Raw genomic sequence first — 1,153,433 nt, 5'->3', positions numbered from 1 at the left:
CCTTGGGCATGCCCAGAATGCACATAAGACCCTGTGTGTACCCTATAAAACTCCAACATATGGAGCATAAGCAGAGGGAGAACACGGCTCTTCCTAATAACCCTTAAATGTAGTATGTGGTCTTTGGAACCACCTGACTTCATAGTTAATCTTCATCATGTGGTTTCATATTTATGGTTTAGACTCAGTTTGGGCTACTAAAACAAACCATCATTCACCAGTAACTTAACATTAATTGCTCACAAACCTGGTGGCCCAGAAGATGAAGATCAAGGTGGCTCAGATCTGGTGTCTAGAGAGGGGGGGCCTCCAGACTTTACAGAGTGCCGACTTTCTCTCTGTGCCCTCAAACGGCCAGGAGAGATCATCTCTTATGAATGTACCAATCTCATCGTGAGCCCTGTATAATCACGAGTGCTTCCTGGTGACTTTAATTCATTCTCTAGGGATTGAGAGGGGCGGGCGACATTCAGCCCACAGCGGGCAAAGCTGCTAGGGAGGCTGGCAAGGCTGGGTGACTCCCACTGTTCTGGCTTGAGGATTGATTTGGAGGATGGGGTGTTTAATTCCTTGTCCCTTTCTCATGCCACTGTGCTGGGGGACAGGGAGCTGGGGCCTGAAGCACATCTGTCCTCCTGTGGACTCCCGTTGGGGGCATCTAGGGTGAGTCCTATCCTGTTCTCCCTAAGGGCAGGCCATGGCAGCTGGTCGATGGTTGTGGGTGGTGCGATGGGGCACAAGTCACCAGCTGGTCTTGAACGAGCTTTTGCCTCAGACAAAAAGAGTATTGTTGTTTTTCCTGACGTGAACTCTACCTGAGCAGTTTTGAAGCTTTGGAGAATGAAAGTAGGTAAGTACCACCTGTGTCTTTGGGTGCCTAACAATAACAAGCCCGGAGTTTGTGACCCATGCACATTTCTTCTATGAAATGTATAATACAAGCATCAAATACCTGTAGATAAAAAGTGTATTTGGGCAGAGCGGTGGCAGCACACACCTTTAATCCCAGCACTCAGCACTCATGAGGCAGAGACAGGTGAATCTCTGTAAATTCAAGCCTGGTCTGCAGGGCGAGTTCTGGGACAGGCTCCAAAGCTACAGAGAAACACCCCCCCCCCCAACCCGTCTCAAAAAACAAAAACAAACAAAAAAAGTGTGTTTGTTCCAGGCCAACCTGATCTACAGAGCGAATTCCAGGATAGTCAAGGCTGCACAGAAAGACTGTCTTGAAAAACAAACAAACAAACAAACGTGTGTGTGTGTGTGTGTGTGTGTGTGTTAGCCAGACATTGATGCTGGATGTCTGCTTTACTCCCCATCTTATGACTGGAAGCAGGGTCTCTCAATGAACCCATCACTCACGGATTTGGCCCACCTGGCTGGACACTGCCCCCCTTTTACAGAGCTACTGGGGATTCAAGCCCAGTCCGTGTGGTCACACAGCCAGCCCTCTACCCATGGAGCCAGCCCCAAGGATTTTTTTTTTACAGGATGTGGTCCCCTTAGAAATAAGCTGGATACTGTGTGAGTCACTGAGTAACTACTCACCCTGGACATTTAGGAGGTTTTAAACTTTTCGGGGTTGTTTTTTTGTTTGTTTTTATTTTTTTTATTTCATAATTTAGTATCTGCTACATTCACAGACATGTGTGTGGGAAGGATGAGGATGAGTTCAGTTTGACTTCTCCCACAGTACCAGCCTGCTGGTGATAGCTGTGTGTGCCTCTCCCGGTCCTTCATCCCCACTGCAGATGTATTACCTGCCTGGATCTGATGTTTATGACTCCATGAACTGTCACCTGCTCCTGCCATGGTGGAGCTCACTGGGTACGAAGCTCACTGGCCCATGATGGGGAAGATGCTGTTGAGCTAGGGAACAAAGCCATTTTCCCATGAAGACAGTGTCAGGTGCTACACTCCAGGAGCTGATCTGAGATATGTGTGGTTAAGAGAAAAGAGCTGGACACAGACAAAAGGTAGAGGTAGCTCCGTTTACTAGAGAAATCATGTATTGACCTGTTACCTAAGCATCAACAGCTTAACCCTGCTGATAGCAACACCATGAACAGAGAGGACAGTGCATTCAGTGGAATAAGTCAGACATAGGAAGACAAGTATCACATGACCTCACTCACATGGGGGGGGTTCTGCTGCAGAAACTGGGAGCAGACAGTGGTCATTGGAGGCCAGGTCAAGTGTTCAGTTGCATGGCAGCGTGTCTAAGTTCAACAGTAATGTAGGCCAGAAGAAAAGGCTTTGAATGTTCTCGTCATCCTGATCTGACCATCACGCCATATGATGCAGGACCACGACACTACGTACAGCGACCAATTATTAAACAGCTTCCTTAAAAATGAGGGTCTGAAGCTTGCCAATGGGGACAAGTTTGCCAATATCAGTATTCTGCATCCTCTGCATCCTGATTCCAGGAGGTCCGAGAGGATGAATACAGACCCCTGGGTGAGGAAGTCATGGTTGCTTGACGTCATGATGGGTCCTAAAAGGAGAGCCGGAACCCCACTGTGTCTAGGCCTAGGACCCCAGAGACAGTAGTACTTCATCTTGGAGGACATGGCAGGTATTGGTTGAAGGCCCACTATTGACTGGGGCTTAGACCCTGGAGAAAAGTAGCCAGAAAAGAGGTAAGTATTAAACTCTGTGTCATAGCGTGGAGGGACTTCCTTGTTATCAACAACTGGGCAGGAGCAACCCCACGTAGGTTAAAATAACTCTTTATTTAACCCAAAGCTCAAAGCAACAAATCTCTCGCCTCTGTCAGTGGGGTAACCTTGGGAAGGTCACTTTACCTCTCTGGGCATATCTTTTCTGTGATATGAGTCAGAACGACTCACACCTCCTGCTGGGGGTGCTCACAGGACAGCACCCGGCCAACGTGTGCAGATGTATCAGACAGAGGAGGAAGTGGAGAAGCTGAGCTGATTGCTACCCCAGGCATCTAGGTAGGTACTGAGTGTGAGCCAGACAACCCCTTATCCTAGGTTAGTCTTGGTCTTCATCCACACCGAGACAACCCTGCAAGGCTACAAACTGTTTCCCAGAAGTGTCTGGGGATACAAGCCAGACCCTGAGGGGCTTGAAGGCTTGGCGCATGCCCTGCTCTGCTGACTTGGCTTCTGGCCTCTTGCTGCCTCACTGTGAACTTCACCCTTTACAGACAACAGTCCAGACCTGCTTCCCAGGAGGGAAGAAAACCCAGAACATGACTGGCTGGCTGCTCACATCATATTCAGTGTGTTCAAGATAGGGAGGCCAGCCTGGTACCAACACCGTCCAGGGCTGCACGGTCACTGCTGTGATGAACACTGAGCATCCTTACAGGGATGGAAGGGAAGGGTGGTGCCCATTTCCTTTACCTTTGATTCCAGGTAAAGGAAAACCATGAAGGGCCACACAGGCTAAAGAAACATTCAGTTCTAGGAGTCATGTGGGAACTGGGGCCTTCCTACCCCTTCTGTGGCTTAAGTGCAGCCTGGCTACTGCTCTGTTGCAGATTCAGAGGGGTGCACAAAGGACACGCAGGCTGATAGGTGGGGAGATGGGCCTGGATTACTAGGTAGGTCTGCTGCAATCACCGAGACAGGCAATGCCAGAGAAGAGAAGGCGCTCCCATGATGGCTGATGGCTTAGAAGAAACAATGCGGTCACAAGTCAAGGAATGGACGTGCACCCTAAAAGCCTCCAGAAGGAGCTAGTCATGCTGACTTGACTACAACTCAGTTTGGACTTTTGACCTTCAAAGGCTTTGTAAGAAAAAAATAGTTTCATTGTGTGTTGCCTTAAGTCGCTGTCTGGGGAAGCTCGTTAAAGCAGTATTAGGAACAAGTCCAGGATGGGTCCTTCAGTACTGCCACCTGTCAAAACCTGCCTAGTCTCTATTAGTCTCTATACCACTGCTGTATAGGCAAAGTCCTTCACCCTGTTGGCGCAGGACAGTCAGACATGATGCGGCTGTCGGAAGTTGGGTCTTTACCTGATCACACTGTTTTGCAGGTAGCAGACCTCGGGAGCGTTGCTCACAGGCAGTGTTCTATCAATGGGCTTATGAGATCTGATGGGGGGGGGGGTTGGAGTCCTCTGTATCCTCAGAACAAATCACATGCATTACCTGTGATTTAAGATCTTCTGCAAGCAAACCGAGTGTTTCCAAGGGTCTGCATGATCGTGCCCTGGGAAACCCTAAAAGCAGAGCGACCCATCTCATGCCTGATCAACTACTCTTCTAGAGCGCCGCTTTCTCCGCGGTGTTCCTGCCAAACAGTGTCTCACCATCTGCTTGAAAGCCTTGAGCAATGGGATGCGTCACTGTCTGCAGAACTGGTACCAGGGGCACTGCTGTGGTTTGGATATGGCTCGTTCCCAACAACAGAAAGTCATGCTGGAGTTTAACCATGGTGAGGGGTAAAAAAGGTGGAAACTAAAGCCAACTGTGATGTTTAGAGGTGTTTGGGAGGTGGTTAGGAGCAAGTCATTGGGGTGCAACCCCTCCTGATGTGGGATATCTCTCTGTATGCTGTGAATATGTTTTATTACCATTTGTTAAAAAAGAATCTGCTTTGGGCCTATGACAGGGCAGAATAGAGCAAGGCAGGAATTCCAAGTAGAGAGAGAGGAGAAAAGAAGGTGGAGCCATGTAGCAGCTAAAGGAGACAGATGCCCCAAACATTGCCAATAAACCACAAGCCTCGTGGTAATACACAAAATAATAAAAATGAATCCGGGCGGTGGTGGCGCACACCTTTAATCCCAGCACTCGGGAGGCAGAGGCAGGCGGATCTCTGTGAGTTCGAGGCCAGCCTGGTCTACAAGAGCTAGTTCCAGGGCAGGAACCAAAAGCTACAGAGAAACCCTATCTCGAAAAATCCAAATAATAATAATAATAATAATAATAATAATAATAATAATAAATGGGTTAAGATGTTAAGAGCTAGCTAAAAATACATTTAAGCTATTGGCCAAACAGTATTGCAATCAATACAGTTTCTGTGTGATTATTTCTGGTATGTGCTGCCAAAAATCGAACAAGCAGCCTCCACCTCCACCCTCCCATGACTGGCTGTTGATAAATAAAAAAGAGAATCCCAAGGTACATATGCACATACGTACCTCTAGGTATGTGCCAGGAGGAGTGCTATCAGATGTGGGCAGTAGACCTTGCGTCTGCAAGAAGGGCTGAGCTAAAACAAACCTCTTCTTTGTAGCTAACACCATGACACCACATTCCGCACAGCCAAGGACAGACAGACTACCACATATGGTAAGTCCATCCTTAAAAGAGGCCGACTTTCAACCCCTCACCAGCTGCAGCACTTGGGAGAACGAGCCCTGCACCTCACCTGGGCAGAGTTGACCCTGTAGAGAGGGGCACGGGTGAGCCAGCCCTGAGGGCGTGAGAGGGGTATAGCTGCCACTCTCTCCCTCTGTTTGTGATGTGGCGGTGGGGCGAAAGATGCCTTCCTCCCTTGCTCCTACTGCCTCCAGATGTTGAGGAAACTGACCTTCCCCATTACAAGCTGCAACACTCAGGAAATCAAGCCCTGCACCTTACCTGGGCATGAGAGATATGGACCTACCCCTCATCTGTCATATGGGTAGGGAAGGGATGTTCTCTGCCCCACCCCCACCTTTCTATGCCTGAGGCAGGTGGAGAGCTGCTCTGCCCCTTACCATCTGCAATACTCTAGGGAGAGCAGGCCCTGCACCTACCCCTGTACCTACCGTGCAGCAGAGCAGAGCCAACCCTGTTGGCAGAGGTGTGGCCGAGTCAGCCCCAAAGGTGTGAGCTTGGGAGAGCCGTCCACACTACTCAGCTGTCATGTGGCAGTGTGGTGGGGGAGAGAAGTCTCCCTTTACCCCGCAACCCTTTCCACCTGTGACCCTCCCCCCTTACCAGCTGCAACCCTCAAGAAAGGGAGCCCTGCAGTAGAACTGTCCCTGCTGGCAGAGGCACAACTGAGCTGGAACTGGAGATCTGAGACTGGAACATCTAGCCACACTCCGCTCATCTCCCATACGGTGGTGAGGGCCAAGGAAAGATGCCCTCCCCACCTTGCCCCTGTCACCTGCGCATGGCCAGCAAACTGCCCATCCCCTTTACCAGAGGCAGCACTCAGGAAAGGGGACCCTGCACCTCACCTAGGCAGCACGGCAGAGCTGACTGGAAGTATAGGTGGGACTTCTGGACAGAAAGAGCTCTGGGAAGAAGAAACATTCATCGCTAGCTGGACACAGAGAGAGGCAAAAAAAAAAATTACAAGTCACATGGTAACACACAGATGAATAGAAATGGGTTAATTTAAAATTAGACGAGCTAGCAGGACAAGCCTATGGCTAAAAGCTGAGCTTTCATAAATAAGAAGTCTCTGTGTCATTTTCTGTGAGCTGGAGGCCCAAAGAAAAATCCATCTAGACTTGACCCTATTGTCAGGGGTACAGGTGAACTGGCCCAGCCCCTCATCCGCCATATGGTGGCGTAGGTGGGGAAGAAACGCACCTTCATCACCCCTTGCCACCTTGCCCGTGAGAGGTGGGGGAACTGGCCTTGAGCCTCCAGTTCAGTACTCAGGTGAGCGGCCCCCTCTACCTCACCTAGGAATACAGTAGAGCCAGTCCTGATGGTCCAAGCGTGGGAGAGCCAATCCTGAGGGCACAAAAGCAGAACTGGCCCTGCCCCTTGCTCACTGCTGCAAGGGGTGAACTAGCCACGGAAATGTAGGAGAGCTGAACAGAGGAGAGCTGGTGGGCTGACCAACCCTGCAACCACCCAGGCCCAGAACCAGGGTTATGAGTTGGCATTACCCCAATACCCACCCTATGACCTGCAGGAGCACACGAAGGGGCTGGTCCTGCAGACCCGAAGGCGCTGGACCTCCACAACACAGGGTGGATATCTAATAAGAGTTCCAGTGAGGGCCCAGCATCGATGGTGTGGCAGGGACCTGAGTCCCCAAACCAGACCAATGACTCTGCAATGAACACTTGCAAGTAAAGCTATCTGGACATAAGGGTATATGTGTGACCCACTATGTCACACTACAGCTTCCATGATAAGATTTTTTCTTTTTTTTTTTTAGATTTATTTTAATGGGAGTGGGGATGTAAGGGCAAAGGGCAGACACGAAGGGATGGAAAAATGTATGCGATGGAGATGTGTGATGTAAAAGATAGAAAAAAAAAAAAAAAGAGGCCAAATGCTCCCTGGGATGACGGTAGCCTGCCACATCCCCAATCAGACACCACCCCTCCCCTGACCTGGACGCAGGCAGATATGGCACGCCATCAAACTGTCACAAACTGTAGAGGGGCCTTTCTTCGTCCCAAGGTGACAGAGAGGATGTGTTACTTGGATGTCACATGTATGTACTAGTGAATTCCACTTTCACATATCAGTAAAACCGACGCTTCTTAGAGGATGTGTCTTGTTTCTCTTCTATTGGGGGTTCCTCAAGGTCTCAGGGGATCTCTAGTTCCTGAGGTGGGCTGTCAATGCTGCTTCCCCCTTGGAAAGAGCTCTCGGCAATAACGTCATGCTGACTGGCATTTCTTTTTCCTGTCGTTATTTTTAAAGCATTTAGGACCCTTTCACCACACCACTGTTTATGGAAGCAGACCTACCCTGTAGTTACCGCTATCTGCGGAAGTTTCTACACAATAAGAAAACATTGCAGAGGAGAGGTACGACGTCATCGTCCTGAGGCAAGACTCCAACCAAGGAACGGCTGCAAAATATCTCATACCAACAAAGGCTTCAAGAGGAGTGCTTGGTGGGTGCACACCTTTAATCCCAGCACTTGGGAGGCAGAGGCAAGTGGATCTCTGAGTTTGAGGCCAGTCTGGTCTACAGAGCAAATTCCAGGATAGGCTCTAAAGCTATAGGAAAACCCTATCTCGACAAACGTAACAGGATGTTTATATACAGATGATAATGTGTTTGGGTGCTTTCAGCACACATATCTATCCTGATATTAGAAACCAGTGTCTACCAGGAAGTGACTACAGAGTCAGTGTAGCTTCAGAAAAACCATCTTCAACTGAAATGCCCTCTTTGGTTAATATTTAAGATTTCTTAGTGGATTTTACTTACAAGTGCAGATTGAAATGGCATACAGCATGGCTGTTCACTCTGGATGAGGGTTGAGGATCTGAGCCTCAACTATATCCCCTTAACCCACATGCTACTGTTGTTAAAGACCAGGGGGCAGACCCAGTCACTAGTCTGACCCTGCTAGCTGTTCCTCTCCATTGCTGGCATCCAGGAGTAACCATGGACAGGTAAAGATACGGGGCACTTGGCCTCTGGTGTTACAGCAAATCTCTGTTCTCTTCCCCACAGAACTTTTGTGGCTAGAAACAGGCATTTTCTAGAATCTTAGACAAAGGGTGGTTGCATCCAGGGAAAGTATACATGCATATGGGAGCATTATAGTTTGAGTTGGAAGCCTCCTCCGTGTCTATGTGAAGAGGTGCTCCCCAGGGTGGTAATACTGGTAGATGGCAGAACCTAAGTCCTTAGATCATGATGATGTGCCCGTCAGAGGCACAGCGGGAACCGGGCTCCCTCTCCTCTTCCCCCTCATGGAGGGGTGAATGGCTTTGTTTCACCACCCGTCCCTCTTGCTTTGATACACTGCCTCGCCACAGGCTTACAGCTAAGGAGCCCTTCTTCTTGGGCTTCATTGGCCCATTTGCTACAGTGACAACATAAAGGATGCTGGAGGAAGCATGGAACCCTCTGGGGACAGGGGTGTCACATCCTCCTGTGTCCTTTCTGCCGACTGCGAGGAAGAGGAGGGAATGTTAGTGAACTCCAATGTCCCCCACACCCAGAAGAGACCCCTCTGTCCCCAGAGATCTTGTGCAAAACCCCAGCTAAGGTTCTGCACCTCAACTCAGTGACTGGAGTTTCTCCAGATTTTAACTGCTGTCGCTCTCCCAGAGTCTCTGTGGACCACACCCCTCAAGTGTGTCACCTAGGCAAATAAAATAATGAATCATAAATTTTATTTCAAAATGTAAACGTCACTAAACATGCATACATGTTAAAACAATAAAATTTACAATTTCATTAATTTTTTTCTTTTGCATAGGACATTACAATATAGAATCTATGCCTTACAAAATACATAACAAAGTTTTATCCGAGCAAGCCAAGGCCAGATTGGGAACTATACAACTGTAATACTTCACTGTAGTGATCCAGGAAAGACGGAACATGGCCTTTGGAAGCATGTTGGGAGCTAGGGTAGTCTTAAAAAAAAAAAAAGTTCCTATAGAAAAGAAAATCTGGGACTTGATGGAAATGGCCTTGGACCCTCGGATTTTGCCTTGGGGTTTTGGCAAAGGATCCCACAGAAGTTCCACCGATGGCTTTACATGAAAAACAGTCACCTGGGCCAAGCCAACAAAACCGCCAACAGAGATTTCCAGTCACCAAGGATAGGAGCTCTGACGTCACAATGCACCAGGTACCCCGGGCCTCTCCAGTACGCAAGGGAGAACAGAGAGGTCCTTCCACTCACATACCAGGGTAGTCCTAATTCAGGTCTGACACTGGAGAGATGATCAGGCAGCGTCTGAGAAGCGGCCCCAGCTGCTCCTGGGGAAGGGCTACTACTCTAACGTCTAGGCTCTCCGTTCTGACTAGGGCAGCCTGGCCCACAGGTGATCAGCTCACAAGCTGACCTTGTTAATGAGAACGGGGCAGCCCCCGCAGCTCCCGCAGCCGCTCTAGGGAAGAGAAACCCCGCCCCCATGCCTGACCTACGTTTCCTGCCCAGTCCCAGGGATGTGGGGGAGGTGTCTTCTTTGCCATCCTGTTTGTTTCTAAACAAAGTAGTGAAGTTTTAAAGCTGTGTGAGATTGGGGGATGGGAGTAGAACTGGGCTAGAGTTCCAGGACAAATCCACTAACCCGGTGGGGGGTGGGGTCAACAGAAACCAAGCAAGCCTCCTTTCCCCGGTGGACTGGGGCCTCCGGGCCAGCTCTGATCCTTTCACTGGAGGTCAGTTGGTCAGCCAGAGGAAGGGCCTCTCCCTCAGCAGTGCTCAGGCCCGTTATCAGTAGTTAGCTGGATTGAGCATCCATGTTTGGGTACAAAATTCTCTGGAATGTGTCCAGGACAAACCTTCAAAAACTCAGAATCAGAAAAATTAGTCAGAGGACCTGGCTCTTCCTAGTGCCATCCTGATTTCAAAACAGTGAGTCCACATCTGAATTTCAGCTTTGAAAGACACGGCCACCAGGACTCACAGAGGAAACTTTGGACAGCAAAAAAAAAAAAAAAAAGTGGGTGACCTATCAAGCATTTCTTACTGATCGCAACATGGCTATACATAAACCTTCCAGCACTGTCTCTGACCGAACGGCCTTTTGTAAAGTGTGTGTGTGTGTGTGTGTGTGTGTGTGTTGGGGGAGGGGGCAGCAATCAGTAACACCTGTCAGAAGTCAAACTAGATAGCCTTGTAAACAAAGGCACAACCAGGAGTGAGAAACGAGGCCAAGCTATTGCTCAGATTTGTCTTACATGGAAGGTGCCCCTGCTTGGTGGAGACCCCGGATGAAGCCTCTAGGAAATGCTGTGACCTTGTGCATGTCCTAGCACCTGCTTCTGGCTAGAAAAGGGCCAGCCTCCTGGACAGGAAGTCTTTAAAGGTAACCCCGTCTGTTCTGCCATATTTCTCTTGGAGCTCCAGAATGCCATCTTCCCTCTTCTCCACGTCTAAACACCCTTCACCAGGGACACCAGGGTGCGTGTTTTTGCACCCGGGGAGGCCGCACGCTGGTGAACCCCGTGTCCGCCCCAGTGCTGGCCTCAGAACCAAGTTGAGATGGGATGGGCTGGGAGTGGGGACTTTGCACCTCAGGTCCTGTGGGTAGGGGCATGGCGGGACACAAGTCGGGCCACACTCCCATCAGGGGCATCACTGTCCATCCCTACGTAGCACCCATCAAGAGAGAACCTAGGGCCCTCTTTGAAAAAGGGCTGTTTTCTGTATGGCTGTAGGATTCAGTAGGCATTTGGGGAACGGACAGTGACCCCCTAATATGGCTGATGCAAAGAGGGACGTTTTCATTTGGGACATGAGCTAAACTCCAGCCCCCTGATGGCTGAAGTCCAGAATTCCTTTTAGACACTGCTACAGGGAACTCTCCCTTCCTTCACTCAGGCACTTTCATTGTGGGATCTCTGCCTCCTGTCCCTAAAAAAAAGGATTTGACTTTTCAGTATTATTTCTGGGCACCCTATAGGCTTCTCAGTCAAACTGAAACCAGAAAGTATGGCCATAACCGCAAAAACTCAAAGCCCCCGCACCAGACCCAGGCTGGGAAGACTCTGCTGTACCTTAGAAGGAATCCCTTGTTTATGATGGGAACCAAATGAGAACCCACTGGAAATGAGTCGAATCATGTTCCTCCCCTCATCCCACCCGCTGATGAGATGAACTGATGCCCCAGATGATATAGGGGGGTCCATGAGGGTTGCCTTGGCCCCATGCTGAAGGACCACACCCTGCCATTAAAGGAGAACCACTTTGGGAATAAAGACACGTTCATTTGCCAAAAATAGCCAACGCCTGCATATTTCTGTTTTAAGGCAACGTTACCCTTCCATCCATCAGATGGAACAGCCCTGGGTCATTCAGAGGAAAAATTAAATTAAGTGCTCTTTGGAAACAGCCTACGCCCGCTTTCCCTCCCCCACCCCCCCAACCCACTCTACAACAAACCAGCTCTTTCTTTTATTCCAAGATGATGGGGCTTAGAGTCCTTTTTTACCCTTCCTAAGTGCAGACAGTGGCTGAGTTAGAAAGCCTCCTTCTGTGACTCTGTAGGTAGAGCACACAGAGGCAGCTGGCTCTTCCCAAGGAGAGGCCCTGGCTGGCCTTTGGGGCACACTGCTGCATGTCTCTGTCTTCAGAACCATAGATGTAGGTGCACCAAAGGACTTTGGAATAAAATTCCTGAATCTGGAATGTGAATTCCTGAGACGTGAAATGTGTTCAGACTGTGGCTTTCTCCGCCTCACACACATGACTTTGGGAGGGGCTACACTTTGGAACTCAGCGCGAAGATGGCCACACCCCAAGCACCCAGGGTTCCCCTTCAGTGGAGGTCCCAGCCACACAGACTCCAGTCTCCTCCCCAGATGAAATGCAAGCAGAGCTGCCACCAGCTTTGCTCTGGACCAGGACAGGGACCATCCCCCAAACACCATGTTGGCTGCAACAATGCCACAGCCCAACTCGGCACCCTACTGTGCCACCAGAAGCCACCATATGCCATTAGCCTCTCAGAGCTGACACAGGTCGTGAGAAAGCGGTGCCCCTGGTCTACAAGGTAGCCGCAAGACAACAGTCAGAAACTGCAGACCTGGCTGGGCGTGGTCTCTGGGTTTTCCCTGTGCTGCCCGCCCCCTATACTTGTGTAAGGGCTGGCTGGGGTGGAGGCAGAATTGACCACAACCAAGGCACTCTAGGCCCAGGAAGCCCATCTGCGGCCCTCGGAGTCACAAGGGCTGATCCTCCATATCAAAATGAAGAGAGGTCTCTGTAAGACACCCCAAATCCATCCCAAACCCACCCAACCAATACATACGCGCGCACACGCACACACACGCACACACATACACATATATATCCGATCAGACCTGGGACCTTATGTTCTTAGGCCCCAGTTATCGGGTGAAGGGGAAGAAACGCCTGGGCCTCTGCAGGATGGGAGTAGATGGATCCTCCATGGACCTGCAGAAGAGCAACCAGAACATGGTCTTGCCAATGAGGCCCAGCACCTGAATCCAACGCAGCAGCCCAGGTCTGGGCTCCAGGAGAAACAGGTCTGGCCCGGCTTCTACTCCAGCTGTTTTTCCCGGCAGACCCCTCCCTGTCCCTGCCCTGCAGATGGGTGTGGCTTGGGTCCTGCGAGGCAGGGCAGGCAGAAACGGGAGGGAAAGCAGGAAGTGCAACGGGTGAAACTGGGTGTTTGCTAAGTCTGCACTCGAGGTTCTGAGAAGGTGATTCCCACGACTGTCAGGTGATGTCCCCGCCCCCCAGAGAAGCAGAACCCTTGTTCCTCCAGCATCATCCCGGTAGCATCTGCTGCTCTGCTCCGAGGAGTTCCACCAGCAGTCTCTGTGGGATGTGTGAGTGCTGCCACAGGCAGGGCCACACGCAGACTGAAGAGGAAGAGGCCTCATTGATGGTCCTGCTTCAAACAGAGGCGCCTCCACAGTGGCCCAGGGCATGGGAGCTTGGGGGAACTGGATGAAACAACACCAATTTTGGGGGAAGCAGTTTCAGCACAACATGCCCAGGGCACTATTTCCCAGTCTGAGAACATGGTGTGATGGTGAAGGGTCCCAGGTGCCTTCTGTAGGGCAGGCAGGGCCCAGGCCGCCTCCCTGGGTTGTTGGCAGCAATACTGTGCCAATCCAGGCGGGGTTTGCATCTGGCCTCCATTTTTCTGAGGATTTCTGGAGGCAGAAAGCCAAGCAGGTAGGCAGGCAGGACCACCTCAGAAGGCAGATGTCCTCCTCCACGGTTCCACAGGCAAGTGCTCCCACGGTCTGTCATGGCTTCCCGCATCCCTGTGAGGTGGCCAGTCCCTCAGACCCACCTGTTCTCTAAGCCAGGCCAAGGGGCAGAGGTGCCACTGAGTGGTAGCAGGAAGGGGGCACAGGCCTTTCAAGACCTGCTGCAAAACCACAATGTCGGTGGCCACATCTGCTCCCAGCTGGCCTGTTCTGCCCCAGTGATTCCCAACCTCACAGAAAACTCCAGAGTGCAAATCTATATACAGAGTAAGGCGGCAGAAAGGCGTGCCCTTACTGACCTCGTGGACCGCGTCCATCCCTGAGAAAGGGGGGGGTTTCGACACCGCTGAATCTCAACTTCGTGGATAGCTCTATTGTGCAATTTGTGGGTCGTGTATATATTTTTTTGAAAAAAAATTTTTTTTTTGTTAAAAATTGACACCTGAGGTGAAGAAAAGTGTTTTGCTGTGGACTTCTCAAGTTCACTCAGCTTTCCTATTATCAAGGGGGCGGGGCGCGGTCCGGGCGCGGCGGGCGCTCAGGGCGAGCTGGCCGGGCTGATGGTGGGGCTGCTGGCATCGGAGCGGCTGTAGTCGCTGAGCGAGCCCGTCCGCGAGCCCCCACCGCGCCGCTGCAGCATGCCCGGGTGGAAGTTGGCATGGCGACGCGCGTGTTTCGTCAGGTGGTCGCTCCGCATGAAGCGCTTCTCGCAGATGGGGCAGCTGAACTTCTTCTCGCCCGTGTGCGTGCGGTAGTGCCGCGCCAGCTCGTCCGAGCGTGCGAACTTCTTGTTGCACTCCTGCCAGCTGCAGGCGAAGGGTCTCTCACCTGTGGGAGACAGGGGCAGAGGTTTTAAGTCTCGGCCACGCCCCACCATCTAGTCAGGCCACTGCCTCTCACCACCCTCGAGGCCCATTTTCCCATCCTGTGGACAAGCTCTCAGCCCACACCTGAGATGCAAGCAGATGACAGGGTTGAGGAAGACACACAACATGACCGACTCGGCAGTGGAGCTCAGACAAGGGAAAACCTTCCGCATCAACACCCCCAGGCAGGACCAGAGTAGGAAGGGGGTGCATCTTGTCTAGCAAGAGGGGGTCGGAGAGACCATTACCCAGAGGTCTGCCAGCCCACTGTACCTGCTCTGACAGGGGTCCCAATGCAGCAGACTTCAAAAGGCTCCTGCAGACTCAGGCAGGATGACACACAAAGGTAATGAATGGCTCAGAATGTGTGTGTGTGTGTGTGTGTGTGTGTGAGAGAGAGAGAGAGAGAGAGAGAGAGAGAGAGAGAGAGAGAGAGAGAGAGAGAGAGAACGAGAACTCAGGCAGGATGACACACAAAGGTAATGAATGGCTCAGAACGTGTGTGTGTGTGTGTGTGTGTGTGTGTGTGTGTGTGTGAGAGAGAGAGAGAGGGGGGGGGGGCGGAGCTAGGCAAGTGTGGAGAAGGCAGAGCACAGTGCAGTGCAACTCGGGGTAGAGTGGACTCAACTCACTCTGGACCCCAATCTATTCTTTGCTCAGATCAAGGGACACGCTAGCATTTACCCAAACTCTACAGATGGGGGGGAGGAGAAAGACCAGTTACTCGGGGAGAAGCATTTGGTGGCACCCCAGAATGAACCCTGTCTGTATTGGGGGAGCCACACAGCTGCCTTTCCTGCTTCCTTGTCCTATAGTGCCTCTAAGGAAGAGTTCCAGCCTTTCAAGTCTAGCAAAGGAAATCCACAGGGCCCATCCATCCACCTTAAATATAAACAGATACTTGGGGCCACCTCACAGCCAGTGAAAATCACCAGCATGAAAAGGAGACAGCAACAAAGCTACCAGCTCCAGAGGAAAAGGAGAGAAGACAGGAAACAAAAGAACATTAACCTAAAATTTCTGATTAGTATTCAATACAATCTGAGATACAATGGGATGCCCAGAGCAAACAATATCACAGGAAGCAAGTTCAGAAGACAAAACAAAACAAAAAAAGCACTGAGAAATTAGAAATATTCTTGATAAAATAATAATTCCAAAAAGCTAGAAATACATTCAAGGGACTATCCTGAAAAGCAAAACAAAAACCCCAATTCTAGAAAATTCGTGAATGCGGCAGTGTTCCATCCCCTGGCACTACAAGGCTTTTTCCTCACCCACTTCCACAGCACTGAGAGGCGACGCAAAACCAAGCAGCCTGGGGCATGGCCACGATGGCCGCCCTTACGTTCTGGTTTAGTTTTCCAGGACTGTTCTGTGAGTAGACAGCTAGCTTTGCAAGGAATTCTTGTTTCTGACAGACAGTGGAGGACAAGAAGTTGAAAGCTCCAGCAATCCGTACAGGGGCTTTTATCTAAGAAGAGGTACAGACAGTGGAAAGAAGGACAATCTGCGGCCAGTGTGTGTGGTAGGGGGTAGGGAGAACGACAGGAGAGCATGCTGGGAAGATCAGGAGGAGGTGTGAGGGAAGTGCTAGGAGAATTTCTGTATATAATTACAACAGTGAGTAGAAAACCTGAGATCTCAATACTTAGTAAGTGGTATGTGAGAAACAGGCATGAGATTTCCACGCCAGAACAAGGCACTACATGCCGGTCATACTGGACACACTGGAGGACAGGGGATGGAGAGTTTACACCTCACAACTCCATCCAGCAAAAAAAAAAGGGGGGGGGCACCAAGAAACCAGGGGTCAAAGGCAAGGGGGAGGCAGGGCCCAAAGGCCTTCAGGGGATAATCCTAGGAAGAAAGCAATTCTATGCAGAGAGCATGACCAAGACATTAGATAAATCTAAGGGCACAGAGAAGGCACATTTCTTTTCTTTTCTCCAGGAAATACAGGAGCAATTTGGACACAAGGCAACAATGACCAAATTCAAAACACACTAAAATGCTAGATGATCTTGTGCAACCAGTGAAGAGCTCAAAGGCTCTAGCTGCTTTCCGTAGGTAATGACTTATCTTTCCCAATGACCCCATGGGAAGGCAGAAGTAAATATAACTCCAGCACAGGCCTCAGTGGGTCAGCCTAACAGTACCAGTCACATAAAGCCAGTGCTAGATTTCAGCACAGCGCAGAGACAGGCGTCACAAACAAAATGTGGCTTTCGAGGAAAGGTAGAAAGATACACAGTGGGATTTAAACAATATACTAATTAAAATTATATACTTATCAGTTCAGGAGGAGGTGGGTAAAAGGGTAGGAGTGAGGTGAATTCTTAAATAGCATGAAAACAGATTTGAGGAATTAAGAAACAAATATATATTATATACACATTATATAACACAGATATACATGATATCTATTTTATTATTATTATTATTAAACAGTACCCATCGAGACAACTAAAATCAGATCAGGGAACAGTGCTGAACTGAACACAGTTCAATAAGCCCTTCTGTGTTGCAGGCTGCCAGAGATGACTCTAAAGGTGAAGGTGTTCGCTTGATCAAACATAATGACCTATGTTCTATCCCCAGGACCCAGACACTGGAGGGAGAGAACCAGTTCCCAAAAGTTATCTTCTGCTCTTTACACATGCCATGCCATTCATATGTGCCACCACACCCCAAACTTAAAAAAAAAATGTCTAAATACAATTTTAACAATATCTAACCCAACCACAGTCAAAGAGATGGTAATGCTGAATATGCCAACTGGTTCCGGGAAGAGGGGCTTGTCAACAAGAAAGTGGGAAGTGGGTTACATGCTAACTCTATTCTTGGCTATTCACAGGGCCTATTAACCAGCAGCAGCACCTCGGGAAGGTCTGGAGTCACCTGTATTAGGTCAAACTGCTTGCAGTGGGAGGAGCAATGAAAAGATACAGCCAGCCCCTAATCCCCAGAATCTGAGAAGTAGTCTAATTTGGAAGGGGGGGAAAAGGTCTTTGTAGATATAATTAGGGTAAGAATCTTGAGATGAAGCCACAAGTTCCAAGAGGGAAGTAAAGGGGAAATGGCGCTAAGGGACCAGGACCATGCATCTACAAGCTCCCAGTTGTCAGCTCCAGCACTGGAAGGGGGGGGAGAGAGGCAAGGAAGAAGGTTCTGTCTTGGAGCCTCCAGGAAGAACCACCCCTGCCAGCATCTTGCTCTGAGATGTCTGGTTCCGTTTAGAAACTGAGAAGTAAATTTCAGCCGCTTTTAGCTATCCACTCGATGGATACAGGAAGCAAATATGCTGCCCTGTTCTCACAGTCGGGCCCACATGGTGATGCTATAGGCTATGTACCACCAGTTCTGGTACCAGGTCTGGCGTGTTCCAAAGTGTCTGTTCTTATTTGCTATCCCCACCCACGGGGCCTTCTTAGACTGGAGCAGAGGTGGGAGCTGGGTTCAGGGTGGAGACAGAATCCACTGAACTCAGCTTCACTTGGTTTCCTAAGAGCCCCCAATCTTTGCCTTTTTCAGGATCTTTCTGCTTGCGTTCCTGGAAGCATACGAGACGGGTACTATCACGGATGGGCCAGGAAATGGCGGGGCTGCAGAGAAGGGCAGCGAGTGTCTCACTGGGGAGGAAAGTGGGAAGGGTTTCCACACTTTCACTGGTACATGCTCAAGGCAGGACCTGAATCCAGGGCGTAATCCTCACCCCAAGAGACGCCAGCCTCCCACCTGCTCTCTATGCCTCCATCAGCCTATTAAAAAAAAAAAAAAAAAGTCTATGGGCAGAAGCTCAAGCTATATGCCTACCTCCAGTGGTGATATCCAAGGCTGCCAAAGATACATGCGGGTACTAGTATGTATAATGGAGGGTGAGTGAATGGGGTGGGGGTCACATGACACTCCATACTGCAGGACACATCCCTTGTACTATCCCTGTGAGCTCTATGAAGAGCTTCTACTTGTGTGTGTGTGTGTGTGTGTGTGTGTGAGCCCCTAATATCATTGCATTAGGAAAAACACAACACAAACAAGACCCAAGCAGACGTTCCAGCAGCTGTCCAGAGGAGGATGCCATCAATTATCACACAGCCTCTGGAATTTTCCATGGCACTCTAGGAAGAGCAAAGGTGGGTAATGTCACTGCAGTCAACAGTTTTAGCTCACGGTGCCATGAGAGGGTCTCAGGTACCTACAGGTGCCCTCCAGCATCGCTCTGAAAGCGCCGCTCTGGACACTGGACTCAGGGTAGAGTGGCTGGCCTAAAATATCACAGGACACACCATACAGACAATCCCAACGCACAGCTGGTGACCCCACCTCCCATCATAGCAGAGAGAGTGGGGGATGGGCTAAAACGACAGCCCCAACACCCCCACTGTCCTGCATCTGCTCTCCTGTGTACAACCAGCCCCCAAGGAAAAGGTGTAGTCTAACTCAGGAAGGCACTGGCCCTCTCAAGAAGGTAGCCGAAATAGAGGAAGCTGGTCCCTATAGAAAGCCAGTCTTTTTGAGGAATCCTAAAGCTTTAAGGGGACCCCATTCTCAGAAGCTAAAAGGGACCAGGGGACAAGATGTTGTTGGATGACCAATAAAGGTGCATGGGGAGGTGACTGGAGCCACAGGGCAAGATGGGGGATCAGGCTTTGTGAAGGAAAACCCGGTGGGAGAAAGGGGGCTGGCTGCTGAATCTGAGGCACTGTGACTGGGTGGGCAGGGAAGTAAGGGACAGAAAAGTGAAAGAAGACCATCCATTGAAGGGGACTGGGTCAGGGCTAGGCTGCGTTGGTGTCAGTGCCTGGGGAGGCACATGGGCCAGAAGCTATAGGCCAAGTCCTAGGGGGGCTATGGAATAGGAATCCTGCATAGAGGGTGTGGGGGCTTAAGCCTTATGGGGGGACTTCAGAACAAAGCTGAGGTTGTGGGAGTGCAGTGTGTCTTGGGGATTTAGCCGGAGGTGAGACTGGCCAGGGGTACTTGGCTCACCAGGATCACAGTTACATAAATGTTCCTTGGCGCCGCCGCGAGGCCGCTACTAGCAGCAAGCAGCACAGGGCACAGAGTGAGCCTGATTGCCTCACCTTATCAGGGAACACAACGTCCCACACGCTCTTGCCCAAGCCGCAGGCCTGGGTGGGAACAGCGTGTTCTCTGTGAGGCTGGCCGGAGGAGGGGAAGCGAAGACAGCCCAGCTGAGGCTCTCCTCCCGCCAAAGCCCTTACTGGGTTTGGGCACGCGCTGTCCGCAGCTGAGGCGCACAAGTGCTGCTGGTTTCTCAAAGTGCTCCAGCTCAGAATCTGAGCTCAGCCGTGCTGGATCCTCCGGTCCCAACGGGCATGCTCCAACCTAGCACCAATCAGAGAGCTAAGTCTCACTGCCACTCACTCCTCCCCACCAGCTGAGCGGGCGACTCCAGGTTCCAGCAGCACCTGCACAAACCACAGTGCCTTTCTGCTTTGTGTGGACCTCTCGGGAGTAGCAGCATGTGCTTTTAGAGACTTTTCTGTTGTCCTCCCTAGTCCCATCCTACATGTGCTGAGGACGGGGCAGAGCAACCTACTGCTTGATCTTGGTTTAGGTTTACTGTCCAAGCCAGCATCCAACTCTTATTGCAGAGGGAGAAGGGAGGGCCTGGGAGTGATGCCCCTCTGACCAGGAGACCCTGCAAAAGCAGATCATCAATATTATGCAGTATCATGAAGAGCCCTCTACAGGCTTAAGGAATCTATGTGGGGGTTAGGGAGGCAGGGCAGAACAATCAGAAGCCTTTAAAGAGAGCCTACACCTACACCTCGCAGCCTCTCACAGGCTTGGCTACTCCATACCAGAGTGGGCTGTCATTCATCAGTAGACGGCTTTGATCTGTGGTCACTGGCTTGGGGCCACCTCTAGTGAGATAGTCTTCGCTCCAAGAAGGCCTGCTTGCTCTCCTAGCAAAGCTCAACACACAACTAAATATTTGGGATGAACAACTGGAGACCTCAAAGAAAAATTCTGGTACACAGCCTCACTGGGGATGAAGGATTGACTTTGACTAGTGGGTGGACTTCCCTAATTCCTTAAGGGTACCATGTGGTTGCTAGACAGCTAATCTGCAAATGACTTGCCTCCTTCACCCACAGAACAGGTGAGATATATACACCCCGGGAGGAGAGCTGGCTAGTGGCACAACCAGTCACAGCCAGGACCCAGGACTCAGTCTGCATCAGGAGAGATGCACGAAGCAAGGAAACTGTCTTCCCTGCCCACATACATACTGCCGCTGATGCCCTGAGTTGCCATCTTACCTCTTTTTCAGTCACTGTGCGGGGTAGAGAAAGACTGGACGACACAAGTCTGCTTCTAAGAGATATGTTTTTGTCACCTGTGGACTTGTATGCCTGAGCAAATGGGTGGCATGCAACAGAGAGAGGAACCACTGGCTACGGGTGCTGCTCTTGCCCCTGACCCTACTTCAGGGCATTCTGGCATGCTGCTACTGTTGTGGGAACCAATGCCACGGATCTCATCATATCCCTGCACCTGATCTTAGCCAAGAGGCTGAAAAGCAGTAAGCGCAGGAACGCACGCCATCCGGACGCTGAAGGGAGACTGTTACTCAACCTCAGACTCCGCTATGGACCGATATGTGTCTTGACAGTTTCTGCAGTGGGTGCAGAGATATTTCTTAAACTCGGTGTTTTAGTTGTTGCAATTTGGCGTGGGATAATTTGTGTATAAATAACTAAAATCTGTATAGAAAACAAAGTCAGAAAAGCTCTGCAAAGGAACTGCCACGTCTGAAGATACAGCTGCTGGAGTGGACAGGAGGGCAGAGCCAGACTCAAACAAAGTGGCAACTCCATCAGACATATCAAGTGAGAGGGGGAGTGTCACAGAAAGTATTAAAACAATCAGTGTCCGTAAGGGTTAGCCCCATACTTCATCCATTATGCTACAATCACAATACATCACACAGCCCTCCATAAATATACTCGACATTTATATACTAGTTCAAATGTCGAAAGCTAAAAGAATGCCTAACTTGTCAAAGATTTGACTGCGAAAGATGAAACCATGAATGGTCTACAGCAAACTGTTTTATAATACTTGGGCCGAGTTCTTTATATAAGTCAAAGTCCGGAAGCCACGAGAGTAACGACTGCTAACTGGACCGCACAGAACTTGGCGGACGGTGCCATTCTACACAAGAGTGAAAGGGAAATGACAAGCAGGAAAAGATACACATGAAGCTCACCATCTTCAATACTGAGTTCATGATAAACTGGAAGGAAAAAATGGAAAACCATGCAGAAGCAGTTCATGGGGAGATCACAGTGGGTCTCTCAAACAACCCCAAACTCCCTCCATCCGGACTTCAGGACAGAAAGAGTCCACTGAAATATACCTTTTATTCACCAGATGCTCAGGCTACAGGGACACAGCCACACTGTCCGTCTGCTTACAGAAGGACGATTGCGAAAAGCGCCTCTCAGGGTGACTTGGGAGACCTGGCAAGGTTAGTGAGAGTGTAATGGCAGTGGCTGAGACCGCAGCTCCGTATCACCCGTCATGCTCAAGGTGCTGGGCCAGCCCCTACTGTCACATTTTAAAACTCTCCAGAACCTCCAGTTCCCTAAACCTTCCGGTGCCTAGCCTACACAAGGCCTGCACACTTAGAAAATGGCATTCACACCTGACCGATCAGCAGAGCCGAAGCCCAGAAATAAATAGGGTTCTTCAACAGATGTTTAAGCAAACTGTGGAACACATGTACTGAAGAATGACACGAATAAGCCGGTGTTCTTTGTGGACCGTAAGAATCAGGCTACCAAGTATTACGGCCTCACGAGGAAAACAAGGCCCAGAACAAAAGCATGAAGCATTTGGACGAACAGTATGAAGGTGCACATGCACCTGCCTGTCTGTGCAGAAGTGAGAACAGGTTCTCCTGTGCAGACAGAAGACAGGGAAGGCTGCAACACTACTAAAGCCAAGCCAAGCCCCTCCCCCCTCCGCAAAAAAAAATTCCATATGGTCAACTAGAAAATGATGCTAGCCACGGGGCTGGCAGGACCATACAGCGGGTAAAAAGCACCTGCCATGCCAGCCTGACAACATGGATTAGATTCTTGGAGCACACAGTGGAAGGAGACCAGGCTTGTGGTGTTTTGAAAGAAAATGGCCCCAAAGGGAATAGCAGTCTAGGCGGCATTGTTGGAGTAAGTGTACTCTTCTTGGAGGAAGTGTGTGGAGGTGAGCTTTGGGGTCTCATCTAGGATCAAGATACTGCTCAGTATTTTAGTTCACTTCCTGTTGAACTACCTACATCTGATTAAGATGTAGCTAGTACCATGTCTGCCTGCAGGACACCATGCTCCCACCATGATGATAATGGACTAAACTTCAAAAGCTATAAGCTGCCACCTCGGTTAAATGTTCTCCTTTATAAGAGTTGCCGTGGTCATGGTGTCTCTTCACAGCAATAGATACCCTGAGACAAGGCTCCCAAAAGCTGTCCTCTAACTTCCACAAGTGACTAGTGGCGTGCACACACTAGCACGCATCTACACTACACAATAACAAATAGAAACTTAAAAACAGAAAATGCTGCTCACGGTTCCTGTCTATTTAAAAACTAGACATGAGTGCTAGGCGCACAGCTCAGCGGTGGAACACTTGCCTAGCATACACGGGGCAGGCCCCGAGTTGTGTTTCTAACACAACAAAAAAATCAGAATCAATGCCGGGCGGTGGTGGTGCATGCCTTTAATCCCAGCACTCGGGAGGCAGAGGCAGGTGGATCTCTGGGAGTTCGAGGCCAGCCTGGTCTACAAGAGCTAGTTCCAGGACAGCATCCAAAGCTACAGAGAAACCCTGTCTCAAAAAACCAAAAAAAAAAAAAAAAAAAAAAAAAAAAAAATCAGAACCAAAATTACACTTTAAATATCTTTCAGTTGGACACAGTATCGCATGTCTGTAATTCCAGCGCTCTGGAGATGGAGGCTGAGATTGCCCTGAGTTGGAGGCCAGACTAGGCTATCCCCTGTAAGGGCAGGTGCTGGCATCCTGGAGGCCAAGTCCTACCTGCAGCCATAACACACACCCCAATGCTAAGGCAGGAGAGTGGGTCTCTCGGTAGGGGTTAGAGTGGTGGGCACCAGGGATACAGCAGACTTCTGGGAAAGAGTTTACTCTCAGACCACAATAGAAAGGTAAAGACAGAGAGCAACAGGCACAATGTGGAGAAGCCCAGGCACTTCCCCTGGTAGAGTGGGCCACGCTGCAATGTTCTAGGGCAGCTCCAGCGATTAGCAGCCTGTGTAGACTCCCATATAATCACTGCTGCTCAATACTGACAAGCCCTCTGTCCACCTGGGGGTGGGGCTAGAGGACACACCCCCTCCCCCTCCGCAAAAGAAACTCTGCAGTGGCACCAAGGCCTCAGAGGTGGTATGACCTTGTGAGCAGCTGAGAAGGCTACCTCTCTGCCCTTCAGTAATTACTGTGCCCCCTTCCTCTGTCCTCTTCCTGTGCACCCACACCCCCAGCCTCGGTGCCTGCTAGATGTACCTAGCCAGGGCATGCACCTTGCTTTGCAGATATTAGGTTCTATTGGGAGGAGCCACCCATGGTGGGTCAGCTTCACCCTCACACTATGCCAGCTTACCTGCCTCTACCAACCCTGAGATCCGCAAGTGTGGTTCTCAGATGAAGAGTCAATGCTCCATCAGAGCTGGGCCTCAAAGCCTAGATTTTTGCCTAGAAAGAAATTTTCATGTCCGTCCTCACCAGAACAGTGCTGTCGGGAACTGCTATGGCCTGCTGCCTGCACGCTCCTATCACAGGTGAAAGGAGAGAAACATAGGAAATCAGTGCCCCATCTGACTCACAAACAGGGGCTGAACACAGGTCACATTGTGAGGCACCTGGCCCCTAGACTCACCAGATCCCATCCTCAGCACCCTGGTACTTCAAGCCGGCTCTGCAGAGGAAGGCTAGCCACTACCTCAGAATCAGGCTGTAGCAGTTGTCCAGCTCCTGGTCAGCCAGTCTACAAAGGAGGGGCAGCACCCCTGTAGGACGATCGCAAGAGACGGCTGGCAATCACTAATGCTCTTGCTGCAGCAGACAACACCTAGCCTGCAGAAGGGGTCAGCTTCCCCAGCCTCAAGGCCGTATCTGTGAGAGGAGAGCTGAATGCTGCCAATCAGTTGCTCATTCCAAGCAGAAGAGTGTCTGGGGGAGCCTCGAGGTCCTGAACCTCCTACCTGGCCTGCCCTCAGTGACACAGAAGATTCTAATTAATTGGGGGATTGTTCCATGAAAATGCCAGCAGGACATAACCAAACAGTTTATCCAGAGCTGACTTCATGGAACAGACACAGCAGAATTGTCATTTTCACTGTGGGTCTCAGCTATTTAGTTTTTTTTTTTTTTTTTTAGAAAAGGAAAAGTGGGGACAGCGGCATGTCTTTTCTAACGACAGCTGCAAAGTGGCCAGGATTCCTGCTCCACACCCTCAAGGCTCACCAGAAGATGTCCTCTCTGGGATCACTAGCACACTGACCACATGCCTCCAGTTACTGGCAACTTACACCCAGCATGTTCTGGGAAATCCATTGTGTGTCTAGTCTGAAATTGGGCTTTCCTGCAAAATTCCCTTAGCCACAGGTATAACCCCTCAGTTCTGCCTGCAGCTGCTCAGAAGTTTGGGAACTCTGCTCAGGAAGCCATCTAGGAGACAAAGCCAGCCCATTCCCGGCCCAGCCCTGCCCACGGCTTCCAGAGAGCCCCTTCCTCCTTAGACCCTATTTCCTATGACCTTTGATATCCTGGCCTGGAGCAGGACCCCAAGGGAGCTGATCCAAGAGGACCCAACCCAGAAGGAAGGCAAGTACTACACTCTGTTATACTTGGGATTAGAAAGATCTTTCCCACTGTCACTTTAAAAGGGATTCCACGATCCAGGTCCACCTGGGTCTGCTGGTGCCAAGGCAGTTTTGATGACGGCAGGACAATTCCCAGAGCAGGAACCCTGTCCTGAGTCCAGACCCTTCTCCAGCAAGACTCTGGCTGTGGGCGGAGCTCAGTGGCATCCATATTCATTGGGAGGAGGGTGAGATGAGGGTGTGGGAGCACATGGAACTATCCAATGTTCTCACAAGCCACAAGCAGGGAGGTTTTACACATGGCAGACTACATGTATGGACACAGGCAAACAGCAAACTCTCCAGAGCCATGGGCACAGGACAGAAACACAAAGTATTCTGGGAAGAGAAGGTATGTGATTGTCCTTTCTGAATTTCTTATAGTTTCAAATGAACTGGTGGTTCAGGCAATCATAAAGAATACAACAACATTCTACACAGAGGCCGTGTGCATATACCTATACACACACACAGCTTCAGGACTGCCTGCTTCCACTAAACCAGCACCCCCAACCTGACAAGGGAGCAGTACTAATGTACACACACTGGTATACTTGCCTAGAGAGGTCAAAAGGACCACATGCCAGACATTTCATGATGGTGTTTTCTCTCCTTTTACTAAGGGTTACAAAACACATTTGAAATTTCCGTTTCTAGGGTCTCCTATAAAACAGCAACCACCACAGGCACCCTTCCCTTGTTACTGCTGGAGGTACAAGCAAGGAGGGAAATTTTCACTCTAGACACTTTCAGATATGGAAATGCCACATCAATGGTCTTCTCTAGGTGATGGAGGTCAGGAGGGAGGGAGCTGAACCCACAGAACAGACATTTCTATGTCTTTCCTCTCAATTCTCAGATCTCAGCACTGCTTTCCAAAGGGACAGAGTGTGTCTTATGGTTCATCTTCCCCTGCGTTCCTTCGCCATCCTGAACTGAAGGACCCTATAGCATTTCAGAAGCTAGGATCAACAGTCTCTCTCCGGGTATCCCACAGGGACACTGTACACTGATACTGTACTCAGATGTGGCTGACAGCCTAGGAAGGATGTGCTTCCCATTTCTGAGTTTCTGAGCTATCAAACAAAGACAGGACCTAGGTTTAATTATCCGATGAAAATATTCTTTATTTGAGGATGAGCTAAAGAAAAGGGATCTTGGCAATTTAGCAACTTACACTCACTCACAGGGAGGGAGGGATTCACACGCTCACTGGGAGGGAAGGAGGGAGAGAGGGAGGGAGAGAGGGAGGGAGGGAGGGAGGGAAGGAGGGAGGGAAGGAGGGAGGGAGGGACGCTACTGTGGAAAGTCACTCACAGATTCTTCCAAATTTACACAGTCTTATATGTAACATCCTAATCCCACTTGCAGATCTTAAGCAAGGTGAACCAGAAGAGATTCCACAGTAAGACCTGTGCAGACCTTACAAAAACAGCCATTTGCCACCATCAAAGCTGGAAACAATGACGTTCTACAGACAAACAAATTTTGGTGCATCCACAATGGAGTATTATTCGATGGTTAACAAAGAAGCCAATGACTTGCAACAAAATGAATACATTATGAATGCATTTTGCTAAGCTGAAGAAGGTAGGCTGCACTTCACTCCACTCTATTTATATTTCATTCTGCAAAACACAATCTATAGGCAGAAAACCTATCAGGGATGGAAGGGGGTTCGGGGACTGCTTAACTACCACAAAGGAACACACACGGTGGCTTCTACAGTGGTACTAGAATAGTAGAGACTACATTTGTCTGTTCTCATAGAACTTGGGGGAGGGGGACCTGAGTGGAGTCTAGATTTCCACCCAGCACTGTAGCAAAAAAAAAAGAACAACAACAAAAACCCCAGCACTTGGAACTGTACTCACAAACAAGGACCTTCAGTCTACACAAATAAACACTGACCAGGAAGTTGGGGAATCCCAGGCTGGAACTCACACTGAGTCACATGCCTTTGTGGGGGGTGGGGACAGCAGCTGACCTGAGTTACTGGGAACACAGTGCTGCCTGGAAACGCTGAAGAGTAGGCAAAAGGACCTTAACTGTGGTGGGCAAACCACCTCAACTAAGCGCTGTCCAACAATCACAGGTGCACTGTGAAGGGGGTAGACAGGGGAGGGCACTGCTTGGGGGCAGACGGTCAGCAAGGGGCAGCCCACAGCGAGTTCAGACCATGAGTTGGCCCCAAGTAAGACCTGGATGTGGACTCAAGCTAGGTCACTGTGCAAATGCAGGGACAGGATAAATGGCATACTTCACTGATGTATAAAAGACAAACTCTCTCTCCTCCCCTCCCCCAGCTCTACCCACTGAGTGGCATAGCAGCAGCCACAGCACAGTCACAAGGAACACACCCAGATTCTGGATTCTGATACCATTTTGCAAGGAGAGGAAACAGGGTCCTTTGGATTTGATCTGAGAGCTGGGACAGGAAAAGTACATGAGCCTGGGCATCATAAAAACGCCACAAAGTCAGGAAACACAAAATCTCCAAACCAAGGGCTATGTCAAAAGGACACAGGAACTGAAAGAGTCCCTTGGCCAGGGCTGGGACATCTGAGTAACAACATAAATAGCACTAAATTCACATGAACTGCATCCCCCATGGGCATGAAGTAGAGAGAAAGATCTTTCCTTTCTGTTGTATTTACCTCCAAAAGCCCCACACCCAATCCAGAGATCAGACGGCTACAGGCTGGGAGCAGCCTACAGGACACTTAGCTGACGTGGTTTCACTGTCTTTGTTTCTGTGTCAAAGTACCTGAGCAAAGCAACGGAAGGAAGTGTTTATTTTAGGCTCACAGTTCGACGGGATAACGCCCATCATGGCCGGCGCATGAGGCAGCTGGTCACACTGCATTCTCAGGCAGCAGAGAGAGACGAATGAAGGAGCTTGTCTGCTTTTTACACATCTGGGAACCCAGACAATCAGACTGTATCATTTATACTCAGGGTGGGGTTCCCCTCCTCACAACCAGAATGTGTCTCCTCGGCCATTCAAAAATCTAGTTGGGTTGACAACAGAAACTGAACACCTCAGCCAGTATCCTTCACCGTCCGTCTACTGTGAAAATCTGTCCGTCTGACCTGACACGGCTGCTGCACTCATGAACTAATAGCGGCTAAAGTTACCTGCACATGATCAAGCAGTCAGCATCCCAACATGGACTGGGGAGGAGCTCCTGAGGTCCCATCCCTTGCTGACAAGCTACTGGCATGTGACAGCTTCTCATGGGGAGAAGGGGACCGTCATTTTTCTTAGGGCTGTGGCCACTGATGAATGAAGTTGCCCATGCTCTGGTGGGTGAAAGGCTCCATACACATATGCAAGAGCGCAGCACTAACTGGACTCATTGAGTTCTTTTTAAAAGGAACGTAAGAGTGGGAGAGAAATATGGGGAAATTAGAGAAATGAGCTGGGGTAGATAATCAAGATACATACACACATCTGAAATTGTCAAAGAATAAAAATATTTATTTCCTTAAAATGCCCAAATTGGACACAATGATGGTGCATGCCTTTAATCCCAGCATCTAGGAGGCAGAGGCAGGTGGATCTTGATAAGTTCGAGGCCAGCCTACATAGCAAGTTCCAGACGGCTGGGGTTATACAGAGAGTCCATGTCTCCCAACAAACAATCAAAAACCAAAACCATGAAAAACAAGTAAAAATCTTAGGTGCCAGGAGTGACCAAGGGAAATATGACAACCATCGTCCAGTTACCGAGCTTCAGGTAATGCCCCTTGTCATTTGTGATCATGACAACAACGGCTGTGTGGATTTACCAGTGCATGACAAGCTAACAGTGCTGAAATGGTACAAATGGCTAAATCAGATTCAACAGACGAGAAAAGAAGTTCCCACGCTCCTCAACTATGTTGGAAGCAATCCACTGTGGTCACTTCTGTCAAGCCGACATGTCCCTTGTCATTTCCCCCTGGAAAGTAAGTGCATGGGACCCACCAGGCAACAGATACCTACTGGCCCAGCAACTGAAGGGCGGACCAGTTTAAGAGGCAATACCCGAGGAAGCCTGTTCCTTCCAGGCACCCTTAGACCTAATGGCTCTGCAACCTGCTTCTGACCAACCAACTCGGTACATTTCCTCGAGAAAATGAGGAGCATCTTCCCTCTCTTCGCTCCTGGGTTATGTTCCAACGCTACTAATATCATAGGAGTGGTGTCATCATATGCCATGGAGTGACGGTGGCCCAATCTGAATGCTAAAATTTACTCCAGAGGAAAGAGGGAACGAGCCAGGCCCTCTGGTAACCTCCTGTGACTGCTACGCCAAGCCCGGCTTGTCACAGGATCTGGAACCAAAGGAAACCTGGGACCTCAGGCCTGATAGAAGAGAACAATTCATGCAAGTCCTCTGACTACCAAACACTAGTTTGTTCGTCATTTCTTTTCTAGTTCTCAGCTCTCCTTACACCTCCCATGCCAGCGCTAAGTCCAAGCAGGAACTCAGGGTAAAGCTAGAATTAACTGCAGGCATCAACCACCTTCTGATTTCCACTGACATAAGTTAAGAGACAAAACAAAATATAAAAGGCAAGGGTAACACTTAGAAGCTGGACTCCAGACCACAGAGGCAGAGAAAGGGGGTTCTCCTTACTCTGCACAATGTACCCCACCTAGGGGCTCAGGAGCTTCTGGCAGGTACAGGAAGAAGAACATTATTAGAGGCAGGGCAAACACAGGGTGGCCTCCCATACCTGCTAGGGCAGAGACTACCTAATGGAAGGTTCTGGACAGGTACCCTTCTGGCTCAGAGTGGGGCAGCTTCCTCAACAGCAGCTCACAGTCTAGATAAGGCCACCCTAGCAGACCAATCCCAACTGGTTCTGAATCCCCAGGCAGGGCAGAGGACTGCTCCCTGAGAAGCCCTGAAGGAAATGACCTAACAGACCACCACCCTCAGAGCAGCAGCAACTGATACCAGAGGTGGCTGAAAAGGCAGCCCCTGGCCCTGTAGGCCAAAGGTCAGCTGATAGCAGGAAGAGACATATCAGAAGAAAGAGGTCAGGAGCGAGCAGCACACTTCCCAAGTTAACATTACAATCCTCTGAGACAAAGACACTGCAGGCACAGTCAAGGATGTACACCTAAAGCAAGAGACCCCAGGTAGAAAACTATGACATAAGAAGAAAATGGGTCACAAATGAAGACCCCAGCAATAGGGATTAGAAAGGAATGCTGAAGACACTAGAGAAACCAGCAAAGGGAACAAGTGGGTAAGGAAGGGAAAGATAGGAAAACATGAAAGCTAGCCCTACCGTTTCAGTCCTGACAACGGACCCCCCCCCCCACCAGCCTGGTCAGATGTCACATGGGAAGCAAAGCAGGGAAGCCTACAGTAGGCGTGCTCACAAATCTATACCTCTGAGCCCTAAGATAAATATAGCCCATATATGTAAATAAGATAAATATATTTAATATATAATATATTTAATACACATATTAAACATTAATATATAAAATTAAATATAATATATTTAATGTATAATATAGTATACATTATATAATGTATAATATATAATATATGGTATATAATATTATATAATATATTTAAATATATATGTAAATAAGATAAATGTAGCCCATAAATGTAGTTCCATAGAGAGCTGAAGAGAAGGTTCAGCGGTTAAGAGCATACACTGCCCTCAGAGAGGACCCGAGTTCAGCTGCCAGCACTCACTCTGGGCAGCTCATTTGCCTGTAACCCCAGCTCTAGTGTATCTGACGCCCCTGGCCTCTGCAGACACCTGCACCCATGTGTACACACAGACGCACTAATATACATAATTAAAAATATGGAAAGAGAGTGGAAGGATGATGCAAAGATAGTACTCATATGTGAAATTCTCAAAACATAAATTAAAAGATAATAAAATCTTTTTTGAAAAGGCATTTGGGCTGGAGAGATGGCTCAGTGTTAAGAGCCTTTTCAGAGGACCTGGATTCAGTTCCCAGCACCCACATGTGGCTCAGTTCCAGGAAATCAAACATCTTCTTCCAGCCTCCACAGGCACCAGGCACACATTCGGTGCACGAGTACACACATGCAGGCAAGCATCCATAGATCCAAAATAAAAATAAATCAATCTGAGAGAGGGAGAGAGGGAGGGAGGGCGGGACTTAGGAAGGGAGAGAGGGAGGGAGGGAGGCAGGGAGGGAAGAAGGGAAGAAGGGAGGGAGGGAGGGAAGGATGGAAGGAGGGAGGCAGGGAGGGAAACATTCCAGAGTGGAGCGGAGCATGACAGACATTTGAAAATGGTCAGCAAAAGGGCTCCAGCCTTAGCAATGTGGGTTTTCATAGATAGTCCCTTGAGAAAACTCTCAGTTTTGATCTGATCTGTGAAGATGGAGACATTTCCCACCCTGTGTCTAGTCCATGCCCTCTTCTGGAAACAGTGTGGGGCACGTATCACTAAGATGCAGAGCAAGCAAGCACCACCCTCCAGGAGCCACACTGTACAGGCATACCCAGCAGGAACACAGGCCCAGGATGGCATCTGGAAAACCAATGGCCTAGAAAAAACCATGCCAAAGAGTCATTCTAAGGGAGGAGAAAAGGGGCATGTGGGGCACGGGTCCCTGTCGCTTGCATTCGGTCACCTACCAAAGGAAAGTTGCCATGGGTGGGCAGCAGGGGAACAACATACTCGTCTGCCATCATGGTAAGACAACAAATAAAGCCTCCAAGGCAGACTCCTCCTGGAAGGCAAACTCTGAAGGAAATGGCCATGAAACCGGCAGTGCGGCCTTGAGGGAAGGAACAGTGAGGAGGTGCAAAAAGAGACTCCCCTTTTTTTAATAATAAAATGTGCACACATGCCGATTTTTTTTTTTAAATAATAGTTTTTTAATTCCCATTGCAAAATGGGATGGGTGTGACATTCTCAGCAACCCAGCTGTTCCTCAGAGAACGATCTTCTTTTCAGAAAGCCCTGGGAGGGGCGAGGGACCATGCTGAAGCAGCGGGCCTGTCCCTGATGCACGTGATGGCTTCCCAATACTCGTGGTTTCAGAAATACCGGAGCAGCGCAGCACTGCTGCCCTTTCTTACTTGCAGCTGGTCAGAACATGAACCTGAGAGTCAGGACATTTTTAAAAACTCCTTCTTTTCCAGTGTTAGGGCCCCATGTATGCAAACAAAGCACACATTCAAGCACGGGCTGCACCCCAACTTTACAGTTTTCCAGGGGGCTCCGACTTCAAAGTTAGGGGAGCAGGTTTTGGGTATCTTTCGGCGCCACATAGTACTATCTTGCATCAATATTAGACACATTGGACTTGCATGTAAAAATAGCTTGCGTTTAAACACTTAGGGTAAAGTGATGGGATGTCCCAGATTTCTTTCACAACAACTGGGAGGGCGGTGCCTGTGGGGTGTTCTTCAACGTGAGAGTTTAGCAATCCCAAGGAGCAGGCCCAACATACCGGCCACACTTCCTTCCTGCCGGGATGTTTCTCTCCCACAAGGCCTACTCCAGAGCTTTGGGTTGGGTCAGTTGCTCTACTGACCACCCCCTGGGTAGGTGCCATCCTGTAGCCTGAGACCTTAGACCATCTCTATCACTGCCCCTCCACTACAGTCTAGTTTGCTTTCCACGGCCCAGAAGGCAGAGCTGTACATGGTCTAATGCTGCACTTGGTAAACACAGACATGCTTGGGTCCTTTAGTCTGAGCCATCTTTTGGGCCTGACTGCAGTCAAGTGTAACATCTGACCCCAGACTATAACCTGGGTGCTGCAGACAGCAATTCTCAGGGGGTAAGGCAGGGTTGTGGTGGGGTACTGTTTTCCTGGCTTCAGCCTGGTTTTGATTTAAAAAGAGAGCGGAATGGAAACAGGCACCCCCTTGTACTCAAGGCCTGGGAGCACCTTGGTTTTACAGGGCCTGGGGCTCAGTGCAAGGCCCAGTGGGAGGGACTGGGGCCCTGAGCTTCTGCCTCCAGACAACCCCTTCTCAAAAGCCAGGCTGCAGGAGCTGCCTCCCACAGGCTGATAGCTCGCTGTGGGAACTGGCCACAACCCCTGCAGCCCCCCTTCCCAGCAGCTATTCTTGGTCTGTGTCTCCCTTTGGGGGGAGGATAAGGGTGGAAATGATCAGAAGCTAAAGTTAGCAAACTGCAAACAATCGAGGCCAGGAGTCCGAGGTCAGCTGAGGACAACAGATTGTTCTCTGCGGCCCTGAGGTGGTTTAGCAATAAAGGGAACTGAAAATGAAAACAGATCTGGAAGCAGCCCAAACCCTGCAGGGACCAGGCATGCTGAGGTCGGCCCCAGGTGGGCCAGGCCAGATGGCAGCAAAGGTCCAGGCAAAGGCCCCACCCACGGTACCCCACTTTGCAGGGAGATCTCCTATATCCCAACAGACACACTCCAGGGTGCCTAAAATGCTGGCTACAGCACCCTCCCGGCCCTGAGCTAGCGGAGACTTTCTTGTTGGGTGGCCAGCACCATAGCTGTGAAGCCCAAAGTAACTGCACCTTACAACCAGGGCAGCGAGTCCACGTTCTGACCTGCTGGCCATTTTCCTTTTAATACGACTCACTGAAACTGCCTTGGTGACAAAGGAACCAAGCCAAAGGGGAAGCTGAGGGGGTGCCAGGAGACTCACCACCAGCAAATGGTGGGGCAGCTTTGAGCCCAGTTCCCTGGCAGGAAACTGCCTCCCCGTCACCACCCGCTGCAGCACCCCCCCACTTGAAGGCCCACCCAGTGTCTGAGCAGGCCACAGGCTCAGGGGAGGTGCCAGTGGAGCCACAGCCCAGACCAGCCGTGTCGTGGCTGCAGACGGGTGGCGGGAAGGGCATTCTGGTTTTGTCCTGCGTGCTGGAAAGCGTCCCTTCCCGACAACAGCTCCTAGTGACTCCACAGGAGGGCCGACTGTTCGGTGTTTTAGGTTTCAATCTGGTGATACCTACCACTAGTGACCGAGAAATGATGTCCTTCTTGTTCTTTAGGAAATTTAGCTTGGCCGTGTGATACAGGAGTTTGAATACATTTTATTAAGTTTCTTTCAGTCTGTTTACAAATGTTGAAAGAATTCACCCAGAAGGCGTAAGAACTGTGGTCCACCAGAGCTGTGGTCCACCCCCAGAAGCCTCTAAAGCTTAAGTAGAGATTCCAGCCCCGAGGACAATGCCCCAGCTTGGGACAGAAGATGCCAGAGGCCCTCCCTGGTATGAGGAAGGCCCACAGGTGCACTCTTTTCCTAGAAATAGCTTCATTTCCATTTAAAAGAAGAAACAAACTCAAGAGGGGTTCTTCTCTGCAAGAAATAATGTCATGAGGGTACATAATGGGGGACAGAGTGATTCCACCTGCAGTGCCCTGGCCCAGAGTCAAACCAACACCAAGTGATGCTGCCTACAGGCACTAATCCAGTAGTTACTAAGGCCAGGTGGGGCAATACTTTCTTACTGTGGCTACTACTTCGGCACATCAAGCAGAAACCAGAATGTTAACAGCCTGCAGAGTACCCTGGCAGAACCCATTCCAAGGTATTTTATCAGTCCCTGGAGCTAATGGAGGCCCCCACTGCAAACAGATAAGAAGAGGGATGGAAAGTGTGGCCCACTGTGGGCTAGCCCAGGTCAGGCCTCTGCTGGGAAACACCCTCCCTGAACTGCAAGGTCTGAGTACCCAGTCTTTCAAGGCTGGATTGTAAAGCTTTCAGGGGTGGGAGGTGGGGCCACAGGGCACACTGTTTTCCTGGAAACAGCCTCACTTCCCTTTAAAAGGAGAGAGACTACAGTTCCTCGGTGAAGAGGGTGAGCCTGGGCCCCTCTTGACACAGCCTACTTAAACAGCGACTTCTGTTCACTGGAAAACCCTCTCGATATCTAACAAAAACATACTTCTCTCTTTGCCAAGGTATGGACCACAGGGGTCCTCATGCCTTCCTAAAAAAAAACGCTACTGACCCCAGGCTGAGAGGCACATTCCTTGGCCGGCTCCTAGGAATTCACACTGGAATTACTGAGGATAGCTGCCCCAGGAGAACACATCACTACAGCTGCCAGGCTTATCTGCTCCAGAGCTTGAGTGAGGAGGCAGAGGGATGGACACAAAAGCAGGCACTAAAGGCCAGCCTGGGGGTGTGTGATGTAAACATAAGGCTCTGAGTGTCACCTCTAGCAGAGCACACAGATCCAGGTCAGGCTGAAAGAAGTCACTTAGTGCCTACCAGGATCGAAGAGTGGCAGAGCGCTCGCCCTGTAGGCAAAGGCTCTGGGTTCAGCTCCTACCATCAAAGGCGACAGCAACATCAGCAGTGATGGACCATGGGGAAAGGATTCGTGCTCCATTCCTCCTCTAGTCTTTCCCCGACAGCTTCCGGTTTCCTAAATAATTTTTAATGAAAATGTTCAACTTTTGCCATCAGAAATATCAGTGGATGCAAGGCAGTCAAGTCAGTGTTTCAACAAGGCAACTTCTGTGCAGCAGGAGCAGCAGCAGCAGCAGGAGCAGCAGCACACACCTCGACCTGCCCAGAGCCTCAACTGTCAACTCAGGCTTTTCAGGCCTTGACGTAACTTGGAATCCTTCACCAGGTCCCGGGACGGTGGATTGTGGTGTTCTTGCTCTGGAGACAGAAGACTTCTACTTGGGTACCCAGGGCCTACCTTCTAGTGTCTTAAACTGTCAGCACCATGATCTCACAGGAGAGCCAAAAAAACTACTGGATCCCACAAGGACCCGGAGCAGTGGATGCTAGACCTGGGCTTTTCACTAACGCTGTGGGGGAGTCTCAGGGCTCAGTGGGCATGCTTCACCTGAGGCCCTTCTAGAGCGCAGACCCTAGACCTGAGCTGCCTGGTATCCCTTGAGGTCTACAGGCTGGACAGAGCCCGCGCAGGTCATAAGCTCTATCTAGACCCGGTCCAGAAAGCTGAACATAGACCACATTGTGCGCCACACAATTTTGTCTAAACACTAGGTGAAGTGGATCCCTGGTTCATGTCTTTACCATGAACCATGGTAAAGGCCACTGTGGGGAAACACGTAATTCCTCCTAAAAGCACCTGAGGGAGATGGAACCTCAGAAAAGCATCCTCAGGGAGAGACAGACGCCCCTCCTCCTCTGAGGTCCACAATGAGATCTATTCACAGAAGTTCACTTGCCTGGCAATAGACAGCTGCTCTCATTCTGCTCGAGCATAGAATATGGACCTGCTATATCTTGAGTGGGCATCTAGGGACCCTGTGATTAAGGGGGCCTGTTCTATTACTCTCCTACTTTCTCTAGGCCTCAAAGGCCTCAGGGATCTGTCCAGGATCCCAGGGTCACAGGTGTTTGATGCCCTCAGACCTCATTCGCTTCCCAGACGATTATGCTTCTATCATAAGTAGCTTTAAAGCAGACGCTGCATGTCTTAAGATGGCTGGAGGTCAGAGCACCTGTCCCTAGGGCACCCCAGGGTAAAGAGTGTATGCAGCAGCTTCGAGAATGCAATTTATTCAGTGATACATGGGCACCGCCCGCATTCTACCATCTAACTTCATGTAGAAGTCCAGGGAATATCAAATTAACCTGCTTTTTATGAATTCGTACCAAAGTCCACATTGGCAGGAGAGGCATTGGTAGCTGTGACCTGCCCCCTCCTAATAGGCCATGTATGCCCAGGAGAAACAGGCTTCAAGCAGCCCTAAGGACCTGGGTCACAGGCATAGAGGTACAGGCCTGGCCACACCACCTGCAGAGCCCCAGAGGCCCTTCTTACTGTAGCTATCAGGATGTTTCCTCTTTAGTGCTGTGGGGTCCAGAGGAGACATCACCCACACACTTAAGTAGCAGATACTCTAGGACTGTGAGGGGTGATAGAGCAGAGGCCAGAACCTGGCTGAGGCCCAGGGCCAGCAGAGCATGAGACACTCTCCAGTTTCCCAGTGCCCAGTGCTGACCTACAGGACATAGACTTCCACGTGGGTGGAGGTGACTGTGGGTCCATCTGGTGTTCCAGGAGAAAAAAAAAAAAAATCAACAGATCAGGCAGGCAATGTATTACAAATCCAGTTTCAGCTTCCTCTCCCTAAATGCGTGGCAGGCAGTAGCATTTTCCAAGGGGTCTGGTATCCCCCAAGATGAAGCTATCTGTGGTCCTGTAGAGACAGGGTGCAGAAAGACGTCCCATGAAAAAGAGCAACAGACCTGCAGAAGACCAGGAATCTAACTGCACCCCATGGTACGTGCTATCTGAGTCCACAAACTGCACACACTGTAGTCTAAACATCTAGCTCCAAAACTCTTGCTGGAATCTTCACATGGAATCATAAGACATCTCTGACATCAGACAGATGATTAGGGCACAAATTAGTATTTATGGATGGGTTAGGGAGCTTAGACAGAGAGTGTGCTTCAGGAAACCCTCAGACACTGATCCTGACCTTAGCCTTCTAGTCTCTAGACTATGACAAATTCCTTCTGTTTTCAAGACTTCTGGTTCACGGTATATGACTGCAGCCCCAAATGATGAGGACATCAGCCCTTCAGAAACAGTACTTGCTAAAAGTAACCCTGGCACAACTGAGGCTCCTGGATATAAGGCTGAAGGTCAGAGATGTAGACTGCAGTGGTTTGGATAAGGATGGTTCCCACAGCTCATGTATTTGTATGCTGACACATCAGGAAGAAGCACAATTTGAAAAGGATTGGGAGGTGTGGCCTTTCAGAAGGAAGTGTGTTACTGGAGGTGGGTTCTGAGCTTTTAGAAGGCCACGTCAGGCCCAGAGTCTGTCTCTGTTTATGGATCAGGAAGTAGAACTCTCGGCTACTTCTCCAGGACTATGTCTACAGGCTTGTGGGCATGCTCCTCACCAAGAGATCATGAACTAACCTCTGAAACTGCGAGAAGACTCCAGTTAAATGCTTCCTTTAAAAAGAGTTGCTTTGGTCATGGTGTCTCTTCACAGCAATAGCACAGTGACCAAGACACAGACTGAGTCCCAGACTCCTAAAGCATGCAGTTCTCTGTGGCCAGAGCAGGCAGCTTGCAAAGGCTCCCTGGGCCATTTATGTCTAAGGCTTCAGTGAGAACAAAGTCAAGCAGCTACCTCTCTGGGGAGCACCTTCGGGTGCTGTGAATTTCTTCTTTGAGCATTTCTGTATCAGCAAAGTGGTCTGCAGCAATGCATTATTTTCTGTAGGAGCATGTGTACTCACGTGTATCCACACGTGTGCTTGCTATGCATGCTGCTACTCCTGTCCAGAACATGCAAATGAGCTGCCAGCACTCCCCTGTGTTCTGCTGTCAAGCCAGTGTACAATCAGGTAAAGAGGGTGTCACAAGGCACCTGCTGCCGCCATGTGCTTCTGCTGGGAACTTTTTTTTTCTCTTAACTTTATCCTTTCCAGGTTATTCTGGCAAAAGAAGTAGGTGGCCATTCCAGCTTCAGGCTGACTTGAAGGGAGAAGCAGGGATCGCCCTTCCCTGACTCCTTCTCCACCAGCGAGAAAGCTCTGAGCTGAGTCTTGTTCCCAGCTTTCAGACACGCAGCAGCAGGTGAGGGGGGCCAAGTCCAGGCTGGAGTACCCAGGGCACTATTGAGAAGCATGCTTTTGCCGCCTGCGTTGGGGTCTGATGCTCTCCTTGGGGGCTGGTAGCCAGAAGCATACATATTCCTACTAAAACTGTATTGTAACATGGAGGGAATCCCATTCCACAGCACCCATGCTGCACAGGGTCTCAGACGCCAGGAGGGAGCACAGAGAGACTGGGTCCTTCAAGATACCCCAGGGCCCAATGATCACAATCGCCTGAGCCACTGCTTCCCTTGGCCTCCCTGGTCATATGCCTGAACCACCTCAGCCTTTCACGCTGGTGGGAGTCTCCTGGGGAGCTCTTTCCTTTCTCAGTAGGATCATTTAACCCACACACCAGTGTGTACAGCCAGTCTCCTGAGGGACCCTGTAGACTTACCACCCTCTCCACACTGTCACCCCCAACTCAAAACACCAAGGCAGCTCCTCTGACCCTGAACCCTCAGGCTACCTCTGGGGCTGAACCTTGCTTCTAACTCTAGCAAGACTGTCTTCCCTCATTCCCTACCAGAAGATGATGATGACAGCAATTCCCATAGAGCACTAGTCCAGTGGGTCTCACAAAAGAAGTGGGTGGCCCTGGTATACCCAGGTAGTTCCCAGCGTGCATAGAGAAGCCTTTTTCTCATAAGGCTAGTTCTGCTGACAGAGCTCTCTGGGGACACTTGCTGATCCCTAGAGTGTCCAACTATATCACATGACCCTCGAGTTTCTCAAGGCTTTCTATCCTCCCACCTGCTGAGCTTGCTGTCTAAGGCCCAGGGATAGGAACCAAGGTACCACCCAGGCCTGCCTGGTGGCCCAGCCTGTCCCTGATGCAGCCTCCCCACTCCCTGGGGCCTACATAGTTCTACATGCACCTCCAAAGACACGTTCTAAGCTGCTGGCGCACAGAGATGGAGTGAAAGTAACCACCAGGATGCCCGCTGAGATGTACTGGTCATACAACACAGAACCCTATATATGGCCCCAGAGTACCCAGGACCGTTTATGTCAAGGTCAGATAGCATATTCATTTCTCCATCCTCAAGAAGGTGATAGCCTTGAAAGGGCCTGTGCCATAGCAAGCTTGCACCAAGAGTGCCCTGAACGTAGCACAGAGGCCAGAATCACAGATAGGCGGCAGAAGGCTTTGAAAGGTGAGAGCAACAGAGATGAACAGGAGAGAATGGAAAGCTGTGGCCTGGGGCTTCCCAGTGCACTGGAAGCCAGGGTCTAAGCAGAATCTTTAGGGATGGGAAAGGAGCCAAGTTAAGTCCAGGATGGGCAAGAATAAGGTGTCCATTACAGAGAGTAACCTTCTGGACTTGTTCCGCCACCCCTTGGTTTTTCGAGACAGGGTTTCTTTATAGCTTTGGAGCTTATCCTGCAACTAGCTCTTGTAGTAGACCAGGCTGACCTTGAACTCACAGAGATCCACCTGCCTCTGCCTCCAGGGTGATGGGATTAAAGGTGTGTGCCACCACCATCCAACTACCTTCTGGACTCTTGGAGACCGGACTGGACAGGAAAGCCTGTTTATTTCAGAGTGAGCTTTGCTGATCAGCATGGAGGGACATCCCAGTGTCTGTAGAACCATCCTGGGGTCTGGCTAGTATTGAGCACGCAGGCCCACAGGAGGTGCTCTGCTGAACCCCCACTCTCCTCCGTTAGAGTACAGAACAGGGTAGACATGTCCAACCAGCAGATGCTCAGTATACCCACAAAGCACCTGCTGGTGGGCAGGAGTACCACTGGAGTCCTCTCTTATGCATTATCCTTTGCTTTCTGTGTAGCCTGGGGAAAATAGGGTGTCATGTGACTGAGAGTGTATGGAGCTCACACGCCATGGCAGGTGCACCTGGAGCAAAAGCTACACTGTAGTGCAGGCAGTCCTGTGACAGAGTGAGCGCAGTAGGCACAGCATAGAGCACAGCACTACCAGATGAAGCCTACCCACTTGGGGACATCAGAACCCAGAGGAAAGGAAAGGGCCACACTGTGGGGCCAGGAGGCCCCAGAGCAGCTCACATCCTTATTTTCTCCACTATGTCCACACCACACACTTACTGAAGGACTTTCAGTCTCAGGATATGAACTGGTGACACACCTCCCTTGCCCGCCTCCATCTGCTGCTTGCCTCCAGGCACACCACAGTCATTGGGCCTAGACCTGCCTCACCCCAACACTCCAACTAGGCATGTCCCTCCAGGAGGAGGGAGGCCCTAGGAGGCTGACAAAGAAGGCTGGGGCAGAAACACAAGCTTCCCAAAACTACAAGATCTCAGGGACTCCAGTCCTCAAGAGACAGGGGAACCAGACAAGCCAGGACTCTCACATTTGAGAAATAAGGAGAGGAACCCTATGTCACCTGTCCAGCACTTCCCACAACACATGGACAAAGTGAGGTTTGGCGCCCCTTCTCTCTGACCTTCACCCTTGACCCTGCCCCATCATCTCTCTCCCCAAACCCAGGGCTTCTTCCAGGCTGCAGGCAGGCCAAACTCAGAAGGAACAGGAGCTGGCAAGCTCCTGCCTCATGTCTCCACAGCTCACACTGAGCTGAGCCTAGCCCAATGATCACCCTGAACTACCCAGAAGCATCATGAGCAGAACACCTGGGAATGCTGAGCGGTTCCTGACCAGGGTCTCAGCCTCTACTGTTATCAAGAACTTCCACTCCACCTAGTTGGCTGCCTTTCCTGATCCTGTGCTGGCCTTACACGGTCACTTGGCCATGGACTGTGCTTGGTGTGTAAGGAGAGAACCAGACAGGACAATACATGCATACATACATCAAAACAAACCAAAACCGAAAAATCTATGGAGTCAATTTTGCGTTAGTCAACTACTACTGAGTATGGGGCCTGCCCTGAAGTGTGGCTGATATATTCACCGGAGAAAACTTATCACTTCCTTTGCCAGCAGGTATCAATTGCAATAGTTCCGGCATTAGTGGGTGGGATTTTGTATCTACTTTCCCATCCCCATGCTGGGATATCCTCTGATTTGAACCTGTGAATGCTAACAGTCTCTGCGAGTTCATTGTTTTGATTCTTTCTCGAGACAGAGAGAGAAGAGAGAGAGAGAGAGAGAGAGAGAGAGAGAGAGAGAGAGAGAGAGAGAGAGAGAGAGAGAACATGAAGTTGGGTGGGCAGGGAGGATCGAGGATCTGGGAGAAGTTGGGAAGGAGAAAGACGATCAAAAAATATATAATAAAAAATTACATGAAAATTTGATTAACATAAATAAATAATTAAAATGAGCCAGGCTGAGAACTGAGCCTCAGACCTTAAGTGAATGAGGCCTCCTGCCCATGGGCAATAGGGCAAAGGCAAGGCCACTATTTGGGAAACAGAAAAACTAACACTCACAGGGACCAAGTGCCCATGAGGAGTGTTATCAGGTATGTCTCAAGGCTGAAGGCTGACTTCCCGGGCCAAAGGCATCCTTGAAATCCAGACCTTTTGTACAAAAGTAACACTGACCAGTCATAGTGGCACGTGGCTCACAGGCCTCTGTGGGCAGTGATGATACACCTCACAAAGGAGAGGGGAACCAGGCTGAATTGCTGGACAAGAGACTGCTCCCAAGCTGGACACTGCTCAGAGTGCTAGCCTCAAGATGCCGAAGTCTTAGCACCTCCCAAGTCTATTAAGGCGGCTGGGTTGGCTAATTCTATGTACTGGAGTCCAGGGTGCCTGCAAGCCACCCACTCAGGCCTCTCTAGGGAGAACTCCTAGAGGCACCTCCTCCAGCGGGAGGTTCAGGGTCATCCTGCTGTGCTATGTTTGATGGTGGCGGAGTCTGAGTCCAGCTCTTTTCTCGGGCCTTCTTCTGTAGTTTTAACTGTCCCCTACTAGTGAAACCTCGGCTGAGATTCTACAGTCCAGGGTGGACTTCACGGGCAGACACCTGGTCCTTGCTGGGATGTGTCAGTACCAGACTCTAGCGGTCTTCACAGAAGTCCCTCTGGTCTTCATGTCTTACCATTCTCCTTATTGCTACAGACAGACGACTGGAAGCAAAACTCAGGATAGCACATGGCCTAGGCATACACAGTTCGGGTGGGTCTAGGATATTTCCTGGAAGATGGAGTCTATCCTGTATACCTCTGCCCAACAGCCCCCAAGCTTTGCTTTCCTACCTACTCCCCATGGTCTTCGAGACATCTAAAAGTGGTCAATAGATGGCCTTGTCATTGCTTTGCCCAGGGTGGCGCTGAGCAGACAGACATCTAAGCAGCAGGCCCTGTGCAGGGTACAGGACAGCACCTAAAGAGGCACAGAGCAAGAGGGAAGAGACCATTCCAAAGACCACAGGGACAGGATATGAAGTCGCAAGGCAACATCACCCACTGTCCGAGCAAAGGGTCCTGGACAGTGTAGAAGGCCATGGTCACCCCATGCCCCAGGAAGGGTCCCATCCCCCTCCTCTACCCAGCGAACAGGCTCCACACAGTGGCACATTCTCAGGCATCCTCTGGAGCAATCAGATGGAGGGAGAAAGGCAGGCCATGCTCTTATTTATAGTCATTCAACACGTTTACCTCAGACCACACAGGAAGCGTTTTCATGCCAAATACACTAACACGAAGGTGCCGAGGAGATAGGAAAGAGGTAAGAAAGGGCAGTTCACAGTCGAAGAGCCAACCTCAAAAACACTTCCGGGCTTCCCTTTAGGAAACAATTCTTGTATTTGCAAACAGAGTTACTGCCCCCACAACACACACACACACACACACACACACACACACACACACTAGGGCTGTGGCTAAAGCTCCCCAAAGCAATCTCTCCGGGAAAACAAGAAGAATGTCTGCTGAAACCAGAGCAGCCCAGGAAGGCCCCAGACACAGCTCATGTCCACACATTGCTGCCGAGGTGAGCCTGCTCAAGGGTTCTACAGAAATACTGGATATGTTTCTACAAACGGAATTTCTGGGTTCTTCAGACCGTGAAGGACTCTCAGGGACAAAACTTGATATGGTACCTGGAGGGTGTTAGTCTCCCTGAAGAACAGACTAATATCCTTGCCCAAGACTCTGCACAGTCTAGCCCACAGTTCTCCTGGACTTGGGACTGTTTCTCTTTTTTTGGGTGGAGTCACTTAGCAAGGCTGAACAATGCTGCCTACTGCTGTGAAAATGTCCGAAACATGGGGCGGGGGCACTACTAGCCCTCAGACCACCGTGCCTTATCCGAGTCTTTCTCCTGGAGGTTTCCAGCTTACCTGCTTCTGAACACCAATTGAATACAATCTGCTGGGACCTGGGAGGTCTTGGTTACCTAGTAACAAAGGACACTCACCTGAGAAGGGGCTGTCACTCTCTAGAAGGAGCACAGCTCAGCAACAAGCAACAAGGTCTTCACAGCAACAGAAAGACAGATGCTCACGGAAGCTTGCAGTTCCCACCACTGCCGCTAAGTCCTCCAGAGAAGGCCATGAGTATACAAGGGCTTGACAAGAAGCAAAAAGATCTATCTAGGTACCCAAGGGCAAAACTGCGGGACATGGGGCTAGAGAGATGGAGCAGCCGTTAAAAGCACTTGCTACTCTTATAGAGGACCAGGTTCAGTTCCCAACACTCACACGGTGGCTCACAACTGTTCAGAACTCCAGTACTATGGGAGCCGGAGCCCTCTTCTGGCCTTTGCAGGTACTGTGTTCACGTGGTAAACAAACTTACAGGCAAAATACTTACACATTAAAAACTGCAGGACATAAAATTCTGGTTTTCCAGGCTAAACTCTCTCTCTCTTTCTCTCTCTCTCTCTCTCTCTCTTTCTCTCTCTCTCTCTCTCTCTCTCTCTCTCTCTCTCTCTCTCTCTCTCTCTCTCTCTCTCTCTTCTGGGTACAAACCCCTCTTGGATGCCTGGATCATTTTCTCTTCTGCTCTTAGAGGTCCTTATGACCAGACAGATGGGAATTAAGGATGAAATCTCGGGATGGTGTTCAGCCCACTCATACCTCAAGGTCAAGCCTCCTTATTAATAAGACATATCTTTGTTTACCCAATGGGGCACCACTGCATTCCTCAAAGCAAAGTGGCACAACGGGTAAGGGTAACTGTTGCCAAGCCTGAAGATCCGAGTTTGGTTTCGGGAACCCACATGATGGGGGTGGGGGGAGGTAGAGAGGGGAAGAGATGGAGAGAGAAAGAGAGAGAGAGATCACTCCCCCAGGCTGCCTCCGACCTCCATGTTTATGCCACGGAACGTATGTGTGTGCATGCACATACATGAACAAAATATACAAATGTAAGAGATGAAACACTAAGGCACGCCACCTATGAAGCCTAAGCACACACGGCTGGTCAGGGATGGAGACAGCAACACCACCAAGCCTTACACACAGCACACGGAAAGTCTCAAATGTTCCATGCTTTGGGTTCCCTTAACACCCCTCACCACAATGCTAACAACTCTACTGTTTTCTAACAGTATGAAGTAAATCCTAAAAATAAATAAATAAATACTAACAAAGAACAATTCTGTAAACATGCTTGAAAGGATCCTATTAGGAGGGCCATGCCTAACTTACAAAGAGTTGGGGAAGGGGAAAGCATTCTCAATGGAGGGGACACCATGCGGCCCAGGAACTGGGTTGGGTTCCTTGTTGGGGGCCAGCTGCTGCTCCCTAGTGAAAGCAGGCAAAGCTGGGCCGTTTGGAATGTGGAAAGCAATGCCAGCCTTGATTCTGAAATTGGCACACCAAGTCTGGACAGTCCTTTGGTGCTGGGTTGGGGCCCTGCCCCACATGGCAACTCTTTTTTTTTTTTTTTTTTTTTGGTTTTTCGAGACAGGGTTTCTCTGTGGTTTTGGAGCCTGTTCTGGAACTAGCTCTTGTAGAGAGCTCTTGTAGACCAGGCGGATCTGGTCTCGAACTCACAGAGATCCGCCTGCCTCTGCCTCCCGAGTGCTGGGATTAAAGGCCTGCGCCACCACCGCCCGGCTCACATGGCAACTCTTAAGAGGCTACTGCGGAAATGCTTTCCCGACAGGTTCACACTCAGGGTGGGCCCTTGAGGACAGGGGATAAAGGGTCCATAAAACAGCCCAGCCCCCTTGGAACAGGACCTGTGGCGCTCTGCATGACCATGCTGACCAAAGCCTCACTGAATAAACTATCCATCAGGTAGGTAACCTAGAGCAGCCATTATGGCCAGAAAATGAATGAATCAGCTTCCTTGCACACTCACCTGGCTCCTTGTTGGGCAGGGAACTCTGTATAAGGTGGCCGACAGTGAGACAGAGCAAAGACCCTGGCAAAACAGGAGGCCTGAGAACCTGCTGCTGAATCCACTCCCGGGCTGGCCATTCCCACAGGGATGTTCCCACCAACAGCATGTGGGCAGGACAGCCTGGCCAGGTGCAGATGGCCCAGGCTGCCAAGCTGCCTACAAGAGCAGTTAGAGTTTAACAGTGAACATAATCTTTACTGGCATGGCAAAGGTGTAAAATGAGTTTACACCCTAACCTCCTCCAGGAGGATTGGCCCTGAACTGGGAAGGTAGGTGGCCCCTGGGCTCTGGAAGCTCCACTTATGGGCATTTGAACACTCCAGGAGAAGAGAACCAGCTCCCCAAAATTTTCCATGGAACTTAATCAGCCTTAAAGCCAATAAATCCTGGTGTGGTGTTTACGTAAGCGCTCCCAGTCTCTGGCCCTCAGCCAGGACTCCGAAGCCTACGCTGTGCCAGCTGTCAACAGTGGGGTGCCCTCTGTGCTGCCCCCACCCTGCCGTACCAACCTAAAAGAAAAAGTCAATGAATCACAGAAATGTTCCTCCTATAAAAAGAATATAAATGTTTATTAAGAAATTACAGGAACCAGGTCAGGCATTTTGCAATCTTAGTCATACTAGCTAATTAAAAAAAAAAAAATCAAAATAGAAACCCATCTTAGAAACTTGAGACAATGAAAGCTTCTCAAGCCAGGAGCACTTGGAGCCCAGACTCAGCTTGGTTGTCAAGGCAACTCAGTATTTACCTCCAGTTCTGCTGTGTAGGAGGACCCTGACTGGGACAAGGAACAGCCAACCAAGCCACCTCCTCCCCAACAACACACAGGATGGGTGCCTGGGTGTCCCCAGAGGGTGGAAGGAGGAAGCCACAGCTTCCCCTATGGATATGCAGATCTCCCCAGCAGAGACACCTTATAGCACAAAGAAGAGGTGCCTACATTCTCCTTCCTGTTATGCCCTGTGTCCCTGTTCCTTGGCGATTGGAAACCACCGAAGGCAGGTTAGAACCAGCTCAGGTCCAAAGTACAAGGAGGAAATTAAGGGTTGATGTGCCCAGACTATGCCCTCAGCTGGACAACTCATGCCCTCGCTCAGATACTATCCAGGCCCCTAGTCTGTGCGGAAGCCCGGAGGAATGAAGAGTAAGTTCCCTCCTGTTCAACTACAGGTTCCTCTCCATACATGGAGGCCAGCTCTGTCTGCACAGCCACTGCCAGGCACACTGCTCCCTCTGCCCTGCACTTGCCGGGCATCAAGCTTGAAGGGCTTGTGGTGTCACAGAAGCAAACATTCCTGCTACAGCCTGCACCACCGCCAGACATCTTATGCAGGCTTTTATCCAAGGGAGCAACTGTCCTGTGTGCTGGCTGAATGGCTCACGCATGTGTACACATACACACAAAGGCACAAAGGCACGCATGGACATATAGGCACACATCCATACACACCCACGTAAACTCTTTCTTCCAAGCTGAGCTCCACTGGTAACTAGACAAATGAGTTCAAAACATCAGATCATAACTCAGGCCAAAGTCAGATGTGGGAGTGAAGACCTGTAATTTTAGCTCCTTAGAGGCTTAGGCAGAAGAACCCCAAGTTCAAGTACAGCCTAGGCAGCTTCACGAGATCACTGAGGGAAGAAAGAGACTGAAGCTCAGCGGACAAGGTACTTGCCTAGCATATACAAAAGTGGAAGAGTGGAATGAGGAAAATAAAGGCTGTTTTTCAAAAGCTAGAATGCGAACTTAGAGCAATACAATTATCCAAAGCAAAATGCCTGTCACCAAGATAGGCCACATCGGAACCTGATCACACAGGCCTGGGAGTTCAGGAAACCCAGCTTTCTGAGTGCTAACACCGCAGAACCACGCTAGCACAGGGAACACTCTGACTGTTCTCTTTGAGAGAGCCACACCCCTCCACAAAGCCTGCCAGGCACAACCTTGACATGTGGGCATTCTGCACAGTCCAGGACTCACACAGAAGATATAGCATATCTCAAGCCAAGTAGCAAAAGGGAACGCCCTGGGAAAGACTAAGGCTCAAAGTCTCTGTGTGTCCCCGGTGCCGCCACGGGCACTTCTGCCCCTCTGCAACCCCACTTGGGCTGGTAGTCAAAAACAGATCAGAGAAAACTACCGGCAGAGGACCATGGCAGAAACATGCAGGTACCATCACCAATAAGCAAACCAAGGCTGTGGGGGTAGGGTGCTGAGTACAAGGAGAGAGATGCAGACTGGAGAAGCACTGAGCAAGACAATGGAGAGCCTGCTAAGGGCCTGGCTGCAGTCAACTTTACATATCTTCGTGTGACTGGCCACTATGTAATTAATTCACGCTCACCATTCTTGTTCAAACAACATGTCTGGGTACTCACCTTTCCCACAACTCCTGGCCAGTCTTGTGAACATAACTTCTGTGCCCTGCTGACAATACCCAGGAGTTTGGTCTACAGGGGCAGAAGTCACCTCTGCCCCCTTCTTCCCAGTGCTTCTTTGCACAACCCTCTTTAGCCAAGCTCTTTTGGTTCTTTCTCTTCCCCATCCCTCATGTGTTTGTGTGAGCATGCGTGTGTATGTGTAGCAGGTACTGGCTAGTGTGAATGCGCATGCGTGGGTATGGTGCAAGTGGACACGGGCACCTGTCAAGACCCAAGGTTAACTTTGGTCTTTCCGCTTTTATTTTTTGAGACAGAATCTCTCACTGAACCTAGAGCTCATTAGTTAAGTTAGGCTGGCCAGCCAATGAGGTTGAGGGAATCCTCCAGAATTCACTCCCACCCCCCACCCCCCCGCCAGACAGGAAGTGTTGGGGTTACAGACCCTGGTACCTCCGCAGCTTTTCAGACAGGTTCTGGGGATCTGAACTCAGGACCTTTTGCTTACTTGAAAGGCGCTTTATCGAGCAATCCATTTTCCCAGTCCTATACTCTTTAGAATTAAGAACAAGTAGGGCTCAGAGAAGGAATTTACAGGAGTAGGACATGCTTCTTTTTATCAAAGGCCTTGCACATGCTCAGGTGCTGCTGAAAAACTAAAACTATCTGCACACCAGAAGAACTTCCCTGAAGACTTGTTCTTTGCCAAGGCTGAACCCTCTCCCAGCTGGGAATCCAGTCCCCAAGAAGGAAGGCTCATCTGCCCTGGGATCCCACACAGGAAACCTGAAGGGCCGCTCAGTTCCATATACCTAGGGGCTGGGTCTCCTTGCTGTAGGAGCCAGGCCAAGGAAGCACCATGTTCCCACCAAGTTTAACTGCTGCCTCTCCAAAAAGCAAAAAGGAGGTGATGCCTTGGGCCCCAGTTGATCTGTGCTAGCAACTTGGCTGGGGGCAAGGTGAGCCTGTGCTAAATCTCTGGCTGCTTCCAAATTCCATCCACAGGTGACCAACCAGTGCCAAATCTAACCCTTAAAAGTCCCCTCAAGAAAGGAGCCCTGTGAAGGCACTGAGCCACTGACTCTTTGCCAAGTGGCTTTTTTATTTGGGGATCCAACAGAGCCTCGCTCAAGCCATGCAAGTATTCTACACTAAGCCACACCCCCAAGCCCTGGTGCGTATCTGTTAATATGGGTACCCACATCTTGTAGAGCTCTTCCATAATGCACCCTGGGTCTGCCTCCAAGAAGATAAACATGCCCTGTCCCCCACACCCCAGTGGCAGCAGTACAAGGACATTTAATCTAGGGCTTCAAGCTGCAGGGCTTTTCTAAACAGGTCACCTTGGGACAGACTGGCCAATGGCCACGGAGTGTGGCCAAGTTCCTGGTTAGCAAGTGTTTTTGTGTGATGAAGTTCAAAAAATGAGAACAATAAACAGATGCCCACCCCCACCCACAAGGGAAAAAATTCTCTGGAAGTATGCTCTTGGTTTGGTTTGTTTAAAACAATGCTGGAAAGGAGGGGCTTGCCAAAGATGCATTTCTGACCCATGGTACCATGCTGTGTTCCACCAAATGTGTAAGTGCATCACACACGCACACACACACAGTGACTATAGACAGTAGTAATGAGAACATTAGAATAAACACACGCACACACATACACAGTGACTATAGACAGTAGTAATGAGAACATTAGAATAAACACACGCACGCACACACACAGTGACTAGAGACAGTAGTAATGAGAACATTAGAATAAACACACGCACACACATGCACACACACAGTGACTATAGACAGTAGTAATGAGAACATTAGAATAAACACAAGCACACACATACACACCCAGTGATTATAGACAGCAGTAATGAGAACATTAGAATAAACACACGCGCACACACACACAGTGACTATAGACAGTAGTAATGAGAACATTAGAATAAACACATGCACACGTACACATGCATCACTCAGGAGAAGCTTGAGTTTAAGACAAGCCTGGGCTAAATAGCAAGGCTCTATCTCCCCCCCAAAAAAGGTGGAGGGGAACTGACTGGTCAGATGAACACTTTTTTACCACAGCCCTACTTCCAAATAAGGGAACCCTGTACCTCCCCCAGGAACAAGACTCATAAAAAGCTCCTCCACAGTTGTTGGGGGAGTGATGGGCCCTAAATTATAGTGGAAAAGAAAGCAGTGTGTCTGTATAGCCACCATATTCCAGCTCTCGATGTCTGGCTAAGACACAACATTTTTGTGTCCTGGGCTTTCTATTGCTGTGATAAAATGCAAAACCAAGGCAACTTTCGGAAGAACGAATTTATCTTGGGTTTAAAGTTCCAGAGGACCAGGTTCCACAATAGTGGGGACAGAAGGTGGCAGACACAGTGCCTGAATCTGAAAGTTGAGAGCCGAGGACTCACACCTCAAATCTCAAGCAGAGAGCCAAAAGAGCAGACTCAAAATGGTGCTGGTTTTTAAACTCTCAAGGCCTGCCCCTAGTAACAAGCTCCCCTAGAAAGGCCACACCCGCCAAGACTCCCCAAACAACACTAACTGGGAACCAAGTATTCAAATGCTAGAGAATATGGGGGACATGTATGATTCAAACCTTCACAACACGTGTATATGTATGTATGTTTACATGTACACACACAAACATTCAAGAGAAAGGCAGGGTTTTTGCTTGAGTGATCACTATTCTGGCTTCCAACAAAAACCTCATACCCAATCCATTCCTGCCACTGAGAGTCAACAGCTGGGCATCAGGTCCATTACACTGGCCTATGAAAATGGCTGGAGTACACTCTGTACAGAGGGACTGGGTGGCAGCTGCTTTATTGCTCCAATCCTGCTTATAGGGCACAGCTAACTTCTGAACTGCCAAGGTGGAGCGATTTTTATTCCCATTAGATGGGGAGCCGTTTTCTTGAGAAATCCCCACTTAGAGCTGTAAAATAAAAACAAGCTAACAATTCTACACACTCAGGTATGTGAGCACAAGAGGCTTCTGTTTTCTTGAAAGCAGGCAGTCTTCACCAGGACCTTACAGGGGCGGGTGACAGCAACCATCTAGACACAAGAACAAGCCAAGTGAGGACACAGGAGGTCTGGCCAAAACTGATACCAGCTCCCCTCTGAGCTGGAAATAAACATACCAGGAAGGACCTTCATCATGACTAATGATCTGCCGCATTTATTTGGGGAGGGTACAGCCTAACATTCCCTCAGGATTCCCTTTGACTTGACTTTTACTCATATTTATTTATTTTGTTTGTTTTTTGAGACAGAGGTTCTCTGTGTAGTCCTGGCCATCTTGGAACTCACTCTGTTGACCAGCCTGGCCTCAATCAGAGATCCACCTGCATCTGCCACCCAAGTGCTAGGATTAAAGGCACGCGCCACCACTGCCTGCTACCCTTTGACTTTAAAAGCCATCAAAAGCAGTGCCCCCAAACCTCTGACACTTGTTCAGTCAAGGATGTTAGAATACTAGATAAAGAAACCAGCCAGGGGTACGCCAGGGGATGAATACACGGCAGGTGGCCAGTATCGGAGCATCTGCCCACAGGTTGATTAGTATAAAGAAAAACCTGTCCTTGTACACAGTGAGGATTCAACAAGCACCATCTTAACCATGTGACCCAACGAGGGAACTAGCTAACATACTTTTTCCTGCCCGTTCTGGTGACAAAAATGCCCAAATTCACCGGTTACATATTTATCAATTTTTTTTTCTTCGAGACATGGTTTCTCTGCGTAGCCCTAGAATTCACTCCGAACTCAGAGATCCACCTGCCTCTGATTCCTGAGTGCTGGTATTACAGGCGTGTGCCACCACCACAAGGCTTGATCAAACTTCTTAAAGCTATGCTTATTAAGTGTGAGGTATCAATTAGGTCCAGGCTATGGAATACTCTCCAGGACAAATGGGCTCCATTCTTAAAATGTCAGTGTCTTATGTTAAAGAAATGGCTCAGTGGTTAAGAGCACTTGTTGCTCCTACAGAAGACCTGAGTTCAGTTCCCAAAACATACATGATGGCTCACAACCTGTAAGATCTGATGCCCTCTTCTGACCTCCTTGGGCACCAGGAATGCATATGGGACTCAACATACATGCACACAAAATACTCATATACTTAAATAGATCTAAAAAAAATCTTTTAAATGTCAGTTTCTCAAATGGCCAAGAGATACACTGTTCTAGACTCCAGGCAGACAGGACAAAAGCCTGTGTGGAAACTTTGGGAGCCCTTACAGAACCAGAATACAGACAGTACACATAACAGTTAAAGAGTCTAGGAAAGACAGAGGGAATAAGGGAGCAGAGCATGACATCGTATCAACTGCTCTGTCTGGGGAGACCCCACAGTGCCTACTACCCCACTGCCTAAGCACTTGAGCATACAAATGAGGGTGGGGTGACCACAGCTCTGCAGTACTAGGGTGCCTTGCTTCCCTGTGTCATTCAGAATGCCCGTCCGAGAAGAGTGGCCAAGGGGCACAGGGGAGGCATGGCCAAACTCAGAAGCACACAGTCCATGGCAAACCCTTGATACACCTGCTTCCCTGCTGTGCGGGCATTTCTTAACCCATCTGAATCTTAATTTCCTTATTGAAATGAGTCCTACATGTGGTTGCACACTTCTGAACTCCCAGCTAAGCCCAGGAGGTTGATCAAAAGTTCAATGTCATCATTGGCTACCTGGGAAGATCCTGCTTTGATATAAAAAATTACTAGGGAAGCAGTTCGGCGATGATTAAATGCTTGTCTAGGATGCCTACGTTTGACCCCCAGTACCACGAACACAAACAAACCATAGGGTCCTACTGAAGAAGTACAAAGAAGCCTTACATCTAGCATGTACTTTGGGAGTCTTAAAGATGTGGTTGAGAGCTGACCCTGTCACTGTAGATCCTTGGTTCTCAACCTGTGGGTCACAATATTTACATTACTATTCATAGCAGATACTTGTGTTATTTACCAGATATTTACGTTACTATTCATAAGAGTAGCAAAATTACAGTTATGAAGTAGCGGTGAAAATAATTTTATGGTTTTAAGGTTGAGAACCACTAGCTCTAGATGCTTTCAAGGACCATTTAAATTGCCCTTTTAAAGTAGAAACTGGATACACTTTAACACACTGGTATCTGAAAATCTGTGAGAACACTGGTTTGTGCAGGCCCCAGGGCTGCTGGAAGCAGGGATGGTGTACCCCCCTTCAGACAGCACCACAGACACACCCCAGCACTGCATTCCTTGGCTTTCTTCAGGTATGTATTTAAATGCACACACATCCACAAGTGTGTACGTGAGAACTTTCTGTTTGTTTCCTCCCTCACCTTTAGCAGCTTTGGGATACAACTGACCTTGTCCCTTTGCTTTGCCACATCTGAGAAGCAAGAAACCGCAGGATATAGGTTGCAGGAGCAAGCAGTACCTGGGGGCAGAAAGGCTATCCCAAGTTCATTTTGATGACTGCACGGCAGAGCCCCTCTCTGGAGGACTGAAGGACTGTATCCAGCACCGTGTATCCCAGATCCAAGGCCTCTTCTGCAGTGAGCTCTAGCCTACGACTTGCTTTTGTTGGTCAGCACACCCTAGCCCTCTCTGTCAGGCAAGCAACCTCTGTGCAAGGAGGCCCACGTCCCTGCCATAGGAAAGGAACACTGGTGACTGGAAAAGCCAGAGCTGAGGAAGCCGGAAGGGCAGGCTCAGAGCATGTGGGAGGGAGCCTGGTCTCAAGAGTTTAATGTGGGTCTGGACTCTAAAGCTCTACCTGAGAAAAGGAGAACTAGAAATAAAAACTCTTCTCAAAGATAGTGGTGGCACAGCCAGTCTCTTCTCCCTTTTCCCAGGGGAGACCAAAGTGCAACAAAGGACCTTCTCTTTCAGGCTAACAGGCCCCGCGTGTGCTATAATCAGCTCCGTAGACACTGTAATGTCACCAGGTCCTCGGCATCAGATCTGTCACCTACTCTATAGAGACAGCAGAACCAAATCCTGTGCTTTCGATGGGTAAGAGGTCCCATAAGTCATGGCCTGGCCATACCACTGAACACTCACACCATAAAGAACAATACTGTCTCCTGAAGTAGTAGACACGTGAACAAACCCTGCCCGGCATCCCATTAATGCCCTTCTTAAATGTTACTGTGGCGTGCACACACGCAAATCCACGGAGGACGACTGGAGAGACGCACAGTGCAGGATGCAATACGCAGCTGGGAGACGGCTCTCTGTGCTACTTGTAAAGGTTCCTAAGAAGCCACTGGCAGTCTGGGGACTAGGGAAGGACCACTGACATAGGCATGTTTCTGGACAAAGGGCTGCCCACCAAGAGGCTTGGCTCTACCCTGGGTAGAAGTCCTGCCCAAGCCATCCTCTGCTCAGACAAACTGACTTCTGGGCAGTTATGTCAGAGAGTACCAGTGGGAAGAGGGCCAGCAACCTCTTGGAAAGGAGGCTCTAAGGTCAGAGTGCACTTTGCAGGGAGAAGGCTGAATACACTATCCAAGAACCCCATGCAGGATCAAATCCCCACTTCAGTGGGGAAGGATAATTTTGCAGGCTAACCCCTACCGGTGAATTAATTCAGAATACAGGTGAGACGGATCTTATTATACTTTTCCATCCCCACTCCATCCACAAACCTTACCCCTGCCTCCAGGGAAGGACTATGCTCAACACTGTGCTTACCTTCCTCTGGGTGCCCTGGGGGCCACTGACTAAATAGCCCTGCCAGCTCAGGGAGCATACAAAGGCTCTATGTGCTACAAGGATAAAAACATGAAATAATTTTGAAAACAATTCTTAATGGGAACAAAGATGTAGTAGGGATCCATTCCGGGTATCTCTGAAGACCAAGTGACCCACCATTCCACTGTAGGCCCGAGGGCCATGCAGGAGTCTCCAGATGCAGGAGGCTTGCTGCTCAATGGAGTAGATTTTCTGAAGTCCTCCATTTCCACCTCAAATCCCTCGGTCTCCAAAACCACCTGCTCCTGGCCTTGCTGCTCCTCCAAAAGTAAGATTAGCAAATCTCCCAAGTACAGGCTGAGCGGTTCCAATTACATAAACAAGTGGCTTGGATTGTGGCATTTGCCGTAACATCAACTGAGATGGGAGAGGCAGGGGTCCAGAGGACTTAGGGAGCTAAGCAAGAGGCAGCTCTTTGCAAACAACTGTACAGGCGCCCGCATCAAAGGAAAGCCCTGGCTGGGACCCTTGCCCTTCCCAAAGGCACTAAACATACAGCCCCCACACCACCTTTCCGGGTGGTCAAGGCACATGTCACCAAACCATGGCGAGGTTTGGGAACAGCTACACATCACAGAGCGGCTGGCTACCTGTTTTTTTTTTTTTTTTTTTTTTTTTTTTTTGGTTTTTCGAGACAGGGTTCCTCTGTAGCTTTGGTGCCCGTCCCGGAACTAGCTCTTGTAGACCAGGCTGGCCTCGAGCTCCCAGAGATCCGCCTGCCTCTGTCTCCCGAGTGCTGGGATTAAAGGCGTGCGCCACCACCGCCCGGCGGCTGGCTACCTGTTAACTAAGGTGGCTATAATAATCACTTCTGCCAAAAACTATTATTGGGTATTGGGGCGGAGTTAATGTGGCATGGCCTCAGTCAGCTGCTGCCCGCTGTGACCCAAACCAAACCACAGCCACCCCAGAACCAAAGCCTACGTGGAAGGCCCTGGGACCACCTTGCTGGATTCTCCCTTCTGTACCCAACACACTCTGCATTTAAGCACAGTAAGGTAGGCAATGGCTTCCCAGAGGTTGAACCAGACTCCACCCAGAGGCAAGCATTTGAGAGATGCAACTATCCTCATCGGACTCACCTGGGTACCAAATAAAACGCAGCCTAGACTTCCAAACCCCCGCTCTCTAGAGGGCCTAGAACCCTACGGTTACCCGAAGGTGGCGCCTCCCTCTAATCTCAGCACCCATGGAGGGCGGCCCCGGTTGCCTACCCTTGGTCTATAGCACACTATTGGCACTCAAAAGAAGGCCGGCTCTAGCCTCTTCTGCCTGCTCTGAGCTTCCTGGCGCTCCGGAGAGAATGGTTCCCTCCCACTACGGAAGACGCGGTCCTGAGCGCCCCCAAACGTTTTCTAAACGCCAACGAGACTGAAAGGATAAGCGAGGCAACCAGGAAAACATCTTGGACCCAACCCGCCCACGACAGCCAGCCACATCCCTTCAGAAAAGCCCTCAGCATTTCACCAGATCTGCAAGTGGGAAGTCACGGTGAAATATTCTGCACCAAGATTTCTCAATCCGATAGTTGGTGGCCGAACACCCCAAACCCCACCCAGCACTCTTGGTTCATCAGGTTCTGAACCCCGCTCTGCTCCTCCCCCACGGCCACACCCACCCCGGCGGCCGCTTTTCCTAGCACAACTGGGAGCCCTACACAAACCCCACCCACTTACTGGGCTCGCACACCATTAATTTTGACTCTGAATGCCTGGAAATGGCCCGGCCGTCATTCAATCCCGTCACCTGCCACGCGGTTTGAGCGGTCAAAGCCTAGAGCTGGGACCAACCATCCCACCCCCGCCTCTGCGGTAAAAGTTCGCCAGGGAACCCCTAGCTTAGAAGTAGGCAGAGCTCGGGCACGCCCCGTTACGGATGTACGGGCAGAAAGGCCTTGAGCTCCAGCCTCCACAGCTTCAGTGTTTTCCCGTGCTTTTTGGTCAGCCACTCAACTGTTTTGACAACAAAAAAAAGTACAGCCCCTGGTAACAAAGCAAAGGAACTAAGTGTTTTTGCAGTGAACTTGCCTCAAGGCTGTAAAAATAAAAGCTGTAAAAAAAGAGTTAAGTGTTACAGAAGAGTTTCTGTGAGCTTAAAGGAAATGCAGTTAAAGGTTTGCACCGCTGTGTTAAAGCCAAACACGAGGGGAAGGGCTTTCATAAATACGAATTAACTACCAAGAGTCGGGCCCCAGCGCGGCCAAGCGATGCCCGGGAACCACAGAAGCGAGTGACCCTACGCCACCCCAGGTTGCAGGCTCTGACCGGCCGCCCTGGTACAGGTGCCACCGTCAGTCCAGGAGCAGGTGAAAGTTGGACCAGAAAGGGCAATGAAGAGATCGCGCCTTCGTAGAGAAAGCGCAGCCCCCCTGCGACCAGGCGCGCCCCCGCCGGCCGGATGGGCTGGGGCGCCTACAAAGAGCCGCGGGTGGGGAGCGAGAACTGGGACCGCCCCCCGCGGCGGCCAGAGCCGCCGCTGGGTCGGGTTGCGACAAATTAAACCTTAGAGCGCTGGAAAAATTACAGGAAGAAGAGAGCGAAGAATGTGCCGAGTGGCTGAAGGGATCCCTGTCCCCGGGTGAACTTCGCCCGCGCGGGCCGGCCCCTCCCTAGCCAGAGAGTACCCGGAGGCTTGGGGAGAGGATGGCGACGCTCCAGCCCCGGGAGCACCCACGCCCCAATCGTGGAGCGCCGCCTCCCACCCCGCAACCCCCCCACCCCCCGCAATCTCGAGCGCACCTGCCCGCGCCGCCCGCAGCCCGGGATGACGACATACACCCCGCGGCCCCGCCCCAAGAACCCGGGAGGGGGCGTGCCCGATGGGGGCGCGGTCGCCGAGAGGGCGCCGGCTCCGAGCTCCCCAGCCGGCCAGCGTCACGCGAGGCCGGAGCACCAGGGCAGGGGCGCGGCCGCGATCGCCCTCAGCTCACGGCTCCCCGCCCCCGGCCCCTCTAGCGCTGGGCCGAGAGCTCTGGGGGCGTGGCTGTCCCCGAGCAGTCCCTAGTCCGCTCGTTCGCGGCGTTCATGCTGCCCCACTGACCTGTGTGAGTTCTCAGGTGCGCCTTGAGGTGCGAAGATTTCCCGTAAACTTTCTCGCAGCCCGCGTAGTGGCACTTGTGCTTCCTCTGCGGGGACTCGAGGTCCGCGCGACTCCGGCCCCGCCGACCCCTTTGTCTGAGGCCGGGCTCGCCGCTCCCCGCGGGGCCGGGCTCCGGCTCCAGAGCCGCCTCGGGCTCGCTCCACGCGGGGCTGGGGGGCGCGGCCGGCGCGCCTGCTTGTCCGGGGGAGGCGGGCTCTGGGGCGGGCGGTGGCGCAGGGGGCGCGGGCGGCAGGCGGCAGGGGGTCCTCGCCTTGCGCGCAGCGGCCCCTTCTCGGCGTTCCGCGGGGGCGGGCGCCGGTGCCTGCTGGTTGAGGTCCGCTAGGATCCGCGCCACCACGAAAAGCGACGCGCTGTCCTTGCCGTCGCAGCGCTCGTCAACGCGGGGCAGTGTGGGGGCGGCGGCGGCCGCGCCCTCGGGCCGGGGCTCAGGCCCTTCCCGCGGCTCGTGCACGACTGCGCGGCTGGACATAGACACGAGGCACTCGGCGGCAAAGTGATCCACATAGGCGGCGGCTGCCATGCTGTGGGCTCGGACGCGCGGTGCTCTCGCAGGAGTCGTCAGCGGCGCATCCGCACCCACGGCCTCCGGAGAGCGGCGGGGGGCGGGGGCGCGGCGCGCCCTCTTCTCCGGCTGGGCTGGGCTAGGCTGGGCGCGCAGCCGCTTCTGCCGTCACCCGCGCGGCTCCGCGTCCGCCTGGCCGGGTACTGGAGGGTAAGCGCATGGGGGGCTCCGACGAAGAGGGTCCGCGTGCGGCGTCAGGGCCGGCTTGTCTCATGGATGTCGAGCGGCGATGTTAGGCGCGACCCCTGCAAGTTGCGGTCGTAGTTCCACCGTGCATTGTGGCAGGCGGGACAGCCTCCGTGCGCGCCGCGGCTCGGTGTGGGCGGACCGGCCCCGGGGGTGGGCGGGGCCGGGGCCACATCTGGACCCGACGTCAGCCCCCAGCCACATCCTGGCGGCGCAGGTTACAGGCGGCAGCGGCCGCAGGGAGCAGCGCGCACGAAGGGGGCGGGGAGCCTGGAGCGCGCACCAGAGGGACGGTGCGGTCGCGCGCCCGCGCCTTGGGAGGGGCGTGGCCGGCGGCATACGCGAACACCATTGGCTGTTGAGTGCTCTATCTCGCCAATCCGGGCCTCCAGAGGGCCCTACTGGCCGCGGGACCTGCGCGCGCCAGTGGGCGTGCCTCTGAACCGGCAGGAGGAGGGGCGGAAATCGGAGCCCAGCGCGGGGCACGGTGACGCACGACGTTCGAGGGTGGCGGGCCACGGTGTAGCGGCGCAGGGCTGGGGCGCGTGCCTCCCGCAGCGGGAACCCCGCCGGGCCTTTCCATGCCAGCGTTTTTTGTGCGCAGGCGGCCGTGGGTGGCGCGAGGATGGCAATGCTGCGGAGGGCACCCTGTGGTCGCTCCGCCCGCTAGGAGCGCAAGGGAGGTGGCGTGTCGGTCTCGCCGGCACCCAGGCGGCCGGCCTCGCCTATGGGCGGGACACTGCCCCTCCTCACCCCGCCGCAGCGTTCTCGGGTGGCTGGGCTTGTGTTGCAGCCTCCGGCCACCTCCACACTCTGCCCCTATCGAGCTCGAGTCTTCGGCGCAATCCAGGCGAGATCCAAGTCACCACCCGGGCCGCCCCGCCCCTGCGCGGCCGCGCTGCCCTTGAGCCTATGTTAACCTGGCTGGTGCAGGGCCCACTACTGCCAGTGCTGAGAGTAGTGAGCTACGTGCTGGGGCTGCGGTGGCGTCTGTTCAGGGAACGCGGGGCCCCTTCCTCCCCCTTCCTGCCCCAGGCCTGCTGCCAACTTCTCCAGGCCGCCCCTCTCCCACCGCGGTCGTGGAGGCTTCAAACACCACCAGCTGCGAGGACCCCGCCCAGGGCGCCCCACCCATCCACTGTCTGGGCCTCTAAAGGAAATGCTCAGCTGCGTCCCGCCGGGTCCTTCCAACCAGGCCACCTTGCTCTAAAGTCTAGACACACACACATTCATATTCTTTCTCTCGGAATACGCTAGGCCGTCATCAAGAGAGACGATAGCTTCCTACTGCCTTTGAACCGATCTTAATGCACTTTTCGGGAGCTGGTCACAGCTGGTCTCTGACCTGTGAAAACAGGGTCAGCAGCCTCTGCTTTTTCATTGTGGGTGGTGCCAAACACATAAGTCCCCAGCAAGTCTGGGAGGCCGTCCGATGGTCCACCCTAGTGGACTAAAGCAGAGACAGTCACCTCACTGGCAAAATGAAGTACCATGGTTCTGACTTCAAGTTCTTTTACTTATGTTAATCACGGGAAACTGAGCAATTAGGGATTTTCAATTGTGAAACTAATGTTAACATCTGAGCACCCCCGAGTGCTACCACATCACATACCCTCAATTTCCTCACCATTGGGCTGCTGTCTCTTGGAGAAGCTGGATCAAGGCTCTGTAGGAGGGTCTCGACTTGGCAGAAAGTCGTCATCTTTGTTCCAGGCAGATTGTGTTGATGACATTTAAGAGACTGTGTCCTGACCAAGTGATGACTCAGAATGTTCCTCTGTTCCCACCACATGCCACAGGCAGTCATTTCATTGGGAAAGAGCTGGCCCCTACACTGCCTTTCCGACCGTGTGTTCTTTCCTGACCCTCTGCAACCAGGGGAATTCTACAGTTTAGTGCTGTCCTTGTGGCTTCTACCTGCACTGGTGAACCTTCCTAGGAATGCACTATTATAGGCGATGGACTCCTATGGTAGTTTGAGTCAATGGACCGTTGCTCTGATGCGCCCTATCCAAGCTTCCTTTTGATAGTGGCCTCCCAAAGGGTTTCCCCTGTGCACGTGGGGCATTTTAGGTACAACAGTCAGCATCCTTAATGATTTTTGAAAAGTTCACTCACCAAGAACATAATGATTGCAGTCTCAAGCCTGGCGTTTCTTGTCCCAAGCACAGATGGAAATACCCTAGGAGTACAGTTCTGCTCTCCAGTGAACAGCTCATAGCTGTGGGCCCATGTTTCCTTACTAGTAAGATTTTTAAACAACAATGGCACGGGTAAGTGAGAGTAAGGGTAGTTCTTTTTAGCTGGAAACGGGGGGGGGGGGGGTACAACAGATTGGACCAAGTGAGAGCCGTGAGTCATGAAAACACTAAAGATAGGTGAGGTTATGGGGTGAAGGTGGTAGTTGAGTTGACTTGAACCGCCATTTAGAGCCTCTGAAACAATCCCAACTATTAGACAAAAATCTCTACTATAAGACAAAGATGAACAAGGACAGAAACAGGAGAGGAAGCAGCAGCAGTCAGTAAAGCTAAAAAGTCCCCGCAGACTCACGAAAATGAAAGCCTGAAATAGGAAGACAAGTTTCCTCAGAAGGTTTGCAAATGGTGGCACTAGGCACCTCTGGATGTGGAAGGGAAGGGGCTTTGAAATAAGAATGGCTGCCCAAGAGTCTTTTCCCAGAGATGCTCAGATACCCTGTGCTGTCTTACAGCAGCCCCTTTCCTCTAAGGAGAAGCTGTGTCTATCTAAAGACAAGTCCTTGAACACAACGGCGAAGGCAGTGGCACAGCACTGGGACCAGGATTAAGTGCACATGTGTCTACTGACATCTACAAGCCCCTTTCAGGGATTTAGTGGCACAGGGAGCCAGGAGCCTAGGAGAGGTGTTTGGGCTGAACAAGCCAGGCCAACGAGAACCCTCAGCACATTTTTTTATTTTTAATTTTGGAAACCAGAACATTTATGACAGATTGAAATCCTTAAGATGAACTGGATGCTGCAACAGCTGCCCTCTTGGGTATAGGGGTTGTCCCTTCACGGAATCCATGCCTGAATCTTCGGTAGACAATTTTTAGGTGCCTCATCCGCCCAGTCCCGGTAGTGTTTCGTCTCTTAGCCTTGGCACTCCAGTTATACTTTCTCTTGTGCTTGGCAGGGTAGCCGCATTTGCCACAGGTAGATTCTGAAGGTGGTAGACCTTAGAGCCACAGCGGTGGCACAACGTGTGCGTCTTGTTGCCACGCTTTCCGAAGGATGACGTTCCTTTCGTCATCTTGCTTCTGCCTCCGAGGCCAAAGAGCCCTCAGCACATTTTCAATCCATGGTTGCTCAAATGTCCAATTAACATACTACAGAAAAGGCTACACTGAAAGATGCCACTTGGCACAGAACTTCTGATTGATCTCAGTCCTTCCCAGACAAATGGGAGTGGGCAGATAAGCTGACCAGACCTGTCAAGAAAGCCTGCATCAGGAAATGCAAGCCTCAGTTTTTGTTTTGCTTTTTGTTTGTTTTTAAAGTAAGTTATAGGAAACAACCATGTAGAGAGAGAGGTAAACATCAACAAAACGACCAATAGTATCAATAGAGAAACGTAAAAGGATACCACAATCTGCAAAAGGGAAATAAGTGTGAGGACATAGTAGGAAGTAAAAGAAAGCGTTATTGGAGCTTTAAAAGAAAGTAGCAAACATATAAATGGCCAAGTTTTCAGGGGAAAGACTGGGAGAGAGCATTAACCAGAAAGAATTCACAGCAACATAAAGTGGACAGAAGAGAAGATCTCTAAAACTGTGAGCCAAAATAACTGCTTTCTGGGTGGGGCAGTAGTGGCACACGCCTTCGATCCCAGAACTCGGGAGACAGAGGCTGACAGATCTCTGTGAGTTCAAGGCCAGCCTGGTCTACCGAGTGAGTTCCAGGACAGTCAGGGCTACACAGAGAGTTCCTGTCTTGAAAAAACAAACCAAAGCCAAAACTATTTCCTGTTTTACAATTCATCCTAGATATTGTTATGGCAACAAAGCTAACACACTATTTTACATCAGTCTTTAAGTAGGAATACGCACTGATTAGAGTAACAGATATAAGGTGTTTCTGTGCTATGCCTTTGGATGACTGACAGCACAGTAGGCTTTTTCTACCAACACCCCAGGTATGTAATTCATTACTCTGTGATCATTGCCATAGTTGGCACGTTGGAAGTGGTAGGACTCTATTAGGGAGTCCTTCAGGGATCATGGTGGCGTATGTTGTCTCTAACAGACAGAAACTCCGTTACACAGCCTGACTGCATTTTTAGATGCAAGTGGTTTCAAAAAGTTTCTTTCCCCTTTACGGGGAAATGGATCCTTTCTCATGATGGGAGCTACCTGAGGCCATGAGTCACCAAAATGAGAAGGACGAGAAAAGGGCGTATGATCTGGGAAGCAAGGCATTAGGCAGAGGGTAGAGCGGAGAGGCAGCTCCAGCCAGGAGCTGCCCTGATGCTTGCTCAAGAGCTTGGAGTGGCAGCATCCTCCACCAGTCAGAAGGGCCCGGCTGTGCTGCAGATCTCTGTTTCTGGCATATTGCACATCCATCAGGAGGTGCCTGTGATCAGCAGGTGGATGGAACAGCCTCTGTCTGCAGTGTGCTGGTTGCCATGGCAGAGGGAAAGGAGGAATGTTAACCTTGCTGTGTCACTTACCTCCTCTCCCTGCATAAGCTACAGCTCCTCTCTGGGTGGCCTGACCCAATCTGAAGTGCCTTTTAAATCTGGAATGGAAGGAATTCACTGAGACACATTGTGCGGCATCCAATTTAAAGCCCAGAACTTCTGCAGGATGATCTGATTTCTTCATATAGCCCATGTGGTTCCTCGTGGTCAAGAGGCCTATAATTTAAAAGAATGTTGTCAGTACCCCACCCCTCACTATGTTATAGGTGGTATTAAGAAATGACAGAACCACTGTGTAGCGGTGGCACACGCCTTTAATCCCAGCACTTGGGGGCAGAAGCAGGCGGATCTCTGTGAGTTCAAGGCCAGCCTGGTCTATAGGCTGGTCTATAGGCTGGTCTAAAGGCGTGTGCCACCTGGCTCACTTGTGGCTCTTGCAGAAGACTCAGTTTCCCTTCCTAGCACCCATATCATTGCTCAGAACTACCCATGATTCTAGTTCCATGGGATCTGACCCCTTCTTTTGACTTCCAAGGGCGCTAGGCCTGCACTTAGAAGACAAACATACATACAGGGGAAACACATAAAAGAAATCTCTTAAAAGACAGTTGTTATGCCAGGTGGTGGTGGCGCCCGCCTTTAATCCCAGCACTCGAGAGGCAGGTGGATCTCTGTGAGTTCAAGGCCAGCCTGGTCTACAAGAGCTAATTCCAGGACTGGAACCAAAAAGCTATGGAGAAACCCTGTCTCGAAAATCAAAAAAAAAAAAAAAAAAAAAAAAAAGTTGTTATAAGAAGAGTGAGCCTAAATTTCAAATGGCTCCAACTTCTTGTCTTCTCCACTACATTGAGACATAGCCATGAGTATCCTTACCAATGGCCAACCTCATGGGGTCACACAATCTTGCACTTCCAAAACTGTAACATAAACAATCCTCTTTTTTTCATGAAGTAGCAGTATCTGGTGTTTTGTTATAGCAACAACATCAAAAGAACTCACACACTTCCTCCATATATAACTGTCACTGTGCAGCAGAACATAGGGACAGAGTAACACCACAATACAGCCCAGTTCAGGGGGGCATGGAGCAGACAGAATCCATAACAACCCTGCAGTCTTGCTGGGCAGCGAGTGCCCCCACTATGAAGAAAAACAAAATCTTCCTTCAGTAACTCTCAGGCCCCTTGCCCTACTCCTAGGGTTTCTCCTTTTCCACTATCTCGTGAAGTAGACATTGGCGATTATGTCCTTCTCAGGGGCTGAGCAGTCCCCTCAAGCCACTCCTTTTGTGCATAAGATTACAGCAAGGGTTATTTGAGGCCCAGTTGTGTGCCAACTTACAGATAGATGCCTTGGCACTACTTTTTTCTCAAAATAGAGTTAAGGCCTTATCTGTGTTAGAAATCAGATTTGGGTCATGAAGCACACACATACACACACACTGCTCCAATCAGAGTATCAACAAGGTAAAAGTTTACTACAGATCCAGAGGGTGTGCCCAGAGGAGCAAGCCCACTGAGACAGGTGCACTTGGCTTTAGTGACTGTGTCCTCTCTCCCGCTCCCTTGGCTGGGGTCTGACCTTAGCCTTTCTGGATTGTCTAATTTTAAAAGAATTGGTGCTAGCCTGGCAATGGTGGCTCTCACTTGGGAGTCAGAGGGAGTCAGATCTCTGTGAGTTCAAGGCTAACTGGGTCTACAGAGCAAGTTCCAACACAGCCAGGATTATACTGGGAATTCCTGTCAGAGAGAGAGACAGAGAGAGAGAGAGACAGAGAGAGGTTCTAGAACTGAGCATGGTGGCACATGTCATCTATAATCCCAGCCTTTGGAAGGCTAAGGCAGCAGGACAGTGAGTTTATAGCCAACTGGGGCTACAGAGCAAAGTCATGCATGTCTCAACCAACAACCAAGAGACTCCAGAGGAACCCACACATATACCATGTGTGCCCAGTAGTCAAATCCCTTCCTGACATGGAACCTTCCAGTACCCTGCTCTTGAACTTCCCATACTACAAAGCTTTGAAAAATGGACTTCTACTGTCTGTAGAGGGTGCTGTCTGTACCCTCCACAGGCTATGCATATATATGCATATATATATATATATATATATATATATATATATATATGATTTATTTATTTTATATGTATCAATATGCCTGGTGCCTGAGCAGACTAGAAGAGGGCATCTGATGCCCTGGAATTGGAGTTACAAATGATTGTTTGTAACCATGTTGGTGCTGGGAACCGAACCCTGGTCTTCTACAAACCATCTCTTCAGCCTAGGCTCTTGTATTTTATAACCCCAATCTGGATAGACTGAGATATCATCCTCCTATGGGAAAAGGCCACTGTGGCTCTGAAGGCAGGAATCGACCAGAGCAGTAAAGCACCTGTGGTTTCCACGGCCACAGGCCTAACTGCAAGCACTGACGGAAAATGTAGAGTTGAAATAATTAGAAGACGAAATGGACAGAAAACTTTGCTTTAGCAGAAATATCTTCACTGTAATAATGAGCAGAGGGAGCATAATCTAATCAGTTTTGAAAAGGACGCTGAGGTGTGGGCCTGGAACAGGCAGAAGGGCAAAGAGCTACACCCACATGTGCCTAAGGAGAAAGCCACAGACAACACCCCAAACTGAAAACCCCAAGTAGTGATGCTGCAGCAGGTGGGATTCTAGCACCTATACCCCACCGCCCCTAATCCAGTGTTTTCTAGGGCTATTGAGATGCAATTGATGCTCCTGATCAGTTGGTGTTAGGTTAAGGAGATAATAGGAAAGAATGCAAGCCACTCAATCAACCTGAGCCTATTCAATCTAGATGCCGAGGTCAAAGGTCAGAGATGGAGTGTGTGTGTGTGTGTGTGTCAGAGAATCCACCAGTCCAAGGAGGCTAGAAATGGAGGGCTGGGAGACTGAAGATTACAGGTTAGGGGTCAGAAACTGAAAGCCAGAATAGAGTTCAGACACAAGTTAGAGACTGGCGGTCAGAGAGATCACAGACTGGGCGATGGAAAGACTAAAAGCTGGACAGGAATGAGAGTGAGGAAGTTTCTGGCCTGTGGCTGAGAAAGGGTGGCCTCTGGTTGCTAAAAGTGGCCCCTGGCTCACAGCTCACCAGAAAGGGATCTTTGGCCCACAGCTCCGAAGAGCAGATTTCTAAAGAGCCACCTGGGTGTAGACCAGGACCCAATTCCAGAAGGAAAGTAGCCAAGCAGTTTGATCTTTATCCCTGTTGACCCTGAGCAGAAAACAGAGGCCCCCCCAGTGAGAGGACAAAGGGTTTGTCCTTACGTAGCGGCTGAGAATACATATCGCGAGAATACATACCGCATGCTGTGTGAGCTGTGAGGACATTCTGGTAGAAGCAAACACAGTCTGCCCTAGGTGTTGGCCATTGCCACACTTGCATTGCCAGCTGCCAACTGAAAACAACTTTTTAAAATGACATTAGTACCGAACATGTCTCGGCCTTCTTTGTCATTATTCCCTAAACAATACGGCATACCAGCTCATTACTCAGCATTCCCTTAAATGCTAAAAGTCACCTCGAAGCAACTTAAAGGCCACAGCATTGCATCTTCCCAGGAAACTTGCAATGCCTCGGACTTGGACTTTTTATCCACAAAGTGTCCCGATGGAGACAGAGGGATGACTTATAACTTGACGCAGGACAAAAGTTAAAATCAGAAACCCCTTTCCACAGTTGCCATGACCACAAGGCTCTTGTACCTTTGCCACGAGGTGTGACCCGGGCCACTGAGTTCTGGAAATTTGCATATGAGGAGAGCTGCCCTATCTCTTCGCTGGGGCTTGGAGAGGAGTACATCTTTGTGTTAATTGACTTTGTTAACACACAGCACGGAGGAATAGGCTTTCTTTTGGATCACAATTTGGTCTCTTGGCTGTGGCTTTGGGCCTGTGGCAAGCAGCGCTTCGGGGCAGGAGCAGGTGGTAAGGCAAACGCTGAAATTCATGGTTTGGCTCTGTAAATCTCCCCAGTGACTTTGACAACTCCCTTCAAGTCCCACCTCTTAAAGGTCCCCCCTTTCCTGTTACCACCATGCTAGGGATGGAACCTTACACAAACACCCAATGAGTTTGGGGTGTATTCAATATGCAAACTACAGCCCCTTCTATGCTTCATCGTCCTGCTCACCACTAAGAAGCTGTAATCATTACAGCAAAGCTCCGGGGCTTGAAGGGAACCAAATAGGAGAAAGCAGGCGTAGCAACCTTTTCACGAGCATCCTCCTGGTCCTCCTGGACAGTCACTGTATTTGATCTATAATTTGGGGTCTATCTCTAATTAGACTACCATGAACATAAGGTAGAAGGTGGGAGTGAGGAAGAAAAACAACAAACGTGTGAAATGAGGGGTTGGTGCCAGGAGTAAGGGTTGTGCTTCATACTATAGAGTTGTCTTTGGTCGGGATGCAAGATGCCAGTGCTTAGCATTATCCTCCCTCCATTGAAGAGTACCCAAGGATTATCCTCGGTCGGTCACAAGATGTAACTGCTTAGCCGGGCGGTGGTGGCGCACACCTTTAATCCCAGCACTTGGGAGGCAGAGGCAGGTGGATCTCTGGGAGTTTGAGACCAGCCTGGTCTACAAGAGCTAGTTCCAGGACAGGTTCCAAAACCAGAGAAACCCTGTCTCGAAGAAAAAAAAAAAGAAGAAGAAGATGTAACTGCTTGGGTTCAGAAATCCTGGACAAATGGCTCAGATGCCTAGCACCTCATTTCACCTTTGATTAACATATCAAAGCGGACACTGGTCCCCTCTCCCAGCATCACTCAGTACCTGTGGCTCCTCCCAGCACTTCTCACCCCACCTCCTACCCTAAACCACTCCCTCCTAGAGGCTGGGCTTTCCCTTCCCTTCCTCGCCCACCCCCCAGCCTGACCCTCCATAACTCATCCATTTTGGCCTCTTAGCCTGGGCAACTACTCTTGGTCAGCAGTTTCTCTCCTGCTCTCCTTCCCACTCTCTGCTCTTATGGTCTGGTTTAGTATGCCGGCCATGTTCAGCGTGGACTCCTCTGTGCCTGTGTTCTCCCTTGTATCTGTGATAAAATCTTCTCCATGCTTTAGGTGCAGTCATTTTCTTCTTTTTATTCCATTTTTCCTTTTCTCTCCTTCCTTCCTTCCTTCCTTCCTTCCTTCCTTCCTTCCTTCCTTCCTTCCTTCCTTCCTTTCCTTTCCTTTCCTTTCTTTTTCTTTCTTTCCTTTCTTTCTTTCTTTCTTTCTTTCTTTCTTTCTTTCTTTCTTTCTTTCTTTCTTTCTTTCTTTCTTTCTGTTTGTTTTTTTGAGACAGAGTTTCTCTGTGTAGCCCCAGCTGTCCTGAAACTCACTCTGTAGACCAGGCTGGTCTTGAACTCACAGAGATCCACCTGTCTCTGCCCCTGATTGCTGGGACTAAAGGCATGTGCCACCACTACACAGCTATTTTGTTTCATTCAGTAATGAGGCAGAAGTGACCGGGTTAGCCAGGACATTTCATAACATGCTGTGCCTGGGGCTTACTCATTAGCTTCGAAGTTTTCCACAGGGTCTTTCCACTGCCTCTCTTCATTCAGAGTTACTCCCAATAGTACTAAAGGGTTGCCCACAGTGGGCCCCAAAGGTGTTGCCACCCCCAAACCTGACCATTTCAGAATTAGATTGTCGGGAGAGGAACTTGGACTAGCCAGTCTACTCTCAGTGGCTAACAGGTTGACGTGTAAAGAGGGACCAAACTGAGCTGTTGCCCCCCGGGGGAGTTCGTAGAAAGCTGTTCTTGTGTCCTGTCTCCCCGCCTGGCAGAGTGCAAAAGAACTCATCGAGTTTTTCTGATGAAAGCTGACTTCACATCTGGTGTGCATTTCCATGGAGAACGATTAAAACCAGAAGTGCTCCTGAGATGGAGCCATCAAGAATCTGGGTGACACAGAGTGGGACGGGAGCTCCATTGCTGATGAGCAGATGGCCCCCACGCCCAAGCCTGGCACTGACATTGGCTCCCACCCCCACCCTTTAGTCACTACGCCAGAGAGCTTGATCTCAGTGACAATGCTTCCTTCTTGTGTGTGTGTGTGTCTGTGTGTGTGTGTCCCCTCCTCTCCCACTCCTTGGTCATCTGACATTCATGACATGTAATTTTCTCCCTTGGGTCGGTGCCCAGGGTCAAATGCTGCATTTCACGCTTTTGACTCCAATTCTTGCCCAGCTCAAGGTCAGCTACAGTGAGCCCAGGACATGTGCCATTCTAACACACAAAGAAAGAACAGTTCCCTCCCAGCTCACGGGTAAGAAAACTGGCCAGGGGAGGCAGAGCCTGGACTGGATCTGGAGTCCCTTGGCCTTATCATGGAGCCCTGACTCCCGGTCTCAGAGAACTGGTTAACCACCGATGTGAACGTATGTCAAATAGGCATGGTGTATATCAAACTGCAGGGAATATCAAATAGAGGGCCCTATCTAATGAGCAACCCTGTTCTTGAAGGACATTTGGATTACTGTAGCTCTGTCCCTTGGTGCTTGCTGCGGCACCTGCGTCTATGCATCTGGCTCCAGCATCCAGTTGAGCTGGGCAGACATAAAAGGAGCAGTTTTCTTGTCTAAGCAGAAGTGATAGCTGCTGGTGCTGTGTCTGGTGTCACGAAGAGTCAGCACATGGAATGATTGTGAACTGCCGAACCCGTGTAGCCTGGGCAAGCCATCCTACGGGTCAGCATGGTGACTGGACAACCCCACCCTTCAGGTCCTCCACACTGCGCATTGCCACGGGTGGAACATTGGGGAGGAATTAGCAATCATTAGGCCCGATTTTTATCACGAAATCAGCTGTTTTAAAATATTTCCAAACTACAGTACTACTTGAGGTTGGCGCTCTGTTTGGCAGCTGGTGACAAGCCTTCTGTTTGGTGTTTCCCAGGTAAAGCAGTGGGCCACACAGTCAAGGCCATTGATTAGGCTAAGAAGGAGAGTGCTCGCTTTCCCCCAAGGAAAGGGAGAAGAGCGGGAAACAATCCAGAGATGGAGTTAATTGAGTTTCAGGTAACTGGAGAGCAATGAGAAGTCACTTCCAGCTACTTCCTGTAAATCCTCCGAGCCTCTGGTCTGTGGAGGTGAAGAGGAACTGGACCCTGCACTTCCCCTCCCCAAGGCCAGGGAATAAAAAGGATTTTAGCTTAATCCCAGTACCTGAGAGGCAGAGCCAGGCAGAGCTCCAGTGAATTCAAGGCCAGCCTGGTCTACCTACCGAGTTCCAGGAAAGTCAGAAAACACAGAGAAACCAGACCTCATAAAACAAAACAAAACAAGCAAACAAAAGACTCTCAGCTAACGGAACTACAGCTCCTGGACCATACAGATAGAGCAGGTGCCGTGCCTATTACAAACCTGACTCCTCTGACACTCTGAAATCACATCCTTCTCATAGCATCATTTAACTTAAAATACGGAAATGCATCTAAAAACAAATGGAAAAGTTAAGAAGTGCCAACAATCTCCACTATCCTCAGGAAGGAACTCTCTTCTCTACCTGCTGTTCTTTCCTCCGACTCCACGCTGCCTTACACACAGTGACCAACCGCTGCTGCCGATTCCAGGCTGGTACCACTGCATAATAGAAGTTCCAGGAGCCAGTGGCTTGGAAATCACAGCAAACACTAGCCCCTTGCTTTCTGTGGATTCTGAAGTGGCTAAACTGGAAAGTGAGCTGAAGGCCTCTCGGGTCTCTCTGGAGCCTGTAGTTGTAACACTGGCTGGGACCGTGGTGGCCTAAGGACTCTTTGGGCTGGGGAATCACCCTCCACAAGGACTGGCCCAGTAGCATGCAGAGAAGTCACTCCTGATACCAAAGGATGAGAGACATTGCACCATGTCCCAATAGAGGACAAAGCGAACTCAGGATGCTAACATCATATGGTCAAGGTCAATTGGTCAATTGGGATCAGCTACACCCTGCACTGTAGTTCGAGTGCCCTTTGCAGGTCAAGGTACAATTGTGTAATATTTTGATTGTATTCTGACTATAAAGTTTGTTTTAAATCAGAAGGTGGAGGTAGATGACCAAAATTAACCAAAGTGGTTTTGGGGGACTGAGGAGGTAGTAAGGCAGGGCTTAGAAAGGATCTCAGCCCTTTTAGATGGAGGAACTGGAGAACTGGCTTCTTCACTTCTCTGATCATTCAGGTTCTCAACCCGATATCTGACTCCCGACTTTTTATTGATAAGAATAATTAGACAACAGATGCATCAAGGTACCCGATTCTCTTCTTCCCCAGACTTCATGCCAGTATCATTCCATTCTTTCAAGGCAGAAATAAATATCCTGAACATGGGTGCAGCTGGGTGATAGAGTACGCACCGGGCATGTGTTTGGAGGACAATGATGGCCCCTAGTGTCTGTGTATTGATGACACTTAGCACTTGGCTTCTGGGGCTCGTCTGGTCTGGTCTGTACAGTGATCCCATGGATGGACTAGCCCCCTTGCCGATAACTGCGGACTTGCCTGAATCTCCCCCAAGCTTAAACGCGGAGGACCTACCACCTTGTGTGTGCTATTAGGAGAGGAGTCCTTTGACTGAGAAGGGTGATAATGTCTGGAAGGTGAAGTCATCGTGATAGGGTCTGTGCCTTTGTAAGGAGAGAGAGAAAAAAAAAAGGGAGACAGGGATGTGAATGGTTCTCTTCCACGTAAGAATAAGCAGGACAGCCATCAGCTGAGAAGCAGTCTGCAGAAGTGACTGATTGGGGTCTACCGGCACCTTAGCCTTGGATTTCTCAGTCTTCTAAAGCTCCAGAACCGTGAGACATAAACATCTGTTTTTTGTTTTTGTTTTTTTTTTTTTTTTGGTTTTTCGAGACAGGGTTTCTCTGTGGTTTTGGAGCCTGTCCTGGAACTAGCTCTTGTAGACCAGGCTGGTCTCGAACTCACAGAGATCCGCCTGCCTCTGCCTCCCGAGTGCTGGGATTAGAGGTGTGCGCAACCACTGCCCGGCTGTTGTTTGAACCAGACAGTCTGTCTCATTTTGTTACCGCAGCTCAGCCACCTAAGCCCCTATGCTGCAGGAATATAGTACCACACACACTCAACACACGCTGTTGTTTTGGGCTGCAAGTAACAGGATACAGTCTACCATCTCTTAAAGAGCCAGGGTCTCCCATTGGACTGCAAGTAACCAGGCACGGCCAGCTATCTAGTAAAGAACCAGCATCTCCTGTGATCCAATTTCTGGAGGTGGCTCTCCTTGGGCTAGAAGCTCCTCATTGCTGCTTCACCAGCCAGAATTTGGCTTTCTGCTCCTCAGGAGGTGTTTGCCATGGCCCAGGGCCTGCAGTGAAAGTCAGAAACCAGGCAGGTGGTCAAAGCAGATGACCCGCCCCCACCTAAGCAATAGATTTCCCAAATACCTCAGCTTCCTGTTGGCTGCAGTGAGTACTCGCCACACCAGAGTGCCAGGACCAGATAGTGGAGAGTAACTCTGGGAAGATGCCCATGGCACCTACCACATCATCCACCACGGGGCATCCCCTTAAACTCCTCACTTTCTGATCGTGGCTGTGGGACAATGGCACTATTGAGAGAACTCCCTTAGGTAGCAGGTACTCTTGCAGGTTTGACTAGGCTCTCCTGCCAGCCTCTTGAGGTACCACGCTCTCCTAAGAGGGCTGCGAGCCCATTTGTCCTTCATTGTGAACCTGAACGAGGGGACTAGACTGCCCAGGTCCCCTCACAGGGGTAGAAGGAAGGTGTCAGTCTGGTCCTGAAGGGACTAGCTCTGACCTTCTTCCTCCAACAGCAAGATTCCATCTTTTCCTGATTATACTGCGTTTCCTCCAGGCGTATGCAGGCCAGCAAGCCTGTTTGACTGTGGCACTGAGGCCCATGGCGAGGCCCGTGGTGACTTGGCCTTCCCTCTCCTGAACTGCCACAGCTCATCCACCCCCAGCTTCTTCTTGGGTCTCCTCATATTTCTTGCTCCTGGTCCCCTCTGGGAGAGGTTAAGGACTGATTCTCTGGAGGCCTGGGCTCTACCTGGCTCCCTATCTGCACGGTGGATGCATTCCAATGTTGTGTCCTGCTTGGTATCACCACGGCTTGGTACAAGCTCTCCCTCAGGGGCTTTGCCTGAGCTCTGCCAGGATCCCCTCTGCTCCACTGTGCCCCTTCCCCCAGGGAGATTGTTATAATCGACTTCTCTATTTCCTTGCTAGGTTTGGAGGTAAAGGGGTCCCAGGAGGAACCGATGGAACGAGGAAGAGGGTCCTCTCCTGAGGACTCAGAAGGCTGGCTGTGCCCTGTAAGAGCAGGCCTCTGCTCTGAAGAGAAACCATCTCACCCAGCTGTTTCCAGGCTTACGGCACAATTCCCCATCCCTCACCTTTATCATCTCCTGGCAAGGGTCCCTCTACACAGTTCACGTCTTTGTCAAGGCCTCAAGAGGGGCCCGTGAGTATACAAAGTGCCGTGACTAGCACAGCCCTGGGCCCCTCCATTGGTTCTGAAGCCCCAGGCATGGTTAACTATGTCTCCTACAAGTCAGAGTGATGGCAAGTTTCTCTTGTGGGATACATAGTCTAAAGCAATTTAGGTCCGTGGGTGTTGGCTGATTGTAGGCACTAAAGCGTGGCTTCTGGGCTGTAACAGTGCCAACATGCACAGTGCCAGGACAGGGGAGTGTGCACAGACCAGTGGCACTCGACAAGGACTTCTGAGAAAGGTGAGAAGTGAGCAGAGACCTCACAGGTGATGAGAGCACTTGTGTTTTACAAAGGACAAGGGAATTTGGGTGTGTTGGAGGTGGTGGCCAGGGTGGTCTAGAACCAATATGATCCGCCCAGGGGTGGGAAGTTCAGCCAGAGGGAGGTAATGTCTGTCCAAGGGCCTTGGCAAGGGTGGCGGGTTCATGTGCTTTCCCCAAGAGGAAGACAACTTGGGAAAGGCAAGAAGAGCAGACCAAGATGCTTAGGAAAGGGGCAATTGGCCTTGGCAGCGTGCCTAGGATGTGAGCCCCTGTAACTTTGGTGTGCTGGCTGATGCCCATTAGGGAGCCACTCTGAACCCATTTTCCCCAAGCGAAAAGCCTGGAAGCATTCACTAGGAGAAAGTGATGCCTTGGCATGGCCTAGCATACCTGGAATGTGCGGTGTTTTTTGCTCTCCTAAGACAAGGATCATGGTTCACCAATGGTGACCTCAACATTACTTAACCAGGGCCAACTCTCAGGCCCTTTGGGGACAAGGCAAGATTCCTCTGTCATCACTGTGTTCTGGGTGACACCATGATCCCACGATCATGGAGTTTGAGCCTTCGTTAGGGCAGTGGGTATACCGCGGGAGCCCTGGACAGCAGCAGGCTGGGAGCAGGTGCTGGCAGCTGCTGCAGGCCTTACAATGTGGCTTTGTCACTGGGGTGGCTCTGGAGCCAGGGAACGACCTGTGCTGGGAAACAATTCTCATGGCTGGGCTGGTGCAGGCTGCCAGATCACAACAAAGCCCTGGAGAGCCGTTGGGCAATCACTTTTGTCATGCAAATGAGGGCGGAGCATAGCAGCCCCCTCTGCCTGCGCGCTAACCTTTTTGTGATTCAGATGAAGCCGGTCGGCTTTCCTGGGTCCCAGAGCTGGTTTAGCCTCTCCTATTGTCCTCTCCAGGGCCTACTGCCTCGCCGCTCTGCTCTGACTTTCCTGAACCCTCGGTTTTACTGAAAGGTAACAGGACCCAAGAAAGAAAGTCAAGACCAAAAAATGGCACCCAAAATAGTGCAGGTGACTAGGTCAAAGGACAGTGTGGAGAGGCCAGGGCCAGGATGCAGGGAGCCTGGGGTTCTGAGGAGGGCTAGTCTAGGGCTCCTGGGTAGGCAAAACTTGAATGGGGTTTGAGTAATGAGTGAAGAGCTGGGTCCTTAACTAGTGCCTACTGGCCTGGGCAGGACCATGCATCCATAGGGGAGCTGTAGGCTCTCTCCTTGTCTCCTGACACTGGCCTAGCTAGTAAATTGCAAGTCCCCAACTTTCTTTAGGCCTGCATTTACTTGTCTGGGAAAGAGGATAGGAGTAGCCCCTGTTTAGTGCCACTGTGAATTGAAATAAAATAATCCGGACAAAATGTTACGTTTTTTTGCTTGCTCATACTCATCACATGGCCCACACACGCATTTCCCAGTAATTTACTTCTAGGAATTGATTCTACAAATACTCTCACATGTGCAAAATGACATATGTTTGGGGTTATTCTCTGCAGATTTGTTTGTAACAGCCAGAGATTGGAAAGGGCCCAACTCCACATCGACAGAGCCGGGTTAAATGGATGCTGGTTGCGTACCGTCTAACAGATTGCTCTGCAGTTGAACAGGAGCCAGCCACTCTGTCCTGCTACAAGGAACTGGCCTCCTGTGGAGCTGGGAGGTGAACACAGGTCAATTATCTGTGAAAAGCCAGAAGCCAACACTCAAGGGTCTTGGCAGCCTGCTCTTTTGCAGCTGAGGGGCCAGTGGCCTAGGAAAAGATGGGATATGGTATGAGCCCTCCCCTTGACAGAGACGTGCTCTGTCCTGCAGAAACAGGCTGCCTTGGGTGCCATGGGTACACAGCATTGCAGGATGGAATCGCAGGACTAGTCACCATGACAACAGCAGGCAGTTGTAATTTTCAGCTCGAGGAGTGCCCAGAGTACAGGACGAGGCTGCCGACTACCCCCGACAGGACTGCCTTTGTGGGTACCTCTGTATCTGAGGCATGGGGACTTCCTGGCCTGGGTCTCCCACCTGTGGAATGAGAGCATGGCAAGTCGGCCCCGTGCGACTTGGGAAGACAAACAGAGAAAGGCCAGGAACAGCTCCCAAGTGACCGCAGGAATCTGCAAACACAAGCCTGCCAGCCTCTTGTGATGGACCCAAGTGGGTGCCACGGTCTTCTATTTCTCCTCATCCGAGCTGTCTGCCTATAGCCCTGAATTTCCCTCATCAGAGCACCAGGCAGGAGGCGAGGGAGAGGCGGGTGGATTTCATTTGGGCTGGAGAGCGGCTAATATGGGCAGCTTGGTTAAGTTGTCCACAGGTGTGCGAACACAGGTGAGGCCCAGCTGGTGCTGCCCAGCTGGTGCTGCCCACCTGCTTTCCAGCCCCCTTGCTCCTTCCCCACCCCACCTTTCAGACTTGGAAACTGCTGGCTTCTGAACTCAATAGCCTCCCTATCCGTACAAGGGAGAAAGGGTCTCTAGGCAGCAAACAAGAAACGGCAACCTTCACCCCGGCACTGAACGGGTATTGCTTTGAGCATCAAGCAGTTATGATGTATAGACACAGGTACCAACAAGGGCTGGCCCTGTGAAGGAAGGCAAACCAGCAGTTACTCCGGGTGTAGCTATCCCAATCCAGTGGGTATCTCCCTTGTCCCAATGGGATGAGGATGAAATCCCAATTCCCTTGTTGAGATTGGCCTTGTAGATCCACATAGACCTGGGAAACAGGACAGACTATCCAAGCCTGAAGAAACACAAGAGCCCTGGGAAGGCGCTGTCTGCGTTTCTGCTCTCCCCATAGATATGTCTCATGGCCTTCCTCTGTAGGTCCTGGGGTGCGGCTTAGAGGAGAGAGGGGCAAGAGAGCAAGAATGGTGGGCAGGCCAGGCTGGATCAGGCAGTATCTTTCCTGTCTAGAACTGCTTCATGGACATCGGCCTTTTCATCAGTTCCTAGCGCACGCAACACCCCCCACCCCCCAGCACTATGAAGCTAAAAGCTAAGCATTTGTAGAGACTGGACTTGGAACCCAGTCACTGATTTATCTGGGGCTCAGCCATCAAGCTATATTACAGGTAACCCAGAAGGGCAGACTACACTGTGTGATTAGCTGTGACTACTTTCAAGACTTTCAGAAACCTAAAAGGTCAGTAACTCCAACTCAGGTGGTCAAATGAAGTGCATACTAAATCCTCAGTCACTCTCATGGGACAGCGTCTCTGACAGTGCCGCAGGAAGCCTTTGTTCTTGCTGGTGGCTGGAGGCTGGCTACGCCTGGGACCCTCTGGTGCCCCTGCCCGTTAGCTCTCATCATGGGCATTCCTTTGTACTTGCCTGTGGACTGGCCACATCTCCCGTGCAGGAGCTGGGCCCAGGGGGAGCTGCAAGGCTTCTGCGGAGCCTGAGACCATCTCTGCACACCGGTGGAGCCAGCCCCTCTTCCTATCACACTTTCCTGTGGCTTTGGGTTCTGGACTTGTGGGCATCATTCTCCCTCTGTGCTGTGAGAAGGCAAGGACTGCCCACATCTTGCCTGGGGATAATCTCCTATTTATTACACAGCAATGAGCGGCCCCCAGACCCGCACTATTCTTGAGCAAGACAGAACCTCTCCCCAGCAAAATAACAGAAATACGGTGAGAATTGCATACAGGCTGTTAGTTTAAAGATGATGTTTCTGGGACTGGAGAGAAGCTGAGCGGTTCAGAGCACTTTCTGCTTTTGCAGAGGACCCGGGTTCGATTCCCAGCACTCATATGACTGCTAACAACTCTCTAGCTCCAGTTCCAGGGATCTGATGCTTATCTTCTGGCCCTACGTGTAGTGGTTATGCTCATGATACACAGACATACGTGCAGGCAAAATTCTCATATACATCAAAAAAAATAAATAATAAGATTAAGTTTCTCTTTTGTTCAGATAAGAACAAACCTTTATTACTCCTATATCCAAGTGCAACCACAAGACAAAATAAAAGACATAAATTGCTACAAAATCCACAAATAAAACTCCTAGTATAAAAAGTCTTCAGACAAGTGGCAACAACGTCCAGAAATAGGCACATTGCTTCTTGCTTTTCGGCCTCCCTGAGCAGGGACATCCTGGAAGGAGATGCAGGACTTCTAGGCACCAGGATCACAGTAGCATAGTGATGCAGTGGCTGGTCTAGAGCCTGCTCTGCTGCTTGTCCCTTTGTCTCCTGGGTGCCAGGCATTAACTGAAGCAACAGGCTCCGACCTACCAGCTCCATGTTGTCTCTCTCGGCCCTGACACGGTCTCCCAGCTACACCAGCCAAGGCCGTGCCATGTGATGGGTACCAGGGAATCCTGATCTGTAGGTTTAGCCAAGTGTGCCTGGGTGATCTGAACTCATAGCTGTGCAGAGAGTGAGTGACCCAGGAGCCAGGCAGCATACATACAGGCAAGCATGTTCTACCTTGTCTGCCTGGTTACTTCCTCAGATAGGTACTTGGGCATCCATTTTCTATTCTGGGAGACTCTCCATCCTCCCAGCCACCATTGACTATTGCTTGCTCTGTGAACTCCTAGGAGGCTTCTGGGAGTCACCTACTAGAATAAGAACCTCTGGGGACCCTTGCGCAGGGATCCTAACACCCCATCTATGTGTACTGAGGTTCCCCTACCCTCCCAAACCTGCCAGACAGGAAAGGGGTGCATGCCCTGTCCAGGGCTTCCCCAGTAGGGATGTCAGCACTGGCTCTTCAGAAGTAGGGAGTCAGTCACTCAGGGCTGGGCTTGTCTCCCCTGGTCTGGACAAATCCTATCCACACAAGTGAAGGGGTTAAAAACCCAGAGACCCATGTAGAGAGGTCTTTTGCATTAAACAAACAAAACAAAACAAGTAACAAACTTACATACATTTCAAGCAAAAGGAAATACAAATACGTGAGAGTATTTCTAAATTGAATTTGACCCGCTGCTGTGTCCTCACATAGAAGAACCTAAGTAGCCCCTCCTCTAGATTCCTTTCTTAAACATAGCCATGAAGAGCAACTTTCTGTAGGACCCATGGAGGCCTTGGTGCTCTGAATTCAGTTTCTAGTCTGGGGAGACCTCCCGGGGGAGTGCCTGTGCTTAAAACCCTGTGGTGTGAAGTTGCCCCTGATAGATCTTCCTGCTAGGCAGCCGGGCAGATTACAGCTACTGCTACAAGGCAGGGAGGGAGCCATGGGGGCCAGGAAGAAAGACACCGCAGTCCGTACAGGCCAGGGGAGGACCGTTGTTTTCAGCTCCAAGAGTTACCAGAGTTAACTCAGGCAAGCAGTCTGCTCCTTTACACCCCCTGATCTCTTGGAAGACAACACCCAGACCTCCAAAGCAGGGAGGATTCGGAGTACCTCCATCTGCTGAGGAAAACTTGAACAGGTGTTTCTTGCCCTGGGTGGCCTGGCTGCTCATCGGCACCTCCCTTCCCCACAGGCTGGACTGTGTTCAGGAAGCCCAGGTCTTTTGGGTTTCTTCCTGCCAGGGCCTCTGGACACCCTTTGACCTACCTGATCACCAGTAACTGTTCTCACGGCACACCCAGGATGCACTGCAGTACTGGGGGAGGGGGGAAAGGTATGTATTGGGGGAGGGGGGTCTTCATGATTTTTTTTTCTATTTTGAGACAGGGACTCACTATGTGACTCTGGCTGACCTTAGATTAGGCTGGCCTCGAATTCAGAGATCCTTCTGCCTCTGCCTCCCTTGTACTGAGATTAAAGGCATGTGCCACTGTGCCCAGCTAGCCATGAATTAAAATTTTTAAATAGATAAAGACAGAATCACCCCCCCACACACACACAAGGGTCTTTCACAAATGCTCTGTCTAGCCATTGTCACTTCATTTACAATGGGTGTATTAACATTTTTAAAAAGACTCATAAAAATGCAAACATTCATCACAATGAAAAATCACTAAAACTGTGTCTTTTATTTCTTATCCCTTCCCTGGGCTGGGGGACTCTGATGAAACCCCCAAGATGGCTCTTTCCTGGACCGAGTGATCTGTGAGGTGGTCCTAGGGTGTTGTGCAGCCCCTGCTAGCTAGCTGATGGGCCCAATGCCAAACTCCTTCCCATTATATAGCCCCTAGTGGTGCTGGGTGTTCCCTGAAGAATCCTGGATGCCACCCCATGGGCTTCCTGGAGAGCACCTGACCCAGGCCCTGGAGGAGTTGGCAGGGTGCACTTTCCCTCTCTAGCCTGGCATCTCCGGCTTCCAGGACTGGCACCGCCGGCCAGCCAGGGCTATCCCAGACACTGACGTGTGTTTGAAGCCAGTGCCACACAAAGCCGCATTGTGGACCTCTGGCTGGCAGGCAAAGCACGTGATCACAGAGGGTGGGTGGCAGCCAGATGGGTGTGCCTCACTGCCTTCCTCTGGGCTGGAATCCGCATCCTTCTGTCTGGCCCACACAGTAGAAGCTAGACCAGTTCAGGGGCTATGGGGAATGAGAAAGAACAACGCCGATACCGCTGAGGAGGCCTCCCTTCCTCTGTGTTCCTCTGTATTCTGGCATCTTTTTTTTTTTTTTTTTTTTTTTTTTTTTTGGTTTTTTTTTTTTTTTTCGAGACAGGGTTTCTCTGTGGCTTTGGAGCCTGTCCTGGAACTAGCTCTGTAGACCAGGCTGGTCTCGAACTCACAGAGATCTGCCTGCCTCTGCCTCCCGAGTGCTGGGATTAAAGGCGTGCGCCACCACCGCCCGGCTGTATTCTGGCATCTTTGCGTAGACCTTATTCCTTTGTCTCTGTCACAGGCTTCTTACACCCCAGGGCCTTGACTGTCACATCTTTTCTGTGAGAAGGAGCCTGAACCATAGGCACAGAGCAGTACTTTGAGACCCTGAAGACAGAGGCAGATCCAGTATTGGTCCCAGCCGGGTCCTGGGTGCTGGAACCCCAGTTCCCTCACTTTCCCTCTCTCTCTTCCTCTTGAATGGTTCCGACTTCCTGCCCCAGTTTGGGCCATCTTGGCTGGAGGAGAAGCCCCCAAAGTCAAGACTTCAACTTACCAAAAGTGCAGTTTTCCTATATGAGTAAAATAGCAAAAAGGTCTCTGCCCATGTCACCGGCTCCTTCCTTGAAATCCAGGCATGCATGAGCCTCATGAAGAGACAAGCCAACACAAGGACACCCTCCGCGCAGCCCCCCCCCCCAATCACCAAGCAAAGAAACAGGAGCTTCTTCTTAAGCAGAGTCTGTGCACAGCTCCCAGACACCAGACAGCACACACCGCATGCTGGAGAGATGCAAGTGTTATAGTTTCCACGTTGAGTATGCCCCAAAGGTCTGGTTCCCAGCTGGATACTTCTGCTTGGTGGTAGGACCTTTAAGAAATGAGACGCAGGAGGAGGAAGTTGGTTCACTGGGGGTGTATCCCTGAGGCCCCAGGCCCCTTCCTGTCCCCTCTTTGCCAGCCACCGTGAAGTCAGCAGCTTTGTTCTGTGCATACTTTCCTGTCTCATGTTCTGTGTGCCACTTGCCCAGAAGCAGCAAGGCCAAATAACCATGGGCTGAAACCTCATAAAACGTGAGCTCAGATCCATTCTTCCTCCTTGGGAGTGGGTTGTCTCAGATGTTCTGCCATAGTAACAGGAAGCCGGCTAGCGGTTTCATGGCTGGCTTTTCTTTTCTTGTCACATAGTGCCTTCACACTGAAGAAGGTACAAAGGGAAGCATCTTTTCTGTGTCCTCTGAGGACTGCTGGCCAAGTTTCCCAGGCAGCCTCAGGATGGAGACTGATTTCCAGCGTGGATCACACGCTACTGAGCTGGAAGTTCTTAGCCCCACCTTTGACGTTGGGGGGTGGGCAGAAAGGCAGAGCTGCTCACCGATGGCCAGCAATGTATTCAACCATGCTTTTACAAGGAGACCCAAAAGAGGCCACAGGGACAGGGTTTGGAGGCTCCTGGAAGGTGGGTGGAATGGGGAAGAGGCGGAGAATTCCTGTCCCTTTCATGTGTGGTGCCTTTTGCATCCCTCCAGTCCAGGCCTTCATCTATAGGTTTCCTAGCATCCATCAGGGCTGAGGAAACAACTCTGTCGCGGAGAATTTTCCCAGCTGGTATAACGCTCTGGGTCCAATGAAACAAAGTACAGTACAATAAGGTAGGATTCAAATACAAGTAAACAAATGCAAATAAAGTTTTTTTTTCTGAATTCTGTGAACTTTTCAACAAACATTTGAGCCCAACAAGCAGTCTTAGGAACTCAGTGATTGGGTCCAATGCACAGATAACAAGCAGGTCTCTTATAATAGGTTTATGAGATGGGGCTGCCTGTGGGATTGGATGCTCTCTGCCTGTGTATCATCAGTATCATCAGGGTGGAACTGGGTAGTTTACACGTGTGGAGATGGAGACCAATGTTGTGTGTGTGTGTGTGTGTAGAGCCAAGTAGTGGCCTCTCCCTTTATTCTCTGTCTGAGAGCCTTGCAGAAGCCCTAGGTCTGCTCTCTGGAGTGCTACCTGAGCTGGACCAACCAGCTCAGCTCTCCACACGTTTGTGCTCACCAGACTTGCTACTTCTCGAGGTTCTTCTTGCTGAAGAGACAGCTCCAATGTGAGCCTGGATGGCCAGCTTCCCACGCCTCAGCCCCAATCCAGGCCTTTGTCCCATATATCACAGGCATACTGTCTTCTCAAGGTAGTCACCCCCCTCATGCCTTGGCCCACCCCCAGGGTCTCAGGATTGACCTCCCTTATTTCTGTCCCATCGTCTCCATTACCTTCTGGTGTGGGACAATTGTCTGTATTCTGTCAATTATATTTTAAATTCATGCTGATTGGCCAGTAGCCAGGCAGGAAGTATAGGCGGGACAACCAGACAGGAAGTAGAGGTGGGTCAATGAGAACAGGAGAATTCTGGGAAGAGGAAAGCCCATTCCTCTGTAGTCCTGGCCCTGCCACAGAAGAAGTAAGATGTGACTGCCCTGCCGAAAAAGGTACTGAGCCATGAGGCTAACATAGATAAGAATAATGGGTTATAAGAATTAATAAGAAGCCTGAGCTAATGGGTCAATCAGTTTAAGATTAATGTAGACCTCTGTGTGAGATCTTTGGGACTTAACGATTGCGGGAGCCAGGCAGGAAAGAAAACTCAGTCAACACCCTCCTCCCTCAGTGTTTGTTTGCTGGCCCATCAGACATTCTGCCCTGGTTCATTCTTATTGTCAACTTGTCACAGTCAAGCATCACCTGGGAAGAGGAAGTCTCAATTGAGGGTGTGCCCAGATCAAATTTGCCTACAGTCATCCATATCTGTGAGAAATTATCTTGATTATATAGGAGGGCCTAGCCCACAGTGGGTAGAGCTATTCCTTGTGTCCTGACTTCCCATAGTGTTGGACTGTTACCTGGAAGTAGGAGATGAAATAAGCCCTTGCCTCCCCAGCTTGATATTATTCACAGTTTACCACAGCAACAGAAAACTAACCAGGACACATTCCTCTTTTTCTCACACTGTGGGACCCAGTCCAGTTGCTCCTGGCTGGAGATCAGCTCTAACTGGCCCCTGCCAGCTCTTCTGCTCACATCTCTGTTGCTGGGAGCCTGGGAACCCAAGTCCCGTCAATGAGCATAGTGTGCTGGGCGTCTCCAAGTGATATTACCTTTCTGATAAAGCAGACCTTCAGGGAGCAATGGTCTAAAGCGTTCCCTTTGATTTTTGCATGCAAGAGTACTGTATCTTTTACCAGTCTATGACGAGGCTGACTCCTGGGGACATGCAGAGCCTGGGACACACACGCTGCACTTCCTCTGATGAGAATGTAGGTCTGGGCTTACCGGGCCCAGCTGAAGACAGAACCTCTGCATTTGTAGTCCAATAGATTCTACCCATCACACCCCCTGCAAAGCCTACTCCGACCCTCTGTGCTCTAGCCCTTAGTTGGGGGCCTGAAGGGCAGAGGTCATCCCTCCTAAATGGCTGTGCCCTGCCCTCTCTTGTCTGACCCTGTGTCTGCTGGATAGGCCAGATGCCCATTCAGTAGCATTCAGTAGAACTGCTTGACCCAATGCCCTTTTTGAGAAACTCCTGTTGGTGAGCCTACTTATATTGTTTATGCAATAGCTTCAAGTCCACATGGTATTAGATATCTGAACTAGGAAAACATTTCTCCCTCCCCCGAGATTAATTAACAGCTTCTATTACAGGCCTGTAACCGCTATACCCAATTCTAAAATCTAGATATTTCTGAAAACTAAGACATATTGCCTAAGTCAGTAGCAAACTCATTAGGTAACAAACCCTGGCTTGGCCAGACAGTGTGTAAAGACTGAACTGATATTTGCATATTTCATCACAGAGATGTGGATATTCTTAGTGGGGTCTTTAGTCCTGTTGAAGGGTCACTCAATCCATAGTAGGTGCACATACTCAGTGCCTAGACCCCAACTGTTCCGAATTCAGAAATCCACTGCATGCCGCTTTACTCCCCTGCACCCCACCCTCCTCAAGGCTTCCACTAAGGGAAAAAAAATTAGACAGCAAGAACCCACCGTACTTTTCTCTTTGTTTGTTTTGCCCTGGCTGCCAAGGAGAAAGAATTTAAATAATCAACTTTATTCACAACAAATAGCTTTTGTCCAAAGGTTCTTGCTACAGTTGGTTATCCTGCCTTTTTGTAACTTGTCTTTAAGAATTCTGTTTGATACAGTTTTCTTTCCTAGGTCTCTTGGATTTGAACCTGCTTTGTAGCATTGCTTTTTTAAATGAAAGGAGGCACGCTTACTGCAAATGAGTGAGTCCAGAAGGATTCTTGGGACGACTGGGACAGATGGTCCCCAACATCCCTTCTGCCAACGATTGATTCTCTGTGTGTCCCCTGTGTGCCCAGGGGGAATGACAACCAGTCACCAGAGACCGCAGCACTCAGTGGCTTCTCAGTCAGCTCAGCCCAGCCACCATGCAGATGCAGTGAGAGCCCACTTCTGGTCAGCCCCAGCCACCATCAAGATGTAGCCAGAGCCAGCCCACTTCTGGTCAGTCCAAGAAAGAGTTTACTTATCCATTTGCTGTGTTGACAAGCGTCTCTGATTCTCTCAGCAGACCTAGTCTGCTAGAGAGACCCCAAAGTAACATTTGGCACACTATAAGTTGATTTTCTCAAACTTACAGAGCTATATGAACAATAGAGTACATGCTTGGTCACTGTAATAAAAAGAGTAGAAACTGTTGAAAGATGGATACTATGACTGATTTTCTCTCTTTTTTAGTTAAGAAAAAATATTATGATTTTAATTCTTTTGTGTGTAAGTGTATGCGTGTGTGTGTGTGTGTGTGCACTATATGTGTTTCTGGTGCCCACAGAAGTCAGAGGAGAGTGTTGTAACTGAATTCACAGATGCTCGTGAACCACAATAGTCTAAGTAGGTGTTGGGAATAAAACTTAGGTCCCTTGGAAGAGCAACTAATGCTCTTAACCAGCGAACCATCTCCAGCCCCGTGTAGCTGACTCTTTTTATTGGGGGCAATTCACCAGGCACTATAGCCTCTGCTGGCCTCAGGCATGTATGTGGCACAGGCACACACACACACACACACACACACACACACACGCACACACAGAGATAAAACACGTATACATATAAACTAATAAATAAATCTAAAAAAATTGAAAAGACAAATTATTTTATTATTGGCCTGTGTGGTGGGGGATGGGCTCAGATGTGGGAGGTGGGCCTCAGGTGGTTGGGCTTGCATGATCAGGCACCTTGCTAATTCATCCTTCTTTTACTTCCATCACTGAACCCCAGGTTGACTCAGCAGAGACTGCAGAAGTAAATAGCCTTCAGGGTTCAATGAAATTTGAAGGCAGACCTCAAAAGGTTTGTGCGATGTACAAAAAAAGTACTACCAGGTGTGCCGGGCGGTGGTGGCGCACGCCTTTAATCCCAGCACTCGGGAGGCAGAGGCAGGCGGATCTCTGTGAGTTCGAGACCAGCCTGGTCTACAAGAGCTAGTTCCAGGACAGGCTCCAAAACCACAGAGAAACCCTGTCTCGAAAAACCAAAAAAAAAAAAAAAAAAAAAAAAAAAAAAGTACTACTAGAAAACACAAGACCGAGAGGAGAGAGGAAGATTCCAGAGCCTCAGCCACGTGAGACTCTCATGTCAGCATTTGGTAGGAATCTTTGGACATTCAAAGAGGTGTGGAAATGAGCCCAGACCTGAAAGCAAATGAATTAATAGTGCCAGATTAAGAAATGACAGATATGATAGTACAGCGTTACTGACTTTAAAAACTGACCATCGCTGGACAGTAGTGATGCTTTCCATTACAGAGGCGGGGCAGTCTCTGTGAGTTTGAAGACAGCCTAGTCTGCAGATCGAGTTCCAGGAAAGGCAGGACTACATAGAGAAACTCAGTCTTTAAAAACAAACAAACAAACAAACAAACACCACAAAAACCTAAAAAGAAAAACCCTACTATCTACTATTAATATTCAGGAATTTAAACAAGCACACACATAATGGCAGAGAGACATCAAAACTGTAAAAGGAAAGAAACAAATGGAGACTCCAAAGCTGGGGAAATACAACATCTAGTGAAAATCTTCTGGGCTGGAGGCTTCTGACCTGAGCTAGGTACCAGGTGCCTGCCCCATCCTCTCTCTGCTGAAGGGCACGTGGCTCCTGCCAGAGGCAAGAGTGCTGGGAATGCCAGGTGCATTGGGGATGAGACCAGAGTGGGGCGGTCCTGTGCTGTAGATTGGATGTGTGGTTTGTCCCCCCCAACACTGGGCCACAGAGAGTGTTGGGAGTATGGGGGTTCACGTGGTAATGTGTGGTAATAGGTAAATGGGACCTTTAAAGAGGTGGTACCTAGCAAAAGTCTCTAGGTCGTTGGGGAACAATCTTAGAATTCTAGGTAGTCTCCTAGAGAGTGGGGTGGTCATAAGAGTGGAAGACCAGCCCTTCCCAGCTCTCTGGTTTCCTGTCTCAAATGTGATCTTTCTGCATGCTCGTCCGTCTGCTATGTGGTAGCATTAAGAGGGCTAGCCCTCCTCAGAGGCTGAACCGATCAAGCTAGCTAACCTTGGGATTTCAGTCTCTAAAACCGTGGACCACAGGTCAGTGATAGCTCAGTGGACCAGCTTAACAACCTGAGTTCATTTCCTGGGACTCCTGATTGAAGGGGCGGAAGGAGCAAACAGACAATGGAAATTGTCTTCCGACCTCCACTCACACACCACGGCATCCTCATGTCTACACACACATATACATACACAGGCACATACAAGCAAAATAAATAATAATGAAATTGGCATTGAGAAACTAATAAATAAAACTGAGGGTTAAGTAAGCTTCCTTTCTCTATACTCCCCAGCCCCTGGTATTCCATTGTGGCAACAGTGGATAAATACAAGCAGGAAATTATTTAACTGGGGTCCCTTTCCTACTTAGTTTTCCTTTGGTATTTGTAGTGGTTACTTTTCTGTAAACCGAGAGTGCACTTTCGTCTCCCTGCTGCTGGGTCCCGAATAATCTCACAGAAACTATTAATTACAACACTGTTTGGTCAACTACTCAGGTGTATTCCTAGCTAGCTCTTACATTTAAATTAACCCATTTCTATTAATCTGTGTATTGCCGCGAGGCTGTGACTTTTTGGTCTTCTGGCATCTTTCTCCTTCGGCAGCTACACGGCGTCTCCCTGACTCTGCCTTCTTTCCTCCTCTGTCTCTGCTTGGATTTCCCGCCTTTCTATATTCTGCCCTGCCATAGGCCAAAACAGTTTTTTTTTTTTAATTAACCAATGATAATAAAGCATAGTCACAGCATCCAGAAGAGAATCCCACATCACTTTTCTGTTTCTGTAATGAAATGCCATAAACTATAAAACTATAAAACAACTTATAGAAGGAAGGACTAACTCAAGTTTACAGCTGCAGAGGGGTAAGAGTCCAAATGACCCCGAGGCGTGGTGGCGAGAGCCCGAAGTGGAGAGCACACGTCTCAATCACAAGCCCAAAGTAGTGAGAGCAAACCGGAAGCGGCATGAGTCTTTTAGCTCTCAAAATCTGCCCCCAAGTGACTGCTTCCTCCAGCAAGGCTGTGCCACCTAACCTCCCCGCACAGCACCTTCAACTGGAGATCAAACATTCAAATATCTGACCCTATGGGGGACAGTCTCATTCAAAACGCATTACTACTGCACAGCCTGGACGCAGAGGTTCCTCCTCCCTAGACAGGCATAATGCACGCAGGCAGAAAGAGCCCAAGAGAAACCATATTCTTCTCTCTGTGGAGGAGGAAAGAGTCACAGGTAATGGGCTTCTTTCCTGACATCCCCTGCCCAGCCATGGTGGTAATGGGCAAAACAATGACAGTAGGTGAAACTAGTAAACAGGAATCTTGTGGGATGGACCGCCACTGCTGAATTTTCCCCTGTGTCTGCCCACAAACTAGCTCTGGTGATGGGAACAGTATAGTAGTCATAGCGATGGGAAGTATAGCGGAGCGGGACAGTGACATCCTGGCTGTATTCAGGGACAGTTAGGACAGGGAGGAGGGAAAAGTTCCCAATTGCTGTAAGGTTGTGTGGAAATTTTTTTTACTATTATTATTGTTTATTATTATTATTATTTATTTTTGGTATAAAGTGTCATGTATCCCAGTTTGTCCTTGAATTTACCCTGTAACTAAGGATGACCTTGAACTTCTGATAACTCTCTAAGTATTGGACTCACAGCTTCATCCACCAGCATCATCCCCCACACCTGGTTTGTTGTGTGCACATCCCTGAGATGTCTGTACGCAGAGTGTCTCCAACAGACTCATTAGGCTAAAGTCAGGAACCCAGACACGCTCAGGGAGAAAGCTAAGCTACCATAGAGCCAAATAGTATTGTAAAGAGGTTGGTACTAAATTTGTATTAGAACCACAGCCCACAGATTAGTGGGTTCAAACTTCTAGCCTGAGCCTAAATGGGTCAGTTTCCTGTGAAAAAGAAGTATGGGGCCCGACAAGATGGTTCATCAGGTGGAGGCACCTGCAGCAAGCCTGATGACCTAGGCTTGATTCCTACAGAGCAGAACGAGAGAACCAACTCCTGAAAGAAGCTGTCTTTTGGTACACACACACACACACACACACACACACACACTTTGAATATGATGCATAAATAAAATGTAATGAAAAAATTAAAAATCATTCTCTTCACATCTGAATGAGACAAATGGCTTTATGTTTTAAAAACATAATTCTTTATTGATTTTTTTTTGTGGAAATTTTACATTATGTACCCCAATCTTGCTCACCTCCCAGGTCCTCCATATCCTTCCCTTACCCCTACAGCATTCCCCTCAAAGAACCTCCTCAAATCAATTTAAAACAAAACACACATATACACAAAAAATCCCCACCTTGCTCCTCTGTCTTTCCAATACCTCCTCATTCATCGCAGTGGCACTCGGTGCTGTAGTGTGTCACGCAGTACACCCCTTTGTCCATCAGCCACATGGCCCTAGGTAGCAACCTGGGCCTAAAAGACACAATGGCCCCGTGTGGCCTTTACTGTCACCATAGACCATGGGCATCAATACATATGCCAGCTGTGGTAGGACCACAGGCCCAGACACAGTCCTCAGCAGCAGCCTGGGTCGGATTTCACCATGAACCTAGGCGGCAGACAAGACCACCTATATTGGTGGCCACCACATATCAACATAGACCCTGGCTGTGGCAGGGCCACGAACCCCAATATGCCCCATGGAAGCAGTCCTGGTCTGGATGACCAGGTGACTGCAGGCCACTCAGATCAGCATGGCCCTGGTGGCAGCACAGATCCTGGATGTCCACATGGCCACAGTCCAGACTCTGGGTTTCCATGTGGCCTTTTGGTGGAACGGTGGGCCACGGACATCAACAAAGAGCCTGACTATGGTAGGACTATGGTGCCTGATATGGTCCTTATTAGCAACCTGGGCTCAGATGTCACCATGGCCCCACGTGGCAGCACAAGTCACCCAGACAGGTGTGGCCCCTCAGTAGCATGGCTGTCAGATACCAGTATGATCCCAGGTAACGCCCCAGACCCTTGAAATTGGCATGGCCTTTGATGGTATCAGAAGCCACAGATAATAACACAGACCCTGATAGGGATAGGGCCATGGACCAAGACCTGGCCTTTATTAGTGGCTGTGGCTTGGACGACATCATAGCTCCAGGTGATAATGTAGGCCACCCAGATGAGTGTGACCCTGGTGGCAGCATAGCCCTCAGGGTCAACTTGGCTTAGGTTACAGCCTAGACCCTTGGCATCTGTGTGGCTTTTGGTGGCACCATGGGTCATGGACATCAACATAAACCCTGGCTGTGGAAGAACCATGAACTCAGACATGGCCCTCAGCAGAAGTCTGGGTTTGGATGATCCCATGGCCCCAGATGCCAACACAGGCCACTCCAGTTGGCATCACCCCAGCTGCACAATGGAGCTTTGGCCCCAACTAGACTCCAGGCTGGATCCCCGATCCCAAGCATCTACACAACCTCTGATGGTAACAGGCGCGTGGACATCAGTACAGACCCAGACATGGCCCCTGGCAGCAGCTTGGCTAGTCAACACCATGATCACTGGTGGTAGTGAAGTCCACCCAGATCATCACCGCCCCAGCCAAGGCATGATTCTTAGCTGCCACCATGTCCGCAGCTGGTGACCCAGAAACACTGCCATCAGTTCAGTCCTTGGTGGCAACTTGGGCCATGGATTTCATCACAGACCTGGCCAAGCCCCTGTAGCACTACAGACCCAGATATGATCCTGGGAAGCAGCCCAGGCCCAGATGGCACCGTGACACTGGGTGGCAGAGCAGGCCACTGAGGTCATTGTCACCTTGGTTGTAGGGCGCTAACACAGACGAATATGGGGGCCAAGATCCCGGGCATTCATTTGACCCCTGATGGTGGCAGGCACCATGGTCATCAACTCAGGCCCTGGCAAGGCCACAGACCCATACATAGTTCCTGGCTGCAGATCAAGCCAGAAGTTTCCATGGCCCTGGGAAACAGCCCAGGCCAATCAGATCAGGAGAATCCCTGTTGTGGCGTGGCCCTTGAGTACCTTCTTAGCCGTGTGTGTCAGCCCTGACCCCATGATTACTAACAACCCTTGGTGGTAACAGAGGTCGAAGACCTCTACACAACCACAGCTGTAGTAGCTCCACCAATTCAGACATGGTCCTAGGAAGTGAAGATACCATGGGACTACAGGATCTTAAAAAGCTCACTGATGCGGGACATGGTTTGTTCTGTATATATCAGAAGGTCAGGGAAGTAGAGCACCACTTACAAAAACAAACAAACAAACAAACAAACAAACAAACAAACAAACGGTGCAGTTATACGCGGACAAAATACTCAGCAGTTAAGTCAAGCCGGAATGCTAAAAATATTCAGACGACTCAAACAATGAAGAGAAAACAAATAAAAATACAAACTGAGTAGAATATTTAAAATTGTATTAAATGTAAGTGATTTAAAATACAAATCAAAGCTTGGCAGTGGTGGCACACACCTGTAGTAGGAGCTGCGGGCCTGCTTTTTGTCCCACCCGGCTCCCACATGGTTAGCTTTATACCCGAAATAACAACACACAAACTGTATTCATTTAAACACTGCCTGGCCCATTATGTCTAGCCTCTTCTAGGCTAATTCTCACGTATTAATTTAGCCCGTTTCTAATAATCTGTGTAGCACCGCTAGTTGTGCTTACCGGGAAAGATTCATCATGTCTGACCTGGTGACTTGCTTCATGGCGTCTGGCTCTGAGAGGAGCTGCCCTTCATCTGAGCTCACTTCCTCTTCCTCCCAGCATTCTGTTCTGTTTACTCCGCCTATCTAAATTTTGCCCTATCAGATGGGCCAAGGCAGTTTCTTTATTGACCAATGAAATCCCACATCACACGCCTCTAATCCCAGCACTCAGGAGGCAGAGGCAGGTGGATCTCCAACTTTGAGGCCAGCCTGGTCTACAGAGCGAGTTCCAGGACAGCCAAGGCTGCACAGAGAAACCTGTCTCAAAAAGACCAAAAAATAAAATAAAATAAGTAAAACACAAATAAAAAAGAAATGAAAATGGAATTTTAAAAAGAACCAGTTGTATGCTGTTTCTTAGAAACCCAAAGTAGAGGCTGGAGAGATGATTTAGCAGTTAAGAGCACTGGCTGCTCTTCTAGAGGTCCTGAGTTCAGTTCCCAGGAACCATATGGTGACTCACAACCATCTATAATCATATCTGGTGCCCTCTTCTGGTGTGCAAGCAGGACACTGTATACATAAATAAATAAATCTTTTTTTTTAAAAAGAAAGTATATAGTTATAAAAACAGAATTATATAAACGGAAGGATAAAAACGAAACATCAATAAATAAGTAAATAAGTCAGAGTATCTTCCTGCGAGAAAAATCAGAATACATGGTGGTTGGTACATGTAGTGCCAACACGGAGAATCCCTGTCTCAAAAAGCCAAAAAGGAGGGGGGAAAAAAGAAAAAAAAGAAAGAAAGAAATGAAAAAAGCACCTCCAAGGACTCCCTCACTGTAGATAATGGATATATGCTGACAGACAGAAAAGAAACCCATGACCAATAGCACACTTAAAGGTCAAAAACTTGAACAGACCCTGAAGCCAGGGACAAGGTGAAGAGGCCCACTTTCATCATACAGTACCTGAAAATGCGCATGAATGCAGATTCTACAACAAAAAGTTAAGACATCCTTGTGCAAAGGGAGTGGAAATGCTACAAAAACATCTTACAATTTAAGAATGAGTTACCTAGTAAAGGGTCTGTGGCTTCAAAGGCCATTTTCGCTGTGTAGTTCACTGAGGTGTGTGGAGTTTGGACATGGAACTGTGCTTGAGTGGCTTCTTTAGCCCAACTGGATGATGTTTTCCGTGTGAGTCCATTAGGATAAAGCAATTTAACAATAAATAAATAAATGATAAACAAACAAGTAAAAGCTTCATGGGGATAGAATAACCAAAGTCACAAATATAAAAAACAATAGCATATCTATATGTTAGCAACATGCATTTCAAAAACAAAATTTTAGAAATTGTCATGTACAAGAATTCCCCAAATTGAACATTTTCTATAAATATGATAAAAACGTGTCCAGGATTTCCAGTATGTGTGTATTGAAGATGACAAACAGCGATGAAAGAAATAAGGCCTAAAGAAACTAGAACACGTACCGTGCTCACAGACTGACAGCCACCTTTGCTATCACAGCCTCAGGAAGTCTCTGCCACCCTCTGGTTCTTGAAAAAGAGAGACAAGAAAACCCCCAGATTCAAAAAATATGCAATAAAAAACAAGGTAGAGTCAACCAAAATAATTTTTGCAATAGGAAAAATGAAATCCTTGAGTTCACACTATCCATTTTATTTCCTTTGATAAAATATGTCTGGCTCCACTCTATCCATTTTAAAGACGCACCTCAAAGGTTAAACATCAAAATTGCAGTCACAACCAGGCATGGTCATACAAGCCTGTTATAACAGCACTCCAGATGGGAAGTCTAGCCTGGGCTACATGTACTTCTGGGCCAATCTAAGTATAGTGAGATCATGTATTAAAATTCCACAAAAACAAAACGAGACTCTTGTACTCATTAGCAGTGACTCCACCTAGTCCCCGGAAATTGTTAATTTGCTGTCTGTGGTCACAGAGTTGTCACAGACATGTCATATTCCGGACATTTCACACAAAGGCAACACGTGTGCACTTTTGACCTGACTTCTGCCGGCTACCTTTCCTGAAGTCTGACCCACTTTTCACACATGTCAGTTCTTCATTCCTCGTTTTTGATGGGACAGTACTTCATATGGCGTCCCACGACTTATTTATCCTGTCAGCTGTCAGACGTTTGAGTGATTGACACTTCAGCTATTTGATTGCTATGGTGGGGGCAGGGGACATCTGAGTGGAGTTTTTGTGGATATGTTTTCCTTTATTTTGGTCTACGCTGTGAGCAGAGTTGGCCACAGTGATGTGTTGATATTTTGTTTGTGCTTTAACAAATAAAGCTTGCCGGGTGATGGTGGGGCATGCCTTTAATCCCAGAGCTCCGGAGACAGAGGCGGAAGAATCTCTGTGAGTTCAAGGCCACCCTGGGCAACACAAGACAGAATCAGTCTAAAAGAGAAACGGAGCCAAGGGGTGGTGGCTCACACCTTTAATCCCAGCACTAGGGAGGTGGAGACAGGAAGGGATATGGCTGGGCTGAGAGAGGAATATAAGGTAGGAGGAAACAGGAGATCAGGACTCAGTCTGAGGTTTCTCAGAGACGGGATACCCCATTCGGTCTGAGAAGTTCGTAGAGCTAAGAACTAGTGGCTGGCTGCTCTGCTGTGCTCTGATCTTTCCGCTTTCACTCCCTACGATCTGACTCTGGTTTTTATTATTAAGAACAGTTAGAATTTGCTTGTGCTGCAACACTGGTTCTCGCGGTACACAGGGATCTTCTCCTCACATTCTTGCTACCACTTGCCCTCTTCCACAGAGCTGTCTGGGTATGAGGTGACGAGGTGACGCCACGTTGCTGTGAGACAGCTTCCTTCTCTTTATCTGTGCCTCTTTGGGGGAATGCCTGCAAAAGCCTCTCTCTGCAATATATTTTTCAACTGTGTGTCCTGAAAGATGTTTCCCCGTTGTTTTTCAAGACAGGATTTCCCCGTGTGACCTGGCTGTCCTAGAATTAACTGTATGGATCAGACTGGCCTTGAACTCAGCCGTCTCCTTCTGAAGCCTCTGACTTCTGAATGTGCTGGCATTAAAGGCGTGTGCCACCAGGCCTGCCTGGTTCCAGCAAGATTTTTGAGTGTGTATTTTCTGGGTTCTTGACACTATTGATTACGGTACATGGTTTAGAAGCTACGTTCTCCCTGTCATTTGAAGCACACAGGTTTTAAACTGTGACTTAATAACACGAGCCTACTTGTTTGTCTCTTATACTTTAAGCATCATGCCTGAAGAGTCATCTCCCGATCTAAGCCAATGGAGACCTATGTGTATATTTTCTTCCAAACACTGAATAGTTTCAGTTCTCATAATAATCTCCACGTTTTGTTCATCATTGTAACTGTTGCGAGTCCCCTCTCATCCGTACACACGTGATATCCTGCTCTCTCAACACTACCCGTAAGAGAGATGGTTGTTTCCTCCACTGAATTATCCTGGCATCCTTGTTCAAAATCGATTGACCATAACTTTTAGTTTCCTATGTGAACTCTAATTACACTACTGTGCCATCTGTCTTACATAGTTAGTCAGGCTTTTCTTGGGGCCGCCAGTTCACGAAAAATGACATGGAGACGTATATTAATTATGAAAGCTCCGCCTTAACTCAGGCTTGTTTCTAACTAGCTCAATAACTTAAATGAACCCATTTCTATTAATTTACTTTCTGCCTCATGGCTTTATTACCTCATCTCCATATTGCCCATCCTGCTTGCTCTGTATCTCCTGGTATCTCTCCCTTCTTCTTCCCAGTATCCTCTCTGTCTGGAAATCCTGCCTAATTATTAGCTATTCAGCTTTTTATTAGACCAACCAATCAGAGTAACACATCTTAACAGCGTAAATAAAGATTATTCCACAACACATAGTGTTACTACAGTAGTTTACATTTTTTATCGTATTTTCTCTATTTATGCCTCTGTGTGTGTGTGTGTGTGTATGTGTGTGTGTGTGCACGCGCCACTGTAGGTGTGTGGCAGACAGAGGATAACTGATGAGAGTCATTTCTCTCCTTCCATCACGTGAACCCTGGAGGTGAAACTCAGTTCCTCAGATTTGGCAGCCAGACCCTTTGCGTGCTGAACCCTTAGTCCTGCCCACAAGGTGGGGCTTAGATAAAAACAGAGGTGAGCCTGTAAATGGATGTTGCTATTCCAACAGCACCAAGTCTCTAGGGAATGAATAGGAAACATCCTTTTGTTTACTAAATCCTTCTTTGGTTTCTCACAGTTCAGTGAACAAGTATTACCCTTCGACTGTTAAGTTTTTTTTCCAAAACATTTTTACTTTTTTTTTTGTTTATTTGTTTCACCTGTGAGTTGGATTATTTCATCAATTTATTCTTAAGGTTGTTTACTGTCAGTGTGAGGGAGTCAGCTGATTTTTATATTTCAATCTCAGAGACAATAGTGTTGCTTCTTTGTTGGCTGAAATAGTTTCCTAGTGAGATTCCTCGTGTTCCTATCCACACAGAAATCATGCCTCACGCACTTCTTCTTTTACAAGCTGGATGTTATCTATTTTTTTCTGGACAAATTTCCCTGACTAGAAGAAGTTCCAGTGCAATGCTGCATTGAAGCAGTCAGAGCAGGCATCTCTTGTTCCTCACCGTTGGGGGAAACATCCAGCCTTCTTTCCTGGGGTCTGAACTTAGTGTCGCATATTATGTTATGTCTTTAACTGGGGGATGCTCCTCATATTCCTAACTTGGTGGGCGGTTATCATTTCATCAATAAAAGGGTGTTGGATTTTCTTTCTTGCTTTTACTTCACCCAAGAGATGATCATGTGCTATTTATCCTTTATTTTATATTATTATAAAATAGTTATAGCGTGCTACACTGGATTGGATTTCATAAGTTGAACTAATGAAATTTTATTTGGGCCATAAATATACTTTTTCAGGATGAAAAATTTGATATAGTTCCATGTTTCATTTGTCAGTATTTTGTAAAGGTTTTCCCTTCCTCCCTCCCTCCCTCCCTCCCTCCCTCCCTCCCTCCCTCCCTCCCTCCCTCCCTCCCTCCCTCCCTCTTTCTTTCTTTCTTTCTTTCTTTCTTTCTTTCTTTCTTTCTTTCTTTCTTTCTGTTTTTGGTTTATCCGAGATACAGTTTCTTCGTAGCTTTGGAACCTGTCCTGGAACTCACTCTGTAGACCAGATTGGCCTTGAACTCATAGAGATCCACCTGCCTCTACTTCCTAAGTGCTAGGATTAAAGGTGAGCACCACTGCTGCCTGGCTTGTTAAGGCTTTCTACATCTCTATTCATAAAGGATATTTAAAATATGTTATATATATATGGTGTGTGTGTGTGTGTGTGTGTGTGTGTGTGAAGTAGTTGTGGAGGCCAGAAGAGGGCATCAGATACTCCTGAGCTAGAGTTACAGTGAGCCATTTGACCAGGGTTCTGGGAACTGGACTCTGCTCCTCCACAAGAGGACCAAGTGCTGTTAGCACTGAGCCATCCATAAAGGATCCTGATCTACATTTGTCTTGTAATATCTTTAATTTTGGAATCAAAATAACACCAGCATCAAAGAATGATCCACTAGTGTTCCACTTTTATGTTTGTGTGGATGCGTTTTTGCGGGACTTCAGTGTTTCTGAACACTTGGAAGAGCTCAGTTGCCAAACCTGTGCTTCTTTGTGTGAACAGTCTTGATTTTAACTTAGACTCTTGCTTTGTTATATGTAAGCTAATTTAGACTTCTCCGTGTCTTCTCGGGCCAAACTTCAAAACATTGCCTCTTTCCCAAACTGGCCTGCTTCATCTGAATGATCCAGCCTGGTGGCATGCCATCATTCATAGCATTAGTTCATGGTCCTCTCAATTACACTGGCGTGGAAATGAAGTCTATTATAGTACCTGGCTCCTTCTCCTCCTTTTCCCCCTCCTCTTCGTATCTCGATAAGCCTTTAAAAATAGCCACCTTTCGCTTTCTTGATTTTGTTATGTTGCTTTTCTCCTCTCTATTTCCTCTCTGCTTTCTACTCTTTTCTTTTTCTGCTTCATTTATGTTCAGTTTTCTCACTTTTTTTTAGAGTAGAATTTTGTCTTTGATGTGAAGTTATCTTTTCTCATGTGTGTGTGTGTGTGTGTGCGTATGGGGGCTGTGCATACGGGTGTGCATCTTTCCTTCTGTCTGTACGTGGGTCTACGTGTGTGCATGTGCATGCAGAGCCCAGAGGTTGGCACTAAGTATCTTTCTCAATTGCTTTCCACCTTATATATTGAGGGAGAGTCTCACTTGATCCTAGAGCTTGCCCATGTGGCTAGTCTAGCTAGCCCACTTGCTCTGAAAATCCTTCTGCCTACTGAGGCTGGGATTTCGGTGAGCTGCTATGCCCACCTGCCAAACAGGCAACTTCCTGGGTGCTAGGAATCCAAACTCCAGCCTTCACTCTAGTATAGCACGTGCTTTGGTCATGGAACACGCCCCTCATCCTTTTCCTGTTTAAAAATGTTTATTAATTCTTTAAAAATTTTATATAATTTATTTTGATCATATTCATTCCTAGTTCCTCCAAACTTCACTCCTAGTGTATATGTCTCAAAGGGGAACCTTGGAAATTTTGGTGCCTTCCCCCAATTTTGGTTTGAACCTAAAACTGTTCTAAGCCTATTGAAGTCTTTTCAGTTTTTTTTTCTTTCCTCGAGACAGGGTTTTTCTGTGTTGCTTTGGAGCCTGTCCTGGAACTAGCTCTTGTAGACCAGGCTGGCCTTGAACTCACGAGATCCACCTACCTCTGCCTCCCAAGTGCTGGGATTAAAGGTGTGCACCACCACCTCTTTTTCTTTTTCTTAAAGTACATTGTATACAGGGAACAAAACAATACTGCCCATCAGAAACTATGTGGGCAGGAAACAGTCAAATATGTGTCGTTAAAGTACTGGGGGCAAAAGCAACCTCTTCTTATTTAATTTTGCTCCCCAGCTGGTTGTGGCGGCATGTGCCTTTAACCCTGACACCCAGGAAGCAGGAGCAGGTGGCTCTCTGCGCATTTGGTAGTGGTTTGGGGGAGGGTGTGCCATGGTGCACATGTGGAAGTCAGAAGATGAATTGCAAGAGTTGGTTCAGTTCCAGCTGGGTGAGCATTGCTTCTGAGCCACACCCTCAGCCCCTTCTAGCACTTTTTAAATGTTAACTGCAATTTACTGCCCACTTATCATATTTATAAATAAATTTTAAAGAGAAAAGGAGACGAACTGTCAAAGTATACAGAAATAAGTATCATGGGAACACTGACCTTGGCAGTCTGAATTGATTCATTAATATTGGATAAAGTAGATCTCAGAAAGAGAAATGTTACTAGACATAAAGAGAGGGATTACATGAACTAATGTCTTTTTGTGTGTTTGTTTTTGTTTTTTGCTTTGTTTTTGTGGCAGGGACTCTACATAGACCTGACTGTCCCAGAACTCACTATGTAGCTCAAGCTGTCTTCAAACTTAAGAGATATGCCCAACTCTACCTCCTGAGTGCTGGGATTAAAGGTGTACACACCCACATCTGGCTATAAGGGTCCTTTATTTTAAAAACGCATAACCAGAGCAGGGATTGGTGTGCACCTGTATTCCTAGCATATGCTGAGGTAATGGCAGGAAAAATCAAAGTGTTGCAGATCACATATGCTCCCTAGTAAAACCCAGTCTTAAACAAACAACAACAACACAACCCAGAACTCTCTGACACAGACTAAAGTATATTCCCCCAAAATTCCTATGTTGTACTTCTGCCCCCAGTGTGACTGCATTTGCATCCAGGGGCTTGAACAAGTCACTGAGGTTGAATGAGTCTGCAGTCTGAGATGGAAGGATCTGTACGCTTACAAACAGCAAAAGTAAGTAGTCATGTGTCCCACCATTCCCCCTCCCGCCATGTGTGTGTGCATCACCCCAAGGAAAGGCTGTGTGAGCACACAAGGAGCAGACAGCCTCCCAGAACCAGGAAATAAAGCTTCACCATTACCCAACTATGCCAGCGCCCTTCACAGCCTCTAAATGGATGAGAAAGTGTCTGTTCTTTAAACATTTTGCTATGGTGGCCTATGAGCATGCCCACAATAGCAGAACTTCAAGATACTCAGAGCAACCCCATCTCTCACTGCTCCTGGAGACCTGAGCAGCAGACAATGACGTGGCATTTCATCCTGCAGATGCAGAAGGTACCTGATTTTCATGTTCATTAAAACAGACATACATGAGATCACCAAAGAAGTCTCCAGACATTGAAGGGAGCTGGAAATCCAACAGAAAATATGTCCGACCGCAAAGGAATTAAAAGAGAAATTGGTCACACCGAGACGTGTGTAAAGTCCCCAAATCTGTAGAAATTAAAGGAATCCTTTCCGAAATTCCATAGGGATGTGAAGGGGGAGGGGGCAAACGGGAAACTTCATAGATGGAGTGACAGTGAAGACATAGCCCGCCTAGACCACAGAGTAAGCTGAAGGGCTTCTGTGGAAGCGTTTATTTTATTTCAAGAGAAAGGTGGGTGATAGGGTGCATCATAGCCCAGCCACACCCCAATGATGCTTTGTGAGATGCTGAGGACTTGTGGGATAAGCCAAGGATTAGACAGAAGCTCAGAGCAAATAGACAGAACAAGAGAGATAAATGCTGCTGCAGCTGCTCCTGTATGAGCGTGTGTGCATGCACGTGTGTGCGCGCGCGTGTACACATGTGTCTTGTGCATATCTGTGTATGAGCATATGTGTATGTGTGTCTTGTGTATATTGGAGGCATTGAGTCATCAAGCTCCTTGAGCCCCAGGGGGTTTTCCAGGCTGCAGTTTCTTACAGACAGTGGATTTATGTATTGAGCATGCTCCATGCAACCCAGGTGCCTGGAGAGGCAGTTGAAATGCTTTGGTTGGTACTAGGAAAGGAGGCTAACCTCATGGTTGCTGACCAGCCGAGACCTGAGGGCGTGGCGCTGAGGCCCAGCTCTAGAGCTTAGCTGAGTCTCCTCAGCCTCCTTGGACCCGACTCCCTCTGAGTAGGAGCAGGTCGGAGCTATGTTCTGACCTCACAGTGAAATCTGAATAATTGATGCCCTGGTCTAATGTTTCACCCAATTGTCATAATGCAGAAACACAAGCCCAGTGTATGGAGGCTGCAGACAAAGGGCTGTTTTCATCGCTCGCTTTCCCCCAGCCCCAGGTCTGTGTGGCTCTCTCTCTAGCACATGATCTGTGACAATTAGTCTGTGTTCTCTCACCCTTCCCCAGGGAACCAGGGGAGGAATTATTAGGGAGGTGGCTCCCCAAGGGCACAAGGGGAGGTCTGGAGCCTCCTGCAGCGGGGCATGTGGACTGTGTGCCCAGCTGTTGCTTGACACCTACTTGGCACAGCCTTCCCTCTGCCAGGACTGCCTGCAGGGCCTCTGAACACAGGGCTCTCACCCAAACAAGCAGCCAGATGGGTCCCCAGTGGCCTGTGAGCTGGCTCCCTGTGTGTGCAGGAGGTAGGGCGTGAAGGTGGGAGGGGCCATCTAGGAACTCCCTGAGCTGAAGGCAGATGGAAAGCCCAGCCCTGTTTCCATTGCTTATACTGGCATTGGGGGCAGGGCTCGTTTCTAACACCCAGAGCAAAGCAAAACACAGGAAACGAACTTCAAACACTGTTCGGGGAGCTGGGGACAGGTGACAATCAAACCTCATTAGGCTCAGCAGGAAGAATTATGACAGCATATCTAAACCACGGCGGGGCAGGTGTCAACCAGGCCACTATGGAGCTACAGAGACCAGGCTGAGGGCAGTTTGTACTTGCTTGTCAGGTTCCCATAGGCTGGATTTGGGAAATCACAGGACTCTTTGAATACTCTCAAATTACCAACAGCACTGGGATCCCTTTTGTAGGTTTGGTTGGTTTGGCAACAGTTCCCGGAGGCCGGGGAGTGGAAAGCAGCTGAGAGACTCTAGGCAGAACCCTGCTGCCGCTCTTTGGTTTGTTTCTAAGAAAGAGGGGCGTGAGAGAAGGAAAGCCAGGCATGAGAAGGGTGCAAGTGACCCACTTCACAGTATAGGAACATTGCTATTTGTTTGGTGAGAGGCTGGGTGTGGCTATGCAATCCAGGCTGGCTTCAAACTCTAAATCCTCTGTCTCAGACTCCTTAGTGGTGGGTTTATAGGTGAATGCTATCATGTGCAGTTTTTTGGTAGACTATTGAAAACTCACACATTATTGGGCTCAAGAGTACCTGTACTTTGACAGGTCCAAGTCTCATTAGGTGGCCAGGTTTTGGCTTGTATATGTGGGGTTCCACGTATCTAAACTTTGTGAACCAGACCTGGGCCCTGCCTAGTAAAGGACCCTAAACACTGGGATGGGAGGGATGGCCCACAGCCTTTATTAGAGATAGGAGGACATGAGCTCTGAAGGCCCTCTTGGACTCTCCCATGTACCATCAACTTCATTTATAAAACGCAAATGCAAGGGTTGAAGCGTGAAGAGTTCCAGTATACTAAGCCCTGGCCTGAGCCTAAGAGAATGTATAGCCACCTGGCCTTCCACTAAACTGACCCTGTCTACAAGGGTATTTCCCTGTCCTGTAGAGACTCCGCTCCCAGCTGTCAGGTGGTGTTGTGGAAGTAGTCAAGGAGGCTGCTTCAGAGTGGAGTCTGAGATGAGCCTTCCTCTCCCATGGTTCAGAATGCCTTACCATGAGAGGCATCAGCGGTAGGTCGAGCTGGATGGGGTTGGGAGTGTAGAGAGGGCTCGCCTGTCCCCAGATGCCCACTTCTACCTCCGGGTATAGGTTGTCAATGAATTACCCTTTCTCCTTCCCCATAAACCATATTCCACTCTCAGGGGAAGTCCTTGGGTAAGACTCAACCCACCTTGTCTTTGTTCAACACCCCACTGATATCCTCCATGCAGATCTCAGATAGTCCTGGAGGTTCGTCTTCCCGAGGGATGCAGTGGTCCCCTGGTCCTCTCTCCCTGTGCACAGTCTCATCTCTTCTTTCTTTACAGGCATTCTCTCTCAGACGCTCAACTTTGCATGGCATTGCTTGCCAGAAGCCAGCCCACCGGGCCAACCCCAGGTACCAGGTAGCTTATACTCAGGCATTACAGTCACGATTGTGAGGGACTTTGAGGGAAGAGGGCCTGCTGACCAGTGCAGCATCCAGGCCTGTAAGAAGTCCCAGGGGCCTGGAGCTGGGAGAATAGTCTGCTTTGAATACTTCATGCTTCCCTCATGAAGAAGAGAGAAGACCAATTAAATCAAAAAAGAGGGTCTCCCTGCAGCATTAGGGAACTTCTAATTCTTGGCAGCTGGGGTAGGTGGGTAGAAAGAGTGAGAAAGGTTGGTTTGGAGGACTAGGCTCGCAAGTAGCCTATAGAAATTGTGGAACCCCGCCTGCTGTTGTCTGAAGATGGGAAGACGCTTACAATTGGGAGGTAGGGGAGCTGCAGGTTCCTGTGAACATAGCAGATCCACAGAAGGAGCCATTGTCCTCTGACTTGATGGCCACATAATGGTTTTAGGAGGGGTAGGAGTCCAACAAGACGATGCAGATCTGTTGGAACCTGCCTCTATGGCCTCTCAGTGTGGACATACTAATAGGCAGGGAGGAATGGATCCCAGTACAGCCAGCTTGGGAGGTGCAGGATCCTTTGCCTAAGGCATTACAGTTTGGATTTAAAGTGTCTCTGGATGGTTCATGGACTGAAGTCGGGGTCCTCAGCTGGTGGAGCAAATCACTAAGGTGATTGGCTGGCTCCTGAGGGCTCTGACCAAATGGATTAGTCACTGATGGGTTCCCAGTTGATGACATTACTGGCGGGTGATGGAAACTTCCAGACGTGAGGCCTCAGTGAAATAAGTGTGCCATTGGGAGTATGGTTGGTTCAGGTGCCTCTTCTTCTCTTTCACACACTCCTGCAGCTGTGAAATTCTGCCTCACTACAGGGCCTCGGGAATGGCACCAGCTGGCCATGGACCGACACCTTTAAACCATGAGTGCAAGAGTCGCTCTTCCTTGAAAGTGTCTGTCTCGCCAATTGTAACAGCAGTAAGAACCCTAGTGCAGGAGGGAGGCTGCTTTGTCTATATTGTTGTGTGTTTAATGGTTAATTGTTAGAAGTCTGGCGGCGGTGGCGCACACCTTTAATCCCAGCACTCAGGAGGCAGAGGCAGGCGAATCTCTGTGAGTTTGCGAGCAGCCTGGCCTACAGAGCAAGATCCCGGACAACCAGGGCTACACAGCAAAATCCCGTTTTTAAAAACCCAAAAATTAAAATAAATAATAAATAAATTCATAATCTTAACCACTTTAAAGTATATAGGGCAGAGGTGTTAAGAACACTTACGGTGCTCTGGGTATACCATATCTGTCCTAGTTAGGGTCACTATTGCTGTGACAAAACACCATGACCAAAACAACTAAGGGAGGAAAGGGTTAACTTGGCTTACACACCCACATCACAGTTCATCATCAAAGGAAGTCACAACAGGAACTCAAACAGGGCCAGAATGTGCAGGCAGGAGGAGGGCTGCTTACTGGATTGCTCCCCCAGGGGCAATTTTATAGCACCCAGGGCCACCACCCATGGATGGCACCACCCACAATGGGCTGGGCCCTTGCCTATCAATCACTGGTTAAGCAAATGCCCTGCAAGCTTGCCTATAGCCCAAGCCCAATCTTTTTTTTTTTTTTGCTTTTTCGAGACAGGGTTTCTTTGTGGTTTTGGAGCCTGTCCTGGAACTAGCTCTTGTAGACCAGGCTGGTCTCGAACTCACAGAGATCCGCCTGCCTCTGCCTCCCAAGTGCTGGGATTAAAGGCGTGCGCCACCACCGCCCGGCCTTATAGCCCAATCTTATGGAGGGGTTTTCCCAGTTGAGGCTCCCTTCTCTCAGATGACTGTCACTTGTGTCAAGGTGGCATAAAACGTTCTAGCCCAACACCCAACCACAGAAGCCTTATCATCTTGCAAAACTGAAACTCTGTCTGGTTAAGCATCAGCTCCCCAACTTTTCCTCCCCTGTCTTTGACCGCAACCCTTTCCCACCTCTCCATGAAAATGATGGCACCGGACACCTTGGATGGTCAGAGCTATCAGGGCGTGTCCTCTGTCACACGGTTGACTTCACTCCGCGTACCATCTACAGGTTCATCCATGTTGCAGAAGGTGTCACGGAATAGGAAGAAGGGGTCTGTCCTGTAGCCCTTGCAGGCCCAGACAGGCCCTAGAAGAACAATAGCCTATGCCTGGACCCAGGAAGACTGGAAGTACATACGGGGCAGAGCCGTATAGGCAGCCCCTCCCTGATGTGGCCCTTCCTGTCCAGGCAGGGACCTCAGGAGACATTGTGCCCATGTTCTGGGATGGCTCTCTGAATAGTTGGAAGAGGAGAGCCCAAACTGGATACGGAGAAATGCCAGAAGCACAAGGAAAAAAAAGCAAGGCTGTGTGTCTACCAAGGTGACAGAGACAGTGTTGTAGGAAGCTCAGCGTGACTGCTTTTTGAGAGCCGGGGTGACAGTAAGGCTGCTCTGGGGACTTCCATAGCAATGGGGAGGATGACAGCATCGCCATAGACTAGTTGACAGGTGGTGACACTTTACTGTCAGAAGCAAGGTGGCTGCAATTATCTCAGTGTGTGGCCAGCTGGCTAACAGCTGGGGCCACCATCCAGAGAGGAGGGCTGGTGGGGAGGCAGTTTAGGCAGTGCCCAACTGTAATAATTCATACTCTGAATGGATAGCAAGGACACTGGGAGCACCCACGCCCTAAGTCATGAGCCCTCGGCTGATTTCTGGCCCCATGCCAGTTCTCAGGCCAAGCATCCAGGCTGAAGGAGAGGTGGGCTCTGAGGGTAAGTAGATGAACAGTGAAACTAGGCCTCCCTAAAGGGACTGCAATGATTTCCATTTCCTTGGGTGTTCACGCACAGAGGCATCAGGAACATCTAGAGACCTTCAGGACTGGGCCAGTCTGAGCTGACTCGAGTAGGGAAGGCAGGGTGCCCATGGTCTCTATTAGAGGAGAGCGTGTGGAACCAGGGCTGCCATCCCTGCACCCCTTGTATCCCATCCCGGCTGCTCTTGAGTACCCCACTTACCATTTCTGTAAGACAAGACCTCTGCATTTCCAAGATGAGATTAAACTTCCCACCCTCCCTTTTGGTTCTGCAAGGAGAAGCAGACTGCTCAGGCCCCGTGACAACAGGGACCAAGCCAGGCAGATGAGGAAGTTGGAGTGGTTGGTCCCGGACAGGTTCCGTCAGAGCTGCAAGGGGCTTGAGTGTGAAGTGTGTTGGGGGTGTTTAGTCTACTCTGCAAGGCAGGTGGTTTTCCCCAGGCTACGGGCAGAAGCTCTTTGTAGACAGCATCCACATAACCTGGATTTCAACCCAAAATAGCCTCTTTTCGTCATCCTAAACAGGGTGGCCAGCTCCTCCCGGGCAGCTTCCTGGCCAAGGCGCTGCTCTGCTTGGCCCCTGTGCAGGTGGAACCAGGCTAGTCCACCTGCAGAGACAGGCCACGTTGGATGCCTGGGGGCTTCTGTGGAAATAGCCCTTGTGAGGTGGGAGTCAGGGCCAGGGAGGGAGGAGTCTTGGAGAACAGGATGTGAGGGATTAACCTAGCCAAACCTGAAGTCCAGTGATATCCAAGAGGCTTCCAGGGCTCTGGAACCAAGCCCACCATTTCCTAAGCACCATAGTTTAAGGTTCTCTCTCTGTCTCTCTTTCCTTCTCTCTGTCTCTCTTTCCTTCTCCTTTCGTTCTCTCTCTCTCTCTCTCTCTCTGTTTTATCTATTCTTTAATTGCCAATAACAGGCTAGTCTTCTGCAGAGGCCCCCTGAACACTTCTCTTTCCCTCCAAGTTCATATTTAGCCTGATATCCAGGCCTCTCACCAGATGGTCCTGCCAGACCTCTGCCAAAAGGATCACCTGTCACCAAGTGGAGAACCTACTGCCCTGCCTTCCCTGTGATGCTCGCTGCTTCCTGCATTGGAAAGTCCACCTGTTCCCGCAAGCCCTCGCTCAGTGGGTTCGGACTTGAGGCTACACCTACTACTCCCCGAGTCTCTGCCAGGGCCATGTGCCATTTCACACTTCAGACTGGCCGTATGGGGTGACAGTATCAGTTTTCCTTTGTACTTGAGGTCTCTGAAACCAAAGCCAAGGAGGTCAGAACTGGGATGGAGAACTTGGGCCACCAAGAGCCTCCCTAATAGGCCAGGCCACCCAGGGAGTGCCCTCCTGTTCCTTTGTTTCCAGCCAACCTGGATTACATTTGGGCCTCCCAGTCGAGATTTTGCAACCCAGGGGGTCACTGTATTGGTATTTGTGGCTCTGTGCCAGATACTAGCCTGGGGAAGCGGAGGTGTGGTTTACTTCTCACAAGTGGTAAAGATGAGGGGAAGCCAGGAGGAGGTCGGGCAGGATGTCCAGAGGTTTTTAGTTGTTTAGTTTTGTTTGTCTTTTGTCTCTTGGCCACTACAAATGCCAAATCTAGGTACATGGAATAGAGCATCACAGGGTGGGTAGGTACGCATGTCCAGCCCTGTGGTGATGAAGTCTTCAACCCTTCTTACAGAACCATCTTGCTTACTTTTCTCCCATAGTCTTGTGGCTGGAGTGTAAACACTGATTTGACTCGGGTCTGCCTTAATCGGCTGGCTCACCATATGGTTTTAGGACCGTTTTCTACCTCCCCGGTAAACTGTCAACATGACTCTCAATCTTGACCAAGTGGTGAGCTCATTTTCTAAGGACTGTCTGATGCAAGATATGTAGTTTAGGTTCACGGACTCTGAGGCTGGAGAATTCAAGGTCACATGGCTGTGGCTGGAGATGGCCTCCTGATGCTTTGTGAGTGGTAGAAGCTAAAAGATAAAGAAGGTTTGCACGGGCAAGACAAAGGGGCCTAACCTCTGCTGTAGCTAACACACTCCCGGGAGAGATCTGCCTCAGTTACCCAGGGCATAGACAGGGAGCCTGGGGAGCCAAGAAAGTGGGCAAGGTTATGGTAAATGTGATATTTCTTCAACTTATGACTGAATGTCAGGATCCGGGCTCCAGTGGTTGGGCAGTTGTCTGATATATTTGACTTGTGACTAATATTCTTTGCTCTTCCCTGACCACCATGGGCTCCTGTGCATTCGCAGCAAGGCTGCATGGGGACAGTGGTGGTCAGAGGATGACAAGTAACCAGGCAGCTTGGAGGGGTGTGGTAGGAGCTTTCGATAGCAGCAGGCTGACAGGGGCTACTCCTTATCAACTCATTTGAGTTCCTCTCGGCCCTTCCCCCACCAAAGCTTCAGCCTTGACTTATAAAGACTCTTAGCAGAAAAGAATTTATCTGCCTCTTCACCTTTGCATTCATTAAAAAAAAAGGGTTTTTTTTTGTTTTTTTGTTTTTTTAAAAAAAGTCATGCGTGTTGGTACACACCTTTAATTCTAGCACTCAGCAGGCAGAGGCAGGGGGATACCTGTGAGTCTGAGGCCAGCCAGATCTATAGAGCGAGTTCCAGGATAGCCAGGGCTACACAGAGAATCCCTGTCTTAAAAAGAAAAAGTTGAAAAAATTAGTATAACTATTCAAAGTTCAAGGCTACATTCCTGGGATAGTGGAGACTCTAAGTATTATTTAGCAGAGGAAGCTTAACATTGCCAGAATTTACTGTGCTGCCCTGTTAAAACTAGTCCTCCTAAGGCCCTTTAGGAAAGACCTGGAAGGGTGAGTCCCTTGCTATAGCCTCCTGTCCACAGACAGAAGAAATATAGAATACCCTGTCATAGAGTGTAGCCTCTGTCTTAGTTCCTTTTCCTGTTACTCTGATAACATCTCCTGACAGAAGCCAGGTTTGTTCCAGCTCACAGTTCAAGCAAATAGTCTTAGACACCTTAGAAACCAAGGTGGCAGGAACTTGAAGCAGTTGGTCACGTGACATCCATGATCGAGAGCAGACAACAAAGACATATGCATTCCTCTCTCCAATTACGCAGTCCAGGATCTCAGCCAGGGAATGGGGCCCTGCTCACAGTGGGCCCGTATCGGTTAACGCCATCAAGATAACCTCTCACCGGTAGGCCAAAAGGCCTACCCCTAAGATAACTTTAGATTATGTCAGGATGACAGCACTAGTTGTCACTTAAATTGTGCCTCAGGACACCAGAACTTATTCCTCCTGCTTGACAGTATTTTGTTACTCACCCTCCCTTCCCAGCTTCTGATAGCCGTGGCTCTGCTCTCTGTTTCTTTGAGATTGATTTTTTTAAAATATTCTATATCTGAGTGAGTGCTTGTAGCCTTTGTCTCTCTCAGTGTCTGGCTGATTTCATTTATCATAATGATCTCCAGTTCTGTCCATATTAAAGAAGCAGCAGGATCTCATTCCTTGCTATGGCTGGAGAGTAGTCCGCTGTGTACACACACTACATTCTCTTTGTAGGGCTGTGGAGACCCAGGCAGGCTGGTCCTGGGAATGCCTGAGTTGGTGCTTGTACTACTTGCTATGTTTTGTTCACTGTACATTGTATCATGGAAGGAACTAATATCACGCTGTGCCGCACAAGTATACCCAACTGATGTGTGACATCAGAGGTGAGGACAGAGTCCATCCCAGGGTCTCATCATGGGGCAACCCACCTGAGTGCTCCTCAGACTGTTTCCCTGGCTTGTGAAGCATCTTCTTCCTTAGTTCTTGCTCACTTCAGTCCCCGCCCCGCTGTGCTTATTACGGTAGTATCAAGAGGCAAGAGAACAACGCTGGCCAACATCTTCCTTCTTGTTACTGGGCACCGTCTCAGTGAAGGTTGATCCCTGTCTGTGCCCTTCTTCCATTTAGACTCTCCTGGTGAAGGCCACAGGTGTCCAGGTGTGCCTGCTTGCATCCAGGTGAGCCTTACTCACTCACGCCTCTACATACTGTGAAGGACTCCTAGGGAGACATCTTTACCTTGACACTCTAACCATCTGTTTCCCCCACCCCCAGCCTTTACTTGCTAGGAGAAAGCTTGTTCAGCAGTTGCTGAGCCCTCAGGAGCTCCTCGCCCTCAGGGCCCATCTGCCACAGGGCAAGCATCTGTTGAGCTTCTCCTGGCAGGGGTATCACCTGCCTAGGCCTGTAACGGGGCTGGCAGCCAGGTCCTCAGAGCCTCCTGCTTCCCAGCAGGGAGCAAGGAGGATGGGAGAAGAGGAGAGATCAAGAGTCCAGAACTCTGGGAAGACGTATGTGTATGGGGGGGGGGGAGAGGCGTGCACGCGTGCGAGCATGCATCCATGTGTCTGTTTATCTGTGTGGTTGTGTTTGCATATGTATATCTGTTTGTACCTGTGTGCCTGGGCCTTTGGCTAGTAACTTAATGTTTGGGGTGTCCCCCAAAAAGACCTGTACACCCAGGAAAAAGGACGACACACACCATGCCAGTCTAGGACCATCCCCTCTGTCTGTCTTGACCCCCAAACACCTGGCTTAAAACATACCCTGCTATAGCAAAGTCAAGAGCTCTTTCTAGACCCCTGGAGCCTAGAGTGCCACTTTCATGGTAACAGCCCTACACACCTGCCCTGGCATGTCTGCTGTGGCAGCTGGGAGCCTGGGTCCTCACATAGGGAGCCCCTCAGAGACGCACAGTGAAGGAATGCGGCGTTCATCTGTGCCCAGCTCCGGGTGAGGAAGGGTCCCAGAAAGTGTGCAGCTCAGCCCCGCTAAGTTTTCCTCAGAGACCAGGACAGAATGTCAAACAGCCCAGATCCCACGGCCCTTAAGTAACTGTCACCATTCATGACAGAGGTGGGTAGGTCTTCAGGGACCTTGAAACAGATGCCCCTGCAGCAAAGTTTTTCTTGTGTGTAGCACAAACCTGCCTGTCTCCCCTTCCTGACGACAGCAGGGAGGCGGAGCCCTAGGGCCCAGCTGCATGCAGTGGCCTTGCGTGTTTTTCTCTTGTGGTTTCACGGGGTTATGCAAGGTTTCATTTCTCGGCACAGCAACTGAAGAAAGCACCTCTCAGAGTCAGTGTGCTGTCATCTGTGGAGGGACCAGGAGACCCAGGCAGGGTACTGTCTCTTACTAGCCCACATACTTTTTGGGCTATGACTGAGCCCATGAACCCACACAGCTGTGAGAAGCTCCCGTGTTTCCCAGGAGCATCTGGAGAAGGAGCAGCTTGGCCAAGGAGTGTTCTAATAAGATTAGGTTGCCACTGAGTGCGAATGTTGGCACTACAGAGCCAACGACAACTTTATCGTCTACTGCACACACAAGCATTTCAAATGGGGAGGTCCCCGGGCCAACGCCTGCACTCCAGTGACATGGTTGAAGTGTCACAATGCCCCAGCTTCCTGGAAGTTGGCCTGTTCTAGTTTCACTTCTTGGATCTCTTACTCCTACCCCAAAGCCAGAGCTGACTCTCCGTCTCTCTTCCCAGGGTCTCCCAGGAAGTCCCTGGCAAGTGCCAGGTGATCACCTGGTGATCCTAGGAAGTCGTTCTAGGTTGGGAGCAAACAACAGAGCGAGACAGGACTCTGCCTGATCCCACAAGGCCACGGTGACACTGTCGAAGGGTACCAGAGCCTTCCCACACTCAGAAGAGAGCATGCTCCTCCCTTGGGGCATGGGCATTCCCATGTACTCCCTGGTGCTGCCATCCCAACGGGTTGCCTCAAGAGTATCTCCAGGTCCCAGGCTCTCCTGTTTCCCATCAGTCCCTGCTCTGTCTAGCTGCAGTCCTGTGTCCACATTCTGCTGACAGACATGACGGCCCACAGTCCCAGGGCTCTCTGCTTCTTCAACCTTCTGCAGAATTCTTGGGGAGAACTGTGACCCTCACCATGGACAGCTAGAGAATATGCTGTTTTCCTGGTATAAGTAAGTATCTTCTCCCTCCTTGACGGTGGGACAGGCTACTGCATCACAAGGAAGGCGCGGAGATGTGCCAAGACAGTTTAAGTGGAGTCATTGTGAGGACAGGCACCTGATTCCCCAGAGACGGCCTCTGCTTTCTTACAGCCATGACTGCATGGGCCCTGGAAGCCCTTGTAGAGCAGATAGAGAGTGGGGTTAGCTTCCTCTGGCCTTCCCACTTCCCTGTGCCCAGCAGCCTTGAGAACAAGACTACCCTTCCCAAGAGTGGCTCAGCTCACCAAGTTGTTTCCTTCTCTGCTTCCACGTCAGCCCTCAGTAGCCACTTTGCCATTGTGCCTGCAAAGGGCAGGGGAGAAGGCAGGAGACTTAGACTCTGCCAGACAAAGGTCCCATCAGGAGAATGAGGCTGAAATCTGCATGGCCAGTTATCTGTAGCAGGGTGACTGTCCCCACTTACCAATGTGCGTCCTCTATCCTATTCGATACTCCGCATACTCCATTCCTGCATATTATACTCAGTACATGCAAAAACATCTCTCCCTGTGATCCCCTCCCCAGTGCCCAGTACAGGACAGAGAGAAGTGTCTGTTGGCAGCCCGAGGATCCACAGGATGGACTCTCTAGAGACATTCCCTCTGTTTTTGTGTGTGCGCAAGTGTGTTATCTCTGTGTGTGAACAAGTGTAGTGAAACCCACACTCTTAGCACCGGATCTCCCTGCCCCTCTTTCGCACCTTTCTCAGTGCCAAAATAACCTTTTCTAGGTGTTCCAGTCAGAGTTTGTCCTCTCTATCCAAGGCTAAGCAAGTTATGCCAGTGCCTCTCTGTAAGACGCCCACAGAAGGAAACGCAAGAAGGAGGCAAGGGAGGGCCATTGGAAAGCTTCAGTACTGATCAGATGGGTGACAATGCCAGGGCTGGTCCACCCCCTGCCTCTGAACTGACTCTTCAATTTCCTGGCTAATACAGGTCCCTACTTAAGACTGGGAGCTAAGCGTGGGAACAAGAAGAGAGATGAGCGACCACAGTGGGTTTCACTTCAACCAGCATTTGCGGAACCCTAGCTTTGGGTTATGCAGAGTGCTCAGCCCTGGGGAGATGCCAAGAGTAGGCGGGGCACGCCTCTCCACATCTGATCTGCAAAGATGGCATAGGGAAAGACTGTTCACAGGTGCACTGAGGACCGACCCCAGAGACCAGGCTCCAGCAGGGCTAGCTGGGGGAGGAGGCAAGGTGGAGCTCCTTTGAGGCCAGTAAGGGAACAATGGCTGTGATAGGTTGTGCTAGCCAGCTGTGTGGGCAGAACTTGGGGTGGGGGAAGGGAAGGTAACTGTGGTCAGAACAGAGGAGTGAGTGAGTGAGCCAAGGCATGATAAGCGGGGATGGGGAGAGGGGTGTTCTGGAAGATAGTGGGGGAGATAGCATTATGAAGATGAGATTGCTGGGGAATCCTGCAAGTGAGATGGGGTCATTCTGCAGAGTCCTACAATTGACAGGGAATGCTGGAGTTCCAGTCAGGAGACCCAGGACATAATTAAAACCTGGAAAGGACAATCAGTCACCTTTCCAGGTGGAAAGCCGGCCTCAGAGAGCTCCTCCTGTTTCAGATTACCTACAGCAAGAGAGGTTCTGCTGAAACCACCAAGCTTGATTTAGGTCTGCAAGTAATGGGTTCTAGCTGGCTATTTAGGCAAAGGGGAACCTGGGACAAAGAAGCTCTGTTGGACTTCCAAAATGCCCAGGGCAGGGTGTGGTGGCTTCTGGGCATGGTATCCTGGGTGTTCCCAAAATCCAGGGTCCAGTGTCATTTTTGTAAAGTCTGTGCCAACCCCTACAGCCCCTAGGGCTGCACAGACCCTTCCTAGACAATGACTGCCCCAAGTCTCAAGATTACACCTCTATACAATGGCTTAGGATCTTGGGGGTCAGATCTACGCTCCCCATTGGGGATCTAGTTGGCCAGTCTTGGACACATCTAACTGAACGATCTGGTCACATCTCAGTGTGGAGATACAAAGCAGCAGTAGCAGGAAACAGTTCCACACAGCTCCGAGTGCATTAGTAGGAGGAAGTAGGGAGGGCACACGCATGTGAGCATGCGGGTGTGTGCCACCATGTGGATGAATGTGGGGGTCAGAGCAGAGCTCTGTATGTCTTTCTCTATCGTTTTTTGCCTTATTGCCTTGAGATAGGATCCCTCAATGAACAAGAAGGTCTCCTTTGCAGCTAGTCATGCCGCCAAGGGAGTTCTTGGGACCCCTCCGCCCCTACACTCCCAGTGTTAGGCTTGCCAGCCCTCATGGTATGCCTAGATTTCAGTGTGGGTGCTATGGCTTCAAACTCATGTCCTCCTGTTTGTACAGTAAATGTTCTTACCCATTGAACCGTCTCCAAACCCCAGCCTGAGTTCTTTTCAGAGATCTAACTTAGGTGACACTAAGACTCTTGACAACGTCCCAGAAAAGAATTTGAAGCAGAGGTTTAGTTTACTATAAACAGGTTCTAAACACAGGATAAGCATGAGAGTTAGGGAGAATGTCTTGAATAATAAGGATTCTTTCCACGGTTGGTAGAGAGATATGCTGAGGGGGCCTTTAGCTCCTTAAATAATGCTGTGGGGGCAGGGCAAGGTACCCTAGGACTGGAAGGGGAGGGGAGAGGGGGAGTGGGAGGGAAATGGGAGGAGGTGAAAATTTTGAATGGTATTTATAAAGCAAAATAAAATAAAATGTTTGGAAAAAATAATGCTCTAGGGGGAGTTGGGACAGGAGATCCTACAGCAATGGGGAGGAAAATGTGATTCCTTATGCTTATAGACTTTAGAGGGGAGGGTCTCTGAGTTTAAGGGTGTGTGTGGGGGTCTCTGAGGTTAACAGATTAGTAGAAGAATATACAACTGTCATCACAAAATTAATCCTATGGTCCCTCCCTACCTAGGGGTTGTTCCTTGTTAGGAGTTCAGCAGTTTAGGGAAGGTACTATAGGATGTCAACAGTCAGTCAGATGTGACTGATCCCCTCTGCAGAGGCACCCTCCGAGATCTCCCGGACAAAGCAGGCTTATGGAAAGTATAGCACACACCCAAGTGTGGGCCGCTCAAGAGTCACATTTTGGTGGCTTTTGAAGTCACATTATTGAAAGGGTTTCTAAGTGACTCTCCCCCCATTTCCTCTGTTTTCTTCAGTGAGCTCACAGGGCAGCTTCTGAGTCTGGATGGGATTCCAGACTGCTCAGGGAAAACCACGGGTCATGAGGTATGCACAAGGAAGCTAAGACACTTGTACTGTAACGAATCTTTCAGTCATGTTTATAGATTTCCAGAAATTGTAGGTTAATATCTGGGAAAGGAGAAGGTCATACTCAAAGGGCATCTACTCTTAGTCCTTTAGCGTGGTCTGTTGTTATTTTAACGTTTTTATTTGAAATATCTCTACATAAAAGAAATATTATTTCTAAGGAGACAATCTTATGCTAACACATGTTATTAGCTGTATAGAAATTTCCAACTTTTAACAGGTAGAAGACATCAAGGAGACCCTGGAGCGAGGCCTCCTTTCCTTTCCCATGCACCCTTAACTTCTCCTGCCTCAGAAATGAACTCCTAAATCTGGATCTGACCCCAGCGAAGTACAGGTGGTATTGAACATGTGAGTCTTACATACAGACACACCCACATACAACGCATGTACACAGACAGCATAGATATGTACGTATACATACCTACAAACACACATGATGTGCACATACAGACACATACACTCCTAACACTTATTTAGTGAAGATGGTACCCATGTGTGTCTTTCCAAAATCATCTACGTTTGCAGGTGCTTCTGCCTACAGTACAGCTGTCAGTGCATGGCACAGTGAGTTTCTTAATTTTTGTTCGGCACCCAAGAGTCTTGTCAATAATGTGACCTCTTTACAGTGTTCAGTTTATACAGTCAACACCGTCCAGGTGACTGTGCACCTCAGTCCCCTTCCTTCTCCTAAGACTGCCCAGGTCAGTGTGTGTGCCTGGCAAGTCACACAGACGACAAAGAGACCACTTTAGACTCAGCAGCTCCCTCTTCAGCCTGGAGAACTTCTTCCCAAGCCCAGTCTTGCTGGTGTAGTAAAGTATTTCCACCAACGGAAGTCACGCAGGCTGTTATGGCCTAAACTATGCCCCACCTCACCCTCACCCTTCACACACTAAAGCTCCAACCCCCAGGGCCTCACAATGTGATTGGGCTTAGAAATAAGAACTTTAAAGGGATAAGTTAAGCTGAGGCCACAAGAGAAGGCCCCGATTCAATGTGACTGGTGGTCTTAAGAAGATAGTAGGGCACAGGACCCTAAGGACATGGTAGAGGGAAGAACAAGTGCCCACGTGCAGAGGAGACAGCCTCATTAGAAACCCACAACACCGTGACCTCGGATTCTGCGGACTACCAGCCTCTAGAACTGGGAAGTCCAGTTCTCTTCTTTAAGTCACCTCGCTTAGAATGACAGACCTCATAAACTAGCAATAGCAGTAATGACAATCACAATTGTGTCCGAGGGAAAGGAAGTCACTACTTGTTAAGCAGAGCTGAGCAGCCACACCTGTAGATGGGCAGAGCTGGCGCCAGCTCTGAAGCTGACAGGTGTCTGTTATCACTTCTGCCGCCAGACCCGGCTCCAGCAAACCAGCCGTCCTGGTCTCGTTCCTGTTGCCGTGCTGGGATACCCTGGCAGAAGCACTGTCGAGGAATAAGGGGTTTTTGCTACAGTTACGGGGGCAGGAAATGGAAGCAGCTAGTCACATCCAGTGGAGAACAGAGAGAACGAGCACGTGCTGGATGGATGAGCTCCAGATTCAGCGGGAGACCTTGTCTCCAAAGCTAAGGGGCAGACAGATGGTGGAAGACAGTTGTCATTGGCATCTGGCATCCACATGCACTATACACACCCTCATGATCATACACACACACAGAGTGCATAAGTACTAAACATGTATGATTTTTTTCTTATTGCTGCTCCCTAAACAAGTCCTTGTCCCACTATTAACATGGCGTCTGCATTGTATCAGGAACCAGAAGTCACCTAGCGATTATCTTCGGTACATAGGAGGGTGTGCAAATGCTATATGCAAATACCACCCAGGGACTTAAACATCTGGACGTTTTGGTTTTCTCAGTGGCCCTGGCCCCAACCCCTCAAATGTGTCCAATGTACGGAACATCTGTACGTGAATCACAAAGGCATAACCAGGCACATGCTAGTATCACAACACCCACCGTAGAACATAGCCACTTCAGAATTTTCCCTGCTCCCCCACCCCTCCTACTGAACTTGGGATGAATGTTCTCAAAGGCAGTGTGGCTGATGTCACTCAACATGTGTGCATGCTCACTGCTTCTAAGGTTCTGCTTGGAGAGATTCAAGTATTTGTCTGCTCTGTTATTTGTGGATATTTGGGTAGTCCCTAGAGCCCTGGCTTGTAAAGTAAGGCCATGGTCGTCCTAGGATGTCTTCCAGTGAACGTATACTGTAAATCCCGTGAGTGGAATTATACAGATCCTGCCACCCATTTTGGATGGACGCCTAGGAGCAAACTGTTGGTCAAGTTCCTAAACGTCTAGATAATTTACGATTGCGTCCCAAAGTTCTGTGCCATTTTCTACTCCGGCCAGCAATGTATAGGTTCCCGGTGTCTCCGCATCCTTGCCAGCACGTGTTTTTGCCTGACTCTCTTCTCGTTAAGCATCGTGGATAAGGAGATCTCAGTATGAGGCACTGTCATTTTAAGTCTTCCTTGAGGTCACAAGGTTGAGTGTACTCTCAAGGTATTTGTTAGCCACTCAGAGATGCTCTTTCATGAAGTTTCTCCTTAAGCCTTTAATGTTTTCTTTCCCTGATGAAGCAAGTATTTGCCTTTTTTTTTCCTTTTTATGGTCCTGGGCCCAAACCCAAGATTTCGTGTATGCCAAGTGAGTGCTTTGCCACTTAACCGTGTTTCCAGCTTTTCTACGCCCTTCTTGTTGATTCCCAAAACTTCTTTATATATTGTAGATGTCAGCCCTTTATTGGACGTGTGTGTTGTAAATACTATCCTCCAGGTGTGCATATGTGTATCCCTTCCTGCTTTCCTTTCTTTTTCTCTTTTTTCTTTCTTTCTTGGTGAATATGGTGTGCCGGCACTTGTCTGCCATATGGAGGCCAGAGGTCAAGGTCAGGTGTCTTTCTCTATAGCTTTTCACTTTGTCTTTAAAAATAGATTCTCTTAGCCAGGCGATGGGGGCGCACGCCTTTAATCCCAGCACTCGGGAGGCAGAGGCAGGCGGATCTCTGTGAGTTCGAGACCAGCCTGGTCTACAGAGCTAGTTCCAGGACAGGCTCCAAAACCACAGAGAAACCCTGTCTCGAAAAAACAAAAAACAAACAAAAAAAATAGATTCTCTCGCTTAACCTGTAATCCACTTTTTCAGAGGGACTGACTTCCCAGCAAGCCCATAGGCTCCATCTTTTTCCAGCTCTGGCCATTTGAACTGGAACCACACACACAACCACCACTCCTGGCTTTTTAATATGGGCACCAGGGAACCAAACTCAGATCCTCATGTAAGCACAGCAGGTAGTGTACCACTGAGCCTTCTCCCAGGCTCAACTTTTACTCTATTAATCATCTATTAATCTTTTAAACATAAATTTTAATCTATTAATCTTTTAAACATAAATTTCTAATTTTACAATAATCACCTTGTTTTTTTTTTTCTTTCTTTCCTCCTTCCCTCCTCTTTTTCCTTTTCCTCCTCGTCCTCCTGGCTGCTGTTGTTTCGCTCTTTATCTTTCCTTACACGGTTTCTTAGAGGGAAGTCAGAAGTCGCCCGCACAGTCTTCACAGACACTAACTTTACCATAACATTTAAACACAGTGGCAACTTCCTGTCCCAGAGACTTGCCCTTCCTGGTGCCTCTGCCTGAGCATCTGCAGGTGACAATCAAAAGACGCTCCAGTGCCCTGCTTCCCACGGTCAATGAGTTCATCTCTGCATGTACGTTCAAAGAGCAGAACAGCCCAGCCGCAGAGATCCAACCTTGTGGTCTGTTCCCTGAGTCAGTCTGAGACTGGGTAGGGAAAACAGAGAGCACCTGACCACTTCCCATGGGGATTAGCTGCAGAGGGAGGGGAGAGGCAGCATGATGAAAGAGTTGCAGGCAGGAGGGACTGGAGAAGCTGCTGAAGCCTGAAGGGGCTCGGCTAGGCGCCAGAGGCGCCGAGTGCAGCTAATTGGTGTCATGGCCACAGTCTATCCTAGGCTCCCAGTTTGGCCGAGCAACAGCAGGGATTCAACCTTCGTATTGTTGGAGGCTGCGGAGTGCGAGCTATGATTCTGCTGCAGGCTTCCTGCTTTGTAGAGGGTGCTTGTCTCGGAGTCCTCTTGTGGTGGAAGGGCTGAGGAGTCTCTCTCTTTTCTATTGTTTTCGATGTGGATGTGTGAGTCTGTGTGTGCACGCGCACAGCATGTGGAGATCAGAGGAAAACCTCAGCTGTGGGTCCTCACCTTGTTTGAGAAAGTCTCTTCCTCTCTACAAAGAATTTATTCTTCCTTCTCCTCTTCCTCTTCTTCTCCCTCCTTCTCTCTCTCTCTCTCTCTCTCTCTCTCTCTCTCTCTCTCTCTCTCTCTCTCTCTCTCTCTTTTTCTCATGTAGCTCTGGCTGTCCTGGAACTCACTCTGTAGACCAGGCTGGCCTTGAACTCAGATATCCATTTGACTCTGCCTCCTGAGTGCTGGGATTAGAGTTCTGAATTTAAAGGCTTGTGCCACTACTGCCTGACCAAGAATATGTTTTATTCTTTCAAAATTCCGTACGTGAAAACAATGTATCTTGATCACACCCTCCCTCATTTCTTGTATTCCCTCCCACACCTACTATGCATCCCAACATGCCCTTCTCACTTTCTCACCTTCACACACACACACACAGAGAGAGAGAGAGAGAGAGAGAGAGAGAGAGAGAGAGAGAGAGAGAGAGAGAGTTGACTGACCTTCTTGACTTGCTCTTGTACAGGTAGTCATCACTGCGGAGAGTTCATGAGTATAACTGCCATACCGTGTCCAGAAGACAGCATTTCACAACATTCTTCCCCATGCCTTGGTTTTTACATCTGTCTGCCCCCTCTTCCACAGAGTTCTCTGAGCCTTGGTGGAGCGGGGAGAGTTGACAAAGCTGTCTCTCTTGAGGGTAAGCATTAAGTACTCACTTACCTACAGCACTTTGATGGGTTGAGTCTCTGCATTAACTCATTACCATGGCAAAGGGGTGTTTTTTTTTGAAGGTTGAGAGAAGGCAGAACAGATCTATAAATATAAACATAATACATAGAAGGCAATTTGATAACTGTTCCATTTAGAAAGATAACAGTATATAGTAGGTTCCCCTCTAGGGCCTATGACCTCAAAGCAATGGGCTTTTGGCTAGATTTACAGTATCAGCCATGAATTTCTTCTTGTGGAGCTGGCTTTGAATCTAACCAGAGTTGCTGATTGCCCCCACAAACTGTGATACTCATGCCACTGTTATACCCATGGGTACGTCTTGCCTGGTAGGTTGGTACTGTAGCTTGCAATGTTTACTGCTAGTTAATCCCACCGATGAATTTTCTCCCCCGTAACCTGCATAGCACCGTCCAGTACCGTGACAGTTAAGAAAGGAGGGCATTTTCAGTTTGATTTTGAGATGTGTCCTTGCTTAGTAATTGCCGCACACACCAGGCTGGCTGGCCGGCAAGCATCCAGGCATTCTCTTGTTTCTACTTCCCATCACCCCACAGGAGTGCTCGGATTAAATACGTTCTCACTACAAGTCCGGTTTTCACATCATTACCAGGGATTCAAATTCAAGTCCTCAAGAGTAACGAGTCTTTCTCTGTCCCACTAGCCAGCTCCCAAATAATGACACAAAGACATATGAATTATGAAACTTAGCCTTTAGCTTAGGTTTGTTTCTAACTGGCTCTTATAATTTAAATTTACCCTGATTTTTATTAATCGATGCTCTATCATGTGACTTTTTACCTTCTTCCATTCTGTGTGTCCAACTCAGTCCCCATTTCTCTGCTGCCTAGGTTCATCTCCGCCTTCTTCTCTCCCTGCCTGGAGGTCCCATCTAGACTTCCTGTTTATCTATTGGCCATTCAGCTCTTTATTAAACCAATCACAGCAATATATCTTCACAGAGTATCCAAATACCCCACAGCTCTTAGGTTTGCCTAGTGAGCCCTTGTACTCAGGGAACCAACTCTCCAGCTCCCTGGGGCCTCTTTCACAAGGGTACTATTCTAATTATGGGGCCCTGTTCTCAGAGGCTTGCCTCATCAGCTAATATCACTGTGGGGGTGAGGATTCCTCTTAGGAATTTTGTGTAAAGAACACTCAGACTTCTGTGCCTCTGAGCCAGAGCCCTGGGCTTGCCCCTCCAGTGTCTCTCATAATGTGGGATTCCCCTCTGTAGGCTGTGAATACCATTGGTTAATAAAAACTGTCTTGGGCCTGCGCAGGGAATAGAGGTAGGTGGGGAGGGGGAACTAAACTGAATGCTGAGAGAAAGAAGGAGGAGTTAGAGAGAAGCCATGTAGCCCTGCCGGAGTCAGACACCGGAACTTTAGCCGGTAAGCCACAGCCTCGTGGGGACACACAGATTAATAGAAATGGGTAAAACTAATATGTAAGAGTTATTCAATAAGAAGCTAGAGCTAATGGGCCAAGCAGTGATTTAAATAATCACTGTGTGATCATTTCGGGGCTAAGCGGCCAGGAACCAACAAGGGGGCCCCCCTACAACACTCTCAGAGGTAACTTCATTTGGGGGAGAAGCTGTGCAGTGGCTTTGGGTCTAGGAAGAGCTACTTTCTCAGTCAGGGCAGCAGCTGCAGGTATAGATGCCCTCCCCACCGCCCCCTCTGCATTCTGAGAAACTAAACAGCTCTCAGCCCTCCGACCGCTGGTCTATCACAATCCACACTCCCCCTCTGTTCTGCTTCCTGAACTGCTGAACCCGGAAGGCCTGGCATCATGTGAAGAACCAGTGGGCGAGGAGACCGAGAACTACAGAACCCACAGAGCCCAGTACTCTCAGCAGGGCACAGCGCAGGCAGGGACTTCATGCCCAGCCTTCTAGCGTTGCCTTGCTCAGCATATTTTTTCTTTTTCTTTTTCTTTTTTTCTTTTGCCTTTTGAGACAGGGTCTCTCTACGTAGCCCTGATTGTCCTGGAACTCATTATGTAGACCAGGCTGGCCTTGACCTCACAGAGATGCACCTGACTCTGCCTCCCGAGTGCTGAGGTTAAAGTGTGAGCCACCACACCTGACCCTGCTTAGCTTTTTGAGCCTGGCCCCCAGGGTCTGCGACCCATTGAACCCCCTCTGAGCTGACTGTGGCTCACACCACTTCCTTGGCAAGGCTCTGCAGGCCCACACTGTCTTCAGGGTCTGACTACAGCTTCCCTTCTAAGGGCAGGCAATGTGACTGATTTAGGATGAGCTTTTAGGCTCCTTGGATGGCAAATTAGTGAGTAGATAAGAAAGAAGGGCTGAATAATGACAGGCTTGCCTGTGGGGAAACCCAAGTGGCTGGTGGAGGAGGGGTGGCTTTCTCTGGAGGCCTTTTGCCATGCCCTCCATGCATCTTTGGCATCCTTTAAAAAAATGTGTATGGGTGTTTTATCTGCCTGTATGTCTGTGTATTACTGTGTGCCTGATGCCTGTGGAGGGTGTCAGATCCCCTGGAACCGGAGCTACAGATTGTTTTGAGCTGACTGTGCGTGCCTAGGTCCTCTGAAAAAGCCACTGGTGCTCTTAACTGCTGAGCCATTTCTCCAACCCGCATGTGTCTATTTCCTATACATGTCTCGAAGTCCTGACCACAGCATCCCGCGCCCCATCCTTCTGCACCAATTGGTCACCATAGATGTGGTGAGGCAACTGTGTTGTCGATGGCACAGACCCCAGGCTGGAGGCATGGAACACAGGATTGCAGTTTACAACCAGGGCTATTTATAGAGGATTCTTGACAAAAAAAAAGGGGGGGGGGTGCTATGTGGTTGCACAAATTTGGAAAATCCATGTTTGAGCAGATTAAACGGTGTTCTTCACAGTGGAGTTGCTCAGGTCCTTAAGATGTTAGCATGACCCTCCTAGAAGGAGAGATACACTAGCCGCAAGTCCCACACTAAATCACCACAAAAACCTTTCTTTTTGGAATAGTACCTTTCTTTTCGGAACCATTTAGCAGAGTTTAGAAGTTGGTCGGTGATGATTTCAGACATATTTAACTGATTTGTCCTTGCATATGTAATGTATGCATGAGATTCAATAGATTCCTGGTACCAGATTTCATAGGTTCCTGGGCCCAGGCAGTGACTGGAGAGCCCAGGAGGCTTATCACAGCCAGTGGAGAACCTTGCTGTGGCCTCTGGGGTGGCAAGCATCTTTAAGGAGGCAGGGTAGGAGGTATGGGTCCATGGGTAAACTGTCTGCTGCACAAACATGAGTTCAGATCCCCAGGACCCACGTAAAAAGACATACATGGCCCCAAGTATCTCTAATGTATCTTTAATGCAGAGAGGTAGAGACCTCTGACCTTCATATATGTATACATATGTGCATACATATGAACATGTAAACATGCACACAGCACACACACAGAAAGAGAGGGGGGACTAGCTTGAGGCTGCGAAGAGTCAGTGCTGTTTGTTTGCAGGAAGGCTATGGCAAGTTTGCGGCAAATCCTCCAGGAGAGGAGGCAGCCCGGAAGGCCCAGTTCCTTCTCACTTCTCGGAGTGGGTGGAGTGATGCCAAATACGTAATGAGAAAGGGGAAAGGAATGGGTTCATTAGCGCTCTGCTCTTGCCTAGCAACTTAAAACAACCATGTCCGTCCTCTCACCTGGCTCCTGGGGGTCTGGAATCTTGGCAGTGCTGAGCTGGTGGGCCGGCTCAGCATCTCTCCCACAGATGGAGTCAGCTCTCAGTGCGGCTTCAGCAACTGAAGGTGGACACATACCTGAGGGGCAGCCTCCAAGTTTACCCTGGTGGTCCGGGCTACCCTCGGGTCTTGCCACATGCACGCCTGCATGGGGCTGTGGAGTGTCTTCATCCCACGGCAGCCGGTGGCCTCCACGGTGAGCGATCCAAAGAGAAGCAAGAGAGGAAACATCCCCGACTGACCTAGTTTTAAAATCTCACGCAGGCAGTTTTGCTGCACTCTTTCGTTCTTAAGCTGTTTTATGTTATGGTGTTTATGAGAAACAGTCAGCCCTTCGTACCTTCGTAACCATCTGTGATGGCTTACCTTCACCGTCAGCTGGACTGGATACACTCCTGTATGTGCTTTCCAAGAACTATAACTGGGGAGGGAGACCCATCCGGAATGTGGGCAGTTCCATCTCATGAGCTGGGGGCCCAGTCTGACTCAAACACGTAGATTCATCTATCTCTGCTTCCTGACTGTGGGCACAATGTGACCAGCCACCTCACGCTCCTGGCCACATTTCTACCGTGATGTACTGTACCCCTAAAGTGTGAGCCAGAAGAAGCCCTTTCATTCGTAATTTGTTTTTGGCAGGCCTTTTGACTCACAGCCACAAGAAGAGTAACTAGCATACTATCCATGAACCCAACCAGCCGTGGATAGAAAACGTTCAGAAAAAAGGCTGCATCTATTCTAAAGACATATTGACCGTTTCCTGTCTGTGGGGCAATGCAGAACATTGAGTATTCATGTAGCATTTACCTTGTATTAGAAATTGCATACAGCCCATGATTCAAGGTCTACAGGTGGGCAATGTGGATTCTGGGGAAGTACTATCCCATTTTATACAGAGTCCTTAAACATCTGCAGATTTGGATATATGAGGAGGATGCTAGTACCAACTGCTGAGAGACTCTGAGAAGTCACCAAATGATGTAATATAATAAAATTTATGTGATGTCACCACACCAATTCACAGTGATTTCACTTTCCTCAAATGAGGGACTCACATACACACATTCTCACAGCATGCTGTTTCTTATGCATAAATAGTCAAGGTCATAATGATCCATTTTGTTTAACGAACTCAAAATACAGTTAAATAAATAGTATTGTGCTTATTTATGAAAGTTAGCTTTCCAGATTTGTTTGAAAAGTTTTTAGAGTAATTTAATTAATATATATTTTTTAAAGATTTATTTATTTATTATGTATACAACATTCTGCCTCAATGTATGCCCGCACGCCAGAAGACGGCACCAGATCTCATTACAGATGGTTGTGAGCCACCATGTGGTTGCTGGGAATTGAACTCAGGACCTCTGGAAGAGCAGCCAGTGCTCTTAACCTCTGAGCCATCTCTCCAGCCCATTTATATATTTTATTATACAGCTTATTTGCTTAGGATATTTGGTATAGCACTCACCGACAAAGGACCAAAGGAATTTCCCCACACAAGAGTGTCTTATTAAATGCTTTATCATTCTTTCAAGAAGTGGGAAAATCTAAACATGAAAATTCTTTCCTAATTTCCTGGGTTCATAGTACCTGTGAAGTCCTGGAAACTTCCAAGCCTCCTGAAAAGGCAGAGTGCCATATTGACATAGAGCATTTGGAATCTTCTCACCAAGACGGTGGTTCTATGGTTTGTATAGGTTTGTCTGACAAAATGTTGGAAGCTTGGCCCCCAATATTATGGTGCTGAGATTCTGGGATGTTTAAAAGGTGGGTAATGGGAAGAGTTGCTTCATCAGGAGCATGACTCCACAGGGATTGATTCCAGTCTCAGGGAGCCCAGAACGAATTGTATGAAAGCAAGAATGGCCTCCCCAGTATCTCTGAATGTGACATCTTCCTCAGATGTGGCTCTTTCTGTTTCTCTGCTGTGCTGTGACGTAGTCAAGGAGCCTACCAGAGGTGGACAGAAGGATCTGCCTGATCTTGGATGCTCACCTTCTAACCAATGAGTAAAATAAAACAATCTTCTTTCTTTTTTAAAAGATTGTGTGTGGCCGGGTGGTGGTGGCGCACCACCAGCACTTGGGAGGCAGAGGTAGGCGGATCTCTGTGAGTTCGAGACCAGCCTGGTCTACAGAGCTAGTTCCAGGACAGGCTCCAAAAACCACAGAAAAACCCTGTCTCGAAAAACCAAAAAAAAAAAAAAAAGATTGTGTGTGTGTGTGTGTGTGTGAGAGAGAGAGAGAGAGAGAGAGAGAGAGAGAGAGAGAGAGAGACATGTGTGTGGGTGCTCTTGGATGTCAGGACAGGGTGTTGGATGTCCTGGAACTTGATTTACAGTTGGTTATAAACAGTGCCCTGTGAGTGCTGGGAACTGAACCCAGGTCGTCTAGAACTGCAGCAAGTACTCTAAATGGCTGAAATAGCTTTCCAGCCCCAAACTCTCTTCTCTATAACACACCCAGCCTCAGGAATTTTGTTATAGAAACAGAAAACTAACAGGTACAGGCGGCGATAGTGGAGGGTTCCCAGGAGCATCTTGTTTGTGAGTCCCAGCTTCCATCTCACCGTGCTGGCAGGTTGCTGACCATCTCTTGACAGAACCTACTCTTTGCCCATATTTCCCGGTCACCTCTGATGTGTCAAGTCTACCAATATCTGGAGAAACACCTTTGTAGTTCTCGTCCCTCCCCCCATGCCTCACTAAAGAAGCTGTTGAGCGCCCAGGCAGAGGGCATGGTATTGGGAGTAAAAGTAGACATTGTGAGTTGGGTGATGGCACACGCCTTTAATCCCAGCACTCAGGGGGCAGAGGCAGGCAGATCTCTGTAAGCTTGAGGCCAGCCTGGTCTACAAAGTGAGTTCTAAGATAGCCAGAGCTACAGAGAAACCTGTCCTCAAAAAATATAAATAAATAATAAATAAAATAAAAAACAAGAAAGAAGAAGGAAGGAGAAGGAAAAGAAGGAGGCAGAGGAAGAGAAGAACAAAGATAATGACAATGACATTGTGACCTGGTTTCCATCCTTCTGGCGTTCACAGACCCCATATGCGCACATGAGCATCTCCTGGGGGAGTCCCAGACATCAGTAATGACTTTGTACACTGCCAAGATCCTCCATTCCTGTTGCTGGAAATGAGACTAAGCCAGCCGCCGGTGCTATTGGAGGAGCAGAGGAACTGCTGCTGGCTCAGCACCATGGTCAAATGTGACAACCAACTTAGGGCTGACACCATAGGCTTGGGGGCGTGATGGGACACATCTATTCCTTAGCTACTTCCGTCAACTCCTCTCATGGGAGGGCAAGGATCCCTACCCACACCCCATTCAGTTAGAGAACTCTGCATGGAGGCCACGTTCCCAGGATACCTCTGTCCCAGTGGGGTGGATGGCCGGGCGTGCTTTTCTACATCTAGACTTCGGCAGACCTCAGTGTGAAGCAGTCAGGAAGAGGATTGAGCCTTGATCTGCCTAGATCAGAGGATGGCGTGTGATCCTAGACAGCTCGAGTTGCTGTGGAGCAATCCATCCAGACACAATGGCATAGATTAAAACAGCCAAGCTGTTGCCACTTGGGGCCATACCTGGTTGGAGCTGGATGACGTCTGGGCCCTGCCAGTCTGAAATGCATTGGTGCTTGTGTGCTTTGAAGAGAAGGCTCAGATATTCAGGGCTCCTTCTTCTCCCTCTCTAGGGTCTACACTCCAGGGTGAACAACCTTCTTCTGGATACTTGAAGCATCTAAGGGAGGGTTCTGAGAGATAGGCAAGAACTTAGCCAAGATGCCATCTTTCCTTCCTTACAGAGATGGCTAACTCAGGAGGCACTTTCGGTGGTACTGGTGACAGGCAAAACCTCTGGTTTGCAGCAATCCAGAGCCATGGAACGTGAAGGAGTGATAACAAGAGCAATAGATCAGCTCAGAGGTGGCCAGCCTGGAGAAGTGGGAGCAACTTGTAAGCGGCAGGAGGCCTGGCTGAGGATTTGGAACTGGGATAGGGAGGAGAAGGTCTGGAGGAGAGCATTGGGGAGGATGTGAGCCCATCAAATAGGTTCCCTGGTGTGAAAAGTCCCTTCAGAGATTGGGAAGGTGGCTCAGTGCTTCACAGCATGGATTGCTTGATTGCTCCGGTTCAAGTCCCCGTGCCCACTTCAGGCAGCTCACAATCACCTGCCATTCCAGCCTCAGGGAGCCCCTGGCTTCCCAGGGCACCTGTGCACATGGCACACAATACCCATGCACAGACTCATCTGCCTGGCTTTAAGAGTATCTTCACATCTCTGTCTGAGATTCCCTCACATTTACTTGTTTGTTGATGCATGTGGAGCCATGAATGAGTGTACCTGCGGAGGTGTGGAAGGTGGAGGACAAACTGAAGGGGTTGGGTTTTATCTGCCACACTAGGTCCAGGCTGTCAGGCTTGGAGGGAAGTGTCTTTACCAGCCCTATTTTGAGTTTTTATTTAAAAATGAAAAACAAACAAAAACATAGACTGTGGTTAAGGAATGAATATTCGTGTTCTAGAATATTCCTAGAGCTGGTGCCTGAACTCTCAGTATGACTGTATTTGGAGCCAGGCTTCAGGGAGGTGATTAAGGTCAGAGGAGTTCATAAGTGGAGTTTCAATATGATAGGGCTGGTGCCTTAGGAGAGGAGAAAGGGACACCAGAGGCCCGCCTTTCATCTCTGTGTACCTAGGACAAAGGCCATGTGAGGCCACAGTGAGAAGGCAGCCACCTGCCAGTCACCGAGAGGGGCTCCCTGGGACACTTTGATCCAAAATCTCCAGTCTCCAGAAGAGTGAGACTACAATGTCATTGTTGAAGCCACCCAGCCTGTGGAACTTTGTCCTGGCAGCCCCACAGCAGACGGACACAGCTGTCAGCTTCCTTTTTTATGTTTGTGTTTCTCTGAGAGCCTCTTTATTCTGAGGTTGTTTTGTATAGCCACTAGGGAGTCACAGGACTCTGTGTGAATCTATCAAATGCAGAGAACATAGGCTCCAGGCTACCCACTTCATGTGCCCCAAGTGAGGATGACTTCTATCTTGGCAAACCACAGGCAAAAGTGTCCTGAGAAGCTGGGTGTGAGTGGTAAATCCCACACATCACCAACAACCATGCCCGGGCAGAGGCCTCATCATTGTGTTCTTGAACTTAGCTTGCAGTGAGCCGAGCAGGCAAGGATTTTGATTTGGGAGACACTGCTGACAAGCTATAGGGCGTGGGACAGTTACTTCAAGTTGTCTGAGCCTCAGTTTTCTCCTGCGTAATATGAGGGGAATAACATCATCACCTCCTGGGGGTGCTGTGAGGGCCCAAAGAGCTTGCATACACTAAACATTTAGCATGGCGTAGCATAAGACAATGCAACCCAGAGCTTGCTGGGTGTAATCACCAAGTTCCAAATCAAGAAGAACCATTGTGAAGCAGCCTTTAAGAATGAATATCGGAGGGGAAAAGCATGGCTTCTCTTCTGCTCTCACTTGAACACGCTACAGTGGAAGGCATCGACTAACCTGCCTGCTTCTACTGCCTGTAGGGGCCACAGTAGCAGGGACCACCCAGGCCAGCTGCAGGAGTTATGCCTGATACTAGATGGAGACCCCTTGGGAGTGGCTTTCTGGATCGCTAGCTTTTCTAGTCTTGCTACAAAGACTAGAAAATCAATTTTCTTCAAGGAGAAGCTTTTGAATTTTTAGCCGGTACAAAAACTGCAGACTGCACAAGAGCAGGGCGAGGTGGCCAGTTTGTGCCTCAGACGGCTCGGGAAGGTCGGCATGGGACAGGAAACATCTTCACCAAGTCCCCCCTTGCTACCCTGAGGTAATGGTGGAGGGATGAGGGAGAGAGATCTCCGTGGAAGAGGAGGTTGAGTTTTGGTGGAAAGACAAACCTTCCATTCACCCTGGGTGGTTTTCGGAGGGTGTGACAGGAGGTGAGGTCACGTGCTCAGAAAGCAGCTTTTAGTATCCACTGTCCCCTCTGCTCTGCATATCGGTTCTCTGCCACTTCCCTCAGCAAAATGTGTCTTCAAGGAAGATCCCAAGCCCACCTCTATGTCAGTGAGTCCTCCTTCCCGTGGGGCTTTGCTTTCTGTGGAGCCCATGGAGAGAGCTTTCGTATTCCCATCTCCAGCACCAGCTAGCAACTGTGACAGGATTCCAGGCGATGACCTCATGAACCTGCACACTGTCGTTACCACCCCCGGCATTGCCAGCCAGAGCAGCAGAACTCCCACTTCAGCGTGACCTACTTCTGGCTTTGAAATCACACTCCTAGACGGCCGCCGCCCTCATTCCAAAGCACGTGTTGCCGGGAGAACACATTAAGGAGTGTTTGTCCCTCACATCCCACTGAAAGCAAAATTACACCGCAAGCAACCAGAGTGTGGGGGTTGTAGAGAGAGGGCAATGCCTGCTATGGGGGCAGGAACTGCCCTCCGGGGAGTGAGCAGACACACACTGCTGAGGAACGGAGATACAGGACGACCTGCTCTGCAGCGCTGCTCCTCAGACAGAGATTCAAAATGGCGCCACACCGCGTGTTACTTAGGATTCTCTATGTGAGCAGATCTTCAACTGGATGAATATATTTTACACAGCACATTGATTAGATTGGCCCAAGGATGGACAGACACATAGTCCAGCAATGGTCTGTGTGCTAGTGAAAAACTGGGAACCAGGAGCTACTTCTCAGTCCACTGGGCTGGTTACCTCAGCAGCCCCCATCTGGTGCTGAAGGTCCAAGGAATCCTGCAGAGTCGCTGGTGTTTTGCTCTTGCACGGAAGCCAAAGAAGATGGGTGCCAAGGTCAGCAGCAAAATGTGAAGAACACATTTACTGGCAAGGAACAAAGGCAGTCTGGGAGCGCTGATACACGTCCTACTGGGAGCATAAGGCCAGCATGATCTACAGATGGAGCTCCAGGCCAGCCAGGGCCATATAGTGACATTCTGTATTCAAAACCAAACCAAAACAAACAGAAAACCAAGGCAGGCGGGTGAGGTCCTCTGAGCTCTTTCTGTCTGGGCTACTGTTCCTGACAGATGCTGTCCACTGGTACTTTCTCGCAGACGTGCCCCCATCTCTTCGTGGACTCTAGATTCAATCAAGCTGATAGCTGAGGTGAATATCACCCAGTGAGAGCCCAAACTGTGTAACCTCACGAATCCTCTATGGACTCTGATCTCAACATCCCAAACTGTAAGTGATCAAAGATGGGGGTCTTTAAAATAAGGTTGTGGGTGGATCCTAAACCAGGCTGGCCAGAGGAGTCGTAAGGGAGGATGCTTGATTTGAATCTGAACCCAGAAGCTGGTGTTGAAGGATTCCTGCCCACCGGGTGCCTTTGAGAGCTGATGGCCCTTTAAGAGGTGGTGCCTCGTGGCAGCTTTGCTACTCTCTGAGGGTGTCGGAAGAAAGTGGAATCTGCCCCTTCTTTCTCCCTTTCTTTGGGCCCCCAGGATAAAAGAGATATTTCCCCACCCTTCTACCTTGATGTGCTGCCTGGGGCCCAGAGCAATGGGCTACCTGACCACAGCCTGACACCCCTCCCCCCAACTGAGCCATAGTGACCTTTTCCTCCTCCTTCATTGGCTTATTGCAGAGATTTGCCACAGGAATAGAACTCTGGCTAACAAAGGAAGGTCGGACACATGGGAAAACACCAGCAGGGCACATACAGAAGGCAGATCATGTGACCAGGTAACAAGAGGGCATCTGTCTGCAAGCCAAGGGGAAGAGGCCTCCTATGAGCCAAACTCGTCAACACCTCGGTCTCAGGTTTCCAGTTTCCAGACCTGTAAGAAAGTAAATTTCAGTTATTTAAACTGCTCGATCTGTGGTATTTTGTTATGTGAACTCTAAAGAACCAATACATATACCAAAAAAAAAAAATTGATTTCTTTTAATTAGCTGCCTAGGATAAATCATCTGGTTTCCATTGCTACTGCTGGTGCCGGGAAGTGCAGAGCCAAATGACTAGTTGGAGCCACCACAATGACTGGAGTGAGTCCACTTTGGGGGAATATGATACCTGATCAGGCTAGTTGTGGGGACATTGAGGGGTATGGAGGGTGGGGGCATGGTGAGGGATATGCAGAGTGGGAGGTATGAAGAGTGTCTGTCTGTCTGTCTGTCTGTCTGTCTGTCTGTGTATGGAAAATTGGGGATGTGGAGAGTGAAAGGCATGGAGAATGAAGGGTGTATTCCTTGTGGAAAAGATGACTCCAGGGTATAGAAAAGATTTGGTTTTTCTCTAGAGCCCCATATTCCAACTGGGGTTCACTGCTATGGGTAACATCTGGGACATTTATCTTCTAAACTGTGTGATGTGTTCTGAGGCAGAACTGAAGGGTGCCCACACATTTGCCTTTCACTAAGGGACACATGAGGGACATTTTTAGTTTTAAATTTGTGTGTGTGGTGTGTGTATATGTGTGTCTGTGTGTGTACGTATGTATGAGTGTGTTTATGTGTGTGTATGTATATGTGCATTTGTGTGTATGTGTGAGTGTGTATATGTATGTTTGTATGTGTATATATGTGTTTGTGTGTATGTATGTATGTGTTTATGTGTGTGTACGTATATGTGTATTTGTGAGTATGTGAGTGTGTGTGTGTATGTATGTTTGTATGTGTGTGCAGGTGCCCACAGAGGTCAGAAGAGGGCATTGGATCCCTTGGAACTGGTTTGTTACATGGAGCTAGCGCACAGAAACAGGAAGGGATTGCTGGTGTGGATATGGTTTTCTCCTGTTCTCCCTTTCAGTCGGGCTGCCCTCCCTCACATGGCTCTGCCCACATTTAGAGTGGGCCCTTCCTCCTCAGCCAAACCTCTACGGAACCACCTCCACAGACGCCTCTAGAAGTGTGCTTAGTGTGCTTTCTAGATAATTGGAAATGCAGTCGAATTGACCATCACGATTAGCTATCACACCACCCAGCCCAGCCTGGCTCAGGTTCCAGACACTCCTGCAGGGGACCCAGACTCCTGAGGAGAAGCTCAGCTGTGAAGTGATGGCTGGAATCCACACTCTGTGAGGGCTGCCAGCTGCTCCGAATGATGTCCAATGTTCGTCCCCACAGCACAGCACTGAACACGGTTACTATGTCAAAGCTTCCTTGGTTCCAGAATGTTTTCCAAGCTTGGTTCTGTGTCTTGGCCCCCTGGTCACTCCTTTCAGTGAAGGAAGCTGGGCTGATCGGTAGGCACTGGACCCCTGAGGCGCATATTGATAAAAACAAGCACTTCCGAGAACAAAGCCCGCATGATAAGGAGTGCACTGCAGAGGAAGCACTCTCAAGAACTCTACTCTCACAGCTGGGGTACTGCTGAACACAGGGCCTTGTAATTCGGAGCACACTTGCTGAGGTGAGCACTCCTGAGCACAGGACCTCAGATTTGTAGCACACTGCTGAGGGGAGCACTCTTGAGCACATGACTTCAGAGTTGGAGCACACTGTTTAGGGGAGCACTCCCAAGCACGTCACTTTATATTTAGAGCACTCTGTTGAGGGGAACACTCCCGAGCACATGACTTCAGAGATGGAGCACACTGTTTAGGGGAGCACTCCCAAGCACACAACTTTAGAGTTGGAGCACCCTGCTGATGGGAGCACACTTGGGATCATTGAGCTCAGGGTGGCTGTCCCTCACCTTCAGACTTAAGGATAGGAGATACCATCCCAGAGCAGGGCTCCCAGGATCCATGAGATCAGGGGTCAGGCAGTAGCACTTAGGGGTACCTCACTTTGATTCCTCAAGGTGGGTGTGATTAGCATCCTGGGTTCTAAGTTGCAAACAAAGGAGAAAGGTGCAAGTGTCCTGATTTTCAGAGTTGCAGGGAACAGTGGAAGAGGTGTTCTCTGGGGCCCAGGAGGCAGGCAGCCACTAAGACACTGCCTATATTTGAAATCAGAAGAGTGGGCACGGTTTCAAATACAACGTCTACTGCAGGACAAATGCAGAAGCAGATAAGGCATGCCCACCCCGGGAAAAGTTAGTCAGCCCTAAAGAAGAACGGTGTACCCGTACATGCTTCGACACGGAGGAGCCTCAAAAATATCCTGCTGGTAAAAGAAGTCAGGGACGAAAAGAAGTGCATTCGTTTGTGTGATTTCATTTCTAGGAGAGTCAGTTTTCTGGGGGAAGCCATACACAGTGCATAACTCAGTTTTCTATACTTATAATGAAGCACCAGAAGCTGTGTGTTTTTTAAAGATATACATTTTTTTTTTCTAGTTCATAGATGTGGAGGCTGAAAACCCATGGCCAGGTGGCCCCATCCATACCACCTCTGCTGAGAGCCCCCTTGACTGGCAGATGGCATTTGAGGGGAGCTTGTGAAAGAAAAAGAGGTCACATGGTAAAAAGGGGAACCAGAGGAGGGTCAATCAGGCTCCTAGAGGCTCCACCTTTTAAAGGTCCACCCCCTGCTGGGTGACAAGCCAGACCCAAGCTACAGCATGAGGATGAACAGGGGCTCAGAAGCCATTAGCCCAGGTTTTCGTTCTGTGGTGACGGAGGGGTCCTTGAACTAGATAATGACAATGATTGTGCAGCCCTGTGAGGACGCTGGGAACAACTCACTGGGCACTTTAATGTGAACGGTTTGGATGTTCCATAGGTCAGAGTTTTAAAGAAGCAGATGCAAAACCGGCTATGGAAGGCCACGGCTGTGTGTCCCCTTTCTAGTCCTAAGCCAGTGTCCCACAACTTAAGGGCTGGAGAAATACTCAGATCATCCTTGCTGGGCCCCTGAGTACAGTCTCAGAGGACAGCTCCCCACCCCTTGATGAGTGCAAACAGTCATGACTCATCTAGCCCTTTCAAAAGGATCATGATATTTCACTCGGGTGACCCTAGCATGGAAAAGGAGGCCAGTCAGGCTTTTCAGGAGACTATTGGGACTGTGCACTGTGCACTAGGCACATGATCTGGCTTCTCTCTCTCTCTCTCTCTCTCTCTCTCTCTCTCTCTCTCTCTCTCTCTCTCTGTGTTGCACATGTATTGTATGTGTACAGGTGTGCATTCACGTTTGCACATTTGCATTTATAGGTCAGAGGTCAATGTCAGTTGTCTTCCCCAGTTGACCTCCATCTTGTAGTTTTAAGAAGTTTTCTCCAAGAATCTAGAATTCACCAATTTAGCTAGGTTGGCTAGCCAGCAATCTCTGGTGTCATCCCCACCACTGGCACTACAATTGTGGTGCTTCCTGCCAGGATTTTTATGGGTATGTCTGCTGTAGGAAATCCTACAGCCGGAAGCCCTTAAGGACCTGCCCACTGGGGCGTGGCCTCTTATACTATTTATGCTGATGTAAAGCGTGCGTACGTGCATGCGTGCGTGCGTGCGTGCGTGCGTGCGTTGGCCTCTTTTCCAGCTGTGGGATTCAGTTGCTGTTCTCTGTTCCAGCTGAGGACTTTGATTTGTGAGTCTAGCCCTAAATAAATAACCATCTATTATTCTCAATTCTGAGCTAGCGTGGGATTTCTTTTAAGCATCCTTCTTCATATGTCGAGGCTCAAATGCAGCCCCTATGATTGTGTGGTGTGGGCTTTATCCTCTGAGCCATCTCTCCAGCCCTTGGCCTGGTTTTTGAGTGGTTAACTTGACCAGGCGTTAGCTGCTGGCAGAACTCACAGGTTTATTCCTTGGCCCGTGGAAAGGGTTGATGACCAATGGACATCTTTGGGGTTCTCCCGATAGCTGAGAGGGTAAACAAAATGATTTCTGTCATGATTGTAAGGGGATGGGCGGAGGGGCCCTCAGTGGGTGCTGCCTTCATCATGACGGTAAGGGATAGGCGGAGGGGCCCCCAGTGGGTGCTGCCCTCCTCATGACCGTAAGGCTAGGACTCTCAGTCTCTGTTGCGAGACTGCTGTAGTTCCTGATCAGTTCACTAGTGACACTAGTGAGCTTAGCTTAACTGGCTGTACTTTAAACCATCAGCGTCCTCCTCCAAAGACCTCATAGTGTACAGAGAAGGTACAGACACTGAAAAGTTCACCTGGCTATGGCCCAGTCACAGCTGATGGGCTACATGGGGTTTCTCCCTGGAGGACGCTTGGTGGCAGTTGCTCTGATAAATACTGTTTCCTACCCTAGAAGGAGGACCCCCCCGCCCAGGCAGCCTGCAATCCTATGCAGGGAGCCAGAACAGTCCCGAGTTTCCTCGGGGCACTAGATTTTATATTGGAGCTGCTGGAAAGTATGGGACCATATGATCGCTGATCTCCACACAGGACATGAGACCATGGCAACCAGACCTGATCAGCAGCAGGTGGCAGGCACCATGGATGGAGTGGAATACGTACTCTCTGGAGATGAGGAGAGCCCTACCCTGCTCATGGTACATGACAGCCATAGCCCAAGGAGGGATGGGTCAATAATAGTGCACTGTAGCCCCAGGGCAGAAGCACGGGCTCAGTGTGCGTTTTGCGTCTTGGAGGCGCTACAGTTAGCAGGAGGCTGAGGGTCCCTTTGGGGTTTAAGTGTCCGGAGCCGGCTCCTCAGTTCATGAGGTAGGGAGACTGTGGGAAGTGGAACCTGGTGGGAAGCCCTTACTTAGGTCCTTGGGTACTGTCCTCAGACAGGATTAGACAGCACCCTTGGGACCTCTCACACTGTGAATCATTCGGCCAGACTCATCCATTAAGCAACTTTCTTCCTTCCTCAAGCGCTCCGGTGCCATTGTGATGCTTCGACTGTCGGGCCAGACCAGCATCTCCACCAGAATTCCTAGCTAGCTAAACTTTCCCAGGCTCTGGAATTGTCTTGTCGCCAGAGAACACACCACACCGAGGCGTGATGTTGCATGCTCAGGAATAGACGGCCACACTCAGCAGTCTCAGGAGGTGCCAGTCGGGCTGGTACCCAGTGATGCCCAGGGCACAGGGTGGCTCTGCAAGGCCTGCTGAGTCTGGAGCTAAGAAGACCGGCAGCGGGTCACATCTTACCACCTATCCGCTACACTCCCGTCCTCACCGAGCGTCTCATGTCACACTCCTCATACTTCCCAGGATCTGTAGTGAGAGGAGGACCCAAGGGTGCTCCATGGGTCAGCTTGGGGTCACAGCACACAGAGATGGAGGGCGCTGTGCCTCAGTCTGTCACAGCGGTTACCGCCGAGGATCCATGAAAGACCTTATCATTAACAGAGCAGTATGAAGTACATAGTCATCCACTGTATGTCCAGAGACCACTCTGGGAAAATACACTCCATGCCTCACACTGTAACTTTTCCCTTGGGCCTCTGCTCTGAGACTCTGATAGCCTTCCCCAGAGCAGAGCTGATGCCAGGCCCTAAAATTCTAAAATGCTGATAGCTAAATGAACCTCTTCTTTCCATAGATTAACCAGCTTCAGTTATGTCATTTATAGTAAAGGAAAATGGATCTGTATATCTTTTGTTTTCCTATTTATTTGTTTTTACTAGATATGTTGGTGTGTGTGTGAATGTGTGTTAATGTGCATATGTACATGCGTGTGTGGTGTATGTTCATGTATGGGCTTGCTTACCCTTGCTGACTGGCATGAACAGAAGCTCAAGGTTGAAGTTGGAATGTCTTCTATAATTTCTCTATCTTAATTTTTGACGCTGGGTCTCTCTTACTAAATTTGAAGCTTGGCATTTGGTTAAACTGGCTGTCCAGCGAGCCTCTGAGATCTGCCCATTTTTGTCCCCTAGCAAAGAGATTGCAGGTGTACACTGCCTGGCTCTTAATGGGTGCTGGAGATTCGAACTGAGGTCCTCATGCTGTACAGCGGGCATTTTATACACTGGGACATCTCCTTAGCTGTGGATGTCTTTTCTTAACTTTTTAAAAGCTTTCTTTTTATTTGTTCTTTGTGTCTTTCACATCATGCATCTCCATCCCATTCATTTTCCCGTCCCTCTGTATCCGCCCTCTGCCCTTTCATCTCTCCTCACCCCGAAATAAAATGAAATTTAAGAGAAAAAAGAAAAGTAAAAAGGGGAAAATCTAGTCATGGAAGCTGCAATGTGACACAGTGTGTATGTTATGCATTGACCAAAAAGTGTCTGTCCAGTCCAGGACGCAAGTGGCTTCTGAAGATAAAGTTGTCTGTTTTTCTAATTCACACTGAGGTTATATATATATATATATATATATATATATATATATATATATATTGTCTGGAGTCCCTTATGCAGGGGTTGGGGATATGGTAGCAGCAGCAGACCCAGCAGGATTCCTGAATCTGAGGACCTGGCCCCTGGCCCAGGCTCCCTGAGAAGCTCCTAGGAGACTCACCCAGCAGGCTCCGACCTGGACGGCTGTGGTACGCTGAGTTCTGGTCCTAATTTTCCCTCGGCCCTGTCCTTCACTGCCCAGTGACAACACTCAGGATGAAAACCAGGCAAGAAAAGGACATGACGGCTTCCAGCTGGACTTCTTGCTCCCCCTAGGCTTCCAGAGCTATGGGATCTGGCAGGCTGTGGTGCCGGGAAAACACATTGTTTGGGGGCGTTGTGGATACAGTACAGGATATTTTTAGCAGATTGTTCTGACTTAGTGAAAAACCTGAAAGATAGTGTTGATGAGCCAGCCCCTTGTTTTAGCTCCGCAGATGGCTGGGCTATAATTAGACGCTTGTTTCTGGGTGTCTCTACAGTTCTGTAAGAAGACACCTTGCAGGGCACAGAGCACATGGCGGGAGGGTGCCTTCGTGGTTTTATTCAGGGTTCTGTCTTTTACTCTTTACTCTCAAGCATTGACTGTGTTTGTGACCAAAAAAAAGTTAGTGATTCACTGGTCTCTCAAGCTAAGATTAGCCCGGAGAGAGGTCAGAGGTGGGTCCCCATTTTCTGACCCATTGACAAGTTGCCAGCCACTCTCCTCCTGAAGGTGCGTCCTGGGCCTGCTGCCAACCAGGTTCTCTGGGTTCTCCTGGGCTTTCATCTGTGATGACCTGTTTATGTGTGAAGCACTGGGCTGAAGCCCGTCCCCTCTCCTGCCCTTCTCACTTCATAGGGAAGGGGCTATGGCTTTTCTAGTCACAATTGTTCTGGTGCTCAACATGGAGCTATCTGCGTTTGGTCACTAGCTCTCTCCTGTGATCTGACTCATGGGCTCCCTGCCACAGGACCCGTGGTGGGTCTGTCTCTGTGAGTTCGTTTCTTCATCCAACAAGAAGAATTAATTTGTGAAGCATGCCCAGGGCACAACGCATGAACAAGGACGATGCGGACGAGGTGCGAGAGGAGACGGGCCTGCTGAAGCAGTAGACAGGAGCCGGCCAATCCACTCTTAGGGTAGAGATGGGGGTGTGGACACCATCCTAGGCAGGAGTCCTCTTACCACCCCAGCTGAGCTCCAAGACCCTGCCTTCGGAGACTAGTCACATAAGGCAAAGATGTGCTGGCCTGTTTCCCATTACTGTCACAAATACGCAAGGTGACAGGCTTGTCAGAACATAGGCTTCCTAGCTTGTGGGTTTGGCCCTGTGATGGTCACTGAGGGATGTGTGGTAGAGCAAACCCTTCACCTTACTGGGGAAGTAAAAGGGAGTGAAAGGCCAGGTGTCCAGGGTCCAACAGCCCCCACAAACCCTGTGACCCTAGTGACTCCCCTTGGCTGCACCCCATAGATATTCCATAACCTCCCATTGCACCAACAGACAAAGCATTTGCCTTACTGATCTCCAGGAGGCTCGTAAAGTCTAAACGCCACCGAGAAAGAAGCATCCTACTTTCAAGTTTGGCTTGTGTCTTAGTTTGCTTTCTCTTGCTGTAATAGACACCATGACCAAAACCAACCTTGGGGTGGAAAGTTCGGTTTTAGTGTACATCTTACAGTCTAGGTTACAGGGGAAGCCAATTCAGGAACCCTGAGGCAGAAACTGAAGCAGAGATCACGCGGAATACTGCCTACTGACTTTTTTTTTTTTTGTGGCTAGCTTGGTCTGCTTTCTTACACACCCCAGGACCACCTTCCCAGGGGTGGCACCACCCACAGTAGGCTGGAGCCTCCTATATCAATCATTAACCAAGAAAATGCCTGCCGCAGACTTGCCTACAGGTCTATCTGATGGGTACATTTTCTCAGTTGAGGTTCCTCTTCCCAGATGGAAGCTGACACACAGCTAACCAGGAAGAGTTATAAGGTGCCACACTGCATCCTGAATCTACATTCCTAGCTGCTTTTGCCTCTCTGGTCACTCCCTCTGAGAGAAGCCAAGTCAACAACAGCCACTGAGATGCTCACGGATGCACCTCGCTCCTATAGCCGTGGGTACGGCTTGAAGACAAGCCCTTGGGGACAGCAGCTTCCAGAGACCACTGTCCCTGTCACTACCAGCCTGGTGGCCACCCAGGAGAATCTAACAGCTATGCAGTCAGAACTGCTAGCTGAGCTGTTCCCAGGTGTGTGTGTGTGTATGTGTGTGTGTAGGCTGGGTGATCTGTGAATCTTTGCTTTTTACCTTGTCAAACTTGACAGATAACAGACACACCACACAATCTGGACTCTGCCATCCCCCTGCCTCTTATTCCTCCAGCATCATTTCCTCCTTTCCCTGCAGGCCAGCCTTTGGTCCTTACTAACAGAAGCCTCCAATATGATCAGCATCCACCAAGATGAGGAGAGGCCAAATCCATAGGAGATCCCAGAAGCCACAGAGTCTCAGAGTTCTGCCCCCGCCAAAGACAGAAACATGGTCTGTCTTTGCCATGGTGGTTATGACTATTTCCTAAAAGAGACAGAACCCTCACCTAACCTCCAAGTTCTCTCAAGAAGCCAAGTCCTAACTTACTTCTCCAAACCACTAAGGCCCATTTCTCTCTTGGTACCCAAGCACTTGGGACTGGTGTTCTTAAAGATTCTTCCCAGATGTCAATGCAGTTGTTGAAGCTTCAGAGTTGAGGGCCTCTGCCTCCAGAGAACCCACTAGGCAGGGTGCTTCCATTGCCTGTATTCCAGTTCCTTAGGGTTTCCTGCATGCCCCGGCAGCTAGGTGCTACCTACTCCGTTCTTCAACACTGTCTGCAGCAGCACATAGGGAAAGCTCCTTTAGAAAAGAGTGCTACACACAGTGTGGGTATCCCCAGTCTCTTAGACTCACAGTTTGGCATAGTTGCTTTCTGCTTGTCTCTCATTCCATAATTCCCTTCTCCGTGGGAAGCCCTTTGGTTAAAAAACAAACAAACAAAAAGCATGGTTTGGTTGAGCCATGGAGATGGTTTGGTTGGTAAAGTGCTTGTCACACAAGCATGAGGAGCTGAGTTTGGATCCCTGGAATGCATAAAATCAGGCACAGTGGTGTGGGCCTGTAGGCTCAGTGCTGGGGAGGTAGAGACAGGCAGGTCTATGGAGCTCACTGATCAGCCGGGTTAGCTGCATTAATGTGCTCCTTGGGGACCTCGTGAGAGGCCCTGGGGATCTAGCTCACTATGGAACACTGACCCAGTGTGCCTGCCTGAGGTTCCATCCCCAGCACTGCAAAACAAACAAAATAACCCCATAGTTCTTGGGCCAAGGAGAAGGTTTGGTACTTGTCGTATTATATGAGAACTACAGTTAGCCCCCCCCCCATGTCTGATGAGCGTGATGGCCTGCCTGTAACCCCAGTGAGAACTTCTGACCTTGACATAAACATGCACCCACATGCGTGAGTCCACACGCCCAATTGACCCTGCATTTGTCTGGTGACAATCTCCTTGTCTTTTTCCTAAGCCTGTTCATGCCCCTGCCTCTGTTCACCTACAGATGGCCCCTTCTCTCTTTGATGGTTCCTTCCTCCCCTTTCCTCTTGCCTCTGGAGTGTATGTGTGATCATGGCGTCACTCTGAATTGACTTTGGCTCCCTGCTAACTCTCGCGAGCCTTTGCTGTTTGCTTTGTTCCTCACTGGCAGCTCTGTTGCCTGCCCCACATCTCCACACACCGTGCATGTCCCAGGATATAGAGCTCCAGGGCTCCCCGGACACTAGGCAGAGTGGTGGCTTTAGATTGCTGTCCAAAGCAGAGTGATTTGTTAGGTGACCTTTATATGTAAATGTTTTCTAGTCTTTCATCTGGGTAAATGGAGACACAAGACTGCTGACTTTCGGAGGGGTTGGGAGAGAACAGTTTGGGGGGCTCTTCCTGGTGTGGGGGAAGTCTTTCTCCTTATGTCTCAATCTCCTTTTTCACTCAGATTCCTCTCACGCTGGTCTTCTGTTGTTCTTGAAGTTTTTGTGTTCAGACTCTTCCTTGCTTCCTCCACAGGTTTCTCTGTGGAGGGCAGCGGAGAGACCTGGGTCCATGGTTTTCTCTACAGAGTGTGGTCAGTGTAATGACCTATCCTGTCTCTTTAAGAGACAAGCCACCTCTCTCTCTCTCTCTCTCTCTCTCTCTCTCTCTCTCTCTCTCTCTCTCTCTCTCTCCTCTTCTCTCCTTCTCCCTCTTCCCTTCCATAATCCACTAAATAAATATCCAACCTCACTCTGCATGGCATGCTTCTCCATCTGTCTCTTGCACGCCACGTGGTTCCCTGCTCAGGACCAGCCACCCTCAGAGGCCCGCAACATGGTCTCGTCGTGTGCCCATCTGTCTGTCTCTCCTTGTGGCCTGCTGCAGCCACTCAGGGAACTGTACCATCCTTGCCTGGGACTGGCTGCTCTGGGGACCTGCTGTTTGCTGCCTCCAGCCACATGGCCCACTGACGCTGCTTGGGGACCTGCAATGTTTCTGCCGCTGCAGGCGCCGGGGATCCTGCAGCATTTTTAGTGTTTCCATTTTTCCATGAGGGCCTTGCTGCCCCTTACCCCTTCCCTGTCATATCCGTCTATAAGGCCAGCTGCTCATACCACCCAGACTTCTAGCTTCAGATGAAAGAATGGATCCCCAGCCTCTCCCTGTTGGATGCTTCACCCTCTACCCCCGTGTTCACACCTCAGACCATCAGTCTCAGTCCCAGGTCTTGGGGCCGCTGTGAGGACTAGCGAGCTCCTCACAGCACCATATTCTCACAGTGAACTGATGAGGCAGCCCCTCCCACAAGCTCTGGTCCCTGGGTCAGGCTCTACTTTGCTAACACAGACCCAGGGAGAGGGACAGTGCTTGGCGATATTATGCCAGGCCAGGACTGTACGCACAGCCATAGAAATCCCCATACTGTGAGCCCCTGTCAATCATGCATGATTCAGCTACCAGCCAAGCATGGTGCTAGGGAATGGGTATGGCCTCCCCAAGCTTTGCTCCACTGTCCCTCCACAACAGCAGTGAGAGATGCCTTCAGATTCAAAACAGCAATAGTGATGGCGTGAGACAGCAGCAGAGAGCTGTGTGGCTGCTGATAGGCTCCCTGCCGCTTGTCTGCCCAGCAACTGTTCCAGCGACTGCTATCTACATTTGCAACAGTGTCTGGCTTTAACAAGAGTATGCACTGGTGTGGTACTGATAAGAATGTGCAGGGCATCTGGGGGCTAGGTTTCTAGGGTTGACCTTGGAAGGAGAGGAGTTCCCCCATCTGCTGCTACAGGCTCCCAATGAGACAGCACAGGTGATCGTGGCGTGTATCACCATGGAGACAAAGCCTGTTGCCGTGATCCAGGTTCAGCTACCTTCCGCTTCTGCTCTCTCTCTGAGCATGAAGCCTTACTCTAGAGTCTCAGATGCCCAGAAAACAGGCCAATCCCAGACAATACAATTGGATGCTACTTCATATGGTCACCGTGTCCCTATTGATGACACAGCAGGGTATCGTGGTCACATAGCTGGATATTATGGAAGCCAGTAAGCTTGGGCATCGTGTTTGCTAAACAGGGCATTATCCAATGCTTACTTAGAAAGATATACTTTTAGCTCTAAGTCAGAGGGTGGGAAAATATGTTAATCACAAACTCCTCTTGCTCCCAGAGTGTCAAAGACTTCAGCTCCTTTGTTTTCCAAAGGGAAGAGGAGAGAGGTATGGGATGCTGAAAGGTCGAGGGTAACTGACAGTACTGAGACCCCACCAAGGATGAAGGGGAATGCAGATCCTTGGTGACCAGTTTAAACTGACATCTCTTGATGCATCACTAGCCTCCAGCACAGACCTGATCTGCTGCCCACTGGCTCTGGTGATTACCATCACCTGGGGACACCAGCAATGCCTGGGTAAGGAGTGCTCACCGTTAGAGAACAGGAGATAATAGGGTACCATTGCAAGAGTGTCCCCTAACTGCATGGCCTCACTTTACCATAGACCTCAGCTCAGAATGACGTCTGGTTTGTGGACCCTGGCCATGCTGTGATTTGCCTCCCAGGGCCAGCAGTGTAGACCCAAGCTGAGGAGGAGTTCTCTGACCTCCAGTCCCTACCAGCAGAACCCAAAGGTGGCATGAGGTGGCTGTGGCCTCTCACAGGCACAAAGTTGACTGTCTAAAGAACTGAAAGTACCCTTCACACTTGGATGGGATTGTTTCAACAGAACAAAAGACAAAGCCATGGGAGTGTCCTGCGGCTGGGGCCTCCCACCCCTCCTCTAAATCCTCAGTCGTAGGGCTCGTAAACAATGGCACGTACTTCTCGTGATTCTGTCATGTTTTGGTTTGTTTGCAAAATGTCTCTCATTGGCTTGTTTGTTCAAACACTTGATCTCTACCTGGTGTGCTGCCCTGGAAGGCTGTGGACATTTAAGACTTGTGTGTGTGTGTGTGTGTGCGTGTGTATGTGTGTGTGTAAGCCCAAAAATGTGAGTCTGTTTCCACCTTGTTTGAAGGTCAGAGTTTTAGCACACTCAAAGTTGTTAACAACAGCCGGGCGGTGGTGGCACACGCCTTTAATCCCAGCACTTGGGAGGCAGAGGCAGGAGGATCTCTGTGAGTTCGAGACCAGCCTGGTCTACAAGAGCTAGTTCCAGGACAGGCTCCAAAACCACAGAGAAACCCTGTCTCGAAAAACCAAAAAAAAAAAAAAAAAAAAAAAAAAAAGTTGTTAACAACAGGTGTGGTTACACACCCCGACCTAGGGTGTGGTTACTTCGTGTTTTGGACTTCAAGACGGCCCTTACAGACAGACCCTCTCCACCTTGACGGAAGGTCAGAGAATAAAAGCAGACTTTTGCTTCTTCTTTGAATTAAGAGGTTTGACCGAGGGAGTGGCTGCCTTCAGGATACTTGGTCTAGGGTGGGTTCACTGCCTAAACAACAGAGTGCTAAGGACTTGGACGTCTCAAAGTACAGAGGCAACTAACTATTCCAGGTGTCCTTTGTGTCCTGTTAACGAAGTCTTTTGTCTTCTCCCCCTCCCCTTGTATTGGGGTATAAAAGTGTATGAAAAATTAAACACGACCATTTCAGTATTCACTGGGACTCCGTCCTGGTACTATCCTATGTTTCAGTTTTATTATTTTCACTCTTTACTTATTTTTCTAATCCCCATGCCCCTACCCTGGTAAGTGGTATGCCTGTCAAAGCTGGTCTCCCACACTTGTGGTCTAGCTACCAGGAAAGGGTTGCTGGAGCGGTCCTTGAAGCATTGGTTTCTGGGTCCAGTCTGGAGTCCTCTGTTTCCTGATCTGCTACGATGTGAGGAGCCTACACACACACACTCTCTCTCTCTCTCTCTCTCTCTCTCTCTCTCTCTCTCTCTCTCTCTCTCTCCTGTTGCCATGACGATGGAAGACGCTGCTCATCTCAGGGCAACCAGAAGCAGCAAAGCAGAAAGAAAGGACCTGAGGTCTGCATATCCTATTCAAGGGCATGCCCTCGAACGATCTACCACCCTCCCACCAGGCCATGCCTCTTAAAGCTTTCACCACCTTCCCACAGTGCTCGAGGTCCAGGACCAGAGACTGCCCTTCCACAGCAGCTACCATCCTGGTGGGCAGAGAGTAGGATCTCACCGATGTCTCATTTTGCATTTTTTTCATATTGTAATTAGAGTAAGCATATTTTCAAAAGTGCAGAGGTATTTTCCTTTTGGGCAAGGATCTTTACCTACTGCCTATTTTCCTACTCCACTGTCGGATTTCTGTCTTATCGATTTATAGCGATGACATCAGCTACAGACTTTTTATGCAGAGGACACTATTGTCTGTCACAGACACTCGTGGATCTTGATCTCCCTAGTACTGCATGCTGACTCCTTCCTAGGGAGAAACTGTATTAGCTATTTGCTTGTTTTTCTTGTTCACAACTTGTCTTTTAACCGTAATCAGGATACTTTCGGCCATGCAGTAATATCTAGCTTTAACTGATAGAACAAATCAATGATGCTATTTATGGCCTTGAGATAACATAATCAAAAACTTTGAGCTCTAACATTATGCATTAAAAAAATACTTCCATTATTTTATGGCGTCTGTCTTTTTCCATTTAAATCTCTGTTCCATTGGGATCTTTTGGGATTTACTTGGGTTCACAGAGGTACCTACTCACTCGCATTTCTGCCCAGGAGTGGGCCAGTTGTTCAGCACTGTGTTGAGTGACCTGCCTTTCTATTTAGGGTGAGCTCTCACCCTCATCTCCTACCTCACCTCCCAGTATCTCTTGGGACTGCCTATCTAATCATCCCCTGGCAATGCCAACAAGGAGGCACCGTGCCTAGCCCCATTGGCCCTCTCACAACCGCAGGCAGAATACTTCATTGGCTCACTTACAAATGGGGTAACACGGTGCCAACCCCTGACTTTAACAGAGTCCTTGAACCCCCACCAGTCTTCAAGTCAGTGGCCACCATTTACTTCCAGTCATAGCCAATCACACTCATCCTCAGTTCTCCGTGCGTGGATCCAGAGGGGTCTGTGCCTGTACGGAACAGTCCTCCAGGGCAATGGAGCTGTTTGTGGGCACTGTGCCATCTAGAGATTTTAAAGTGTGCAATGGGCTGTGTCTAGGTTCTGTGAAATGTGATGCTGTTTTCCAGAAGAAACTCTGTGGGCTCGGGTATCTGGGGTCCTGGATGTTGTCCCCTGTCGATACAGAGGGACCGTTGGCTTATGAATTTGGTCCTCCTAGTACTTTTTTATGTCATTTCCTGCCACAGATCTGATCACTTCCTGCGCCTCTAAGATGTGGGGTAAAGTGCACAGTTATGCCGTGAAAGGTGAGTCCCACGTGGGCGAGACTGGCAGATGTAAGGTTCTCTACCAACACTAGCTCTCCTCTAAGCCCTAAGCCCTGCCCAACGGTGCAGACACAGCAGATCTCCAGCACAGGGACGATCCTGTCCACAGGGCCAGAGAGGCCCCTGGAGGGCAGGGCCCAGGCTGCGCCTCAGGTGTCTGAGCAGTCCCTCTGCGCCCCAACCAGGCTCTCATCTTAGAAGGTCAGGAAGTGGTTGTCTCTTGCAGGGCTGTCTTAAATTATTTCAGCTGCACCGAGGTATTTCAAAGTCAGACCAAATAAACATTTGCATCTAAAAAAGGAGAAACAGGGTCATTTGAAATGGAGAAGAAAGCCTTTCCCATGTCCCATGTCCGGAGGGTGTGGCCACGCTTTCCAGAGAAGTGGCTTTGCCCTTTATACTTGTGCCAGGGCGAGTAGCTCAGCTGCTCTTTCTGGAGGAAAGACATTTTGCTTTTAAGTGAAATGAGAAGTGACCTGTGTTTCCTTACCCCCGTCTGCTCCTGAGCCGTCCCAGGGCCCCACCGCTGTTGGGATACCATCTTTTGAGTCCTGTCTGCATTTCATGTGTAAACAACTGTATCCAATGTGATATTATCAGGTCAAGGAGGGAGGGCAATGTTCCCCAAGCAGAAAGAACCGCACAGCATCCTCTGTGTGATCTCTGTGGTTGTGTGAATGAGGGCTTCTCCCATAGGTTCATGTCTGAACAACTGGTGCCCAGCTGTTGGCACTCTTTTAGAACACAGTGGAACCTTTAGGGATGGGCCTTCAGGTTTTCCGACCAGGCCCTACTTCCTGTCTGCAAAAACAATGTGACCAGTTCCTCACACTCCTGCTGTCATGACTTCCTGATGGCCATGTCCCAAGCAACTTCAAGCCCAAATGAACTATTCTCTTAAGCAGCCTTTTGCCAAGTATTCAGTCACAGCAACGAGGAAAGCTACTAGCACAATCTCTAAGGGCCCCTCTCCTACTGGCGACCTATGTGAAGACATTTGATCTGGTGCCTAAGAATCACGAGCCTCGCCTTTCTGCAGCATCAGGACCGGCATGCAGAAAAGGCATACATATTCTTTCCTTCTAGAAACATGCCTCATTGCCTTAGCTTCCTGAAATGAAATCAATCCCGAAGAGAGGAGCATCTGATGTGTGTGTAGGAGTAGGTGATAGGGTAGAGGGAAACATGAACATGCTATGTCATAGGTGCAGAGGTCAGATGATGGGGGAAGGTCATTGGTTAATTAATAAAGAAACTGCTTGGCCTGATAGGTTAGAACATAGGTGGGTGGAGTAAACAGAACAGAATGCTGGGAGGAAGAGGAAGTGAGCTCAGATGCTATGCCGCTCCTCTCCAGGGCAGACGCGATGAAGCAAGCCGCCAGGTCAGACATGCTGAATCTTTCCCGGTAAGACTGGTGCTACACAGATTACTAAATATGGCTTAGGCAAAATGTGAGAATTAGCCATTAAGAGGCTAGAACTAATGGGCCAAGCAGTGTTTAAAAGAATACAGTTTCCGTGTAATTATTTCAGGGCATAAGCTAGCCAGGCAGCTGGGAGCTGGGTGGCAGGAACGCAGCCCGCAGCTCCCACCACAGTCAGAGGACAACAAACAGGAGTTGGTTCTATTCCTCCGTCATGTGGATCCCGGGATCTAAACTCGGGCCATCAAACTTAATAGCAAGTTCTGTGACTCCTAGAACCATCTTGCTGTCTGCCTGACCTTCCCCTTTTGAGACATGTCTGACCTCCAACTCAGATACATTTCTTACCCAACCAACCTCTTTCTTCCCTTTCTAGTCAGTAGATGAATACATTGAAAATCAAATCCTCAGGCGTCTTTGAGACTCAGCAGACTTGACTCTTAAAGCAACACTGGAGGATTTCATGAAGAAGTCAGGCAGGTGAGGTCAAATTGTTGGTAAGAACTGGCGGAGCCCGGAGCTCGTCTAGTAAAGCTCCTTAAGTTAGGACATGGAGAATTCCAGAGGAGAGGGACTGGGTCATGGGACACAGACAGGACCTTCCAAATGTCCCAGAGGGTGTCTTGTTTGCTCTCAGTGTAGAGTCAGCGTTCACATTGACAGAGACCTCCAGAGCTGACACTGGCTCCACCCGTCATCGTCAGGTCACTGTCAGTCAAAGTGAAAAGCAGAGTTCTGAAGATCAGATCCTCTAAAAGGCTACTCTCACACATCTTTGCTTGATCCCTAACTGTAAGCACCCAGGGGTGCAGAGGTTTTCAAACAGCACAGGCCGCATGGAAGGCTGTAGATTCTCCAGAACTGGCCCACACAACAGGAGCCATCAGTCAAACACAGCAGTTCCCACGCATGCTATACTCAGGAAACCTTTGCCCTGTTTGAACATTAAATTTTCCCCAAAAGTCTATTGGCAAAGGCTTGCCCCTGGGGTGGCACTGATGGGAGATAATGGGGCCTCATGGGGCATCTCCAGGTTATTGGGCATCTTGGTACCCTGGCTGTGAGGTGAGTGTTTCTGGTCTGCCCTGTGCTCCCTGAAATAATGTTTCTCACTATACTGGACTGTTTATGGCAACTTGACATAAGCCAGAGAGTCATATGGGAAGAGGGAACCTCAGCTGAGAAAATATCTCCAATCAGATTGCCTGTAGGCCAGTTTGAAGCATTATTGATGTTGGGGAGTCCAGATCACTGCGGGTGGTACCATTCCTGGGCTGGTGGTTCAGGGTGCTGTAAGAAGACAGGTTGAGCAAGCCATGGGGAGAGAGCCAGTCAGCAGCCTACCTCTGTGTCCTATGTATCAACTCTGGTCCCCAGGTCTCTACCCTGCTTGAGTTCTTGCCTTGGCTTCCCTTCTTGATGGACTGTAGATGGAAATAAACCCTTTCCTTCCCAAGATGCTTTGGCTGCTGGTGTTTGTCACAGCAATACTATGGAAAGAGAGGCCTAAAGAAATGAGAGGCCCAAAGGCAATGGGGCTAGTTAGGGACTGAAACTTCTGAAGTCATGAACTAAGGTCAACCTTTTCTCCCCCTCCCAATCCCCCCTCACAAAAACATTATATAAAAACCTTGGAAATAAATTTAAAAAAAATCACATACCAAAATTAGCCAGATCCAGAGTTTAAAGAACTCAATGAACTTCTCTACAGCTAGAGGTGGCATTCAGAATGGTAACTGTGGAGCCTCACATTAAAATGTACGCTTTCAGTACTGGATATATTTTGTGCACAGAAGTACACACAAATAAAATCCACACCAGAATTAGAACCAGAGAAATGATTAGCTTTGTATGTACCCTTTCTCCGTCGTTTGCCTGCGCATGTGTGCGTGTATGTGTGCATGCGTGAGTATGTGTGTACACGTGTGTGTGTGCGTGTGTTGGAGCACGTGCGGAGGCCAGAGGTAAACATCAATGTCTTTGTCAATTGCTCTCCACCTTACTATGTAAGACAGGGTTTCACTGGCCCAGCTAGGCTGGGTGGCCAGCAAACTCCAAGGACTTCCCCCATTTCCACCAAACCAGCGCTGAGATTATAGGCGTTCACTGTGGCACCTGTGCTTTGGTGCTAGGAACCTAAATTCACGTCTTATAAGCATTTTACCAACTGAGCCATTTCCCTGAGCCCAACCTTTTCTCTTTATAAATTAGTATTTTAGGTATTTGATACAGTTACAGAAACTGATTGACACAGAAAACCAGGAAACTGATGAACCCATTTTCTTAGAGATGATGCATGATTCCGGAGCGTTTTTATTTAAACTTTTAAACATTTACTGTGTTAGAAGCTCAAATGAAAAAAAAAAACAACAATTTCCATCTATTTTTAAATAGTAGTAACAATGACATTAATTAGAATATTAGTTATGAAAATAGCTGTTTTTAATAAAAACAGAGTCAATGTTTTATATTTTTGAAGAACTTCCCAATGTCTGGTTTAGCGGACAGCTGGATTTCCATATCTGAATTTGCTGGCAAGCTGCTGTGATATTACACATTGTGTAGGCTTTGGAAAACTCCTCTCAACACCCATGAGAACAAGTTCTTGTACTCACACTGAATCGTTTTGACTTTGTAGATGCCCTTGACAGAGTCCCAGGAACCAAGTGGGTGGACTTTGGGAGCCACTGTTCAGGTACTCACAGATGGGATGAGACAAGACACACATGAGGGGACTCAACACAGGGAAGGAACAGAATCCAGGAGAACACAGAATAATGCAAGAGCTAGATGATGATGTCAATATTGGTATAATTAATCCATAAGAGACCCAACGGGCTCTACGAGTCAGTGCTAATCAGACACAACAAACAAAAATCAATATGTTCCTTGCGTACCAAGGCAATAGCAACAAAAATCAGAAACAATCAAAGACCTAATCAAAACTTTTAGAGACTTAGGTGAGGGAAAAAAATTAAATTTTATTTAAGGACATAAACTGAAAGATGTATTGCTTCCTAATGCATACACATATCTGAATGTGATCATAGTTACATGAGTTTCCTGGCAAACAGCTCTCTCCATTGTATTGTACTGAGTTGGATTTCTATCACAGGCATTAAGACTGTAACTAGGAGTAAGTGCAAGCGCTCAGAGGGCAAAGGCCCTTGCTGCAAGTCCTAGCTGGAATTTACATGGTGGAGAGACAGAATCAAATCCCATGAATTGTCCTCTGACCTCCATCTTGCCTCTCACACAGGCATGAAGTCAACAAGCAAATGTAAAAACGATTTTCAAAGAGTCTAACTAATACATATTATAGGATGGATGCTACCTCCAAACAAACAAAGACACACATGATCTCCAGCAAGAAAATACTTTACAGCACGTGGAATATTCAAAGGATAATACCCTTGTACAGAAAAACCCCGGAGGGTCACGTGAGAAAGGCGAGGATTCTGCACATACAGAAGTGTAGCAGAGCCAAAGTTAGAAATGGCTGCTCACATGGGAAACAATCAGTTTTGTCATGGTAAGGTCCTGTTCTCATAACAAAGAAATCCAGCAGCAGCATGGTTAGAACCAACAGAACCAAGAGGTTGAGAACCAACAGGCTACACCACACACACACGCACACACAGATGCACAGCACAATGCACACACACGCACATGTGCATGCATGCACACACACAGTTGCACACACAGATACACAGCACACATGCACACAGACTCACAATAGATACACAGCACACATGCACACAGATGTACACGCAGACACACAGCACACATGCACACAGCACACATGCACACAGACGCACACACAGACACACAGCACACATGCACACAGACGCACACACAGACACACAGCACACATGCACATAGACACACAGTATACATACACACACATACACACATGTACACGCACACGTGCGTGCACACACACACACACACACACGATTCCAGCTTACTGGTGGTTGGACTTACAGTTGTCTAACTTTATCGTCATGCCGAAAGGACTCTCATTCAGTCATAGCCATACTTTGGCATTTCAGTTTTGATCTCTTCCTGGGCTGATGCTACTCAGCAGGATTCTCACGATGCTGGTGTGCCAGTGAAGCACAGCCCCAGCTGGTTCTGACGGGGAGAAAGGGCTAAATCTCTGCAGCATTCTGAATGCTGTGTGAGTCGCAGATGGGTTAGTTAGTTCCTTTCCTTCTTGCTGCAATGAAATACCTGACAAAGGGGGGTAAGGAAGGCTCTATTTTGCTTTACAGTTCAAGGGAGGGTCTAAGATGGAGGGTGAGACGTAGCAACAGAAACATAAGGTGGCTAGTCACATTGTGCGCACAGTCAGGAAGCAGAGACAGAGCAGCTGATGCCAGGCTTGCCTTCTCTTTTCTATTCAGCCCAGGACTCTGCCTCATGCAATGGGCTGCCCACAGTTAAGGTGGGTCTTTCCTCCTCAGAGAACATAATCTAGAAACTCCCTTGGGACTATACCCAGAGATTTGTTTCCTAGGCGATTCTAGATCCATTAAGTTGACAATTAAAAACCACATTGGTTAGATGAGTCAAAGCCACTTTCTACTGAAACTGTTTTCAATTTGCAGTAGGCTTATTGAGGTACAGCTTTATTGTAAACCAAGAAACATCCTCTTTAAAAGATAAGAATTTCCCTCCCCGATTGTTTTACATGTTTCACTTACTGTCTTGTGTGATGTGATGTGTGTGTGTCATGTGTGTCACAGTGAAGGTCAGAGAGCAACTTTGTGGATTTGGTTCTCTCATTATCCCTGCTGTGGGTTCCAGGGATTGAACTCAGGTCACGAGGCTTGCTCAGCAGATGCTTGATGTTCTGAGCCATCTCGCTGGCTTTCGTTTGTAATACTCTATGAAGCGTTTGATGATCCAAACCACAAACCAAGCCTGGATCTTTGAAGATGAGCATAATAAACAAATCTGGAAACTTCAGCCCTCCCATAGGGTCCTAGACAGTGTGGAACCACACATCATCTCCAGTTCTTTGTCACCAACAGGGTGATACCACATCTGGAAAAAGCCACGCTCAGGCCACACTTTATTCTGCTTTCCATTGGGACATCCAGAGCATGTAGGGGTGGGAGTATCTCAGCCCAAAGGTTATGTAATTCATTTCCAAGGTCTGTGTGGGTCTCTGACCTTGGCTCTCCATCACCCACATCCTGAGAGGTTTGTGGGTAGGGTCCAGCACACAGTAGGTTGGCAGTAGGACCCCCAATGTTCTGAAAACCTCCAGGAGCTCCGGATACGCTAGACTGTCACTTCTTCCTTAGGTGTCTTAGGAAGGTGGTGGGAAACAGCACACTTAGTGTGAAAACGGATCGTGTCACATATCACAAAAAGGCCCAGTCTTTTATTACAGACTATTCCCTCCTGGCTATCTTACCTGTGTTGAGCCAGGCAGGCAATTCATTCTGTCCGTGCCTCAAGCTCCTCCTATGAAAACATCGGAGGGCAGAAATGAACCTGGATGAGGTATACGAGGCTAGAGCCCGGTGTGCCAAGACCCAGACTTTGGCTAGGTGCTTGGTGAATACTTTATTGTCCTCGGCTCTAGAACATCTTGCTTCAGTTTCTGTGGAGAATGTGTTAGCATACACCTCTGCACTTGGTGGAGGTCTTTTTGAGGTGGGTCGATCTGTAAACTCACTTCCTTTGACAAGCATTAACACCCATAGTTCCCCTGAACCAGACAGAGGATTTTCTCAGTTGTGATGTCAGGCTCTAGGCCTCTCCAAAGTGCCTCTGAGCATCCAGGCAGGACAGAGGAGCCCTCAGGACCTGGATGCTTCCCAGTACCAGGCTGGTGGAATCTTCAGCCACCTTCTTCCTTCTTGCAAATGGACCCATAGTTCCCCAAGTTCACAGTCAATGAATAAGTGGTCTTGTCTGAAAATGTCCAAGCCTGAGGAAGATGAGTATGCAAAAAGAGGCAGGAGATGAGTGTGCAGAAAGCGGCAGACTGAGCCTGGAGCTTCTTAGGGCGCTTGAAGGTTGGAGTTCTGGAATCCTTAGCCTGGGGCTGACATTCACTTCAGGTTTCAAGATTTCCTCCTGTAGCTGTCAGCCTGCACAGGAGCCACCTTCCTCCCTCCCTCCCACTCGCTCCCCTCCCCTTCTTCCTCCCTCCGGCTTCCCTTCCCCCTCTCTCTTCCCTCAGCTTCCTTTCACTCCCTTCTCCAGCTTCTCACGCGAGGGGCGTGGGGGTAGGGAGGGCGGTTGGCACCCACTCTGCTGTGTGGCTGCGTTTATTCTGGGCTCGGGCTGGTTGGGGAGGCGGGAGGGAAAGTGGGTCAGCGCCGGCCGCGACAGGACTGTGGCTCGGGGACAGGGCTCCTGGTCGCTGACGCCTCCCGTGCGACAGTAGGTGGCAGCCGTGCCTGACACGCAGGCACGGGTGGGCGGGGCCGCCCACACGGGAATGGGGACTTGAACAGCGGGGCGGGGCGAGGCTGTGGGACACGGGTGACTGGGACCCGCAGGTTGACTTCGGAGATATCGCACGTCCGACCGCGTTGCTCTGGGAGCCATAGAGCCAAGGATGAGTTTACCGGATACCCGAGTGACGCCCCCATGATCCCTCCCTCTCATGGCTTCCTCCAGGCAATTCTCATTCGGGGTGCCATCATCCGCTCTGCCCCCTGGCATCAGTCACAAGCCTCTGCACCCTGAGCCGGTTTCCTGAGGTGGGGTGGGGGTGGGGGGCGGTTAAGTTGCAGGGAGTCCCATCCCTCATCTCCAGGGTCTGATAATGTCCAGATGTCTCGTACCCCAACCGCCCTGGCAGTGTCTACACTCCTAAGGCTATTCCACCTTGCACCTGTGACTACATTTTGCCTTAGCAGTCCTAAGATGTCTGCCTTTGTAGTACAACTTGGGGCAAGAACTGGCCACCAAACCAGTCTGGGTGCTGAGCCTTTTGGTAGTCCAGCGACCTAGGGGACTGAAGTCTCGGCTAGAGACTTCTCAAGCACTCTGAACTCTCTTCCGCTTGGGGACTCCATAGAAGGAGGATAAGCAAGGCTCTCACTGAATATTTCCCTGTCCCCTGGTTCCCTGGAACAGTCTGCACCCTTTGGTGACCACGCCTGCCATGGTCCTCCTTGCTGGTTGTGGGAGACTGGCCTCATTGAACTCTTTGGCCAATTGAGCCTCTTTGAAAACGGAGACCTGGGGTGGGGGTGGGGGTGGGGGCTTGGGGTTGGCCCAGTCTCCCTGAAGACGGCCAGGTTTGAGAAGGTATTTCCTGGCCAAGTGAAGTCTGTGTTTACTCCACCCTGGAACACACACCTTTTTGCATATTCAGCCCCAGCCACAGTTAGCGTACTGCACGAGGGAGCAACCCCTCCTGACCCCGTCCCCCCATCCCCCTTTGCCTGTATTTAGCGTGGTTACCAGTGTGGCCCCACTGTTTGGCAAGCGTTAGTTGTCCCCAGACTTCCTTTTAGATTTTAAGCTTTCCTCCTGTGTGTGCAAACAGCAACGGGGACAGTGGAATGTCCCAAGGGGCAGGACAGGGAAGTGGGACAGGAAGAAGAGAGTGGAAATGGGTGAAAAGTGACATTTGTCAGTGCCTGGGGCTTGAAGAGGCTCTGGGAAAGTAGCAGACTGAACTCTCTTGGGCAGCAGGCTGCAGTCAGACAGACAGACGCTGAAGAGGGAGAAGGCTCTCTTTATGCCTCTCCTTGGTGTGGGAAGGAGGAATGGCTCCCCAGTTGTCGATCCTGGGGGCGCCCATGTCAGCTAAGCCGAGGTGCTGCAAAGTGAAAGCAACCTTAACCCCACTGAACCTCGAACTCTCAACTTCCCTATCCATTCAGTGATCCCTTTATTTCGAATTGCTAAGAAATGGAAAATAGTCAGGACAAAGCAATACGACTTTTGAGTGTGACCCACAGAAAATCAGAACTTCCTAAGATTCAGTTTCTGGTCCCACAGGCCTTTGAGAAGGGAGATCTGGGGCCTAGCCTCTGCCCACCCTAGGTGACCTATACAACTGGGTTGAGATGTGGCCAGCACTGCCGATTCTGCCCTCAGCCACACATGGGCCACAGCAGGCTCTGCCAGCTGCCCGCCGGGCTCTAGGATTTCAGACCGGTCATCAAACATAAATACAGAGCCCTGTGGGCCTCTTGAATACCACTCCCAAGAAAAGCAAGGCAGGGGCCCTGCCAATTCAGTTATGAGAAAGACAGCAATTTGGTTTAACTTTGTTGTATTTGGCTTTTTAGTCTAGTTATCACCTTCTGGAATCTTCCTTCCTCCCCTAAACTCCAGCCGAGTTCTAAGGTTCAGAAGTTCTCTGGGAACTCAACCCTGGGTAGAAAGACCAGGAAGTATCTTTTTTATTTTTATTTTATTTTTTTATGAAGTAACTCTCTTTAATGTCTGTTTATGGGCAGGAGCTGTCTAGAGCCTCTCATGGCAACGTCTGATTAGACAGTGCCCAAGCTATCCCGGGGCTATAGACAGTTAATTGCACTGCTTAATTTCCCCATTTGATGAATAATGAAAGCTTTGCTCATTTTGAATGTGTGGGAAAGAAGCAGCTTCAATATATTTGGACTTGCGGATGAATTTTTAGTATTGCTGTCCTGGCACACTGTACTGTAGCCCTGCCTGCTTATCTCTGTCATAGTTATTACACACGTTTGAAAACAGAACAAGCTGTTGGTGCCAAACAGCAGCCGAGCAGAGTGTGGAAGGGAGCATTCTTGATGAGCTTTTATGAACTACAATGCACACATACGGCAGAACATGTTTTTCCTCAAATAATAGGGAAAAGAGAACATTTGTCATCCACAGTCTTGCCATTTCCCGTTGTCTTAGGGAAGTTACATGTTTTTCTCAAGCAAGAAGTGATTTTTTTTTCCCTATCTATACCTCTTCTGTGTAATTGCTGGTAAGGGAGAGCCAGGAACGAGCTCTGCTTGGACTTGGCTGTGCTACTATGAAATCTTACTTGGCTTCTCTGTGTCTTGATTTTATCTGTTAATAGATTGAAGGCTCATTTTCCTTTCCTTCCTCCCCCACTCCATTTTTTTTTCGTGTGTGTGTGTGTGTGTGTGTGTGTGGAAGCCTACACGTGTGCAGCGTGCGTGTGGAGGTCAGAGGATAACCTCAAGTGTTGGCACTTGTCTTCCATTTGTGCAGACGCCAGACCTGCTGGCTTATGAGCTTCTGGGAACCCTGTGTGTTCCTCTCATCTCTCTGAAGGAGTGCTGGAGCTACAGATGTGTGTGTGCAAGCGCACCCAGATTTACCTTGTTCTGGAGATCTGGACTCAGATCCTCCCCTTTGCACAGTAAGCACCTTACTCACTGAGTCATCTTCCTAGGCCCCTTCCCTTTTAATTCCTCTTCTTTCTCTTTTCCTGGAAGTTTCTATTTCAAATACTAACAAAGGTGTAAGAAGATGAAACCCTCACCAGCTTCACTGTCAGCATAGAACGAGCCTCGTCTTACCAACATCGGCATCCATCCACCCAGCTTCGGAAGCGTGTTCCCGGACATTTGTTAAGTCTATCCCTGCTTTGGGGCTGTAGAACTATTGGATCATGACCATGGAGTCTGATGACTTGAGCCATCCAATGGATGGTTCTTCTGCCACTTTTGTTGGGTCTCTCAAGCATGAATTGAAGAGCCTTTGATAGCCTCCCTCACTGGTTTGGCAATCAGGCAGGGTGGCTCAGTTCTCCACAGAGCCTCTGCAGCAGGCTAGCTTGGGCTTGCTCCAACAGTGGTGGTATTCCAAGAGTTGCCAGGGGCAAGAGAAGGCAAGCCTCAGGATGCAAGGACTTTACAAGCTCCCGCTTGCATCATGTTGGCTAATGTCTCATTAGCCAAAACAAGTCATGCAGCCTAACCCAGATTTCATGTAAGGGAGGATATGCAAATATCCTCCCTTGAAACGGGGAGTAATGCCTTGGAGGCCATTGTTGTAGCCAACTGTAGGGCAAGAACGTATTTCTAAGAGATAATGACTCCTCTCACTTTTTCACATAACCCAGGTTCATTATCACAACCTCCGAGATGAACGAAAATCTTCACAATCCCCTTGGTACTTGTCGCGCAAAATCATTTTTAATTGATTGGTGCTGTGCTTTCAGGGTCACGTGTTGAATGCTAACCATTGGTTCTAGTCAGTGACACTATTTTGGGAAGCTCTGGAAATTTTAGGATGTAGCGCCTACTGGAGGAATTATGTCTAGAGAGTGTGCCTTTGAAGGTTACGCCCGGCTCCTGCCCCTTTCCTTTGTCTGCTTCTTGTACTCCATGAGGTGAGTAGCCAGCCTCCTCCACACGCACCCACCACCATAGTGTTCTGTTCTCATGCACAAGGCCAGGCAACCACGGACAGAGATCTCTGAAGAGTGTTGCCAGGAAAATTTGCTTCCTTGAAGCTGTTTGTATCAGACATTTTGTCATAACGATGAGTAGAGTAACTAACATAGCTGACTTATGTCGAAGGAGTCCAAAGGAATGCCCACTGTCCTTCCCTATATCCCATAAGTCTCGCTAACACCACGGAGATGTAGTGAAAAGGCAGAACTCGGACTCAGCTCCTGCTGTTCAATGCAGATCACCCCGACACTAGCCACCTACTTTCTCTCCATCAGCCGTTGCTCCAAGTAGACTCCAACTGGGTCCCCTTTAACCATATTTAGACACTACCTAGATAAAGACTCACTTCCCATAGATTGGGGGCTATCTCTGACTCCCCATCACCATGTGTCTTAGAGGGGTTTTTTTTTTTTGTTGTTTGTTTGTTTGTTTTTGGATTTTTTGAGACAGGGTTTCTCCGTTGCTTTTGGTTCCTGTCCTGGAACTAGCTCTTGTAGACCAGGCTGGCCTCGAACTCACAGAGATCCGCCTGCCTCTGCCTCCCAAGTGCTGGGATTAAAGGCGTGCGCCACCACCGCCCGGCTTCTTAGAGGGTTTTTGTTGCTACAATGAAACAGCATGACCAAAAGACAAGTTAGAGAGGAAAGGGTTTATTGGGCTTCCACTTCCAGATCATAGTCCATCACTGGAGGAAGTAAGAGCAGGCGCTCAAACAAGGCAGGAACTTGGAGGTGAGCTGATGCACAGGCCATGGAGGGGTGCTGCTTATGGCTTGCTTCCCATGGCCTGCTTTCTTATAAGAACCCAGGACCACCAGCCCAGGCACCAATCACATTGGGCTGCCCCTCTCCCCCATCAATCACTAATTAAGAAAATGTCCTACAAGCTTGCCTACGCCCAGCCTTTTGGAGGCATTTTCTTAATTGAGGTTCCCTCCTCTCAGATGACTTTAGCTTGTGTCAAGTTGACATAAAACTAGCCAGCACACCACTTTAGATGCCTGTTGAAAGCCCCAGGCTGTTTCATCTGGTCTCTGATCTCTGTGGGCTGCCACAAACCCCTCAGGCTCTGGTAGTCTGTGAGATTTATTCATGGCGCTGAAGGAAACACTTTCTCAAGTTCACTATCCAGAGGCTAGAGATGAAGAGAGGCATACAGTGAGGTGTGAAGTAAGGGGTGAACCTTCTCCCAGCCCACACAATCCAGGATGTTCCATATGCTCAGCTCTCAAGAAGCTCTGTGAACCCCATCCTGTGTTTTCATGGAAGCTTCACCACAAAGGCGTGGTTGATTGACATACAGACCAATGATGATCAACCCAACTCCAAGCCTTCTCCCACCTGCCTCAAGGGAAGGGACTGAGGCTGACAGTCAGGTGCCTTCCTCAATCGCTGGCCTCCTTCGTTTCTTGAGTAGGGTCTCTCACTGAACCTGGAGCTCATGTGCTGGCAAGGCTAGCTGGCCAGTAAGCTCCAAAGACCTGGTTGTCTACCTCCCCAGGGCTGAAACCACAGAAGTATGTATCACTCCACCTGGCTTTTACATAGGAACTGAGGATCTGAACTCAGGTCCTCACACTTACACTGCAGGCTCTTTACCGCTTGAGGTATCTCCAAGCCCATAGGTCAAATTTCCTGCATGGGTATTTAAATGCTAGCTAAAGATTTATTTGGTCCAGGAGTCAGCAAGCATGTCTGTCAAGGGTCACACAACCAACAGCTTGGTCTCTGTCACTACTCACCTGTTACTGGAGGGAAGGCTGCTATAGATAGAGACCAACAGACAAGGGCGATGACTTCCAGTAAAACTATTTACAAAAACAAGTTACAGTCTTCTGGGAGGAATGGCACCAAACCAACTTTAGCGGCTTTTAGAAAGCTCCCAACTTGCACAACTCATACTTAGCAGCATCACATAGTCTTCTAAAACCCCAACCGGGGGACCCTCTAGCACTTTCTTCCCAGTATGAACTATAAGGTGTAGGAGGCTTTCAAGCTCTTCTTGCTCAGCTTCATCTTACACACTCTTCAGAGTGACATCACCCATCTCTAACAACCGGAGTCCCTAAAATTCAGCGCTCTGCTGGCACTCCTGCGTGCTGCTTCACCTGGAGTCGTCACATGCTGTTGGTGACCCACCGGACAGTAGAGCGTGCTCAGATGTGATGTTGCTGTGCACTTGCTATGTCATCCCTGATGTCTGCGGTGATGCCAGAAGTTCCAGCCCACGGACACAAATTCTGGCAAGCCTTACTTTTCACAATTGCAGGCATATTGGGAAGGTAGCTGGGAGGACCCGGGGGCCACTGTGGCCTCTACCCACTTTATCCAGGACCCCTTCTTTACTTATTCCTCCTTGCGTGGGACTTGGGCACACAGCCCTTGCTCAGACTTCATAATGCCAATCTTGGACACCTTAGGCACGTGTTAGCACCTTATCTGTCCTGGAACGGCAGGCCAGACATCCTCTGCCACAGCTGCTGGTCCCTGGGTCCCCACTTGTTCGCTCAGAGGGTAGGTAGGAAAGAGATGCCATGGCAGTGAACCCCCATATGGAGACCCACAAAGGTTAATATGCCCCTCCCCTGTCCTTCGGTCAGTTCTGATCTATGCTAAGCTTTATTTAGCCTTCTTCATGTCATGGTGACCATGACAGATGACCATGACAAGCACCCAGACACTGCCAGAGTAAGGCCATATCACCTTGGGTGGGCTTGGTTCTCTAGAGACCAGGAAACCCACATCCCATATGGACTTTGCCTCAGTTTTTCATAGCACCATGGAGTGGCCTCTGTGTCCCCTGTTCTCTGCATCCCAGTGTCCTGCATCCTTGCAGGGCTCTTCTGGCCTCTAGCAGAAGTCCTTAGGGAGTTCCTTGTCACCATGTCCACTGACTCCCACTGAGTTGATTGATGATGCCCTGTCCTTTGGTGAATGGAGAGAGGAAGCAGACTGTTCTTTATTCGTCCCAAGCCTAACGGGTATTTTGGAAGAAAGTGTGTGTCCTGGTTTTATGTCCATTGTTATGATAAAAGTCCTAGCCAAAAGCAACCTAGTGGAGAGAAGGGTTTATTTTACTTGCAGCCCAGGTGACAGTCTTACAACTGAGGGGAAGTCAAGGCAGGAAGTCAGAGTAGCTAGTCAGTCAAGAGTAGCAAGAAATTAACACATCTCTGTTGCTTGTTAGGTCGCTTGTGCTCAGTTAGCTTTATTTTTAATTTTATTCTTTCAATTTATTTGTTTCTTATGTATGCAATGTTCTGCCTGCCTGTATGCCTGCAGACCAGAAGAGGGCACCAGATCTCATTACAGATGGTTGTGAGCCACCATGTGGTTGCTGGGAATTGAACTCAGGGTCTCTGGAAGAGCAGCCAGTGCTCTTAACCTCTGAGCCATCTCTCCAGCCCTCAGTTAACTTCACTCATGAACTTCAGGGCTAGCTGCCCAGGGAATGGTGCTGCCCATAGTGGACTGGGTGCATCGATTAACAATGAAAATAAACCTTTCCCACACCAGACATGCCTATAGACTAACCTGATCTAGGCTATTTCTCAAGGTTCTTTCCGAATGATTCTAGGCTGTAGTGAGTGGACATTTAAACTGACGGGCAGAGTTGGGATCATCTCCCAGTTTGTATTTTGGAGGAAGGTGGGCCCATCTTCCTTGTGTTCACACATGGGACCAAGTGCATAATGTCAGTCTGTGGTACAAGTGACAACTGTATATAGGAAGTGTGTTAGCAGCAGTGTTAATGGCTGAGCAGTTCCCAGCTAGTCTTGCATCTGTCAGGCACAGAGTGGCCTTTGCCACACTAAACATGACTGTAAACCGGGCATGACTTGGGCAGATCCATGGGTAAGAAAAAAATCCTCCTTCCAGACAAGGTTAATAACCAAATTTCAGAATGTCAGATCTGAGCCACGTGCCAGCCGGTGACTTTCGGAGGCAGGGAGGGAGAGAAGTGTATCTTCCCGACATCCTTCTAGAATGTTCCATCTTACAACAGCAAGGAGCATCTGTGAGGTCACACTCAGCCTCAGTCACTGCAATTTCTGGTCTACTCAGGTCTAAGTCAGTCACTTGGAAAGTTCGCTGCTCACTGATCTTGGCTTGATAACTCACGTACCCCAGGACTGGCAGATAGAACAAGTCAGGATCTCCTCACCTTCCCAATCTACTGTTCAGGACCTGTAGAGATAAGCGGCCCCCGGCTCCAGCAGAAAAAGCTGCAGGCTGCAAGAGTAGTCACACCTGGGCTGAGTGCTTCTGGGACACAGCAGTGTGGGATGACCGGAAGGGCAGCGGGGCCTCCGAGCAGACCTCCAGCCGGGCTCTGGAACCTCTGCTCCTGGTGAAAAGGCCGAGTTTAAGTCCTGAAGTCAGAAGGTTCAGGTCACACTCTAACAACGAGAAGCTGAGGCGAGGCAGCTCTGCCCTGTTAGGCAGAATTGCAGGCCCAGGCCAGGGCTGGAACACTCCTGTGGGCACTGGCTCTCTTCCCCAATAGAGAGCAGGTTCTTAGTTTCTCTGGGACAAACACTAAGAAACTTCCAGCATTGGTTTGCTAATATTTGACAGAAAGTGGCCTAAGCCCCCGCCTACTGGTAAGGTGGTAACAAGGATGGCCCATCTGCTGGTGGCAGCTTGGGGAGGTGAGAAGCCCTCTGCCAGGAAGGGCTTGCCCATCACCCTTCAGAGTTATAGGTTACTCATTTAACTTCTCCTTTCACTTTACAGACAGACAGACAGACAGACAGACAGACAGACAGACACACACACACACACGTGAAAATGAAAGCTTTGCTATTTGTTCAGTTTTAACTGCAGAACCCCACAGGAAGCCCGATCTTAGGATTTTCTTCACACACCAAGGGCCAGGGCTGGTGGCGACGAGGTGGGGTGGGGGAAGATGACGCAGCTGCAGCATTTCAAGGTCCCTGGGATAATTGTGTGGTTGGTCAGGTGGGAGGTCTCTGTGCTGCCAGACAGTGAGAAGCTTCCGGTGGGGCTCACTCCGCCATCAACACACTGCTTCTTCTTCCCTTTTCCCCCTCTCCCCCACCTTCCCCTTTCCCCCTCTTCTCCTCCTCTCCATTTTCAGAGGCAGACTCTTAAAGTTTGGTCCCAGGAGGCCACTGAAGGTGAATTCAGGCACCCAGTCTAAGAAGACTGAGGAGAGCTAAGAGGGAGCGGATGCAGGGCTGCAGGTGAGGGTCAGGAAGGCTGGGGGAAGTGAGGCAGAAGAGGTACTAGAGGTATGGGCTGGGCTGGGTGCACACCTTTAACCCCAACCCTCGAGAGGCAGAGGCAGGTGGATCTTTGTGAGTTCAAGGCCAGCCTGGTCTACAGAGCTAGTACCAGGACAGCGAGGGCTGTACAGAGAAACTCTGTCTCCAAAAACTTAAAAAAAGAAAAGAAGAGGAAGAAGAAAGAAGAAGAAGAAGAAGAAGAAGAAGAAGAAGAAGAGGAGGAGGAGGAGGAGGAGGAGGAGGAGGAGGAGGAGGAGGAGGAGGAGGAGGAGGAGGAGGAGGAGGAGGCTATATGGGTATATGGGCTGGGTGTTGGTGGGAGGGCTGTTTGCAGAAGCCCCAAGGCATGGGGGGGGGGCCAAGAAGGGTGGGGCAGGAAGGGGTGGAGAGGTCAGAGCTGGGAAGATTGTGGGCTGCGGAGCTTCTGGCCGAGTAGCTCAGCTCTTTCGTTTCATTTTCTTCTCCAAAAATGTTCATCAAAAAGATTTTAAAGGTTTCTTGAACAGGAACAGAAAGCTTGTCTAGACACAAAAGAACACCTGTGGCTATTGTCTGTCTTCTCCTACAGCCGCAGCCCATTTGCTTCCAGGTGGGGATATCTATAGGAACACAGCAATCAAAGTATGCACTGGAGAATAACTGCAGGGGTGGTGTTCTTGGGGGAGGCCAGCAACAGGGGCACGGGGGCTGCGGCAATGAAGGCTGGCCTACCGAGACAGAAGCAGCTGAGGAAGGACAGGTGTCATCCCCAGGTCTTCCATGGTCTGGTCAGTTCAAGATTCAGGGCTGTCAGGTGCCAGACACTAAGACAGAAGTGTGCCCAAGGCTTCCCCTCTCCGAGGGAGGAGGGATTCCACGCTCTTGAGAGATGGCATCCTGACTCTCTACATTGTGCCCTCAGCAGTTACCTGGCAGGAGAGGAAGGGGAGGGGGAGAGTGAGGGAAAGAGTGAGGGAGAGGGAGAATGAATGAGAGGGAGGGGAGAGGGAGGGGAGAGGGAGGGAGATGGAGGGGAAGAGAGAGGGAGAGAATGAGAGAGAGGGAGGGGAGAAGAGAGGGAGAGAGAGGGAAGTGGAGAGTGAGGGAGGGGGACAGCGAGAGGGAGAGGGAGAAGAGCTTTACTGTTCAGCCCTTATGAAGTCCAGGCCAAGCTTGGACCAGACTCCCTTTGACATCCAAGTTGCCGGTGTTTCCCTAGAGAAAACAGGCTTGGGGATACCCAGAACTGTGTGCAAAATCTCACAGTTTAAACCAGCAATCCAGCCTAGATCTGGTCCAGATTCTAGCACACACGCGCACGCACACACACACACACACACACACACACACACACACACATACAGGCGCACACACACCCAGGCTTTTCTTTCTATGCTTTCAGCCAGTACAAATGGCTGTACAAACCCAGACTGTAAACTGTAAATTAAATCCAATCACTCAGGGATTGGCCTGTCCTAAAAATAGAACGGATTATATTCTTATTCAGTAGTTCTCCCTCTCTGAATTCTCAAAACATCCCAGGGACCAAAGTGTCAATTTCCTTGTTGAGGGGAGACTATCTTCCTGTCATTGAACGAGTCAGCCACATGGTGGTGCCATCGAGGGCTTGTCGAACTGAATCCAGTGGCCTAAAGACACTTTCCCCCCATCTTTGATACTAGGATTGAGCCTCGCACATAGTAGGTAAGCTTCTATCACTGAGCAAATGCCCCAACCCCAGCTGCCCAGCACCTTCCAAAAGCAGCAACAGGCAGGCCCTTTGGACTCGAATCTAATTGTGCAAAAGTCACACAAGAGAGATATGTCAGACTGTAGTTTTTTTAAAAAATAGAAGTGTTGCATTTTATTTTAATTTATATTTTCTGTAGTGAAGTTGAATTATTTATTTTATTTTTGAGATTATAATTCCATCATTTTCCTATTTCCTTTCCTCCCTTCAAATCCTCTTATATACACTTTCTCTCTTTCAAATTCATGACCTCTTATCTTGTAACGTTGTTATATACACACACGTATAGGTGTATGTATATTTTAGTTCATTTACTGATGGTTAACATTCTTTCAAAAATGTGATTGGTTTGCCTTTATGTCAATAAGGCATATGTGCATAACTATTGTCTACAGAGACCAAAAGACAGTCGCATATTTCCTGAACAGGTGTACAGATGGCTGTCAGTCATTATGTGGGTGCTGGGACACATAACCTTGGTCTTATCCACTGAGCCAGCTCTCCAGCCCCAAACTCTTCATTTCAAAATAAAATAATATTTTGGCATAATTGCATACATTTCACTTGATTAGCATCGGTAATAAACTATGACCCAAAAAGTCCAAAATAATAAAACAAAAGTAATTTTTGCCTTAGTATTTGTCTGTTACTTGTTACAGCAATAGGCAATTAGTACGTGATCTCACCAGAATATGGAAGCTCCAAATGTTCTTTAAAGTAAATCATGAAAGAGACAGCGGTCGAGAAACAGCTTATATTGTAGATGAATGCCTCTCAAAATCTACCACACGCCAGAATGAATGTTGATTTTGTAAAAACTGTAAATACATCTTTAGGTTTCCCATAAGGGGCCCTGAGAGTCTAACACACACCCTCAGACCATGCCAGTGTGTTGGTCCTCATATCTGACCCGAGTGTCAATCATATAAATGCTGCACTGACCTTGAGTTGATAGTTTTGCAGAAGTACTAGTCAGTACTTATAGTTTCTCCCTCCTTCTGTGTTAGTTTAGCTTCGTACTCAAATAGTTTCAAATATTATTTATAATTCAGCAGAATGCGTTTGTCACTTGCTGCAGTTACTACTTCAATGAGTAAAATGGTATATTGATACTAACAGGTACTCAGAACTTCTTCATAGAAGAGGCGTTGTTTTTGGTTTGTACAGGATTAGTGAAAAAGATTTGGATGGTGGATTGAAGTAATGAAAGACTAGGTGATTCAGGAAATAGAAACTGACATAGTAAATACATTAAAAGAAACATAAACATGACGTGAGTAGTTAGCAGAAAGCTAACTTCAATTTGCTGCAATTCAAATATATCTACAGACATGTAAGTTTAGCATGGAAATTAATAAATTAAAGAACCATTCTGGGGTTTTGCTCCTCCTCCTCCTTCTCTTCCTCCTCCTCCTCCTTCTCCTCTTCCTCCTCCTCCTCCTTCTCTTCCTCCACTTCCTCTCCTCCTCCTTCTCTTCCTCCTCCTCCTCCTCCTTCCTTCTTCATTTATTTGTTTTGTTCTTTTTTTTTCAATACATACCAAGCCCCATCCCCCTGCCATACCACTTCCAGCCGCTCCCCCTTCTCATCCAGATCCACTCCTCCATTTCTTTTCAGAAAATAGCAGGGACGTCGACTGTTCACATCATAATAAGACTAGGCACAAACCCTAATATCAAGCTGGGCAAAGCAACCCAGTAGGAGAAACAAGGTCTCAAGAGCAGGTAAAAAATAAATAAATAAATAAAAATCAGAGACAACTCCACTCTCACTGTTTGAAGTCCCACAAAACAACAAGCCGATAACCATAATATCCACGTAGAGGACCTAGCATGCCCATATAATTCTTTTGCATCCTAGATCCCTCTGGCTCCTATAATTCTTCCTCCCACTCTTAAGTGGGGGTCCCCCAAGCTCCAAGAAGAGGTACTCAGTGAAGCGCTCCAATTTTGAATCTCTTTGCCTAATGTTTGGCTATGGGTCTTTGTATCTGCTTCCCTCAGCTGCCCACGGAGGTCTCTCTGATAAAGACTGGGCTAGGCTCTGATTTTTGAGGACAGCAGATTATCATTAGGTATCATTTTATTGATCCTCACCCCGGTCTATTCTATGACTCTGGCCTATCCAGTCTCCCATTTCTGGTCACCCAGGCAGTCAGACTTAGGCTCCCCCTAGTATTGCGGGTGGGTTTAGTGTTGTGGGACTAGTCACTGGTTGACCCATTGGTTAACCACTTTCACTCGTTCTGAGCCACCATTGCCCCAGCACATCTTTTTTAAAAATTGTTTTTATTGAGCTCTACATTTTTCTCCACTCCCCTCCCTTCTTCTCCCCTCCCCTTTTACTCTCTCCCGTAGTCCCCATGCTCCCAATTTACTTAGAATTTCTTGTCTTTTTCTACTTCCCATGTACGATAGATCCATGTATGTCTCTCTTAGGGTCCTCTTTATTGTCTAGGTTTTCTGGGATTGTGAATTGTGGGCTGCTTTTCTTTCTTTATGTCTAAAAGCCGGTTATGAGCAAGTACATAAGATATTTGTCTTTCTGGGTCTGGGTTATCTCACTCAATATGATAAAATTAAAGTTTTTATTTGACTAAAACATGGCAAAATATCACAGATGACTGAGTTTAATTATTGTGTGTGCCTGGCTGTGCCATTGATGCCTTTGTCTGCATGATTAATAAGATCATAATTCACAGGCTTGTTATTGTTCCCATAAAATTTATTTTCAGCAAGTCACTAATCCTAATATATTAAAAATTTCACAGATTCCTTCACAACCTGTAGCAGAGATAAATCAGACAAACCTTTCTTAAACCCAAATCGTTTTTATATTTTAAGTTTAGTTTGGAGCATTTCCTTCTGTTGAGGCAATAGTGAGTAGAATTCCCTAAAATTCTTGAAACAATGCTCAGTTTTGGAAATTAGCCACAAATTGAACGCATGATGATTGAATACTAGAGTAATTCATAAGAACAGGTAAGTGGGTTTTCGGCACTGCAGAAGATATCGCAAAATATTTTTGATGCTTTAATTTTATGACAAAAACACCATCCAGCTCGCTGTGGTTTCAGTCATTCTTATTGTTCTAAAGAAATCTGTGGACTCAATAGCCCAGCACACACTAAGTCCTTGGAGCAGTCGCCTCCCACTAGGCACAGACTCTGTTCTCAGGTACCCTTTGCTGACTGCGATTCCAAACTGCTGAATGGAAAACCCGGGAACAATTCAAAAATCTTAAATAACCTCTGTTATAGTCAATGGTTAAATTATATTTCCTCGTTGGTTACTACTAGTCTTATTGTGCCCAATTCATAAATTCCAGTTTCTCAAACACAGGTATGTATAGGAAAAAGCAGTGTGTGGGTGTGGCAGTGTTATTCATGGTCCAGGCATCAGCTGAACGCCTTGGGATATTTCTACTATGGATGAGAGAGGAGGACTATATACTATTATGTCTGTTTGTCTTTTTCAACTTGACAGAAGGCAGAGTCATCTGGGAAGAGGGAATCTCAGCTGAGAAAATGACCCCAGCAGATTGTCCTGTTAGCAGGCATGTGGTGTATTCTTTGGATTGATGATTGATGTGGAAAGGCCCAGCCCGCTATAGACATTGGGACCCCTGGGCGGTGGCCCTGGGTTGTATAAGAAGGCAAACTGAGCAAACCAAGAGGAGCGAGCACTCCTCCATGGCTTCTGCTTCAGTTCCTGCCTCTTTGTTCCTTCCGTGAGTTTCTACCCTGTCTTCCTGAGATGATGGACTATGGAGTGGGGATGTTAGCCAAATGAGTCTCTTCCTCCTCACAGTGCCTCTGGTCATGGTGTTCTGTCAACATAACAGAAACCCTAACTAAGTCACCCATGAAGAGACTTGGGTTTGCCCTGTGGCAGCCAGGTGTTGTGATGCTAACCCCGCGTGGGTTGCCTTCTGACTTCCTTTTGGAATGGATGCTATTCCTGTGGACTTGGCTGAAGTTTCAAATGTGATGTCTTTGGTGACATGACGGCACTCGCCTTCCGGTAAGGATTTCTCCCTTGTACAATTCATTCTTTATTTCTATGTTTTGAGACAAGGCCTGACTATGTAGCTCTGGCTGACTTGGAACTTGCTATATAGACTAGGCTGTCCTCAAACTCAGAGAAGTCTACCTGGCTCTGCCTCCAGAGTGCTGGGATTGAAAGCGTGCACCATCGACTTTGGCCCACACAAACATTTTCACTTGTCTTCCACAGATGCTGCAAAGACACCAGTGGCTGGGGATAACTCTATGTCATCCTTAGACATTTCTGAGAAAAAAAGTAGGTATAAATTCAGACTCTAAGCCCAGATATGATGATCCAAAGTCTAATATGTCTTAAGATTCTCACCCAAGAGCACAATCTCCACCTAATACCCTCTTCCTGAGTGTAGAACTGGGCTGTATCACAAGTGTCAGTCATGAGTAGGCAGCCAACTTTGAGATCACCAAGAAGGAGACTATTCAGGTTGTCCTGGGCATGCCTGATCCAGTCAGGGGAGCCTATAAAAGAAGAGGCCAGACAGAGCTGGCTTAGAAGGTACCAAACTGCTGTGTGACTGACTGCCTATGGGGTCTGGCTGGAAGAAGGGCAGCCTTAAACAACACAGAAGTTGCTGGCTGGCTGACCCGCAGTTACCAAGGAAGCAGCAGATCCTAGTCTTGTTCTACTAAACTGAATAGAGTCAGGTGCTCTATCATCCACATAAGGAATGATAGAGCAGAGCCTGGTGAATTCCCAAGTAGAGGCTCTGCTTGGCCATGTGGGGACTCCTGCTCCACAAACCTCTGGGGTAACAAAACCGCAAGCCCTTCAGTCAGCGCTGTCTTTTGGTGTGTCTGCTCATGGGTGAGATGCTCCGTGTTCTGTGTGACCCATGCTGCGATGTTGAGACCTTTAAGAGAGGGGGCTTAATTGGAGGCGAGTGTGTTCTGGGGGTTCTACCCCTTATGAATGAAGAATGTTATATCAGGGGAGTAGACCAGATCCTATGGAACTGGTTAAGTCACCACAAGATCATTATTGTAAGCCTGACACCTCCCTGAATTCCTCTTTTAAACATGCTCCCGCCATTGTGACATCCTCCATGTGATTTCCCCATCAGAAGAGCTGCAGTTTTGAGTCTCTAGAACATTAGGATTAATTAACCTCCTTTATCATTAACATAGCCAACCTCGGGTGTTTGAAGGAATTGGGGAATCTCAATCTTGTTACTTCCAGGTTGAACATATGGCTTGAAATTGGAGTTACCGGTGACCTGCAGCAGCTTGAAAGAGGGCGAGCCCCCACCCAGGAGCTGACAGGGCAGAGGGACACAGAACACACTAGAACAGCTATCTATTTGCTCACCAATGTAGAAAACCACATGTGACTCAGACCACAGTTGTGCAGACTCCCTTCATGGTCGTGTCTTTGCACTGATAAAGGGCGTTTCCATTGCCCCTTCTCCCAGGTCTACAGGCCTCAATTGGGGGCCTTGGGGAGGACCTACTGTATTCTAGGGTCCCATGGTCACCTCCCTCTGAGCACTAGATGCACTAGTATATTTCAGTCCTGCCTGGTGTGTCGCCAAGGCTCCCTCCCTCCTGTAGCAACTGCGCTGCCCCACTTCGGGAGACCTTTGTCAGGGACGATACTTTACAAAGCTGCCAGTGACAATACTCAGTCTTCTAGAGTCTCTGCTATTTCCTCTAAGATGTGAATTCCGGTCCCTCCCTTGCACCCGAGTGAACTGGCAATTGTAGATTTGCTGGACAACCAGTCCCAGAGGGTGGGACAAGGGAATGAAGAGAAAGAACCATTCGTCATTTCTGGATATTATTTCCAGGGTCATTTCCCTGAGAGAAAAGGAGGTTAAAGAGGGGTGTCCTTGAGTCCCTGCCCTCCAAAAAGACCTCAAGTTAGGTCCAACTCCTGCACAGTAACCTACCTCTGAACAACTCTGGCGGTGCCCCCTCCTTGGGTTCTGGGTCACAGTCTGGAGTGATTGCCAGTGTCAACCATCACTGCTGTAGTACTGGTCCTCACCCCCAACTTCTCTGTGTCCCCTCCTGTCTGTGTGTTGTGTTGGTCCCGTGGGATTATGTCCAGTACACCAAATGGTGTCCGAAGAATGAACAACACAGAAGCTGTGAGCTGCCTGTAGCCACTGCCGCTCTCTTTGGCTCTGTGGAAATGTCCTCTGAGAATTTCTTCATACTTCCGTCTCCTTCACACTTCATTCTCCTGCTCCTCCTTCTAGACCTGGAACCCTAGGCCTTGAAGATGTCTGCTTTCAGATCTACCTACAGCAACTTGAACAACTTGAGCATCGTAGTCCATCATGTTGGTGAGATTTTTGGGCCTGGGCCTGGTGGATGACTTTGCCGGATGACTGCTGAGGCGTAGACACCTTCCATCTCTGTTTTTCTTGGGACATTTCCCCCTGATCCCAGACACCATGGTGTGAGGAAGTCCAGGCAACATAGAGAAGCCATGAGTCAGTGTTTGGCCGACAGCCCAGCTCAAGTCCCCACCACCAGCAGTGTTTGACTGCACACATGTCAGGGAAGAGCCTTCCGCTGACCCCAGATGGAGAGGAGGAAACCCACAGAAACCACAGAGGATAAAAACTGATTAGTGTACCCTTTTAAAATGAATGTTTTTATTTTGATATAGTTTTAACAGAAGTCAACAGAGCTGGAGAAATTCCACTCTCCACCCCACTATCTCTACTGAAGGTAAGTCCCGCGAAAGCACAGTCCACCCAAGGAGTAGACTCTTCCTCAGCACTCCTGCCCACAGCTTCTTCCAGGTGCTCTTTTGCATGAAGCCTGTCCTGCCTCCCCTCACACCGGTCCTTAACTCCTGACGACCATGACACTGTGTCTTTTTGGAAGTTTTCCGTTTTAAAAGGGGTACCCGGATGGAATCACAGTGTGTGGCTGTTTGGAGTTGGCTCCTTTTACTCAGAGCGCCTCCCTTGAGACTCCTCCCCATTACATGTGTATTATTTTGTTCTTTTCGTGGCTTATCCTGAAGCTTTTGGTTGTTGACTATCTGGGCTGTTTCCTGAATCTCTCATGAGCCAAGCTGTTCCAAGCCCTCGTGTGCAGACTTCGGTGTGAACAGTCTCCGTCTTCGATTTTCTGGGATGAGTGCCACAACGCAACTGTTGGGTCATATGGTAGTCACACACTTCATTTTATAAGATGCCAAACTGTCTTCCAGAGTGGCTGTGCTATGTCATAACGAGTCATCCATTTCTAGTCCTCTTGGCCAGTGTTTGTTATTTTTAATTGTAGTGAAATACATATGATATAAAATTTGCTGTCTTAGTCATTTCTGAATGGAGCTCCAGGAGCTCTAGCCTGTTTCTAGAGGTGTTTCCATCCTGCCAATCTGAAACTCTTCTTATCAGATACAAATGCCTCCATCCTCCCTTCCCCCACTGTCTGGTCAAGCTCCACCCTACTTGCTGTTGTTATCAGTTTGACTTCCTAGGGCCCTCAAATGAGTGGTATCCAATACTGGTCCTTTCATTACTGGCTTATTGCATTCAGTACACTGTCTTCAGGGTTCATCCCTGTGGTAGTATGCGTCAGAATTTATTTCCTTTTTAGGGTAAAATTACATTCCACTGTATGGATATACCACAGTTTTTTAATGGAGCTATCCACCAATAAACACTGTGTTTCTTCCTCAGGAAAACACTGCACAAGTATAAAAATAGTTATGCAAGATCCTGCTTTCAGTCTCGGTAAGTACCATGTTGTGGTGGTTTGACTAAAATGGCTCTCAGAAGCCCATTGGGAATGGTGCTATTAGGGGTGTGTGGCCTTGTTGGAGTAGGCATGGCTTTGTTGGAGGAAGTCACTAGGAGGTGGGCTTTGAGGCCTTAGAAGCTCAAGCTCTTCACTTCCTGCTGCCTGCCAATCTGATGTGGAATTCACAGCTCCTTCTCCAGCACCTCAGCTGCCTGCATGCTACCATGCTTCCCACCATGACAACAATGGATTAAAACCTCCGAAACCATAAGCCAGTCCCAATTAAAGGTTTTCCTTTATAAAGGTTGCCATGATCACGGTGTCTCTTCACAGCAATAGAAACATAACTAAGACACACGTCCAGAAGAGGAATTGCTGATCACCATGAAGTTTTCAATGTTTTTCCTTGTGTGTGTGTGCACATGTTCATGTGTGTGTATGTGCTTGAAAAGCAAGCATTTCAACTAAGGCGCCACTTCCCCAAAGAGCAATGTTTGTGAGTTTTGAGGAATTTAATGATTTTGTTGCACCTGTTTAATGGTATGAGGTGCTAGCCTACCGTGGTTCTGACTGTGTTACGGAATTGCTTAATGACGCCGAGCTTTCCCCACGTTGGTCGCCATTTGTGTATGTTTGGTGAGACTTCTATGTAAGTTTGTTTCCTGCTTTCCAGTTGCTTTTGGCTGTTGCTATGTTATGGTGATCCCTTCTGTAAATTATATAGTAACCCTCTATCAACTGTGTGGCTTGGAGACAACCCCCCACCCCACCCCACTCCACCCCGTGACTTCCCCTCCTCGTCATCACGTTGGTCACCCCTCGGATGCTCACTGCGATCAGCAGATGGACAATGTGTCTGGCTATTTTGTAGGTCAGGAGTTGAGACAGTGATCAACATGGCCACACCTCTACCCCTTAGTCTTGCCTGATGCCTCTATTTAAAACTGAAACTCACACGCCTTTAATTCCAGCACTTGGGAGGCAGAGGCAGGCAGACCTCTTTGAGTTCAAGGTCAACCTGGTCTACAGAATGAGTTCCAGGAGAGCCAAAGCTACATAGAGAAACACTGTCTCAAAAAGAAAACAAACAGGAAAACAAAATACCCCCAAACCAACCCCCCCCAAAATGAAACTCTTCTTGGTATAAACCTGGGGTCCCCAGACTTCTTTATTTGTTCCTCTTCTTTCCCACCCACTAAATCTCCTTTTTCTGCATCCACCAAATGTCAGTTGGTATTGACATTTTAACAAAGAGTTTCTTTCAATCCATTTTTTTGTGTCATCTTTAATTTCTTTCAACAACATTTTGTAGTTTTCCTTCTCCTTGATTAAATTTATTAAGTGTTTTATTCATTTTGTCACTGTCATAAATACAGCTCTTATTTTTTTATTGATTTTCATCTAGTTGTTCTGTTACTGAAGATAGATATTAAAATCCCATGCCATCTACTGTAGAGTTTTCTATTTCTCCCTTCAATTCTGTCAATATTTTATTCAGGAAGCTCTTCTGTTTGGTGCTCATATCTTCTTGTAAGATGTGTGTGTGTGTGTGTGTGTGTATGTGTGGGGGGTGTGAACATGTGCATGCAGGTGTGGCTGCAGGTGTGCGTGCATTTGTGTTTCTTTCCTCAATAGCTCTCCACTGTTATATATGAGATAGGGTCTCTCACTAAACCTAAAACTCTTCAGTTTGGTAGACTGACTGGCCACTTTATTTTAGAGATCTGCCTGACCCCTTCATAACACTGGAATCACAAACACGCAATGCCACACCCACTTTTTTTTTTAAAAAAAAATTAAAAACAACAAAATCAAGTCTTCAGGCTTGCATGGAAGACTTTCACCAACTGGTCCCTGATCTTTTTATCAATGTATAATTTCCTTCTATGCCTTAGTGTTTGTGGTGTGTGTGTTTGTGTGTTTGATAAAAGACTATTTTTCTTAGTATTAATACAGTGACCCAGATCCTTTTAAATTACTGTTCCTAATCACCTTTCTCTATTCTTCCTTTAAAAAGCAGACTGTCTTTTACATCTCTTTAATATCATATATGTAAACAACAAGCTTTGATCATATCCACTACTAGCTCCTCCTCCTGCTCCCCCAACCCCCACACACCCTCAACCACTTACAACATGTTCCTCCCCCATCTTCATGTTTACCACCGCCATAACCCACTGAGTCCACTGAGCACTGCCCGGTGTGAGACAACAGCCACCATGAAGTCGTGGATACACCAGCTCCGCGGGTTCTTTTATTTTCTCCTCCTTTTCTCCTCCATCTTCCCTGACCATTGTGGGGAGTGAAGCTAACCAATGTGTCCCGCTTAGGACTGAGAATTCACTAGTTGCTGGTCCTCAGCACTTTGACCACTTGTGACTCTGCATTAATTGATCACCACTGCACAACCCTCCTTTTCAATCTGTTATTTTCTTACATTTAAATAAACCAAGCTTCTCACAGGTCATATAGTTCAACTCTGATTTTCTTTCTTTTTTAGACATTCTGCCCATTGATGACTTTCAGTTGTGGAGTTTAATCTATACATGCCTCAATTACTTTCTGGAAAAGAAGATCATACTATTGTGTTTTAAAAATTATCTTATGAATATCAAAATTTTCTTTTGGTGTCTTGGGTCCTCATAACTGTTTTTCCCTGTGTTTAACTGACTTTTACGATGCCACACTTGGACTCGTTTCTCATTTTTGGTTGCATATATCCTACAGACTTTTTTCTTCACTGTTACTATGGTGACTACAGATTTTCTAAAGTAAAAAAAAAAATTCATCTATTCTCAGAAGTGCATGGAACCTTCTCTGAAACTGACTGCATTCTAGGCCACAGGCAAGACTTAAATGCAAAAATGAAAATAATCCCATGCATGCCAGACCACAGTGGAATAAAATGAGAAACTGACAGCTAACCTCGGAAAATACACAAATATGTTGAGACAAGACAATGTACTGCTAAATTAAAAGTGGGTCGAAGAAATCAGATAGGAGAATTTGAAAACTCCTCAGAGTTAAATGAAAAGGAGACCCAACCCTTTTGACACCTTTGAGGCACATCCAGGGGGACTTAGGAGGAGTGTTTACAGGACTCATATTAAAATGTCAGATCTCCAGTAACCGTAGCTCAGTGATGCACCTCAGAGCTCTACAGAAGCAAGAAAAGGCAGACCAAGGGCAGCAAGTGGCCAGAAACAATAGTGAGCAGGGCAGAAATTAGTGAATTGGTGAACTAGACCAATAGCAGCATAGAATTAGACAAAAAGCCGGTTACTTTAAAGGATTGTCTAGATTGGCCAACCCAAGCCAAACTAACCAATAGACAGATTCAAAATTCATAGATTTAGAGATGGAAAAAGGAATTGCTATAATAGATCCCAGTGAAATCTGAGATCCAGGGGCCAGGGAATGCTATGATTGCTCACATTACAACAAACTAGAAAATCTAGAAGAAATAGATTTCTAAGGGTACATCACCTAACGAAGTTAAGGTCAAAAACTAGAAACACCCTGAATGGACCAGTAACAATAATGAGACTGAAGTAGCAGTTACAAGTCTACCCACAAAATAACATCCTGGGCCAGACGGATTGTCTACTAAATGCTACAAAAGCTTGAAAGAAGATCTAATGCCAACACTTCTCAAACTGTTTCATAAAACATAAAGGGAAGGAATATTGCCCAACTCATCATATGATATCAGTGTAACTCTGACACTGTAGCTGGATAAAGACACAGACATAAAGAGAAAACCACAGGTCACTCTTTCCGAGGAATGTAAATGCAGAAATCCTCAACAAAATATTTTCAAAGTTAAGGTCATATTAAGACAATAGTACACCACTACCAAACTGGCTTCCTACCAGGGACACAAGGTTTGTTGAAAAATGCTAATTAATAAATGTAATCCACCATAGCTATAAACGTAGACAGAAATCATATGATCAGATGAAAGAAGGATATTTTATTTATTCTTTGAGAATTTCATACGATATATTTTGATCATCTTCAGCCTCCTCCCTAACTCCTGCTATACCTACCCTCTCACCATCCCTACACTTTTTCTTCTTCTTATCCTTTATCATGTCCAGTTTGTGTTGTCCAACTAGTCTTTGAGAGTGGGGGCTGCTCTGGCATATGGTCCATCTCACATCAATTGATTCTGCCTCTCCCCAAAGCTACCAAATGCAATAGCTCCTCAGCCAGTGGTGGGGTGTATGTTCTGCCTGGAACTTACACAGGGCTTGTTCATTCAATGCATTTTTTATAGTAAAATGCTGAAGAAACTAGTGCTAATGGGAACATACCTCGACACAGTGAAGGCTGTGTTCATCACCCAGAGATGATTGTGGCATCACAATGCTACACAAGGTTCCTTTGTGCTCCTACAATGTGGCATCCCATTGTTTCATCCTTCTACTATAATGCTGAATCATGACATCATCATGCTATAGTGTATCCTTAAGGGTTGCTTTGCGCCACCACACACCCCACGGTGTGATCAGAGTGCTTCACTGTGCCATTAAAATGGTAGATTATATTATCACAGTGCCCTTGTCCCATAACAGATGTCTTAGCTGTTTCCAGTTTCTGGCTATTATGAATAGAACAGAAATGAACATAGTTAAACACATGTAGTAAGATGTAGAGTCTTTTGGATGTATGTCCAAGAATGGTATGGCTGGATCTTGAGGTAGATGCACTCCCAGCTTCCTGAGGAACAGCCATATTGATTTTCATAGTGGGCTGTACAAGTGTACACTCCTACCAGCAAGGGTAGTGTTTCCCTTACTCCACATCTTCACCAGCATAAGCGGCCATTTGTTTTATTGTTCTTGGCAATTCTGATTGGAGTAAGATTAAATCTCAAATCTGCTTATATAACTACCCCATTTTTAAAATTGGGTTATTTGTGAGTTTAAATGGTTTTTTCCGTTCTTTTTATATTTTAGGTATTAACCTTCTATTGACTATGTAGTTAGTAGAGAGCTTTTTCCATTATGTAGCCTGCTGCTTCGTACAGATGGGTGCCGTTTGCCATTCAGAAGCTTTTTGGTTTCATGAGGTCCCATTTATTGTTGATCTTGGTGCCTGTGCCAATGTGTGCTTAGTGCTCTCTTCAGGAAATTGTCTCCTGTGCCAATGAGCTCAGGACTAGTCCTCACTTTCTCTTCTGTCAGATTCAATGTATCCAACCTTATGTTGAGGTTCTTGGACCATTTGGAGTTGAGTTTTGTGCAAGGTGATAAGCATGAATCTGTTAAAATTTTTCTACATGTAGCCATCCAATTTGACCAGTACCATTTGCTGAAGATGGTGTCTTTTTTCCACTGTGGATTTCTGGCTTCTTTATAAAAAATCAGGTGTCCAAAAGTGTGTGGATTTGTATTTGGATCAACATGGATGTTTTTATGTCAAGCCATGCTATAGTACAATTTGAGGTCAGGGATGGTGACACTTCTAGCAGTTTTCTCGTTATTCAGTTTTTCTTTCTTTTCTAGTTTTAGCTAGCCTGAGTTTTTGTATTTTCATATGAAGTTGAAAATTGTCCTTTTAATTTCTAGGAAGCATTGTGTTGGAATTTTGAGGGGAAATTCATTTGCAGATTGCTTTTGGTAGGATGGCCATTTTCACAATATTAATCTTATTCATCCATGAGCATGGGAGCTCTTTCCATCTTATATCATCTTCAATTTTCTTCTTCAATGAGTGGAAATCTTTCACTTGCTTGCTTAGGGTTACACCAAGATTCTTTTTTTTGAGGCCATTGTGAAAGGTTCTGTTTCCCTGATTTTTTTTCTCAGTCTATTTGCCATTTTTATACAGGAAGGCTATTGATATTTGTGAGTTAATTTTGTATCCCGTTACCTTGCTGAAAGTGTTTGTCAACTGTTAAGTTTCCTGGTGAAGCTGTTAGGGTCATTTATGTATACTTTCATATCATCTACACATAAAGATACTTTGACTTCTCCCATTCCTATTTTTATTCCCTTGATCTCCTTCCGTTGTCTTACTGCTTTAGCTAAGACTTAAAGTACTATATTGAATAGGTACAGAGAGAGTGGGCAGCCTTCTCTTGTTTCTGATTTTAGTGAAAATGCTTTGAGTTTCTCTAGGTTGATGTTAGCTGTGGGATTTCTATAAATCATCTTTGTTATGTTGAGGTTTGTCCCTCATATCCCTAATCTTTCCAGGACTTTTATTATGAAGGGGTGTTGGGTTCCTGTCTATTTATGTGGTGGAGTATGCTTATTGATTTACACATGTTGAGCCATTCCTGCATCTCTAGGATTAAGCTTGCCCTCTTTCTGAAGTGGGGTTGGAGGATGATCTTTTCCCATTTTGTAAACTGCTTTCTTGTCCAATTGATGGTAGGATCACCAAATTTTATGCATTTGTCTGCTGAATGGTATCCCATACGTCGCTTAGGCTCTGGTCACTCACAAATTTTTGTTTTTATAAAAGATTATTTTTTTTGTTTTTCTACAGAAATTAACCACGCCACATGGCCCATCTCTGGGATCTTGGATTTTCTTCTTGTTTCCTTTACTGGCTATTACTCCCTCTGGTGAACTCAATTTTGTTGCTGTGGTTTTTAGGTCCAGGGTTTTGAGTCAGTTCTGTTTCCTTCATCATTTATATATGTCTCTTAGCATGCCTATTTTGCTCATCTATTATTTTCTATTAATTCTGTGTCAATGATCCTTGTTAGGTCATTTTATCTGAGAATATTGTTCACAATTATCATCAAGTAGTTAAGCAAAAAATCTGGTTTTTTTTTTAGGGACATTTGTTCCTTCAAATAGTTACTATTTCTCTGTATGCCTCATAAATTTTCTGTTGATACACAATTATTTCAGAAGCTGTCACTTCTCCCAGTCTTTGTCTCTAAGGAAGAACATCTTCACTGTCTGCTCTTTTGTGGCACATGCATGTGTGTGCATGCACAAGTGTACAAAGGCCAGTGGTCAGCTGCTCTTCCTCAGACACCATCCCCCTTGATTTCTCTCATGGACCTAGAACTAGATTGGCTGCCCTGTGAGCTCTAGGGATCCTCCTGTCTCTGCCTCTCACTCTAAGATTCCAAGCACTCACATTGCTCTTAGCTTTGAAAATGTGGGTCCTGGAGATGGGACTCCCATCTTCATGCTAACTGAGCTGTCTTCCAAGACCAGGCTGGCTCTTTTGCTTTATTCCCACAGTTCCAGAGACTCGGTTCATCTTCTCAGGCCATTTTTTCCCTTGTTGTGCAAACTGAGTGTGTTTCATTAGTCCATTTGCTGTCTTCAGTTTTTTAATTAGCATTTGGTTATTTTCATAACTTCTGTTTCTTTGTTGAGGTTTTTCTATTTTTTCCATTAGGTTCAAGGAAGTCTTCAATTAACCACTAATCATTTGGAACAGGATTGCTTAAAATGTTTCTATTAAATAATTCCAAGATCGAATTCTTTTCAATGTTAGAGTCAATAACTCTTTTTCAAATTTCGGTGTTCTTGGTTCTCGGTATGATGGGTGTTTTTCTATTGTATTGTGAAATGTTTCTTTGACGAGAGCCCAAGCTGTACTTAGCTTTTCTTCTACACATAGCCAGTCACTGTGTTTAGGTTCAGCAGTGCAGGTGTGACCTACTTTGTGGGCTGTGGTTGCATGATGTCTGATTTTCAGAACCTTTGCTGCACTGTCTCAACTTGCCTGTGTTTTTCTCGTGTGCCTCAGTCTCCAGTGGGTCCCTCTAGGTGCTGCTTGACAAAACAGAAGGTCCTTCTTCATCCAGCCTAGGAAGCCAACTGTCTTCCTGGGCTCAGGATTTGTGCAGGGAACGAGCACTCGCTTTGTGGTTGCGCTCGTCTTTGATGGTGCTGTCCACTAGCTGGACAAAGTTTCCTGGATTAGCTTTTGATGCAGCAGGATTCTCTTTGTTGATGCAGGTCACCTCTGCCCCTTAAAAGTGTCTCCCCAAGCCATGAAAGGAAAGGGGGACTGGTCTCAGACCTGCTGGGAAAGGGAAGCCTTCCACCGAGTGTTGATCACCAGCGGGGTCTCTGATCAGCACGCTTACACGTCTGCTGTACTTGGCCTGCTGTTGCTGCTTGTATTGCGATGCTGTACTAGTCCCTGTTGGGATCTGAATATGGACCATTCCCCACCAGCTGGCGGACACTTGTTTTCCAGTTGGTGTCGCTGTTTCAGAAGGTTTATAATGTAGAAGGTAGAGCTTCTCTGCCGGAAGTGGGCCGCAGTTGAATCTTGAGGTTTTATAACCCACTTCTGGTCTTCTCTCTGCTTCCTGATTACGGGTGCAAGGTGACCAGGTGCTTAACCCTCCTGTTGTTATACCTTCTCCGTGGCGGACAGTATTCCTTCAAAACTGTATGCCAAACTCAGGCCTGCAAGATGATGCAGGCTTTGTTGCCGAGCTCCCAAACCAAAGTTTGATTCTCAGAAGCCACATGGTAGAAGGTAAGAACTGACTCCATCAAGCTGTCCTCTGCCATCACAAGCAGGCGGTGGCCCAGAAGTGGGCACCGCCTCCTCCTCCACGGTGTAACACAAAATTTTAAGTTTAAATTAAAATAAACTTTCACTTCCTTAAGCTGCTTCATGTCAGGTGTTTGGTCACAGTGATGAGAAAAGTAACTAAATACAGAGCTGCCCGTAAAACTCCACAGAAACAGTCTAAGGGAGGAGGGTATGATTCGGCTCATGATTTCTGCCCTTCATAATGAGGAAGGCACTGCTGAGTGACCCTGTCCAGCACAACAAGAGTGTGAAGTGGAGGTGCCCCCCACACAATGCGGGGCAGAGCCAGAACTGGGCAGAGCCTTTGAAGACCCACCCCTGGAGAGCTACTTCCACCAGGCAAGCACCATCTCCTGAAAGAGTCACAGCTTTCAAAATCACACCACAAGCTAGAGACTGAGTGTTTATTCATGAGCCTGTAGGGTAAACTTTATATTCAAACCCTAACACAGCCCCCTCAACTCCTAAGCCTTATAGCCATGTTGTAAGGAAAAATGCTTTTAGTTTAATCTTGACTCCCCCCTGTTGGAGGGAGGTGCTAGTTAGTTCCCGGCTGCTCAGCCCTGAAATAATCACACAGAGACCATATTATTTAAATCACTGCTTGGCCCATTAGCTCTAGCTTCTTATTGGATAACTCTTACATATTAATTTAACCCATCTCCATTAATCTGTGTATCACCATGTGGCACCCCCCAAATCTTCACAGTTCCAACATGGTTCAAAGTTCCAAGCATCTTCTGAAACTCAAAGCAACCTCTTTACTATAAGCCCCATAAAGTGAGAAAGGAAATATCAGAGTTCCCTTATACAGTGCCTCAGAACAGAGTTCCCATCCTAGAAGAGAGGACAAGGAAGACAAGAGAGAATGAACCAACGTAAGGCCAAACCCCAGAAGATCAAATCCTGCAGCCTCATGTACGACATTCAGGGCTCAGTATCATTCACTGAGCTCCAGCAGACTTGGCAGCCTATGGCCCTGCATTTATAACACACATGGTCTCTCTCAAGTAAGCTCCACTCGGTGCCTAGCCATTCCTCAGCAGACATCCCAGCTTGCTAGCATGTCCAGCATCCTAGACTCTTTTTTTTAAATTATTTATTTATTAAAGATTTCTGCCTCCTCCCCACCACCACCTCCCATTTCCCTCCCCCAATCAAGTCCCCCTCCCTCGTCAGCCCTAAGAGCAATCAGGGTTCCCTGCCCTGTGGGAAGTCCAAAGACCATCCACCTCCATCCCGGTCTAGTAGGAGGAGTATCCAAACTGCCTAAATCCTAGACTCTTAAATGAAACTCAGGCTTCACCCTCACAGTTTTGCCCATCTCTTACTCAAGAGCTCAGGCAAATAAAGGAGATCTGACCATACTGCACATTGCTTATTCTCACAGGCTCCCCACTTCCCTCTAGAATCTTGGTACAAGCTCTCATGAACCCATAACTTTTGCATCCTACATGACTGATACCGGGCTCTGCTGCTAGCTCAAGAAGTACTTCCTCTCCTTTGACCTCAGTTGTACTGGACTCTAGTGTTTGCATGGTAAGCCTGCAAAGATACTTCCCCGCAAGGCCGCTTTCCAGTAGGGCATCCTGGAGACTTCCTGTTCAAGCATCTTTTCCACTGAAGTATTTTCAAACGGGTTTACATTTCCATGCCATGTAGTCTTAAGGCATCTTTCCTTGTGTCCCAAAGTATGTGGCTTCTATTTAATGCATTAACCTCTTTAACAATTGCAGATGGTTCATCCAAACTTACCTAGTCCCCAGTTGTAAATGTGCCTGTCCTTTCTTCACTAACTTACATGCCATTTGTGTCTTTTCTCAATAGACCAAGAGACTGAAGGGGCTGGATACAAAGACCTACCCCGAATAACCTATTTCCATTGGCTACATTCCCCTTTTTAAATGTTTCCACAGACTTCACAAACAGCACCAGCAGTTCGAGAAGAAATATTCAAACCTTAAGTCTGTAATAAACATTTAAAACCCGAGCCTTAATAGGGTGGAACTCAAGTGTGAACTGGAGGGAGGAGGGGCCTGCCCTGACTACCTTGTACTGAAGTCAGGAAGCTTGGGGCCTAGGCCATCTTCTGACATTGGGGCCCTAACCAGTTTGCTTTCACTGTATACCTTTCTAAGTTTCTTTGGTTGTCTCTTGTTATTTCCAGGATGTCTAACTGGACTTTTCAGGGAGAAGCACGGAAGGATGAATCCAAAGTGTCTGTTGTAAGCAGGATGTCACATCTAGTTATTAAGAGTCAGTAGAACAACTGTTTCTTATGAATACAGGAAACAAAACAATTCCAGAATAGTGCTGTATCTGTCCCAGAGGTGTGGGAAGGTTTGGGCACCCCAGAGCCCCAAAAGGAAGGGAGCACCTTTGCTTACCCGGTGGACTGGCCCCATCTGCGGTTTCCCTGTAAGATTCTGCAGTAACTTGTTCCCTGGGTCCCACCTGGGAGACACCAGACTTAATGGGACCCGACTTTCTTTTTTGCCAAATGTGCTGTTTAAGTCTCCCAGTTGTGATCCGTAGAGTACATTTTGTTCCTCTCAAGTAATCCCTGTTTTCATTAAGTCCCGAATGAAGTTCGATCAACACCATTGAGTGTGAAGGCTCAGGCTCATTGACAGTCAATGGTGCGTGCTTCTAGTGCATACTGCCTCCCGTTAGAGTGGCCCCTTCTGAGACGGCTTCCTTTTAATGGGCCAAGGAACTCCCAAGTGGGGAGTCTTGATTAAAATCTCTTCTGATGGAGTGTGAAGAAACTTGCAAAATATTAAAGTAGCAAGTGAGTCCTTCCTTCCTTCCTTCCTTCCTTCCTTCCTTCCTTCCTTCCTTCCTTCCTTCCTTCCTTCCCTTCCCTTCCCTTCCTTCCTTTCTCCCTTCCTCCTCTCCTCCCTCTGTCCCTCCCCCTTCCTTCTTGTTGATAACTAGAAGCCTGGTAGTGAGTGGTTCAGGATAACAGAGGCTTGTGACACCGCTGGGAAGTTAGGCTCCTATGACTCCCTGTCCCATGAACGATTTTGTCCTCATCCGTGCAAAGGAGCATCTCTAACTGCAGAGCCCAGTGTGTGCTCAGGGTGGCGAGCTGAGAGGAAGATCCTCCTCCCAGGAGAAACCCCCACCACACACACACACACACTCCTGGCAAATTTTACTTCTCATTGGCCAAGAAGGACACATTCTCTGAGGACACAATGCATAGCCAAATGGAAATACTTCCCCAAAGGAAAGCAGGGGCTAAAGCAGGAGACAGGCTGAAGAGCTCCTGTAGCTGACCTTGACAGTGACCCCTGGAACACAATGGCTCAGTCCTGACTCTTTATGGGCACAGTTGTTCAGGCTCCTGCTAGCCAAAGCATGGTTCAGGCTGGGCATGGTGACTCATGGTTTGGGATGGGCACGTCTTAATTCCTGCACTTGGAAGCGAGAGGCCGGTGGATCTCCATGAGTTTGAGGCCAACTTAATCTGCACAGCTAGGGTCATATCAGCCATGGCTACATAATGGAACCTTGTCTACAAAGCAAAAACAAAAAGCACGGACTAGGGACAACGGTGTTGATAAGAAATAGGGCGCTAACAAGATCTTCAGGAGATCATATGCGTACTACTAAGATGGTGGCGCGTCTTAGAGGAGAGGATGCCCCAGGGGATCAACATGGAGTCTTGAAGATCAAAGACTAAATGCTTTAGGGGTGACTGGTCCCTGCTAGAATCGGCCTTGATTGAGCAGCATGGTAAGGGCATCAGGGTGTGAGAAGTAGAGACAGGTGGTAGGATTAGGGCAGGGTTGGGGTATAGACAGTGTGGTGGGGTGCAGGCAGGTTGGTATAGACATCAGGGTGTAGATGGTGGGGTGGAGGAATTTGATATAAGTAGTAGGTGTGAATGTAGGGTGTAGGCCTTTGGTTAGGTACTGTATAGATGATGGGGTGCAGGCCTTTGATGAGGTAGTATATAGATGATGGGGTGCAGAGTTAGAAAGTGTGGCTTAGTCAGAGAGCAGAATACAAGTATTTGGTGGAAAAGCAGGGTACAGATTTTAGAACACAGGGGTTCCTCACTGTTCCTGTGCTGTGGTCCAGTGACCTCTGGGGACATCCACAGAAGATAACCACTGCTTGAGACTCCCAAGTCATGGCCTGTCTGAGGTACACCTGTCGTCTGGGTTCTGTCTGTCTGTCTGTCTGTCTGTCTGTCTGTGTCTCTCTCCCCTCCTCGGTTTTAGTGCTTCAAACTTTGGGTGATATTTCTATAGTTGAACTTTGGGGGCTTGGGAGCTTGCCAGAGCTCTACATGAAGTGATTTGCTGCAGTTATCTCTGCTCCGAAATGCTCATCTTCAGAGCATGCTGCAATTTCACTTTCACATCTGATGAAGGGCAGTGAGTCATGTGTCAACACCAGCCTTTTCAAGAGTTCTTCTGAATGACATGGAGCCTTCAGGAGAGCTCCCTGACTTGCTCTCTTCCCAACGGAGACAGCACAATTGCTAGATTCTTTCACAGTCAATGGTGGGTGGTTTGCCGATCTAGCGAACAAAAGTGAGGCTTCATTTTAACCACGCAAGCCTTTCAAAGTAGCCAGTGGAGGTACATGGTGGAGCAGCCCTTAGTCACCGCAAGTGTCCCTGTGCAACAGGGTGACCCAACACTTCCCCTTTCCTACAGCGCCGTTCAGGGGCCTCTGTCCACCTCACAATACTTGCTGTATGTCAGCAAATGACAGACATTCAGCACTGCTTCTGAGGCCTGGCTACTGCTTGCAGAAAGAAAAAAAAAACTGTAGTAGATAACCCAGTGCTTGCTTCACAAACATAGGGGCCCGAGTTTATCTCCAGGGCCCACATAGAAATATCAGGCATAGTGATTGTCACCGACTTGCAAGAAGAAGCTTCTCTGATGAGGACAGACAGCTGCACTAATCTGGCTGCAGTGGGTTTAAAAAAGAGTTCATGAGGTTGGAAGAGAAAAGGGGTGAAAGGATGTGAAAGAAATCGGAGGGAAGAGAGTGGTGGATTTGATCAAAACACGTATACATGTATGTAATTCTCAATCATGTTCTAAACAAACTTTTTAAAGAATAATTTTGAAGTCAGATATGGTGGCCTGTTCTTATAATCCCAGCACTGGGCTCTCTAGGGCTCCTTGGCCAGCCCAGCCAGTCCAGCCAGCCCAGCTAGAGCATTAGACAGACCCTGTCTCAAAAGAGATGGGTAGTATTTCTGAGGATAACCCTGGAGCTTAGCCTCTAGTGTCTTGCTGTCATGAAAAGCCTTATGTTATTAAAACATTTTAACCTCCTCTAAAATAAAATAAAATTAAGAAAAAAAGAAAAAGAAAGGGGAAGAAAAAAAAAACCAACCTCAACATATGACAAACTCTTCTGTCCATATATCTTTATTTGCAAGAGTTCATTGCAGAGAGTCATTGGTCTGGTTCGAGGCCTCTGGTTTCTGCTACACTGTCTATGCCGGGCTGGGTCCTCACTAGAACTTATCCCTACTGTTGCCCTATGTTGTGGAAATCTTGTAGCTTTGGGCCTGCAGGACCGGTGCCTTCATGCACTCCAGCAGATCACAGATGGGGTGGATGTTGGGGTGGGCATTTGCAGGATTGGTCAGCCTGCCAGCTCTCCCCTGTCTTCACCACCAGAGTGAGCTCTCCTGCATTGCCCTGGCTAGGTCACCCCTTGTAGCCATGAGCAAAAGGCAGGGACGGTTCTGCGTTCATGTCCTCAGGGTCGGATCCCCCACACCTGCACCTTCGGGGTCTGCTCTACTGTGTTGCCCAGGCTTGGAGTAGGGACGAGACTCCCTGCAGCTGATGAGGAGCAGAAATGGCTGTTCCACTGTTACAGCCTCAGGACCAGGTCTCCCATCTGCCTCAGGTATTGATGGGGAGGGAGTGCACCTTTCCCATGCCCATGCAGCCACATGACAGTAATGGGGACAGCTCTCCCATGCTCACAACTATGGGGCTGGCTCACAGGACTGGCTCCATTGTGCTGCCTGGGAAAGGTGCAGGGCGGCAGTCATTCTTTAGGCCTTTGTCCTACTTAGCTTTGTCAGCTCGACACCACTTAAGAGTCATCTGAGAGGACAGCCTTGCTTAAGTAAGTGCCTAGATCAGATTGGCGTGTGGGCATGTCTGTGGAAGATTATCCTGATGGTTAATGGACATAGAAGGCCCATCCCGCTGTGGGTAACACCATTCCTTGGGCAGATGGTTTGGGGCTGTAAAAGAACACTAACTAAGCGTGAGCCTGCAAACAAACCAGTAAGCAGCATTCCTCTGTGATTCCTTCTGAAAATTATTGCTCCAACTTTCCCTGGTTAGGGATTCTCTAAACTGAAACAATCCCTTTTCCAAGCAGCTTTTGATAACGGTATTTGCCCCAGCAATGGAAACCGCACCAGGACAAACTTAAATGATGGATTGTTCTATAGTTTATGAGTGACTTCTGCACACATTAAGAGCACTTACCCAAACAGGGTAGCACGCAACCCCGGCAATTATGAAGAATAAAGCTGTACAAAGCTCACGGCTTCCCAGGAAGGGACTTGGGCTGGCTCAGTTCCCACCCAGCTAAAAGCATGCCGGCTCTCAGAGCTTGGCCACCTGCGTCTTGTCTTGTGACACAGGGGCAGGTGGTCAGCCAGATGTGCCTCAGAGATAAGAATCCACCACCACCCCACCCCTGGTGCTGCTGGATAACAACACAGGTGTGTTCCAGCTTTCCTGTAGCGGCTCAGCTTGACCTTTAATCCCGATTTAGTACCCTCCTAAATACAGGGAGCTTAAGCCTGGGGAACGGACCCAGAGCAATAACATTTGGGCTTAGCGTGAACTCAATTCTTCCCCACTGTTTGGGGCCCAGGATTTTACAGTGGCACATTTCATGACATGAGTTCTCTCTGGATCTATTTCTGCAGGGGGATTCCGGGCTTCCCTACCTCTAGAATTAACCTGTTCCTACCTAAGAAGCACCCTCTTGTCAAACTCTCCCAACCAGTGGTGCTTCTATGAGACTTTGCTCCTGGACCGCAAACCATCAGAGCTCTTCTGTATCCTGACAAGATAATTCAATCACTCCTTATATACAGTAGCTATGGAGGGCTGGTCCCAGAACCTACAGATGCTCACATTCCTCATACAAAGAAATATGACATTTACATATAATGTGTGCAGTCTTCCTAACTACTTTAAATCATCTCTAAATCACTTCTAATAAATGATGTGACATAACTAGTCTTCATCCTATACATAATACATAGGGAATAAAAAGAAAAATTCCTCCATGTTTGCTACAGAGAATATTTTTTTTAAAAAAAAATGCTTTCAGTTTGTTAGTAGTTGAATCTTCATGAGCACAGCCTGTGAATGCTAGGGTCTAGTTGTGCCGTTTTAAGGGACAGGTTTCAGGTCACTAAGAACGGGGAGAAGGAAGGAGAAAGCCAGACCCAGAGAAGCCATAGGGAGATAGAGGAGTCAGACATTCAGGCTTGCAGGTGCCTTCTCGAGCCACAATGACAACAGCTGCTTCGGAGTCTCCCAACACAGATGCCAGGCAGCCATGGCGGTGCAGAGCCAGGCTTCTGAAACCCTCTTAACCGCCTGCACCTGTGGACTCGCCTGCTGCAGACTGAAAATATTTGAAAAAAAAAAAATCTGAACTGAATATATGGGCTGTTTTCTCTCATTGCTGTATTCCCTAATGACACAGGCTAATGACTATGGGCATAGCGCTTGCACTGTCTGCCTTCTGAAGTTGTTGAGAGAGGGTTTAAAGCATAGGAGAGGATGTACGTGGGTGAGACGCAGGAATCACACTACTTTCCATAGAGCAGTGATTCTCAACCTTCCTAATGCTGTGGCCCTTAGTACAGTTCCTCATGTTGTGGTGACCCCCAACCATAAAATTATTTCATTGCTACTTTATAAGTGTAATTTCGCGACTGCTATGAATCGTAATGTGACTATCTGATGTGCAAGCCCTCCCATAAGGGACTCCGAAAGGAATCTTGACCCATAGGTTGAGAACTGCTGCCGTAGAGGGCTTGAGCATCCACAGATTCTGGCATCTGAGGGAGAGGCCGGAGCCAGCCCTGCAGAGAAGGAGGCATTGCTGTTTCAGGCAGGTAAAACTGGCAAAGCAGTGATTCTATTTCTTCCAGTAATTACATAGTTGTCTCTGGCCGGAGTGAAGACCCTCAATGGGAGGGCTTGTTTTTCGAGGCTTCTAAGGTGAATGTGGATCGCCTTAGAACTCGTTTTTTTAAAATCAACATCTCCATCCCCAGTTCCATGTTCTGTAGCTGATGTGAAAAGTCTGTCAGGAGAATCAGGTGTCTTTCATAAGATTATGGGAAGCAGCCAGGAATAGTCTTCCCTGGGACTGGGAAGGAGGGGCCACGGTGCTCTGGGGAGGCTGGGATAGGATTGCTGGTTGAGTCAGATTAGAGAAGGAGGAAAGCTCCCCGCCTGAAGCTGGAGGACTCGGCAGCATGTAGACAGATTGTTTTAGCCGCCAGCTCACAATTAACAACACAGAGACTTTATTAATTGTGAATGCTCAGCCTTGTCCCCAACTAGGTCTTATAACTTAAATCAACACATTTATATTAATCTATCTTCTGCCACGCAGGGTTACCTCTCTTCCATCTTGCACCTCCTGTTTTCTCTCCGTGTGTCCACTGCTGACTCTGCCTTTCTTTCCTCTTCTCAGAGTCCTCTCTGTTCCCGAGTCCCACCTAACCTCTCTGCCTAGCTATTGACCATTCAGCTTTTTATTAAACCAATCAGAAGGCACCTTGTCAAAAACATGTCTTCACAATGTAAACAAGCATCCCACAATAGCAGTATGTTCATCTAAGAACCCATCAGGTAGGCTGGTGAAGTGTTGCAATGGGGCCTTCTGAACCCACCACAGGTTCAGCTCTCCTCCGACTCAGTGGTAAGTGCTTTATGTAGTGGAAATTGGGCATTTGAATGTGGCCCTTCTTGGGGTTGGAGATATTTAGCATGGTTCTTTCTCTAGTTCTGGGCAGGTGCAGTGACCACAGTCAGCCACGTGACTGAGAGGATGTGACCAGAGCTCTATAATGTCCTATGGCTGACTGATGCAGCCGTTCAGTCCCAAAGACTCACGGAAGTCTACATTAATTATAAACTGGTTGGTCTATTAGCTCAGGCTTCTTATTAACTCTTATATATTACATCTTAACCCATAATTCTTGTCTGTGTTAGCCATGTGGCTTGGTACCTTTAATCAGAGAGGCATTCTCATCTTGCTTCCTCATCTTTCCTCTCCTCAGAATTCTCCAGTTCTCATCATCCCGCCTCTACTTCCTGCCTGGCTACTGGCCAATCAACGTTTTATTGAAATACAAGTGACAAGGTACAGACTATTGTCCCACAGCGTCCTACTTAGGATGATTTCATCTATGACGGAACCACTGGAGCACTGTACCCCATAGCTGTAGGCTAAAGGTTTCAAGTGAACGGAGTTATACCAGTATGTGTGTTAAGACCTTAACAGCTGGACTTTTTTATTAATTAAAACATCATAATTAGGACAGATTAAAAAGATCAGTTTTGCAATTCCCTTTCATATTGCTCAGCACTCCTGGATATCACGACCTGCTATCCACTGTGGTGGTCTCAGGCTCATTTCTGACTCCTCTTCTTTCCGCCTTCAGTATTACTTTGAGAAACTTTCCATATCTTATAGACTTCCACCAATAGCCATTTTGGTGAGAGCAAACACAGATATCACAGAATTTCTCCTTGTGTTAGTACTGTCATGGAAACTAACTCAGACACTGGAGAACCCCTGCACACCATGAGGCAAATGATCAAGACACTGCAATCATGGACACCTGCTAGGACCCAAGCATGACCTGTACCCCAGGAATGCCATGCACCTGGTTAGTGTCTGCGGTCTTGTCCTGTCTATCTACCTGTCCTACTCCAGCTCTGAGAGAAGTACAAATCATCAATTCAGACTGTCCTTTGGTCCTGCAACCTCCCCACAATGACCACCGACCCTGCCTAGCTTCTCATCCCCCTGGCTCTACAAAGCCCATATCACTGTGTTCATTGTGCATGGGGACAAGCTCCTCTGCCTGTGATTCTGATAGATATGGTTGCCCCTTATTTATTTTTTTTAATTGAATTTTATTGAGCTCTACACTTTTCTCTGCTCCCCTCCCTGCCTCTCCTCTCCCCACTTCAACCCTCCCCCAAGGTTCCCATGCTCCCAATTTACTCAGGAGATCTTGTCTTTTTCTACTTCCCATGTAGATTAGATCTATGTAAGTCTCTCTTAGTGTCCTCATTGTTGTTTAAGTTCTCTGGGATTGTGGTCTGTAGGCTGGTTTTCTTTGCTTTGTGTTAAAAAAAAACCACCTATGAGTGAGTACATGTGATAATTATCTTTCTGTGTCCGAGTAACCTCACTCAAAATAATGTTTTCTAGCTCCATCCATTTTCCTGCAAAATTCAAGCTGTCATCATTTTTTTTCTGCTGTGTAGTACTCCATTCTGTAAATGTACCACATTTTCCTTATCTATTCTCCGGTCGAAGGGCATTTAGGTTGTTTCCAGGTTCTGGCTATGACAAACAACACTGCTATGAACATAGTTGAGCACATGTCCTTGTGGCACAATTGATCATTTTTTGGATATATACCCCAAAGTGGTATTACTGGGTCTTGAGGAAGGTTGTTTCCTAATTTTCTGAGAAATCGCCACACTGACATCCAAAGGGGCTGAACCAGCTTGCATTCTCACCAGCAATGCAGGAGTGTTCCCTTTTCCCCACAACCTCTCCAGCATAAGTTGTCATCAGTGTTTTTGATCTTGGCCATTCTTACAGGTGTAAGATGGAATCTCAGAGTTGTTTTGATTTGCATTTCTCTGACGACTAAGGATGTTGAACATTTCCTTGAGTGTCTTTCAGCCATTTTAGATTCCTCTGTTGAGAGTTCTCTGTTTAAGTCTGTACTCCAATTTTTTTTTATTGAATTATTTGTTCTTTTGATGACCAATTTCTTGAGTCCTTTGTATATTTTGGAGATCAGACAGTCCATGTGGGAAGCTGACTAAGACAGTTGGTTAGGTCTAGATCTTTGCATTTAAATTCTTGAAGTCCTAAAAGCAGAAGACACAAAAGTATCAGTCCCTTGAGCAGCCAACATTGGTGGAGAATCCTGCCCCTCCCCGCCAGACCCCAGCCATGCAGTCCTGGAAGTTCTTCACAGAGCCTTCCCCCGGTACAGCAGTGAACATTTGGCCAGACAGAGCCTTCTGCTGGGCTTCAGCCTCTTCATCCATGCTGCAGTGCCAGTCTCAGGGGCCAGCGCCTGGGCCCAGCCTTTCTGTGGTCCTCTGTACTGGACCTTTCATAGTGAGGGCCTTAGCTTCAGGCAGAATGAAAATAAATACACCGTGCACTGTGCTGTCTGCTAGAGAGAACCTTCCTTTTCTTTCTCAAAAGCTAGCTGAACTCCCATTCAAGCAGGAGCACAGCCCCCTGCCTGCCGGCTGAAGACAGCCAGGCATCTTGGAGCCCTGGTTTCTTTGTCCTTAAGGGGCTCCTCAGCAGCGACCCGGAAGGAAGCTAAACAAAAGCTGGGCCTGTCAGAGTCGCCTCAGTAGGCAGAGGCAGAACTTAAGCACATCTGGAAACATATGCAAGCAAACTCTCAGGTGGGCAGGAAGGGTGCTGAGAAAGGGGATTATAATCCCCACCCCTCTTCACAAAACAGCGAGCAAATGAAAGAAAAACATTTAATATGCTTAATTATATATAGATACAGATATAGATATATAAACTCTGGCAACCCCAAGGTAGCTAACATTAGCAATGGAGGTTCATTTTTGTCTACATCTCAGTGTCTGCCCACGTATGTGTGCACACACATGTATGGTGATGAAGCTGTAACATACAAGCATAATAAAAATTTAAATGCCTTTAAAAAATGCATTCATTTTTTTCTTTTGAACTTCTCCCTTGGACTCCTCACCTCCATCCAGCACTAATCTTTTAAAATCTATTATGGACTCTGGTTAAATATAATAGATTGGAAATATGCATTAACCTCTGCTCCCTCTCAAAAACCTCACTAAAATGATAGCAAGTGGATAACAGAGGCATTAGCCCTAAAGAACAAAGAGATCAGCGGATTCCTAAGGCAGTGACAGAGAAGCACACAGGGCTCAGGGCACACAGAGGACACAGCACAGCAGATTTCTCTAAGAGACAACCTACATACTAGAGAGAGAGACAGAGAGACAGACAGAGACAGAGAGAGAGGGAGAAAGAGAGAGAGAGAGAGAGAGAGAGAGAGAGAGAGAGAGAGAGAGAATGAGAATGAATTATAATCTCCAAAGAGGAAAAGAAAATCATATCCAAAGATTGTGAATGAGCCAGTCACAGTTCCATATGCCTGGAATCTCAGCACTCAGAAGCCTGCGGCACAGGACCCTAAGACCGGTGCCAACTTGAGCAACATAATGAGTTCCAGTCTAGCTTGGGTTGAATGATAAGACCCTGCCCCCCAAAAGTTGTGAATGGTGGCACTTCTCAACATTCATTAATACTAAACTGGAAACCGACTTCCAGCTAATGCGTGACACCCAGCCAACTAGATGGAATCAGATATGAAGGTTGGCTGGAGACTCAGATGTTCAGTGTCTTGAAAATGAACTCCCCAGACTTCCTTTACCAAAAGTCACCACCAGGGGTCAGAAAGATGTCTCACTGGTTCAGAGAACTTGCTGCTTTTCCACAGGACCCAGGTTCAGTTCCCAGGACCCGCATGTCAGCCCACAATCATCTGTAACTCCAGTTCTGGGGGACCGATGCCCTCTTCTGACTTCTTTGGGCACCTGTACTCACATACACACACCCACACAATCATATACACACATAATTAAAAAGATGTCTTTTTTTTAAAAAAAAAGTTATTATCAAATAATCAAGCATATCAAGAAATAAGAACACATGGGATCCGACCAGGTGGCGGGAAACCCCATAAAGACGGTCAGATAAATCCTAGTACTACAGTTGTGTAGCAAGCACTAGAACAACCAGACTGAGTCACCCTGCTTCAGGGGAGAGAATGGAGGGCACATGTCGCCAGCTTTACAATATTGAAAGCAACATGGCAGGTAAGATGTAGAGTTCGGTGATGCTAAAAATTAAAACACTCAAAAATATAATTACAAAAAGAGATTGCAGCAAGAGTCAACTTCAAGTATATAAAGACTGGAAGGGAATTATAGAAATATTACATGAGTTACACATAAGTAATTTTTAAAACAAAGTCACCAATACATTAAATTAACTCCACTTCAGAACTATGCTATCACCCTATTAGAAAGGTGCAGAAATCTGGGTAGGGAGGAGGTGAAGAGTAACGGTGTCCAACATCTGTATCTTTATCTTCCTTAACCCAAGTCAATGACCAAAATAAAAACATGAAACTGAAAGAGCATTGTGTAGAATACATAAGTAAATAGCAAAGAAACAGACACACAAATCAGAGATGGTCGCTCCTGGGACAAGAACTGCTGGTGTATCTGTTTTCTCTCTCTCTCTCTCTATATATATATATATATATATATATATATACACACACACACACACATATAGATACACACACACTCAGTACACATATCCACTGCTAAATCATAGCACTAGAATTAAGGCAGACTTATTGTATATCATCTGTACTGTTTTCAGGCATCACACAGCCACTAGGTAGATGACTGATAGGTGATAGATGTAAGTATACACACATTTATCAAAGAATATTGTATTATGTAACTTACCTCTCTTTGCACTTTGTCCTACATAACATGTCACAAAATTCTTCAAACTCAAGTGATGTTGAATCAACTTTAAAAAATACGTATTTCTCGTTAATTCTTTGAGAGTTTCATGCAGTGTATCTTAATCCTATTCACCCACATTTCCCCCTTAACTCCCCCCAGATTCACTCTTCACCATTTTCCAACTTTTTCCTTTCGTTTTTCTCTTTTAATAACCCATCAAATCCAGTTCCTGCTACCCATACACTACTCATGCAGATGGGGGACAGTTAATGTAGCATGGTTGTCCCTCTCCCGGAAGCAATCAGCTATCAATAACTCCAGTTAGGGGATGGGGCTGTGAGCTCTATGTGAGTTAAGAGGTCCTGTCACGTACAGAAGACAGTTTTGTTCCTGTCTTCCAACCTTCAACCTCTCACTCTAATAATTTTTGACGCCCACTTCTGCAATGTTCCTTGAGCCATGGACGTGGGTGATATGGCTGCTCCATTTGTGGCTGACTCTTTTTTACTCTCTGCACTCTGATGAGTTCTGAGTTTCTACTTCATTGCCATGGCATCATGTTCATTTAGCAAAGGAATAGTAGCATACTCATCGCTGGGTCTGTGAGCTCCCCAGTCCTGGATTTACATGCCCAGATGTACAGTACTAAGCATTTATTTCCCTCTGAACTGCAAGCTTTAATTACAGTCAGAGTGGTTACCCCCAAAACATTTCTGCCACTGTTGTATCAGGGGCATTTCATGCTACTTCAGTCATTATTGGGATTTCGTAAAGGGTGGGTAGACTGTTGTTACCTTTCTTTGACAGCAGCCGACCCAGTTCTTCTGGTGCTCTGACAAGCTAGCCAGCAGAAAGGTGGCCTCCTGGTCAGTACCAACCTGATTTCTTCACGTGCTAGGATGAAAGTGTGCATGTGTCTTCAATGATAGGTCTTACCATCGAGTTTTAGTAGCTAACCCAGAAAAACAGCCTGTACTGGTTTGGGAGTCTCTGAGATACATCCGTCCAACAACTCAATAGGCCATTCATTGTGACCAAATGAGCTTCCTCCTAGAGAAGAACGGTTAGCTTAACGTAGATAAATCAATAAATGTAACGCACTGTATAAATAAATTTAAGGATAGAAGCCAAACAAATATCTTGATTGATACTGTAGAGCATCAGAAAAAAGTTCATCATGCTTTTATGATAAAAGTCCTGGGGTTGTTAAGAGATATGCTGCTTCTTTCCCTAACATCTGTTCCATAGGTCACTGTATCTGGGTTTGCATGGGTACCATTTTGTCTTTATTACTAGAGTTCTGTATTATAGCTTGAAGTCAGGAGTGATGATGCTTCCAGCAGCGTTTTATTGTTTGAGATGTTTTTGTCTATCTAGGTCCTTTTATGCATCCATATAAAAGCTTTTCCTGTGAGGGGATTGTGCTGGAATTTTAACGGAGATTGCGTTGAACCCACAGACTGCCTTCAGTAGTATGGCCATTTTCACAACATTGGCTCCTCATCTTCTGGTGTCTTTTTCAGCTTCTATCTGCGGTGCTATATAGTTTTCGTTGTGCAGGTCTTTTGCTTTGAGTTTATTATGGATAGGATCGCTTCCATGGTTGCTCTCTCAGTCTGTTTGTCTTTGGTGTATGGGCCGGCTACTGATTTTGCAATCTGCCACTTTGCTAAAAGTATTATCAGCTCTAGGAGTTTCCTGGTGAAGTCTTTGGGGCCTCCACTGAATAGAATCATGCCTTCTGCAAGCAGGGCTGCTTTGAGTCCTTCCTTTCCTATTTGTATCCCTTTTATTTCCTTCTTTTATCTTACTGATCTAACTACGACTGAAGTGGAAACACTTGACTTATTTCTGATCTTGGCAAGGATGCTTGAGTTTTTCTACACTTTACAAGCTATAGGGTTTCCCATTTTCTATGGATGCTGAGTGTTTTTATTTGTTCCTCTCTTAGTACGGACTGGTGACGGTATGTTGTCAAACACGGAGATTTTTGCTCTTGTTCTCAGTTTTGGCCATCCCAGGATGGGCCATATGGCTTCTGTAGCACAAAGATGATCACAGAGTGCCTTTGTTAATCTGTTAATGTGCTCAATTGTACTTAATGGATTTCTTGCACTGAGAACCGCTTTGCATTCTGGGAACAAGGTGGAGCCTGCCCATCAGGTGGTGCCAGTGTTTTAGAATTCGCTGAGGCCCAGTTTTGTGCCTGTGTTTGTTAGGAGTTTTACTTCTGTTAGAGCTTCACAGCAAATTGGCCAAAGGTGCCCTCTCCTGGTCAGGTTTTTATGCTACGATTGTGCCAACTCCATCCACCAAATAAGTCTGGAAGGCTCCCATATTTTTCCCCCACTCTAAAAAATTAAAGAAATGGTAGAATTAAGACTCCAGGCCAACAGACCCAGGGAAGGCCTCCAGGAGCTCCGAGCAAGGGTGGTGGAAGTGGGTGGAGAGGTAAAGAGGGAAGATAGGAGGGAGGGAAGGAAGAGAAGAGAGGGACGGAGGGAGGGAGGGAGGGAGGGAGGGAGGGAGGGAGGAAGGGAGGGAGGGAGGGAGGGAAGGAGTCACAGCCTAGTTTTGCACCCACAGGCCAGCAGTATCTAAGCATTGCTGAGAGAAGCAGCGAGGCCTCAAGGCACTCAGAGGAAGGCCAGGGAGCAAAAGCCAGCACAGGGCCACAGGAAGAGTGGAGGCAGGAGAGGGGTGGGTTAGTCTAAGGCTTTTGAAGAAGAAGCGTATGTCCACACCTCAGACTTGAGATGTTTTTACGTTTTAGTAAGTATGGCAAAGGCTGACTTTTGAGAGATCTGGGCCTGGCTCTGAGCTGTACATCTGGGGAATCAGTACAGAAGACAGTGCAAGGGGCAAGGCCCAGAGCGGTGGTTGGGGCTGTGGATGTCCTTGGGAATTATAAGGGCCGAGGGCCAGAGACCCTCATTGAGATTTGGAGAGCCAGAGGCTCATAGAGAGCATTAGCAGAAATTACAATCACACATCAGATGCAAAAAACTGGACCGTTTGGAGGGTTGATGATGGCTTGCCAGCAACCAGGAAGAGCACCAGGGCTGCATGCTGAGGAGACACCAGCATCGTTCAGTTCTTTTGTGAGGGCACAAAAAGTTGGGACTGAAAATATCATTAGTTTCAGCAACATGGAGGTCAGATCACTGCTCACACTGCTCCTCCCACAGCCCTTCTTTGGTTTTATGTGCTGTTTCATTTTGAACCAGACAGGGTCCCTCTGTTGTCTGAATAGGACTTCAACTCCTGAACTCAAAGCACGCCCCCTGCCTCAGCATGCACTATGCCAGGACTGCAGGCCTGCACTACTGTACCCCGCTAGTCTGTCCCTGTTGGAAGGACCTCATCCTTCCCTGGCTCTGGCCCGGCACCTTGCACTGTCCTGTCACGTATCTTCTCCTTAGACCAGGCACCCTACCCTTCTGCACGTCCTCTTGGCTTTATGTCTCTCCCTGAAGAAGTCACCACTCTGTCCCCGATTCTGTCATTCCACTGACTTGACTCCCATCGTGTGTTCTGGCTAGCCCAGTCCAGGGACTACCATGGACCATTTAGACTGAAACCAGAATGAACAAAAATCTCCATCCTCAGGCTTGGGACACTATAATGTTCTCCCACTCTCCCCTTCAGCATGCCTTCCAGCTACCTGCTCTTCCAGCTTTTCCTGGAATGTGTCAGGCATACCCTCAAGTCAAAGCGTGATCCTATACCCTCTGCCCAGATCTCTGAAGACCTTCTGAGACTTTCTAAATGTAAGCAACCCCACAAGTCTCCATCATGCTGCGTTTTTGTTTTGTTTTTTTTTTTTTTAAAAAATTTTATGATTTATTTATCTCCATTTTATGTGCATTGGTGTGAAGGTGTCAGATCCCCTGGAACTGGATTTTCAGACAGTTGTGAGCTGCCATGTGGGTGCTGGGAATTGAACCCGGGTCCTCTGGAAGAGCAGTCAGTGCTCTTAACCACTGAGCTATTTCTCCAGCCCCCATCATGCTGCGTTTTATTGCTTAAGGGTGGCGTGTCCGGCTTACCCTGTGCTGGTTAGTTTTATGTCAAGTTGACATAAACTAGAGTCATCTGAAAGGAGGCTATAAGGCATTTTCCTAAGTACTGGTTGATTTGGAGGGCCCAGTGCATTGTGGGTGGTGCCCTCCTCCCCCTCCTACTCCCCTTCTTCCTCCTCTTCTTCCTCCTCTTCTTCTTGCCTTTGCTCTCGGGCCTCCTTGTCTACGCTCACTGTGCCTCGTTTCTCTCCTCTGCACGTTAGCTGACACATACACCCAATGAAGCCATCTCAAGAGGGTTCCCCAAAAGGATGACACATGGATGGGCTAGAACAGACCTGGGTGTGCCCCCCCATCCCCTATCCACACAGCAACATGGCACATATGTATCCTGTCCTAGCCTGTCTTTGAGAGGGAAAGGCCACATCCCTGACTATGATGGCCCACATAGAACAAGTGGCATGGACTTGAGATTGGACACAGGACACACACAAGGGACACCGCTTTGTTACCCAGTTAATTGGAGAAGTGTACCTTGGTGGCTTCTAGGAAGGAGTTTCCACCTACCCTCTCTGGGCCCGGACACTCACCCTTCTGCTACCTGGACTCCCTGGGAACCTTGCCACAGTCCATGCTAGTCAAATCTTTGTCAATTTGACACAAGTATTATTTGGGAAGAGGAACCTCAACTGAGAAAATGCTTCCATCAGATTTTCTGTAAGCGAGTGTGTAGGGCATTTACTTGATTAATGATTGATGTTGGCAAGCCCAGTCCACAGTAGGGTGTGTGGTGCACATTTGGGTAGGTGATCCAAGGGTGTATAAGAAAGCAGAATGAGCAAGCCATGAATAAACAAGCCAGTAAGCTGCACTCCTCCGTGGCTTCTGCTTCAGTCCCTGCCTCCAGGTTTCTACCTTGAGTTCCTGCTCTGACTTCCCTGAGTGATGGAGTGTGACCTAAGAGTTAGAAGCTGGCATAAATCCTTTCCTCCCCAACTTGCTTTTAATCATGTTTTTTTTTCCTGCAATGAAAACGTTAATTAAGTCATAGTCCAGCAAGGGGCCTTGGACACCAGTGCTGGAGGATCCCCAAATCTTCACCATGTGCCACCCTAGTTCAGCCACCACTTTCTCAAAGTAGATTGCACTTCCAATTCCCATTTGCTAAATCTCTCTCCTAAAAACCATGCAGCGGCGCGGGGAGGAGGGACGGTGGATTAAAGCTGATTACAGATGTTACAGAAGCCATCTAGATTCTGGGCACCAGGTGGGAGTCCAGCAGGAGGGTGGGAAGCAGCCCAGCTCCTCCTCAGTCCCCCCGTGCCTTGCCTGGTTAAAAAGAGCTGTGTGTCTCTTGTCTCAGCCCATCGGGGATTCCCATGTGAGGCTGGGCCTCGCAGCGAATGCAGAGGCACCCATGGGCTCCCTCAGGAAAATGAGCAGCTCCTTCAAGCGTGGCTCACTCAAGAGCTCCACTTCGGGTTCCCAGAAGGTGAGTGTAGTTGGCTTGATGCCCAAGGGCAGATGGGCAGCAGGGTAGAGGGACATGGGTCTCTGTTCTGTGTGAGTGTTGCTCCAGTGAGCTCTTGCCTTCCAGGTGTGTGTGTGTGTGTGTGTGTGTGTGTGTGTGTGTGTGTTGAGTGTATATGTGCTGCATATGTATTGTGTGGATTTTGTGTGTGTGTAGAGTGTGTATGTTGTGTGCATATACTGTTTCCACATCAAGCTCCCTTCTTAGGAGGTGGCCCCCACATTTCCTGTCTCTGTCCCATGCCCTTTGTCTCCATTCTCTCACTCGGAATGCTGCACAGCTACCTTTGGGCAGCGTCCCCATGACATCCCTTGTCTACACCACAGGGCACCACATAAGTACTCCCCTGCTTTGTTCTGTTTGCAGATTCATAAAATTACCAAGGAGACTTGGGGATAATTGATGCCCGCAGTGTGGGCCTCAGCCCTAGGGTATGGAGTACACCAAAGGAAGTTGAGTAGTGGTGTTTCTAGCCGGGGAAAGGGTGCCCTGAGTGAGCCCTGAGCTGGGTCTGGGTTCTGTGACCTCAGAGCAGTCTGTGTGGAAGTCCCCTATTGTGTCTGTTAGGCTCATTCGTCTGCTGTCCAAAGTGACTACACACCAGCCCAGGAGTGAGTGTCCCTAAGCACCTTGAACTTCAAGAAGGGGTCCTTTGGATCCAGGTTACCATGACCCATGCAACTGGGCACTGGAAACCTGACTGAAAGTTACAGACACAAGTAACTGTAAAGCTGGGGTCCAGTGGGCCCTGGCCTCAGAAGGAGCCACACCAGCAGCTTGGATACTCTGTGTGTTTGGTCAGCTAATCTGTGTTTATTATATACAGTATGGACAAGGAGGTTGCTCAGTTGATCTCGGTATGTGGTCTCTGCAGAGGAACAGCCTCAAAGGGTGTGTCCATAAAGTCATCTGGGACTAGGAAGCTCTGTATGGTTTATGCTACTGTTCCCCATTCATCAACATCTATACTTGGACCAGGGAAAGGTCTGGCCATTCTCATGAATCAGAGGCCATGTTCTTGTCGTGAATGCTCATTCAAACAGGCATACATTCTTCCCACACTTGGTGGCCTGAATCGGACATCTTACATTCAGCGGACCTCAGGTAGAGCCCAAGCCAGAAGGCAGAGGCGCCTGAACATTTGTTGAGTGCACGGGTGGTAGGGGTGGTGTTGATCCTGTTCCTTCTAAGACACTTCTCCTCCAGAGGGTGAGGGACAGGAAGGAGAGGGTATGAGCAGAAGAGTGTTTCCCTGAAGGAGCTTGTTCTGAACACTGGAGTGCCAGCCAGTGCCGTGGTCAGTGTTGGGGATAGAAGCTAGGGCAGCAGGGTGAGACAGGTGAGTGTCCTGTGGACTCAGGAGCTGGCCAGTTGTGGTCTCCCTGCATGTCAACCGCTGGGTATGCATCCAGCCAGGTTGTTTCCCAGTGTCTGATGTCCCAGACGCCTGAAAACACACAGAGAAAATAAGAAACTATTCTTTTTAATAGTTAAGGCTTTTCCCAGTTTGAAGAATAGCGAAGATCCACCCCCAAGGGCTCCTGGTGAGTGGGTGGGGTGTGGTACATCTCCCAGTCCTCCCAGGCCTGTGAGAGTCGCCATTCTTCCTCCGGAGCCAGCACACCCACAGTGTCTTGTAAATTAGCATTCACAGATCTACTACCACACTTGGCAGGAACACGACATTCACCCGCACGCCACTAGCTACGCGGCTGCACCCACATAGTGCTGCAGGGCCTCCTCCCCAGAACACAGCTGCTCGTGCTAACTGATAAGAGCTGCTGAAAGGAAGCAGGCTGTGCTGTTCTGGGATCCCATGTTTCTGACCGCCCTCTGCCTGGTGCGGAGTCTGGGCGTGGGGGAACTCAGCTGAGGGAAGAAGCACTTGGAGTTTGGTCAACATTGAAAACTAGCACCTTTCTCTTTCCCCTCCCCCTCCCCCATTTCCCTCTTCCTTTCCCCCTCCTGTACGCCCTCTCCTGCCATCTCTTTCCTCCCCTCCCTCCGACTCCCCCAGGACTATGCACCCAATTTTACTTCACATTTAAGAAGAGGATGCCCCTCCCCTTTCCAAGGTGATCTCATCCCACAACAACTGACGGTGGCCTCTTGCCTGCGCTGGCAGTGTGGTTCAGTAGCAGAGCGTGTGAGCTGCGAGTGGGAGGGAGGCCCTGGGGTCCCATCTCCTGTACTTCCCACCACCTCCAAACCTGAACTCCCCAGACCCTCCCTGCCTGCACCTGACCTAGTTAACGGCTCAGTACTCCGTTTGCCCCTGGCTTTTTTTTTTTTTTATGACAATCCTCAGGCCGAGAATGAGAGCACAGAAGGAAAAATGAAGATGAAGAACGGTTCTTAGGATCTTTTTTATTTCTTTTTTCCCCAACGATGTAGGAGTCTTACTCTAGTCCAGGCTGGTCTTGAACTCAAAGCAACCCTCCTGCCTGAGGTATGCCCCTGTTCAGCATGTCACAGAAACCCCATCCCAGCCTAAGTCCAGTGCATCCTGGGAACACGACTCCAGCTCCAAGCCATGGAGCGTGCACACTGGGAGAGCCCCACAGTGCACATCGGGGCACTGAAGGCTCTGCTAAGTCTTGAGGAATGAACCCGCACTTCAGCAGAGTTCCCGAAAGAAGCCCTTGCCTTTGTGAGGGTCACATGACCCTTGGTGGAGCCCAGGCTAGGAAGCATTCCATTAAGGTGCAGGGAATGGGTGAGCCCAGGCTAGGAAGCATTCTGTTAGGATGCAGAGAATGGGTGAGTCCAGGCTAGAAAGCATTCCATTAGGGTGCAGGGAATGGGTGAGCCCAGGCTAGGAAGCATTCCATTAGGGTGCAGGGAATGGCTGAGCCCAGGCTAGGAAGTATTCCATTAAGGTGCAGGGAATGGGTGAGCCCAGGCTAGGAAGCATTCCATTAAGCTGCAGGGAATGAGTGAGCCCAGGAAGCATTCTGTTAGGATGCAGGGAATGGGTAAGCCCAGGCTAGAAAGCATTCCATTAGGGTGCAGGGAATGGGTGAGCCCAGGCTAGGAAGCATTCCATTAGGGTGCAGGGAATGGGTGAGCCCAGGCTAGGAAGCATTCCATTAGGGTGCAGGGAATGGGTGAGCCCAGGCTAGGAAGCATTCCATTAGGGTGCAGGGAATGGGTGAGCCCAGGCTAGAAAGCATTCCATTAGGGTGCAGGGAATGGGTGAGCCAAGGCTAGGAAGCATCCTGTTAGGGTGCAGGGAACGGGAGAGTTGGCTCTGGAGGACGAACTGAGGTGAGCTCCAGTAGCACACAGCACAGAACAGGCTGCCCCTCCCACTAGCCAGCCCTGCCTGGAACAGTGGTTCAGCCTTCCGGACACTGTAACCCTTTATTTCACACAGTTCCTCATGTTGTGGTGACCCCAGCCCTAAAATTATTTCCTTTCTACTTCATGAGTGTAATTTTGCTACCGTTATGAATCATAATGTAAATATCTGGGGTCGCAACCCAAAGACGGAGAAACGCTGGCCTAGAGGATGCACCAAGCAGAGGACATCAAAGTGTTCCTGAAAGACAAACGGAGGAAAAAGATGTTGCCATCCAAACTTACTATGAAACTGTCAACATTCCCCAAAAGGAAATGTTCAGATTTCAGAACCAACATCTGTCGAATGTGAGGCGGAGGCGGGTTGTCGAAGCACAGGGCCCAGCTCAGCTGCAGCGCATCTGTGAGTCTCTGCTCAGAGGCCCTGAGATTCAGGAGGCAGCAAGCCCAGTGTGTGGATGCAGAGAACACAATACGCCCTTCTCTGAGCTGTCGTGCCGTTTCCTCGGGGGAGAGCCAGACATGGCACTTTAGAGATCAGGATGATCTTGGTGGCTCTCAGGAACCCCTAAAATCCCCCTTTTCTCCTATCCCCTATTAAAGCTAGAAGGTGTCCCTCGCTGCTCCCCCGCATGGCCATAGATGTGCTTGTCCAAAGCAGAGCCTCTGGACTCTGCAACTGCACCCCACACTTCTGCAACCCTGTCTTTCAGAGTGGGTCGCAGCCTGGCAGGGGCCCTCCCCCCAGGCTTCTGGTTCCACCGTGTCTTCTCTCATTCTTTGCCTCTGGGATTCGGGAATAGGCAGAGCCGTTCCAAGGTCAGCTTCTAGCCGGGCCTTCCCAGCATCTGTGGGGTCTCCACCTGCTCACATCGCCAACGGGTACTTCCCACGCAGAGCTGAGACGGGGCTTCGGTGAATCTAGGTTGCAATGACATTCCATGGATAGAGCTTTCACATCAAGGCTCTGACCACCCTTGCCTGCAGGATTCCTGCTTAGGATTTTGCTGTGTGATTACAGAAAAGTTATTCAACCTCTCTGGTCTTAATTTCATTGATAAGGTGGACTTTCCTGCGTCTATCACTGAAGATGTCTTTATTTCCCACCTGCCTTATGTCACTAGGCTACCCTTGTTAGGAATATAGATTTAATGTTTACATTGCCAACTGAAAAGCAAAACCCCAAACGGCACGAAAACCGATCATAGAAAGGGAGTTCTTTGTGGCTTTGTTCTTTGTTGCTTTTCTCTGCAAATCTATTGTAGTGTTTGGACAAAGACTGCTCTTTGATAAATGCACACGCCTCCTTTCTCCCACAAGCACATGTCAGCCACAGCCGCCTCCTTGGAGGTGGGAGTCTAGAATGTCAAGTCAGAAAACAGCAGCAGACCCTCCAGGGGTGGGCTTCCCAGGGAGTCGGCTGTGCTGAGAAAGTGCTGTGAAAAGGGACCAGAGAGGGGCCCGTACATCAGGGTAGGGTGTACACTAAGCAAAAGCCGCAGGGCTGAGGAAGGGAGATGAGGCATGCTGACCTCCACAGGAAGAGCATCTGGCTCGCGGGAACAGCCGATCCACAGGCTAGAGAGTTGGAGGGGACTTGGGACAGAGGGGGAGCGAGATGAATGGGAGGGATGTGTGAAGGGAACAGGTGCCCCGGTATCTGCTGATTCTCTGGGCCATGATGCAGGCTTCATCTGCAGTTGACTTTGCCCTTGGATAGAACCTTGGCCCAAGAGTAAAGAAAGTTCGCAGGGAAAGAGCAACTTGGGATTTAACTTTTGAGCAAGTTGAGATGGCATGGTGGTCCTCTTCAGAAGCAGCTAGACTTGAACCATGAGTGGTTCAGGCGGAAACTGGGCATGGCAACTGGAGGAAATGCCCCCATGAGCACTGAAGGCTGAAAGCAGCCTGCAGTGTGTATTTCAGGCCAAAGACAAAAGTTCCTGTGTGCAGAAGCACAGCACAGCACAGCAGACACTGCTGTTAGAGGCAATGGGATCCCAGGCCACCTGTGACTCCTGCTGCCTCGGGGACACCAGGGAGCTCGGGTGGCTCTTCCCACCTCACCACCCATCCAAAGGAAGCAGAGCCCCTCCCTCTTCAAGGAAGGAGTGGCTCCTCCTCCCCTCTGTCCCTCTGATAGTGTGTGCATAAGGAATTCATTGGCAGTGCCTGGTGGTCTTGGCTAAGACAGAACTAAACACACCTCAGTTCTTCAACTTCATTACCGCCCCACGTCAGTCATTCAGATTCTCTCTGGTTTGCATTTCTGTTATGTTATTCACCTATGTCCTTGGTTCTTAAGAGCAGCAGGTTCTTAAGTGCTTTCAAGGCTTATTTTTTTATTCTCTCTCTCTTTCTCTGTGACACATGTGTGTATTACATTCTCCCTACATGTACGAGGTAGCTGGCGTGTGTGAAAGTCAGAGGACAGCCCCAGGTGTCGCTCAGCACCTCCCACACCGTGTGTGACAGACAGGCTATCTGGCCCCCTAGCTTGCAAGAATTCCCCTGTCTCCACCTCCTGTCTCACTGTAGAATGCTGGGACCACACACATGCACTATCACAACCAGCTTTATAAATGTGGGTTCTGGGATTTGAACTCAGGTCCTCATGTTTGCACCGAACCATCTCTCCAGTCTTATTTTTTAATCTTAAACTGGCAAATAAAAATTGTGTATCTCTATTCTGCACAACATGACACTTTGAGGTATATATATATATATATTTTTTTTTTTTTGAGGTATATTTTCAAAGAAGAAAGCCTTTGAGCTTTCTTCCTTCTCCCGAGAAACCTGTAATTACCTTTGGTGTTATATTACCCACAGAGTTCTCTGCTTGAGGGAGCATGCGCTACTGTGTGTGTGTGTGGGGGGGGATTGCACACACATCCAGGGGTCTTGGCAGTGTTTCTAACCTAGGATTTGGGGGAGGAGAGTCGATTTTTTTCTTACATTCTACACACCGAGACTCTCTGCAACAAAAGGCAGATTAGCACAAGTAGCTGGAACAGATGTTTAATGACATGACCCCCTGCCATATACACGGGAGAAAATGCAGAGAGGCTTGCACGCCTTCAGAATCTTTTCTCTACCTCCGGCGTACATACAGCTCTTGAATAAAGACAGAAAAAAGGGTGTGGGCAAAGGCCTGTGCAAACAGGATAGGGCTTATTCTGCAGGTGTGCGTGTGTATGTGTGTGTGTGTTGGGGAGAGGGCTATTCACCTGAATGCAGTTGCTCTCAGAAGCCAGAAGACAATCCTGGGTCTCCTGGGGTTAGGGTTTTGGGGGCTGTGAGCCACCCTTCATGGGTGCTAGGAACGCAACTCAGGCTCTCTGCAAGAGCAGTAGGTGCTCTTCTCTGCTGAGCCGTTTCTCCAGCCTCATCTAGGAGAATCTCTTAGGACATAGAGTCACCTTTGCTTCCTAGTGAGGAGAAGCCATGCTAACCACCGAGACCCTTTCAGAGATGAGCATTTTCCTTCTGGAAAGGGCACTTCTGCTCCATTCTCAAAGAGTTGCTTTTGACCACGGTTTTCCAAAATAACTCGCTCAAAATAGTCCTTCTAAAGAGGCGTATCTGGTCTCCTAAGAGTCTTGAAACCCATCAGGACATTTTTATGCTTTTCTGTGTTTTATTTTTACCCACCCCGTGTGTGTGTGTGTGTGCATGTGCGTGTGAGTGTATGCACTTGTACCATAGTACCCATGAGAGATCAGCTTACCTGCCGGTCCTCACGTCTTCACCGTGTTTGAGGCGGGGTCTTTCGTAGTTTGCTCCTGAATATTGTGTGTCGGGCTTCTAGAGATTCTCCTGTCTCCAACTTCCCATCTTTACAGAAGCCCTGAGATTCCGGATTCACACCGCCACACTAGATGGTACACCGGCTCTTAGCGTCCAAAATCAGGTCTTCATGCTCGTGTGGGAAGCCCCTTGCTCACTGAACCATCTCCGCTGCTTCTTCCTGGTGCTTTAGAAGACACACTTTAAGATTCTTCGAAGCAGCCAAAGCCATTTTGAGGAAAATGGGGATCAGAAATGAAGGACACAGTGAACATGGCTAGGCATACCCCTGCCCCGCTAGGTCCAACACAGCCTTCCCTGGACACGCTCATCATCAGCATCCAACCACATGGACCTCCAACTGCTCCTACAGGCTTGCCTTAAGAGGGGCCTAAGTACCAGCCAGCCCCTCTCCCCAGCGGCCTCTTCCCAGCCAGCCACACCGTTCATTCATTCCTGTAGCCACTAGACTCTGAATCCCGTGATTATTTCCCACACCTGAGAGGTCCCCACGAAGAAGGGAACTCTTTTGTTCTCCACGCGTGTGTTTCTACAGAGTCTAATATGTCCTGAGCCCCCCGAAACAAATGTGCTTTTGACTATCCGTTGTCATGGTTACTAGCAAAAGATTCATTGGCTCCTGGAACTACTAAGGGGACCTCCCTTTGTGGACAGCCAATACCCTCTATAGTCCAATAGTAGGATATTTGGGGTACTCAATAAGGGACATGGACCACACCTGCCTGGTGTGGAACTGGAACTGGAGCACCGAAACAGTGAGCCTTTGCCATGAGGTCACTTTAGACTGGGCAGTGGTGTGTCCCGGATAAGTCCGTTGCAAGTGGCCAGCCCACGGTGCAGGGGGACATGTGTGTGACTGTTGGTCTGTAAGGCCCTCCCTTTCCATTCCCCTTAGCCCTGGTACCCAGTTGAATTCCCACCCACTCCTCCTGGTTTAGACTCAGCCTTTCCTACTCGGGCACCCACAGGGGCAACCACTTGCTTTGGGCCTGGCAGAGCCTCCAGTATGGAGTAAGGCAGAGCCTCTGCTTTCCCAGGCTGCCAGTGTGGCTGGGCATCAAGCTAGAATGATGTGGTCTGAGGTGGGCATAGCCTGTGCGTTGGGAGACGAGCTCCTTTAGCGGAGAGATCTAGGGGTTGTTACAGGGAGGGCAGGAAGGAAGCACACATGCTGGTCCCCTGCTTAAGGATCAAGAGCTCAGTCCCACCTCCCCAGACAACGGGTGCTGGGTGCTGGCCGGGCCCGGGCATAATCTTCCTAATGGCCCAGGCAGCCGTACAGCATCTGCTGGTGCCTGATGCCCGAGGAATATCTGCTTACATGTGATTAATGGCTGTCAATAAGACTTTGATCCTGGAAAAGCAGGCCTGGCCGCTGAGCCCAGCTACCAGCATGACTTTGTTCTGCTGGGATTTGGGAGCCATTTCAGTGAAGAAGGAAGAATGGCGCTCATGGGTAGGCCAGAGAGAGACAAGGGGAGACAGGGCTGAGGCTGATGATAAAGGTGTAAAAGCAGCCAGGGACAAAAATGTTCCCAGTCCTAGAACCCCAGCTCATTGACCCCAATTCCCCCTCCCTGGACCTTAGATAAAGTCCCTGGACCAATCCTTACCTGCTATGCTATACACTAGCTATGCACTGAATGCTGCAACTATCAACAATCTGTACCTACATCTCGATGCTCTGGCCCATCTCATCTCCTCATCCTGGCCAGGCAAACAGCTGTCGGTGGAAAAGGCCAAATGCCAGGCAGGGCAGGAGGCAGGTTCCTTCAATTACTGGATCATAAGACTGGCCTAGGGCGCAGGTAGCCCTCAGCTCTAGAAAAGACTTATTTCCTGACCCACATAGAAGAATGCTCATGTGTCACGAGCCCTTTATGTCCTCAGCTTTGAATCCATGGATTTAAGCAGACTTTTTTTTTTCTTATTGCTATCTCCTAACCAACTGGTCTGCGTGCTATTTAGGGCTTAGAGTGTAGCTCAGTGACTTAGTATGTGAAAAGACCTGGGTTCAAGTTCCATCATCCCCAAAATACATATATGTGCATCTTCACTCAATATGTACACAGAACATGTGTGTTCTTGTAGGTAGTCTATGTCATCCAGGTATGTCTCAAGAATACCCATAGGTTCTATGCGCATATAACATTGTCTTGTGTAAGGGACTTGAGCACTTACAGATTTGACAGACCTTGGAGCCCTGTAACCAGTGACTCGGGTACTTAAGAATTACTGTACCCCCAAGTACACCCTTGCTGAAGTTCAGGCCTCATGCTATAAAATGGAGGAGAAGGGGTTGGGGTGTCAAAACCACACAGGTTCTAAGAGGCCACAGAGCCTGTGGAAAGGCCTCTGTCCAGGAGGCTTATGGGTGTCACATCTCACTCTCTGGAGTTTTCTAAGACATGGGCCGTGTGTCACGTGCCCCCAGAGCCACCAGAGCCCTCTGGCTTCTGGGGGCTCTCTTTAGCACACACGGAATGTATTTTCAGATTATCCTTCATAAAAGGTTTTCGCTCCTGCTTCTAAAACTCCTATGACTAACGAGATTGGTCTGTGAGAGTTCTAACTGACATTTGTGCAGCTCAGTATTTTGACTAAAAAAAAAAGCAGCAATTTTATAAATTACTTTTATGGAAAGCAAACGACAGCTAGGGCTCTGGTTGGCTCTGAAAACAACCAGCAGGGGGCAGCAGAGCGCTGAGCTGGTGGCGCCTGGCTCACCAGCAGGGAAAGGTAGCTGGACTGGCAGACCAGTTAGCAAAAGTTGGTACTGTTGCCAGAGCAACAGCTGCTCAAGGGTCCCTAACCTTCCTCAAGACTCCGTGGCAAGAGATACCCCAAGCTCTGAGAGTCCCCTAAACTGACCCACAGAGGAAGGCAGCTCAGCCAGTTAGCCAAGGTGCAATGAGGCACTCAGAAGGATGAAACTTGCTTGTGACAGAAGTGGCTAAGTCCCTCTTTGGAGTCATCTCTACCTGGCACGCCCCAGAGGCAGCCCCTCTGAAAGCATGCAAGCCTTTGGCACTTGGGGGCCTCCTTGGTTTGGCACAGGAGGAACATCTCCTGGAGATCTGTCGTAACATTTGTTGGTTACAGTGCAAAATAATAGGCACACCTTCTTGTCTTAAATTTTTTCAAACATTTCAAGATGGCAGCAGAGTAGGAACCCAAATTCAGGGTGACTCCTATAGGACCCCACGTGACAGCACAGTCCTCCTGCCTACGAAGATGCCCTTGGCCATTCTTAGCCAGAGCCCACTTGCAGTGAGTTTTGAGCCATGGGTTGTGTCTTAGGGTTTCCATTGCTGCGAAACAGTAGGACCGAAACAACTCTGGAAGTAAAGGGTTGACTTCACTGACATTTCTCTCTCACTGTTCATCTGTGAAGGCCCTTAGGGCAGGAGCTCCAACAGTGTAGGAGCCTGGGGCAAGAGCAGCTGCAGAGGTTCCTGAGGAGTGCTGCCTACTGACTTGCCCAACATGGCTTGCTCATTCAACTGTCTTACAGCACCCAGAACCACCAGCCCTGGGTGATCCCAGCCACAATAGGGTGGGCCCACATCAATCAGTAATTAAGAAAATGTCCTACAGGCTTCCTTACAGTGCATTCTTATGGAGGCCATTTTCTCAACGGAGGTCCCCTCCTCTCAGGTGACTTCAGCTTGTGTCAAGTTGACGTGAGACTAACCAGCACAGGTGACTTCACGGTTCCAAGACAGAGAATCCTGCCCTTCTTCCCTTCCAGGAATGGGATGGATTCCTGGCATGCACCCCGCGAGCCCTTGTGGTCCCTGTGGAAATAGCTCTCTTGCGGCGTTTAAACCGTGTTAGCTTGTGTTTCGGGAGACCAAGATTCCTGATATTTGAGCTCTTTCATTCTGCAAGTGCTAGTTATTCCAGGGAGTTCTGAGGCCCACCTGCGGGCATGACTTTTGGGGAAGACTTGTGTAGTTTTCCCCAACAGAGGTGGGACCAACAGGCCAGAGTAGTGATTCCAGCCAGTTCCAGCCTGGCGAGCCATTGAGTTTATTGGGGTTACTTGCAGAAGTACAGGCGGGTCAGACAATGCAAAAAGGTGTATTACGACAGTTGTAGCACAGTTTGCAGGTGTCCTCCTCCCCTCCCCCCACCGCCACTGCCAAGAGTCTCCTCTCTCTCAGAAATGGTTTACTGCTCGTGAAACTTCAGGGAGAGCTTCTGAGACAGGACTTCTGGTGAGTTGGGTAGGCCTTGCTTCCCAGCACACCAGAGAGTGGCATTTCAATCCGAAGGAAACAGCTACACATCACCCTCTTCTCTCTCCCCCGGGGACCCGCCACGGTCACACAGTTCCGCCTCACTAGCCTCGTCCTCACTAGACTGCCCCTGCCCCTCAACAGACAGCTGTAGGAGGTTTAGCTGTTGTGTAGGCTCGGGAATGACGTAAAACTGAAGCTATCCTGAGATGCCCCAGCTGCCTGTCTGTCCTCAGCTGTCCCAAAGCTCTACCCCTTGTCAGTTTCTCCTGCACACCCGCCGCACCTCCTTTTTCTTGCGGAACCGTTGGCTGTCATTCAGAATTCTCTTGCCTGAGTCTTTCTGCTCAGAATCTTGCCTTACCCAGAAATTCAGTCCGTAAGATGATTTCTGTAAGTACACAACTCAGTGGGAGAGCACTTGCCCTGGTTTTGATTCCTAGCAAACACACACACACGCACATGCACACGCACACACAAACACAGTGGTGGTGGGGTACAGACAGAGAAAGACTTTCCTGGAGATAGGCAGGCCTTGCACAATTCCGAACTGCAGCCAGATGGCAGCTGCCCACAGGAGGTCTCCACATGACAGACCCAGAAATACACGGGTGGTGACTTCCAAGGAGGCGTGTGAGCTGAGCTTTGCTGTGTGCCCTTTGCCATCATCAAGGCGGAAACCCAAGGAGAGTAGGAAAACTCAGGGCTTCAGCCTGGGGCATTCACACACCTGCTCAGCAGGGGCAGATCTTTCAATTTCTCCACAGGAGAACTGTGGGTGTTTGAATCCTTCCCACCAGCTTCTGCAGCTCTGAAGGTGGTGAGGATGCATTTGTAAGGTGCAGAGAAAAGGAAAAAGTTTCTCCTCCGCTTGATGAGGTGTATGTGTGTGAAACACCTTGGTGAATTCAATCTTTCCTCTTTATTTTTGTAAGAATAATGAATTTATATATAGTAAAGATTTATTTTATGTGCATTAGTGTTTTGCCTGTGTGTGTGTGTGTGTGTGTGTGTGTGTGTGTGTGTGTGTAAGGGTACCAGATCCCCTGGAACTGGAGTTACAGACCATTGTGAACTCCATGTGGATGCTGGGAATTGAACCCAGGTTCTCTGGAAGAGCAGTCAGTGCTCTTAACTGCTGAGCCATGGCTCCATCCCCAGCTTTTTATATATTTAAAAATTAAAACATAATCACATAATTTCCCCTTTTTTTTCTTCTTTCAACCCCACCCACTTGCTTCCATTCAAATTCATGCCCTCTTTTCTCCATTACTGTGACATGTACATACATATGCATAATACGTAAATACCACCTGCTCAGTCCGTTTAATGTTACTTGTATGGACCTGATTTTAGGGCCAACCAGTTGGTACCAAATACCCAATTACTGGTCTAATCCCTGGGGAAGACTCTTTCACTCCCAGCATCCCTTAGTTGTCTGTAGTTCTTTGCTTATAGTAGGCCCATGAGATCTCCCCCTCCCACGGTAACATGTTTATTGGTGAATGACCTTTTTTTTAAAAAAAAAAAACACTTCGTTGTAAAGAATTTGCAAATAAAGACTCCAAGGTCTGTATGTCTTAACAAACATCTACACAGTTGGAACAGCCATTTTGAAGTCATGGAGCTTCTCTTTGGATTTTACGCTTTCACTATCGATTGTGTGTGTGTGTGTGTGTATGTGTGTATAATTATATATATTTAATTTTTTTTCGAGACTGAGTTTCTCTGTAGCTTTGGAGCCTGTCCTGGAACTAGCTCTTGTAGACCAGACTGGCCTTGAACTCACAGAGATCCACCTGCTTCTGCCTCCCCAGTGCTGGAATTAAAGGTGTGCACCACCACTGTCTGGCTCTCAATTATATATATAATTATACATGTTTTATTGACATTTATTGAGCTCTACGTTTTTCTCTGCTCCCTCTCTGCCCTTTCCCTCCCCCCTTCAATTCTCCCCCAAGGTCCCCATGCTCCCAATTTACTCAGGAGATTTTGTCTTTTTCTACTTCCCATGTGATTAGATCTATGTAAGTCTCTCTTAGTGTTCTCATTGTCTAAGTTCTCTGGGATTGTGGTCTGTAGGCTGGTTTTCTTTGCTTTATGTTTAAAAACCATCTATGAGTGAGTACATGTGATAATTGTCTTTCTGGGTTACCTCACCAAAATAATGTTTTCTAGCTCCATCCATTTTCCTGCAAAATTCAATCTGTCATTATTTTTTTCTACTGTGTAGTACTCCATTGTGTAAATGTACCACATTTTCCTTATCCATTCTTCGGTCGAGGGGCATTTAGGTTGTTTCCAGGTTCTGGCTATGACAAACAACACTGCTATGAACATAGTTGAGCACATGTCCTTGTGGCACGATTGAGCGTCCTTTGGATATATACCCCAAAGTGGTATTACTGGGTCTTGAGGAAGGTTGTTTCCTAATTTTCTGAGAAATCGCCACACTGACACCCAAAGTGGCTGTACCAGCTTGCATTCCCACCAGCAATGCAGAAGTGTTCCCTTTACCCCACAACCTCTCCAGCATAAGTTATCCTCAGTATTTTTAATCTTGGCCATTCTTACAGGTGAAAGATGGAATCTCAAAGTTGTTTTGATTTGCATTTCTCTGATGACTAAGGATGTCAAACATTTCTTTAAGTGTCTTTCAGCCATTTTAGATTCCTCTGTTCAGAGTTCTCTGTTTAGGTCCTCACTCCATTTTTTTTTAATTGTATTATGTGATCTTTTGGTGTCCAATTTCTTGAGTTCTTTGTATATTTTGAAGATCAAACCTCTGTCTGATGAGGAGTTAGTGAAGATCTTTTCCCATTCTGTAGGCTGTCGTTTTGTCTTGTTGACCGTGTCCTTTGCTTTACAGAAGCTTTCCAGTTTCAGGAGGTCCCATTTATTGTTTCTCTCAGCGTCTGTGCTGCTGGGGTTATATTTAGGAAGTGATTCCCTGTGCCAATGCGCTCAAGTGTACTTCCCACTTTCTCTTCTATAAGGTTCAGTGTGGCTGGCTTTATGCTGAGGTCTTTGATCCATTTGGACTTGAGTTTTGTGCATGGTGATGATATGGATCTATTTTCATTCTTCTACATGTTGATATCCAGTTATGCCAGCACCACTTGTTAAATATGCTTTCTTTTTTCAATTTGATATTTTTTGCTTCTTTATCAAAGATCAGGTGTGTGAAGATGTGTGGATTGATATCCGTGTCTTCTATTCAGTTCCATTAGTCCTCCGCCTGCTCTTATGTCAATACCAGACTGTTTTCAGTACTGTAGCTCTGTAGTAGAGTTTGGAGTCAGGGATTGTGATGCCTCCAGAAGTTCTTTTTTGTATAGGATTGTTTTGGCTATCCTGGTTTTTTTGCTTTTCCACATGCAGTTGAGTACTGTTCTTTCAAGGTCTTTGAAGAATTTTGCCGGGATTTTGGTGGGCATTGCGTTGAATCTGTAGATTGCTTGGTTAGGTTGCCTCAATTATATTTTTAATGCAAATATCTACCATAAAAAATTAAAATTCCATGACACAGTTAAAACTGGAAAAAGTATTAAAATCATACACACTGTCACAGCTCACGTGTTCTTTACCTGAGTTCTGGTCTTCCTCGTTGCCTGATGGTACCTGTTCTTGTTCTTCATTGTATGTTATATTACACCTACACATACATTGTATGTTATATTACACCTACACATACATTTATTTGCTTATGTGCATGTCTGTAGTATAGGCGAGTATCCACATATGGGAGCGAACATATTCAGTTTTTTTTTCTGAGATTGAATGACCTCATTTAATATACATTCTATGTTCATTCATTCTCCTGCAAATTTTGTGATTTAACTTTCCCACAGAGCTGAATAGTATCCATCTTACATCTGCACCAGACTTCCAGCATACATATTTCTTTAAATTGCTCATCCATTTGCCTTATGGTCTTTACTTAGGTCAGCTCTGGCTGGAAAGCTCTGGAGCCCGAGGAGTGAAGCTTCCTAAGTTCTTTCTCGGGCCATGTTGGGCCTGACAAGGATTTCAGAACAAGAGAAGTTGCAGTCATGTTTAGGAAGGGGCTGGGCTTTCCAGAAGTAAAGAAATTTCCTCACTGGGTGAGAGAGTCCCCGGTGCATATATAGTATGAGCCTGAAGAGGGAAATCTACACCAAGTCTCAGCTAAATTCTGTTCACACAGAAAGGGCTTTTGAAAAGACCTCAGATCTGACTAGGCCAGTTTTGAGAACGCCATTCCTTGGATCCTATAGGAGGGATCATTTCTTTTCTTTTTTTTTTTTTTTGGTTTTTCGAGACAGGGTTTCTCTGTGGTTTTGGAGCCTGTCCTGGAACTAGCTCTTGTAGACCAGGCTGGTCTCGAACTCACAGAGATCCGCCTGCCTCTGCCTCCCGAGTGCTGGGATTAAAGGCGTGCGCCACCACTGCCCGGCAGGAGGGATCATTTCTGAGTTAGGGATTTCTTTCCTTTTATCTTAGTCACTAGGAAAGGCAACTGTCTCTGGGGAAGAAGGAGCTATGCACTGTGGAAAGGAAAATCACTCTACTAAACGAGGATTCCAAGGCCCGGGAACTCAGGATGAGCTGCCGACAAGCTCTAGAAGACCCTGACTAACACAGGCTCATATTTTCTTCAAAAGTTATTATCCCCCAAGTTGCAATTAAAATCCATATTTTAGGAGTGATGACGTATTACTCGAAAAAGTTGTGACTGGAACAAGCCCCTCTTGACGGTTCTGAGTGCTCCTACTTACGCACAATGCAAAGAACAGAAGGCATGGCTTGTCTGGGAGCATGCGCGCTCCGCCCCCCAGGATCCCAATCTCTTGCATCTGGAGCATCTTCCTCCCAGCCCATGAGGAGGCACGATTGCCTGCCTAGGGAGCTCCTGCAAACCAAACAAGTTTGCAGCCAGGCCTGGGCAAAACAAGTTCTTACTCTGGTTCCTTGCTCAGATTTCTCCTCAGGAACACAGACATCTTGAAAGAGGAAAGGGCCACATTGACTGGCCTGTAAGGAGACCCACATTCTGGGAGGTTCGCCACTGCCCCAAGTGGCTGAAGAGTCACAATGTTTGAAAGTCCTCCCTGGGTCCCAGCAGAGGGTTTGTTGGCTTCCAGGACAGTGACGCTGGGACTCCAGCCAGTGGTGGGGTGAGGATTGATGAGATGTTGGGGACATGGTGGGCCATCTCTAAGGCTTTCTCCAGGGACCATCCAGAAGCTCCAGCTGCTGCCTGCTGTTGTAGGAGAGCTCAGGGCGTGCCCACATGAGCACGCCCGTTCTGGGCTCACGAACCCTTGTGAGACATCAACAGAGCTGCAGCCCAGGGCCCTCGTTTGCTGAGGCCACTATTGCCATCATCTTTGTAGAGATGACCCTGCAGACTGACGCGTATCGAGTGCTTGGCAGGTCCTTTGCACCCATGTGTTTGTTCTCCAGAGCCGCATTACAACATGGCCTCTGAGATGCAAGGAAGGAAGCAAAGAGAGAGAGGGGGAAAAAAAGAAAGCCTGTAGGAGCTGAGAAGGAAGCATCGCCCACTCGAGATCTGCTCATGGATTCTTCCTGTCTGGAACCTGCATCGCCAAGCAGAAGGGTTATTGCCGCTCCTGCTAGTCTGGAGCTGTCTGGAGGGGGGACTGTGTTCCTGGGGAAGGCTGCTGTGGTACTAAATTATCCATAGGCCTGGAGACCTCTGGAGAAGGGCCAGCAGATGCTGTGGGCTCACCCTTGTTGCCTAGCTGAACTAGTCCACTAGACCCGTCTGCCCTTCAGAGAGAGAGACAGAAACTCCCAAAGCCTGAATTCCTAATTTCTGAAGATCTTACTCTCCCTGAACTGACTCTTCATGACCTTTTATAACGAAGTCAAAGATCTTAAAGTTACACCTAACTTCCTCTGTTCACACAGGCATCGTGTGACTTTCCAATTAAGCAGTCATTCTCATCTTCCTCCCTAGGCTCTCTAATCTCTAGCTGAGTCATGGGAGGGTAATGCTCCCTCGATTTAAATGCGTAAAATAAGTTTCAAAGTAGGAGCAACGGAAGCCTGCCCCTGCTGCCAATCCCAGGCGTGGCAGTGTTTCTCACTACGTCTTGCCTCAAGTAAGACGTAAAGGAAATGGATTGGGTCAGCGCTCCCGGGACAGGGCCCACTTGACCTTGGCAATTCTGAGTGTGTGGTACTTACTTTTCCAGTCTGCCCCAATCCTCCCTACATCTTCAACATCATCTCCTTCCTTTGTCTGTCCTGACCTGGGAACTGTGCTCCAGCTCACAGGGGTCATGGGCCTACTCTGATGCCCCACAGCTTCCGATTACAGCAGCTTTACCTAATGTGTCCCCCTGACCCCTACCCAACTACCCCCACACGTTAAAGCCCGTTAGCTTTCTCATGAGAGAAAGGTTCTCCCCCTTTCTGCCTTCCCGTTCTTGCATATCTGGATAAAGAGCTTCCTCTCACCTTTCTGGAGCAGTTGGCCTTCCTACTCCCCAAGTTCTCCATCAATGGATTCAACCAAGTTCAGGTCAGACTGTGCCAAAAACCCTTTCATCTGTATTGAATATAACTATTTACTTACAGCATTTACATTGTGTTGAGTATTATACGTCACCTAAAGATGATATGACATCTTCAGGGCTGCTGTGGTATGAGCCTGCCATCCCAGGTGTCTACCCGGCTCACCACCTGGGAAGTCGAGCACTGGTACACAACCCCTGCCTGATAGCACAACAGGTGCCAACCTTTGGTGGACCCAGAGATGAAAGAAATCAAGGAAAGGAAACAGCAGACTTCCCCCAGTTCCTGGACTGGCTGGGACCCCAGCTGCATCCTCTGGGGGATGCAGACTCCCGGTGCCCCTGGATACCTGTCCAGCTCCTGCCATGATCTTTGGCCGTTTGCTGGTTCTAGGTAGGTCTACCCGTTCAGTCTTTCCCATTCTCAGTGTTCTACTGTGAACAGTCCAACCTGGAGTGAGCAGCCAGGCCTGCACCAGGTCATGTGTATTTTTTGGGAAAGTCAGCCACCCGCAGTGTCCTCTCCTGCAAATGGGAACCTGTTCAGGCATCCCAGCTGCCTACAACACACATTCATGGTAAATCAGAGAGGGGTCTGCTCCAAGGAGCCTCCCAGACCCGTGGTGAAGAGCAGCCCAAACCAGGGGATGTCAAGGAGCCTTTCAGGACTGGCAGGGAAAGCACACCAGGGGCCGGCGCTCATGTCCAGGCGTGTTGTTACAGCAAATCCAAAGAGCTCTCATTGCGGTGGCCTGGGGGTGACTGGGACCCCAGTCAGGCAGATTGCTGGCAGGGTAGAGACAGAGAGGATTAGAAGCCTCACGTGGGCCTGAAAGTCATGTGGGACTCACCCAGCATTTGCTTTAGATTCATCTCAACCTCTGGCCCAGCCCTGACCAACTTGAAACGGCGCAGCAGTAATTAGAAGCATGCGGCTCCCCTTCCTGGCTCATGAGGGCGGGGGCATTGGCCGCCTGACGTGGGGCTTCTGAAAGAATGATTAGGTCCAATTGTCTCAATTATGCAAAGTGGGCTGACATTTGTAGCACAGAAGGCCTGGCTGGGGCAGGGAGGTGGGGGGACCACTTCAAAGGGAGCTGGCTCTCTATGCATACCACGCTGAGCAGCCTGGAAGCCAGGTCATGGGGCCATTGTCTCACAGGGATCATGAGGCCTGGGCATGGACACTCACATGCTCCTCATGTGGGCTGCTCTTCTTAAAGAGTGAGACCCCCTCACCCAGTTTCCTGCCCGGGCCAAGAAGAGGCTGGAGGAGGCCAGGTTGAACCCTTCCTGCTTGGCAGCTGAAGCAGGTAAGCCAGGAGCGGAGCTTGGCTTTTGGCCCCTTGCTTCTCTCTGCAAAGGTGGCCTCAGGGCCTCCTGGGAGTGATTACTGGATCCAGACTCTGCCTGGGTTCCCAGAGGCTCGAGCTGACTGACAGTTTGGTTGGCGGAAGAGAGGGTCTGTCTGGTCAAGGAGCGGCTAATACCCGGAGTGTCCCTGGGTGGCAGTTTCTCCATGCAGGTGCCTAGGATTTGCTGGGAAGTTCCAGGGCTGAGTGGCACCCAACCTCTCTCAGTTTCTTACCTCACCCCTTTCCTTTGGGGAAACAGACATCTTCCTCAAAAACCCAAATCACCTGAGTTCACAGGGTGAGTGTGTACTTAGAAGCCTTCACCGCAGAAGCGTGGGGCCGCTAAAGTTTAACTAGGCGTGGGGGGATATGGTGGAGGCCCCAGGCCTCTCGTTGATCCTTCATGACAGAAGTGTGGACTGGACTCTAGACATGTGCAACAGCACATGACAAGGCCAGCAATCCCACATGGAGGAATCTGTCCTGAGGGTAAGAGGACATTCACCCTGTATTGTGTGCCACAGTGCGACCCAGGGTTATCCAGTCACAGGGCAGACACAAACCCTGGTCTGTTTATATGAAACATTATGAGACACTTCTACATGCTCCGAGTAGTCATAGCCTTGAGATTTGTACTGCCCATGTCTAACCACATGTCTAATGTATCTGTAGAAAAAAGGCAGGAGTGAGCACGTGGAAACGTGACCAGTTGTCATGGTAGCATGGAGGCTTTGTGAGGACCTGCTCATTTGTTCTTCTGTATGTCTCTCCTTTTTTTTTACTTCTGTAAGTTTCTATAACAATTTCTTTTTTAAAATGAATTTATTTTTATTTCGTGTACACTGGTCTCTCGCCTGTATGCCTATCATTGTTAGGGTGTTGGATCCTGAAGTTACAGACAGTTATGAACTGCCATGCGGGTGCTGGGAATTGAACTCGAGTCCTCTGGAAGAGCAGTCAGTGCTCCTAACCACTGAGTCATCTCTCCAGGTTCCCCTCCCCCGCTGCCACCCATAGCAACTTCTTTAAATCAAAATATGCATGTTTTTAAACCATAAAAATCTACCTAATCAGTGAGGAGAATAGCAGTGTGCAAAGTGGGTATTCACCTTGATGTGGTGCAGGCATTGAGAATGAAGGGGAGAGAGGACAGACGTGCACCCCGTCTGTCTGGATTTGGTGCAGCAACAGGACTAAGGCCAGCCTCTCCCCAGGGGGAAGACAGGTTTGACTGGGGATGGCTTCTCTCTGGCAGTGTTTTGTGTGGTATTTACAGTTATATTTGTAGTGCGAGTTGGCCACTCTCTTGCTGTTACTTTAGAAATAAGAAAATGTCACTGGAAATGCCAATTCATGTCACATGTGTTTGCTGTGATTGTTGTTTGCCTGATTATTTTCTAGAAATCTAGAACTTGATTTGACTCTCTCTGACTGCTAAGTTTGTAAGTAGTACAATAAATGAGATGGCCCCAGACATTTGAGGTCGCTTGTCATCCCCAGGCTAAACTGAGCAAAAATAGATTCTCCAACAAGCCAAAAATCTCTTACTGAGGGACATTAGGTGGTTTTGAAAAACGTTTTTTACACATTGGCTAAACTTTTTTCAAGATATTTTGGAGAGACAGACAGATAGTCAGACAGATAGACAGAGAGACAGAGACAGAGAGAATTGATTGGAGCCTGGGCCAGGACACTGGAAGCCCCCACTGGGAGCACAATGGATCCCATCCACCTCTATCTTCTGGAACCTAAAGGAATTCACCATCTAAACGCTTCCATTAAGAAGAGAGCACATACCTGTGATGCCAACACCTAAAAGCCTGGGTAAAGAGGAGTCATCTACCGGGCTACGGCTACGCAGTGAGATTGCCTCAAGGAAGGAAAAACAACAAAAAACGCATGCTGAACTAGAGACGCATTACCATGGTGACCTGGCCTGCTGATCCTGCTTTCGCTGGCTCTGTTAGACTGGGCAGTGGGCAACTGAGATAATGGTGCTAGAAACCCCCATGGCACAGGAAGACAATTGGTCCATGCCCCAGACACTTCGTAGTCAGGGGCAATTCTCCGAGGCTCCCGCAGAAAGTGTATATTATTGTTAGCTCACTGTTTTCCAGAAATCACCTTTAGTTGGCATCCAAATGTGTGTGTGTGTGCGCGCGTACAAGTGTGCATGTGTGTGTGAGTGCGAGTGTGTATGTATGTGTGTGTGTTTACAGTGTTAGAGGCCACTTAAGAACAGGTGCAGTTCCAGGCTCTCCCCAGCAGCTGGTCCTCCTGTGTTTCTTAGGACCCCTTCCTTCTGGTGTCCCCTCTGTGACTATGGCAAGCACAGGTATCCTCTCCCAGCAGAGTTCATCTGTCCCCTGTGCCTGCCCCTCCCCCCGAGGTTGGTAATGCTTGATGTGCTTGAAACTGATTACATTCCTGTCTGAGGGCCTCCTCCTGATAACAGCACCAGGACAGGCAGATCCTCTGGCATGGGGCAGGAAAGCTGGGTTCAGGGGCCATTTTCCCCCCATTTGTTAATGACTGTAACATAATGCATGAATGTGTAAAACAGACAGGAGAGCTGCAGGGATCTTTGTGTCTCTGCCTCCCCAGCACCGTGATGACAAGTGGGTGTCAGCTGGCTTGGCTTTCTGTTTGGGGGCATGAGGCAATAGTGAAGGTACCTCTCTGTGGCTTTGATTTCTGTTTCCCTCATGATTTGTGATGCTGAACAACTTTTCAGGTGTTTATTGGCTACTGCGCATCTTCCAGGGAGAACTGCCTATTAAAAAGTCCTTTGCTGAGTTTTCTTTTAGAATATATCAATTATTCTCTGATAATTTCAGACATGTGTACACTATGTCTTGATCATACTCAACCCAAAATCTCTTTACCTCTCTTTCCCTCCCTCCCTCCCTCCCTTCCCCTTTCCCACTGAGTTCACTTAGTGCTGCCTTCTAGAATGCTGACTGACCTTCTTGGCCTGGCCTTGTGCAGATTCCGACAAAGCAGATAATTTCAGGGAGTCCGTAAGAGCGACTAGCACACCACATCCAGAGGACAGCCTTTTACCTCACTCCTGCCCACCTTCCTGTTCTTCCATTCTTCCTGTTCCTTTTCCTAAATGTTCCCTGCACCTTGTGCCGTGGGGCAGGTTGATTTAGATGTCCCAGTTAGTGCTGAGCACTCCAGAAAGGGGCTACTCTGGTCAAGGTGAAAGGCAGCATACACACACACACACACACACACACACACACACGGAGAATTAGATATAGCTATATAAATGTAAATGGTATGAGGCAATTTAACATGTTTGTTTAACAAAACAATTGTAATAGATTTCCCCTTGGGACCTCTGACTACCAAAACCCTCAATTTTTGACCACGTTTACCTTTGGTTGTCCCCGGAATCTCCCGGCTACTCTTGCACCAGTGGGCGCGTCTTGCCTGGCAGGTTGATATTGTCACATGGTCCAGCACTGGGTAGGACAAATCTTTTCTCCCCCACTGGTATGCATAGCACCTTCCAGCCCTGTAAAAACTAGCTGGCCTGGAGTAGGTTTTCAAGTCAGTGCCAGTCTGATACCGCTAAGTTCTGCAACCAAAGATATGGTACCTTCCTCTGCTTCTTTTCAGATGACTTTTATTTCTGTTGTTGAGTGGCAGGGAACCTCATACAGCCTAGAAACTAGACCCTCAACAGATACACAATCTGTCAATCTTTTCTCCAATCTATCCTTGGATGCGCTTTTATGCACATTTTTTAACATAATGAAATCATTTGTCTGTTTTCTTTTGTTGCTCATATTTTGGTGTCATTCAAATGTGCACTCTCAAGCCCAAGGTCATGGAGATTTAGCTTCATTTTCCTCTTTCTTCTAAGAGATTTATAGTTTTAGCTCTTAACTTTAGGTCTGATTCCATTTGAGTTAGTTTTGTAAAGGGTGTGAGGTAAGAGTCTAAATTTATCCTCTGGTATGTAAAAATACAACTTTCCAACACTATTTGTTGTGAGACCTTTTCCCACCACCCCTGAGAGATCTTGACAGTCTCCCCACACATCCGTTTTTCCATAGATAATGTGGATTTATTTCTAGGGACATCTATAACTGAAATTTTAAAATCACTGTCTTGCACATCAGCCAAGAGAACATTATGGTGGGGTGTTTGATTTCTCGAGGAGACACGCTTCTTTGGTTACTCTTGTTGTTTATGTTCTTGTGATAGAATCTCGGCATCTGGAGCTAAGTCACTGGTGGTGTTCCTTGGTGTCGATAGCTGGTCTTGCCAAAAAATGTCTCTTCAAAGTTCAAAGCTTCTCTAAAATTACAAAGTATCTCTAACAGTCTGAAATATCTTAACTGTGGGATCCAATAAAATTTAAAATAAACAAGTTGCATAATTTCATATTCCAAGAGGGAAGAATCAGGGCTCAATCACAATCAAATCAAAGCAAAACCGAGGTTTGATGGTGTAAAAAGTTCAGCTCTTCACATCTGGGACCCACTCATAATCTTGTGGGCCCCAAAGGGCTCCCCAGTGGCCTTCCTCCAACTCTGCCCGCTATCACATGCACAACTGTTATGGCTCAGGTGGGTACCCCTCCACGGCTGCTGCTGTCCTTGGTGGCCGTCCATGGTATCGGCGTCTCCAAAATGTTGGGATTTGCACAGCAGTTGGGCTGCACCTTCACCCATAGCCTCTCCTGGCCTCTCTTCAGGGACTCTAACTTTGCTCCCTGGTGTCAGGCCTCACTTTCTTCCCACACCTCCTTTGTAAGCGAGTCTGCGCCTTCTCAATGGCCTCTCATGGCACGCGGCAGGGTCAAGTCTTAGCTATTCCTCGTGACTCTTTTGTTTTCAAAACCAGTACCCCTTGGATAACTCTCACATATTACAAAGTTTAGCTGCTAACATGAGAGCAACCTTGGCCCCCAGGGTTTCTGTGTGCTGAGTCCGAGGAAATATCCCCAGACTTATGATCTTCAACATTGCTGGACTCTTCCTAATCACACCGACTCTTCAGGACCAGCTGACCAGACACAAATTCTGATTTCAAAATATCGAATGACCCCCACAGTCTTCACTTACCTCTGAAACTTTATAAGCCAGGTCTCCATCTTCTGCATCTCTCCCAACATTCTTTTCTTCCAAGCTCCTACAGAGCTTGAGTCCTAAACATTCAACAGCTTTTCTAGCCCCAAGTTCAAATACCATCACAAACCTGTCTGTCATAGGAATTCCCATGACCTGGTACAAATCTCCGCCTTACTTAGGGTCCCTATTGCTTGGATAAACACCATGACCAAAAGCAACTTGGAGAGAAAGAGGGTTATTTCAGCGTACATGTCCCAGTCAATCCCATCGTGAAGTATCGAGGTTGGTTATGATCTGCCAGCTGTACTTTCACTGTACAATGCTTGTGGGAAGTCAGGATAGGAACCTGGTGAAAGGAACTGAAGCCAAAGCCTTGGGCATGTGCTTTCTACTGGCTTGCTCCCCATTGTTTGCTCAGCCTGCTTCCTTATATAAGCCAGGAGGATTTCCCAGGGCCAGCACTGCCCACAGTGAGCTGAGCCTTCCCACGTCAATCCTCCATCAAAGCAGCACCCCACAGACTTGCTTACAGGGCACAATCATGGCGGCATCTTCTCAACGAACATTCCTCCTCCCAGTATGTCTAGGCTTGTGTCAAGTTGACGAAAACCAGCGAGTACACTGTAGTCGTCCTGGTGGTGCACCTTGCCTCTCCCCAACACATGAACTTGCAGTTCCTGGAAGGACCCCCCAGATAGGCACAGTGTTGCTGTATAGCTCACACTGGTCTGGCCTCCACCCGTGATAGGGCTTGTGAAAATGCACACTTCTAGGCCCTGGTTCTCTGGCAGACCTCAAGTCAGCATTTCCAATCTGCTTAGTCTTCAGCTGTGGCAAAATACACAAAACATGAGTTACTCTCACCCTTTTCATTTTCTGATGCTTTTTTAGTTGTCATACAAAATGCTGTGCTTTTTTTTTATATATCATACACACATCTGATTGTATCTTACCCAAAGCTATAGACGTTTTATTAGAAACTTTATTGGTGTGTCTTCATTCTGTGTAATACTGAGCTTCATAAAGACAATTTCTTTCAAGTATACCATGCACCCCGACCATATTCACCCCATGTTTTCCCTTTTCTCCTGCATCCCCACTGGGTTCCTACTCTCTGTCTACTTACACATCTGTATACTTGCTAGGATGCACAAGTATCAAATGTGCCGTCTGTCTTTCTGAGTCTGGCTGATCTCACCTACGGTGGCATTGACTACACTCGTATTATTGTACAGTCAATCTCAGTTATTGTCATCTTGCAAAGCTGAAGCTCTGCTCCTATTAAATAACTCCATATTTCCCCTCACTGCACCCTTGACAGCCACCATTGCAGTCTCTGTCACTGGGAGTCTGACAGCTCTGGGAACCTCCTGCATATGGAGTCATACCGAGTTTGTTCTTCGACTGGCTTATTTCATTAAGCATAGTGCCATCAGTGACCAGCCATGTGGTAGCCTGTGTCTGAATTTCTTTCTTTTTAAACCACGAATAATATTCCACTGCAGGCCTGGCTCACACTGTGTGCGTTGGATTGCTTCTACCTCTTAGCTTCTTTTCATGACTTGGCTTTCACTCTTTGGGATTTAAACAAATAGAATTGTGGATCTGGTGCTAATTCTGTGCTGAATTTTAAAGAATGTCCACACCAACAACTTTTGCAATGGCTATCCTAATCTCCACCTCACCAGTCATTAGTGCCATGGCAGTTCTTGTCCCCCATGATGAGTCTGTGGAGTCCCGCCCACCGAGTAGGAAGGCCATCTCCAGTAGTTAGGGCTGTGACTTGCTTTCCTCCTTTAACCCAGTTTCCTTGGGATTTTGTCATAGTGGCAGGAAGCTGACTATGGCATGGCCACCAGCAACATTACTAGAAGATGTTAGTGATACTGCAGCCGTGCCCAGGGGTGACGAGAAGCCCAGACTCAGAGCCTGCTGCTGCAGCGCGATAGCAGGTGTGAGCTCCTCACTTTGGCTGGCTCTCCCTGGGGACAGTCTCTTTTCCTTCTTGCAGCATTCCTCACAGTGGTGGGAACCCCGGAAACAAATCACAACTTTGTGGGTGCGTGAAAAGGAATTCAGTACTGACACGGGCTGGGATGTAGATAAACCTGGAAAACATCACATGAAGTGTAAGGAGCCAGGTGTGGAAGATCACGTGATTCTACTCATCTAAGATGTCATACATAACAGCTGTTGCCAGGAGAGGGTAGCGGGGGTGAATAGGAAGAACACTAACAAGTCCATGACTATTTCTAATGTTTTTATTCAGTGCGTGTGTGTGTGTGCGGGTGGGTGCTTGCGTGTGAGTGCGTGCACATTTGTGTGTGTGTGTGTGTGCGCGCGCACGCGTGTGTGTGTGTGCGCGTGTGTGTGTGTGTGTGTTTACCACGGTGCGGGTGTACTGCACTGTTTGTAAGAGTCAGTGCTCTCCTGCTACAATGTAGATTCTGGGAGCTGAACTCAGAACCCCAGGCTTGGCCACAAGTGACTTGCCTGCTAAGCCCTTTAGTCAGCCCACGTGACTATTTCATGGGAGCCCTGGAGATGTCTGGTGTAGATAGTGCTGATGACCATACAATCCCCGAAATGGGACCAAAAGCGCCAAGCTGCAAGCTTTAAGGAAAACTTTAGGTCTTGTACCTTATACCATAATTAATTATTCACTTTGGACAATTTTACACACGTGTACAATGTACTTTGATCCTATTTGCGCCGTTACCTCCTTTCATCCCCTCTATCTCCTGTTAATGCCCCCTTTCCCCATCTGGTCCCCCTCCCAGTCTCTCTGTGTGTGACTTGGGGTCACTGTCTAGGTGACGGTGGGAGGGGATTCACTAGAGACAGGCAGCTGACCAGTCCACACTCCTGAGGAAGACACTGGCCCTCCCCGCCTTGCAGAGCGCCCTCTTTCCCTGGGACTCCCACTTGGGACTCCCCCTGGAGTGTCCCCAGGGCAATGTCCCTGGCAAGGACAGAGGGAACCCTGGCACTGGAACATTTGGCCTTCACATAGGTTAGCCCTGGGCCTCTGAGGGATTTTGCAAATCAGCCACCAGAAATAAGGTCTCCCTGCCATCATAGGCACCATGTCATTTGAGTCTGACACCAGCTTAAAGTCCCCAAATTAGGGGCGGCATCACCTCCATTCTCCAGAAGAAGCTTGACAATGTTAGGGTTTGCTTTGTCGCAGAGGTGGAGAGACTGTGTCTAACTTGAGACACAAGAGCCAGAAAGACCTTGGCCATAAGCCAGGGCCTCCCCTGAAGCAGAGGAGCAGGAAAGGTTGATTGTGGGCTTTAATCCCTTGTGCACATAAGAGCTCTCTGGCTAAGGAGCCTTCTGACTTTCTGCAAAGGAGCTATCCTGGTGAGCTGGTGCTCCCCTTGGTGAGCCCCCCTCCTTACGGGATACAGGCAAGGGTGGAGCCCCACAGTCACCTGCAATGGGAAGAAGGAGCGTCAGCCAGTTTCCTCACCTCCTGGGGGATATAAGGAGAAGCCAAAAGTCTAGACTCCTCTTAAGTGCTAACGCCAACTAGCCCGTACTTTGTATGCAGGAGTCCAGCCAAGCTCCTGTGTGGGACGAGCAGCCATGGGGGAGAGTCTGAGTCGTCTGCTCTAAATATACACATGAAATGAGTGGTTTCTCCTGACTAAACCGGCCCACAAATCAGCCATTTTACTGTGGAGTTTGCTGTTAATTTTGGCCCAAGAAATGACCATTGCATAAACAGACTCATGTAGCTGAAAACCAGTGTTTACTCTTGGAAGCCACTTCTCCTGTTTCTGCCAGGGCAGAGTCACACCCTGCCTTCGCAGCCTGTCCAAGTCACCCTTGCCCCCTGCCCTAGCCTTCTCAAGAGGATGTCCTAGCAGCCCTACTTCCTCCCATATTCTCCGTGTTTGGTCACCCTCCTTCAAGTACAGAAAAGAAGGTCAAGTTGTTAACACACGTGTGATCCCCCTCCCCCATATCACTTGGAACCCCTGCTTCCCAGCTCTTCTCATGGGCGGACTTCTCCAGGATCTGACATGACGCTGTCTGTGCAGCCTCACTCAGACCTTATACCATAAGCTGCATTAAAACCTAGAGAATTCAGACTGATCTTACACAGGACACCTTGGCTGTTTTACAGATGAGTCTATCAAAAAAGTAAACATACGGGTAACTAGTATCTCCCCTTTGTCATCAGCCCACTCTCCCTCATATCCTTCCCACTGCTCGCCCAGGACCCACATGCTAGCATTCACTGGGGGAAAAGATTTTGAGTGAAGCAGGACTGACGACATCAGCTTTACTTGGTTAAAGCCACAAACAAAGGCAGTTGTTTGAGACCCAGGAAGATCCACCTTTTCAGAAGCTAGAGAGGAAAAGCAAAGCTCACGCCCCATGGGGAAGAGACTCACACTGAGGCTGCTCCATCTCAGTGCTGCCCGGGGTGGAAGAAACACAGACCTAAATGCCAGGGCACACAGACTCCTGGCCCAGTTTCTTAATCCACTTTGTATGCCCGAGCAGGTGAGTGTGAAAGCCAGGGCAGGACATCCGGGGCCTTTCCCTGGCTCTCCACTGTGTTGCCTTGAACGAGGGTCTCCCACTGCTCACTGTTCACAGCTTCAGCTGGGCTGGGCAGCCAGGGAGCTCTCAGGATGCATCTGTCTCCACACACACCTCCCTGCAGCACTGGAGGTGCAGACACAGGCCATGCCTGTCTTTTGTCATGTATGCTGGGATTCTAACTCAGGTCACCCACTGAGCCTCCTCCTCAGCATCCTCCCTCCTGCCTTCCTTACTCCAGGGTGCCTGAAAGCAGAAGAAGGGATAGATGCTAGGCATGCATTTGGCCTTTTGTTTATTATTTTATGTGTATGGGTGTTTTGCCTGAGTGAGTGCCTGGTGTCCAAATAGGTCAGGAGAGGGTATTGTGTCTCCTGGAACTAGGGTTTCAGCTGACTGTGAGCTGCCACCTGGGTGCTGGGAATAGAATCCCTTGGTCCTCTGGAAGAGAAGCTGGCACTCTTAACTGCTGAACAACCAATCCAGACCCTTGGTTTGTTTCTCAGAGAGTCTCACTAGTAGTTCAAACTCCTGACAACTCTCCATCTGACTTGTGAGTGCTGTGTGAGCCACCACACCCACCTTTTTAAACTGTTAATGGTGATCCCAGTGGAGCGGGGTGTCAGGGTGGAGATCTAGAAACACTGGGTGCTGCAAAAGGTGTCTTAACTGGGATGACTAGACATCAACTCAAAGCCAAACACACCGTGAATGCAACAGGTCTCTGGTGGTGTGCATGGGTGTGATATGACTTGACTTCATAGTGCCTGGGTCTTGAGTGCACTGCCCAGATGAGAACTCTGCCCTGGGCAGGTGCCAGGCCAGAAAATGCAGCCATCACCACCTGAAACGCATAGGCTCAGACCGTGGTCTCTGCTGAGTCCCAGGGCTTTTGCTAACTGCGGTGCTCTTACAGAAGCGTAATGATTTAATTATGGAAAGTAAGAATGTGTAATATTTTTCTAGCCACCTCTCAGCATGTAAGTACCAAGTAAGGGTAGTTCTGGATGCGTTAGAGCATCTGATTTTAAAGACTGCTATTTGATTTGTGGACTTGAGCTTTATTCTAAAAAGTCATTGAGTTTTGTCTTGGGATTGGAATAAATTTCCAACAATTTCTGAAATGGTCCTTAACACAGTCTGCACGGTGTGTTTACGTGAGGCAGCACTCTCAACACTGACAAGTAGAAAACTAAAACACCAATCAATTCTGAGTGGTGTTAAAGATGATCTGAACCATGCGGTATCAAATATCCAGCGAAGACTGAATTCTTTATGGAAAGATGAAGAAGTACATTCTTTGATTAGTGTGCAGGATTGCTTTCATCCCCAACAAATGGCAAAGATACATATTATAATATTGAAGTGTTAGTACAACATATAATGTCAATCAAATAGTTATTTAAATGCATTTCTTTACGATTTATTATCAATAAATCTTATACAGATATACACATATGCTTTATATACTAACTTCTGGAGACTGTATAATTTTCTCACATGAAGAGTTTTGAGTCTGCTTTGTCATTGAGTTGGGCTCGAACATTCTGCTCCTGGATTCTGGGCTGGATGAAGCTCCTACTAACTTCCCGGTGTTCCATCCTCTGAGCTGATCCATTTCTGTCAAGAACACAAAAGCACCAGCTTCTAAGACACAGTGTTCAAGACCCAGTGGTTCTCAACCTTCCTGGTGCTGTGACCCTTTAACACAGTTCCTCACCCCCAACTATAATATTATTTTTATTGCTACTTCATAACTGTACTTCTACTGTTATGAATTGTAATACAAATATTGTTTGGGAGATTGAAGTTTGTCAAGGGGGTTACGACACACAGGTGGAGAACCATCATCGGGCAATTATTAAATTATTTGTGCATGGGACTTTAGTTCAGTGGTGGAGTATTTGCCTAGCATATATAAAGATTTTGGACTGAAGATCCCCAGGGTGTGCATACATGTGTAAACACACACATATGAGTGTGCGAGCACACGCACGCTTGCGCGCATGCGCACACACACACACTGTTAACTCTCCTCCAGTCAGCCTGAACAGGTTTTGCCAGGGCCCTCCCAGCACCTGCTCCCAGAGGGATCTGCTGACTCTCCACTTAGAGTCTCCTCCTGAGCAACGCCAATCACTTCACTGCTCTGAGCCTCCTCCACGTGAGGGTGCTTTGGTGTCTGAAGACAATATAACTTGAACAAAGGCATCTGGGCCTCAGCCTTCTCCATAAAAAAAAACCACCGCAGGAAGTTCTCTCAATCTTTGTGGCCTGGATCCTCATGCTGCCCCACCCCTTCTCCCTGTATTTTCTCAGCCATTGCCTTGCTAATTTTAGAGGGCGAAGGACATGTGCCTTCTGCTTCCTTTTCCTTTGAAAGTCTCCACAGCACCCAGCACAGAGCCTTGTGTAACCAGCTCATTCATTCCTGGTCATCCAGACCTGAATAATCACACCTAAACTATATTAATTACAACACTGCTCAGTCTATTAGCTCAACCTTCTTATTAACTAACTCTTACATCTTAAATTAACCCATTTTTATCAATCTGTGTATGGCCACGAGGCTGTGGCCTACTGGTATGGCTCCAGCATGTCCTTCTTCTTCGGCAGCTACATGGCATCTCCTTGCCTCTGTCTACTCTCTCTCTCTCTCTCTCTCTCTCTCTCTCTCTCTCTCTCTATATATATATATATATATATATATATATATATATATATGTCTTCCAGTCTGCCTATATTCTGCTCTGCCATAGGCCAAAGCAGCTTTATTTATTAGCCAATAAAAGCAGCACATATAAAGAAGGATATCCCACATCAGCCTTGCACAAAGGCTATCTTCAGCCAGTGGATGCCAGTGAACTAAGTCCAGCAAGGGGGAAACAAATACATGTTTCTAGGCCACCTCTCTTACAAGTCACCAGATCCTTAAACACATGCGACCCCTCGATTGAAATGACCACTCAGGTATCATAGGCAAGGCCAAGGCCATAGCTCAGCCTTGAGTGAGACATTGGGTTTGATTCCACAGCATTACAGAAAAGAAACATACACACACACACACACACACACAGAATAGGAAACATCCTATTAATGTCATGTTAATTTTTTTAAAAATTAATTGATTGATTGTACTCATACATGAGTACATGGTGCATGGGTGGAGCAGAGGACAAGATAACTTGCAGGAATCGGTTCTCTCCTGACATGTGGGTTCCAGGGATTGAACTCAGCTCGTCAGGCATGGTGGCAAACCCCTTTCCCCGCTGACCCGTCTTGCATGCCCTATGATTTTTTTTCATGAACCCGGGTGATGGTTCATGGAATCTAATTTTCACTCTTTTCTCTTCCAGGGTCAGAAAGCTTGGATAGAGAAAACATTTTGCAAAAGGGAATGCATCTTTGTAATTCCCAGTACAAAAGACCCAAACAGGTATGTTGAGTGCTATTGTAGAGGTATTGTCTGAGTCAGGGTTCGTCTAGCATGCCTCAGCAACTATTCTAATGTCTGTGGGAGAAGGGAGTGGAGGCAAAGACATGCCAGAATTTGTCACCACAGGAGCCACTAATACAGATTCATGAGGCTAATAAGTGCCTCTGTTGACAGGCTAATGCCCCAACAGAGAATTTCTCTTTGCACCTCTTCCCTGGGCTCTCTCTCTCAGCCAGAACTTTGGAAGTCTCAGGATATCTTTTTGGGTGTCTGCAGCTCAACTCCCTAATTTGTTTACATGGAAGGAACTTCTATCATTGGGAAAGACTGAAACAATGTATCTGCAGAATACATGACCAAGCAATCTTTTCAAGTACAGACCGTAGGCCAAGTTGTGACATAAGCCTCAATATTCTCAAACAAGTCAAAGCATAGTCCTGAACCATAATTAAATAAAGTCAGAAATCAATAGAAGAAAAAAATATTGGCACCTCATAAAGTGAAGACACTCCTCAGTAACCAGTAGATCAAAGTTGAAATGAGATGGGGAATAAAATATTCCAAGATAAATTAGAATAAAGATATAGCACAGAGAAGCTGAGGAGATGCGCTCAAATAGGCTGAGAGGGAGATTTGTGCCCATAAGCCCCTGGATTAAGAAAGAGGAACTTCTAAATTAACACCCTAGCCATCCAGCAGAAGCCATGGGAAAAATAGGAGCAGAGTGGATGGAAAGCAGGCAGAAGACAGCCCTGCTTCAAGAGAGAAACGAGGCAGCCCACGCTGCAGGACAGAGGAACCTCGGTGGCAGAAGTCAGAAGCTGTTCTTGGAAAAGAACAAAACCCTGGGAATCAATCAGTCCGCCAAGCTGATAAGGACTGGAATGGCAGGGTTGAGAGCGACAGCCGGCCTTAAACGGAAACCAGCATGAAGAAATACTGTGATCTGTACAACAAATTAGAATTTAGCAAATTCCCAGAAAGGTACAAGCTACCGAAGCTAGCTCAGCGGAGAAATACCCAAAGGAAGCACACTTAAGTAACTGGTGCGATCAGGGTCAGTGATCTAAAGTCTCCCCATTGGTCCTCATTAGCAGTCAGAACGAACCCACGTCCAGACAGTCTCTCTCCACTGACTTCTGAAGCCATTCCAGAAGAAACAACACAAATCCTCCACACACTCTGCCCAAAATATGTTGGGAGCACTCTGCCGACTAGTTGCATGAAGCCAGTAATACAGATTCCCAAAACGAGACATTAGACATTTGTGAAAGAAATGAATGAAGTTCCAAGCAGTTTGGAAACCATCCCTGCTCACATATCCAAAGATATGTCACTATTAAAACAGCAATGCTCACAAAATGACCCACAAATTCCACTTAATCCTAGATGACAATTAATCTTGATGTCAAGTTGACTAGATTAAGAAACACATCCATTAGTGGCCCACACTTCTGGGCTTGTCTGTAAGGGTGGTTACAAAAAGGTGTTGCTAAGGGAGAAAGATCTTCCCAGACTGTGAGAGACACCATCACCAAGACCAGGACCCTGGTACAGCAAGAGGGAGAACAAGGACGTCTAACATGGGCCTTCTCTCTGTGTCCTGGCCTCTGAGAGGTGACCCGTTCTGTTCATCCTTCTCACTGCCATGATGTACAGAGGTCTCTGAAACTGTGAACTAAGTCTTTCCTTCTTATTGTGGCTTCTTTTATTGTTCAGTTAAAAAAATAAATCTCGGGAGTCAGATAATAAGGGAATAAAGCTGGAAGATTCACAGAGTGATGAAGAAACAATCACCTCCCCTCTTCTCCACCTTCCCTGATCAGAAAGGCCCCTCCTCATTTTTTTCTGTGTGCCCCTTTATCTTCTAGTCAACTAGAAAACTCTATGGTTCACTCCGGCTAACTGAATGTGGACTCCACCCTCCCAACTGATATCCAACTCCATTTGTGGTCTCGGAGTAAGAACACAAACAAATCTCCCGAATGTTCCACACATGACAGCCACAGAAGCCTGACTAACATTACCCCTCTGGCAGCTTTGTTATAGAAACTGACACTCGAGTTCTAAAATGTACATGAACTTTTGTAAGAACCCAGGACAGTGAAAACAACTTGAAGGAAGGGGGGGGGGCAGAGGGTGGGAAGGCAGGGAAGAAGGAAGGGAGGGAGGGACAGAGGGTGGGAAGAATGGGGGAGGGAGGGACAGAGGGTGGGAAGGATGGGGGGAGGTAGGAAGAAGGAAGGGAGGGACGGAGAGTGGGAAGAATGGGGGAAGTAGGGAAGAAGGGAGGGAGGGAGGGAGAAGATGGAATGGGGGGATCCAAAGGGGAAAGGAGAAGAAAGAAAAGAATGGAAAAGAGAAACAAAGAGAGGGGGAAGGGAAAGAAGAAAGGAAAGGGGAGAAAGGCAGATAGAGTAGGAGAGAGAGAGAGGAAGAAAGAAACCCCAAATATCAGCTCACAACACTGACGAAGGAACGAGTATGGAAGGAAAGCCCTCTGCATTGGTACCAAGGCATCACTCTGGGCCCTTGCTGCTCTCCCTAAGGGACATTCCAAGCTTTGGTGGTTCATGCATGAACTATGTGGCAGCCAACCAGGACAGTGACAAAGGCAACCCTGGACATACATGGAAAAAGCAAGGGACATGCTCAGAGGAGACTAGGAAGGAGGGCAGGCCAGAAGTTGACTGAACTATGGAAAGGCACTGAAAATCAAGATCTGCAAAGCCCAACACATGGCTGCTCAGGACAGGACAACTCAGCCTTCAGTGCCATTTGGGCAGACAAAAAGGCTAAACTAAAATAAAAAATAAAATAAAAAGGTTTAACTAAAAAACAGAAGAACCCTGTAGCACCGTAGAGTTTCAGAAGGTCACTCTTCTACTCCAAGGCTATGGTTGTACTTTGCCACAAACTGCTCAGCAGTGTTCAGAGGGCCCCATGCCTGTTAATGTCCTCAAGACAGCAGAAAGATAACCACTTACTCAGAGAGAAAGAATGGCCATCCAATGTGTTGTAAACAGCATGGAATGTGAGAAGTGAGGTGTCGCTTTTTGGGCACAGAAATGACCGGGATCACTTCTGTCCCTCATGAAGCCGATGACTAAGACATTCTTGTGGCCCTGGTTAGACCCAGCTGGTTTGTGCAGGCTGGTTTATACTCACTGATGGGAGGGGAGGGGGAATGTTGCTGAACAGTCTGACTTGCTCTTTTTCCAGGTGTTGCTGTGGGCAGCTCATCAACCAACACATCCCTCCACTGCTGAGCGGGGCTCCCAGCACAACAGGGGAGGAGAGCAAGCAGGTGGACACTCAGCCCGGGAAATGGTCCGTCGGCAAACACACCCAGAGCTATCCAACAGACTCCTATGGGAGTCTCGAGTTCCAGGGTGGGGGCTACTACAATAAAGCCATGGTAAGAGGGGTGATGGGGCTCTGTGCACAAGGACCCAGCCTTCACCAGTGCCTGTCTCCCGGATGCAGAGACTTGGGTCTTCCTCTGATTTACAGCTGAGCCTTCATAGGCACATTGCCGCAAGTCCACACTGTAGATCTGTGTGGATGGAGTTTTAGATCACTGTAGAGTCCACACAGCCTCCATGAATCCACCCCAAGCTCTAAACCACAAGGCACACCCTATCCCAATCTTGCACTCAGTCTCCATTGCCGCATTCCTGGTGCCCTTTTTTGCTTTCTAGTGGTATGAGAAACCCTGTGACCAAAAGAAACGAGGAGAAAGGGATTTATTTCCACTTCTGTTTCCAGGTAACATCAAAAGAACTCAAGACAGGAACCTGATGGCAGGAACTGAAGCCATGGCCATGGAGGAATGCTGCTTACTGGCTTTCTCATCATGGCTTGCTTAGTCTGCTTTCTTATACACCCCAGGGCCACCTTGCCCAGGGGTGGCATCCCTCACAGGGTCACAGGTGACCCTCCCACATCAATTATTAATCAAGAAAATGCCCCACAAACCTGCCTACAGGCCAGTCTGATAAAAAAAAAAAAAGTGCTTTCTCAGTTGAGGTTCCCTCTTTCCAGATGACCCTGGCTCTGGTTTGTGCTGAGTTAACAACAAACAAACAAAATAACAACAACAAAAAACCCCACCAGCATCCCTAGTGATAAAAAGCTCTTTAAACAACAGTCCCAATAGCAGGGGAACTGGGACCCTCCGCAGTGCATGCGGAGCCTCTACAAGCATTCTCCTCTGAGCTCAGCTTCCCTGTGCCTTCTCAGACCGCAAGAGGAGGGGAACAGTTCCTCACAGTTTACTGTCGGTAGGGAATGCTAGCTCCCTTTCTGGTGTGTCCTGCAGTGAGGGGAGGTGCCAGTCCAGAACCCCATGCTGCTGACTCTTAATACTATTTTTGCAATTTCATCTCATTTGGCCCAACATTAGAACAATATGTAAATAAATAATGTATATAATAATAAATAAAATTCAGTTATGTTCCAAATACCACAACACGAGATTTTCTGGGCTAGCACCCTATGCATTAGAATGGACACAAAATGGCAACACAGAGGAACCATGACCCCTGACCACTGACGTCTTTTTCACCCTGAGAAGAAACTAGTCCAGATGTGGGCCCATGGCCCTTCCCAACGCATTCAATGATAGCATTCCTCAACTTCCTGGACCACTGAGAATCAATTCTTTCAAGGTTAAGTTTGCAAACCAAGTACAAGACACAGATATGTTTGAATGTCTGACAAAAGATTCAAAAAAAATCTTTAGCACAGATCTGTACCAGTGATGTAAAGATACTGTGCTAAGTCACTTAAAATATTCATTATAAACCATTCAGAAATTCACATTTAGACAGGCGCATTCGCTTGGTAGATGGACACTACAACATTTTAAGTGGGGGACTTTTTATTATTAATTGCCATTTTTATTTAATATTTTTTATTGATTTTCATTGAGTTCTACATTTTTCTCTGCTACCTTCCCTTCCTCTCCCTTCCCCTTCAACCCTATCCCAAAGTCCCCATGCTTCCAATTTACTCAGGAGATCTTGTCTTTTTCTACTTCCCATGTAGATTAGATCCATGTATGTCTCCCTTAGAGGCCACATTGTTGTCTAGGTTCTCTGGGATTGTGGTCTGTAGGCTGGATTTCTTTGCTTTATGTTTAAAAACCACCTATGAGTAAGTACATATGATAATTGTCTTTCTGGGTCTGGGTTACCTCACTCAATATGTTTTCTAGCTCCATCTATTTGCCCGCAAATTTCAAGATGTCATTTTTTCTGCTGTGTAGTACTCCATTGTGTAAATGTACCACATTTTCCTTATCCATTCTTCGATCAAGGGACATTTAGGTTGTTTCCAAGTTCTGGCTATGACAAACAACGCTGCTATGAACATAGTTGAGCACATGTCCTTGTGACCCAATTGAGCATCCTTTGGATATATACCCAAAAGTGATATTGCTGGATCTTAAGGAAGGTTGTTTCCTAATTTTCTGAGAAATCACCACACTGACATCCAAAGTGACTGTACCAGCTTGCACTCCTACCAGCAATGCAGGAGTGTTCCCTTTACCCCACAGCCTCACTGGCATAAGTCAGATGAAGGACTTTATAAACGGAAATGTACTTTGTGTGCTTTAGAGGCTAAGAAACCTACAGTCAAGATTCCAGTTCATCAAATTTTGCCCCCACTAAATAAATGACACTTTCTTGCTATATGTTCATATACAGGATGTATGAGTAAACTCCCATGGGCCTCTGGAGCACTGTCCCTTATCTACCCCTTACCACTACTGAACTGGGATAGAGTTTTCACATGTGGCTGTCATGGTAACACCAACATTTGGATCATGGCACTGATGTCTTGTGTTTTCCTTTGCTAAATTGACCATCTTTCCCTAAGTTCTCTTTAGGCACTTGGCTGCAGATTAATGCAGAGGGCCCGGGTCACAGAGGGCCTCGAGGCCCTGAGGGAGCTCTTCCTTGGACATGTGTGGTAGTAACCCTGCTCCCTCTGACAAGACAAACAAAACCGAGATCAGGAAGTGAGCACGGTGCCTTCTTTTGCAGTACATCCGCGTTTCCTATGACACCAAGCCAGATTCCTTGCTCCATCTCATGGTGAAAGATTGGCAACTGGAGCTCCCCAAGCTTTTGATATCCGTGCACGGAGGCCTCCAGAGCTTTGCGATGCAGCCCAAGCTGAAGCAGGTGTTCGGGAAAGGCCTGATCAAGGCTGCCATGACCACCGGGGCCTGGATCTTCACGGGGGGTGTGAGCACCGGTAAGAAGGGTCCCTGCCCACGCTGTGAATCAGCGCATCTGAAACTCAGCTGAGGTTGCAGAGGGCCTCGTAATGAGAACAGCCAGGAGACTGGACACATGAAATCCTGATCCCAACTGTAACAAGAGGGAAACTTATTCAGCAGGGCTGTCCTGTTATTGCGACTGATTTCTTTAAAGAGTATAAACATAATTTTGTTAGGCGACTTTGCATCACCGAACAGGCACCTGAGGCAATCAGCTTCTAAAGGGAAAAGGTTTACTCTGGCTCATGGTGTTAGGTTTCAGCCTACGGTCCATTGGCCCCATGCCTTTGGACCTGTGGCAGTACCTCGAGGCGGGAGTGTGTGGCGAAGCAAAACGAAGAGAGGTGGACAACTCTTCAAGGACACACCCCAGTGACCCACAAACCACATGCTGGGTCCTCTCTCTTTAGTCTCACCATCTCCCAACGGTGCCCAGCTGGTCATCAAGCATGTAATATGGGACTTGGGGGGGGAGTGGGAATTTGAGGTCCAAAGTTCAGTGGGAATAACAGAGATGGTGGCGAACATCTGAGTCACCCAGCCTAGCCATTGCTTAAGCATAGCCATGAGCAAGTGTCCTTTTCCACAAGCCAATAGACCTTGGGGCATATATGAGTTAAGGAACATGCCTAGTGGTCTGTCCCTTGCTGTTAGCAGAAGGTACCCAAGCACTACCAACGAGGTCCCAGTGACTTCCGGCTGTGGTCATAGAAATCTGTGGAGGATGTTCTTACCCAGCTGCTGTGGGTGCTGCTCTTATTTTCCATTCTCCAGAAGTTAACACAGGATCAATGGTTATGATGAGCACAGACTCATGGGATGTTTTCTCTTTGTGAAGGGAACAGGTCCTACCCCTGATCCCGGGGATTATGGGGGCTCAGAGCAGGTACCCCTGATATTAGAAGGGCCTGAAACGTGGCCTGTGGTTGCTTACAGGGGTCGTCAGCCATGTGGGGGATGCCTTGAAAGACCATTCCTCCAAGTCTAGAGGCCGGCTCTGTGCAATAGGGATCGCTCCGTGGGGCATGGTGGAGAACAGGGAAGACCTGGTTGGCAAAGATGTAAGTTTTCTCTGAAGACATTGACGGGTTTTAAAACTTGAAGTCTGTGTTTTGAGATCATTTAAATTCATACTTGGTTGCAAGAAATACCCTTCTTACTTCCTCTTTAACTCTGACATAGCTCTATAGTGTTTTTGTTACTCTCAGGACATTGTATCACACAGTACGCAACCTTAGGGCTGGGTTTTTCCAGCCTCTGTAATTCTCAGGAAACTCAGATTGTCATATGCTCCTTCCCGCTGCTGAGTGATGTTTTGTGACATGGATATTACTGCAGGTTGTCTATAACCTTGAAGAATATCTAAGGCTGTTTATAGCTGGCCTATTAAAAAGAAAGACAGTTCAGTGAGTGGGTATAATGCTTGCTGAACAAGCATGAGAACTGGCGTTTGGATTCACAACATTCATATATAAAGTCAGGTGTGATCACCTGTGACCGTAATTCCAGGGCTGGAAATGAAGTCAGGGTCCTAGGGTCTCATTGTCAGCCAGTCTAGCAAGTCAGTGAGTTCCACATTTAGTGAGAGACCGTGTCTTAAAAAATAAAGAGAAGAGTAATTCAGGAAGATGCTCAGGTAGACCACATACACACACACACACACACACACACACACACTAATGTATATACACCACACATACACACATAGAGGTACACACAGAGACATCAGCGTGTGCCAGGATTTTGTGTTACTGCCAGTTCTCAATTCTCTGTAGTAAATAAGTGTTCAATTACCAGATTGCCATTATCTAAGGCAGCGGATCTCAGTCTGTGGGCTGCTACTCCTTTCAATCAATTTCTAACGATGACAATACGCCCTGCCTATCAGATGTTTACATTACGATTCATAACAGTAGCAAAGTTGCAGTTGCGAAGTAGCCACAAAGATAATTTTGTAGTTGGGGGGTCAGCACAACATGAGGAACTGTAATAAAGGGTCGCAGTGTGAGAACGGTTGATAACCACCGATAGAGCAAACAAGGTTCTTTCCGTCTCAATACACTAATTGTGAAAACAGCCTCCAGAGTGCACAGCAGAGAACCGAGACTAAGTTTACGTGTGTTATGTGTGCACAGTGCTTGAGTATCCTATGACTCAATATGGAAGTCCCGCAGCTTTGATTGGTATCGTGCATCTCGTCAGGTCACGAGAGTCTACCAGACCATGTCCAACCCTTTGAGCAAGCTCTCCGTGCTCAACAGTTCCCACACTCACTTCATCCTGGCTGACAACGGCACTCTGGGCAAGTACGGGGCTGAGGTGAAGCTTCGACGACAGCTGGAAAAGCACATCTCCCTGCAGAAGATCAACACTAGTAAGTCCCGGGAGGCTGTGGACGTCAGCTGGGGCCTGGCTCCACCAGGGTGGATGCCGGCTGAGAAGGACGTTACCCAAGGATGTTTAGAGTTTCGATTCTTGCCAGGCCCGTGGACCACGGTCAGACCCTTTGCCCTAGCCACCGTCATTGCCTGCACACAGCAGCCCTGTAATGCCTTGCCCAAGTTCACAAGTTGATCTGAGAAGTAGCCCTGCACTGTTGTCATGGTGATGATGCTGCCCATCATGTTGCCTTCGTTCTTGTTTACCGTAGTTACAGCTGTTATTTTCTTTAATGTTTTATTAGGAAAACAGTATGTTCTCAAAGATTTAGCATGATTCATCCTATGAACAGGTAAGTATTGTAGGCCATTAAATATCTCTGTAGAACTGGATCTCGCACATGGGCTAAGATGGCCAAATGAGGAAGTCCGTGGACCTGGCTGCGGAGTCATCTGTTCCTGATGGACACCATCCTCGCTGGTCCATGTGGCACAGCTTTGAGGAAAGAACACTCAGGGCTGGGGCAAATCTGAGGATAAGATAAGAGAAAGGACTGGCTCCTGGCCAGATGAAGAGCTTGTTAGAACAAGGGCGTTGGCATAACCTCCTGCGACGTGCCCACACGCAAAAACTGCTACCCAATTGTTAAGTGATCTCACAGAACATTTCATTCTTAACATCACCAGCAATATCTTTGTGCACAACAGTCTAGGCCTGGGAAAAAGCCCTAATGTAAGGTACTGTGATATCACTCAAGTGGTTAGGATTGGCGTGGCCACCATGAAAGGCTATGGATTTTTCAAGAACCAATTTAAAAATATTTCTATCAATTCTTTGAAAATTCAATTCAATTTATTTTTATTATGTTCACTCCCCTGCTTCTCCCAGATCTGTCCTTACCTCCCTACCACCGCCCCACCCCAAATTCATGTCCTCTTTTTAAAAAATAATTCATTGTGTCCTATCGGGCTGACCATGCACTTACGGGTGTGGGGCCATCCACTGTAGTATGGCGAACCTACCAGGGGTCACAGTCCTACAAAAGTTGTCAACCCCTTCCCACCCCCATGCTGAAATGCTGACCGGCTTGATCTTGAGCAGATAGCCACACTGCTGCAAGTGCAGTGTGGTCCTAAGAATCAGATCCTGATGGATAAATTGGTTTTTATTTGTTTTACACTTTAAATTTTTTTGACTTGGAAGTCCTACCTGGACCCGTGACTTGTGGGCTTCCCTTTGTCATCCTTTGCCCAGGCCTCTGAGTGGGGCAAGGACAACAAAGGGGGGCTCAGTAGTCACCTCTACTGCATTGAGCTCCATGAGCCCGAGCCAAGAACAAGTTCTCCTCTGCTTCCAGAGATGAAGTCACCACGCTCCTAGAGATGTAAATTCCCAAGCCTGCTTGGATGGGAATCTCAAAGACAGAGGCGATGCCATTTTGATCCATTTGCCATTATTCCTTATCCATGACATACCTTCAATGCTTGTTTGCTGAAACCCACTCAACTGCAGCTCTTCCAGCAGAAGATAACAAAGTTGTCCTAAAGAGAAAGTATCCCCTGGGGAAGGCCTGGCGGGAGGGAAGCCGAGGCTCTGAATTTCCTCCCTGAGAGTCTCCAGGTTTCTTATAACCTGTGCTGGCAGATTTTAGCTGAAGCTCTTGAGAACTTTGAGGTCGAGGACATTGCCCCTACTTGACCCTTGTAATGTTTGATCGCAACTCTAGAAACCTAGCAAGACCTGATCAGCAAACAGTGACCCTGTACACCAACAGGGTCTAAAGTCCAAAGCTTCACTGGTCACAGACGGAAAACATTCAGGAGAGAAATTCAGTCTTTAATTAATGTGTACAGTTTTTTTCCCTAGTCATCATCCCTAAACAACACAGTATAATAATTACTTCCACGCCATGATGTCATGTCAGGTATTTCAAGTCCACTAGAGATGGTTTGGAGCACACAGAAGAATGTAGATGTAGATAATACACCATTGTATGTAAGAGACTTGAGCATCTTGAATTTGGTATCCGGAGGCGGGTAGCATGATGTTCCAGAACTTATGCCCAGTAGATACCAAGGAGCAACTATGTAATATGTCCTGACCAGGCAGGGGTGACATTATGAGGTGGCAAATTTGTTGTGAAGACTCCACCCCCACTGTGCTCCCAATATGACGTCGGCTTCCCAAACTTCCTCTGTCACCTCCTGCTTCCTGCTGGATCTGTTCCTACTGTGTTCTTGAAGAGCCCAACTATTTACTTATTTTAAAGCAGAGGCAGATCCTGGAAATAAGTCGTTAGAAATGGGTCCATTTTTTTGTTCCTGAGAAAATAAATACACAGGGGCCAGAAGTGCTTCAGACATCAGAGTTGATGAAATTTTGTCATATTTGTGTAACCTTTACTACTGATCATCTCCAATCAAAAAAAAAAAAAATGATACCTGCAATGCTGTTGGTTTCAGACTTGAACTGTTTACATTGGGGATGCTTAACCTGTACAGCCTTATTCCTGGCTCTGGAGGCAGTAAACAAGAGCGTACTGCTACACGTTTGCCTATTCAACGTCCCAAAGGCAAATGTGTTCTTATAGTTCAGATCCATTCCTCCTCAAGAGTTAAGTAAGGCACTGTTTCTTTTACAATAGCTCATCTGTGAGGTGGCGCTTTGACCACTAGCCCGGCATTGTAATGCCAATACGGGAGAGGCCCTGGATTGAGCTAGTTCCTCCCTTGCTTATCCTGCCCACCTTACACTGGATAATCCTTAGAAGACAACCTCCAGTGTGGGCACTTCACACCCAGGCAGGGCATTAAAGGAGCATTCTTAGTAATGCTTCTTAGCTCTTACACCCAGGGGTCCCTATGTCAGGTTCCTTGCAGGAGGTAGGTCACATGGGAGTGTGGGGCAGCTCAAGAGTTTTGAGGTTCTGGAGTTCACAGTGAGACCATGATATGAAGTTGGAATCCAGGAATGAAGACTGTCACCCTTCCCTGACTTAGTCTGCCTGTTGGTCAACACAAGCGCCACAGGGAAAGCCCTGGGGCGGGAAGCTTGTACTTTTTGCTGTGTCAGCATTTAAGACAAGTTGGTGATGTTCATGCTGGCTTGAAGACCAAGTAGTGTGGTTGTGTTACAGGGCTGGGCCAGGGTGTCCCTGTCGTGGGCCTTGTGGTGGAAGGAGGCCCTAATGTGATTTCTATTGTGCTGGAGTACCTCAGAGAAGACCCTCCTGTCCCCGTGGTGGTTTGCGACGGCAGCGGACGTGCCTCTGACATTTTGTCCTTCGCGCACAAATACTGCGAAGAAGGAGGGTAGGAACGGCATGGGGTGCAGGCGAGCTCTTAATGGCTTTCTGTCAGGCTGACTTGCACCGCTCAGACATCCCAGAAATGTCTAACTCATAAGGAGTTTTCTTGACCTTCTCTCCAGTTCCCAAGGTCAGTGTGAGAGCTGCCGGGAACTCCTATCCCTGCCTGAACCCCCTCTCCCTGCCTGAACCCCCTCTCGGAACCCTCTCTCTCACTCCTTCATTTTCCCTTATAAGTCTCACAAAGAGCTAAACTGAGGCCAATTTTTAATGCTGCCTTTAGGCCAGGGTGACTTTTTGTCTCCTGGACACAAATCTCGGTCATTAGCAATCGCAAATCAAAAACACTTGGGTGAGCAAAGTCGTCCAGTTTACTCGGAAGTTGCCCTAATTCCCCTGCTTCCCTCCTTATCTCCATCCCTTTGAACAGGACCATAAACGAATCCCTGCGGGACCAGCTCCTCGTCACCATTCAGAAAACATTTAATTACAGCAAGTCACAGTCACAGCAGCTGTTTGCAATTATCATGGAGTGTATGAAGAAGAAAGAACTCGTGAGTGTCTTCAGTTTCTTTCCCAACACATTCCACGGAGAGAGCTGTTTCCTTGTCTCCCTCCGCCATGCATGCTTTGATGGACTTCTGCACCCTTCAGCTGACCTTCCCAAAGGGCGACTTAGAAACTCATTCCACACTACCTGCCCATGTGCACCTGTGGGGGGATCAAGCCCACAGGTGGTCCCAGGTATTTCCAGACCTTAGCAAACAGGGGGTGATGTCACACCAATCATGTCTCTCAACTCAGAGACGCCAACCATAAATCTGGGAAGAGAGACATGCAAGAGCCCTTTAGATGTGGTGACAAAGTCAAATTCACTTCCCTTTGCAAATGCAGGGGCCATTTCTCTTTCCTTCCTTCAACTGTATTGATGAGGCATTGGCCCTCCTCATTCACTTGTGATAACGTATTCAAAGTTCTAAATTCGCAAATCCCCTGCTATCGTATTCCTTCTGATTAGGTGTGTGTTCAGCAGCTCAGTTGGCTGTTTAGTGAAGATCCCGAGTAAGCGCCCTCTGCCCCATGTAGGATAAACAATAAACTCCAAATCCAGGCAAGAGCAACATGGAAACTCCTGGAGACTGAAAACTCTTCTACCCAGCTTCTACCCAGCCTTCTGCTTCACTGCACCAGTCCTTGTGTTCAGCTTTTTTTTTTTAAAAAAAACAAAACAAAACAACACAGCAGCTCCTTCCTCTTGTTGCCTTGATTCCTTCTCTTCCCCATTCGCCCATTTCCAGGTCACTGTGTTTCGGATGGGTTCTGAGGGTCAGCAAGACGTCGAGATGGCAATTTTAACAGCCCTACTGAAAGGTGAGCGTCTGGGAAGGGATGATTCTGATTTTTGTCTTTTCAGAGCTGCCTGGCAAGGGCTTTGCCAATAATGAGTGCTCCTTCGCTTCCCCTCCTCCTAAGGACTTTTAGAAAAAGAACCCTGAGCAGGCCAGGTTGCCTGGGGTAACCTCAGCATGAAATGCTGGAATGACCGAACTCTAAAGAGGACTTTTTGTGGGACCCACGGACGTTACCGACCCATCAGAGCTGTTCCTACCCATAGCTGTCCCAGTGGGTCTGGTTCCTGAACGCTGCACCCTGCCTCTAAAGGCAGGTTCTGATGAGGAGCTTATGATATGGCGGGGGTGTCTCTGTGGGAGGCACATTTCCTCCCTGCCTCTCAGCTAGTCTGGGGCCACAGGGACAAGAGGACATTCACCATAGACTTGATGCTGCACTGGGTGCTGCTTCAGGACTTACAGTCCTTGGCCCAGCTTGGCAGAGTTCTCTCCTTTTGAGATGAAAAAAGAATGAATTAGTTGGCTCCTCCTCCATCCCTTCCAGGAAACCACGCCCCGTTGGCTTGGGATGAGGTTGCCTCTGGCTTCTTCTCGGGGAAACCTAAAAAAACAAAAAGCAGAGGTCTTAGCTTTGGTGGTCATTTGGGGTCAAGAAATAAGTCATAGGTGCTTAGTTCCAAACTAGCTCCCACCGGGAAGTGAGAAGCCCAAGTTCCCTCCCCAGAACCTGGCAAACTCAGGTGGTCCAGACACAAGTGAGGAACACTCACTTCTTCCTTTCCCAGGAACCAACGCATCGGCTCCTGATCAGCTGAGCTTGGCACTGGCTTGGAACCGAGTTGACATAGCACGAAGTCAGATCTTCGTCTTTGGCCCACACTGGCCGGTGACACTGTTTTTTTCTTGTTGTTTTTGTTTTGCTGGAGACAGGGTCTCATGTAGTCCAGGCTGGGCAAGAATGTGCTATGTAGGCAAGATTGGTCTTGAACTCCTGATCCTCCCGCCTTCACCTCCCAAGTGCTGGGGTTAAAGGCCTCTGTGCCTGTTGAAACAGTTTTCAGTTTAGAATATTTATTGCAACTTGGCACGGTGCCGTGTTACTATGTCCTTGATCATGACATGGATCTCAGGAGATGATCTCAGGGTTCTGATCTGGGAAATCCATGAGATTATTGGAAGATGTTGCTGTTTAACTTCAAAGAAACCAAAGAAAGGCGGGCTCTGAGCACTGATTCCGAACTGAGTGGGTCTTCCTGAGGAAACTAACCACCAAACCTTTCATCATTGCTGGTGAAAGAGGGTTTATATCCTTTGAAAGAAGAGCACCAAAATTAACGGCAGCATTTTCTTCTAGGGCACTGAGTTTTCAGGCTGTTTCATAAAACTTGGGGGGGGGCTAGAGAACTCTGCGTGTGATGTGTATGTGATGGGATTGCTGTATTCTTTGCTCTAGTATCTGTGGGGTGCTTTAATGGTACTGTATGCATCAAGTCTGTGCACAGCACACGTGTGGCAAATGTGGATTATGATATATGGGTTGTGATAGAAAGATGTAGTTTAATGTGTGATATCTGCGGGTTTATGGCATGTATCTGTGTGTGTGTGTGTGTGTGCGTGCGTGCGTGCGTGCGAGAGAGAGAGAGAGAGAGAGAGAGAGAGAGAGAGAATGGAAAGTGTAACTTTTGTCACATCTATAGAATAGTGTAACACAATGTAATACCCTGTGTTGGATGTGATCTCACCTGCACAGCACAGACGTATGTGCTGTATGATGTGTTTGTGGCATGATGTGTGGAAGCAGGCATGTGTATGTGCGTGACTGGCAGGCATGTATGTGTGTGTTTTTATTGAAGGATATTTTGTATGTTTGTGGTTGAGAAAATGTATATGAAAAAAGACACGATATGTGTGTGGTTGGAAGATCGTGTGTGTTGTGACGTAGGGCAAGTTGTGTGTATGTGCACATGCATGCAACCATAATAGTCACATGCACGTAGTATGTGTGATAAGTGATTCAGGTGTCCTTAAGTCACTCCTTCAATCAAAGCAACTTCTTTGCTCTAAAAATTAGAGCATAAACAGGCTAGAAAGTCACACAAGGAACCCAAAGGAATGTCAGAGACACTATTTCCAGCAATAATTGCTCAGCCCACATTTGAAGTTTGTGGATGTGGTCCATGCCAGCCCACATCCTTTTAGAGGTGTGGTACCTCCAATGTTACATCCTGTATTGAGTGTGATCTCATCTGCACAGCACAAATGACTATTACCTGCCTTGTCCTGGCTCCATCCGTCCCCCGGCGCAGAACCACACTCATTTCACACCTATTAACCCATCTGCAGAAATTCCCTAAGGGCTCTGTCATGCACACCACCTGCTTCTCAGATCTCTTTCTAGGGCCAGGCAGAAGGCAGCAGGGTTGGAAGCGGAGTAGGTGGGGTCGGGATTCTGTCCCTTACTATTTTCTCCCTTGCTAGATTTAGTCTACCATGTCACAACCCTATCAGGGTTTGTGAGACTCCAATTACGTCACCCACCTGACTTTCCTCATGACTGAAGCAAATGCCACCAACACCCTGGTCTTTCGCTAGGCTACCACTTTTGTTCTCTGCTCGTTCTCCCTAATATTCCATTTTAGTGTGGAGTGTCCACCTCTAAAGTGCATGATAGCTACCTACACCCATCAGCTGCCCTCTTCTGGACAGCCCCGAAGCTCCTCCTCTGCCAGCTCAGGTTACAAGCTATTCTTCTGAGGTTACCCATGATACTCTTGGAATCCCAGATGTCAGCCAGGAAGCAGAGTAGGTGAGTTCACCCGAGCAACTAGAAACTCTCTTCCTATAGCCACCATACCCTTGTGCCTTCTCCACTCCACACAGCAGCAAGGCCAGAAGCTGCAGCAGGGAAAGGCTGCTGTGTCCCACTCGCCCACATTTACTCACTTAGGAAACGTTGGTTGATGGCTGCTTCTTGTGTCTGGCGCTCTTGTTTCATGCGCTGGGGACACAGACGTGAATTGAGCAGACTCACGGAAGTCTGTAACACCGGGGCAGATGTGAAGGTGGGGCAATGGGAAGAAGAAGGAGGCTGGTTTGGGACAAAATAACAGATAATTACTGGATTCCACGTTATAGGAGGAGCTAGGACAGAAGATAAGCGTGCATGAGGGAGAGTATAGGGTGCTAGTTTGTAATACAATACCAGGAAAGACAAATGAAGTGGACACTGAGTCTAGGTGGTGACCAGATAGATGTTGACTTCCGTGGAGGAGGAAGGGCACCTGGAACAGACTGAGGCAAGAAAGAGAAGGGCAAACAAGGAATGGGAGAGGAGCATCGTGTCTAGAATACAAAGCAAGAAGGCGCCGATTCAGAAGGCTGAGAGCTGGCCAGGGGGTATGCTGCTGAGTCCTGCAAATCAAGCCCAGGGCTGAGTGCTGGGACCTAGAAGCTGGGGGATACACAGAAAGGTTTCTTTAGGCAACAGTATTTATTATCTTGCACCATTTCTGAGGATCAGGAACTTGGGGGTGGCTTAGCTGGGCAGTTCTGACTTGGGGACTCCCATTAATGGAAGCATGGAGTTTATCCTTGGGTGACTGGCTTCTTCCACCTAGCATAGTGTTCTCAGGGCCCCTCCCTATAGATGTAGCTATCCTGTGTCAGAATGTTTCCTTTCTTTCTTTCCTTTTTTCTTTCTTTATTTCTTCCTCCCTCCCTCCCTCCCTCCCTCCCTCCCTCCCTCCCTCCCACCCAGCCAACCTCCCTTCCTCCCTCCCTCCCTCCCTCTCTCTCTTTTTTATTTATTTCTTCCTTCCTCCCTCCTTCCCAGCAAACCTACTTTCTTTCTTTCTTTCTTTCTTTCTTTCTTTCTTTCTTTCTTTCTTTTTCTTTCTGTCCTCCCTCCCTTCCTTCCTTCCTTTCTCTTTCCTTCTCTTGTCCTTTTGTTTCTCTGTGTAACCCTGGGTTTCCTGGAAACTCACACTGCAGACCAAGTAGGCCTCTAATGCAAAGATCCTCCTGCCTCTGCCTCTCAAGTGCTAATACTAAAGGCACGTGTCCCAATGTCTGGCTGTTCTTCCTTAAGATCGTAAAATGCTCCACTTTAGGCCTAGTGTGGTGACGCACGTCTTCAATCCCAGCCGTTGTGAGGCAGAAGCAGGCGGAGCACTGTGAGTTTGGGACACGCCTGGTCTACAAAGTGAATTCCAGGCCAGCAGGGTTATACAGTGAGACTCTGTCTTAAAAAGAAAAATGTCCTACTTTGCGTGTGTTCACACTGCTTATCCGCCATCCTGGTGAATAGCGGCTATTGTGAGCAGCGCCGCTGCAAAGGGAGGTAAGCAGGGATCCATTCGAGTCTTGCTTCAATTCCTTTCAGAACATACCCAGAAGGATTTCTGTCATAATTCACTTATTTTTTAATATTTATTTATTATGTATACAATATTTTGTCTGTGTATATGCCTGCAGGCCAGAAGAGGACACCAGACCCCATTACAGATGGTTGTGAGCCACCATGTGGTTGCTGGGAATTGAACTCAGGACCTTTGGAAGAGCAGGCACTGCTCTTAACCTCTGAGCCATCTCTCCAGCCCCCATAATTCACTTATTATGCAAAAATTCTATGTCTAATGTCTTAGGAGTCATCACAATCTGTTTAATAACAGCCGAAGTACAAATGTTCTCATTGCTCTACTTTCTCAAAAACGTGTTTCCTTCTGTGGTTTTGTTTTACATCCTAGTGGACTGGGAGGGCATCTCAGCTGGTTTTAGTTTGTGTTTCCTTCATGATGTCTGGAGGTGATAATCTGTGGTGTCCACTTGGGAAATTCTTTGGAGACACGTCTATCCAAGCCTTCCTTTCTTGGCTTTTCTGGTTTACTGCCTCACCAGCCACAGCTGCTCCCACCGTGGGTCTCCCCCCATGTTCATGATGCAGCAACGAGGCCCTAGGCAGCGCTAACCCTATATTTTTTGGAGTTTCAGCCTCCAAAACCATAGGTCATACACAGTGTCAAGTCCTGGTATTTTTGTTGTAACAGCAGAAAGCTAACTAATACAGAAGTAAAGAGTCTGCGAGACATGCGGGTGCTAAGCTCACCAGAGGGACTCTGGGAGGAGCGTGGACTAAAACTAGATTGGGAAGATTGTTCATGAATAGTGGCCAGCAGTGTGAGCATCAGTAAGACTGCTAAGGACATACCCCATGCTCCACATTTACCAGGAGGCAAGGACCACTTCTTTCTCCTTCCTATTCCACTGAGTGAGCACCCTCTCAGAGGTCTTTAGTCTGTCAACACACTGCAAGTGTCCTTGAGACCTCCTTCCCTCCATCCTCAAGGCCTCCATCCTTCCCCACACTGCTCGTGCTCCTGGATCCTCCATCCTTCCCCACACTGCACGTGCTCCTGGATCCTCCATCCTTCCCCACACTGCACCTGCTCCTGGATCCTCCATCCTTCCCCACACTGCACGTGCTCCTGGATCCTCCATCCATCACCACACTGCACGTGCTCCCGGATCCTCCATCCATCACCACACTGCACGTGCTCCTGGATCCTCCATCCATCAGCTCACTGCATGTGCTCCTGAATCCTCCATTCTTCCCCACACTGCATGTGCTCCTGGATCCTCCATCCATCACCACACTGCACGTGCTCCTGAATCCTCCATCCATCACCACACTGCACGTGCTCCCGGATCCTCCATCCATCACCACACTGCACGTGCTCCTGGATCCTCCATCCATCACCACACTGCACGTGCTCCTGGATCCTCCATCACCACACTGCACGTGCTCCTGGATCCTCCATCCATCACCACACTGCACGTGCTCCTGAATCCTCCATTCTTCCCCACACTGCATGTGCTCCTGGATCCTCCATCCTTCTCCACACTGCACGTGCTCCTGGATCCTCCATCCATCACCACACTGCACGTGCTCCTGGATCCTCCATCCATCAGCTCACTACATGTGCTCCTGGATCCTCCATCCTTCCCCACACTGCATGTGCTCCTGGATCCTCCATCCATCAGCTCACTGCATGTGCTCCTGAATCCTCCATTCTTCCCCACACTGCACGTGCTCCTGGATCCTCCATCCTTCCCCACACTGCACGTGCTCCTGGATCCTCCATCCATCACCACACTGCACGTGCTCCTGGATCCTCCATCCATCACCACACTGCACGTGCTCCCGGATCCTCCATCCATCACCACACTGCACGTGCTCCCGGATCCTCCATCCATCAGCTCACTGCATGTGCTCCTGGATCCTCCATCCATCACCACACTGCACGTGCTCCTGGATCCTCCATCCATCACCACACTGCACGTGCTCCCGGATCCTCCATCCATCACCACACTGCATGTGCTCCTGCAGCTTCCATCCATCAGCTCACTGCATGTGCTCCTGGATCCTCCATCTTTCACCACATTGTGCAGCTCCAAGGCATCTGCTAGAGCCTCTTTAGCCATAATAATCTCCAGCTCACATTTCTTCCTGGACAGCGACTTGCGCTATTATCTGTTGCCTCTGACTCATTCACGATCACATTCTCCCATCATTTGAGGACTATCAGCACACCTCTGGTACCTTTTAATTTGCCTCTCAGCACCCTTCCCTCAAAATGCACTCATCCGTCAGCATGTCATTCACTCCAAATACTCAGAGCCATTGCATCAGACCAATTAAGTCTTTGTGCTCATGGAGAACATAGGTTCACAGTATTAGGATCTTTTTTTATCAGACAGTCAGGCCACGGTGACAGAGTTTGTATGTATACATGGGTGCATACCTGTATATGTGCTGGTGCATATGTGCCCTGGGTGTATGCATATGTGTGTACTCAAGTACATGTTCATAAATGTACCCATGGGTGTGTGCACCTTCCCCATGTACACATGAAGGCATTATTTGCATGAATATGAATATGCAAATGTATGCCTTACAATGTGTACAGGTGTGTGCACTATGCATGTGTGTGAATATATGGGAGTCTATGCCATGTGTGCATGTGTGAGAATGTAGGTATGTGCATCTACTTTGTGTGTGTGCATATAGAGTTTGGAGTGTCACTATACTTGTCTTGGAGTAAGGGGCGGTCTTGGTATCAACACTACTTGCTGTGGATTGCAGCCACTGGGAAGCTTGGCCCCTCCAGTGGACAACAAAGTCACAGAGAAGGAGAAGAAACCACCCACAGCCACCACCAAGGGGAGAGGGAAAGGAAAAGGCAAGAAGAAAGGCAAAGTGAAAGAGGAAGCAGAGGAAGAAACGGACCCCCGGAAGATCGAGCTGTTGAACTGGGTGTGTGCAAAGTCCTTGCTCTTGTACCTTGAGATTGTAGAGCCCAGAGTTGGCTTTGCCCTAGTTCTCCTAGTGCCCTGGGACACTCTAGTTACCTTTGCTTCATCCCCACCAGGATGGAAGATTGATAAAATAATGCCAATATTTCGGTGACAATAGTGTGTTTAGTGCTATTTAATAAATGGGAGTGATTGTCATTAGGGCATATGCTTGTCACTGCAGAGACCCTGCTTGCCTGTGTCTCAGCAGCAGGGAGACCTGGAAACATCTTGCATGGGTGTCTTCAGCCTCCCAAGCTTGGTAGCTGCGTCTACTCACCCATCATCCCTCCCCACACTACTGTTAGCTCTACCATCAAAAGGGTTGTGTTGTGTGAATTGTAAACACGTGGTTAGTTTCTGTACCAAGTGTCTGCAGGCCTGCCAAGCAGAGAGAGCAATGATCAGGGCTTCTTTCTGGAGTGGTACCTTTGTTCCAAAAATAGGAGTGTATGGCCACTCACATAGCACCCCAGTGGCCTGTGACATGCCTACATGGTCCTACCACCACCAGAAGATGCTCCCCAGCCAAAAAAAAACAGCAGGAGAAATTTAATAGGGCAACATTGGAATAGTTGTCTTAACTCATTAAAAAATTTTAGATTGATTGATTATTTTATGTATAGGAACATTTTGCCTACATATAAGTATGTGCACCGTGCACTTTCCTAGTGCCCGCAGAACTTGGAAGAAGGCCTTGGATCCCCTGGGACTGGAGTTAGCAGACAGGCTGTAAACTGTCATGGAAGCGCTGGAAATTGAGCCTGGGTCCTCTTCAAGAGCAATAGGTGCTCTTAGTGTTTTGTTTATTCGTTTGTTTTTGGGTTTGTTTTTTGAGACAGGGTTTCTCCGTGTAGCTTTGGAGCCTGTCCTGGAACTTGCTTTGTAGACCAGGCTGGCCTCAAATTCACAGAGATCCGGCTGCCTCTACCTCTGCCTCCTTGGGGCTGGGATTAAAGGTGTGTGCCACCACCGCTTGGCATGCTCTTAGCTTTGAGTCAACTATGGAGCCCTCTTGATTTAAATTTTAAAACAAAAGTCCCTTATAAACTTTGACAGAGCATGTGGGACCAGGCTGAGCAGAAAGGAGAGAAGGTTAAGTATGTTTATTTAAAGGGAGCCACCCTGGGGAGCACAGGCTGGGTGCAGCAGCCTTAGGACAGTTCTTGGCTGGCCTATGTGAGGCCATGGGCTCAATTCCCAGCACCAGGTATACAAAACAAAACTGCAGGGAATACAGCTCAGAACATCCCAGAACTTTCCATGGTGTGTCCTAATGTCTCCTGCCTGGAGTCTCGACAGAGGCAATTTATGGACTCCCTCCTGGATTTCACGCAGGTGAATGCCTTGGAACAAGCCATGCTGGATGCTCTTGTCTTAGATCGGGTTGACTTTGTGAAGCTCCTGATTGAAAACGGAGTCAACATGCAACACTTCCTCACCATCCCGAGGCTGGAGGAGCTTTACAACACCGTGAGCATCCCCGGGAGAAGGCTGGGGGCGAGCTAGCTCACAATACTCTTGTCACCTGACACATATTATGCAACCACCACAACAAAAGCTCTCCACTGAGTGCAGACTCACAAGGGCAGCTTCAGCTGGAAGGCCAGTGTGTAGTGGGGCGGCTAATCCTTATTTGCTCCTGGTTAGTGTATATTCGTATTCTCAGCAACTGTGCTGTGACAGCCAGTCACTCCAGCTAGAGGAGACAGATGATTCCCGCTGTCCAATGGGCTCACATCTTCAAAAAGCCACCTCCTCAGTGAAATTGTCCGAAGCTGAAAGTGTACTCGATGGTTCCAATCTACTGAACAACAAGATGCAGAATGCCATAGCGTCAGACATTTCCCGGGGGTCGTGAGGCTTACCCAGAATTTCGGTTTATGTGGAGAATGAGGAAAGGACTGTAGCTCACTGGCCTGAGGAAAGGATCAGGTTCCATTTCTCGTAAAAACTCACAATGAGAGAAGTCAAAGGTGACCAGATGACCCCTGTAAGTCTGCATTTACATCCTAAGCTTGTGACGCAAGAGGACCTCATGTCCTAAGGCAGCAGCAGACTGAGCCGTCATCAGGGTTATTAGTCACTGTTGCTTGGGACCCTGATGTTTCCCTAGTTACAGGGAAAACACATTTTAACAGGAGGTGTGTTGTGTCAGAATGGGAAGTGTATGGATAAAATTTGCTTTGCCCACACTAGTCCAATTCAAGTTTTGAAAATTTACATCTTCTTTCATCATTTGAAGACTTTCAGTGGCAGAAATGGTGAAAACACGCAGATATTTAACGCTGCAAGAATGCTAAAATTATTCAAAGCATTTCACACACATTTAAATGTGGAAACCACAGCCAGTTGCCTTATAACAAATGAGTCAGTGGTATATTGTGAACCCCACAATTCACTGGGGCAGAATTTTGTTCAAGAGTTAAAAAGCAAACCATACTGATTGAGGCTGCCTGCTTCCCTTTCAGAGACTGGGCCCGCCTAACACCCTTCACCTGCTGGTGAGGGATGTTAAGAAGGTGAGTTATCCACCCTTTACCGGCTGACACCAGCCACGAAAATAGTTTGTAAAAACAATATTCTGTTTTGACATGCATTCCCTTCTTATTTGATGCATAGGGAACAATGGCTTCCTCTGCTCGTAATAGGAGTTCAGTTATAACTTTAGAAAGAGAAGAACAAAGATCGAGGGAGATGACTGTAAAATGCTTGGAACTGTAGCTTGTATTTCTAGAACCCAGTAAATGCTGTGGGATGGCTCAGCGGGTAAAGGGGCTTACTGGCAAGTTTGAGTACCTGGGCTTGATCTCTGAGACTCATACAGTAGAAAGGGAGAACTGACTTCTGCAGGCTTTCCTCTGACCTCCACAGGTGCACTGTGGTGTGTGTGCGCGCACACACTTTCTCTCTAACACTCACACTAAATATATAAAGTTGTTTTTTAAAAAAATACCTAAGCTGGTCATGGTGCCCCACCTTCCATACCCCAAGCCTGTCAGAGGTAGAGACAGAGAATCCAAAAATGAAGCTGGCAAACTCCAGGTTCATTAGTGCCTCTACTTCAATATATAAGGTAGAAAGACATTGAGGAAGACACCAGACAACAACCTCAGGTCTCCACATGCATTCACACACATGCATGCATGTGTACCTACACACACAAACATAAATACATGTATGCATATCAAACAAACAAATATACAAAAAGCAAAAATAAAACTCGAAGTATCACAGCACAGGCGCACACTGTTAACAGTGTAGGCTCCAAAAGAACCGACAGGAGGCTGCTCAGGAGGTCTGTGCGCCCCATGTAGTGCACCAGAGGCTCTCAGCCTTCACAGTTCCTCATTTCTAAGAGTAATGGCTCTTCTCATTCTCCAGGGCCCCCCACTATCGCAGCCTGTGTTCCTGTGGGGTCTTTGCTCACTTGGCCCTACGCTGGCATCTCTTGTTCTTGTCATCACAAGTTAGAGACGAGGTCAGGTTCTCATAGGGGCAATCTATCTCTCTAGAATGAGACAGTGGGGCTTTTGGTCAGAGTTCTGGATGACTTGGTCATATTTCTTATCATTTATTCAGTTCTAAGAATATGATAACGTGATTTCTACAAAGCAGAATGGAATCAGTGGATGGGAACTGAGGATCTCAGAGGTCCCTGGACCCAGAGCTTTGTTCCACACTCTGCTTCCCCACTCAAAACCCAGGTGGAAGAAAGACTAGGAAGTGTAAACTTCCTTCTTTTTTCCAAGGAGGACATATATATAATATATGTTATATATTATGTATATATTATATATGTAAACATACACATTTAATTGTAACACACTTTAAAAAGGAAAACCCTGCCCTTTTACACCTTTAGAGTAGAAGACTGATTTCCAACCCCATCTCCTTCCACTCTCATTAAATGAAGGAGTTCGTGTAGTGAGTATTGTATTGTCAGCTGAAGCTTTTTATCAACAGCAAAAACTGCATCCAAATAGGATTAGGATACTTACCAATCTAGGCTTCCCTCTGAACTTTATTATTATTATTATCATTATTATTTTCCCCACTCCCCTTCCACTCTTCCTCCCCAGGGGAGTGTGGAAAAATAATATTAATATGATAATAATAAGTACAGAGGGAAGTCTAGATTGGTAAATATCCTAATCTTATTTTAATACAGTTTTTGTTGTTGTTAAAAAAAGATAAGTTTCGGCTGAGAATTCAATACTCACCTACACGAAATCCTTCATTTAGTGAGGAAGTGCAAACTTTCAAAGCGAGAGTGACCCATGTTCAATCCCAACCTTTTCCCAGCTGAATGACTTCAATAATCGCCCCCTCTCCTGTAGTCCTCCTGCCCATCACTTGATTTCCTGTTCATAACCAGCACCCCCAAATCATTCCATGGCGGCAGTCTGAAGTTCAAGCTTGTCCCAACACATACACATTTCCACCGGGCCTGGCCCGAACCTGTGACCCCTCCCGGACCACTTGCTCTTTCTCTTTTTACCCCATCATTCCTGCTCCATTGCTCCTATGTCATCATCTCATGGAACCCCTTACCCGCCCCTAAACAATGCACCTAGGCACCTCCAGACACTCCTGAGGGTTCCATATGATGCTGCACTCCGCTCTTCACAGCTTCATCCCTCTCCCCAGCATCCAGCTCCTGGTCGCCAACAAGGAATCTTCCGCTGGGATGTACTCAACAGTAGAGTGCATACCTCCCATGTATGAAACCCTGAACTCGGTCCTCGTCACTGAAAAAGTCCCAAGAGTAAAAAATACCCAACATGGTCAATGATCATAATAGGATCTTAAGAAATATAGATTTCAGGAACAAAGGTTCAGCCAGTGTAGCTAGTCTAGGATATAGATGAGTACCTCTCTTTAGGCCATTGCTTCTCACCACCGGAACTCTGTCCCAGCAGATCCTCTTCCACGTTGATAAAATTCAGCCCCTTTGGTGGCTCCTTGTCAGATCAGACAAGTTGTGTTTTTACTGAAGATCTGGTGTCCCCCAGAGTCACTGACTACCACTCAAGCTTTCGCCAGAAGGGCTCCAGCCCTGTAAAATACGTTGGCCGCCTATAGGTTCCCATAAGACCCTCTGCTTCCCAAATGAAACTTGGCCACTCCCTGAAGCGAGTGTCTCCTCTCCAGGGGGTTATCCAGGGTATGTGTCATACAAATAAACCCTTATATTCCGTTGGTACCACACTGCTCCCTCCACCTCCCCATACCTGCTGCAAACCACTCTGCCTGGCCATGGGCGTGCCATAGACTCTGCAGTGCTTAACTCTTCCTTCTCAATGCAAGAGCTGATGCCAATGTTTGGAATCATCCCCACGCGCCATATGGTAGCAGACTGAACATGGTTGTTATAGTAACAGCCAAGCTGCCACTGGGGTGATGTGGCCTAACTTGCGGGATGCTGTCCTCACTGTGAACTTCTTCTTTTGCAGAGCAACCTTCCACCTGATTACCACATCAGCCTCATCGACATAGGGTTGGTGCTGGAGTATCTCATGGGAGGCGCCTATCGCTGCAACTACACCCGGAAGAGTTTCCGAACTCTCTATAACAACTTGTTTGGCCCTAAGAGGGTACAGATCAGTGGCCACGCAGTTTCCTGTGTCCCCCAAAGTAGCATGTGGTTCCTTACTATGCTTTCCAATAAGTCTCCCCGTGCAGAACCCAGCTCTTCACGTCATCTGTCCCAGAGTACACCCACACTGCCTCTGTCCTGACCCCCCAGTGTGAGGCTTCGGGGCGCCACGTGCAGCCACTCGTATCACCTCAAATACTGGGTCAGTCAGTGCAACCTCTCAAGCGGTCTGCCCTCCCTCTTTCCCCACAATAGCCTTCCTCCTGGTCCCGTGTCTCTACTCTCCACCTCCCACCAATCTCTGGAGCTGTGTTGTCAACTTCTAAAGCATGAAAAAGCATCTGTTACTCCCCCCACCCCCGCCCCTGCCAAAGTCAGGGCTCCCTGCTGGTCAAACAATTATAGCCACACTCACAGTACATCCAAGGAATCCAAGACAGCTGTGGCAAGCCATCCCCACCCTACCACAATAGATTCTATTCCTCTACCAAAATTAAAGCTAATTCCTGACCTGCCCTACTGCTTCTGGTTGCTCCGGTCCATCAAACCCCCAGTCATGTAAACATCAGATCTGTGGGGGGTAGTCCTCACTCCTACTCCACAATCTGTGCTGGAGATTTGTTTGGCTCTACTTCTGAGGAGGGCAGTGTCTCTGTCTGTCTTTCCAAACTGACTTCTGCTGACAGAAGCAGTTTACGTGCAAGCATTTCCTCCTCTTGGATGTTGCCATTAGTTAGTAGCGATACAGACTATTTAACTTAATTAACACTGTACTCACCTGAGTAAATTTATTTCTTTTCCTGTTTCTTCATCATGCAGCCGAAAGCACTTAAACTTCTGGGAATGGAAGTAAGTAGAGCGGGGTTGTTTATGACACTTCGGTCACTTGGTGGAAATGGTTAGATTCAGAGTAACAGAAAATTGAGTGGTATTTTCCATGAATAAGTGCTCTATACCAAAATATTAGATAGGTTGAAGGAATCGTCAAAAAGGTTAGGCACCTTTTAAAAATTTAAGTACTGGGGGAGGCTGTGTTTATCAGTGTGTGTGTGTGTGTGCGCGCGCGCATGTGCGCGCGCACGTATGCACACACACACACATGTGCACACACACAGGTGAGTTGTTGCCCTCACGTCTTCCTCAGTTGATCTCCACTGTATTTATTGAGGCAGGATCTCTGCCTGAACCTGGAGCATGCTAGTTACAACTACTTTATCTAACAAACTTGGCCTGGGGAAAGCTGTCTCTGCCTCCCAAGGGCAGGACTCCATGCAGGTATGACACCTGCCCAGGTTCTTCGTGAGTTCTAGGGATCCGAACTCAGTCCTCACACTTCAGAGCCAAGCACTGAGCCATATCCCCAGCCTAAGCTCATCATATCTTAACAATTTAATTTTCTTTTTTGTTAAGAATTTCATACGTGAATATAATGTATTTCGATTAATCAAATGCACCCTCATTCACTCCCCTCCTATTTCTCCCATATCCACACATGGCTCTTCACTCACAACTCCGTGGGCTGTTTTTTAAAGCTACTGAGTTCACTGGATGCTCCCTGTATGTACATGGATGTAGGACCTTCTACCGAAGCATGGCTAACCTCTCAGAAACCTCAGCCCTGAAGAAAACTGATTCTATTTGCCCTCATAGACATCAATTACCAGTCACGCCTCAGCTAGGGGTGGACTTGATAAGCTCCTCTCCCATCCATGCTGGGATTTTGGTTGGCTTGATCTTATGCAGGTCTTGGGCATAGAGTCACAGCCACTGTGAGTTCACAGAGGCAACCGCTCTGCCATGTCTCGCAAGTACTGTTTCACTGCAGATGTCAGCCACCTCTGGCTCTTACAATTTCTCTTCCCCTTTTTTGCAATGGCCTCCAAGCCTTGGAGAAAGAAACTGTGATGTAAATATCCCCTGAGAGATGAGCACTCTGCAGTCTCTACTGTATAAAGAAGCTTCTCTAATAAGGTTTGAAAGGTGTTCTGATCTTTGAGCATTAAAAATACCTTACGGGGCAGTTTGATTCTATGTCCATTTGGCAGATATATTAGGTTATTCCTGAAGGCCTCTGACATGGACAGCCATGGGTTTGGGGCCCAGTAGCAGGCACAGGAACAAGAGTTCCATCTGGTGAATCTAGCCTTTAATCTGGTCAGAAAGGTGTTGTCGCTACCCTAACATTCTTGCTGCTATTGTATCAGTGGCATGTCTTTCCAGGCCAGACATTGCTGTAGTTCACAGGATTCCCTGCAGGGGAAGGGGTGATGAGCTTTCTTCCCCGGTAGTGTGTACAGAACCTTCTATCTAGCTCTGTGAAAGTTAGCCAGCAGGGATGAAGTTTCCAGGTCTTACCAGCTTGACTTCTCCTTGACTCAAGCATGTGGTGTCCACAGCAATGGGGTCTCATGATCAGGTTCTAGAAGGTAGAACAATAATAACAATGATAACAGTCCACAGTATCTGTTGAGGGTGTCTATGGGATAACAGATACTTTTAGAGATGGAGGCTACCTAATTAGTTCTATAAAGTTTGTAAAGTCAATTTCCAAAGAAATACTAACAGAAACCCTTAGAGAACAATGTTATTTCTATCATCTAAAAACCATAAAATACCAAAGAACTCAATAAAACATTTTAATGTCTAAATAAGAAATTAAGATTTCCTAAGAATGCAAATAAAATTTAATATTAGTAAGCCTTTAATATTTTACCTTATTGTTAATATGAACAAGGAAAAGATATGACATGCTCACTTATCAGTAGGTGTTAATGAGGAAACTCAAAGCTGTATAACATTCCTAATCTTTTTAAATTAAAAGTAAAGCTATTTTAAAAAATAAAGTTATTTTTATAAAATATATTCTGATCATGGTTGCCTTCCATCTCCTCACAGATCTTCCCCACCTCCCAACTCTTCCAACTGCATAGTTTTTTTCTCTCTTAAAAAACCAAACACATACTGGGCTGTGGTGTTGCATGCCTTTAATCCCAGGAGGCAGAGGCAGTCGGATCCCTGTGAATTCAAAGTCAGTCTGGTCTATAGAGCAAGTTCCAGGACTGGCTTCATAGCTACTGAGAAACCCAGCCTTGAAAAACCAACCCACCAGATAAACAAACAGAAAAACACATAAATAAAAAAGACAAATAAGGATAAAACAAAATAAACTAACAAAGAAAAGAAAAAGAAACTAAGAAAGAGCATGAGAAATGCAGATACACATACACCACACACCACATACACACACACCCCACAAAACCACAAGCAAGCAAGCAAAACCCATACAACCTCAAAACCATAAGCCATAATATACAAGCCAAGGACCAATAAATTTTTTCCTTTTATTCTTTTCTTTTCTCTCTCTCTCTTTTTTTTTTTAAAAAAAAGCTCAAACAGCAATATGAGACAAAAAAAAATCTTCTAAGATATCACTGAGTTCATTTTGTGCCCATCTGCTGCTAGGTATAGGCCGGCCCTTAAATCTCGTTTGTATGCCTAGTGAGACTCCTTTTCTCACAGTTATCAATTGGAAATAGTTTCTTGCCTGGGGAGAGATGTTCAAGCCCACTTCTTCATCTTGGTGCTGGGACTCTGTCTGGTTTGGATCTGGCAGGCCCACAGTCTCTAACAGATCAACCCTGTTGTGTCTAGAAGACACTCTCTCTTTGGTGTCTTCCAGTGCATCTGGATCTTATACCTTTTCTGCCTCCTCTTCTTCAAAGCTCCCTGAGCCCAGAGGGGAGGGACTTGGTGAAAACATTCCATTTAGAACTGAGAGTTTCAAGGTCTTTGCACAACATCCAGTTGTGGGTCTCTGTGTTGGTTCCCATCTACTGCAGGAGGAATGATGGCCGAGAGAGGAACCCGTCTATGGGTACAAAGGAATGTCATTAGGAGTCATTTTTATTGCTGCATTTCTTTAACAAAATGACTATCAGCAAAGAATACTATTTGACATCAGGAAGATCAAGTCAAGTACCCTCCTCATGGGACAAATGAGTTGACAGCACCATTAACAAGAAGCTTTAAAAATGAAGCACTAAGAAAAACAAGACACAGACACACACAAAACCACACCACCCTGGGGTAGTGGGAGCAATACTGCAGCTCTGAATGGCACTTGGCTATTGCTGAGTATTTTATAATTAAACTGCCATGCTCAACAGCGTCCCATTCTGAATAATTTTGTTAAAAAGGCTTCAGTTCAGAACTCTGGCTCTATCCTGTGAGCCTCGAGTCTTCTATTATTCCCTTTCTCAAGTCCTCCCGTCTGGTAGGACCAACCTGGTCACAAAGATCTGCTCTGTGTGCCTCTGGAATGCTCTGCTCCCAGGCCTGCTTTTACTTTATATTTCATTTCCTCAAGGACAGGCACTGAGAATGCGAATTCGTCCAGTCTTCCTGTCTTACAATGTTGAACTTGCTCATTTCCATTTTTCCTAAAAGAGACTTCCAAGTTCACTTTTACAAGCCTCTACACACCATTCTAGCCTCTTCTGCCTGTCCGATAGCTTAGTTCTTATTCCGAGTTTTCTTTTTAATTACATTATGTGTGTGTGTATGTGTGTGTGTGTGTGTGTGCGTGTGTGCACACAGTGGACAGCTTGTAGAAGTCTGTTCTCTCCTTCCATCATGTAGGTGCTGGGAATTGAAGTTTTTGAATTCTGGTCATTAGGCTTGACAGCAGGAGCCTCCTGACCCACTTACCAATCTCCTGATTTTTAAAAGATACACATATTCCTCCATCCCTTTTTCCCCTTATTTTTTTGAGACAGTCTTTCCCTGAAGCTGGACCTCACTGACTGGCTAGACTGACTTGGCCATCAAGCCCCAGAGATCCTCTTGTCTCTGCCTCCCAGTGCTGGGGTTACAAGCCCTTGCTGCCTCGGCTGACCTTCTACATGGCATAGGGATCCAAACTCAGTTCCTCATGCTTGCACAGCAAGCCTTTACTTTTATTCTGAGGGGAATCTCACGTGGTTGCCCAGGCTTGCCTTTGACTCTCTCAGTAGCCCAGGAAGGTCTTGACCTTGCTGAGCCCTGCCTCAGCCTCCGGGTTACCTGGTATTACAGGCCTGTGCTACCAGGCCCCACTACACTGTCTCCATCAGTTCTTGGCTCAGCTGTATCTTACAAACAAGTATCAGTGTTCCGCTGTGTTGTAAGATGTCCCTGAAGAGATAAAGGGTGACTTCACCTTTCCTGTTGGACTATCTGTATTTAGTTTATGGGGAGGTTTTTCAGCTGTTTGCTTTGTCTCCTTGGCTTAAACCTTCTGGGGAAAAACAGCTGCTGACCCGGTGGGATAAGTTACTCAAATGGCAACATTCCTTTTCAGATCACTTGGCTTCTCATAGTAAACACGCATGGGGCCTTCTCAAAGGAGTTGGTATGCAGAGTGGAGCCCAGAGCCCGGGGCTCACCAAGTCTCTCCGCTGCTTCTGACATGGAAGCCTTCCTCTCTCCTGTAGCTCCTGAAGAGCTAATTTGTTGTCAATTTAAGAAGAGCCATTTTTTTAAGAAGCCGTGTTTCTTTCCTCCCAGGATGATGAACCTCCAGCCAAAGGGAAGAAGAAAAAGAAGAAGAAGAAAGAGGAAGAGATTGACATCGACGTGGACGACCCGGCCGTGAGTCGATTCCAGTACCCGTTTCATGAGCTCATGGTGTGGGCCGTGCTCATGAAGCGCCAGAAGATGGCCGTCTTCCTGTGGCAGCGCGGGGAGGAGAGCATGGCCAAGGCCTTGGTGGCCTGCAAGCTCTACAAGGCCATGGCCCATGAGTCCTCCGAGAGCGAGTTGGTAGATGACATCTCTCAGGACCTGGACAACAATTCCAAGTGAGGATCTTGAAGGAATGTGAGGCCCAGATGGGCTGCTGCCCTGGTGCTCTCCCCTTGAAGGCACGGCCGCTGAGCTTCCCCTTTGAGCACCGTTGTGGTTGAGGCTTACTCATAAACCGCCCTGCTCATCATGTCTGTCAATATTTTTCACTGCTGTCCCCTGGGCTATTTCTGGGTTGTTACTGGTTTAGTCTGCTGCTTTCTCAAGCCAGTTATCAAAGCCCCTTTTATGCTAACAAGGTAGTGAAATAGATTCCCATAAAGAGACACTCACTTGTGCTGCATAAACTTCAACACAACTATACACTGAGCTCTGAACGTCAGGAGGACTTCTGGATTTTTCTTCCCCTGTAGCTGGGGCAGATGGCTAAAGGGGGCTGGTGTTGGTGTTTTCTCTTCATGCAGATACTCACAGTAGGCTAGGTTTTCTGTTTAGCTCATTTCTCCTGGGGCAGCCCTGAAAAAGGAGGGCAGAGATTACTCCCAGATTTCAATGTGGCTCCTTTCCCCTTCCCCCTATTGGAAGAGGGGTTGTTCCATACATTCGCTGTCAGAACCTGGTTGGGTAGGGGCCCTGAACTTGATCCCATTTGGACTTGGCCACAGCAAGCATTTAGCAATACATGGGTTATAGCTCATGTTGTATTTCTTGAGCTTGCCCTGGTTCTACGGGCATGTCCGCTACAGTGAGCAACGATTCTGTGTCCACCTGCCCGCCCCTGCAGTCTAGGTAAAGAAGTCTTCCCTGTGATGGAGTGAAGAAGGGACACTGATCTCCAGCTTGTTCAGCGTTTCTTCTGTTGTTAGGAGCAACCAGCCCTTTCCAAGTTTGTCACGTGCCAGACTGGAAATACGAAGCCCAGGGAAGACTTTATAAGCATATAAACTTGAAGCAGATCCAGTCAGGCAGTCATGCCAGCATCTGAGGGCTTTGGAAGCCTTCTGCTTTTGTTCTAGATGCAGTGATTTCCAAAATGATTAGTAGGCTTCTAACTGTTAGAACCCAAGGCTTTAAATGGTTTTCTCTTAGATTTATTTTATGAGTATGAATGTTTTGTCTGTGTGTGTGTGTGTGTGTGTGTGTGTACGGACACATGTGTGCGCCATCCCGCCTGCATGCTTGGTGTCTGAGGAGGTCAGAAGAGGAAATCCAGTTCCCTGGAGTTGGAGTTATAGGTGGTTGTGAGTCACCGTGTGGGTGTTGGGCACTGAACCTGGCTCCTCCACAGAAGAAACAAATGTTCTTGGCCACACAGCCATCTCTATAAATCCTGAGCCCAAAGGACTTTTAGAACAGAGATATGTTCACCTACCTTGGGTGATGCAGCTAGTCTAGATGCAGTTCTGCCTTCTAGAGCATCCTCCCTTGGTGATACGTCACCCTGCAGCCTAGGACCAGGACAAGAAAGTACTGTACACTGTAGAATCTTCAAGGGACAGGAATGGCCACTCTCCCTCCTTCATTTTCATCTTCATAACTTCAATAAAATGTCCTATAAATGGAGAAGCAAAACCAGAAGAGAATGATCGCTATGTGGCCATATTTTAATCACATCTCATGCAAAAAAGCCAAAGGAATAGGAAATGGCTATCACTGTCATTAAATATTGGAATTGTGGTCATGAGGAAAAAGGGACAAACTATTTCCAAAATACAGCTATGTCACCTTCTCCACGCCCTCGACTCCTACACTTACCCTGCCATTAGCCATCAGATGTCATGCTCTGGGCCCTATGACAATTACACTTTGTTTCGTTGAACTGAGCATGTTAAATTATCTTGTAATCAATGCCTTGTTGAAGTCTTACACAGTACAAGAAAAGCACATTGTTTAAATGATTGGCTTAGCATGTCCAGCACCCACGTTTAAAATCAGAACCTAACACTCACAAAGCCATCCTGGTATTCCACCAGCCCCACTCGAGTCCTAAAGGACATAGTTAGGTCTACCTAAAGCCCTGTTTGCAGGAAGAGCAACCTGTTCCCTCTCTGACCAGTCATAAATCCTGCTACTTGCTGTCTCCTTCCTCTGGTGGCAGGTCTTAAGACCTTAAAGAGGACATTAAAGCCACTTTCAATCCTGTGCTCTCTGTCTTATGGCTCCCCACATCCCCATGGACACGTACATTTCAGTACAAACTCATAGCCACTGTTGGCTTCATCACCACCAACTTCTTCTTCCCTGCAGAGATTTTGGGCAGCTTGCGGTGGAGCTCTTAGATCAGTCTTACAAGCACGATGAGCAGGTGGCCATGAAACTTCTGACCTACGAGCTCAAAAACTGGAGCAACTCGACCTGCCTCAAGCTGGCTGTGGCAGCCAAGCACCGGGACTTCATTGCTCACACCTGCAGCCAGATGCTGCTGACGGACATGTGGATGGGAAGGCTCCGTATGCGGAAGAACCCTGGCCTGAAGGTGGGTGTGATGCAGTCACTGGGCTGGGATCACCAAGACGGGACACCAGGCTGAGCTCAGTAGCTGTAGCCTAGTCCATCTACAGCGGCCCTCCATTTTCTTCCAATTTAGTCACCCCATCACCCACAGCCTGGAAATGTTAAATGGAAAATTCAGGAAATAATCAATTCGTAAGATTCTTCCGCTTGCTTGTTTTGGGGGAACAATAAAAGGGCCTGATGTAAACTAGATGAAGACTCTGCCCCTGAGCTCCACCCTAATCCTCTTGCTTGAGTTGTAAATCGTGTATCGTTCTGAGCAGTATGACGAAGTCTCACATGATCTCATTCTACCTCCCCCAAAACCCATAAATCATCTGCTTGTCCAGAGTATCCACAGTGTATGCTGCACCTATCCATTAGTCACCTGGTAGATGTCTCGATGACCAGACCAACTGCTACAACATCCGAGTGCTTGTATTCAAGTAACCTAAAATGTCCTTATTAAGGGCCACAAAGAAGGGAGCGGTGACACTGCTCGGGAGGGTGTAAAACGTATGGCACGTTAGCTTAGCTACTAGGGTGGCAATGCTGCTGCAGGCACATAGGCAACACCCAGAGGACACGGAGGTCCGCACTGTCTATGTCAGGCATCCTGGTGGTTAGAGATAAGGGGCACCACTGTATCCCCCTGAGCATCCCCATGCAAGAGACACTACAATGGTTCTGACTGCACAGATGAGGAACTCGAAGCTTAACGATTAAGTTGTCCAGGGTCTGAGTTGGTCAGTACGGGACAGGACCAGAGCTGAGGTGGCCAGACAGTCTGGCCCCACTGTAACCAGTGGGCTTCGCTCACAGAGCTCTTTGTGGCTGTCTTTGTTTTCAGCTGGAGGCCACCATGATTGAGCACGCTCTCCAGACGGGTCACCAATCTACAACTGAAGCACAGGCCTGGGGGCTAGGGAGAGGGCTCAATGGTTCAAACTACTCATTGCTTTTGCAGAGGATCCAGGTTTAATTCCCAGCACCCCGCAGTGGTTAGCAACTGTCTGTAACTCCAGTTTAATTCCCAGCACCACACAGTGGTTAGCAACTGTCTGTAACTGCAGTTTAACTCCCAGCACCCCCACAGTGGTTAGCAACTATCTGTAACTCCAGTTTAATTCCCAGCACCCCCACAGTGGTTAGCCACTCTCTGTCACTCCAGTTCCAGGAGAGTCAGTGCTCTCTCTGGCCTCCTCAGGCATGACATGCACATAGTGCGCAGACACACGTGCAAACAAAATACCCATATGCATAAAATAAATTCATCTTAAAAGGTCAAACTACAGATCTGCCCTCTGTACAGTATTTTAGCTGACAACATGGCGTCCTTACACAGGGCTTATGGGAGAACATAAAGCAATGAAAAGGTTTGAAGAGGGTGTGTTGAGAGAAAAATCAGTCAACAAACTCTTAGGTTATCTTGAGAAAAGGTTTTATTTGGCAGTGAATCCAACTATATAATAATTATATTATATCGATTTTATGGACTCTCTGAAGATAGAGGCAAAATACTGCAAGTTCACTATCTCTTATCCGAAATGTCTGGGGTCAAAACTGTTTTCAATTTCTTTTTAGGTCTGGAATTTTTACATAGACATAATAAGATATCTTGGAGATGGTATTCAAGCCCCAGTGCAAAATTAATTATTCCACTTTCACTTTATATACACAGCCTGGGGTATATTTTATTCACTATTTCTAGGGCGCCTGCATTTTAACTATGGCTCATTACATTAACTCAGTGTGGAATTTCCCACTTATGGCATTGTTGAAATCAGATTTGGGGGTACTTAAAATTTCAGATTGGCACTCATCCTGTATAGCATAGTGACTAGCAGAAGAACCTCTATCTCTTACAAATACAGATGCTATGCCTAGCTATCCAGTTCTGCACAAAGCACCAATTTGTTATATTGCTGTTGTAGACAGCCTTGTATATTAACAAATAGTTTCTTTTCTGAATGAAAGAGATCCTAAAAGCGTTAAAGAAAACAGGTCAAGTGTGACGTGATGAACGCTGAATTGGTGTCACACCTCATTGAGGCACTGAAATCTAGAAGGCAGCAGAAAAGCAAGCAAGGCCTTTATCGTCATCGTTTCGATAGGAAAAACATTTAACATCTGGATTTTTTTTTTTACTTGATCCAGCTTTTTAGAACACATGAGGAGAGCCAGGATGTAGCTCAGTGGTTCAATGTTTGCCTGGCTTGCATGAGACCCTGGGTTCCTAGCTTGCATGAGGCCCTGGGTTCCTAGCTTGCGTGAGGCCCTGGGTTCCTAGCTTGCATGAGGCAACAGAAAAACAAGTAAAACACACAAGGAGAGCAGATCGATGTAAACCAGGTGAAGAACCAGGCCAGTACTGTGGTGCATGCCCATGATCCTGGCTACATGGGAGGCCGAGGTGAAAAGGTTGCAAACTTAAGACTAGCCTGATCTGCAGAGTGAGTTCGCCTCAGCCTGGATACAACCACGCTAGCAAAATTCTAGCTAAGCCTCAACCCTGACTTACCTGTGTGGGGATTTAATGTTCAAACATTGCTTTTTAAAGTCTGGATCACACACGACATTACTTGTCGTTTCTCTTTTGAAAAAAGAAATTCGGTGGATATTCTCAAACTTCTCACGGCCTGCAGTTCTACCAAAGTATCCAGCACATAAAGACACAGATCATCAGGGTGGGAACAACGCAGGCTCCTAGGTGACCCAAGTGAGCAGTCCAACTTTACAGCTTCAACAGTACAGTCAGCCTTACAGCTCCCAGGATTTCGTGTTCTTGAAATCAACCGAACACACATCAAAACCCTTTTAAGGGCTTTTGAAAGGACAAAGGTGCCTGCTATAACCCCGATAACCTGAGCTCAATCCCTGAGACACACATGGTTGCAGGAGAGAATCAACTCTTGCAAGAGTTGTGCTCTGATCCCTCAAATGCACTGTGGTATGTGACATGCACACACTAGATGGATGTGTGATATTTTTTAAAAGAAATTATTTGTAAGTATATCTGAACTGAATGTATACACGCTGTCCCTTTTTGTCTTACTCCCCAAACAATAAAGTAGAACCGCTTTTAACCCAATATTTACATTGCATTAAATTAGCAGCCATCTAGACATGATTCGAAGTGTGTGGAAGGATGTGCGTAGATTTTATGCAAATATTGTGTCTCTTAATGATCATAAGCGCCTCCAGGCTTTGGTATCATATCTAAGGTCGTTGAATCAGTAAAGCACACCTCTGGGTTGACCATGACGGCATATCCAGGAAGGATTAACTAAGGGCAAGAGGGGGAGACCCCCCAAAGTGTGGATAGCACCAGTTCATAGGCTACAAATGGATGAAATAAGGGGGAGGGGGGAGAGAGCACAAAATACAGGCTCAGACCCTGACCCTCTCTACAAGGATGGCAGCTCCTCTCCACTCCCCTTCCTCTTCCCTTCCCCATGATCATGATTTAAAACATAACTTGTTTTCTTAGGTATTTCATCCCAATACAAAAAAAGCAACTAACAGAGACTAGATCCTCCTTGGATTATCTTAGCTTAAAACTGGGTTTGTTCCTCATCACCTAGGTGATCATGGGGATCCTTCTTCCACCCACCATCCTGTTCTTGGAATTCCGAACATACGATGACTTCTCATATCAAACATCCAAGGAGAATGAAGACGGCAAAGAAAAAGAGGAGGAGACTGTGGTCAGTGGCTCTCAAGAGGGTCACGTGGCTCTCAAGAGGGTCACATGGCTCTCATTTTCAGTGTTTAGATTAGTTTTACCATGGACTTAGAAGACTTGCTAATAGGGGCACTAGAAGAATTTCCTCTTGATAAGACCTCTTTCTGCTGGGAATGGGGTAGTTCCCACCTGTAGGCCACCTTCCTTGTGCTGGGATGACCTATTCACACCTGCAGTCTGCCTGTCATGAGCTGGGAATGACCTATTCACACCTGCAAACTGCCGGCCACGTGCTGGGGATGACCTATTCACACCTGCAAACTGCCTGTCATTTGCTGGGGATGATCTATTCACAACTGCAGACTGCCTGCCATGGGCTGGGGACGGCCTATTCCCACCTGCAGACTGCCTGCCATGCGCTGGGGACGGCCTATTCCCACCTGCAGACTGCCTGCCACGCGCTGGGGTTGGCCTGTTCACACCTGCGGGTTGCCTGCCACATGCTATGCTATTTTCCAGGATGCAAATGCAGACGCCGGCTCGAGAAAGGGGGATGAGGAGAATGAGCACAAAAAGCAGAGGAGCATTCCCATTGGAACAAAGATCTGCGAGTTCTACAATGCGCCCATTGTCAAGTTCTGGTTTTACACAGTAAGGCTCTCCCCAACGATTGCCCTTGGTCATGTGGGGACTACTGAGATACACCAGAATCAAGAAAAAGTTCAGAGCTTCAATAAAGTGTTCAAATGTTCATTAAGATAAAATAAGTCATAAGAAAACTAGAACTGAGAGCTTTAAAATTAGATCCCAATATATTGTCACATATATTCTATAGATGCGGGAATATTGGCTACCCTAGCCCCACAGGATCGCTTCATTAAACAAAGTAGACATATTCTATTTGCTTAAGGAAAAGATTTTAAAAATACTTTTAGTAATTGACATTAGGGAAAGTTTTGTTTGGCTTTAAAATAAACAAAAAAACCGAGGCTGGAGAGATGGCTCAGCAATTAATAGCACTGTCTACCCTTCCAGAGGTCCCAGGTTCAATTCCAGGCAGTCACATGGTGGTTCATTTGTAACTACAGTTCCAGGGGCCAAACACCCTCTTTTGGTTTCCACTGGCACATGGTGCCCAGACACACATGCAAGCAAAATACCCATACACATAAAAAAATTAAAAGTAAATGTAAAAAATGTTTAAAATAAAAATGACCTGTGAATTAGAGTCAACTCAGAGACCCAATTTTTTCCACTAAAATGACATGGTTGTTAAAAGGCTATAGCTTCTGTCAGCTCTCTGTTACTATAACCTGTCCCCCTCCCAACAACCAATCAACATGTAAAGAGAAAAGGGTTCCTTCTGCTCATAGTTCTGGTGTTTCCGTCCGTTGTCAGTTGGCCCTGGTGCTTCTGGACCTGTGGTAAAGTCACACATCATAGCTGGGAGTCTGCAGCAGAGCAGAACCACACTTCTCACAGATGGAAATAGAACGGAAAGGAGAAGGAGGACCAGAGTCCCCATGCTACCTTCAAAGGCCCAACCCCATTGACCTCCCGCTAGGCCGCAGCTCTTAAAAGTCTGCACCACAGGCTGGGAACACATGGGCCAGAGGGAGCATTTCCAATAGGAACAGTAGCAAGGCTGAACCCAGATACACAACTAGAAGGGCAACAAAGACTTTCTTCTCTAAAGCTTTCCCCAAACAATGTGCTGGGTCATCGTGGGTCATTCCCTAGCCAGAGAGCTATACTCTCTCTGAGAATGTGGCTCACTGGTAGCAAGAGCAGGACAGGGCACAAGAACAGATTGGAGCATCCTTTAGACAGAACATCGCTACCCACATACAATCCCAGTATCATGCCAGGAGTACTATAGCTTGGTCACAATGCCATTTTGGAGAGCCAGCTGCAGAGAACCTCCTTCCAGCTGTGCCCCTTTGCCATATGCCTCACCTCTTCCCCACCTCTATTCTACCCCTTTTCTTGTCAAAAAAAATAATTTGTTATGGCCACAGAAAACCAGAGACCTGTCATTGGAAAGTGAGGGTGCCCTTTGGCCATTGCTGAGGGCCTCAGAAGACAATTCATCCACATGTTCTCTCTTCTAAACTCTCAGTTGTCTGTCTACAATGGGAGATTTAAGAACGAGCTGTGTGAGACAGAAAGGCTAAGTCACCTTTGCCATTTCCCCCAGAATGTAGAAGACACACCAGCAAATTAGCAAAAAGGTCCCTTGTATGTTATGATTTCTGCAACTTCATGACAAACGTAGGGTGAAACATGGACTCTAGGGCCTGTTTGGTCCTGAAGTTGTATGACGCCCCCAACCTACTTCAATCTCTGCACTGGTGATGGGCAGGGAGGAAGGGTGTCCACTCAGCAGGGAAGGAAACAACCTCTTGTAGATGAAGCATTGAATGCTATCTCTGAGACACAAGCACCAGCTTTTCTCCTTCAGATCTCCTACTTGGGCTACCTGCTGCTGTTTAACTACGTTATCCTGGTGCGGATGGATGGATGGCCCTCCCCTCAAGAGTGGATCGTCATCTCCTACATTGTGAGCCTGGCATTAGAGAAAATACGAGAGGTGATTATTGAAAAGAATGATCACTCCTCCACTAACTGCTGGGTTCGGTTTCAGGTATTACTGATGCAGAGCTGTGTGCAGACGGTGGCTGCCCCAGGGCCCTCCCTGTGAGGCCTCACCGTCTGGAGTCATTCTATTCGCTTGTTTCAGACGTGCATGCCTCCTCCTTCTGACTGACTTTGAACTCACAGTTCAAAACACAAAGCAACGTAAATGATGCATGATAACAAAAAATAGGTTCGAGTGTATGAAAGAATTATAGCAAATTCTGCCAGCTACTTGACATAAGCCAGCAAGTACGAGTGGCCACAACTTTCAGCTATCTTCTGGGACCTGAGATTAAAACTGAGATGGCAACTTTTTAAAAGTGTGCGTGTGTGTGTGTATGTGTGTGTGTGCACGCACGTGCGTGCATGTGAGTGTACCCATCCGTGTGGGTGGGTACACTTGCATGGGCAAGCGTACAGGTTGGCTTAGACTAGACTGACTGGTGAGAAAGCCAGGATTCCTCTGTCTCTGCAATAGCCCCCACCCCTATCACTGCCTGAGCCCAGAGTTGGGTTCATAGGCACACACCATCTTGTCCAGATTTCACATGAGTTCCAGACATTTAAATGCAGGACCTTGTGCTTGTCCAACAGGCACTTCACTCACAGATCCCCCTCCCGAGCCCCGGGAACAACACTGGTGCTATAACTTGGGACTTTGCATCGCACTGTGCATTTGCACAGCTGGTGTTTTGTTTCAGAGGCGCATGGAAGAAGAGTTCTTGGTGAGAGGGAAGGGGGGAAGGAGGCAGGAGAAGGAGCTGAATGAGGTGTGGCTCCAGGAAGATGCTGTTCTCTGTGTAACCCCACAGGTGATCCACCCTGCAAGGAGGGAGAGGAATTTCAGACCCACATCAGTGTTTGGCTCTCAGAGCAGCAGTGACTCCAATTACCCGAGGGTGGGCCTCCCAGAAAGGGGCAGATGCGGGCCTCCCAGCAGCACCTGCAGTAAATGGGTGGCATGCCCACCTGGTGAGAGGCTCCAGGGAACTTGGGCGGGGCCCAGAGCATCTGCTGCAAACAGAAGGGTCTGGATTTTAAACTAGTGCTGTAAAAGAACAGACATGCTCTCGCACATGGCTCACATCAACCAGGTCTTTTATTTAAAATGGAAAGCCAAGCGTCAGTTTCTGCAGACAGCAAAGGAAGTGCTACCTGGGGTGGGCTGTCACCCACAAGCCTGACATTAATGCATTCACTCACAAACAGCAAGTTATATCCAGGCAGAACATGAGCTCACAGTGAAGATGCATACAGCACAGGTTGCTGACCTTTACCCAGTGGACACAGAACCAATACTGTTATCTTGTAATTACTATTGACCCCACCCAGTAGAGTAAGTTTGATGTCGTCGTCAAGTGACAGCAGGGCAATCAAGAGTGCTGAGAATTCTACACTCCATCCTCTTCCGTGACTCCCATTGTTTCTTCTCTAGCTGGGCTCCATTAGGTTTCCGCAGCTGTTCCAACCAAGACTTCCCAAGGTGCTGGTCTTACCTTTATATAATGGGGGGGGGGGAGCATGAAGAAGTCAGAGGGAAATTTGGGGAAGCCAGTTTTATCCTTCTACTTTTAATGTGGGTCCCAGGTGATCAACCTCAGGTCACCAGACTTGTATGGCAAGTGTCTTTACCCACTGAGCCATCTTGCTCACCCTCCGTCAAGATCTGGATCCTTCCTATCGTTCCAGGAAAGATGGGACAGCTGTCAGCCAGCACACATGGCTTATTGAGACAGTGAGCCCTTCTAGGTTGGTTGGTAGATGTTCAATACCCCACTGGCCTTTGGATCGAGGGATCTACTCATGATTTTCAAAGTTGAAAGGGTACTCTGGCATGCCTTCCTTGTCCCCTGCTGTGCCTCCACTGTGCCTGTCATGACTGCAAGTGCATGGCTGTGCATTCTGCTGGTGGAATAGCTCCCACTATAACTCTGTGGAAGAGTCCTTTAAGTCAGTGGTGATGCAAAAGGATAATATCTCAAGCAGGAAGAAAAATCTGGCTCAACTTTCTCTGATTTCTCATGTCTAACTTGAGAAATTTTGGCAAGCCTGTGTTTCCCAGCCCCATCCAGCCATCTCTGCCAGGTGGGTCATCCCTCTGCGGTAACAGAACTTGCTCCTGCTCTAGAGTTTTTCTTCTTTACAGTTCTGGAATGTGAGTCAGCAGGCATGAGTCCAGGTAATTAAAAAGGAAATCAAAAGGCAGCTGCTCTAATTACGGTCAGAAGGGGACAATCTGGAAGGCATTTCCCATGCCTACAAAATCCCTGAATCGAAGAATACAGAGGATTCCATGGAATTTCCCCCTCTAGATATACCCTCAGCCTGAAAAATTCATGTGTGGAGATCTTGAATCACAAAGGGGCTCAGATGCCCTGAAATGTCCCAGCGTTCTTATCTTTCCTAGATTCCAATGAAGGTGGGGTTTCTGAAAGGACCCTCTCCACTTACTACTCTTTGGGGTTTACTTTTAGATCCTCATGTCAGAACCCGGCAAACTCAGCCAGAAAATCAAAGTGTGGCTCCAGGAGTACTGGAACATCACGGACCTCGTGGCCATTTCCATGTTCATGGTCGGGGCAATCCTGCGCCTCCAGAACCAGCCATACATGGGCTACGGCCGGGTCATCTACTGTGTGGACATCATCCTCTGGTACATCCGAGTGTTAGACATCTTTGGTGTCAACAAATACCTTGGTCCGTACGTGATGATGATCGGAAAGATGGTTAGTAATAGTTCCCCATGAGTAACCACATAGCTTGGCTGGCATTAGAACGCTGGGCCAGGCTTGGGTGTGGCTTCCTTTGGTTTCACTTGGGCTTTCCGTTGCAACTGCTTTAACATGTACATTTACCCTGTGTGTTAATATCTTAATAAATTCCAACGGGAAACCAGAAGTTGACGATTCTTATACACACACATATAGACATTGATCTCTGACTCTGTACCAGGAACTCAATATATGACATATTCCTCCTTCCATAGCATATTTAAACTGTAGGATGATCAAGCATTTATCAATTATTTTCTGATTTTGTATTGATTATATTTTGATAGGAAGAGAAAGGAAAATATCCTCCACTTCTCTAAGAATTTGCTTTGCTATCCCAGGACATAAGAAAGCCTAAGTTTCTTATACGTAGTAAGAGTTCAGTGTCAGGGGGCTGGAGAGATGTCTCAAAAGTTAAGAGCACTGACTGCTTCGATTCTAAATACCTCCCATGGTGGCTCACAACCATCTGCAACTCCGGTATCAGAGATCCAATACCCTCTCTGGCTTTGGAGTGCACTGTATGCATAGACATACATACAGGCAAAGCACCATACACATGGAGTATAACATTTAAATTTTTTTTAAATTAATTCAGCAGCAATAGTTGTATCTCAATATACTTGCTCTGCCTCTTGGGGGCTGGAACCATCATAGAAACTCTTCATAGCAGGATGTGGATTTCATGTGTCAGGAAATTTCATCCATTTCAGAATGCTTTCATAGACAATTCAGATTGCTAACTTCCTAGCCTCTGGCAGAAGCCAGTGACAATGAGGCCCAAGCCTGGCTCTTACTTGTTATACCCAACAGACTCTGGCTCGTGTGCTCTGGCCTGGGGTGGTGGACATATGTTCTTTGTGCCATTAGTTTGAGACATAACCATGACGACATTTATTTGAGAACAGGCCACAGAATGTAAGACTAACTATGACCCAGCAAGTTGTCCCTACATAACTGAACTGATTTATGTTAGGGCTAGTATAGAAGAAAGGCGACCTTCTAAGTTATGTAATAGTCAAGAAATAGGATAAGAAAATAATAATTATTTTTAAATACTTCAATAGAGCCAGTATATTTGAGCTACAGGACATATGGCTTAGTTAATTCCAGTAAGGACCCTAATGCTCGGGAACATTCAAAATTGGGGATTGTAGGAACTAGAGAGATGGCTCAATAAATAAGGGCACTGGCTATTTTTGCAGAGAACCTGAGTTCATTCAGTTCCCAGAAGCCATATGTTGGCCACAACTGTCTGTAACTCCAGTCCCAAGTGATTTGACACTTTCTGTAGGCGCTGTGTACATGTGATGGAGAGAAACTTAGAGGCAAAGCACCCTACATATAAAAAGGGGGTTGTTTACATTGGGGGTTACAGTAGTTTAGCACTGGCAATGTAGTTCAGTTCCTGCCTAGAATGTGTGAGGCCCTAGCTCTGTCTATAGCACCCCATAAAAGGAGGGAAGTGGGGTTCTATCTGTCTAGCATCTGGAGCACTCTCCACTCAGCATTCGTGCCTTTATTTCTAAGAAGAATCCTCTCTTGATGTTGTTCCTGGAAACCCCCATGTTTTTAGATGAGGCCTCCCTGCGTTTGTTCGTTTTTCATTTGTAAGACAGGGTCTTGTTATGTAGCCTTGACTGGCATAACAATCATTACATAGACCATGCTGGGCCTCAAATTCACAGAACACCCCCTGTCCCTGCCTCCCAAGAGCTGGTACTAAAGACGTGTGCCACCATGGCCAGCCCTTTCTCTATTTGCACTAAGAATTACCAGAACATCTGTGTAGGGGCATGTCACTTAGCTTTTGTCACTGTAAAAAAATACAACCTATAAAAGAAAACATCTATTACAGGCTACAGTCAAGGTTGACTGAGCCTGTGGCTTTGGGTGTGTGTCACGGAAGCTCCTCATGGCAAGAGTACATGTTGGAGCAAGCATGCTTACAACATAAGGCAAGGAGGAAAGAAAGAGGAAGGAGATGGGGGTCCAATCATTGTCCTGATGATTTAAGGATCTCCAACAAAGCCACACATCTCAAAGATTCCATCTCTGTCCTGGACTTGACCAATAGCGTCGACCTGGAAACCAAACCTTTAACACAGCCTTTAGTGAAGGGTATTCTAGATGCAAACTAGAAAACATTATTCAAATGCCTTTGGTAAGGAACATTCTAGAAGTGAACTGGAACAATGGGCACCAATAAGAGAAGCAAGAATGAGCCCAAGCAGATGAAGGCATCAGGGCTCTGGAATAAGACACAAACTTTGCATGGGGTATAAAAAACTACCAAGTTGTGGGTTAGAAAGATAGGTGGGAAAGAAGCTTTTCTTTATCACAATTAAACTGACACCTTTGGCGAGCACAATAGCATGAGCCAAGGTGAATGTGGTCCACGAGTCAGTACTGAGGAATGCGTGTTCTTCCTACGCAGATGATCGACATGCTGTACTTTGTGGTCATCATGCTGGTGGTGCTGATGAGTTTTGGAGTAGCTCGCCAAGCCATCTTGCACCCAGAGGAGAAGCCTTCTTGGAAACTGGCTCGAAACATCTTCTACATGCCCTACTGGATGATCTACGGAGAGGTGTTTGCAGACCAGATAGACCGTAAGACTAGAATTCATAGTAAGATTCTCTTCCCTGCTTCCAGGGCAGATGATCATCACTTAGCTGCGTGTCAATGGGAGTACACCCATTAATTTGGAAGGAAAGTATTTTTTGTTCTGCCACAGACACTGGATTATTTTATGAAAAAATAAGTACAGACTGTGATGTGTAGATTTTGAGGTACTGGCTGTTTCTTTTTCTCTAAAGCCCACTCTCTGTAATTCAGAGATTCTCTTCCCTTGAGCTGGTATACATTATATCACTTGATGTAACCTCAGTCCACTAATTTGTCTCCAACCATGATATCTTCCCACGCCAGGATAAAGAAGGTAGGGTTAGTCCATGAGGCAGTGAGCACAGCAGGTGACAGATAGCTCACATGGTCCTCTTCCTCATGCCATCATAGACCGTTTCCCACATAGTTATCTATTTCTTCTTCATTTTAAAAATGTATTATTTACTTATTTTTTTTAACTGACACATGATTTTACAAATTTACAATGTGACGGTCCAATGCAGGTGTGCAGGAGTACCAGCTTTCGTTGTCAATAAGAACCTGGATATAGTAGAGGAAATAGGTTGCATGCGAGGTTGGGCTCTAAGCCCTAGCTCCTCATCAGGTAAAGCTGGTAGGTGACAGTGCCTCTGTTTTATAGGGTGTGAAGCTCAGATGCCCTTATGCCCATCACGCTGGACCATTCGGATTCTAATGAACCAGTAACCCCAGTTCTATTTCCATTCAGTGACCACATCTTGCCCCTCATCCTTTGTCATGAAGCACCAAGTCCAATAGTGTCTTTGTTACTTCCAGAGCTCGGCTCTTTAGAAACAGGAGGTTTAGAACATTCTCCTCTCGTGTGAAATACAAAGTTGTCAGTATATCTGCTGACACAAGGTTGGACTAGTAACTTCTTTGTAGATTTTAAAGACATCGTTATTACAACTATAACAAATTTAACCATTTACTGTAGCCTTGTAAATCAGAACATCAAAATCTAATTTGGTTTTGAAAGTATCTTAGCCAATGTAAGCATATATTGTTCCCTGTTTTTTCTATTGTGTTTTAGTTAGTATACAAAAGAATGGACTTCATTATGACATTTTTTCCCACTGTATATCATTGTACATTGCTCTTATTTGTCCTTCTCCCAGTATCCTCCTTTCCCTTATTCCCCTCTTTTTTGGGTCACTTTCTCCCTTCAAATAGCCCCATTTCTGCTTTGATATTATGTAGGCGTGAATATATTTAATATGTATGTATATATTTAATCTGGACTCCACATAAGAGAGAAAACATTTTATCTCCCTCCATTTCTCCTCTTGCTTCCCTCCCTTTATGTCATGAAGACAGGATGAAGGATGGGATACAAAATGCCATTTTCTAGAGTCAATACAGCTCTTACAATCAACTTCTCACAAGTGTAGTTACTTGCATAGGGACCACACCAGACAAGGACTACCAAAAGATGAGGAAATGGGAGATGTTCACAGTGATCCTTTACCTCTGAACTATTGGCTATCAGTAGATTCTGGGAAAGGCGGGGGAGGGCAGTCTGTAGTTGTGTTCTCTGCTGAGCCCACCAGACCTGAAAGATTAGCTCCAAATTCATTGTCACACAGGTTGTCCTGATTAATCTAAGTGGGTCAAAATGAATGAATAAATAGGAGAGTGAGATTTGTGGGGAGGAGGGGAGATTGACAGGAAAAATAGAAAGGTGGGGATGGAAGCAGTTGGTACACCTTGTATATGTGTGAGAAATTGGTCTAAACCCAAATTTAATTAAAGATATATATTTAAAGCAAACAGACAGAAGTTTCTGGACTACAGATATAGCTGTGGTATTTTTATAGTTCATGCTTTTAATCACATTGGTTAATGAGAAACAATAACGAGGTAAACAAAAGACTATACTTTTTCAGTAACATCATTCAGAGCAGGTTTTCAGCTCTCCATCTGACTGCTTCCTTGTACTTTTGCCTCTATTTGCACTGCTGAGGTGTTCGTGGCAGGATACAGGGAATGCTTAATTGTCACACTAGAAAGTTCAAAGGACCATCTCAAGCAACATCATGCCTTCCCAGTGCTTAACTCCCGAGCTCACACTGTTGTTTATAGACATATGGCTAGATGGATATTCATGAAATCTGTTTCTCAGAATTAATAATAGGTACATTTATTCTAGCAGGCTGAGTCTTTGCGTATCTTAGCAGCAAAGCGATTCTTGTGTTGGTAAATTATTTTATGTTCCTCTCACCCATCATCTTGTTTTCATTTCTCCCCTCCTGGGACAATTGAAAAACAAAACGCAAACTTCATATCCAATGACTGTCTAGTCTACGCCATGGAAATCAATCGTAAGTTCACATGGAATTGGTGGGGTGAGTTTGTGAAGGGTTTTCCTAAGTAATCTTTTTCCTTGTCTGTTTACTGATGGTCTTATCCTAGTTTTAAACACGGCTTTGGTTTTCGTAGACCAGTACTTTTTTAGACTGCGAATAGGCCGTAAGTTCCACATTGGGATCCTCATGTTTTCCCCCTTTGGGAAATAGATCTCGTTTGTAAACAGAAGGGGAAGGATTCCTTTTCAAACACGACTCCATAGTCAATCTGAGTGGGTGGCAGGGACCCCTACGTCACACCGGAAACCAAATGTGTTTTCAGAGTTAATGTACAATGAAAGCAAGAAAATCACAAGACAGCACCAGCTAATGGTAAATTATTAAAAGAGAGAATAAGATTCTAACTAATAGACAACATAGGGAGATACAATAATGGTTAATGGGTCTGTTTAACCATCATTAAAAACTGATTATATACACGGTGTAGCTAAGTTGTAGAATGCCTGCTAAGCATGTGCAAGGCCCTGTGCTCATTTTTCCCAGGACTACCAAGTGAACAATAAAGTTTCTAAACATGGTGAGGGGATGCAATGGTAAGAAAATGGACAATGTTTACAAATGCAACAAGCTTCACTATGACTATCCCAAAGTAAAAACATAAATTTATTACCTTCTTTGTATGATTTGATATTTTTGTTTGGAAAATTATTGCTCATGAGATACAAAAATCAAATTAAGAGTCGGGGTGCATAGCTGTAATCCTAGCTCTTGCAGCTAGAGGATCTCAAGTTTGTAAAACTGTGTCAAACTAAGTAAGGCTGGAGATGGCTCAGTGGGTAAAGTGCTTGCTGTGCAAGCATGAGGATCTGGGTTCGAGTCCCCAGAACCCAAAAGATAAAGAAAGGTGCAGTCACACACACTGGACAGGAAGATCTCTGGGGCTTGCTGGCTCTAGCGGAGCCAATATAACAAACTGCAGGTTCAGAGAGAGACCTTGCATCAAAAATAAGGTGGAGAGCATCTGGCCTCTACATAAAGATGTACAGATGTGCATACACAGACACATATGTATCCACCCCAAAAGAAAAAGATTATTTAAAACACATATAATAGATGTTTATCCTTTTTGTTACATAAACAAAACAAGCCCCCTCAAACAAACTTTTCTTTCAGCTCCTTGTGGTGAAAATCTCTATGATGAGGAAGGCAAGCGGCTCCCTCCCTGCATCCCTGGTGCCTGGCTCACACCTGCCCTCATGGCCTGTTATCTCCTGGTGGCCAACATCCTGCTGGTCAACCTCCTGATCGCTGTTTTCAAGTAAGGATCATGACGGAGGCCTCGTGGCAGCTGCTCATTGCTCTAAGGGCTCCAGCTCAGGGTCAGAAAGTTATGGTGATACCTACAGTACGTTCAGAGAACTTTACTGAAACTTTTAAAGGGATAGGATTTTGCTCAATGTAGTCATAAATCAAGTGTCAGCACTTGACTGTACGAACTTTGAATCTTGGCTAGTATTTTAACACTGAAGCACACATTCTAAACTAATGGAGACAATTTCTTATGCAAAAGTCTCCTGAGCAACAGAAGATTTGAGAAACTTGTGCTTTTCATTTTATTCATTTTCACTACCGGAGACAAAAATATTAACTTCACATGATTATTTTATATTAAACCCAAGGAACAGAAAGCCCTGAAGTGACAATAGGAACTAACTGTGAAGTTGTTTTCGTTTAAAGCAATACCTTCTTTGAAGTCAAGTCAATATCCAATCAAGTGTGGAAGTTCCAGCGATACCAACTGATCATGACATTTCACGACAGGCCAGTCCTGCCCCCACCCATGATCATTCTGAGCCATTTCTATATCATCATTATGCGTCTCAGTGGTCGCTGCAGAAAGAAGAGAGAAGGGGAGCAGGAGGAGCGGGACCGTGGGCTGAGTACGTTGGGGATTCTTCATTTTTACTTGTGGGATAAGTTTTTTAAGAAGGTACGAAATAGGCACTTCCATGGCAGCCTCATCAAAATACCGAGGCGTGTGAAAACCACGGCAGCCCAGCTGCTGGGTGTCTTAGAATGTTTCTTGTTTTCTGGGTATTCTAGCCTTGCTCACTTATATTGTGAATGGTGTTGGTAAAAAGCCAACTCATGGAGACCAGAGACTTAAAGTTCGCAAAAGTTTTTCTTTCTATTTCCACTTCCGTATGCTTGAAGACCCCTTTAAATGTATTAATGCGCTCCGTCTAAAGAGGGTAAAGAAAGAAAAGCTTGGCTGCTTATGCAAAAAAGTGCAAACTGCTTTCTGAGAAACCTTTTGCTTTCCAGACAGATGCAATTCACTTCTGTTTTTCATTAAAACGTGATCCATTTTGCTCCGATAGCATTTGGAACACTGTGACAGACTTTCTTTTGGGGGGACCTTGGGAGGCTAACAACTACTTGAAGTAATCAGGAAAATGCCTACTCGTGGGGTCGAGTTAAAGCTTAATCAAAGCCTGGCTATAAAATTTTCAATGACACAGCTACAGCTAAAGCGAATCTTCTAAAAGCGGTGCTCACGTGCCCCACACTTCTTCCCCCACACAGAGCTGTTTCTCAGTGAAGAGGAGCTGAAGAAACTGCATGAGTTTGAGGAGCAGTGCGTGCAGGAGCATTTCCGGGAAAAGGAGGATGAGCAACAGTCATCCAGCGACGAGCGCATCCGGGTCACATGCGAGAGGTGCGCCAGACTCTGCACCCCACTCTTCGCGGGGTATTCCTTTCAAATCACTGCTTGGGTTTTTGGCTAAGATCGCTTGTAGTTGCTCGGTGTTCTCCCGCGTTTTAAAAAGTCACCTTCCCTACCTCTGCAATAGTGATGCAAATTGTATATGGGAAATAATATTTATTTTAAATAATCATGAAAAAACATACTTCCTCAAGTGGAGTGTTTACCTCAAATCCTATATCAGCCATAGGAAGCCACCATAAAATCCCTGCCTTTACTGTGCAGTTCCCTTTGCCAAGCCAGGAGGCCCACTGGGGACTGAGCTCCCCACCCTGGGTATATGCATAGTTCCTTGCTGCTGCAGGGAAGCCCAGAAGAAAAGGCTCTCATCTCAGGTATAACATGAAATGTGAGATCTTGCAGGGCTGGAGTAAGGGGTGTGTCTGTTTCCCTTAATCTTCCCAATTAGACAGGATCTGTCCGGTAGACAGAGAAATATGACACTGGTTAACCATGGATGCATGCATGGATGAATGGATGGATGGATGGATGGATGGATGGATGGATGGATGGATGGACAAATGGATGAATGGATGGATGGACAGATGAACAGATGGACAGACGAACAAATGGACAGACGAGTGGGTGGGTGGATGTATGAATGGATGGGTGGATGGATGGATGGACAGACGAACAGATGGACAGACGAACAGATGGATAGATGAACATATGGACAGATGAACAGATGGACAGACGAACAGGTAGACAGACGAACAGATGGACAGAGGAGAGGGTGGATGGATGGATGGATGGATGGATGGATGGATGGATGGATGGATGGACAGACCAACAGATAGACGAGAGGGTGGGTAGATGGATGAATAAGCACATAAATCAACAAATGGCTCAACGAAGGATAGTTAAGGAGGAACACAAAGCTAGGAGGGTGCCAGTCTGATGTATTTCAGTACCCTAAACTAGAATAAGTAGCCAGCAAAGAAAGGATATGCAGGAACAACAAACCCTATATACATGTTTTTGAAATCAGAATTATTGGGACCTCTTATTTCTTAGGGAAAGCAATGTCAGTTTGTTCGGATCTTGCTAGCATGTTGTTCCTGAGAATGTCACTAACTGGGTAGAAACAGACGCGGGAAACATGCCTAAGCAAGGTCTGGCCCATCCTGTATCTTCGAGCACTTAGGAGTAGTTTTCTGATACAGATACCAGCATATACTGAGAAACACAAACACGATAGCCTTTAAAAGGGGTTCTTCAGTCAGTCTTGACCAGCGAAACCCAAAGACTACTGCAGAACTCAGACACATCATCAAGTCTCTCTGCCGCATGCAAGGCCTTTTGATTCTGCCCCAGCCAAAACAACTAGATATGCCTCTGACATCTGGTCCCCAGCCCCTCCTGGCCACAGTCACCTTGTAATCAACTGAGCCCAACCAGCTAAATTCAAAGGTTACCTGTACCACACTTAGCCTTAATGAAGTACATTTTAAAAAAGACTTTGAAACACTCAACTGGTGGCTTTACAGTAGTTATTAAGCTTCTAAAACATACAAATTCCTTCTTCATAATGTAGTGAAAATTTTCCAGTTAGGAGTCAGACCTTGACTTGAATGTTGCTCTAGTCAGTCATTCACAATGGAAATTGTGTTTGGTTTGGTTTTGCCTCTCTCTCTCTTCTCCCTTTCCCTAGCATTGTTTGGATTTTTATCATTCTTGGACCAGTGATTCATGAATGTAGTTATCAGGGCACTACCAAATTGAGGTTTTCTCTTGGGGCAATGCACACGTAATAGGAATGAAAGTGTGCAGGGCAACAAACACACTATTTCCTGTTTTCTTGACGGAGGCCCCCACGAGAGAAGGGAACACATTCCTGCCCCTCTACTTCCTTTGGCTGCTCTTTGCCAAGGCTGATTCACAGGTGGTTGCTCTAGGCAAGAGGAGGAACTTTCTGCCCAGGGACCAGACCACCAAAGTGGCAGGTACCGTGCAGGCACTTGCTGTACCTAATTTGGGGTACTTGTGGTTCCTTTCAAAACAGATGTTTGTGTGTTTGGAAATTTTTGCTGATTCTTCCATCCCTTCAATTGATTCAGTCAGTTCATTTCTGCACTGTATTTCATTCATTTGACTACTGATTGCTCTTTCTCTCGATGGTATCTGTTTCAGCCATCGGCGCAGGGTCAGGTCTTGTTTGAAGAGACAGGCCTCAGAACTTCTCTCACCACTCTGTTGCCCAAGTACCTCTGCAAACACAAGCTGGGGAGTCTCATCACTGTCTGTCTCCCTGATGTACCCGCACAGGGCTCTGCACATCAGTCATTCCCTTCCACCAAGGATCCCAAGCATGTCAACCCATGTTCCCACAACTCAACCCAGCCCTTCCCCCAATGCTTGGGAATGAACACTAAGTTCTAATACTGATTTTTGTTATCAAATGTCAATATTTTGTAACACCCAATGTTTAGTCCCTCAGTAAGAGATTTACGGTATGACTCACTGTTAGATAACACAGCCCTGGGTTGCAGCAGAGGGTTCAACCCAGAGCTCCACCAACATGCCCACGGGCTCTCATAGTTCTCTTAAATATAGACGGCCTCTCCTGGACTCCAGGTTCTATAAATGGCACCACCGCTCAGCAGCTTCAACAAGGCAGAAACTGAATGTCACCATGGTTCATGTCCCTTACCTTATTTTCTTTGACTTCCTCAGAGCACCTTGTCCTTTCTGACACAGGAGTTTTGCCCATACCTACCCCTCTACCTGGTCCACCCACACCACACCCACCTTCCTTATTCATCCGTTGAACCTCTGCTCAAATACCATTGCCATGTGAAAAAGCTCCCTGTCCACCAAATATGTGTAACTGGGTAAAGACCGTTGAACCCTAAGATGCAGTCAGCATGACTGGATTTTGTCCGCCAAGATAATTTCATAAGGTATAAATAGAGTTTTATGAATGAGTGACTAAAAATCATTCATACTTCACTACAAGTCTCTAAGATCTTCTCAACCCTTGTGGAATCTGAGGCAGGTGATGGGACTCGGCTGTGCTCCCTCCTGCTTCAGATGTCTATGGTTTTGATGGGCCAAACCTGTCCTGGCAGACACTGATTTCTATGGTCTTCTATGCTGGAGCTTTTTGAAAATTCTCATAGACTTGGGCATGAATCTTGTTATATAGCCTTTACTCGTTTTATATCTTCTAATCACTTCAAAACATACAGGACATAGTGCAGCTCATAGAGTATACAGTTAGATGCAGTTGACCCTGTCCTAAAGAAACTGTTGATCTTAAATAGTCCAATCCTTTAACAATGGGTTCTGATTCTTCCCGGTCCCTGTTTAGAGATTTTCTGTCAGATTTATGCATTTGAATTAAGGTTTTTGGTTTCCTGATGACTTGGTGATTCCTATTAAGAACGGGAAAGACAAAGGACATAGGACACACAACTCTGAGACATTTGATATTAGCTGGGCACAGTGGCACATGCCTGAGAACTAAAGCAGAAGGATCATTAATGTCATTCTGAGGTTCGTAATGAATTCTAAAGAAGCCTTAAATGTGTATCAAAATAAGAAGAATGGAAAGAGAAAGAGGAGGAAGGAGGGGAGGAGGAGATTGGAGGTTGCCATTTATATTATTTTGTTTTGTTTGTCTTGTTATGTAGCCCATCTTGACCTCGAATTCAATATCCTCCTGCTTCAGTCTTCCAGTGCAGTACTTACATAAGTTTTATTATGTCTAATATCTCAAACATACAGACTGGGGTTCACAAGCTACCCACTTTTAATGCAATTGGCCCTGTCCCTAGAGAGCCTTAGACCTGGGCTAGCCGAAGCTGTATCCATAGATTCTGCTCGGGTGGGTATTTTTGTCACGTTCATGAATTGGACTAAGTCTTGGGTCTCCTGTAGGCTTGACAGGAAGTCAACAATCCATGGCATTGAGATATAATTGGCTTCCTTTTCTCATGTGATAAGGAAGAGAAGGTGTTGGTAATAGAGACCTCAGCAAAGAAACAAGATAGTGGCAAGAAGAGGAGAGATCAGTCTTAGATGTAGAGAGCATAAGAAGACAAAACACACAGTAGTGAGAAAGACACTTAGGTCCAATCATATCTGAATGTTTTCTTTTTTACATATAAATTTTTATTAACATAATTTTCTTTTACACTTACAAAATTTTTATTATTTAATACCATGAAATTTTATTTTTTCTTCTTCTTCTTATTATTATTATTTTATTACTTAAAATACCAATCCAAATTTCCACTCCCTCCCCTCCTCCCACTCCTTCCAAAGACCCTCCCACCCCACCCCCTCTCCAATCTTAACAGAGGGCCATGCATCCCACCCTGTAGAAAGTCCAAGGCCGTCCCTACTATGTCTAGGTTGAGCAAGGCTTACATCTGAAGAGAATGGGATCCCAAGAAGCCAGTACATGCTGTAGAGACAAATCCCAATGTCACTATTAGTCTACCCCAACTGTCAACCCCCTTCAGAATTGACTCCTAGTCCAGTTGGAGTTGGTGAACTACCATTATTAGCTCAAGCAAACTGTCTCAGTGGATGACCCCCTCATGGTCTTGAATTCTTTGCTCATATTCTCACTCCTTCCATTCTTCAACTGGATTTTGGGAGTTCAGTTCAGTGCTCCAATGTGGGTCATTGCCTCTGTTCCCGTCTGTTGTTGGATGAAGGATCTATGGTGATATTTAAAATAATCATCAGCCTGCCTACAGGGTAAGGCCAGTTCAGATACCCTCTCTATTGCTTAGAATCTTATCTGGGGGTGGGTTCTTGGTCACTATTCTAGAGCCAGGTTTCTTGCTACCTCCCTAATGGCTCCCTCAATCAAGATATCTCTTTCCTTGCTCTTGTATCTGTCCTTCCTTGACTATCCCATTCCCTCAAGTTCTCCTCAACCTCCCTTCTCCCCTTCCTTCTACTCCTTGCCCCCTTGCTCCCAAATTTTTTGAATGCTTTCATCTTACAAGTCAATGGGAATCAAGGCTGCTTGAGCAGAGAAAGGAATGGATTAAATGCTGGAGCCTTATTGGCTCCTTAAGTGGCATTCTTATTCCTCACCTGACTTGGACAACCTGTTTTAGTTACAGTTTCTATTGCTGTGATAAAGCACTATGACCAAAAACAAGTTGGGAGGAGGAGTTTATTTGCCTTACATATCCTGGGTGATATTAATGAAAGCCAAGACAGGAACTCAGGGCAGAAATCTGGAAGCAGGAATTGAGACAGAAGCCATCAAGGAACACTGTCTGCTGACTCAATCAGCAAGTGCTTTTTATATCATTTAAAACCTTTTGCCCAGTGGCAACACTGCCCCCAGTGAACCGGGACCACCCACGTTAATCATTAATCTAGAAAATGCACAACAGACTTCCTATAAGCGAATCTTATCAATCATATGAGGCATTTTCTCCGTTGAGAATCTCTCTTCCCAATGATTACAGCTTTTGCCAAGTTGACATAAAACTAACCAACACAAAGTCAACTCAGAGCGAGATACAAATATTAGGCCAACAGATAAAAAATATCAACTTCATTAGCAATGGAATTATACTGGGTGGTGAGGCTCAGGGCTTGTTAAATATACTCCTAGTTTAGGCCTGCCAGCTCAGCCTCTGGCAGTAGTAATTATCACAGCGCCCGCTCATGGTCGTCAGTCCCACCGTGCTTCTGTAGGACCAAGACAAAAAGAAAACTAATTTCCTTGCAGGCAGCTGACTTTCAAAGAGAGAAAGTAAAGTGTACGGGTGGCCTATATTCCAATCCACAACCCGCAGCCCCCAACCTGAAAATCATTCCTCCTCCAGAGAAATAAAGACCATGAGAGTGGCTGGAGACACTAATGTAAAGACTGAGAACATAGAAGGGGAAAACCAGCACTCAGGACCACCCACGTGAGTGCTACAGTGGTCCTGAACCCAGTAGGGGTGATTCTAGTTGCACATGCTTACTTCTAGGGAAAATATACACGGAAGGGTGATAACCATGGGGTTGTGTGGCAGAGTAGTAAAGATGCAGCCATGAGACAGCGTGGCATTGTACTGGGACATGCCAGTGTGACTCCCAGGGCTTTCATCAGAGACATCCTTCTTAGTTTGGATTTCTGTTGCTGGGACAAAACGCCTGACAAAAAATCAAGTTGAAGAGGAAAGGGATTATTTGGCTCACACTCCACACTGCTGTTCATCATAGAAGGAAATCAGGAATGGAACTCAAACAGGGCAGGAACCGGAGGCAAGAGCTGATGCAGAGGCCATGGAGGGGTGCTGCAGATTGGCTTGCTCCCCATGGCTTGGTCAGCCTGCTTTCTAACAGAACCCAGGACCACCAGCCCTGGGGTGGCACCACCCATAATCAGTCTAATGAATCAAACTAATTAAGAAAATTCCCTGCAACTGAATCTTATGAAGGCATTTTCTCAACCGAGCTCCCTCCTTTCAGATGACTCTAGCTTATGTCAAGTTGACATAAGGCTAGCCCAGCACTCACCCAATAGCCCCAACATAAGGATGCATGGGGCTTGGAGATTGAAGAGACTCTACTACTACCCACAACCAACCAGCTGGGACAGTGCTAGTGTCACCAATGGCAGCATAGACACATTTAGGTGTCTCCAGGAACTATTTCTCTTTGCCAGGTTCTATGGCCCTAGCGATGCTAGACAAAGGGTGAGAATCTAGGACTGTGGAAGAGAGAATCCAGGATGCCAACGGGCTTTACTTAGCAGCTGACTGCAGGCTCTGGCCCAAGCAGAAAGTGCCAGAAAAAGCTAGTGATTTTGATGCTTATAATTCTAGAAACCGAGGAACAGCAATGGTGGTGTATAAATGAGGGACAAAGAACTAGAATCCCAGAAAGCTTAATATTCTTATAGTAACTTCTCTGTGTACTGTTGACTACAAAGAGTGAGAAAGACGGGACACTTAAGGCTTGAGTTTTATTCCATCATTATTAGTCCTTGTTCAATCTTTCACGTATGAAATCTCTGCAAGTCAGGGCAAGGCACTACCGTGGGTGTTCTCCCTATAATTACTAACCTTAAAGACAGTCTATGTAAGGAAGTAACTGGAAATTAAAATGCCTAATGTAAAATTTAGAGTGGATTAGACAACTTTATGATCTATGGATCTGGAATAAAATTATAGAGTAGGAATAGTCTTAGAACTCAAGTATAGAATACCACGGGATCTTGAAACCTGGGTTTATACAAGAATGAACTGGACCTGACTCCACTAACATCATGTTTTGATGTGAATACTTAACTCTGTTATTATGAGAATGTTCTGTGTGATTTATGAGGTACCGTGCAGGTAAAAAGGGACTGTTCCATCTGAAAAGGTGGTTGTGCAAAAAATACGTTTGAATAACTGGCTCGGAGTAGAGTCCCACATGTCTAGGTCCTTTCCTTCAAAAGCGACACACAGGGTCTCACCATGAGGAGATGAAGGCGAGACTTACATGAACAGAACTGCACCTTTCACGGGCCATCCCACAGGAATTACTACAAAAGTTCCACATACTGTCCAGAAGTTCCACGTTGTTAGATATATCATTGTTTTAAAGTGATATGGAAGCGCTAGCTTCAATTTCTTTAACAAAAAAAAAAAAACTTTATTCGAGCTTAAGTTTTATGGATATTACACTAAAACCAAAATACCCATTTAGTAAGCAGTATAGAGGCCTGTGGAGATGTAGAGGAGGCTAGCAATGACACCCAATTCCACACAGTCACATTCTTTGACACTCACATAGCACCTACTGTTCATGGGGAAACTTTCACATATACAGTTTCAGTAAGTCTTCCAACACGACTGTGTTACAGTCACTCAACACTACTGTTGTTCTACAAGGGACTCTTGGTGACAGATGCATAGTAAAGGGAATTAGTGGAATAACTCCATTCCCAGCTCTAAGAGGATTCCCAAAGTTGGTATGGAATTAATCAGAAACAGCCTTGGGTTTTTTTCCTGAGAGAGAGAGAGAGACAGAGAGAGAGAGAGAGAGAGAGAGAGAGAGAGAGAGAGAGAGAGAGAGAGAGAGAGAGAGAGAGAGAGAGAAACTGAAACTTTGGGGATGATGGTGGCATTTAGGGTGCATGCTCTTAACAGAAAAACCCAAAGTCAATCTATACTAACCTCTGAGTTGGACAGAGAAATATGAAGGGATATGAGACACTGGGATTACTAATTAAAATCTAAATCGATTAAACAAATTTGTTTCTGGCCTCCTCAATGTCTTTAGAAAGAGGAAGGGTGAAAGAACTAATGTTGGGAATTAAGTGGAGTTAAAAATTCTGCTCAAAGACAAGGGCCTGATGTAGGCCCAGAAAGTTTATAGACTTTATTTGTGTAAATTTACTTTCATATAATAGAGGGTGAAGGCTAGCCCTCAGGAATTTTCTGTTGCCCTGCCAGTCGAAAAACCCTGTATTTAGCACTCAGGAGTCAGAGGCAGGTGGGTCTTTGTGAGTTCGAGGCCAGCCTGGTCTACAAAGCGGGTTCCAGGACAGCCAGATCTGTCACACAGGGTTGAGAGTCATGGCCCCTTCAATAGAACCATAAAAATAAATGGCTTGCATGATTCTTCTTGAAAGGGAAGAAATATAACTATTCTTGTGTGTAAATAACATGGTTATCTCTGGGTTTACTAATTAATCAAATTTCACTGAGTCCCTATCAAAGAATAGAGGTTTTTCATGTTAGCAGCTAAGCACATTGAAAGACGTCAAGTATGCCAGGCAGTGGTGGCACATACCTTTAATCTCAGCACTTGGAAGGCAGAGGCAGGCATATCTCTGTGAATTCTAGTCTAGCCTGGCCTACAGAGTGAGTTCCAGAACAGCCAAGGACACAGAATACTCTCTCAAACAAACAAACAAACAAAGTAAATCCTAAGTAGTCCATCATTAATATGTGGAATCACTCTGTGCAGATGCCAAGATTAGTAAGAAGTCACAAAGCATGACTAGAAAAGAAGATAGTTCATTGTGGTGCTTGGAATGAAACTGGCTCATTTATTTGAATGATTGGTCCCAGTTGGTCGAATTATTTAGGAAGGATTAAGAGATGTGTCCTTGTTGAAGCAGGTGTTATCACTGGGTGTGGATTGTGAGATTCAAAAAAGTTCCTGAGATTCCTTGTGTGTGTGTGTGTGTGTGTGTGTGTGTGTGTGTGTGTGTGTGCTCCCTTTCTGCTTTGTGGCTGTGTACCAAAATGTAAGCTCATTCCTTCAGTCTACCATCCTGGACTCTGACCCTCTGAAACCATAAGCCACATTGAACACTCTACTTCATAAATTGCTTTGGTCATGGTGATAAAAATCACAGCAATAGAAAAGTAATTAAGCCAGAGGCTGGAACAGAGAGTGGACTATTGCTGTGACCTGTGGTTTTTGAGGCACGTAGAAGACTTTGGGGCTTTGGACTACAAAAGCAGAGCATAGTGGGCCTTCCTTGTAGGAAAGCGGAAGACAGAAGTGTTGAGAGCTTGGAAACCGTGGAGGCCTAGTTTAAGAGGTTTCAAAGAACAGCATCAGCCACTGGGCTAGAGACCATTGTTGTGATATCTTGGCAATGAAGAATGTGCCTGCTTTCTGCCCTTGTCCCAAGAATCAATGAACTAATTTGCTTGGCAGAAGAGATTCAGGATTAATATTGACTCTGGCATGGGGTTATTAATAATCACTCTTAAGCAAATCTGTAGTAAAAAAAAAGGCAAGTGGGACAAAAAGAAATATAAATGTATATTAAAAGAAGAGGAGGAGAAGCACCAGGAAATTTAATGTTGTAGCTAAGGGTCCAGCAGTGACTTGTTCAGCCAGAACTTCCAACTCATCCCTGGAACAAATTCAATTTTTAGAAGGTAGTCCAAAATGCTGGGCATTCCTCACTGCCTCCTACAGTTGTATGTCACGAACCTATCCACACTGCACATATGAAATGTAAGATGAGGTTTATTCTAGCAGGTTTCAATTTAAGCAACATTACAGTTTCATGAGCTGTTGCTTGGTGATTTAGGAGATTTTTTTTTTAAATTATCTAACACCAGAAATTTATCATTTGCTGTTATCTTTTCCTGTGGATTCTCACCAAGAGAATATTGTTAAATATAAATACTAATCTAACATGCAGACAATTTAATGTGCCATTGTCCTTCAAATAAATTATATGGTAATCTGCATCTAATTATTACAATTTATTTTTAAGTCCCTTGAACTTCCAATAAAATTATTTATTTATTTTGTTATGACCCACTTATCATTGACAGTCATAGCTAAGATCAATGGTAACTACCAGTACATTTGGCCTTCCGGATCTGTGGATTCTGCATCTGTGTATCCGTCCTCAGACTGAAACAATATTGGCAGGCAAGCTAGCTCAATGGTAAAAGAACTTGTCCCCAGGCCATCTGAGTTTGAGCTCTGAGACCCACATGGTGGAAGCAGAAAACCAGTTCTACAAGTTGTCCTTTGGTCTCCACACATGCGCTGTGGAACATTCACCTTTCCCTGCTTTATGGCACAGGCACGGAAGCGTGCGCGCACGCGTGCACACACACACGCCACAAATAAAAACACTAAATAAATATAGTAAGCTTTAAAAGTACAATCTTTAAAATTCCCTCTATACTGAACATGTGCCGACTTTTATTTTGTCATTGTTGCCTAAATAATACAATGGAACTAATCTTTACAGAGCATTTACATCACATTAGGCGTTACAGACCATCCCGAGCTGACTTCAGTTAGTGTGCCATTTTATAAGGGACTTGAGCCTCTGATGGACTCTGATACCCATGAGGGTCCTGGAAGCAGTTTCTGGCAGCTACAGAGGTTGTACTGTATTTGTAGAAGCGACTTAAGAGAGGAGTGCTTTATTTCTGTTCACAGTTTGGGGTACAGTCCATCGTGGCAGGGAGGCATGGCAGCTGGCTTGTGCTGTAGGGGTGGGAACCCGCTCACATCTGATTGGTCAAGAAGCAGAGAAAGGCGGAAGCCTGCGTGGCTCGTTGGTGCACTGCTGTAGTGTCTTTCCCCTTTGCTTTTCATTTAGTGGGAGCCCCATGGGATGGTGCTGCCCACGGCAAGTCTTCCCCCTCAATGAACCCTCTCTGAAAATGCCCTCACAGGCGCTCCCAACTCAGGAAGGCTCTGGGTTCTTGAAAGTGTCCGTGTCCTTAATCCAATGTCGCTGGCCAGCTGCATCTTTCTTCATTCCTATGGCAGTGTGAGGAACCAGCTGCGAGGCAACGGCAGAAGCAAACGTTGTGTGCGCAACGTTTATTAGCTCTGAACCCTGAAGAGTTACATTTTTTTTTCGGTGGATCAACTTCCTTTCTGTAAAATGGGGATGACAGTAACAGTGCTTACCTCGTAGGGCAGTGCTGGGGCCTGAATATACCTAGACCAGCACCAAGTAGACTTATTAGTGCGCACACACTCCTCTAACAGAATATTTGGCATATGGCAAACACTATATGCTGACTGATATTTCCTAACGCTTCTCACAATTTGAGTGAGAGCTTGTATTAGGGGCAAGCAACATGCTCAAGCAAGGCTGGTGATCAAAGCCCGGAGGTTCAAACAGCGACAACAGTATCTCTATTGTTTTCAATATTTAATTAATCTCAATTTAATAAACGTATGCCTTTGTATTTACCAGAGTTGAAAATATGTCAATGAGGTTGGAGGAAATCAATGAAAGAGAAAACTTCATGAAAACGTCTCTGCAGACCGTTGACCTTCGTCTCTCTCAGCTGGAGGAGCTGTCTGGTAGGATGGTGAGCGCTCTGGAGAATCTGGCGGGCATTGACAGGTCTGACCTGATCCAGGCTAGGTCGCGAGCGTCCTCAGAATGCGAGGCCACCTACCTGCTGCGGCAGGGCAGCATCAACAGCACCGATGGTTACAGCATGTACCGCTACCATTTCAATGGCGAGGAGCTTCTGTTTGAGGAGCCTGCCCTCTCCTCGCCAGGGACAGCCTTCCGGAAGAAAACCTGCTCCTTCCGGGTGAAGGAAGAGGATGCAAAGTTGCACCTGGACCAGACCAGCAGCCAGCACCACACTCCGGGTCCCAGCCCACCCGCCACGCCAGGACGCAGCAAGCTTGCCCAGGATGGTCCCACGAGCGCAGAGCCCAGACCAGGACCGGATCCTGGCATCTCCGTGGGCGAGCTCGACCAGCGGACAGACCTCAAGAGCGCGGAAGCTACACCGGATCTGAATGCAGTGGGTGTTGCAGGCACTCAGCTTACCGTCGAAAGCACCGTTTCCCACCAACTGCGGGAGAGCAAACTCGCGCGCTACTACCCAGGAGACCCCAACGCCTACAAAACAATGAAGTCCAGAAGCTTTGTCTATTCTGAGGGCAGAAAGCTGGTCCGGGGACTTAGCAACTGGGGTGCCGAGTACAGTTCAATCATGGACCAAGCATGGAACTTCCACTCGGCAGAATGGAAATGCCAAGTTCAAAAGATCACACGCTCGCGCAGCACAGACATCCCATACATCGTGTCGGAAGCAGCGGTGCAAGATGAGTTTGAAGATGAGCGCAACGATTCTCTCCTGGCTCCTCAGATCTCCCGTTCCGCCCTCACTGTTGCTGTTGACAGGACTGAGAAGGAAAACTTACTGTCTGTGAAGCCTCACCAGACTTTAGGATTCCCCTGCCTGCGGTCAAGAAGTTTGCATGGTCATCCTAGGAGTGCTGAACCCACTCCTAGCAAATTAGACAGGGCAGGACATGCTAGCAGCGCGAGCCATTTAGCAGTCGCGTCCGTTGCTCCGAAGGGACAAAATGCCAAGCAAGAGAAAAGAAACACAGAAACTGAATGCTAATCTGTTTTGCTTCTTTGATTAAAACCACAACAAAACCAACACACTCACAACCAGAACCATGAACGGATGCCGTCCGTCTTGGTCATCCAAAGCATTATCAATGCCTGGCAATGCTTTCATTTTAAAACGATGAAAATTTAAACTTAAGTTGTAATGAGCTTACAGCCGCGTCTTGTTAAGCAAGGTTTTGTAAACAATGTTGTTTTCAGTTGGAGTAGAACAGAACGAAAAGTGATACTGCCAGGTTGGGGCTGTAGCCCAGTAGGTAGGGGACTTGCTTACCCAGTTCACCCAAATCCCGACATCCCAGCTCCCGCACCACATGAACTGCGTGTACTGGTGTAACACCTGCACAGTTGTGATCCCAGCCCCCAGGGAGGTGGGGGCAGGAGGATCAGAAAGTCACAGTCATCCTTGGTTACACAGCAAGTTCAAGGTCAGCGTGGGCTACCCAAGACTGTTACATACAAGATACTAGGCCAGTGAAGCTAGTTAGTCACTGTCAAGACTGCAGGAGCTCTTCCTTCTGAGAGCCACCTGTAGCCTGAGGAGGCCTTAAGATACTGAAGTCACTACTGAGACACTTAATGAGAAAGTGACACAAGAAAATTAAAGAAATAATAGAAAAATAGTGTGGGAAAAAGGAAGAGAAGAATAAAAATTAGTAAAATGAGAAGCAACCACACACTTCATGTGTTTTTATGAGGAGTTTTGCTGGTTTTATGTTTTAAAATTATACAAAGGGGGAAATTACAGAACTCTGTTAATGTCACGTTCTAATAATATAGGATGACTGAATTTTGTGACTACAAGGTTACCAAGTTGCATTTTCTTTTCTCTGTGATCCTCAGTAGCAAAACCCAAATCACTGCATCTTTCTCTAGGAATGGCTGTGCAAAGCTGTAGATAAAACCTAAGGGCTACTGGCTCAACAACCAGAAACACTCAAGGCCAAGAACACAGAGTGCTGTGCTCCAATGTGTTGTTCATACAAAACAAAGGGCTAGTTATCAAAAAAAGCCACTTTCGTTTGGGACTAAAGGTTTGGATTATTATCCGGGACACATATACCCCTGAGCAGGTGGAATGTAGCATGCTCTGAGAACAAAGAAAAGGTTGGGGTTTTAAAACCGAAAATGTCATACACGCTATCACAATTGAAGGTTCACTGGCATTTCCAGCACTTGCAGTACCCATGGAGGTAACGCCTACGCAAAGCTAGTCTCTGGGATAGCTACAGTTCCCTCAGTAGACCCTCCACTTTATTCCACTGAAGCGTGACAGAACTACCTCCATTTTGTACAATGATTTCTCACCAAGCCAACACCTATCATAACACCAGGACCTTGTGCCGGAGTTGGGGAGGGACAGAGGTACCATCTAGGAACGTCACCACTCAACAATACACAAAGAATCGAAAGAGGACTTCCCTGGCTATAATGGAAGTTAGTTAGTTCCCAGTAGCTCTTCTAAGGACTCAAAGAAGTCTCCAGCACACATAGAGAGCCAGTCTCCTGCCTAGAATCCCTGATGGCTCTCACAGAAGCCAAGGCTTTCATAGAAAGAACCATTGGCTAGAAGATCCAAGATCTAAGAAGTAATGGCAGTAGTAAGGGGCCATAACAGATGAAAACAGGAGATGATGATTTAAAGAGGAGGGAAAGGGAGACGAATGAGTCAGTTTTCTTCTCTGAGTTCCAGTGGGGAGGGAGAGATAGAGGGAGACACATAAAGACAGGCAGACACAGGCAGAAGCACAGAGCATCGAAGAGGAGTCTGTGGTCGGTTCTCCACCAGAAGCTCACCTCGGGAGTGCCAATGAAGTGAGCCAATGTGATGAACAGGAATGAGACAGAACCCTGTTTTCCTAAAACAAGACTGAGATTTTAATAGATAGAATCCCTGAACTGGGATGAACTTTTCAGAAAGGTCTGAACCACCCCTATTGAAGTGAGTGGGTCTTTGAAATTTAATACATAGCATTCATTCAGAAAACAAAACTATTACTTGTTTGCATATTGTCACATGGAACCTATTCAATCATTCCTGCTACGTGTGTGTATGTGAATCCATGTTCCCTAAAATAATCCCCAAGAGGTAGCTATTGACAACCACAATGATTAAGTCAATCAAAAAATTTAAGTCCTTTTTACTGATGGCCAGATCAAGAGTGGGCTTGTGCCTCTGAAAAGCCTCTTGGTGCCCAAGCTCAGGAGGACAGAGGTTTTAAAGGCGAAATCCGCAAAGACCACAATTACATCAAAGTTAGATAAGGGTCGGAGCGCTTTGACCTGTCCATCCTGGCAGAGCAAAGGAACTATTCTAAATATTAACCTGACAATTTTTTTTGCTTATTTCTTTTCTAGTTATTTTAGTTTAATTATTTTGGTTAACACATCTGGACCATGGTCAAGGTCATGGAAATCTCAAATGTGTTGCAAGGCAGACCTGGCCATTGGGCAGCTGGGTAGAGTGCTGAGAACTGTCTACGTGAACATATAAAATGCTGTCAGAACAAGATGGTGCCGCCTTAGTCACTTTGCTTCACCCGCTTCGTTTTCTCTCATTCCTAAACATTTCCTTTTGATAACAAAAACTTTCAAAAAATTCCCTTTTTGAGATTAATATAATTACATCCTTTTCCTTATTTTGGTTGTTACACACACACACGCACACACACACACACACACCACTTGCTGATAGTTCTCCTACCTTGCTCAGGTGTGAGACACGTGTCCCATCCCTATAAGTCTCTCTAAGAATAATAGTACTTACTAAGTGTCACCTAAAAGCAACTTTAGATGCCACGCTTTTTGGCAAATATTTGTTTTAAAGATAGAAATGAATAGCTTGAAATCTGAGAGCCTGTGGGGCAACCCAGATATTCTTTAGAGTTTTGTTATGTAACTTAAATCGTACTGTGTAGCTATTTATGTACTTATCTACTTAGCACAACTCAGGTACTGAGAGTTTTATCTAAGTCCTGGACCCAGCTATTTGGTATGGCATTGTTACTGTTCCTATTGTCATCACATTGTCTACATATAGGGAACCAACTATTAGGGACAAATAATCAATGTAATCAAATATATAGCACCATCTAGTACATCCAAATAAAACACTGCATATGTTGAACTGTGTTGGTGAATCCATACATAGTCCACAAATTCTCTTTCTGTGCTATATAAATATAACACAAAATATAATTAGGCTTTTATACTTATATCACCCCAAATTCTGAGACATCACATTCAAGTTATAATATGGCATTTGGTAGATATTAAATGTGGCAAGCAGAGCCGGTAAGCTATGAGGCACTCGGCAATTAGGATGTCCACAGGAGATGTGTCTTTAGAATATGCTCAGTTAATTCACACAAGCATTCCTTCCAATGCCATGCTATTATGGTAGTCTCTTATAAACGGACATCTTATAGAGCAGGGAGCAGCGGTTCAGGAGATGCAGGAAACAATGGTACAGAAGATGCTGCAGACTTCTGCTGGGGAATCCTCTCCAATGAGGAAATGTGGGAGCAAGCTCTACTAGCACCCACATGGAAGTCCTTCAGCTGTGGCAGGCAGGGAGGATCACACTGTTGAAAGATCCAGAAGGGCCTAGAGAGATTTGGACAGAGGCTAGCCTTGATAGGCGAGCATGTGTGAACTCAGTCATGGGCACCAGAAGCAGAATCACACAGTAGCCAGTCTCAAAGTCCCTTTGCCGCTGGGCATCAGTGCTGAGGCTCGAGGTGCCTTGTCCCTAGACTATGACAGTGGGATTCTGGTGTAGTTTCCAAAGTTCCAGTTTTTTGTATTGTTCCAATGGGCACTACCTTCGTGCTATCTGGGCCCACAACTTAGAGTTGATTTGCTAACATATCAGAACCATTTTGGAATTGGTTATAACAGTCTACCGCAGGTGTGGCTCACATAGGAGCTGCCTTATGGCTGATTCCTATCTTGCAAGCTTTACATTGTTCCAAGTCATACAAGATGACTTTACTTATGTTCTTAACATATTAAGCTTGTTTTTAACTCTGTCCTACGGGAATTAGGAACTCAGAGGATCAAAAGGCCACACAATGACATCTCTTCTTTGACACTATGTGACCATTTTCATTCTGATTATATTTCAATTCACCACACAGTTTTTTTTGTCTGTTTGTTTGTTTTTTGTTGTTGTTGTTTTGTTTTGGTCTTTTGTGGTGGTCTCTGCAAACATTAGAATCAGCAGGGTAACCACCAATGTGAGGCAAGAAGGAAATTCAGTTCAACACAGCTCAGTAGCCAGTGTTAGTTCAAACTTCTAGAGTCTAACACCAGGTACTTTAGGCATTTAAGTACAGTACGACTTTGAAAAAAAAAGAGTTTGCTGGTAACAATTACCTCAATCCTGTGCGCACAATAAAGCTTAAGGCGTGACTAAATAAAAATTCTTTTGTTTAGTGCATGCGACCTTCACAATAAGAATGGGTTCTGTAGTCTAAGGGCCTAAGGGAGGATCTGGCCTGATTGCAATCATCACGGAGATCACCAAGCTATAGTACATGTGACATCTCCCTAAGGATGGGCTCTATTGGCTGAGAAACAATGTTCAAGATAAAGGTTGAGGGAGGAAGAACATGGAGAATTCAGATGTGGCCTGGCCCTTCAGATAACATAGGCCACCAGATTACCAACTACATCCATTCCCTGCTTTCCGGGTGAAAAACAGGAATATGTCTCTTCTGTTGAAGAGACAACTTTTTAACATTCCTGGTTTCTCTAGTGCTTATTGCTAATATTTTTCCTTTGACCAACAAACCTTTCCATGGATGCAACAATTCCAATCAGACCAAATTAGACCAAATTAGAAGATGCCCAGGTTTAATGGATGCCAACACTCCCGGGTGGCCTGGCGGGTCAAAACCACTCCCATAGGCTAAGTAAACTGCCCCCCAGAGAAGGATCACATGGTATCCTGATTTTTCCATGGTCTTTCCGGTTCTCTGTTCCCTTCTCCACGTTTTCCAGGGGGGTGGGGAGGGGCGGGCACCTGGGAGTATTGGCATCCATTAATCCTGGGCATCTAATTTGGTCTAATTTGGTCTGATGGGATTGTTGGGTCGGCAGAACTGTTTGTCGACCAAGGAAAAATACTTAACACTTATCTGTGAGCCCAAGGACCTAGTGCCCTCTACAGTCTTCCATAATGTAGGTTTCAATTTTTACATTTAAGTTGTTAATGTTAACAAACAGCAATTCCATATTCAAGTGCACGCTACTGAATCCATTGGAAATAAAGAGAAATTTTTTGTTTAAAACATGCTTTATTTATAAAAGATACAGAAAAATAACATAAAAATATATGATTTAATTGAGTGTTATACGATGAATATCTTTACAACTGCCACTAAGAGTAGACAAGGGGTGCACCCACCCACTGAGACAGTGGGGCCCATCTATTGGGAGCTCACCAAGGTCAGCTGGACTGTGACTGAAAAAGCATGGGATAAAACCGGACTCTCTGAACATGGCGGACAATGAGAGCTGACGAGAGGCCAAGGACAATGGCACGGGGTTTTGATCCTACTTCAGGTTCTGGCTTTGTGGGAGCCTAGACAGTTTGGATGTTCACCTTCCTAGATCTGGATGGAGGGGAGGACCTTGGACTTTCCACAGGGCAGGGAACCCTGACTGCTCCTGGGACTGGAGAGGGAGGAGAAGAGGAGTGGGGGGGAGGGGGAGAGGGGCGGGAGGATAGGGAGGGAAATGGGAGGCGGGGAGGAGGCGGAAAATTTTTTTTCAATAAAAAAAAAAGAGTAGAGAATTTGCAGCTTAGTTGTGGTGTTGCATAAATGTAGTCCTAGGTACTTGATCATTTGCGCTCACAGGTTGAGATGAGCCTGGGCACCTCATCCAAACAACAACAATAATGATCAAGTAAGAACCATGAAGCAGTTTTAAAAAGAGAACTTGCCATTCACTCCAGAAGTCTTACTACACCTTCTTCTCCCCAAAGAAACCAGCCAGTAAGTAGTCTTGTTTCCAAAGACCATTTCGTTGCTGTTCCAATCACTGCTATCCGTAAGCAATGTCTACCAAACTGTGTGGCTTAACTCGTTCACCTCGTGGATTCCGAGGGTCAGGAATTCATAGGCACAGTCGGTAATCAACACCCTGATTTGAAAGCACGCTGATTTCTGTGACGTAAAGATTCCTTCCGATCCCAGACTACTAATGTGGGAAGCCCTGAGTGTAGAACTGGATAAAGACGCCAACAGTTGCCCTACTACTTCTTAGCCTAAGCCAGCAATAGCATATTATGGACTCTTTCCATGGCTTTCAGGGAAGACTCAGCATCTGGAGGTGACTCAACAACGGAGGGCTGAGCTAGGGCGGAGACATGCTTAGTCACAAGTCTGAAAGCTGAGCCCACTCTGCTGGGATCTACATCTCAGAACAGGGCGCCTATCCGTGGCGTTTGGGGAACCCAGGCTCTCTCGCAGTAATCAGGTTTCTCCCACGGTAGCTCCGGATTCGGAACCCGAGTGTCCGTTCAAGCCGGGAGGAAATGTCAGCATTTTTGTGGTAGAAGTCATGCAGACGGACTTCCAGTGCGTTCTGTTGGCTACGGTTGAGTCAGTCACTAACGCCAGCTCAGATTCGAGGGGTGGGGCCACATACGGGAATTTGCTGGAACTTTTGCAGACAGGCTTTAAAGTCGCTGTACTTGTCACTGATTATAGTTTTTACCAGCTGAATGCTTCTTGAATGGTGGTTATCTTTTTGTTTTTGCTTGAAGGTCTTTGAAATCTGTATTAATCTCCTGGTTGGCTCTCTGTCCCTCAGTTCTCCTTATGGTTTATTTGTTAAGAACAGGGATCATTTGACATGCCAAGTCCCCTCTGGTCTAAATTTTACCTCTTGGATACTTAGAAGCAGCTTCATATGTTCTTGTGTTTTGCATAATGGCAGGAGGACTCTCAGGGCTGCTTATACTTGGGTTTTGCAGCAAGACAAAAATTAAGGGACAGGAAAAGAAAAAGAAGTCCTCGGCCTGGAATTCAGCTTGTCTTTTCTTCTTACTGAAGTCAGGAAACTTCAAAAGAACTAAAAGCTAAAACTGCCTGCAGAGATGTGTGTTCTCCTAAAGACACCATCAAATAAGGATGCTAAAAGCAGCAAATGAACCATGCTTACTTAGGGCCAGAATGTATGCGACCTCAAGGCTTACCATATTATCACACCTCTCTCCTTAAATCTAAACATGTACCTCATTAGGCCACCTTATAAATTAACTTAGAGTTAATAACATTTGTCTTTAAGATAAGAAAATTAAACAAATCAGTTCACATATTTTAAATTAATTCTAAAATTATCTAAATTTTAGCCTTGCTTAATCTGTAAGCCTTGTTATAAGTTACATCCGTTCAGCAGCATGCCTTACAAAGCATGGAATCATGAATGTGGGCGTCAGGAAGATACCTAAGTGCGACTCTTAAAATACTACCTCCCAGCCTTGTGTTGAGTACTCACCACTGGGTACGCAGCTCTCTTCGCCCATCTCTCTCAAATCTAAAGCGTGAACGCGCCCTTAGAATAAACTTCACTGGCTTCTGCTTCACGCTGACTCATCTTAAATTGTTGTCTGTGCTATAGTCAAAGTCTAGGCTTTGCGTTCATGTCCGGCTTTGCGTTCACGTCCGGCTTCTCAGGCTGTTGGCAGCGGTGCTGGACCTGTTCCTCTCTCCCACCTCCCCTCAGACTCCCCTAAGGGCACCCAGTTCGCGAGCTTCGGGCAAGGGGGCTGGAGGTTAAAATACACAAACACACACAGACAGAGAGAGACAGCGACACGGGTCACCCTTGAATTCCCCAAGAATGCCCCCTTTATTGTGTTCAGGGGCAAATTATATAGAGATAGCCACGCTCCAGCCAAACCCACCAGAAACCACTCTCCTGCCCTCAGGAACCCCTGAAGGTCTCGTGCTCAGAGCAGCTGTAGGCACTCAGATCAGGGGATTACAAGAAATTCCGGATCTGGGGTCTCACTGCTCCCAACACCGCAGGGTGCATAGTTTGAAGCCTCTAGCAAGGTATTGTTGCCCCACTCGTCTTGAGACTCCCCTTTGTTCTTGTCTTTTTGTCCCCTCAGCAGGTGTTGATGTTCAATGCCAAACTTCTTTTAGTCATAGGACAGCAAACATTATAATAAATTGGGGCTGGAGAGAGGGCTCAGTGGTTAAGAGCATTGCCTGCTCTTCCAAAGGTCCTGAGTTCAATTCCCGGCAACCACATGGTGGCTCACAACCATCTGTAATGAGGTCTGGTGCCCTCTTCTGACCTGCACACATACACACAGACAGAATATTGTATACATAATAAATAAATATTAAAAAAAATAATGGGCTGGCAAGATGGCTCAGTGGATAAGGGCCCTTGTCCTCAAACCTGACACCTGAGTTTGATCCCAGGGATTCCCGTGGAGAAAGAGAAGAACTGACTCTCACAGGTTTCCCTCCATCCTCTATGATGTCCTCCCTCCAAATTATTTAATGAACAGAAAAGCGTTGCAATATCCAAACTCTATTATTCCTTTGGTTTCTTTGTCGGAATGCTTCACGTAGAGATGGCTGCCTTTGTCCCCTGGTTGGGTGCACTGCAGAAGGACTCACCCTGTGTAACAGGACTGACTGATTGCTTCCTTGGATGTACTGCCTTCACAATGCATCCCTTTCCTACCTAAAAGTGACCGCTGGTCCCATTTTTGGAAGCACACCCATGATCCGATGGCCTTATATATGCACGAGGCAGAATCCTCCATTGTATGTATTATTCTCGCCCATTTTCTTTCTTTCACACTTTAAATATGTTACTTGATTTTCTTCGGGCATAGAATGTAGCCATCAAAACTTGTGATAAAATCTAATTTCTTTCACCCCAAACTCATTTGCTTTGTTTGTCTAGCTACAAAGATAGTTTCGTCATTTTTCCTTCTCGAGAGTCTGAGAGTTAGTTCTAGAGGAATGTGTCCTAATGCTGATAAGTCCAGACTAGTGTTCTCAATAAAACATCATCTTTCAGTTTGTGGTTTCAAATCCATATTCTAATGTTGGTGAATTATCCCTTTCAAACAAGAATGATTTTAATTGATTATTTTAGCCATCATACAAATACAACATTACGGCTGTTATGGTTTTCATTATGATGTTTTCATACATACACACACACGTGTGTATATATATACACATATATGCATGTATATGTATATATAATTATACTCTGCTCTTATTCTTCTGGGCTGTTTGATCCTAGTCCCCTTCCTCTTCTCACTGATCTTCTTATATCTGCATGTCCTGTATATTCTAGGACCCGTACTTATTCCTTCCCCTCTCCTTCTCAGTTTCTTTCTCCCCTCTCCTAGCTCCTTTTCCTCTCATCCATTTGTACACACGTGAGAGGAAATACTGCCATATTTGTCTGACTTACTGTGGTTAACATAATAATCTCCAGCTCTCTATGTTTGCCTACAAATACCATAATTTTATTCTTTACAACTGGAAAAGTCATTGCATATGTATATAGCATTTTCTTTATCCATTCACTTGCTGGTGGCCATGTAGGCTGGTTCCATATCTTGGCTGTTGTACCATAATAATAAACGTGAATGTGCTCAGGTCTCTGTTGGGGCTGACTTAGAGTTGGCATCGCCGAATCATAAGATAGTTCTGTTTTTCTGTGTTTTGAGGAACTTCCTACTGATTCCCATAGAGACTGTACCAGTTTACACTCAACCAGAAGTTAAGAAGTTTCCTCTCTGCAACCCTTTCCAGCATTTATTTTCATTTGTTTTCTTGGTGATAGACATTCTGATTGGGGTGAAATGGTCTCAAAGCAGTTCTGATTAGCATTTCCCTGAAGCCAAGGATATGGAATATTTTTCAAGCATTTACTAATTATTTCTATTTTTTTCTTTTAAAAAGAATCTATTTATAGAAAGATGATTCAGCAGTTAAGAGACCTGATTGCTCTTCCAGAGAGCCGGAGTCCAGGTCCCACCACCTACATGACAGCTGATAGCTATCCAGTTCCAGAGGATCCAATAACCTCTTCTTCTGCCTTTATGGGCACCAGGCAAACATATGGTATAAGACATATGTGCAGGCAAAACACCTCTACACATAAATTTTAATAAAAATTTTAGAGATGTATTTTTTAAAAAGAAGCGTCTATTCAGTTGATTAGTAGGTTTGGATGATCTGTGAGAGCTTGGAATGTTTGCATTTCTTTCCAGATTCTGGGTCAGACGGTACAGTGGGCAAAAAAAGTCCTCTCATTCTGTAAGCTACTATTGTCTCTTTTGCTGTGCAGAATGTCTTTTAATTTTGAAATTCCCTTTACTTGTTTATTCATGTATGTGGAGGAAAGGAGCATGTGTGTGTCATAGGTGCAATAGAAATGAGACATTGAGTACATTTGCTATACTGACCTAATGGGAAAAAATAAATTTAAAAAAGTTGTTTGAGTGGAGGGATTTTATAAACTGAAAATTTCCCTTTTGTCTTCTGTTCAGAACTATATAACAAGTCATTTTATAATAGTGTTATTTAATACACAAAGTGTATTGCTATATAGAAAATAAAATATAATTTTTTAAAAAATAAAGTCAAATCAGAATGTGGTGACATACACCCTCTAATCCCAGCACTGGAGAGCACAAACAGATGGATCTCTTTGGGTTCAAGGCAAGTGTTAATCCCACCAGGGAAGAATAAAACCACTACCACAATTTAAAGTCAAATTTGAAGCAAGCTTTAATCAAATATTGGCCAGGTTGATGGACTCTGTTCAGGTTCATCTCTGGCTTCACAGAAAATGGTCCTTTGTCATGGTTTGCAGGTATTTAAGTATTTTTCATCAGGTCCTGTCAGGGGCAAGTGTGTATCTTTTTCCCGCCTGTGAAACTCCCGCCAACATGTGATCATTCTCGTCTGGTGTAGTTGGGTCAAACAAACCTGTTTAGGGGAGTGAAAACACGTGACTTATATATAATCTCCCATGGACAACAGCCCCCAGCATTTCAGGAACTATCTGTCCTTGGCAAGGGGCTTGCAGATCTGCGGCATTTTTTTATTTCGTGGATCTCTTGGGCATAGTAATTAAAATTTAAAATGTAGCTTTGGCTCTTGGTTCTCACAATAGCCTGATTGATACAGGAAGTTCCAGGCCAGCCAGGGGTACACAGTGAGACCCTGTCGCAAAAAAAAAAAAAAAAAAAAAAAGCAAAAGGAAAAAGGGCAGTCCTTTCCTGAAATGTTTTATGTTTTCTTCTAGAACTTCCAGTGTTTCAGATCTTAAGTTCTTTGACGTTTGAATTGGAGTTTGCACAGGGTGAGAGACAGGCGTCTAGCATCCCTTTTTCATAGGAAGATATTCTGTTTCCTTGCGCCATTTCTTGAAGAGGCTGTCTCCCCGCTTCTCCAGTGGTCTTAGTTTCTGTCCTTATTGCTATGATAGAACACTTCCTCTTCTTTTGACTCTCTCCTTCACTGGATCACGCGGAGGTTGCTTCTAGCCCTCACCAGGAAGAAGGACTTCTTTTGAACGACAATTGCTCGTATTTGTTCCGTTTCCTTACCCTGCACCCTGACACCTTCCTCCAACTCAAAGATAATATACTCTCTGTACATTGGATCTCTTTTGTCTACAGTAAACTGCTGCCACTTTGTCCTTGTGCTGGTTGGGTTTTGTCGTTCTTTGTCAACTTGACATAAGTCAGGGTCATCTGGAGAGGAAACTCAACTGAGAAAATACCTCCATCAGATTTGTCTTTCGGGCAAGTCTGTGGGCATTTTCTTGATTAATGGTTTATGTAGGAGGACCCCAGCCCATTGTGGGTGGTACCATGCCTGGCAGGTGGTCCTGGGTTGTATAAGAAAGCCTCCTGGGTGAGCCAGTGAACAGCATTCGTCCATGGTCTCTACTTCTGGTCCTGATTCCAGATTCCTGCCTTGACTTCCTCAGTGATGGACTACAAACTGTAACCACAAATAAATCCTGTCCTCCCAAAGTTGCTTTTGGTGGTGTCTTTATTACAACGATAGGAAGCGAAGTAGGGCAGACACTGGCACCAGAGAATGGGATGTAACTGTGGCAGACCTCTGCGGGCTGTTTGGGGAGGATGGTAGAAGTGTTTGGAAAAGCATTTGTGGGATGCTTTGTGGGAGGTCAGCGTGCTGAGAGCAATGCAGACAATGAAGGCCTAGCATGAGATGTTCCGGAGGGACGTTCAAGAGTCCATCGGAGACTTTACTGGGACTGTTCCTATGATCATTTTCAGTCTGGGTTTCTGACCTTCTGGGGCTAAATAATTGGCTGTGTTTAACAAGAGACCATCACTACTGAAGCAGAGCCTTTGTTTTCTAGGACAATTGGTACTGGTCAGCTGGGACTGAGATCAGATGCTAAGAAGAGACCAGCATCATCATTAAGGTAGAATCTTCTGGGATTATTTCCTTAGGGTTAGCACCTAGAAGTTGTGGCCCACGGTGATCAAGGCTGCCTCTCATTCTGGCAGCCGAACTTGGTAATGTGCAAAAATCTCCCGCATGGTTCTGGTTTTATGGCATGAAATCTGCAAGATTGAGGGGTCTTTGGAGATCCCTGGAAGCTTGGCATTGTAAGAGCCTGGGTGGGAGTCACTGGTGAATGGGCAGCCTCTGATGCAGTGGAGACCATGAGGAAACTTTCCAGGGAAGCAGTTTAAATAGACTGAGGGCGAGGTCAAGACTTGGCGGACACAGGGACGGGGCCTCCAAAGATGGAGGCCAGAGATGGGGGCTTACGCTTTGTACCCCCTTTGACACAGTAGTTCTGCTTAGTGGGCATGTATTCCGTCATCTGTAGGAATGTTGTGTTTGTGTGATGTTTTACTCTTTTGACTTTCTTGTGGGGCCTGCTACCCAGCTCCCAAATAAATCACACACCGAGGTTTATTCTTGGTTATGAATGCCCAGACTTAGTTTGGCTTGTTTCTTGCTAGCTTTGCTTAACTAATTATCCTGACTACCTTTTGCCTCTGGGCTTTTATCTTTCTCTATTTCTGTATACCTTTCTTTCCCTCTTACTCCATGACTGGCTGAGTGGCTGACCCTTGATGTCCTCCTCTCCTTGTTCTCTGGCTCCTATTCTTCTTAGTTTCTTCTTCTGTTTATCCTCTCTGCCTGCCAGGCCTCCCTATCCTTGCTCCTGCCTTGTTGCTGGCCAGTCGTCTCGTTATTGGGACCATCAAGTGTTTTTTGGACAGGCACAGGAACACAGCTTCACTGAGTTAAACAAGTGCAGGATAAACAAGTCACACACCTGAAAACAATCTTCCCCAGCAATGTTGCTTCCTTCTTACTCCCTTTCATCACAACTCTTCATTTCTTTATAGTGTGCGTGTGTGCACGCATGTGTGTGTGTGCGCGCGTGCATGTGTGGTGACAATGCGTTTATGCATTTGTGTGTGAATACGGGTGCATGTGGAGGTCAGATGTTGAAGAAGGGTGTCTTCTATTGTTTTCTGTCTTATTTTTTGAGACCGAGTTTCTCACTGAGCCTGAAACTTTTGGATTCAACTGTGACAGCTGGCTCCCAAGTCCTAGGGATCCTCCTGTCTTTGTTTTATCATAGACACCTGCCACTATATTTGGCTTTTTATATGGGTGCTAAGGCGCAAACTCAGATCCTTATCCCTATGCAGCTGGCACTTATGACCGAGCCATCTCCCCAGCCTGCTCATTGCACTTTTCCCCCCCAAATCTTGACTCACATACTTTCCTGAGATTATTTTTATTTGAAATTTGTTTTCTTAAGTTTTTGCGGTGGTTTAAGACAGCTTTTCTAATTAGCGCATACTCTTAGGTGCCTTTCTCTTGCCTTTGCTTCTTGTTTACTCAATTGTGCTTCATCCTCAGCACTTTGTCCTCAGTGTGGATCCTTTTCCTGGAAGGGAAGTCTCCTTCTGCTGTTTTTCAAATTCCATCAATCCAGTTCCTTAGTCAACACACACCTAATTAGGAGCCTCTCCTGCTTTGGAAGAAATATCCCTTCTGTTTCAGCTGCTGTCCTTGACCAGACTGGCTGGATCTTCCAGCAAACGCCTTGGGCTCTTCTGGAGTTCTCCGGAAGTCTCACTGATCCCTGATGCTGACATTGCAAACACTTCAGGGTCCTGAGCATTTGTTTGTTAGTGTCTTTTGCTCTCTTTTGGAAAACTCGAGGATGTAATGTCCCTTAGATATGCTGTTGATGCTTCCTTTGGGTGGTTTGGGGGGATTTTCTGTTTGTTTGTTCTGCTCGAATATGTTGTTGTTTTGTCTGTTTTATATGAGAACTAAAAGCTGTTGTGGCTTGTCAACTAAATTCTAAATTTTCCTAAATTCTCCTTTAATACACTTTAAAAGCATACATGTTGTAGCCCCCTCTAGCTAAGTCCATAGTTACCAATGTCTCCTACTTTTATCTACATTGTTATCACAACTTGTCTCCTGCGCTGTGCCACTACAGCACGGCTATTTCAAAATAGAAGTCAGCTCACTCACTTCTCAGCAATGCTCAGTTTCCAACTCTCAAGGACTCTGACCTGGTCTGTTTCCCTCTTACCTACTCTTCCGCTAGATTAGGCTGCTTCAGGCCTCCAGGCCTCAAATACTTAATCTAAGGCTCTTACCTCTGGGTATTTATGTTGCTGAACTCTGCCTGGAAATTCTTCCTTCTGATTTTCACCTCCCTTCAGCCTTTGCTCAAATGTCATCTGTGCAGTATTGCCTTCCCTGATTTGACCTAAATCTTAGTCCCCATTCTTAATTTCCTTTACAGTACCTTTAAACCACATTATATGTTATATATCAAATTTTTTCTTTTTACTCATAATGAAAATGTCATGACTGTAAAGAACATTGGCCTCTTAAAAGTCCTGATTCAAGCCCAATACTAAGCTGGCACTCAATAAAAATCTGGTAATTGATTGAATGAGTAACTAAATGAAACAAAATATCTAGCACTCAATAGATATTCAACAAAAATGAACTCATTCTTTTATTTCTTCTTCCTTTTTTTCTGTCAAAGAAAAGAAAGTGGTCTCTAGGGAATGCCATTGTTCCCTATGGTAGAAAACCCAACAGTGGAGACAGATATGTAATTAGACAGCTGAAACAGTGGCACAAAAGCCCAAAAAAGGGGGTGATCTACAGCGTCTGCGTTGCTACGTGTGCTATGGTTCCACAGCGCCCGGATTGCGTATACTACTGTACTAGGCCTGTAGCATACCGCCTGCACTGCGGGACAGGACGGTTCACCAGCCGGGAAAGGGGCTGGAGATTGAAACACACAAACACACAGAGAGACAGGTCATTCTTGAAACAAGAATGCCCGCCCCCTTCATTGTTTTTCAGGACAGTTTATACAGAGATCCTTAACTGATAGCTACACCCCAGCCAAACCCACCAGAAACCACTCCCCTGCCATCAGAAACTCCTCAGGGTCTCATGCTCAGAGTAGCTACAAACACAGGAAAAACAAGTTGTTTTGCTCAGAGCAGCCGGAAGAAATTCAGGGTCTGGGGGTCTATAGCCCCAACCAAGCATCCAGTAGTCATGGTTGGAATCTGAGAGGAGGTTGCAAAACCCATCAACAGACACCCCCACCCCCCAACACACTCTGAAACCCTGATGCCGCCGAGACTGTACCTAGAGACAGGGCCAGTAAGACAAAAAGTCAGGGTTAATCAGACAGGCTCAGTGTTCTAAGAGGAAAGACCCGCCATCTGAGAACACAGCAAGAAGGGAGCTATTGGCTAAAGCTACCTATTGGCCTGATTGCATGGGCCTGTAATCTCACCTATTGGAAGCTGAGGCAGGAAGATCCCAAGTTCAAATCCAGCAACTCAGTAAAATCCTTTCTCAAAATAGAGAGGTTGGGGCTATAGTTCAGTGGTAGATGACACTTGCTAAATCCATGGGAAGCCCTCGGTTCTGTCCAATCACTAGGACAGCAAGAGAAAGAAAAGGGGGGGGATTCATTTGACAGAGGCTTGATCCTGAGCTTCTCTGAGTCCACAGTTGTGATAAATAATAATACATTTTTGTTCTCTAGACCAGGTTGTCTGGAACAACCTAATACAGCAAGAGAGGAGTCAGGGGCACAGGGCAGATCATTTAGTATTTTTGTTATAGTAGCCCAAGTGCCTATGTGGGTTAATGCAACTAGATATTCAGAATATGTTACTTGAAAAACTTATCCAGAAAAATTATTGTTAAGCCAATAACAAATCTGGAGTTTTCCCATTTTTTTAAATTTTTGCTGACATGCATATTAAAGTTGTAGATACTAAGAAACATGAACAATAAAACCCCCCAAAAGGGGCACAAGTGTTTGAAGACTATTAGGGGTAAGTCCATTTAATGTGTAGAAATAAAAATAGTCATAAAAAATAATGTGCACCAGTGATTTTTCATAGGAGCACATTATCGCAATTTACTTGTCAAAGTACAATTGCATGTTACTAAACAGAAAGATGAACTGGAGAGCAACTCTTTGCATTTCTGCTTCTCGGAACACACACACACAAAGCTAGCAACATTGGCACACTTGTCACCATGGTGATTTCTGGGGCCACATCGGTTTCTCTGTGACATTCATGATAAAATGCTTTTATTTTTCCAAGTATAAGAGCATGAAATATCACTGGCTCCCTCCCATTAAAGGAGGTTCAGAAGCATGGTTAAGTCTAGAAATGACCTGCACCACGCTGAATGAAGCGGGGTTGCTCTTTGCAACTTTGGAGTAGATTCTCATTTCCACAACCTAGGGTAGTCCCCAATGCGCTGGCGTCTTCTCTCCCTGGACTGCTGATGGCTTACCAGTTCAACAGCTTCTTTATGAGGATGGGGAAAGGAGGGGGCTGGGACATCTTGCTTAGTATCTTTTTTTCACGTAAAGTTTAATAAGAATAAATCAGTAAGCTGAACTTGGGATTCTGCGTCGCCAGCCAGTATCATTACATCGGGCCACCCAGCGCGGGCCAAATCTGCACCGCAAGGAAACCAGTAGTCAGGTCAACTGGTCGTAAGCAGGGAGAGAAAATCTTCCCTTGTTTCTTTGAGATCTACTCTGGCAACCAGGTCTGTGATGATGCCTAAATCTCTGGGTCCTTTAGTACGAGTACTCCTCAATGCGCAGACAACTGGAACCGTGAGAAGAGTGCACATCTCTCGCTTTAAAAAATAACAACAGAACAAAACAACAACAACAAAACCCGATGCTGGTAGCTCAGGAGGGATGACTAACAGGCAGCAGCTATCGCAGACGGGAGACTCCTGAGAACTGGGGTCGGGGACAGCACCTACAGTGCACACTGCCCACCACAGACCACAGCGGCTTCGCGTGACCGCCAGAAGCGTGCAAGTCGCAGTAGGCCGGTGAAGGCCGCCGTGACCCTTGCGAGCCTCCGTAGGAGCGCGCTCTCAAGATGGCCTCTCGGGGGCCAGCGGCGCCCAGTACCACCGTCGCGCTCCGCCACAGTGCGGCTAGCGAGCTTCGGGCCCGGCTCCGCGCGCCGCTTCCGGGGATGGGCGTGGCTCCTCCAGGCCCCGCCCACCGCGGGCGTGCCCTTGGCCGCGTCGGTCCCGGCCCGTCAGTCGGCCCGGCGGGGCGGCCGCAGACCCGGCCTGGGCACTCGCACCGGGAACGTTGGTCCCGGAGGCGTCTGATCGGCCGTAGGGCCGGGGCGCACAAGCGGCGGCACCATGTTCTCCCTCAAGCCGCCCAGACCCAGCTTCAGGTCCTACCTCCTGCCGCCGCCCCAGGTAAGCAAGCGCTCGCGGCTCCGCGCGCGGGCCGCCCGGGACCTGGACGCGAGCGACGCGGGACAGCGCGCCTCCCGGGAGCCACGGGCGCGGTGGAAACTTGTAGAGCTCCGCGGCGGCCATTCTCTGGCCGAAGTCCTCCGGTCCCTTGTCCTGCCGTGTGACGAGACCTTAGGGACCGTCCCGAGCTGCATTTCTTTTCTTCGGGGTCGGCCACCGACCCTGCTGTAACTGCCAGATGTTTGCAGCGCCATGGACACCTAGCAGAGCTTACCTGTCTAGCAATTGTAAACTCTTGAGAGCAGCTTGGGCTACTTACTGTAAAGGTGTTTACTGTCAGGTTCTCAAGTCGATAATGAGTAGATCTGAACACGATCTCAGTTTGGACGGGAAAGAGTTTTAAGTCAAAGTCTGTCGCATGTGTCATCACTTAGAAATTTTGACTTTGTATCGCATGAGGGGATGGTATTTGGATCTTGCTTTATTTTGTTCTTGTATTTCAGACTGACGATAAGATAAATTCCGAACCGAAGATTAAAAAACTGGAGCCAGTTCTTTTGCCAGGTAAATTTCAGAATTCTAATGTGTTTTGGACTGACATTGTACGAACAATATTGTGTGGTTAACTTTCCTTTTCTATTATTTTAAATATTCTCCAGTTAAAAAAAAACTTTACAAGTAAGAAGAGAAAGAGTTGGCTAGACATAATTGGTGTTTGTCTAAGAAAGTTTAAAGTACCATAGAAGACTTTCAAGAGCATAACCACCTCATTATCTTTTCTGCCTTCCGAAATGTTCCTTTAAAGACATAGCTAGTTGTTTGTGTAGTGAAAGTACTTTTTGCTCTGCATATGTGTTAGCATCTCATGATTGATAATCAAGTCATTATTTAATATGTTATGATAGTATGAAAAGCACGCCTGTGTCTCTAAGCTAATGACATTGACTGTAATTTTTTTTGAAGTTGTCAGCTGTGTTGGTTTTTGTTTTTTTTTTTTTTTTCCAGTTTAGAGCTTTGTTTCCCAGTAGAGGCATTATTGACCTTTCTGGCTGGACAGTTCTTTGTTGTGTGTGGAGTTTTCCTGAGCTGACAGCCGTCCCTTCATCTTCAGCCTGTATCTGTTCGGTGCTAGTGGCACCCCATCTCCTGCTAACTAACTGTCATGTCTTCAGCACAGCAGAATGTCCCCAGGCATTGCCCTTCCCGTGTGTGTGTGTGTGTGGGGGGGTGGGTGTTGGTCCTTGTGTGCCCCTTAAGGTCATCCTCAGGTTGAGAAAGACTTATTGAGAATGAATTTACCCTAGACGAAGGACCTAAGAAATAGAAGTAGGGATTCATAGGAACAGTTTTACTGTCCAAAAAACTTTTGATTACTATTTTGTATTATGAAACAGTCACACAATAACTAAAGAAAAATCAGTTGTTTAATAAGATTACTGGGGCAAATAACCAGACAGGTAGGAAGGCCTATCTTAAACTTAAACTATAATCAAATACCAGTTTGTTATGTTAAAAACCCCAGAATTATTACTTAAATAAGATAAGTGAAACTTTGTAGATAGTAACTTAACAAATGTGGAAAGTTAGTAAGTAGGGACAAATAACTAACGTGTCAACCTTGGGTTCTGTATAGTAGATGCCAACTCTAGACTTCATTACTAGAGTTACATTTTTCTGGATTTTGTTAGTGTCTTTCACTCTGTTTACTAACGAGCCTTCTCTGCAACCCCTGAGCGTGAGCAGCATACATACTGAGCAACCCTTGCTCCCTGTGCTCTCTGTTCTCCACTGATGTTTGCCACGGTCGGCATTTTCAGAACAGCAGCAAGGGAGACAATATGCATGCTGACTGAGTGCCTGTGAGCTCCTGAACTTTGATTTCTACTTTGAACTGGCCTGGTTCTTAAACAACCGATTCTCTTCTCAGCAAGTCAGTTCTTTGATACTAAAAACAAGGTAGGCTTAGCTATACATGCTCATGTTGTGTCTTTTAAAATTAACTTTTAAATGTACGATATGCTTAGGAAAAGTGTCAGTGAGTTTAACTATGGTTGAAGAATTTTTTTAGTGAAGCATTAGTCTTTAAAATTACTAAAAAAAGATAATCATTTTCTGGGGAAGATTTTAACCTCAGTTTCTGACTGTGAGCAGGTATACTTTCCCCAGAAATAACACTGGCTTCTTTTAATTGCCTGCTAAGAAGCTGCCTGACCTCCATTAGTTTTTCTCGCATGAAAGCTTATGTCCCATTTAAACTCCACACTTGGATGCATGCTAATGGTGATGTCCAGTTTTTCTTTGCTCCTCAGTTATCCTCACAGAACACTGAGCTGACCTTGAATTGTAGAGTCCCGCCCCTTGCCTAACCTCTCCTCTTCTTACCCTCTTGTCCCCATATTTCCATGCTCTTTGAGGTTGTGCCCTGACTGAGCATCCCACCGGGGTCCTCCCTTTCTGCCTCAACTCTAATGTCTAATCTGTGATTACTGCTAGGAACCGAATCATACTTCTGTCTTCTGCCCACAGCATGGTATTCTACACGTGTACTTTGGAAAGCAAGTACAAAGTATTGTTCTCTAACAAGCTAGAGTAGTGCGGGCTGTAGGTCATGGTAGATTGTGTGTTTAACATGCTAAATATGTGCAGGGCACTGGGTTTGTTCCTCACCATTACAAAAACGACAACGAACGGGCAACCATAAAGACCTCAGCTAGGGCAGCACTCTTACTGAGGGCTTGGCTCATACAGTTCTGGCCTCACTGTAGTCAGGGAGCGAGAGAAAATTTGTCCAAGTCACCTGTGGCTTTCTTTACACAGAATAAGAAGTGATTGTTGAGTGATACAGTATTGCACACTATGTTTTGGCTTACTGCCTTAGGTCCAAGGATATCCTACTTCAGTTGCCCTAAGTTTGAACTTTTAATTCAATAAGCAGATGAAAATTAGAATACAAAATCAATTGTTTATTTGTGTGCCTTTATTATGTGCTCTATTAGGCCTTAATGCTAAGTTTAAAATGATTCCCATCATTTATTAAGTACAGAAAATTGAAGAAAATGACTAGTAATTTAATTCAGATTCTGGTTTATGTTAGTAATTGTCAACTTTGCTGGTTCATGAAGCCCTTTGAGATGGGGATTGTATCAAAGTTAGCTTTGTGATCCTGATATGTACATGGTGCCTGAAATGTGACACTGAGCTATCGCTGAGTGAATGACCAAACAAAAGGACCCCGCCCTGTTTAGACTGTTTGCTACCTTAGGCATGCGTGTGTGTAGACAGACAGACCAGGTTCTGTTTTTAGGAGCAAGAGAAATGCTGCTGTTTCATGCTAGTCATCTTAAGAGAATTGCACCCGAGCCTATAATTGGAGTGAAGTACTGTGTTATCTTAGTTACCATTCTCTTTGTCATTAGCTCATTATATGAATCCTGTTTCCTTAGCATATTATTGTATAGATGCGGTCATTTTATGCTTTTAGAAACTAGGGTATTACATTAAAGTGTGTAACTGTGTATGTGTTTATGAATGTGAGCCCATGAGGACCTCCTGGGTACTAGGCTTTGTGTAGAAGGGAAAGGTTCCTGAAATACAGTGATCTAGATCACAGCAGGGCCCTGAGGGGATTCCTTGCTGCCTGGACAAGATTGTGATCTGATAAGTGGTTCCCAAATTCCAGGAAGGACCAGGGTAATGTTTGGGGGCAATGTATGTATGTATGTCTATACGTACATATATGCATTTATTTAACTGATCTGTTGAAACAGTATTGTCCAGGCTGGTTTCAAACCCTTGGGTTCAATGATTCCCTGGACTCAGCCTCCCCAGGGGTGGCACTCTGGGCCACTGTGCTCAGCCTGAAGTGTTTTTTGCTAGGCCATGGTCGAAGGGACAGTCAGGAAGATGGACACTTTCTTTCTAGGGTTGAAATTAATTGATGTAAACATTGTTGTGCTGACTTTACCATCTAACTTCTTTGATTTAGAATATATTCTTTTGCTGAGTAAAACATTTTAAATTGGCAAAATACAAAGTTAGGAACTCTGCTTTAGTTCCCTATTTTTTTTTTTTTAATGTGTAGCTATGGTTTAGAATGTGAACTGAAAACCACAGGATGAGATTATTGTTAGTACAGTTTGGTGAGAGATTATCAGTTACTTGTCTGTCGAGGTGTCCTCCTTTTGACAAATTGTAGCACAACTCTACCCAGCCAGAGTGTGGTCATCACAGCACAGCCTGCCTCTAGGTATGTATAGGTCCATTCTAAGGAAAGCATTTGGTGGTGCCCATTGTCCTTTGATTCCAGAAAACCCGGGTCAAAGAATGGAGAGCACTGAAGGGATAGAGTGACCATGTTTAGGCTCTGGGTTTTATTGTCCTTGATGTCCAGCTGGCACACAAAGCCACAGAACTTCCTTGTTGCTAACCTGGTTCCTGGCATGCCTTGACACCTGAGCTCACATCCTTGGCTGATGTACCTTATAGGTCAGTCTTCACCACAGCCTTGTCAGGGAAGGTACTAATTTGTCTCCATTTGGCAGGTAAGAGAACTAGCAGGAATTATGGAAGCTGCACAGTGTTGCAGGGCCTGCAGAGGTGGAGGTGACTGCCAAGCCTGGCTCCCATACTGTGCTGTTAACCACAAAGCAGCGTGACCCACCTAGCTACGCTGGTGACTTTCATATTCAGATTTATGCTTTGAAACTGTGGTGGGCAGACTGAATGTCAGTCAAGAGAAAATCCTCTAGTGAGATGGAAAGAGCCATGTCTTTGGCTGTGCTTTTTTTTTTTCAACAGTGACAGATTTGACCCAGCTTGAGGAAGAACTTTCAATTTCAGCTGCCAGAAACTGGAATGTCTTAAGAGGTAGTGATTTCCTGTTGCTGGCTTTGCCGAGGAGTGGCTGGTAGAATGCCAGCAACTTGTGATTGGGATATGAGATTTGCTATGAGGAGGAGGGCTTGATGACCTTTGCCCATGTCTCTCCCTGAGGCAGGATCTTTTTAAGGCTCCTGGAGGTGGGAGGGAGAGGTTGAAATGCTATGACTAACTATAATGGATTGCTTTGTTTAGCAGGTATGGAATGCCCGGTGTTACTTGGCAGAGGTTTTTTGTTTTTTTGTTTTGGGAAGGGTGTGGGGGGGGTGGAAGGTGGGATCCCTCCCTTACACAGTTTCAGTTTAGTGGGGGAATGCTGTAGCAGAGGAGAGCAAAGGTTGGAAGGACTCAGGATAGTCACCTAAGTCAGACTTGGAGCTCTGCTCATCAAGGAGTGTCAGCAAAAGCCTTCTCAGGAAATGTTTGTCATCTGAATTTAGAGTGTCAGCAAAGCCCTGCCACTGTTCTGAAAGCCCTGTGTCAGCTAAGTTCATTCTTCCCCCTCCCCAAGTCCAAAACCAACAGCACTTCAGTTCTAGGGATCAACTAGTGGGCTGATAAGGGATGCCCTAATCATCAGATCTCTTGGGGTCAGATAGGGGAAATGTACATCCACAGGCAATCTGGAAAAACGACAGCAGCATTGGTGTGTAGCTGTCTTAATTTATTTGTTACGTCTTCATTGTTCGTGCCGTTTATATATTGTTCTTGTCTTCTGCCTCATCCTACATCTCATTTCCTCAGTTAGCTTAGAAATCACTGGCTGCCAAAACAGAACACAAAGATGTCTTTTAAAGGGCTCATGTAATACCCATTTGAAGATGGCTTCCTAGGTGAACTAGACTGAGTTTTGTATTTTAAAGCCTGGTAAGGTGCCCTTGAATCTGTGATGTTCAACTGCAGTACTTTAGCCTTAGACTTGAGCTTCACCTGGAGCCTTCACAGTATTGCAGCAGTGCATTTCTTACGCCCTCCTGCACTACCTCAGGCCAGCACACTGCTCACTGCTCACATCAGTCTTTCCACTGGTGCTTAAAGGCTTTCTGAACTTCTTAAATAAACTCCCACTTGAGCAGGATAAACTCCTAAGTCTTTCTGTAGATTTGTTAACACTCTGGCTTACTAAGTTGCCTGATTCCGGGTACTTAGGTTTGCTGCGATCAGTCTGGCTCTTCACTGCCTCCCAGATACTTTACTCATTGTCTGGGTCTTTGTCACTGTCACCACACATTCTGTACTGTCACAATCTCTTCTGTTCATCATTTCACTCTGGTCCTTTCCCCGGGCCTACACCGTAGGATGGTCCTGCCCCCATGTGCCTGCATGTAGTGGATGTGGTGCTTGAATGAAGGCTTTGGGGGTGTGTGTATGAGCTGCACAGTCACCACCATTAGCAGCACACATATGCTTATCTGATGCATACCTCAGACTTGCAGTTACAACTGTTTTAAAGTTGGGTGACAGCTTACCCCATACTATTCTTGAGTGCCACAGGTCCCATGCCCAGGGAATCCTTCCTGGATCAGGTAAACTGGAGACTGGTTCCCATTTCAAGCCATGTGTTGAGTTACAGAAGATTTTGCCCTGGACTATTTTCTAAACTGATATTTATGGGAAAATGTATTTCTATTTACCAAACATATATTGACTTTCCAACTGTATGACGCATTAACAGTAACTTGTATGATCTTTTTTTGTTGTCCTTGGAGATTATAATTTTCCTTCCCTATACCATTTGGATATCATTCTCTGCATTTCTTTTCTCATTTTTCTTTCCAGGTAGAAGTGTTTTGAGGAAACTTCAGTGATTTCTCGGTCCCCTCCCAGGCCTGGTAGAAACTCTCAGCTAGTTTCTAATTGACAAAGTTTGCTTGGATGGTTTTGCTCTTCCCACAGGGAAACCAGTTTCCTGCTTGCTTGCTCCTTAAGAGCACTCTCTGTTACTTCTCAAAGCTCTGCTGGTGATGTGTACAGTTCCTCTGTGGCTGAACATGCTAAGTCGGGAGTTGGAGCCATTGTGAGCCATCCCTAGCACACCACCTCTCATTCCAGAACCAGTAGAGGGCGCTCTCCTGGAAAGCCCATGGTCTCTGAAGTTTTACAACCTTTTATATGAGTTTCTCCTTCAAGATTTTGGGTTTTTTGCTTTATATTAAATTTTGATTTTTTGCTTTATATTAAAAAATACCTCAGAGATAAATAAAAACATTATACACCAAAGGGCCACTAATTTAAAAGTAAAGAAGAAAATATATTTCTTGTATCTCTTGCTACTCTTTGTAAGTGTGTTGCTTTGTGTACTCTTTCTTCCCTGTTTTAAGCGAGGCTGTTTTTATGACAACTTAGAACACCTGTCGCTCCTTTGAAATGTTAGGAGAGGACCACTGTTGGGTGAGCAGACAGCACTTTCTGCTGACAAGCTGCAGCTCACTGGTGAGAGGAGTCTTGACTTGCATGGACTCTTTCTGAGGGAGGTTTTCTGTATTCATCCTGGCACGGAGTAGACCCCCTGGGTTCCCTAGATTGCTGTAGTATTGCACATGCACCTGCCTTCAGACAAGAACACCTAAACATATTTAAGCTTTGTTTAAGATAATTCAGAGTTGTCATTTTTAAGTAGTCACCTATAATGCTGGGGCCAGCAGACTTTTTCTGCAAAGTGCCATACAGTAAACGTTGTAGGTATTGTGGGCTAGGTCTGTGTTATAAGTACTCAGTTTTGCCTTTGTCCTGTGAAGTAGCCAAAAGCAGCACAAGAATAACGTTTCAATAAAATTATATTTACAAAAAAAGAAAGATCTTGGTGTAGCCCAGGTTCTGTGTTTTACCAGCCCATGAAGCCATCATCACATACCCCCTTCCTTTGTCTCAGCCTCACTAAATTTGAAGGCTGAATGTTTTACTCCTGGCTGCATTGGTAAGAGTTTAATTGCTAGAAAGGGCTGTCGTGGGGATGTGGAGAGACAGGTAGGTAAGTAGGTAGGTAGGTAAGAGATAGACAGCTAGATAGGTAGGTAGATAGGTAGAAAGATAGATAGAGATGGAGATAGAGATAAAATTGGCAGATGGTACCAGCACGGCCACAGTGTCCTAGTCCTGCAGCCCTTTATTCTTTTCTTACCATGACTGCCTCTGCCCCTTCCCGGGAAATCCTACAGTATGACTTGACTTGCTTGTTTTTAGGTGGTTTTTATTTGAATGTGACATACATACAAGTACGAATGAATCATAAATAAATCATAAATCTTGTCTTACTGTAGCATTGTTTTGAGAGTCCTAGTTCAGAAAAATTGGTTGGGGAGTGCAATATAAGGTTAAGCAGAAAGTTTGGGTTACAGTACAGGAAGGTATTTTCTGTGTGTAGTGGAAATAATTAGTTCAGTTATTTTAGTCTTATAATTGAGAACAAAGGGGACAGAGGTTGGCTATTCAGTAGCCTAGATTGTGATAAGCTCTTGTGGAAGGAGCTAGATAATTTCTTTTGTTTCTCACGAGAATGCAGTTAGGAACAGCACTGTGAACCTTTATTTCAGTGTTGGTACTTGTTCCATGTCACTGTAGCATATTTCCATTTATGAGAGTATGTAGAAACAAAGACAGAAGGCTTTTGTGGCTGGGCTCCACATCCGTGGATTCACCCAACTCTTGATCGCAAGTCTTAAAATCACGGTACTGAATATGCAGTTTTGTTCTTGTCCTTGTTCCTTGAGCAATACTGTGCAGCAACACGGCACTTGCATCGTATCGAAGGTGCTTTAAAGACTGCATGAGTTGTGTGCAATGCCCACCATGTGTGTAAGGAACTTTAGCATCCACAGGGTCTGGGAACAAATCCCCCGTGGGTGCTGAGGGACACTTAATAAGTTTCACATTTATTTCTATTTTAAAGTCTTAAGAGTGTGAAAGTGATTTAACGTTTTTGGTGGCAAGTCCCTTATCTCTGTAGTAGAGAAAACACCTGCGCTCCTCTCATATATACTATCTAAGGAATCAGTAGGAAACAGCACCGAGAAGCTACCAGTCCTAGATTATACTCTGGGTGTTGAGGGCAGCTGTGGCAGGTCTGTGATTACATTTGTGTGCTCAGTCCTCGTCTTTCAACCCAATTGGCTGCTTGACCAGATTGAATGGCTAGTTTCAGCACTACTCAGAGCAGCTTGAGTTCTATTGCTGCTGGTTTCTGTTGGGAATATCACCTACTCACTTTAAAAACTGAGCTAGAGAATGTTGGGCTTTAGAGTTGGTGAGCTTGGTGAACTACGTTGCTTTTTAGGGGCAGTCTCACTGTGTACTCGGCCTGGTCTCGTACTCTGTGTTCTTCTGCCTCTGCCTCCTAAGTGCTGAGTTACAGCACCTCATCTGATTTTGTGAGCTGCCTATAAGTCATTTGCTTTACTTATCCATTCGGATCACTGGTTTTATTTCAGTAACCCAGGGGCACTGAGTTGATTTTTTCCTTTATTCGACACTTTCTTAGCATCCACCTAACTAGTACTAGGTACTGTTCTGTGCACTAAGGTTTCAGCACTGAACAAAAAGTCTGTTTTCTGCCACCTTTGGATGTATACTCCTGGCTGTGAGGCAAGCATTAAAACTTAAAAAGTGAACATGTGATCAAATTGTAGCTCTGCCGCGCACTGGTATTGCAAGTCTATGGTGCAGCGATAAGGGAGATTTAATCTAGGCAGAGAGATTATTTTAAGGCATTCTTCAGCGCAGCCGCTGTCTAAAAGAAAGAAAGAATCTTCCAAGACAGAGGGGCATGTTCAAAGACCCATAAATGGAAGCAGTGTGGTATATAAAAGGGATTCATAGAGGGCCATTGTGGGTAGAGCGGGAGGGTGAGGAAGACAGCTGAGCAGGACTTGGCATTCAAGGCCTTAAGCCATGTGAAGGAGGCTTGTATTCAGGATGGAAAATTTCTCAAGTGATTTGAGCCAGGAATTTTACATGAGTATATGAATTAAATCTTCAGATAAATATTAGGGGTTGTTCTTAAAATTAGCCTCACAAATTTTTAAGAGCTTTGAGTAAAATTTATTCATTGTCACTCAAATTTATTATTAACATTTTTGCTAGAGAGGATTGTGTTGAAACTGAAGTTCCATTCTTCATGAATTGAGAGTTTGGGGATTGTTAGCAAGCAGGTTCTAGTCATCACTGTGAAACTAGTTTTCTGGTAATATGAACATAAGAATCCTGGCTTTCTGCTATTGACACAAATGTGCCTTGTTTAATTGTGTTGTAGGTCTTAAAATGATCAAGTTTTCAATTCCTTTTCAAGAAATTGCTCCTTTCAAAGCATATGAATGCTCTTGTTTGGGTTTTCTAATATTTGTTTTTCCAATCTTCCCTTTTAACTCAAACTTTATTTTTATTTATTTATTTATTTATTTATTTATTTATTTATTTTTGGATTTTTCGAGACAGGGTTTCTCCGTAGCTTTTGGTTCCTGTCCTGGAACTAGCTCTTGTAGACCAGGCTGGCCTCGAACTCACAGAGATCCGCCTGCCTCTGCCCTCCTGAGTGCTGGGATTAAAGGCGTGCGCCACCACCACCCAGCTTAACTCAAACTTTATTTTAAAGTTTTACTATTTACTCTGTTACAGTTTGAGCACAAAGGTTTTATAGAGTATATTTTAAAGCAGATAGAACTGGATGCTGGTTCTCATCCCTTACAGAATGATCAAAGACATCATTGTTAGTGCACATCACATCTTGATAAAATACAGATACTCCATCACAAATTTCTCTAACACCTTTGGACCTTGTTATCTAGGGGCAATGGAGCCAGCTTGATTCAGTCAGTTCAGACCCCACAGCCTTTTGAGCCTCATTTTGTACCATAGCCTTAGGGACACAAAGCACTCCTAATGCCCACCAAGTTTCAGATGAACCAGTAAGGTCACACAGTGGTTTGGGGGTTTGTTTGGCATATTTGTAGCTCACTATGTGTTTGGGTTTTTTTTTTTAGGAGAAATTGTTGTAAATGAAGTCAATTTTGTGAGAAAATGCATCGCAACAGATACAAGCCAGTACGATTTGTGGGGCAAGTTGATATGCAGCAACTTCAAAATCTCCTTTATTACAGATGACCCGATGCCATTGCAGGTATTTATTTCTATACTGTTTAGTTTTGTTAAGACTTTAACTCTAAGCAGAATATATTGTTATATAAATAAGAGATTGTGGAAAAATGGAAAATTGTGAAAAATTATCAATAAATCATTAATGTTGGAAATATACTCTATAAAAACTGGAGTTGATAGGCTTAACAAGAGGACATAAATTTGTGTGGGTAGGTGAGGGGCGATGGATCTGGGAGGAGTTGGGGGAGGGTGAATATGATCAAAATTCATTCTACAAAATTCTCAGAGAACTAATATAAATAATTTTAAAAAAAATCAAAATATAGTGAAGAAGAATGTCACAACTTGCTTGAGCCATAGTGGGTTTTGTAATTTTTGGTTTGTTTTCTTTGGTGTAATATTGGAGACAAGATAGGGCTTTGTCTGTGCTCTGCTGCTGAGCTCCGCCCCAGTCCAGAGTCTCACTGTGTAGCTCAGGCTGGCTTGGAACTCTTGATCTTCCTGCCTCTGCCTCCCAAGTACTTGATTACCCCTCACTGGAGGCTTAGTGAGACGATTTTAAGTGCTCTGCTGCATTTATCCTCTGGGATATCCTGGTGATGTATCCTCAATAAAGGAGTTCTTTCTTTTCCTCCATTTTTAGAAATGTGTTTATAAAAACAAATATTCCCTCTGACTAATCATGAAGAGAAAAACACAGTTATTTGGCATATAATATTATAAATGTTGAACATTTTAATGATTTGTTTGTTGATTTTCTAACTAATTAGCTCTTTTCCCAGAAACTTGAATTCTACTTTCTAGCATATAGTAAGAGTGAAAAAAAATGACTAAATGTTTATTTCTTTAATAACCCAAACATTTCTTTGAGAGATCTGTGTTTACATATATTTTATTTCTTGTAATCATTCACTAATTTTTCAATATTTTCTGTATATTTTTATGTGCATTAATCTTCCGAATTATATTTAGGCTAAATTTAAGGCATTAACAAAGCTTGATATGCAGGGAGATAAGCTCATCTCTTGTGGACTTGTGTTTCCCTTTTGATTTTGGCTTGATTGACTGCTCTCTGGCCCTAGGCTTCACTGAGCAAGAGAAACCTTAAATCTAGGACCAGTGATAGACCAGTGCCTTACTGACAGCTGTGTTTCAGTCTGAAATGATCAGAAAGTATTTTCTAGGAGGTGTCAACAGTGGGCTGTCACTCACCAAAGCCATCTCTACTGCTCTCTCTTTGCTCTCTGTGCCCCCTTCTGTCCGTTTACAGGGTCTCATGTACCTAGGCTGGCTTTACACTCCGTGTGTAGTTAGAATGAACTTGAACTTCTGATCCTCTTGCTTCTACCTCCTGAATCCTGTGATTACAGAGGCGTTTCACCTTGCCAGAATATTATGTAGCACTGGAAATCAAACCCAGGACTTCTACCTACATTCTCAACCCAAAGCCTTTTCTAGGGTTGTTGCACTTGGAAAACTGAGGCAGGGGAATCACACTTCTAAGGTGAACCTCAGTCAGACCCTATCTCTAAACAAAACAAACCTTTAATTTTTTTTTAGTCATCATTTTGTTCTAGATAGTCACTTCCCACACTCTGTTATAAAAATCAGGTATTATTTTACTCATTAAAATCAGATGACCTAAGAGCCCCCCATCTTTCATTATTTTGGGCCAGTTCATCTAGAACTAGGCATGCACTTGTTTGCCTATAACAAATTGATGGTATTACACTCTCAGATATTGTAGTAGCATTGTGGTATATATTTTAATTTCCTTCTGTTAGAATAAAACTGTGAGGGGCAGGTGTGGTGACCCATGCCTGAAATCCTAGCACACAGGTAGTTGAGGCTAAAGAGTTCTTAGGAGTTAAATCTCAGTCTGGGCTGCCTAGTGAAATCCTGTGTCAGAACTCAAAGCACACATGGCCTCCCTCCATTTCCTGCTGACGTGTGCTGTGAGATTCCCTTCCCTTTGGATGGACGGCCCTTGCTGCGCAGCCAAGGCTTTTGTGTTCCTTTGCAATAGTATACTGAATTTCTTATCACAAAGTAAGGCTTTGCTATTGCCATTTTGAGGCCATTAAGGAAAGAATTCACATGAATATCATTTTTATTTCAGAAATTCCATTACAGAAACCTTCTTCTTGGAGAGCATGATGTCCCTTTGACATGTATTGAGCAGGTTGTCACAGGTAGGTGGTGTTCTTGGAGAGCATGGTGTCCCTTTGACATGTATTGAGCAGGTTGTCACAGGTAGGTGGTGTTCTGCTTGTGACAGAGGATCTTAGAGGATAGCCTCACCTACTTGGCAGGCCGAGGCGGAAGTATCACCAAGTGCCAGAGCTAGCGCAGTGACCATTTCATAAGATGGAATGGGTCTCTGAAAGTTGAAGTTCAGAAGTATTCCTTAAAGGGCCATAGTCCCAAGTGTTTGAGTTGGGATTTTATTTCTGTGGACTTGCTTTTACATTTATTGCTTTTGAATTCCTAAGACTCAGCAAACAGAGAAGTCAAGAAATTCTTGTAAAATGGAGATATGATTTTTAAAAATGTATTAATTGTGGTCTCTTTGGAATTAAAAATTTAATCATTAAATGTATCAATGCAAAGAGCCTCTGAAATATCACCAAAGCCATAGAACCAAGCCTCCAAAGTTGTAGGAGTCAGAGGTAGCTATGAAGTCAGGCAGAAGCAGCCAGCAGTGGGGTCTGCTCCAGATGTGGGGTCTGCTCCAGCAGCAGTGGGGTCTGCTCCAGATGTGGGGTCCGCTCCAGCAGCAGTGGGGTCCGCTCCAGCAGCAGTGGGGTCCGCTCCAGCGGTGGGGTCCGCTCCAGCGGTGGGGTCTGCTCCAGCAGCGGTGGGGTCCGCTCCAGCAGCCGTGGGGTCCGCTCCAGCGGTGGGGTCTGCTCCAGCAGCGGTGGGGTCCGCTCCAGCGGCGGGGTCCGCTCCAGCGGCGGGGTCCGCTCCAGCGGCGGGGTCCGCTCCAGCGGCGGGGGTCCGCTCCAGCAGCGGTGCTTCAGTACTGCTCTCTGCTGGGACGTTGTTGAAGGATCCTGAAGAGCACCAGGAAAGAACGTTGTTATATTTCCTCTTTTCCCTTTTTCAGTGAACGACCACAAGAGGAAGCAGAAAGTCCTAGGTCCCAACCAGAAGCTAAAATTTAATCCGACAGAATTAATAATTTATTGTAAAGACTTTCGAATTGTCAGATTTCGCTTTGACGAATCGGGTCCTGAAAGTGCCAAAAAGGTAATGCTGTTAAGTTTTATCAAATTCTCGATTCCATTCTCAGTACAATTTTACTAGTTTTAGTTATGTGAAAGTTGTTTTTTAGAATATAAGTATTTTTATTCTATTTATTGTTTATGCATGTGCACATGTGGTGGTAAGAGGCCCAGTTTCTGTAGTTGGGCCTCTTCCTACCATGTGAATCCCAGGGAGAAAACTCAAGCTCTGAGGATTGGCTGGAATCCTTCAGCTCCTTTATCTGCTGAAGCCTCTCCTGGCCTTGCATACATTTCTTAATTGTTCAGGTATTATTAAGGAAAGTTGTCATTAGTTGTCTCTTTAAGTACACTTAAAGCCAAGAACATTAAGGGAACTATTTTCTTGTATCAATTTATAGCTACTTTAAAGTAACATGTATTTTTTTAATCAACTACTACAATATTAAAGACTCTTTTTCAGCTATAGAAATAAGCATATTTTCTACTTTCTGACTGTGCTAGCCAGTTCATTTCCTGGTTTAAAAAATGTTGAAAAGTTGGAGATCTATTATAATTTCTATTAGTGAGGCTTTTAATTTAGTCCAGAGAACTTGGTGAACAGAGTGAAAACCAGGCTCTGGCTCACAAGGATTGGTAAATGTGTAGTTGTAGAAGGGGCCTAATGATTATTAGTGCTTTAAAGAAACCTTAATGAATTAATTATATTCTGCAAAGGCAGCTCACAACTTTTTAATTGACTTCTAGGGAATGTTTAGTATTTACTCTCAAAGTAAAAGTCAAGAGCAGAAACCATTTCTTTGGTCCCTTGCTGTAGCTTTGCCGTTAGGATGAAGCTGTCAATCACCTACCCCTCTGTTTGATATGATGCAGAAGATGCAGAAAGCTATGAGAACCCCTGGGAGAAAGCCTGCTCCCCAGTACCAGGAACAGAGCAGCAGTGTCCTGATGGACCAGGACTGACACAGTGCTAGCCTACCAAGGATGCATTTGTTTTCCTTCTTAGTAGACTGCAGTAAAATTCCTGTTGTTGCCAGTTAAGGTTGTCAGAAGTATCTTAGGGCAGCTAACTGTCTTCATATCCTTTGGTGAGGAGTTGGTAGATTTGTCGTTAGAACTAGAACCAGCAGTTTCTCCTCTGACAGGCAAGCATGAGATGGGTATCTAAAAACCGCATGGCTGCTGGGACTGTGAGCAGAGTGACAGCGGTGTGTCTGAGCTAATGCTCTTGTCTGCAGCCGACATAACCACATGAGCACCCAGCTTGGTAACTTTAAGGCTTTGTTCAGTGGTTGAATTCTGCTGTTTGTGATTTTGGCATTTTACATCCGTGTGCCCGCTCTTATGTAGAAAGATTGTAGGGGTGATTAGGTCGAACACTGCAAGTAAAATATTTAGCCAAGTCACTTTCTCAGACTTAAATATATACTCGTAATGTCCTTTACCAGAGAAGTTAGAACCTACCTATAAACGCTATCACCTAGACGCGCAGCATGCTGAGAGCAGGGGTGCCATAGGCTTATGACATTGAGTTAATGGTGTTTCACCTGGGGATTCTAGAGTTGGCCAAATTTTCTTTCAGAAAGTTTAAAGCTTTCCCACTCTTACTATATTTTTCAGATGGACATATTCAGTGAATGGAAGTCATAATTATTTGGGTTGTTCTAGAGTACTTGTTGGCCATGTTTCTAGAGTACTTGTTGGTGTGCATTCTGTAAGGAAGTCTTCATTTTTCAGTTGCTCACATTCTTGGATGTCCTAGTTTGGGTTTCTATTAAAGACCACGACCAAAAGCAAGCTGGGGAGGAAAAGGTTTATTTGGCTTGCACTTCCATATCACAGTGCCATCACTGAAGGAAGTCTGGACAGGAATTCAAGCAGGGCAGGAACCTGGAGGCAGGAACTGATGCAGAAATTGTGGAAGGGTGCTGCTTACTGGCTTTCTCCTCGTGCTTGCTCTCCCTGCTTTCTTATAGAACTCAGGACCAATGGCCCAGGTATGGCACCACCCACAATGGGCTGGGCCCTCCCCCACTGATCACTAATTAAGAAAATATCTTACAGGCTTGTCTACAAACCGATCTCATGGAGGCATTTTCTTAATTGAGGTTCCCTCCTCTCAGATGACTTTAGCTTGTGTCAAACTGACATGAAACTATCCAGCACTGGGTGAGGAATGGTGTGATGGATAACTCCTTCACAGTGTGCTAAGTTTTCGACATTGAAAGAAGGGCAGGCTGTGGCTTCTTGTCCTAAAGAGTGCAAGTCTAGTCAGGATGAAGCCGGGACAGATGAGTGTGAGGGAATGATCACCATGACAGCATTGCAGATGTGCTAGCACCAGTGGGGAGTTGCCAGCTGGAAAGCCATGGTGAGCTTCAAAGCCAAGCCTCTGACAAGTTACAAACCAAGTATAGCTGGGGCCCATAGAAGTACTCCTTGTCTTCTGTGCAGGGCTGAGAAGGAGGAGGGAAAAGGAGAATAAGGGGAATGAGACAGAAGACATCTGCTGACATACATGTTTTATGTATAGAGTTGTATATGGCTAGCAAAACTTACTGGCTTTTAAATTTCAAGTGCAGGTTTTTGTATCAATTCAGTAGGAGCTGACCCCGTGACATATACCTGTAGACCTGGTTACTTGGTAGACTGGGACCAGAAGATCTTGAGTTCAAGGTCAGCCTGTGCTGCAAACTGAAATTCCACCTCTGAAAAACAATGAATCCTGCAATTATGACTGTGTGGACCCCCCTTTCCAATGACAGTGAAGCAGGAGGATTACCTGAGCTCATCTAGGAGTTCAAGGCTGCTATTAGCAACACAATGAGGCCCTGTCTCTAAGAGCAGGGTGCAGTAAGCATCAGTTGCAGAGTGAAGGCTCAGCTTATTTCTCCCTGGAATCTTTAATGTAAGTTTCCTATCGAAAACGCTTTGGTTTCTGTAAGGTCTTTGAAAAGGATCAGATGTATGCTTGGAATTCTGTGTCTCATGAACTATGGATTGTTTTTGAAACACTGAAAGCATTTCTGTTTTTTGTTTGAAATAGGAATGCTCAAAATACTAGATTGGCTTGCTGGTTCACATCTTGTTAAATGTTGCTCTGACCCCGACTGTCTGCCTGACTGACTCTCTTTCAATTGTGCCGTGACTAATTAGGCTAGTGTGTGCAGCTGTATCACTTGTGCTGTCGTGGGAAATAAGGGTATCCTTAGAAAGGAGTTTAATGATACAGAATTGGACATTTTCCTCATAGAAACTTTGAACCACCATTTCCTTTTAATGTACCCTTGCTCAAAACTGAGGTATAAAAAAATAGAGATATTTTCAGATTATTTTTTTTAATAATAACTTTAAAAATGCATGGGTAGATCGATGAATGGTGATTAAATTAAATATCTGATGTCTATTTTCGGTTAGAAATGAAGTTTGTTCACCTAATTAAAGAGTAGGGTTGGAGAGATGGCTTGGTAGTTAACAGGTACCTCTGCTCTTAGAGAGGACCTGAGTTCAGTTCCAAGCACCCAAATCAGGCAGCTCCTAACTGCCGGCAACTCCAGCTCCAGGAGATCTCATGCTCTCTTTTGGTCTCTGGACATTTTAGGTATATATATATATATAGTTAAAAATCAAAACAAAAAGGCTGGAGAGCCAGACATAGTTGTGCATACCTGTAATTTCAGCATTTGGGAGACTGAGACAGAAGAATACTGAATTCAAAGCCAATCTGAACTTCATAGTAAAACACTTAAGAAAAATCAAAACAAAAGATCAGAACCATGTTGACCTGTGTTTGTATAGGCCAAAGTTCAACCTCAGGAGCTATCTACCTTGTTTTTGAGATAGGGTGTCTCACTGGCTTGGAGCTTGCCAAGTAGCAGGCTAGGCTAGCTAGCCAGTGAGTATCAAGGATCTGCCTGTCTGTGCCCTGTACCTCTGGAATGACAAGTACATATTACTGCCTCCGCTCTCTGTGAGTGTGTGTGTGTGTGCGCACACACACACACACGCTTGAGATAAGGTTTCTTGGTATAGCCCTGGTCATCCTAGAACTCACTGTAGACCAGACTAGCCTCTGACTCAGAGATCCACCTGCCTCTGCCTCCCTAGTGCTGGGATCAAAGGTGTCCACTACCACCTGCCTCCACCACTTGATGTGGTTCTGGAGATCAAACTCTGGGCATAATGTTTATGCAGTAAGCACTGTGTGGACTAATCTTCCTCACTAGCCCTCGTTTCAGTTTCCTTGAATCAGTTTCACTTTGCAACATTGGCTGGCCTGGATCTCACCGTGTAGCCCAGGCTGGCTTGAGAGTGGTGATCCTGTCTCAGTCTCCCATATGCTGGTAGGATTGCAGATGTGAGTACACCTGCATTGGGCTGTTATTTTTGCCTGAAACTTGATATTCATCCTTGGTACTGAGCCACAGAAATGTAGGGAACTTGGTTTGCTTGCAAATGTGGTAAAGCTGGAGGTTAATTATCCCTTAGATTTGATGTCTCCTGTGCTGTGCTTCAATTAGAAGATTAATTGACTATAGGATTTTCCTTACAAATTATTAATCAGGGAATATCTGTATAGTAAGAGTAATTTTACATGCAAATGAGATCTTATAAAGACTTTCAGAGTCTCTTACAAGAAGAAGCAAGGAATTTGGACACAGTCTTTTAGAACAGTGTGTTGGAAAAGTATAAAACAAAAGACATCTGGCTTTCTCTCTCCTTTGGGTGTTCACAGAAACAACATGACTCTCCTCCAGATATGCAAGTGTACATATGCCTGTGCCAGACAATAGCTTATGTGTGTGTATAATCATGCTTCTGAAGAGCAAACTCAATTTGCAATACAAACTTCCCTTCCTTAGGAAAGCAGCTGTTGTAGAAGGCACCGAACCAAATTTCAGTCTCACAGTCTTACATACTGACTTTAAGTGTACATGCTGCTTGACATACCTGCTTCGAAGCTACTGTGCCACTGTGTGGTTTTTAAAGGGGCTTTAGAAATAGGCTGTGTTGGGTTTTGCTTTATACGTGAGATTTGTGCTCTTTTGCTTCGTAAAGATGTTCCATCATTAGTGACCTGTGAATTTCTTCTCTGTCAATGGGCCTATGCAGCTTTCTGATTTTCTTAGAAGAAGCAGAAGACTAGTTATAGTGTTAGTTAGCATTTTCATGATTACACTGGTAACTGATCTGTCTGCTAACATGCTTAGTGGTGTCACTGCCAGACACAGTGCCTGTCCAGAAAGTCACAGGTGATGCTACAGCATGCAAAAGCTTTAGTTTCTTAGTCTCCATCCAGGGAAGTTTGCTAAGACTCATATGTAGTAGCTCTGGCTGTTTACAAGAAAGTAGGGCTGGCTGGGAGAGCAGTGGGCATGGCGGATGCAGCTACAGTCAGTCAGACACAATGTATGCAGGTATGCTTTTGTCTGACCATAGATGACTAAGGGAACCTTGGAAAGGTAAGAGTTGTTTAGTGAGGAGGACTGTGCAAGTACTTGGAAACCATGGCAGCTCGCCAAGACAGCCAAGTAATTAACCAAAAACACATTTTAGAAGACAGTTCTTAAGTGTAGATATCTAGGATTCAGGGAAGCCCACAGAGGTACCATAAAACATGTCTGGCTTCAGGATGTAGTTACGGCAGCCAAAAGAAGTGCTGTCAGTGTGGATATGAAGTAAACATGGCCGTAGACCCTATGGAGGCTTCGCTGCTAGAAGTCCTTTAAGGAAGACTTGTTTCTCTTCCAGTTGTGGTAAAGTACTCTGACCAAAGCAACTTAAGGGAGAGCAGCTCACAGTTCTGGATTAGGAGCCTGAAGCAAGCTCCAGGTCACATCACACCACAGTAACAAGAACAGAGAAGTTTGTTTTTCTACTTGCACAGTCTGGGCTCCCTGCCTTGGGGATGGTTCTTCTACCACAGCTTAGATGGACCTAGTCAGGGCGTGTCCAGAGGCTTGTCTTCCAGTGAGTCTAGGTTCTGTCGAGGTGGCAGTTAGCACTGAACAGCACACAGGTTGATGTACAGAACAGGAATTGCAGAACGGAAAAGGTCGTCTTATAAAATTGTAACTGGGACCCTTACAGGATGCTCTGTGGTTAGGCACTGAGAAATTAATGCAATAAAAGTTTTAGGAAGATTTTCCTTTCATTAAAGTCTAATGATAAGTTATGTATCCTTGGTTTATGCTTTAACTTTTTTTTTTTTTTTTTTTTTTTTTTTTTTGGTTTTTTCAAGACAGGGTTTCTCTGTAGCTTTGGTGCCTATCCCGGAACTAGCTCTTGTAGACCAGGCTGGCCTCGAACTCCCAGAGATCCGCCTGCCTCTGCCTCCCGAGTGCTGGGATTAAAGGCATGCGCCACCATTGCCCAGCCTGCTTTAACTTTTTATGATAGAAAATGTTATTATCTGGAAGATGCTTTAAAATGCAGTCTAAACAACAAACTGACATATACTTAATGGTCAATGGAATTCACATCAACTTACTCCAGACACCACTGGTTTGAAATGAGCTAACAATAAACTTTTCTTGCTTGCTCATTGTCAAAAGTGTATCATTCTGGTTTGTGCTTCGCCTTTAAGTCATACACAACCACTTTAAGAAAGACCATCTTTCTTTCTTGCGCTACACACGCCTTAGACTTGTGTCTTCTTTGTTCATGTCAGGGCTGTTTTCTTCCTCGGTCTCATCCATGGCTTGTAAGCATGGAACACTGTCCTTCCTTCCTTCCAGTACCCTTTGAGAACAGTGTCTCTGCACACGGAGTTCTTTTGAAGGCTAGGCATACTTAAAACAACTCAGGCCTTTCTGTCATTTCACAGATGAGAAGGCCAAGGCTATAAGAAAAGAACCAATTCACACAGGTCATAGCAAGTACTTAGTAGAGCTAGGACACAGGTTGTGATTTATTGGTTTTTCTAGCCCATGCTTTTGTAGTCTTAATCCATTTCACTGGAATGCTTTTTTAAATGTACTTCTTTATCTTATATAGATATAGATACTCCTAATTTTAATTTTTTATGATTGTGGTTTAGAGTTAGAATTTTTTTTAAAATCCCTGAAGATTTTTAAAATCCACTAAAATTGAAACTTGGGTTTGGTTGTTGTAGAGTGGATATGTTGTTACTATCTTTTTGGAGAACGCTTTTCTAGCTTTCAAGTTTTATTTACAGATAAAATTATTCCACTTAAAAATTGAACTCAGCAAATACATACTGAATGCTTACAGTGTCTTGTGGGGCAGAACAATGAATGAGATAGCTTGGCCTTAAATAGTTATTTCATATTCTAGGTAACAGAAAAACATGTGAATAGTATCTGTAGTCATTGCCCCAGGATGACTCTTCCAGTGGCTAAAGCCTTATTGTACATTTCATTTAACTAAGTGTGTTAAATTCAAATTCTAAATGTAGAATTTTTCCTAGGTATGCCTTGCAATAGCTCATTATTCCCAGCCAACAGACCTCCAGCTACTCTTTGCATTTGAATATGTTGGGAAAAAATACCACAATTCAGGTAAATATGAAAATACTAAGTACTGTGACTATCTTTACATGTGTCCATCCTCTCTGCATGCTTGTTAGACTTTAGTGAGTGCAGGGTTATTAGCTTCCTAGCTGCTAGGAGACAAATACCATGCCCTAGAAGAACCACTGTTTGTCGGTGTCTCTTGAGAAGTGACCAGGCAGCCATAAGCCCTAGCTTGTAGGAGTCAAAACACCTATTTCCCCTGTAGGCACTGGTTTTTATTTTGTGCTCAGTATGTCTCCTGTTATTTTTATTTGGTAACTTGGATTTTAAAACTGGCAGAAAACCAAAAGAGAGTTGAAAACCACAAAATTTCTAGCAAAATGTGATTTTTATACAAAAGCTGAAATGGTTAAAACCTTTTGGAGAACTTTGTTAAGATTTTCAAAATACTGACTTTCTGTTCTGAATAAGACCAATGGAAAGATGAGCATTTGTCAAAAATAGATAGATTCTAGGCAGTTTTGTGGTAATTAAACAGTTTAGTCCACATATCTGTGTTAGCTATGACATCATCAAGAAAAAAGCTTAGATTTGATTACGTAATTCTGTTTTAAATACTCTGTTCTAGATAATGTAATTCCTAGTACAGTGACCATGTATCTTCTGTTAGCCTCCTCATGGGTTAGTTAGTGACTGTACAATGACAGCTGTCAGAAGTACACATTCCACCAGTGTTCAAAGAAGAAAAGGCAACGAAAGATCCATTTGTCGCAGCATGGGCTAGGGCAGTGGTTCTCAACCTGTGGGTCGTGACCCCTTTGGCAAACATCTGTCTCCAAAAAAATTTACGTCATGATTCATAACAGCAGCAGAATTATAGTTATGAAGTAACAGTGAAGATAGTTTATGGTTGGGGCTCACCACTACATGAGGAAGTATATTAAAGAGTCACAGCATTAAGAAGGCAGAGAACCACTGTTCTAGGGCTTATAGATTATTAATTGTACTGAACTTCTATATTTCTCACCTTAAAACACAAGGTAGTAAATCACATAACTTACGATGCGGGTGCATTTCAGTTCACCGTGGTGTCATTGCATATAAATGTGGCATTGGCCCTTGGGACACAGATGCTTTCAGTGCATCTTCATGACTTTGATAATAACGTCTCAGAACAGCTTTCATTTTCTACTTCATAGAACTTGGATAACACAGTGTTTGTGTCTTAATTTTTCATATCCATATGTACAGTAACTATAATTTAGTCTTGAGCAGTACAGTTATTTTTGAAGTTGATACTTTTCTGTAATTCACTTCCTATCTAAAAACAAAGCATAAATCCTTGTGGTGATCACCATGCTCATTAGTGAGGTACCATTTCAGAACAGCAGCTCGGATGAGCATTTCCAGTCAGTCTTAGAAGCCTCCTTCAGTTTGCTGTGGTACAGCCTATTTCTTCGTGCTGCTTTTTCCTAATAGCAATGATTTGGTGGCTGAGTAATGACTTTTGCAAAAACATAATGACTTGGGCTCGCCAAGTACAATCAACTGTACAGTTGGTGGCCTGATACCTGCATGAGTTACTGTTTGGACCCTACCTCCTTCATTTCTTGTGGTCATCTCCAGTCTATAAAACTTGAAGTACTTCATGTTTTCTTATAAACCAGTCCCTTTTATTTTCTTATAACTGGCTGATGCAATTGGATGATTAATAATTACTTAAAATACTCAGGAGCCCTTTTTAATAATCCATCCTTCTAACTCCTCCTCCTTCAGCAAATTCTTCATAAGCATAGTTCTGGCCAAAGCTTTCCTCATAGGGTAACATCCTTTAATATCCTTCCATGCTGTTACAGAAGCATAAAGTGCATCCCTAAGATCAAAAGGAGCCTGAAACTTGCATATACTGCAGTAACAGTTCACTAATTTGTGAGTGAAGGATGCTCATTGCCCTCTCTTGAACCTCTGGATGGCACCTTGACTCACTGGCTGGATTACAGAAGCCCCTTTTCAGGCAGGTAGGTGACAAAGGTGTTTCCACAAGTAGGATCTGAGGTTGGAGACTGTCCCCTTCAGTTATCTGGAGAAGACTCTCCTGCTGTCTTAGGCACTGTCCAGCATCAGATGAGTAAGACCCACTTCTGAAAGGATCAGTAACCATCCACACTGCAGCGAGCATCCTGAGGTACAGGGCAGTGTGCAGCTCCACAGACTTTGGAGCAGTTGCTGCACACCGACACCTAAACATGCTACTGTAATCCAAAGCTGCCCCATTAAAACATGTACATTTCTAGTGAGCTTTATTAAATTTATCCTCTCTAGTAATGCAGTCCTTAAATTAGGATTATAGAATTCATTTGAAATGCTTATTTGAAGAAATATGTAGTATGTAACTCTTTGGAACAATGTAGGAATTGTCAGTTTGTTGCTTGGGTGCTTCTAGCGTTCTCAGTGTGACTGACTATAAACGATGTGACCAGTCTTTCCTCCTGAATGCTAGCTGCCATAGCAGCAGAATCACTATAGAAACAGTATGTTGGCTCCTCTCAGGCTCACAGGGTCAGAGTCTCTACTAAGAGCAGTCTTAGTATTTTGAGGTTGTATTCTTTACTCTTCTTTGTGACTTGTAGTTCCTGCTGTGCCACCACAGTGGCAGGCTTTCTTTGCATATATTGACCATTTTCCCTATCTTTCTTGTTACATGGGTTTGTTCTGAGTGCCAGTGGGGAATCATTACATAGAAGCACTAAAACAGCATCACATTCTAGGGCTAGATATCTAAAATACTATAGCAAATGCCGGGTCAAGAATTCCTAGTGCCTCCGTTCTTTTAGTCTGTGGAAGAGCTATGTGTAAAACCTGTCAGGTAGCCATCAGGAAATCCAGGTCTCCCAGGATGCCTCACTTTGACTAGCTTGCTGCCGCAATCCTGAGCAGTCCATGGTTAGAGCAGTCCTTTGGGACTTTTTAGGAAACACTAGAATTTGCAGTCCATGCAGTCAGATTACTTATCTATTATGCATTGCATAATGTACTCTCTCCAAAGAAGACACAGAGCTAATGGCAGTGTAGTCAGTCCCAGCTGCTGAGAAAGGAACCTGCAAACGGTGCACATGCATCCGACCCAGAATGGTCTCACTTTGTGTTCAGAAAATCTGTCTATTCATAAGGAGGTCAGAGAAATAATCTCAAATAGTAGAGCATCCTCACATGATTTCAGAAATTCAGAAAACTAGGTATGAACTCAGCTGGGGATTTGCTGCTGAAGTGCTAGCTAACTCCCACAAATGAGTGTGTTCTTTATATCCGTGTTGTGTGATGGCTGTCCTGCTAAGTGGCCAAAGTCTGTGGTACAATGTGAGTAGCAGTGCCAGCTGGAAGGCACCATTTCTCTCTTTAGCTTTAATGGTAATGCTGTTTGTTGCAGGTTCTAGAAAAATACTCTATATCAAATTGGAAAAGATGTCTTAAAATAAACAAACAAAAAATGGGTTGAGCCCTACCAAAAGTTTTTCTGTACTTACTGAACTGACCATATGGGATTTTTCCCCCTTTGTATTAGTAATACGATCAGTTGCTTAATGCTTTAGAACGCTGTATTGATGCATCGCCTAGAAAGCACACTTTCTAGGTGTTACGTTCCATAGCGGAAGTACTGAAGTGGAGTGGGATATGAGAATAGAAGCTAATTAGCATTATAATTTTTGTGAAATCCTGTTAAAATCAGACTCAGGGGTAAAGTTCAGAATTCCTAACACAGCACATCAGACCCTTGTGATCTAGACTAGAGTTCTTCAGTGATGGAAGTGTCCCTTCTACACTGTCCTGTGTGGTACCCAGCTCCATGTGACTGTTAAGCACTTGAATTGTTCTTAGTGTACCTTAGTGACTGACATTAGTTTTTATTTAAATTTTGTTTTAGTTTATATATAAATGGCCACTGTGGCTGGCTAGTGGTTTTATTCTCAAGTAGCACATATCTAAATTCTAGGTCTTGTGTAATCTGTAGCTGCTCTTCTACCATGTCAGGCTTTCCTGCTAAATTGTATGGTTTCCTTGATGCTTTACCATCTTCCCATTCTCTGCTCAGCATGCCCACCTCCTCCTTACCAGCTACCTGACACTCTCTTCAGGACCCTGTTCAGATGCTCTCAAGTCAAGACAGCTTTCTTGCCCACCCCTTTCTGCATCTTTATTGTATACAGTTCATTCTGTGCTCGTACTTTCTGAACCTACCCACTACTGCCGGGCTATAGCTTTTAGAATAATAGACACAAACTCACCTTTCTGTTCTCAGACCTTAGTAGCTCAGTGTAAGTTCTCCAAAAACATCTGTCTTCTGTCAGGAGTTAATAATGAACTTTTGAAAATTAACCATTGAGAATGAGGTGCAGCATGTTCACGTGATAATTAGGCATTTTGCATGGCTACAGGAAAGAAAGTTGGAAACAATGGTAAATAATTAGTTCTGTGAGGGATCTGTATGACCCAAAGAAGCCATTTAAATTTGATTTATTTAGAAAAGGAGACTCATTGAAAGGTTGGGGTAAGAAGCTAGTGTCATGGTGTAGTACAGCATCAGGTAAGGAATGTTGGCCTAGGAACTGCCACTTAAACCGGGGCAGTGAGACACTGGGCCAAAAGGGATTATGTCATCTCTTTTTGGAAACGTTCCTTCCTAAGGAAGTGAAGTCTAGACCTACCTCCAGACTCACCATGTAGGATAGTGCTGTATCTTCTTGCGACACACAAACTGCTTTGTCAGCTTTTCAAGTTGAGTAGCCATACAGAGCCAAGAATCATCTAGTGAACAGATGTGAAGATGTTGCTAGAAAAACAAAATATTCTGAGAACTTGAAAACTGTTGGATGGATCCATGAGCTTCCTACCCCAGTGTGGAGAGAGTAAGCAAATGGCAGTTTACCCCTTGGTTCAGAATAGGGAGAAAGTTGAGGCTCAGGAAGTTTCCATAAATTGGTGGAAATGGGAGATAATAGAAAAATAAGGAGAGTAAATGGAGACAAAATGTGGGCAGCAGGCATTGATCATTATATAAGGAAGTGCCTAGTAGAAAAAGAACCGTGTGTGGCAAAGCAGCATCAGCAGCCAGTGGGATGGCTTGAAAGTCTTCAGAATCAAGTTGGCTGCTCATCTGCAAGCAGAGGAGATGAAGCAGGAGAATAGGAAAGGAAAAGGTGTCTATACAGCAGGAAAGAGCCGGCCAGGACCAGGTGAAATTGTGATGCAAAGATTTTAGAGAGACATGACAGGTGACAGGCAGGAGGCCACAGCTCAGGGTATGCATGTAACAGAAGACAGCAAGCAAATGCTGCCTGAAACGGGATAGTTCAACAAAATTAATACTGCTTTTCCCATAGCCGGCAAAGTTAATGGAGTATCCTCAGGAGGTGGAGGAGTGTGGAGCGGAGTTGGCAGTAGCAGCAGCCAGAGGACGCCACTGTTTGAAACTTACTCAGACTGGGACAGAGAGATCAAGAGGACAGGTGCTTCTGGGTGGAGAGTTTGTTCTATCAACGAGGGTTACATGATATCTACATGGTAAGTCTTATTTTAACATGTGCGGGCACACACACACATCTGGAAAAGACTTCTGTGAAGAATAATCCAGCTCTACTTCCATTGATAAGCTTGCCAGTTAATGGTTAATGCCTGTTTTAAATAAGGTTTAAAGGATACTTTATTTTAAAGTTAAAGACTTTATAGTATAAACACCATCTGTAACGTTTAAAAGATGTTGACAGTATTTTTTTTATCATTCGTAATCTAGTGAGTATTTGTTTGCAGTTTTCTTACAACTGTCTTTTAAAGTTGATTTAAAATTCAAGAATATTTTGCACTGAATTTGAGTGATGTGTCACATAGGCCTTTTAATGTACAACGTTCTTGTCCTTCCTCTGTTATACTTATGCATTTACAGACAAAGCCACATTATTGGTCTGTGGAATTTCCCATACTCTAAGTACTACTGATTTATCTCTGTCCTGTCCTTTAATGTATCCTTTGTATCCTGAGGAGCAATTGGATCCAGACTCAGTGTTTTTGCTTCATCAGGTGGTGCTGTCCCTGTGCATCCCATCTAGTCTCTAGCTTGCTTGTCATGTATGTACTTCCTCAGTCCCTGGCTAGCTGGCTGTATCTGTGTGTGTGTGTGTGTGTGTGTGCTGACACCAGAGGGCTGTCTGCTTAGTCTGTCACTGTAAAGTTCCATTTTTTGTATCTTGGTTTCAGTGTCCCAGAATAGTTTTCACTGAGTGGGAGGCTGGCACCTGGACCTGTTATTTCATTAATGTTGCTGTTGGTTATGTCCTAGTTCTGCCATCTTTCTCCTTTGTAGCATACTTTCCCCATCAGCTCTGAGCACCATCAACTATAGCTCATATTTAAAAAATAAAATACATATATAAAAATAGGTAAGTAAAAATCTTTCTTTTACTCAACAGTTTTTTAGAATAGTGAACTGATGTCCCAGAACTCTTTAAAAGTGACCAGGAATTTTTGTTTCTTAGTTTAATGTCATTTAGTGTTGTTGAAGTTTTGAGAACACATTGAGACGGGTCATTGAAGTCTCTATTGGTTATAATCAGCTTTCCTGGGGAAAAACTGTGCTGTCATGTTGTCACAAGGAACTTCTCGGTTTATAGGTCTGGGAAGGGTAGTTTGGATCGTGTCGTTTTCATCTTCTGCTTCCCTTTGGATTTCACTTCCCAGTCATCTTGTGCCGGTTTATGTCCTGAGAAGCACATGGCACAGCCTGGCTAGGCCTGCCCCTGTCTACCTGCTGGGCTGTGTGGAGGAAAGGAAAGAGGAGGACCGGGAGGGCCGTGAACTTCTCTGTAGCTTCACAGGCTGTCTCGTGCACTGTGCTACTGCCGTGAAGAGACACCACTACCAAGGTAGCTCTTCTCAGGGCAGGCATTTAACTAGGGACTTGCTTACACAGGCTTAATCCATTATCATCATGATGGGGAGCGTGACGGCATGCAGGCAGGCACCAGGGCAGCAGCTGAGAGCTATATCCTGATCTGTAGGCAGGGAGAGCACAGTGGCCCTAGTGTGGGCTTTTTGAAACCTCAAAGCCCACCCCAGTAACACACTTCCTCCTAATCTCTCTAAAGTAGTGCCGCTCCCTGCTGAGTAAACACTCCCATATGTGGGCTCATGGGTGCCCTTCTTACGCAGACTCCACACAGGCTTTGGTTTTGTTTGCCTACCATCTTTCCCACAGCCGATCAAGACATGGATGTGTAGTGACGATGTTTCTTAGAGTAATAGTCATTCTAGAAAATACTTAATTGTTCTGTAATTTTTCTCATGTTCAAATTTTAATTTTATGAAAATTGACCACATCATACATGTACACTGAGAGGGATTATCAGTGCCTCCCATGATGCCATCCAACTAAGTGGAGCGCACATTAAGAGGAGATAAATGTATTTCATACATTTATGAGGTTCTCAGAGTACATCATTGTGTTTTAAGTATGGGACTTTTTGTTCCTTTTTAAAAAGTTAGTTGTGGTGGTAGGGTGTACGTGTGCATGTGGAGGCCAGAGAACTTCAGGTACCATTCCCCACACGCATATACCATTTTATTTTGAGATAGAGTGTGTTAGTGGCTTAGGCTAGGCTGGCTGAGCTGTGAGCTCCAGGAATCTACTTGCCTCTGCTTCCCCAGCCTGGGGATTGGAAGCAGGTGCCACCATGTCAGCTTTGTTCATGGGTTCTGGGGTCAGATGCAGGTCCTCACACTTAAGTAGCAGAAACGTTACCTACTGAGTTGTCTTCCAACTTTTTGAGATTAAGTTCTTAATTTTGAAAATAATGGGTTTTATAATTTCTTACATATGTGCCTTTATATTTCATTCCAGTTCATCCCCAGCTCCCACATTCCTCTCCCATTCCTTCTGTCCCCTCTAATGGTCTCCTCCCACAAGAACCCTCCTGCTTTCATGCAGGTGTGCTCCATGACCTTTTCCCTCTTCCCCTCCTTTCAAATCTCTCCTCCCCATCATGTTCCCCTTCCGAGTTCTATGACCTTCACAAACATACACCCCTCACACATTTAAATCCAGGTCCAATGTATGAAAGGACATGTCGGATTGGTCTGTTTAAGTCTGGCTTGTGTTGCTTAACAGAATGATTTCCAGCTCCATCATTTTTCTGCAAATGTCATGATTTTATTTTCCTTTACTGCTGAATAAAATTCAACTGTGTATATGGACCACATTTTAGTTAATTAGTCATCGGTTGACGGGTAGTATATTAGGGTTACTATTGCTGTGATAAAGCACGTAACCATAAGCAGCTTGGGAAGAAAGGATTTATTTTGCTTACACTTCCATATCACTGTTCATCACTGAAGAAAATCAGGACAACTCAAATAGGGCAGGAACCTGGAGCCAGAGACCATGGATGAGTGTTGCTTGTTGTCTTGCTCCTCATGGTTTGCTCGGTTTGCTTTCTTATAGCACTCAGGACTACCATCCCTGGAGTGGCACCAACTATAGTGAGTGGGTCCTCCCACATCAATGATCAGTTAAGAAAATGTCCCACAGGCTGTTGCAAGGAGAGGCTACTTGTTCGTCCCAGCCACCTGGATAGCTTAGCCCCAAAATAACCACACAGAAACTGTATTAATTAAATCACTGCTTGGCCCATTAGCTCTAGCTTCTTATTGGTTAAGTCTTACATCTTAATTTAACCCATTTCTATTAATCTGTGTATGGCCACGTGGTAGTGGCTTACCAGCAAAGCACGTCTATCTCTGGTGGTGGATCCATGGTGCCTCCCTGACTCTGCTTTCTTCCTCCCAGAATTCAGTTCTGTCTTCTCTGCTTACCTAAGTTATGCCCTATCAGGCCAAGGCAGTTTCTTTATTCATTAACCAATACAAGCAACACACAGAGGGACTCCCACATCAACAGCCCAATCTGGTGGGGCATTTTCTTAGTTGAAGTTGAGCTACTGTGAGTAGAGCAGCAATGAACATAGTGAGCACCGGACTCATGCATGACCTCTTTCTCTCCTGTTAGCCTTCCAGAATACTTTGTCGTGCCAAGTTCATTAGCAGACCAAGACCTGAAGATCTTTTCCCATTCTTTTGTTGGAAGAAGGATGCCAGTAAGTGACTTCTGTTGGATGTTAATGATGCTAATGTCCACTGTCTCTGTCCAGTTAAATGAGGATTCTGCCTGTCTCCTAGTTCTGGTGCTGGAGCCACTCTAATGGCAGTGCTCTTGTGCGAATGGCCCTCATCAGAGATGCGCTGCAGCAGAGGAAGATTGACCAGAGGTAAGGGAGGAAGGGTGGTCAGTGTACGTGTATCATAGACCTACTACTTGGAAATAGTTGGTATCACCATACATTCTATGCAGTGATTACCATTTTGCAAAGAATGAATATACTTGAAAAGTTTAAATCCCCTGGTAATTATGCTGCTGCCTATGTAATAAGTCAGATCAGGTTGAATTAGTAAGTCCAGGTTTAATCTGAGCAGAGCAAAGCAACTCCTGGGTGACCCTTGGGAAGGCAGGGGAGGAATCAAATGGCAAATATGGCTACCAGGTCTTATGTAGCCTGTGGGCATGGTCTTGAGCAGCCCCAGGGAGGGGCTGACTTTTGGCAGGCTTTCTCAGAATCAGGATTTGCAATGGGAGGAGTGAGACCAGAGCATAGAATGATACCTCTAGCTGGAGATCCCTAACATCCCAACCTTTTTGGGTATATATGGACAGCCATAGGACTTCCACCTAAACAATACTAAATTCATCTTTGTTTGATAAAAAACACTTTCCTTTAACATACTTTCAATGTACAGCTATTTCCACTTGACATAGTTTAGGATAAATCAAACTTCTTTCAATTTCATGTGTCTTGTTTAGGTCTATGAAATCAGAATAGTTCAGAAAATGGTTTTAATGGACTTGCACAAACAAGTAATCTCCCTATCACTGGTAGGAAGCTGCTCTCAGGTGCACTCATAGCTATAGATTCATAGTTGACTTGGGTTATCACAGTTGACCACAGTTCTCAATGCTCTTGGTCCTTGCTGGCCCTGTGCTGTCCACAGGCCTGTCCTGTTCTCTCTAAACATCATCTAAAGGTCTTCTGATCTATGTTCCTTTCTACACGAGGTCACTGAAGGTCATGGCTTTAGTAACCAACACATTAATACTGTCTCTAGCTGACGCCTTACATGTGGACATCTTCAAGGCCCTTTAAACTATATATCTAAAGCCAGACTCCAGGGTGTGGCCACCGTGCCTCCCAGCCTGAAGCTTTCCTCCTTTCCTTTCTCCGTCTGTAGCCCCTCGTGATTTTGACACTTCTTTTTTCAGAAATCTTATAAACCCACATATCGCCTAGCTGCAGCCTTAGTGTGCTATCAGTGCTGTCATTTTCTCTTTCTGTGTCGCATTCCATGGGCTCTAGCCACCTGTAAATTACTGAGTCTTTTCACTGTCCTGACAGACATTTCACAGGCTCTTCCCTCCTGGGTCACCTTCTTCATGCTCCTTCTGAATACTCTGCACCCACCAACTTGGCTCTCATCATCAGTGAGTTCTGAGGCCTCACTCTTAGGCATTCTCTGGGTTTTCTCCAGTTTTCCATTTGATTTATGTAGTGGCTGTTCAATGACTGCCTGTCTTCCTCACTAGGCCCCATAGGATGACACCATCATATGGTTAGCTTAGGAAGTATAAAATACTTCTGAATGCATGTGGTCTGTATTGCAATGAATGAGCAGATTCTAAAGGATTTTATTTTCACTAGGATTTGCAATGCGATAACTAAAAGTCATCCACAAAGAAGTGACGTTTACAAGTCAGATCTGGATAAGACCTTGCCCAATATCCAAGAAATACAAGCAGCATTTGTAAAACTTAAACAACTGTGTGTAAATGGTAATGACATTTTATTTTGTGCATGTATGTAATGAACAAGAATAAAGAATTACGTGGGAACTATCAGGAAAAATGATGTTCCTTAAAGATATAGTAGGTACATCTAAGGAGAGACCCAACCTCTAGAAAATGAAGTTTAAACCTCTTTTGGTTTTGGGGGGGGAAAAAACAAAACCTGCTAAATGTCCCCCAAGTCGTGAAAGATACTGACTACCTTAAAGAAGCATTTCTTGCACACAGAGATTCCTGAGAGTTCAGTGCATAAGCTTGGGTTAGTGGCTCAGCTCGGCATGTGTCGCCTATGTAACCTGGAGTTTTAATTTAAGGAGACTAGGTGGTCACACTGCTCTGGGCAGGATGTCCTAGGAAAGCATCTTTGGAGTACAGTGGGCTCTCGAAGAGAAGCCCTGTGTCTCCTGAGTGTGGGGAGAACTGGCTTTGTGGCAGGGCATGGATGATGAGTTGGCATTGTTGGTGTAGGAGAGCTTAGCAAGCATGGGGCCTTGAACGGTTGTGTCCACCCTGGGCAGGGCAGTGTTTGACTCCAGGACTGTATGCACACAGAGCTGACACTGGCAGCTGTGAAGGTGAAGAGACGTGATTAGGGATGGGACCTGAAGCAGCGATGCTGTAGAGTGGGCCTTAGTCTAGGCATCGCTTTCTGGGGAGCCAGGAGTCAGCAGTTCTCAGGACACAGTGTTAACTGTACTTGCCAGGATTTCCTTGACAAGGCCAGAAAGTAGAAGACAGGACCTAGGGAGGGCGTTCCTCTGTTTCCTCATAGAACTGTAACATGTCATCTTAGTGCGGCGGCCCCAGCATTTGAGAGAGTGAAACAAGAGGACCCAGAGTTGGAGTCCAGTCTGGGCCTTGTGGCAAGACACTGTTTTAAAAACAAACAACAATCAGAATGTGTCTTCCTAAGTGTTTATTGAAGTGAAAATGTGTGCTGCTTCCTCAGAGCTAATTATTAAATATGCGTAGGATATCACTTAACTCTTAGATTGATTATGTGAAACCAGCTTAAAGAGATTAATGGCATTACGTGTGTGTTACAGAGCCCTTTGAAGAAACTGAAGAGAAATGGTTGTCGTCACTGGAAAGTACTCGGTGGTTAGAATATGTCAGGTTTGTTTAACTTTTTATTTTGAAATAATTATGAGCTCCCGTGAAGTAAAAGATAGTACAGAGAGCCCTGTGCCCCTCACCTAGCATTCCTCAGGGTAACTTCTTGTCGAACTGGAGCACAACATACAAACCAGAAAATAAACACTGCTATAATCTCTAGATATCATTAGTACCTATTCCAGTCGACCTTCTCCCCATCTTCTCTAATCCATGACTTCTGACATGTGCTACTCTATCTTCACTCTACAGTTTGGTTTCCTGAACATTATGTAAACCAACTTCTTTTTTTAAAAAAAAATTATGATTTTTTTATTTTTATTTTATATGCATTGATGTTTTGCCTGCATGTCTGTGTGAGGGTGTCGGATCCCCTGGAACTGGAACTGTAGGCAGTTGTGAGCTTTCTTGTGGGTGCTGGGAATTGAACCCAGGTCCTCTGGAAGAGCTGCCACTGCTCTTAACTGCTGAGCCTTCTCTCCAGTCCCAGCCTCTTTTTTCAATATAAGGTTAATGAATTTCCCTGATATTATTCCCTAAAGAATCATTCCTGTTAATACCACAAAAGATCGCAAAGGTTGAAAGTATGTGTATATATGGTAGCTGATGGGCTTTGCATGATTGTAAACCCTTAAGATTTATTATGCAGGCGGGCAGGATGTCTCCACAGGCAAAGGCTGTACATGGTAGATAGTTGATATTTAACAGTGTTTTCCCTCTTTCTTTTCAGGGCTTTTCTTCAACACTCAGCAGAACTTGTATACATACTAGAAAGCCAGCGTCTCTCTGTAGTCCTGCAAGGTAATTAAAATAATTCCTGAGACTACCAGGACGGCCCACTGTGGCCATCAGCTGTTTATGCTAATGTAACTAGTGTCCATCTTAGCTGTGCCACCCCCCCCCCCCCGGCAGTGCTGCCGAACCAGCAGGCACACTGTAGAGTGTGGCTATCCAGTCGCGCTGGCACAGACCTGCTGGAGAACAGAAAGGCAGACTCTCCCACTTAGTAAATCCTTTGTCTTTTCTAGGAGGTGGGTCTGGCCCTGACTGGACTGATTCTTGGCACTAGTTTGGCCAAGGCATCCTCTCTAACCTATTAAATTTGCTATTAAAATTACTATTTTTCTAATTCAGACAAATTTAGCGTAATGCTTACTGATTCATACTAAATTGTGAACATAAAAAAATAATTTGAGATCAAAAATTCAGATGAAATAGCCAATAATTTTCTCCTTTATAAAATTAATTAAATGTTTTCATTGATTTCCCATCCCAACTGTAGTCTCCCCTCCCTCCTCTTTCGCAGTGAGTAGTCTCATCTGTTTGGGCTTGAGCCCCAGTTTCCCCACACAAAAAGGCTTTAGAAGTACGGAACCTGTTTCACTAACACTCCTAAAGTGTGATTTTTAAACCATTTGTTGAGGTGTGATGCACATTGACTATACTGATAACTTAGCAAATAGAAAGCTTAGGTTTTCTGTTTGTGATTTTGGTCACACATATGCAATGTCACCCAAGTGGAGGTCCGAGGACAACCCCAGGTGCTGGCCCTTACCTTTTACCTTAGACAGTGCTCCTCTTGTTCATAGCTGTGTAAGAAGTGAGCTAGACTGCAGACTTCTGGGCTCTCCTGGCTGTGACTGTCTCCCGGCAGGCGTGCTGGGGATTACAGATGCTTGTACTACTTTATAGGCTTTTACAGGTTCCAGTGACCCAAACGCACATCATCGGGTCTTTGCCCACTGAGTCATCGCCCCAGTTCCCCAGTCAAGTGTTGGAAAGTTTTCATCACCCCAGTTGGGTATTTTTTTGGTGGAGAGGCGGGGATGGGGACAGGCAGTTGAGTCAGGGTCTGACAATGCAGTCTTTGTTGGCTTGCTTGGAACTTGCTCTGTAGACCAGGCTAGTCTTGAACTTGCAGAGATCTGCCTGTGGCCTAACACCAACTCACTAGGCTATTTTCTGTCTCTGTAGATAGGCTTTTTCTAGATAGTTCATATAATTGGAATCACACAGTATGTTAGTTATTTGTCTATGGCTTCTTTCATTTACCCTAGCATTTATGATGTTCATGAGTGTCATATGTATTTTTAAAAGTGTATCCGATTGTTTGTAAATCAGTTTATCTATTTACCTGTTGATGGACACTAGGTTGTTTCCATATGGGGACTGTCACTGAGTCTGTGGCTGTGAATATTCACACAGATGTGTTTTGGAAGACATGGTTTTAGGTTGCTAGGTTATGTTGCATGTCTATGTCCATCTTGTAAGGATTAACTAAACTATGCTCTGGAATGGCTGTGTTATTGGACTTGGGGATCACAATTTGTGCCCCAAATCAGGTCCAACCACTCTTTATGAGCCAATAAAGAGTCAAATTAAAAGTGGAAAGCAGGAAAAGGGGACTTACTTGGTGTGGTCACATCGGGAAGAAGGACAAAGAGATCCAGTAACCGCTCAAGTCCATCTCACTGGGTCCTAACATGAGATCAAAATCAAATAGAGGGCCAAGGATGCACACATCTAAGCAGTCCTGGTTAAGGTGTGGTCCCACCCAACACTGACCCATTACTGCCTGGGCTTCAGTCTCATTCTGTATGGTGTCTGACAATGGTAGAACAGTGTGAAGTCTCTTCCTAGGAAACAAGCTCACCCTCTGATAGCACCTTTTTCTTCTCCCAGCTTAGGATTCCTGAGGAAATTCCCATGTCCTTGGGGCCCATTGTTTCAACAGTATGACAATCAGATAGAGAGACACACATATCTCCTTAGACTGTCTTCATTTCTGCCAGACTAGTTACTTCTGGATCACATTTTCTCTCTCTGCATGGATGAAGATGCTGATTCATCTGCATCCTCACCAGCACCATTGTCTATCTTACTCAGGCGCAGGTGAAGTGGTAGTAGTTCATTGTGCTTTCCTTTACATTTCTCTAATGTGTTCCCTCTTTCTGTTGAGTTCTAAGGCTTCTGTATGTGTTCTGGGTGCAAGCTCCTTTAATCTTACATGATTTGTATTTTCTCTTACTGTGTCCTGTCTGTCCTTCCTTTTGTATTTTGAAATACTAATTTAAAAATTTTGAAGTATAACATCTATTTTTATGGATCATGTTTTTATATCCTATTCAAGAACTATTTGCCCAACTCAAGGTCATAGGGACATTTCCCTTTGTTTTGTTTTATAAAACTTCTATAGTTTTAGCTCTTAAAATTTAGGTCTTTGATCTATTTTGAATGAATTGGTGTGTGTGTGCGTGTGTGTGTGTGTGTGAGTGAGGTGGGGGAGAGAGAAGGTAAGAGGTTGAGAGAGAAAGATACATTAGATAAATAGATGATAGAGAGATAGATGACAGAAAAATAGAGAAGGTAAGAAGTTGAATTATCTCTTTTGTATGTGGATATTAAGTAGCCCTAGCATCATTTGTTGAAAAGACTTTCATTTGTCCATTAAATTGCCTTGGTGCTTTCATGAAAAATCATGCATAAATGCCAAAAGTTTATTTTTCTATTTTATTTCTTTGAGTTTATGTCAGTTCTTCACGCTACTACCACAGTATCTTGAGTGCTGTAGTTCTTCAGTACGCTTTAAAATTGAGACATTAACTATACATCTTGGTCTTCGAGATTGTTCTGGCTATTCTGGGTTATTTATATTTCTGTGTAATTTCTAGGGTTCAAAAAATAAAGGACTAGGGCTGGAGCGATGGCTCAGAGGTTAAGAGCATTGCCTGCTCTTCCAAAGGTCCTGAGTTCAATTCCCAGCAACCACATGGTGGCTCACAACCATCTATAATGGGGTCTGGTGCCCTTTTCTGGCCTGTAGGCATACACACAGACAGAATGTTGTATATATAATAAATAAATAAATAAATAAATAAATAAATAAATAAATAAATAAAATAAAGGACTACTGAAATGTTATATGAGCATGTTGACTCCATAGATCAGTTTAGGGAGAATGCCGTCTGTGTGGAGTTGATTGAACTGTGGAATGAATGTCTCCCCACTTATTCTGATCTTTCTTCATTTGTCAGCAGTGGTTCCAGACTTTACAAGGTTTACACTGATTGTTAAATCTCTTGAGTACATTTAAGGTATTCTTAGGTGTTTCTGTGGTTACAGTGTTTCCTTAACTTCATTTCCAGGCTTATTGCATACTTGTTATATTCTGAGTTCTTGTGATCTTACTCATTTATCCTAGTGGTTATTTTCTGGATTTCTTAAAAATATTTTTCTTGTATGTGTATGATGTGTGTATGTGCATGTCCATGTGTGTTCATGTGTGTGGAGGCCAGAGATAAATGTTAGATGTCATTTTCAATCACCCTCCACCTTATCTTTTGACTTAGTGGCTTTCATTGAATCTGAGCTCATGGATTTGGCTGGACTGGTTAGCCAGTGAGCTCCAGGGATCCACCTCTTTCTACCTACCCAGCGCTGGGCTTATAGGTAACCACTCAGCTTTTTATGTGGGTGCTGAGGACTCAGGTCCTCGTGCTTTCTTCTTGGCAAACATTTACCAATTGAGCTGTCTATCCTTCATCCTTGATCTTTAATATGCAGGAGTTATGTTGTTGCCAACTGATGCCTTTTATTGCTTTTTTATTTTTTTATTTGAGACAGGGTTTCCCTGTGTATCTCTGGCTGTCCTGGAACTCACTCTGTAGAACAGGCTAACCTCAAATTCACAGAGATCTGCCTGCCTCTGCCTCCCTGAGTGCTGGGATTAAAGACATGCACCACCACCACCTGGCTCCTCTATATCTTTTTTTTTCTAATTATTTTGACTTATGCCTCTAGTATGATGTGCTGTAGAAGTATTGAGAGCAGACATCCTTGTTTCATTCCTAGTTTTAGGGGGAAGCATTCAGTTTTTTACCATTAAGGATGATATTAGTTGTAGGGGTTTGGGAGATGTTTCTGGTAAGGTTTATTTTAACCCCTAGTTCATTAAGAGTTTTTATTAGGAATAAATGTTGAAGTATGTCAGATGTTTGTTTGCTTCTAGATAATATTTTTATTGACTTGTTTTATTAATATGCTATTGTTACTTTGTCATGTGCTAAAGCAATCCTGCATTCCATAGAATAATTCCTAGAGTTAATATTTTATTCATGACTATTGCATCTATAATTGCAAAGTCTGACATTTTTCTCATCATTTTGCCTGTCTTTGATATCAAGGTAATTCTAGACTCGTTGAAAAGGACAATGGTTGGGTGGCAAGATGCACAACTGTGATACTAGCACGTGGGACACAGAGATAGGAGGTCCATTGCCACCCTTAGCTTCACTGCAAGTTCGAGGCCAGTATGGGTTACATTGAGACCTTGTCTCAAAAGGCAAAAATCTGAAAAGGATAATGGCTGTAAAGGGTGGGAAGAAAATGCTTGCCACCTTTTCATGTGATGGGAACAATTTCATTCCATCATTCACTTCTGAGTCATTGCCATGTACAGTAATTTGTCTTTGAAATACTGTGTTTATTTAATATCCTTGACAAAACAACAGTAGACTGTATTATAGAAAGATGTTGTACACAGACTATTGAGATGTAAGAAATGTAAGCAAAGAACTACATCTGCCAACAGTGGCATGTGAAAGTCCATCTATAGTCAGTGCTTCCGTGTCCTGCAATGAGTTAGGATAAAATACTGTACTTGTTTGCCTCACTGATGACCTGCTTTAATACTTCTTTTGGTTCATACAGATCTCCAATTAAGAATAGAATAAGAATTATATAAAAAATTATATGCGGGACTCCACTAAAATTCTCTTACATAGACTACCTTGAAGGCAATTTAAGTCTATACTGTTGAATTACCTAATTTATAGTCATGATTTCTCTTGGTCATCATTTTCTTTCCATTTTATTGACAGAGGAGGAGGGAAGAGACTTGAGTTGTCTGGTAGCTTCCCTTGTTCAAGTGATGATGGATCCGTATTTCAGGACAATTACTGGATTTCAGAGCCTGATACAGAAGGAGTGGGTCATGGTAGGATACCAGTTCCTAGACAGATGCAACCACTTGAAGAGGTCAGAGAAAGAGGTAATCAGTATTTCCGCCTTACGAGACTTTACTTTTTAAAGTGTGTGTTGTGGTGGTGGTGATGGGGGAGGAATGCATAGTGCCTGCCATGGGAGGTTAGAGGACAACTTTCAGAGGTCAGTTCTCTTCCATCATGAGATATTGGAATCAAACATAGGACTTCGTGTTCATGTGGTAAGTGCATTTATCCTCTGAGCCATTTCACAGGCCCCAAATTCGCACCTTTCAAATATGCATGAGATAAAATTTTGCCATTGTGAAAATGTAAGGACCTTTTTCTTTAGTTTTTCAATATTGATTTAAGACATCCTAGCTTTGTTAGTTAAAGACTAATAGATTGGAATCCAAATTGATGTAAAAGGTGACAATAGAGGCAGAGATGACGCTTGAACCCCTGACCTCTAGCATCTGAGAGAACAGAGCCAGAGCAGCTCCCTCCAAGCTGTTTGCTGTGGGCTGTCTTGCAGTTTGTCTTCTTATCTCTGGGCCTTAAACAAATAAGTTGGGTGTTTGGTTTCCAAGCAACACAGCCCAGTTGTCATAGAATCAAACCTAGTTTTTCTACACCATAGTGAGTATTTCAACTGTAGGAACAACATGGTCAGTGTTTCCAGGCAACAACCTGACCTGCCGTGCTCAGTCCTAATGTAGGAGCACAAGAAACTGGGGAACAGGCAACATGAGCCTCCAAGCCTAAGTCCACAGTAAGGGATCTAGAAATGGTGAGGTGGATGGCAGAGACTTCTAAAGAATGGTTATGAGAGTGGAACCACAGAGGAGATGGCTGAACACCAGATGTACTAACGAGAAACAAACAGCTGAATGTAATTAAAAGGCAATTCAGGAGATGAAAGAGGAACTCAAGTGTCTCAAAAATTCACACTGAATTCTAGGAAACGAAACAATAAACTGAATAAACTTAGTAGCTTCCCAATAGATTGCGGCAAGTGAAGACAGGTTATCAGGATATATAATATATCAGGATTATATATATATATATATATATCAGGATAATAGGTAGATGAATTAGACAGTAAGTGAAATACAGTATTTGGGGGATATATATTTCAAAAAAAGAACAATTGAAGAGTCGTGGACATTGAAGAATAAAAAGAGGTACAAGCCAGAGACTATTGAATAAAATAATGGCAGAAAGTTTCCCAAATTTTGGGAGATAGACATCCAGACACAGGAAGTTTTAGAACCTCAAGCACTTTTGACTGAAAAAAGATCTCCAGATATGATAATACATCTTTAAAAAGTGTGTGTGTGTGTGTGTGTGTGTGTGTGTGTGTGTATTTATGAGTGCAGAGTCTGTGGTGGTCAGAAGAGGGCATTAGGCTCTCCTGGAGCTGGCGTTAGAGGTGATTGTAAAGCCTCCTGCTGTTGGTACTGAGAATTAAACTTGGATCCTGTGCCAGAGCAGTGACCTAGTTTGCTTCTCTGTTTCTGTGATAAACACCATAACCAAAGCAACTTGGGGAGGAAAGGGTTTATTTCATATTATGCTTCCAGAGAACAGCTGATCACTAAGGGAAGTCAAGGCAGAAACCATGGAGGAATGCTGCTTAATGGCTTGCTTTCCGTGGTTTGCTCGACTTTTTTCCCTTTCCTTTTCTTTTTCTTTTCTTTTTTGGAGGGGGGGCTAGGGGTTTGAAACAGGGTGTCTCTGTATAACCCTGACTGTCCTGGAACTTGTTCTGTAGACCAGGCTGACCTGTAACTCACAGAGATCCACCTGCTTCTGCCTCTTAGAGGCATGAGCTACCACCACCCCACTCAAATTGCTTTTTTTATACAACCCAGGACCACCCATCTAAGTATGGGACTGCTTTCAGTGGGCTGGGCCCTCCTATACTGATACTTAAGTTTAAAGATGCTCCATAGACATCCCCAGAGGCCAGTCTAATGTGGGAGTTGCTCAGTTGAGGTCACCTTTTCCCAGGTGACTGTAGTTTCTTCCAGGCTCAGAAAAACTAACCAGTGTAAACAACAGATGCTCTTTTCACCACGGCATTGCTCTAGCACCATCAGAATATGTTTTTAAAAACTAAATGATCGGAAAAATGAAAACTATTGAAGGTTGCAGGACAGAAATGTCAAGTCTCATAGAAAGGCAAACCCATCATAATAGCAGGGGAATTCTGAGCAGAAACTCTAAAGTCTAGGCAGGCCTAAAATTATGTATTTTAGCTGGTCTCTTTAGTAAGTAGTTGCTGGGAAAACCAGATTACCCACATTTGGAAGACTGGAAAGAATCAATTCAAAATGAATCAAAGACCATATAATATAATATATTATAATATAATAGACATAAAGCATTGAAGCCACTAGAGGAAGGCATACAGGAAGTGCAGGCAGAGGCCGTCAGTGCTGTGTGGATGAGGGTAGAGGTGACTCTTATGCAGCGCTGCGGGCATGTAAATTAGTGAAACTCTCACAGGAATCAGTGTGGAGGTTTGTCTTAGAGACACCATGACCAGAGCAACTATTATAAATGAAAACATTTAACTGAGGTGGTAGCTCACAGTTCAGAGGTTCAGTTCATTATCATCCTGGTGGGGAGCATGGCAGCATGCAGGAAGACATGGTGCTGGAGCTGAGAGTGCTACAGCTTGCAGGCATCAGGAAGTTGACGACACACTGTGTGGTACCCTGAGCATATAAGAACTTCAAAGCCTGCCCACACAGTGACACACTTCCTCCAACAAGGTCGTACCCACTCCAACAAAGCCATACCTACTAATAGTGCCTCTTCCTATGAGGTTATGGGGGTCAGTTACATTCAAATAACCACAAGGTCCCTAAAAATCTAAAATAGGAACTATCTTATGATCCAACTATGCCACTTCTTGCTGTATACCAGGAGGGTCAAAGGTCACATCCAAAAGGGATACTGTCCATGCTCAGTGTGAAGTCAGCTTAGGTGCCCTCATCCCAATTGAATGGTAAGGAAAACCCAGTGTGTAGGTATACAAGACATAGCAGTGTACCATAAAAAAGAAGGAACTATGGAGCAACTGGAGATCATGATGGTAAAGCAAAATAAGCCAGACTTGGGAAGACAGAGCACATTTTCTCCTGTGGGGAGAGAGACTGCTGGGGAATAGGAGGGCAGGTGGAGACAGTCCACTTCCATGTGTGGAAGTGCCATTGTGCAGTCCCCTGTGTATAGAATTAAATGCTGAGAATATCCTCGCTAACTCAAATCATCTTTGGAGTTTCACATTTCCTGAAAATAGGTCATAACAGGCCCGAGATTTTGTGAGGAACATCTTCATAACAGCTGTGTGGCTTCCTGGGCTCCCTGTTCAGCTGCAGAAGATCCTGCGGTAGTTTGGAGGCCACGCAGCTAGGTTGGCTCTTTTACTGTTGTTTCAGGAAGCACCACCGACTAGTCGCAGTGCTAGTGCTAGTACTGCAGGAGTGCTCCAGTGTGGCCTGGGGCTCATGCCAGCAGCTCCAGGAAACTTGGGGAATTCCCTGGATGGGACATGGTCATTGGCTGACCAGTTTGCGTTGCTCTGTAGAACCACTTGCCGGCTGTTTAAACACACGGCCTGCTCCTCCACGTTGGTACAGGGCGGCATACTCATTCGTCTGTTCTTACCATATTTGCTAAGCAAAGAAGAGTTACTTTTTTGTTTTGTTATGTTTTCTGAGACAGGGGTTCTCTGTGTAGCCCTAGCTGTCCTGAAACTCCCTTTGTAGATCAGGGTGACTTCAAATTCTACCTCCAAAGTGCTGGGATTAAAGGCACATGCCACCACCGCCCAGCACCATTTTTTTTTTTAATTAAATGTGTGTCTTGACATAGATAGGTTTAATTTATATGCTTGGCCTTAGCTCAGCTCAGCCAAGTGTTTGAGGCTTGGATGGTTTCTTGTTAGCTTCTTTAGTACCAATAGTCAGGGAGCACATGCGACAGCCAGAGGCCAGCACTAAATAATGCCTTTCTCCGTCTGTATCTGCCAGTCCCCTTTATTCTTGCTCTTCTTGGACACCACGTGGCAGCTGCTAGAGCAATATCCAGCTGCCTTCGAGTTCTCTGAGACATACCTAGCAGTGCTGTGTGACAGCACCCGCATCTCACTCTTCGGCACCTTCCTGTTCAACTCTCCTCATCAGCGGGTGAAGCAAAGCACGGTAAGTGCCATGCTGGCTGCGGCTACTATTTGTGCCTATGGGTGTGTACATTTTGTGTCTAGTATGTATGCACGCCCTCACATGTGCGTGCAGGTGCCTGTGAATTTGAAGGCCTGAAGTTAACGTCTGGTGTCTGCCGCAGCCTCTTTCCACTCTGCTTTCTTGAGGCAAGTCTTTTACAGAACCTGGAGCTGCCAGTTCTGCTTTTCTGGCTAGTCGACTTGCCATGGGAATTCTCCATGTCTCTTGAGTTTTGGGATCATAGATTGCCACCATACCTACCTTACCCTGTTCTAGGGATCTAAATTCCGGTCCTCATGCTTGCATGCACAGCCAGTGCTTTATCCAGTGAGCCATCTATCTGGTGTCTCCTCTGCCCCCTCTTTCAACTTTGAAATATAATTGAACTACAGTTAACTACATGTTTAAAGTGTGACTTAAAATTATTACCATTCAAAATTATTTCAGAATGCATTAAAAGAATCTTTTTTTAATGAACATTTTGTTTTCTTCTGTAAATTGTTCATAATAAATGTGTTTAAGGATATCAATTACTTTAACCACCTTAAATAGTCTTTTGGACTTTTTGATGGAACATCAAACACAGTACATACTACTGCGTTATAGCCCTAGCTCAAACACAGTACATGCTACTACGTTATAGCCCTAGCTCAAACACAGTACATGCTACTGCATTATAGCCCTAGCTCAAACACAGTACATGCTACTGCATTATAGCCTTAGCTCAAACACAGTACATGCTATTGCGTTATAGCCCTAGCTCAAACACAGTACATGCTACTGCGTTATAGCCCTAGCTCAAACACAGTACATGCTACTGTGTTATAGCCCTAGCTCAACACCTCCCCACTGACATCTTTTATTTTTCCTTCCAATTTTGAAACGATGTCTATCAGTTACTTGAACAGACCTTGACATGGCAATCCCTAAACCTCAGCTTCCTGCATAGCTGGGCTCACAGTACTGAGCTGGCTGCCTTGCTTGTGTTTTTGAGTTACTCCTTGTACATCTGAGTTGTTGATCAGTAGCTGAAGATATTTGTTTCCTGATAAGTCAGTAGAATAACAGCTCTATTTCAGCTGTCTCTTAAGGAGCTGTGGAAGAGGAGGTTTAGACACAAAGGTAGACGGAAGTTCTTCGCAGACGCGGTCACCACGTGTGCTGTCAGAGTCCCGCGTGTCACACGGCAGCCACTGTGGGTAGGATTGGATCTGTGGTGACAGCTCATGGCACTGGAGGAAGAAGACTGAGGACTAAGCATATGGAGCCGTATTTGAGACCAGCCCTTGCTCCCACTGGTGTGAATCTTCTAGCTTTGCCTCACCCCATGTGAACCCACAGTGGGAAGAGCTCAGAAACGCTACAGTGACAGTGGAGGAAGCCAAGGGCAGCTTCTGTAGACCTGAGAGCTCATCACTCTCTGGCCTTCAGCATTAGATCTGAAGCCCCAGTCTAGGTAGTGTGGCCTTAGAGCACAAATTCTTAATTCTGTTCAGCAGTTAAGACCACTACCTGGTCTTCCAAAGGTCCTGAGTTCAATTCCCAGCAACCACATGGCTCACAACCATCTGTAATGAGATCTGGTGCCCTCTTGAGGAAGAGACCTGGTCAGTCGTCCTCATCAACTTAGACCATGAAACCCAATATAGACAAGTTTTCAACAAAACCACCATGTACAGGCTGCCCATGCATGCTTCAGCATTGTCAAGGCATAAATTTCATTTTTTATTCATTCTAGAAAATGCTAGGCCTGTGATTCTCTCAGAAATCGACTAGTAAACCCAGCTTCACATCTGCAATGTGGGTCCATCACGTGACAGCAATGCCGTTGGTCTTGTGTATAGTGACATTGCCAACTGTGACACATGATGACAAAGAGCACTAGTCAGGCTATTTTGGCTGGGAATGAGGCACATCATAGAGAAGAAGGCTGGACCTTGATTGACTGAATAGGGCCCTAGAGAACGGGTATGAAGAGGGAGGAGGGAGACAGACCTTGTCTTACGTGAGAGTCCTCATCCTTACATGAGAGGCAGTGAGATTGCTCAGTATTGCTGCTTTGGAGAGCTCAGGACTCAAGAGAAACTCACATTTCTGTGTGAGACAGTTTTTTACATTGATCAGTTTGAGAAGGAAATTTTGTGCATTTATTCTATGTCTTCCTATAAAGATTTAACATTTTCTAATGTAAAAATTAAGCCCAGAAGCTGTCAAGGTGTAGAAAATAAATGACTTCCCCATTACACAGCTGCAGTCTTACCACCTCCTGACTGTACTCCTTCATTACCGGGAGTGCACCCTTCCTGGGCTTCTCTTGCCTCCCCCAGCTGTCCCACCTGCCCCTTTCAGTGACTCATGCACAGTCTGTCTACTGTGAGCATGTGCGCATGCTCTCTCTCTCTCTCTCTCTCTCTCTCTCTCTCTCTCTCTCTCTCTCTCACACACACACACACACACACACACACACATGTTTAAGTCTGTTTTTGTCACGGAGTATCTTGTTTTCTCCTTCAATGGTGAATGAAATTTTGCTGGGTATAGTAGTCTGGGCTTGTATTCATGGTCTCTTAGCTTCTGCAGCACATCTATCCAGGACCTTCTGGCTTTAATGGTTTCCATTGAGAAGTCAGGTGTAATTCTGATAGGTTTACCTTTATGTTACTTAACCTTTTTCCTTTGCAGCTCTTAATATTATTTCTTTATTCTGTATATTTTGTGTTTTGATTTTTATATGGTGAGGAGATTTTTTTTATCCAGTCTATTTGGTGTTCTGTAAGTTTCTTGTACCTTCATAGGGATAGCCTTCTTTAGGTTGGGAAAGTTTTCTTCTATAAATTTGTTGAATGTATTTTCTGTCTTTAAGATGGATTTCTCCTTCTTCTATCCCTATTATTCTTAAGTTTGGTCTTTTCATGTTGTTCCAGATTTCCTGAATGTTTTGTGTTAAGAATTTGTTGGATTTATTGTTTTCTTTGACAAGTGAGTGTATTTCCTCTATAGTATCTTCAGTGCCTGATATTCTTTCTTCTATCTCTTGTATTCTGTTGGTTATAGTTGCCTCTGTAGTTCCTGTTTGTTTACCCAGATTTTCCATATCCAGAATTACCTTGGTTTGTGTTTTCTTTATTACCTCTATTTCAGTCTTCAAGTCTTGAACTGTTTCTTTCACCTGTTTGATTGTTTTTTTCTTGTGTTTCTTTGAGGGATTTATTAATTTCTTCCAATTTCTGTTTGTCTTCTCTTCCATTTCTTTAATGGAGTTTTTCACTTCCTCTTTTAAGGTCTCCATCATTTTCATAAAGTTACGTTTAAAGTCGTTTTCTTCTACTTCTTCTGGTTTAGGATTATCAAGTCCTCCTGATGTGTGACTGCTGGGTTCTGGTTACCATCTTGCTTTTTAGGTTGTTGGAGGAATTCTTGTATTGGTGTCTACCTATCTCTTCGTCTAAATGAGGCCAACAGTGTCTTTGTGTCTTGCTCCAATTCTTGCTGTGGCTGTCTGAGTGTTTGGAAGTTTTTCTTGGTCTGCTCTGTACTGTCAGTGTCTGTCTCAGAAAGCCTCTGCGGTCTCTATACACCTGCTCTCTTGGTGCTCTGCTTAATCCCCTCAGTATTATAGCCAGCTCTCAGCTCTTAGGTGGGGTTTGGTTAGTAGCTTGTGGGGTCCAGTGGATGGGTTTGGATTTTGGGGGAGCCTAGCTGCAGGAAACTCCCTACTGGCTGGCTAGAAAAGCCCATGGGAGTCGAGGAAGGGCCCCTAGGTTTTGTGCTACACGACATGCTGCCACACAGTTGTTTGGGTTCTGTGAACCTAGGTCACCACGTTTGTAAACCTAGGGATGTTTGCAGTTCCATTCTAGTGAAATGCTTTGTTTAGTTTTCAGTTAGCACCTTCATTGCCCGGAGTACAAAGCCTCCTTGGTCGCAAGGCTGGGAACATGCTGTACAGGCAATGTGCTTCTCTCACCCATGTCCCATCATCATTTTCAGGGTAGACTTCCTGCTCCCATGAGGCCTGAGTGCTCTAGTGATGAACTTCCCTGATGGTGCAGGCATGAGAAAAGGTGGGGGGTGTATCTTCTCACACGTGTGCTTTCCTTCACAGGAGTTTGCTATCAGCAAAAATATTCAGTTAGGTGACGAGAAGGGCTTGAAATTCCCCTCGGTTTGGGACTGGGCTCTTCAGTTCACAGCAAAGGATCGGACCCTTTTCCACAACCCCTTCTACATTGGCAAGAGCACTCCTTGTGTACAGAATGGCTCCAGGAAGTCTTTTAAGCGGACAAAGGTAAGCTGCGGACAGCAGCGCACTAGCAGTAGAGACCCCATCCCCACGCTGCTGCAGTGCCCTGTCGCTAGCCATGGTGTCTTTACAAGTGTTAGAAACAGGCACTTTGTAGGAGGCAACTACTGCAAGTTCTGAGAGGCCTTCCTTTTTAACCAATGTGATAATATTTTGACTTTTTTCTTGGTGATCAAGGCCCGTGAAGCCCAGTTGGCATAAGAGATGGCAGTTGGCAGCTCCTAGCTGTACTTCTTGCTAGCCTGCCTATTCTTTCTAGAAATCAGCTAGTGTAGATGTTTTCCTTACCCCTACAGTCTTATGAGTATTCACTAAAGCAAATAGTACTTGCCTTCCTTCCACTCTTCTCCTGGCATGGTAATAACCTTGGAGAGTCAATCCAAAAAGTTAGTTCCAGAGAAGACAGCATAAGCCCCACAAGGGAAAGAAGGACCATGTCCTTCAAGGCTGAACCCCTCCCAACAGCTATTAATCCTAGCTGGTTAAACTGCACCACTGGTCCTTTTGAAAAGTGGGTGTTCCGGTAGAGTAATGCCAAAATCTGTCTCCCGTGCAGAAAAGCTACAGCTCTACATTGAGAGGGATGCCATCATGCTTAAAGAATGGGATCATCAGTGACCAGGAGCTGCTTCCGAGGAGAAACTCACTAATACTGAAACTGAAGCCAGACCCACTTCAGCACACCGACAGCCAGAATGGTGGAATGGAACAGTACTTTAAAGAGTGGTTTTCTAGACCAGCCAACCTTCATGGCATTATCCTGCCACGTCTCTCTGGAACACACATTAAACTGTGGAAATTGTGCTACTTCCGCTGGGTCCCTGAGGCACAGATCAACCTCGGGGGCTCCATCATGGCCTTCCACAAACTCTCTCTCCTGGCTGATGAGGTGGACATGCTAGGCAGGATGCTGAGGCAGCAGCGGAGTGGCCCTCTGGAAGCTTGCTATGCAGAGTTGGAGCAGAGCAGAATGTACTTCAGAGCCACAGGTCCACACGACACCCTGGAGACACCAGAGTTTCTCTCCTCTTCCTTTCCATTTTCTCCTGTAGGAAATCTGTGCAGACGGAGCATTTTAGGAACACCCTTAAGCAAATTTTTAAGTGGGGCCAAAATATGGCTATCAACTGAGACACTAGCAAATGAAGACTAATGTATTTTTTGAACACATTGCGAGAAGCTGTATATTTCCCCTCCGAACTGAGATTGCTAATCTAGGTGTTTAAAACTGGTCATTTTATATGTAAGAAATTTGCACTAATATTTAAAACTTGTTTAATCATGCTGCCTTCAGTTATTCTAAGGGCAGTGTGACTTTGGTTTGGTCCTCTGTCCTTTGGGTCATTTGCAGCACACATTCCCCCATTGTGACCTGTGATCACAGTAGTGAGGTTTCTCTGGTATGTGTGAATTTCATCAGCATCTAGTTTTCTACCTATTAAAGGTTATCTGATAGTCAGATCACAACCCAAAGACGGTGGGTAGGAAGTTCATAAATTAGCACTTAATGCATTTCGGATCATCTGATAAAATTCCCTGCAGGCCTCAGTTGGCAGCCATATGTTTTTCTCTGGTTGAACTTAACTAATGAGGGTTTGTGTTCTGGGGTTAGACTTTATTATTTTAGTTGACCTCATTTAGGACCTTAGATCACTGTGTTCCAGAACCCTGAGTTTGCTTTAATTCCATACAACTAACTTTTGAAAATGCACTGTAACTTTAAAGCATTCACTGTAGCTAATTAAACCTAGAAGTGCCTTGGTCCTTAAGGTGAGAGTAACTAAGATGCCAGAATAACAGAGGGAACTATGACTCCACGTTTTAAACTTAGGGCATTTAGACCCTGCTACATACTACATACTGGGAATAGCTTCTTGCCAACAGGCCTCACTAATAGCCAGTAGTTTCCAGAGCAACCCTGCAATCTATGGGGTGGAACCCTTAGAGACTCTTCAGGCAGCAGAGGTACAACTCCAGCTGTGGACAGGAGCATGCCGCACTCTGACCACGGGCTACTGGGAGTGCTCTGGCCTCCCATGATCACGTCAGCTGGCATGCTGACATAGGTCCGCACTCCTCCTTAGCAGTAGCTAGTGTAGGTCATGAGAAGAACAGATGAACAGACTAGAGCAGAGGGCTTCCCCAATTACTGCCATTTTAATACACTTTGTGGCTCCCCTTCTGACTTTGGGGGTCAGTGCCAAGAGGCTGAGAAGCTCATCTGAAACCCGCATTCCAAACCATGCTAAGAACCTGGCTGGCTTTACCAGGCCAAATTCAGAAGCTCCCAATTGTCGATGTGTGGAGAGCCTCCTCCCTGTTTCAAGGTGGATATTTCCTAATGGACAATGGCAGTGTCTTAAATCACCACCTTGTGTGTCAAAATACTTTATAGTAAAGTGCTGATTTAGTTTCTTTTTCTATAACAGAATTTCTCAAGTAGTTGGATCTGTATGTGGTGCTGCAGAGCCATTTCTGCTTTTACCTTTGCAAACTGTTTAGTGATGGCTCTGCATTTAACAGAGCAGTTGTCCTTGAATCTTAAGAAGTTCCAATCTCATGGCTAACCTAATGTTTCCACCCATCTGCTACCTATAGAATAAGGGCTCTTGCGAACTTAGACAAATAGCATTATCAGCAGTGAGGATGCTCCCGTCTCTGGCTGCTTAGCAGCCCCGGGCCCTGAGACCACTGGAGCCTCATAGTAATTCCCACATTTTCATTAAGCTACTTCTAGAAACTGTTCTAAATTTATTTTGGGAATGAGAACTTATATCTTTGTAATTTACATCCCTTACATTTACTTCAACTCCTTTAAGAACTTTGTTTTTGCTAACTTACAAAAAGGTCAGGTACTATTACACTACTTTTATGATGGAAATTGCCTATTTTTGTATGGTAATCAATTGTAAATGTTTTAATATTTCCACTAGGTGGTTGTTATATGATGATTGTGCATACTATTTGTAAAACAGCTCCAAAGTCCTAGTGTGGCCCATGGCACAGCTGCTCGGCACCTGTTAGCAGAAGTGACCACTGTGGTGGCAGAAGAGGTAAGCATGGCTGCATGCAGCATACCAAAGAGCTCGAGGCCACTGTCTCCAAGGCCCTGTGGGCAGAGCCTGTGCTGGTGGCGTCCACACAAAGCTGACACTGGACATTCTAGTGCGAACCCTAAAGGTGGGGTGTCTTACTGTTGTTTTACGATGGGAAACAATTCTAAAACCAAAAATGCCTAACTCTATTTAAGGAAAGGACATTAATTTGTACTGACAGACAAAGATGAAAACTGCTCAACACATTTTTCAACAAGATCTTCTTGCTGTAGCAGTAACCTCAAGTACAAAACTTGGTATTGCGACAAAACTAAAACCTTTGTGCCTAAATACAACTGGTGAGCTGAAGAGGGATGCGCAGGTTGGCTGGATCCTGCTCAACAGAAAGGATGTAAAGGGAATTCTGACTGCTAAATAAAATTTCCACTGAAACTGTTTGTAGTAGTGACCAGTATGAAACAGTCCATAAAACCATAGCCACTGATGACGGGAAGCTTCGGCTCCCGCCTCTACTGTGTATCCTTTCTTCATCTGCTTTGAATACCCTCTAAGATGGGATGGAGAAACAACTTTCACATCAGTTCAGAACTGGCTGTAGTTAGGCCACCTGAGTAGCAATGAACTTCCCTATCAGTTTTAATACTGGGGAGTTCTGTTTCCCTGAGTCCCTGGAGACTGGGACCCCACATTGAGACCTGGCCCTGCTATACCGTCAAGTCACCTCCTTCTAGGCCCCTTCTCCAACCTGAGACTCAAGCAGTGGATAGTGAGCATCCCTGTTACAGTTACAGTGTATAAAATTAGTCTGATCTAGCCAGCGGGGTGTGTTCCTACAAAGGATGTACAAATGCGATGGCATTGGTCTTGCCTTTGCTAATCTAGCCTCAGGTGCTTCAGAGATATAAGAAGTTAGTGGCACGGCTTTATTTTATAATCATGTTTTATTAACAAGGACTTTTCCAAAGGCCATTCCAGCCAGGGAAGCAGGTAGCCTGACTGCAGATCTTCACTTCTTAGCTCCTCCAGATATATCCCTGTGTCACCTCCAGCTCTGTGATAGACCACCCACTGTAGACTCCTCTTCCTTTCTGCCCCGTCTCCAGTGGATCACCTAGACCTTCTCTTCTAACCTTCCTCCCGCTGTTCATCCCATTGTCTCAGCCCCAAACAAGAGCAGGCACTCCCTGGGAACTCAGAGGCTACTCTGGTCAGGGAACCAGGTGGCCTAACTGCAGATTTTCACCTTCCTGTTGTGTCCTCTAAATCCAGCACCCCTTGTGTCAGCCCTAAGTCTGTAGCTAACCACCGACTGTGGATCTCCCTCCTCTGTCCCCATCTCCAACCTTTCTAATCATCCTGTTATCCCAGCCACCAAATTTAGCAGGTATTCCCCGGGAACCTACCTGCCAAGCCTGCTGGAGAAGCAAGTAGGCCAGCGAAGCAGGTAAGCGAGCTTCACATCTTCACTCTCCACCCTCTCCTCCAAATCCAATCCCTCAGTCTCATCCTCAGCTCTGTAGGAAATTACCTGTTACGGCCTTTCCTCACTCTCTGTCCCTATTCCCAGGGGACTAAACTGAACTTGGTGGAACACCCTTTCTTCCCTCCTGTGGACCCCTTAACTACTCCCCCAGCCCATCCCCATTCCTAAATTTCAGCTCCCAATACCTAGAAACATATTTTAACTGAAACTCCCAGTGGCCACACCTAACAGAATCACAGAAGTCCCTACCAGGAAGCACATAGTCACCACACTATCCTGAGAACCACAGAGGGTAACAGAAACCAAGGGTTTGCAAAACACCCCTCAACAAAGACAAGACCAGATATCAACACCTAGATTTACAGTCATTGCAAACTCAGCTGCCTAGACACCAGCATAAAAACACAACAACAGCCAGGACAGTATGTCTTTTCTAGAGCCCAGAAACCCTACCTGAGAATTTTAACGTAGCTAAAAACAAAATAAAGACCTTAAAACAGGCTTTATGAATATGATAGAGGTTCTTAAAGAGGAATAAGTCCCTTAAATCTATGAAAACACAAACAATAAGGAAATAAACAAAAAAAACATTCAATACATAAACATGGAAATAGAATTAATAAAGAAAACCCAAACTGAGGGAAATCTGGAAATGAAAAATTCAAGAACTCAAACAGGAACCTCAGAGAAACCTCACCAACAGAAGACAAGGGATGGAAGAGAGCGTCTAAAGCATTGAAACCATCATAAAAGAAATGGATACCTTGGTCAAAGAAAGTGTTAAGTCTGAAAAACATCCTGGTACAAAACACCCAGGAAATCTGGGACACTGAAAAGATCAAATCTATGAATAGATTTCAAATCTAGGAATAGAGGAAGGGGAAGAAACAGGTCAAAGACACAGAAAATATTTTTGACAAAATCATAAGAAAGTTTTCCCAACCTAATGAAGGAGATGACTACCGGTACAAGGAGAATACAGAACACCAAATGGACTGGACTAGAAAATTCTCCTTGGCACATAAACACTAAATGTACAGAACAAAGAAAGAATATTAAAAGCCAAAAGGGAAAATGATCAAGTAACATGTAACGTCACACCTATTAGAATAATACCTTACTCTAGAAGCCAGGAGATCCCAGACAGATATTCTACAAACTCTTAATAATAGACCACAGATGACAACCCAGACTATTATACCCAGCAAAAATTTCAGTCACAATAGATGGAGAAAATAAGACATTCCATGATAAAACCAAATTTAAGAAATATCTATCTACAAATCCAGTCCTACAAAGTCCTAGAAGGAAAAAATCCAATGTAAAGAGTTTAACTACACACAGGACAATACAAGGAATGAATAATCCCATACCATAAAATCAAAAGAGGTGAAACACACATACACATCACACAACACCAACAAAAAGAGGAATCAGCAAACATTGCTCATTGATATCTCTCAACATCAATAAAAAGACTTACAATGGAGACAGAAACAGGATCCATCCTTCTGTTGCATTCAAGAAACGTCTTACTATCAAGGACAGATATCATCCCAGGGTAAAAGAATGGAAAAAGATATTTCAAGCATATAGACCTAAGAAGCAAACTAGCATAGCCATTTTACTATCTAACAAAATAGATTTTAAAACTAATCAGAAGAAATAGGGAAAGACACTTCATAGTCATCAGAGGAAATACCTACCAAGAGGACACTGCAATCCTTAACATCTATGTACCAAACAAAACAGCACCCAAGTTCATAAAAGAAACAATATTATAGCTTAAATCACATATTGATTCTCACACATTGATAGCAGAAGAATTCACTCTTGCCAATAAACAGGTCATCCAGACAAAAACTGAACAGAGAAATGGTGGAGGCAGGGGATGTTATAAACCAAATGGACCTAACATATTTACAAAACATTCACCCAAAACAGGATATACCTTCTCAGCACTACTCATAAAACTTTCTCCAAAATTGACCATATACTTGAACATAAAGTCTCAACAAATAAAATAGAAATAACACCCTGCATTCTATCTGACCACCACAGATTTAAGCTGGTTATCAATAACAAAAAGTTTACAAATTCGGGCTAGAGAGATGGCTCAGTGATTAAAAGCACTGGCTGCTCTCCAGAGGGCCTGTGTTCAATTCCCAGCTCACAACCATTTATAGTGAGACCTGGTGCCCTCTTCTGGTTTGCAGGCATACATGCAGACAGAACCCTAAATACATAATGAATCTTTTTTTTTTAAAAAAAAAAAAAAAAGCTTACAAACTGATGGAAAGTAAACACCTCACTACTGAATGAAAAATGGGTCAAGACAGAAATTAAGAAAGGCTTTCTAGAATGAAATGAAAATGAATACACAAAATACCCAAACTTATGGGACAAAATGAAGTCAGTTCTAGGGGGCAAGTTCATAGCACTAAGTGCCTACACAAAAAAAATCGGAGAGATCTCACACAAGTAATTTATCAGTACACCTGAAAGCTCTAGAGCAAAATTAGAAGCAGACACCCACGAGGAGTAGATGGCATGAACTCATCAAACTGAGGGCTGCAATCGACAAAATAGAAACAGAACAACACAAATAATCAGTGAAACTGGGTTCTTTGCAAAAAATAAACAAGATAGGCAAACATTTGCCCAAACTAACTAAAAGGCCGAGAAAGCATATCCAAATTAACAAAATCAGAAACGAAAAGAGGGACTTAACAGCAGACACTCAGGAAATGCAGAGACTCATTGTGATGGTTCGACTTACGTGCTTGGCTCATAAGGAGTGGCACTATTAGGAGGGTGGCCTTGTTGAAGGAAATGTGTCACTATGGAGGTGGCCTTTGAGATCTATGTTCTAGCTATGCCCAGTGTGAAACTGAGTCCTTTCACTCTCACTGGACCAAAATGTAGAACTGTCATCTCCTCCAGCACCATGTCTGCCTGCATGCCACCAAGTCCCACCATGATGATAATGGACTAAACCTGAGAGGGTAAGCCAGCCCACTAAATGTTTTCCTTTGTGTCGCGGCTCCCCTCGTCCAGCAAGGATGACTTGACCACCGGAGCTCTTCTCACTGCAGTTTTATTCAGGACCTTTTGACAATTGTAAAATTTCTCTCTCTCTCTCTTTTCCTCTCTCTCCCTCTGGGCAAACCTCTCCCAGCCCTTAAGTAGGCCTGGGCTGCCAACCTCAGATTGCCAGGTGGGCATTGCCCATAGGTCCACGCATATGCAAACAGCTGACAATCTTTGCGTGATAATAGCATAAGTCAGGCTTTAGCCGTAGGAGTTGATTATCACAGAGAGCACTCGCTTTCGGGATTGCGGAGGGCGGGAGCCAGCACCATCATGTGCGACTCCACACAGCTCTCTACATTGCCATCAGGTGTGGCTTCACGCAGCTCGCTACAGTTCCCCCTTTTTGTTTTGTAAAGCTACAGGCAAGAGTAGAGGTCTGATCTCTGTTAAAAATGGAACATGTGCTAGTGTCCGTCCAGGTGTCATCCACTCAGCGAACACTAGACCTGTCCGGTGTCCTTTTACAGAGGTGGGAGTTAGACACCAACCCACATGCAATCAGACTTGCTCTTCTTGAGGTTGATGTATGCTTACCTCAAGTGCCGTGCGCAAGCCTCGCATCCTGTGCTCGCTTACATCTCTAGCCAAACTTGGGGAGACTGTCCTGCTTCAATGGCCGTGAAGGCCTGAATGATCATAACTGCATTGCGATGCTGTGAAACCCTTATGTGACAAATGCACCACAGGCATACCAGGGAGGCAAGCACCATTAAGCCTGCTAGGGCTCCTACTCCCGCCCACTCCTTCAGATGATCCATGGAGTGATCCAGGAGGATAGTCCTTCTGCCAGGCTGGTATCCATGCGTGTGGAGTTCACAGTTGCAATCGTCATCCGAAGCTTTTCCAGTTGTTTTCGAATTCACCAGACCAATTACCTAAAAGATATCTAGACAATTCTTTAGACAGATTAGCTGCATGGGTTAATCTTTCATACTGAATGCTGGTCACACACAGCCCTGGATGGATAGAAATGTCTGACAGACTAGGGTATGGACTTGCATCTCTTAACATACCCCAGCTGCCATACCCCCGTGGCACATTCATTCTTGTCAGCTGAGTGCATGGAAGACACCTTCTCCGTCGTGCACCTCTTTGGCTTCCCTAGCAGCTCAGCTGCTTCTGCTAAGTGACCATATGCTGCATTCTCATGAGTTGTCTGATCTTACACAGGATTTAAAGATAAATGCCCATGACAACAGGTGTTGAGATTGCCAGCAGTAGGGTTCCTAATCACCACTAGACCCAACCTCCCATTTGGGCTATGGTATTCTACCAACCCTTTGGCTAAAACAGTACCCACAGGTACCTGCTCTTATAATAGGGCAGTCTCTTGATTTAAATTCGCTCTGTCGCAGACTCTTCGGCAGCGTGCAGAGCCTAACTGCCATTGCCTTTTCCTTGCCCTGCAGCTACGCTGCGTTTTTGGGCAGCCCTGTGGGGTCTGTGCTCCAGCTTGTCTCAGCTCCAGCACTTGTTGTTGCGTTTGCTGATACTCTTAGCACTGCTGTGGCATCCGCCAGGCTAGGCACCGACTGCTGAGGCAATGTGCCTTCCACCACAGCCACCTAGCAAAGCTCTGCTCCAGCTCTGCTCCAGCTGCCTTTCTGCCCCAGCTGCATTCGTTCTGGGTCCAGACTGGTGCACGGAGTGGAGCGGAACTCAGGAAAGCAGGCTTGCTGCTCTGAAGGGACCCCGCTTAAATTATCTTATAGGGAATTTGGACGTTGTCAATCTCTCTGGCTACTTCCTGCTGAGCGGGGACGTAGCATTCTTACTGCCATTTTCAGCCACGTTCGGAGGCAGGTCATGGCAGCGACTGGGGAGAGGCAGAGACTCTACCTCCCCACCGAACTGGAAGGTGGAGGCGTGGCAGCGCAGAGCAGACCTGGTTGTGCTGCCCTTCTATGCCCTGAGGCACACGCTGGGAGTGGCCTAGTGTTCTGGCCTTGTTGGTCCTCAAGGCAGGTCCTGGGTGTTTGCAGCTTCGCAGACCCTCAGCCCTGCTTGGCCTTGGAGCCGCAGCTGCTCACTCTCCACTGCAAACTCAGGAGGCCTCGGTAATTCAAACCACATGAATCTAACTCCCTTCCTTAGCGTACCTTGTTCTGCAGCAAAATTCAGATCTCTACCAAGCTTGTCCCAGGATGACACATTAAGATTGCCAGAGACGGCAAACCAAGGAGCAATTGTGTCACATTCAGTCAAAAACTTTTCCAGTGCGCTCCGTAACAGCTCGTTAAGAGCCAGAAAAATCAGGTGTGATGTTGAAGCGCCCATTCTAAAATCCCATTCTTCCCTTTATTTTCATTTTAAACCGTCCACTTTGGTCGCGGCTCTCATTACCCCCACTCTCCCTTCTACCGGCGAGAGTGGAAAACCCGCTTTTTTTGCGGATCCCCAGTCTTTACCTGAGGATTATCCGGTGCACCCCCTGACTGCAGCAAGTTCTGGGCTCCACGGAGAGAGGTTTGGAGGATCCCCGTACGCGGCACCACTTGTCTTGTCCCCGTACGGGCCACCAACTGTCACGCCCACCTCGTCCAGCAAGGATGACGCGACCACCGGAGCTCTTCTCACTGCAGTTTTATTCAGGACCTTTTGACAATTGTAAAATTTCTCTTTTCCTCTCTCTCCCTCTGGGCAAACCTCTCCCAGCCCTTAAGTAGGCCTGGGCTGCCAACCTCAGATTGCCAGGTGGGCATTGCCCATAGGTCCACGCATACGCAAGCAGCTGACAATCATTGCGTGATAATAGCATAAGTCAGGCTTTAGCCGTAGGAGTTGATTATCACAGAGAGCACTCGCTTTCGGGATTGCGGAGGGCGGGAGCCAGCATCATCACGTGCGACTCCACGCAGCTCTCTACATTGCCATCAGGTGTGGCTTCACGCAGCTCGCTACACTTTGAGTTGCCATGCTCATGGTGTCTCTTCAGAGCAACAGAAACCATGACTAAGATATTCATAAGGAGCTGGGCGGTGGTGGCACACGCCTTTAATCCCAGCACTCGGGAGGCAGAGGCAGGTGGATCTCTGTGAGTTCGAGGCCAGCCTGGTCTACAAGAGCTAGTTCCAGGACAGGAACCAAAAAAAGCTACGCAGAAACCGTCTCGAAAATTCAAAAAAAAAAAAAAAAAGATATTCATAAGGACATACTTTAAAAACCTGTACTCTACCAAATTGGAATTTTTTTTTTTTTTTGAGACAGGCTCATTTTGTAGCCTGGTCTGACCTTAAATTCAAGGTAATCTTCCTGCGTTGGCCTCCCAAGTGCTAGGATTACAAGGTGAGTCACCATTCCCAGCTTTATAATGTGCTTTGAATAGCAGGAACATTTTTGTTGTCTAACTAAAACCCTGTCCGCCTGGTCTTCTCCATTGTCTAGTAACTGTTACCAGCTACTGTATTGTAAGTGGTTATTTCCAAACTTTCACTGCTTAGTGACCACAGGAGTCAGACTCATATGATATTACCTTTCTGGCTTTGAACCTACTATACCTGGCAAGCAGTAGCCAGTCAGCTCATGAATAAATGGACAGATTGGTAAGCAGCCCTTTGGCAAATAGGCAGCAGAGCATGGGTCTCGCTGTCAGTCAGTGTTGGGGCTCAGCATGGTAAAGCACGAGGAAGAGGCAGTAGACAGCCAGCCTCCTTTTCAGGAGTAGCTTGTGTGTAACTGGAGGTTTCTCTCCCTCCCACCAGCTCCCAAATAAACACTCGGAGGCTTACAGTAATTATAAATCTTTTGCCGATGGCTCAGGCTTCTTACTGGCTAGCTCTTACATATAAACCAACCCATTTCTAATAATCCGTGTATCGCCACGTGCCCCGTGGCTCACTGGTAATGATGTGGCATCTAGTGGCTGCTGGTGTCTCCCTTCTTTCTCCCTGTATTCAGTTTGGCTTTCCCGCCTAGCTATATTCTGCCCTGCCATAGGCCAAAAGAGCTTTATTCATCAACCAATAAAAGCAACACATATTTTCAACATACAGAAGGACACCCACATCGGGTATGTCTGTTGCCTTGATGATGTGATCCATCTTGTAGTGAACTGTGGGAGCGGAATGAGGTTCTAGACCAACTTTTGACAAAGTGGAAGTGATCGAGGAGAGCACTGTCTTCCCTAACATCTTGGCACACGTTTTTTCTCACACATAATCCAAAAGCTTGAAGCTTGACACGCATCATGACACCACAACAGGAATTCTCCAGATTCCTCCTCTTCGAAATAAAGAATTTATTTCTGGTGCTTTTCCTGCCCTAAGAAAATCAGAATATCTATGGTTTCTGCCCTTCTTGGGTAATCATAAGACAAACCCACATTCAGGAATCTCCATTTCCAGTGTACTTAATGGAGAAATAATACTTGTGTTAAAAAAAAAACAAAACCTCAAAGGTTCATCATGTTCATTTTTTCTCTGACACTTTTTACCTAATAATACAGAAGCTTGCAGCTCCTACAGCCCACCCACTGTGGATCCAGTATTTCCCAGCAGACGGCAAGCTTTGTGACATACAGATACTATACAAGGATCTCATTGTACATTCTGATCTCAAGTGTCAGAAAAATCAAAGTGGAAACAGCGCCAACAGCTTTATCCTCTTGAAGATCTTGTCCCAGTGGATGGCCAGATATCCCCAATGCGACATCCTTCAGCCAAGACCTTTGCTCTTAGCACCGACTGCAACCACGTGGCAGACTTCCACCGCTGCCCCCAGCTTCTGTAGCTCATCCAGCCAGATCATCTGCTTACACGAAAGCCGATCACTGGGGCCTTTAACCTCCACCAGCTGGAAGAGAAGTTTCCAGACTTATAACATCTTACTGAAATGGAGAGGGACCCAAACGAGCTACAGTCACTTAAACTGCCACCTATGTAGATGGGTTGGTCTACACCACTGTCCATACTTACAACAAAAAGATACACAGCTGGAACAGCCCGGGAGAAATTGTTCTGTGGGAACTACACAGTTCTGGAGAATCGGCCACCGTAGGCAGTAGCAAAACAGAAACGGTTTTAAAGAGTGCACTGGGTTGCTGGTCCCTATTTTAACCCCTCAATCTGTTAGGTTTGCGCTTGAACCAAAGCTTCATATTGTGATGTAGAAAAGTGGGATCTAGTCTCTGCCAATCATCCCAAAGGCTTCATTCACACCAATCTCACCCCAAGCCAGGACCTCACATGGCACTGCTTAGGACACACCTATCTGTTCATCACGTGTGCGGTTTCCTAGGTCTCACAGGTCTGCGTAAGCTCACTCCACGGAGCTCTACCTCTCAGGAGGATCTTCCCAGGCACTTCTTCAAGTGTTTACTGTAAGAACAAACTGTTCCTTTTTTCCATGTTTTTAAGATTGAGGGAGGAGGTGGTCTCAGAGGACAACTTGCAGGAGTTGGTCTGGGGACATAGCTCATGTTGTCAGGCTTGGCAGCAAAAGCCTTTACCCATCTCGCTGGCCCCTGAAGTGTTTATTATGTATCGGGTGCAGGAAGGCAGGAGCAGGGTCACTACTGTTCACCGCTAAGTTAGGAGACAGAAATCAAAACAACCCAGTGACGTGCAGGAAATGTGTGTGTGCGTGCGCGCGCGAGCAGCACACGTCTGTTTGGGGGAGGGGGTGTTGAAACAGGGTTTCTCTATATAGGCTTAGCTACTCTAAAACTCAAAATTTAAGGCTAGCCTTAAATTCACAGAGAGTAGTCTGCTTCCTCCTGAGTGCTGAGGTCAAAACATGACAATATGATTTTGATCCCCAGAGCTTGCTAAGAAAGTACAGCATGGTGGTACTCCTAGTGCCTGGAGTGGGGTAGGGGTGTGAGGCAGCAGTGCAACTGATGGGCACTGTGTGCTCCAGGAAGATTCAGGATATAGAACACCCACCCATCTATTCTGGGTACCACAGGGAACCGGCTACCTGCTCCTAAAGGACTCCTGGAAGCAAGCCTCTTCTCCTAGGCCAGGCTTGCCACCCAGAGGCAGCTCACCTCTGACCCGGAAGCTCATATAAATGAGAGTAAGAAGTGGACTTGGGCAAGGCGAAGGCCATTCTTTCAAGATAATGGTGCTAGATTCTGCTGATAGCAGAAGAAAAGCCAGTGTGGGTGATTTGTTGGTGCCCATGGAGACTGTGTGCCTAAACCTATACAGTTGGCAGAAGTGGGAGTGGGCAAACATTTCTGTTCTAAAGGAGCCAGGAAGTCAGGTAACCTTTCAAAGACACAAACTAAGGGAGAAACAGAAGCCAAGACTGAAGAATTAAATTCAGTCCTTTACTCAATAGGCCTGGAGTTCTATACATAATAAACAAAAATATTCTCATCAGAGACAGCACAAATGGAACTCAAGTGTCATCTACCCAACAGAAGTTATTTCAATCCCACAGCAGATGGAAAAGTATCTACGGGGATCACAAAATAAAAATAAAATGTAAACAGAGCTTCTGGAGCAGAATACAAGAGAACCTCTCTATGGCTTCAGGTCATGGAAGTAATTCTGATGGCTGATACCAATATAGTCCATTAAAGAACACCTCAATTTGATCCAAATTTAAAATTTCTGATCATCAAAAGATACTAAGGAAGTAAAAAGACAAATCACAGACTAGAATGAAATATGAGTCAGGAAAAGGGGAGAGAAGAGAAGGAGGGAAGAAGGGGAAGAAGGGGCAAGTATAGGAGAGACAGTGCAGTGTGTGGTGTGGACAAGACAAAACCAACCAGCGATGACAACAGGCAGGAAAAGGCCCAGGGAATGTGGTTTGTTGTGGACTCCTGAGGTCCTGAGTTCACACACTGTGCGAAGCCCTGCCTCTCAGTGCCCTGCAGTTGGTGACTTGTTCTAGAAACAAGATGTAGGTACTAGTGAACTATCATCCCACGGTTGGGTGGCATGGGACTGCCTGTCTTGTTGCACCCCAGTTCCTTAGGAGTCTCTGAGAAGCCCCACCTCCAGCCTAGTGACCAGGAATGGAATTCGATCCTCCCAACAGCCATGAAGAAAATGCCTAGCACATGGACTCTGACACAGTCACTGATAAACTCACACATGGCCTTCTCTACTGACCTTGTAGTGATGGCTCTGAGAATTCCACACCACCAAGTCAGGGAGGCCTCCTCGGCAGTGCCGGAAGTCAGCAGCCAGACGCCTGCACACACCACTGAGAACAGGACCCCCAAGGCAGGAGACAAGATCCTAAACACAAAAGGAGAGTTACCCACCTTCAGGACCGAGACCCCAAAATGGGCCTGAGTGGTCATCAGAGTACACCAGTACAATTCAACAAACACGGGTCCTAGGAACATCAGAGGTGGCTCTGCAGCACGGACCAGGCTCCAGAGTGGCTGGCAAAACCCCAGATAAGCTCCGGCAAAGAGCTCTCCGTGGTCAGTTACCAATCTCTGCCTGGTGTGGACATCCTGTGCACATCTGATGAAGAGGGAGGGCTCCTCGCTCCTTACAGAGGTCAGCAGCTACCGGGCACAGAGATTGCCCTTTCCCTATTTAGGCCACAAGTCACAAAGGACGTGGGAAAGGCATCAACCTGGAGGTTTCTGAATGTCCCCACGTGTCTATCACTGACAGTGGCCTCTGGGCTTGGGGACTGAGTATCACCACACACACACAGTTCTGTGCATTTTGATATAATTGCCAAAATGCAGCCAGCACTGTGGAGGGATGACCGACCAGACTGCAAGCAAAGTATTACCTGAGCTTGATGAAGGGAAGTGAAGCGGTCCCAGCTGACCAGGGCAGCCACTCTGCCTTGCTGGGCCTGCCATGCGTCTGTCACCAAGGCCCGCAGGCTCGCAGCAGGGGCGTTATGGATTAGCTGCAGCCTGGCTTCCAGGGCCTGCTTCCTGCTCGAGAAGAAGCTGTCTGTGCACAAATCCAGTGGGGATGCCTGTGGAAGAGAAAAGAAACCTTCCTAACGTGCCTGGGAAGGACACAGACAGGGATGATCAAGTCCCACGGATCTGGGAGTTAGCCAGCTTTCACTCAGAAGAAATGAGTGAAAATATCAGATACATGTAAGCTAAGTTCTCATCCTGGGATTTTAGTGATCATTTAAATTGAACCGGTAGAGCTGCAGCTAGTGCGAGTGGATTGTGTGAGCCACTGGCTGGGTGCTGCTAGAACAGGCGCTCGGCTGAGGGTGCTGGGTACTCAAAGTTCAAAATGTAATGTTAAGGGACACTTGGCTTGGGGTTAAAAGCTACTAGTTCCTCTTTCAAAATAAAAGGTCCTTTCCCATGCAATTAGCGCCCCTGTGGATAGATCCCAAAGTCACCACGAGGCCAGGTTGCTGCTGGCTTCAGACCCTGGTGCCAGGGTGGGAATGAAGCATGGGCACGTATGCATGCACAGGAGAGGCCCCGGTGGCATGGGCAGTGTTAGCGTGTCACCTGATAGGCATTTCTGAAGACATCTGGTATCCCGTCCATGAAGATGATATCCCACAGCAGAAGGCCACACAGGGTGCTGAAGGTGGATCCTTCCCCATGGATCCCTACAACAAAGTCACACAAGGAGGAAGAAGACTCATTCTATCTGCTTGTTCATGAATATCACAATGGCTGGGCGCACACCTTTAATCCCAGCACTTGGGAGGCAGAGGTCAGCCAGGTCTACATGGTGAGTTCCAGGACAGCCAGAGCTACACAAAGAAACCAGTCTCAAAAAACCAAAACCAAAACAAAAAAGGACTATCATGATGACCTAATGTGAATTCTATTTTAGGAAAATAACTGAAACATGGTTGATTCTGAAGAACATGTTATTTTCATGCTATGGTTGATTCTGAAGAACATGACATTTCACGCTATGGTTGATTCTGAAGAACATGTTATTTTCATGCTATGGTTGATTCTGAAGAACATGTTATTTTCATGCTATTGTTGATTCTAAAGAACATGCCATTTCACGCTATGGTTGATTCTGAAGAACATTCTATTTCATTGCTATTTCTAATTCATTCTTCACACTATACTCCTTGCATACAGAAGATTCATTGAAGGAGAAAACTTCACAAGACTGGGAAGTCACAAAGCAGCCGCTCTCAGTCTTGGTGGACAGCCAGAGGGTCAGGCTTTCTTTAACAAAGCAGGTTCCCTCCCTCTGCTGAAGTTCTAAAGTAGTGGGCAAACTAGGCTGGGTGCAAAATTCACAAGCTGGCTTTAGCTCAGGCCCTTGGCAATCTCCAAGAACCATTTTCCCAACATGGTTGGGACAATAGGAGGCGAGGCATTTGGGGCAGTTGGCAACCTCAGACTCCCTCATACTCTTGGGCCACTCATTCGTTAAGCCGCTTTGGCCTGATGAGATTAACTCGGTGTTCCTGATATGCAAGGTTCTCAGAAACTGCCCACTGGAAAGACCACCTAGTTCCAATGCCGTCCTCGTGCTGAACACGCAATCACTGGGAGGGAGACAACCTCAGGGAATGGTGGGGTCCTAGGGTCACTGCAAGTCCGCAGCAGGGTCTGGAGAGCGATGAACGTCTCGGCACAGACTCCAGACGTGTGTCTCTCTGAGCCCTGACTCACCCAGCTACTCTCTCCAAGCCAGGTGTCTGCACAGCTACACACCCCAACCAAGAAAGGCAGCTAGGTTGCCATCTTTCCACCTTCCTGTCATGTTCATACTGGCAATAAAGCTCATGGAGAGCTTGGGGGAGACAGCAGCATGGGTGAGGTGTTCAGGAGCCTACAAGCTGGCTTCCTGCTCAGTGGCTGCTCTGGGGAGGTGGAGGGAGAGGGAGAGGGAGGCGGTGGCTGCATCCAGTGGCTACATCCTGAATATTTTTACATAGGAGAGAAACAACTCGGAATGTTTCTGCCATAAAGAAATGGTAAACACTTGAGTTGGTAGATATGTTTATTACAGTATTCTACACTGTATGTATGTATGTATGGAGTATGTGCAATTTTTATAAATCAGTTTTAAAAATTAAGTTTTAAAAGCAGCATGGTAGATTTAAAAGGAAAAAATGTTTGCAGCGATGTTAGGGATAAAATCTTTGGATGAATAATATATAAAATTACCTAATTACTCTACTTCCATTACACGATTCCTTGGCAAGAAAAATGCCAGAGCAGCTGCCAATCAGGGACTGCACAAACACTCAGCCCTGTGCCCATGTGGGCCCCACCATGACACGTGTGGTCTCACTACCCATCCCACTGCTGGGAGGCACCATGGTTGTCAGTGGGCCCTGCTAGAGCCTCCTATACACAGACCCCTCAACCAAATGACTGCCCATCGCAAAAGGCCCTGGAATAACCAAGTCAGGAACTCGGAGGGGCAACCAGCATGTTTTACACTGATATATGTGCTTTTCTCAAACAGCCATTTGCTCAGCTCCCAAATACGGAATTTATCAGTCAAATGTAAACACCCTCCACTCACCCCGCTGGGCACATGAACACATTCACTAGGGCCAAGTGCCACCCCTCCAGGGGCAGACCTACCCTTTGGTATGTGTCGCAGTACCCTAAGGGCAGCAAAGCAGGATAGGCGGAAGGGCAACCACAGGTCGGGTAGCCTCACTCTCCAGTGACGAAGCAGGAGAAGGAGACTGTGAGAGGAAGTACAGTCACAGGGCTCAGGGTCCAGACCACGGGTGTGCAGCTTCTGCCGTGGCCGTCGCATTTATGAAATCTCAGCTCTGTGTTGGTTAACATGCTACCGGAGTTTCACTGGACATTCCCATCCAATGAGCGGACTAGCACGGTCCTTCAGCATCCTCCTCCTCCCCTACAGCGGCTGCCGAGACCACTAGGCTCCCAGCTCTGAGACCTGTGTTCTGAGAAGCTAGAATTCCTTTCCTGTAGGCTGTGAGCATTTCAGAAGGTGGCCTATGAATGAAACCCACAAAATCCCAAACAACTGTGGCAACCCTGCCCCTTGGTCCCACTGAATTTCTAGTTTAGAGATAGAAGTATTGGATCAACAGCTCAAGGTAGGAAGTCTCACAGAGGCACGAGGACTGCCTGCCTTCTACTCGACCACACCTCCGACGAGTGCACGCACACCACCCTCCACCACCAGGAAAAAGGGAATGGGAGCATCTGCAGGGCTGCAGAGAGGAGGGGCGCAGAGAGAAGCAGTGCTGTGTTATCTCCCCGACTTTGCCTCCATTAATGGTGCCACAGATTCACTTGGTGGTCTCTCTGCCAAAGGCAGGGGGCCAGGGGAGTGAAGAGCCCCAGTCTCTGAAAGTGAAGACGGAACAAGGTCCCAGTGTGACACAGGTCCTCCCTCAGGTCTGGTGTGCAGCTTATTTCAAAAGGAACTCAAAACCGCTGCTCTTCCTCATGGCCCCTGAGTGCGTCTTCCCGGGTCCTCACACTGGTGACCTCACTGTGTGTCTACTAACCTCAACCGTCCGCACTGGCCCCAGGGCCTCAAGGACAGTGCCACTGCCAGACAGTCCCTTTCAGGGCAAACCTTTGTTCTTTCTCATCATTTCTACCAACTCCCAGCCTGCTAGCAGAAACAGGCTCCTTACTCCAACCACCCTACCGGAGCTCCGTCCTCAGAGCCAGCTGGGAGCAGCACCGTCAAAACAGCAAGGGGACCCGCAACAACAACAGCATTGTTTCTCACACACCTCTGGCCAGCTGTGGCTTCTACCGAGGTCAGAGAGGAGAGCAACCCACTAGCAATGCACCCCACAACACTCTTTCCACTTGCTGCCTGGCCACCTCGCTGGGCCATAGGAAACACTGCTCGGCTTACCCTGGTCAAAGCCGCTTCGCCTATAGTAGTCCAGAGCCAGCTCCTCCACAGAGCAGAGGATTGTGGTGGGGTTGGTGGCGTCTCCAGTCTCGATGACAAACACAGACTTGCCCATTCCATGCTGAGGGCACAGCCTGCCTGTGATGGTCACCTAGAATGATGGCGAAAAGCATTCATCAAAGTCAGGCATGGGGTGCATACCTTTAGCGCCAGCAATCAGGAAGCAGAAGCAGGTGGGTTTCTGTGAGTTTGAGGGTAGCCTGGTCTGTACAGTGAGTTCCAGGACAGCCCAGGCTACATAGTGAGATTTTGTCCCAAAAACAAAACCAAACACACCTTGATTAGCCTTGCTTCAGTGGAAACCCCTGAAAACCTGCCTGCTCCTGCAGAGCAGAATGAATGGTATGTGACCCACCCCGGAACGCTCAGAAGGATGGGACTGTGCCAGCCTCTGAAGAGCATCTAAACGGCCCCCAGAGGACCAGGCAAAGCGGTAGACGCTCAAGTTCCTACTCAGCAGTTCTGTCAACCGGCTCCGGCGTGGTCACATGGGGTAGCCCAGAGGTATCAGAGAGGAGAGCATATATTGCACTGGTATTTCATTTGCATTTTAATAAATAAAGCTTGCCTGAAGATCGGAGAGTAAAACACCACACTGATCAGCCTCACAGACCAGGCAGTGGTGACACACACCTTTAATCCTGGTAGCCACGCTAGTTTGCCATAGAAACCAGGCGGTAGTGGTGTGCACCTTTAATCCCAGAACTAGAGAGGATTATAAGATGGGAGGAGCCAGCTCTCAGACTCATTCTAAGATTACTGAAGGCAGGATGGCCATTTTTGGACTGAGGTAGAGGCAAGAGTCAGTGGCTGGCTGTTTTGTTTTTCTGACCTTCAGGTTGAACCCCAATATCTGTCTCTGGATTTTTATTAATCGTGCTACATGTAATGAAATGGATACAATGGTGATATCACTATTCCAGATGAGAATCAGGACATTCTGAGTTCAAGAGGAAGAATGTACAGAAAAGATTCCCAGGGGCCTCCACTCAGAAGAATCTAAGTAAATATGTTTAAATCGAGGACGCCCAAAGGGGCACTGGGGATGTGGCCAGGGCTTAACTAAAACTAAGCAAAATTCACCCAAAGGACACCTACATGCTTAACATCTTCTACAGCGATTTCTGGCAGCTGGCTGAGGAGGTGCTTGTATTTTTTGCAGCTTGGAGATTCTCTCAGGCGCACAGCTCGCTGGTAGAGTGACAGCCGGTGTCCTGTCCTCACTTCTGGGTCTGCCAGGCCTTCGCTGATGCACCTAATTGCCTAGCAATTAACAGGCCACAGGTCAGGCGCCCCAAAGTCCTGAAGGCAGCAGGAGAAACCTCACAACTAATTATGCCATTTTAGCAAACGGGCAAACAGTACTTGGAGAAACGCAAGCTATCTTCGTAGCTCACTCTGGTGGCTTTAACCATAACCCTGACCAAAGTCATTTGATCACTCACGTGACCAAAAGTAGAACCACCTGGAAGGAGCGAACGCATTCTAGGGAGACACTTGTGTCCTTCCCTTCCTCTGTCAGACTACTGAGACAGTAGGCGCCAAGAAACTGACATTTCCCCATGGGTCCTGGGGCCAGCCAGAAAAGGGGCTTCTCTCCGGAAACAAGATGGTACAACGTTCTGACAACTGTCAGGCCAGCCTTGCAGGAGAGACTGGAGCTGGGGGCAGGAGAGTCCACCCTGGGTGGTCACGCCTGGCCCAGGGCTGGGTGGCTCTGCAGCCTCTTGTCCGCTACTTGTTTTCCTGTGTGCACATTTAGTTTTACTGTAACAAAGCAACGCGAACAGTTTTAACCTTGAAAACTGAGCATCACCTTTGTCTGCCCAGTGGGAAAATATTTAAAATAAACAAAATAACAGTGGGGGTGGTGGGGTGGATCTGGAGAGCAGGCTCAATAAGGGCACTGGGGGCTGTTTTTCCTGGAGGACCCAGTTTCAATTGCCAGCATTTACATGGTGGGACACAACTGTCTGTAATTCCAGTTCCAGGGACTCTGATGCCCTCTTCTGGCCCTCACAGGCACTGCATGCATGCCGTGCACAGACATATAAGCAGACAAAACACCCATACACATAAAATAATAACTTTTAAAAAATTACAATAGGGAAAGTCAATTTCAAATAAAATTACACAGTTTCTGGTGATTTCTCAGAGTGTCAGGGTCCCAGTCCCCATTCGGAGAGAATTTAAAGATCTCGACTCAGGGGCTGGAGAATAGTTAGAGCACTCATTGCTCTTGCAGAGAACCCAGCTAGTTTAGGTTCCTAGCACTCACATGGTTTAAAGCCATGCTTAACTCCATTAAGTCCCTGAGCACCAGGCACTCACATGGTATATATATATATATATATATATATATATATATATATATATGCGCAGCCAAAACACTCACACATATAAAATAAATCTAAGAAAGAATTTTTAATGTCGTTTTTAAACAGCATCGTCCACTGAATATCACAATTATACAAGCTATAAGAGAGAGCATGTTGTCAAAATGGCCTCTTAACCCACCCAGCACCCCAAACTCACTCTTTGCTGAGCTTCTATACACTTTCCCCCCTTTTTATTAAACAGGAAAAAATAGAAACATGTTGGGAAATACTAACTGCCCATATTCACAGAGACACAGTGTAGTCTCTGAGCCCAACAGACAGAAAAAGGCAGGAGAAGCTAGAATTCTATGTTATACTACAAAGAGCCAAGCACCCCCCAGCCGCAGGCAAGGCAAAGGGAGCAGGTGTTTGCCATAGGGCACTCTGGTGTGAATTGCACAAGACTTTGTTGAAATAAGAAATGACAAGGATTAACTTAGAACAGAAGAGTGGAGATTCTTTTTTGCTTATGTGATATTTTCCTAAGTTGTGAGCTCAGCATTAAGAAAAGAAACCCTCAAAACAGGACAACTGAGCAGAGGCAGGAGCAGCTCTTATTGTTGGTGACTACAAAAATAAAAGGAAAAAAAATGTAAGGGTTAGATTCCATCAGTGTTAATCATCTTCTTGTTCATCTCCTCCCTCCAGAGCAAGAAACACAGTGATTCTTGGGGCAGGTGGGACCACAGAGCCGGGCGAGATTCCCTACTCACAGGAAGAGGAACCTATGGTTCATATTTTCTAGGTTCTTTAAAGCTAAGTCGAAATATGAAAGCTCTAGAAAGACAACATTCCTCATCTACTAAGATCTCAAAAAGGTAGAAAAATAACCAGTGTTGATAAGGATGTGGAAAAACCAGAGCCCTCGTATCTTACTAGTGGGAATATAAAATATAAAAATGGAGGAAAGACTGTGTTTGGCAGCTTTCAAAGAGTCACACATAAAAATGCCACAGGAGCTAGCAGATTCGTTGCTAGGTACATCCTTAAAGAATTAAAAACAGGCACTCAAGAAGTATGGCACGCCCATACCCATGGCAACAGTGTTCACAGCAGCCGAAGGGCAGAGGGAACTTGAACACCCTTCACAGGACTGGACAAATACACGTTGGTCTACACATGCCACAGCATCATCCATGACAACCAAAGAAGTCACAAAACACTGGAATAAAGATGGAACTTGGGAGCAAGCACCGAGTCAAACAAACCAGGAGCCTGGGCTATGAGGGTAGCCAACCAGATTGCTGGGAGAAGGTTAAAAGAGTCAGACTTATTAGCATCTATCGGCAGGAGCCAGGAGAGAGGGCTCCTGGGTAAAGCGCCTACTGCACAGTATGAGGACTGGAATTTACATCCACAGGATCCAGGGGAAGCAGGGCACAGCAGTGACCGTTCATTTGTAATCCTAGCATTCCTCCACCAAGATGGGAAACAGGAGAATGCCCTGAGCTCAAGGGCCAGCCAGGCTGGTGCATGCTGTGGCGAGCTGGATGCCCTGTCTCGGACAAGGTGCAAGCTGAGAACCACTACCTGAGGTTGTCTCCTGAGCCCCACACGTATGCGGTGGCACTCACATATACATAGTCATAAACAGGACTCACACACTAGGATTTTAAGATTTGAACAAAAACTTAAAAAAAAACACAAACACCTAAAGAATGAGTGAAAGCTCAGGCCTTGAGGAACTAATGGGGTCTAAAGGAGTCAAGAAGGGTGACCAGACACTGCAGCACTCTCTGCCCCTGCAGAGACACCAGACAAGAAAGGTCTGGCATGGACAAGGATGGCCAGTGTGGCTCCATCTCTTCCCAGGGGCTGGCACTGGCTACCGGCAGCTTGTGTCCTATAACACACAGAAGATTAAGATGAGGGGACAGGATAACAAGGGCTGTGTATATGGCAGTGAGCTACTGGACAAAGTTAAAAAAAAAAAAAAAAAAAAAAACTTGAACGTAGCACCGAAGAACACTAAGTTCAGCGACCTGTCTGCCTCTGACAACAGGCAAGCGGTCCGAGAACTGTGAACAAGCGGGGACTGGGGGAGTCAGGAACATCTTTGGCCATAACTGCAATGGAAGGCAGAGATAGCACAGATGCATGCGCTCTCCCATCCTGGTTTCTGGGCCTGCAACCACCCTGCCTTGTTCTTTGAGCCTCAGCACACAGCAGGAAGAAGAGGCACCATGCCCACCTCCAGGACAGAAAACAACTCTGTTTGCCTTGTCATGGGCACCCGAGGTAACAAGGCATGGCTTTAGTAAAAAGCAGTAAAAATACTACATCATACTTTTGCATTCCGTGGGCCATTTTTTCCACCCCTTTATCCCCGATTCACTTAATGTACCAATGGAAAAACAAACCCTCCCTGAGCACAGTCCCCTCCATTCAGTTCAGACACAGGGCTGGAAAGGGAACGGTCAGGGAGGGAACCCACAGGCAGTCACACAAAGAGTCACTGTTACTCGCCTGGCTCAGAGGCGGTGGCCTCAAAGGTTCCACCCTGCCCAGGCACATCAGTGACAGAATCTATGTATTTAAGTCCCCAAGATCCCTGGGGTCTGCCAAAGAAGGTGCCCTGTTCCAAAGGTGGGGCCAAAAGCCCCACAGAAGCACAGAGAGACAAAGAGAGATAAGGAAGAGGCTGTCTCCCATCAGCCTTTGTTTCTAGAAGCAGGGAGCAACAAGTTAACAAAATCACCAGTTCTCACCAATTCCATCCAAGCCCATCAAATCAGTCTGAGAAGAGAAAGGGAGAAGGAAAAGGGGAAGTGGGGGATGGGAGGATGGTAGGTGGGGGGGATGGGAGTGTGAAGGATGGTGAATGTGGGGAGGGGGGGGGACTATGGACCTGTAAGAGCTGAGACACACCTGATCCTCCCGTTCCTTCATTCCATTTCCTGGAGCCCACTGTCAACCCCTTCCCCTCCCAGTCAGAGCTTCTAACTCATGCTAGTGTTAGAATCAGCCCTGCTGGGGCTGGAGAGATAGCTCAGCGGTTAAGAGCATTGCCTGCTCTTCCAAAGGACCTGAGTTCAATTCCCAGCTACCCACATGGTGGCTCACAACCATCTGTAATGGGGTCTGGTGCCCTCTTATGGCCTGCAGGCATACTCATAGAAAGAATATTGTATCCATAATAAATAAATAAATATTTTTAAAAAAAAAAGAATCAGCCCTGCTATTGCTATTTTGGGGTGGAGGATGGGGTTCTAAGAATCCACCCAAAGAATACTAACAAAAGGAAAAATAATCTTCTAATTATATTTAGAATTTCTTTTCATTTATTAAGTTTTTATTTCATTGACACATTTGTTTCTAATGCTTTGATAAAAAATAAATATTTGAAAATTTTTGTTTTATCTAGAGAACTTTTCCATATATTATATAGGAATACATCAATAGTAATAAAAATCATACTTTAATTATTTTCACAGAACCATAGATTAATAAGAGAAGGAAAGGAAAGGAAGAAATGATGCAATTGTATTTTAATTAAAATAAAAGTAAACCAGACATGGTGGTGCATGCCTTTAATATCAGTACTTGGGAAGCAGCTGCAGACAGATCTCTGTGTGCTCCAAGCCAGCCTGGTCTACACCGCGAGTTCCAGGACAGCCAGACCTAGTGAAACTGCCCCTGACCAGAAAATAAACAAGTCAGCTAAAGGAAAGAGTTTTCCTAGGCTGTGGTAGCTGGGGGCAGGGTGCTTATTTATGTACCTGTGAGGCTCTCAGTTCCATCCCCAGGGCCTGCCATTACAACATCACTTTCAAGTCAAACAGGCTCCGGATGCTGCTGCTGCTGCCCACTGCTTACCGTTTCCGGGCGCTTCAGGTGCTGGTGCAAGTTAAGAGCCAGGCGATCCCACCAGCGCCCTCTGCTGTCAGGACAGTAGATTTTCTGAGACAGGAGATTTTCCAGTTCCTCCACTGCTTCCTATACAAGCGATACAAAGAAAGGTTGTTAAATGCTAGAAGCACTGGCTCTAATTATAGTCGGAAGCCAACAGGGCTGGTAAGGTCCGTTCACAATGAAGGCCAATGTTCGCCATGTTCTCCTGCATGACCACCCAACTGCTCGGGCATCTGTACTTGACCCCAGGTCTCTGCCTGGTGGCTGGTGCTGAGCCCTCGGAGGTTTCCACCAAGTCCCCGCTGGCAGTCAAGGCCCCTGAGGACCCTGGCAGTCAAGCAGTGGCTGGTACTGGCAGGCACTGACACTGGGAACCCAGCAGGCCCCAGACCCGCTGAGATTTGAGGCAGGCTGTCAAGTAGGAGAGAAGATTAAGGGGACACGGGAAGGGAGAGAAGTCTGTAGTTGGAATTATTTGGTGGTGGTGGTGGTGGTGGGGGGGGGGACCAGCTCCCAAACGAGGACACAAAGACTTATAATTGATTATGAATGCTCTCCCTTAGCTGAGGCTTGTCCCACTAGCTCTTCTAAACTTAATTTAACTTGCTTCTATTCATACACATTTTGCCTCGGGGCTTTTTAGTCTTTCTTTCATTCTAATGTTCTAGGCTCCTTCCGCCCTGTCTGGCTACCTAGCTGCCCCTAGTATCTCACTGTCATCTCCTTTTCTTTCTTATTTCAAGCCTAACTTTCTCCTCCTACTTCTCTCCTCTCCTGCCCGGAAGTTCTGCCTTTACCTCCTCCCTAGCTATTGGCCATTCAGGTTTTTATTTAGACCAATCAGGTGCCATAGGCAAGCAAGGTAAAACAGCAACAAATGCAACGTATCTTTACACAGTTAAGCAAATATTCCTCAACATAAGCACATGCAACACATCTTCACAGAGTTACACAAATACGACAATCTTCACATAGTTACACAAATGCAACACATCTTCACAGAGTTACACAAATACAACACATCTTCACAGAGTTACACAAATACAACACATCTTCACAGAGTTACACAAATGCAACAATCTTCACAGAGTTACACAAATGCAACACATCTTCACATAGTTACACAAATACAACAATCTTCACATAGTTACACAAATACAACAATCTTCACAGAGTTAAATAATTATTCTGCAACAGAAGCCTTTCACTCTGGGCTCTGGCTGTAAGTCAGAAACTTCAACACAACTGATAAAGCAGGAATTGCCCACAGAGACTGTGCCTACCCCGTCCCGCCCCTAGAGGATGCAAAAACAAGGGACCTGCATCCATGCAGTACTTCTCCTCCTCCCCCGAACCCCAGCAACCACCAAAGAAAGCCACCTTACCATTTCAAAGGTATCGTTTTAAGGTAAGTGAACAGGCTTCCAGTTTGTATTATTTTATTTTCCTTAACTCTGCTTTACCTTTAAATCTTGTTAACTATAATGCATACTTTGAGCATGAAAGGCTTTAGAATGACAGATCTCAATCAAGTCCATGGATCTTCCTCTTTGTAAATATCATTTGTCCAAACAGAAGTGACACAATAAAAGGGAACTCTGCCAATTTCTCAATCCTAATCTAAGGCTGTGACCAAGTCTCTAATTTGTGACTATAAACTATCTCCAGACAGCACATGGCAGGTGACAAAAAGCGTGAGCTTCTTACCCACAAGACCTAGCATAACTAGAGCCTTTCACCAAGCTCTGTAGCCAGGGAAGGCTGCCCAGGCTCCTAGCAGGCCCTGCCCATGACCACCAAGCCTTCCCAGCACACAGGCTCACCGCGTCATAAACAAGACAGCTGCCGGCAACAGCTTTCTTCCCTCCCCCAAACCAGGGCAGCAGGTGCCTTTAGTACACAGCTTTCATCAGACCATCTGCGCTGATGAGAGTGGGAAACACCGAGAGCCCCAGAGGTTTCCACTCCGTGCACATCCCGGTCCTGTCAGTGAAGGGCGGAGGAGGGCGCTAACCTTGTACATGCGAAGTCGCTCCAGTATTTCAACAGCCCGAGAGAAAATCCTTGTGTAAATCCACCCAACGGTAAAGCAGCGCAGAAAGAGTGGCAAGGCCTCGTGGTGTCTGAAACAACAACGCGTGTCCACGGTTTAATAACTGGCTTATCAGAGAATTATAACAAGGGATTGAACGCTGAATCCCGATCTTTAAGAAGACCTATTCCGATGTGCTGAGTTGCGTGTGCGATTTCCCACACCACAAACTCACATCATCACAGCCAAGCTCCTGCCCTGACATTCAATGGGGTGAGATGAGAACACCTAATAAGATTTTTACTGAGGTCAGCATTTAAACCCCACCCACAACACAGACAAGCCTTCAAGCTGCCTGAGAGCCGCAAAGGGTGGGCTGAACCCTCTTTAAACATTATTTAAAAACAGATTCTACTTTTTACCTTTCTGCATGAACTGCTGCAACTACTTAAAATTAAGTTCATCTTATACCTGACATATAACACGCAAACTGCGCGATCAGTGGAGTGTTATGCGATATGCCCACACTGTAATCACAATAATCAAGTCGAACATCTACCTCTTTAAATATTATTCACCTCTGCTTGTGGGGTTTTCTTTTTTTTTTTTAATTTTGTTTCTATTCCGGGCAGTGTCTGGGGTTTACTGTTGCTGTGATGAAACATCATGACCAAAAGCAACTTGGGGAGGAAAGGGTTTGTTTGGTTTACGTTTCCAGACCACTGAAGTCAGGACAGGAGCTCAAGCAGGGCTGGAACCTGGAGAGAGGAGACGATGCAGAGGCGGTGGAATGGACCTGCTCGGTAAGCTGGAGGCGTAGCCCCAGCCCCTGGCATCCATCCCAGCCTCCCTGACCTGGGAGTTGCTTTGGTCTGGACTCCAAATCCCAGTATGCTAGGTCCTGACCCCCTGGGAAGGGTCAGGACCACTTCCATAGGGTATTTAAGTGGGCTCCAAGAGGGGAAACACGTGGTTTTCAGGTCTGCATGGGCTCCCTGCTTTCCTGTCTCCCAGCCATGTATTCAGCCACCCGAGAGCATCTTAATAAAACGATGGGCATTTTGATTTGGTTTGATTTGACCTAATTGGATTTCTTGCACTGGCGGAGTCGCCCCTTTTTATTATTTTTTACTTAACACTGCTTACTGACTTGCTCAGCCTGCTTTCTTACAGAATGGAGGACTAACAGCCCAGAGATGGCACCACCTGCAATGGGCTGGGCCCTCCCCCATCAGTCACTAATTAAGAAAATGCCTACAGGCCTGCCTGCAGCCTGATCTTACGGAGGCTTTGAAGGTTCCCTCCTCTCAGATGACTCTAGCTTGTGTCAAGTGAAACAAACCTAGCCAGCGCAGGGAGGTGTGCATGTCTGTGTTTAAGTGTGTGCAGGTCCTGGGCACGAGGAGGCCAGAAGTTGACCCTGGGTGTCTTCCTCAACCCATCTCCACCTTGCCTTTTCTTCTTGTTTTTAATATTCCTAGTTTATTGACTACTTCATGCATAGGTATAATGTATCTTCCTCACAGCCTCCGCCATTACCTTCTCCTCTCGCCACCTTCCTCGAGCACTGATCTCACCTCATGGCTTCCACACTGGAAAAAAAAAAAAAAAAAAGAAAACACACAGCACTCACCTGAGGGACGGATGGCTCTTCAGTTGGTCCCAGTCCCTTTTTGCACTCCGAGAAAGCTCCTTAGCTTCTTCCCAGTTCCCACTGGCCATGGCAGCCGAAATGTCACTCAGCGTGTGTGCTGCAGCTGCGTATCTAGGGAAAAGGCCATGCAGGTCAGTCGGGGAGTCCTTCCATGACACTTCTCACATCCTGGCCACTGGGCTTATGGTCATGTGTGTGGGAGGGGTGTGCTGGACATGGTGGTGCTGCCATCAATCCCAGCACTGGGAAGCAGAAGCAGAGGATAGGTGGATCTTTAAGTTTCGGGTCTACAAAGTGAGTTCCAGGCTAGCTAAAGTTACCCAATGAGTTCCTGCTTCAAAAAACAACAACAACAAAACACACACACACACAAAGTGAGGCATTCTTAAGTTGGATCTGAGTAATAATTTAATAAAGCTCTCCCCCATTGTTCAAAATGGCCGTGACTGATTCAGGCCCTACTAGGAAAACACCAGCATTTGTACTGTGAGATCACAAAGCTCGCCCCGCTGTATAAACAGTGATCAGATCAGTACTCCTGGGTGCCGGCATTCACTCATTCACCAACCTGAGAGGCACCAAGTTAATCTGTAACTGACTTCAGAATTGTGGCAAGATGTCAGTCAGTTCGACACAGTAAGCAATGTCAGAGGTGCCACTGGGACACTGCCAACAGAATGACAGGGTATTTCCAAAGTAATTGGGAACACTTAGGGGAGACAGCGATGAGGAAATTTTATGAACTATTTAGTGGAAGAAATGTGACCTCATCACTCCCTGAGATATGAAAATCAAGGACACGTGACTCTGAAATACTATGAGAGCACACTCATTGTGCTGTGGAGAAGAAAAGCATGCAATACACTAACATTAACAAGAAAACATGTCGCAATGAAAACAGATTTATGGTTGGGGATTTCTAAGATCATCAGAAATACGTGTTTTCTGATGGTCATGACCCACAGATTGAGAACCTCTGCCACAGACACGATTATTTATGATATGCCGTTAGACAATCCAAGGTCAAGAAGGACACAAAAAAAATAGTCAGGGGCTGTATCTCACTGGTTGGAGCACCTCACCTGCCTCACACAAAGTCCTAGGTTCGATCCTCAGCACTGAATAAACCAGTTGTGGCCACACATCAAAACAAGAGACTCAGAGCTCCAAGGTCATCCTCGGGCTCATAGCAAGCTCAGGGGCAGCATAGGATGCGTTGGCCACAGCACTCTTGGTCCTTATGACCTGCACAACATATTGGTCACAGATACTCTTTGTCAGGCGGTGGTGGCGCACGCCTTTAATCCCAGCAGTCGGGAGGCAGAGGCAGGCAGATCTCTGTGAGTTCGAGGCCAGTCTGGTCTACAAGAGCTAGTTCCGGGATAGGTTCCAGAGCTACAGAGAAACCCTGTCTCGAAAAACCAAAAAAAAAAAAAAAGAAAAAGAAAGAAAAAAACAAAAAAGAAAAAAACCCCAAATACTGTTTGTCCTCATGGCCTGGCCTGCACACTCATCCAGAAAGTCAGTCCAGCTCTCTTGGCATGCCCTGTTCAGCTGGGTCAAACAATATTGGTGTGCACACTGGCTTGCTCTTTGTCTGTGCCCAAGGCCCTGACTTCTGCAGAAGGAATCATAGAATGGGGGCTAACGGGTCCTACTTGACTCAAGACCAGTTTTGAGTGAATACTAGGTACTTTGTTCCCTAGAAGCTGGCCTCACAACACTGCAACAAAACAACAAAACCAACCGGGTGGTGGCGGTGCACACCTTTAATCCCAGTGCTCAGGAGGCAGAGGTAGGCAGATCTGCTGAGCTCAAGGTCAGTCTGGTCTATAGAGAGTGAGTTCCAGGACAGTCAGGGCTTACACAAAGAAGCCCTGTTTAGAAAAAAAAAAAAACTAAACAAAACAAAAAATCCTGCAAAACTGCCTTGCCTTTACATTCCCCTACAACATGTCACGGGTGACATAGGAGAGCATCTACCAGGCGGCTAGTGGTACCCTACATCCTGCCCCCGCCTCTGTCTTGACAGTGCTCCCCCATTTTCCTCTCCTATTTTCATCTCACGATGACACCATCACCCCAGGAGAACACCAGAGTCAGCTCCATCCACTCCTATCTGCTTCCTTATATCCAATAATGATCGAGTCATTTCTGCTTTCAAACAGATATACTCACCAGTGTCCACTGCCACCACCTGGTCCATATGTCATCATCATCACCCAGACGACCACCAAAGTCAGACTACCCTTCCTCAGCTCTCCTGGTCCTCCCTGACTTCTGCTCCTCCACAGGCTGCTTCAGGGGTGTCCCGATACTGGGAAGATCCAGGCTGTGCCCCATCACACTAAAGTCAAGCATCCTCTGGTCCCTGAAGTTTGTCCTTACACTGCTGCTCCCCAGAGCTTGCGCCAGAAGCCTTCTGTGTTTCTCCAACACAGCCAACTCATCCATGCCTCAGTTTACCTTATTGCTGAATGCGTGGCCTGGTCCAGGCCTGGCTGCCTTTCCATTCGCATGTCTTGTTTCAGATGTCAACTCTCCAGGGCCAATCCCTGACACTACATATAAAGAGAACTTCTGCAGCCTACCTCTCTCTCAATGGTCATAACATTAAAAAAAAAAAAAAAAAAGATTTATTACTTTTATTTTATTTGTGTGTTGCCTATGTGTACGTAAATGCACTGCATGTCTACCTGGTGCCCACAGACGCCAGGAGAGGGTAACACATCAGATCCCCTGGAGCTGGGGTGACAGACGGCTGTGCGAAGTCATGAAGATACTAGGAACCGAGCTAAGTTCTCTGCAAGAGAAGCAATGGCTCTTAGCTGCTGAGACAGCTCTACAGCCCTGCCACCTCATTTCCACACACTGTAATTTCCCTGCTTACTATCTGCCCAGTGAGTGGTACCCATGAAGGCAGCAACCTTACCTCCCGCTGTAACTCCGGACACCCCCTGCCTAGGGCACAGGAGGCTCCGTGCACTCAACACAGTTTCCCTGGATAACTGAGGTCCGCTTGTCTCGAGTGCAGCAGGGGGCAAAGGGCTCTCAGGTCAGGTGTCGTGTTACAGTGTTTGTATTACATGGCACTTCCAGAGGTCAACTAAGCCCGATTTCATTCCCAACAATGGAATTTTAGTTACTTCATTATAGGTGCTTTGCAGGAAAAATATGAGTCCCCTCTCTTATGAACTTGCCACCTGTCATTCTGTCAACCAGAAAACTAAAAGGTAATCCCTCTGCTATAAGGGTAGCGATGACATTTAAAGCACTAACCAGCATGTATGAGGCACTGCACAGAGCCCACACTCTATTTCCCATGTGCTCGAACATCTGTAAGAATCACAGATGAGGCTACTGTGACAGAGTAACTTCACAGTCCTGAGTCCAGGGAGCCTGGAAGGTGGATCAGGGTGCGCAGACCACAAAGAGAAAAACCCACAAAAGACAGGAGACACCTGGAGCGGGGTGAGTCCTCAGGACAGAAGACCTGGCTAGAGACTCACTCCAAATGAACACAAGCAAGACATTAAAGTTCCTGAAGCTGAGGCAAGATGTGCTAATATTGGTTTCTATCAACACTGATTTCATTCAAAAGTTCCAATGGCTTCAGTTCTAAACACTACTTAACGTTCCCTAAAGCAAAGGTCTGAATCAGTTCTGCTTAAGTTTGACTTATAAGTCTTAAATCGATAACCAAAAGGGACATGCCAGGAAACTCATTTTTTGGATTAATGTCACCTTTTCTTTTTTGAAAGGAAGTACAACAGTATGGTTGTGTGCACAACCAAATAACCAACACTTTGGGGATCAAGAGTATAGGGAAAGAGGACTGTGACTACCAGGCCAGCCTAGGCTACAGAGGCAAGAAAAAGGCTACCTAAAAACAAACAAAAAGGCAAAAAAAAAAAAAAAAAAAAGGTTATTTCTTTCTTTCTTTAAGACTTATACCATTTTTTTTTTTTTTTTTTTTTGCAATCAAAGTCCATTCTGATCAAGTTGACGTTTTAATCCATGATGTGCCGTGTAAACTCCAAGGTCTAAGTCACCACACACGTGATCCTAAGCACAGGCTCTCATAGGTCTGGTCTGGGAAAACACGTCTGCCTTATTCACCCCAGTGCACCCACAAGGCAGGGCTGTTGGAATCTCTGTCTGTCTCACAAAAGTGCTGTTGCAGCCGGGCGGTGGTGGCGCACGCCTTTAATCCCAGCACTTGGGAGGCAGAGGCAGGTGGATCTCTGTGAGTTCGAGGTCAGCCTGGTCTACAAGAGCTAGTTCCAGGACAGGAACCAAAAGCTACGGAGAAACCCTGTCTCGAAAAATCCAAAAATAAATAAATAAATAAATAAAAATAAATTTAAAAAAAAGGGCTGTTGCACAGTTACTCAGGAACAGAACCTAGTGAAAATCTTTGTAGCTTTAACTCAAAACTCACAGCAGCCTTAGTCCAAGTGCTTATCTGCGTTCTTCCTGTAGATGCAGAGAGCCTGTGAGGAAGGCTAAGGATGATAAACCCCAAAAACTTAAAAATGACTGTACTGGCTGGCGAGAGAGCTCTTATTGCATTTTAAAATATGCACAGATATCCCAATGACTTAGTGTGACCCCACCTGATGAGGTCCTCTCTGTCCCTGAAGATCTGGGTCTTCCGACTGACTGTATAGCGAGGGAATTCCATTCGGCCCAGGTTGACCAACAGCACCGTAGAAAGCTGACCTTGACCCCCACAAGCAGCGTCTTCATCTTCCACGGAATCAGCCAACGAAAACAGCAGCAAGATGCGGGAAAACACAGCCCTGGGGCCTTTACAGACTCGCAGGGACCGTCCAGCCAAGTCTTTAGCTCTAAAATAGAACGCCACAGAATCAGCTCTCTAGCCTTTCAGCATATGAGCATAGAGTCTGCAAATTATTCTCAGCTCAAATAAGGAGAATGAGCAGTCATTGTTCTACACTGCAGCAAACTTGTCACCCCTGCTGTGTGACACTGAGTGCTACTTAGCCTTTCTGGAGTCCAGAGCCTCACTTAGCACATGGAGGAAAAGGATTGAATGTTTGTATCTCCAAAGATTTCTATGGTTTTTACTAGGTAATGGTGCTTTCTGTCCCAGTCATAGATATGCAGGGTGTACCATGGCCATGAACCCTCAAAACACCAGGGAAACTCATACAAGAATGTACTGCCTCTTTGACATTAGCAATTCTCTCTCTCTCTCTCTCTCTCTCTCTCTCTCTCTCTTTCTCTCTCTCTCTCTCTTTCATTTTTGAGACAGAATTTCTGAGTAGCCCTGGATGTCCTGGAACTTGCTTTGTAGACTAGATCAGCCTGGAACTCACAGAGATTTGCCTGCCCCCCCTCCAGAGTGCTGAGATTAAAGGTGTGCACCACCACTACCCGGCTCAGGTTTCCATCTGCATGGTGACTTGGAGAGTGGGAAGCAGTCCAGACAAAGCAAATATTTTCACCAATACAATGGCCACACACCTTTTCAAAATCGCTGCTCTGACTCCAGACTGAGTCTTGCCCCAAGTGCAGACTGAGCGCTGTCTGGCCAGTTTGAGAAGGCCATCTACCAGCTGCTGCTTCTGCCCAGCGGGACTCACCAAGTGGAAGGTTTTGGCCAGGGCTTTCAGTTCAGGAGCAGAAAGGAGTTCAAGTACATCAGAGAGTTCTTGCAACTCAGATTCTGAAAGAGTTAACAACAACCAAAAGTTAAAAGTAGTTTTATAGAGTTTTCTATTATCTAACATTATTTACTTGGGGGAGGAAGAGAATTAGCTAGATAAAAATAAAATGAAATTTCTCTATAGAAACTGCAATAAGTTTTCCAAAACAAAGCACGAGTCTCCCAAGCGTTCACCAAACTCTTCCCGTTGAAGACTATAGACAACAACCAGGTGGTGGTGGTGCACACCTTTAATCCCATCACTTGGGAGGCAGCGGCAGGTAGATTTTGTGGCCAACCTGGTCAACATAGTGAGTTCCAGGACAGCAGGGTTACACAAAAAAACCCTGTCTCAAAAAATAAAAAAATAAATGAACAAAAACCAAAGAAACCCGTTATAGACAACAAACAAAGAACAAACATTACTGGGGTACACTCTCCATCTTTCTCATGTGTATCCTGTGAGGGGGTCCTCTCCAAAGTAGGTCACAGAGGAAAGTGACCATCAGCTCTCCTCCACTCAGTCCTTCAGTCCATGATAGAGAGTGGAAAGCCAATCATGGCTCAGGGCTCCAGCATCCTGCTGTGGTGTACCCCAGATACCATAGAAAGCCTCTCATGGCTCAGGGCTCCAGCATCTGCTGTGGTGTACCCCAGATACCATAGAAAGCCTCTCATGGCTCAGGGCTCCAGCATCTGCTGTGGTGTACCCCAGATACCATGGAAAGCCTCTCATGGGCTCAGGGCTCCAGCATTCTTCTGCTATGGTGTACCCCAGATTCCACACCAGGCTGAATCGGACCCAGCCATGTGTCTTTACGACATTCAGTTTTGGGCAATGTCTTCTCCATTCCTACTTACTGGGTGTTTGGTTCTAGGGCCCTGGGGAACTGCAGTGAGCAAAGTCCTTGACCTAAGGGAGCTCATCTCCCACAACAATAATTACCCATGCCGGGCAGAAAAAAGTGGTATAGAGAAAAACAGAGCTAAGTGCTGGACAGTTGGCACAGCAGTTAAGAGCACTTGCTGCTCTCCCAGAAGACCGGATTTGGTTCCCAGCAGGACAGCCATCTAATTCCAGCTGCGGGTGACTTGTGCTCTCAAGCACACACCCACATGCACACACAAGAGCTATCGGAAATAAAACTTTTTTTAAAAATGAAAAACAAAATTGTGTGAGGCCAACAAAGCCTGGCAGATAGGGTGGCTGCTTTGGGCAGGAGAGTCAAGTGACTGTCTTATGAGGACACAGTGCAGAAGCGAAGGTAAGGAGGGACAGGTTTGTGTGGTAAGTCAGGGGACACTGTCCGATGTAGAAAAGACATTAAGTCCAAGGTCCTGAAATGAGAATGCATTCACCATGACAAAGATCACTGAGGACTGGAGTGTGGCTGCAGGATGCAGAGAAATAGCCATGAAGAAGTGTCCATGGTGAGCCATCAGCTCTGGGTTTGGTGAGGTCTAAAGACCAGTGGCAGCCAAAGGGGGGATGCCAGCTGTCAAGCGTGTCAATCTATAGAATTTTCATCAGATCTTCCAAGTCAGGAGGAAGCAAGAACCAGCTTCCCCTAAGGAACAGAAAGCACCGCTCATGCCAAGCTGCTGCTCTGTGCGTCCACCCATCACCTAGCATGCTCCACCTCTAGCCCACCCAGCATGCTCCACCTCCACCCATCACCCAGCATGCTCCACCTCTAGCCCACCCAGCTACACCCTAGCAAAAACCCAACACCATCTTTACTTACTAGACACATTACAAACTCTTCCCCCTAAAGCCATCTATTGTGATTCCTTATTTTGTTGAAAGTGTCCACAATTTGAACTTAGGTGCACGTCCCTCACTCTCCCTATGCTGTGGGAGCTCCTTCAGCCCCTTCAGCCAATAGCCTTTAAGATACCAGCCCATTGGGCATGGTCGCTTATACTATAAATGCAGCTGTAAAGTGTGTGCTCACTCTCTTGCATCTGGCTGCTGGACTCTGTTCCTGTTCCCTGTTCATACAGAGGACTGTGATCTAGGACAGTGATCTGTGAGTCTCCCCTAAATAAATAACCCTTTATTATACGTAATTCTGAACTAGTGTGGGATTATTTTGTATCTTCCACCCACCATCCCTATATTCCTTTCCATCCAGTACTGAACAGGGCAGCCCAGGGTATCCACGAGAACAGATAGATTCTCTAGTGTTCACACAGTTCTAATTAAACTCTAATTAAATTCTACAGGCAATCAACATACAGAGGTGGTATGTGCGGGCACGGTGAGGATAGATGTTTTTAGAGAAACTTATTTCATCCCAGCTGGCTTCATTTTGTCAGAGAGGAGGAATGGGGATTAAGAAGAGTCAAGTTCTCTCTGGAAGACAAGAGCTCAGGAGGAAGGTCCTCTATTATCCCATCTCCCAGAGACTACACTTGCCCCAGAAAGCAATGGTAGTCCGCCTGTCACGCCCTAGCTGTCTTCACCCAAGAACCTGTTCTTCACCCAAGAACTGTCAGGACAGTCTTAGGTCACATGATAACCTGTTGCCCTAAACTAACAGCTTCTAGACTTTTTTTTCTTAAAGCAATCAGTACTTAGCAGACACTGCTCAGGAGATGGCACCACACTGACATTCTCCTAGAAATCCCACTGAAAGCGACTCTCAAATTCCGTTTTCCTCTCCATGCCTTCCCCGAGCCATACCTGTCTGTAGAAAGCCCGAGTCCTTTAATTCCTCAACCACTGGCGTTAGGTCTGAGGCGATCTCTTCATACTCCAGTTTACTCATCTTAATCCACGTTAGTTTACGCTGAAAGAGCCTTACATACAACTTCTGACCACTAGCTGCAATAAAGTTCAGAAAAACAGCAAAAAATATTAACTTTCTTCTCGAAAATATACAGATTCCTTAGACATGTTGTCAATGAACACTGGCCATATTAGAATTTCTAAAATCAAATTCCCCGACTTTTTAATGCAACATTTCCACTCCTCAGAGAAGCTCTGCTCAGATTCTAGTTGTTTTGTTCCCTGCTTTTAGTTTAGCACATGTGCTGGGTACTTTTATGTCAATCTGATATGTGCTGGACTCACGTTAGAGGGGAACTGAGAGAGAACGTCCCCCCCATATTGGTCAGTGCTGTGCTGCATTTTCTTGACCAATGATTAATTATTGATGTGGGAAGGCCCACCTCTGTGGGCAGTGCCACCCCTGGGTCAATGGTTCTGGTGCTTTTAAAAAAACAGTCGGGTGGTGGTGGCGCACACCTTTAATGCCAGCACTCAGAAGGCAGAGGCAGGCGGATCTCTGTGAGTTCGAGGCCAGCCTGGTCTACAAGAGCTAGTTCCAGGACAGGCTCCAAAGCTACAGAGAAACCCTTTCTTGAAAAAAACAAAAAATAAAGAAACAAAAAGCAAGCAAACAAACAAACAAAAAAAGGAAACAGCCCAAGCAAGCCATTAAGAATAAACCAGTAAGCAGCACTCCTTCATGGCCTCTGCATCAGCTCCTGCCTCCAGGTTCCTGCCCTGTTTGAGTTCCTGTCCTGACTTCCTTGAGTGATGAACTGTGATATAAGTGTGAGCTGAAAGAAACTTTTTCTTCCCCAAGTTCCTTTTGCTCATGGTGTTTTTATCACAGAAGTAGAAACCTTAATTAAGAAAATATACATTATTCTATTTTTGATTTTAAAAAATCTGGATTTCTTCCCCAAATGCCTAGTTTTAATCTATGCAAACCTACTCAATTAACCCATTTAGTGCTTCCTTAATACCTGGATTATCTTTAAATTTCTACCAACGGTTACATTTCTTAAATTTTCAATGTTTCTTTCCTTTAAGGAAACAGACATTAGCAGGATTTTTTCTTGGATTTTAATGCCCCAGCATGGCCACACTTCATTAGAAGACAGTGTGGCCACCAAAGCAGCTCTTCTTACCTAAACTCCAGAGACTTCACGGCTTGGGACTAACAGTGACAGTCACACAGGGTGGCTTTTGCATCAAACCTGCACTACCAGCACGGAGCCACCACTGACTGCCAAGGATCTAAGCAACAAACTGGTGTTTTATGCACTAATTCAGGCTTGTATTTCTTCCATTTGTTCCACACCTCAACTTGACTCATCACCATAACAACTTCAGTGGGGAACCTGACCTGCTGTGGCAGCTCACAACCTCCACCCGACCTGGGGATTTCACTGTCCTTGCAGACAACAAGAAAATTGATCACAGGACAGACAGACTGATCAGTGCCAGAGCTGTAGTTTTTTGTTTGTTTTTAAATCTGGACACTGGACATCGCTTTACCACTATCAAAACAGACATAAAAGAAATAAAACTGCATAAGCCGGGCACACCTTAATCCCAGCACTTGGGAGGCAGAGGCAGGCCTATTCAAGGCCAGGACAGCCAGAATTACAGAGGAACCCTGTCTCGAAAAACCAAGGGGAAAAAAAAAGAAGAAGAAAACTACTGCTCTTATAATTGAAGTACTGCTTGCACAGGGGACATCACCAGGCATAAGAATTTGTTTTAAATGGGCCTATTCTTGACACAGATCTTGTAAGAGGCTGAGTCCCACAATATTCCTACTGTGGCTCCTTGTGGTCATTACAGTCCTCCCACACAAATCCAGTAAGAAAGAAAACTTCCAAAGCAAACAGGCAGAGGATACCTGACAACTGGTAAAACTTGGTTATGATCCCCTTCTCCTGGTCATCAAAGAGCCTCATGTCCTCTTCATTCTCCCAGATGGCCTGCAGCACCACCAAGAAGCTCCGCAGGTAGTAGGGGTGGCTCAGTGGGGGTTGAGTGGTCTCCCTGGGAACATCACAACTGGCTCCCTCCTTCAGAATTTGTCTCTTTGAGGCACTCCCATCTTCCCTAAGCTCTTGGCTGTTTTTCCCTGGAGAAGTATCCGTGGGGCTGTTTGATTCCACCTCCCTAGCAGACGCTGGCGTGGGAACCTCAACAGTCACTTCGACCTCTTCACGGCTGCACGCCTCAAGCTGTTCAGCAACCTCACCACTTACCCCTCTGGCATCCTCTCGCTTCATAACACTGTCTCCTGAAGCCGACTTTCGGTTATTTTCAAGAGTTAAATCTAATGAAAATATTGTGGACCCGTGATCCGAAGATGCAGGCGTGCGGGCTGACTCCCCGCAGGGTGCTTTTTGGTTTTCATCTCCCATTATTTTACTGTTCTCTACCGTCTGTTCAGAAGCATCCTCTTCTTCTAGAGATGCACAAGAAAAAAGGTTTTCCTTTTGAGAACCGCTCAAAATCTCATCATTGTCCTCCACCTCTGAATGATTATCAAGCAGGCTGGTGCCGGTTGTGGACAGAGAACTCCGTGGACAATGACTGGCTAGTCCCTCCTTCTCATGCAGTGACTTTTTAACTTTTAGGTACTTGGTGGACAATTTAGACGACAGACTCCCCAAAGACGCAAATTCCACACCCTGACTTTGAAGCCCACTTTGATTTTTGCACACCGAAGCATCTTTAAAGTAGGGACTGGTCTGCTGTTGGGTGCCCAGTTTTGAACCACATCGGGCAGAGATTAAACTTCTCTTTGGTGGTGACAACTTCTGAGGTGTCGTGTCTTCTGATGCAATACTGGATAAATTTGACCTGGACACAGTTGGATTCGTTAAACCTGACTGTGCAGGCTCAGCCTGAACCAAGTCACCATCGTTAGCACAGGACTCATCAAGGTGCCGAATTAGGTCGTACCTAGGCACCATTTTATGACAAATTGAACATGCAAGTTTAGCAGGTGGGGCATTGTTAAAATATGAAATAATCGAAGGAGAAGGGCTTTTTGTAGTTTTGTTGGTAGATAAGCTTCTACGGGGTCTTTTTTGGACAGGTGATTTCCCTTGTGACATCACGACTATCGGAAAAAGTGGGCGACCCCCAAAAATTCGGGTAATCTCAGGTGAAGAACCCTTGGCTTGAATTAATAAAAGGTGTCTGCTACCACCTCATCAGATAAGACAGTGGCCATCCCGGGTGAAGGACCCCAAAGGTTTGCTTTTACTCTCGCCTTGAACTACTGCAAAGTGAAGTAACATTTGGTGTAGGTATTCGTTCAATTTCTTCTCCCTATAAAATAAAATACATAAATTAAAAACATTTTCACGCATTAACGGGGTTGGGGGACAACTGAATGGCAACTTTTGGAATGAGAACCCTGAGCTTGAAAACAGATCAGGGTTGTCCTGCATCTCCGCGCAGGCTCCGTGATCCTTGCCTCACAAGGACCGAGCTGCACTTACTTCCAGGCCCTTCCTAGAACCATTCTTCTTAAAAAGAGGACGCTGACTCTCTAGACTCTTCTGAAGTCAATGCAGCGGAACCAGCCGAAGAGGCGCACGAGCGGGCACAGAGGCGGCAGTCCGTCCGAGCGCCGCTGCAGGCATTCCCAGCCGATCCCCGCGACTGCACTCCCAGACTCGGCGAGTGGAGTCCAGAGCAATCGAGCTGAGGGCGGGAGGATGGGGAGCTGGAGGGTCAAGAGAGCAATGCAGTCCTCACGGGGCCTCTCTGTGGTAGCAATTGCAAAATGAGTGAAAGCAGCGACTGCCTCGAGAGCTTCACGAGTCATACACGAGGGTAGCACAATACTAACCCTTTGTGGGTAGTAAATTAGGAAGGTTACTATAATTCCTGTTTGTTTGTTTGTTTGTTTGTTTTCAAGATAGGGTTTCTCTGTGTAGCCCTGGAACTCACTCTGTAGATCATGCTGGTCCCAAACTCAGAGATCATCCTGCCTCTGCCTCCCAAGTGCTGAGATTAAAGGCGTTTGCCGCCATACCTAGCATTCCTAACGCAACTAAAAATTAATTCAAAGAGATACAGCTAAGATAGGCTACTCATAATAAATACATTATAATTAATTTGACTTTACAGGAAAAAATGAACAGAAAAAGTCAGAGAAAATACGTAACAAAACCAAATAAAATCAGGTCAATAATGACATTAAATGGTCATGAATTCATAGAATTAAAAGGTAAAACCAGTCTGATTAGACTTAAAAATGTAGTTCCTAACTATGTGTCACATTGAAGAGCCTGGTGCAGCAAATCGTTTGAATTGAAAAAATTCACAAGAAATACAAACTCCTAGGATCATGTAATACCCAAATCACTATGAAAACTGGTACTTTAAAAAGGTGTAGAGAGACCAGAGGATTACTCAAAAGTATTTATTCAGAGAAAAAGGATATTCCAATAAACGCTACTTGGAATAAAACTTCAGGAAAAGTTGCTGGGTGTGGCGATACACACCTTTAATCCAGCAGTTGGGAGGCAGAGAGGCAGGTAGATCTGAGCTGGAGGCCAGTCTGGTCTACATGGATTTCCTGGGGCTTCATAGTTTGGCCCTGCCTAACACCAACTTGGGGAAAATTTTTTTAATATCATATTAGTGGTGTCATAGTCAGAAAACATCCCCCAAACTCATGTGTTAAAACTCAGTGGCCAACAGAGCAATGCCTCCAGAATCCGTATGGTAGGAGAGAAGCGACCTAGACATTGTTCTCTTACCTCCAGACCTGTGCGGCATCCTCAGAGTCCTTGACATTGCATACAATTAGCACCGTGGTAGAAAGGTTTTGGGAATAGGAACTGGAGATGGCTCAGAGGTTAACGGCACTTGCTGCTCTGGCAGAAGACCTGGGTTCAGTTTCAGGCAGCTCTACCAGGTGGCTCACAACTACCTGCAACTCCTGTTCCAGGGGAGCAATGCACATACAGACATGCAGGCACACACATACACACCAAGGCTCAGGGGAGGAGTCCCGCCCTTCTACCTAACCCAAGGACAAAGCAACAAAATGCCATTTTGACACCCACATCTCTCTCATCCGAACTGTTAAGAATTAAGTTCTCTATAAATCCCCCAGATTTAGTTTGTTGTAGCAGAACAAGCAGACTCAGCGAACCAGTATTTAATCTAAACCCACACAATCTAGTTCTCTCCGATGACGGCCGTGTTCGGCATTAATAAAGAACTCTAAACAGGATATTATTTCCCATTGGGTTTGATCGCTGCAGATGAAAATCAAATCTTAGGTCTCATTCTCTACCATCTGAATTAAGGCTGGTCATTTTTCCATCTAGTCATGACGTTATCAGTGAAAGGCTTTCTTCTGAGTGGGGATGTCTGATCAATGGACACCTGGTTGTCCCAGGGGCTCTGAAGACTGCCAGTCGGTATTCCAAGCTACATGAAGCCTGTTGCTTCTGGATTCCCCTCTAGATTGTATCTGTCCTCTTAGTATCTTACTATGAACTATAGCAGCTAACCTGTGCTCTTTGTCCAGGTATTAAGATTTTCCAAAGGGGAAAGATCTAAACCACATACATGAAAGTGCTGTTTTGTGAAGTAACAGACACAGTAGTGGAAGAAAATGAACTCAAAGGACTATGTGGACAGCTGGTTGAGAGGGATGTGACTGGCTCTGGGTGCTTGCTTCTCATAGCAGACAGGCAAAATGGTGAATCAGTGAAATCAGCTGGCGAGCACTAATGCAGGAAGGGCACTGGGAAGTTCAGGTGTGTTTCACACCCAGAGAAACCCAGACAGGCTTTCTATTTGTTTTATGTTTTAGGGGCTAGTGTGGTCTAACCTAGTCTCCAACTCACTTTTCAGTTAAGGAAAAATTTGAATTTCTGATTCCCTAGCCTTCATCTCCTGAGTGGCTGATTATGGAGAGGTTTCCCAAAGCATTGTGAAGTCTCAAGGAGTTCCCATCAAGCAAGATAGGTCTTTGCTGGCTATGTATGTACGTATGTATGTATGTACGTATGTATGTCACCTAATACAAGTCAGTATCATCTGAGAAAAAAAATAAAACAAAACAAACAAAAAAACAAAAAATGAAATCCACTCAATTAAGAAAATGGCTTTAAAGATTGGCCGTAGGGAAGTCTGTGAGACATTTCCTGGATTAATGATTGATGGAGGAGCCAGTCAACCACAGATGGTGCAACCCCTGAGTAACTAAGTGGTCATGAACAAAGCAAGCTCGGAAAGGCACAGAGAGCAAGCCCTCAGTGACAGACTGTAAGCTGTAAGATGAAAAGGCCCTCCTCCACAAGCTGCTTTGGTTATGGTCTTTATCAAAGCAATGGGAAGCAAACTGAGATAGGTCTCAAGAATTTTATTATAAAACAAAATAATGACAGAAACTTACAAATTTATATATTAAATTCAAATATATTACAGTTTTAATTTATGAACAGAAATGTCCTGTTTTTTCTTCTTTATCTTTCCTGGTTGTTTTGCATCATTAATCTGCATTTTTACTTGATCTTGCAATTTAGAAAAGAATGCCTGAGACGACTTTAAGGGCTTATCTTTTCGTTCATCCTGCAGTTAAAACAAAACAGAGATGTTACAAATCATGCTTCTGTAAGACAACGCAAAGCATACAGCACATTATGATCAGAACAATGACCAAATGCACAAATATGAAAAGCCACTACAAAAACAGTTGGCTACCTTAACATACATTCCATTATTACAACACCCTTGTACCTTAGGGAAAAGAGAGAAGGAAGAAAACTTGCTGACAGGCCTGCCATTGAACAGGTCTACAGAAAGCCTGAAGGGTGCTGAGGCCACTGCTGAGCAGTGTGCTTCAGAACCCAGAGGCAGCTCTGACACCCTAGCTGAGAAACAGCCCAACACATGCCAACAGGCGCCTGTCCATACTTACCTTTAACAAGGACACTTTGCCTGTTTTGGTCAACTGTTTCAGCTTCTCTTTAGCTGCTGCTCTGCTGGTCTTCCCAGGCTGGTCTGGGTTCCTCTTTTCAAGCAATTTTCTTCGCTTTTCCTTCTCCTTTATTTTCAAACGCTTCTGATATTTCTTTTTCCTCCGTTCTCGTTTCTTGTCTGTAGCTGTTTTCTCAGCAGTTGTTTTTACATCTCCAGCTTTATTTTTCTCCTATTAAAAATAAACCAAATAAACAAAAACCATCAATAAATGAAAACCCTAAACAACCACCATACTTGTTATCCATATCTAACATCTGCTGAGGGATGAGAAGATGAGCACACACAGTGGCCAATGGCTGCATGTCTGTGTGCTTGGTACCAAGGAGCTGTGGTAACTCTAAAGCCACACTTTGCTCTTTGCCAGAACTGACTCAGTAAGAATTCAGCCCCAAATGAACTCACAAAGGAAACACAGAGAGCCAGGCTCTCAAGCCCACAGTATTGGCCAACAGGTGCTCTCCAACATGGGTCAAAGGACATATCTGGTTCAGTCTTCGCTCTCAGCTGTGAATGGCAGCCCTTGGGTTTGGATGAGAGGGTCCTAGAGATCAATGAAGAGAGGAAGCAGGGAATCCTGACTCCAGTAAAAAGTGACATCCTCATTTCTCCGGAGCTGTTAGCTCATCACGCCAGGTTCTGACTGGCACAAGATGGCAGAGGTTCTGACAGAAGTGCTGGCTGTATATGTAACAAAGCAGAAGAGACAGAAGAGGACACCCAGAAGGCACGAATGTCCATGTGCAGGAGTCAGAGGATGTCAGCACCTGGAATATCCAAGGTGTTCCAGTGTTCAAATGGTCTGCTGGATTCTAGATGTCTGGTAAGCGATACACTGCACTTAATGATTATTATGGATAAAATCAGCATGGGGATGGGCTAATACTAAAGTATTACTGGATTTTCAAAGACTGAAACAGGCACTTTAAAACATTTGTAATACTTTCATGATGCCTGAATACACAAAATTAGTTTTTAAGCATTGCATAACTAATCACTCCTCTCACTATGTAAGCATCCATATTCACAGAGGATCAACTCTAGGACCCCACAGATACCCAAGTTCCAACATTCATACTTCCAAACACTTCAAATTGTGCGTGGATTGCATGAAGCCCTGGGACAATGAAAATACTACACACAAATAGCTGGTTGTAAAGTTTGCACGTGTTCAAAGCAGACTCAGTTTTCTTTGCTGAATATTTTCAACATGCAGTTGGCTGAATTCATGGATGAACAACTCAGTTATAGGGTATGAGGGGATATACCTAGAAATTACTGAGATACACAGGAATAAAACCTGAAACTCAAGGAAAGTCACATTAAACAAATGCAGATGTGGTTGCAATAAACTTCCTTGCAGTCGATAAACATTTCCACACTGGAGTCCTACCTTGATTTCCTCTGGGGCCAGGAGGGTCGCATCACTAACGCTCACTGGGGCTACTTCCTCCATGGTTATGGCTGGCAGATTCGACACCACTTTAATTTCAGGAACAGGCTAGAAAAGAGACAAGGCATTTAGTGGGGAGAAGAAAATGGAGCAAATGTCATCCAATAAGATCTTTATGGAGTTGGTCTCCGCTGCATGTGCTATGGCTGCTGGCTTGGTGTTTTGGGGGTTACTGACAGTGGGAGTGGAGCTGTCTCTGACTCTTCCACCTGCTCTTGGGACCCGTTCCTCCTACTGGGTTGCCTTGCCCAGACTTGACATGAGGATTCGTAACTAGTCTTACTGCATCTTGTTGTGTCATGTTTGGGTGATATCCCTGGGAGGAGTACCCTTTTCTGGGGAAGATGAAGGAGGGGGTGGATGTGGGGAAGAGGGAAAGTGCAGGGTGAACTGGGCGGAGTGGAAAGAGAAGCTGTGGTCAAGATGTACTGTATGAGAGAAGAATAAATAGAGCCGGGCGGTGGTGGCACACGCCTTTAATCCCAGAACTTGGGAGGCAGAAGCAGGAGGATCTCTGTGAGTTTGGGGCCAGCCTGGTCGATAAAAGCTAGTTCCAAAAAAGAATAAATTTTTCAAAAGAAACCACACGCTGAAAACAAAACACAAATCTGAAACATTTCTGTGCTAGCTGGAATGACAACCATGACAAGGGGCAGCAGCAAACCATTCCAAAAGCATTTACAGCTGCGTATGTGTACAACATTCTGCCAGTCAAATGCTGATGCACGTTACCTATTTGGACATTCTCAAAGAATCCCATCTACTTAATAAAATACATTGATTTGTTATCATCTTGCCTTTTGTTATGGAAAAATCTAAGCTCTCAAAAGAAATATGAAAAATGCTTATGAGACAAAAGTAAGATTACTTGATAAAATATTTAAGCTACTAGAAACTTATCTTTCTATATTAGCATGAAATGGTACTAAACTGTTTGTAAAAACTAAAATAATGTAGATGAGGGACAGTTAATGGCTCGATCTTGTGAGGGGCTGTATGGGTAGTCATAGTCAAGATAATAACATCCAAGTCACGTCCAGAGGACAATGTCCCAGGGAAATGTCGTAAGAGCAAACATACATGAGGAACAGGACAGGATCCTGGACTCTAAGCAAGAAGAAAATGTGGAATGTGGGAAGAAAAAAAAAAAAAAACCTTATCCAACTGGGCTACTGTTCAGATATTCACGAGAAATACTATGCTCTTCCACAATCAGAAAGAAACAGAAGCAATCTCAAACAATACAGCATAGATGCTGGTGAACAGTTCACATCTGTAGAGATAGTAGGTGAAATACAGACTCAGATATGCAAAAAGAAATATTAAAGAACCCTATAGCAGCCATTGGCATTCCTGAAGAGTAAAATGCAAAACAACAACAAAATCTTTTAAACCAAGGCAAAACAGAGGCTGGGGAAATGATTTAGTGGGTCAGGTGCTTGCTATAAAAGTGAGAGGATATGAATTCAAATCACCAGTTTCCATATAAAAAATGGACATATCTGCACGTGTCTGTTGAGTCCCGTGCTGGGGAAGTAGAGAGCAGAAGAATCTGGGAGCTCACTGACAAATCAGTCTATCTGAAATAGTGACCTTCAGATTTAATCAATGAAGAGGCCTTGTCTCAAAGACAGAGTGGAGAGCAATAGAGAAAGACGCCTGATGCTTCCCTTTGGTCTCTGCATGCTTCTGACATCTAGACCAGTCTTTAGTTGACATTCAAACACCTCCACAAGAGACACCAAAGGGGGTGGAGAGATGGCTCAGGGGTTAAGAGCATTGCCTGCTCTTCCAAAGGTCCTGAGTTCAATTCCCAGCAACCACATGGTGGCTCACAACCATCTGTAATGAGGTCTGGTGCCCTCTTCTGGCCTTCAGGCATACACGCAGAAAGAACATTGTATACATAATAAATAAATATTTAAAAAGTATGAATTTAAAAAAAAAAAGCCAAAAAGAGACACCAAAGGGCGACAGGTGTTTAACAGAACCACAGGTGGCTGTAAGTAGAGAGAGTATCAAGAAGTCAGGAGACCCCAGCCATCCCAGGAAAGGGGCTGAAGAAGTCTGGACTGGACAGAACACTAAGCAGTGCAGAGCACATGGGCCTAGTGTTAGTTCTGCCTCTCCCACATTCCAAGCTTCAGTTTGCTCATCTGCAAACTGGAAACAGTAACAAGAGCTTAGTGTTTGGGGCAATGAAAGTGATGTAAGCAAAGGACCTAATATGACTTGCAGCAGGCACCAATCAGTGTGAGGGTTAGACACCTTCACATAATCAAACACAACTGAGAGGGTCAGGAGAAGAGGAATCACTGAGGCTCAGAACTGAAGGTGACCACAGAGGGGCCTGCTGGAGATGGAGGTGAAACTACCTTACAGAAGCCCTGTTGTAACTTATAGGGAGTGTGTCCTGACACCAACAGAGCTCAGAGAGATGAAGTTCACACATGCTGCTTTTACACTGAATTGTCAATGCACATACCGGCTTGGGGATGAAGTGGAAGTTTGATAAGGCATCCAGTTTTAGGAAGAGAGAATCCATCATCTTCTGGATTTCTACATGCTCTGGATTTTCTTCTTCTTCAGTTTTTTGCTAAGTGAGTAAGGTCAATATTAGATGAAACAGTTTACAGTGTACCACAGATAAAACATTACAGGCAATGAGGGTGCTACTTTCTCAGAACCACAACTATGTAGCCGCATTCCACCCTGATGTGGTGCACACGCCTTTAATTCCAGCACTTGAGGAGCAGAGGCAGGCAGATCTCTGTGAGTTTGGGGTCAGACAGGGCTACATAGTGAGATCTTATTTCAAACAAAAATAAAAACAAAAAATCCCCAGCCAGGGAAGACAGTAATTTCCAACACTCAGGGAGCTTGTTCAAGACCAGCTTGGGTTACATAGTGTCACTTTGCTTTTAAAAAGAAGGAAAGGAGAAGAATGTGCCAGAAGCAAAATTACAGGTATTAGCACCACAATGGTGCCAATGCCTCACAAAGACCACAAGGGGTGCATGTTTCAGTACCGGTCACCTCTGACATTTAGAACTATCAGTTTAATCCCTTGGGTATTTTCTGCCAAGAGCTAAGCTACTCACAGTAGGATCATTAAATTTAAGAAAAATTAACAAATGTTGGTGAGGATGGGGAAATTTGAACCCTGGGGATTAGTGGCAGCAAAGTAAAATGAAGTAGCCATAACAGCAGCAAGCTTAGCAGCTCACAGAAGGTTAAAGAGAGATAGCATTTCCCTCCTAGACATAATAAGCCCAAGGACACTAAAGGAGATAAACATGCATGCACGTGCACAAATACACACACAAAGTAGGATTTGCTATATCCAGAAGGTGGAACAGTCTACATACTCATCAACTGAAGAAAGACTAAAGAAACTGTGGCACATATATAAATGGAATATTACCCAGCAATAAAATAGAAATAAAGTGCTGATATATGCTGTCAACATAAAGACATAATGCTAAATAAAAGTCACAAATTGTGTGACTTTATTTATACAAAATGTACAAAACAGGCAAATTCACAGAAGTAGGGTGTAAGACAGCAGAGATGGGGAGGAACAGGACGCTGCAGAGTGATAAGCAGGGTTCAGGGAACTACAAAGAAAACCATGGTTAAGTGCCTCTGAATTATTCACTTCCTTATTCTGGTTTTTCAAGACAGTGTCTCACTATGTAGCACAGAATCAACTCAAAATATGATCATCCTTCTTATAAGTCTGCTGAGTCCTGGAACTTTAGGAGTGCCCCATCAGGCTTGAAAAACTGTCAAAATGTTTTTTATGTTAAATGAATGTAATTTCTGCAAGATTTATTCAGATTAGTCACACTGATATGGAAACGACAGCCATTTAATTCTACAGAGTCAGGTAATTTTATATTTGGTCTTCTCCCAGCCCCAAATGGGCACTGTGAAAGGCTAAGATGCTCTTCTGCTTGCTTGTTTTTGTTCTTCATAATTAAGACAGAGGAGCAGAAGGCAGTGGGGGATAGGAGGGCAGGAGTAAGAAGTTAATGGCTGTCTGTGGCTGTGGCCCAGGTCAGATACATTGTGTCATTAGCGTTACTCCAGTAAGACCAGGTAGAGAAAAAAGTCTTCCCAGGATATGACCTTGTCCCGCTGTTTATCTAGGTTAAATTTAGAATTTAAGAAAAATAAAACAAAACAAATAAAAAGAGCCTAACGATCAAGATAATCTCATAAATATATAAAATATATCTATTACTTCAAATATCAAAGAAGTACGATTTTATTTTTTGTTTTTCGAGACAGGGTTTCTCTGTAGCTTTGGAGCCTGTCCTGGAACTTGCTCTTGTAGACCAGGCTGGTCTCGAACTCCCAGAGATCCGCCTGCCTCTGCCTCCCGAGTGCTGGGATTAAAGGCGTGCGCCACCACCGTCCGGCAGAAGTAGGATTTTAGAATTATAATACCTTATCATAATTGCTGGAAAATCAATAACTGTTATACAAATTGATTACCAGCCCTCTATTCCCAGCACATGCTGTTACACAGATATCTAGTTCTTAGATCAGGGTTGACCGAAGGTGTGGTTCTCCTCTGCCATTTCTTTAGTAGTCATAGCCCTGAGGGCCTTTGAGGTCACCTTACCTGGTTGAGTTTGATGTACTCCTGCTCATAAATCTCAGCAAGGCTCAGCTTACTCTTCTCATGGTCTAACGTCAGACGCTTCTTATATTCATATGCATCCTCTTTGGGCTTTTCTTTTCGTTCTACATCATCCCAAGCCTGAAATGCAAATACATTAATAGAATCCAAGATTTATTTCTATGTTCCGTAAGAATTACAGCAAAGACATTAATTTTCAACTTCTGGGGCTGGGGATACAGCTCAGATGGTAGAGGGCTTGTCTTGTGTGCATAGAGCCTTGGTTTCAATTCTCAGCCTCACAGAAACAGTGCCCACAATACCAGCACTTGAAAGACTGAGGCAGGAGAATTAAATGTTCAAGGTCATCTCAGGCTATGTAGTTAGTTCCAGGGCCATCTATGGGCACATGAAACCCTGTCTCAATAATTTTAAAAAGTGTTAATCTTGGAACTTGAGAGGCAGAGGTAGGTAGACCTGTGAGTTCTAAACAAGCCTGGCCTACACAGTATTCCAGGCCAGCTAATAAACAAAACAAAACAAAACAAAAAGTGATTTTTTTTTCCTAAGTGGCAAATAATAAAGCACGAGGAAGAGAGCAAAGAGGACATTAGTTCAAACATTCCTTCTCCCTGTATGCTAAAGTCAGTCTTCCTCTTAGTGACAACTTTAATTGCCTTGTAACCATTTGCTAGGAACTGAACCAGAGCCTCACATATGCCAAGCAAGAGTTCTACCAGAGCCACACCACCAGGCCTCAGATTTACTTTAGAGCCATTTTTTTCAGCCCACCTTACTATGTGATTGAATTAACCTAGTTTTTCTACTCTGTTCCAAATTTTCAGATACTCTCATATAGTATTCTCCTGCTCTTGCTCCTCCACTGTAGATACACTAAGGAAGTATCTCTAGTAAGACTAGTCACATACTTATAATGTCTGCTTTTTATTCTAAGCTGACAAAACCAGAACAACTCCCGAAAACTCTTTGCTGGGCCACTAACATCTGAAAAGATATACCCTTGATTTATTACAGCAGATACTGTGCCGAGATGGAGGAAGGGTCATGGGTATGACCAAAGCAAGCCGGATGCCCATCATCACTGCAGTCCGCAGAATCGATAAGGCAGAAGGCCGACCCACCAGAGCAAATGCGTTCTGATGGAGCAAACCCAGTACACAAGGCGCTGGGCCCACCACCATTTGTATATGGACTGATTCTCACAGTGGATCTCTTGTGAAGCTGTAAACACTCTCCCTTGGTGCAAGATTCAGTGGAGGATGGACTGGACACAACTCTTTCCCATGTACTGGTATACTGGGTCATGCCCCCCTCTCTGTGGGATTTCCAGTGGGAAATTTAAGTCACATAGTCGATAACCTTGGTTCCCACAGTCTAATCTCCACTTTGTTCCCTGAGATACATTAGAAGCTCCCTCCCTGCAACTATCTTCCATTTGGCAAGACATGCAGTCAGGAAAGGAGTCTTTCATATAGATCACATTGGAACCTCCAAAGATAGGGATGTCCAAGCTCAGAGAATTGCCTTTGTTTGCTTGTATATATAAACCGCAAACTTTACAGACTAGGAGAACAGCAGGACAGTACATAGCGGAGAGTTCATCTTCTCCCTCAGAACTAAGTCCCATGCTTGCTGTGAGTCTTCTTTTGAACCCTGAGGGGAAACTGAGGCTGGCACTCAGAGGTCCCCAATACATCATAAGCCCTATTACCCATCCAGTCAACAAGATTCAGAACAGATGATACTGACAGTGGCTCTGGTCACTGTTCCCATCAGACACATTACTTTCTTGGGTATGAGCAAAGAGTTATGCCCTACAGAGAAGGTAAAAATACCTGTTTCCAGTCTCAGTGCTTTAAAGTCAAGAGGATCAAATAAAAATTAAGAAAGCATTATTTCTAAATAATACAGTGAGGATTGAATTAAAATCCACTCCATTCTTACTGACCTGATCTCGTATCCTCTGTTTAATGATATCTTCTAGATGGAGGGTGGTTTCCTCTGTGATTACAGGGGCTAAAAGAAACATAATGTGTTTGTTAGATAAAGACACATCAGACTAGGGATTCTCAAATACGTGTTGGACCCACAACATAAGCCACACCTGGGAACTTACAAAACATCCAAATTCTTAGGTCAACCCTACACCTTCTAAATCAGACACTGGAGAATTTCTTATACTGTTCTGTTTCTAGGCCTGCACCCTGTCACAGTTCACTGAGTTGTCCACAATTACACTGTAAACCTTGGCTATCAAATCCTTTTTAGCACCCATTCAGTTCCAAGCGTGGTGTGGTGGTGCCTCTGAGTTAAAGGCCAGTCTGGTCTACAAAGTGAGTTCCAAGATGGTCAGAGCTATGCAGAAAATATTTGTTAATAAAAAAAAAAAAAAAAAAAAAAAAAAAAGTTGAACTGCAGAACACCCTCCCTCCATTCCCCATCTCTCCGTGTGTGTGTTGTGTGTGTGTGTTTGAGACAGGATCTCATACAGCCCAGGATAGCCTCAAACTTCCTAAGTAACCTGAGGATGACTTTGAACTTCTGATCCTTTTGCCTCTCCCTCTCAAGTGCTAAGATAGGCCGCCATGCCTGGTTTCTGCAATTCAAGGAATCACATCCATGAGTTCAAGCATTCCACCAACTGAGTTATATCTGTAACTTGAATGGATATGGTAAATGACAACATTTCCATCCCAATGCCCTGGGATACCCTCCTTAGCAGTTAAGTGCCAAGATATTGGCAGCTGTGCTTCTGTGTGAGTAGATACATGTGCACACTGGCTTATGTGTCATGTGTAGGTCAGAGGTCAATGCTGGGTACCTTGCTTAAATGCCCTCCACCTTATTTTCTGAGACAGGGTGTCTGCTGAACCTATAGACATTAATTCCACAAGTAATCTCAGCAATCTCCAGCCATTCTCCCATCTCTGCCTCCTCGGTGCTAAGATTACAGGATCCCAACTTGGGTCCACGTATTTGCACAGCAAGTACTTTACCAACTGAGCCATTTCCCCAGCCCCTGACAATTACTTTTTAATGATGGGAGAGGGGCACACACTAGAGACTTAAGGCAAAAACTGCAAACTGTTACCAACTGGGGAATTCAGCTAAAGGGCATACTATCCACTTTTCGTTTTTTTTTTTTTTTTTTTCGAGACAGGGTTTCTCTGTAGCTTTGGTGCCCATCCTGGAACTAGCTCTTGTAGACCAGGCTGGCCTTGAACTCCCAGAGATCCGCCTGCCTCTGCCTCCCGAGTGCTGGGATTAAAGGCGTGCGCCACCACCGCCCGGCTCTACTTTACTTTTTTGTATGGTTGCAAATTTTTAAAACAGAAAGCAGGGAGAAAACAAACATTATTCAACATCTTTCAGGCACCATACCCATCCTGACAGCATGGTCAAAGTGGAGCGTCTCTTCCAGCAGGCTGTTCTCTGGCCGCTTCTGCGCTGTCACTTCCCCTTGAAGCTGCCAGGGCTTTTTTCCCAACAACTCTTTTTCCAAAGATGCGATTTTCTCATTCATCTAGAAAATAAGACGGGTTATTTTGAAATGTGTACTTACTAATGTACCAAGCTCCCCAGAAGCACTGGGTCTATTTGTGGGCTCCGTTCTATTCAAGTCACTAGCACGCTTAAGTATCACGACATCCTAACATGATTAGTCCGGAAAATCACTTTGATGGAGCCTGGCTCATCTCTGCCCTGTAACAGACCATTTTAGAGACACTAGCAGACACAAGGCCTGTTTTATCTTAGAGGCCTTCTGTTTCCCCACTTCCCTTCTGCTCAATTCTTAGTTGAGTCCAGGGTCCTTGGTAAGAAACAACGCTTGCACTTCAGCCTCCCTAGCTTTTGCTTTTGTTACCACACTGACAAGTCTAATAGAGATAGCAGGTAACAGTGAGGATGGTAACAGTGGACATTTTGTCTTGTTCTTGCTAAACTGATGTTTCTAGAATCTGGCCAAAAACCATGGTGAGAGTTTTGGACTTGATGTATTTGCAGTTCCCTGAATCACAAAAAGGAATAAAATACGGTTAACTCCTTGACATCCCTGGAGCTTGCTGACCTTACACTGAATTAAAAGCTCGAGGCCCACCTGACTGCGGCACTGTTCTCACCGCACTCTTGTGGGCTCAGCATCACAACCAAGAAAGAGGCTAACGTCAATGTGGATGTTTACATGTTGAGTCGGATACAGTTAGTCCTGTTTATACATTCTGCTTTACTTCTTATATATGGCTGTCAGCCAAACATTACATTATTTACTTCTTGAAGGTTTGTGTAATTCCTCAATGAAACCAAATAGTTTTGGGGGGTGGGGAGAAGAGTGAGGTGGAAAGACATTAGGGTAATAACTCACAAAGTTATTCTAGACTTTCTATCTCTTCTAGGGACACAGTGACAACCCTGAGCTTAATTCAAATTGCCTTTGAAAAATAATCCCTTAGGTAGTCTTGATATTTCGTTTTAAGATGAGTAAGTGACAGAAGCAAAGGACAATAACAAGCTAAAAGTACTAAAATCATCTGTCTGGCACTCATTTAAGAGACACACCTCCTCCAGCAGCTGACACAGCTAAAGGAGGGTCACAGGATGACTAAGCGGAAGCGTACCCGACACAAAAATAGGCACAGAGAAAAAGATTTTACAAATCTGGTTCCAAATGAAGGCTACAGGCTAGGAAATGGAAGCACTAACTTATACAAATTATAAGACGATTTTCATGTGGATGAGAGAGGGCAGACTACATATCCTAGGCAGATCGAATGCTCACTGTGTAGCCCAGGTTGTCCTTGAACTCAACACAATCCTCCTACTTCAGTCTCCCAAGTGCTGGATTTCCAGGAATGCACAATACTTAGTTTACGTGATCTTTAGGGAGCAAGGACTTTGCTTTTAAAAGAGCAGGTTGGTTAATGAGGTTTCACATTTTTGAACATATAACAGAAGTCCTAATAATTACCTTCTCCTGTCTCTTCTCAAAAGAGGATTTGACTTCGTCAGATTCTTGCTTTACAGCTAAGGGACTCGTATCTTCAGCGTCATCCTCTGGCAAAGCAAAGGTCACTCTTTTCAAACCTTCTTTATGCTGCTCACCATCCTCACCTTCTTCCAGGTCACTATCTTCATCCCTACAATACCAAAATGCTTATCAAAGAGGAAACACTACAAGCCTGTAAGAATACAAAGATATTATTCCAATTATAAAGTACTTTTTAATACCCAGTGTCATTCAACATTCAGAACTTCCAGGGTCGTTAAGGAACAAAAGGAATTCTAATTTTTTTAAATTTTATTATTATTTTGTATGCATGACATGTGTGGGCAATATGTGTACCAAAGCATATATGTTAAGGTCAAGAGAAAAACATTTTTGGGTTTAGGGGATCAAACTTAGGTTACCAGGCTTGCATGGCAAGTGCTTTTATCTACTAAGTCATCAACTACCTGACCCAAAAGGAAGAGATTCTTTTATTTATTTATTCATTCATTCATTTATAGGTAGGGTCTATCTCTCTCTCTCTCTCTCATTCATTCATTCATTCATTCATTCATTTATAGGTAGGGTCTATCTCTATGTAGCCCTGTCTTTGAACTCCCTTGGTAGACTAGGCTAGCCTAAAACTCACAGAGATCCACCTGTCTCTGCCTCCCAAGGGCTGTGGTTAAAGGCGTGCGCCACTACAAACCTGGTCAAGGAAGAGATCTTTAGGTGAAATGCTTGCTATGTAGAAACAGAGTAGAAAGCACTAATACATCAAATACATAACTCATCAACCCATGATACAAAATGCTTATTTAAACATTAGGAGCTGGAGAGATGGTTAAGAACACTGGCAGCTCTTCCAGAGGACATGGGTTCGATTCCCAGCACCCACACATGGCTCACAACTGTCTGGTGGCTTGGTATCTCCAGTCCCAGGAGATCTGACACCATCTTCTGGCCTTTGCAGGCACCAAACACAGTGAGCAGACATACAAGTAAACCAAAAAAACATACAGATAAAATAAACTTTAAAAAAACAATGTGCCAGGTGGTAGTGGCAACGCCTTTAATCCCAGCACTAGGGAGGCAGAGACAGGCGGAGCTCTCCATTTCTAGGCTAGCCTGGTCTACAGAGTGAGTTCCAGACAGCCAGGGCTACTGGCTCAAAACCCAATTGCCACGTCCTTACTCACAACATAAAAGGCTGACTGCTCTGCTGGTGCAAATTAAATAATCACCAATATCCCTTGAAATCCAGACACATGTTTCTAGCTGTCTGACAGATATTTAGAGTCTGACTTCTGTGTTGTACTTGACAACTCTGAGTACATATTTTACATCTCCACTTACAAACTACCAAGAGTTTGAAATGCTCACGTTTCTGAAAGGCTCTCCTCTGCATCCTCGGCAAATTCTTCCTCCTTGTTTGAACCCAGCTCATCATCAACAACACTAGCAATGTCATCATCACTTTCAACTGGATCGAAGAAATCTTTGTATTTCAGATTTCTGGAACTTTTATTTGACTAAAAGAAAGATTTTTGAAAAATTTAAAGATAGAAAATTGTAAAAAAAAATAAACAAAACACTCGTGCCTATGCATATTATACACACATAAAAATTCCTTTCTAACTTTAATATCACTCCAGCCAAAAACAGCTATTAGGGAAACTAGCAACTAGTTAACTACCTTAAAGGACAACTGAAGCACAGCACACACTGGAACTTAAAAGACATAAAATAAGAGCACACTATTCCATCTCAAAATTTCTAATTACCATTATTTAAAAAAAAAAAAAAAAAACACCCTCCAAATAGATAATTGTTAAAAGCCCCTTGCATCCATATCTTCCTTTTTTATATTTAGTTGGGTGTGTGTGTGTAGGAGTGTTTTTCGAGGCAGGGTCTCATCACTTAGCCCAGGCTGGCTTTGAGCACATAATTTTCCTGCCTCAGTGTCCCACTTAAAATGTTTACGCTCCTGCACCACTGGCTCAGCTTTTACATTTATTTAATCTCTTCAATACTTCACTTGTGCTCTAAGGAATTTTGAGGCACATTAAATCTCTACTCAGGAAAACATGACATCTAACTTAAAAGTTTCTTTTCCTAAAACCTTACCTTAATCTTCTGATGTCCAAACAGCCCTCCCTCATCTTCATCTGAATCAATGTCTTCAAAAAAGTCAATATCTTCCTCCTCCTCTTCACCATCAGGTCTCCTTTCCTCTTCTTTTTCTACTTTTTCTAAAAAGTTCTCCATTTCAGACAGTTTGAAGAATTTATCATCCACTACAGACTTTTCTCTTGGTTTTCCGGATGGTTTGATTTGCATCTTGGTCTGCTGTTCCAGTTTGCTAATATCAAAGTCCAGGTCGGAATCCTCATCACTGAAAACGGGACTTTCCCTTGGGTCGGGTCTGCCTTGGGCTCTCTCCCCTGCTTTAGGAACATTACCACCCACGTCTGACAGCTGCTCCTCCTCCACATCAGTCTCTCGGTTCTCCTGGCTCTCAGCCTCCAGCTCTAAGGCACCCTCCTCACCCTCCTGGTCGTCACCCTCCTGGTCGTCACCCTCTGGGAGAAGGCTGAGGTCTTCATCCTCGATTGTCTCACTAACCGCATTCTGGAAGTATTGTAAGATTGGTTCGTTTTGCAGTTCTAGTTGTTGCCAAATCTGCTCATCATCAAAACTGTTTATCTCAAGTTTCTGCAAAGGACTTCCAGAGATCCGGCCATTCTCTAAGATTTTATTAAAATCATAGAGAACTTTCGTTAAAGAGGTGAAGTTTGATGCCAGTCCATTTTGAATCCTATCGGGAAAGGAATTAAGTAAGATTATACACAGTGATATCAAGCATTCCTAAATAAAAAACAAAAAGCATACCTTATTTACAGAATAAAATGTAAATGAAGCATTAATTTTAAGTAAAGACCCTCGCTCCCAACAGTGTGTATCTTGCTGATGGACCAGAGTATCTGACTTGGCTGTACAGATTGTAGGCTGGACAATCACTACTCATCTATCTGCCTGGAGATACCTACTAAGTCAGCCTCAAATTCTCAAACCTGATACGGGGTGGTAATGGCACAGACCTTTAACCCCAGAACTCAGAAGGCAGAGGCAGACAGTCTCTCTGAGCTCCAGGATAGTCAAGATTACACAGAGAAGCCTGTCTCCAAAAACAAAACAAAACAAATTCTCAAACCTGCCACATAACACTTTTTATTACTCATTTGACAAGTGATTAGTATCTGGCTATAAATTTGGGGACATTTCTCTAAGGATAGGACACCTGAAATGAGATCTACAGATTGATACTGACAGGTAAAAGAGATTACATAGTATAAAGATCTGGAAACATGTATTCTGGTTATAAGAAACAGCTTGAAAAAAATACCTTGAAAAAGATGAGTTCAGGCAGTGTGAAGAACAGCAAGACCCAGACAGCTATAATGTGATTAAGGAAGCAGAGTATGAGCCTGAGATTATGGACGCTGGGGGACCAGAACCCAAACCACGCCGGGAGTCAGAGATAAGAACTTGTCATTTTAACACCGAAAGCTGGAAGCGGAAGGACAAAATGACAATTTGCTATTTGGAAAGAAAAATAATAATGGTAGATTTGTGAGGAAGCTTAAGCAGCTTCCAAAAGAGTGACAGAGATTGATGTTGGAGTCACAACAGTGAGTATGGCAATTAGGAATCAAAGTCTAAATAGAATTAGATAGGATGAACCAGACAGAGAAAGCACAGGAAATAAGAGAAAAATGATGACACCAAGGAAGAGACTAGCTGACTAGGAACAAATAGCACAGCCATTTACTGAGGCAGGAAAGGTAAGCCTAGTAGTGGAAATGGGGAAATGACTTCAGGAGAGAGAAGAGTATAGGCGGAAGGGGAAGCTCTTTTTTGGACTCAGTGAATTTGCGATGCTAAAGAGTATGGATTTGGCAATAGAAATCTGAGTCATAATTTTACAGGCTTTAATCGAAGTGCTAGGAAGAAAGACAGAAGTCTACCCTAATTTTCAAACTCAGTCGTGAAAGTGCACAATGGACAAGCATTGTACAAGCACGTACTTCTGATAAAGCTTAGTGAGTGGCAAGCGGTGGGTATCTCGAAGACATACATTCAGAAGTGCAATCGGCACGGAATAAGGTAACATGTGTCAAAAGTCTCTCTGGACGCTAATAAAGGCGCTTCGTTTTATTTTAGTAGCATACAACTAGGAGATATGCACTGGACAGCTTTCACTGAGAAAACTCCTACAGGCCAAGACAGCAAAAACTGTCTGAAATTGGGGTTAAGCGACCTGTATGTACTTCCACTCCTGTGTTTTCGAAGTTGCCGAACGCCTGCCCGCCCGGCATCCCTGCGATACGGGTCGCCCTCCCAGGCCTGGATCTGTACTTACGTAAGGAAACACTCGGGTCGGCTGGTGGCTTTCTTGACTTCCCTCAGACACCGTTCCAGGGTCTGGCGACGGGTCACGCGAGGCGCCATAGCTGTGAACTACAGCTCCACGCGAGGGCCGAGAGCAGCCGGAAGCCGTACGACAAACATGCGCCTTCCGCAACCATAAGCTCAGAGCCAAAGGTTCCGCGACGCACAGGTTCCGTCCCTAAACCCAGACGGTGGCTATAGCGGCGAGCACCTTCTACTGGGCATGCGACAACCGAAAAGATCTATTGGTCGTCTCAAGCGCCTTGGTGTTGTGACCCCGCCCCTGGCCTTACGCCCCGCCCCGTCCTGTTTCCCCGCCCACTTCGGCTTTAGGCACGCCCCCCAGGGTCCCAGTCCCCGCCTTCTGCCCGCTTTCCCCGTTCACTCTGCCCTACTTAGATCGCTGTGCAAGCGCCTTGCTTCACAAAATGAGGCGCATAGTGAAGGCCGCCGAGTTGGCTGCGAGCACTACAGGTGAATACCGGGCACCGTCAGGGGCGCCGGGCTCGGGGAGCGCTGCATGGGAGGCCGCGGGTGGCCGAGGTCTAAAACGCTGGACTTCCTGAACTGTATTCCCTTAGCGCAAGAGTTCTTTATTGTCCAGCTCCCTGCTATTGGGTTGCCTTTGGCAAACGTGGACCAGACGGGTAACCTGCCCAGGAGCACAGACAAGGCAGGGACAGCAGAAAATCAGGAAGGGACTCAAGAATTATTATATGCCCGCAATAAGAGACAGGAGAAACCAACAAAGTGGCGAGTCCTGAAAAGTCTCCCTTGAATCCAAGCATGTTTTATGCACTTACCTACCCGTTTTTCATCTGACGTAAAGAGGAAAGGAACAATCAGAAGGATTGTAAGTTCTCTGAGTTCTCTTGACCTCCGTCTCTTTTATAGATAAGGAGAATTATGGTGACAGATAGCCAAGTTTTCTTACTTTCTCCTCTTTGGTTTCCTTTTCTTCCTTCCTAGTGACAGTTACTACCCTCAGTCTGACATTTTCTATTTGGAAGAAAATATAAGGCAGTGTCGTTCCAGAGTTACTCCGTTACATTTGTGACAAATCCTTTAGCTGGCGTGTTGAAAAGATATTCAGAGGAATGAACTTTTGTTAATATACTTCCCACCTGGAAAGTTCTGTCTGCTCATCTGATGAAGCCTACAATACTAGTCATCTTTCAAAATCGGCTCTCAAACTAAATTTGTTTCTTATTTTGTTTTTTGGTTCTCTAGGCTTTCAGGCCAATCAAAAAATTACTTGTCTGTCCTAGCAAGCCCCCAAGGCAGAGAGATGAGCCACAGGCAAACAAAAAATATATATACCTTAATACATGAGCTGCCTTATAATCAGTTTAGTATGGTGACGCGTGCGCGCCCGCATGTCACACACACACAGACACACACACGTGTAAGCGAGCATATTGTATCAAAAGACAGAGCAGAGCACAATAGTTTTTTTTTTTTATTTTGTCTTGGGGGGGTTGATTTGTTTTATCTAGACAGTGTTTCTCTGTGTAGCTCTGGCTGTCCTGGAACTTGCTCTGTAGACCAGCCTGGCCTGGAACCACAAAGATCTGTCTGCCTCTGCCTCCTGAGTGCTGGGGTTAAAGGCATGGTTTGACAGAGCAAAATGTTAAAATGAGTTTTTGATTCAGCGAATGCTGAAGTTTTGCTAGTACTTCAGCTTGGTATGGTTTTTGTATGCCTGGTCGAATATAAATCACCACCTTAGCATGCCATACGTTGTTTTTTGCAAATACCTACTAAGGCAGAATCACAGCATGGTATACACACCTTGATCTCACTTTCCACCAAGAAGTTAGATGTTTTCCTTAGTTGATATTAAATAAAATATACACCCAAATTATGCATAGTATGCCTTTCATGAGTTCATCCCATGGTGTGAAACAGACAAATGTGTACGGATTGAGAAGAAAATTGCCTGCTCTTCTCCTTGGGTGCGATGTTCACTCTCAATCCAGATTTCTGTTAAATGCAGACATCACTGAGCAGTTCTAATGTGCACAGTACCCCTAAGTGCTACAGTAGGCATGGATTACTATGAAAAGTGGGGTTCTTTGTTCAGAGTGGAAGTGAAGCTAGGAATATGCTTTTTATATAATTATTATAATAATAATTGTACTATTTTTAGTTATGTGTATGTGTGTGGGCCTGAGTGTGGGTTTGTACACTTGAGTGCAAGTGCTCTTGGAAGCCAGAGGCATCGGATCCCCTGGAGCTGGAATTAGAGGCATCTATTGGCTGCTCAATGCAGGTGCTGGGATCTGAACTCGGGTCCTTTACAAGAGCAGTAAGTGCTCTCAACCTCTAAATTATCTCTCTAGCCCCAAGAATTAGATTCTAACTCTGAACAAATAGCTTTCTCCCCTGCAGTTTGAACCTAGAGCCTCATGCTTAGTAGGTAAACACTCTATCACTTAACTGTCTCCTAGGTTCTCCTTCTGTTTTATTTTGAGCCAGTCTCACTAAACAGCCCACCATGGCCTTGAGTGCACTCTGCAGCTTAGGCAGGCCTTGAACTTCCACTCCTCCCACTTCTGCCTCCAGAGAAGCTGAGATTATAGATCTGTGCCACCAGGCCTAGGTGACACACAGGTGGGATCATAGACCTGGGCCACCAGGCCTGGCTGACATACAGCTGGGATTGTAGACCTGTGACACCAAGCCTGGCTGATATACAGCTGAGACTGTAGACGTGGGCCACCAGGCCTGGCTGACACACAGCTGGGATTGTAGACCTGGGCCACCAGGCCTGGCTGACACACAGCTGGGATTGTAGACCTGGGCCACCAGGCCAGGCTGACACATAGCTTTTAATTCTTGGCAGATCAGAGTGAGTAGTTTTTACATAAAATTTTCTAATTTAATATCAAGTAGATAATGTAAACAGTGAATTTTATAACTCTTTGTTTAGATTTTAAAATTAAATTTAGAAGTGCATGACTTCTCAAAAGAGAGATATCAATGGCCGTTCAATTTTATTTTTTCAGGGCTTTTTTCCAGAGTTCAAACTCCAGTTGCTTCCGGGAGAAGTTTTTCCATGTCACAGTCCCTGCAGCAAGTGTCAGGTCCTGTGTGGAACCTGGGTCGGCTCAACCATGTGGCCATAGCAGTGCCAGATTTGGAAAAGGCCTCGTCATTTTATAGGGATGTTCTGGGGGCCCAGGTAAGTGAGGCGGTCCCTCTTCCAGAACATGGAGTATCTGTTGTTTTTGTCAACCTGGGAAACACCAAGATGGAGCTGCTTCACCCACTGGGGAGTGACAGTCCAATCACGGGCTTTCTGCAGAAGAACAAGGCTGGAGGAATGCACCATGTCTGCATCGAGGTATTTTATCATCTTAGTGTCTGCTGTTTGACGACGCATAACCAGAATCTTATATCAAGTTTTTAACGGAATGGTACTATTGTTTTCCTTTAAGGTGAATGTGTACGTCGTGCGTGTGTTTGTGCAAGTGTGTATATGCGTGTATGTGTATGCACATGCACAAGTGTGCATGCATTCACTCTCTTTCCTTTGAGGAAACTATAAGAATAACATTAATGTATTTTGAGGATTACAAATAGATCTAAACTAGACCACCAAAGTGGATGTATTGATTAAATGTGGACTCTCTTGTATAAGAAAGTAAATGCTTTCCACTATCCCTATGAGGCAATGAAGAAAGATAATAAAATAAGAATTTCATCAACATGTGTCTTCTCAGTATACAGTGAGGTGGAAGTTGATTACTCGGGTCAAGGAGCTGGAAGGTATCACAGGGCATTGGCTATACTGACTATGAAGAAATTCCCTCAGAGAGCAGGAGGAAAGGCCATCATAACAGCTAACAAACACGTGTACACCCTTTGACACACATGAAATACTGGATGCATATTGTATTCTTTAACTCTCCTGGCGGCTCTGTTAGGATGCCACTGACCCCTCTGACAGGAGAAAAAACAAGACTTGATTAATTTGCTCACAGTAACATTAGGTACACACGACAGGGCTCAGGTTCAAACCCAGATTTTTTCTGTTTCCAGGGTATGCACTCGTAGCCATGAGGCCAATTGCCTTCACTGTGTGATCAGACCTTAAAATGTGAGGTTGGGGAGCCCATCCGACATTCGGCCAGGGGACTACGCACAGTCTTGTCTTTACCCTTTCTTCCATCTTTGGAGGCTTCTTGGCTGCCGGTTTTATCCGTGGACAGAGGGTTCGTGTAAGCCCCCCTGTCAGGATGGAAAACTGGACCATCTGCCTTTGAGTCTACTCTCTTTTCTCCTCCACGGTGTGGTCTAGGTTCCACATCAAGAGAGCTCGTGCTATCAAAGGAGGCCAGCTGTGAGTCAGAAGTTCAGTTAAGTAGAGTGTGAGTCCAGGAAAGTAGCAGCCAGTTCAAAAGTAGAGATCAGAAGAGGGGGCAGCAATGCTATGAGTATGAAATGGAGGCAGGTGACGTGTGACAGTGCGGAAGGTGCTCTGCCTACTTCAATCTGATAGCATTGCCACTCGCAAAAATGGCTTCGTCACACAGATTTCCCTTTCCCGTCATGAGCTATCACAGTGGTTTATTGGACTGTCTCAGGCACTGCTGTTCAACAGCCAACAGGAAGGGAAATCAGAGAGCAAATGCCTATGAGGTGACTTGGGCATTTTACCTGTCGTTTCTACTCATATCCCACTGACCTGATCTTAGTCAGATGGTACGTGTGGCTGGAACAGAGACTGGGCAGTTTAGTCTGTGTCTAGGCAACTATGTGTCCCGCTCAAACAAGAAAGACTTTTATAGCCGGGCGGTGGTGGCCCACGCCTTTAATTCCAGCACTCGGGAGGCAGAGGCAGGCGGATGTCTGTGAGTTCGAGACCAGCCTAGTCTACAAGAGCTAGTTCCGGGAAAGGCTCCAAAGCTGCAGAGAAATCCTGTCTCGGAAAAAAAGGTTTTATAATTAAAAGGAAGAAAGTGAGAGCGTCAGTCTGGATCAGACTTGTCTGCCAATCTCTTCAACACTTGGCAATTTTTCTTTCTTTATTTTTTAGTATTTATTTTCTGTATTTTGCCTGCATGTATGTCTGTGCACCCTGTATATGCATGCAGTGCCTGTGGAGGTCAGAAAGGGGCATAGGATCCCCTGGATCTGGGGTTACAGATAGTTGTGAACCACCATGTGAGTACTGAGAACTGAACTCCAGGCCTCTGAAAGAGCAGCGAGTGCTTTTAACCCTTGAGCTGTCTTTCTAGCACCAACTTAGCAAATTTTAAGAATAGGTATTGCCAAATTAGCCTTTCCTTCTTTCTGAATTAGAGATACTATAAAATGGAGACACCTGAGAGTTATTTCTCTCAGAGCTGTGGCATTCTCAGATAGTGGAGTCACAAGACGGAGCAGGTTTAATTCCTCAGAGCGGGTGGAGCAAAATTCCTTGCCTTTCCTTGAACAGAAAACAGAAAACTTATTTGTGAATGTAAATATTGAGATTTCAATCTCAGTGTATTGTCGGACTGTAGCTGTAATATTCTGTTCTGGCTGAAGGACTTGGGTCTTGAACTGTCTTCTAAAGTACAGACGTGACAAAGCCCATCAGAAGCCCTTTCTGTGATCAGCGTTCCAGTTCCTATGGCCATGGAGTACTAGCACCATTTTGTTGGCTCAGGAGCATGAAGCAGGAGCCAGAGTGCTGCTGTACAGCTCCTGCTCAAGGTTTCTCACGTGGCTTTAACTGGGGTTTGCTTACCAGGTGGTGGCTGACTGATTGCAGAATTGCCAGCATCCTGCCTACCAACGCCTTGCATTATATGGCTCCCATTCCACAACAGAACTGATACCATGGACTTAGAGCACCACCTAGTATTAAAGCAGCAGAAGGGACTACAGCTTAGATAGCAGGGAGTAAGTAAACTCAGACCCAGCAAAGTTATTTTATGTGCACTCTGCCCTTGCTCTTGCTGGGGATTCTGTTGGCCTCAGAAAACACTGTCCCATGGAAGGGTGGCTTTGTTTTTCTGCACTCTGGAAGACAGACAGCTTAATGCAGCTGACTGCAAAATGGAGTCACTCTGGGGGTGGATTCAGAGAACCGCACATCTGTAAGTGTTCCTAGTTCTTCTCTAGCTTGTAGGTCTTTGGCCATTCCTTTCATAATACCACCCCGTGTTTAGTCATCATAAGTCCGCTCATTGGAGAAATGGCTTGTCCTTAGCCGGACCCAGTAAAACCTCTGATTGTGTAGTTTCTGCTATGGACACACTTTATGGCTCTAGACATCTGAGAAATCAGCACCTGTGGATTGTAACTTGCCCAGTACTGTGCGATACAACTTCCGCATATGAGCCACAGCCTGTACAGTGAGTGGAAGACATACCTGTGAAGAGGTCCACATAGGACTGGTATATTGGGTTCAATAACCTCTGCAGTGTGAGGGAGAGTGGTGATAGACTCGTGTGTATGTGTGTGTGTGTGTGTGTGTGTGTGTTGGGGGCTGGAGGTTGCCTAGCTTGGGGGGGGTCAGAGTTAGTGATATGTAGAGAACATCATTGCAGGAGAATGTGACGATTGTCATAGGAAGTCAGAGACTGAGTGGATGAATGTCATGGGAGTTGGTGTGCTACGGAGCACCAGGGCCTGAGTAGGTTCGTAGCCACGGGGGTAAATTCACTGGGCAGGTGTAGGAAATAAATAGGATGAGGAACATCTGCACACTAGGACTCTAGGGGTCATGATTTGGGGGCCCAAGCAAGATAAGAAGCCCATAGCTTCCAATAACCCCCCTCAGAAAATCCCTCCAGTAGTGATCCTGTCCACTGTCTTCTAGATGTGGGGATTTCATGGGATGGCGACATTTACAGAGAATAAGGCAAAGTAAAACAGGTGGACAATTTGGTGAGATTTTACTACATACTAACATTGTTTTGTAAGTGTATTTTATTAGAGAGAAAGATGAAAGGGCAGTATGCCATCGATGACCCCCTTGTTTTAGTTTGGATTTCTGTTGCTGTGAAGACACACCATACCACAGCAACTCTTACAAAGGAAAACATTTAGTTGGAACTTCCTTACAGTTTCAAAGGTTTAGTACATTATCATCATGGCAGAGAACATGGTGGCATGCAGGCAGACCTGGTGAGCAGAAGGATCTGAGAGTTCTATATCTTGATCCACAGGAAGTGAACTATGTGTCACACTGAGCATAGCTTGAGCACAGGAGATCTCAAAGCCCACCGGCACAGTGACACATTTCCTCTAACAAGGCCACATTTTCTAATAGTGCCACTCCCTATAGGGGCCATTTTCTCCCAAACCACCACACTCCTCGAGAGCATAGCCTCAGTGGCCTAAATCTCTTCCATGAGGTCCCACCTCCTAAAGGTTCCACTACCTCCTAATAGAGCTATGTTCTGGAGATCAGGCCTCTGGGGATACTCAAGAGCAAAACTGTAGTACACATCATGAAAGTATAGACTTAAAAGTGTGTTCCTATCACCTGGTGAACATTTCAGTGGAGCCGAGCATTTGGGAAATGCTGGACACAGCCAACCACCAGACTTTGTAGCAAATAGGGAACCTAGGAAACAAGAGTCACCTGAAGCCCTTTGAGGACTACACAGGAAGCCTCTGAAGAGAGATAATTTTCTACAGATTTATTATTATGGGGTGCCTGTGGAGGTCTTGTGGAGCTGGAGTTACAGGTGGTGGTGGTGAGCCACCCAGCATGGGTGCTGGGAACTGAACTCTGGGAGCAGAGTTGTTGGTCTAGAAAAGGCGCAGACAACACTTAACTGCTGAGCTGAATCAGTCCTGCTCTACTCAGAATAGTGTTAGATTTATACAGCTCATTTAGATTTAGCCTTTAGGGTAGGATTGAAGCATAAATATTTAATCTAGACTTTTCACTTAGCTTTAATAGATTTAAATCAGTTTTAGGATTGAATTCATTTATTACTGTTATCAATTAACAACATATATTTATGTAAAATGAAGTCTGTTAAATCAATCAAATTCTCGTGAGCTATTAAAAGGGGCACATTGTTACTTGTTCATAACAGTTTGCTTGTTTGTTAAACTGAGAATTAATTACTTTAAGGGAACAAGGTAAAAACTTGGCCTGCAAGCAAAGAAATTTTTTTTAGACTTGTTTTATTTTATATGTACGAGTGTTCACCAGTATGTGTGTGTATGCAACGCTGCACTGGCGCCACAGAGGTCAGAAGAGGGCATTGGGTCTCCTAGAACTGGAGTTACAGATGGTAGTGAACCACTGCATGGGTGCTGGGAACCAAAACCAGGTTCTGTTAGAACGAGTGCTCTTAACCACCGAGCCATCTCTCCAGCCCCACATTGTCATTTTTAAATGGAACCACTGAGTACTTAAGGCGATCAAAATTTACCTGAATCTTCTGAATTCTAGTTATGATAATCAAACATTTTAAGGCTTTGATAATGGCCCTTCTTAAGTCACCATAAGAAGGGATGAGTCAGCCTCAGCTCCAGCCTCACATCGACACACTCAGTTGCTGGAAAGACGTTAGAGAGGGAATCAGCCCAGATCTACACTAATGTCATTCAGGACCCCAGAGAGTTATCTGAGGCACAACTGCAAGTGTGCGGGATAGTGAAGGCACTTTTAAAGGCGGTGTTACTGACCGTGTTGGGGCACTAAAATTTATTTCCCAAAGCAATTTGTTGGGGTTTTTGTTTTTGTGTCTCTTATAGCTATTGCATGCACTTTCAATTCAGGAAATAAAGACAGTTTTATTTTAATCTTTTTATGATCATCAAACAAAGTGTTCAGAGTACTAAAGAAGTGTAAATTTGGAGCTAGAGTGCTGGTTCTTAACCTGTGGGCCTTGACCCCTGGGGGTCAAATGACCCTTTCATAGGGGTTGTCTCAAACCATTGGAAATATCAGCTGTATTATGATTCATAATGTCACCATTCCATGAGGAACTGTATTAAAGGGTCATAGCATTAAGGCAGTTGAGAACCACTGAGCCAGACCAGTGAACTGAGCTAGCTAGACTAGTTCAGTGGTTCAGCGCACCATGTCAGACATTCACTGTAACTCCAGCTCCAGAGGACCTGATGCTTCCAGCCTCCTGGCACCTGCACTCACATGTACATACCCACACTCAGACACATAATTAAAAATAAATTAATATCAAAGAGAATTGTAAATTTCACAGCGACACTATCAGAAGGATGGAAATAGCACAAGATCCTTAAAATCAAATGAGTCAGCAAAAGACATTGTAATAGAAATAGATGCTGGTCCAATGTTAATTAAGGATTTTTTTAAGTGACTTGTTACATTTGAGAAGTGTTTGTTAGTGTACTGGCTAGTGTCGCCAGAGGGGAAGAAACCTCAACTGAGGAAGTGCCTCTCTAAGGGCAACCTGTGGGCAAGCTTGTGGGGTATTGATGTGGGAGGGCCTGATCTATTGTGAGTGGCGCCACACCTAGGCAGGTGGTCTCAAGGTATATAAGAAAATGGCCCGAACCCTCAAGAATAAGAGTCCCAAACAGAGGTAAGGTGTTAATAAATAAAGAAGACAAAGGCCAAAGCTGGGATGGGGAAATCTTGTACAGCTTCATATACACTATTTACAGCAGGGGTGGGGGGTGGGGGGGGGAAAAGAGGGGTTGGATGGGGGGGTAGCAGCCAAGGTCAGCAGAGAGCTCAATCAAACATAGCACGAGGACTAATAACCATAGCCCAGGGGGAAGAGAAAGATCCCCAGAAACTGTAACCTTGACCCTTTGAAGTCTGGACCTTGCCAAGTCTGCCCCTAGACAAGGACACTGGACTACTGTTCTCTTTGTCCTTTCATGGGGCCTCTAGACAGCCTTGGTTGGTCTGCTTCTCAACAAGAGAGCAAGCCAGGAGGACAAACCAGTAAACAGTGTTCCTGCCTTGACTTCCTTTGATGAGAGATGATGGAATAAAACCTTTCCTCCCAAAACTGATATTTATTTTTTGTCATGATGTTTTATCTCAACAGGACAAAGCTAACTAAGGCATTTAGTGTAGGATTACTTCTTAGATTTTGGACTATTAAATAATACATTAAATTATTATTATTATTATTAAATAAAATATGAGATGTAATATCTAAACTGTCCATATGTATGCTTGAGTAGAATGTTCTATAAATTTTTGCCAAATTTGCATAGAGATTCAAAGGCATCATACTCATAAATAATGCATACTTATAAAATTTCAGCATGAGAAGTTGAACAGTTATGAACCCCTAAACTCCCGTTATCCAGATTTAGCAGTTTTTAAGATCTTGTCATATCTTTTTTCTTTGTTAAACCATCTTAATTTCCAACATGTCATTTTGCCCTTACCTATCGAATAGGTACTCATTAGATGATATTGTGCCAATTGGAATTAAAGGTAGCTCTCTGAAATAAGTGTCTATGTACAGTCTATAAATCAAACTTATAAAATTGAATTGCAGATATTGACAGAGGTCTCTGACCCCCCCCCCCCCAGCCCCATAGCCTTTCAGTCCCAAGGAAACACACAGAGGTATACATTAAGCATAAACTGGCTGGCCTATTAGCTCAGGCTTCTTAGTAACTCTTATAACTTACATTAGCCCATAATTCTTGTTTGTGTTAGCCACGTGGCTTGGTACCTTTTATCAGCGAGGCATTCTCATCTTGATTCCTCTGTGTCTGGATGACAACTACAGGCTGAGCCTTTCCTCTTCCCAGAATTCTCCTGTTCTGGTTGGCCTGCCTATACTTCCTGCCTGGCTACTGACCAGTCAGCATTTTATTAAACAAGTACGGGAGACAAATCTTTACAGGGTACAAGGCCATTGTCTCACAGCATATAGATGTCATTTTACAGTTGACTTCCTCTAACCAGGATTTAACGGATCCAGTCATGACAAACGTGATTGACTTCTTCAGATTGTGTTAAAGAACATACTATCATTAGTGTGGTTGATTTGTCACAGTTAGTGAACCAAAGCTGAGCCACTATTAGTAACTGAAGTCTAGATTTTGTTCAGATTTCCATACCTTTTATTCAGTGTCCTTTTGTTTTTCTTGTTTCAATTTTTTTTTTAGAATTTTGCTTTATTGATATAAATTTAATCCTTGTTCCAAAATTTTATATCAGATTCAGCTGTCATGTCTTCTTGGACTCCTCTTACCCATGACAGTTCCTCAGACTTCCCTTGTTTGGGTGACTTTGACACATTAGACGGGTTTCTGGTTACTTTGAAACTGTCTGTTATTGAGGGGAGTTGCCTGCTGTTTTTCTCCTGGTTGAACTGAGATTGTAGATTTGGAAAGGTGGCTGCCATTCTTATTGCTGATCATCAATAAATATAACACAGTGAACAAGATACCATTTTGTCACTCTTGACATTACCTTTGCTCATCCACCTAAGAAGTCAATTCATTCTACCACTGTCAAGTAACCATTCCTATTCCCAGCACCCACATGGTAGCTCATGACTGTAACTCCAGTTCTAGGGGATCCAACCCTCTTTTGGCCTCTGCAGGCACTGGACACACACATGGTGCACAGAAACTCATGCAGACAAAACATGCTTACACATGCAAATAAATAATTCTACAAAATTTTCTAAATTTTCTTATTTCCTATGACTGCAAACTGATATTCCCCACTATATCCCTAGAATCAAATATTTTTCCAAGCCGGGTGGTGGTGGCGCATGCCTTTAATCCCAGCACTTGGGAGGCAGAGGCAGGCAGATCTCTGTGAGTTCGAGACCAGCCTGGTTTACAAGAGCTAGTTCCAGGACAGGCTCCAAAACCACAGAGAAACCCTGTCTCGAAAAACCAAAAAAAAAAATTTCCAAGAAGCCCTGTTCCAATAACTAGAGAATAGTGTCACAAATCATGCATGGTATGGGCTTCTGAATTGCTTGCTGCTGTTGGAATGCCATTGGTTCTACGTTTTCTGACTAATACTGTATCTGCATTTTTGTATGTAACCCTGAGAATACATCGATTGTCACTCAGAATTCCAAAATCTCTCACCGTCCCCTGCAGCCTGAGCCATTGTCACATGGAACTCCCATTGTACCCATCACTTGTCTGGTCCCCCTCTCCTGCAGACAAGTGAGACACTGAAGACACACAAAAGAGACGTGCACAGTTAGGAGTTTGTGGTCTTATGATGGAAGTGGCATTCGGACAGCTTTGTAGTGTCTTTCATTTCTAGTTTGAATCTCAAAGGTCATAGCCAGGTAGCATTTCTGGGGGAGCCAAGGAGCTTGGGATCAGGGAAACGTATTTGCTGAGTGCCTACTAAGTGTAAACTGCTAAGAACTTAAGGGCCACCATATTTTAAGTTATTCCCATGGTAGATGTTTGTGCTAGTAGATTTCTTCCACTGTAAGAAATAGTGGAGACAATGCGCTTGTAAAGACGAAAGGTGTATTCTGGCTTGCTGGCTTGGAGCTCCCAATCCATGACTTAATGTCTTGGGTGCAGCGTGTGATGACAAGAAGTGAAAGACACCACTGTTTCCTCAAAGGCATCGCTCTAATGCACTGAGACCTCCCTCTAAGCCCTGCCTGCTAAAGGCTCACCATCTCCCAACAGCTCCACCTGGTGCCGATGTTTACTAATGAACCTTTGGGGAGCCTTAAGGTTCACGCTAACAACCTATTTTTTTTTTCATTATGGATAAGAAACCCCACTCCCTCAGAAAAAGTTTAATGTTAGAAGAAATATCTGAAGTGTAACCTTCACAATGTAGATCGCAAATAGAAGCATCCGCTGAGGCGAAAGGTCTTTGGTGTCACAGTTTTCATCTTTTTTCCTGAAACATTTAGGCTTCTTTTGTGAGGTGCTTTTGTTTCGTTTTGGTGCGGAGGGTGGAACTCAGGGCCGCATGCACTCTAGGCATGGGCTCCATGACTGAGCACCACCCCAGCCTATGTGATGGTTTAGGCACAGTCCTGTCCAAAGGCAGAAGAGGCAGCTGACTCGAGCACAAGACACACAGCAGCATTTGGTATTTTTTCCTCTCAGGCATACCCATATTTTCCTCCTTTTTCCAGGTGGACAATATAAATGCAGCTGTGGCGGATTTGAAGAAAAAGAAGATTCGTAGTCTGAGTGATGAAGTCAAAATAGGTGCACATGGGAAACCTGTGATTTTCCTCCATCCCAAAGACTGTGGCGGGGTCCTTGTAGAACTGGAGCAAGAGTGATCTGTAATTGGCAGACACTTAATTGGCTTGAACGACTCTTATCAACACTATCAGATGTAATATGCTACTGCTTCCTTTACTTAAAACGTCAAATTAATTACAGAAAAATTAAAATATATGTACACATATATCTATGTATATTTGTTATTTAAAATTGGAGGAAATATTAATTAGTAAATACTTGGCATTGTTAAAATGATGTTCATAGACACTGTGCCCAATTTTTCCACTCAGGCAGATCTCCCACATCTTTCTCCATGATCTATCCCAGTGAGTCTACCTCTTTTGCCCTATACCTTCTTCCCAACCCAACAGATCCAGCCTAGGTCCTACATCAAGAGCCCCAACTTAGGTCTTTCCTGCCTGCTTTACAGATGATCTCTAGGCTTCTTCTAGGACCCTCCTACCCACCTCCCAACTCAAAGGCCCTCCCACATTGCATCCAACTTTTACACCCAACCAGATCTACCCCATACCCTTGGCTTGGACCAAAAGTCACATCCTATACATTACCTTAGCCCCCTTGGTCCACCTGACTTTGTTACATCCAACCTCTAGGGCTAACTGCCCCCAACACCATCTCTTCTTCCCCAGCCTGCTCTGTCCATATCAGATTTATAACTAACCAAAGAAATCCACATGTCCAGCTCCCATTGCAAAAATACCAACAATAGCCCGATAGAAATGTATGCCAATGAGAATTTCCTAGGTGAATTATAAGACACGATTTAAAAGAACGATCATAAACTTCATTAAAGAATTTAAGGAGTTTAAAGAAGTCACAAAACAGAGAAATAACTTAAGGAAAGTTAGAACCTGAGTAATGCTCAAGAAAACACAAACACAAGGCTGATGGAAATGGCAAGGATTATCTAGGACTTCAGGATAGAATTTAATAAGGAAATAGAATCACTAAAGAGGTCTCAAGAACAAATGAAGAGGAAGTGAAGAACCCAATAATTTCACTAAAAAATTTAAAGGAAATCCTTACAAGTGGAATGAATCAAGCGAAGACAGAATATCAGGACTCAAAGGTAAAGGGGAGGATCTAGACCAAATAAGCAAGGAATAGGAGCACTTTACAAACAAACAGGAAAGGAACACGCAGGAAACAACATCATGAACAACCAAACCTTTGAATTGCAGGCATAGACAAGAGAAAATCATTCTAAGTCATAGATGAGATCTTCAACAAGATCATACAAGAAAAAGAAAGCGTTCTCGAGCTAAGGAAAGACACACCTATACTGATAAAAGAAGAGTACAGAGCATCAAATACACAAGACAAAAAGGTTCTCACAGCCAGGCGATGGTGGCGCACGCCTTTAATCCCAGCACTCGGGAGGCAGAGGCAGGCGGATCTCTGTGAGTTCAAGGCCAGCCTGGTCTACAAGAGCTACTTCCAGGACAGGAATCAAAAACTACGGAGAAACCCTGTCTCGAAAAATTCAAAATAAAAAAATAAATAAATAAATAAATAAAGGTTCTCACAGTATATAACATAGTTAAAACAAGTATACATAACATAGAAAGTATTGAAAACTGCAAGGAAAAAAAAACAAAGTCACATCTTAAAAAAAACTCATCAGAATAACAGCTGTTTACTCAATGGAAACTTTAAAAGCCAGAGAGCCTGGAACGGTGCATCCCAAGTCCTAAAAGACAAGTGTACCCAGAAAATCATCTGTCAAATTGAAGGAGAAAGAAAAACTTTGATAATATAAACAGCCTTAAAAAATTATACCGAACACACCAAACCTAAAGAAAATACAGGAAACGATATATCAGGCTGAAGAGAGAAGGGATCATAGCAGAGAGAACTGTGGAAAGAAATATTAAATCATATATATTCTGAAATATATGCTTTAAACTAACTTTTCAGATTGCTTCAAGGATATGGAGTGATGTTTCCATGGTTAAAGGCACTGGCTTTTCTTCCAGAGGACCCGGGTTTGATTCCTATTACCCATGTGGTGCTTCACAACCATCTGTCACTCCAGCTTCAGAGGATTCAGTGACTCTTCTGGACTCTGCAGTCTTGAGATGTGCCTGTGTTACACAGACATACATAAAAGCAAAACACCCATACACAGAACAGTAAAATAAAATAAACTGGATGGTGGTGGTGCAAGCCTTTAATCCCAGCACTTGGGATGCAGAGGGAGGCAGATCTGAGTTCTAGCCCAGCCTGGTCTACAGACCAAGTTCTAAGACAGCCAGGACTACCCAGAGAAATCTTGTCTCAAACAAACCCAACATAAAAATAATAACAAAATTAATAATAAAATATTAATATTAATATTTTGAAGCACGCAGATATTGTCACCTGGAAGAATCAGCTTCCAGGGTGCAGACAGGACTCAAAGGAAAACTCCACAGTATAGCACAAACTGAGACTTTTTTATCTGAGGGGGTTAGAAAAAAAAATTCATGTCTATTATAATGGTTTCTCTTTATTCTCTAATGATGAATTCCAATTCCTTTTGTTCTTCACAGCTACATATACCCAACAGAATCTTTCAGACAATATAGGAGTTACATTTGAAGGTCACATTCCATTTTCTAAGTACATGATAAAAAAAAAAACAGAGTCATACCGATAACTCACACTCAAGGAATCTAAATAACTTATCACAGAGCAAGAAAAGAGCATTCTTTTTTCCCTCAATCAACTCCCTGATTGGTGGGCTGTAACTTGCAGCTTCAGAGAATGAATCAGTCGTTTTGTTATCTCTCTAGAGGGGTGGTCTATAAAGGAGTAATAAGACTACGCTACTGAGGACTCTAAGAAAAACAAGGAAATTGTGTCCTGTATCCTATATTTCTCAGTGTTCACCTGCACAGCTTCAGGACAAACAAACAAACAAACAAACAAAAACAGTTAGTTGGCTGAGTCTTCAGGTTACATACCCGTATCATGAAGCTGAGGTTAGGAATCTGTGCAGAGTTAATCACTGCCCTAGGTTAGCAGCCAGACTTAGCGGAGAGACTGACACAGCAATCAGGCTGCTTTGTACCTTCAACATTAGCTCAACCAATCTGACAGTTGGCCATTATGTCTTTGTGAACTGGAGTACTTTTTCTGGAAATAGTTTATCTTAAAAACTAATAGCAAAGCACCTGGTCTAATCTAAAGCTACTTTGAAGATAGTGCACAGCTGTCCTGGCAGCTGGGGAAAATCCAACTATTTGACTGTGTAGTATATCTTTGTATTCATTTTTATTCATCAAGACTCTGTATAGGCTAACATTATTGATATCAATTAGACAACACAGCTTAAGGAGGAGTCATGTTCTAAACCATCTACAGATAAAAATGCTCAGTAGATCAGGATGTACTCATGACATAAACATGCTATGATACAGGCAGTGGGGGGTTCCCCATGCCTGCTAGGGGAAAATTGCAGGAACACACGTGAGCTTACAGACAGAAGCAAGTGATATTCTGGAGACTAGCCTCCTTCTGGTGGGCTGACACCTTGAATATTAATTGGCATCTGCAGTTCTTATGGCATGGTTTCCAGCAGGCAGGGCTATATTATGTAGCCCATGTTGGCTAAGTTTTTATGAAGTTCAGGTGGGCCTCAAAGATCAAGCCAGCCCAAACTTCAGCAGGCCCCACTCCTTACAGAGATGCTGTCGGCAGGAGACACCTTCTGGGAGGGATCGTTATTCTCTGAGGGTGTGGCCTCTGGTAGGGTTTTTCATGCCCAGCAGATGTCCCACACCAATGCATGTGTGGGCCGTACTAGTTGGACTTAGTGGGTCATAGGGGAAAGAAGTACATGAGGACACGAGAATCTGGGAGGACAAGTGTTAGGGGAGATGTTGGGAAGGTTGAAGGTGGAAATGTGGATTGCATCTAAACACATTCCGTTGTATACATGTGCAAAATTCTGAAGAATAAAACATTTATAATAAAAAAAAACTATGGTTGCCCTGCCTCAGTAACCATGTCAGCTTTGAACTACTGTTTATACAATCCAATTGATGTCCGTTTTCAGGCTTTTGTTTATGTGTATTTCTCTCTCCTCTCTCTCTCTCTCTCTCTCTCTCTCTCTCTCTCTCTCTCTCTCTCTCTCTCTCTCTGTGTGTGTGTGTGTGTGTGTGTGTGTACTCACAATTGCCACAGGGTGTTTATAGAGGTCTACCATGTAGGGCCTACAGATTGAACTCAGATCCTTAGACTTGTCATAAAAAAGCCTTTACCTGCTGTGCCATTTGGCCTACACAAATTCCTCATTTTTACAGTCAACCCAAGTTGAGGTTTCTGTTACTGGAAACTGAAGAGATCCCTAATTACACAAACAAGAAACAAGCAAACCCCGATTGCAAAGACCCAGCACCTACACTGATTAAGTCAAAAGCTTTCCAACAAGGGCAAAGAACTGGATGAATTGCTTCATGTAGTTTCTGCAAATGGGTTCTAAAATTATATACTATCTTTTGAAACCTGACTTTAAATGCTTGATTAGCAGTGATTGTGTTTGATACTACAGGAGTGCGTCAAGGTGTCAGTTCAGTAAGAATGTGCTGTTGGTGCTCGCTTATTTAAGGCAAAGGCAAGTAGGTCATTTACTTCACTTGTACCCAGCATTGCCACAGCAAGTATACACACCTCCTATAAGTTAAAGCAGAGGCACTAATCTTATGGATTATGGGGATCTAATTCAGACCCAAGTCTTCCCCAGGAGAACTGCAAGCAATTCCTCATTTGCTTAGTGGCTGTTTCCTTCTCTGAGGGAATGCATCAATACACAGGGGTCTGTGGCATTTTGGGACGGGACAAGGCAGTATCAAAGATCCACCAGGACATGACAACCACAATTAGACAAGTTGAGGAGTGGGTCAGGGGAGAAATCTGAGTTGGCAACTCTAGAATGGACTGGGCGGCTGCGCACTGGCTTCTGTAAATCTACCTGCTGCTTACCCAAGTCATCCCTTTGCAGAATTCTGACTGTTGGGGAAAGAATAATCTCGGTGTTCCACAACAGGAACACACCACCAAGAGAAGTAATCTGTCAAGGCTATTTCTCCTTTTGCAAATAGGGAACATCAGATTCAAGACTGGGGCTTTTCAACAAACTCACCGAAATGGCCTCTGGCATTTATCCCTGCAGTACAGGTGGTGATTGTGTCTCATCTCACTGTGAGAACTCAATTTCCAAATCTGATGTGATTGGCTGACAGAAGGGAAATGGAAAGGAGGTTCAGGAAATGTGAGCTCTGGTGGTTGGGTTGATAGAAACAAAAGGTTTCTCACACGCCACCCAAATCCCAAGTTTCATGAAACTGGAGACGCTTTAGAGGGCGTATGCACGCAGGTGCTGTGTGTGTGTCTAACCCCAATTCACATGTCCGAGGTTCTAGGTTCCTGTTGCTGAAATTCCTCTTTAATGTGAGGTCAATGAAGGAGAGGCAGCAGGGTCTTTTTTTTTTCTTAAAGACTTACTTGTTTATCATGTAAACAGTGTTTTGTCTGTGTGTATGCCTGCAGGCCACAAGAGAGCACCAGGTCTCAGGACAGATGGTTTGTGAGCCACTGTGTGGGTTATTGGGAATTGAACTCAGGACCTCTGGAAAAACAGCCAGTGGTCTTAACTGCTGAGCTATCTCTCCAGCATGACAGCAGGGTCTTAAACTATGCATAAGACAACTGGTTGGAATTCGCCGCAGTTTTAGTTACCTAACGCCAACATAGTCTGAAAATAGTAAATGGAATATTCCAGAAGTAAATTATTCTAGTTTTGAAAACAACCTTCGCAAAAGTATATTGTTGCAACTTTTCTCTTAATTTCAGCTGTTACTAATCTCTCACCAGACCCAGTTTGTGAATTAATCTTTATCCCCTGTACATGTTACTGGAAGAGCCCAGCATCCACAGACCTAGTGTTATCTGCAGCTGCAGGCATTCACTGGGGTCTTGCAGCAGACGTTCTACAGACTGTAGACAGTCCATCTGCATTAGCATCTTCCCGTTGTGTTTCATACTGTGCACAGCGAGGTATTTAAATATTCCAGTATGGGAAGAGATGTTCAAGGCCATTTCTCTTACAGGGCTGCCTAGTAAAAAACCTGGTGACATCTTCCTCTGTGGCTCATCACCATTCCAGGGAAGGCGAAGAGTGTGGCCTTGCCTGGAGGCAGTCCCTTTCCACTGCTCCCCCTGCGTGGGTGCTGGAAGGAGACCTTTGGGAGCACAGGAAATGCAATGCCTCCCAGAGCACTGTGTACAAGCAGCCAAGAGACGTGACTGCAGGAGGCAGAGGAAGCTGTGTGGAATCTGATCAAGGGAGCAATGGCGTTGATGCTCCCTCCACTCACAGGGGAAGATACGAATAGACACGCCTCCCCGGCTATCGCATGACTGTCAGGTTGTGGGGTCAGCGTAATTTCATCGCTTTGTCATCATTTAGCATTCATCACGCATGCCAATGCCACAATCCTGGGCCTACCTGATAGGTAGATTTTTCATCATAATTAATAATCTGAACTTCTGGCTTATTTTTCAGTTCCATGAGTTTGATTAATATCAACCTACAGCATCAAACAAGTTTTGTGGAGTTATACACACAAAAGTTGTCAAATCCTTTGTGTTTGACTTGGAGTGTGTTACATACATTGCCTCGCAGAGCAGTCTATGTATGTGTATGGCTGAACTAATTAGTAATTTCTAGACATCAGTGGGCAATGGTTACAGATGTGTAGCTCCTCAAAACTAACGCTAATCCAGTCCACACAATACAACCTTGCCTGGTGGTAAAATCAGAGAGAAAATTTCCCCTTTATGAAAGCTCTGGAAGCTTCTAGAATATGTATGTCCTCCAGTTCAACCCCATGATGGATATGGAACATGCTCCAATATCTTCCCTGCAGTCATGGCATACACCCAAACACACTGTGATGAAGCAGTTGTTTTCTTTTTCTTTTTTTTTTAAATTGAGAATGTCACACTCCAGGACCCAGGTCTACACCCCATGAGAGATGAACTGCCAGAGGGGAGGCCCGGCTCCTCCTCGATTGGTGGGGTGAGGTCCCTGGAGAGAAGTGCAGAAGTCGGATACACAGCTCAAGGGCTGTATGCTAAGCAGCATGGTCAGAGCTCCAAAGCCTCTGAGAGGTGGGAGTGTCTGCTCCGCAGGCCACGGAGACAAATAAGGCAAACCCTTCAGAAAGCACAGCAGACTGTGGTTTGGAGCAGTAGCCCCTAAACAGCATGCTTGCATATCTAGTGAGGCCACGGAGGGCGGGGGTGGGGGAATTAGGTAGGGGGGTGACGGGGGAGGGCGGGGAAGGGCTGGGCGTGTGGCTCAGAAGGTAGAGGCTCCCCGTGCATACACCCGATGCACTTCCATGCAGATCCCACAAGGTGGCAGGAGAGAGTCGAGTCAGAGATTTGTCCTCCGCCTTCCGTTTGTGCGTGGCCGGCATGCGACTTATAATCACACGTTCAAACAACTGTAAAGTCTATGATTTCTGGAAAACTATAAACACTATCTTTTTCAATCAAAGTGAATTTATCTTTTTACACATAACAATGTGATTTTAATAGGCCGGAAACTGCTACGGTGGGGAGGTGGCTAAGCTTGCCCTGTAAAGGTACCTGTGTTGAGGCTTGGTCCTCTGTGCAGGCGAAGGCCCATAGGTGATCTGGGGGTTCTCCCAGAAAGAATGGCGGGACTCTAAAGAGATGTGATCTCTTCCTCCCACACCATGGCCGTTTCCTGTCATTTTCACCTACTAGAAGTCGGGCTGCTAGGGGGACTTTGACAAAGACTGTTGTCGTTTTTGAACTCCTAGCATCAAAGCTCAGGGCTAAACGAAACTCTTTACTATATGGGGTTAGCCTGCTTCAGGTGGCCTATTACAGGAACAACTGAAGGGGTACACCTTTCCGGACACTGGACTAGGTGCAGACCACACCCAAACACCAGTTTCCAACAGAGAGGTCCTTTATTAAGCAAGACAGCGAGGTGGCTGAATCTGAATCTGGCAGATACCCCAGCAAGTGGCCCTGCAGGAGGGGAAAAGGGGCCAGGTCCGTGTTAGGATGAGCGAGGACAAGGTTCTGATTGGGCACGTTAGTCAGTGTAGCCAAATAGGGAATTCGGATAGCTGGACTTCGGGGGTCAGCCTCAGCAATGAATCAGGCTTAAGAAAGGGGCCAAATAAGCAACTGGACCTAAATAAATATGGTTTAACTAGGGAAGGGGGATGGGGGAGGGTGATACCTGCTGGTGCCATGTTTGCCATGCTTGGGCCTTCAACAACATGACCCTCAATTATCTACCTTAAAAAGACCATAAACAATCCTTGTCAAGAACCAGAAATTTGCCCTTGTGCCCGTGACTTTGGCTGTAGATTTATCGTGTGCACCCTTTTCTATATGGAGACACTGTCCCTCCACTTCCAGTCTCTTTAGGGTTTTTATTACAAAAGGTGCTGGATATTGTAAAAAAAAAAAAAAGCATTTTCTGCATTATTTATTGACATGATCATGTGACTTCTGTCCTTGAGTCAATTTATGTGATGGATTATATTTATTGATTTCCTTAAGTTGAACCAGTCCTACACATCTCTGGAATGAAGCCAACTTGATCATTATAAACGATCTTTTGGATTTGTTCTTGAATTTGATTTGCATGTATTTTATTAAGAACTTTCAGGTATCTGATCATCAGGAAGATTGGTCTATAATTTTCTTTTTTCTTTCTTTCATTTTTTGTTTTTTTAAATTGTTTTTGGGGGTTGCTTTTGTTTGTTTGTTTGTTTTGGTTTTTTTTTTTTTTTTTTTTTTTTTGCTGTTGTTGTTAGGATAAAGCATCCGAAAAGGTACCTTTAGTGGCCCATCCAAGGTGGGCTGCGAATAGATTGTATCACATAACAGATCTAATGCAGGAGGTTTATTGGGGGAGGGGAGAGAGTGAAAGGGACACCTCGGAGTAGGGACGTGAGAGATATGTAGAGACAGATAGACAGACAGACAGAACAAACGAGCAGAGAGAGCGACCCAGGGTGGCCGGGACCTTTACGGAGGCATATGTCTGTATGTAACACCACGCAGCTATCAACTCTAAGGAGCTGGACTGAGGAATGTGCTGCACCTGGTGGTTGTGGTTGAGCTGAAGCTGGAAGCCTTCTTTCCTTTTCCAGTTTACGAAGGGCCTTGAGAAGGATTGGTGTGCACTCTGGAAAGCCCTCCCAGGATGCTGCAGCAAATCCATTGGGGCTGGACTTTTTCTGAGATGGAGGATTTTTAAATTAGTGCTTCAATCTCATCACTTGATATTGGGCTCATCTTGGTTTAATTTTAGGAGGCTATATGCATTCGTTAAGTCAGCTATTCTTTTTAAGACTTCTACTTTACTGGAATATCAGTTTTAGTACTTTTATATTTATCTACTTGTGAAGTGTGTGTGTGTGTGTATTCATACACATGGCTTGAGTATATCTGACCTATGTGGGAGTCAGAGTGTGTGTGTGTGTTTGTCTGTGTGTTTGTGTGTACCCATGCACATGTTTGAGTATGTCTGACCTATGTGGAAGTCAGAGAAAAACTTGTAGAAGCTGTGGATTCTGTGGCTGACCTCAGGAGATAGGGCTTGGCAACAGATACCTTCACCCACCAAGTCATCTGCTCAGCTGTGGAATGTAAGTTTTTAAGGTATATTCTTGTGATTTCTGAACTTCGTTATTCTCTATTGTAACAACTCCCTTTTCATTTCTAGCTTTATTAATTTGGGTTCTCTCTCTTTCATTTGGTTAGTTTGGCTGAGAGTTCATCCACCTTGTTTATCTGTTCCAACACCCAGCTCTTTGTTTTATTGGTTTTTTTATACTGTTTCTTATTGTTTTTATTTGTTTGATTCTATTTCAATAATTACTTCTCTGATCATGATTATTTCACTGTATCTGCTGCTTTGGGATTTGGTTTGTTCTGATTTCTCCAAAGCCCTAAGGTACATCATTAAGTTATTTATTTGTGACCTATCTGATTTTTGGGGGGGGGTGTTGTTTTTTAAGATTTCATTTTTATCTTAAATTATGTGTGTGAAGGGAGAGGTATGTGGACATGAATGCAGGTGCTCACGGGAGCCAGAAGAAAGTGTTGAGTTTCCTGGGTCTGGCAGCTGTAAGCTCTGGCATATGGGTACTGGGAATGGAACTTGGAGCCTCTACAAGAAGATCTTAACCACCGAGAGGAGCCATCTTTCTGTCCCTCCAGGCCCCACTCTATTTGTGTTTTATTATAGGCACTTAACAACATAAAATTCTCTGTTATGAATGCTTTCGTTGATTTTCATAGGTATGGATTTGTTTTTTGTTGTATTTTTTTATTGTAGCATTTAATTTTTTTTCCTTTTAGATTCTTGTTTGTTTGAGATAAGATTGCACTAAGTAGCCTTGGCTAGCCTGGAACTCACTATATACGGCAGGTTGGCCTTGAACTCATGGAGATTCATCTGTACTTGCTTCCCAAATGCTGGATGGGATTAAAAGGGTACACCACAATGCCCAGTTTCCCCTTTTTGATTTCTTTGGTGACACACTATTCATTCAATGAAATGTTGTTTATTTGCCAGGAGTTTGCAGGGTGTCTGTAGTTTCTACTACTGTTCATTTTTAACTTTGGATTGAGTGAAAGAAGTTCTTTCTTTTCTCCTGTATTTGTTAAGACTTGCTTTCCCAATACACGATCCGTTTTAGAGAAGGTTCTGTGTGCTTCTGAGAAGAATGTGTTCTACAGGGTTTGGACAGTGTGTTCTTTAGAAGTCTGTTAAGTCCATTTGGCCAATGGTATCATTTAAAGTCAACATTTCTGTTTAGTTTCTGTCAGGCTCGTCTGTTGGTGAGAGTGAGCTATTGATGTCACACTTCTTTTGTGTTAGGTTAATCTGTGGCATTATCTCTTCCATCAGTGACTTAATGAAGTTAAGTGACTTGAGTTTGCTGTGGCGATGTTTGCAGATGCAATTCTCTCTTCGCAGGCTTTCCCTTTGATTGGTGTGAGTGACCTTCTTCGTCTTGTCTCATTACTTTCACAATGAAGTCTATTTTGTCAGAAGTTAGAACAGCAATGCCTGCTTCTTTCCTAGCTCCATTTGCTTGGCATGCCCTTTTCTATCCTTTCATCCCAAGGTGTTATTTGTCTCTGAAGGCAAGGTGTGGTTCTTGAAGATAGCTAATAGATGGGTCCTGTTTTAAAATCCAGTTTACTAGTCTGCGCCTTTTGATTTTGGAAATTGAGACCATTAATATTCAGAGTTGTCATAGAAAGGTCTGTATCCATTTCCGTCAGTTTGTTGACTGTCGCCTTTGGCATTTTCCTAATCCTCTTTTGTTTAATGATAATTTTAGCATCCTTTATTTCTTCCTTGTAGCTCTCGGAAATTTTCTGCATACATAATATAATATGGTGTGGGGATTTTTTTTTATGGTCCTGAATATTTGGTGTTCTATATATCTTTTAATACATGGATGAATCTCTCTTTCCCTAGATTCAGGAAATTTCTGCTACGATTATATTGGAAAATATTTTGTATACCTTTTGCATAGAGTTTTCCTTCCATACCCATATCATAGATTTGGTCTTTTGTCCCAGAGAGCTTGCATATTGTTCATGTGAGTCTTGGAATTTGTTGGTTGCCCATAACTAAATGTTCCAGTTTCTCTACTTCATCTTCATGCCCTGGTATTGCTCCCCATAAAGCATTGAAATTTTCATTTTCAGCATCATTTTAATTTTAATTTGGGTTTATTTCATAACCTGCATTGACTTCTGTATTTCATTTCTCTGTTTTCTTTCTTAGCTAAATCAGGCATGTATCATGCCCTCTTCATTTATTTGAATGTATTTTCCATGCATCTTCTGAATTCTGTGTCTGGAATTTTATCTCAGTCACTCTCATTGAGGGGATTTACTCTGAAATCAGTAGATCTGAAAGGGGACGTGTTGTCTTTGTTTTTCATGTTGATTATGGTTTTGTATTGGGAATGGGTGTCAGGAATCAGACCTCTGTTTTAATTTTTAAAATTATTTAGGTAACCTTTCTTCTTTCAGTTGAAAATATTCGTGATGTATTGTGATGTTCTGTAGGTAGCAGGTCATAAGTACGGTTGGGGTATTTATTTTCCTCCGTAAGATAGGAGTTCTACCTCCTAAGACCCTCTGTTATAGCAGTCACTAACAGGGGAACATTCCCTCCAAAAACAGAATAATAGCCAACTATACAAAAATAACTCTTAAAGTGCCGATCATATTAGGGAGGAAAGAAAATTGATAGCATTATATGCACTAACATATTAGTTACCGTGGGTATAAGTGGAGAGAAAAAGAAAATAGGAAGAAGAAATAAACACAGTGATCCACCTGTCTCCTCTACCTTCCAGTGATGGGATTACAAGGTCAATCTACGCATCTAGCTTTTTTTGCATGGATCCTGCAGGTGGAACTTGGGTCCTCATGCATATGCTGGAAATGCTTTACTGCCAGAGCTGTCTCCCAGCTGCTTGCTTTGGCTTTTAGAGAATTTTTTTACGTGTCATTTTGCTAGGTCCTTCTTGGGCATTGCAAAGCAGCAGCAGACTGGAGACTGTGCTGATGGTTAAACTATTCTGCAGTGTGAAAGAGTCCCTCTTGCTAAGTCAAAATCCTCACCCAGGATCAAGTGGGATGGGAGACACTTTGCCACCATCAGCCCCTCTCCTCTCCGCCTTTTAAAGTGGGTCATTGTCGCCCTGATATTGGACCTGCAGGTCCTGTCCCTGGGTCAGCAGGAACCTCTGTCATCTTCTTTGTGACCTGGCTTCTTTCTCCATCTCATAGTTTAAAAATGGATGCTCATTGCTTTTGAACTTTAGTAATTATCCCCGCCCTCCATCCTAAGGTTTAAACTGGAGATGTTTGTAGACTTGCCACCCTGTGAAAGCCAGCCCTGGAGACAAATGCTTGCACGTTCTCTGAGAGAGTAATGCTGTTACCACAGCTTCTGCGTCATCTGGGTCCTGGTGCTTGGCTCTCTGTTGACCTCAGTTCCCTGGCGATTCCTCCCATGGCCCTTTTTGTACTCTTTGCTGCTCCTGTAGTGATTTCGTGTGAGAAATTATATTTGTCGTGCAGCGCCGCAACCCTGCATGACAAGTGGGTTTCAAGTTTTATTATCACATTAGTGCTGGCTCTCCTCACTACCCTGATTTCAACCTCAGGTTGCGACTACAGCATTCGTTCTGAAACAGCTACACTGGTATGGACTAATCATAGATAGTGCATACTTAATTGCATATTTTCATAAGTATTTTTCCTCCCAGAACCAAATGTCCCATCAGATAAATGATTTTTATGTATTTCTCTTCCATTCCCGTGGTTTGTCTTTTAATCCTCTTAGCAGCATCTACCGGAGAGCAGAGTTTCTCACTTCTATGGAGCCTATTCCTGGCTAGTTCTTCTATGACTCATGCATTAGTGCATTGCCAGAAATCTTTACTGAGCCTAAGGTCATGATTTCCTGTTTAGGAGTGCAGAACTTTTATGAGCTTATGTTTTACGTTTAGGTCTACGATTCGTTTGAATTTACTGTCATGCACAGTATAGGATATGGCTTGAAGTCCAACTTGTAGACAGATACACACTTATTCAAACAGTCTTTTTTCCCCCCCAAATCTGTAAAACGTCTGCTAGGGGAAACAGAGACTGGCAGATCCTGGGGAGTTGCTGGCCAGGCAGTTTAGCTGAAATAGCGAGATCCAGGTTGAGAGTGGAAGACCCTGTCTCAAAAAGTAAGGTGAAGATAGTTAGCCTCCATATATCCACCAGTGAGCATCTGCAGCGCGCGCGCGCGCACACACACACACACACACACAAAGAGAGGTAGAAAGAAAGAGAGAGAGATGAAGACAGACACACAGAGAGGCAGAGACAGACACATACATACACATGCACCCAAGAACGCGTGCATACACACACACAGAGACAGAGATAGAGATGAAGACGGACACATAGAGAGGCAGAGACAGACAGACACATTCATACACACACACACACACACACACACACACACACTGAAAGAGAGAGAGCGAGACAGAATTTGCTTCTTACAGATGTGTGGCTCCATTTGGGGACTCTATTCAAGTTTGTTGGTCTATCTGTCCTTCTGTCCATATGGCCCACATTATTTTTGTCACTTTCGTGATGTCTTTTCTAAAACACTCTTTTCACTTTCCCTCTTTTTTCTTCTATTTTGTGACAGGGTCTCACCACGTAACCTTGGCTGACTTGGGACTCACTATGTAGACCAGGCTGCCTCCAATTCACAAAGATCTGCCTTCCCCTGCCTCTTAAATGTTGGCTAAAGGAGTAGGCACCACACTTGGCAAAAATACTACTTGAAGTAAAGAAACTTAAGGTACCAAGTCTTGTATTTTAGAACTGTGTTGGCTATTGTGGTCCGTTCTCATACAATTTTGAGTCTGCTTGTGAATTTCTTTGAGGAAGTTGTTGGGGTTTTGGTTAGATTAATGTTGTGTCTGTATCCTGGGAGGCGCCTACATCTCTGCTCAAAGATAGTACTCTCCATCATTGAGGTTTTGGGACCTGGGAGAACGGAGCCAGTAAATGAGGCAGTCTAAAGTCTCACGCAATAGCCAACTTTATTCAGAGCATCAGATAATTTATACATTGAGTGTTGATGTAGTCACACGAGTGAAGCGTCCAATCACAAGGGCGAGCCTCACATGGCAAAAACAAGTTTGTTTGTTTGTTTTTCCAAAGAGGCATACAAACAGATAGCAATAGCCAGTTTTAATGAGTAATCTGAAGTAAACGCACTCCTATCTACTACACCTGGGTGGAGCATAAAAGCATGACCCAAGAACAATTCTGTGTTTCTGAAGAAACTGATATCACAAAGCTGGTATCTTGGAGTTTTCTCACGAGCAATTTGAATTCTCCTCACACGAACCATTATTGGACCATGCTCTGACCAACACAGACATTGCTTTGCTTGAACTACATGAAACTACATAGTTGCTTACTTTTTAAATCGTGTGCTTTTAAGCTCTCTGCTTTTGAAATACAGTAAGTACTTTATCCACATTCTACCATAGCATGAAAACAGTGAAGAGAAAGTTCTAGAAATAAATAACTCATGAGTCTGAAAATTGCGCGTGGCCCGAGCAGCGTGAAAGCTTGGCATTGTCCCTCTCAGCTCTGGCTGTGATGTGACTTTTACCAGCGTGGTCACGCTGCCTGTGTGCCACCTGCCAGTCACTTAGCAGCCTTCCCTGTTGTCACTGTTTCTTGATATTTCAGTTCTTAGGATTTTTCTATTGAGTCCCCACTATGAAAAGTAACTTTTTTTTCTCTTTCTATCTCTTCCTGGACCCTCATTTACTCTCCTCATCCCCTTGTTCTTTCTTCTAGTATCCATTTCCCCATCCAAATGGAATTTTACTTAAAAGAAAATGAGTGTGTGTGTGTGTGTGTGTGCGTGCGTGTGTGTGTGTGACTACATTATTAGGACCAGCTAGGGAGTTGTCAGAAAGTGTGCAGAGTGGTTTGTTTCCCCTGAAAAATGTTTTCACTTCTTTTCGATAGTAATCGTGGTTACTTTTTTTGTGTGTGCGAGTTACATATGAACCCTAAACTCTTAATTACATTAACCCATCTCAAGATGTCTTTCTTTGTGTGTGTTCTGGGGGGATGTATTTCTTTGTTTTATGGCAGGGTCTACCTCTGTAGTCGAGGCTAGCTGTTAGTTCTTTAAGTAGCCTAGGGTAAACTTGAACTCCTGATTTTCCTGCCTCAGCCCGCTGAATTCTGGGATTGCTGTTGTGCATCATCAAGCCTAGCTTAAGAAGCCTGGTTTCTTTTTAAATTTTTTTTTTTAATTTATTTTTATTTTTTTTTTCTTTTGGTTTTTCGAGACAGGGTTTCTCTGTGGCTTTGGAGCCTGTCCTGGAACTAGCTCTGTAGACCAGGCTGGTCTCGAACTCACAGAGATCCGCCTGCCTCTGCCTCCCAAGTGCTGGGATTAAAGGCGTGCGCCACCACTGCCCGGCTAAATTTTTTTTATTGATTTTTATTGAGCTCTACGTTTTTCTCTGCTCCCTCCCTGCCTCTCCCCTTCCCTTTCAACCTTCCCCCAAGGTCCCCATGCTCCCAATTTACTCAGGATATCTTGTCTTTTTCTACTTCCCATGTAGATTAGATCTATGTAAGTTTCTCTTAGAGTCCTCATTGTTGTCTAAGTTCTCTGGGATTGTGATTTATAGGCTGGTTCTCTTTGCTTTATGTTTAAAAAAACCACCTATGAGTGAGTACATGTGATAATTGTCTTTCTGTGTCTGGGCTCCCTCAGTCAAAATAATGGTTTCTAGCTCCAACCATTTTCCTGAAAAATTTAAGCTGTTGTTATTTTTTCTGCTGTGTAGTATTCTACTATGTAAATGTACCACATTTTTCTTAACCATTCTTCAGTTGAGGAGCATTTAGGTTGTTTCCAGGTTCTGGCTATGACAAACAAAGCTGCTATGAACATAGTTGAGCACATGTCCTTGTGGCATGATTGAGCATTCTTTGGATATATACCCAAAAGTGGTATTACTGGGTCTTGAGAAAGGTTGTTTCCTAATTTTCTGAGAAATCACCATATTGATTTCCAAAGGGCCTGTACCAGCTTGCATTCCCACCAGCAATGCAGAAGTGTTCCCTTTTCCCCACAACCTCTCCAGCATAAGTTGTTATCAGTGTTTTTGATTTTGGCCATTCTTTCAGGAGTAAGATGGAATCTCAAAGTTGTTTTGATTTGCATTTCTCTGATGACTAAAGATGTTGAACATTTCCTTAAGTGTCTTTCAGCCATTTTAGATTCTTTTGTTGAGAGTTCTCTGTTTAGGTCTGTACTCCATTTTTTTTATTGTATTCTTTGTTCTTTTAATGACCAACTTTTAGAGTTCTTTGTATATTTTGGAGATCAGGCCTCTGTCTGATGTGGGGTTAGTGAAGATCTTTTCCCATTCTGTAGACTGTCATTTTGTCTTGTTGGCCTTGTCCTTTGCTTTACAGAAGCGTTTCATTTTCAGGAGGTCCCGTTTATTAATTGTTTTTCTCAGTGTCTGTGCTCCTGGGATTATATTTAGGAAGTGGTTCCCTGTGCCAATGCGTTCAAGTTTACTTCCCACTTTCTCTTCTATTAGGTTGAGTGTGGCTGGCTTTATTTTGAGGTCTTTGGTCCATTTGGACTTGAGTTTTGTGCATGGTGATAGATATGGGTCTATTTTCATCCTTCTACATGTTGATATCCAGTTATGCCAGCACCACTTGTTAAAAATAAGCTTTGTTTTTTCAATTTGATATATTTTGCTTCTTTATCAAAGATCAGGTGTTTAAAGATGTGTGGATTGATATCTGGGTCTTCTATTCGGTTCCATTGGTCCTCTTGTCTGTTTTTATGCCAATATCAGGCTAGTTTCAGTACTGTAGCTCTGTTGTAGAGTTTGAAGTCAGGGATTGTGATGCCTCCAGAAGTTCTTTTATTGTACAGGATAATTTTGGCTATCCTGGGTTTTTTGCTTTTCCATATGAGGTTGAACACTGTTCTTTCCAGGTCTTTGAAGAATTTTGCTGGGATTTTGATGGGCATTGTGTTGAATCTGTAGATTGCTTTAGGTAAGACTGCCATTTTTACTACTTTAATTCTGCCTACCTAAGAGCATGGGAGATCTTTCCACTTTCTGGTGTCTTCTTCAATTTCTTTCTTCAAGGATTTAAAGTTCTTGTCATACAAGTCTTCGACTTGTTTGATTAGAGTTACTCTGAGATATTTTATGCTATTTGTGGCTATTGTGAAGGCTGTTATTTCTCTGATTTCTTCCCCAGCCCTTTTATCATCTCTGTACAGGAGGACTACTTATTTTTTGAGTTAATCTTGAATCCTGCTACATTACTGAAAGTGTTTATAAATTGTAGAATTTCCTTGGTAGAATTTTTGGGATCGCTTATGTAAACTATCATATCAATATCAAACAGTGAGAGTTTGATTTATTCTTTTCTGATTTGTATCCCCTTGATCTCCTTTTGTTGTCTTATTGCTCTAGCTAGGACCTCAAGTACTATATTGAATAGATATGGAGAGAGCAGACAACCTTGTCTTGTTCCTGATTTCAGTGGTATCTCTGTGAGTTTCTCTCCATTTAGTTTGATGTTGGCTGTTGGCTTGCTCTATGTTGCCTTTATTATGTTTAGGTATGTTCTTTGTATCCCTGCTCTCTCCCAAATTTTTATCATGAAGGGATGTTGTATTTTGTTGAAAGCTTTTTTTGCCATCTAATGAGATGATCATGTGATTTTATTTTTTTCAGTTTGTTTATATGGTGGATTACATTGACAGATTTTCATATGTTGAACCATTCCTGCATCTGTGGGATGAAGCTGACTTGATCATGGTGGATGATGGTTCTGATGTGTTCTTGGATTTGATTTGCCAGTATTTTATTTAGTATTTTTTGCATCAATGTTCATGAGTGAGTGTGGTCTGTAATTCTCCTTCTTAGTAATGTCTTTCTTTGATTTGGGTATCAGGGTAATTGTAGCCTCATAAAAAGAGTTTGGCATTGTTCTTTCTCTTTCTATTGTGTGGAAATATTTGAGGAGTATTGGTATTAGTTCTTCTTTGAAAGTCTTGTAAAATTATGACCTGAAACCATCTGGCCTGAGATTTTTTTTGGGGGGAGGGTTAGGAGACTTTTGATGATTGTTTCTATTTCTTCAGCAGTTATAGGACTGTTTAATTTGCTTATCTGCTCTTGATTTAACTTTGGTAAGTGATATTTATCTAGAAAGTTGTCCATTTCCTTTAAGTTTCCAATTTTGTGGAGTACAGGTTTTCAAAATATGACCTGATGATTCTCTGTATTTCCTCCATGTCTGCTGTTATGTCCCCCTTGTCACTTCTGATTTTGTTAATTTGGATATTTTCTCTCTTCCTTTTGGTTAGTTTGGATAAAGGTTTGTCTATTTTGTTGATTTTCTCGAGGAACCAACTCTTTGTCTCATTGATTCTTTGTATTATTTTCTTTGTTTCTATTTTGCTGATTTCAGCTCTCAATTTGATTATTTCTTACAGTCTTGTTCTCTTAGGTGAGTTTGCTTCTTTCTGTTATAAAATTTTCAAAGGTTCTGTTAATTCACTAGTGTGGGATTTTTTTCAGCTTCTTTATGTAGGCATTTAGCTCTATGAACTTTCCCCTTAACACTGCTTTCATTTTGTCCCATAAATTTGGGTATGTTGTGTCATCATTTTCATTTAATTTTAGGAAGTCTTTAATTTCTCACTTTATTTCTTTCTTGGTCCATTGAAGATTCAGGTGAGCATTGTTTAATTTCCATGTGTTTGTGGGTTTTCTGGAATTAGTATTGCTATTGACTTCTAGTTTTAAACCATGGTGATCTGATAAGGCATATTGGATTATTCCAATTTTTTTTGTATTTGTTGAACTTTGTTTTGTTACCGAGTATGTGGTCAGTTTTTGAGAAAGTTCCATGAGGTGCTGAGAAGAAGGTATATTCTTTTCTGTTTGGATGGAATATTCTATAGATGTCTATTAAGTCCATTTGAGTCATAACATCTGTTAGTTCTCTTATTTCTCTGTTTATTTTTTGTTTGACTGACTTGTCCAGTGTTGAGAGGGGAGTGTTGAAGTTTCCCACTATTAGTGTGTGGGGTTTAATGTATGATTTAAGCTTTAGAAGTGTTTCTTTGACATATGAGTGCCCTTGTCTTTTGGGGCATAGATGTTCAGTATTGAGATTTCCTATTGATGAATTTTTCCTGTGACTAATATGAAATGACCTTCTGTATCTCTTTTGCTTGATTTTAGCTTGAAGTCTATTTTGGTAGATATTAGAATTAGCTACACCGCTTGTTTCTTAGGTCCATTTGATTGGAATATTTTTTCCCAACTCTTTACTCTGAGACAATGTCTGTCTTTGAGGTTGAGATGTGTTTCTTGTAAGCAGAAGAAGGATGGATTCTGTTTTTGTATCCAAATCTCTTAGCCTGTGCCTTTTTATAGGTGAGTTGAATCCATTTACATTAAGGGATATTAATGACCAGTGATTGCTATCTTTTGTTAATTTAGTTTTCATTGTTGGTGATGTTAATTTGTGCATTTTTCTCTTCTTTGGGATTTGCTGCTATGAGATCATTAATTGTCCGCTGCTTCTCACCCAACCAGCTGAGTGAGAAGCAGCAGAAATCTGTCTCCCATAGTTCTAGGGTTGAGAAATCAAAGGCCAAGGCTCAGTGGGTCTAGTGCCTCGGTCTACTTCTTAATAACTGGCACCTTCACCTTGGATTACTTCTTCCTGTGTGTGTGTGTGTGTGTGTGTGTGTACATGCATGTGTGTGTATGAGAATAATTTTTCATATATCTTTGGAATAGATTCCCCAAACACCCAGTTAAAAAATGTGTGTATGTGTTTGGGTAGGATAGGTGCTTAAGGAGAAAAATATCTGCAAGAAAAGTTGAGTACTTGTAATGAGTCCACTCTCCAACCAGCATGAACCCTTGTCAGCATTCTTTGATTTTCTTTTATTGGCATCTGTGAATTGTACCTTTAGAGTTCTGCTGTTGCCCTGGGATTTCTTTTGCTTCTCTTCTATGATGGTGGCTGTCTTCATTTCTCTTCTGTTGCTGTGAAAAAGCACTTTGGCCAAAGCATCTTAAGGGACAGAGGGCTTATTTTGGCTCACAGTTTTGGAGGGAGGGGATGCCGTCCATCGTGGCCGGAAAGCATGGCTGTGGGAATGTGAGGACAGCCTGTTGCATCGAATCAGCAGTCTGGAAGCAGGCAGAGAACAGGAAGCAGGGTCAGGCTACAAAGCCTTAAATCCTAACCCTAGTGACACATTTCCTCAAGTCTCTGCCTCCTGCCGGTTCCACTGCCTTCCCAAATGCCATCAGCATCTGTGGACCAAACACATAAGCCTATAGAGAACCTTTCATATTCAAACCACAACAGCCATGCTTTTTAAAACATGCTGAATCCATTAGGAATGGTTTGAGGCACAAGCAAAAGAACTCTACCTGAAATGTTTACAGAAGTCGAGATTAATTTCCCAGGTAGTGTGAAGTATGCGTTTGAAGACACTGGCTGAGGGACTCCATGACATCAGGGTGATCCATCTCTTGCCTCTCCTCCATGATTAGCACACAACTGTGCAGCCACCACGTCTGCATATGCAGAAGAAGAACAAAGGAAGGAGGTATGAGAAGGAACTTTACAAAGAAAGCCACAGACCCTAAATAGACATAGTCCCTTGACATTTTTCTAAGCCCTGTTCATGGGGTCAGCGTGGCTGAGCAGTGAGCTAACCCCAGGATCCCTCTGTAGCATGAAGTGCTGGAGAGGGCATCATCCTTGGCACCCTTTCCTAGAGCAGATTTGGAGATTGTGGATCACAGAATTTACAACATCCACGTTTTCACCAATGCCACCAAAGCAGTCTTCACGTTCCCACCAGCCGTTTATAGAACTGCTGGTTTCCCTCAACATCTTACCAAGGCTTGGTGTCGTCAGAGTTGCTAACGTCCCAGCGTAATGGAGGAAAGTGGAATTTTATTTTAACTTTAATTTCTGTGATTACTGGAAAGGCTCAGTCACTTTTGCTTTCTTTTTTCTTTTTGGCCGTGCTGGCAGTTAAAACCAAGTTCTTCTGCACATGCGCGCTAGGCAAGCCCTCTCCATCCACACCTCCATCACCAACTGTTTGTCGGACTGCTGAGCTGGTCTGTGGTTTTCTTTTGTTAATCACCAGCCATGACCTTGGCCATTTCCCTTCCCCCAGCAGGCCTCCCTTCTCTTCCTGACTTATGGGAGTTAGTTGGATGATTAGCAGACTAATTATTGGCTTGGAAAGAATTTTGAAACATTTCCATTTGTGACTTGTCATTTATTTTATTGTGCTTGACCTCACACGGAGGTCTTTTTTAAAAGGTTTTTTAGAGTTTTATTTTTTACTGAAATTGTATCATTTCCCATTCCCTTTCTTCCATTCAACCCTCCCATAGCCTCTTTTTCTTTTTTATCTTTTTGCTACATATATATGCATAAATATATAACTACGACCTGCTGAATCCATCTAGTGTGGCTTGTGTATGTGTAATTTCAGGGTTGACCACTTGTACTGGATAGCCAGTTAGGAGGCTCATTACTGGGAAAGACTAATTATACCTTTTCCAGCAGTCATTAGCTTGTAGATCTTTGCCTAGGGGTGGGGCCAGGTGAGATTTCCACTTCTACATTAGCTTGTCTGTTGGTGGTGTCACTTTTCAGGTCTTGTTTAGCAGCTATATTGTTGAGATATCACAAGTATAGCTTTTCTGTCACTTGTGTTTGAGACAGGGTCTCACTGTGTAGCCCTGGTTAGACTGGAACCACATGGACCGGTTGGCCTGGAACTTGAGGAAATCTGCCTGCTTCTGCCTTCCTCATGCAGGAATTAACAGTGTGCACCACCACAAAGGGCTGGCTCCTTGTTACTTCCTTGTAAACACAATGTCACATTAGACTTCCCGGTCCCCTGGTTCTTACAGTCTTTCTGCTGCCTCTCCCAGAGCCTTGGGTGCAAAAGCATTGGGTTCAGAAGCCTTGGGTGCAGAAGTGTTGGGGCCGGGCAGGCCGTGTTCAGTTGCTCTCTGCATTTTGGTCAGTTGTGGTCTTCAGTAATGGTCTCTGTCTGCTGCAAAATTATCTTCTCTCATGACCACACTTTAAAGCTTTGGGATAGTAAGAGTCAATAATGCTGTTTTTTTTTTTTCTGTACAGAGTGTTCTGCATTTTAAGGTGCTCTCTTCATGCTGGTTGGGTTTAATTATCTCTCTAATGAGTTTAAAGGCTCTCTCTTGTATTTTCTTCTAATTATTTAAAATTACTTTTATGGATTTTTTTTCGTTCTGAGTTTTATTTTAAATTATTTCCCACATAGATTAGCCAGTTTCCCCTGGACTGTTTACTTAATAACAAATTATTTCTCTACGGATTCAAAATATTCTTTCCAGTAGCTAAAAAAAATGTCCTCATAATATGTATCTGGTCTTGGGTATTTTATTTATCACTTTCTGTTGACCCATCCGGTCCATGGGCTAGTATTACAGTATTTTATTTAATATCTGTGATAAGGCTCAAGGGCATAGCTCAGTGATACAGCATGTGTTTAGTATCCATGAGGTCTTGGGGTAAACTCCTAACATGACCACCAAAAGCAACAGCAGCAGCAGCAAAATGGCACGTAAGAAGTCTTGCAAGCAAATTGTAAATATATTTCTCAGAATCAGTGACCGTTCTTGGATACTTTCACACAAATCCATTGACTTTGGCTGTGGTTGCATTGGGATGTGGATGAAAGGGGGCAGGGGGACCACTGAACCTCACAAAATGGATGCCCTGACCTGGACACGGTGCCTCCGGCCACTCCCTGAGCTATGCCATGGTGTTTCTTAGTTAACGCCAGGTTCTGTGACTAATACTGCTTTCATTTGTCTTATTTTCGATTAATCATATTCATAGTACATAACATCTTTTGAGTTTTATGTATTGGTATTGTATCAGATCATCTTACTGAATCCGTTTTATAGTCTATCATTGGTTTTCTTAGAATTGCCAGGGAAGCAAACCTCTTGCCTATGAATAATAACAAACTCTCCACTTTCCTTTCAAATATTTATCTGCCAATTTTTTTTCTTGTTTGGTTACACATACAATGCACATTTGTAGCACTAAAAATAAACATCATTATATTATTCCTGATTTTTGTTATTGTTTTTTCCCTAGATGTTTTGCTTGCTACAGAGTTTTTGTGGATTTATCAGCTAGATCTTCATAACTGCATAACCAGGAAACCTGTTCAGAGGCAGCAGAGAAATCCAGGCCACGTGTCGTGTCTGTCGTGCTGGTGTGCAGAAGGCTTTGAGGCCCTGCAGTTTTCTGGTTCTGTCCTGGGCAACTCCTGTTTTCACTATGGCAGGGTGGCCACTGTGGTTTTCATGGCGGCAAGGTGACCACTGTGGTTTTCATGGTGGCAGGGTGGCCACTGCAGTTGCCTTTCAGACATGGAGGGAGGAGAGCCAACAGGCATACTTACTGGTTGTCTGACAAGCCCAAATTCTCAAGACCATACTTTTCATCTTTTGGTTGGAGCTAGATTACGGTAGTTCCTTACCTACCTGAAAATGAGTGTTTATCTTTTTGTCTTCCTCCCTCCCTCCCTCCCTCCCTCCCTCCCTCCCTCCCTCCCTCCCTCCCTCCCTCCCTTCCTTCCTTCCTTTCCTCCTCCTCCTCTTCTTTTTTGAATAAGAATCTCTCTATCTAGCCCTGGCTGTTTTGAAACTTACTATGTAGACCAGACTGGCCTTGAACTCAGAGATCACCTGTCTGCTAGGATCAAAGGTGTGCACTACATCCCCTGGCCTGAGGATTCTCTCATCTCCAGCCTCAGCCATGAATTCATTACTTTGCTTCAGCATCTTATTTGCCATATCTGTGATGCCCCACAGAAGCAGTGCTTTTATCACTGAGAGTGGTGTCTCAACAGCAGTTCCCTCATGACTGCCACTGCACAGGACAGTGACTCCAGCCAATGCAGTGACTCCAGCCAATGCAGTGACTCCGGCCAATGCAGTGATTCCAGCCAATGCAGTGACTCCGGCCAATGCAGTGACTCCAGCCAATGCAGTGACTCCAGACAATGCAGTGATTCCAGACAATACAGTGACTCTGGCTAATGCAGTGACTCCAGACAATGCAGTGACTCTGGCCAATGCAGTGGCTCCGCCAATGCAGTGACTCTGGCCAATGCAGCTGGAGACCAGAGCGGGGAGAGGGTCTGCAGCCTCCTTCCAGTAACCTTGTGAAGGTCTTCTCTCCTGTCCTCAGCCCTCCATATTGCTGTCTATTGTCACAGCCGCGTGTCTTAGAGTTCTGCTGCCAGCTCTGTATGCCTCACCACCCAATTGTCCTCAGCCCAGAGCTCTCACCTGGCTGAGATCTGCCTGCACCCACCAGGCTTCTGAGAGGCCCATGCTGTGGTTTGTCTCCTGAGGGTTCATTTGATAAAAGTTTTGTCCCCAGTGTGATAGTACTGAAATGTGGTGGGGCCTTTAAGGGACGGAACCTGGTAGGTGACGACATGAATGCCTTTGTGTGAGGATGAGGGCTGGGTCTCAGGACATTCTGTCCTACAGGCCACTGTGACACAGACGGGCCCCTCCTGCTCTCTGTGTCCTCTCTAGTCAGGTAGCTCAGTGTTTTTCCTTGTACTCCAATCACGCCTTACTATCTGCCATGAGGGTCTCACCAGAGGAAAAGGAGCCCATTTTCCTTCTAAAATACCGAGCCTCGGTTATTTGGTTATGGCGGCGGTAGCCAGCTCTTTGGCAGCCTTCCTTGCCCTCCATGCGTGGTTTGCAGAACTCTCCCAGCCATTGGTTCTCAAACGCCCTGGTTTCTCAGCCTTGAGTGTACAACATATTCACCGGGGATGGGGGTGGTGATTGGCTAGTTAAACATTGCATTGTGCTGAGACTTTTTGGGTCAGTGGATCTGGGGTTTTGTTGGCCGGATCGTCTGTGAGACAATGCTCATACTACAGACTGGGAAACATTCAGAAAACCACTGATTGCAGTACTGAACAGGGGACCAAGTGCAGCTCACTTTTTGTCTTCCATTTTTGAAGCATTAAAGCCAGGAAATGGTTTATGCTTTGATTTTTGCCAGCTGGGGGTAGTACTCACAGCCAAGACTCCGGGCTGATGCATGGGGGAGAAACGTGGGGTTCCCGGGAAAATACCACATGAATGGGCACACAAGACCACCCGTCTAATGTAGCTGCTATTTTGAAGTGAGGGCCTGGTGCTCCAAGAGATACACATAATGTCATTGTGACCGCTATGTTTTCTTCTCTGTAGTTGTTTTTCTCACTACCCAGAGCAGACGCTAGGACTTAGCTGGAGTCTGGTGCAGCCAACCGGAGAACACCAATGCCACACAGTGTGGCTCAGAAAGACCTCGGAAAACATACCTCAAGCTGGTAAGGATAGAGGAAAAGCAATTTCAAGCAGCCTGCCTCTGTGTACTTTGAGCAGAAGTTACTCCAGCAGCCACAGGGAGGCTGAGAGGTCACTCTGGTGTTCCCAGCCTCCATCCACTGCCTTCTCATGCAAATGAGCCCTCCCAATTCGCAAGCCGTAGATGGCCTGGCAGGTCTCCGTGTGTGGTTTACTGGCTTGGTCTTTGAAATGTGTTCAATCTCAGACATGTGTTAAAAATGTGAAACTCCACTAAGGTGTAGGAGGAAGGCACAGGATATAGTAAATGCAAGTTCAGGGTTCTCATGGCAACCGTGGAAACATATTGGAGCACCCTCCTCCTCAGCCTGGCCCTCCTTCAGCTCTGCGGTTCTCCAGGAAGGGCACCATCTTCTCTCTCACTGAGCAAGCCAGAGAATGAAGAGGAATCCTGGCAGGGCCGCTCCCTCGCCAGCCCTCCTGCTAAGAGCGTGCACACACTCACGCACAGGCAGCTGACAAAGGCCTCTTTCTTTAGCTTCCAGTCCATCTGCCGTCCTCTATCTCCCCATCCCCCTTCAACTGGGCTTGCAGCATCCGCTCTGGTCCCTGCAATCTGTTCTGCACTTGGCAGAAGGACTGCCATGAACTTGGTTACTTGTTTCTTTATTATCCTGTTTACAGCACACCTGCGCTATAGGCATCGCAGAAGCACAGTTAAGATCCTCTCCCTCAGACACAACGAAGCAGGCTAGCCCCAGGCCACGTCCCTCCCCCACAGCTGCCATTTCTTACTGACCAGATTGACAGAGATGAGAATGATTTTATAACACTGTTGATGGTTTGGGGGGTGTGTGTGTGTGGGGGGGGTATTGGCCAGCAGACACTGTTATCTGAACCATGACCTGTAAATGAGGAGGTTTCTAGTCCACAGTACTGTTGCCGTGGTAATTAGCACGTTTGGTCAAAGTTACACATTCTGCTATGGTTTGACCCACTTCTAGGTACTTCCAGTGTGGAATTCTGTGGTCAGGACTCCAACAGTTTGTAATGCACGTGGCTGTAAACAATCCAACATTGAGTCAAGGGGTGCTGGGTGAAGGACACATTTATACATGGAATTCTATATAGCTCTAAAAAAATAGCCAAAGGAATCCTCTGTGTTCCTTAGGATATATGGCTATGAGAAAAAGCAACTTTAGAATGGGGTGTGAGCCTACGTATCTGCTTATCAGTCTTTCCCTGGGGTGGGGGCAATAAACACTGGCAACATTAAGTCATGACAAGCTAGCCAGTCTCCTGTAGGGAAAGGACCATTTTTTGTGTCCTCTGTCATTCCTTCTGAACTTCAAGCCAGGGTGCTACACTTCCCTTTCTGAAACAGCTGTGTAAGTCACTTCAGTGCCTGCTGTCAGCGCCTATGAGGTGCCTGGTGCATAGTGAGGCCTCACTGTTTGCTGATGGAGCGCGCTCCTCCTGTGGAGCCTGGGCTAGCTAGCTACTGCTGTGATTTCGGGTGCGTTTGTTACAGGCTTGACTGCCAGCCAAGAGTACTAGGAATCTGTGGAACCTTTAGGGGTTGGGGCTAATAGAAGGAAGTTAGGTCCACAGGACAAAGCCCTTGAGAGGGATTTGGAACATCCGCCCCTTCTTGTCTTTTTCTTTGCTTTCCAGCCTCCATCAGATGAGAAGCCAGTTCTCGCAATGCTCCCTTGCCACGATGACTCTCCACAGACCCTAAACAGTGGAGCCCGTCAGTCACAGGAAAACTGAGAGCCCACATTACCCTTTCAGCCTTGTAAATCGATGGGTTCCCTTATTTGTCAGAATTCATTCTTCGCATAAAAAAAATGATACCCAAACTCGACAACTCAAAAGAGCAAATACTTATTATCACCCTTTTCTGTGAGTTAGTAGCCAAGGCAGGGCTAACTTGGCTGGGCATGACTTGGTTAGTGCTTATGATGGCATGAATCTGAATGACCCCTTAGACTCATGTGTTTAGAAGGTGTGGCCTTGTAGGAAGAAGTGTGTCACTGTGGGAGTGGGTTTTGAGCCCTCATAGGCTCCAGCTAGGCCTAGTGTGGCAGTCTCCTGCAGCCTGTGGGTGAGGATGTAGGACTCTCAGCTCCTTCTCCAGCACCATGTCTGCCAGTATCCCGCCAGGCATTTTGTCCCAAGGATCATGGACTAAACCTCTGAAACTAAGCCAGCCCCGATTAAACATTTTCCTTTATAAAAGTTGCCGTGATCGTGGTGTCTCCTCACAGCAATACAAGTCCTAACTAAGACAGTGCACATGCGTTTGGTCTCTCGGGAGATGGCAGTTTTGTTACAGAGGGTGCTGTTTCAGCCAGTGGAGAGCTCAGCGGAGCCAGGCTTGCAGATGTGAGTCATCGGGCTCACACTCATATTGCCACTAGGCCTGGATGTGACATAGGACGTCACCTCTATTGCCCGAGTACTGTCTCAGCACGGCGGCTGGTCAGTAAGAAACGAGGTGTCAAAGAGTACCCTGAGTGGAAGCCACAGAGGCAGCTGGGTCACCCCATGACTGCTGCTGGAGTCTGTTAATCGGAATTAAGTCAGGGAGCCACTGAGTGACCGCACTCAAAGGAAAGGACTGTAGGAGGGCATGGGTCTCAGAAGGCATGGGCCATGGAACATTTGTGAGCCACTGTTCACACACCCAGTGGCTTCTGTGCTTCATTAGAAAATCGTCTTTTCCAAGGCCTTACAGGACTGGCCTGTGCCCTTCAAAGGCCTCAGTTTCTCCAGCCTCTTCTGCATGAGTTTTTCTCTTCTTACTTTCCTTATGTGATATTTGTGGACACTTTCGGGACCTCTGTGCATGCTGTCCCTTCTCCCTGAAACACAGGTCCCTCTCTCCGACCAGGAACTTCCCTGACATGGAGCTCCCATGTTTGCCCCATTTGACATTTTCCCATTTGAGTGACGTTTGCATTTATGCCCATCTCTTCCACAAAGCTCTAAGGCAGTGAGCACATCTTGTTTTGCTTCAATGGCATCCTCAAGGCCTACTATGTGAGCTCTGGGAGTGTCTGTGAAGGTGTGTTAGAATAGGAGAGTGGGCATGAAAGTCACTGGACCAAGTGGGGAGGATGTGCCTTCAGTGTGGGTGGGTGCAGCTAACCAGCCAGGGGCCACAGAGAACACACACACAGGAAGGGGAACCGGGTTCTCTAAAGCTCTCTTCTATGGCCTTCGGACATCAGAGACCCAGGCTTACCTGTTGTGTGACAGTTCCTGGGGAGTTGTGATTAATCATCCATGCATCCCAAAGAAGTCACTGACGGCAGACCAAAGAATGACTCCACTGGAGTCTGACCCCGTGAGCCAGGGGTCTTTCTGGGCCACATACAAGGACATAGGTGAAGGGCTACACATGGGAGCATGGGAGCTTTGTGGGCAGCTGCCCCACTAAAAGCCCATGGTAGCATAGGTGAGAACTCACAAACACACTCTCTTTGGAGCTATGGGCAAGGCTCAACGTCACCTCAGCTGTCCAGAGCATCAGTCCTCCTTAGCAATTCTTACTGCTCATGTAACCTAGGGGACAGAACTTGTGAGTCTTGACAGTTTCAGGGACTTCCTGAGAATTGTGAGTTGCTGATTTCACCAGCCTTCTTTTGTTTCCTTCTCAGTTTTAATGAGCCTCAGTCCAGGGTAGAGATTTTCAATTAAGAGGAGATCGCTACACTATACCACAGAAACTGTTCCTTCAGCCTCCACTTGTGCTGAATTATGTGACCTGCATCTCAGGGTCCCCAGTTGACCTGTGAGGGATGTGTTGCCTCCATAATCCCACGAGCCATTTCCCTTCCCATGTCTCATGTTACCTCTCCTCCTCTCTCTTTCTGTTTCTCCTCCCCTTCACTCCCCCTCCTGTCTACTGCTTCAGTCTTTCTGGATAACCCTGATTCATTCAGATAGTGATACCAAAGAAATACCAGGTGAATGGATTAAGTCACTCACTCCACAGTCAAGAAGGCCAAGGTGTCAATAGGAAGCCCGTGGAACTTTCGAATGAAAAAAAAAGGGGAAAATTTAGTGAGAAGACCGTCAGCAAAGATGAGGTGGCTAAGAATCCAAAGGCCCACACCCTGGTGTCTGTAGAATAAGATAGCTGTTGGCAACCAGGCCAAAGGAGAGGGCTGAGGAGTCCTTGCTAGAATCCAGTGAGGCTGGCAGCTGTGGGAGAGAGCCATAGGACAGTTTCTACAGGCTAGCGGAAGCACAGGGCTGTCTCCATGCTCTATAGTCCAATCTGACAGAGGGATTCAATTGTTTCAGTTGAGGTTCCCCCTTCCCAGACTGTGCCAAGTTGACAAAAATCTAACTCACCCGGAGTCCGTAGGTCATCTTCGTGGACATAGAACATGGTAGGAAAGGGGGCGAATGGTTTTAGAGGAACCCTTGTGCAGCTCACAACTACCGTCCTGCCGTTCCCGAGGATGGAAAAAGCCCACCAGCCAGCCAGAGCGTGATCATGGTGACTCGGCCATAGTCTCACTTGAACACCAACATGCCCACTTATTCCTTTACAGGAGGAGATGAGGGAAACAGTTAATTAATGCAAAAAAGGCCAGGTGCTGAGAGCCATGTTGTGTGCTGAAGTCTGGAAACGCATCTGGCACGTTCTTGAACCACATCTGTAACAACAGGTGCAATTGAAGCCATATCAAATGTTCAGAAATCCCTTGTCATTCTCCAAGTCACTCAAGACGTATCCCCCAAACAAAGAGTCAAACCAAATGAGGAAACAGCAGTCGGCCCACCTCGCATCAGACCATTCTTATCGCAGCTACTGAGGTCTCTGAAGCTTCCTTGAGGTGGGGCAGGAGCTCGCTCTCTGCAGGTAGGGAAGTAAGAGGGCCCACAGTGAAAGCTGCAAACCGTTTACATATTTTATAGTGCCAACAGAAACCCAGGGTTAAAAGGATGATTAGGGGTTAACACAGCCGAGTTGAAGCACTGAAGAAAATGAATAAAAGGGCTGTGGGGTGAGTATGAGAAAATCAAGCTAGACAGATAAGAGGAGGGACAGGGCTTCGTACTAACGATAAGCAGACCAGGTGTCCCCCAAAGTCCCCTGCACGAGGAACTTATGTTAGAAAAGACTCTTGTCTTTTCATACATTCTTGCTTCTACCGCCGTGCACGGTGACAGACTCCACTGTAAGGATGGCTGAAAGCAAGTTCCCACCTAGGTCCATCCCTAGCCACCCTATAGACAAGAACTGAATGTGACATAGTATGGCACTAAGAAGGGCTGTGGCTGTATCTCGGAAGCTGGGTTAGAGTTAACTTTCTGCCATGGTAAAGGGCGAGCCGACCCGGTAAATAGGGGAACAAAGACAGCACAGTGCAATCAATAGCACTTGAGATGCCTGCAAGGTAGGGGCAGCAACGCTGGCCAAGCGACGAAGAGCTGGCAGACAGTCGAGGTCAAAGCTGGAGCCGGAAATGGACTGAGGGGGCTTCAACTGCTCCTCCCTGTGTGGGCAGCTCATAACCAGCGCATGAACATCACAGAGCATTGTAGACCCTTCCACTGGCTTGGTCTATGATCATCCAGGGAGTGAACCAATCTCTAAAGTGGTTCCCTCTGTCTGTGTCCACTCCCTGTGCTTGCTCTGTGGAAACACTGGACAGAAGGAAATCGACCATCTTTTCCTTAACTGAAAATCCCTCCCAACTCCAGGGAGTTTCTCTCACTGTTCCCTTCCCCCTTTGTGTAATTTCTCACTACTCTTTAATTTCTTACTTTTTTTGTAATAATTCTTCATCAAGCCTGGTTCCGTTTTGCATACGTCCATGAGGACCTGCGCCATTAACTGTCTTTGGAATGAGACAATGAACTTGGGGCCACTGTCCTATATGAAGTTTGATGACTTCAAGGGTCTGGCATGTTGGGTATTCAGTCATATACAGCTAGGCTCTGAAAGAAAGTTCCTGTCTGACTAAACCACATTGTAGCACTACTGTGGGGCCCTCTGCCCATGCGTCAGGGGGCCTGTGGAGAGAGTGAGGGGCTCTGAATGTCTGTCCCTGTCACTCACTTCGGAACTGGGGAGTAACTGCAGGGTAAAGGGATCCAGACTTGGGCCAAATGCTCCTTGACTACCATGGGCCTTCTTGGTGACTGAGCACGGTGACCTTTTGCTCTTCTAAGAATGTTCTAAAAATTGTCCTCAGGCTTAATGTCATTTCAGAGCCATGTCTAAAAGCCCCTAAAAGCTTTTGACATTTCCCTCTTCCCAATGGACATGTGTTTCCAGTAAAAAGGCCACAGGCATCTATAGCGAGGAAGTATGGGAAGATAATGGCACTGTAACTGTGACAGCGTTGTAAGGTCTTCCTGGGGACACCCAGACTCCCGGTGCAATCAATAGACTAGTTTTAAAAATCATTTTGTTATTATCATTATTTTTAATTTTATGTGTACTGGTGTTTTCCCTGTCTTTGGAAGGCACTGGATTCCCTAGACCTGGAGTCACAGATGGTTGTGAACTACCACCTGGGTGTTGGGAATTGAATCTGGGTCCCCTATAAGAGCAGCCAGTGCGCTTGACTGCTGAGCCACCTCTCTCCAGCCCAGGAGTCTAGTTTTGAACTCTGACTTCAGTCTGGAGATTTGGCTGCTGTTCATTTCATCCCTGGGAATGCATACAATGATCCCAGTCTTGGTGGAAGTTCAAGTTCTGCTAGCCAGCACAGTATTCTGACAATCACGTCTACTCTCCCCAGTTCCTTGTGACAGCGCTCAGCTTCCCAAGGACAGACACTGGTAGCCCTCCTGCTCTCCTGTGGTTTCGTGCCAGCCCTGTACTGGGAGCTCTCTGATGGGCATCAATGTGAAATGCCAAAATCCTTTCACCTGATACCCGCTCTCTGGATCCGTCTACTATGTGGGAGCCACATCATAGAATAGCCAGTCTTGTTTCTCAGGCTATGACCAAGCCACCAAGCTGTTTGCTACTTCATGTCAATAGCTAAACTTGGGTCAGTTTTCTTCTTCGAATGAAGAACCAGCTGTGTTGCCTCAAGTTCTGCTCATGAGAGAAGTTTCTTTCCTCACTAAGAGACCATCTGAGTGGGTTTTACCCATTTCCCACCAGGGTCCTGACTCTGGCTCCGTCCTGCTGAGGCTGTGAATTCTGCCACCTCCGAGGTCCTGGGCCAGGTCTTCTGTGGTTTAGGGAGGGTTGGGTCTGTTTAAAAGCTGGCCCTTGACTCAGGTGGTCATTAATCAACCTAAATAACCCTCCTTCTTCTTCCTTCATTCAACAGATGCTCACAACCCAAGCGTCCCCTTCCCCCGGCTTGTGTTTCCCATCAGTGGGGGCTTCAGGAGCTGCAGAATTAACTGTGTAACAGGGACCACAGGCATATACAGAGAAACCGTGTCTCAAAAAAAACAAACCAAAGCAAACAAGAGAGAGAGAGAGAAAGAGAGAGAGAGAGAGAGAGAGAGAGAGAGAGGTGTCTAGCAGTATGATAGAGCCTTAGCCCTCTTTTTACACTTTTATTTTGAAATGGGTTTTTGCTGGTTAATTTCTGTCAACTTGACACAAACATAAACATATCTGGGAAGAGGGAATCTCAATTGAGGTAGTGCCTCTATTGGATTGACTGTGGGCTTGGGGGCATTTTCCTGATTAATGATAGAAGTAAGAAGGCCCAGACCACTATGGGTAGTGCTACCCCTAGGCAGGTGATCCTGGATTCTACATGAAAGCAGGCTGTACAAACCACAGAGAGAGAGAGAGAGAGAGAGAGAGAGAGAGAGAGAGAGAGAGCCAGCAAGCAGCATGCACACATGCACGCATACACACACACACACACACACACACACACACACACACACACACACCAGTTCCTGCCTCCAGGTTCCTATCCTGCTGGAGATGCTTCCTTGGTTTCTCTCAGGGATGGACCGTGATGTGAAAGTCTAAGCTGAAATACCCTTTCCTCCCCAAGTTGGTTTTGGTCAATATTTTTTTTTTTTACAACAACAAAAAGCAAACTAGAGCAAGAGTCTCAGGAAATCGTCCGTCCAGATCCTAAACCCACTGTACATATAGCCCAGCTGGGTCTTAAACTCAGTCTCTTCCTGAGTAGCTGGACTCATAGACCTCTGCTACTGTCCTCACCAGGATCTAAGGCTTGATTTAATTTCGATGCTATTTCAGTCTCATACACAACTGAAGGGGTTATGTTACACATTTAGGCGTTGAGATTTGGTCAGCAGAGTGTATGAAGATGCATGCATGAATCTACTCAGCTGGAAGGTCCCAGGCCAGGCCACAATTCATCAACTTTAAAGCTTTGGACTGTTTCACATTTTAATATCTGTTTCTGGTTGCATTGTGTCTCCTCCTAAAGATGCTGAACACCTCATCCCCCAACATTTTGAGCATGGTATTATTTGCAACTGATAAACAAGCAAAACTGGTGGTGGGCCCCTACTATAAGGCCTTTGATGTCCTCAAATAAGAGAACATTGAACACAGAGACAGATGTGCCCAGGAAGAAAATCAAGTGAAGAATGTGGGCATGCCAGGGACACACACAATCTGTGAGGTTAGAGGAATCCATCTGGGAAGCATATTCTTCCTCCAGCCTCAGAGGAAATCGGTCCCACTGACACCCTGACTTTCTGTCCACAGCTGCAGGTCCCACAGCCAAAGGTCCAATATTTTCAGGGTCAACCAACCTTGAAGCAAAAATATTTGAAAAAAAAATATATTTAACATGCACAGACACCCCCCCTTTCCTGCTAGTCTTTGCCGAAGCCCCATTGTGCCCTTCGAGAACAAACTTAATGAAGTGATGGCAGGGCCTTGTGAGAAGACTACTTTTATCCACTAGTTAAGACTGAGGGCACACCCAAGGAAGGCGGATAAAACAAATTCTGGACATTGCTTCTAAAATACTTCATTTCACCGAATGTTCACACATTCAGTCAGCAAACCTTTACTGGGTGCCTACTCTGCAGTAGGCACTGCACATGAACTGCTAACCACATGCATGAATAAAGGATTGCAGGCACAATGGAAGGGAAAACAGAATGTCCAGGTCAGGACAAGCAAGCAGCCAAGCTTCCTGGGTCCAGTCTAATTAGGTGGGGAGGTGTGTAGCAGGCTGGAGAGGGTCCCGAAGGAGACTCCAGGATCCAGCAAAGGCCCCTGTTAGGACTGGACATGGCTGCTGACAAGCAATGACTGACCTTCTCAGGCCGGCCTGGGGTCCTGCCTGTGTGACTGGCAGCAGTGGGGCTGGAAGCTGCCAGGCCATCCTGGAACTGGGCACTGGGAAGGGTAGGCCTGCTGCCTTGGAGTCTCTTAACAACAGCTTCTCTGAGAATGCATCAAAGAACTGCAGCAGAGAGAACACCACCCCGCTGCTAAGGAACCACTACAAGGCACTTCCTAGGCTCGCACAAGTTTATTTAAAGAGTCCCAGGAATGTTTCCGAGAAAGGTGACCAGACCATGGAGGGGAGATGAATCTCGCATAGCCATTGGTGCAGGGTGAGCTACAGAGGGCTGGTGAGGCTGCGCTGAGAGAAGTGGGATGCCAGCCAGCACCCCTTTTCTCAGCATGGAGTCAGCTGCTGGATATCTGACCTTCATGCACCAGGGGCTGACTTGTTTCTCAACACTGTGACTCACCAGACACAGCTGGGCAGTCTTGGGTCATCTTCAAGTGGGTGGAGGGGTGTGGGGACTGAGAAAGAAAGACCCCAACTTAGTTCCCTCTTCTTATGCTGAGGGCATTTGCTCTCCAATCAGGATGCTCCTTGCCAGGCCTGGGCTCAAGGATGGTCAGAGAGCAGGGTATGGTATAGCTGACCCAGTCTACACCAGAGTAGTCTGCTGGTGACCAGGCATGCTGGACGAGCACAGCCTCACTTGCGATGGGTCTTCTATAGTCTTCTGGCTGGATCCAAGGGCTGTTTTTGGTCACAGCTCTGTCACCACCATACTATGGAAATACAGCAACAGATTTCCTTATTCCCAGTCTGTAGTGACATTTCATTTGTATTTTAATAAATAAAGTTTGTCTGAAGATCAGAGAGTAAAACAGCTGCCCTGGTCAGCCTTACAGACCAGGCAGTAATGAATACACCTTTAATCCCCTTTAATCCCAGTAGCCACACTAGTTTGTCATAGAAACTGGGTTGATAGTGGTGTATGCCTTTAATCCCAGAACCAAAAAGGAATATAAAATGTGAGGAGCCAGCTCTCAGTCAGTCTCATTCTGAGATTCTTGGAGGCAGAATCACCATTTTGGACTGAGGTAGAAGCGGCTGGCTGTTTTGCTTTTCTGACCTTCAGGTTGAACCCCAATATCTGTGGCTGGATTTTTATTAATTGTGCTACATGAAGCATCAACTTGTGGTTTATAATTCTGTATTTTTACAATTGTTGTCCATGTAAGCAGATAAGCACATTAGAAGGGGACATCGCAGGGTTTGTCAGTGTGAAGTCTGACGGCCTCTTGATTGAGGCAGATGCTTCATTCTGTAGACGGCTCTTCTGTGCTCTTCAGGTCACGGGAACTACACCCACTGAATGCCAGGAGTTTCGCTCCTCTATGTTTGGACAAACCCATCTCTACACTTGGCCAGACCTTTCACAAAATTGATACCAAGTGACAACTGAGGTCCTGGCTCAGTCTCCCTGTTCTGAGAGGAGTTGGGAAAATGTGGTCACTCACGGGTAAGCCAAGTTCAGCAGAGCAGGAAGAAAGCAGAGACGAACTTGTTGCTTTGGGTGAGGTCTCCGGCCCCGTGGAAAAGCGACATTGTGTAATTATTTCTGAGTCCCTGAGTCATCCATCCTGCATGCCTGGGCCATGTTGATGGTCACACAGACTGTCCCTCAGAGCACCACACTGTGACCTGGCTTTAGTGGGAGTTGGACCCCCAGTATACCCAGTCTCCTGAAGCAGCTCTTAAAACTCTTGCCGCACAGGTACCTTACCCTTTCATTTCCTTTCTGAACATGGTGCTATGGCTTCAGGACACATCACCTTCGAATGCTTCTAAAGCTGACCCGAGGCCCAGGATAACAAATGTTGCTGGTCTTCCTGGAACCTCATGACCCTGGGGCTCCCTAGTATGTATCGGTAGTAGGAACCACAAGTAACCAAAGAGAGCCATCAGGTTCTCACTGTATTAGCCAGTCTCTGCCTCTCTGTGTTTGGAGTCTGGGGTCACAGATCTCCTCCCGTCACATCTACATCTTCCTTTTGGGGCAGGATCTCTCACTGAACCTGGAGTTCACTGATTGGTAAGCTCCAGGGATCCACCTGTCTGACCCCGCAGTGTTGGAATTGCTGCATGCTCTCACGCCTACCACGGAACTCAGCTGTTCTCACACGGCTTCTGGGGAACCAAACTCAGGTCCTCGTGTTGGCACAGGAAGCATTTTATTCACGGAGCCACCTCCCCAACCTGTCAGCCAGGGTTCTTAAGGTTACAGGAGTATCCTTGAAACCAGAATGGACCCATATCGCTGAAAAGTCTAGAGGCAGGAAGATCAGGCACGGTTGGTTCCAGAACCTACATTGATGTCCTCGTGGCTCATTGTCTGTTTATCCTTCATTTTCATTTGCCTTTGTTCTGGCAACGATTCCCGCGGGTTGCTCTGCAGGTTCTGCTGGATGCTCACATCATCCCTACCAAGTACCATTTCCGTTGGGGGAGACCAAGACTAAACTGGGTGGAGTCTAACAGGAGTGACGTGGGTCACATACCCAAGCTTAGACCTAGAGGAGGGAAGGAATGCATGGATTGTTGGAATGCAACTCATGTGCCCCCTCATGGCACAGGAGGGGCAAACCCCGATCCTAATTCAGAGGACAGAGGATGAGGATGGTGGGTCCTAAGGGAACACCTGAGTAGCCAATCACCAGAAGGGCAACCTGTTCCAGGAAAAACATCCAGTAGTGCAATCAATGCCCAAGGCTCAAGGAGAGCAGAGGGTGTTGCCTTGCTGCCTGCTTCAATTCTGGTTATGAGTCGGAGGTGCTGCTTATTTCTCTTCTCCTGAGCGTTATGGAAGTGCAACCTGATGGCCAGCAGGAAGCCTCTCTGTCCTGGTTGAAACTCTTCTGGGCTAGGATGCCCCAAGGATCACAGGATAGCAGTCTTCTATTGGGCTAAATCCCCAGACCTGCCTCTCCAAATATTTTCAATTCTTGATTGAAACTCAGATGTGAAGGAACCAGTGACCATGGACAGCAACTGTGTATTACAGTAACTCTGCTGTTTGTTTTATCTATCGTCTGTACTAAAGATGCTACCTAGAGCCACACCTCATCTCTATGACCCGTCTCTCATGACTTTGCACCCCACCTTGACGAGACTCAGTTGGCAACTTCTCTTACAAGGAGCAGAGCGCTGCCTTTCCCAGCTGTGTTAGCATCCATCCGAACAGTTTCTCCTTCCTTAGCGGCTCTGCCCTGCAAGGCAAAGGTGCGTTCACCCCCTGCCCCACTCGGCACGGTATAAGATTCAGCGGCCAGGATCTGGAGGGATGGGAAACAGAGGCTTCTGATGTTTATGATTATTCCTTTGTTGCTATAAAGCCTTGACTCTTTTTTCCTTTCAGAATTTACATGTTCCACTTAGCCAAGAAATCAATGGTATTTCCTTTTTAGGAAGGTACTTGGCCCCCATGGTCATTCAAGGCGTTTCCATGCCCCCTCTCTCTGTCTTTCGACACAAAGCTCCGGGCTGTGGAAGAACCCACTAGAGTGTGTGTGTGCTCTGGTGGGTAATTTCCTCATGCCCTAAATCCTGACAGTAAGACATTGGCATACAGCTGAGGATGCATTTGTCCTTGGACATCCTAGAGGCTAGGGATTTTTGAAGTCAACCTCCCTAGAAATGGAACAGAGAGGGAAACTGCCATACAGGCTCTAGGTATATTACTTGAGACAGATTTAGGTCTGGGGACTGGATCATGATTCTTTGAACTGTACAAGGAAGGATGAAGGGGTGGTGTCAAAGAAGAGGGGCTCAAGGGCTTGGCATGAGGGAGGTGAGACCAAGAGACGCTTCTGGTGAGCAGTCACTCTGGGGCAGGAGAGATGATCTGCCAGCTCCACAGAACAAAGACATGTCTTTGTCAATCAAATGCATTTATTTATATATTCAGCATAGGAATGAAAGAAAAATTTTCTGTTGCTTGGAAGTTATTAAGGAAGCATCTTTCCTAGTATATAACTCAAAATGTCTATATTCTTTCCTATACAAGAAAGGCATGTGTTATTTTAAGAAGTAAGTAATGGTATACCATGAGCTGAGTAGTCTGGCTGCGGTTTACAATACCTTGCAGGAAATCTGACCTGGTCAGGGATTTGTGCCCTGCAGGAACTGGCAACAAGCCTGCAATTCATAAATACAGCCACTAAGTGGCAGTAGGCAGCATGGCCTTGTGGTCCAAATACATAGGCTACTTTGATTTCTCTCCCCAGAGGAAGGGACCAGAGATTTCAGGTGTCCTGGTCTGCTTGGCACTAATGGGAGCTGAAAGAACCTACAGCGGTCCACGCCCAGTGGAAGGTCTTCATGTGATTGAGGCCATGTCCTGGAGAGAGTTTGGGCCCTGGTCTCTTTACATAGCTCTTCTGCTTCTCCTGGCCAGATGAGCAGCTTCCTTTTTTATGCTGGGAAGTCATAGGTCTTTTAGCTTCCAAAGGGCCTAGCCCTGAAGCTATGAATAATTAAAATACAATAACAAACAAACCAAGAAACAGTCACGGACAGATAATACCCATTATTTCAAAAAGCCAAAAGGGTAACCAGCTAAAACTCTTCCTGTTATTTCTCTTTTGGCCACTTATTTTTATCCAGCATCTGATTCATTTCTTTCTTTCTTTTTTTTTTTTTGAAATATTTATTTATTATGTATACAACATTCTGCCTTCATGTATGCCCACAAGCCAGAGGAGGGTGCCAGATCTCATTACAGATGGTTGTGAGCCACCATGTGGTTGCTGGAAATCCAACTCAGGACCTCTGGAAGAGCAGCCAGTGCTCTTAACCAATGAGCCATCTCTCCAGCTCCCCCTGATTCATTTCTTGTGGTCTCCTGGGGGAGGTTTAGAGTTGCATGAAATCATCTACTGAGTCAACCTTTCCCCTCTTCTCCTTTTTACATCAGTCTTCCTATGTACTCCAGTGTGGTCTTGACCACAATCCTCCTGCCTCCACCTTCCAAGTGTTGAGATTACAGGTGTGCGTCACTATGCCCACTCCTTTCACTTTAATCACATACACGGACACACGTCTCTGTCCCTTGTTCTTTCGTTTACCAATACGTTCCAGAGCATTGCCTCATGTGACTCTGCCACAGGGTTCTTCCTTCTCTTCTGACTGCATGCAATTCCAGTGCTTGGATATGCCCAGTGTGCACAACTGTCCCCTACTCATGAACTTTACAGTGGCCATGCTCCCAGCCCCTTTGCACATGTGTGTTATTCCTGTAGAAATGCACATGAAGCTGGAATTAGGTTAAGGGGCTTAGTACAGTTTAGATGATGACTGTCTCCCAAAGGCCTGTGTGTTAAATGCTTGTTCCCCAGTCTGTTAGGATGTGGGGTCTGGAAGGAGGAAGTTTGGTTATTGGAGGCATGTCCTCCAAAGGGGACTAAAGTCCCTTCAGGGAGCAGGTTAGTCTGTAGTGTACTCCCTGCCATGATGCCTTGGTTCACCCGCCGTCAGGACCAAGGCCAACTGACCAGTGGACTGGAACCTTGGAGACTAAGCCTAAATGAACTTCCCCCTTTAAGAAGCTCTTATGGTAGGTTTGTTAGAGTTGATGGAGACAAAGTAATAGGCAAGTGCCGTTCTAATAGGAGTTGAATTTTCTTCCTTAGATGTCATATAGTTTACACTCCTGTGGGCAGTGAGGGGGTCTGCCAGTTTCCCCCTGAATTCTGGAACACAACGTGTTCCTGAGATTCCAGCAGGTAAAAACAATGCCAGTTTAGTGTAGTTTCCGTTTGCTTTCTTTTTCTTTTGCGACGCCAGGGAGCGATGCCAGGGTCGCATGTAGTCTATGCATGTGCTCCATTGTGGAGACGCACTCCCAGTTCTACATGGGTTTGAAGGTGCTCGTACGTTGGTAAGATGGCTCATCAGTTAGAGGCGCCTGCAGCCAAGACCAATGACCTCAGTCCAATCCTTGGGACTACGGGTGGAAGGAGAGAACCAACCCCTGAAAGCTGTCCTCTGACCTCTACACCATCACACACACACACACACACACACACACACACACACACACACACCAAATGCAATGAAAGTGTTAAAAGAGGTAAAAGTCACTTGTATTTCCCTTCCTGTGAACTGCCCATTTTATTTTTAACTCAGTCAAATTTTCTTTAAAAGCACTTTGCAATATTATGTGTATTATTAGCAAAATCAACTATGATTGATCTGCAAACATTTTGCTTCGTTTTCTTTGCTTTTGGAGCTCATTTCCAGGCAGGAGTTTTCAGTTCTGTAGCAAGCTTAGGACGTCCCCCACTCCCTTCTTTAAAGCGTCATTAAAGAGTGGGGCTGACCCATTCTCTCCAGAGTGAGGCCGGGCCTGGATGTTTGATTCTATGGACACGAGACACAGTGGCTCCTGAGTGCCATATGTAAGTCTGGGAAAAGCCTGAAGGCAGATACCCAGAGGCATGCCCCCAAACGGCCCAGACACAGGGTATTGTGGGTACTGTGTATGAATCTTTAGGCATAGATGTCGAATTTCCTATAAGGTTTGGTCACCTTAGAGCCAAGCAAGATTGCCAAGGGAGACATCATATGCATGTGGTCCTAGCATTTAGCAGGCTGAGGGAGGACAGCGAGTTAACAGGCAGCCTCAGCTACATGGCAAGTACCTGTCTCAAGAAAACAAGGGCATAGGGACGGAGCTCCAGGTAGGTAAGTAGAGTGCTTGTCTAGTGTGTGCGAAGTCTGCACTGCTAAGCAGATGGGCACATCTGGACCTCACACTCAACAGTCACTACTATGGAACCATTTGCATTTAGAGAAAACCTGGGGATGAACTGTTTGCCAGTTGGGTCAATAGAATGTTTAAGGTGATGTAAAATAAACAGCAAAATATGCTCACCTCCAGGTGACGGGGAAACTCTGCCAACCAATCACAGCTAATTGGGGCGTGGCGACCTGGACCCCAGGAAGAAAAACTGGGAGATCCAGGTGCGGGCTCTCTCTGCCCGGTGCCCGCCGGACCGATTGGAAGTCGGACCTCCCAGTCTTACAGTGTGAGTTTCCCCTCTTTAAACATTAAAGTATAACTGTTATTCTTGAGCTAGTCTGGTTATTTATCGTACCGACCTAATTCTCTACATCCAGGAGGAGGGAGAATGGTCAAGAGTGGAGATGACCCGTTGGGTTCCTGGCCACCGAAGCTGCTCTGCTATGACGGGGCCTGGGAGAGGAGATAAGGGAGGAGGCTGAAAGGCTACAGGCCCGGGAGGTCCTTACTAGATCTGTCTCCACACTCAGCTTTTCTCCTGGTCCTACTCAGGAGAGAAGGGCTCTCTGCATCCTACCCAGTCCTCTTCCTTCGGTGACACTCTGATCTTGTGGCACCTGGCCTTCATCCCAATCCACCACTAAAAGGGGGGTAAAAGAAAAAAAAAGAACCGAGGTCAACTAAAAGGGGGCTCAAGTGAGACAGGGGAGCCCCTACCCCTTAAACAGGCCACCCTGTATGCCTTAGACCCACAGGCTGCCACAAGTACACAGAAGGGAAGGAAAGGTCAAAGGTGACACTAGCATCTACCCTTTAAGGGCTTCAAGAGGCTTGCTTGTACCGAGGGGCGGGGCGGGCAGCTGGTTCTCTGTGGGAGTAGTAGAGGTTAGGGGGCTTTTCCATTCCGGACAGCCAAGACAACACAGGTATCAGAGAGTCGGTGGTCATCAGGGACAGGGTGAGAAGGCCTGGTGGCCAGCAGGCCTCTGGGAATCGACAGTGGGGAAGCAGGACGAGGCTTGCCCCGCAGGAAAGGCTTTCTGGGGCCGCGATCCCCTAGGGATTCCAGGGATTTTGGCCAGGACTCCGCACAGAGCGGAGCTGGCAGAGCAGGGCGCGGTCGCCGCAGCCCCTCAGCACCGCGCGCTCTCCGGAGCCCGCCAGGGGGCAGCGCGGCGACAGGGGCAGGGTGCCGGCAACAGCAGCATCGCCTTCACCTGTTCTGCCCTCTGGGAACCAGACTTGTAAGGCTCCGCAACCGGCGGGTCCCAGCCCACTCCCAGGAATCTGTGTGCTCCCTAGGGCTCCACAGCGACTCCTGGGGCCGGCCGCAGCCCGCGTCCCGAGGACCTAGGTCTCAGGTGGGCTCATCTGCCCGCCCCGCTGCTGTCCCTGCGCCGCTCCCGGAGGCGCCGCGCTTGGCGCTGAAGCATCTTTGTCTGCGCTCTGCGCGGTCGCGCGGTCCTGAATCCCTTGAATCCCTAGGGTCTCTCCGGAAAGCGTTTCCGTCCCGCGTGGCCGGGTGCTGAAGGAGTGGGGGGCGGCCGGTGTGGCAGCAACGAGGGCGGTGTGGGTGCGGGTACTCCCGGGCCGCGCCGCGTGCACCCGGCAGAGGCGGCCCTGCGTGCCGTGCGCGGCGTTCGGGGCGCGCCCGCCGCTATCCAGCTTCCCGGGCTCATTAGCAGTCTCGGTGTGCGGCTCCGCGCGGGCTCACAAAGAGCTGCGGCGGCGCCCCGCTCTCCGCTCCCGGACCCAGTCGGGGGTGGCGGCGCATCTCGGCAGCAGGTAAGAGGGGCCCGGGGCGTCCGAGTCGCCGTGACCACAGCCTGGGTTGCTCGGTTCCGCGCGGGGGCCGGGGCGCAATGGGGGGCGCGGATGCTGTAGTCCCAACGCTCCCTTTCGGACCCTGTAGGGTTCTGGAGCGGAGGAGGGGCATAGCGGACAGGGCTGGCAGCCGCTGGGACCTGGGGGTGCTGCGGAACAGCGCCCCTCTCTCTCCGGACCCGCCGGACCCTCCCCATCACTGACCAGCGGCCGGGCGCGGCAGGGACTAGCTGGAGGCTCGGTCATCAGGGGCTAGCGGTGCCGTGGCGAGAGGCTACCTGTCTCAGTCAGAGGAACTGGTCACTCACTTGGGTCCCCCTTCACTGGCCCGGCCGCTAGTGCATTTTGGGTGGGGGAAGCCGGTTGGTACTGATACTAAGTCCCTGTGCTGGGCATCAACTCTGCTTCCAGGCAACCGATCATTGATCTGTACCCCCGCCCCCTTTCCCTTTATAATGAGGCCCAGGGGAAGAAACTCAGTTAAAAATTCCACACCCAGTATTCTCTGTGGGTGCAATGGGGGGACATGCCCCTCGGCCTGGCTACTTCCTGTTGGCAGGTAGAGCCTGGCAAGGGGATTTAGGCGTAGAGGATGAAGGCAAACATCGATCCCGGGTTCTCCAAGCTTTGTTTTTTATACTGGACAGTATGGGCAGCAGGCCTTTATATGCCAAAGCTGTGGGCGAACTTCCCCTGAGTACGGTAGGGATAGAAGCAGGTACCAGTGGGTCTGTGCAGGGGCCTTTCCTGGCTGCAAGGAACCTGCTAGTCTTAGAATTTACTTTTGGAAGACTTTTAATTCTTTGATATCTATTTGTATATGACTTGACAGAGGCCAGACGGAAATCTGAATTTAAATGTAGCCAGTTCACCCTGGGTGAAGTTCTTAAACCAGGCATATTATTCTTGGTCTTTCATCCCTGGGCTGGTTTGTCCCCGATCTCTTAAGCCCCATGTCCCCCTTTATGGATACTGCTTACCTTCTGAGAAAGGATAGTGGTCTCAGAAACAAAGACCTGCAAGCTTTAAGGGCCCAAAGGAACAACTTTTTCTGAAGTACGCATCTGCAGGTGCCAAGAACCAATGGGCAATCTTTCTTAGGGTCAGGGTCTTTCCAGTGAGGTGAGTCGGGGGTTTCTTGGCCAGAAGCAGCCTGGAGGCAGGGGACTCGGGTTAGAGTGGCTGGACTACTTTGTCCTGCACTCTGATTGCTGGGGGGTCATAGTGGGCTGCAGAGGGTCTCCTAGGCGTCGGAGCTGTGGGACAGAGGGAGGGAGGGGAACAGACTTGGAATCTGCAGGGACTCAGAGCAACATAGAAGGCAGTAGTGGATAACTGGAACTGTCTGTTTGTGAGCTGTTCTGTGGACACCACCAGCCTTAGTCGGCTTGCCCTTGGGGAAGTTTCTGAGCTGGGTATAGCAATGCACCACCCCCAGGCTCTCCTTACCCCTGTGGTGTCATTCCCACTGCAGCCTTTCCCCTTCTAAGGGACTGGACTCCACTGAATCGGATGGTCGGTGAGTAGGCGTGAGCCGGACTTGTTCCTTGCTGGAAGGAGCTGTCATCGAAGACCTTAGCTTCTGGTCGTCTTCCTCTTTCCCTTGAGAGGCAGCGGCAGGTCTGAGTGGTAGCTTGTTATCCAGTTTGCATCGGTATCCCTATGATAGTTCTGAAGTACAGCCCAATGGTTTTTTTTTTTTAAATTATTGAATAAAATATTAGTTTCACACTAATAATCGGTGGGGATGGTTTGTGAAATGGAGGTGCATAAATATACAATTCGCCAACCGAGCTAAGAAATGCTAGATAAAAATAAAAGATAATTGTAAAAGACACCAATCACACCCCTGGAGGCTGAGAGGGAGTGTTAAAACACCTTGACTTTTCCTAGACAAAACTGAGGAACTCAGAGGAAAAACATCTGGTGGAGAAGCTGGCATCAACCAGGACTTTGCTTAGGTTGGGCAGAGGTCGCTGAGGCCTGTTGGAGGGGCAGAATGGGGGTAGTACGCAGACAGAGAGGAATCTCCTAGCCCTCAACTTATTCCTCATGTTCTTCTCTTATCTCGGCCCTGAATATGTGAGGGTCTCCAAAGATACCACTGCGTTCTTCCCGATCCTAGGAAGACATGGGTGTGGAGGTCCTACACAGCCCTCACTGCCCTAGTCTGTGCCCCAGGTACGGTAACAGCCTGGGCCGTGTGCCCTCTTCTCCGGTTCCCAGTTTCTTGTCTTATTGGTGGCCATGAGGATGAGAGACATGTAAGTCACTGGTGGAGAGTGGTGTGACCGCTGGTTGGCGGGTAGGCATTCCTGCCGTAGGTTACCCTTGAGACAGTGGCCCACGGGGCAAGGGCCAGCATGGTGCTTACTCATTCCCTTGGAGGATGGCTGAGTGACAGCTCTGAGAGGGGAATCTCGCCTTCATCTCCTCCTCGTCTGTGCCTCACCCACCAGCTGGGCCAGGGCCAGCAGGAGTCTCCAAGCAGCCTGCTGTCACAGGCTGAGTCAGCACCATGGGCACTGGCTTCTCGCCTCTCCTGCAGCTGGTCCTCACTCTGTCCCTGTCTGGACCTTCAAAGGAGCCCAAGGAGGATGACACCCTCAAGGTCATAGTGTCAGGCTCTGTGACACTTCACCCATTGGTGGGTATTAAAGATGGGCAACCCCATCTGTGCAGGTTAGGGGTGTGTGTGTGTGTGTGTGTGTGTGTGTGTGTGTGGTGTTTGGGCACATACATGCTACAGACTAAGAGGTCAGAGGACAACAACTTATGGGAATTGATTCTGACCTTCTACTATGTGGGTCCTGGGGGATGAACTTAGCTCACCAGGCTTGGTAGCTTGTGCCTTTACTCACTAAGATGCCTTCCTGGTCCTGATTATGCTTTCTGTGCTGGCCCTGGGGTTTCCTAGGGTTGGATTTTGTTTATTTATTATGTATACAACATTCCTTCCATGTATGCTTGCATGCCAGAAGAGGGCACCAGATCTCATTATAGATGGCTGTGAGCCACCATGTGGCTGCTGGGAATTGAACTCAGGACCTCTGTAAGAGCAGTCAGTGCTTTTAACCTCTGAGCCATCTGTCCAGCTCCCTAGGGTTGGATTTTGAGATTAGTTGTTGATCAGTTGGGGCAATGCTGGTCTATCTCACTGTCCTAAGTAGTTAGTGATTCCCCACTGCCTACTCCACGCCTTCATTCTTGACCTGATTTCCAGTTTTCTTTTCCTAAGGGTGATCCTTCGAGGCTGCCCAGGCTGCTGGCAGACAGCCCTTACCTGATTTGCCTTTGTTTCGCCACCCAGTCTGTCACAGTCTACTACCTTGGTCTAAGCCATAGTCTCCATCCTTGATGGTTTCAGCTAAGGTGGGCTCCTTCCCTCTTATCCCTTTGACCTCAAACTTGGACTTGAGATCATGCCTCTGGGCATTTTCATCTGCTTCCTGGCCTCCTCCATGCCTGCCTGACTTGCTCCATCATTTATTCCATTGTCTGTTCATACACCAGCTCCCTGACCACCCTCCATGCATTGGAATCACTTCCCCATTGTTAATGCAGCTTTGTGTCTTCTTAGCACCTAATACCCTCTCTCTCTCTCTCTCTCTCTCTCTCTCTCTCCACACACACACTCACTCACACTTACACACACACACATATTGCTCACTGTTTATTGTCTGCCTTTTACTACACGAATGTAAAGACTATTGGCTTCTGTATCCCCAGCAAGCAGAATTGTGCCTGGCACACAGTAGATCCTCAGTGCTCTCGTGGTATGAATGGCTGATTGGACCCCAGAGGCATCATTATCTTTGCCTTTCCCTACAACTAGGGCTGGAACCAAGACATCTTCACACTTGGACCTTGAAACCTAGTGCAGAACCTTGAGGTCGGTGACAGGGAGGACGGAGCCACAGTACTGCACAGTGGTTTGTGGAGACCAGAAGGGAATATGCTGGTGAGGCTAAGCCAGCCCACAGCATGGTCTTCTGGCTTCCCACCGAAGAGGCTTTTGAATTTTTACTGGCCTAGATTGTATTCAGTCAGGCAGGCCCAGCTACCAGAGATTCCCTTCTCCTCCATCTGGATGTTTCTTTCCTTTTTCTTTTTTCTCTAATATGTTATTCTGTTCCTCATCACTCTTCATTACATTTTAATGCACTCTGTGTGTGTGTGTGCACACGTGTGTGTGCTCACACATACACATGCATATTCAGCTGTGTTGAGGTTAGAGGGACAACTTTGGGAGGTCTTTCTTTCTTTTTTGGGTATATGAATCAGGTTGCTTAGTGGTAAGTGTCCCGATTATCTGAGTCATCTTGTGCACACCCCTGCCCCCACTGGATGTTTCTAAACCTGTCTTGTACCTCACATCAGACCCAGTGTCTCAAGGACGGTCAGTTTTTGCTTGTCCGTTCTGGCCAGTTCTCCCTGTTGGAAGCCTTCTTTTGCCTAACTCCACCGCCTGTCTGGCCTGGTAGTGCAAGTTGCCCTGGTTTCCTGAGAGAGGAAGGGGAGGTGGGAAGAGAGGGTGGGATCTAGAATAACAATGACTCCAGCCTGGCTGTGCCACTGTCCCTGGGGCCCTGTGCAAGTTGTTTGCTTGGAGCCTTTCTCACTATATCTAAAGTTGTTTTGAGGCATAAGTGAAAGTCAATACTGAATTGATGCAAGATTCTGTTATGATATCAGTGGCTTCAAGGGGTGCCTGTGTGGCTTCAGGCTGATTGTGGCTTTTTCTGTTTTGCTTGGGAGGTGAGCCTAGCACAGATGCTTCTGGAACGCTGCAGTGCCCTTCCAAAGTAAGATACGGCTGTTGTTTTGTGACTGAAAGAGCAAACAAGAAGGATAAAAGTATGTGGTTTGGATACAACAGAACACTCCAGCATCTGAAGGCAGTTTGGTGCAGAAACCAGTGGAAGCAGCTCCACACTAGATGCCTCTGTGCCGAGCCCTAGTTCTCTGGGTTTACTGATTTAAATGGCTTCCCTTCTCACTGGAGGTGGCTGGTCTTGTCTTACGCTGCAGCTGAGAGGCTGAGGACCAGGAAGCTGGCATTGGCCTGAGGGAGTGTAGGCACATGTCTTCCAGGTGTCCTTTGGGGGAATCATTTCCTGGGGTATGTATTTATAAACTGGACGAGCCTGGCTAGGACTTGGGATCCCCCACCTCCGAGGCACATACGGTTAGTTTGCAGCGTGCGCTTGGACCGTCTGTTGCCTGACGGCTGGGAGTCAAGTGCCGTGGAGATTAGGGAGAGGGCTGGGGGCCGTTCTGAACAGCTGCTATTGCTGGGGCCCTAGGTGTTTTCCATTTTACACTTTAAGCAAGCATGGATAATTAGCATTTCTGGCCTCTAGATAGAGAGATGTGCTTGGTTTGGAACCATTCAACCACTTCTAAACAAACCCTAGTTAGTAAATGCAACAAGGAGGGTGGTGCCGGCCTTAGAATTCCCAGTTGATATGAGTGCTTATATATGTGTGTTTATGTATGCAGATGCTTTATTTTTGTTTCATTTGTTTGGTTTTATATTCCTGAAATTGATTCCCAGCAAGGGAGTGCTAAATATGAATGACTCTGAACTGTTGTGTGCATTGTTAATTATATATATACATATATATATATGTATATATATATATATATATTTTATGGTTCTCCCCAGTTGGTTCGATTAACAATCTTCTTGAGAAATCCATTGTTTCCCAAACAGGAGAACCATCAATTGAGTGAGCGCATGCATTTAGGGATGATGGATTTCTCAGGTCTCTCTGACGCCAAGTGTGTGCATTGTTCACATAAAACACAGTTTATGTTTTTAGGTCTTTTGGTGTAGTAAGTGAGCCATGTGCTGTAACATCTGTCCGTGTTCTCCGAAGCTGCTGACAGCTGTCACGGGCAGGGTGGAGCAGAGGGAGACGTGTGTGTGAGAAGTTGGGAACTCAGGAAAGTGGGCTTACCCTCCAGCAGCTGCGGGCTGTCTTCGGTCCAGTGTGACTAGGCTTGTCCCGAGAAGGGCATGCACATCTATCTGCCCGCCATCCTCCCTAGCTAGAGTGACAGCGAGGAAGAAGTAGAATCTGGATGTTTGCACACGTGTGCATGTGCAGGTGTGTGCACATGTGTGCGTTACCTCTAATCTGCCTGCTATGTCTCAGATAACTGGTGTCACGGGACCCATAGCTGGTTCTGGTTCTGGTTCTGGCTGGTGACCGTGATAGCTACTGTTTGATTGATGGATGTGTTGGACTGATTCTGGCTGTTGGTCCTAGATATATCTTGTGCCCCAGAGGCAGGAGTGAGTCTGTCTTGGCATCTGTTTCTCCAGGGAATGGCACTGGGTATGGTCAGTTTTCTTAACCCATATCCCGGTATGCTTCACTTTGTGGTAAAGATTTCCCTGGGAACATTTTTCTCTTTTGAGTGCCAGGGCATTGAATTCATATTCTCTCTCTCTCTCTCTCTCTCTCTCTCTCTCTCTCTCTCTCTCTCTCTCTCTCTCTCTCTTTGTGTGTGTGTGTCGGGGGGGCTGCCATTAGATCTGGGCCCCATCTTTGTGATGTTTTGGGTTGGAAACTGCCAATCTTGACTTAGTTTTGAGAATTAGCAGATTTTAGCTTTGAAATTAATTCCACTTTTATTGAGTACTAATTTTCCTCTTGATCACAGTCAGATCTTTGCTTCATCAGCTGCACTTGGATTTGCTGTTTTTCAGGGCAGCGCCACCCCAGCTTACATTGATCCCACGTGAAGGGCTGCTTTTTGTTTGTTTTTGTTTTTTTAAGATAGGGTTTCCTCATTGTTGCTTTGGAACCTGTCCTGGAACTCCGTAGACCAGATTGGCCTTGAACTCACAGAGATCCACCTGCCTCCGCCTCCCCAATGCTGGGATTAAAGGCGTGTATCACTATCACTCAGCATGGTGGGCTGGTTTGAGAAGGGCCTGTACTGACGATGTTCCCTGCCCTATGCTTTGTGAAACCATGCCTTTAGTCCATGTATATGTTTTATCCATCATATGTGATATTTATTTTAGTTAAAGGAAGTGAGGGGTAAAGAGGTTTCTGGGCATTTAAAAGGGAGCCCCTGATCTAGCCATTATCAGTTACAGATGGATATACAGGGACTTGTCAGTGCTCAAATTGAGGAGTCAAATGCTTTAGTTGTCTCTAAGTTCCTTTGCTGAGGGCTCCATCTATCCATTCATTCATCCATCCACCCATCTATGTGTCCATCCACCCATCTATCCATTTATCCATCCATCCATCCATCCATCCATCCATCCATCCATCCATCTATCCATCCATCCATGTATCCATCCATCCATCCATGTATCCATCCAGTCATCTATCCATCCATCCATCCATCCATCCATCCATCCATCCATCCATCCATGTATCCATCCATCCATCCATGTATCCATCCAGTCATCCATCCATTCATCCATCCATCCATCCATCCATCCATCCATCCATCCATCCATCCATTTATCCATCCAGTCATCCATCCATGTATCCATCCATGTATCCATCCATCCATCCATTTATCCATCTATCCATCCATCTATGTACCCATCTATTCCTACATCCATCTATCCATCCATTCATCCTTCTATCCATCCATCCATGTATCCATCCACCCATCCATTCACCCAATTTTCTGAGTACTTACTGAGTCTGTCTTCCCTGTTCCCTATTTAGAGCTGGGTGAAGTTGGCACAGGGTGGGTTGGGGTGAGGCTGCTGGAGAGTGTCTCATGGTACCAGAGCTTGGTCCTAGTTTCAGATCCAAGCTCTTCCCTGGAAAGCACAAGCTGGGAGGTGTGAGAGCGCCAGGGCTGGTGGGAGTGTTCACAGACCTCCTTCGTGAGAAGGGGCCGAACTTGCCCTTTCAGAGCAGAGGGCCATCCCTTCATGGGGAATTCAGGGCACAGGGAAAGCCTAGCGCTCTGGCGTTAGGATTATATAGTCTGTGTAGGTTGGGGCTCAGATAGGTGCACAATGTTTGTGGCCCCTGATTGCCTTGGGTGTTCCTGAAGGGTTGGGAACAGAACAGGTAGAGTGATGATAATACAGGCTGCAGTGGACTTTCTGAAACCGTGCTTCTGGACCGGAGAGAGAGCAGGATCATGGGTAATGGCCACATTCACAGGTGAGATGACACACAGAGGGGCACAGGGGAGATTAGGGGTCGTTTAGGGATGTAGAGCCCTGTTGAGGTTACCAAGGGTTTTTTTTTTGAGGATATCGGAGAGGGTTGACCAGGAGCCCCCACCATTCCCAGAGTGCTCTTGTAGGAGGCCATGGCAGCCGAGCCCCAGACTCATGAGCACGAGCACGGATGTTTAATTTCACCCTTTAGAGATTTATAGGCTTGCTAGATTAAATTGCCCCTGCGCTTCTACAGGCACGACAAGATCTGTGACAAACCATACATCACATTATTAATTTGCTCACGTAGAGTTAACCTGTGCAGCTGAGCTTGACTTACTCTAGGCTGCGCCCAGGTCCTGGGAAATAAATGTCTCCAGTTGTCTGCTAAGAGAAGGTGGCTCTTGGGACAGACTTGGCGTGGGACATATGAACCTCGCCGTCTTTGCCTGCACACAGTCAGCCTTCACTTAGCTGGGATACAGGTCACTATTTCCTGGGCTCCCAGTAGCTTTCTGGTTCCTGCTGCTGTGTCTGGACTGGCCATGGTACAGGCTTGAGGCAGAGCAGGGCAGGGCAGGGCAGGGCACGGCAGAGCTGTGGGTAGTGGTCAGATACCCTGAGACCCTCTGCTGGGTAGGAGTTGGATTTCCAACCTTAACATCATGGCAGGCAATAAGAAGATATCTGAGTACCCCCGTTTTAGCCCAGAGACCCAAGGGCTTCAGCGTTCATTTCCCCTATCCCTTCATTTTCTGATAGGATGAAGCAGCCACTATTCTCTTGGGGCTGATGGGTCAGGAACAGCTCTTCCTCCAGTATGCCAGGTGTCAGCAGAGGTGCCCATCTTCGGAAACGCAGCAGCCTGTTGTATTCTTTGGCTCAGGGTTGAGGAGTGGGGGCAATGGGGACCTGTTCTTTCCCATGAGGCTCGTGGTTTGCTTGGCACCTTCATGGCCTCTTTTTTTTTTTTTTTTTGGTTTTTCGAGACAGGGTTTCTCTGTGGTTTTGGAGCCTGTCCTGGAACTAGCTCTTGTAGACCACCAGGCTGGTCTCGAACTCACAGAGATCCGCCTGCCTCTGCCTCCCAAGTGCTGGGATTAAAGGCGTGCGCCACCACCGCCCAGCCTTTATGGCCTCTTTTATTCCCAGGCACCACAGCTGGGAGTGGGCTGCTGGTGGTTGGAAATCGTGACTTGAAAGGGGAGGTGCGCCGTGATTGCGGTGGGGGCATCCTGTGTGCAGACCCTTCCACCATCTAGATGACTTTTATCAGACACCAGGGCTTTACGCCGTGGTTCGTATTGACTAAGTCTCCAGTCCACCCTCTTACACAGCATGGTGTAGTTAATGTCTCACCGGCCACAAGAAAACTGTTTTGCTGACGTTACCGCCTTGCTGTGCCCACATGGGGGTAGTTGTAGTGGGAGCCAACACTTTGTTCTAGATGTGGGCCTTTGTCGTGCTGACTTGGTCAACCAAGCCCGTGGAACCGAAGACGACCCACTGGAAATGCAGGCAGAGCTTACTCTCTGAGTGGCCACCCCTTACCTGGGCAAAATTAACGTTGATTTCCAGGTTTAGGTGGACTTTTGTCCTGTCCACCCAGTTTCCCACAGTGACGAGTGTGCTGTCACTCCCATCATTATTGGAAGCTATTCAAGCTGCTGGAGACATTTTCTAGAATTAGTACTAACTGATGGCCTGGACCTTACATCCCAGACCTTGGCACCTTGAGGTTCTTTTGTTTCTTTTTCACACACAAATTTAGTGGAATATATTTTCACAAATACTTAAAATCCAACAATGCACTGTGTAATCTACAAGAAAAAAGGTGGACAACCACAGAGGGATAATGATAGGGGACGCTATGTGTACATGCTTGCACACACACACACACACACACACACACCCCCCAATATACAGGCAAAAAGGTTCTGAACTCTGCCCAGCCATAAGGGAGATGCAAAGCAAATCATAACTGTAATACACCCCACATCCACCAGGCTAGCTCTGATCAAAAGCAGGCGGTGACAGGCCGTCAAGCAACTGGAATTCTAGGTGCTGACTAGGTATAAATCCTCACAGCTGCCTGAGGGAGGCACCTAACAGAACCAGCTAAACTCACATGTTAGCTTCACGAGCCATCTCCGTCCAGTCCAGCAGAGGTGAAGTGTGTACGAGGGCCCCGAACACTTTCGTGTCCTAGTCCTGTGAATGTCTCCTTCAGTCGCTTCCAACCTGATTAGGAATTTGTAGATGAGAACATCCTGGTTTCTCTGGCGAGGCCCTGAATACCACTCTAAGGGTCCTTATAGGAGAGTCAGAAGGAGGCTGACCACAGAAAGAAAAGGGCGACACGCCCATGGAGCCACAGATTCCTCCGATGCAGCTGCAAGAGACTGGATGGCCTAAGGGACAAAGTGTTCCCAGGAGCCTTCCATAGAGGTCATGGCCCTGCTGACATCTTAATGTCCATCTGTTAAAACAGCGAGAGCTTTAAGAATGTAACATGTGCTTTTGGGCACTCAGTTCTGTGAGGGTTTTTAATAGCAGTCACAAGAAACTAATCCAGCGGCCAAGAGACACACCCAGGTGTCCACAGATGCATGGCGGTGATTGTCAGCCTGCAAACAAGCCAGATAATCATCACAGAAGAACTGGTGAGAACGCCGAGTTTCTTCTCACCCAGAATACGGCACAGCAAGCAGGGAGTGGAGTGGAGACTAACGTGGGTGCTGTGGGACAGATGCGTCTCCCCAGGAGGTTGAGAACGTTCTAGCGGTATGTGGCATTCTACATGACATTCAACGGCAACTTCATCCATGTCAGGTGCTGCCCTTGCAGGTAGCAATTAGAGGTCACATAGGATGGAAAAGGACCTCCTTCTGGGGATGATAGGGTTCCCTTTATGGTGTAGAACTTTCTGTCGACATGCGGTTTTCAATGAGAAGCTTTAAGTAAAGCAGTACACTGCTTTGACTTTTCCTGGAGAACTTTAGTTGACTGACTGCTGGATTATTTGACTGCTGGAATGATGGTGTTTAATGAGAGATAATTAGCATTTTCCAGTACAATGAATGCTCACACCTCTATAGACATAACAGTATTTTGAAAATGCAATCAAGGTAAGCAGACCCCAAGCAGCATGCTGAGAGCCTTCTAGGTTTAGTTGGTATGAATATGTAACTTAGATAACATGAGCTTTTATTCCTGCACATAGCAGAAGTTTTGGTTTGATGGGTATCTTCCAAAGACCGTTTTTTTTTGTTTTGTTTTGTTTTGTTTTGTTGGTTTATTTTTAAGAGAACCAGATTCAATTAACCTAAATGTCAAAGCATCAGAGTGGTTTTATTGAGCTGGGAATCGAAGGGCTTGAAGAAGAGTAACAGGTAGGCAATGCATGGACGGACAGCTCCTGAGGGTCAGCCCACATCCTTGCAGTCCAGGAATCCTAGTCCGAGGTTCCCTTTACACAAGAGCTCATCCCTGATGCTAGAGGTGCTGGCCCTCTTTGTGTCTGTCTCTCCCTGGTATGACCAAAGCACCAGGGAATAGCAAGGCTCTGGGTCGGGATGGTAATAGATACCGTTTCCTGAGTGTGAGCCCATGGTGCGAGGCTTTGTGAATTCACTTCCTGGTGGTGGCAGCACTGAAGGAACCTTTAGGAAATGTGCCACCACCTCTTAGGTGCTCCGCAGGGTCTCGGGTCAGTCCTGGGTACAGACTTTGGGTTGATGTCCCCCACATTTCTTTCAGTTGAGCTCCCATGTGTCCTCTAGTTGACCCTTTCCAGCTGCCTTGACATTGTGCCGCTGTGGTGATGTCGCTGCGGTGTGTGTGGTGATGCTGTGGCTGTGGTGATGCTGTGACTGTGGTGTGTCTGGTGACACTTACTATGGTGATGCCACTGTGGTGTGTCTGGTGACATGATGGCTGTGGTGACACTGTGACTGTGGTGTGTCTGGTGACACTGTTACTGTGGTGATGCTGTTGTGTGTCTGGTGACACTGTGGCTGTCGTGATGCTGTGGAGACGCTGTGGCTGTGGAGACGCTGTGGCTGTGGAGACGCTGTGGCTGTGGAGACGCTGTGGCTGTGGTGACGCTGTGACTGTAGTGACACTGTGACTGGTGACACTGTGACTGAGGTGACGCTGTGGCTGTGGTGACGCTGTGACTGGTGACACTGTGACTGGTAACACTGTGACTGAGGTGACGCTGTGGCTGTGGTGACACTGACTGTGGTGACACTGTGACTGGTGTGTCTGGTGACACTGTTACTGTGGTGATGCTGTTGTGTCTGGTGACGCTGTGACTGTGGTGACGCTGTGGCTGTGGTGACACCGTGGTGTGTTGGGGATACTCTGACTAGAGATACTGCATGCTCACTTTCTTCAGTGCTTTTCATAATCACAGTGTAACCAGGAACACTGCAGAGGCATCACCATCACCGTGGTGTCACCAGACACACTATGATAGCATCACCACCACCGTGGTGTCACCAGACACATTATGACAGCATCACCACCATCACCAGACACACTATGACAGCATCACCACGGCAGGTGGTGATGGGCTAGCTAGGAACCCACTCAGTGTGCTTTGGTGGCAGTACCCAGCAGATCACACTTGCATCCTTTTTTCCTCTGCGCGACGTCAGAGCTTATCTGTTTCTTGTCATTGTGCGAGGACTTCTTGAATGCCAGTCTCTTCAGAACTGAGTGGTTGCCGGATGGAGAGGCAGGCTCTTGCCCTCTGACCCCTCTAAAAACTAAGGATACCTCTTCCTATTGTCAACTGTAATGTCAACTTTGCAGTTATAGTATCCACTCCCCTGACCATGGCTGGGGATGCTCTCTGGCTCTCAGCCAGCCACACTTTACCTTGAGTTCAGTGGCTGCTCAATAAAACATTCAGATGATGTCTGCTCAGCTTCTCTATCTGCTCTACCACACTGACACTCAAGGACCAGCCCCGGCTCTGCTTCAGCATCCTCCTCTGCAGCTGTTTCCGAAAGATGTGAAGAAAATAAGGTAGTGGCATGTGACAGGAGTCGCTCTGTGTCCCTGGCTTCGCTCTGGGCCACCTCACACAGCCTTGGTATCAAAAAATGCAGTCATTTAATCAGTATGGCCTGGGGCTCAGAAAGAGCATTCTAATGGTCCACCTGTATATGCATAATATTGGTTTGCTAGTCCCTGGGTCTGGGACCTGGGGCTGTCTCGTCGCCAGAACACGTGGGGCCCTCGGGAGCGAGCCTCCACAGAGAGGCCCCACAGCTCTCTTCCTGAGGATGTCCATCCACAATAGTATGTGTTTATGACACGGATGATCTTCTACTTTAGGGGGCAGGATGCTGTCCTGACTCCCCCCCCCCCACACACCACCACTAACACACAGAATACCAGAACTGAAGTGTAGAAAGGAAATTCTCTTAGTGTGTTTGTGCTTTCTCTCTCAGGTCCCTGCATCTACCTATGTGGTGATTGTTGATTAAACTCAAGGGGTGAATTGGTCCAGAATATTACTCCTTTTTAAATTCTCCCTTCCCTGACTACAGTGTTACCAACAGTTGTTTTGCCCTGGACAATAAACAGAGGAGCCGGACTCTAGCCGGAAATTTACCTTAACTGTGTTGCCCTCTCAGAGGCCAAGAATTCTCATTTGTATTGAAAAACTCAGTGACGTTTTTTCTGGGTTTTGGCACACATACCAAAGGCAGAGTAGGGGAAGACTGGCTTCTGCCCTCTCGGAACTTTGGATGTGTGTTGGGATGTGTGACTAAAAGGTCAAGCTCGGGGTACCGCAGGATGGCGTACAGGACATTGCCGACAGGAGCAAACTAGGTGGCACTGGTTATACTCCTCAAGGGTGGACTTCACCCTTTTGCCAAAGCCCAGTGTTCAGAGGGGAAACCGAGATGCTACTTGGTGCAGAACCCACAAATCCTGATCCATCCTCCGTGAGCTGCTGACAACATGCATACCTGGTATCATGTGCCAAGAAGGGAGCCAGGATGCTGAGGTTTCTCTTCCTGGACCCTTAACCACTATGTAGACACAAGAAAGAAGCCCTTTAGACAGGTCCAGATGAGCAACATCTGGCACACTGCCTTAACTGGTGACTAGATCAGTGATTCTCAACCTGTGGGTTGCAACCCCTTCGAGGGTCAGATACCAGGTATCCTGCATATCAGATGTTTATGTTATGGTCCCTAATAGTACCAAAATTACAGTTATGAAGTAGCAACAAAGTAACTTTATGGTTGAAGGTCACCACAACCTGAGGAACTGCACTAAATGGTGGCAACATGAGGAAGGTTGAGAACCATTGGTGGAGGTCAGCATAAGGAAGGTCTGAGCAGCTGTCATGGCCATGAGGAGGCAGATGACATGATGGGTGTTTTAGATAGGATCTGGGAACAGAAAAGGGCCATTTGGGGAAACGGAGGGAAGGAGAAGCAAATGTGGACTTACTTAGTTATAATGGACTGGTCTTACTTCCTACATTGTGATAAGCATATTGTCATTTTCCTGGACATCTCAAATCTTCAAAAACCATAAAACTGAAGCTGGGGTGGCTGGAGAGATGGCTCAGAGGAATAGAGCACTGGCTGCTCTTCCAGAGGTCCTGAGTTCAATTCCCAGCAACCACATGGTGGCTCACAACCATCTGTAATAAGATCTGGTGTCCTCTTCTGTACTGCAGGATACATGAAGGAAGAAACCTATATACATAATAAATAAAAAAAAAAATCTTAAAAAAAAAAAAACTGAAGCTGGGGAACTGGTTACTGGGGCAACACACTTGCCGGAAAAGCACAGGCAAACATGAGCAAGCACGAGGACCCAGCACCCCGGTGGTCACCTGTAACCTTGGCCCCTGGGAGGTGGAAGCTGGATCCCTGGTGCCAGCTGGCTGGCTGGACTAGCCAAATTGGGAGGGCCAAGTCAGAGGCCCTATCTCTCCATATAAGGTAGGAAGTGATCAGAAATACATTTGATGCCAAGCCTCGGGCCTTCAAATGCCTTTCCACACACGAGCCTATGCACCTGCAAACACATGGGCACTACATGCACATACATATGCACACCCACAATACAGCACAGCACCCCCATAAAATCTCTTGAGTCAGGTTGAGTCCTATTGCTGTGTATCCCTTGGTAGTAAAACCTTTGTCCTTGACATCATTCAGCTCCAGCTCCTGAGACGGAGCATCCCCATTGGACGTCTTGTACTGTTTCCAAGAAAACAGGGGCAGTTTGGTCTAGTTGAGGTAGTCAGATTCCACTTCTATGACAGATTACCCGAAGCAGAGAGGACTCAGAAGGGGAGAGGACTCATGGTTTCAGGGATTTCAACGTCTTGGTCCTATTGCTATGGGCTACTGGCAAGGCAGAGAGTCGCCAAGAAGGGCAGATGTCAAACAAAGCTCTTACTTCATGGCAACCTTGAAATAGGGTGAATTCACCTTTTGAGCAGAGCTCGTTCCTCTGAAGCCCTCTGAACTATTGTTCCATCAGTAGATGAATCCATTAACGAGGTCAGAGTCCTCACCATCTGGTCATCTCTACCTCGGATGGAGCATTTGGGAACCAAGCATTCAACCCTTTGACTTTGGGGAGTGTGTGTGTAAGGTCCAAGACATAACATTTAGAATATATATTTTTCTATGCCCCAAGTATCTGGTTGCTTGAAAACAATTTTCTCTGATACAGTCTCTGCCCTTACTTAGAAATCATTGCCAGGGGAAATAAACCCAGCCACAAGAGCATATTATCCATTTTCTGGTATCTGGTGCCGGGGGAATTGAACCACCCTGCCCACCCCACTCAGGGGAAGGCCACTTTTCATTTTTCTGATGACTTTGGACAGCTGTGCCTCTGACCTCTGCTTCTCTCTTATGATTAATCCCTGGAGCCACAGGGGTCTTTTTAAAAAATATCGATCCCAGTAGACAAAAGGCTCATGTGTGCTTGCTGGTCAAGCCAAGAGGCAGAAGGAGCTGGGTGTCTGCACGGGGGGGGGGGGGGGGGCAGAACTGGTGAATTATGCCCATGTGCACACTGCTCCATCTGCTTGCTTCCTACAGAAGGGGGCTGCATTAAAAGTGAACCCAGCATCTGAAACCCTGGGCTACAGATGGAAGCTTTGCTTTCTTTAAATTCTGTAGCGGTCTCCTATTGTTTAGCAGAGGCACATAATGAAGTGGAAGGGTGAAGATTGGATGGTCCTGTAAAGGGACTCAGGACTGTTGTGAAGCCTGAAAGGGTGGGTCTGGTTCAGTGGAGGGTCAGCTGGGTCTGCAGCCTGGGCAGGTGGCGGTGCCTTTCCATCACTGGCTCCTCCTGCCTGCAGCAGCAGTACCACCCTTTGCCAGAGCATGGGAGTGCTGAGTGACATGGGAATTGATAAATGGGGCTGTGTTGTAAGGGACAGAGGAAGCTAGCGGTGGGCTAGAAACAGGAAGTATGTCCCTTGGAAGACAGAAGACCACTTTCCTGGGAACTGCGGTAGCTAGGATAGACGTACCACAAAGATCTGTCCCTGTGTTAACAGCTCGGTCCTAACGTTCTGCTGTTGGGTGGTTCTGTGGACCTTTTAGAAGAGGAACCTGAGTGGGAGTCCCTTAGGCCACTGGAGGCAGGTGTTCCTCCATAGGGGATTGTGGGACTGTGTCCCCTTTCTCTTCTTGGTCATGAGGGGAGTGGTTTTCTCAGGAATGCCGCCTGGCACACCCACCTGAGACCCGAAGCAATGGGTGCCTCTGCTCACAGAGCGCAGTCCGTGAAACTGTGGCGGGAACACGCACTTTCTCTTCGTAAGTCCGTTCTCTCAGTGGTGTCATGACAGTGATTGAAAGATGACTGGCACAGGGACCCTGGGTGAGTCCGAGTTCCCCACTTGTCCCCGAAGCCTGTCAGAGGAGCCCATTCCTGCGGGTCCTGCCACTTCTCTGGAGTTTTGGCAAAATTAGATGTAGCCATATGAAAATGTTATTTTTATATGGCAAAGTGATCAAATATAGGTAATTTCCTATGCTTCAGGCTCATTTTAGCATTCAAGCAGCTTTGGTAAGAACATTTTTATTTTAAAAAATGTTATTTTTAGTTATTACATATATACAATTCAGTGCATTAGGGAAAAATAGGACTCTGAGACATGGAACTCTTTCCTCCTGGGGCCAAATTCAGCGCTTCCTTCCCTTGAGCTCGGGCACACAGCTGCCAGCGTCTTGTCTCCTCTGCTCTCTCAGAGGCCCTGTGTTCACAGGCCCCGCTTCCTGCACCCTGGCCTCTCAGCTGTCACACGGATCTGGTCCCCAGGGCTGGATGCTGAGCTTGCTCTGTTTGCAAGGTCTTGTTCTCCATGTTTCTTTCCCCCTTCCTCTTCTTTTCTCTCCTGCTCCTCATCCTCTTTCTCTTCGTTCATCCTTGTGATACATTCCCTGAAATAGAATTGCTGAGCAAAATCTTCACACTTTAGGGGACCCCAGGAATGTTTTATTGCCATGAGCAGTGTGAGAGGTTGGGGCTTTCTTCCTGGCTGAGCATCCCTGTGTGGCCTTTCTTCCCTTCTTCATTTCCTCCTTCCCTCTTTTTATTCCTTTTGGTGTGTGTACTCGTGTTTATGTGCATACGAGGGTCAGAGTTCAACCTTGGGTGTTGTTCCTCAGGCGCCACCCTCCTTGATTCTCTCTCTTCTCTCTCTGTCCCTCCCTTTCTCCCTCTGTTCCCCTCTCCCTCCTTTTTGCTTTTCTTTTGTTTTTGAGACAGGGTTTCCCTGTGTAGCTCTGACTGTCCTGGAATTCACTCTGTAGACCAGACTGGCCTCAAACTTAGTGATTTGTGTTATATGAGGAGGGGGGTGGGCCCTTGTTCTTTCCAGCCACCCAGCTAGCTTAATCGCCGAAATAATCACACAGAAACTGTATTCATTTAAACACTGCCTGGCCCATTATCTCTAGCCTCTTATTGGCTAACTCTCACATCTTGATTCAACCCATTTCTAATAATCTGTATGTCACCACGAGGTCGTGGCTTACCGGGAAAGATTCAGCATGTCTGACCCGGCAGCTTCATGACGGCTCTCTCTGACTCTGCTTCCTTCCTCCCAGAATTTAGTTCTGTCTTCTCTGCCTACCTAAATTGTCCTGTCCTATTAGGCCAAGCAGTGTTTTTATTAATTAACAAATAAAAGCAACACACAAACAAAAGGACCTCTTACACCACATTTGCCTGCCTCTGCTTTTCAAGTGCTGGGATTAAAGGCATGCACCACCACTGCCAACTGGCTTACCTTATTTTTCTGTTGGCCTTGAACTTGTAGAGTAGGCTAGGCTAGCTGGTCAGAGAACCCCAGAGGTGCTACTGTCTCTGCCTCCCCACACATGTTCTTTCCTGACCCCTCCCTCTGTCTTCTCTCTCGTGGATGACACCTCTGAGCATGGACCTGCAGTACTTCATGCCCACTGCATCCACGCAGCTGCCCTGTGGAATTTGGCTCTAACTTGACTGGTAGTGTCTGGAGGGGAAAGCGAGGACTTCTGGCTAGCCCCGTGGGAAGTTTTTCAGACTCTGTGGTGTTCCAGGGAGACACCCTCACCCCTAGATGGACTCCTGACTAGAACCCCGCGCTCTTGTGCTTTTAAAGATGCAATTAATTTCCCCCATCACTTGGCATAGACGGAGCCACAGAGGGCATCTGGGTCAGGCGATCACCGATAGGAGCCTTTGGAGCCTGGCTGGCGTCCTGACAACCAGAGTCGCTGGCAGCAACCCTGAGTGTCTCAGGAAAAGCTGCCTTGTCCTGTTCCCCAGGAGAATCTTTGTCCTCCTTCTGCAGAAGCGATGGATTGCTGAACCCGCTCTGCTGGGCTGGAAGCAAGAGCTTTTAGATTTCCTCTGGTTGAGGAACTTAAAATGGAACAATTTACATCAATTCCTGCAAAGTGGACTTTGTAGCCGTTTTCTATGCATGGGAGCACATTGCATGGGAATCTCTGGTGATGAATTATAAAGCAGTTCATCCCCCAACACCCAGATGTCTGAAAGACCGGAGGCTGTGGGCCTGGGGGTGGGGTCCATGTCTGGGGCAGCGTCCACTTACCCTGAAGGAGAGGGAGGTGCAGGATCTCAGCTTCCTGGGTCACAGGGTCATTTGAGGCAGGAGTGACTTATTCCTTTCAGCTGCACCCAAACGCTCAGGAAGAGTGAAGCAGAATTGACTCCCAGCAAGCTCGGGCCTTGTGCTGTTTGTGGGAGGTAGAGATTTTGTCTATTGTTTCATTATCTAACAACAAAGAGCTAATAATGAAGATAAACAGATGTGACAGCCTCTCTGTGAAAGCCTGCCTCCTCTAGCAATTATCCTCTGTCTTTGGAGGAGACACAGAGAGCCGTTTTCTGGCGTCAGGTCAGGAGATTGACAAGACATTGGTCCTTATGGGACAGGGCATCCAGCACTTTCTGGACTCAGGAGCCCTTTGCCTTTCATTTTGTATAAGCAGTTTTTTCCACTTATTTTTTTCTGGTTATGAAATTAATATGCAATAATTATAAAATTCAAAGCTCAGAAATAAATAAGAAAATGACCCCCCCCCATTTAATCCCTGCATGACAGATATTGTCAGTTTGGTGTATAATTTTTTTTCTCTATGGGAGTTTTTTAAACTTATGTTTTATGTTAATACATACATATTTATCATTTTTAATATTTTCAACAAAATGAGATCAAGTTAATGGTTGAGCATTCCTCATCTGAATGGTTCAAAATCTGAAGCTATCTGAGCAATGGGATGTCATAAGTGGAAAATTCCCTCTATGTAAACTTTGTGTCATGCACAAAAGTCTTTCAGATACCAAATAAAACCATATACATTCGAGAAGATAGAGTTACTTCATGTATGTTCTATATGAAGCATGACTTCTTCATTTAAACTTGGGTCACAGACTCAGATAAATCTCAGCGAATATTCCCAATTCTGAAACAATTAGCAAGCTGTACCACTTCTGGTGCCAAGCATTTTGGGATAAGGGGTCCGTACCCCATACAGAGGCTGTAAATGTCTCTATAAATGCAACCTCATGTGGAGTGATGTGTCTGACATGTTGTGCCTCGTAAGTCGTGCATGCAACCTGATGGATTCCAACACTTTTGATAGACAGCCATAGACTTACTGAACCCTTGAGTCATTGGCTGGTCCCCACCCTCGAAGGCGGGGTGGAGTACAGTGTCATAGCTATGTCCTTGATAGCCACTGGTGTGCTTCCACAACCTAGCTCTGGCCTTGCTGGGAGGAGAGGCTGAGCATCAGCTGTGAGTGGGAAGTGTATGTGCAGGTGTGTATGTGTGCAAGGATGTGTGCATGTTCATCGTGCCGGTGCATGCATGCATGCATGTGTGTTCACATTTGTATGGAGGCCAGAGCGTCGTTCCTCAGGATTTGCCCATCTTGTGTTCTAGACAGGGTCTCCTGCCTTGGAGCTTTCTGACTAGGACTAAGTTTCATGACTGCTCACAGGCTCTAAATGTCCACTTGCCTCCACCTCTAGGCCTGGTGATTACAGGCGTGTACTACCGTGCCTGGCTTTGTGGTGATAAATTTAGATGATGCTGGATGTGGGGTCTGCAGCAGCATGGCCTTGTTGCTCATGAACATAGAGGTCTGCAGATTCATTCACCACGTGTGCACACAGTAACAGCCTAAAGCAGACCCTCATCTGTAGTTCCCAGTCCTCGATGTCAGTCACTCAAGGTCACCAGCGGTCCTAAAATAGACCTATTTATCTGGATCTGAGAAGGGGCATAGATGGAGAGGAGATGGAATATTCATGTAACATTTTAGAAGACTGTTCTAATTGTTTTATTTCATTATTAGCTCTTTTGGTGCCTAATTTGCAAGTTGACTTTTGTCATTAGGCACAGATTTAGGAAAGAGCATAGACAGTATTCACAGTGACTTGTCTTTGGCATCCCCTTGGCAGATACCCCAGATATATATATATTATAATATATATAACATAACATGATATAATAATTGCATTCTACATAACATAAACATCACTTCTTTTTCACTGTACTGCTTTTTTATGAACAGAGGCCAGAGATAAGGCTTAGGGAGTAGAGAGTATTGCTGCACAGCCATGAGGATCTGACTTCGGATTCCTCCCACCCACATAAAAAGCCATGTGTGGCTTATTACACATGTAATTATAATACTTGTGGGCAGAGAGAGACAGAGAGACAGAGAGAGAGAGAGAGAGAGAGAGAGAGAGAGAGAGAGAGAGAGAGAGAGGATTGCTGGGGCTTGCTGGTAGCTAGTTGAGCTCCAGGTCCAGGGGGAGACCCTGCCTCAAAGAAGTAAGGCAGACAGTGGCAGAAGAGGATGCACAGCTTCCTCCTGCCTCTATGTGCGTGCGCGCGCACACACACACACACACACACACACAGTTAAAAACATTTGTCAAACAGCACAAACGGTGAACAATCACAAGCCGGATTCTTAGACTTATTAAGAATTTGAATCTCTTCTTTCACTGTTGCCTGCTTTCCTGCTGATTTTTTCAGTGTTTTTTCATCAATGTATTGGTGTGTTTAGCACACCAGGACTATGTCTCATTTGTCATGGACACTGCATATATTTTTCTTCAGATGTCTGTTTTCCTCAACCCTATTTAATGACATCTTTGGCAATGAAAAATCTTGTGATTTTTTTTTTGGTTATCCTGTCAAACATTTCTTTTATGGCTCCTTTTTTTTTAATTTATTTTATTTTACCGGTGAGACATCTCTAAGTGCAGATAAACACTCTCCATTTTTATTTTCATTTATTGACAGGGTCTCATGTAGTCCAAGGTTGGCCTTGGACTCATTTTGTCCCAAAGATGACCTTGAGCTCTCAACCCTACCTCTTGAGTGTTGGTGACATGGTTATAGGGCACCATGTCTGGCTTCCTAGTTCCTTTTTATACCCAACAGTCTTACGTTCCCATCTTCTCTTATTCATCTGCAATATATCTTTAGATATGTGTGAATTGAAGATACATTTTTTTTCCCACATGAACATTCAGTTCCTGAGCGTTATTTATTCACGAGCCATCTCTGTATCTCTGCTTTGATATCTTACTTCTTTCCTTTTGGTAATAGAGGTTGAATCCAGGGTCTCATGCAAGTAAGTCTACACTCTAGCATTGAGATACCTCCCACCCTCCCTCTTTAAGATGTAGGTTTGTTAGCTAATCCAAGGGCTTGAATATATAGCAAGTGGGTATTTGTTATTTTGCACATTGTGATAAAATGCAAAAATAAAACACAAAAGCAACTTAAGGGTAAGCGAGCTCATTTTGGTTCCTATTTTGTGGGTACAGTCCTTCACGGTGGCAGGAGCTGAGGGTAGCTGGTCGAGGGAGATGAATGCTGATCCTCAATTGGCTTTGTCCTTTGTACTCAACCTGGGACCCTGGCTCATGGGTTGACTTCCGGCACCAGTGGGTGAATCTTCGGCTTCTCTTGACCTAATCAAGACAATCCCCCACAGATGTGCCTGGTGGCTCGTCTACTCAGCAATCCCAGATCCTTCAGGTTCACCATGGTAATCATCGCAGCATGTGTAGGTAGCTTGAGGTGTTCTGTGTGACTTCTCCACATGTCTAGATGCTCTAATTTATTTGCTCATTCTTAGGGCAGTATTGGCTGTTAGCCCTGCTGTGACTTTCCTTGTGAGACCCTCGTGGCAGTTGTGACATCACATATCAGAATGTAGTGGACACGCCATGGGTCGTATTTATTGGCAGAAATGTCACGTAAGCACGGGACTGCTTTGTTATTTCAGTCTCATGGCCTCTTTGTTTTACTCCTTTTTCCGTCTCCCCCACTCTAGACTTTTCCTGGGGAGACGTGAACAGTGTCTGTTCATCCCAGATGGGGAACCCACAGCAGACCAAAGGAACGATCCCACCCAAATCTGACTGAGAGAACCAATGAGTTTATTGGGATCACTTACGGAGCATGGGTGACCCAATGGCAGGTGCCAAAGCCTCCCCAACATGTGATGGACTTCTGGGACTGAGTCCTGTTTGTAGGCGGTTAGCCTGATGTGAGAGTGCCCCCTTGGCTGCAGTTGTTACTGTCCGTATAACCTGGGGAAGCATCGTGTGAACATGGCAACCCCCTTAGCCTTCAGTCTTTGCTGTGCAGTTCATTGGTGGATAAACTTTAGAGGAAGCTAACTTATGCCCAGCCTGCTAGGGATTTCAGCTGGGTTGGCTCTGTAGGTTGATACAGGCCAGAAGAGACATTTCTTTCATTTCCTCCTCGGCTGAGTCTTTTGATTCTTTGCATCCTTCACTGGGGCTTTGCCGTTTGGCTTAAATATGGTTGTTACCTCGTTGGTTGGATTTCCAGTCAGACTGCAGAGCTCCTATCGCTGTTGTCCCTGGGATCACTGCCTTCCCTTGCACCATTTTCTAGCTGATATGGAAGTTACTACAAACCTGCTGGCTTTTGCATATGGAGACTGGTCGGTCACTTTGCCTGTTCGATTGTTGGTTTAATTGACTGTGGACTTGTCCATTCTGGCCCCTCCTGTCGGCTGTTTATTCCATTGGATACTTGCCCACTGTGGGGAGAATCTTGGTTAATTGTGCTCCTTGGGGACAGGCTTCATGGTCAGTAGACATCTTTGTACATGAGCCTGCATGTCCCCAGCAGCCCCCAGGCCACTCCAACTGCTCTGAAATAGGAGCAGGAGGTGGTCAGAGAGAGCACGCTTTGTTTTTGTGTGACTGGAGTGGGTGGCAGGGGAGGAGTCTTGTACTAAGGCTTCTCCAGGCCCGGGCCGTGGTCCCACTAGAACCTGCCCACGGACACTCATCCACGGAATCTTAGAGGCCTGTTCTACATTCTGCTCTCTAGAAGAAGCAACAGGCAGCCAACTCCTTGGGTGATTTCAGTGGATATGTAGTAGTGACGGTGGGGACTTCCAGGCCAGCAAGCGGCTGAGTGACTTCTGGTGACCTCTACCTCTTTCATGCCGTGCAGCCTCTGCACCATGAGGCAGTAGTAGTGAACAGGAGGTGTGTAGTGGGGACAAGCACAGCAGGGAGTCAGAGGCTGTGGAGGATCAGTGGTGTAGATGGATCCTAATATGGTACAGAGATGGTGGTTAGCCAAAGGAAGACCCCACTCTGGCTGGGATGACATGTGCTTCCTGGCCACACCATTCATACAAGACTCCATTCCCCAGACCCTGCGATGTATCACCCTTGGTTGTTTCCTTGGTCCCTGTAGCTTTGGTGTCGGAGTGTTCACTGCAGTAGCTACCCAATGCTGCGGGTTCTTAGTGTTTCCTGGCCAGTGGTAGGTGTTATTCTTGCTAGTTTAGGTTCCTAAGTCATTTCCCATTCCTCTTGTTTCGCTTTAAATTTTATTATTATTATTTTACCTTTTAAATATAGAATCTTTAAGACATTATAGCCATTAATACTGGTTCATCATCATTTTTTTTTAGTTAAAATATTTTTATGTATAAGGACATTTTGCCTGCATGTTTGTCTGGGTCTAAGGAGGCCAGCACAGGATATATTGGAGTACATGGAACTAGAATGTCAGATGGTTATGAATCTCTGTGGGTGCTGGGAATTGAACCTGGGTCCTCTGGAAGAGCAGCCAAAGCTCTTAACCACTAAACTCTCTCTCCGGCCCCTCTTTGTATGCTTGTGAAGAAGAGAATCAAAAAATGAAGTAAACCTGTCAACCTGGCTTAGCCTGCCTGGTCTCTTTATGATGTCTGTATCAGAGCTTGGCCACTTGGGGCCTGGTTGTTGGGCACTGTTAGGAATTATCCTCTTCCCATCAGGGGGGATCTGGCTCTGTCCTGCGCACTGCTGGGCAATCGCATGGTCTGAACTCACGGGGTCAGAAGTCTGATAGAGAAAGGAGAGGAAGCTGGCCCGGAGGTCTGTGTCCAAGCTTGGGGCTTGGACTTCATTTTATCAACAGTCTGTCTACTGGTAATCTGCTCCTCGTACTGTCCCACGGGATGCCCCATTTTCCACATTGTTCACTCTGTATTCCTCTGCTTACAGAGAGGGTGTGGGGGCCGAGGGGGAAGAACTATGGTCCAGGCTGTCTCCAGCCAGTGGAGCCCAAGCTTGGTCAGCTTTGTGGAGGGCAGTGAGCAGAGGACCAGGCTGCCCAAGGGCAGCCCAGATCTAGAGGCAGAGGTGCACACGGGCAGAGCTGGCTTCTGGGAGGTGGGGGGCCTTAGGAGACGTACACAGAGTTGGTAAGGGAAGGAGGAGGGAGACATGTCCTTTTGTTGGGGGTCAGTGAGGAAGACTCCAGGTTCTGTGAGCCTAGCCCTTAAGTGGGGAGATCACACCGGAAATCAATTGAAGGCTTCTAACGAGGCAGTCAATATACTTGACTTTGGGAATGACATAAGAAGCTGATGGGTTCAACTGTATGTACTGGATCAATTTGGCCATCTCTTAATGTGCTTTTCAGAATGGCCTGTTTTCAAATGAAAAGTGATTGATATATGGCTGGTCTCATGTAGTTAGAATGCCACTGAAAAAGGAGGAGCGGGTGATGTCATAGAGCCGTGGACAGGTAGACTAAGCAGAGTCCCCTTCTGTTGTGCCATTGGCTGCTGGGCTCTGAACTCCCATCTGCTGAGGACCTGCAGGTGCCTCTCTGCAGGCTGAGGGTCCTGTACTCAGAATTCCAGCAGCTCTGCATTTACTTTTTTTTCTTCAGGGAATTAAACTTAAGGTCTTGCATATGCTAGGCAAGTTGTCTACCGTTAAGCCAGATCCCCTCCCGTTTTTATAATTCTGGGGTACCCAGGCTGACCCTGAACTCTTGTAAGCTCTGAAACTTGTAACAGAAACTATGGCTAGCTAGCACCTTAGCCAGGTAGGAATATGCTTTTTTCTTTCTTTTTTCTTTTTTTTTTCTGGACACTCTTGCCTGAGTGAGGAGGCTTCTCTTCCTAAGGTACTATCCATTGCTGGATATTTTCTGGGGCTACCCAACTTTCCTGATGGCCCAACCCAGATGCCTGACACCAAGGTTTGGTGGGTTCCATCATTCTAAAGACGATAATTCCTTAGCCAGCCAAGTGTGAGTCCTGATTCTTCTGATCCATTCCTACCAGTTTGGGGTTGGTTCTAGACTTGTGGGGCAAAAGCTGAGAATGGGGCAGGTAGCTTTTTTGTGACAGTGAAGTTGGTTTGGTCGGGTACCCTTCAACTGGGGAGACGGCACTGGTCTAATAAGGGACTTGGCCAGCACAGCCTGGTCAAGGAAGCAGCCTTGGTCTTCTTGTGCTCGAACATTGCTTGAGGACAAGAAATCAGGAGTGGCTTCTATTAGGGATCCTGATGCCTGTTGGGAGCAGCTCTTCATGTGGGTGAATTTAACATCTGCCCCCACACTCATCATTTCCTTTGTCTAAAACTGTGCAGTAGCTCTTTGATTTTCAATTTTAAACCCTTATCTTCTGACAGCCCAGCTGACCCGGAGCACAGTGCTGGAGATGGGCTGCCTCTGCCGTGTTCTTAATGGGATAGGTTTTATTTCGGATGAGTGGACGGTGACAACCTTTAACCACCTCTGTGTGACTCTTCTCACAATAGCCCACTTCCCTCTCATTATTGAGAGCAGCATGATCGAAGCTCGCCTCACAGTTCTGCTCTCCTGGTGGCCTGGGTGGATCCTGGCTCATCTGCCAGGACCAGGGTCAAATAAGCTAACCTCAGCCCAGGAAGTTTGGGGCAGTGGAGAGGCCTGTACCTGACCTCAGGACCCATGTGGCTCTTACTGTCCTTTTCACCACCCAGAACATGTTGTATTCAGGTCAGAGCTGCTCTGCTGCCGGGTCCATGGACTTTTGGGCATTTTGTGCAAGATGCTTCCTGGATGAAGAGTCAGGGAGGGGATCCAGCCAGGGTGCTCATTGTGGTGTCTCAGCATTTAAATGACTTGTGTCTGTGGGTGTCTTAGCATCAAGAGATGAGTGCTCAGGAAAGGTGGAGCAAAGGTGTTGGGTACCTTCCCCCAGCGTGGCTCAAAATGTTTGTAGAATGAGGGGTGTCTTCCAGCTTAAGCCTGGGAGCCTCAGGGACTCTGTGGCATTTGTTTGGTTTTCTCCAGATGGCAGGTGTGGATGATGTGCTTCTCTTTGAGTCAGTCCTTAAGAAGTCTGCCTGAGTGTTGGAACCTGGGCTGTTGACTTACAGAGAAACGAGACTTTCTGAAGTCTCTTTCAAAACTGTCCTGAGAGCGTTGAGGGGTGTTGCTCTGTGGAGAGGGCTTACCCAGCATGCTCCAGGCCTAGGGACCACACACCCACCACTGCACACAAATGGGTCAGTTTTTCACGCTGTTAGAACTTTCAGCTTGTCATTGGTGGCAGTATTCTCCAGTGTGCTCTGTCTGTGAGTGTGGGCCTGCGCCCGTTATTGGCTGGTGCCCTGGATCCCATGCCACCTGCTCACTTACAGTCTAGCTGAGAAGGTCCCTGGTGTTCCGTGTGCTCACCGCCAGCCCCTGTAGAGCGCCTTTCTGCGGCTCTCACAGCTGCTCCTCTGAGGTCTTGTTCCTCGCATGTGGAATTTTCCCTTTGGCTATTCCAGGCTCATTATCACTCCATCAGTGGAGGATCAGGATTGAGTTGACTGGCATGGCCATCTTCTGTTCTTTTATCAAGGATATGTTTATCTTCTTAGTTTAAAAACAAATTTACACTAAATTGGGGTAACATGAAACCCATCATCTGATTCGGTTTTGTTTGTAAGGTTGGTGTGTCAAAGTGCCTTCCTTCTGGTATGTGTTAGTTGCTACCTTCCTTGCAGAACATAATTATTCATTCCTCCCCAGCCCTCAGCACCCATTGCTCCTCCTCTGTCTCTATGAACCTGACATTTCTCAGCACTTCATGTACGTAGACTCAAATAGTGTCTCCATTTTCTGCCTGGCTCATTTCACTTAACATGATGGCCTCAGAGTTTACTCCAGTTGTAGCTGTGCCAGACTTTTCCTTCCTTACTAACTGCTACATAAAAGTCAATACCTTTGTTTTTTTAACTGATACCTTTACAAACAGAAACTAGGTACTGTATGATGTTTAGATACATGTATACATTGTACAAGATTTAAATCAGGCTACACATATCCATTTTCTCAAACAAATATGATTTCTTTGTGATGAAACTTTCAAAATCCTTCTAGCCTTTTGATTATGTGCATTACTGCTTATAACAATTCCTCATTGCTAACTGGCTGTTTCCTTCTAAGGTTGAATAATATTTCACTTTATGGAGGTGCCACTGTGTGTTAATTTGTTCATTGGCTAGGTGCCAGGAGTAGCTCCTGTAGTAAAAAACAGCCCAAGAAACAAGAGATGGCTTTGTAGCTAGAGAGGGTAGGTGCAGATGAGCTCCAAAGTCGGCTCCCGAAGAACGGTAGCAACATGGGTGTTAGTTCCGGCTCCTACACTGGACTTTGTGGAATGAAAAAACAGGGCTTGTTTATAGAGAACACTGTATTCATCCTGGAGACTGTGTGCTGCCGGACCTTCAGATGGATGAAGCTGTGTGCTCAGAGCTGGATGGACCTCTGGAAGCATTCCCTCCTTCTCAGGCTCTGGAAACAGGAGAAAACTGTGTTTACAAGAGCTGGTGTGGTCGTGATTGGTTGCACCAGAGCTTGTGATGTCTGTGCCTTTGAAGCTCCCCTGTCAGATGAGGACATTGGTAAAATCTCTCTACCGTTGACATACCCAGAAATAGAGCTGAATGTGTTTAGAATTCTGGGAAGCACCATCAGAGGAATTAAAATGGGCAATGGTTGGAGAGATGATGTTGTGGGTGGGGAAATCCAGACTGGGTAATGTCATTTGCAGGAGATGTCCTTGTGGCATCTGATCTCTTTGGTCTGAGGGAGAGGATTGTCTTACTTCTTTGGGACCACACACAGCAAGCGAGTGGCCGTCTGTCAGGTTTTTTCCTCAGGTCTCTTTGTGAAGCTGAGCTGGTGGTGTCCATCTTTAGATAGGCAGGATAAGGAAGGGAATCACAATGTAAGATGCCCAACAGCATCAGGCAGGAAATGGAAGGCGCCAGTAATGGGAGGGGCTGTGGATTTGGCACAGCTTTTCCTGACCAATGTGGTAGGCAGTCGGCCGAGGCGCTGCCCCCAACAGGTGTGGTGTGTTTTGAGGTAAACGCTTCCATCAATATCCAGTGTCTAAGGAGTGGAAATGTTTCTGCCCAAGGAAGGTGCCTGGGAAGGTGTTTTTCCACAGAGTGCCCTGGGCTATGCCCCAGCTTACACCACACGACCTGGGTTAGCTGAAGGATCCTCATTGTGCTTCTCTGGTGATGCTGGCTGTTTGTGAAAGGGTACTTTGCTTTCACGGGACCCACAGCCAGGTTCTAGAGCGTTCAGAAGCCCTACTGACTAAGAGAGTGATTTTTCTCTTTCCATGTTTCCCGTGTAGTCACATTCATGTCAAGTTCGTTTCCTGTCAGTTGTCTAACAATGTCACTTGGGGTAGTTTGCTTTCTGTAAAATGGGAGCCATTATTACTTGAAACTTAGAAATTTAACCTTTCAGAATTTAAAAGTCTTGGGTTTAGGGTAATAGCTCAGAGTCATCCAGCTTTTTCAAAAAAAAAAAATCAGCATCACAAAATAATGTTTCACATTCTGTGCTCTTTAGAAAGAAAGAATGTTTCTATAAAACTCTAGGTTTTGTCATAGGAAATACCGATAAATCCATACTTAAAAAGAACCTCAAGCAGATGAGGTTTCAGTTTTGACTTCGGCAGAGGCAGGCTGGCTGCAGGGTGTTCCTCTGTGGCTCTGGAGTGGCCTGCAGCAGAGGTCTGGTGTGCTCCAGGGAGCCCAGGGTCCAAGAGTTTGGACTTCATTGGCTGCCTTCCTGCTCTTTGTTCAGGCTCGCAGGCGCCAGGGAAGGGCAGCTACAGCTAGCCTTGGGAAGAAGGGACGTGGCCTCCAGCCTGCATCATTTTTTTTCCTCCAGAACACATCAAATTGTCACTTACCCACGCTGGGGTGAGTGCCTACAGCTTGAGCTTGTCTGCCACCCTGCCTGGTAAAGATAAGATGCCCAGAGCCACTGGAGCTGTTTGGGTGCGCAGTGGAAGACATTTCATTTAATCCACCCTCTTACCCCCAAAACTATTTGCATTTCTGCCATGAATGGCACTAGCTTTCCTTCGGAGCTCTGTGCAGACTCCTTTTCTTTCTTCATTTTAATGGAGGATTTGAATGGAAATACACTTAAGAAAACAATAGGTAGCTGTCGCAATGGGTTCCTAACCATCTGCACCCAGTACCTGGCCTTGACAGTAGTAGGTCCTTTCTCTTGTCTGAGCCCCCCTGGAGATGCTCTGATCCTAATCAGAGCAGCTGCAGCTTGGGGGAGATCACAGTAGCAGAGGGTTGGAGACGGATGCACTCCCGCACTCCCGGGATAACCACTCTAAGTAATGAGGCTGAGTAGCTGCATGAGCCAGACATCACAGAGTCTCCAGATGGGTGCAAAGAGAGAGTGTATTATAGTAATGCATCTCTGAAATTCATTATTATATTATATATAATATATAGTACTATATATTATATACTATAACAAGCATTCCTGAAATTCAATATAGTGATTTTTATTTTTTATTTTTTTGTTTTCTGTTGCTGTAGTTATTTGTTTTCAAAGACGGGGCTTGCTCTGTAGCTCAGATGGCCCGGAAGTGGAGATCCTCCTGCCAGAGTGCTGGGCTTACATGTGCACACCACCATGCCCAGTTTTTGCTTTTAGTTTTACAACAACTCTCTCTCATACTGCATTGGCTTGAGATATTTGACTTCTCTGAAATGGGTTTGAGAGGAAATTATTTAAAGTAACATTTGTTTCTGGGTGAAAGCTCTGGAAGTATTTGCAGGACTCATTCTTGGATCTCAGAGAAGCCCTCCTCCTGCGCATGGAAGAGCCAGGCTGACTCGTGGGCAGAGCAGAGGAGAGCAGTTTTGTTTCTGGGATGATCCTTACAGATTAAGAAGCATGGGACACTCACAGGCATGGCCTTTCCTGCTTTGAACCTGAGCTATTGGAGCTGCATAGGGGTTTAAGTGTCTCTGGGCGGGGCTAGGACTGAACCTTTGATTTGGAATCAATGTGCAGCCTATAGAGTGCCTTGTTGGCCAAGCCTCACCAAGCCTCACTCCCAGCCTCTCTCATGCTTCACAGGTGTGAGTAAAAGAGTCTGGATCGGTCTGTAGAACCTTCAGCTCAAACCTCGTGATATTCCCAGGCTTTGCTTTGCTTTCTTTCTTTCTTTCTTTCTTTCTTTCTTTCTTTCTTTCTTTCTTTCTTTCTTTCTTTCTTTTCTCAGTTGAGTGGTGGTGATGCATGCCTTTAATCCTACCACTTGGGAGGCAGAGGCCTGTGGATCTTAGTGAGTTCCAAGTCAGCCTGGTCTACAAAGCGAGTTCCAGGACAATCAGGACTGTTAGACAGAGAAACCCTGTCTCGAAAAACAAAAATAACAAAGTACTTCTCTCACACATTACATTCTGATGACCACAGTTGCCCCTCCCTCACCTTTCCTCTCCCAGAGATCCATTCCTCTTTCTCCTCTCACTATAAAAAAAAGAAAAAGGCCTCCCAGGGGTATCAACTGATCATGGCTTAACAAGTTAGACAAGACTAGGCTAGGTATATAGCTAGCCTCGTATCTAGGCTAGATGCGGCAACTCAGCAGGAGGAAAAGGGTCCTAGAGCAGGCAAAAGAGTCAAAGACACCTTCACTCCCACTGTTAGGTATCCCACAAGAACACTCAGCTACACAACCATATCATATATACAGAGGACCTAGCTCAGACTCACGCAGGGTCTGTGTTAATGCCTGGATGGCCCGGAACCAGGGGCAGGACAATCCAGAGACTCAGGATAGAACCAAACATGACTGACAAAAAAAAAATCAATAAAATGTGATATTCTGTTGTACTCATAGATAGGTGCCTAACCTAACTGTCATCAGAGAGGCTTTATCCAGCAACCAATGGGAGCAGATGCAGAGACCCACAGCCAAACACTAGGTGGAGCCAGGAGGAACCCTGCAGAAGAGGGGAGGAGGCTTGCAGGGGTCAGAGGGGTCAAGGACACTATGAGAACTTGGCCCACAGATTCAACCTTGCAGGACTCATGAAGACTGAAGGCTATTCTTTCATTATTCTTCCTGTTCCAGGGAGACAGGAGAGGAGTTAGCTTGATTCTTGCAGGCCTTCACAGAATTAGAGAGCATCCTCCCAAGCCCCTGTCTTGTCTCCAGACCTTTGTGCTTGTTCCCTGGATCTTTTCCTAGATGGTACCTTAAGACCTCAGGTGTGTACTTCAGTACTACAAGGAAAAGATTAGAGGCATGGCATCGTCCCCATTCGTTCGTTTTTTTGTCACTCAGCTAATGTTGGTTGAATACCTACTGTATGCCAGGCCCATGAGAGGCAAGCCATAGCCAGACTGCATTCTGGTACTTCATGTACATACACCAGTACAGTCGGGATCAGGGATTATTGGGTTTTGTTATTTTCTTAGTTAGGTTGCTATTGCTGTGATAGAGACTATGATCAAAAGCAGCGTGGGGAGAAAAGTGTTTATTTGGCTCACGGATTCAGGGTCGTAGTCCATTGAAGGAAGCCAAAGCAGAAACTCAAGGCAGGAACCAAAGCTGAGGTCACAGAGGGTCACTGCTTATGGATGCTCTCTGCTGCCTGTCTTATACAAGGACCACCCATCCAGGGCAGCATCCATAGTGCTCTGTCCCACCCACGTCAATCACCAATTGATACCCCATGTACTCACCTGCAGGCCAGTCTGATAGAGGCAGTTCCTTAATTGGAATTCCCTCTTCCTAAATGACTCTAACTTGTGTTGAATTGAAACAAACAGCAAACAAACAAACAAACAAGCAAAGCAGTCACACATTAAGCAGAATCATCTGCTCTGGCATTTGCCTGTACTGGATATAGACAAAGACTGAAGCAATAACTTCTTGACCAGAAGGGGACAGCTTGGTCAAGTGGCTCAGTAGGTTTGTCCTGCTCTCCAAACCCTCCTGCTATGGCCACTCCAGTTTCTTGTCAATCCACAGCTTCCGTGATTAGGTGCTGGTGTTGTCTTCACAGTAGCCTGAGGAGTGGCATAGCAGGCGAGGTTCTGGTCTAGCTCATGCCTCACGGGGGACCAGAGGACTACCATTCTCTGTGTCTTCCACCTCCAGGAGCTTTTCAGGCCAAGGCATCTTTGCCTGTCCATTCCTTCCTCCTGGATGCTTTAGACCATCTTCTGATGTCATCCTGGGAGTGCAGTTTTTCAAGGCAGTTTCGGGGGGAGCCGTCCCTGGGAAGATCTGTGCCCTTCTGCCTCCTGCTATGTTACCAACAAGAGGTGGCATGGGATAACTGGTCAACCACTTGTCTTCCCACAATAGTTTCTAGATAGAGACAGTAAATCCTTCTGCAGTCCCAGTGTATGCTGGGTGTGAGGTGAGGAATAGGGTTTTCATAGCAGCCACTATCCTTGCCTGCGTGGTTTATTGTTGTTTAAAGGTAGACTGAACATAATAAGAATTTATAAAGTTTATTCAACTAAATAATGATTTGGGAAGCATCAAACTGGAAGAGGTTGAATTCTACCAGGCAGTGCTTACCAAGAGGAGACCTTTCCAGAACAGACATGGAAATGATGTCTAGAAAACATTCGTTGGTTACAGCCACACAATTGCCTCACTTGATCTAGCCAATTGGAAACGCCCTAATTACAGAATGAAATGTGTTGGCTGCTTCTGATCCACTGAACTTTAGTTCAACAAACATTTATAGGTGGGAGACTACTCTCATAGCCAGCTTGGCTACAGCTGGAATTAGCTAAAACAAAGCAGCTAGGCACACTGTGAGGTTTTTTTTTCTTATTTAAATCATTTGAAGTAGGAAGACTCACTTTTAATCCAGATCTTTTGAGGTAGGAAGATTCACCTTTAATCTGGACCACACCTTATGCTGGCAGCCTATGTAAAGGACACGGAGGAAGGAAACTTGCTTTCTTTGCCTGCTTGCTTTTACTCTGGCTGGCAAATCCATTCCTTCGCTAGCATTAGAGCCTACTTCAGGATTTTTGATGCATACTGAAGACCAGAGGAGACTTTCAGTCTTACGGACTGAACAACTACTGGATTTTTGGACCTTCTGTTGGTAGACAACCATTGTTGAACTGGCTGGACCACAGCCTGGAAGCCATTCTAGTAAATCCCCTTTCTGTGTCTATATATAGATTCCTTCTGTCCATTCTGTTCCTCTAGAGAACCCTGGAAAATACAATAGGCAACAGCTCAGGTTAAATTGTTCTTAACATCTGCAGATCCAGCAAGACTAAGGTCCTTTGTTGTGTCTTATTGGCTTTGCCTGCTTTGGGCAGGCTTGGTCATCATTTTAAATGAACGTTGTCATTCTAACTTCTGCTGCTATTTTAAAACTTGAGAATAATTTTACTGGTTGCAACATAAAACCACCCAAGGTTTACTCTTTGTGTTTGGAGTTGAAGCCCCTTTGGCGTATTCTGTTCTGCTCTAGTTTGATATCTTGGTCAACAAGGGGTTCAGTCCTCTTCTGGGCTTCAGTGACAGTCAGTCAGTGGGTTCCCTGTCATCCACATCAGAATGTCAGTGCTGTGGAACTCTTTGTATGTGTGCACGTGCGCATATGAGTGTGTGTGTGTGTGTGTGTGTGTGTGTCCTTTCTTCACGAGGAAGGCCTGGAGAGGACCCTTTAGAGAAATGGCCGCTCCGGAAACAGATTTGAAGTTTTTATTATGTCTGGATTGTAAGTTACTTATTTACTTTCTAATTGTGCTGCAATCAGAGGGGTTGGGGGTCCTGGGAGTTGCAGTTAACAGTCTCTGGCATGCTCTAGTTAGATGGGAGACAGGGAAGAGGTGGGGTCAGACTCCCCTTGCTCCTCCTCTAGTGTTCTCCATGTTCTATTTTTGTCCCTTTGACTTCAGTGCCCCCCCCCAACCCCGTCTTGTAGGGTCCCCAGTCCCTCTGTTCTTCACATCTCCCTTGGTCACACTGCCCACTGTGCTGCCTGCAGACGATGTGCTGTTTGCTTGTGTCCACGTTGTACTTTGTGGCTCCCTGTTTGTGTCTCTGTGGGATTTGACAGGGTTACAGATTCATCTGACTTTTTTATGCAGACATCTTTGCTTCACTAATTTCCTTCTGTTATAGGAATGTCCCCTGTCACATCCTTTCTCCTCTTTGCTTCCCATGACATGGGGGAAGTGTTAGGAGGTCCTGCTGTGGTGCTGGTGGGCTGGTCCAGGGAATGATGTTTCTTGTGTCCCTCTGTCTCTCTGGCCTCAGCGCCTTCCCTGTGCTTGGACTCACTTACATTTCCCCATATTTCTCCCTTGGCAAAGCCGACCCCACAGAGGTGGTAACAACTGCACTCATTTGCTGCACCTTTAGGAGGGAGCGGGCTGACCATTAGAGCCTCACGAGCACAGGCTATCCCCATGTCTCATCTCACAGCATTTCAAGAGGTGGAAGGCGGCTCTTCCCATTCCCTGGGGGTGGGAAGTAAAGCTCAGTTAAGCAGCATGGCCAGTATCGCAGAGCTGGTAAGTGTCAGAGTTAGGACCGTACCTGGGCTCCAGGGCTAACCCCCTCTTCTCTGTTCAGGAATGACTAGTGACCCACTGGAATGGTGGCTGGCTATGGGTATGGGGCATGACCTACACATTGCACGAGAGGAGGAGGAGCAATGCTGGTGTAAGCCCCCTTCCCTTCATGTCTTCAGGACATGGAGGATCATGGGAGACATGAGCACTGGACCTAATCTCTGGAGGTTCCTCTTTCCCTACTTCTTTCTCTATCTTTCTTGTGTGGATGGAGCTTTTTTTTTTTTTTCTACAAATGGGTGAGTTGGGTGGGCATGGGTGCACGGGAGCTTCAGAGACCCGACTTCCAAGAGGAAGCCGGCTGGTGGCCATTGCCAGCTGTGTCGTTCCGTGATGTCGCATGAGGGGTGACAGTGCAGCATTCTGAGTGTGAATGTGGCCACTGCGCAGAGGGAGGCACACAATCCCCTGTGCCTCAGGAGTTCCCAAGTCACTTTAATGTTTCCGTTCCTGCCAGCGCTCTGTGAGGATGAATACACACGTGGTGGAGGGCAGGGATTTTAGAGATTCTTTTTCAGTAGAGCTCCTCTCTTTGTTGAAACAGGAAATAGCCTGGGTGTGGGTGGCTCTGAGGAACAGGCTGTCTCCCGGCCCCACAGGCAAGCCTGGCTGTGGTGATTCAGAGAGCAGAACCTGCTCCAACCCTCAGGGTCAGGCTCCTGTGTGGCTGTGGGGCCCTGGGGGCCTGTAAGGAGGTCTAGGAGGCTTTGACTGCACCTCCAAGCTGTAGCCTGAAGGTGAGCTTTCAGGTCACTCTCAAGGTTTCTGGCTCAGCTTGTCCCAGCGCAGGAATGTAGGAGGGTATGAAATTCATCTGTAAGTGCATGGTGGGGGCTGCAGATGGAATTGTGACTGACGCATCCCAGATTCTGAAGTTGGGCCCCCGAGAAGCCATTGATTTTTCTGAACACTCCATCTAGGGGTAAACCTGTCACTGAGTTCACACTCCCTGGGTCACCGGCAAGTACAGCTGTAAGTGTAGGGGTACATACCAAGGGGCACAGCAGAGGAAGAGGACGTCTGCCCCAGTGAGTGATGGCAGTGGCAAATACTGAGCTTACTTTCGGAGGTGTGCAGGTATAAGTGAGTGGGTACAAGTGGCTTCTGAGGTCATCCATGTTGGTGTCTACCAGAGCTGGCCTGGTATGTCTGAGGCATGGCAGTGATCCATGGGAGTGGGGCAGGGCAAGGGACAGGAGAAAATCCAGAGGCCATGGAGCAAGACAGAGGCTTCTCTAGGCATCCTGAGGATTTGTACTCGGGACAGTTGGGGTGCAGCAGAGGATAATGGGATACCACTTCTGGTTGAAGTTTTGCTAACAGATTTAAGGAGATATAATTTATATATTATGAAGTTCACCCCTGTGAAGTGTCTAGCATGGTGGCTTTAAGTATCCTTATGACATTCATTGTTCCCTAACTCCAGAGCCTTCTACCTGTGCTCAGTTCAGTGACGCCCTGTCTATTACTGTATTGTCTTTAAATAGGTGTTTGATGGGCTTTGCCTCATACAGGCCTGTGACTGTTCTGCTTATACAGGGAGCGGCTGTTAGTACTGGTGGGTGCACCTGAGAGGCTGTGCAGAAGGGACTGCGGGCTAGAGTCAAAGCAGGGATCGTAGGGAGAAACCCAAGAGCTGGAGGTTGACACCAGAGCAGGAGGTCAAGTCCAGGGTGGGACGGTGAGGTGAGGTCAGAAGTGGAAACCAGGTTGGCATGTGGGAAGGCTGTGGAAGAAGAGTTCATCCGAAGATGGAGCATGCCAGCTCAGAAGGAAAGGATGGGTAGTCCAGCTGGAAGGGGGAGGCTGTGGGTAGAGCAGGGTCCTGTAAGGGGAGATGAGGCCCAGTTTGGACCAGCTGAAAAACAACCACCTGTAGGCATGCCTTGGAGATGTTGGTTGAGGCGTGAACTCAGAGGCTGTGGAACAGTTGGCCTAGGTGAGTGTTGCTTGGTCCATGGTCTTATCCTTGGCACCGTGCACCTGACGTGACAGCCTACCTGAGGTAACTGCCAGTCCAAGGGCCTCAGCTCCCAGAGGTGGGCATGGCTGTCTGAAAGACAGAAGCCAGTGTTTTGAGGACTCATTGTTTCTAATCTTTGCTTGTCTGAGGAGCGAGGTGCCAGATTATCCTCAAATGCCCCCCAAATCCATGTCTCTGCAGCGTTGGGCACTTCACTCAGTGTGCAGGGAATGTGTATGTGGAGAATTTGCACACAACTTGTCATGGTTCTTTGGTTTTCTTTCCCTTTGACCATCTTGAGGGTGTTTCTAGAAAAGGAGAATTTTCCTGTTGGCATAAAACAAAGTCCCAACTTTCTCATGAGCTGACAAAGCGGAAAAGGCAGCGGGTAGGAATGCAGCCATGTGGTGACCATGGCTGCTCACTGAGCCCAGGTTGCTTCCGACACAGGATGATAGACAGAGAACGTGCAGGTCCTGACTCCGTTGGGACTTGGCTCCGAGACTCTGAGTCCATGACTGGCTGGCTTGGCAGGACAGGGCGAGAGTAAAATTCCCCCAGGCCTGTCATTCTGCAATGGACTCACTCAGGGGAGGCTCTGTCAGTGCTAGCTCTCCTCACTGGGCAGGTCAACCTGGAACTCTCCTGAGTTAGAACCTTCCAGGCTGTTGTTTGCCTGAAAAGGCCAAGCATCAGAATGAGTTTCCACTAGTCCCACTCTCTGTTGGGTCTGGCTCCTGCCCCTCCCACCCTGCACTCTGAGCCACTCAAGGCTTCTAGGTCAACACTTTCTTAAGTGCTTTGACACTTGGTCTGAACTCTTTAGTTTTTGTTGTTCCCCATGCTTGTCTAGATGGCCCTGTCACCTTCAAAGCTTTCAGAACATGGACAGTGAGCAGCTGCCCATAGTGAGGTTAAGGGTGGGGGTTGTTCACAGAAAATGTCTGGATCCCAGAACTATTTGAAAGGGACAGGACATTTTGAAGAGATGCCCCTGTTGATGTGAGAGCTTGTGGCGGGGAGCAGTTCCTCCCGTATAGAGCCCTGCTTTCTGGTGAGGGGAGGCAGGCATGGCTACTGTCAATGAAAGATGGTGTATGCCCGTGCTGGGAGTGTCATGAGGCAGCTTTAAGCTTGGAGGGAAGGCTAGGGACACAGATGGTGGGTTAAACAGTGAGGTCAGGAAGCATGATGGGAGAGAACGAGGGGCTGTGCAAAGGCCCTGGGATAGACCCCTGCTTGTCTGTTCAAGGAAGAATAAGGAGGCCAGATCGTCAGTGGTGAGAGCATCTGTGAAGTTCAACAGTGGAGCCCGTGGAGAATTCGCGAAGGTGATGGAAGGAGATAGGTCCAGGATGCCACTGCAGCTTTGGTCTGAGTAACCAAGAACTCCCACTGTCCACTGGCGGGAATACTTTGGTGGAGACCAGAGTGTCACCAGTTCATGCAGCGAGGGCATTAAGTTGCCTTTCAGAGTCAGAGTGAGTGTGGGAGATTCTAAAAGACTCACTTGGGGCCGGGATGCCCGAGGGGTTGAGTGGTGTACGGAGGAGGCTCTTGCTGGCTGCTGTTTGACTATTGGAATCTGGGTCATCTTGCTGTCCTGTATGCCTGCACCTGGTTCCCTATGCCCTGGTCCATACAATCCTGCTTATGTCTCCAGTAGAGTCTTCAATACTAGGTAGAGAAGGGGCTCCCTGAGACTCCTGGGAAGGAGCTGGCTGGGGACACCTGTGTGGGCGTACAGAGCGTCAGGGCAGGGCTGGTAGCCAGGCTGTAGCATGTAATGTCAGCCGTTGCAGGTGGTGATTCCAGGGAGAAGGGTGTCCCTGACGATCTACCTCTGCCTTTCCCAGTGAGCCGAGTCACCCCCTGAATGGTCAGGCTTGGCTGTGTCCGCCGGGTCAGCATTCATAGTGAGGGGAGCCATGGCAGCCAGTACCGGGTGCAGAGAAGTGCAGGCTTGGGATGTGGGCGCCCACCTCTTTGTTCCCGGTGGTCTGGGGGTCAGGTATGGGGGAGAGGGAAGCAGCTGGCCCTGGGAACTGAGCTCTGTTGGCTGCTTAACAATTGTGGGGATTGCAAGTGCTGCAGTGGCCCACACTTTCTGTAAATGTCTTCCTGGGTGGGCCTGGAGAGTGGCCAGCCTGAGAAAGATGGGCAGGATGCCAAGGTGCCCATAAAGGAGGGTCGTCTGCTGGGTACCGGTGCATGAAGGAAGCCAGTACCTAAGCCCTGTCCCAGGTGGCCTACCATAGGTCGCACACCCCATCATTGGTGTGGGATAGGGAGCTACTGAATCATGGGGCCTTTGCAGCTGTCCTGGCTCCCAGGCAGCCTCCACTCTCCCACGGGGCATTTCTGAGGAAAATTGTGGATGTATTTTTAGCCTCAGGAACACACTGCAGGTGGCATTCGCAGGTTAGTAAGGACAGGTGTGCAGTGAGACAGTGATGGCTGCCCGTGTTTTAGAGACTGGTAGGCAGTTCCTGGGCTTCTGCTCAGGATGCATGGCCAGGATCCAGGGAAGGCTTCTGTGGTCAGGGGAGACTTTTTCTATGCACCCCCTTTTTTTTTTCCTGAATCATTTTTATCAGAATATTCTGGGTGGAAGGAACTGCTTCATGAGTGTCCCACTGATCTGCACCCTACGAGCTCCACCCCGAGGGAGATCATTGCCTTCTGTTCTCCCGGATCATCATGGACCTCACTGACACAATGACCTCCTTCTATAGCCTCAAACCGCTCATGGACCTCAGCGCCAGTGAGGCAAGAGCCTGGGGGTCGGCCTTTGCAGTGTACCACCACATGGCGGCCCATTGACATCACACACCATGAGAGTCCCTGGGCAAAGCAGGTTTCTCATGCTCATTGGAGTGGGTCAGATGAGTGTGGGGGGGGTTGACCTGTGTCTCCCCACTCTTTTTCCTTAGGCATGATAGTGGATCCCAGAAATTGGGAGGCTCCAGCTGGGTAGCATGCTCCAGGAGCAGGACAGAAAATCTGTCTGAAGAAGCTGTAGGAGAGAACGCAGCAGGGGCCTGCCTTAGCGCTCAAGGAAGAGTTGGTTCCCAGGCAGCTCCTCCTTTGAAAGGGCAGGGTGTGCAGGAAGGAACCGAGGGCATGTGTAGGAGGTGGTGCCAACTCAGTGTCTGGGCTGCAGAATCCTCCGAAGCTCAGGCGGGTGTGCAGGCTTCCCAGGCTCTCCCGGGAGCAGAGCTAAGACGGGGACCAAGGTGTCTGTCTTTGCGGTTCAGGGCTGAAAGAACAAGCAAGCCGCGGAGGACATGGTGTCTCTTGCTCACCTGGTGGCTCTCTTCAAGCACTGGCACTTGAGCAAGTTCACCGTTTCTTTGCGGAGTCCTTGTTTGTTGCATTTGGCAGAAGCATATCTTATCCACATGTCACATATACCGTTTTAAGAGAAGTATCTCGAATTGCACGGAGCTCTGAGCCTTGTGTAGTATTTTGCTACTTTGGGAAAAAGCAAGCTGGGAACAGATTCCCTAATGTGTGTGGGATGTATGTGTGTAGAGGGGTGTGGGGGGTGTGAAGGGATATTTTGTTTATTTCAGGGTCTTCATGCAAAAGAGTTTGAGAAGTCTGTCCCTCACATACTCAGTGTAACTCCAGTCTGTAGGCCAATTAGTGGTCTGTGCTGACCTTTATGTGTGACCACAAAGGGCTCCCCTGAAGATGTCAGGAAACTCATGACCAGCTGCACTCTGTATTTCCAGATGTTGCCTGTTGAGGAGAATACTTGGGTTCTGACTCTGCCCTGGGTCTGTGAGGAAGTGGGTTGCCTTCCCAGCCCACTGACTCCGTGTTTGTGATCTTTCTATTGCAGTTCTCTGGATACCGAAGCACTGCTGAAGCTCTGCCAGGTGACCTTGTGGAGGCTGGACTTTGTGAGGAGACTGCCGGTGAGTGGGATGTGTTTTCCAACTTCCGCGTTTCCCGATGTGCCCTTGGGACAAGTCCCCATTAACATGCCTAGCCACAACCTCACCTCTCTCCAACCAAACTCTCATGTACTCACGCCGATTTCCAGCGCTGTCTGGTTTGAAACGGTAACACCTACTGTTGTCACTTGGTATCCATGGAATGGCGTCAAGGACCTCTGTGGGTTCCTGGATCTGAGGATGCTCTAGTCCCCCGTGTGAAGTGCTCAAGATTTACATGGGACATGCATACATCCTCCTTCGATGACTTCTGACACTTCATATGTTGCAACTGCTATATGAATACTCGTTTTATTATTTTGGGAATGGCAAGAAACATAACTGCATCCATGTTCAGTGTGGACTGGGCCGTTGTAATCCTAGTATGACATCACAGGAGCCCCAATACTGTACTGTAGGGAGACGACAGGTTAGGAAAAGGCCAGGCCATGGCCATACCGGTAATTCATGTGGTCTCTGCTGTTCTCTGGAGGGGTTTGGTAGGTAAGAAATGTTTTACATCTTTAAGACTTTTGGAATAAAAAACAGTTTTGATCTGTGGTTGATTGGGTCTACAGATGTGGAGCTGCACATCTGTATATTTGAAAAAGGTACAGAGAGCCAGCAATGTGTGTAGGACAAATGACCAGCAGGCTGCCAATTGTGTCCAGCCCATGGGAATGACTGTCCCTGTCTCTGCTGTCAGGGTACCCTCAATCCTCCATGATGTATTATTAGAGACCCTCCTTCCCGGACAGTGGTGATGAGCCCACGGCATCCATCACCTCTTTCAGAGATTTTCAGGAGCTGTCAGGAAGCGGGCAGGGTCTCTGTGCCTTGTGTGGGAGTAACAGTTCTTACGTTGTTCCACACCCAGACCATTCATATGCAACTCAGGCAGCCAGCCCAAAGGTGCTGTTGCTGTGGGCAGGCTCCTTTATCAAAAAGCAGGCTGGGGGCTCTACAGAAAGTCCCAAGTGAATGGTACAGGGTCCCTGGGCTGGTCTGAGGGACCTGCAGCTATATGATGTTGGATATAAAGATGTGTCATCTCAGGGGCACCTCCTGCTGGGGAGTTGGAGTGGCCAGCTATGCAGGGTGGTTTAAACAGCATGACTTTGTAGTCTCTCAGCTTTGGAGGATTGAAATCCAAGACCAAGGTGCTAGTCTGGTGGTTCTTTTGAGGGTTCTCCAGGAAAGGGCTGGTGGCTTGCTCAGTTCCTAGACTACATCTACCTTTTGGGGTGTGTCTTGACCTGCCCCAGGTCAGCCTGCCCTTGTCTGTGTACTGTCTTCCCTGCACCACATAATGATACTCTTGGTCAACAGTGCGACACACACACACACGATTGGAGTGGACCTGGTTAATTTCTACAGCCTAGTGACCTTGCCTGGGCTGTCATGCTGTCACTGCACGGTGTCCATCCACGTGTATGCAGGGTACACTGCCAGCCGTATGAGAGGGCACATGCAGCGACTTGGTGATGACGGGTGCTGCTGTTTGGATCTGGAGTGTCCTGGATCGCTGGGGTGGTTCCATCATGAAGTTGTGGAACCTTTAAGAGATGAAACCTAGTGTGTGTGTGTAGGGGGGGTGTCTTCAGGTCATTGGAAGTGTGTTCTAGAAGGGACAGTGGTACCCAAGCCCTTCTGCCTCTTCTTCCTCCTGTGTTCCCACATGACGAATAGCTGTGGTCCACCATGTGCTTTCTGTCATCATGAGTTACATTGTCATAGGTCTAGAAGCAATAGGGCTACCAACTGTGGACTACAGTCTCCAAAACTGTGAGCCCAAAGAAACCTTTCCTCTTTATAAGCTGGTCATCTCAAGCATTTTGTTATAGTAGTAAAGCTGGATAACAAAGTATGGTTTATTATGTGATTGGCTTATATATATTTGTAGCATGATTAATAAAAACTCAGAGAGAGATACTGGGGTTCAACCTAAAGATCAGGAAAGCAAAGCAGCCAAGCCACTAGAGAGATCTTACCTCTATGAAATCTTCAGAATGAAAGAGAGTTAGTTCCTGTCTCATCCTGCCTTATATTCCGCTCTAGTGCTGGGATTAAAGGCATGCACCACCACCATCTGGCCTCTATGGCTAACTAGTGTGGATGCTGTGATTAAAGGTGTGTGCCAGCACTGCCAGGCCTGTATGGCTGACCATTGTGGGTGTTTTGCATTCTGATCTTCAGGTAAGCTTTATTTATTAAAATACAAATGAAATACCACTACATTATTTACATCCACATTTCTAAAAAATTATGTGTGCCATTTGTGTGTGTGTGTGTGTGCATGTGTGCGTGTGAGTTGAGTAGGAGTAAACCTAAGGCCTCTGTGCATTAGGTTTCTCTTCTGCTGTTCAGGCACATTCCAACCCTACACTTCATGACCCATTGTGGCAAAGATTTTAATGCATAGCTTCCCCGTCTTGGAGCTCTACCATCTAACTAATACATTTCTGTAGTCAACTTCCTAATGCCGGTCAGGACAGTCAGTACCATGCTACAGATATAAACATCCCCCAGATGTGAGGGGTAGGCAGCCACTGTTGATTACCCTTCCGTCTGCCCTGCCCTGGTCCCTGGATTTTCCAGACTGAGTAAGTCTTCCCAACAGCTCGGATGGTTTTTTGAATTCTGAGCAGTGTTTTCTAATGGGATGTGTATACTTTAGACATACTGTTATTGCACTCTTACAGGGCATGGGGAAGTCTAAACACAAGCTTTGCATATCCTGGGAAATGACATTTGCTCCACTGGGGTGATCTGGAGCTGAGCCAGCATTGCTGGGTGTATGTTAGAGGAGGAAGGACAGCCTCCTGCCATGGGTGCAGGGCAAGGAAGACAAGGTTGGTGGCTGGCCGTGGATCCGGTGAGGGGCAGTGGGGCTGAGGCCCTAAGCACTGAGCATGCAGATTCCCTGCTCTTCCCCAACAGTGTCGTCTCCCCTGCAGTTGTCCTGCGTCCACAGGGCATCACATCCCAGCTTCCCAGCAGCAGGGCCCCTTGACCCTTGCTCACCCCTGCTGTGACAAGACCTTGGGCTTTGCTCTTTGGTGGTTTTGGAGGTGACTGGGGAGGGGGGTGCTTTTCTCTCTTCCCCCCATGCAGGGGTCATCACCCTGTGTGGCTGCTGTGGCTGCTGCTTGCTGCTTTGGTGTCCTGTTAAGGGAGACCTGCATTTCAAGAGAAGACACAGAGAGGTGTCAGCTGCCCCTTTCTGAAAACCAGAAGTCAGCATGGCCACTTCTGGTTTGCTCCACCCTTTTACCCTTCATGAGTGAGACCACCTAGATACGCTGTGCACCACATCTGTCCCCATCTCCTTGGTGCCCAGGAACTTTGAGGGCTAGTCCTCCCTGTGGGTCTTAGAGGACTCACCAGGAATGTGCTATTATTGGTAGGATTTTTAAATTGGGGGAAAATACACATAATACAAAAATTCCATTAGCCATCTTAATAAAATGTATTTTATTTACTTGGTATGTTTATATGTATGGGTGTTATGTGTATGTGTGTATGTGGTGTGCACACCTATCTAGTCCAGAGGTTTGGGTGTCCTCCTCAATGGCCCTCCATCTTAACTTTTGAGGGCAAGTCCCCAACTGAACCTGCTTGATCACTGATTTGGTTAGCCTAACTGGCTTCCTGCTTCTGCTTTTCAGGGCTGGGATCACAGGTGTATCCTGCCGTATCTTGGGTCTCATGTCAGTGCTGGGATCCAAACTCAGCATCTGTGCTGACTGAGCCATACCCAGCGCCTTAACTTTATTTTTAAAACTGATACATAAATGTAAAACTTGTGTATATTTATGGCGATTGCATGATATTTTGATAAGTTGTATATAACATAATGTTCAAACGAGGGTAAACATCTATCTCTTTAAACATTTGTGCTTTTTATGGTATTCTTGTAGCTTTTTATAAAAAATGAAGTTTTGTAGTGTGTATATGTAGGTCAGAGAGCAGGGTTTGAACTCAGGTGGTCAGGCTCGGTAGCAAGCCCCTTACTCTGCTGACCCATGCGGCAGGCTCTCTTGTAGCTATTTGGAACACACAGTACTTTACTGTCCTCATCTTGTGCCGCAGCGCGCTCCTGATTGGTGCACCTGCCTCTGGTGACCACCGTTCAACTCTCAGCTTCCCTGGGATCAGCTTCTTAAATTCTCCATGTGAGCGACTTCAGGCAATGCTTGTCTTTATGCAGCTGGCTTATATCCATTATTGCAATGATGTCCAGTAGTGTCCACACTGTCTCAAGTAACAGGAATTCATTAACTTTTATGGTAGCTGGTTGCTGTCCGTTCTGGTTTGCTTTCTGTTGCTGTGGTAAACAGCATGACCCAAAGCAACCTGGGGAGGAGAGAGTTTGTTTCAGCATACAGGTTGTGGTCTGTTGTGGAGGGAAGTCAGGATGGGAACGCAAGGCAGGAATCTGAAGGCAGGAACTGAATCAGAGACCATGGAAGAACACTGCTTACTGTCTCACTCCCAGCCTCAGGCTCAACTGCTTTTCTTATACAGCTCTGGCCCAGCTGCCTAAGGATGGTACTGCCCACAGTGGACTGAGCCTATCTGTATCAATCATTAATCAAGAAAGTGCTCCCACAGATACATCTACAGGCTTTTCTGATGGGGACAGTTCCTCAGTTGAAGGTCCCTCTTCCCGTAAAGCTGACAACCATGGCGAAACTATAGTATACACTGTGCTGGCTTTGTGCTGTTGTATCAAAAACCCTGAAGAAAGCACTTAAATGAGTAAAGGCTTATCTTGGCTCCTGTTTTCAGAGGTTTCAGCCCATGGCTAGCAAAGTGCATTGCTTATGAGCCTGTGAGGAGGTGGAACATCATGGCAGAGAGCTTGCTCAGGAGATAGCAGCTGAGGGGGATGGGGGAGGGAAAAAGGGAGGGGCACCGTGGAGTCACAGTGTAACCTTTAAGGACATCCATCCAATGACCTGCTTCTTTCATCCAGGCCCCACCTCCTGAAGTTTGTACTGTGCCCTCCTAATGCAGAGAAATCAGATGTGAGGCCTTGGGGACATTCCAGCTCCAAGCTCTAGCAGACTGGAGCCAGGTTCTTTCTTTCTTTCTTTCTTTCTTTCTTTCTTTCTTTCTTTCTTTCTTTCTTTCTTTCTTCCTTCCTTCCTTCCTTCCTTCCTTCCTTCCTTCCTTTCCTTCCTTTCCTTCCTTTCTTCCTTCTTTCTTTTCCTTTCTCTCTCTCTCTCTCTCTCTCTCTCTCTCTCTCTCTCTCTCTCTCTTTCTTTCTTTCTTTCTTTCTTTCTTCCATCATTCCTTGATTGAACCATTCATGGTTTTTGCATCCATGCTGTTCTTGGTGCAGTATGACCCTCTTTTCTCTCTGGTTACCCCAAGAGGAATCATTTATTACCCTTAAGCAATTGCTCCTCCCTCCACGCTGCCCCTCACAGTGTCTGGAGACCTCCAGTCTGTTTTCTGTTGCTCTGACTTTGTGGCGTTGCTAGATATGCTAGCTATAGATATGCCAGATATTTCTGGTTAGGAACCACCAGCTGTGGTCCTCTGTGTGCAGCTGGCTTCTTAGACTCCTCCCATCCTGCAGTGCTGGATGCTGGCTGGAGCCAGGGTGCTGGAACTGGGGTGCTGGAACCGGGGTGCTGGAGCCGGGGTGCTGGAGCCCGGGTGCTGGAGCCGGGGTGCTGGAGCCGGGGTGCTGGAGCCGGGGTGCTGGAGCCCGGGTGCTGGAGCCGGGGTGCTGGAGCCGGGGTGCCAGAGCTGGGGTGTTAGTGTGAGACCCCGGGAGGGAAGCGTTCTGTAATCTCCCACTGTGGGCTGCTCCCCTCAGCTGTCACCTCCCACATTTCTTCCCTTGCAGCTGCCTCTCCACGCACTGTGGCTTTAGCCATGATGGTTGGGATAAGAAAGCGTGGAGTCTGGGACGCATGTAATAGGCCTAAACTTCATGAGCTCGGAACATAGATAGCCTGATGCTGGTAAAAACCATCTGAACACAGGAACAGTTCCATCAGCAAGTGTTGAAGGTCAAGGGATTTGAGGAACACTGTTCCGGAAGTGAGAAACAGTGCCTGTTTCGACACAGGAACGTAGGAAAGTCCTAAGTCAACCCATCATGGGAAGCACCCTGCGAGGTGAGACAGCAAGACTAGGGGGTCACCACTCCTTCTCCAGGCCTGAGAGGAGGAGTGTTTCCCACTCTTTACTGTGGCTCCTTCAGGGACAGCAGAGTGGAGATGTGGTGGTAAAGTTTGGGCCCTAAGACCTGCTGCCTGTCACTGGAGTCTACTGCTCCGGGTGACAAGGTCTCAGGTGGCTCTGGCTTCTCCTGTCCCTTCAGATCCTAGGGGAGAGAGGCATTTGCACTCGAAGCTGCCAGATAGGTCTAAGAAAATTCATACTGGTTTTCAGATTGCTCGGCGAGTTCCTGCCTTAAGATGGGGTGACTTACGGCTCTTTACAAGTTGGGGGCCCCTCTTTAATTTCCTTGGTAATTTTCTGGAATTGTGTTCTTTACTTGAAGGATTAACTCTTTTATTTTTAACTCTTTTATTTTTTATTTTTTTTTTCTGTCTGTCACCCATTCCTGCATGAGTTCCAGAGCCCAGAACTATGCACCTATCTGTACATTTATCTGAGAGTTTGACAAGATGTGAATGAAATACCCCGAGTGCTGACTGGCAGGGCCAAGACATGCGGTCTGCTATTGGAGGGCTTCTCTGTGGTTGATGGATCTGATGGATCTGACTGCTTAGGAGTTTGGCTGTGGTTTATATTTTGGGGTTCATGTGCTGGATGACTGATCCCCAGTATGATGATGGACCTTGAGAGGTGAGACTCACTGGGGGTTGTCCTTAGAAGGCATTAGTTTTCAGGGTGCCGTACCTAGTTGTGACTGGGTGTTAAGGTGAGCCCCCCTGATATACTTGGTCTCATTGTCATGCAGTTGTTTTCTTGTCTTTGACACAGCCAATGGTGCACTTAGCTGAGGTTGATGGACTTGGAACTTCTAAACCCACGGTCTAAATAAATCCCCTTTCTCTGTAAAGTACACAGTCTCAAGTATTTTGTTGTATTAGTAGAAAGGGAACTAAGGCAACCTTTGGGTGAGGGGTTCTCAGAGTACTCAGGGAGAGGAAGAATCAGCCTGCAATCACTGTTTCAAATGCAGGGCTGTGATACCGGGCTTCTCATCGGGTGTGTTGATCTGTCCTTAGACAATGTCCCTGTCGTGGTGCTGAAGCCAGGGCCCCTTGTAGCATCCAAGTTGCCTGATTGCCGTAGGAGAAAGTGGCTTTTCTGTGCTTGCTCCTAGATTTTGGGCTCTTATCCTTTCTCTGTACAAAACTCCGATCTACCATGTCCACAGCCCCCCTGCCTTGCTTTGGGGATTACAGTGTGGGGTGCCCACTCATCCCGAAAAGCAGACTCGCCCCCATTCCCACATCTTGCTGATTTGGTTCTCACGAACAGGTTTTAAGTGGTTGCCATCTGTTCTCCTCTTAATTATTTTTCCTAATTCCATCAAAAGGAGGAGGAAGGACATTTTCCCCGAAGTCCAGATCTCACCGAGGAAGCATGGCTCTGCAGCCCGCCAGGGCAGAGGAACGCGACTGCCATCCCTGAGGGTAAGGAGCCAGAGGATGAAGCTGGCCCCTTTCAACAGGGCCATGCCTCTGCCTGATGTTCATTCAGTACTGCAGTGGCAGGGGCCTCCAGGACCCTCCTGACAGATCCCTGCACCCTGCTCCGTGGTGGCAGAGACTGGACGGAGCTTCTGTGGTTGACCAGGGCCAGCCAGTCGCTGTGAATACCTTGCCCATGTGGTGCATAGTGCTGGCGGATGCCACGTTGAGACCTTTGCTGGAAAAGAGTCCCCCATTCTGGTGCATCCGCTGGCCTGGTGTGGCTTGTCACTGTCCAGTGCCGCTTTTTGCCCTATGTATTATTTTATTTATCACCCACTAGGATGTATACTAACTGAGCAGTGAGTCCTTTCCCACTCTACTGTCCCTCGACACGTGTCCTGCAGGCGCATTTCTTCCTCGGCTAGGGAAGTCAGACGGGCTTTGGAGCTTTCTGCTATGCAAAGGCAATGAGAATCTCAGCTGCTTCCCAGTGAGGGGAGGTGTTATTCAGCGGTGTGGTGGCTGATTGCAGAGACCTCCAAGTCTCCTGCCTAGCTACAGGCTGCCCTGCCCTGGAATGCAGTGATGGGGGAGGGCTGTGCACGCCCCTCCCCTCCTCAACTGCCCCCCTTCTTGTCATCAGACCTGCACCTGCTCATTCCTTCTTGCCAGTAGATGAACCTGAGGGGTGTGGTGTCTTTAGAAAAGGCAGTCTGGCGGCTGATGACCGTGGTGACACTTTGAGCATCCAACAGGTGTTCAATTCTGACTTCTCCTGGAGGAGATACCCTGGAGATGATCTTGCTGAGAACATACTTAATCTGGTGCCCATGCTTGCTCTGTCCAACCCAGATACCCCAACAGCCTCTTGGCTGGCCTTTTGAAATGTCCCCAGGGAGAATTCTGTGACCACAGATGGTTTCTCCTTGGGCAGAAGCTCTTTAGCTCTTCAGGGTATAACTGGATGCCACCCCCCATTTCTGGATACTCAGGAGATTTAAGAGTGGGTCACGAGACACTGGAGATTTAGCATCTGGCTACCACTTCTAGAGTCTGACTCAGGAGGCAAAGCAAAGCCCTGGTCTCCTCCTTGGGCCATTGGCCTTCTTGCTGATCTTGCTCTAGGCTAGGATATTCAAAAAGCCAGCCTGGGACATCTGCTCTTTGGTGTGTGTTGCCTCTGCTGGCCAGGTCAGTATCTTGGGCCACAGTGACCACTGTGTCCCACCTCATGACCTCCCAGGAGAAACCGCCTGATCGGTCTATTCTGTAATTCCTAGACCCCAAGAATGGGAGGTTATGGAGTTCTGCAACCTGTCCCACATTTTTCTGGGGAAGACTTGATAAGGTGACCTGGCTTTCCTGTCCCCTATGTCCTGGCACTCATATTGCCACCACTGAAGGCTATAACCCCCAGCCCTTCTGGTGTGGCCTTGTTTCCTTCAGCATGTGACTGGAAAGCCAGCCTCGCTTTGTGGAAGTGGGACATGGCATCGCATCTAGATTCACTGCTGGGCTCCCTAGGCTCAGGAACCATTTCTCCTCAGCGGTGGCCTGGAGGGTCCTTTCAGTTCAACGATATCTGTGAGTGAACTGGGGCGTCGTCTGCATCAGGCTTAGAGATGGGAACATTTTATTTCTGTTTGAATCACCAACAATTGAAAATAATAATGTCAGTCTTGGCTGTATATATTCGAGATTCTATTTGTATCTTCGGAAGCAACCACACAGTATGTATTTTGGGACGTTATGCTCAAGCGTGCAGATGCTCACGTCGAGGGAGTCTCAGTGGGAGAGCCTCTGTGCTGGCAAAGGGGTATCTGGGACAGGTCTGCATCTGGCCCTCCGCACCTGACTCCTGGGTCTCAACATAGCTGTAGGGAGCAGCCATGGAACCCAGCCTGCTCTCCCAGTTTAGCAGTTGGCTCTTGCTCATCCTCAGTGCCCAGGATGGTCTGCAGGTGCCTGAAGCCACCGACTGTGCTACCTGCTCGTAGCTGAGTGAGGTACCTATTAGTCACAGTAGGAGACCAACAGTAATGAATAACCCATACATTACAGCAGTTCATTCACAGTCTCTGAAGTGTTCATATTTGTGGGCGGCAGTTGAGTATGGGTAACTGGACTTAAAAAGTAATATCTCTAAAGAGCAGGGGTTGGAGCACAGGGCCGTCAAATTCCAGGAACAGAGCCATTGGTCAGCCGTATAGCTGCCCTGGGGTTCCAGTCGCTATCTGACTCTGGTGCCAGTCTGTGGCATGGGGCAGGATGGGTGCAGGCAGGGTGGTCCTTGAGACTGTGCTCACACTTGTCCATAGTTGTCCACACTTGCAGTGGGCTCCAGGGCCACTGCTGCCTGCAGATGGGTCAGCTTCCCCTGGAGTGTTTCCATACTGGCTAGTGTCTCTATTCCTAGGGCAGTGCCTGGCTGTGGGGACAGCCTCCCCCTCAGGATTTCTAAGTTGGGGCATGTGGAGCATCCTGAGATGTGTGTGTATCAGCCCCTTCTCATGCTGCCCCCATCATCATCGCAGAGGCACACTGAGCTTTGCGGCAGTGACGCAGGGTGGCGCAGCCTCCCTCAGGGATGCGGATGGAAGCTTGGGTCCTGGTGTGGTAGCGTTAGAAGTAGGATGATGTCTGAGGGGTGGGTTCTAGTGGAAGATGGTGAGATTGTTGGGGGTGTGTCCTCAGAAGGGATTAGGGACTGAAGAAATCAGTGAGGGCCTCAGAGTGAGTGGTGCTGAGGACCTAAGTTCAATTCCCAGCACCCACTGTAGGGGACTCACAGCCACGTGTAATTTCAGCTCCAAGGAATCCAAGGCAGTCTTCTGACCACAGCAGGCAGCTCACTGGTCAGTTCTCTCAGAAGCCAGTCCTTGGACAAAGAGTCATGGTGGTTCCTCCTTCCTAACTTCTGTCCTTGCCAAGTGAACCCCCCTCTTTCTCCGGTACACACCTTCTCCAAAGGTCGACCAACAGACTGGTTGGTTGCAGACTAGTTTTAAGCTATGAACTAAATTAACCTTTTATTCCCATAAAAGTTCCAAGCCTATGTTATTTGTTTTTTAGCAACAGACAAAGACTAATAACATACTTTAGATGCACCAAGACAGCCTTCAAATAAGTAATCCTACCCTATTACACATGAACTTTGTCTTTCTCAGTCTGGTTTGTTTTATTAATATGACCGTCTCTAGTTGTGTTTATTTTCTAGGGACAATTCCTTTTTTCTTGCAAGTTGGTGCAGCCACTATCAAGGTCAGTATGGAAGGCTAAAAATAGAAATGCCACTCAAGCCAGCTGTTCCTCTCTGTGTGCCTCTGAGTTAGCACATCACAGAGACTCTTGTGGGTCATTGCTTCAGGACTCACACAGAAGAGCCAGGAAGCAGCCCACTGCCCATCAGTAGAGGAACACATCCACTGCAGTACCTGCATACAGTGCTTCTGTCCTTCTTATCAGTGCTGGCCACACCCTACTAAGCCAATGGGGGCTGTGTTATGTCATCTTAACCAAGGTCTGCTCCTAGGGAAGAGGTGGAGTCGGCTGCTGTCTTGCCATACCAGGAGAGCAGAAACTCCTCCCTACTTGCTTGGCTCCAGAGTGTTGCCTGAACCTCTCCTGCTTTCCTTCTTTTCTGAAGTGTTGGGCACAAATGGTCAGGCATCTTAGAAGCCCCACTCCAGGGGTCCAAAGCCCACACGCCACCTGCTGCTACTTGAACAGAGCGTGTTTGGGGAGTGAGGGTGCCATTGTTGGTCTTCTAGGATACTGCAGAGCGTTGCACACATGGCCCCTTGTGACAAGGGGCACCTGGGTGTGGTGGTGCACACCTTTATTCCTAGCACTCGAAAGGCAGAGGTAGGTGGATTTCTGTGGGTTTGAGACCATCCTGGCCTACAAAGAAAGTTCCAGGTCAGCCAGGACTGATAGAAACACAGAGGAACCCTGTTTTGAAAAACAAAACAAGGAAAGAAAGAAAGGAAGGAAGGAAGGAAGGAAGGAAGGAAGGAAGGAAGGAAGGAAGGAAGGAAGAAGGGAAAAAGAAAGAAAAGGGGCATTTTTCTTTTTCCTGAAGGTGAACTGGGACAAGAAGAGATTTTTTTCTGCAGCGATGCGTTTCTTTGAATTCTCGTGTATGACTGACAGTCCCTGGAGCACAGGTGTCTCTAAGGAGGTCAAGAGCCTGAAGTGGCCTGGCCCTGGGCTTCTGCCACCTGGTGCATCTGCCCCAGTCCTCTCTGCCCTGCTTCTCCCTGCTGTTGTGCCAAGTCCTGCCCAGATGGTGACAAGAACCAGTCTGGTCTTGTGTGGATGGGAAAGTTAGCCAACAGCTTGGGGTCTAGGAGGGCTTTTCTGTTGTCCTGGGGGACGGGGTTCTAGGGCTGGAAGGGCCATGGGCTTGAGCACCCACAGATTCTGCTATCATCAGGTGGCCTATAATTAATTCCCCAAGTGTACAGTTGATGGCCACATATTCCTGAGAGGCTGAGGGAGACAGGAAAATAGGCCCTAAAGATGCTGAGCTTATACAGAAATATAAGTCTGTTCCTTTATGCATGGCCCCAAAGACTCTATTGACGTCACAGTAAGGGTTTTGCAGTGGGGACGTTATCCTCCATTATCTGGATGGGCATATGTCATCATAACTGTGTTAGTTAGCATTGTGTTACTGTATAGAGCAGGCTGAACCTCAGTGTGGCGTCAGGACTGATCAGTGGATCCTCCCACCGGTGGCTCTGCTTGGGTCTTGCTCTGTTTGGGTCTTGCACTGTTGACCTCTGTTCACCAATAGCTGTGGCATCTTGTGGGCACCAGCTCCTCTCCCTGAACCCAGTCACAGTCATAGCCACTCACAGCTTCTGGGAGATACAGGCTTACCCCTGAGCTCTTCTGAAACACTAAACCCTGGGAAATACCTGATGGACTTGGGGTAGCTCTTTGGAGGCAGCTGAACCCCAACCTGGGAGTGAATAGTGGGTTTGCTATTGTGTATGGTTGAGCGTGGTAAGCTGCGTGGTCCAGCCCCAAGCTGGTTGATTCAACTCTTCATCAATCCACTTTGTCCTGCTGTGGGGAAGATGGACCAAGATTCTAGAGAGATTTCCCCAGGTGTCTCCCCTCCCACACTCAGGGATGAGGTTGCTGCCCTCAGGCTGTGCGCCTGTTGGCCGGTTCGTTTCTTACGCACACCTTCAAATTGGCCTAGGCATGGTTGGGCTGGTATCCTGTTGCCCACCATGAGGAATGAAAGTTAGAGTGCCTAGTCTCCTGGGCTGTCATCATGGCAATGGGCCTTAAAATCAGGGGTGCTGCCAGGCATTGGTGGCACATGCATATAATACCAGCACGTGGGAGGCAGAGGCAGGCATCTGTGAGCTCGAGGTCAACTTGTATCCAAAGCTACACAGAGAAGCCCTGTCTGAAAACACCCCCCTCCCCAAAAAATCAGGGGTGCTGCTCTGTGACCTTGCAGGGAGCACCTGAAGGCCGAAACCATGTTGCAGTGCTCACTGGGGTGGGTTAGCTTCCTGTTGGAGGCCAGGCCTGTGTACCCTAACCTGTTCCTAGGCTCCACCTAAATCTCTGGTTTTGGAAGTGAAGAGTCTGCTGGCAGCTTATTAATAGGCAAGGCAGCTTTTCAAGGAACACTGAGGAACTGAAAGTGTAATTTTGTCTCCTCCTGGGAAGCCCCATCCTCTGCTGGAGACAAAGGGGTGGGGATCCCGCACCACAGAGAGGTGACAGCAAGGTGGGTTATACCAGTGCGGTGCATCTGCATCGGCTGTCATTTGACTTCACTGACAGCAGACAGTGGCTGGTGCCTGGGGAAGGGTCTGACTCACAGGGCTCTGAGCTTTGCAAGCTCGGAGGAGCCTTCAGCCTTCCGAACTTCTCTGGCTTCTCTATCTGTGCTATGCCCAGGGAAGGTTAATAATCCGCCCCCTTCTCTTCTCCTCATCTCCTCTCTCCCTTTCTTTGCTCCCTCTCTGTTTGGTGGCCCGACTGCACAGGTCCTCTTGCTGATGTTGGCTGGAATAAATGTGAATGAAGTCTGGGTGTGGCTGTGCAGCCCTCAGCATCTGTGTGGTAAAGTGCGTTTCAAAGCGGAAGCTGAAGAAGCTGTGTGGCATTGGACACCCTAGATCATGTAAAGTGGCTTCTCAAGAAGTTGACGTCTGAGGATCAGGGAGGTTTTAAGTATGGCATGAGGAAGGACCCAAGCCTGCAGCTTGGATGTCCTCGCTTGAGGGGACATGACAGAGATAAGAGGCAACGTGAAGGTGCTTTGGTTTCAGCCTTACTTCTTGTTTCTTGTTCATGTGAGAAGAGGAGACAGAGAGGGGGCAGAGAGGATGGCTGAGCTACATGGTAGGCCCAGGATGGTAGGTACCCCAATAAGTCGCCTGCTCATTTGCTTTGGATCAAAAGAGCTGCCCTCTCCACAAAGTGCCTGTGTGCCTGCTTGTGTGTATCTGTGTGTGAGTTTGCCTGTGTGTGCCTGTGTGTTTGAACACGCCCGAGTGTATTTGTATGTGTTTGTATGTATCTGTACATGTCTCTGTGTATCTATATGTGTCTCTGTGTGTATTTGTGTGTGTGCCTGTGTTTCTATATGTATGCCTATGTGTTTCTATGTGTGTACCTGTGTGTATCTGTACATGTCTGTGTGTATCTATATATGTCTCTCTGTGTATTTGTGTGTGTGCCTGTGTTTCTATATGTATGCCTATGGTTTCTTTGTGTGTGCCTGTGTGTATCTGTACATGTCTGTGTATGTGTGCACCTGTGTATGTATCTATGTGCCTCAGGCAGGGGAATACCTGTGAGCATAGAGCTCTCAGACAACTCTGAGAAGGCAGTGAATCAGGGCAGACCAGCTTCAGGGACCGGGGCATTTGCAGAGGCTTGGGAGCTGTTCCAGCATGTGTGGGCAGGTGTGTGAGGCCGCCAGTCACAGAGGGAAGTGCAGCCTTGTGGGAGGCCTCCTGTTCCTTTGGTCACTGTTGATGAAGTTTTCGCCTTAGAACACTTTTAGATGTGAGGAGAGCTTGCAGTTGTGGTAAAATAATTCGGAGAAACACCGTCCCCAGTCACAGTTCTCCCAGCATCTGATGCCACAGTGGGCCGTTTGCCACAACCATGGAACCCACATGGATCAGGGGCAGATTTTAGACTTTCTTTGTTTCTGATGATCTGGGCAGTTTTGAGGATTAAGGGACTGGACCTTGGTAGACTGCACCTCAGTTTGGATTTCCTTAATGTTTTTCTCCTGCTTATGAGTTATGAGTTATAAGGGAAAACCCCACAGAAGTGAAGTGGTACTCGAATATCACATGCTATCATAATCAATGTAAAACTACCCTCTTCCTCTCCAAAGGACTCTGTAGGAGGAAGCTGTCTAAGGGATGAGGGTCATAGGGAGAGTGTGTGCATAAATGATTTGGGATTTCTATACGGGAGAATGCTGCTTAGTTATCAATTCATTCAGACATTCATGGATTCCTGGTTTCGCTGTTGCATTTTGCATCGTAGCCCTCTGTATCCCTGGATACCACATCTATGGATTCAACCACCTGTGATTGACAGCACTTAGGAAGACAGCATCTGTGCTGCACACGCACGACATTGTCTCCTGTCACTCACTGTGTTCTCAGCCACTCAGCATCTACGTTGCATTAGGGATTATGAATCCGCTGGAGTGATTGAAAGCTCACAGGATGGTGCACACAGGTTCTGTGCAGTCAGCGCAATGCTGTATGTGAAGGACTCATGCTTCCTATGACTGTTGTGTACAGGGTGTTCTGGGTGAGCCTGATGGGCGCCAGGGGGCCTCCATGCCACAGTATTGATTTTTCTGCTCAAATTGTTCAGAAATACTAGAAGTTCGGGCTACCTTCTGGACCACCTTGACAAACCATTGCCTTCTCATGTTTTAAGCATTTTTGTTTAATGAAAAATTTATTTATTTTATATGTATGGCTATTTTGCTCTGTGTGTGTATGTGTGTGTGTTGTATGTATTCCATATGTCTGTATAATACTCAAGGAAATCAGAAGAGGGTAATGAATCCCCTTGAACTGAAGTTACAGATGATTGTGAGCTACCACGCAGGTATTGAGGACTGAACCTGGGTCCTTTGGAAGAGTACCCAGTGCTCTTAACTACTGATCCATCTGTCTGGGCCTTGGTGATTTCTTATGTTTGGGCACAAGATATTTCAGTCTTATCTTGCACATCGTGTTCATGAGGTCAACCTCTACCTCAAAATAAAAGGGAAAAAGTGGCTATGCATATAGTTTGGTATTAAACCACTAGCCTGCCATGCTTAAGACCCTTGGTTCAATTCTTAGTGCCATAAATAAACAAAAAGCAGTCTGTATGCTAAGTGTGTTTATTGTTACCAAGACACTACTGCTCTGGGCTTTTCCCCTTCAGAGCTAGGTCACATATGTGTGTTCAGACCTATGTGGCCATGCATAGGTACCCTGGCTCTTTGAAGGCTGGCCCCATCAACAGTCACAATCACCCGTGAGGGTTCTGTGTGTCCATCGTCAGTGTGGAAAGGAATACTGGTACCACCTGACCCTTAGACAGGAACACACAAAGGACCTGGCTGAAAAAATATTATCCAAGTATGAAAAAAATGGAATGATGTGAAATATCTGATCACTTACCAGTGAGCTTGAAAAATAAGGCACAGACAGACACGGTTCAGTCCTCCACAAGTGTGACTTCTGGATGTCAATTAAACCCATGAGCTGAAGTTGTTATTGATCACTGAGGTGAGCTGTGTTGTCATAGTGACTGTTGCTCACTCTGGGTGAGCTGTTATTGTCATGCTGTCAGGCATTCGCGGTATTATATTGTCGTCCTGACTGTTGATCATGCATTTGCGGTGTTATATTGTCACCCTGACTGTTGATCATGCATTTGCGGTGTTATATTGTCGTCCTGACTGTTGATCATGCATTCGCGGTGTTGTAATGTCACCCTGACTGTTGATCATGCATTCGCAGTGTTATATTGTCATCCTGACTGTTGATCATGCGGAGAATTACATTGATTATGGGCGGCTGCTCTTTGTTGCAGTCAGTATATGCCCTGTGTTGCACATGCCGTGAAATACTGTGCTACTGTGTGCCCGCAGCTTGGGTTCCCGTCTCCTGAGAACTTCTGCAGTTACGTCCCCTATCATCTCAGCAGTCCCGAGAAAAGCAAGTCTCTGTTTTCCCCGTGTGGCCGAGGAAAATCAGTGGTGCGAACATTGCCAGCTTCGAGCTGCTGATAAGACAGGCTCACATGGGGCTGGAGAGATGGTGTAGCAGTTAGGAGCACCCGCTGCCCTTGCAGAGGACCTGGGATTAGTTCCCAGCACCCATAGCTGGAGACTCACAACTGCATGTAACTCCAGCTCCAGGGAATCCAACACTGTATTCTGGCCACAGAGACATCAGTATGAATGTGGTACACGTGGTGTACGCTCATATACACATACAGAATGATAAATCTTTTTATAAAAGCATCTCACATTTCTGTATGCAGAATACCATAAGTCTGTACCCTGTGTTTGTGTCAGAGGAGGGGAGCAGAAGTGGTCATATATGATTCCCTTACCTAGTCTCCCCTAGCAGGGATCTAAGAGTTTTGCTATAAAGAGGCCTCTTGTCATTGGTTGAGATTCCTCTTCCCTCGTAGTCCCATTTTCTCCCCTCCTGGGCTTTGACATAAAACATCCCTGCAGAGTTGCCCCTTCTGTACTTAGCAGATGTCGCTCATGGCAGCTTTGCCCTGAGCTTCACAGCCTGCTGTCTTGGCTCCTTCCCTGCACATTCCAACAGCTGCTGGAGAGAAAATGTCCCTGGCTCCCACTTCCTCCTCCTTCTCCTGTCCCATTTTTCAGCTTTGTTTAGCCGAGGCTTCTGGAAGGTCTGTCTCTTCTGGCTGTCCTGTCCCTCCCTCCTGCTCTCACGCCCACTCCAGACAGACGTACACCACTTCTTGCAACACTTCCGTGGGTGCCTTTGGCGCGGGAGCTGTTTCCAGCAGGGCCATCAAGTCGTCCATTTCCCTGGTCCAGTGGCCATCCCTGAATCCTCTTTCCTTTCATTCTCTAGGACCATTTGTATTGTCATCTTCTTCCCAGAAACTCAGCCTTCCTTGGTTCCAAGCTCCCAGAAGCCTGGAATTTTCCTTCACCTCATAGGACTGAGTTTGCTCGTCTCTTCCCTGGCCTCAAAGTCCTGGAGTGTTCCCAGAATCTATGCATGGGCATCCTTTCTCCTCAGTCCACATACACATGGTTGTTACACACAACCTTGTAGGGTTAATTGCCATCGGGCCCATGGCATGGCTCAGTGGACCAAGACACTTGCTGCCGAGCCTGACAGTTTGATCCCTGGAGCCCACATAGTGGAAGGTGAGAACTGTCTTTGCAGGTTGTCCTCTGACCTCCACACATGCGATATGTATTTTCTAATAAATAAGCAAATGAGTGTGAAACATGTTCCATCCACATGCGAAAGCACCCCACATCCATAATTACCCTTGACCTCTCCTCAGGACTCCAAAGTGGTGAGTCCGGTTGACATTCCAACACAGCAGGTACCATGCTGCCCCCTACCATCCTCCGGCTTCACATGCCTCTACCGCGTTCACTGGGAGTCAATCTTGACAACCTTTTCTCAAATCCTACAGCGAGTCTGCTCCAGAATCCTGTGGGTGCTTGCCTTTGCCGTCCCTGTCATCTCCCATGCATTGCATCGCAGACAGGGTTCCTATTTCTAGTCTACCCCACATCTCTAGGCTGTGTCCTACGGTCATCTTGGTTTTCCCTTGAGATGCTAAACTAGATCATGTGACTCCTGCGTACAGAATTTTCTATCACCCTTCTTGCTTGGAGGAAAAGCCAGAGGCCTGGCCGTAAGTTATCTTCTCTGCGATGTTATTTCTAAAAACTTTGCCCTTCCAAACTTTCTTGATTAGCTTAGCACCTTCATGTGTTGGTTTCAAATTACCTTCAATAGAGAAGGCTTCTGCAGACCGGCCCAGTTGGTATGGACCCTCCTGTTTCTGCTTTTGTGACTCCTCACCCAGTGGGAGCATCTTCTCCATTAACTCCACAGCTTATGTATTAATCACGCCCTCCATCACTCCAGAGTGCAGGCTGGGGAGCGCAGAGCCCTAAGTCAGCCTCATTCAGCTCCAGGTCTGTTCTCAGCATTTGGCACATGATAAAGGAGGTGCCCACTGTCTGCAGGACAAATGACAAGTTGCACTCGGCAGCCAGGGCCTCCTTGAACTCTGCACCCTGACACCTTCTTATGTTCATGCTAGTCTTGCGGCCCAGTCATTCCTGTCACAAATGCCCACATGTCTGTTGGTCTCTGTCTGAAGCCTTGGAGAGAAGTCTGGGGTACGCTGTGAGTGTGGGCAGCCTCTGCATGTGATTAAGGCATTATTTTTATATTTACTTATTTGTTAGCGTGTATGTGTATGGAAGTCAGAACATAAACCCATGTAGCTGGTTCAGGCTGTTTGGGACCCCCAGAGCTTCTTGGGACTTGGCCATCTGGCTTCTATGGAGTCACACCCAGGAGAAGGCCTCTTACTAGGGTGGCACATGTGGACCTTGCTGTCCTCCACGGGGCAGAGGGACCCTGGTCTACCTCATCACAAGTGGGTAACCCATCTTGGGATCATCTGATGATTGAGCTGCCCTTGATATCCACAGGGATTGGTTTCAGGAGGGCTGCAAGAATATCAGGGCCCTCAAATATAAAATGGGGGAGTATGTCGAATTCAAATGCATTTCTCCACTTGCTTTAATTTTTATCAAAAATTATTTTATAAGGAGTGGTATGTGGTAGCACATACTTTTAATCCAAGATCTCAGGAGGCAGACACCAGAGGACCTATGTGAATTTGAGGCCAGCCTAGTATACATTGAGCTCCAGTACAGCCATGGCTATGTAGTGATATTCTTTAAAAATATCTTAGTGTATACTAATTGAAAAAAAAGAATGCTTTTCATTGTGACATTTTCATAAGCGTAGACAAAGTACTCTGATTGTATCATCTCCAGGTGACACAGAGTACTGAATACAATGTGAGTGCTGTGGAAATAGCTGGCATGCTGTATTGTTTGGTGGATAAGAAAAAAAATGACACGTTCGTGGGCCAGCAAGATGACTCAGTGGGTGAAGGTGCTTGCCACCGATCCCAAAAACCTGACTGTAATCACCAGGACCCACATGGAAGAAGGAGAGAATGGGATTCAGGGTGACTGCAATTGTCCTCGGATCCAGACATGCTCTGTGCCACCCCGTCCCCCAATATATAAAATATAATAATAAAAAGACATGCTCAGAAAAGAGATACGTTTTTCTGGGTATTCTGCCCAAGGCTGGTGGACTCCTAAGAGGCACACTGCTGGGCATGCTGCCTTGCTCTACTTGCTCATGGGTAGAATCTGGAGCTGTTGGCCCTTTCACACTCTCTGCTTTTCTTTCAGCCCCACAGAAATGCCAGGAACCTTTTCTTGGTTAGATAGCAGTGATGCGATGGTTTTGTATTTGGTGTTGGTTTGGTTTTAGGGTTCTGTTACTCCTCAGTGCATTTGCTCTTGATGCACCTGTGGGCTTCCAGTGGTCCACAAGGGCAGCATTCTCCACCATACTACCATACCGTGGGTTAGAGCCTGCCCCGGAGCATGTGAAGGGTCATGCTGAGAGTAGATGCACGGGTGGATTTGCTGAAGAGCCAGGACTGGAGTCTTGCCCCATGTTCCCACCACACAACTTTCTGAGGGTTTTATAATTAACATTAATGGTTGTGCCGTCATGGCTTGTTTAAATTACCCCAAGAGGAACATCATGTCTATTAAAGAAACTTGATTGTAGCTGCCCACCTGCTCTATTCAGGGACACACAGCTTTTGTGGGAATTCTTCTGGGTAATTAAGAGGGTCTATAATCTGGCTTTATAGTCATTGATTGAACTGTAGATAACAATGAAGTCAAATAATACTTTTTTTTTTTGAAGCAACTGTTTCCATCTTCGGAAGCATGTGAGTGATTTGAATTAGAAAGAGTTCTCCACGTGCTGCTCAGGTGTCTAGGAAGGCATGTAGCCTCCGGGGGTTCTGGGCATGTTCTCACTGGGGGTGTCTGGGGAGCAAGGATGTGTGGGGTTGTTCAGGGTCATTGTCCCTCTTTTAGTTTGAGCCCCGAAGGAGCTCAGGGCCACACAGGAGCTGCAAGATCTGCAGAGGGCTGTGCCCACCACCTGTGCAGAGTCAGAAGCTGCCTGAGCACAAGAGTCAAACTCCAGTGTGTGCCACAGCCAGAGCAGCACCGGTCTGGGATTGTGGGGGCTCAGGCACAGGTTTGGCCACCAACTTGGATATCTTCAGCTATATATAACTTCAGGTACAGTTAGCTTACATGTGTGGGTGCTATGCTGGGTGCCAGCGTGGCAGAGGCACTCTGGGAATTCGTGTTCAGAGGGCAGGGAGGCGCCATTTTATTTGTCTACATATTATGGTATCGTGTTTTATATCAGTGTGGGCACTCAGGATGAAGATGGCACAGAGGGGTCTAGCTAGTACCAGCAGCAAGAACAGGCAGCAAAGGCCAGGCTTTGGAAGGCTTGACGAAATCATGTCAACAGTTTGGACATTGTCTAGTGAGTCTTAGAAGCCACCACTGTAAGGGCTTTTTAAACAATAGCACATGTTAGCTTTAAACTTAAAACATACACACACACACACACACACACACACACGTTCCTATCTGGTCAGTTTCAGGTGGACAGTCAGCACCATTGAGAGTGACACATCTCACAACTGTGAGTGGTTCAGGGTATTTATTTTAACCTTTCCACCCATCTCCTGAACCTGCTAAGCAGGACTTCCTCTTTTCTCCCCAGCCCTTCCACTACTATTGTGTCTTCTTTCTCTCAGAATTTGACTACTTGTGGAGCCATACCTAAGAGGCATAGGTGCGATTAGACTTAGAATAATCATCAAAAATATGTGGGTACCTGAGAGGCACACCTGGGGACATCTAGCTTATGTGTGTTTGTGACTGGCTTGCTTCACGAAGTGTATTGTCCTGAGGGCCCATCCATGAAGCATGTGTCAGAATTTCCATTCTTTTGCTTGTTGTGTGTGTGTGTGTGTATGAATGTGTTTGTATTTTTGTGTGCATGTGGAGGCCAGAGGTTAATGTTGAGTGTCTTTTGATGTCATGCTGCACCTTGCTTTTTGGGAACAGTAAGCTGACTGGTCAGCAAGCCGTAGGTCCAGTCCTGACCCTCCTGCTTGCACCTCCCTGCACTGTGGTTACAGATGCTTGGTGCTAACTAAGTCTGTTTTTTTTTTTTTTTTTTATGTGGGGGTTGGGGATCTGAACTCAGGTCCTCAAGCTTACATGGCAAATACTTTCCCCCCAAGCCAGCTCCCAAGCCCCATAGTTTCCAGTCTGGTCAAGGCTGAATAATACTCTGTTTATATATGGATCACGTTTGTTTACCCACTCCCCCCGATGAGCTTCTGGCTGTTGTGAAAGATGGAATCTCTGCTTCCAGCTTCTGTGCACACTCCCCCAGCAGTGGGATTTCTGGCTTCTTGAAGACATACCATACTGTTTCCCATACTCGCCACGTGGGTCAAAACCAACACTCTTATCACATCCAACACCAGGTGAGCATGGGAGGCAACTTAACATCAAAGTGGCCATCCTCTGCCCTGGGATCACAGGAGACTGAGCAAGACAGAAATCATCATTGGGTCAAGGCACAGCGATTTAGGGAGTTCTTGTCAAATGTATAAGCTAGTCCATCCTGATGCATCAGAGGAACCTGGGAAAAGTTCTAAGTGCAAATATGGGTTAGGATGAAATGGTGGCACTTTGGGCCCGGTCATAGACTCAGTGACTCAGTGTAAAGAGCACCCAACCTGGCAGTGCATTCTCCAGGCTGGGGATGGACTGTCTTCCCCTGTAGGTGGTTTTTCTTGCTGGAGAGTTAATTACCATCCTCTAATGAGTGTATTTTGCATGTGGTGCTTGGCTCGGGCTTGATTGCCCACAGCTGCCCCAAGAGAGGCAGCGCTGCCCAGAGCTCGTGAACACTGCAGCTCTGTCTGGAGTTGATGGCCTTGGTTTTCTAGGCTCATCTGACACGAACCTATATAAATTTCGGAGACAGCCCCAGACTCCACGGGCCTCATTAGACTTCAAAACCAAGAGTAGTTTTTGATGGTAATTCCCAATTTTGATTCTACTACAAAAATGTCCTTTTAATATCAGAGAATTTCCAAGGCTTTCTTCCATGTGGTCCTGCTGACATTCTTAACACTGTTTTGCTCACTCAGTAGCTACTTGCTAAGAAAGTATTTTTTAAGCTTAACTTTCCATTGTAGAAAAAATTATATAAAAGCAAAAGCAAAAAAAAAAACCCAAAAAACAAACAAACAAACAAAAAAAAAAACATGGTGTCATCTGTCCTTGAGAGGGTTTAGCTACTTTCTCCCCAAGTTCTTCTGCTGAAGTCTCAGACCCTGTGCCACAGAGTGTGGTCTTATTTGGTAATAGGCATTTCAAGAGTAATCGAGTTAAAAATGAGGTCACCACAGTGACTTCAGCCAACTCACCCGATGTCCCTATAATAAGAGAGCATTGGAACATAAACCTCACAGGACAGCCACATAAATTCTTAGGAAGAAAGGGCCATGCACACATTGAAGAGAGGTGCCACGTGCACACTTAGGAGAGGGGACCACGTGCACACTGAGGAGAGGGGACCACTTCAGACTGTGGAGAGAGGACCATGTGTAACCAAGGAGATGAAACATGTGCAGCCAGGGAGAGGAGGCATGTGCACACTCAGGAGAGTGGCCATGTGCACACTGAGATTAAGGACCAAGTCAACAGGGAGGGGGCAGTGTGTGAACAGGTGGAGGGGGATTGGCACTCCAGTGAGAACCAATCTATTCCCATGGAATCAGCATTAATCTCATGGGAGTGTGGAGCCTCTGCACCTGGCTGAGTACTCGCTTAAGATTCCATCACTCCAAAGCTCCTACATTAGGTTCCAACTTTCCAGCATCTTTGGGGAGAAGCCATTTCTAAGCCATAGCCGTCAAGAAAGATGGAATGATTAACTGTGGCCCCAGCATAGAGAACCTTTGCCCCAGTGAAGCCAAACCTGTCATGTGGCCCTGGATGCACACCACCCTTGGGACTAAGCTGCACCCAAGAGGAGACGAAACAAGCATCATTCTTACACAACCAGGAAGTGGAGGATGAGAAATCACAGTAAAAAGTGGTCCACATGCTTACTGATGGGATCTATCCAGGATACCTTGAAATACCACATCCCCATCTGTGTTTAAAGCTACCCAATTCTCCCAAAAAAAAAAAAAAAAAAAAAAACATGCCGAGTGAACAAAGCCAGACACGAAAGACTGCATATTGTACAATTCCGTTTATAGAACATTTCTAGAAAATGACTAAATATAGCCCCAGAAGGCAGATGAGTGAGTGAGTGGTTGCCTAGGTCTGGAGCTGTACATGGGTTGGCTTCAGACAGGCATGTGGGAGCACCGGGGCGCCACGTGCTCTGAGTCATCATGCAAAGCCTGAGACGTGCAATGCATTCATGAAAATGGTCCCCACTTACAGTGGGGACTGCTGGGTCTATGAGCTGCTTGCCGGTAAAGTTTTATTTTAGGGTTTCTGTTGCTGTGATAAAACACCATGATCCAAAGCAACTTGGGGAGGAAGGGGATCATTTCAGCTTATAGCTTGTAGTCCGTCACTGAGGGAGGTCAGAGCAGGAACTCAAGGCAGAAGCTGATGTAGGGGCCATGGAGGAACACTGCTTAATGGCTTGCTCCTTGTGACTTGCTTAGCCTGTTTTGTTATAGCACCCAGAGGCACCTGGCCTTGACCTGGATGGGGAAGGCTGAGTTGTTGTGGGATAATGTTTTTTTTTTTTTTTTTTTTTACACTATGAAGCTGTGTCTCTGCCTATGGTGCCTTCTGATTGATTTAATAAAGAGCTGAATGGCCAATAGCTAGGCAGGAGAGAATAGGCGGGACTTCAGCAGGGGCATGGGAATGAACTCAGGAAAAATCTGAGGCATGTAGTGATTAAATCTGAGACATGGAGAAGTAGGACATACAGTGTTGGGGAGAGGTCACAGCCCGTGTGGCAGAACATAGATGAATATAAATGGGTTAAGTTACAAGAGCTAGTTGTGAATAAGTCTAAGCTAAAGCCTAGCATTCATAATTATACGAAATCCCCATGTCGGTATTTGGGGGCTGGTGGTCCAAACAAACTCTGACCAAAAAGACCGACTACACTGAGCATCTTTGGAAGGAGAACTGGTTAAAGATGAATGAGATCCTGGGGTGTACAAAGGGGTGGAAAAGCTTGTCTCGCATGAGAGTGTTAGGGGTCTGAATTAGTCAGGGTTCTCTAGATTAACAGTGCTTACAGAGTGAATCTCTCTCTCTCTCTCTCTCTCTCTCTCTCTCTCTCTCTCTCTCTCTGTACACACACACACACACACACACACAAGGATTACAGATTTATTAGAATAATGTACAGGCTGTGTCGCATCTAATTTGGCTGCCTATGAACAGAAGGTCAAAGAATCCAGCAGATGCTTAGTCCCTGAGACTGGATGTCTCAGCTGGTCTTCAGTAGATGCTGGAATCCCGAAGAAGTTGGCTCTAATGCCCGTGAAAGAATGGACCTGCTAACAGACAATAGCAAGCAGGCAGAGAGCCAAGCTTCCTTCTTTCTTCCTCTAAGTCCTTATACAGGCTTCCAGCAGAAGGTGTGACCCAGATTAGGGGTGGGTCTTCCCTCTTCCAAGTTCCAGGTTAGAAATGGAACTTCATACCTCAAATTAACCAAAAATCCCTCACAGGTATATCCCGCTAGTTTTGGGGGTTTTAATTAATTCCAGATGTAGTCAAGTTGACAACCAAGAATCGCCACCTCAGAACCTGCATGGTGTCCAGCAGTTCTCAGTGCTGTTTGTCCACTCTCACGAATCGACCAGCGTTTTAAAACAACGCTGACCAGAGTTCAGATTGAACTGGTCTGGGACATACATTCTGGTGGTTACTCTTGGTTTACAACTTACCTTGAAGTGAGGGATATTCTAATTCTCTAATTTCCTTTTCAGTCCTCAGCTGGGATTGCCTCTATACAGAGGTACCAGCCTGTGTGTGTGGCCACACAGTAGGGCAGTCTGTGGAGGATGCTCAGCCATTGTAAAGATGAACAATGTGCTCCTCGTTTTCTCAGGTCCCATTTGTTGCTACCTCTGAATCCTGAATCTTGGTAATTATAAAGAGGAGATTATTTCAGCTGTTAGTTCCACAGGCAGCGCATCCCGGTGAGAGCCACACAAGATATCAAGCCCTGGTGGGCAGCGGGAGGGAAGGAAGGGGTGTGTGGGAGCTAGAGAGCAGAGTGAGTTAGCAGGTAGCCAACCCATCCCCATGAGAAAGGGGCCATCCGTGCACAGGAGCTCAGCCTCCTGACTCACACTTCTCACTGGACCCCTTCTCTGCACACTGCTGCATCGAGGGAGCAAACCGGCTTCGCACCACAACCCTCACAACCTTCCAGAGGTAGCCAGTTGAGTCTTCTTAACTGCCATTTTGAACTCATGGACTTGAATACATTAGATAAGTACCAAACTGGGCCCAGGATTACTTTCATTTGGGTTCAGATGTTTGACCTTTGGCAGTGATAGAGTGATCAACATGGTTCTTGAGATTTTTGACATCCCCACAGCCATCTTTGATAGTTTCCTGGCCTTTTCAAAGCGAAGCCATTTATTTCCATACCCCTCTCACTATCTTATTAGGGAAGCGTCCTTTATAGTTTCGATTGCTAAGATACTGATGTTGTCTTGTCAGAATCTAAAGGCTACAGAGTCCTTTTTAGATTGCAGTTTTTACCACATACTGGACTATATAAGGGTTTGACCTACAGATCCCAGTATGCTCTGAAAGCTTTGCAGGTCTCTGTGGCTGTCGAGGCTGGGGAATTCTGTGTGGCATTGCATGTGTGGTTGGCATTGGGGAAGCTGACTGGATGTTGTGGGTGAGGTGAGGTCCAGCGCTCAACTGAGTAATGACCACTATGCCGTTTTTGACTGCGTTAAGATGAAATACGTTTCATCTTGACCGTGTTAAGTAAATTTGGCCCAAACCAGCTTAGTGATGACACTTGACCCAAAGTAGCCTTTGTTCATAGTGAACTGTGATCCAGCTTGACAGGGAAGCAGAACTCAAAGTAACAGCTACAGATAACGAAGTGGCTGAGTCCCAGCCAATCATAACAGTCCCTCAGCCAGTAACAGCAGGCCCTCAGTCAATCATAACAGCCAGCCATTCAACCAATCATGACAGCAGGCCCAGCCAATTGGTGGCAAGCAACAGCCAAGTTATAACCATATGCGGCGGATGCCCAGCTGCAGCCGTCAGGCGATTGCCACAGTAGCGCCTGCGTTCTTCTGGCTGTAGGTACAGTTCACTACACATGGTGCCGAGTTCTGAGCCACGCTGGGTCAGGAGTGCTCTTCTGGTACTTGGTCCTCAGGGTCATATTTTGAAGAGCGCTATCCTAATTCTGCTTTTCTGCTCATTTGAGGTGTCTGTGGTGATATGGTATTGTCAGGGTCCCTTAGGGGTGGTGTGGAGACAGGCCCTTTTATGCGTTGCTCGTTACTCAGCAGTGGAAATAATCACACAGCCAGGCCTGCTAGTGGACTCACATAAGATTCTCAGCTCTACCCTTACCGTTCTCAGCATCCACTCCTTCCCAGGTAAGGGATCCTTCCCTGTGCCCTGCACTGTGCTGAGGTCAGTCGTGATCATGTCTCTAGCAAGACTCCATTTAGTTTGCCCAACCCTACACACCTGTTCAAAGTCATACTGCCCACAGGTGTCACAGCCAGGGTCAACACAGCTCTACTACCTGCTGCTGAAGAAAGAGGTGAGGAAGTAGGTTACAGGTCATCAGGACTGGCTGTGACCTCATTGACAACAGACTGACAGACTCCAGGAGAGCATTGGTCCCGCTGACACTGTGGGGTGAGCTGATGCATTCATTTTAAAGCTTAGTGTATTAAAATCATTTTTGATTTATAAAAAAGTACAAGGAAATGGTAAAAAAAAAGTCTTTAATGCCCTTCATTCTGTCCCCTTTCTGTGTTGGCATTTCTACACACCTTCACTCTGCTCCCTTTCGGTGTTGGTATTACCACACACCCTAACCCAGTATCCTTCACTGTTAGTATATAGCAAAGCTACTGTGTGAATGTAAAACCAGGAAATTGATATTGGTATAACTAACAGAACTTACATTTCACCGGTCACTAATCTGTGTGTAAGTATATGTGTGAATGTGTTTGCATTTCTGTGCAATCGTATGTCAAACTTCATGGAGCCATTTGACTGTGCCACCACCAAAGGACACTGTGGCTGTCCCTGGCAGTCACACACATAGTCTTCCATCATTCATAACTCTGGGTTATCTCTATTCTCCATATCGCTGCTACTCATGAATGACTTATGGAGCCCGACAGTAAGGATCATTCCAGATTGGCTTTTATCAGGTGGTGGTATTTCTTTGGGGTTTAGGGTTCACTCGAGTTATTGTGTGTATTAGTAGTTATTGCTTTTTATTGCTGAGTATTTCATGGTATGCTTCTGTCATGCTGGTGTGTTTGCTTATTAAAGGACATTTGGGTCATTTCCATTTGGAATTTAGAACTGTTATGAATACAGCGTCTGTGACTCTGAGGATGGACAATGTTCTGTGTATGATTGAGTTTAAAATTTAAAACCATCACATTTTATTTTATTTGCACATGGGTATTTTGCTTGAATGTGTGTCTGTGTCTGGTACCAAAACCAAGAAGAGGCATCAGATCTAGAACTGAGTTACAAGCAGTTGTGAACTGTCATATGGGTGCTGGGATTTGAACTTGGGGCCTCGGGAAGAGCAGTCAGTGCTCTTAACCCGTGAGCCATCTCTCAGTTCCTAGAAGAGTTTTATCCCTCATGAATCCATTCCCTGCAGTTGCTGGACTGCACTGTGAAGATTTTTTTTTTTTTTTTTGGTTTTTCGAGACAGGGTTTCTCTGTGGTTTTGGAGCCTATCCTGGAACTAGCTCTTGTAGACGAGGCTGGTCTCGAACTCACAGAGATCCGCCTGCCTCTGCCTCCCGAGTGCTGGGATTAAAGGCGTGCGCCACCACCGCCCGGCTCTGTGAAGATATTTTTAATTGGAAAGGGAGTGCCGAGCTAGTCTCCAGATGTGAGACTGGTCCACACGGCCACCAGTGCTGGGCAGATGCCCTGGTGTCCCATCCCTACCAGCACTTGAAGGTATCACTGTTTTCAATTAAGCCATTCTTGGATGCATGCTTTGATAGCCCGTGCTTGTTTTACTTTGTACTTTTCTAATGGCCCATACTGTTGGGTGACTTATAATGAGGTTATTCTCCACCTGAGTCACTTCCTAGGTGACACCCATGTAGCTTTTCTCTAGAACTTTCTTTTCTAATTAGATTTCTGGGAGATTAAAATACCTGCTTTAGGGGAAGTTCTTTATCTATTCTACACACAAGTGCATGGGATGTGCGATTTGCAAGGGTCTTCTCAGCTGTAGCAGGCTTAAACTCAACTTGGCAGAGAAAAGAGTTTTAATCCCGATGAGCTCCCATCTTTGCCATTTCTGCCTTTCGACGACAGTGCATTCGGTGCTGTGGCTGACGCCCCACTTAATCACAGCCCTCACGGTCTGGGCCTCTTTAAGAAGTTTATTAGTATATATTTATGCTTTTAAGCCCATGATCTACTTTGAGTTTTTGTTGGTTTGTTATGAAGTGTAAGGTTCATCAAATTTCTCTCTCCTTCTCCACCCTCTCTATTCCTTTTTCCTTCTTTCCCTGCTCTCTGGATGTCCAGATAGCACCGTTTCTTGAAAAGGTGCGTCTCTCTTTTGATTTACTTTTTGCTTTTTTTGAAATAATTTGCTCACATTTATTTGGGTCATTTTTCACTGTTTTGGGTCATGTTTCACTGTGTCTTTCTAGTAAGTCTTACTACTGTGCAGGGTGTTCCCCCTCTCTAGGAAGACAAACACATTTTTAAATTAGTTAGTCTACAGCTTTCCTATAGTAAGTCTATCTGCACCTACAAACATCTTCAGGACATTCAACAAGGCTAAACTTAAAAGTGGTTTTAGGTGGCGTTGACATTTTATCCAGTTTTGGTTTCCCATCCACGAACATGGTATTTCTCTCCATGGTATTTCTTTAGGTCAGTGGTTCTCAGCCTTCCTAATGCACAGCTTCTCATGTTGTGGGGACCCACCCAACCATAAAATGATTTTCATTGCTACTTCATAACTGTAATTTCTACTGTTATGAATCATAATGTAAACATCTGACGTAGGACCCCACTTTGGGGTCGTGCCCACAGGTTGAGAGAGAGCCACTGGTTTAGAGCTTGCGTGTATCTTGGCATCTCTTTTAGTTTATAAACTCTGGGCATGGTTTGTTACGTTTGTTCATACATTTAGTATGTATGGACATCTCATTATTACTCTGGAGGAAATTGTCAGTGCTAATTTCTACTTTAATTTTTACGTTGGCTTACTTGTCAGTGTTTAGACAAGGTTTTAATTTTCTGCATTCTTCCTTGGTTCCTTTTGCTTACTTAACTGCATGTTTTCTCCCAATGCTCTCTGGGTCGCACTTGATCTATTCGCTGTGTTTTCCCTTTGCTTCATTTGTGTGTGTGTTAAAATTTCCACGAACATTTTCCCTTTGACATATAGATTATTTAGACATTTGTTGGCTAATTTACAAGTTATTGGTAATTCCCCCATCCCATGTTTTCCCAGTTATTGATTTCTGTGTGCTTTTAATTATTTTGAGTTCACTCAGGTTTGTCTAGTTGGATGTTCCATAAACCATTAAAAAATGTGTTGAAATATGCCTCATCTATAGTGGGTGTATAGCCAGATGCACCTAGCTAGTATGAAAACACCACAAGGCAGAAGTACATTTTGTAACCTCCTCACCAACAGAGCATACAACACAGGCCACTGCAGAGTATGGAGGACTGAACCTGATGCTCCCGTTCCTGCCCCAGCATCCCAGAGAGGACCAGGACAGGAAGACAAGCCAGAATCTGCAAGTGAAAATGTGCTTTCTACCAAGTGAGCACCTGACTGTGATAAGCCACGTTGTTCTGCAGCTTGTGAGTGGAGTCAGCAGGAGCCTAATGATTTCGTGCTTAGGCTCGCTTTTGTATCCTTGATGATTTCCTGCCTGGTAGTTTTAGCAATTATTGAAGGTGGTGTATGGAAGGTCCAGAAGGTCACTGAATTTCTCCTCTGGCACGGTAAGGGTTTATGTTAGTGAGCCAGGAAGTGAATGTTTAGGGTTGCTGCATCTTAGTAGGCTGAGCAAGTTTTCATCATGTGATGAATGTTCCTTGTCTTTGCTGATTTCCTCTACTCTGAAGAGCCTCCTTTGCATTCTCATGACAGGTCTTCCCCACCCTTTTACTTCCAGACTAGATTTGATACGTTCAGAGTGTTATGACTTAGATTCCACCCTTTTACTTTCAATCTACTTGGGTTGGTGTGTTGTTTGTAGGCAGTGTATAGCTGGGATATACTTATCTACCCTGACAATCTCTTTTATTTAATATTACTAGACTATTAACATTTAAAATGGTGGCTGACATGTTAGAGCTTAAATATGCCTCTTACATTGTTTTCATTTTGTTTCTCTTCTGTCCTTTCTCTCTCCTGCCTTTCTGTGGTTTACATCAGCCTATCTTACAGTCCTGCATTGCTTTAGTTACAGTGTACTTGGATATACAGCTTTGCTTACTTTTCTTTGTGGCTGTTTGGCTATTATTACTGTCTAGTGGTGCTGTAGTTTCATTACTTTGAGCAAAGTGCAGAAGACCTCTATCTTATTTCCATGGGTTCATTTATTCTCTCATTCTTTGACTAAATGTCTGAAAAGGGTCAAGTTAAGGGGGTGTCAGGATTTGGTTTGGCTCATGGTTTGAAGGGACGCAGTCTGCCATGGTGGGGAAGGTATGACGGTATCTATTTATAGTGGGAGCTGGTCACTGGGATTCTCCCTACCTCCCTACTTCACAGATCCACACATCAGGAAGCTGAGAATATAAAACCTCAAGGCCCACTCCTAGTAACTCGCTTTCTCTGGCAGGGCTCAACCATCCAGAGATTCTGCAACCTTCCAAAACTATGCTACCGTCCAGGGGCCAAGTGGTCAAACACATTTCACTCTCAGTCCATAAAATCTCACCCCTGACACTACAAGCTCATGGCTTTGTAAAATGTAGACCACATTCAGTCCACTTCAAAAATCCTCATAGTTCTAGGGTTTCAATATCATCCAAAGGTCCAGAGGAGAGCCTTTTCTTGGACTCAAGGGAATCTCTCAACAATGAGTCCCAGTTAAGAAAAACAACTGAGTTGCATTTTTTTAAAGATTCATTTATTTATTATGTATACAACATTCCTCCTATGTATGCTTGCATGCCAGAAGAGGGCACCAGATCTCATTATAGATGGTTGTGAGCCACCATGTGGTTGCTGGGAATTGAACTCAGGACCTCTGGAAGAGCAGTCAGTGCTCTTAACCTCTGAGCCATCTCTCCTGCCCCAGTTGCATTCTTCCATTACACGTTGGTACAGAGTAAACCTCCTTGTTTCTTTTTTTCTACGTATCATCCCTAAAGAGAAGAATTAGAGCATAGAAAGGAAGACTGGACCAAGAAAGAACCATCACAACCAAAAGCAGCTTGGGAATCAAGGGCTGGTTTCAGCTCACAGTTCTCAGGTCCCACAGTCACCAGGGAGTACAAGCAGGAACTCAAGGCGGGAGCCTGGAAGCAGGAACTGATGCAGAGTCATAGAGGAGTGCTGCTTAGTGGCTTGCTCTCCATGGCTTGCTAAGCCTGCTTTCTTTCTTTTTTTCACTTTTTAAAAAAGAGAACAAACTATCTTTTTTCATTTTATATACCAATCCCAGTTCTTACTCCCTCCGCTCCTCCCATTCCCTGTGGTTTGTTTACCTTTGTGATCAAGCCTAGGGAAGCTCCTTCCCCACAAAAGGTCTTTTTCTGTCTGGCTACCCTACTTTCCAGGCACCAGCCTTTCAAAGGAGTTTGCATTGTTGTGCACAGAAACTCCTGATGGGTGGGGTCTTGCCCTCCAGGTATCTTTCCTCTAAGCCCACTGTTCTCTGCTTGTTTGTTTGCTTTCCCATTTATTTATTTATTTAGAGGCAGGGTCTCACTATGAAGCCTTGGCTGGCCTGGAGCTAGGTCTGTAGGCCAGGTTGGCCTCAACTCACAAAATTAGTATTATGCCTTCCTCTTTGTTTTTTAAAGGCAAGGTCTTTATAGTTCTGGCTGGCCACAGATTTTGTAACTGAGGGCTGAATTTCTGATCCGTCCACTTCTGTTTCCTAAGTGCCGTGATTACAGCCCTGTAAACCACAGCTGGTTTATGCAGTACTGGGGACTGAACCCATGACTTTGTGCATGTTAGGCAGGCACTCTAACCACATGCATAAACCACTTTTTATTTATTTTTTTTTTAAAAAAGCTCCAATTTCTTTAACACATTTAGACCCTCCGACCTCCGACCCTCCTTTTGCCTTATATGTCACTTGACATTCAGACTCCTTTTCTCCCCAAACTGTGTATTTTCCACATCTTTCTGTTTTACTTACTCAACATAAATCTGGCAAAGGGCAGTGAGCAGTAATCATGGCACAGCCTGGATGACTTTCTGTATTAAATTTTCTTCTGCCAAACAACTTCTGCCTCTCCTTTCCAGTTCATTGTCACTTGTCTTTTGTGGCCCGCAGACCAGTTTCCATAGGGTTCCCTGGTGGTCATTGTCCTGTCCTGTTGGTGGTCTGGTCATCTGTTATCACAATGACCCCCTAAGCTCTCTTTGCAGCACAGCAGAGCTTCTCTAGCCTGCAGCTCCAAATTCTTCCTTCTGCGCATCTATCCAGACTCCTGCAAACAGTCAGGTAGGCACAGCAGAGACCCCTTCTCAGGACCATCTTCTAACCTTATTATTTTACTAGAAAGTTTATCAATCACAATTGCTATTCAAACTTCGAATTTTTAATACCTGGTAGATTGTTTCAATATTTAATTGTGTTTTTAATATAAGAAAATATATTGAATGAGTTTTCTCTTGTTATTTTCCCCCTTGCTTTGGTTTTCTTCTTCAGGAGTTTTTACAATTATTAGCTCTTCTTTGCTTCAGCCAACTTAATTAGTTCTCAATTTCTATAGGGAAGAAAGGATATATATGTGATTGTCTGTCTGTCCATCTCAATGGTATTAACCTAGGGCCTCTTTACACATGCCAGGTAGGTTCTTTAATACTGAGCAGCTCTCCAGCTCTCTTGACTGGCTCTCACTAAGTTGCCCAGCCTGGCCTTGAACTTGTGATCCTCCCACCTCAGCCTTCCCAGCTGTGGAGATCACAGGCCTGCGTGGTTTCAGCTTCCTAAGCTTTGCTCCCTTCTGTCCCCTTTTCCTCATGTCACCTACTCTGTCTGTCTGCTCACGTGTCCTTTTGGGTAAAAATTTCATTACTAATGAAACATTTCTAATTCCTGCCTGAGTTCTTTCTCCTAGTTTTTGTGTATTTCTAATTTGGGTTATGCTGGTTTCCATGTCTCTTTTTTTCATTTCTCATTCCCCTTTGGAGCACAGGTGACCCTTTGACCTGCTCAGTGAGCATGCATTTTGAACATTCTCTGTCTGCTCATAATTTCCTCTTTTTCTCGTAGTGTTATGTGGCATGCAATTTGTCTTTTCATTGCTGTTTCTCAAATGAAATAAAGTCCCAGTTTTTAGGAGACACAGTTCATAGAACTTTCTCCTCCACTATCTGTATCCCATAGACCCTAATCCCTTGTTCCTTCCCCCACTTCTCCTGGATCTCTCGTTTCTGAAGACTTTGACTTGGTTAACTTGGACATACCCCCAGTAGTATTTTCATAGGTAGGCCACTCCAAGGGCCTATAGTCCCCAGTCCCCACTGAAGTCACTCCTCCGGTTCCCTTCCGCTTCCTTCTTCTCCTCCTCCTTCTTCTCCTCCTCCTCTCTTCTTCTTCTTCTTCTTCTTCTTCTTCTTCTTCTTCTTCTTCTTCTTCTTCTTCTTCTTCTTCTTCTGCTTCTGCTTCTGCTTCTGCTTCTGCTTCTGCTTCTGCTTCTGCTTCTGCTTCTGCTTCTGCTTCTGCTTCTTCTTCTGCTTCTTCTGCTTCTTCTGCTTCTGCTTCTGCTCTGCTTCTCTCTCTCTCTCTCTCTCTCTCTCTCTCTCTCTCTCTCTCTCTCCTTTCTCTCCTCTCTCTCTCCCCGCCCTTTCTCTCTCTCCTCTCTCTCTCCTCTCTCTCTCTCTCTCTCTCTCTCTCTCTCTCTCTCTCTCCTCTCTCCTCTCTCCTCTCTCTCCCCCTCCCCCCTCTCTCCTCTCTTCTCTCCTCTGTCTCTCTCTCTGTCTCTCTCTCTGTCTCTCTCTCTCCTCTTTATCAGGCTTCCTGTTCTTTATCTGGGGGCTCCCATTCATCTTAAGTCCCTGCTGCATTCCTTGGATGGCTGTGGAGAAGCCCAAACTACGCAGGTCCTAAGGACTGTATTTCCTACCTTCCTGTAATTCTAGGTGTGTGTGTGTAAAACACTCATTCATTTTGTGTAAATGTGCCTGAGTAATTCAGGCTTTCATATTTCAGTTGTTGCTGTAATTGTCTTACGTAGATCTAGGGAGATTTGACGACAGCACCCCTGTTTTCCCAGATCCTGTAGGAGGCCCTCTTGTTGCTTGTGCCCTGAGGATGCTGCAGCTGAGCACACAGCTCTTGGCAGCATGCCTTTTTCTTATCTGTGGTTCTACCATGTGGACAGCTTAGCTCAAGAAAGTACCTGAACGTGCATTTGGAAGCAGAGTGGTACCACCTACCCACTTCTGGAGGGCAAGCATCTTGGGAACAAAGCCTACATTATTCTCTTATTGTGTTCCAGAGAAGTGTGGCTCTGAGTCAAAGGGAGGGACAGAAGCGACATTTGATCGCACCGAGGCCCATGGACATGAGGAGGCTATACCTCTACCATGGGGTGGAGCAGGATCTCGAGAATTGTTCACTGTTGTTGGCTGACTTCAGAACTTTCAGAGATAGTTGGAGGTTAGCAGTGGTATGGGAGACCCTGTCCCTGGGCAGTGCCTTGTGGTCCTGGGTGATGGGAATGACTTTTTCAACTTGTTAGGCAGTGGAGGTTTTCTCAGCCTTGTGTCTGTACTGGCTCGTGGCCCTCTGAGTAACTGTGCTTTGGTTTCCTCTTTTAAAGCTTTGCTGTCTGTTTAGTCCCCTTTATGTTGCTATGGCAGCACTACAGAGACTGGACAGTCTATAAGAAAAGAGTATGCTGGCCCCTGGTTCTGGAGGGCAAAGAACATGGCACCAGCATCTGCTCTGCTTCTTGTGGGAGTCACGTGTGTGTCAACTCACAGAGGAGAAGGCACGTGTGGAAGAGAGGGATACAGAGCTGGTGTTCTTTGTACTACTAACTTGCTGTCCCGAGAAGCAGCCCATTCCTGATCCAGGCATATACAAGAACGAGATTCCCCGTGAGGCCTCATTTCCAAACCTGCTGTATTGGAATCTGTTTTGAGCACCAGTGTGGTAGGAGCAGCCCACATCCAAGGCTTTGCATCTTTTCATGTGCAGTGAGGACAGAGGTAGGAGGTGGCGTCACAGAGGAGCAAGGCTGGTCTTGAGCGTCGGGACCTTATCCTCTATGATTCTGGAGGTCAAAGCCATGGGGCGTTCAGAGAATGGGATGGCTTCTCTGGTGCTCACGGGGAGAGAGAGAGACAGAGACTTCGTTGGTCTGACCAGGAGACTACTTAGAGTTAAGGATAGAGGGACGAAAATGTTACAAAGCTCCCTGTGGAGTCAAGGGATGGACTTAGGTGTGTTTTCCAGAATGTTCCATGGTGGGTATGGAAGCCACAGTCAGAGCCAGTGTAGCACTTCCTCACATAGACTGAGGTGTGGTGTCTGCCACAGAAATGCCAGCCAGCTCTTCTCCAGGAGGCGATAAGTGGGGCTCCCTGACCATCTGCCTAGTTTCTGAGATGCCTACGTTAAGCTTTCTGCTGCCTGTATGATTTCCAGAGGGTTTGCCTCTTGTCTATTCTGGGGTCCCCTTTAAATGTCAGAATAACATTTAACCCTTCTCATCTCTCTGTAAACCCCAAATAATGCCATGCTTGCTGGGCAAGTGGCATGCAACGGGGTGGCAGCTTTGTCAGCACACACAGATGCACCTGACCTTACAGCCCGTGATTTTTACTTCATTATTTATCATTCTAGGTTTTACGTAACAATTTATTTAACATAAACTTATTTATATAATTATACCGTCTTAACCACATAATATGTTAAATGCATAAGTCTGTTGCATAATTACTGTTATTAAAATGATAATTTCTTCTTTGTATTCCTACTCTGTGTGTGTGCGTGCGTGTGCATGTGTGTGTGTGTGTTTGTGTTTGCTTTGATTGGTCACAGAGTCTTGTATTTGTTATGACTCTACACATTAGCTTCACTCTGAGTCCCCTCATCATCATCTTCATTGTTATTATTTGTAATAAAATCACTTTATTCTAATTAACTCACAAATAAAAAATCACATACATGGATGGTGCAAAGAAGCCACTCAAATACATGCCTAGTCCACTCTCTATCCTCAGTGAACTTCTACATCTAGAATGACTGTTCTGAGCAGGGGTTATTAGAGGACAGTTTCAAAGCTACTGCTTATGCTTCCTGTGCAGTTAATTCTCTCTGCGTCTTCTTACTTTAAGATGCCCTTAGTATTTAACTTGGTGTCTTATCATCAACAGTCATTAGAAGCAGAGAAGTTCCCCACATAAGGGAGGCTGAGGACATGTGGATTCTTGATGCTGGGTGGGTAGCAGCGCTGGGAGAGGACTAGGTAGGTGAAGCAGGATGGAAGCTGGTGTGGAAAGCCCAGTCTTAGGGCTCTGCCTCCTTGATCAGGTCTCATACACACAGGTAGCACTCACAGCCCTCAGGAGTGTGGTCAGTGGACATCTCCTGGTCTCCGAGACTCCCTCAGGCCACACCTCAGGCTCTCTCAGCCATGGAGCAGCTTGCTCAGTGCCCACTGCGCCTGCCCTGTGTAATCACTTGAGTTGGAAGTGTCACCCCAGCCCCTGGCCTGGGAATTGCCCTGGTCTGGACTCCAATTCCCAGCCTGCCAAGTGCTGACCTCTCCCCGGTTGGGTCAGGACAACTCCCACGGAGTATTTAGGCTCACACCGGAAAAAGGAACACATGGTCTTTGGGGTTTGAGTGGGCTCCTCTCCCCACCATGGTGTCCTCGTCCACCTGGAAATGTGGCATTTATTAAATGTGGGCATTTTTTGATTCGGTCTAATCTGGTTTGATTGGAGTTTTTTGCACCGGTGGAGAGGCTATTTTTAAGGATTATTTTTAACAGATGGAGGTCCCCACCGAGAGGGTCTGTTTTTTCTCGTGGGCCCAGGGCCATGCTGGAAAATGCCCTTCCCGTGTGCCCTCTCTGCCAGGCAAGGTTGGCTTCAGGTGAGTTCCTCTTTTAAGGTGCATGGCTGATAGGGTTTTGGGGTGACCCATTCGCTTTTTGGGCTTTGCTGAGCCAGGCTTAGCTGAGGTAAATTTTGATTGGCCAGGAACACCTGCCATTCAATATTCACAGCCCTGTTTTCGACTCAAGAGTTGTCTCAGAGGATGTTCTGTGACAGACTTGAGTCACACAGGCAGGCGCTTCTAATGGGTTTCTTGGGTGGGACCTCCATCTGTTAAAAATAATCCTTAAACCTAAGTACTCTGAAAGTGGTCCTGACTCTCCCCAGGGAAGGGTTAGTGCTTGGCAGGGTGGGAATTGGAGTCCAAGCGCTTGGCAGTCTGGGAATTGGAGTCCAAGCGCTTGGCAGGCTGGGAATTGGAGTCCAGGCCAGGGCAATTCCCAGGCCAGGGACTTGGGTGACACTTACAACTCAGTATTACAATCACTACTCCTGTTTTTCATATGAATTATTCCAGGGCTTATGATTTATAAAAATATAGCATTTCCCCAATATATTTGAAATGGGTGCATTTTTAGTGAAGATTTCTTTTATGAGTCTACTTGGGTGTTTTAGAGAAGTCACAACTGGATCTGGGAGATGCTTGTGCAATAATGGCTGTTAAAATGGGAAGTCTACCTGTGCTCCCTGGAAACCAGAGGCACAGCAGGAGCACTGGTGGCTATCCATGCATGATCCCAACACAGCAGAGGCCATCAGTACAATAGGCTTTGCTCTCCTAGGGGAAGAAGAGGCTCTGTGACTATAGAATTGGGAGTTAGAGCACAGGCCACCCCCAGAGTCACAGCAGAAGGAGCCTGATAGGGCCAGAACAGGGCTGACAGTCATGAAATTCAATTCCCCCAAGGAAGGAAAAGGTAAGTGTAGCTCCTAGGGAGTGACCCACAGTGCTGGCTGTTGAGGGAGAAGCAAAGGAAGCTTGAGATCAAGTACTGTCTTCTAAGAGTGGGGTGCAAGGGCGTGGAAGGGAGGAACAGCCCAAGGCGGGAACATTGCCTGACAAGACCTTAGCCGGCAAGAGTGAGAATCTGCACAGAGCTTAGAAATGGCTGCTCACAGAACACGCTGTGCTTCAGGGTATGGAGGAGGTGTGACTGAGTAGATCCCTCCCTCTGCTCTCACTGGTCTTCTGAGGGCTGGTCCTAGCACACTACAGTGAGCACACCCAGCACCTTGCCCCACTGCTCTCCAACAGGACACGAGCAGAAGCCAAGACACACAGATGGAGCACAATTAAGAAGCAATGATAGGCACAGAAAACCACCATGACTCACAGCTCAAAGGGTCAGAAGTTAAGTTCATCTTCTGTTACGTAGCAAGTTTGAGGCTAGCCTGGGCTACAAGAGACCCTGTCTCCAAACAAGCAAGAAACAAACAACAAAACCAGGAGAGAGCGTTTCTGGGTGCAGTGGCACAGGGCATGTGTGGAGGTAATGGGACAAATTTTATTTTTGTGCTTTTAATCTTGTTTTTAATAACATACTTATTTGTGCCAGAGTGTGCATGTGGGTGTCAGAGGACAACTTGGGAAGTCCCATCTCTTCTACCATGTGGGGCTTGGGGACTGAACTTGGGTTGTCAGTTTTGGCAGCAGGCATCTTTGCCTGCTGAGCTATTGTACTGGGCCCAGAGTCCAAGTTTCATCAGTGCTGCTGTAGACATGTTGAGGGTATAAACAGTCCAACGGTGAACAAGTGACAAGACGTGACCTTCCTGTTGACAACTGCCACTTGAACGTGACACAGGAAATGTCTTGCAATATGCAAATTATATCTTGGACTAAAATACATCTTCCATATTTGTTTATTGTTTTAATAATTGTAGATCTGTCAAGGGAATACTTATCCTTGCTGGTTATTGTGTGATAATTACTGAAAATATTTTTGTTTCACAGAAGACAAAGGTGACAGATAACCACATGTGCCACATAGCTGTGGACAGGACAAGATGGTGGAGATACTTTTTGCAAAAGTCCTGTTAGATATTTATTTTGTAAAGACCAAGACAAAGACGGATCAATGTGGCGGAATATATACATACATACATATATATATGTATATATATATATGGCATGTTTTATAAAAAACGGAAATAAAAGTGGTCAGTGAAGAAGGAAGGAACTAGAATTGGCTTACTACATGCCCTGAAGGTGGGGTGACTTCAATAGCTGACAGATCCAGAAGACCTTATTGGTGAATATATGACCACGGAAACAAAACCACAAGGCTCCTGAAACATTCACAGAACCGAATGATGAACCGAAGATATAGGAAGAGGGGTAGAGAGGGCAGTAAATAAGGTAAGCAAAGTCCAATGATAAGGTGCATGAAACGTTAAGATAAAACCCAGTGTGTGTAAACTAAGAAATTAGCAAAGTAGTAAAAATAACTCTTAAAGGAATACACATACACATGCTTACACATACACAGACCACACCATAACATACACTGTAGAAATAGCACAAATAAAGGCTGTGGAGACAGTTTCAAGAGGAAAGTGCTTGCTGTGCAAGCATGGACTTGAACTGGTGTTCCAGTGTGTAGGGGCCTGGCAGACTATGCATGCAGCTCTAGCACTGGAGTGTGTCCAGACAGGAGCATCCTTGGAGCTCTCTTGCCAGTGAGCTCCAGATTCAGTGAGAGAACCTGTCTCAAAAACAAAACAAAACAAAACAAAAAACCAGAATGAGGATTGACATCTGATGTTGATGTTGCCATTCTGGTGTCCATTAGTGTATGCATGCATGCACCATGTGGTGGTTTGAATAAGAATGGTTCCCACTGGCTCGCATATTTGAATGCTTAGTTCCTAGTTGGTGGAACTGTTTAGGAAAGATTAGGATGTATAGCCTTGTTGGAGGAGGTGTGTCTCTGGGGATGGGACTTTGAGGTTTCAAAAGCCCATGCCCAGGCTCAGGCTCTTTCTCTGCCTCCTACTTGTGGCCAAGATGTAAGGTCTCAGCTACTGTGCTAACATCATTCCTGCCTGCCTGTTGTCAAATTTCCCATCGTGAGGGTCATAGACTTGCCATCTGAAGCTTTAAGCAAGCCCCCAATTAAATACTTTCTTTACTAAGTTGCCGTGGTCATAGTGTCTCTTCACAGCAATCAAAAAGTAACTAAGATACAGCTAGGCATGTATACACACACACACACACACACACACACACACACGAGAAACAGCACAATAGAGATGAAACCAAACCAAGCTATTGCATCAATAAATTTAAGACAGTCTCATGTAGCCGAAGCTCGCTAAATCCCAGGATGGCCTTGAACTCCTGATCTTTCTGCTTCCACCACTAGAGTGCTGGAATCTACCTGTTTTATACAGGTATTTGAACCTGGGAATTGAACCTGGGGTCTTTTGTGTACAAGACCAGCACTCTACGAAATGAGCAACATTGTTGGCCTCAAATCAATAAATCTAAGCAAATTTAACTCGTCGATCAAGCTGAGACTTAGCTGTTCATCCACTTTGTCAACCCTCCACGAAGAAGGAATCCTGTCTACATTGGAGTCATACAGAAAGGCCAAGAGTAACAGCAGCGTTTACAACAGCGAAACCCAAGCAGACCCAGGCCAGAGGTGCCAGATTAAATAGCAAATGTTGGATGACAGGTCAACGTGTTGAATTTGCAAATGAAACGTGGTTAACTGTGGTTGAGTGTGCTATGTATCACATGGTCAGCACCTCCACAAATGGAAATCACAGTCCGGAGAGGGAGGCACAAGCATGTACTAGTTCCAGGACAATGGGACAGCCACTCTGAGACACGTAAGGGGACAAAGAAATATGTCTCAAGCATACCAGACTTTGTACCATGTTAATAAGAATACAACCGTATTTCAAGGTTGCATTAGACACTTATGAAATCTGACATATATTAGATTACAAAGGAAACCTCAATAAGGTCCTTATCATGGAAATGATATAGACAATATTCTACAGTCACAATGCAATAAAAGGAAAAATTAATCATTTGGTTAAAAAAAAAAGCAAAAATGGCCTACAGTGTGGGGAAAAAAAAACAAGATTAAATTCTCCTCAATATGTTCCTGGGTGAAAAAATAACCAATTTCCATAATTTCCAGAATATGATGATAATGAAGATGTATCAATGTATGAGGATCTGAATAAAGTTGTAGTTATGATCTCAGTAATAGTGTTAACAAATGGGCTCTTTAAACATCTAATTCCCAGAGTTAGAGAAAAAGAGCAGAGTCAACTGAAGCTGAGATGTGGGAAAGACTGGGAAGTCATGGACGAGAGAAGAAGAAAATGGAACCAGTAAATACCAAGTACTGATTATCATTGGAGGCCAAGTGAACAGCCCTCTGATGAACGTCGGGGGGAGTAAAAATGCAAACATACAATGCTAACAGCACATTAACAAAACCATGGGAAGTGACTTAGTGCTGTGCGTGGGAGCAGCTGTGAGGGCCTTGGAGAGAACAGATACTTGTGCTAGGAAAAGACTATCGATCCAGACTGACCTCAGCAGACACGGTGTAAATGAGCCAATCTTCCTTTGGAAGAAAACAAACCGAACCAAACCCAAGTTTCTGTCTGCATAACCCAGATAATGTCATTGCTGCTTAGAACGTTTCAGAGCATAGAGAAATATAGAAACTTCAAGATTATGCACTGAAAGAAAGCTCCCTACCAGATGATGTGAAATTTCTGCACGGTCAATAGAGAGACTGTTTTACAAGTGGATTTGGAGAGAGATAAAGTTTAATCGATGCCTATCATCTTGCACCAGCGTATGTTCCAGTGGTCCCAGATAGGTGGCCACCACGAGAACCAGAGGAAAGCTTTGGGAACCTCGCACTTCTCTGACAGGCAGAATCATGATTCAGAATCCAAAAGCAAGGCAAGAAGATGGGTCAGTGCAGCTACTTTAGGGGAAATGGAGAACAAATGCCTCAAGCCGAAGGAAAGCCCAGCTGATAAACCCCTAGGAAAGATTTGCTGAAGACAAGTGATGTCAGTGTGAGGAGGCCTCCAAAGCACAGCTAGTAAATCCAGGGGTGGGGAATTCCAAAAGAAAGTGGACAAGAGATCCCAGCAAGTAATTTACAGAGAAATAAATGCAAATGAATATTTGAGTGTAAGGAAATATACCCATCTCTCACAGAAACGGGCATTAAAATGTAGGTACTTCAGCTTTGATAGTGCCCCTCTTGGTGAGCTTGCGGAGAGCTGCTCAGCTAGCGCCTGCCCCTGCCAATGGGCTGGAACACACTAGATCCATGCATGTCTGCGGCGCACAGGGTCTTACTTCAATGGGGCTTCTTTTACGCGGCCCAATAAACTAGTGGATAATTTCCTATAAAGCTCTTGCATGCTTGCATCAAATCAGTTCCTAGGAATTTATTCTTTTCTTCTAAACAAGTGACATCTGCCTGGAAGTGACCTTTTCTGATTTCGTTGAGCTTGGGTCTTCATGTTCTGACAAGCAAACTTGCCAGGTGGAATCAATCATATCACATGTCTCCTGCAAACAATGGCAGCTGGGCAGGTCCACCCACGGCAACCCTTGTCCTTTAATAATAACCTCTGCTTCTTTCTCTCTTTGGTTAGGGATGAGGGGACGGACAACATAGTGCCACTGGGCTTGTGTAGTCCCCTGGAAGGGTTGAGCTTGGCGTATGCCGTGACTGTAGATGCTCGCTCTTCTGAGGGCTGCTGGGAGGGCATCATTGGTAAAGAGCTTGCCCTATGAGCGTGAGGCCTTGAGTAAAGATGCTGAGCGAGGCAGCACACACCTATGCTCCCAGCACTGGGAGGTGGGAAGAGGACCACCTCCGAGGCTTGCTGGTCAGCTTCTATAGCCCAATTCGTAAGCTCCAGGATGGTGAGAAACTTATCTCAAAAAAGGACCAGATTCTTCATGACGTGTTATCCTCAGACCAACACACCCCACCCCCAGCCCTGCCTCCCAACAGACATGCATACACACTCAGACGTTGCTGTCGCTTTAAGAGATTCTTTGTCCAACTGTGTCGGCTTTCCAATCCTATGACAGAGTGACTGAGTCAAACAACTGAAAGAGAAGAAATGTTTATTTGGGGGTCACAGTTTCCCAAAGATCGATCCAAGGCTGGCTGACTCCATTGCCTTGAGCTCACACAAGGCCCAGATAAGGTAGGGAGCAAATGGTGGCCAGGAAACAAAGGGAGACAGAAAAGGGCAGGTTTAAATCACTCTCCAAAGGTGCACCCCCAGTCCCATCTTCTAGTACCCCATCCATTCAGCTGTGAACTCTTAGATGGATTAACCATGGCTGAAATTAATTCTGATCGATAGTGCCACTGGCTGGACATCAGTCCTTCAACACATGACATTTTATATGCAAATCACAACATGGCCCTAATTTGTGAGGGTTTTTTTTTCTCCCCTCTTTAATTATGAATGCATCATATGTTTCAATTTTATGAAACAATTTCTGTAGCAGTTGAGTCCATCATTTCCCCTAGCAAATTATTTCATGACATTAATAGCTTTTCTAACATTCATCCGCTGAATCATATCCATTGTGTTTCCTATGAGATGCAGGGCTCATGTGTTTTTTCGCTTTAGGCTTTGGACGGCTGTGCTTATACATGAGTGTGGCCTGTCCTCCCTCTCTCATCATCCTCACTGGCTTTTCTCTGGTGCACACAGGAGGCCCATCATATTCAGTGCCTCGCCCTCTTCAATTCTGGGAAGCCATTAGTATGTGACTGAGAGGATTTGTTCCTTGGTGGATATCTTGAGACTCCCTGCTAGCCAGATACAGTGTCATGAGCAACTTCTAGCCACTTAAGAGACTGGGGCAGGAGTGTCACTCGAGCCCACGAGTTCAAGGCCAGCTTCCACTACGTTGAAAGTGGGCATAATGTACTGAATAAAGGTCTGTTCAGAATGGGATAATGAACTTCACCAGCTGCTCATTTCACTCCAGCCTCCGAACCTGGGATCTCAGTGGAATGAGGCACAGTCTTCAATGTGCGTATGCTACAGCCTCGTGCATGCAAACAACTTTTTGCATGGTCTCCAATGCGTGCCTGCTACAGCCTCATGCATACCCAGCAAACAACTTTTGCATGGTTTCCATTGTCTACCTACCACAGCCTCATGCATGCTCAGCATACAACCTTTTGCACAGTCTCCAATGTGCTTGCTACAACCTCATATATACCCAGCGTATAACATTTTGCACAGTTTACAATGTGTGGCTGCTATAGCCTCAAGCATGGCCAGAATACAAACTTTCACTTTTCCCAGCTTAGAAACACCAAACAGTGCACATAGTGAGGGCCTTACCAATAGACTGTCAAAAAGTTGGTGAAGGGCAGTTGTACTCATTCACCCCCCCCCACACACACATCTTCTGCCTGTTGGCAGTGAGACTAAGCTGGGGCCACGGATTCAGGTGCACCTGGGTCAAACCTCAGCTCTTTAACTTAGGGGGACTGTGTGTATAACTCTGTGGATGGGACCTAAGATGTAGTGGCATTCCAATCTTGCCTGAGGATCAGACAAGTAAAACAGCCGCACTGGTCAGTCTTACAGACCAAACAGCAATAGCACACACGTTTAATCTCAGTATCCACGCTAGCTTGCCATAGAAACCAGGCGGTAATGATGCATGCCCTTAATCCCAGAACTAGAGAAGATTATAAGATGGGAGGAGACGGCTCTCAGACTCAGTCTCATTCTGAGATTCTTGAAGGCAGGATCACCACTTTGGACTGAGGTAGAGGTAAGAGCCAGTGGTTGGCTGTTTTGCTTCTCTAACCTTCAGATTGAATACCAATTTCCATCTCTGAGATTTATTAATTGTGCTTCACTAAGATACTCTCCAAAGCCAACACTCAAGGGGAAAAAAGTTGTCTATCTCCCCAGGATATGGCAATGGCTTACTCGAGAAGTAGTTAAGGGTCAGGTGGCTTAGCCTCCATCTCTATCCCTCTGTTCCCACCTCCCATCTCATTCAAGAGTAAAGCCACTGTCACTTATCAAAGGATGGCTTTGATATCCACCTCCCTACCACTGTTCATTAGTTCCTGTCATACAGCTGCTTACCCTAGGTGTGTGACATCATGGGAGACTGAAGCAGTGCCCAGTAGTTCGCCGAAGTAGAACGCTGCCTGCCATCTTTGCTCAGGTGGCTGAGTGTCCGCAATACGGACACTTGCTGTGCTTCAAGTGTTCTGGAGATAGGGGAGGGGATGCTGGCCCAAGCTGAGAGCATGGAGTCTGGAGGTAGCTGTGCTGCTGCTGGCTGCCCTGGGGCTGCTCTTATGAAAAGGCAGAAGGAAGAACAAAGAGTTCCCTGGTGTCCAGCTGTCAGGCCTGTAGCTTGTTTGGAGGGCACCCAAGGGAGCCGTGAAGGAGGTTCATCTCCCCATCTTCTTTACAGAAGTTGTCGGTAGCTTGTGAGCTGCAGCAGACCCAGCTGTGAGGATGCATACGTGAGTACTGGGGCAGGGTGTATGTCCTTCTGTGGTGGGCCAGCAGCTGCAGCCTGCAGAAGGGAGCAGTCGTGCGGTGCTCCCCCAGGGCTGCAAGTGGGTGGTGGGCTTCCTTCTGCATAGCTTGCAGTTTAGCAAACAGATGAAGGGAGTTTATTAGCGGCAGGAGCTGGGCTGTATTTTTCCAAACCCATTAAGGATCTTGAGCAGCCTGAATTGCTTAATGGTCCTGAAAGCATTTGATTAGTACAACGGCCTCTGTACAGCAGGTCCGGGATGCAGAGATTTCAAAACACCCTGGGTCTGAGGCCCTGGGCTCTCTGTGGTGTCAGCATAGCCTGAATCTCACTGCCACCTGCCATCTTCCAAGGGTACTTAAGGCTAGCCAGGTTCTCAGCAGTTTCTAGGGTATACTTTGGCCAGCCCTCCTATCCCCCTCCCTGCTATCCTACCCAGGAGCCCCTGCAGTCTGGACTTCTGGTACCCCTCCTGCTGCCTAACCTTCTCTATAGCATTTGCTCTCCAGTGATGCTGTGGTCCTAGCTGCCCTGCCTCCTAGGTCTCCCCCGGTTGTTCTGCTGTCCCCACTCCTCTTCATTAGAGTCGGTGGCTCTCCAAGGCTCTTGTCACTCTTGTCACACGGGGAGAAGGTAATTTAGTCTCCTTTGGGACTCTGTGGTATCAGGTATAGGGATTTTTTTGTTTTTGTATTTTTCAAGACAGGCTTTCTCTGTAGCTTTGGAGTTTGTCCTGGAACTAGCTCTTGTAAACCAGGCTGGCCTTGAACTCGCAGCGATCCACCTACCTCTGCCTCTCGAATGCCCGGATTAAAGGTCTGTGCCACCACTGCTCCACAAGGGTATCATTCTTCCTATGTCATTTGATTTGTCCATCTAAGGCACCCACTATCGGCCGCAGTCGGGGACTGATGGTCTCTCTAGGTGTACAATACTCCAGGCAGTTTCAAGATAGTGTAACTTCTCTGGGGCGGGGAGTGGCATATCAATTAGGAGCCCCTTTTGAGTAGGGTCCAGCTTCTATTTCAAACCCTCCCTGTCTATGGCAGCATGTTGCTGTATCTGGTGCAGTTGTCCATACTTGGCAGGAGTCTCATATGTACTTTCTCGTCCCTCTAGAGTCTTTCTCTGAATGCATCAGTGGCCACCTGCCTGTGTTATTAGCAGATGTTTGTGGGGGCACCTGTGGCCTCATGGCTGGGAGACTGAGTGAGGACATCTGTCTGGAGCCTTCTGACATTGTCAGTTTGACCTGACCTGTGACTGTAAGCAACTCATCGGCTTCTGGGACCTCAGATGCTTGGGCCTCAGGGGAGATGGGCAGAGGAGGTCGGAGATGAGTCTTTTTGATTGTTCTTTCGGTCTTTGCATCAGTTGTTGAATGGAGCTAGGGTGAGGGATCAGGCCCACACCGCCAGAGCCAGCTGACCCGCAGAACAGTGTTTATTTGTGCTGCTGATTAAAACAAAATTTATTTCCAAAGGCTGCCTTAAGATTTCCCCTGAGCACAAGAGGGTGAGAGAGGATCAAAACTGTCTTTTAGAGATGGGAACCATTCCATGTAGCCAAAGTACTTGGTAGATTCACTGTTGACCATTAGGCTCAGGGCCGTACCAGAACTCCGACTGAGTTTACTTTCTGATAATTTCCACTATGTAAGACTGGAAAAGTGGACCCGCCACCGAGGTAATAAAGGATTTTATGTTTGTTTTAAATTGTGTGGCCCAGTATTTCGATATGAGTACGGGGACTTTGTGGACTCTACTCACCTTGAACTCCTGTGTTTTGGATGAACAGGTCATGCTACCTGTCTGAGATGCTTTCTCACCCATTAATATGCTTCATGCAAGTAACAAACCACATTTCACAGGGACGGGAATCTCTTTTTCTCTTGCAATTGAGAAATCTAGTTGGTTTTAGACAAGATTTGACCTTGTGATCATGGTCCTGTTTTCTTTCCTCTACGGTGTAAACTTCATCCTAGAGTTTGTTCGTATATTCTCATATGTTCTGATACATATATTCTGCCTGTCTATATTTTTATTTCAATAGAAGAATTATCTAAAATCCTCAAAGTTGTCATAGCCTATTAAAACTTAATCATTGGACAAAGAATTGATGTAGACAGACACACAAACAAAAACAACGATTGTCATGATAGGGGAAAGTGATGCGGAGGTACCAGAGAACCATGACAAACTCAAAATGGGAATTACTGAGAGCACACATCCTTCCTAAATTCGCAGGAGCCTGCCATGGCTGCCCACAGAACCGGTGTCAGCCCGCTCGAGAAGCCAAACTGAGATTTGATAGTGGGCCATTTGGCAATGACGCTAGGTTGCTGTCATCTCTGTAACAATGAGAAATGTGACCTGACTCTGTCCACACAGGTGGAAGCTGTGCATGGGGCCCCCCTCTGTCGTAGGGTTTTCTGGAAGGACGGAACCAACAGAATGAACATCTATTAAAAGAGGATTTATTTTGGTGGTTTACACAGTATGGACTAGGTAGTCCAACAATTGTTGTATCCTACTGGAGAGACCGAGAACCCAGGAGCTGTTAATTTCTTGAAGCTAAATGTGCCAGCACCCTCATCTGGTGCTGGAGGCCTGGGGGATTCCAGGAGAGCTGCTGTTCTTCAGTCCACATTAAAAACAGCTGAGTATGGGCTAGAGAAGTGGTTCAGTGGTTAAGAGCATTGCCTGCTCTTACAAAGGTCCTGAGTTCAATTCCCGGCAACCACATGGTGGCTCACAACCATCTGTAATGAGGTCTGGTGCCCTCTTCTGGCCTGCAGACATACACGCAGACAATTGTATACATAATAAAATAAATAAAGAAATTTAAAAAAAAAGAAACAGCTGAGTAATTGGTTTTAGTGGTGATATGGATATGCTACCCGCGTCCTGCCCAACATGAAGCTTGGGTTTTGGGCCATCCATAGCAGCATTCTGTGTCTTTAGTTTTCTGGTGCACCATTTCCTAGAGTCTCTTAGCATATTAAAAAAAAAAAAGACCTAAACTCAGAAGTGACTTTTTCCTTTTATGCTTGTGTGGGACCTAGAAACTTCCAGGGAACAGGATGTGAGCAAGGTAATCACCTAATCACTGTGTCAATCTCTGGGTGGGCCACTTGGCCCACGATGATTAATCTTGATTGTCAACTCGATTGCATTAAGAAGTACCTGGAGATTAGCATCACAAACCCTGGGTGTGTCTGTGAGGGTGTTTCCACAGGGAACTCAATAATGGGGAAGATGCTCCTGAATCATGGCACTAGGGTGAAGGTGGACCAGGTGGAGATGAGGCACCCGCAGCCCAAGTATCCTTTTCTTCCTCTTCATGTCTGCCATGAGGTAATGGTCTCCTCCCTCACCTGTGTCTGCAGCCTTGCTGTTCAGCTTGGGGTCAAGGCTAAAGTTAGAGCCAGTCAGCCACCGACTGTCTTCCACTGTTTATATAGGTTTTTTGGTCAGTGATTCAGGAGTAATTAACACATAAGTTCTGCTAGCAACTGAGCTCCTTTGGCCTATGTATGAAAGACAAGTTCTAGGGCCCGGGAACAGATCACTGGGAGGCCCATGTCTGGGGAATGTGTGGGTCCAGAGTACCTGTGGGATGGTTTTTAGGAGTCTGTTCACTGGACCTTCTGATCCAAAGCACTGAGGCCATCTTGTGGTCCCCACTCCTGGGCCAGATTGTTTCTTAAGGGTTAGCTATGCTAGAAAACCCAGGCCACCTCAGAAATGTGGTCTCCCCTGCTAACTTCCTCTTTCAATGTATTTCAGAGAGTGCTCAGACCTTCCTGCTTGGTGGGAGGCATAGGCAGCTGATGACTTTGTCTGTTGTGGGTGCAAAGGTACAAAGTGGGAAGCTATGTAGTCAGGTACCCTAGGCATGGTGATTGGTACTACAGATTCCAGACTGGGTGTGGGTGAGGATGGTGGCAAGCATCATGGCAGGGGTAGCTTCAATTTGTATGATTCTGATGGCCTTAGATTTGTGCTTTCCACAGACTGTTTAAGCCACAAGCCTAACTCCTACCTCACTTAATGGCTGAGACTGTTCCTGATCAGGGACCCTGCTGTACATGTGGTATGTCCCCCTCCCCACAACCCCCCGCCTCATAAAACAAAGCAAGCAAATAAACAAACAAAAATTCATCAAAAGCTTGGTCCTTAAGCTGTGAAACTATTGGGAAGAAGTAGAACCTTCTGGATGCGGGGAGAAATTATGTTGGTGGGGAGGTGCCTTTGCTTTCTTCCCCCTTGAGTCTAATGGCTCCCGTGTGGTGCCCTTTGTACCATGACTGTTGCTCCACCATCCAGACTCAATGCAAGTCCTAAGGCATTGAAGCTAGGACAAAGCACGCTTTCCTCCATGCTGACTGCCACAGTCACAGAATGCCCAGTCTCCTGCTGGCACCAACCTCAGGCTTCCAGGTGGCCTCTGGGAGTTGAATTCTCTCAAGGAATGTTATTGTCCCCAAAACCAGGGAGGGATTGGGGGAACTCCAGGGTCCGGTTTCCAATGAAGACCTGAGCTTAGGAGTGGCCATTGCTTGGTGGGAGAAACAGATCTGCTTGGGATCTGCTTTGGGATGGCGTGACTTGGGTTCCAAACATTGTAGTGCAAGGTCATCTGTCATCCCAGCCCTTCAAGAGCCAGAAGACCTGAGTCTGGGATGGCAATGGCTGGGAGGCTTGGGGCAGCAGATGCTTCAGGGGACAGGAGGCAGAAGGAGGGACTGGGCTGGTCACAGCCTAGTGAAGCTCTGTCCCCCGGAGGTGCTGGCGTACGAGCATGCGCTAAGGGTGGGCACACTTTCCTTCACATTTGCATTCCTTACTTCTCCTCCCTTGGTCCAGCTGGAGGGTGATGAGTGATGAGAAACAGAAAACATAACGTCATTTGCCAACAGATCAAGGTCAAAAGAGAACAGGACAAACCTGGATTGATACTCTGTCTTTTTGTCCTAAGTGTTCTGCCCAAAGGGAAGCAAGCTTGGAATTTATTAGGATGCTGTATTGTGTCTGTTGTTAGATGGTGGTGAGAAAGGCAGCTGTTTTCATCAAGATCAATTTGGGATGGTGCACTGAATGACACACGCTCCGTATGTGTGTGTGTGTGTGTGTGTGTATGTGTGTGCATGCTGAAGCACATATTTGGAGGCCAGAAGACAACTTTTAGGAGTCAGTTTTCTCCTGAAACTGTGGGTCTCAGGGACTGAACTCACATTGTAGGCCTAGGTGGCAGGAAACATTACCTGGTAAGTCATCTTGCCAGTCCAAGATTCTGGTCTATGTTCTTGGTGAAGATCTACAATGAAACATCCTCAGTAGTTTGATGGTGGGATGTTAGGATGGACCTGGATGGCTGGGTCAGCAGGCAGCGTCCTGCCCTGTGTCCTGGCCTTACTCGACACTGTCACCGCTGCTTTCTTCTCTGTCCACGTCGCCTAGAAAAGGGAACTGAGGCCATGTGTGAAGGGTTTGTTAAAAACTTTCTGAGCACATTTAAAGCACCAGAGACCAGTGTGGGACCCTCTCAGCTGCTTCCACTGTTGCCTTCCTGTAGCATACTGTGTCCGTAAATGTGCCTTTCCCTGTTATTTTCCGCGCTGGGTGTGAGCACTTTGTTAATGACACCGGGTCATAGCGTTTGGTTTTTAGCCATCACCGTCTTCTTTGCTTAACCTTGTGCTGGGGAGTTTCCCCCATGGGACTTGTAGCTGGGGCTCACGGCGTCAGGGCTTTCTGGTGCTGCTTGTCGGCTCCCGTTGATGGATGCTCAGCTGCTTTCCAGTTCCTGGCTGTCACAAACAAGGCTGCCATGGATATTTATGTGTGTGTCTTTGTGAACGTGAGCCAGACGTGTGAGGCGTGTTTTAACAAGGCGTTGTGGTGGGACTGAGGATATGAATCTTACATTTTACTAGAAGTAGCCAAATCGCTTTCCAGAGTGGGTGGGTGTAGCCAGGAGCCTTCCCAACAGTTTGTGTGAGTCTCCTCTTTGCCCTTTCCTTGGCAACACTCAACATTTCAGATGTTTTTAGTTTTTGTGAGTCCGAATGTATTCCCTACCTGTGGTGGTTTGAACGAGAATGGCCTCCATAGGCTCACAGATTTGAATGTTTGGTCCCTAGTTACTGAAACTTTGGGAAGGATTAGGAGGTGTGACCTTGTTGGAGAAGGTGTATCAATAGGTTTCAAAAGCCCACAGCAGGCTCTGTCTCACACACACGTTACCTCCCACTTATGGATCAGGAAGTAAGCTCTCAGCTGCTGCTCTGGCACACACCTATCACCTGCTGCAATGCTCCCTGCCGTGATGCTCCTGGACTCATCCTCTGATGCTTTAAGCCCCAATAAATTCTTTCTTCTATAAATTGCTTTTGTTGTGGTGTCTGTACAGCAATAGAAAAGTAACCAAGATGCCGCATGAGGCCTTGATTTTTATTCCCTGCTTGCCACTGAGATGGAACACTATTTGTAGATTTATGTTCATGTATTTGTAATTAATTGTATCTATTTGTTCTTCGGGGATGCCTGGACCTACCTACTCTTTGCCCCATTTCATCTTTCCTTGTGGTCAGTCTGAGCCATTGTTTGAGTTATATATTGCAGATGTATTTTCCCTTTTATTCCTCTCGGAGTGGCACAGGGCTAAGAGTGTGAATTTCAGGGCCAGCCTGCCAGGATTTAAAACTAGGTTTGGCACTTCCTCTGTCGCCTCGGCCAAGGAAATGAATCGGCACATGCCCGGTCTCCTCATCTGTGAATGGGGCTTTGAAGGTTTCGAGATTTGTGTCTGTGAAGCAGCATTTTTTTGGTCCTTTTGTTGCTGATCTAACAGAATACCACAGGCTGGATTGTTGGGGCTTACAGGTCCTGCTGTCTGGGAACGGCAATAAGAAGGCACTCACATCTGATAAGAGTCCTATATCACCCATGGCAGAAGATGAAAGGGAACGGCAGAGAAGACAAAGAGGGAGGAGGAAGAGAAGAGGGCTAAGCTCCTCTTCCATCAGAAACCCATTCCTGTGACAGCTACACCCCTCCATTGAAATCCACGTTAACGCATTCATGAGGATAGAGGCCTCCTACCTCTGAAAGGTCCTGCTGCTCAACACTTGCCTTAGGGTTAGATCTCCAATGGGTAAACTGTGGAGTGCACAGTTGAACCACACAGATGGTGGCGAACTTTATCTGGCCCTACCCTGCAAGGTCACATGGGAGCCCTACACAGGCATTGCCACCCTGTCCACAGCCCAAGTGAGTTCTGTGTCCAGTGCTGCTGTACTTGGCTCTCAGCCTTCTGTGCAGCCCTCCCGTCAGTCCCCAAGCTGCCTGAATAAAAAGAATGAAATCCCAGCTTCTCTCCAGGGGATGCCTGGGAATTGGAAAGCATCGGGCACAGCAAAAATAGAAGCTTCATTTGCTTCAGAGAAAATGACAGTAAGAAGGGCAGCTAGCAGAGGCGGCTGGGGAGTCTGGGGGGCCCTCAATGGTCCTGGGCACCTTGAGGTTGGATGCAGCTGTGCTGATCTGACAGCAAGCTGTCCGTTCCCTTTCATCCTGGCCTCCCACTGGTACCACTGTTGGTCTGTGCCATCCACAGTCTTGGCATCCAAGATCCAGCTTTTAATACCTCAGTATTGTACTGTCCTCTGGCGAGACGCCAGGAAACAGGATGAGTTTAATGTGGACAGTCATTGGAAAAATATGCCAGAGATTATAGGGTAGTCAGCCCTGCCAAGAAGGGCAAGGGAAATGTGCTCTGTTCCCAGGATAGCATGGGCCGCACATGGACAGACTTACTGGAGGGCAAAGTACAGCCGAGGCAAGTGATCACTAGTTCCAGAAGAGCTATTAATGCCTAGCTGGGATTTGCAGTCATGCCTTGCTCAGGACATGTTCCGAGAAGTGTTGTAGGGAGGCCATGAGTTTGTTTCCCGGCCGCCTAGCAGCTCACACCTGACAAAAATCACAAAGAAACCATATTATTTGCAATACTGTTTGGCCAATAACTGAAGCATATTTCTGGCTAACTCTTATATCTTAATTTAACCCATCTCCATTAATCTGTGCATCACCATGAGGTTGTGGCCTACCAGCGAAGTTTTAGCGCATCTGTCTCTGGTGGTGGCTCTGTGGCTTCTCTCTGACTCCGCCTCCTTTCTCCCAGCATTCAGTTTAGTTTCCTCCACCTAGCTCTGTTCTACCCTATCAGGCCAAGCCGGTTTCTTTAATAACTAATGATATTCCCAGCATACAGAGGGGAATCCCATATCAGGGAAGTGTTGTCATTGTGCAGATACTGTCTACCCGAGGGTACAGTGACATTATTGGGCATATGATCTCTGGCCACTGTCATTTGTGTGCCACATTACATCACACAGATTCTGTGATGCCGTCACGTGTATAATCTCAGCCTATTGTCATTAATGGGGTGTCATACTGACCAGATGTCATTATACACCACATGACTGCATTTGAGAGTGCCTTGGGGTATTCTCTGCAGAAGCAAACACTGTGCAAACCTTAGAGTAAGTTCTGAGTGCTGCCTGGTTGGCACATTTCTGATCCAGGAAGGCTGGTCGTTTGAGAACAAGTTTCTGAGTATTCAACCAATTGCAACAGTCCATGCCCCTACCGTCCACTCTTCCTTCATGGTGGCTGCCATCACCCTTGAAAGAACTAGTGTGAGCCAGTGAAGACCTCTGCCACCCAGTCTCTGCTTTCAGAGGAAGTGAGAGGTTGGTAGCTCAGTGCCACCTCCAGGCTGAATGATATCTTTCCTAGTCTGGGACTTTGTAGTCATTTTCGTGATGACAGTACACACAGTATTTTTAAGTCATTTCAATGGCAACAGTCAGAAGCACCTGCTGTAACAAGCAGTTGTTTTTGAAATTTTGAGATCATCAAAGACTCACTTTAAATCCAGCTTGTTCCCAAAACATTTGCACAAATAAGAGGCTTGAGATTTGAGCTTTTTATTCTGAAGATGCAGCTTGCACAGGGGGAAAATAACACACTCTCATCTTTATAAATAGAGTTATTAGCATTGAAGACGTTGCTTTGCAGTCAGCGTAGGGACTTGGCTGTTCAGAATTTGAACATCTTATTTATAAACAGTACCTGGGTTTCCGCTGTTGCTGTCTCTCCATCCCACTGGATATGAGGACCTGGGGACCATTTCTGACTGAGCTCAGCCTCTCTTGGCTCACAGAAACACTGCTTTGATCAACTTTTGGAGTTGTGCCTCTGAGCTTCTTTCTTTGCTCTGAAAGATACTTGCTCTGTCCAGCTGAACACTGTCTTTGTGTATCAGATCAGTGAGAGACCCACACCCCCAGTTCTACAACACATGTCCATGGTCCGGGGAATCCCCGTTTTCCTCTCCTGAGAAGTTCCATCCCGAGTGGTCTGTGGGTCCAGCCCCGTCTTTGGGGATATGACCCATCTTGTGGCATTCTTCTCAGGGCAGTCTGGATGGCCTCTCGGATAACAGGTCCCAGAAAGACTGTCTGTTCTGTAGTCCACCTGTCCAGTGCCTGCTTCTCTCAGAGGCATCCCCAGGGCAAACAAGTCACCCAAGCAACAGTCCTGTGGGTGGCAGTGTATGGGTGTAGGGGTGCCAGGTTATAGTTGTAGGGATGCAGGAGGAAGCCTCTACCTTTGATGCTTCTGAACCTAGACCAGTCCTTCTGGCAAGGACTCCTTGAGCCATCGGATCCTGATCATGGATGTCTGCAGTGTGTGGCCAGGATCCTGTTCACGGATGCCTGCATGGTTACTGCCCCTCTTCTTGGCATTGTACTCATTCTCCACCCCAATACAGAGTTCCAGACATCCCCAGTCCATGTGTCTGGTACCTAGCCTCTAACAACGTTGGGTTTTCCAGTTAGCACAAGGAAGTTAATACATAGCTCTGTGGTCAGCCGGCTATTGGAGGCAACCCAACCAGTCGTCTGCTTCTCTAGTGGTGATTCCAGTGTTCCTGGGTAGGATCAGAGTTCTCAACTCTACCCGGTGAGTTGAACGTGTTCACATCTCTATTTTCCTGGTTCCTCACTCCTTCCAGGTCTTGGACTTTATGAAGCTGTAATGGTCTGCCTTGAATGTCCTAAGAAGATGCTTTCAAGGGTGCTTCTGATGTGCATGTACCACCCTTGTGCGTGCCTGGGCTCTTTCCTGGGGACCTTGGCTTTGAATGGATGGTTCATTGAGCTGCCCCATCCTGCCAGGAGTGAGACAGGGTTCTGTTGACTCTCTCTCTCTCTCTCTCTCTCTCTCTCTCTCTCTCTCTCTCTCTCTGTGTGTGTGTGTGTGTGTGTGTACACATACATGATCTAGGACTTCCCAAAAGCCATCAAAAGTAATCAGCAAATTTTGAATCAACCCCTCTAAGGAATTTTTACTTCTAGAATGCCTGGAAACACAACATTACAAAGGCTGTGTTTGATCACAGACTAATTTATTCCCAGAATCTTGGATGTTGAAAAATATAGGATTAATGGTGGCAATTGAAGTGGTGCCCTGTGCAAAAGTTAATGAGTCATGGAAACTGATGCCAGAAATCACAAAAGTTACTTTCTGTAAAAACCCGGGCCTTGGGAATGTCATATGATGCCAGGTATCTGGGTTTGTTCTCTATGTCTAACTCCTGCCATAGACAGGATGATAGCCCAGGGTGCCATTGCTTCTATGGTGGTTCCTAAGGCAGGGTGCTCCAGGAGGCCATGTACCTTGGAGGATCCTACTGTCTACACGGGGAAGGAGGAATCCTTTGGCTTGAATTTGCATGTCTTTCTGGGGGAAGTCAAGCTGCAAGGTCAACTGTCTATCACATCCACCCATAACCAAAGCCTAGGAGTGGCGAGATCTCCTGGAATGCAAAGTGTCTTAGTCTGGTGGGAAACCTGCAGATTTAATGTCCAGCCTGAAGGTTGCAGAAGACTAGAACATTATTCTGAAGGTGGCTGTGGGCTGGAAGGGGTGAGAGCAGGTACTGTCTAGTCATAAATGGCTAAGGAGGTCCCCCATGCCAGACTCCTGGGGAGCAAGAAAGGAGAGGAAAATGCACTCGAGAGTGGTAGGGTTGAACACCAGATGTGAAGAGAAGCCCAGGTAACCGCAGCAGGCACGGGGCTTCCTTGTGTCCTTTTAAGTCACTGGCAAGAGCTGAAATTTCCTGGTGACCCAGTTAACTACAGGGATAGCTACTGACTCTCCTGGCCTTCAAAGACCTTCCCCTGGTTTCATGAAGGTCCCGGAGAGGGCACGAGAAGCTGGTGGTGGTGCTGGATCCAAGTGGTAGGTGACCTTGCATTTGAGTTAAAAGACTGCTGGGAAATTGGAGAAGATAAACTTAAAAAGAATGCAAATGAATTGCATCAGAGTGGACAGGAGCCCTGACTCCATATCCACCAGGGATGGCTGCATGGAGCCTAAAAATAGAGCCTTAGAGACTGGTTCTAAATTGAGTTCAGATGTGGGCCTGTTTCCTCGCACGGAAAAGTATTTGTGTAAGGTATAACACATACCACTGTTTCCAAGCTGGAGGATTTTGTGCTTTCTTAGGGACTCTATGTGGAGCAGGCGGGGGATGTGCTGCTTCCAGATGAATGAGACTCTGTCCTTTTCCAGGGCCTCCCAGGAGAGGGAGCGCTGTAGAGAAAGGCTCTCTAGGGAAGGAGGCAATGGCAGTTCTCCCAGCGCAGGGGAGTGAGTCATTGGGCAGCTTCTGGTTTTCTCCCAGGATTCTGCTCCAGGGCGGGAGAGACTAGATCCAGGGCACACAGGACCTCTGCAGACCCACAGTGAACTGAGGATGCAGATGGTCCAGAGTGGGAAATGATACATGCTTCTAGGGAGGAGTGTAGCTTGTGTGGCTTGAGAGTGTCGGGTCCCCTAGAACTGGACTTACAGACAGTTGTGAGCCTCTATGTGGGTACTGGGAATTGAACACAGGTTCTTTGGAAGAGGTGTCAGTGCTCCTAACCACTGAGCCATCTCTCCAGCCTGGAGTCTAGCTTCCTAGCCAGTCTTTCTGGGAAGACGAAGACTTTCTCACTTAACTACCATTTTCTATTATGCTAATCAGCACAAAAGATGGGTGCTTTAGGGGGGGGGAAGAAGCTTTATTTTGTCTTGGTTCTGGAGGTTCAGAGTCTAGAGTGCATACTGGGATGGCTGTCCTGCTGGTAGCAACCCCAGGTGGTGCATGCATGGCCTCGAGTGGTGAGCAAGAGAACAAGGGTGCTTGCATGTTCGGATTTCTCTCCCTCTTCTGATAAGCCCACCAGGGTGAGTTGTGGGAGCTCAGGATGACAGGTCCTATCCAGGTGATCTCCCCTAACTCCCCACCCTCCCCCAAACACCATGGTCAGGATAAGTTTTCGTCTCCAAATATCTCAGGAGAAACCAGACTCCAACACTACTTTTGTAAAGGACAAGCCGTGTTCAGACCTCAGCACTGGTTGACTAGTTTGGGACCATAGAGCCACCTCTTCACCAACTGATGAGTGGATGTGTCACTTCCTGCCGTGTAGTTAAAGTGTTTCCTCCAGGGAGCTGTAACATGTATTCTATGAACTAACTCCATAATTAGTTGATTTTGAAGGTTTCCCGGTAGCAAGCTTGTGCTGTATTACAGGGACTCTGATGGGAGCGTGGCTCCAGGGCTATTCTGGGGATTTGGTGGGTTTCACCTTCCCAGCTGTCTTTTAATAGCTTTTATTTTCTTTTACCTTATTTTCCTAATGTCTTTATTAATATGTATATATTCTGTTCCCTCTCTTGCTACGTCCCCACTGGGGTATGTGTGTGTGTGTGTGTGTGTGTGTGTGTGTGTGTGTGTGAGAGAGAGAGAGAGAGAGAGAGAGAGAGAGAGAGGGTGTATGTGTGTGTCTGTAGAGCAGAGGTTAGCCTTGAGTGTCATTCCATAGGTGCCACCCACCATACTTTTTGAGACAGGGTCTCTCATTGACCTGGAACTGGCCAGTGAGTTCCAGGGATCTCTTTAGCTCCACCTTCCAGTGCTAGGATTATAAGCACAAACCACAGTTGCTTTTGTTATGTGGCCTCTGGGGATGGGACTTGGATACTCCTGCTTGGGCTGCTGTTAAGCCCTTTGCCACCTGATGGATCTCTCGGGGCCCCATGGTCGTCGCCTCCGTATTCATGCTGATGCTGTACAGCCTTTGACGCCCACACAGGAAGCAAGCAGCCCATACCGACTGCACTTTGGGAAGTGAGCATGTGGTTGAAATGCCTCACCTCTAGTGCTCACTTGGATGGGAAAAGGAGGCCTCTTCAGAGATCCAGAATCTGCAAGGCACTGACTGAAAGGCTGTGCATGCACCAGACCTCTGGGAAGGACCCACAGCCATGTGAATACCAGGCCCCTGCCACCCTAGGGAGGGCACAGAGTCTAAGGGTCTGCAGATCCCTTAACAGTCTTCTGGAGGATTCTAGTCCCTTCTCTCTGGACATGGGGCATTTGCACAGGCCATGTTGGGGCAGATGAAATTCTTCAACACTAGGATGACCTGCTCTAAGAATGTCTGCTGAGGGAACTGAGAGAGTCCCTACCTGGTCTTGTTGAAAATGTGCTAACACAAGTCCAGACCAGGCCTTTGTCACAGAGTAGAAACCATCATCTCCTTGTGCCAGGAACAAGACCTTTTTCCCTAGTGAATGAAGCCACCCCCGGTGACCTCAGGCCCACAGCAGGTAGAGGGTGAACTGGCCACTCAGTGTAGCTGCCTGTGAAGCCTCTGTCCTGGCTTTCTGCTTTGGAAGACTTCAGGAAGAGGCCTTTAAAAATGGACCAGAGGAGCTGAGGAGACAGCTCAATGAGGAACCATGCAGGCATGGGTTTGGAACCTTGGGCACCCATGTAAATATCTTTTGTGGCCTGTGCCTGCAACCTCGGTTCTGGGAGGGCAGAGATGGAAGGGCATCTCAGGTACCTGGTTAGCCAGTCTAGCCGGTTAGTGAGCTCAGGATTCAGAGAGACTATTTGTAAAAAATAAGAGTGACTGAAGAAGATGCTTGATGTTGGTGTTTAACCCTCACGCGTGTGAACACATGCACACACACACACACACACACACATACAGCACACCACAGAGTTCCAAAATAAAAAGAAACAGGAAATCCTTTATCATTTCATCCTGCTTTAGCTGGAGCAGATGGAGATGGGGATTAGAGACAGTTCCGAGGACAGATAAACCACTCTGTCTTGAACCCCTCAAGTCTCTTGGCTTTCCTCCTCAGCTTTCATTTGTAAAGAGGTCTCCTTTTAAGGAAAATGGAGGGCCCTGTCCTCTTCTGGTTCCCTAATGGACCATCATGGCCAGGAAGGAGGGCTGAGACCCTTGACAGAGAAAGTGACCGATGTCCTTTCTCTTCCTTTAATAACTCCAACCCTTGCAGGGACCCCAGCCTTCTCTGAAAGTGTCACCGAAGAAGGGTTCTACAACCGTTGGGGTCAAGCCTATTTGTGGGAAAATGAATATTCATGAGGTCTTTGAAGAACTTTATTAATATGCAGGTAGCCTCTCCTTCTAGAATGGTACATAAGCCATCATTATATGCCCAACACGCTTTTCTTTTTTTTATTATTATTTATTTATTTATTTTTATTCCTTTTTAATTAAAATTTCCCATTTCCCTCCCCCTCCTCCCACATATTGCCCCCTCCCCCCACTCCCCCCATCCCCACTCTTCTCCTCCCCCCACTCCATTCCCCCTCCCTCTCGATACTGAAGAGCAGTCCAAATTCCCTGCCCTGCGGGAAGACCAAGGTCCTCCCACTTCTATCTAGGTCCAGGAAGGTGAGCGTCCCAACAGGCTAAGCTCCCACAAAGCCAGTTCATGTATTAGGATCGAAACCTAGTGCCATTGTCCTTGGCTTCTCATCAGCCTTCATTGTCTGTCATGTTCAGAGAGTCCAGTTTCAACCCATGCTTATTCAGTCCCAGTCCAGCTGGCCTTGGTGGGCTCCCAATAGATCAGTTCCACTGTCACAGTGGGTGGGGGTCCTGACTTCCTTGCTCATGTTCTCCCTCCTTCTGCTCCTCATTTGGACCTTCCAACATGTTTTTCTTAAGGCAATAATTATGCAATGAAATGGCCAAAGAAACATTTTAATTACTTGTTTAGGGTTTTTTCTGTCATCCCAGTCATTCGCTCTTACAGGTAATTCTAAGCCTTTCATTTAAATTTGTGTGCACGGAAGAGCCCTATATAAGCGTCATCCTCATTTCTGGAATTAAGTCTTTTTTTTTTTTTTCTGTTTCTTTTGCTTTATTCCAGGAAGACTGGATCACCAGGAGGGGTTTCAGGACGTTGTCAAGACACTCATTTTTGGTAAGCAGTCAGAGGCGGTATTGCATGGAGCCACAGTGGCCTCACTTGGCATTCCTCCCTGGGATTGCCTCAGCAGAGGGATGCTGCACCGTGGCAGACGGATGAGTGCCGTGTCCATTTCCAGGGAAATGCATGGGTATAGTTCAGTGCTCCTGAGCACAGACCTTATAGCTGATGTTGACTTGACTGCCAAGGTGTAGACAGACCCTGAGCCAGCACTGATCCTTTACTTTGTCTGAAACTGGTCCTTGCGTACCACCCCACGACAATAGCAGTATGCGCTTTATCTTATGTGTCCTTTCTCTCTCAGACTGGAGTTCCTGAGCCCTTGTGCTCCCAGGGAGTCCCATGTACTGAAGGTTGAGATCAGCAGCGGACCCATCAGTATCCAGCATAGACAACTGCTATGGGTTCAGGGTCCTCATTATGGAAGTTAGACGTCCCAAATGTGCTTGAATCAACTCAGCTTTCTGAACATGAACGTGTAAAGCTCCAGGGTCAACTCTCTAACATTGCAAATAAATCAACAGTGAAAACAACTCTGCCCAAAGCAAAACAAAAATAAAACAGCAATAGTATATAAAGCAGAAAGTCTATCGAACGTTCCCGTGTCTAAACACTCTGAAATTCTAAGTACTTCTAGTCTCGAGCATTTTGGATAAGGGTCAATCAACCTGTAGTCTGCTTTGAGGAGGCAGCCATTGTGAAATTCCAGGAAGCCGAACACAAGACATCTAATTTAGATCAGAAAGAGACCTCTTCAGCCAGGTGGTTCCAGGTTGCCATCTGCCTGTGCTCGCCCTACAGGACCTGCGGGATGGAGCTTGAGGCTAGCCAAGAGTTTGCAGAGGGGAAGGTGGAAGGCGGAATTCTGGATAGCAAGGGAACTGGCTTATCTTCCTGGGCCAGAACTGCACCAGCTGGCCTGGTTGTAGGGAACCTGCTGGATGGGTAGGGATATGTTTGGAGAGGAGGGAGCAGAGGTGGGGGTTGTTAAGGTCAGGAAGCCAAGCATTGCAAGGTCTCTGTGTCCTGACAAGAGAGCTCTCAGAACCTCTGCTCAGCTCCACGGTGCCCCCTGGATTCATGAGAAGGAACAGCAACTGGACTAGGTTGGAGTAACCATACAATGGCACTCAGGGAGGTGGTGGTTTGTGGTGTTCAGGAGAGGGAAATGTGGGTATCCTACCTGGGAAAGCTGTGCGGCAGTTCTGAGGATGCAGGGAAGACTGACCAGGCCAAGGGTAGTATTCTGAAGGTCAAGGCTGCCCTCAGAAGCACTGCTTTGCCTTGCTCTGGGTAGCAGAAGTCCCTGGACCATAAATAGTGAGGGCTTTGTTGTCTGTTTGTAAAGTAAGATGACAGTCTATTCACTTTCAGCATCTACCTTATGTCCGAAGGACTAATCACGAGGCTGCGGGTGCTGAACACGGACAAGAATTCCTGTGCAGCACACCGGATGTGTTCTTGTCACAGATGTCGTGGGTAGATTATGGGGTAGCTTTTGGCTGTGCCGTATTCATGAGCAGTCAGGAGTTGCAGAGCAGTCAGAGCTTCCAAGGTGCGGCTTCGGTGCTTTTCTGTGGCTTCTAAAGCATCTTGGCTGAGTGCTTCTGAACGTTCTCTGTCGTCCGTTTTTACATACACTGTTGGTTTACCTCATGCTCTTCACAGGCTTTTCCCATCCCACCTGATTTTGTGCTAAGAGTGGCACACACGTTTCACCCTTACCCTCAAGATGCATCATCCTTTCTCACGTCTGAAAGTGTTAACACATTTAGGGGCCAGGTTCTGTTAAGGGGCAGGGTTTTGTTTGTAACTTGTGGTGGAACTAGCTTGTGAAAGGTGGCCTTAATAATGAGGGTGCAGCCTCATGAATTATCGTGAATTTCTAATCCTGTGGAACCAGTATATCCTTCACCCTCCAGGAATTAGTCACTGTGAAATTGACACCTTCAAGTCTTTTGGAATGAAGTCCGGGTATGTTTCAGCGTAGGGTGGTTCAGTTTATACCTTCAAAGCCCAAGGTATTTTTTCCCTTCTGTGTCTGCTAAAAGGCCTGATGGGATTTTAAGTGTACAGAAATACTGACAGAGGCTCTATACCAGTTGCTACAGCCAAGGCCCCTCCAAAGCGCTCTTACTAGCCAGTATGATAACCCATCATTTAAGTGAATGTGCCCAGCATCCTCCCTTACAGTGTCCCTGAAGGCAAGCATATTCCTTCTTAGAAAGAAAAGTGGTGATGAAATGAACATTTTTAAATGTCAATTATGCCAGAATGAATCTCTGCTTGGAGAGCCACAGAGAGAAGTGGAGCCTGGCTTTATATCTTTTTCTGCTGCAAATGGAGCCATTTTATAATCTCAGAATACTAATACCCATGATGCGTCTGGTATGTTGTGGTAGAATAACTTTAAGAATGTGCTCCCACTGTCAGTAAAAGTTTGACATCCTTTTCTGTTTTTCTTCTGGAAGAATCAATTTGTAATCCTCATTATTTTGTGTGTGTGTATTTATAGGATGCACAGAGACTAAGATCATAAACTCAGTGGTTTTCCTGCAGGATCACTGCTAAGGGAGTAAACTGTGTTGAAATCATGGAGGGCTCGGAGTGTATGAAATGAGGTATTGTTGCGATCATGAAGATGGCTGACTAGTATAACCATAGCTGCTCCTGTCCCAGCACAGACATGCACCAATGCCGTGTAAAACCCTGCCGACCATGTTTGAAAAAACAAATACAAAAACAAAAGCCAAAATCACAGAGCCAGAGCACTAAGAGAAGAAGATGCCATTAAGGCTGGGACTGTGAATTCTCGATGGGATGCTGCCGTGATTGAGACTGGTATTCGTGTGGAGAGAGACAGGGGTATAGGAGACACACAAAGTGACTCTATGGTAAGACTTCATATGCAGGAACCTGGGACAGGGTAGAGCTAGGCTATGGTCCCAGTGGAAATGGTTCCCCTAGGTGCTTTTCCTATTGTTATGGTAAGATACCCGACTTAGGTATTTTTCTATTGCTATGATAAAACACCATGACCAAGGCAACTTGTAACAGAGAGCATTTAGCTTGGATTACAGTGTCAGAAGATTAGAGTTCATGGTGACTGGGTGAAGAAGGAATAGCTAAAAGCTCACCTCTTGATCACAAGCACGAGGCGGAAACAGTTCATTAGGAATGATGTGGGCTTTTGAAACTTCAAGCCCACCCCCAGTGACACGCCTCCTCCAACAAAGTCATTACTTCCTAATCTTTCCCAAACAGTTCCACAAGTATGGATGAAGTATTCAAACATATGAGCAAGCCTGTGAGGGCTATTCTCATTCAATCCATGACAATACCTAAGATAAAAGCAACTTAAAGGAGGAAGAATTTATCTAAGCTCATGGTTCCAGAGGTCCATTGTGGTAGGGGAGGTGGAGGTCCAGAGGTTCATTGTGGTAGGCGAGATGGAGGTTCCAGAGGTTTCTGTCCATTGTGGTAGGGGAGGTGGAGGTTCCAGAGGTTTCTGTCCATTGTGGTAGGGGAGGTGGAGGTTCCAGAGGTCCATTGTGGTAGGGGAGGTATGGGAGGACATTGCAGATCTGGAGAGGCAGGCAAGTTCAATTCATATTACAGTGTTCATGGAGCAGAGAAAGTACCAGAAGCATTAGTTTAACCTCCTGAGGCCTTTCCTTAGTGACATACTAGTCTTCCAACTACACCCCAAGCTCCTACAGTGTCCACCACTTTCCAAAATAGTGACTCTAGCTACTGGGCAAGCATTCAGCACATGAACTAGTGGGAGATGTTTTATATTTAAACTATGACATGCAGGACATTGATTGGTTAGATAGAGAAAGATAAGATGAGATGGCACATTATAGCTTATATAGTGAATGTCCTTGGAGTAGAAGGATAAAAGGTTCAAGTACATGGAAGACATTTTCTTCTCTCTCTCTCTAAAATAACAATTAATTACATGTAAGTAAACATTTTAAAGAGAACCAAGAAAAAGATAACAGAGTTGAAAAATAGGCAAATAGCATGCCTAAATGTCTTATAGACTAATGAACACTTCCTGTCTTCAATTGGGGAATTGCCAATTTAGATAATGAGATACCATTTCACACCCATATCTTGGCAGATTAGAATAAACCAAGGATTTGATGAGCAAGGGGGTATTTTCATGCCTTACTTGTTGAGGGCAGGTCGGTTAAAAGCCCCTTCAGAGAGCAACTGCACAGTTTACAAAAAGAACAAAATGTGGATCCCTGTGATCCAAACATTCCACTCTTGGGTGTATATGCTTCTTGTTGGCCACGAATTAGTCAAAGTTTTCCAGAGAACCAGAAGTCATGGGACCAATCTCAAGATGTGGCAATATATTAATCTACCATTAGTGTGTCTTAGGACTTACTGTTGATGGGTTTATTATATTACAACAATTAGCTCATATGTAGCAAGGTCCTGTGATCATCCTTCACAGTCTGGAGAGCCCAGCAGAGCAGAGCTCATTGGCACACAGTTCTAAGAGCTAGAGCGCAGAGTATTGCTTCCTGCCCAGGTCCAACAGACTCACAGCCAGAGTACAGAGGACAGAACTCAGGTGTTCTGGCTTGAGAAGTCAGGCAGAGAGCAGATTCTGTCACCTTTCTCTTCTAATCAGGTCCTCCATGGGTTGTTGGAGGTCCCCTAACCCACAGTTCAAATGCACATCTTCCCAAAATACCCTTAGAGAGGTGGCCAGAATGCACGATGGTTAGCCAGGTATGGCCCAGTCAAACCGACACATAGAAATAATCACAAGTCACAGTAAACATTTTTTTTTGAAATAAATTAAAACAAAATAGAAGATACTATTTTTTTTGTAGGAGAGAATGCCTTTATTAGCAGTGGGTCTAGTGGTTTGGGAGGTAGAGAGAAAGAGAGTAACAGTGGTTAAGTAACAATGTTTTGGGTTCATGGGTTTGTGCCTCATGTTCTCTACACTTTGTTCTATGAATCTCATAGCGATGATTAAAGAGGAGGTTGTTGTAGGACTGAGGAGTTAACTCAGTTGCTAAAATGCTCACCTTGCAAGCATGAAGACAGGAGTTTGACTACCAGGATGTGCATACAAAAGGCTGGGTATGGTGACACAAGCTTTGAATTAATTCCAGCACTGGGGAAGTGGAGACAGGTGGATCCGCAGGGGTTTCCAGCTAGCCCAGTGAGAAACTTTGTATGGAATAACAAGGTAGGGGCTGGCAAGATGGCTCAGCTCTTGGCTCCTAAGCCAGATGACCTGAGTTCATCCTGGGACCCATGTCTCGGAAGGGGAAAAGTGAACCCCTCAAGTTGTTTTCTGAGCTCTACACTCTCACTGTGGCACTTGTGTGTCTATACGCACCTATAAATAAACATATAAATAAATGTAATAAGAAAATTAAAAAAATCAAAATCAAAATGCAAGGCCTATGGTACCTAAGGAATGAGACCTGATGTTGACTTTCTGTGCACTTGTACCTGCCCGCACATAAACACACACACAAGACTGTGTGTGCATGTGTGCATCCCCCCTGACACATGCGTATAAAAGAGGTCATGGCAAACACCCACATGTGGCTCACCTCCCCACTCTGTAGTGTGTGTGTCTTTGTGCCACCTTTTGCCAGTGGATCCTCTAACGGACTGAATTCCTGGTCTCACCTTTTTTCAGATGATCCTGCATTTGTCTCTTCCTTGCAGTGTTGGGATTTCTCATGAGCCAGACTATGCTAACTGACCTGTCCCTGTGTTTTTAGTGTCTGCATTTCGGGCTGCTTATCCATCTCTCAGGCACTTCTGAACATCTTCCCGAACAACTCGCCCTTTCGGGTGTTGGCTGGAAGTTTGGCCCCACAGCCCTGCTTGTTGTTGTTGTTCTGTTCCTAATCGCTAATATTGGCATGGACTCCCGTGACCACTGATGCCCATCCATAGCCCAGGACTTCATGGGTAATGGATGCGATGGAGATATGGGATCATTCTTTGATGCTAGTTTCTCAGATGTCCAGAAATGCATTTCCCTACTCTAAGTGGGAACTGAGGAGTTGTGGTTCAGGTGGGGTGTGCCACTGAAGGAACCTCTCTGGTGCTGAGTGTCCTCTGGAGGACCCGACCCATAAAAGAGACATCTGATTATTTGTTCTCAGATTTGGAATGTGCTTTCAAATATTTGGAAACTTCTACTCTGACACCGACATTTTTTTTTTTAAAGTTGCATTGAGAGAGAGAGAGAGAGAGAGAGAGAGAGAGAGAGAAATCACCACCATCCCTTTAAAAAGATGAAAAAATGTTTTAAAATAACCCAGAGAACTGCAGCTAGGTTGAGTCCGGCATAATTAGTGTGATTAAACTGAAGGAAGCCATCCTTTTATGGATGTAATTTTTTATTAATGATATTCAGATCAAGTTAATTATGTCCAATTCTAATTAATGACAGCAGTGAGCAGGCAGCCTTTCCTTACTGTATTCTGTGGAGTCCCATGTGACGGTGCTGAATAGTTCACATATTCCCAGCTGGACAGTCCCCCAGAGCCAGAGTAAATAAAGGCTTTGGGAGACTTTGTAGGTGGGATTCTTGGTCTGCCAGTCAAGGCTCAGCCACAGGCACAGCAGGGTGGATTTTAAGATACTGGAAGGAGCAGTTTAGGTGGTGGTGCAATCTGTGTAGGCAGGCCTGGGATCCATAGGGAAGGCGGTGAGGAAGGTTGGCTGGAGCCTCATGCTCGGCTCAAGCTGCAGTCCACGGGCAGATCCTTTCCCTAAAGGACGCCTCTGTTCTGTTATGCTGGTTCCGTGAACCGGGACAGGTGCTACTTGGGCGGGATTAGGAGGTGTGGCCTTGGAAGGTGTGGCCTTGTTGGAGAAAGTGTGCCACAGGGGGTGGGCTTTGAGGTTTCAAAAGCCCAAGGCAGGCTCAGAAGCCCCCTTTTCCTGTTGTCCGTTGGTCCTGGTGTAGAACTCTCAGCTCCTTCGCCAGCACCGTGCCTTCCTGTGTGCTGCCAGGCTTCCTGTCATGCTGATCGCTGACTAACCCTCTGTAATCCTAAGCAAGGCTCCAGTTGGATGCTTTGTCTAGTAAGAGTTGCCTTGGTCATGGTGTCTCTTCACAACAATAGAACAGTGGCCAGGAAAGTATTTGGTACAAGGAAGTGGGGCATTGCCATGACTGGCCTGACGGTGCTGCTTGCTGGCAGAATGTGGAATGGGGGACTTTGGGTTATGAAAACAGCAGAACTCAATGGGACACACTGATAGGAACATGGAAGACAGCTGTGGTGAGAGCAATGTAGATCATGATGACCTGAAGAGGTTTCAGGGTTAGTAAGTGACCTAGAGACTATTCTTTTGACATTTTGGCAAAGAATGTGACTGCTTTTTGCCCTGTCCTAAAACTCTTCCTGAGGCTAAATTGAAGAGCTCTTGATGAATTGCTTTGATAGAGGAGATTTCAAGATAGTCTAGTTAGCATTGACTGTGGTACTGTCTTAGGATTTCTATTGCTTCAACAAAACACCATGACCGGAAAGCAAGTTGTGTGAGGAAAGGTTTCATCAGGCCCACACTTCAGCATTGCTGTTCATCACTGAAGAATGAGGATAAGGATTCAAACAGGGCAGGATCCTGGAGGCAGGAGCGATGCAGAGGCCATGGAGGAGTGCTGCTTACTGGCTTGCTTCCCATGGTTTGCTCAGCCCACCTGCTAATAGAACCCAGAACCTACAATCCAGGGATGAGACTATCCACCATGGGCTGTGCCTTCCCCTATTGATCACTAAGTGAGAAAATGCCCTACAGCTGGATCTTATCTAGGCATTTCCTCAGTTGAGGCTCCTTCTTCTGAGTCTCTGGCTTGTGTCAAGTTGACGCACACCCAACCAGTACAGGTGTGGTTCTTCGTAATCACTTTTAGGCAGATCTATAATGAAAATGAACAAGCTAAGCAAGGAAAAATACCAAAAGTACAGCTTGAGGAGAAAAGGAAAATCGGGAAGTGTCATGAAGCTAAGCAAAGTCCATTGCTCAAGGAGATAAAAAGTTTAAAGAAAAGCTGGATGCTAAGTGGAATAAAGGGGTGACCTCAGGTTGAGACTCCACCCCACTAAGATTCCAGCTTCTCTAAAGAAATTAAAGAAAATCTTCAGCATTGAAGGAAAACACCACAACACCTTACGTCCAACGTTAGAAGTCCCCAAGTCTTTAACAATCCCAATACCATTCAAAGTCCACAGTCTCTTTTGAGACTGTTCTAGTTCTGTAGCTGTGAAAAATACTGACAGACAGAACCCAGGAAGGAAAGGCTTCACTTCATCTCACACTTTAGAGCTCAATTGTTGAGGAAAGCCAAGGCAGATACTCAAGACAGGAGCTTGAAGGAGAAGTTGTGGAGGAGAACCAACTGCTTACTGGCTTACTCCTAGGCAGATATCCAGCTGCCTTTCCTATTTAACCTGGGCCCACTTGTCTAGAGATGGTACTGCCCACAATGGGTGGACCCTCCTACATCAGTAAGTAATCAAGAAAATGGCCCACAGTTGAATCTGACAGAGGCAGTTCCTCAGTTAAAATTCTCTCTTCCCAGGTTTGTCAAAGGGACAACCAAGAATATCCTTGCTGTTTGACTTTCCCTTGGGACCGCCAACTCACAAATAATGACATGGAGACTTCTTTCTACTTATGGAAGCTTGACCTTAAATTGATGTCTCCAACTCACTCTTTTTAAAAAAAAAAAAAAAGTAATTTCAGAAGTCTTTATTTTACAGATGCAGTTGTCTATATTATGAGCACTGTTCTCAAACTTAAAATGTAATATTTCAGCCTAAATGACACATATCATAATCTCTGTGATATAATAAGTAATTTTCCCGATTTCTCTGTAGCTCTGTGTGTGTTCAGAGTAATTTTAGTAGTTTAGCATCCAGCTCTTTCTATGCATCTTAAACAGCATATACTGTTATGGAACATTTAATATCTTTGTACTCCCTCACTAACATCGCACAGTGGTTACCATTCTTTTTTTCTTTATTTTTCTCTGCTCCCCTCCCTGTCTCTCCTCTCCCCCTTCAACCCTCTCCCAAGGTTCCCATGCTTCCAATTTACTCAGGAGATCTTGTCTTTTTCTACTTCCCATGTAGATTAGGTCTATGAAAGTCTCTCTTAGTATCCTCATTGTTGTCTAAGTTCTCTGGGATTGTGGTTTGTAGGCTGGTTTTCTTTGCTTTATGTTTAAAAACCACCTATGAGTGAGTACTTGTGATAATTATCTTTCTGGATCTGGGTTACCTCACTCAAAATAATATTTTTTGGCTCTATCTATTTTCCTGCAAAATTCAAGATGTCGTTATTTTTTTCAGCTGTGTAGTACTCTATTGTGTAAATAGACCACATTTTCCTTATCCATTCTTCAGTCAAGGGGCATTTATGTTGTTTCCAGGTTCTGGCTATGACAAATAAAGCTGCAAACGTAGTTGAGCACATGTCCTTGTGGCACGATTGAGCATCCTTTGGATATATACCCAAAAATGGTATTACTGTGTCTTGAGGAAGGTTGTTTCCTAATTTTCTGAGAAATCGTCACACTGATATCCAAAGGGGCCGTATTAGCTTGCATTCCCACCAGAAATGCAGGAGTGTTCCCTTTCCCCACAACCTCTCCAGCATAAGTTGTCATCAGTGGTTTTGATCTTGGCCATTCTTACAGGTGTAAGATGGAATCTCAGAGTTGCTTTGATTTGCATTTCTCTGATGACTAAGGATGTTGAACATTTCCTTAAGTGTCTTTAAGCTGGGGTTATATTTAGGAAGTGGTCTCCTGTGCCAATGTATTCAAGTGTACTTTCCACTTTCTCTTCTATGAGGTTCAGTATGACTGGCTTTATGCTGAGGTCTTTGATCCATTTGGACTTGAGTTTTGTGCATGGTGATAGATATGGGTCTATTTTCATTCTTCTACATGTTGTTATCCAGTTATGCCAGCACCATTTGTTAAATATGCTTTCTTTTTTCATTTGCTTCTTTGCCAAAAATCAGGTGTTCGAAGGTGTGTGGAATTAATATCCAGGTTTTCTATTCGGTTCCATTGGTCCTCCTCTCTGTTCTTATGCCAATACCAGGCTGTTTTCAGTACTGAGCTCTGTAGTAGAGTTTGAAGTCAGGGATTGTGATGCCTCCAGATGTTCTTTTATTGTACAGGATTATTTTGGCTATCCTATGTTTTTTGCCTTTCCATATGAACCAACTAGCTCTTATAACTTAAATTAATCTACATTTTGCTCCTGGCTTTGTTACCTCTCCTTTGTACCATATATCTGACTTGCTCCCTGTTCCACTGGCATCTCAGCATGCACCTAGATTCTTTCTCCCCCACCTTCTCTCTCTCTCTCTCTCTCTCTCTCTCTCTCTCTCTCTCTCTCTCTCTTTTCCTGGAACTCCCGCTTATCCTCTCCTACCTAGTGGTTGGATATTCAGCTCTTTATTAAACCAATCAGAAGTCACCTTGACAAAGATGCATCTTCACAGTGTATGAAAAGATTACCCCAGAACATATCCTTCACAGAGACTGAAGGAAAAAAATCTCTTAACTCTAAGCCCATAATTTTAAAAAAGACAACAAAAAACAAGTTATGTACGTTCAGTTCATAATAGCATTCAACTGAGGAATGGGAGTGTAGCAACGACCAAGACCTACCAGGCAAACAGGGCAAAGATCAAATCTTACAACTTCACGTCCAGCATCTGGGGCTTGTGATGGACTCGTCTGGGCTCCCACTACATTGGGACACCCTGCCTTCCCCAATCCCTATTGCCTACAGTACAAGAAACCTCTCTCTTGGGACAGATTCAGTATGCACTTGACGTTTCCTCTGACTACGTTTGGGTGTCCCCTTCCCAGCTTCATGTAGTTGTCTCTCAGGGACACCTGACACTGACAATATTGCCTGGGTTCAATGACTTTCTGCAAAATTTAGTGCAAGCCTTCATGTGTCTCTTGAATCTCTCATGCCTATAAAACTAGTACCACATAAATAACAGTAATGTAAATCTGCTCAGGATGTAGCCCGACCTCTTGGGCCACAGTTGCAGAAGCCTGTGTATTTCTTTGAGATTGACCCTGGGGATACATTTGCCTGCATACTTGCATTTGAACAAGGAGCCCCTATAGTGGTGGCCTTAGTTTAGACCCTTCTAATTTGGTTTCCATTTCACCAGTCAGACCCTTTAATGCACAGCGTGTTGCCCTCAGGATACAGTGTAGAGCATGAGGCATTTTATTTTTAATAATGTTAATTGATAACAATTGATGCTGCTTACAACCTGCCTCGATTGGAACTGTAAATTCCTCGCAAACTGTGCTCTTATTTCGCCATTCCCCTTGCTCCCCTTTATTGTAAACCCGGATAAAGTCAATGTGCAGCAACCATGCCACAGGCCAAATTCTATCCTGTTTTAAAAATGTCTCCTCTAAACGAAGTAGCTCATTACTTTTTAATTCAGTACCACAGTCTCAGGACAGTGGCAGGATGAAGTGAGGTTCTTTTCCAGAATATAATGAGTGACCTCTATTCCCCACTCCTGATAGAGTCTCCATTGCCCTGTGAAGCTGTCTGAGCTAGGCTCCACCCCACTGTCTTGGCATGTTTGTCTTTGGACTCCCATTGGAATGGCTCAGCTAACTCCATTTAAAGCATTCTGGAGATTTCCTAGTCCATACTTTTAAACTCTTCCACATTCTTTCTGCAAAAACCAGCTCTAAAGGCCTGCATGGTTGGCCTTTACCGTAGCAACTGTCCCTCTTTTCATACCAATTTCCTGTATTAGTTATCTTTTTCATTGTTTTGGCAAAAGTAACTTGAGAAAGGAAGCAAGGGTTTATTTTGACTTGTAGTTTGAGGGCACAGCATCTGTGGCATGGTGGCTGGAAGGTGGCTTCATGATAGCAGGAATGTACATCTGGGACTCCTCGCGTGTTGGCACATTAAGAAACAGAAGACAGGCTATAATATCTCAGCGACCACACCCAGTGGCCCACTCGTTGTAGTGATGTTCCAGCTCCTCAATGGTTCCATCACTTTTCAGACATGCCAGCAGCTGAGGACCAAGTGTTAAATACTTGAGTCCATGGGGAATTTCCCATTCAAACCACAACAGCCTGCCACGCCCAGAGGTTCCTAGAATCCTATCACCATGTGGTACTTTGGCTAATTTTTGAATTTTAAAATAGTGGGTGGACTATTTGGGCACAGCTTCTTTCACACCGTGGTGTGCTTCTGAGTCATCTGCTGGTAATGAGTGTGACTGCTGGCCTAAGTTTACATGAGATACAAGAGTTCATGTTTTCTTCCTTTGGTGGGCACAGGACCTTTTCCACTTTGTGGATATTATTTCTCATGGGAATTTTCTTATAAGCTGGGTGCACGTGCTTACGTTTCTAGGGAGTCTCTGCAGGGATCAACTGGAAAGGCTGTGGATCTGGATGTACTTGTGCTCTAGTGAGCAGGACTAATCCCTTTTCTGAAGTAGTTGGTTCAAATGCCATGTTCGGCTAAGCGCAAGAGTTGAGTTTGCTTCACCTCTTCCTACTAATTGCTGTTGTCAGTTTGAATTTTATATCTGGCGGTTGTGCAGTGAGATCCTGTAGCTTGAATTTGCATCTCTCAGAATACTAATGGAGTTCAATATCCTTTTAGAATTTCCCTGATTGTGTTTGGAACTCTCACTTGACGTTGCTGTGCAGGAACCTTGCTCCTTTTTTTTTTTTTTTTTAGCAATTTGTTAGAGTTCATAGATCCAACCTATGTTACATATATATATTTACATATATGTGTGAGTATATATATATATATATGTTGGAGACATTTTCTTACACTCTTTCTGTCTTGGTTCCAATGGAAATTTTTGATGAAGACAAAAGCCGCCAAGTTATCAAGCTTGTAATTCAAGTTACTGTGGTAAATGTCCTATTCAGGACATCTGTGCACACTCTGAAAACTTGAAAGCACTTTGCAGTTAACCTTTTGAAGTTAACTATCTATCTAGCTAACTAACTAGCTAACTAACTAACTAACTAGTTGTAGCAGGCTTTCTTGGACTACCAGCCCAAAAACCATGACATGGAGACTTATTATTAATTATGATGCTCAGCTTTAGCTTAGACTTGTTTCTAGCCAGCTTTTTAAACTTAAATTAACGAATTTCTATTCATCTATGTGCTGCCCCAAGGCTTGTTCACCTCATTTATGTACCGTCCATCCTTCTTTCCTGTTTCTTCCGTGTCTACCTGGCCAGCCCCTGATTGCTCCCTTGCATTCCTCTCTTTCTCTTCCCTTTTGTTTTCTTTCTCCATCAGCCCCTGCTATACCTCCTCTGCCTAGCTATTTGACACTCAGCTTTTTATTAGACCAATCAGGCACAGCAACCTGTCTTTACATAGTTGTTCAAATATTCCGTAACCATAAACAAATGCAACACATATGTATTTAGTTAAACAAATATTCATTCCGCAATAACTAATTGGTATGTTGGGTATTTTTCCTCCATGTGTGTCCAAATGGAGGACATAAGAGAGTGTCAGATCCTCTGGGATTACAGTTATAGTCGGCTGTGAATCAGCATATAGATGCTGGGAATCAAACCCAGACCCTCTGGAAGAGCGGCCAGTGCTCCCAACTGCTGAGCCATCTTTTCAGTCCCTGTGGTTAAGTTTTTGCTTTGCTGTTTTAGCTTTCTCTTTGAGTTGCTTTTCTGAGTGCCTGAATTGATGCTGAGTAAATGATGAAATAGATGCCAAGATTTGCTTTCCTTTTCATGGGTGGGTGTCTGGTGGATCCAGCATTATTAGTCAATCACTTCATGGCTCTCTACAGAGAGTCTGGTTCCATTCCTGATGTCTGAGGTCTGGCAGTTTTCAGCTTCCTTCTTACTTCTCTTTCTGCCCCACAACTGACCATCCTAAGAAGACCTGGACACTGTCACTCTTGGTATCAACCACAGCTTCAATCCGTGTAAACACACAGACCCCTCCAAGACCTGTTTTCCCAATCACCAAGGACCCTCCTACATCCTCCCACGCTACTGGTGCCCTGTATGGACTACATGGCTGCCTTGTTCTCCTCTTGGTCCTGTCTCACGTCTGAACTACTTTTGGGTGGGAGGCTGATCCCACCTGCCTTGACCTGATCTCAACCCCGTGGTGTCACACGTTCACAGATGACATCACTGTGACATTCGGCGCCACTGCCCTATATGCCGTGTCTGAACACTGCTGAAGCTTGATTACCTCACCTTTAAAACGTGCACGCACTGTCGTGGTTAGTCCTCTAGCTGTGTTCCTTAAGAGTGTCTTACTGTGTTTATCCATGAAGTTAGGCTCAGCCGTTTCCTTGTAAAGTGAGATCCATTCTCTCAATTTCCACATAAATACTTGTTGCCAAATATGAACCCTGCAGGTGTTTTGATGACATCCTTTGAGGTACCTATCCATCTAGAATAAGTTGACAAGAGTCTAATGAGAAGTCTTCCAATCAATGAATTTTTAATCTCCCTTCATTTTGGTCTACATTTTTTTTGGTGGGGTAATTTTGTGTATAGAACACCTTTTTTGAATTTTGATATTGTTGTTGTAAATGTATTTTTAAATTGTTATAATAGGTTTCATGGCTCATCTATAAATATTTTTTCATGTATTTCTGTTGCATCCAGGAACCTTACTAGACTTGGTTAATAATTCTGACAATTATTTGTAGGTTGTTTTAGCTTTTTATAACTGTGAAGTCATATTGTCCATGACCAATAAGACCAATAAGAGCTCCCCCTTTGGACCTATGGAAAATCCCAGTTTGGTGATATCTGTCTTAGGGGAAATTCTTTTGTTATTTCCTTTCAAAAGTTGTGACTATGTTTCCTATTTTCTTTGAAATTGTTTTGAAGTACTTTATACAATTCAGAACAGCACCTCTGTTTCAGTGTTGGCTTGTTGCAGGTCTCTATCAAGAGGGAGTGTAAAGTTCTCTGAAATGCTCTCTGTATCTGATGACATCATAAAATGTTTCCTTGTCAGTTCACTGGTGAAGTGAGTTATATGATTCATTATTACAATAACCTTGAATTTCTGGGTCAAATCAACCAGTCTAATATAATGTCAGTTTTATATGTAATTCCTTTTTAATTTTCTCTGTTTTGTTTAATATTTTTATTTGTAATTTTGTTCAAAAGTGATAAGTGATTTTTTTTCTGTGGTGTTAAGGCCTGTGTTTGGGATCAGGGTAAGGGATACCTCATAAAATGTTTGGGGGTACTTCCTCTTTTTTGCTTCCAATGAGTTTGGGTAATGTTGGTGGCTTTTGTTGATTTATTAGCCTGACTTTCTTAGTTTGCTTTCCATTGCTATGACAGACACAATGACCAAAGACAACTTGAGGAGGAAAGGATTTGTTTCACTTTATGCTTCCAGGGGACAGTTCTTCACTGATGGAAGTCAGGGCCAGAACTGAAGGCCATGGAGAGGTGCTGCTTCCTGGCCTGTTCCATGCTTTCTCAACTCCTTTCTTAGACAACCCAGGGCCATATGCCCAGTAATGCCCCCACCCACAGTGAGCTGGGCCCTCGAACATGAATCATTAACCAAGAAAATGCCCCATGGACATGCCCACATGACTGTCTGGTGGTGGCCATTCCTCAGTTGAGGTTTCCACTTCTCAAGCGACTCTCTTTTGTGTCAAGGTGACAAAAGTAACAAGCACACTGGTTGTTCAGAGGATTTTACCTGGGAAACAAAAAGTAATAAGCGCCGGGCAGTGGTGGCGCACGCATTTAATTCCAGCACTTGGGAGGCAGAGGCAGGTGAATCTCTGTGAGTTCGAGACCAGCCTGGTCTACAAGAGCTAGTTCCAGGACAGGCTCCAAAGCCACAGAGAAACCCTGTCTCGAAAAACCAAAAAAAAAAAAAAAAAAAAAAAAAAAGTAACAAGCACATTGATTGTCTGGAGGAATTCACCTGGGAAGCCAGTGCGCTTTGAAGTTGCTTGAGAAGAGGGTTCTAATGGCAGATTCAGTTTCTCTTGGAAATACCGGGCCATTTGGAGTTTTCTTCTCATACTGGTTCGGTGAGTTTGCTGTTCTAGTCTCTTCTCTGTTGCTGTGATAAAGTGTGATCAGAAAAAGCAATTGGGTGGGGGTGGGGAGGGAGGGACTCATCTCCACTTAAAATTCCTTATCACAGACCATAACTGTGGGGAAGTCAAGGCGGGAGCTTTGAGCAGCTGGTCACACCGCATCCAGTGAAGAAGTGAATCTATGTCCTCTCGCTTGCTTGGGCTCAGCTGCATTTCCCCACACTTGCACAGTTCAAGATCTTCTTTCTAGGGAATAGTACCACTCACTGTGAGCTGGGCCTTTCCATATCAATGAACTTAATTAAGAACACCCCCACCATATACATGCTGTAGTGGTTTGAAGGAAAATGGCCCCCCACAGGCTCAAGGGGTGGCAGTATCAGGAGGGGTGATGTTGTTGGAGGAAGTGTGTCACTGGGGTTGGGTTTTCAGATTTCAGAAGCTCAAGTCAGGTCTAGTGGCTCACAGTCTCTTCCTGTTGCCTGTGCACCCAGATATACAACTCTTGGCTCCTTCTCTAGCACCATGTCTGCCTGCATGCCACCATCACAAGAATGGACTATACCTCTAAACTGTAAGCCATCTTCAAATAAATGTTTTCCTTTATAAGAACTGCTCTGGTCATGATGCCTCTTCACAGCGATAGAAACTCTAAGACACATGGCCATATGCCAATCCAATGTAGACAGTTGTAGTGATATTTCATTTGTATTTTAATAAATAAAGCTTGCCTGAAGATCAGAGAGTAAAATAGCCCCGCTGGTCAGCCTTACAGACCAGGCAGCGGTGACGCACACCTTTAATTCCAGTAACCACACTAATTTGTCATAGGAACCAGGCAATAGTGGTGTGTGTCTTTAATCCCAGCATTAGAGAGGAATATAATATGGGAGGAGACAGCTCTCACACAGTCTCATTCTGAGGATTCCTGGAGGCAGGATCGCCATTTCAGACTGAGGTAGAGGTAAGTAAGAGTCAGTGAGTGGCTGTTCTACTTTTCTGACCTTCAGGTTGAACCCCAATATCTGTCTCTGGGTTTTTATTATTCGTGCAACAGGTAGTCTCTCATTGAGACTGTTTTCCTATGTTGGGTCAAGTTGACAACACTTACCATCACGTGTGTTTTCAGTGATTATTTCTTCATCTCATGAAAATGCCGTGCCTACTGGTGTTGAGTTTCTCACAGTGTTTCCTACTGTCTTACAAGGGCTGGCCACATTTTCATGCTGGGGTTGCTTCTCTTTTTCCCAACTCACCATTTTCATGATTTTTTTGGAGATGTATTAATTTAATTCCCTCTGAGGAATCAATATATGTCTCTGTAGAGTCTTCCCCACCTTTTTTTCCTTTTGAGAAAGATCTTGCTGTATGTTTGTAGTCCAAGGTGTTCTTGAATTTTTTTTGTATTATTCCCCTCCCACAACCTTAGTTTTTCTTATTTTAGATTTGTTATGAAATTCATTTTTTCTGTTGTTTAAAATATTTCTTCAGTTTTATTTGGGACTAAACATGTTGTTACTTTAAAACTACACGAGAGAGAAAAAATAGTTATGTACTTTTCTACTCTTTTCCTAATATGTGAATTTAAAGGTGTAAATATTTTACTGAACTGGCTTTGTCACTGTTATTAACGTTATGGTAAAACATAAGCATACAGCTTATCATCTGAATGTCTTGAAGCTTGTGGTTCAGTAGGATTTTTGCATTTCAAAACCAACCTCTAAAACATTTTCATCTTGCCTGCCTCCCCATATTCAATCCTTTGGCAAGACCTCTGTAAAATTCTGTATGAAGTGACCTTTTTAGTTTTCTCATTAAAGTGAAGTCATAAATTCTGTTGATTTGTTTTCAGCTTTAAAGATAAATAATGGCTCTCAGTTCAGGATGTCTCCCCTTTTCAAGGCTGTATAGTAGTCCAGTGTGTGAGTAAATCATGTTTTATTTCTCTGTCCATAAGCAGATGGACATTAGCTGGCTTCTGTCTGTGGCTGTTATGAACAAGGCTGCCAAGAACGTGGGTGTGAAACGTAGTTTTTGCACGTTTTGTTTCTTATTATTAACTAACTAAAATGTGTTTAATTGTTGCAGTTCATCATTTGATCGGACGGCCATTTTAAAGGAGCTTATTCGCAGGTGTTTTGCATTTTTTCCAAGTTTTATTTGGTTGTTTATTTCTAGCCCAATTATGTTGCAGCCAGAAGTGCCCTTTCGGTGCAGTGTTTTGAAACTTGCTTATCACATTTAGACTTTCCCTGTATCATTAATTTTGATGAAGTATTCTGTGTGCACTGGAGTGTGGGTCCTCAGTTCAGGAGCATGTGTGGTAATGAGTGAAGGCTGCTAACTGTAGTGTTTATAGAGTTGCTTTTATTATTAACCTACTGGTCGCCCATCATTACTGAGAAAGCTCGCTTCACCTCTGACTTCACGTTTGACTCTGTGACCCTGCCAGTCCTTCTCCTATAAAGAGTGAGGTCCAGTAACTGAACACATACCTGTTGAGAACTCAGAACTGGTAAACACACATCTGTTCAGGACTCAGTCTTGGTGGGCACCCTTTTAGTACAGATTCATGTTTCCATTGGGGCAGCTTCCTTTTGTGACGTCTACGTGGTCTAATGGTCAACACAGTGATAAAGACTGGATAAGCTTTGGCATAGTTTCTGTGCACAGAGGTGCAGCCTGACAGAGACACAGAGAGCCAGACACTCCCTTAACCACCACATCCACTGTGTTGTTACTTGCCTCTGGTGATACGGTACAGACGTGGCAATTGGTGAGCCCAGGCTCACACGTGATTGTTAACTGGAGCCTGCACTTCAGTTGTATTTTCTTAGTTTTTACCCATGACCATATTAATTTCAATAATTATGCCCCTGGAGGCCCTTTCAGACAGCTGTGTAAACCTTACTTGTTTTGGTGACCTCGGCAGTTCTGGAGAGCCCAGATCAAGGATGACACACAATGTGTGATGTTGTTCTTCTGGTTAGAGGGACAGTCACTCTTGAGAAGTGCCATTTTGGTCTTGTTAAGTTAGGATTGTGTGGTTCATACTGATGACAGCAATCTTATCATGTGGAAGGAGGCACTGTCTCCATGAGAGGCAGACAGTGTCCATATATTACTTGGAATTCTGTATGGGAATATTTATCTATTCTTCCAAATTATTTTTTATTTGCTCACTTGTTTACATTACTATAAACTCAGAATATTCATTTTATACTTTGCGTTATTGGTTTTTTTTAATATTTATTTATTATGTATGCAATATTCTGTAGGCCAGAAGAGGGCACCAGACCCCATTACAGATGGTTGTGAGCCACCATGTGGTTGCTGGGAATTGAACTCAGGACCTTTGGTAGAACAGGCAATGCTCTTAACCTTTGAGCCATCTCTCCAGCCCCACTTTGCATTATTGTTGTGAGGGGCGCTGGGCCCCTTTGTTTGTCCCGACTGCCTGGCTATCTTACACCCGAAATAATCACACAGAAACTGTATTCATTTAAACACTGCCTGGCCCATCAGTTCTAGCCTCTTATTGGCTAACTCTCACATCGTGATTCAACCCATTTCTAATAATCTGTTTGTCACCATGAGGTCATGGCTTACTGGGAAAGAGTCTAACCAATGTCAGTCTCAGGCAGGAGCTTCATAGCATCTGCAACTATGCCTTTCTTCCCAGCATTCAGTTCTGTCTACCCCGCCTACCTATGTGCTGCCCTATCAAAAGGCCAAGGCAGTTTCTTTATTCAACCAATGAAAGCAACACATAGACAGACGAACCTCCTATACCAGGTTATGAACCAGACCTACATGGCTGAGCATTTCAACTCTGAAAATCTAAACTATGAAATGTTTTAGAATCAGAGCCTATGGGGACAAGAATGGAAGGTCAAGCTGGGAACAGATGGGGTTGAGATGGTTAATATTAAATGTCAGTCATGTTAGAACAACCTGGGAGATTGTCCTCTAGATATGTCAGTGGGGATGATCTTGACTGTACTAACCAGAGGAGAAGACATCCCTCCTGTTGGCGGCACCATTCTGTAGGCCAGGTTCCTAGAGAAAGGGAGCTGAGTGTGGGCATTCATTTCCCTCTTCTCTTGACCGGACATAATGTGACCAGCTACTTCAGGCTCCTGCTGCCTGACTTCTCTGCCCTGATGGACTGTACTTTGATATGTGAGCTAAACTGGGCCCTTTCTGCCTTAAGTGGCTCTTGTCAGGACATCTTATCACAGCCACAGAAAGGAAACCGAGATCCTTACTGCGAGTAAGGTAAATTACCTTTAGACTATATGCATGATCTGTGGAGTAATTGCAGGTCCTATTTTAGACCTGATTTGCATTCTCAAGGTTCTTACTATGTATGTGCAAAGGTTCTCAAACCCTAAACAAGTATGAAATTTAAACTACCCGTGATCTTAAGTATTTCAGGTGGGGGGGGGGGGATACAGAAGTGCCGCTGTCTGTCCTGTTCATATGGCTCCAGTGTCTATCCTTTCTTGAGACATGTAGGCTTACGTTCACTTCTGTGTCCCTGGGAGCTTGACTCATGGTTCTCTCTGCTGTATTAGCCATAGGTTAGAACTTCTTGGTTCTCACCAGTGTATTAGCCATAGCTCATAACCTCTCTCCCGAGGCTCCTGAGACTGCCAGAAGCCTGCTTAGTTCTGTTGTCAGGTTCACTGTCTTCCTCTTCCTTCAACCTCATGGCTTGCAGATACCTGAGTTGCCAGAGAGCTTGAATAGTAGGGAGGTAATTCACTGAAGGGTAAGTTACTGAGGTGTGTTTCCTGCAGGTTGCCTCCTCAGCCCCTTGGGTCCTAGTTGCTGTGGCAGCTCTCTGGTACTCTTCAAATGTTATCAAGAGCTTCTGGTTGTGTTTTCTAAATCAGATGCAGTGCAGTGCATCATAGCAGATGTGGCACCTCCTGGGAATGACGTTTCTGTCTTTTCCTACCAGGTCATGGTGGGTGGTTCTTGCACTTTATAGTCATACATCAAATATCAACATAAAGAAAAAACAATGATCGCAGAAGATCCTGACTGTCAGCAAAGCTCTTTAAAAGATTGACACATTGTGCATAGTTTCAGTGTACTGTTTAGTACGCATATATGGTTTAGGGGGTCACATGAAGGTACTTGGCATGTCCAGCACTTCAGACACTCATCTTGGTGGTGAGAACATTCAGAAATCCTCCACTTTAGACAATTTAGAATGTACAATGTGCTATTGTTAACTACGACCACCATACTATATAATCAAATGGGAGAACTTGTTTCTCCTTTCAGATACAACATGGTCCTCACCAACCAGTCTCTCCTAACTGTCAACCTCTTCCCCACCCTCTAGTAGCCACTGCTCTAGTCTGTTTGCATGAGAAAACCTTTCGTAGATTCACAAATGAGTGAAATCATGCAACGTTTATTTTTTCTTACCTGGTTTGCTTCACTTAACATACTGTCCCCCAGAGTCCTTCATATTGTCACAAATAACATAACTTCATCTGAGTAATATTTCATATGCTAATGGTATTCTATTTTATTTATCCATTAACCCACGGATTGTATGTTTAAGATGACTTGAACATTAGCTTTTCTGAATACTTTAACAATAAAAGATAACGTGTGTAGTGGGGATGTGGAGGAAGGGATTCCTGGCACACTGTTGGTGGGGTGCTGCTTACTCTAAACCCCGTGGGAAACAGACTAACAGATGCTGTGTGCAGACCTGGAAGGTTCTGATGAAAGGGTCTTGCAGAGAGCTCCTTCAAATGGTCCTTCAGCCATGGACACCTTATGACAGGCAATTAGTGGTGCAGGCTTCTGGTTAGTCCTTAAGTGATGTGAGCCTTTCTGCACAGGTGTGCCGAGGACCCACAGCAGAGATTGTGCTGTCTTGTTCACGTCTGTGGTGGGAGAGCTCCCTGCAATGGACCTGGTGCCCTGGACCCCTCAGCCGGTGCCCCAGTTTCATGTCGTCTGCAGGTCCGAGGAGCTTCTCATTCCTTTGTCGTCGTCCAGGATGAAAAGAAGCAAGTGCTAGGAACTCTCCATGGCCAACCCTTACCCGCCATGTTGTTACTCAGCCAGCACATGGCTTACCTCACCTTCTTCTGATTTGCATATTTCTAGGCAGCCCACAGCACTTGAGAAAGGAACCTCTCACACATCTTGCCCCTGACTGAAAGCCATTTGTCTGCACAGGAGCTAATCCTGGGGTCTGCCCCAGCCAGCTGGGCCGAGGTCTCTGAGGGGAGTGTGGGTGCTGATCCATGAGCATAGAGAGCTATTGGTAAAAAAAATGTGTCAATTTTAGCTCCCCAGTCATTCCCATTGCAACTCAGTTGAGAGCTGGATATGACAAGCGTTTCCTCTGGAGGTATGATGTGATTACCTGCACTGAAACCATTCTAGCACTTTTTACTGCGCTGCTGCCTGGGAGGCTCTGATTGCATCCATCCCATTTTCTGTTTCTCTGCTCCTTTGGCCCATTACAGAGTGGGAGGGATGGCATATCCCTACAAGGCCTGTATGGAGAATTAAGTTTCATGGACCGATGGATAAGAGGAATGAGCTAGTGTCCCACGGCCTGGGGTATACTCTTGCCAGAGGCGTCTTTCCAGCAGCGACAGGCAGGTGGGGAAGGGTAGCTGCAGAGTGGAGTCTGGGCATGGGGGTGTCCTGCAGAGATGCTGATGAGCAGCCCCTGACTGTGGATGGCAGAGCACTGATGCTCAGAAACCAGTGAAGCCCACCATCACTTTCTGTGCAAACAGCAGGGTTGAAGAGGCACCGGAGACGGTAAAGCCTTAAGCAGGGGGAATCTGAGGCTGAAGAAACATCAGACAATATGAGCTCTACTCCACTAAGGGGAGGTTACAGCTTAGGCCTCTGCACTGCCCTGGTATCACCTTGGGTCACGTGCACTGCCGCTGGGTCTCTCACCTGGCCTTCTGTCTACGGGGAGATTATAGCGTGGAAGAGTGGCAGGGGAGCATTGTGGAGATTAGCCAGGACTCATGGAGGCTGATGTAACCTTCCTCCGTGTGGTAGATCGGGGTGACCTTTGGTCCAGCTGTGGTGTGATAAGGCCCTGCAGCTGTGTTGCTGGCAGCGAGTTGGAGAAGTTGGACGCTGGTTTCACAGCTGTGTTCATTCCAGTTTCTCCCGACCTTTCTGGGGCTGCTTCATATCTCTCCCCCCTTTTCTCTCTGTCTCTGTCTCTATGTCTCTCTCTGTCTCTGTCTCTCTCTCTGTCTCTATGTCTCTCTGTCTCTCTCTGTCTCTGTCTCTGTCTCTCTCTCTGTCTCTCTCTCTCTGTCTCTCTCTCTCTCTGTGTACAGGTGCCTTGGAGGTCAGAGGTATTGGATTCCCCTGGAGCTAGAGTTACAGGTGATAGTGAGCTGCTGGACATGGGTGCTGGGAATAGAGCTCAGGCCTTCTTCAAGAGCAGTATGTGATCTTAATGGCTGGGCCTTCTCTGCAGCCCTTTAAAACCATTTGGATAATTTTGTGTGACACCATGGCAGCGTGTGTGTGTGTGTACCTTATATTCTCTCTCCCCTTTCTTATAAAGACAAACAACCCCCCCTCCAAAAAGGAAAACTTGGGAACCAATCATTGGGGTCCACCGTAATATGATCTTATCTACTCAACACCATAAGACCCCACCTCTGAACACCATTAGAAGAAGTGGTTTCCTTTCTCTACAGCTCAGTTCCTGTAGTCAGTTGGATGAATTGTTTTTTCCCCATGGAAACTTCATTGTGGGGATTAAATTCCAAGACCTGAGCCTTTGGGACACACACATATTACCTTAGGCTTAGAAATATACACAGCAGTGGTGAGCTTTATAGGCAGGGGCAGCATCCCAGCGTCTGTGACGTTTGCCATGGGTCCCTTCAGGAGCTCAGCCTCATTTGCGTTAACTGCAGTAGAGGCTTCCCTGAGCCACTTTTCTAGGCCCCATGTAATGAATGCCTTCCTGCTAATGAACTCTTAGATTGTTTCCTGATGGCTGCTCTCACAAACAGGATGCTTGTGGGCTAATGGTTCTCTCGAGGAAACAGCAAGGAGGTGGAGTGGCTGCCTGCGCAGCCCTACAGATGCCGCCATGTTGCTTCTAGAGTGGACTGCGGCATTTGCCGCTGATACCAGAACTTGACTCAAGTGAGATTGAGGATCTCAATTCTCGAGTTTCCCAGATTCCTTACGAGGTCGATAAATACCAGCCTGTCTCTCTGGTCAGTTGTCTTTCTGTACTTTTTCTTAGTTCCCATTGGGTTAGTTGCTTGCTTGCTTCCCTCCCTCCCTCCCTCCCTCCCTTCCTTCCCCTTCCTTCCTTCCTTCCTTCCTTCCTTCCTTCCTTCCTTCCTTCCCTCCCTCCCTCCCTCCCTCCCTCCCTCCCTCCCTCCCTTCCTTCCTTCCTTCCTTCCATCCTTCCCTTCCTTCCTTCCTTCCTTCCTTCCATCCTTCCCTTCCTTCCTTCCTTCCTTCCTTCCTTCCTTCCTTCCTTCCTTCCTTCCTTCCTTCATTCCTTCCTTCCTTCCATCCTTCCCTTCCTTCCATCCTTTCTTTCCTTCCTTCCCTCCCTTCCTTCTTTCCTTCCTTTCTTTTTTCTTCCTTCCTTCCTTCCTTCCTTCTTTCCTTCCTTCCATCCTTCCCTTCCTTCCTTCCTTACATCCCTTCCTTCCCTCCCTCCCTTCCTTCTATCCTTCCTTTCTTTCTCCTTCCTTCCATCCTTCCCTTCCTTCCTTCCATCCTTCCACTTCTTTCCTTCTATCCTTCCCCTTCCTTCCTTCCCTCCCTCCCTTCCTTCTTTCCTTCCTTCCTTCCTTCCCTCCCTCCCTTCCTTCTTTCCTTCCTTCCTTCCTTCCATCCTTCCCTTCCTTCCTTCCATCCTTTCCTTCCTTCCTTCCATCCTTCCCCTTCTTTCCTTCTATCCTTCCCCTTCCTTCCTTCCCTCCCTCCCTTCCTTCTTTCCTTCCTTCCTTCCTTCCCTCCCTCCCTTCCTTCTTTCCTTCCTTCCTTCCTTCCATCCTTCCCTTCCTTCCTTCCATCCTTCTCCTTCCTTCCTTCCTTCCTTCCTTCCTTCCTTCCCTTCCTTCCTTCCTTCCTTCCTTCCTTCCTTCCATCCTTCCCTTCCCTTCCTTCCTTCCTTCCTTCCTTCCTTCCTTCCTTCCTTCCTTTCTTCCCTTCCCTTTCCCTTCCTCCCTCCCTCCCTTTCCTCCTTCCCTCCTTCCCTCCCTCCCTCTCTTCCTTTCTTTTTTCCTTCCTTCCTTCCTTCCTTCCTTCCTTCCTTCCTTCCATCCTTTCCTTCCTTCCATCCTTCCTTCCTTCCCTTCCTCCCTTCCCTCTTTCCTTCCTTTCTTTCTTTTTCTTCCTTCCTTCCTTCCCTCCCTCCCTTCCTTCTTTCCTTCCTTCCTTTCTTTTTTTCTTCCTTCCTTCCCTCCCTCCCTTCCTTCTTTCCTTCCTTTCTTTCTCCTTCCTTCCTTCCTTCCTTCCTTCCTTCCTTCCTTCCTCCCATCCTTCCCTTTCCCTTCCTCCCTCCCTCCCTCCCTTTTCTTCCTCCCTCCCTCCCTTCCTTCCTTTCTTTTTTCCTTCCTTCCTTCCATCCTTCCCTTCCTTCCTTCCATCCTTCCTTCCATCCTTCCCTTCCTTCGTTCCATCCTTTTCCTTCCTTCCTTCCTTCCTTCCTTCCTTCCTTCCTTCCTTTCTTCCCTTCCCTTTCCCTTCCTCCCTCCCTCCCTTTCCTCCTTCCTTCCTTCCATCCTTCCCTTCCTTCCTTCCTTCCTTCCTTCCTTCCTTCCTTCCTTCCATCCTTTCCTTCCTTCCATCCTTCCCTTCCTTCCATCCTTCCTTCCTTCCCTTCCTCCCTTCCCTCTTTCCTTCCTTTCTTTCTTTTTCTTCCTTCCTTCCTTCCCTCCCTCCCTTCCTTCTTTCCTTCCTTCCTTTCTTTTTTTCTTCCTTCCTTCCCTCCCTCCCTTCCTTCTTTCCTTCCTTTCTTTCTCCTTCCTTCCTTCCTTGCTTCCATCCTTCCCTTCCCCTTCCTTCCTTCCCTCCCTCCCTCCCTTCCTTCTTTCCTTCCTTTCTTTCTCCTTCCTTTCTTCCTTCCTTCCTTCCTTCCTTCCTTCCTTCCTTCCATCCTTCCCTTCCTTCCTTCCATCCTTCCCCTTCCTTCCCTCCCTCCCTTCCTTCTTTCCTTCCTTCCTTTCTTTTTTTCTTCCTTCCTTCCCTCCCTCCCTTCCTTCTTTCCTTCCTTTCTTTCTCCTTCCTTCCTTCCTTGCTTCCATCCTTCCCTTCCCCTTCCTTCCTTCCTTCCTTCCCTCCCTCCCTCCCTTCCTTCTTTCCTTCCTTTCTTTCTCCTTCCTTTCTTCCTTCCTTCCTTCCTTCCTTCCTTCCATCCTTCCCTTCCTTCCTTCCATCCTTCCCCTTCCTTCCTTCCCTCCCTTCCTCCCTCCCTTCCTTCTTTCCTTCCTTTCTTTCTTTCTTTTTTCCTTCCTTCCTTCCTTCCTTCCTTCCTTCCTTCCTTCCTTCCTTCCTCCCATCCTTCCCTTTCCCTTCCTCCCTCCCTCCCTCCCTTTTCTTCCTCCCTCCCTCCCTTCCTTCCTTTCTTTTTTCCTTCCTTCCTTCCATCCTTCCCTTCCTTCCTTCCATCCTTCCTTCCATCCTTCCCTTCCTTCCTTCCACCCTTCCCTTCCTTCGTTCCATCCTTCTCCTTCCTTCCTTCCTTCCTTCCTTCCTTCCTTCCTTCCTTCCTTCCTTCCTTCCTTCCATACACATAGGGGATGTTGTCACTGCAGTCTATGCCGTTAACACCCACCTGTAGAAACTATCCCCGTGCTCTGTATTTTTGAGATAGAAACAATGGATCTCCCTTCCTGGTTGATGGTGTTTGGTACAAAGTTAGTTCTGCCTTTTTAGCAGATCTCTAAAACAGACTTCTTTGCACACCTGGAGCTTTGTTTTCTCTGGCCAGCCCCTGCGTACCCACTCTTGCCTCACACCCTCCCCCCCCCCCGCCGCCTCTGCCAGGAGTTTGTAGCTCTGTGGTAGACTCCTCATGCCAGGGACAGCGTGAGAGTGATGTTCGCGTGCCTGGCTTGTTGTACTTGATGCTACTCACTCCGGGTTTGCCCATTGCCGTAAATGGCAGGGCTACCTTCTTTTTGAAGGCTGAGAAACACGGCCACATGTGTGTGCCATATTCTCTTACCCCATCCACCTGCCAGAGGGCATGGAGGCTGTCTGCATAGGTGAGACATTGTGAATGACTGCGGTGAACAGGGAGGGCAGACGTTTCTTTCACACCCCGAATTCACTCTTTGGATATATACCCAGTGATAGGATTATGAGGGAAAATTATAGCTTCCCTTTTAATTCTTTGAGGATTCTCCACACTGTGTTCCATGCATGTCTTGCTAATTTCCACTTCCGCTAGCAGCTCACAGGGTACCATTCTTCTACCGCCCTCCCGTGTCTTGTTTCCTTTCCCCTTTGAGTCAGCAGCCTTCCTCACAGATGTGAGGGAAGTTTCACTTGCTCTTGCCTGATGGTGGGGTGTCACCCCTTTGCTTGATGACTTGATGTCCGTCATTCACAAAGGCCTTCCCTGTGCCAAACACCCAGTATTCTAGAGACATCTGTTGGCCATGTTAGCCTTTCTATAATTTATTTTTGTGAAAAGTTTGGGGGTAGATATGGCACTTTAAGTAAAAGAGTTGCAGTTGTACTGCCCATCCCAATTATTTGAAAATCCATCATTATCATTTCCTACATCCCCACATGTGCCAGGCTGTTGTGGACGGTCTTCTTGGATACTTCTGCCCATCCTATGCTAACAAAAGCTTCCTGTGTAATTTTATTTTTTTGACCTTCATTGTTGTCCAGTGACTTCCTCTGCTGTTGGGGCTTTATTATTTTCACTGGGGATTCTGTTGATGTTGCATTGACTTTCTAAATTGATTAAAATCAAATTAAAATATTTACGGTATTCTTTCATTCCAGGAATATAGTGTATATTGAGACAAAATTTTTATGTCTCTATATCGTTTCTTTCTAGATGCTTTATATTATAACTTTGTTCTTGTGAGATGCGTTTTGCTGTCAAATCTTTCTAACTCCTGGCGCAGAGGATTCTAGTGAGTCTTCGTATTGAGGACTTTGGTGTCTGGCTGAACGTTTCTCTTGGCTGTACTGTAGCATCTGTTCATTCTGTAAGACCCCCCTCTTTATCTGACAAGTAGTTCCCCTTCCTCTTCCTCTAAAGTTCTCCACAGCGTGAGGCTCGTTCTATGGTAGCAGCTGTAGCTACCACAGAACACAAAGCTGCGGGAGGATGGGGTGGCTGTGCCCTGCTCCTCGCCTCTGCCCCTCCTCTTACAGAAAGCCTTCTGTTGCTTCCCTGTCGGTCACGACATTCTGCTGCGTGTTGCTGTGAGATCGTCTTTACAGTTTCAGAAAGTGACTTCTCAGTCTGTTTTTTTAAAGACTGTCTGTCTGTTTGTCTGTGTGTGAGTGTGTGAACCTATATGCAGGTCCCCCAGAGGCTAAAGTAGGGGCCAGACGCCCTGAACTAGAGTTAGAGGTGATGGCGAACTACCTTATGTGGGCCCAATTCTCTCTAAGAGCAAGACGTTCTCTTAACTGCTGAGCCATCTCTCCAGCCCCTTCATTTACTCTTCAGTGTTTGCTTCTTTGTTGGTTGATTGGCTTACAGAGCCTAACTTCGTTGCAACAGCTGGTCCGTGCCGTTTCTTTTTAAGCAGGAACAGGTCAGGTTTCGTCACACTTGGTCCTACAGAGGTCTAAGACACCGACAGATGGTAGAGGAAGGCCAGTGGTGGCGATGCATCTTAGCTGACAGCCATTTTCATTTTGTTGAACTTAAACATTTCTCATTCACAGCAGGGGAGGAACCAGAACACTAGACACACACCGCCCTCACCTATCTGCTCAATCTGAGTTAACTTTTTGTTTTTATTAACATTTGTCCACCCCCCCCTCTTTTTTTTTTGGAAAATCTTAAAGTCATTATAGTCCTTCATCATCATTTTTCCAGGATGTAAAAGCCACACAGTTAAAACAGTGAGAAGTTTATATAAACATAGAATAATGGAGCATGGTAAACAGAGGAGGCACCATGCTGGTGCAGGTCTGGGCAAGAGTTCTGCAATGGGATGGAATTTGCCCTTAAAGATTCACGTGGTAGAAGCTTCATCTCCAGCTCATGGTCCTGATGGGAGAAGTTGGTCCAGGAAGAGGGGGTTCAGTTATGATCTTGTAATGCACATCTCTGTGACTGGGGGTTCCCGTGTGCTGGTCAAGCCTGATGACTTGACCCATCCTTGGAACCCATGTAATAGTGGAAGGGAGAATCAACTGCTCAAAGTTGCCCTCAGACCTTCCCATGTGTGCGCTGGCACTCACACCTCACCCTCGCACTCACATAGGTTGTACATATAATAGTAATAACTTTCGCAAAGGTTAGGGCTGAGGGGAATTGTGAAAAGTCTGCCCCTGGCCTCTACATGTACACTCGTGCACACATACACACTCACACCACTGAGATGAAATCATGTCAACTCCTACTCCAGATCACCTCCCCCAGAGGCCCCACCTCTAAATGAGACAGGTGGATCTGGAGGTGTGGCTCGGTGGGAGAGTGATTGTTTAACAGATGGGAGGCCTTGGGTTTAATCCGCAGCACTGCAGAAACAAACAACCCCCTCGATGGAGCCTCCATCCCTCCTACACATCTCCCAGTGGGGTTTCAGTTGCAGCACCCTGGGATACTCTCTCGAACCATCCCCAGGCTGTGGTAGCACAGTGACAAGCTAGAAGCTGGTTCTCAAAAGAACAGTTTCTAACAGGCAAGGGCCTGGGCTTGTGTTATTATTCCAGAGGCCAGCCTGTGATAACCCTACAGACACTTGCTGGTGCTGGGGACACGGTGTGTCCTCATGTCTGCTGTGTCAGGGCGTCGAGGAAGGGCAGAACAAACTGGGCTGCAGACTGAACACTGCAGTTGCTCTGTCTGCTCTGGTCCCCACTCCAAAGCAAGTGACTGCAGGTAGGTGGGGGCAGCACACTCCGTGTGATTGTGTTGCCCTTCAAACAAACAAGAGGAGTCCCAAACTATTGTTTCTCTTCCCCTTTGGACGGCGGTGCAAAGAATATGACTTATTTTCCTCCATAGAGAGGAATCTTGGTGTGCTCCAGGCCATGGGGTCCCCAGAGGCTTCTGAGTGGCGCTGGCCTCAGAATTGTTATGGGGTTGATTTCCTATCCTCTTCTTTTTCCTTTTTTGGTTTTTCGTGAGAGGGTTTTTCTGTGTAGCCCTGGGTGTCCTGAAACTCACTCTGTAGACCAAGTTGACTTTGAACTTACAAAGATCTGCCTCCGTCTGTTTCCTGACTCCTGGGGAAGGCTAGGTTCACAACCAAAAGTATAAGGTTTCCTATCTTCTTATCGCTGGATCCTAGACTAGGCCCTCTCTCACCGAGACTACCGTCCTACCAATTACAACCAGTCGGCATGAACTTGTCAGCGCAGCACAACTGTGATGGATTTTGGAATGCTAAGATGATTGTGAGACCCCAGACAGAGTCGCTGTAGGGATCAGAATTGCCACAGCATGGATGAAACAGTGGAAAGATGTACCACCAGGGAGAGGCACCCTGCTTCTGGTCATACTTGCAGGCTGGTGTTGATGAAAAGACTTTCTTTGGGTGGGTGGCTTCACACCCTATACCAGAGGCTGAATTGCTTTTCTGCTACAATGATGTCATATCTGAGACAGCAACTATAAGGGAAACCACTAGCTGACTATGCCAGCCCACTGTCCTTGCCTAAGTCACTGACTTTCGTGGAGGTCATATCAATGAATTAAGTAAGACTATAAGAATCCACAACCCTGCTAAGTTTATCATTGTTGACAGTGTTGATTTCTTTTTCTTTTTTTTCTTTTTTTGGTTTTTCGAGACAGGGTTTCTCTGTAGCTTTGGTGCTTGTCCTGGAACTAGCTCTTGTAGACCAGGCTGGCCTCGAACTCCCAGAGATCCGCCTGCCTCTGCCTCCCGAGTGCTGGGATTAAAGGCGTGCGCCACCATCGCCCGGCTGACAGTGTTGATTTCTATACCCCCCCTCCTCAAGCAAAGATGGGAAGTGGTATTCATTTTACTATCTTGGGAATGCAAAGAAGTTCTAGAAACTTCCATGTAGCTCTTCCTACAATAATGGGCCTTGTTCCATGAGTCAGATAAGTGCTGAGTGGATTCTGTCTGTCAGTTGCAAAATATGTTCCTCTGATTGAATATTCAGGAATTGGGTAAAATAGCCCTGGAGTGCAGCAGCTGGACCCATAGTGAGTCAGAAAGTAAAGTAGAACATTACTTTAACTCGTGGCTATAATGATGTCTTGGGTTACCATAAACTGTCTCTTATATAGCCAGCATCTAGGAACAACCTTCCCCCGGGTTCAACTGGTATTTTCACCCCAATTCACAGTCTTGTGTTGCCAGTCCCTTTTGGGAGGACAATGGCAGTCATGCAGTTCTTCCTCAGGAGACTTAAGTCCCTTTCCCCAAGTCACCATGAGTGACTATTGCCAAAGACCTCTCTCTGTAGGACAAAGCATTGTGCTTGGGGTCACAGCCCGACATAGCTCTTTTTGGCATCTGGCCTCCACTATTCTAAACATCTGGAAACCTATCTGAGTTGTGGCATTCCCCACCGTCTCGCCCAGAAAGCAGAGCAGCCACGGGTCTTTTAGGGGTGCAGTTATTCACCCCGTAAGTCAAAGCCTTTGTGAAGGGTGCCTTCTAGGCCTTCTCAGGAGTTTAGCTAGGGTAGATCATCCCAACAGGATTGTCTTTGGATTTCTTCCTCCATGGTTTGACAGAGAAGCTACAGTCAGAAGTTATCCAAGGCAGCCTACCTTTATGTCCAGAAGTCTTGAAGCCCTCTCTCATATGTTAAATTTGGGAGCTGGGGTAAGTCCCTCCATTCAAGAGCTTCGCCCAGCCTTTCACTTTTCACAGTCTACCTAACACCCTCAGGCCACATTACCACCCACATTCTCCAGACTTCTATTTCTGCAAGGTCTTTTCCTCCTGGCTTGCACGTGCAGCTGACCTCAGAGCCATTGGACTTATCCCAAGTTATAGGTGTCACGGTAGCAAATGGTGATGGGGTTTTTTGAATAGTCGTAGCATCTCTTTGAAACACCATCCTACCATCCTCAAGTAAAGCTTCCGTGAGGTTGTCAAGGTAAAGGTTTCTCCTCAGACACTGTAGAGAGCCATGTGGAGTCACACCTGATGGCTATGTGTAGAGAGCTGCGTGGAGTCGCACATGATGGTGCTGGCTTCCGCCCTCCGCGATCCCGAAAGCGAGTGCTCTCTGTGATAATCAACTCCTAATATCAACTAGGCCTGACTTATGCTGTGATCACGCAATGATTGTCAGCTGCTTGCATATGCGTGGACCTATGGGCAGTGCCCACCTGGCAATCCGGGATTGGTTGCCCATGCCTACTTAAGGGCTGGGAGAGGTTTGCCCGGAGAGGAAAGGAGAGGGGAAGGGAGAGAGGGAGAGAAAGAGAGAGAGATTTTACAATTGTTAACAAGGTCCTGAATAAACTGCTTAGCAAGAAGAGCTCCAGTGTGTCGTGCGTCCTCCTTGCTGGACGAGGGGGACCGCGACAAGACACCTTTGGGCAGTTCTATCTGGAGGCAGAGGAGTTGCTGGCATTGCTTGGACTTTGTTATCAGCTTCATTTGGACCTAATTAGAAATTCCTGTTTCCAGTTTCAAGGTCTTCTTCCTGGTTGCTGTTGTGACGTACAATTAACCAGATTGTGAATTCTTACCACTCAGCAGTTTGCATAGCTCAGTGTCACGTGTGACTTCTGGCAATAATGACTATTTGACCACAAGAAATTCTTCTCTCAGGGCCATTATGGAAGCTGTTTCCTCAAACCAGGACTTGGTGAGTCAGGTACCCAAATGAGTTCAAAAGAATCCAGCTTACCTCAGCTCATGTAGTCCTGACTCCAGCCTTGGCAGTCATCAACAGGAAGCTCCTGGTATTTCTAAAATGGTGACTGCTGCGTCTTTGACATAGCAACTGCAGTTGGTAACTGGACCAAGTGTGGTGCCGTTGCATGCTGTGGGACACAAGCATGCCTTTTTCCACGGGCAAGGGTTCAGCATGGCACTCAAGCCCAGGAACACCATGGCAAAACTCAGTTGCAAACCCAACCTCTAGGGAATTTCTCTTAGGACAACATTGAGTTACAGTTCCCTAGCAGCCTGCATCCAGGCGGGAGATAGGAACAACACAGCAGGTTAAAGAGAGAATTCCATGCAGAGATTGATTAACGATAACAGAACAGTATTATAAGGCACAGGAGCATAGCTGGATATGGTTGTGCCTGCCTGCCTGTATTCCCAGCTCTTGAGGGACTGAGGCCGGAAGGTTCCCAACCAACCTGGGCTGCATAGTGAGCGAGACCTTGTTTCACAAAACAGACTAACAAAAACACACCAAAACCAGAAAACAACACAACCAAGAGTAGACAAGGAAAAAGGAAAAAGCCAAACAAATATTCAAACATAAATATAGACAGTAAGCAGACTCTTAAGGCTAAAAACGTGGAAGCTTCAGACTTGCACTGCTGAGGCATGTTCAGCCTGCACACAGCACAGAAGCTGCGGGCTCAGCAAGCCGCAGCTGGTCTGCGGTTTCTGTTGGACCCACAGACTACACTCCATGGTGCAGGAAGGGGCTGGAGGCAGAGGGGACAGTTACAGTTCCGACTCCAACAGGACAGAAGCCATGGGGAAATACAGAACCTGTCGATTGAGCAGTTTTGCTCTCCTGACCAGATGCTCGTGGGTTTGAGGGAGCGCAGCAGGCGAGACCAAAGCTTCGAGGTTGTAATTCTCCAGGCCTGTGGCCTGAGCTGGAAATGGCAGGGGACCGCTTCTTCCTGCATGCGCTGTCATCATCAGGAACGTGTAGAGCTGAGGGGAATTCTGACGCTCATCACAGAGCATACATGGAAGGACGCGTTCTGAATCGCGAGGCAATAAACTGATAAGTGCCGCGATCCCTCTGTCATGTCTCGTTTTGCCACATACTCTGCCAATGTGGTGGCCACAAATTGCCCTTTATAAATTGTACAGTTTCCTTTGAAGTTTGATTCTACACATTCAGGGCTACTTAAAGCACAGCATATATGTGCATATGTTCATGGAAAGCTTAGCATATACATACACACATACATACATACATACATACATGCATATATTTCTTTTTAAACTGTATTGGGTTCAGAGTTATAAGTAAATCTTGTTCATTTAAATTGTATGTCTCTGCTTATTCTTATCTTTTTAACTTGATCTCTGTGAATGTTTCCCGTGTGAATAACGGTTGTCAATCTCCCCTTCACTCACCAGCATGGGCATTTTGGGAGTGTGTTGCTAATTGGATCCAGGAACTATTTCTTTCTTATCTTTATATATTTCTCTGTTTATATCTATTTTCCATAGTCAATATCACTGTACCTGTTTCATTCTTGTTAGCACCTGCTTGGTAGATTGTCTCTACCTCCTTATTTTTGGCATTCCTCATCTGTTTTGTTTTGGGCACAGGGATCCAGGAAGCTCAAGTCTGAAAGTCTGTTTTTCAATGTGTGCACTCAGACAAAGTATGAAGAACAATAGACTCACATTCTAGGGCTGCCAAGGCATGCATCCATAGGCTGTGCTGCTTAAATAATGGACGTGCATTTCCTTGCATGTTCATTGTTACTCTCATGTGCCCTCACCATTCATAGGAGAGCCCCCTTGGCTATGTATGGAGGTACACGCCTATATCCCAGCACACAGAGGGCTGAGGTAGGAGGATCGTAACCTTTCTACCAAGCCTGACCTTTCTACCAAGCCCCTGTCTCAAACAAAACAACACAGTAGGGGGAAAAGAGGAGTGTCCTTAGACCAGCATCGTTGTCCTTGGTATCCATGGGAATTGGTTATGGAACCTCCTCGAGTACCCCAGATCAAGGACTGCTCAAGTCTTCTATGCCATAGTGCAGTGTTTATATATAAACTATACACGTCCACTCGTGAGATTTAATTTCTCTTTAGTTTACTTAAAATCGAACAACAGGGATGCTATGTATGTGGTTGTTAATGGCTTATGGCTTATGGCAGAATGCCTGTATGTGTTTGGAAATAGCAAAATTTCTCTCCCGAATGTTTTCAGTCCTAAATTGGTGGAGTTCTTAGGTGAGGAGGCCCCTAAGAACAGAGCCCTGGCTGCAATGATCAGATTCTAAGATGCGTAAGAATTATCCACAATGCTTTATGCGAAGACAGGTTCTCAGGCTTGCTTCCAGCCTTTCCAACATAGTGGTTTAGGAGCTGCCCGCCATGATTTTCTATCTCAGATTCATTTTAAGAACAAATATCTCTGGTTGCCTTGGAATGTGGGAACCCCAGAGACTTGGGAGAGTGAACAGACCATTCATGGGCTCTAGGTCCATAAGGCAGGAATGGTATCTATCTACTACAAGCTATTAATTATCGATTATATCACTCTACAGATGTTTTAGGATCTCACCTTTAGGTTCTGGTAAACTAGTGTGTTTGTATGTGGATGACAAGAATCTCTGTGTATTTAAAGATTGGGTGAGCAAAATAACCTCTGATAAAGATCTCTACTGTGAAATAAATAAGGTCTGGCCTTTGGAATATGCACCCAAAAGGGGAATCCCATTCCTTACTAGGGTCTGAATGACTGAGCTGGCGACAGTATAGCACCTATTACCAAGCACCACTGCCCGGGATCTGCTGCCCAGGGTAAGTTATCCTAGCTCGGAATCCCAGGATGATCACACCCACTGAAGGCAAGGTGGAAGTGGGGGTGGTGGTGGCAGGCATGGAAGTGATGCTGCCTTCTGTGTCTATGCAGTGAAGAGACTTTCCTCAGAAGGGATTGGATACCTGGAGGATGTGGTGGGAAGAATAGAAACGACGATACTTTTGCTGGAAACGTGATGTTGTCTTATCTGCCCTGGCTTGTGGTACCCTTGCCTGATGTGTGTTGAGGTCAGAGTAATGTCCATGCATTTATGGTACAACTTTGCATGTCAGCTTTGCTAGGCTGTCTGGCTCTGGTGGTTGGCTGGGAGATGCACCACTGGGCTTTGAGTAAAGTACTCTCCTCCCCAGGATGGATGGATTTATCCATCCACTCAAGGATCTCAGAGGAAAGTTCAGAGTTCCCATAGAGGAAGGAACTACACTCTGGGCTGCCTTCAGACTCGAGACTACATGATGAGACCCTACTAGAGTCTTTAGCTTGTCATCTTTCACTACAAACATCAGACTTGGCAATCTTCACAAACACATGGGCTATTTCCTTGGAATAACTCTCCACAGGCCCCATTGTTTCTTCTCTGGAGATTTCCCACCAGTTCCTCAGCTTTTCAGTTGGTGATCCATATTAATTGTCTCATCAGCGTCTACCTTGGGACAATCTCAGATTCAGGAAAGAGCCACGTGCTATTAGACTTTTCATTCCCCAAATGCCACTGCCTACCCTACTTGGTCCCTTGAACTCCCCATGCACAGGCCTGCAGCTCAGCACTTTGGCTGCCCCTCTGAGACCCCAATGCTGAGTCCTCTTAAGTCACAGACCCTTCCTTTGGACCATTCCAGCCCTGTGGTAGGAATCACTTCAGTGGTAGCTAATGAATAAAGATAGGTCAGACAGACAGACAGACAGACAGACAGACACACTGAATGAACAGCTGTGGTATATGTAGTGTTGTAGTCAGATAGCCCTATTGCAAGGCCTGGCTTCCTGCATGTTAAGGGATTTTCCCCACCCCTCCACCTGAGCAGCCTGGCTCTAAGAATGTGTCTGGTCCTCACCCTACACTTTGGGTCAGAATTGGAATATAATTAGGATGTTCAAGTGATACATGTACATGGGATGGGTTCAGAAGCTGTGGAGTAAAAGCTTTCAGATGCCTGGAATTGACAAGATGCCTGCCACTCAGCTCTCCAGTCTTTGATGTCTCTCTGGTGCCAGACACTTTTTCTTATATGTCCTTTCTTGATTCACATTCTGAGACATCTTTCTCCAAATTTCTTCCTTCTCCACTGTTCTGATATTTCCTTCCCTCTTAGACCTATGGGTATTAACCTGTTTAAACCATCTGCTAGGGTTGGCCAATCCAAATGTTAAAAGATAGTCTTCCGCAAGTCCACCCTTACTTCTGATGGTGGGCTACAGATTCTAGGCTTCCAACTAGCGATCCTAACTTGATAATTTTCTAGAAAGATTCATGGGCCTCAAGAAAGCACCAAACTTAAAGATCTTACTACACCCTAGGAGACATATAGGATGAAGATTGTAAGACTTCTGTACTCAAAACTTCTAGTAGTCTCAGGGCTCTGCAATTCCTTACCTGTGCTGAAATGTGATAATCGGCAAGGTATAGCCACCAAGAAAGACTCAGTTGAGCTTCCTTGTCCAGGGTGCTTACTAGGGCTTCACTGAGTGGGTGTGACTGATTATGTCACTGTTGAACTTCATCTCCAGCCTCCCTGTCCTTCCTTCCAGAGGTTAGCTTGTATCAGGTATCTCAGATTCAAACTCTACAATAGCTGGACTGGTCTCTTAAGGGTGAGAAGCCTATACCCTTGAGGTGTAAATTCAGGAACCCATCGATAATAGCAGAAACACTTCTTCCCCTGGGAAATACCCAGGACTTAGGGCCTCCCTCCTAAAAACCAAGCGCAGAGGTTACCTAGTTTCTTATTACATAAAGGCTGACTGCTGTCACTTGGTGTTAATATGATGCAAATGAAGACTACATGACAGCAAGGGATGGGGAAGGTTACACACATGTATGTGTTTACACCTAGTGATGCTGAGAACCAGGCTGCCTTCTGCAGCACAAAACTGTTCATCCCAACAGAGTGATGATGTGCCAAGATAGAATGATAGATCTCAGACCTGAATGTGTGTCAAAGCATGGTGGTGGAGGGGTAGATTCCTGTATCCTGCCATGAAGTTTCAGCTTGCCTAGAGTGGTACCCATGATTTTCCAGTCCCAAGTTTCCAGATGATGCTGGTCCAGGGGCCATACCAAAACACCACTGAAATAGACCACATTAGGTATTTCTTGCTTTAGAATCTTGACTGGTTTAGATTACAATGATAGAAGGAAGAATTTGGCAGGAAGAGATTGCTTCCACACACAGGCTGTCAACACCATCCTTCCTGCCCTCTGTCTCTCCTGGGGCCTCTGCCCAGCTGCCAGTGGGCATTTGAGCCCCAAATCTCATGGCTCATTGTATGGTGATAGAAGTTGGTGGACATGCGTGGACAGATCCTACATAGGCTGCTGCCTCTGACTTCTTCAAGTGCTCTGGAGAGGGACATCAGTAACCTAGATTTTGGAGTCTCCACCTCCAGGCAATCACCTAACATCTGTCCTGTCTTTGAATCATTAAAAAAAGCCAGACCCTGATTCCCCTAGGTTTCTGAACCTCCTTCCCTGAGACATTGTCTTTCCTTTGGTCTGGTAGAGGCCACACCCTTATCCAGGAATTCTGTGAGGAAGGACAGGGGACAACAAGCACACATGGGCTGTATTTGCGGGTTCACTGGAATATTTGGTAAATAGCCTTCAGATTTTGGAAATGAGACACTCTGGGAAATTGTTGTATTTGGTAGATTTTGGCAGGAAACAGGAATGGAACTTTATTTCAGGCAGGGTCCGGTCACCCAGCTCTATCTTTGCATCACAGAGGATTTGAAACTGGGGGTTCTTCCTCTTGGTCAGTGACTTGGGGGAAATCAGGAATAGATTGCATCTTAGTCTCTCTCAGATCTGGAATCTGTCTATCCACCTTTCTTAGAAGTCATCATAGACTTTAATTAAAAAAAAAAGGTTTATTTGTTTATTTTGTGTCTGTTGTGGCAGTGCAGATATGCATGAACCAATACTTTGTGTGTATGCAGTACCCCCAGAGGCCAGAAGAGGGCGTCAGGTCCTCTGGAACTGGAGTTGGAGGTCATTGTTGGCTTCCCAATGTGAGTGTTGGGAACTGAACTTGTGTCCTATAGAAGAGCAACAAGTGCTTATAACCGCCCAGCCGTCTCTCCAACCACATGGACTTTTTATTATCAGTTTGACAAATGTGGCCGCTGACCGATGGGCAGGGGTCCTGTCACTCATCATGTGACAAGAAATCTGTGCGACACTTTGGAGTTAAAGCAGGGGCTCTTGGTGGCATTTGAGGTTCCTGTTGGAAGCATACACCCTCAGTTCTAACCCCTGCAGCATCATACCTGCTTGGAGCTACTCCAGCTCCCAGATGACTGTCACACAAAGCGCTGTCAAATGTGAAGCAGTCCAGAGGTGGCACCAGGCGACAGAGAGAGCTGAGATGGAGTATGACAAATCAAGGATAATAATGGAACTCTTTCCCAGTTGCAAGCCAAGGACCAGTGGCTCCACCCCTGGTGACATCACTCACCTGGTCCTTTGGGGTGAGGAAGGGACTCTTGGAAGCTAGAAGAGTCAAAGGTCATGTGTCCCAGCAGGGACACTCCAGACTCTTGCTTCCTTTTAACCTGTCAGCTACAGCTTGCCTCTCTACAGTGGGCGTGCTTTTTATTTTTGACTTGAAGTCACAGCCAGGGCCTTTTCTTAACAATGCACACTGTCCCTTACTGTTCTTGGGAGGACATAGTCATCAGGAAGCAAAGGTTCCTACAGGGGGTTCAGGGACACCTGCAAAATGCTCTCCTGGGGAGAAAATCCCAGGAGGCCACAGGACACACAGGCCAGGAGGGAGAGTAACTGCCCTGAGCCCATGTTAGAGATCAGCTGAGGAGAATCTGGTAGGCTCCCTGTCGGCTGACCCCAGAAGCGTGGGCATAGGCCATGATTCCCTTTACCTTAGTCCGTCTCCCCACTGGGTTTGTAGCCAGATGTGCAGTGGTGATGCCCACATCACTTCTGCAATAATCCTCTGCTCCATTCCCACGGGGGAACATCTCTGTAAAGTCTATTGTCCATAAATATAACTGGAACATTTAAAATAAGCAAGGAGAAACTGATCACGTAAAGATAGCCCTTGGGAGATTTTTATTCAGATTTGGCAAAGAGTAGACCACATTGTATCCATTTGCACATTTCATTTCCGCATTCTGAGTTCTCATTCTCCTCCTGTTATCAGCCATCCCTGAGCCCCTGTGTGGAGCTGCAAGAGGATGCTACCGAGAGACCCAGCTCCTGCTTGCACTGGATTTGGATTGTGTAGGTGTGAAGGTATCATGGAGAGAAGCATCAGGGACCAGGCACACAGTCTGCAGGAGTTTACTGGGAGGATGACTTGGGTATGCCTATGTGGTCGCAGGGTCGCTGTCACCAAGGGTGGAGAATGCAAGACTGTGAAGGTCATTAGTATCCCTTGTAAGTGAGAGCAGGCAGCGAGAGGCAACTGGAGATGGGTAGGACTGGGAAGAAGTTAGAGGGATTAATTACCCTTCCAAAGGATCATGACCCCCTATGCCCTGAGTCTTGTCCACACTCTCAGGCAGTTCTGCACAATCCTTGAGATTCTGCCACAGCTGGACAGATGCCACTGTGATTCTCTCTGTACCTTCGCATTCAAGTTCCATTTCTTTCTTCTATAGCACCTCTGAAAAAGTCCCTTCCTGGGCCCCTTTCACCCTAGATGCAGAAGAGTAGCTGGGAATTGATAATGAGCTCAGCTGGGGAGGACCAGAGAGTGTGGGAACCAGAGCCCCAGGCCTTTCTGCATGGTTATTTTGGGGGAAAAAAGAGTTTATATATTTTCCTGCCATGAATTGGGTTCCTATCCTGTAAAACTGAACAGTTTTGTGGCAATTCCTGTGACTCAGGTCCCCTGGATGATGACTAAAGTAGTATGTTAAGCATGAGGATGGGCACCCAGCTCCTTTACCTGGTGTAGGGAACCTGAAGGGACGTGTGCATGCATACATGCACACACACACAATGCACGCATGCACACACATGCACACACATGCACGCACGCACACACACATGCACGCATGCACATATGTACATGCTTCTCAATCTTTTGCCCATCTGTGTGCTTGCTACTTGAGATAATGGTACTCTCACTGATAAAGTCAGTGATGGAGCCCCTGCCTGAAGTGTCTGTTGATTATACAGCTTTATTCCAGGGGTATGTTAGGGTGTAAGGAGAAAGCCATACTAGGCGTATGCATGGAGAATGAGGGCTGAGAGGATTCTGGGAGTCTGTCCTGATTCTCTTAACTCCATGTAACAGATTAGTGTGAGGGAGTAAACTCAGTGAGGTCTTTGAGGGCATGTGCGATCACAAAAGAAGGTAGTGTCATCTTACACACACCAAAGGCCTCAGATGTTCACGGCCGTGGGAGGCTCGGACATGGGACTGCTTGGCCAGCCTTCAGCACTGTCCTTCTCCCAATCCTTCCTTATCTCCTCCCTTTTCTCTTCACCTGCAGCTGTGCACCCCGAGAGGTGACAGGACCCTAATGGGCCATGGACCCTCTCTGGTTTCCACCTCAGTGTCTCCACCGTTAGCGATGTGTTAGTCGTCCAGAGACTTCCAGCGTTGGAACCCTACTCAGAACCAGCCCTAGGATGTGACCCACAAATTGATATTTTTAGAACTGGTGACTTAATTGTACCAGGAAGCCTGGGTGGAAGTCCTCAGAGCTGGTAGCATTTGTGCATTTCCCCATGGCATGGTCTTTCCTGCTGCGGCTAATGATGACGCCACCCAGCCGAGCCAGAGTGACAGCAGCTGCGTTTGTTTGAAGCGACTGAAGTAAAAATAAAATGACTTTGAACTTAAAGTGCCTTTCAGAATCAATATACAGATCAATAACAAGCACACGGTGCTGGTCAGATGGTGTCACCGCGCCATGGCTAGTCTCTTTCACTGGACAGAATTAGAGGCTATGTCCTGGGGAGGCTGGCCCGTGCTTAGATGCCCAGGGTTTTGGCATTGAGTGCTCTTTGGGATTTTACTCCCCCTTAGTAGCAATGCTGGTTCTTGGGAGATGGCTTAATGAGCAGGGATGGATGAAGTCTGAAAATGGGCCTTTCTGGCCAGAGGACTGGCATATAGGCTAACGGGCTGAAGGAAGTACTTCACCTCTGGCTCTGGACAAGGAACCAATTCCCTTGTAAACATTATGGAGATTCCCACTTCCCCTTCCCTTGCTGCTCTCTCCTCAGCCTGGCTTTCAGCTGAGCAAAACTATGGAACTGGGTGTTAGGCTAAAACTCTGAAACTGCCCAATTGTGTGGAGAGAGGAGCCAGAACAAGGAGTCTTTGGTAGCTGGAGACTATGAAAGAGATCTTGGAGAGGACAGCTACCTATTACCTACTACTTACCTACCTACGTACCTACTACCTACCTAAGTAACATTTACCCATCTACCTATGAGTCTGGACCAGCTATATGCATTGGATAAAGACACAGACCCTTAGCCAGGGCTTCACAACTAACCTGCAGTGTGAGCCATGGTCCTGGACCCATATTTAACCCCTAGACAATTCGTGTGAGGCAGAGACTCAGGGGTCATAGCCAAGCTTTTGAGACTGAGTTGGCATCCGAGTCACCTCCTGAAAATAGTAGGGTGGAGCTAAGGTCTGCTCAGAGTGGGTAGATTGCCCCAGGAACCAAACAGACGGAGCTGAGGTCTGGCTCGAAGTGGGTAGATTGCCCCAGGAACAGAAGGACATTCACATTCACTCGAGTCTCTAAAGTGAATTCTGACAATGTCTAGGGTGAAACCCAAGTTTCTTTGATCTACAAAGCACCAAGAAAATCTACATAATTCTCCAGTCAATCACGATTTTATTTTTTAAAAAGTGACCAGTTCTGAAATTGGGAAGATAACAAATGTCACCCTGAGGTGGCCTAGATGTTGTAATTGTCAAGGACTTTAAAGTGCTCCATGAAGTAGATGTTAGCAATTTTTTTAAGTGAAAAGAAGGAAATTCTTATTAGACAAATATGAAGTTTAAAAAAGAAGAAAATGGAAAATTTCAAACTGAAAAATATATATGAAATTAAGACGTCCATTGGGTGGTCTGGGAAGCAAAATAGACATGCCATAGGGGAGAATTATTTATCTGTAAGTAGTTGAATAAAATTGCCTCCAAGTAACAGAAAGAAAACATTTTCAACAAATAGGAAGGCCTTGGAGACTATTAGAATAATACCAGAAGTGCAAAGATTCACATCACTGAAACTCCTTAGTGAAAAGAAAGCTGTGTGTGTGTTCCCTCTACACACACACACACACACACACACACACACACACACACACACACACAGTGGGGTTAGGGTGGGCACACACACACCTGAAGTTGGGGGTGGTGTCATATCCTTACTATCCCAGCATTCAGGAGGCAGAGTAAGGGGGATCATGTGTTCTAGGCCAGTGGAGCTACAGAGCAAGACCTTGCTTCAAACAACAATCCATACCAAACTACAGCCATGTGATGAAATAAGAACCCCAACATATCTCATGTCAGTGAAAGATGCAGGCTTACAGACTGCAGAGGCTCAACACCTCCAGCAGCAGAAGCCAAAAGAAAAAGCACATAGACACACAATCATCATCTCTTTGAAGACGGAGTCTAAACACAGTATCTTCACAGCAGGTTCATTGTAAGTGGAGGAAATGGGGCTCAGCGACTGGATTTCTTATTAGAAGCTGCTGAGGCCAAAAAACAGTGGACTGGTGTCTTTAATGTTAAAACAATAACACCAACAAACCGTGAGCCCAGGAGCCTGGATCCAGTGACTGAATTCTTCAGGAATGAAAGTGAAGCAAGACTTGTCAGATGAAGGGAACCTAAGACGATTTGTCTGCAGGGTCCCTGCTTTAAGGAAATGGTTTAGGAAAAGCACAGGTAGCCATCATGTCGAGATGGGAGATGCTGTTTGAAGTGTGTTGTTAAGTGTTTTGTTTTGAGACACTCATGCTTACACAAGCTCCGAAGGCCATGGCATCACTATGCCACAATTGTGTGTGTGTGTGTGTGTTCTTCTAATCAGTATTGTGTGTGATGACTGCTTTTCCAGAGGCACTTTCTTTCAATCTTAGGAAAAAAAAACAATGAAGACTATGAAGACCTAAGTAGTTAAAATTGACTGACTTCACCTCTTAGGCACTTCACCACATATGTGAGTGTCTTGTGCAAACATTATCCTTTTGTGTGTGCTAATGTACATAGATATAACATATATGATGTGTAGTATAAGAGGCATGGGTAAGGTGTATATTGGTAATAAAGCTTCATATTTTCCTTAAAGTGGTAAAATTTTCTCAAAGTAGAACATAAAACATTAGGTGTGTATAGTGTAATCCATAGAATAAGCATTAAAAATTATACAAAGGTCTGAGTGTGATGGTGCTTGCCTATATGCCAGCATTCAGGATGCTGAGGCAGAAGGATTGAGAGTTTGAGGCCATCTTGGGCTGTATAGTGAGAACTTCTTTCAGAACCCCAACATACAACAAAAAGGGAAATTAAGCCAAACGGGCAACAAATAAAGGGAATACTAAAGAAATGTAAATAACAAAAATTAGGCAGGAAAGAAGCAGATGGACAAAGAAATGAAGGAAGCAAAGAGAAAAATGACCAAAGGGGTAGATCTAAATTCAGCTAGGTCCATCAATATATTAAATGTAAATATATTAAATATAAATGTAAATACATTAAATGTAAATGACCTAAAAGTCAGCTAAGAATGCACAGACTAGGTTCTAAGAGTGGCTTACCCATGCTTTCTCTATTAAGAAATCAACCTTAAAGAGATTTAAAGTAAGAAGGTAGAAGCTGGAGCTGGAGCTTGGTGGAAGAGCACTTGCTGAACATGTCCAAGTCCCTGGATTTGATTTCTAGTACCAGAGAGAAAATGGACGTGCTCAAAATAGAAGGCTAGTAAAAGATACATTTTTCCACCTTTAACTTAAAGAAGGCTGGAATGGTTGTTTTAATCTTGGAGAAAGTCGACCTGACGGCAAGGAGAATTACTAGCAGGTAAAGAGAGACAACTATTGATGATAAAAGGTCTAATTCACCAAGAAGGCACATGTTTTAAGTGTGACTGTGACTAACAGCAGAGCCCCTAAGTGCCCAAAACAAAACTGACTGAAGTGTAAGGAGAAGCAGGCGATAACTCAGCGGTGCTCTCTCAGTAGCTCGTACAACAAATAAGGCAAAGACAGAAGAAGTACAGAGCTGATGGACAGTCTGACCAACTAGAACGTCCTGTGGTCATCTATAGAAAATTCTACGCACTAACGGTAAAATAGATTGTGTGAAGTGAGAATGGAGCCATCACTAAGGTAGATCAGATTGCGTATTATAAAACAAATCATAATAAATTTAAAATAATTGAAATTTTGCAAAGTATGTTCTTTGATCATAGTGGGATTAAACTGGAAGCCGTAGAATAAAGACATTCTCAAATATTTAGAAATAATATAACATACTTCTAAAAGACTCATGGGTCAAAGAAGAAATCTCAAGAAATGAAACAGCTTGAAAGAAGTGAAAATTAAATTCAACTATGTTAAATATTGTTGTATGCAGCTAAAATAGGGCTTTGAAGGAACTTTATATTATTCAATTAAAGATGCACACTCTTCATCGGCATAAGCTCTTGCCTAGAGAAATGGACCAATTCATTAAAAAAAGATGAAACTACTAAAAAAACTCATTAAAATAGATGACATAAATTTCCTTTTTTCCATTAAAAATGTCAAATTTATGGTTTAAAAAACTTCCAAAAAAATTCAGTTAACTTAAATGACTTCATTGCTGAATTCTTCAGATATTTCAAAAAGAAATAAGATAATAATGATGATCCCATCCTCCATAGCCTTTTTAAGAAAACGGAGAAAGCAATTCAGATGTGGACGTAGCATTCCTTTCATACGAGAAACAAAGCGTACAGTATAAAAATTTCATATCAAATGCAAAATTAGATGTGAAAAATTCTTCACCAAGTGCACTCAGCATATCTAAGGTAAACACATCATGGCTAAGCAGGTTAATCTTGTACATGACTGGAGTTCAGAATTCAACTGTTCATTAGTGAATTTCGTGGTGGTAACAGTGAAAAGAAGAACAACCAAGAGTGTCTCAGTATGGGTAGAAACACTCAATAAAATTCAACATTCATTCTTGCCAAAAACAAAATGTAACCCATAAAACAGGATTAGAAGAAAAGGAAGAAGAGGGAAGACAAGATGGAGAGGCGGGAGGGTCAGACAGAAAGGGAGCGAGCAAGGAAGAAGAGTAAGACGGGGGAGGGAGGGCAGGAGGGTCAAGGATAGACAGAGGGACTGAGGAAGAAGGAGGGACAGAGAATATTGCCTTTGGCAAGTCTGCATGCACACAATGGAATGAATTAAGCCAGCTCCTCATCAGGTTGCATTATTGTCTGCAAAATCCCTGCCACCTACAAAATACTCCTGGTTCTAATGAATAAACTCAGTGAAGCTAATATTCAATACTCAGTGATATTTCTCTGCAAAACCCAATAGCCAGTTGTAGAAAGAAAATGGCATTTCTGGTAGCATGAGGAAGGCAAGAAAGAAGGCAGGCCAGGGCCAGGGCCAGGGAGGAAGAGAATATCTGTATTAAGAAAACATGCAGAATGTTCATGCTGGGAAGTATAAAATGATGTTGAGAGAAAGGGAAGATGACCTCAATAAATGAAAAGATTTATCACATTTATGCATCTGAAGATTCAGTATGGCTCAGATCTAAGTTCTGCCCAGGTTGTTCGATGGAGTCAAAGCAACCCTAATCAATCAAATACCTCATAGGGATAAAAAAAAAATAGATATTGAGAAATTGCTTCTAAAATATAGAGAGAGGGGCAAGGGAAATTGAACAGCTGAAAGAACAGTCAAATTCAAAGTTAAAAACAAAAAAGACAGCAGCCCTGATGGCTTGCGGAGATTCCACAGAGCTAGCTCTGAGTGATGTGCACATTATCTTTATGGATGATCTTAGTGTTCCAGGCTGCCATAACAAAGTCCCCACAGCGGTGACACCAGAAGCACAAATGTATGGCCTCACAGTTCGTTGGTAGGTCAGTTCCTTCTGAGCCTGAGGAGGGGACCTGTCCTGCTTTCCCTCTAGAGCTGTCTCTAGATGTTCTCTTTCAGAAGGACACAGTCATCCCAGATCCGGGCTTGCCCAAATGAACATATTGAGAGAGTCACATCTGCCATGTCCAGACTTCAAATTAGGGTTGTATCCTTAGGTCCTATGGGTTTTGGCATTTACATGTGTAGGTTGTGGTGGGTATGGGGATGGGACCCACATGTACTTGGATTATTTTAATTTGTCTCTCGCAGGAACAAATATGCCACCCAGTGGTTAACCTCAGCATCCACTCCCTTTCCCAGAAGCTCTTGAGAAGTTCTTGTGCAGAAGAATCCACTGTTTTTACTGGTTAGAGACAACCAGCGAAGAAACTAAAATTTCTGTGTAGAAGTCTTTACACACATTGATGACATGTATGACATTAGCTATGGCTTCAGTATAGGTTACGTGGTGAGATTCTGGAAAAATCTGTTCCGTGGCCTTGGTGCTGATTGAGAAGGGCTGACTGTAGTTTGTGGCTGAGTTCTCAGGCCATTCCTGGGCACTCTTTCTGAGGTAATGATGTGGTGGGAAAGCCACCTAAGCATAGCAATATCCCAGAGGAACGAAATAGTCCACACAAGTTAGTCTACACGGCCACCCTGTGCTCCTTAAGAAGGGCTGAGACCTTCATACTTCCTGCTGTAGAAAAGCCCCCTGACCCTGTGGATGCCTGGGCTTCACAGGGCCTGCGGGGAGGCACTAGTTTTTGTTGTTGTTTTGCTTTTTAATTTTTGGCTATAGCAGCACCATGAAGATACAAAAAGAGGCAGGGGGTAAATTCTGTTGTCTATGACTCAAAGGCCGTGCTTGCTAATACTCAATGCGTTTTCTCAGTTTATTCCATCTGTACATGGCTGTAGTTGAGCCCCAGTACTGCATTCTCTATGTTAAAGTCTGTAAATGTTACCATCGCCACACAGTTGTCTTGGGGTTGTGCCAACACTCATTTAAGTAGGATCCTGTTAATGAAGGTTTAATGTGTGCTCAACAGTTTTGTGCCTTCCAAGGAAAACATACCTCTGTGATCCTAAGTAGATTCTGGGGTCTTGCTTGAGAATGGTAGACAACAGCCTGGGTTCCAGAAGAAGAATTTATGAACTGGTCCCTCTGAGCTCAGAGTTGCCTATGATCTGGAAGAAATTATCTGGTGATTTCTATCTATAGAGTTCCAGCTGATTGAGTGTTTCCTAAGATCATGTCAATGCAAATCATGTGTAGTCAAAGCTTTTCTAATTACATTAGAAAGCAACAAAAGAATGCTATCTCTACAACACACAAGGCCACCCTGGAAGACAGAAGTGCTGGCACCAGCCTGGCTGTGTCCACATCTTATCTGTATGCTATGCTTGTCCCCAGCCTGGCCTGTGGCGGCTGAATAGCTGTTTCCGTCTGCATCTGTTACAAGCTCTTCTCAGAGCCAGCCAGTGCGTTCTCCCGTGTAGGAGACAAGAGTGACGTGTAATGAGGACATTGCTACTCTCTCTGGTCGACAATGAGCCTTTATCCCCATCTCATTAGGATGCTTCAGGAACCGAGGGCTGAGCAGTGGCAGAGGATGTGTTTCCTGTTGATTTATGTGCTGTCATAGGATTAATTGAGTCTGGACACGGGGTCTCATTTTCTTGGACATGTAGCAGGTAATCGTGCTTCTCCTGTACATTCAAATAGCTTTCCAGATGGTCTGGTATGAAGGATTTGTCTCTAATATGACTAATCAGAAGCAAAGGACCGCAATATGTTTGTGTACATGCTCTGCAATTGAAGCCTCTGGACCCCTATTGGTAGGCAGTTAACTGTTTCCTGGCCACACGCCTGCCTGTGTTCATCTGAGGATGTGGGCCACGGAATGCAACAAAGGTTTTGAGGTGCTCTGAACAGAGGCCCTGGGGTTGGGGAATGGCTTCTGTCATATCCTTCGGAAGCCTTACAGCACCACTTATGCAAGAGCAGGACACTGCATTCAGTAGGGGAATGGATTCTGTATCAGTAGACGCCACTAACAAAATTACTGCAGATGGGCGTGGCTCAGGCTGTCTGGGGGGATGTCAAAGGTCAAAATGCTGGGGCCTTGCTATTTGCTGGGATTCTCCTGTGATTCATAGATGGTTCCTTTGCACTGGGCTCTTACATGGTGGAAGGGAAAGGCGGGTCTCTTCAGCCTCTTTTATAAGGCTCAGAAGGCTCAAATTTTCTGGCATGACCTCCTTATGTCTCCACCTAATGCCATCCTTTTAGGGGTTAGGGTGTCAACATAGGAACTTCTAGGGGACTCAACCATACGGTCTATAGCAGATTGTCTACTTCTCTAGCAACTTTTAAAATGAAACTCACAGTGAGCTTTTATTGCTTATAGTATTATGTTAAAATAAAAAAGGAAGGGCTGAAGAGATGGCTCAGCACGTAAGAACACTTGCTCTTGCAGAGGACCCGAGTTTGGCTCCTAGTGCCCATCTTGAGTTGCTCTTAACCAGCTGTAATTCCAGCTCCAGGGGATTGGATGTCCTCTTCTGGCCTCTGCAGGCACCTGCACCCCCACCACACACCCACACACATACACACAAATAAATATAAAAGTGTAACATACACTATAAGAAAGGAAGAGAGGAGAACACAGAACTGTGTTTCCAGTAAGTTCTTAGCTGTGTGAAGGGATGGGCTTAATAAAGAACAGAAAGGAATACACCACAGAGCTGTCTTTGGCTGGATCACTTGACACTCCCCTTTCTTGTTAAATGCACATGGCAGTGGGTCACCATTTTCATCACCAGAAGTAATGAGCCTCAGAAACAGTCACCCCCTCAGTATAAAACTCTGCCCACATCATTGTAGCAGACAGCATGCTGGATTGCTCATACCTCTGGCTCTCTCCCGGCGAAGGGAGAGAAGCTCTTTGAGGGCTTCCACAGAGCAGCTGTTCTCCCACAGTAGCTGCACCCCTATATGTGCTATGCAGTTAAGCAATTGAAATCTGTCCACCAGTTGTTGCCTGAGTTCACCGATGATGGCAGCCAAGCAGGTGACGTTTTTGTGGTTCTATGGGTGCTTCCTCTAGGCATCAAGGGGCTCCCTGAAAAAGTTTCCTTGAAGATGGGGTGCAGAAAAACAGCAACCTTTGTCATCCAGCTGTAAAGTATCCCCATGCCGCATGTGATGTGTTGAGACCTTGTTGAAATGCGCACTGCCTGAACATCCCAGCGTGTTGCTTCCATGTCTGTTCCGTGACTGTAGACCACAGAAGGAATGACTTATGGAGACCAGGACTTCATTTGGCTGCTGCTCTGGAAGCTGGGAAGTCTAAGAGCAGAGGGACTGGTCCCTGATGAGGGTATAGCATGGTGGAGTATTAATAGGGGACAGAGGACTATGTGAGCTCACGTGTCTTCTTAAAGGCTACTAGTCATGTACAAGTAGCATTGTACAGACTGAGCAGGTTACAGTGTATGTGCTTAGGAATATATATGTGTGTATATATGTGTGTGTGTAATATATATATATATGAACACATATAAAAAAACAACTATTATAAAAAAAGAGGCTATGAATTTGAAAGAGAGTGAGTATATGGAATTCTTTAAAGAGAGGAAAGTAAAGGGAGAAATTATGTAATTGGATTGGATTACAATCTCAAAAAAGATAAAGTAAATAATTTTTAGAAGATACTAATAACGTCATAGCTGCCTCTAATCCAGTCGGTTATCTCCACAAATTGACTTCTAAACATCACTATCACATAAGCATTTCATCGGAGATACAGGCATGAGAAGCTAGCTGGGCTGTTTCCTTCTCAGGAGTCATTGTTCCGCAAACATCTCTGCACACTTTTGTTGCCTCTCTGCTCCTCGGCCACACCTTGTCCTCTGGTATGGGAGTTGTCTGCTCTTCTCCAAATGGCCCCACTTTGCCAGACTATCCACTCTTTGCCCTGCTGGTGGCAGTGGGAGCCACCTATAAGCTGGACACAGTCTACAGGAGCTCCCCCTTTCCCTGTGCCCCATGAGTGTGGGGTAGGGTGTATAGACAAAGGTACTTTATTGCTTGGTAAAGAGGTCAAACCCATCTCACAGAGAGTAGGGGGTCCCCAGAGACCTACTGTTCAAGTCATGTCCTAAGTCTGCTTGTCTCTGAAGCACTCGCAGCTCCAGGCTAGGCATGACACGCCCACCCAGAACATGCCACGAGCATGCAGATCCCCAAGTTGACATGTGCCTTCAGAGTGAGCGTAACACTTTGTTGGGAAGCAGCCCTTTGCTTTCTGCCATGCCCCCTCTCCTATGTGGACTGCTGCCTAGACGCCCTCGTGTTCCATTGAAGAGATGTATGTTAGGCTCAGTGTCACCTGCCACAGCCACTCTCCTCCTGTGCTGGTAGAGCCACGTGAGACACAATTCTGACCGTGCATAGTCCCCCTGAACATTCATTTAGAGCTTCCCTTCACTCCCTGTTTGTCGAGTTCAGACCTGAATTGGCCACTCTGCTGTGGTATGAATATAGCATGTTGCCTGGGAGGTCGATATGTTGGAAGTTAGATCCTGTGTGATAATAGAGGGGTGATGGAGTCGTTAAGAGATGGGGGTAGAGGAAGAGCCTTGAGTCACTGGGAGTGCTGTTCTCAGTGGGGATTAAGGTAGCTCTTAGGAGATCCCGAGTTAGCCATTGAGAGAGAGAATTATTACATCATCTAGTTGGTTCTTGGCGTGCTCGTTGGCTCTCTGGTTCGTGTCCCCTCGCTTTTGATCATACTCCACCACACCTATGCCATCTGCTCTTAGACTTTTACTAGAACTGAATTGATGCTGGTGTCTTGGTCTTGAAACCTCCAGAACCGATGTAAATAAACCACTTTCTTGTATAACGCTCCCCAGCCTCAGGTATTTTGTTGCAGTAACAGAAAGCATACTAACAAAACTCTCCTATGTAACCTCTTCAAGACCTGCAGGCAGATAGGGCAATTCAGTTCCCTAAGTTTGGACACCATCTCAAATATTTTGCTCAAAGTCTCCCAGAAAGTTTGCGTCCGAGTTTGAACAAGGTAGTGTCCATCTTTAGTGGGAGCGCACCGTCTTTACACAGAGGGTGCCCAGAAGGTGAAATGAAAGTCTGCAGATTCTTTTGAAAGGGCATCATTCCTCTCCAAGGTGGCCGCTGTGGGTCCTTTTCTCTTTACAGTCACTGAAAGGAGGCCCAGATTAGAGCCATGATGTCAAACCCGGATGCCACAGCTGCATTTCACAGTGAAACATTTGCAAAAACAAACAAAAATTCAGATCCTTATCACTGCCCACTGGAATCATAATGTGACTCAAAAGAAAAAAATCAGTAATATCAATGCCATCTTTCCTTCTTTAACATTCTGATATTTGTCATTGTTGTTTTAAGCCATTGTAAATAAAATACTATTTGTTCTTTCTGAAAATTCCGGTGTCTCACTTGTCTTTGCAGCCCTAAGAAAGCACTAATAAAGCAAAAGCATTTCATTTAAATGAGGAATAAGGGGGTGTGCTGGGGCTGGAGAGATGTCCTAGCAGTCAGGACTGCCACCACCCCAGCTCTGAGGGAAGCAGAGAAAGGAAAAGCCAGGGCCTACTGGCTTCCAGCCCACTTGAGAGAATACAGACTCCAGGCTGAGCGAGAGATCCTGCCTCCAAAGTACAGGCAGCGGGTGACAGAGGGGGACACCTGACATCTTCATCTGGCGTCTGTGTCCATGCATGGGCATGCGCACCTGTATATGTGTGTGAGCACGCAGTGACAAAAAATAGACACCCTGAATGGATAAGTCTTTGAAATTAGAAATAAATCCATGTATTTGCTCCTGTAATAAAAAGCATGACTAGAATTAACTCATAAAAGAGTTTACTTGGGAGGCTTATGACAGACAGACCAACGTGGTGGCAGGAGCAGGGAGAGCATCACATCCTGAGTGCTATGACATCAAATCCCAAGCAGATTGCAGACTGGACGTGGGACAGAGTCTGAACTCAAAGCCCACCCCTGGTGGTGTTCTTGCCTCAACTAGATTCACCTAAGCCTCCCCCAATAGTGCCACCAAGCAGAGACCAAGTGTTCACACATGTGAGCTTATGGGAGACATTTCTCATTCAGATGACCACGGCGAAGGATGCGTCTGGTACCATTTTTAGTTACTCCCACAGGGAAGAACATAGGAAGGTAGTCAGCAAGATGGCCACGGGATGGGAAGGAGAACCAAGGCTGTGTGTTCATGCAGGTGGTGTCATTGGCCTAGGGACACAGCAGCCTCAACTAAAAGCAATCAGCAGTAAGTGAAAAGGATGTAGTTTTCCTCGACCAATATTACCTTCCCTATACACCAGCAAACCAGGGAAATAAGGGGAGAGAAACTTCATTGCAACAGGAACATAACGTGTAAGGATAAACTTAACAAAGGATGTTGACAAACTTGGAGGCCAGTACAAAGCCATTTAGGACTTAGGTAAATGTGGGGCTGTTTGTGAAGTGAACCTGGACGAAAAGATCCAGTATTGTCAGTGTGGAAATTTCTCTGCGGTTATCGCTAACTGAAGGCTGTACCAGCCACGATGACGGTGAGACACCGGATGACACTGGCCTCAAGAGCGCTTAAGTTCATCTGAGAGAGCAGATGTGAAAATAACTGGGAAGATGACAAAGGAGAATAATGGAGAAAATTGTGTTATCTGGTGTTAAGATCTCACCGCCATGGTGGTTAAAATGTCATGGGGCTGGTACTGGGGAGAACGAATGGCATAGACTAGCCAGTTGGGGAAAAGCTGGGCTTACACAGAGGTTAGTACAGACAGCCTGTCTCACGACTCACAGACTCTCAAGTTTATAATGGTGTGCTAGTGTAGCCATGCGACTACCCTGCTTCTCGCCACCAGCCTAATGTTTAGAATCCACTCGGAGTTACTCAGTGTCTAGTGGGATGCTAACTTTGTGCTAGAGAATTTTCCCCGGCTGTAGGGAATACTGGTATTGGATCATGAGCGTGTTTGGGGTCAGGGAGGCTGTGTGTCAATGCTCTCTAGGTTAGATGGATTGAATTCATTATTTTACTTACACGTTTTTTTTTCTTTCCTTTTTGTTAGAAACTTTTATCCCTTATTCATGTATTATAAAAGCAGAACATTCACAAAAGGAACTATGTACTAAATAATTAACTCAGCACTGAACCTCTTTCTCAGTGTTTCTTATAATCAAAAATCAAGATTTGTGCTTTGTGCACAAAACATGTTCCATATCTCAAAGTAAATATGTTTGGTGGCACATGTCTTTAATCCCAGAACTCGGGAGGCAGAGGCAGGCAAGCTCTGTGAGTTCAAGGCCAGCCTGATCTACAGGACTAGTTCCAGAATAGCCAGGGCTACACAAAGAAACCCTACCTGGAAAAACAAAACGAGCAAAAAAAAAAAAAAAAAAACCAATGAAAAGATCGTTCACAAGAATTTAAAAGTTTCTAGCAATTAATTTATTTAGTAATTTTTTGCAGAATTTATAGAGATTTATATCTTTTTCTCTTTTGAGATCAATTAACCCAATCTTATGACCCTTTGACTTGGCCACCTGGGTTGCCCTTGTGCAGAGGGCAAGAGTGAACCTATACGCCATAGTGTTCAATGCAGAGTGCCTACCTAGGTTTCTCCCCTAGCACCAGAATGAAACAAACCAGCGAGTCTGTGAGTCCTGGGGACTGTCTTCTCCTCTGTGTCCTCAGACCCCTCTGGCCATGGCTTCCCTGCCAATGAGGCCCTCAGACAGCAGGGTCACATCCCGTGAACAGCTGTGCGTTCATAGCTCTCTCAGCAAATGAGCTGTCCAGATACAGGGATACGGGTTTGGTCACATAACAAGTGGCATGCATCTCGGGTTGGCCATGATCCATGTGACTCTGATAGTTCTCTCTCCCTTCCTCTCCACAGTGGCTGGTTCCAGGTCATAATGGCTGTGTGAGTGTCTGCCATGGCCCACCGCAAGCGCCAGAGCACTGCGAGCAGCATGTTGGACCACAGGACCAGACCAGGTCCCGTCCCCCATGACCAGGAGCCTGATAGCGAGGACACAGAGCTTCCTTTGGAGGGCTATGTGCCCACGGGCCTGGAGCTGGCCACTCTGCGGCCAGAGAGCCCCACGCCTGAGGATCAGGGGTGTCACAACCATAGCCCTGATGGGGACTCCAGCTCTGACTATGTGAACAACACATCCGAGGAGGAGGACTATGATGAGGGCCTCCCGGAGGAGGAGGAGGGCGTCACCTACTACATCCGGTACTGTCCTGAGGATGACAGCTACCTGGAGGGCATGGACTGTAACGGGGAGGAGTACATAGCCCATGGCGCACATCCCGTGGACACTGATGAGTGTCAGGAAGCCGTGGAGGAGTGGACGGACTCAGTGGGCCCTCATACTCACAGCCACGGGGCTGAGAACAGCCCGGAATATCCAGACAGCCACCTGCCTATCCCAGAGGACGACCCCTCCGCCCTGGAGGTCCATGACCAGGAAGAAGATGGCCACTACTGCCCCAGCAAAGAGAGCTACCAGGACTATTACCCTACAGAGGCCAATGGGAACCCAGGTGGCGCCTCCCCGTATCGCATGAGGCGTGGGGACGGCGACCTGGAGGATCAAGAGGAAGACATTGACCAGATCGTGGCTGAGATCAAGATGAGCCTGAGCATGACCAGTATCACCAGTGCCAGTGAGGCTAGCCCTGAGCACATGCCTGAGCTGGACCCTGGGGACTCCACAGAGGCCTGTCCACCCAGCGAGACTGGCCATGGGTCCAGCAGGCACGAGGCAAGGCCCAAGTCGCTGAACCTTCCCTCTGAGGCTAAACACCCTGGAGACCCCCAGAGAGGACTCAAGACCAAGACCAGGACCCCAGAGGAGAGGCCAAAGTGGCCCCAAGAGCAGGTAGGCCTTGACTACCCCCAAGAAAGGGGTAGAGGGCCCTGGAGAGTGAAGCCTAGGAGGGATGATGGCAAGTGGAGGGGGGATTCGCTGTTATACAGTTCACAACGGAAGCTAAGTTAATTTGGGGATGCTCTGGTCACTTAGGAGTCCATCTCTTAAATTCAGGAACCCGAATCACCAGAGGACTGACTGGCAGCTCTGATCTCCTAGGACATGCTCCGCCCTCAGGAGGTTCAGTCTGTCTTCCACCGCCTGAATCTGCTCCTGACAGGAGAGTATGCATATTACCTTCTGGTTCACTGAGGTGGCTCCTCAGGCCAGCAGAGCATTGGTCAGGGTGGTGGCAGGGGATGCAGGCTTTCATGAACTTCCCTACCTAGGCAGATAAGTGCGTCTCAAAGTTCCCACTGCAATGTCTACCAAGCTCTCTTGACCTGACAGGGACTTAGCTGTGAAAATGAACTGTCTTGAAAATCGTTATTTGAAATTTGATAAAGTTGTAGAGAATAATACAAGGGAACCTAAGCATAGCCATGGTTTATTTAAGCCACACTGAAGCAAGTATGTAGTCTAATAAACCCATTTGAGGAAAACACCATCCCAACCCCCCAAATAGAAAAAAAAATCACCGCAAGTAGATGTAATTACTGTATCTGTATAAAAGAATTTCTTCTTGGCCCTTTATTCGCACTGCTTCCGTGGTTTGTAAAGCCTCATTTTCTCCCAGAAGATCTTGTGAGTTTGAATATTTAGTCAATACATACTGAATTGAACACACATACATGTGCACACACACGCACAGCGAACGCTTATGTTTGGAATGTAAATCACATTGACTTGCTGTGAGATTCCCCACACATCTTGGTGCCTTTTGTTCTTGCTAAGTTAATAAGTACCAGCTGACTTCACTTTGGGGGTGCGCCTGTCATTCACAGCAGTTCTGCCTTCACGGGGGGGCGGTGCTGTGGGATATAAAGTGCTATTGTACTAGTGAATGTTGGGGGCAGGGGTTCTGCGCCCTGGTCTGGGCTTTAGGCCAAAGTGCCCACATTTTTATTCATTCATTCTCAGAGCATGGGCTTGTCCCCAACAGCAACGATGGCACTGCAGGGATGGATGTGGGTTGTACGGAGCTTGGGACAAGCTGTGCTTTGTTGTCGTAAGTGGCCTCCCTGTCAGAGGTCTGTCAAGAGAAAATTAGCTTGGAACCTGGTGGTGGAGTGAGAAGACCTGGTGTTTTTCTCTTTTTTTTTTGCTTCATGATAAGCAGATGCTAAGTTAAATGAAATTCCATAGTCCTTTGGGTTAGAGTGTTGGGGGCGGTGGGTGAATGAGTGGTGGTGGCTATTTAGAAGGGCAAGTAGAAGTAAGGAAGCCTCAGGCCATCATGGGAGACGAGAAGGAAGTCTGTTCTTTTGGAGAAAGGTTTGAAAGGAAAAGCAGGTGTCTTATTCTCTAAGACCAGGGTGTCCTGAAGGCAGTGCTCTTAGCCAAGACTTTGGAAAAACTCCTGAGGGCTAGCTAATGATTATACAAGGTTGGTTTTTTTGGTTTTGGTTTCCTTAGTTTTTTGTTTTTGTTGTAATGACTCATTCATTAATTTATCCAGTCATTTACAAACTAATCCTATCAAGAGAGAGCCAAGCAGGATCTAGCTCTAGGCTGACCAGGCCCTCACAAATGAATGACCTGAGCACCTTTGGCAGACTCTGTTGGGCCCTGCCATGTGGGTAAGGTGTATATCCCGTAGCCCTGGTTAGCTCATTTCACACAAGGACCTCTGAAAGTGGGCATGAGTATCGGCTGGCGATGGAATCGCCTTGGAAACCAGATTCTCTAGAAAATGTATTGACACTGGCTACTTCGGATATTTCATTTGAAGTCACAGCTGTGTTCATAAAAGGAATCTTTTACTCCCTGAGGGACAGCCAAGCAGTGCCAGGAACCATCTTAGTGCCTGGCCTAAGACCACCAGTCAGAGTGCCTCTGAGTCCCTGGTCCAGTTCTTGGAGCCATCCCCATGGTTAGGGTAGCACGGCCTAGAGCTGAAGTTGCAACAGCAGAAGAGAGAGGACTCCACAGCCCTGGCGGCTGTGTAGACTTTCTCTGTAAAGTGTGCCTACATGGTCCTCACAGGAAGCACCCCAATACTATTCGATCCTATTTGCATTTCAACAAGGTGGTACATTTCAGACAGAGAAGCAAACTGTGGAGATCTTTAGCTGGAGGGACATAACAGTGCCGTGCACCGCGCCCCCGTGTCTGTGCTCTGTGCGCTGGCACCCAGTTCGCGAGCTTCGGGCAAGGGGGCTGGAAGTTAAAATACACAGACAGAGAGACAGCGACACGGGTCATCCTTGAATTCCCCAAGAATGCCCCCTTTATTGTGTTCAGAGGCGGATTATATAGAGATAGCCACGTCCCAGCCAAACCCACCAGAAACCACTCTCCTGCCATCAGGAACTTCTGAAGGTCTCGTGCTCAGAGCAGCTGTAGGCACTCAGATCAGGAGATTACAAGAAATTCAGGATCTGGGGTCTCACTGCTCCCAACATGACAGCATCCTTTATGTCTCCCCTACTCATTTTAAAGTTTAAAAATGATAGTCAGGGTTAGTTTTTGAAGTGTGGTTTGAGTGCCCCTAATCTGAAAATACAGAATCCTAAATACTCCGAGCAGAAGCCTCTTGATTGCTGACATGGGCTCTAAGAGGAAAATTTCATACCCGCCATCCCAAGACAGGTCACAGGCAAAGCACACGTGCACTAAAGCATGTTAGGTTACCCTCAGGCTCTTCATGTAGGAAATACACACGAATTCTCATGTTCTGGGTCTCATCCCTAGCACATCTCTGCAAAGTACGAAAAATACCGCTCTCAGCCGTTCTATGCAGGATGCTGTCCTGGAGAGCATCCTTCAGTCACAAAGGACTCGAAGTCTCTGATCTCGGGAATTCCTGGAGCAATCCAAAGATTTGGTGCTGAGGCTGTACTCATGAGACAAGTGAGCTGTGTCTTAGCTACTGTTCTGTGCTTGCAAAAGAGACACCATGACCAAGGCACCTTAGAAAAGAAAGCATTTAATGGGGGCCTGCGTACAGTTTCAGAGGGTTAGTCCATGACCATCATGGTGGGGCGGGTTAGTCCATGACCATCGTGGTGGGGCAGACATGGTGCTGGAACAGTGGATGAGAGCATGCATCCATGTCTGTAGCAGAGAGCATACTGGGATTGGCGTGGGCTTTTGAAACCTCAAAGCCCACCCTCAGAGACACATTTCTTCCAACAAGGCCACACCTCCTAATCTTTCTGAAACAACCTACTAACTAGGAACCAAACATTCAAATATATGAGTCTTTGGGGGTCATTGTCATTCAAACAACCGTATAGGGGTTGAGCTCTATGTGGGGTAAGTAGCTCTCCCTTGTATGGCTAAAAAGGGCTGATCTTTGCTCCTGGGGTTGCTCAGCTGAGCTCTTGAGGAACACTGTAAGAACATACCTGTTCAGGGTCAAAGATCCTGTTCTGTGTGTGTGTGTGTATGTGTGTGTGTGTGTGGTGGCCTGTGTTGAGGGGTTCTCTGCATGGGCTGCTGAATGCCTGGGTTTAGTGAGTGCTACCTAGCTTGTTTTGGAGCCTCCTCACTTTTGCCCCCATATCTGCTGCCCTATATGGTGAGATAAAGCACCCTGAAAAGTCCCCAGAGCAATTTAGTCCTTTGATTGGGGATTTCAAACTGTTCTCTGTCCGGAACCTTAGCCACTCAGTTGATAGCACTGGGTTTACAGCCTAGTTCAGCAGCTCTGTGCCGTGGGTCCAGTGAACCAGGTACATGTTTTGCTTATTTGTTGTTTTCTATTTATCGCCAACCCAACAGTGTTTTCTAGCAAGGGCCCTCTGATAATAGGAAAACAAGAAAATCGATACCTCGTAGCCAGCCTCACACAACGGCTAAAGTGAAGTGTGATCCAGGGCCTTCAGCCACATTGAGTGTCACGCCCATCATCATGCGTTGCAGAGGTGTTTTGTCGGTGACATTTCACCGAGGCTGGTTTAAAATTGCACGTGAATGGTGACTCTAAATAGGCAGACATGGTTCTGTGTGCATGCCTGTCCTTGACCTGTTTCTGGTGGAGTTAGGAGTACTGTGCTCATTTTCGAAAGGTACCTCGCCGTGTCCTATCTGGTGGTATCTGAAACAAGGATTAACTCCAACTGTAAGAAGAGAACCAAGAGAGGAGGTCTGGGGGATTGCTAGCATCTAGGTACCTCTCTGATGTGCTTGTAATGGTCCCTCCCTGATCTGCATGCAGTGCTCCCTCCCTGATCTGCATGCAGTGATCCCTCCTTGATCTGCATGCAATGGTCCCTCCCTGATCTGCATGCAATGGTCCCTCCCTGATCTGCATGCAATGGTCCGTCCCTGATCTGCATGCAATGGTCCCTCCCTGATCTTCATGCAGTGCTCCCTCCCTGATCTGCATGCAATGGTCCCTCCCTGATCTGCATGCAATGGTCCCTCCCTGATCTGCATGCAGTGCTCCCTCCCTGATCTGCATGCAGTGGTCCCTCCCTGATCTGCATGCAGTGCTCCCTCCCTGATCTGCATGCAATGGTCCCTCTCTGATCTGCATGCAATGGTCCCTCCCTGATCTGCTTGCAATGGTCCCTCCCTGATCTGCTTGCAGTGGGCAGGAGGGGTACAGAGGGCTGGGAAGAAGGACATTAGTGTTTGCCTTGTGCCCAGAGGGTCTAAACTATCCCAGTTCAGATAGTGTTTTAGAAAGTGCCTGCAGGACAGGGATTGGGGGGAATCCCAAGGCTCTCTCCAGTCTTAGGAGGACAGGACATCTGACCTCTTCCCCTCTGCAGCCCTCCTGCAACCCATCTTCCTCATCCACACATACCTTCTGTGTCTGCCTGTGGGCTGCTTTCTGTAGCCCATACTGCATGCACTGGGCCTCTATTTCTTGTAATTACTCTTTTCTCCAGGCAATGGGACAGGGTGAGCTCTGTATCTACTTTAACAATTTCCCAGGATTGTTTTTGAAAGAGAAATCCTGTGGGTTCTGCTTGATGTTATTGCCTGCCCCTTCTCCCAGAGCTTCTGAACATGATACCCAGGGCATGTTGGCCCAGCCTGCACAATCGTTCTCTGTGGCTTTAAGAAGGGGCTAGTGACTGTTATTGTGAGGAAGTGGTTAATTTAGCAGAAAGTGGGGATGTAGGCAGGGGTTTAGAAAGTCAGGCTCTAAACTATTTTGGTTTCCAAAAGTTAATGAACTGACTTTTATATATACTTTTTATTTTCAATTCACAAATTAAGGGAGTTCAGTGTTATAATTTCATCATGTATACAGCTTAATTAGAGCATTCTTGATTCTTTATGATAATTGTGAAGGCAGGGACTGGGGAGATGGCTTGATGCCCACATGTGATGGTCAGAGTTCCAGTTCCCAGCAGCCAAATGAAGAAGAAGAAGGAGGAGGAGGAGGAGGAGGAGGAAGAAGAGGAGGAGGAGGAGGAAGAGGAGGAGGAAGGACTTTTATCCCAGTACTCAGAAGGCAAAGACAGGTTCCTCCAGGCAAACTGGCTAAATTAGCTGAACCGACAAGCTCCAGGTTCAGCAAGAGATCCTGCTTCTGTAAGTCAAGCAGAGAGTCATGGCTCACTCTCAAAATCTGGTCCTCACATACATGGGCATGCACAGGCATGTTTATTAGCACAAACATGCACCTAACCATGAACATGCTCACAAACACATGTACATACTCACACCCTCTAAAGTTGTTAGTCTGTCTACAAATAGATGTCCAGAAGGTATCCTTTCCCTGGTCCTTATAGAGAGTTAAGTGTGTGATGTTTGAGACTCCCACAGCCAGGAAACCTGGATCTCACCTTGCTGTGTTTTCTGCTCCCATCTGTGAGGTTGATGCGCGCTGTGGCTTGCTATGTTGCCAGCATCCTGACAGACAACTGCATTGCATGCTTCCAGCCCTTGCAAGGCCCGAATCCACAATCTAAAGTGTAGTTCCTCCTGAATGCATGTTGCATTTGCACCAATGTAAAGTCAAAAAATAGAAAAGTCTGGTCAATAAGTCGAGGCCCTCCTATTTTGTAAAATCTAACGTTGAATGTTAATTCTACTCTTTCTCTTCCCACATGTTTTTTAAAAACACAAACATCACATTTTTACATTCCCAAAAGCTTGGCAGGGAGAAGCTAATTGGATCCTTGGTATCATTTTACTATGCTATTTGGTGAAATGTCATTTAAATTTTGAATCACGGGAGTTAGCTTTCGCATCTGCTGCAGTGGGCTGCTCCTATGGGGTTGAAGTCAATTGTTTATTATTGAGGACTAATCACATTGACTGGCACTGAGGGCTCTTTTTCTTCTTAGGAGAACACAGCTCTGGCAGGGGCCCTTCCATGCTAGCCATGCCAGCCTGTATGGAAGGATAGGAGTTAAATACGGAAGACATCCCCTGGAAGCTGCAGCCTAATATTGACTTAGCATTGGCCATTGACTTGCTTTTTTGACATGGCACCTTTGTTTCTTTCCTCGTTGAGATGTCAAGCTAGTTTTCTGAGAATGTGTGCACAAGGCTTGAGGTTAAGTGTTGGGCAGCTAGGGGAATTCAGAGAATGGTCTAGGCCAGGCTCCTGGGAGGACTCCAGGTCTGAGTTGTGGATAACTCTAAGTAATTGCTTTTGAGCCCCCAGTGGGTTGTTCCTATGGAAATCTGTCCATACAACTTCTTTCCTTCAGATTAGCAGGAGGGAAAATTGCAGCTGTCTATCTGTAACTGGCAGAACCAGTGGTGGAAGAAGCAGTGTTGACACAAAACAGCATTCATGAAGGGGGCTAAGGGATTCTTGTTCAAGACTTGATCAGAACCAAATGGGATTCTCCCTCGCTATGTAGTACGCATTGCCTTGAGCCATAGAGCTCCTGTGTCCCCTTGAAGGTCCTTAGTGGGACCTCCCCACATGTGAGGCAGGTGCACCAGAGGTAAACAATTATGTGGCATGAGGTCTGTGTGGCCCACCCTTCATTTACTGCTGAAGGGTGACCATCACGCGGCAGGGTACCACGGAGCTGGACTTGGTCACGAACAAGACAGGATATTTAGACGTCTAGAGGGTTCTTCTCACTCTTTCTTTTTGTTGGTCACTATTTTCATTTCAATCATTGTCTTGGCAGTGCTGTGTGTAGCTCCCATATACACATGCTAGGCAAGAGCTGAACCACCACTGTACCTGTCAGCTGCCATTATTTTGGAATTATAGTAATACACACCCGAAACTTGACATTGGGCCTGTTTTGAAGTGAGTGCTCATTCAATGTCTTTAAATAAATGCTCTGTAGCCGTAGCTGCCATCTAGTCCCAGCACAATCTCATTGCCTTGAAAGACTCTTACCCTTAAGCAATCTTCCCTTGCCCTAACCTCTTACAATGGGAAATTTGTTTTCTATCGTTAATGGATTCATCTAATCTAGATATTTCAGTCTATGCTATGCTGCCTGGCCTCTCCCTTAGCCTGCTTTAGGAGTTCACCTATGAGGCAGCGATATGGGGGGCTTTATTTTTTTAGGGCCGAGGACATTGCATGGGGCGAGTGGAGCATGCCACACCTCCTGTCTCCAGCCATGAATGGCACTGGGTTGCTTCTGTGGCTAATGTCAGAGTTGCCGTACATACGCATGTGCAAGTTTTCAGGGGCTCTTTTTCTGTCTGAGCTTTGTGGAGTGTATAGAGAGGAGCAACATTTCTGGGCTGTGTGATCACCAGGGCTTGACTGTACAGTAGTATTCCCTATTCCCACCAGCAGTCAGTGAGGGTTCTGCTTACTGTGAAATTGGAAAAAGATGTAGTCATCCCAATCCTGTGGCAGGCCAGACTTGGTCGCTCCGAATCCCCAGGCCTGATTTCTAAAGGGTAGCTTTTGTTCACGGTAAATCTGTTTACAGCCTGGGTTATCCCAGGGAAGGATGAATCTTGGCACAACCCCATAAGTCCAGTTTCCATGATGCCTGTGGGATAAGTCAAGGGTAGGGACCTCATTGCGTATCTCCCTGTCCTTAATTAGAAGTGCAGAACACATAAACACTCAGGACTGGCCATGTGTGGCAGGACAGTCCTTTCACAAAGGTTGGCACACAGAGGTGAGTTCAGAACAGTTGGGATTGTGCCCTGAAATGCATGGCAAGGCACGCCTATCCACTGCCTGTACTCTGTCGGGCTCTCTGGAAAGGCCACAGGCAATACGCAGATGCCATGTCCGGTTGGTTATGCTGGTCTATAGTGGAAAAGATCTCAGAGAGCGAGGCCTAGAGTCCGCAGCCAGGTCGGAGAAAAGGCCCCGGTCATCAGTGCCTGGAAGGGTGGCCAGATTGACAGATAGTAACAATAAAGGGGTCCTTCAAATGAGAGAACTGAAGCTGTGTCTGGAGTTTGGGTTTTTACAAGATGAAAAGATGGTGATAATAATTGCCCGGCATTCTAAACAACACTGAGTGACCCTGAACTATGTGCACACATAATTGAGAGGGCAGATTTTAAGCAGTGGAGAAACGGAAGTTCGGGCAGATGATGAATAATTTTTAGTATAATGTGTTTCGTGAAATGCTTGGCATGGGAGTGCATGACCTTTCTTCCTCCCATTTACAGACCTACCTACAGATTTTAAAAGACAGATTCTCTGACCAGCTGGCGGCCTCTAATGTGGCTGCTGTGACACTTTTAAGCCGTACATCTCTTTGCAAAGGTGACCCCCACTATGGGAGTGGCTATCACAAGGATAAATACCGTATCCCAGTCCCATTTTCCTCAAGGTAAATATTACAGTAGTGGCCTGAATTGTAAGAGGAATGAAGAAAATGAATAATAGCAGAGTTTTTTTTTTTTTTCTCCTGAGCCCCATATATGTCAGAGGGTGAATTCTCGGGCTTTCTAAAGAACATGTCCATGTTCCTGAGACAGACCCTGGCAGATCATGCTTTGTCTTGTCCCCATTCAGAGCTGCCCTCATGCAGCAGAACTCGAGTCAGATGGAGGAAGAAATCTTTGTAGGGCTAGCAGGTGTTCAGGGCAGGCTGTCTCCTTTTTAAAAACAAAGTCTGAAATGGTCCCTAGAGGACACGGTCGTCTGAGTCATCCACGCGCCCTGGGATTTGTCTGTGGCAGGGTCATGCAGGAGGGGGAGGTGTGACACAGTGAGATACTGTGACTTCTGCAGATCTAAGCTGATGTTGTCTGTTCTAACATGTTTGTCGTTCAGGAAAGGCTGTTGTTCCAGATGGCGTGAGCTGAGTGGGTGTGAGCTCGTTTACTGTGAGTTCGTCTCAAGCAGTGTGGGTTAGATGACTGGGTTTTCAGTCGAGTTAAGCAGACAAATCAGAATTGACACTTGCAAAATGCCAAACTTTATTTTGCACCAACTGGAGCCAACATAATTATTCAGATGATTTATGTGCATTAGTGTTTTTATTAAGGGTGTTTATCTCTGCATTGAGCAGCTGTCCCTGGGTCTCAGCACAACTGGCTACCCTCAGAACTCCACAGTAGGCTCCTCCTCCCGAGAGCACATTTCCTATTACAGCTTTGTACGAGCCAATCTCTGTTCTCCTGTGATGGATGATGGTTTGGGCATTGTTAGTAGTTTGGAAGAGCCCTGGTCATGTCTTGTTTTGACAAGTGGCTGCATGGATCCCAAGGGAGTGTCCCACAGAATTTAGGCATCATCCTCACCCAAGAGTCCTGGAGCCCCACATTCATGGAGGCCTCAAACCACGTGAATTCCCAATGTTGCCAGTATGCTGGGTGGGGATCAACAAGCCCACCCTCTTTCCTCTTTGAAAATAAGCCTGGCTGTATATGGAAAGATGTGGTGATGAGCAGCCCACTTGGGAGTACATTTGAAGAGATGTTGATATGGAGGAGGAGTGGGTCCCCAGAGAAGACCGTGCTTTTCCATGGATGTCCCATACTGTAGCTCCACTTCAAGCTGTCCCAGAGGCAGTGCATAGGGGAGGAGTTGACACTTCTGTGTCCCCTGGCTAAGTCATGAACTCTAACCCAAGTTATCCAAAGGCCTAATGGCTGGTCTGGAGAGGGAGTGCAGCCCCCTGTGTTCCATTCCCCATGTCTGGTGTAAAGATGTCTCTGTTTGTCTATCTATCTGTCTATCTATCTATCTATCTATCTATCTATCTATCTATCTATCTATCTATCTATGTATCATCTATCTTAAGTTTAGGCACCACCCCAACATGTGTGGTAGGTTCTGTTTGCTGCTTGGTAGTTTCCTTCTTGAAAGTTTCTTGGGGATGAGTAGAGCTGGTCAACCACATGGTGGGCCTTCAACAAAGGGGGTCCTGTCTGTGCAGGAACTCATTGCCAGCATCTTCCGGGCAGTCACATTCTGGATACAGCCAGAGACAGGATCCAGCACTCACCAGTGTATCAGTGTGACTTCCTGTTACTGCGTCATGGTGTCATCATCCTTCTGCTTGCTGTTACTTCCTGGAAGTCCCATGATTTAAGGTGCTGCTCACCAGAGCTGTTTGGTTTGGGTGGTGACTTTGGTACCTTGGATGTTGCATCTGTCTTCTGCATGACTTAAGAACTAAATGCAGAAAACATACCGTGAGTGTGAAATTGTATTGTTTGAAGTAAGGGAGTTATAGGTTGAGATCCTATTTCAAGAGGAAACCTACGTTTCATGCCGTGCTTTATTTTTGTAGTAGTAGTAGGTTGATGTGTTTGTGTTTGCATTTATTCTCACTTGAGAACCTAAATTTATTATAACAATAAGATTTTTAACTCTTGAATACTATGAGAGGAAGGTACCACCATGGGAAACACTGTAGAGAATCACTCAAAAAAGCTAAAATGGATTCAACATCTGACCTAGTGGTTGTAACTATGGGTGTGGGTCCAAAGGAGGCAAAAACAAAGTCTCAAAGACATAGTCGCACATCCAAGCTCCCAGCAGCATTAGTTGGAGGAGTCAAAGAGTGGAGCAACCCAAGCTGCCTTCAATGGATAAATCATACAACCCGTGGAACACCGTTCAGCCCTAACAAGGGAAATTCTGACAGTGTAACATGGATGGATCTTGAGGACATTGTGCTAAGTGAAAGAAGCCAATCGCCAACAGATGAACACTTTGTAGTTCCATGTATTCCAGGCATTTAAAGTGGCCCAATTCATAGATCCAGAAAACTGAGTGACTGGGCACTGCCATGTAAAGACAACTGAGGAGAGGGGGATTGTAGCTGCACGGTCAGGTTGCTTTTAAACATTCACTTTTATTTTTACTTATTGATATGTGTTTGTATGTGTGCGTATGAGAGCCCATGAAGATCAGAAGAAGGTGTCAGATCCCCTGGAGCTGGAGTTAAGGACAGTTGTGTGTGGCCCAGTGTGGGTTCTGGGAACTGAATTAAGGACCTCTGGAAGATCAGGACAAATATTTAACTGCCCAGCAGTCTCTAGAGCCCAGGTTTCAGTCTTGTGTTATGTATGAAGTGTGACTTGGAATGGATGGTGATGATGACGTACAACAACATGGATATACTTTTTATGCCATTCAACTGTACACTGAAAATAGTCCAGGTGGTAAACTATGTGTTTTATTAAAATAAAAGTAATAGTAAATAATAAAAGCCAAATAATTAGCAAACACTTTAGAAATATAAAAGTATACATATTTATCGTATAACAGTTTAATGGCATGTGGATGAATACTTGGACACTTTTATATGTGTTCCTATACATGTGTATGATATAAGATTGAATCTCATTGACTATCCAGGTTTTTTAAAATCTCAGCTTAATTTTCTTCTATATAAACACAGTGAACGTTCCTGTTTCCAGGTTTGCAATGGCTTGGAGCAGCCGAGGAAGCAGCAACGCTCTGATCTCAATGGACCCGCTGACAATAACAACATCCCAGAGGTAATTTTCTTCCAAAGATGAGAGTTCTGGACCAGAGTTCTCATGATGAAGTTGCTGGCTGTGTTATGGTCAACTCACTCTCCTAGTTTTGGGATCTGGGGAGAGGAAGTTCAAATCAAGTTTAGTTTGGGACCACTGTCTGAGGAAGAGATGTCAGTTCTCTGTCCTGGGAAGAGGGGACTCACATATCCTGAGCACTCACAACTGCACTGTGTACTGTTGGTGCACTGTTGTTGGTGTGGGAATCCCTGGTGCTCCCTATGATAGCATGGGGATCCCTGATGCTCCTCAATGATGGTGTGGGGATCCCTAGTACCTTGCAATGATGGTGTGCAGATCCCTAGTGCTCCCCGATGATGGTGTGGGGATTCCTGGTACTCCCTGATGATAGTGTGGGGATTCCTGGTACTCCCTGATGATGGTGTGGGGATCCCTGGTGCTCCCTGATGATGGTGTGGGGATATCTCGTGCTCCCCGATGATGGTGTGGGGATATCTCGTGCTCCCCGATGATGGTGTGGGGATATCTTGTGCTCCCCGATGATGGTGTGGGGATCTCTGGTGCTCCCCGATGATAGTGTGGGGATCTCTGGTGCTCCCCGATGATAGTGTGGGGATCTCTGGTGCTCCCTGATGATGGTGTGGGGATCTCTGGTGCTCCCCGATGATAGTGTGGGGATCTCTGGTGCTCCCTGATGATGGTGTGGGGATCTCTAGTGCTCCCTGATCTGGTAGAAACTCAAAGGTAGTCTGGATTTCTCACAAGCACAGTCATTTTTTGACAGGCTTCCCTGTGCTGTATAGGTGGTCTATGAGCAACCCTACCCACTAGATACCAGCAACCACTACTCTGTACCTCAGTTACGACAACAAAATGTCACCAGATATTGACCAGTGTGTCCTTGAGAACAAAAATCATCGTGATTGAGAGCCACTGGTCTAAACCAATAACATGGCTATCTAATTCAAATTAGGGCTTTGGCAAATTACCTTTTCTCTGTGGGGTAGTTGAGACACGATTGTCAAGCCCTGTTGAGATAGTTGTAGCCATCCCATCTCCTTTATTGTGGTCCTGAAGACATTCCAAGGAAATTCTCATGCCCAGTGGTTTGAGAACCACTGGGCTGACTGCTCTTGAAGCTCCTTCTAACTATGATGTGCTAAGTTAGGGCTCTTAAGAACTGACTTGTGGGCTTCTGTGACCCTTCCTAGCATCCTGTGTCCCCCATAAGACCAGCTTGCTGTGTGGATCTGATTTCTTAGGAACACCAGCCATTCATGGGGTTAGACTGTTCCAGCCCAGGGGGTATACATCTTGAGATAGTTCTTATAAGTCAGCCTTTTGCGGTTATTATGTTTTATTCTCTTTGTTATTTCTCAACAGACAAAGAAGGTGGCATCGTTTCCAAGCTTTGTGGCTGGTAAGTTACTTCAAATTGGATCTCTCGGGAGGTGGTTAGACTTTATGGAAAAGCAAATGGTCCTTTTGTGCATGGGTTTCCTCCAGAGACTCTTCCTTGGAAAGCATTGTTTCCAACAAGGTGCCCGCAGGCATTTGACTCGTTGGGTGCTGCATTAGCACACTTGGGAGAGGGGCTTCCAGCTCATCTGCCTGATTCAGTGTAATGAACAGCTAGGACCATTCATTGTGTTTTCCCCTCACTAACTGCATCGCCAATGACACCGAGGGCTGGCTTAATGCACTGAGAGGTGTCTATCTGAGCAGTTCGCTGGGATCTACTTTTCATCAGCGTGGTTATAATGACATCCAAATGCTGGCTGTTCCTTTTCACGCCCTCTTCCACTTTCCCTCCTACCCTTTCCAGGAGTAGCAGTGCCTGTTCATATTCCAGAAAGAGCAAAGCAGACTGTCTTGATTGACTGGTTCTGTGTCAGTGTTTGGGGTGGGGGCGCTCCTGCTCAGCTTTTGATGAAGCTAGCTTACAGTGGCTTCATGTATCAGGTGTCCTTGGGTCCAACATCAGAGCAAAGAAGTAGGCCTTTTCTCTGCCAGGAGAATGTTTCTTGCCTCTAATGTGTTATAATAAACAATGTGAGTTTTATTAATTCTTTCAAATAAGCTGATAATTAATTCCTATGAATATTTATAGGAGCAAAGTAAATGGATCTTCAGAAACAAATGGCTTTAAACCTTTGCCATTCTGCTTTGCATTTATGGTAAATAACAGAAGCCATCAAGTTCTCCTTTAAGGATGAGCTCAAACCAGGCTTAACCAGTTCCAAATGGTTCACTGTGCTGACTGTTATTACCAGCTTAATGCCATTTAATTTAGAAGAGTATCAGTTTTAATTGTGAGGACTTATCTAGAACCCAAGTAGACGACTCCATTTTGCCCAACACAAATAGACTCAAATGGGTTTTGCCCAGCAGTTCACTTGTGGACTTGTGGCTTTAGGTGTATTTTTTACTGGCTCCAACTGGCTCCAGCTGGTTTCCATTAGATCACAGCAGGTGATTGTAGTCACCTGGCTGACTGTAGTTCTTCCAGGGTCTTATGATTGACAGAAAGAGACCACACCCCTCTTGTCACTCCCCAGTGGGGCATGGCTGGGTTCTGATCTGAAGGAGGCAACATCAATGAAAAATATTGCATCTCTCTGCACCACTTTTCTTGTTGGGCTGAAGCTAAAATAGACATGACTTGGTCACAACCATTCAAGGCTATGGGGCCTTCTGCACCTAAGAAATGGATTTGTCAATAAACATGGCTTCATTTGGAAAGAATTTCAAACTGTCAAGGTTAGCAGAGACAGCGCAGCAACCTTAACTCTGCTGGGGGCGGGGCGCATTCCAGCAGCTATCCACGCATTCCATCTGACTGTGTCTTGGTACTTTCTAGAAGGCTCATGTGTCTGGAGCTCCTGAGACTTTTTTTTCCCATGTTAGAATGAGATAGAGCCGTCACACCAGCTCAGATAGACACACTGCTTGTGGACCACTCACATCAATATGGAAAGTTCACACTAGTGTGGTCAACTCACAAATTAGCCCCAGTTTAGGAGAGGAACTAACTGGTCATTATGAAAATAGGAAAACCTTAATCAAAAGCCCATCTCTTCATCCAAGAGAATTCACATCCAACAAACGTGACCAGCAGTCACAAAAAATGACAGAAAGAGATAGTAATGAGTATCCCAGGAAAACCTGGACTCTTATGAATTTAAGGGCAGCATCTGGTGTTAGACACCTTTACCAAGCTGGGATGGGCGTGTGTGCAAGGACCCATCTGACATTTGCTTAGCAGAGAAGCATGTTAGTGGTGTGAAGAAATCTTGAGGGAGCCACTGACCACTCCGTGACTGTAATGTCAGGTTAGCTTCCTGGCTTCGCTTGGTCTTGTCTTCTGGTTTGTAATCTCATTGCCTGGATGACCCCAGCCATTGTTTCCTGTTCCAGCAAGGAAAAGAAAGAGAAATGCCCAAATCAACCCTTGTCTCTCTCTTCACATTAAGGAATTTCAGTGCCACAAGTGAGTAAAGGGGCTGGGAACGTGTCTCAGCTATTTAAGTGCCTGCCGTGTAAGCATTAAGACCTAAGTTTGGATCCCCAACAAAAGTCATGTGTTGTGATACATATCTGTAACCCCAACACTTTTTGGTGAGCTTGAAGACAAGCAGATCCTAGAAATTCATTGCCTACTAGCTTACTCAAATTCATGAGCTCTGGATTTGATGTTAAAAAGTAAGATGGAATGCGGTCATGGAACATGCCCAACATTGACTTCTGGCCTCCACATACATGTGCCTGCATGAACACATACACATTATACATACACAAGAGTGAATGTGTTATCTGCCTGAGACTGTATTTTGCAATATCTTTCTAAGCCTGTTCACCAGGCTGCTAAGAAATAGTTTTTCAGCTGTATCAATGATCAGCCTTGTTATGACGAAGATACTTTGATTAGCAGACCATGTCTAGGTGGGGGAATGTCAGCTCTGTCAGTGAGCACCATTGCTATGATAAAGAATGGCTCTGTATCTAGGTGCGGGGATAAGAATCATTAAGGGTGTCACTCTTCTAATCAGTATGTCTCTTGGAGGGTCCCTGGAAGCTCCGTGTAAGTGGTATGAGAACCACATGACCGCGAGAACTCTTGACAACAGGAGGTTTTTTTTTTTAAAAAAATATTTATTTATTATGTATACAATATTCTGTCTGTATGCCTGAAGGCCAGAAGAGGGCGCCAGACCTCTTTACAGATGGTTGTGAGCCACCATGTGGTTGCTGGGAATTGAACTCAGGACCTTTGGAAGAGCAGGCAATGCTCTTAACCACTGAGCCATCTCTCCAGCCCCAGCAGGAGGTTTTAAAACTGTATGAGGTCCATACGCTCTTCATAGTGGGTGCTTTATACCCTCACAGCTGAGCCATCCAGCAGCTATGGACATAATTCTGTGTGGATTCTGTGGTAACTTTTAAGGCCAGAAGAATCCTCACACTGTTCAGATTATTTTTTAAAGTTTTCAGGTAGAGATTTTATTATTTTTTTTAAGTGAATCTGATCCATCTATAAATTTTTTGGTGTAAAGTTCGAGGCCAGCCTGGTCTACAAGAGCTAGTTCCAGGACAGAACCAAAAAGCTATGGAGAAACCCTGTCTCGAAAAATAAAAAGAATAAAAAAATAAAAAATAAAAAAAATAAAGATACAAGCAGAGGTCACGTTTTGAGCACCCTGTACTCAAGCAGCTGACTGGCTGTGGGGGACATCATTGGTGTGGAGGGTACTACCTTTGCTGTATTTTCTGGCTCTGGGTCCATTTGGGGATGGTTCCCAGGTCCCGACTGAAGCTACTTTTGCCATCCTCTCCCTGCCCCCCCCCCCCATCTTCCCTGGAGACTTGTCTGTGGCTATTTTTCTGTGTACATTTTTGGGTCAGCTTATCTAGGTACATACACAAAATGCCCTCTTGGTGTCTTTATTTGGCGTCCATTCAGTGTGTCTAGTTAGGGGGAAGTACCAGCGTCTAGAACACAGGCGTCTCAGACGTCCAGAGAGGCTTCTCGCCCCATCGGGTCAGACGTGTTTGTCTTTAAAGCTTGTCTGGAAACTCTGATACATGTCCTTTTCCTTTATTCTTTGGTCCTTAATCCCGCTTGTTGTTTTGGTAAATGTTATCTTTTTGCTTCCTTACATTTTCTGACTTGTTTGTAGGTACAAAGAAAGCTATTGATTTCTTTTCTATATTAAATTCTAAACCATTGGTTCGATCAGTTTTCTTAGTTTTATTTTCCCCTAAATAGATTTTTATTTGTCTTCTTGGCTCTTCCGCGGCTTAGAATCATACCATCTACAAATTAGAATCCCTTCCACTCTCCTTTCTTGTTCTCCATAAATTCTTCCTCTTATCTCATGGAGCTTGGCAGAAAATAAGAAACGGTGTTATATAATAATGAGATATGCCCACTAGTTTTTTTTTTTTTTAAAAAATGTAGCATCCTTTTAAAAGATCCGTCCTTTTGGTTTGCTATAAAATGTTCACACATACCAAGCTTAGAAAGTCAGACCCATTGCCATGCACCCTCCCTGGCTTCAGGCTCACGGTGCCTACCTCCTCGTGACCCATAGTGCTTAACCCCCACCCCACACTCCCCAAGTTCTCTAAAACAATCCCATTTTTTCCTGTAATAGTTCACCTATGTATCTCTAAAATATGGGAACGCTATTAAAAACCATTGCAATGCCGTTGCCACAAATGAAGCTATCGGTCATTTCTGTGCGTTCCTCAGCGCCAGCTAGTGCTTGCGTCCGCCCATGCACAGTGTCCCTCTCAATAGAGATCTAAACCAGGTCCCCAGTGAGCCTGGCTGATACATTTTATAATTGCCCTCCTCCTCTTACAGATTCTCCACTCATCTGATTCTCTCTCTCTCTCTCTCTCTCTCTCTCTCTCTCTCTCTCTCTCTCTCTCTCTCTCTCTCTCTCTCTCTCTTCCATTGCTATGATAAAACACTGTGACCAAATTCAGTTCAGGAGCAGAAAGGTCAATTTGGTTTACATTTGCAGACGACGGTCCATCATTGAGGGAAGTCAGAGCAGGAACTCCAGCAGGGCCTTGAATCAGAAGCCATGGAAGAATGCTGCCTGATGGCTTGCTCAAAGACCCTGTGCTTACCCAGCTTTTATATATAATCCAGGTCCACCTGCTTGGGGAAGGTACTGCCTATACTGAGCTGGGTTCTCCTCCATCAGTTAGCAATCAAGACAAGACCCCACAGACGTGCTCACCAGTCAATCTAATCTAGGCAATTCCTCAAGGGAGGCCTCCCAGTCACTCTTCCAGATGATTGTAACAAGTTGACAAAGCTAACAATGATTGCTTGCCTTTACATAGTGGTCTTGATGACACATGTGGAATTCTTTGTATCATTCATCCAGTGCCACTTTATTTGCACTCTGGGATTGGTTGATTGTTCCTGATGGTGTCATCTGCATGGCCCTCTGCCCATGTCTAGGAAAATGGTCAGGGTATAGATAGAGGGCCAATCATAATAAGTTTGATTATTTCGGTAGAGCTTCTTAGATAGTATTACATCTGGCTGTCCCTCTTTCCTTTTTGATCAGCAATAAGCTTATCACTGTCTAGATCCATTTATTGGTTCTTCTGATAGAATCATGTCCCTGCTGTTGATTGTTTGAACTCCTATACAGATGAACTTTTCCTGATTCTAATGCACACAAGAAACACTGTCTTGAGTTTTTCTCTTTAACAATGTTTAAGATAATGGGTTTCCCTACCAATCTATAAAGGTGAATGGCAGACTTCGGGGCTGTAATTGTGCATCCTTGACTTGCAGCCGAGTAGGGTGGCCCTGAAGACACCTTCCTTAGGGATATTTCCACATGTCTAACCAACTGATGTTGTGCTGTTAGTCCCTCAGTCTTAGCATGGCCTCAGTATGTTCTAATATTATATTCTGGCATAATTCAAAACTGTTTTGTCCTGGAATGGAATCATTCGATCCTTTCATCATGGAGCTGGGGGAATACTGTTGAGAAAACACAGTCTGGGTACAGTCGGGCTTCCCTGGTGAAGAGCTTCGGAAGTGAGAACATGTGTGTGCAGTGAGAACATGTGGTGTGCAGTGAGAACATGTGGCGTGCAGTGAGAACATGTGGCGTGCAGTGAGAACATGTGGCGTGCAGTGAGAACATGTGGCGTGCAGTGAGAACATGTGGCATGCAGTGAGAACATGTGGTGTGCAGTGAGAACATATGTGTGCAGTGAGAACATGTGGTGTGCAGTGAGAACATGTGTGCAGTGAGAACATATGTGTGCAGTGAGAACATGTGGTGTGCAGTGAGAACATATGTGTGCAGTGAGAACATATGTGTGAAGTGAGAACATGTGTGTGCAGTGAGAACATATGTGTGAAATGAGAACATGTGGTGTGCAGTGAGAACATGTGGTATGCAGTGAGAACATATGTGTGCAGTGAGAACATGTGGTGTGCAGTGAGAACATATGTGTGCAGTGAGAACATATGTGTGAAGTGAGAACATGTGGTGTGCAGTGAGAACATATGTGTGCAGTGAGAACATGTGGTGTGCAGTGAGAACATGTGGTGTGCAGTGAGAACATGTGGTGTGCAGTGAGAACATATGTGTGCAGTGAGAACATATGTGTGCAGTGAGAACATGTGGTGTGCAGTGAGAACATGTGGTGTGCAGTGAGAACATGTGGTGTGCAGTGAGAACATGTGGCGTGCACATATGACAAGGCTCCCAGCAATCCCATCTCCTGACAGTTACGGTCATGCAAGCCCCTCACCCTGGTCATAAGCTGGGGAAAGTGATTACTAGGATGTCGCCCCCAAAATTAGGTTATAGGAAGAGCGCGGTGTTCGCGTCACTCCATCTTGCCTGTTCTCGAAGAGAGCCAAGCTGCTCTGCTGTGGTCCTGAGCTGCCCTACAGAGAGGCCAGCAAGGAGGGGATCTAAGTCTCTGCCAACAGCCACGGCAGGGAACTTGGAACTGGCCTTTCTTGTTCAGGCCTTAGGAATGTAACAGGCTTCCCAGCTACCTTGACTACAGCCTCCACAGAGATCCTGAGCCAGAGGCCCCAGCTGAGAAATAGCTGTGTTCCCAAGATAATAAGTGTTTGGTGTTTAAAGCCACTAAATTTGGTGGTAATTTTTATGCAATTATACTCAATAAACAATAACTAGTGTGCTATATTTTCAAAGTTGCGCCGCATACTGATTCGCCCTGTTATTTTGCCAGGGCTCCAGGGCTCTTGTATTCATGTTCTCTTGTTCCCGTGTCCCAGGCTCTGATTCTCAAAGTGATTATGCATTTGTCTCATTCTGCTAATCACACTCCAGTCCCAGAGATAACAGTATCAGCGTTGCCGAGGACGCAGGGCTGTAGGCTCAGTTAGGATTTCCTGGCCTTCATTCTTCGCAGCAAGGTTCAGCAGGGGCGTACCACCAAATGGCCTCAGGAGGGGAGGGAACCGTCTCCACGGCCCATGGGGAGTCCCTGGTACCTCTCTTCCCACAGCAGTCAATCCCAGACCAATACTGTGTCTTGCGGTGGCTTTTTAAAAATGCTTGACTCATGTTTAGTTGTTTGAATAGGTCACAAATGAACATTCAGATTCCTTTGTTTCATTTTTTCTTTAATTCTGAGAGCTAAGCTTTTGTCAGTATGACTATGAAAAGTACTTGCATGGGTCTAAAGTCACAACTCAAGGTATGCTGTGTGCTGAGGCATCCAGTCCTGGATCCTTACCTCCTGTCTTCTCTCTGGATACTTCTCCATATAGACAGCCATTTGTAACATTTAACATGGCTTTCTTCAGATTTCTAAAATGCTCTGTTCCTTATATATACCTCTAAATGCACACATAATGCATAAACGTCTTTTAAGCTTTAAATAGGATTTTATCGGGGGTTATACGAAGTTTCTTTACACACTTGGTTTATGCTGTGGTTAATGTTTAATGTGTATTTGTTGTGAACTTACCTTCCTCTGTTTAGGTAATTGGGGTGTATTTAGATTTTTTTTTTCTCCATCATGCCTTCCTTCTAACCCTAGCCATGTGCCCAGGAGCTGCATGGTGCTAGTGGCCTTCCAAACTGCTCAACAGGACCCCACTGTAGAATGGCTCCTGCTCAGCTGTGCCTGAGGGCTTCCCAGGTTTTTGCCTTTACAAATAATGCTACAGAAAAAAAAAATGCCCAGACACAAGCTAATGCTTATGGTGTCCTCAGCAGAGTCGGGGACTGGGATGGACTTGGCTTTGGCCTTCTCTGTCACAGCTTCTCCTCCTGCGGCCACTGACCCTTGCCGTCCACTCTGTGTCACTATGAGTTGTCCCTGTCCATGACAACCCTGCCTCTGTCAGGTCTGAATTTACCGGTAGCACCATTTATGAGCAGCACAGGGTGCTCTTCATGGTGGCGTCTCAGAGGCCCGAGCTGCTGCAGAGTAGAGCCTTGCTGGGCTAGGCTGGTGTGAAGAGAGAAACACTGTAGACCCCAGAGCCTTTCCAGGGAGAAAGAGAGGTCATTCTTTCCCCTCTTTGGGGCTCCTTCAAATGGGTTGGCTTTTCATGGACCTGTGTGGCTTCCTTGATATGTGTGGTCTAATGAGACCCCCTAGAGTGATATGTGAGATCTGTGGCCTTTCTGAGGCTGTGAAGACAGGTGTCCCTCTACATCATAATCCTTACAAGATCTGGAGCATCTTCTTCCTCGCTCCCTCCTACTGCATCCATCTGCCTGCCTTGCGAACCTGCACACTGGCAATCCTCCTCTTCTCTTCGGAGCCGGAACGGGGGAATGGCTCACAGTCTGCCCCTGCCCACGCTCCTCACCCTATGGGCTGGCTCCCACCTGCTAGCCCTTGAAACGGCTCCAAGGTCACCGCTGGCTGCCTTGTCAGGATGCCCAGTACATGGGGGCCCCTTGTAGATGGCCTCCTGCCAGCCTGGTACAGATGGGCTTGTCTCCTCTCTCTCTAAACCCCTTCCTGTCATGATGCCTGGCAGAGCTGGTTCCTGGGGTCTCCTTCTGCCACCTCACTCCCTGTCCTCCCCACAGTGACTCGCCCATGCCGGCAACTTTAGTTGGCATCTCTCACTGATCACTCTTATTCTGTCGTCTAACCTGGGCTGTCTTCTAAGCTGTTCTTGGAAGGTGCCCTGGCCCCTGCAGCTAACCTGGTCCAAAAGCCTCACCCCAAGGCCAGTGCTTTTGCAAGGAACCCTTTACAGTGAGTAGAAGCTCCAGTCATCTAGGCACAGATGGAACTTCTTTCCAGTTCCCCTCAACCACACCTCACATTCAGCCTGAATTTGGACTGCATCTTCCAGTCCCATCATCCTCATGGTCTACCCCAGCATCCTCTCCTGCTTGCTTGGACCCCTGCAACGGTCCATTAGCTGCTGTCTGTTCTTCCTCTCTGTTTTGTCCCTCTGGAGAAAGTGGTGTGGTTGGGCTGCTCCCCAACTGTTAGGCCAGAGTGGCCATCTTTGGAATGGCTCCAGAGTCCTCGTATCTAGCCAGCGCTTTTTCTATACTCTGAGTTATTCCAACTTCTGGCTCATTCCTCACACTGGGTCATCTGGACGTCCTTTAGTCCCTCTGAATTGCGTCTCCCTCTGCCATCTCAGGACGTTTGCACCTGCTCTTGCCTCAGCCTGGAAAGTTCTCTTCTGTGAGGTACTGATACCGTCCTGTGTTACAGACTCCCACCCACTGGCAGCCCTCCTCAGCCTCTTCAAGAGGTCAGGCCTGCTGCTCCTCCTTCCGGGGCTACACCTTCCCTTCCTGGCACTCACCACAGTCCTTCATGATGAGCTTGTGTTGGCCTGTGGACTGGTGTCAGCCTCATCCTCTAGCCAGTGAGCCATGTTTTGTGACATCACAAGTCCTCCCAGGCAGGGAGGACTGATTTGGGGAAAGTCATTTGACCTTGCTGAAATGGTCTTTCTCATCAAATGGAACAATGAGGTTATTTCCAGGGGCTTGTGAAGGACTGATGGCTAGGACTCCTGCTTTCACACAGGGCTGGTGAGTGAGACCCGGCAGCCGCACCCAGGGCTCCCAGCTGCACAGAGTTCTGTCCACTTAGAGCTGTTGTGCTCCAGCCCCACAGCTCTGCCCTCTGGCACCCAGGGAGAGGAGGGCAGTTTTGGAGCTAGCAGCTTCTGCCCACTCCTAACATTGTCCTCCCCAGGTAGCAGAGATGGGTGATCTCAGGTACAGCTCCATGAGACCCCAGCAACTCCCTGTCCACAGAGCCAGCAAGAAGCCTCAGGTCCAAGTACAGACCCCAAGGTCATGGATAGAGCACGTGGACTCTCCAGGGCAGGAGCGCAGGCTCTTTAACCATGCTGAAAACAAAGGCTGCTTTACATAGGGAAGGAAGAACGGTGTCCCACACCCCTGTCAACTGTACACACGGGACAATATGCTGTGTGACTCAGAGGTGCGCCGGGAAGGGGGCACATTGCCCTCTGGGGACTCGGGCTCACCTGTCTGTTAAGCCTTTGGCGTTTCTCTGCTCGCCGTCGCCCTCTGCTGGTGTTAGCTAAGGGTTGCTGCTGGAGTTGGGCAAAGGAAGAACAAGTGCCCTTCACACACAGGGCTGGCTCTGTGCCCTCCACTGCTCCAGTTGTGCGGAGCAGCAGTCCCGTCCACAGTTCTTTCAGGAGCATGAGCCTCATCAAGGTCCAGAAAGCTGGTCAGGTCTCCTGGGAGCCGACCGAAAGAACCTTAAGGCGGAAGCCTCTGAGAATGGGAGTCAGATTTAGACCCGTTCCTGCCCTGACCTCCCACCAGAGGAGAGGACACTTACCTAGCTTAGGCTCTGGTATTGGCTGAGTCTCACCAAGGGTAGATAAAGGCCCTGCACCACCCACAGAACACAGTAGTACTCTTTCCTCCTTTACACACACACACACACATTATTACATTGGGCCCCACTTGGGGGATGCAGGCCTATGAGTTATGATACAGACATCTCTGACCTGCGTTCACTGGAGAGAATTTAGGGCAAGGTGGCCTGTGATAGAAAAACTGAAATCCTTCAGCCTGAAGTCCCAGAAGTCAGGGTGGCAGCATCTGGGTTGTGATAGTTCCTATTCCTTTGTGTTGCATGGCTTCTGACCCCCCTGACTGGTACATCTGGACAAGGACCATTGCTGCCAACAGCCAGCTCCAGCCCTAGGGCTACGGTGCCTTTGATGGAAAGAAGAGCCCCATGAGGCCCTGACCTTGGAGAGCTGCAGGGACGGTTGAGGCTGTCTTGCCCTTGCGGGCAGGGTATGAGAGACCTTGCTTGAGAAAGCTACTTTGGATCTCTGAATTCCAGAGGGTCGTTGGATTGGGAAATTCCTGACTGGGGAGGAGTTTCCTGATTCCACTCTGCTCCACTGTGGCTGTCTTGCAGTTTGAGCATGCCTGTCCCAACCCCGGGGGCTTACTGAGTTCTCTAGGCCTGCCCAGGGGCTGAGCAGGGCCCTTGCTTCACCCCCTGAAGTCTCAGCTGTATACTCAGAGAAAGTTCAGAGGCCCAGCCGCAACAGATTTGAAAGTCAAAGCCTTGATTCCTCTGTTTCATTCTTTGAGAATTAACTCTGGACATTTTCATACCCCGTTACCCCATCTTACTCTCCCTCTCTCACTGAAACCCTTCCCCAATAAGTCCCCCCTTTCACTCCCTTTTCATGTCTTTGTGGTGTTTTGTCTTCATGGTGTGTGTGAGAAACAGACACAGAGGAAGGCAGAAAGACACACACATACAAGGAGAGAAAGGGGGGGAGAGCGAGGAAGTGAGGGAGGGAGAGAGAGAGAACCCACCGTGTTTACTGGCAGCTTATACGCATAGGTGAGGGTTTATTTACTGGAACATGACAGCTTGCTAGTAGTTATGCCCCTGAAGAATGACATCGTCCATGAGCAACCATTAATAGATCCTAGGGAGGGGAACCATGAGCCCTCCCTCTTCCATGATGAGATGTCGAGCAACCCAGTCTTGTAGAAGGTCAAACCACAGCTGCGTTGAGTTCACAGGTCAGGAGTTTCTCTGAGTGTTGTGACCCCTCTGCTCCCTCTGTCTCCACTCGGTGAAGTGCTGACTCACACACGCCATCTCCCTGGGACAAGGCACCTGGCCACCAGATGCCAGACCTGCCTCCCTCAGGTGCCAGCAGTTCCCTCACACTTCTTCTGTCATCTGAGTTTGGGCTAAGATAATCACAGGCACTTTGTTGCTTTAGTAATTTAAGGTGTCTTCCACGGCAGCTATTGTTCTCCACCAAGAGCCAAGAGCTCCTCAATGCTGGAAGCTCACAACCCTGCCATTCCCCAGAGGAGTACAGGGCCAGTGTGTGAGGTTCTGAGCCACAGCATGTGCCACTCCCTTCCCCAGCAACTGGTCTCTCTCTCTCTCTGTCTCTCTGTCTCTCTCTGTCTGTCTCTCTCTATCCCCCCCCTCACACACACACCATGTGTGTGTGTGTGTGTGTATGTATGTGTGTAGCATATGTCTGTGTGTGTATATGGCATACTGGTGGGTAGCACTGTGGGATAGGAGCCTTACAGTCTAGGAGGAAATTCTAGGTTAGGGGAGCTCCCCGAGAGTCCGTGCCAGCCTGACACCCACCAGAGAGCTTCAGCTGGATGGGTCTTTCTGACCTCAACAGTCACCATGCTCTGTGCTACGGTGGGAGGCTGAAAGAAGTGTGGTACCAAAGACATCACCCAAGCAGCAGGATGCAGCTGCACTGGCCATCAGCAAGGTGACAGTGACGGTGGGAGGAGGAGCAACCTGTGGTGTGACCATTTGCCGGGCATCTGGGTGCTTGCCGGATTGCCAATTTGAACCCAGAAAGCTCGAGCTTATTGATTGCAGGAGCCCCCAGGACAGCCCTGTAGCATGGCTCCTTTCCAAGGCTCTCCAGATGGAACCCTGTCAGCCAGGCCACATTGGCTGTCGTGGTGAACGGTGTCCACCTCTGGACACAGGCTTGAGGAAGGATGGCCCGCCCATCCTCCTTGACTCGTCACACTTACCTACAGAGTTCTACAGTGGGGCACGCTTCTTCCCCCAAGGACGTGGCATGGTGGGGGAGCTCAATGGCTTTATACTGGTGTAAGGGCTATGCCAGCAGACCGGAAGTCACTGGAGCATCCGTCCATGCAGGATGGTCAGGGAGAGCCTGACCACCAGCGGGAACAGCATTGTAAGCCTACATTAAGTTGCCTGTTGGCTAACTGTAGTCACACCTAATGTTATAAATAAAACTTTAAGAGGATACACCCTACCCATTCATTTCCATTTGCCTGCCTCAGCGTTTGCATCTCAAGTGCAGAAGTCAGCCCTTGTAACAGACAGGACAAGCCGTGAAGTAGTCACCACCTGTCCCTTACAAAGCCTGTTAGTGGATCCCACACTAGAGCTGTGATGCCCAGATAGGAACCATGAACCACTAACCTGCAGCTTTTACTGCTTCCATTTATTAAAATAACAGTCATTCCTTCCTTGATGTCTATGGAGAACTGGTTCCAAGATCCCTTTGGCGGCCAGTCTACCGCTGCCCGTACCCTTTGTCTTTTTCACACCCTCGCTCATGCTCACATTTATCTGTGCACACCTTTAAAGCAGTGACAACAATAGGTGTGTCATGTGAACGCGGCTCCACTGTAGCTTCTCAGGGAACAACCACAGCGGAAGGTCTGCACTTGGCCTAGCATGGATACAACCATCTCGGGTCTCACTTCATTGTGCATGCTCTGAAGGTCATAGACACAGGGCATCCGCTGTGCCCTCGGGGACAGCCAGTCTTCAGCCGCAGTGCTCAGAGCACCAGTGTCCAGGGGCCTTGCACTGGATGGTTGAGGCAGAGCAGGCCATCAGAGCATCTGTGGTGCTGCCATAGTCTAGAGGCAACAGATAAGATCAGGGCCCTGGTGCCCCGCTGAGGCCTGGTTTGGGTGAGATGAGAAGCTGCAGGCTGGCAGCAGACTGGACAGGGGAGGAGAGAAAGTCCCCAAAGAGTTCAACATGGCCCTTCACGTACTTCCATGAAAATGTGGTAAGCGCCGTCGTGTTTGGAGGCAGTCCTTTCTGGGTCCCAGCAGCTGCGTGTCACCCTGGAAGTGACAGTCGACTGGGGTAGAGGTCCCCTCATCACACCATCCATGCAGAGCCATCCGGCCATGTGTCAGTTGCGTGACTTGTACTGGCCTCCAATGAGCTGCAGGCCAGCTGCACAGCTCCGTCCTCCCGCTCCACCGTCCTGGTGACTATGCACCTTGTGCCGGGCCGGGCATGTGAGCCCTTGGTTCCTGGTGGTCCCCTTTCAGGGCGTCACTCACTCTGTACCTCCTCAGTTCCAGGGCCCTGCGAGCCAGAAGACCTCATCGATGGGATCATCTTCGCAGCCAACTACCTGGGCTCCACCCAGCTGCTCTCTGAGCGAAACCCCTCCAAAAACATCCGAATGATGCAGGCTCAGGAGGCTGTCAGCAGGGTCAAGGTGGGGGTACTTCCGGACCCTGAGGGCTGCTTGGGTGGGTCCCTGGGAGGGGAGCTCTGAAGCGTGGGACTACAGTGGGCTTCAGGAGCTTTGTCCAGCACGGAAAGCAGGCGTAGCCCAGCATCCCAAACCTGTAGCCTGGCTGGCCAATGCTCAGCGGGGCAGAGTCATCCCTAGCTCCTTAAATGTGGTCCAGCCAGTCACTGGGAACAGTTTTTTAAAGATAACTGACACTTCTAAAGCATCCCAGTCTTTAAGCATATTTGTTTGGAGCCTTAAATCCGGTCCCAACCATGTATTTTTAGCACCAAAGTGCTTCTAGAAGCAAGGAAAATACATCAACTGTCACTCAAATGCATAGCCTCGAGGAAAGCCGACACACGCAATGCTCTGTAGGCTTTTGGGCCTGTGTGGTTTTTCCAGCAGGTGATGATGAGCAGGTGGAACATGAGACCATACCAGTGAAGCTAAGTTAGGACAGGGGAGGGGACATGACAGTATGAGCTGGTGTCCCACCCTGGATAAGGTGGAAGCTGGATATACTGTCAGCCTGTGGGAATGAAGAGGAACAATGCCCCCCACCCCCACTACATGCTAATCTCCTTGGATGGAAGCAGAGGGCACCACGAGACCATCTATGCTGGTGAAGATAAGCCAAGTAGGGAGGACTTGGGCTGGACCCAGCCTGCCCCTTTGGGCCTTATGGCTCCTGACCCACCTTGGCCTCTTTCCTGGTCCCTGATCCCATCCTCGGGTCTATGGAGTGGTCAACAGTCATTTCTACGCCTGGGGGTGGCAGGCATGAATGGTTTCTCTTTATTGTGTGTTCTCAGCAGGGTGGTGACTGTCCATTGGTCCCTTCAGGGGACTTGCAGAGTTTGAGTTTTCTCTGGTAAGCACAAGGCTGAAATAACCTTGCCACAGCTTCCTTCCTGATGTTCTTTTCTCTTCCACGCTGCTCAGAGGGTGCAGAAGGCTGCTAAGATCAAGAAAAAAGCGGTGTGTAGAACCCATGTGAGCCTGAAATAGCGGTGTTTGTGTGTGTGCGTGTGTGCGTGTGTGCCTGGCTTCCTTTGTGCATGGGGACTTCTGGTGGGCATTTAAGGAGTACCACAGAGCGTAGGTTTTTCTTCTCTGTTAGGAGAATGCTGGATTTGGGAATGAAGCCATATTGCTTACTTTAATGAGCTGTTCTTATCTACTGTCTCCCATGTCCTGGAGCATGGTTCCTGTCTGCAGAACTCTGTTTTGCATGGACACTCCTGAACAGGACATTTGCTTGGACAGCATAGAGTGTCTAGTACTCGGCTTGCCTTATAGTGTTAACTGCGTTGTTCTGATATTTGGGCTGTTAGTTTTCACCCACTAAACTGGGAGAAAGAGTAGTTTGTCTTGGAACTGCACTCTCTCCCAGATGTGGTTCAGGGGCAGAGCACCTGCCTAGGGAGCAAAGGTCTTGGTATGTACACCTAAGAAGAAATAGAAGGAAAAAGAAGAAAAAGGAAGGAAAAGAAAAACGTTTAAGCCTGGGCAGACTTTCAGAACTTAGGTTGACAGTCATTGGTTTGTTGACCTGGTCATTTCGTAAATGCTGGTTATTTTCTATGTACTTGTATAAAACTCCAGCAAGCTTGGTGCCATAGGGCCTTGGTAAGCCCATGGGAGACACAGCACAGTGTCTTGCTATCCATCCCACTTTCTTTCCTTACATTTACACGACGAGAAATCTAGTTTCCCGTGTCCTCAAAGTGGCAACATTCTCTGGGGCTGTGGCCAAAGAACCACACCTGCTGGGCTCCCTTTCCCTACAGGAGAAAACGGAAGGGAGCGGCGGGTAGGAGATGAGGGATTCTATCTCAGTGCCGCTGTGAGGTAATCAGTATCTTCAGAGGTGTGAGAAACAATTAGACGCTGCCCTGCTTAGGGGCAGGCCTTGAGCAGCTAGCTACTCAGCTCCAGGGCTGAGTCGCTTCCAGTGGAGACCCCAAAGTGTGACAGTTTCTCCTGCATCTCCATGTCACTGTCAGGCAATGCCCAGCCCTGTCCTCTGTCTCTCCTGGTGGTCTTTGGAAGGGCAGTCATGTGATTATGAACATTTAAGTAGAAAGGAAGGGCTTACATCTGAAGCAAGCTTCTTTGAGAACATTTTCCACTGTCCCTGTCTCCAACCTCAAGAATGTCCCTGGAGGGTAATGACAGTCACCATCACCACATCCAGCAAGAATTAGCCAAGGGACCCTGCTTGCTGCTGCTGGGGGTAGGGCAGTAAGACCCCAGTCAGGCACCTGCTATGGCAAGCTGCCTCTTTCCCCTGTGCCTTGTGCCCTGAGAGCTCACACTCAAAAGGGGGCTCCCCTCCAAGCATGCATGCAGGCTTCCAGTGGCTGCTCCATTTTGGTTTAGTATTTCCTTCCGTGTCACCTCAGGGTCGCTAGAGGACAGTATAAGGCAGTGAACAGTGGTGGGCCTCTGGGGTGTGACGACATCTGTGGTTCTGTCTTAGAATTCGGAAGGCGATGCTCAGACGCTGACAGAAGTAGACCTCTTCATCTCCACCCAGAGGATCAAAGTTTTAAATGCTGACACCCAGGTAAGCTCCAGACAGACAGCTGTCCACATCACCATAGCCAGCTGCTGCACCTGGGGCCTCAGCAGAGCAGGCGTCCAGCTGCAGGAGAGCTTTTCTAGGGAGGACCGTGCTTCTCTTCCTGGGTTCAAGGTGCTCGTGCCAGAATGCCGTCTCCCAGGGACAGGGGAATGGGCCATCAAGAGAGCTAGTAAGTTTATTCCAAGTCGCTGTTTAGAATGAACTGGAAGGGAGAGGGCAGCAGGACAGTGATTTGAATGGAAAATTGGAGCACTGCTGATGGCTGCAGGGCGGGGACAGGTGAGCGGATAGAGGCTGAAGTGACCAGGCGTGGCCAGGGACAGTGAGGTACTACAGTGGCAGCTTCTGTCTGAGAAGCCAGAGCTGGGGAAAGATTTGGGAGCTCTGGCTAGCGGCCAGCATCTCAGATACCAGTGTTTCATTGACAAAGACTCGGCCCCCACCTTCCCAGTGCTGTGGCTGATGAGCCTCCCCATAACCTTGGCAGCAAATAGACCACTGCCTCATCAGGTGTATACAGAGGAAGAGAACTCCAGAGGTCAGAGCCTCAGAGACACCAGATTTCTCTTTGTGACAGGAGAACAAAGGCACAAAGAGCAACTGATTAGTTTCTCAGAGCCTTTGTGTGCAGCCTTGTTCGGAAGGGGTCATGGGCATGATGCCCAAGGAGATGCCCATCAAGTGACAAAAGACATCAAGAGTAATGGGCCAGGCCAGGGACCACTCTGGAGACTTGCTGACCACAGGCAGGCTCGCTACTTCTTCTTAGAACTTGTGGCAAACTCATCATTGGCTTTGACACAGGAAAGCCGGGAGGACGTGGAGTCAGCCTGTGTGGAAGCATACGTGTTACTGAGATGCGCTCCAGCACATGGATGCTTCTCCTCCATGGCTGAATAGCCCCACCCCAGGCCACTTTGTCCAGGACCATCGTGAAACACTATGTCAATTAGAGCTGTGGCCCTCAACAAGGGCCACTTCAATGCCCCCACCCTGATATTTTTGGTTTGGGGATCCAGTTTGTAGAGGCCAGTGATGCCAGTACCATCATCCAGTGTACAGGACAGCCCTGCCTTCTGCACTCGAGTGACCTGGGCCCAAGGTTACAAAACTCCGTGTTAGCCTGGTTGTTTGAGACGAATATTCTCGGTGTTCCCTGATGTGGCCTCTCCTCCTCAGTGCTCCCTGACGTGGCCTCTCCTCCTCCCTGGCAGGAAACCATGATGGACCACGCCTTGCGCACCATCTCCTACATTGCAGACATCGGCAACATCGTGGTTCTGATGGCCAGACGCCGCATGCCCCGGTCAGCCTCTCAGGACTGCATTGAGACCACCCCTGGGGCCCAGGAGGGGAAGAAGCAGTACAAGATGATCTGTCACGTGTTTGAGTCAGAGGACGTAAGTAAGGTTAGGATGTAGGGTGTGGGGAGCTGGCTGCTCTCCCGAAAGCTGGCAGCCCCTTAGCTCCAGAGTCCATCCCTGAGAGGAGTCGGTGCCTTTCCTCACACTTGTATCTGTGAATAAACAGGTTTATTTCCCTTCATAGCACGGGTGCTTCTGGAGCTGTTAAATACATCACAACTATCTAACCAAAGAAATCATTCTGCATAGCCTCTCGCTCAGAGATAAAGTTCATCTTTGCCTAACTTTTCTCTTATGAAAATGCACATGCTTACATGCCAAGGTTGCACAAATGCACACACTTACATGCCAAGCATGCATACATGCACATGCTTACACGCCGAGGATGTACACATGCACACGCTTACATGCCGAGCATGCACACATGCACACGCTTACATGCCGAGCATGCACACATGCACACGCTTACATGCCGAGCATGCACACATGCACACGCTTACATGCCGAGCATGCACACATGCACACGCTTACATGCCGAGCATGCACACATGCACACGCTCACACGCCGAGGATGCACACATGCACATGCTTACATGCCGAGCATGCACACATTTACACGCCGAGGATGCACACATGCACACGCTTACACGCCGAGGATGCACACATGCAAATGCTTACATGCCAAGCATACATAGAAGGATGTGTCTTCACCAAGGTTATGTAGGCTTTGCCTTTGCTGTGTTTTTTTTTTTTAACCATGTAACAACTTAAAACATTTTTTTTCAAGTTTTAAATACCATAGCAGAGCATGCACACATGCACATAGCAGAAAGATCCTAGGGTGACCAAAGCCTGTAATCCCATTCCTCTGAAGCTGAGGCCGTGGGATCGATCATGTGTGTCAATCAGAATTACCAAACAAACAAAAACAACACCAAGAAACCCAAACAACAGAAACAGAACCTGAGGTGACCGTGGGATAGGGGGGCTCCAGTGTTTCGATGAGGTCCTTGGCCTCCAGGAAGGCTGTGGTTGAGCTGTTATCTTTTCTCTGTTGACCTTCTGTGAAGAGGCCATTCCAAGCTTTTGTCAGTGGTGGCAATATTGTAGGAGCACCAATCTCTGCAGGGACTAAGGCATGCTCGTTCACAGGAGGGCTTGCAAGCATTACTGGATCAATGTAGGGTCTGGGTAGTTCAACATTTGAAACACAGTGTAGAATCTTTCTCTGAAAACAAGGTTCAGACCAGGGTATGAGAGCTGTTATCTTTTCCCTAAGTCACCGACTGAAAGTGCTTTGAAGCAATGGAGTTTTCTACTAGAAGCCTGCTCTTTCTGTTCAGGCCTGCTAGTGCATGAGTGTGCACCACCATATGAGGTTCTGTGCACAAGTGGACAGACAGGTCCGTGTGCTTGGGGATGTCCTAGAGAGCCGCTGTGGTAAATGTCAACTGAGATGTGGTGTGAGCAAGAGACAGCGGGCAGTGGGGCTTGTATGCAGATCGTGGAGGAGCAAGGAATGGGAGGGGCCCAGGCACAGCCGGGGCAGACATCTTTTGGCAGAGACTGAGGTAGGAGCTGTCTTTGTGACATTAGCTGCCATCCACCGGGCAGGAGATCGAGTTGGGAGTGCAGTGAAGGTAGAACCCAAATAATACTTGAAGGAGTGAGAAAAAAAAAAAAAAAAACTGCTCTGGCTCTGTCAGGCACCCCAGAGCAACTGCTCAGAGAGGGGACACGATGGGAAGTCTGTCCAGGCAGTCTGCTGAGGCCCGGGTGTCCCTCTGTAAGGTAGGATTCACTGCCCTGGGGCTAGGGCAAGGCTAGATGCTACTGCAGAGATGACTGTGGAGATGTGAGCCCGGAAGCCAGGAAGATGTGAGCTAGGCACGGCCTCCTCCTGACTTCTTTAGGATCTTGAATCCACCTGCAGGAAGCCACCAGGCACCGAGGCCCTTGCACCTAGCCCTCAGCTCAGCTGAGGCCTTATAGCGGCGGCCTATACCCACAGGCCTGGCTGGGAACTGGAGCAAGCAAGGAGCTCTTGTGGGAAGGGCTGGAGCGGGGCCTCAGCTAGTTGGCTCCTGTCCAGGCAGGAGGGAAACCAAGACACAAGGGGAAGGGGTAGGGTGGGAAGGCATCAGGGAAGGTAGGGACAGCAAGGGCAGGTAAGGACAAAAGGGGAGGTGGGAACTAAAGGGGAAAGTGGGGGACAGCAGGCAGTGTAGACTCCATGGCTCTATAGATTGTGCTCTAAGAGGGTGATCTTTCCAAATGGCATGGCTGACTTGAGTCTCTCAGGCATTTCCTTGGAATAAGGAGAGGGCGCATCTTACAGCAGGAAGAGTGAGTTGGAGGGTTTGGCGGTGGGAGCACTGAGATCCCCATCCCCAATCTGTGGCCCTTCCCCTTTGCAGGATGGGTGGCACAATCCTCCCTCTGCTGTTTTCCTCTCAAGACCCCCATCTGCTCTTGCGCCAGTTCCTTTCTTATCCAGGCCGGCAGCGCCACCTAGCGGTTCCTGGGCTGCCGCATCCACCCACTGCTAATTTGCTGATGTGGGAACAAGAACATTGTTGGGCAGGCAGTGCAGCCTAGAATCAGTGAGTATTTAAAGCAAGGCCTCGTGTGCGGAGACTATGATCCATCCCAGCTTGATTGTAGATATACTTATTCATTCGGAAGCACTTAAAGCAAGCATTGTGCAGAGGGAGAAAAGAGTTGAAGCCAGACCCCCTGTTCTCGGATCATACTGAACCAAGGTTTTTGGAATCACCCTACAGAGTAGGCAATGGCAGGTGTGTGGGAGGAGAAGCAGAGGAGGACTGGGGCTAGGTGGAGCTCACGCAGCAAGAGGGTTGGATGGGGGAGAGAGATGTTGGATTTGCTATGCACTGAGATGTTCCCCAAAGTCCCATGCCTTCCTAGGGCTGCATAGCTTGGAGCATGCATGCGTGGTCCGGGAGATGGCCTCTTTAGATCCTGCCTCCCCGTGTCCTGTTTGTAGCGCAGGCAGGGAGGCTGTCTGTCATCAGCATCCAGGCTGCTTGATAGGTTTCTTCCTGGGGCATAGAAAGATGCGATCTTCTCGAGAACATGGAGTCTGTTCTGGGTCCCAGATCCATGCCTTGTGGCCCTCAGCTTGGCATACTCTTCCATACCAAAGCATTGTGGCACGCACACCAGCCTCCACCTCTTAAGGGCTTCTAATTCCAGAGAGATAGAATAGACAGCTAACTATGTAAGTGTCACTCCAGGGGGTGGGGTGGGATCTCAACTCTGCTTTTAGAATTGAATAGGCAAAATAAAAAAAAATATATTACAGTTCCTAATTAAAGCAAGAAAATTTTGTATTTAGCAAATCCTTCTACTTTGTCATTTTCCGTGAGTTTACAAAAGCCTTGCTCTGTCCCAGTATCTGGACTTGAGGTAGTACAGACAACAGAGAATCCTCGTCATGGTGGCCTGAGGTGGGATGTGAGTGACAGACAGCTTTTGCCAGCCTAGAGCCAGAGTCACTGCCTTCATCGTTTAAGCCCAAACAGGGGCTCCTTTGAAGACATATGGGCACCTAAGTGGAGCCTGTGTATCCATGCTTTTGTCTAGCAGGCTTGTTCCTCCCACAGGCCCAGCTGATAGCCCAGTCAATCGGGCAGGCCTTCAGCGTGGCCTACCAGGAGTTCCTCAGGGCAAACGGCATCAACCCTGAAGACCTGAGCCAGAAGGAATACAGCGATATCATAAATACCCAGGAGATGTATAATGATGACCTCATCCACTTCTCAAACTCAGAGAACTGCAAGGAGGTAAGCCACATTGGCTGGGGACCCCCAGGAAGTGAGTTTACCAGGGGGTGAGCCACATCGGCTGAAGGCCCCCAGGAGGTGAGCCGCATCGGCTAGGGGTTCCCAGGGGGTGAGGCCACATTGGCTGGGGGCCTCCAGGAGGTAAGTAAGCCACATTAGCTGGGATCCCCTCCAAAGCTCATTCTACTAAACCCTGCTCTTCGAACTGAGCCGCCCAAGAGATGGGCCAGGCATCCTAGGCTGTCTCAATGCCTCCCCATCTCAGCCCACCAGACAAGGATGGGCTCAAGGTATTGGTCCGCACACTCACCAACGTGTCTAACACAGAGGCCCTCAGAAGGCATTTTGCTCCTGCCTTGGAGCTGTGCATGCAGGTGTGAGATGAGACGCTTGCAGTGGAGACAAAGATTCCAATCAGTCTTAATGGCCCCGAAAATGTGCGCCTTAATGTTGTTACCACTCAGCTTAGCGCAAGGAGATATTTCTGCAAAGCTCACAGGAGGCATCTTGAGAATAGGGAGCCTGGGTGAGTCTGGCAGTGAAATTCTGGTAACAGAAGCCCTAGCAGGTCCCAAAGGCCTTCTTTGGGGGCTTTGGAATGAATGAGTCTGCTCTTTGGGAATTAGTGAGGGGATGATTTTGTGTGTTTATTGGAGGAGTGAGTGAATGAATTATTCTGGATCCTTGTTGAGTGCATGCCCGATCCTGGCTTCTTGACTGTGTGGCGAATAGTTAGACATCGTTAAAGCAAAGAAGAAATAGGACTTTGCAGATGAGAGTAAAGGCTAGACCATGGGATAGCCTCAGAGGCTTTGGTGGGTGGGAAAACTTCAGAGCCCGGGAGCTATGCTAGCATCCCAGAATCCCTGCTGAGTTGGGCAAGGGAGGGACTCCTTGCTTCTCAGTTCCCAGAATGCTCCGGGATCCTAAATAGTGTTAGAAACTGGTGCTGGGTGAGTTCAGAGGAAAGGAAGTTCTCTCAGCCCCAAACCTTTCCTAGCTGAGATAAACGGGCCTTTGCAGGACAGGATCCATGGGACCGAGGCCAGCCATGCCTTTCCCTGGATTTGGCTACCAGTATGCCCCCTCACAGTGTCCTTTCTCTCGCAGCTGCAGCTCGAGAAGCACAAGGGTGAGATTTTAGGTGTGGTCGTTGTGGAATCAGGCTGGGGCTCCATCCTGCCCACTGTGATCCTGGCGAATATGATGAACGGTGGGCCTGCAGCTCGCTCAGGGAAGCTGAGCATTGGGGACCAGATCATGTCCATCAATGGCACCAGCCTGGTGGGGCTGCCCCTGGCTACCTGCCAGGGCATCATCAAGGTGCGTATTCTGGGATCCTGTGCAGGTGGATCTCCTCAGCCCCGCTGCCCTTGATTCATGACCCTCACTTGAGACTGAAGCCCAGAGAGACCCAGGGATGAGTTCACGACAGTCAGCTGAACCCAAGAGTAGCAGCACATACCTGAAATCAGAGGAAGACCCAAGCTTCACCAGCATAGGAAAAGGAAGGGGTTATCTCATTCCTCAGCCTGCTGTGCCTGGGATATTCCCAGGTTAGCCCTGCAGGGGGCATGTCTGGAAGTTTTCTTAGTCATGGCAGCCTAGAATGTGGACTGTCTTAAGTGGACACGGTTACTGGGAGGCTGGTGTTCTTTCTGACCACCTGACCTGTGAGCTTGAGAGGGCTTTGAGAGGTGCCAAGGCAGAGGAACACATGTAGGTGGGGTCAGGTCTTCATATGGCCCAGTTCAATATTCAAGGTAGGGGGTACTGGTTTTAGTAGCAGCACTGCAAGCTGTGCTTGAGTCCCCATTCTTCCTAACCATGAAACTAGGGTAAGCCTCTCTGGCCTTTTAACATGAGGAACTTTTCTAAGACCAGAATGCGACATGAGGGGCTTTATGAGCCTACCTAGAGTAGCCTCTATCCAATGGGACAGAGAGCCACAGACCCAGCCTGGCTTTTTCAGAGCTACGTGTCCTGGGAGCCCTGTATGTATCTGCATCTCTGGGTGAGTTAAATTGCAGCCATGAAAGGCCAAAGCACTCTGGCCTGGGGTGCTGGGGGCAGACCTGGTCCTCTCTACAGCCTGGAGCTGTTCTTGACTCCTGACTAGCCTGTCCTGATGCAGTCCCTGATCCCCCTGTGCCTGCTCAGGTCCTCACTGAGCTGGCATGTTCCTCTTGGGGAGGTCAATCTGTGGAGTGTTTTTGACTATACAATGGAGTCTTCATAGCCCTCGAGAAAAGAAAGTTCTTTTGTATACAGCCTGGTGACAGCCGCTCCCATAGCCCCTGAGTGTGACCCTGGTATTCAACCCCTCAGTTCCTCTTCGTGGGGATCAGCTAGTGACATGTCCCGGTACTCTGCAGGGCCTGAAGAACCAGACACAGGTAAAGCTCAACATTGTCAGCTGTCCCCCGGTCACCACGGTCCTCATCAAGCGTCCTGACCTCAAGTACCAGTTGGGCTTCAGCGTGCAGAATGGAATCGTGAGTCTACCCCACACTCCCTGCCCGGGATACCCACTCCATGTGTAGCGACTAGGCACTGAAGACTGGGGTGCCGCTCTGTCTAGGGAGAGCTGACCAGGCCAGCTCTAGGGAGAACATCCAAGTCAGACAGAACTGGATAGAATATGCTGGCCAAGGCAGATAGGGAGGGCCAGTGTGTGGTCTGGGATCTGTCAAACGTAGACCAGTGTTCTCTTGAGGTGTATTCTCATCAAGTGCTTACTTGTAAGGGGAATGGCAAACCTTGTCAGCTAGGGTAGCCTGGACACACACAGCCAAATGCTGGCGTCATCCTCACCATGTTCAACAAACACATCGTTATTTATTGTTTCATTCATTCATTCAATTCATTTGCTCATCCATTCAGCAGACATGGGTAAAACTCTGGCTCCCTGTGAGGCTCTCTGGCAGGCACTAAGAAGACAGGAGGCCTTCCTGAAGGAAGGGATGCGGGGCCAAGCATCTACCTGCTTCCCGAGCATAAGTTCTTCCATTGGGCACTATCTTCTCTGACTTGCTTGACCAGCATAAACTCAGGCTCCTTTGTTTACCTAGCGTGAAGGTCCCGAAATGAGTCCACTAAATGAGTCCAGAAGGAACCTTGTTCCTGATTGCTCACACAGCTGAGAGAGCTTCAGGGTGATGAGGAGAGCATTTGCAGGGGAGACAAGGGGATGTGGCGGCTCTCCAACAACCCCGCAGAAAAGTACTAAGACAGCATTCTAGAAAGACAACTACCAGTGAGAGAAACTGTCTTCACTGTTTCCTGTAGGGTCACAGAACCTGGGTAGTGTCACAGGTCCCTTTCTGTTTAGGTTATATAGCCTGCAAGGCAGATTGTGTACCATGGGGCTGGAGAAGGGGGCATTGGTAAGAAGTAGGGAGAGACTCTGGCTTGAGCCTGTGGGGGCTGAATTAAGATGAGTGAGAAGAGAAGGGGACCCCTGTTGTGGGCCAGGTGGGATATGAGTTCCTTCCTTAGAGGCCAGGGCAGAGGCAGAGGGCAAGGTGTGTGTGTGTGTGTGTGTGTGTGTGTGTGTGTGTGTGTGAACAGGGGCACTGGAGGTACCAAGGGGTTTGCAATACCCTATCACTGAGGAGGCCTGTAGGGTGGAGGGAAGCCTATTGGGGGCACTGAGATGGTTGATAGAAGTTTAGGGGTGCAGAGTTCAGAAGTCTGGCTCTGAAGGGTTTGGAGTTGATGGAACAAATGTATAATTTTGGGTACAAAATTGTTAGTCTCCAAAGGTCATCGGGCATGCAAGAGGGGGTTTTGAGGTGGGCTCTGTATGCTCTAACTGTTCAGTATGGACTCTAGGGAGTCTCCACGCTGGAGACTTCTTGACTCCTTGGGAGATCCTGTGGGACAAGAAGGGAGAATCCATATGGAAATAGCCTTAATCGGGTCATGTGGGGCCTGTCTGCAAACTAATGTGTTGTGCTTGGGGTGAGATGAGGCTGAAAATGGGAAAAGCACTTATGCAAAACCAGCCGCGAGGTAGGCAAGCTTCTCCAGGAGGCTCAGGGGAGTCTCAATCACCATGCATAGCAGAGAGGAACTAGGCTCCCTGCAGGCTCAGCAGGAGAGATGGGCTGGCCAGCTACTGGTGGTGGTGGGGAGGGAGACTGAAATCCAGGTAGGGCTGGGTGCTTCAGGGACACCCCAGAGCTTCACAGACTCCTTTGGCCAGATCCTCATCATTGCCCCTAACTGAGACCCCACCTCAAAACCTGCTCCTGCATGCCCCATGGCCTGGCTAATTAACACTCTGCTTCCTAGGAAGCAGCTGGAGGGAGGTGTGTGCCTCTCTTCCCTGTACGTGACATGTCCCTCTCCTCTCCGTGGCCTCTATGGACGTCACTTTTCTAATGCCTTAGTTTTTAGTGAGTTTTGTGAGTGAGTGGATGCAGTACCATTTTCTGGCTCAGTGTCACTTCTCCAAACTCTGTGTTTATCACCGAACTCTCTATGAGGTGGGAAAGGGTCGGACCGACTGTCTTCCTCCGAAGAGCACTGGGGTGTGGCTGATGGAGAGATGCTTGCTCTAGGCAGCACCAGGAAGAAGCTTTCTGACACCCACACTGTGCTGCTGGCTCTTCTTTTTAAAACCGCACTCTAACGCACAGATGGCCTCGCTCATGAGTCACGAGTGACTCTTTGGGTTCCTCTCTGCAAAAGTAGCTTCTCTTCCCGTATCTTTGGGACACGGCGGAACACGTGCAGGGTGTGGTGGCCATGTGTGTGCTGACTTCACCTGTCCCCATAGATCTGCAGCCTCATGAGAGGGGGTATTGCGGAGCGAGGGGGTGTCCGCGTCGGCCACCGCATCATCGAGATCAACGGACAGAGTGTGGTGGCCACAGCCCATGAGAAGATAGTCCAGGCTCTGTCTAACTCAGTGGGAGAGGTAAGACTCTAACCCGGCCTCAAAGTCCATCTTGTTCACCATGGCATCCAGGATGACTGGGCTCCTGTTTTTTCTATTTATAACAGCCAACCTGTGAGCCATATTAGAGACTCTGAGGGAAGTAGCCCTTTCAGGACAGCCTGACCTGTGGGATGCTGGACTCACTTCCCCATGCTGGCTCATGCCCTACTTTAACATCTGTGACCCAGCTACCCTCCAGTGACCACTGGATGCCAACTGAGAAGCACACTATGCCCCCACCTCATAGTGTCCATGAATAGGAGGAGCACAGTGGATGCAGTGCTCCCAGGCATTCGGGGCAAAGGTCACTGGGCAGAGGCCACCAGACACAGTTCCCAGCACCTTTTCTGAACAGAATCCTGCAAATCCAGCCCTTATGCCAGGCGGCTCTGGTCACCACATAACTGCTGTGTCATTGCTGTCCCTTGTGCCCAGGGTCAGGCTGCTTTTCCTTTCCTGTTTCACTAGTCTGTAATCATTCCCTAGTTTAGCTCTTCTTGGGTCATCTCCATGGTAACAAGAGAATGGCCAAGAGGGTCCCAGTGGAGGGGTGCAGCTGTCCTCAAGGATCTCCTAAGTGAGCATCACAGTGCGTGGTGTGGAGCAGGCTAGATTGGGTGATGCCACAGTGCACAGAACAGAGACTTAGTCAGTATGGGCGAGGTTTGTGGGATGGAGATGTGTGTGTGTGTGTGCGCGCGTGCATGGGTGAGGTGGTGAGCACGTATAGTGGGGAGAAGTTGAGGTGAGGGTGTGGGTGTATGGGTGTGTTTATATAATGTTTGGGGAGTGTGTTTAGTAGGGGTATGTATGAATGTGGGTGCTAGTGATTATAGGGGTGTTAGTACAGATGCATGCGAGTTTGTGGTGTGTTTTAATGTGTTCACCGATGTATCTGAGAATAGGTGTGTTAAAAGCGGGGTGTTTGTATCAGTGTCTATGTAGATGAGTGACTAGATCTGTGACTTGTGGGGTCGACGTGTGTTTGTGACCTGTGCATGCATCAGCGGAAGAGAGATGGAGTACGGTCACAGGTGTGGGAGAGCGGGGGTGGGAGTGTGAGTATGGGTGTATGGGAATGCGGGGGTGAGGCTGTGTTTGTGATGTGTGCATACATGTACAAGAACGGGTGTGCATGAATACAGGGGTGTGTGTGTGCACGCACATGCGAATGCCTTTGTGAATTTGCAGGGTAGGCATGTGCTTCTGACGTGTAGAGTGGGTGCACGTGAGTCCAAATACATACGTGTATGGGGGAATGGGATGAGTGTGCCAGTGGGAACGGTGACAGGGTGGTCACAGTGAGTGGGACCAAGGGCTTTGAGAAGGTGTGGGTTGCTAGGAGAGAGGGTGATACTGGTGCTCAGCAGAAGCGTTGGGGGAGTTGGGTGCCAGCTGATGTTTGGTTGGATTCTAAGGTCCCTGCCAAACTCCCTCTGGTGGCCACATGGTGACCATGCAGGTAAGATGGTCAGGGCCTCCTTCCCTGTGGGCAGGGAAGGGTGTGAGTTGCTATTTCCTCAGGATATCCTGGTTAATGTCCCTCAGTGACAAAGTCAGCATCTTGTGAAATACCGAGGCCAGCACATTCCTTGGGCTGGCAGTAGTGATGGAGTGATGGCTGACTCTCAAGGAGACGACAGGAAGGAACCGTTGGCTGCCTCTTACTAATGTCTTCCAAGAAAAGAAAATCCAATTTTCCTAAGTAGACATTTAGAAATGACCGTCCTCATGGGAGTGTTCAGCTTCACACCTAAAGAAATCAATCCCGTGGAGGCGTGGGCCTGGGAACCCAAGAAATGATTCTGCCTCCTCAGGCCTGAGCATAATTGATACCCAAGGAGGCAGCAAATGGGGTTGAGTGACAGACTCCATTTAGCTTGTGGGCTGAAGCTGCGTCTTCCCAACTGGGGGATTAAAATGTCTGCCTGCATTTTCCACTAACCCCCAAGCACATTTGGAGACTGAGTCACTGGTAAGCAAGAGGAAGAGCCTTCCTCCTCCACATTGATTGTGGGTGGGGTAGAGAAAGGCTGTCCTGGGATGTGGAGGAGCTAAACCATGAACGCAGCAAACATCTGTAGATTTTAGCCTGAATGAGCTGGGCAGAGTCGAGTTGGGGTTTGCTTGCCTGGAGCAGAGCAGATCTTGGGGGGGGGGCAACTGAGACCCTGGCAGCCTCTGCAAGAACACAGCACACCTGAGCCCAGGAGCATGGCCCTGTTGAGAGGAGCAGAAGATGAGACGATGAAGCTCACCTGCTCTTTGCTTTCAGGGGCTCAGGATCTTCCTACATCCCACCGCCCTGGAAGCAATTCCATGGTTAGCTGGCTGTATACCCAGCCTATGGAGAGCCAGCAAGGGCAATCAGGCTGTTAAAAGCATTTGTTACTTGCTCCTCAGAGGATGAAGTCTTGGACAGCTTGTCTTTCTGGCCTTTTCTTAGCCCCAGAATTCTTGTATCACCCAGTGTTAGCGTGTGCCCCTGACAGACACCCAGCATCCTCCTTGTGGCTCTAGGGCATCCTACGGGCAAACTAGTCACTATTGGAAGTCTGATGCTTCGTTCTTCTGGTGTCAGTGTGATGAGATTGAGAGGGAAAGAGCTGCACAGTGCACAAAATCCTGGAAAGGGAGTGGTCTCCCCGTGTCAGCCTGGTCTGTCCCTCTCAGAGCCTCCCCCAGGAACTGGACAGCTGCTGTTCATTTTTACTTGATTGGGAAGTGGTGGGCAGCTCAGCCTTCCTCTCTGCTTACAGATCCACATGAAGACCATGCCTGCGGCCATGTTCAGACTCCTCACAGGCCAGGAGACCCCGCTGTACATCTAGGTACACCCAGCCTCGCCATGGAGCAGGGACACCAGGCAGACCCACCTGGGCCCAGAGGAGCCAGAAGCCAGGACAAAGCCCTGACCCCTCATCCCATAGCCCAACCAAGAACTCTGGCTCCCCTGAAGGGTCCTCACCACCTAGTTTTCTTGTTTTGGTTTGGTTTTGGTTTTGCTACAAAAAAAAAAAAAGGTACGTCCTTACCAAGGGGGAGTTGAGGGACAAGCCTTTGGGACACTTACCCGTCCTCTGCCACATTCTCATCACGGCTGATGAAGGGTGCTCACAGGTAGTTCTGTGTGCTGTGCTGTGTTCTTCCTCCCTGAGGCTTGGAATGGGAATGTGGTGCCCGCCCCTGCGGCTGTGAAGGGAGCCCTCTGTGATGCCGCTGCAGCCATCTCCTCCCTTTGGCTGGAACACTTAGGGTCCAGCCGAGTCCTAAAGGGCCCGTATACTGGCGTAGCCCCCATCTGCACCGGAGCAGGGGCAAGCTGGCTCCTGGGACCCCGGCTGAGGCTTGTGCCACGTATGGGAACCTGTGATTGATTGTAAGTATTTACGCAGCAAGGGGATACTCCTGAGTTAAATAAAAAAAAAAAAAATGATGGTCACAATGTCAAAACTCCATATTTATTTAGCAAATATTACTGTTTGGACTTTGACCTTTGGCAAGCCATTCTTCAGACATTTTGGTTTTCCGGCGACCTGTGACCACAGCTGCTTCTCCTGTCCTCGCCTGTTCTGAGTCCCCTGAGACCCTGTGAATTTCCCTGGACATCTTCACGTGGACTCCTTCTCTACCACAAGGCTCCCTGTTGAGGGGGGCAACATCCTGCCAGGAACAAAGGCAGAAGCATGGGAGACATCCCTATTTAAAAAAAAAAAAAGTATACCCCGTAGCCACACACACACACACACACACACACACACTGTCCCCAACAAAGCAAGCCCACAGCAGAAAACCCCCACCTCTTCCCTCCCTGAAGGGAACAGCGAGAGTGTAAATTACTTGTCCAGTGAGGTGCTTGGCCATCCCGCGCGGAGCAGTGTTAGTGTGTGGAGCAGAGCGCAGCGGCTGGCTCTGTTCATTAGCGATCAATGTGACCTGACATCATTTTGTCTGGCAGTCTCTTTTTTTTTGGCTCAGGCCTTGAAGAATACACTGTGACTTAAGAAGCCTTATTACACAGTAACTAAAGCTTTAGGATTACTGTATCGAGGAGTAACCTGTGTGTTGCATGCAGCCGACCCTAGGAAGACTTCCTGCATATCGCTAATAAACCTGAAGTCATGACAGAAAAGCACTTGGTGCGCCTCATTTGTCGGCTGAGCGGCCCCGCGGGCCTCTCCTTTCCAGCTGGGACTGTGGCTCTGTGAGTCTGCCTGTGGTCATATCACCCTCCCTGGTCTGGAACCTTCCCAGCTCTCACAGGAAGTTCGAGGGCAGGTGCTAAAATCACCAGGTGTCACTGTGATGGTATCATGTCACCAGGTCAGCTCCAGAGTCCCTACTCACCTGTTGCATAGACAAGACATGGCTGGAGATGTCTGCTGACTACATAAAGGAGCAAGCGGAGACAAGCTTCTCCAGATCTGCCACCTCTGTGTGTGAGAGGAAGTCGGCCCATACCCTGGCATTTCTCCACATGTGCGATACATACATGTAGAATATTAACATCTGGGCTGCGTTGTAATTGCTCAGTGGCCACAGGTGGGCTGTTCCCTGACATGAGTGAGGAATAGAGTAAATTTGGGATTTTTCTCAGGATGTTGGGGTGGGAGACGTTGGCAAGCCAGTCTCTGACCTGCCAGAGCAGAGCTGGTCTCACCGTCGTGAGCTGTCGGCCACGTGCTTTCATTGCTTGTGATTCTGCAGGAACCTCCCGAGGGACCTGAGCCATGTACTCCCCTCACTTCTGGCCATCGGGGCGCGTGAGAAACAGCCTTTCACTGTGAACTCTGGCTCCAAACAGGGGCGGTGGACAGAAACAGCATCAGAAATGGAACACAGAGGTCTCCCCACTCCCCAAAGACAGAAGGCCCGAGAACAAAGAAAATGCTTCCCCATGCCGACATTCAAAAACTGCTATCTAGATGGCTTGCGTTCTTGCAGAATGAAAAGAACAGTCCCTGGGGTGAAAGCTACAGAGCAGAGGAGCTGGCATCTGCTGCCCGCCCAGCAGAATGCCCTTGTGTGTCCTGGACAAGCATGTGCCCAGCATCCGGACAGATGCACTGGGATGAGATGAGGGTACCACATCTACCAACTGTTACACAGTGGGTGTGGGGTGTGCATGGGTTTTCTTTCACCTGTGTGCAGGCACGAGTGACCATCTGGGCACGTGTGGAATGTTATCCTCTGTCATACCTAATCTTATCTTTGGAGACAGAGCCTTTTACGGAGCCTGGGGCTTGCTCTTCCAGCTGGACTGGCCACCTGGCAAGCCCCTGGGATCTGCCTGTCTGCACATCCCAGCAGTGGGCCACAGGACCACCTCCCCTCCTCCTGGAATCCAAATCAGGTCCTCATGATTGTCTAGTGAGTTCTTTACCCACCCAGCCCCTGGTACACAAGTTCAGGACCTTAAATGGAAGACGTCAGATTATACCCCACTTCCAGGTTCTTTTGAATGTCAGGTCCACAGAGGGGCAGCTGTGGTTTGGATCTGTAGGCACAGGGGACTGCCTTCATGCCTCAGTCCCTGGCACTGAGTTTGGGTGGACAGTTGTGGTGGCCCACCAAATCCAGTCCCTCCAGGACCCTCTTAGTCCCAGTTAGACCTCAGTGACCAGAAATACTTTTTATTAAAACACTGATCATTATGAAAACACCTTGAGGTACATTAAATAAATACAAACTTTCAAGTTGTACAAACAGGTCTCTGGAGGCCTGAAAGCAATTTCCTATAAATTCTGTATCAGCTGCATCTGTGAGCTGCTCTAGCAGAAGGGGAGGAGAGAAGATCCGACATGAGCTTTCTGTTCCAGGGTCGGTTGTAAGCATTTAATTTTATCATGGCCTCCTTGAGACCTTTAGTCCTCATGATGGGGCCTCCCACCCTGCCTTCCTTGAAGTAGAGTTGATACCCACAGTGGGTTCACATCAGCATCTTCCTGCCCCTAGGCAGACACTTGAAGGATGTCTTAGAAGGTACTGGCTGTTTTTTTTATTTATTTGTTTGTTTTGTTTTGTTTTTTGGTGGTGGTGATGGGGCAGGACCAGGCAAACCTGGAGTGAGAGCATCTCCTCCCAAATGATCACGGTTGGACCCAGTTCAGACATCAGAAAAAAAAAAAAAGAAAGAAAGAGAAAAAATAATAAAAGAAAGAAGAGAAAAGAAAAAGAAAGAAAAAGCTTCCAAGACAAATGTGCAAATGTGGAGGATGACAGCTTTTGCTTTATGGAATCCACATATTGCCTGGGGTTCCTAGTATACTAGGTCACCACTGAGGCAGAGCTAAGGGACCCAGAAGAGACAAGACAAATCGCAAGAACATCATCTAGTGGCTGTAAGCCTGGAGCTGAGCATTCCTAGTCCTCATGTGGGCTGCGTGGGGCCCTGCGAAGGTGAATGCAGACTGACCTGTCATCTAACAGTCTTGTTCTGGGAGCCAGGGGTTCTCACGCACCTAGGAGCATCAAGTTCTGTGGTTTCTGTGTCCGTAACATAAACTTGTTAGCCGAGCCATCTCATAACCTAGCCTGAATGGTTTGTGCATGTCCCTTTCTTGAGACTGCCTAAGACTCAAGGCTTCCAGGAAGTGGTGGCCTGCAGCCGAGGGAAGGTGCAGGTTGAGGCGAGAGTGCTGCAGGACAGACAAGGGCCTGCTGCAGACGGGCAGCGTGAAGGCCAGAGTCCTGCACTGTGTCTAGAAACCCTTCACCCTGGATGTATCATGAAGATACCCTAGAGCTTGGGTCAGTTGGGTGGGGCCCGGCCTCTCTTGGATCTCAGCTTGATGAGAGAGCCACAAGTGTTTAAGCACCTTGTGGCTTGGACCCTCCAATCACGAGACACCCTGCAGCTGCCCCACTTCACCTCAAAATGCTACGCGGCCAGGCTATGGAAGTTTTTTTTCAAGCTGATAGGCTCAGGGGAGGCCATCCTACCTGTAAGGGAGTTGACAAAGTCCTCACTTGAGAAAAATGAGAGGATTTTATAGTCTGGATAAAGTGCTTAAAAACTCATCTCTATTACGTCTCCCGTGGAAAAGGCAAGGTGGCCATCATGTGCCTGATTTATGTTCTCCAGCTCCATAACCGTAGGAAGGCCACAACTTACGGCAATGGTCAAGTCATCAGAGCATGGAAAGCCGACCACCATTGGGTGTCTCCCAAGCCATATGGGGGCTGAAGGCCCCAGCTTCCAAACACACGAACGTCCTCAGTATATTGGCTACAGGGAATTGGGGGGCTGGGACATGGGAGTAGAAGCTGAAGGACAGGCAAGCCCAGGCAGAGTGGAGAGAAGGGCTTCTTAAGCCTACCAGCTGGACACTGACCAATGGTGGTCACACTCTGGTCCACCCTGGCACTTTCCATAGACTTAGGGCCTCGGTGCCGATATCGAGGCTCACAGGCCAATTGGGGTACAGTGATCTCACGTGCTTGGAGCTGCTGTTTTGGATGAACCAGATATGGGGGTTTCCATTTTTCCAGGAAGTTCTTGCAGGCAGCTGGACCCATTGCTGAGACATGGTTACTGTTGATCGGGCCAGAAAATGAGGTCTGAACAGCCAAGAAAGTCTGGGGGTGGTCATCTTTCCCCAAGTCACCTGGCTATGCCCCAGTTGGTTTTGCTCTGCTTCTGTATTCTCCCAGAAATAAGTGACTGACCATCTGCATCCCTCAACACAGGTGTGTCTGCTGCCACCTGAATCGAGGAGGGGCAGCTCTGGCTCACGAAGGCACGCGCCTTGGCCAAAGGTGCGCACGTAGCAGAGATAAACGCATCTTAGCCCGCACTGTGACCTACCCAGCTCGGTTGGGTGAGGTCAGATACTGGGGGAAGCCCTCCGAGGGGTGCAGAGAGGAGCCTATTGCTAAGACGCAAGTGACAATTAAATTATTTGCTGTGGTTAAAGAATGGGAGGCCATGGGGGAGGGGCGCAGGGAAGGACGTGGGGGTAGCAGCTCACAGTCAGAGGCCTAGAGGGGAGGCCCAGGACACAAGGAGGCGGGCATCTCAAGCCTTCACGACACCTGCTCGCTGTCCAAGCGTGCCTAGGAAGGGTTTTCATGGTAGATTTATTTGCATGATTGCCCAGTGATCAAGAATGTGGGTCCAGGCTGTGCTAACATTGCCTGTTTCCTTTGAAAGGAAGTGATGGGTCTGGATTCTTTTAAAGGTTTCACTGCAAGTGATACCAGTCACATGGCAGACGGCTCCATCGCTGCTGCCACCTGCTGTTCACGTAACACTGAACTGGGCCCAGAAGACAACCTTGTGCCAAAGGCCTTGATTTGGAACAGATACAGTGTCCTTATGTTCCACAAGTGTCACCTGTCCCTAGACAGGGATTCCGGTCACATTCTTCAGTTCAAGGTGCTATCCCCCCTGACGCAAGCAGAGCTTGCTGAGTTAGTGGGACAGGGGGCAAACAGTCCCCGGGAAGACAGCCGATGGGAGAAAGAGTAACAGTTCCCTGCCCGGGCCACCAGAGAGTCTCGCCTGGGTATTCTGTTTGTTCTCTGCCCTGCAGGCCAAAGGCCCCTCTCTATCAAACACGGTGGCATCATGCAGGACTGGACTTGCAGGCACTGGGTCCATCAGTGTCTACATCCAGGTCTGTAGCTGCTTCATAGCTGGTCCAGGACGCCAGCACCAAAGATGGCCTCTTCCACCCTGGGCTCCTCCGAGGTGACCGTTGAGCGGACGGTGCCCACCACATGTCGCACCTCTGAAGGGAGGGTACAGTGTGAGTGTTCCAAGAACTTAGCCACCAAGACCCTGGTGTCCGTGTAGCCCTTGCTCTCCACTAAGGAGTGCGGCCGTTCTTTGGAGACGGACTGTAAGGTCTCCGGCTTGGTCCCTTGGTCCGTTTTCCAGGTATCTTGGTTGCCAGCAGACGGGAGCTGGTGCTGACCGGCGGCCATAGCTGGACGCGATGCGGAGACTAAAAATGAAAGTGAAAGAGGAAGTTTGAAAACAGCTGTGAGCCAAACGAAACCAAAGTTCTAGAAAGAAAATGGGCAAGAGTACGTTGCGAGTTCTGTTTCAGAGAAGGCCCCCCGAGTGTGACCCGCTTCCTGCCAGCATGGGGGGAGTCGGGGTTAACCTCTCAGGATTGAGGTGGGGAGTGAACTGAGCGGTGGGTCCGAGAGAAGGGCTGCTGAGGGGTTGCTGAGCTCTCCCCAGGCTTCTCCAGCTCCATGACTTTTGTCCTTTGTGGTCTGATGGCCTGCTGGGACAGAGGAGGAACATCTAGACAGGTTTAAGACTAGAGCTGGGGTGGCAAAGAGGTAGTGAGATTCCTCCCCCGTGTTAGCATAGACAGCAAGCCTCTATCCAGGGCCTTCCTCCAGTGTCCTCTAGGCTGGGCCTAGAGAAATGACTCTGGCTCCTTTAGATGTCATAACCATCACTCCACCTCAAAATTAGGACAAACACTGCTTAGATGGCATCTCCAAGAGCTAGGCATCCGTGGGTAGTGAGATATGGTCCACTGACGGAGAACCACATTGAGAATCAGCTTGCCTAATATATCACCCAAAATAGACATTCTGGGTGGTCTGCTCCAGGGTCCTGGGGGTACTAGCTAAGTAACGAAATACATGATGATGTATAAATCTCTTAAGCAGAGCTAATATTGCCTTAGTAAAGCAAACTAAAGCAAAGCTGGGTGCAATGGCCCCAGCCTTCGCACTCTGAGGCTGAGACAGGAGATTGAGGACAGTGTGGGCTACCTAATGAGATGTTGTCTCAAAACAAAACTAAATGTAAGTAAACGAGTTAAACATATGTGTTCTGTTAGTTACAGGCTTTGCTATAACTACCTTGAGATAGGCACTCACATTCTGGGGCAGCTGGATGCAGAGGCAGCGAAGGACCCCTCGTCATGACTCACTCCTTCACAGCAGGTGAATGTCAAAATGTTTGAGGGGTGCCTTACTTCTCTCCAGCGCAGCCCAGGACAGTCCTGTCTGCACCTCAACCAGAAGAACATCCAGTCCCCACAGGAAGGGGCAGGAAGGATCACTGGTAAAAATTCACCAGCTGCCTAGGGCTGAGCAGGATGTTAGATGGCGGACGAGCAGACGTGTGGATAAAAGGAAGTCACCTGTAGTTCTCTCCCAGGTTCAGGTCCCACAGGAGCCCAGCAGGTGCCTGGGAATACCCTCCAATCCCGAGGCTCTCCAGGGAAGCGGAAGGTGTATGCCTTCAACTTGGGGAACAACTGCAGTCTCATCTCCCAAGAGGAGACTGAAGTCTCAGGCTGCTGTGTGGACCTCAGGAAGGAAAGGTGGCCACCTCTCTCTTGCCCCATCCTTGTGGCTGTTTGTCACAGACCATGAATTCCAGCAAAGAAAGCTATCAGAAGGCCAGAGAAGAGACCTAATCCCCTCCAGCCATATGAGACCCTTTTCAAAGCTCCATGACGGGGAGTGGACACAGAAACCCCTGTGCTGCCTTTGGGGGTGGCATGAACAGAAGCTCTGGGGATGCAAGTTAAGGAGCAAAGAGAGCATTCCAGGTTTGAGCTGACCTTTCTCCATGGAGGTGCAAGGGGTGGGGAATGTAGCACCCAGATGCTATAGGCACAAAATTTGATGTTTCTACCAAGAAGATGTTCTCAGATAGCTGGCTTCTGTCACTTTTTTGGTTCCTTCCAAAGGCTGCTCTTCCTTGGCATGGCCAGACTCTAGGCTGCCTGGTGTTCAGCTACATGGGGCACTGAAGTGAGGCTGGTGTGGGCATCCCCATGCCCTCTGTAGAGTCCTTAAAAATGGACATCAGAAGAAGTTTGTGCTGTGATGCAGTCAAAGGCCACTAGAAAGTCCTTACTGGTAGAAATTACTCCCCTATAACATCAAGGTTGTGTGATCCTCCAGACTCGAGGACATAAGAAAGACTCCCAAGGAAGCTGGTATGGCAGATGCTTCCTGGGCAGCTGGCCGCAGGAATCCTGTAGTACTAGATAGTGCCCATTTGGAATAAAAACAGCTCATGGTAACTAAGGGCACTAGTAAGTGCTGCCTATAGTGGTCTGAGTAGGTATGACCCCATAGACTCGTGTGTTTGAATGTTTGGCCCATAGGGAGTGACATTATTAGAAGATGTGTCCTTGTTGAAGGAAGTGTGTCACTGCGGGAGGTGGACTCTGAAGTCTTATATGCTCAAGCTATGCCCAGTGTGGCACACAGTCTCCTTCTGCTACCCGTGGATCAAGATGTAGAACTCTTGAGTTCCTTCTCCAGCACCATGATGATAATGGACTAAACCTCTGAAACTGCAAGCCAGCTCCAATGCTTTTCTTCCTTTGTAGGAGTTGCCATGGTCACGGTGTCTCATCCCAGCAACAGACACCCTAAGGCACTCCCTGAACAAACTCAGGGCAGAGGACATACCACCTACACACAGTCTTTATTCGTGCTCACCAGCTCTGACCTGGACCTCTGAGCACGCATGCAGTTCGGTGCTGATGCTCAGGTCGGAGCTGCTGGCCACCTAAAGGGATCTCATTACCCTAAACTCTTGAATCCTTCCACCCTTGCCAGAATGATGCCTCCCTGGCAACACAGCAAGAGCCCAAGGCTCCCTTCCCCTCCACCCCAACTCAGGGCCCTCAAGTGTTCAGATGACACTTCCCCAGATCCAATCTGGGCCTCAATTGTCAAAGGTCACTTGTTCAACGAGTTGGGTACACCCTGAGAGTACACGTGAGCCATACCTGCTTCACTGAATGCGCGGGAGGTAGGGTCGCTGGCGGAGCGGGCCACACGCCCTGGGCTTGGCTGTGCCTGTGTGCTCAAGCTTGTTGCTTCTGGAGACATGTGGTGAGAAACTGGAGTAGGTAGAAGGGGCGGTGGGGTGTCCAGAGTGCCATCGGGGGAGGGGTGGCTTGGACCCAGTGAGGTGGCACCTTCCGATGTTGGGAGACTCGTGCTGCTAGCAGGTACTGCAAGAAAACAGGCGATTAGGGAAGTGGTTACAAATTCTGAATGCAGAATCAGCCGGATACCTGCCCTCCAAACCCTACCTATTATAAACTCCACAGTTAGAAGCAGGCCAACACTGAGGCAGGTCACCAAACCAGTACCTGGCGTGCAGTCCCTAGATCAGATATGCGAGACAAACATAGCCCACGTGATGCTTGTCTTGGTTCCCAGAGTAGGCCCTGGGCAGCACCATCAACCTTTCCTGGGAACAAGCAGAAATGAACCCATTGGGGGTGTAGGTCGGCGATAGGCTCTGATTTGGCGCAGAGAGACATGGGGGCAGGATCCAGGGGGAGCCTGGAAGCTCAAGCCCCAGCTGGACTCTAAATTGTGAGCATCACCACTGTGGACCAGTGAAGCTGGCCACGTCTGTGTTTCCTTCCCACTCGGGGGCCAGAAGCCTATGGGTTACGCCAGGGGCTGTTTCACGCATGAACATCAAACCCCAGTGGGTCAACACTTCCTTCACTCGCTTGGAATTACTGGCTCTGTCCAGGGGCAGACGCTGCAAGGTGATAACCTGCCTGAGGGAACCTGCTCCATCACAGCAGCACAAATTCCAGCAGAGGTGGGATGCTTCAAGCTTTGTTCCTTCCTTCTCTCCCACAGGGCCCAGTCAGTGCCCCATGCCCCACCCCCCCCCCGCTTGTCCATGAGCTCTCCCCAGACCAGGACTTCAGAGACACCTGCCACTCAGTACTCACTGCCGACTGCCGACTCTTGAACCAGCCCGTGGAACATTCTAAAACATTCTTGTCTAACCACCCCACCCCCTCCACCCCCAGAAACAGTTGGTGACAAGTATCAGTCCATTTGCAAAACAAAAATGGTACCAATACATCATATATAAACAAACAGCCGGATCTCCGGGAAGATTAACCCTTCTTTTTGGAGGGCATAGACTCAGGAGAAGGAAATCCATAAGAGGACGGCTGTTTCGTACACCCTCTGCAGTTTGGAACAGAGAATTCATGGGCAGGATGGAAACCGCAAAGGGAAGGAAGAAAACTGTAGCCGGGCGATGGTGGCGCACGCCTTTAATCCCAGCACTCGGGAGGCAGAGGCAGGCGGATCTCTGTGAGTTCGAGACCAGCCTGGTCTACAAGAGCTAGTTCCAGGACAGGCTCCAAAGCTACAGAGAAACCCTGTCTCGAAAAACCAAAAAAAAAAAAAAACAAAAAACCTTTGTGTGTTTTGGCCCATGGAATCAGCTCAGCAGGGCTCGTGGGGGTCCACAGACTGAAATGGAAATTGCGGAGCCCGTGCGGGTCTGTGCTAGGTCCCCTGCTTGTATGTTATGGTTGTCGTCTTGGTGTTTTGACAGGACTCCTGATCCTTCCCTGCTTTGGGGACCCTTTTCCCCCTGCTGGACTGTGACGCCCAGCCTTGATGTGAAGGTTTGTGCCTAGTCTTATGGTATCTTAAGGCCTTACTAGGTTGATGTCCCTGGTGGGGCTGCTCTTTTCTGGGAGGAGACAGTGGAGGGGAGGTAGATCTGGGAGGGAGGGGGAGGCTGAAAGGAGTGGAGGGAGGGGAAGTTGCAGTTGGGGTATGCTGCATGAGAGAAGAATAAATCATTTCTTTTTAAGTTTTGTGCTTGCATAACGAACATGGTGCCCCCAAAGCGGAAGCAAAGCAGGGACGAATCTGCGCCATGTGTAGGAAGGTCATGCAAGGCCACACACACTTTCTCATGACTTGATTTAATAAACACTTTTTTCTCAAAAATCTACTCCCAAAATATCTTCTAAGGAAGAAAACACTTCAAATGAAAGAAGTGAATCAAATCCAGATACACACATGGACGGCAGACCTGTGAAAGTTGCTCAAACCCAAGGCTGGGCATGTTTATGCCCTCGGAGGGCGGGAGAACCCCTCAGGAGGGACGGCACCCTGCTCTCACTGGCTGGTGTAACTTTCCTATAACGCAGTTTGGCTGCTCTATTAACACTTAAAATACACGCTCCCTTGGACTCCACAATTGTTCCCAGGAGTTTATTACCAGACATAATTTGACAACTACTCAGAGATGAAGAGGTTGTTTAAAAAGAGAAGCAATAATTGATCATATCAGAAAACTTCGAAGCAGAAAAGACATTTATTAACCCCAGCCAACCTCTGCTAATTACTCCCCGGGGAACTACATAGTATTGTGCCAAGATCATCTGAGACAAGCCGAGCTGTGTGGCTCAGGCCTAGGCAGTGGTGTGCCAAGATCATCTGAGACAAGCCGAGCTGTGTGGCGCAGGCCTAGATAGTGGTGTGCCAAGATCATCTCAGACAAGCTGAGCTGTATGGTGCAGGCCTAGATAGTGGTGTACCAAGATCACCTCAGACAAGCTGAGCTGTGTGGCACAGGCTTACACAGTGGTATGCCAAGATTATCTCAGATAAGCTAAGCAGTGTGGTAAAGACCTACACAGTAGTGTGCCAGGATCACCTCTGGTAAAGTTAAGCTGTGTGGTGTCATCCCTGCCGTCCCTGATACACAAGAGACTTAAGACAGGAATACTGTGTTCAAGGCCTGTCTGCACTACATAGAGTATTTTTCTAGCTTACCCTTGGCAATTTAGCGAAATCCTGTCTTAACAAAAGAAGTAAAGAGAGCACTGAGGATGGAGATCATTGTAGAATGCTTGCCTAGAATGTGCAAGGCCAGTACGGCTCCCAAATATAAATATACATATACGTGCATACATACATATATACATACATTACATACACACATACACTAGTATCAAATATTAGTACTGCTCCCAAATGCATATACATAAACATACATATGCACACACTAGCATTAAATACTTGTGCTGCACGCACACACACACACACACACACACACAAAACCCTTTGGAAAAGATTTAAGTCTGGGGGGTGGGCCTCTGCATTTGAGCGCAGGTACCTGCAGAGGCTAGGGGCATCAGCTCTCCCTGGAGCTGGAAGGGTGGTTTTGTGCTGCAGGATGTGGATGCTGGGATCTGAGCATGGGTCCTCTGCAAAAGCAGCATGTGCCCTTAACTGCTTAGCCATCTCTGCAGCCCAACACCAAAATCCATATTTTAAATAGCTTCGATTCATGCTGTCTTAACTCTTCTTGATCCAGTTTTCTTACCGTCAGCGCTAACACAATCAATTCATAGACAGGCAAGTGTGACTTCGCTCTGAATATATATATATATATACTGGAAACACGAAATCACAGTAGATACTGAAAAAGCTCCAAGCCCAAGACCAGTGACTGTTTTTTCTCGCTGTCACCAGGGCAATGCTGCATGCCTGTTTTTATGACTGTTATGATCCTAATGGACTTCCGATTTTTCATCCAAAGAACCCACACCAGTTTTCTTAGTTAATGTAGAATAATGCATTTTGCCTGTGCCACGTGGTTTTGGGTTTTTTTTTTTTTTTTTGACTCTCACTAATGAACTTCACTGTGCCCCCAGGTTTTCACTATTTTGAAGAATGAAAACACCTTCACTTTTAGAGCTGCTTTCCTTATGTCAGACCCTAGGGCACTTCCAGAAGTGGAGATTACTCCAACAACATAAACATGGTTTGTAGATAAAGAGCCCTAACGTGATGGGCTATAACATGCCAGCCAAAAATCTGAGTTGTAGCTCCCCTGAGGTCTTGCCAATGTTCAAACCTCATCGCTACATTATTACTCATGATAGTTTAAAACCAACTAGAATCTGCGAAGAACTGTAGAACTGAAACGCATGGTAACAAGGAACAAGACGAATGTAAGAGTGAATCACATCTCTATCATGTGGTCCATCACACTCAATGACTACGGGACTGGAAATCCCAAATGCAATACTGTTCCTGAGTGAAGGGAATGAAATCCTGAGGCATGGAGCTGACCCTCTGTGTGTATGAGTTCTGCATTTGTCCACTCAACCAACAGTGCTTTAGAAAACGTCTGTGTCTATGCTCACTGTGGTAGTTTGAATGTTATTGGTTTCCATGATCTATCTCATAGAGAGTGGTACTAGGAGGAGGTGTGGCTTGTTGGAGTGGGTGTGGCCTTGTTGGAGGCCTTGTGGGAGGGTAGACTTTGATGTTTCCTATGCTCAGGATACTGCCCGGTGTCTCATTGTACTTCCTGTTGCCTGTGAGCTGTAGAACTCAGCTACACCATGTCTGTCTGCACACTGCCATGCTCCCTGCCATGATGGTACTAGACTAGATCTCTTAACTGTAAGCCACGACCTCAATTAAATGTTTTCCTTTGTAAGAGCTGCTGTGGTCTCAGTGCCTCTTCATAGCAATAGAAACCCTAACAAAGGTATCAGGGGCTAGGGTATTGCTGTGTTAGGCCTGGCCATATTTTTGTTTGGAGTAACATGGACTTTGGGAGTTTGGGTTAGGAAAGCAATGGAATGTTGTAAGCACTACTTAATGAGCCATCCTAGTAGGAGCATGGAAGACAGCGGTGCTGAGTGTGACTTGATGAACTGTGGGGCCTGGCTCAAGAGGTTTCAGAGGAGGAGAGTGTTGGTATGTGGCCTAGAGACTGGTCTTGTGATATTCTGGTGAAAAAAGTGGCTGCTTTTTGCCCTTTTCTGAAGAGTCTGCCTGGGGCTAAAGAGTTTAGATTCATTCCTTTGCCAGAGGAAATCTCAAACCAGCCCAGTATAGACTGTTTTGTGGTTACTGGTGATAGTTCTAATGAAGATTTATAATGAAATGGAGCAAGCTGAGCAGGGGAAAATACTTCTGGAGAAAAAGAGCACTAGGAAGTGGAATGGAGCTAAATTCTGTGTTCAAGGAGATAAAGAGATTAAGGAATGAAATAATGGGAGTATTGACCTCAGGGCAAGATCCCACCCAGATAAATTTCCAACTTGTGAAAAGGAATTAAAAAAAACTTTAGAACTGGGTGTGGTGATTGCACACTTCCCAGCACTGGGAAGGCAGAGGCTGAGGGATCTATGAGTTTGAGGTCAGCCTGGTCTACAGATCCAGTTTCAGGATAGCCAAGCTTAGGTAGTGAAGGAAGGTTAAAAACAGAAGGTTGGTGAAGATATAATTGAAGGAGGCGGCCATATTCCAGCCCCAGCAAGTGGCAGAACTTGGCAACTTTGGCCACATGGTTCTGGCTTTAGAGTTAAAGATAGAAGAAATGAGTTATGGAATTTACCTCTGTGCCTAAGGAAAGCCGCTGAGGCCAGGCTTGTGTCAAGGGCCTAGAGAGGCCATTGTGTGAAGCTGTAAAATTGAAGCCTGGATTGCCTTGGAGATCCAAAGATGTTAGAGATGCCAGAGTCTTGGGATACCTGCCAAGAAGAGCTGCAAACAGGGAGTGGAACCAGCCCAAGAGAAAGAAATGTGTTGTGATCAACAAAGCTGAATGGAGTTGAAGATCTGGAGAGCGTTTTGACATCAGACACGGAGATGCAGAGCTTGGAGTTTTCCCATCTGACTTTTGGTCTTTTCTTTAGTATTTTCTCACTATGTTTTCTTTCCTGCATTTTGGAATGGTAATGGATATCCTGTGCCATTATATGTTGGAAGTATGTGATCTGCTTTTTGATTTGATTTTTATAGGTCATTATAGCTAAGAGATTACATGAATCTCAGAAGAGACTTTGAACTTTGGACTTTAAAACATTGTTGAAACTGTGATAGACTATGGGGACTTTTGAAGTTGGACTAAATGAATTTTTCATTATAATATTGTTATAAGACTATGGGGCTCAGAGAGTGCAACGTGGTAGTTTGGATGTAATTGGTCCCCATAACTACCTAGAGAGTGGCACTATTAGGAAGTATGGCTTGTTGGAGGAAGTATGGCACTGCTGGGACAGGCTTTGAGGTCTCCTATGCTCAAGATACTACCCAATGTCTCAGTCTACTTCCTGTTGCCCCCAAAAATGTAGGACTCTCAACTACTTCTCTAGCTACACAAAGCACAGAGGGACCATGTCTTGAAAAAAAACAAATCCAAAACAACAATAAAACCAATAACATTGATGCATACTTTAGAGGTGACTTATTTTAAAGCATATTGGAAGACATGCATTTATTATATGAAGTATTTTGTCATTTTACATAAGGAACTCAAATCCCTTATATCTTTGGGTTTTGACATCTGATGGGTCCTGAAACCTGTCACCCAGCGATATCAAGGGATGACTGTGCACCTAACAAAGTGTGGTGCTAAACATTATCAAGGGGAGTTGAGAGAAGTCAGAAGTGGTCCAAGGAAGGGGACTGAATTTTTGTTTGGGAATGCTTAGTTGTAGGTGAGCAGTCTTTCCAGGTTGTTGTATGGGTTTAATGTGGTTTTTATAGAATCCCAGCAATGGTTTTTGAAGGTAAAGATGACTCATTCTGAAATGCACATGGAAAATTACAGGCCCCAGGACTGAACCACTGTGCATTAATTAATAATGTGGGAATGACACTCTTCCAGATTTTTCAGTTCACTTGAGGGCTGCTGTTATGGCCAGCATGGCATTGGGAGACAGCACACAAATTAAGGGGACAGAACAGAGAACCTAGAGATAGATATACATAATTATGTCTAAGTGAATTTTTTTTTTTTTTTTTGGTTTTTCGAGACAGGGTTTCTTTGTAGCTTTGTAGCCTGTCTTGGAACTAGCTCTTGTAGACCAGGCTGGCCTCGAACTCACAGAGATCCACTTGCCTCTGCCTCCCGAGTGCTGGGATTGAAGGCATGCGCCACCACCGCCCAGCTAACTGAATTGTTTTTATTCCAGTATGGGAGTTGAACCATGGCCTCACATTTGACAGTCAAGATCTATACAACTGAGTGACACCCTCACCATTTTCTAACATATATATTATTACTAAAGCGCAAGAGGAAAAATGTACTGGAGCAATTGAACACACATAAGAAAAAAAAAAAACGGACATAAGAAAAAACCAGAGAAGAGACCTTGACCCAGCCTCATTGTGGTACAACAATGACCAGGGCGTAGGTGTCTTTCCAACAGTTAAGTCTGCTGGCCTAGAAGACCCCCAAGGTATTGATTAACTAGTACAATCCGGAGCCCCTAGTACTTGGCATCACCACCAGAAGACTGGGTACTGGAAGTACTCCCTTGGCCTTATGATCAGCTCCAGAGCTCACTGATAAGTTCCTGGGCAAGGAGTACCCAGATTCCTCTGTCCAACTCTGCCTATCCTTGTGTAATAGCCAGAGAAGGGTTCCAGCTACCAGCCAAACCATTTCCATCATAATTTCTCTAGAACAACTTGTAATGTGTAGGCATCTCATGGTTGGGAGCTGTGGGGCACAACCCAAGAATGTAGCAAACTGGTATGATATCACCTTCTAACCACACTTCACCAAACCCCAGAGAAACTTCTGATGACTCCTTGGAGTAACCCAAGGAGGGGCATGATCATCTCTGAATCCCATGATCACAGAGACTTGGGGCTCCTTCTCTAAAGGATGGCTTCTTCCTGTTTTTCTTAGACGTTAACTCTGTACTGGAGGCAAGGATTAATTGTGGTTGGTCATGGGATGTCATGAGTTATGTGACAAATAAGCTGTCCCTATGAGTCTGGATCAAGTCCCTGAGAAAGAGATTCTCTGAACCCCAGTCTTCTTTTTCCCTTTGATGCTGGGGTACATCTGCTTGTCTGATACCCATCCTTCAGGCCAGGTCAGTACCATGGAGGTTCTAACGTGTTTAGGAATCTGGCCTTTCACGTTTGCCTTTCAGAACTGTCAAGCTTACAACGTCTAGTTTATCCTCTGCTCAGGCTGTCCTTGGAAGCCTGTTAGTCCAGCTTGCCCCCTGCTGATGGAGGGGATCGGTCACAGTCGCCTGGAACAGATGCTCAGGGGTGAATACTGCAGTCACGTCCTAGAACTTCATCAAGTTGAGACGCTTATAAAAGGAAACCCATGTGCTAAACCCCCTGAGCATCACAGCTCAGCTTCGCCTGCCGTGAATACGCTGAGAGCACACAAACACACAGCAGCCTATGGTTGAGTGCAACTGTCTAATTCAAAGTCTCGTTCATAAGAGTGTGCTGATCGGCCACGCAGTTTACTGAAAATATAAAATCCCAGAGTTGAAAGCAGTTTCCACTGAACAGCACATCACTTTCTTACCGCCATAAAGTAAAAAAAATCCTTAGTCAGATCATTGAGTGCCTGGAACTAAATATTCCTCCTTGGTCCTAACAGAGTGAGCCTCAAGCTGGGTGGTATTTTTCGCCAAATCTCCTTCACATCCTCAAGTGATGGAGAAAGGATACCAAGGGAAGAGTTGACTAAATATTCCAGAGGAAGTTGAGCTCTCCCGGGGACACAACTTACTGGATCTAGGCTGGGGAAGAAGGCTGTGGCTAAGGTGCCATGCTACATACAGATAGAGAAGAGGGGGTGGGGAGAGGTGAGGAGAAGGAAACAGGAGGAAAGGGATATCTTTGGAAAACACACAAGCAGTGCTTCGAACCGAGAGGGGTACAATTACCTGGTGTGCTGAAGCCTGCAGCTGTGTTTGGGTCCCCGGAACTGGAGTCAGCCACCTGGTGATCGACACTTGGAACCTATAGCAAGAAACACGCGGCATTACCCTTGCTCAGGAGAACACCCGCCCAGGCAACCCCCAGTAACACAGCCGGTCCTCTGAGCCCTCAAATTCCTTTGGTGCAGTCAACACAGATTCCAAATTATCAGGACAAAGCTTTCCAGAAAATTCCAAAGGGTGAAGTAGGAATTTCCGTGTACCATGAACTATGCTGAATTCATGAGGACGTGTCTGTTGGGCTTGAAGTACGAAGGAGAACGTGCAGGTTGTGTGCAAACAGCACTCTATTTTATGCAAGGGCGCTTGAGCATGTGTGGACTGTGGCATCTGGGGAGCATCCTGGAACAAATACTCTGAGGAACAACTGTGTATTTTATGAGGTTGGTGTATGTGAGAATCGAGAATTGAGAATTCAAGTCATCATTGCAGAGACCGAAGCCCATTTCTCTGGCCTTCTGCACCCAGAGTACCTTCCGGGGCACTGGCATACACTGAGTCTATTCACCTTCTACTAGAGCACGATATAGAACCAAGACAGGTTTGCTGGATAATTTTGTCCACTAGAATCATCAAGAGGGGGGAACCTTCTTCGAGAAAACGCCTCCATAAGATCGGGCTGTAGGCAAGCCTATGTAGAGTGTTTTTATAGTTAGTAATTGATAGGGGAGGGCCCAGTCCATTGTAGGTGGTGTCATCCCTGGGCTGGGTGGTCCTGGGTTCTGTAAGAAAGCAGGCTGAGCAAGTCAGGAGGAGTAAGCCAGTAAGCAGCACCCACGCCCCTCCACGGCCTATGCATCAGCTGCTGTCTCCAGGTTCCTGCTTTGAGTTCCTTTGATGATGTACAGTGACATGGAAGGGTGAGCCAAACAAACCCTTTCCTCCTCAACTTACTTTTGGTGATGGTGTTTCATTACAGCAATAGTAACCCTAACGAAGACAAAAGACCAGAGGATCCTCCATGGTCATGGTGGGACGTAAGATGCCTTCTCTCACTTTTTCCTTGTGGTTCCAATAAAAATAAACCATGGGACAAATGGTCATGAGACCCGGCTTGCTTCACCCCAGCATGGCTAGGGCATGGACTGAGCACTGGATAAATGGATGCATCCCAAGTGAACTCCCAGCCTACCCTTGACTTGCTTACACTTTTTCTTCCTTTTGTTACCTTGCCGACTGAATGAACAGGAAGCTCCTTGGATACTCTCTTGGCTGAGCTTTGGGTTACGGTCCAGGTGCACGCAGGGTGGGGGTGCCAGTCTGACTGCCAACTCACAGTGTGACAGCAATGACATGCCATTAAGAGCTACTCTGGCTTGGTGGAATGTGGACTTGGCACGTTCTCTTCAAGTTTAGGTCAGGGGGATCCTGCCACTCTCCTCCTGGACTGCCTTCATTGGGGTTTCTATTGCTGTGACCAAACACCATGACAGAAAGCAACTTGGGGAGGAAAGGGTTTATTTGGCTTATACTTCACATTACTGTTTATCCCTGAAGGGAGTCAGGACAGGAACTCAAACAGGGCAGGGTTCTGGAGGCAGGAGCTGATGTAGAGGCCATGGAGGGGTGCTGCTTACTGGCTTGCTCTCTATGGCCTGCTCAACCTGGTGTGTGTGTGTGTGTGTGGTGTGTGTGTGTGTATTCCAGGATTGTCAGCCCAGGGATGACACCACCCACAATGGGCTGGGCCCTCCCCCACTGATCACTAATGGAGAAAATGCCTTACAGCTGGATCTCATGGAGGCATTTCCTCAACTGAGGCTCCTTCCTCTCTGATGACTCTAGCTTGTTTCAAAACCAGTCAGAACATGGAATGGCTCAGATCTGGAGAGGCCTCAGGGAACAGGACACAGGAGGCTGAGCCCCCAGTCCTCCTGCTCCATCTCCCCCTGCTTGGGCTGTGTGTGATGCAGTTTCTTCGACAACAGGCACAACTCTTCCAACTGTGCTTCAGGCATCTGGCATAGGCCCTGGACGACGTGAGACGTGGCACACCCTGCCCATGTGCCACATTGGCGCCTACCCCTTCGCCAGCTCAGGAAACAATATCTGACTTCTCGTGTTATTTCAGAATTGCTTTGGGGACACACTGGCAAGTAATGAGCTCAAGAGGAGACTGGCGAAGGTGAGGCGAGCCCCTGCGGCTTGGTCCGATTCCAGCTCAGGTAATTACATTCCTGCCTTCCGTGGCGCCAGCTACTTCAATCAGAGGGCCGATGTTCCTCAGCTCTCTCTGCAAGCTACGGTGGAGCTAGGGCAGGTGACCCAGCTGTGGTACCAACACAAAGGGTGTGAGCTGCTGCCTGTTGTGGTGGTGGGGAAGCGGGGCGGTGAGGAGAGCTGGAAACCAAGCTATCGCCAGGGAGGAGAGCAGCCTCCGTGCGGCCTTTCATCCCACTGATAGGCTTTGGAGCAGCAGCACACATGCTATTGTCCTTCCTAAGCCCCCAGGACTGCTGGGGAGGGAACCGAGGGAGAGAGAATTCACGCCACCCTCATGTTACACACACCTTTCCCCCTATGGTATTCACTACACGCCCGTAACCAATTGTGAAAATGTCTGCCAAGAATCTTCCACTAAATAACAAAAAGAAAATGCCTAAAGGGCTATTTCATTCCAGAAGTCTCTCTCCAATATCTAACCCCATATATATGTTTATGTATGTGTGTGTGTGCGCGTGTGTATATATACACACGCGCTACACACGCGCGCGCGCGCACACACACACACATATATGGAGGATGGGGAAGGAGAGACAGGGAAAGAGAAACTTAGAAACCTGCTGCTTGAGAAAGCAAGCTTTGGCAATAAAGAAATATAAATAAAACAAGAGAAATAGAATCCACAAAGGGACAAGGTCAAGAGGAAATTGGATTTGCTTCATATTCTGCAGGGCATCACTCACTTCCCTCTGGCTCCCGTATTCAAGCACCAGGAAATGTAGTTTGGAAAAGAGATGGCTCCTGGGAGCGCATCTGTCACTTCTGAGTAGAGTGTTAGGGGTTTAATTTGAATCTAATGGCAGAGGCCACCTCAGTGCACAGAACTGTGGGGGAAATGGCCATTTGGCTCAGCGGCACTCCAGAGGCAGGAAAGGGGACGGACAACTGTGGCATGAATCTAAATTGCGATTCGAGTTCAGCCACTAAGGCTCATGAGCAGGGATCCCGGCAGGGTGAAGAGAGTGAGGATTGCGAGAGACAGGCTTCCTACACAACTTGCTCTGGACACCCCCAGCCATGTGAGACTGTGGTGGTTTTAATGAGACATGTCTACCATAGTCTTGGGCTATGCCCAGCTGGTGGCACTGTCTGGGGAAGTTTAAGAGGTGAGGCTTTTTTTTTTGCTGGAGGAAGTGTGTCACTGGGGCAGACTTTGGAGAGTAAACACCACACTACTTCTAGCTCTTTCTGTTGGCCTCTCTTTGTTTCTGTCTCTACTGCTGTCTCTCTGCCTCTCTCTCTCTCTCTCTCTCTCTCTCTCTCTCTCTCTCTCTCTCTCTCTCTCTCTCTCATTTCTGATTTGTGCTGGCAGTTCAAGATGTGAGCTGTCAGCTTGCTACTTCAGCTGCCTTCCACCTCTCCACCATGATGGACGTCTATAAGCTGGCCTGGTCAGGATGCTTTATCAATGCAGCAGAGAAACAAACAGGGAGGGACAGCACCTGGGACTTGCTGGCTCCGAGATGCTACGTGGACCAGTTGTCATAACTGAAGGATCAACTGGAATTTAGGCAGATGGGAACCCCTGCATGGGAATTCTGTCCTTTCCTGTGATGTGTTTCTCACTCCTGGATGAAGCCACCCATCTAGTACCACATTCATGAAAAGCTACGGTTTGGGGGCAATGATCAGCTGTCATGGAGAATGAGGGTTTTATATATTCAAGGTCATTTTTGAAATGCTTCACTTGCAAGTTTTAAAATGTAGAGGTCATTTCCTTTAAAATACAATTTATAGGACCCCCAGCTGGTGATACCATGCCTGCCCATCTCCTTTCTCGTAACTTCCAGTATCATATTAGACTTCCCTTCCTAGCTGAACTGCTACCCAGTCAAGTACTTCTGGTTGAGCCAACCTAGACACTGAATTTGTCAAAGGCACTTCCAGTTTGGCATGCAAGGTCAGAAAACCTACACCCAGTGCTACAGCAGACGCCCCCACTCCCCCTTGTTCATCTCTGCATGCTGCACTCCCACCACCTCACCCACCTCTGCATGCTGCACTCCCCCACCCTGCCCACCTCTGCATGCTGCACTTCTCCCCTGCCCCTCTGCATGCTGCACTCCCCCTACCCCCACCTCTGCATGCTGCACTCCCCCACCCTGTCCACCTCTGCATGCGCATTCCCTCCACCCCGCCCATTTCTGCATGCTGTACTCCCCCCACCCTACCCACCTCTTCATGCTTCACTCCCCCTACCCCCACCTCTGCATGCTGCACTCCCCCTACCCCCACCTCTGCATGCTGCACTTCCCCCACCCTGCCCATTTCTGCATGCTGTACTCCCCCACTCCGCCCACCTATGCATGCTGCACTCCCCCACCCCACCCACCTCTGCATGCTGCACTTCCCCCACCCTGCCCATTTCTGCATGCTGCACTCCCCCACCCCGCCCACCTCTGCATGCTGCACTCCACCCGGACCACCTTCCTTGTTTCCCATACACCACAGCCCTATCCAGATGGCCAGATACAATTCTTCCCTAAAGTCCCAGGGAAGGTGAACTGTCCCTGTCGTGTCATCACAAGGATTGTCAACGCCATGCAGACTCATGTTTTTATACCCTGCAGCTAAGAAGCATAGCCACCAGTGAGCCCTGGAACGTGGAGGATCGCCTCTGTGACATTGCTGTGGAGCACAGACTGGACTTGTGGGAAAGTTCTGCGCTCCGTGGCCCGGTCTGCGCTCTATGCGCTAGAACCCAGTTCACGAGCTTCGGGAAAGGGGGCTGGAGGTTGAGAATACAGACACAGAGACAGACCGACACACGGACCTCCAAACGCTGGTACCAAAAGCCCCTCTTCATTAGCACCATGTAGGCTTAAATACAGTGCAGTCAATGGCCAACAGGTGAAAATCCCATCTTCTGACCCTCTAAGCTGGGCACAGCTTCTAGTAACTTTAATTAGAAGGTTCTAGGAGGGAAGAGCAGCTGAAGGCCAGGACTCATTAATCCCAACATCCAGCTAAAGGCCAGGACTCATTAGTCCCAACAGGAAAAATGACATCCATACCTAAGCCAGAAGGGAGCGTGTGCTGACCAAGAAAGGGAATAGGTCTGAATGGGCATCCTCAGTCAGACGACTGAAAACAGCCTCTCTGGTGCACACTTGGCATCTCAGTTATTCTGGAGGCTGGAGAGGAAGCTCCATTGAGGCTAGGAGTTCAGGGCCAATCTGGACAACATAGACTGACCCTGTGTCAGAAAAACAAAACTTAGCAATGGCTGCCGTCTCTTACTCCCCTGCCGTCTGTATGTTGTCACGTCGGCCCTGTCTCTCTATCGAGTTTGCTCCACTCTAGCCAGTGCTGATAGGCAATTTATACACCCTCTGGTGTGCAGGGCCAAGCAATTAACCGCCCCCTCATTCAGGGAAACCGCTCATGCTGCGAAGGGGCAGCTCCTTGATGTCTGGTCAAGGGAGATGGACCACCCTGGAGGAGGGGGCAGGTGGCTGACGCAGCCTTCCCTCTGTGGTTGGTAATAGGTTTCCCTCACTTCTGGACTCCCAGAGATGTCTGTGGAATTGAAAAGTGCCCTGACACCTGAGCATCAAAGAAAATGGGCCTGGGAGCTGTGGGTCCTTAATCAACAGATGTGTCCCTGCTATACAGGTGGCCTGGAGAGGGGCCACAGGACATGTCACACACATACCTGGCTGGCTCCAGAGCAAATGGAGTTTGTGCCAGTACCTGCAGGGGGCAGGCTTCAGAGCTTTGACCTTCAGCCCTCCTTACCCAGGTTCTCTGAGAGAAATCATGGAAGGCAGCATTTTCCAGTGCCTTTGGGAGAACAGTGTCATATTGATCTCAGAACCATATATTAGCCTGAAATATATTGCATTCTTCAGGGAAAGAGAAAACTGGTGATGAAACATGAATCAATATCCTTCTCGTGTGCAGTGTGGGGTGGGGGCACTAAACATCACACTCAAAGTCTGTAGCTACGGCCCGCACCTGCGCTTGGGTCTTGCAAGGCCAGCATGGGGCTCCTAGAAAAAGGGTCTTACTGTGAAGCCAAGGTTCTAACAGGGCGGTGCCCCAGGCCTGACACTGTCCACAAGGAAGGGCCCATGGAATCATGATCCATCCACCCAGCCTCCTCTTCTGAAAACACTAAAAACACTAATACTATCTCACAATGGGAAGCAAAGAGGTGGTTCCTTAGCACGAACGTAGAATTCTCTGATAGCAGCAAGCAGGCTTGCTGGAGAGTGGGAAATGACAGAGCTTCCCGCCCAAGGCAGCAACGAAATTACACACTACTGCAGACATGGCTTTGAGGCCCCTGCTTCCCAGGATGGGGTTGCCCATCTGCACCCCATCATCACCTCCTCACTTCTTGGTGTCTATCAACAATGGAGGAGCTTGCTCTGGTTCTAGTGCACCCTCCTCTGGGTCCTGCCATGTGGGTTTGGTGATGCCCCCCCCAGACCTGTTACCACACTTGCCTCTAAGATTCATCATGGTAATGTTACTGTCTTCACCACAAACCTTGACACAGTAATCTACCCCAGTTCTCAAAGTGAGTTCCAGTAACTCCTGGGAATGGACCCGGGATTGGGATTTGATTGACAAGGTTTTGTGGGACTGGGGGATACCCACTGGAATCTACAACCCATTTTCAGACCCTCCCTGGATACCCGAATACAAGCTAGGTACCTCTGAGAGCTAACGCCCGTCATCACAATCAATATCTTCACTGTTTTTATTGTAAACTGAAAGGTAAACCTCATTGCTTTGTTGCAGGTCCCTGCTCAGCTTGGAAAGTCCAGGCAAATGGCTGTCCACGCTGAGAGATTACAGGATCTCTCCTTTACCAAGTCTCTAAGCAGCCTTCCTCCCAGGCATTTCCTACACAGTGACTTTTACCATGCACACAAAAGAGGCCAGAATCCGGAGTCTGGAGCTGCCATGTGCAGCCACTCGAGGCATTTCAGGACTGGAGTGGGCACAGAGGCATTATTCAAGGATCCTCTGGTTGTGTCAGGGCGGGAGGGATTCACCAGGCTGACCCAATATAAATGTATCTTTTCCCTTTGATGCCAACAGCCCAAACATTGCCCATGCGTCTCTCTGATCACTGCATGCATGCGCCCTGCTGTCTTTTTACCTGTCCCCTGACTCAGCCTACAGAAAGTGACCCACCTTCCTGGCTCAGATTATCCTTGAGGCTGAGCTGCTACAGTGGACAGACAGCACTCCACAAACAGAGATTCTTCATGGGCCCCACATCCTGTCGGCGGCTGAGGTTAAACACCAGTAACCCTAATTTTCCTCCACCCCTGCATGTCGTTCTGATGTCCAAGGTGCAGGGGTCAGAGCTTGAGGTGATGTCAAAAAATCTGAGCCCTGCACCAGGGCTATCATCCAGGGGTCAGTCAGTAGGGAAAGGGGAGCAGAGTGCAGACATAGCTCAAGCGCCCTATAGAGCCTCCACATTGTGGTATTATCCAGCTCCATGACTTGTGCTTGGGACAGTATTTAACACATACCTGACAAACCCCATCTTTGCCTCAATCCCTACAGCCTCCACTTAAGGCCTCCCTGACCCCATGACCTCACCTCTCTGCCTGACTACAGATTTCACACTCAACAAGGACAACAATAATAATGGCTAATATAACAACAATGCTATCAAAATATGCCTAGAGACTCCCCTGACTTCAGGATTTACCACGTTCCCAGGCCTCTTCTGAATCAGCACCGTTCCCTTTCATCCAATGAACTTGATACTAATGTGCTTTTTTTCCCCTCATCATTTGTCAGTGAGGAAACCAAAGCTTTACAGACATACTCAACACGCCTGCTCGTGGTTAGGAACCATGTAGCAATGGGAGCTGGCACACAGCTCAGAGAAGTCCTCACATCCCTGGCCTGGGGCTGCCTGACCTCTTACAGATCCATCCGATCATGTCTGCAGCGATGACCAATACAGATCTTGGTCCCCTAAGTCCTTAGTCCCCAAGTCCAGCTCCCCCTGCTCTGGTCACGAGTTAGAAGCTGTCCCAGCTCCTTCTACATTTTCTCCAGACACACTGGGCAGCATGGAACAGAGACAAATCTGAGTTGGGCTGTGTGTCTGCCTGTAGGAATTAACCAAACGGGCAAGTTCACATATTGATGTGCCCAGGCTTGGGCTGGACTCGGCATCCTGCATTTTACCCAAGGCTCACACATTGCACGGTACATGCAGATGCTTCATCACAGGGCAGTGGCTGGTGTCAGTGACACCGTCAGCACTGTCAGGGAGCTTTCTGAGGACAGGCCAGGAAGTGTGGTGTGCAGAGGAGATGATCTTGTCAGGGCCCAGGCCTCACCTGGCTGGCGGGCGTCTGACCCACCACGGCCTCGTATGGTGGGGGCAGCTCAGCAGGATACAGCATGCTCGGGCTGTTGATGGCGACATCGTATATGGTGCTGAATGGGGAGGAAGCGAAGTCCAGGTGGAGGCCTCTAGAAAACAGGACAGCCCATCACACGGTCATCCCCTGAGAACAGAGCCCAGAGTCTGACATTTCTCTTCAAGGGTTGACTGTCTAATACTTGTCATGGTGAAGATAAAGGCCTGAGTCACGGGGCAGGTTTAACTTTGCTCTTTCTTCTGAAAGATGCCTGTATTACATTGACCACTTAAACTCTGTCTACTATAATTAAGACAGTGATAAAGCTGACGAAATTTCTAATTCATGTTCCACGCTCTGTGGCGACTGTCGCTCAGGAGCAACTCTGCATACAGAAGAATACAACAGAGTTCATTATTGGCCTACGGTGTCATTTCAGGTGACACCGCAAAGGCAAACAGAAATCTTCTGTTCAAGTCAGGCCTTGTGGTGTTTGCCTGTAATTGTAGCACTTGGGACAAGGAGACAGGAGCATGGTGACTATGAGGCCATTTGGGGCTCCCTAGAGAGTTCAAAGCCACCCTGGCTATATAGTGAGGCTGTCAGCAACAACAAAATATAAATGGAATATAGTTAACCCATCGCCACCACCAAAACCCCAGAGAACAAAAATAAGAAAAGAAAAATACTGTATTTCCAGGCCACACAGCCTTTCTTCATTGCCTACCCTTGTAAGGCACATGTCTCTGTACCGTCTTTTATTCTGTTCCCCTCCACACCTCCTTCTCCCCTGCCATCACCATTTCCTCCTCCCAAAGACGCTTCCTGTCTGGCTTCTCATGCATCACAGGCCACCGAGAGGAAGACTGACCTGTGGGCCTCCGCTGTGGGCGTACAGGTGTATTCTGGAGGGTAGTAGGGTGGAGGCGGGAGAGGGGCAATGAACTCATCGAAGTCCAGGGTCTGGTGGAGAACAGTGCCATGTGGAGTCACGCAGGCAGCACTGGCCGAGTGGGACCTCTGTGGGAAGAACTGGAGAGCAGAGAGAAGCAGCGTTATCCCAGAGCTTGTGTGGCTGGCCGCTAAGGGAGCTAATTGCAAACACATTACCTATCACGGTTTAGGCTGCCAAGGCATGACTGCTAAACACACTCTGTACAAAGGATAGCTCTGACCTTGCTCTGCTCCACTTCCAATACCGCTATGCAGGATGCCTCTGATGTGTGTGCGTGTGTGCGTGTGTGCGTGTGTGTGTGTGTGTATGTGTGCGTGTGCGTGTGTGTTAAAGAGCTGGGAAGTCCTATGACGCTGATGCCTTAACACTGCAGTCAAAGGACACTCGCCATTCATCCTTCCACGCAGCACCAGCAAGTCCCCATCACAGTGCATACTTGGTACACGCCCTATACCTAAGTCCCTTCTCCGAGTCCTGCAAAGTGCTTCAGGCCTGCACTGTGAGCCCAGCCTGTCTCACATGCTTCCTTAGAGTTCACTATGGGCCCTATGAACACTGATACCTAGGGATCCACACACTTTGTAGGACATTGCCCCCAAAGGTGAAGAAAGCCCACCATGAGCTCTGTGGGGGCAACTGTGAATACTGAGTGCTACTTAAAAATATCAAGGGAAACATATTTTAATAAAACAAATGCCCTCTGCCTGCATTTCTGTTTCTAAAGTATTAACCAACACTTGTTTCTTTCTCCATCCTCGGGGCACTCCTACCAGAGGTCACGTGTTCTACGGAAATGCCCGAGACACTGCTTCATCTATAGGTATAAAATGACCCACACTGCATGGGCTCCGGGGCCTTTCCCAGAGCGTGTCAGTGAGGTAAGAGAAAAGAGACAAACACCAAGAATCACAAGTACACAGTTAAACACAGCAGCTTCGTTAGCAACTACAGCCCTCCAATCAGTGTGGGACAGGGCATCTACCGAGCATTCGTCAGTCAGGTGAGATCTAACCAGGCCTTGAAGACGGGTGGGACAGCACCTCCGGGCTCTAAAACAGATGGCCAGTGAGTGATGTGTTTCAGAAGAGGAAAAAAATTCTTAATTCTGGGGATTTGCAGGAGCCATTGAGGATGTTGGAGCTGGGTGGCAGGGAACCACCTACTGGTGGTAGAGATAGGGTGGGCTCATCCAGACATAGGGGCGAGCAGTTGGAGAATTTCTGAACTTGCAGGGCCGTGTCCAAGGTTCAGAATATGGTCAAATGCAGTGAAATCAGTGTGCTCTGGGCTGATGGCTACATCAGAATGAGGGATGCATGGACTCAGAAATGGCTACTGCCAGCCTTCCCAACACAGAGCACATTCCCTGCCCTTCCAGTTAGGCTGACTGGTTGCTGTTTCCCTAATTGTCAGAAATTAGAGGGGAATTGCTGGCTGTGAGCTGGTCATCCTCTGCTTCAGAAGCTATTAATCCTTGTGCTTGCTGCTCAGTAGCCAGGCGGCGAGGGGAGGGCAGATGTTCTGGGGGTCCAATGAGGAACTATTTTGAATTAGTCTCTATCAGAAATGAGAAGAACCAATTGTATGCTCAGAAAAACTCATGAAATGCAAAAGCATTCAACACCAATGGCCTGACACAAGTTAAGAGAGAGTGCCTCCTTTCTGAGCACGACTTTGGCTTTGCTGGGGACAGCTGGTTTCTTTCAGAAGTCGCCTTGTTCATGGAGTTCTAATCCCAGCAACAGAAAAGTAACAAATATGCTGTCAGCCTGCCTGTGTTTTATCCCCCTGTTCTTTCCTGAATGGGGCACAGAACATGATCAGCCAACATCAACGGAGCAGATGGATGGATGGATGGATGGATGGATGGATGGATGGGTGGGTGGATGGGTGGACACCTCTCTGTTGCAGTGCCCTTGCTCTCCTGCCCCCGCAGAAGCAGCCAACGGAGCAGTGAAAGAGAAAGCTGCCCGGCCTCTGCTCCTGGCATGTGGGCTCCGTCTTCTGCAGGAGCTATTTTTAGAGCAGCCCAGATGAGCTCTTGCTGCTGGAAAATCTCTTACCATCAAGACCTCTGTGCACTGAATCCCATCCACTTTCCAGCTGCCTTCCAACCAGTGCCAACTGCCCCCTGCTCCGAACAAGGTCTGCTCAGCCACCCTCCATACCACATGTACTTTGTTTCCTCTTCCTGGCAACTTAACCCCTTCTCAGCTGGCAACCTGCCAGCCCTCCTTCCATGTTCGTGACTGGAAGGCCTGTCTGCCAGCCTGCACTCAGGATTCATGCTCTGGGGCCTCATGTCTACACCTTCATGGTCAGGTATAAAGCACAATTCTACAGCTCCTGGAGAGGGTAGAAACTCCTGCGTGGTTCTGTCTTCCCTGGGCGGTCTAAACCACACGGAGTCACCAGCACAGCTGTGTGTGGAAACTGGCCGCGCTGCTTACACGTTCTCCCTCCCCACCAGGGTTTGTCACTCATACAATAGCAGTGTGCACCTGAGACTTTATGTCCTGTCTGTTATGGGAGGGGGGCTTCTTCCAGGAACACCTGAAAGTGAGGGGCACCAGGAGCTGCCGTTACTTGACCCTGGGTAGCTTCCCAAGGCGCACAACATGGAGCCCCTAAAATCCGGCTCAGCTCTTACAGTCTAGCTTTCTGCAGTGTGTGTGTTTTTTTTTTTTTTTTCGAGACAGGGTTTCTCTGTAGCTTTGGTGCCCGTCCCGGAACTAGCTCTTGTAGAACAGGCTGGCCTCGAACTCCCAGAGATCCACCTGCCTCTGCCTCCCGAGTGCTGGGATTAATGGGGTGTGCCACCACCATCCGGCTCTGCAGTCTGGATGAGACTGTGAAGAGGTTAATGCACCTCAGACTGCCAGAGTCTGGTCGCCAGACACTGAACGGCCACTGAGACCCATGTGACTTTGCACCTTACTGACCTATTAATCTCAGCGTCCCTTCCCCTGGTGCCACCAGGATTGTAACATGAAATGCCACCCCGTGTCACAGATCCACGCAGCGGTGTCAGAAGGCTCAAATGAAGGCCTCTATGATGGCCATTATCTTTCTTGTCTCCGTGCCCCATCTGCAGGGGAACAGGATGGAGGGCAGGCTTGGGCAGCAAGGGTCTGGGTGCCTCAGCAAGGTTTGCCCGATGCCTGGCTCGCTGCCTTCCCTGCCCCCGGCTTCCTCCCGGCATTCTGGCTCTTTGGGTGACTGTTTGCTAAACTCCTGGGGAGTCACGACTTTGAGTATCCTGCACACCTTCCAGCTGCACGCTCGCCGTTATCAGGGCCTGTGCACACCCGTCTGCACTTTCCAAGTGGCTCTGCTTAGTGTGACATGTGAACAGACGTGAGCAGATAGGGCACTCGAATGGGATGACTGTGTAACGGCTGCGGCTGCTTCCGAGGCTAAGGTGGCAGCGAGGGACGTGGGGAGGACAGTGATGCAACAGAAAGCAGGGAAATGAGATTACATTTAAAAACAAAACTAGAAACGACACGAGAGGCACTTAGGAGGCAAAGCACCTTCTCCAATGGGCTGTGTCAATAAGCGGAACCGCATCACCGCACAGTTACTATTTCTGCGCATGTTAGAAGCGCTGGGCTTTAGCAGTTCCGACAATAGGAGTAACACTTGCCATCTCATGCATTCATGGTGTTAGTTCCATCTGCGGCTAATTATCCCCAATATGGATGCGTTCGAATTATAAGATGTGGGTACTTAGAATCCTAAAGCCCTTAGAGTACAGCTGAGCCCCGGCTGGGGTCATGACCTTGAGTTGCCTGTCTCCGTGAGCCAACTAGAGATCTGCCTGGTAACTCCTACAGTAAACCAAGGAGGCCACAGAGCAAACGGGTGAAATCTGTCAGTCCATGATACCAAGTTGGGGCTCTTCTGAAAAGTTAACGTGACAGTTACATATGAGCCGCAGCAGAAATGGCTGAGGTTTCATCTGCTAACCCTCCAGGGTAAAGTGAACGTGGCACTATGGCAGAATGAGTGCGCATGGATGGTTCATAGCTGCCTTCGCTGCATGGCTGCCCCTGAGGCAGAACAGGAGGATGCTCTCCTTTGACGCCAGGTAAGAGAACCAAGACAGGGCTGTGCTGGATGGCTTTATGTCACCTTGACAGGAGTTAAAGTCACCTGAGAGGAGGGCTCCTCTATTGAGAGAATGCCTCCACAACTTTGGGCTGCAAGCAGGCCTGTAAGGCATTTTCTTAATTAGTGATGGATGTGGGAGGCCCCAGCCCATGGTGGGTGGTGTCATCCCTGGGCTGGTGGTCCTGTTTTCTGTAAGAAAGCAGGCCTAGCAAAGGCATGGGGAGCAAGCCAGTAAGCAGCACCCCTCCATGGCCTCTGCATCAGGTCTTTCCTCCAGGTTCCTGCCCTGTCCTGTTCCTGTCCTGACTTCCTTCAGTGGCAGACTACATTGTGGAAGTGCAAGCCAAACAAACCCTTTCCTCTCCGGCTTGCTTTCTGGTCATGGCGTTTTGTCACAGCGGTAGAAATCAGAGCTAAGACAAGGGCCCAGACTATGGTGCTAGGAATAGGCTTTACCCTCTCGGCCCACCATCCCTGTGTGGAAGGCATGTCAGTATGGCAGAAAGGGGCTGGGTGCATGCATCAGGAGTGCCCCACAGTGCTCTCTGAAAACAGCCTCGTGTGTTGGTTATGAGGATGGGCCAATGGGAGGTTGCACACATGCTGGTGGAAGCTGCTTGCCAGTAGCGACCTTGTCATGAATTAGTGCTTCTTAGAGGAGCTGTGGCTGTGGTATGACACTTGCCAAACATGTACAAGACCAGGGATTCAATCTCTAGTACCACACAGACACATATACACACACGCGCGTGCATGCGCACACATACACACACAGATATACACATATACACACTCATACAGTCACATAGACACAGACACACACACATAGATACACACTCATACAGTCACACAGACACACATACACAGATACACACATATACACACTCATACAGTCATATAGACACAGACACAGGCTTAAATAATACTTCTCAATTTGAGAATCTCAAATAAAAATAACAGAAGAACGACTGGTCAGTAACATGAGCCACAGCTGAGCTCAACAAATGGAAATGCAGCCAGAATTGAGATGTCAAAACAAGTTACAGTAACACTGAGGTCGTGGTGAGTGGCGCATCACAGAACGGCAGCAGAGATTTCATAGGATCCAGTGGGATTATGTTTCAGACACTGACAAACTGATTCCGAAATTCACAGGGAACGACAAGGGGATGGAATTTTCACAACCAGCTTGAGAACAAAGGAAACTGGAGGAGTCTCGCTCCCATTTTAAAAGGGACTATAAGGGGGCGAGCAAGGCTCTGTGGGATTGCTGTAAAGATAGACACGAAGGCTGATGAGATAGAACTGAGAGGCTCTAGATAAACCCATCTGTGGTCAGCTGTTTACCACCAGTGACACGGAGCCAACTCTGTGCCTTAATCTTTGCATTTCAACAAACGGTGCCAGGAACCACACAAAACTGGACCGCCCCAAACGATATACATTGCAACCAACTCAAGATGTTCCTCAACGCCAAACTAAGACTGCAAAACTCTCAGGAGGAATAATTTTATTTCCTTCGGAGACAGGATACCAAAAGCAGAAGCAGGAATGGAAAAAGGAGACACATTGGGCATCATTGAAACTAAAGTGTTGTGGTTTGGGAGCTACCACCAAGGGTCAAGATGATCACCAGAGCAGGAGAAAACACGCACACACCGCACATCTGAGGAGAGATCTGTATATCCAGAGAACACAGAGAACTCCATGATTCAGCAAGAAGAGACAATTCCAGTTTTGAAAATGGGCAAAGTCAGTCTGTTTCTCCACAGAAGATCTATAAGTAGCCATTAGACACACAGGAAGAGAACCACCACCATTAATCACTGGAAAAGGGCAAATTTAAACTACAATGGAACACCACCTCCCAACCACCAGGCTGGAGGAGGGGCAGGGCCGAAAGGCACCGATTCATATGCAGTTGTATGAGCTCTTAGATATGATGGGTACACGGAAGGATCACCACGAAGCTTTCGCGGTTGTCTCGTCCATGCAGATTTCTTTATGTACCGCTGTGAGATTTAGCTTCGTCCAGTGATCACATATTATTCCTTTAATTAAATGACTCAATGAAATGAAGTACAAAGTCTGAAAAGAGATCTCAAAGCATCTCTTTAAACAGCCTGCTTCCATTTTTTGAGATGTGTCCACAAACCTACCGAGTCAGCCTGTTTCTTCTAGGGCCAGCCATACTCCATATGGCCACCCTGTGTCAAAAAAAAGTCACTTTTCTATATTATATGATCCATCCTCTCGGCAGTTCCGGCAGGATGGAAGGACTCGGATACTTATAGCGCTATGAACAGCTCTTCCTTCTGCCCCTTTGCCCCACCATGCTGCTGGACCACACAGCTCAGTCTGACCAGGAGACCAGAAAGCTGCCTGTGCCTCACCAGCAGGAAGCTCAGTTACTCCTGTTTCTGAGTCAGGAGGCTTCTGATGGCAGCTTGTTGTGGCTTAGATGTGGTCAGTCCTTCACGGTCCCTGTGTTGGAGGCTTGGTCCTTGGCTTGGTGCTTCTGAGGGGTGGTGAGGAACCTTTCACAGGTGAGGCCTCCTGGGAAGGATGGGGGTGGTGGGGATGGAGTTAGGTGATTGGACACAAGGCCTTTGGAAGGAAGTAATGTTGGGCTTTTGTTCAGAGAGCTTGTTATGAAGTATAATAAGCCTTATCTCATCCATCTATCTTTGCCCATTGAGATGACATCCACCATGCTGTGACACAGGGGAGGAGGGGTCTTAATGAGTGCAGGCACCATGCTGTTTTGCCCCTTTGACCTTCTAAACCATGATTAAATAACCTCTTTATAGGAGTTTACCCTAGGGTATTTCCTTATAACATAAAACTAAGACATAGCCTTTGTGTTTCTGTAATAATCTGCTTGCTCACAGCACACCACAGTTAGTAAAGTACAGTAAAGCAGTACTGCACTTGCAGTCAGTGCTGTGATGACATCATTACTGTGAGGTCATCATAGTGATGCCGCAGCTGTGGCGTCACTGGTGTGATGTCCAGTAACTGGCTGAAACTCCTACCATCTTGAAAAACGAAGACAAAGCTGGGGGCATCGCAAAGTGGTAGCGCTGTTTCCTACTGTGCACAAGGATCCCAGCATTGCCAACAAAAATCAATGAAGATCAGCAGGTTGTCCTGGGAGACCACTGTCATGGGCGAGGAAGCTACTGAATGAGTAGGTTCAGGGATGTGCTCAGAAGCACCATATAGGCAGAGGCAGTGGGGCTCAGATGCAGCCATGCTGGACACACGACCTCAGGCCTACTTCCGCTCTACGTGGCCACCAATAAGGGCAGCATGTACTTTGGCGTAATTGTAAATGCTTACACAGCTAAACTATGCCTTATTCTTCTTCAACTGGCGATTTTCATTTTAGTGTTTAAAGGTGGGGGGAATGCAAACTGCAGTCATCAACAGCCTTTAGTTCTGTTAGTTTGGTTGAATTGGTGTGATATTTACAGATCAATAGCAAAATCCACCGAGGTGGGTAGAGCCTTCTGGTATTTATATTTAACCTTTCCTTTAAACAGCAAGCTGGAGAAAATTGCCAACACAAGGCCTCCATGAATGAGGCCAAAAGTTCATCGGGCTGAATAACTGCTTAATTAGACACCTTCCAGAACACCACGACCTCTCAGAAAGGTCAGCTCGCTATGACAGCTGCGTGGATGTATGGTGTGAGCACCAGGCTGTGCGCCACATACAATTAGGACCAACGGAGGTGTAACATATTGGTAATGATGCTCTCTGGCCTTATATCTTGATTAATGGATGTGCCGCTAAAAGGCAGATGAGGAGGAAGATTTAAGAGAAAAACCCACTATAGGGATAACCTGTCTTTAGTGAAATGCTTAAAACATTGGGTAGAGGGCACAGCAGTCATGTGGGTCAGGTTGAAAGACAAAGAGACCTTGTATGGCTTGTCCCGGCCAAAAATTGTGGTGTTGGGAGGTGGGTCTAGTGGGAAGTGCTTGGGTAAGAGCACCTAAATGGATTAATGCTATCTAGAGGGAGTGATTTACTCTAATAAGCAGGGTTAGCTACCACTGGGGGACAGGGCTGTTAAAAAACAAAAACAAAAAGGTTAGCCCTTGTCCTTGTTCTGTCTCCCACACGCACCCACTTTGCTTCTGCTATTTGCCACGAGGTTTACACCAGAAGCCAACCACATACAGTTGTGCAATCTTGAGGTCTTCACCTCCCAGAACTGGATGCTTAAGTATACCTACTTTCTTTGTAAATTACTTCGTCTTGGCTATTCCGTTACAGAGAGAGAAAGAGAGAGACAGAGAGACAGAGAGAGAGAGAACACAAATGGGAGGGAGGAAGGGAGAATGAGCACAAGAGTGACTCCTACCCTTAGCACTAAAAACCAATACCCATTTCTTTTTATTATGAGTTTCAAAATAATGTATTGAACTCTAGGCTGTGGTCCATTCATGCTGAGACCACAAAGAGCCATCATGACTTATGAAGTGTGCATTTAGAGATGTTTATTAACAAGAACACAACCCTGCTCTGGCCTTACCACTCCCATGGGAGCAGATGGTTGGTTTTTTTTTTAAAGACTCTGACCATGACACCAGATGAGGGCCACTGGACCCTGACCTCAGGGTTAATTAGCAAATTTCAAAAGCCAAGAACAGCAGTTTTTCAGTTTGAGAAATCATCTTCTAACAACTCCAAACTTCTTTTATTACAGAGAATTCTGAAGAATAAGGACAGGCCTTGTTCTGAAGGTCCCAGAGGGTGTCCAGCACGGCAGGATTTCAACTTAGTCAGGGACATATTCCAGGTGCTTGGAGTGGGGGGGGGGGGCTCTATCATAAACATGGAACTCTCCTGATGTCTGATGTAAGGCCATGGCAGCAAAGATGCAGAATCACCCTCTTCAGAGTGCATCCATCACAAGGTGACTCCAAGGGTCTCTGAGCAGTCTGGACTGATAGAACCCATGGTTCTCTAATCAGAGGCAGAGAACACGTACGCACTGGACTCCAGCTGGTTAGAGGAGGGAGGGCTGGGCTGGCCACTCTGAGAGGGCCTGGGCAAGAGCGGGGTCACTCACCATCTGTAGGACATCAGCAGACACCATCTGCATGCAGCACATGGCTGTGGCCAAAGCGCACACGATGGTGGAGAGGACATTGAGGGCACACACGCTGAAAAGGAGATCCTGAAAGAAGAAAGGACGGAAAAGGGTCAGTCCTTCCTGGTCACCCAGATGCAGAATCCAGGGCACACAGTAAGCACGGGGCAGTGCCACGTGAGCAGAATGCTCGTTTCGTATGTGGCTGTATTTTATTCACGCTCAAAATTAGCCTTTAAAATACACACATTTGTTTGTATTTTCACTCTGCTGCTCAAACTGTTATTAATACTAAAACTATGTCATCCATAATTTTGGTAATTCTTAGGTAGTCTGTAAAACAGCTGAGAAAATATTGGAATGTTCATGTCAGAAGGTGAGTAATTTTTATCAGTCACAAAGTATAGCTCGACAATGATGAGTGTTTAATAAAATGTCAAGTTTTTAAGTGACTTTTTTTTGTGTTTATGGAACTGTAGATTCCCATGTAATTGTCAGAAATAATGCCAAGTTATCATGTGTACCCAGTGGTAGCATCTTGCAAAACCACAGCTTAGCTTATTATCCCAGCCAGGATACTGACAGCACAGTCAAGACATGGAACACCCCACCACTGTGGCTCTCCTGGGTTGCCTCTTAAAAAGAAACTTCCTTCCCTCTGCCTGCTTCTCACTCCAAATACCTTCTGTCAACCACTAGCTTGCTCCTCAGTGCTTGTTTCAAGAAAGTTACATGAATAGAATCACAGAGCCTGTGACCATTTGCAATTGTTTCTGGTTTTCTTCTTCATTCAGCACAACTGTCTTACGATCCACATGGCTGCTGTATGCATCAACAGGTCCAGTCCTCTTTATTGGTGAGTAGTATTCCACTATATGGATATACCACAATTGGTTTAACCTGGGAAATCTGCAACTTGGGACGATACGAATAAAGCATGCACATTTTGTGCAGGTGTTTATGCGAATGGAAGTCTTTATTTCTCTGTAGCAATTATCCAAGACAACAATGGCTAGGTATAGTTATTGCATAGTTAGTTTTGCAAGGAACAGCGAACCATTTTACGTTCACGCCCATAGTGCATGAGTGATTCAGCTTCTCTGCAGCATTGCAAACGTTCTGTGTGGCTTCTAGCTTAGCCGTTCTGATGGGTCTGTGTGGATTTAGATTTCCAGCCCTATTTCCAATTTCCCTGATGTGTAAAGATGTCGAACGATTTCTTCTCACTTGCTATTTGCCATCTGGTTCCTCTTTAGTAAAATGTCTTTCAGGTTTTGCTCATTTTCCCATTGGCTTGTTTGCCCTTTCACTCCTGGCTTTTAAAAGTTCTTTATATCAGTTCTTTTCACGGGCACACGAGTTGCAGATTATTTTCTCAAACTGCAGCATGGCTTTCCAAGAACTTCCCATGGTGCCTGGGTTTTGGGGTGCAATAACAAAAATGTCACCAGATGTGTGACTACAGAAACAAGACATTAGTTTCCTACCTTTGTGGGCTAAGGGTATAGAGCAAGACATTGTATCTTCTGGCTATGGCTTTGCCTCATGGGAATAGGGCAGCAAATTCTCTGGGTTCTCTAAGGACTTGAACCCATGGAGAACTCCACCTCAATGACATCATTTTGTCTGGAGTCATGATGCTCTAATAATGTCATAGTAGGGTCAGGATTTTAGCATAGGAATTTGGGGCGGAGGGGACGTCCAATTCATTGCCAGTTAACTTTTCATAGAGCACAAATTTCCAAAATTCATATTCTCTCTCTCTCTCTCTCTCTCTCTCTCTCTCTCTCTCTCTCTCTCTCTCTCTCTCTCTCTCTCTCTCTCTCCCTCTCTTGCCATGCTTTGGATGCCAAGTCTGTCTAGCCCTAAATACTTAAACATTTTCCCACGTTTTTTTCCCTAAACAATTTTAGAGTTTTGTTTACGTCCATGCCCATGGCTCATTTTGAGATAATTATTGGATAAGGTTTAAGTTGCAATTCATTTTTGCCCTTTTAATTTTAATTTCTGTATGCTCATTGTGAGTATATAGAAATGTGGTGTGTGTGTTTATGTGGTATATTGTGATCTTGAATTCATTAGTTCCAGTCATTTTAAAAAGACACTTTGGCATTTTCCACGCAGAGAATTAAGTTCTCTGCAGATGTTTCTCTGCGCTTCACATGCTGCTAGCCACTTGCCTTGCCTTAGAGCACTAGCTGGGACTCTGACCCCTGGGAGTTGCAAGACTAATGAGATGACAAAAGCAGACACCTTCACCTTGTTCTCCATTGTACAGGGTCTACTCCATGGCATTGCTCTCTGCCTTATAAGGTCTATCCATGCACTGCTCTCTGTCTTAGAAGGTCTATCCATGCATTGCTCTCCATCTTAGAAGGTCTATCCATGCATTGCTCTCTGTCTTACAGGGTCTATCCATGGCATTGGTCTCTGTCTCAGAGGGTCTATCCATGGCATTGCTCTCTGTCTCAGAGGGTCTACCCATGGCATTGCTCTCTGTCTTAGAAGGTCTATCCATGGCATTGCTCTCTGTCTTAGAGGGTCTATCCATTCATTGCTCTCTGTCTTAGAAGGTCTATTCATGGCATTGCTCTCCATCTTAGAGGGTCTATCCATGGCATTGCTGTCTTAGGGGTCTGCTTCATGTCATGGTTCTTTGTCATAGAGGGTCTGCTTCATGGTATTTAACTGTCCAAAGGCAATTCATTCTTCTTTGGGACATTCATAATGAAATGCCATAAATATTATTTACAAAAATCCTATTTTTACAAAAAACGGGGCTGGAGAGATGGCTCAGAGGTTAAGAGCACTGGCTTCTCTTCCAGAGGTCCGGAACTCAATTTCCAGCAGCTACATGGTGGCTCACAACCATCTATAATTTAATCTTGTGCCTTCTTCTGGCATGCAGGCAGCACACTGCATACATAATAAATAAATCTTTAAAAAAAGACCCCAAAGATTCACAAAATTGACCAATGATCCATCACCCAACTCTAGCTTTTTTGAATAGACAAAACACTATACACATCCCAAGAGCTACCAGTAGAGATTCTCTTCACAGAAGAACAGTATTCAGGTTAGATACAGTGATCTATCAAAGGGTGAGCATCCCTGAGAGGAAATAAAAGATGATTCTCTCTGTGACCGACACTGTGCATGCATGCAGGTGTCCGTGTCCATCTGACTGTCTAGTCCACCAGAATTTCCAGGGCTTGTTCCTATAGTCATGAACCAGTGTCTTTAATTCTAGAACATCTTTTAGGAAGTCTGTCACTGGCAAAGTCACTGTCTACTCCCTTTTCTTGGAACCCTCAAGGCCAACTTGCGAGATAGAAAAGGGATGTGATTCTGACAATATTATGGAGCGTAAATTTAGCTCATGGCATTCCATGGTTCTCAAGGTTGGAGAGTCCAGTGTAAGTGGAGCCAGAGGAAGGAGTCTGGGCTTACGGTCTAAGCAGCGCTCAGTCTGTGGCTAATGGTTCCCACTGTCATCCCCAACATCGCGACACCTATAAACAATGTGAGAATCCAAGTCTGCCCAGCCCTGTGAGCCCAGGCTCTGTGTCTCTAATCCTCTCGGGTAGCTCTGTTCCTGGCCTCTAGGAGTTTCTTCCCTAACATATGGTAACAGTGTTCAACAGAATACCCAAGGGACATTCTTCACAGACCCCATAGGAACCACAAGTCCTTTACTGCATCACCATACATTTTGTCAATTTGGTGGTTGCTTCATGCAGGAGGTAAATCTTGTCCCTGGCTACGCCATGTTGGGAAGAGGCTTTGGGTGGCATTTTTGTTTTGGATTATGGCAGAGCTGAGCAGGCCATTAAGTTGCTACGGCCACTCCATATGCCCCTTCTGCTCCTCAAGCCACTAAAGAAGGAACAGGATGGGGGTTTAAACATGGAACAGAACACATACACAGTTCTAGAGAAAGGATAAGGAACTCAGCCTGTGTTTTTAACTCATTTAACAATGAATTACCAATGAAAATGTGTGATGTTGGAGTGGCAACAAGAGCTTCATTTAAAATGATTGAGAAAGTAATTTGAAGGCTATAGCATAGAACCTGAGCTTTAACGGGGCTCAGAAGTTTGGAAACACTAAAGAGACTGGTGATATGCTATTGTAGAGGGGTGTGAGCCACAGCCCACAGATATACGGAGACGCTGTCTGAGCCAGACTTCAGAGCCCAAGTCAATACAGTGTGGCCATGTTTTGTTGATGAGTAGGGGGATAATAAATGAGGACGAAGAGATGACAGGAGGCCATCCTTGTTAGTGTAACCTGGGACATCAGCCCCGGGGTCAGGGGGTGATGGGAGATGACCATTTCAAACAAGTATCATCTGGGACATGGGATGTATCATTCCACAGACAAGCTAGAGAGTGGTTGGCAAAGCAGATCTGTAGCTCATGATGGTGTCCAGATCTGGAAGAGCAGAATTGGAGCTGTCCCATGACCTTGACCTTGAGAATGTTCCTCACATGTCCAGTGACCTATATTTACTCCCATTTCTAGATCCATCACACTTCAGGGGTCAGGGTACCCCAACCAGTGCCCTGAAGGATACACATGTCTGCAATGAGATCACCATTTTTACCTTATGGGAACATTAGAGAATACTCTGGAAGATTATACCAGACTCTTCATTATATATTTTACATGTGTCTAAGGGTAATTCTAAATTATAACTAAAAGAGTAATCCCCATCAATGCAGCATAGCTAGAAATAGATTGAAAACTGGGAATTTCAACTTCAGTGACCACATGACCCACTGTCACTGAGATGGATGCCCTGAAAGTATCCACTAATTTCGCATCCACTTCCACCAGCCTTAAAACCTCTCATGAATACACACCCCGAGGCGAGCGCTGCTTTATGTCTTGTGAAATGTGTTTATGTGAAACACATTCCAGAATGACTTCTTTCCCACCGCTCCCCCAGCTGCTTCTCTAACAGCACAATGCTGGAATTGGGTTTAAATGTTGCTTTACAATCCCTTTCTGGTTTAAATGACACCTTCACCGCCACGGCAGCTTCCTCGGGGCCTCACCATGAATGCTAGAGTTCAGTTTGTAAAATCCTGGTCCACGGTCAGTGATATATGTCAAGCATGGAGACAGCGCGTCTGTCAGTCCTGATCACGAAGCTGGCCGCCAGACACGTGCCACCACTACCTCCCAGGTTACTTCCGAACCAGATCTTAACTGCTCTCTCTGTGCAGCTCACTTCCGTGGGCTGAGTTTGCAATAAGCAATTCTGGAGAAAGAGGAAAGAGGTGACATGTGCCCCAAAGTGTAGATTGACTATGTAGGCAAGGACTCCCCAAGTTCCACATTCCTTGTCCGTCACCAAGCTTGCTGTGTGCACAGGCCTCCAGACTGGGGTCTTTGACTGAGGGCAGATCAGTCAGTCAGTCACTCTGGACAGTGCTTCTGTTGGGAGCATTCAGACTCCCTGTCTCTGAACCAGGACTCTCCTGTCTTCTGTCAGAGAAATAATAGCAACCAAGAACGGGCTGATTTGTTAGTTTAAAAGGAGATAAAGTCATAGACCCTACGGGAGAAACAGAGAACATTCCGACTTCCATCTGGAAGGTCAGCATGTCCAGAGACCATGTCTTCCACCACTGTAGATGGCAGAATGGCTTGTCCATACACATTCATTTGAAAATGTATAAGCTACCTCACTGTACTCTTTTGAATTTTAAGTTCAGACTTGAAGGAAACAATGTATTTAATTCTCTTATTTCTAATCACACAGAGAAAAAATTAATTTAATTTTTCTATAAAGTAATGCAGAAAGCATCTCAGTAAAACAAGACACACAAAACAACCTTCTCGTTTCTGGTAGTATAATCAATGTGTGTGTGCATATGTATATACGTTGACTTTCGTTTCCCACATTCTTCCCAATGAATTTGACGATCATGAAGCAGATACTGAGCCACTTAATTTGCTTCTGTGGAAGGCAGTGGTTGGATCCTGGATAGCCTAAGTTCAGATCCTAGGAAAGGGGCTAAAACTAGGCTGCCCTATACAGAAGGTGAGTGGCATTTCCTTATACAACTTAAAAAGAAGCCAGTCACGACAATCACGACAGCATGGCACAGGCCGGCCCACTATCTGTGAAGTTCCTATCCGCAGATTCAGTCACCCGTGGATGGAAAAAAGTCACAGGGGGAAATGGTTCAACAGTGAACATGTACAGACTGAAATCATTTATTTATTTCTAATTATTATGGGGGTGTGAGAGGGCAACTTCGGGGAGCCGATTCTCTCCTTCCCCTGTGAGCTCTAGAGATGAACTCGGGCTGTCAGACTTGCATGGCAAGCACTTTCCCCCACTCCATGTGCAGACCGTTCTTCCTGTCATTAGTCTTTAAACGACACAGTAGAGTAATCATTTGCACAGTGTTTCCATTGCTAGGTACCCTGAGACTTGTATAGGACACACGCTGACACTGTATATTTTCTCTAAGGCACTTGAGCATCTTCAGATATATCCTGCAGATACCAAGGCATGAGGGTGTGGCAGAGGGAGAGAGAGGAAATAAAGACATATTCAGCAAAGAAATATTAGAGCTCGGTCTGTGACTAACCCGGCAAAAATAGATTTTGATGGAAAGAATGAATGAGCCAGTAACACCAAGATAAATCACTGCTTATACAACATGCATGAAAAGATTAATAAGGTGAATGAGAAAGAAAACTTAATACATAAGCATACCATTATGCTTAGACAACAGCAATGGACTTCCTAAACAGAAACAAACCTCACAGAAACGACAAAAGCAAATAGCCGATAAAAATCCATCCGCGGACATTAATAGCTGTTCACAGGAGAAGAATGGGATAGTGGACAAGTATCTGAAAAGCTCATCATGGATGGCCAGCTGGGTCGGTGGGCAAATGTGCTTGCTGCCTGACTTGAGTTTGATCCCTCAGACCTAGGTGGTGGGCGAGAACTGACTCCTTCCACGCTGTCCTTTGACCTCCATACATGCACCAGCCATCCATGATGCACATATGAGCGTAAACACACACACACACACACACAAATAAATAAATAATGGGAAATAGAGAGATTTCAGTAGTAGCTGAGAAACATACATCAAAACCACAACATAACCTGCTGGACAAAGTCTACAAATACCCTTGCCAAGTACCGCAGTGAGCCAACATGGATGCCGAGACGTTTCAGGTGCAAGTAAATGATTTGGTATTATCTTTTATCGTTGATTATTTCCACTTCTCCTTGGGGTGCACTCACCTGTGGCTGTAAGGCGGACACACAGGTGTTTGCTCTGACCAGCTCTCCTGCCAACATCAACTCTCCTTCCACAGGGCAGGGTTGAGCATACTGTGGTGTACATACAGATGGGAAATTCCCGAGCAGGGAAAACAAGCTACCAACACACAGAGCACATGAGGGTTTCGTGGAAATGAGCTAAGTTATAAAACCGGAGTGAGTAAGGTGGAACAGAGCTGATAAAAAGTAGGAAAATGGACAAAGAGCAGAGGAGTTCACAAAAAGAGCCGGGAGATATGACACCCGGCATATCAATAGGAAAGGTTGGGGTCACAGTCAATGACACCAGGCCCATCATTTATGTATGGAGAGCCATCAGCAATGTCACATCGTTCCCAAGGGAGAAATTACAAAACAAAAAATCTGCAATATGCCACTGCAACTTCTGGATGAAAACATAAAACCAACCTGCAGCTCTGAGGTAGAGGAGGGTGGGTGTGCTCGATTATTTGTGAGTTTTGCACATGCAAATTTGGCTACTTGCTAAGATTTATTTTTAACTCCAAAATGTCTCTCTCCCTCTCCTTTCCTGTCTCTGTCCCCATTTCTGTCTCTCCTTCTCTGGATGCATGTGCACTGTATATTGTGCGGGTCTGTGGTGTGTGTGTGTGATGTGTGTGTGTGCAGTGCACGCACCCATGGGTATGTGCGTGCATGTGGAGGCAGGATGTTGCATGCCTTCCTCTATCCCTCTATGACTTGAGAAGGGGTCTCTCAGTAACCGGAAGTTTGTCCTCTGGCTGAGCGGTGGGTCAGTGAGTACTTAGGATCTGTTTATCTAGCTTCTCCCTGCTGCTGAGGCTATGGGCACGTGTAGGCAGTTATGCTTGGTTTTCACTGGAGTGTGGTGCATCAAATGCAAACTGGGGTCTTACACTTGCAGAGCACCTGCCACTGAGTCATGTCTTCAGCCCCTACGGACCCCCCCACTTACTGCCCCCCCACTGACCCCTCTCCTCAAAGAAACCCTGTCAAAATCATAAATAACCATGCAAAACACGGTTCTCTATAGATCAGTTGGCAAAAGGTTCTGACCAAGGACTTGAAGGAGCCAAGCTCCGTTTTTTACCTAGGAGTAATTGTTTCCTGTGGGATTTGGTGTTTATAGCGATTTTAGAAAATATAATTTTATGAACAAAGAAAATTAACTGCATTTCTTAAACAAGGCAAAAGGCATAAATTATAAGAAAAATGTTGAACATTTGTATTAAAATGTTAAGACATTTAGTGAGAAAAAGGCATTAAAGCCAAAGAAAGAAAGAAAATTAGGGTGCAGATGGAGGTTCTGTCCGCAGTACACTCCAAGAAACAATTACTATTCAGAAGGCAAAAGGAATGTTTACAAATTTAAAACAAATTACAACTGAGTGCAAAAGCAGTGAAGGAGATGAACAAAGTCGCTCAGTGGTCTTAGCACATGCAGGCTGCGGCATCGCCTATGGTCAGGAGGATGCACAGACCAGCCCTGGGATGATGTCTTGGCCTGCTCTTGGGTGCCCACAGCAGAAGGTGTGCAAACACGTGGAAACAGACAGAGGCATGGGGACCTGGACAAAGTGGTGGCGGGAGCAATGCATCCAGCCGCTTCGGGGAACAATTTAGCAGTGCTCAGTGAAGTGGAGGACGCACGAATTGCAGGACACAGTGCTTTCCTCGGTGCCCAGGAGATATGATCGCGATGCGTGGCGTACTACTGTTTGTAAGAAGAACACATCGAGAGTCCACATTTCCATCAAGGAAATGCTGTAGGTTCACACAGGTAAAATGAAGCGTAGAAGTGAAAATGATCTGGATTCCTTCCCATGATGACTCACAAGCAAGGACAGATGTAGGACAAATACAAGGTCACAAGTGCCATTTATGTGCAGCCTGGGAATATGCCAAAACATATAACATGTAACATATAACATAGAAGCAGTGCTCAGGCTTCTGGACCCCCAAATGTGAGGTTCGTTCTCACCAGCAAACAAGTAGGCAGGTCTCCAGCATCAGACACCAGCAAGGGCGAGTCTGATCCAGTAAGGTTCCTAACTACCCAGATAGCTTAGATCCCACAGGCTAAGCAGCTGCTTGAGCGCTTCTGCCCAGCACCTCAGATATCGATCTCTAGTCCCAGGCTGCTGTTTGACCGGCTAGTCACAAACTGAGCTTCCAGCAGCCCACTCAATGGGTTTGATTTGCTAGAAGAACTTAGAACCTCAGAGAAACACAAACGCATAGCACTTGATATCTGAGTATACCTATGAGATGGTAAGGCGGGGAATATGGGAGGGCGGCAGAGTGCCATGTCATCTCTGGGTTTGAGTCTTCTGGAGATTCCTACAAGTTCAGTGATTTGGGAACTTGGTCTCGATAGTGAAAGCAGGTCACTGGGTTGTGTCCCTGGGGACTCTGCCTTCTTGTGTTCCTCCTGTCTCTGCTTTCATCTGCCACAGAGAGGAAATCCCCTCCCCTGATGCTCTGCCCATGCTGCTCTGCCTCACAACAGGTACAGAGCCACAGAGCCAAGTAACCATGGGACAAAAACCTTCTCAGACCACAGGCCAAAAGAAAATCTTCCTCGACACTGTTTCCGGCAGGGTTTGCCATGGCGACGGGGAGGCTCACCAAGACACATGCTCAAATGTTGACTGGAGAACGGTAAGCAAGCAGGTCAAAGAAATCAGCAAAGCCTAGAAAGTCCCAGAGTTAGCCAGAGTAGGGCCCAGTTACCATCACGGGCTTAACCAAAACAAAAAAAAAGAGGGAGCCATATTATCAAGGTCTAGCCAAAAGTGTAGCCAAGAGAGTAGTGCTCCTCCAGAGAGCAGGGTGTATAGCCAAAACCTGCCAGGGAAAACGGGTGGCTGGAAGAAAACACGTGGCCCACCCTTTCACCTTCTCTTCTACCAGTATCTCACACGGGGAAAACACAGCTGGGATGGCAGAGAGAAGTGAGCTCAGGTATGCAGTGTGCAGGGCCAACCCTGGCGCTCACAGAGAGACTCAGCACAGGTCCTGGGGCTGGCAGGCAATAAACAAATAGTCCATCTGTCTCCAACTCTATCCGGGATACATTAATCCAAACAACAAAGTTGCTAACACAGTTGACTCCTTTATATGTAGTTTTGTTTTCTTTGGTTTCAATTACCCATGGTCCAAGAGCACGAAAGAGAAAATTCCAGGAAAAAAAAAATTACCGCACATTTAAAATAATGTATTATGCCGTATTTACACAGATGCACTATTTTGCTTTCAGTTCCTGTCAATCTCTCACCATGCTTACTTTATAAATCAAACTATGACGTGAACACATATGTATAGAGAGAACAGGCACATGTACCCTGGAAGCACCTGTGATTCCAGGTAGCTCCTGGGAGCCCTGGTCTATGTCATCCACATATGAAGGGCACTAGTGTTTTGGTAGAACGATAACTCTGACTTTGGTTAAACATTTTACGTATATAAATGGATGTTGTATAAATATTCAAAAAAGGATTAATATACTGTAAGATTTCTTACCCACCAGGTCTCATCTATAATATATGTGTCTACCTATAATCTAACTAGCTTTTAGTGGCTTTACAGTGGTCAGGTATTGTTTTGAAAATGAAAGTTTACCCTTGTAGTGGTTTGATGGAGATAGTCACCATAGGCACATGTATTTGAACACTTGGTCCCCAGTTGGTGGCACTGTTTGACTTAGGCTTAGGAGATGGTGCCCTTTCTGGAGGAAGTGTGCCACTGGAGACAGGCTTCCAGAGCTCCAGGCCTTGCCCAGCTTCCAATTTGTTCTCTGTGCTTTGCGTTTTCACTCCAAAATGTACGTTCTCGGCCTGCTGCTGCAGCCCCACGTCTGCCATGAGGCTTGCTGGTGATGGAGCCATAGAAACAGACAAACCCTTCCTTCCATAGGTTGCCTGGGTCGTGGCGCCTTATCGGAGGGACAGAAAATAGCACGTGCAATATACACTGAGCTCTGCGGTGCTCGAGGTTCGTGTTGTAATCACCGAGTGATGGGGAGATGCCTTTTGCTTGTGCAAAGCTTCTCAGAACAATTGTGGGACTCTGTCATAACTCTAGCTCTACTGAATCGGTCTTAAAATGATAGGTTTTCTTGAATAACCGCCAAGGTAGCATAAAAGGGATGAAAGAGATTAGTGAGATTCCAGGTGACAAAGGTTTAGAGCCAGTCTGCCCTGGGACTTTATGGCGATGACTACCTCTAGGCCCCTTCTTCACCAACACGATGTGAAATAAAATTAAAAGTCTGGGGGTGTGGCCACTTGGGCACTGGAGACGCCAGCTGGTACTGCAGCTGAGGGAGGAAGCCCGCCATATGAAGTGCCACCTTCCATGGAGTGCGTCATGTCAAGCCAATGCGCCTACCAAATTGTTATCTGGAAAACGTTTGGTCTATTCCTGACCTCATACCCAGGAGATGCCAATGGTGAGAGCACCACCCTTGAGGTCTTTGCTATTCGTGATGGCGTCACCCTGAGTAGTTCCGAAGAAAGTGCTGGGGACAGGCTGGGGACAGCAAGGTTTGTGCCTAGAAACAAGGGGTGAGGCTGAGGGTTAGATGGCTGCCCCTGGCTGTCAGTGGGAGGTCTGCTAGGCTTTGGGCCAGAAGGGACCTGGCCAGATGGTTGGAGCGGGATCATGTTGATCCTCGGTGTGTCCCTTGTACAAGAGTGTGTACATGTGCATTTATGTATGTGTGTAAATGTGCCTGTATGTGCATGTGTTTGTGTACATGTGTGTATATGTGTATACTTGTGAGTGGGCATGCATTTCACTTGTGATGCTTGAATGTGTGCATGTATGTTGACATGTTGTGGCATTGAGATAGGTGTCTGGCTCTACAGAGATTGCAGAAGTTGAAGGTGAGGCACTCATGATATCTAGGCATAAAGGCACCTGAGTGGGAGGTCCTGAAAAAAGAGGTTTGCTGTCTGTGTCGATGAAAGGGAAGGGACTTCACCCCCTCACCCCAGAGCCCAGGGAAGGCTTGGGGGCACCACTATGTAAGGGTGAGAGGTAGCCTTCAGGGCCCTTGGAATAAGGCCAGGCACTAGGCAAAACTGAGGTATGCAGGAGCATGCCATCCTTGCAGAGCCTGGCCTGGAGGCAGGGAAACTCAAAGGAGCAAGTCCTATCCCTCCACAACAGGAGGCAGTACTGTCCTCCCAAGGCCACTCGTGGGTGATTTGTGAACTGTGACTGGAAGTGGTGACTGATGTGAGTTCTGAGAGGTAGCCGTGACCTACGGCCTGTGACCTGTGGACAGCACTATGTGAAAAAGACCCGAGGTGAAAGGGCAAGAGGTAGGTCACAAAAGGGTGAGAGCGGGGGTCAGCTGTGACAACATCTGCAGAAAAATCGCCTGTGTCATTCATTTCTGAACTATTAATTCATTTCAGGAAGAAAGCGTATCAGCAGAAACTATGATGCGATTTGTTGTATTTACATTTGAAAATACTTAGTTCAAAGCAAAACAGTACATTTAAAAGACTATTAATAAATATGACTTATAAGACATAATAAATATGTCAATAATATAGGTATTTTAGAAAAGAATACAAATGTAAGAAATCAATTCGGCTTGTGTAAACGCAGTGTAGTGTTAGTGAGCACTGTGGCCTGAATATTTTTATCTGCAGAAATGCCTGCTTCTAGAATGTTCTTGTCAAGGGAATGACATCAGGAGATGGGCTCTTTGAGACAGAAGGTCAGGGGAATGCAGCTTCTGTGGGATTACTACCCTCGGGAGAAGATGCTGGAAGGGCTGGAAGGGAACCACTTTTCCCTCTCTCCCCCATGTGTGATGGCAAAAATGAGAAGCCAGTCACTCCTGAGTCCTCTGGAAAAGAGCCTTTGCCAGAGCCTGGCCATGCTGGCCCGCACACCTGGGACTTGTTGCTCCCACGATGATGACAGTGAGAAAAGAAAGGTCTGTTGGGGCTCAGGGATGGCTCCGTGCTTGCTGTATTCAGACAGGTCTCTAGCATAGAAGCTACAAGTGTTCTGTGTTCAGATCCCTACAAACAGGCACAGCAATGGGTGTCAGGAACCCCAGTGCTGGAGGGGGCACGGAGACAGGAGAATCCCCAGAGCTCACTGGAGAACCAGTCTAACTAAATCAGTGAGGCCCGAGTTCAATGGAAGTCCCTGTCTCAAGACATACCATGAACAGCCATGAAAGAAAATACCTTCTGGCCTCCATAGAAACATGCATGGGGAAAGGCACCTGCATGCATGCATGCATACATACACACACACACACATATACACACACAGACACAGACAGACGAACAGACACACATGCGCGTGCATGCATACATACACACACACACACATATACACACACAGACACAGACAGACGAACAGACACACATGCGCGTGCATGCGCGCGAGCACACACACAGACACAGACAGACGGACAGACAGACACACATGAGCGCACACACACAAAACTCTGTTGTTTCAGCCAACCAGTGTAAGCATTCTTTTACTGTGGTTCACACTGACCAAGGCGTGTGTGTGTGTGTCTGTGTGTAGTTCCTATCATTAAGAGCATCTCTAAGGCCACTTGTCTTCCGACTCTAGGGCCTGCATTGCAGCATTCTGCACTTCTTGGGGGTACACATGCTCCCACAAATAACAAGACACAGCCACCTGCACGCCCTGAGCAGTACAGCGAAGGCCTGCACCTGGTATTCCCAAATGCAACAGGGAGATATTCAAACCATCCGCCCTGTAAGGTGCCTCCCCTCTTCGCCTCCTGTTGGGAAAGCCAGGAAGGTATTGGAAACAAGGGGTAATTTCATCAGCTGCTTTAATTCTGACATAAGGAAATCTTTTATTTTCCTTAGCAATCCCCTTTCACGCAAAGACGAAGGTGTCATGAAACGGCTCGGGTGTTCCAAGCTAATCAGTCACTGGCTGAAATAACAACGATCCACAAGGTGCTTTCTCGGTTTTCATGCGGGATGTTTTACAAGGAGAACTTCAGAGGAAACAAAGGCCTCGCAGCTGAGAGCCCAGTGGAGCAGGTAGGAAAAGGCCAGGCAGATCTCGCCTGCGTGTTAAAGGCACTCTCACGCATACTGCAACTGTGAGCATGCAAGCCCGAAAGGCGCTCTCACGCATACTGCAACTGTGAGCATGCAAGCCCGGGAGCGGGCGCGGTGCAACTGTGCACCCAGCACCACGCGGTAGCACCACAGGAATGCTGGTTTTAACTAGCACCATATTCCATTACTGTGTGCCGTCTCGCGCTGCCAAATAATTCCCCAGGGACACACAGAGGGGCAGCATGTTTGTGCTCAAGACAACCCTGAGTCTATCTGTTTTGCTTAGGAATTGAAGGCCAATTAGCTTTGCGCATGACTGAAAGAAAATGTCAATATTAAAGGACTCAGTTAGCCCTCTAAGCCCATGATCTTCAGGCAGGGATCGCTCTAGACTTCAGAATCAGGCAAAGCAGTCAATTACTGTCCCTTCATTAGTTATTGATGCCACTGTCACTGTGTAATCAGGCAGTGTTCTAGCAATTCAGTGCTCGTGTGTCCCACCCCCTTTACTTCCAGGGACAGCTGGGCAGAGGATGGTGTCCTCCAGTGACTGATGCACTCCTGCAAGAGATGGCTTTTCAGTCACTGGTGACGTCCCACCACTATCCTCTAGTGGAACAAGGGAGCAAGGCCTCATGAGGAGAGCTGGGGGAGGACAGGAAGCCAGGAGGAAGCCCCTAGAGGTGGGCCTTAAGAGCAGCGACTGGCTAGGCAATCACCTAGTGAATTCCATTTGAATGGAAAGAGGTCGGGCAGGTAGGGAAACTATTGCAGCCCGTCCTCTTGGCCAGTGGCATTACAGGTCCGCACCTATGGGTGTGGACAATGACGGCTCACCTGAAGTAGGTCAGCAGAGATGGACACGGGGAAAATAATGTAAGTCCCATCGCCAGGTTGCTCAACAGGGGCAGTGAGGGCAGTAAGGTCGTGGCCCCTTACTGTTCTATAGTGCCCTTTATTCTTGGTGTTGACACAGTTGGTAGAGATGGAATCTTTGCATCTACCCCCCGGCCCCTGTACTCATGGTACACATATCCAATGAGGGTCCACTCAGTATCAGCAGATAAAGATGGACACACAGGTCCAACAGAGCAGCGTTTTTGGGGGACAAAGATTGTAATCTGGGTAAACTGAGACAGAGGAGACTTGAATAGTGTCCCATGGGGCTAATGCTAGAGAAACTTCTTCCAGGGACGTTGCGCAGTATTGGCATTCACTGGCCAATACATTCCTCAACTCACACCCTTCCTGTTGGCTAAAGAATTACTATTCCAGCCCGGCGGTGGTGGCGCACGCCTTTAATCCCAGCACTCGGGAGGCAGAGGCAGGCGGATCTCTGTGAGTTCGAGACCAGCCTGGGCTACAAGAGCTAGTTCCAGGACAGGCTCCAAAATCACACAGAAACCCTGTCTCGAAAAACCAAAAAAAAAAAAAAAAAAAAAAGAATTACTATTCCCAGCGGAAGAGACTGTAGATACTGACTTCAGCTGTTTATCCAAGTCTACTGGAACATTCTGTAGCTTAACCCTTAGCAGGTATGAGTACAATAGCCTCTTGTTAACATCCTGACTCCACTTTAGAAGACTCTAGTTGGCATTATATCATTTTTGTCTTACCCTATCTTCTAAGCTCATGACCTAAGTGTGTCCAGGGCTCTAACTCACCCCCATCAGCTTACGCTCCGTGCTCTAAGCAGAACTTGACACCCGGGTCCAGGCCTGTCTGTTGTGATGCAGACTCCCTGAGCACCGACGGACCTGCTCCAGCATAAGATAGCTTGGGTCTCTTGCAGGCCGTAGTCTATGGAGGGTAGCCAGCTACTGTGGGTCCCCTCTCTGCTCTCTGATGAATCCCCTTTGCCAGGACTGGACACTGGCTTAGTTTTCTGGTACCTGGTTCCTACCTTAGGGAGGGTACTTACTGACTTCATTTTGTTAGGTACCCATGCCTGGGCCAGTCAGTTGTGGCCAAGTAACATGATAGGTAGGAGGTATTGAACCCAGGTGCTCACCAAGCCTGGATGATTGAGCTCAGCACTGAACAGCAGTACTCTCTAGCCCCACTACTATGCCATTGTGACAGAAGACAGAACTGTAGCTGCTGTCTCTCTCCAGGAACTCATTTCTTGGTCACATCGTACAGGAAGTCTCCCTCATCTGATTCTCTTACTCCGGGGCACGTGGCTTTGAGTGCTTCTTCGCTGCTCTGGGCTTGAGTATCTGGTCTGCAAGGCTGGGGCCAGGTTAACCTTCCAATGCCAATCTCTGGAACAACCTCTGCCCTGTGTGTGCAGTCACCTGCCTGTGGCATCAGGATGCTCCTTACTGGGGGAGGGGTCTGGATTACAGGGCATCTAGGCCACCGGGGGAGGTGGGACCATTCATTTTCCCGTCTCTGTGACTGACTGTCACAGCTGGACTGATTTTGGTCACCTAGGACATTCATCCCTAAAGCCATCCCGGAAAGCAGACAGTCACTCGGCTATTCAGCTGCAGACATGTCATGAAGTGCTTCAAGGAAGCTACAGTGGCGAGAGATGATTATTCCTGTATTTAAGTTCCTGTTGAGTGGGAACAAAGTTTTAATTGCTTTAAAGTATGCCTTGGAGTCTCTCATTAGCAATTACAGCAGCAACTGATAACTATTCATAAGAGAGAAACTTTATAGTTCAAATTAATCTCTTGATAACCAAAAATAGAAAGAAAATCCCACTCTTTTTATTTAGATGATTGAGGAATATTTAAGATTCAGAAAAAATAACAGGGCTTATTTCAAACACGATTTTGGGAGGAAAATGCAATCTCAGCCCTTGAAGAAAACTTTGCAAATGAAGATTTGTCAGGCTAGTAAATTCCAAAATACAGACACCTGTAGATCTGACCTGCTGCTGGGTTAGCTGGAGATGAGCCTTCAAGGGGCAGAGCCGCGGAGCTCCCAAGTCCTGCGTGGTAATGCCTATTTCATAGAGAGGCATTGCCATTTTCTCCCATGTCAAAATGGCAATTTATCCTTTACATGACAGCAGAATGGCACCTACCTCGGGTGACACATGGCCTTTTCTCAGGAGTCTATCAAAACTCAAAACTCCTTATTCTCGGAACCATAAAGCTTTGTCATTACATTGTAAAGTATGAACTTCACTCAGTGGCTATTTCCTGGGCAGAATCCATGACACTGAAAGCTGGGCTTGGGGAACACATCCATCAGAAAGTGTTCCTTGAGGAAGAGAGCGAGCTCAATACGGAACACGTGAAACTATGGCTTGTTAGTTTCCAAGTAATTTTTCCAAAGACACGGAACATCCATGAGAGTGAGCAAGTTTATTTTTGCAAATTCAGAAAGGAATCAGTTACTTGCTGGGCTTTGCCTTGTTCCAGCCTCCCCCGTGCAGCTTGCAGTAGCTGAGCAATTATCTCCTGCCTGGCTGGGAATCCCTGCTCCACCTTTGAACGCCGAGATGATTCTGGGATTTTGTGCACATGCCTCAGGGTCTTCATCTGTTAAATGAGAGCAATAATACTCTTTCTAGCAGGGCAGTTTCAAGGGTAATATTAGTTCAGAAGTGTGCTTCCAGCAATGCATGGCACACAGCAAGGGTCAATAAACAGTACCTACAATTACAGAAAACTGTTAATCACCTGGGTGCCTGAGTCTTAAAAACAGGGGCCCGTTGTTGCGGGAGGTCCTTCCGCTCCTCCAGCCAATAGCCCCTGAGATACCAGCCCATTGGGGCGTGGTCTCTCTCCCTTTAAAAAAGTGGCCATTTCCCTCCTCGCTCTCTCTTACTTCCTGCTCTGCTTCCGGTGACTAGACTCCCTTCCTGATTGTGCAGAGGGCTGTTGTCTGGGACGGTGATCTGTAAGTTTTTTTCCCCTTTAAATAAATAACTATTCTATTAATCATAATTCCAAACTGGTGTGGGATTTGTTTGTGACTTACGCCTTCGCCTTCAGCCTGTGAGGAAGAACTCAACAGAGTTCTTTAGTCCTTATTGCTGATGTTCAAGTAAAGCAATGCTATTGACTATTAGACAGTTGCATGGCTTAAGTGTCCCTACCAGAACATGCTGAGACATCATCCCTCTCGGGAGGTATTCAGATGTGGGACCTTTAAGAGGCAATTGGTGATGATGAATACGTTAACCATGTAGATTGATGAATGGGCTAAGAGACTGTCTCCAGAGCAGATTGTCACAGAAGCCAAACTGGTCTTTCTTCAGTGGTACTATCTACCTTGTCAAGATGCGGTACCAGGTCGCCACCAATAAGGGAGATGCCAGCACCAGGCTCCTCGACTTCCCAGACTCTTGAATTGTGAGACAATTAACTCTTAATCTTTGTTGATTACCCAGTCTTGGGCATTTTATTACAGCAACCCAAAATAGACTAAAGTCACATTCATCCAAAGAATGCTCTTTTTCTCCTTTAGAGCGAATGATTGAACAAAGTTCAGGTGTCTTCCGCCTTTCACTATTCTGTTTCCCTGGCTCTCGAACGTTCTCATGGTGACGTGTTTTACCCTGATAAGGTTAAGAATGAGCAAAAGCAGTTTGATTAAAGTCTAGGAAGATGAAGAATGAAGTTAAAAAGAATGAAGAGGCACTTGTGGGAAATAGCCATAGCACAAAAAGCCATTTAAGTGATCTTATTAGCCTTTGCCTCCGGAGTGCTTGGGAAATGTCTGTCACCAGAAGTAACATTCCCAGTGTATTTAACTAGCAGTCCCAGGCTCCCTTAAAGCTATCAGCATGCCTCTTTCCCCACTCTGCCTGACTGGATGGTTTCCTTGAATTTCCTCCAGGGCCAAAGCAGATAGCAGTTCATTTAGGGATACAGGAAGAAGGTTATTAAGGATCATGGTCTGTGTGTGTGCACGCGCACATGTGTGTATGTATGGAGGTTAGAGGTTAATGCTAGCTGTCTTCTCCATCACTCTCCACCTTAGTTTTTGAGACAGGGTCTTTGACTGAACCCACAGCTTGTTAATTCATCGAAACTGGCTGACCACTGGCATCCTCCTGTCTCATTTTCCCAGAGCTGAGATTACAGGCGTGTGCTATCACCTCCAAGCAACATACGTGCTCTAGGGGACTGAACCTAGGTCTTGATGAATGGCAAACACCTTACCAATTAAGTCACATCCCAAGCCCAACCGTAGAGGTAAACTTCAGGGCAGGGTGGTCAGTGCTTGAGTGTGGGATCAGGCTGAGGAGGAACGCAGAGGAAAGAGCAACTGGTGGCTCCTTTGGGTCAGCCGTGCATCCCTCCCCACAGCACATAACAGACAAAAAAACCCACCAAGAACCAGGAAGGACCTGTGCCCTGTGAGAGCTGTCTGCCAGGAATGGTGATATATGTTGGGTAAGAACCCCTGCCCCCCGCCGCAACCGTCAAGGTAACCCTGGCACTTTATCGCTGGGGCCCAGGCCAGGAGGCTTCAGAACATCTCTCTTCCTTGCCTCCGGTTTTGACAGTCACATCTCTGAAACAGTATCTGCTGTAGAGGATGTTTCCTAATCCCCACAGTGGGTGTCTGAGGCCCGTATGTATGACGGCTTCTCTCGGTCGCGCTTGGAGTCGCTGTTGATGAAAAGGATGGTGGTCTGAGTTGTGATCCCTCTGCAGTTGATCCCATAACCCAGATGGCATAAATGACTGATGAGCAGGCAGTGCACCCAACATGGATACGCTGGACAAAAGCATGACTCATGTTCCCAGTGGAACAGAGAGCGGTGGTATGGAATTTCATCACACCGTGCACAATGGCGCACTGTTCCAACTCTTCAGTTGTTTACTGATGGAATTTCCTCTTCAAGATTTTTGGACCAAGGTTGACTGTAGGTCACTAAAATCTCAGAAAACAAAAGGATGGCGGAGCAGCACCAATTAAATCAACCCCCGCACTCCTCTTCCTCTGCTGGCCTCTAAGGGTTCAGCCTCTCATTGGCTCTTGGCCTCCAAATGGAGCCTCTTCGTCCTGGCTCCACAGATGTTGGAAGATCTGTTTCCACAATAAATCTAGCTACCAGGGCTGGAGAGATGACTCAGAGGTTAAGAGCATTGCCTGCTCTTCCAAAGGTCCTGAGTTCAATTCCCAGCAACCACATGGTGGCTCACAACCATCTGGAATAAGGTCTGTTGCCCTCTTCTGGCCTGCAGGCATATACACAGACAGAATATTGTATAGACAATAAATAAATAAATATAAAAAAATAAAATAAATCTAGCTACCCTTCTTCCCTCTGACACCACTTTCTGTCCCCCCCCCCCCACACACACACACACTGGTTCTAGCTTTTACTTTTTCTCCTTTTAGAGAACAGGGTCTCATAATGTTGCTCAGACTGGTCATGGACTCCTGGGTTCACTTGATCCTCCTGCCTCAGTTTCCCAAGAAGCTAGAATGAAAGCAGTGGACCAGCATACAGGAGGTAGAGGAGAGTGGAGCGGAGGACAAGAACAGAAAAGAGGAGGGGGAGGGGAAGGAGAAGAAAAGTAGAGGAAGAGAGAGATACGGAAGGAGTAGCATAGAGAAGAAGAGGGGAGGGGAAGATGGCAACCCTCAGCTCTCTACCCTGAGCCACCAGGACTGATGATGATGTCATCCATTGGTTGTTATGGGGAGAGAGGGGCAGGAGCTGAGATGCTAGGTCCCATTAGGGAGAAGTTTAGGGAGGGTGCTGGGGACCAATCCCAGGGAGTCCTGCTTGTCCGTCGAGCCTCTGTGACTCCGCACAGATGGAAGCTTTTAAAGCTTGCTTGTCTGGGGCTCCTTATCTGTGAGGAGTGTCTAGGTCATCCCCGAGTGTGGAATGACTGACAGATCTGCAGTAGCCTGGAGCAGCAGCAGGCAGCGAAGGTGAGTCAGTATTGGGTTGTCAGAATGTTAGGTGTTTAGCTCTTGCAGGTGACAGGCATCTGTACCTAAGTGGGTGCATCTGGGTTAGAGTCAGCTTAAACATGGAAGGAACCAACACGGAGATAAGGACTCATGGAACTGTGGAAGTGGGTGAAAAAACAGAAACTAGACATTTTTAAATAAGGAGACTAAGACAGCTGATGATTATCTATAGTCAGAAAAACAAACTAAATTATATATGTATATATACATATACATACATACACACACACACACACACATATATTTGAAATAGGGTCTCATTATGTAGATCAGGCTAGGTTTGAACTCACAATCCTCCTGCCTCAGCCTCCTGAGCGTTGGCGCTGTCTCAGGCTTAGATTCGTGTTTGTAACACATACAAAGTTAAACCCCAAATGTGAAATGCCAAGTTTTGAGACATAAAATCTAGGTATGTTTGTGAGTTCAGTACAGGAAAACATTTCTTGAAATGCAACACAAAAATGGCAATCGCAAAGGAACTGGAATTTTCCTGCTTTACAACTAAAGGCTTCTCTGTGACAAGCAGCACCCAGACAGCATGGAATGACGAGGCCCGGACAGAAGATGCTAGAATGGTAGAGGGTAACAATTTAGAATAGAGAACAAATAGCCTACGAGGGAAAATTGACGAGACTGGCCATCCTCCCGCTAGAGACACAAAGAGCGACACGCCTTGTGTGAAATGATGGCATTCAGAAGGAAGGGCGTCTCTTCTAAGCCCCATGAGACTGAGTCAGTTTGGTTGCCATGGAGAGCAAGCGGGAAAGTCTGGCAGGTGTACTCTTCCCCCACCGCAGGTACGCATGCTAGAGAAAATCTAGCTTGTGCTGCAAAGGGCACATGGCTGTTGAGTGCCCACTGCTACAGCGGAGAAACTGGAAACAAGCTAGATCCATTCACAGGAGACAAGACCGTGGCCCCTATCTACATGGTACAGACACAAGAAGATGGGTGGGAAGAGACAGTCGTTCATTGCACCGCTAAGGTTTTATGTAAATTTTGATGAGGTGTGCAGCTGTGCAGGGGAATGGCTAAAATCTCCCCACAACAAAGGTTGACTCTAGGCCATCATCGAACCTGTAGAGGGAAGGAGGGAGCAATGAGGGGGGATCTGGGTATGTCACCGGACATTATAATAAACCATGGTCTAAATGCTTTACCCCCAAGGTTTCTGTGTTCAAAACTTAACCTCACGCAGAAGACCTGGGTTCCAGCCAAGCTCCCAGATAGCAGCCCACAACTATCTGTAATTCTAGTTCCAGGGGATCTGGTGCCCTCCCATCTGCATGTTCAGTTCCTGGAGACCTTATGCCTTCACCTGACCTTTGTAGACTTCTGAATACACGTGGCACCCCTAAACTCATGCAAGTCCAGACACACACATTAAACAAACAAACAAACAAGATTAGACTTAACCTTAAATGTATATGTTGAAGGCAGTTGGAGGTATGTTCCTTACAGGTGGGGGTGGTAAGGGCTAGATGAAGCCAAGTGGGTGGGATATCCTTCCCTAAGACAGCATTAGTGGCTTTTAATGAAAAAGGAGACATGAACTCAGACACTGCTGTGTCCCATCATGTGATACCCTCTGACTTACCAAGACCAAATGCCACACTTCTGGATACCCTGGCATTTAGAACCATGGGCCAAATATGCTTCTTTTATACTTTATACATTTCTGGATCTCAAGAATTTTGTTACAGCAACAGGAAGCACACTAACACAAGCGTCACGGCTAGACAAGCCTAGAGCTCTTATTCTAGTGTTATTACACCATTCTCATCTCGTGTGTGTGTGCGTGCGCGTGCACGCACACATGTGCGTGCTGAACTTGTTAATTGATTCTCAGGGCAGGGTGTACATTATTCAATTCTAAGATTCTAGGATGTGCCAGCAGGTGCATGGGACAAGGGACAGCCGAGGCATCCATCTGAACAGCAGGGCTTCCTTGACTATCCACAGGTCAGCCACAGTGGTTCAGGCACCACTGCGTCTCTGTCCCCTAGCAAGTGGACTGCACTGGGAGCAGAGGATGGACCACATCAGGTATGGAAGCCAGAAATCTAGTTGACAGAATGCTGCTCAGTTCCTGGCATTATGGGATTCCCCTGTCCTTCTCTCTAGAACAAAAATAAAGAAGTCCACACTGCTAACTTCACACAGGTTGGAAGACAATACAGTGTATTAAAAGAGCTGTGCATACAAGGCCACAAAAGATAACACTCAGAGAAGCCCACCAGGTTCCTATGAAAAAAATAAATATCACACTATCAGGTCTTATCTTGCCCCTAGGTTGCTTCGTCCATGGTATGTTACATCCCATGCCACAGGCTCTCTCCAGAGGCCCCTCTCAATTTGACCACCTCCCCTGTGGCCTTGATATAACAAGAACACACAATAATTTTATTCAGCGCTTCCGTGATTACATCATTCCTCGGAAGTTCCTGTAGCCAGTTGCCTATTGATTGCTGAATCACATCAATGCCCGAAAGAAAGCTATGAATTCTCTCTCTGTCTCTGTCTCTCTATCTCTCTCTCTCTATCTTTCTGTCTCTCTCTGTCTCTGTCTCTCTGTCTCTATCTCTCTCTGATTCTATCCTTTCCTTCTCCCCACTCACCTATCACGAAGGCTTTGAGAGCTTTCTTCAGGTATCCCCATACAGAGAAAGCGCACTTGCTTCCGCTCCCGTGGTTTGCTCTTCCACCATTGCCAGGCTGACTTTCTCACGGCCTCATCCTTCCCTCATTCCTGCACATCTTCTCCTATGGCACATTTACCACTCCTCCTCACAGTCTCCTCTCATGCCGATCCCAATTCCAAGCTCTGAAAATAACCTGTTGTCCCAGGTGTGGGCTCAGCCAGTGCTCTTTCCCCAGGCTGCTTGCTCAGCCACAGACATGGTCTCCAGCCTAATACTCGCCTCCTCCCCCAACTCCCTCACTCAAGACACTGGAGCGACTGGGATGCTTTTAGTGTCCAGATGAGATCAGTGAGTCCTAGTCTAGCCGTCCACTGTGAGCAGACAGTCCCCTGTCTCCAGACCTTGGAATGGAAAGCACACATCAGCCAACCTGCAGCATGAAGAAAGGAGCTGCAGGTTCCTGTGAGGGGAGAAGGATTGCACCTATGTCTCCCACAATGCACCTGAGCCCTCCCTAGACTGCCCCCTAAGGCTTGGATTCTTTTGTGTCACAGCACCTGTGTTAGGTAGGGGTGGCTACAAAATTCTTGTTAGGAGGAGAACTAGGGCAATAAGCTGGGTGGACAGTACACGGGGGAGGAGACTGAGAGGGCTGTCACATCTTAAAGGGACATTTCCAGGGTGTATCACATTAGACCTTAAACTATCTGTGGTCATTTTAAATAATGAGATTGCAGCTCACAGAGATGAAGAGTGTCTTTAGCATTAACCTTTCCAAAAATGACCCCATTTGTATCATAACTGATTTCTTATCTAGCCTCCCAGACACCTAGTAGTCCTGGCTCTTTAAAATTAAGGTGCACCTCTTCACGTACTTCACAGAACTTCATATAAACATTCAAAAAATTTACACTATATTACTTGGTGTTTGTATCGCAAAATTTCTGGAACATGCCAGAAAAGACTAGTTCCTCTAGCTTTATTCATGTCTGTGGTGACGAAGGATCCTGGTCCCTAGGACTTTTGTATTCAGGTGTGGTAAGAAGGGGGGGGGGCAGTATATGTGTGGCCAAACATCTGTGCCTATATCGTCACCACGTGTGCAGCTGTTCTGGCTGGAGATTATTAACAACAGATCCTCAGATGCACCCGAGCTCTTCCCACTTTCTCGGCTACTGCCCACCCTTTACTTGTAACTGCTCCATCCATAACCTGTGAATGTCTAAATTGTGTGTTACATTTATTCTGTGGAGGAGGTGCATGTGCTTTGGAGGTCAGGAGAGAACTTGTAGGAGTCTGCTCCCTTTTTCTACCACATAGGTCCCAGGGACTGAACACAGATCACTAGGCTTAGCAGCTACTATCTTACCTCCCGAGCCATCTCAGCATACCCACACCTAAAATTTTGCCCACTCAGCAAAATAATGGATATCCCTCTTGAGACAGAGGGAGAGACTGAAAATACCCATAATCCAACGCTTTTGCTTTGTTACGGCAAATGCAACACACCACCCAGCAAGGCTCCATTGCCCTTGAACATCCAAAGGCTACTGTCTCAGTGGCTGTTCACACAGTGCCTGCCTCAGGCACAGAGAGGTGCTCCAAAATCTTCCAGAATGAAGAAGTTAATCCTTCTTACTGAAAGGTATTTTTGCTGACTTCAGAGACAGTCACAGGGTGCTTGCTGAACCATGCCCCTCGGTGTAAGCCACAACTGTCAGCCTAAGATGGTCTTCCTGTCACTGTGCAGGAGGCCGCACAAATGGTGGGCAGGGTAGCAACTCAGCATGGCAGTCTTGGTGACAGCCCAGGTAGACAGGGTCAGAATCCGAGCTGCTGGACAGTGTATGTGGTGTGTGGGGAGACGGCTATCATGCATGTAGTGTCAGAAGTCATGTGTTGAGGGATGGCAATGGCAGGGAATATGGGTTTATTTTTCTTACCCTCAATAGAGTAGAAACTTAAAAAGTAAGGAGGTGAGAGCGAAAGGTTCGGCTGTCCTAGTCTGATTTGGAGGTGGTGTGGTACAGGGGAGAACCAGGTCTCATGGTAACCTGGGGCCATGCTCTGTGTTGGGGCAGTAGAAGCTGGGATTGGAGAAGGGTATGTTAAGAGCAGGGAGAGCCAGGGCTCTATGTTTACCCACGAAATGTTTCCATTTCCTTGGCACAAGTAAGAACACGATCAAGATTGAGGCATGAGTTGGCTTTTCATATCTCCAGGTTTTTAAGGAAATTATCTTGGTTTCTCCTCCCACCCCAAGCTTTTTTGGAGACAAAAATACCTTTAAAGTAAGAGCATACACTCTTGGGAACTCATTGGTTTCTTGAAAAATGTTGATCTCCTCGCCTGGGGTTTAGCTTTCCTTGGATTATTCAGCTCAGTGTAGCTTGATAAATTAAATCTGGTACATGAAAGAAGGTGTTTCAGTCTGTTTTGAATTAGAATTGGGTCATTATAATAAAATCACAATGGCTTCCTTGAAAATAGCAAGGAATTTAGGGGGATAAATATAGTATAGCACATTATGGGTATTCCACTAATCAATTTTGATTTTTATGACTTTAAAAATCCTGTAAATACTGAATAGAAAATGCCACAGATTTGTGTTGGGTTTGACCTGTTGAGTACAATCTTTAAACACTATTTTTTTTAAAAAAACAAAAACAAAAAAGAAAACCGTATCATTTCTTTGTCATCTTATCTTACAACAAGAATAGGCAATATCTCACCCAGAAAGATCCACAGACTTGCGTTTTCAGTTACTGACTCACCACTGTCAAAGTTTTGGGAAATCAGATACCCATGTCCTCATCTTTAAACCCTGTTTCCTTACTACTCAGAATAAATGCCTACAGCTATGCCCCTTCATCAGGGGCAGGGCAGGGATCATGGGGGACTGAGCTCTACAAAGGAGACTTGCTCACTGCTGTGGAATAATCCTTCTGTACACTGTGAGTATGTATTACTTTCATTGGTTAATAAAGAACTGACTGGCCTATAGTTGGGCAGGAAGAGATTTGGTGGGAGAGGCAGACTAGGAGGATGCTGGGAAGAAGGGCAGAGCCAGGAGTCACCAGCAGATGCAGAGAGAAGCAAGATGGACATGCTACACTGAGGAAAGGAACCAAGCCACATGGCAAAGTGCAGATAAGAAATATGGATTAGTTTAAAATATGAGTTAGGTAGTAACAAACCTGAGCTATTGGCCAAGCATTTATAATTAATATTAAGACTCCATGTTCGTTATTTGGGAAATGGCAGGTGGGAAAGAAAAGTTTGCCTACAACTCATTGCCCATATCGGTGGGCCCCTCCTGACCTCTCCCAGGTTGTGGTCTTCTTTCCCATGCCATGAGTGCTTGGCCAGTAGGATGCCATCATGCTCCACTCTGTAGGGATCTGAGAATCCTGGCCTGACACAATGGAGTTCTGGGTCCCCTCAGGTTGTTGGCTCTGTTCTGTCCTCAGCTAGAGAATAGGACATTTTGCCATGGCCATGGTATGATGTTTCAGGGACTATCAATATCTTTAAGAGAGAGGGTGTTTCTGCCCCAGGGTTCTCTATTAACTCTTCAGAACAGCATCAGTGTGGCATGATATGGTGGGGTGGGAGAGGAAGAGCAGGGCAGTGTAGGAGGCAGAAGAAGATTTAGGGGCTTGGAGGCCTCCACACAAGCAAAGACTACACGAGGCATGAGATGCTCAATGTCTGCATCATCTTATTCTGGATTCCAAGTCCCTTCATCATCAGCCACACACATAGCGCTGGGCTCTTTCCCTGGCTAGCAAATTATTCCTCTGTAAACTCCATGTACCACACAGGGGGCAGGGAGGGCAGTATCACAGGCAAGTGCATTTAACCAAACCTCACTAATTCAGTCCCAGTCATTCAAACACTACCAAAACCAAAGCTCTTTGACTGCCGAGTCGATTATATGGGATTTTTGCCAGCATCAACTGAGTTCCTTAGAAATGCAAGATGTATAATCTATAATTTGATATGGACACTTAGACACAGAGTGTTACTAATCAGATAAATAAGACCTCAAATGGGACTATACAAAAGATCAATGAACCCACTACAATTGCTGACCTAAACAGATAGATGGAGGAAACCAATCAAGGAAGCATTTCTCCAGCCCCCTCCTCCACTAGGTATTGGAAGCATTCTTCAAAGGCTAAGTAGGGGTTCCATGACCATCTGTGCAGATCAGTCCTGCCCAAGGTGACCCCATTCCCCACAACCCAGATTTGTTCTAGGGCCCAAGAGCTCTACCACTAGCAAAGCAGCACAGGGCCCCCGAGGAGCCCTTGCTTCCTCGGAGGAAGCCATCCATCATAGCATGTCTTAAGTTTTCAACAGCAATGTCGGGCTAAAAATGACTGCGCCAGTAATTACAAGAAAATGCGACAAAGCGATTAGATTTATACGTCTCTCGGAGGAAGAAGTACCTATAATTGTGAAAAGAAATTAGAACGTCTTAAGTCAAACCTATTCGAAGAGCACAAGTTTGGGTAGCATCGAGGGTCCGGAATCTGCCTTAGTACTTTGATGCATCCACACTGCTCAGAAGAAAGATCTCAGGAAGACCTGCGAAGAGCAGGATGAAGAGAGAGGGCAGTTGTGGTCCAAATGCCAAGCCCCAGGCCCAAGGGCTCCAGGACTACGATGGAGACTGACAAGGGGGCTGCCGGAGTCCAACATCACACTGAAAGCAAAGGGAAAGACAGTGGATGCAGGGACAGCTGGGAGAGACGGCAGAGAAACAGAGTGAACCGGGGTGGAAGACGCAGTTTGAAATGAGAAGAAAGAGGCAGTCATGAACTATAGATAAAAATGGTCCACAAAATATGTCACTGTTGTAAATACACTGAACTGGGGGTGGGGGACAGGGGATCGAATACATACTTCAAAGAAATGTGCACAGGGTGGGAGATACATACTTCAAAGAAATGTATACGGGGTGGGAGAGATGGTTTGGGGCCCGAGTCACGCTGCTCTTGCAGAGGACCCGAGTCAGGTTCCCAGCACTCATACTGGGTTGCTGACAATTGCCGTAACTGATGGATCTCATGCCTTCTTTAGGATTCTAGGGGTGCCTGCACTCATATGTGCACACCTACACGCTGAAATTCTTTTGTAATAATAATAATAAATCCTTTAAAAAGTAAAACTGTCTGAAATAGAGCAAAATGTAGACACATATACCCAATGGCCATGTGGTATCAAGACACGCCTTAGTGGAACTAATAGACCTAATAATTGAAAAATGCTATTGAAATCACACCCAAAAACTGTCATACCAGCTCTGCGGGTCGGGAGAAGATGGACCATGAGTAAGAGCATACAGGTACCTGACGAGAAAGATGGAAGCAAGGTGGGTTTGGTCATGCTGCAGTTACAAATATCCCATCAAGACATTACTTCTCATTCATATTATACACCCAATGAGTAAGTTGCAGGAGGCTCTGTTTCCTGCAGTGATCTGATCCAGCTGATGGGGCAAGACAATGAAAAATTTCACTTTCCATGGCAGAGGGAAGGACCTCTAAAGATTCACCCTACAGTCAAGGCTTTGGAAATTATACCTATAAATTTGCTCACGTGCCCTCCGCAACCACAGGGAGCTGAGAAATACAGCCTTGCAATGTGTGGGAAAAGCTATAACTTTTTAATGGATTAGTTACAATTTATTTTTAAAATCAATTAAAATTATTTTTAGTTTACACGGATGTGCGTGCATCTGAGCATATGCGTTGCACCAGGTGCCTTCAGGAGCCAGCAGAGGTCAGAAGAGGCATGGGTCCCCAAGAAGTGGAGTTACTGCAGGTTGTGCGCCACCGTGTGGATGCCGGGAACTGAACCCAGGTCCTCTGTGAAAGCAGCAGGTACTTTCCGTCCCTCAGCTGGAAAGGCTAAAAAGATGTCAGGAGGATCTTAGGACTTTCTCTATGTAAATATTCAGTGACAAAAGAGAGTGGCATGTCCTAAGATGGAACTGCTGAGGGAGCTGTTCTCAAGAATTTCATATTGGCAGCGATAGAATCTTCTGGAACAGTATCCAATACACTTCATAGAGAAAACAGGCAAAAGCAGCACTTTACGGTTAGAACAGGACTGCAAAATCCCAACTGAAGTTGAGTCCATTCAGGCTTCAGGTCACAGGGCAACCCACCAAATTCTAAGAGAAAGAGGGAACCTCCAAGGAGAAGTAGGAGAGCCAGCTTGGAGTAAATGCAGTCAAACACCAGCCCTAGCGGAAAGACGGGCAATGAACAGGACCACACAGGTAAGTCACCAGACCGATGAAAGCAAGAAGAACCAGTCTAGCGGAAATACTACGAATAGGGAACAGTGGTCTGCCAGGAGTAGTAGCTCATCTATGAAATTTCTAGCAGTTGATAGGCTGAGGCAGGAAGATCACCAAAGTTCAAGGCCAGCCTAAGCTACACTGTAAGACCCTGTCTTGAAAAAAAAAAAAAAAGTCATAGAAATGAAAAGTGCTTTAGGAGCATCAATATAACCAAGGGATGTGACCGAGAAGAGTTTGGGGTGTCAGGTTGGCTCAGCACAGAGAAGTCCCTTTCCACGCTATCAGACTGCAGACAATGAGAGTGTAAGATCAAAGATGAAACGGAGAACATATGCTAAGCGTTTAGTATTCTGCTGTGCTGCTGCCTGCACCAGGGAGGCTTCCTCACTTCTGCCTGAGAGCCACAGGATTAAGTAGAGCTGGAGGATTAAGATGTGCTAAAAATTTTCCTGAGCTCTGCTTGTACTCCTGCCTGTTTCAGCGGAATCCCTTTCCTCTTATCTCAAGAAAGCAAAGGCTTGCAAAGGTATCCTAAGACATGATTGACACCGCTATCCTGTTAAACTGCAAGAGCCCATTTTACTAAAGAATGACCTAGGGGGCAGTTTGAATCGCGGTCCGACGGAGGAGTGGGCGCCGGGATCTCGCTGCGCGTCCGCCTGGCCTCGACTCTTTCTCGCTTGTCCGATCTTCAGCACGGTCCGAGATGGCTGGCGGTAAGGCTGGAAAAGACTCCGGAAAGGCCAAGACAAAGGCGGTTTCCCGCTCGCAGCGGGCCGGCTTGCAGTTCCCTGTGGGCCGTATTCATCGACACCTGAAATCTAGGACAACCAGCCACGGACGTGTGGGCGCGACCGCCGCTGTGTACAGCGCAGCCATCCTGGAGTACCTCACCGCAGAGGTACTAGAATTGGCAGGAAATGCATCAAAAGATTTAAAGGTAAAGCGCATTACCCCACGTCACTTGCAGCTCGCTATTCGTGGAGATGAAGAATTGGACTCTCTGATCAAGGCTACAATTGCTGGTGGTGGTGTCATCCCGCACATCCACAAGTCTCTGATTGGGAAGAAGGGACAACAGAAGACCGTTTAAGGATGCCTGGATTCCTTACTATCTCAGGACTCTTGTTCTTAACAGCTGTCCAGTGTCGGTGATTCCAGTGGACTGATCTCTGTGAAAAACACAATTTTGCCTTTTGTAATTCTATTTGAGCAAGTTGGAGGCTTAGTAGTTAGCCTTCCAAACCAACCAAATTTCTGCATTCAAGTCTTAACCATATTTAAGTGTTACTGTGGCTTCAAAGAAGCTATCGATTCTGAAGTAGTGGGTTTTGATTGAGTTGACTGTTTTTAAAAAACTGTTTGGATTTTAATTGTGATGCAGAAGTTATAGTAACAAACATTTGGTTTTGTACAGACATTATTTCCACTCTGGTGGATAAGCTCAATAAAGGTCATATCCCAAACTAGTTTTAAACCTGAAAAAAAAAAAAAAAAAAAAAAAAAAAAAAAAAAAAAAGAATGACCTAGGGGCTGTCTGCAATAGCTGCACCTCTACCTATGCTTAAACTGCAATAGAAACTTCCCTTCAGTAGCCAAGGACCTAGGGACCACCCAGGGACGCTCACACAGACAGAATCCAGAGACAACTGATGGTTACATAGATGGAATTCAACACCATGGCTCAAACTATAGAAGCTGTAGGATGGGGTTGGACTCCAGAGCTTTAGCTATGTCCACTGCCTGCTGGAATACAATACCTGGTATTTGGTTTGTTGAGAGCCTGATTTCTATAAGCAGATGACCTACGTAGATGCTGTAAGAGGACGACAAAATACAACAACATCCTCTCATGGGCGGGAGTGGAATTTACTATCCAGTGATGGGAATCACTGGGCAATTTGGAACAAACAGTATTTATAAGCTTTAATGTCAGGAGCAGGGAATGTGTGTTCCCCCTTCCCAACTCCACTTGGCAGTGCCCTGAAGTTCCCGGTTATAGCAAAGAAGGTGAGTGAGCCATCCAGACTGGGGTGTGAAGGGGTCATTCCAGGAGTTGATGGACTGGATGAAGGATGTCCAGAGAACCAGTAAAGCACTGATCCCAGGCGTGTCTATGAAGGAGAGCTGCCCACAAGTCAGTGGAGCAAGTGGGGAAGTCTATTCTCAGTGTGGTTAGGGCACCATCCAATCAGCCTAAGCCTCAGACACAACAAAACATGAAGGTGAGGTACCTATTCTCAGTCCTGATGTCCTGCCTGCGACATCAGAGAACTTCAAGCACTATGAACGCCAGGACCTACGCCACTGAAGGTTATAATCTGTTTCCTTGATCCGGAAGCTTTTGGCTTGGACTGAGCTTCATTGCCAGAATCTTAGAATCTTCAACTTGTGGACAGCCTGCTGGGAGACTTCTCAGTGCCCATAGAAAGACCCCCTGACTGTATTTATGTCTATAAGTGTCCTGCTGGGTCTGTTCTCTAGAGACCCCTGGCTAACACAGAATAGGAGATGTAAAACGACCTCTGTATTACAAAGGATCAGCTACCAAAGAGTCCCTACTGCTAGAAACTGACTTTAGCAAGACCACGGGACCCAAGATCAGTAGCAAGCATCAAATTCAGATATAACAATAAGAGATTCTAAAGTATTATGAAAATAAATGGGGAAAAGGGATAAATAACTCAGAATGTGTGAAGAGCTATAAACTGAAAATTACATGCTGATGAAGATAATAAACACTGTTGGAATAAAAGGAGACCTAAGTAGACCTGTTCAAAGTAATGTGTGGGTTCCACACGATCTCAATCAGAATCCCAGCGGGGCGACCATAGAAACTGACAGGCTTGTTCTAAAATGTATATGGAAATGCTAAGAACCTAGGATAATAGAAACAAGTTCGGAAAAATAACAAAACTGGAAGACAGCAATAAGCCACAGACAGACACTCGGGTCCAATAGTCTCCATCTCGCTGCTCTCAGGCAAAAGCAAGTTCTCATCCCAGTGCCACTATCCCCTATAGAGACCTCCATTTGGGGGTGGGGCAAGGTCCCCTTCTCCTAATTCCCGTCACTGCTATGACTAGATCATTACCCTCCCACCGTGGTCCTCAACCCTGTCTCCCTTGAGCCTTCTGCCATCAGCTTTGACAGCTTCTGCCTTGAGTGTATTTTGCAAAAAGGATCAATAAGAAGTTTGGGAGAGCCTTTCTTTTGTCTTCAACTCTTATCGGTATCCGGGGTATCTGCATCTACACGAGGAAGAGCCACTGACAAGGTTCAAACAGTCAGCTATGCTAGCCAGCCTTGGCTCGAGCTCCTGGACTTCATTCCATTTGGCTACTCCATAAACAAATTTCCCATTGCCTCTCCTCATCAAGAGACAGTACACAAGGATGAGACTTCATAGTCCAGGCCATCCTAGGCTTGAACCTGCACCTTAGAGAAAACATCATTCCCAAACTTCAATTCACATCTCCTTGGAGGGCTTTATATAAGTAGACCTTGCGTCTCACTGAGTAAAGATTCCAAGAGGAAGTCCAGGGCCTTGGGGCAGCAGACCAAAGACTCCATAACCCATTAGCTTATAAAATAGCAGGATGGTTTGGCTAAATGTCTGCTGATGGTTCACTGTTAGAAGCTGGATCCTTGGGGCTGGAGAGATGGCGTAGCAGTTAAGAGCACTTGCTGCTCTTATAGAGGAACAGAGTTCGATTCCCAGCACCCACACGGGCAGTTCATAACCATTTATAATTCCTGTTTCACCCTGCTCTGGCTTCCGTGGTCACCAGGTACATACAGGCAATTTTATATTTGTACATATAAAATAAAAATAAGTAAATATTAAAAGCTTCAGGGTTTAGGAAGCAAGACTTCAAGAGTCCTCGGGTCACTGGTAGAAACCCTCCTGGGGGATTGTGGGAGCCTGATCTTTCCTCTTTTGCTTCCACTGCCTTGCCAGCAGTGAGGTGAGTGGTTCTGTTACACGACACACCCCTGTCATGCTCTGCAGGCTCACCACAGCCCAGAGCAGAAGACATTATTTGATCACACACTTAAAACTCTAACACTATACAACAAACTAAACCTTTCCTCTTCCAAGCAGATTACTTGGATATTTTTTATAGTGCCATAAAGTGACACACACAAGTGGTCCTCAGAGCCTGAGATGCCCTGGAGGCTTGCTGGCTTTTCCAGGAGGTGGTGGTCGTACCGTCTTTGTAATTACCTATGGTCTGATTATGTTCTTTACATGCAGAGAGAAAGCATACCTGGGCTCAAGCACTAACTTACACGATATCAGAAAGAGATCTTACAGCAAGCAAAGTCTGTTCATTCCCCATTGCAGTGGGCTATGAATGGCCACGCAGGCACTGGACACTGCTCCTGAGCAGACCCCAGCATATGAGATGCGTGGACTATGAAGATATGTAATGGAGGGCCACAAGAAATAGTTGGTACCAGAGAAGCATCCCTGTGAACCTGCAGCTCTGGCTTCCCCCGTTTTCACAGGCTGTCACTTTGGTGGGTACTAGGAGCCAGAACTTGGCCCATTTCCCCATGTGGATAGAGCAGGTATTGGGGAAACTACCTCCAAACTAAGCATAGGTACATCCCATGTGGCCACTGTCCTTCTTCTTCCCAGGTTGGAGGCATCTGTCTTTAGAGCCTGGGGTCCACAGAAGTGGTTTCCTGCCATAGGCCAGAGCTCTCCACCGTGAACAGTCTCCTCACCAACAAAAAGGTCCTTTGATGGCAGCACAGCTTCCACAACATTTCAGCCACTTCCTTCCAAGAAAAGGACTGGGTTGACTGTATTTTTAAGCAGCCACTTTGGGTTTTCAGTAAAATAGCCCTTGAAAGAAGACAGGTGTGTGTGTGGGGGCGGGGGGGATAATATAGATAGCATTTCCACAGATCTCACTGTCTGGCCCTGGCTGGCCTGGAACTCACAGAGATCCACCTGCCTCTGGAGTGCTGGGATTAAAGGATTGTCATCGCGCCCGGAAAATATACTCCCTTTAAAAAGGATCAAATTCTTTATGTAAGAACCATGGGCGATGATAAGATTCCTTCCTTTATCATTTAGTTACATTTGCTTGTTTGTTTATTTATTTGTCCTTTATATGTTGGTTGCATGAGAACACCACTGTGTGTGAGAAGGAAAGGAGACATCGTTCTGGGGTCAGTTCTCTCCTCCTTCCATGTGGGCTCTGGGGTTCTAACTCAGGTCACTAACTTGATGCCAAGGGTCTGTACCCACCAAGCCATCTCACCAGCCCTACGTATCATTTTAGAAGTCAAACGAATCACCATGTAGACCTTGATGGAGTCACAGCAGAGACTGTAATCACGGTAAGCTCATCTGTGAAGAGTTCTTTCAGCCATTCTTATCCTGCTTTGATTTGTCAGAGGCAGGAAAATGACCTGGCAAAGATGGAAACAGGGACCCAGATATCAGAGCTTCCAAAGGACAATCTACAATGCTTTAAAATACTTTTCCTGGAAGGATGATCCTCAGCATCCAGCCACCTGGATGAGTCAGGAGCTGAAAGGATTCGCTATGCTAATAAATCTTCCTCCTGTCTCCAGGAGAGGGAAGAGCCTGCAGCAGGCACCTCCCAGCCTCACCTTCAAGGTCAGGCGCACAGCATTGCAGTTCTCCTGCAGCGGGTTCAACTTCAGTGTCTCCCCGAGGTTGCTGCATCCGGATGAGTGGTGCTGCAGTTCACAGCAGACGCACACCTCCACGCTGTCGAATTTTATCTGAACAGGAACACAGACAAGTCTCGCATTAGCACGGCATCTGGCCTCCGAAGTATGCTCTGAGGTATGTTATGACACAGCAAGGACACGTGAAATGGCTCCATTGGAAACAGACCAGGACAGCTAAAACAATTTCCATTGACCAAGGCCACGAATTACTTCAACTTCTTTTCACAAAGCAATCATTAAAAAAGAAAGCGGAGCTGGAGAGCTGGCTCAGCGGGTAAGGGGTGCCTCATGCACACTGGTTATCTGAGTTTGAATCCCTAAAGCCTAGGGGAAGCTAGGCAAGGTAGTACATGCCTATAACCCTAGTGTTCCTATAGCAGAACGGGAGGCAGAGGCAGGAGAGTCCCTGAAGCTCACAGTTTGGTGTGTACAGCGACAAAGAACATAGATTCTTAAAATCTATCTTGAGAAAATTCTTCTCTCATCCAATACATTCCAAATGCAGTTACCCCTTCCTCCACTAGAGACACTGTTTTAAGCAAGGTGGAAGGGGAGGACAGATTCCCAAGGTTTGCTCTGGTGGCACATGTGTATGTCTTCTCTCTCTCTCTCTCTCTCTCTCTCTCTCTCTCTCTCTCTCTCTCACGCACGCACGCACGCACGCACACACGCAGAAAGAGAGGAACATTATTTTTCAAGCAGTCTTTAAGTTGCATGAACTGCAGGTGAGCTACAGAATAACCGCAATCTGAAAGTCGCTCCGCCATTTACTGCTCTGTAGAGATGAGCTTTGCCTCGTTCTTCTCTCATGGCCAGAAATCTCCTCTTACTCCATCACTCCATGGTCCCTGGACGTCCTTTCCATCCACCAGCATGCAGCCCATCTTAATCTTCAAGGCTCGGTGGGGTTTCCCATCCCCACCCCTACCTAATAGTTGTTTTGTTTCCCTGGAGTTTCAGCTTGTTGTCATACTACATGAACGGTCACTGTCAGGGGATTCTGAATAAATTAAAATAGCTCAGAAAATTAAGGGCCATGGGAGGAAACAAATGCATTCATAGAACTTTGAAAAACAGTGGCAAAGCAGGAAATAAGGTATGAGATTCTCCGCTACAAGAAAAAGAACAGATTTGCCAGTGCCTGAGCAGAAATGGGATTTTAAAAAGAAAAGAAAAGCAAACCCGGATATAAAATGCCTAAACAGAAAACAGTCACTTAAACCGGTGGGATTTTATTCAAAGCTGATGGAACATGAAACAAATTCCTTCCCTCAGACTAGCAGGTGCCCACTTCCAATAAATCCTGACAAACGCTTCACACCAGGTGACTCAAAGTGCCCATGTTATTTTCAGACAAATATTGGCCCGCTGTAACTGTAACAAATGAGTTTTCATCGTATGATGTACTGCGAAGGATGGCGCCATAGGCATCCATGTATCATGCCTGTCATTCCTAATCACTGGATGTGGGCAGGACGCATCCACCACATCCGCAGAGCTAAGGAATGTGCAGGGATTCATCAGGTGCTGGCTCTTCCTACAAGGCATGCCCCCTGCAGGTATGCAGCTCTGGTCCCCAGATGTCAAGTTGCCTTTTCATTTGAGATGCGTCCCTGAACAACGCCCACACTAAGCTCTTTCCCAGAGTTCCTGTAACTCTCCCCCACAATGCTTACCTAGGCTTCTAAGTGTTTATCCACAGTGCTTCTTCCTTTATGCCTTTTCTTTCCTCGCGTGCAAGCTTGTAGCCCCAGAACCTCCACATCAATCCACAGGAGAACAGCTTCGGATGCATCCCAGGACACCCTCAAGACTGGGGACTGGGGATTTTGTGACTAACCTACTGATGGACATTTGAGTTGTTCCCATTGCTTGGTAGTTGTGGTGGTTTGAACGAAAATGACCTCCAAAGGGAATGGAGCTATTAGGAGGTGTGGCCTTGTTAGAGGAAGTGTGTCACTGTGGGGGTGAACTTTGATGCCTCTGGCTTAAGCCTCCCTTAGCATGACAGCCACTCAACTTCCTGTTGCACACAGCAGCACATCTGCCTGTATGCTGAATGCTCCCCATGACAATAATGGACTGACCTCTGAAACTGTATGCGAGCCATCCCAATTAAATGTTTGCTTTATAAGAGTTGCTGTGGCTGTGGTGTCTTTTCATGGCAACAGAAACCTAACTAAGACAGTAGTTAAGAGTAAAGCTGCTTAGCCATCCTGCATTCCAAGTCACATACATAGCATTTCATTTGAGGATAAATAGACCTCTGAATGGAGCTACTGAGCCTCTAGGGGTCTTTGTAGTAGATTATGCAGGAAAATGTCTACTGTGTGTGTGTGTGTGTGTGTTCTAACCAATTTACATGCCACCAGAACAGTGTCAGTGTCCTTAACTTTCATATTCGGGCTTCATAATTTTGGCAAGAAAAGTAATGAAGGGAAAAGTTCACCAAAATGAGAGACTAAGCCAAGAAGAATGCACACAGGCAAGAGATAGAGGAAATTCTAAAGCAATAAGAAAAGAGCAAACAGACCATCTCTGCTACCAAGCGAGTCACACTGAAGCAGGAGACAGAGGCTCTGGAATCTATTCCAAAAATGGGAAACAAAGCTCGCCAAAGCCACTGGGGCAGGCTCATATTGACAGATTCTCAGTCCTTCTGGAGCGACCGAGGAGAATTAGAAACAGGAATGTAGGACACCATACACAGCATAATAAAACCATGATAACTCCAGACTCCAGGAGGCAGTACACACATACACGGTTCTGTTAAATATGTGGCTTGCAGTCCCTACAGTTTCTCATGGTATAAAATTGCCCTTTTCATCCTCTTAAGACAATTACTGTAGGGCAAGTTTTCAGCTTTGGTGATGTCCAAACGTTTACTCGTATGTTCCAATCACTAATGTAACAGCTTTTCCTGAGCCCTAGATGCTAATGACGTTCTACTGATTTTCTCTGATGCCCTTATATGTTTATCACTATTTTTTGATGCGCAAGTCTTTTATCGTTAATTTTTGTGTAAGATGCAAGACTTTGGTTGAGGCTGATGATCTGTGCCTAGAGATGTCTAACTGATCTAATACCTGCAGCAAGGCCTTCTCCTCTGCATTGCTTCAGATCCATGTGAATCCACTTCTGGCTTCACTGGTCTGTCTGTCTGTCTCTACCGCACACAGTCTTGATTACTGCAGCTATAATCCAGAAATGGAAAAGAAGTTCCCTCCCCATTTTATTCTTTTCTCCCATTTTATTTCCTCCTCTTACTCCTATATATGCTTTAGAATATGACTGTCGGTGTCTATAAAAACTCTCGCTGGGATTTTGATAGGCGTCAAATAACCCTGCGCATCAATTTAGGAAGAATGGACACACTGATTTTTACGTTATGTTTGAATTCAAGAATAGGGCACATCCCTCCACTCGCCTTGATTTATTTCACTACTGTTACAGAATTTTCAGTGAATGAGCCTGACACACGCTTTGTTAGATTTATACGTATTTTGAGTGACTAGAAATGATACTTCATTTCACATTTCAGTGTCTTCTTTCTCATTCCCAAGGTAGACCAACACATCGAATTGTGGGTTTCAGCGTGTCCTGTCACCTTTCCAAACCCATCTGTTAGTTCTTTGTTGGTGTTATCTATTTGCATTGTTTGCTGTCCTTTAAAAGCTTTCATTTTGTGATTTCACACAAAGACATCAATGCCATCTAAATCGAGTTGGTTTTACATTTTCCTTTGCGATCTCTATGCCTGTAATTTTATATTCTTGTCTGACTACATAGGCTGGAACTCCCATCGCTGTATCCATGCTGAGTAAGACCTGAGAGAATAAGCAGGCTTGCTGTGTTCTGCATTTCAGGGGAAAAGTACTCATTCTTCCAGCACCAACTGTGTTAACTGTAGGATTCCGCAGCCTCGTTTCCAGCTTGAGGGCATTGCCTAGGCCTATTTTTCTAAGTCTTTTTTTGTTTGTTATATTTTTCTTAAAAGAATGAGCTCACTTTCTTAAATTCCTTTAGACATTATTCAGTGAGGAGAAGGCTACTACAGTTGGTGTGTGGAACCTGAACCTGCAGTCGGGTTAGGCACAGTTGTCAGTACATAAAAGAAAATTCTTCCAAACAGTCACGGCTGCTCTCAAGTTCTACAGATCAGATCAGAGACTTCTGGTTCCTTTTTTTTTTTTTAAATGGAAAATCGATTTTTTTCATACAATATTTTTTTAAATCTGATACGTTATTTTTTTAAATCACAAGAGGACGTTCAGTTTTGCCAACTGTCCTTCCTGCAACAGCTAATATAACCATGTGGCTCTGCTTCTCGGTCCTGTTGAACGAGTGGATTAAATTGATTGGCTTTGTAATGATATGTATCATTTAGAAACATGAATATGTATTTCCTTTTGCTATTTTGAAGGACTTCTGTGCATATATTACTGAGTAATCTCCAGGTCTTTTTTTTTTTTCTGCATTGTCTGTGTCCTTTTGGTAGAATTGATACCAGTTTCATTAAACCAACCAAGGAGTGTAACTTTCTCTTCTATATCCTCAAATAGCATGTAGAAATGATATTAATTTTTAAAATGTTTGGTATATTTGCCAGTGAAACCTTCTGGATTTGGCTATTTTGTTCTGGAGAGTCCTGAAATTATGGTGGATTAATTTTGCTATTCCTCAGTGTCTCTATTATTTTTTGTTAAAATTAATCATATATATATTATAAGTCTATGGGGATTTAGCGCACTGTTGATTTTACATTGTGAATTTCGTTGCCCCAGTTTACAAATCTGTCATTCCACAAACCAATTCTTTTGTGGTAAAACACTTCAAAATCTACCTTTAGCAATTTTTAAATATACACAGTACTGTCATTTATTATACATACCACTGCTCAAGAGCTCGCTAAGGCTTATTCCTTCTGTCTACCTCAATGGCTCTCAACTTTCCTAATGCTATGACTCTTTAATACAATTCCTCACATTGTGGTGATCCTCCCGGCCATAAAATAATTTTCATTGCTACTTCATAACGGTAATTTTGCTACTTTTATGAATCATAATGTAAACCAGCTGATACTTTGATGGTTTTAGGTGACCCTGTGAAAGGGTAGTTCAACTCTCAAAGGGGTCGTGACCCACAGGTTGAGAACCACTATCTAACTGAAACTGCCTATCTTTTGACCGGCACATCCTTTTCATGTCTCCTGCTACAGGGATTATTATTCTGTTCCTATGAGGTCATTATTTGGATTCCAATGTAAGTGGCTCACATGGTGCTTGACTTTCTGGGCCTGGCTTGTTTCACTTAGCACAGGACCCATGTTTCTTACAAATGACAGAATTTCCATCTTTCAAGGGCTTACAAGTACCATGGGATGTAACCATCGATCTAACAATGGGTTTTCATGTTGTTTCCATATTTTTGTTATGAAGAGAAGCAATGAACCCACCTCTGTGTGCCGCCATCCTTCCAGCACACATCGTTTATATCCTTGGGACACAGACCAAGAAGTAGGGTAGCCAGATCACATGGCAGTTCGATATCATTTCTGCAGAACTCCTACACTGTTTTACAGAGTGGCTACGTTAATTGTATTCCCACCTGCAGTAAATATATTGGTAAAATGGCGCGTGATTTCAATAGACTGAAGAAGCAGGTGTCACTTTAAGCCAATTAAGAACAGGAAAAGAGTTGTTTCTTAAAAGTTCTCACAGATAAACAGCAAGCCTTGTTAGACTAGAGAATCGAGGCAGGTACACAGCTGGTTCCTGGATGGAGAGAGCTGCAAACCCTCCAGATGTGAGCTTTCCCAAGGAAGACATGGCAGTGTGATGGGGGTTCAATCAGAATCCCAATGCTGCAGGCTGATTGGAAGATGGTACTTTAGAGATCTTATAGAAAAACAACACATGCAAGAATTACCCAGAATGTTCTTTACAAAGGATAACCATGGGAGGGGTGGCTCTCAATCTCATGTTCAAGGTGCTGAAATCAAAACACTAATATAATGGTTTTAAAATAGAGACCAGTAAGAGAGTGTCAGAAAGAGGATCAACGACCCAGCAGAGTGCGATACAGGAACAATGACATTTCAGTCTGGTGTAGGGAAAAAATAGTCTACTTACAAGGAGCGAGCTTGGTGGTGGTGTGAACTCATGCAGCCACTATGGAAGTCACTACGGGAAGTCTCAAAAACACTAGAAACAGACCCAGTCCATGATCCAGCTATTTCACCCCCGTCTGTCTACCTGAAAGACTCGGAGTCAACCGAGTTCAGTGGGTATAGGTGCACTGCTCTCAGTAGCTGTGTTATGGAACCAACCTAGATGCCCAACAACGGAGGAGTGGATAAAGAGAAGGCGATGTGCATATTCAGTAGAATTTCATTCACAGGTACGGGAGAATGGAATTGGGCAATTTTTCAGGAAATTAGAGGCAACTGGAAATATCGTCACCTTGAACGAAGGCAGTCAGTCACACAGTACCACGTTTCCTTTTATTTGTGGTCCCTACATCTCACACAGAAGCATAGAGATGAATTAAAGTAGAAACGGAACTGTATGGAACAAAGGAAACTAATGGGAAGGGCAAGAGTTGGTCGGGGGATACAGGGCATTACTCAATGTTTAATATATAGTTAGATGTAAATATGTAATATATATAAATATATATATATATATATATATACACATACAACAAAAGATGCTTAAAGTTTAGGCAAGAATGTATACAAATTAGAATTCTCTTGTACATTCCCTTGTATATTACTGGCAAGAAGGCACAATTGTGTGGCCTTTGTGGGAAACAATGTAGCAAGTCCACTTGGTGCATACACTGGGTGAAAGGAACCACAGTTGCAGAAGGCAGGCCACTGTGGGATCCTGCTGGGTGGGGCAGGAAGGAGGAGGGAGACATCTAGTTTTCCAAGACGGGAATTGTGTAAAGAAGCGGAAAATGGGCTTCGTGATATTGTACACATGGTTAAGGTAGGAAATTTTAAGATGTGCTGTAGTGATATTTAATTTGTATTTTAATACATAAAGCTTGCCCGAAGTTCGGAGTGCAAAGCTAAGGCTCTAGAGGCCCGGAGTGGTGGCGCACACCTTTAATCCTAGGACTCGGGAAACAGAGGCAGACGGATCTCTATGAGTTCAAGGCTACCCTGGGCTACACAAGATGGATCCAGAAACAGATCCAGGTGGGTTGTGGTTCACACCTTTAATCCCAGCACTAGGGAGGCAGAAAGAGGAACATAAGAGGGAACAGGCAGGAACTCACTGGCGTGTGGAGCTTGAGGTTTGGTAGAGACCCAGTACAATCTAGGCAGACTGAGGATCACCCCTTAGGTCTGAGCATTGGTAGAGGTAAAAAGTCTCTCTAGTGGCTTACTGCCTCTATAGCCATCTCTGGGCTTTTATTATCCATGCTACAAAGTGTGTTTTCTGCCACAACTGAAAATTAATATCTGGTTTTCACAGACTTATTAATTAAAATAATGACGGCAATAGCACTAGCACACGACATTGGCTCTGTCCGATCTTTAGCAGGGTCCCAGAGAGTTATGTGGTTCAATGATACTTTGAGCACTCTGTGACCTTCAACAGGTGACAGCTATATCCCAGCAAACTATTGTAGTTAGGAACACAGACAAGCCACGGACGGATTCCCGCACTCAGCCTCACCTACCTCAAGCATGCTCAGAATGCTCCCATTAGCTGCAGCTGGGCATGGCTGAGCACAAAGTCACTGCTTTGCTGACCCACAGAATCTACTGAATAATGAATGGAAAACACAAGAATAGGTAGGCTTTCAACGGACATAAAGTAAAAATCCTTGTGACTTTGGCGTGCCCTCTGTGAGCCAACAGTTCACTCTCGCTGGCCTCTGTCTCCCCTCTCCTGCCTTGCCTCCCCTGGGCTAATAACTCAGCTCCCAGGTTCAGTCTTCCCCCGGCCTGTCCTTTGGCAGCACCTGAAGGTCACATATCTAGTTTATTTGTGCTTCTATCAGAGGACGGCAGGGGTGGAGCATCCCTCTTTTTGTTGTCTAAGCCCTTTCTACTCCCAGACAGGCTGATGGACCATAAATAAGGGGGGCAGGTTAAATGCGCCAAAGAGATTCACAAAGAATTACTGTGGTTTCATTTGCAAAGCTCTGCTGTGTCTTTTCCAGTGACCCCCAACGCCAAGGGGGCACTCTTGAAATAAATCTGTCAGCTGCCTGCACACCCAGATGTCAGGGTCAGGGAAATAATCATGAGCTTTCCCGAACTCTTCTTGGAATTAATCACCAACTCGGTGAAATAACTGATGGGAAAGATTTATTCGGATGTCCCTTTCCCGGGGCCACTAGAGGGTACTTTGGAGTGAAAAAAAAAATAAAAAAAATATGCTTTTCAGCTAAACCAACCTGCCTTCCTTTCCCCGGGATTACCCTGCAGTGCAGAAACAGTTTTGGCTTTGGCATGAGCTATTTCAGTGTCAGTGACAAGCACAGAGGTGGAGCTAAGATTATGTAATGCTTTGATCCACGTTCATGAGATGGTTGAGAATAAACCACACTTATCTCTTACTACCCGGTGAACATCAGACACCCCACCCTGCTGCAATGTAAAAGCAAAGCTGACAGAGTCAGCACAGTAGAGCCCACAGATAAGAGGGACTGGGTTTTTTTGTTTTGTTTTGTTTTGTTTTTTTAAAGATGGACTTTGGGAGCTGGAGAGATGGCTCAGAGGTTCCAAGTACTGGCTCCTCTTTTAGAGTACTGGGGGTTTGATTTCCAACACTCATACTGCAGCTAATAACAGCCTGTAACTTCAGTTCCATGGGATTTGACATCCTCGTCTGGCCTCTGTGGGTACCGGGCATGCATATGGTATACGCATGCAGGCTAAACACCCATGCACATAAAATAATAATTCAAAAAGTAAAAGGTGAACTTCTGAGCCAGGTTGGTGGTCTGCACTTGCGATTCCTGAACTGGGCAGGCAGAGCTAGAAGAGCGACGAGTTCAAAGAGAGCCTGACCTACGGAGTAGAACCCATTCTACAAACTAAATCAAACAAAAGCACAGTAAAGGAGCTGAAGTCCAATACAGCCAGGCTCACAAGTCCTGCTGCTGTGTTCTCACCCAGCCACACCCGCCTCCTTGCCCAAGGTTACAGTGTAACACAGATTTGACAGTGGGACTTGGCTGGTACTGATAGGGTCACAAAGAAAGAGAGAAAAGCAACCATGTGGCATATTCCCTGTAGTTTCTTACAGTGGGTTGATTAGTGCTAAATCAGAGGAGCCTTTTTAGGGACATGTGACTACCCATGGCATGCATGCCAGGCACAGGGTGCTTACTCAGTCACTAGAAATCCATGAGCCACTCTGTGCCGTCAGAACTTTTCCAGAACTTGGAAGCTTTACTCAATTAGAGGGGAACTGAGGGTGTGCACATCATGGATTATGGGGTACATCATAGCTATGCATCTAAAGGAAAGGACAAACTTGCCGGGCACCCATGTGTCCTCAGCTCGTCTTCCAAGACCCGCTGTTACTGTGTTAATAATGTGCTTTTACCGCTCGTACCGTTTCCTCTGTGAAACTGGGTGTGTCACATATGTAACAATAAATGGATCCCACTGTATAACTGAATCTGATAGCTTTTGTCTTCTGAGTAGGAAATTGTAACCATTAATAATCAGAGTTAATACTGAATGATATGTATTTGCCCTGGTCATTTTGTTGATTTTGTAGTGTTTGGTGTTTTCTATTCCTCATTGGCTTAACCGCTCTACTAGATGTAACTCATGTTCACTCCACTATCTTCGATAATCTAAAAGAAATGAAGGGATGTTTAGATGCTTATGACCTACCAAAATTAAACTAAGATGAAATAAATTATTTAGAGAGAGCGAGAGCAAATGTTCACACTGAAGCAGCAAATAAAACCTCCCAACTGAAAACAAAATCTAGGCCCAGATGGAGCCACTGCTGAATTCTATCAGACTTTTGAAGCAAAACTAACACCAATAATTCTCAAACTAGTCCACAAAATAGACAGCTAAAATTAGCCAGATACCAAATCAAATTAAAAAAAAAAATTTTAAAAGGGATAAGAAAATTACAGGTCAATCTCTGTACTGAACATAGATGCAAAAATCCCTCAATAAAATATTTGTAAACCAAATGCAAGAACACAACAAAAAGATCATTTACCGTGATCAAATTGGCCTTATCCCAGAGGTTCAGGAATATACACAGATCAATACATGTAATGGATCACACAAATGGACCCAAGCATAGAAATCACATTAGAATCTCAATAGACACGGAAAAGGCTCTTGATGAAACCTGGCATAAATTTATGAAGAGACCTCTGAAGTGATGAAGAAAAATGAAACACATCTCAATACAGTAAGGGCTAAGTATGACCCACAGACACGCTGCGCCATGTGGGAAAACGTGAGGCTTTCCCACTCAAACCATGAACTCTCCTCTCTCCACTCTTGCTCAACACAGTACTTCAAATGCTACCAAGGTCACCAAGACAAAGAAAGGAAATGAAGGAATACAAATAGGAAGGAATAAGCCAAAGAATCTATATTTTCAGATGCAATGATTCTTTGTATATAAACCCTGAAAACAATTTTCCCCTTTTCTGTAGGATGCCTGCCTCCCTACCCTGCTGACTGAACCCAATTCATTTTAGATTTTAATTTTTAATATTGCTGCCTCTTTATAGTACCAAAGGGATAAGCAATCATGAACAGGCATCTCTAAAACTGCGAGTCCAAATAAGCCTTCTCTCTTTATAAGTTGATCTTCACAAACATTTTGTTCAGCAGTAGAGAGCTGACTGGCACACTTGTGCTTGAGTGTGTCGGTGTATGTACTAGAGTTCATGAATGGAGTGTGGGCTGTGTAAACATTGCAGAGTTCTTGAACGCTCGAGATCAGAGGACGTGTCTGAGGAGGCTTTTCTGTAAAACCTGCAGTTACTCAGGCTGCAGAGACGGGTTGTGCACACAAACAAGACAACCTGAGCTTGGACTGACAGTGCTCGTGTAAAAAGGTGGGCATAGCAGCACACTCTTAGAACCCCAGCGCTGGGGACGGAGACAGGCAGATCTCTAGATCCTCTTAGCTAGTTCGCCTAGCTCAATTGGTGATGGTCATCTGCTGTGAGAGACCCTATCTAAACAAAAATAATATGATGGGCAATAGAAGAAGACAGGCCAATGTCAACCTCTGGCTCCACATTTGAACCCACATATGCATGCACAGACTGTACATATATATGCACACATACTATATTCTGAGAAATGGGGAAATAAAGCTTTAGTTATGCAGTATGAGAAAGATATCAAAGGAAGAGGAGAGTAGGGCTCCTATACCTGATACCAACAGCATGCCAGTCAGCCCCTAACACACACATACATGTACACACACACACACGCAAACGCACACACACACAAGCTATTTAAAGAGACAGGGTCTCACTACATAGCCCTAGCTAGCCCTGGAACTTACTATTTAGACCAAGCTGGCCTCTGCCTCCTAAGTGCTGAGATTAAATGCATGTGTCATTGTGCCCGGTGCTTATATATTTTAAATTGGCAACTAACACTATGTATCTTTAAACCATATAACAACATGTTCTGAAACACACACACATGCACAGAAACACACACAAAAGCTTAAGTGCAGCTCATTAACAACTCATGACTTCATATACAGCATTTGTGGAACAGTCCTTAATAGCTATTTTTTTCTACTTTCTTCTGAACTCATTTTACCCTACTGCATGATCTCACCCGTGTGTAGACTCTAAAAGCGCTGACCTCATAGACACTGGGGGTAGACTGAGGATCACCAGAGGTAGTGGTTGGGTAGGGCCTGGGGAGTTGCTGGTCACAGGCTCAGTCACTGCAGCTAGACAGGAGGGAAACAGCTCAAGGTTTGCTACACAGGAAGATGATGACAGTTTCAAAACACCACTCTCTAGGAGCCAGAGCAGGGCCACCCCGTCAGCCCTGACCAGGGTCTGTGTGTGCTTGGCTCAGCATCACTTTCCCCTCAACACTGGGGTTTGAGTGTTCTCATCCAGCTCACGTGATTGCAGAGCAGGGGAAGAGTAAAGGGCACGGCTAGCCTCAGCCTGGCCCCTCCGAAGACAACTTGTCGAAATTCACCCCTTAATTTACCCTTTAAAATCGAGTGGGCGTTTGTCAGTGTGTTACTTTCATTACGGCGATTCCGGCCATGAAGGGAGTCTGCTAATAAGAACCAATTACTACTTCTGACTTCTGATGTTCACACCCCAGAACGCAGGAAGACAGTCTAGGAAAAGCATTCGTTCGCTGTCAAAAGCTGGAAGCTGCTGCATTCTTTTCTTTCTTTCCTTTTTTTTTTTTTTCTTCTTTTTGGTTTTTCGAGACAGGGTTTCTCTGTAGCTTTGGAGCCTGTCCTGGAACTAGCACCTGTAGACCAGGCTGGCCTTGAACTCACAGAGATCCTCCTGTCTCTGCTTCCCAAGTACTGGGAATAAAGAAAGGCGTGTGCCACCACTGCCTGGTGTGTCGGGGCATACACAAGTGAGGATGGTGGGAAATGCATTACAAACATCCATTCCTTTAAGATGGACAGTCTGAAGGGAATTTGTTAGTTTAGGTTTGTTAGTTTCCCATTGCTGGGATAGAGCACCATAGGCAATGAACTCAGAAGAAGGAGAGATACATTTTGACTCCTGGTTAATTGGCCATGTGGTTTTGAACTGTGATGAATCACTATTTCATAAAGATATGTAGCAAAGGGGGTTGCACTCATCACAGCCAGGAAGCCAAAATGAAGGAGGAAGGGGATGTGGTCAGGGTTCCAATATCCCTTTCCTAGGGCACATCCCCAGTGACTTAACTTCCTCCTTCTAGGCCTGACTGCTTCCCATAGCACCGCGGGCTGGATACTACGTCTTTCACACGTGAGGCCGTTGAGGGACATTCGGAATCCAAACTGCAGCACTATGGCTTCATATTTATTTGCATGTGCATAAAATATTTAGGGAAATGTTCCAAAGGATAGGACTTTTATTCCTTAACTCAGTTAATTAAGCCTAAGGTTTTCCTTCACCTTAGGGGTTCCGTTTTCGTTCCTTTCCCCTTCTTCTGGGTCTTCGCTAAGTACTCAGACTACCTGTGAAACAACGAACCTATTTCAAGTCAGAGTCTTTAATATTTCAGCACATGTGCGCCACCCTGATAAGTGATGGAGAGAGAAAGGGAGAATCCGAAGGTAAGACTGGGAGATGCCAGCTGGACTGTACTCCCGACAGTAACGCAGCTGTCAAGTGGGGTACCTAGCCGGCCTCACCCACTCTGTAGGAACTCAAGCTTGTCGTCAAAGGATGTGGCATCAGTCCTGACTACTCTCACAGGCCCGTGTATGTGGTGGTACCACCAAGACCGGCATCTATCACGAAGTCAGACATGCTCCCAAGCCAGGTAGAAAAGCCAGGCTGTCTTGGTATCATCAGAGAGGAACTGAGGAGCTCCACGTGGAGACTCTGTCTATAGAGCTGTGGTGGAGGCTGCAACCTCCACCTCCTCCTGGGATTGCTCTCCTTAATTATGTGGACTGAGCTACTGAGCTGCGCTTTCTGACAAAATCTTATCAATTAGCACTGCCGTCAGAATGGCTGCACTTTGCTGGCAGAAATAGAGAGAGGTCTGAATCGTGCTAGCTAACAGGAAAATAAGAATCACTGAATATCTTTCTTGATGGAGACTCAAGCAAAAAAAAAAAGAAAAAAAAAAAGAACAACGACAACAACAACAACAAAAAACAAACAGTGAGATACCTGAGAAGAAGGTTCATGGTCAAATTCACTAGGAAAAGCAGTGTTTCTCAAAGGCTAAAGATTGGGGAGGTGGAGGCAGGAGGACCAGAAGTTCAATGCCTTCCTGAACTTAGCGCCCACACAGGAGTCCTCGCCTCAACAAACAAACGCCAAAACTTCAAAATGACTGTCCAGCTCAAATTTTTCTGACTGGTGGCATTCTAGGTTTAAAAAAAAAAAAAAAAAATCAAGCTTACCCTACCCTCCCTCATCTTCTTTTCTGTGCCTTCACTGTAAAAGCCCACACAAGACGTGCGGTGTGAGGAGCCAGGGGAAACCTGATGGGGGGGTGGGGACACCCGCCCTCCTGGTGCTGGACTTCATTTGCAAGGGGCACAGCAGGACCCAGGTTCCCTAGTGCTCAGGCCCCTCTTGGTCCTCTAGTCACAGATACAAAGGCCTGCCTGCCAAGTGGCATCCCTTCCTTCCCAGACTGTAAATAAAACACAATCAAGCACATTTTTATGGTTTTTTTTTTCCTAGTCTTGAACTTAATAATGTAGTACAGTTTCATGCCCGTCAGAGTTCTCCATGGGAAAGCACGGCTCACAGAAGTGAATGTATTTCTGGGAAAACTGGAAACACTCACACAGTATCTACAAATAACAGCTGTTCCTCCATGCCCATGGGATTCTGGGACTCCAGGACATGCCCAACTCCAATCCCAGAATCACAGAATCTCGAGTCCTTCCCCAAAAATGGTATAGTATTTGCATATGAACTGTACCTGTCTATTTTAAATAATCTCCAGGTTACTTATGATATGGAATGAACACAATGCCTACATACTTCAGGTACATGGACTCTGCAAAGTACTTGGTCTAAAGCAGACTCAATTTTAACCTTTTGGAATTTTCTGGAACTTGTTTTTGCCTTTTGGGCCAGGAGTTCATGTAGCTCATGCTGGCCTTGAATCAAAGTCCTCCTGTCTTAGGCTCCTAAGTGCTGGGTATTTTTGGAGTGTTCGTGAACTTAGGGTGCTTGGATCTGAAGCTGCAGGACCAGCGGTAGTAGGGTTCTGGGTCACTGATGGAGTTAAAGTGTCGCAAACACGCTAAATAAAGAAGTTGGGCAGAGTGACCGACTGGTTGACCTATCTTGGGCCAGGGGGACAGTTACTTAAACTTAAGGCTTCTTTTATTCCTCAGTGCTGGGAGGACAACATTGAGTTTGAGGGTGAAATTTGAGAACTCAACATCATTTTCTATTTCTAGCTTCTTTTGAAAAATGCTATGTTCCGGGCCTTACAGGCCTCTGGGTCTACAAGCTGCTAGTCCCTCAAGATGAGGCTTCCTGGCTCCAGCTGCCCTGAGTCTGTGGCCCTCACAGATGTCTCCACTTTAAGAGGTGAGGTACCCTCTCCCATCTCTCTGCCATGCTCCCACAGTAGGCTCCTGCCCTTTAAGGACGCATTAAGGGATCCAGGGAGACTGACACAGTATGGGGGGTTGTATCAGTTATAGGGCCTGGCTGTCAGTTTCATGCCATCTAAAAGTGAGCCAAGAATGCACACAAGGAGGATCTCTCTCCCCTCTCTCTTGGACACACAAACACACAGTTTAGCAAACATTAAACCCCTGTTAAAGGGGACAGAGAGACGGCTCAGTGGTTAAAAGCACTTGATATTCTCTCTCTCTCTCTCTCTCTCTCTCTCTCTCTCTCTCTCTCTCTCTCTCTCCCTCTCCCCCTCCCTCCCTCCCTCCCTCCCTCCCTCTCTCTCTCTCTCTCTCTCTCTCTCTCTCTCTCTCTCTCTCTCTCTCTCACACACACACACACACACTAGCAAATAATAAAGTCCTGTTAAAGGTGATAGAGAGATGGCTGTGGTTAAAAGCACTTGACACTCTTCCAGAAGGCCCTGGTTCGATTCTTAGCGCCCACACAACTATCTGTAACTCCAGATTCTGGGCAGTCTGACACCCTCTTCTGTCCTCCTCCGGCACCAGGCAGGCATGTGGTGCACAAACATACATACACACAAAACACCCAAACATAAAATAAATTAATTAAAAATAAAATAGTAGAATTTAAAAGCCCTGCTAGACCCAACACTCACCCAGGACACCTGGCTACAGCAGTGTCTTTGCTTCAGGTGAGAGGCAGAGGGAACAGGGACTTCACCCAGTGCCTGCAGCCCTCTCCCAATCCCCTGAATGGGGGACTTCTCAACCCAAGACATTCCACAGACCCTGACAAATTAAAGGCAGTTCTCTGGAGAGCTCTCAGTTGACAGAGGAGTGGCGAGAGTGAAGTCCCAACTGGGATTCAGCAAAGTCCAAGGCTTGCCCACGTAGGCAGCCAGCCACTAACTTGAAACACTGGTGTGATCCAGCCCAACAGGTGTGAAATGGACCACACACAGTGATGTGGGGGCTCCTTGGAATGCTAAGAGATTTATCCTAGTTCCTGTCACTGAGGTAGACGGTAGTCACCCTTCTAGTTCCTTCTATGCCCCAGTGAGCATTGTGCGAGGGAGGCTGACACGTGTCCTCCTACTAGTGCCTTTGGTTCTTTTTTTAAAAATATTTATTTATTTATTATGTATACAATATTCTGTCTGTGTATATGCCTGAAGGCCAGAAGAGGGCACCAGACCCCATTACGGATGGTTGTGAGCCACCATGTGGTTGCTGGGAATTGAACTCAGGACCTTTGGAAGAGCAGGCAATACTCTTAACCTCTGAGCTATCTCTCCAGCCCTGTGCCTTTGGTTCTTTAGTGGCTGGAGAGACACTGGAAAGATCTAAGGGTCCCAGCCCTGGGATCACAGAGAAGAAATCCCACCAGAGGGCAGCATACTGTGTGTGCTGCCAGGCAGATGCAGCAAAAGTACTCAGGACCTTAGACCTAGTGAGGAAGCCTCGCCTAGACTCAGGGAGGTCAGAGCGGCACGCTTGCAGCCCCTCACTCTCTGCTTCCTTCTCCGGGACCACAAGGCCTTCCCTTCAGTTCCCAGACCACACAAGGTAGCCCTGGGCCTTTCCTGAGCACCTGTGGAGCCCTAGTTCACAGGCCACCTGCTCAGAAGCCCCTAGCCTGCAAGCATTCCACCTCCTCTCTCCTGCGCGCAGTTTACATAATGCTGCCCCATTGCAACATGAGCTCTTTCTGAGGCAGGTGAGTCATAACACTCTATCTTGTTACCCAGCACCAGGAATGTGCCAGATATGGGGTCTTCCCTGGGTCAAAATGCGCCATCCAATGGGCAAGAGGACAGCATAGACGCGGGTCCAGCACACTGAGAAACATTTACCTCAATCGTTGCTACGTTACTTTATTGACTTTTATTCTGTTAGGAGTATTTTCTCTGCAAGGAAACTTTTGAGTTTGGAATCAACTTTGAAATCTTCATTTTTGCCATGATATCTGTTTGTCCACAGCAAGGCAAATTCACTCAATGATAAAGTATAACTTCTTGGTATAATGATATACCCAAAAGAAAAATTATGTATCACTATAACAGAGCACCAGCTGAAGTAAAATACTAAATTTCTCACGAGGCCAAGAAAATTCAAGACCATTCCTGACTCGTATTTAGTATACAGAAACAAACAAACAACCTTTAGCAGTTCCAAAGCCCATGATGAAAGCAATGGCTAGCAAGACCTCCGAAGGACTCTGTACCGCCAACCAAGTTTTTCTTTACCCTCAGAGCCAGGCACGTCTAACTGCCCCAGCCTGAGGCTGTGTCCTCTTCTAATTTACTATTCATGGTCAGGAAGCTAAATCAGGGTTTCCCTGGTTACTGAGGGGCTCTTCTGAGAGATGTGGCTATGTAATTGGTGTTGGCTTGGTTACTGGATGTTTTAGGTGCTGAGATGAGCACACTGGTAGTAGATGCTGCCGTGAGCCTCAGAGAGAAATGACCTGGCTCTGGATAAAATGAGACAGTCTGAAGATTAGGGTCCTCCTCAAGATGTGCCACCGAGTGTCCCCACCTGTGCTCCTGACACCGACAAGCCCAGCAGCAGTCTAGAGAGTAAATGGACCATGAAAACAGTAAGTGCTGAAAACACGCATGCACGCGTGTGTGCACGCGTGCGCGCACACACACGCAATGGACTCATGAAATGAATTAGGCCACTTCAGCTACCTGCTGGACTGTCGCACAGAATTTGCCATGAATATTCTGTCTGAATCACCACTCAACAAATGTTTCCTGAGCTGCTGCCATAGCCCCGTGTTGGATACAGACGTGAGGATATTTGGGGGCAGCTTGCAGAACAGGCAAGCAGGCAAGCGATAAGGAGGCGATGTTTTAGAAAGAGGAAGGTGAGTACCTCCTGCCTCTGCCATGTTGAGCACAAGGCAGAGGCTTAATGGCTTTAGAGGAAGTCTGAGGTCTGTCTGTAAGCACCTGAAAAACTATGCCCATGGCAGGAGCCCGATTTTCTGCCTGAGATGCTAAACTCATGTGAAACCTCCTGTCCACGATGGTATCCGGCTCCTTGTTGGTGGCACACAGCACTTCCATGATTCTCAGTCTCCTTTCCACGCCCAGGAGCCACCAGAGAGAAAGAGGAGCTGAAGGAAAGAGGGTAAAGGGCTGGCAGCCTCCTGGAGAGAGTCCATCTGCAGACACTGTTTTAGACCAACAGACTGAACCACACTCATTTTGCCTTCCCATGTGGAGGTGGGTTACAGACAACAAAGTACATAATTCTGCATGTCTAAGTCATATTGTGAATTTTATTTTTATATGAGAGATGTCAGTAGGACCACAAATACCTCCCACAAAACTTTACCAATAAAAAAGAAGAAGACCTTAAAACAGACCAAAAAAAGTTAACTGAAAAGGATATAAACTGTGTAACTTCACTTAGATGAATTACCTGGAATGGCCATCACAAGACAGAAACAGAATTCGCAGGGGCTGGAAGGAGGGGTCATGAGGACATACTGCTATATGACACCAAGTTTCTCTTTGAGGTTAAGACAAAATTCTGGAAATGGGGAGATGTTATAGTTGCACGTGGCATGAATGTTCTTAATGGCACCACTTTTTATAAGTAAAATAGTTAAAATGGACCTTTTATATCGTGTCTAGTTTACCATAATAAACCCACTCCTCTTCATAAGCAGAATGGTGGACCATTTAATTGTCAGTTTACAAGAGAAGCCAATGAAAAATAGAAAAAAAACAAAATATATAAATGATCAGTGGGATAGTAGACAAAAATCCTGCATGTAAAAGAGCACAAATATTTAAAATATATAGAAATATCCCAACATGTTTATTAAAGAATAGTATGCACTTGGAGTCCATACTTCTTAACAAGCCGAGGCAAGAGGATTGTCTGAACCAGGCATTTGAGGTCAGTCTGCTCGATACCGAGAGGAGAGTCTATCACACTAAATCAGTGGTTCTCGACCTTTATAATGCTGTGCCCCTTTAATACAGTTCTTCATGTTGTGGTGACCCAATGACAAAATTATTTTCCCTGCTACTTTACAACTCTAATTTTTATACTGTTATGAATTATAATGTAAATAGCTGTGTTTTCCAATTGCCTTAGGTGAGCCTTGTGAAAGGGTCATTTGATCACTTGACCCACAAAGGGGCTGCAACCCACAAGTTCAGAGCCATTTACTAGATGCTTATATGAGAAACAAGGAAGGGTCTCATATGAGCATCCCAATTGTTCACTCGAGAAGCTAGATAAATAAGAGCAAGCTTCTTGATGGCGCCAGAGTTCACCTCCTGCTTCCTGACTGTGTATTCAATGACCTTGCACTTGGCTGCAGGGATTTGCCCCTGTGATGGACGGAACACTCACACTGAGAGCCAAAGTAAGTCCCCCCCCGCTTCCTTACATTGCCTTATTGGATACTTTATGGGAGCAAGAAGAAAAATAACAACTACACTAGCTTTTCTCGAAGAGAGGAGACTATTAGAACATGTATAGAAAATATAGAACAACTGTTAGCCTAATACCAAACCATACAGTCATAGTAGGGAAGCGGGAAGGAGAGGAGAGAAGTGAGGGCAGGGAGCACAGGGGAGAAAATTCTACCAAAAAGCATTTAAAAGACCAAACCCAGGAATATATAAAAAGGATTATAGATCACAATCAAGTGACACCCATTTAACCAGTACATCAAACTGAGGCAAGCAGGATAGTTTAGGGTCATGGGACCCCACTTTCGTTTGGGTTATGTGCACACAATATTTTTTAATTTAGTGCATTTGGCAACCTGCTTTCTTCACCTGTATGTTCTGTAATTACAAACGACTCCCCCAACGATGTTTATACTCCCATTTATAAACAATGGTGTAAGTTTTCCCACCCTGGTAACAATCAGATTTAGACAGTTTCAAGGATATTCCTCATATATTTGGGTATGAAGAATTAAAGGACCAATCTGATCTGAACTGGCTTTGGGATAAGTGCAGAAAGGCAAAACTGTGTCCTCTAGTACTTTGTAGAGAGAATCCTCTGCTGTGGGATAATGCTTTTGTACAATGTAAAGATTTGTCACTTGTATTGGTTTAATAAAACGCTGACTGGCCAGTAGCCAGGCATGAAGTATACGCAGGGCAACCAGACTAAGAAAATTCTGGGAAGAGGAAAGTCAGAGTCAGTCACTAACTAGATGCAGAGGAAGCAAGATGAGAATGCTGCACCAAGAAAAGGTACCAAGTCACTCAGTTAAACATAGATAAGAATTATCAGTTAATTTAAGTTGTAAGAGCTAGCTAATAATAATCCTAAGCTAATAGGCCAAACATTTCTTAATTAATATAAGCCTCTGTGTGTTTCGTTGGGATCGAATGGCTGTGGGACCAGGTGGGACAGAAATTTCCATCTACAAATGATGCCCAAATGTTTGGCAAGAATTTCCACATAAAGCCTGAGAAAGTTTTTTTTAAAAAAGGATTCTAGATAGAAAGAACAGAGTAAAGTGCAGCTTCTTGGTAACTGTCTTTACTTTGGTAAAGACTTTGCTGGCAGCAAGCATAGACATGACTCCCTTAAGAGAGGCTTCGTGACTCAACCTTAGCAGCAAAACCCTTGCAGCTCTTTTAAGAGGCTCTGCCATCAAATACTTAAATGGTGTCTACAAACAGCCAGCATCAGGTTTTTTTTTTTTTTTTTGGTGGTAGCATGAACCTAGAAACTCCACAGAGTTGTGGCAATAAATCTGGCTCCCGCCAGTCATGAAGTTAGACTCTCAAAAAGCTAAGGAATGGGGTGGGGCCAGCCACCAAACCTGCAGCTTTAATCCTAGCCATATCGCTTAGTGTATTAAAGACTCATATGGCTTTCCGGACCAGGCCGTGCAGGAGTCGCCATCATGGGTGTTGACATCCGCCACAACAAGGACCGAAGGGTTCGGCGCAAGGAGCCCAAGAGCCAGGACATCTACCTGCGGCTGCTGGTCAAGCTGTACAGGTTTCTGGCCAGGCGAACCAACTCCACCTTCAATCAGGTTGTGCTGAAAAGGTTATTCATGAGTCGCACCAACCGGCCACCTCTGTCCCTGTCCCGGATGATCCGAAAGATGAAGCTTCCTGGCCGAGAAAACAAGACGACTGTGGTTGTGGGGACGGTCACAGATGACGTGAGGATTCTCGATGTGCCCAAACTGAAGGTGTGTGCACTGCGGGTGAGCAGCCGGGCCCGAAGTCGCATCCTCAAGGTTGGGGGTGAGATCCTCACCTTTGACCAGCTGGCCTTGGAGTCTCCCAAGGGCCTTGGCACTGAGCTCCTGTCTGGACCTCGGAAGGGCCGAGAGGTGTACCGGCATTTTGGCAAGGCCCCAGGAACCCCACACAGCCATACCAAGCCCTATATCCGCTCCAAGGGCCGGAAGTTTGAACGTGCCAGAGGCAGAAGGGCCAGCCGTGGCTACAAAAACTAACCCTGGATCTTACTGTTATTAAAAAGCTTTGGATGTTGAAAAAAAAAAAAAGACTCATATGATCAGAAAAAAATTGAAAAAAAATATACAGTAAAGACAGATTCAGACCAAAAAAAAAAAAAAGCAAACCTCTAACACAGTATATTTAAAAACATACAAAGGCTTGGGAAAGAAAAGAAAAAGCATAAAGTCCTTTTAAAAAGAAATAGAGTAGCCAGGCGTGGTGGCAGAGGCCTTTAATCCCAGCACTTGGGAGACAGAGGCAGGCAGATCTTTGTGAGTCAAGGTCAGTCTGGTCTACAGAGTGAGTTCCAGGACAGCCAAAGATACACAGAAAAACTCTGTCTCAAAGAAACCAAACATTAAAAAATAAAGGAAACAATTTTAAAAAAGCCAAGTGAAGATGAAAAACACACAGAATCAGGATACTGTATGTTATTGTGCTGTTTTTTTTTTTTTTTTTTTTTTTTAGTTGCATGAATGCTGAAGAAGGAGGAGGAGCAACAGCTTCTAAAAGACATTTGATTGTAAATGCTGCTGGATTAATCCAACCTATATATTTTGAAAATGCCCACTTCAAAATTTAAGTAAAAAAAAAAATGTTACTTTGGATAAGAGGTTTTGCTTTTGTTTCCACAGAAAATGAGAAGCTGTGGATTTATTCTTGGTAAAAAAAAAAAAAATGAAGTTTGATTGAGGAAGACTCCCTGATAAATCTTTAATAGGAATGGATGGCCCAGATGATCCAACATTTCAGAGGACCTCTGTTGCGGTTTCCTCTGAGTTCTACGTCCATAACAGCCTCAAGGCTGCTGGCTGAGATGATCCAACCTCACAGAATATTCCAGTCAGGACTTGACCATAATCCTAAATTTTCTGTAGATCCCCATAAGATTATCAGTGACTCCAATCAGCAGGAAGTAGTCTAGAAAACTATGCCCACATTCCCAAAAAATAAATCATGGATGCTTGTCTTTAGTGTGCTGGTTACAAGTTGTTATGGACAATGGCCAGGAAAAAAGCTAAACAAAAGAGATTAGGTTTGGGATCTTGTTTTGAAAGGGAACTGCTGTTGGATGATGCTTTTGTACACTGTAAATATTTGTCACTCATACTGGTTTAATAAAACACTGATTGGCCAGTATAGGTGGGTCAACCAGACTAAGAAAATTCTGGGAAGAGGAAAGGCAGAGCCGTACCAACCAGACACAGAGGAAGCAAGATGAGAGTGTCTCATCGAGAAAAGGTACCAAGCCACATAGATAATAATTACAGGTTAATTTAAGTTGTAAGAGCTAGTTAATCATAAGCCTGAGCTAATAAGCCAAACAGTTTATAATTAATAAAAACAGTTTAAAATTGATTAAATAAATAATTAAAAGTATAACTAATATAAGCCTCTGTGTATTTCTTTGGGACTGAATGGCTGTGAGAACAGGTGGGATAGAAACTTCCATCTATAGCCCTCCATTAATTAAATTATGACTATGCATATGGTGTGTTCATGAATAAAATAAGAAGCACTATGGCAAGGGACATGCCCAGTTGGAGAAAAAGAACAATCTATCAATCTGTCACTCAAAATTGAGGATCACCTGAACCACAGCCCTTAGTAATCAGCTCATTTTCCTCTTAGCCTCCATGTGGGCCCTTGAGTATTCTCACACCTATGGGCCACTGTCAATCTTGACAGTGGTTCCCGCTATATCCTGCACTATGGCTCTGCCCTGGATAAAGTATTCTTTCTGTTTCTGTATCTGTGTGAGCCTTATTTTCAAGTATTTGGAGAGGAAAAGACCCTAGGAACAGTCCGTCCAAACTGTGACCACTCATTATCCCCTGCCAATGACTCAATGTAATATATTACCATCAACAAATTAGACAGGATTGAAAAAGGGGATTTTTGGAAAATCCCAACATGTAGTTATCAAAATTTATTAAATTTCAATTATAAAAATTAAATTATTAAACTATAAATGCACCGCATAGCAAGCCAGTAATGGTAAAGACTGACCATATTTTGAAATATTTAGTTAGATAAAATGCAGCTACATAACTTATAGAACTGTAAGGTTTGCATGCTTGCATATATATTTGTATATGACACGTATAGCTTACAATAGCTAACACCATACCTTTATCCATGCCTGAAGACCGAACGGTTTTCCTTTTAAACCTAGGAAACTAGTGATGCAGATCTGTGATCCCAGTTATTTGGAGGGCTGAGGCAGGAGGATTACAAAGTGAAGGCCTGCTTGGGCAGTTTAGTGAGGTCTTGCTTTAAAATTAAAGGGGACTTTCCAGATAAAATGGTGGAATAGAAGTCATAGTGGAGCAAGTGGCTGATTAAAGCTGGGGAAACAAAGGCGGGGGTACATTTTATCACTGTATCTTCTGTCCCCACAATCACACGTTTATTGCCCTCAAGGAGATTCCTGACTATCAGACTCACTGCTGCCACTACAGCCAGTGCAGCCGGAGCCACCCAGGTGGATGTCTGCTGGCACACGAGCCTTTGGGACTTCTTTCCTCGCCCCAGAATCTACAGAAGCGTCTCCAGTTGGGCTCTTAAAAAAGGGGGTCTCCAGAAAACCACTGCCCCAGTGCAGGCCCCTAAAAGAGTGGGAAGGGTGCCCAAGCTCCAAATGCACAGTGCTGCACGCGCCCCACCCCCAATCTCTCCAGCTGCCACCGACCCTCACGCAATGGCAGCTGCCTTGGCTAGATGAAGATGTGTTTAGCTATCCTTAACTCCTAGTGTGATCTGGAGCAGGACTTGAGGGAGACAAGACAGAGGCTTTCCCTGGGTGAGTCAAATCCAGTACTGAAGTTAATCGTGTTTAGTATCCTGTCTCCCCCCCCAGCTCAGTTAGTGCTACAGACAGCCCTTATTTATGTAATACACAGCATCAATAGCAGCCTACCAAGGCCTCCCCATTGATTTCACATTATACTTTTTCTTTCTTTGCTTTCCCCCCTTTCTGTACACACTTTTCCTTTTCTTTGTCCTCTCGAAGTAGCATAGACTGGCCCGGTTTACATAGTCTCTATGGCTTTACCTCCTGAGAGATGAAACCATTCAATGATAGCTAATTGAAACACTTTACCTTTTATTTTTTGGTATGTTCTTTACCAAAACTCCATCTTTCTTATCCCTTTAGAATTTTTGTGCCTCTACCATTGATATATATATATATTATCCCATATTTCATATATATGTATGTACCCCATACTTCTAGCAACCTAATGCTATCACTAGACCCACTGAGATTCCTTTTCTCCCCACTCACACTCAAAAATAATTTATCTATTAGTGACATCCATCAGTATCCCTTTACTCCTAAATCAATCAGTACTAATGGAGTGACTGTTTTGTAATCATGGGGTGTTACTGCTCAATAGTAGCTGTTACAAAGAGTATTCAGTTCTCAGGGGAGGACAGGGGATAGAACTTCATGCCCAGTATGCTAATCTAACAGAGAAAAATATTACGCAAACCATACTGAAACCTAGTCTCTCCTGAATGCTACAAACCATACTGAAACCTAGTCTCTCCTGAATGCTACAAACCATACTGAAACCTAGTCTCTCCTGAATGCTACAAACCATACTGAAACCTAGTCTCTCCTGAATGCTACAAACTTCTACAGTGGAAGAAAACAGGCGACCTGAATTGAAACAACAAAAACCAAATCAATAATCTAACCGCAAATGGTAAAGTCCCAAAACATAAGCAACATGAAAAACCAAGACAACATGCTTCCTCCAAAAATTACCAGCCCATTGTAACTCACCACAAGAAAGACGGAGATTAAACTCTGAAAAGAGAAATCAAAGGATGATCACAGTTAGATGCAAAGAATTCAAAGAAAATGCAAATAACCTCCTGGATTCCCAGAGAACACAAACAGCTGGATAAAGTAAGGAAGCCAATTCAGGATATCAAAATAGAATTCAATACAGACAAACACTGAAGGAATATGAAACCTAACTAACCGAAAGCACAATAGGTAAACAGAAAGCTCAGAGGACACCCTGATGGACAGAACGGCTAGTGTGGAGGGCAGAATGCCAGCTTGAAGATGGCATAGAGGAATCTGACCATTTAGCCAAGGTCAATGATAACTTTCTTAAATGTATCAACAGAGCATGCGAGATCTTTGTATGCCATGGAATAGTCAGAAAAACAAATGAAAAAACACTGGAATTAAATGACATCATAGGTAAGATGAACCTAATAGATACGTACACAACATCCTCCCCCGCACCCTCAGTCAGAATGGCCTAGAAAACAGATGAAAAAAAGTTTGGCAAGGTTGGTAGGAGTGTAACCTGGTGCAACCACTATGAAAATCAGTGTGGAGGTTTCTCAAAAAGCTAAAAATCGAACTGTCACATGGCCTAGTTATAGCAGTCCTGGGCATACAATGAAAAGACTCCATCGTCTATGGCAGAGATATTCATTCACTCAACTCAGTTCATTACTGCTCTATTCATAGTAAACAGAAAACATAAGCAACCTAGATATCTATCAGTCTAGGAATGAATACTGAAATTGGGGTACGTAAAACGAAATCTTATTCAGCTGTAGACAAAAGTGAGATTCACGGGGACTTGAATCAGAAGATATTCTGAATGCAGTAGCCCAGGCCCAGAAGACAAACACCGCATTCTCTTTCCCAGATGCAGACCTTAGCTTCAAGTTCTTAGACTTGTGTGTTTCACTTGGAACACATGTAGAGGACAAGATACTTGTAAAGGAGTGTTAGGTGGGGCTTTGAGGGAAGGGGCATGGTAGAACACATGTGATATGAAAGTAGGGGTGCCAGGGGTGGGAAGATTTAAGTGGAGGTGGAGGAGGGGATAGAGAAGAGACCAATAGGGCTAAAGTTCAACCAACAGTAAGGATATATGAAAAAGACATATGTAAACCTTGAAGGCATATTTTAAATATATAATTCTTAGAAAAGCATGTGAACAGAGGTGACTTGCATGCATGCATAATGCCCCTTTCGGAGACCAGAGGTTATTAAATAAAGTCTCCAGTGCCAGGTAGGGGATACTTCCTACATGTTGTTGGTCATGGCGGCCTCAGTGGCCCTCTAAACAATATAGGCTATGCCAATGCTCTTGGTTGCCTAACAGAACCAGACATTAAGACCATGCTGCTGAAAACACTAAACATTTTGGTTGCAGGACATAGAGAAATTAGTTGGAACTTAGCTGAAAGTTTCCATCCTGCTGCCTAACTTCCCTAGTGCTGAGAAGTGCTAGTCACCCGCTCCGGTGAGAAAAGTATCAGAAGTCTAACCCAGCTGTGACCCTTGGGGGCTACAATACTGACCAGCCAGGACAAGTGAGCCCACTAGTATAATAGTGTACAGTACAGTAACCAGGTGATGGTGGTTAATTAGTTAATTGCATAAATTAGAAGCATACGGTTTGAAAGCCTATATTCTAAAACACATGCTTATATGTTGGGCTAATGAGTTTGGTGTTGCTGACCACAATTAATTACTATTTATTTCATATTATTACAGAGCAGGTGTTTTAATTATCAAATAAGGCTAATCTTGATTTTCTTTTTTTGTTTTAATTTAACTTTTGTGTTGTTGTTTTAATCTCTGGGAATATTAATGAGTATCTACATTTGCTTCTTCTCTAAAGAAAAGAGTGATTTTTCTCACTTTTTTGGCGGGGGGAGGGACAGGGTTTCTCTGTAGCTTTGGAACCTATCCTGGAATTAGCTCTTGTCGACCAAGTTGACCTCAAACTCACAGAAATCCACCTGTTTCTGCCTCCCCAAGTGCTGGGATTAAAGGTGTGTGCCACAACCGCCCAGCTGATAACTTTTATAGTTATCAGGAGTCTGGTCTCAAGTATCAAACTGGGTGAAATTGCCTGTGTACCACTAACCAAATATTCTAACTTCAGTTTAATTTTTGAAAATTCTAAAGATCTTCAATTAACCATCATCATAAGGTAATCCCATTAGACTGACTTTCCTGTCTTAATATAGTCTTTTCAAAAAGAAATTTATTCTTTAAAGAATCACAGTATTTAGAGACAGATGTGTGTTACTTTCTGTGGTTCAAAACACTACAAAAACTATTCCTAAAAAGGGTATTGATGTTTTATACTATAAAATGTCTAATACAATGTGGGGGGAAAAGTTGACTAAGTACTGACATTTTCTTTGTTTTATGCACGCGATAATATTTACTAGAACAAATTCAATTATATTAAAAATAAAATATAAAGCATGGTAGAATGTGCCTGTAATCCCGACACTCAGGGAGGTGGAAGTACATGCTTATGGTCCTCTCTGGCTACACTGTGAGTTCAAAGTCAGCCTAGGATATAATGAGATCTCAAAAAATGGGGGGGGGGTAATAGAAATTATAATAGCCACGTACACCAAAGCTTCTCATGGTGTTATACAATGCTTGATTTTCTGTTGCCACCTACTTCCCTGGGTGGAAAAAAGAGTCCTTTACCAATTACTCCTAGGAAACGGGCTGCACTCTGAACAGAGAAATCAGGCACCATACGTGGGAGGCACAGAGAGAGAAAGTCTGAGGTTCAGCTCATCAGGCAGAAGGAAGGAGGCAGCTGCTGCTTCCGCATCCAAATGGCTGCACACATGTCAGGACTCCTGGGCCACCTCTTTTGTTCTAGGGGACACAGGTGCATACCCGTAAGCCTGGCCAGGGAGTGGAGAGGCATCCAATTAGTGTGCTTACCATGGTCACAGGAAGGATAGGGACACCCAGGCTTCACAGCTAACAAGGACAGATCACACTATCCCTGTGGTGTGATCAGGCTAATTTAAAAAGAACCCAAATCACTGGTATAGCTGGGGGTAAACAAAGGAAGCCATACTTTTGTTTACTCCGAGGCGGTTGCCCTTTACCCTCTTATAGCTTATGTGATACTCTTATTTACTGTGTGTGTGTGTGGGGGGGGTGTCCTTTACCCTCTTATAGGCTTATGTGGGAGGGGGTGTCCTTTACCCTCTTATAGGCTTGATGTGACTACAAAGGACGTGCTCATGCTTCTTACAAAGCTGCATACGGCTGGCTCCACACCTCTTTGCTGTGACATCCATTTTAGCTTAGGCTCCTGGAAACTGTGTTCTATAGAGAGGTGGTGTCTACGCACTCAGAGATTTACCTTGTTGTGTCCCATTTGTGACGTCCTGGGTCCCAACTCCCACCATTAGAAAGATAACGAATAAATTAGTTAATTAATTCTACAATCTACTCTACCCAATTATAAACAAGAAACAGTTCTTGTCTTAGAAATCCTTCTACTGTCCAGCACTTCACATCCTTTCCCTATCTTTCAATTGTCAGTATCATTCTAAAGGCCAAATATAGTGATTTGCTAATGGTTAAGAACTAGAATCTGATGCCCTTACTGCATGCATAGCTGCATGACTTTGGAACTACACACTTAACTCGCAAGGACTCTTGTTTTCCTGCCTATAAGAAGGAGATAGCAGTGTCTTGTGTTCAGAGTGACCAGAGGTAATTAAGAGAATCCATACAAGGGGCTGAGGCCATGGTTCTCAACCTGTCAAATGACCCTTTCACAGGGGTTGCATATCAGGCATCCTGCATATCAGCTATACTACACTTCATAACAGTAGCAAAATTACAGTTACGAAATGACAACGAAATTACAGTCCGGGGTCACCACAACATGAACTGTATCAAAGGGTCACGGCATTAGGGTTGAGAACTGTTGGGCTGGGAGCTGTTCCTTGCACATGGCAAGCACTGAATCCAGACAGCAGCCATCACGGTCATCGTTGTCACCATGTGTCAAACAGTGCTAGGTTGGCAGAAAAACATTAAACAGCACATTGCAAGACTGGGGCTTCATGAAATGAGCCAAACAGATGCCTCGCCCTTCGCCTGCATTTCAAGTTTCTGTGACAATTCCGAGGACAAATGGATTCGTCCACTGCACTCTACAGTGATTTTTTTTTGATTTATTAAAATCATTATTATCTGACTGCATTCAAATTTCTCAGACCTGCAGACAGGAGTGCTTGTTCATGAGGTGGGGTAACAGTGGTGTAGAGCAGGGCAGAGCACCCTGTGTCTCCAAGACACACATGGTAAGTAAGGCTCAAGCAGCGCCTTGCATGGGAAAAGCATCCCCCACAGATATCCACAACACGGGCCTCCTCATCTGAACATAAAGTTTTGTATTTGGACACATATGTGTACATAGATATGCACACAAATATCTATGAATATGAAAGATGTGTCTATATCATTAAGCAGGTGCCTGTGTGGTTGGAGTGGGAGGCAGAAAGATAGGGGGACTTGCAGTCTTCATCCAATGCATGTGTTGCTTGCATCTCCTATATGAGACCTGATTTGTATTTTACTTCACATTTTAAAAGGAAAAATTGAGAAACTGGTGTCTTTTCATTTAAGACAGGATAATCATCAACCTATGAATCAAATTTCATTGAAAAAGCATTCTCAGTTAGATTTCTCATTTGAAAACACAGAAAAGGTGTGACAGAAACTCCAAACAGACTGGAAGTATTTGGTCATTATCAACAAAGCTTCATTTAAACAAAGCTCATGCTGTCATAGTCTGATGCACATGAAGTCTGGAGTTAAGCAACATGGGAAGGCATTTGGGGACAAACTGAAAAGCAATGTTTCTTTGTCTCTTACCATGGTTTTAATTGAAACAACTTGTTTGTTTTAAATCTATAAATGGCTTTTTAACTGCTATGAGGGTTCTCTTAGGAAAGAGACCTTAGGGGAAAGTGTTTCTGAGCTCTGTGCTGACAATTGTGCCCTAGCTGTCCCCAGAGTGCCACCCACCACGACTTCTCCAGGTGCTGCCCAACTGTGTGTTCTTTAAGGTCACTACTAAAGGTGTGCTAGTGTTCATTAAAAAAACAAAACAAAACAAAAAAAAAAAAAAAAAACCCGGGGGACAGACAGGTGGCTCTGTGGTTAAGAGCACTTGCTGCTCTTGCAGAGGGACTTGGTTCAGGTCCCAGCACCTACCCAGCAACTCACAACTGTCTATAATGCCAGTTCCAGGGGATCTGATGCCCTCTTCTGGGCTCTAAGAGCTCTTGCGTTCACAAGGTTCACATATATACCCTCAGGCACATATGCATACACATAAAGTTAATTTAAAAATATTTAAAAATAAACCCAAGACCCATAAAATTTACCAATATTTAAGAAAAATCTCTAAAATTTAGAGAAGTGAGAAAATTGTTCATAAACTTAAAGTTGGAAGAGTTTTCTAGGCAAACCATGTGATCTGGAAGTCAGCAGGGGATGCAGATGGACAATTGGATATAATGTAAAATTTCCCTCTAAAAATAACACCATAGCAATTGTCAACATGTAAATAACAAACCTCAAGAAAAAAAGGAACAATTACAATATATATAATAAAGTCTAGGCTTCTTGACATAGTATTTATTAATCAGAAAAATGACAATATAACAGAGATAAGTAACATAATACACTGACAACATATAATTTAAATGACAAAAATGTAAACCTTACTTTTCATTAAGGAAATGAAAATTATAAAATTAGATTGACAAAGGACATTTCTAATAACACACACAGGTACTTGCACGGGGCTGGGCAACCAGGTACAGTAGCAGATTGTTGGCAAAAGTGTTACATGGTACCTTGTTTTCGAAGACCAATTAGAAATAAATTCATAAATTTTGCTATTTATTTGTGTATGTGTATGTCTGCCTGCCTGTCTGTCTGTCTGTTGTGAGATTCAACCCAGGGATTTAAGGTTATTAGAAAGAGCACTACCCTTAGTTTTCTGAAATGAAATCTTAGTAGGCAGCCCAAGGCAACTTGTGATTCTTCCATCTAAGCCTGAAAGCGATAGGATTATAGGTATCCCTGCAAACTCAACTCACTTTATCAAACTGGAGTGCATGAACGTGCACTAACTGAGACTGTTCTGAGTTTATCTTCTCCATGCCTGTTTGCAGGTTCCTATCTTGTGCACAGCCATGCCTGCAGGACCTAGGCCAGCTCCCTTGTGTCAAGCATCCCTGCTTTGCATTTGTGTGCAAAAGGTCACATTCTCTGTCATTTTCATTTGACCAGAAGACTAAACTCCTTCATGAAGTGATAGTGACCAAAACACCACATACCCGTCCAGAGAAATTCTCCACCGGTTTCTGCTTATCTGCAAAATAAATCTTTCCAAGAATTCATGGGAAACCATGTCAGCAAGTACATGGTTGTCTGTGCCTGTGTGTAAACTGCCACACATGTAATAATAACACACACACACAAAATCCACACATGACAATAATGAAATAATGGCTAGAAAGGTAGGAAGAAACTATGATGCTACTTCTGGAAGGCAGAGTGTGTCCGAGATATTTAGAGTAAGAAAATCACTTTCATTTACAGATCTTTTTTATTGCAGAGAAAACTAGATGATTTTAAATCATGCATAGAAAAGAGACACAAATACTGTGTGTCCATATGGTAATGGACCAGCTATTCTAAAGAGAGCTAAACCCCACAATTAATTAGTGGAGAAAATTCAGATAACACAAAACATACCCTGTGTCCTTGAGTGGGAAGACAAGGAACTATCTAATATCAATTCTCAAGGCTATGCATAAATGTTATCTATCCCAATTAAAATCTCAAATCCTTTCTTTTGATTCTAGACTCCCCCAAATTTCAAAGTTCATTTTGGAGACTAAACATTTAGGAACAGACACTAACGCTGTTAAGAAGCAGACTAGGTGTTTGTGATAAGTATGGGAACAGGGTTTCCAACTAGTTATAAAAACCAAGAAGGCAATTTTCTGGGCATGTGATATATACATTACGTCTCAGCACCTGGGAGGTGGAGGCAGATGGATCTCTGTGTGTTTGAGGCCAGCCTGGTCTACTTAGTGAGTCTCAGGCCAGCCAGGTCTCTATAAAATGAGACCCTATCTCTAAAAATAAGAAAATAAGAAACTAGCAAATGACCAGACACAAAATTAGGACAGAATGAAAAGCCCAGAAGTAGATCAATGTGTCCAACTGTTCGTGTGTTCATACATGTAACTGTTCTGGGAGGGAAGATACTGGATGCATGTTGGTCATACACCATACGTCCACCACTTTTCTTCATTGTTGCACCAAAGACAAGGAAGGATGGGTCATTTTGACTCACAGTTTGGGGTTGCAATCCATTATGGTAGAAGCATGATGGTAGAAGTCAGAGACTGCTTGTTACTTAGCAACCAGAAAGCAGAGAGAGGTAAATTCTGATGCTCAGTTCACTCCCTTTTTTAAAAATACAACCTGCAACTCTAGTCCATGGAATGGTTCACTCACATCTAGGATTGGACTTCCCTTCTCAACGAGCCTAATCCAGAAAAAACCCTCATGGATAAAAAAACGTAAATTTGTCTGAAAGGAGATTCTAAGCCTTGTGACATTGACAATACTGATGGTCACAGCTCATGACTTCGTGCGGGAGAATTACCTCTGGAATCTTACTGAATTCAGTTAGTTATAGAAATAATATGCGTGACTAGTTGCAAAGCAAATCACAGAGCAGCGTGGGTATTAGAGCATATGCAATTACACAACATATAGATATAGCCGTGATATGTACTTGTGGTGTGTATGGAAAAGTCTGAGAAGATACTGTAAACTGATTGATAAAATTGTAAATGAGTTTTGTTGTTTTCTATTTCAACAGGAGAAAAATGGGTCTACTTTTCTCATATATAGATTTCTATGTCATTTAATGACCTATGAAGAATGGGGGGTGGGAACACCACATATAATAGGGAAGGGAAGTTAAGTGGGGGAGAGACAGGCACAGTGTGAAGTCAGATCGTATTAGCAGAAGACCATGACTCCAAAAACAGAGCTCTCGCTATTCTGCACGTAGCCCCTAAGCCACTGGCTTCCGTGTGCCTGGGCAGAGGGACACTTTGGATCTCCTCTAAGTGAGACAGATGACGATGCTTCCGCATCATCATCTAGCCAGAGATACCTGCCGGCGAGGGCATCAGTGCAGCCCTCTGTGTGCACATGATGCCCCTCTCACTCATCAGAGGGCATGAGGAAACCGGACCCAACTCTCCTCTTCTTCCTCCCAGTGCTTGATGTTCTGAAACAGGGTCAGTCTGAGGTTAACATGAAGACTTGGGAGGGACAGCACTTCAACCCCAGAGACTCTGTGTAAGCCCTCACTTTTAGCTGGGCTGCCAGGCACTGCCACTTTTCCGTGCCCCAGACACTTAGCCTCCCACAGCGCTTTGCCTAGGAAAATAAGAATCCCAAATAAAATTGTCTAAGCCCCTGTAAATGGCTGGCTTTCACTATGTCCGCTGGATGAAGTACTCAGAACAAGGGGATGCCAAGTTATGGAGGTAGGATGGCAAGTCCCCACTGTTGATAAAGGTGGAGCCCAGGCTATATGGGTTCTTTGTAACCATGGGGACACAGCACCTGCAGAGGACGGTGCTGTGAATGTCACAGCAGAGAAAATCCAGCCTGGGATCCCCAGAACACAGTTCAGACTACGTTCCAGCAGTTAGTTTCTGTATCTCAGCAAGTTCTTTAGCAACGAAGCTGTGCCCGTTATCCTCCGTGAGCCCAAACACACACAAGCACACACACTGTGCTGGCTATTTTTTTTTTTATGTCAGATTGACACAAGCTAGAATTATCTCAGTTATCTGAGAGAAGGAAACCTCAATTAAGAAATTGCTTCCATAAAATTGGGCTATAGGTAAGCCTGTCGGGCATTTTCTTAATTAGTGATTGATGTTGGAGGGACCAGAGCATTGTGGGCGGTGCCACCCCTGGGCTGGTGGTCCTCCGTCTGTAAGAAAGCAGGATAAGCAAGCCATGAGGAGCAAGCCAGTAAGCAGTACCCCTCCATGACCTCTGCATCAGCTCCTGCCTCCATCCAGGTTCTTGATTTGTTTGAGTTCTTGCTTTGGCTTCTCTCAGTGGACTGAGATTCAGGATATATCTGCCAAATAAACTCGTTCTTCCCTGAGTTTCTTTTAGTCATGGTGTTTCATCACAGCAACAGCGATTCTAACTAAGATGCATATTCATAAATGCATGTACACGCGTGCACGCACACACATATGCACAGGCATAGTCAACAGACATACTCATACACACACAGAGGAGACAATATACACTCATACACACACGAGAGAGAGAGAGAGAGAGAGAGAGAGAGAGAGAGAGAGAGAGAAAGAGAGCCAAAACTAACTGTAATAAGGGCGTGTCTGTAATCCCATCATTTGGGAGGCAGATTTTTCAAAACTTTTAGGCTACCCCAGTCTACATAATGAATTCCAGGCCAGTCATAGCTACATTGGTGACATCCTGTCTCAAAAAAAGTGTGTGTGTGGGGGGGGATGATTTACAAGAGTATGTTTTAATCAAGAGAATCCACAGAAGTGAATCAATGTGACTGAAATTCATTAAGCAACTAAAAAGCTAACGAATTAACACATCTTTGAGACTTGAAGAACACAGTACAATTATCCCTTAAATGTCTTCCTGTAACACCCGTGCCTCTGACCTTTGCAGAAAGTTTGCCTTGCACTACTCACCAGCTGGCAACCTTCTAGGGAGCTGACGAGCTGGGCATTCTGGCAGGAGAGGATGGAGCCAGCGAGGTTGAGCATCACACACACCGCGGAGAGCAGCATGAAGAAGGTGATCTGGAAGCAAATCAAACACAAATTGATTACCCACTTGGCGAGGCTTGGAGGGAAAATGACTTGGTTTTCCAAACACTTTGGCTTGACGAAGTAATTACACGAACAACACTTATATGTTTTGTTTTTTTTTAAAGATTTATTTATTATGTATACAACATTCTGCCTCCATGTATGCCCGCACGCCAGAAGAGGGCGCTAGATCTCATTACAGATGGTTGTGAGCCATCATGTGGTTGCTGGGAATTGAACTCAGAACCTCTGGAAGAACAGACAGTGCTCTTAACCACTGAGCCATCTCTCCAGCTCCCATTCATATGTTTTAAAGGAGAATGTGATTGTTTCTCAAGATGGCAGCTTCGCGTTACCCTAAATAGCAAAAGTGAAAACTCTGAAAAGCCGTAGCAAGTTACCACGCATTTCTTTGGAAATTACGATGTAAATTTTAGAAGCTAAACCCGAAAATACTATGCATTCCAGACGCTCAATAGGAACATGCCAGAACTTATTAAACAAAATTGAGGAAAGGAGTATATTGATTAGAAGGATGTTAAATTGATTTTGTTTAGTTTTTGGAGTAGAAAATTTTGTACACGAGCAAAAGAGAAGCGGATAAAGAGGCCCTGGGCAGTCATCACCCATCCTCAATAATCAAGCAGCTCAGGCCAGCTGTTCTTCACTGCTCTCCACGGGGAATACTCTGCCACAAATGGGATTCATACAGCCACACCTTAAATGTTTCAGGGTGTAGTTCTGAAGAATTGTGAGCCATCTTTAAAAATATTACTGAAGTACTGTGGTCATGATTATTAAAATTGAACATTCAATAGTATCAAATTCTAGAATGTTCATCTCACCTCACTTGTCTATTTTCCAAGCTTTGAATCAGGTCACCCAGGATAAAGTCAAGGTTTATAAGGTAACGACAGCTATGAAATCTTCCCTTCTTTTCCCTTCTTTCCTTTCCTCTCCACTCCTCTTCCCTCCTTCCCTCTTTCCTTCTCTCTCCTCCTCTCCTTTTCTTCCCTTTTCCCTTCCCTCCTCTCTCCTCTTCTCCCCTCTAGATAGGGTCTCACTACATAGCCCATTACAGCCTCAAAAACTCACAGTCCTCCTCCCCCTGCCTCCCAAATGCTGGGAAAATTCTAAATCCACGAGTCTCCACGTTCAAACTTACTGAGGAAATGAATTCATTAGCGCCAGAGAGTGGATAACCAGGCCGAGTCTTATAAAACACCTCTTTGGGATCAAGAGTAATCTAAGCTAATATGATCCAAAGCAGGGAGAATGTACCAGGAAAACTTGTAAAGACTTTGAAGCAGGTGAGAAATACTAGTTCCCAAGGATTCCTAGTGCGCCCTTCCGGGCTACTTTGCCCTTCATTGTCATTACGCCGGTTTAAACCATTCCAAGCTACAGAAAAGGACATTAGTGCAAATGACTCTTGGCGATGCAAATGTAATGAAATTCTGTCTGACAAAATGGAACTGTCACCCGTGGCTACCAGGAACTTTCCTATCTACTTCTAATTATATTTCAGGATTACTGACAGCCCACTTGTCTTCAGTGTTTAAGTTTCTACTAGAAATGTCTGGAAAATGTCCCAATTCCCTCTTGAAATAATAAGTTTTTTATCATCTTTGGCCCATGTTTATCGTGATGTTTAAAGTTGGTTCTTGAGTGTTCTGCAAAGATATCTAATGAGGTGCTTTGATTTGATTTAGTGTGTGTGAGTGTATGTGTAGTATAGTGCTGTGTATCATTAGGGACCATGGATCTAAGCTTAATGTGTGTGTGTGTGTGTATGTGTAGTGTAGTGTTGTGTATCATTAGGGACCAAGGATCTAAGCTTAATGTGTGTGTGTGTTTGTGTGCATGTGTGTAGTGTATCATCAGGAACCAAGGATCTAAACTCAGCGTGTGTGTTTGTGTGTGTGTATGTGTGCATGCGTGTAGTGTATCATTAGGAACCAAGGATCTAAACTCTGTGTGTGTGTGTGTGTAGTATATCATTAGGAACCGAGGATCTAAACTCAGCGCGTGTGTGTGTGTGTGTGTGTGTGTGTGTGTGTGTGTAGTGTATCATTAGGTAACATGGATCTAAGCTCAACAAACACGTTTCATCACTACACACTCAAGTTGACCCCTGGGCCCTTCAGGTCTACTTGGAAGTTTATGAGCTTCAACGTCTTTCTTGGTTCCTGGTTCTTTGGGGGTTCCAGGACCACCTTACACACTTCCTGCCTCAGATATGGAACAGTGTGTGCCTTTCAATGAAAACAAGATTTAGAGGTCACAACTTTTGTGCTCAACTTGTTCTTCTCTCTTTAGGTGATCATTATTTTCAACCTTCCAGCTGGCAGACTCGCCATGAGTTTATATTGACATTTCTGCATCAAATTGGAAGATATGCTGTTTTAACTTAACCCATCCATTCTTGGTCTGCAACTTCTTCCAACCATGCCAGAATGTCTTCAACATAATTGTGATTAACTTCACAGCACCATAAACAGCCTCAAAATAGCAATGCCCTTCCAAACACAGAAACACACCATGGAGACGATTTAAAATAAAGACCTTTTTGTCACTTTAGGATGCATTCTACCAGGAACAGTTAAAAGTATGGCTTTGTAAACCCACCTGTTCTCTTCTGTGTAGTTTCTCACTGTTCAGCTATTGTTTGTAAGAATGCAATTCTGATTTCCATAGTAATTGACAGAGACGAGGGGATAGACACATCCCTGGGACACTGGGCAGGTAGTTAACATTGTTAAGATAACTTTTAGTGTCAATCATCAGTTAGGTTTATATTGTAAGAGCTCGTTCTGATGTTCATTCCCTATAAATAATAAAAGAAGTGTAGACTGGTCAATTTGACACTACTTTGTAGGTGCTAGACTCTTCCTTGCTTCTCTGGCTTCCCTAACAAAAGGGCTGTCAGTCAAACAGTCAGCCATCCCACCCTTATGCTCACATTGACCATTTTGAACACTCCGGGGACTCTCTGAAGAAAACTACACAGAGACCATAGCTGCTTTCTCTATCTGTCTCCTGAAGACACAGCCCAGTCAGGACTGTTTCAAACAAGCGACACTCAACTTTCTGCTAGCATAAGTCTTGGTAAACTCTAGATAGCCTATTTTCCCCAGGCCAGAGGAGGAACGCTTCTCCTGGTGGCCCAGGATTATTGTGACTGGGACAAAAGAGACAACACTGTGATTGGTGGGAACACCAAACCTTATTCCTGTGACAAGTTTGCTATGATTAGTACACAGGTCTTCCCTCTGACTGTCCTGTCAGGCTATTTTGCTGATGGGTGAATAGCTGGGGACATCTTCCTGCTGCCTCCCCTGCTGTTCCAATATTAGGCCCAGTAAAGACTTCTCTTTTGGCCTACTTTAAGTGGGGTGTGCTGCGCCATTAACACAGAGGAAGAAAGCAGCATCAGAAACGGTGGTGGTGAGGGCAGAGGCAATGGGCAGTACCAGCAGTTGCAGTGGGCACCAGCAAACTGAGCTGCAGGTTTAGCCAGTGGCCAGCTGTTTGGTTTCATGAGAAGGGGCAGAGCTAAGTAGGTTGCATATCACATCGCAGAAGTGGCAGGCTCGCTACCTACTTCACAGCCAAAGAAGAGGCGGGGCAGAGCGATTAGCAGGCCCTGCTGCAGAAGCACAAGAGGGCCGGGCTGCACTGACAGCTGCAGAAGATGCAGAGCTGCAGGACAGTGGCAGCAGCTAAGAGCAGTTGCAGACCTCTCCTGAATGGCAGCAGCTCTGCTGGCAGGCACAGCGACAAGACGCAGTAAACAGAGAGCAATCGTAGCAGGGACAGCGGGGTGACAGAAAGAGGGTCGGAAGCTGAGGCCGAAGGACACAAGGCTGGAAAGGGAGAAGATGAAATACAGGCCCTGATATCAAAAGAGTCCCAGAGAGCTGTGAAGACTTCCAGCAAGGATGTCAGACCCCCAGGTTCAGGAGCTGTAATACGGGTCTCTAACAAGGGCCAAGAAATTCTATTACTTGTGGCCTGCCCAGAAGTTGTGCCAATGGCTGCTAGCAAGGGCAGAGAAATCCATATACCTGCAGCTACCCGAGCGCTAACACTTGTAGAGAAAAAGCCCCACTACCTAAGGCCTGCACAAGATGTTAACACTAGAGGGCGCCACTTGCTGTTGCTGTAGAGGTTGTCCTCAAAACCCTAAGGATTCAAACACTGCCCAAGCCCAGCACAGAAAGGACTCCCCTCACCCCAGCCCCAGACTTTCTGTCTGGATAGAGTTAGCCAGTGAACTGGCACTGAATGTTGATTCAAGTGTCTCAACTGTCAACAAAAATTTCCAAAGCACAGGAAGAAGCAGCAAGGTATGGATAGTCACAGGAAAAGAAGCCACAGAAAACCTCTTGAGACAGCTCAGACAGGGCAATTTAGTTGAAATACTCTTAATGAACAGTCTTCACTATTCTGAAATTGCTGCAGGAAACTTGGGCACAGAACTAAAGGAAATCAGGAAAATGATAGATAAGGAGAACCGAATGTCAACACAGGGGATACAGAAGGGGAAGAGACAGAAACTGCAGGTAGAAAGTGATACGGCTGAATGCAGATGCAAGGACTCTGGCTGCAGACTTCAGCTGTTGTAAGAAGCAGGGAGTGCAGTGTAGGGAAGCAGAGGCCAGCCTGCCTAGGAGGAAGAGAAGAGAGAGGGGTAAAGAGAAGCTAAGCAACTTACAGAAACTACCAACTAACAGCAGGGGGCACCCAACTGATCACAGTTCTAGGGGAAGCAGAGAAGGTCAGAGCAAACCTGAAGGACGGACTCATGGCTAAAATGTCCTGGTATTTGATGAAGACACATGGTAATAAGTTGTGAATACCTCAGAGTCTCCAGAGACACAGCGAACCACAACTGAACTCACTATAACCAAGATAGCACAGTCCAAAGATGTGGAGAAAAGCCTGGAAGTAGCAAGGTGCAACCCTTTACTCAAGAAGTAAAATTGAGTAAGACTGTTCTTTGGACATAAAAAGTGCATAATGTTCCAAAAAAGGCAGTTCATGGAAACAGGCAACTGTTATCACACCACATAAACACACACACTCAAACAACCACCACACAGACACCACATAAACACATACCACATACACACACACACAAACCACATAAAAGTAAACCTTAGGATGGGAAGGAGATGCATTCACAAGGAGATGCTTGTGATACATTCACAAGCGATTAATCAGAAACCAAAATCCTAGCAGAGAGTGAAAAATGCAGCCCCATCTCGGTTCCCAGTGAATTCTCCTGAGCACTTTAAGAGTAACAATCCCAGTTTTTCCAAACTTGGAGGAGACTTTGGAACACTTCTTGTCATGCAAGGCTGCCATCATAAAACTAAACCTGGCCAAAAAAAAAAAACTATAGATACAAAAGTACCTAAGGAGACAGAAAATCCTTGAAAAATATGGAAAGATTGAAGTATGAAGTCCACACTCTGGTCAAAGTGGAGCAAAGCAAGAAATCAACAGAAGACAAATGGCAATGGGTCTCTACCATGGCCTAGGGGGAATCTGATTTAGAATAGCAAGAAAGTCAAATAAGCAACATAAATGCCAGAAAGACATCCCAGCATCCAGCAAACACAGGGGTCATTTGTCCCGCTGTGAGAATTCTTATCTTCAGAGACACATCTACAATATGTACAAGTAGCTGGACAGTGGTGGTGTTGGCCTTAATACCAGCAGCCAGAGAGGCAGAGGAAGGTGGAGCTCTGTGAGCTTGAGGCCAGCCTGGTCTACAGAGTGAGTTCCAGGACAGATAAAGCTACATGGAGAAACCCTGTCTTTGAAAACAAGAAAAATAAGTAAAAATGTACAGATGATAGACGGAGACGAGGATAGAGACACAGCTGGAACAAAATTACTGGAGAAGCCAGGTGATTACATTGCTTTTCTACTTTAACATGTATAGAATTTTCCAAATAAAAGGTTTTAAAGACATACTTGGATCATCCCTGCCTCATAGGCCACATACTGGTAATCTCAGAACATTGGGTGCTCAGGAAACAGAACTGAGTTCAAGGCCAGCCTGAACAGGCTGTTGCGATTGGATTTATGCATGTGTGTGTGGCTGAGTACACCCATGTGCATGTGTGTTATATGAAGTCATGTCCCCTGGAGTGATAAGGCTTTCTCTAAGTGCCACAGACTGACTGACTGCCCCCCCCCCATCTGTGCCGAACCTTCCCTTGAGGGGTTTGCAGGCCAAGGGAGTCAGAGAGACTCCATATTTATGCTACTGCCATTGCCCGTGGCTGCTTGAACTAGATCTGACCTGGAAGCCTTCTCCCCAAAGACTATGAAGACTAGTGTCCACAGGACCGAAAGGAGCTATGAGAACTGCCGAGGGAGAAAAGCAGTAAACAGCCCATCCAACTGTAAAACCTATGAACCAGATTAATTCTCAGCATAGCAAGATATCCCCAAGGGTGCAATCGTGGCAGTCACTATCTTGGGGATAACTAAGAGTTGTCTAATTGAACTTAATAAGGTAATTGAACCCAGTAAGATAAGAGCGAAGCCATGCTTGATACTATAAAGCCAGCCAACAACTTCTGGCTGGTGAAGACGAGAACCCCAGGCAAGAGTTACTCCTGTCCCTTTCTTTAATCAGCATAGTTCCTGACTGCATTCTAAACCCTTATCCTCAGCTCACAGATAAGCGCAGCCCTCAGCCCTCATCAGCGCCGTTTCTTTCGGCACCAGATGGAGACCACAGGAATCTACAGTGGATCAGAACGCAGAGAACAGCTCAGCACTTGGTGCTCGACCTCTATCGACACATCTACAACACAACCACCACACCCAGGCCTCAGGGAACAGCACGGAAGAGGGGGCAGAAAGTGTGTAAAAGCCAGGGGACCAGGATGTCTGCCGTGAGATTGCTTCCTCTATGTACGACGGGGAGGCTGCACCCATGAAATCTTAACATGACTGCCTAAACAAGTCCCCAACATGACAATGCCAGTTGGCACACCAATGCAGATGGGGGAAACTCACAGGCCTCACTCCTAGATGAAGAACTGCAGGATATTAAATGATGGCGGAGAGGGAGAATTAATTTCCTTCAGGGATGAAGTCCCTAATTGATTGTCTAATCCGATTGGTCAGTCTAATGTTCTCAGCAGGCTGCACTTACATAAACAGTGTGTGTGTGGGGAGGTGGGGGACAGGAGGAATTGGAGTGGGCATGGGGAGGGGTAGAAATGATGTCAATATAGCACTCACTTATCGAATTCTCAAAAATAAAAAAAAATACCTTCATAATTAAGATTAGCGAGAACTTTACAAAGCATAGTACAAAATACAGGGATTACAATGCTAACAATCAAGACACATTAAAGCCAGATATGTATGGCAAAACAAAAGCCCAGATGGTATTGGCAACTGGATTCAGCAGTGAACTGATATGCTAAGTCTACAAAAATCTCCTGAAAAATCAATGCACAGAAAGAACACTTGATGTTTAAAATCTGATGCCCAGATTGGAGAGTAACAGGGGGGCGGAAGCTAACGTCACAGTGAGGTATAAATGACAGACGCACTACAGGGCTGTGAAGGCCGAGTGTTCACAAGGGCTTCAGACTGTGGGATGACTGGCAAAGACAAAATAAAAACTGTCTAGATGCTTGATATGCACTCGAGAGCCGTTTGGTAAATATCACTGGTAATTGTTAGCTTCTGGCTTGGATTCCTGAGGTAGCACACCAAAGTAGAATGCTGGGAGGCGCCTGTCCAGCAGTTAGGGGGTGTTACTCTCCTATCATGAAAAGAAACAAACACGAATGAATCAGGACATGCATCTACCCTGATAAACTCCAAAAACAGTTGGTTGAAAATAGCCGTGAGCAAGGACACAGGACACTTACATAAGCTGTGGAAAGTCCACAAAAAGAAACCATGTATTCTCATGAACATGCACACGCAAGTAAAATTATAAAAACATATAATGGCTTGCTATGCAGCCCGGGAATCTGGTAAGAAAGAAACGATGTAAGAGCTCATCTACCCTCTCAGGTAGCACTGCATCTTGAGTAAACCAATCAGAGTCAACTGTGAAGATCTCAGAAAACTGGGATACCATTATTTTATGACAGTTTTTACCTGAGACTATGGGTACAGATGACAGCATACGCACAACCACCTCAAAGCTGGACTCAAAAGGGTCAGGGGGCCAGTAGGCAGAGGTAATTCATACGCTGACATAAAATGCTTACCAAGAAAAGAGGGACTTAAGGAAAACCTAATCCCTGTTTTAAAATCTCTCATTTGCTCACACTGGTTTTGTCAATTTGGCATAAGCCAGGGCCATCTGGGAAGAGGGACCCTCAGTGGAGAAAACGCTGCCATCAGATTGGCCTGTGGGGCATTTTCTTGATTTCTGATTGACTTGGGAAGGCCCAGCTCTCTGTGGGCATTGCTATCCACAGGCAGGTGGTTCTGAGCTGTATAAGCAGGCTGAGCAAGCCAGAGAACATTTCTGGCCTCCAGGTCCCTGCAGACTCCCCTCAGTGATGGACTACAGCTATGGAATAAATGTACCTCCCCAAGCTGCCGAGGTCACAGTATCCATCACAGCAGTAGAAAGCAAACTAGGACACTATAACCAACACAAATCAACTCTCGGTAGCCCTTCTCACTCCTCCACACCTCGTAACTACCACAAATTAACCTCCAGTTCAAGGGTGATGAAAGTCACCTTGCCCTCCCCTGTGCCCTTGGAAAGTATCTGCCTCCTTTGATGAGGAACCTAGAGCAACTCTCCTCAGAACAACTGTGCTCACTGCAGGTGTCTAGTGTTTGGCTGAAATCTATTAAGAACTCCAAGGGGCCTGTCTCTTCTGGCTCATCTATAGCAACATAGAATTGTTTTCTCCAGTTGAGATGAGAGTTCAAAACTCACCCCAGGGAACCAGCCTGACCTTTAATTCAAACTGACTAGGTCAGATGACCTCCAATTCCACCCTGTCACTGTGCTGTGCCACAACTCGCAAAGCCCAGGGGATCTTGTCGTTGTCCTGTTCACACTGGCCTGCCTGGGCTGCCCTCACCAGACATCACACTGAGCTCTTAAAAGAACGATTCAAATATGCTGAAGAAAATGAGGAGACCTTCCGAGCCCCAGAACTTGTGACCGCTCTTCTAGGAGTGACCCAGCATGACCTGAAGAACAAAAAGAAGCTCAAAATCAAGAGTAAAACTAGGGTATAAAGTGACTCAATTCACACAGGCCCTTTGCTGAGGTTTACACTAACTTCCATATCTATTCACGACAATAGCATACTCGATATGGGATTTGGCCCATTCCATACACAAGCTAAATCCTTGGGGTGGGACTGGGATTTGCACACTGGCAGTGTGACTCCCAACAGGCCTGGTTAGTCACTGTGACAATGTTTTATAAACCTGAGACCTACAACTTGCTCCAATATACACACTCATTCACTTCTGCAACCGTTGACCTTAGTATCGTGGTAAACAACGTTCAGAATCAGACACTTCCTTAAGAGTCACAATTTCTAACAGAGAAACAACAAAAATAATGTTGAACTGACTCAAAAGCACAGTATTTATTATAAACAGAAAAAAACCTTAAATGGCATCCATTGGGTAACAGTAATAATTATGAATATAAAAATATCAGAGAACACATCAGATAGGTTGTTTGGAACCAAAGACAGTGCTCATATCCATACAAAATATGTATTTTTAAAGTTTTGTAGACATGAGAAAAAAACCAACTGTATTTCGACTTGCAATTTCAAAAAGACTCTTTCTCCCTCCCACCCATGAACTAGAATAATAAGAGATAATAGCTATTTTGCTGCCTTATCTTCTAGGAAAGCATAGAAGCAATTTACCTAAGTGTTCTTATATATTTGACGTCATACAATTTCCCAGTTACGTTTAGAAAGCTAGAAAACGTTTTAAACAACAAACAATAAAGTTTTTCCCATCTCTTCGGCAATGAAAGATTAAAGCCCCAAACCATAATAAAACATCAAAACCCTGCACAACATCCTAAGGCTACATGGTATTTACACTCTGCAGAATCAAGCTTCCTCCAACCCCCTTCCCCTGTTCTTTTCTCCTGGGTTTCGGGAGTTCCTCAGACTGCACCTCAAGAGTTCAAGAGGAGTGGTTGGAGCACTAGCTGCAGGTCTGGCCCTATTCTCCTCATCCGCCAAGGCCTCGCAGTACTGTGTGGGCCAGTCTTTGGGGTCCTGATTATGGACTTTGGCCACAAACTTAAGAACTTTCATCTTGCTGGTTTCCAGGTTGGTTCGCGGGCCCCACTGAAGCTCATAGTCCACAGGATCGGTGTGGGGGATCCTCCGGTACTCCAGGTAACGCTGCCGCACGAAGTCTTCAGTAATGAGTTTCTTTGGGTCACCAAAAATTAAATGCTTCTTAGTGGGGTACACCCCGAGCCGCCGCAGAAAGTCCCAGACCTCGGTCTCGGTGATGGTGTTTCCTTTCATGAAGATGAGGCCCAAGACTATCATGAGCAGGCCCGTGGTGGGTGTGCCCTGGTCGCCCCTCACTTCGGCGTCCTCCTCCACCGGCTCCAGCGTGTTGATAAGGATGTAGGTGTGGCTCTTGGGCTCCAGCTCCACCAGCTTGTACCCGAACACGTATAGGAGGCGCTCGGCGGCCAGATTCAGCATGTAGGGGTACACGTCTCGGTAGTCACCCACCACGTGCTTCAAGATGTCGGCGCGCTTGATGGGGATCTTCTTCTGGTCCTTGATCAGCAGAAACTGCACCAGGTCAGCCACCTTCAGATCCAGCTGCTTCTGGGTGCGCGGGAGGGAGGCGCGGGAGCCCTGGGACGAGCCGCCCGTACCGCGGGACGTGCTGGGAGCCTCCTCGCCAGCGTCTTCCCACTCCCGCTCCCTATCGGTCTGCGTGCTGGGCCGGCCGCGGCCCCTGGGCTTCTGCAACATGTCACCGGACAGGGGAGAGCTGACCGCGTCCACCTCGCAGTAACGGCCAGAAGCCTGTGTGCAGCTCGCCCGTAAGGTTCAGGGCGGAAGAGCGGCGCGCGCGTGACGTCAGGTCGCCTGCGCGCTGCGTCCCGGAGGCGGAGCGGTGCAACCAGGAGTCAGCCTGAGGGGGCGGGGCACCCGAACGGCTACCGCGCATGCGGAAGGTCTTGGCCTTGGCTCTCCATCTCCGGTTTTAATGAGTATCAAATGGTGTTTATGAAATCATATAAATAGAAAACAAGAACCAAACTCCTCGGCAAGTGTACGGCTGGATGCTAGGGCACACCGATTTAGGCGCGCTTCATAGTTTTTAAATTAGAAATTTTTATATGGAGCACAAAGGATAAATGTGTGGGGTACGGTGGGGAGGGGTTAAATGAAGTTTAGAGAAAGACCTGGGAAATAAAATAAAACCGCTTATTTGTGTACCAAATGAGGACATGAAAGACCCAGAGGACTCCGTTTGGGTGCCTTTCCTAAGCACACTCATACCCCCAGGCCAGTTACTTTCTGTGCAATCCCTCGGAGTAGGTCTGTAGGGAAATAATTCTCTAATGCAACATTTCTTCCACTATTTCCAGACTCAGTTCTCTTCATTAAACTTCACCCATATGAGTATGAGAAAATACATATAAGAATTGCCAAAAATGTGTTTTATCTTGGTATGTGAACTGACCTTCTGGAAGACGTGTTTGAGAAAACTGCCTTGGACATCTATCCATAATTTTAGCAGAAATGTGATGTTAGAGGAATGCTACCCCCAGAGACACTTGCTCTCTCCAGAGGATACCATTTAATTTATGTTACCAGTGATTGGGAGTAGCGATAATGTGGATCTCTTGATTTTCTTTCTTAATACATAAGCTTTAAAGTCGCAATAAGAGAGAAGAGCTAGCATCCCTTACAATTTGCAATGTGTGCGGTATGTAGATGGTTTAAATTGCGCGACTCTAATAGACAAGATGAGCCATTTCATTAACTCAAACCATCAGCAGTCTGTTGCCACTGCCGCTACATATCTTAGCAAATGTGTTTCTTCTCCATTTACTGACAAGGAAACTGAGCTTTCCTGTCTTTTTAAAGCTACAAAGAAAATAGGTAAAACTGTTCAAAGAACGAACTCAAATTGATTTCCTCTTTAATGCAAATATATTCAGAGGAAAGCAATTTGGATCACATTATCTGAATAATAACATCAAAACATGGTCTTATTAAAATTTCATTAAATGTAAGCAGCATAAAATTTTTGTTTATAATTCAATATGAAAATGCAGAGTGATAATGGGACCTGCAAGGCAAATATAACATTCCATTCCATATTGTGATGCAAGTATTCGGAAACCTAGTGAGCTATGAGCAGTAACTTTCTGTTCCACACCGGATCCAAAAAGACATTATCAGGCACTGGTGTCAGTTTCAGAGGCTGCCATAGTCAGCATGTGTCCTCCGAAGCTCACATGTTGGAAATGCAATCCCCAATGTAGCAGCACGGTTGCTTATTGGGTGAATGAATGCCACAGTCTCTGTACTGGGCCAAGAGTGAGTCTATTTTGCCATTGTAGTCTCTCGCCATCTCATGATATAGTGACCTTCAACAGATGTGGCTACCTACCTGCCCTTGACCTCCCAACCTCCAGAGCCATGACTGAAATACAACCCTGCTGTTTCCAAATTATTCACTCTACGGTATTATTTTACAGCTACACAAAAATGGATTAAGATCAACTAAATAAAGCATCACACCATGACATCCTCTTTTATTTACAGCAAGTCATTTATCTGCTCCAATTCCCCTGCAAATTGAAATCTGTATTTAAGTTCATAGAAGCCTCCTGTAATCTAAAATTCTGCAAAAGGTCCTTCCAGAAGGATCTGTTGTGCCTTAAGCCAAATAATTCCAGCAGCCAAGAGATAAGGGAGAAGTGGGATATAGGATGGGAGCTGCTGTCAGCAATCAGGCTGGCTGCCGGTATTTTCCGTGTTAATTTCTTCACAAAGCACCGCGGAGCTTCAGCAGTCGGGCTAGCACCCAGGACTAGAAACTTCAGCATCTTTTAACAACACTCCCACACAGACAACAGATGATCATGATTCAAAACACATGAAGAAAGACACCAGTTTTCAGTCTTAAAACACCTTTCTTCATACTGTCCAGAAAGGCAGTGAGAAAACATGGACATGGAACAAGGTTACTAAAGTGGAGATTAGAATTTGCAATGAGAAAGTCCAGCTCAGATAGGCAATGGAGGCCGTGGAGGCTTGGGCAGAAGCTATGACAGTAATAATACTGATAATGGCAAATGCCAGCAGCTAATGCCTTTACAAAGGTAACTGTAGCTGGGAGATGGTGGCGCACAGCCCTTAATCCCAGCAGAGGCAGGCGGATCTTTGTGAGTTCGAGGCCAGTCTGGTCTACAAGATCTAGTTCCAGAATAGGCTCCAAAGCTACAGAGAAACCCTGTCTCGAAAAACCAAGAAACAAACAAACAAACAAAGTTAAGTGCAAATACTGCTCCTTTAGTCCCACAACAACCCTGTGGGGCGTTTAATTACTCTCAGTCACAGAGAAGTGCATTGCGAAGCGTAGACATGGTGACTTTGGAAAAATAAAGCTTTGGCATCAGGGAATTCAGACTACACACTTGAAAAAGCTACTGGCACTCCAAATCTCACCTTCCAGACCAACAATATGATATCATTAATCCTGGATTCAAGAAATTAGCTGAGCTGTGTTTGCTAAGTACCTAGCACAGGGTCTAGCAGGGTGTTTAATTACCATTCGTTTCCTTCCAGAGGGGTTATGCTAAGGATAATTTTGAAGATGCTACAAAGTTGTGCATGTGTAAAAGATGAGAAATCTTACTCTCTTAGGATCATTGTCAGACCGCAGAATTAAATTCATGAGATAGGATTTTAATTTAATTTGATTTTTGTAATCCTGGGGGTCAAATCTGGGGCCTCACATACATTAGGCAATTGTCCTACCACTGTGCTATACCCACAGACCATACGACCCATTAATTAGATAAAAGCACACACACCTTTAATCAAAGTGCTATGGGGCACCATTGCTTTTTTAATAAAACAAAGTTTCAAAGAAGTGGCGAGACCTGGATGTTTTTTGTATTTGAACAAAGAGCAATAATTGTGGAAATGTAACTCAATTCTGTAGGCAGGCTAAAGGAATGTAGTTAGCAAAGGCTGTCCAGCCAGAGATTTCTTGGCCATGACCCAGTAATGTTTCTTTTCTCTCTGTGCATAGGTACCCTGCCCTTGGACATTTTTATCTCCTGTTTTAAGAAAGAGAGGAGCTGAGGCTGCCCTTCTCGTATCTGCTGTTTTTCAAGTGTTTCAGCTCAAAGTAACCCTCATGCCAAAGTGGTGGATTTGGGGTGGCATATTCTGCTAACCTGAGCTAGAAAGGTGTTCATCTCAGAGGAGCGTGTGCACATAGAAAAATCAGGAAAAGGTCGCTGTGTCTTTAAGGCTCTACACTTTGAGAAATAGAAAGGCTGGTTTTTGTTTGCTTGTTTGGAAGATAAATGAAAATTATCTCCCGGGTGAGACCCCGCTCTGCAGTGACATAATGCTCTGCCCATTACGTGGCTCAGATTTTTAGCAAATTCAATGTGACTGACAAGTGGTAAGTGCAACTCTCTGTGGAAGCCTCGAAGTCACCAAGACAAATGATTAAAACAGAAAAGAAATTTTCAGATGCCTTGTGTTAGTGACCTTTTTGCATTTATCATCAGACCCCCAAACACGGGGGCAAGATAAAAATTCTTGGAGGCAAACCCCACACTAGCTGAGATTTCAAAAGCACCAGGCCAGGCTACACATCACGCTTTAAACCATCTCTAAGTAATTAAATGCTTTCTTCCATCTCCTTGGCAGCGAACACCCGCCAACAAGCTCTCATCATCTTCATTATCTACTAGAGGCTCCTCTCCATTCACTGATATTTCTCATAGAACCAGAAAAAGATTTGAAATCCTCTGACAGCAACAAGGTGCTAAAAGCAGGCGGGGACCTTTGGAGAAGACGGGGAATGATGTAAGCATGCAGTGAGCATGCACGAACGGCTTCCCTGCCTTTTCAATGCGGAGGGGGGGATGGGATAGTGCAGCAGGTGTGCGAAGGAGCTGCCCTTGGTGCTAGATAACAACCACGGCAATCAAGACACCTTACAGAGTTCAGTAAAGTTCTTCACCTTGGCTCACTGTGTCTACCCATCCCTAACAAGATCCTTCAGGCTGATCCCCATGGCGGACCGCAAAGAACATTTTGCTCCTCGTAAAAGTTGATCAAGCCTAGCAGAGCTTTCCTTGGCTGGGGAGATAGCTCCTTCCTACTTCCACAGCCACTTGGCACAGAGCCTCTGATTGAACTCTCTTTTCAAGAAATAGAAACACACAGTTACCAAGGGCCTTGATTCAAAGCATTAAGGTGTACTGAGTTACGATCTCAAACAGGAATAAGACTTGATTTGTTTGCTTGATTTTTTCCTCCCACTGCAATTTTTCCCCCTTTGGAAATTGCCGCTTCCACCCCTAGGGGACCTTTATACTACTCTTTCTTGCATTGTTGGCGCACGTGATTGGGGTCAAACATGGTGATTATGGCATTCAACCAGCATCTTTCAAGGGGCTCTCAGATGGGTCCTCTTCCCTGTGCTAACAAGCTGAAGGGCAACATATACCTCGCTGTAGTTTGTCCAAAAAATAAAAAAATAAATAAAAAAAAAAAACCCAACCTCTCCCTCATGGTGATGCCAACTCAGAAGATACCGAAGAGGTGGAGAAATAGTTCAAATCCTGCAGCCTGAGTCTCCGTGTCCTGAGTTTAAGGTGAGACTCCCTCAGATAGCTGGACCCTAGGCATCTTTCACCTAATCTGCTTTAAGCTGCTCTCTGGCCCCTGAAACTGAATGAGTTTTAGCTAAGTCTGCAGGTACACCAAATGTCCAGGGGAAAAAGAATGCAGGGGCAGGAGACCCTGGTGCACAGGGACAGGAATGGGGGTAGAGAAGGTGGACATCTCCCCTGAACATCTCTTAATACCATGAGAAGATACTGAATACAATCTCACACAGAATTCTGTGGCTGGGGAATTTGCTTATAGTTTACTTGTTAGGAATACAGATGTGGGAGGTAAGCAATGAAGGGCCACACTTGTATATGCTTTCTAGCCACTTCTCCCTGGAAGTTCAGACAGCTTGGAGGATACCGGCAAATGTCACTTAATGACAGAATCTTGGCAGGTGATTTTGTCATTAGGTAGACAAAGGTGATGTAATCTTATAGGACCACCATGGCATCTGAGTCCACAGTTGACTGAAATATTATATCGTGTGATACATGGCTCCACTTTAACCTACCTGCTACTCCAGATTATCCATGTTTTGACCCAAGGCATTTCTCCACAGGCCCCAGCATGCAAGAAACAGGGCCTCATTCTTTTAAAGCACATTTTGGCCTGCTGTAGAACTGTACTCACAAGGCAGGGGCATCAAAGAGAACTGTCAAGGCTAACAGTGCAGACAGTTTTTATGAAAACTGTATACATTGAGGTGGAAAATAAAAGTCAGCAGAAAGAAATAGATAAAATGTCACAAGTATGAATAAACATCCATAAAAAAATAAAAATAATAAAAACTATCCAAGGCATACAGGAGGACCCTGTGTATACATGGCTATTGGTCCCCAGGGAGGCGGCTACAAACAGAAGTAGATGGAACTGGAATCCTGGAACATGGTAAATTTCCACAGCCCATGTCTCTGGTTCCACATCCTTTCTGGCCCTCTCCTTTTGACTAGCAAGCTGAATGGCATAATTCAGCTAGAATGAGATAATCAGGGGTCATGGGTTCTCAAAGGTTTGCAGTGGCAGAAACAAGCAAAGTCTCCCCTGCAAGAGCTTGGGTGCTGGTTGTGAAACCAGCTAGCCACTTTCTCAGGTCTGGGGAGACCTGAGAGTATTGGAATTAGATATGCTGTAGGATCTTCTGTACTAGCAGAAGTTTATGTCCCTTTCTGAGAACAACTACAGCCATCTCTTCTTTGTGGATGTGGTCCCCCTACTCCCCCCCCCCCCCCAGTGCTGGAATATTGACTAACAGCATCTTATGGGCTAATAGAAATATACCAGGCCTCGAGGTTGGGAGGGAAAGCAGTTTCCCTCAGAAGTCTTAGGCTACAAGAAGCTTCACCATGAGGCTGGCATCCTCCATGCCAGAGACTCCTAGGGTTCTCATTGCCCATCAGCCTAACCATTTTCTGGTGATTTCCAATCACATGCTCCAAAACCAAAGGGAAAAGCGCAACATCCCTGTGTAGGGGATGAAGGGACTGATACCTCATTGCAGGCAGTCCAAGGCCATGAAGGAATGAACAGGGAAACCGGCAAACCTTAGCCACCCTGACCAACCTCTGATCCCAGCAGAGGGGAAAAACCTAAATAATACATCCAGAATGAAAGTACAATATCACTACTGACTCAATAGAAACAATTTATACGGAAATGATAAGAACTATGCAATGCACCAGCAACACTACTTTAACCAAGGCTACTAATATAGCATTATACAAGCACAGATCTGGCAATGGCTTATCTGTGCTCTAGTATAAATTTGTAGGTTTAAGTTCCATTCTTGGTTCCTAGGCTATAACTATATTTGGAGGTCTATTTAAGTTAAATGTACTAAGCTAAAATGGGGCACTTAGGATGAGTCCTCAACCGGTAGGACGGGTGCCCTTACCAAAGGAGAGAGATCAGAACACGCCCAAAAGAAAAAGCCATAAGACATCAGAGTGAGGAGTGGCCATTTCACATGCTAAGCAGTGTAAAGATCAGGAGAGAGCAAACCTTTATCTTTGATTTGTGGCCTCCAGATATATGAGAAAGATTTCTAGTGTAAACCAACAGTCTGCAGTGTTGTGTTACAGTAGCTATAGCCAACCAATGCACAGATAGAGCCAGGGAACAGAGTTGAGGGTCCAGGAATAGTCTCACCTTTATGATCAGTGTTCAGAAGGGGCTAAAAGAATCCAATAGATTAACAGCAAATGATACTAGCCACACTGGACAGTGCACAGCAAAGAGAATTTTGACCTTGACCTTATGCCACGCACAAAACAGGGCAAAGTGGGTCAGTCAGTCCCACGCCAATTAGAGCTGGCACTATAGAACTATAGACTGAAAGAAGTAAGTTCGTGTGACCTTGACATGAGCAGCAACATTTTAGACACAAGACCAAAAGCAGAGCTGATAAGTGAGAAGACCGAAAAGACTGGGCCCGGATGTGCAGGCTGTAAGGCCAGCGACAAAGAGTGTACCTCATCAAGGGTATGACTTGTGATGTGATGGAAATTCCAGAAATTTAGAACATGGAGCAATAGCTGTAAATATGCTAAACAAACTCCAAAATAGTACTTTCGGCAGGTATAGTTTATGGTGCATTAACGGTAACTCAATAAACCTTATTTTAAAAAACAACAAGTTAAGGCTAAACCAAAAGTCTCTAATAAGCCTAGTGAGATGAAACAGGATAACAAACCAGCATTGAGAACCATCAAGTAGATCAGGTCATGTGCCCAGACTTTCTGCATTAACAACAATGAAAAAAAATTACATGATAAAAATCCATCAAAATTCAATGAAGGACAGACTCCTGTGGGAATAATGATTTCAGTCACAATCAGCAAGCATGCTTATTTACATTTTAGATTAACTCTAAAATAGGCACCTTTAAAAATATGCTGCACTGTTTAAGAAAAGTGATTTTGTTTGCGTTTTTGCCACCAACTTCCTGTGGGTTCAGGCAGAAAATCTCAAACTGGTTAGGTATTAGCCTTTCCCCACAGAAAGGGGGGTCTGGGCAGGTAACAAACCTCAGTTTTAAAGCACATTATTCTATGAAAGAATTCAAAATGAAAAACCATAGATGCGTACTGGAAGAAATTAAAAGCCATTCAAGTTAACACTTAACTATTAGCAGTGTGTGTGTGTGTGTGTGTGTGTGTGCACGCACCCGTGAGAGTTTATGTGTATCACATCTATGCAAGTGCCTGTGGATTGGAGTTACAGGCAATTGTAAGTTGGTTTTAGGAACTGAACCTGAATCTTCCGCAAGAGAAGCAAGTGCTCTTAACCACCAAGACATCTCTCCAGCCCACCTAATTCCCTGTTCCTTGGGGGATTCACTGGAGGTGTCGGGTGAGCTATAATGAGTTTCCTATCTTGGTTCTATCTTCATTTGAGTGCTAACACTGTGACTTCTAGAACAAAGAGATATTTCCCCTTAGAACTACCCAGGAAGCAGACTTCAATAAGGACGGTGACAGTCCTTGAGGAACTGGAAATGGGAGCTCTGACTGCCCCCTGGTTTAAAAGCCACGCACACCAGCAGGCTTTATGGTTCCCATCCATTAGCCCAGCCTTAGCACAGATTCTAGAGAAAGGGAAACATGAAGGGTAGGTGGCAGAGTGAGTTATGGACACAATGTGGGCCAGTGCTTCCCAGGTGGTGTTTAGCCACTGCTAAGAAATCACCTGCTACCTGGAAAAAAAAAAATCCCCCACATTGGAATCAACCTATCGGGCTGGAGAGATGGCTCAGCAGTTAAGAGCTCTGGCTGCTCTTCCAGAGGACCTATGTCCAATTCCCAGTACTCACATGGTGGCTCACAACCCTCTATAACGGGATATAATGATGCCTTCTGTTGGCAGACAGAACACTCATACCTTAAAAAAATACATTAACAAATAAAATTTTCAAAAGAATCATCCTATATTGGGAAATGTGCTTCAAAGCGACCTGGGAACTTTGCATGTGGCTTTGTGCCTGATTCAGGGACCTAAGATGGCACCTCTGACCTTGCAGCAGGTGCCTCAGGTACCTTTCTCTCTCCTCTCCTCCCCCCACCCCTCTCTCTCTGTATTTAACTCATTATCTATGGGAGTGTCTGGGGCCTCTTTCCTGATTTACTTGGAGGCAGAAGCTGCCCTTCCAGCAAGAATCTTGTGTGTCCGTTCCTCCAAAAAGGGGACTTTGGGGAAAACTAGTGAGAGTCTGCTATTACTGGCTCCTGGATGACCTCTGACCTGGTCAGTTTAGTTACCTCACCCCAGCCATAAGCACCCTACTCATTTTCCTCTGTGTTTCAAGCTTTGCCCTTTTAACCCTTCACCTCCCTTTTAACTCCAGCCTCTGTCCTCACAGCAATTTCTGTGATTAGCCTTCACTATGAGCCAATTTCTCTGACTACCTACAAAGCAAGCTCCTGCCTCAGTAGCCCAGTAAAGACAACCCAATCTAGACTAATCTGAAAATTATAAAATAAATGAATGCCTGTGAACATTTGTGGAAGATATGCTCATGACACATGGTTTAAAACTAAATTCGCTCCCCACATTTCTTAGGCACATTTTTGAATTCCACACGCAGCATTGAAGAAACCTCTACTGTAGCTAAAAAAATTCACAAACTAAAACAAAACAGCTGTTTAAGTGGCGTGGATTAAGTAAGTCTCACAAAGAATTACATCCACATCTGCTCTCCTCTGGCCCAAAGCTTAACATGTTTCATGTACCCATGTGCCGTCTTGAATGTCCCCCAAAAGACATGTGCTAAGACTTGCTTCCCAGGTCACTGTGCAATAAAAGCTGGTAGAGCCTTTAGAAGGGGCACAGGGGAAAGGAGGATTTGCAGGGGTAGGGTGAGGTGGGGGTGTTGCCCTTGAAGTGAGTGTTGGAAAGTTGGGCACCTCAGTTTCTCTGCTCCCTGATTAGCATGAGCAGAGCAGTTTCCTCTGCTGTGGACTCCCCCAGGATGGACTGTCTCTCTACAGGCCCAAAGGCAACAGAGCCAAGCAACCTGGGACCAAACGTTAGGGTTAGGGTCTCTTCGCTAAATCGTGTTCCTTAGCTTTAATGGATCTCAGTGCCAATTATTTCCTAAGTATGCCATCTGAGACCAATAAGGCTCTGTGTGTAAGGAAAACGCAGTGGCCATAAATGAGAAAGACTGGGAAGAAAGAACAATCGTGGAAAAGCCTGGCCACTTAGCTGACTGACAGGTTTCTGTCTGGAAGGCTCACAACGCTACAGTAACAACGATGATTACTGTTTTGCTTAATGTAGACAAACAAATGTAACACTGTTTCCCCAAGACCATCCACAAGCAGTGCATACACCCATCGATGTGCTTTCTCTGGAGGCCAAAGCTTGGGAGCACTGTGCTTTGAACAGGAGCAGTGCAGGCTCCTCTCTTTTGCCTCATGTTCTAAGAGACAAGAAGTAAAGGTCTTACAGAAGTCTAATCACTTTTTTTGTTTTGTATTGTTTTGTTGTTGTTTTTTGTTTTACGAGGCAGGGTTTCTCTGTAGCTTTGGATCCTGTCCTGGACTAGCTCTTGTAGACCAGGTTGGCCTTGAACTCTACAGAGATCCACCTGCCTCTGCCTCCCTAGTGCTGGAATTAAGGGTGTGGGCCACCACCGCCCGGCTCCTGCTTTTCTTATGAAAATAATTCAAACAAGAAAATTGGTGCCCGAACTCCTCGTTTTCATTTTGATAGACTTTACAGTTCACAGTGTAAATGCTGGGACATGTGTGTATGTGACCCTGAAATACCCCTGGTGGATGGGGTCACTTCTACCACAGAATTAAAAGGCCTACCCCTAACTTCCTATGAACGTGTAAATCATATGCTGGCTAGCAACCTTACTCCATAGGAGAGCTGGACAATTCATCAGTTATAAACTTCAAGTGGGCAATCGCTAGAAATCTACGACTAAAGGAAACTAATTTCTCCCCAGATGCTACTGTGTTTGCACAGCATGGTTTTTATTTTTAATTAGTGCATATAAACTATACAAGACAATGAGTTTTGTTTAACATTTTCTTACGCCTATAAATTGTTCTCCAATCATGTTTGCTGTTTCAACCTCCTCTTTTGAATCTCTCCCTTCCTGCTGGTCCCATTCCTGAAAGAGATGTTTTGGCTGCTGTATGAAGCTGTCAAAAAGCCTTGAGAAAGAAGGAAGAGAAAGGAAGGAAGGGAGGGAGGGAGGGAGGGAGGGAGGGAGGGAGGGAGGGAGGGAGGGAGAGACAGATAGAAAGACAAACATTCCAGAGAGTAAAGAAACTTAATCTCAGTAAGACAAAACAAAAGAAATCGAAAGTTTGGGTAAGAAAGAGGCAGAAAGTGGAAGATGAGAGGGATCCTGCAACACTAGGGAAAATGCGAAGATGGCAAAGGAAAATACATATGAGCAGCTCTGCTGAGGAAGTGAGGGAGAGACCGCCCTGTGGGTGAGACTCGCGTTCAGCAGAGTTGCCTCTGTTCAGCTGGCCTGGCTGCAGCACTGCTCACCAGTTAGGAAACTACCCTGGGAAGGACCCTAACCGCACGAAAAGAGCCCTAGCTAGACTTTCTGGAACTTCCTTGCCCTCTGAAGCTGGCGACACCATTCTCTAATTTGGATGGATACAGCAAGACTCTTAATTTTATCAACTAACTTGTTGTTTCCTTGAATGTAGCCAATCACTAGCTACATGCCGATGAAATTTCTAGAATGGCTAGATTGTTTATAGTTATCTAAGTGGTCCACACTATTCATGCATCTTTCCCCCAAGCACATTTACCTCTAAGCAAATTGCCTAATTCAATGTGGTTATTATTCTGGACATTTAAGAGCTGTGGATTGGGAAATTTCATAGAGTAATTAATTAATGTGGATACATCTGTTAGGCTAATCCTTCGTTTCTAAGTATGATTATTAGATGCAACTTACAGAATTCAGCACAACTCACCACCACTTAATATTAACAGCCATCCACATTCTTACTTGATGAACCTTACTCAAGGACGCTATTTCTAAATTTATAAACAAATTATGCGGCACCTTACACGGATGCTAAATACCAAGCAAGTGTTTGAGGAACGGACACGTAATCCGATTCAAGTCAATGGACTGTGAGAGGTATTTTGGGTGACATCTGAGAGATATTTATTTGCTCTTAAATAGAGGCGACAGGCAAAAAGGAGAAAGAAAACTGCCCTTTTATGCTGCCGTTTTCCATCTGCTTGTATGTCCCTAAGTAGTGGCAATCACCTTATGGCTAAGATTTAAGCCAATACATTAAAAACACATTCAGAGTTGCAGAGTGGGGAACTAGAAAGAATGAAAGTCCTCGACTTTGGTAGACTGTGATGCCACACCCATAACATCCTGTCTATGCACCTGCTCTGGCATAGCTTCCGTTGTCAGGATTTTGTGTTATGTTGTATTTCACTTGCTGCCAAAAGCAACCCTAAAGCTTCCCAACCAACATTGACAGACTAGGTAGATAGTCAGGAGAACTGGGCATCTGGCTACATACCAACTCCACCTACTAATACGGGGGTCCCAGTCGATGCCCATGTGCCAGCTACTCTTCCTGTCTCAGCTCTGCATACAGTTGAAGGTTGAATTGGAAAGGTTACTCAAGTTCAGAACTTGGTGCACAGGAGACCACTTCCTAAATATAACCCAGTTCACAAACACTGAGAGCAACAATAAATAAGTGGAACCGCCTGAAACTGAGAAGCTTCTGTAAAGCAAAGGACACTGTCAACAAGACAAAACGACAGTCTACAGAATTGGAAAAGATCTTCACCAGCCCCACATCGGACAAAGTGCTGATCTCCAAAATATACAAAGAATAAGAAATTGGTCATCAAAAGAACAAATAATCCAATAAAAAATGGTGTATAGACCTAAACAGAGAACTCTCAACGGATGAATCTAAAAGGGCTGAAAGACACTTAAGGAAATGCTCAATATTCTTAGCTATCAGAGAAATGCAAATCAAAACAACTCTGAGATTGCATCTTACACCTGTAAGAATGGCCAAGATCAAAAACACTAATGATAACTTATGCTGGAGAGGATGTGGGGTAAAGGGAACACTCCTACATTGCTGATGGGAGTGCAAACTGGCTCAGCCCCTTTGGATATCAGTATGGCGATTTCTCAGAAAATTAGGAAACAACCTACCTCAAGATCCAGCAATACTACATTTAGGTATATACCCAAAGGATGCTCAATCATACCACAAGGACACATGCTCAACTATATTCACAGTAACACTATTTGTCATAACCAGAACCTGGAAACAGCCTAAATGCCCTTGAACCAAAGAATGGATAAGGAAAATGTGTTACATTTACATAATGGAATACTACAGAGCAGAAAAAATAATGACATCTTGAAATTTGCAGGCATATAAATAGATCTAGAAAACATCATATTGAGTGAGGTAACCCAGACCCAGAAAGACAAACATCATATGTGCTCACCCATAAGTGGCTTTTGTACATATAGCCTGGAGTTGAGTCTGGCCTTCTGAGACTTCACTTGATCTTGCTTTGCTTAGGAGAGGACAGGGAGTTACAACCCAAATGTCTCAAGGTCTTTAGGAGTATAAATATCTTTGATTCCTAGACTCATGCAGAACCTCCAAGTTTGGCATTGTTTTCTGGCCCCTGTATTGAAATGTTCAAGCCACCGGAAAAGAGAAAGTTCCTAACCAGTCAAGCACACATTCTCTGCTCTTCAGTGGTCGCTAATGGGGCCTGAAGCACATTGTTATCCAGAGGGTGACCAACAATCCTAACAGTCTATGGTGGAGCACGTATTCGGCATTCACAGTTAAACCCAGGGATCCAAAGTCAGGGACAATCTGCAGGTCATAGGTCACATGATCTGGAGAGATGCTTTAGTGTGTGCTGGAGACCAGGATGGGGAGCAGCCACACCAGGGCAGAGTGTAGCTAATTAGTCAATCTAAGGCTTTCCTGAGCAGCAGACAGGGAGGAAGGCTTTGCAAGGAAGCGCAAGGAAGCTAAGGAGCCAATTCAGAAGGCACTGAGCTTCCTCCTTTGAAAGCTAAGTTGTAACTGAGGCCTAAGGACGATTCAAAAGAGAAACTATCTCCCCCCATCCCACCCCGGCCATATCTAAAGAGACAATTTGGTAGAGTGATTTTCCAGCGCGTCTGTGGTTGTAAGTTTAAATCCCAGTGTGCGCATGTGTGGATGTACACCACCACAGAGGAGGGGGCAGAGGGATGGAGGGGAGGAGGGGAGGGAAGAAAGAGAGAGAGGTTTGCAGGCTTATTTGCTATGGCACCACGGAGAGAAAACTATCCCTGCGTGGCTCTATCTCTTCCCAGTAATGGATTTGGCCTTAAATGGATTGTAACTCTCAGAGTCTGAGCTGCGCCCACACCAGACTGGGAAAGATCTAGACCCAAGATGATGATCAGAGAGAGCAAACTTGAATGCAACCACAGAAACACAGTGGTTTGGAGGAAGGAGGCAGCCGAGTTCTAGAACAGATGGCTACGGTGGAGCAGGACTAATGGCAGAACAGAAATAGACTTTATAATATAAAGACGTAATGAGAACACATAAGGAGCTATTATTGGAGTGTCATAAAACGCTACTAGGCCAGAACGGAGCTTGGGGTTTTAATTTAAAATTTTAGAAGAGGAACTGTAAAAAAAGGAATGGTGCCCACTGAAAGAAAACACATTACTGTTTTAGGGGACCAAACGAAAGATGTGTCCCATAATGCAAGACAAAGAGTTAAACGAAGCTAAAAAAAAAATCACAAATGAAAAATAAAGCATGGAAGATAGGAGCAGGAAGCACTCTGGGTAAATAACGGGAGCTGGGGAAGGACACAAAGCTATGCCAGGGAGTAAACAAAGGGGAAAAAAAAGAATTGGGAACCCCTATCAAAAGTGTCCTGAAAAGTCCAAATTTTTTTTATATCTAAGTATAATTTATTTATTTTATTCTTTTTTAATTAAAATTTCCGCCTCCTCCCCCTCTCTACTCCCCCTCTCTCCACTCCTCTCCCCCTCCCCCTACTCCATTCCCCATCCCTCTAGGTACTGAAGAGCAGTCCAAATTCCCTGCCCTGCCGGAAGTCCAAGGTCCTCCCACTTCTATCTAGGTCCAGGAAGGTGAGCATCCAAACAGGCTAGGCTCCCACAAAGCCAGTTCATGTATTAGGATCGAAACCTAATTGTCCTTGGCTTCTCATCAGCCTTCATTGTCCACCATGTTCAGAGAGTCTGGTTTCATCCCATGCTTATTCAGTCCCAGTCCAGCTGGCCTTGGTGAGCTCCCAATAGATCAATTCCACTGTCACAGTGGGTGGGTGCACCCCTCGTGGTCCTGACTTCCTTGCTCATGTTCTATATATCCTAATTAAGGGAGCCATCTTAGGGTTGGCAAGAGACTTGACTCTAAACGGGCTCGCAGGTGTCCAGGGAGAGGTCCCTAGCTAGTACCTTGGGCAACTGTTGAGAGGGAACCTGAAATGACCCTAACCTATACTGATGAATATCTTGCATATCACCTTAGAACCTTCATCTGGCGATGGATCGAGATAGAGACAGAGACCCAATTTGGAGCAACGGACTGAGCTCTTAAGGTCCAAATGAGGAGCAAAAGGAGGGAAAAGTCCAAATTTAAATAAGCCCTGGAAAAATCTCTGAATTTTTAGCAATAAATCATATAAGCATCGAGAAAGAAAGAACAATGAGTTTCTGGGGATAATTTTACACCCTAGTCCTCACTTGTGATCACAGAGCGGCGCAGACCAGGAAAGACAGACAGGGATAGTGGTGAGAGAGAACACTGGGTTAAGAATTTTCTCCCCAGGAGTGCTATTATTATGCTAGCACAGAAGAATAGATTAGTGGACACACAGCATCAGGAAACAAAGACTGTCTATGTACGCTAAAATAAGTCTGCATATTCCCACCAGACACAAAGCAAACAAGGATCCTAGGAAGGAGAAAGAGAGTGGCAATCAATATTAACAGCAGATTTTATAACGCAATCACATGCCACTTAACAATGAACACAGTGTGGGAAATGGGTTGCCATGTGACTTGTGACTTGGACTTATATATCAAAGAATACTTGACAAATCTGTTGTCTGAGGTTTTCTGTCCTGCCCAGTTTCCACAGTCGTTAAGTCCCAAAGAAATCACACAGAGGTCTACATTAACTATAAGCTGATTGGCCCATTAGCTCAGGCTTCTTATTAACTCCTATATTTAACCCATTATTCTTGTCCATGTTAGCCACAAGGCTCGGTATTTTTTTTTGGAGAGGCAGTCACATCTTCCTTCTTCTATGGCTGGGAAATGACTGCAGAGGAATGGGCTTTCCTCTTCCCAGAATTCTCCTGTTCTCATTGGCCCGCTGACCTGCCTCTGTCCTGCCTATACTTCCTGCCTGGCTACTGGCCAATCAGCATTTATTTAAAATATAATTGACAGAATACAGACCACTGTCCCACATCACTAACCTATATACACATAAGCTGTATGGGCTAATCCATTCTTCATTGGCCACACATCTGTGCAACCTTCTAAATATTGTCATTGATGATACTGCAGTGGTACTTTTATATCTAAATGCAGAGAAGGTATAACAATATCATTTCATAGAAGTTTTCAACTCCATTACTCCTATGGAACCACCACAGGATCCTGCCCATCATACATGGGATCCAGACACTTATCAAAAGGTGAGGTGGGCATGCCCATGTTTATAAAGATCTTAATATTGGTCACAAGGATTCTTGAAATGAGAATAAAAAAAATTATTAAAATCTGAACTCAGATAATCCTGAAACACCTCAGGAATAAGAGCAGGAGGACCCATGTGTGTGGCTGGAAACTCAGCCTCAGTCCCACTCCTCCCTCTCCAAACCCTGCTCCCCACTCCTATATTAACCCATTATTCTTGTCCATGTTAGCCACAAGGCCACCAAAAGGCCAGACTCCTCCCCCAAAGCTCAAGACCCCAGCTACAATGTATTTAAGCTCTGGTCCCTAGACACACCATGTGCTTCCCCCCCCCCAATTTACTCCTGGGGGCTTGAGGTCACTTGAGAGCACTTAGCTCACTGAACCTAGACTTTTAATTTGGCTTGATCTGGCTTATTGGGTTGGTGGAGAAACCCACCACCAGGGATTTAAAAATCAACATGAAGTGTAGAAAAAACTCTTCCAAAGGCCTCAGGTGGGCATGCTCAGAGTGTGGAGACATCCACTGGTCTCTGCTGCTAGGACCGAATCTCTCACCATGCCTTTCTTTCTTTTAGACACGGCCATGAGTAGGAACTGAATGCATTTTATATAGTGATGCGAACAGGACATAGAATCTGGAAGTTTAGGGACAAGGACCTCAATTCTGAAGCCAGAAATACCTTTGAATCTGGCCTGAGGCCAGAGACGCAAGAAAACTTTGGGGTTGTGGTTCCTGCTTTAGTTTCTTGCTATCTCTCTTCTGTTAGGAAGCTGCCTAGAACCTGCATGTGAGGGTGTGTCCAGATCTTCAGTGCAGACACTCTGAGGGGTCAATGCTTAGCCAACTGCACTGACCAGCTCACTCCATGCCTCCCCAGCTTATGCCATGAGTCCCACTAAAAGGCACCTAACCCAGAAACTTGATGGTGCCCATCCCTGGGACCCTGCAATACAAGAGCTCTAGTGGTCAAGCTCCAACCTATGGACCCATAGCTCCTTTCTAAACACCTGCCTTGTTGTGATTTGTGAACTTCATCCTTTGGTCTGCAAGACCAGAACCCAGAAGCTCCAAGTGACAGCGTTGAGCTGTAGTGAGCTCCTGGCATCTTTAACTCAGGCTAAGCCCTCTCGGCCTGAAAGCATCCCTCACAGAGAAGGACTAGATTTTCCCTGTTCCAACAAGCTTCTGGGTCGAAAAAGTTTTGTGCTAAGTGTGGCCGATGTGTGTATTAGAACCTTTAAAATAAACGGCCTACTAGGCGCTACTTAGGTCCCAGTGGGAGCGTGTTTCCTCTTTGTACACACTCTCTAGGCATTATGACGTCACCTACTATGAAGTTCTCAGCTGAGTGAATTTAATGCTGGCACCACAGACTGTGAGTTAAATAAACTTCTTTTTATATATATTTATAAACTATCCGCATCTGGGTATTGAATTACAGTAACAGAAACTAGACCAATATAGATGGTATTCTGTCAAATCCCTTGCTAGGAGGCAATGGCAGCAAGTTGAAAATATGAGGTGAAGAGAATGTCTTGCCAAGTCCTTTACCACCCTTGTCACGTCAGCAGTGGTGTCCCTTCCCCAATTCCCAGCTCCTTTAGGCATAGAACAGTCTCCGTGCTCCTTAAAGAAATGGCCACCAGCAACAACAGAATAGTGTGTATACCATTTGCCAATAAACGGGAAAAGCACAGATGAAACTGGAAAATCCTGGGGCGCAACTAAACAAAATTAACAAAAAGCCTGAAATCTGAATAGTCTCTGGAGCTTATGAACTCAGAATTTCAAAACTGAGTTTAAAACAATTCCAGACCCAGATCACTGCACTGGTGAATTCTACTGACCATTTATAGAAGAAATAACATCAACCTCAACTGAGCTTTTCCAAGTAGACAAAGGAGGACTATTCCCACAGTGTCTCTTATGAAGACAACATTACAATACAAAAATATGGCAAGGGCATTTTAAAAAATTGAAGACTAGAGGCCAACTTCCCTCATGAATATATAATCAAAATCCTGAATAAACACTAACAATAAAAATCAAGAGAGTCAGCAGGAGCAGGGTGAGGTTCAAATAAGGAAATCACGTTCATTTAACATTCAAAAATCAACCCCGGCAGCTTGCCATATTATCGGAATAAAGAATTCATTTCATATGGTCTTTTCAAAAGAAAGGCAGACCATACGGTCATAGCCCAACAAAACTCAAAAAGCTTGAAACAAAAGAAAACTCAGTCACTCAAACAACTGCACAGTGCCCACACCACCATGATATGCTGGGAATGTCCCCTCTATGTTGAGACATGAGACAAAAATCCCTCATGTCCACATGGAAGACCAGACTGTGGAATCAGAAAAACAAAAGAAAAGCCAGACATATTTAGAAGGGAAAAAAATATTATTATTATTATTATAGTTTGTTTTTGTTTTTTGAGACAGGGTTTTGCTGTAGTTATCAAGCCTGTCCCTGACCTAGCTCTTATATGCCAGGATGGCTTCAAACTCACAGACATCTGCCTGCCTCTGCCTCCCGAGTGCAGGGATTAAAGGCGTGTGCCACCACCGTCCTTTCTTACTTCTAGCAGCAGTTACAAGAACCAAAGGAAACAGGCAGAGATTTGAAGCAGAAAGTCTCCTGGGCTCCCTGGCCACACAGGGGCAAGCTGCTTTACAAGTCCGTGCCCATGAGAGGTGTATTGTAAGCAAGGCTCCAGCCTCTGCTATGCTGAGACACAGAATTTCCAAGGGTTTTCTGGTGGATGCTACCACAGCGTAGACTACCATGCTATCAGGCATCTCACTCCTGCCTCAACTGCACTGGGCATCCCTCAGCTCTGATGTGTCAATCTGGTTCCCTACTGGGCTCACAGGGGACAGCTTCATAGCTGTACTTCCCTACTTAGGGTTCTAGGGTAGTTGTTTATTCCAGACTGGAAACCAACCCTTTATAGTGTTTGTCCTTGGCCCCCTGCCCTCTCCCTTCAGAAGTCTGCTGACTAATCCCGGAGCCTTTGTAGGACAGGGGTTCAATCAGTCAATTTCCTCCTGGTACCAGGCTTCATTCTCAGCCCTCAGCAGGAGGAGAAAGCAGAAAGAAAGAAGCCCACCCAGTCACTATACAATGGCTCTTTTCTCATCCTTCCAAAATGCGGCTGACATTTCCCATCTGTCCAGTTCCTTTGAGAGTTTCAATCTTTCTTCTTTTGTTCTTTTAATGTCATTTTAATATCCTTTTGTTTCTCTACTGTTAACTCATGTCATTTAATTTTAATTGTGCTTCGGGAAGAAGGACTATAAAAAGAAATACTTGTTGGGTGTGTATTTACTTTGAATATTGCGTTGTATCAATATTGCTAATAACAGCACATCTTTAAGGCTTACATGGGGTCATTTTCTTGCGAGAAGTTCAAAGTACATTTTAAATGTCAGGTGAAGAACAAAAGGAAAATGTCATTATTACCATTTTAAAGTTAGATAGAGTGAAGCCTTGTGAAAGCCAAGAGGCTGCTGCCCCCTCTGCTGCTGTGGCCGTGGTGTGACCTCCTATTCTCAGGTCAGGGGCTTCTGGTTTTCCACTGAGGTCCCACTGTGAGCGTGCCATTTATATTCCTTTAGAAACAATTTTCAATTACATTTATTTATTACATGTGGGGGTGTACATGTGCTATAGTTTACACGTGAAGGCTGGAAGACAACGTCAGAGTTTTTTTTTTTTTTTCCTTTTTCCATTTGGGTCCCAAGGATCAAACAAAGGCTTAGCAACACTGAGCCATATTCCCAATGTTCATATCCAAGGTTTTTTTTTGTCTTTTTTACTTTAAGAGAAACTTCCATATCCATAGTCCAGAGAAGACCTCATTTAGTTCTCAGCATGATGCAGTGCATGCTATGGCCCACGCCCAACTACAGGGACCATTGAGGTGAGCCTTCACAGGGAAGGAAACCTAAGGATAGAGCTGCGGATGGACTGGAGGTGAAAGAGGCCCTGGGCCCACGGAGAGGGAAAGCAGACAGGTGTTTGTCTCCTCTGCCGTCAGGTTCAAGGATACGGTCCCGAGTGTCCTGGTGGATGGGGAACAAATAATTAGACTCAGCCCACAGAAACGCCTTCCTTTCTGTTTGCTGCCTGGGAAACGAAAGGCTGCAGAGAAACAATCATGGCCCAGTCTTAGAAAGGAAAGTAAGCAAAGCACTCTAAACGTCCTGAGAAGAGTTACAATGAAAGGGCTTGTGGAAGCATGATCCCCCTTCCCACAAGAAGACAGATGTGTCTCATGTACAGTTATCCAGAAAATAAAAATAACCATGGCAGGGCATTTCCACCCCAGGCACAAGTCAGAGCTGTGTTTGAGGAAAGATGGTTGGTTCCTTTTGGGGAGAGAAGTCTTTAGTCTACGGAGCTGGAGGAACCTTCTTCGTTCTTGGTTCACCAGTCTCCTGTGGGAGGTGCGGGGTTACAGGGATTTAGCCAGCTTGGGGGGCGAGCGTCATGAGGCCCTTCCCAAGGAACTGAAGTGTCACTGGAGTCAGACTCTCTGCGGTGGGAAGAGGAAGCCAGGATGGTAGAAGGTGACAATTTGTGAAGATCCTTAGATTTGACTTCATTCTAAGAATTCGGGAAACAGCATGTCACTCACGAGACCACTCCTCGAACACACCGCTGACTTTACCTGAAGTCCCGAGTGAGGCCTCCGCGAAGGGCCCTGCCTCTGCCTCGTGGTGGTACAAACTCCAGCATTAGCCTAGGGATGGGATCAAGGGCAACTGGGACCAGAGGGTGGACGTGACAAGATGAGGATGTGGTGCGGGCTCAGAGACAACTAAATTCCCCAAGACTGGGAAGAGGGAGCCAGGTGCAGTACAATGGCGGAGGCTCATTGTACCCAATATCCCGCATCCAAACTGTCAGTCACTGAAGAACTGACAGTTGTGCCTCTACTAAGTCAAAGCATCCAGAGACATAAAATTTAGCACAACATTTTAAATATGATCCACTTGTGGGTAGGCTTCATCCAACTAGTCAAAGGCTACCATCCTGGGAGAGGGGGACTCTTCCAGCAGACTGCCTATGTATTTGGGTCGGTGATATTCTTGGGTCTCCGGTCTGCTTTGCCAGCCCTATAGAGTTTGAATTCACCAAGCCTCTACCTCTACAACCTCATGAGCCAATCAATCCCTTCAGATGAATGAGCCAATGCCAATCCCTTCAGATGATATCTCCCTTTGTTCTCTCTCTCTCTCTCTCTCTCTCTCTCTCTCTCCCTCTCTCTCCTTTATCTGGGTCCTCCTGATCAATACAAAGTGATGCATATAAGAGACGATGATGGGTGGGACCAGGGAATGGCAGAGGAGGGAACAAGAATGGTTGGGGTGGTAAGCGATGTGCAGGATTTCCCCTAAGTCTAGGGTCAAGAGAAACAGAACAGTTGAAAATGACTCAGAGATTACAATTTCTAACCAAAAAACTTTCATAAAGAATATAGGCTGGGCGGTGGTGGCGCACGCCTTTAATCCCAGCACTTGGGAGGCAGAGGCAGGCAGATCTCTGTGAGTTCGAGACCAGCCTGGTCTACAAGAGCTAGCCAGGACAGGCTCCAAAACCACAGGGAAACCCTGTCTCGAAAAAACAACAACAACAACAACAAAAATATAGGCAGCCTTCTGTATTGGTATGTCCTCCAGTCATAGACTCACTCAAACTCAGATCGAAACACTGGGAAAGAAGGCATCTGTGATGAAGATATCCAGACTTCAGCCCTGTCATCCCTCCTCAGCAATACCACAGACCGGCCCTCCCACAGCACACACACACACATTAGAGAGCAAGCAGTCGGGACCGCACACATCTGTATTCCTAACACAGGAGATGGTGGTAAGAAGATCAGGAGTGAGACAACAGACTGTGAGGTAATGAGTTCTCGGCTGGCTGAGCTACACGAGAGCCTGTCTCAAAAACGAGAGATGGAAAATAAGAGAGAAAGGTGGGGTGGCATGAGAACATACTATTTTTATTGTTTTTTATCTGCTACATGCATATTCCTCACCAATAATGACTACCAAATGTAAAGAAACGGCTACTTTAAAAGTCATGTTAAAGACTGCTTCCTGTTGCGATGGAGTGAACTGACCTCCCACTGTAAACACTCGGCAGAATGACGGAGACAGCTCTGATGTGGGAGTGATTTCTTTCTAATCTGTTGCTTTCATTGGTTAATTAATAAAGAAAACTGCCTTGGCCCATTTGATAGGCCAACCCTTAGGCGGGTGGAGTAAACAGAACAGAATGCTGGGAGAAAGAAGCCGAGTCAGGAGTCGCCATGATTCTCCCACTCCAGACAGACGCAAGTTAAGATCTCCCTGGTAAGCCACCTCGTGGAGCTACACAGAATATCAGAAATGGGTTAGATCAATATGTTAGAGCTAGCCAATAAGAGGCTGGAACTAATGGGCCAAGCAGTGTTTAAAAGAATACAGTTTCCGTGTAATTATTTCGGGTGTAAAGCTAGCCGTGCTGGCGGCCTGGTGCCAGGAATGTAGCCCGCCGCTTCGATTACTACACGGCTCTTCTCAGGCATCAGATAGGTCACACAAAAGTCCATTTCTTGAGAGGTGAAAGCATGCATTTCAAGACATCTTAGTTTTCTGCTGCACAGGGTGCATATATTACTGGCTACAGTAGAAGGAGGTGGAGCCCAGGATCCACATATCCCATGGAGCCTGGTTAGGAGGACCACAACATATAGCTGCTCATACATAGGGAAGGACTTTGCAGAGAAGCATATGAGAATGAAGAAAAGTGCATGGGTAAGCTCCAGGAATCTTCAGAGTCCCTAAGTATTTCCCAGACCCTAAGACGCACATGAGCAGAGAGAGAGTCTCAAGGCCTTGCAGAAAACAACTAGAGACATTATGGGTTGAACACATTCCAGAGCGGTGCAATGAAACAGGAGTTCCAGCCACAGAGAAACAGCACAGTGCACCCTGGACACTCAGCCAACTCCACAGAAAGCCATCCCTGGAGAAAAGGTGGCTTGTGGACCAAGGCTTGCAAACCCCTGCAGATGAGTCAAATAAGACCTGTTGTGCCTCTATTGTATAGCCTGTATCTAAGAATAGCTTTTATATTTCATTGAAGAAATATATGCAGTGAGTGGTTCCCAATCCTTGCCATTTATAGTAAGTTCCCAAACCTGCGTTTTAGAGCCATCATAACAAATCCCAAACAGAAACTCAACTCCAGCAATCACTGGCATGATAGATGTTAGCTAGATAGCCAGCAAAGAGGTTTTTAAACAAACCCTTGGACACCGAATCATAAAAAAAAGAGGATTTTTCCTCCCAACTAAGGGAGAAATATGAAAAAAAATAAAAATAAGAAAAACAGAGTCTACAGAAACAAAAACTGACAGACGTGATTAGACAAAACCAAAAAGTTCTAAATAGTAAAGAAAATCCTTCATTACAGCATGGAGACCACTCATCAGAAAAAGGATTACCGTCCAGATCACATGAAACGTTAATAAGAGCATATTATAGTAATCACAATCGTCTGATTAAAATAGGCAAATGATCTAAATAAAGACATCCCTCAGAGTGTATACAACTGGCCAACTAGCACTGGAACACTTGCTAGGCATCAGTCACCACCATGGAGAAGCCGAGACTACCCTGCCCCAACTAGAAAGGTGAGGGCACAGAAAGAACACTGCTCCTGTATGTGAAGGGTAGAGATATAAATTAGTATGGTCTAGAAAACAGGATGTGTGTGCCTCAAAAACTGGAAACAAAACTACTGCACGACCTAGCACCCTGCCATGGGTGTCTACACAAAGGAGAGGCAATTTGCATGTCAAACCGGCCTCTACGTAAGCTTGCTTATGGCAGCATGATTCACAAGGGTGAAGTTACAGGGTCAACCTGAGATTCCATCAACAGATACGTGGATAAAGACAATGTGAAACTACATAAATACAATGGAACATCGGTCAGCCAAGAAAAACAAAACCCTGCCATGTCCCGCAACATGAATGGGACTGGAACACATTATGTTAAATGAAGTAAGGAGGCACGGGAAGATAATGCCACATGTTCTCATTCATCATTAGACAGCTGGATGGATTGAAGCAGAATGTAGAACAGTGGTGGGCAGAGTTGGACACTGATGGGGGGAGGAGGAGAAATACAGGGGGCAGTGAGCACAGGGGTCCAGCTGGGTTAGAGTGATGCTCGAATTCCTGTGTGGTACAGTAACTGTTACTCACAACAATTAATTGCATATTTAGTTATGATTCTGAATAGTCTCATCGCCCAAATGACAAATATTTAAGTTGACAGATAGGCCAATTATCTGTTCTGAGGGTTATAAATTGTATGTAAGTATTGAAATGCCATACTATACTCCATAAATAAATACAGTTATTATCTATTGATCAAAACTAAAATAGGAGCAACTTGATTGCCCACCACAGCTGCACAATAAGACTGTATTGCTGAAGACATGATACACTTTGGTTACATGACATAGAGAAACTAGAACTAACCCAAAGGGCACTATGGATCCTGCATATGAGGAAAAATCAATAGACTTACCAAGACATGGGCATGCTTCCAAACTCACATGCCAAGCAAGATGTATCTACTGTTACAATAGTGGCATAACTGTTACGGGGTAACCAATGCTTCTAAGGGAGGGAATTTCTACTTAGTACTGTAAACATAGCCTGAAGTCATGGCTAGGAAGGACATAGGCCCTACTGGGGATCACACCACTGTTGTTTTGCTAAATAGACATGTCAAACTGCCTTCTACACATTTGTGCTTATGTGCTAACCTCCATCTTGTTCAGAGAAGCTTCTTTCTGCGGTACACATCAGTCAACACTGGGAGCTCTAAGTGTCCTAAGTGCTTAGAATAAGTGACTAGATGCTCTGCCCTAAATGGGGCATTTATGTCGACACTCAGTCCCCTTTAGCTAAAGCTCAGGGAGCATGGTAGAAGAGGAGGCTGGAGAATGTGGAAGAGTGTTGATAAATGATGTCTTCCAAGACATGGCATGCCAGTGTATTCATGCAAGATAATGCTACTGAACACTTTTGCTTGGATGAGCAAGGGGCTTGTGAGCTTCTACCCAAAGCTGAGAAGCTTCTGGCAACTGATGGCCACTGGGGGAGAGAAAGTAGTTTTCCTCCAGGGTGTGGCCTCTGATAGGTCGCTCCGGTGGTAGTCCTAAACTCTTACAAAGTCAGGCAGCACTAATTGGATTCAATTGTTGGCTGTTGCAATTCAGTTAATTGCTTGTGTTTTTAGACAAGGAGATGAAGGTCGGAGAGGGAAGTTTTGGGTGGATGGGTCTAGTGGAAGTGGGAGAAGGGATTCCAGCATATGAGATATACTGTTATACGTGTATGAAATAAGAATTAAAAAAAATAAAAAACTAAAAATAATGAAACAAGAACCAGGGACTTGGCTCAGGAATAGAGCTCTGGCCTAATACATGTAAGTCTCTGGATTAGTCCCTAGCTCTGCAGGAAAATGCAAATACAAAATGACATATGTTTATAAAAACTACATGCATGAACACTAACAGAGAAGGCTAGCATCAGGATTAAAAGTGTGCTCCAGGCTCTGGGCTCAGTTTTTAAAAAGTGGGAGACAAAGAATTAAAATTAAGCTTTTTGCAAAGAATAAAACACGAAATAAATAATTTTTGTCAAGTCAATATTCAGGATTTTTCTAAATTTTTGACATGAGTTTAAAACTTTTTTGAATAACATTGTCCTAAGCGTCTCTTGCCTGAAATATTATAATTAATTTTTCTACAAAGTCAGAAACTAAAACAAAAACTTAGGAAAAGGTAGCAAGAAATGAAATGGACTCCTTCATTTAATTTTTTACAAGTCTTACATGTACATATGTTCTGCTCCCATGTATGTACATGCACCAGATGTACCGGGTTCCCATAGAACTGAGACAAGGGCACCAAAGACCCTTGAGCTGAAGCTCCACCCAGTTGTGGACACATCTATGAGACGAAATGCAAAAACTAAACTGTCCAGGGCTAAAGGACGGGTGCTGGCAGCACTGAGGTACAGGCATGATGTGAACCCTTCCAGAAGACATGTGAAGAACTGCTCTCCAGTGTGCATATAGTGAATATAGGCAACATAAGCTCGGTAATGCTTCCTTATGTTAAAGGAAAATTACATAATCATCTCCTCTCTTGTGAACATAGATTCAAATATCCTTCACAAAGCTCAACAAATATGATCTAAAAGTGAAAAAAAAAGATTAAGGGAGAGAAGAAAAGAAAACTAATATTCATGCAAGTAAACTGGAGATATACACAAAATATCATGAGCACATACGGCTGGATCCAGTGTGCTCTGTTGGCCTAAGGCAGGTTTAAAGAGCACTTTACGATCCCACACTGAAGATGAGTGCCCAGTGATGCTCCATGGAGCATCCAAATGAACTCCCAGCACAGGTTTTTCGGCTGCTGGAGGTACAGCCATCCTAATTTGCATGTTTGAAGTTTAAAATGCTAATGTTTCAAATTGGAAACTTTCTACGCACGAACCTGACATCACCAGTGGAAAATTCCTTACCTGCCCTCGGGTGATAGTGTTCGGTCACCCTGCAGGGGCAGAGAGGATGCTGTATAAATTGACATTCATGCTCTGCAGATATGATGTACATGAAATATAAATGATGTTTGTGTTTACACATGAGTCCTATCCCCAAGATATCTCATTATCTACCTTAAAGTATTCCAGAATTCAAATCTGAAATACTTCTCATCCCATGTAGCATGGGTAAGAGTGGTTCAACCTGTACTCACTTGAACTTCACCAGTTTCCCACGCATGCTAGTCCTGTTGATCGGGACCTCTCAGGGACAACGTGGTAACGTGTCCACTCCATGACATCTGAGGCTTCTGCTCAGTGGCCAACATGGCCTGCCTCTGCTGCTGTAGTCTCCTAGGAGTCTCTGAGATGTAGCTACACTGGCTTTAAGTGTGTTCCTTCAGTTCTCCAGGTAGGATCCTGCCTCACAGCCTTCAGATCTGTTCTCCCTTTTATCTAGAGCCCTCTTAACCAGGACATCCACCAGGCTGGCCACTCATCCTTCTCAAGTCTCCTCTACAGAAGCCTCGTCTGTGAGATAATGAATCTTCCCTGACCCCTTGGTGTTCTCTATAGTCTTTCTGCCTTTCTGCCTTTAATAACTTAACACAATCCAAATGTCTAAACTGTTTCTGTTCCCTGGCTGTATAGCTATTCTCTCCAAACTGAAACAGTCTATCTGGAGGGAGGTTCATTAAGACTCAGGAATTGTCTACAATTTCCAAGTCTCAGGAAGATCCTAAAATTTACAGGATTCACAAGTCAGTTGCCGAGGCTATATAAAAAGGGATAATCACTGGTGAGAAGAAGGTTGCTACCCATGCCAGGGTGGGAGTTTGGTGACACATCTGACGACAGTGTGCCATGTTTCTGCAATTAACCCCTTTTCATCCTCCTGTAAGTAAACCCAATAAAATCACTGGTCCACAAAGTTACACTTGGGTGCAGCTACTTTTCTGATCAGCCATCAATGCCCTATCTGGGGACATTTGTTAATCTTTTCCCAGGAAAAAAATTACACAGGTCCTGTGTTTTCCCAATCAGAATGCAAACTTCACAGACAGTTATATTTTGCCTCAGTTGTTCACCTTTGTATTCCTAGAGCCAGCATGCCTATGTGGGTGCTGTGTCCCATGTCTCTAATTGCAATACTCTAAAGGGCATGAGTTCAAGACTAGCCTGGGCTACCTAGCAGAACAAAAAATTAAAAAACAGAAACTTTATTTTTGTCCACACAGTGACTAGAAGGACAGCTGAATGGGTACAGTCGTGAGGCGTGATCTCATGCAGTAGATCACTGGCTTCAGGGTCTTAGACGGAACAGAGTCCATTCCCTGTAAGTTCTGTTGCGCCCATTCATTTAGCAAACCACATAGAACTATTCGGGGGGGGGGGGTACAGAATGTTCCAAAAACCAAAACTTAAATTTGTTGCATGATGAGCAACAAGTCTCCAGGATTGCAGTGTTGTGTAAGCAGGCTTTGCTCAGGCACAGCCACGTCACACACCATCTGACGTCACCAGCACTGGCTGGATGAGCACCATCCTTCCAGTGTTACTCAGGAGCTGTGTAGTTAAGGCCTCCCTGAGTGCACCTGTAATGACCACGCACAAGCTTCTCATGTCACCATGCCTAAGCAACACAGTATAACCACTATCCGTGCAGCATTTACATGGTATTGGACATTACAAGTGAGCTGGAGATGTTTTACAGTGTACTGGAGGAGGTGTGGTGGTCACACATGAGCACTACGCCATCTTACACCAGGGACATGAGCTACTTCTGAGCATTCATCACAGAAGGCCTGCCGTTCCCCAGATGAATGTATGCATATGCTGCCATTACGAAGAATGAATGAAACTGTGTGCAGTCACCACAATTTATTATAACAAGCAAAGTGCAGAGCAGATGCTGCCACGCCACTTTTGTTTCCATCAGGAAATAAGTTGTATATGAATAAATGTGGAGACACACAATCACCAGTGATTTCAGAAGGGGACAAAGCCACTTCTCACAATGGAAATGTCGGGGAGGAATGCAACGTATGTTTCAAATAGGCCTTCCATGTTTATTGTGCATTTTTCTGCACAGTTTGAATTTACTAACTATGTCACTTATATTTTGCATTAAACTATCAATAGCAATTTTTCCCGCTAAGATTATGGGCTATTGAAAAAGATTTTTTTCTTTATAGTTTTTGCTACTCATTGTGACAAAAATAGAAAATAAAGAGAATCTTATTTAACAGAATTCAAGAAAAGCATTGTTAGTTTCTAGAAACTTCCTTGGAGCCCCAAGAGAGTTTCATTCACTAAATAACACTATCTGAGAAAGCAAAAATACATTTTTTGTGTCGCTAAGGTTTTTAGGCACAGAAATTTCAGATATTTAGAGTCCTTTGTTCTGAACATGGTCTGCTCTTCTGTAATTCTACCATACTCTACCATAATTTACAATGGAACAGCATTGACAGAAAAAATGGTTAGCAAATGGATGTGGTTTAAATTTTTCTATTTTTATGGTGAGTCTGTATGTCTCCAGACATTTCGTGTGTCTGGGTAGTGGCATTGGGGTCAGCTCAATGAGTGACTCAACAGACTAGCATCCTGGAAATACTGGTCTGACAGTTCAAATGCCCCCTCCACACCCAGTTCACTTGTTGGAGCCTCATACAGAATATGATGGTTCTAAGCAGTAAAGTTTGGGGGAAGTGATTAAGTCATGAGGACTCTGTCACAAACCAGGGACTTGAGGGACAGTCGGTCCCCTGACTGTGTAAATACAGAGCAGTGAAAACCATCCTGGCACAGTGAGATGGCTCCGTAGATAAAGATGCTTGCTGCCAAGTTTGAAGTACTGACTTCTTTTGTGGAATCGACACGGTGAAGGTATCGAGCCAGTCATGCACTAACAAACACCAAATAAGAGTAACTAGAGAAAGAATACAATCCAAGAAGCAGAGAGCTTCCCCAGACACCTGCTGGAGTTTTAACCTTGGACTTCCTAGCCTCTCTAAATGCAAGTAGTTTCCTGGTTTTTGTCGGGCAAGGTAATTTTAGGGGGTGTTCATGGTGATCTTTCAGGTGATCTTGTTCCATCAAACCACATTAGCCTGGAAGGAGTCCATAGGTTCCCATCTTCTGTGGAAACAAAAGCATAACTTCTTTTCCAAAGCAACATTTCCCTAGACCCAAATTTTGAAATCAAGAAACCTTTAAAGTATATATGTAGGTCTAACTTAGCAGCCTGTACAATGAAATGTCTCTCTGTACTTAGCTCATTCACAGTCAAAAAATTCAAAGAAAATATAATATACATAATCCAGACTCTCTGTGTATATTCCATCTTTATGTGGCTTATTTATTTTTACTCCTTTAATCTAGGACTGTCTGTACTCTCTTTAAAGACTTCGTTTTATTTCTTTTAAACCAGTTACTTTAACTCTCTGTACACTTTTTCTTTTCTCCCCCAGCCTACATACATTTTTTTTTCAAATCACTGTGACCCATTTAGAGGGCTTTTTCATTTGAATTTGTCTTTACTGTGTTATTTGTAATCCTTTTCTGTCCAGGACCACTTCTTAAAATGCTAAGTGGCGTGGCTAGAACTAAGGCTGCTTTGCCCTTTAGCAGAGGTCTGTTTGCTGCCTCTGAGAGCCATGTACATTGCCCCATTTTCAGGCACACAGCAGTCTATGTTGTCATTAAGCAAGTTGTAGCAGTCTGCTCACAAACCCCATTTAAATGCTCTGTAGCTGGACCTCCTCAAAGAGTCAGAGCTGTTCATGCTGGTGAAACAGGAAGCCACTGTCATTTTTTAATTGATTTTATTGAGCTATACATTTTTTTTCTGTTCCCTTCCTTGCCTCTCCCTTTCAACCGTATCCCATGGTCCCCATGCTCCCAATGTACACAGGAAATCTTGTCTTTTACTACTTCCCATGTAGATTAGATTCATGTATGTCTCTCTTAAGGTCCTCATTGTTGTCTAGGTTCTCTGGGATTATGACTTGTAGTCTGATTTTCTTTACTTTATGTTTAAAAACCACTTATGGGTGAGTGCATATGTTAATTGTCTTTCTGGGTCTTGGTTACCTCACTCAATATGATGTTTTATAGCTCCATCCATTTGCCTGCAAGGTTTAAGATGTCATAATAACATTTTGAAGCTGTTGTTTTTAAGAAGCTGCGTTCTTTTTACTGCTAAAGCTGAGTCAGGAAACCTCTTAAAGGAGCCACATCCCTGCTGTCCACCAGCAAACAGAGCAAGAAGCTCCCAGACATGCCCCAGAACTTTGCTGGTAAACCACAAGCTTCATGGTAAAATATAAAATAATAGAAATGAGTTAATTTAACATATAAGAGCTAGCTAGCAATATGCTTAAGTGATTGGCCAAGCAGTGTTTTAATTAATACAATTTTGTGTAATTATTTTGGGTCTGAGCAGCCGGGAACAAACGAGTAGCCTCCATCAACAGAAGTTTGTTTAAATGGTTTATAAATTACCCAGCCCTGAGTATGTTGCTATCATAGCTGGAATGAGCTCAGGCATCTGGGGTCTTCTTTAACTGTGTATATTTAAGTTCTATGCTTGGCATTAATTTTTTTCCTTGTGTATTTGTATTTCTTTCCGTTTGCTCAGTTTCACTTCCACTCCATCCCCACACTGCAAATGTCAGAGAGAGAGAAAGAGAGAGAGAGAGAGAGAGAGAGAGAGAGAGAGAGAGAGAGAGAGATTGAGATTGGTGGAAGGTTCTTTTCCAATAACATAAGAAAAAATGGGAAAGCGGCTTTGATAAGAGCCATCTGAAAAAATTCATTTGGATGAGATAACCCAATGGGTACAAGTACTTGCTACCCCAGCCTGCATACCTGAGCTCCATCTCTTGCAAATTGCCACCTGACCTCCACAGATAAAATGTGCACATGCACACCTTAGACATGTGCATACACACACATGCACACATGCATACACATACACACAGATTAATAATGAATTAAATTTTCAGAAAAGAAAATTATTTGATTGCTAAGATTTAGACTAAAATATGTTACTCTTTTTACAAGGAGTTGAAGCTACTCACCTATTACCTTCAAATGGGAGCTGTGAAGTCCCTATTCATTGCATTGTTGTACATAGTGGTGCTGTTGGGACAGGGAGCTCAGGCTCCATTGTCTAAAGACACTTAGCTCCTTTATACTAATGCAGCAATATCTTCAGCAGGCTGATGGCAAATGAAAATTAATTCCACTGCAAGCTGATAAAGTGAAGTCCATTAAAAAGCTAGACTACTTTAGATTAGATTTTCAAATGAATGAGACAAGAGCCTTCACAATGGCTCCAAAATGGGCATATTTATAACCCTGCCCTGCCTGCCAAATATAATTACATCCTTTTTTCCTGCCAACCATTTCAACTCATTTCACAGCAAGTGGAAAGAGAGAGAGAGAGAGCTGTTATAAACAGGGCACTCCCTACAAGAAGAAAGAACTGCTTTCAGGATCCTGCAGCAATTTGAGAGCTCATCAACTTGGATCATTCTGTCTTGGGATGTTCCATGTTTTTGTTTATTTGTTTAGATATCATTTACTGTCCAATTTAACACCACATGTTTCCAATAGTCACATAGTAGAAGGCCTCATGCTGGGGGCTGTTTCTAATGTGCTGAGCACTCTGATACGGAGCTTCAGTTCCAGCTGATCACACTGACCACAAGCCTGAGTAAATTCTGGCTACTGTCCTACTTTAAACACTACAGCCAAAAGTAAATTGGGAAAAGGGTTTATTTCAGCTTACAGGTTGCAGTTCCTCATCAAGAGAAGCCAAGGCAGGAACCAGGAGGCAGGAATTGAAGCAGAGAGCATCAAGGAATACTGCTTATCGGCTTGCTTAACTACTTTTCTTACACAGCCCAAGTTCACCTTCCAAGGGATGGTACTGCCCACCATGGGCTGGGTCCTCCTACATCAATTAGTAATTAATAAAATGTCTCACATTCATGCACAGAGACCAATCTAATGGGGGCAATTCTTTAGTTGAGGTCCCCTCTTTCCAGATGTGTCAAATTGGTCACTAACCCATATAAGCTCCTGCCTGATACCATTAAATGAGTTCCTGCTTTGACTCAACTCCCTATCATGTCTGATTGTCCTGCATTGTGGGGCTGCGGAAATGGGCAGATAGCGCACTCACCTTTCCCTGGGAAATAAGGAGGTTCAAGAAGCCTAGCACCCCACCTTAAACTTAAAGGTCAATGGGCTGGAAAGACTTGCTAGCAGGTCTTGTTGGTGGAACTTACTGCAAAAACAGAAAGGAGGGGAATGGAAGATAAAGGTAACTGAATGGTGTGCTCAACTGAGAAATGACAGTGTGCCTATTGAGATGAAATATTGTTGTCTTCATTAGGGTTTATATTGCTGAAAAGAGACACTGTGATCATGGCAACTCTTATAAAAGAAAACATTCAATAGGGTGGCTTGCTTACAGTTCAGAGATTCAGTCTATTGTCATCATGGTGGGACATGACAGCATGCAGGCAAACATGATGCTAAAGAAGGAGCTGAGGGCTCTTACATCTTGAACTGCAGGCAACAGGAAGCTATCTGGGATGTTGAGCATGGCTTGAGCATATATGAGACCTCAAAGACCACCCCCACAGTGACACACTTCCTCCAACAAGGCCATACCCTACCCCAACGAAGCCACATCTCCTAATAGTGCCACTCCTTATGAGCTTATGAGGACCAATTACATTCAAACTACCACAGTTGTGAAGAAAAACAGACTCAGGATAGGTACGATATCAAGACTCTCTTGCCATGTTCCTGTAAGCCTGTTCTTCCAGCAGCACTGTTTATAATAGGCAAAATACAGACTTAACCAAGATGTTTACTGACCCATTAATGCACAAAGCATAGTATAATAGCATAACTAAATAGTATCCATCCCTCCCAAATGATAAAGTCTTATCATTTAAAACAACGTGGATGGACCTGGATGATATTTTGTTAAATGAAAAAAGTCAGACACAATGTGTTCACTTGCCAGCTTCAGAAGCTCAAGGTGGTGGTCACATTAACATAGAGATGAATAGTGGTTACAATAGGAACGATATGGAGAAGGGAGGCAGGGGTTGGATAACAGGAGGCAAACTATATTTACTGAAGGAGATTTTATGCTACTATTTTAGAAAATGATAGGGCAACTGTAATCTCTTACACAGAGGAGCAGACCATGTGGATTCCTCACACAAGAAGCAGCACTGTTTGTAGAGAAAAAAATGGTGATACTCTGATTCGATTGCTATACCTGCAGGAATGTATCAAGCTATAACACCTCATAAATAATTATGGATATTATAAGCCAACTTAGGTTTTAAGGGTTTGAATTATCCTTCTGTTGTGGCTGTGTTTAACTTTAGATCTACCAGACAGCCACAACCACACATTGCCCAGGCAGTTGAACACATGAGTCAAGAGCCCAAGAAAGCAAATGAGATACATCATTAAATCTCTGAGTGTGACTGAAGCCACAATAGAAGACAGACAGGAAGAAGGGGACAGAGAGGAAGACCCAGGAGTTGGTCTCCAGGACAGGCTGAGAAGAGGCAGCCTGCAAGGGAGGGAGGTACAGGAAGGCTCTGCTGACCTGAACGCCACATGGAGAGGATATTTTAGATGATGCTATAAACTTCAACATTAGGGGACAGGTTTGGAATATGATGGAAGCACTCCAAGATACCAGTGTCATGATGCCCTGCGGGTTATTGGTAGTGTTCCTTAAGGATGAAAATGCAGAGCAAGGATTGGTGAGGCAGGAAATCAGAGTTTTGGAAAGTCTCTAGCACCAGGATAGGCTATTTGGAGATGAGGGAGAAGGATCCGACATGCTTATTTGGAGCTGTGTAGATGAACGCAAGAGGAAATGGCCATCCTTCGTGACTGGGAGGCTGCTGGGCACCAAGGAGTTACAGTCAGAAGGAAAGGGATGCTTACTGACGGGGGGGTTGGGGGGGGTCATATAAGACAAGTCTGGAATATTCTGTGGCAATTAATTTCTTTTAAGGTAACCGAGAATTCACTTCTAAAAGGATGAGCCTCTCTTCCTACTCACACCATGCCCGGTTTTATACTTTTCTTAAGTTTTTTTTTTCCCCAAGAGCAAGTTATAGTCAGGTTCCTACAACCTACAGAAAAATTCAGCAATATTCTATTTTTAAGCTCCGTTGCTAAGAATCTAACTGTTTAAAGCAGTTTTTCTCCCTGGTTTTTCTGTAACTGAATTAGGACATTACATTCAAATATATATATCTCTACTGATACAATATAGAGCACCCACTCCTTTTTATACAAAAAATTGCTTAATCAGAATCAAAACTTGAGAATCTAATTTTAAAAGTTAGTCACGTTATTAAATTAATTTATAAAATACACAACATCAATTTGAGCTGTTAAATAATCCAAATATACTGATAACCCCCATTATTCTCTCTTATTTCAGGAAGCAGTTTGAGACAGTATTGCTACACAGTCCGGGTTAGCCTGTAACTTGCTGTGTGGTGGACCGGGAGCCCCGGCTCATTCCCATTGCTCTCCATCATTACTCTCACTCGACATTGAGAAATTAGGTAGAAAATTCTGAATGACTTATAGATCAAACACTTTGAAAAGAGGAGTTCACCCCTTGCTTTTACAATCTAATTATAACAAATACTGGGTGTTTACTATGTAAAGATAGCTAAAAATAAAAACGGAAAAAATTAGATTAAGAGGAAAAAGTAATTTCTCCATTTCTATAAACTGATTATGACCACCCCCACCCCCAGGTCATATGTTGCGGCCCCAACCCCTACTGTAGCGAGATTTGAGGTTTTAGGAGGTAATTAAAATTGCATGAGGTTATAAGGGTGAATCCTGTCTGACAGAGTTACTGTACTCAGAAAGAAGAGATGTCTGTCTGTCTGTCTCTGTCACTTTCTCTCTGCCTTGGCACCCAACTCTCTGTGACCTACCTCTACACACACACACACACACACACACACACACATGAACTTAGGGAAGGCTCTACGAGTACACATAGCCCTCACCAGAATCTGACCATGCCACACCTCTTAAAACATACTTCTAAATTTCCTTTTGTCTTCAACAAGACGAAAAAAAAAAAAAAACTCATATAAAAGATACCCTCCCCCACCAGGGAAAAAGAGACATTATTCCACAAGGAGCTACAGTCAAGAGAATTTGGAACAAACAGCCTTGTTAAAATAATTATCTTCCTGTACCTTCCCCACAGTTTTCCAGCCACTGCCTCTCTTGCTCATCCCAGATAAAAGCATGGGGGGGGGGGCAGCTCTTCTGTTGGTGGTTCTTTTCTAGGAGGGCTCTTGTGTGCATAAAACTGTATAAGCCTGTGTGCTTTTCTCCTTCCTGTTAATCTGTCCTATGTCAATTTAATTATCAGACCCAGATGAAAACCCTGAGAGAATAGAGGAAAATTGGCTTCCCTACAATTCAGTGTATATTTATAATGTGAGAAAATACGCTCAGAAGCCATTAAGTGGAGTACAGTGATGGTGGCAGCTATGAAGCCAAATCCCTTCTACAACGCCAGTCTCCGTAACTCCAAGGCTTAGGCACCTGTCGCTAGGTCATCACTACTGTTACAGGGTTCAGTGGGATCGAGACAAGGTCTGTGCAGCTTCAAATCAAGTGAATGATGCTTAGTCCCCATGTCTCAGTGTCTGTATCTATGTAAGGTGTTGGATAGCAGTGCCCATCATACAGGGTGACTGGAACATTGCTCAAAGTAGAAGATTACATTAATCACGTAACACCTGGTACCTAAGAGCCCCCAGCCACTGTCCATGCTGACACAACATGGTGGGGAAATCATTCCACCTTGTGGTGGCCAGGAAGTCAGGTGTGAAAGAGAGGAGGGGCGGACAGGTGTATGCAAAGTATGAAAATGCATAGCTAGGCTTCTCACTAGTTGAGATAAAAGGATCATAAGTTCACTGCCAACCTGTGCCAAAGAAGACTCTATCACAAACAAACAACAAAAAATAACACAAACAGGAACCACATTCAAACCTGACCTTCAAGAGCACACTCCTAAAGGCTCAGCTTTGTTCCCTAGACTTTGAAGGACAATTATCTGAACTGTACCACAGCCCACAGCATTCTTTATCTGATTCAGACATCATAAGAGTTTCACTGACAGCAATCAGAGAGAAGAAGGGAATTGCATCATGCATATGAACCAGGAAGGGCACTAAGGACAGAAATGAGCAGAGAAAGAGAGACTCTGAACCACACTGGAGTTTTCCCAGACTCACATCCAGATCATGGGAGAGCAGACAGAATTAATCTTGTCATCATTTTCAAACCCGAGGTGGTAGGAACTAAGGTGGACATAGGTAGCATCCGGGAATTTAACTTTTCCTCTTTGCTGTAAAAGTTCATGCATTACCTGCAGGAGATCACCCAGGAAGACAGGATCTAGGATGAAGTGAGCGACACTCATAGCTGCGGTACCCACCCTCGTCTTAGCCAAGAGGGCACTTAGCAGGGCTTCAGAAAGGGCACAGGAGTCCAGGGCTATAGCAAGGGAGTGTGGAGCAGATGTGCATTCTGGACTCCCTGTCCTAGCTGGGCGAGCACCGAGGACAACATCTGTGTCTGCAATGAGTCTCTGAGAGGGAAAGACAGGTCCCCGTGGGGCACACAGTCTGTCAAGAAGACCAGCCTGGTCTACAAGAGCTAGTTCCAGGACAGGCTCGAAAGCCACAGAGAAACCCTGTCTCGAAAAACAAAAAAAAAAAAAAAAAAAAAAAAGAAGCATCTACACACATCGCAGCCGTGTTCAGGAGTGCAGGGATGAACTACATCCTGCCTGAGCAGGACAAAGTGTTGGCAGAGCACGTGTGCAAACACGCAACAGAGCTATCAGGCAAGGAAGCAAACGGAACCAGACGTGTGAAAACAGAGCTCAGGCACAGGGAAGACGACACCAAGAGACACGCTCCCTCCAGCAACTGCCGGGAGCCTAGGAAGCTAATGAGAATATGAATCCAGCAAAAGAAAGATTGGAAGTGATAAAAGATGAGGCTAGGATGAAAAGGAGGCTAGAGACCAAGCTAAGGAAACCAATTACAAAGTGAGAATTAAAATCCCACCATTGCAAATCTCATAAATAATTTAGAAACAGCCGGGAACAGAGAAGACACGAGCGGAAATCAAAGTACTGGCATGGGAGGAAATGTGACACTTCCGGAGTTACTCTGAGGAAGGGAGAGGCTGTCTATGTAAAGTTACAAGAAGGAGGCATTGTATAGACCCAGAAAGCTTTTTTTCTGAACTCTAAAAGCGAAATGCTTTATAACGGAAGACTTCTAATCTAAAGTTCACTATGAACCGCAATTTCACTTTTATTAATTTCAAAGACAAATGTTCAAAACATAAACAGGGACTTTGTGGTGTGGGAGGGAGTATGCTTAGTTATGGGAGGACCTGAACTTAACCCTCAGCACTGCAAGAAATAAAAAGGAAGAAGATAAAAAGAAGAATTAATACTAACTATCCCATTAAAGTAAATTTAATATTTCTTAACACACATACATTGGACAGGTATAGTGGAGTAGACCCATAATACCAGCTCATAAGATATGGAGGCATGTACTGGCATTTCAATTGTATTTTAATAAATAAAGACCGCCTGAAGATCTAAGAGTAAAACAGCCCCACTGGTCAGCTTTACCGACCAGGTTATGGTAACACACACCTTTAATCCCAGTAGCCACAATGATATACACCTTTAATCTCAGAAGCCACAATGACATGCATTTTTAATTCCAGTAGCCACACTAGTTGCCATAGAAACTGGGCAGTGCATGCCTTTAATCCCAGCCTAGAGAGGATCATAAAATGAAAGGAAACAGCTATCAACACTCAGTCTCATTCTATTATTCCTAGAGACAGGATTGCCATTTTAGTCTGAGGTTGAGGTAAGAGACAGTGGCTGGCTGTTTTGCTTTTCAGATCTTCAGAAAACCCCAATTTCTGACCCTGAGCTTTTATTAATTATGATTCAGAGGCAGCAGGATTAAGTAGTTCAAGGCCAGCCTCAGCCATGCAGGAAGTGTGATGGTGATTCCCAAATGTCACTTGATGGGCTCTAGAGATGCCAGGGAGATGGGTATCTGGGTATACCCGTGAAATCTAGCAATTTCCTCAAAATTGAACTGTTCCATCCTAGGTGTAGGCTCCTTAAGAACTCAGTAACTTTTAAAGGTAAGCTCATTAAGACTCTGAAATTATGGTTTGAAGTTTCCATCTTGGAAGGAGGCTCATTAAGACTTAAGAAATGAACAACTCACAAGTCTCAGAAAATCCCTGAAATTTACTAGATGTGCAAGGCTTTTCCTTCCCCAAAGTTATGTAAGTAGGAAAGACAACTGCAGAGAGGAAGCTCACTGACATGTCAAGACACCTGGATGTTGTGCAGAAAGCACTGGCTTTCCTGAGCCTAAGCTGGAGTAGGCTTCTGGTTGCTGCTGCTGTCTCTGTGTTGTATCTGCTCCTCTAAGTAACTCCTCACGCATACTGCCATAAGTAACCCCAGTAAACTCAGTGGTTCAACCAAACTGGACTTCAGTAATTGTTAATTTGGTCTGATGTCCATAACCAATCTGGAGTGAATTAATATTTCTTCATGTCTCTCACATGATAGCCTAAATGATTGATTAGGGCAACTGAGGCAGGAAGAATCACCCACAGTGAATGGAATTATTCCTTGGGCTGATGTCCCAGACTGAAGAAAAAGGAGAAATCAAGTTGAGTGTAAGCATTCATCCTTCTCCACATTGTGACTGTGGATGTCATGTGACCGGCCCCTGCTGCCATGACCTTCCCGTCATGACGGACTGCAGCTCTGAACTGTGAGACAAAATAAACTCTTTCTTCTTTCAGTGGCTGTGGTCAGGATATTTTATCGCCAACAGAAAAAGGAAGACAGGGAACTCAAGGCCTGTCTTGTGAAACAGACAAAGTATTATTCCCCCATACCTCATGTCTGTTATCATTACCCAATTAAGTACCTGTGAATTTATGGACATATAATATTAAACTGACAGTTTCTGAGCACTCTGCAAATTATTGTTTTTGCTACTTTTTCTGTATTGCTTAGTTTATTGGGAAAAAAATGCACTGTCTTTTTTTTTTTTAAGTATAATCTTAATTCTAAAGAGAAGGAAGCCCATTCAGTGTTCCTGCAATAAATGGATTCTAGAAACTACTGCAGATGTACAAGATAGAAAGCAAAGTCCAGCCCTGCTGTGAATCAGTTCATGGCAGGTGACCGACTCAGGAAGACAAGAACCCGTCAAAGCAACTTCACACCAGAAACACAAGGCCGATTCTTCACGAGGAAACACACCACCATCACATTGGTAGAAACACAAGCCCAATTCACCACAAGGAACCACACCACCATCGCATTGGTAGAGCTGGAGGAAAACGGCTAAGGAGGAAGAAAATGCCTGGCGTTCCTTCATTTCTAAACAGTAAGTCAGAATGGGAGGGCATTCCTGTCACGCTCTCACATGGCAGAAAGTGTATTCATTGTAACATGAAAATCAGCATTTTAATTAACAGAATCGATTAGACTTCTCATGTCAAGATATGGGATAAAGGTGTGTGAACTGTGTCTAGTAAGTTTCAACTTAGAGCCTGTGTTTTTAGCCCCAGACAGTTAGAGAAGACTATGAGGGAAATAAAATATGCAGATTTGGTTAAATTCTCTTTATTTGTAGAGAATGTGGCTTTATAGGAAAAATGTATATAACACAATAAAAATAGAAGAAAACATTCAAAGGGTTGTAAAATAAATATACAGAATTGGTAATGTATATCCAAACCACAGACATTCAGTTACAAACTACAACAGAAGGGAAAAGCATATCCACAGTAGCAAAAATACACACATCACAAGATTGTGAACACGACAGGAATTGCCTAAAAGCCATATAATGACACGGTGCCATGTTCATGAAGCAAAGAATTCAAATAGGAAGATACAGCATGCGCATGGATAAGCATAGACAACACTAGAGAGACAGGTTTGTGCAGCTCAGGAGAGCTCCTGCCTAGCATCACGAAGCCCTGAGTTAGAACCCCAGCACCGCATAACTGGGTATAGTGATGCGAGCCTGTAATCTCAGCTGGAGGCAGGACGATGAGAAGCAGTACAGCCATCCTAGGCCACCGTGATGGTTCGTGTTGATAGCACCCAGAACCACTCAGAAGACAAACCTCTGGGCATGACGAGGTTTCGAGGCTAGGTTAACGGAGGTGACAAGTTCCACTCTAACCATGGAAGGTGCCATTCCATGGGCTTAGGACCAGGACTGAATGAAAAAGAAAACGGGAAAGGCAACCAAAATATCAGCATTCATCTCTATCTGCCTGCTGACGGCAGACCCAATATGCTCCTGCTGCTATCACTTCTCTCCCATCATGCACTGCACCCTCAAACGATGAGCAGAATAAGCTCCCCCTTCCTTAAATTGCTGTTGTAGGTATCTTATCTCAGTAATGAAAACAAGTAATTAATACACGGGAACTAAACATAGCAACTTCGAGGCTACCCTGGTATACATGAGACCCCATCTTAAAAAAAAAAAATTAAGTCAATCTCCCAAAGGTAATCCATAAATTTAATGGAATATAATGGCATTATGATAAAGCAAAATTGCCATCATTGTTTCCTAGAGGGCAGGCAAATTGATTATACGCCTCATCTAGAAGAACAACTAAGCGAAATCAATAAAGAATAGCAAGGAAGGCTAGCCCCGGAGATACTACAGAGTCCCATAAAGTGTCTGCCGCGGTGAAACAGGGCAATTCTGATCTATGAACTGACAGACAAATGGAACAAAACCGAAATATCCAGAATCAGACACATTGGTCTATTGCAGTCTAGTATATGACAAGGAGGTCACCTAAAATCACTGAGAAAATGCACACCGCTAACACCTGACATGGTGCGACTACGTGCTGTAAGGACAAGGGAAACGATGCATCTGCTTCACGCCAATTACATCAAAATTATTTCCAAATTGAACAGATATGCAAATGAGAGGGAAAGTAAAGGGCAATAAAGGGAGGGAGGGAGGGAGGGAGGGAGGGAGGGAGGGAGGGAGAGAGACAGAGAATCAGAGAGCATCCAGGCAAGAACTAGAAGAAAATTGAAACCCCTCTATAGCGTTGGAGTTGAGAAATAGACCCTAGAACTAGGTTTCCACAACAACAAAAACCTGACAAATTTAGCTTTACAAAATAAAAACCTTTTATACTCTACACAAAAGCCACTAGAGGTAAATAAAAAACGCAAATGATAAGCAAGAGACGAGGAAGAGTGCCATGGGGTAAGGCACAGCATCCGTCACACTGGTGGGATCTATGCAACTGCTCTGCACATCCATTCTCTGGTCCCCAGGATATAGCATTGCATAGCGCTAGAACCAGGAACTACAATCACACGCAGAGAGCACATGCACACATGTACTACATGGACAATGTACTGTTTGCTTGTGAGTTCTAAATAGAAGCAGAACACAAGTGAGGTTCAGCTCCCAACACTCAACAGATTTAAAATGCATAAAACAGCAACAGTTACGGGGGATTGGGATGTTGAGAGAAGGTAAGGAAACAGGTCAGAGAGAACGGCGATCACAACTAGAAGTATGAAGAAATACTAACTTATGCATGTATGGTGGTTTGAAAGAAAATGGCCTGCAAAGGGAGTGGCACTATTAGATTGCTAAAGTAGGGTATGACCCTGAAGGAGGAAGTGTGTCGCTGTGGGGGAGGGCTTTGAGGTCTCGTTTGCTCAAGTTTCACTCAGTGTAACACTCACTTCACTTCCAATTGCCTACAAGATGTGGGATTGTGGGCTATTTCTCCAGCACCATGTCTGCCTGCACGCCACCATGCTCCCCACCATGATATTAGTGGACTGAACCTCCAAAACTGTTAGCGAATTACTCCAATCAAATGTTTTCCTTTGTAAGAGCTGCTGTGGTCACAGTGTCTGTTCGCAGCAACAGAAACCCTAACTAAGACAACATGTTTAACTTCGTAATAGTAAACGTTTACTATAACTATGAGAGTAAACTAATTGACAAAGCCTAATGTACATCCATAAAAGCAAAAGCAGAAATGAAGCAAGTGAGCCAGCCTACTGGGCTAGGGGCTTAACTGGAGAGTGAAGGAGAAAAGGGCCAGCTAAGAAACCCACCCTGGCCCTGAAGCCAGAGCCAGTGAAAGAAACCCACCTTGGCTCAGAAACCTGAGCCAGAATAAGAATACTCACTCTGGCTCTGAAACCAGAGCCAGTGGAAGAAACCCACCCTGGCTTAGAAACCTGAGCCAGAGAAAGAATACTCCTGAAACCCAGAACAAAAGAAATATACCCTGACTCTGAAGCCAATGAGAAAGAAACACACTTTGGCCCTAGAATCAGAGCCAGTGAAAGAAATATGCCCTGGCCCCAAAACTAGAGCCAAAAAGAAAAAAAAAAAAAGCCAGTGAAAGAAACACAGTTTGGCCCTGAAACCTGAGCCAAATCTGCCCAATCAACTAAGAAGAAAACCAGCCAATCCCTGGGCAGGGAAACAAACCAATCTCTGAGCAGAAAACCCTGAACAGAGATTCTGGGTAATCTGCACTCAAAAGACTGAAATCAGGCCAATTCTCACGCTGAAAATCTTCCCCCTAGAAAAGTTCCCCTCCTAAGAAGCACTATATAGGCCCTGCACCTGTTCAGTTTGTATCTGCCCCTCTTCCACTCTGGAAGAGGCAGCCACTCTCCGGAACCCTTTCCTCCCAATAAATCCCTTGAATGAGGTTTGATTGAAGACCTTCTTTCACTAGAGTGAGAGATGGAGCAGTGGGGCTGTAACACTTTCGCTGGGGAAACCTTCCCTTATTAGCAGAGCCGAGTTGTTACTCTTCAAACTGTAATAACTTGGCTGGGAAGCCCTCTCCTGCCGGAGCAGAACTTTTACACTGGGGAAACCTTTCCCTAGGAGCAGGACTGGAAGCTGCTAGCTTACTGTGACTTGTGCTATTCCCTGGCTTGTGACTGCCAGAATCTTCCTCCACCCGAGCTGTAAACCTCAGTATTCCCTGGCCCCTGACTGTCAAAATATTTTTCCGTCCAGGCACTTAGTATTCCATGGCTCCCAACTGCCAGGATCCCTTCCCATCCCAGCTCCAATGTTTACAGACAGTGGTTTTTAAAGTAACTTTAAAACTAGCCACTTAGCTATCTGTAGTCCTGAATCACATGAAGATGTTTTGGTCAATGATATAGCCATGGTTGACCTTGAACTTCTGATCTTCTTGTCCTTACCTTTCTAAGCACTGGATCACAAAAAAATCACAAATACTCTCCACTGAGGTGGGTCTGGAGATCAAACTTAGGGCACTGTGGAACCCAGGTCAGCACACTCTCAACTGAGCTAGACCCCTGGTCTGTGCTCTGGAGTTTAAAATCATTATTTGGAAGTGCACTCCTATCTACTAAGAAACAGCTAACTATTGCCAAAACTGGCATCCCACATCTCAAGTCCACCCTGTTTCCTGACTACACCAAGAGGTCGCTGACCTATAGTACCCTGTTTGTTCAATGACTTCATAGTATCTGGTCAATGAGGAAACTAATTGACATCTTTTCTAAATGTGTCTCTATTGTTAAGCAGGATGTGGCTACATTTTTTTCTAGCATGTGGATCTAAGGATCATAGATGGGCATGTGGTCTCCAGCAGCAGGAAAAAATAAAAAGAGATTAAAAAAAGAAAGAAAAACCCTGAGAGACACAGCCAAGAGCAAAAAGAAGAGAGAAAGACAGAGAGAAACCTGAAAATGAGGCACATTTGGCAATAAAAGCAGTTATATTTACAGGAACATTCATGGCATGGTGGCAAGACCATTTTGGGATCTAGAAACAAAATAGTGTGATGTCTCAGATTGGCTTTACTCAGGGAGAAGGAGCAGCTGTGGGTACCAATGACAAGAATGGCCAGGAGTGAGTGACAGTCATGGCAGGCAGCAGAAGGCTAGCTCCGTGCAGCATGTCCTTCACTCTGCATATGCCTACGCTTTTCCACAGTTCCCATCTTTAAAAACACAAGAGAGGGCAGTCAGATCCCTGTTATTCTTGGCGACACAACCCATCTGCCAGAACCTTACCATCTCAAGTGCCCCTCAAGTTATAAGGCAAATTAATGACAATACAAAAGTCATACGCAGTATGATTGTATTGGGGACAAATTTTTGGTACAAATATAATTTTGCCAAGTTACTGAAAAAGTATTGTATTAAACAAAACTGAAAATAACCATCTAAAGGAGATTTTTGAAAGCTAAATAAGAAATTCAGGGTTTGATAATTACATAGAACTGCAATGTTTGAATAGAACTCAGTACATGGCCCCAAATATCCTTTGGTTCTTGCTACTTTCAAATACTAGGTGAAATGGAGCGACCCTGAGGAGCATCTATAACCCTAAACAGTTACCACCATCAATAGCATCACACATGTAAGAGCACGGATGCCAACTCTGCTACAACTCTGTTACCTCACAATTCTCAGGCATATTCTGCCTATTGGTCCATTAAAAAAGCATAGTAATCAAATTATGGTAATTACAAAGCCAAAGGCAAAAAACCATGTTCCTTTTCAAATGCCCTGGTAAACGGAGTGATGCAGAACTGAAACACTTGAATCGGAATACTCAGAGACAGGACCACAAAGCATTAAAGAATTTCATCTTTATTCTCTGAGGATTTGCATTCAAAGACTCAATCAAATTTAAATTCATCACTTATGCAAAGTGGAACAGGAATCTCCCATTAAAATTACCATAACTGCTGGCTCGTTAAAATGCTCAAGTGCATTAGATATACCATAGAAAACCCCAACTGTGTTCATTCCAATACTATTTATGTATTAACCCAGAGGACTTGTACAACAGCCATGTGACCAAGTCATGTGACACCTCACTGCTTCAGAGGTTTCCAAGAAGCCTGGTTCTGGTCCACAGAAAGGCGTGGAGTGAAGGCCAACCAAATGAACTCATGTCATTGCAGCCTCCTCCAAGATGTCACAAGTGTGGCTTCTGCACTGGGACAGTAGAGAGGTACAGGTAAGTTAGAAGCTCTGTGGTGTCCCTTTTTTTGCATCTTGGGTCCTACATGACTGGATGTCTACTTGAACTTGGTCCCCATAGGGAACCAACAGGCAGGTTCCATAGAAATGTTCTCAATCAAGGTCTAGCTTTTCAAAGTTCCAACAGAATAACATATACATTGATGGCAAATTCTCAGCAGTACAAGTAAAGGGACAGTTGTGCCAGGCTGTCTACAGGCTTAATGCAACAGACAGAAGCTAACTGGCAAAGAGTAGGTAGTAACCAGTTTCTGCAACCAGATGTCCTCTTCCACTCAGATGGCTACAGTCCTCTCTTTCCTTCGCAAAAGTGTGAGCGATGAGAAGCCAAATTTACTTAACGGTCCATATATATATATATATATATATATATATATATATATACACACACACACACACACACACACACATATATATCCTACATTTTAATGATATGCCGCTTAAAATAGCAATTCTATTCAAAGCAGAAGTATAAAAAGCAAGGCCATCTCATTTTGACATCTGTGCCACCCACTCAAACTGAACTGGAGCCTTCATTGGAAGGTTCCAGGAGCGCCTCATTGCTGCCAGGGGCATTGCTACAGGCACCAGAAGACAGTTTACAGCAGGCTGTCATTTAATTTCAGACGAATGGAAATATGGAGTCTTCTGAGCTCCAGACACTCTTGTGTTTTCAAATTAGACACAGCGGAATGAGGAAGAACACGGGAGCTAGACACCAACTGTAAAACACAAGCCACGTCTGGAGCGGGGAGGGAACTGGTGGAGGTTTGTTTTGTTGTTGTTTTGAGGAAACATCTTTTTGTCTAGCCTAGGCTGCTCTCCAATCCACAATCTTCCTGCCTCAGGGCTATGCTCCAACACACCCAGCCATTAACCCAGTCTTTCTGTGCCAGAAGCTGAGGGAAGCCTCACTTCCTTTGCAAGAATACACCTGAATCCAGGTTGGATTAACCATGGTGTTCTTGACTGTTCAGAAGCTTGCATTCTCCAACTACTGAATCTAAGTGCTGTTGTTGGCCAAACAGCACAACAGAGTAGACCACACACCCAAGACTAGGGTGAAGATGCCCAGACACATGCACACGCCCAAGATTAGAGGTGGAGATGCTGTTGACTGAACAGCATAGTAGAGAGCACCCACACCCCCAAGACTACAGGTGAAGACCCTAGATTCCAGACCCTCGACTCGCTGGTAAGAGAGCCACCTGCACGCACAATTTGTATGTAAAAAGACAAATGGTAGCATCCAGTTTCAGCTCCTACAGGTACAGCACAAAAAAACACACTGAAGATGGGTGACTTCAGTCACATTCCTTAGAGAGGTAGAATCCTGACAAACTTCTCTGGAATCTGAAGCCCGTGAGGCCAGGGTCTAGCATCTGCTTATCTGGACACAATCCGGGAGCCATAGACTATTGAGAGTCCTGAACAGATTGATCTTGGCCAAATTCTAGAGGCATTTGAGCCTGAGCTAAAAGCAAAATAATAATTAATAATAATAATAAGGTTGCTGGGTGCCAGCCCTTAGGAATCCCCACACTTGGGGGCATTTAATCTCTAAGAATACTCTCATGTTCTCTTGGCTAAGCACCCAGGAAGATTGCCTGTGGGCTGTATACAGGGAGGAAGCCTGTTCTTGGGGAAGTGTGAACAAGAGACCCTGCATGGCAGCCTTCTCTGCAGGAGAACAGACTTTACTAGCTCTTTCTCCAATCTAGAAAAGGGGTCTTTTCCCACTTGTATCTTACCTAAGGGAGAAGAAGAAGCATTTGTGCAGATCACTGCTCAGGTACATGGCCCACTGAAGTCTTAATGACGATAGTAAATCACCTCACCCCCATGCTTCCCATACCAACAGCGCTCCAGGACAGCCATATGAGTGACAGCCAAAAGAGCTCTGAGACAAGGACTTCTCAGAGAAGTCCAAAGACAAAAAAAAGGGGGGGGGGCGGGGGGGACAAAAACAAGGAGAAGAAATGAGTTTGGAGTCTCTGCCATCCATAGTTAGAACCCACTTAGCACAGCCCATGTCCTTTATCTTGTCTCGCACGTGAATCTGTATGTCCCAGCTCTCATTATCCAATTCCAGTGATATGGCTAACAGTCTGGAAAGTCAGAACTACATACATAATGAAAAAGCCAGTGGTTTCCAGGGCTTTACCGCGGCGGGGAGGGTCGGATAGCTGAGGTGCAGGAAAGTCAGGTGCTACTCTTACATTTTCGTAACAGGGAACACATGACAATAGGCATATGCTTGAGCCAATGTTCCATTAGTCACCAAGAATAAACCCAAAAGTTGACAAAAAAAAAAGTGATCATTTAAAGTGACAGAGAATCCTAGAATGGAGTAATGAGCCAAGAAAACTGTATTAGAAATATGTAAAATGACCCCCCCCCCACTGAAGTAGGGGCTGTGCGTACCCTGGCAAGTCTTTAAGGCAAACATAGCCCGCACACCTGCAGGTGGATGCAGCTCTGTGCCAGCAACCCATGCAATATACTTGCTAAAACTGTCTCCCGACCAGGAGTTCCAGCGAACAACAAGCATCACCTCCACATGCATGCTGGAACTAAACCAGGGCACAAACGAAGAGCAGATGTCGAGGGGCAGCTCACTATTGAAGTGAGAACAGGGGCAGGAGGCTAGGATGAGCGCGGGGCACAGACTCACTGAAGACATCACTCTGAGCTCATGTTTGTATAGACACAGGTGGCTACCGACAGAAACATCTGTAAAATACGTACCTGTATACACATTAATAAGCACATATATTTTTGTATTTTGTCAGGAGAGTCTTAGAAGCAAAGAACTCTAAAAGTACTAAATAGCCCGGCATCCAGATTTCCTAATGCCATTCTCTAACAAAAAAGAGATCCAGAATCCAGCTTCCTCGGAGAACTGGCTGCTCAGGAACTAGGTGGGAAGCATAGGATGAGCAGAAAGTACAGAAATGATGGCTTGGGTTGGGAGACAGCTCAATGGAAAAACATTTACCTAGCACAGGTGAGGTCCTAGGTTCAATTTCCAGCACTATTTAAAAAAAAAAAGACAAAAGTCAATGGGCTCACAATGCTGGGGTTGTATTAAAGGGACACAGGAGCTGAACGGAAATAATTTTAGCAACATAATGAAATAATACTGAATATAACAGAAATATAAAGAGTCATACATCTTTATTTATATAAGGAAATAAATAATGAAGAAAGAAATCTCGAAAGCAGAAGAATCACAAATAACTCATGCAGAGTCTTCACCCTGAGGCTGGAGGAGGGTCACTCCTCACGCCTCAGGTAAGGGCTACAGAGAGGGACTTCCTCCAACAAGAGGGCAGTGAGAAAGAAGGCAGCTCGTCCTAAAGAAACCTGAGTACCACTTCCTTGGTCATGTGACCAAGGTCCACCTCAAGCGCAATATACACTGTGACTTCATAACCTTGAAATGATGGGATGAGAGGGCCCTTTGCCCAGTGGTCTTCTGCCTCCACATGCCACCAAATACAAACGTCAAACAGATTCTCAGAGAGATAGAGGGGGGGCATCCTACAGAATTTCTGACCAGTATTCTTCAGAAGGCCAAGGTCACAGTCAAGAGAATATAAGGAAACACAGTGAAGGGGCACAATGAAAGTACTGCACATATTTCACATGTCCATTAGAAAATGTCTAGCACAAACAACTCAAGAGGAAGATGTGTTTGGGCTCGCAATTTTGCAGGGATTTTGGTGGGAACAGCTCAGGTCTTGGAGCAGGAGGGAGTACGCTGTGGAGACTCCTCCAGGGAGGACCAGAAGTCAGGCCAGAGCTAGGAGTGGGTATAACCTTCAAAAGCCTGACCCTTGTGACCTACTCCCAGACAGATCCAACTTCCCAGACCATAACCTTCAAAACAGTGTCACAGCTGGGGACCAAGTGTTCGATACATGAGTCTATGGGGTCATATCAGATTCAACCCCTAACATGTGACATCCTGGGTGAGATCTGGGTACACACTAAAGAAACACGGGTAGACTATGGGTTGGTTTGTTTGTATCAGTGCTAGCTTATTAATTTTCATAAATGTACTGTGCACATCCAAGACACCACTAATGGGGAAAACACAGGGTTTCTTTGGACAGCGACCCCAGTTCTCCATAAATGTGAACTGTTCTAAACAATGAAGCTTGTTTTAGAAGTCCAAACAGCAATCACAAAGCACAAATACCTCCCACAGTCACACTCAGCCTCCCTGCAAGCTGCCTTTATAAATAAGTGGATGCTGGCTGCTCAGATCCCCAGGGCTGGGCACAAGTTTTATGCTTCACAACCCCTACAGCATGCCGGTAAGCTGTCCCTGCCCTGATTCTATCCCCCAATCAAATTAGTTGTGTAAGAGATGAGTTCCGGTCAGAACGAATGGGCTTCCTGTAATGTTTGCCTGCTTGATATAGAAAGAAAAATGTGAGAGTGTGGTTTTCAGCAATACCAAAGGGAACTGCTTCTCAGTCTGCAGCAGAAGCATGCTGGTCACTAGCTGGCATCTGCCTTCTGGCATGCAGGAAGGATTCAGCATTACAGGTTGGGCATCTCATCATCCTAAGAACAATCTACATAACTAAAGGGTTCCCATCAGTGACAACGTGGTGCTAACACGCATGATTGTACAGCAGGAACCCTGGCATGCCCATGCCCATCAGTGGCATTATACCAAGAAGACAAGCAGAGCATCCTGGCTAAGATAAGTTATTCACCTTTGTGCCATCATCTCAAGGTGGCAGATCTACTCAAGGCCAGAAATAAAGCATTCATGCTTTAAGCTCCTGGTAGTTCAGGGATCTTGGAGAGGGGTGTTGGTGCCTGATAGACCAAACATCCAGTTTTCCCTCTCCTCACACCACCAGCTCTAATCCACCCAAGCAGAGGAGGTGGAGAGCAGGCTGTCTAAGGAGAGGAATGGGATGTCGCCCCAAAACACAACTGCAGTGCCACATGGCTTGTCCGGCACTGCCAGCCATCAGCTCTGGAAGGACTGGGCAAGGACAAGAAGCTCACGGCACTAACACATGAATAACACATACCAACAATTTACACACTCTATGTGATAACCTACTGCTCGTTAGGATAACACTACAAACCACCAAAATAAGATGCACCTTAGTAAAATGTATCCCAATGTAAGGCTCACACAAAGTCCAGGAAGCTGCTGGACTCCTCTCGTCCTGAGTGAAATAGATGAAAGGAAACAGGAAACCCCAAGATTGGTGCAATGGCTCATATGTAATCCCAGCTCTAGGAGGTTGAGGCAGGAGAAGCAAGGACAGTCTGGCTACATAGCCAATCCCATGCCAGCCTGGATTACAGTGTGAGACCCTGTCAAGAAAGAGACAGTGGTGGGAGCCGGGAGGAGGGCAACAGAGTCCCTTCAGACAACCGCTGCTGATGGAGCAGTGGGATCCTAACAACACCCGCTGGGACATGAGGAGTGACATCAGTAAATGGTTCTTCACGCTGTCTTGGGAAACCAGGAAGAGGCCAGGGGAGTGGCCACAGCCTACCTTCAGAAGAATTGAAAGCAACATCAAGAGCTGTGATAAAAGCTGATCTCATTGAAGCAGAGAGCAGAACTGTGGTTGCTGGGGCTGGAGAAGGTGGTGAGGGGTGCAGGGAGAGGATGAACAACGGCAAAGAAGTACCCTGGCGTGGGATGAGTGCCTCCCATTCTCTAACACAGTAGGAAAACCTCAGCGCCAACACTGTGTACTTAAAATAGCTAACAGGAAAAATGTTGAAGACTCCTAGCGTAAAGACATAAATGCTTCGGGTAATAAATATGCTGTGTAGCCTATATGGCATTATACATGGCACACATTATTGAAATGATATTGTCATACAAATATATACAAATGCAATGTTTTCATTGATTAAATAAATTATAATAAAAAATTTTAGAGGATATGAATAAGTTAGTGCATAAATAATTAAGAGAACAGATGACTCATAATCTAAATTAAAATAACAATTACCACACAGATTGTCTTAAAACTCTATACAAATGTATACAGTTCCTGATCTGAGCCCAGAAAAGATGGGTCCAGGAAGGGTCAGTGAGGCGTCTCATAGGGGAATCATTAGTGCCAGAAGTAGGAAAAGGTAACTGTTAATTGGGCCCTGTGCTAGGGGCAGCCTGGACAGATATATGAAGTCACGGCACAGAGAACCACGTCCTCATAGGTCACATTCCACCCTTGGTGAAAGATACAGGCGCTTCTATCAGGGGCACGTAGTCTGGAGGGGAAAATGGACAGCTACGTGCTTTAAAATGCTTTAAAAGGCATTAATAATAAAATTCAATGACCTTACTCTCTTCAGTATAATACCCTTCTGTTCTGTTTTGTATTTATTTATGGTGTTAAATTATTCTTGTGTCTTTATCTGCTTTCTTTTACTTCCCAAGGAAAAGTTAGACTTTTTAATTTCAAAGGCAATCCTACTTTGTAAGTTGAATTCTGTCTCCTTTGAAACTCATACATTGGCATCCCAACCCCTAAGACCTCAACTGTCTTATTTTAACACAAGATAGTAGAGCCAGTATCCATTAATATGAGGCTGCAGTAGAATAGAGGGCTCCCAGTACAATCCAACAGTGTACTCATGCAAAGGAGAGAGCTGAGCAGACAGACATGCACATAGGGAGGATGCCATGCCACCAGAAGGGGACATAACAGAATGATGCACCTATGAACCAAAGAAGAGACGTGTGCCATCAAAGCTTGTAGAGTCCGGAAAAGAGTTCTTTCCTGGGACTGTTGGAAGGGAGCAACCCTGCCAACACCATCATCTCAGGCCTCTGGAATATTGTTTGAAGACATGCTACATTTGTTTATGCTGTGGAATATTTGTTTAATGATACAGTGATGTGTTGCATTCTTTTATGTTGTATTTGTTTAACTCTGTGAAGCTGTGTTGCTTTGCCTGTCTAAAAAACCTGATTGGTCTAAGAAAGAACTGAACGGCTGATAGCTAGGCAGAAGAAAGGGTAGGTGGGGCTGCCAGGAAGAGAGAAGAAACAGGAGGAGAAAGGAATCAAGGCTCCAAAAGAGGAGAGGAGGACTCCAGAGGGTCAGCCGCCCAGCTACACAGCAAGTCATGGAAGTAAAGAAAGGTATAGAGAAGTTTAAAAGTTCAGAATCAAAAATCATACAGGAAGATTTAAGATAAGTTAGCAAGAAGCAAGCCAAGCTAAGGCCAGGCATTCATAAGAAAGAATAAGACTCTGTGTGATTTATTTAAAAACTGGGTGGCGGACCCCTCAAAGAGCCAAAGAGTAAACAAGACAACTACTTCAGGCTTCAGTCTCCATGGCACTGAGACACAAGGAACTTTCTGCTGCTCATCCTGTCCAATCTATGGTACATTGCATCAACTTTCTCGGAACACAGTCACCCAGAAGACAACCCCAGAAGACCCAGGGCAGATGTTATGCTTGTTACACACTACGGTGACCATTACTTCTAAGCAGCTCCAGCCGTTTGCTAGAAACCAGGTGACTGCCACAAGCAGGACAGAATGCTTTACCCAAATGTGCAAGAGCATTTTCCAAGATAGCCATTCATCCCCAGCAGCTCCTTTCTCATACACATCCATTCTGAGGACGTCTTCACAGTTTGAAGATCTTAAGGGCTACGATGAAATGGTCTCTGCCATTATATGAAACATTTGAACAAAATATTAAATATTCAAGTGGGACATTATGTTGAGTCTCATCTGAGGGTGTTCAAATACTTTAAAGTTGAAATTTAAAAGAAGCTTTTTGTGGAACATCAGAGGCAGCTTCTCTTCCTGTGGAGCAGGAAGGTCTAATTCCTACCCCATGCATATGGGCCAGCCTTTGTGGCTTGCTTGAACAAGAGAAGGTGCTAGAAATGATACTCAAACAGAAAGATGAGTCATTAAGGACCCAAGTAGCTTTGGCCCAAGCACCCCAGGAGAAGCTAGATACCATGAAACAAGCATGACGTCATGGAGTGGGCACAGACAGACACATGGAAAGGCCACGGGGAGCGAGGAAGCTGGTGTGGTAGCTGCTCCCAGCTGTGCAGCCTCTGTTTCGCTACAGTATGTGAGAGGAACAACTGTGTCTGTCAACTTTCAGCCACTGGGACAACGTACATAAGAAAAGTCCTGTTACTAAACCAGCTCACAGTTTCAGCCCAAGGTCACTTGTCTCCCTTTTTTCCTGGGCTTGTGAGACAGAGTACTGGGTAGAGAAGAGCTGTTCAACTCGTGCAGTCAGGAAGGGGAGAGAGGGAGACTACAGGACCACAAAAGCCCTTCAAGGACACACACCAGTCGGTGACCGCCCTTCTCCAAGGAGATTCCACTACCCATAATCTCTATTGCCTCCCATAGCCCATAAAGCTATAAATGCATCAAGGGAGGTCAGATCCGTGATCCAATCACATTCCAAAGCCCCACCTTCGAACTCCACTGCACTGGGGGCCAAACCTTCAGGACATGAGGTTTTGAGAGACATTTAAGAATCCTTAACAAGAGTCCTCTCGAGGAGACATGCCACAAAGAGCCAAGAAAGTTGACCGATAGTCAGAACTATGACCCCAAACTTCGGGCCCCAGTCCAATGTCCCAGCCATCTGTGGGAATTGCAGTCACAAGTAAAATTTCCACTGTGCCCTTCCTAAATTCCTCCATCACAAAATTATGAACACAGTAAAATGTAACTATTCAGTGTGTCTACATTTCAGAGTAGTTTATATCCACAACAGAAACTAAAGCTCAGCTCTCTGTCAGTGAAATATGTTTTCATCTCAGACATTTAACAGAGTTAGGCAGGTTTATCCAGGGGCTGCAGTGCAATTGAAATTCCATTAGGGATGCTTTTTAACAATCAAGTGAGATTAATATAGCTTTTTGCTACAAAGGACTGCAGGATCTTTGCCAAACCACATCTTAACACAGTGCTGCTACCCAGCAAAAAAGTAGTCAGTGTTCTCTCTCCTCTAACAACTACCCAAGGAAGATGGCCAGGACAGGGAGCCAGAGCACACTCCTGCAACGCCCAAAGACCAAGCAAGACTCGGCTCCAAAGTGGAAGTCAAAGAGATAACAGAAGTGAACGTCTAGGAACATGGATGGGATTCATGGCTCTGATACCAAGGAGGCATCAAAGATGCTGCAGAAACATGGCCTCTTTGCCTCAGTAGGGACAAGAGCTATCTGTTGCAGTCAGAGCCAGCTCTTGTAGCTCAAGTGTTCCTGCTACAGACAGAGTGCATCTGCCTTGCTGTCAGCTGGGACAAAACATCCTCCACACAAGAGACCTGCCTCGACTGTTTCTCTGCTGGCTCAGTACACACTGAGAAGTAGAAATAAGTAAGGACCGTGACTTAAATCCAACTCTACTCCATGTTCATCATTGTGCTGTGTGCTCTGGAGGCCTCAAAGTCTATGTCATTATCATTTCAGTGGGACAGGAGGCAGCTCTCCCTGATCTCACAGCTGACTCCTGGAATGCAAGTCCAAACCGGTTTGACCAGAAAAGGGACTGGGTGAAACCAACTTACATTCACTCCCCCACCCCCTTACCAAGAAATGACAAGGCATTCCATCTATGCTGGACACATGCCTCCATTTTGCTCATGTTCCCTTGGCCTCCGGTAGGTGCAGAGCTTGCTACCAGAACTGCCAGGTCTGATGTTGCCTGCTGACTTGTTTATTGAAAATGAAGTTTTATTTCGGTTATCTTGTTGTTAAGGGAAAAAAATTAATTTATGTTCAGCAAGGAAAATTAATTTGAGACTATGAATTTCTTGCAGACTTCAAAGAAAAACATTACACAGTTGTTAGGACCAAATCACAGATTCCCCATTGATAGACTTGGGTGATTATGCAAATACTAATTGAAAGTATAAAGCTTGGAGGACTGTGGGGAGTGCCAATCCATTTCCACTTAAAGTCCGAACCCCGAAAGGCCTCTCAGTGGATGTGTGGGAGCACAGCAACCTGCAAGCCTGGGACTCTCAAACCCCACTTGAAGCTCGAATGGGAGGGAGCTGACGAGCTAAGGCACTTACTTCTCCCATGCACCAGTTCTGCTGCAGGACTGATTACAGGGAGGGGAGACTCTGGTAAGTTCTGCAGGCATTCATCCCACTGTTCTGATCTGAACCTGAAAGGTTTCTGCCAGGCTCACAGTTTGAAAGCTTAGTTCCTAACCGGTGGCGCTATATTTGGAGGTTCTGGAGACTTTGGGAGGTGGGGCTTGGCTGGAGGAAACAGGTCACTTGGGAGTCTGTTATTCCTGGCACCTTCTAATTCCACTCCCTGCTTCCTGGTACCCCATGAAGGGAACAGCTCCTCCCTGCCACCATGATTCCCTGCCTGAGTGGCAGAACCCTCTGAAACCAGGAGCATAGGCACACCAAAGCCCAGGGATGCTTAAGTCCCTTATACAAAATAGTGTACTAACTGCATAGAACTTACCTGCATCTTCCTATATATTCTGTACCATTTCTAGATGACTTAATACAACATTAATGCTGTATAAGTAGTTCAATTATTCTGTCCACAGAAGATAGAAGGTACATATGCATGGAGCTTAATGTATATGTTAATATGTCATCTGTCATATATAGTAATACAAATCACATAAATACATGAGGATTATTTGGATATATTCATATATATTATGGTTTGGTATATAATATAGATATATTATATATCTCATATATATGCGAGTATTTAACATACGCACACAGAGTTCCTACATGGAGGAGGTACTGCTGGATTAAATACCACCACAAACCTATAGCAAGGGCAAATCACTGACAGCTGTAGCCACATTGGCATCAAAACCATCAACAGAAAGAAAAGAACAAACACCACAGTTTTATTAGATCTATGGAGTAAACAGGAGGGTGGTCATTGCAAGAAACAGGACTTGGAGAGAAGGCCAGCACAGCAGACAGGTACGGACTGACTCCATGGAGCAGGGTCTTTCTCGTGAATGGCAGCACAGGAAGCTGCTCCAGGAATAGGGAGACACCACAGCTATTTTTTCCCTTGCCTTCATAGGCCGTGCGCCTCTCCATTTACTTGGCCATCGGTGACTTTGATAGACGCCATCTTAGTTACTTCTCTATTGTGGTGACGAAAGTGTCAACAGCAACTTGGGAAGAACTGACTCATTTCAGTTACCCTTCCAGAAAGCAGTCTGCCACTGAGGAAGTCAGGACAGGAACTCAAACAGGGCGATACAGATGTCATGGGGGGACGGGGTGCCGCCGCTTACTGGCTTGCTTCTCATGGCTTGCTCAGCCTGCTTTTTTATAGAACCCAGGACCACTAGGGATGGCACCACCTGCAATGAACTGCGTCCTCTCCCATCAATCATAATTAAGAAAATGCCCTGCAGACTCGATTACAGCATGATCTTGTGGAGGCGTTTTCTCAACGGAGGTTCCCTCTCCTCAGATGACTCTAGCTTGTGTCAAAGTTGACAGAAGCAGGATAGATGCTAACTCCAAGTCTGACTGAGCATCTGCCCATGGCCTCTTTCCTCAATATCTTAGCTGTTGATCTGTCACTGTCGGCTCAACACTCAGACAGAAGGACACAAGTCAACTGTCAACTGAATTGCTTTCAATTAAACAATGTTACATTCTTCTCTTTAATGATGAAGCAAGCTATTTTAAGATACCATTTTCCAAATACAACAACATGAAGGAGGCACAAAAAATGGATCTAAATTTAGGTCATAATATTTTTTCCCCCAGCAAACAGTACATTCAATTCTGTTTTAATTTTCATCTGATACATCTGGGCCTTGGAGCCAACCTGGCCCAGTCCATTTTGGGGTGACAGACTACTGGGAATTTTCTGTGTGGTTGCAGGGGTTCTGCCACCAGCAGAAGTAGAATCACATCTGCTCTTAACTGATCATCTATGGAGAGTCCATCGCCCGAGAAGACTTCCATCCTGGAGCTGATTTCTGATTCAGTCCAACAACGTTTGGCTGCCCAGTCGCAGAAGGGCTCTGAGTGATGCCCAATAAAATCACACAACCATGCAGCTCCAGTGTTAACTGTGAGGGTCAAAGCCTGGGGTCTATGCCTTCTGAGAGGCTTCTTCATGAAGGTTAAAGGAAATCCAGAAGGAAGAATTAGAAAAGGAAATCCAGAAGGAAGAATTAGAACAGGTTCGAAAGGCTGGGAATGCGGAGATGGAATTGCACACAGCTTTTCATGGGGACAGATAGGTGGGATGCCAGAGTCCACAGGGGGACCCAGACTTCTCTGGGACGGTCTGCAGCATTGAGATGCAGAGAAGAAGCTGTGACAGGAGATGATAGCAGGAGAATCCACACGGGGAGCACTCAGCCTTCCTCCGCTATCTGTCACAATACTATTTCAATCGTTAGATCTGAACTAAATACAGATCTAATTTACCAAATAATATTTTAATGACAATGACGGTGGAACCCAGCAGTGCTCCAATTTATGCATAACTGCGAGATAAATTGCATCCTTTGACTTGCAGAAAAAGATGTCTAATTAGCGACGTTTTTCAAATATAAAGAATCACCATTGTAAGGCATGCAATCTTGTTGCTACAAAGCCACTCATTAATATATGAAATGTTGCTGTTTAATAAACTGCTACATGAAGCGTGGTTCTAGTAGCACCTGAAAAAGGAATATGACAGCCAGGCCTGCAGAGGTCCAAGGACAGGATACAAGGTCTGCCCATCATCTTCAGGTGGCGGCACAAACTGAACGTCTTTTCCCACAAAACATTATATCCGATCAAATTCTGGTTTTTTAGCGAGCTCGAGATTAGGGTTTGTATAAGGGCAAGATATTTAGGGCTTTTTAAAAAGCACTGATATTTAACAAAGCTTCCTTAAGGGCTGTTTCAAAGTTGCAAGATAAAACCATTGAATAATGGCCGTCAGGTATATCCAGAGGAAGAGAGCAGATAGCCAGAATTCTGCAACTTTGTACGAAATGAGGGAAAAACTGAGATGGGGGCGCAGGTATTAGAGACTCAAGGAAAACAGCAGCTGGGTCTGTTTGGTTCCTGGTCGGGCAAGAAAATGTGAGGGACCCAAGAACACTGTCTCCCAACTGTCAAAATGTCCCTCTATGGTATGCATTCCTGAAGTTGCAGTTAGGGTCTTCCTCCTGCGTTAGACAATGGCACCAGGGCACCTTCCCAATCGGGGGCCTGTGCAAAAGTCCATGACCTAAAGAGACCCTGGGGTCATCCTAACATATCATTTACAGTATGATTTTGACCCTCTGTGTTAGCTTATCAAGAGGATCATGAAAAAAAATATCCTAAAATGGAAAGCTGGTCCATATTAAGGGTATGATTTAAAGACCAATCTACCCACTTTATAATATTCATAAGAAACTTCTCCTAAAACCACAATATAGGACCCAATGGGCTGTAGATCATCTGCCTCACGGACCACCCACTTCAGTCTTCCTAGTAGTATATGCTTTGCTTTACTAAATAAACTTCTGTCTAAACCGCCACTGTCTCTCAGCTAAATTCTTTCTTTCAGGAAGACATGGGTGGAGGAGAAACTTTTGTCCATTACCGAAATGAACTGGAATCCAAACCAACAAGCACACCTCCCTCTGCAGTAAAATAAAGGGTTAGGGATGAGACCTCATTGGGTCCTGGAGGGGGGGATGAACAGGCATTTGGCAAAAGGGCTGACTGTGAGAACAGGCCAGCAGGGGCGCCACCCAGAGATCTGAGATGAGCGCCACCCAGAGGGTGTTGCAGGCTGGTCAGAGGAACAGGAGGCACTGAGCAGAGTGCAAAGCCATGGAGAAGGTGGTGCTAAGACAGGAGGGCTTGTGGAAGGATAAAGGTGCTCATAGAGCCAGTGAGGGGGCCTTCAGAAGGATGATGCAGTGTTTTCTGATTACGTGAGACAAGTTGGCAGCTAAGGAATTGCAACTGAGTCACTAGCTGGAGTGAGAATTAAGGCTACGCAGGAGAAATTGGGACGAGTGACAATGACATCCCGCATATAGAGGTTTATAGGTTCTGGTGACTCTATTCCGGAGACTTTTATAAAATCATTTATTATCCTGGGAAACCACCAGGCCCTGTCAAACGTTCCACCAATGTCTTAGCCGAGATTTCTATTGCTGTGAAGAGACATCATGGCCACAGCAACTCTTATAAAGCAAAAACATTTCATTGAGGTGGCAGCTTACAGTTTCAGTGGTTCAGCCCATTAGCATCATGGCAGAAGGCATGATGGTGTGCAGGCAGATGTAGTGCTGGCTACATCTTGATAAGAAGGCAACAGGAAGTTCACTGTGAGGAAGCTTAATCAAAGGAGACCTCAAAGTCTGCCCCCACAGTGATACACTTCCTCCAACAAGGACACACCTCCCAATAGAGCCCTCCCCATCAACTTATGGGTGCCAATTACATTCAAACTACAACAGCCAACCATATTTGTGAACAGAAACGCTGCTAATGCATTAAAGAACAAATAATGAAAAGACAACAGCGAAGACCTGGCAATGCGGGAGAAATGTTTTGGGTTCCATTTCCAGGATCCAAAAGAAAACAAACTGGTTGGGCAGAAAGCTCAGGCAGACAATGTCTGTTGTGTAAGTCTGATGACCGGAATCTGATCTGCAGAATCCATGTTGAAATCCATGGCCAGATGTAGTTAGCTCACATCTGTAACCACAATATGCCTAAGGCAAGAAGGGAGGTAGAAAAAAAATCAGCCAGAAGCTTGTGGATCAGCTAGCCTGAACCTGGCTACAGCAGCAGAAATTACAACAGGTTGAAAAAGAGAACTAACTCCCCAAGTTGTGTGGTGACCCTCCGCATAAATAAAAATAAAAAAGGTGTGAAAAGCCTCCAGGGCTGGGAAAAGCAAGGAGCACAGCGACCTATCTGCTCCAGCTTTTGCTTCGGCTTTCCTTTCCTTGTCAATGTCATGCTTCGTTTAGTTACAGTTCCTGAAGGCCAGACACCATGGAAAGAGGGAGCTGGGGCACATTAGGGATCCAGCCAGAACCAGCTTCCGGGGCACAGGGCTTGCACTCACTCCATCCAGAGAGACCTGGGTAGAGATGAACTCTGAAATACTCTGAGGAGCAGTGGCAAAGTCAAGGCACTCCTGGGGGCAGCTCATCACACTTCCCAAAGCATTTCACAGAGGTGCAAGTGAAATCTAGAACCCCTACGGTCTACCATGCACTCTGCCGCATTCATTCAGGGGCTTATGTCCTTGTCGTGCCTTCACTTGTTTTTCTGTTCGTTTCTCCGCTCATCCTTTCATTGTGAGGTTGATTACTCAGCTGTAGCGACATACCGAGCAGGGAATGAAGATGCAGTGCTCTTGTCACAGCTCAGCTGTGGGGACAGAGGCCTTAGAGGGTGAGGAGCATCGCACGGGTCAGGGTGCATGTGCCCCAGGCACAGTGAACCAGCACCGGCCCACAGCAGACTGAGCCCAGCAGGAATGGAATACTCTCTCCCAGATCTGCGAATTAAATCACATCCACAATACACCATACACACATATTCTCATGCATCTAGTATTGAGTACTATGTAGGAAACAAACAGATTGTGTGGATAGGGGTGGGTGAGGACCATCAGTGAAGGAGGTGGCAGAACTTGGGACCTGGAGCCCCTGTGAAAGGAGGAAGGGTATAGATATGCACTCCCGGCACAGGGGGAAATCTCAGACATTTCCAGAAAACTGCCAGGGGACCAAAGCTAGAATGCAGGACAGCGTCGGAAAAGCAAACAGCTTGGGCAAGATCTGCAGGCCAAAGGCAACACTTTTGCTTTTTTTTCCTACATGAGACAAGGCAACATGCTGACGGGTCTTATTTGTGTCTTTGATGATGTTCACTTGGGCCCTTACTCCCATACAGGGGTTTGCTGCAAGTGGAGGCCAGTCCGTCCTCGGCATACTACAGCAGATTCCAGCCTTCTGATGTGCTTTGCACGTGCAGAAATTTCCCAGATCCTGGCGGCTGTGCAGACTGGCAGAGAGTAAGTAGAATCACTGAGGTGCCGTGAAGACGGGGATGAGGGAACAACTGGTGGGGAGAGGTCTTAGGTGCACAGTTGTAAGGCAAGGTAAAGGCACCGCTGTGCACTCCACACCTGTGGTTCGTATTATCTATGGTAATATATATTACATATAATAGATATAATAGACAGGCATGCTTCCCATTCACAATATTGTTAAATAAGGGACTTCTGCCGAGCTGTTAACTAACCAACTGCTTCCTCATGATGGACCCCGGTGTTTCTGGACTACAGGCACTGTTGAGATGAGATCCCTTTTCCCAGCACAGGCCTGCCTTCCAGATCAAACCCCACAGTGCAGATTCCTGAATCGAACCCTGAATTAATTTACACTAGGTTAAATAAACCCTGTCAAGTTCTCCCCGCCCTCCCCCTCTCCCTCACCACCACGGGGAGCTATTCCATTTATACCCCTATTAACAAAGTACAAGAGTGTCTGTGTCCCTACTACGTTATCTAGCTGGTGGGAAATTTGCCCAGACTTACAGGCAAAATATGTTATTTCCATGCTGTCCCTGAAATTTCTGTTCCCATAGGAAGTCTGCAGCGCTCCCATGGTTAAAGGTCTCTTACATCTCCTTTCCCTTGAGCTCTGTGTTCAGTTTTGATTTGGATGTTTGTGGTCTTTTTCTACTGCATTTCTAGGAAGTATGGACTGTTTGTGATCTGACTTGGAAATATTTTCCTCAGCTTATTACGCTTTGGGGTTTGTTTGCTATTGGAAAAAAATGTTTTATTTATTTGTTTAGCCATGCAAACGTTTTTTTTTTCTTTTACTTTGATGTAATCACATTTATTCAAATTTTATAGCAGCAAGGAATGGGGCATGAGCAGGTCAGAGGAAATGGGGATGCTCTTGGGTTCAGTTTAGAAAGATCTCCAAATGAACGGCCAGCTGGGGAAGGCAGAACATGTTAACTCCTTGGCTAAGCTGAGGGAATGATGGGATACTTGCTCTTCCTGCCTTACGTCTTCAGAGAGGAACAGCTGCGGACAATTTTACATGTCAATTTGAGCAGGTCATGACGCACAACCACTCCGCCATAGAATCGTCTAAATGTAGGCGTGACGGCATTCTTTAGAACTCGTTAGTATCTACAGTAAGATTATGTATGCAGCTCTTGCTCCGGAGTGTGTGTGGGCCTCACCCAGTGAGCTGGAGGCTGTATGAGCAAAGACTGGCATTCCCTAAAGTAGAAACCATTTCTTCCCAGACCATGGCAGGGAAAGAAAGTCCATCTGAGTTCCAGCCCGCTGTCCTGTGGAATTTAGATGCGGGACTGCTATTTTAGCCTGTATCTGCATCCTGCATGCTTGCATCACACAATTCCCACTGGCCACATAGCTCTCCCTTCAGCTTTCCGTCTGCCTTTGTCTCTGTCTCTGTGCCTGTCCCTCCCTAGGTGATTGATTCTATGCTCCAGAGAATCACGAATAGCACAGCAATCTTACTATTTCCTCTTCAAGAGAGGGATAAAATAATTAGCTGGGACAGGGATAGGATTGGAGCAGAGGTGGGAATTCTCCGTTTAAGCGTTGCTATATTTAGATTTTTTTCTTTCTAGTTCCAGGAATCAAACCCAGGGCCTCAAGTGAGCCAAGCACATACCCTATCACTGAGTCAAACCTCCAGCTTCACACTTAGAAATGGTAGACCATGTAACCACCTACTCAGGATGGAAAAAAATACTGGGGCAAAAGTAACTGTTAGGTATAAAATACATTCTATGTAGAGTAAGAAGTAAAAGTTAAATATATTTTCTATAATAAATGATTCAGGTTTATTCAGATGAATTCCTTTGCGGGGGGAAATTGTTTTTGCTTGTTGCTTGTTGACAGAGGGGCACAAACACAGGCGGGGCAACCTGCACCTCAGCCCTTAGAGTAAGCATGAAGCTCTCTATCATGTCTGTGCCATATTTAAAATATTTAGGATATTCCAGAATTCCTGGTTTCTCTTAAAGACATAAGCGCTGTTCTCACTCCTGGCCCTACCATGCACATGTGAATTTCTCACAGGGCCACTGCTAGCCTTAGAGACTCCGGAAATCAAGACTCACTTTCTCAGGAACCGCACTCATATTCAAGGAATCAGGGCTGTGCAAGGTTTTTCGAGACAGGGTGTCACTATGGAGGCCCACTGGCCTGCAAGTGCTATGTAGACCATGATCTGCCTGCCTCTGCCTCCTGAGAGCTAAGAGTAAAGGTGTGTGTTGCCACGCCCATAAACTGACATCTTTAAAGCCAACCTTAAGTGACAAATTAAAACGAGGAGCAACACATATGTGAACCTTCACCCTGGAGCTGCAAACCATTTCCAGAAGCCTCTATCCCTGCCTGCTGGAAAGGGCGTCCACGACAGTTCATATTCGCTGCCCTACTCATGACATCTGGCTCTTGGAGCTGCACGGATGACTGTTGAGTTGCACAAGTCCCCAAGGAGAGTTCCACAAGTGACTGCCTCAGTCAACACAGCCAGTCCACCAGGTGGTGGGGAGCAGAGGTTCTTCCGAAAAACAGAGAACTCTGAGCCCACAGGAGTATACAGATTGCCCATACAGCCAGCCTGTTCCCAGGAAGTTACAGTGTCCTCGGAGCAGCTTGGTGCTTGCAGATAATGGAGTCTGCAAACAGTACGTGCTAACGGGTGATCCATCTACTAAAAACACACTTGGAAAGAGACTACACTATGGCCTCTGAGAGCCAGGGAGGTCACAAGTAGAGGAGTGTGGTCAAGTAAACATACAGACACCCTATGTCTTGGTTTGCTCTCTCTTGCTGTGATGAATACCAGAGTTCAGTGCAGCTTGGAGAGGAAAGGGTTTATCTTAGCTTACACTCCAAAGTCATAGTCCATGCACTGAAGCAGGGCCGCAGAGGAACGCTACTTACTGACCTGATCAGCCTGCTTCCTTACATAAGTCATTACCGCCTGTCCGGGGTGGCACTGCCCAAAGTAAGCTTACCACATCAATAATTAACCAAGAAAATGCAAAAAATAATTTAAATATAAAAGAAAATTTCCCCCACAAACTTGACTAGAGATCATTCGGATGGAAATCATTTCTCAATTGAGATTCCTTCTTACAAAATATGTGCAAGTTTGTGTCAAGCTGACAGAAATCAACCAGCACACCCTACACGCACACAGATCCCACAGAGATACATGCTCAAATACACACACTTCACAGACACACACTAGATCATGACAGATACTCATATAACAATATATACACAACACAGACATGCACATATACAGACATGTAGACACATGTGCACAGCACAGGCATAGAAAACATACACAGCACAAACACACATACACAAACACACCCACATAAACTCATAGCAACACATACTGAAACACGCAGGTATAAAAACACACATATAAACATACGGTGCACACAACACACACTATATATACATGCAGAGTCTCACACATACCACCTATAGGCACAGACTTGTCCACACCTAGGTCTATCCACACGAGCCTTGGTAAGTCTTTGCATTTTGCCAAGCCTGCTCTTTCCGTTGTAAAGTGGGCAACCTTGTCCCGGCTAGATGAATTGTGACAAAATCCCAACAGGATGGGGACTGCCAAAAAGGTTTCAAAGCCCCGAATGAATTATGCCTCCTTCTCCACAACCTTCATTCTCACAGGAGAGAAGGGACATGTGTCTCCTTAATATGTGAAAGCTGTCACCAGGGGCTTATGTGGGGCACTGTCACTGGGTCCCTTGAATGGCATTCCCCACCCTCTCTAAAAGTAAGAATCCACTCCTGAGGAGCTTGCTCAGCAGAGTGTGGCTAGGGAGGGGCCTGGAGTAGGGAAGCTAAAAGCCCTGGGTGGTCCCGACATCAAGAGCATCTGACCTCAGATCCACACCCCTACTCTCTGACTCCAGCACCAAGTCTCCCTATATGCTTATATTTTGGGTGTGAGTCTAGCCTTTAATGGCTGAGTCATCTCTCCAGTCCAACCCCTCTATACTCAACCATGGGGAAGGAGGATCAATGGGCAAAGCCCTCGTTGATGCACAAAGGGAGACACACCCCCTTGCACAGGTAAGTGCACACAAGCACACGACTGAGATTCCTGTGTTAAAGAGACCAGAGAGCTGATTGACTGTTGACATCTTCCATGACTGTGGAGAGTTGGAATGCTGCAGATGAGGAGAAAAATTATCTTGATTGCATTTAGGCCCCTTAACAGCATCCATTGCCCACCTCTGTGTGTGACCTAACATTTTTGGCATTATCAGATGCAACTGTTTTGGAATGCACCAACAAACCCCTAGCTTCCAGCAACCTGGAAGCTAAGAACGCTATCGGATTACATGGGAAGTCTAGAGCAGACAGCTCTGCTCTGCCATCACCCACGTTCCTGATGTTCCCACCAATGGAGTTGGAGAGTGTCTTCATTTATGACTTTTTGGTCCATTGCCATAAACAATTAAGAACCAGATCCTTGCCATGTTGGAACGCGGTATTTGGAGAGAGAAGAATCCTGGGCTATGACCACTCCAATTTGGCTTCAGAACAAACCATCTCTTTCTTTGAAACAAGAGTTGCTTTCATCAACAATATACAGACACACAGTTCATATGCAGACACACTGGCATACCTGGACATATGTTACACATACACACAAACATGCTGGATCCCGTTACCTTGGTGGGCACTATGTGGTGCTTAGGAACATACTTTCTGTTCAGGTGCCATGTGCTCTCTGAGTGCCCAGGGTTCTCTCTGATAGACTTGCTGTCTGAGGATCCTCTGCCCCTGGTTGATCCCAGGGACAAGTCTGAGCATCCTGTTCAAGTTTAGATCACCAGATCAATAAAGTTCCAGCCCAGATTAGCATCCTCAATAATGCCCCTCAGACAATCTTCTACCATCCTGGCTCACCCTCCCTACTTCCTTGTCTCAAGCTCTGTTTGGGGAATACTGTAAAGCCAACTTGAGTGTGGAGAGTTCTCTGCAATCCAAGATGGTAGTATGGACTCAAGAACCCAGCTCTGCAGTCATCCCACCTGCCTCTCCAGAAGTACATGCCACTGTCCTTCAACTATGCATGTCCCCAGGGAGGCAGAATCATGACAGTTGACACATTCCTCAGTAGATGCTGGACTGAATACTTTATTATAAACTACTTAGATTCTCATGACAACCGTATGAATCACCATGGTGATTACCACTTTCAAGTGGAGGAAAGGAGATATAGAAAGTGAGTAACATTTGGAGGTTTGCCCAGCTGCTAAGCAACAGAACTAGGGTCCAATTCCAGCGGGGGCTTCAAGAGCAGAAGCTGCACCAGGCAATGTAAGGCATGATGGGAGCTTTGGAGGTTCAAGGTAAACAGAAATCAAGAAAGATATGAACAGCCAGGCAAAGAGAAAGATAAAACTAAAGGGGGGAAGAAAAGATAAGCAGATGTCTGTGACCTAAGGCCAGGCAAGAAACCAATGAGAAACAGAGGAAAACGGCTAGTTCCTGGGAAGATTCTCTGAGAGCGAGGATTAAGAAATGCCATCATTCTGAGGATGCTGGATTTCTGCTTCTAAGCAAAAGCTCTCTCTTTACAATTCTTTCTGCACACGCCCCACCCCAAGATGGCAGCAGAGCAAAGGAGCTGTAGTCAGTGTGGGATTCACTTTGCTGATATCTATTTGTCTCCACAAATTAAGATCATTAAATAAAATGCCTGCATTAACTAAATTCTTTATTATTTTTATAGACTGGCTCCATGAAAGGGTATCTTCTTTGAGCTTCATGTAGCACTCTGCAGACATTAAAATTCACTTCCCTATCATCTCCCACCATTGCTTCCAATGTCCTGAGTAAGCAAAGGATTGTGGTGGCATTATTCAGAGATTCTGCTTTCTCTTTTTCTTTTTAATGAGGTCATGTGACCTTCAGAAAATGCTCTCATTTTGTGGATTCTTGGCAGTAAAGGAGGGCAGATGACCTTGAGTGAAACCTGATCTTAGCTAGTTTTTTCCAGTCTATCTGGGCAGACAGGAGAATTTTAAGCCACAAGTCAAGAGTACTGATTTGTTTCCAGTTGGGTGAAAAACTAGCTATTTACAGCTCATAAAAAAGTGTAGAGCCAATTGAGGATGGCCTGACATAAACAGCCATCAAAATTGTCCTTGAGAAGCCCTGGTTAAGTCTTGCCTGAAGCTCATGCTTCTTGATCTCACATTTCTATACAAAAGGACAATTCTTGCCTTATACTGAACATTCTTGTGCATTTGTGATGGGGCCATGTTGATGGACCACTCAGACCCAAATAATCACACAGAAACTGTATTAATTACAGCATTGTTTGGCCAATGACTCGGGCATAGTTCTGGCTAGCTCTTAGGTCTTAAATTAACCCATTCTATTAAGCTATGTGTCGCCACGAAGCTGTGGCTTACCAGAAATGTTCCGGCAGCACCTTTCTCCTTCAGCATCTCTATGGCATCTCTTTCACTTCACCTACTTTCTCTATATATCTTTTCCAGCATGGTTATATTCTGCCCTCTCATAGGCCAAAGCAGTTTTATCCATTAACCAATAAAAGCAACACATACAGAAGGACATCCCACATCATCTCCCCTTTTCCATCTAAATAAAAAGTAAGGTTTTAACTTTAACATAGTAAAATTACATAAAACAAAACAGGTATCAAGCAAGAATTATACTTATAATATTTAACCTATTTGTATCTGGAAAGTTTCATATCTAATTTACCTTTTATCAAAACTAAGGAAAACTATATCTGTCTTCAACTCCTCAAAGATCCCAGAAAGATATAATATTACATAAGTAAACAGGAAGTACATTGTAAGCAACTTCCAAAACTTTAGAGCTGACAGACATCTTGTTGCCTGGACAGTCACCCAAAGTTCTTCTGTAACATTGGGGCATTTATCTTCAGTCTACAGGCCCATAGTATCCAGCAGGAAGTATAGTATCCTGCTTCCATAAAGCAGGAAATTTGAAGATCTGTTCTGCCTGATAATGGCAAAATTATCAGTTGTTTTCTTCTGTGTCCTCAGAATGTCTGGCAGTTTTTTCTGTGAAGCAGGAATCCTGGGGGACCATCTCACTTTCTTTAGGCAAGCTCAGCAGTCATTTTTCTGTAGGTCGGACACGTCCAGTTTATACAGCATACCATTAAGCAGTCCAGGCAAGAACAATTTCTTGCCCAAATGGCTAGCTTTTTTCACACTGAAGGCAAATTTCATAATGAATTTCTTCAATGCCCATCAACCTCTCTGAAGTAATTTGTGCTTCCAGAAGCAGACATATCTCACTGTCAAGAAAAATCAAAGTTCTTAAAACCTTTTAAATGCCACATTCTGTAGGTCTTTAACGTGTTGAAGATTATCTAGCTGAAAGATATCCCTGTAGATCTAGAAAGCCTAGCTAACATAACTCCAAGTTTGACTATTATAAATGACAACCTATTCATCTGTATTTCTTAACTATATATTACATTTATAAATGAGCTATACAAACACAATACCTTAAACAAGAACAGAAATACATATACACAGTGTAACAAAATCGACCTTAAATTTGTATCAATAGACCAAGATCCATACCAATGTAAAGTATTTATCTCTTTAGCATATCCCCCTTTAAATGAAAATAAACATTTATAAATAGTCATTTTGGGAGTTTGGGCATTGTTCTCTCCAAACTGCTTCCTGCTGTTCATTAAGCAAAGTATTTTTAGGGTTCATAGAGACTTTTGGGGGGATCTTGTTCCATCAAATCACATTAGTCTGGAAGGAATCCACAGATTCTCATTCTCTGTGGAAACAAAAGCAGAATGTCTTTTCCAACATAACATATACTTAGACTCAAATTTTGAAGTGAAATACCTTTAAAAAATATATATTGGCTTAACTTAGCAACCTGTACAATAAAATTTTTCTCTGTAGTTAGCTCATTCACAGTCAAAAAATTCAAAGAAAACACAGTAATATACATAATCCAGACTCTCTATGTATTTTTCATCTTTATGTGGCTTTTCTTTTACTCTATTACTTTTTAATATTTATTTTATTATCTTTACTCCTTTAATCTATGACTATACCCTCTCTTCTCTCTCTCTCTTAAATCTATGTATATTTATCCAACACTGTGACTCATTCAGAGGTGCCATTGTGTATCTGGAGACTGCACTTTGGTTTTCTGACCACTCAAACTCAAATAAATCACGTAGGAACTGTATTAATTAAAACACTGTTTGGCTGATGAATCAGGCATATCTAGCTCTTATGTCTTAAATTAACCCATTACTATTAATCTATGTATCGCCACAAGGCTGTGGCTTACCAGAAATATTCCGGCAGCATCTTTCTCCTTTGGCAGCTCCATGGCATCTCTTTGACTCCACCTGTTTTCTCTCTATATCTCTTCCAGACTGGCTATCTTCTGCTCTGCCATGGGCCAAAGCAGCTTTATTCATTAACCAATAAGAGCAACACCTATACAGAAGAACATCTCACATCATGGCCATGTCTTGATAAACCTGCAACAAGCTGAAGATACCATAGGTGGCAAAGGCACCGAATGCAGCTGACCTATTGAGCATCATAACCAACAGACCAGCTTGATAGCACACCACACTACAGGGCCGGTAGTCTCTCAGGTGAGTGGGTGACTGGGAGAACAGTTTCCTGCCACTGCCCAGCATGCAGAGAAAAGCCTGGACCTCCCACGCTAACGCAGGAACTAATGCTGGTTTCTTCTAAATGTCTGGACCCTTCACATCATACAAAAGTGTAAAAATCACTAAATCAAACCTTGTTAGTACAGATGTTTGTGCTTGATTTCTTAATTTTTAAGTTTTCGTTGCTTTCCTATTGCATACAGAGTCATCACTATATTTTACACGCAAGCACATATAAACACAAGGAAACATGTGTTACAACAGATCTAAGACATAAATCCTCCCACAATAATATGTTTTTTATTATTTGTTTATTTCATAATAACCTTCAAACAGATGGGAGATGGTATCTCTTGGTTCTGAGCCGCATTTCTTCTCCACTGATTAGTAATGCTGATCTCTTTTTTTTCCTTTTTCTTCCATAAATAAGCTTCTTGGTTTCTGCGATTATAATTACATTTTTCCTTTCTCACCTTCAAACCTTCTCTATACCTCCTCCATTCTCTTTTAAATTCATGTCTCCTTTTCTTTAATAACTGGGGTGTATGTATTCTTACACACATAACTACAACCTGCTCAATCTGTACACTTGTATGTATATGTTCTCAGGCTGTCTATATGGCATTGGATAGCCAATTGGTGTGCTCTTCGGTTGGGAAATATTATTTTAAGGCGTGTTATATTTGTGTAAGCTGTGGAACATTTGTTTAATAATGTAAAGGTGTGTTGTTTTTGTTTATGCTGCATTTGTTTAACTCTGTGAAGCTGTAATTCTTTGCCTGTCTAAAACACCTAATGGTCCTAATAAATGGCCAATAATGAGGCAGGAGCAAGGATAGGCAGGGCTGGCAGACAGAGAGTATAAATAGAAGGAGAAATGAGGAAGAAAAGGAGCAAGAAAAGGAGGAGAGAAGATGTTAGGGGGCAGCTATCCAGCCACACAGCAAGTCATGGAATAAGAGTGAAAATAAGATTATTGAACAAAAGGAAAAATCCCAGAGACAAAAGGTAGACGGGATACTTTGAGTTAGGAAGGATGGCAAGAAAAAGTCAAGCTAAGGCCAGGTATTCATAACTAAAATTAAGCCTCCATGTCTGGTCTATTTGGGGCTGGGTGGTGCCCCCCCCCCCACAAAAAACCAGGCAACAACACTCTTCCCTGGGAAAGAGTATATGTCCCACACTCAGGATCCCTCAACTGCCTGCAGTTCTCCAAGTAGGCTTGAGGCCTTGTGGGCTTTCCCCCTCCACATCCACATGTGTGTTGCTATTGTCCTTGTTCAGCTCACGTTTGGGCGGTCATGATGGTGAGACTTTCTGAGTGTAGTTTCTGATATTCCCAGGAGACAATCTCACAGCAAACTAACCCCCTGTTCCTGGTTCTTACAATCTTTCTGCCCAGCCCCCTTCCTCAATGATTCCTGAGCCTTAGGTGTAGGAGCTGAGTTGTAGAGGTATCATTTAGGGCTGGGCTCCACATCTCTGCATTTTGATTGGTTGTGGTTTTCTAAGAGAAGTTTCCTTGAAGACACGTGAGGACTACACTTGTCTGTGACCACAAGAACAGATATTTTAGACTGCAGTTAGGGACCATGCTGCTTTAGTAAAGTGGCGGTTGCAGGCTCTCCTCCAGGATCTTTGACTTTACTAGCCCTGGGTAGCTGACTATGTTTCCAGTGCCACGCATAAGTTTTTCTTATCACAAGCATCTTAAGGATTTGGGTGTGCAATCTCAGCAAGTTGGACAACCAGTTGTTCAACAAATGGCCTGGAAAATTCAAGGATACCCTGGGTTATGTTGCCTCAAAAAACCAAGGTGTAGAATATGGGATAACAGTGGTAGAAAGCTTCCCTGGCATTCACCAGGCACTGGGTTCCATGCTAGATGCTTGCTTAGAAACAGAGAAAAGAAAGTACTAGAAGAAGAACACATTATTATGACTTGACACACACACACAGCACACAACTGGAACCAGGGACCCAAACAGAACAGTTAACACAGGGGCTCACTGGAGGCTAATACTGGCTCACAGACATCAGCCACAGCTGCATAGCAGGCTGGTTTTCCATGGGGGCGTATGCTCCATGTGTCTGGTGGCAACAATCAGCCTGACTTTCACTGTCTCTCTTGCAGCACTAAGCATCAATGGAAGGATGCTGCTGGGGCGGGAGGCAAACTTCCGACTCACTGCCGTGTGCCTGGGGAAGCACTAAGTTCACTGTCACAATTTGCAGGAGGCACAGAACGTGGTGAACGAAGAATATTCTTAAGTTGAATGGAATATGCGGAACTGGGGTCTAAAAGGTCAGTGGGCTTCTAAGGGGGAACTGCCAGGAGTCAAATGTCCCATCTTGCACCTATAGTTTATGAATCATAAATCCACCTATTTAGCCCCCAAATAAATATCTGAGCATAACTTCCAGGTATCAGGAACTAGTCTCAGTTTTGGGGTACAGCAAGAATAACACTGGTGAGTGAATCTCAGAAAGAGAGGATAACAGTTCAGAGTACAAAGAAGGGTGCTATGACTTGGCTGAGTGTCCCTCAAAGGTCTCTGGGCCCTGCCAGGCAGTGGTGGCACATCACAGCCAGCACCGGGGAGGCAGAGGCAGGTGGATCTTTGTGAGTCTGAGGCCAGCCTGGTCATCCAGGACAGCCAGAGAAATCCCGACTCAAAAAAAAGAATAAAAAAGGAAGACGGACTTGGTCCATAAATGGGACCACTGGGATCTTTAAAAATCAGAACCTAGTGGGGCGGGAGAGATTTAAGTCTTTCAGAAATACGCCCTCAAAAGGGGGCATGGGACCTGTCTCCTCTCTTACTGTTTCCTGGCTGAAGATATGACATGTTCCTACCATATATGCCTCTCTCACCAGAGACCCAAAGCCACTAAGCCTCCAGAACCATGAGGCAAAATTCAGCTCTCTTGATTTCTGCAGCACAGCTGGCTACTGTACTGCAGCTACACAAAGCTAATAGGTGGGAGGTAGAAAAGATGGAGCATGGAGAAGGACGGGCGATTCTCAGTGGGGTTAGCCTCAGTGGAATGCTGACAATTTATAAATCGTAGCTATCTGGGGAGAGAAGGTTCTAGACTCTGGGACTAGGGAGAGCGAATGTGGCTAGGACTTGATAAGGGGATCAGGTGAAGCATGACAGGCAGACAGATGGGGACACATTGAGTCGCCTGACTGTTAGCCTATTATAGCACTTTCAACACAAAAAGCGGCTTAGAATGAACTGGGGAAGGATCTCTGTGTCTCACAAAAGTAGCATGGCCCCAAAACACGCTGTGGCTTCCGTAGTGTAGACCACAACGATCCACACCTTGGTAAAATTCCAGCCCACCAGGAAAATGTCAGAGGTCACAGAGAAGAATTCACACAAGAATTCAGAGACAGTGACTCTGGCTACATGGCATCAGGTAGTAAAATGCTGTAGTTCAAGTTCAACATTGGGCAATAACCTAATCCACAACCAGGCCTCCTAACTTCTTTAAGTTTTCCTGAGGTCTTAATGGTCATTTTCATGAAATTTTTCATATAAATGTGAACTTCAATCTAAATTCTAACCCAATAATTTAACCTGGGTCTAAAAGACAATCAGAGTATCCTATTCATAATTTGAGGACTTTGACTCAAATTTAACTCAAGTTGCCCGGTTGGAGGACAAGGGCTGCTGTGGTGTGACATTGGGGTCATTTAACCTCACATGCACAGCTGATGCTGGCTGTGTAGGGAGGGGGGAGACGACTTCCTACACTTTCCAGAAAGTTCTTCAGACCTTCACACATCAATAACACTGTCTCTGACCTAAAAAATTCTGTTCTCACCAAGAAGTGTATGTAGCCCATCATGCCCCTTTCCACACCACAGCTCACAAAAAGCAGAGTGGTAACATCTCCCCCATATTAGGCAAAAGGAGATCAGAAGACAGCTTTATGTTGACACAATCGCAAAGGCAAAACAAAGTCAGAACGTAGACTCCAGAATGTTCCCATGTCTACTAAAAGAAACAGTCTAATCAGGAACATATATAAGCTATGCTGCAAATAAGTTGGCATCAATCGTGAATACATAAATTTTGGGTTGGGGACTTCCATACATGGCATACTGGCAAGCCAGACTGTAAACTAACAATATCAATGATAGCACGAATTGGAAACATCTCGAAGCTGCCAGAAAGAGGGAGGAGGAGGTGTTTTGGTTTCCAGGACAAAAAAAAAAAAAAAAGAAAAGAAAAACCTCAGCAACAAGGCAAAGGATTCTTGGGAGCTAGGGAGTGAGGGGCAGAGATGACACATTGGCCCCTTTGCATTTCATGTTTGCGGATACTGAAAACATTTACCCTCAAGATGTGTCAGCTTAAGAGCACCCCATACTGTAAAACACAAATACAGTCAACCAAGCTATAACTGGTTTCTTTACCTGTAGTTATTAAACTCTGCTGTCCAGCAAGGAACAGGCATGTCTCAGCCTAACTCAGTCATTTGATGGCTATTGCTCTATTTGGGTTTATTTCATAGGCTCTTTCAGCTCTTTAAATTGTTCATGAAAACTAGGCAGTTCATGTAAAATTTCAACTATATCGACACAAGATTGCAGACTGACACATCTAAAATTTCTATATTATTTTCCCTTTTTATTCTTCTTTTCTATTTTATCTAATAATAAGATAGTAACACAATGAGGCGTATGTTCAAAGAATGTTGAGCTTCTTTGATTGTTTCCCTTATTCTTGGATTTTTTTAATTCAGTATTATTCTTTTGTCCTCACTTCAATCACTCTTTCCGTGGATTTATGCATTTACTTTTATTTAAAAAATTATAAGCAAAATTCATCTTGGAAACTGAACACAAACAAAAATCCTATGAACGTCCCCTGAAGTCTACACTACTTCCTACTATTATGAATGAGATAAAGAATGTATCAGCATTTCATTTGTCCAACAGGCATGACTCAGGAATTCTTGAGGGGGAAGCATTTGCTTAATTAGAAACTGAGGCTGTATAAGATTAAGGTTGCACTCCCAGAAGGGAACACATAAAGAGTTAAAAATAGGGCCTAGAGAGATGGCTCAACATCCACATTAGGTAGTTCACAACTGCCTAAAACTCCAGCTCCAGGGGCTCCGACACCCTCTTCTGGACACACACGTGCGCGCGCACACACACACGTGCACGCACATACACACATGAATCTTTCTAAAGTTAGACGTGTAAGGATGATAGGTTAGCAGCAGCAGCAGCAGCAGCAGCAGCAGCAATCAACAGCAGTGTTCCTAGTTACCTATGTGCTGGTAATGTTTTCAGCAGTTTGAAAGTTTCAAATGACCTCTTGGAGAAAGATGGATGCCAGTGTTGTCATCACTGCCGAGGAATGAGGACGACCAACACTAGTGCTGATAAACAAGACACCACCACCAGCAGCCAGGCCCACACGAGGGGGTCTCGGTTTTCCCTTGAGCAGGAGTTTCCCCATGTTCCCCACAGTTGCCAAAGCAAACCCTGCAAGATTCTCCCTGTTGCTGGCAGTGCAACTCGAGTCCTGTGCTCCAGAAGTGTGGGCTTCACCTCACGTGCTGTCTGCTTGGCTGAGTCCTGTGCTCCAGGAGCGTGGGCTTCACCTCGCGTGCTGTCTGCTCGGCGTCTGCCCTCGGGATCTCTTCCCGTCAGGTGTGTCACCAGCTCATTCGTCACCCGAGAGATGCACTAACTCACTGGTCATCTTCCCATTTGTGAGCACGTCCCTCCTCACCCCTGTCCTGGAGCCGCTTCTCGCTCTGACATGCTGACGCCTGTGGGCTACTGCAGCCAACCCGGTTCTCCTTAGGGGTGGCTACTACCATCTCATCTGTCAAATAATGTCCTTTCTTTTTGCTTTATATTAAGTTCCCTTTTGCTATTTCTTAGTTTGTTTTTTATTTTTCATTCTTGTCCCCCTGGACCAATCATTTGGTTCCTATGGTTATTATCACAGGGTATTATTTCTTTCTTATTTTAACAGCCTTTCAAATTCCATTTGTCAAAAAAGTAAACAGTGGGGTCCCAGCCCTTGTTACTGTAGAATAAGTCATACATATTTTTGTAACAGAAAGACTTAGAAGTTGTGTAAAGATGACACTTAAGGTATGTTCCCCATGTAATATGAATACCCCAAGTTCATTAACATGCCTGTGTCCTTTCATAGGGTGTGAGCTTAGAAGAGAAACAAAATTTTCAGTATTTTCTAAAAACTATACGTGTGTGTGTGTGTGTGTGATCTGTTATTGTCATCATACAAAATAACAGCAAAGCTTTTTTTCTTCTTAGGTGATGGGAAAACCCTCTCTGATCTCCTACGGCTGGACCCATGTGAAGGCATGTACTTCAGGGAAATGCTGTAACATCAGTACACAGCGGAGGTCATGAAAATGCCAAATGAAGCTTGTGTTTCAGCACTGCAGTGACAGGGTCTAACTAGACAGGCTTATAATCACAGGGAGGCCGGCAATTTTGTACTGTACATGTGAATCCACGTGTATGTATCTATATACGTGTAGATGCAGAAAAACACACGTGCATATATGAGTATTCTTGCTGAGTTTTTGTGCACATAAAGCACTCATGCATGCAGGCCACACGGACAGTGCTTATTGTACTAACAGGCCCCTGGACTCGACCCTCTGTGCTGGGGGAATACTTTCATGAGTCATTTGGACAGAGCTGAGAGACACTCCAACAGCTGGCTGAACACCATTTCTGGTTGTGGTTGAGTTATTTTGGGGAGAGGCTAGCATTTAAATCAGTAGATTGAATAAAGGTGATCCACCCTCATTTAAGGGGAGGGAAGGCAGGATCTATCCATTTGGGTCCAGAATCGAATAAAAGGGCAGAGGAGAGGAGACTTCCTCCTGAGTTGGGGCTTCCATCTTCTCCTGTCCTGGTTCTCTGGCCTGCAGATTCCAGGATTTATATCCTCCCTTAGGTCCGCAGGTCTTCAAACTACACTAGGTTATACCACTAGATCTTCTGGGTCTCCGCACATCTGTCAAACCATAGAATTCACTGTTTCCATGATCTTGTGAGCTGTAACAGTCCCTCTGTTGATGTATTAGATAAATTCCCTCTTGGATACATTTCTTTGAAGAACCCTAACCCACATTCATTTTATCAAGATACACACACCTAATAAGCAGCAAGCACACACCACCTGATAAGGCCTTTTTGTAGCAGAATGGAGGGGCATGTTCCAAAATACTAAGGGCCATCATGGGTTGATGCTAAGATGGATATTTTCACGATAGCAGACAAAACCCTTGGATAATTTTGACGAGCCACTTTGAGGATCAAAGGACATTTCCTCCACAAAACTGGAGGGAACCTCAAAGACAAACAAGGAGGAGATGAGAATAGCTAGTATCCAGAAGGAAAAGCACCAAGACAGGAAAAGATTTCACAAGACCAGAGAGACAGTCCCAATTAAAATCTGCACTGCAAATAGGAAAAGGCAGGCCAGACACTTCCAACAATTAAAATTAAAGCTGTTTAAAGTGACTTTTGCAGAATAGAATGTTAAATTTCCCCAGTTTTGCTAGCTTCTTTTTCTCTGCAGATCTGCCATGCACCCCTTTCAGCTGTCTGAGGACTGGTCTCAGGGGACCTGGACTCCCTGTCTCCTGGAGGGGGCGTGATGTGAACATCATCAGGGCCCTTCTGAGCTTCTAAGGAGACAGTATGTACAACTCTGGATCTCCTCCAGGGCAGAGCCACTGTGTCTTTAAGGCCTTTTATAAACTGTGGTTCTGGGTCATAGTTTCAGTTTTTTAAGTGTTCCACAGCTTTAAAAATTAGTTTAGAAGCCGCTGATGATAAGGAACTCAAGCACTCCTGAAAAATGCTAAGGACGGGGAAGTACAGACTTGAACAACCAATCATCCACAGTTCCCAAGGAGAACCTAGAACAGACATTCTATTCTCATTACAAAATGAAACTTGCCTTGACCTCAGAATTTTCCTCAAATTGCTAATGCCAAAATCCTGATTGCCAAAGAATTCTAAACCTAACCAAGTTGCTCTATGTTAAAGTGACATATGGCTGCTTTTTCATACCCAATGGGATATATATATATATACACATTATATATATATATATTCAGTATATATATGCATATATATGTGGTGGGTATATATACCATATAAAGAGATGAGCGGAAATTCATAATGCAAGAAAGCTAAAGTCAGGCATGGAGCAACTGGTAAGAGGTGAGGCCTGGGGCTGAGTACGGAGTCCCACAGAGACGTGTGATGGCACCTGTTGTCAACTTGACAGGATCTAGATTCACAGTAGAGATAATGCTCTGGGCAAATCTGTGAGGGATTGTCTAGATGAGGGTAGCCTCTGAGGAAGGTCATGGGGGATTATCTAGATTAAGGTTAGCCTCTGAGGAAACATTCCTTCAGTGAGGATCCTGGACTGTAAAAATGAGAAAAAGCAAGCAACACTAAGGCACTTCGCTCTCTGATTCCCAACTGTGGTGTGATGTGACCAGTTATTTCACGCTCATGCCACCTTGACTCCACCCACCGTGATAGTCTGCTCCCTTGGTGAGTTAAAAATAAGTCATTGCTTCCTTAAATTGCTTGGGTTGGGTTTCTGGGTAGTGCTGGTACACGCCTTTAATTCCAACACTCAGGAGGCAGAGGCAAATAGATCTCTGTGAGTTTGAGGCCAGCCTGGTCTACAAGAGCTAGTTCCAGGACAGGCCCAAAGCTACAGAGAAACCCTGTCTCGAAAAACAAAACAACGAAACAAAAAACATTGCTTGGGTTAGAGTATTTATCAGAGCAACAGCAAAAGAAACTAATAAGTTCCTATGACCTGAGATAGAAGGGGTTCACATGGACAGAATAAAAAAAATGCCCACTTAATCACTTTTCACATGGATAGCTGTAAATTGGTGTCCTTCTGGGCAGACTTTACCTATGATGCAATGCCTTCTATTCCCGTGATGATGGGGGAGGGCCACCCAAGCACTAACTTCGGCTGGAAAAAAAAAAAATCACTGAACTTCATATTTTAAACAATAACATCTTATTCTCTGTGAGGGTGAGATTTTATCTTTGGTTTGGGTAATTTCATAAGTGAAAGACTGAGAATACTTTATAAAGATCAGAAGATGGAGCAGAAATGATAACATTGATAAAGCAGCTAAAAATAAGATGCATCAAAAGACGGCAAGTCCACCTCAGAGAAACCATTGCGTTGTAAGAAGCCTAAATAAATGGGAAAATATCGTTCCATGGAAAGGACACTCGGTATTACAAAGACATTAACTCCCCCTGCTGTGGGATGGATACCTGTGTGTCACAGGTACGTGTGTTGTTAGTCCTCTCTTACCCATGGGGGACTGGGAAGTGGTAGAACCTTCAAGAGGTGGAGACTGGCGAGAGGTGTTTAGGTCATTGGGAATCACCCCCCAGAGTAGGACCACAGCCATCCTCTTTCCCTCTTTGTACATCCCAGAGATGACCTGATTCTCTATGTAGTCCTCTCACCGTGACATACTGCTCCCCCAGAGTGATGGAACCAACCAACCAAGGGTTGAAAGCTCTGGACCACTACATTACATGGACCTGTTCTTTCTAGAGTTGGATTATCTCAGATATTTTGCTATAGTGAAAGGAGACACCCCCCCCCCCCCAATGATAGACACAACACTGGTCCAATAAAATTCCAGAAAGGATTTTTCACTGGATCTGAGAAGTCGCTCCTAAAACCTCCATGAAGAACAAAGGGTCAGGACTATCAAGACACTATTAGAGGAAAACATTATAAGACCTGTGTTTGATAAGGAGAAGAGACACATTGAAAAAATTCAGTTCCCACAGTTTCTCTGTGTCTAACAGCTTCTGCTACTCATCAGATGTGTATGTGAGCCCTCTTCAGTCAACTTCAGTCAGTTTTCAACTATTAATACACAAGCCAGTCCCCCCCAAAAATGAGCCTTATGCTCATCCCTAACTGAGATTTTTGTTTTATTAAAACACTTAAGCCTAAAGTAATTTGGTTCATATACACAAAAATCAGAACACAGGATGCTGTGCTCTCGCTTACTAGATAGCAAGAGATTACTCAGGGATCAGAGACAAGGCACATGAGTGATAGTCTTCATTAAAAAGAGCTGGGCATTTGAAAGAAAATTTGATAACTAACAGCTTATGTGGGCCACATTGTTCAAAGCTGCCTAAGTAGAGACGGCTCCTCAGAACCGCATACTAAATTCGCTTTCAATTAGTATGGTTCAGCATTTTATTCTTATGATTTGTATGCTTGGTGATACTTTTAAAATTAACTGTGCCATGGACAGACAGATCACATACTTCCCAGCTGTAATAATTCTCCTAATGCTATATCTTTACAGCAGTAATTACCTTCTTTCTGAAAGAATATGCGCTTGGATCTCATGACACTTCATCTATTACTTTTCCTATATTAGAGCTACCTCAGCGTATTACATTTTTTTCCTTAACGACTTTTTTCTATTAGGAGACCACAAAGGCCCTGGGGCAAAGGAAGTGCATTAGGAAGGGGAAGTGTTTTAGCAGGGCTGGGATTTCTGAGGAGTACCCCAGCCCACTCTTGCCAAGAACACGCCAAGCAGTAGATCCTCTACTTCCTGTCAGTTTTGACATACATTTCCAAACAAAAGGCTCTGAAGATCACTGTTAATGTAGCAAATTAAATTGCCAACACAGGGGCTGGAGAGATGGCATGGTGGTTAAGAGAACAGGCTGCTCTTGCAGAAGGCCTGGGTTTTATTCCCAACATCCTCATGGTGGCTCACAAACATTTACACCTGTAACTCTAGTCCCAGGAGTTATATAACATCCTCTTCTGGTCTCCTTGGGCACTAGGCATGCATGCGTGTGTGTGTGTGTGTGTGTTCGTGTTCTTTTGGGGAAAAGATTGCTTATGTAGCAAGTCACACACCACCATGCCACTGGGTCACTGAATTCCACATTCTGAGCCGAGGAGTTAGTTGCCCTACTTCATTCTTGCTAGTTGATTAAACCAGTTAGACAAAGAAGGGTCCATCTGGCCTGGCAGCTGGCTCTTTCCATTGCTGACCATGAATGTCAAGTGCTCACTTAGCGTGGGAATAACAAAATCTCCACAACCAAAGACCTGCTGACTGAGAAACTACTGCACGGTGGGAGTGAGTTATCGGGGGTCCCTAATATCAGAGGGGCTCCAGCCCAAGCTGAGGAAAGCCCCCAAGAAACAACCAGAGGCTCCTTCGCTGTTATCTTCTTTCTCAGAAGCTTGGACAGTTTGTTTTACTCCCAACCTTTCCCCCATCCTTTGTCTGCTTCCTGGATTTTCTTTATTCGCTCTGTGGACCTGGAGAGAGTATCCCCTGACCCACCTTTTCAAGTGTTACCTACCTAGTGCTGATGCTAGACCCCATCAAAGTTCAGGGTGCATCCATCTCTATGTCAGCCCCAGAGGAATCAGCAGAATATGATGAACCACATCCTTAGAAAGCAAACGAGACCGACTGACCGCCCACGCTATAGTAGTTAATGTCCCAGGACTGTAGTCAATTACGTGTTTAAAAAGGCCAGCTCTTTCACTTCACCCCTAGTGGGATCCTGGTCTTGAGAGGATGTTGTAGGCTCTGTACAATAGCAACAGGTCTTCATACTCCTTTTATCTCATATGTATATAATTAATCCTTGACTAATAATGTTCTAATTTACTATAATTTCTTCACACTATACTTCCACACTCAGCCCTTCATAGCTGTTGATTCTGCATTGGCAGATTCATTAAACTATGGGTTTAAAGTACGTAGGTGGCATAATTGTATGTCTACAAATACAAGCTTTACCCTTGTTATTCTCTAAGCAATACAGCATAACTATTTGCATCCCATTTGCGTTGCATTTTGAATTTTAAGATATCTAGAAGTGATTTATAATTTATCAGAGAATAGTTTGTACGTAAAAATTATCCCACTTTAATATAAGGGACTTAAGCATCCACTTATTTTGACATCTACAGGGAGTCCTGCGATCAATCTTCCACTGATATGAGGAATGACTATAATACTATTTTAATATTTTATAGCTGACTGTGGGCTCAGAAAGTGCCCTCAAAGGCCCATGCCTTGAAAGCGTGGTCCCTTGATTCCTTGCCTGTGGTGCTTCCAGGAGGAGGTGGACCTTTGAGGATGTAGGACCTAGAGGAAATTCATTCATTCTCTCATTCTCTCATTCTCTCTCTCTCTCTCTCTCTCTCTCTCTCTCTCTCTCTCTCTCTCTCTGTGTCTCTGTGTCTGTCTGTGTCTGTCTGTCTCTCTCTGTGTCTTTCTCTTTGTGTGTGTGTCTCTCTCTGTGTATGTCTGTCTATCTCTCTCTCTCTGTGTATGTCTGTCTCTCTCTTTCTGTTTGTGTCTCTGTCTCTCTCTGTGTGTGTCTGTCTGTCTCTCTCTCTCTCTCTTTCTGTTTGTGTCTCTGTCTCTGTGTGTGTGTGTCTGTCTCTCTCTCTCTCCTCTGCGACACAAGTTCTGCAGCTTGCTCTGACACATGTTCCATTAGGGTTGTTCTGCCTGTCACAGGCCTGAAGGCAACAGGGCCAAAACCATCACAGATGAAACCCTCTGGAATTGGGGGCCAAAATACACACTTCCTCCGAAGAAACTATCTAAGGTATGTGTTACCATGACAGAAGGCTTACTAAGACATGGCGCCACTTATTCTCCCAGATCATATCATTCCCTCACCTAGACTAGACTCAAGCTTCCTGAAGGCAAGAACCACCTCTCACGCTTCTTATTTCCCACTCAGCACGCAGCTCAGTACTTGGCACAAGTGTCCCATTGTCTGGGAGCTGCTGCGGTGCAGGGTCTGGCATTTCTGAGAACCACTGTGGGATGACTCCCATTCACCGTACAGACAGTGTGAAAAACTATCCCAAGGTCGCCCTCTTCACGGTCATTGCCAAAGCACACCAAGATGCAGTCAGCCTACAACCGGCGCAGCTGGAAAACTCTTAAAACTCTTTTCTGTTGAAAATTTGTTTAAACTTCGTTGATGCCTGCTGTAGGGTTCTAAACAGTCAATGAGAAGCCAACAATTTGTCAAGGTTTTTGGGTCCACATACACAATTCACAGCACATTAACCACTGGGCATAAATTACAGTAGAGCAGTCATCAATATAAACACGAATACTCAGGGTGTGAGACCCTGTTCTAGACTCTGAACTCGCAGAGGGCCTGTCTCTTCAGCACCATTCCTATGGAGGCCGCCACCTAGGTTTCGACCGGAAGGGTACACCATTCTCCACCGGGGCCATGGGGCAATAAACTCTTTCTGAGAGCTTTCCTAACAACAGTAGAAGCAGCAATCGAGGAGTAGGCTTACTGCGACTGTTTCCAGGTGAATTTTTAAGATGCTGCAGTTAACTCATGGGATGCTGAATGCATAATCACCTTATCAAGAATCTTTGTTAACCCTGTATGTAATCTGCTCATTCCTCTTGCCAAAAGCAAAGTATTCGTCCATTTCTCATTAAAAACATGCCTGATGGATCAAAATAAAGCCACTTCTAGTCCTCACTAGAGTCATTTAAGGAGATCTAGATCACTGTCAGCTGTACTAAAACAAACTATTTTCCCATGGCAACTTTTAATTTCACACGGTGTCTTATTTTTATTTTTTTCCCCCCGTCATTCCTGGGGTCAGATATCCTGAGCAAAGGTTAAGGGAGAAAGGTTCATTTAACCTGACGATACCAAGATACAATCCAGCCTGACAGGAAAGCAACGGCATGAGGAGCTTGGCAGTGGCTGGCCAGATCTGATCTCCAGTCAGAAGAGGAATGTGACGTGTGCATTCATAGTAGAGCTCAGCTCAGTTCCTCTGCTTTCACACGGTCCAAGGAATGGCGCTAACCACGATGGCTAGACTGCCCCGCCTCAATTAGGAACGGTGCCTAAGGAATGGTTCTACCCACGATGGCCTCAGTTAGGATTGCTGCCACCCACGATGGCTAGATCTTTGGAGCTCAATTAGTACAATCAAGATAATTCCACAAAGACATTCCTAGGGGCCCGTCTCTCTGGAGATTCCGACGTCTGTAAAGCTGCCAATCACCAGCAAGGTCCTGAGTGGTCTGTTTACATCTCTTTTCTAGTTAGCACTGCCTCCTTGTTAACATGCCATACTGCTAGCAATTTAAAGGAAATGGGGACGGAAGCAATGACTCAACGGGCAGACGCAATTGCTGTGCAAGCAGAGGACTCGAATTCGAATGCCCCAGCACCCACACCAATATCCCTGGCAAATCTACACACGCCTGTGAAGAACGAAGGACCCAGAATGAAGACAAGGAGATTTAGATACTTCGACATCTTTGCTTGAAAAGTAAAATTCCTCATTGCTCCAAAGACCTGGACAGGGAAGTATATGTCTGGCTTATTTTCCTTTTCTTCTACAATTAACCCATGAAGATTCATCTTTAATATGACCAAGCAAAATATATTCTCTTAAAAAGAGGTCCTGCTCTTTCCTGACTGTAAGAAACTCCCAAAGTGGATTCATAATGAATTTCCTGAATAATGACTTCAAACAGATTTACATTAAATATATTAACCTTTAACTCACCTATATTTTAATAGCATATTAAAGTTATATTTGAGATCAATTCACGGCTTAGGAAGAAAGCCCCATAGGCTTTCTAGAATTCATATTAAAGGTTAAAGTGATTCATATTTTCCCCCCACAGAATCTGGTCAGACATATGACTTTGTAGTATGACTAGGGCTGAATTTCTGATGGGCACAGCAGGAATCATTTCTGTAGGTTCAAAAATTCAAAGACACTTTTGGAAAGGAGATAATGTATGCAGCCCGGGGTTTTAAGATTTCTTACATTGAAAAATGATCAGCATAGCAATGAAGAGAGAGAAATATAAAAAACTAGTCCTGGATGAAGTTCATCCATCATGAGCTCCCCACTTCTTGGTATTTGCATGTTATGTTAAATACTGCAGTTGTGGGAAACAAAAGCAACAGAATCCAGCTGAAGGGAAAGAGGAGAAAAAGCATTGCTCTTGCTCTTCATCTGTGGGTTTCTAGCAAACCCAAGACCATGGCAAGAACTAGTCGTTTGTGGTTATTCACAAACAGGTAAGGTTGTTTTCCCAGCCCTGTGACCTGCTGGTTCCACCCCACGAGGACACCAGCAAGCTCCCATGACTGTCCAGAAACAGTACTTGGACATAGGTGATGTCTCCTTGTGCCACAAAGGTAAGTTTACCAGAGACAGATCTAACCTGAGCTTAAGACCATCTCAACACTTGCCTAAACTGATGTAAAAATTTGCAAATTAGGTTGATGACAACTAATAGCTGCCGGATCTCAGTTAAGTCCCACTCAACAGGAGAAAAATCATGCCTAGTACTAGAAATCTAGCCAGCTAGTGAGTTCATGCACCTTAGGAAAGAAGCTATTATTGCCACTTGGCTGGACTGGCATAACTCCTTACTTCATTCTAAATCCTTATGCTTATGCCCACAGATAAGTATAGCTGCTACCTCTCATCATAGAAGCCTGTCTTTATAGAAAACGGAGACCAGAAACCCACAACTGGAGGCAATACAAGAGATAAAGAGATCATGGAGAACTCGGCCCCAACAGAGATATCTACATCACAGCTCCAGCATATGACTCAGGGAACATCGCTGAAGAAGGGGCAGAAAGACTGTAGGAAACAGTTTCTCTTAGAAATGGCTACATAAACAAGACCAGAGCAATGGCAATGTCAGTGGGCATATTAATGTGGAAGGGGGAACGTCTCTTGGGATTCCACCCCTAGACAGAAACTATAGGCAATTAATGACTACTGGGAGAATGAGAACTAGCCTCTCCCAAGGACGAGCCCCCTGGTTGGTTGTCTAGTGCAAAGCAGTCAGCCTCGAAACCATATATACACCACCAACAAAAACAGGCTCAACAAGTTGTATCTATATAGAGGGATTTGTGTGTACACACACATACAGACATATACACCTATGTAACGAAAGTAATCTAAGAAAAGGAGGCCATCAGCTCAAGTGGGAGAAATGGAAGGGTTTGAGGGAAGATACCTGGGAGGGGCTGGAAGGAGGGGAAAGTGGAGAAAGCTACTTTAATTAGAAACATTTAAAATTAGAAAAGAAGCTGGGAGGTGGCACATACCTTTAATCCTAGCCCTTGAAAGGCAGAGGCAGGCAGATCTTTGTGAGTTTGAGGCCATCTTGGTCTACAGAGTGAGTTCCAGGGCAGCCAGGACTATTACACAGAGAAACTCTGTCTCAAAATAAATAAATAAATAAATAAAATAAAATAAAAATAAAATAAAAACCTGCTCTCTATGTGATAGCTCCAAATAAAAGCAAAAATGGTGACTCATTGGCCTTACAAGTATTTTTCAAGTCTCAGTCCAAGTTACAAGTCTGAGTCACACCCTAGAGAGTTAATGAAAGAGGACTTTTAGTTATGTGTCCTATGCCTCAGTTTCTCCTTGGATGGGACAACAGTTGTCTCACTGGCTACCATGAGATCTAAGTGGAGGCAGTACATGGGCAGGTCTCAGCCCACGCCCTGCGTTATACCCATATTAGTCACAGAAGTCACACTGAAGTGATGAGATCGTGTGGCTGTGCTTTCTGTCCCTTCAACTCTTGTCTCCAGAGGCTTTCCCAGCACATTTGGAAGGCAGAAACAGCTGGTGTAGGGGCTACAGAGTGATCATGCATTTTTCCTATTATTAGTCATTTCAAATAAACTGGATGCATCCTAATTTGGGGGTTATGTCTTTGCAATGTTTGTAATTTAAAGAATTTTAGTAAATTTTAGTTTTATAATTAAGGTCCACAGCAAAACTGAGTAGGGAGACCTGAAATTCCCCATATATTTCCTCTCTCCACACAGCCTCCACTGCTATCACATCCTCCACCAGGAAGGTACAGAAGTTATAACTAGTGAGCTCACTGGTTCATCACTAAGTCCCAAGTCTGTGGCTTCTGATGGGGTACACTCTTGGTGTTAAGCATTCCATGGTTCAGACAGATGCATAATGGTGAACATTCGCACTTACAGGATCAACAAAAGCATTTCGCTTGCTGTGCCTAGGCATCCCTTCCCTACTACTCCTGACCTTCTCCACGCCCTTGCAACTTCTGAGCTTTTGACCGTCTCTGTGTCCACCGACTGAGCTTTATCAAAGGCATACAGCCTCTTCTGGATAGCTGCTTTCATTTGGTGATAAGCATTTAAGCTTCTTCCTTGTCTTTTCCTGGCTTGACAGGTCATCTCTTCTTAGCACCGAATGCCCCCTGTCTGGATGCACCTGCTAATATATCCATTCTACTGAAGAAAGACTGAATTTTTAACCTACCACCTGAGGCTGTGGTTTTCAAACACTGAAAGCTACTATGGGTCTTTCTCCCACAGAAGACCAGAGAGAAAATAGTCTCTAAGTGGTGTTTCAAACATGTTCACAACATAAACACTTGACTCTGTGATCTTCCACACTTTCCAGACTACTGTCACCTTTGTTAGTTATTTCTACTCAAGTCTCAGGAGCCGGAATCCTAGCACCTGCCAGCAGCCCCTAAGCCAAAGGTCTGCATTGAAGTCCAGCATCCATTCTAATATTCTCAATGAATGTCATTGGTGCTTCTTGGGCCCATGGCAACTTAAGAGCCATCTGAGGCATTCTTAGATGACTTCTGTGCCTCCTGGGTTTATTTGGATAATAATGACTAATGCAATCAAATAGAATGTGTTATTTAAACTGGGATGTTCTTATTCTATTTATTAAGATCTAATTAGCAGAAAAGAACATTTAGTCATTTTAATTGAACAGGTCAATGAATGTTAACGAACACAGACAGCCATGCAAACACCACCAGAATGAAAGCACAGAATGTTCCATGGAACCCAGTCATTCCCTTGAGCCAGTGCGCTGCAAGTCTCTACCCACCACTCAAGCCCTAGACGAGTAGCAACCTACTCTCTGTCACCAGCATCCAGAGAATCCTGATCATGTGGTCTTTCATTCTTGGCCTCCCTTCCCCTTCTCTTTTCTCCTTCCTGTGTTGCTTTGAAAGGGACCCAGGCACAGGCTGACCTTGATGCTGCACTCTCCCAAGGTCTAGGATTGAAATCACATGCTATCACAACAGTTCCGGCTCCTTTAGCCTACTTCTTTTGAGATTCACCTGTACTGCATCCAGCAGCACCAGGGCCTCTTCAGCCCCAGAAGTGTGCTATTAGAGATCAAGCTGGTGCTGACCTGGAAGCTTTGCCCCTAGCTAAGCTTCCTAGTTCTAAAGGCGCTATGCATGCTACCAGTGGAAAAAAGCAATTAACATTCTTCCTCTGGTGTGAACCCCATATGTACTAAAATAATTATGGACCTGGAAAGATGTGCCAACTGGTGCAATAGAGCCTGGGATGTCGTGGAAGTAACCAAGCATTTTCTGATTGGATTTAAGACCTCCGTAGCAAGATGAAACCCATACCTGTTACCAGAACTGGGCAAAGAACCCATGGCTGGACAGAGCACAGGTTCTAGGAGAGACCCTACCATTATTTTACTAAGTTGACATAGTATTAAAACAGCTCCTCCTGTCCTGGATTGTGTTCACAGAGTACGGCTTTTCTCAACTCTTGCCAGAGAAGCTTTTGGCAATAGATGATGATCAACACAGAGACCCACAACTGACCGAGGTAGAGAAAGTAAGAAACTGCAATGTCGAGCCAATATTAAGTGAAATATATACTCCATACTTCTTCCTTCAAAGGCTCCAGAACCACTGTGGGAGAGGAGGCACAAAGAGTATAAGAGCCAGAGGTGGTGGCAGACTACAAGGCCGTAGATGTCTTCTGGAAACAGCAGGGTGGCTGCTCACAACAGACACGACAGCAGGCACAAGAGCCGTGTAAGGCTCAAGCCAGACAAACCCCGCATGAAGAGGGAAGTTGGGCATGAAGTTAGCCAGGAAGTTCGTGGCAGTTCTTGGCAGCTGGGAGGGAGACCATCAACTGACCACACCCCAAGGCCACACTCAAAAATATTCCAGCAATACAAACAGGCCTTGATGGGGGAGGGAGATCACAGATGCAAAGTTGTGTGGGAAGGGATGGAAGGGGAATTTGGGAAGATTTGGGGGAGGGAAGGTAAATATGATAGGAGAGTCTCAAAGAACCGTAAACATAAAAACAATAACATAACACCACAAACAACATCATAAACATAAACATAACATAAAAGCATAAAACAATGTAACAAAAAGAGCTACACATGCTACATCAAAACACTCCAAGGCGATAAAGAATTGTGTTCAACATCTTTCCAATGATACCTTGAACTACAGGTGCAACTTAGTAGGAGATACTAGGAGACCAGAGCTCTATGAAGTCAGGGAAATGATCTTTCCAGGTGTGCCTTCACCTGGTGACCGTGACGGATCTCAATTCTCAGCTTGCCAGCTGACAGCCCTAAAAAGAATTCTCCAGGTGACATCGGGAGAAATGGCCAAGTGAAGACCTGAAATTTCACTGCTGCACAAAAAGAAGTAAATTCCCAGAGATGCTGCCAGGATCGACTTGCTGGGAACTCTGGATGTAACCCAGAATCTTTTGGGCAACGTTGGGATTCTTTTTTTCAAAGTAAACAGCTGAATCTTGGCTTGGGAACTGAACTTTATGGTTCTTTGGCTTTGCCATACTCCATACCCCGACTCCACCTTAGCCTAGAAAACCATCAGTTCACATACCTGAGGCAGGCCTAGAAGCCACCTGAAGGGAGGAATCATTCCCAAACAACTGTCACATGACCATTCTAGCAATTATTTGGAGGTCATACTCAGTGATAATCTGTACTTTACCTTCATGCCCACAAAGTATGAAAAGCCTGACCCCTGGGAGAGAACTGTCACATACAGTTATAGGTAAGTAGTTTTCATGCTGTCGTTGCTTAAGTAGTGGATAATATCCATGGAAGATTAGAAGAGACATCCAAAAAGCCTTTTAGTAAAAGCTGGGGAGTAATAAATCCATAGCTTTTGAAAAGCCCCAGCATATTTCGGGGAACACAGTATGCCACCTAGATATGTAGAGTTGTATTTATGCCCAGGATGGTCTTGAGATAACTCCGAACTGTAGCCTCTAAGTCTAGGATTCAATGTAAGCAGGAAGTGAACACTAAAGCAAATTGTCAACTACCTGGCACTATGTCCAAGGTGTGTCTCAGCAGACACACATAGCCCCTTAGCAAAGACTAGGCACTGACTGCAAGCATTGAAAGGAATCTTTGACTAACCACGATCCAGTCAACTACCAGATTCACTGGGTGGACAATGCAGCAGCATAGCCAACAAGAACACTATTTTATGGAATTAGTTACAAAATCACTGAACAAGCAACAACAACAAAAAAAACCTACAACAAACAGTATCAAGAATAAAATATGGAGAGGAGTAAATTTAATTGCCATAAGTGACAAGTTATGAAAATATCTGAATCTGCAACAGGAAATTGCATGACGTGTAAAGATATAGTGAACAAGGCACACGTTAGAGTGGGGAAAAAACGATACATATAAACTGTCCCCGAGGAAGGCAGATGGTAGGCTTAAAGACTTAGGCTTAGCTCTTTTAAATATGCTGGAAAGATCTAAAGAAAATCTTGCTTAAGGAAAAAAAAAACACATGATAATCAATGATGATATTTCACCAAGTAGAAAATACCAAAACAGAGGCAGGGGTCATAATACAGTATTAACTATACATTATGCAGCTGAAGAGAACAGAAATTCAAACAAAAACTTCTTCAAAGAAGTAAAACAGCAAGACTGGAGAAGGAATTAGCCGGGACCTGAAAGATTGGCTACTTGACATTACCCAGTCTGGACAGAAAGGGAGCAAAGAACCAATAAACACAACAGACCTTAAGCCAGAGGTTCTCAACCTGCTGTCTGCAACACCTTTCGGGGTTGGATAACCCTTTTACAGGCATCGCCTAAGACCATGGGAAAACACAGATACATTACGATTCATAGCAGTAGCAAATTACAGTTACGAAGAAGCAGTGAAAATAATTTTATGGTTGGGGGTCACCACAACATGAGGAGCTGTACTACAGGGTTTCAGCCTTAGGAAGGTTGAGAACCGCTGCTTTAAGCAACACATGGAACGCTACCAAGGATGTTAAAACACACACAATGAGGTGTAGAGCGGGAAGGAGAGAAGAGAAAACAAAGGTTAGAAAGAATGTTTGAAGAAGTTATGGCCCCATACTTCTCCAATTTGATAAAAAGATACGAATCTAAACTTCCAAGCCCAGGGAATTTCAAATAGGTCAGACTTGAAAGGACTGATACCTGGACACGTCTTAGGTCAACTGTCAAAGCTGAAGTCAAAGAGACATCACAGAACAAGAGAAAGTGACTGTCACTCACACAAAGGATCCCCAAAAGATCAATAGCAAGTAGCTTATAAACCACAGATGACAAAGAGCAGCATGGGGCATACTGAAAGCCATAAAACAGAATAAAAAGAAAAGCTAAGAGTCAAGAATTCTATATACAGCAAAGTCATCCTTTTAAAATTAAAATTTGAGTCATTCAAAAATAAAAAACTAAGATAATTTGTTATGAGACAGGTCCTAGAAGACACGAGAGAAAGAAATAACATCACAGAGAAACACAACACTTCTCCTGCCTGATTAAAAAGATGGTTGAACAAAACAATAATTGCAAAGTTGGAGTGAAGGGCACATAACACACCAAGCTTTAATTTGTATTAAGACAGCACAAAAAAGGAAGAATGGAGTTACAGAAGGCCAGCTTCTATATAGTATTGACATTAAGTTAGTATTCATCTGAAACAGCCTACTGTATATTACGATGTTCATCCTGTTATCAAGGACAATGACTAAGAAAATAACACAAAAATACATCCTTAAAATAAGAGAATTAAAGTAACATGCCAGGTCTAGAGAGATGGCCCAGTCATTAAAGACTAGGCTCACAACCAAAAATGTCAAGCAGTATGCTAGAAAACATGAAGGAGGGAATAGAGGGAGAGACAAGCACTTTAGCATATGAGGCACTTAGGAAACAAAGAGAGTCTGAGTCGTGATCCTTCCTTAACAGAATTTGTGTTAAGTGGAAAATATCTTCAATTGTGGGCAGACATTATGAACATATACATTTAAAACACAGTCCAACTATGTGATATCTACAAGTGACTTTATATTCACAGAGCTAGCAATTCTTTAGTAAGTAGAAAAGGGACAAACCAGGACTGCTGGTGTTGAGCAAAAAAAAAAAGGGGGGGGGGCCTGGGAAAGAAAAGATGCAAAATGACCTGTGGGGTGGATGTGTCAAAAAACATGAACGATGGTATGAAAACAGCTACCCCAGAAAAAAATAGAAAGTTCTTAACAAATAGCACAGCTGTCTGTCAAAATGAAAAACTCAACACTAGGGTTAGCTATAGAATGTATATAGTAGAAGCCACATAGCTAGCTAGAAAATAAGAGAGGAAATGTATCCAAAAAGAAAGAAAAGGACAAGAAACTGATGGGAAATGTTAATGACCCTAGAAAGTCAATTTAGCAGGTGGAATTGGAATTCAAGAAAGACAAACCAGAAGGACAAAGAAGAGATGATTTGCTTGTAAACTGCAGTAAAAGTTTCTGGAAGCATCAAATAAACAAATAATCAGAACGAGTGTGGTCTCTGCAGTGTGGGGCAACCAGATCTGAGGTCGATATATTATAGCATTTCAGAAACTGTAAAAGAAAATGCCTCTCATTATTATAGGTATCGTTTGTACAGAAATTCACTGATAAGATCAATTTATTCATGATGAAAATAAATCCACAATAATAGGCAACTTGAGATATTTATTCTAAAATGTGCTGAAGAGAAAAATGTACAGAAGTAGCTAGAAGAATGATTCACAAAACAAAAACATGATTTGTTAGGAAGGTTGGTTAATTAAAGTGGATGTCACCAGCTTCAGGAGGGATTGACAGGTGCATTCCACAGCACAGATCTCAATAACCAGGCTCACGCCCAGCGATAGGAGGGGAAACACATCACACGTGAGGAGAAATGCTAACACTCAAAAACTGCTCCTCAGACAGTGGACTACTCATCCTTAGCAACATGATGGGGCACAGAGAGCCTCGGGTATATAAAACTGCCACATCAATGAGTGTAAAACTAAACAGATTTTACAGAATTAAAAAAATAATAATAACTAAAAAAAAAAAAAAAAAACCCAGGGCAGGAGAGACTGCTCAGGAAATGAAGACATACGCTGACAAGCCTGCTGCTGATCTGAGTTTGATCTCCAGGACCCTAGGACTCCTGTACGTGTCTTCTGACCTCCTCACTTGTGGCATGACACATGAGCATGTACACATGCACACATACATACGCACATACATACATACATATACACACACAAATAAAGCAAAAGATGTGACATTAAAAATAAAAGGACAACATCATTATAAAGTATTATTCATTTACAACAGAAAAAGATTCATGTATTAAGAAACCCACAAACAATGAAACATTTTTATGAAGATAAGAAACAGTAATACACAGAAGAGCTAACCAAAATGCCAGACTCCTGTCCTAAAAGGCAAGCTAAATCAATACATTCCTAAATCTCTATGGTCTCTCTATCACTACAGACAAGGGCTCTTTAACACAGATTCACGGTGCCTTGTGATATATAAGATAATCTATAATCTGTTATATATAAAAATATTTCAACCTGGTGGATAGTTTCTTTTGGGGAGGAAGACAAAGGGTATTTGATCTTTGTATTTTATTTAACTGTTTATATAATGGTCTCTTAAGTATTAATTATTACAAATAAGGTAGGGGGCAGTGTTCAACTCCTTGCTAGTTTACATAAGCTTTTTAAATCATGCTACCTGTGATTGCACACGAGAGCGTCACCATTAGGATCGCAAATATCACAAGATGCTTCTCTTGAGGCTTTTGACAAATCATCTAATTAGAGTTGTGTGGTCTGGGTACTAACTTGGGATTCATTTACTACAAAGAGAGCAAGTCCCTCAATCATAGGAGGCATTTCATATGACAAATGACACCAGGTGGGAAAAAAACACTATCTTTGTTGTCATTGCGCCACCAGCTTTCAGTGTCTGAGAAGGCTCTCAGAGAACACTACAGAAGGGGTGTGTGTAACCCCCCCCCCATGCACAACATTTTCTGTCTTTGTATCCCTCTTGTATCATGCTCATAAGTTCTTCTTTCCTAGTGTTGGTCAGGTGACTGTTGTCCCTTCCCCTCCTCTATAACAGACCCTTCTGCCAGCATGTCACCAGCTTTGGGCTAGGAGTCTTGGCACTGTCGTTCAATCCACAGCCAGAGAGCCAGTGTAGAAGCTCAGACCCATGCAAGGGAAGAGTCACAGCACAGCTAATAACCCGCTTATGTGTGAGGGTCTCCAAAGGGATGCTGCTGTCGACAGAACTCTGGAGGCGTGCATCCCTGCCACCGGCACGGTCACTCATCCCTGAAATCACCCAGTGACTCCAGCGGGCACCTAACACCGTTTCTTCCTAACGGGCACTAGGGACAGTCTCCTTTCACAGACAGTTCATTGTGCCTGTCTCTGGGAACGAGTTTGGAAGCTCACAGAGATCTTGTCAGTTTGCACCTCTAGAAACATGGGTCATTATGGGAGAAGATAAACACAGGGCCTTGAGGAAGAGAAATCAAGACTGCAAGATCTGCTGTCCTTTATGTTTTGGCCAGTTGTAGATTTCTGAAATAGTCTCCATCTGTAGCAAAAAGGAGATTCTTTGATGAGAGGAGAGAGCTATACTTATCTGTAGATGTAAGGACACAAGTATTTAGAATACAGTTATAAATTATACTGCTTTCAGCTCCAATCCATTTATATATAATGTAATCCCCTATACCTAAGGTTCAGAAAACATTAAAAAAGAGGGGGCAGAAAGATCATAAGTGCCAAAGAACCTGAAATCATATTTCACGCAGAGAATTTCTGCTGTGAAATAGTGTTTCCTATATATGACGAAAACTTCATCCATAAAATCTTAACATAGTCACCCAAACAAAATATCACAATGAAAACACCAGTTGACATGCCAACATAATGGGGAAAGTCGCATAAGTCCTCACCCCTGTATGAAGAACTATAGGCAATTCTGTAGCTGCTGAGAAAGGGAGAATCAACCTTCTCTAGGAATGAACCCCTGGCAGGTCATCTAATCCCAAGTGGTCGGCCCTAAACACACACACACACACACACACACAAAATACTGGGCTCAGCAAGTTATGTGTGTGCGTTTGTGTAAAACAATAACAAATAAAGAAGAGGTCAATAATTTGAGATGGAATAGGAGAAATATGGAGGAGTTGAAGGGGGAGAGAGAGGAGCGGTAAATTTGGGGAACTTCAGAGGGTCTTAAAGAAGTAGAGCTGAACATAGCATAGTTGGTGTTTTATGTGGTGTCATGGCTTGGCTGAGGCTTGAGTGTGTAAACAGGGTTCATGGGTTGGATCCTCAGCTTGATGATGGTGGGGCCTAGTGTAGGACATTAGGCCGCTGAGGTTGTGACCTCAGACGGGATTAATGACTATCTCCTGAAGTGAGTTACTGCAAGAATGGCTAGTTATGAAAGGGTGTGACTAGCTGCTCCCTTGTGTTCTCTCCCACCATAGTGTCACGTGTCATGAGGCCCATCAGAGACTGAACCAATGAGACGGCCATAGTTTGTAATTTGTCTTGAAAATTGTGAACTAATTATGCTTTTTCTTTATTAAAAATATGCAGCTGCGCAGGGGCCATGCTAATCTCCTCTGTATCGTTCCAATTTTAGTATATGTGCTGCCGAAGCAAGCGAGTACCAGGACAGGAACCAAAAGCTACAGAGAAACCCTGTCTCGAAAAAAATCAAAAAAAAAAAAATATGCAGCTGCCAGGGAGTGGTGGCACACACCTTTAATTTCAGCACTCAAGGAGATAGAGGCAGGAGGAACTCTGTGAGTTTGAGGCCAGCCAGGTCTACAGAGTCAGTTCCAGGAACGTCAGGGCTGTCACACACACACACACAAAAAAAAAAACTTGACTCGGGAAAAAAAAAAGTACACAGCCTTTAATGCCCTAGGCAGATATTAATTGGGTATGTGTACGCATGCAAGCATGTAATGATATTTCATTTGTATTTTAATAAATAAAGTTTGCCTGAAGGTCAGTGCAAAGTGGTCACACTAGTCAGCCATACAGGCAGGCAGTGGTTGCACACACCTTAATCCCAGCGGCCACACTAGGCAGACCTAGGGGCCAGGCAGTGGTGGTGCACGCCTTTAATCTCAGCAGTAGAGAGGAATATAAAGCAGATGAGACAGGAACTCGCTCTCCTTCGGTCTAAGGATTTCGCAGAGGTAAGACCTCTTTAGTGACTTGTCTGCTTTGTCTTTCTGATCTTCAGGTTGAATCCTGATAACTGTCCCTGGGTTTTTATTATTTGTGCTACACAAGCATGTCAAGTAGCTTTAAGAAAAAGCAAATACCCCCCCCCCCCGCCAAAAAGCCGGGCAGTGGTGGTGCACGCCTTTAACCCCAGCACTTGGGAGGCAGAGGCAGGCGAATCTCTGTGAGTTCAAGGCCAGCCTGGTCTACAAGAGTGAGTTGCAGGACAGGCTCCAAAGCTACAGAGAAACCCTGTCTCAAAAAACAGGAAGGAAGGAAGGAAGGAAGGAAGGAAGGAAGGAAGGAAGGAGGGAGGGAGGGAGGGAGGGAGGGAGGGAGGGAGGGAGGGAGGAAGAGGGAAGGGAAAGGAAAAGAAAGGAAAGGAAAAGAAAAGAAAAAGCAAACAGGCACAGAGAACTGTAAATAGGCTATGTTTGGGTCCTATGAGAGGAGGCTGGGGTCTGCGGAAAGCCTAAAAAAGAGGGGACCAAATAGTAAAGAGTACAAATGAGACCCTGTGGGTGAGTACGGACAGACAAGATGGTTAGGAAGAGGATGTAAGAGGGACTCGCTGGCATCCAGGATGGGGTGTGGCGTGAGAGGCGATGCTCAAGTCAAGGGGTGTTGGTTCAAGGAGAGCCAGCGGGCAGAAGGGGATGTCTGTGAGTCCCACAGTAGGTTAGGTGGGAGAAGGAATTTTGATGCCAAAGACTTGGGCTCAAGTATGAGTTAGTTGTGTCAAGGCCTGGAGGCTGCCACTTCTCTTCTAAGATACAAAACTGACTCTTGCCTACAGGGAAGAGACGTGCCCACATCACACTCAGCCAACGGCCACCACCATCACCCAGAGTGTTTCACAAATGGCACATTTGGGATCATTCATTTAAGAATCCCAATTGACAGCCATTTTCATGTGTCAACAAGGCAAGCACGTAACCCCTAGCTAGATGCTTGGTGGGACACTCGTTTTGATGTTGCTAGGGTATATTTAAGATGAAATGAACGTTTAAGTCAATAATCACTGAACAGAGCAGAATGCCCTGCCTAATGTGGGGGCTTCTCATAGGGGTTCATCTAAGCAGTTGAAAGCCCCGCAAGAAGAAAGAATGACTTCCTCTAAAGAGAAGGAACTGAAGTTCAAAAGCAAGTGGCTCTCATTCTCCCCTGAGGTGCTAGGCTGCTGGCCCAGGCTGCGGGTTTGGGCCTTGTTAACAATCTTATGAGATTCTTTAAAGTAAATAACCAAATAGACAAGCAGGCAGAAACTAGCTAAATGCATCCTGTGTGTTGTGTTTTCGAGTCATTCCTCTCTGATACATAGATATATATATATATGTAGGTATGTAGAGTTGGGTCTCTGTATTCATGGGTTCTGCACAGGCAAAAGAACGTTCTTAGGGGAGAGACAAAGAAGCCCCCACCCAAACTTTCCCTGCTCCACAGTGTGTGGCTGCCTCTGGGAAGTGTCTGTCCAGACAGGCAGCACCTGCAAGCCTCCATTGTAATCGGAAATGGCCTGGTGACGAGTTCTTGCCGTGAGATATACACACACTGCACATAACTGTTAGGCCAAGGAGACCCAACTCCACCTCCCATGAACCCCAGAGACTCCCCAGGCATAGGGTATAGGAAGACTGCAAATACTAAGACCTACAATCTTTCTGAGACCTTCTGTGGAGAAAGTATCTGTCGAGGGCAGCATCTGCACTGGAGAGCCAATGGGAGTAAATCAGCACTGCATAGAGCCACTAAGAATCTGGGGTTTGGCACAGTGGCTAGCATTTCCCTAGCGAAGCCCTTCATCCTCCAGCTGGGCCCTGGGAGGCGATCAATCAAGGCAAGGTGAATGCGAGCACCTTCCAGAGAGCAGCTGGTCCTACACTAATCACCCAGCAGGCCCCGAGAACCAGCTCTTGGAACACTGCCTCCACAGGCCCAGCTGCTGCCATCCCTTTCTCCCCGTGTGAGCTCCACAAACCTCTCCAGCTTTCCCAGAATACATCTGAGCCACAACCATAAGGTAACTAAGGCACCTGCATCCTGACCACCCTGTGAGGATCTCCATCCTGGAGCTAGTGGGGGAAGCAGGTGGCTGGGTGACTAAAGATGTATGTTTCTACATCCATCCTAAGGAGCATCGGCATCCAAGGTCTTAATCTGTCTGTCCTGTGGGGGTATGTGGAGGAATGGAACAGACTGTCTCTCCGTTGCTAAGGACAGCTCAGAAGTTACGGCTGGTCCCCAGCCAGTGTGTGCACTGCCAACCCATCCTACACAGAGCCAGCTTCTTGGTCCCCATGATGGGGTTGCCATAGGTCATCCATCCAAGAAAGAGAAGAAGGGCTGGGAGCCGGAACGTAGAGCATACGAAAGGAAAAAGAAAGACCAGATGTGTTTTGTTGTTCTTCTTGAGGCTGGATGGAGAGGGGACCAGGATTCACTCTGCCAGCCTCTCCCTCCACTTTTCTGCACGTTTGAAATGTTCTATATTAAAACATTTAAGGAAATCTCTTCTGTGAACCGAACTACACAAGAGGAAGTTTAACTGAAGTCTCCCCCGACACCATTTCAGGATATCACAGTCACATTCATGAAGGAAGTATCTTCCACAAACACATTTCCTTTTTTCCTATTTCCATTAATATTTAGTACGCATCATTATCTCCCAGCCTTATCACTTAAAACAAGATTTTTAAATAATTGATTAATACAAAAGGCGGACATAACCACACTGCCTTGTTCAGTGCCCATCAAGGCTCTGACATGGACACATCAATATATTAATGCATACACCGAGAAGACCAGGCTGCAGATCAATACACATGGAGATGCTTGGGGTACTTCTCAGAGGGAAAGACCATCATCCTTTCCCATCCCTGGTGTGGTCTATGCCTCCTCACCCTGCCCAGTAATGATTCCGCTCAAGAAAAAATGTTTTATCCATGCAACCTCTAAAGTTCCCCCAAACTAACATGTCTTGAACTCTGGTAGAATATATGCTGATTGTATACTCCTGTGTGAGTATCTGCACATGCACATATCTCAAAAGCACATAAACAGATCTTAGTGGCTGGAAAAAGCATCGGCATCCAGACTTTCAAAATGTCTTTGTTCTCAGAATATCCTCGAGGGATGTCATCAAAGCCAGCAGATAAAGGATGTGGTAGGACAGTCATAGGAATCACTCAAGGGGCATGCTGGGAAGAACAGCGTGCCAATGCACAGCCAGTTCTTGAGAGCCCATCAGCACGCAAGCAGACGCTAGGTACAAAAGTCTGCCACCAGCTCATAACAAGCACTGCACACCAGCTCCTGCCAACAGCTGAACGCTGGCTGCCGCTCCCTCTGCCACACTCACTCCTCCGCAGGCAAAGCACTGTCCAAGGCCACCCGGAGTTCCAGGTGCCACTTACCACAAGTGAGAGAGGCCTCTTCCAGGAGACGACGCCAATGAGTCCAGACAACAGCACCTGGAAGGAAGGCGAGCAGAGGGAGGTGAGACATTTGGCAACCTCTCAGACTAGCTTCAACCTGTTCCACTCATAAAAGGACATGTGAAATCCGTACAAGAGTGGTGTTTTCACGAGCTGGGTCTCCACTCCAGATGATGACAGCCTATGGCCACACTGACCTGGCTGTTCGAGAAACCTACGTGCTACAGAGCAGATTGCTTCCTGTGCAGTATTGCACAGCATGTCAGAGTCGGGTTTACAGACGCTCCATGAAGCTGCTCAGTGCTCCCCAGTCCTCTAACTTATCCAGCTGAGTCCTATAAAATCACAGAAAGGCCACCCTTGGACACCCCTGGAGTGAAGGCCACTCTGAAGTGAGGTGGCTGCGCGCCATACAACCTTCCCTCCAGTCTGTATTCCCAGCAAAGTTTCCTGTCTTGATAATAAACAATAACTCCTTAGACTGCTCTGGAACTTTCTAGACACCGGCTCACAGCAGCCCACCCCTTTCCTGACAAAGCCCTGCCTTTATTCTTGCCCCGGCTCCTGTTGTCACCCCTGCTTCTCCTCTCCCATGTCATCTTTATCACACTGATGCACTGTGTGTTTGTACCTTTGAAAACCACTGCTCAAACGCATATTTGTCTAGCTCCAGGCCCACCGTTTCCTAAAGTCTGCACTCAGCAGGGAAGACACTGGCTTGACTCACATATTCTTGGTCTCCTTGGGTCCAGGAAAAACCAGCGACTATGGAGACTAAACTACTTCCCATCTAACATCTGTATTTAGCCTCCACAACTTAATAGAAGCTTCTCAAGGTCACAGAGAAGTCGCCAAGTGCTACAAGGTGCTGCCCCATGTTGCCCATCAAAGGACTATCCTCCGAAGATATCCCGCCACTCCAGGCTCTGCAGTTCCCCATCACTCGTGTTCTTCCCGTTTTCCACGCTGCTCTCCTCAGCATCCTCTTAGAATCCTAATCCCTGACTCCCTAAGAAACCTCCACAACCCAGAGCTGTCTGCTAGGTATCTCAGCATCTGTGAATTCTGTTCCTGGTACCTGTTGTTCTCCCACTCAACACATTCCAAATGTATCTCAAGCCATCACCTTCCAGGCCTGGTGTTCCTCTTACAAGCTCAACTTTCCAGAACCATGCTACTTCTGCCTGACCACTCATGCCTAAATCTCGCCAGCCCACCCCAATATCTAAAAAGACCCAGGGAAGGAGGCTCTGGCTTGCTGATGGAGACAATTAATTATTCAGGAGGTCTTATCATAAATAAGCTCTTTGGACATGAGATCCTGGAAAGATGGACCTCACACACCTACCGCTGTGGGATTAGGTCAGGCAGCCAACAGCCCAGCTGGAAGTCTTGGCTGCTTTATCCCTGGAACTCCACAAGGGCCAAACAGACCTGTGAGGACCATACTACTAATACAGCTACAAAGTCTGCTTGGTCACTGTCTTAGTTATCACTGTGAATAGACAGGACCAAAGCAACTCTTACAAAAGAAAGCATTTAATTGGGGGCTTGCTTACAGATTTAGAGGGTTAGTTCATGATTATCATGGTGGGAACCAGACAGGCATGGTGCTGGAGCAATTTAGCTGAGAGTTTTCCAGCCTGATTCAAAGGCAGGGGTGTGGGGGAGAGAGAGAGGGAGAAAAAGAGAGAGGGGGAGAGGAGAGAGAAGGGGGGGAGGGAGGGAGGGAGGGAGGGAGGGAGGGAGAGGGAGAGGGAGAGGGAGAGGGGGAGGGAGGGAGGGAGGGAGAGGGAGAGGGAGAGAGAGACAATGGGCACCTGGTGTGGATTTTTAAATCATGAGAGCCCACTCTCAATGACACCTCTTACTCCTACCCAAATAGTCTACCTAGTGATGGTTAAGCATTCAAACATATGAGCCCCTGGAGGTCATTCTCATTCAAACCACTACAGTCACAGACCGCAGCCAGCAGAACCAGACCTTACACCCAACAGGCTTTAGTCTACGCACATGAATCCTTCAGTCAGCACTGACAATTAACCACAACCTCCGTGTGCTGTCCAGCATCCTTTTCCTGGTATTCTCTCTCTAATGCTGGAGAGACCCTTGGCTTCTATCTCTCTGGACATCTGAGTCTAATTCCTTAACAGGTCTCTAGAACTTGACTTCTAGCCAAGACCCAAACATCCCCACCAGCCAGTGAGGCCAGATCTATCATTACCAGATAGACACCCTGGTCTCAAGTCATTTCAACGTTCGATCCCAGGGCCATTTCTCTAGTCCTACCACCATTTCCTGCTTGACATTTCAAACTCCAATTCCATTCCTTCGCCTCCAAATTCTCCTCTTCGGGCTGAGTGGAAATTCCCAGCAAGACATCTTCTGAGCTCACTATAGAGTTCAAGGGTCAGGAGGTGGCAGGGCTGGGCTGAAATCATCTGTACGTTCAGCCATTAGAAAGTCCTCTGCTTTCCTCTATGCCTAGACATTAGCCTTCCTCACTCGCTTCTGCCTATTATGACAAACTGCCCTTAGGAGGAGGGGGCTCTCCCTCTGCCTCCCTCCAACTCTCTCTTCACATGTACCAAATAAAGCTCTTGTGACCATCAACAGGGGAATGTCTACAAGTCAGGAAGATAACCCTCATGAGGGTTGGCACCTCGGCCTTGGTCTTTGTAACCTCTAGAACTGTGAGGGAAAAAAAAATACATTATCTAAGCCATGGGGTTCTGCTACAGTATAGTAGCAATAGTTAATTAATATGTAGTATACGTATCAGCAAAACAAAACATCTGAGTTAGTTAACTTACATGGGGCACAGAGAGATGGTAGGAAAATAGCTCAGTGGGTAAAAGGCTTGCTGGGCAACAAGCAGGACCTGAGTTCAATCCTCAGTAGCCATGTAAAGGCTGAGCTTGGAGGTACATCCTTTGTAACCCTAGTATTGAGAGGCAGGAGGAGGCAAAGACAAATCCCTGGCCAGCCAGTCTAGCTAGTTGATGGGCTCTATGTTCAGTGAGTCTGTGGTCTCCAAAGGTGGAGGGTGAGAGGCAGATACTTGATGCTGACCTTTGGCCTCCCCACATGTCTGTGCACACACAGAGACATGTATATAAACATATACCAGTGAATACATACTCATGCAAATACCACACACACACACACACACACACACGGTTTACACAGGCTCACAGTTCTGGAGACCTTGGTGTGCCACTGGCTAGCTCTGCTGCCCCAGGCCTGCAGTGAGGACAGTGCAGCATGGTTAAGGGTTAAGGTGTGTAAAGAAGAAAGAAAGGCCTCAGGGCCAGGAAGCAAAGGAGGGAAGGGAAGGAGGCCCCACAAAATCCTTCAAGATCTGGCGCCCAACCACCTGAGGGCTTCCCACATGACCTCTCACAGCTACCACTTCCCAGTAGCAAGAGGTTGAGACTTCAACACATCACATGCTACTCTAGTTGGAGTGGGCTGCTGGATTCTAAACATCTACCCGCTCTCTCTCCATGCTTCCTCAGAAGTGGCAGGCTTCCTGTCTCCGGATACACTGGGGTCAGTTCCCAGGACAGCATGGCCATGCCAGAACAGTTCAGAGAAAGATTTTCAAGCTTAGGTGAGGGGTCTCTTTTGGGACACCTGTGACCCAGGGTAGAGAGACCCATCCCTCAGAGCACAACAGAAAAGACTTTTGGATTCTCTGTTCCTTGACTATTGGTCTTGGTTTGAGCTAGTTTTGTCCAACTCCAGCATCTAGGAAGGAGCTGTGGCACATTCTGGGGGCTCAGTAGGTCGCTAGGTTTATTTGATATCATGCCTACGAGAAAACGGGTTGTGAACCAAGCTAGCTGTGAAATCACCACACCATGAAACTGCTGACCCATTTAATTGGCACATTTTGTTACTCAAAGTCCACAATTTGCCAAGAATATCGGGGAAACTGCAGAAGGTCAGAGAGGAGTAACATATAATTAAACAGCTGTAGAAAGAAAAGGCAAAAAATGGGCGAGGCAGGATGCTACTCGGAGAGGGGAGGCTTCCCCTGTCAAGGCTGTCGAGTTACAAGGATACCAACTCGCTCTTTCCGCTTCCCTGCCCGACATAGAAGTCGCCAGAGATAAAATTAGAATTGAGACAGAAGTTCCTGCTGCAGCCGATGAAGAGAGGAACAGACTGTCAGGAATGTAACGGCCCTATTAGAGCCCAAAGTGGTTTCCTCCGACGGTACCACTTCCGGCCAGATAGGCCGGGAGTACACAGGCGCTGTAGATCTTGTCTTCCTAATGCTGGAATGTTCCCTTGATGCCGACAATCAAGAATTTTGTTCAGATCATCAGATCCGATTCAGAGGCAAATGATGAGGCAACATTTTAAGCAGTGGAAGGCGTCCTTGTAGAAGTTAGATGAGAGCCAATTCGATTACTTTCCCCAAACACATGGCAGGTGTGCCCACAGCTACCGCAGAGTCAGCTTGCCGCCAAGAAGCCCCAAGAAGCCGCGTTTGCTCCGTGCCTGGGGAAGGAAGCTGTTGCAGAAACAGAGCAAGTGAGCTGCCGGGGATGAGTGATGCCTAGTGAGCGGTAACAGCCACAGCGCTTCAGACTGCAGCTCTGTCTCAAGCCATATCACATAGAGGGATAGACCTCCCGCATCGGCTTCATGCTCTTTTGTGCGCCTTTCTCTGACTGGCTCTCAGCCGCGAACCAAGGCTGTTCAGCTGTGTCGTCTTTCATTCTTGGCTCCCATCATGCCAGCCCTGCCCGTGACTGTGTCTTCTCCTGAACTCACTCTTCAAACAGCCTCTCTCGCTACCAGCTACTTCCAGTCTGTGGTCCCAGCCACCACCCCCCCAACCAGGGGCGGGGGGGGGGGGGCGGGGGGCGGACTGCACCACTATACCGAGCTCATAATGTCCCGAGGAAAGCCCTCAATGTGCTATCATGGCTCCTGTCACTCTAAGGAACCAGATCTCACAGAAACAGAACTCAGGCTGTGTTCCCTTCCCAAGCTCTTTGAAACTGAGTTCAAAAGCGATCTGCACTGTGGTTTTACAGTCTCTAATTTGTGGTCCCACCCTACACCCAGCTCCCCCATGCTCCTGTCATGTAGGCTGTCCCAGACTACATTACACGGCATAGGTTTTCCTGTCATCCCTTGAAAGGATATTAAGGTCAGATATTTTCCTTTTTCTGAGGCTCTTCTCTGAAGACTCCTTTTCCTCTGCCTCTCCTCCCTCATCATCCTGTCCATGACAGCCATCTCTATTACTTACTTTAAGTTATATTTGAATGTTTTGAGGATTCTGTACAATGTAATATATATCCTCTTCTCCCAACTCCTTAAAGATCCCCCCCTCCTATCTTCCCATCCACCTAACTTTTTATTTTTGTTCTCTCTTAAAAAAAAAAATGGCCGGGCGGTGGTGGCGCACGCCTTTAATCCCAGCACTTGGGAGGCAGAGGCAGGCGGATCTCTGTGAGTTCGAGGCCAGCCTGGTCTACAAAGGGAGTTCCAGGACAGGCTCCAAAGCTACAGAGAAACCCTGTCTCGAAAAACCAAAAAAAAAAAAAAAAAAAAAATGAAGTCCAGTTTGTGTACTACTCCTGGCCACAGGGATTGCCATGGAATGTGGTTGATATACCAGGCACCATTCCATTTAAGAAAACCGACATTTTCTCATCCAGCAACTATCTGTAGTGATATTTTGTTTGTGTTTCAACAAATAAAGCTTGCCTGAAGACCAGAGTGCAGAGCTAAGCCACTAGAGACCGGGGGAGTGGTGGCACACACCTTTAACCCGGGACTCCAGAGACAGATGAAATCTCTGCTCGTTCAAGGCAGCCCTAGACTACACAAGATTGAATCTGTCTAGAAGAGAAACAGAGCTCACACAAAGGTGATCCCAGCACTTGGGATCACACACCTTTAATCCCAGCACTAGGGAGGTGGAGACAGGAGCGATATGGCTGAGTGGAGAGAGGAATGTAAGGTGGGAGGAGGCAGGAGCTCAGTGCAGTCTGAGGAAGTGGTCAGTATGAGAAGACACACACAAGAAAAGGAAGAAAGCAAAAGAAAAAAAACAGGATAACTGGAAAAAATTCCTGAAATCTGAATAATAAAGGAACTGCTGGAGGAGGCATCACCATTTCTGATTTTTAGGTTATGCTACAGAGAAAGTGTAAGAAAACAAGCATGGCATTAGCAGAAAAAAAAGACATATTGAGAGTGATGCTGGTTAGAGTGTAATGTTCTATATTGTTTAATCATTACTTTAGAATGCACACCCATTAATTTAAAAAAAAAAGCTGTACATTTTGTCACAGTGATGGTAGCAGCAGCTTTGTTCTAGCTGCTTTGTTGGCTGGTCTAGATCAAGAGGTCACATAGGCACATAAGAGGTCATGTGGGCACATGCCTGTAATCTCAGCTCTGGGAAGGTTGAGATGAAAAGACTGGGAATTGGAAGCCAGTCCAGGATACTCAGTGATACTCTCTCTCTCTCTCTCTCTCTCTCTCTCTCTCTCTCTCTCTCTCTCACACACACACACACACACACACAAAATTAAAGGAAAATCAAAGAAACAAAAAGAAGTCAAATACAGTGCCTTGCCTGCTCCACGCGTATCTGTGTGAGCACACTCTATGATGCTCCACGCGTGTCTGTGTGAGCACACTCTATGATGCTCCACGCGGGTCTGTGTGAGCACACTCTATGATGCTCCATGCAAGTCTGTGTAAGCACACTCTATGATGCTCCACACGGGTCTGTGTGAGCGCACTCTATGATGGTCCACACGGGTCTGTGTAAGCACACTGTATGATGCTCCACACGGGTCTGTGTGAGCACACTCTATGATGCTCCACACGGGTCTGTGTGAGCACACTCTATGATGCTCCACACGGGTCTGTGTGAGCACACTCTATGATGGTCCACACGGGTCTGTGTGAGCGCACTCTATGATGCTCCACACGTGTCTGTGTGAGCGCACTCTATGATGGTCCACGCGGGTCTGTGTGAGCGCACTCTATGATGGTCCACGCGTGTCTGTGTGAGCGCACTCTATGATGCTCCACACGGGTCTGTGTGAGCACACTCTAAGATGCTCCACGCGTGTCTGTGTGAGCACACTCTAAGATGCTCCACGCGTGTCTGTGTGAGCACACTCTAAGATGCTCCACGCGTGTCTGTGTGAGCACACTCTATGATGCTCCACGCGGGTCTGTGTGAGCACACTCTATGATGCTCCACGCGTGTCTGTGTGAGCGCACTCTATGATGCTCCATGCAAGTCTGTGTAAGCACACTCTAAGATGCTCCACGCAGGTCTGTGTGAGCGCACTCTATGATGGTCCACACGGGTCTGTGTGAGCGCACTCTATGATGGTCCACACGGGTCTGTGTGAGCACACTCTAAGATGCTCCACACGTGTCTGTGTGAGCACACTCCATGATGTCCCGTCAACAGTCAGCCCACCAGCACACTTCCCACAGTGAACCCCTATGGATAAGAACTTGTGACTGGACATGATGAAATCCTTCCCATTTGTCAGTGTCACCCACTTAAAGATTCCATCTCAGCCACAGTCCTGCCCACATGCAGGGAGTAACATTGAATAAACATGTCCACATGGGGCAGGGTATTCCAGCCCATCAACAGTTCTGCATGTTACACCAGTGTGTTCAGAAGAATTTCAAGAGTACGAAGTATACATCATTATCATTAAGTTTTTATCAACTGTCTTTTTTGCATCTCCTGAATAATCGCATTTGTTCACGAACACTAATGATTAATTCATGTACTTCCTCCTCCTTGGAGTATCTTTTCACTCCAGATATGAACCTCCTCACCATGCTCTACTCTTTTAAAAGTACTGTTGAATTCAAATTTCCAACATTTTTACTAAAGCATTACATTCTTCTATTTAAAAAAGTCCTATTTTCTATTCTTGTGCTAGCTTATGTTTGAACTTGCTAGAATGACCTTCGCAAGAATTTGGAGAGCCTTCAGACCCACGCAGAAGACGAGACACAAAGTTCCCAGACTCTTGACCCATGGAAACTCAGAAATGTTCTTTGTGGTGTTCTGAGCCACTAGACTTGTGGAATTCAGACATACGGCAGCAAAAATGTGAAGCAGGGAGCTGATAAACTGGTATGCGAAGAAGAATCCTGTGAGAATTGGAAGTGAGGGGATGAGATGAGATGTGGATTGCTGAAAAATCTCTGAGAATTATGAAAGAGGGAAGAGAAGGAGGGAGGAGGCAGAAAGGAAGGATTGGTCCGGTGTATTTACTATCCGCTGTAAAAATTAGGATATTGAAATACTATGTCTGTAGTTACATTTGTTGAGCTCTGGTTGCATGCTGGACACCTGCCATGTGTTTACATTTTAACTCTGCTGTGACTGTCCTCATAGGTATGTGTGACTGCTGTGTCCACGCATGGAAGGAAACATGACAACCTAGTCATTAACTTACTGTCCCTGTTTGTTATAGAAAACTGTGTGAGGACCCGAGTGCTTAAACCCCAGCTACAGCTTTCCTATATGTGTGCAAGTAAAGGAGGGAAAGAATAAAATTTAAAACTCCATTTACAAGACTTGCAAGCAAAGAGGCAAGACAGGAGTAGAGCAAGAACAATGCCAAGAAAGCTTTTCAGCGGTTCTCAACCTGTGGGTTGCGACCCCTGGGAGGGCACTGAACAACCCTTTCACGTGGTTCACCTAAGATCATTAGAAAACACAGATATTTACATTACAATCCATAAAAGTAGCAAAATTACAGTTACAAAGTAACAATGAAAATAATCTTTTGGTTGGGGGTCACCACAACATGAGGAACTGTACTAAAGGGTCACAGCATTAGGAAGGTTGGGAACCACTGCCTTAAACTGAGGGACAAAAGAAGTTTTATTATTAGATGAAGCAACACATTCCCTTTTAAGATAGAAGGGATTCAGTAATGTACATATTCTGCATGATTCTAATTAAAATATTTAAAAGAGATAAAAATGATCCATGCAATACAAAGTAAATCGGCTAAGTCTCTTGGAAAAAAACAAAACATAATTTCTTTTTTTTTTAATTTTTTTTTATGGTTTATTTAACTTTATTTTATGTGCATTGGTGTGAAGGTGTCAGATCCCCTGGAACTGGATTTTCAGACAGTTGTGAGCTGCCATGCGGGTGCTGGGAATTGAACCAGGGTCCTTGAGAAGCAGTCAGTGCTCTTAACCACTGAGCCATCTCTCCAGCCCCCAAAACATAATTTCTATTCTAATCTTCATATGAGAGCAAATTCCAGAGGAACCAGAGATGAAAGCCTAAATGTTCTCGACGAAAACGGGAAAAAATTAAAAACCGTCTTGAAGTCAGCCATACACATAACACAGCCCCAGGGGTCACAACAGAGAACATTGACGTGTTCAAACTTTTCATGTTTGTGGTGTGTCAACACTAGTGGGGGTGACTAAATGCTGCCACCTGTCTCTGTGGAAGGTGCAAGTCTGTGCTCTGATGTGCCAGTGGGTGGAGTGCCTGTTCCCATCCCTGCCTTGCCTGGTCGTGCCGGGTGGAAGCAGGACCACACTGCCACCCCAAGGCTGTGCACTCTGGCCTCCTCATGCACATCCGCAGCCCCTAAGCCCGAGTCCTGGGATAGCACTGTGGCACAGACTCCAGCAGAAGCCTAGTGCACAGTGGAGTTGTCCTCACCGACCTGCAGACCTGAAGGAGAACAAAACACTGAGTTTGGAGGAGATGTTAACTGTGCCATTATTTATGGCAAGAGGCAAAAAGCAAATTTGTAATTTTAAAAGAATATAAATCCCCAAACAACTGTAATAGGAGAAATAAATTAATAATAGATATAGTAGAAAAGATTATTTTTCTTAATTCACAAGAGGTCTGTATACATTAACAAGAAAACAAAATAACTCAGTAGAAAAATTAGCCGAACTCTAAAAAGAGGCGGTGTATTTTGAGCAGAGAATAAACCTCTAAGAGCCAGCCTACTTCAAATGCCTCAAAGTTTAAAACATTAGAACAATGATATAAACATTTGTACCTATCAGATAAGCAATATTTTGGTGAAGTTTTGGCAAAAGGCAGACAGGTGGACCTACACAACTTATTGAACACAGAGAAGTCAAGCCGGTGCCAACTAAAGCCTTCAGATCTGCTTACTAGTGCTCATAGGACTGGAAAGTACTCTGCACTCTGCCATAGGAGAAAGGTAAACACCAACTCTGCTATAAACCCTTCAAGCTATAAGAGTGACCTGCCTACAAGATACATTGGTGCAACAGTAGTGCAAAGCTTGTGTGAGCATCCAACCAGTATCTGATTTGAGTTAAGGCTCACTCCATGAGATGGAACCCATACCCATTGCTGTTTGGGTGGCCAAGAACCTGAGACAAGACAGGCTAAGGTCCTAGGGGATAACCAAATATGACTGTTCTCACAGATCCATGCCTTGCTCAGCCATACTTCGAGAAGGTTTCTCCTGAAACAGATGGGAACAAATACAGAGACCCATCACCAGACAATACGCAGAGAGTGAAGAGACCCTGGAACACTCAACACTAAAAGGGATGTCTCCATCAAATCCCTTCCCTCGGGGCTCAGGGGAACTCTGTACAAGAGGAGGTGGGAAGAAGGTAAGAGAGGCTGGAGGACATCAAAGAAACAAGACCTTCTAGACATGACAAGGCTGGCACACATATGAACTCACAGAGACTGTGGCAGCATACACAGATCCCGCATGAGTCTGCATCAGATGTAATCTTAGAGCTGGAAGAATAGACACACGTCCCCATTCCTAACCCAAAACTATCTCCAGTTAATGCTTGCAAATGAAAACTGAGTTTTCTCCAAGGGAGTCTCCCTGGAGAGAAAAAAAAAATCAGGCTTGAGAGTCAGCCCCATGAGAGTAATGAAAGAGACATCCGGATGGAGGGGCATTTGGGGGTTAGGGAGAAACCTGGTGGCAGGGAAACTCCCAGCAAGGACTCCTAGTTGAGAGGGTGCTGGAACTGACCATCTCCAATACTCAGATCAGTGACTTCCTAACGTCACCAGAGAGCATTCATCCAGTAACTGATAAAAGCAGATGCAAAGATTCACAGCCAAGCATTGAGCTGAGCTCCAGGAGTCCTGATGAAGAGAGAGAGGGAAGAGATTATATGAGCCAAGGGGGAAGTCACAAACAGCTGACCTGAGCTCAGGAACTCTGCACTGACACCTAGGGAGCCTTAATGGGACCGACCTAGGCCCTCTGCCCCTGTGTGACAATTGTGTAGCTTGGTCTCCTTGTGGGGCCCCTAGCAGCAGTGGGATCAGGAGCTGGCTTTTGGGAACCATACTAGGTTGCCTTGCCCAGCCTTAATGCAGGGGAAGGAGCTTGGTCCTGCCTCAACTTGATGAGCCATGCTTTGTTGATGCCCATGGGAGGCCTGCCCCTTTCTGAACTGACAGCTTCAGTTCCTGCTGTAAACTCTAGTTGTTTTGTTTTGTTTGTTTGTTGAGACAGGGTTTCTCTGCAGCTTTGGAGCCTGTCCTGGAACTAGCTCTTGTAGAGCAGGCTGGTCTCGAACTCACAGAGATCCGCCTGCCTCTGCCTCCAGAGTGCTGGGATTAAAGGCTTGCACCACCACCGCCTGGCTCCCATAATGCTACTTTTAAAAGTAGCTGGTCCTAAGACTGGGGCAATGGCTTAGTTGATAGAGTGTTTGCCATACAAAGATCAGGACTTGAGTTCAGATCCCCAGCACTCATATAAACACTCACGGACCACACACAAACACACAGACACATTCACCACACACATATATACAATAATTGCTGGCGTTAGCCAAAGAATTAAATGTGAGAACTAGAAATAACTTGGGTGCTTAGCAAGAGGGGAATGCTGCTCTTTGCTGCATCCCTCACCACTGCTACCACAAAATCATAGTTTGGAAATATAGTTAATGCCCCCAAGACATGCTCACAGTTGGTGAAAGACAAAGAAAAGCCAAAGACAAGAGGTTGGGAAAGTGGCTCGCTTTCCTGCTGAGTCTGTCCGTATGGACACCAACACGCAAACAGGTGGAAATGCCAGGGCTGTGTCTCAAACCTGTCCTCACTACCTCTGGACAGTGTGCTTGGCTTCCTCTTTTCTCTTTTGTAGTTCTGGTTTACATACAATAAAAAAAAAAGACATTATTAAAACCAAAGTCAATGGTAGTTGGTAGTTGGTTCTATTTTCCAAGGTGGATGAAAACTTATGGGGGGGGGCGAAAAACAAAAACAAACTAAAAACTACATCCAAGCCTTCCTGTAAATGTGGTAGTCAGAGCCAGATAGCAAAAGCACTTAGACAGGGCTGGGTTCCACATAAAGAGACAGGGAACTAGATCACCAGTATGTGGTGGCAAGGGTTGACAGGCTGACCAAATAGGTATGTGTCAGGATGGGAAGACCTGAATGGCCTGGAATGGTGCCAGCTGGGTGGCCATGACCACCCTATAAGCCCAGTGTCAGATGGGAAGCTCAAAGTGGTCCCATTACCCTGTTCAGAAAAGAATGTTATGTAAACTGCAGAGCATTTTAATTCTCTCATTTTAGAAGCCTCTTTCTTTGCACAACAATAAAAACAATGTATTTGTTTATACAGAACATTAATTCCATTAAAATCACATTATGTATAATGAAAAGCAAGCAGACTATAATTACAAGAGCAGACTCACCGACCCACATCAACTTTCAATTCCAGTGGAGTTACAGCAGGAACTGAAGCTGTCTGGAGCAAAGGATGCTGCTTTATTTCCCAGTGACCCAAGGAGGGCTCACTGTGCTGAAGTTAGAAACTTCACACTGTATGCGCCTACTCCAAAGGCAGGCCTGCTTCCTGAGGCTACCTTTGCCTGGATTTTAACACAGACAGACGCTGAGGTTTTATATCTACGTAAAGAACCAAAGTTCCTTCATTTTGTCCTCCACCTCCATCTTGTTTGTGTCTTGTGTAAGCCATTTTCCGTAAAACATCCCAGTTCTCAGAAATGGCTGGGGGCAAAAGTAATAGGGTAGCCACCTGGAAAGTACATATAAGCACAGAATTTCCTCAGCCAATAGGAAAACTTAACAAGCAAGCAACAGGTGACGTTCGAAAATAAAATTTCTGAAAAGTCCCTAGACATGAGCCAATGAGGATCGAACCTATCACCCCACACTCTGCTAATGTAACTTTTCTGGGTTTTGTTTTTAAATAAAGCTTTCTAGACGGGAAGGGTACCTCCTGACAGGGTCCCTGCTGGCTTGTAATGTGGGAATTCGTCCCCTGGGGTAAAGTGACCAGGGACTAGATTCTCCAGTTCTCACAATGGCCCCAGAAACTTGGGAGATTAACTACGCCACCCAGGCTAGCCTGTTCCCTCCTGACTATCTTGTATTCTGACAGCTGACACTCAGATGTTATCCTCTGAGTAAATCATCACATCTGCTGTCCTTCACCTAAGGAGGCTCTGAGAGGAGGCAGAGGGAAGAAGAGGGCAGTGAGGGGGGGGAGGGGCGCTTGCTTACAGCAAGGAGGCACCCCGGAGTGATTCTTGAGTTCCATCAATCACTCCCGCCAATCACGACTTATATTGAAATGATACACGCTGGTGGTGATGCTTGTGGATACTGGGGTTCAGTGAATGCCTTTGGAGGGGTCCCAAGTCCTCAATCTAGGAATCAGACAAGAGAACTGGTTAAGAAAGAATGAGTGGAACCGAACTGTACAAAAGATGGGGCCTTCCAAGGACACATCAATGGCTCTGGAGTCATTTACAGAGTTCAGGCTTCCTGCACATCTTTGTATTTGTAGCTCTGCACACAACTCCAGGCACCCCATGTCTCATTAGCATCTGAAATCTCCTCCCAGGGTCCAGAGCTTTGCTTATTATAATAACACTCTAGACCATCTCCTAAGTATACAGGGGGCTCCAGCCAGTACTTTGACTGGCTGATTCCAGCCTTCTTCTCTGCCAACTCTCCTTTCTCTTCTGCTGGCTTTGTAGCCTTTTGTGTAAGACCTTCCATGCCTACTCTTCCCTACTCTCCTTCCTCACTGGGACACAGAGGACTCTATTTGGCCCCCAAATGTCACTCACTGCCTATATCTACCAGAAAGCTAGACACTTCTAGGCCTAACACAGAGTGGGGAGGACTCAATGATTTACGCCAAGCTAGTGACATGAAGGGTGCCTTCCCTTCCAACCAAGGTACTAGCACCCTGTGGTGGCTCTTTTCCCTTCCCAATCCCATTCCCACCAAGCAATAGGCAGTGGTCCACCTCCTGCAGAACCCCGTATCTGCTCAGTCAGCAGTAGCCTTGGGTGGCTGAGTCAGATACCCCCGCTTTAGTCCTCATCAGCCCCTGTCTCTGGTACCAACTGCTGCCCTGGCTCCCATGGCTCCCTCCTCACCCCCACCTCCACAGCCTCTCCTCAGCTAGCACTCACCCTCTAACATGTGTGCTCTGTCCCCCTCCACATAGAGGTATCCCGGGAGAGTTCACACCCCTAGTGTTCCAGCTCCACCCTTCAGCCTCCACATAACCTGGCCCAGGGCGATTTGTTGGATGTTTGCCCAGTAGGCCAACTGTATCACTATCCGCCCACACCCCACTCCTATGATCAACATTCCCTGGGTATCCTCTACCTCCCATCAGCCTACCAGAACCTCAGCATCTTCGGTTCCCCTGTCTGATCCACCCAAACCTCACAAACCAATCCCCCGAGGTGTGCCATACTAACAACCTCACAGCAGACTTTGGGGGCTACCCTGCAGCCCACGCCTGGCTGTCACCTCCCATGGGACCACAAGGCCAGTCCTACAGAGGTTGCTCTGCTGAGCCTCTGTATTCTCTGTGCTGTAGAAGAGTCCCGTTACAGTGAGGCTCTAACCACTCGCTCTCCCTTTCCCATAACTCTTCCCTTCAGCCTCTAGCACTGAGAGCTAAGGAAACTTCTTTTCTTTATAAATTACTCAGCCTTGGGCTACTCGTTATACTAACAGAAAGGGAAGGAGCACAGCTTCCCCAGACAGGCGTCTTTTCTCACTACACCGCGATCAGGATTTCATACCCTGTCAGTTCACGCTCCCGTTATATTAGAGGCTCAACGGTAGTTAGCTCTTCCAATGAAAGTCTTATTTACTCCCAGAGTCGCCTGCTGTTAGTCTCTGAGCGCCTGGAACCACAAAGAAGTGGTAGTAAAACCATATGAGTAGAGTGCCCAAGAGAAGCTCACAGGTACGGGAGGCTGACGTCGTCATTCTGATCTGAGTCACTTTTATCACCGTCTGAGGAGGTAGGCTGCTCTCCAGAAAGACAGCCACTTACAACCGTGGCTGTACTGTTTACAATTCTCTAAACGTGACACTTCGTGAAAGCTGGGGGCCCTCACTTTCCCAGTGCCCCCGCTCCCGCTGGTAGCAATGGGCCCCCACATTTTCGCAGCTGAAAAGCAGTCCGGTTTCTATTTCATCATTCCGCGCTGACGATGTGAAGATGAAAATACCACTCATAACAGCCATGAGCATATGATAATTAAAAGCATTTAGGATATCCTTTAAAATTCCACTACTGTACTTTACCGCAGCTAATAGCTTTGTTCTTTTTCATCTGCCAGTATTCATGGTGGACTCTCTCACAGACCTGAGAACCCCCCCCCACACACACACACACCATGTCCAGTATTCATGGTGAGCTCTCTCACAGACCTGAGACCCTCCCCCACACACACACACACCATGTCCAGTATTCATGGTGAGCTCTCTCACAGACATGAGACCCTCCCCCGCACACACACACACCATGTCCAGTATTTATGGTGAGTTCTCCCATGAACCTAAAACACGCCCCGCACACATAGACACCACATCCACTATTCATGGTGAGCTCTCCTGCAGACCCAAGATACCCCCATTCACACATGATGCCCAGCATTCATCTCCCATGGACCTGAGACCCCCATCACACACACACACACACACACACACACACACACACCATGTCCAGTATTCATGGTGACTTCACCAATGGACCTGAGACCCTCCCTCCACACACACACCATGTTGGAGCAGACAGTACATTTTCTGGGCACCCCCCATCTCCTTGAATTCTCTTACCTTCTCTCCTGGACTAAAGCACTTTTTAAATCATTGACTTTTTTGTTTCTTGACTGTTTTCAGACAGGTTCTACCTATGTAGCCTAGGCTGGCCTAGAACTCACGACCTCCCTCCCAAGCATTAGAGTGCATGCTGACACATGCTCTGTGCTTCTACTTCTGCTATTTGCTAATTCCTTGGGACTATATTCTCCAAAACCTTCCAGAGAAAGCAGCCATGGGAAGTTAAATTTTGAGGCTCTGCATCTCAAATGGAAACACCGAGAGGTATGAAATCTGGTTCATAACCAGAGTGTTCAGAACTCCACAGTGGGGAAGTGAAATATGGGCTCTTGACCTGTGTGTGTTTGTAAGCTGTGTACATGTGAGTGCACGTTTGTGTGTGCCATGGTGGTATGAGTGTGTGTGTGGATGTGGATGTATGGTAAATGTCTGTGCAAGTGTGAATGTCTGTGTATTTGATTATGTGAATGTCTCGCTTGTATGTATGTATGTGTGTGAGTGTGAATGCATGTGGGGGGAAGTGTGCATGTATGAATGTATGTGTGCATTTATATGGGAGTGTGCATTTGTGAATGTGTGCATGTGTGTATGACTATTGTGTGTGTATGACAGAAAGAGAGAGACAGGGGGCTGGAGAGATGGCTCAGCAGTTAAGAGCATTGCCTGCTCTTCCATAGGTCCTGAGTTCAATTCCCAGCAACCGCATGGTGGCTCACAACCACTTGTAATGAAGTCTGGTGCCCTCTTCTGGCCTGCAGGCATACACACAGACAGAACATTGTATACATAATAAATAAATCAAATAAAATAAAATTATTTTAAAAAAAGAAAGAGAGAGACAGACAGACAGACAGAGAAACATTTAGGAGCTGGTTCTCCTTCAAAAATTGGTTCTGGATGGCACATAGGTTGTCAGGTTTATGCATCAAATGTTTGGACCTGCTCATATATTATGGTTTCCAGTTTTGTATTTTTATGTGTCTGTTTCTTGTGTTTTGTTTTGTTTTGTTTTGCTAAATCTGGTTTCTTTGGGTTATTTTGCTCATTTGTTTGCCTGTTTGTTTTCTAGAGACAAAGGGAAAGAAAGGAAGTGCAGCTGGGTGACTGGGAGCTGGGGAGGAGCTGAGGAGGAGCTGGGAAGAGCTGGCGGGCGGGAAACAGTGATCAGAATATACAGTGTGGGGCTGGAGAGATGGCTCAGTGGTTAAGAGCATTGCCTGCTCTTCCAAAGGTCCTGAGTTCAATTCCCGGCAACCACATGGTGGCTCACAGCCATCTGTAATGAAGTCTGGTGCCCTCTTCTGGCCTGCAGACATACACACAGACAGAATATTGTATACATAATAAATAAATATTAAAAAAAAAGAATATACAGTGTGAAGAACATTTCAGAATAATTTCTCCCTCTGACAGAAGATTTAATCCCAATGTAATTAAGTTTCTTTAACCATTTTGCGGTTATTTTGTTAGATGTATATAAAGTATAGAATTGTAACTGTGTGGTATATGCAGTGAACCTTTCTTAGGGAAGCATTGTGTCTGGTTGTAAAACAACTGTTGGCATTCAGCTGGGAGATGCACCAGGCTTTTCTACACCCTTCCTTCCTTCCAGTCTCTCCACCATAGCGTGAAGGCATGCACGCCGGACAGTGTGTCCATCGGTTTGTGTGTAGCACAAATTCTAACTGGTCTTAATAATAAAAACTCAAGCCGGGCGGTGGTGGCGCACGCCTTTAATCCCAGCACTTGGGAGGCAGAGGTAGGCGGATCTCTGTGAGTTCGAGACCAGCCTGGCCTACAAGAGCTAGTTCCAGGACAGGCTCCAAACCACAGAGAAACCCTGTCTCGAAAAACCAAAAAAAAAAAATAATAATAATAATAAAAACTCAAAAGTCAGTTATCAGGGGGTGAAAGCGGAAGGATCAGAGAAGCAGAGCAACCAGCAACTAGAGTTCTTACCTCTGCCAATGCTCAGAGCAAAGGGCGATCCTGTCCTCAGACTGTGCCCTCCTCTCAATATGCACTACTCCTCAGACTGCGCTGCTCCTCAGACTGCGCTGCTCCTCAGACTGCGCTGCTCCTCAGACTGCAATGAGTTTCCATCTCCTCCCGCCTTATATTCCCCTCTCCACCCAGCCATACCGCTCCTGTTTCCATCTCCCTGGTGCTGGGATTAAAGGCGTGGGATCGCATGTGCTAGGATCACCTTTGTGTGAGCTCTGTTTCTCTTTTAGACTGAGTCAATTTCGTGCAGCCCAGGGTGGCCTTGAACCAACAGAGCTCTGTCTGCCTCTAACTCCCGAGTCCTGAGATTAAAGGTGTGTGCAACACTCCCTGACATCTAATGGTTTAGTTCTGAACTCTGATCTTCAGGCAAGCTTTATTTGTTAAATACAAACAAAATATCACTACATTTTTTGCTTTTGTTTTTGTTCTCAGTTTTATCTGACAAGTCTAGGCAACTGTGCCTGTTTCTTGTTCATTTAGTGAGGTCATTTGTTATTTGTGATTTTTGGGCTTCTTCTTGTTGCCAAATGAAACAACAAGCCAAATCCCTCCCCCAGTCACCAAAAATTATTTTTCTACACTATTGAGAGTTCCAGGTTCCTAAAGTTCTTGTTCAGATAGCCAACTCCTTTATTTAAGTCTTCTGCCCCTGTTGCCTTTCCCGTCCTGACTCATGTCCACGGGTCACACCGGTGAATCTCTTGGTGTCAGTCCAGACTCTTAGCCTGGTATTTGCTGATATACCTGGCAGCTATGTCTCCTTGTCCGTGCTCATAGCTTTCAACTCACTTCCTTTCTTCCCAGGAATTTATCTGCTAGAGCAAACTGTGTTTCAGATTATTATCTCTCGTACACCACTGCTTGTTTCTCTGGTTTGTAATCCAAACCAACACCCTGAATGCTACAGCATCCAAGACCCATGGGACTTAAGTTTGCCAATTAACCCTACCCACAATGCACTTCTCCAGAGCCATCTCGCTCTTCTACCAGACTCTTTACAGCTGTGACACTTTGCCTCATCTTCCAAAGATGACGATGACTACCCAGAAGTGTGGGTTAGGAGAGAGAGCACTTGTTTGAGCAGAGCCCAAGGGACAGCTCAGCCATAGTCCTCATGACGCGTATCCTTTAGACCTCAACTTTACAGAGACACCAGATCTCCAAAGAGAGAAAGGACGCGTCCAAGGACACAGATCTCATAAACCATGACGTCAACGTGGAGATGCTCCATGAGTTCCAAGGAGAGTCAACGCTGGTTTTGCCCAGCTACATCACAGAAGTAATTCCAAATGGGAGCGAGTCTACACTAAACCTCCAGGCTCACGAGCAGGAATCTGAGTTTTAAAAAGGGGCTTTTGTATGGTCATGATAGATAAGTGGGTGCATATTACCTTGAAGATATAAATCCACGAGTGCTTCCCATATAAATTTTCTCAGACCAAGATTGGATTTTCTCTAATAACCCAAATCCGAAAGGAACGTTATGAATAGGAGCAAAGACACAGGCATTCATGCTTCTTTAATTGCATTTTCTGTAAACCTCTGTAATTCTATTTTTAATATTTGATTATACCATCGATGGGGCTATATTCCACAAAAGCAATTATGTTTTGCCCCCCCCAAAAAGCCCACATCAGAATGGGATAATATGTGTCACGCTAAGGGTTGTAAGAATAGAAGCAAATTCAGAACACTTTAGAACAATGATTGAGATCACTTATTCAGAAATTACGGCAAACAGGCTCTAAAGACATGGCTGTTGTATCTACTCCGAGTGTAAGCTGTGTACCACACAGGCAAGAATGTGCGGCGATGATGTGACACATGCCTGAAACCTCCACACATACAGCATGCTCCCAGCAACAGCTCTTTCCACATAAGACGACATGTAATAGAAATATCCCTCCCCAAATCTCTAAAAGTCATAAAGTACAATCCTTCAAGAAGCAGCAAACAGGTGGCCAGCCTCTCCAGGGACCCAGAGACCAGCCTGATGGATCACCCACAGCTTCGAGCTAAAAGCAGATGCCACCTCAGGAGCCTGGCATATCAATGGCATGTGACTTAGTTTTATTGGTTCACCGTGGCTCACCTACCTGCTGACCACAAATAGGCAACTGCAGCATCCAGCGGGACGGAGCCCCGTTGGACCCTTGCTTCTGATAAGCATTTCTTGGTATTACAGCCCTGCCTGTCCAGAAAGCACAAAGTTCACAGCGTGTCTGTGTCTCCAGGAAGAAAAGGAAAAGCTAGAGAAAATACAGAAATCAAGTCCCAGAGGCTTTGACACTGGACCCCAGCAGCAGCCTGCAATCTGGGGTTCTGCAACATAGAAAGAGAGCGTAGGGGAGATCACAGCAGGGTACAGGGTGGGGCATGGAGTCCAAGTACAGTCGTTTTCCCGCTGGGACAGTTTTCAAATCTAAAGGTCAAGTACTGAAATCTTAGTAAAATCCCACTGAAAAGCAGCATGAAGAAAACGGTCGTAATTGGGGCACACGAGACGGTGAGGCTGCGACATAGCAGAGAGGATCCCAGTACGCCAGAGCCATCCTGTCCCTCATCAGGGATCTAGCCATCTTTGAAACAACACCAGCCTTCCTGGTGGGAGGTGACAGCCACCAGAGAGTCCAGAAAACGAAGCGAGGTGACCAATTTAAAAACAGATTTTTTACTATCGTGCCCAAAAAAACTGAGAGGATAAACAAGATGATGAAAATAAGAATTCCACAGGAAAATATAATCTTCGAAAAAAATAGAAGTAAAACTAAAAAAATTTAATTCCCGAAATGAATAATGCAACGTGTGGGCGTAACAAAACAAAAATTATACATAGCAGAAGGCAGTTCTTATAAACCAGAAGACGGGACAATTGAGACACAAACCCACACAAAAACATAAAAAGGAAGGGAAGCGTTAGGCTTGGGAGTGCAGTTCTGCAGCAGAGCCCAGCATGCTCAGGGCACCGGGGCTCCGTCCTAAAAGCCCAGCATGCTCAGGGCACGGAGTTCCATCCTAAGAGTCCAGCATGCTCAGGGCACGGGATTCCGTCCTAAGAGCCCAGCACACTCAGGGCACGGGGCTCCATCCTAAGAGCCCAGCACACTCAGGGCACGGGGTTCCATCCTAAGAGTCCAGCATGCTCAGGGCACAGGGTTCCATCCTGAGAGTCCAGCATGCTCAGGGCACCGGGTTCCATCCTACGCACTGCTGAGATCAAAGGCTCAGTGAAAAAACCTGTGTGTGTGCTGAGATGAAGTTGCAGATAGAAAAAGAATAGTTTTTATTTCTGTGCAGCATCATGTCACCATGGCAACACTCCAGATCACTTCTACAGAGAAAGGGTTTATTTAGCTCATAGTTCTGGGGGTTTTTCTCCATGACCAAGTGGCCTCATTTCTTTGGTTTCTGCCAACATGCCACACTGTGACAGGAATATTCAAGAAATAAACCATTCACCCCATCAGAGAAAAGCAAAGAGAAAAAGGAGAAGAGCATGGGTCCCAGAAGAGCCTCTGAATTAGTACCACATTATGCCAATCCCAAAGTTTCTGTCACTTCCCAACATACCCTAGGAAACCAAGTGTTAACAATATGGATGCCTGGGGGCATTCAATACCCCACCAGCAGTTACTGTAACAAAACATCTGAGGCAGGGTGGCTCTAGGGAGAAGGAAGGGTTACTTTGCTTATAGTTCTACAGGCACAAACTTGAGAATCTGTTGATAGCTCTCATGCTGACACTCCCAAGACAGCAGACACATCATGTGACAAGAGGTAGGTAGCTCATGCGTGTTCCGGTTTCTTCCCCTAGTTATGAAGACACTAGCATTTTATCATCTTAGAGACATTGGCTAGCAGTGATGACCTCTCCAAAGCCTCTACAGGCCATAATCAAACTAAATTTGCACACTCTCAGAGCTTCACAGGAGGTCAAAGTTCAACACCCCAAGTCTTGTAGGGTACACGCAAACCACAGCCAAACCAGAGAAACAAAAGATATGAAAGGGTGTCTGGGAATTTCTAAAATCAAACAAACAAACAACAACAAAAACAAACAACAAAATCACAAATGCCTCAAGAAAGTCAGCAAAACCAAGCTGACCAACCACATACAAAGAGAAAACAAAACATGAAAAACATCTTTTTTTTTTTTTTTTTTGGTTTTTCGAGACAGGGTTTCTCTTGGCTTTGGAGCCTGTCCTGGAACTAGCTCTTGTAGACCAGGCTGGTCTCGAACTCACAGAGATCCGCCTGCCTCTGCCTCCCGAGTGCTGGGATTAAAGGTGTGCGCCACCATCGCCCGGCTGCTGAAAAACATCTTAAAAGGAGCAAAGTAATGGAAACACACACACACCCCTGCACACACACACACATGCACACACATATACACCTGTATACACACATGTACACACACATACACATACCTGCACATACACACCTGCACACATAACACACATGCATACACACATACACACCAGCACACATATATCTACACACACACACACACATACCTGCACAGGCACACCTACACACATGCATACACATACTTGCACACACACACACCACCACACATACACCAGCATACACGCCTGCACACATACACACACATACACATACCTGCACACACACACCTGCACATACATCCACCTGCATAAATACCTGCACACACATATACACACGTGCATGCACACACATATATATACCAGCACACACACACCTACACAAACACACCTCCATGCACACACCTACATACACACACCTGCATGCACACTCATAACTTCACACATACACGTACCTGCATGCATGCCTGCATACACACAAACACATCTCCATGCACACATACACCTGGATACACACATTATACATATATCTGCACTCATACATACACCTATATGCACACTCACACCTTCAAACATACACACACCTGCGCATACCTACATACATACAAACACACCACCATGTACAAACACACTATACACACCTGCACATACACTATTGCATGTGCACACATACCTTCAAAGAAACTACAGAGTCTGATAGACAACTTCTGACAGAAATGATGATAAAAAAATTGTCTCAAAAGAAATCAATCTCCAGTCTAAAATTCTACACCAAGAAAATGTTCTGTTAAAAAAAATAAAAGGCAAAATAAAGACAATTTTAGGCAGTCGAAGCAGAATTTGTCATCAGAAAACCTGCACTAAAGCAAGGTGGAATGGCCCAGAGGAAAACCAGATAAATGGGAAGGAATAAAGATGGATTGAAGAAGTGAAAGTACACTGACTGCTAAAACTCCAGAAGCCGTGAGACATCCATTCGAACTCAGGAAAAGTGCAGACAATCATCACCTGTGTACAGACCCAGGCAGACAGGACTCGGGTCTACATCAGCCTGTGTACAGCCCCAAGCAGACAGGAGTCAGGTCTGTGGTAGGTCTGTGTACACCCTGAAGCAGACAGGACTCGGGTCTCCATCAGCCTGTGTACAGCCCAAGCAGACAGGAATCAGGTCTACAGTAGGTCTGTGTACAGCCCCAAGCAGACAGGAATCAGGTCTACGGTAGGTCTATGTACACCCCCAAGCAGACAGGAATCAGGTCTACGGTAGGTCTGTGTACACCCCCAAGCTGACAGGAATCAGGTCTACGGTAGGTCTGTGTACACCCCCAAGCAGATAGGAATCAGGTCTACGGTAGGTCTGTGTACAGCCCCAAGCAGACAGGAATCAGGTCTACGGTAGGTCTGTGTACACCCCCAAGCAGATAGGAATCAGGTCTACGGTAGGTCTATGTACACCCCCAAGCAGACAGGAATCAGGTCTACGGTAGGTCTGTGTACACCCCCAAGCAGAGAGGACTCAGATGCAGATCGAGCAGGCTCTTTAGGAATTCAGGCTAACTATATAGAGGAATTTGCAGGCTGACTGAAGACAGAGATTAAACAATCAGCGATGCCTGAGCTTTCTTAAGTGCTACGTGGGCAGGTTGATTGGGATGGAAAGTCCCTCACAGCGGGAGATGTGCAGAATCTAAAGGTAGAGTCCACCACCCAGAAGGGGAGGAGGGAATGCGCAGGGCGAGAGACAGTTAAAGATGAGACTTCCGTATCCAGTGGTCAGTCACCAGCACCATAGCCACTACTGGGTCAGAGCCCTGCAGGGCGATGCTGGTGTCCAGTCTTATAGCCACAGATACGAGTTTATCAGCTGTCAACAGATGCTGGGGGAGGCTTCCTGGGAGAATGCAAAGCAAGAAGGATTTCAGTGGCTAAAATCTACTTAGGTTATATTTTTTTTTTTACTTATTTATTTATTTTTATTCTTTTTTAATTAAAATTTCCACCTGCTCCCCATTTCCCATTTCCCTCCCCTCCTCCCAAATATTGCCCCCTCCCCCCACTTCCCTCCCCCTATCCCCACTCCTCTTCTCCTCCCCCCACTCCATTCCCCCTCCCTCTCGTTACTGAAGAGCAGTCCAAATTCCCTGCCCTGCGGGAAGACCAAGGTCCTTCTATCTACGTCCAGAAAGGTGAGCGTCCAAACAGGCTAAGCTCCCACTAGGATCGAAACCTAGTGCCATTGTCCTTGGCTTCTCATCAGTCTTCATTGACCGCCATGCTCAGAGAGTCCGGAATCAACCCATGCTTATTCAGTCCCAGACCAGCTGGCCTTGGTGGGCTCCCAATAAATCAGTTCCACTGTCACAGTGGGTGGGTGCATCCCTCGTGGTCCTGATTTTTTGCTCATGTTCTCCCTCCTTCTGCTCCTCATTTGGACCTTAAGAGCTCAGACCGTTGCTCCAAATTGAGACTCTGTCTCTACCTCGATCCATCGCCAGATGAAGGTTCTAAGGTGATATGCAAGATATTCATCAGTATAGGATAGGGTCATTTCAGGTTCCCTCTCCTTAGTTGCCCAAGGTACCAGCTGGGGACATATTCCTGGACACCTGCGAACCCCTCAAGAGACAAGTCTCTTGCCAACCCTAAGATGGCTCCCTTAGATAGGATATATACTTCGCTGCTCCCGTATCCATCCTTCCTATATCCCAACCATCCCAATCCTCCGAGCTCCTCCCATCCTCCCCTTCTCATATTTCTCATCCCATTTCCCCTTTGCCCCATGCCACCTCACCTGCAAGTTCCCAGTTTTTGCCCTGGAATCTTGTCTACTTCCCCCTCTCCATGCGGATGACTATATGATTTTCTTTGGGTTCACTTTCTTATTTAGCTTCTATAGGATCACACATTATATGCTTAATGTCTTTTATTTTATGGCTAGAAACCGATTATGAGTGAGTACATCCCATGTTCCTCTTTTTGAGTCTGGGATACCTCACTCAGGATAGTGTTTTCTATTTCCATCCATTTGCACGCAAAATTCGAGAAGTCATTGTTTTTTACTGCTGAGTAGTACTCTAATATGTATATATTCCACACTTTCTTCATCCATTCCTCCATTGAAGGGCATCTAGGTTGTTTCCAGGTTTTGGCTATTACAAACAATGCTGCTATGAACATAGTTGAACAGATACTTTTGTCATTTGATGTGGCATCTCTTGGGTATATTCCCAATAGTGGTATTACTGGATCTTGGGGTAGGTTGATCCCAAATTTCCTGAGAAATCGCCACACTGATTTCCAAAGTGGTTGCACAAGTTTGCATTCCCACCAGCAATGAATGAGTGTGCCTCTTTCTCCACAACCTCTCCAGCAAAGGCTATCATTGGTGTTCTTGATTTTAGCCATTCTGACAGGTGTAAGATGGTATCTCAAAGTTGTTTTAATTTGCATTTCCCTTATCGCTAAGGAGGTTGAGCATGACCTTAGGTGTCTTTTGGCCATTTGAATTTCTTCTGTTAAAGAATTATATGTATAATGTTTTGAAATAGGTAACCAGGAGGCTTTCAAGCCAACAGGTTCCAGCTTGCTCTGAGGAAATGATTAACCCAGGACCCTGAATTCAGAGGCCACCTGGAACGGCTTGGGCATGATTTGAGTGAATGCCCAAAGGAGTCTTGTCTTCAGTACAATGATGTTGAGAGGAGGAACCTTGTGGAAGGTGTTTAGGCCAACCAGGGTCTGACCACCGACAGAATTGTGGGACCCCTGTTTTTCTGACTTCTATTCTTGCAAGATCTTTCCTTCTCATTCCTCATGCCCCCCAGTGCTAACCACCATGAGGCGTTGCAGCCAACAGGCCCTCACCACAGCTTGCGCTATGTTGCTTTTGTTTTCAGCCTCTACATCCAGGAGCGGAATAGACCTCTTGTCTTTAATAGTCTCAGGGATTTTACCACAGAAATGACAAACCATAATAATCAGGAAGGGGGGCTAGGATAAAGAAAGTGAAGGGGGAGGATAACAGCCTCCCCTTCCTTCACCCTGGGAGTTCTACACGGCTATCCCCTAAAAATTTTGAAACACAAGGTCCGCAATGTAGGGACTGATTGGCACCAATCAGTACTGCAATAATATGAGTCAAAATGAGACAGAAGCCACCATGCCTTCTGCCACTGCCACGCAATTGCACATGCATGTGCAAACGTGTGTGCAGATGCATATATAACCTGCTAAAGTGGACCTGGCACAAAACTCTAGAAAGAGACTACTGCAAACGGAGGTCTCAATTATACTAATGAGAAATGAAGGTAACTGCCAACTTCAAGAAAACAAAAAGTTAGGCAGCAATCATATAACCCAACACACAAAGCTCTATATGAGCAATGTGTGTACAGACATGGCAATGGAAAGTCAAACACTGACAGCTAAACACACACCTACTCGTGTGCGTGAGGAGGAGGAACCCCAAGGGACAGTGGAGTAGCAAGTTAACTGTTAAGAATAAGCCCCAAATCAGCCATGTATGGTGACACATATCTATAAGTCCAGCTACTTTGAGAATAAAGAAAGATAACAAGGTTGGAATCCGGCCTGGACAGCACAGTGAAAGCCTACCGGAAGAGGAGGGCATGTCCAAATGATGCTTAACATTAACTAACCCAACATCAAGAAACCACATCCTAACAGGAATGTGATATCACAGAGTCTGGATATGGGAAGGCAGAGAGTCAAAAGTTATTTCCAGGCAAATTAGGATAGAGAGTCACCACCAGGTTATCCTCTTTGATATTTGACTTTGAAAACTATGCTATCATGTTAGATGGCAAAACATGAATTTAAAAAGGATTAGACACGAATGCATTTTCCTTTCTAGTAGTATGAAACTTAAAAATGCCTAAACCACATTAGGTAACATTGGCATCTATAACAGCTGCGGGAAAACTGCTGGCCCCTTTACATGTTTTTAAATACAAAGAAAATTCATTCTCTTCAATTACGCCAGAATCCCTAAATCTTTCCATTTTTCTCTTTCCCCATAGGGAAAGAAAAAGCTTGATATGTCTACACCCCAAACGCCAAAAGGATTAAGATCAGCTGGTTTGTCCAATTATCTTTTCATGAGTAAAGTACTCTCAGAGCTGGAAGGCAGCCAGCATCCAGCCAGCTGCTGAAGAAGCCTCTCCCTTGCGAGAAGGACACAATACACATATTAACTGCTGCTCCGGGGACGGAAATGATACCACTCGGTCCAAGAGGGGCTTCTGAGGATGAACGATCAGTCTTTAAATTATAGGAGAGAACTGAAAACAACCAGAAACAACGGGTTAGCTAGCTCTGGGAATTTCGAGGAGGAGCATCAAGCACCAACAAGCTTGTATGTTGTTCTGGTTAGTCAACTGGCAACTTGACACAAGCTAGAGTCACCGGAGAAGAGTCTTAAGGCGGAACTGTCTAGACCAGGGTGGTCTATAGGCATGCCTGCAGGGCTGATTATTAACTGAGGTTGGAAAGCCCCTCCCAGTGTGAGCAGCAACACCCCTCAGGCAGGGAGTCCTGAGAGAGGAGAAAGGTCTCTGGCACCAAAGAAGCTCTGATGCATTTACTGCTCTTGACTGTGGATGCAATGTTACTAGTTGCTTGAGTTCTTGCCTTGACTTCCCCAAAATGAGGGACTATATTTTAGAATTGCAAACCAAATAAATCCTTTCCTTGCCTATGTAGTGGTTTGCAATTATATTTTCCACAGTGACAGAAATGAAATGTGTTAAATCAGGGAAGACTTTGGAAGATGCCGGGTAGCTGGAAGTGAAAAGAAAACCCATAAGGTTGGAAGTCACTCGCTCTTGGCTGGGCAAAGTAAACACTATACCTATTATCATCTCCCCTACAAAACCATGAATGTGCGCGGGTGCGTGTGTACGTGCGTGCGTGAGAGAGGGAGAAAGAGAGAGAGAGATCAAAGGACCGACACAAATGGAATTTCCCCAGGAATCTCATGCTGGGAGAAGAAGGCATCAGCTCGATAGGAACTCATCTACTGAAGAGACTTCACGCAGTTCCAACACTTGTCAGAAACCAGACAGGGTAAGACGGAAGCCCAGACAGCGATGGGTCAGTGCTGGGTGGGACCTGCTTAGATGCACACACCCTTAACCATCTATTTAAGAGTCAGTCTCATTTCAGGACCTGGAACACAGACATGGGAGGTCACCGGCTCTCTTTGTCCCACTCCCAGTGTGGCCACATTAGCTTTTTGTTTGGCTGTTTTCATTGGTTTGTTGAAGATGGGTGGTCAGATCGGACTTGGGACACAGGTTGTATCCTCCAAGTTCCATAATAAAATGTGTGTATGGGTATATTTATGTGCTATGCATGCACATGTGCATGTAGGTGCCTGTGTCCATGTATGTGATGTGTATGCGGGGAGTATATGATGTGTATGAGTGCATGCAGTTGCCTTACACATGTATGTGGTGTGTATATGGGGAGTATGCATATGTGATGTGTATGTGTGTGTGCATGCAGGTGGCTGTACACATGTATATGGTGCATGTAGAAGCCAGAAGCCAATATTCTTCAATCTGTCTTAACCTTATCTTTTGAGAGAGAGTTTTTGACTGACTAGATCCTCACCACTTATGTAGACTGCCTGGTCAGGGAATCTCTGTGGACACGCCTGTCTCAATCTCTATAATAGGATTACAGACATGTATAAGCATGACAAGCTCTTTTTTATTTGGGTGTTGGGGATCTGAACCCAGATTCTAATGTTTGTGTTGCGGGCACTTTACCTGATAAGCCATCTCCCCAACAACTAGTTTTTGTGTTCCGTTGATGCTCCTGTAGAAAGATATTGTCATTGTAAATCAAGACAGACAGTGACAAGAACTGAAAGCTGCTGTTTGGAGAGTATAAGGTACAGGTAAATACTAAATCAGCCCTGAGCCTGGATCAGGAGCACAGGCCTATGAATCTGAAGAAAGAATGAGGTGGGGGATGCCAGACTAGGCATTACAGCCAAGGGAACTGGGGGTGTACAATTGATCGCATATAATGTCTGACAGGACCGAGGGGAGCAAGATGAAACTGAATCCAGTGAAGAATCCAAGCCAGTGGTTCTCGATCTGTGAGTTGTGACCCCTTTAAAGGTCACACATATCAGATACCCACATTCTGATTCATAACAGTAGCAAAACTGCAGTTATGGTAGTAACGAAAATAATTTTATGGTTGGGGGTCACCACAACATAAAGAACTGTATGGAAGGGTCGCAGCGTCAGAAAGGTTGAGAACCACTGCTTCTAAGCTGCTGTATCTGAAAATGTTCTCTACATAGTACGAGCTTCTCAGGGAACACATATACAGAATGTCCCAGAGCCCATGAGATTTGAAATATGATGCAGATCTCCCCATCAGGAAAATCCGGTGCTGGAGTAACTAACGAGCCCAACACACACGGCAGGGAAGGAAGAGGTTCAGTCTGGCAAACACAGGCCTTCCCCACTCCCCAGTGGGACCTAGAAATCTTTTTCTTAATTCAAAATGCATCCTTAACATCTCTCCTAGGCACGTATTCCTGCACATACTTCAGAAAATACCGGGGAGGAAAATTATAGTGGGAACTCAGGGAGAGAGAGCAGCGCATTTTACCTCAAACTAAAAAACCCTTTTCTGACTATGAAAGTAATGCATGATCATGTCGCCAAAATGAGATCATATGAAAAATAGCAGAGAAGAAATAAAACTCACTCGTAGGGCTGACACAGAAAAATCAGTGGGAATATTTAAGTGTGTTTGTAGCCAGAGTTTACTCTATACAGAGAGTTCATTTGATTTTATTTTTTTTATAAAGATAAGGCTGACAGTTCTCCATTTAAACATATATTACTATCTGTTTTGAGATTTTTCCCTTATGAGGCTTGGGGTACTCAGAATTAGACCCAGAACTTTGCCTATACTTGTCAAATGCTCTGTCGCTAGGTTACATCCACGAACCTTCTCGATGGCTAAGTTTCCCAGGCTAGACCTGAACTCTCTGTGTAGTGCAGATAAGTCCTGAACATGCAATCCACCTGCCTCAATCTCATGAGTAGCTAGAATCACAGACATGTGTCACTGTGGTCAACACAAGATTTTCCTTGTCACAGAAAGAGATGCAAATGCCACGGCTATAGACATCCTCTTACCCTTTTTAGAGACATTTCAGTCCCTCAGCGTGGGATGGACAAGTAAAGGTGCCATAGCCACTACTCCCCCACCGAGAAGACAATGACAGGGAGAGACTGAGGAAACCCACTGCTAACTACCAGCGTATCCCAGAGTGTCTCCTTTTGTTGCTGGGATAAATACGCTGATCAAAGGATTGATTTGGCTTATGCTTCCATATATGTCCGCAGTTCATCACTGAAGAGAACCAGGGCAGGAACTTAATGCAGGAACCATGGAGGAAGGTGGCGTGCTGGCTTGTTCTTGGGCTCTTTTACAGTCTAAGATCACCTACCCAAGCATGGTGCCATCCACTCTGGGCTGTGCCCTCCTGCATCAATGGTTAACACAATCTCCTGCAGGCAGTGCCCACAGACCAGGCTGGTAAGAACACTGAGCCAATTGAGGGTCTCTTTTCCAGGTGATTCTAGGCTCTGTCAAGCTGACAGTTAATGTGTGTGTGTGTTTTTTTTTATTTTTTTTTAAGCGTTTCTAAGAACTAGGCTGCCCAGTCTCCTTAGGGCTTTGGCTATAGGACCACTGGCCCAAAGTCAAGTCTCCAGATGTTCAAGTGCCTTGTGTAAAATGGAACAGGTTAGAGAGCATCCACGCACTCCCGTCCTTCAGCAGACCTCAAGTCATTTCTAAGTTACCGACAATGTTCTATACCAAGGAAATGCTACACAAACAATTAAACTGAATTATTCAGAGAATAAGATGAAATGTTTGCATGTGGTTCTTGAATACTCTCAAGCTGAGCAGGTTGGATCTGTGGGTGTGGATTCTGTGTTTGTTTTCATCTTACCCACGAGGCAGAGAGAAAACAACAGGCAGTATCCACAATGCACCAAGCCCACAGTCCGGACACATTTCCCTTTGTCGACCACTCGGGACTTTATCCAAGGTGTCCGATGTATAAATTCACACCCAATTCCCACATTTTCTCTCTCATTGGTAGATACAGGAACAGGCTGTTTACCAAACCAGCCTCTAAGAATTTGGTTCTTGCCAAACTAACCACATTTTACTAATTCTCCTGGCTCGACATGTCCAATTTCTTACCATTAAAATCCCAGAGACAGCCAACCTGCAAGCATCTTTAATGACTGACATTCTTCTAATTCCAAATCCTCTTTGTTTTGTGTGGTGGTTAATATCGCTGATTTGGCAGAATCTAGACTTATGTACTATTCTGGGCACACCTGTGAGGAATTGCCTAGACTAGCTTAACCTCTGGGCTTTTCTGGGCTGTGAGAGATTTTCCTGATTACACTGACTGACGTGGGAATCCCCACCCTGGCTGTGGTGGGACAGAGCAGCTGTAAGGAGGCCTAAGGGAAAGGCTGTTATGTTTCTGCTGGCTTGCCTTCAGGGCTGGCAAGTTCATCTACCGTGTGTCTGCCTCCTCCGCCGACATCAGAATCCAGCTTCTCACGCCTTCCAGTGTGGACCGAAGACAAGTGGCCCTCCAGGAGTCCTCCTGCCTCCGGTTCTACTGTGTGACTGCTGGGTCACCAAGCTATGGGTTTTCAACCTCTCTGGTGAGCAGACAGCCACTGCTGGCCTGCCCAGACCCTTTGGGTAAGCAACTATAATAAATTCTCTTTTGTTATATAGTCACACTATTCATTACTATCCTCCAGAGATCCCCGATTGATACACTCTGTTTAGACTACCTTTATATGCAGGCTAATCATCTCATACTTGATAGCCTTAGTTTCTTGATCTTGACCCATGTCACTGCCTTGGTCAGTTACTGTAAACATAATTTTGGTGAATAATAACAATCCAATTTTCTGTATTTTTATGAATCCAAAACACTGTCCAAAACAGAGGACATTAAGAAATTCATTTTTATGGTGATAACTTGACATGTCTGATTTTTCCCCTGCCGTATTATTTTTATATTTTATTACCTTTGGTTCTCCATTTTTTCTGACATTTTCTATTTTTATCAATTTTTTGTTGCTTTTATTCTCCAGTGGCTAAATTTTTGAACATCTGCTTGAAACTATGTGTCTATTACACATGCGTCAATGGCAAATACTACGGCTTACCACGGACTTCTAGTCTCTGTTATGCCTCCTGGATTTTATCACAGAAACCGCATCAGCATCTAGAACTCAAACTTCACTTTACATTCTACTGCTTGTACTGCTTACATCCGCACTATTTATACCAGTGCCTCCCATTTCCTGATTTATCTTTATTGACAAATTTTTCTATTTGGCTTATGTACTTCAAGTAATTTCTTCTTTCCAAAGCGTTACACAGAGGCTGAGTTCATTGTCCTGCTGAGGGTGACTTTCATTTGCACGCTGACTTTCATTTGCACGCTGACTTTCATTTGCACGCTGACTTTCATTTGCACGCTGACTTTCATTTGCACGCTGACCTTCATTTGCACACTGGCTTTCACTTGCACGCTGACACGGAGAAGCTTCGATGCCTAGAGGATCCTTGCCTAACCACTGAGTCGCTCTAAAACATGGAGATGTTGGGACATTTCCTTCTAGTTCTTGGTCTTGACCATTCAAATCTAGATTAGGGCCAGCTGGCAAGCTGGTTCACCTGAGGACCCACATGGTGGAAGGAAAAACCTCCTGACCCCAACGAGTCACAGGCAAGCACACATGAAAGAAAGAAAGAAAGAAAGAAAGAAAGAAAGAAAGAAAGAAAGAAAGAAAGAAAGAAAGAAAGAAAGAAAGAAAGAAAGAAAGAAAGAAGCAAGCAAGCAATTTTTAAGGTCTTGTATCAACCTGATTTGCTTTCTTTCCCATGTAGCCTTCCTTTTCTGTTGTTCATCTTGGGTTATTTTTATTTATTACAAGCTCAGAGGCTTCTCTAGAATACCAAAACCAGAGCTGAAGCACCTAGCCATCCATGCCTTTGTGAGCCCCGGCTTCTTTCACACTTTCCAAGCCTTGTTTCATTGCTCAGTGTGAGACGTGACCCTCAGGCTGGTCTTCCCACACACTCATCACCTTGGGTACTTTGGCTTCCCTCCTCACTGAAACACATTCCTGCCTCTGCCACGCTTCACACGCTTGACGTGTGGCTTCCTCTCAAATCTCTCCTGAGTTGATGAACTACAGTCTTATTCTATTTCTCTATTTACCCATGCAACACGCACTACAGCGGCCATTGGAAAATGGAATGTAACTGCCGGAAGGGGGGTGGTCTTCACATATGCACAGGTACACGCAGATGTGTTCGTCCATGCAGACGCATGTGAGGGCCAGAGGTTGATGTCGGGAAGTCTTCTCTAATCACCTTTTCACCTTATCTCTCAAGACAGAGCTTCTCACTAAACCTAGAACTTGCCATTTTGACTAGCCTGGCTGGCCAGCAATCTCCTTGTCTTTATCCCAGTGGTGGAGTGCAGGTACACACGCCAGTTTTCCCGCGAGTTCTGAGGAACCTAAATTCTAGTTCTTCTGCTTCCATAGCAAGAACTTGACCCACGACACAGCTCTCCAGCTCCTGACTGCTACGGTTGGATCACGGTTTGTCTACTTGAAAACACGCAATGAAAGTTCTGTTTTCTGCAACCCAGTTTTTTGAGTCTTAACAGGGACTAGATCTCACAGCCCATCTCTCTCATCATCACAAGCGCGAGGATTACAGGCTTGTACCATATGCCTTGATACTGAGTTTGATTGCCACTGTGCTGTGTAGGAAGGTTGGGCCTATTGGGATGTAGTGAGAGGCGAGGGATGGACATGCGTGGATGAAAACCTCCCTTGAAGAAGTGAGTTCTCCCTCTCATAGGACTAGCTCAGTCTCCTCAGGAACAGACTGCTAATAGGCTAGGCCATCCCTCCATGGTTTCTTTCTCACATATCCTTTCTGCTTCTTTCCATGAGGTGGAGCACACAAGGCCCTATGTCACGGGTTGCCTTATGATGCACATCCCAGGCTCCAGAGCTATCAGATACTATGTATCTAGTTTAGATATTGTTACAACAACAGAAACAGACTTGGGCAATGACAGGTCCTTAACATTGACAAGTGCTACCAACACTGACTCTCAGCTCATCAGTGAGATGCTAGAAATCACAGGCAGTACTCCACACACACAAAGAGAAAACAATTGTTCGACGAAGATTAAACATGAGGCCTTTGCCTGATGTCCATCGAAAACAAGTGATGAGAAGGGACCAAAGGGGCGGGCCTTAGACAATGGGTGTTTGGAGAAATGGTACCATGGAATGTGTTGTTGTCCAACTGATCTCCTTTGGTCTTTTGAGCTTACATCATTTATGTTTAAAGCAAATTACAAATTTCTGCTATATGATTATACAAACTTCATATTTTATAAACATTGAGTATATATTATCAATATTATCCATTATGTGTCCTTAATTTTCCCATTCTCAAAGAGTTCCCGACTTAACCATTTACCCTGCAGCTACAGCAGAGCAAATCATTTCCCTACTGCACTGTCTATAGGAAAAACAGTGGGGATGGAGTTAAGAACAGAAGATTGCTTGAGCCCAAGTCCCAGACAGTCTAACTTGGCGTACCTGAAATGTGTCAGTGTGTTACTAGTGTTGAATACCGTTGCTGTTGGAATTAACTGCCACACACTCAAGGGCTTTAAACAACACACATTTAGCATGGTGTACTTCTGGAGGGCAGAGGACCCATGTGGGCTAGCAGGGCTGCTCTGCTTCTGGGGGGCAGAGGTCTCACGTGAGCTGGCAGGGCTGCCCCCCTTCTGGAGGCTCCTAGCACAATATGTTTCCTTGCCTTTCCCAGCCCCGCTGCCGCTCTCCTTCCCCTGACTGTGACTCTCCAGTCTCCCTCTTCTTGCTGTTTGGACCTGACGACACACAGGGCCACCTCAATAACCCAGACAATATCTCCACCAAGGGAACTTTACTCAGCCACACTCACTCTGTCCCTTTGTCATGAAAGGCAACACATTCATGGGATCCCTGGGTGAGAGCACAGACTTCTGCCCTCACATGTACAAACACTCTATCCCACCTTCCCTCTCCTTTTCCTCCCTTCTCACCTGTGCTAGCATGGAACTGAGGGGCTAGTGCACGCTACCAACACCCCCTGTCTCGGCACTTCATCTCCAGCCCCCAAACCTGTACCGTTAATAAGACCAAACCGATTACAAAGCAAAAGGCGCTGAACTTGATGTCACCACTTGGCCACTGGAACCTGCTCTTTCAAAACCCTTCACCTTAAAAGTAAAGAAGCTAACAACCATGAAGCTATTTGGTCATAATACAAACAGCACACACTACACACATACACACCCTGAAATTAGATAGTAATAATAGTATGTTCCTAGGCCTACCTACTACAAGAACTGAATTGGAAGTATGAAATCAATTTAAAAAAAAAAAAAAGAGGCATGTTTATGAATCCGTAGAACAAAATAACAATTCTAGACTCAGTAGTGGTCCACTTTCCTCTTAAATAGAAAGAGCCCTTGGTTAGCCTGAAAAATCCCTGCCTAGTTCTTGCAGTTATCTTTCCGGATAACTAGACTTTGTACTGCCAAAATAGATTTCATTTTTTTAACATTTACTTTTTCATTTCTTCTTAAACCTATTTGATTAAAAAAAAAAAAGTAAGGTTTCTGAATTGTTTACATACTTTTTAGGGAAAACGAAGAATGTCTTTGTGGTACATGCCCATATTCCAAATGTGTCACTATTTCCATTTAAATGCCCCCAGAATTGACAGGCTTCCTGATTTGGGGCTTCCTATGCTGTCATCCGCTGGCAGATACAAAACTGGGAATAATGAAAATGTCGCGAAACAGCATCACATTTAGGAAGCATGAAATTTTTTTTTTAATGTAGCTATCAGTCATCCTTAATGTTTGCCAAATACGATGTGTAAAATCCAGTCACGGGTCGTCAAATGCCCAGTCTGCAACACTGCCTGCACAGAGGATGACGCACCAGGAGGAGAATGCCTGAGGCCTGCAGGGCAGCTGACCACATGGGCCACACCGAGGTTGCCTCAGCTGGCACATCTTTGCGCACAGTCAGAGAGTCACCCGGCCTTCTGCAGCTAAGATGAACCCCTGCTAGGTAGGTTTGGAATCTGAGTATTCTATGTTAGAGTTGGAACTGGGAGGTTGGCCAGACTCTTGCCCTGTAGCCCAGACTGGCCTGGAACATGCAGCAATCCTCCTGACTCAGCCTCTTAAAAACTGGGATTACAGATGTGTTCTTAGCTGGTTTTATGTGGTGACGGTTTAAATCCAGGGCTTTATGACTAAGAAATACGCATCCAACCAGCTGAGGTACATCACCAGCCTGAAGTAGAGTTTTATATTGATGTATTTGATACACTAAGTCGTCTTCATTCCATTAAATACGTCACTCACAATTGTTAGCTGAATTCCACCCCTCTATCCTAATTCCTGCAGAATCAGGTGGGAAAGGACAAACCAGTTTGTGGTTAAAACCTGTAGCGACGGCTTGAAGCTGCCTACCACAAAGAGTTCCTAGAGAGTCATTAGAGATAAAATCCCAACAAGATGAAGAGATGCCCATCCCGCCACAGCCATGGGAGGATTCCTCCAAGCGCAGGCCTACGACAGGCCAAACAAATCCCACCTGTGCAACATGGATGGCCAGACTTTCAAACACTCCTTAACCTTTATCTTCTCCGACACCCAGAAGCCTGTTATAGCCCCAACCACTATGTAAACTTATCTAAGAGGAACTTAATTCTAAGGCAAAATCTAAGGAAATGTCCAAAGATAGAACAAGAACTTGAGCTGGCCATTGTACCCAGTGACCACTTCTGCACGGGAGCTAGAAAGGAGCCCAAGATTCAGTTGAGCGTGGCACCTATGGCAAAGGTAGTTCTTCTTGATGTTGCACAATCTGAATTCTGAGGTGGCAAAAACCAAGAAAACGAAATTCTAATTAAGATGTAGAGATGAGACTGTAGGATGTTCAGCCCTAAATGGGGCTTCTGTCTCATATCCTCTCCTCCCAAACCTCAGAAATCATCTTGGAAGAAGAACTGGAAAAAATGTAAGAGTCAAAAGCAATGGATTTATAGATTAGGAAAGAGTATCTTTTGGGCATAGTATGACAGCTGCACACAGGAACTCATAGCAGTTGCAACAGCAGACACGAACCCCACACATGCTCAAACCAGGCCAAATCACAACGTAGAGTGGGGGGTTTGGGCATGAAGCTTCACCCCTAGCTACTAGCAATTGAAAGCTGCTGAGAGAGGCAGAGGCAGTTTTCTTTAAGAGTGTGGCCCCAGTTAAGTCGGCCATGCTCCAGTGAAAGGCCCCACATCCAAGAACATAGAGGTAGCACAGGCTGGACTTGATGTGTGCAGGGTGGGGAGAGACCCAGAATTGAGTGGGTAAAGAAGAAGAGGTGATCTGGGAGGCGTGGGTAAATATGATCAAAATACAAGTACAAAAATCTCAAATAATAACAAAATAAAGAGATTAGTGACCTCAACAACACAGGACATGGGAAGAAGCTAAAGGTCTTTCTTTTCAGAGCTTAAGCTACAGACTTGATTGCTTCCATGATTGACAGGCAGCTTCTCCCATGCCTGGATCCACCCACATCTTCAATGTCAGGATTAATGTCATCCGCACAAAGAGGACTTCACAGAACCCCAGTCCAAGGCCAAACCCAGTGCCTCCTATGGCACTGTAGTTTTATTTACTTTCCAAGGAATGTCTCGATATTCATGTCTCACGTTCTTGTTACATGTCTTTCCTAATCCTAAAGGTGTACCCACTCAGCAGAGGCCCAGTCTGCATTGCCTACATCTGTGTCCAGATGCTAGTGAATGCCTGGCACCACAGAAGCCGTATGACTAATACAGATGGATGTGTGGCTGGGTGGGTAGTGGATGGATGGATGATGGATGGATGGATGGATGGATGGATGGATGGATGGATGGATGATGGATGGATAGATGGATGGATGATGGATTGATGGATGGATGGATGGATGGATAATGGATGGATGGATGGATGGATGGATGGATGGATGGATGGATGATGGATGGATGATGGATGGATGGATGATGGATGGATGATGGATGGATGGAGAACAGAAGGTGGAGATAGGGAGAGTACAAGGAAGTTAGAGAGCAGCCATCATTGTACCACCGATCCTCATCTATACAGCTTTAACTTTCCTGGAGATCCTCCCCTTCCCATAAAGCCAGTGGCCGTGCTGAATCTGGGATATAGCAAAAGAAGAGAGGGGAAGACAACAAAGGATCTGATGGAAATGCACAGGGTCCCAGGGTTGCCCTTTCCTGCTTCTATGAGCCACAACCCTTGCACCCCCCCCCCCAGTGTTTACCAGCAATTCCTTTTTTATAGAAGTCTACCAAAGCTGGCTTCTGTTGCCTGCTCCCAAACAAACCGGTTCCAAAAGTCTAAATTGTATTGTCAGTGCTTACTGTGAGCCAATTGAGTTTGCTCTCTCACATGATCTGATGGGGACACACCTCTCTCACATGATCTGATGAGGGCTACACAACTCTCTCACGTGATCTGATGGGGGACACAGCTCTCTCACATGATCTGATTGGGGACACAGCTCTCTCATATGATCTGATGGGGGGCACGCCTCTCTCACACTATCTGATGGGGGACACAGCTCGATCACATGATCTGATGGGGGGACACACCTCTCTCACATGATCTGATGGGGGACAGAGCTCGCTCACATGATCTGATGGGGGACATACCATTACAGTGTGGCATTCTGAATATGAAAAACTAGAGGTCTCCAGGCCTGGGTCTAGAAACCTTCATAAACCACGAGACGGGAGCTGGGGTTGGACCCTGGCCTTCTGGCTCTAGGGTCAGCTGTCTGAACTACTGGGAAGTTCTCCTTCCTGGTAAGCCCCCGCTGGTACAGCTCTGTTGTGATACATACAGAATTAAACATAGCAGAGGCTCTTTGCAAACCTACTTAGAGTGGGATCCGCCTGTGCTGTTCTTCCACAGCTGATCGTGCTGGGAATCGGGAATGGCTCCCCTCACGAGAAGATTTTACAGCTTGCTCTAGGGACATTTTATAGACACGCCTTCAACAAAACCACAACTCAAATGATAAAATTCGTTTCGTGAGACCCTCTGCACCAACGTGGATATGGCAACCAGAGCCTTTTGTTGTGAAACTAATTCTTAAACCTAAGCAGCAGGAAACTTGTTGCTTTGATTAGAATCTTATCCTCCTTGGTTTCAAAAGCACAGGGTATGCAGACCACTTGAGGAAACGTGATAAATAAAATAAAAAGTGAAATCAATCTTATAAGCCTATTTTCACACACCAAAAAAAAATTGTCTGAGTTTTAAAGGCAAGGAGTGGGAGGTAGAAGTAAGAAAACGAATCCAATTGCCTCTCATTCAGGGAGTCAGAACTCTCGTTTTCAACTCTTCAAATTAAGGAAACGAACACAAGACCACTCTGATCAGAAAGTCAGTAATAATAGCGGCCTGGAATGCATTTGCATTTTCTTTCAGTGTGAATAGGCTATTTTGATAGTCAGAAAAACCATGACAAATTGCCTGAGAGTCCATCCTTTGTCCCTGTGAAATGGCTCTCTGGCTCGGGTGTGCAGTATCGCTGTAAAACACACTTACCTTCAAATGGACAGGCAGAGCGAAGTCGTTAAAAACGAAATTAGCAGCGCGTTCTCTCTCTGCAGCAGCTCTAATTGTAACTTAAAAGACTTCTGCTCACTCCAGGCAAGGCTATTCCTATACATAACTTCAGTTCTTCTGGAACTAGAATAAGTGTCGTGTATGGTCCAAGGCCTCCTTCACCATCCCAGGCCCTCTCCACCCCAACCACACGTCAGGTCTGAACCACTGCATTTGCTTTTCTCTTCTGTTTCATCCCATTGCTCACCAGGTCTCCCCATCAAGGCCTTTCCACTGTCTCAACCTCTTCCCACCCATCATCTCTGAATGGTTTGCCTAGAGAGGTGCCCTGAAGCTCATCATCTCTGAGTCTGCACCATGTTAAATGCTAGGACACGTGAGGTGCTTCTGATCTGAACTTCTCCCTCACATGCCATTTCGGCCCATGTGAGGACACCAGCCCCAGCAAACACCATGGCTGATGGAGGAAAGCAAGAGCCGGCATTCGTACAGCATCTGTTGTGGGCTGACAGCGCCACTGCAATGGACAGCTCCAGAATCTGGTAGGGAAGGTGGGGGACTCTGTCTCAGAACCAGCGTGTTTACACACTTTTCCTTCCTGATGTTAGCCGTGGCTTCCCCTGACTGTTACAAGGGCCCTCTGGCTAATCATGAAAGCCTAGAATTGTCCACCTCCACTGTTGTCCATTCTGGACTCCCGACTCCCTCCTGGACATCTGTCTCCAAGGGGAATCTGAGGTTAGTCACTGATCCTCTGCCTTCTCATTGCATTCTCTCAGCATGATACCTCAGTCATGCCCATTCCCCTTGCCAGAACCCAAGCCACCCACCTGAGCCAGCACACTGGACCCAGGTCAGTGCTAGGGCTGAGACTGTATGCTATCTCCATCACCATGGATAGGAGGAGAGGATTGAGCCTAGGAGGACAGTACAGAACCAAGCTCAGTTAACTCGACCTTTAGGCTACATTTTCCTTTCCATATACTGAGCAGCCAGAATCTAATACAGCTCATCCTGAGTCAGCTTTATGGCTGTGTAGAATGGGTTAAGTATTCAGTAGAAGCCACACTTTGGGTTATGAGTTTGATCTTTCCTTGGACCACAGCTAGGTAGTAGCATGCTCTCTTAGGATATGGGCAGGAGCCCCAATGAGTCACTTGCTCACCAGGGAAGAAAACTTCAACACTCTCCAGTGCTATTGAAACCTACAGGGCTCTGGAGGCAAGGGGTAGTAAGCCCCTTTTCAACTAGTGACATCTTCACATTAGGATGGATGTGTGGGGATGTGACATCCAAGTGCAGTGTGATAAAGACTGTGCCTGCCCAGGAAGAATCCTTTTTGCTTCTTTCCAGTCTGAACTAAGAGTAGATGATATGGGTGTGTGTCTCGATGGCAAAATAACTGATGAGCAGAGTTAGAGCTCCAGCACACACACACACACGCACACACACACACACACACACAAAACCACACAGTGATAGCAGTGCTTACGTAAACGAATAGTCAAAAAAAAAAAAAAAAAAAACAAAACCCTTTGCCCCTTGCAATGGCATATTGCACTGGCAATTTCTGTGCACTTTTGTCTTAAAGGTGTTTATCCTAGTTCACATATCCACAAGAAAAAGCTGAAACAATTTAATGATACCTTACTCAGTATCACATAATGTAGCTAGTTTAAAATGATTGTTTTGGAGACAATAAAAAGTCATTTCCAGAAAGTGTCTTCTACTCAAATTTCATTCTACCAATTGTAGAGGAAAAACCATGATCAGATGTCCCAAGCCTGCCACAGAGTCCATCTGGACATGGATGGAAGTTCCCCAAGAGAAGCCCCCAGCACCCTCACTCCTCAAGGCATGACCTTGGAGATGCCAAAGAAGTCTTTAACATGGGGTCACTATCATGAAGAAGGCACAATTAGTTTTAAATCCTATATTCTGAACACCTTTCTTCCCAAGAGTGAGCCACCCCCAGCTTTTCATGAAAAGAAAAGGTATTCAGCTTGCCTGCTAGCACAGAGCTGTGTACCCTGGCAAGGTGGCCCACATCTTCCTTTATATGGTATGTGGTATATGAAACGGATGACCAAAACTCCGCTAAACAAAAGCTGGTGTTTATTATAGTTCTCGCTGGCATGCTAGTTGAGTGCATCCCAATCTTGAGGAATCCAAGAGTTCCCTGAGATCTCTCAAAGCTATCCTATAGGCTTCTCTGATTGCAGGATTTGGCAGTCTAAGCAAATACCAATGCATTTCATTCATCGTTTCTGCTTTGAAAGAGACTGCGGCTGGGCACTAGGCCTGGTGTTTACTCAGTCTCCGAAAAAGATGTTTACCAGGTGCTCAGGTCTACACTGCAAATCAAACCTCACATCTGACAGTTTATGATTCAGGAGAGTTGGATAATTAAAACCACATTCTTGCCTTTCATTGGCATCCCTCACCTGTTCAGGGTCCCACACCAATATACAGCCATACAACATATTGTAACTAAGATTCCAGATCTCGGAGATCAGTGAGTATTCATCTGGGCACAAGGTACCTCCACACATTGCCAAATAAGCCGCTGAGAAAATAAGGCCACTCTAGTGGGTCCAACCCGAGGCAAACATGAGCAGATGACTTCTACCGGAATTCATTCTGCCTGGAATTCATTGTTTGCTTTTCAAGCTAAGACCACTGGAGCAAGCTAAAAACTACGTCCATATTCCCAAATAGTGTTTGTAAATGTTTCTTTACATTTAAAGGGAGATATGCTATAGAGATGAATACTTTACATTGGTATGGATCTTGGTTTATTAACACAAGTTTTAGATCAATTTTGTTATATGTATATTTCTGCTCTTGATCAAGGTATTGTGATTCTGCAGTTCATTTAAAAATGTAATGTATAATTTAAAAATATAGGTTAATAGATAATCATTTATAATAGTCAAGGTTGTAGTCATGTTAGTTATATTTTCTAGATGTATAAAGATATATTTCAGTTAGATAGGTATTCTTCAAATCTTTCAGAGACCTTCAAAATATGGTATTTAAAATGTTTAAGAACTTACGACTTTTCTGTTGCAAGGAGGAGGCTGTTTATTTGTCCCAGCCACCCAGAATGGAAATAAACACACAGAAACTGTATTAATTAAATCACTGCTTGGCCCATTAGCTTTAGCTTCTTTTTGGCTAACTCTTACATCTTAATTTAACCCATTTCTATTAATCTTTGTATCACCACGAGGTCGTGGCCTAACAGCAAAGTTCCAGCATGTCTGACTCTGGTGGTGACTCCGTGGCATCCCTCTGATTCTGACTTCTTCCTCCCAGAATTCAGTTCCATCTTCCCCGCCTACCTAAGTTCTGCCCTATCAACAGGCCAAGGCACTTTCTTTATTCATTAATGGTAATCACAGTACACAGAGGGGACTCCCACATCACTTTTCATGACAGTGAGACACATCTGCTCCTGGCAGCACCAAGCTACTTCAAGAGGATAATGGGCACTGAAGAGGCTCTTTATGGAGTTGGTTAACCATCTGGACAAGAAACTGCTCTTGCCTAGACAGATTAACTAGACATGCAGGACCCACAAAAAAAATGACTACTAACTTGCCTAAAGGTGAGATGATCTTTCAGGGTTCCTGCTACATAAAAAAGTCTGTCAGACATTCTGCAAGACACAAAACAGGGTGACTGACAAACTGTCAATATAGGTAAAAGCGTCTTTAAAATTTCCTGCTTCATGGAAAAGTCTGCTGGATACTATGAGCCAGTAGGCTAAAAATGGATGCCCAATGATACAAAAAACTTTGGGTGACTGTCCAGGCAGCAAGATGTCTCTGTCATTTCTAGAGTTTTAGAAGTTGCTTACAATACACTTCCTGTTTACTTTGGTAATATTGTATCCTTCTGGAGTCTATGATGGAGTTAAAGCATTTATAGTTATAGTTTCCCTTAGTTATGATAAAAGATAAAGTAGATATAAATATTGTAACTGTAATTCTTGCTTGATACCTGTTTTATTATATGTAATTTTATTATGTTAAAGTTAAAGCCTTCCTTTTTGTTTAAACAGAAAAGGGGATAAGGTGTAGGAGGTCCTTCTGTCTGTGTGTTGCTTTTATTGGTTAATGAATAAAGAACTGTTTTGAGCCTATGGCAGGGAAGAACAGGGAAAGCTAGGCTGTATGCTGAGAGAAAGAAAGGCAGAGTCAGAGAAACCCTGGAGCCGTTACCACCAGAGTCAGACATGCCAAAACTCTGCCGGTAAGCCACTGCCACATGGCGATACACAGACTAATGGAGATGGGTTGAATTAATATGTAAGAGTTAGCCGTTAAGAAGCTAGAGCTAATGGGCCAAACAGTGATTTAATTAATACAGTTTCTGTGTGATTACTTCGGGTCTAAGCTAGCCGGGTGGCCGGGAACCAATAAGTGGCCCCTTCCTCCAACACAGTTGGTACTGCTGGGTCTCACATTTATGACCTGATGAGTTAGACCTTGAAAAGTCATCTGTGTTCAAAGAACAGTTCAGGACAGTATTTTGGTAAGCGACTCTCCACAAGGAAACATGATAGACCCAGCCCAACTGTTATGAAGACTCCATGACTTGTGTTTCTCATAACAGAGTTCGTAGATCCAGGGAATCTCAGTTACAGCCACGGCTGCGAAGGGCTCCCAAATCAGCAAGTATACTCCCTGAAATGCCCAATGTTACCAAGGAGTCTGTTTAGTGTTTTTTCCCACATCACCCTCTCCCCCACTGCACTCCAAAACATTTCTTTTTTACCCAGTTCAACTTGACAAAGAGGCATTTTCTCCTGCGAGAAAAATTCCTCCTTGTTGTCCTTTCGGGGGGGAGGGAGGAGTCTGTTTTTATCTGGACTTTTTGTTTTCAAGCCTTTAAGTGAGAATGGGAATCAGTGGTTACACTGTGTTTCCCTAGGGAGAACAAACATCCATTCATCCATGGTAGGACACTAACGTCTAGCCAAAGAAATGATTTTATCCACATCAAGCCTGAAGAACTAATGATTTCAACTGGGGTTCCCTATAGGAGCATGGGGGAGGGTGGCTTATAGGGCATAGTTGACCCTGATAGCTACACCACTGATAAGATAAGATCCTTGCCCCCACCCCGGAGATTGTTAACCACTTACATCTATTCTGGAAGGGAGAGGCCTCCTTCACACACTGTCTTAGGGCACTACTTCCTGAGCCCTACCAACCTTCTGTGAATAAGTGTTAATGATCCCAACCCTGTGAGGACCTTGTGAAGGGCGTTCACAACTGCTGTGATTTTAGGCAGCAGTGATCATGCCATGCCTGAAGGACAGAGTTCCAAAACATTCTACCCTTCCTTCAGCTTACATTCTCCTTCTGTCCTCTTCTGCAACAGCCCTGGATGCTTGGAAGGGATGAGACAGACAGACGGACGATTGATTTCTCACATTCAGGGCAGAGCACTGAGCCGCTCTGCAGCAGCAAGTACCCTGACTGGTTATGAGCAGCCTCAAAATCCAAATGTAATGTTTAAAAGGCAACTTGATAGATGCATTGCGTCCACTTAACAGAAGGACAGCAGGTGCTTTTCCACTTCACCTGTGGCCTCTCCCAGCCATAGGCTTGCCTTAGCTTACAATACTAAATGTGGGCTTCGTTTATAGAACAAGCCTTAGATCAATTAGACAACAACTGGTTGCACTTAACAATAGTTGTGCCAATATTACAACCACAGGCGAACCTTGTCTGGAGCGTGGCAGAGCCTGTCAGGTCTATGACTGAGCAGGGCTTGGTGACAGTCCTCTCCCAGTGGCCTACGTAGTGCCTCTAGGAACTCTGAAAGTTAGCCACAGTTCAATGCCAGCTTGACTACACATATCTTGCTACCAACATGTGAGATGTTTTTAGCAACAGGTTTTTCCAGTTTCTTCAGGCGTTTAATCAACAGCAGCAATAATAACTGTATTGTTTGGAAAAAATTCAGGGACCTCCTTAGGCAACAGCTTGGAGTGAGGTAGGCGACCCCTAGTAACGGAATTTTCAATCAGCAATTATGTCAACTGAGCCTGGTTTCTCCCACCTGTGCAGGGCGGCCCCTATATTTAAACTCCTGAACTGGTGTTTTAACATTTACAGGCACAGACTGCTGTAGGATTTTCTCAGCCACCTCCTGATCACGAGTGGCACCTTACCCAGTCATGAAACCTCCAAGAATTCGCAGCCCTGCCTGCCCCATGCCCTGTGGGGACAGCCTCCAGTCCTTGCTCTAGTAGCACTGCACATATGTCAGATTCTTCCCCAAATCTATAGGGCACTTACAGGTTAGCATTATGCATTGAAACCTTTGTACAGAGTGGGGAAACGGTTCCAAAGGCCCACACCATCCATTTCAAGCAAGGGCCGATTGATCTTGGAATGAGAGGATACTAAAATATTTAGCAAGGTCCAAATGCGGCAGGAAAAGATCCCATCTCTCATGCTAACTACTTCCTCAAATGAGTGACATTGGGGAGAGTGGCGGGAGAGGAGGCGTGACTCTCCTTATTCCTCTGAAATCTGCTGTCGCTCTTCCTCAAGGAGCCCCCCACCCCTCACTCTCCAATCACTGTACATTTCCTCCTCACAAACAGCTGGACTGAGCCGGCCCATACCGCCCAGTCTCACCTGGAGCTAAGAAGGAACAGCTGGATACCATGCTGGCAGCTTCCAAGATCTGACAGGTTTGGAACTAGAGATGGCCAACGCCTCTGCATTGACCACAGTGCCTCTGAAAGGGTTGGGACTTGGTGTATGTGTAGTATACACATGGGAGTAGGGTAACTGTCTGTTCCTGGAATGGGCTTAATCTTTCTCATCAGTACCGGTTCATCATTTATATCACACCAACTTGTTTCTTTAAGGCCTCTGATTCACAAGCATGGGATTTGGCTGTCAAGTTTTTTTCACTAGCAATGCCAATTTGTCAGAAATTTGGCCACATTTGTTTCTGAGTGATCCAGAATTCTTCAGGCCCCATCATCCGCTTTCCCCTTCTCATCCTCTTTGGGGTGTCTTCTCATCTTGAATGGCACACTGATGTAAACAACTGTATGTCTGTCAGAGTCTCTCCGACCTCATAAAGGTCATTATCCACCATGGGGCTTGGCAGAGCGACCAAGGCTTCACGGCGGTCTCAGGTCCCTGCTAAATTAACTTCTTTCTTAACTCACCTGCAAGTATAGTCATAGGTAGCCCAGTAATTCTGCATTAAACACCGTCTCTCACATGCCCAAGGCCCTCAGTAATACCTGTCTTCCTCCCATCACCTTCCAGTTGCTGATATTCCTTAGGACTTCAGTGGTAACCAAACACTCCCAATGGCTCACACGCGTCAGGCCATCAGGGACCAATTCCTCTCATATTGCTCTGGATTATGTGGCTGTTGTCTCAAAGAGGAATGAGTAACTATATTACTTGTTTCTCTGCTTCCTACACACCATAAATGACCCACACATCCCTCTTTTAATTCTTGATTAAAAGTCTTTTGAAACTCAAGCGGTTCAGAGGAGGAGTATTCCCTGGTAATCAGTTTCCTACACTGCGTAATAGTAAAAGTGAGGCCTAAGAAACCCTGTAAAGTAACCTCGCTCTCTTCCTAAGGACCCCAGGAAGGGATGTTTAGCACAAATCTAATACATACTTCTTCCCTGATACTCCCCCACCCACAACAGGAAGGCGTGGAAAGCCAGACAATCTGTCTTATTTCATCTTTTTATCCACGTTTTCTCCCAATTCAGGAACTCGTGTGAAGGGTGTCACCCGCATATTTTGCATGTAATTGCTCCCTTATGTAGCCACGTTCTTTCTGGACAGACAGCTGAATATGAGTAGAGCATCTGATTGCCCACAACCTGCTTATGATTTTATCCCACAATGCTTCTTTGAGGGAGCACACTATCTTCTCTATTCTATCAGACATTGGGGGGAGGGGACATGCATCCTATACTTACACACCTGACCCCAAATACCAAAGAGGTATGCTACTCCTTACCACACAGAGGAAGGCCAACCTACGACTTCCTCTCTGATCCCCCAGCATCAGACACAGCAGCCTCAGCTCTATGTCTTAGCACCCATGTCAGGGACGATGAAACAGCTACTGCATATAAAAATGCATGCCATCCCGGCACTCAGGAGGCAGAGACAGAGAAGAGAGGAGCCACACCAGGCTTGCTCTGATGAGTGCTCCACCTTCAGACAGCTTAGTGTCAGTTGCATGAGCGTCGTGCCCCAAGAGCAGGGATGCTGTCACTACTCCCCTCAAAGTCACTGTTGCTTCTGTTGTGTCACTGTTCGGGTGCCCAGTATTATGTAACTTTCCCCAGGCACATGAGAACAAATGTCTGTTTACCTCAGTAGTATACCAAAAACAGATCAAAGAAATTACTCTGCTCAAGACTAGCTGGGTAAGCTAATATGTGTAATTGGGGTTACTTACAGGAGCATAGGTGAGGGGCTGTCTACAGGAGCAGGGGTGACTCCTGGGCACAACCTTAAAGAGTCCCCTCTCCAGCAATTATTAACAGGAGAGAAGTCGTGTGCCACTTGCGAGTGGAATGTTAGTGGGTTCCATCTTGTAGGTAATAGCTGTTCTGGTCTCAAGATGACATTGGTCATCGTGCTGAGAAGGCAGAGTTCCATAACAGCGTCTGTGTTCCCTAACTATTTTTGGGAGGCTAACAATTGCCCAAGCCTTCAAAGCATCTCGATGATAAAAGTTTAGAAATTCTCCTTTGTCTGAACCATCGTCATGATAGGAAGGGAAGGCACAAAATAAGACCCTCGACTTCTTTTGAGATGATCCTGCCAAGGAATACATATGTCCTACATGTCAACAGCACCTGGAGGGTGCACCGTCACTGTGTTTGAAGTGAAGAGTCACACCTGGGTGAGCCGCTCGTCCTGGTTGCTACCGATTTGGCTGCTGGAAGTCCCTCGTCCCATAAAGCACCCAGGCAATGCTGCCCATCCTGATTTACTTACACATGACAGCAGACATGCATATCGGCCTGAAAATGAATGAACCCCTTTGCTGCTGCTGAGGCAGCCAGTGCTGCACGGAGGCCAACGGTAACAGGCTAGATGCTGGATCTGGGCTGAGAAGACTCTGATGTCAGCAGAATCATCCTTGCTGGCTATTTCACTTACAGACTAAGAACAAGAGAAATTCTTGGCAAGGGTTCAGATGTCACCATGTGTCGTTTTCTGTACCGTGTCAGGTGTCATATTGTAAAACACCTGACATTCAACTAAAGAAGTGTAGCTGCTTGATTCGTTTATAACATTATAAAATCTTCTTTCTTATGCCAGCAATATCCCGTGGGTCTTGGCTATGTGCAAAGAGTCCCAGATTCCGTGATAGGAGGACAGGGATGCTGGGAGAAAGGCATTAAAGATTAACATATGAAAGAAGCCGTAGACTGGAAACCCTTGTGCACCCAGGTACTAGCAACAAAGCATGTATGGTAAACAGTCCAGGGCATATAATGCTAGAAAAAAGTGGCTACAATATAAGTCACCTAGAAAAGGGCATGAGACCATGGCACAGTGCTTTTGAAGCTGTGATGTTTCCCGGGTCAACCTGCCCACCAGCATCTTTCTCTTCCTCTACCAATGGTCTCTCTTTCTAATACCTTACTATGTATCCCTGATGCAATTCTTGTCCTGGGTCCCAAGAACCTTAAAATCCCAGTAAGCGATACCCCAACACATGAGTCCCCACCCCCCATCACTGGCCACTATAATAAAGCAACCTCTGAGGAGGGGCCATGTATGGCTCTCAAATGACAAGGACATTCTTAAAAGCAAGCAAACAAACAATGACAACATAACACTGCTTTTTCAGTCTCTGGCTCAAGAGTTTTCTTTCTTTTTTTATTTTCTTTTTTTTTCCTATTTATTTATTTATTAAAGATTTCTGCCTCCTCCCCACCACCACCTCCCATTTCCCTTCCCCTCCCCCAATCAAGTCCCCCTCCCTCGTCTGCCCTAAGAGCAATCAGGGTTCCCTGCCCTGTGGGAAGTCCAAAGACCATCCACCTCCATCCCGGTCTATTAAGAGGAATATCCAAACTGCCTAGGCTCCCACAAAGCCAGTACGTGCAGTAGGATCAAAAACCCATTGCCATTGTTCTTGAGTTCTCAGTAGTCCTCATTGTCTGCTATGTTCAGCGAGTCCGGTTTTATCAAGAGTTTTCAAAATGTGTGAGAATTTTCATTCCCTAAAACATTCCCTGTGCTCAAATACATAAAGCAGATGAAAGTGGCCATTTTGTTAGTAAAGGTTGATTTTATAAATTCAAATTTTAAATATAGGGGCTGGCTAATATAGAGGAGCGGTAGTGTGCTTATTTAAAATATATAATTAGTCAAGAAATGCATACTGTCTTTTAGACTTTCCGTTCTGCTTCAGGAGCCATCTGATAGAGAGAACGTTACTGGCCTGGCCTGTGGCTTTTCCGTGTGTGCCAACCATGCCAGAGGCTGGTGTTAAATCAGCTCAGTCAGGTGACCTGGGGCCCCTTCCACAAAATAAAGACTTCTCAAGTTTGCAGTGGACTGCAGAGTTTCCTCCATGGGGTGCATTGGCCACAGGCCAGGATGGTTTCCAACTAACTAAAAAAAATCAAAGTTAAATTGGTAAACATATAAATTATAAAATCAACTCATTTATCTAAATCCAAAGAAGAAATAAATAACCAGATCTAAATACAAAAATAAATACATAGATGTCAGAGATGTTCCTTTAAAACACTACTTTATCACATGGCCTGCTAAGTCTGCACTGTGACGTCCCCACTCAAACTTCTGTAACTTACCACGATGCTGAGACTAGACTCTGAGTTTGGAAAATTAATAGAATCTTCCCTTTCCCCTCATTCTTGATTATCCCCCATCAGGGCCATGTTTGCACTTCTCTTGTCAATTGTAATCATTTATTTGAACCAGCTCCATGGTTCATTAGCTCTTCATTAGTGCCTGTGGGCTGGAGAAAATGTGCATGGATTCCCAAAGTAAGTACGAATTTCACTGGCAGCGCAGCAAGGACACGTATTCCCAGAATGTCGCGCCCAAGACAGCCGCAATCAAGACCTGGGCTCTTGAGTGAGACAAGTGGTGTCCTTGAGAAGGAAAGGAGCTCACTCTCCCATCCAGTCCTGAGCATCAATTCTAAATAAAGCCCTTCGGCGGCCACAACAGTCAGGCTTCATCTCAGACCTGACCTTGGCTCACATTCTGGTATGTTTGTCACTTAAATACAAATACACCGTGCAAGTCGAAAGAATTCAATTCAAATTTGGACAGCCAAAGTCACCCTGTCAGCAAGTTAAAAAAAAAAAAAATTACGGCTGCCATGTACCACCCTGGAGGTTCAGTGGGCAGCTCAAGCCCTCGACAAGACAGAACTGTATAGAAATGCTAGGCTCTGGCCCTGGATCTGTATGTATATCGCTAACTGATGGGAGAGACCACACAGCCTCCACACAGCGCGGGCCTCCAGAAATGGCTGCTCTTAGAGAGATTGCAGATTCAGTGTCTCCAGAAAGTGAAAAGACGAACTGGAAGATTGAAAAGCACATCATGAGACAGGACAGGTCGAAGAGCAGCACTGATTAGACCCAGCTAGAATGTAAGCCCGCCCACAGGACAACTGGCTGCACCCCTTAGATCTCATCAATGAACTGCCATCACTAGAATTAAAAATGTGAGCAAGGAGATGGAGAAACGGTTCAGTGGGTAAAGTGGGTGCCACTAAAGTGTGAGGCAATGAGTTAAAAATCTATAGAATCCACAGAAAAGCATCTGAAATCCCAGTGCTCCTACGGGCAGAGATGGAGGAGTCCCCAGATGCCTGTGGGCCAAGACGCCTGATTTATCTACTGGCAACACCCTCTCTGAAATAAAGTAGAGGGATGAAGACTGATAATTGAGTCTGTTCTCTGACAACTACATACATGCATGGCATGCACGCATATGCACACACATACACACACATGTCAAGCACACAAATACAGCAATCAATACAAATCAACAATCATTAAGTAAATGCAATTTAAAAATTTCAAAAACAAACATCAAGGCAAATGCACAATTCTCACCTCCACAGGAACAAGAAATAGCATATTCTTAAATATGAGTGACCAGGAGCATATAGATCCAGGTTACCCCAAGTGCCATATTCCAACATGGTAACAGATTCATGAACTTTACATAGTAGCAAAACAAAGAACATCATAAAACGATATTCTAAAGAGATACCTGTGGGAACAAATTGTTATGCTATGGTGACTTAGGGTATAGACTAGGAATGTTACAGGACAACATACTCAGCCTTTGGACTGGTGGAAATTAGGGTCTGGTAGGATGTTCCCAAAAGAATTACCTAATAGTCACAGGATGGATGTTGGGTCGCACACAGAGGTGGGAAATGAATGGCTCTTGAAGGAGCTACACGGGGTTCGAGCAATTTGTCTCCAGACCTGGAGCATCTGCTCTCCACAATCACAGAAGTTGATGTGGCTTGTTTCTTGGAACTTCTGTTCATAGAAGTAAGCAAGATGGTGAACTGGATCCCACGGGGATGAGTTAAAGCTGTTAATGTAAGTGTGTTAAGATAAGTGTGTGTTTGGCTTGAGATAGAGAGATATAGAAGCGGGCATCCAGACATGTGTGTATCTTCAGGCTGGTGTATATAAAACACAGGTTCATTATTTACCAATTACGCAGTTGGTGATTCACCTGTTCACCAAAATTTATTTGTAACCCAAAATTCAATAGTTAAGGCCATTTGCAGCCCTATGGATACACACATATGGCAGAAAATAACCTGAGCCACCAACACATGTGTTCCCAGATGAGCTAAAAGCAAGTGGTGCTTGCCTTCCCCTGGCAGGTTTTATACCAGGCATACATGTCTATTTCACAGCCGACCTAATTTCTTTGTAATGTTGTGTTTTATGGTTGGTGAGTCTGATGCTTAAGAAACCTCAGAGCGGAGTGTCAATGGGTTGTTTGGTGTTCCTAAGAGCAGAAAAAATAGTGTGTAAACAAGTTCAGGCACAAATGTTAGTGCTATTGGCTATAAGACCAATGTTAATGAGTCTAACACACACACACACACACACACACCCCTGTAAATAGAAGCACACATAAAGTAAACTAAGGTTTAATATTGATCAGTTGACAGCAATTGAGTAGAGAAGGGCACCTGGCCCTGAATTTCCCACAGGAACAATGCAACATTCACTAGTTCAGAATTTTTGGTATTTTACAGAACATAATAGCTTCAAATAATTAGACCTAATTACATGTGTATTTCCTCATTTGGTCCCCTAAGAGAGTCTAGAAGCAGTTATATTCCAGTAGTTTCCAATAAGATTTTCTGATAAAAGAAGAAATGGATAAGTGGCTGATGATAGGGCAGGGGCAGAGATGAGCCTGGGGACTCCTACAATGCAGAAAAAATGAGGAATTGTTAAGAAAAAAAGATGTATAAAAAATAAAGGGGAATGTATGTTGAAAGGAAGCAAGAACCAAGTGGCCAGAGGGGGGGAAAAAACTATAGTATTTAATTATGACCTAAAAAATAAAATTAGCATTCATAAGCCCACATGATACACAATGACAAACAAATAGGGGAGATGGAACAAATAATCCTTTAGGAAGAATTCAAAATAATAAATGTATAAAAAAAGAATAAAAAAGGAATAAAGGCCAGGTCTGGGGGTACGCACCTAGATTCCCAGCACCCAAAAAGGTGACGAAGAAGGGTCATGAGCTCAAAATCAGTCTGGCCTACATAGCAAGGCACTCCGACACACAAAATAGAAGAGCAAAGAAGGAAGAAAGAGGATAGAGGAAGAAGGGGGAAGAGGTGGAAAAGGAGGAAGGGAGAAAGAGGCAGGAAACAGGGAGGCAGGAAGGTACAGGAGGAGAGGGAGGGAGGGAGGGAGGGAGGGAGGGAGGGAGGGAGGGAGGGAGGGAGGGAGGGAGGGAAGGACACAATAACTACACTGCTGTCAGAACAGCACCACGGTGATCATTGCTGAGCCAAGGTCCACACTTAATGGTGCTAAAATTCATGCTTGACTTGCTGGGAGAAGCATTAGCATTTCACCAAAGTGCCTCACCAGAAGAGTTAGTAATCACCAGGCACTAACATGTGTCCCTAAACTGTGTGATTTCCTTCCTGTAGGAAGCAGCACTCACTCCTCTTCCCATAGAGTACTAGCCAAGAGTGCTTGTAATGAGTACAGGGAGGATAAGGGACGTATCTGCAAAGAGAGGACGGGCGGGTACCACCTTGCCCGGACGAGTGAGGAGAAGCATCATCAGTGATGCCCCACGGGAGAGCAAGAAGATTCTTACCTCTGTAATACTATCCTCTCCAGTCTACAACAATAGTTCAATCGTGAGGAAACATGAGATAACCCAAAGCAGGGGGCATTCTACAAAATATTCCTTAAAGTGCCAAGGTTATGAGAATCAAGCAAAGACTAAGGAACTGTCAAAGATTAGGGAGACTAGGTATGATGATCAAAGGAAAGAGTATACTAAAAGCCATTGGCAAAATCTGATGTCAGTCACATTAGTTGGGTCTACAGTGAGTGAAAATTCCACCATCAGTCTTCCAAAAACGGTGCTGGTTGGTTTTAAAATTCCTGAACCAACACATAAATGAGCATGAGGTCCTAGACTACCATTAAAGCCACACAGCAGCAGCAGCGAGAAGGAAGGCAAAGGACAGGAGTCATGGAAGAGTGTCATCCACTTCCTTCACATGACATAAACAAAGTGCTCAAGAAATCCTGTCAGTGAAGTAGGCATCATGAAAGGGCTCTAATATACTCATAACGTGATAAAGTAAGCATGAGAAGAAAGGAAAATTACAAGCAACGGAAGTCTCAAGGACATAGCAAGAACTAATCGAGACTACCCCATGTTCACCAATTCCCGCGGCCAGCAGACACATGAACAGATGGTGACCATCATTCACGAGCAGAGAATATAAACCCCAAATCCTTTTATATTCATCTCATTGGGGGAAACAGTAAAGCCTGATGAAGCCTGGGACTAGAGACTGTGAAGCCATGAGAGAAAGATGGACAGAGAAAACAGTGGGAGGAGGGGTAAGTGGAAGAGCATGCTCTCAGACTGCAGCATCATCTCCTGGTACTGCACACCAGCAGTCCATCCAGAACTGGATTCTTGGGCATGTAACATGGAAAAAGCCCTGGACACCTGTACCTAGAGACTAGTGGGAGAGCATTCTTAATGTCCTGTTCACAAGAGCAACAAGGTAAAAAGTGGCCCAGACGTCCACACCCGAGATAACAGACCAAAAACTGAAATATAGCTGGTGCATGCCTTTAATCCTAGTATTTGGGAGGCAGAGGCAGATGGATCTCTGAGTTCAAGGTCAACCTGGTCTACAGAGCAAGTTCTGGGACAGTCAAGGGTGCACAGAGAGACCCTGTCTTGAAAACAAAAACAAAAAGACAAGAACAACAACAACAAAAACCTAAAATACATTCACAACATAGTCCAAGAATGACGGGCAGTAATTCACAAACCAGAGAGGAGCTCTAGTCTGGGAAAGTCTCAAAGGTTAAATATAGGAGATTGTGTTTGTTTGTTTGTTTGTTTGTTTGCTTTTAAGATGGATTCTTGACATGTAGCCCAGGTTGGCCTTATACTCATGACCCTCCTGCTTCAGCTTTTGGAGTACTGGGATTTCACATTTACAAGAGACTTTTTATATGCCTAAGATTAACCAAAATAATATTTTTAGGATACAGAGATACAACCAAACTACACTGAAAAAAAATAATATTGGTTAAGTATTAGAGTGTGGAAATGAGATAAGGGAAACCAGGTGGCCAAATATGGGATATATTAAGAACCCTCCATTAGTTTTAGGGGTAGGTTTTAAAAGACTATTTTAAATTATTTAAGAATACAATCAGGGGCTAGGGAGATGGCTGAGAGGACAAAGCACACTCATATCTACAGATCCTGTAAGGGTGAGTACGGTAGGTAACAGGTGTCAATCATGCCAGCACCCCTAGGCGACATGGGCAAAGACAGGAGAGTTCTCCAAAGCTCTCAGACTAGCCTGCCGAGATCAGCAACAAAAAGCAGGAGACCTTGTTTCAAACAGGTGAGAAATGATCCCTGAGGTTGTCCTCTGAACACGGCATGTGCACACCTGCACTCTCATATACAATGTATACACACACAACATATACACAGAGAGAGATAAAATAGCAACTAACTTCATAAGACATATATATGCATGTTCAGAGAGTATGTTTGAATAAAAATACTCAGACTGGACCCATTTTCTACACTGTAAATCCAACTTACTTATAAAGCAGCATATTTAAAAGAATAGTGAAAGAATAAACTTTATATTAGATAAGGAAGTAAAATATCTGAAAATGAGATATCTAGAACTTTGACTTTTATTTTTTTTAATTAATTTATTTATTTATTAAAGATGTCTGTCTCTTCCCCGCCACCGCCTCCCATATCCCTCCCCCAATCAACTCCCCCTCTCTCATCAGCCCTAAGAGCAGTCAGAGTTCCCTGCCCTGTGGTGAGTCCAAGGACCTCCCACCTCCTTCCAGGTCTATTAAGGTGAGCATCCAAACAGCCTAGGCTCCCACAAAGCCAGTATGTGCAGTAGGATCAAAACCCAGTGCCATTGTTCTTGACTTCTCAGCAGTCCTCATTGTCCGCTATGTTCAGTGAGTCCGGTATTATCCCATGCTTTTTCAGACCCAGTCCAGCTGGCCTTGGTAAGTTCCCGAAAGAACATCCCCATTTTCTCATGTGTGGGTGCACTCCTCATGGTCCTGAGTTCCTTGCTCGTGCTCTCTCTCCTTCTGCTTCTGGTTTGGACCTTGGGGTTGTAGTCTGGTGCTCCAATGTGGGACTCTGTCTTTGTCTCCTTTCATCGCCTGATTAAGGTTAATATCCAGGAGGATGTCTATATGTTTTTCTTTGGGTTCACCTTCTTATTTAGCTTCTCTAGGATCACGAATTATAGGCTCAATGTCCTTTATTTATGGCTAGAAACCAAATATGAGTGAGTACATCCCATGTTCCTCTTTTTGGGTCTGGCTTACCTCACTCAGGATAGTCTTTTCTATTTCTGTCCATTTGCATGCAAAATTCAAAAACAATGACTTCTTGAACTTTGACTTTTAATTTTCTGTTCTTTGGCAGCTATGAGACCACAGAGAGCTTTTAGATCTACTTAACCCTTAAATGGGAAAATCTAGAGTGCGTGCATGGACATTCTGCCTATGGTCACCACCCTGACACAGTGCCAGTACGGCACAATGTTTCTAAGCTTTACCCAATATCTGCTGTGCAAAACATCAAACCACAGCTCACAAACTTAAGGCTAAGAGTTAAGAACAGAATAAAACTGCTTCTACCAACCATTATTGATCAAACATAAACCCTAGACCTAGGTTTGAGGTATCTCTAAAGGAACTGTCTCTCAGGGAAGACTCAGAGGCTCTGAAACAATAGACTCTTGCTATTTTGATGCTCACCATAACTAGATGATATGAACCAACTGCTGAACACACCATGCGGTTGCAAGATACATAGAAGCTGGAAATGAGCAGGAATCTTCCTCCCTGATGGCTGGCTTTCATAACTCAGAAGCTATTCTCTAGGTTGCTGGACTAGAAAAGGCATCAGTGGTATTACCAAGCTGTAACTCTACCAACTGCAATATTGATATGCCAGGCAAGATGTACCCACTGCTGCAATAGTAGCATATGCGTGTTGGGGGAGACTGCTCATTTGTTTCCTGGCCACCCAGACTCAAAATAATCACACAGAAACTATATTATTTGCAATACTGTTTGGTCAATAGCTTGAGTGTATTGCTAGCTAACTCTTATATCCTAAAATAACCCATCTCCACTAATCACTGCCAGGTCATAGCCTACTGGCAAAGTCTCAGTGGGTCCTGCCAAAGCCTCTGTCTCTGGCGCGACTACATGGCTTCAAACTGACTCTGCCTACTCTCTCCTCCTCTATCTGCTTGGAACTCCTGACTTGCTCTATTCTGCTAAGGCACCGGCCAAAACAGGTTTATCCATTAACCAATAAAAGCAACACATAGACAGAAGGACTTCCCACACCATTTCCCCTTTTCTGTCTAAATGAAAAGGAAGGCGTTAAATTTAACATAGTAAAATGACATATCGCAAGACAGGTATCAAGCAAGAATCACAGTTACAGTATTTATACCTACTTTATCTTTCATCATAACTAAGGAAAACTATAATTATAGCTATTTTACTCTTCAACTCCATCAAAGACTCCAGAAGGATGTAATATTACAGAAGGATGTAAGTAAACAGGAAGTACATTGTAAGCAACTTCCAACACTCTAGAATTGACAGAGACATCTCGATGCTTGGACAGTTACCTAAAGTTCTTCTGTAACATTGGGGCACGCATATTCAGCCTACAGGCCTAAAGTATTCGGAAGATTTTCCCATGAAGCAGAAAATTTGAAAGACAGTTCCACCTATATTGGCAGTTTGTCAAGTCACTTCCTTCTGTGTCCTGCAGAATGTCTGGCAGTCTCTTTCATGAAGCAGGAACCCTTAAGGACTGTCTCACCTTTAGACAAATTCAGCAGTTATTTTTCTGTGGGTGGGTCCCTGCATGTCCAGTTCATACAGCATACCATCAAGCAGTCCAGGAAAGAGCAGTTTCTTGCCCAAATGGCTAACAAACTTCATAAGGAGCCTCTTCAATGCCCATAATCTTCTTGAAGTGGATTGATACTGCCAGGAGCAGATGTGTCTCATAGTCATGAAAAGTCCTAAGTTCTTATTTATTTATTTATTTATTTCTTAAAGATTTCTGCCTCTTCCCCACCACCGCCTCCCATTTCCCTCCCCCTCCCCCAATCAAGTCTTCCTCCCTCATCAGCCCAAAGAGCAATCAGGGTTCCCTGCACTGTGGGAGGTCCAAGGACCACCCACCTCCATCCAAGTCTAGTAAGGTGAGCATCCAAACTACCTAGGCTCCCACAAAGCCAGTACGTGCAATAGGATCAAAAACCCATTGCTATTGTTCATTTTCATTGTTCATTGTTCATTTTAAATGCCATGCTCTGAAGGTCTCTGAAAGATCTAAAGAATACCTATATAACTGAAATATATTTCTATATATAGAGAAAACCTAACTAACATGACTACAAGCTTGATTATTTTAGATGACTATCTATTAACCTGTAATTTTTTTTTTTTTTTTGGATTTTCGAGACAGGGTTTCTCCGTACTTTTGGTTCCTGTCCTAGAACTAGCTCTTGTAGACCAGGCTGGCCTCAAACTCACAGAGATCCGCCTGCCTCTGCCTCCCGAGTGCTGGGATTAAAGGCGTGTGCCACCACCGCCCAGCTTAACCTGTATTTCTTAATTATACATTACATTTTTTTTATAACTTATTTATTTTTATTTTATTTGCATTGGTGTTTTGCCTGCATGTATGTCTATCTGAGGGTGTCAGATCTTGGAGTTACAGACAGCTGTTAATTGCCATGTGGGTGGTAGGAATTGAACCTGGGTCCTCTGGAAGAGCAGTCAGCACTCTTAACCACAGAGCCATCTCTCCAGCCCCCTATACATTACATTTTTAAATGAGCTGCACAAACATAATACCTTAATCAAGAGCAGAAATATACATATAACAAAACTGACCTTCAATTTGTATCAATAAACCAAGATCAATAACAATGCAAATTATTTACCTGCTTTGAGACCTGCTTTACAGGAGAGAATACATGCCTGGTACTTTGAGTTCAGACAAAGTACCATGCTCACTCCTCTTGTGTAGCTAATCTAGCATGGTACCAAATCAAACACTAAATATTTATGATTATACCCATAGACAAACACTACTCTCATCCTTAATCAGAGAAGCTTCTCTTTGCAGCAAACAACAATGAATACAGACACTCATGGCCCTTGAGATACTTAGAATAAATGACAGTTGAGTGTTTAGCCCTAATCAAGATATCAAGACAAGAATGTAAGAGCCAGAACACAGGCAGAAGGTTGTGAAATGCTGTTTATGGTATGGCATAGCCATTGCAGATATGATCTCATAGCAGCTGTAGTTGCTTATACTTGGCCTGCACAAAACTGGGCATGTCGATAGCTAATCATGGACCGGAAGGCGCCCACGGTCTCTATGCCTCCATGTTGAACTATTGGCAACTAATGGAGTCTGAGAGAACAGTCATTTCCTTCATCTGTGTATGCGCTGGTGAGCCCACTATGCTCCAGTGGGTAGTTGTAAACATGTGAGCACACAGGTGGCCTTGGTTGAAGTCAGTGGAACACAAAGCGAAAGAAAAAGGCATGGATGTGGGAAAGAGGGAGAGATGGCAAGTATAGAAAGGAGATAAGGGAGGGCAGGAGTGAGAGAAAACAAAAGGCACTATGCACAGGTACAGAGCTGTCAAAGAATAAATTTAATCAGTAGAAAGGTGTGAAGACTAACAGAAGGATTGAGGACGGAAGGATTGAGGACAAACAAACACACACACATATACACACACGAGAGAGAGGAGGAGGGAGAGAGAGAGACTCTACCTCTATCCAACCCCACCTCAGAATTTATTTTCTTTAAATACCTATTTTGCGTCATTACTAAGCTTAAAGTTGGTAGATCTCGGAAGAATCTTCACTTTGCAGACTGCTTGGTTTCTGGGGCTGGAACATCTCTGAAACCTCATTTATTCTCATGTCACCTTTCTCTCGGTCTAGACCCTGAGAAGGCAGCATAATCCCATAACATGGCATCGACTGTGTTACAAATGGCTACTGTGGTAAAATAACAATCAAAGCTGGAATCTCAAGATGACCTTTCAGTCAACCCCAGCCCCGTCAGGTCCCAACCCCAGCCCCATCAGGTCCCAACCCCAGCCCCGTCAGGTCCCAACCCCAGCCCCGTCAGGTCACAATCCCAGCCCCATGGCCACCTCTGCTTTCATCTCTACCCCTGAAAATTAGTTTTGCCTATTTTCAAGTTTCCTATAAAAAGAATCCTAAAAAACTACAGTTCTTTATCAGGGATTTCGAACCACTGCCCAGGCTTCCTTACTGCTGAATTAAATGATTACTACAGTAGTGACCTAGTTTATTTTTCTCATTTGATTGAATGGTCCCAGAGAACACGCATGTCATTTCACATAGTCCTATGTGTGATGAAAACAACTTCTGTTCTGCATATAATAGAATGGTGTGTATTAATCATAAAATTCCTCTGCAATCTCCTTGAGTTAACATTGCACTTTTAAAGTTATGACAGTCACTCTTTTCCAAAGGGCCCCTTTCCAGCAATGACAGAGCCTTTCTCCTCTCCTGGGTCTCTGATCATCTAGACCCTGACTGCTCCTTCAGGGAATATGCTCAACCAAATTTCTGAATATCACCCCCACTTTCTCTCCCTAAGTCCCACCAGGCTGAAGACTGCATGGGTCAGCAGAAAGCACAGCACAATAACAGTGGCCCAAACTTAGAATGCCAGCCTCCAGAATCACAGCCTTAGGGGCCTCCATGACCAAAGGAAGGATGAAAAGACAGAAAAACGATGCTCTTACTGTCTGGTGGAACTGCACACTCTTTAAAGATGAACATATCATAGGGCAAAGCCTCCCCTAAGGCCAACCTCTAGAGACAGCTGGTCCCAGCACAGCACAGTCAAGGCTGTAACCTTGAACTTCAATGGGCAGAATCAGGGCCTATGAGCAAATCCTTCATCCATCAGTCCTCATATATGACAACAGGATCTCTAAGAGGGAGACAAGCCTCCTGGTCCTAGAAGTTCAGGACCAGGTAGCGATCTGTGACCCCCGCCCTGGCAGCATCTCGGGTTTCCAGGACACCTAATGGAAAGGTATAACAGAGGACTCTTCCTAGCTGTCGCTACTTATATGGCCATCCTCCAGCTAGGGCTGTATTCCAGCCTCCCACCCCTGCACTTTAAATCCACAACTAGTGACTACTGAAGGATCCTGCGTGACCCAGGATGCTGAGAAAATAATCTGGTCTGACCAGCTCCTTCAAGACCCAAGAGTTTCTGTTCTGACTTCCAAAAACCTTAGGTACCCTCAAACATCAGATGTCTAGGGACAGTGACCCTGATGGAATATTACTAAGTTGGAATATAACCAAGAAAAAGGAGAAACTAATTACAAGTCAGCCCATAAGCAGAGACCCATTCCAGACATAGCACAGGCCAGTGTCTCTGGCAAAGTTGGGGCTGGATAGCTAGGTGATCAATGTGTGTTTTACCAAGAAAGTCAGCAAGTGAAGATGGTTGAGAAACGAAAGAGGCATTGTCAATCAACCACCGACTTCTGGAGCAAAGAGCAAGACTTCAGAAGAGGAAGAAGCTGTAGATGACAATGAGGTTAAAACATGAATAAACTGGACTGAGGGAAAAAATAGAAAAAAGTCCTAGATCAAAACTGACCTCGTCTTCAGTAAACATACATGGTAGAGTAGCAAGATGCCCAAAGTGCCTTCCCATACATACCCTTCTCATATGCCCTGCCCTGAGAACGTTCTTGTCCCTCTGTTCCTCTGCTTGGCATTACATTCACACGTCCTTCCTAGGAAACAGTTGAAGGAAGACTGTTTCCCTGAGGTCTGGAGTTATGCTGACAAATTTATCAAATTTGTTGCGGAGAGGTGCTGACCCTAATTTATAGCTCGCAGGTCAGAAACACAGTTTACATGTGAGAATTGCAACTGGGTTGTGCCTTCAAACTGTGGAATTCGGTGATGTCTCCAGGCAGACAGGCTGAACCAGGCTGAACTGTAAGGTGTCCGCATCCAGTCAGTGTCTGCGGGAGAAGTGAACATGTGGGGTATCATCCCAAACATGTTTCGGGGGTCAGAGGTGATGCACTCAATATGGGAACTAAGAGTACAAAATCACATTGAGTTGTTTCTTTAGAAGGCAGAGCAAAGAGCCAGCTTGCCCCTTCCACATCATCAAGCAGCACTGCCTGTGAAGGTCCTCATCAGACACTCGTTCTACAGTACCTTGATCTTGAACTTCTCCACATGCAAATCTATGAGAAAGACTTTTCTCTCTAAACTACCCAGCCTAGGTCATTTTGTTACAGTATGCTAAACAGATTAAGACACAAAGTAGCTCCTATTCCAGACCTCCCGTGCTACCTTGTTGCCATGTGAACCCATTCCAACAAAGGGATGTGTGCAAGCCTGCTGGGGGTAGGGGTGAGGAGGTCTATGAAAGCAGCTAGTTGTTTCTACTTTTAATTTCCTGCCTCTGGGAAGACAGATATGCTTCTTAGAGAGATAGTGGTCCTGTAGGAACAAGCATGAGGCAAAGCCAGTATGTAAAGGCGGAAGGAGAAAGGGACACCTGGGTATACGGCACTGCGGCGGGGAGTTGGGCTGGGTTGGCAGTTTTCTTGCAGAACTTTATACTGTTTTAGTTGAATGTTAGTTTTCCATAGCTATCATAACAAAAGGTCACATATTTAAGCAGCTTAAGGCAAAACAGAGTTTACGGTGGCTAATGTTGAGTCTCACCGTGGAGCCTCCCAAGTGAAGCCATGTGTGTTCTTTCTCAGTTTCCTAACTGAGCGGACATTCCACTCAAATCCATGGCCCTCTCTCCAAACCACCAGCGTCACATGCGTCTCTGAAGAGTCTTCCACACTCACATCCCCCCTCTCCAGCTCTCCTGTCTCCCTCTTCCCGTCACATAGACAGTACAGGGTCATATCCCTCCTCAAGGTCAACCTTATCCATTCGCAACCGTAATTACTCTTTTCCACATAGCACAGTATGCTCCAAAGATTAAAACACGAATATACTGAAGAGGTTATTATCATTCTGCTAACCATACATATACACAACAAACAAATCCCACTAATAATTTGAGACAGAAATCACATAATTATAATTAAAATTTTAATTCAATATTAAAAATGGTTATGAGTCTAAAAAACGCTTAAAACACAGGAAAGAAGGAAGGCTGTGTTAATTTGAATGAGAAAGGCCCCCAGTAGGCTCATATATTTGAATGTTTGGTCTCCAGTTGGTGAACTGTTTAGGAAGGATTAGGAGGTGTGGCCTTGTTGGAGGAGGTATGTCACTGAAGGTGGGCTTTGAGGTTCCAAAAGCCCACACCAGACCCCTTCTCACTCTTTCTACTTCCAGCCTGTAGAACAGGATGTAAGCTCTAAGCTACTGCTCCGGCACCATGCCTCCCTGCCTGCCACCATGCTCCCCACCATGCTGGCCACAGACTAACCCTCCGAAACCGTAAACAATCCCCAAGTCTGATTCTTTCTTTGATAATCTACCTTAGCTGTGATGTCTCTTCACAGCAATAGAACGGTAACTAAAACAGCTATCTTGAGATTTTCATGAACAAGATAAATCATCCTGATATTAGATGAGATTGAACCAAATCTGCCGATTGGAGAGAATGCTGTGAGCGCTCACTGAAAAATTTTGCACAGCACCCATCCCCAGCTTAGCCAGGCTGAGGCTTCTCATTGTGTGTCTGTCTGAGCTGAGCTGAGCATCCTCTTCCAATATATACAAGGTCAAGCAGGGCATGCAGACCTGGCACTCAAGAGGCTGCCATGAGTTCAGGTCCAGCCTGGGCTAAATAGTGAGACCAGACTACATCGTGAGACCCAGTCTCAAATGCATCACTGTACCCTCCCCTCAAAATCAAAAAGTTCTATAGGGCCTTGAACATGTTTCACTAATTTTTTTTAATGTAGTTTTGCAACTTCAACTGGAGCTGGCCCTCTATGCCAGGGGTTCTGCATCTGAGCGTTCAACTCACAGTCAAACAAAAACATAAAGAAAAATACCACCCACGTTGAACAGGTAAAGACTTTTTCTGTTGGTATCACTTCCTAAACAATACAGTGTGGCAATGATTGACAGAGCCCATGCATTGTAGCAGGAACTGCACGTAACCAGAGATGAAGGGAAGGACACAGTGTGAGGTGAATACCTCCTAGACAAAGGGACTTGAACAGCCACACATTTGGCTATCCTCGGGAGGTCCTGAGCCCAGCACCTGCAGCTAGAGATGAACAACTGCACTTGATTTAGTAACCCTAATAAGATGGTTCATCTTGCTAATTAAAGCAGCAGCTGTGCTTCTTAACCAGGTCTCTGTAGACGCAGGCCCTCTGTATAAACAGAAAGGGGATGGAGAGTCCCTAGGCTCCAACCCCTCATGGACAGTGAGGCTTTGTGGATTTGAAACAAAGATCTCCAGGATCTTGGCAGCATCTACAAAGTCCCTGGTTCCTCGGTTCTGGTCTCCATGTCTTCACGGTGTGGAATCCACCTCCCTCCAGGATTTCAGGCTGAGCATGCTGGACAGGTAAAGAAGCTCTGGGCCCTGCTGGGTGGAGAGAGCCCAGGTCAGGATCACTCTGTACCAAATGCTAAATGCACACAGACTGTTCCCTGTGGGGTCCTGGCACGGGATGCTGACACTGACCTATGAAATGTTACGTGTGATTCTTCCTGTTACTCAGAGCAGCCAGCCACAGGCCACAGGCTTTGTTCCAAGAAAGAATCAGATGAATGAATAATGCAGAGGCTCATTTTTCCAAATGAATAATAAAATAGTTCATACGCAAGCTTTTGAGCCCCCTCCAAATGAAAAATATCCCATTACATCAGCAGAGACGAGAATCAGACTGCTCAATCAGGTGAAGCAATTTTATCGAGCTCTCTCCCATCCTGTTCTCTTGGCGTCTTAACTTCTTTGCAATTGCTTTGAGAAGAATTAATCTGAAGACAACTTTGAAAGAAGAGAAGACAGAAGTAAAACCTGGATCTTGCAGAGAGTCTGGGAAAACTTGGCTCTGAGAAGTGTTCTGTGAGGTTCCACCCTGAAGACCCCGGAGGACCCTAGCCTGGGGGGAAGAAACGTCTTCAATGTAACACTTTTGATGCAAGAAATCACCCAAAGGGAAGAAGAGAAAGTGTTACAGTGACTGTAGAGCAAGCGAGGCAGGCATGATCAGCAGGCTTGGCTCATCCCTTAGTTTGAGTTTGAATATACGATGTTCCCCAAGGGCTTATACTCTGAGGGCAGGTCCCCAGAGTGGTGCTATTTGGAGTTAGAGCATTAATGAAGTCAGGCCTTTGGGAGATCCTCAGGTCACTGCAGAATGCTCTCAAAGGGGATGAGAGATGCCTGGGTTTTTTCTCTTCCTAACTGATGACACAGTGGCTTGCTCCACGATGTACACCCGTTGGAAACTGGTACCCAGCCAGAGGCCCATGCAATGAGCTCACATAACCATGACCTGTAAACACTGAGCCCAAACAAGTTCTTCCTCTTTATAAGTTAATTGTCTCAAGTATTTCATTATAGCAGTGGTAAATTAATATGTCCTTTATTTAAGAGACCAACCTAATAAGAAGAGATGGATCAGAGTGAAGAAGAGGGAGAAGACAGAGTGCTGATTAAAGAAGACCACATCTACCGACCTTGGCAGTCAAGGTCAAGAGATAAGAGAAAGCAGAGTAGTTGAGAGACGGAAGCACCCAAGCCAGCACAGGACAGGACAAATGAAGAAATACATTCAACCAGTGTGCTGTCCATGGTGCTCCAAAGGGTCAGCTCAGAGGAGCCCAGGAAGGCGGGGCATGCCTCAAAAATAATGGAGACTTTGTCACCACTATCTGGATAAAAGACAGGAAGATGGAGCCTGACAGGTGACCACAGACACAAACAATCAGAGAGACCAAATGTGAACAATTCCTTTGGTAGGACACAAGTCTCAGCAAGATTAATTACTAAAACAACACAATACCCCAATGCTATGCAGGACAGAAGGCCAACATCCAAGAAGAAAAGTAACACCCAGTGCGGTGGCAGTAGCTACACTTCAACCCCATCCCCAGGTCAACATGGTGGCCTAGAAATTCACTGATGATTTTCACCATCCTCAGCAGACATCCCACTACACAGCGTGGTTTTAATTAGCAAACATTTTGAAAAAGATTATGAATGGCATAGGGACGCAACATGATTCTGTCCCAATAACCCCATCACAAATTGATAATAATAATTGAAAATATAGTTAAGGCAAGGTATAGCAGTATAGATCTGCAATCCACATATGCCATGTGTGTATATATAATATGCTTTATGTATTTGTATATATATACTATATTCGTATATATATTTCATTGTGTACACACACAGTAGTAGAGCACTTGCCTAGCAAATAGAAAGTCCCAATCGCATTGAGGAGAAGCACTGCCTTGAATACCTCTCACTTCACATTCTAGCTCAGTCACACAGCACAGTTCCCAGAGAACTAACACTCTTGTGTTCATGAGGCTCACCTGGGAGCTGTCATCACTGTCTTAGCTCACCATCACAAACGATGTGTCTCTAGCCCATGAAGAGCTCAAACTTGAAGGTATAATTCTACTGAATATGTATTGTCTCCGCCCTTCATAGGGTCAATGACGGCATCCAATAATGCTGAGGCTGAGCAATCTGTATTCTTTTACCTTATGGTGATAACTGTTTACTCATTTGCATCAAGGGGTGCTGTTTGCTCCAAACAATCTAAACCGAAATCATTGCACCAAATGCACCCCAAGGCTTCCACTGAATCCTAGAGGGGATGCCTCCCACACCCCAGCTAGAGAATCCAGCTTTCTATGGTCCAGAGCTGATGCTATGGTACATCAGCTCCCCTAGCAGTCCCACATCACCAAGCTTTACCCTCAGCTCTTAGGGGCTCACTTTCTTTTTCCTGCAAGAGTCTGTAGGAGGGCTGGAGAGATGGCTCAGTGGTTAAGAGCATTGCCTGCTCTTCCAAAGGTCCTGAGTTCAATTCCCAGCAACCACATGGTGGCTCACAACCATCTGTAAAGAGGTCTGGCACCCTCTTCTGGCCTTCAGGCATACACACAGACAGAATATTGTATACATAATAAATAAAAAAAATTAAAAAAAAAGTTTAAAAAAAAAAAGAGTCTGTAGGAGGGTAGCCAGTAGGGGGCTGCCTGAGCAGCTGCACAGACACACACACACACACACACACACACACACGCACCCCTCACAGAGGACAACACCAAGAGGACTGGGAAGCAGGCAGAGAACATGTATGGCTAACAACTGAGGATATCTGTGTGTGACAGAGATGTAAAGACAACTAGGCATCAGGCTGCCTGGCATTGAAGTTGCCATCCCCTGTACAGAGCAGAGTCCCCACCTACCTGCATCCTAAGGGCTCCCTCAAAGGTCCACAACCCTCACCCGGTCCTGGGAGGCTGGCTCAGGAAAGTGCTTTGAAAACAACCACAAGTATCATTCTGCACAGAATTGATTTAGAACTTTTCTTCTAGATAAATGAGCTCTGGAGTATGAAATACTGGTCTTTCTGTGTCTGTGATGTTTTCTGTCTTGTCTAACTAATCTGCTTTTCTAGGCAACCCTAATCCCATTCCAAGCCAGAACCAGAGAAACAACACACAGTTCACTTAGAAAGAGGCGCCAATGACCACTCACAGTCACCTGTTCTTCAGTTGCGCTGAGTCCTGTACTCTCCTGTCTCTCGGAGCAGGCAGTGGCGGGGGTTGGGGTGGTGGACACTGGGAATCTCAAGCCAGCTATGGCTTTAAGAGAGAGAGAACTGGGTTCGTGTACTGATTCCATGGCCTCTGGACTTTGAAAGTACTGGGCTTGCATGCTTGCATGTGCCTAGGAGGAAGAAGATGGTGGGACAAGGGTCACCTGCAGGCTGCATCCGCTTGACTCTGCTGATCACAGAGTACCACAGTGACAACCCCGCCCACTTTATGTCCTAGGACAGACATAGCATGGGTGGAGGGAGGAGTGGAGGGAGGGAGGAGGGCGGCTACTTTCCAGGGTGGAGAACTGCCCACATATCAAAGTCTCCTTTTGTTAGTATTTGCATTTGTTTTATTTTACTTCTGTTACTATTGTGAGCAACTTCATCTTTAAAACACAGGTTGCATTTCTCATATTTGAAGGTCTATAGCTGATGTCTTCACATAACACTCAAAGCAAAACCCCAGAGCAGTAGTGGTCAAAGGAAAAACAGTCACTGTTGTAAGGGGGTCGCTTGTTTGTTTCCCCGTCGCCCAAAAACTCAAGACCCAAAATAATCACACAGAAACTATATTATTTAAAACGCTGCTTGCCCCATTAGCTCTAGCTTCTTATTGGCTTACACTTATATCTTAATTTAACCCATTTCTGTAATCTGTGTATCGCCACGTGACTGTGGCTTACTGGGTAAAGTTCCCAGTATCTGTCTCCGTTGGGGGTACACGGCTTCTCCATGACTCTGCCTGCTTTCTCCCAGCATTCAGTTTAGTTTTCCCTGCCTACCGAAGTTCTGCCCTATCGACAGGCCAAGGCAGTTTCTTTATTCACCAGTGGTATCCACAGCATACAGATGGAAATCCCACATCAAGTCACATCCAGAGAAGTACCAGGAAGGAGGCGTTAGATCCAGAGAGAGCTGGCCAGACCAGCAGACAGCCTGTGGTGTGTGGAGGTGAGTGGTCAGGAACACTGAGAGGAAGAAGAAAGTGACACTAAAGGGAGCCAAGCCACAGAACCTGCAAGGAGCTTGCCTTCTGGCTCCCAGTCCTTCTAAACTCATCTGGAGGTCACTGACCACACGGACACATCTTGGTCTATTTATTATGCCAATGCCACCATCCCTAGCCTTCTCTGGCACACTGCTGCAGGGCAGAGAGTGTGGCCCCGGCGTTTCAACCTAGGTGGAACAATTTCACAACTATGTTGCAAAAGAACTGGGGTCCACAAGTCAATATGAACCTCACCTCTTTTTTGAGAGATTAAAAACATCCATTGCTTTAACTGAAATGTGAGCCATGGGCCTCTGGCCTTGGTAGGGAAGCACAATAAATCCTGTCTGCAGAGCAGACTCTTCAACAAACCCAACAAACCTCATGGGGCCTGGAGGGACGAGCCAGCTTTGTCCCATGGCAAGCAACAACAGCAACACAAAGCAGAGCCACACCCACTAGGTCTGTGTCAAGTTGAGGGTTTCCCACCACCTCTTTACATTATATCGGTAATAAATACTCAAGGAAGGAAACAGAGAAAATACAAAAAGAGAATACATCTTTATCCAGCAATAAACAGTTAATATTTTGTCATGTTTTCATCCAAGCATTTTTGGCATGTATTTATATATGGTATGCACACATGTATCTATGTATGCTCCTGTATGTGGGCACAGGTATGTGTATGATGGCGCATGGGGTGGGAGGCAGGGTCCATCATCGGACCCAGAGCTTGCCTACTCTGACTAGTCTACCTAGCTGCCTTGCCCTGGGGATCCCCTGCGTTCATCTTCCAAGTGCTGGAATTACAGCTGGCTGCCACACCTACTGGCTTTTCTCTGGGTTCTGGAGCTCCAAACTGATCTTAACACTGGCTCAGCAAGCGTTGTTTCTACTGAGCCATCCCTGCACCGCCTCCAATCCATCTTTTACGTATCTCTATATTGATCACAATTAGCAGGAATTATGCTATGTGCATCTAAAAGAACGTGATGACTTGCCTAGACAGCCGAGCAACATTTGAAAACTTGGTTTTCATGGCCGTGTTATCTGGGAATAGCATTTTATGATCACCCTGCTACTGTGATATTTCAAGTTGTGTGCCATTTTCAACTAAGATAAATAAAGCAGGTGGATATCTTGTGGTCTCTGGTTTCATGTAAACCCTTGGCGGGTGATGGGAGCAAAGGGCACATGTATTTACTTTTCAGAAGGTTATACCCAGCAACCTTTCCTCCAGTTGTCTGGAAGTACATTTGTTCTTCAACACACATAACCATATTGAGAGCGGGTATTTAAGTGTCCTTACCAGTTTGTGGACCTCTCAAAGGCCTGCATTGCCAAAGAGTGTTTTTAATTTGCCTTTCTATGATCTCCTGTGAGGATCAGTGTAGTTTTCTGTTTGCTTTTGTATTTCTTCAGCAGCTCGCTGACTGGAGACTGTCTGGACCCTTCCCATTTGATGCTAATGTTTCCTTATTGATTTATGACTGCTTTTAGTATAATAAGGATGGATTGGCAGGTAGATAGCGTGTGTCCTGATTTGCCAGTTCTGTTGATGGCGTTTGACACATACAGTGCACTAATGGATGTGTGGTCAATTGCATCCATCTTCCCCATATGATGCCCCCACCGCCAGCGCAGTGTCGCTGTCCTTCATCATGGGATCAGCCCCAGGCCCAGTGCTCGCTGTCAGAGTCTCAATTTCCTAGATTGGATATGGAGGATAATGAGAGAGCATTTACTAGAGAGAGGTGGGATACGGCAGGCAGTCTCTGAGGTACTCCCAACGCCGCCTTCTGATATTCCAGTCAGGGAGTACCAGGGTTATTGTGCAGTAAGCTTAGAAGCAGATATTCCCTGGGGGCACCTAAAGATGGCACAGAGACACTCAGAGAAGTTGGGCCAAGATCCCTGACCTGGGGAGGGGGTAAGTATGAGCAAATCGCAAAGACGTAGATGCATGAAAATGCCATGATTAAGCCCACGATTCTGCATTCTGTCTCCCCTGACCCGCAGAAACTGTGACGAAGCAAACATCTGTTTTAGGTGGCTATGTTTAAGGGCCATTTGTTATACAGCAGGAGGTAGCTAATACACACAGAGGTGTCTGTTTAATGGTTCAACTTGATGATGGTTCATGTCTTATAATTTCTCAGTGAGGTTATTGGAACAGTAAATGCCTTCTCAACTTATGAGGTCTGGGGACATAAATACATTGTAAGTCAGGGAGGATCTATACATGAATGCATATAACAATGGCTATGACAGATTACAAACAAGAAACAATAGCTCGATAGCTTGTCACTCTGTCCATGAAAAAAATATGTAATCCTTTTCCACCTCTGAAACTGGGCTTGACTGTAGGACTCGCTTTGGCCAAGAGAGCAGTGTTGGGTCCCAGGGGCGTGCAAAATAATAGGGAACTGCCTGCTGAAGCCTAGGAACCAGAAGCAAACTTTATTCCAATCACCACAGGACACGAAAAGTTTCCAGTGCACTGGGCCCACAGGTCAGAGTTCGCACGTCTGACAATGGAAGCCAGCTTTGAGCCTATTTATTTATTTATTCATTATAGTTTTGGAGCCTATCCTGAAACTAGCTCTTGTAGACCAGGTTGGCCTTGAACTTGAGATCCCCCTGCCTCTGCCTCTGCTGGGATTAAAGGCATGTACCACCAGCTTGAGCCTCTTCTTACAGGAAAATCAAGCACTTGGTGTGGATCCAAGAGATTTTACAACCTTGAAGTCAGACTTAAAGTCGTGTTACATTTAAAGTTTTACAGCTTTTGATTATATGATATTAACTTAGGATGCTTGCAAAAACTTTCGGCTGCTTTTTGCTCTCCCTGAAAGCATGCAAGGCAGAAAGTAGAGTCATGTAGGGGGACAGTTAAAAATTAAGGGGATACCACATGGAGGGCCCCATAGAGGCAATAATTAGAAGCTAACCTTTGTCCTCCATACCTTTCTAGCTGGGAACCTGTCTAGCTAGGAGGCAGGAAACAATTGTTAAAAGTTTACTTCTGTGCACAGTACCTGCCAGGATGTCTGCTCTTAATGTAAAAAGCGATTGTTAAAAGTTAACCTTTGGTCGCTGACAAAGCTGCTAGCTGTCAGTTCTCATCTCTCCAGGCTTTTAATTTTATATTCCTATATTCCTGGACCCTTCAAGAAGTGTCAGTGATGATGCAGAAGCCTGCACACAGGAACTCCCCAGCATACAACTGTGTCGCTGGCGTGGGAAGGAATCAGAACTAAGTCAGCTAGGCAAGTATGGCAGACATATCAATTGGGTCTCTACTCAGCCTATCCATTCAGATGCTCACTTTTCTAGGAAACACTGACACAGATACTTCCACACATAGTCTGACCAGCCACTGGGGCTCCCCTTAGCCCAGGCAAGTCAGCACATAACTTCAGCCATTTCAGAACCTCAGGCTCCACATAAAAGGAGTGATTCTAAACCTACCTAAGCCCCAATCCAATTCCTCTAACTCTTCCTCCCATCTGGAAGCTTCTAATCCCTTCCAGAAGTGACACACCTACACACCTACTCCCAGGACTCCTTCCCTGAGCAGCTCCTTCCAGCACAATGTCAAACAACCACAGCTATGAGTACACGTTAATACAAACACAGCCAAACAAACTTCTCCGCAGAGGGGGGCACACTGTTTAATACAACCTTTTCCTGGATCATACTTTTGTTCAGAGGAGGGCATCGCCGACTCTTCGAGAAAACATCCTTTGACTTGATAAAGTCACAGTGTGCTTTGTTTTGCTTTGCTTTTCCATAGACCCCATGATATTTTTTCTCAGGTTTGTCTTCCCCGAGGAAGGAGATGTAGCTCAGCACACAGCTTGTTCAGAGCTGACAAGTGTTGACCCCATGGGCCTCCTACTTCTATTCTCGAGCGATCTGGGGTGCAGAGTTACACGGCTACAATGTCCAGTGTGGGTGTCTTTCCCTGGATGGCTGCAAGGGATATGGGCTGATTCTTTTTCCGTATATTCAATGACCCACCAAGGAACTATAAATGTCACCATAGCCCACCAAAGCACTTCTATAAGCTTTCCAGACCCAGTCCCTCTGGTCTACCCAGCCTTTCCTTAAGAACAGTCTCACAACAGAAAGAGATGGCATGGGAGGGGATAAGAACCTGGCCACAGGCTGCGGCGGTGTGCAGTGCCACAGAATTTCCCGTGTGACATGGTGGTGGGACAACATGGCTATCTTGTTCTGGGGGCTGGACTCTCGCTTTGGAGTTGATGTGAACTGGGCTAGTTCCACCAGTTTATAAAATATCTCTTGTCATCACCATGAGTACATGCTATCTCTGAATCATATTACAAGCTTGACAGTTTGCTGTGCGTGGATTTCAGCAGCTGAAGAGCTTTGACCTCTGAACTACTCCCCAACCACACTAGCATTCAGTAAAGCTAAGTATCTTAAGAGGCAGCCTAGAGCCAAGAGGGAGTAGAGCCAGAGTTTGCCCAGGGCCTTGGCCTGCAGCCCAGGGTCATTACCCATGCTCTGAAGAATCCAACTTGCACACAGGATCCTTCTGTGAACGCTATTCACAATTCAATCATGACTTTATTTGATAGGTCAGTGCTTTCTGTTACAAAAACCTCTCCCCACAAGCTATGTTTTATTGTCACGCCTTATAAAGAGATGAGAAAGGAGCCGGGCGTGGTGCACACCTTTAATCCCAGGACTCACGAAGCAGAAGCAGGCAGATCTCTGTGAGTTCAAGGCCAGCCTGGTCTACAGAGTTCTAGGACTGCCAGGGCTACACAGAGAACCCTGTCTTGAAAAGCAAAAACAAACAAAAACAAAAGAAGAGAGAAAGAAGAGAAGGGATCCATTTTTATCATCTACAATCATTTCAGACTGAACACTTAAATTTTAAAATATGAAACAATACACATGTCAGAAATCATTCCTAAACAATAGTTTGGCCACTGTCAGCCCATTGGAACATTGCAGGCTTTAGCAGTTACAAAGAGATGGGGACACCTCTACTCTCCCGTTTCAACTTCCAATTGAAAAACCATCAACGCTAGCTCCCCACTACCGAGGAAAATAACATGCAGGTCTTTCATACTTTACCAATTAATAAGTGCTTGTTGGCAAAGGTCACCTGCAGGTCAATCTTCTCCAAACTGTCACCTGGCAAGACAGTGTGCTCCCCAACTTTATACTGTTTGGGATCCCCTGCTGGCATGCACTGAAAAGGAACCTGTCAGGTTACAACTCTCTCTGGAGCCTTGCTTCCTGCAGATGGGAGAGTCTCCAGGCAGGAACTGTGGCGTGGACACGAGACGGAGAGCAGGAAATCTGTTACCATTGCCCCGGGTGTTGGACAAGCCTGTCGCAACACTCTACAACTGTGTCACCTTGCTCGGTGCGCTCACTTTGATCAGCATGTTGTCACGGAGAATTTTCCTGGCTATCATTTACTTCCCTTCATTTCTTAAAGGCCAAGTTCATTTAAATCTTCAGCCATAAAACCTTTCCAGCCGGGTAGAATTGCTCAGGATGTGCTCTGAGACAATGCCTGTATCACAACTGGTAAGTAAGGAAGTGTGGGCTGATTCAACAATAAATGTTTTTGTTTATTCAATTTGTTCTTTGGCAATTTCATACCCATATACAATGCTTTCTTATTACTCTCTCCTCTTACCTTCTCTTATCTCCCCTTCCAACCTCTCCAGCCACCACCATCCCCATTCTCGCATTCCTGTCTTTTTATAACTGGAAACTTCCATGTGAACACAGATTTGGAACTCTGCACCAAAGCCTAGAAATCCCCACTTGCCCTCTCCTCAGCCTGGACTGCCCCTCCTGTCTCTATCCCTAGCATGAGAGAGGCTCTGAGGGCTCTCCACACCTCACAGAAGTAGCATCTCACCATATGCGTCCTTTGTGACTGGCTTCTTTCACTCAGCCCGATGTCGTCGGGAGCCATTCATGCCATCCTGTGTCAAAAGCCCTTTCTCTCTATGAATGGATGGATAATATTCTATTACACAAAGCTAGTACATTTTGCTTCCATAAGCACTTCAGGCTGCTGGAGGTAACAGAGCCGTGTGGCTCGGTGAACAAATATCCCCAGCCCCGGCTGCAGCTCTTCCCTGTAGAAACTGAGAAGACATACTGCCAAAGCATGTGGTCATTGTCTGCTCCTCATGAAGAGTCAACAATTGAGGTTTTAAGGAGAAGATTGGATGCTTCAAAAGGACATGTGATGGCCAAGTAGTTAATGTGCTTGGAGCCACCAAGTATTCTAACATCTTGGTGACAAAGCAGCCCCTCTCTGGGCATGACACCCGCAGTCCCTGGTATATGTGAGCCAGGCAAGCAAGCTGCTGCAACTTACATTGAAAAACAGGTATCCCAACCACAAAAAAATCCTTCGCATTATAATTATAACAGGAACGTGTCTCTAAACTCCGTGGCTTCGGGTCCTGTTGGAGTGTTTTTTAGTACAATGAAGAGTGGGAAATTCTGGTAGTAAGTGATTACTTGGCCCTCTATCCCCCTTCTCCCTCATGAAATCACAGAGATAATAGATTCACAAGGCCAAAGAAACAAAGCAATCATGGGCAGGGAAGTCCAACTGGTTTTTGGATGCCTAAGCAAGGATGTAGTATCTGGGATGGGTGGTGCACGTGGAGGAGGCACTGGGGAGGTTCAGCTCTGCTGAAGAACAGGAGGTTATGTGTTAGACCCGTAGGGTATCTAGAAGGCAGGCTTCAGAAATGCCCACTGGCCCATCCTCTGAATCCACATAACCATATCTTGTTCTAATAAACACCAAAGATCAGCTTTAAGAGATGCAACCAGGGAAGAGCGGGGCCGGGCTAAGATGAGGGCTAGGCACAAGGACGCTTCTCAAGGCTCCAGAGGTAAATGACCACAAAACCATATGATTCACTAAAACCATCACACCAGGCATTTACAGAGGGATAACAGCAAGGTTTTCAGATTATAACTCACTGAGATAAAGGCATAGAGATGCCAGAACTAAAACCAGCTAGCCAGGTTGGGATACTACCCCTAGTTAAATGTAATTCAAGACCAAGATATGACCAGTTTTAAGTTTTACCATGAGTGGCCACCACCTGATGTGGCGTTTATACCCCGACACACAAACAGAATGACTGGAACATGGACTCAATGTCTATACGCCTGTATTCTCTAAGGCACTGTGCATGATCGCCGAAACATGGAAACAACCCAAGCATCAATCGGGGATTGAGTGCACAAGCAAACGTATTAAATTCAAAGAACATAATGTGGCCTCAAAGAAGAAAGGAAATCTGACGTGTTACACATAGACAAACCTTGAGGACCATCTCAGTCCAGTTCCTGTTGCCATAGAAAAACCCTAGACGTGACAGTGGAACTGATTTATTGGGAGCCCACCAAGGCCAGCTGGTCTGGGACTGAATAAGCATGGGTTGATTCCGGACTCTCTGAGCATGGCGGACAATGAAGGCAGATGAGAAGCCAAGGACAATGGCACTAGGTTTCGATCCTAATACATGAACCGGCTTTGTGGGAGCTTAGCCTGTTTAGATGCTCACCTTCCTGGAAGTAGACAGAAGACCTTCGTCTTCCCGCAGGGCAGAGAATTTGGACTGCTCTTCAGTATCAAGAGGGAGGGGGAATGGTGTGGGGGGAGGAGAAGAGGAGTGGGGATAGGGGGAGGGAAGTGGGGGGAGGGGGCAATATTTGGGAGGAGGGGAGGGAATGGGAAACGGGGAGCAGGTGGAAATTTTAATTAAAAAAGAAAAAAAAAAAAGAAAAACCCTAGACGAGGTCATCAACAAAGAAAGGAGGTTCAACCCCTATAGTTTGGGAGAACATTGCATTGGCCCGCGGTTAAGGACTTTGTCTACATTATCTCATCGAAGAATGCAGGCGGGCAAGAGAGCAGTAGACAGTGCAAGCAGGGGAAGGCCGAATTCGCTTCTGTCACAAACCCAGTCTGGGGGTAATCACCCCACTCCTGCCATAACACCAGCAACCCATCTGCTCATGAGGAGCTCTACTCCACCTGCCCACAGTGCTGCACGGGGGATGGCGTTTATCACACATGAATCTCGGGGGCATTTTCAAGGCCAATGAACGCTAAGTGAAATAAACCAGTCACAAAAGGACAAGCATATGGTCCTCCTACTAGAATTGGCTCAAGCCACCAAATTCCTACAGACAGGGAGGGGTATGGTGGTCATGGGTGGCAAGGAGCAGGGGATAGGGGAGATAGCGTTGAATGGTTAAAAGGGTTTCTGTGCTCTGGAGGTGGGTGGCGGAAACGCCACTGAACATATATTCAGAAGTGGCTAGGAGAGCCAATTTTGAATATTTACCATGATGTAAAATTAATTATGAATGCCTTTTTTTTTTAAAAAAAAAAACAGTCTTAATTTACAAAAGAATACAAGAAAACAGAACTCTCCGAAATGGGTAAGTGTCCCCAAGGCGTGGGCAGGAGTGAGCCTTCATCTCCAGCTTCTCTTCGCCATTTGATCTGAACTGTGCTGTGTTCGCAGTGGATTTTTAAGTATTAATTTTAAAACACAATAGAGAACAGTAGAGATGAAAAGCAAAGGAAGGCATAAAAGCTGCACACCAATAAGCCACTTGTCAATCACAGGCCAGATCCGAGCAGGGATTATCAGAGCAGAAGGCTCTGAGTACTTCAGGAAGCAAGTGCCGGGCCAAACTCATCTCATTTTCTCTTTTAATAAGGTTACAAGATTGGCATATTAGAGGATTGCTAAGCAGATGAGGGCCTTTATTTCAATATGATGTTAACACTGTCTTTCATGTGCCCTGGGAAGACAGTGGCGATGGGGAGAGGTCGGCAGGCAGCACCGCCTGGGAGGCAGCAGGTGTGGTCTGTCAGACACAGAATTCAGGCTCAACCAAGTGACAGGGTCAGAGTGGGGAAGGATTATGACATCGGGGTGAGACATCAAAATTGCAATGAGATCACCTCAACAGGCTGGAATGCTGACTTTCAAAATGAACAGCTGAATTTACCCATGACACAAATGTTCTGCATTTGGGTACCCAGTTTTTTAAATACCATAGCAGCCTGTAGAGGAAAGAGAGAAGGCACGGAGCTTTAAGGACATTCAGCTCCTCCTGGTGTGGTAAGCTGTACAGGTGGCAACCATCCATTCCATAAAACAGTGGGTCTGTCCGATGTCCTGCAACACTGTCCCCTCCCCCTCCTCAGTGCCGGTACCACCTCCAAAGGGACAAGAACCTACCAGAGAAGATCTGGGAGATATGAGCCTTCTAATCACAAGCAGATATGTTGGGAGGGGGGAAATAAAGTGTCCCCTCAACTGATAGAACTTTAATGCTGGAAGGGATATGAATGAACTTGCCATCTCGGTGGAATGAACTAGGGTAACTGAGTCACTGAGAAACTTGTTTGACTCAAGTTATAACTGCCTGACAGTTTTGTAACATGCTAAAACCCATCCGTGGCTCAGCCCAGAGTCCACGAAACTCACTGGCTGTTCTGCTTAAACAAAGCACAGATGCATTCTAATAATTGCAGCCGAATAGTAAGAGCAGTCATGAGAATAACAACTTACATTTGTTAAGTTGTGGGCTTTGAAATGCTGAGGCTAGAACCCAGGCCTGGAGCGTTGCCATCTGACCTGAACTTACATCACCTGTCGTTTCTTCCGCTCTTACTTTGTTACCTCAGTTGGACCGTCCCAGGGGCACTGAAGATGCTTCTCTGTAGGGCTCTGATTCTATCAGTCCATCATCAGCCTAACCCAGTATCAAAGTGAAAACTCACGAAGCTCTTTAATGTGGATGGTGATTTCTTCTCCATAGCAGTTGTATTTAAAACTTTAAAAGCCTTTACATCCAGAAGTAGAATTTATCAATGTACAGTAAAATGTAATTGCCTTCAGGAGGTGCATGGGAAGAATGAATTGTGGTGTTCTCACAGCATCGGCACACTAGAGTAAATGACGCTAGCAAGAACGTGCAATGTATCACAGAACAGCTGAAAGGATGACTTATATACCTTCACTATCAAGAAATGATAAAAGTTTAAGGTGATGGATATGCTAATTGCTCTGATTTTATAATTACAAAATGCATACATGAATCAAACTATCACATTGTACCCCATGAATATGCACAATTATTATATGTCAAGAATAAAAAGACCAAAATCAAACAAATGAAAACTAATTGCCTATCACTAACATCTAATCAGTGGGAATACCTGGCAGGTTTCTCAAGTGAGGTGACTCCATTTCAGATTCAGCGAGTTCCTGCTTAAGTAAACAGAGTGTTCCCTCAGTGTGATGCATAGCATCTGGGATAGCTGATCGCCTGGGCCAGGCCTGGCTCTGCTGGATACCTGTGCAACAAATGCAATTTACTGAATATCAGTTGTGTGCAGACACTGCTCTATATGTGAGCGGGGAGGGCAGTAACCCCCTTAGGCAAGAAATGTCTGGCTTAGGGATCAGGAAACTTAAACAAACAACATGATGGAGCAAAGCAAGAGCAAACTGGGGGAAAAGCCAGGGTGGGCATCTCCGTCAACAGCCTAGAAGGCATGACGTCACACAGGAAGATGATGGAGGGAGATTGCAGTGAAAGCAAACAACCGAGTGGGAGCATGCTGAAGTCTGGCTTAAATTTTCACAGAGATTATGCAGACTTTCAAGGGAAGAGGGGTGGCAGACGGGCAGAGAAGGCTGCAAAGGGACAAACTGGTGGCACTGTAAAAACCCCAGGGGAGAGCCCAAGGGAGCATGTTGTGTCACACAGGTAAGAACCCAAAGGAGGCTGACGTGGCATGTTCATGAGAGCCCAGGGATGATGCTGTGATGCCTAGGTGACAGCCCAAAAGGGGAGGATGCTGTGGTACCCAAGTGAGACCCCAGGGAGGATGCTGTGCTATTTGGTAAGAGTTCAGATAAAGATATGTCATCCTCAGATGGGGGAGTCCAGGAGAGGATGCTGTGATGCCCATCTAAGTAAGAGCACAGATGAAAATATGTGGTCCTCGGGTGAGAGAATCCAGGAGAGGATGCTGAGGATGCTGTGATACCCATCTAGGTAAGATTACAGATGAAGATACGTAGTCCTTGGTTGAGAGAGTCCAAGAGAGGATGCTGTGATACCCATCTAGGTAGGAGTTCAGATAAAGATACGTCATCCTCAGATGAGAGAGTCCAGGAGAAGATGCTGTGATACCCATCTAGGTAAGAGTACAGTTGAAGACATGTGGTCCTCAGGTGAGAGAGTCCAGGAGAGGATGCTGTGATACCCATCTAGGTAGGAGTTCAGATAAAGATACATCATCCTCAGATGAGGGAGTCCAGGAGAGGATGCTGTGATACCCATCTAGGTAAGAGTACAAATGAAGATACGTCATCCTCAGGTGAGAGAGTCCAGGAGAGGATGCTGTGATACCCATATAGGTAAGAGTACAGATGAAGATATGTCATCCTCAGATGAGAGAATCCAGGAGAGGATGCTGTGATACCCATCTAGGTAAGAGTACGGATGAAGATATGTGGTCCTCGGGTGAGAGAATCCAGGAGAACATGCTGTGACAGATACCCGGGTGAGGTCCTAGAAGACAATGCCACAACCTCAGGTGAGAGCCCAAGTGTGGTGTTGCTATTTATTCCAGATTTCACATGATCTTTGCTGCCTTGAATCAGAGCATCTACGATCATCCTCCACAAGTCCCTCACAACACTTAGCCCGTTAATATCCTCTTACGAGCAAAGGGTGGCTTTCCAGGCTAACTGGTTGCTTTCTTTCCATGCCTAGAAAACCTGAGTTTATGACCTGTTTATTGCTAGGAGGTGCTGGAGTGTAGGGGTGGGAATTTGACAGCAGTCAAAGTCTTAGTTATGCTGCTTTTTTGAGCCATCACCCACGTTGGCGTGGGCTTTTGTCTGTGTTACACCTGCTCAGGCTGATCTTCCTGATGCAGGGGAGGCTGCTGTGACATCCTGGGGTCGCCCATGCTACTGTAGGCTCAGTTCACTAAGCTGAGTTTGGATCAAACAGTTTCTTTGGTTACTTTGAGAATATACATTTCTGAGCCTCTACCCTGAAAACCTTATGTGAGTCTGAGTAAGGATTCTATAGCCCCCAAAGGAGACCTAGGAGGCAAGGATGGAGAGATGGGTGTATCCAGACAAACACAAGCAGAGAGGACAGACAGACGACACAAAAGGAGAAGGTGAGGAGCCTCTCAGGCATGGGAGTTTGGGCAGAGCGGCATTGCTCCTCTTTCCCCAGAGGCCCCAGGCAGTGTTCTGACCAACGCTCCAACCCCAGCATTGGTGAATGCAGCATACTGGCCATCGATTCATCTGTTGCCTAACACGGTAGATAATGGGAGAACATCCCTGTTACCCTGGGAGACAACATGTCCAGAATAAAGTATCATCCTGCTTTCTGGATGGCAGCTCAGTATAAATGTTAAAGAGCTACACACACAGCACACACCACACATGCACGCACATACACATGCATGCACACACATGCACACACACATGCATACACACGCACACAGGCACATGCACACAGGATGTTCTCTGGAGACACAGCGTGAAGAGCAGAGGAACAACAATACAGGGCCGCAGGGTTTTGTGGTCGGTCTGTCGTAGTTAGAGAACCCTCCACGGCTAGCAGAGGAATTCAAAGCACGCAGACTACAAGGCAAAAGAATGACATCTTCCACTTCCATTGCATCACCCCTCACGGGAGGGACACAGGACTTCGTCCCACAGACCAATTAAGACTTTGAATGGTACTGCAGGGCCATACCCTGGTCAGCCTCAGTCCTCCAGGCCTGGCCTACTCTCCACCCCCAGATGTGTTCTTCTTCTGCCATCCCACCCTAATTTAGGGAAAGCACCCCCCAGTGCCCTTCTTTTCTCTTAGCTGGGTTAACTCCTCCCACCCAGCCCTCCTGGCTCTGTTTTTCCTCCTTGAAACTTTTTCTAATTATCCCAACCTTCAGGTCATTTGTCTGCCTCCAGACATGAAACCCTTGCCTGGATATCCAGAAACAACTGGACCGCTGACGGCCCCTAGCCTTGAGCACAGACAATGTGTGTACAGAGAACACCAACTTCTACAGGTAAAAGCAGCATGTGTGTGCTTGCAGATGGAACACCATGACCAAAAAAAAACCTGGGGAGAAAAGGGTTTATTCAGCTCACACTTCCACAGCACAGTTCACCACTGACAAAGGTCAGGACAGGAACTCAAGCAGGGCAGGAACCTGGAGGCAGGAACTGATGCAGAAGCTGTGGAAGGATGCTGCTTACTGGCTTGCTCCTCGTGTTTGCTCATCCTGCTTTCTTATAGAACCCAGGACCACCAGCCCGGGGATGGCACCACCCACAATGGGCTGGGTCCTCCCCCACTGATCACGAATTAAGAAAATATCCTACAGCCTGATCTTATGGAGGCATTTTCTCAATTGAGGTTCCCTCCTTTTGGATGATTCCAGCCTGTGTCAAGCTGACATAAAACTAGCCAGGACAGGCAGTGTCTCACACTCTGAAGCACCCTCCCGCAGTCCTGTTGGATTGGGACGGCAGCAGAAGATTGAACAGTCTAATGGTTACAATCTCCATTGAGGGCGGTGAGAAGGTTCTACAGAGGACTCCATTTCAGTAGGAGTGCACTGTGCACCTCATGATAGTTAGGTGGTAGACAGAGAGGCTCATTTCACTATAATCACAGCTCCTACTGTTTCTACAGCACAGCTGGTGACCACGGTGACAAACACATGGCATACTTTACTGATGGCCCAAACACAGGTCCCCTGACTTTTTCTGTATGGACCCTGTGACATTTACCCCACCATTAACATGGACAATGATTTCTGGCTACTCAGGTTTTTAAAAGCTAGTGACGAAGGGGCAGTAGCTGAAGACATGCACACAGGAGACGCCTGTTTTGAGCATTTCATTCCGAGCATCACAAAAAAGAGAGAGAAAGAAAAGAGTTTAAGGTGGTAAAAACTTTAAGTAAATTAAAATTTGTTTTTAAAACAAGTTTTTCTACTAGCCCAGAAGGCTTCCTTCAGGGGTTCCACGAGTCCCTTCCAAAGGCACTGCTGAAGTCTTAAAATTCCTCAGAAAAACCACCACCTCCATATTTTTTTACAGCTAGATTTCTTTAGCATTGTGGAAGTCATTTTCTCCTTCCCCAGAGTCGGGGTCTGTGAGAAGTCAAAGAGCTTACGCACTGATTTTCGATATTACACGACATTTAAGAAGACTGTGAAACTGAAGAATGGATTTCTTGAAATCACCTTTTAGAGTCTATGACAAGATCAATTGGTTGATGCAGAACTAAAGAAAAGTGAAAAATCATAGCATATGCATTTCCAAAGGAAGAATAAGGCAGAGGCCTCGGAATGGGTGGAGGTGCACCCCAGGGCACCCCAAGGCACTGCTGTTACTATGTGTGTGCAGGATATGGAAAGTCTGGTCAGTGAATTCAGAAGATGCTGGGGCTGCTGTGCCCAATTCCAAGGGTCACAGGACACTTGTCAGCAGGCCAGCCATCTGTTAGTCCCTACAGCCTTGCTTCTGGCTCCTGTGCAAACTTCATCTCCCTGACCCTCCCTCTGAGTAGCCAGTTCTGTTCACCTCCAGCTACCCACCTCCACCGTGGCTGATACTGCTAGGCAACCAAGTCACTTTTCTGATGCCCAAACCCACCTGAAAATTCTTTTCAATCTATCAGAAATTGCCAGACTTGCAATCAAGTAATGAGCATCCACAGGTCAGGTGAAGGCCATGACTGTCCTGGGCAGTGACCTTCCAGCAACTAGCTTTACCAGCGTGACAAAAGAGGGGACTTTGCCTTTGTGATGTCTGAGATGAGGGGCTACAGGGTACCTCAGTGTTACGGTGTCTGCCTAGAATGTTCCTGGCTCTGAGTTAAAACCCTCAGTACCACACACCACATGCACGCGCGCACACACACACACACACACACACACACACACACACACACACACACATACAAGATAACCCTGAGAGGTAGCAATCCCCCCTTGGACTTCCTTTCTAGATGAATTTATTATTTAATTGCCAAAGAATGCTGGCAAGTCACAATTAAAAGCGCTCTGGGTTCACACACTGTCTGACAAACGCCGTGTCTTGTTTTACATGAGCAGATTCGCTATTACAATCTCACACCTTTCAATAGCAGCTCCTCCATTCACAGCCGCGGCAGAGCCTGTTAAACCTGCCGCACATAGGAGACATCATTAAGTCAAAACTGCACTTCAGATCCACAGTCTCCAAAATGACCTGGGAAGCAACACAGTGAAACGCTGGCTGTCAGTCCTCACAATGGCATGGCTGACCAGGAGCTGCTGGCCAGGGGATAGACTATGCCATACACCACTTCCCCAAGAGCAGATCAAAATTCAAATCCTAAAGTTCGCCTCCTACCAAACGGGTACAAGGTCTCATTCTCATCTTAAAGTCAAGGCCCACAAACTGGGACAATGCAAACCAGAGGTGGTATGTACTGGGCCCACTAACCAGGATGTTGCAGACCAGAGGTGCTGTGTACTGGACCCGCCTACTGCGATGGTGCAGACCAGAGATGATGTGTACTGGGCCCACCTACTGGGACGGTGCAGACCAGAGGTGGTGTGTACTGGGTTTGTGGCTCCCAGTGACCACACTTGCTCAATATAATCAAAGGTGCGACACTGAGACTCTCTTGTCTACTCCTGAATTCATCTGGTAGAGTGTGGCCTGATGCAGTGTCTACCAGTGGGGTCCCACAGAACCCCAGAGGATTTATGGGAGAATTTTAATGGCCCCACAGGGGCGAGTTGGTAGGTGGCAGGTTACATGGCCTGAGCCTTAGCTGCACAGAGATCAACTCCATTTTCACATAACAAAGATACCTGGTGAGATCTCCCTGGGAGATGAAAAGGCTCCTTTGTCTACAGAAAAAAAAAAAAAAAAAAGCAAGCAAAACAATCTCTGCAAAACCATCTCCAGCTGTTAACACTGTGTACACTGATGGGAAAGCCCCAATGAGCAGTTCTGGGGACAGCCCAGGAACCTCTGGAGCTGCAGAGGTGGTTCAAAGCAGCGGTGGGGGGTCTCGAGGTGTAATATTCATATCTCAGAGCCTGAGCTGTGCCTGGGATGGCAGAGGGGACCAGAAGGTTTATGCTGAGCCTGGAAGCCAGGGACCTGGAAGTGCGGCCATGATGAGCCCCTCCTGAGGAGGCAGTCTTTCACAAAAGGACACAGAAATATTTCCCCATCACCATGAAGAGAGAAGGGGACAGGGAAAAGAGGAGCTGGTACAGCAAGGAGGGCAGGGGCAGAGCAGGAGCAGAGGGAGGTGAGAGTGGGGGAGAGGTGGGAGCATCAGCTTGGGAGAAAGGAGTAAAGGGCCAGGAGCAGAGCAAGAATAAAGAAGGCACATGAGAGATAAAAAGATGGACTGGCAGTTCCTTGGAACATAGGGAATCCAGGGCTCTGGCCACAGTCTTAGGAAGGCACCTATGCCCAGCACAACCACCACAGCAGGGCAGGGATGGGAGCACTAGGGCAAATGCACAGACCAGACACACAGGGCCGAGGCATGTGACGGCAGGTGTCCAGCACAGAGGCCTGTGCTCTCTAAAAAACGTTAATACATCTGCAGATGGTGTTCCCCCATTCTTTTTCTCCTCGGAGGCTTCTGGAAAATGTTATTAGCATGGCTCCATGCACCTTCCCTCACAGAGATTGGTGCGCACAGCTCCAGCAGGGCCACCAGAAGCAGAAGGAGCAGGGAAGTGTGTGCAACTAAGCTGTCTGCGGGCGGTGCACGGGATACTCTGTCCCAAGGACAAAGTTGATGGCCCTCAAACAAGAGGCAAAGAGTCCAAGAGCAGAAGAGACAGGTACAGCCCAGAAGGCGGTGCACGGTAGACTCCTTGAAGAGCTAGGCCCGGACAGAGAAGCGCTGCCCGTGGAGTGTTGCAGGGTGGGCTGCATCTACACAGTGTGGTCTCTAGATTTTCTCAAGAGCTGCAAGCAGGGATTGCAGCCACTGACCTCAATATATTCATTTGACAGAACAAATCTCTCCTGACATTATCGACTGCCTCACCTTCTCCATCCCTTGGGGATAGCTCAACTGCTGGAACCAGGTCCCTAATCTAATTCAACCAGTGTCAGCAGGAACAATTCAGGGTGAGAGGCAGGAGACAGAACATAGCGTTGGAAAGACAGGTTTTAAAAATCTGAAGCTACCTCCAAAAAGGGCACTAAATGATGAGCTGTTTAAGACAGGGCATCGAGGCTTCGGTAGATATATTGATAATATAATTCATATAATTAATGATAACAGTTACAGCTACTTTAAATTAAAATAGTAGATGTGTATATGAACCCTCTTTCCCTATTTTTCTTTGAAGATTTCAGAGTATTGCATTTGATTGCCAGAAGGAGAATGGAAATGCAATTTAGTTCCTGAAGCTGAAGGCAGTGGCTGGCTTGCAGTGGTTCCTGAGAGGTAAGTTAGGAAGGAGACAGAATGGACTGGAAAAGTCTCTCTGTACTTCCTGGGGTCCATCCCACCCCCACACTTACACCCAGAAAAGGAGGAGCAACAGCCCCACCACCACCCACCACACACACACACACAGGCTCGTACACACTGTCAACACTGATTTCTTCAAGGCCACACCCCACTCAGCCCCCCCCCCACTTCCCCACCACCTCTGGCTACCTCTTTGCCTGGGGCAAGGTAACTTGTCCCTCCCTACACAGTTGTAATGAACCCTCTTCTAGGGCTGAAATGAAAATGTCATTTTCATGGAAAATCATAATACTTCCAACCAAACAAGGACTCAACCAAAGCAAGCAGGGAGACATGTCATGTCAGGTGACACCCCCCCCCCCCAGTGTCGGGCAGTTTGGCCCATACCTCACACCTATTAGAGTGGCCATTAAAGTCGTGGCTATGTGGGATGGGTGGCAAGGGTGTTACAGAATGAAGTTCTCTCAGGAAAGTATGCTCTATAGCTCTTCCCAGAGAGACAAATCCCGTTCAGGAGGAGACTACTCTGTCCCCTGCAAAGTTCCCCACATATGTGTGCCCTGCCCAGCTGCCCCATAGACCCCAGCAGTGTGGTTTGCACTTCCCTATTCTTGCCTAGAAGATTTAGAGCATGTTTTACTGTGGAGTCGTCGCTCAAGTGTTAAGAATTAGGACATAAACATTTTTGGTTTTGTTTCTTAAGAGAAGGTCTTACTATGTAATCTAGATTGGTCTTGAACTAATGATCCTCTTGACCCAGCCTCTAGAATGCTGAGATTACAAGCCTAAATAAAGAACATTCTTAAATATTGCAGCAGTAAATAAATAAAATAAGTAAATAAAACTCAGCAGAGGCCAGAATGCCATCTCAGAAAGTTGGTTTAAGAATGGCTCCAATAGACTATGGGTGTGGTGGCGCACACCTTTGATCCCAGCATTCAGGAGGCAGAGGCAGGAGAATCTCTGTGAGTTTGAGACCAGTCTGATCAGTGAGTTCCAGGAGAGCCATGACTACACAGAGAGACCCTGTCTCAAATAGCAACACAAGCAAAAAACAAACAACTTTATTAATGATAAAGAGACAAATTTAAAAACAAAGAAAGAATGATGGCCAGAAAGTCTTTTATATTGACTTTTATGTCATTACTAGGCCATTCCTTCCTGAGGACATAGGAACACTACTTCCCTATAAAAACTGTATGTGCTAAATTTAACAATCCTGAATAGACTCTGGCCCACCACAAAGACACGCATGGAGTTCTTTCAGAGAGATGGGGTGAGTGGAGATGAACAGTATGGCCTGGGGGTGTAGCCTTTTACAGAACAGTTCTCATCTGATAACAACAGCTTGCTGGGGACTGGTACTTTCAGCCAGTCTCGGAATCCCCAGCAAGCATTCAGTCTATGCAGACTCTTGACAATGGTTGCTATTGTTGCTCGCTGGAGGAGGACGGCCTACCTGTATGACTCTCCTGTCTTGTGACCACAGTGATGTTAAAAAGACATCCTGGGTTGTGTCTGGCTCCATGGTCATCTCACTTGGTCCCAGACATACAACAGGGTTGGCAAGGTCCATCTACTCAAAGAATCATGGGATATACTGAACGCTAGCGTAGGAAGCCATCTTCTAATAATGCTGATGGATAAAAATGTGCGTAAGAGGGTGTGGGAGAAGGATTGGCAGTCAAGGATACACCGCAACCCCAGAAATAGACAAAGATAGAAACAAAGGCCAAGCGTCACTCTTTGAGTCCCCAGAAAACACAAGAGACAGAGAAATGGGTCCAGCGACGCTAGGTTGTGTCTCTGAGGACCAAGTCAGATGCTGCTGACCCTGGCCTGCTGTGCACCTCTACAGACACACTTGGAATCTATATAATCATCTCCCAACAGAAAGAGTATCAGGGCCACAGTGTTCCCTGTTCCGGTCTCAGAGATGCCCTGCCCTAGTGGTGGTATCTAAATTCTGTTCACATTAACATTCAAACAGAAACAAATGGCAGCGTCCATGATACAAGTGTGAGTCCAGTGGCCTGAAAGCCAGAGAAGGGACCAGCGTGTGTGGAATTCAGTTGGCGTGAAGGGTGTTCAAAGTGAAACCTTATCACTCTCTTGTTTATAATGAAAACCTGAAGCCCCTTTATCCTAAAAAACGATGTCTTCACACCAAACAATTTTTTTAATCTACAATAGGGTTAGTTTGAAGAAGTATTTTGTGTTGATTACAATGTTGGGAACCACTGAAAAACTGACTGCCACCACCAACTAACCTCACCACCAGCACTACCTCGAATGGGAAAAGGTCTTGTTTATATTTATTATAATTCATAGGGTCTCCTTTTGCTAAAAAGGCATCTAAGTTAAAATACCAGGAGAAATGACACCAGAATGCTCAATCGCCAAACAGCTGCTGAGAGCCTACTGTCGTGTGTCTGCTGCTGGGGGCAGGAAGGTCTGCTTAGGGCCTCAGAGAAGAGTGTGCTCACCCTCAAGGTCCAGCCACCAAGGTGGCACCAAGGTGGGACCAGCCTTTGACACTTGTTCCTAATGCTCCATCTCAGCCCCTGGAATGCCCCTTCCTCTCCAGGTCCAAGTCTCTGGGCTTTGACAATTTTTAAAAACCTCAGAGCAGATACTATCTACTCTTCCATAGCTCTCCTTTGACCCCGAATGGCCACTATCCTCCCTGCAAAGTAAGTAACAAGGAAGGGGAGGGAGGAAGTTTCCACTATGTCAGCAGGCCGCTCTGCCCCCTGGGAAGACATGGAGGAGCCACCTGGGCTCTAAAATAGACACGGCTAGCCTCGGGTCCTCAGCCTTGTGGTCAGCCTCTGGTCCTCTGCCTCCTTCCAACCTTCACAACCAAAAGAAGGGCCTGCAGCTGTCCTTGGTTGTGTTGGTTGGTGTGCTGTTACCATGACGGAATAACTGGCATATCAGCTTCAGAGGTTAAAAGGTTAATTTTGGCTCATGGTTGAGAAGCTTTCAGATGGTGGGGGGGGGGCACAGGGGATCATGGAAGGACCATGAGGGGAAAACTGCTCATTCTGTATAGGTCAGAAAAGCAAGGAGCAAAGAGAAAGAGATGGAGAAAGAGGGAGATTGAGAGAGGGTAGGAGGAAGAGGGGGAAAGAGAAGTGGGAGAGGGTAAGGAAGAAGGAGATTAGGGTGAAGGAGACTCTAGAGACCAATATTCCTCTCAAGGGTATACCCCAATTGGCCTAACTTCTTCCCATCTTTTATTTGTGTGTGTGTGTGTGTGTGTGTGTATGCATCTGTGTGTGCATGCATCTGTGTGCATGGATGTGTGTATGTGTGTATGCATGTGTGTATACATGTGTGTATGATGTGTGAGCACAGGTACAAGCCATGACACACATGTGGAGGTCAGAGAACAAGTTTAAGTGTCAACCTTTGCCTTGCACCTCATTGACAGGGGTCTCTTTGTTTTTTGCCACTGTATAATGTCAGGCTAGCTGGCCCAAGAGCATCCTGGGATTTTCCCATCGTCCCATAGAAGCCCTGGATTAGATATGCCCTGAGGATTTACACTCAGATCTTCATGTTTGCACAGCAAACTTCGTACCCACTGAGCCATCTCCTCTGCCATCTCCCACCTCCAAACAGCACTACAGGCTGGGGTCAAAGCCTTTAACACAGGGACCCTCAGAGGACATTTCAACCCAAACTACAGCAATAGCTTTTACCTGTTCCTTCCTTGTGTGATACGGTTATTGCCAAGGCCAGAGAACACTAATGGCATTATGCAACTGGGCCCTGGGGGAGAAGGCACCTATGATGCCTGGCTTGTGAGGGCTGAAAGCAGCCTGAGAAACTGCAGCATTCTCGCAGCCTAAGGAACTCTGCCAGGAGGCATGTTCACAGTGTGGTTTGACCCACGCACATTTCCATATTTGTAGTGGGCTGTTTGCTTAAGATAAATTAAGAAGCAGAACTAAGTCCAACACCCCGTGTTATTAAGGTTCTGGAATCAACCTTCTGGTTGCTCCCCAAAGACTCGCCAGCATCCCCTAGTGTTCTGAACACACAGTACCCGTGACACTGCAGGTGGGTACATGCAGGGTGCAGCGGCTGTCACTGTTCTCGGGAGGACTGCAAACAAAGGGACATATGCCGGAGTTCCCATTTCTTTACCTTCGCCAGCATTCAAGTCCTCTGGTATTGGAGGCCAACAATAACAGTAGAGGCTAGCCTCTATGTAGTGCCTACTGAGGCCCTACACAGATTAAGGTTTTTGTATACAGCTCAGTCATGCATGTCGACACCTACTGAGGTTTGGAAAATTAAGGGAACATGACCAAACCACAAGCAGAGGTGGCTGAGGATACGAATCGAGCCTGCATCCATCTAATTCTAAAGTTCAGGAGTTGCTGGAAAAACAGCCATCTTAATATGTCTCTCAGCTTTAAATGCTGGTTATGTTTTACTGAGATTCAAATCCCATTGCTTAACTTTACTATCCACTTAAATGTTCCTCCTTTTAAAAACTACTCATTTGCTATTTTTTTTTACTGGCTTTCTACTCATTATTCATTTTTTGTTATTGGTTTGTTAGACATTCTGTAAAGACTCGAATATGTTTCCTGTCTTGAGAAAGTTTTCCTCAGAGCACCCTATTGGCACTTAATTTTAGTGAAATAAATACCTCAATATGCTTTAAGAGCTCGCTGGAACCGTCTCCCCTTTACATACAAATATCTCCTTGATAGTTCCTTTTCCAGTTTCTCCTGAGGCGGTCGTTCATTTTAGTGTCTGCTGCTTCCTAAGAAGATATGAGGGCATATTTTCAGAGAAAAACACTATTTCAGTGTGATTTTTTTTTTAAATACTGGATCCGCTAGGTGCTGAGTGTATGCAAGTGTGCGTATGTCTGCGTGTGTGTGTGTGTGTGTGTGTGTGTGTGGTGTGTATGTGTGTCTGTGACCGTGACTGCTTCTCCCTGCCCCACTCATCTTCTCAGTGGGGTGTTTCTTTCTCCTTTCACTTTGTGTGGAGGAAGATGATTAAGACACGATCTTACTCACATTAGTCTTTTCCAAGAACAAGTTCTTGGACTCATGCAGCAACTTTTACTCTCTGCTCCCTGAGTGCTTCATCTCCAGAGGTTTCTTAACTCTTTCCTCATATAGTTCTCAGATTAGACTATCACTCTTTTCTAGTTTGTTTATGGTGCATTTTATTTTTAAAAAATGGTTTTCCTTTATTATCATTTGTGCGTGTGGTGGTGTGCGTGCGTGCACAGGCATGTACTACATTGGCACACGTGAAAGTCAAGAGGACAACTTTTGATTTTCTCTTTCCACTATAGGATTCAGGAATTGAACTCAGGTTGGCAGCCTTACACAGCCGCAGGGAGCCACTTCAGCAGCCCCCAAAATTGTTTGTTTGTTTGTTTTGAGTAACAATAAAAGGACTAAAACTATAAATTTCCTCTACAGATGGACATATGTAAGTAACTTTTTATATAAGTACACATGTATGTATGTGGCAATGTTATTTCTTGAAGAGCCTAACATCTAAACATTTATTTCTCCTGTGGTTTAAGCATTATTTTGGCCAAGTATCTGCTTCATTCATTTTGGTTAATTAACCAAACAATTAATTGTCCAAATTACCCCCTACTAACTTTAGTTTTATGAAATGATGATTATGGATACACAATTCAACATTTTTAAATAAGCCGATGTTGCCCTTGAGTCCGAGGTTTTTAAATGATTCATCAATATTTGAATCCCATGGTTAGTTTCTGTTGGTTAGAACGGACGATTAGTATGTAACTACTAAATCATCCTTTTGTACTTACAGCGTTCCATTAAGTCATGCATTTATTCACTTTGTTTCATGTTTTCTAAAAAGGACCAACTCTCAGACAGATGTGATCTTTTTTATTTCTTGCTGTTATTTTCAGGCGTGTTCGTTTTCTGTATTTTGTAGTGAATCCATTTTTTTCTTCATTGCAGAATATTCCTTTGTTAGCATAAAATAGCCTAACTTGTTCATCCTGGTGCCTCCTGCTTTGATTTAATGCTGGTTTGTTTGTCCTTATATATCTTTGCTCATTATTTTTAAACTTTCTCGGTTCCTTTGTTTTACCTATGCTGCTGTTTTAACGGTCAGGGATAAATTCTATTTGAGCTAACCTCATGCGATAGAGAAGTTGATGCTGTTGAGTAAGGGGCATCAGCTGCACCTTTCTGCCTTCCCTGTGTGAGAGTATGTTTGATGTACACTCCTGCATCTCCCTAGGATGTCCCTTACTGTGTCCAGGTGCCCTGCTTGCTGGGTCTGGGTATCCTGCTCTTCCTTAGCAATCTGAGACCAAGCTTCACCACTGAGATTCACCGGAACTCTACTCCCATGCCTATGTCAGAGGCTGTGAGGATGAACAGGAAGGGGAAGAACTAAAATCCTCCAGTGAGTAGCAACTGGGGAAGGAGAACGAGGCTACAGAGCCCTAAGTTAGAAACAAGAGGTGACACCAGCAGCTATAGAAGGGACAGAATTAACTACCAGCTCTATGTGGGCTGTTGTACCGATACCACAACATCTCACCAAGACCCCTCGTTCTGACCAAAACACCGCCCATTTCCCTTTACCGTAGGCTATTTAAATTTCTTCACAGTGGACAGACTGCTCTGTGACCATCTTCAATAGAGCCCTTTCCTTGGGCAAAACTGCAGAGCTTCTGTGCATGGCAAGCAAGCTGTAGCACACCCATCCACACAGATGTGCACACCCATCCACACAGATGTGCACACCCATCCACACAGATGTGCACACTCATCAAAGGCTGCGAACAAGAATGCATCCAGTAGAACCCAAGAGCCCATGCTGCACCCCTCCCAGCTGTCCATCAGCAGCAGACCTGACGAGCGGACTGGGCTCATCAGCCCAGCAGAGCACTCTGCAGCAATGAGCACAAATGTGCCCCAACGATACGACACAGTAGCATGACGGTTCAGAAGACACTGTTGATGATAATACGTTAGGCACTATGGAATACAGTGTGTATGATTCCCTGGTGACAGACTCAAAACCAAGCACGATGAATACATGCTGCTAGAATCAAGAAGAGGCTCCCAGGAAACAGGCTCCGACATCCGGTTTTCTGGTCTGCGGGGGCTGGCTGCACAGAGGTTCACTTTGTAAAAACATATTAAGCTGTGCTCGCAAATATTTGTTCAGTTCTCTACATATCTGTTAGATTTCAACACAACGTTTAAAAAAAAAACAACTAAGGGCTAGGGAGAGAATCTGTTGCTAGGAGACAAAGAACCTAAGATTTGGGCTTTTGTTGTTAGCCCTTGGAGTTGGAGAATGAAGACTGTGAGCTCTATGGAAATTTTTCAGGGAATTTTCCCACCGAGTCTGGCTAGCTTACGAATTCCTAGCACCCTACACCCATCAACCCACAGGCCTTGAGCCCACTGCAGGTGCTAAGAAAGAGCTAGTGCCACCCCAGAAGGGCCCTCCTGCAAGCCAAAGACACCACCAGGCCTAAGGAGCAATCTCCACCCAACTCTGCCCAGGGTTCCAATTGTATAAATTGATCGCAGCGCCCCCTGGTGGAGGAGGCAGGTACACCTGTAGTATCCCCAAGCATTCTCCAAATACAGAAGGGAGGCAAAAGACAAGGATCACACAGCTTTTGAGAAACCACGCCTGCTTCCTTCTAGGCTGCATCATCCAAGAGAAAGACAATACAAGCATTTGCCTGGAGTTCTAATTTCCTAATGGCCACAAGAAAATTGATGCTAAAAATTAATTTGTCCTCTGATCCAACATAGAAATCATTTGATTTCTACAGGTAAACAGCATCAAAAATCATTACACATTGTATGTACTTTTAGCATACCCAGTCTTCGAAGTCTGCTGGGTGTTTGAAAGGAATGGCCCAGCTCACTCCAGCCATATATGAAGACCCAACAAGTGAAGGCTGCAGCTTCTCCCCTATCTCCACACCCCAACATTGCTTCATTTTCTCTTACACTGAACCCCTATTGAGAACTAGGAGGTTCTACTGTTTTTGATGCAGAGGTCTGGTCAATGCAAGGTCTAGTCTAGTGAACACATGCTAGAAATTCTGCCCATCAAAGGCCACTCTTCCCACTGAGCTGGACCGAGAGTCCTGCAGTTGTGTGGACAGAAGTGGCCTCCAGAAGAAGAACAGAGTCTGGAGGTGGTGGGAGAAGCTGGGTTCTGTGGATGCTGCTGGAGCTTCTATGTCAAGACAGACTAACCCTATGTTTAGACTTCACTTTTTCATTAAAGAGATCTGGATTACACTGGCGTGACTTCAGATCAAAATACCAGCAAACCAGCAAACCCTGTTATTCAGATTGTCTCTGCTTTGTTTTCTTTTGTGATTTTAGCGCCTCATATTATAGTTGTGTTATTCATATTGGTTCTAGTTCCTAGTATAATTCCGATGACAAATCTGAAGATATCTAAGACTAAAAATACTGTATCTCTTCTGAAGCCATAATTTCATTCTCGGGGGTTCAGCCAAAGAAAATAACAGGATAAGTATCCAAAAATATACAGAAAATGCTCGTTACAGTATAAAGAGAAAACACAAACCCGTAGAAGGAATGAATTAGGAGGCTGAAGAGAAGCTCAGAGGTTAAAGCACTTGCTGCATAGACATGGGCAGTTCGGGTCCCCAGCACCCACATAAATGTTTGATGGGTGTGGCTTCCTGCCTGTAATTCTGGCATTTGGGAAGTGAAAATATGGGCTCACTAGAGCAAGCTGGGTAGCTAGACTAGCAGGAGACCCTGCCTCAAAACTAACGTGGAGGGCAATGGTGGAAGATGCTTGGTACCATGGGTCTCCACGTGTACAGACATATGTCTACACGTGTGCGCGTGCACACACACACACATACACATGCACATGCATACACATGCACACACATGCATGCACACACAGATACACCTAGGTGTCCAGTTCTCAAGAGCTTCTATAGTTTGGTTCATCACGTCCTCCACTGTTAAAGGCTGAGTCTCCAGCTCTGAGCTTACTGGAATGGAGTAGCCCCTTTGAGAGACAGAACCTTGAAGGTGAGAGTGGTATCGTATCCCTTTCTCTTTCTCCTCTTCCTGGCCATGAGGTAAACAAATAGCTCTCCTGGACACTCTCCACATCATGTATCGCTGCATACCCAAAGCAATAGGATTGATCTGCAAGGAGCTGTAACTTCCTCCCAAACTGTGAGCCAGAGCAATCCTCCTTTCCTTGGAAGCTGTTAGCTCAGAGCGCGAGGGGGCATGGAGATGGACTGAAACTTTGTCTGCTCCTCTTCCAGCAAACGGGGGGGGGGGGCACGTTCAGGAGGCAGAGCCTCACCTACCTGCATGTGCATGCTATCAGAAACCAGAGGAGCATCAGATAGGGGATACCAAATCTCTCTGACTTCTCAAGGACTGGGTGGCACCCAGATAGGCCACAGTCACAATGGGAAGGTAGAAGCTGGCAAGCCTGAGAGACAAGGAACCCCTACAGTGAGCAGGGAAGGGGACCCCTGGGGTCCTGGTGGGGGGAATATCAAACCTGAATGTTCCTGGAGAAGTCAAGGGATTGCAAGAGTGAGGGTGGACCTCAGCCACAACCAAGCATAAACCCCGAAGGGCACACTGCTTCAGATGCAGACACAGGAGGTTTCCAAGCTCCCATTCCTCAGCTCTGGTCACAATGCCCCACCACCTGGTGCCACTCTGAAGAGGGGCCTGAGTGCCATGGAGGGGGCCCAAGAACGCAAGATGCTTGACAGGATCTAAAGGGAAGTTTTCAAACCCAAGTATGTATACAAATATAAGAGATTCGCTATTCTGGATAGGACCTGAAACCTTGAACAGACACCCCCAGAGATGCAGGGAGCCCGGATATATAGGCCACAGATTGATCAGAAAGATCCCAAGAAACTTGCTTGAATTAACAGAATTTAAACATCCTCCCTCACATCCCAGCTCTTAAAGAGATTAGTGATATAGAAAGGAAAAACTAAGGAAGCAGAAAGTTCCCTCCACATCTGTGCTCAGTGTGAATAAGCTCAGGAACTCCAGAATACCTACTTATGTAATCTAATGAAAATTCTGGAGGAAACATTTATAAGGCATAAAGATGGAAAATATTAAATTATATGCTTCACATAGCCTGGTTAAGTACACTCTGGAGGTTGAAGAAGGATAAGGCCATAAATAAGACAGCCGTCTCTTCACCTCCATTTATAAAGCATGGAGCATAACCCTAGACAACACTTTCCCTGTTAGAAGCGCTCTCAGACTTGATGCGTAAGCAGATCCTGCCGTCCACCCTGCGCACTGCGGAACATTATATTTTAAAATGTATTTAATTAATGAAACAAAATGTTCAGACACACACGCACACATGCACACACACACATTCAGCCCTCCCTCCTCCATGCACCACCACCGCAGAGGAACATTTGTAGCTCAGTTAGCAAAGCACAAAATGAAGTCCTGAGCTCAGATGCCCAGAACCTATATTAAAAAAATTATAAAAGCAACAACAAAAACCATCTGGCCATAGCAGCATGCATCTGTAACATCGGCTCTTAAGGGATTGAAAAAAGGGATCCCCAGGAGCTAGAGTGGTGGCTCAGCAACTAAGAGCGCATGCTACTCTTATAAAGGACACAAGTCTGGTTCCCAGCACCCACACTGGTTGGCTCACAACTGCCTGTAACTCCACCTCCAGGGCTTCTACCCTCTTCCTGCCTCTCCAGGTACCTGCATTCTTGTATACATATGCCCCTGACACACACATTGAATTTAAATTAATAAAAATAAAATTTAAAAATCAAAAGGAGCCCAGTGGACATCTGGTTTGGTCAAAATCATGAGAATTAGTAAGTTCTAGGTTCAGTGAGAAGCTCTGATAAAAGACACCCAGTGTTGAGCCCTGGCCTCCATATGGGCATCTGCATCTGCCTGCACATATGCACACACCACACAACCATGCATATACATCACAGACACACATGTGCATGCTCACACACATGCACACATGCACATGCGCACACTGCTGGAACATAGTGATCACTGCTGTCTGAATCCACACTTCACACTGTGTTTACCTCACTGCTGGAGTCCACACTTCACACCGTGGTTACCTCACTGCTGGAGTTCACACTTCACATCGTGGGTACCTCACTGCTGGAGTCCACACTTCACACTGTGGTTACCTCACTGCTTGAGTCCACACTTCACACCGTGTTTACCTCACTGCTAGAGTCCATACTTCACACCGTGGTTACCTCACTGCTGGAATTCACACTTCACACCATGGTTACCTCATTGCTGGAGTCCACACTTCACATCGTGTTTACCTTACTGCTGGAGTCTACACTTCACACCGTGGTTACCTCACTGCTGGAGGAGTCCACACTTCACACCGTGGTTACCTCACTGCTTGAGGAGTCCACACTTCACACCGTGGTTACATCACTGCTGGAGTCCACACTTCACACCGTGGTTACCTCACTGCTGGAGTCCACACTTCACACTATGGTTACCTCACTGCTGGAGTCCACACTTCACACTGTGGTTACCTCACTGCTGGAGTCCACACTTCACACCGTGTTTACCTCACTGCTAGAGTCCATACTTCACACCGTGGTTACCTCACTGCTGGAATTCACACTTCACACCATGGTTACCTCATTGCTGGAGTCCACACTTCACATCGTGTTTACCTTACTGCTGGAGTCTACACTTCACACTGTGGTTACCTCACTGCTGGAGAAGTCTACACTTTACACCATGGTTACCTCACTGCTTGAGGAGTCCACACTTCACACCGTGGTTACATCACTGCTGGAGCCCACACTTCACACCGTGGTTACCTCACTGCTGGAGTCCACACTTCACACCGTGGTTACCTCACTGCTGGCCATTCTATGAGTATGGATGAATGGCTACTAAGATGTTTCACCCTTGCAGTATTAATCAGAAGAGTTCATTGCCTTCAAACTCCTGAGAACTGCCTTTTCCTCCATCCCTTTGCTCTAACTCATGAGGACCACCGATGCTTTTATCATCTGAATAGTTCTGTGCTTGTTTTGTGGTCTCTACCAGCTGACGTCTTTCACCTAGTCACAAACATTTCTCTGCCTTACTAGCTCATTTCTCTTCAGAATGAATCACAGCCCACTATCTGAATGTGCCGTGGTTTATTTATCTATCCACTCACCTCTGAAGGACATCCTCACTGCTTCTATACTTCCACAATTATGAATAAAGATGCCATAAATATACATAGGCAGAGCTGGGGATACAGCTCAGTCAGCTAAGTGCTGGCCTCATAAGCTGGAGGACCCGAGTTTGGATCCCCATGTAAAAAACAAAGCAAGGTGGTGCATGCCTGTAACCCCAGCACTGGAGAGGCAACGACAGAAAATCCTCGGGACGCTGAAAGCCAGCAAGTTTAGCTGAATCTGTGAGCTATGGGTTCAGTGAAAAACCCTATATCAAAATTAAGTGGGAAGTAACTTAGCAAGACACTCAAAATCTAATTCTGGCTTTCAAATGCCATACATAGATATAGATACAGATATAGATATACATCTGCATGTATGTATTTACACAGACACTCAGGAACTTGTATTCACACAGACACATGCACACATGTGAAAATGTATAATGTATGCATATGAACATATATTGATACACAACACACATATGAACATATATACTCATATATACACATGAACATATACTCATACATACACCACATACACATGTGAACATGTACTCACACATACACCACATACACACATGTGAACATATACTCACATATATACCACACATACCCATGTGCAAACACACGAACATGTACTCAAACCACAAACACACACACACATTTTCGCACATGCCTGGTTTCCGCTTCACATAGGTAAACACTAAGAACTGTGATCACGTGATCAAATGACAATGACGTTTGGCTCAGAAATGTTTTTTAGAAACAAGAATGCATAAAGGCTGGTTACCAGCCTGTGGCTCACCAGAGGTAATGGAACCTTCTGGAGGTTGTGTCTAGTGGGAGGAAGTTAGGTCATTGGAGGGTGCCTTCGAGGAATAGTGGGACAATGGCCCTTTGTTCTTTCTGCTGCCTAACCACTGTGGGTAAGAATGTTTCCCAACTCAAACTGTCCCACCTTGATGCTCTGCCTTGTCACAGGTCTAAAGTGACAGACCCCAAAACTGAAACCTCTGAAACCATGACTCAAAATAAATTTTCCATCCTTTGAAGTTGTTCGCCTCAGTTATTTCATCATAACCAAAGCCTAAGTATCACATGTGGCGAGAGTAAATTTTATTTTGCCAGGCATGGTGCACTTGGCTGGCTAAGATAGGAGGGCCGTGGATTTGAAGCTAGCCTGGGCTACCTAGCAAGACTCTGTGTCATAAAGAAAAAAGTCTAATTTGGTAAGAAACTTCAAACCATCCTACAAAATGTACTCCCCTGCATTCCTCCGTCGGTGAGCCTGGGGTCTTGATGCTCAGCACAGTTGCGGGGTCCAGGCTGCGTGTCCTCAAAGCATGCAGAGAAGTGTGTGACCATAACGGAAAATACCTAGGGCCATGTTGTGTGGACCGCGTCTGTCTGTCTGCAGTCTGTGCATCCTCTCTGTGAGGTGTCTGTTTCCATCACCGTCCAAAGCCTGGCTTCGGATTAGTGTAGAGTCTTGTATGTGTTGGTGACGGTCTTTTCTCAGCTATGACTCTGGTGAGCATCCCCTAGTCTGCGGCTAGACAGTAGCTTCTATGGAGCACGTCTTCAATTTCAATGAAGTTTAACATATCGCTTCCTTCTCCCACATATCATCCTTTTGGTCTAAAGAGTCACTGCTGAAATTGCCTGGATTTCTCCTGCCTACTCCTAGGATGCTACACAGTCAGGTTTTACACTTAGCTCTCGGATCCACAGTTCATCTCGGTGAGGAGCTTGAGGGTAGATGCCCAGCCCAGTTTGCTGAGCACGCTGTGTTTTTCCCACTCGATAGCTTTTGAGTAGCTATATCGAGTGGCTCTATTCTTGGACTGTGTGCTGAACCACTGATCAATCTGTTCTTTCGCCATCAACACACTGTCAGGATCACCTTTACAGTAAGCCTCAAAGTTGGCAGTGTTGCATTTCTGGCTTGATTGTGCTCGTTCATTACTGTATCAACTATTCTGGGTCCTCAGCTCATCACAGAAACCTGAGAAACCATTTACTGACAACCACAAAAGAACCTGCTCAAATTTCTGGTAGTTTTAGTTTTAAATAACCATAAAATAAGTGATTTTATTAATCTGTAGGAAATCATATTGATATATGGGATTACATATCTGATAATAATATTAATATAAAAATTATATGTATTATATTATCTTTATATTATGTATACAATTATATGTATCTTTATATTAATATGAAATTGTATATTTTAACTCTCAGCTCTGGTAAAATCAACATACAGTATACACTATAAAATCAACACACAGTATACGCTGTAAAATGTTTTAATCCCATATAAAATTTCATCTTCTTTGCTCACTGTCCTGCTGTTACCTCTTCCATTTCCCTGGGTTCCCATATGATGTGTATGACCTGCACAGATAGCATACACAGTATGAGGCAAGGCAGGGATTCCTCTAGATTTCAAAGTTCAGCAGCAAGGAAACATGTGCTTAACAATCTTTTAAAAGTCATTTTAACTTGTTACAATTCAAGTCGAAGCAAACATGTTCCTTCAAGAGCTAGAACAACTGAACCTTATACCTCATCGTAGCAAGAATTCAATTAAACAGAAAGCTCCTTCATGCCTTCCTTACTCGCTACACGTATCTGCACACCGTCATGTTTGACTTCATATAGATCAGGAGGCCATGCCAAGGTCATCATTTGGGCAGCTGGAATGTCCTCCTTTGTTACTGTGTCAACTACCTTGGTCCTAAAGGACTTTGTCTTCAGCCACTGTCCTCACCCACTGGTTCAGAAGGCCTAGGATCAGGGATGCAGGAAGAGTTAACTTTGGTGCTTTGTGAGCATGAGGTGCAAAACTGTTCAGTGTGACCCTGAACCATAACCAATACAGAAACTATTGCAGGAAAGTTGACTTCCTGTAGGGTCTGCCCAGACACACCTGCCCTAAGCTGAAAACCACCAAACACAGCACATCATAAAGACAGCTGTCTCCTTTGGGATCCCATGAATGCCTAGGAGCTACAGCCCATTGTCACCAGGCATCATGGATCACTAGAGTCAGAGTTCAAATCTCTATTGAATGCATATCATTTCTGAATCATTATTAAGTTGAAAATCACTAGGTCAAACCATCACAACACGGAACCATGTGTAATCATTTGTACTCCAAACACATACACATGGACACACAAACACAGACACACAGATATATATACACACACAGATACACACAAACAGCAGATGTACACACACATTTTCATTTGCTTGTATTTTACTATGACACAAGCTTACCATGAACAGAAAATATTTTTTTGAATTGCTGCATCCCACTCTATTAATTGACACCTTTCTTCCCAAGGCACGCCATGCCTCAATGCCATACAGTTCACCAGCGCAATAAATTCTTTACACAATGAAATATGAACTAAAGTAATAGTGTCTATTGCTGACAACACGGAGCAAAGAGCTTTTTAAAGACTTTACACTCATGTCTAAAGATACAAACTAGAAAGGGCTCTAGCAGGAAGGCACATATACACAAGCGGTAAGTTAGTGTTTTCATTGTCCTGGTGTTTATTGGGTTACAATGAATACTTACTCTGTCTGAAACCTAAAAGCTTTAACCCTCAGCCTCACTCTGCAAGCCAAAACCATATTTTGTTGACAAGATTTAAACATGCCTGGCTTCTGCCCAGAAACATCAGCAAAATGGCAGAGTAGGCATCTCTAAGGGCTACCCCTCCATAGAAACATCAACAACTCAAACAGAAAGTGTCAGCTTTGTTAGAAGTCAGAAAAACAGTAAAAAAAAATGTTCACAGTCACCACACAAATGCTGAATCAAGAAAAAACTGTTAAAACAGAAGGAACCATCTTTGAGTTGTTGCTGGGCTTTGCTTTGTTTGTTTGTTTGTTTGTTGCAATGCGGGACCTCAAAGTGTGGGGGGGTGTCTTGAAGACAGCCTCTGAGTTTCTAGCGAGGGCCCTTGTCCCTGGTCCTAATAAAGGGTCCACGGAAGACCTGACTCACGTGGAGCTGTGCTTCTGCGGAGACCGTGGAAGAGATTGATGAAAAACTGACCCGGATGGAGGCCTCACAGCTTCACAAAACAGAGCACAGAAGAGCACAGCCTGCAGCCAGCTGTGACAGAAGATTGTCACCAAGGCATCGGAGAGGGTGCTGAGGCCCTAAGAGGAAGCCTCACAGAGAGGAGAGAACTCAGAAAGGCCCGTGTGCCCAAGGCAGGATCCAAACTAAGGAGACCCAGGAAGACACCAAACGTCCACATCAATATGGTCAGCAAGCTTAACATCAACAGCAAGTGAAGGCTAAGGCGGAGGCAGAGCCGCAAGTGTCCGGGCTAGCTCATGGCACAGAAATGGTGTGCAAATGTCAGCAAAATCAGCCTGCCTCCACTTCCCTCTCCCCTCGTGCCCTCCCCTCCCTCACCCCCTACTGCCCAAGTGTCCCTTCTCCTGCCAGCCTCTCTCCCTGCTCTTTGAAGATACTAGGTGAACACAAGACAAAAGAGACTTCAGAGACCACAAATTACAAGGAACACAGACGTAGAAAAAACAAACAAACAGAAACAAAGACCAAAGACAGCCCACAGCCCAGCTTTTTAAAACGTTACAGCACCAAGCAGAGTCCCATAACTGGATTCAAGGAAGGAATTACAAACAAGGGCAGCAGGAAAATGCTTAAGGTACAAGTGAGGACTCAATTAGAAATCAGATGAGTACTGAATCTGCAGTGCTCGCCCAGGCCGGGTCATGTGATTCCACTGAAGCCCAGGTCTGCACACACCTCAAGTCACGCAGGGTACAAGCACTGTGTGAGGCAGCTTAGTGTAGACCGCTGCCAATGAGAGACCAGTGACTGCGCCATACAGACTCTGTGCTTCTGTAGAGACCTGGCAGGGGAACGCAGCAGCTGAGGGGTTTATGACCTCCTGCTATCTCTCCTCAACATGCAAGGCTCCAGTTGTCCTACCTCTGGACCGCACTGCGTTGGAATGTTTAATTTTGGGAACTGCTGCGTGAGTTTCTGAGTTTCATAAAGAAAAATTGCTAAATGAATTTTGGCTCAGGATTAGGTTAGGATTTCCAACAGTTTCTACAATGGCCCTAAACACATGCCTGCTGTTTGGTATTATGCATTTATGCAAAGCAGCATTCTCAGGAATAACAATCATAAAATCAAAATATTGATCAACTCTGAAAAACACTGAAGATGTTCTCTGTCCCGCAGTATCAAACAAGCAGCCAATTCTTCATGTAAAAAAATTCTTTATGGGGGCTGGAGAAATGGCTCAGAGGTTAAGAGCATTGCCTGCTCTTTCAAAGGTCCTGAGTTCAATTCCCAGCAACCACATGGTGGCTTACAACCATCTGTAATGGAGTCTGGTGCCCTCTTCTGGCCTGCAGGCATACACACAGACAGAATATTATATACACAATAAATAAAAAAAAAAAATTCTTTATGCAAAAACTAAATAAACACATCTACCTCACTAGTATATAAGTTTGTTTTTAACTTCAATAAATGATAAAAGTATATGAATACCAAAGAATGTGTTAAAACAAATGTGTGAATGATTTGGGATCAGTAGACATTTCGTTTGTTCACCTATTCCATACACCTATATATCCAGAAGAGCATGACAGTGTCTCGGGTGAAGAAGAGTCACAAGCGGAAAAAGTTTAAGAATAGTCTACAGTAATGAATAAGGAACCCTGGTCTACAGTAGTCAAGAGACCTTGGTCTACACTAAGCAAGAAGAAACCATGGATGGGCTGGAGAGATGGTTCAGCCACTAAAGGCTAGGCTCACAATCAAAAATATAAGAAGCCATGGAGTAAGCAGCAAAAGGCCATGATCTGTGGTAAACAACAAAAAGTTCCAAGTTAGGAAAACAAGTTACTCTCTAAAGTTTCCCCTCTAAGACAAAAAAAGTCCACTCTTCTTTTTCTTTGGGGGGGGGGGGTGGTTCAAAACAGGGTTTCTCTGTATAGTCTTGACTGTTCTGGAACTAGCTCTGTAGACCAGGCAGGCATCAAGCTTACAGAGATCTGCCTGCCTCTGCCTCCCGAGTGCTGGGATTAAAGGCGTGAACCACCGCCGCCCAGCTAAAAGTCCATTTTTCAACAAAAATGAATCGTTAAGCATGATAAGAAACAAGGAAACATGGCTCTTGAGAGATGGTTCAGCCATTGAATAACTTGCTGTTCTTCACAGGACGAGAGCTGTGCTCCCAGCACCTAGGTTTCATCTAAACACAGACTACACACATGGATTTTTGCAGCTTCGGGGACTATGTTAAATGATTAGTTGTTGATTTTTGTGTGCAACATCAGATATGGTGCGATTTCATGTTTGCATTAGATGTCCAGTTTTCCTACCTGTGTTTACTAAGGGTACCATCCTTTCCCACTGAGGGTTTCTGGACGTCTGTGGGTTGTTCCCGGCTCTCTCCTCTGTTCCACTGATCTTTGTGTGCTTCCTATGTTCATCCCAAGCTCTTCAGATGTATGTATCTTCATAATACACTTGAAATCAAGTAAATAAAATAACTATCTGTATTCTCTTTACTAGAAAAAGTCTTCTTTGAAGACTTTGAAGTTCTATATGATTTTAGTATTTTACCACTTCTTTTCTAAACTTTTCTACTGAAAAATTTTGATCACAGTTTCCCTTCTCCCAACTCATCCCAGATTCTCCTCACCTCCCCACCCCAATTCCATGCCATTTCTTTTCTTCTCTCTCTTTAGAAAACACACACACACACACACACACAAAAAAAGCCCAAAATCCATAAAAGTAAAAAATCAGAAACCGTAACATACAAGCAAAGGGCCAGTAAGCCAAATAAATAAATAAATAAATAAATAAATAAATAAATAAAATTCCCAAGCCAAATCAAAAAAAAAAAATCTCATTAAAATTTTGGTAAAGATACCATTATACCATTGTGTCTATAAATTGGGGCAGGATGGATACCTGATGACACCAAGTCTCTGATTCTTTTTTTTTTTTTTTTACTTATTTATTTATTTTTATTCTTTTTTAATTAAAATTTCCACCTGCTCCCCATTTCCCATTTCCCTCCCCTCCTCCCAAATATTGCCCTCCCCCCACTTCCCTCCCCCTATCCCCACTCCTCTTCTCCTCCCCCCACTCCATTCCCCCTCCCTCTCGATACTGAAGAGCAGTCCAAATTCCCTGCCCTGCGGGAAGACCAAGGTCCTTCTATCTACGTCCAGAAAGGTGAGCGTCCAAACAGGCTAAGCTCCCACAAAGCCAGTTCATGTATTAGGATCAAAACCTAGTGCCATTGTCCTTGGCTTCTCATCAGTCTTCATTGACCGCCATGCTCAGAGAGTCCGGAATCAACCCATGCTTATTCAGTCCCAGACCAGCTGGCCTTGGTGGGCTCCCAATAAATCAGTTCCACTGTCACAGTGGGTGGGTGCATCCCTCGTGGTCCTGATTTTTTGCTCATGTTCTCCCTCCTTCTGCTCCTCATTTGGACCTTAAGAGCTCAGACCGTTGCTCCAAATTGAGACTCTGTCTCTACCTCGATCCATCGCCAGATGAAGGTTCTAACTCACTCATAATCGGTTTCTAGCCATAAAATAAAAGACATTAAGCATATAATGTGTGATCCTATAGAAGCTAAATAAGAAAGTGAACCCAAAGAAAATCATATAGTCATCCGCATGGAGAGGGGGAAGTAGACAAGATTCCAGGGCAAAACTGGGAACTTGCGGGTGAGGTGGCATGGGGCAAAGGGGAAATGGGATGAGAAATATGAGAAGGGGAGGATGGGAGGAGCTCGGGGGATTGGGATGGTTGGGATATAGGAAGGATGGATACGGGAGCAGCGAAGTATATATCCTATCTAAGGGAGCCATCTTAGGGTTGGCAAGAGACTTGACTCTTGAGGGGTTCGCAGGTGTCCAGGAATATGTCCCCAGCTGGTACCTTGGGCAACTAAGGAGAGGGAACCTGAAATGACCCTATCCTATACTGATGAATATCTTGCAAGTCTCTGATTCTTAAAAACAGGTGTCTTCTAGTGTGTCCTTAGTACCCTTCACCAACATTTTATACTTCTCAGTGTTTGCATCTTTTTCCATCTCCCTGGCTGAATTTACCCATAAGCTCCTTGTTATGTTTATGTTGATATAAATGGAGTTCTTTCTCAATTCTTCTTCAGCTCATTCACTGTTACTATATAGAACCATGGCTGATTTTTTTTCCATGTGGGCTTCCAATCGTGCAGCATTACTGAATTTGTTTATGAACTCTAGCCATTTCTAGTGTGCCTTTTATTTTATATGTGTAAGACAATGTCATCTAAAACACAATCCCATTGCTTCCTTGGCAATCGGAGTAAGTCTTCTTGCTAGGACTTCCAGAACTATGCTGAATGAAAGCCATTTGGGTCTTATTCCTGATTTTTGCAGAAACACTTGCTGTCCTTCTCCAATGAGTTAACATTATCTGGGACTTGTGGCTACTGGGTGTGTGTGTGTGTGTGTGTGCGTGTGTGTGTGTATTTATGTGTCAATTTACTGTAGTGAGTTATATTCCCTCTATCATACCTTTAAAAGATTTTTAATCATGAAAAGATGTTAAATTTTGCTCAACTTTTCTTCTATCTCGTGAGACAATGATATAGCTTTTGTTGTTATTGTTGTTCTTTTGTATATTTATGCAGTATTTCTTGATTTGTGCATGTTGAGCCCTTCCTACTCAGAGATAAATTACTCTACATCATGGTCAATAACCCTCTTAACATGTTGCTGAAGTGAATTTCTGCTCGGATGTCCAGTTTGTGAGTCCCTGCCATAGCTTGTGTGTCTCTAGGAACGCATGCATTTCCTGTAGATTACTTAAGTTGCTGGAACATAATTGCTCACAGCAGTCTCTTCTGGCCCCTTGTATCTGTATGGTATCAGCTGTCATGTTTTCATCTTCATCTCTAATCTTTCTGGAGTCTTGTCTTTCTCTTAGTCTAGTTATCAATGTATTAATTTTACTTTTTCCTGAGGATTTCATACATTAACAAACACACTGTACTTACATCATTTCCATCCTTCCTCTCATTCTCCGCTCATGTCCCCAACCTCCTCTCATTCATGATCTCTTCTATATCACACACACACATACACACACACACATACACACACATACACACACACACATACACACACACACACACACACGCGCGCGAGCACACACCACTCAAGTCAAATTATTTTGAGCTTATTTGCATGCGTTTAGGGCTGACCACCTAAACTAGGGTCTCATCCCTGAAGACAGTAACTGGTTCTCACCTGCCTGTAGCTCTTCATCTAGGCATACTTCACTAGACACAGACATGGGCATAGGACAAAGAAGCTTTGTCAGGAGGTGGGACAGTTTCACTTATCTATGGGTTGGAAGGAGTATGCAAGTCGCTGAAGAAGAAAATTCTCTCTCTCTCTCTCTCTCTCTCTCTCTCTCTCTCTCTCCTCTCCCCTCCCCTCCCCCCCTCTCCCTCTCTCCCTCCCTCCCTCCCTCTCTCCCTCCCTCCCTCCCTCCCTCCCTCCCTCCCTCTCTCTCTCTCTCTCTCTCTCTCTCTCTCTCTCTCTCTCTCTCTCTCTCTCCAGTGTTGCTGACATCTGTTTCCTTAGTGATGTTCTGTGCTAAAGAATTGAGAAAGTGAGGTGCTGAGACCTTCTAATGTGACAACTGTCTTTTAAAAAAAAGTTTGTTTTTTTTATTGTGAACGTGTGTGCACACGTGCATGTTGTAGTGTGTGATTATGTGTTCACACGTTGCACTCACTCATGATTCTATGTGTGAAAATCAGATGGCCATACTGGATGTCTTCCTCTATTGAACTTTGAGACAAAGACTCTCACCGCACCTGGAGCTCCCCGTTTTCAGTAGACTGGTTGACAATGAGGCCCCGAGGAATCCACTTGTCTCTTTCCCCAGTACTGGGCTACAGACATCACCACTAGGCCTGCTACTGATCTTAACTCAAGTCTCCACGTTTGTAGAGCAAGTACTTCTCCCACTGAGCCATTCCTCTCCTTCTCTCCCTACATAAATGCATGAACTTGGTACACATATATGTACGGCTGTTATATCCTTCCAAATATATCTTGTCTGGTGTGCGGATTAGCCACTGTTGCTTTGTTTTCCTTCCCATTTGTTTGTCTCTGACTTCACAATTCATACATGTAATATTTACATGTCCACTAGCCTACGGTGCCTATAACTATGATTAAGTATAGTGAATGGTTAATTCACAGACCACCATAACTGGAATATCTGAGTGGGGCTCTATTTATATCCGTGAGTTTTATGCTTTTGTGCATTTTCCTGTCACCAGACAGTACTCTTTATTTCTGCTGGAATACCTCCTTTCAGCACCTCACGTGGGCAGTCCAAATATCTGGGAAAGCGCTTCATCTCTATGTCCGAAGGACAGCTTTGTTGGAGGAAGTATCCTTGGCTGGGCACATAGGGCTGGGTTGGATTTGGATTGCCTTTAACATTATTGTTCATCATTCCACTCTCTCTGAGCCGGGAAGCTTTCTGAAAAATGCATTGCTGGTTTTACGCTCCCATGTGCATGACAAGCACCTATGTTTTGGCTACTATTAAGTTATAGTTTGAATTTTTTGTTTCATTTGTTTAGATTTTTTTTTTTTTTTTTTGGTTTTTTGAGACAGGGTTTCTCTGTGGCTTTGGAGCCTGTCCTGGAACTAGCTCTTGTAGACCAGGCTGGTCTCGAACTCACAGAGATCCGCCTGCCTCTGCCTCCCAAGTGCTGGGATTAAAGGCGTGCGCCACCACCGCCCGGCCATTTGTTTAGATTTATATGTATGAATGTTTGTATTTTGAGACAGTCCTGCTGCACTGTGTCTTGAATTTGTAGGTTCAAATGCCCCTTTCGAGGGCTTTCTCTCAGTGTAAGTCACTCGCCTGTCTTGATTTTTGACAGTTTGACTGAGACATCCTGGTGATATCTTCTTTGACATGATCCTAACTGGAAACCCGAGAGTCACATGGATATCTATATTTTTTCATAAATGTGGAGGATTTTCACCCATTCTTTCTTTCTCATTTTTTTTTTTTTGGTAGGATTACACTAGAGCCTCACACATGCTAGGAGTGTCTTCCAACACCAAGTCACAGGCCCCGCCATGCTGGAAAAACTGCTTTGGAGACATAGTTCCACTCAGTTCCCAAGGCTGACCTCAAACTTATGACTATATGAGTCTTAGCTTCTTGACTAGCAGAAATCTGGAATGCGCCCATCCACATCTATCATGCAAGAAAATTGACCAAGTTTTGCCCATAGGTCAGTCTGGTGTGAGCATTTTCTCAGTTGAGGTTCCCTCGTTGAAAAGTACTCTAGCCTCAAGTTTACATAAAACTAACCAGCACTGTAGTGATATTTTGCTTGTGTCTTAAACAAATAAAGCTTGCCTGAAGATCAGAGTGTAGAGCTAAGCCACTAGAGGCCAGGCAGTGAAGGCACACACCTTTAATCTCAGGACTTGGGGGACAGACAAATCTCTGTTAGTTCAAGGCCACTCTGGGCTACACAAAATTTATCCAGTTAGTTCAAGGCCACTCTGGGCTACATGAAATTTATCCAGCCTAAAAGATAAACAGAGCTCACATAAAGTTGACCCAACACACCTTTAAACCCAGCACTAAGGAGGTGGAGACAGGAGCGGTATGGCTGAGTGGAGAGAGGGATACAAGGCGGGAGGAGACAGGAACTCATTGCAGTCTGAGGAGCAGCGCAGTCATCATCTGGTGAAATTTTGACTTTTAAAAATCTCTGTCGAGAATCAAATGAGTGATACATGCCTGTAAGCTCAGCACTCAGAAGGCTGAGGCAAAAGGATCACAACTTTGGAGCTAGCCTGAGCTACACATGAGACGCTATCTCAAAAAAATTAAGTCAATAAATAAAACTGTCAATAAGACTATGGTCATCTGATTACACTGCTAAAAATATCCTTATAGAAAAAATATTTCTTTTCACAGAGACATGACCATTCCCATTAGCAGAAAAGTTGGGGGCAGGGTGCTTCTTCATTCATCATGAGACCAGATATCGTAGCTAAACCAAGGACATCACAAGGAAGAAAATGACAGTAAAAACACAGTTGCAAAATCATTAGCAAAGAAAATCAAAATATTGTGCTGTTTTGAATAAGATAGTTCCCATAGTCCAGGCATTTGAATACTTGGTTCACATTAGGTAACACTGTGGAGGCTTAGGAGGTGTGGCCTTGCTAGAGGAAGTAGTCACTGAGGGAGGGCTTTGAAGTTCCTGCTTGCAGCTGGGGATGTGAGTGCTCAGCCACTCCGTCCATGTCCATCGTGGCTGCCAGCTGCCACGCTTCCCCACTAAGATGGCCACGATGATGGACTGATCCCTGTGGAACCATAAATCCCAAATTCACCCCTTTTCCATAAACTGCCTCGGCCGTGGTGCTTTATCACAGTGACAAAAAGGCAACTAATACAACGTATGGGCAGAATTACTCACCATGACCAAACAGGACTTAATTCCCGTAATATGAAGTCTGTTTAACATACAAAAGCCAATCAACATAACAGAAAAGAGCACAAACCCACATGATGCTCTTAAGTGATGGGACAGGTTCTTCCAATCCCAACATCTTTTCATGGTCAGAAACACTCAATAGAGAACTGGAGGAAATTCCTCCACTTGCTAAAGGACGGTCTGAGAAACTGGCATTGGTGCGAGAGAAGAGATTCCCCACCTGAGATCTGAAGAAGGAAGCAGGGCATGGTGGCGCACGCGTTTAGTTCCAGCACTGGGGGAGGAGGGGGGCAGAGGCAGGCAGTTCTACATGAGTTCAAGGCCAGCCTGGTCTACAGAGCAAGTTCCAGGACAGCTATGGCTACACAGAGAAACCCTGTCTCGAAAGAAAGAAAGGAGGGAAGGGAAAGGGAAAGGGAAAGGGAAAGGGAAAGGGAAAGGGAAAGGGAAAGGGAAAGGGAAAGGGAAGGGAAGGGAAAGGAAAGGAAAGGAAAGGAAAGGAAAGGAAAGGAAAGGAAAGGAAAGGAAAGGAAAGGAAAGGAAAGGAAAGGAAAGGAAAGGAAAGGAAAGGAAAGGGAAAAAGGTGAGGTCAGCTAACACTCAGAGTTAATCCAGGGTATGGAAGTCCCAGGAAGGAAAACAGTATAAAATATACCCATAGACAGGAAGAAGTTAACTAATTTCTTCCTGCAGATGACCTAATTAGAACAGACACACAAACAACTGAAGCATACAACCCAAATTACAGAATACTACTTAAATATTCAAAAATCAATTATATATCTATATGAGGAAGAGAACTGGTCAGTGGTCCTCATTAACTTAGACCATGAAACCCAATATGGACAAATTCAACAGAACCGCCATATACGGGCTGCCCATGCATGCTTCAGGATTGCAAGGGAGTAAATTTCAATCTCTCTCTCTCTCTCTCTCTCTCTCTCTCTCTCTCTCTCTCTCTCTCCATATGTGTGTGTGTGTGTGTGTATGCAGTGTCCAACATTGTTCAACAGTGAACAGTTTGAAAATTAATTTAAGGGATACAGCAAAAGGTAAGACATAACCTGGCACCTTTTATAAAATGGCCTGGTGCTTGCATAGAACCTGCAGATATCTTCCAAAATACTCAAAAGTCATAGCTGGTTGACTTAAAATACCTAATACAAGGTGAGCATCTTAAATAGTTAATACACTGCATTGTTCTCCGCAAATACTGACTGGGAAATATGTACAAATTCAGTAGAGATACCTTCTTTTTTCTCTGAATATTTTCAACCCATTGGTTTGAATCGGCAGTTGTAGAACCCCAGCTAGAAGGCCACACATACTCTCGGGGGAATTACAAACCGAATTTATGCAGATCAACAGGCTGGATGCACTAAACAAAATTAAGTGGTTAAATGCAAGTTTCAGAGTGGCACACAGAGCTAGGACTGCTTGTGTGATTTTTTTTGTAAAGCACTACACATTGGTTACAAAACCAAGAAATGAAGCATAAGAAATAACCCCCTTGTTTATGAGAGGCCAAGCTAAAGGAAGGCACAAAAGACTGTAACTGATCTGTAATGCTTTTCCAAAAAAGAAAGAAAGAAAGAAAGAAAGAAAGAAAGAAAGAAAGAAAGAAAGAAAGAAAGAAAGAAGAAAAACTCGAAAGAAAGAAAGAAAGCTGAGGCAGGTATTTCTAAACATAGGCAGTCATTAATTCCACATTATGTATGTATGCTTCTTAGGAGTTTTAGCCTCTCTCTCACTCTCTCTCTCTGACCTTTTCTGTTTGAAGCGAGGTTAAGAACATTTTACCTGAGTGGAAGAAATATTTGAATTTTAAAGAGCAAATGCCAACAAAGAAGAGGAAAAACAGTCAGGAGAAGCTCATGCAATGCTAAGCAAGTCACAGCACAGGGCTATCAGTTTCCCTCAGCTTCATCAGAGATGCCGGTATCCCTTCCCATGCCCAGCGCACGCACGAGGGGGCACCTGAGGCCGGTGAGGACACAGGGTGGGTGGCAGCTCTCTCACCTGTAAAGTCCTGGGAAACACAGACAACACTTGGCAGAAACAGATCTGGTGGAGGGTCCCGAGGAGCCCCAGGACTGTGGCGTGCAGCTCAATGTCACAAACAACAAACCACCAAGCAACCAAGTGCGTAGTAAATTTAAAAGAAAAAAATCTCTAGCCAACTGACATTTAGAACTATGACTATACAGTGTTGCACACGAAGACAACATTGTAACATGTGAAGATGGCTCAGTGAAATGCTTGCCCTGCGAGGCTGATGACCCACATTTGAAGCCCCAGTAGAGGGGGGAAAGCTAGGCAAGCACCTGTAATCCCAATGGTGAGGCGGCAGACACAGGAGAATCCCTAGGGTTCGCTACCCTCCAATCTAGTCAAGTCAGTGAGCGCTGGGTTCAGTGAGAAGCATTATCTCAAAAACAACAATAACACACATGCACACATATATAAGTGTACATATCTATATATGGCCTCCAATTCACCAAATGTAAATCAAATATTTTTTAAATCATATCTATACTGAAAACACTTTTTTTTCTAAGTCATAATCCCCTGAACAACATGGAATGATTGTTTACACAGACAGCATTTACTGCATATCGGGTATTATAAGTAATCAAGATTTAATAGGAAACAGAACATTTGCAACGGTTCTACACAAATGCCAAGCCAATGTGTAAATGAATACACATCTCAGAATCCACAAGGTCCTGGAATCAGTCTCTAGGGGATACTAGACAGGATGTACTTAGAAAACACCCCAAAATCCACCTATGTATCCCACCCTCTGCCCTGGCCAGGAACCTGACAGAGACTTCTGAGTGATAAAAACTGGCTTGATGGAGGAAATAGAGCACGCACACACACACACACACACACACAGGGAAAGAGAGACTGTATTCAGGCAGGTGCTAGGGATCTGAACTTAGGTCCTCCTGCTTGAACAGTAAGAGCTCTTACCAACTGAGCCATCTCATGTTGTGTGCCACAATTCTTGAGGATACTGAATTCCAGAGAGAAGCAGCAACATCCCAAAGCTAGGATATCACCTAACACCAAAGTCCAACTTGTTGAACCAATGAGAATCTTGTTTTTTTAATTTTCTGATTTTTTTATTTTATTGTTTTTATTGAGCTATACATTTTTCTCCACTTCCCTCCCTCTCCTCTCCCCTTCTACCATCTCTTGTGACCCCCATGCTCCAAATTTACAAGGAGAGCTTGTCTTTTTCACCTTCCTATGCAAATCCATGTATGTCTCTCTTAGAGTCCTCTTTGTTGTCTAGTTTCTTTGGGGTTATGGCCTGTAGCTGGTTTTTCTTTGCTTTATGTCTAAAAGCCATTTACAAGCGAATACATATTATATTTGTTTTTATGGGTCTGGGTTACCTCACTCAATGTGGTTTTTTCTAGATTCATCCATTTGCCTGCAAATTTCAGATGTCAATATTTTTTAACCGCTGTGTAGTACTCCTTAGTATAAATGTACCACATTTTCTTTATCCATTCCTCGGATGAGGGGCATCTAGGTTGTTTTACTGAGGGTACTTAAAGGAGCCTAAATGACTCAAAGATAGCTGCATCACCCTCAGCCCACATCAGCATGGATGATGATGACTCATCCAATCTGGAAACTTGGAACTCACCATACAACCTGCAGGCAGCTCAACAAGTCGGAAATGTGCAGAGAGTCTGGTTTGTCTTGGGAGCTCCCAGCAGTCTTACTGTTTATATCAGATAGGGAAGGAGGCTAGTGCATCGGGTCTGTTTCAAGGACTTCCTGCAGCTTTGGAGTTGTTTATTTCCTAAGTTTTAAGGAGTCTGCCTTTAGAACCCCCGGAGTCTCTTAAGGAGCTCCCCTCCCAGTTGAAACTCATCTCAGAGGAAACTGCTATAAATAACAAGTCTCCCCAGCCTCCTAACCAGACTTTCACAAGGCCTGACGAAGGAAACTCATTTCATCCAATGACCTAACAATCCCAAGAGGAGCGTCACTAATCTTCACAGGGGGATGACCTGAGGGCTGCAATAGTCATCCACCCTTCCACATGACAGACACCAGGGAGGTGACAATGCCACTCAGACACCTGGGAATCACCGGTGCCTGGTCTTCCATCATCTCAACCTTAAGAGAGGTTTGCAGCTGAACACACTCAGGGCACTCTCTTGCCTCAGCCCATCTAGAACATCAACTGAAAGGCAGGCCACAGTGAGAAAGCATGCTGCTGACACAAGAGCACCGCCTGTATTACAAAGATGCGCCCAGCAAGGGAAGGCTGCTATAAGCAACAAGCCCATCCTGCAATCGCGATACCTATCCATAATAAATATTTATTCGAAGCAAGTTTTATTGCACGGTTATGAAATTAAAGCAGATGTTTTAGCTCACCTGTAGTTTCTAAATATCCTACAGTGAACTATATTATTGCTAAAATTAGAGAAAATGGTAAATAAACATTATTTTAGAAGTAAAAAAAAAGAAAGGAAATGAGCCAACAAAATTTGCAAGCAGCTAATGAAGACCAAGCTTTGGAGACTCCCCCAGACCCAAGCTCCACCCACAGACACCTGTTGTCTTTGCCTTGTGTATATTTATGTTCTCATATTACTTGTCATCAAAATGTTCCCAGAGTGCTTTGCTTCAGGCCCCATACAACTATGGTGTACCTTGGAAAACAATAACTGTATAATACTAACAATTCCTGTAAGGGGGAGAAGTGGAAACGGACCAACCCCATTAAGGACAAGTATAAGCTCAGAGAACTATACCCAGGCAACAAAATCATTATTCTCTTTCTCCATAGACTAAACTGTTTCCTCAAAGTTTATAACTGGAGCTTTACTTCCCAATGGGATAGAGTTAGGTGATGTGGCCTCTGAAAGGTGATAAGGGTTGGGTGAGGTCACAAGTGTGGAGCCCCATGTTGGGATAAACACTGTTGGAAGATGAAGAAGCAATACCAAAGCTCTTCCTACACATGAAAACGCAACAACAAGACAGCCACCTGCAGACCAGGAATCAGGCCCTCCCCAGAAACCAAATCCACCGGGGACTTTGCAGCCTCCAGAACAGGGGGATGGTGCATCTGTTGTTTAAGTTGCCCGGTCTGTGGTGGTGTTACACAGCAGCCCAGAGTGACTAACACACCTGCCCTCCGTCTCTAGTGGCTGCAGCAGGCTATACACGAACCCCTGTGAACCCTGTTCTTCAGACCACTGCCAGTCTCTGCACTGCTGTGGTTTTAGACACAGATGGTCAACTGCCAAAGCTTTGCAAATGCTGCAGGGACTATTCATGCAAGGACTCCTTGTTCTCTGGACTCCACCAGGGTCTCCACAAGTCACTTCTCCTCACCTGCAGTGAGACTTTCTTCTGAACACGCCCCTCTGTGTGGGGCCTCAGCCTTTCGTGCTGAACCTTAAGGAAATGCAACTCACTCACTGCCTTGTTTGAAATGTGCTCTCTCTGCCCTTTAAGATGGCGAATAAAGAGCAACAATGTGGACCCCCAGCTTTGCCTGACCCAGAAACAAAGGGGCCAACTGACAAGCCTCGCTGAACACTCAGCTCCGAGCACCTTTGCCAAATGAGTCATTAAGACTGAACATCAAAATGTAGCGTTGCTAAGGAGCTCGAGTCCTGTAATCTGAAAAGGCACTAAAAACACTAGGGTTCCTCGGAAGCTGGCTTGAAAACCGCTTGTCTATATTAGCGAGAGGCTTAGGGAAGGAAGAGCTGGTCCATTTGTAGAAGTTGAGTCTGCACTGTCTACAATGGGGTCAGAGGTGCTGTGCATACCTGCCATGCTACAGGAGGACCTGCAGGACATATAATTGGGCAGGAATTCTCATTTTAGCCAGGCTGTTCCATCTTCATTCAGTCAACGGTAAAGGAGCAGCTCCAGACCATAAACACTGTTCCAGGTCAAAGACAAACGGCAGCACTGCCCACACCCTGTCTGTCTGTTCCCGTCACACACAGCACTGACATATGAACTCGAAGTCTCAACCTAGTGGATACACTATGGAGGTCCCCCCCTCACCTTGTCAGAAGCCCCTCTAAGTCCACGTCTGAGCCTTGAGGGAGGTGCTGGCTGTGACCAGATTTAGGACACATATTTATGAACTGCCTCTTTGGTGCTAAGCCCTTTTCTAGACCTCCAGGGAACAAAAGAGGAATCTCAGCCTTGTGGCCACCACACTCTGGAGGGGGAGACTGCCAAGGTAAGAAATGTGGGCACACAAAACAGACGCATGTTCCAAGGAGCACAGAGCTCGGATGGAGGCACACGGAGTGACGGGTAAAGACTGAATCCTTTTTGTTTGGTCTTGGTTAGTTTTTAAATAGAAAAAAGGCACGGCATAAAATGTCCCAGTCTAGCTATTTTTAAGTGTGCAGAATTGAAATGTTAAGGACACGCAGTTTGTTATACAACAGATCTCCCAAACTTTCTCATCTCTCTAGTCACTGAATAGCAGCCCTTTCGTTCCCTCGCCAGAGCCCTACAGACACCGCTCCCCCCCCCCCCCGCCGTCTCAGGGGTTCTGATTACTCCTGGTGCCTCACGCAAGCGGAATCACACATGATGTGTCCCTTCGTGACTGACTACCCGGACTCTGCAGGCGCCCTCCAGGTTCATCACGCTGGAAGCCGGGTCAGAACCGCCTCTCTTTGTTGTGGAATGGATGGCCTGCCTCCCACTATATGTACTCGTCACATTCCGTGTGTTGCTCACCTACCCACGGACACTGGCGTTGCTTCTGCTATTAGTACTGCTCTTGGAGCGTGTGTGTATCAGAGTTTTCTCCAATGGAAGGAATGGCTTTAAAGTAAGGGATCAAATTGGTTTTCAGTGAGAAGCTGACACCTGAGGAAAGACATGGAGGTGAGGAGAACTAGCAAGCCAGGATACAACATCTAGAATTAGAAGGAGTAAGCAGAGACTCTAAACTATGTAGGGAAGGCCAGGTTGGGGCTGAGCTAGGAGAGAGGTGTGGAGGAATAGAAGAAGGAAGGGAAGGGAGAAGGGAAGGGGGAGAGAAGCAGGGACTGATCGGAGGAAAACAGATCCCACATAGATAAGTGGGACCCCTCAAGCCACAGACCCACATGGAGTAGGAGACCCATGAGACCTCATCAAAGTAGGAGAAGGCAGGCATCTTTGACCTTCCATCACTCCACTGTAGGATGCTGTAAAGTGTAGAAGAGCATGAAAGCTGTCTGTTCTAGGCATGCCACATTAGATGTCACCAGTGTCCATTCTATGGAAGTCCACCTTCCTTCCCACCCATCTTCTGGGCTCGCCCATTATTTTCCACAGGCTTCTCTACCCCATCTGCAGGTTCTTGACAGCTCTAGACCCCCTTGATTGAAACATCTCCGGTATTCACATTTCCCTTACGCTTTGTCACCAGGAGTGTAACAAATGGATTCTCACAGTTACTACCAGACTGCAGAAGCTCAAAACCAGCTGTTTGTTAAAGATGGGTTTCTCTAATGCCCATACTGATCAGCCCAAAGTCCACTGAATGAGCAAGGGAGAGACTATGAGATCACATGGCCTGTCATTTCAACGAGAGCAAATTCATCCTGTCTCTGCCAACACACACAGAGGATAAAATTAACCATAGTGGAAAGATCGGGCGGCAGAGGAGCCAGCACATACTTCTCTGGTGGCAAATAAAACACAAATGCTCCCCTGTTTGGCTCTGGAGGCCTTGTTGGCATCTCTGATGGGTCCTCATTTCATTCCTGAGAGACTCTGTAGGAACCTACATTCAGACAGAAAAAGCTCTCTGGTCTGTGCTGGGGACTGTGCGTGACTGACCAACCATGGCGTGGGTCTGCCTGTCAAGAATGTTATGTGCTAGAAGACCTCTTGCCTAGGAACCTGAATTTCAAAGGGTGACTGGTGACGAAGGACTCTTACAACGTTTATCTTGAAGCAGTATACTTAAGGAGGAAGTTATTCAAGAGACAACCTAGATCCCTTCCTCCCCCTCCCTCCCATGGAAAGGTAGCACCATGACCCAGGTAAAGCCCATCACTGAGAACAGGTGGGCATGATCGGAAGCCCAAGGTGCCATGCTGTAAAGTCCAATACCCTCTACTTCAGAGTCTGTGTTTCTGTCACCCAAGCTATTTATAAATGCTGTACCAATGCTCTGTGCAGAGAGAAAATGACAAAAAAAGTTATCAGATCCATTTCATGGCCAGGCTAACCATCTACAAATCTGTATTGTATATGGGCATGTTCCTCATTAGAGGTGTGGAATTTGGTTTCATGAGGTTTTTAGACTTTGTTTTTAGACTTTGTTTAGGATGCCATTAACTTCACTATCCATTTACCGGGTACCTGCTGGGTGCCAGGCACCGTTCTAGGCCCAGGGAAGAACATGGAGCAAAGGGGATAGAAAACCCCACCTTTCTACAGTGGGGTGCACGAGAGTGTGGACAAGAGCAGTACCCACAACAAACAAGCAGATTCTTCGGTGTGACAGGAGACAGGGTAAGACCCATAAACTCGGGGCAGGATCGGGGGCAAATGGAGCCATCAAGGAAGGAGCGGGAACAAATGGAACCATCAAGAAAGGAGCGGGAGCAAATGGAGCATCAAGGAAGGATTGGGGGCAAATGGAGCCATCAAGGCAGCCTCACCAACAAAGCCACTCATGGAGAAAGACCCAGACCACCCTGACATGTCAGGGAAAGCATTTTCCCTGGAGAAATCAGCCCCTGCAAAGATAGATCAGATCACTTCAGAGAATAATGCGTTTAAACATGGACTTCAAGCTTAAAAAAATTACTCCAACCACACAAAATTGTACAACCCTTTTCTAGTGAAGTATTAAACATGCTTGTATCCTTTTCTCTTAAAATAAAATAAATTTCTAATTAGTTACTATCTGTAAAGCAATAAACACACACACACACATGCATGCATGCACACACACACTTGCATACACACATGCGTGCACACACACACACCCCTACCTCTTAACCTCCTGGGCACTTATTCTCTGTCTGCAGCCATATCAGAAAATACTGCATAAGCTGCACCTGGTATTTCCCTGCACTCTTTGCTCCTTCCTGAATTCCTCGAACGCTTCAGGATAGGAGCTGATCGCTCTTCACCACAGTTATTCCGAGTCAAAGCCCATGATGCGAGAGTGGAAATCAGCAGCAGGGTTGAGCTCCAGGAATGTCTGTGAATACCTGAAACCACAGATGGTCTCAGCTCGTGCAGACGATGCCTTTCCTATACTTGGTATGGGTTGAACTGATAAACTAGGTACAAAAAGAATCAGCAGTGAACACAACACTAACAGTTTCGACAATATATTCCTTAAAAGCAACTTTAAGCTAATGAATCAATCGGTTATTTCTGGAATTTTCCATTTTGGAGCATGGTTGAGCTCTCTGAAATGACACTGTGGAAAGAATTTTAGGGCAAGGTGGAGTAGGGTTGGAACCTGGGATGGGGCGGGGTGGGGGGCACTGTACCAATCAGTATGACACCTGTAGACACAGCAGCAAAGTGAAGCCATGTGAACACTATGGAGAAAATACCTCCTAAATTAATCTGAAGGTCATTCTAGACTGCTATTCTGGTGGACTGTAGGTAGGCACAGATGTCCTGAATCGAGGACCTCAACACACGGAAGCTTATGCTCAGAAGGTACAGAATGGGGGCCCCGTGCACAGAGCTAGGCAAGATAAGAAGGCATGCCACAGAGACTAAAAATACCATCACAGAAGAAAAATCCACACAGAAGGAAGTGCAAACTCGTGACAGGGGCGAAAGCTTCTGGAATCCTCACCGAATGGTTGATGAAAAGAGAAGGCACCTAAGAGAATCTCATACAGGGACAACAAAGAGGAGCAGGCACACGGGGGAGGGGAAGACAATGTAAGGATAACAGGGACTGCGAGTTAAGCTGAAAAAAAAAAAAAAAAAAAACTCGAGACAGGAAATGGCCTTGTTCCACCAAAGAGCCGAAAATGCTCTACGCTGCAACACGACCAAGTCACCTCAACAAGTCAGGGAACAAACCCACACATTCACAGGCAGCAGCACTCTTTCCTGGTGCCCTCAAACAATGCACACCACCCCCAATCCCTCTCCAGCCCTCCAGGCCTGCAGTAGCCAGGAACTCCCCCTTTAAGTCAAGGAACTCAAGCCCAACCTTAAACAAGTAGCTTTTTAAAGTCTAAGTCGACAACCTACACACTGAACGACAATTCCGGCTTTATCTGGAACACTGAGAACAAAAGTCGCTCTTTCCCGACACACACAAAAGACAGCAGAAATATCTAGGCTTCAAGAGATTTCAGTTGACATTTGCTGGGCTAATTGCACAGCAAATTAGCCATCAAAGATTCAGGCAGCCTGTGATGCATGAGCTATGAACCCACCATCCACCTGGATCCCTCCAGAATTATTTGTATCGCCCATGATGAATAATTGTCATCAAAACCAAGGGCATTCCAAGTCTGGCAGGCTGGCCCTGTATTAAACTTACTCATCGGGGCCAGGAGGAAGATACCGGACTGTAAAGCACTTGCCTCGCAAACATGTTTGATGGTTAGTTTCTCAACTTAGCCCGTGAGAAGACTCTCGGTGAGAAATCGTCTAGATCACACTGACCAGGGAATATGTCTGTGGGGGGTTGTCTTAATTGCCTTGATTGACATGGGATGACAAAGCCTAAAAGAGGGTAGCACCATTCACTGGTTTGGGTTCCGGACTGTATAGAATAGAGAAAGCAGCCGAGGAAGTGTTCACAAGCACTTTTTCTCTCTCTGCTCTCGACTCAGGGTGAGACTAGAGAGTTGAAGTGTTGGCCTTACCTTCCCCGCAATGATGCACTGTAACCAAAATAATATCTTTCCTTAAAGTTACTTTTTTATTGGAGTATTTCATCATAGCAACAAAAAATGGAAACTAAGACACATGAGGACCAAAATTCAAACTCCAGAACCCACATAAAAAAGTCAGGTGTGGTGGTCACACTTGTAACAGCATGGGGATCCAGAGATGGGCAGGTCCCTGGAGCTTACAGACCAATCGCCTCTCTCTCTGAGATGGGCAGGTCCCTGGAGCTCATTGACCAATTGACTCTCTCTCTCTCTGAGATGGGCAGGCCCCTGGAGCTCACTGACCAATCGACTCTCTCTCTCTCTCTCTCTCTCTCTCTCTCTCTCTCTCTCTCTCTTTCTCTCTGATGGGCAGGTCCCTGGAGCTCACTGACCAATCACCTCACTCTATTTGGTGAGCTCCAGATCAAAAAGCAAGATGAATGACACCTGAAAAGCAGCATGGGGGTTACCCGCTAGCCTCCACAAGCATGTGCACACACACAAACACACATACAAAAAACTACAATCATCAATTCTACTGGACACTTCCTGCCTATTTAAAATGTTCGAAAAATGGGAGAATAATCCATAAACAATTTAAACCTAAAGCAGAACTGGTGGTTTAAAAAAGAAAAACTAAGACAGCATTTTGTGAAATTTTACAGTAACAGCTGGGTTTAGACATGCTGCAAATACAGGGTCAATATGAGGGGGTAAACACCATTTCTTAAACCCTATCCACTAACAGCCAATGAGATTCAGTCTCAATCTCCTAAACATGGCTGAGCAAAGCTAAAGACTGAAATAAAGGACATATAATGTCTCAGAGCTGAAGACATGGGATTCTATGTCATCAGTTCTCCCCAGATTGATCAACAGAAATGACTTTCAACCAAGGGTGATTGTCCCCACCCCAGGCAATATCTGTAATGTCTAAAAACATCACTGGTAATCAAGCCCTGGGGCCAGGGCACTACTTCGATCTGTGGGTCAAGGCTGAGAAAGACAGAAAACACCCTGCATTCAGAGGACAGCCCAGAGACAGTCCAGCCCACTCACATCCTGTTCTATAGAGCCAATGCAGTTCTAATGGACCAGCAACCTCCACTAAAAACACAGTCAACTAACTCTAGAATTCGCATCACAGTCAAAGGACATAGAAAATCAAAACGGCTGTGAAGAACCACGCTGGAGCGCCAGCTCAGCCTTTGGGGGCTGTTCAGAATATTCCAAGGCTTGATGAGAAGGCCCGGTGTGGTGAGGAGCCAGTCTCTATGAATTCTGTATCTCTTGGCTGCTGAAGGAAGCGACACTGGAAAACATGTGTGAAGAGAAATCTGAACACCACGGAAGACGAAATAGTGAATTGGCAAGGTGAAGATTAGATACTGTTCCCCTAAAGCCATCGGTTCCCTTTCAGTGATGAAACTGGACATTCCTGCTCTCCCTAGAGACACGCATCTCACAGGGCTCTCTCGCTTCCATTCCCTATACCCTCCCTCCCCTCACTGCCTTTCCTGAGATAGTTAACATTATCTCCTTGACAGGATCTAGAATTATCTAGCAGGCAAGCCTCTTGGCATGCCTGTTGGGATTATCTAGATTAGGTAAGCCTCTGGTAGCAATCATCTTAACTAAACTAATTAAGGTACCCTAGACAACAATGAGGACCCTCAGAGAGACACACATAGATCTAATTTACATGGAAAGTAGAAAAAGACAAGATCTCCTGAGTAAATTGGGAGCATGGGGACCTTGGGAGAGGGTTGAAGGGGAGGGGAGAGGCAGGGAGGAGAGCAGAGAAAAAAATGTAGAGCTCAATAAAAATCAATAAAATTTTTAAAAGAGAGAGAGAGAGAAGCCTAAGCTAAAGGTCGAGCTTTCACAACTAAAAAAAAATAAATAAAGGTGGGAAGAGAAGATGGGATGGGAAGCACCATTCAACAGGCTGAGATTCTCTACTCAGTGTAAAGGGCAGCAGCTCCATCCCAGGGTTCCCTAATGGCAGACACAGGGAGGCTAGCTGCTCCCAGCTCCTCCCTCCACACTTTCCCATGATGGACTGTACCCTGGAACCGGAACCAGAGTTAACTCTTCCTTCGCGTGCTCCTGTCCCAGTGAGAAAGCAGCTCATGCACTCAGCCTCTAATCCTCTCCTCGCCACGCTTCCTCTCCGTGGTGCCAAAGCACCAAAGTACAGGGCCACAGCAGACACAGAATTGCCTCCCATATACACCCACACACACATGGGGGTGGGGAAGCAATGGTAACTATCTTAGATAAGAGAGTACAGTGTTAGCCTCAAGATAAGGCAAAATAGAGCAACAGATCACAAACTCTGTTGCAGAAATAGGCATATCTGGAAAAACACTTTGATGAAGATGCAAAATCAACGCTTTGGAGAAAAGATAAATATTTCAACAAAGGGTGCTAGAAAAATGAGATTTCTAAAATTAAAATAATTTTCATATTCATACACGAGAGATAACTTCCTCCTGGAGACACGGTTCGGCAGTTAAGAGCAAATACAGTTCTTACTGAGACTCAAGCTGGGTTCCCAGCACCCATCTGGGTGACTCACAACTGCCTGTAACTTCAGCTCCCGAGGGTCTGAGGCCTCTGCACCCCACCCAGGGCACCCGCACTCACACACACAGACACAGACTCAGACACATAACTAAAAATAAAATACATCTTTTTGAAAAGAGTTAATTTCCAATGACACAGAATGTAAGATTTTAAACTACAAGCTTGTGGAAGAGTATCAGTGAGAAGGCTCAGGGGATGAAGGGGCCTGCTGCCGGCAACTTGAGAGAGTCAGTGAGATGGCTCAGCAGGTAAAGGGATCTGCTGCCAAGCCTGACAACCTGAGTTCAATCCCTGACGCACACTGAAGAAGAGACCGCATGTCCACAATTGTCCTCTGACTCCTGCGTGCACACTGCGCACACAGCTGTCCACACTCACAGACATCCATGCACACAATAAAATAAAACTGTAGAAGGAACACACCTTTACACCCCTAGATTAAGCAAAATTTTCAATATATCAAAACATAAAGTGTCTTATCTTCAAAACACGCTGTTAAGAGAATGAAAAGACAAACTACTTCCTGATGTGGGCAATCCTTCTGTATATGTGTTGCTTTTATTGGTTAATGAATAAAGAAGCTACCTTGGCCTGTGACAGGGCAGAAAAGAGCGAGGTGGAAAAACTAAACTGAATGCTTGGAGAAAGTAGGCCAAGTCAGTGAGATGTCATATATTCTACCAGAGGAAAAAGATGTCAGAACTTTGCCAGTAGGCCACAACCTCATGGTGATGCACAGATTAATAGAGATGGGTTGATTTAAGATATAAGAGCTTAAATCTTAGAAATATGTTTAAGCTATTGGTCAAACAATATTGTGATTAATACAGATTTCTATGTGATTATTTTGGGAGTCTGGGTGACCGGGAAATGAACAAGCAGCCCCCAACTGCACTTCCAAGAAGAAAATATTTGTAAAGTACAAAACAATTTGTAGCCAAAATATATAAAGAAACATTCAAATAAATAAAAAAAAATAATGTTGGCCAAAAAACAAAACAAAACAAAACACAAAAGGACTCTCTGTTCCATAGAAGCAATGAGAAAATTGGCAGAAAGTTGTCAAATCAACGTTTTTAGAACTCAAGATATTTTAAAGGAGCATGCAGCAATATGTGCTTGGTTCTCTGAGAGGAAGATCTCAGCAGGAATACATGAGCGTTGACCTATTTCCTTCCCGCCTCAAGATCTCTGCATCACCCTGAAAACCAGTGCACAGTGCAAGCCAGTGCCTGGATGGACAGAGCAGAGAACTGTCCTGACTTAGCCCATCCACTGTTCCTCTTGTAGAACCTTGAGGAAAGCAGAGCACACTCACTGTGACAAGGCTCCTCCTGGAGGTGTGGCTTCTCCAAACAATGAGAGGTTACCTGTTGGCCAAAGCTTCAGAGATGAAAAAAAAAAGAAGAAGAAGAAGAGGAAGAAAATGAAAGAGAAAGAAAGAAGGAAGGAAGGAAGGAAGGAAGGAAGGAAGGAAGGAAGGAAAGAAAGAAAGAAAGAAAGAAAGAAAGAAAGAAAGAAAGAAAGAAAGAAAGAAGAAAGAAAGACTTTACAGGACAGCAGATATCCTATTACAGAACATTAGAAAAGTTCAATATATGCCTGAAAATTTAAGAGCCACACACAAAGGGCTGTGTCCCTGACAATGATTACGTCTCAAGCCCAGTAAAAGCCTGAGAAGACCCTGGACTCCCTTCTCTAACTGTTGTGAAGGCTCTATGAAAACAGCATAGAGTTCTGACTGCCTGGCTGGGTAGTAAAATTATATTTACAGATGATTTGATTGCCTCCATAGGAAATTCTAAGCAATCCCCAAAAGTCCCAGCAGAGGCCATGCATGAATCCAGCAAGGTTTCCAATATGAAAATCAACACACAAAACAAGTTGTCTTTCTGTACAGATGCAAAGAATAATCAAAAATAAGATTAATAATTCCATTGATAATATCATAAAAAGTACTCAGAAAGAAATTAGGAAGCATAACACAAGCCTTGTATACTGGAAGCAAGAAGCCATCACAGAAGCAAAAGAAGGACGATCTGGATGGGGGAAGAGACATCACATTTGTGGGCTGGAAGAGTTAACATTGTTTAAATGCCAGTGTCTCCAAAGTGATCTACAAACCAAATGGAATTCCTATCGAAATCTAGCCAGATTTGTATTAAAATAGACAAGACTATTCTGCAGCTCATATGAAAATGCCAGCCCCAGAGAAGCCAAGACAGCATGGAGAAAGTAGACCAGAGCTGGAAGACTCGGGCTTTCTGGTTCCAACACTTACCACAGAAATGCAGGAAGGAGTTGACTTTAGTCAACTGGTTTTCAAGGAACGTTAAGGCACCATAACACAGAAGGCCTGGACTGTTCAACAAGTCATACAGGACAGCTGAAAAGCCAAATGAAAAGGAATAAAATTAAGCCCCTATCACTCATCATAAAATTTAAGTCACAATGGCTTCAAGACTCATATATAAAAGCCAAATCTGTGAAACCTTTAGGGGGAAGAAAATACAATGAACTAAATCTCCTTGTACTTGGATGAGGCTCTGATGGTTTCTTGGTTGTGGCACACAGACAGCAATGCAACAAAAGGAAATATGAGGAAGTTGGGTGCATAAAAATTCGAAGCTGTCCTCTTTGATGGACACTCCTAAGAAAATGAAAAGACAACCAATCCACAGGACAGGAGAAAAATTGTCTAATCATGTATCTGATAAGGACCCAGCACCCAAAATATATAAAGAAGACATTTTACAGACCAGTTATGACCAAAATAATCCAACTAAAACCTCTAGCAAAGGATTTGAATAAACATTTCTCCAAACATGTTCAAAGGACAATGAGCTCAGTCAGTGTCTTTATTCATGAGGGAAAAGCAAATCAAAGACAGGAAGTGGCAAAGACCTGTAATCCCAGCTTCTAGTGAAGCTGAGGTAAGAGAATCGCAAGTTCAAGGCCTGCCTATATAGTGCCTGAAAGGTCAGTGTAGGTAAATCAACAAGACCCTGTCAGAAGACAGAGACAGAGAGACAGAGACAGAGAGAAAGAAAGACAGAGAGAGAGGCAGAGAGAGAGAGAGAAAGACAGAGAGAGAGACAGAGAGAGAGAGAGAGAGAGAGAAAGACAGAGAGAGAGAGAGAGAGAGAGAGAGAAAGACAGAGAGAGAGAGACAGAGAGAGAGAGAGAAAGACAGAGAGAGAGAGAGAAAGACAGAGAGAGAGAGAAAGACAGAGAGAGAGAGAGAGAGAGAGAGAGAGAGAGAGAGCCTCATGATGCAGCTGAATGGTAGAGTACTTGCCCACCATTTATGAGATAATGAACTCCATGCCCATTATCACAAAATAAGAAAAATATGGAAATATGTGTTGGTGCAAAATTAGAAGCTTCCTATGTGGCTGGTGGGGTGTAAGATGACTGATCACTTTGGAAAGTGATTTTGAAAGACCTGGACCACAAAATTGAGTTACAGATGATCCAGCAATTCAACTTCTAACTACACACCTACGACCTGAGAGCCTGTTCAACCCCAGAGGCTTATACAGAATGTTAGCATTGACATTAGTCATAATAGGCAGGGAGACAAATCCAGATGTGTGTCCCCCTTCAAACAGGCAAACAAACACAGGGTATCGCGATGGACTCCACTCAGCCACAGTGTGAAGTAAGCCTGTGTTCGATGCTCCAGCTTGAATTAACTTCGCAAATATCTTTGCTAAGTGTAAAAAAGCCAGCCACGAAAGATCACTGAAGACCTTCCATAGGTAGAGGGATCACACACGGCGCCTCCATCAGTTAAGTATGCCGAAGAGATGGTCCCACTGTCGTGAAAGTTTCCAAAACAAAAGTATAGAGCAGAGAACAATGAGAGGGGCACCATAACGCCAGGCAGCCTTAGAGCAATGGGCTCCATCCTGTCTGTGGTGGTGTTTTCAGCAACCTTTCCACGTGTTGGGATTCACAGAACCATGCACTAGGAAACCAAATCGGTACTCTAGTCCCAGAAAGCCAACAAAGGAATCAGGCCCTCCTTCCTAACATGTACGTTCCTCAATAATTATGAAAGAAACTTCTGCACCTCCAGAATGAGCAAGTTTAACTGATTTACTTCAAGAGTGAGCTAATCAATTCTATATTCATTAAATCCAAATGTTTCCAATGGGTAGATTTAATACGCTGTGGCAAGGGGAAGGTGTGTTCTACATACCAAAGCACAAGAATTAATTGTTTAAGCTTGGATGCAAAAAGGAAAATTAAAATTCCATGTGCATGATATAATGCCACACTTGGGGGACTTATTTCTGTAGAGGGGGCTGAGAGGCAATTGTGAACAGTTTAGTCACCTGGTTTAAAAAAAAAAATGAGAGTCTGTTGCAAGGAAAGTGTCCCCTGCTCCGGACCAAGCCCTCCCCAGGCTGAGATGTTCCCTTCTTGCAAAGCAGTCTCTTCAAACTATTCCCTTCCTCCCCCGAGTCCCCTAACAAACTCTAGCTTTAAGACAAGTCCCAGCCAGCTTCCCCTCTCTCTAAAATAACAACAACAACAACAAAATCTTATATCCAATACACAAGGCTCTGTGCCTACTTGCAACAATCTTTCCCAGGAAGCTTGTTCTTGTTCAGACTCCAGGGACCCACGATGGGCACCCTGCCCAGCGGCCTCTTCTAAGGTCTCTTTCACTCACATAGGCCTCTATTCTTTCAGGGTTCCCAGGTCTGCTGGTGAGATTCTGACCAACTAGGCCTGTTGGGTAAAACAGTCATTCCAACAGTGATCTGGTGCCCGTGATGGCCACAGCCTCAGAGTCAAGAGCTCCTGGTTAAAGGCTGTGCGCTATGAAGAGTAGTGGAAGTTGGAGCTGGCCAGATAGGTGTTCCCCTTACTACTGTGACAATGTACAGCATCTGCTCCACAGAATTCCCAGCAAGGTCTTAAGACCTCTAAAACCTCCCTAATAACAAGCAACAGTCTCCATGTTAAGGGCAGATCCAAAAATAAATGAAATAAAAAGGATGAGTTAGAAGGAGCGGCCGCGTGTCCTTGTGAAGTAATGAGGTGATGCTCACCCTCCTGGCTGACAACTCCCAGTAGAGAGCCAGCCTCTGACACCCAGAGTGAGAGTCACTTGGCATGCCTGTAGTCGAGACCATCTGGTACGATGGCCTTGTGCCCACACAAGAGATAGCGAGCCAGTTTCAAATGGGAAAGGAACCCAAAAATAAAGATGCCAAATCAGAACCCATCAACTGGCCAAATGACACTTCCTCAGCAAATCCTTATGCTGGAGAATCAGGGTCTCAGGTGAAGAATTGCCACCTCAGACAGTGAGGGACATGGTGCACTGTGGTGTCTTGTGCTGAAACCCTTTGTATTCCAGTAATTTATAGATCTCTGCACTGGGGAATAATGTTTGTAGTCCAAAAGCCAAGAAAGAAACTAGCTAAACTCCTTAGACAGGAGACTATATAGAGAATGTTCACAAAGAGAATAATATGCAGCCATTAGAAATAATCATTGTATCTGCCTAAAATTCCACTCTTAAAAATTCCCTTTCATTTTATGTGATTCTACTTATAATTTCTATTCCTATTCTTTGACCCCCAGCCACTGTGGCTGGCCCAGGAATGAAACAATATAACACCAAACAGGGCCATCGAGTCTTCTCTGGGCCCATCTAGTCTGGAATGGAAAAGCCTCTTTTACACACAATCAACTTCTGTGAACACACCAGTCCACCAAAGCTGCCAGTGGCAGATTTTTACATATAATTGGACTGAGAAGGTATGCATAGGTGTGCATTTGTGTGCACACACAGCAGTCTCACTAATGCATATACACTCTGGAATAAGAAGATACGACATGAGTGTGCATTTGTGTGCACACACAGCAGTCTCACTAATGCACATACACACTGGACTGAGAAGATATGGCACGAGTGTGCATTTGTGTGCACACACAGTTGTCTCAGTAATGCACATACACACTGGAATAAGAACATATGGCACGAGTGTGCATTTGTGTGCACACACAGTTGTCTCAGTAATGCACACACACACTGGTCTGAGAAAGTATGGCCCAAGTGTGCATCTGTGTGCACACACAGCTGTCTCACTAAGACACAGGAGTCTCAGATCTACATGGGTGAGTGGCAGAAAATAAGAGTATCCCACATTTCCAGTTCAAACGAAAACAAGGTTATTGCTGATATTTTTCTTTTTATAGCATGTTTCAAATTGAAAGGAAGGTTCCATAATCTGTCATTGCCAACACCACAAGTTACACCCCATAACTTCTCTTCTGGGTCAGTTACTTGAAACTGAAAACATATTGAAAAAACAAAACATATTATTATAAAACATACTATAAACAACAGGGTTCAGACAGACCTCAGGCAGAGGCCACAGACACTTATTTGAACCACTGCTTACTTTGGAAACTATGTGTCTTCTGACTCTTCCCCTCTGCCAGGCATGATGTCCTCCAAGAATATGAACCCATCTTTCCTCAAAACAGTCACTGATGAGGCTCCTTCTGCATTGGGAAGCTGCAAGAAGTGTGACGTCCCTTACAAAGTTTATCTTCAATCTACTTTCCCTGGAGGGCCCCACCACAATCAACCTCCCTTCAACTATGGGCATGCCCAATGAAGAGTCAAGGAGGAAGAGGGCGGAGCTCCTTCCGAAGGCTCTCCCTGTGCATTCTTCATTTGTACTCTTGTGTGATGTTCTCTTTGTTAACCACACACACCAGCACCCCAGCACCACCAATGTCAGCACCACCAGCAGCAGCAGCAGCACCACCACCACAATGCCTTGATCTCTGCTCCATCCCTCTCACCTATCTCCCATCTCCACACTTGTCCCCACTCCTCAACACACCCCTCATAGAATCCAGCATCTATCCTCCAATTCTCCAGCCATCTTATCCACGTTACTACCTTCCTCATCACCACCACCAGACTCTTGTTTTGAAGGCTTGATTCCCAGCTAATGAAACTATGTGGGAAATTTCTAGAAGCTTTAAGAGATAGGTCACGGCTGGAAAAGGTGTGTCACTGCGAGCCACCCTTGGGTACACTATCCTTGGCCCCTTCCCATCACTCTCTGCTTCCTGCCACCTATGATGTGAACCAGCTGTTCTCACCACACACTCCCACTTCCATGATGGTCTGCTTAACACATGGAGCCAGGTAATCAAGAACCGAACTCTCCCGAGACCACAAGTCAAAACAACCTTCCTTAACGTTTTTTTTTTCAGCAGATATTTTGATCAAAGCAATGCCAAAGAAACTAGCAGAACCCATAAAATCCATTGACTACACTCCAGGCCTGTGGACTGACACTCTACAGTCTCGGCACTGACGCCCACACCCTCCTCTGTCTCTTGCACCATTTTTCTCTTCTTGCTCTCTTCCCACTTCTTGGACCATTCCTCCACCTCTTCTAATTCTCTGCCATAGTCCCAGAAACAGCATTGTTCTCCAGAGTTCTGCTTCATCAATCACTGTGGGGTAACCTCTTCTCCCAAGGCTTAACCACCATCTCTGACTCAATGAGGTCCAAATCTTTACTGAGAGAACCTACAAGGACTCATCTGTCACCGGAGGAGGCCCAGACATCACAGCTTGAGCTAAAGCTAGGGGTCACCTCAAGGGGAAAAGGACAAACTCGGAACCATAAACCTGTGTGTTCATTCCATCCTTATACTCCACCAACACCTTCATGAGGCCAGAATGTTCACACACTAGGAGACCCTTAGGACTTAGCCAAGCTAGTATTAGTGGGTTTTAAAGGAGTATAAAACTAATAAATAATACCAAGGAGATTCATAGCAAAGAAAAGCTTAAACAAAGCCTCTAACTGTACTTCTCTGTAAAGCCACTAATCATGAAGGCTGCAAAGCTGAGCAACACACTGTCAGCTTCACACTGGCTTGGTCATGAGGCGACACATCTGATACAAGGCTTATAACAGGCAGCTAATCTCTTCATAGAAACCTGAAGGCTCCCTCATGCCCATGGCCAGTGAGCAATTATCAAACTTTCTGCTAAGCACACTGTTCCCTTGCTAGAGCTTACAGGCGACGGTGCCGAACAGGGAGAGCCTTGACCTTTGTCTCCTTACTGCGTCTGTCCTCTCAGAGCCAGTAGTCCAGACTCTACATGGCTATGTATGTGCACACGCTGAACACTTGAGAACCGCCCTGGATGCCGTAAAAAGACCGCAGGCAACAGTTCTCCAGAAGCCAGTGGCACAGAGTCTACCAGGAAGTGGCAGCGTGGTCTAGAGGCACGGTGACCCAGAGGGAAAGGACATGAGCCTTTACTGTGGTTTCCAAGAGAGGGAAATGGTGAAAGGGTAAATGGTTGAGGATGAGCTATCTGAAAATGGTCTTTGGGTTCCAGAGCATAGAAGTTGTCTTAGTTTTCTGGTACCTGGACCTCGGGCAACTACGGCAGGTAGACAGTGATCCAGAATATGAGAGGCTGATAAAGAAGATAGGTGAGGAAATGGATCTGGACTGGCTGGGATGCATCTGAACAATTTATTGCCAGCTCTAAGAATTGGGTAGCCAGAGAATAGACACAGCCTCCAAGAAAGTAAAAAAGATGCAAAAAAAATCAAAACAGAAAATAAAAAGACATAATTAATCCATGCCCAAACTGTCCCCTACAGAGAAGGGCATGCAGAGGTTAATTGATTTAACAAAGCTCAAATGAGACATTGAAGATTCCCCCAGACAGTTTACATAGTATCTATATACACTCAGTATCTATACACAGTATCTATATACACACTCAGTATCTATACACAGTATCTATATACACTCAGTATCTATACACAGTATCTATATACACTCAGTATCTATATACACTCAGTATCTATATACACTCAGTATCTATATACACTCAGTATCTATACACAGTATCTATATACACTCAGTATCTATATACACTCAGTATCTATATACAGTATCTATATACACTCAGTATCTATATACAGTATCTATATACAATCAGGCTAGAAGAGTTCTAAAACATAGCCATTTCATGCTCTCTCCCCATTCGAGGGATACTGAAGCTCAGAGAAATCTAGTTACTTTTCCTAACTTGCTTGACTAAAAGAAGGGTGAAGCCAAGACTAAACTGTCTTCTCGTTTCATCTTTTAACATGAGATCTGTCACGTGATCTCTGTACACTGTGGTCCCCACCACACACCTTTGCATGAAATCTGTCACATGATCTCTGTATACTTCGGTCCTCACCACAAACCTTTACGATACTACAGGAAGTCCACGGGGCTTCTCATGGTTATAAAGAGGATGAGTGCAGGTGATACGAATAGATACCATTGTGCAGAGAAGCTTAGGCATCCGTGGATTTTGGTACCTATAGCCAGTCACTCCATAGATACCAAGTAATAACACTATAGCTCTGTAACTAAGGGCTGTTGTGTTCTGGCCAGGTTTGGAATCATTGAGTCTCTCAGTATCTTCTACTATATGCAGAGATATGAACATTCCTGTGTACTCTCTATCAAGAACGAGAAATGTCCTACCTTCTGACAGTTTTCTTCTTATGGTCAATGGCCATTCCTCCCTTCTTCCATGGAAATTCTTTCCATGACAAGGTTTCTCCTTGTGGATGCAATTTATCCACCAATGACTCAATTAATAAACATACTTTGACTGTCTCCCATCTATTTCACGACTCCTCATAGACATTCCAAATTCTCCAAACAATTCTAAGGTAGAGGCTTTTGATGATGGAGACATTTGCTGCTGTGGCATGGTGGCGGCCTGCCACCTTCTTGAACACATGAATAGTGAAGTAGGAAATGTCCTCTCATGGGGACAACAAATGGGCAGATTCTCAAATATTAGTTCATAATCTGTTACCCATTAAACCAAAATCTGTCTTTGTCAACAATGTATGGGACACGCCTTCCTTATTCCTACCCCTTCTTCCTGTCTGGTGGTAGGGTCAACCTGTGGTGTCCTCAGTGACAAGCTGGCAATGGATCCATATCTCACAGGAGAAAATACCCATCAACCATGAAGAGCCTAGTTAGAAATGCTGTCCTCGTATCTAGTATGAGATTACAGACCTCAGAACACTCCAGCAAGCTAATAAAGCCTGTTCTTTTATCTGACAGCCAGCGATCTCCATCTCACAGCCTGTGCTGCCATCCATACTCTTCATGCCAGCTTTTATTCCTGTCATCACTGGCGAAGAACTTCCCCTGAGTTCCACAGTAGGAGGACAAGCAGCCTTTACCCGAGGCTTGGAATTTGAAAGGCAAACATGGGTTAGTCTTGGGGAGAGCCAAACATGAGGCTGGTGCGTATGACAAAAGGCTGCCTGGGACTCTTTTGCTTTCTTTTTTAAAATTCATCTATTTTCATTTTATGTGCTCTGGTGTTTTGCCATGGGTACCGGGTTCCCTCAAACTAGAATTACAGACAGTTGTGAGCTGCCATGTGGGTGCTGGAAAATTGAACCTAGGTTCTCTGGAAGAGTAGTCAGTGCTCTTAGCCACAGGACATTCTTTTTATTTTTTTTTCCAGTTTTAGTTACTCTTGGTAAATAAAAATTGTACATATTTATCCTATACCTCTCCTCAATTTCTGGGTGAGACATGTCCCAGAGACCCTATCCCCAAACAATGACTACTGCCATTGTTCTTGATTGCCTGCCAGAATTTGGTGGTAATACCCTATGGCTGAAGGCGGAAGACATCACACTTTGGTCAAGAGACATGAAGAAATCAAGATGGTACTATCTAAAAAGTGTCCTCCCTGCTGGCCTCCATTCATAGTACCACTGAGTGATATACAGATTCCTGGAAGGGAAAGGCCATCAACAGTCTTAGCCAGGTGTGACAGCCATGAACTACAAGAATGACCAGTCTGGCAAGACATGCCCATGGCGGCAATACTGGTACAAACATAAGGGGTTTGCCAGCTGCTTACAGCTTAGGTTTAAAGCCCACTCCACAGGAGAAAATACACAGTACTATAAATCTGACTAAGAACTATAGCTGGGACTTCACAGACCCTAAGGGTGAACCCACTAACATTCTGTTAAGTGAACATAGTATCAAACTGACCTCTAAATTCCCATCCTATACCTAAAGGTTAGTTTTAACTCTCAGACTTTATCAGAAAAGTTTCTCTGTGCGGCAGATGGTGACAAATGCAGAAACTCACAACTGGTCAAAATGTAGCTAATGGGTCAGTGGAGAGTTCAGCCACAAATGGACATCTAGATCACACCCCACACAAAGGCTCAGGGACCGCTGCAAAAGAGCAGACAGAAAGACTATAAGAGCCATGGAAACGGTGTTCCATGGATGTGGCAGGACCACTGAACTTATGAACTCCTTGTAGCTGTGTATCTGCGCAGGATTAAGCAGTCAGCACTTGAGCATGAAGTGAAAAGGGCTCATGACCCTCCACCCTGAGGAGTTGTGAACAGCTGATGGTGTCTGGTGGAGGGACGGTCAATTTTCTTTAAAGACGGGGGTCCTGGTAGGGAGTATATGGGCAGCACAAACCAGACTCAATGGATTATGTTTTTAATGAGGACAGGAAGCTGGGGAGGGGGTGAAAGGTGGGGGTAACTCAGAAGTTAAGGGGAGGACTGGTAGAGAATATGACCAAAAATACATTGTATGAAATCATTCAAGAATTAGCTAAAAAAAAAAAAAAAAAATTAATTGTATATAGCTATCCTATACAACATGGCTTGAAATATGTACACACTAGAGAAAAGGGCAAATTGAGCTAATTAGCAGATCCATCGTCACACATACTTATTTTTCCACAACAGCAACACTTCAAATGTGCAGCGAGCCTGCAGAACGCGCTGCACTGCTGCGAGCCAGGGCTGTCGTCATCCTGCACAAGTGACCCGAACGTACTCCATCTTAGCTGCCATTTTGCCTTCTCCCACTTGTAGCCTTCATCCTACATCGCAGAAAGCATCCTGATTTCTTTCGCTTAACTGCAACCTGCAGGAAATGTTCTACGTGGGAAACATCAGCAGGAAACAAAAGCCAGAGCAGTCACCTGTGTTTATTAAAGCTTTCTAGCATATTTGAAATACATCCTGCCCAGATTAAAAAAAAAACCCTGTAATGGTACAAAGGAGGAAGCTAAGCTTTCTCATCAAGAGTAGTCATGGCTGAGGCATACTACCAAACAACGGTTCTCTGGGCGACTTGGCCACTTATCCAGCATCGTGGGCAGAAAACATGGCCATACCTTCCTACTGGCTCACACGCAGTGTTGCCTCCCACACACTTGCTTTAGTGATTTCAACACCGGCTGTTCAGAGGCAACCATGGAGAGGAGATGCAAGTGTAGGCTGAATCCTGGTCACTGGCGTGCCAAACAGCATTCAGTTCTAACTGCAAACTAAAATCTTGCTTGGACAAATGGGCTGGCCCAGAGAAATCAGCTGAACCAGTACTCAAGTGTGAGACACACATTTTCCAGCCCCTCTGTACCTGTTCTCCCAGAAAATGTGGATTCAGCTGGCTTTAACCCCTATCAGATGTAAACTCCTATAAATCTGAGATATCACCAAGAAAGAAAGAAAAAAAAAACCCTCACACTAAAAGACTTGGAAAGTATACACATTTCACAGAAATTAAGCAAAAGGCAATAAATGGCAAGATAACCCTTCCAGCCAAGATTCTCAGCTACCCAAATGAAATCTGGTAAATATTTACGACACACAGGCAGCAGACCCTACCGTGCCGCAAGCTTCACGGGAGGAACAGAAGAACAGCACACCGTGTGCTCTGTGCCAGGTACCTGTGCGACACTTCATTCCCCTCTCCCTGACCTTGATCGTCCCCCTGCGGTAGGCTTCTTATCACTGCTCTCCAGGCTCAGAACCCAAGCCTCAGAGTCTCACCCTGCTGCCCAACCAGGAGGCACTCTCTAGGAGGTCGGGATTTCTGGTGTGCTGCGCCCACCCGCTCTCTGGGCCATGCCACTTGGAACGTTAGTTTTCCGGAAACTGCTCTGGAGAGGGACATGTTGGGGGAAAGGGGGCGAGTCATGAAAAAGGCTCCCTACAATGCATGTGTTATATTTTGAGTCACGAGAAAATGATGTAGTAACTAGGGATGCGAAGGGGACAAGAAACAGTTCCTTATTTTCTCCTAACGGAAACAGTCATGTTTCTTAAGGACAAGGGTCAGAATTCTTACAGTTAAAAATAAAATATAGCGAATATGTTCACCTTTTAAAAAATCCCCAGCTGGTGACACATTGGAACATTGTAGATCCTTCTAGATAAGAATACTAGCTGACAGACATAGGGCCATCAGGGCAGGAATTGAGTTTTATAGACTGGCCCTACTTTGGGTTGAGTTCATCCTTCAAGGACGCAGCCCCTGAGAGGGTACTCATGCAGTAGAGAGCCCTATACCCATGTACGGTCTAGCAACACTACGGAGAATTAGGAGGAATCAGTGTGGGTTGTATGGGGGTGCAGGAGAGGGAATGGGGCTGGGCTTTATCAAAACATGCAATATGCATACATGAATTTCTCAAGTAATGAATAAGAGTAGGGCAGCATTGGACTGGTTTCTCCCTTTAGCCATGGTACCCAGGGCCCAGGAGTCCTCACAACTCAGGAACTATAGGAGATACATTAGGTTGACGCATAGACTGATACCCACACTAGCCCATATGTGATCTACAAAAATAGCAACAGCATACATCAACCCAAACGACATACTAGTGGGCTATATGTGCATATTCTCCTCAGCTGAAGGGGAGATGGGCATTGGATCGTGTTCTCCTTCCCCATAAGGGACCTAAGGGATTGAAGGAAACTGATCCCTGCCTGCTATTCTCCCCTTAAGACTCTAGCCAGGGAATACATCTTCATCGTAGAGTTTGAGAAGACAATAAACAGAAGGTTCCTTCGAGACACTGGGTACAGACCTCAGAAACGTGCCGTTTAACTACCCAATGACCCAACTGAGCAGCTAACTTTTTAGACCGTGCGATTACTTTGTCCTCAAATACTTTATTTATACCCTTCCTGGTTCAGAAAAAAAAAAAAGTCAAGAGGTTTAGTCACCATGAATAAAAGGCAGTGACTTTAGCAAGGAGACAAGAGTGGCTAACGCAAAAACACACATCTTCAATGTCTGTAAATGACCCAGAATAGGAATACAGATTTGTAAGATTCCAAAAAAGTCCCCATAAAGGAAGTGCAAAGACACAAAGTAAATTCCAAAATTATTTTGAGGGTGTGAGCAAGAGTGCTAACTCCCTGGCCCTTCCCACGCTCGGAGCTCTCTATCACGGCAGCATGAGGAGCTGGCTGCAGCAGGACACACCTGCTGCCCATCTGGGGGAAGCTGAGGCTCAAGGTTGAGGCAAGGGGGCTCATGAACTTGGCCGGTCCCAGCTCTGTGTCAGGACTCTGTCTTGAAAAAGAGAAAAAAATGTGGTAAACCCTGGGTGAGGTGAAAGCAGCCTTGAGTCTGCCTTTGTGGTTCTAAATTCTGAGGCCCAGCCGCCTCACTGTGACTGACCACGGCATCCGTCGGCCCTAACCTGGAAAGTGCAGCTTCCGGTTCCTGGTAGGCTTCTCACAGGCTTCTAGTCCTTAGTATAATCCTGTTCAATTCTAGAGTTTTTTTACTTGCAAGCATCAGATTCTGTGTTAACTGAGCGAAGAGGGAAACAGAATCAGTCTGAACAATGTGGGAAGCCTTTCAGAAGCCCTAAGCGGGAGTGGGGGACTGGAAAGGTTAATGCGACCATAGGCATGGCCAGAGGCAATGGTCTCCATCCCGCCCACCGCTGGCAGGACATCCTCATGATGCTACTTTACTCCGTGCTGGACACTGGCTCCCTCCCATCATGGAGATCAGCCTGCTCTAAACACACTAACACTGTTGTCTATCTCTTGAATAATGGCTACCTATAATGAGTGTAGACAACAAGGCTCATGTAGGCCAGTGGCTCCTCCATGCCTGAGCTTCTCGTGGGCTCCAACGTCTGAGCCGTGCATGGGGCTCAGACAGGTCACCCGACCCTTTCTGAAATCTTTCCCCATCTCTTTTGTGTTGAGGTGAACGAACACAGACGTCAAAGAGAGGCCAATGGGGGAGGGGGGACATTCAAGCACGTCATCATCAAGGCTCAGTGATACTGCTCCTGGCACCATAAAGAAACAAAGTGGGGGCACATCCCTGGGGGAAAACAAAGCAGGGCAGATGGATCTATGTGTCCCACATGGTGTCTGGTCATTTTCACACGAAGCTGCAAAGACTGGATGGCTTTGATGACCATCCAGTATAACAAGGCATGATGACACACCGATCCTGGCAAGTCTCTGAGCATCCCGGTCAGAAGCATCTTAAATGCCATTTCTAAAAGGAGGCAGCCACACTGCACACGGCAGGGAGCTCTCTTCTTAGTGTGATCTGAGGGCCACACAATTGCAGTGCCGGGACTGCTAAAAGCTTTTCTCTAAAGATGAGGGATTGAAATAAATGGGAAGCAAGCAAGTTAAGTCCTGTGGCTTGAGATGATTATCCTGAGGAACATTCTGGAGACTGTGGGTCTGGAACAATGGGTCCTATCCTCCCATAGCTATGAGGAAAGTATCTTTTTAAAATAACAAAGTCCGTTTAAAAAACTCAGTTGGTATCTCAAGATGACAGAGCGGGTGCTGTTCTTTGTCACCCGCGCCGTTCTAGACTTAATGATCACAAACCACCAGGCATCCGCAGGGTCTGCGTCCTCCCTACCCCTGGATGGAATGTTAATGCTTCACAAGAAGAATAGCAGGCCGAGAAGAGCCAACCAGCACCACCTCCGAGACCTAAAAACCCGGCCAGAGCACTGCGTGTAGGAACCGAGACTCAGATCATCTGACCACTGGTTTGTGTTCCATAAGCGTCACTAGGCATCTGCCGTGAGCCAAGTGTGAGCCTGGAGATGAGGTGGACACATCCCCCATATCCTACCTAAGGAGTCTGTGTCCCAGGAGAAAGACAGATACCAAGGGACGCAAGCTTTCATATAGCGAGAAGTGTTAAAGAGAAGACAACCCAAGGAGAGGCAAGAGCAGAAAGGTCTGGTGACGGTGAGACAAGGTCCCCTCCTAAGGGAACGTCTCCTCAGAAAGTGAACAGTGATCAGGACGGAGGCAGGAAAAGGAGTTGCGATTTGCTAGGTGTGGTGGTGCACACCATAATCTCAGCTCCTGCACAGTAGAGATGGGAGGGTTAGGAGTTCAAGGTCATCCTTGGCTACACAGCTAGTGGAGGCCAACCTGGGCCACATGAGAACCTATATCAAAAACCACATGTACGTGCACACACACACACACACACACACACAGAGAGAGAGAGAGAGAGAGAGAGAGAGAGAGAGAGAGAGAGAGAGAGAGAGAGGCGTATAAGGACCTAGAATCCAACATAAAGAAAGAAACATACACTTCAGTGTGCAAGAAGAATAAGAGTCTCCTTGACAGAAGGCAGGCAGAAGAGGCAGAGAAGTGTATCTAATGGAGGTTCCTGGGAAGGTCACTGCTGGGCACGATAATGGAAGAGATCTGCAGGCCTGTTCGAGGGCCAGGGGAAGCCTGGAGTCTGAGGACACAGCCACAGGTGGTGGGGTGACATAACTGAATGACACCCGTGACTGAAAGTAGGCCAGGTCTTTCTTCACCAGAGAACAAACATAGCCATTTTTAAACCACCATGTAAAAACATCAAAACGGACATATCAGGTCGGGGCGTAGCTCAGGGGCAGAGCGTTTGCCGAAAACACATAAAGCCCTGGGTTCAGTCCCTGGCACCCTAAGAACAGACACAATGGGTAAAAATGTGCATGTTACAGACGCGATTGTCCACCGTGGCATTTCAGGGCTTGCCGGGTCTCTCTCTCCTACATCTCTGAGTGAGCTGGCTCCTGTGCTTTTACCGAAATGAGTCTATCTGCCATACTTTTATTCCATCAAAACACTGTTTCAATCTCCTTGCTTTAAAAACATCTTTTTGACAGAGAATTTGAAAGAATGCTTTCCCTCTTGAAAATGTGGTAAAATACAGGCAACAAACGTTTGTTTAGGGCATGCTTTTTAAAGATTTTTTTAAATTAAGTTTTGTGTATATGAGTTTCCATGCATGGGTATTTGCATGTGCATGCAGGTATCCATAGCGGCCAGGGACCAGGGGCACTGCACACCCCTGGTGTGACAGAGAGTTGTGAGGCTCCTGGTGTAGGTGCTAGGAACCGAACTCAGGTCCTCTGGAAGAGTAGCACATGCTCTTAGCCACAGAAACATCTCTCTAACCACCAAGGACACACGTCTTTTTTAAGAATTGCTTTTGAGGGCTGGCGAGACGGCTCAGCGGTTAAGAGCATTGCCTGCTCTTCCAAAGGTCCTAAGTTCAATTCCCAGCAATCACATGGTGGCTCACAACCATCTGTAATGAGATCTGGTGCCCTCTTCTGGCCTGCAGGCATATATGCAGACAGAATATTGTATACTTAATAAATATTTAAAAAAAGAATTGCTTTTGAATTAAGATATATTCACATCATTTTCCTCCTTCCTTTTCTTCCCTCCAAACCTTCCCATGTAATTCATGGCCTCTTTTTCTGTATTGTTGATACAAATATGTATGTGGATATAAGACTGCAAAGGTATCAATACAACTTTCTCAGCCCATATAATATTACTTCTATGTGTATGTTTTCACAGCCGACCACGTGGTATTGGCTAACCAATTGGGGAAGACTATTTCTTCACTCTCAGCATTCCTTCCTTGCCTGGGGTGCTTTGTCTGGGGTTGAGGCCTTGTGAGCTCCCGCCCCCCCCCCCCACGTGGTTAACATGTCAGTTGATATTATCCTTGTTCAGGGCATGTTGAGCAGCCACGTTGGTAAAGCTTCACAGGTGTAGCTTCTGGCATTTCTAGGAGACAAGGTCTCTCTCACAGCAAACTCCTTGTTCCTCTGCATCTTACAATCTTCCGGTCCTCTCTTCTGGAGTGTTCCCTGAGCCTGAGATTCAGGAGTAGCACAGCAGATGTATGGGTTGGGACTGGGCTCCACATCTGTGCATTATGATTGGTTGTGATTTACTGTAATGGTCTCCATCTGTTGAAAGAGAAGTTTCCTGGATGAGGGGTACAGACGACACTTTTCTGTGGGTATCAGGATGAATGTCTAGAATGTGGTTAGGGCTCATGCTGGCTTAGTGAAGTGGCAGGTGCAGGCTCTCCTCCAAGATCCATGACGTCACCAGCCCTGGGTAGTTGGCTAGGTTTCCTGCACCAGGCACCGTTTCCCTCTTGGTGGAGGGTAGGACACACTTTAAAGTGAAGAGTTCAGAGTCACAAGTACACCCACTTGTGACTTGTGTGCAGCCTAGGTAGCTGGCTAGGTTTCCTGTACCAGGCACCGTTTCCCTCTTGGTGGTGGGTGGGGCACACTTTAAAGTAAAGAGTTCAGAGTCACAAGTACACCCACTGTGCAGCCGCCACTGTCCCCTCTAGGCTCGATACCTTCCCTGCTGAATGTCTGTTCCTGTGAAGGACAAACATGTTCTCAACAACCTCAGTCCCCAGCAACCTCCATCCATCTACCTTGTTTCTAGAAACCACCTGCAAATGTAATGAGGCAAGTTTGATCCTTTGGGGCTTGGCTTCTTTCATAATACCCTCGAGGTTTATCTACTTCAAAGACTGTCTCTCCTTCTCAAGGCTGAGTGATAGTTTATTGAGTGCATATATACCCCATTATATTTATTTACTTATTTATATACCCCCAATTATTTATTTATTTATTTATTTTTATTCATTTTTGATTTTTCAAGACAGGGTTTCTCCATAGTTTTTGGTTCCTGTCCTGGAACTACCTCTTGTAGACCAGGCTGGCCTCGAACTCACAGAGATCCGCCTGCCTCTGCCTCCCGAGTGCTGGGATTAAAGGCGTGCGCCCACCGCCCGGTTCCCCCAATTATTTATTGCTGAGGGCATAGTTTGCTTCCATATTTTTGTCTATTATGAATAACGCTGCTATAACCTCAAGCATGCAAATATCCAAGTTCCTTTCCTGATATTAGTTACAGCCTCTACTTACCAGTTATCCATGACTCGCAATGGTGTAGGGCAGGCTAGCGAGTTATAGCTGTGTCCATTAGCACTCATGGACACCACAGGCCTCCCACTGTCCCTGTGGACAGAGAAGCAGACCCCTGCTCCCAGGGACACACCACACGGACACAAACCATTACCTCCACGCTCACACATCCCATTTGATCTCAGGAACTTGATGGGATCGGGTTTTCCATTTCCCCTCTAAAAGTACCTAGTGGGGAATGAATCCTTTATTTAACACTTTTGGAAAATGTAAAAAAGTGGCTTCAGCAACCACTTGCACATTTCAGGCTAAGGAAAGACAATAGCAAAAGATGGCCCCACGTCTTTTGCAAGTGTGGCTCTCTTTAAATCCCAAGGAAGGTGAGCAATTCGGCAGGCTTTGGCTCTGTCACTAAAATACTGCCAAATTTTCTGTACTAATTCCCTGTTTTCACACATGTATGTGACGAGTACACTGGTGAATAACTGTACGTGTGTTCATATGTGTGTGGGGACATGGGTGCACACGTGTGTGTAGAGACCTGAGGCTGATATGTGTCTTCCTCTATTGAGCTCCATCACATACATTGGGGCAGGGTCTCTCTCCAAACTCAAAGCTTCTATTTTGGGTTAGTCTGGCTAGACAGACTTCCCTGTCAACACTTCTTGCAGGCAGGGATTCCAGGCAGGCTGCCATAGCCACCTGGCTTTTATGTGGAGTGTGAGAATCCATGATCAGACCTCACACTGGAAGCCCTCTCCTCAGCCAAGCCCTCTCCTCAGCCCATTCTTGATGTTTTATCGCCTTTCAGATGTTCTATAAATGAAGTTGAGCTTAATAAGAAATATTTATAAAGCACATTCTGTTAACTATAACTGTATGTATAAAGCTTATTCTTTGCTTTTTATTTCTTTTATTTATTTTTAAATTTATATTGACCAAATGTCTTATTCAAAATGTTTTAAAGCTAAGCTTGGTGGCTCAAATCTTTATGTCAGTTCCTGGGGAGACTGAAGCAAGAGAAATGATCACTTTTAACATAGTGAGTCTTGATCTCAAACACAGACACAAATACATACACACAACACACAAAAAATAGTATTTCACTTTGTGACTGGAATAGTCTAGCGATATGTACAAGGCCCTGGTTCAATCCCTTGAGCTAAAAAAAAAAATCATTGTAAATAATTTTTTCTGTACATCTACATATAAAAATTTCTAAATAGGACTTTAAAATGTAATAATATTAAAAAACAAAGTTATACTAAGAAGGGAAGAAATCTTAAGTGAAATGTTTAACTGGATAGCTAGATCTAGAGCAGGACATGTCCGCATTCTGGGATAACCAGCACGGGACACAAATAATTCAGTTAGTAATCAAACTGCAGAGACAGGATGGCAGTGGGCAGGGGCTGTCTGGGGAGGGGGATGGGAGGGCAGAGTTTCAGTTCTGCAAATGAAAACAGTCCTAGGAATAACTAGTGGTTTGTGCCGGCTTTATGACGACGTGGATACACCACAGAAGGACACCATTAGAAACAGAGAGGTAAAAGTTACATGCACACTGGATGGCGATTAAATTCTTTCAAGTAAAACTTCATGGTTATTTCAACAAGTCATGCAAGTCAAAATGGTCACTGGTCAGTGGGAGTAGACAGCTCCAGGGGCTGGGGAAAAGGGAAGCAAGGTTTTGGCTTTGCCTTCAGCAGAACGATGGCAAAAACCTTCCACCAGGCAGGATGGCAGCACTGTGATCCACTCTGCATTCCCCTCTCCCACTGCCTCTCATCACACGTTAGCACTCTGATATTGAGGGCCCTCGTGCAAGCAATGTCAAAAGATATCTGCTAGCTGCCAAGCAGAGGAGCAAACTGAGAAAGATCTATGCATGCATCTGCTTAGCCAGGCATGAGGGTTCTGGTGAAATGTAGCTATCCGCACCAGCAATGCAGGGGGTGGAGTCATCCGACTATCCATCGAACATCTTCTATGAGCTCACGCTGTGATGTGCGCTAAGACTAGGCATTTCTGAGTGGGCCGAAGGCTGCCTTTCACGTGGCTAAGTTCTGAAGTCGAGTGAGCATCAGTTGCCAGGTCTTTCGGGAAGATTATAATACATATAAGACAGAATGGGTTGATGAGACCAACTGATCCACAGTAAGGACCATCACGGAACATTTTCCAATGCTAAGCTCCAGCTGGCTCTCCCGAACAGCTGCTCCATTTCTACAGATACAGAACACGATTAAGGATAAGGTGAAATTCTGAGATTAACCAAGAGGAAAGGCAGGGCATCCAGTGATTTCCAATATGCGTTGAAATTATGTTGTCAACACTAAAGGGCAAGAAAGGTCGGGACCATGAGCACAGAGTATGAGCAGTCTCTAAGCAGCTAAGAGCACTAATGGGACCACGGAGAAATTCTATGAATGGAAAGAAAGCTTAATTCTCAAGCAGCACGACATGTGCTTGGTGTGGTAGCCATGTCTTTAATCCCGGCACTCAGGAGGCAGAGGCAGGGGATCTCTGTGAGTTGGAGGCCAGCCTGGTCTACAGAGTGAGTTCCAGCTAGTGGGACCACACAGTGAGACCCTTCCTTTAAAAGTTTTGTTTTAATTTTTTTTCAAATAGAGTGAGACATTAAAGAAGAGAGTAGGAAATGCGTGGATGAACGTCACTTGTACAGGCCGGATTTTTCACGAAAGCAACATTTATCATGGTATTTCCTTTCCTGAAACGCTTCCGAGAAGAGTGCCTTCATATAGGGCGAATCGCACTACTGCGCTGCGGCCAGGAGCCAAGAGACTTTGTCACAAAACGGTTGCTCATGGCCACCGTGTCTGCTACTTTTTAATACTAAAACAACAAAAATTTTCTTCTAATGAAGTCATAGCGCAGGGGTCCTTCCTCATCCTCAGAGAACACACTTCTTGATCCTGAGTGGACATGTCAAAGCACCTCCATACCAACGAACTACCAACCTATCCATACTGCTTTTCATAAGAACACTTATCGGCGATAAAATTTAATTTCTAAAGTAAACATATTAATATATTAACAATGAAAATTAATAATAAAATGGAACAATTACAACATCCTAAATTTAAAAAAATTGTATGCACAGAGTCTCTCCTTCCATCCTTGGGCGCACCCTTCTTGTGTGGCTGCTGGAAGATGACAATGCATGTGTAGTAAGAGGGGATGAGAGCTGCAGGTACTGTGACTTTGTAGAGGGCGCTGGGGCACAGTCACCCCAGCACCATGACAGTTGATGTGGTAAGGATGGCAGCTACCAGGTGACCAAAGCGTAGGTGGTCTATGCCCTGTGGATACGATATACAAAGGAATGAGTCACATCCTACGCAGACAGCACGAGACGACACTGATCAGAACGGCAAGCAACTTAAAACCCTGTAAATGTCTATTTTTGTAATTCTCCACCTCATGTTTTCCAACTGTGGATGACCATGAGTATCTGGAAACAAAGAAAGAAAAACCCAAAGGAAGAGACCGCCTTACTGTTTCTGCAATTAGTCAAGAGTGGACACTGTGAACATAATCTCCAGTCTAAACAAACCCCAAGCATGGTTAAACATCAAACAGGCTCACCTGAGGAGAAGCCGCATGCTCAATCAAGAACCACCGAAAAGACATAAAATATTTCTGCTTAACTACCCGACATTTACACTTCACAAGAATCACACCTGATGAAGCCATTGCTGCTGCTAGCACAGAACCGTGTGTTAGGAGACTTCGGGTATACACACCGTGAGATGACTTTATACTAGAAGTTCTTTATCAAAAAAAAATCTGAAATGCTACTCAAACTGACAATTCTGAAACACAAAGGCTCGCCCTACTCCATGGCATTTAAAAAGCAAAAGTAAAGGGGGCGACTTCCTTAAGGTCAAAGCGACACAAGATGGAAGTCAGGAGAGTGATACGAAGTTCCAGAAGATGCTGAAAACCACCAACAGGAGGCCGGGCGGTGGTGGCGCACGCCTTTAATCCCAGCACTCGGGAGGCAGAGGCAGGCAGATCTCTGGGAATTCGAGGCCAGCCTGGTCTACAAGAGCTAGTTCCAGGACGGGCACCAAAGCTACAGAGAAACCCTGTCTCGAAAAAACCAAAAAAAAAAAAAAAAAAAAAAAAAAAAAAAACCACCAAGAGGAATCCGGAAAGCAAAAGACTGTCCACGGAAGCCAACTGGAGAAGGACAGAAATAACAGATGAAAACAAAGGAGAAGATAGATAAGCGCTGAAAAAGAGGCAAATCTCTCCCAAATGCCCACGAGCAAAGTAATCACCACTTTATGAAAGTAACAGAAGAATGAGGCGCAGATACACGCGTGTGAAGTTCTCAGACAGCAACAATAAAATGAGTGCTGGAGAATGAATGAAGCCGGAAATACATTCTATATACAAAGAGGCAATGGTAAGTTAGGACACAGAACGGACGGTGATTCTAGCAATTAAACACAGTTTGGGGGGGCGGGGATGGAGAGACGGCTCAGGAGGGAAAACGCATGCTGTTTAAGCAAGAGGACCTGAGTTTGTGTCCTCAGCACCCACACAGAGCCAGATGTGGCTGTGAAGCCTACAGCCACAGGGATGGGTGGGTAGAAACAGGTGGCTCCTGGAGACACGCTGGTCAGCCTTGCCAAAATGGAAAGACTCCAGCTCAATGAGAGACTCTCAAAAGACATGACAGAGGAAGACACCTGAAGATGACCTACAAGCAAGCATACCCACTCCCAAGTGTGCTCTCGCTCTCTCTTCCTCTGTCCCCCAATCTCTTTCACACACACAGTCACAAACACACACACACACACACCAATACAATACTGAACAAGATAGCATTTATGAGAAAATGGTAAATAGGTAAAGAGGGGCCAACATAGGCACAATGGGAGTTCTGATAAGAAACCGAACAGTCACTCAAAATGGTATCATGCGAAACTGCTTCCAGAGGTACTTTTCAAACACATGTCAATACATATTTTTAATGGGCAAATGATCTGTGCAGACATTCTTGAAAGAAGACAGACTAATCTCCACTAGTTATAAGAAAGGGGATCCAGCATCACTAATAAAGAGAAAGCAAAGGAAGATCACAATAACAGCCTGGGGATGTAGCTCAATTGGTACAGGACCTAAGTGTGAAAGATACTGGAAGATATAGATGGATAGATAGATAGATAGATAGATAGATAGATAGATAGATAGATAGATAGATAGATACATACATACATACATGAGAAAGAGATAGATAGACAGACAGACAGACAGACATAGCGGGATGGACACATACATAGATTGATGACTAGATAGACAGACAGACAGAGACAGACAGTAAAGAATATAGTGAGAAGATGTAGAAGACCTCAAATCATGATGCAGCATTCCTGCTAGGAATCTGAAATGGTGCAGCCTCTATGGGAAACCGTATTCATATTCCTCAAAATAGTGAAAATTAAAGTTAGCAGGTTAGGTATAGTAGCAGGTGCCTTTAATCCCAGTACTCAGGAGGCACAGACTGGTAGATTTCTGTGAATTCGAAGCCAGCCTAGTTTACATAGCAAGTTCCAGGCCAGTCAAGGCTATATAGAGAGACTCTGCCACATAGATAGATGGAAGGATGGATAGATGATAGACAAACAGACAAAGAGAGACAGACAGACAAGTAATAAGAAATATCAGAAGATCTAGAAAGTCCTTTTTTGTTATACATTCAAAAGAACTGAAATCAGCATCTCAAAGAGACATCTGCACACCCAGGCACACAGCGACAGCATCCATAACAAGTAATGAGTAGGCACGGCCTGGGTGATGCATGCCCTGCAGTGTCTCTGAGTCTCAAGAGGAAAGGGAACTCAGATACGTGCAGCAACTCGGAGGAGCCCTAAGGACACCCAGTTAAATAAACCAGTCATCATAACATAAAACTGTGAGGTTCCATTTATACAGACTACACACACATTCAAGTTCAGGGACACAGGCCACCCAACGGTGGCTGCGAGGGTCTGGGAGGAGAGGGACATGTGGAGGCTCTGCTGGGAACAGTCCTGGTTCCACAGATGCATGCACGACTCTGGGAAATGGTGACATGTCAACACTCTCAACAGTGTCGAACTGCACTCTTCCTGAGGTTGACAGAGAACTGTGTGCTTTGGCACAACTTTTTAAAACTGTGCTAATTTAAATTAAATTGCATATTGAAAAACTACATCACACACTTGAAACCAATACAGTCCAGAAGAGCTATCCCAACCTAAGGAAGCTATTAAAGAGGAAAGGATAATGAAGCCACATGGGATGAGAGGGGGACTCGAGTCCTATCTGTTATCCTTCAGTTTGTTGGGAGGAAGACAATTATGTTTTGAAGCAGATAAAAATGAGTTGTGGTTTTCATTATAAGTCCAGAATCGGGCATCTTTGTCTTTATCTCTGAACTCGCTTGACACATACAATAAAGGGAACCTATTGGCTCTCAGACTGACAAGCTCAGGCCTGAGCTGTTGTCAGGGCAATGATGACCAGGAGCTCGTTGTCACCTTCTGCTCTACCTCTAGTCTGGGGTCCCACACAATCCCCCTCAGGCTCTCTCCTAATTGTGACTAAATGCCTACAATAGAACCTGACTAAATCCTCATACCATGAGAAAGAGGGCATTTGTTCTGGAAACTTTCTTTGGGTCTTGAAGTTGACTGAACCTGGGTGGTGACCTCATTTTGTGAATGGGTACACGAGCCCCATGTGGAGTTGGGGTAGAATTAACTCTAAGAATGAAAAGGAGGATATGGAATTAGACAGAAGAAGGACATTCCTTCCTAAACACAAGGTCCTTCAGAGAGGGGACAAATGTCCCAGCACTGAGTCAAACAGAATGACTTAAAAATCATTGTTCCTCATTCCCCCCTAACACTCCAGTGGACAGTGAATGGCGGAGGCCATAGAGTGCGGCGTGTGAACTCAGCGAGTGCTCTTTTATTCTGCCCACCGCTATGTGGTGTTATAAATAACTACAGTCACTTGGGAAGCTCCCCTAGGAGCTTAGCGGAAGGTCTGTTACCTCGGCATAACGTCCAGCTACCAGAGCAAATGATATTCTCATGTAAATGTCACAAATATAAGTCATTAAGATGAAACCCTCCTTGCTGTTACCTCCTTGGTCTTGCCATAAGTTAATTGTCTTTTAAAGCAAAAATGTAAAAGACTTTGAAGACTTTAAGACTACCAGAATATAAACACGTTTTAACTGAAAAAGATATATGGGGTCAGCATGATGGCTCAGCAGAAAACAGAGCTTACCCCACAAGCCTGACAACCTATGCTCTGCTCCTAGAACTCACCTGCAAGAGCCAACTTCTATGGGTCTTTCTTTGACCTTCCTATATGTACCTACACACACACACACACACACACACGCTCTCTCTCTCTCTCGGTCTCTCCCTCCCTCCAACACACAAAGATGACAGGCAGAGTCTAATCCATCAAAGCAGCAGAGGACATATGCTACACGTGCTCACAACGGAGATATGAGGCAATTAAAACAAGATAAAGTTGATGGGTTTTGTGGGATGACAGAACAAACCCAAAATATCTAGACAATAATAAGTGGAGATAAACCATCATCATTATTATCCCTGATAAATGTCAAAAGAGCTCAAAATCACAGAAGAGTAAAAAAAAATAACTACTAGAATAATTAAGAGTATTTAAGTGGACTACAAAACTTGAAAGTTGTGTTTTTCCTATGCACAAGCAAAACCAGACTCCGGTTTACCAGGAGCTTGTGATGTGGGCCCTGAAAGACCTAGAGATTGGGTCATCGGCTGCTTCTGCCTGGGGCCAGGGCCCCTGTCCTGGGTGAAGCTGGCAAAGCACTGGGTATTTTTTGTTGCCGCCATGGAAGGTAGCCCTGCTCTCTTCAGGACCTGCTGTGGGCTGAGGGCAACCAGGAACCGCATGCCTGGCTCACTATTAAGAAGGCTGCAAATTTCTTTTCAGAGAAAGGGAGGAGAGCTTGCCATCATGTTGGCTGTCGACTCTCCCTGTGTGTTAAACCCTTTATCGGTTTACTCATCATTTCTATCCTGAAAGATTTTTAATGAAGGGAAAAACCAACAGCATTAACTTTCATTGGTAAGCAGCTAACTCCTACCCAGGGCACCCTACTTTTCATAGAGAGCTAGCCAGTGTTAAACAACTCACATGTGAATGCTTTTCTCATTTCATACTGTTGTATTATATGTGTATATGGGGATTCCTTTCCCAGAAACTTTTTTTACTTGCCGGTTGTCTTGCTTTCTGTGTTGTTTTTAACTGAGGGAAAACTGCTCATCTGCCAGAGGGGACAGAAGCATCTTGTGGCATTTCCCATGTGATGTCTTCCATGGCCCCCCATTAACCCCAATTCCTATGCAGAGTATCCTCTGTGGTCCCTCCCCACATGCCCACACTAGGGCTGGGGAGGGGGACTCTTGTGTTAAAGTCAGGATTCTCAAATTATATTTTCATCAATTAAAGAAAAGTAAACCTACCTCTACCTTCATAACTGCCCAAGCCCTGCTGCTAATGACAACATGACGGCTTACTCTGCCTCTCGAGAACTATTTTTATGTATGCTTTCTTGTTTATAAATGCCTGATTTTTAAAAGGAAAAAAGAAAAAGCTTGGCATATTTACCTATTTATCTATTTCTCTGTGTACCTGTTAGACCTTTTGCCCCCTCTCCCTCAAACAGATGACATTGTACAATAAAGGACTTTGAGGGAAAAAAAAAAAAACAAGCAAAACCAGTTAGAAAATGGATAGGGTCACTTAGAAGACCCACTGGGAAGGGATCAAAAAAAAAAAATCCCACTCCTAGTAATACCTGAAAAGAACTGGTAAGTAAGGTGTGGGCAAAACTCTCGAAGAACTGGAAAATTCTCCACTGGACAATAGTCTGGTTTGATATGTCCTCTAAGGGTCCTCCTGTTCCAGAAGCTCCAGGCTGCAGTTTGAAGATGTCAGTCCCAGGCCCACAGGCTCCCCAGTGTTCTGTGGTGATGCTGTTTGGAAAGCTGTAGAACCTTTAGAAGGCAGAGCTTGCATAGAGAAGTGGGTTCCTGGGGGCCTGAGCTTTCATAGCTTGGTCCCATTTCCTGTCTGCTGCCCACTTCCTGATTCCAGGCCCATGTGACCAGCCTGTCTCACACCCCTGCTGGGCCTTCCTTGCCTTGAAGAGCTTTGTCCCCTTCTTAAACTCAGAGCCAAGGTAAACACCCCTCCCTTCATGATTCTGTCCCAGCCCTGGAAAGTGTAATTTCCACAGTTGACTCCCAGAGTGGCTGTGGTAAGAGGGCAAAGGACATTCAGCAGGGAAGCCTCAGGCTATCCAGGCCATTGGATCCCTGGCTAGTGGTTATGGGTGAGTTATTACAGAGAACCAGCGCGGGCTTATCCCCTCTTCAGCTTCCTGTCCTAGTGTGATCTCTTCGCACACCACCACGGCACCGTCCACCATGATGTAACACAGCCACGAGAGCCCTCTGTAGAATGAACATGATATTTGGCCCCTCCACCTTCAAACCTGTGAGAGCTAAACAAACCTCTTACTTTGTTTTTTTCCATTTATTTTTTTTTATTGATTTTATTGAGCTATACATTTTTCTCTGCTCTCCTCCCTTCCTTTCCCCTCAACCCTCTCCCATGGTCCCCATGCTCCCAATTTGCTCAGGAGATTTTGTCTTTTTCTATTTCCCATGCAGATTAGATCCATGTGTGTCTCTCTTAAGGTCCTCATTGTTGTAGAGGTTCTCTGGGATTATGACTTGTAGGTTGGTTTTCTTTGCTTTGTGTTTAAAAACCACTTGTGAGTGAGTATATATGATATTTGTCTTTCTGAATCTGGGTTACCTCACTCAACATGATGTTTTCTGGATCCATCCATTTCCCTGCAAAGTTCAAGATGTCATTATTTTTTCTGCTGTGTAGTACTCCATTGTGTAAATATACCACATTTTCCTTATCCATTCTTCGGTTGAGAGGCATTTAGGTTGTTTTCAGGTTCTGGCTATGACAAACAATGCTGCTATGAACACAGTTGAGCACATGTCTTTATGGTACGATTGAGCATCCTTTGAGTATATACCCACAAGTGGTATTACTGGGTCTTGAGGAAGGTTGTTTCCTAGTTTTCTGAGAAATCGCCATACTGATATCCAAAAGAGCTATACCAGTTTGCACTCCCACCAGCAATGCAGGAGTGTTCCCTTTACCCCACATCCTCTCCAGCATAAGTTGTCTTCAGTGGTTTTGATCTTGGCCATTCTTAGAGGTGTAAGATGGAATCTCAGAGTTGTTTTGATTTGCGTTTCTCTGATGGCTAAGGACGTTGAGCATTTTCTTAAGTGTCTTTTTAGCCATTTTAGATTCCTCTGTTGAGAGTTCTCTGTTTATGTCTGTACTCCATTTTTTATTGGATAATTTATTCTTTTGATGACAAATTTTTTGAGTTCTTTGTATCTTTTGGAGATCAGTCCTTTGTCAGATGTGGGGTTGGTAAAGATCTTTTCTCATTCTGTAGGCAGCCATTTTGTCTTGTTGACCATGTCCTTTGCTATACAGAAGCTTTTCAGTTTCAGGAGGTCCCATTTATTAATTGTTTCTCTCAGTGTCTGTGCTGCTGGGGTTATATTTAGGAAGTGATCTCCTGTACCAATGCGTTCAAGTGTATTTCCCACTTTCTATTTTATGAGGTTCAGTGTGGTTGGCTTTATGCTCAGGTCTTTGATCCATTTGAACTTGAGTTTTGTACATGGCAAGAGGTATGGATCAATTTTCATTCTTCTACATGTTGATATCTAGTTATACCATCATCATTTATTAAATATGCCTTCTTTTTTCCATTTTATATTTTTTGCTTCTTTGTCATAAATCAGGTGTTTGTAGGTGTGTGGATTAATATCTGGGTTTTTGATTCAGTTCCATTGGTCCTCCTGTCTGTTTTTATGCCAATACCAGGCTGTTTTCAGTACTGTAGCTCTGTGGTATAGTTTGAAGTCAGGGATTGTGATGCCTCTAGAAGTTCCTTTATTGTACAGAACTATCTTGGATATCCTGGTTTTTTTTTGCTTTTTCGGGTGAAGTTGAATACCATTCTTTTGAGGTCTGTGAAGAATTTTGCTGGGATTTGATGGGCATTGCATTGAATGTATAGATTGCTTTGGGTAAGATTGCAATTTTTACTATGTTAATTCTAACCTACCCAAAAGCGTGGGAGCTCTTTCCACTTTCTGGTGTCTTCTTCAATTTCTTTCTTCAAACATTTAAAGTTCTTGTCATACAGGTCTTCCACTTGTTTAGTTAGAGTTACTCCAAGATATTTTATGCTCTTTGTGGCTATTTTGTTTCTATGATTTTTTTCCCAGTCCTTTAATCATCTGTGTACAGGAGGGCTACTGATTTTTTTTTTTTTTAGTTAATCTTGTAACCTGCTACATTACTGCAAATGTTTATGAGTTGTTTAAGTTCCTTGGTAGAAATTTTGGGGTCACTTATGTAAATTATATTATCATCAGCAAACAGTGAAGGTTTGACTTCTTCATTTCCAATGTGTATCCCCTTAATCTCCTTTTGGTGTCTTATTGCTCCATATAGGACCTCAAGAACTATATTGAATAGATATGGAGAGAATGGATGGACAACCTTGTCTGATTTCAGTGGAATTACTGGGAGTTTCTCTCCATTTAGTTTGATGTTGGCTGTTAGTTTGCTCATTGTTGCCTTTATTATGTTTAGGTATGTTCCTTGTATCTCTGCTCTCTCCAAACCTTTATCATTTGGGATGTTGTATTTTGTTGAAAGCTTTTTCAGCATCTAATGAGATGATCATGTGGTTTTATTTTTCAGTTTGTTTATACGGTGGATTACATTGACAGATTTTCGCATGTTGAACCATCCCTGCATCTGCGGGATGAAGCCAACTTGATCATGGTGGATGATGTTTCTGGTGTGTTCTTGGATTCGACTTGCCAGTATTTTATTTAGTATTTTTGCATCAGTGTTCATGAGTGAGATTGGTCTGAATTCTCTTTCTTAGTAATATCTTTATGTGGTTTGGGTATCAGAGTAAATGTAGCCTCATAAAGAGTTTGGCAATGTTCCTTCTGATTCTATTGTGTGGAATAATTTGAGGAGTATTGGTATTAGTTCTTCTTTGAAATGAGGTAGAATTCTGAGCTGAAACCATCTGGTCCTGGGCATTTTTTGTTTGGGAGACTTTTAATGACTGTTTCTATTTCTTTAGCAAACCTCTTTCTTATGGATTGTCCACCATTATATATTTCATTAAAGAAATGGAAAAGAGACAAATAAATAAGAAACTAAATGAAAAGATATAGAGAATGTTTCAGACTATGAAGTTATTAATCTCCCTAGATTGACCCATAAATTTACTGCAACCCAACTAAAATAATCAGGAGAATCTGGAAACCTGTTTTGTAGGAAATAAATTAGTAATTGATGGGGTTGGAGAGATGGCTCAGTAGCTAAAGAACACTGGATGTTCTTCCAGAGGATCCAGGTTCAATTCCCAGAGTCCACGGAACAGTGCACAACCACCTATAACTCCAATTCAAGGAAATCCACCACCCTCTTCTGGCCTCTGTGGGTACCAGGGACATAATGGTCACAGGCACGGATAACAGTGGCAAAATCATAGTTGTGAAGCAGCAATGAAAATAATGCTGCGGTTGGGGTCACCACACCATGAGGGACTGTGTTAAAGGGTCGTGGCATTAGAAAGGTTGAGAATCACTGCTCTAGAGTCATTTCCACCACAGGCTGGTTCTTCCCCTACCCAAGGCTCTCCCTTTGCTTGGCTCCAGCTTCCCGTGACAATTCCCAAACCCCACACCTGACCTTCAGAGTCTCAGTCAAGACACCCTGTGGAGCCAAGAAGGAGTGGCTAACATGTTTGGGGGGGTCTACATGGTATAAATACCTAGCAAGACCTCATTGTTCCTCCCCGATCTGGAGGTAGGGACCTGCACGTCCCCCAATCCCTGCTGTTCCTTCATGTGAGAATTCTCAGACTCCCTGTACCACCTGCTCTTCTCACCTCACAGAGCACTGCATTCTCTGCCTGGACGTGTTTGATGAGGGTGTGATGGGTTTCTACGTTTCTGCAGGCCTCAGTGCTGTCTGCTCTGGAGGCGGGCGGCACAGGGTCAATCCCTCTTTTGAACAGATGATAAAAGGGAGGCTCCAAAAAGTCAAAGAAACCCCTTTCAGTCATTCCACAAACTTTCCCTTCACCACCCACCAGAGCCAAGTGTGCTCTGGCTCCTTGTAAGTTCACTCCCACACACACACACAACATGAGAGCAAGAGAGGCAATGGATGGGGACACCTGGAGAGCAGCAGGCTGCTGGCCCTGTGGTCCCTGCTCTCTCTGCTCAGCAGAGGGAGACTCATTTTGCTGCCATAGCCCTTCTCGACTAGGGCAGCCAGGACCACCAGGTAGGACAGGTAGGAAATCAAAAGTGTTCATCCTCCCTAGAAATTAGGGAGCTGCTAATCAAAACAATCTTGAGATTTCATTTTACTCCAGTCAGAATGGCAAAGGTCAACCAAAGAATCAAAACAGGTGCCCAAGGGAGTATGGGGAAAGGGAACCCTTACTCGCTGATGGCGGAAAGGCAAGCTGGTGCCGCCACTATGGAAATCAGTGTGGAGAATTCCCCCAAAACTAAAAGTAAATCTGCCTTAAGACTAGGTGTACCACTCCTTGGTGTGTGTGCCCAAAGGGCTCAACATCCCACTCCACCCATATTTGTTCAGCCATGTTCATTGTAGCCATAATCATAGGAGCTGGGGAATGGAAATAACCAAACTGTCCTTCGCCCCAAGAGTGGATAATGGAAACACATACACAGCACGGAAAACCACCCGGCTGTGAAGAAAAAAAATGAAATCATGAACTTTGCAGGCAAATTGATGGACCTGAAAAGATCATTTTGGGTGAGGTAACCCAGACCCAGAAAAACAAACAGAGCAAGTTCTCATTGGAGGCTCTTGCCTCCAAGTCTTTAGATGTGAGTTCATAGTGTGGAGTAACTAAAGAAAGCAGGAAAGTAAAAATGGCCCGCTGCGGGTGTGGGAGGCAATAGAAAAGGGAACAGCAAATATAAGTGATCAATGGCTGAGGTGGGAAAGATAGGGGTTGGGGTGGGGTGGGGGTGGGGAGGTGGGGGTGCTCTAACAAGGGAGCGCGATAGATACAGTGGGAGAGCGCTGGGTAAAATAACAAGGATTTTATCTGGATCTGGCCTTGGACTTTTTTCTTTTAGCTGGGAGGCTTCTTATTATTATTTTAATCTCATTTGTTACAGGTTTGTTTAGACTGTTGACTTCTTGTTTAATTTTGGTGGTTTGGCTGAATCTAGAAATTCGTTTATTTCTTTTAGGTTTTCCAATTTAATGGAGTACGGGTTTTAAAGGTGCTCCCTTCTAATAGTGTGACTGTGTTTGGTGTCTGTCCTAATGTCTCCCTGTTCACTTCTAATTCTGTTCATTTGTGTCCGCTCTTTCTTTCTGTTGGTTTGCTGGGCCAAGAGTCTGTCAATCTTGCTTATTTTCTCAAAAAACCAGCTCATAGACTCATTGGTTCTTTGTATTGTTTTTCTGTTTCTGTATCACTAGTTTCTGCTCTGGTTTTTATATTGCTCTCAAGTGGACTTGGGTTTGGTTGGTTCTTGTTTTTCCAGTTTTGAGTTTCCTCATTAAGTCATGTATTGGTGATCCCTCTGACTTTTTAACATAAGCACGAAGAGCTATAGATTTCCCTCATAGGACCGCTTTCAATGTGTTCTAGAGATCTGGCTGTGTTTTCATTTTCATTTAGTTCAGGGAACTTTTATTTCTTCCTTGACTTCTTCTTTAACCTTTTCTTCATTATAATGAGTTGTTTAATCTTCATGAGTTTGGATATTCACTAGAGATTGGTTTGCTGTCAATTTTAACTTTCATTGCAGTGTTCAGACAAGACACACGGAGTTAATTCCGTCATTTTGAATTTGTAAAGAATTGCTTTGTGTCCCAGTATGTGGTCTATTAGAAAAGCTTCTGCTTGCTGCTAAGTAGAGGTGCTTTCTTTGGTGTTTTGTGTAGACTAGTCTATAGATTTCTGTTAAGTCCACTCAATGTATGTTTCTCTGACTATTTTTTGTCTAGATGACTTAACTATTGGAGAAAGTAGAGTACTGAAATCACCTACCATTAATGGATTGGTGCTAATCCATGTCTTTAAATCCAGCAGTGTGCTTATGAAATAGGGCGCACCAGAGTTTGATGCAGATGTAAATAGCGGTGTCTCCTTGGTTCACCGTTTCCTTGATGAGAATGAAGTGCCCTGTTTTTGTACCTGAACAGTTTTAGTTTAAAATCTATTTGTCAGGTATTAGGACAGCGATGCCTGCCTGTTTCCTGGCCCATTGGATTGGAATACTTTAAACCCTCTTATTATCTAAGGTGGCCTTGCTTTCTTTGTTTTTTGGTTTTCTTGCTTTGCCTTGTTTTTGCTTTTTGAGGCAGATTTTCTCTGAGTAACAGCCTTGGCTATCCTAGAACTCACTTTGTAGACCAGGTTGGCCTTGAACTCACAGAGAACCGCCAGCCTCTGCCTCCCGGGTGCTGGGATTAAAGGCCTGTGCCACCATGCCCAGAAAGGTGGCCTAGCTTTAAAACTAAGATATATTTCTTGTAGAAAACGGATGTGAAGTTTTGATTCCTACTTCACCCAGTCAGTTTGTGTCTTCTGACTGCAGAGCCAAGACCATAGGAGCTATTGAGATGTTTCTGTTAACCGTGGTCATCATGGTGCTTTTCAGTGGTGGTGGTGTTCTCAGTGGGACTTTTTGTTTCAGTAATTACAGCTTCATATTTCTTTCCAGTGTCTCTGCTATATTCATTTTTTCTCTTCAGTCCAAAATATTGCTTTCTATGTTTTCTCTGGGTTTGGTTTGTAGGCTATACTTTTAGGCTGTTTGTGTTGTGGAAGGCTTTTCTTTTTCCTTCAGCTATGGGAGATGATTTTGCTGGACACAGTAGTCTGGATTGGCCATTGTGGTTGTTTAAAACTGGGAATGCATTGCTCGAGGTCTTTCCGGCTTTCAGAGTTTCCACTGAGAAATTAGCTGTTATTTTTATAGGTCTTCCTTTATACGTGACTTGTGGTTTTTGTCGCTTAACAGCTTTCAATATATTTTCCTTGCTCTGTATACTTAATGTTTTAACTGTGATATACTGGGATTTTTCTTTCCTGGTATTGTCTGTCTGGTGTGCTGTGTGGTTCTTCTATCTGTATGAGTGTCTTTCTTCTCATCTATGATCTTATTACACATCTGGTCTTTGCCATTGACTTGTGATCTTCTCTCTCATCTTTGCCTGTATTTTCAAGATCTGGTATTTTCATGGTGCCCCACATTTCCTCTTTTGTTTGGTTTATTTTAACTTTTTCATATTCCTTGCTACTTTGAGTTTTGATATTCCATCTTCATTTTAATTCACTCTACTTGTAAGACTTTCCTTTTGAATTTTCTGGTTGACTTATGGGCTTTTTCAATACTGTCTTTATTTCAGTTTGAGTCCTCTTCAATGTTTTTATCTCTATTGAATTCCATTTTCGAGGCCTGGATTGTCTGTGTCATGTCTATCAGCCTTGCGTCTGTGTTTTCTTGAATACCACTTAGGCATTTATTCTCCTTTAGTTCTTTCTGCTTAATTTCACTGAACTGTTTCTTTGTGTCTTCTTTAAACTCCTTGAATTCTTTGTTGAAGTTGATGATTGTTCTTTGAAATTCTGTGTCCTTGGTTTCTTCTAGGTAATTCTCATTGGCAACAAATTCTCTAAGGCTAGTGGGCTTGGGAGAGAAGACACAGCTTGGCCTTTCATGATGTTTGTATTTCTGAGATGAGATCTGGGCATGTGGACTTCTTTTGTGAGGTCTGTGTCTGATACAGAAAGAGCAAGTTGAGCCGGAAGGGAAGAGGGTCTTTTGGGTCTTGAGGCTGGAAATGATTTAGGTGGTGTGAAGTAAGGGGGATAGAGGGGACTGGGCTGATGTGCAGATCTGTGTCCTAGTGCAAGCTTGGAGTGTGGTGGTAGGTCTGGCTGGGAATGGCTTGGGAGTGAGAATAGGGGGAGTCTTGGAGGAAGCCTAGGGGTTGGTTGTGGTACAGGCAGGGGTGGACAGACTAAGCAGGGACACCGGATGTGGAACACAGGCTAGCTAGATCTTGGGGCTTGAGGAGGGTGGGAAAAGAGAGAGGGTCAGGTAGACTCATCAGACTAGACCCTGGAAAAGGATGTTTGAGCTACCTTTAACATGCTCCACCCACAAGGAAACTCCAAATATTTTTCTTTTGCATGCAAGTCATAGGAAATTTTAGAATTAGAGATGTCGACCGAGGCCAGCAAATTCTGACCCTTGCCTGCATTGCCCTGCTGCTTTTACACACAGTATTACTGAGCACTCGCTAGGCATTCGTTTGTGCGTGGTCTACGGCTGCTTTCTCGTCGTGACAACAGACTGAGTAGTTGCCACAGAATCCCCCACAGCCCACAAAGCCCCAAAATATTTACTATCCTATGCATAAGAAGGCTTAGACATCCAGAGGGTGAGGGGACCACCACTGATGGCTCTGTTTACCCATCTGGTGTCTACCATGTGGAGACAGTAGATGGGCTGTGTCCCATCTACACTTCCAAACCTCTCTTTCCAACTCTCCCCAGTCCCAGGGAGCCTCATTCCCTTCCTTCCTACTTCCTCTTCTATGGGCACTTCCCTTCCACTCTGTCCTCTTTCCTACTAACATGGGTCTTGAGAATAAAATTATTTTCAGGCCGCCTGGCTTAGCTTTCAGTATACGAAGGAAAGTCTTTGTAACAACACTCATTTTTCTCTTACAATAAATCTTGTTTTTCATGGTTATAGTCTCTCTAGAGACTCAAGAAAGTTAGCTTTGGGACTCAAGGCAGAGTAATGAGTTCTTTGTTCTAGATAGACCCCGCTTCTCTCCCAAAGCAACAAATGCCCTTGATTTAGCTGGCACAACACCCAGTAACACGCTTCCCGGGAAGAAAAGGAAAATGGGTCAATTCAAATTTTCATAAATATTATTCCTTCAGTAACGAGAATAAGGGCTAAAACAGTTTTCACCAAGCAGTGGGAAGTGAGATGTGGAATGCAATGTGGAAATTGGGGCCTTGCTGAGGGGACAGGCACAGGAGCCACGGGAGCCAGGCTCTGCTAACCAGCAGCTCCTGGAGTCCTCCTGTGGGGTTCATTCCATGGAACATGAGAAAAGAAGGACAAGTAAATGTGTGAGCCAAATTTAGGATCAGTTGTGGGTCGAGTTAGGAGAGGGGTAGCCTCAGCTCACACCGTGAGAGAGACTTCAGAAGGGCACAATATCTATACCCGTAAGTCTGTATAGCCCACAGGTACTAAAAGATATATGGACCTCAACCCCTCACACCTCAGACACCAACAAGAATCCAAATGAACACTACCTTCGACAAGGACACGAACCTTCTGCCTCCAAAGAGAGTAGTCCTACCCAAGGCAGGCTCTTCAGATCATTACATACTGTTTAAAGGAGGAGCTCACTGTGCACAGTCCAAACACCCATCGTGAAGCCTGCTAGCTGATGAGCCCTGGGCACACCCAGACAGGACTCCGTCAGCCCCTCGTTCAATGCAGAGAGCGAGCGTGTAAAGAAAGGATGCCTATTCTCTCTTCTCGTCAACACTACAGACTTCAAAGGAGCATCAAGAACCACCAAGCCATTAAAGAAAAAGGAAGTCACAATTTTTAACAGAGAAAAATGTCCCTAGTACAAACATGAAATTTATTTTACTCAATTCTAATCAAGACCATCAAACAGAAATGAACAAATAATACAACCAGAAAATCGCACAAATACTAAGGAAATTAACATAAAGTATGAAGGAGAAGAAAAAATTCACTATGGTCATTGTCCAGGTTTCTTCCTGTTGCTTCGATAAAGCCTGATGCAAAGCCAGCTTGGGGAGGGGAGGGTTTATTTCAAGGTACAGTTCACAGTCCGCCATCAAGAGAGCCTGAGGCAGGAACTGAAGTGGAGGCCACGAAGGAGCACGGCCGACTGGCTTGCTCCTCAGGACTTGCTCAGTTGACCTTCTTACACAACCCAGGATGACCAGCCCATACCAATCATCAACCATCAAGAGGATATCTCCCAGACATGCCCACAAGCCAATCTGATGGAGGCAGTTCCTCAGCTGAGGTTGTCTCTTTCCAAATGACTCTAGTTTGTGTCAAAGTGACAAACATTAGACAGAATAATTACGATCTGAGAGCAGATGACTCTCGCCTGGTCTGCTGTCCCCAACCACCAACCTGTATGAGCCTCACATGACCTGGCATCCCAGAGATCATCTTCAGCCAAAACAGAAGGATGTGCCAATCAGCTATCAGCGTCAGCCTGTGTCAGGGAGGATCTGAGGCAGCCCAGAGGGCAGGCCATAGCCACTGTTAGATGTTTGCAGAAGTGTTGGGCATAGTAGTTCACACCCGTTTCCTCGTAGCTTTTGCCTGAATTGATCAAGAAACCTGGTTTCCACTACAGACAAGCCTGTTGCTTTCAAGTACATCTTGGAGAAAGGACTCAGAGAGCTGCACATAAGTAACCTGGATCCCTGAGACCTCCTGTGCTTCTCTCCCACTGCCTTCCCCCACAATGCCCCTTTAATAAAGTTTTGCACAACTATATACTAGACAATCTCTGTGTCGTGTGACTTTCCTGGGGAAGACACGAGACACAGGGCACCAAAGAAACAATCCCACCCAAGTCTATCCCAGGGACTCTCAGTTCACTGGGGTCACGTTCAGGAGCATGAGTTGGAGATTGCTTGCAGAAGCACGGGTGACTCACAGACAGCCCCAGTGTGGGTGACAGAAAGCAACATCGCCAGAGGTGCCTGCACAGCTGGCAGGTACGCCCACAGAAGCCTCCTCTTCTCCAGCAACTGCTTGCTGCTTATAAAACCTCACAGATGGACCTTGGAAGACTCAGGCTTTCTGAGCACACTGAGCTTCAACTTCCTCAGCCCTGTGAGACCCTTTCTCCCCTGAGTAAGTGCTTCAACTTGGAAGAACAGCAGCACAACACTCTGGTGTCCATTCTGTTGTCCATCTCCCTCCCTGCTGCAGTTATCATGGAAGATTTGAGTAGATGGTTCAGAAGATGGATTTGAACAAATATCCCAGATTGAGAAGCAAAAGGCATACAAACAAAAACCATGGAGAGACATGAAGAAAGAGGCAGAATGAGCACAGGAGGTCTGATATTCAGCAGTTCTGCTAAAAAAAAACCGAGACCGTGCAGGCCAGAAAATAACCAAATTAAAAGCTGGGCGGTGGTGATGTACACCTTTAATCCCAGAACTTGGGAGTCAGAGACAGGCGGATATTTGTGAGTTCGAGGCCAGACTGGTCTTGAAGAGCTAGTTCCAGGACAGCCAAACCTGTTATACAGAGAAACCCTGACTTGAAAAACCAAAAGAAGAGGAGGAGGACGAGGAGGAGGAGCAGGAGGAGGAGAAGGAGAAGAAGAAGAGGAGGAGGAGGAGGAGGAGGAGGAGGAGAGTGAGGAGGAGGAGGAGGAGGAGAGTGAGGAGGAGGAGAAGGAAGAGAAGAAGAGGAGGAAGAGGAGGAGGAGGAGGAGGAGGAGGAGGAGGAGGAGGAGAAGAAGAAGAAGAAGAAGAAGAAGAAGAAGAAGAAGAAGAAGAAGAAGAAGAAGAAGAAGAAGAAGAAGAAGAAGAAGAAGAAGAAGAAGAAGAAGAAAACAAGTTAAAAGGCATTCGGCACCAAAGAAGAGACATTTGAGAGGCTAAGGCCTCCATGCAAAGGTGGGGAGGTATCTGAGCACCTAGAATAGAGAGGACCCCAGATAGGAAAAACAGGTTGACTTACCAACCGTGGTTCAGAGGCATTTGATATGGAAACGATGGCGCTTGGATCACCAACAGGAAGAATAAAAACCTGACCTCTGCCAATGGAGACCAAGCAGGAGCCCGGGAACAGGTTTTGCATTTCTGTTTGTTTGTGCCTCATCATACTCCCTGAATTTTAACTGTCATATATTACATATATATTACAGATCAGAATTATCACCATCACACCCTTAATTATAGCCAGTAGCCTCCACTTATATCCTGGTTTGCTTTCTGTGGCTTTCCCACAGTCAGTCATGGTCTAAAAGACTACCTGAAAAATTCCAGAAATAATTGATGAATTTTAAACTACATGCTGTACTAAGCAGTGTGTTGGACTCTCATACCATCCTGCCCTGTCCTGCCAGAAATATGAGTTATTCTTACATGCAGCACACCCAACTGTATGTGTGCATGACTCTTTGGTCATCTAGTCACTAAGCCATCTGTGTTTCCGGGTGAAAAGTTGTGCTAGCAAGCATTTGTACCGAGGTAACCATTATTTTACTTGGTAACAGCTCCAACATCCAACACACTAGAGCAGTCATGCAGGCAACTCCGACGCAGAAAGGGGTGAGAAGAGCTTCCCTGTGTAAACAACGGAAAACGCTCCATCTAGTAAGGAAAATATATGTGCTAAGGCTGCTACAATGTGCAGTAAGAACAGATCTTCTATTCACCAAATTGAAAAGGCAACATTTTATGCCAGTTTGATGTTAGACCTCAAACTGCAAAAGCTCTGCCTACAGTGCAAAGTAAGAACAAGGAAACACGCGGTCTGCAGAAGGCTGGACACTAGCCAAGCTTTCGGGCATCGCCTGGGACTCTTGGGTGGTGTGCCCTGTGGATAAGGCAGGGCTGGCTACACCACTTCCAGTGCCAGGGAACACAAGGTGCCAGGTTCTTTCTCCTTGGTGCAGTACCGCTTAGCTCCCTCCGATTCCATCCTTATCACTGAAATCCATGCATCATCTGGGCTGGGAAGAACCCTGAGTGTAACTCAACATCACCAGACACTAAGAAGATTCTGGGATTTTTCTATGGTTGTGGTTGTTAACGCTGGTGTTTGGTTATTGACGATAGAATCACACACACACACACAAAAAAAAAAACATAATAATAGAGTAATAGCGTATGTACATTATTGTATTGTGTATGATGTCTATATGTACATATTTGTATGTGTCTATACATACATATTTGTATGAATTTAAATATTGTGTATGCATGTATGTATTCGGGTGTATGTGTGTATGTGTGTGCATTTGTGTCCATGTATGTATTTATATGTATGTAGTTGTATATCCATGCATGTACGTATTTATATATATTATATTAACATGTATTTGTATGTATGTACATGTAAGCATGTGTGTGCATGTTTGCATGTATGTGACAACTTTGAGCAGCAGCTGTATACTACATGTCGTGACAGACTGGCAGCTCTGTCAGCCTATGGCATTCCTTAAGTATCCTTTGACCCTGTTTGAAGAGCCAATACTACTGTGTCCCACACCCCTTAATGTCACTCAAGGGTGCTGCCAAGCCAGGAAAGGGGGCCTGATGACACCAAGTCTGCATCTGGGTATGTCGTCAGTGTATAATAGATGTTCTGTTTTTCCCTTTTGCTGACACGAGGTCAAATATCAGTTTCTATAAAGATACTGTCTTTGTGAGTATCCTATAAAAATACTGTCTTTTCAACAGGAAAAAAAAATTAGGTACAACTAGAAAATCAGGATTTGTTAAATCAGAAGACTTGATAAGTTTACATTCAACACGGCCAAGCTGCTTACCAGCGTGTTCCATAGGTACAGTCGTTAAGAGTCCTTCCAGTGCTGCTGAGCTCCAAAACCACATCCAGGAAGAGCCACCACAGCTGTCCCTCAGGGTCTGCAGCTGTCCCTTTGTGTCTGTGATTGTCCCTCAGTGTTTGTGACTGTCCATCAGTGTCCGTGGTCATCCCTCAATGTCTGTGGCTCTTCCTTAGTGCCTGTGACTGTCCCCAGTGTCTGTGTGATCATCCCTCAGTGTCTGTGGCTGTCCCTTTGTGCCTGTGACTGTCTCCTAGTGTCTGTGGTCATCCCTCAGTGTCTGATTGTACCTTCATATCTATGGCTGTCTCTCAGTGTCTGTGGCCACTCCTCCAAGTCTGTGGTTGTCCCTTTGTGTCTGTGACTGTCCCTCAGTGTCTGTTATCATCCCTCAGTGTCTGTGGCTGTCCCTTTGTGCCTGTGACTGTCTCCTAGTGTCTGTGGTCATTCCTCAGTGTCTGATTGTACCTTCATATCTATGGCTGTCTCTCAGTGTCTGTGGCCATTCCTCAAAGTCTGTGGCTGTCCCTTGGTGCCTGTGACTGTCCCTCAGTGTCTGCAGGGGCTATTTTCAGGACTCTGCTCCCCCACAGTCACTAAAATCCATGGATGCTCAAGGCTCTTATATAAAATGGTATAGTAATCTGGAGAGATGGTTCAGTTGGTAGGAACACTTACGAAACAAGACTAAGGATCTGAGTTTGGATCCCCAAAACCTACATAAAAATCTGTATGTGGTCATGAACACTTCTGCAAGCCCAGTACTGTGGAAGGAAGAAGACAGAAGGATCCCTACTGGCTGCCAGCCTCATTCAAGGTTCAGTAAGAGGCTTGGTCTCAAAGGTGTAGGGCAGAAAGTGATGGAGCACAACCCTCAGTATTTTAGTCTGCCCTCTCAGGCATGTGCACACACACTTGGGAGGTAGTGGTCTCGGCAGAGGACCTATAGACATTCTCCCATTTGCTTTAAATTGAATCTAGATGGCACGCAAGGCCTACACAACAAAACACCACACAGACACTTGCACCCTATACTGCTGAAGAAATGACTGAAAAAACCTGCACAAGTTCAGCACAGATGCATTCTTCGGGAGTATGGTTGATCTACAGTTAGAACCACAGATACAGACCCCAAACACCCAGATGACTCATTTTGACTAATCTCATTACAGGTGACAAGCCTGAACTAATCTTATAATTAGACGATGGCAAGGTTTATTTTTCAAATAAAATTTTACTGTCTCATCATGTTTCCAATTTTCTGTACAAGAGAGTCAGCTTAAGTTTTAAGTCTTCATTTCAGAACAATTAACTTTCGTGCCCATCTGAAGTGCCCCATTTGGACAGATAGCTCAAAAGTTAAGAGCACTGGCTGCTCTTGCAGAGGACCCGGATTCAGTCCCCAGCACCCACGTGACAGTTTACAACTCATGTCCACCAAACACGAACATTTTACATACATACATGTACGCAAATATTTACACATACAAAAATAAAAATAATAATTTTTCTAAAGTTTAGATTTGTTATGGTAGATTCGGGTATTTCAAAATCTGAAATTTTAAGATAATCCGGGTATACTGCTATGCACTGGGAAACCAAGAACTCAGAAAGATGGAGGCATGATGGTTAGGAACGTAAGGCCAACCACAGCTACATAACAGAATTCCAACCTGGACACCCTTTGACTAGTAGCAAATCCACCCCCAGGACATCACTCTCGGAAGCAAGCGCTCGCATCTAAGACCAGCAGCATCAAACACTTAGAATCTGTGTCACCGGGAAGTTCCCAGCAGCAAGAAAGCGAATAAACCATGGTAATCTGCAGTGTGGACGAATACACAGTCACTGAAAGAATGGATTCAAAATTATCACCAACTGTGACAAGGGACTAGTCACTACACATCACACTTTATAGGGAGCCACCGAGTAAAATGTGGCTGCTAGAATCACAGCTCCATATTCTTTAAAAGAAAAGGATGCGTTTCACGTGTAAGCATTCTGACAGACTTGTGACGGTAAAGTTTGTTGAGGGACATTACACACCACTAACAATGTCAGCTACCTATCAGCAGAGCGCAGTGGAGAAGAGAGCGTGTTTGCACATTTCCTGGATTTTGGTTATGGCAACAATTATATACTGCTTTAGGAATATTCTTAGAAGTCTGGCGGTGTTGCTCTTACAGGGCTTAGCTTACACAAAGGCTTAGCTTCTTTGCCAGCAGCTGCTGTGCAGGTGATTTCAAATGCACTTATTCAGGGTCCTGGGCATTGACAAATTTAGAAAGAAAATGATGAAACAGCTCCCTAAGGAGTCAAGACGCCAACCAGTTCCGGGCTCTCAATGTACTGCCAATCACCACTCAACCATGCCACAGAGTCATGCAGAGAGAGGTGACTTATCTCCTAACTTGTTGGACAGTGCAGCCTGGGACAGGGGACCATATGAAGGGTGGCCCTCAGAAGCAAAAGTACCATCTGACTTGTTGGTCATCGCTGGCCTCTGGCCACAGCTGTCCCACCTCATCTGCCTCCAGCTTCACCAAGCTCCCCTGCTATAGTTTAGCTGTAGAATATCCGTGAAAGGTCCACGAGGCAAGGACTTCATTTTGCACTGCACTAATGGAAAAAGGTGGAGCCTAGTGGGAGGTCTCTACCTAGAAGGGAATGGTAGGTTTCAGCCCATCCTCCTCCTTCCTCTTTTTGCTTTCTGGTTCAAAGTAAGCAGGATATATACTCCTACCACAATGTATTGCCTTGCCACAGACCTGAAAGCAATGGGCCAGTTGGTCAGGAACTGAAATCTCCACATGGCAATCCCATATGTGTACATACACAGACACACGCATACACATAGAGATACATATGCATTCATATATATATATATATATACACACTCACAGAAACACATATATATACATTCACACAGAGACAGACATATATATATGTACATTCACAGACACATACACATAGTCACATACATGTACACACACATACATATATACACATATACATATATTCACACATACGCAAATATACACACAGACACATACATATAAATATACACTTATTTGTATACTGATACAGATACACATATACATACATACCCACATACATACACACATAAAGACACATGCATACCCACACATATACACATCTCTCTCTCTCTCTCACACACACACACACACACACACACACACGGAACTTTTAAGTTTCCTCAATGTCCCCAGTGTAATGTGTCTTTATATTTCTCTGGAACCTTCACCTTTCAGGCATGGTTAGGGTTTCTCCTAAGCGTGGGTTCCTCCACCAGCAGGCTCTCCCCCATCTCTGCTGCATGGACAGCTAAGTGACATCTCCAGTTAGGCACTTGGTGTTTGTTGTTGCTGTTTTGCTTTGTTTTGTTTCAAGACAGGGTTTCTTTGTGTCCTGGACAACTTGGTGTGTCTAAAGTTAAGCTCAAAGCCACTTCTTGGCTCAGTGGCCCTGAGGCAGTCACGTATTCCTTCTTTGTCCATTTCAGATCACTCACCACAAGGAGCCAGGACTGTAGGAGGAGCAAGCCCTCAAAAGAAGCTAGCTTGATTGTGTGTCGTTCCCCTGGCTAAGACAAGGGAGACACCTCATGGAAATCCCAAGGGAGGGAACTGTCCAAGGACCTGAGCAGTAGGGAGTCCACTGGGTCCCCAGTGAAGTGGCCTAGGATCCATGTAAAAGGGGTTGTCAGATTCAGGGCACAGTAAGTGCTCAGTAAAGTGAGAACTGGTTTTCTCAGTACTACTGTTTCGTCAAGAGAAGGACTGCTGATATAATGATTCTTCAACAGGTCCAAACCACAGATGGTCAAAGAAGTTTGAGGCAGCAATGAAGCACTCCTTACAGAAGGTTCAGAGCAGAGTACAGCATGAAACCCACCGTGAGTTCCATAAAAGCCAGTTATCTTGGTCTATAAGGAAGACCCTTCAAGGGAGTTGGGGCAAATATATTCATTATCCATAGGGGACTGATCTCAGGAACTCCCAGCTCCCATGGTCAGACGTTCAAATCTCTTATATGTCATACAACTTGCATATAGCCCACACATGTCTTCCTGCATGCTTTTAAATCATCTTCAGGCTGCCTATGAGAACTAATGCAATATAAATTCCATGCAAACCGTTGCTATATTGTATTATTTGGGTAATAATGGCCAAGAAAACTCTATACATATTTCTGTATTAAAAACAGGGTTTTCCTGAATATGTTCATTCTGTGGTTGATTGAATCCATGGCTACAGAAGCTGCTGGTGCTGAGGGCAGACTGTATAAGAAAGGCAAAGAACCCATATTCCCTACTCACAACCACATCAACAGGCAAGCCTGTCCCAACTGGAACTAACCATTCTTTCTGCAGGGCAGAAACGACATGTGAAAATCTCGATAGACCATGTTGAATTTAAAGGCTGGAGATGCAGCTCAGTGGCGGAGCACTCACCTCATATGTTCGGGGATGTTCCATCCCCAGCACAAGAAAGATTAAAAAGAAGCCTGTGGGATGAAGGCCAGAGGGTAGGAGGTAAAATGTGTAAGCACTTCGTGGTGTCTTCAGTGTTCTTCTCTAGAGCCTGGAGAAGTGCGAACACACAGCCTAACACCAGGCATGACTCAGAACCGGGGGAAACCAGAACCAACCACTCCTAACTGTTGAAGACAACAGCATTTGAAACACAAACCGCATTATTGTTTTACCTGTTCAACTTAACCCCTGCAACAAAATGCAGGGGATGTATATTTTAATATAAATACTTTTTCTTCTGTCTCCAATTAATGTTTTCTTTTTAAGGCTTGTTATCAAAAGGCAGTTCTCTTTGCAAACCCTAGGGAAATTCAGCTATGGCTCAGAGGTGGTGGGGGAGGCTCAGGAAGAGTCAGGAAGCCAAATTCACCAGTCTGCCACCTGTAGGCTGGTTCCAGCAGGCTGAAACTCAGTACCCACTAGACAGACATGAAAACAATGCATATTAAGTATTGCTAAAAACCGAGCAACAGATGTGTGGAGACTATATATAGGGGCGGGATTGGACCACGGCTCCCTAGAGGCTGCTGCCCACCTCCTCTCATCGATCTGAACACTGGGAGCTGTGACCACACGTCCTGTCATCCTAGTTAGCTCTCCAAGATGAGGCCCCCTCCCCACCCCGTCTGAAAGAAGCTTTGAAAATTAATACTCCCATTAGGATGAACAGCCACACCTGTATCGATCCTTGTTTCAAGGGTAGTTTTGCTAGGATCTCATTTTAAACCAGACAAGGAACTTGCAAGAACAAAGGCCATTACAAACAAAATAAATTAAAAAAAAAAAGCAAGACCGATTATTTTCTAAAATTACGAAAGTTAAGAACAAACAGCGATCATTAATTCCAAAGGCTTGGTTTGGGGTCTGTGTACGCGGAATTTAAACGCATAGTGTTCACTGGAAGCCTGTAATGTATTTGTGCACCATCGACCAAATGTGGTTACAGATGTCAAGAGTTCTCGAAACAAGTGCCGGTCTTTATAAATACCAGTGCCGCATTCATCTCCTAATTCCCATATGCCCGTTCTTTATTAATATAGAAAATAAGCAACTTTGATCAAAACGGTACAAAATACCTAAATAAATAAATCATCTCGGACCCATGGTTTCTTTAATAAATGTTTCCTAGGGGAAGATTTGAGAGTCAAGAACCTGAAAATCAGTCTAGAGTTCAAAAAGCACACTCCTGGCTCCCAGTCGCCAGCCGGTCCAGCAGGATCGTTCCGGGATTACGAAAGAAACAAGACGCCTCCGTGTCCGGGAGGTGAGTGACCAGAGCAGGACCAGCCGTTCTCCCCCGGACTGACCCGCAACCGAACGCGAAGCACCGCCCGTCCCCGGCGAAAACCGCTGCGAAAGGAGCCGCTCACAGAGGGCTCAGCACCCGGGCTCGGGCGCCCCCGCGCCGCGCCGCCTCGGTCACGGTCGCCCGCTGCCCGGGTAGGTCACTGGTGAGCAGAGCTCCCAGCAGCTGCCCCAGACAGGGACTTGCCACCGACCGCCACCCGCAAGGTGGCGAGGGGAGGGCGTCTGGTTCCTTTCCCCACCGAAAAGTAACTCCGGGCGCAGCGCGTTGGAGCGGCGGTGCGACTAGCGACGGTCCCCGGAGTTCCCCTGCCCGGGACTTGGAAACTGCACCCGAGCCACGGCTGCCAGACCCGGGCGTCCGCTCCCCCACTCGGCGCGGGCCGCGTCCCCGTCACTGCAGCTCCGGGTCCCGGCCAGCGCCACCGCCGCAGACACTCACCGAGAAGCCGGCCCAGAAAGGGCAGGAGTGGCGCACGCGGGCCGAGGTGGTGAGCGCGAGCGCCGCGAAGCTCACGGCCACGATGAGGCATCCGAGCGCCATCTGCGTGGCCCCGAGAGCCAGCACGATGCGGGAACGGCCCGGGCACTCGCGCAAACGGGACAGGCTGTGGGGCAGCGCGTGCGGGCGCGGTGTGCGGGGGCCGCCGGCCGGAGGCATCGCGCCCCGCAAGCTCTCTCCGCGCTGCGCTCCTCACAGAGGCGCCGAGGCAAGTTGAGCCGGCTGCGGGGACCGCCTCCCCGTGGACAGCAGAGGCTGCGACGCGCGGTCACCACCAGCCGGCCGGGCCGGCCAGAAAGCCGGGCTCCCGCAGCCCGAGCCGATGCCCGCGCCCATGCCACCGCCACTGCGCAGGGCCCGCCGGCCGCGCTGCGCCCTCTCCCGCTCGTCCGCCCGCCCGCGCGCTCCCTCGGCCGGGCGCGGGCGCGAGCCTCCGTGCCGGGCGCGAGCTGCCGCGGGCTTCGGGAGCGAGCCTAGCCGCTGCGCGCTGGGCCCGGGAGGGAGCGGGAAGCCGGAGTGGGGACCAGGCGCGGAGCCGGGAGCGGGAGAAGTCGCAGGTGTGTCCTCCGCGCTGGCGCCTCCTCCCGGTCGGTGGAGAATCCTGAGGAGAGAGCGGACCGAGTCTCCACAAGGGCAAGGGTAGCGAGCCGGCTCTTCGGGGAGCCTTTGGATGAGGCGTGGGAGACAGGCTTGCAGGACTTATGGCGCTGAGGACCAGGAGCCCTGCTCTGAGCCCCAGGCATGGCGACCTCCAGCCCCTCCGCAGGGCAGAAACCAAGATAAGCCTGGACGCTTTCTTGCAGTTCCAGAATCTCCCTAGCAGCCACCTATTCCGGGGGCACGCAGTTGCCTTCTATCTACCTTTCCTTCGCGGGGCTTTTTTATAAAACAAGTCCCAAGTTTGAGCTTTAAAACAATATGCAAGGCGAATGTAAATGAGCACAGTAACAACCTATTAAGTCTCCTATACTCCCTCTGGCCAACAGTTTTTTAAAACGACTGGCTTCCTTGGAATTGCAAGGAAACCTGGAAATTCGGTCGTCGTAATGGCTTAGTGGCCCTGTTGATGGGACAACTTTAAACCTATTCGTGTTGAACGAGTCCTAAAGTGTTAGGGGTATGAAGGCTTGACCGAAAATTAGGAAGCAAAGTTGAAAAGGATTAAAAAAAGGCCGAGGCCCTTCTTCCACGGCCTCTTGACAGGACTTATGGGGCCCCACCCCCACCCCACCCGGTGCCCACGGTTGGACTGGAAATACTGAACGGTGTCCTGAAAACATCTCAATTGCTGGTGCTTGAAATTTCAGCATTAGAGATATTGATTCCTTTGGGGCTTGACGATCCTCTATTAAAATGCAAATTCCCCTTGAAGGGGCAATAGCTCAAGCCTTTATCAGCCAACACCTTACGAGGGCTGGGATTTATTTTCCAATTTAACTGGATGGGCAAGGGATGAAGAGAGAGGATGGGAATCCCAGGATAAAGTGGCTGACCTCAGAATACTGGCCTGTGACCAACTGCTGCCGTCTTTCCCAGTTCTTTGTAAAACGAATAAGGCTCTGGCCAGGTGTTTAGAGCGCCCTCGTACAAATTCCAATTTCCTGGAGGTATTTTCTATCCAGAAGTTCCCAAAGCAGCGTTTTTGACAGCGCTTGAAACAATAACAAAGCGCCTGATAGTGGGCTGCCCTCGCCTCCCTCATCCACTCAGGCATTCTTTTGAAAACCGGTTCAGACTAAGGCTCTAAGCAGAGGCCTTCAGTTTAAGGCTCTTAGGGGAAGGTACCTCAGTGAACAAAACAGAGAAATAATCAGCATAACAAATGAGCTAATTATTTAGCTTATCTACATTGTATACTAGTCAAAATTATTTTAACCCCTACTGTTTGCCAGAAAAAGATTTGAGACAAGTAGAAGCAGACAAACACACACACACACACACACCCCTCCCGGGGACTTTTCATCTCCTGGGGACTTTGTCAGCGCACAGATAATTGCTCCAAAGCCAGTTGTGTCTGGGTTCAGTGGGATAGAAAATGCTGCTACACCTGCCACCCCAGGGCTGAGAAGAGCTTCCGGTCACACAGGTCCAGATGCTATTGCTATCAGCCTGGTGAGGTGTGTGTGGGGGGGGGGGGAGCAGTGGTAATAGGTCAAGGGATCGGGGTAAGGAAGGACAATGGGTAGTGGGGGCGAGGGGTGATAGTGAATTGGATTAAGGTGGAGACTTGCAAAAGTAGAGATGTTTAGGAACTGTGGTTGATGATTTGAACACAAGGAAGAGATGGGGCCTGCCTCTAGGAAACTCTCACTTATTAATTAAATTGATTCCCAAGTAAATGTAGACTTTTTCCATTTATGATTGGCATGCCAACCGTTCTGAGAAACAGGAGGCACGAGTGAGGTGAATTACAAATATCTACCTCCACTGGGAACTTTGACGTGGAGAAAGCCAAGAAATTGATCCCAAAATGAAGCTTATTTGCTGCCCTAAAAATTAGTCCCGTTGGTTTGAAAAAAAAAAAAAAAAAGAAAGAAACATCTTGGAACAAAATAATTTAACAACCAACAAGTAAAGAGCACTTTGCGAGTCAGGTCCTCCCAGGAGTGGGAGGTACAGAGAACTCTCCTCCACAGCACCAACAATGTGGAGAAAGGAAAAAAGATGAAGAAAAATAGTAACGAACCAAAAGGTTGTGGTTTCCAAATTCCTTTCCTGCTGAAGATTAAAGCGGAAGGAATGCCATTATCCAGCCACTGAAACGGAAGTGTTGGCCATTTCTCGGGAAGTCAGAGGAACAACTCTGCTTCAGTCTGGCATTGCAGCCTGAGTGACACTGTTCTGATTTGGTCTGTTGTAACATCCCACACGAGCCCAGTCTATAATTTCGTTGAACATTGTTTCACAGAATTTTAATTTATGCTATTGAATTTAATCCTATGCTATTGAAGATGGTGGCTACGGTTGTCTTGGAATTTGGAGTTATAATAAAACTGTGTTTATTTCATGGCTTGAAGCCATGAAGAAAGAAGGATGAAAAGAGAGAGGGAAGAAGAGGAGGGAGAAGATGGTACTACTGTGAATCTACCCTCTTGCTTTGATCCTAAAAACTCGCCGACCCCTTTGGTCCTCAGGATGTGTCTACTATAAAATATACCAGATGGTTGCCGCGGAGTTTGGGTAGCCTTTAAGACCAACTTAAAACAACTTCTTGGGGCTGGAGAGGTGGCTCAGTGGTTAAGAGTACTGCCTGCTCTTCCAAAGGTCCTGAGTTCAATTCCCGGCAACCACATGGTGGCTCACAACCATCTGTAATGAGGTCTGGTGCCCTCTTCTGGCCTGCAGACATACAGACAGACAGAATATAGTATACATAATAAATAAATAAGTAAATAAATAAGTAAATAAATAAATAAATAAATATTAAAAAAAACCTTTTTCTCTTTGGGTCAGATGAGACTAAGTGACTAAAACCACTGTTTTTGAGCAAAACAAAACAGCTAAATATCTCAGTGAAAGGCAAGTTACTTTCCTCTTGCCATGAAAAACTGAGTGATGTTGACCAAATATCTCACTGTACCTTGCAATTAATTCCATTCTTGCTCCTATCACCATGTACCTTTCTATAGATAGATGGCAAACAAAGATGCCCCCTTGTGTCCTCTCTAAGCAAGAAGAAACTTGTATTCAGAATCTCTACCCTCAGCAGGCAGTGGCCCAAGGGACACTCTCTTCTGGGAATGGAAAACTAGCAACACCAGCTCAAGGTGACTTAGAATAAGATAAAATGTTTTTTGGAGTATTTTCTTAAACGTGTGAAAGAATTATGGAGAAAACAAGGGTCTTCATGTCAAGGTCAAAGACAGGAAGAAACCAGTGAGGTGGGTAGAGAACACCATTAGAAAGATGAGTTTGAAGTCAAAGGTTTCTAGAGCTGAGGACTCAGTAATCCAGTTCCCTGCTTTGCTATGGAACCCCAAATGGCCGTGCCATAAAAGCAAATGTGTCCAGAAACCTCAAGCACAACGTACAGCAAAGGCACTCCTGTATTACAAAGTGTTTTAAGAGCTGGCAAAAGCATAGGAAAGGCCGCTCCAGAGAGAGTAGCATCTTATAGGGTTCGAGTTACTTCTCCAAGCACTGTTTGAAACTCTCCTTCCCTTAATGCCTTCAACATTGGACGGGACATTTATGAAAAAGCTACATCTAATATCATACTCAATGATAAAGACTAGAAGATTTTACCCAAGATCAGAGCTGCAACAGGGAAGTCTGAATTCACCACTTCAAGTCAACATTGCACTAACAAGAACAATTAGACACGAAAAGGGAATAAAGGCATCACAATTAAAAAGAAAGGTACAAATGATATCAGTTTGCAGATGACATAATCCTATATAGAGAAAATCAACAAGATATGCAGGAAGGCTGTGAGATCTAATAAATTCAAACAAATTAGAAGGCGTGAGATCCGTACACAAAGATCAGTTAGTTGTGTTTCTAAAAGGGAAAATAATGAATCAGCTCTATTCACAGTAAGATCTAAGTGAATAAAGTCTTATGATTGTATCTAAGGGGGCAAAAGCCTTATACCTCCTAAATCACAAAGCATTGTTGAAAGAAATTCAATCTCTAAATAAATGAAAAGACATACTATGTTCATGGATAAAAATACAATATCAAGATGTGAATACACAAGTAATTCTACAGAACCAACACATCAATACATCAGCACTCTGGCAGAAACAAGTCTCGAATTTACATAAAATTACAGAGACCACAAGTACCAAGGAGATCTAAAGAAAGAAAAAAAGAAAAAGAAAATCCACACTTCCAGATTTCTAAGCTTACTACAAAGCTGGAATAATCCAAACAATATGATATTATCAGAGGATAAAAATATACACTATGGAAATAGGATTAAGAACCCAGAAATAAATCCATACATCCAAGACCAACTGCTCTTTGATAAGGTCAAACCATATGTGTGTGTGTGTGTGTGTGTGTGTGTGTATCACCATTCCACAGGGAAAAATAAACTTCACTTGGTATTTCTGGAACAACTGTATTTGCATATGCAAAGCAAAAAGTAAGATTTCAATTTCATATCCTATACAGAAATTAAGTCAAAGTGGATCAGAGCTCTAAATATATGAACAAAAACTATGAAATTCATAGGAAGACAATACTGGTATCAAGATTCATGATCATGGCTCTGACTTTGATTCTTACATGTGTGCTGTAGTTTAGATGTTAAACATCCCACAAAGGACCATGTGTTTAAGAAGAGGTGGTGGAATTTTTAAATGTTGGCCTTGGAAGTCATTAGGTCATCAAGTCATCAAGGGTATGCCATTGCAAGAGTTAATCTTAGCTGTCAATTTAATGAGCTCTAGAATCACCTGGGAGACCAGTATTTGAGCATGCATGTGGGTATTGATTGTTAATTGAGGTAAACAATCTGTCCACTGTGGGTGGCACCATTCCCTGGCTGAGACCCTAGATGTATGTATAGCAAGGAGAAAATAATTAGACCACAGCATTCCTTGCTGTTTCCTGGCTGTAGATGCAATGTGCCCAGTTGCTTTAAGCTCCTGGTGCTCTGACTTCCAGGCCAAGATGGACAGTAACCCAGAATTATGAACCGAAATAAATCTTTTCTTCTTTAAATTGTTTTGTCCAGATTTTTTATCACAGTAACAGGAAGAGAAAACAGTTCATAAAGCAGTTCCAGAAGTGATTAACTCTGATTAACCTAACCATGGGTTTCTTGAGCCCTTGAAACTACCTTACAGCTTGAATGTGGATGAGTCTGGTACTTGGAACTGGAAAAGCCTATCGTGCTGGAAGCAGAGTTTAATGAACCATTCTGATGGAAACTTGGAAGGCAAGCATGCTTATGAAGAACCTGTGAGATGGCCCAGTGGTAAAGGTTTTTGCTACCTGACAATGCAAACCTGATGACCTGAGTTCAATTCCCAGAGCCCATGTAAAAGTGGAAGGAGAAAACTGACTTCACAAAGTTGTCTGCTGATCTCCACGTGTATACCATGTTCTTGTGTTTGTGTGCTCACATGCACATGTGTGCATGCCCTATATACACCCAATACACACATAAACATATATATGATAGTAGAAATAAATGTTCCCCCACCAAAAAAAATGAGAGAAATGCAGACCATGGAGGCCTGAATCATTAAGTTTTAGAGGTGAATGAGGATTCTATTAGGAACCACGCTTCATGACATACGCTGTCAAAGAAACTGACTGCAATCTGCTGTGTCTTAAAAACCTGAATGATGGGAGGCTGGAGAGATGGCTCAGAGGTTAAGAGCATTGCCTGCTCTTCCAAAGGTCCTGAGTTCAATTCCCAGCAACCACATGGTGGCTCACAACCATCTGTAATGAGGTCTAGTGCCCTCTTCTGGCCTGCAGACATACACACAGACAGAATATTGTATGCATAACAGATAAATATTTTTTTAAAAAAAAACCTGAATGATGTTGAACTGAAAAATAATGGACTAGTTTATTTGCCAGAGAAAAGCTCAAGACAAGAAAGCATTCAGGCCCACGGTGAGAAAGCAGTTACAATCACTAAAGAGAGGAATGCCATTGAAGAGACTCCCCATGCCCTGCAGTGGGATACTAGGAGAGATGTCCACAAGATAAAGCTCCACCCACCCAAGGCTTTACTGTGCGAAGATCCAAACTCATTTGAAAGAAGAAAGCCTGAACACTGAAGATGTGTTTCCCATGGCCTAGCTGTGGTCTATGAGTGCCAGCTGCATCTCAAGCTGGCATTAAAACTTGGCAGCATCACTCAGGTGAAACTTCCCTGGAGGTGTGGAAGATGTAAGATTAGGGGGATCGTGGAGTCCTGTTCCACAGGAGTCAGCTGGGGACAGGCAATGAGTGGCAGGGATGGAATCCTTGCAAGAAGATCCTAAAAGACCACTGTGTGAAGTCGTGAACATTACATCGAAAGAGTTTGTGAAGCCTGGCACTGCCATTTTTCTTTTATTTGCTGGAGATGAGATTTGCTTCACCATGCAATCCCTGCCATTGTCGTCTGGGTGCCATCTAATAGGTAAACCAGAGGCATCCCAAGCAAAGAGTCCACTCTATTTTGCACCAGAATCTCTAAAACAGTAGACCAAGGTAGCCCATTCTCTTTATAAACTAATTATATCAGGTATTTCATTACAGTAACAGTCAACCGGTAAATTATGGCAACAAAAACAAGAGCAATGCAGAAAAACTGGTAAATCATACCCAAGGAACTAAAACCTTTTTATGACTCAAAGAACATTATTAAGAAAATCAAGCCCAGAAAATAATATGTACTGTCAAGGATATGGAGGAATAGGATCAGTTGTACATTGCTATAACATAACAGAGAATTGTTGAAAATGGCTATAAGATTTACCAACAAAGCTTAAATAAGTATCCTATAATTTAGAATGGAAGTTCTAAACACCTTTGGGTGCATACCCAAAAGAATTTAAAAACACAAACTCAGAGAAATATTTGTGCATTCAGGTTCATAACAATGTCGATCACAATAGACAACTCAACTGCCCAGTGACAAATTAGTGGAAGTCTAGGAGACGGACTAGTGGGAGAAATACTTGCTATGCCAAAACCCACATGAAAGCTAGAACAGTGTACAAGTGTCTGCAATTTTAACATGCACCTATGAGGACATCAAGAGCTGAGGTGGGAGAACTGCGGGAAGCAATCTACCCTGGTGTATGAACAATAGCAGCGACTTTCAAGAGACCCCTCCCAAGCAAGGCTGAAGGTGAGAACTGACAACCCAAGGTTGCCCTCTCATCTCCACATGTGTGCCATGGCATATGCATACATGTCACACACACACGATAAATGAGTGGATAAAATGTGATATATACAGACAGAAGAATAACATTTAGATTAAACGTGGGAAATTCTGATGCACACTGAATCTTGGGCAAGCCTTCAGCACTTTATGCTAAATGGAACAGGTAAGACATAAAAGGACAAGCCATCATTGTGTTTATAAGAAGAGCCTGGAGTCATCAGAGTCACAGAGAAGGAAAGCAGAATGGCTGTCACTGCTCACTGGAGGAGGGGACAACAGAAAGCTGGTGTTGAATAGAGGTACAGCGATTTTGCTAGGGAAAATTAAAAACTCACACTACATATGATGGTCACACAACACTCAATTATACTCTATACCACAGGATTGCTTGCTTACAAATGATTAGAGTAGTAAGATTTGTGTTATGTATTTTACCACAGTAAAAATGGGGCACACTGAAATAACATTTCATATGCACTAGAATGGCTATAATTTGGGGAAAAGCCTAGGAAGTAATTGTTGAGTATGATGTGGAAAACTTGAAACTCATTGCTTTAGGGACTTTGAATAGTGCAGTTGGAAAACAGCATGGTAGCTCGCCCCTCCAGGTATGTGCCTACAGGAACTGAATACCAGCATCCTCTGCTTGTCCTCACCAACTCTGGTTTGTGTTGGCTCGGACAACCACTGTGGGCGAGTTGGAAGCGTGAAAGTCCCAGGGCACTGATGGAGAAGAGTGGCTTGTTTCTGTTCTTGCCTTTAAAAATATCGCTCCCTCTGTCACCTTAGTAACTGAAAGACAACTAAGTCAGTGAGAGCCAAGCTCTGATATGTAGAACCACAGAAGTTAGGTGTAGCACAATGGAGCAGGGAGGGACAGACCTCTTTCGGAAAGGGAAATAGAATGGATGATTATGGACAGAAGAGGGGACTGGAACAAGAAAATCAAGTGGGGAAGGGAAAAGGAGAGGAGGATGAGAATGGGAAGACAGGAGATACAGCTAAAATGAAGGGCCGTCTGAGGGGTAGTATTGAAATCCAATACAGTAGAAGCTTCCTAAAATAAATAAATATATGAAGGCGATCTAAATGAAATTGTCAAATATTGGGACAGAGTCATCGCTTGTCACCAAATGAAGCTTTGAGTCCCAGGACTGGATTATATCTAATTGAGTTTTTGTCCAAAGGGGTCCCACAGGAATCCCCAAATAACCCAGCCTTGTTTCCAAGGCTACAGGTTGCTCTTCACACACTGATGGCAAGGCCCCAATGCTGAATACAGCATCTGACAACTCATTGAACATGGAGAAGTTGAGCTGGTGCCTACTTAGAGCCTTGCCCCTACGTTCCAGGGTCTTTGGTTGAGGAAGGTACTCTGTAGGCTACCAAAGGAGAAACAAACACCAACTGAGCTGCAAACCCTTTGATCTACAATACAATCCTGCCTGCAAAATATGCTAGGCATATCTTGATGGCACAAACCTTGTGGAAGTAACCAACCAATATCTGATTTGACGGAAGGGCCACTCCTTGAAATGGAACCCATACCTAGTACTGGGTAATCAGGAATCTGAGATTAGATAGGACATAGGGAAAAATCAAATACTAATCTTTTAAAAAGAAATATAACAATAAAATGACTCCAATGACATTCTGCTACTCTCATAGGTCAGTGCCTTGGTCAGCTATCATCAGAGAGGCTTAATGTAGCAAGCTGTCTTGCCGGATTATCTTTGGACACCCGCTCACAAATAATGACCTGGAGACTTATCATTAATTATAAAAGCTTAGCCTTAGCTTAGGCTTTTTCCCAACTAGCTCTTACAACATAATTTAACCTGCTTCTATTAATCTACGTTCTGCCACATGGCTTTTATCTTCCCTCAGTATGGCATGTCCAACGTTTTTCAAGTCTGATGGCATAATCCATCCGCCTAGAATCCTTATCCCCTTCCTCTCTCTCCCCGGAAATCCTGCCTATCCTCCCCTCCCCTCTTCTGCCTAGCCGGTGACCATTCAGCTTTTTTTTACACCAATCACAGCCACACATCCTTGCACAGTATACAAACATCCCTCAACAAATCCTCCCTCCGCATATGGGGACAAATGTAGTGGCCCACAGCCAGATACTATGCAGAGAGTGAGAGACCTTAGAACACTCAACCCTAAGTGTGATGTCTTCATCAAACCCCTCCCCTCAGGACTAAAGGAACCCTGTGGAAGAGAAGGCAGAAAGAGTGTAAGAGCCAGAGGGGATGGAGGACACCAAGAAAACAAGCCCCCTAAACCAACGTAAACAAGCTCAAATGAACTCACAGACACTGGCGCAGCCTGCAGGTTACCTGCGTGGGTCTGTACCATGTCACCTGAGTATTCATTATGGCTCCCAGTCTAGTGCTTTTATGGGATTCCTGGGTGTGTAGACAAGTGGATCTCTGATTCTTGTGCCTTCTCTCAGGCTCTTTTCCTTCTGTCTGTTTGTTTTGTCCAATTCCGATGTATTAATTTTTGTTTTATCTTACTATACTTTGTTTTACTATCATCCCTTAGAAGCTGGTTTGCTTTTCTAATGAGAAACTGAAAGGGAGTGGATCCATTTGGGAGGGGAGGTTGGGGGCAGGGCTAGAGAGGAAGATGACCAGGATATATATTGGGTGAGGAAAAAAGTTTATCTTAATAAAAAGAAAAAAAAACCTGAAAGATACAGAGAGTATACAGTATACAGAGAAGAAAACCCTCATCTTGACAAACCCTGAGCTACTATTACTTAGTGTGCTCTTGATAAGATTTTAAATCACCACGAGTAGGAAAGGATTTTGCAAACACTGGGAGCTGAATGCTGAGCAGTATTATTCCATTATTAATACCGAGCCCAGTCCAGTCATGCATACTATCCTAAGGTACCTGGCACAGTGCTTCACAGAGAGTGGTAGTCAGCTCTACTTATTAAATTAATCCTGTATCCTAAGCTCTATGTTAAGATGGAAATTCTTATCACTTCCGCACTGCTATTGACTAGAATTTTCTGAAAATCCCCTGAGAAATAACTGATGCTGGATTATCCAGAGAGGGTAATGAGGCTAAGAAGGAAGTTCCAGTTAAGTTAATTCAACTCACATTATTAAATCAAGTTATTAGAAATCTATGTATTCTAATGATTTCATTAGAATCAGAAGCTATTCATATTCATACACACTGACTCTGACAAAATTCTACAGGAAGGCAATGTTTTGCCTTGAGGAAAACTATCAAAATTATGAACCAAGCCACATGAGACACTGGGATTCTCATCCATCAACTGAGCAGAATATAATGAAGTGAAATTTATCTTTTGGATTTGAAGCATGGGAGTCACTTTCAACCAGAACCCTTTCACTAACAATTTTTACAATAAGAAACCAAAGGAAAATGCTTTGCTCATGGATAAACGGAAGGTCTCCAGGACAGCAGTCATCAGGATTCACTGTCTTTCTTGTCCTTTCTGCTCCCCACAGCAATGGTGAGACGACAGCAATGCTGAGACCTACGTGTCAGAATGTGATGCCCCTCCCAGGCCTGTATCTCTGGGTTTAATGGAACCCTGAGCCATCAGCAACTCCTCTACCCACTCTCTAAGAAGTTTTCTCAGTACTCTGCCCCAAAACATCGTGCCCTTTGCTTGTTTATGCTTCCAGAAAGCAGCAGTTTATTCTTGCTGAGAATAACTCTCTTGAACCCCTATGTGACCTTCCTCCAAGCTCTGAGGCTTTTCTTGTCTGTGAAAGGTAGGACAGAAAAAAATGGGCCAGGCAGAAGGCGAGGCCACCCTGCTTCATTGCTAGGACAGGGTTCCACAGGATAGTACCCACCACGTGAGTCCCTGTGAGAATTTAATGATGGAACAATGCAGAATCCTTACAGTGTCTGACATACGACACCCTCCGAGAGCAGGTCATCTTTCTATTATGTTAGTACCCGTCCCTAAACTCACATCTCTGAGCTCCATTTTCTAGCCTAGTTAAGGTCACAAGAAGTGAGCAGCAAAGACTGCAATAGCTTAAATCACATATGCCCTGACACACTGGTAGTGGGCCACTTCACTACCCTACTCTCACCAAGGGACAGGTCATCCCAACGAAACTAAACCGAAAAACCTGGGAACTAACTGATGTCATAAACCAAATGGGCCGATAGATATTTATGGAACATTTAACCCAAACTCAAATTAATATACTTTCTTCCCAGTGGCCCATGGAAGTTTCTCCAAAATTAACCACATACTTGGACTCGAAGAAAGTCTAAATAGATACAAAAATATTGAAATAACACCCTGCAACCTACCTTACCACAGCAGATTTAAACTGGTAGTCAACACCATGAAAAGCTTACAAACTCATGAAAACTGAACAATTACTACTCGATGAAAATGGGTCAAGACAGAAATTAGGAATAAACTTTAGAACTTTCTAGAATTGGATGAAAATGAATATACAGCATAACCAAACTTCTGGGACACAAAGAAAGTGATTCTAAGGGGCAAATTCATAGCACTAAGTGCCTACAAAAAGAAAATTGGAGAGATCTCCTACTAGTAATTTAACAACACGCCTGAAACATCTAGAATACTCAGACCTAAAAGGGATGTCTCCAACAAAACTCTCCCCTCAGGGCTCAGGGAACCCTGCAGAAGGGGAGGCAGAAAGAGTGTAAGAGCCATGGTGAGTGGAGAACACCAAACACCAAGGCATCTAGACAGAACAGAGTTGGAGCACATGATAACTCACCGAGACTGTAGCAGCATCCAGAGGGTCTGCAAGGAGTCTACTCCAGATGTGGTCCTAGAGCAGAAAGGAGAAGCAGACACACGCCCAACCCCAACCCAAGAGCTATCACCAATTGATAGCTACTTGCAAATAAAAAATTAGTTTTCTCCAAGGGGCTCTCACTGGGGAAACAAACCACTCTTAATGGCAGGCCTCATGCCCCCCATAAATGGCCAACATTAAATGAACTCAAAGGCATTTTGGAGGTTATTTGTCTCAAAATGTTAAGTCAGGCTGTCTTTTGTTTGTTTGTTTAGTTTTCTACCTTACACATTTTTTTGCTTACATATTATGGCTTCTGGTTTTGGTTTTATATGGAATTCCAAGTGTGCAAAGGTGTGCATTTGGGGGGGCGGGGTTGAACTTTTTCTTTGCCCCCTTTTGTCATTTGGTTGTTTTGCCATACTCCAATTTGTTTGTTGTCTATTATCTTATCTTATGTCTGTTACAACTCCTTAGATGCCTATTTTCTAAGGAGAAGCAGAAAGGATGTGGGTCTGGGTTAGAGGGGAGCTGGAGAGGAACTGAGAAGAGAAGGGAGAGGGAAACCACAATCAGAATGTATTGTATTAAAAATGTTTTTTAGGGGCCAGAGAGATGGCTCAGCGGTTAAGAAAACTGGCTGCTCATGCAGAGGACCGGGGTTCAATTCCCAGCACCCACATGGCAGCTCATTCCTGCCTTTAATTCCAGTTTCAGAGTATCCCACACCCTCACACAGGCAGAACGCTAATGCACATGAAATAATTTAAAAAATTATTAAAAAAAATAAATAAAATAAAAAAATGTTTTTTTTAAAAAAAGCTGTTCACTCAGAAGTTCCTCAAATAAAACGAGAAGAGATGTCCAGACCAACACACACACAAATTGAAACATAATAAACATGAAAAAGCAAGATAACATAGTTCCTCAAAAGTATCTATTGCCTAGCTGTGATTTTTGTGAAGATAAATTACATTTTTTTTTCTTTTTGGTTTTTCGAGATAGGGTTTCTCTGTGGTTTTGGAGCCTGTCCTGGAACTAGCTCTTGTGGATCAGGCTGGTCTCGAACTCACAGAGATCCGCCTGCCTCTGCCTCCCAAGTGCTGGGATTTAAGGCGTGTGCCACCACCGCCCGGCTAAATTACATTTTTTAATGTGTGTTTTATGTATATGGTACATGTTCAGAAGCCAAACACTCTTCATCTGCTAGTTTGCAGAATCTTAACTGCACACTCAATATTTCTATTGTTTTAAAACTACCTTCAGTACTGTTTAACATTTGACTTTTTTTTTACATGTTCAAAAAATGTTGCTGGATTTATGTACTGTTTTCAAACTTATAAAATAAACAAAGAAAATATGTTGCTTTTTTTAAAAAAAATTTAAGGCATGAAGAATTGCATAGTGGCATAACCACAAGTTACTCTCCAGATAGCATGTCATAGTCACAATGTCAAAAAATAGATTTAAAAAAAATATTGACAGGTATAAAGCAAAGAGGCCAACTCACCCACAAACACATCCAAATAGCACCAGAGACCCCCAAAGCCAGGAGGAACAGAGTGATAGGTTTTCAAGCCCTGAAAGTAAATAACTTCTAACCAAGATTTCTATATCCAAAAAGGCCCAGGAGAACTGTCATTTTAAATTAGTGTAGAAAACGTATTTTTCAAGACTGGCACAAAACAGAAACCCAGAATGTTATACACAGATATGAAAGACAGTCTCAATCAAGAGGGACTAGGAAAGAATGAATTTCATGGAAAGAATAGCTGGACACAGAAGAAATGGGAAGGAATCTATCATGCACAACACAGAAAACTAGCTAAACTCTGATATTAGTAGGGAGAAAGAAAAAGACAAGCAATAAATATTCCAATCAGCTAGTTCTTCAGATTTACCCTTGGCCATGCTGATTGAACCCCTCCTACCAGCCCACCTCCATCCCCTTGGTACTCAGCTTTTGTGCAGACACATGGTCCTTCTAGTTCTTCCCCAATGCCCCTTCCATACTTCCCTTTACCCCATCCCCATTTTATTTTTACTCTCCCCTACCCTCAGAACACTCTCTACCAAGGACCCGACACCCACCACACTTGGCTGGGACTCGGGAATGTCACAGCCACCATACATGGCTAGGACTCAAACTGGGCAATGAAAAACAAAGAACAAAATACTTATACAACAAAGGTACAACCAGATAGCTACATGAAGAAAACAACTCAAACATCATCACTCCAGGTGCCTAGATCCCAGCACAAAAACAAAAAACAAAACAAAACAAAACAAAAAACCCCACAAACATGAACAACCAAGGCAAAAGTCAGAAACCCTATTATATTAGGCCCAGAGAGTAAAGTATAAGACAATGACTTGAAAATATAAATTATAAATAGGTTCAAAGACTTAAAGAGATGAATAAAAGCTTTTTTAAAAACACAAAAAGTTGGGTGAAATGACTAAAACAATTCAAGACATAAAAGTATAATTTAATAAAGAAAGAGAATCACTAAAGAAAGCCCAAACTGAAATAAAACTGGAAATAAAAAACTCAGGGTGTTAAACTAAAACCTTGGCAGTAAGCCTTATTAACAGATTAAAAAGACATGAAAGAGGAAATTTCAGGTGCTAAACACAAGTTAAAATAAATAGATAATTCAGTCAAAAAAAAGTTAAATCTAAAAAAAAAAAATTCAGGCACAAAACACCCAGAAATATGGGACAATATGAAAGACCAACCTATGAATAACAAGTATAGGGAAGGGGGAAGAAAAGCAGGTCAAAGGCATAGAAAGTATTTTTTAACAAAGTTGTAGAAGCAAATTTGCTTAATCTAAAGGAAAAGGTGCTTGTCAAGGCACAAGAGGCATCCAGACATGATAGGACCAGAAAGAAAACTCCCCAAGACATATAGTAATGAAACCATAAAATGTACAGCACACAAGAAGAGTATTAAAAACTACAAAAAGGGGCTGGAGAAATGGCTCAGCGATTAATAGCATTGGCTGCTCTTCCAGAGGTACTGAATTCAATTCCCAGCAACCACATGGTGACTCACAACCATCTGTAATGAGATCTGGTGCCCTCTTCTGGCCTGTAGGCAGAATACTATACAACACTATGCTATCTAATATATATATTATATATATATTGCAAGAAAAGAACTGGGCATAATATCACATGCCTTTAATCCCAGCACTTGGGGAGGGAGCACAGACAGGTGGATCTCTCTGAGTTCAAACATAGCCTGCTCTACAAAGGAAATTTCAGGGAAGCTAGAGCTGTTAGCCAGTGCTACACAGAGAAACCCTGTCTTGACAAAACAAACAAATAAAGCTGCAAGAGAAAAAGACCATCCACATATTACAATAACACCTGAGTTTTCAGTGGAGACTCTGAAAGCCAGAAGGGCATGCACATTTGTTCCTCAAACTCTGAGAGACACCAGGTCCCAATCACAAAGAAAGAAAAAAAATCAGAATAAAAATAAGTTTAAGCAATTTATGTCCATCAATCCAGCTTTACAGAGGACACTAGAAGGATACTTCAGTCTGAAGAGAAGTTTTATTACACCAAAGATGACCAAAAAAAGTAATAAATAACCTCAAAACAGTTAGTCAAAAAAGGGAGGGGCAAATCACCACAAAAAAATAATGGAATTAACAAATGCTGCTCATTAACAACTCTCAATATCAATGGTCTCAATTCCCCAATAAAAATACATAGATTAACAGATTATATTAGAAAACAGGATCCATCTTTCTGCTGTATCCAATAATGGCACCTTACCACTAAGGAGAGATAAGCATCTTATGGTAGAAAGACGGAAAAGGCTATGCCAAGCAAAGTGAACCAAGAAGCAAGCATACATAGCTATTTTCATATATGAGAAAGACTTAACACCAAATTAATCAGAAGAGATAGTGAAGGACACTATATACTTACTAAAGGAAAAATCCAAAAATACAGTTCAATTGTAAACATTTGTGCACCAATCACAAGTTCATAAAAGAAACTACAACAGCTAAAATCACATATTAGGCATCACGCAGGGCTAGCGGATGACTTCAATATCCAACTCTCACCAAAAGGCAGGTTATAGTGGGTTGATTTTAATAAAAAATGCCCCTTTAGGCTCAAATATTTGAAATCTTAGTCACCAGGTAGTGACAATATTTGAAAAGATTAGGAGGATTTCAGGGTGTGGCCTTGTTGGGGTTGTGTCACTTTGGGTGGGCTTGGAGGTTTCAAAAACCCATGCCAAACTCCGAGCCACTATCTCTGCCTACTGATAAGGACGACGTAGCTCTCAGCTACTGTTCCAGGCTGCCTGTATGCTGCCACACTCCCCACCATGGTGATAATGGACTAAACTTCTGAAACTATAGCAAGCCCCCAATTGAATACTTTCTCTTACAGTAGTTGTCTTGGTCATGGTGTCTCTCCATAGCAACAGAGCAAAACTGAGACATCCAGAAAATCAAAACAGAAAAATGCTGGAGTTAAATATCATTAAAAAAAAAAAAAAGGATCTAATGTCTACAGATACTACAGACATCTTCAGAGCATTCTACTCAAACATGAAAGACTTCTCAGCACCCCGTGGAAGTTTCTCCAAAACTGACCACATATTAATACACAAAGCAAGTTTCAACAAATACATTTAAAAATTGAAATAAAGTCCTGTGTCCTATCTGGCCACATTGAATTAAAGCTAGATATTGACAATAGAAATTGAGGAAATTAATACACTCATGGAAGTTGAATGAAATCAAGAAGGAAATTGAAAGCTTTTTAGAATGAATAAAAATAAAACACAGGATGACCCAAACATTTGGGACACAGTGAAGTCAGTGCCAAGAGGAAAGTTCGCAGCACTAAATGCCTACCTACATTTAAAAACAAAAACAAAAAGCCTGGAGAAATCCCATACTAATAACTTAATGATACACTCAAAAGCTGTAGAAAATCAATAAGAAATAATACCCCAAAAGAGTAGAGGAGAAAAAAAAATCAAACTCAGGGCTGAGATCAATGAAATACAAACAAACAAACAAATAACACTGTAGGCCCATATTTCTATATGGTGTAGCAGCCAGGCCCTGAAGCCACAGGCCCACCTGAGGTGGTCACATAGACCTGCAGACAGCCTGTCACTGCCCTCAACAACAGCCAGGATGTGCTGCTCCTTCTCTTTTGTTAAAAATGTAGATCGCCTGGGGAGAGGTGTTTGCTGAAGCTGACGACTTAGTTGCAGGTGCTTTCCCTAGCAGGTGTTCCCGGAAAGAGAATATTAATGAGGTATCCACCTCGGTTGAGCGGTTGAGGGGGCAGAAATTAAGAGATGTTTGATAATAAACGCGGGTAGATCTTCAGGAAGAGGGAGAAGCCTGAGATGCCCTTCCATGATGATGGTGTAAGCTGTGTCTGGTTATTCCTTGCTCCTCCGTATGAGTCCAGTTATGGAAAATAGTTTTCTATGTTGGGGCCCACGGGCCCTGACATAACACAAAGAATCAATAAAATGAAAAGTTGCTTCTTTGAGAAAAATTAACAAAATTGACACCTTTAGCCAAGTTAAGCAAAAGACACACAGAGAGGTGATCCAAATGACTAAAACTAAGGATGGAAAGAAGGAAATTACAATCGACACCAGGGAAATTCAGAAAACTACAGTTCAGGATGTATTTTAAAAGTCTGTATCCCACCAAAAAAGGAGAGCTTAAAATAATAGGTGAAATTTCTTGACATATACTACCTACCAAAGTTAATTCAAGATGAAATACACTATTTAAACAGGCCCGTAGTCCTAGTGAAATAAAAACAGTAATTAAAAATATTCCAATCAATAAAAGCTCAGGGCCATTTGGATTTAGATCAGAATTATACCAGTTCTTCGAAGTAGAGCTAACACCAATACTCACTTCTCAAATTACTCTGCAAAATAGAAACTAAAGGAACATTTTCTACTTCATTTTACAAAGCCATGATTACTCCACGCCAAATCATCATCACAATGAGTAAACAATAAAAGAAAATTACAGACTAATATAATATCCCTTATGAACACAGATTTTGAAAAAAATCTCATTAAAATAGTTGCAAATCAAATTCAAGAACATATAAAAAAAAATCCACCATGAACAAGTTGGCTTAATATCAGAGATGCAAGGATGACTCAACATACATAAATCAATAAATGTAATCTACTACATTAAAAAACCTGAAAGTCAAAAATAATATGGTCATCTCACTAGATGCAGAGAAGGCATTGGACAAAATCCAACATCCATTTATGACAAAATTTCTGGAGAGACTGAAGACACAAAGGACATACCTCAACATGATAAAGGCAGTTTTCAGTGAGCCCACACCTAACCTCACTCTAAGTGGAAAGAAACTCACAGTATTTTCACTAAAATACGGAGCAGGACAGGATGTCTGCTCTCTCTATACCTATTCAATACAGTAATTGAAATCTTAGAGCAATATGAAGACTGAAGGAGAGCAAAGGGGATACAAATAGAGAAGAAAGGAGTCAAGGTGTCTTTATTTGTAGATGATATGATGGTATACATAAATACCTTAAAAACACCACCAGGAAACTTCTACAACTGATAAACACTTTCAGCAAAGTAACAGTGCACAAAATTAACACACAGAAATCCGTAGCCCTCCTATACACAAAGGACAAAGGGACTGAGGAGGAAATCAGGAAAACAACACCTTTTACAATAGCCTAAAACAAACAGACAAACAAGCAAAACCCCTCTAATCATACACGTAAAAGACTTGTATAATAAAATCTTTAAGACACTGAAGAAAGAAACTGAGCTTGGTGGTGGTGGCGCACACCTTTAATCCCAGCCCTCGGGAGGCAGAGGCAGGTGAATCTCTGTGAGTTCGAGCTCAGTCCCTGAGACAGAGAAACCCTCTCTCAAATGAATAGATAGATAGATAGATAGATAGATAGATAGATAGATAGATAGATAGATGATAGATAGATAGATAGATAATAGATAGATAGACAGATGAATAAATAAATTTTGAAAAGAAAATTGCTGCTAAGACTCTTTCACCCCCCTCCACCTCCCTGAACCAACTTCCTCAGGCCTGCGCACATGTCTTTCTCTCTCTTAATAAACTCTTTTTTTTTTTTTTTTTTTGGTTTTTCAAGACAGGGTTTCTCTGTGGCTTTGGAGCCTGTCCTGGAACTAGCTCTTGTAGACCAGGCTGGTCTCGAACTCACAGAGATTCACCTGCCTCTGCCTCCCAAGTGCTGGAATTAAAGGCGTGCGCCACCACCGCCCGGCTCTTAATAAACTCTTAAAGTGAGTTTCACTGTGTGTTTCGTGATCCATTCTCTCTTGCGCCCGGTGATTTCATTATTCCTGGGAGGCCTGCTCTTTTCTGAAGGGAAACAGAGGAGGAGTGGAGCTGGGAGGAGTGGAGGGAAGGGAAACTGTGGTTAGGATGTACTGGGAAAAATAGGATACAAAATTAAGCAGAGAATGAAACACAAACATCTAAGAAACAAAGACATGTTCAACATTCTTAATCATCAGAGAAATGCAAATTAAAACTACTTTGAAATTCATTTTATGCTAGTCAGAATGGCCAAGATAATAAAGCAAGTAACAGCATATGTTGGTGAGGATGGGGAAAGGGGACACTTATTCCTTACTAGTTAGTGGGAGTGCAAACTCGTGCAGACGCAACAGAAACAAGCGTGGAGGTTCCCTGAAAAGCTGCAAACTGATCTGCAACAAAATTTAGCTACACCACTCTGGGGCATATACCAAAGACTCTGCGTCTTACTGCAGAGACACTGGCTCATCCACATTCACTGTTGTCTATTCAAAGTAGTCAGATGATGGCTAGTGAAAATGTACCACATGGATCCAATGGAATCGTTTTCATCTATTAGGGAAAGTGGTTCTATCCCTTATAGCTCCCCAATAACATGATATTTATTTATTTATTTATTTATTTATTTATTTATTTATTTTTTGGTTATTCGAGACAGGGTTTCTCTGTGGTTTGGAGCCTGTCCTGGAACTAGCTCTGTAGACCAGGCTGGTCTCGAACTCACAGAGATTCACCTGCCTCTGCCTCCCGAGTGCTGGGATTAAAGGCGTGCGCCACCACCGCCCGGCATCATGATATTTATTATCATTTTTGTGATATTGCAATTTTCCAACCCTTAAATAGATAGAGTCCAGTTTATTTTTATTTTTAATTAGCATGTCTCTTTCAGTGTGTGTATGTATATAGTATATATATAAAGTATATATGTATATAGTATATATGTATATATATATATATAAGGAAATTTGAAAATAAATGGATAGAGTCAGAAAAAAGTCATCCTGAGTGAGAAAACTCAGACTCAATAAAACCCTTACTACATGTTTTCTCCTGTGAGTGGATGTCAGCTTTTAAGATTTAGATATATATGTTTCAATCCAGAAAATCATATAGATTAGTTATAAAATAAAGGGAGGGACCTTTCAAGGAAGGGGGACTAGAGTATAGTGTTATAAAGAGATAAGGGGAAACTAGAATAGAATGGTTAGATGGCAGGAAGATGGGAGGGCACAGTGAAGGAGGAAATATGAGGTACAACTAACGCTGAAGACCCTTTGAAAAGCCACGTGTACAAGCTTCAAAAATTTACATATATGAAAGGAATTTAAATGGAGTTGTCATATAATGAATGACAAAATGTTCTACTAGACACTTTCTTTATGTCATGAAGTAAAACCTCCGGTGCCAGGAATGAATCATATATTGTTGAGTGATTGGTCAAAAGAGTGACATAGAGCCTACCCCAATCATTGGTTACTCTCCATAACTTGATGGTAAGGCCCTAGGGCTTAAGACACCATTTATTTATGTCATTGAATGCAAAGAAGTCAAGCTGGTGCCCAACTGGGATCTTTACCTCTGCTGACTAGCATTCATGGTTCTGAAAGTTACCTCTGCACACCTCGGGAAGAGAACAGTAATCATCAATATCACCCAGTGCCCAACTACAAACCCTACGACCTACCGTGACCTGCCTGCAAGATGTACCAGTGCAATAGCAGCAGGAATGTTATGGGATATTTTCATCAAACCCCTCCCAGCAAGGCTCAGAGTTCTCTGTGGAAGAGGAGGTAGAAAGATTGTAAGGGCCAGCAACTGGGGATGACTCCAAAGAAACTATGGCTTCCAGACGTAATGAAATGGATACACATAAGGACTCACAGAGATTGTGTCAGCACACACAAAACCTGCACAGGGTCAAGCCATAAAAAGTTCCAGTAATGAGAAGGGGAAGGGGACACAGTCCCACCCCAAACCAAGAGACTATCTTCCACTGATACCTGCTGGAAAGAGAAAATCAGTTCTCTCCAATGGAAAATCACTTGGTTTATCAATCACACCTTAGATGGGTTCCATGCCCAAGAGTAGTGGTCATCACAAAAAAAAGGATTCTGTGGGGTTTGTTTGTTTTTAGTTTTTTTTTTTTGTCTTATTTGTTCCTTTCTTTTGTTTTCTTTTTAGTTTGTTTTGAATTAGACTGGGGGGCTGCATTTTCCCTTTTTTTTATTTGTTTGTTTGTTTTAGTGTTTTTCTGCTTTTTAGAAATAGAGAAAAAAACATGAAGTTGGGTGACTAAAGAGGTGGGGAAGATTTAAAAGGAGTTAGGGAAGAGAAGTGGCTGCCATACAAGCCTGAGGACCTGAGATCAGACCCCCAGCACTCATATAAAAAGCTGAGCACAGCCATGCACATCTGTAACCCCAGCACTGGGAAGGGAGGAAGGACAAGACAGATGGATCCTTGCCACTCACTGTCCAGCCAGCCTAGCCAAATTGATGCATTACAAATCCAACGAAAGGCCCTGCCTCAAAAAATACAGTGGAGAGTGGATGAAGAAGACATGCAACATAAATTTCTGGCTTATGCACATGTAGCCTCATGCAACCGCACATGCATATGAACACACACACAAACACATATACATACATGTTTACGCACACATGCATGCATGATATAAAAGGACCAGGAAGATGGCTCACCAGATGAAAGTCTCTGCTATGCAACCAAATGACCTGAGTTCAGCCTCAGAATCCCCCTAACACTAGGAACAACGGTGAACATCTGTAATTCCAGCATTCCCATGGTGTGTATGGAGATGAGGCATGGCATGAGCGTGGAGGTCACTTCCTTGCACCTTGCTTCTGAGGCAGAGTCTCTTTTGTTTCTGTGCTGCATATGTCAAGGCCCATGAAGAACTTCCCATCAATTATCATGACTCTACCTCCTGTCTCACCATGGTAATGCTGGCATTACAGATGTTCCTATTCTACCACGGGAAGCTGGGATTACAGATGTTCCTATTCCGCCACGGGAAGCTGGGATTACAGATGTTCTGTAATCTTAGCACTTCTGCAGCAATAGGGAGATAGAAATAAGAAAATAGCCTGGAAGTTCTTGATGTACATAGTACAGTCCACTATAGCCTATAATGAGTCAGTTAAGAAATTGTGGAAAAAATTTAAAAATTCATTGAATCAAAAGCAAATGAGAACACAACTTGTCAGAACCTTTGAGATCCATCTCAGATGGTTCTGAGAAGAAAGTTAACAGTTATGCATGCTTACATTAAAAAGGCAGAGGCACCTTACATAACACAATGATGTGTGTTGGAGTCATGGAAAAAGAAGAATGAGCCAAACCTAATGAGTTGTGAAGAAGTAATAATTATTAGGGCAGATATTAATGAAATGGAAACCAAAATATAGAATATATAGAATCAAATGGCAAGGTGGTTCTTTGAAAGAAATAAACAGGATTGACAAATTTATATCCAAACTATTCAAAACAAAGACTCAAATTAATAAAACCAGAAGTAAAGAAGGTTGCCCTAATAGAGTCCAGTGAGAATCAAAAGTTGACTAGCAAATGCTTTCAAAGGTTATATGCTTTAAACCTGGAAAATATAGAAGTAATGAAATTCCTAGTAAAAAGTAAATTCCTCGACGAATCTGATCTAAAGTCGTGTCAAGAAGACAGAAACATTTAAACAGACCTGAAAGAGGCAATAATAAAGTCTCCACACGAAGCCCAATGGGGAGATGGATCAGTTGGTAAAGTGCTTCCAAGAGTTCAGGTCCCCAACACCCACATAAAAAGCCAGGCACAGTGCTTTGTCTCTGAAATTGCAGTGTGGTGTGTGGTGTGAGGATGGAGTTATTGTCCCCAAAATAAACAACAAACAAATCAGTTAATTAACTGATTAATTAATTAATACACAAATAAAATGGGGAGCTGGTGAGTGTGAAAGATACTTGACACTCATCTTTGTCATCTTTGACTTACACACACACATAAATCACATCCAAAAGAAAAAAGGTAAAATAAAGATAGAAATAGAAGTTCAGAACCAGACATATTTATCTCTCCAACATTTAAGGGAGAATTCACATCAGTACTCCTTAAACTGCTCCACAAAATGGTAAGAAAAACACTAGCAGATTAATTCTATAAACCCAGTATTACCGTAGAACTAAGACCAGATCACAACACAACCAAACAAAAATAGAGCTACAGACTAATTCCGCCGATAAACACAGGCACAGAAATTCTCAATAAAACACAAATTGAATTCATGAGGGCATGACAAAGATTATACTCCATATCACCACCTTGGTTTTATATCAAGCATTCAAAGTTGGTTTCAACATATAACATATGTGTAACCTAGTATGTGTGTTAATATAAACTTAGGGACAGAAATCCTATGATTTAAAGGTTTCTTAGCGCTCCTCTCCACACAGATTTGTTCAGTGTTTGTATTCTTGGCTCGTTTAGCATGACCTTCCTATAGCATGACTTCCGTGCTTGTGTTTGGAAACATGTTTTTAAACAGCTCAATTTTGCGTCTTACATCACTGAACAAAGATATATGTGCTGTTCTGCTGGAACCTGCCTCTGTGTGTCTCCATTCCTCACGAAAAAGTGGCTGCATATCATCTCATAGACAGTGCCTGACAAGTGAACCCTTGTAACGAAAGGAAACCAGGGGCTGTGGACACCTCATTCCGCTCTCCCTCTGCCACCTCTGCAGCCTTTTAGATGCTAACACGCTGTCAACCCATTACAGATTTATAGCTGTTTTAATGTCACCTCTCTAGTTCTCCCAGTTTTAATCTACAGATTGATCAACATGACCACAGCCATACAGACCAGGCAGAAATAGTAGGCTCAGAATCAAAACAGCTGGCTGCACTGACAACTCCTTCCAGGTGTGTTAGCAGGGGGAAACTACTAAATGGATGTGGTGGTGATGTCCACGGTAGCTGTGATGCTAAAAGGAAGGGATGGACAGAAAAGAAACTTGGCACATGCTGCCACGGCGAGGTAACACCAGCACGCACAGAGAGCGGCCTCTCAATGAGTTTCTTTCTTGGTGTCATTTCCTACAGTCGTGGATGTATTTTAACACCTCCCCACCGGACACCACACAAAATAAATAAAATAGCTTAGTGTCCCATGAATGTGTCCCATGAGGAAGTTGAAGAGAGGAAGGTAGAGTCTTGTAACCTACCATTCTGGTTCCTGAGTTCTTTCTGAAGGACCTGGCATTTCATGGCCAGCATCTGGGACCACTGGGAGATCAAGAAAATGAAGCAGACAGTATGCTAACCCTCAACTTCTGCTTTGTCTGAACTATCAATATGTCATTGAATTGGTTTCTTTGTTTGTGGGGTCTAGGGAGAGCGTTGTTTCTGTTGTTTGGAGTTCTTGCTTGTTTGTTTGTTTTTAGCCAGAGTCTGTCTCACTGTGCAGTTGAGGATAGCCTCAAGCTTACACTCCATGTATCTCAGGCTCCCGGTGATGGGACTGCACACAAGCACCACATGCCTGCCTCATCCTATCTATTTCTGTGTGACAAACCTCCCAGTCCATTTTTCTAGATTGAGGGGGCAGACAACAACAACAAAAGACATATGTTCGGCTGGGCGGTGGTGGCGCACGCCTTTAATCCCAGCACTCGGGAGGCAGAGGCAGGCGGATCTCTGTGAGTTCGAGGCCAGCCTGGTCTACAAGAGCTAGTTCCAGGACAGGCACCAAAGCTACCGAGAAACCCTGTCTCGAAAAACAAAAAACAAAAAAAATCAAAAAAACAAAAAACAACAAAAAAAAAAGACATATGTTCGAATCCCTGTTTTACACCCGGGAACACAGACCTAGAGAATGGGTATAGAATAGAAACAACGAATCCATTAGTGCCACGTAGGCCTGCAGCCAGAATGTATTGCTTCCAGATTCCATGCCAGTTATCACCTCCTCCAACTCCCTCTCCATGGTGCCTCGAGGCTTTGTCTGTACCTTATGACTGGAACTAAAATCAGTCATTGGCCAATGGGAGTGGGAAGCCACGTCAAAGACTCCAAGTCAAAGAAGTGGATGAATGGCAGATTTGACCCTCCAGGCCAAGCGCCCTGCCCAGGGCTGGTCCCTTGGCATTTTCTAATCGGCACAAGGATTCTGTGTTGACTAGCCGCAGACTGGCTAGCCATGGTATTCAGCATAACCAACACAGAGTGCTAAAGCCTTGCTTCTGACCCTCCTCAGAGAGTTCCCAATTCAGTCTGCCTGCATACTACTCCCAAGGAAGAACACATACTGGCGAGTTTGTGATGAAGCCCATTTTGCTTCTCAAAAGGCTACATCTACTAAGTTAAGTAGGACTGGAAAGTGTAATAGCTAGTTCGGGCCACTAGGGTGCCATTTAGGAAATGACTTCCTCAGTAAAATGGTGTAAATTACCATTGTAATTTAGAGAGAGTAGGCTACTCTTGTGCTGATCAGGGCTTCAAGGCACTGGGATCATCTAATGCATGCCGCTGAGTGGCATCCGAGTGACCTGTGAACCTAATGCTCCATCTAAGTGGTCCACACAAAGGAGGAGGCATTCCTATTGGAGAGAACATCCAGTTTAATTTCAGTCTGGGAAGAAACAGACCAAGCATCTTTGGGGGGCCAGGGAGTCCTCCCTCTCTTCTGTGAGTAAGACTGATCTCAAACCACCACAGACACACTGTGTAACTGTTTCCAGGGGCAGACCATACAAAGTGCTGAGTAGCCCTGCAACTTTCAGAAAAAAAAAAAGCCTTTGAAAGAGGGAAGGGAGGGCGTTTGAATGGTTGATACAATAGTAGGTCTTAAAGGCATCTGAATGGTCATTCTTGCCAACAAGAAGGATGCTTTATCAGTGTGCTGGCATGGCTTCCTGTTGGTATGCAAATGATGCCCAGGAGACCTCAGACGGGATGATCCTCCTCAGTTCAACGAACTGCTGTGTAAGCAGGGAACTGTTGCTACTTTCGGCATTCATCTTAAACACTCATAATTACCGCCAGTCTCCCAGTAGATCTCCGCAGCGTCAATTTTACCTCCCGTCTTTCTGAAAACATTTGTCTTTCTTCCTGAAATCTTTAAAATCATTGTAACACACCAAAACACCAGAGATGATCTGTCTTTGCTAAATGGGGTTGTAATAAATCAGTCCCTTCTAAATAATGAACGTTCTGGAGATGGGTGCCTAAGTAGCTTTTCAATCTTTTATTTTTTTTTCCCAACAAAATCATTCAATTTGGGCAACTCTTGCTAAAGGAAAACGTTCTCCTCATCTTCACACCACGTAAGGGGAACTGCCGAGACACGTTTCTAGTCTGTCTTTCTCTTACTTTCCCAGCCCGTGAAGGAGGACAATTTATTTAATCTATGATCAAATAGAATTTGTACAGGACTTCTACACGCCATCTAATCTGCTCTGGGCTGAATCGTATATGATTTAGAACTGGAGAGCTTTGGGGTGTATACTTGTCTAGAGACAGGATCTCCGCAGGTGTAATCAAGTTGAACGTGCTGGCTAGTTTTTAGTCAACTTGACACAAACTAGAGTCACGTGGGAAGATTCCTCTACTCAGGAACTGCTTCCATCAGACTGGCCTGTAGGCAAGCCTATGGGGCATTTTTCTTGATTAATGATAGTTGTGGGAGGCCCGGTCCACTGTGGGCAATGCTATCCCTGGATGGGAGGTGCTAGGTTGGAACCAGACAGGACTAAATCTTACAGATACCATGCTTTTCCTATTCATCGAAGCCTCCAGTAACCTTCAGTTTTGCTGTACTGGGTTATCAAGGACAATACGATGAAGCAGTTACAACGTAGCTTGTCATAGAAGTTGTGTGAATGTGAGCTCTCCCTCTAAACAGCTTGCTGTGTCCGATCTTGTGAATGACTGAAATGCTCCAACACCTGCAAGATGAGATGAAGTGAGTTGGTAATGGAGGCACAGTGACAAAATGGGGTGTCATCTTGATGGGATTTCGAATTGCCTGGGAGATACACCTTTGAGCATGCCTATGACATGCTCCAGACATGTTTCCAGAACCCACCCTGAATATGAGTGGTGCCCTCCCATGAGATTGAGGTCCAGGACTGAATTTTAAAAGGGGAAAGAGAAATTGGGTTGGACACCAGCACTCATCTCTCTCTGCTTCCTGACTGCGGATGGAATGTCACCAGCTGCTGCATGGTGCCGCCAACACGCCTTCTCTGCCGTGATGGACTGTATTCATCTGGACTGTGAGGCAAAATACCCCTTTCTTCTTTAAGTTGCTTTCTGCCAGATGTTTGGCCACAGCAATAAGAAAAGTGACTACTATACTTAGATTTTCCACAAAGGCTTCCTGCACTCCAGTGGCCTCAACAGTGGCTTCGCTGGCTGGGTGCATTGATTTCCTGCAAATGATCTCAACAGTGGCTTCGCTGGCTGGGTGCAGTGACTTCCTGCAAATGATCTCAACAGTGGCTTCGCTGGCTGGGTGCAGTGACTTCCTGCACTCCAGTGGTCTCAGCAGTGGCTTTGCTGACTGTTGGGTGGTTGTTAGCAGGCAGAAAGGACAGTGTGGTGTACATACTACACTGTGCTTCTCATCTCTATACGACAGCCTGAGATTTCATCATTATTACGCTGTTTTAAATACATGAACAAGACCTTGCCTCAAAACTAAACTAAGCCAAACATATGAGCTGCTTATTTCTAGGGGAAGCTTTGACTCCCCACTCTATTTTCTGGCAACGGGGGCACAGTGAAGTCTTTGTCACTCTCAGTCCCTATTTCATCTCCATCTCTGTCCTGTGGCAAGGCCAAGTGAGTGGGGTTCAGGACGAACCCAGTCTAGTCAGGGAGGGAGGCAGGGACTCTCTTCCCCCTTTCTAGCCCCAGTGTGCCGTCCCTAGTGCTTCTCTGGAATTTGGTGCCAGGCTGCCCCTTGCACATCTCTCCATGTAGTTACAGTCTGGGAGGCTCATGACTTTCGGTTGTAATAGACTGACCTGGCTCAACCTCATGCTAATGGCACTGCTGTCAAATCCAAAGCTACTGGTCTTCTGTGTTGGGTTGCTTATATGCTATTATTTATGCCCGGTGGTCCCTCCATTCAAGCCCTGCCATCATCCTGAGTAGCTACTGTTATCCATGGTCTCCTAACTCCTTGGAAGCCGCATCTCCATCCCCTTCTCCACCTCATTCCAGCTGTCCCTCCCATCTGTTCATCCGAAGCGGTTCAAATGCCAAAGTACAGAATCCATGGACGTCATTCCTGTCCACAGCCTGCAGTCTGCCCACTCCAAAACGTCTGCCTTCCGCCATCATTTCCACTCTGGATGGGAATGCTCATGCTTCCTTTTCCTCCCTCAGTCCCTCCAGGGGATGCTTTACGCTCTTTGCTCAGGTAACCCAAAGCATGACATTCATAAAGACAGAATTGCAAAACCACCATCCAGTGGTGATTGTGAAGAGTGGGTGAGTGTGTCTCGGGTACAGCATCTTTTCCACGGGTTACATGATCAGATGCATAGGAGCACACACATGTGCATGTATGACTGCTGAGGTTGGAACAGGGCTTGTGTATTGTAGCAATATAGTCTATTAGGTTTGAGATTGTACTGTAGTTAAAAGATGCTACATTGGAGAGCACATGTTGTGTGGAGCTGCGGGTCTGCTTTTCGTCCTGCCTAGCTCCTGCACAGCTAGCTTTACACCAGAAATAACAACACACAAATTGTATTCATTTAAACACTGCTTGGCCCATTTCTATTCATGTGTGTAGCACCCCAAAGTGTGCTTACCGGGAAGATTCTAGCCTACGTCCATCCTGGGTCGGAGCTTCATCGTGTCTGCTCTAGAGAGGAGAGCTATGGAGTCTGCCCAGGAGAGGGGAGCATGGCGTCTGAGCTCACTTCCTCTTCCTCCCAGCATTCTGTTCTGTTTACTTCACCCACCTATGTTCTAACCTATGAGGGCCAAGCAGTTTCTTTATTATTTAACCAATGACCTTCCTCCATCAAGCACATGGGACCTTCTTGGAAATTCTCTTCTCTCTCTCTCTCTCTCTCTCTCTCTCTCTCTCTCATCATTTCCAAACAGCTAAGGCATTCAAATTTAATTCCCAACCCCAGAGCTCACCCAGTCTTCATGTCTTCATGCAGCTGAGGGGGAAATGAGACCAACAGTTCCTATCTCTCTCTCTTTTTTTTTTTTTTTTTTTTTTTTTTGATTTTCGAGACAGGGTTTCTCCGTAGCTTTTGGTTCCTGTCCTGGAACTAGCTCTTGTAGACCAGGCTGGTCTCGAACTCACAGAGCTCCGCCTGCCTCTGCCTCCCGAGTGCTGGGATTACAGGCGTGCGCCACCACCGCCCGGCAGTTCCTATCTCTCTTGAGGAAAACCAGAGCCTGTGGAAACTCCAGGCTGCCCAACAGGCCCTGCCAACCCTAGAGTTGGAGTGCAGCAACTTCCATCCATGACAAGTTGCTTGCCTCTGAGAGGTCCCTGAGAGACTCTGGCATGGCAGAGTCCTTGTATGGGCTCTCCTGGCTCCTTGAAAGTCTTTTCATGAGGTACAAAAGATCTTATCTTCTTCATTACATGACAAGCTCAAAGTTGTCTCTCATCTTGTTTAAGTCCTCGGCCTCATGTGTTGGGACTAGAACTGAATTCATCATTCAGTATGAATTTTTTAAATGAGTGAATGGCTGGGAGGGCTGGCTTTAAGCAGCGCCAATGACTTGACTTGTCGTTTTCAAAATAGACCTTTTAGAATTTATTACAGATTAAAAACAAGAACAATGTAGCTCTCTTGTTTCCCCATTACCAACATCGTACCTCAGTCTGGTAGATTCGTCACAATCACTGAACCAGTTTTGGTGCATTGTGATGGACAGAGGCCACGCTTCATTTGGGTTTCCTCCCTAAGGTTAGCTCATTTATATGTTGCATCTAATCGTCATATCTTCTGTAACTTCTCTTGGGTGTGATAATTCATAGACTGTCTGTAATTTTTAAGGCCTTCATATGTTGAGAATTTGGAATTAGTTGTTCTGCGGATACTCTTTTAATAGGAAATTGGGATATTTTTCCTCACAATTAAACTAAGGTGATGTGCTTTGAGGAAGAAAAAGTGGCAGAGGGCCTTCCTCACCATACTCTGTCGCCATGATGGCTGTTGACAGTGACTTTGACTCCAACGACCGGTGTCAGCGTCTCTGTGGTGGAGTTACTTCTGTCCCTCACTCCGTACTGTCTTCATTGCACAAAAGTCACAGAGCATAGCTCACACTTGCTTCCTCCTTGATGGCAGAGATGCGCCATGCACCATAACACTTCTGCTCTGCACAGACCCCCCCCTCCCCCGTTTCCCATCAGTGTGAAGACTTTTTTGTGTGAACACTTCCTTATTTACTGACAGATGTGCCAGGCTCTATGTCTCCCCACCCCCAAGTTCTAGATTCAGTCATTCTCTCAGGAGCACTGGTTGCTTCCACTGAAGAATCATATTAGAAATCAATATCTATACACTATACAGGCTCAAGGCTGCTGGGGAGTCATGGCTGTTGAGCCATCTCAGATGACAGGTGAGTAGATACATGTGTGTGTATACTTACATGGGTGCATATCTGTATTTCTGGATGCAGCTGTTTCCATCTAAGAAAGACTTGTGTTCATGTGGTGTCACGACCTCTAACCTGGCCCCATGCAGATCCTTTCAGCGCCTCCCCTACTTATTTGTAACTCCTCGTTCCTGCAGGGAGAAAGGTAATTTTCAACATCTGCTTAATTTATTTCATTTTTTAAAAATCCTCATAGGCAGACACAAGATTCAGGACTGTCAAGCCACGCTGCATGGGAATAGCTTTATCACCTTGTGCCCTTAGTTTTGTAAAACTCTGTGTCAGCTTCGGTCATTGTAACTAAATACTGAGAAGATCAATTTAAAGGAGGAAGGTTTGTTTTTGGTTCATTGTGTCGGAGGGTTCCATCCATGGTTGACCGGTTCTGTTGAGCAAGGTAGGAACTCAGAGTGGATGGGAGTCTGCTCACTGAACATGGGCAGGAAGCAGACAGGAAAGGACCAGGACAAGATACACACATCAGATGCATGCCCCAGATAACCTACTTCCTCCAACTTAGCCCTATCCCAACATTCATGGGGCTATGAATTCATTCATGGAGAAGTTCATCGCTGAAGGTAGAGAACCAGTGACCCCATCACCTCTCCATGGCACCACCATCTGGAGACCAAACCTTTAGCTCATGATAAGGGACTTTGGGGCGCGGGGGGACAATGGGTTCCACTGGTTTCAAACACGATCCGTTGCCCACTTTATTCTTTGCTGCCATTGGTGAGGTTCTTTTAGACATCTGTGTTCTGTGTAGACCCTCTGGTCCCATCTTACATCTCATCCTGGGTTCCCCCAAATTCTCATTTAAAAAAATTTAGCTGAGATTTACTTTATACAGTAAAGTTTATAGAACTCCTTCACATGGCTTGGAAAGATTCGTGAGTTCACCATTATACACTATTTGCCCTACAAAATACCCTATCCTTCACCTACTCAACTTCTTTTTTTTTTTTTTTTGTTTTTTTGTTTTTTTTTTTTTGTTTTTCGAGATAGGGTTTCTCTGTGGCTTTTGTAGCCGCCTCGACGGGTTACTCTGTCTAGGGTTTGTAACCCGCCTGGCTGGCCAGTTATTCCAGGGTCACGGAGAGGCACCACCTAAAAGACACAGGCTGATGAGAGAAAGGAGGCTCTGCTTGTGTTGTCAAAGCCTCCCTTTATTAGGGTCATGGTTACAGCTTATATAGCCCCTGGATCAGGAGCTTGGGGGGCTGGAGCACGGGGTCTTGCCACGCACGTCACGTAAACCAAGAGGTTACAATGGGTCAGGTCACGATTCCTTGGTCAGGAAGTCACAAGGTGACACACCTAGTTGCCTAGATAGTTTGGAATGTAAGGCAGGTTCCCTTAACAGAGGCTCTCTATTAACAGTTAATTTGGGTGTGAGATAGGGTGTGAGATAGGCTTGCTCAATAAGACTATTCTCAATACAATTGGAAAGTGAAGCCCTCTGCAAAAGCTTCTCGCAGCGGTGCTTCCTGTAAATTTTGGGGGGACACGGCTCCTGACATATCCCCCTTCCTTTTATAAAAGCAGGCATCTATCAAGTGGAGGGCACCAGGTCAGAGTCTAACCCCGGTGTCAGATCTAAATGAGAAGGGACTGGGACAAGGAAGGGACCCTCCTCCCGGATGGTGGAGCAATTTACCTCTCCTGGGAACAGAGGGGTGCCTTATAAGTAGCATTAGTTCCTTGGAGGTCCTCAAATAAAAGGTATCTAGCAAGACCTAAAGTAAGCAGGTCTTTGACCACAGGGCAACCCTGTCTTAGGCTATGTGGAGGGCGATCCTCGTGCCTGGCACCATGCCATGTTGAGCCGGTTTCTACAACCTCTGTATGGTGTGCTGTTCAGGCGAGGGTCCACACTAACTCCCGTCATTGGGCCCCTGCATTTGTCATTAATGAAAAGACTGTGAGGAGCTCCTCAAATAAAAGATATAATGATATAATTTTTGGCACCAATAGCTCCATCCTCCAGACCAGAAGAAAGGGCGTTTTCCAAACCCAGTATTCACCGTTTAGTCCGGCCTAAGGTATCCTCCTTCCTAGATGCCTACTCCACAAAAAGATTATGAGTGTTGCCTGCCAAAAATTAGGGCAGTGTAAAGGGATCAAAATCTAAAATTTTTAACATATGCATTAAACCCAAACATTTTACAGCATGTGTCAAACTTTTCCCAACATCTATAAGCAGTTACAAATATCATTAGGTCAATTACAGTAATACATACATTGACAGACATTGTTGTTATCAAATACCACCAGTTCCAGTCTCTGAGCAACAGTCAGAACCCCAATCTTCCCCCTTCTTAAGTAAAGAGGGGTTAATATTTTAATTAAAATGAGTTTTTTGTGTCCCAAAGTTTAAAACAGTCAAATGTTTAGTCTACACCTCAGCTGCAAAGCAAACAGAATGCAGACTGCAGAAGCAGTTCAACATTTGTGCTTCAGGGCAGGTGGGCTTCCTGGGTGAGGTGAGCTGTAGTCAGCTATCTGAAGCACATCCTGGCAATTATCTCAGCAGTCTCCCTGGACTCTCTAAAGGCAGCATGATGTCCTGCAGAGTGGCGTAGCAGGTTCTGTTATCAGGCACTCCTCCTTGGGGGCAGAGAAGACCGACCTGACCAAGCATTCCTCTCCAATCGTCTCCGGAAGTCCTCTGTGGGGTGTCTGCAGCCACGACATCGGGTTTAGCTTTTATATTTTCTTTCTGTGAAAAAAGCATAAACATCTCCTCGACCCCAAATATATATAGGTCGGGTTTTTTTTATAATGCATTGCAAGGGCTTTTTTACCTTGCCTTAGTAAAGGTCAGCTTGATGTCATCTTGCTAGATCCGTTTGTATCAGGATCTGTGTGCAACTGTTATAAGTTGCTGTGTGCAACCGTTATAAGTTGCTTTCAAGGAGCCTTGGTACGCTCCATATTTTCTTTTTATTAATTATTAGCCATATATGCAGTTCTTCCATTGGAAGAGCCATTTGTAAAATTTAGCATAAAATCCTTTAAGGGATTTTTAGCTATAACATTAGCAAAATACAGGTGTGTGAATCGTAGCAATGATCATCTGGGAAAAGATTATTGTTTTGGCCTTTGAATTGAGCAAAGGCAATTGTCCAGGAATCAATCTTAAAATTATCAATGAATCTATTGTTTAGTATAAGAAACATTGATCATAGTCAATATTCTGTTAAACCATCTCCCAGATTTTATCCTGCCCTTTTGTATCAGACAGGCTACTGTTTTAAATTAAGAATTTTATATCTTAACTGGCAAAACTGAGAAGGTTTAGCCACAAACAGCATTTTTTATAAAACTGTTGTAGAATAAATTTTATATTTAATATACACACTTGCCATAGCTGTATTATAATTAATATACTGTACTTGTTGATTTATATTTTACCTGTTTGAGTACTTGCTTGGCAGCTTTTTAAGCTCTCTATTGGAAATTGTTTTTTGTAATAATTTTACCTATCGGCTCAAGGTTTTTCATAATATTATAACTAGAGCTTTAACCATTGAATATCTAAAAGCTTATAAGCTATTCTCTTAAGTTGCAAGTCTGTCCCGCAGATAGGAGAATGAAAAAAGGAAGTATTTTAACTAATGAGGTTGGCCTCATTAGACACCACCATGTAGAAGAATAAGAATAGATCCATATCCATGTACAAAACTTAAGTTTAAATGAGCCAAAGGCCTCAACATATAAAAATTTTGTTGAGCCTCATAGAGAAAAAATTTTTGAAGTACACTTTGCCACATCTTAAACACAGCCTCAGTGGCACAAACATTTGGAGAACCCATAAATTATTTCTCCTGAATTGAGAAACTTTTGTATAACAAGACTATAGAGTGGGAAAAGATTCCCATTTATCATAAACCCATTTTAAAAATATATGAAGAACTCAGAAAATTAGTTATTAAAAAATTTAATCCAGTAAAAATATTTGTTACAGACCTAAATTGAAAACTCTCAACAGACAAACTGAGAGACAGTTTAAAAAAATGTTTAAACATAATATCCTTTAGCCATCAGAGAAATGCAAATTAAAACTCTTGAGATTTCATTTTCTCCTTGTAAAAATGACCAAGATTAAAAATTATTATTAACAACTTATGCTGAAGAAAATGTGGGTAAAGAAAAAACTTCATTGCTGGAAGTGCATACTTGCGTTGGAAGTGTAAACTGGCAGTCACTTTTGGATCATACACAGTATTGAAAAACCTGGATAAATCCAGACTTTTCCAGCAGGAAGAGAAGAATCAAAAATCCAGGGCCAGCCTGTTCAGCGACCCTGCCCTAGGAACCAGCTGAAGACAAAGCCAGATTGCAATCCTGATAACAATCCCGAAAAACAAGGAATTTTCCTCCTGTGATTATCATCACACTGTTCTAGGAACCTGGGAGTGGTCCCTAGAGGCAGGGAGTTGTCCCCCTGCGACCATCACTGGATTTTTGGAATTTTTATGACCCTCCTGGACCACAGGGCTGTGGTCTCTTTTTCAAAAATTTCCTCTCCAGGTCACTAGAGGCCAAACTCTTCCCCCACGTGGGTCATGAGCCTCATGCGATTGTAGCAAGGACGGTCTCCTGCAAGTCATTGGGGGGGCCGTGCCCTCCCGAGACCTGAGTGAGAGTCTCCCCAGCATTGGGAGTCCCTCATTATGGCCATTTTTTTAAAATTAGGCAAATATTTACCTTAAAACTTATCAATACCCCTGTTGGGCCTAAATACAAAAGTTTTTTGACCATAAAAACATGTGCTCAGCTATGCATACAGCAGAACTACTTTATCATAGCCAGAATCTGAAAATAACCCAAGTGTATCTCTTTTACACCTAGGATAAATGAGACATCATCCTTTTAAATATCCATGAATACCATAAAATATCTTGGAGTAACTCCAAGCAAGCAGGATAGAAGTTTTTGGGTCCTGTTACCTCTGCTTGTGAAGGCAAAAATATTTTTTTATTTTTAACCATTATTACTTGTTAGAGTATAACTCTGGCCCTCGATAAATTTTGTGAGAGGCCTGAGGCCTGAGTCTCAGCAGTCTACCCTCAAGCTACACCTGGCAGCAGGAAAGGACCACAAGCTGAGACAATACAACTCCCACCCAAGAGTGGGCGTACAAATGAAAAAACTTGTATGATAAAAACTTTAACTCTTTTAAGAAAAAATTTAAGACATTAGAAAATAAAGATCTCCTACTTTCTTGGGAAAGTAGAAGAAAACGCAGCAAAAATGACAATTTCACTGAAAGCAGTCTACAGATTTAGTGTAAATGTTCATTAAAAATTATAGCAACATTCCTCACAAAACTCACATACAGATTTACTATAAATGCACATTAAAATTATAGCAAAACTTTTCACAGAACTCGAAAGAACAATCCTCAACTTTATAAGAAAGAAATAAAAATTCAAGATATCCTAAACAATTTTTTTAAAAATCCTCTGAATGTATCACAGTCTTTGATTTTAAAACTTTTCTACAGAACCACAGTACTGAAATTAATCTACCTTAGATATAAATTTATATGCCTACAAACTAAAGATTTTTGACCAAGAAGCAAAATTTTAGAATGGAAAAGAAGCACATTTATCTCCTTTTATTGTCCTGAAGCTGTAACTTTTTGAGTCCAGACCTCCTTACAGCCAACCTGTCTGGCTGCCTCAGCTCCACACGGCAGGAGGCTAAAACACAGGCTCTCTAGCCCTAGGGGGTCTTCTGTGGAATCAGGGTGGAGCTCAGCAGCTTTCGCTTGTCTAGCTCCGTTTGCCCGTTTGTCTAAAATCCTGTCTTTTTCCATAGTGAATTGTAAGTCCTGAATCTGAGGGGAGAGGTCTGAGAGTTCATGCTGTAATGCAAGAACTTGTTTGAGACCTTCTATTTGGGCCTTAAGGGCAGCTTTGTATTGAACAATTCCTGAATCAAAGGCGTGCTATCGGGAGCGGTTAGAGCATAGGGCTGTGGCTGCGGAGTCCTTTTTGGCTGACTAAGGAAGACGCGGAGAATAGGGTGTATTTCTGGACCTGTTAAAACTAACCAGAGGCATATTTCATCTATAAAACAAAAAAATGCAACTAAATCTCTTTTTTTTACTCTTACTCCTCTCACCCTGAGTGATTGTTTAAATTCCTTTATGAATTTCTCTTCCTTTGAAAGCGAATGGCCCATGTCTTGTGGGACGACAGCGAACCTGCGCCTACCTTATCCTGCAGATCTGTCCGAGTTCTACAGCTGCAGAATCTTCTATTTCTTGTTGTCCCGGGACTGCGCGTCGTCGTCCGGGAAGTTAACCGTGCTCCGAGTCACTGGTTCGGGCGCCACTGTTGCCGCCTCGACGGGTTACTCTGTCTAGGGTTTGTAACCCGCCTGGCTGGCCAGTTATTCCAGGGTCACGGAGAGGCACCACCTAAAAGACACAGGCTGATGAGAGAAAGGAGGCTCTGCTTATGTTGTCAAAGCCTCAGTTTATTAGGGTCATGGTTACAGCTTATATAGCCCCTGGATCAGGAGCTTGGGGGGCTGGAGCACGGGGTCTTGCCACGCACGTCACGTAAACCAAGAGGTTACAATGGGTCAGGTCACGATTCCTTGGTCAGGAAGTCACAAGGTGACACACCTAGTTGCCTAGATAGTTTGGAATGTAAGGCAGGTTCCCTTAACAGAGGCTCTCTATTAACAGTTAATTTGGGTGTGAGATAGGGTGTGAGATAGGCTTGCTCAATAAGACTATTCTCAATACAATTGGAAAGTGAAGCCCTCTGCAAAAGCTTCTCGCAGCGGTGCTTCCTGTAAATTTTGGGGGGACACGGCTCCTGACAGGCTTTGGAGCCTGTCCTGGAACTAGCTCTTGTAGACCAGGCTGGTCTCGAACTCACAGAGATCCGCCTACCTCTGCCTCCCAAGTGCTGGGATTAAAGGCGTGCGCCCGGCGCCTACTCAACTTCTATTGTCAACTTTGGCCAGCACTGGTACCTCTGTTGTCGCCAGGTCTTTCCCTTCATGACTGCCATGGGGTTGGAACTGTACAGCATGTGGCTTTTTGAACTGACTCCTTTCAACTAGCAATGCCTATGAGGTAAGATAATCTATAACATTTTGTGGCTTGCTATTTCAGCCTTCTGATTGCTGAAAACGATCGTATCATGTGGACTTACCTCACTGTGTCTCTCTGTCCCCCACTCAACTATAAAACATTTTTTTTTATAGTGTGGGGGCAATTCTGAGTAAAGCCATTGTAAACATTTACACCAAGGGTTTGGGGGTGGACAGGTTTCAGTTACCTGACCATGGCTTCTGAATCAATGATGGGACTCTCTAGTACTATCTAAACACCTGCCAGATTCTCTTCTGAAGTGTGGGTACCATTTTCATTTCCATAGCAGCAGTGAACGAGTGCACCTCCTGCTCCTCCTCTCTTTTGGTAGCTGGTATCATCAGGTTTGTGATGAAGGTTATCATTTATGGGTATGGGAGGGCATCTAATTATAAACAATCATTGGAACATAATTAGCAGTTCTCTAATAATAAATGATGGGAAGCTACAGATGACCTACTCTGAAGCTTCATCTGGCAGATGTCTCCATTTTGAACTTTCTTACAACTAATGATCATATTGATTCAGAAACATGATTCAGCCACAGGCTTAGGGCAAATCTTAGCTGCTAGTTTTGCTTGTGGTATCCACAGGGTCATCGCATAGTTTTGGGTTTTTTTTTTCTTTTTTATTTAATTAAAAATTTATTTTACATTCCAACTCCAGTTACATTGCTAAGAGATTTTTATCACCAAGATTAGATCTGCTATTTTCAAACAAAACTATCATTGTGTGTGTGTGAGTGTGTGTGTGTGTGCTAATCTTGAAGCTTTTGTATTTCCCCATCTATGCATCCCTTGCTGAGTTGACCTAAAATCTTGACCCAATCCAACAGTACACCCTGAATTGATCTATATGCAGGGAAGGCTTGTCTTTTCGTAACACGCTGATAACAAGTACCTTATTGTAGTTAAGTGTCTAGTTAACCACACCCCCGGTTCTAATTATTAGATCATGTTACTGGAGTTAGTAGGCAGCATTCTTAGCCTCAAAGGCAGGCAGCAAGCTTAGGTAAGTAAAATAGCAGCGGAGCAAGAATAGTTGACGGCTGTATTGATCACACGTTTGATTAGACTAATAAGGACAGATGGATTCAACTTGATCCCGGTGATGAAGCCCCAGAGAGATACGCCATGAAGTCTTGCTTTCTATATATGCAGAGCCGTCCTGGTTGGTCTACGCCCTTTGCAGGCTGATAGCTGGGGTTTATTTTGTTCTTGCAGTTGATGAACCAACAGAGGCTCATGGAGTAGAGAATAAAGCAACGTATGAGACATTAGACGGCTGATCCTAGCCTCCGTCCTTCCTGGGTAAGCTCTGTCAGCTTGCCAAGCCTGTTTCCTCACACCTGCTGCAATCCCGGCCTTATCAAGACTAGATAGCTACTATGTATAGAACAGCCCCACCATCCGGCAGAGCAGTCGCCACAGGCAGCCTGAACCAGCACAGGACTGAGCTGTTTTCCAGATGCTCAGTGATACATTTTTTTGGTGTTGTTTTTTTGTTTTTTGTTTTTTTTGAGACAGGGTTTCTCTGTAGCTTTGGAGTCTGTCCTGGAACTAGCTCTTGTAGACCAAGCTGGCCTCTGACTCACAGAGATCCACCTGCCTCTGCCTCCCGAGTGCTGGGATTAAAGGCGTGTGCCACCACCGTCCGGCTGTGATACATTTTTTAAAAAGTTTCAGTCAACCTTTTCAAGTTAGGAAATTTCATATGAAGCCAAAAATTCTACTCTAAAAATAAAAGACCTACTCCTGGGTCTACATGTCCAAGAGCCAAGGAGCCGCCCAGCTCAAGAGACACAGTAGCACTCCTACTGAACCTTCCCAGTTGTCTCGGCTGTATGCTATAATCATAACTATGGAATTACAGGTGACTACCACTGTTAGAGAGAGCTGTGGAACACCTGAGCAGCAGCCACGTGAGTAGGGCTGAGGGAAACCTGCAGAGCCGTGGTGATCATCCCGTGGGTTGCGGCCCTTTCATGGGGGTCACATGAGATACCTGTATATCAGATATTTACACTATGATTCATAACAGTAGCAAAATTACAGCTATGAGACAGCAATGAAAATAATTTTATGTTTGGTAGTCACCATGACATGAGGGAATGTATTAACGGGTCGTAACATCAGGAAAGCAACAACCGCTGCTCCCGAGAGAGAGAGAAGGCACCTGTGTGTAATTCTGATGGTCAAGCACCTGATTTGTCCAAGGTTGTTACATGATCTTTGTGATTTGAACATGCTCAGTTAGAAAACTGCTTTGAGGGCCTGCACTTTGACATCGAATAATTTTGTTCAGGAAGTTTCCTTCTTTCTTTCTGTTTCTCTCTCTTTCTCTCTCTCTCTTCCTTCCTTTCTTTCTTCCTTCCTTTCTTTCTCTTTCTTTCTTTCTTTTTTCTTTTATTTTGTTTTTTGAGACAGAATTTCTCTGTTGCTTTGTAGCCTGTCCTGGAACTCTCTCTATAGAACAGGCTGGCCTTGAACCCACAGAGATCTGCCTGCCTCTGCCTCCTGAGTGCTGGGATTAAAGGCGTGTGCCACCATGCCCGGCCAGTTTCTTAAGTTTCTAAAAGGTGAATCATGTCAAGAGTCTCTCTTCTGACATCAAGTGTGACAAATGTCACATCGGCTACTGTGAGTTTGGTCACACTTTTTGGCTCTCCTCAGTTGCCACCTTTCTTTCTGTGTTCTGCTCAAACTGGAAATCCTGAGTCTTCCGTCATCATCGCCACCACCATCGCCTTCATCTTCTCTCAGTCTAGATGGCCGGTTTGTCCCTCCTGGGAGCTCATGGGAAAATCAGTGTTTATTACACTTACTTTGTGTCAGGAACAGTAGCAAAGCCCGCAATGCCAGCACTTGGGAGGCTGAGGCAAGAGAGTTGAAGGTAAACCTGGGCCACATTGCAAGGTTCTGTTTTTAAAATCTAATTAATTAGCCATTAATCCTATGTTTCTTTGATATCTACTATATTACGTCTTATCCTATAAGCTATAGATTAACTTTTCATATGTAGGTGAGCACCTGATTCAGCTAGGAGAAGTAAGAAACAGTTCACATATCAGTGAAAAGTTAAGTTACAGATTATAATGGTAGCACAGAACTATAAATAAAGGCCATGAAATCTGAAAGCACAAAAAGAAATATTAATAATCAATAGGAAAAGCAAAGTTTTCCAAGGACACCAAAAAATGCTTGCTAGAACTTGTGAGATCTGTCTTTCCAGCGCTTTACAAATACGTAGAGAAATTGGTGAGGAGTGAGACCCAGTGACAGAGTGCTTGCCTGAGGCTCTAGGTTGGATCCCAGCCCCTCAAAAATGAACAAATAAGGGGGCTGGAGAGATGGCTCAGTGGTTAAGAGCATTGCCTGCTCTTCCAAAGGTCCTGAGTTCAATTCCCAGCAACCACATGGTGGCTCACAACCATCTGTAATGAGGTCTGGTGCCCTCTTCTGGCCTGTAGGCATATACACAGACAGAATATTGTATACATAATAAATGAATAAATATTTAAAAAATGAACAAATAGGGACTGGAGAGGTGGCTCAGTGGTTAAGAGCATTGCCTGCTCTTCCAAAGGTCCTGAGTTCAATTCCCAGCAACCACATGGTGGCTCACAACCATCTGTAATGAGGTCTGGTGCCCTCTTCTGGCCTGTAGGCATATACACAGACAGAATATTGTATACATAATAAATGAATAAATATTTAAAAAATGAACAAATAGGGGCTGGAGAGATGGCTCAGTGGTTAAGAGCACTGACTGCTCTTCCAGAGGTCCTGAGTTCAATTCCCAGCAACCACATGGTGGCCACAGCCATCTATAATGAGACCTGGCGCCCCCTTCTGGCTTGCGGGCACACATGGAAGGAATGCTGTACACATAACAAATAAATAAATAAATAAATAAATAAATAAATAACAAATAAGTGAAACAAATAGAATATAAATATTTGCTTCACACATTATAAGCTTAAGCAATAAAATTCAAAAACTGAAGTTGAAATTTGACAAGACTGGAAGCGCCTTCTCGTTGGTAGGGATGACACACAGGCCAAGTGGCCTTGCTGTGTCTCGGGGCCTCAGTGAGCTGGCACACACTCCTAAGTTAGGATCCTTATTGCTCGCTGCTTCTTGCTTTGAAAGTTGGGAAGTGTACTCAGGGCTCCTTTCTTGTAAAGCGTCTTTTTGTTTGGGTTGGGATTTGCTGGCCTTGCTTTCCCTGGGAACAACACCACACTTGTCATGTCTTCCCTCTGCTTTTACATCTGTCAGTTGGGTGTCATAAAATGCCTTCTACATTCCTGCCTGGGGTTCTCCAGAGGTGGCAGGATTATTGAAGTGACAGGGGAATCCCACGGGCCCAAGTCAAACAGCTATTTCTCGTAAGCTTGTCATTTCTGCTACACTGACCTTTTACAGCAGGCTTATCATCTCCAGAACATAGGCTCCATAGGACACTGGAAATGCTGACAGCCAGCACAGGTAAGGAGCTGCCTCCCAGGCAATGATGTCAGGAGTTCAGCCCACCCTAATTCTACAGCCCAAATCTCTCAACACCCAGTATGAGACCCCAAAACCAGCAGACACATGGTAAACTCCACCCTGTGACTTGACCCGGATCCCTCTCCTCAGAGTCCAAGAGTCTACCTACCCTGGGCGACTGAGGCGGTTTGGATGAGAAATGGCCCTTGACTGGCTTGGATGTGTGAACACTTCCTGGTGAAGGAAGTATGATCCCAGGGCAGGCTTTGAGAACCTGCAGCCTTGTCCTACTTCTGGTCTGCTGCTTGTAAAGGTTGAGATTGAAGTCGTGATCTCTCTGCTTCCTGTTCCTACCACCATGTTTGCCCCTTGCTGCCATGCCTCCACGCTGTGATGGATGAAAGTCTCTGGAACCGTGAGCCAAAACCTACTCTTCCTTAAATCGTCTTTGCTCATGATGTTTTATCACTGCGATTGAACAGCAGCTAACGCAGTAGCCTAGGACACCAGAGAAGCCAACTGAATTTCTCCTCAAGGAATCTAGAAACTTTATTGTGGAAATGGCCTCCGTTCCTGTTCTGTGTGATTTAGCACAGCCCCTCTATGTTTGGTGGCATTTCTACTGTCATGCTCTGGGAACAAACACCCGCATGCCTGTGGCCTAAAGACTCAATGCTTGTCGACTGTTTCCTCTGTGACTTCATGTACATACAATTTCAATTTCACTTATGTCTTCATCGCCTATTAAAATATATACTTTGATTCTTACCGGGTAACTCTTCCTTTTGGTTATCCACTCTTCTAAAATGTCCCCTGGGCTCATTCCTGAGAATAACAAGGCAGCAGAACTGAGCACTGACCGCAGTGAATGAACGGAACCCGCGATGCATGGAGACTACTCGCTGACTGTGGTCTGAGTAAGTTATTTATATATGGAGTGGTGGGCCCAGCACTCCCAGGGTTTGTTCTCTGCAGTTTGTACGTACTCTCAGCTAACATGCCATGGCAACTGAAACCTGAGCCAAGTTTTTGGGAAACTGGAGTTACTTAACCAAACCGTAATAATTGAATTTCATGCCTATCGGAACTATGACAAGTGAAGGCTGCCAGTGCTTGTGTTTTGCCTTTGCAGAGCCAGAATGAGCCTGAAGCCAGCAAGACTCTTGACCTGAGATAGAATCTACACACACCTCCTACTCTGACCTCCAAACACCCACCGCAGTACTTTATGTCGAAGAAAAACGCTTCCTAAGATTAATGCTACTTCCTCTTCAGAGAAAGAACTATGTAGACATAACATAGTATTAGAAGCCAGGAGATCTCAGGTCTTGGGCACGATCTGCTATGGATTGTATGTCACTTTCATGTGCTGCATCTGAAAAATAATGGACCATGCACCGAATTCTTTCCGCATTACCTATGGCTCTGTCAGAACTCTAGCAATCATAGCATCTTAGTCACATCAATATGGAGAAGTAAAGCCCTGTCTCTTAGCTTCTTCTCCCATTAGAAGTGTGAACAACGCAGCCCAGGTGTTAGCCCTGCCCACTTTGGTAGTCTCCTGCTGCATATACTCAGCGAGCCTGCACCACAAAAACAGACACCATCTGGCCGCTTTCCGCTCTCCACTAGCTTAAGTCTCCTGTACGTAATGCAAACTGCTTCCTCCAATTCAGAAAGAAAAGAAATCTGCCCTAAATACAGTGTAGAGTCTTGACATCCGTGAAGCCCAGGGCTGGAGACTGTGCAGAACTCCAAAGCAGTGCCCCAAAGGGCACTGATTCACATATGTGTCCCCAAAGGCTGAAATGACACTGAGAGCTTTCTGATGACGTTCAGATCTGAAGCTAGTCCGTAAACATTGGAATTAAGTATTTTATGATTGATAAGGCTAATTAAATCCCAACTGCATCACCTGTGAGTGATATTAATTATGAAATCTCCAACTGCTGGAACGAAGCTAGTGAAATGATGCTGCTTTCTCATTTCACACCAAGCGTGTGGATGTGGTGGATTCAGTCTGTGCAAAAACTAAGCCAGACGTAAGTGACAGCTCATTGCGGGTGGGAGTGCAAACTTGTATGGCCACTATGGAAATCAGTTTAGCAGTTCCTCAGAATGTTGGGACTCAATCTACCTCAAGACTTAGCTATAGCACTCCTGAGCATATACCCAAAGGATGCTCCATCCTACCAAAGGACACTTTCACGGCCATGTCCATTTCAGCATTATTCATAATAGTCACAAACTGGAAGCAACCTAGATGCCCATCAACAGAAGAATGGATAAAGAAAATGTGGTACATTGGTGCAATGGAATACTACTTTAGTGTTTTTTAATGGCATTATTAAATTTTCAGCCAAATGAATAGAACTAGAAAAAAATCATGCTGAGTAAAGTAACTCAGACCTAGAAAGATATAAATATGAGCAGTGCCTTATCCAGTCATCATCATAGAGTCTTTCTCCAGCATCAGATGGGAACAGATGCAGCGACCCACAGCCAGATATTATGTGGAGAGAGAGAGAGTCAAAACTGGAGGTCTCCATTGGGCTCCTCTCATCTTAGCTCAGGGAACCCTACAGAAGAGGAGGCAGGAAGATTGTAGGAACTAGAGGAGATAGAGTACAAGAGAACAAGAATCTCTGAATAAACTAAGCAGAGCACACAGGAGCTCACAGAGACTGAAGCAACAAGCATAGGGCTTACATGGGTCTACACCAGGTCCTCTGCATGTGTATTACAGCTGTTAGCTCAGTATGTTTACGGAACTTCTGTGAGAACAAATGGGTCTCTTACTCTTGTGCCTGCCCTTGGGACTCTTTTCCTCCTGTTGGGTTGCTGAGCCCAACTTCGATATGATTGTTTTTCCTCCATCTTATTATATTTTATTTTTTCATGTATGGTTGTTATCTCTTAGAAGCCTGTTCTTTTCTAATGACAGACAGAAAGGAAATGGGTCAAGAGGAGAGAAAAAATGGGGAGAAACTGGGAGGAGTAGAGGAAGGGGAAAATATAATCAGAATATATTGTATGAGAAAATAATCTATCTTCAATAAAAAAAAGAGAAACTTAAACAAAAAAGAAAGAAAAGAAAATATCAGTATACTTGAAAAGAGATTTTCTTTGAAAGAGATGATCACCCTGTATTTATTGTTTTTCATATACTAGTATTAGTACATTATGATTGACATGCATCTCCACTAACTAGTTAAAACTTGATCTGCCTTATTTGTAGTTTATCTATATTTGTCCAAAGACTTAATCATTAAAACAATGGACAGTCATTGAAAAAATAGAAATATATTGTGCTTATAATATCACCTTCCATATATTAGATTCAGACACTGGTTCTTTTATAAGATTTTGTGTTGTGAATAATTATTTTAAGATGTGTTACATTTTTATGCTGTGGAACATTTTTTTACTGATGCAAAGATATGTTCCATTGTTTTATGGTTCATTTGTTTAACTCTGTGGAACTGTGATACTTTGCCTGTCTAAAACACCTGGTTAGCCTAATAAAGAACTGAATGGCCAATATTTAGGCAGAGAAAGAATAGGCAGGGCTGACAGGCAGAATATAAATAGAAGGAGAAATCTGGGAGGAGAGATAGAAGAGTAAGAAGACCAAGAAGCAAGGAAAAGAGAGGACACCAGGGGCCAGCCACCCAACTATACAGCAAGCCATGGAGTAAGAAGTAAAGGAAGGCATACAGAATAAATAAAGATAAAAACCCAGAGACAAAGGTAGATGGGATAATTTAAGAAAATCTGGCTATAAATAAGCCAAGATAAGGCCAGACAACTATAAGCAAAAATAAGCCTCTTTGTGATTTATTTGGAAGCTGAGTGGCAGGTCCCCCAAGAGAGTAAAAAGAATTTAAAAAGACAATTTTGAGAATCAGTTCATTAACTTGACTTCCTTATAGACTTCCTTATAGAGAACATATAGTAAATTTATTCTGCAATGTCTCTAATGTTGTCTGTACTCTATGCTGTTTCCTTATTGAAGGAGAAATGGTCACGCTACAGGCAAAGGCATGACATCAAGTGTTGGAAATTAAGCCTCAGAAGATCAGGGTGCTGGGAACCTTGAGCAAAGCCACCTAGAGGTTACAATGCAGAAACTGGACCAATGAAAACACTTGTCATATTCCGAGAACCGTCACAAAATGGTGCTTGGAATGATCTTTGACGGAAACAAACAGAGTAGAGACATTTTATACTACTTTATTTTGTCTTTTTTCTCAAGACAGGGTTTCTCTGTGTAGCAGCCCTAGCTGTCCTGGAACCACAAGTTCTGTAGACCAGGCTGGCCTCAGACTCACAGAGATCCACCTGCCTCTGCCTCCTGAGTACTGGGATTAAAGGCGTGCACCACCACTGCCCAGCTTTATTTGTTTTTATTTTTTATTTTCTAGTTTTTTTGAGACAGGGTTTCTCTGTCTAACAGCTATAGCTGTCCTGGAACTAGCTCTGTAGACCAAGCTGGCCTCAAATTCACAGAGATCCACTTACCTCTGCCTCCCAAGTGCTGAGATTACAGGCAAGCGCCACCACCTCCCGACTTATTTACCTATTTTAATTCCTACATATGACTACTAATACGGATTTTCCATTTAATGTATTAATTTAAAAATTCTTGTTTTAGCTAATTTTTTTCTTTAGAAATGTCAGAAAGTAAACCTGTAAGATCTCACCAACATGACAGCCTAACCATGAGCAAAGCAAGGAAGACACCAATAGACATTCTGACACAAGGAGAGGAAAGACCATGAGTCCTCAACTCTACACAAAGAACTAAATACATCAAAGGAACGCTGAGGAGAGAAAAGGTCTTCCTTAGCAAAGAGCACACCAATTAGTGGTTGGATCTGGGAGAAACTGAGAGGGAATATGATCAAAACACGTTGTGGGCAACTTTTAATGAACTAGTACCATTTTTGATATCTTAATCTCAATAAATCAAAGGAATAATTTTAAAAATGTCATTTGCGGTGGTACAGATCTGTAATCCCAGAATTCATGAGGCTAAGGAAAAAAGAATCAAGAGCTTTGTACTCATCGCCCTAGGCAGCTCTGATCCTTGTCGGAAAGACTTCAGCTTGCAGTGGACATTAGTCAGTGGAGAGATGCATGATTAGTGGGAGGGATAAGAACAAGACACCGTGTGCCTGGCTCTAAACAGGTCATCTAAGTAATGCTTCCACCATCATGGCTTGGGAAACGTCTTGAGAAAGAGGTAGAGGGAATCTAAGAGCTAGAGAAAGGGAAGGGTGCTAAGAAATGCTAACCTGTGCATCCCTAGACATTGTGTTCATGAACTCTGCAGCACTGGTTCCCTGCCCAAGGCCTGAAGAAGAACATCCAGCTAATATCCCAGGCTTGATGAGTTAACTCTCCAGGTTAGAGACATTGCTTGGGTGCTATTAGTAGTTAATAGTTGCTGGAGAAGGGAAAAATCTTTTTGAGAATGTGGCCACTTGTAGGTTTCCCATGCATGAATGAACAACACTGACTGGATTTAACGGGTTATCAAACAGAAATGAAGTTGGAAAGGGACAGTTTGAGGGGCCATGAGGAGAGCTGGAGCAGGGAAAAGAGTAGACATGATCAAATTTCATAATAAAAATGTATGAAATCCTCAAATAATGTATTTTTAAAAAACGAGTTAGGGGGCTGGAGAGATGGCTCAGTGGTTAAGAGCATTGTCTGCTCTTCCAAAGGTCCTGAGTTCAATTCCCAGCAACCACATGGTGGCTCACAATCATCTGTAAAGAGGTCTGGCACCCTCTTCTGGCCTTCAGGCATACACACAGAATATTGTATACATAATAAATAAATAAATATTTAAAAAAAAAAAAAACGAGTTAGACGCCAACACTCATTTTTTCTTCATTTTCACTATCAATGTCCAAAAATGCCTTTCTTTAGAGGCCATTTTTCCAAAAGGAAAGTATGTACTGCTTCTTAGAGTGTTCCTGGGGGTTACTTAATGAACCCCAAATAGGAAATTAGCTTGGTCATGCAATGCTGGCAGTTGGTAGATTAGTCAGAGCCCAGTTATCTGATCCATCACCAGAATGACCAAACACCAACCTCCTGAGCAACCTGCATATGCAAAATACCCAAGGTGAGAGATGGCACAGCATTTCCCAGTGGTCAAAGATGGTAGGTGCTGACAATGTGCAGAACATCACAAGATGGTCCCTAAACAATGTAAGAAGACAGTGGGGGAGAGGAGAGAAGCAGAAGCAAGCCGCCCTTGGCTCAGCCGTGTAGCCAGAAGCAGATGAGAAGACTCTTCACCTAAAAGGCAAGCCAAGAATCCAAGGCCAAAGACTTTGGCCCACTGACCCCTAGAGCCTCACATCTGGCTGCAGAGCAGAGATAGACTCCCTCCGTGGGGCAGCTCAGCAGGAGTTTGTCACCCTCCTTGTCTCAGAGGGCTGTGGCTAGGAACTATCTGGGCACATAATATTGCTTAAAACTGAGTTATCCCTGGATGAGGTGAGGCTGGGAAAGGCCTCAGAACAAGAAGAAATCTAACACAAGGTTTAGGAAAGGAGTTGGCCCTGTATTACCTTTTAGATTAAGCTTTATTGGGAGAGAGACTTTGGAGACGGGGACAGAGCATGCTAGAGACTTGGGGACGGAGATTGCTAGAAGGCGTGCATCATACCATGGCCGCTGTGATGGTTCCTTCAAAGGAGAGGGAGCCTTCTCTTCAAAGCCCGGAGGAGCTGAAGACAGCTACCATGTATAACACGGCAGGGAAGCCGAAGGAAAGAGTCCTCAAAGCCCACAAACTGAGAGGGTTTCTGACTCAGATTTGCAGAAGGGTAGCAGGATGCTCCGTACAACGTGACTTAACTTGGCCTAGCCTACAAGTCAAAGGGGGGAGGCCGGCGCTAGGTAGGACTGTAATCTCTTACCTTGAAAGTCACACTGGGGAGGGGCCATACTTATTCATTCCTCACGCTCTGCCACACGGAACAGACTGCAATAGGGCGCAGCACCAACACGGAACAGACTGCAGTAGGGCGCAACATGACTGCCCCCAGGCCACTGTACCTGATTTCTCAAAATGACTGATCTTAAAATGGCAAATCTGTGATCTAACCTTGGCAGCTCCAGGGGGAGACACAGCCACCTCAATCATTCACCGAATCGGATGGACCAGATGCTAACAAACTAAGCTCAGCTTGGACAGTGGCGTGAACGGCTTCATCGTTTCAGAAAACCCTGAACTTGAGATCAGCAGGTAGCTCAACGGCTGGAGCCAGTTTCCAAAACTTTTGAAGCTGCTCGGGCAACGTGAAGGCCGCTGTCCTTCTCTCCAGCAGGCTGATGAAACGCTTTGCAGGTTTAGAAGTACTGAAACGGCTCCACCTACCCAGGACTGCCTTCCCCTCTGCCCTCCCAAAGTGCTGGGACGATAACATTAGCCAGGCCAGAGGCTAACAAAACTGGCTTCTCGGGAGAGTGGCAGAACCTGCTTGGCCCCATAGACTGAAAGCCAAGTGTGGGCAGCAGAGGATCCGGTGTGCAAAAACAGGGAGTCTCCTAAAGTGAACACAGTGCTGGTGGACATGTGTCCAGGACAGGCTCAGTACCCAAGGCATAGGAGAGGCAAGCTTACAAGTGTGATTGACCTCAACTCCGTCCGTCTACCTGAAGGAAGCCAGTTTTAGAAGACCCAGAAGCAAACGGCTCCAAACTCTCTTTTCTTCGCCCCCTATGTTTCCTCTTTTCCCTTTCACTTACCCTTCTACAAGTTCTTTGACTCCTGGGGGCGGGGAGCTTTTTATTTATATTTATTTAATTTTATTTGGGCTTTTTATTTGTTGTCCAATCAGATTCGTGTTCTTCTCACTCACTCTACACAAGCCCCGCCTCCTCTTTCATTCATTCTAGATGTCCATGTGTAGAACGAGACCCCTACTTCTTCACCGGTGCAAATACTGAGTCAAAATGAATAAAGACCTTAATGGAAGACCCGAAACGCTGAAACAGCCAGAGGAAACTTGAAGTTCGGCTTAGGGTAGGGGAGCAATTCCTGAAGAGAGCTCTGGATGCTCGAGAAATAACTTATAAGCAAGACTGTGTGAAATTTAAAAGCTTCTTTCTGCACAGCAGAGCCAAGAGTTGTCAGGGTGAAGCGGGAGCCTATAAAACGGGAGATCTGTAGCTAAACACTGGAGGGGATTAACACCTAGACTCTGTGGAGAATCCTCCGAACTAAATACCATCAGCGCAAAAATTACCAAAACAAATCATCCAATCAATAAATGAATGGGACATTCTCCAAAGGAGAAATACAAATGGCCAATAAACATTTGAAAGACGCTCAATATCCTGAACCAGGAGGGAAATGCAAATTGAAATCACATTAAAATACCATCTCCCCCCATCAAAGTAACCATCATGAAGAAAACAAATGACCAGAAATGCCAGCAGGGATGTGGAGAAAGAGCAACCATTATACCCTGCTGATGGGAGTGTGCATTGTTGCCGCCACTATAAAAATCCATATGGAGTTTCCTCAAAAACAAACAACGAAATTGCCACATGACCCAGCTACCTCCGTCCTTAGTGGATACCTGAAGGAATCTAAGCCAGCATCCCACATAGATCCTCCCATGAACCTGTTTAGAGTACATGACAGTGAGGGAGAGTCTCGGGAGAGTGGCACATGGACCGTCTTTTGTACTGTGGTTGAGATCCCACTTGGTGCAGTCTTTGACAATAGCAGTTGATTTGTTTGTGTGTGGTTCTGGGGATCTAATGGAAAATCTCGCCAATCCTAGGGAATGGCTGTATTACTGAGCTGCGTCTCCAGCCCTGACTGTCTCTTACAGTGTAAAGATGGAGAAACATGGGCCAGCAAGATGCTCAGAGGGTAAAAATACAGTACAGTACAGCCCGATCATCCAAGGCCCATATATATATAATTAAATATATTATGTTGGACTTGGAGTGGCAGCACATAGCCCGTAATTCCAGCATCTGTAGGGTGGGGGCAAGACTGAAACTTTAGGATAACCTGGGCTACGAGAGAGAGAGAGAGAGAGAGAGAGAGAGAGAGAGAGAAATTTCTACAATAGCAAGTATAAAGATGGTTCATTTATGTGACCTGGGGAAAAAAAAGAATTTCTATGAAACACAGGCCACAATAATTTTTGAAGGAAGCAAAATAAACTTAAAGGCAGTTTAACTTCTCCGTAGCAAGCATCTTTCTCGGAACATAGTGTACCAAGTAATTCTCCATCTTCTTTTCAGGTATTATAAACCTCTGAAGTCATTATGCGTGTCACCCAAGGACTTATAATGTTGGGAAATAATAGAGCATATTAAGGAAGCTATCTACCAAAGCCATTCTGAATATCGAAGTTTTGTGTGAAATTCAACATAAGTTAAGTACCTCAGTGCCAAGCTTTTTCTCTACGGGAAAGGGGGCAGGGTTTAGTCTATGTTAAACCACACATCCTAAAGCAGGTGGTTAGAGAAAAGAATGTGTTGGTTTAACACCAGGCAGAGCAGCCTTTACCAGGCACAGAAGGAAGGGCCTATGGGAAAACCAGGGACACGGTTGCCCCCCAGTGACTGGTGCCAGAGACACAGCGCTAGGGTTTCAATCTCTGAGGTCTCTAAAGGTTCCGTGTTGACCTTTCAGTCCCCAGAATAGTGCCATTAGTGACGTGGGGGGGGGGGCTGAGCGTTCAAAATTGGGGCCTGGTTTAAACATGCCCTTGACTGGGGTAGTGGAACCCAGACCCTCTCTCTGCCTCTCCTTTATTTAGTAGCCATGAAGTGAGGAATTCTGTTCGCTGGTCCACGGTAACATGTTCAAAGGGACGGCTAAGGGACCATGGACTGAGACCTCGAAAACGAAGCAGAACAGTCCTTTCGAGGCGGATTATCTCAGGTTTCTGGTCCCGTGACAGAGGGCTAACGGACATATACACATACGGTGGTGCTTATAGGGGCATCCACATGCAGGGCAGCTTCAACCATGCCCAGCCAAGGCAGAGATGAGGCTGAAATAACGAAAAAAAGCCTTTCAGTGTGTGGACCCTCAAAAGGCACTGAAGCTGTGACCCCCACCTGCCAGCCCCTGTGTGGCAAAAAGAATATTAGAAAAAAGAGAGCTTTTAAAATGTTATTTTTTTTTTTTTTTTTTTTTTTTTGCTGTTGTTGTTGTTTGTTTTGTTTTGGTTGGTTGGTTGGTTAGGTTTTGGGGGTGTTTGTTTGTTTGTTTGTTTGGTTGGTTTTTCAAGACAGGGTTTCTCTGTGTTGCTTTGAAGCCTGTCCTGGAACTAGGTCTGTAGACCAGGCTGGCCTCAAACTCACAGAGATCCACCTGTCTCTGCCTCCCAAGTGCTGGAATTAAAGGTGTGCGCCACCACCGCACAGCAAGAATGTTATTCTTTTTTAAAAGAAAGAAAACAACAATTTAACTAATTTTTGGGGCAGTGGAAGTTCAAGAAGTGCATAGTGAAAGTGGGTTAACTTTTCACTTTTTGTCCCTCATCCCCAACATCCAGGTGTCCTGGGGAGGGAATTGCTTACACACACACACACACACACACACACACATATGTACAGATGCACATGCACTTTCCTTCCTCTTTCTCTCAGCACTGCCTGTTCTATACACACGAACATGCACACACACAGACACACATATACACATGCATTCACACACAGACAGGTGTACATGCTCATATACTCTCTGTCTTCTTTTCTCTCAGCACTGCCTGTTCTACACACAGCATACACACACTCACACACAGATGCACATGCACACAAGTACACACATGCACACATGGACATGTGTACATGCTCATATACTCTCTTTCCTTCTTTCTCTCAGTACTGCCTGTTCTGCACACATGCATACACACACTCACACACAGATGCACATACAACCATGTACACACACTTGCACACATGGACATATGCACATGCTCATATACTCTCCCTCCTCTTTTCCCTCAGCACTGCCTGTTCTGCACACATGCATACACACACTCACACACACAGATGCACATACACACATGTACACACACGCACACATGGACACGTACACATGCTCATATACTCTCCCTCCTCTTTTCTCTCAGCACTGCCTGTTCCATTACTATTTCTCTTTCCAAACCTGACTGCTCCTCTCTCCTTGCTCTGTGTCCCTGGGCCCTTCCCTCGTCCCTTGCTGGACAGTCCTCCTGGTTCCACATTCTCATCTGGTCCCCTGTACTTTCTCTTGATGCCTGGGCTGTTCTGAGACTCTTTTATAGTTAGTCCATTGCATCCATCTTTCTTGATTCCTAACTTCCTTCGGACCTGGGTAGCATGCAAGTCCTGATGCTATCGGCTTTTATCCTTGCAGTTAGGAATGATAATGGGTGGCCTAGTTTTTGTTGTTAATCTTGCCCTTAGGCTTTTGGTTTCGCTTTCTCACTTCTCTGTGTAAATGAGGATTTGGAGAAATCAAAAAGTTGTATCTCGATCTGGAGAATTGGATCAGTGGCTATGAGCAGGTACTGCTCTTCCAGAGGTCCTGATATTTGTTTTCAACACCCACATGACAGCTCATAGCTGTCTGTAACTCCAGTCCAGGACTCTGTCCTGCCCTCCATAGACACCAGACACACACTGGTGCATAAGCACTTATATACATGTAAGCAAAACATCCATACACATAAATTAAAAACAATGGTCTTCCTTTAAAAAGAAAGGCTTGTATCTCTTGCACAGGGACTTCTAGTCTTACTGTAACGATCCTTGGTAAATGAACATGTAGGTTGATTCAGAACTTGGCCATCACAGTCAGTTCAAGTGTGGGTGTATCCATCTGTACAACTACACGAGTGTGGGTACTTCTGCACAGATGCATAAGTACGAATGTGTCTGAACAACGTGTGAGCATGGATGTATTTGCACAAGTACACAGTGTGGATGTATTTGCACAAGTGCAAATGTGAGCATATCTGTCAAAGTGATGTTCAAAGAAATGTTCACAGGTACCCACTTACATGTCCAATATGCCTCAGGTTCATTTTATCCCTTAGTGTCCCACAAGGGATTACTGCCATAAAAATATTTCTGGCAAACAAACCCTCCTTGTCTGTCCCCTACTCCTGTCACTTTGTGGGGCCTCTCCTGTGCTTTCTCCTCCAAACTTGCCCAACTGGGAGCCATGACAACCCAAGACATTCTACACAGAAGCCCCATCCCCTTCTGTGACTTCACCTCACAAAAGTTCAGAGTGAGCCCCAAATGATCTACCCTCCCTGGATCTCTGGAAAAAAGAAAACCCCCGGTGTCTATCTAGGAGTCAGCCACCTGGGGTTTTTGAGGCAGTGTCTTGCACTATGACCTGGAGCTTTCTGCTCAGACTAGGCCCACTAAGCCCCTGGATCTGCAGATCTCTGTCTACCCAGGTTGGGATTGCAAGCGTGTACCACATGCCCAATTTTTTACATGAGTTCTGGTTATCAAACTCAGGTCTTCATGCCTCTGCTCTTTACAGACTGATCTGTCTCCCCAGCCCAGAAAGCATTGTATGACAGAGAGAGATACCTTTAACTCATTGTCTTGGGCTAATTTCATTTTCTTTTCTCTAAATATCTAAATATCAAATATCTAAAGCTGGCAATTTGCAGAGAGGAGGCTTGTTTGAAGTTTTGGAGGCTCGTGAGCATCATGTTCATGTTGGCTCAGTTCTAGTAAACATACCATAGCAAGTTCTAGCCCTGTGGGTCAGCCTGTCTCTCCCCTTGACACACACAACCCAACACTCTAGATCTAGCTTGGGTCCCACATCAAGTGTCCTGGCCAATCTGGCTACCCCTGCCTATACTGTAACCAACATTTAGATTTCCATCAGGACCTGTCCTGTCTGCTCCCGACCCACAGAATCCTCCAATGTCAAGTCCAAACTTTCCACCTAAAAGAATGACTAAAATAAAAACATGACAGTTTATGCTAGTGGGAGTGCAACTTGTACAGCCACTGTGGAAATCAGTATGGCAATTTCTCAGAAAATTAGGAATCAATCCACCTCAAGATCCAATAATACCACTTTGGGGTATATATCCAAAGGATCCACACTCACACCACAAGGACATGTGCTCAACTATGTTCATAGCAACATTATTCATAATAGTCAGAACCTGGAAACAACCAAAACCCCTCCACCGAAGAAGGGATAAAGAAAACATAGTACATTTTCATAGTGGAGTACTACTCAGTGGTAAAAAACAATGGCATCTTGAAATTTGCATGCAAATGGCTGGAACTAGAAAACCCATTCTAAGTGAGGTAACCTAGACCCAGAAAGACGAATATAGTATGTACTCATTCATAAGTGGATACTAGACATAAAACAAAGAATAATCAAACTACAGTCCACAACTCCAGAGAAGCTAGAACCCTCTTCCAGAAACAGATGGAAGCAAATACAGAGATCCACACCGGACCTCTGGGCTGAACTCATGGAGTACAAAAGAAAGTGAGGAAGGAGCAATAATATAAGCAAAAGGGTCAAGACCATGTTGGGGGGAAACCACAGAATCAACTGACCCAAGCTAGTGGGAACTCACTGACTCCCAACTGACAACTGGGGAACACGCATAGGACCCACTAGGCCACCTGTGTACAAGTAACAATGGTGAGGCTTGAGCAGTATACGGGGCCACTGGCAGTGGGATCAGGATCTAACTCTAATGCATGAACTGACTTTGTGGAACCCATTCTCTATGGAGGGATACCTTGCTCAACCTAGGCATTGGGGGAGGGCTAGGTCCTGTGTCGGGGTCCGATGCCCCTACATATAAACTACTTTTCTCTAACTGGACCAGTGTGGAGGTGCAGGAAATAATGAGACATTTCACACAGCAATGTCGGAAGGGAGTCTCGGGCTTCATTCACTCCTGAAGATCACCACCTGCGTTTATTATTCAAACACCTTTTATTCCCCCAGGTAAACCAAGGTAGAAACTCATTAATATTCTCTTTCCGGGGGAGCAGGAGTACCATCACACCTGCAACTCAGTCACCAGCTTTGAATCCACACCTCTCCCCAAGGCAATCTACACAATAACAAAAGAGAGGGAACAGTCCATCCTGAGAGCCACAACTTGTCTGGCAGGATAGTGACTGCCTTGGAAACCAAGCATGGCCAGAGAATGTCGCTGTAAATATCTTGTATGAAATATGGGCCTACAGTCCTGCCTCAGAGAGGTGATGGGACAGACTTAATCAACTTCCCAGGGGAAGACTTATCCTCTCTGAGGGGTGGATGGGGGTTAGACGGGGGAAGGGGAGAGTGGGGAGAAAGGAGGGAGGGGGAAACTGGGATTGGTATGCAATAAATAAATAAATAAAAATTTTAAAAAGAACACATTCAATAACAGAAAGGCCAAATGTCACCACTAGAATCCAACTATCCCATGACAGCAAAACCTGAACATTCCAACAGAGCTGAAGTACAAGAAAGTGACTTTCAAACTATTTTTATGAAGATAATAGAGGTCCTTAATGAAGAAATGAAAGAATCCCTAAAAGAAATTGAGGAAAAGACAAACAAAAATTGGAATACATCAATAAATCCCTTGAAGAATGCCAAGAAAGTCAAGAAAAACAAACAAACAAACAAATGGATGGAGAAAATGGCTCAAAATGAAAATAGAAGAAAGCAGAAACTGAGGAAATTCTGGAAATGGAAAATCTAGGTAAAGAACAGGAACACAATTGCAAGCATTACCAACAGAATACAAGGAATGGAAGAGAGAATCTCAGACACTGAAGATAAAATGGAGGAAATAGATTTATCAGTCAAAGAAAATACTAAATCTAAAAAAAAAATTCCCAACACAAAACATCCAGGAAATCTGGGGCACCATGAAAAGATCAAAACTAAGAATAATAAGAATAGAAGAAGGAGAAGCATCCCAGATCAAAGGCCCAGGAAATATATTCAGTAAAATCATAAAAGAAAATTTTCTCAATCCAAAGAGGGACATGCCTATAAATGTACAAGAAGCTTACAAAACACCAAATATTCAGGACAGGAAAAAAAAATCCCTCACTACATAATAATAAAAATAAATACAGAATAAATTCTTTACAGACGAAAGAAAGAATATTAAAAGCTGCAAAAGAAAAAGGCCAAGTAACATAAAAGGCATGCCTATCAGAATTATACCTGACTTCTTAATGGAAAAGCTAAAAGATAGAAGGGTCTGGACAGATGTTTTACAGACTCTAAGAGACCACAGATGCCAACCCAGACCACAATACCCAACAAAACTTTCCATCAGCATAGATGGAGAAAACAAGATATTTCATGAAGGGCAAATTTAAACAATATCTATCCACTAATCTAGCTCTATGGAAGGTACTAGAAGAAAAAAATCCAACCCAAGGAAGTTAGCTATATCCACAAAAACACAGGAAATTGATAATCTCACACAGCAAAACCCAAAGAAGGGAAACACACACACACACACACACTACCACCACCACCACCACAAACAACAAAATAACAGGAATTAACAGTCACTAATCATTAATATCAGTGGGTTCAATTTGCCAACGAAAAGACAGGCTAAAAGAATGGATACAAAACTGAATCCATCCTTCTGCTGTATACCAAGAAATACACCTCAATAACATTATATCAAGATCAATAGCAGAGGATAGACATTAGCTCTACTTTTTTCCAATCAAATGGACCTAAGAAGCAAACTGGTGTAGCTATCCTAAAATCTAACAAAAGAGACTTCAAACCAAATTAATTCAAGGAGAAAGAGAAGGACATTTTATACTCATCAAACAAAAATATCAACCAAGATGATGTCTCAATTCTGAATATCTATGCCCCAAATGTAAGGGTAACCACATTTGTAAAAGAAACATTACTAAAGCTTAAATCACACATCAAACCCTACACATTATTAGCGGGAGATTTTAACACCCCACTCTCACCAATGGACAGGTCTGCCAGACAGAAATGGAGAAATAACAGAACTAACAGACTTTATGACTCAAATGAACTTGCAGATATCTATAGAACATTCCACCCAAACACAAAAGAATATACCTTCTTCTCAACACCTCATGGAGCTTTCTTTAAAACTGACCACATACTTGGTCACAAAGCAAGTCTTAACAGATACAAAAAAATTGAAATAACCCCTTGTATCTCATCAGACCACCATGGATTAAAGCTAGAGTTCAACAGTAACTATAGATGGGGATGTTCTATCGGGAACTCATCTAGGCCAGCTGGCCTGGGTCAGAAAAAGCATGGGATAAAACCGGATTCGCTGAACATAGCAGACAATGAGGACTACTGAGAACTCAAGAACAATGGCAATGGGTTTTTGATCCTACTGTACATACTGGTTTTGTGGGAGCCTAGGCAGTTTGGGTACTCCTCCTACTAGACCGGGTTGGAGGTGGATGGTCTTTGGACTTCCCACAGGGCAGGGAACCCTGATTGCTCGTAGGGCTGACTAGGGAGGGGGACTTGATTGGGGGAGGGAAATGGGAGGTGGTGGTGGGGAGGAGGCAGAAATCTTTAATAAATAAATAAATAAATAAACAAACAAACAAATAAATAAATAAAAAGAAAGCCTACAGACTCATAGAAACTGAACGGCTCTCAACTGAATTACCACTGTCAAAGAAGAAATAAAGAAAGAAATTAAAGACTTCTTAGAGTTCAATGAAAATGAATGCACAGCAAAACCCAGACCTATGGGACACAATGAAAGCAGTGCTGAGAGGAAAGTTCATAGCACTAAGTCCGCACATAAAGAATTCAAAGAAATCTCATACTAGCAGCTTAACAGCACAACTGAAAGCTCTAGAACAAAAAGAAACAACAACAACAACAAAAAAAACACCCAAGAGAAGTAGACAGCAGGAGTAATCAAACTCAGGGCTGAAAAAATAAAATGGAAAGAAAGAGAACAATACAAAGAATCAATGGGACAAATAATTGGTTCTTTAAGAAAATCAGCAAGATAGACAAACCCTTATCCAAACTAACTAAAAGACAAAGAGAGAATATACAAATTAACAAAATTAGAAATGAAAAGGGGAACATAACAACAGACACTGAGAAAATCTAGACAAATTAGATCATACTTAAGAAACTGTACTCCCCAAAACTGCAAAATTTAAAAGAAATGGGTAAATTTCTTGATAGATACCACATACCAAAATTAAATCAAGATAAGATGAACAATTTAAATAGACCTATACTCCTAAGGAAATAGAAGCAGTCATTAAAAGTCTCCCAAACAAAAAATGTGAGGCCAGATGGTTTTACTGCAGCATTCTATCAGACTTTCAAAGAAGAACTAATACCAATACTCCTCAAAATATTCCACAAAGTAGAAACAGGAGGAACATTGCCAAATTCATTTTATGAAGCCACAGTCACCCTGATACCCAAATCACACACTCAGCAAAGACAGAATTACAGACCAATTTCCCTCATGATAATTGATGCAAAAATGTTCAATAAAATACCCAAAAGCCAAATCCAAGAACACATTATAAAGATCATTCATCATGATCAAGAAGGCTTAATTCCAGAGATGCAGGGATGGTTCAACATATGAAAATCTGTCAATGTAATCCACCATATAAACAAACTGAAAGAAAAAACCCACATGAACATCTCATTAGATGCCGAAAAGACTTTTGACAAAGTCCAGTACCCCTTCGTGATAATTAAATGGAGAAAAACTCAAAGCACTTCCACAAAAATCAGGAACAAGACAAGGCTGTCTGCTCTTTCCATGATGATTTAACACAGTACTTGAAGTTCTAGCAATAAGACAACTGAAGGAGATCAGGGGGATACAAGTCGGAAAGGAAGACGTCAAAGTATCACTGTTTGCAGATGACACGATAGTATACAAAAACGACCCCCAAAAATTCTACCAGGGAGCTCTTACAACTCATAAACACCTTTAGTAAAGTAGCTGAATACAAGATTAACCAAAAAAAAAAAAAAAATCAGTGCCCCTCCTATACACAAATGAGAAAGAAATCAGAGAAGCAACATCCTTCACAACAGTCAAAACTAATATAAAATATCTTGGGGTAACTCTAACCAGGCAAGTGAAAGACCTACCTATATGACCAGAACTTCAAGTCTTTGCAGAAAGAAATTGGAGAAGATATCAGAAAATGGGAAGATGCCCCATTCTCATGGATCAGTAGGATTAGCATAGTAAAAATAGCCATCTTACCAAAAGCACTCTACAGATATAACACAATTCCCATTAAAATCCCAGCACAATTTTTTACAGACCTTAAAGGTATAAACTCAACTTCATATGGAAAAGCAGAAAACTCAGGATAACTAAAGCAATCCTGTACAATAAAATATTGTAATCCTGATTTCAAGCTCTACTACAGGGCTATAGTAATAATAATAATAATAATAAAAACCTCATGGCATAAAAACAGATGTATTGATTACTAGAATTGAATCGATGACCCAGACTTAAATCTACATACCTGTAGACACCTGATTTTTGACCAAAAATAGTCAAAATTATACCATGGAAATAAAAAGCATCTTCTACAAATGGTGCTGTCATAGCTGAATGTTAACATGTAGAATGCAAATAGATCTATATTTATCAGCTTGCACAAAACTCAAGTCCCAAATGGATCAAATACCACAACATAAATCCAGTTACACTGAACCTGATAGAAGAGAAAGTGGAGAATATCCTTGAACACATTGGCACTGGAGACAACTTCCCGTATAAAACACCAGTAGCACAGACACTAAGAGCAACAATTAATAAATGAAACCTCACAAAACCAAAAAACTTCTGTAAGGCAAAGGACACTGTCAATAGAACAAAACAGCAGCCCTCAGAATGGGAAAAGACCTTCACCAGACACACATCTGACAGAGGGCTGCCTTTCAAAATATATAAAGAACTCAAGAAACTAGGCATCAAAAAAACAAACAAATACCCAATAAAAAATGGGGTACAGACCTGGAAAGAGAATTCTAAACAGACAAATCTAAACTGTCTGAAAGACACTTAAGGAAATGCTCGACATCCTTAGCCATCAGAGAAATTCAAATAAAAAACAGCTCTGAGATTCTATCTTACACCTGTAAGAATGGCCAAGATCAAGAACACTGACGACACCTTATGTTGGAGAGGATGTGGGGTAAGGTAAATGCTCCTCCATTGCTGGTGGGAGTGCAAAATTTGCACAGCTGCTTCGGAAATCAATATGGCAATTTCTCAGAAAATTAGGAAACAATCTACCTCAAGACTCAGCAATACCACTGTTGGGTATATACCCAAAGGATGCTCAATCATACTATAAGGACATGTGCTCAACCATGTTCATAGCAGCATTATTTGTAATAGCCAGAACCTGGAAACAATCTAGATGTTCCTCAACCAAAAAATGGATAAAGAAAATTTGGTACATTTATATAATGGAGTACTACACGGTGGGGAAAAAAAAAATGACATCTTGAAATTTGCGGGCAAATGGATGGATCTAGAAAACATCATGAAAGATAAATATAATATGTATTCACTCATCTGTAGCCGCCTCGACGGGTTACTCTGTCTAGGGTTTGTAACCCGCCTGGCTGGCCAGTTATTCCAGGGTCACGGAGAGGCACCACCTAAAAGACACAGGCTGATGAGAGAAAGGAGGCTCTGCTTATGTTGTCAAAGCCTCCGTTTATTAGGGTCATGGTTACAGCTTATATAGCCCCTGGATCAGGAGCTTGGGGGGCTGGAGCACGGGGTCTTGCCACGCACGTCACGTAAACCAAGAGGTTACAATGGGTCAGGTCACGATTCCTTGGTCAGGAAGTCACAAGGTGACACACCTAGTTGCCTAGATAGTTTGGAATGTAAGGCAGGTTCCCTTAACAGAGGCTCTCTATTAACAGTTAATTTGGGTGTGAGATAGGGTGTGAGATAGGCTTGCTCAATAAGACTATTCTCAATACAATTGGAAAGTGAAGCCCTCTGCAAAAGCTCCTCGCAGCGGTGCTTCCTGTAAATTTTGGGGGGACACGGCTCCTGACATATCCCCCTTCCTTTTATAAAAGCAGGCATCTATCAAGTGGAGGGCACCAGGTCAGAGTCTAACCCCGGTGTCAGATCTAAGTGAGAAGGGACTGGGACAAGGAAGGGACCCTCCTCCCGGATGGTGGAGCAATTTACCTCTCCTGGGAACAGAGGGGTGCCTTATGAGTCTTACGCCGAGTGGGGACCAGGTCCTTTTTTCCCCCTTACCCGTCCTCGGGTTCCCAGGACCCTGTCTTAGGTTGGGGGATGTCCTGCCATAAGTTGCCCGTCCCTGGAGCTCCTCAAATAAAAGGTATCTAGCAAGACCTAAAGTAAGCAGATCTTTGACCACAGGGCACCCTGTCTTAGGCCATGTGGAGGGCGATCCTCGTGCCTGGCACCATGCCTTGTTGAGCCGGTTTCTACAACCTCTGTATGGTGTGCTGTTCAGGCGAGGGTCCACACTAACTCCCGTCATTGGGCCCCTGTATCTATCATTAATGAAAAGACTGTGAGGAGCTCCTCAAATAAAAGATATAATAATATAATTTTGGCACCAATAGCTCCATCTTCCAGACAAGAAGAAAGGGCGTTTTCCAAACCCAGTATTCACCTTTAGTCCGGCCTAAGGTATATCCTCCTTCCTAAATGCCTACTCCACAATAAGATTATGAGTGCTGCCTGCCAAAAATTAGGGCAGTGTAAAAGGGATCAAAATCTAAAATTTTTAACATATGCATTAAACCTAAACACTTTACAGCATGTGTCAAACTTTTCCCAACATCTATAAGCAGTTACAAATATCATTAGGTCAATTCCAGTAAGAATTCATACATTGACAGACATTGTTGTTATCAAATACCACCAGTTCCAGTCTCTGAACAATAGTCAAAACCCCAATCTTTCCCCTTCTTAAGTAAAGAGGGGTTAATATTTTAATTAAAATGAGTTTTTGTGTCCCAAAGTTTAAAACAGTCAGATGTTTAGTCTACACCTCAGCTGTAAAGCAAACAGAATGCAGACTGTAGAAGCAGTTTAACATTTGTGCTTTAGGGCAGGTGGGCTTCCTGGGTGAGGTGAGCTGTAGTCAGCTATCTGAAGCACATCCTGGCAATTATCTCAGCAGTCTCCCTGGACTCTTTAAAGGCAGCATGATGTCCTGCAGAGTGGCGTAGCAGGTTCTGTTATCAGGCACTCCTCCTTGGGGGCAGAGAAGACTGGATCAAGGATTCCTCTCCAATCTCCTCCGGGAAGTCCTCTGTGGGGTGTCTGCAGCCAGGACATCAGGTTTAGCTTTTATATTTTCTTTCTGTGAAAAAAAAGCATAAATATCTCCTCGACCCCAAATATATATAGGTCGGGTTTTTTCATAATGCATTGCAAGGGCTTTTTTACCTTGCCTTAGTAAAGGTCAGCTTGATGTCAACATGCTAGATCCGTTTGCATCAGGATCTGTGTGCAACTGTTATAAGTTGTTTTGTGCAACTGTTATAAGTTGCTTTCAAGGAGCCTTGGTATGCTCCATAATTTTTTTTTTATTAATTATTAGCCATATATGCAGTTCTTCCATTGGAAGAGCCATTTGTAAAATTTAGCATAAAATCCTTTAGGGGATTTTTAGCTATAACATTATCAAAATACAGGTGTGTGAATTGTAGCAATGATCATCTGGGAAAAGATTATTGTTTTGGCCTTTGAATTGAGCAAAGGCAATTGTCCAGGAATCAATCTTAAAATTATCAATGAATCTATTGTTTAGTATAAGAATCATTGATCATAGTCAATATTTTGTTAAACCATCTCCCAGATTTTATCCTGCCCTTTTGTATCAGACAGGCTACTATTCTAAATTAAGAATTTAATATCTTAACGGCAAAACTGAGAAGGTTTAGCCATAAACAGCATATTTTATAAAACTGTTGTAGAATAAGTTTTACATTTAATATACACACTTGCCATAGCTGTATTATACATTTATAATTAATTATACATATATAATTAATATACTGTACCTGTTGGTTTATATTTTACCTGTTTGAGTACCTGCTTGGCAGCTTTTTAAGCTCTCTATTGGACACTGTTCTTTGTAATAATTTTACCTATCGGCTCAAGGTTTCCCATAATATTATAACTAGAGCTTTAACCATTGAATATCTAAAAGCTTATAAGCTATTCTCTTAAGTTGCAAGTCTGCCCCGCAGATAGGAGAATGAAAAAAGGAAGTATTTTAACTAATGAGGTTGGCCTCATTAGACATCACCATGTAGAAGAATAAAAATAAATCCATATCCATCTCCATGTATAAAACTTAAGTTTAAATGAGCCAAAGGCCTCAGCATATAAAAATTTTGTTGAGCCTTATAGAGAAAAAATTTTTGAAGTACACTTTGTCACATCTTAAACACAGCCTCAGTGGCACAAACATTTGGAAAAACCATAAATTATATCTCCTGAATTGAGAAACTTTTGTATAACAAGACTATAGAGTGGGAAAAGATCCTTACTTATCATAAACCCATTTTAAAAACATATGAAGAACTTAGAAAATTAGTTATTAAAAAATTTAATCCAATAAAAATATTTGTTACAAACCTAAACTGAAAACTCTCAACAGACAAACCTAAAAATGACTGAGAGACAGTTTAAAAAAATGTTTAAAAATAACATCCTTTAACCATCAGAGAAATGTAAATTAAAACTCTGAGATTTTATTTTATCCTTGTAAAAATGACCAAGATTAAAAATTATTGCTAACAATTTATGTTTAAGAAAATGTGGGTAAAGAAAAAATTTCTTTGCTGGAAGTGCATACTTGCGTTGGAAGTGTAAACTGACAGTCACTTTTGGATCCTACACAGTATTGAAAAACCTGGATAAATCCAGACTTCTCCAGCAGGAAAAGAAGAATCAAAAATCCAGGGCCAGCCTGTTCAGCGACCCTGCCCTAGGAACCAGCTGAAGACAAAGCCCTGATAACAATCCCGAAACAGGGAGTTTTCCCCCTGTGATTATCATCACACTGCTCTAGGAACCTGGGAGTGGTCCCGAGAGGCAGGGAGCTGTCTCCCTGTGACCATCACTGGATTTTTGGAATTTTTATGACCCTCCTGGACCACAGGGCTGTGGTCTTTTTTCTAAAAATTTCCTCTACAGGTCACTAGAGGCCAAACTCTTCCCCCATGTGGGACATGAGCCTCGGCCCCAGTACTTTGGTTCCCATCTCATCCCATCAACCAAAGCCTTGTTCGATTGCAGCAAGGACGGTCTCCTGCAAGTCACTGGGGGGGCTGTGCCCTCCCGAGACCTGAGTGAGAGTCTCCCCAGCATTGGGAGTCCCTCATTATGGCCATTTTTTTTTAAAATTAGGCAAATATCTACCTTAAAACTTATCAATACCCCTGTTGGGCCTAAATATAAAAGTTTTTTTTGACCATAAAAACATGTGCTCAGCTATGTTTATAGCAGAACTACTTTATCATAGCCAAAATCTGAAAATAACCCAAGTGTATCTCTTTTACACCTAGGATAAATGAGACATCATCCTTTTAAATATCCATGAATACCACAAAATATCTTGGAGTAACTCCAAGCAAGCAGGATAGAAGTTTTTGGGTCCTGTTACCTCTGATTGTGAAGGCGGAAATGTTTTTTTATTTTTATTTTTAACCATTATCACTTGTATAACTCTGGCCCTCAATAAATTTAGTGAGAGGCCTGAGACCTGAGTCTCAGCAGTTTACCCTCAAGCAACACCTGGCAGCAGGAAAGGACCACAAGCTGAGACAATACGACTCCCACCCAAGAGCGGGCGTACAAATGAAAAAACTTGTATGATAAGAACTTTAACTCTTTTAAGAAAAAATTTAAGACATTAGAAAATAAAGATCTCCTACTTTCTTGGGAAAGTAGAAGAAAACGCAGCAAAAATGACAATTTCACTGAAAGCAGTCTACAGATTTAGTGTAAATGTTCATTAAAAATTATAGCAACATTCCTCACAAAACTTACATATAGATTTACTATAAATGCACATTAAAATTATAGCAACATTTTTCACAGAACTCGAAAGAACAATCCTCAACTTTATAAGAAAGAAATAAAAATTCACGATATCCTAAACAAATTTTTAAAAATCCTCTGAATGTATCACAGTCTTTGATTTTAAAACTTTTCTACAGAACCACAGTACTGAAATTAATCTACCTTAGATATAAATTTATATGCCTACAAACTAAAGATTTTTGACCAAGAAGCAAAATTTTAGAATGGAAAAGAAGCACATTTATCTCCTTTTATTGTCCTGAAGCTGTAACTTTCTGAGTCCAGACCTCCTTACAACCAACCTGTCTGGCTGCCTCAGCTCCACATGGTAGGAGGCTAAGACACAGGCTCTCTAGCCCTAGGGGGTCTTCTGTGGAATCAGGGTGGAGCTCAGCAGCTTTCGCTTGTCTAGCTCCGTTTGCCCATTTGTCTAAAATCCTGCCTTTTTCCATAGTGAATTTTAAGTCCCGAATCTGAGAGGAGAGGTCTGAGAGTTTATGCTGTAATGCAAGAACTTGTTTGAGACCTCCTATTTGGGCCTTAAGGGCAGCTTTGTGTCAAATAATTTCTGAATCAAAGGCATGCTATCGGGAGCAGTCAGAGCACAGGGCTGTGGCTGCGGAGTCCTTTTTGGCTGACTAAGGAAGACGCGGAGAATAGGGTGTATTTCTGGGCCTGTTAAAACTAACCAAGGGCATATTTCATCTATAAAACAAAAAAATGCAACTAAATCTCTTTTTTTTACTCTTACTCCTCTCACCCTGAGTGATTGTTTAAATTCCTTTATGAATTTCTCTTCCTTTGAAAGCGAATGGCCCATGTCTTGTGGGACGACAGCGAACCTGCGCCTACCTTATCCTGCAGATCTGTCCGAGTTCTACAGCTGCAGAATCTTCTATTTTTCTTGTTGTTGTCCCGGGACTGCGCGTCGTCGTCCGGGAAGTTAACCGTGCTCCGAGTCCCTGGTTCGGGCGCCACTGTAGCCGCCTCGACGGGTTACTCTGTCTAGGGTTTGTAACCCGCCTGGCTGGCCAGTTATTCCAGGGTCACGGAGAGGCACCACCTAAAAGACACAGGCTGATGAGAGAAAGGAGGCTCTGCTTATGTTGTCAAAGCCTCCGTTTATTAGGGTCATGGTTACAGCTTATATAGCCCCTGGATCAGGAGCTTGGGGGGCTGGAGCACGGGGTCTTGCCACGCACGTCACGTAAACCAAGAGGTTACAATGGGTCAGGTCACGATTCCTTGGTCAGGAAGTCACAAGGTGACACACCTAGTTGCCTAGATAGTTTGGAATGTAAGGCAGGTTCCCTTAACAGAGGCTCTCTATTAACAGTTAATTTGGGTGTGAGATAGGGTGTGAGATAGGCTTGCTCAATAAGACTATTCTCAATACAATTGGAAAGTGAAGCCCTCTGCAAAAGCTCCTCGCAGCGGTGCTTCCTGTAAATTTTGGGGGGACACGGCTCCTGACACTCATCAGTGGCTTTTAGAACCCCCATGTGATCCACATGTCTTCAAAGACCCAAATCTCAACATTGCTGCTCTGGGAACCAAGCTGTCAACACATATACTGGAATTTGAAAACTAAACCATGCATTGAGATCAACACAAGCCATGCCCCAGAGTTCCTTGGAATTCCCTGCTCCCTCCAAATGCCCCAATTGTCCACTACTCTTTGTTGAATGAAAAAGATAACTCACCGTAACCCCATCCTTTTCTAGCTCAGAAATCTAATCATTCAGGAAATGTCTTTGAGCAATACCAAGGATGCTTTTAACTTATCCTTTTCCTTTACTCTGGCTGGCTCTTTTTGCCAGCGTATCTTTTTTTTTTAATATTTATTTATTTATTATGTATACAATATTCTGTCTGCGTGTATGCCTGAAGGCCAGAAGAGGGCACCAGACCTCATTACAGATGGTTGTGAGCCACCATGTGGTTGCTGGGAACTGAACTCAGGACCTTTGGAAGAGCAGGCAATGCTCTTAACCTCTGAGCCATCTCTCCAGCCCTTGCCAGCGTATCTTAACCCTCATGGCTACACCTACTCCCCTAGGCCTTCTGCTCTCTGATTTTATCTTGACAAATTCCCAATACATGTATAAAAGATTCTTTTCCTATTTTGCTATGCTATGCAATTCTTCATCAGATGCTTCTGCATTTCCATGGTCTTCCTTCCCCTTGAGATACCAGTGACATGGCTTTCCCTTTGTTTTGTTTTGTTGTTGTTTTGATCATATCTTTTGTAATTATTTAGTCACAGATAAGGCCGCACTTCCAAGTTCTAAAGGCAGGCGTGTGTAGATGGGTCCTTGGGCACAAAGCCACACCCCCACGTGACCCACGTGTGTGCACGTGTGGTTACATCCACTTATGACTCAGCTAAAACCCTTGCATGCATGCGTGAGTCGCCCATCTGCATCATCAGTGTATTACGTAGTCACGCCAACCCCCTGTGCGCATGTGCTAGGCAGCTTTTAAAAGCCGGACGTGCCATTTCTCTCTTCCCTCTCTCTCTCTCTCTCTCTCTCCCTCCCCTCTCCTCTCCCCCCTCCCCCCCTCCCCTCCTCCTCCTCCCTCCCCCCCTCCACACTGGTCCCCAGGCCTGTATGCACCCCCTCTAATGAACTCCTAAGCAGGTTTGTTTGTGTTCTGTTTCCTTCTTACTCGCACCAGGTAATTTCATCTTTGACTTCCAATATTTGCAGTTCTTATTCTACATGGACTTAATGGTCAAAAACTAAGACTTCATCTTCCCATGTTTAATCACATATGTGAAACTCTGCTGCAAGAACACTTTGTGGGTTTTCCAACTGTCCTGGAATCCTATGCAATTAGTCTCTTTGAAGTCTAATCTCATGCTGGTGTTTGGGACTCTGAGGGGAGAACATATGTCTGGTTCCAAACTAATGTTTTCTTGCCTCAGGGTTGCAGTGTAAAAATATTCTTTCTAAGAAGCACAAACTCTGTTCAATAGCACACTTTTGATGGCCTAGACACCTGAGGAATGGGTGCTCTGAGAGTTGACTCTCACGATGGATCGCTTGGGGTGACCTGGGCCGGGGTTCCTCCGCAGCAGGATCACATGAGCACCAGTGCTGGCCAATGCACCTCCTGCAAACTTCAACAGACAAGTCCCTTTTGAAGTGTAACCCTCATTCTGAAACAAAGCCTTTCACACTGAGCAGCCCCTTGTCCATCACAAAAGCTCTTCACTATGGCATGTCTTTGATAGACTAGGGCAGACTTCTTTTTGCTAAATGTAGCAGAGACAGCTTGTAGTGTATGAAGAGGAGACAGAGTCAGATCCCTGGACCTCACTGACCAGCCAGCCAAATTTATATGGTGAGTTCCAAGCCAACAAGAAAGCCCAACTCAAAGGGCCTGGATGGATGGTGTCCTTGTTTTCCGTGGTTTCCTGATGATGAGCGTTGCTGGTGCTATGGTGATTCTACCTTTGTAGGTGAGGTGGCATATTCCTTGCAGCTTTTAACATTGTTTCTTTGTTTTGTATTGACATCTTCACTGTAGTATGTCATAGGGATATTCTCTCCCGGTCACGTCTATGGTCGCATCGATTTGAGGCATGGGATGCCTCCTTGTGTCTGAAAGCCTATTTCTCGAGATTTGAGAATGTTTCTGCTGTATCTTCACTGAAGTGTGAGTGTGTATTCTCTGTGTCTTTAGTGTCTGCCTCAGTCTCTTATCTTCAGGGACTCATGTTTGGCCTCCTGACCGCGTCCCGTGGCTCAGCACCCTTTTCTCCTTATTGAAGTCTAAAAGCAGGAGCCCTTCCGCTTTCTCCTCTGTCTCATGTATTCTTCTCTGTTGAGCCCATGTGTCTCTGTTTTTTATTCCCACTGTGTTTTTCTGTGATTCAGTGAGTTTGCCATTTCTAATATTTCTATTTGTTTTTCAAATCCGAATTTTCTAGCTGACTCTTCCATGTTGCTGACTTTTTGGTCCATATTATTGCCGATTTTCTTATTTACCCTGCTGACTCCTCCCTCTGTGTTGCTGACTTCTCCCTCTAGGGCCTGAATTGAATCGATATGCTTGTTTGTGAGTTCGAGACCAGCCTGGTCTACAAGAGCTAGTTCCAGGACAGACTCCAAAACCACAGAGAAACCCTGTCTCGAAAAACCAAAAAAAAAAAAAAAAAAAAAAAAGTAGGCCTAGTGATGAATCGTTATGTCACGGGGTTGTGTCTCCGACGTCCTCCCTCTCTCTGCTTCCCAACCAGGAGTGAGCTCTTCTTCCATTGCATGCTCCCTCCTTGATGGCTCAAACAAGTGGCCTAGCTGTGAGCTGGAACACTCAACGCTGTGATCTAAAATGAACTTCTCTAAGTAGATTGTCTCAGGCACGTGTTGTGCTGGCAGAATGGTGACTAACACTTCTGTCATCCCCGAGGAACTCCATGGCCCCACTGTGTTCTCATCTAGCCCTGCACACCTACCCTGTTCCCTGGAAACACCTAGCCTGTTCTCCGTCTCTGAGGACACTATGAACTCACACAAAACCTTCTCAGGCAGGCTCTTCTTAAACCGAAAGTCCCTGAGATGGACTCCAGCTGTTGCATATGCAGATGGCTCGTTCCTTGTATTATTCAGTAAAATTTCCTTTGCGAATGCTCAGAATTTATTCAACCTCTTGCTCTTTGAAGAACATTTAGGCTGATTGCACTTTTTGAGTATCATAAATAAAACTGCTTTGGAACTCCACATACAAGATTCTATATAGAGCATGCTTAGTTTTTAAAAAACAGCTGTCAAACCAATTTGCTAAGGAAGTGTACTGTTTTTATATTTCCATTAGCTATATATGAAAACTCCAGCTAAGATGAACTAAGGTAAGAGCCTGCTGTGGTTTGTATCTTAAATGCCTAACACACACACACACATGCACGCACACACACACACACATGCTGCCACCAATTTCTATGTTGAAGACCTGATTCCCAGCAGACAGGGCTACTGCTAGGTGGTAGGGACATTAGGAGTCATAATCTAACTGGGAGCATAGCACTGAAGAGGATGCTGGTACTCTGACCCTTCCCTTTTCTCTCTACTTCCTGGTCACTGTGTGGTGAGTAGCTCCCTGTCATGTTCTGCTTTGTCATAGCCCAAAGTGATGAGGCCAAATGACCAAGGACAGAACCCTCCAGACCTGTGAACTGAGAAGAACCTTTCTTCTTTGTAAGTCGTTCGCCTTTGGTAGTTTGTCACAGCAATAGAAAGCGAACAGCATCCTCACAGGCTTACCTCAAGACAGCTTTCCCTGCGCCCACTGGGACCCCTTGCTACTTGCTTTTGGGGGGCAACAAACAAGCTCACATAGGCAGATATTCATGTGAGTACTTTGTGTCTCAAGCTGTAACAGTTTCAGTGCAAATGAGTCTTTAAAGGGACAGAGTTCACAAGTGAGCGCAGGAAATCTGTGACCTGGCTGAAAAACCTAGATTTTGCATTGGATTTTCATCGTGTATTCCTCTAGGATGTTGCTCTTTGTAAGCACTGCTAAACATATTGTCTCGTATTCTATAAAAATAATTTAACTATTAAAGCTACAGAGTGTGAAGATTGCTAGAAGCATGTGTTATATATTATCCTTTTGAAAACTCTGAGAATACTGACTTATTGTCCCAAATGTTGAAGAACGACACCCAGGAGGTTTGAAAACACGGGAAGAACACAGTAGCGGCCTTTGACAGTGTCTTGGGTCTTGGGCTGTTGTGGGGTGACCTTGGGTGCCTGGCTCCCTGTTTGGATGGATGGGGCAGGTGTCTGCACACTTTTGTTCGGATTTCTGGCAGTGATGCTGGGATCTGCTTGTGTGTATGCTCCCCCCCAGGCTCCTCTAAACCCTGATGGTGGCACGGGCATGCCTGCATATGTGAATATACCTTGCAGGGCTTTAATTAAAACCTGAAGGGGGCTCAGATTTGGCAGAAAAGATATCCAGACATTGGATTCTCAGAATGAAGCAGATTCTATTACCCCAAGGGACAAGCAGGAGGCTGCCTTTGAATAGAGCAAAGGCAGCAGCAGGTGGCTCTTCAGGGGTGGCTTTTAAGGAGAAACTGGGAAAAGTCCATGCTAGGATGAACTGGTAAGTACTAACTGGAAATGTTGCTCAGTATAGCCAAACAATAAATTTTGACAGCTGGACTTTGATGATAAGCCTCAGGAATGAATCGGGCATAAGCAAGTGGCCAAACAAGAAACTGGCTTAACACAAGAAAGAAGAGCAGAAGGGCCTGTTAAAGTCCTTCAAAACCTTTTGGCTTTTTTGTTTTGTTTTGTTTTTCGAGACAGGGTTTCTCTGTAGCTTTTGGTGCGTGTCCTGGAACTAGCTCTTGTAGACCAGGCTGGCCTCGAATTCACAGAGATCCGCCTGCCTCTGCTTCCCGAGTGCTGGGATTAAAGGCGTGTGCCACCACTGCCCGGCACCTTTTGGCTTTTTAGAGTCTAGCTGGTTGTCTGTTCCCCACTCTCTATGTATGTCTGGGGGGGTTGCCTTCATCTAGGTCCTTTCCCTCTAAGTCCCTCTTCCTGTTTTATGACTAAGAATGGGAGTAGATGACCACAGCCCCTGGCCATCCTGCTGGACCACACCATAGCACAAAACAAGTACAGCCATCGGTCAGAAGGGGCTTACGGGTGACTGGGAGCACACTGCCCACCTGACCTTAACTTGGTCCTCTAACAAAAGAAATACGCACCTCTGGGCTGCTGGCTCCTACTGGACAGGGGCAAGAGCTAAGTCCCTCTCTTCGGATTTCCCTGAAGCTGTGGTACTTGGAGAGTTCA

At 45.8% G+C, this 1,153,433-nt stretch overlaps 11 protein-coding genes, 1 non-coding gene and 1 pseudogene across 25 annotated transcripts; 6 read left to right on the top strand and 7 right to left on the bottom strand.

Annotated features, from left to right (window-relative positions):
* Positions 1–10,422: 10,422 nt before the first annotated feature.
* On the bottom strand, positions 10,423–59,351 carry Klf13 (KLF transcription factor 13). Its single transcript, XM_057756258.1, has 2 exons — positions 58,301–59,351; positions 10,423–14,374 (listed from the first exon to the last, which is right to left on the bottom strand). Exons 1-2 carry the CDS (start codon positions 58,878–58,880, stop codon positions 14,085–14,087), a joined length of 870 nt encoding a protein of 289 aa, XP_057612241.1. The 5' UTR covers positions 58,881–59,351; the 3' UTR covers positions 10,423–14,084.
* Positions 59,352–62,089: 2,738 nt separating this feature from the next.
* Positions 62,090–62,382, bottom strand: LOC130865484 (60S ribosomal protein L37-like; annotated as a pseudogene).
* Positions 62,383–201,446: 139,064 nt separating this feature from the next.
* On the top strand, positions 201,447–298,056 carry Trpm1 (transient receptor potential cation channel subfamily M member 1). 2 transcript variants are annotated; one of them, XM_057755933.1, is made up of 27 exons: positions 201,447–201,521; positions 233,788–233,867; positions 237,090–237,285; positions 239,918–240,131; positions 241,093–241,217; positions 242,359–242,530; positions 245,672–245,846; positions 246,273–246,396; positions 247,141–247,213; positions 247,980–248,080; positions 254,336–254,506; positions 255,883–256,017; positions 257,016–257,066; positions 260,001–260,141; positions 260,963–260,992; positions 265,688–265,980; positions 268,172–268,400; positions 272,002–272,124; positions 272,622–272,753; positions 274,564–274,692; positions 277,214–277,465; positions 279,948–280,122; positions 282,457–282,477; positions 283,636–283,780; positions 284,200–284,402; positions 285,049–285,181; positions 296,880–298,056. In XM_057755933.1, the coding sequence occupies exons 1-27, from the start codon at positions 201,447–201,449 to the stop codon at positions 298,054–298,056; spliced, it is 4,875 nt and encodes a 1,624-aa protein (XP_057611916.1). The 2 variants fall into 2 exon arrangements, with proteins under 2 accessions (XP_057611916.1, XP_057611915.1); XM_057755932.1 differs by having other exon boundaries at positions 279,948–280,140.
* A 17,670-nt stretch (positions 298,057–315,726) lies between these two features.
* Positions 315,727–367,599, top strand: Mtmr10 (myotubularin related protein 10). 3 transcript variants are annotated; one of them, XM_057756223.1, is made up of 16 exons: positions 315,727–315,886; positions 316,390–316,450; positions 326,740–326,876; positions 328,974–329,046; positions 329,961–330,103; positions 337,508–337,598; positions 342,932–343,112; positions 346,606–346,693; positions 346,776–346,864; positions 348,347–348,477; positions 349,536–349,605; positions 350,333–350,403; positions 355,482–355,651; positions 359,627–359,797; positions 363,924–364,106; positions 364,678–367,599. In XM_057756223.1, exons 1-16 carry the CDS (start codon positions 315,827–315,829, stop codon positions 365,272–365,274), a joined length of 2,316 nt encoding a protein of 771 aa, XP_057612206.1. In that variant the 5' UTR covers positions 315,727–315,826; the 3' UTR covers positions 365,275–367,599. The 3 variants fall into 3 exon arrangements, with proteins under 3 accessions (XP_057612206.1, XP_057612207.1, XP_057612210.1); XM_057756224.1 differs by lacking the exons at positions 315,727–315,886; positions 316,390–316,450; positions 326,740–326,876; positions 328,974–329,046 and adding an exon at positions 329,063–329,107; XM_057756227.1 differs by lacking the exons at positions 315,727–315,886; positions 316,390–316,450; positions 326,740–326,876; ... (1 more) ...; positions 329,961–330,103; positions 337,508–337,598 and adding an exon at positions 339,536–339,571.
* A 7,814-nt stretch (positions 367,600–375,413) lies between these two features.
* Fan1 (FANCD2 and FANCI associated nuclease 1) lies at positions 375,414–405,528 on the bottom strand. 3 transcript variants are annotated; one of them, XM_057756575.1, is made up of 14 exons: positions 405,403–405,528; positions 403,797–405,229; positions 401,825–401,965; positions 398,958–399,159; positions 398,084–398,317; positions 393,447–393,578; positions 391,796–391,904; positions 389,746–389,865; positions 384,650–384,814; positions 383,492–383,642; positions 380,158–380,261; positions 379,461–379,655; positions 378,818–378,946; positions 375,414–376,544 (listed from the first exon to the last, which is right to left on the bottom strand). In XM_057756575.1, exons 2-14 carry the CDS (start codon positions 405,010–405,012, stop codon positions 376,407–376,409), a joined length of 3,036 nt encoding a protein of 1,011 aa, XP_057612558.1. In that variant the 5' UTR covers positions 405,013–405,229; positions 405,403–405,528; the 3' UTR covers positions 375,414–376,406. The 3 variants fall into 3 exon arrangements, with proteins under 3 accessions (XP_057612558.1, XP_057612559.1, XP_057612560.1); XM_057756576.1 differs by lacking the exon at positions 384,650–384,814; XM_057756577.1 differs by lacking the exons at positions 375,414–376,544; positions 378,818–378,946; positions 379,461–379,655; positions 380,158–380,261 and adding an exon at positions 382,003–382,328.
* Positions 405,529–408,281: 2,753 nt separating this feature from the next.
* Mphosph10 (M-phase phosphoprotein 10) lies at positions 408,282–424,537 on the bottom strand. The gene is made up of 11 exons (XM_057756250.1): positions 424,416–424,537; positions 422,120–422,810; positions 421,376–421,524; positions 419,975–420,143; positions 418,390–418,531; positions 416,957–417,024; positions 414,991–415,128; positions 412,846–412,956; positions 410,301–410,408; positions 408,849–409,079; positions 408,282–408,499 (listed from the first exon to the last, which is right to left on the bottom strand). The coding sequence occupies exons 1-11, from the start codon at positions 424,502–424,504 to the stop codon at positions 408,350–408,352; spliced, it is 2,046 nt and encodes a 681-aa protein (XP_057612233.1). The 5' UTR covers positions 424,505–424,537; the 3' UTR covers positions 408,282–408,349.
* Positions 424,538–424,817: 280 nt separating this feature from the next.
* Positions 424,818–437,770, top strand: Mcee (methylmalonyl-CoA epimerase). Of its 2 annotated transcripts, none has more exons than XM_057756497.1 (3): positions 424,818–424,918; positions 427,453–427,628; positions 437,494–437,770. In XM_057756497.1, exons 1-3 carry the CDS (start codon positions 424,873–424,875, stop codon positions 437,644–437,646), a joined length of 375 nt encoding a protein of 124 aa, XP_057612480.1. In that variant the 5' UTR covers positions 424,818–424,872; the 3' UTR covers positions 437,647–437,770. The 2 variants fall into 2 exon arrangements, with proteins under 2 accessions (XP_057612480.1, XP_057612479.1); XM_057756496.1 differs by having other exon boundaries at positions 427,453–427,790.
* Positions 437,771–480,935: 43,165 nt separating this feature from the next.
* Positions 480,936–686,253, top strand: Apba2 (amyloid beta precursor protein binding family A member 2). Of its 8 annotated transcripts, none has more exons than XM_057756302.1 (15): positions 480,937–481,094; positions 523,280–523,355; positions 585,584–585,633; positions 640,930–641,923; positions 653,807–653,887; positions 655,271–655,307; positions 669,256–669,401; positions 670,365–670,400; positions 671,905–671,991; positions 673,224–673,409; positions 677,000–677,179; positions 678,290–678,502; positions 679,555–679,674; positions 681,963–682,103; positions 684,884–686,253. In XM_057756302.1, the coding sequence occupies exons 4-15, from the start codon at positions 640,970–640,972 to the stop codon at positions 684,953–684,955; spliced, it is 2,253 nt and encodes a 750-aa protein (XP_057612285.1). In that variant the 5' UTR covers positions 480,937–481,094; positions 523,280–523,355; positions 585,584–585,633; positions 640,930–640,969; the 3' UTR covers positions 684,956–686,253. The 8 variants fall into 8 exon arrangements, with proteins under 8 accessions (XP_057612287.1, XP_057612285.1, XP_057612282.1 ...); XM_057756299.1 differs by having other exon boundaries at positions 585,580–585,633; XM_057756301.1 differs by lacking the exon at positions 480,937–481,094 and adding an exon at positions 481,178–481,518.
* Positions 686,254–687,768: 1,515 nt separating this feature from the next.
* Entrep2 (endosomal transmembrane epsin interactor 2) lies at positions 687,769–1,079,668 on the bottom strand. Its single transcript, XM_057756120.1, has 10 exons — positions 1,079,178–1,079,668; positions 904,971–905,027; positions 792,682–792,792; positions 757,227–757,361; positions 721,344–721,451; positions 712,064–712,224; positions 711,169–711,304; positions 702,572–702,647; positions 693,848–694,075; positions 687,769–691,072 (listed from the first exon to the last, which is right to left on the bottom strand). Exons 1-10 carry the CDS (start codon positions 1,079,394–1,079,396, stop codon positions 690,756–690,758), a joined length of 1,548 nt encoding a protein of 515 aa, XP_057612103.1. The 5' UTR covers positions 1,079,397–1,079,668; the 3' UTR covers positions 687,769–690,755.
* Positions 752,203–753,070, top strand: LOC130865210 (histone H2A.Z). The gene has a single exon (XM_057756123.1). It carries the CDS (start codon positions 752,302–752,304, stop codon positions 752,686–752,688), a length of 387 nt encoding a protein of 128 aa, XP_057612106.1. The 5' UTR covers positions 752,203–752,301; the 3' UTR covers positions 752,689–753,070.
* LOC130865209 (60S ribosomal protein L18-like) lies at positions 778,494–779,091 on the top strand. Its single transcript, XM_057756122.1, has one exon. The coding sequence runs from the start codon at positions 778,494–778,496 to the stop codon at positions 779,058–779,060; it is 567 nt and encodes a 188-aa protein (XP_057612105.1). The 3' UTR covers positions 779,061–779,091.
* Positions 802,398–803,886, bottom strand: Nsmce3 (NSE3 homolog, SMC5-SMC6 complex component). The gene has a single exon (XM_057756121.1). It carries the CDS (start codon positions 803,787–803,789, stop codon positions 802,896–802,898), a length of 894 nt encoding a protein of 297 aa, XP_057612104.1. The 5' UTR covers positions 803,790–803,886; the 3' UTR covers positions 802,398–802,895.
* LOC130865665 (U6 spliceosomal RNA) lies at positions 900,883–900,992 on the bottom strand. Its single transcript, XR_009056214.1, has one exon. It is a non-coding gene; the product is annotated as a U6 spliceosomal RNA (small nuclear RNA).
* Positions 1,079,669–1,153,433: the final 73,765 nt, after the last annotated feature.

This window comes from Chionomys nivalis, chromosome 23, assembly GCF_950005125.1.
Source record: "Chionomys nivalis chromosome 23, mChiNiv1.1, whole genome shotgun sequence".
Taxonomy (NCBI): Eukaryota; Metazoa; Chordata; class Mammalia; order Rodentia; family Cricetidae; genus Chionomys; species Chionomys nivalis.
The sequence above is the reverse complement of the archived record's forward strand: the minus strand, read 5'-3'. Positions and strand labels throughout refer to the sequence as shown.

Bases quoted from the DNA above. Each gene is read 5' to 3' on its own strand.
- Nsmce3 (XM_057756121.1), bottom strand. From the start codon at position 803,789: ATGTTGCAGAAGCCCAGGGGCCGCGGCCGGCCCAGCACGCAGACCGAT.
- Apba2 (XM_057756304.1), top strand. From the start codon at position 640,970: ATGGCCCACCGCAAGCGCCAGAGCACTGCGAGCAGCATGTTGGACCAC. The intron at 653,888-655,270 runs GTAATTTTCTTC...ATTTCTCAACAG, and splicing joins ACAATAACAACATCCCAGAG to ACAAAGAAGGTGGCATCGTT. The intron at 671,992-673,223 runs GTAAGCTCCAGA...CCTCCCTGGCAG, and splicing joins TTTTAAATGCTGACACCCAG to GAAACCATGATGGACCACGC.
- Trpm1 (XM_057755932.1), top strand. From the start codon at position 201,447: ATGGGCTCCCTCAGGAAAATGAGCAGCTCCTTCAAGCGTGGCTCACTC. The intron at 272,754-274,563 runs GTAAGGCTCTCC...TTTCTCCTTCAG, and splicing joins TCAAGTTCTGGTTTTACACA to ATCTCCTACTTGGGCTACCT. The intron at 274,693-277,213 runs GTGATTATTGAA...GTTTACTTTTAG, and splicing joins CATTAGAGAAAATACGAGAG to ATCCTCATGTCAGAACCCGG.
- LOC130865210 (XM_057756123.1), top strand. From the start codon at position 752,302: ATGGCTGGCGGTAAGGCTGGAAAAGACTCCGGAAAGGCCAAGACAAAG.
- Klf13 (XM_057756258.1), bottom strand. From the start codon at position 58,880: ATGGCAGCCGCCGCCTATGTGGATCACTTTGCCGCCGAGTGCCTCGTG. The intron at 14,375-58,300 runs GTCAGTGGGGCA...TGTCTCCCACAG, and splicing joins GCACCTGAGAACTCACACAG to GTGAGAGACCCTTCGCCTGC.
- LOC130865209 (XM_057756122.1), top strand. From the start codon at position 778,494: ATGGGTGTTGACATCCGCCACAACAAGGACCGAAGGGTTCGGCGCAAG.
- Mtmr10 (XM_057756223.1), top strand. From the start codon at position 315,827: ATGTTCTCCCTCAAGCCGCCCAGACCCAGCTTCAGGTCCTACCTCCTG. The intron at 315,887-316,389 runs GTAAGCAAGCGC...CTTGTATTTCAG, and splicing joins ACCTCCTGCCGCCGCCCCAG to ACTGACGATAAGATAAATTC. The intron at 348,478-349,535 runs GTAATGACATTT...TGTGTGTTACAG, and splicing joins TAAACAACTGTGTGTAAATG to AGCCCTTTGAAGAAACTGAA.
- Entrep2 (XM_057756120.1), bottom strand. From the start codon at position 1,079,396: ATGCCTCCGGCCGGCGGCCCCCGCACACCGCGCCCGCACGCGCTGCCC. The intron at 757,362-792,681 runs GTGAGTAGTGCA...GTTCCTGTTCAG, and splicing joins CCCTAGAAGGTTGCCAGCTG to ATAAAATTCGACAGCGTGGA. The intron at 702,648-711,168 runs GTGAGGCCTGGG...TTCTTGCTATAG, and splicing joins GTCAGACGCCCGCCAGCCAG to GTTCCAAGTGTCGATCACCA.
- Mcee (XM_057756496.1), top strand. From the start codon at position 424,873: ATGAGGCGCATAGTGAAGGCCGCCGAGTTGGCTGCGAGCACTACAG. The intron at 424,919-427,452 runs GTGAATACCGGG...TTATTTTTTCAG, and splicing joins GTTGGCTGCGAGCACTACAG to GGCTTTTTTCCAGAGTTCAA. The intron at 427,791-437,493 runs GTATTTTATCAT...TCCTTTTTCCAG, and splicing joins TGCACCATGTCTGCATCGAG to GTGGACAATATAAATGCAGC.
- Fan1 (XM_057756575.1), bottom strand. From the start codon at position 405,012: ATGTCACAAGGGAAATCACCTGTCCAAAAAAGACCCCGTAGAAGCTTA. The intron at 399,160-401,824 runs GTATGGCTCGGG...TAACTCTTTCAG, and splicing joins CTCGGGCTTTCTACAGACAG to AATCTGAGTTGCAAGAACTC. The intron at 393,579-398,083 runs GTGGGGTCACAC...CCTTTTCCCTAG, and splicing joins GACAGAGAGGACCTCATCAG to ATACGCAGCTGCAGCACACA.
- Mphosph10 (XM_057756250.1), bottom strand. From the start codon at position 424,504: ATGGCGCCTCGCGTGACCCGTCGCCAGACCCTGGAACGGTGTCTGAGG. The intron at 420,144-421,375 runs GTGAGCATTTCA...TTGGTATTGTAG, and splicing joins GAGGAGAGCCTTTCAGAAAC to GGATGAAGATAGTGACCTGG. The intron at 412,957-414,990 runs GTAAGGTGACCT...TTACTCACTTAG, and splicing joins AGTACATCAAACTCAACCAG to CAAAAAACTGAAGAAGAAGA.